Source organism: Periplaneta americana, chromosome 11, assembly GCF_040183065.1.
Source record: "Periplaneta americana isolate PAMFEO1 chromosome 11, P.americana_PAMFEO1_priV1, whole genome shotgun sequence".
In the NCBI taxonomy this organism is placed as follows: Eukaryota; Metazoa; Arthropoda; class Insecta; order Blattodea; family Blattidae; genus Periplaneta; species Periplaneta americana.
Genome location: NC_091127.1, coordinates 158259833 through 159413265, shown reverse-complemented (window position 1 = coordinate 159413265; position 1153433 = coordinate 158259833). Strand labels below are relative to the sequence as shown.

At 35.3% G+C, this 1153433-nt stretch overlaps 8 protein-coding genes and 8 non-coding genes across 20 annotated transcripts in view; 11 read left to right on the top strand and 5 right to left on the bottom strand.

The window, feature by feature from the left end:
• The window catches only part of LOC138709497 (esterase FE4-like), a 52182-nt gene extending 19511 nt beyond the window's left edge, over positions 1-32671 (top strand). For both annotated transcript variants that reach the window (XM_069840305.1, XM_069840304.1), the window contains exons 2-10: positions 3572-3715; positions 9194-9338; positions 11382-11567; positions 13232-13428; positions 16112-16268; positions 19159-19331; positions 24841-24991; positions 27161-27293; positions 29371-32671. In XM_069840305.1, coding sequence (XP_069696406.1) covers positions 9221-9338; positions 11382-11567; positions 13232-13428; positions 16112-16268; positions 19159-19331; positions 24841-24991; positions 27161-27293; positions 29371-29560 — 1305 coding nt within the window. In that variant the 5' untranslated portion in view covers positions 3572-3715; positions 9194-9220 and the 3' untranslated portion in view covers positions 29561-32671. The remainder of the gene's footprint in view (positions 1-3571; positions 3716-9193; positions 9339-11381; positions 11568-13231; positions 13429-16111; positions 16269-19158; positions 19332-24840; positions 24992-27160; positions 27294-29370) is intronic.
• Positions 32672-57174: 24503 nt separating this feature from the next.
• LOC138709496 (paired mesoderm homeobox protein 2-like) lies at positions 57175-141982 on the bottom strand. The gene is made up of 5 exons (XM_069840303.1): positions 140430-141982; positions 98206-98387; positions 68072-68237; positions 61649-61795; positions 57175-58861 (listed from the first exon to the last, which is right to left on the bottom strand). Exons 1-5 carry the CDS (start codon positions 140665-140667, stop codon positions 58719-58721), a joined length of 876 nt encoding a protein of 291 aa, XP_069696404.1. The 5' UTR covers positions 140668-141982; the 3' UTR covers positions 57175-58718.
• A 39186-nt stretch (positions 141983-181168) lies between these two features.
• Positions 181169-221241, bottom strand: LOC138709494 (lipase 1-like). Of its 2 annotated transcripts, none has more exons than XM_069840302.1 (9): positions 221104-221241; positions 201393-201537; positions 198373-198574; positions 196522-196636; positions 193370-193619; positions 189122-189277; positions 186436-186520; positions 185949-186091; positions 181169-183785 (listed from the first exon to the last, which is right to left on the bottom strand). In XM_069840302.1, exons 2-9 carry the CDS (start codon positions 201516-201518, stop codon positions 183624-183626), a joined length of 1239 nt encoding a protein of 412 aa, XP_069696403.1. In that variant the 5' UTR covers positions 201519-201537; positions 221104-221241; the 3' UTR covers positions 181169-183623. The 2 variants fall into 2 exon arrangements, with proteins under 2 accessions (XP_069696403.1, XP_069696402.1); XM_069840301.1 differs by lacking the exon at positions 221104-221241 and adding an exon at positions 206050-206467.
• TRNAY-GUA (transfer RNA tyrosine (anticodon GUA)) lies at positions 191213-191284 on the top strand. The gene has a single exon. It is a non-coding gene; the product is annotated as a tRNA-Tyr (tRNA).
• Positions 221242-306605: 85364 nt separating the features above from the next.
• On the top strand, positions 306606-815687 carry PsGEF (Protostome-specific GEF). The gene is made up of 31 exons (XM_069840300.1): positions 306606-306873; positions 416460-416680; positions 424743-424931; positions 427611-429817; positions 435005-435169; positions 438381-438431; positions 443076-443134; positions 452078-452241; positions 617067-617121; positions 645609-645780; positions 657615-657662; positions 659625-659823; positions 664847-665189; positions 704205-704384; positions 709384-709476; positions 711005-711172; positions 715403-715504; positions 720068-720181; positions 723601-723811; positions 738202-738388; positions 745107-745221; positions 775146-775520; positions 779577-779715; positions 779801-780054; positions 783678-783960; positions 792810-792945; positions 797799-798006; positions 800778-800996; positions 806344-806522; positions 809956-810091; positions 812466-815687. The coding sequence occupies exons 2-31, from the start codon at positions 416472-416474 to the stop codon at positions 812559-812561; spliced, it is 7056 nt and encodes a 2351-aa protein (XP_069696401.1). The 5' UTR covers positions 306606-306873; positions 416460-416471; the 3' UTR covers positions 812562-815687.
• TRNAH-GUG (transfer RNA histidin (anticodon GUG)) lies at positions 325358-325429 on the bottom strand. The gene has a single exon. It is a non-coding gene; the product is annotated as a tRNA-His (tRNA).
• TRNAH-GUG (transfer RNA histidin (anticodon GUG)) lies at positions 325845-325916 on the bottom strand. The gene has a single exon. It is a non-coding gene; the product is annotated as a tRNA-His (tRNA).
• Positions 554166-554237, top strand: TRNAD-GUC (transfer RNA aspartic acid (anticodon GUC)). The gene has a single exon. It is a non-coding gene; the product is annotated as a tRNA-Asp (tRNA).
• TRNAD-GUC (transfer RNA aspartic acid (anticodon GUC)) lies at positions 554451-554522 on the top strand. Its single transcript has one exon. It is a non-coding gene; the product is annotated as a tRNA-Asp (tRNA).
• Positions 567952-568027, top strand: TRNAG-UCC (transfer RNA glycine (anticodon UCC)). Its single transcript has one exon. It is a non-coding gene; the product is annotated as a tRNA-Gly (tRNA).
• Positions 815688-825538: 9851 nt separating the features above from the next.
• On the bottom strand, positions 825539-885992 carry LOC138708566 (uncharacterized). Its single transcript, XM_069838682.1, has 20 exons — positions 885756-885992; positions 882629-882772; positions 879133-879277; positions 878086-878271; positions 874795-874991; positions 871274-871430; positions 870844-871016; positions 869321-869471; positions 867530-867662; positions 864745-864931; positions 860469-860669; positions 853444-853587; positions 846516-846654; positions 842921-843106; positions 840148-840344; positions 838111-838279; positions 834626-834804; positions 832088-832238; positions 828346-828478; positions 825539-826442 (listed from the first exon to the last, which is right to left on the bottom strand). The coding sequence occupies exons 1-20, from the start codon at positions 885975-885977 to the stop codon at positions 826250-826252; spliced, it is 3387 nt and encodes a 1128-aa protein (XP_069694783.1). The 5' UTR covers positions 885978-885992; the 3' UTR covers positions 825539-826249.
• Positions 885993-887198: 1206 nt separating this feature from the next.
• MKP-4 (MAPK Phosphatase 4) lies at positions 887199-915249 on the top strand. Of its 3 annotated transcripts, XR_011334942.1 has the most exons (10): positions 887199-887493; positions 889660-889791; positions 889905-890001; positions 893693-893779; positions 897373-897521; positions 897622-897721; positions 901843-902069; positions 903422-903551; positions 904030-904150; positions 906131-915249. XR_011334942.1 is itself a non-coding variant. In XM_069840298.1 (9 exons), exons 1-8 carry the CDS (start codon positions 887370-887372, stop codon positions 903523-903525), a joined length of 1020 nt encoding a protein of 339 aa, XP_069696399.1. In that variant the 5' UTR covers positions 887199-887369; the 3' UTR covers positions 903526-903551; positions 906131-915248. The 3 variants fall into 3 exon arrangements, 2 of the variants coding, with proteins under 2 accessions (XP_069696399.1, XP_069696400.1); XM_069840298.1 differs by lacking the exon at positions 904030-904150 and having other exon boundaries at positions 906131-915248; XM_069840299.1 differs by lacking the exons at positions 904030-904150; positions 906131-915249 and adding an exon at positions 905912-906033.
• Positions 915250-942425: 27176 nt separating this feature from the next.
• Positions 942426-990079, top strand: LOC138709491 (rab-like protein 6). The gene is made up of 11 exons (XM_069840297.1): positions 942426-942578; positions 952331-952506; positions 953846-953952; positions 958464-958684; positions 962683-962823; positions 968266-968475; positions 970682-971196; positions 973576-973735; positions 980281-980755; positions 985309-985550; positions 989405-990079. Exons 2-10 carry the CDS (start codon positions 952383-952385, stop codon positions 985513-985515), a joined length of 2160 nt encoding a protein of 719 aa, XP_069696398.1. The 5' UTR covers positions 942426-942578; positions 952331-952382; the 3' UTR covers positions 985516-985550; positions 989405-990079.
• TRNAY-GUA (transfer RNA tyrosine (anticodon GUA)) lies at positions 987419-987490 on the top strand. Its single transcript has one exon. It is a non-coding gene; the product is annotated as a tRNA-Tyr (tRNA).
• Positions 990080-991377: 1298 nt separating the features above from the next.
• Positions 991378-1018356, top strand: LOC138709490 (uncharacterized). Its single transcript, XM_069840296.1, has 7 exons — positions 991378-991831; positions 991967-992533; positions 1001162-1001250; positions 1005143-1005299; positions 1011967-1012031; positions 1012140-1012209; positions 1017387-1018356. Exons 1-7 carry the CDS (start codon positions 991526-991528, stop codon positions 1017576-1017578), a joined length of 1446 nt encoding a protein of 481 aa, XP_069696397.1. The 5' UTR covers positions 991378-991525; the 3' UTR covers positions 1017579-1018356.
• On the top strand, positions 994032-994105 carry TRNAT-CGU (transfer RNA threonine (anticodon CGU)). The gene has a single exon. It is a non-coding gene; the product is annotated as a tRNA-Thr (tRNA).
• Positions 1018357-1153433: the final 135077 nt, after the last annotated feature.

Here is a 1153433-nt window from a genome sequence, read left to right as displayed (position 1 = left end):
GTAGTTCATCCATTTACGTAAACTAGGAAATATCGCGATTTTGAGTTTGATAATTTTCGTTAGGTTTTTGTTTAATCAAAATTCAGTACAGTATTAACAATGAGTGTTTTTACTCACGAACTGAGCTGTCCATGTGGACGTATTCATTATGCAGTGTATATTATACTGTCTACAGCACATTAGCGTACAATATAGAGAATGAAGTTAAATTGAAAAATAATCATAATATGGATATTTAAATACATTTTTGAAAATGGTGTCCGTTCATTTCGATATAGGCTTCAGTACTAATGTGCATATTATCGCACTATAGACTATTGTACGTAATTCCAATTACCAGGTTCGTATTTCGTATCAGTAACTCATGTTGAAATAATTCTGTACCTACTCTATAAAAGAGACTTACGTACTGTAAATTCAATCTTCACTTCTGCCCGATCCGAAAAGATAAAATTACTCAGACATGCTATCTACTGTCCTTCCAAGTGGTTATATCGCATGGTCGTAGAAAGGGAGGAAATCACGTGATAGTTAATTACTTAACGAGGCCCTTTTATTTAAGTTATTTTAAACAATTGTATGGGTATAATATAGCGTAGACGTCCAATTCCTAACAGAAATTAATGTTCTCAGAAAAGAACTAAGACAACCCAGCCACTAGCATTTACAGAGAGGCGAATAGAAGTAGGTGGGGGAAACCGGGATGCGACATAGGCAAATGAAAAATGATGCAATATTCAAAGCTCTTTCGTCGCTGGAAAACGCGAAACATATTTTTGGAACATACTGTTTACTATGACCGTAAGGCTACTATGATTGTATATGCGGTCTTGGATCTGTGTGGAGGACGGTCGAACTTCTTTAGTAGAAGAGGTGAGAGTGGAGTACATTAAAAAACTCAGGTACAATAAAAATTGAAGTAAAAATAAAATGATGTCCTTGTAGCTCCAGGAGCTGTCTCCTTTTTGCAACGAAACGATTGGGAGCTCAGCAAACATTCTTAAGGGAACAAATAAAAAAAGTTAATTTTATTCTTTCACCATATTAATAATGCCAAAAGAAGTACTGATACAAATTCTGACCATTCGACCGCAATTATGAGGACCGTAAAAATAAGTTCGCCTTGAGCCGTTTACAGAAAGAAAACACAATTTAAAAGGCGTTGTCAACAGCTGACATTTACCTTAACAGCAAAGCTATCAGCGACGTATTCACGAATAGAACTTGCGACTGTTTTTCCGATTTTTTTCTGTTCGTACCCATTCTTGCATTACCGATATTTTAGGTTAGGTGACCAAAAATGTATCAGACAATTATTAAACAAGAAATTAATATACAATATTTTCTACTTATATTTCTTACTTACTTATTGGCTTTTAAAGAACCTGGAGGTTCATTGCCGCCCTCACATAAGCCCGCCATTGGTCCCTATCCTGAGCAAGATTAATCCATTCTCTATCTTCATAACCCACCTCCCTCAAATCCATGTTAATATTATCTTCCCATCTTTTTTTTACCTCTCGGCCTCCCTAAAAGTCTTTTTCCCTCCGGCCTCCCAACTAACACTCTATATGCATTTCTGGATTCGCCCATACGTGCTACATGCCCTGCCCATCTCAAACGTCTGGATTTAATGTTCCTAATTATGTCAGGTGAAGAATACAATGCGTGCAGTTCTGTGTTGTGTAACTTTCTCCATTCTCCTGTAACTTCATCCCTCTTAGCCCCAAATATTTTCCTAAGAAACTTATTCTCAAACACCTTTAATCTCTGTTCCTCTCTCAAAGTGAGAGTCCAAATTTCACAACTATACAGAACAACCGGTAATATAACTGTTTTATAAATTCTAGCTTTCAGATTTTTTGACAGCAGATTAGATGACCAAAGCTTCTCAACCGAATAATTACACGCATTTATCTTATTTATTCTCCGTTTAATTTCCTCCCAGGTGTCATTTACATTTGTTACTGTTGCTCCCAGATAAGCTTATATGAACTTCTCCACCTCTTCAAAAGATAAATTTCCAATTTTTATATTTCCATTTCGTACAATATTCTCGTCACGAGACATAATCATATACTTTGTCTTTTCGGGATTTACTTCCAAACGTATCTCTTTACTTACTTCAAGTAAAATTCCCGCGTTTTCCCTAATAGTTTGTAGATTTTATCCTAACGTATTCACGTCATCCGCATAGACAAGCAGCTGATGTAACCCGTTCAATTCCAAACCCTCTCTGTTATCCTGAACTTTCCTAATGGCATATTCTAGAGCGAAGTTAAAAAGTAAAGGTGATAGTGCATCTCCTTGCTTTAGCCCACAGTGAATTGGAAACGCATCTGACAGAAACTGACCTATACGAACTCTGCTGTACGTTTCACTGGGACACATTTGAATTAATCGAACTAGTTTCTTGGGAATACCAAATTCAATAAGAATATCATATAAAACTTCTCTCTTAACCGAGTCATATGCCTTTTTGAAATCTATGAATAACTGATGCACTGTACCCTTATACTCCCGTTTTTTCTCCATTATCTGTGGAATACAAAATATCTGGTCAATAGTTGATCTGTATTTCATTGAGTAAAAATTGAATTAATTACATCAAACAACAGAGAGATATCTGCCGCTAGTGTAAGATTATGCAATTTTTGTTGCTTCGCTTATCAAGCGGTAAATACAGTATTAGCAGTTACAATGTTGCACAGCTTCCCTGTGCTCTGTCATCCACAACAGCGACAACAGTGGGATAATTTTTCAGTCTGCATCAATTTGAAGCAAAATGTTGTAGGAAGTTAAATGCGAAGTGTAAAGTTTGACTTTAAAAATTTCTTTGCATTTTTATTAGGTCTGTGATAAAGATGTGTCGACTCATGCCTCGTCAGCGCTATTTCTAACACGATAACACTAGGATCTTACGCAAGGACAGTTACTATATATTGAATTCCAGATAAGAAAAATATTGAGGTAAACAAACATTTAATGTAACAAGCTGCTGCGATACGTGAAGTGATTTAGTGAGAAGATAAAAAGAGAGGAAGGAGAAATCAAGCAAATATGCTTGAAATCAGTGCGACGGATATGACATCCCATAATTCTCCGCGAAATACCGCCAATCTCCAAATATTCAATTATTGCTACTATCGGTTTCGGTTATACGTAAATGGTTTAAAATGGATGTGGAGGTAGCGGAAGTATTAGCAGATTATTATATAAATGTACATTTCATTGTATATTTATTAAAATACTCTGCCCGCCACAATGCAGGCCGTACTTAATAGAGTTATTGCAGTAGCCGTGATGTTACCAAATGCTTCACAGAAACATAACGATTTCCTGTTAAAAAAAAAAAAAAAAAAAAACTTATTTAGATTGTTCAAATGTCTCGTCAAGATCTGTTATCAGTTTCATTTTGATGCAGTGGTTACCTTCCACTCTGCATATCTCATCTTCTTCTGTCGGTTCTGGAACTCACACTGTCCATAAAATTACATGCAATCGCTTATTTTAGGAATTAATAGTGAAGAAAGAATACACAAATTTGAGATGATTTATATTATTGTTTCAGAGTCCCCAGCCGCCCGAGAAATGGGATGGAGTTTTGGACGCCACGAAACCCCCTCCGAGTTGTGTGCACAGGGACGTAATTGTAGGAGCGAAGGACGTTTCCGGACAGGAAGATTGCTTATTCATCAACGTCTATACTCCACAAGTAAGAGAGGGCGTGAAAAGATATTGAAGCCATTTTTGTTACTATATTATTCGAATTAAAAAACACCAGTCGTCAACTAAGTTATTTGAAAGAACGATGATATCAGTTATAACAACTTATAATAATCAAGCTGTAACCTGTGTTACTTGAAAGGAACATGATATCAGTCATAATAATCAAGTTATCACCTGAATTAATTAATCAGTTATAGTTATTATTATTATTATTATTATTATTATTATTATTATTATTATTATTATTATTATTATGTCATATCACCTCAGTCACTTGAAAGGAGCATGATATCAGTTACAATAATCAAGTTATCACCTGAGTTAATTGAAAGGAACAGGTGTCAGCTATAATAATAAATGTCATATCTCCTGAGTTACTTGAAAGGAGCATGATATCAGTCATAATAATCCAGTTATCACCTGAGTTAATTTAAAGGAACAGGTGTCATTTATAATAATAACAATAATAATAATAATAATAATAATAATAATAATAATAATAATTGTCATATCACCTGAGTCACTTGAAAGGAGCATGATATCAGTTACAATAATCAAGTTATCACCTGAGTTAATTGAAAGGAACAGGTGTCAGTTATAATGATAAATGTCATATCTCCTGAGTTAATTGAAAGGAGCATGATATCAGTCATAATAATCCAGTTATCACCTGAGTTAATTTAAAGGAGCAGGTGTCATTTATAATAATAATAATAATAATAATAATAATAATAATGTCATATCACCTGAGTTACTTGAAAGGAACATGATATCTGTTATAATAATGAAGTTATCATCTGAATTAATTGAAAGGAACAGATGTCAGTTATAATAATAATTATGTCATATCACCTGAGTTATTTTAAAGGAGCATGATATCAGTTATAATAATGAAGTTATCATCTGAATTAATGGAAAGGAACAGATGTCAGTTATAATAATAATTATGTCATATCACCTGAGTTATTTTAAAGGAACATGATATCTGTTATAATAATGAAGTTATCATCTGAATTAATTGAAAGGAACAGATGTCAGTTATAATAATAATTATGTCATATCACCTGAGTTATTTTGAAGGAGCATGATATCTGTTATAATAATCAAGTTATCATCTGAATTAATGGAAAGGAACAGATGTCAGTTATAATAATAATTATGTCATATCACCTGAGTTATTTTAAAGGAGCATGATATCTGTTATAATAATCAAGTTATCATCTGAATTAATGGAAAGGAACAGATGTCAGTTATAATAATAATTATGTCATATCACCTGAGTTATTTTAAAGGAACATGATATCTGTTATAATAATGAAGTTATCATCTGAATTAATTGAAAGGAACAGGTGTCAGTTATAATAATAATTATGTCATATCACCTGAGTTATTTTAAAGGAACATGATATCTGTTATAATAATGAAGTTATCATCTGAATTAATTGAAAGGAACAGATGTCAGTTATAATAATAATTATGTCATATCACCTGAGTTATTTTAAAGGAGCATGATATCTGTTATAATAATGAAGTTATCATCTGAATTAATGGAAAGGAACAGATGTCAGTTATAATAATAATTATGTCATATCACCTGAGTTATTTTAAAGGAACATGATATCTGTTATAATAATGAAGTTATCATCTGAATTAATTGAAAGGAACAGATGTCAGTTATAATAATAATTATGTCATATCACCTGAGTTATTTTGAAGGAGCATGATATCTGTTATAATAATCAAGTTATCATCTGAATTAATTGAAAGGAACAGATGTCAGTTATAATAATAATTATGTCATATCACCTGAGTTATTTTAAAGGAGCATGATATCAGTTATAATAATGAAGTTATCATCTGAATTAATGGAAAGGAACAGATGTCAGTTATAATAATAATTATGTCATATCACCTGAGTTATTTTAAAGGAGCATGATATCTGTTATAATAATGAAGTTATCATCTGAATTAATTGAAAGGAACGGATGTCAGTTATAATAATAATTATGTCATATCACCTGAGTTATTTTGAAGGAGCATGATATGTGTTATAATAATCAAGTTATCATCTGAATTAATTGAAAGGAACAGATGTCAGTTATAATAATAATTATGTCATATCACCTGAGTTATTTTAAAGGAGCATGATATCAGTTATAATAATCAAGTTATCATCTGAATTAATTGAAAGGAACAGATGTCAGTTATAATAAAAATTATGTCATATCACCTGAGTTATTTTAAAGGAGCATGATATCTGTTATAATAATGAAGTTATCATCTGAATTAATGGAAAGGAACATATGTCAGTTATAATAATAATTATGTCATATCACCTGAGTTATTTTAAAGGAGCATGATATCTGTTATAATAATCAAGTTATCATCTGAATTAATTGAAAGGAATAGATGTCAGTTATAATAATAATTATGTCATATCACCTGAGTTATTTTAAAGGAGCATGATATCTGTTATAATAATCAAGTTATCATCTGAATTAATTGAAAGGAACAGATGTCAGTTATAATAATAATTATGTCATATCACCTGAGTTATTTTAAAGGAGCATGATATCTGTTATAATAATCAAGTTATCATCTGAATTAATGGAAAGGAACAGATGTCAGTTATAATAATAATTATGTCATATCACCTGAGTTATTTTAAAGGAACATGATATCTGTTATAATAATCAAGTTATCATCTGAATTAATTGAAAGGAACAGATGTCAGTTATAATAATAATTATGTCATATCACCTGAGTTATTTTAAAGGAGCATGATATCTGTTATAATAATCAAGTTATCATCTGAATTAATGGAAAGGAACAGATGTCAGTTATAATAATAATTATGTCATATCACCTGAGTTATTTTAAAGGAGCATGATATCAGTTATAATAATGAAGTTATCATCTGAATTAATGGAAAGGAACAGATGTCAGTTATAATAATAATTATGTCATATCACCTGAGTTATTTTAAAGGAACATGATATCTGTTATAATAATGAAGTTATCATCTGAATTAATTGAAAGGAACAGATGTCAGTTATAATAATAATTATGTCATATCACCTGAGTTATTTTAAAGGAGCATGATATCAGTTATAATAATGAAGTTATCATCTGAATTAATTGAAAGGAACAGATGTCAGTTATAATAATAATTATGTCATATCACCTGAGTTATTTTAAAGGAGCATGATATCAGTTATAATAATGAAGTTATCATCTGAATTAATGGAAAGGAACAGATGTCAGTTATAATAATAATTATGTCATATCACCTGAGTTATTTTAAAGGAGCATGATATCAGTTATAATAATGAAGTTATCATCTGAATTAATGGAAAGGAACAGATGTCAGTTATAATAATAATTATGTCATATCACCTGAGTTATTTTAAAGGAGCATGATATCAGTTATAATAATGAAGTTATCATCTGAATTAATTGAAAGGAACAGATGTCAGTTATAATAATAATTATGTCATATCACCTGAGTTATTTTAAAGGAACATGATATCTGTTATAATAATGAAGTTATCACCTGAGATAATTGAAAGGTACAGGTGTCAGCTGTAATAATAATTATGTCACATCACCTGAGTTATTTTAAAGGAGCATGATATCAGTTATAATAATCAAGTTATCACCTGAGATAATTGAAAGGAACAGGTGTCAGCTGTAATAATAATTATGTCACATCACCTGAGTTATTTTAAAGGAACATGATATTCAGTTATGATAGGCTAATCAGGTCATTTAAAATTTAGTAAACTGGAAGGAATAGACGATCCAGACTTGGAGGAAATATTCATTAGTGTCAGGGCTGGCACCGGGAGCGATTCCAAACTCTAAACTGGGACGTTTAATATTCATCCGTTACGGGATCAACGCTGCGCGGTGTTCGGCGGGGAAGGAAGGGGTTGAAGAGAAATCATATGGCTCCCCGTAACAGAGTAGAATCCGCTCTTGGTGCCCAACCCTGATTTATGTGATATTTTAAGAACAGAGCTAAATTATTATGTAGGCCTACATTATAAGAATTTGCTACTGTGAATTTTAAAGTATTTTTGTATTTTCACGTAATTTAGCAATTTTGCCAGTTTTGCACAATTCATTTATCATTTTTAATAATTTGCTGTTTTGAATAATTTCAAGGGAAAAATTGTTCCGGGGCCGGGTATCGATCCCGGGACCTCTGGTTGAACGTACCAGCGCTCTGCCAACTGAGCTACCCGGGAACTCCACCCGACACCGTCTCAAGTTTTCCCTTTATATCCACACAACTCGCGTGGGCTGACGAAACGCCAGAGATCCACATCGAGTGCACACAAAACTCTGTGTGACTTGAAATTGTGGTTTTCTGTTAACGTACACAGTGACTTATATATTATGCAAATCTAGTCTTTCAGGTAAAGCTTCCTGTAAAGCACTCGATGTTTGTGTGCACTCGATGTGGATCTCTGGCGTTTCGTCAGCCCACGCGAGTTGTGTGGATATAAAGGGAAAAGTTGAGACGGTGTCGGGTGGAGTTCCCGGGTAGCTCAGTTGGCAGAGCGCTGGTACGTTCAACCAGAGGTCCCGGGATCGATACCCGGCCCCTGAACAAATTTTCCCTTGAAATTATTAAAATCTGCTTTACAGGAAGCTTTACCTGAAATATTAGATTTGCATAATTTGCTGTTTTCTTTGAATTTTTCTTCCATTACAATTTTCAGCCTACGTTTATGAGAAGAAGTAACAAACTACATGTTACTCCACCTGTTCTCCAATATGTTACTGTTCACCGCTGTGGAGTAAAGGTTAGCCTGCCTGACCGTGAAACGAGCAGGCCCGGGTTCAAATCCTGGTTGGCACAAGTTATCTGGTTGAGGTTTCTCCGGGGTTTTCCCTCAACCCATTAAGAGCAAATGCTGGGTAACTTTCGGCGTTGGACCCCGGACTCATTTCACCGGCATTATCACCTTCATCTTATTCAGACGCTAAATAACCTTAGATGTTGATAAAGTGTCGTAAAATAACCTACTGAAATAAAAAATAAAAGGTAAAGAGATGTAGAGCGTCCCAGGAAAAGCTGGAGTTAAACGAACTTAATGTGAAGACGGAACAAGGTTTACTTTCTTGAAGTTGAAATGATGGTGATTGTAGTCTTTACATTTCAGCATTTGTATCTCTATATTTTTCAGTCTTTTGGATTGTAATTAAAGCTTTTTGTTATTTGGAGGAAGCGATATTTCGAACTGTATTCCACTACTTTGACGAACTAGATGAAATGAAAAACATCCCTCGGAGCTAAAAGCCCATAAGAAATCTTAAAAGTGACGCTCTACCCCCAAAGAAATTTGCAAACAGGATGACTATATGCTTAAAGGACACAAACTTAGATTTCATTGAAGCACTCAAATCAAACACGAGAAAAGAAATTCTCCATTTATAAGGTTACTATTTTTTACAGATAGAGGGACACTCTCTACTGGATGTGATGGTATATGTGCACGGAGGAGGCTGGATAGCAGGATCCAGCACTATGTATCAGCCGCATTACCTTCTGGACAAGGACATCGTCCTCGTCACCTTCAACTACAGATTGGGACCACTAGGTGCGAACTTCAAAATATGTTTTAATCTCGCGTGCTATAACATTGTGACTATAGACTTATAATTACTACTTTATATAATCTTACTGTCTACTTACTTACTTACTTACAAATTGCTTTTAAGGAACCCGAAGGTTCATTGCCGCCCTCACATAAGCCCGCCATCGGTCCCTAACCTGTGCAAGATTAATCCACTCTCTATCATCATATCCCACCTCCATCAAATCCATTTTAATATTATCCTCCCATCTACGTCTCGGCCTCCCCAAAGGTCTTTTTTCCCTCCGGCCTTCCAACAATCTTACTGTTTAGGATTATAAATTCTTGGAAACCTTTTAATATATACAAAGTCACCTTAATAGATGACAAATCACTTAGGATTTATAATCTTCTGGCTTAGTTGCCTCGTGAGTGATGCCTTATTGGTATGAGTTATGAGGTTCAAACCTATCTTCCGACAGTTGACTAAACAGCATTTCCTTTTTTGATAATATTTTAAAATTTTATATCATTTTTTTTTTCAATGCAATTTTACCTTGTAATACAATTGGAGATTGAAGAGAGGGGAAAATTCAAATATCTTGGAGCAACGTAACAGATATAAATGACACCTGGGAAGAAATTAAACGCAGAATAAATATGAGAAATGCCTGTTATGCCTATTATTCGGTTGAGAACCTTCGGTCATCTAATCTGCTGTCAAAAAATCTGAAAGTTAGAATTTATAAAACAGTTATATTACCGGTTGTTCTGTATGGTTGTGAAACTTGGACTCTCACTCTGAGAGAGGAACAGAGATTAATGGTGTTTGAGAATAAGGTTCTTAGGCAAATATTTGGGGCTAAGAGGGATGAAGTTACAGGAGAATGGAGAAAGTTACACAACGCAGAACTGCACGCATTCTTCACCTGACATAATTAGGAACATTAAATCCAGACGTTTGAGATGGGCAGGGTATGTAGCACGTATGGGTGAATACAGAAATGCTTATAGAGTGTTAGTTGGGAGGCCGGAGGGAATAAGACTTTTGGGGAGGCCGAGACGTAGATGGGAGGATAATATTAAAATGTATTTGAGGGAGGTGGGATATGATGGTGGGACTGGATTAATCTTGCTCGGGAGAGGGACGGATGGCGGGCTTATGTGATGGCGGCAATGAACCTCCGGGTTCCTTAAAAGCTATAGTTAAGTAAGTAAAGACAAAGCGATCTGTGCTTAAGTCATATCCTCTGGATACACGAAATTTTTAAATAAAATTTAAGTATTTCAGGTTGCTAAAAGGTAAAAATAATTCTCAATTCTTGTGATGACGAAGTGTATTTATTTTATAGATGTATGTAGGGTAAACTAGGGTCTGTTGGACAGTCGGGCATGTTGGACACTTCATACTTTAACGTGTTACCTCACCACTTGTGGGCACCACATTCTGCTAGAAGTCAATGACGGAAGTAGCCCCATTCGTGGCTACTTCTGTCATTGACTTCTATACTTAAAACATGAGTTAAGAATTCTAAAATTGTCAAAACTTGAATAATTCTCTCAGTGATCTTCCATTGTAATTACATTGTTTCACTCTTGTCCTTTAACGTCTTCTATAGGTTCTTTCCGGATTCTTACATTGTAATTTCTTTTTAGCCAATGCAACTATTACAAAGGAAATATCTCTAGACTTAATACTTAAGTTGTGAAGGAAAACCGACATAAGTTTTGAGCCTGGATATCTATCACGAAAACACGTAATGTCAAAGCGCAACGGCACGAAATTTATCTTTGTCTCACTAGGCGCGAGGCAACACCTTCAGCCGCTTTCTAACACTCCATCTTTAATTCACTTAAGGGTTTCGAAGATCACTTCGTTCTTTTCCTTGTAGTAGTCTATTCGTAGGATTAAGCTTACTGACTTATTGTGCCTTCAGAGAAATCTTTTCTTCGTCACTACTGTAAAATACAATAAAATTGAATAAAACAAACTAAAATAACTGTGATTAAAACATTGAGTGTATGAATATTTTTCTTTGTATCCAATATTCATGGGAACGTTCGCAGGATTTCTCAGCACTGGAGACGCTGAATGTCCTGGTAACAATGGACTGAAAGATCAGGTGGCAGCACTGCGCTGGGTGAAAGACAACATCGCAGCGTTTGGCGGGAATCCTGGCAGTGTGACGATATTTGGAGAGAGTGCGGGCGGCGCTAGTGTGCATTATCTTGTATTATCACCAATGAGCAGAGGTGAGAACTTTTAGATTTTCAACGAAACGTAACGAAATTAAAAATATATCCTATTCAAATGATAATGTTTATAACATAAATGCTTACTAAAAGTAACTAATAGGTTTTCTAATAAGTAAAAATATTTGTTGTGTTGTTGAAACTGTAACATTATTTTTACTGCAAGTATTTTATCATCACAGTGCCAACTTTCTTTCCAGCATTTTTACTCTGCTTTTGTGAATATCGCATTGCTTTTCTTCGTGTCTTGCACTCCTCTTCTCTGGAAAATCCTTCTTTTCTTTACTCTTCCCAATAATATCGCACTCCCAATAAAATAGTGTCATGACTCGAAAATTGTGATTTGTAAAACTATGCTATTTCCTAGTAAAATTCTGCTGTAAATATATTTTAATAAAAGGCATCAAAATCTTTGATAATTTTCTATTATATTATTAGAATTTTATACCTCCAACGTTGGAAATAATTTACGAAAGTAACCCTTTTTATTGTGGATTTTATTTAATTTTCGCATTTATTTCTTCTTTTTATTATTATTTTATTACATTCTATTTTGTTGTATTCTTCCTTAAGTTTTCCGTATTAACTATTTGTACTAACCGAGTTGCCTTTATTATATTCCAATCTTTAGATCTGTATTTTACTTTATTTTTTCTATTATTGTATTATTTTCATGTTGTTTAGTGTCGATTTTGTTATGTTATTATTTTTTCTGTAATATGTTAGTATTCTGTTCTTTAACTTTTTCACTACTTGTATACTTTGTGACCTGGTAGAGTGTAAGAGAAGGCCCTATGGCCTTAACTTTGGCAGTATAAATAAATAATAATAATTATTATGTGATTTTCGACATACGACAGTATTTTACTGGAGGTGCAACATCTAAAATTTAAATTTAGGAAGAGTTCTGAAGATAGCCTACATCAGACTGAAACTAGTCAAGAAGGTAACCTAGTTTTAACAAGTAAAAGGAATAAATTATTTTTTCCTAAGTAATAGCTAGTATTTAAAAGTTGTGTAATCAAGATGTATAAAATTTAAAATTAAAATCTAAGATTTCAATGCTTTACTTCTTGGAATAGACTCCTATGTAATGTAACGTAATTTCCCTTCAAAAATTATCGTGTTTAGTTCCCGAGCGATTACTACATTTTCTGTTACTGGATGATAGTATTTTAGCTAGATTTCCTTTAGAAGAGAAAGAAAGCTGAACGCCCACTGTTTTATAGTTAGGTAAGTAATGGAAACTTCTTCTAGAACAAGGGCTAACAGGCCTAAATTTACGAGACTTTTCTCGCTTCTCCCATAATTGAAATCTGCAAGTCTTTTTACACGTTAACTTTTACATACATTTTAAGAAATAATTTAGAAGACTGACTAGAATGTGCGTTTTAAGTAATTTAGCTACACTTCGTTAAAGATAAAACAGGTCATAAAGTTAAAATGAATTCTCAAAAGAGAAGTCCTGAAATAGGCGTGAAACAATTTATTCAATGAACGGAATGGGTTAAACGTTCCACACAATAATAGGAATTCTACGAATCCTCTGCCAACTTGTTCTGCACTTCGTTAAAAGAGGAAGTAAATTGTTTTCACTGCAAATTACACATCCGCTGAGTCTGTTATTGTCTAGTGGTGTGATTAATGAAAGGAATATATTGCAGGCTTGTTCCACCGCGCCATCTCTCAGAGTGGTACAGCTTTCAATGGCTGGGCCTTCGCGCCTAATGGTTCGAGCACCGGCCAGGCAGAGAAGCTCGGCGGTCTGCTGAACTGCCCGACGCAGAACAGCGGTGAGCTCGTCGCGTGTCTGAGAAGCAAGGACGCCGTCGCCATCACCGCCACGGACAAGGCCTTCATGGTGAGGAATCCGTCTCGCAGTTATCCATTCGCCAATTCCTGTCAATGCTTTCTTATTTATTTCTCTTTATTTCCTTCATCTTTCTCTGATTACACTGGTCAACAGTGATTTTGTTAAATGTAAAATTTCTCCTCTTTCTTATGTAATTTCATCTGCTCATTCCAAAAATGAAGTCAGAATTTTTCTACCACCCACCATATTTTTTGTAATTTTAGAAAAACTGACTTATTTTTATTGCTATATTGCTTAACATTCTAATGGAAAGAAAATACGTATTTCAAATATTTCATTTTATTGCTTTAAGAAGTGACCTATAACTTTAGACTATTGTTGCCTGTGAAGTCAGAATCCATAACAATGCACTTTATTCCTAATAAGACTACGGGATTAGTATTACTATTATTCTCAGTGGAGTTGGAACTTACATTCATCAACAAGTTTCATAGCGTAGTTTTCTTTGTCCTAATTTTAAGTGTGGTAAAAATATCATAAAATTAAACATATCTCGAAATACTGTGTAAATCACACAAACAATTTTTGTTACATTTCTGGTTAGTGAACTTTGAAAGCACTCAGGTGAATTTTAGTACGCTGGTTAAAAGAGCTTACGAGTGTAACTTTGATTGCAAAATAGATGAGGACAGGAACTGGGACCCTGAAATCCGTTGTGCTCCTTGTAATTCTATTAACTGGCTAAAAAGGATCCCGTCATATAGTCTTTCCCAGTTCCAATTATATGCCGGGATCCTAATGATCATTCAACAGATGTTACTTTCTAGGAATCACAGATCAGAAGAATACAGAGAACATGTCAGTGAGCTGATTCAGGAACTATAACGTGATGGGGTGTAATACGTCACTCAAAATAACTTCTTCGATTCTCATCTATTTTTCTTTCCTCAAAACTTTCGGGTAGTGAACGACGAACATGGGGAGTGTTTTTATCAGGATTTTTTCTTAAATAGAAAGGCGCTACGAGGAAAAATGGAGCCCAAATATTCTAGTAGACTATTGCTGGACACTCAAAAAAGATGTTTCTCAAGGCAAGTCTAGCCTAAAATTTATTTCACACACATTTTAGAAATAAAATAAGAGTTTAGGTAAAATGTTGCAAGGTATCAATACTATAAAAGCTTAGACTACATTTCACTCAAAAACCCTGGGTGGCAGAAAAATTTTGAAAACAGATTTTAAATCAGTACGAAAAATACTGTAACAATCACCCATTCTTTATCTTTTAACAAAATATATGTTTAATTTTGTTTACCAGTGTTGTTATTACTGTTTTTGTCTGTGATTTTCTTTTATTTCTTTTCATTGTTCTCATCTTTCCTTCACTTCTCCCTCTATCCTTTTCTTCCATTTCCTTTCTTATATATATTTATTTTTCTCTTCCTATCTCTCTATTCATTCTTCCATTTTTGCTCCATTTCTCTCTTTTAATGTTTCGTTTTTAATTAAATAGAATCTGTCTAAAATCTCCCTGAGAAGACTGTTGTACAAGTAATATTCATTGTTTGAAAGTTCTCATCGACAGCATACACACAAACAGAAAAAAGTATTTCATTACTCAGTAATAAGATTTATGAGTACGTGCAGAGTGAAGCCTAGACAATGGAATGGAATATAAAAGAAGTCGAGAATCGAAACCTGTGAATTGCTACAGTCATTTCTTATAATAGACTCTTTTTTTTCTATTAGTCAGAAACGGCACACAAACTGTTGTCAATGCCACCATTGAAAGATTTAGTTCAGAGGAGACCTGAACATACCTAATCACATTCTTAGCGCGGGCTTCCGGTGGATGATCAGCGAACTAACGTTTTTCGTATTCATAAACCAGTGTTAGCGATATGATATGATATGAATCCTGTACAAGTAATCACTCGATAGCCGGAGCTAGTTTAGCACGCTCCATTCATTCGTTCGTTCGTTCGTTCGTTCATTTTATTCCATAGATCTTACATGAGCAATGAAGCTTTAAGATGTGGAACAAGTCAAAATTTTACAACATTGCAATTACAATTTTTACAAATTTTTATAGTTTTACAATTTAGTATTTTTCTACAATTTTTACAATTTTGTGCAATTTTTTTTTACAATATTTTGGCGAGATGTAGTGAGATGAGGTGAGGTCCGAGGATTCGCCAAAAGATTACCCGGCATTTGCCTTTTGGTTGGGGAAAACCTCGGAAAAATCCAACCAGGTAATCAAATAAAAGGTGTTGATGCCGAGGACTCGCCATATACCATCCGGCTTCAGTCCCACGGCTGGGGAAAACCTCGGAAGAAACCTATCAAAGGGGGAGCCAACCCAAGCCCGAACGCAGCTCCGGATCAGCAGCCCAGCGAGTCTGCCGACTGAGCTACATCGATGGCTCTACTAAAAATATACAATACATAGCCAATCATTAGCTCGTAGCGCGGACTAGCGAAATGTCTATGAATAGCGCCAAAAATGACTTAAATTTTAATTAAAGGGTTTAAAAATTACACTTTCATACAGAACACAATAGTTACCAAGAATATGTTCTTTTGCAGGACTGCAGTTTAGTTTGGTCTGTGGTAAAATCTGTGAACACTGAATTTTTAGGCTGTGTCTAAAACCAAGTTACTATTCAGATATCATTGGAACATAGATATTTGTGAAGTCTCGCGAAGCTAACGGACGTTGTTGTATCAGGAGTGGAGCATAGATCCTCTGGTGCCCTTCAAACCTGTCCTGGAGGAGGGGAACGACGCCTTCCTTCCTGCCACTCCACTTGAACTCGTACAGAACGCCACAGCGGTACCCTGGATGACTGGTGTCACCTCTGAGGAAGGATCATTTCCGGTTTCAAGTAGGTATTTCTAGATTCGATAATGGGATCTGTTGTCACATCTAGCGCTGGTTCATAGTCTCATCAGTGGGAAGTGAATGAATGAATGAATGAATGAATGAATGAATGAATGAATGAATGAATGAATGAATGAATGAATGAATGAATGAATGAATGAATGAATGGGTGGGTGGGTGGGTGGGTAGGTGGCTGGATGGATGGATAGATGGATTGATAGAAGAGTGAATGGAAAGATGGATGGGTAGATAGATGGATGGATAGATGAGTGAATGAACGAATGGATATGTGGATGGATGGATGGATGGATGGATGGATGGATGGATGGATGGATAGATCAGGCCTCCAGAACCCGTAAGTAGGGGAAATATGACGTCAGCCTCACTCCACTTCTGTTGGGGATGATCGACTTCCGCGTAGAATTGTTCACATTCTCTGTCCGTGCAAAGGTCCATCAGTGGCGGCACAGTAATTTTCAAAAAGGATTGTAATAAATTCATTGTATTTATAATGCTTTATCTCGTTTCAAGGTTTACAATTATGCTAGATTCCCTGTCGGTAGTTTCTTTGAGATTTCTTTGCACCTAGCCTGCTTTAGATTTTCCAAAACTTTCTTCCTACCATCACCTACGGAAACATACATTTATAGCATTTAAGTAATGAACTTTGAAAGTCACTATTAATTTCAATTCAAAATGAACACAACGAGTGACGTCCTTAAATTTACAATATATAAATAAATAATCAATATACAGTTCGTAATAATGAATTTATCCAAACGTTTGTGCATTCCATAATTCTTAATATGGACTTTGTTGAAATGTGGTTTAATATTGAAATTACGAGTAGAAATAAATTGGATGGGACACAGTAAACAAGCAATTCTTTCGTCTTCAACAACAAAATAATCATATTCCCATTTCCTTTGGAAGTAGTATTTCTTCACGGGCTTAGATTTTGCCATGTTCCAGTTCTCTTTAAACTGCAGTACGCGGATTGTATATTTATTTATTTGTTTGTTTGGTTGGAGTGCGTTACAATGTTGAATGATAGCATTCACATCCGGTCACTTATCAACGTACAATTTATTTATCGTCCTATTACTAGTAAAACCAGTTAAGACCAGTAATGCAAGTTTTGTACAAGCAGGAATTAAAACTTTATTAATGTACGAAAAATCATAATAAATTCTTGAAATTGTAACTCCATCTGTTAGCACAACCATAAAACATCTAGTAGATGCTATAGAGTTACCAACAACGAAAAAAAAAATTCTTGAAATAAAGTAATTGGTATGTTGCCTGCATGCAACATTTCGGACTTATTTCATATTAGTAGAATACAGAGCACGGAAAGACAAGTCGGGAACTTATTTTACACAAAAGTGGACTTAATCGGCTTTACGAGTAATAGGACGATATATCATAGGCAGACCTTCTTACATTATATGCACACATACATTTTAAAATTTATTTTACATGTCTTTTAACTCATTTATTTCCCTCGTACATTTTTCTCTTACTTTCTAAAGATATGTTCCTAAGGATTTGTATTATCTGTTCATTTTTAATTCTTGATAGCGTATTGTATACCTGCCGCCGCAAGAATGAATGTTGATACAATCGACCGTAACTAGAAAGATGGATGGATGGACAGGATGGTTAGATGGATGGGTATATGGATGTATGTATATATGGGTGAATGGATATACGGATAGATGGATGGATGGATATATGGCTGGATAGATGGATGGATATAAGGATTAATGGATGGATGGATGGATGGATGGATATATGGGTGGGTGGGTGGATGGACGGGTGAATGGATAGATGAATATATGGATGGATGGGTGGGTGAGTGAGTGAGTGAGTGAATTGGTTATTGAATGAATGAGTGCATGAGTCAGTTAATTATACGCACGGTATATTTTCTGCTTAAGTGACGGATGAGTGAATGTTGTTGTTGTTTTCTAATGCCAGGCGTTTGACAATAAAGTCATTAAGTTAAATGGCAAGTTGTAGCCGATTTAAGTGAACACCATATTTTAACGTTTTGGTGGCTACTTCATTCACACACAATCCCCAGAATGTCTGGAGGACCACACCTGCTGTTGGTCGACGGGTCCATTGGACCTAGCTGGGAGATCTTGTTGATCACCAGCTTTCCCTCCTTAAGCCACTGGAGGACGATTTTAGTGCCATAGCAGGTCAGCACTAGGAACAGAAAAGTAGAAAGGGGAGGAAGGAAAGTGAAATGAACCCCTAGGCCTCGAATGCTCTAATACTGTCAGGGTCGAAGAAAGTAAGAGTTCAGTCAGAGGACTGGCTAGGAAAGGGTAAAGAGGGAATTAGGTATTGGATAGAGGAAAATTATACCAAATTCAGTCATTAACTCATCAAGCTGACCAGTGCTAATTGATGAGTAGCCCCTCCCTTGTAAAATTATGCTTACTAACAGCTGCACCACGGGAAGGTGGGGATAGGACATTGGGTATTTGTCCAGGTTGGTTCCTTAAGGCCTTCAATGGGAAGGATTAATGGCTCCCCCCCCTGTATCCGACAGATACTCTTCTGCAGCCCGGATGAGTGAATGAAAGTGTAAATTCATGTGCAATTGACAGAGAGTTAATTGTAAGAAATATTTAAGTGAGGAATGAATCGGTGAACGAGTGATTTGGTGAATAAATGAGGAATTGAATAATTGAAAACTAGAATATTCACACTATATCACTCTATTAATTCAATATTGGTCGCATCTTGTTATGTTGTTCTGTTTCGGAACAATTTTTGTAGATTGCAAACAAATTAAATATTAGAATATTGTTTTATTTAATGTTATTCAAGTAATATTACTACGCACAGAGCAGAATGAAATAATTACTTTTTTGTTGAAGGATTTGTAAAACAGAAGCTGATCGATGAATTGATTACTGAGTTCGACCGCTTGGCACCGATGCTACTGTGCTACCGGGAGAGTTCCCCACGAAAGGATGAAATCACCGATCGCATCAGAGAGTTTTATTTCGAGAAGAACGTCGTCGTCGACAATGTCACGACACTGATTGATGTAAGTCTCATTGTTGTGAAACTCATTCTTATCTAAACTCTAGTTCAGCTGAGCAATGGAATTGCGAATGTTTTTTCGTCAAAGCCCGAGATGCTTGTACAGGTAGACAAGGAGCGGGGACGAAGGAAATAAACTAAGTAACTAGTATTTTATTGTCTTGGCAAATCATTATACAGGGTGATTCAAAAGGTCGTACTCAAACTGAAGGAGTTAACAAAGGAGTTGAACTATAACAGTGATGTCAATCAGAGCGTATATGCGCTACGAGAACGTGCTTCAGTGAGGGTTGTACAATGTACAGTTGGCATTGATCATGCACCCAGCGAAGAGATCGTATAACAAGTTCCAGTTCGAATGAGCACTGCAGTTCCTATGCAAGGAACAGGAAGGAGATATACAGTGCTTAATATGTGGACAACATACGATTAGTAAGAAAAGCAGCATACAGCGACATTATTCAACATACCATGAACAAACATACAGAGATATCGAGGGGGAAGAACGATTAAAATTATTACATGCATTACAGACTACCGTAAGTGCAAATATCTAGATTATTTACTACGTATCAATTAATTTATTATTTCTTTATTAAGGGTCCTTACAGGGAGTTATCCCCAATTACAAGTACACCAACATAAAGAAATACAAACAACAAGTTAAAAACAATGATTCATAAACATGTGCTGTAAACACAAAGTTTACAAAAGTTCAGTGTATATACTAATGTGATAAACTTCTAATTTCCAAATACGTAAACTGAATTGACAGGTGTATAGGGCTACATAACAAAAAAATCAAGTACAGTTATTAAAGAGGTATTCAATTGAAGACAGTCCTGTAGGCCTAAATAAATACTGTTCAAATTTAATGTATGGGCTATTCCATCTCAAATCGACCGAAATATAGAGAAAATTGACCTTGCATTTTTTAAATACAATGAAACTTTTTCTGTCCGTTGACAACTGTGATACAATGCTTTGTGCTAAGTTTGAGGCATCAGAACTTCATAGTGTTTAAATTAAAAATATTTTAATTTATCGTATTTTCACAATATTAGCAACTTTAAACTGTTGTGGCTCCGAAACCCTTTCACCCAATGATCAAAATCGTGGTTTATTTTGATGCTGAGAAATTAAATTTTATATTGACATGTAAACAGATTTTCTTACTTTTTATGGAAATGGAGGAATTTAGATTTTTCTTCATTAAGACGCCTTTGCCCACGAAAAAATATTTTTAAATTATATGGTTAGATTCCGCATTGAAAGTACAAATAAACACATATTTTTTACTGGTGCACCGTTGAAAATAAAGTATTGAAAATATCAAATAAAGAAAATAAATAGTACGCGCGTGAACTAACCAGCTGACTGTGAGGCGGGAGCTAGCCGAGACAAACAAGGCCAGAAGACAAACACGTGATGTCTCGTCTAGTAGCGCATAGCTGGGCCAGCTTTATCACAAGTTTTCATAAACACAGGAGTAAAGTGACGCCCAACGCTCGCTTATCTCCAGTGCGTGCGGTATATACTGCTCCGTTCAAGTCTAGGCGTGTGAAAATAATCCACTTTGTCCGCCCCTGTGTCTTGCTCTTATCTGTGTTTACGGCATCCCACTCCAGCACTTAAGCACGGGAAGGAATCGAACGTCCGTTATGCGCTCTTTCTTTGACATCACTGAACTATAACAATCTTACATTAGGAACTTGTGGTCTAAGAAGTAATTCTGAGTCAGTACAAGTCTATGAATATCAAGAACCTACGTAGGCCTACATAATGGACAACAAACCAATGAGGTAAAATGAATTTCTGCAAAGTTTAAGTAGACTAAGATTATATAAACTAAAAATTAATATTGTATTGTACCAAAAGCTATTCGAACTGGCGACCACTACACTGAGTGCAGGTAATGCATTGTCGAAGGACACAACGGCGTACTATCCCAAATACTTCTGTCATTTCTCGAACCACATCAGATGCTGCAAGTATCTTGGCCGAAATCGTTTCTAGCTCTTTCGCTGGTGTTTCGTAAACGAAGCTTAATTTCTTTTGTCGATATCAGGGAAGCTGAAAATCTCTAAATCGTCATTTCTTGCAGGATCACAATACTTCCCTTAATATCTTTATAATGAGAATTAAGCACCACACTTGTCACTGGTCCATGCCGTAGCTGTACGTTCTAGATCAACAGCCTGTTGCGCAGACTGTCCAAGTTCGAATCCCAAACAAGATTCTGATTTTTCATAGATTATTACACTTTTATTAAGTCATATTACTTTTGACCAATAAAACGGTACGAAAGGACGTCTTTCAACCAATCATGGTTGCTTATCGCACAATTTTATCGCTTCCTTAGCATTTGTTTAATTTTATCGCTTCTCTAGCATTTGTTTGTTTTTATCACTACTCTAGCATTTGTTTGCCAACATTCAAACTGTAAATTCTTTACAGTACTATAAAACATGCTTTGCGATCGTAGTTTGTTTCCCGCATAGATAGTCGACTGAAAATGGCGGCTCAGTTCGAAGGTAACATTAATGAAATAGAATTTTAGTAAGTCAATTAATATCTATTTTATTGTATTAGAGTACTTTATTCCTTCTAATCTTTGTATACTTTCTTCCTTTTTATCACCTCCCTACCGTTTGTTTCTTTATTTGCCAACATTTCAAACGGCAAATTCTTTACGGTACTATAAAACACGCTTTGCGATCGTCATTTGTTTCCTGCACAGATAGTCAACTGAAAATGGCGGCCCATTCGAACGTTTTTGTATTGTAAAGGGTGCGGCAAAACACCCTCCCTAATTTAAAGTTTAAATAAAAGACACATGGATCAAAATAAGGAAACTTTATTAATATGAATGGTATCTTAACAGTGGGAATTTTTCATTTTTTGAATAACGTGTCTCTCAAGTGGTGTCCTTCACTATCAATGCATTGTTGAATGCGACTTCGGAAATTCTGGATCACTCTAACTAGCATTTCTTGAGGAATAAGACCAATTTCTTCCTGTATTGCATTTCTTAGGTCTGGCGAAGTCCTCGGCCGATGTTTGAACACCTCAGCCTTAAGTTGCCCCCATAGAAAAAAATCGCAGGGTGCAAGGTCTGGTGATCGTGCTGGCCAGGAGACGTCGCCACGTGAAGGAATTAAGCGACCGGGAAACATCTGAGCAGCAACAACGGAATTACCACTTAACCAGAAACGATACCACAACGTAAGCACGTTCTTCACCCGTCCACGGCATAGTTGGAATTCGTTACAGATTACAATTTGCACTAATTGAATGTTAATTCCGTGTATTCATGTCCTATTCAATTCTTGTTTGTTTTGCGCATGTCATTTGATATCGCTATGGCAACGCATGTAAACCTAAATTTCCCAGTTTAGATACAATTCATATTAATACAGTTTCCTTATTTTGATCCATCTGTTCTTTATGTAAACTTTAAATTAGGGAGGATGTTTTGCCACACCCTTTTTTAGAGTATTTATTTTTTTCTAATCTTTATATGCTTCCTTCTAATCCTGTAATAATCGATTAAATCCCACTCGAGTTTTGATTTTCTCTAGATAAATCACAACCTCTAGTGAGACTTACTTACTTACTTACTTACTTACAAATGACTTTTAAGGAACCCGAAGGTTCATTGCCGCCCTCACATAAGCCCGCCATCGGTCCCTATCCTTTGCAAGATTAATCCAGTCTCTATCATCATATCCCACCTCCCTCAAATCCATTTTAATATTATCTTCCCATCTACATCTCGGCCTCCCTAAAGGTCTTTATCCCTCCGGTCTCCCAACTAACACTCTATATGCATTTCTGGATCCGCCCATACGTGCTACATGCCCTGCCCATCTCAAACGTCTGGATTTAATGTTCCTAATTATGTCAGGTGAAGAATACAATGCGTGCAGTTCTGCGTTGTGTAACTTTCTCCATTCTCCTGTAACTTCATCCCGCTTAGCCCCAAATATTTTCCTAAGCACCTTATTCTCAAACACCCTTAACCTATGTTCCTCTATCAGAATGAGAGTCCAAGTTACACAACCATACAGAAGAACCGGTAATATAACTGTTTTATAAATTCTAACTTTCAGATTTTTGGACAGCAGACTGGATGATAAGAGCTTCTCAACCGAATAATAACAGGCATTTCCCATATTTATTCTGCTTTTAATTTCCTCCCGAGTGTCATTTATATTTGTTACTGTTGCTCGAAGATATTTGAATTTTTCCACCTCTTCGAAGGATAAATCTCCAATTTTTATATTTCCATTTCGTACAATATTGTAGATTTTATTAGTTACAACAATGTAATTCATTCGTCACAACAATAATTCCTTTCTACAATTCACCTTACACGTTCTCGTCAACAATTGGATCTTCACTCAACAAAGTATTCGTTATAGCACTCCACCGACGACAATGACAATTTACTTGGACTATTATGCACAACAATGAACTGTTAATCTTAACTAATATTTACAAAGCACTATTTACAAATCAGAACTACCCGTTCTCAGTTCACAGTTCTTCTATCTCAGTCACTCGAGTTCACAGTATCTCGAGCCACAGACCTTCAGAGACAGTTCACTGTACTCGAACTCGGGTCCCTCCAACTGCGGTCCACTGCACTCGAACTCAGGTCCCTCCAACTGCGGTCCACTGCACTCGAACTCAGGCCTTCGGCTGCTGACGCAGTTGCGGACTCACACTCGAGACGAACTCCGGTACACAAGACTGGCTTCCTTGCTCTGGCTTTCTCACTGACTGAATAACTGAAAAACTGCAAACTCCTGTCGTTCCTTCGCGTCCGTAATTTATAACCACAGCGACGTAGCCTCGAAGGTTCCACGCGTCTCTAGAGATGGCACTCCAGAAAAAGCCAGAGCCCTCTCCTCTCTACCAGCACCAGATGCGCGCGCACTCTCGCTCCACTCTCTCGCCGTGTTGGCCCTTTCCCCTCTTCGCCGCGCGCCATTCCTCCGTGCTCCGCGCGATCTGCTTTCTTGCGGGACGCTGGTCGTGAGTTCGATCTCACGTCGCTGTCACAATATTCTGGTCACGAGACATAATCATATACTTTGTCTTTTCGGGATTTACTTCCAAACCGATCGCTTTCCTCTAGTGAGACTGCTGTTGAAAAAATCCACAGTGACACTTGTGGCGAACAAAGTCGGATTTGGGCCATTTTCACGTGGTTCTCGCGTTCCCCCATGATAGACATTAGCATCATTTCAATCTCTCTCTATTCCATTACTATATTTAAAGTATTTTTTTCCATTATCAGTTGGCGAAAGACGAAGACTTGTGAGGTTGTCAGTTTGAAACTGGATACACAGTGAAACTTAGCACAGTCAGCTGGTGTGGATAAGAATGCACCTACCCGGGGATCAGTGTAATAATTCACTCAATACTTTACTATTTCCGTACATACAGGGTAATTTTTTGTAAACAAATTTATTTCTCTAATACACTGGTAAACAAACACCCTGTAGATGTTCACAGACGGCTGGTTCCTGCACGGGGCTGACCACGCCGTGGAGCTGCACTCTGCAAAGGCGGCGGCCCCTGTCTATTACTATTACTTCACTTATCGCGGATCCAACACCTTCACCTCTATCTTCGGTGATACTAGCAGGGAGTACGGTAAGTTCACTGAACTGTTGTCCGTATCTGGAATCTGTAGACCCAGAAGACGAAACAAAGTCTCCAGTGGCGGCTCGTGAACTTGTGGATTGGGAAAGCTGCAGTAGATTTTGGTACATTCAAATTTCACTTCTTGATACCATTACTAATAAGTATAGGACAAAAATAAATGCACTACATATCGAAAAACCAAAACTTCCTGACTTAGTTGGGAGATGTCTTTGGCATCATTTGCTAATCGCTAAAAAAAAAACTAATACCATCGAAAATGTTAAATGTTATGATTTATTTAACGACGCTCGCAACTGCAGAGGTTATATCAGCGTCGCCGGATGTGCCGGAATTTTGTCCCGCAGGAGTTCTTTTACATGCCAGTAAATCTACTGACATGAGCCTGTCGCATTTAAGCACACTTAAATGCCATCGACCTGGTCCGGGATCGAACCCGCAACCTTGGGCATAGAAGGCCAGCGCTATACCAACTCGCCAACCAGGTCGACAATACCATCGATTTCAGTCTCAATTTCAGATCGGCAGACACTCAACTTACAATCTACCAGTTCATTCTGAATTGTCTTAGAATAACCTTAAACAGTGGCAAATGATTTTTGAGAGGCTCGTTTGGATTACTCACGAACTGTAGCAACCCACGAAACACATCAGGGTTCTTCGAATCGTTTTTTCATGATGTCCCCTAAAGGGAAGTTCATATTGGCCACAAAATTTGATACAATCAATATATTTTTAAAATAATTTCACGATTTTTTTCTCACTTCTTGATTATGCTTGAGAATGTCTGTTCTGTTCGTTTCACTTAATTGCACAGAAATATTAGTTTTGCCTAAAGTAGCCAATGAAACAACATTTTTCAGGTGAGACTGCGAAGATTCGTGTATTTTGCTTTTTAGAGGCAAATGTCCTAAATGTGTCACACCACTCCTAGTCCATGCAGCATCACCACCGAAGAGGAGGCAAGGAAAACAAAATACAGATTTGTTTTTTGTTCACATCCACGTAACCACAAATGCTTAGCGTAAATTTCATTGTTATACTTCCTTACATATATGCACTATTTCGGCTGGATGAAGCTTGAGTAAGATTTAAGTCGGGTAAGGAACGACCCTTTAATTTCACTTCATTATATCAATTTTCTCCGCAAAGGAAAGTTGAGAAAAATAAAATTAATATTCTGTAATTCACACACACACATACTTGCACATTTGCACTGGTTAAGTTACGATACTAAAACGTCATACTAAAGCAACACTCAGATATACTGATGGTCAACAATTTTCTAAAACTGGAAAAGAAGTCTCTTTCGTATTTTACGTGCTATATCAAAATGATTATACTCGTGCAATCATTTTGAGTTAAGGCAAATATTAGCTTCTGCTGGAGGCTGAATATATACGTAATAATAAGGCAAAATAGAATATTAATTTCATTATATTAACTCGATAAGATTCTACAACAATAAGTATGTGAAAAGAAAATAAAAATTTTGTCATTAAATTTCAAGGGAATAGAGAATCCATTTGACGCAGCATTACAGTAGCGGTGTGGGAGGGGAGGAAAGACCTTCCCTTGTAGCCTGGCTCTGCAAGCCACTGCAGCGAGATATGGGTTTTAAACAGCGGCAGTTTCCCTCTGCTTCCCTTCACCTCTCTACCCCCTGACCATGCAAGACACACTCTCTATGAGCTGACCACCCTATAGATCCCAGGACGACTTTGAATGCAGTGCCAATTCCAGTACAGTCGACGCGCAAAAAGATTATGCATAAGATAATAGTACATATTCCCGGCCAGATGAAATATAAAGCAATTTACCAATAAAAGCTTTAACAATTCTTCTACAAATTAAAATAATTATTATTTTTATTTTCCTGTCAAAGCAGGGAGTGCTGCAGCTTCGCAGCTCTTGTGGACGAGCCGCCCCTGAAGGTCTCTGAGCAAGTGGTGGGTGGAAGGAGCTGGCCTATGATCGCTCTGGCGGGAAATGCATCTCTTACGATTGACTTTTAAAGAAACTAGAGGTTCATTACCGTCCTTATTTAAGCCCTGGAGCTGGTCGATGTCTCCGAATTTCAGCTAAAATTCTGGTAGCCTTATTTTGACCTGCTTCACAAGTAAAATAAAGTGCATATTTATTGTTTTTTGCTTTTTGCAGGAGTGACTCACGCCGACGATCTCCTTTATCTTTTTCCTATTGATTTGCTACCTGGAATGGCCAAACCTAATGAAAACGATGAGAAAATGATTGACATTCTGACTTCACTGTGGGTAAACTTCGCGCATACTGGGTAAGTTTACGTTAAAATACCAATGTTACACCAGCGAATAGGGATTATAAAGAAAGGACACTGAGCGAATTTTCCTGTGTTTTGTTTCTCTGTGCGCCGGCGTTTAGTTCCACTTTCAAGCGCTAGAGGTTAGTGTAATCGAGCATACGCTAAGATAATAATTGAGTATAGAGTTGAGACACAGGATCCAAACATCGCCTACCTTATTGCATAATCCAGTAACGCTTTGCTTCAAATAAATTCAAGTTAACAGCTTTTCCTTATTTCTCAGTGACAAACTAGTTGTAATAATATTTTTTTTATATTTCAGATATAATAAATTATATTATAAAATAAGATAATAATACATTATAAAATTAAGTATCAAATTCGTTTAATATTTGTATATAATATAATATAGGTATATGGTTTTACTTCTCTTAAGAGTTTTGTTTTTCCATTTTCAGTGCTATCAAATCATTACATAACATTTTAATTGTTGTTGGGGTCAACGTCTCAACTCTCATTATAAAAGAACTCTAGAGTCTAGACATTACAGTTAATGACGGATTTATTATTTTATGGATCCAATTTATTTTGAGTACGTAATGTACCTAGATGTATTAATTATATGTGTTATATTTCCGCTGTGTCGACTGCTAGCTGGTGTGATGTCAGCGCCAACTCTAGGGAGAAAGCAGAATCTCACGCTCTAGCTGGTCATTGAAATCAGTCCGGCTACATCAAAGGTACCGACGCGAAGTGTCCATACTTAATTACCTATACGCTGGTTACACTATCAGTCATTTCAAAGTGTGATGTGATGTATGCACCCGTTTTTACGTGCATCTCAGATAATAATACTTAAAAGTTACATAGAGATAATATTCAAAACTGGTACCGGTAGGCCTCCTTAATTATTACGAATAAAAACATCTCACTTAACCTGGCTCAACTTCCTTTCATTAACCTATCTCATTTGTTTTTCTTCTCCTATCAGTATTATGGAGATACAAATATTACATCGATTAACAAGCCTCAGGAGAACAGGAAGCGTCTGGGGAAATTAGTTTTCCAACATTCACATCCACCACTGCATAATTAAATGTAATAACAAGTTAAATTTTAGTTTGAAAACTCGCTTCGAGCTCCTGACGAATAGCTCTCGGACCCCCAGGAGTCCGCGAAAGAATTATGTCAGTTTCGAATTTATAAACGTTCCACATAATTTCAGAATGTTGACTGCCTCCGTGGTCTGTTGTTCAGCATGCTGGCTTCCACATCAGGACGGCCCGGGTTCGATTCCCGGGCTCGGCTCTCGGTGAATTCTTCTTGAAGAAGAGGAATTCCCAGGATGTCTAGAATCTGGAAATTTGTATGAATGTGATTGTGAGTGTGCCGGGTTAATATTAATTAACCAATCATCACGAATATAAAAATACATCAGGACTGTCGCTGGGCAGTAACCTGAACACACGTTTCAGCGTCACATTGTTGACAAGTAACTCCATCTGTTACCACAACCATAAAGCGTGACTCCTCCTCTTTGCTTACGTCTTAGGAAATGAAGGCTCTATAAAGTCTAGGTAGGTAGTATCGTTCTCCATTCTTGTTCTTTCGTTGCCGAGCTACCAGACGAGGAATCTATTTGCCGCACCGTTAAATATTATCATGTCGTAGCTCTAATGATAATAAATCAAACACACTGTAATTCAGCAAATAATTGAGCGGCAAATAACGTCCTCGTGTGCTTTCTACGAACGCCAACGAAAGAGCCAATATGGCGGGCGATTATATTATGTATTTATCGAGCCTTAGGAAATGCATAACGTCATCATCAGCGAATCACAAGACGCACACGTTTAAATGTAGCCGACCAGCAACGTGATTGGCTGCCGGAAATAAGAGCGATGGGACTATAATAGATGCTATAGACTTACTAACAACGAAAAAAAAATAATAATAATTTCAGAATTACATTGTTGCACGCTCTTGTTATTTGTATAGTAATATAGTTTTGGAATAGTCCTTAGATTTTCAGATTCTTCCTACCATTTCTTTCAAGTTATTATGTTACTGTTCAATGTTTGATTCACAGAAATCCGACCCCCGTTCCTTTTCACGGAGTCGAGTGGCCCAGCGTTTCTTCACCTGCAAACAAAGAGTACTTGCAAATAGACATCGAAGGCCTGGAGGTGAAGCAAGGACTGTTGAAAGAAAGAACTGACTTTTGGAGTTCTCTGCCATTGGAGGCCGAAACCTCTATGTCTGCGAAAGATGAACTCTAACATATCGAGCAATACAATAAGCTCAGGAATAAAAAAATAAATACGGGTTGAATACTACAAAAGAAATAGACAACTGCTACAATTTACGTATCGGACATCACTTAAGGCCTACATGGTTCGGTGAATATATTCAAGTTCCTTTCAACAGCTTACAAATATTCGATATTGTACACCATGTAACAAACGGCATACCGTATGCCAAGACAATAGTCGAAGTCTTGACAACGCATAATGATATATTTTCATCGACAATTTTAACAACTGCTCAGATGCAGTTTGTATATCATCTAGTTATGAGAAAGAGAAAGGTTTAAAACTCAGTTTTCACATCCCCATAGAAAAAATTTACAGGACATTAAGTCGGGGCTTCTTGGTGGCCGAAGTGTGGGTGATTCGTTTCTAACTGTTGCACGACCAATCCAACGTTGTGGAAGAGTTCTATTGAGATGATCTCTAACCTCCAAGTGCCAATAGAATGGTACCCTATCCTATTGTAAAATGAAGTTTTCACTATTTCTATGCAATTCATGCATCAACCAATTAATTACTATGCTGAGACAAGAAGCTCCTGTAACAGTTTTCTCTTGAAAAATAAAAGATCATACCTATACCTTTTTGCAGAGCATCTTGCATGACTTTTATTCTTACATAGACATCCAAATTTCTTATGCCAACAGTCGGTGGTAATATTTTCAGAAATGTTATAAAATGCCGCTTGGCAGCAATGATAGAACTTGTATTGGTTAATTCATGCAAACTGCCTAAAACTGCAGTGGCGGCCATCTTACCGGAACTGTGACGTAACGTAATCGATTTGTGTGTGTGTCGACAACCAGAACGAGAATGGGAAGCGGACGACGTGAACGTCATGATTTTTTATTCACCATAAACCGAGAACGGAAACGAATATGCATATCGATATGTATATCAATAACGATATGTAAAGTCGATTTTATGCATTCCGATGTTGACCCTTGGCGTTCTCTCACTAGTACAAGCCAGCCAACATAAACACAGGTTAACCAACTTCAACAATATGACACGGAATATTTAAAAATTCAATTCACGTGGTAATCATCTCACATAGCCGATACACGTAGCAAACATTGAAAGTGTTTCTACTGAATTTCTGGGTTAGTTAGAAACGATACGTGAAGAATAAATTATGTTACGGCCTTCTTGCTACAATATGCGACGATCAAATATTTTGTGATGGTAACAGAAAGAATATAGTAGGCTGTGATCGGAAACGAGAAAGGAAAAGTTAAAATTTCGCCATCTTTGACGTTCTCGTTCCCGGGCTCCGGCAAGCTTCTCGTTAATTGTGAATGCTCACATTTAAATATGTGTATTTTAACAATTTTTTCTTTCACCGCTGTGAAGTAACAGTTAACATGAAACGAGCAGTCCCGGGTTCAAATCCTGGTTGGGACAAGTTGCCTGGTTGAGGTTTTTCTGGGGTTTCCCCCTCAAACGCTGGGTAACTTTCAACGTTGGACCTCGGACTCATTTCGCTGGCATTATCACCATCTCATTCGGACGCTAGATAACCACAGCAGTTGATGAAGCTTCGTAAAATAACCCATTAAAATTCCGTTGTTGGTCACCGCGTGAGTCATTAATTGTTCTGTCGTAGGGACCAGGGAGTCGTATTCGATGTGTCAGAGAGCTGCGAAGAAGGCTAGTAACATAGGATGACAGCTGTTCACGAGCTGCTAAAGCCAGATAAGACTAAAAGAGTGGAATATTGTTGTTGGTTCCAGGCGACCATTGTTCATTGCATACTGTCCTTTACATGGTTTGCAGACGAGGCACTTGTGGCCACCGATGTCACCGGATTTGATAACACCAGAATTTTTCCTGTAAAGTTATTGAAGGGAAGAGCCTACGTTGTACGCTCTTGAACTTTCAACGATTTGAAGGGGAACATTACGCGCTGAAACAACAGTATTGACAACACAATGCCCCCAACAAATGGCCAGGAACATGGAACGACGTGTGCATTTGTACCTTGAGTGAATGGAGAGCATTTTCAGCACGTAATAGAAAGGTAATACTTTTAAGACGCAGTGTGTTAGTAGCACTATTCTTGTTAAAATAAACATACTGTAAAGTAAAATTTGTATAATAGAGTATGAGTCGAATAGAATTTTTACATCTTCAGTAGTCATTGTATTATATTGTATTTATTAACATTCCATGCTATTCATACATTGCTTACAGCTAGAATATGGAACAAGTCAAAAAACTTAATACTATTATAAAGTCTTAATTTATAGTCACAGTCTAGATCAAATATATACAGACGAGATTTACAATATAGTCTACTAGTACAACACAAAGTTTTAGTATCAATTTCATGAAGTGTAATTGAATGTCATGAATTCACCTACAGAATAGAAGGCGTGAGAAATTAGGTACTTCTTTAATTCAGCCCTAAATAATCTTATGTTTTGAGTTTAATTTTTTATATCGATAGGGAAGCTATTAAAAATGTTTACTGCCATATAACGCACTCCTTTTTGATAGCACGATAGACTTGCCGATGGAGTATGAAAGTAATTTTTTTGACGTGTATTTATGCTATGAACTGTTGAATTAGTTACAAAGTTTTCACGATTACACACGAGGAAGATTATTAATGAAAAAATATACTGACAAGCCATGGACATTATTTGTAGTTTTTTGAAAATAGTCTTACACGATTCCCTAGATTTGGCACCTACTATTATTCTAATTACCCTTTTTTGTAATAGAAATATACTGTTACTATCTGTGGAATTTCCCCAGAATATTTTTTATAACATGTTGAACATATTTCTTTTATTATCACGATGTATTATAAAATTGCAACGAAGTGGAAGTGCAAGACGCTAAGCAAATATGTCCTATTTTTTTGTCTGAGAAGAAAATCAAACAAGAAATCTCTTCTTTTAATTGAGAAATCAAAAGACAGTATTTATTTTATTTTTCTGTGTATCAGTAAAGTTATGTAGGCCTATTAAAAGGCATGGCTATTGCTTTAGAAAATTATTTACTAATGAATTACGAAGTATATGAACGGATGTATATATTTTTCTGTAAGAATAAAGTTGTGCGAGAACTGATTTACATTGAATTTTAAATATATTAGAAAAATTCTAGTTTAAAGAAAGATGTCTGAAATTACCATTAACAACAAAATATTAGATGAAATTAATGTTCCCAACTATTTAGACTGCAGTGTTTCGTACTTGCATTCCAGTGGTTTCCATTTTCCACATGATAAGCATAATCAAAGGAATGCTTTTAATACAACTTATCAAGGAACAATTTTAAGTTTGTGTTATATTATGGTATTAAACACCGACCTTGACATAAATCAAAAGAATATTAGAGGATGAATAATGTGTTTATAAAAATCCTTATCGCTTTTTAAAAGGTCGTAAAAATAAGAACATAAACACTTGAATTATTTGGGAAAGATTAGCACTGGCATGTAGTGATAATGCCTGCAAATAGATTTTCGACGAAATTATGAGACTAGGGCCCGAAGAGACGCGTGCATTCGGAGTTAAAAATTAATAGCCTACTGATAAAAGGAAATGGCTGATAACCGTAGAAAATATGCATGTCTTGTAAAATACCATAGGTATGACTAAACCTAATAGTTCTGCAAAAGTAGCCTAAATTCCACCAGTAATAACGTAGCTTATATCTTGCGGCCTGACCAAAAATGTTGTTTACATTTTACCGGGTAATTAAAAGGCACAAGAAATAACGATATAACTTGTTTCAGTTAAAATAATTTTTAACAAAATAACTTTCAAAGTGTTAGCATGGGCGCGCCGCCATGTAAACTAGTACAAATTTTGCGTGTTTAAAGTCGTTTTTAATATTAATCCAAAATATTACTTATTAAACTTCAGAACATTTTAATACTAGAATTGAACAACAAACTTCATTTTCTTAGTTGTTTCTTTCTCAGTCGGTTTAACCCCCCCCCCCCACCTTTTCCGTCACACGTCACTGGAGGTGGAAGATGGAAAATCACGAATCGCCTGTCACAAGTGCGGGATGAGAACAGCATGGCATAGGGCCACTGCAGAGGCATCACAGGACAATCACAAGACAATGGACAAACACTCACTTCCGTGGACTTCTATTGCCCACACGGGAAAATCGGACCGCTTAATCGGGAAACGCACGCGCTATCCACATAGCCACAATGGCGCACCATTTTCATAGTTACTCATTAATAATCAGCTCAACAATACAAGCAATAATCATGCCTAACAATGATGCTTTTATCTTCCCTTACAGCGAATAGGTATGTACAGACCACAAAAGCATACATCATTGGTGCTTGTACAGTATTTCCTTTAGCGACATTTTTAGTAAGTTTCGTAGATTTCTTACGGTCTCTTAGCGATTTTTTTAACGACTTTGTGTCGGAATAGCGACTTATGCAATTCATTTGTTGGCAACACTGGTTCCAGCAAGCAATTCAGAATTAAAAAATGAAAGTGCAGGTCGCGGAACGAGAAAATTAGTCTTATTGGGGGAGAGTTTGAATGCTACTTAACGCGTTAAGGAGGTATTATTGCTATATATACGTAAACATAGCATGTGTATGATTTGTAACAAGTAGAAAAGTATACATAAACGAATTATATGCCCGATTCGTATCGACTGCATAATATATTTTTTGTGCAGGTATGTCCAAATACATAGTATTGTACAAAGACGTAGACCGGTTATTATTTATTTTAGCGATGCGTTATTTGGCTCTTGTTTATGAAAATAATTGAACAAGTGGTGAGGGACATAATAAATAACGGGGCACGTAGACGTTGCGAACGGTCAGTGAAAGTAAATATTTCAGGGCGAACATAACCTAAACTAACCTAATCAAACTTCCGGAGAGTGAGGGGAGTTTAAAGCGTAGTTGATTGGAAATCACAGAGGAAGAATTATTAGAGAAACAGTGGATACGAGCGGTATCGCTAAAGTAGATAATTACGTGTAGAACTATTTGAAATTGACAACATAACGTTCATTTGCAGTATACGTATTACCATGATGTTAATTCTTCATTGTCTAGAACTTCAGAGTATATAATTGTTAGTCTGTCTTTAAGAGTAAGTAATGAAAACGTTTTTTTTTTTTTTCAATCATGTTATGTCCGATAAATTACATTTAATTTGTATGTTTATTTTAAGATGTATTTTCCGTCACATTACCTTATCAGTGCTTTAGTGTTAACTTCAGACGAACGTTTTCGCTCACATGAAGAGCATCATCAAGTCTTCACTTAGGTAGCGCATACATTGGTGACAATTACATGAACACACAACTCACAAAGGGCGCACTTCCGTACAGGGGCAGCGTTATTTCTTTAAGGTTAGAGCCCAGTTTAGGTGTGTGTGTGTATAAATCGAAAATTAGGGCTAGAACGCATGTTTATGTGACATTTTTTTCGATTAATACACACACACACCCACACCCACCCACCCCTAAATTGGGCTCTAATCTTAGAGAAATGCCGCTGCCCCTGTACGGAAGCATGTCCGCGATATTCAAGAATGAACAATTATTAGAAAATATTATTGTCTTGTGTAAGTAGGTACCGATTGACCTTTCTTGATGTCAAAGAATTTTCGTAATGCAAATTTCTGTTTATTTTTAAGATTGAGGACCGTTTTTGCAAAACTTGCTAACTGCAAAATTTGCAAAATTAAGATTTTGATGGATTCATTAACATAAGGCAGGCCTCTACATGATGTTCAAAGCGTCTTAGTAAAATTGGGTTATTTCTCTTCATTGTAGTGTGTCAAAGTGTGATCGTTTTTTCAAAACTTGCTTTCTGCTATAAGTGAGACATGTAGCAAAACTTGTTTACTATGTCTATAGTGTTTTGTTTCTCCTGTAAAATTTAGTTTTTTCAGTTAGCAAGTTTTGCAAAAACGGTCCTTGATTGGTGGTGGTGGTTATATCTAAATTGTTTCCTGTTACATTGAATTCTTTAATTAACAGTTTACAAAATGGATAGTTTTTCCTGAGTACTAGTAGCGGTACTTTATAAACTATTTCTTCTTTACAATTTTATTTTATTTCACTGGTAACAGTTAAACTTAGTAACAATAATCAGTATTGTCATTTGTCTTGTTTCAGGTATTCTGGGATAAATCTGGAGTGGATGTTTAATTTCTGGAATTACTTAGAAAATGCACATAGTCCTTTCTGATATAGCCCTTAATGTTTACATGTAATACTGGATTGGGAAATTGTGTGAAATTGTGTAGACGTACCTCCTTTCTCATTGTTATTGGCTACAGCGGTCAATATGGCTAACCGTAGGGATGTGAGGTTACAACTCATAGCTCTGATTGAAGACGGTTATTCAGCTTCTCAGGCAGGCCGTAAGCTCGGGATATCCCTTACCACAGCAAAGAGGTGGGCTCTCCGTTTTCGAAATTATGGGGAGGTCGAGCGACGCCCTATCCCTGGGCGACCGCGAGTTTCTTCAAGGAGAGATGACGAAGCCTTATGCAGGGCGCACTTGGAAGATCCTTTCCGCACTGCTAGTCAGTTGAAGGCTGTGTCTAACTTTCCTGGCTCTTCTCGAACAGTGATTAACCGTTTGAGAAAAAGTAATCTTAGAAGCTGCGAGGCTCCCCAGAGAGAAAACAATGAAGATGAGCAAAGTGTAGGTCACCTAGCCTTTGTAACCAGTCAAGAGGATTTCGATTGGGGGAAAGTAATTTTCTCTGACGAAACATCTTTCTCGACTGATTCCAATGGACCTGTCAGAGTCTGTCATGAGGTGGTCCAGCAAAGTCCGGAACGCATTAGTGTGTCATGCTGGGGCTGGATCTCTCGTGATGGGGCAGGCGTCTTAGAGCGTGTCTATGGCCAGATGCGTTCACCGCAATATATCTACCTTTTAGAAAATGTGTTGCTTCCTACTGCCAGAGAACTTTATCCTGAAGGACCATTAACATTCCAGCAGGATAATTCTCCAGTTCACACCTCTCAAGATGTTCAAACATGGTTTCAGAGGAGACCAGAGATCAAAGTGATTCGTTGGCCTCCCAAGTCACCAGATTTGAATATCATGGAAAATGTATGGGGAGAATTGGAAAAGAGAAGGCGCGAATTATTTAAACACCACATACCTCTGAATAAAAACGAGCTCTGGGATCAAGTTCTTGATGCCTGGGAAGACCTTGCCCAGGATCAGGACTATTTCCGAGAGCTTGTAGATTCGATGCCCAAAAGAATCAAAGCTATGATAGAAGCCGATGACATGTGGGCGAAGTCTTAGTTCAAGTGTTTTTTTTTTTTTCTTAATTGTGTTATTTTGTTTAATGAAGACAAACTGTCTTCCAATTATTTGCGGTATTTATTTATTTATTTTTGGGCCAGGTCAAGTCTAATAAGAGGTCACAGGAGTTGGATAGTAATTATTACATTTCTTGTTAAACTGAATCATCAGTCCCACATTATTGAAGGGGGGGGGGGACTCTAACTTAGAGCTTGAATCCACTCCCTTCTGCTCTGTTAAACTGTCTGAAGTATCGAGATGAGATAAAAGGCCTCGGTTTTGAGCAATGTGTTGATCTCCTCACGAACATTATCATGTGAATCACACTAAGGAACAACCTCCAAGAGTCGAGCTATTACTTTTCTCTGGTACTGTACATGACAAGCTGTGTAGTTGAATGGCTCTCATACTGGAAATGCGAGGCAACTCTGGACCACAGCAATCACACTTGAACTGGTAAGTACAGAGACCAAGGTAGCAACTCTGTTTCAAAACTTATGCAGTAAAACTTGTTCAATGTGGAATTGCATGGGACCGAACATTTTTTCCGAACTGAACAAGTTTCCGCATTACAGAAAACTAGCCTACTAAAATGTTAAGTAAATTGTGTATAATAAAATTATCACTATTACGTACCTTTGTTTGTGATTGAACTTCAGCAATGCAGCTGAATGTAAGTGATTCACTTTTGTTATTACTGTACCATAAAACGAGGTGAATCCGATATAGTACTGTCGGACCATCGGTTCTGTGCCCCTGTAAGGTATGTGAACTGAACCCTAATTCCTTCTCAGCCTCGGTAATTCATTTTTCTCCTTTCATTCCTATCTCTCTCCCCCACTATTCACAATTTTGAGCCTTCTTGCAGGACAGTTTATTTGCACTTGCAGTCCAGTGTTGTCAACTCAACATGAACACTGTAGCACGGAATGGCGAAAGAAATATTATTAAGCAAGTACGTAATAGCATTTTGCGATGAAGAGAAACAAACAGGTCAATATCTCGTTCCTATAAATCAAGCAACGAAAATAGCAGCTGCGATCACAGTGGGGCTTATTTTATTTCAATTGATTACATATTAAAATTACTTACTTAACTAATACTGATATAATACAACATTTTTATGTAATTTATATAGGCAGGTCAGAGCGCCTAATAAAGAAAATCAGGAGAGAGGGAGTCTGTGCAGGAGATGGAAAGCTAGAATCACCAGGGAAGAACAGACCAAGGGAGCCTTTCATTCTTGTAGATGATATGCATCGATGTATTTTAAGAAGTAAGATACAAGAAAGAAAGAAGTTCCGACATTGAAGAAATTATTGAAGGTTGCGAGAGAAGCAATAAATTTCCAAGGAAACATTACGGATTAATAGAAGAGGAAATAGCTAGATTTGTTATCAATTTGGGTGAAGACAGCAGCAGCAATAGTAGTGACTCAGATGCATGTATGTAATTTCATGCATAATACAAGTCTTGGTCTTTTGTAAATATGTAAATTATTTTCATAAACATAAATTAGAACGCCTGCACATTATTAGTATGTTATGTTATGTTATGTAGTATGTAAATAAGATCGTAGTATGTAGTAACTTCGCCATAGCCAGTCCCTAACCTGGATGAGAAAGAAAGAGGGTACATGACTATGTGTTCTTTCATGCCTACAATTTTGTTAGCACTTCAAGATCACATTCCAAACCTAACAAAGTAAGATAATGAGGTGAAGGAGTAGTATTTATGACGAAAACATTTCTCTTTAAAAACGAAATAGATTCCCTTCACGTAGTTTACATTTAACCAACAAATATCTACTGTGATCATATAATTATCTCAAAATAATCGTAAAAGTCAATCAGCGTCATTAGACCTACTTAAATTAAATTATGAATAAGTAGTAAATTAACAACCTCACATTATTAATAAACAATATTCAAGAGACATGGCGCTGTTTGACGGAAGTTTGGCAACATCCCTATTCGGCAAGGTTTGTGGCCTGCTGTTTGGCATGGTGGGAGGAAAGCCGGTGGAATGGAGTGAGTAGAGGTGTTAACTTTTCCAAGAACGACGACAGCGCTGAAGGTGCACAAATCCGATGGTCTGACAATATTATTGTGAAGCCGGTCAGTTATGTTTTTTTTTAACAAAGAATGATGCACAGTTGTCGCTGGTAATTTGAAAGCATTGTCGACATTCTTGTTTCTAAGAAAGATAATTTGTCAGCTACAATTTATATTTAAATCACTTGTAACTCACTGTATTCAGTAGCGAGAAAGATTGGTGTTGGAATATTCTTGTAGAAAACTTGTACAGTACTTCACTACATATTTTGTTACTAGAGTAAGTAACGCAATACTTAATTTTATAGGAGTGCCCTAAGGGTTAGTGTAAAGTAGTAGAGATAAAATTATTTTCGTTTTTATTTTATGCCCTTCTTAATGTAGTGTTGCTAGTTTGGAAGATGACTCCGATCACACGTATATATAAGGAAGAAGATGGGTAATAATTCATGATTGGGACTAATTTTGTTACCAAGTTATGCTCCTTTACTTAATTTTTGTTACATTGTAGGATAAATTCAACAATGGGGTATATGCCTAAATCATATATACCCAGATAGGTTGGCCTTATAGGCTTTGAGGTTAACTTTTGTCAGGTTTACTACACTGCTATCTAGTTGTTACATAAGGAGTCACATCATAATTCCCATTTAAATTGCATTAGTGACTGTACTGCCATCTCACGTTTGTTTATGGCAGACGGGTGGCAATCCTGGCAGTTGTTCTCTTCAAAGTGCTGCCTATTTTAACATAGCGATGAGTTATCTGTTACATTAGGGTATATGCAAAGAAGTTAGGACTAAACAAGAAAGTCCAGTTACCTTTGTAATGTGGTGAAAGCTTTAAAATTAGAAAAATTAAGCATTAGAAAGGCTTCCTTACACGACACTGAATGATAAAGTAAACTATCAGAACATAATTTTGCTATTATAAGGTTCCCCATTAAGAAAAGAATAAAATATTTTATTGGCAAAGTGGATAGAAAAATAGGAGAGGACTTATATGAGAAAAACTTTCGCCGAGAAATGTGGGAGAGGGTGATAAATTTTTTATTATATGTCCTGTCACTGAAGTAGAAGAAGGGCAAATAGTTCAAAAAGTGGTGCTACAAACCGTGCAACATGGGAGATACACATTCTTTAATATTGAGGAATGCGATATTAATGGTGGGTTGCAAGAACGCATTTATTCCTTCATTAGCTGCTAATGGACCAATAAGTTCGCAAGACGCGTTGCAAGAAACATCTTCAGTGTTATCGGTCCGTTAAAGGATTCACTAACTTAGAGATCTGATTTCCCTCCTATAATAATATTTATTCCTCCGTTAGACAGCCATCTTATGTACATTTTGTGTATTGGCGAGTAGTTTATATATTTTGATTCTTCATAATGATACCTGTATGACATTCAGGCATGCGATGTTTTGTATAATAGGCCTACAATAATATTGCATATCAATGGCTAAGAAGTGATACCTCGTATCTGTACATTTGCAGGTAAATAAAAAAAAAAACATCGAAATTATTTTCTCAAAATAGACAAACTTCTTGTATATGTTTCTGCTTTGCAAGATCTTCTGTTCGAGAACAAAATATTAATAGTCTACACTGTCCAATTTTATAAACACAAGAATAATGTAGTTAATCTAAATAATAATAATGTTAAACTCAGAATAAATATGGGAAATGCCTGTTATTATTCAGTTGAGAAGCTTTTATCATCTAGTCTGCTGTCAAAAAATCTGAAAGTTAGAATTTGTAAAACAGTTATATTACCAGTTGTTCTGTATGGTTGTGAAACTTGGACTCTCACTCTGAGAGAGGAACATAAGTTAAGGGTGTTTGAGAATAAGGTGCTTAGGAAAATATTTGGGGCTAAGCGGGATGAAGTTACTGGAGAATGGAGAAAGTTACACAACGCAGAACTGCACGCATTGTATTCTTCACCTGACATAATTAGGAACATTAAATCCAGACGTTTGAGATGGGCAGGGCATGTAGCACGTATGGGCGAATCCAGAAATGCATATAGAGTGTTAGTTGGGAGACCGGAGGGAAAAAGACCTTTGGGGAGGCCGAGACGTAGATGGGAGGATAATATTAAAATGGATTTGAGGGAGGTGGGATATGATGATAGAGACTGGATTAATCTTGCACAGGATAGGGACCGATGGCGGGCTTATGTGAGGGTGGCGATGAACCTTCGGGTTCCTTAAAAGCCATTTGTAAGTCAGTAAGTAAGTTAAGTTAAATTACCATTTTTGTAGATAGAGATATCTCTTCTTAGCCATCGATACACGATAATTTGATTACTTATTTATTTATTCATTAATTCTTTAAATAGCGAAGTTATTATTTATTTCTTTATTTTAGACTTTAGTTCATCATCTGATGATGAGGTTATGTGCTCTGTAGTCTGTCTTTCTATTTTCTATAAAATTAATGCACTCGTGCGCTATTTCTAATAACAAATAGGTATATTTACCTTTCTCACTGAAACTTCTGTTCCTGATTTATTTCTGGTTCGTATTAGTCTATATTTATTGCAAATTTTAACAACAATAAAAGCAATGCCTCACATCAGTCTAGCAGCCGATGTTCAATTTTTATTCACTCACGTACTATTGCGTCACTTGTGAAATCCAAAGATGCTTGGTTAACGATCCAATAACTAGTGGCCCATTAAATGTCTGTTTTGCAACCCGACAATCCACTAACTTTAAAGGTCCACTAACTAATGGAGGAAAACATTATTTATAGGTCTGTTTTCTTGCAACCCAGCATAAGTCATTTATGATCTCTTTATAATTAATTTTGTCATAAATATTAAAACATTCTTTAACAAATTTTTATGACTTCAATTAGTGATCGTTTTCACACATTCAGTTGTATATATCCTATTTTAAGTGCTAAATAATGTGTGATCGGTTTCATCCGATTGGAAACCCCTTTGTTCCTTGCACCACAAGTCATAAATGTAGGTTACACTGATGTTCGAACCTGGGTCCACAGGATTATGAGTCCAGTGTTCTAGCCACTGGACCACCATGGCAGCTAGAGAGTGACCTTCTGATATGCAACATTACACATTAACAGTGATGCTATCACACGCCCCTGTTATACCTATGCAATTTCCATATTTTCTCTTAATTTTTAAATTTAATTTCTTCCTGTAACCACTACAGGTTGCCATCGACAAAGAGTACCATGATACAATAGAGTAAAAGCCTTGAGGCTTAGTGATAAATTGTTGTTAGAGTGAAAAATAAACAATTTGAATTATATTGAAACACATGATGTTAAACGAAGTAACGTCAAGGAGATGCGAATTAGTCATGGTCCATATGTATGATGCCTGAAAATAGCTATTGAGCCTTTGAGTGCTGCAATTGTTAGATTCTAAAATACTTTTATGCAGGCCAAAAGATTTACAGAAGTCGACTAGGAACCGGGGTATGGTCCCACGGGCTCCTATCATTAGTCCCGTAATGACGATGGATTCCAGATGGTATTTGTCCTTATAAAAACTGATGGAAGGTTCATATATATTCCTTTTTTCCTCGTGTACTTCTTCTGGCTGGTGTTCGTGCGATTCGAATCTCACAGTAAGGTCTATGATGTAACCTTCAAGAGGGAGGTTTAAATGCAATGATGTCTCTTCTTCGATTACTGCCCTCACTGGATATGCCGTGTACTTCTTCATATACTGAATAACCTTTGTTCCTTAAGGCAGTTGCTATAGTGTCGTCATCTGTTTTGTTTAGGCATGTGGGGGCATTTATGGAATGGACGTTAAATTCTTTGACATGACTCGCACAGAAGATAAGAATTGTGGTTCTTGATGCACACACCACCAACCCTTGTAGTGAAATGGCACTAACAAGGAATATGGTGTAACTCTGAACAGTAGCCCCTGGCAGCAGACATCATGAACTGGTAAGTACAGAGACTTGTTGAATAGTTTCTTTGGTACCTTGCTTTCTAGTTACATTTATTCATAATTATTGTCAAGTGGATACAACATAGTCATTGAGTTTTATTAGAATTATGTTTTGATTATTAAATTGTACATTAAACTTGAAAGAAATTATTTGCTTAATGTAGATGGGAAGATATTCTAAAATGAATTTGAGGGAGGTGGAATATGATGGTAGAGACTAGATTAATCTTGCACAGGATAGGAACCGATGGCAGGCTTATGTGAGGGCAGTAATGAACCTGCGGGTTCCTTAAAAGCCATTTGTAAGTAAGTAAGTAAGTAATGTAGGATATTGTCACCATTACTAAGACCAGGATTTATATGCACAAAGTCTGAAATATGCATTGTAAAAAAGGAACATGCAAAATCCAATTTTTGTAGGATTTACTATCTCGCTATAAATAAAATGTAAATGATATATCAGGTAGGGATGTGTATTCAATATGTGCACATTATTTCTTTGTTTACCTTGGTTTTTTCAGTTTGCAAAATACAACTAACAATTGTTCGAGGTTCATACTTCGTCATACTTTATCTTTATTACCTTTGAATCAGTGCTGTCATGGTAATTTTTTTCTTGGCCATATGCCCCATTCATTGTTTTCTTCCTTGAAACATATTTTACTTTCCTCTATCTCTCCAACTGTCATTTAATGATTTTTTTTAATATTAAAGAAGAAGTAAAGAAATTGTTTTCCTTTACATTTTAGTTGTACAGTAGTTTTATTTAAAGAATACACCAAGTAGCCCCACTGTAGATGCACACTTGTCTCGATGAATCTTGGAGTGTGTATTTGCAGCACTTCTTGTTTTTCAACCATTATTTTATATAATTCTGGATTCCAGTGCTGCAGAGATGGACAATTTTTGTTTATGAACATCAAACAAAATACATTAGGAACAGTAAGAGATGATCTAAGATCTGTACAGATCTCCACGTACAAAATTTAGGTTCCCATATGCTCCATACAGACAAAATTTTCTTTTCCCATACTTCGTCATACTTTATTTTTATTACCTTTGAATCAGTGCTGTCATGGTAATTTTTTTCTTGGCCATACGCCCCATTCATTGTTTTCTTCCTTGAAACATATTTTACTTTCCTCTATCTCTCCAACTGTCATTTAATGATTTTTTTTAATATTAAAGAAGAAGTAAAGAAATTGTTTTCCTTTACATTTTAGTTGTACAGTAGTTTTATTTAAATAATACACCAAGTAGCCCCACTGTAGATGCACACTTGTCTCGATGAATCTTGGAGTGTGTATTTGCAGCACTTCTTGTTTTTCAACCATTATTTTATATAATTCTGGATTCCAGTGCTGCAGAGATGGACAATTTTTGTTTATGAACATCAAACAAAATACATTAGGAACAGTAAGAGATGATCTAAGATCTGTACAGATCTCCACATACAAAATTTAGGTTCCCATATGCTCCATACAGACAAAATTTTCTTTTCCCCATATGATTAATTAAAAAAATTGTAGGTTCCCATATGATATATGGCCCCGTATGACCTCCATGACAGCACTGCTTTGAATGCTGAAAATGATCGTTCAACCTGAGATGAGGTTACTGGACAAAATTTTAGTGTACAAATTGTGAGTTTGTAAGATCCAAGTTTAAGTAAGCCATACTTTCTTGGCACAAGACTTTTCTAATTTGAGCACAGTCCTGTAACCAAGATTTTTGATAGCACCATGTACAGTTTTATCTTGACAGCCTCAATTACGGGTATTCTGCTTTTACCACCATTAAACTTTTCAATTCTTCCCTTTGCACTTTTCATTGCAGTTTCTGTTTCACTATCACCTTTCAAAACTGATTTGCAAGATGAAAAGTGAAGAGGAAAAGTAGAGGAAACTTTTCAAATATATTATTACTTTTGTTTCACAATTATAATAAGTTTGAAAACTGCAAAGTCATATGCTGAAATGTGAATGGGATATTTGCAAAGAATCAGGTCTCTCTATCATTAAGATTAAATTAATTATTTTCAGTATATTTTTGCTTTGGATTCAAAATAATTTAGAGAAGAAATATGATAAGAAGAGAAAATTTACTATTAAATGAGTCAAGTGACAAAGAATCCCTCTTCCTTCCCCCCCCCCCCACCAAAAAAAGAGTAAACAGGACAAATTTACATAACCTAAGTTTGTGTCAATTCTGTGAATGTCTTCGAAGTACGTCAACTCAAACAGATTGTGTTCTTAAAAGAACTGGGCCTATTCTTGAACCAAAACAAGAAAATTTTTATCTCTTTTATCTAAAGAACCATTAGTAACGTCCACATCTGTAGAGTAACAGTTAGCGCATCTAGCTGCGAAACCAGGTGGCCCAGGTTCGATTCCTGGTCAGGGCAAGTTACCTGGTTGAGGTTTTTTTCGGGGTTTTCCTTCAACCCAATATGAGCAAATGCTGGGTAACTTTCAGTGTTGGACCCCAGACTCATTTCACTGGCATTATCACCTTCATCTCATAAGATGTTGATAAAGTGTCGTAAAATAATCTACTAAAATAAAATAAAAACCATTAGTAACTACTCATATGTCTTCATTGACTAGGAAATGGAAGTCAACATCATGGAGTTGCAATGATTATTGATATGTAAAGAGTTAGCAGAATGAAATTAAAAGTGCAAAGCAATCTCTAATTTACAGAGGAACAGAAACACTTTTCACTTTTCAAAAGTTTCAAAGTTAAATGGTGGAATAGGCCTCTAATCTCCAGGCAGCAATGGCAGCAGGAATTTTGTACATTAGTCAGCTTACATTTGCTCTAAAAGTTGTTGTGTTTAATATCTTGCATCTGAAAATGAAGCAATTAGCATTTTCGCTTTCCAATAAATAACTTACTTCTGTATTACAGATTTTCCTGCAGACAGTGCATCGCACCTCTTCAAGTGGTCTTCATTCATCTCTTTTTGACCATTGCATAGGAGATATAATAGTGAAATCAGAATTCCTAGTTTGTACAGGTGTTTAGCTATGCAATCATTGTTTGTGATGAATATGAAGGCTGCAACTGCTGTTTTTCGTGGTCCTTGGGATTACATCATTTCATTTCATTTATTATACTCCGTAGATCTTACATTAGCAATGAAGCTTTAAGGTGTGGAACAAGTCAAAATTTTACAAGATTACAATTACAATTTTTACAAATTTTTTACAATTTTTTTTATAATTTTGTAATTTTCTACAATTTTGTAAACATTTTTGGCAAGATGTAGTGAGATGAGGTGAGACCCGAGGATTCACCAAAAGATTACCTTGCATTTGCCTTATGGTTGAGGAAAACCTCGGAAAAGACCCAACCAGGTAAATAATCAGACCAAACGGGGGTGAAATGAAGTGAGGCCAAGGACTCGCCATAGACCATCTGGCATCAGTCCCACGGCTGGGGAAATCCTTGAAAGAAACAAATCAATCACACCAAATGGGGGATCCAACCCAAGCCCGAGTGCAGCTCTGGATCAGCAGGCCAGCGAGTCTGCCGACTGAGCTACATTGATGGCTCTACTAAAAGTATACAGTATATAGAAACTGGGTTGGAGAGGAGAGAGTTCTATTTCTTGCTTTTTGCATGTTTTCCAGTTTCCTGTGTATGGAGACATGAGAATTTTGATGTGATCAGATGTTTTACTTTTGAAAATGATATTGTATTGTATTGTATTATTTACATTCCATGGTATTCATACATAACTTGATAGCTTGAATATGGAAAATGTCAAAAAAAATTTAATAGTACTACAAAATCTTAATTCATAGTCACAGTCTAGTTGAAATACACAGAAGGGTTTTACAATATACCTATTAGTACAACATAAGGGGTTAATAGAGATACTTAATACAAGACAAAAGTATTTATGCAGTATTGTTGAATGTCATAAATTAACCTACAGAATAGAAGGCGTGAGAAATTAGGTCCTTCTTTAATTTGGCCTGAAATAATCTTGTTTTGAGTTTGATTCTTTTGTATCCATGGGAGGCTATTAAAAATTTTTATTGCCATATAACACATTCCTTTTTCGTAGCACGATAGATTTGCTGATGGAATATGAAAGTCATTTTTATGACGAGTATTTATGCTATGAATTGTTGAATTAGTTACAAAGTTTTCATGATTACATACGAGAACGTTTATTAATGAAAAAATATACTGATAAGCCATGGGCATTTGTAGTTTTTTTTTAATGATCCTACAGAATTCCCTAGATTTGGTACCTACTTTTGTTCTAATTACTCTTTTTTGTAGTAGGAATATACTCTTACTGTCTGTAGAATTTTCCAAGACCCTCTTTTTGTCCGCATGGCCATAACGAACCGTACAGCTTCATCCACAGTATTGAGTCGATGTTGGAGTACTGCAACGGGAGTGGACCTGTCTGCATCAACGGTTCGTCGCCGTCTTTTGAGGGCTGACTAGTGCCTTTGCGTTGGCTTCCATTGTCCAGAAACCACGAATGCCTCAGACTGCAATGGGCACGTGAACGCCATCATTGGCATGCTGAGTGGCAAAATGTAGTGTTTTCGGATGAGTCCCACTTCAACTTGTCCTACAATGATGGCCGCATACGTGTTAGACGCTATCGTGGTGAACGCAATCTGAGAGCCTGCATTGTTGAGCGGCATAGCGGACAAATGCCTACTGTGATGGTTTGGGGCGCCATTGGATACAATATGCGATCTCGCCTCCTACGTATTCAGGGCAATCTGAACAGCAACCGCTACATTAGGGAGGTTTTACAGCCCGTGGTACTGCCCCTCCTTCAGGCAACTCCGCATGCCATATTTCAGCAGGACAGTGCCCGGCCACATGCGGCGAGGATTGTGCAAGCCTTATTCGAAGAAAGACGGCTATCACTGCTTCTCTGGCCTGCACGTTCACCAGACATGTCGCCCGTTGAACATGTCTGGGATATGGTTGGTCAGCAACTTGTTTGTCATTGTCTTCCACCACTCACTCTTGACGCTTTGTGGACTCGCATACAAACTGCATGGAGGAAGATTCCCTAGGAACATATCCAGGCCGTCTTTGATTCCATGCCATGCTGCTTAGAGGCTCTGATTGCAGTGCATGGAGACTTCACACCATACTGAAATCTCACGGTCACAGATCATGTTCAGTTCCGTAATTCTTTGTGTATTGTCATGTATCTTATCTGTGGTATAAATTTCATTTCAGTTACATGTATCGTTCTTGGTGTTGCAATTTCTACAAACATTAGTGTATTTATTTAGTTAATTTTTTTTGTACATTATTGTTAATGTGTAGATCAGTGTTATTGTAACTGGCCACGATTATTTAAAAGATAATTTTATTTTATTCTACAATTTATATAACAATGTCCACAAAAATGTCAGTTCTGTGACTCTCAGAACTGACAGAAACCAATTTTGAATTTGTTATCCCTTAAATCTCATTTTGATTAATGGATTTAAGATTATGTTGAATATGCACACCCTCATATCTCACTGTTAACATAAACCTACATGACACATTTTACATATTTTTACAGAATTTAACTTCTCAGAACTGACTGATAATAAAGATACTCACCGGAAAACAGTTTATGTGTGTTTTTCTTTCTCTAATATAAAAATTACAAATCACCCTTTCACTGCATACTCCTATACTGTGACTCATACCAAACAACTGAAGAGCTGCTCTGGACTCTTGCAGTCATCCAGTGGATACTTATATTGCTTTTAGTATGTATCACGGAACTTACAGTAACTATTAGAGACTGATTTAAATAATATTTAGCGCATTAAAGAAACAATTCAATGACTATCTTTTGTAATAAACTAACAAATGACAGGAGTACGCTAACATTTAATCCTGTCAAATATTGTGTTTCACTGTTCTAATTGACAATAAAAATGCTTCTGAAGATGTAGATTTTACACAATATTGTTACATTCTTCTTTGAGACAAACTGTTTCTTCATCTGGATCATCTTCAGTAACATTATTTGAACTTTTAATCTCTACACAAAACTTCAGTGTTGCTGCCAGTACAACTCAAAATGGTTCTCTAAAAGTTTAGACATGTCTGTTATTTTAGATGCTATGAAAGGAACTCCAAGACTTAAAACATTTAGGATTGAGAGTCGAAATTAGTCTTTCTCTTTTTGTTACTCCCTGTGAAAAGTTGTGTCTGATCTGTAGTTAATTTCACTTTTAACTGTTAGGCCTACTTATTTCTTCAATACCAGATCTTGAAATGCATCTGTTAAAGGGACTGAACTTGGAAGCTCTATTTTTCATGCTCTTTAGGTTTAATCTGATTCTGTTTCCAGTCTTGAAGAGATATATTTTCTCTTCTAAGATTAAGGATTGTTCCATGTTTGCCACTGGTGTTCTTATATTTTCTTGAGGCTATGCTGTACAATCACATCTTTTTTTTTTAATTCAGCTGACAGAGAGGATAGACACTCATTTTGAGTTGATAGTTGACTAACAATGGAGAAACTGCGGTTGTATTTTTTAAAAAATGTTGAAACTAACTCAAATTTTCAATAGGATCAAGTGGATTTTGAAAAGAAAAAAAAATATCAACATTGGCTTCACCATGGAGAATTACATACAAAATTAACTTCACTTCATTTATTTTATGTTCCTCATATTTGGGAACATTCAGTATGTCAACAGATGACATCTTCCCTAATATAATCCATTGTAAAGTACCTTAATTTCTGAAGAGCTTTGCATTTATAGCAAATATTATTTTGCTGTAAATCAGATGACATCTTCCCTAATATAATCCATTGTAAAGTACCTTAATTTCTGAAGAGCTTTGCATTTATAGCAAATATTATTTTGCTGTAAATCAGATGACATCTTCCCTAATATAATCCATTGTAAAGTAGCTTAATTTCTGAAGAGCTTTGCATTTATAGCAAATATTATTTCGCTGTAAATCAGGTGACTCAGTTGTCCTTAGTTCAGTTAAGCATCTTAAGAAAATGCGAGTCTGTGGTTCACCTCGTAGTCACATTATAAACACTAAGCAGTTTCATTTGCCATTACATATCTGGAACAAATGCAATAACCTCTTCCATGGTCTTATAGAGACAAGCTCCCAATAATAACTAGGGGGCGGATGTTGATGAAAAGTCGTCTTAGTTTTCACATTAGGACGATGCCTATTAATATAGAAATCCTTTCTATGTTAATATCAACGTAAAAAAAGTAATTTCTTATATTGAATTTTTTGCATTTTTTTACGTTTTTGAACCAATAGTTCATTTATATATTTTTTCGGCATTTTTCTGGTAATTTTTAATACTTTGAAGAACTTTTAGATCATTTGGAATGCATTTTACTTTCTCCTTTACCAATAGCTCTGATAAATCTTTTTCTAACCAAATAGGTCAGTAGTAATTACCTACTGAATAAGCGAATAACAGTGAAGTTTGAGTTTTATAGTTTGGAACAGACTCTAAAGTCCATCCCACATTCCACTGAAGGCTTCACTTCACACAACGGAAGTAATATAAAATGCTTGACAACAGCTTAGTTTAAGTTAGGACTTTGACCACTACTGTTCTTTTGTTGGTATGAGGGTGTCTTTAGAATTTATGTTCGGAAGGGGCGAAACTTTCACCATGTCCAGAACAGGACGTTGTGTCCTCAACATGGTTCGAAAGGGACTTCTACTTTAGTAGACAGTATTTTTAACACAAAGATTGCAAGAATGCACGCTGTGCCCACAATTTGTTCTGTCATTCACACTCCCTCATCTGGAAGATGGTAACAAAAGTGAAGTGTGGAAGGAGGAGGAGACGGAGAATGAAGGCACTGACATTAACCTGATTGAAACACATTGTAAACCCTCATTAAAATCTATAGTTTTCCCCTTAAAACCTTCATTTTGTTGCATGGTTCTTTTCCTTTATCTTATCCAAATTCCAGGAAGTTGCCTCCTCTCTCCGAGATTTGCAGGGCAGTCATTGAAACAAGGTGACTGATTTTTAAGAAGTTGGGGTGCGAGTACGGTGAATAATATTTAAATGTCATTTTCTTTTAATTATATGTCAATTTTCTTTTAGTTTAAGGGCATTTTAATGATCATTTTAATTAGATTTTTAGGTAATCAACATCCGCCCCCTAATAATAACACACTGTGTTGTACAACGGGAAATACAACTGTGTATTAAATAACATGACTTCATAAAGAATGTATTATCTTAGACAAAAAAAAAAAAATACTGGCTACCATACACAAAGTCCCTTTTGGAAGACTTCGGTTGATTTCATGAGAGGTAGGATTTACACGTGAACGAATTTCTTACGCAAGACTACCTACTTTTTTCCTTTGTTTTGTTTTTTTTTGTTTGTTTGTTGGGTTTCCTGTCTATAGATCAAGTGTTATAAATGACCTATAACAATGTAATTTATGTATCAAGAGCAAAATGAAGATGTTTATAGCGAGGGCTGTGGGGTTGCTCTCGAGGGCCTCTGGCCCGAGGTTTAAAAATGAAATTTCGCCAAAGGTTCATACATTATTTTTTGGTGCATTAGTACGTAATTGAATAAATTAAAAATTTTGTTAGAGTTTTAAGCTAGAACTTTGCTTTGTGTTTGTATGTCTTGTTGAGCATGTTTTGTTTTGTTATCTAGGGACTGAGTGTACTAGAAAAAGAAAAGAATACGTAGACTAACAATTATTCGTTGAGGGAGGCCATGCGTGATGCTATTATTTCTTTGTTGCTAAGTTACCAGTCTCTGAACTTAATAAACAATGTTCTCAGGGGCGGCTTTTGGAGTAGTGTCAGTGTGCCATGGCACCCCCAATGAAAGAAACAAAAAATAATATCCTAAAAAGTAGTTGTAATAGTTTATTTCTACACATTTTATTCGTATTTCATCTGAACGAGCACGCTCACAGATCGGGACGCACTCTTGCAGTGTTTCTCCGAATGTTGGAGCCACTTCTGTGTGGCACTGCCTACGTCCATATAACACTGTACAAAAGGCTACTGATTCTAGTTTATATGAGTTTCTTATGGCAGACACTGAGCCGAATTCAATTTGACTCAGTAGTTAATATTCCGCCCGCTAGAGCACAGTAATGCAGAAATTTCGCTAGATGGCAAGGTTGTTGGAGACGTTAGGAAGGGAACCATCAACAGCAGACTTGCACGAAAACAAAAGTTAAAGTTCCGCGCCAAATGTTAATGTAATGTTGCCAATTCAAAACTAATGTACATAACTTGGATTTGAATGTGTAAAGTAATATCCATTTAACTATACTGAATGCAAAGATAGTCAAGGTTCTTTTTAGAAAGATACATATTTTTTCATATTATGTAAAACTGTTTGTTAATGTTGTGTAATATTTGCTTTATTTCGCGGCAACTAAATATCGCTACACTGTTGCTATAGTATTGATGCTTCTGTTAACGATACATGAGATCTGTGCAGGATATGAACATGTGTTATTCAGGCCGCTGCCTTGGATTCATCGGCCTGTTAAATAAAGTGCAAACGTGTTTGTTTATTATCTATATCACTGTTTATCTCGTGTGTTTTTGCCAGTAATTTTACTAGTTATAAAAGTTATTTGTATTTGACTAACAATACTGTGAAAGTTTTGCATTATCTGTATCTGTAAATTTCGTTATTAGTTTCGGAAATGTTACTGTAACTGTTACTACATGCATTATTAACGGTACACCTGGTAAAATAGCTGGTTTAATTAATGTTTTATTTAATATAATGTAAACGTGAGCTGCGATTATTAATTTGACTAGGGTAATTTGCGTACAATCTTTTTTCATTTTTCGCACCACCACCAGAATGCCTCACCGGCCGCCAGTGAATGTTCTGTTATGTTGAAAATGATATCGGGATCTGTTGAAACCGAAATTTCTTCTGGAGTTATTAAAGCCAAGCAAGCTGAAGATAAGTTTTTTTAGTCCTGCAAAGGTATTACGGGCTATATTACGTGATTATATTGTATCCATGGAGAAACTGAACAATTATGGACTAGTAAGCCACAAAGATAGTTATATTCAAGGGGTAAATTAGGTGCAAAATAAACATCCATTCCCTAGTCATGTGAGCCATGCACTGCCCGAAGTGGACTTAGATAAATCACTCAGGGGCGTATTTTGCGGGCTACCGGTGGTAGCCCAAGGAAATTACAAAAGAAAAAGTTTATAATATAACATAATGTAATAATTTTGTATTATTAGTTTTACCATAGTAATTAAAATTAAAGTAATTGTTAGATATATTTTATGTAATAATAGGGTCAGCGGTAGCCCAAACCCTTTAACCAGTATACGCCACTGAAATCACTGCCTTCTGGATCACATCCTATGGCTGCTTAAATTGCCTGCTCAGTCAACGCTTATGTGCGAGTAGCGGCTAGATGGCAGATGTGCCCACCGCTATTAGGAATAATGTTAATAGCGGTATGCACTGCCTGCCATCTAGCGGCAAAGTAACTTTTATTGAGCAGGCAGTTTATGTAGTCATAGGATGCGATCCAGCAGGAGGTGAGACAAATTAACGCTACAGGATGTTGGTTTTTTTGTGACTAAAACTACAGTACCGTACTTTAAATCAGTTTCACTTAAATTTGTGAAGAAAATCATTTATTTTTTTTTCAAATATGTACAGTAATGTGATATTAAGTGAAAAATGTTTTACATGTAAGACTGTCTCAACAGTAGAATAATAAAAATATTCATTTAAATAGATTATGGAGTAAAGTACATTATGGTATGTTATCTTCCATTTTGTAATATTTCTCTCTTCCATATTTATAATGTTGATACCCTGTTTATCACTTCTGTAATGCTTCATTTCTACATGGTGTTCAAAAAGTCACGCAACCGTATGGAGAATCGTATGTAATTTATTGCTGTGGTTTATATCTTTGAATTGTTTTCTTTTATTTCCCTGGTGCTAAAGAACACTGAACTGAGCAGACTTTTTCTTGTGGGGGATCTCGAGGATCAGCCTACAATATTCTGGAATTGTAAGTGCATATTCAGAACCGTCTCAATGCCATCTCACGCCAAATATTGCAACATGTTTTCCAGAATATAACCCTTAAATTGGCAAAACTTAATTTCTCTCACTAGTTTATTAAACCGTGTCGGACTGTAATTTTTTTTCTAAATTATAGACATCAGCTCAAAGAATTTGAGTGACCATAAGAGATGATGATGTAATATTTGAAGGGAATCCTTGATAATAATTATAAAAACAGACATTACATAATCAAAAGGAATGTGAAATTCCTTAAGATAATTCCATGTGAATTTTGTAATAGAACCTCTACTGCCAGACAGCAAACCAATGACAGACCATTGTTTAACAGGGACGTTGTACTTTTGAGAAAGATAAGGCAGACAAGGTTCATATATGGACTTCTTCTCAACATCAACTTCGGTGGCCTGATTTAGATTTCTTTCGAAACGGATAGCAGGGTCAAGAACAAGAGCCCGTTTTAAGTGTCCGTTGATAGCAATAATGTCTGCCCGTCTGAAAGAACCATCTGATGATACACAATGTACCTCCTCATGAATCTCCCAATTTAAAGTTTTTAACGATGTCGCCAAAGCATGTCGTACACGATGATGTCTAGATTGATCAGCAACTCGCCTATAGGGCATTGTCCAAGCACGTGTCCAACTATTGCAATGTCTATGTTTTGTATGTTGTACAATATTATAGAATTGTGAAATTTTGGTTAAATTTAATTTTCTTACCAATTTTTTTTTCTACTGTTCTATTAAAATTATAGCATATAGCCTATTAACCTGTTGTATCCTATAGAATACTTTGTGAATTTAAGGGTTAAGGGTGTACGTTGATGTGAAGCACAGAACATCGGGCACTTCCAGCACTTACTCAATAAATGTTCTGCCATGGGATTGCGTGACTATTTCAACGTTCTGCATACAAGTTAAATGTATGACTGAGCTATGTCAACATAAATGTAATAAATTTAAATTAACCCATTGTCGTCCCTATTGTCAGCACTATAGTTCGAGTAGGAACACCATATTATATTTTTATTTATATCTATGTTGCAGAATATACCGCAATGTTAGAGGTAACTAGAAATTAAAGGAAAATTTGGATAAAGTATAAATACTGTTTTTGCACGATAGTGTTTTTTGATGTTGTATTTACAACTATTGTTGTTAGGTCTTGAAAGTTAGTATTCCCGGACAGAAACTTGTTGCTAGAGAAACCATTCTTCACAACATAAAACCACAGTTTAGTATATACAGTCACGAAGCTCAATACATAGTAAATATGCATCCATAGATAGTTGCTCACCACTAGGATTGCTAATATCGCCTCATTACAGACAATGCGAAATAGTATCTACACAGTCTATTGTTCCTAGCACCCTCACAACTCAAGCTTCGTGACTATATACTAGACTGTGATAAAACTATACTGAAGTCGACCAATTACAGTGCACCTATTGTTAGTTACCATTACAGTGCAGTTTTGGGAAGACTTTGGAATAATATTGTTCTAAATTTTCAATGCAATAGTAACCTAAATTACGATAGAAGGTGGGAAGTGCTTTTTACAAACTCGAGGAAAAGTGTGAAAAACATGCATTCCGAGATTTTGTAACACACTTCACAAACGTGTATTGTAAAACATTTTTTTTTTTTTTTTCACGATCATATTTTAAAAATTGCAAATACAATATATTTTCCATTGACAATTTAGAGCAATATTATTCCAAAGCCTTCCGTAAAACTGCACTGTAATGGTAACTAAGGAACAAAAGTGCACTGTAATGGGTCTATTTCAGTATAGCTTTATGTTAGAAGAATGGTATCCCTAGCAACAAATATCCTCGATTTTGTAAAATGCACTTCTCAACCCTGTGTCACTAATAGGCTAATACTATTTACATATGATGAATGTGAGCTTACTCCTATTATATTTGTACGTCTGTATTTTCATTTTCTGTTCCAAAATAACAACAGTGAGCAATAGTAGGTGACCTGTCACACATGAATTTAGTTGGTTTATTTTTTTATTTTATTTATTTATTAATGTATAACGCACACAATTAAGCGAGTCCTGTTTTATGCGAGAAAAAGCATAATTAGGAAGAGATAGTAGGCCTAGTGTGGGTGTAGATGCAACTTAAGCTGCGTGGACACTTACGTAACATTGTATTGGTTGTGCTAGATTTCTTCTGTCTCTTTGCTTGGACTCTAAGGCCTATATTACACTATCAAATTCTTGTGTCACAGAAATTTGATAAGATATATATGACAAAATCTTTTACAGTGTAATATAGCATATATGATCACATCTAGCTGTGACATAGTTCTGTGATAAAAGTTATGGTCATCATCACACCTTTGATAAAATCTATGACTGAGAAGAAAGAAAATGGCGGACATTAAGTACACAAGGTCTGTGAAAACTACAAAACTTTTAATAGCACATTATGAGTCACATGAAATGTTTTATCATCCATTATTAAATACTTAGTGTATATATAGAATTTCACATCTTCACACTGAAGTTCTCTCAAGAGTTTGGTGGATTCCTTTTGTATCTTTTCTCCCTACTCCAATCTCTAACCTAAATCAGCGGCTTAGAGTGTAAACCTGCTAACAAAAAAGAAATTTTACAGGGAAAACAAAGAACTGAGTATATATTATTAACTCTGAAACTTCACCACCTGTACTCAGTTTTTTGTTTCCCCTGTAAAATTTTCATTTTGTTGGTTAGCAGGTTTACACTCTAAGCCAACGAAATATATTTTTTCTTTGATTTCTTCTTTATTATTAATGCAATAACCATTACTGCGTATGTCACAGTTACAACAAGCATAGAACTCTTGTGGATCCATTATTAGAACTGCGATGAAAAATATGATAAAAGTTTTGACATAGTGTGATATAGTCAAAATCTTACATTTGATCAAATATTTTATTATATTCTGTGACACAGTAATTTGATAGTGTAATATAGGCCTAAGGGATCATTCATTACCCACATCCTAATTATTAAATTACATTTTTATAGTTTTAGTCAAGGTGTCTACATTGTTCTTCTAGTTCGTTGTATTGCATTGTGAAATATGTGCTTTTTATATCGTCATAATTTCATTCGATTTACAAAGAGTAGACTATAAAGCATGAAAATTTTTATTTCAAAGCTATAAAGTGACGTATTTAAAAAGATGAGACACGTTGGAATTATATATATATATATATATATATATATATATATATATTTATATATATATATATATATATATATATATATATATTTATTTATTTTCATTTAAAACTCTCTTTAAAACCCACAAATTTCCACTTAAAACCGCTAAATTTCAATATAAAAACATCCAGATTTACCGCTGCCCGACCAATTTTTTTTTACCAGGTTCGCTACAGTAACAGTTTGGCTGTGGCGCATGCGCAGACTTCTCATGCAATGCCAGCGTGATCTTTACCTGAATTTATTTTCGCATGTACAGTGGTGGCAAAATAAAAACCGGACCGACGGAATAATCAAAGTCCTCGAAATGAGCCACTGCGCATGCCACGCCCACATTCACAAGATAGCGAGTAATCTATTGAAATTGTTTTTTTCTACTGCTGACATAACCCTTTTCGAAAGCCATTATAAAATAAGCTGGTAAAATTCATGTTCTGGGAATAATAAGTTAATTAAGTAGTAAAATATCGCTGCAATCGGAAAAAAAAAAAAAAAAAAAAAAAAAAAAAAAGGAAGTTTCCTTCCCAGGCAGGATTCGAACCACGAAAGTCTTAGTTACCAGTCTATCGTGCTGTCACTGTGAACAAGGCTCTGAAATCAGCTACAAGGGTCGGTCCAGTTTTTTTTTTGCCACTACTATACATTCCACATCAAAACAAGAAGTTCTCTTCGTGTTCTGTTTACACATCTTGCATATACGAAGGTTAGGTTTGCTTAGTTTAGATTTTTATTAGCCAAGTCTGCGCAAGCCACCGGCATGGCTCAATCGGTTAAGGCGCTTGTGTGCCGGACTGAAGTTGCGCTTGGGCGTGGGTTCGATCCCCGCTTGGGCTGATTACCTGGTTGGGCTTTTTCCGAGGTTTTCCCCACCTGTAAGATGAATGCTAGTTAATCTATGGCGAATCCTCGGCCTCATCTCGCCAAATACCATCTCGCTATCACCAATTTCATCGATGCTAAATAACCTCGTAGTTGATATAGCGTCGTTAAATAACCAACTAAAAAAAAGTCCGTGCATGCGCAGACAGCCAAGATGATCCTGTCGTGAGCCGCACGTATTTTACCGCAATAAAGTATCGAAAACCACCAGATTTAGTGGGAAGCCGCTGACATTGGCAACACTGACCTGACGGTAGAGTTTTGTGTATAGAGTGCTGTTGAGCTTAGATTAATAAGTCGTTGGGATGTGGCCCTTGGAATCTAAACTCCCTCTTACACCAAAACCCAATTATAACAACAAGCATCATAAACAAACACCTCAGAAAGTGCAATATGACATCCGGCACGTTAGTGCTCCTGTATTCATAATAGATAAACATTTGAGTTAGTAGAACCAGACATTAAAATGTCTGAGGTCTAGACTGATTGGTGATGTGAACTGAGCTCTAAGGATAACAATGGGTTAATGGTGGTGTAAAGTGCGTCGAATGAATTTAAATTCAATTAGACTATTATGTTCAAAAGTTCCCATAGTCATTGTGTACTTCGAACGTTTTTGTTCTGGGATACTGGCGATTAACGTGGCCACTCGGTTCTGGTAATTCCAACCTCTCATTCACATACAGCTGTCTCCACTTGCTTATCCACTATATCTGTGTTGGATGTAGACTGTACTCGTGCGCTCTGAAACGGAGGTTGGCAATACTGGTGCTGACACTATATCCGGAACCCATTGTTGTTGACTGGTGTGAAACCGCTAAAGACGGAGCATTGTATGGCGAGGAAATTCCTGCAGAAAAGAAAATATCATAAATAAAATAATAATAATGAAATCCTGTTGTTTGTACTATCGGGTTGCTATCATCGACTATAGGCGGCAATCTTTGAGTTTAGCACAAGAAAGGTATTAGACACACCTTTTAAGTACTCCTACGCCCAACATATTGTTTTTCAACGGTCAAAGTTCAAATGAATCCTATGGATTCAAAATCCCTATATCCACTTTCACAAATTAAAGGGCTTTGACAGTAACTGATGGCAAATAGAGGAAATTTCAACCTAACAGTGACTTTTAACTAACCTTTTGCTTTAAATTCAGTGGATTTTTAAATTCAAACTATACTCGTATAGGCTAAATCATTAGAATTCATTCTTACCAACCAATATGTGGGCATAACTCAATTATGAACAAAATCGTCTTTAGGTGTTTTTGAATCTAGAGGATTCAAATATCTTATGTTGCCACTTTTCTCATCCATTACACTTGTCAACAATGATTTAGTTAAATATAAAATTTCTGCCGTTTCTTATATGTCATCTGCTGATTCCAAAAATGAAATCAGAATTTTTCTATCTCCCACCATATTTTTTGTAATCTTAGAAAAATTGATTTATTTTTATTGCTATATACATTCCTTAACACGCTAATAGAAAGAAAATATTTCAAATATTATATTTTATTGCTTTAACAATTGACCTATAACTTTATATCACTGTTGCCTATGAAGTCAGAATTCATAAAAATAAATTTTATTCTTCATTAGACTGTGAGAGTATTAGTTCTTAGTTGAGTTGGAACTTACATTCATGAAACAAGCTTCATAACCAGTGTTTCCTTTGCCTAATTTTAAGTGTGGTAAAAGTATCTTATAAAGTGAAACATACCTCGAAATACTGTGTAAATCACAAACAATTTTTATTACGTTTGTGGTTAATTAACTTTGAAAGCACACGGGTGAATTTTACTACACTAGTTAAAAAGAGCTTACAGTGTTCTTTTGACTGCAAAATAATGAGGACAGGAACTGGACCCCTGAAATCTGTTGTGTTCTACTAGCCTAACTGGGTGGCTATAAGCATCCCATCATATGTTTTTTTCAGGTCCAATGATATGCCGGGAACCTAAGGATCATTCAAGAGACTGTTACTGTCTAGGGAACCAAAGATCAGAAGATTACAGAGAACTTATCAGCAAGCTGAATCAGAACTATAACGTGATGGGGTATCATATATCTGTCAAAATAACTTCTTGGATTCTCATCTATTTTTTCTTTCCTCAAAACCTTTGGGTAGTGAACAACGAACATGGAGAGTGTTTTCATCAGTATTTTTCTGAAATCGAAAGGCGTTACCAGGAAAAATGGAGCCCAAATATTCTGTCAGACTACTGCAGGACACTCAAAAGAGAATGCTTCTCAAGCGATGTATAGCCTAAAATCTATTTCACACACATTTTAGGTAAATAAATATGATTTTAGGTAACATGTTGCGAGGTATCAATATAAGAAAAGCCTGAAGTACATTTCATATAATTACTCAAAAATCCTGGATACAGAGACATTTTGAAAACAGATCTAAAATCAGCACGAAAAATGGTACAAGAATCACCTATTCTTTACGTTTTAACAAAAAAGATGTTTAATTTTGTTGATCAGTGTTATTTATATACTAGCCGTACCCGTGCGCTCCGCTGCATCTGTTAGAAATAAATATAAAGTAATTACATAATTAAAATAGGACGTTTGATCCAGGGAACATTCGTGTTTGTTAGAAGGATAAATCGTGTGTATTTTAACACGATTCAATTGAGCATAGTTAAAATTTATATTTAAAATAATGGATTGCTAAGCTAACGTACTATTACTGCATACTAAATCAATACACTCTCGTTGTTCGTTAATTCTCTGAGATTAAAATGAGTGTGTACATAAATATTATTTTAAGAAATACAGAAAACGAATGTACAAAATAGCCTATCAAATTTTCTGTGCATAAGAAGCTATTTTAATCTTACCTGCCCTCGATTTACTCAGAAGTTACTGTAATAACATTATAGCATTATGTCCATCTAGAGAAACTACACTTTCCAATGGTGAAATAATAATTAATTATACAAATCGGTTAATTTAGCTTCCGATATTATTCCCACAAACGCAGAAACATCCTCTGTAGACTATGTTTAATAGCTTTCAATTGTTGTTGTCCAAGGCCCCTTATAGACGAAGTCATTTGTTATTTCATTGCACCGTCTTAGCTGGCGTTATTTTAATTTTAAAACTCATTTATCTCATTAAATATCAGTCCTATCAAAATTTTATAAAGAATAAAACGCATCGGAAATCATTTTTAAAGAAACTTTTGTTATGTAACATTTTTTACAAAAGTCAGTAATAAGCGAGATATATCGATTTATTTAATTCAGGCCCCCTTATAACCCCCCCCCCTTTTAAATAACGTATTTTGAATGCCAATTTTCATATAAATCGGTTCAGCCATTATCGCGTGAAAAGGTAACAAACATCCAGACAGACATACAAACAAAATTTCAAAAAAGCGATTTTCGGTTTCAGGGTGGTTAATTATATATGTTAGGACCAATTATTTTTGTAAAATCGAAAATTACCAGAAAAATTTCGGCTACAGATTTATTATTAGTATAGATTATAATGGCTAATGATATTCCTTGCATATAGCAAATTTGGCAGCTACGCTATTCCTATGACATATGCCAGTCCTGCGGAAACATTGCGGCAATTTTTTTTCGTCTGAACTGTCGCCTATCTGTACCAAATCTTACCTGCAGACGTCATAAATGCACAGGACGGCGTTCCAACAGGAAGACTGCTAAGTGCAGGTGTACTGGAAAGCACTGCATACTGCGGACATCCAGGGGCAGTGGTCTTCCACGACGGGTCGTAACTCAAGTAATCTGGCTGAGCTGTCCCTGAAAGTTAAGAAACCTTTAAAATGTAGTCAAAATCTTAACGCTGATTTTGGTATATTTTTAATTTATGAAACCGGGATATTTGTGTGTTCATATCAGTAATTGATATGGGCCTATCTCGCAATAAATCTGATTCCCGGCCCAGGTCGATGGCATTTAAGTGTGTTTAAATGCGATAGGCTCATGTCAGTAGATTTACTGGCATGTAAAAGAACTCCTGCGGGACAAAATTACGGCACACCGGCGACGCTGATATAACCTCTGCAGTTGCGAGCGTCGTTAAATAAAACATAATTAAATCTTAAACACATCTGATTGAGGTTCTGGCTGACATGTTAAATGTTATGTTTTATTTAACGACGCTCGCAACTGCAGAGGTTATATCAGCGTCGCCGGATGTGCCGGAATTTTGTCCCGCAGGAGTTCTTTTACATGCCAGTAAATCTACTGACATGAGCCTGTCGCATTTAAGCACACTTAAATGCCATCGACCTGGCCCGGGATCGAACCCGCAACCTTGGGCATAGAAGTGGCTGATATTTTCATCTATTATCAGACAGTACATCTCACTTGACGGTATGTGTCATAGGAAGAACAATTTGTCTGTATACATCTGAAGTCTGATTAGTGTAATATGTAGCTAGTCGACGATGGAGGGGGAAAGGAACTGGCCACCCTACCCCATTATCTCCTGGCCTAGTTGCCTCTCCTCTGTTGTGATAACCATAATGCAGCGTGGTCAGACACAGCCTAAACGGAGCGGAGCGCTCCACTATAACTCGTTGCGAGCTCCGGTGCTTCCACAGACATAAGCAAGTTCACGCTCCGACTGGACGTCTCTAGCACCACAACCGGTTTCCGAGCTCACAACTCTGACACTACTGCCATAAGGTATTGCAGAAGTCAACACAACACTGAATTCACAATTTGTCAAATTATTTTGTGCGAGATCGTGCGTATTTGCTTGCTTTCCGCACAGAACCAATACGCGGTAAGTGTGAAATACCACATTCAGTATTCCCAACGTAACACATAACAATTTCCCTCTTTTTACCGCTTAAGCGCGACATTCATTTTACTGCTTTAGGCTTTTAACATATTATTTTTAGAGACGTTTAACATAGTAATAATTATAAATTGGAAACTTACCACTGCAATTTCACCTAAATTGCAATGTTAATTATTGTTTTTAAATATTTGCAAAAATTAAGTAAAATCTACTACTCCACGAAACTTATTGCATTCCTGATACAAGTAACATTAAGGAAGCCGTGAAAAACTCAACGAGATTCCAGATGCCGATGTTGTTACTGCAATATGTTATATAAATAATATTGTTAAAATATTAAAATGAAAAATAAATAATTACATAACCTTACCGTTTGTTTTAAGTTCGCATTTATAGACTGGGGGAAAAAAAAGACAGACGTAAATCACGGCCTGCTGGAGTATAGTAAACACAGAAAATATTTTACAGCAACAATGTTGAAGAAATGGTGTTCCGAAGTTGGCGTCATTAAACAGAAACCAACATGGAGATTTCATTGCAAGTAATTAGAAATTCGTCTTTCAGGTATGTAATAAACGATCTTCGCACAAAATAATGTACGATACACGAGCGGTATGTTTATTTTCATGTTCTCGGAAATTAAAAAAGCTCAACTACGTTTCGCTTTTTCAATCTTTTCCTCGACCATGAAAACGTCAACATGCCGCTCTTGTAACGCATGTTGCTATTATTCGTATACAATAAATAAATACTTCGTTGCTAGGGGAACATGGACAGCAGATGGGCGGTAATTTCAGTACTGTTTGTTTTGGCGCATAGTGTAATATGGATTTGATTTTTTATGTTATATACAGTTCACATATAAAGTTCGGTTCAAATTTGAATCACCGACGTATTTTCAGTAGGCATAGAAAATAATTACGATTTTATATAACTACCTCAATAGCGGTGGAGATTCATGTGAGATACGATACTTTTTTCCTAGTACCGTAATGTGTGATCTTTGTAATATAAATAAATAAACATTTCTTAAAATGGTGATACATCAGTCAGTACAGACAAATTTTTGTCACAATCACTCGACTATACAGGATGAGTCGCAAGTAAAGTAATTAATTTCAAGAAGTTATTCTTTGGACTATTTCAACCAAAAAAGTTTAATACAGTTTTGATCGTTTTTGCTTTCTTTTCGAGAAAAAAATTATATGAAACATTTCATCGCGTGTTTTGGGAAAGTTACTGAATTAATCCCCAATATGCTCAGTCAGTTTAAGAGAGCAGTGTATTATGATAATAAATGATTGAAATAATTTTAGTTTTGTCCTTTAAATGTGCAGAAATTTGATCTGAACAAATTTAACTTTTCGTTGTGTAAAGAAATGTGAAAATGTTACATTTGTTCGGATCAAATTTCTGCACATTTGAAGGACAAAACTAAAATTCTTTCAATAATTTATTATCATAATCTCTATCTTAAATTGACTGAGCATATTGGGAATTAAATCAATTGCTTCCCAAAAACACGCTATGAAATGTTTCATATAAAACAATTTTTATCTCAGAAAAGAAGAAAAAACGAGCAGAATTGTATTAAACTTTTTTGTTAAAAATATCTCAACGAATAACCCCTCTGTATATGGCAAAATTAGAACCGATATTTAGGAACTGCAGAGTTTACCTTTGTTAAGTTTATTTATACATATTTCAACATGTATGGTCAAATCTCCTCTCTAGGATCTTTGGCTGTATCAGTAGGCCATTGACTATTCTTGTGTTATACAGGGTGATTCAGAACACCCGTAACAGTAATTTATTTCGGAAACTAGTGCATGAAAATTTTCGAGACAAAAATATTTATAACTAAACCACATGTGAACTTTCACTTGAGCTTGATTTCATCAGTCAGCCTTAACAGGAATAGGGTCAGTGGCGTATCACTTTAAAATTTGAAATGGCAGTCGGGGTCAAATAAGGTACCATTTGATAGAGCTCTTCAAAACAAAACAACTTTCATAGGAAACATTTTTATCAATTCCTACTCTTTCAATGAGAAAACGTACGAAAAGGCAATGCCATCAATATTGAGAAATATTACAAGACGAAACTGTAAAGAAGACAATTAATGTTGACATGTTACTGAAAGGCTGGACAATTCCATTAATTTTTTATAAATTTTCAAACTATCTGCCGTTCTGAGCAGCACACAGCTGTACTCTTCTTCTAACACTGTCAGTGACTCCTAATACTTCGGCGTGGTCAAGTGACTGGCAGAGTAGGAATTAATAAAAACGTTTGTTTTGAAGAGCTCTATCAAATGGTATCCTATTTGACTCGACTCTCATTTGAAATGTTAAAGTGATACGCCACTGACACTACTTCCTGTTAGAGCTGATTGATGAAATCAAGTTCTAGTGAAAGTTCACATATGGTTCAGTTATAAACATTTTTGTCTCGAAAATTTTCATGCACTAGTTTCCGAAATAAATGACTTGAGGATGGTCCGAATTACCCATTGCCTTTTCGTACGTTTTCTCATTGAAAGAGTAGGAATTAATAAAAACGTTTCCTCTGAAAGTTGTTTTGAAGAGCTCTATAATATGGTACCCTCTTTGACCCCCACTCCCATTTGAAATTTTAAAGTGATACGCCACTGACCCTACTTCCTGTTAGAGCTGATTGATGAAATCAAGCTCAAGTGAAAGTTCACATGTGGTTTAGTTATAAATATTTTTGTCTCGAAAATTTTCTTGCTCTAGTTTCCGAAATAAATGACTGTGACGGGTGGTCTGAATCACCCTGTAGGCCTATGTAGATCACTCGTGTAACTGATTTAGATTTTGTTAATGTTAGTGATATTTTGGTGATTAAGGCGATGATGAACCATGGTATGTAAATTTTCAATCCGACATTTGTCTTTATAACTGAGGGAAACCATAAAAAACCTCAGATTGGCCGGGCACAGGGTTTGAACCCGGGACTCATCTTATTCATTTAGTATATATATATATATATATATATATATATATATATATATATATATATATATTAGGGTGGCCCTTAGCTATAGGTAATTTTCCGAAAGTTAAAATTGTGCTGCTCCCACCCCCTTATCTTGTTCCAATCGTCAAAAAAATTATCTGTGCAAATTTACAGCTCAATCGGACAACTGCTTGGCGACCCTCAAACGCTTTGAAGTTGGAGCATAGTATACGCAACGATTAATTCCATACAAAAGCGGTATACTCTTCCCTATCTCGACTATTTCTTTTTTTCTTCTTAGAGAAATTTATGTGGACGTTCTGGCGACCCCACCAATTGTTTAAAAATATTCTGAACGAAATTTCCCAAAAGTTAATTCGAAAAATTCCTGAAAATAAAATGAAAAATTTAAGAAATGTAAGGTTTTTTTAGTAACGCACACAACTTCTATAAGAGAAACACATTTTTATTTACAACAATAATTTCTATAGAATCAAAACACTATGTAAATGAACGGACATTGAACATTATTTTTTCCTAAGGGAGGATATAGTAGCAGTTGGTATTTTTTACAGTCTCTGGTAACAATCTACAAAGCAAATCGTTTCTCAGTTTCATCTTTTGTGTGAATATTATTGTAAGCCTAAATGAGTTTGACTTCTCTTTCTGCAACGTCCTTCACAACAACTATCTTCTAAAGTTTTTCAATTCCACTTTTGTAAACAGGACCATCCTTTCAAGTTGAAGGGTCCTTGTTGAGGAAATGGATGCTGATAGAAACTCTCGTGAAAAAAATTTTAGTACCAGGAGTTGCAAAAGACGAAAACTCAATATTTGTAAAGGAAGAAAAATCATTCTGTTGCAGAATGTAGCTCTTCAGTTGATTTTCTTCTTTTTCTTCTTCCATTATAACTTGAGCCATATTTGCTTTAACCGCTGTTAGAACATAGTCATCAAATAAGGATACAACCACAGTTTCGGGAACTAAGTACCAGAGATGGTTGGAAAATTTATTTGCAGCAGCCTGATCTCTGGATCAATATCCTGATAATTTATCAGTTCACGCATGAATAAGAAATCATGATAAGGTGCTTTAATTGCTTCGGATGACAGAAACCAGGCTCAGACATAGCCTACACTAGAGCAAGAAAAATACAAATTCTTCCTAAAGATTTCTTCTGCTTATGAGATACCTGAAATTGATCTTGTAATAAGTATATCTTGAATGCAAAAATTGCTTTTGCCATTCATCTAGCATGACTTACAGCTTCTAGTATATGAAACGATATCCCGTTCTTTGGAATTCTGCCAAGAAAAATCATCGTTAAAAATTCTTATCTTCATTTTTCATCTGTCCCAAAGCTCTGAATGAGCTATGTCAAAGAGATCGTCCATAATTTCCACAAAAATATCTCTTTTTTTCTTTTTCCTTGCCTGTAGTTCTACTCAAATATTTCTATAAACCTTTCCAATCATCAAAGAGTTTGAATAACTTATGAACACAGTGGTCACTTTTCTAGTACGGATTCGTGCCTTTTGCCAAAAAATTAAAACTTCTTGAATCACCAATGCTATACTTTCCTTTGTTGTAAGATTTACAACTTGTACATTGTAGAAGAAAACGCTTAAAACTTGCTGGTTTGAAAGTAGTTTGGATCCGATGATTTGATTGGAGATGTAGCCAACAATAGAGACATAAAAGTATTGTCTTAACTTATGTGACGAACTACGTCAAGAGGTTGATGCCATTTTACAACTCTAGGAAAAAAGTCTTGAAAGTCACTTTACACGAGCAGTCAGCAGGTCAGCACAGACAGTTCTGAATCAATAACTGAAAAATTATTTATCAACAAGATCATGTTTAGTTATAAAATAAGTGAATAAAGCACATACAATAATAATAATAATAATAATAATAATAATAATAATAATAATAATAATAATAATAATAATAATATAGGTTTATCTAATAATATTAGAAAAAATATTTTAGTGGCTAAAATTTCAAAACTTCATGGTCGATGAGGGTCGACTTGCAGATGTCCGATAGAGCTGAAAATTTGCACAGATCGTTTTTTGTTGATTGGAACAAGATAGAGGGGTGGGAGCTAAACTTTTAGAAAGCTGAAAAATAAGGGCCACCCTAATATACTGTATATATTTAAATTAAAGAGTAGACTACGGATAGAAAAAAAAAAACAAAAAAAAATGAGAAAACTAAGTAATAAAATAGACAAAAAATTAATTTAAATCTTAGTAAAACTTGAATGCTTGTGGTAGTGGGCTACCTGGAGGCAGAACTGCGGTGGGGCGCGGGGCTAGAGGCTGCTCCACGGCCGCTGAGGCGACGCCGTTCTGCTGGGGCGCTACCTCCCGGCTGTACAGCCCGCTCCTCTGCGCTAGGATGCTGCGCTCATTGCGTCGGAACTTGGCTCTGCGGTTCTGGAACCATACCTGCAAAATTGAGTGGTTCGTTGCTTGGGAATTGTGTGGAAAACGAGTATATCAAATTCAAGATCAATTTCATACAGTTGAACCTCGATTGACCGTTCTGTGCATTACCCGTCACCTAGAAGGAGAGCGTTATTAAAGTAATATATACAGGGACATCATTTTATTTTTACTAACATTTTTAGTATTAACTTGCCTATACCTCTGGATCAACACCGTTTGCTATCTCTTTCCACGACTGGAGTTCGATGATACTGACGTAATATACAAACAAATCACTTTATTAGGTATAGGAGGGAAGAAAAGTAGTTCATCCATTTATGTAAACTAGGAAATATTGCGCTTTTGAGTTTAATCATTTTCATTAGGTGTTTGTTTAATCAAAAATACAGTACAGTATTAACAATGAGTGTTTTTACTCACAAACTGAGCTGCGCATGTGGACATATTCATTATGCAGTGTATATTATACTGTCTACAGCACATTAGCGTACACTATAGAGAATGAAGTTAAATTGAAAAATAATCATAATATGGATATTTAAATACAGGCTTCAGTTCTAATGTGCATATTATCGCACTATAGCATATTGTACTCAATTCCAATTACCAGTTCTTCGTACTAGTAACTCATGATGAAATAATTCTGTATCTACTCTATAAAAGAGTACCTTACGTACTGTAAATTCAATCTTCACTTCTGCCCGAAAAGATAAAATTACTCAGACATACTATCTACTGTCCGTCCAAGTGGTTATGTCGTAGGGTCGTAGAAAGGAGGGAAATCACGTGACAGTTAATTACTTAACGAGGCTCTTTTATTTAAGTTATTTTAAACAGTTGTATAATATTACGTAGACGTCCAATTCCTAACAGAAATTAATGCTTTCAGAAAAGAGCTAAGACAGCCCAGCCACTAGCTGGCGAATAAAAGCTGGTGGGGGAAAGCGGGATACGACGTAGGCAAATGGATGACAGTACCTGTGCGAAAATGATTGAATATTGAAAGCTCTTTCGTCACTGGAAAATGCGAACATATTTTTGGAACTTACTGTGGCTACTATGACTGTATATGCGGTCTTGGATCTGTGTGGAAGACGGTTGAAGGGGTGGGAGTGAAGTACATTCAAAAACTCAGGTACAATAAAAATTGAAGTAAAAATAAAATGATGTCCCTGTAGTAATAGCTTACACTGTTATTTGTTACTTTCTGAATTGTGCCTACCACTATAAGCGTAATTGCGCTTAATGCGCAACTTTCGTTCTTTTTTGTAACAAGTTTGAATAAATACTTTCACTCCCTTTGGATTATCATAAATACAGTATTTTACTTTGCAGCCATTTACTCGAATATTTATTAGTAATTAGCAAACTTAGAATAGATATAGAAAGGAAATTTGTTGCGGGAAAATGTAGAAAAAATAAAGGCATTTTAAAGCATCTTAAATTACGCCATATAGATTTGAGTGGACTAAAACTTATAATATGGATTATTCGTTTTTAGATTAAGCGTTCACAATCTTCCTTCCATTAAAACGGATAATCGAGGTTCTATCACAGTCTAGTACCGTATATGCTCGCGTAATTTGCGCCCCCCGCGTATTTTGCGCACCCTAATTTTTAAGGGATTATTTTGAACTTTATTTTTGCTCCGTGTATTTTGCGCACACATTTTACGTACATATTTTTTTCAGTGTAGTAGGGATTACGTACATATTTTTTTCAGTGTAGTAGGAATTTTCCTTCCCTACAGTCCATCGTAGGTCATTCACCAGCAACTGAAGTACCTGCTTCAGAAAGAAACCCCAAAGTCCCGCTACTTTAACAATGCTTGTCCTTGGTAGAGACAAGTTACCGGTATAGAAAATTAGCCCTACCGTAAGTACTTACCTATACATACACTAATTGAGATAAACTCAGAACAGGACCTCTTAGTTGAAAAATCCGCATATTTTACGCACCCCAATTTTTCAGTGGCAAAAGTTAATTAAAAAGTGCACAAATTACGCTAGCAAATACGGTATATACAGTCACGAAGCTCAATACGTAGTAAATATGCATCCATAGATAGTTGCTAACCACTAGGATCGCTAATAACGCCTCATTACAGACAATGCGAAATAGTACTGGCACAGTCTATTGTTCCTAGCACCCTCACAACTCAAGCTTCGTGACTGTATATACTAGACTGTGATATTACTGAAATTACGTCATACTCTCCTCGTAAGGTCTGTATTGGGGATCTAGCATCTCCGGGTGAGAATTTATCTGTCGCTTCTACAACAGAAGATTATAGCATCTCCTCCGCGCAGATGAAGTCCAAACCTTGACTATAAAGAGAACGAGACTTCCTTTATATTAGAGAGTTGTTAGTAAATATTTTAAATAATATATTACGCAAATTTTCATGCGGGGCTGAGCCCCGAAAGCCCCAAAGGACGAGAAGCCCCTGCCTACAATGATTCTTCGAAATCTCTTCAATCATTTGTAGATATTCCGTATATCTAGGAACAAACTACGAGGAGCACCCATCACGGCGAATGGCCGATCCGACACCAGACAAACAGAAGCCTGTAACTTGTTTTTCGAAACGGAGATGATTACGAAAGTGAAACTGTTGAGATTACTGATGAAATAAAGACGAGAAAACAGGAGAATCCCAAGAAAACCTTCAGGATCTTGGTGTGTCTCCCACAAATACAACCCCACCCTCGCCGGTATTTTAACTGGGGTCCTCGATCGTCGTAAGCCAGCGCTCTGCCAAATCACCTACTCATCTGGATACCGAACGTCACTTGGTGCTTGGTGATGGTGGCACCAGCTAATTCGGACGACTGAACACGAAGACTGAAGTCTAAGAAAAGATTCAAAAGTAAAACAGAAGGGATTTAAATACTGGGAATTGAAGGTATTATCAAGGCCGACGGATCTTCACGCATGTGCTTCGTGTTAATCCGGTGCTCGGATTTCACGTGACGGATGCAAGCAGCCGCTCCTTGTTACTTGCGGTCCGGCGGACTCGCCTCGCCTCTCAAGCATGGTCTTCTGCTCCGAGCATCCCGACCCACAAATATTCTCTTTGAATGACTCGAACGTCAATCTTGATTAATGTTTTCCCTGCCTCTCCTTGTTAGATACTGGGATATCTGTTTACTTTACTTATAGAAACTACACTTGTTCTCTCGCTCGCTTATAGCCTATCTGACGGTCACATCACCTGCGGCGTCCAACATCCCGTCTTATAAAAGTCTCCCAAGCGACGCTCACTTCAAAGGAATGGGATAGTATTCAGAGCCACATGTCTTACACAGTTTTACTATTAAATTAGTAATGTCTATTTTAATGAACTCTGGGATGTATAGTATTTCCTACACATAATATTTAGAGATGATGGTTGTTAAAGTTTTAAATATATTTTTAATTTATAAATACATTTTGTAGCAATTATGAAATTTTAATTTAAACGGAAAAATCTGGTTATGCTGGTGGGTAGGAGAGAAAGTTCGAGAAATTTGTACAAAAGTACAGTAGGGGAAACTCAGCTAATTCCGCAGTAGTGTATATACAGGGTGTTTAAAAATACGGGGCATAATTTCAGGTATGTATTTCCCACATGTAGACAATCAAAATAGTTCATAACAACATGTGTCCGGAAATGCTTTATTTCCGAGTTACGGCCTTCACAACATTGAAATTCACCGGAACGTTTTTCTTTCCGCAGGTCGTTGCCGTCAAAGGAGACATTAAGAGGGCACTCTGACAGTTCATTCCGAGGCGAAGGTTACATTCAGTGTTGTGTAGGCGTTAGACTGTGCGACATGTATTCAAATCAAGAGCTGGCAGAGATACACTTCATGTACGGTAAGGCGGACGGCAATGCTGCGCTGGCTCGTCGTTTGTACCAGGAGAGGTACCCACAGCGACAATGTCCAGATCGGAAGACATTTGTACGTCTCCATTACCGTCTGTGCGAGTATGGAAAATTTAACTCTCCTGGTTTGGGAAGGGGACGACCAAGATCTACAACTCCAGAAGTACAGGAGGAGATTCTGGAGGCTGTGAACATGACTCCTATCAGCACACGAAGGGTAGCGTTGCAAGTCAATGTTCCTCATACGACTGTCTGGAGACTGTTGAAAGAGTATCAATTGTATCCTTATCATTTGCAACGTGTAGGCCTACAGGCCAGCTCTTGATTTGAATGCATGTCGCACAGTCTAACGCCTACACAACACTGAATGTAACCTTCGCCTCGGAATGAACTGTCAGAGTGCCCTCTTAATGTCTCCTTTGACGGCAACGACCTGCGGAAAGAAAAACGTTCCGGTGAATTTCAATGTTGTGAAGGCCGTAACTCGGAAATGAAGCATTTCCGGACACTTGTTGTAATGAACTATTTTGATTGTCTACATGTGGGAAATACATACCTGAAATTATGCCCCGTATTTTTGAAACACCCTGTATAATTTTACTGCGGCATGAACGTAAGTTTTGAGAGGCTGTCAACAGGAGGCATGTCCTCTGCAGTGCTATAGAAAAAAATCAAGGATATTGGTCGACACCTCTGTCGGCAATACAGTGAAACATCGAAAGTTGGCTGTTTTTCGTGTTTTGCTACACAGCTGTGAATAAAGTGAGCATTGTTACATATAAATTGTTCCTTTTATGTTACTTTCATAATGTATTTCATAATTAGGGGAGAGTCGGGTAGTATCGGACATCGGGTAGTATCGGACAGTGCGTTTCTTTCATCTACCACCATATGGTAGTACCTGAATGACATGGTTACGTTTCTCTATGCGACATCACAGAAACGTAACCAAGTCAATCAGGTACTATCATCGTGTGGTAGATGAAAGAAACTCACTGTCCGATATTACCCGATGTCCGATACTACCCGACTCTCCCCTATTTACTACTGCGGAATTAGCCAAGTCCTATCGCGGATTTATCCGCACTGTTGCGGAATTACCCGAGTTCTCTTTCAACTGTAATATATGTACAACTAAATATATTTGCATTTTAATAGATCTCTTTATCTCATTTGGTAATGAAAGGTTTCGTCCATGTCTACATACCTTGATAAAATTTTTCAATAAACATTTTGATAAAAATATGATAGATTTACTTCTTAATATTGCGGAATTAGCCGAGTCTCCCCTACATTTTCTGTAACTGTCATACAAAGCAGGAGAATTGACTTTCCGACTGTCTACGTACGGTAAATTATAGGACGAATCTTTTAACATTTAGGCCTAGCATTTATGAGTCAATCTAGCTAAGATTTGTTCACTGATTAACTTTGTAACTTCTTAACTATGTTAACATGAGGAATTTTTCCTGGCTGACTAGTTTCGAAGTGGTATTCTTCATTGTCCAAAGCCTAGTGAACATCCCGCGCTATCTTATGGTTTTCTGTTGTGGTGGGGTGTGTTCATGATTGTGTCAAAAAGGGTGTGTGTTTTGAAATTGAGTTGAGTGTTCAGGATTTGCTGGCTTGCAAAACTGATTTTTTCAAATATCTGTAGAATGAGTGGTTATGCAGGAACTTCAGATTTGTTTCACTAGTGAAAAATATATTATTTTGGAGATATACGAAACAAAACCTATTTCCACAGACAGATAGATATATCAGCAAATAAATAAATTTAACAAATAAATAAATACAGTAAATGTATAAATAAATGAATAAATAGATATATAGATAAATGAATAAATAAATAAGCAAATAAATAAATAAATTTAACAAATAAATAAATACAGTAAATTTAATAAATAAATGAATAAATAAATAACTAAATAAGTAAATAATAATACTAATAATAATAATAATAATAATAATAATAATAATAAACAGTTTATTTGTAGGTGACATGATCGTTTCTTAATTTGCATTAATTAGAAGAAATTAATAATTTCTAGTCGAGTATTTTCTCAGTCGCTTAAAAGCATTTGGTTATTGTCATAAAGCAGGTGACAGGGTAGGCTCAGTTGGTTGAGCAGTGGCTACAGACTGGAAGGGCTGGGATTCGATCCCGGATGATGATGGAATTTTGTCGTCAAACTTTCAGAGCGGCCCCGAGGTTCGCTCAGTCTCTTATGAAATTGAGTACCGCGTATTCAATATAGTGTTGAAGTCAAGAAAGCATGGGGCTCCCTCCACCTTCATGCCACCCCAAGTGTCCCCATGGCATGTGAAGGAGCTACCTTTACCTTTATCATAAAGTAGGGTTAAGACTACTGTCGCTTATAAAATTCAGTTTTATGTAATCTCATATATAAACAAATTAAACAATCACGGTGAGATACAAAGCCCTTGTGCCACTCTCTGGCTGTTTTGTTGTGTTGGAAACTTACCGTTCTGTAATTATACAGGGACATCATTTTATTTTTACTTCAATTTTTATTGTAGCTGAGTTTTTGAATGTACTTCACTCCCACCCCCTCTACTAATGAAGTTCAACCGTCCTCCATACAGATCCATAGTAGCCTTACGGTCACAGTAAACAGTACGTTCCAAAAATATGTTCACGTTTTCCAGTGACGAAAGAGCTTTCAATATTGAATCATTTTCGCACAGGTACTGTCGTCCATTTGCCTACATCGTATCCCGGTTTCCCCCCACCAGCTTTTATTCGCCAGCTAGTGGCTGGGCTGTCTTAGCTCTTTTCTGAGAACATTAATTTCTGTTAGGAATTGGACGTCTACGTAATATTATACAACTGTTTAAAATAACTTAAATAAAAGGGCCTCATTAAGTAATTAACTGTCACGTGATTTCCTCCCTTTCTACGACCCTATGACATAAACACTTGGACAGACAGTAGATAGTATGTCTGAGTAAGTTTATCTTTTCGGATTGGGCAGAAGTGAAGATTGAATTTACAGTATGTAAGATACTCTTCTGTAGAGTAGGTACATAATTATTTCAACATGAGTTACTCGTACGAAGAACGAAACTGGTAATTGGGATTAGGTACAATAGTGTATAGTGCAACAATATGCACATTAGAACTGAAGCCTGTATCGAAATGAACGGCCACCATTTTCAAAAATGTGTTTAAATATCCATATTACGATTATTTTTCAATTTAACTTCATTCTCTATAGTGTACGCTAATGTGCTGTAGACAGTATAATATACACTGCATAATGAATACGTCCACATGGACAGCTCAGTTTGTGAGTAAAAACACTCATTGTTAATACTGTACTGTATTTTGATTAAACAAACACCTAATGAAAATGATTAAACTCAAAAGCGCAATATTTCCAAGTTTACATAAATGGATGAACTACTTTTCTTCCCTCCTATACCTAGTAAAGTGATTTGTTTGTATATTACGTCAGTATCATCGAACTCCAGTCGTGGAAGGAGATAGCAAACGGCGTTGATCCAGAGGTATAGGCAAGTTAATATTAAAAATGTTAGTAAAAATAAAATGATGTCCCTGTATTTGCAGACTTTATTGCGGTAATGCTCAGTATGTGTTTCAAGGAACTCACAACGCGTACTGTATTTCTTGTCAAGTGATGTTATACAAGATAAAATGAAGAGTGTTTCCGTGGAGGTGCCACTCCAGCAGATCATGCAGTGCAGCAGAAAGGCTTCCAATATTCCCTCTCGTCGGAGTGCATCAGACCATGGTTCATTCCCTAGCACACCATTAACTACCAGAGTGGCTGCGACAAAGCGATGATTTGTGGATGAAAATGAGGCAAGTAAGTGGCTGCAAATACTTCAAGAAGGAACGAAGTGGGTGGGGAGGCGGCGTCACGGCACATTCGTTTCATCTGTCCTGCAATTACGGAGGAGGTTCTCGGAACTGATGATGATACAGTTGTCAGAGAGGTGCAACTGTGGCCTCACGCATTCCACGTGTGTGACGTTGTTTTAAAATGTGCTGCAACTTTTATCGGTTATTTAATGACACTGTATCAACTGTGCGCTTATCCAGCTCAATGGAATCGGTGATAGCCAGATTAGAGTCGTGTACAACCGGTTACGAAAAATAGAAATTATATATTGCTACAAAACACCTGGCGCTATAGACCAGCGGTGACCAAACTGGGTATCGTGATTACATCGTGTAATCAAAGACATTCTTACTGGTAAGGGGAGTTTCTTGTACATTTCTCTCTGTCTCGCTCACGTACTGAAGGTAGGCAGTGTCGGTACCATGTCGCTCTACAAATCCTCTGTCTCTAGCAGGAACAGAAGGTTTCGTATAGAATGGGAAGAAGAATTTATTCTCTGTTCTGTCAGAGAAAATGTAATATGTTGTTTTGCTCAGTGGTTCAATTAGTAGTAGGCCTAGTATATAGAAGCGACATTACAGGGCATTACGCTGAATACACAGGCATAACAGGTATTATTATTATTATTATTATTATTATTATTATTATTATTATTATTATTATTATTAGACAGTTGAATGTAGGTGCATATTTACTATATGTTACATTTTTTCGTTCAGACCATTGGCTCAACAGATTTTAAACATAAACAGACGATGTCAACATGCTACTGTATCTCGGTACAGTCAGAAGGAAAAGAAAAATAACGTACTGTAGTACATACCTAGCAAGGTTCAGTCCTCGTCATCATTGATGCAATTACCAGCGTTGCAGTAAACGACGATATATTCTCGTAAGTTGTCGACGCTGAATCGGCTTCGCCTATTGCTTAAACAGTTTTTGTATCGAGAGAATTTCTGAAGAAAAACTCTAAAATGGGGATCACTCAATTTCTTTAGAGGAATATTTGCACTCAGCATCATGTTGCACGTGTCGTTAGACCCGCACAACTAAATGACGATGATGATGATGATGATGATGATGGTTCCTCAGATTTCATTTCAACGCATTGCCTGTGCGATGTACTGTTGCAATGTTTCTCTATAGCCTGAGTTGTTCTGGTTTTTATTTCAATTTTACATACATTACACACGATATTGTCTTCGTTAATACATAAAATGTCACTGTCAGACTTCTTAATTGCATTTCGTATCTCTGAGCGAATTTAACGTTTTGCCATTATGAATGGATCAGCACAACACTGTTAATAATAATAATAATAATAATAATAATAATAATAATAATAATAATAAAAATAATGATTTATTTAACCTGGCACAGTTAAGGCCATACGGCCTTATCTAAACTCAGCCAAGAGTAAAACTGCGTAACAAAAAACACTACAAGTTTACAAAGTACACTACAATTTTACACACAAAACTGAATAAAATAATAATAATGTAATGTAAAAAACAAATAAGTAGAAATCAGACATAATATATAATATACAGAAAGAAAGGAGAAAGCATAATAAAATGTGAACAGCAGGTCAAAATAAATAAGAAAAACAAATTATAAAAAAATAAGGCAATTATTGATAATAATAATAATAGTAATAATAATAATAATAATTTTTTATTTTATTGGCTTATTTTACGACGCTGTATCAACATCTAGGTTATTTAGCGTCTGAATGATATGAAGATGATAATGCCGGTGAAATGAGTCCGGGGTCCAGCACCGAAAGTTACCCAGCATTTGCTCGTATTGGGTTGAGGGAAAACCCCGGAAAAAACCTCAACAAGGTAACTTGCTCCGACCGGGATTCGAACCCGGGCCACCTGGTTTCCCGGCCAGACGCGCTGACCGTTACTCCACAGGTGTGGACAATAATAATAATAATAATAATAATAATAATAATAATAATAATAATTATTATTATTATTATTATTATTATTATTATTATTATTATTATATATTATATTATACACTCAGGGACAAAAAAAACCGGACACTTTAATATTTGCTGGTATTTTGCAAAACATTATCTTCTCATACAATATTATGGTAGCCATCTGTTGTTATGGAGACGTGTATACATTGTTGATTGTTTTTTGTTTTATAAACAAGCCATTACAACCAAATATTCGAATTTTGCTTTCGGAGCCTCAGCTATAACAATTTTGTCTCAACCATTTTGTGCTTCATTATCGTTATCATTCGTTATTTCTTTATTTTTACATTTTCTGAGTTTAAGTGGGGTTGTAACATTTGTCTTAAAACAAGATGCGACCTGAAGATGTGACTTGAGCTGTAGCCCTTTATGATGATGGACGCAGTGTACGTTACATTGCAAATGTTATGAATATGGCTAGAAGCACAACCCATGATGCCATAAAACGTATAGAGAGACCCTAGAATATACCAGAAGACCAGGTTCGGGTCGTCCAAGAGCTACAAATCCAAACGAAGACAGGTATATGGTGTTGAGAGTTCTTAGGGAGCGCAACCTGCCAGCTACTAGTGTAGCCCAGCAATTTTTTAACATGCATGGACGCCCAATTTCGGCCAAAACAGTTAGAAGGAGGTTGAAAGCAAGTGGACTGATATCAGTAGACCTGCAACTGGTCCCAGACTTCTCAGGATGCATCGAGTTGAACGACTGCGTTCTGCAAATGATCACAGGGATTGGAGAAATGGACAGTAGAGCTGTGTTCTGTTCACCGATGAGTCCCGTTTCAATCTGTGCTCACCTGATGGACGTGAAAGAGTTTGGAGAAGGAGGGGAGAACGATTTTCACAGTGTTGCATTTCCGAAAATGTGCCGTATGGAGGTGGTGGAGTGATGATTTGGGCAGGAGTGTGTACGGATGCTCGTACAGAGTTGGTTTTTGTTAAAAATAGAAGACTAACAGCTGATAGGTATATAAATGAATGTTTGGCTGATCATGTTGTGCCATTTGGCCGATTTGTAGGCGATAATTTTGTTTTAATGCATGATAATGCACGGCCGCATATTGCCCATGCGGTCAGAGATTATCTCCAAGAAGTGGGAATCCATGTTCTTCCATGGCCAGCAAGGAGTCCAGACATGAACCCAATTGAACACGTGTGAGACATGCTGAGACAGCGTGTTAAGAATAGACGACCAAGACCAGAATCGTTACAAGAGTTGAGGCGAGCACTTGGCGAAGAATGGGAACTTATTCCTCAAGAAGACATTGCTAACCAAATTGAGAGCATGCCAAGACGTATGGATGCAGTTATTCAAGCCAGAGGGGTTAATACCCGTTACTAAAAAGAGTTTTTAATGTTTAAGGCACCATAAAATGAAAAAACAGTTAGACCAAACGATGCCATAGTTATACGCCCTTTGTAATTTTTTGTAAATTTTCTCATCAGAGATTTTTTTTTTCAAATGTTGTCGTATAAGGTGCTAAATGAAACATTATTTTGTTTAAATGGGTTTTGTTTCATTTTGAAATAATTGGCAACAAAATACAAGCAAATATAGAAGTGTCCGGTTTTTTTTGTCCCTGAGTGTATTATATGATCACTATTCAACGCGTACTAAATACTTGAGCAGGATAACACAACTGCATACATTGCTTGCAATGTTACTATGAACAGACCGGGGTTCCTTCGTTCTGTACGCTGCTGTACTCGCCAGGTACACAAAAGACGGACGGCGCGGCACGTGCCATATACTCTGATTCGAAACAACTTCACTTTTCCTTAAGTCATCCCGCATACACTGTCTAATTATTATTATTATTATTATTATTATTATTATTATTATTATTATTATTATCGTCCTTGCAGGTATTAGGCCTAGTGGCCTGTTACGGTCTCCGTCCATCTTTTCAGGGGGCGTCCCAAAGATCGTCTTGGGAGTCTGGAATGGTCCATCCTATTGACATGGTTAAGCCATTTTTGTCTATAGTGGTTGAGATGTTCATAAATAGGTGTAATTTTCAATTCTTTTGTAATTAGTTCATTCCTTTTGTGGTCAAGCAAGCTGTAGCCGGTAGTCCTCCTTAGAAATCTCATTTCCGCAGTTGTTAGGCGTTGAACATCTGAGTTTCGGACAGTCCAGGCCTCACTACCATACATGAGGACAGGTCTTGCTAGAACTTTATATGCTTTTAACCTGGTATGTTTTTGGGTTTTCGTGGTTGTGAAAACCTGGTTGATGGTTCTTAAGGCTCCATTAAAATGTTAAATCTTAAATCATTTTCAATATTTGTGTTTATTCATAATATGATATTGAGTGTAACTTTAATAAATTACCGTACATGGTGTTAATTCATATTAATATATAGTATTTATTTATTTATTTATTATTTTGCTAATAATTGTAACATAAAATATAATATATACATAAAAACTTTAGCTCGACCCTGAAAGAGTAGAACTCGTGCTCAGGGGCGGATTCCTGAATTGAAATTAATAATTATACAATACAATTTGTCTTATGTCTACTGTGCAATTATAGTATATAAATTTAAATTTACAATTTTTCAATTTTTATAAAATCCATACATAACTTTTTAAATTTAATACTAGAACTATTAGAATTGATAAGATTAGGATATTTAAATATAAATTTGTTATATATTCTTGGGCCTAAATTACTATTATGATTAAATACTGTAACAGTGTTGCATTTTGGTTCAAACAATCTTAAAGAATTCATACCTTTTGTTTCATAACTATGAGAATACAATTCAAAATTATTTCGATTTTTATTTATGAATTTTATTAATACAATATAATAAATGTGTCTTACGTTAAGTACATTAATGTCTAAAAACAAATTTTGAGATGGAAAATCAATAGGTTTATGAAGACATATTTTAATTATTTTCTTCTGTAATAAATAAAGTGGATTAAAATTGGATTTAAATGAGCTACCCCACCCTATAATTTCATACATAATTACCGATTGAAATAAAGTTAAATATAATGTGCGTAATAAACTTATTGACAAGTAATTCCTCAATAAAACACAATAATATACAATTTTAAGTAATTTATGACAAAGGTAATTAATGTGTTGGTTCCATTTTAAATGATTATCGAAAATTATGCCTAAATACTTAACTTCAGAGGATTATTTAATAATCGGACATTTAATTTAAAAATAAATGTCATAATCCTTTTGTTTATAATTTAACCTTTTTATTGATTTTGTATATTTCATAATATTCTGATTCTATAAAACTGTTTATTTTCTGTATTCTCCAGTAGCATTTCTGTGGAGTTAGATGTGTTACAAACTTCTATGATGTGTAATATGACTTTCAACAACATACAATCGTATACTTCGCTTAGTGTACAAAACATATTGTTGGAATAACGGTCTATGTTGCCCGTCCGATAGTAAATTTATGAGCGAGATTACGATGTAACATTTTTGTTCCTCCTGCACAGTTAGCAGATTATAACACAGACCGTTATTCGGCTCAACGCTTCAATTATATCCCCCACTGCAGGCCTACGTGGCGTCTTCCTAGAGTTGTTCCTGGAGGTCGCTGGTGCGATTACAGTCTGTATTGCCTGCCATTTGACAGGTGATGCCTGTCCTGTCGTGTGGGCAGTGTAGTCGTGTCGTGATTGACTGGCTTGTTTAGAGTTGCATTTCAGTGCGGTCGTTTGTGTTTAAGAGTGGAGTTCATTAAAACGGTAACAAATCGTGACGTGACAGTTTCAGATATAGAAAAAAAAACGTAAATTAAGCACAGTTAATGTATGTGGAAGTATACTGAAAATAATTACCTGGTAGCAATACAGACGAATTCGGAAGTGAGTGAAATTGTAAAATTTAGAGGCGATCGTGATCTTGAAAACAAAAGTGACAGGGCAATTGAAACTGGCATTATTCGAAATAACTGGAAACTTATAGCATGCGGAGAATTGACTCTCCTGCCGAGTAGAACTATACGAAGAGTACTGTGGAACTCTGTCAGTGATGTAATAAAGAAAAGTAATGTTACTCATTTTCGCTTATCATAGTCAACGTCGTACACAATTACCCTCTCTTTCTCGTTCAACAAATGAGGTTTTATTCCAGTTAAACAGTTTAAGCATTATGTTTATAAGAAATGGAAATAGGTTTTGTTTCGTATATCTCCAAAATAATATTATATTTTTCACTAGTAAAACCAATCTGAAGTTTCTGTATAACCATTCATTTTATAAACATTTGAATAAATCAGTTTTGCAAGCCATATCCATCTGCCCATGAATTCGCAGAAGTATTGAAATCTGTGAAGAGTGAGCCATATTTGACCTTTAACACAGTTAATTTTAAAAGAATTTCGAGAACTCGAGAAAACAATCGGATAGCCCATGAACCATGGAGAAAATTTCAGTGCTGTCAATTATCTCTACTTGAACATTAGGCCTATGTTAAAAGACAGCGTTACCACTCTCAACCTACCCCACTCTTAAGTCAACATCAGAGGAATATATGCAACGTTGCCAGCTTTATCGGTAAGTTTATTTTATTTTAACTATCAAGTCTTATTTTGAGGTAAAGATAATTGATGGTTTTTTGTGGTAAATCATATTTGGGGTATACTTATTAATTTATAAAAGTAGATTTCTGTTGTACCTTGTGTATCAGGGTTTATTAAATTATATTATATATTTTTTGTTTCCCGATTTTGAAGGATTTAAGTAGTTATTTTAGTTATTGTTTCATAAATATTAATAATAATTATTTGGTAGTGATATGTTATTCGGTTTCAATGGTTTCTGGTTTTTCAAGAAATTACCTCCAAAATAAATTTAGCATGTTTTGCTCTTAAAACAATATACTTTGCATACTTCCACTCGGTAATGAGTTTTGGAATAATATCCTGGGGAAATTCCACAGATAGTAACAGTATATTCCTACTATAAAAAAGAGTAATTAGAATGATAGTAGGTGCCAAATATAGGGGTTCTTGTAGGACTGTTTAAAAAAAAACTACAAATAATGCCCATGGCTTGTCAGTATATTTTTTCATTAATAATCTTCCTCGTATGTGATGGTGAAAACTTTGTAACTAATTTAACAGTTCATAGCATAAATACACGTCAAAAATGACTTTCATATTCCATCGGCAAGTCTATCGTGCTATGAAAAAGGAGTGCATTATATGAGCGTAAAATTTTTTAATAGCCTCCCTATCGATATAAAAAATGAAACTCAAAACCTAAGATTATTTAGGGCCAAATTAAAGAAGTACCTAATTTCTCACGCCTTCTATTCTGTAGGTGAATTCATGACATTCAATAACGCTTCATGAAATTGATACTAAAACTTTGTGTTGTACTAGCAGACTATATTGTATATATTTCTACTGAACTGTGACTATATATTAAGACTTTATAGTAGTATTAAGTTTTTTGACTTGTTCCATATTCTAGCTGTGAGGCAATGTATGAATACCATGGAATGGTAATAAATATAATACAATACGCGGTTTTGCGGTAATGAAAGTTACCGAGTTAACTTCCAATGGCGCTCTACAACAAGGAATATATAATAATTCTAATAAAGCATTAAGACTATCAGATGCCTTTAAGGAATAGAATAGACAGAAAACTAAAACATGTAAAACAATAATAATTACTGTGCCTCCCATTTTGACACGACAAAAATTAGATTTGAAATCAGCAAAACTAAACTGAAATGGCAGTATTGAGATCTACAGTTGTACTGATTTGTTTCGATTTACAAATGGAGAGTATGGGTCTATGACAAGAGAAGTAATTAATGAAGGCCATGCAATGCGCCTATATTTTCTCTTCATATGAAGTAACATTCCGAAATTAGTTCCAGCTCACAAAAAAATTGACTATGTTTCAATCAAAGTATTTCGTACGTGTCTATTATCGTTTTAATATCGCAGAACGTACGATCGCAAATCAAATGAGTAGTCGCAAGATCTGTAGTTGCTCTCGATGCCGAGATGTTACTGAAAGAGGCCGCGCAGCACGGCTAATTTTATGCGCAACGTCGGCGCCCTCATGCACGTAGCGAGGGACGATAGTGTTATTGGTTAGTTAAATTGGTTAATGGCCTAAGTACTAATAAAATTAACATTGGGGCATGGCTCATAGTGTTGTTATACTTTATTTTTTTTCATGGAGTGCAGTTTCATAGAAAGGACTTTGCCGACAGACCTTCTACTGCCCCCTACTAATTGGTTGTCATAAATAAATGTCTTCCTTACTATGACGGAAATCTTGTCTTCTCTTGTTAGTGACCAATCACAACCCTCGTTCAGAAGAATTGACAGGTGCCCGTCAAATCCACGTGGAGGCAGAGTTGCCGCATCGTTTCCGAATTCCAAGAATCCCGTCAGTTTCACTGCATAATTTCGAAGGTCATCAGGATTGTGACAACTGTGCAATGTTGGGACTAGGGGACAGGATGGAATTGTCAGAGCTGTTGTGTAGAAAGTCATAAATCTGTAAATGGGTGTTCAAAGGAACCACCGAACTGCACTCCTTGAAATAAAATAAGGTATACAGTTAGCATTTAAAATTCTGTCATTTTTTATTTCATCACGGATTCTGGAACGGATGCTCATATTCGATGCGGGAAAAGACGTATTCTGAGTCAAAACCAGACTTTTGAATACTGTATTTATTTTAAAGGGAGAGTTGTAATTTTAAAATTACGAGATAAAGTATCAGCTTTCTATTATTTTTCCGCCTTGCCTTTTGCTGAATAAGCTAATCAATGATTCGCTAAACTGGAGAATTTGCTACGATAGCTCCGAACCGTGCCGTTACGATTACGACCAAATTTAACTGAATATGCAATGTCGCCAACATACGAACATGACGTTAGTCTGTGACGTCGTTAGAAGGAGAAATTTGTTTTTTTTTTCCCTCCCTACCTCCTTCGTTCTCAGAGAGATAGCACCACTGTTAGCGACAAGATGTATTTGCGTAAATACTGCTAGTAGATTATGTGGCTTAGATGAGGGGCTCGCGACAGGAACAGTTTTGCTGTGGCGCATGCGCGAATCTCTCATGCAGTGGCAGTGTGATCCTTACTTGAATTTATTTTCGCGTGTACATTCCAGATCAAATCAAGAAGATCCCTTCTTGCTCCGGTTACACATCTTGCATATCATACGAAGGTTAGGTTTGGTTAGTTTAGGTTTTTATTAACTAGATCCGCGCATGTGCAGACAGCAAGACGATCCTGTCGGTCATAGTTTTGTTTCATAATATTGATAAAAAATAATGTGATGAAAGCGGTGAATAATTTCATGGCCGCTAAATGTTTTCTTTGCAAAAGATGAGGTATTTTCTCTAGACCACAAATAAAACGGCAACGCGGTCATAATTACGTACTTAACGCTTTAGTCAACATTAACCGGAAATTTACTTTTCTTCTTTTGTATAATATTCCTTGAAACACACCTTTTTCCCTCTTTATTTCGTTGTGATAACCTACTTTAAGATCTTACTACATCTGCATTTTATTTTGGTGCATTCAAAACACCGCCGTTGTACTGCATAAACCTTGCACTTGACTAATGGCGTGAACTATTTAAGAATATAGTCGCGAATTTTACTATCACCATTTCGATTGTCTTTTGTTTAACACGGCTTGGTACGGCCCGGTGACTAGTGGCCAGCGAGCAACATGACTACCGACGTTGGTCTACCGTGTGTATTATCCATTGTTCCCAATGATTTTGGACAAGTCCATTTTCTCAAAAATATTCCCCTTGTGTAGATATTATCTAGAGAGTTGAGACGATCCTCTGCCATGTTAATTTGTTGCTCTCCTCAGCCACGAGAAGGTTCGTTCAGCTAAGCAGTTACTTGGAGGCGGAAGTAGAAAAGAAAATATCCCGACTGCAATTTCAGTATTTGGGTAGCCAGTATTGCCACAATTATTTCTAAGCAAAATTGTTAGCGAGTTACAGTTAACCTTACAATTACCTGAAATTACCACCTTTCCGTTTTATTTTTTTAACTGTTTAGGTGATTGAAAAAGTATATGTTTTTCTTTTAACCAGTGCACTGAAAACAACATATAGATCACTATAATATTTCAGACAAAGCACATACCCAATTCAAAATTGAAGAAAGCACGGTATCTGGCCTATCAGTTTTAATATTATCAACTTTTAAGGGGAGGCAGAGGTGAAATTTTCGAACAAAACTGAAGAAAAAATGGAAATTTGGTTTTTTCCATTTTTATTATCTTTATTTTGATATTCCGATGTTAGTTTTTGATTTTGTGCCCCTAAAAGGCAGAGGTGAAATTTTCGAACAAAACTGAAGAAAAAATGAAAATTTGGTTTTTTCCATTTTTATTATCTTTATTTTGATATTCCGATGTTAGTTTTTGATTTTGTGCCCTTAAAAGGCAGAGGTGAAATTTTCGAACAAAACTGAAGAAAAAATGAAAATTTGGTTTTTTCCATTTTTATTATCTTTATTTTGATATTCCGATGTTAGTTTTTGATTTGTGCCCTTAAAAGTATGAAATTAAAACCAAGATAACTGTATTACTATATTATTCCCATAATAAACTAATACTTATCATTATTTATATATCTTCTCTGAACATATAAATAAAAATAAATATTGAAAATTTCTTACAATATGGTGCATGGAGCATTTTATATCAAACGATACAAAGTTTTATAAAATTATTAATATTTACAGAACTATTGTACTTAGAAAGTTGAAACTTGGTATGTCCATTACTAATAACATACTTAGTAGCCATGATCAATTTCAAACAAATCGGATAAATTTGGTGGATTTTGAAATATTCACCTCTGCCTCCCCTTAAATAAAAAAAGCACAGAAATGTCCGTAATCAAGCATTGAAGCACTTCGTACAGTAAAAAATATCGCGTTAATAAAATTCAACATATTAAGAAACTGAAACATGGGATAAACATGTTTCTTCTTTATATAACAGACTTCGTAAAACAATTTATAAGTTTGTAATTCATCGCTCTTACATCCCTACAAATATTCTGCTTTTAGTTTATTTAGATTTGATTCAATCTGTCATCCACTACGGTATAATCGGAAGGGCAACAAAATTTTCACTTTCTCCGCTGAAATTGCTTCGAAAACACTAAATTAAAATTTGCTTAATCATCCAACAAATTTGATTCATTCCTATTTTAATGTTTTTCAGATTGAACATTATTTATTATTAAAATATTATCATAAAAATCTTTATAAATATAAAGAACAACATGTTTATTCTACCAAAAGAAATTTGACATGTCCTTCGGATGAACCTAAATGTTACACAATCACTGGGATAAATCATAGCCAGAGTTATAAGATAGAATAGCATAAAACGTTATATTTTCGCTTGCAGAGTTAAGGCCATAAGGCCTTCTCTTCCACTCAACCAGCCTTAATCAATACAATAGTGACATACATATTTAAGTTATGAATATTTATAATACACTTAAAATATTCTCCAGCAATATTCTTCAGTACCCGATTATTTAGTCCTGACAGTCGCCGGCAATGTGCGCCATTAAGTTACGCCAAGGAATGTTCAGGTTACTCTGTTGCCTGCAGTCAGAGCGATCGGATGTCACGCATGCGGTATAGCGTTGTGTTTCCAGTTCAGTTAAGCTGTACTGAATTCCTTTACCGACCGCTCGCCCTTATCTCTACTCCGGAACTCTCCCCACTACTCCTATTACTGCCCCTCTTTCGCGTCGCTGAGCTGTCAGGACTAAATAATCGGTCTCTAAGTTACGGGTCAAGGTTTATACAACTCTGCCTTTATAATAAATCCTGACCGAGGTTATTTTGATTTTAATGAATTTAAGAAAAAATTAAGCAAATTATTTAGTATTATGTCCCTTTTTCCTTTTCCTTAATTTCAATTAATTCATTTCAACTTATATTCTGTTCTTGAATTGATTCTCCACTTTTATCTTCGTAATTATCCCTGTTTTGTAATAATTGTATTGATTTTGTAATTTTATTGAAACTTTGTTATGTTCCATTTAGTACAAAATAGTTATTTATAGGAACTGCACCCGAACACGAGCTTGCTCAAACTGATGTGCGCTACGTCAATAATGCTAGGCAATTTATTTTGTATTGTATGTAGCAATAAATAAGGTCGGTGCTCCTGTTATGGCCATGTTCCTGTTATGGCCACCCCCGTATTGTGAGTTAGTTAACCAAAAATCCGCTAAATTGCAGCAGCATCCAGTGAAAGGGCATCCTGGTATGTCACTTGATCGTTTTCCATCCAGTCAGGTTGAGCAATATGGCGTCAGTTGCCTGTTTTGCGGTTTTCATGTGACCTCTTCTTATTTTTCTCTGGTAAATCTCCTTTGTTTTATGCATGTTTTTAAAAGACTTGTTTCATGAAAACCATCGTACTCCACTCAGTTTTTAATGTTCTGTTGATTGGTGTTGTCGTTGATGGCTTATCTTTTACGAGTTGTTCATAATCAAACGATTTTCGTGAAAGCTCACCTGCTTCACTTTTATTTTTTCACCTGACAAATTTACATGCCTTATAGCTGGGATTACGCAAAAGTTTTGTATTTTAAGAAAAGCAACTTAATTTTTTATGGAAAAACCTATTTTGACTACACTTTTGAATTATAAAAAAGATTATTAAGTGTCATTTTTATTCATTTTACACCAAAATTATTTAATTTTAGTACAACTGCGCTATCAAACTGAAAACAATCACGATTTGTAGAACATGGAACAAGGGTGCCATATCATGTCCACATGTTCCTGATATGGCCACTAGGTACACTTTTGGAATTTGAGACTTTTTGGGACAATTAAAGCTATTGCTATTTTTATGGGGAAAGGAAATTTTTTTAAGAAAGTCCATTAGACTGAGAACGAGAAAGAAAAAAAGTGGTTTACATTTTTTCAAAATGGCGGCTAGAAAAATTCTCAAACCTTAGCATGGCCATATCAGGGGCACCTACCTTACTAAGGCCATGTCTCAAAGCTACCTTTTCAGCTGAAGTGAACTAAACTGTTGACTAAATAGCCGGATGTGACATCAGAAGTCATGATCCAAAGCTACGTAGTGAATAGCAATCAAGTCCATAGTAGCTAGTAAACGAAAATGCTTGCTCGATTGTTCACTTGTTCACTAAACAAACATGGATACCTCATTAACAATTGGGGTTATTAAATCTGAAAATGCTTTCGAAGTGAAATAATGTAAATATAATGTAGAATAACACATTAACTTTGAACACTGACATTGTTAGTATCTTCTGTACAATGTTTTAAACATCATTGTAATATATTAAGCCCTTATCTTTTCCACATAATTCGTAATGAAACTGCATTAGGACACTGCCTTCTTAATTCAGTTCTGCACCGTGTTGTCATGGTTTTCAGGAAAATAATCTATGAAGAAGGCCATGATTCCAGCATACAAGTTCAAAGCTCCCTAGTGTGTAGTTTACAAGTCATCTAGTTGCTAGTCACTAGTGTGTAGTGTGGACTTGAGCTTTGAGACCCGGGCTAAATAATAATAATAGTAGTGTACCATCTAAAGAGACATACAGTATTTGTTATTTAAGGATTTGCTCCCCTGAAAATTTGCAGCCTACTTTTCCTATGCGTAAATTCGCCCCTACAGATATACGTAGACACACGATTAACCTAAAAGCATTTTTCAGTATAAGAATACCCAAAATCGACTATAGCCTACATTAGTAAAAACCCGTAAATACATTTTTACAGCATAGTACTTTTCTCTCTGCAGCTCCTACAATGAAGAGATAAAAACAGGCTATTTCACGTAACATAGGACTTGACAATGTTTACAAAATGGAACGAAATGTTCTCCAAGTGACCGGAACTGTAACGAGGTCTGTTCCGGCTGAAGCAGAGTTCTGGAGTCGTACCAAAACACTTTACGCACGGGTCATTTATAACCGGGCACGATGGGAATTGGCGCACCTTCTGCTTGTATGGTAGAGTGATTGTTGAAATGAAGTCTTGTTTGAGGATGTCTTACTTTGACTCTTCAAGTGTGTGTAAACACGGCGTCACAGATTTCACGCGGAATTACACATAAAAGGATGAAAGAGGCATAACTAATTGGTAGCGCCGACAAAGAGTCTGCCACGCCCTCACAAGCAAGGCGGTGGAGGGCGCTACTACTTCATTTCCTAAGAGTTCGTCATGTAAACTGCCTTTATGACAATAGTGACTTCATTCCTAAGAATCATTGATATTTTCATAACTCTATCTATATATATAATTTGAACTGGTAATGGAAATTACGGGAAAACGGATTTTAATAAATGAACCCTCGTTTCGAAGCTTGGAACCCAAAGTTTTTCAGAAAAATAGCAATTTTCAGTGAAATGTCAATTTTCCTACATCATTTTCCTATTTTCCAAAATCTATCTTTCGTCAGTTTTGAGAACTAATTAATTGCATTTCAGAATAAAGCAAAACACACACTACAATAAAGAATAGGCTATTACACGAAGGCCATGACCTACAGGATTGCTACATAGAATTCAGATGGCTCAGATTTTTCACATCATAATGCCAATATGCCGCTCTTCATTTGTGTAATTTTTTGATAACGTATAAAAAATAATTTACAGGTGTGATTCTGCGATGTGTAATTTTCTGAGAACAGCTGTGTATTGGATATTAAAATCTACAAAACTTGAGATGGTTTGATGACATTATTACTATTAGAAATTATTATAGTTAATGCCATGATGTGATTATTTTTTATTAATTATACAAGTTAATGCTATATTGATGATAGGAAACGTTTTGGAGAGAAATATCTTAAATTAAATCTTCATTTCTATAATTTACTAAGTGGCGGCTATATACTTAATGACGGTGTGGTGTAGATATTTATATGCGTCATTCTCTTCAGTATTGGTCGAGAGAGCTAAAAAATTTCAGTTCCTAAGGAAAGACCACAAGGTATTACTTACTGATAAAATAAGAGGCCTAGAAAATTTTGTAGTCTCCTGATCATTTCAGCAAGATCTCTTAGCAGGATAAAATGATTTTACCCTCTACATTTCAAGCTCTACATGCAGCAGCTATACCAAGATGCTATGTCTATTGTTCGAAAGCATAGCAAACCTGACATGTTTTTTAACTTTCGCCTACAATCCACAACGACCTGAAATAGCTATTGCTTTACTCCCACATGAAAAATCCACTGATCGTCCTGACATTATTACTTGCATTTTCGCGTTGAAACTGAAAAATTGAAGGTGGATAGGTTCAAGAAAAAGTATTTGGCATAAGAAAAACCATTCAGAGTATGTTTCATTATTATGGAAGCAAATAACTTTCAAAATGTCTGGTATTTTTCATTGGAAATAAATCTGAAAATTTTTTATTTGAACATCTAATGAAGTTAGTTTGCAGCATTTGCTGCACAAGCCACTAGTTTATATACATTTGTGATCATCGTCGTCCTTTGACTTATTTGCCTATAATGATAAATGATGGGTCCTCAAGAATAAGTGACTACAGACAGAAAGGTCCCAAGTTCAATCTCTGATGGTGGTGGATCTTTTCGCGTTGCTAGTCTTCAAGAACTGTCCCGAGGCAACCCAGCCTACTGTCAAATTGAGTACTTGGGGTAAACAGGTGGTCAGAGCGTGGAGTTCGATGAAAGAACCCCGTTTTATTCTTCGTTCCATTATGTATAACAGGAGAAGTAAATATTGCCGGCAGAGAGAGAGAGAGGGGGAGAGAGAGAGGGGGAGAGAGAGAGAGAGAGAGAGAGAGAAGTATAACAGTGGTCTACAGTGATTTTGCTACTGAACTAAAACAAGTGTACCAATCCTAATTTAAGTGTGCTGATTACATATCTGAAGTCCGTTTTTTTCTATCACGTCACTATTTTAAAATACCGTGAAACATTTTTAATTTTCACATTTTTAATACATGTAATCCATTTTATTTATTTTATTGTGACTTTGCTACTGAACAAAAACAAGTGTGCCAACCTTAATTTGAGTGTGCTGATTGCAGATCTGAAGTCCGTTTTTTCCTATCGCGTCGCAATTTTAAAATAACATTTTTAATTTCTACATTTTTTCATTTAATCCATTTAATTTATTTTATTGTGATTTTGCTACTGAACAAAAACAAGTGTGCCAACCTTAATTTGAGTGTGCTGATTGCAGATCTAAAGTCCGTTTTTTCCTATCGCGTCGCAATTTTAAAATAACATTTTTAATTTCTACATTTTTAATTCATTTAATCCATTTAATTTATTTTATTGTGATTTTGCTACTGAACAAAAACAAGTGCACCAACCTTAATTTGAGTGTGCTGATTGCAGATCTGAAGTCCGTTTTTTCCTATCGCGTCGCAATTTTAAAATAACATTTTTAATTTTTACATTTTTTCATTTAATCCATTTAATTTATTTTATTGTGTTTTTGCTACTGAACAAAAACAAGTGTGCCAACCTTAATTTGAGTGTGCTGATTGCAGATCTGAAGTCCGTTTTTTCCTATCGCGTCGCAATTTTAAAAGAACATTTTTAATTTCTACATTTTTAATACATTTAATCCATTTTATTTATTTTATTGTGATTTTGCTACTGAACAAAAACAAGTGTGCCAACCTTAATTTGAGTGTGCTGATTGCAGATCTGAAGTCCGTTTTTTCCTATCGCGTCGCAATTTTAAAATAACATTTTTAATTTCTACATTTTTAATTCATTTAATCCATTTAATTTATTTTATTGTGATTTTGCTACTGAACAAAAACAAGTGCACCAACCTTAATTTGAGTTTGCTGATTGCAGATCTGAAGTCCATTTTTTCCTATCGCGTCGCAATTTTAAAATAACATTTTTAATTTTTACATTTTTTCATTTAATCCATTTAATTTATTTTATTGTGATTTTGCTACTGAACAAAAACAAGTGTGCCAACCTTAATTTGAGTGTGCTGATTGCAGATCTGAAGTCCGTTTTTTCCTATCGCGTCGCAATTTTAAAATAACATTTTTAATTTCTACATTTTTAATACATTTAATCCATTTTATTTATTTTATTGTGATTTTGCTACTGAACAAAACCAAGTGTGCCAACCTTAATTTGAGTGTGCTGAGTGCAGATCTGAAGTCCGTTTTTTTCTATCACGTCACAATTTTAAAATACCGGGTAACATTTATAATTTTCACAATTTTAATACATTTAATCCATTTTATTTATTATATTGTGATTTTGCTACTGAACAAAAACAAGTGTGCCAACCTTAATTTGAGTGTGCTGATTGCAGATCTGAAGTCCGTTTTTTTCTGTCGCGTCACAATTTAAAAATAACATTTTTAATTTTTTATATTTTTAATTCATTTAATCCATTTTATTCATTTTATTGTGATTTTGCTACCGAACAAAAACAAGTGCACCAACCTTAATTTGAGTATGCTGATTATAGATATGAAGTCCGTTTTTTCTGTCGCGTCACAATTTAAAAATAACATTTTTAATTTTTACATTTTTAATTCATTTAATCCATTTTATTCATTTTATTGTGATTTTGCTCCTGAACAAAAACAAGTGTACCAACCTTAATTTGAGCGTGCTGAGTGCAGATCTGAAGTCCGTTTTTTTCTATCACGTCACAATTTTAAAATAACATTTAAAATTTTTAATTATGATGTGTGACACTACGTTCAGGTCAAAACTCAATATTTTTTTTGCAGCAAAGAAAAAAAGGAGAGAGTAACAGACTGATATTCCACCAATCGGTTAATAGGGTGACGGATAATCGAGGTTCTACTGTAATTAAAATATTATCGGTACTCATTATTTAAAATTTTTGTTTTCCACTGTACTTAAAACGTTAGGAAAGCTAGTTCCTTATCATCATTATCAATATCACCATCACCACAATCACCATAATCACGATAATAATCATATAATCATAACAATCTATTAGAACAGTGATGTCAAAGCAAGCGCATTTTTCTGACCTTGACGTCGTGCGCGGGCAGCAAGCGATAAGTATGGAAAGAGAAAGGGTTGTGTATATGATTAAGCAATCTGTTGGATTAAGAAAACAACGGTGCACAAACTTCAAACGGAACGTGAAATTTTATGTCGTTATTTTATATGGCTTCTTTCTGTTTAATATTATCTATATTGTCTGTAAAACAAAAGTACTAACACTGATTTCTTAATATTGCACTTGTGTTTTAAATCTTAATAACATAATAGAGAGTTAAGAAGGAATATTCACTTAAATTCCATTAATATTATACTGCATTAAGTGGATGAAACACATCATTCATAAAGAAAGTGATATTCCAAAGAAAGAGATTGAGTATGACATGATAAGTTGGAATTTATATTGATGGCATCTTTAGCCTTACAAAAGTAATCAATAAACTAATCAAAACAATATTACAGTACAAAGCAAAGTTACCTAGGTACTGTATCTGTTTTAATTGTAACTAATATTCCATAACAAAACTCTTATCGCATTATGCTTTTAAGGTGGTATTTGTGAGCAACTTCCTATCATCAGAATATTAAATTATTTTCTCGAAATGTGCTGAAGCTATAGAGCTGACATTTTTACAACACATGGGCACGTATCTTTTGCTTATGATGTAACAGTAGTTGCTTTGTTAATTCATTTCCTTACAAACAATTTCCATGCGAATATTTTCAAAATTTTCAATACACTATCTTCAGTAATACGTATATACGGTATATTAGATTTACGAAAACATTCTGTAAGGCTACTAAATAAATAGGCCTATACCTGAAAATTTCACTTTTCTATACGAAAAGTTTAGAAAATATTTCTTTGAATAAAAAAATCAAATTTCTGAAAAATGAACATTAAAATTAAAGCTTACATTCTTATAATGCACTTATACTTCTCAGACAAATCTAAAAATTACCATGGATACAGTTTTAATAAGTTCTCTTCCCTTTATCTATTGAATCAGTGCTGGCCATCCCTGAATATAGCTCGACCTAGCGGCATATACCACCTCTTTCGTCTGTCTCTTTCCTTTCCGCTGTAAAGCGCTCAGGCTCTCCTGGGCTCTAAAGCGCGCACTTGCTCCTATGGGCATCAATTGACATGCGTGCATTAGAATGTAGAGAAGTTATTAATTTTTTCCCGCTAGATTTGCGTTTTTGCACACTGTGTGGCGTAGCTCAGGCGATAGGTGAGTTTGCCTACAGACTTAGAGCTGCTCTTGACCGTGTGTTCTATTTCCCTTTAGGCTGATTGGTCGGTTGGCTTTTTTTTGACGTTTTCCTCAGTTATAAGGAGGACATCAGGCGAATTATCGGACTCATTTCGCTATGACAAATTCCATCGGCGCTAAACAGCCTAGTTGATAGGTTAAGGTTTGCCCTATACACTCCCTGAAGGCACTTGGGATTGTGCCGGTCTTAGAGAAATGCAGAAACACAATAGAATCAATTGAAATGAGGCTTTTATAATAAGTGAAAAAGGTAAAACTTAAGAGATAAAGAAAATAGAGTGCGTATCCCTCCTTTCTCCCTCTGCACCCTTTCGTATGTGCGTAACTTCTGTCAAGATCTCTGAGACAGGATAATAGGCACATAGTAAAAGCCCATTCACAATGAAAATTAAACATAACCGTAACATAAACACAGATGTTTGCGCCCAGGCTACCAAATGGAGTCATTCGCAATAATTCACATAAACCAGTGATGTCGAACAGAGCTCTCAAACTGTGAAACGATTAATACTGTTTCCTACCGTAGCTGAGCTGAAACGACAGTCAGTCAGCTCGCTGTAGCAGTGTTCTGTACGCAGTGTGTTTATCAACTCTGGCGGCTGGTATGGATGTGGAACGACGATTCAATAGTGAGTGGACAGATAAATATTTATTTATCTTAAAGGACGTAAAGGCACATTGCTTAATATGTAGAAAAGAACTTGGATACATCAGCCATCATAATATTAAAAGGCATTTTAATTCTACACGTCATGCTGAAGCTTATGCACGAGAAAAGTTATCCGGTTTCACTCGTAAAAAGGCTGTAGAAGAATTAAAATCAAGATTGAATTCAGAAAACCTTCCATCATCATCGGGTGTTAGTAGAATAAGCTTGGTTCGTGCTAGCTACAAAATTTGTGAAATTACTGCAACGGCTTCAAAGCTATTTACTGACGGAGAATTTGTGAAAGGCTGTCTCATAGCTGTTGCAAAAGGGATATGTCCGGAATACGTTAATGATTTTAAATCTCTATGTTTGTCTCGTAATATTGTTGCAGAGCGCGTGTCATAAATGGGGGATAACTTGGAGGAACAACTGATAGCAAGAATGAAAACTTTCCCTTATTACTCACTACAGCTCTTGATGAAAGTACCGACAGGAAAGATACGGCGCAGCTAGCTACAGTATATTCATAAGGAGTGTCGACTCAGATTTCAATGTTCATGGGGATCTTGTAGATGTCATTTCACTAAAGGATCGAAATTGAGGAGGAGATATTTTTGAATGTGTAACAAAAACTATGAACAAATTTCAAGTTACGCTAAAAGTAATTAATTTTACACATCAAAACAGTTCACGTTTCTGAACTTGAAGTTGCACTGCTACAACACATACACACAAAGTTGATATTTTAAACATGATATTAACAACATTATTATTATGATTTACCTATTTCCGTCACTAACGAACAACATTCATGGAATGACCCAGTAGATAAAACATTATTATTATTATTATTATTATTATTATTATTATTATTATTATTATCATCATCATCATAATTCAGATGTAGATGCTATTCAAACAGAACGATCATGATTTTAAAATCAAATGTAGGAAACAGAAAACGGATGTAGGTAAATTCTCATTTTTAAATAGAACTGTAAATGATTGGAATGACCTACCTGCAGCGGTGTATGAGGGCTGTCCTTCCTTAAGGAGATTCAAGAATAATTTAAAGAGTTGTGTATAAAGTGAAAATTAAAATTAAGGTGACATTCAACATTTTATTTTTTAAGGTGGCATGTATTTATCTAGCCTGACGAGTTTACTTCCTTGGTTTGGATTGTAAATTATTTAAAAATAGCGTGTAAGAGGGCCTTAGACTAGAAATGTTTAGTTTAAATGTAGTTCTGTTTTTGAACTGTTGTATCAGTGAAGTGAGGTGAGTCAGTGAAGTTATGGTTTTACAGTGCAGTGAACAGTTCCGATCAGTGATAATTTATAGCGTCAATGAAATGTGTTCTATAGTGTCAGTGAAATGTGTTACAGTGTGTCAGTGAAATGTGTGCTAAAGTGTCAGTGAAATGCGTCATAGTGCCACTACAGGGAATGAGATGAGAGTAAAGTGAAAGACTATTGAAACTTATGTAGGACCTATACATAATTATGTAGGTTGTGTTGTAAAATTAGGTGTTTTATTTTATGTTTTATTATTATTGTGTTAAATTGTATTGTGTATTCTTATAGTATTGTGTATAAAATTGTATATGTGTTGTAAATTGTATTATGTATTGTAAATTTTATTGTGTATAGCTTATCATTTTAACTGTGTATTGTTAATATTGTATATACCACTGCCACCGGGTGCTTGCCCACTTGCAGTGTAAATAAATACATACATACATCATCATCATCGTCGTCGTAATTCATCCTCCTGTAGGCTACATTCTTTGTTTATCAGAGTTCATCAACTGCAAATCTAAACTGAGTTCCTAATCAATTGGTAAGATGTATAAAAGTTATCAGAGTACCAGCCGCTGCAGTTTCGGCCGGACTGCCTGCTGCCTGTGTTCAACCGTTGCACGGTAAGGGAGGAGTGAAGGTTCTGCAGTTCACAGCTCGAGAGCGCTGTTCGACATCCCTGACATAAACACTGACATTAACATTTCCGTTAGACATTAACATGAAAGTTTGCAAACTCCAGACTTTCATGCTTATGCTTACGTGATATGCAAACAGTACACAATCGTGGAGCGCTGAAGTATACGACAGAATATGAGGAAATGACGTCGTTGTTATGTTTCCATGGTTACCAAGTATCTTTGCTGTTATGTTTACGTTCCCATCGTGAATGTTCTTGATTTTATCGTAATGTTTACATTTTTAAGTTAACGCTTACGTTATGTTGAATTTTCATTGTGAATGAGACTTTAGAGTCTGCGCATTTTTGTACCTGACCTGGACTCTCGCCTCGCTGAGGTTCACCCTCCTCGCCAGCTCCTCTCTCACGAAGGCGTCAGGGTAATGCGTCCTCTCGAACACCCTCTCCAAGGCGGACAGCTGCCCAGTCGTGAATGTCGTTCGGTTCCGACGTGGCTTTTTTCTCTTCCTATCGTCACCATCTAGGATGTAGTCTTCTTCTGCAAGACAACCGGCAATGATATCCAAATTAGTAACAAATAAAGTGAGGATAATTATTAGAAGAATGCTTAAAAATAATCTAATCACTTCTTCTATTCATGCAGTGAGTTTCAAATGACACATGTGATAAAATAAATAACTTCGTGGACTATGGTTAATGCGAACATTGTCTAAAATTTTACCTTCAAACTAATCTTCCGAAGCTACGACGACGAACTTATTTCAGTGTGGTGCAATGCTGCAGATAGTACTAGTGTGCTCAAGAGAAATTATGTCCAACAAGCAAAATGTTTGCATCATTTGAACATTGAACTACATCTTCAATCCTATATTTGTCGGGACATTTCCGAAATTAGTTTAGTTTTTTTTAATATTGACAAAATTTATTTGCACGCTTTTAAAGTGCTGTAGTGGTACACTTGCCTTAAGCTAACATTGTTCACACAACCACGCACGTAGACTAATCTCTTGTCGAAGGACATTGTATAGGTGACAGTAAATGTAAATATACAATGTATTTAGTAGGGTATAAAACACAACAGCGTAGCCAGAATAATGGTTCAAGAAGTTATTTATTATACTACTATATTATTCTTTTATTCTCCGTAAAATTAAAAAAAATATATATCTATTTTTTTTTCTGTAGTAATCTTACTAGAGGTTTTGATTTATCTAGAGAAAATCAAAACTCGAGTGGGACTTAATAGACTATTACACTTTTAAGTCCACACCTGTGGAATAACGGCTAGCACGTCTGTCCGCGAAACCAGGTGGCCCGGGTTCGATTCCCGGTCGGGGCAAGTTACCTGGTTGAGGTTTATTCCGGGGTTTTCCCTCAACCCAATATGAGCAAATGCTGGGTAACTTTCGGTGCTGGACCCCGGACTTACTTCACCGGCATTATCACCTTCATCTCATTCAGAAGCTAAATAACCTAAGCTGTTGATAAAGCGTCGTAAAATAATCTACTTAAAAATTACACTTTTAATACGTCATACTACTGTTTGACCAATCAAACGGTACGAAAGGACGTCTTTCAACCAATAATGGCTGCTTATCGCACAGTTTTATCGCTTCCCTAGCATTTGTTTAATTTTATCGCTTCCCTAGTATTTGTTTGTTTTTATCACTACCCTAGCATTTGTTTCTTTGTTTGCCAACTTGCAAACTGCAAATTCTTTACGTTACTATAAAACATGCTTTGCGATCGTCATTTGTTTACAGCATATACAGTCAACTGTTATTGTATTAGAGTACTTTATTTCTTATAATCTTTATATACTTTCTTCTAATCGTGTAGCTTAATGATCAATTAAATCCCACTCGAGTTTTGATTTTCTCTAGATCACTCAAAACCTCTAGTGAGATTACTGTTGACTATTACACGATTAGAAGAAAGAATATGAAGGTTAGGAGAAATAAAGTACTTTTATACAATAAAATATTAATTGACTTATTTAAATACTAAACTGTCTTGAAAATGTATTATTGTATCATCCCATCTTACAAATATTTCACTAGATGGCAGTAGTGTGTTATGATCGCCTTTTCTCTTGTTACCAGTTGTGCCAACTATACGATCTCCAATGAACTATATGGACGATTACTAATCAAGAAGGCTTTGTTGATTCAGCTTCACTTTAATTAAAAGCATTCCACTTCAGTTATCAATATATATTAAACAATCTCTGATACGTGACTATCCATAATCTCATACAGCAGAAGCTATAAATAACCTAAACAATATAAACAAGATAAATGATAGAAAAGCTTTAATTAAGGATGATGAAATAAATATGAATCATTTTAAAGGATAGGTCTATAATTATTATTGAAAGTACAATGTTGGCAAACAAAGAAACAAATGCTAGGGAGGTGATGAAAAGAAATGCTAGAGAGGTGATAAAACAAATGCTATGGAGGTGATAAAAATTGTAGGGTAAGCATCATGGTTGGTTGAAACAGGTCGTTCCGTACTGTTTTATTGGTCAAAAGTAGAATGCAATAGTAAAAGTGTAACAGTCGTAATAAAATACACACTACAAAACAGTCCTACATTCTGTATAGCAAGCTTCTTTTTGTTATTTATTTAAACAATATTATGGAAGTCCTTTTTTTTTACGAGTTTTGTATTTTTTTATTTCTCAGTTAACACGACAGACTCTATTTCCTTTCTTAAAACGAATTATAACACCTTAATTATTGACAATCTTATCCCTATTCACATGAATAATTTTACTCAAAATTATCCAAGGAACAAACTCTGTAACTGTCTGTATAATTAATGAATAATTACTCTCTATATGTACATATATATTCGATATAGCCTGCTAATATACAAATCTTAATGTGGGTAGTAAAATAAGTGGACAGGAAATAGGAGTTATTGTATTTGGGAATGTCATCGTATTTCTGGAAAGGAAGCAAAAATATTAACCTGTAACAAGTGCCTTGCTAACAGCGTCATTTGGCACGGGAAGATAAGTGTCCATATAATTCGTAGTATAACACGACCACTCTGTCTCGTATGCAGCGGGGAAGGTTGGAAGACGCAGCGGAATGTAGCTAATTCTGTTTGGACGTCCCCAGATTAGCTGCCGATTTGTCATTCCGAGCCACTACACCTCGGCGCGCTTTCTGCAGCTATTAACACACGTAGAATCAACTGCTCATCCAGTTTTCATACGCGTCTCCGATGAGCAAATACAGTAATAGTAATAATAATAATAATAATAATAATAATAATAATAATAATAATAATAATACTTACTTAGAAATGGCTTTTAAGGAAACCGTAGGTTCATTGCCGCTCTCACATAAATCCTCCATTGGTCCCTATCCTGAGCAAGATTAATCCAGTCTCTATCATCATATCTCACCTCCCTCAAATCCATTTTAATATTATCTTCCCATCTACGTCTCGTCCTCCCCAAAAGTCTTTTTCCCTCCGGTCTCCCAACTAACACACTCTATGCATTTCTAGATTCGCCCATACATTCTACATGCCCTACCCATTTCAAACGTCTGAATTTAATGTTCTTAATTATGTCAGGTGAAGAATACAATGCGTGCAGTTCTGCGTTGTGTAACTTCATCCCTCTTAGCCCTAAATATTTTCCTAAGCACCTTATTCTCAAACACCCTTAATCTCTATTTCTCTCTCAAAGTCAGAGTCAAAGTTTCACAACCTTACAGAGCAACCGGTAATATAACTGTTTTATAAATTCTAACTTTCATTTTGTTTTGACAGCAGACTAGATGACAAAAGCTTCTCAACCGAATAATAACACGCATTTCCCATATTTATTCTGAGTTTAATTTCCTCCCGAGTGTCATATATTTGTTACTATTGCTCCAAGATATTTGAATTTTTCCACCTCTTCGAAGAATAAATCTCCAATTTTTATGTTTCCATTTCGTACAATATTCTGGTCACGAGACCATATATTTTGTCTTTTCGGAATTTACTTCCAAACAAATCGCTTTATTTGCTTCAAGTAAAATTTCAGTGTTTTCCCTAATTTTTCCTAATATATTCACGTCATTAGCATAGACAAGCAGCTGTTGTAACCCGTTCAATTCCAAACCCTCTCTGTTATCCTGGACTTTCCTAATAGCATACTCTAGAGCAAAGTTAAAAAGTAAAGGTGATAGTGCATCTCCCTGCTTTAGCCCACAGTGAATGGGAAACGCGTCTGACAGAAACTGACCTATACGGACTCTGCTGTACGTTTGACTGAGCCACTTTTTAATTAATCGAACTAGTTTCTTGGGAATACCAAATTCAATAAGAATATTATATAAAACTTCTCTCTTAAACGAGTCATATGCCTTTTTGAAATCTATGAATAACATTATTATTATTATTATTATTATTATTATTATTATTATTATTATTATTTTCCGGATCATTGTCCTCTCACTGTCTACTTTAAGGAATTTGACGCAAATGTCTGGATCTACCTCAATTTCTCTACATTATTCTTGGTTTACAATAATTACTTTGTGCGTCCATTTAAACTGATTCTAGTTCCGCCATGTGGCTTCCAAATTTCAATTCAGTTTTTGAACACGTCCTTATACCTTCCTTCCGTCACTTCTTGCAAGAGTATAATACGCCTGAGAATATTATCTGAGAAGGTCGGAACTTCTCTAAATTCTTCTGAATTGCAAAAACTGGTTTTAATTCGGTGCTGATCAGGCCCTGACGCTTGTGTCAACAGTGGGACTCATTGATGTCGGAACACTGGCTCTCATTCACTTCGCCTCTCATGTGATGTTTATGTGACATGTGCGATTATGTGAGTCGCATAAAGTCTCGACTGAAGGACGAGCGCACTTTACCTTCTTTGCGAGATACTTCGTTATCTCTTCTTGTCAAAATGGCACATAGTTTACTTATTTATGACTTTTAGAGAACCCGGATGTTCATTGCCGCCCTCACACAAACCCGCCATCGGTCCCTATCCTGAGCAAGATTAATCCAGTCTCTACCAGCATATCCCACCTCATGGATTCATTGCACAATTGTCTTTTGACTTACATAACCGTTTATTGGACAACGCAAAATTGGACGTAGATTCCTATCAGATATATGTATGTATAACATTTTGTAATCTATAACATTTTGTATATCTATAACATTTTGTAAAACCCGAGAGGAAACTAGTCTTAATTACGAATTCAGTGGTGTTGTAATCCCGCAAGTACAATGTTGTAAATACCTAGGAGTGTATTTAAACTCCAAACTTTCTTGGGGAGAGCATGTTGATAATGTTACGGGTAAAGCATGGAGGGCACTTCACTTTATTATGAGAATCTTGAGAAAGGCTAGCCCCAAATCGAGGGAAATAGCATATCTAACGTTAGTGCGACCGTTAATGGAATACGGAACTACATGTTGGGATCCCTATAGAATATATCAGATAAATTCCTTAGAAAGAATCCAGTATAGGGCAGCTAAATTTGTTAAAGGTAAAAGAGAAGATGGAAACGATACGATAAAAGAACTTAAATGGGAAACTTTGGAAAACAGACGTAGGAAAACTAGAATAACATCATTGTATAGAGCACATCTAGGTCAGAAAGCATGGGTAGACATAACGGCTCGGTTAGCCAACGTACTATGGTAGGAACGATCATGATTTTAAAATCAAATGTAGGAATCAGAAAACGGATGTAGGTAAATTCTCATTTTTAAATAGAACTATAAATGATTGGAATGACCTACCTGCAGCGGTCTTTGAGGGCTGTCCTTCTTTAAGGAGTTTCAAGAATAATTTAAAAAGTTGTGTATCAAGTGCAAATTAAAATTAAGGTGACATTTAACATTTAACTTTTTAAGGTGACATGTATTTATTTAGCCTGACGAGTTACTTCCTTGGTTTGAATTGTAAATTATTTAAAAATAGCGTGTAAGAGGGCCTTATACTAGAAATGTTTAGTTTAAATGTAGTTCTGTTTGTAAGTATGCATAAGGGTGTAATTATTTGACTTATTTGAACTGTTGTATCAGTGAAGCGAGGTGAGTCAGTGAAGTTATGGTTTTACAGTGCAGTGAATAGTTCCGATCAGTGATAATTTATAGTGTCAATGAAATGTGTTCTATAGTGTCAGTGAAATGTGTCCTAAAGTGTCAGTGAAATGCGTCATAGTGCCACTACAGTGAGTGAGATGAGAGTAAAGTGAAAGACTATTGAAACTTATGTAGGGCCTATACATAATTATGTAGGTTGTAATGTAAAATTAGGTATTTTATTTATGTTTTATTATTATTGTGTTAAATTATATTGTGTATTCTTATTGTATTGTGTATTGTAAATTTATTGTGTATTGCTTATCATTTTTTTGTGTATTGTTAATATTGTATATACCACTGCCACCGGGTGCTTGTCCACTTGCAGTGTAAATAAATACATATATATATATATTAATTAGACCAAAATATGTTAGACCTCTTTTATTAGACCTATTGTCACTGGGATCATTTTATTAGACCTTCTGTCATTAAACGTAATCTGTTTAGACCTATTGACTGTGGATCGTGTATTTAGTATACAGGATGAAAAGTAATAATAATAATAATAATAATAAATTTTATTTATACTGGCAGAGTTAAGGCCATAGGGCCTTCTCTTACACTCTACCAGGTCACAAAGTATACAAGCAGTTAAAATTTAAGAAAAAGTTAAAGAACAGAATACTAACATATTACAAAAAAATAATAGCATAACAAAATTGACACTAAACAACATAAAAATAATATCATAATGAAAAAAAAAAGTAAAATACAGATCTAAAGATTGGAATATAATAAAAGCAACTCAGTTAGTACAAATAGTTAACAGGGAAAACGTAAGGAAGAATACAACAAATGGAATGTAATAAAATAATAATAAAAATAAGAAAAAATACGAAAATTAAAATAAAATCCACAATAAAAAGGATATGATAATAAATTCATGTGGTGATCAAGATAACAAAAAATGGGGAAAGGAAGGAAAAGAAATTTATAATATATTAAACCGATAAACTCCGGGAGGTTGTATGAGACACCAAAAAAAAAAAAAAAAAAACAGTTTTCTCTAATGTCATATTGTGCTGTGAGGCACTATTTCGCGAGGACACCAGATCTTAATGTAACGCAAACCATTGCCATACTTAATTGCTTGAGTCTCTTATAAAATATTTATACATCAAAACCACTACGAAAGATGTTCAAAAATATCTCCACTAACCTGTACACAAAGGTTACATCGGCGGGACATGGATTGTCTACCGCGGTAAAATACTTCAGGAATATCATTTATTTCCTCTGCTGTAGCAAATATCAGAGCCATCAGACCGGTTTAATAAAGCACTGCACTGGGTCAAGACGTACAACAAAATGTGAATTTGTAGAGTCATCATGAACTGGAGAACTCATATGCTTTCTGCCGGTCTAATAAAGTCTCTGAGGAAAATATGACATTAGAGAAAACAGTTCGTTTTGGTGTTCCATACAATCTCCCGCAGTTTGTCGGTTTAATTACTTTTCACCCTGTATAAGCACAAAATTTTATTTTCTTTCTCGCCTGTCTTTAATTTGCATGTTTGGATGCGTAAACCTTAATTTTTATTGCTTAAATTTCCTGTGTGTACGTAGTTATAATTATACTTCGGATGTTAGGTAAAATCCTATTTTAATCCTTAAAAGATAAGTTCATAAAAATTTGCAAGTACACGTTTCATATGAAACTATGCCTATAATTGATATTTTAATAGCACCTAAAAATGCCTATTTTGACGATAAAGCCTAGTTTGACCTATTAAGTATGTTTTATCTCTAATGGATCAAAATACCCATTCTTATTTAAAAAAATATGTATTTTAAATTAAAAAATGTATTTTTCAGTTTGCGTTAATCGTGTCACAGAGCATATCAGGTTATAATATCCAAATGTAAATAAATTGATTTCTACTGTAAAAAAAGTTTTCGTCAAGGCGCCAACAAGGATTCAGATTTTCCTTGAGAAATTGCCCAATGTATCTCTGCTACTAGAACCTGTACTTAAATGCTGGGGATCATGGTTGAAAGCTGCAGAATTCTACAACGATCACATTAGTGAAGTGAAAGATGTTGTTTCAAGTCTAGAAGACGAGTCTGAAAGCATTGTTCTGCAAAGGAAGTGATGAAAGATTCTGATATTCAGAGGGACCTAGCGTTTTTAAAGTCACACTTCACTTTCCTAGTGCACGTTATTGCAGCAGGAAAGCCACTGTATGAACAAATGGAAATATTTCAGGATATGCAAGAAAGGATCAAAAGTGTTCCTGGTTCTGCTGAAAATAAAGTACGGGATAAACTGGAGCAAGTTCTGCAGAGAAATGTAGGGCTGAAGGATCTGCGTACTGCTTCAGATATCCTAGCAGGGAAGAACACGGATTTACAATGCAACATTCCTGTCCAACTGGTGTCAAAATTGAAATTCGTTCCTGTTACTTCAGTGGATGTGGCGCATACAAATTTGTGTTGAGTGACGGACGGCATTGTTTTTTAATTGATAATCTAGAAAAAGTATTGGTAATTTATTGTGAAAGTAAATATGGACATTAGTGGACAAGGCTTGGTAAAAATTTATTGTATTTGACTTATTTGTATACTGAATTTATGTCTAAGACATATTTTTCACTTTTCATTGTTTAGTTTATGTATAACTAGTTATACAGAGTGTTTCAAAAATACGGGGCATAATTTCAGGTATGTATTTCCCACATGTAGACAATCAAAATAGTTCATTAAAACATGTGTCCGGAAATGCTTTATTTCACAACATTGAAATTCACCGGAACGTTTTTCTTTCCGCAAGTCGTTGCTGTCAAAGGAGACATTAAGAGGGCACTCTGACAGTTCATTCCGAGGCGAAGGTTACATTCAGTGTTGTGTAGGCGTTAGACTGTGCGACATGTATTCAAATCAAGAGCTGGCAGAGATACACTTCATGTACGGTAAGGCGGACGGCAATGCTGCGCTGGCTCGTCTTTTGTACCAGGAGAGGTACCCACAGCAACAATGTCCAGATCGGAAGACATTTGTACGTCTCCATTACCGTCTGTGCGAGTATGGAAAATTGAACTCTCCTGGTTTGGGAAGGGGACGACCAAGATCTACAACTCCAGAAGTACAGGAGGGGATTCTGGAGGCTGTGAACATGACTCCTTCTATAAGCACACGAAGGGTAGCGTTGCAAGTCAATGTTCCTCATACGACTGTCTGGAGACTGTTGAAAGAGTACCAATTGTATCCTTATCATTTGCAACGTGTACAGGCCCTGTCACCAGCAGATTACCCTGCACGAGTTAGGTTCTGTCAGTGGTTCTTGCAGCAGTGTGGTGTAAATCCGAACTTTCCTGCCTTAGTATTATTTACAGATGAAGCACAGTTCACACGAGATGGCATAACAAATTTCCACAATCAGCATGTATGGGCGTATGAAAACCCACGTGCAACTGTTCCATCTCATCACCAGGTGCGATTCTCCCTCAGCATGTGGGCCGGTATCATTGGTGATCGATTAGTTGGACCCCATGTACTTGTAAACAGACTTACGGGGCAGGCGTACACAAACTTCCTGGAAAACACCATACCTCATGTTTTAGAAGACACTCCACTGATCAATCGTTAAAACATTCACTTCTTGCATGATGGCGCTCCTGCACACTTCAGTCGTACGGCTCGCCGGTACTTGGATCGAAGGTTTCGTGATAGATGGATAGGTAGAGGTGGCCCAATTGCTTGGCCTCCACGCTCACCTGATCTGAACCCTCTCGATTTCTACTTGTGGGGCCATTTAAAATCATTGGTTTATTCGTCTCCGGTGCCTGATTTGGAATCCCTTCGGAATCGAATTGTGGCATGTTCTGAGGACATACGCAATACTCCTGGAGTTTGGGATCGTGTTCGCAGGTCAATGAGACATCGATGTGAGATCTGTATTCAAGCAGGAGGTGGACATTTTGAACATCTTCTGTAATGACAACGACCTGCGGAAAGAAAAACGTTCCGGTGAATTTCAATGTTGTGAAGGCCATAACTCGGAAATGAAGCATTTCCGGACACTTGTTGTAATGAACTATTTTGATTGTCTACATGTGGGAAATACATACCTGAAATTATGCCCCGTATTTTTGAAACGCCCTGTATATTTATTGTTCTTGTAGTTGTAGTAGTAGTGGTGGCAACGGTATATAAACATTTAAAATTATTAAATTCTAAAAGTGAATTCCTGATGATTTGAAATATGTTTTTAAAGAAAGCATCATTTTTTGTTAGAGACTGTTTCCTACACTTTTAAGCCTATTTTAGACACCTAAAATTACATTTTAACAACCTAAAAATCCGTACTCTAGTTATGATTCACCCTGTAGGCTATAAGAGCGTTGCTTCTAAGGAAATCGCCACATTTGTTGAGAGAAGACGAACATGACAGTGTGACCGGAAAGTAGGGGAGACTTCTTTGTATTAAAAGATGTTCTCGAGTTTCCGAGGAAGGAACTAGACAACGTGTAGCCGCCGAGACGGTAGGAATGGCGTGACGGACATGCGACAACCACCCCACCCGCTGCACCGGTTGCCCTGTCACTCAGCAGGACTCCCGAAACGTCAGCGCGCCGATTGCCAATTCCACAAAGAGGCGAGCGAGGTGCTGCAGGTGATTGAAACCGATACCCCTGCGCTGTCAGATTAGGACGGAGTTCGGTGCTGGGTGTAATTAGAAGGGGATGTGTGAGCGCGCGCTTAGAGCAAGATAGAAATAGATAAGTTGTGTTAGAACGTCTGTTTGAGTTTCGTAAATAAATCAAGTAAAACCATTTCAATAATAAAATTGATCGTAGGCGTGTAGAAGTAGGGCATTTAATACACAATTTTGTAAAATCACGGCTGTGCCGCGTATAGTAAGTACAGCCAATAACTCCAACACATTCCAATCTTCAACAGAGGAAATTTTCTTAAAAATATGTGACTGGTTCTCTGTCAATTAATTAGTATTAAATTGTAACAAAACTAACATAATTCAATTTAAATCCTGTCCAAATTCAACCTCGCAAATTTCTAGTGCAATAATTAATAATAGATCCCTATTAGAAACAACAACAAAATTTTTTGGCTTAAAAATTGATAATGTGTTAAATTGGAAAAATCATATTAAAGAAATTACCCCGAAACTAAATTCAGCTTATTTTGCTATTAGATCTATGCAAAAGATAATAAATATCAATATCTTAAAAACAATATACTTTGCATATTCCACTCGGTAGTGAGTTTTGGAATAATATTCTGGGGAAATTCCACAGATAGTAACAGTATATTTATATTACAAAAAAGAGTAATTAGAATGATAATAGGTGCCAAATCTAGGGAATCGTGTAGGACTATTTTAAAAAAAACTACAAATAATGCCCATGACTTGTCAGTATATCTTTTCATTAATAATCTTCCTCGTATGTAATCGTGAAAACTTTGTAACTAATTCAACAGTTCATAGCATAAATACACGTCAAAAATGACTTTCATACTCCATCGGCAAGTCTATCATGCTATCAAAAACGAGTGCGTTATATGGCAGTAAAAATTTTTAATTGCCTCCCTATCGATATAAAAAATGAAACTCAAAACATAAAATTATTTAGGGCCAAATTAAAGAAGTACCTAATTTCTCACGCCTTCTATTCTGTAGGTGAATTCATGACATTCAATAACACTTCATGAAATTGATACTAAAACTTTGTGTTGTACTAGTAGACTATATTGTAAATCTCGTCTGTATATATTTCATCTAGACTGACTATAAATTAAGACTTTATAATAGTATTAAGTTTTTTGACTTGTTCCATATTCTAGCTGTAAAGCAATGTTTGAATACCATGGAATGTTAATAAATACAATACAATACAATACAATAGACTTTTCATGAAATGGTCCTTAGTGTAAAGGAGCGACGGTCAAAACTCGAGCTGCAGTGATTACATGCGACAGACAGTCTATGAAGTAAGGAGACGGAGGAAAGGTAGTTGGCATGAAAACTACAACCAGTGGCGGTTCCTGTACTAACATCTTGATCAATCCCGCGGATAAAAATCTCAAGCTTTGCTGTATCAGTGATGTCACTGCTGTCATCAAGAGCCAGTGAATAATATACGATTTTTCTTACTTCTTTAGGAATTTTCTAAATTCTTCTCTCGATACTTGGTCCAGAAATTCGTAGTTTTTCAAAATGAAAAACTTTTTATGGCCAAGTTATTTAAGCTATTTTAATCATTACTCTTTTGAGAAATTCTATTATATTAAAAGGCTTTAGAGCACGAGATATTTCAAACCCCATTAGGTAACTGACTTCCTTACATTTATTTGTCATCTTTCTCTTCCTGGCTGTAATTTAAGACGTATCAATTCCTGGCGTTTAACAGTTCGTTGACACATAATATTGAATCAGTTTTTCTACAATATTACTATTAAATGAGTAACTAATAAATAGTTACCCTCATTTAAAGATGAAGAAGATTAAAATTGAGATAAAACGTAATAATTTTATCATTCTAGGGAGAAGATCTAAAAATATCAATATTCATGCACGTACAGAAGAATTATAGAAATAAACACTTAGTGTCAATAATAATAATAATAATAATAATAATAATAATAATAATAATAATAATAATAATAATATAATAATACATTATTCAGCGTAGCAATTAATATTTCTATATAGTCCTAATTGAACCGTTGACCAAAGTAAACATATTACATTTTGTCCGACAGAACAACAAACAAGTTCTCCTTCTCATTCTTTACGAAACCACCTCTTACTGCTTGTAGAGACAGAGTTTGTAGAGCGACATGATACCGCCACTGCTTGCCTTCAGTACGTGAATGAAACACACAGCAATGTACAGGAAACTCCTAGTTTGAATGTCTGTGATTACACGATGTGATCACGACACCCACTTTGGTCACCGCTTGTGTAAAGCAATGGTATTCAATCTTTTTTGCTAGTGTACCTCACAAAATAATTTTTTTTTTCTTCGTACCCCCAAATCTGCATTGCAATTACGTAAGAAACGACAAAAGACTATGATACAATGCGTGCAGTTCTGCGTTATGTAACTTTCTCCATTCTCATTATTATTATTATTATTATTATTATTATTATTATTATTATTATTATTATTATTATTATTATTATTATTACTAGCCTATTATTATACACAGGACAGGACATGACAAGCAACAAACACCCAATCCTGTTGACAGAAGATAGATCACATCTTGAAATATAAAAAAAAATTAATAGGTTTTTATACATTTTGAGGTTGGTATCACAGAACAGTCATTTACTATAAATTAAATTAAATTATTTTCTTTGTATTTTTGTTCCATTCGTGCATAAATTAAGCTGACAAGGGAAATAGTAGATCTAAAGGATGTCGTAAGATAAGTTATTTTAATGACTGTGAATTGAAGGAACATGATGTAGAATAGCAAAGGCAATTCTTGATTTTAGTAATTTTTTATTTAAAAAATCAACGGATTCTCTACAGCCATTCGGTTGATTTTCTGTCTCATGTTTTGTTTCTTTATTTTGTAAACGTGATGATCGCACGTAACTGGTAGTAAATTTATAAGAATTAATTGTAATCATACGTTACCGCATATCTGATTTTAAGTTATACTTTTCTCTCGACAGAAACCACGCTATGAATTTGTATCAAAGCTACAGTTTCAGCGCCTTCAGAAGATTTAACTCTTGGTCTTCGGACTTGATACCAAGCATCAAAATCCAGTGGCGGCTGATTGACTGAGGCAAGTGAGGCCGGGCCTCAGTCACTTGGCTTAACTGAAATCAAATTTTGTGTTTTCATATAATGTATTAGTTATTTGAAAGAAAGCATATATCGCTGTAGAAGTATTTCAAAACTTTGATGTATATAGAACTGTTTTTCAGTAAAACTTGTTCCTGAGGCCGGGATCGTTCGTGCCTGGTCTCGCTTGTGATGTATATAGACCTGTTTTGCAGTAAAATTTGTTCCTGAGGTCAGAATCGTTCGTGCCGGGTCTCGCTTAATGCATTTCATGTCCTTTCGCGGGCTTTGAGTTTGCGCTTAAAACGTTGTAGCTGAGGCACAATTCGTCTGGCCTGGTCAGATTTCACTCGTCCCATCCATGGGCCGGCCTCAAGGGTAGAGTGGGGTGGGAATAGCAGTGGTGACTTGTCTTCCAGCTCTTTGGCAGGCAGAGACCCACTCGATTCTCTCCCCTTATGTCATATAAGCGAGGGTGTAGTACAGTAGTGAATCTGGGCCAATGTTGTTATGTATTTTGGGAAAATATAAACAGAAACAAATGAGAGAAGTAATGCTGGTGCAGTTAATTCATTGTTAGAGTGTCCTTTTTTGAGAAGAAATAATACTGAAAGAAAGGAAGTTTTAAATAAAGAGAGAGACTACCGAGATACCTACGACATCGCTGATAATTTTTGTCACACATAATCTTAAAACGCGAGTTTCTATTGCATCCTGGTATGGGCAACATAAATGGTTATGTGGTAATGTGGTGCAAAATAAACTTCCCTTGGCCTTGTTTATTGCTGTCAAAGAAAAAAAAAATAAAAAGAAGAGAAAGAAAGGGGAATTTCAACACATAATATGGGTTGCTTCATCACACTGAAACAATCACTGAAACTCAGAGCATAACAGCTTATTTGGTGAGTAAATTATTATTTTTCATTGATAGTAATAAGAATAGACTAATAATAATAATAATAATAATAATAATAATAATAATAATAATAATAATAATAATAATACAGTAATAATGATAATATAATAACAATAATAATTAATATCATAAACAAACATTTCCTATCGGAGGCACTTAAACTAGTTGCATCTGGCCTCACTGAGGATTTCGATCACCGGCCGCTACTGTCAAAATCACTTAACAATCTGGGGCTTCCTGCAAATAATAGCCTAAAACTGCAAATAAAACCTTTTAAAACGACCAAGTATTAAGCCTGACATCTGATAGGCGTGTCTGTTGTCAAGTGTTCAGAAGCCGACGTGCGAAATGTCAATCTTGTTAACATAAATTCTCGTTGACAGTCAATGAACTATACCCAAAGGGAGTGCAAAAACTTACTTTGCTGGGCGTGGACTGCTATATCATCAGAAATACCCAAGAGATTAATGTTTTGATTAATATGAATAGATTACAACTTGTCATGGTGCACACAACGATTCAAGCACAGCTTTCACGCTGCCGGAAGGCACGCACGGGGGTTCAAATCCCACCGCATGCAAGTGTCGAGATAATGTGCTGCTTTAGTTTTTGTCTTTGGTAGAGACCCTGTCTAGTGTCGAACACACGTGATAGGCCATTAAAAGCAGGCATTGTTCGCACTATCTTTCTCATTTAGTTGACGCTAAAATGTCCTTAGTTGGTTATTTAACGACGCTGCATTAACTACTAGGCTGTTCAACATCCATGGAATTGGTGATGGCGAACTGGTACTTGGCGAGTTGAGAATAAGCATTCCCCATGAATTACCTGGCATTTGCTTTACAGTTAGGAAAAACCTTGGGAAAAAATCCAACCAGATAATCCTCCCAAGCGGAAATCGAACCCACGCCCAAACGCAACTCCAGAACAGCAGGCAAACGCTTTACCGCTGAGCTACGTCTCGACCGTGGCTGTTACTTAGTATTCACAAACATAGAGTCTAATACTCGGTATTTCTTTATTTTGCAAGCACACATTTCTACTACAGGAGTTCTCCGTCGCTCTTGACACTTACCTCAGGAATACTTACTTACCAAATGGCTTTTAGAATAAGGTTACCAGATTTTTTTGTTTGTTTGTTTTTTTTTTTTTTACAATTTCCGACAAAAAATACTTTTAACATTTCTGTTAGTTTGCCGTTCACTGGAATTATTTTTACACAATTTAAAGAATTACAATTCTGGTACTTACTGTATTTACAGACTAATCTATTTTTTTTTCTTCAGAAGAGTGATCTCAATTTTTCAGCAAAGTCCTGACATGTCATGTTGAAGTTGATAAATGGTTAAGATAGCAAGCATGGCACGAACAGTTTCTAAACTCGCTCTGGATTTTTGGGATGTCCACATCATATTTATTGAAGAAACTCTCTCCACTGAAGCATTACTTCCAGGGCACAGAGATAGTTGTATCAACTTCTGAAGTTATGCACAGGGAATCATTTTCTCAGAAAAGAAATTAAATTTCACTCCATTTTGATCATTCTTCATTCCACTTTGCCATTTTTTCTGAAGTCACATATTTCTTTAAGCAAAAAATATCATCAAATAAATTATCGTCATCAGGCCAAGTCCATTACATTTGAAGAAAGATAATGGACTGTTTCTTCAAACGTTTTTCTTTCTAGAGCAGCAATATATGTACTGTACACTTCGATACACTTGGGGAGATACGATAGGTAGTGAAATCCGGTTGCGAATGCCAGCTATAACGGCTGGGGGGATCATCGTGCTAACCACACGATACCTCCATTCTGGTTGGATGATCGTCCACCTCTGCTTCGGCATGTGGGCGTGAGGCCAGCAGCCGGCTGGTCGGTCTAGGCCATACCTGCACAAACAGCGCTCAACGAGCGCGCGCGCTCCTTCGGAGGGGGAGAGCTGTGTTTACCGCTCGCCGAAACGAGAGGGAAACGACCACTCGGCTATCTAGTGGAGTGCAGTGTGTAGGCCTATTCTCAGTAACTGTTTCACGTTGCTTACCTACTGCTACAGTACAGTATGGAGGAATCTAAAAGACGGAACATAACATTTAACATTTAACGATTTACAGCTCGAACTTATTGATCTTCAATGTGACGTAAGGGCCAAAGATCGTTTGAATAATACTACTAGCCTGGTTGAGTTTTACAAGACTAAACATTAATAATAATATCCACGACTACACAGGCTGGCTGTGAAAATGATTGCTATGTTTGGCTCAACATTTATATTCGTGAGCAACTGTTTTCTATAATCAACTTTAATAAAGGCAGACATCGAACATCTGTAACTGATATTTCATTATGATCAGTAGGCTACTGTTCCTTTCAGCTGTCAACAACATAAAACCTCGTTTTGGTGTACTGATAAATAAAAATATAACAACATGATATTGTATATTTAAGTAGCTATAGAATTTCTATTATTTATGTAAAATAAATATTTCTTTATTAATTAATAATAGTCCAAGATAGTTTTGTAACACTGAACGGGAATTCATTTCATAAACACTCCTAATAGGACTTTCCTTTTGTGTATATTTTGTACGAGATCACCCCCTTCTTCCAGTCCACCCTATACAGAGCGCAGCTAATATCTGCATTCCGCTCATGAGCTGTGAGCCGGCTCGGAGAGCGCAAACCTTGTGCAGGCCTGGTCTAGGCTCTTCACAGGCTGTAGCGCCACGGATTACTGTTACTTACATAGATATCTTATTTTTTTAATAAATAATACAGGAAGTGGAATATTCAACAGCATTTTCATAAAATTCTTGAGAGATGTTGCGAAATAAGAGTCACTTCTTTTAAAGATGCCCAAAAGTTACTTAATTGATGGCGGAGTAAATGTATCTTCTTTCCTGGAGTTCAGTTATTTATATTAATTTCGATAACGATGGAGAACTCGACTGCAGTTACGCCCTTGCCTTCAGTTTTGATTATGGCATCTTGATAAAGCGGCAAAATTGGATTAGAAAAATTTATTAAACAATGTGCAATGATCATTGAACCATATTAATAATTAACAATGAAAATCCGGGTATACCTGGCAAAAAATTATTATTACATCCGAGAACATTCCAGGGACGAATTTTTTCCGGGGACAAAGTTGGGGATTGTTCCCGGGAAAACGAATAACACCTACTGACAAATACGAATAATAACAAATGAATGACACATATCGACAAATAACAAACGGCCATCACATATGAAAATATAAGCGTCCAAAAATATTTATTTAAATTAAAAAATGATTAGTAATTTATTTTTTTATTAAGATCGGCCAAAAAATAGTATGCAATAAATGTGTTAAGTGCATAACAGAATCTCGAAAATAGAGAAGATTCAAATTCGTCTCGTCTTCCCCAACTTTTATAATCCACTTACCACGCTTGTATCGCAATATACATACTATTTTAGGCTTTCACGGTGACTGTGGCCGGAACAGTGGCGACTCGTGATATTTTTTGTATGTAGGGTATGAGATTGACGACTGATGACCAAGACAGAAACTAATATTAATAATAATATAATAATGGTAATAGTAATAATAATAATAATAATAATAATAATAATAATAATAATAATAATAATAGAGCATGCAAAATCAATACAAGTAGGCCTATGTTAGTCTTTAACTCATCATTCTGCTCTGCTCTAATTTATTAGTACTGAAGTTCGATTCTCCTAACCTTTTTAGTTGCAAAGATGGCTCCTAAGCCATTGTACTGCCCGATATTTACCGATGCTCCGTCGTACGTTTGCGCAATTAATTTCTTGCTACAGTTAAAGTTTCTAAATGATCAAATACAACTGCAGATATTCTTTCGGCTGTCCTGTCAACTGAAAGTCCTGTTAATTCTTGTATTTGTTATAGCTCATTTTATCTATTTTTATGTAATTTTGTTTTTTATTCATTTTATTTTTTATATTATGTCATTTTAAATTATTTATTATTTCGTTTATTCTATTCTTTTAAAATGACCAATTAACAGCATTTAAGAAGGCTATAAAGATATTTGAAAATTCTTATTGTAGTCTCTGTCAGGATCTCCACTACCCAGAAAGAAGGGTCGTAGTATTAGGATACGTTGTCATATCCTCAAACGTGGTTAAAATCAAGCCATACCACGCCCTCCGCTCCCTCCCCTGTTCGCTAACTTCACTGCTAGAAAAAAGTTTGCTGTAAGATATTTGTATGATTCCTCGGAAATTATTTCTGAGCTGTGCAGTGGCGACAACTCACGACAGAAAGTGGAAGCTTAAAGGAAATTATTACGTCGAACGCATTGAAAATCAAAATCTGTAATTAAAATGTTTTATGCTCGACCATGCCGAAATGTAGTAATTATACACCTGGTAGTAGCCCTTTAATGGACCTCATTAAAGTACACCTATTCATTATAATCCAGTTGTTCTGCCAATGAGAAATCACCATTGTACTGATTGTACCATTATAAAACCGCAAGTATCGATTATCCTCGGATATGCAATCGAAAGACAATTAGCGAAAAGTCACGAAGGTTGGAAATCCAATACTGCCGCAGAAGGTTATGTTCTGTTACTATAATAATTAGCGTTAATTGTAAATAATATTCAAATAAATTCAATTTGTCATCTCGTTTTTCAATTCCAAATCAATTTCCAGGTTTAGAACAGCTTAAAAGAGAACCTTCTTAGCATTTCACTCCAATCAAACTGATTTAAACTATCACTGACTACATTGTTACTTTTTTCTTTAGACATCATCCTGATTGTGCTGTATTTTAATTGTCTCGTAATAATCTCTTTCTATTACCTAATATTATTTGAATTATATTAACATTCTATGTATTTTAGTTTAATTCTGCTACACAGTTTATTTCAGTGTTTAATTAATAGTTCATAGTATTTTGTTGTTTAATTTGTAAATAACTTTTTATACATGTAACTCTCATCTAAATCAAATTGTTGGATTCTTTGTAAGTTCATGCATATGTATATACACTTTTTGCTGGTTGAGTGGAAGAGAAGGCCTTACGGCCTTAACTCTGCCAGCTAAAATAAATCATTATTATTATTATTATTATTATTATTATTATTATTATTATTATAAAGCCTAATGTTCATGTTATTCTCTAGATATATCAAGGTCAATGACATTCGTGTTTCGGAAAAAATCAATACTTTCGCGTCTGCGCACATCTCACAATTCAGGTCAGTTCCGCTCCTCACTTACATAACCATAACATGAATACTTATGAATAATTTCAAGTTAGAAATATGGTCGAGCATAAAAAGTCGTATGAAACTTGCCTATAATGGTAATTAAGACGCTCGTATGAAAATTATGAAACTCGCTTGCGCTCGTTTCAAAAACAAACATACTCGCTTCTTAATTACTACCATTATAGGCTCGTTGCATAATGTACTATTCTATCCTCAGAGACACGCAATTAAACTGTAGGATCATCCTCATATCCTTCATGGAAGAATCGCCACTAGGCCAGAATAGGGATATCCTGAACTAGCACCAACAGATAGCGCGCGTGTACTTTGAGGGATGCGCTTTGCGTGTGCATTTGTTTTCCAGTATATAAACATTGAGGATTTACGTAGTGTATTAGTACATTAAATACTCTTTAAAACAATTCAAAATGCCAAATTTTTGTTATGTTTCCATATGTAAAAACCAGGGAAAGCCTTTTGTCTTGATTCAAGTCCCGAAATATTCTGAATATATGCTTTAAACCTTAAAAAATGTAACTAATTACTACCCTCGAAAGTGCTAGCTATTAAACAAAAATAACTACTTCAAGTAAGGAATTGCTGGCTACCGTTTCATTTTGGAAGAGGGAAAAGAAAAATTAATAAAAACATACGCAACCTCGACAACAAGCTATGTTAGCTTAGATTATATTCAGTAGACTACTTCTAGGAGTCTCCGAAGTTTACACCTACAGTAAACTCTCGATTAACTGAGATGTTTATCCAGGATGATCCATAGTGTTGAAGATTAATAATTAAAACCATGTTTTTACTTCAAATTTTCAAAATCATCCTACATAGTATTCAAAACTGCATGTTCTTAACCTACAAAACACAGGAATAATCGTGATACTCAGGGAAAGGATTTATATGTAAATACATATTTACTTATAAAGCTAATATAATTTATATTTTGCATTATCTTTATGTTTCACAATGTGTAGGGTTGAAAAATCCTACTTTTATTTTCCATATTTTTCCATATTTTAGAGTTTAGTACATATTTTCGTTAATTTCCATATATTTTCCATATTTCATATAAAACAGTCCATATTATATTAGGTTTAACAATAAAACAAAACAAAATTCCATTAACTTTTAAAAATACATTTCAACAATAGAGATTTAAACACATGTTCAGTAATCCCTTTAACATCAGAGTTATTTGAAAATTAGCAGTCCTATCAACAATGGGAAAGTAAGTTACAAAACTGTATTAATTTAATTTAAAATTTTTAACAGACTTCAGTTGTGCAGCTCAACAGTTAAATGCCAGTCAGAGTACACATAGGTTCAGTTTTGTAAATCATACTATAAAGACGGTAAATATGCCAAAAGTACGTCATTCAGTCAATTTAAAATCAAAACTAACAAGTTACATTTCAGAATTTAAAGAAGATGGTTTATCAACTGACAATAAAATATTATTTTGTAATTTGTGTCAGTGTGCAGTATCATCTACACAAAAGTTCCTGGTGCAACAACACATTACAACTAGTAAACATCAGGCCAACAAACAACTAAATTCCAAGCAGAGACAATTGTTTTTAACACAACCAACAACATCGAATGTAAGATCTGAGTTTAACATCGACCTGTGCCATTCTCTCATCTCTGCTGATATTCCTCTCTACAAACTAAAGAATAAGGTCTTCAGGGAATTCCTTGAAAAATATACTCAACATACAATCCCGGATGAGTCAACACTTAGGAAGACGTATGCTCCATCCATCTACGATGAGACAATACAGAAGATAAGAGATGAAATTAAAGATAGTTCAATTTGGGTTTCCATTGATGAGACTCCCGACAAAGAAGGTAGACTTGTTGGTAATGTAGTTATCGGTTTGTTAAGTGAACAATATTCTGAACGAATTCTTTTACATTGTGATGTTCTAGAAAAGTGCAATAACAAAACTATAGTTAAACTGTTCAACGAAGCTATGGGTATCCTGTGGCCAAAGGGTATTATGTACGATAATGTGTTATTCTTTATTAGCGATGCTGCCCCTTATATGGTCAAAGCTGGACAAGCATTATCTGTTGTATATCCTAAATTGACTCATTTTACTTGTGTGGCGCATGCATTTCATCGTGTGGCAGAAGTGGTCAGAGACAATTTCCCTAAAGTAGATTTGTTGATTTCATCAGTGAAAAAAGTATTTCTCAAAGCTCCCAGTAGAGTTAACGTGTTGAAAGAAATGTACCCTGAAATTCCATTGCCACCAAAGCCAATTTTAACTAGATGGGGTACATGGCTAGAAGCAGTTGAATATTATGCCGAACATATAGACTCTATTAACAATGTTCTCCTTGCATTGGACTCTGAAGATGCAGTCTCAATTGATACTGCGAAAACAGTTACCTGTGACATAAGTGTGAAGAATGACTTAGCTCACATTCAGCATACATTTTCATGCATCATAAAAACGCTCAAAAGTCTCCAAAATAGGCACCTTTCACTATCTGAAAGTTTTGAAATTATAAATAGTACTGTGGAACAACTGAATCGTGGTAGAGGTAAAGTTGCAGATGCAGTAAGAGCTAAGGTGGACACTGTACTTTCAAAAAACCCTGGATATGAAGAACTACAAAAGGTTGTTGCTGTGATGAGTGGTGAATCAACAGTGAAGATTAACTTGGACTTATCCCCAGCAGACATTGTGAAATTGAATTATGTACCAGTTACTTCTTGTGACGTCGAACGCTCTTTTAGTCAGTATAAATCTATCCTCAGAGACAATAGAAGAAGATTCACTTTTCAGCACTTGAAAGAAATGTTTGTAACCTATTGTTATGGTAACAGACAATAAAAATTGTGTTTTGTTGAAACTACATTGGAAGATAAGGTACGTCCATTATATTTTTTGTTTAGTTTGATTAAAATGTACCAATATTTAACGTACATAGTCATTTTTTTATAATTTTAAGTCCATATTTAATTCCATATTTTGGTAAAAATCCATATTTAATTCCATATTTTGGTAAAAATAACTACATATATATTTACATATTTCATATATTTTTAGTCCATATAAATCCGTTCCCTGGTGATACTACTGCGATCACATTACATCATCTTATCAGACATTCCATTTGAACTTTCTGCAGCTAGAGAAAAAAATACGAGGAATTCAATCTTGATAGTCCCTCCCCTATTAAAAAAACACATTGGTGGCTGCATATTCTGTTTTTAGCGTATGGTACTTACAATACTAATGATTAAAGAGGTAATATTCACCTTCGACAAAGTTCCTTTTTATTTATTTTTTTATTCGTGCACCTCGTTCTCAAAGTTCTCGTTTAGGTTCATGGACATTCAATTTACTCGTATCTATATTCTGCATACTGAAGATTTCTCCATCCATCTCTTAAGGAGAATCGTTCAGTATTATACAGGTTGACGCTATTATTTATTGTAAATTAAATTAAATTACGAGGTAAGAAAATACTGAATTATATTAAACTAGTGGCTTGTGCAGCAAATTCTGCTGTAAACTAAGTTCGTTAGACGTTCAAATACAAATTTTTCAGATTTATTTTCAATGAAGAATACTTGTCTTTTTGATTGTTATATGCTTCCATAATAATGAAACATACTCCCTCTGAATGGATTTCTTTAGGCCAAATACTTTTTCTTGAACCTATCCAACTTCAGTTTTTGAGTTTCAACGCGAAAACGCAAGAATCAATGTCAGGACGATAACAGTAGCTATTTCAGGTCATTGTGGATTGTAGGCAAAAGTTAAAAAAGTCAGGTTTGATAAGCTTTCGAACAAAAGCATTTTCGTATAGCTGCTGCATGTAGAACTTGAAATGTAGAGCGTAAAATCATTTTATCCTACTAAGAGATCTTGCTGAAATGATCTGGAGACTACAAAATTTTCTAGGCCTCTTATTTTATCAGTAAGTAATACCTTTTATCTTTCCTTAGGAACTGTAATTTTTGCGCTCTCTCGAGCCAATACTGAAGACAATGACACATATCAATATCTACACTACACCGCCATTAAGTACCGGTATATGAAAAAAGACCCAACCCCACTGGTTTAATAAGTATAAAAATATTTGATTTTTAATAACAATATTATTATCTTACTTAAGTTTTGTAGTTATATATAGCAGTCACTCAGTAAATTATAGAAATGGAGATCTAACTTAAGATATTCTCTACATTTACTTACATAACCTCAAAACGTTTCACTTTCATATCATCAATATAGCATTAATATGTATAATTAATGAAAAATAGTCACACCATGATATTAACTACCGATGTAATAATATTTAATTTCTAATGGTAATAATGTCATCAAACCACCTCAAGTTTCGTAGATTTGAATATCCAATACACAGCTGTACTCAGAAAATTATACACTGCAGAATCAGTTTTTAATAACAAATTGAATTGAGCTCTAAATATGTCGGCAATCCTGCAGGTCATGGCCTTCGTGTAATAGCCTATTGTTTATTGTAGTGTGTGTTTTGTTCTGAAATTCAATCAAGTCGGCCGTGATTCAATAAAATCAGTTCTTAAAACTGACAACAGATGTATTTTGGAAAATAGAAAAATTATATAGGAAAATTGATATTTCACTAAAAACTACTACTTTTCCGAAAAACTTTGGCTGCCAGGCATGAAAATGAGGGGTCACTCATTAAAATCCGTTCAGCCGTTTTCCCGTAATTTCCATTACCAGTTCAAATTATATATATAGAAGATTATACTAGGTTATATAAAATAATACTTACTTACTTACAAATGGCTTTTAAGGAACCCGAAGGTTCATTGCCGCCCTCACATAAGCCCGCCATCGGTCCCTATCCTGTGCAAGATTAATCCAGTCTCTGTCATCATATCCCACCTCCCTCAAATCCATTTAATATTATCCTCCCATCTACGTCTCGGCCTTCCTAAAGGTCTTTTTCCCTCCGGTCTCCCAACTAACACTCTATATGCATTTCTGGATTCGCCCATACGTGCTACATGCCCTGCCCACCTCAACCGTCTGGATTTAATATTCCTAATTATATCAGGTGAAGAATACAATGCGTGCAGTTCTGCGTTGTGTAACTTTCTCCATTCTTTTGCTACTAATGTTACCCCTCCTGTTCTATAAAGACTAGTTACATTCCAAGTGCCAAATCTCAAAACCTTATTCCCTTGCTGTGGTCGTGCCAGAGAATCAGTCCTATTCCGAGGCTTATTGTAGGGATTCGTAACAAGCTGTTTTTTACGATGATGGGTTGTTAGCCATTCGCCCAACCTCCAAGCTGGAGGACCACCCCTTATCGGCTGTCCACGACTGCTCCTCTATCCGCAACCTGAGGACGCGCCATGCCGTGGTGATAGGGACCCACAATACATGGTATAAAAAATAATTATAAATATAATTTTGACACGCATAGAAAACCAACAAGCGGGACAACAATCAACTGTAGCATATGACATAATATAGCCTACAACATGTTGTGCCGCATGGAACGCTCCTGCCATCTAACGGTAAAATTTCGCATAAGATATCCCTAATTCCACCGTGTCCTGGAACTTGATATGTTTTTACTTTCAAGTACGCATAATTAAACTCTTCAGTGGCTGCCTGTAAGTGCCTTTACTGCGGTAGTAAGAACATAGTTTTTCCCCAGTTCTCTCAGTGTCATGCACAGCGGAATTGACCTGTGCAGTGCTCAGCTTCGGCCAGTGCCACAGGATGCCATGCGGTCCTGTCCGCGCGGCCCATCAACCGGCGGGCCCAACCCCCGCCTGTCTGCCGGTACGCCCCTTCCGAGTGGCCGTGGCTGAAACTGAGAACTCTGAGTCTCGCCGCCGCACACAGGCGGCTTTGTGCACATGTGGCCTGTTAATATCAAGTACTTCGCTCGGAAAAGGACACTTGCTTGTTTGTTTCAACTCTACTGGAAAATAGTCCAAGTGCCGCTAATATAACTTTTCATTGCTACAAAATTGTGATTGATTAACTTTAACAAATTTCGCGATTTCCATTTTGCTGGTAGCTTTCGAGTGTCTGACCGATGTCGAATATAGACCCAAAGTTTAGTTTATACGTTCTTAATAATAATAATAATCATCCTTCACGAATTAGGCCTCTGTAGACCTGTTTCGGCCCCATCTAGCAGTCTTCTAAAAGGTCTTCCTGGTCGACGATGTCCTCTAGGTTTATACTGCATCATAATTTTTGGGATTCTTGAATTTTCCATTCTTCTTACATGATCTAGCCAATTGAATTTGTATCTGCTGATTTTTTCTTCTACTGACTCTACTTCTAAAATTTCTTCGTTCCTTTTTCGGTCTAAAAGAGTATATCCTGCTGTCCTCCTGAAAAATTTCATTTCCGTTGCTTTGATTCTGTTCATGTCTTTTTTCTTTAATGGCCAAATCTCGCTTCCGTATAAAAGGGAGGGTAATGCTAGTGTATTATATATTTTTATTGTTGTAGATTTTTGTATTAATTTAGCTTTTAATGTATTGTTTATTATTCCTAGAATTTGTGTAAATTTGGTAATTTTCATGTTCACATCTTTTTCATTTTGATAAGATATTTCACAACCCAGATAATTGAAATTTTGCACTTGTTCGAGGCATTGGTTATTGTGTATTATCTTACTTCTGACTGGGTATTGTCCTAAAAATGCCATTACTTTTGATTTTTGTGCTGAAATTTCCATCTCAAAATCTATTAATAATAATAATAATAATAATAATAATAATAATAATAATAATAATAATAATAAGTTCATAGCCGTCCCAACCAGGGTTCAGCCTCCTAATCAATTCTAAATGAATATTTATATTAATCCAATTTTTTCTTTAATAGAAACTCTAGTTAGGTAGGCTATCATTGAGAAATTTATTGGAAGTGCAACAAACAATTTAGGCTACAAGACAAATTATATTTTATACTTACTTACTTACTTACTGGCTTTTAAGGAACCCGGAGGTTCATTGCCGCCCTCACATAAGCCCGCCATTGGTCCCTATCCTGAGCAAGATTAATCCAGTCTCTATCATCATATCCCACCTCCTTCAAATCCATTTTAATATTATCTTCCTATCTACGTCTCGGCCTCCTTAAAAGTCTTTTTCCCTCCGGACTCCCAACTAACACTCTATATGCATTTCTGGATTCGCTCATACGTGCTACATGCCCTGCCCATCTCAAACGTCTGGATTTAATGTTCCTAATTATGTCAGGTGAAGAATACAATGCGTGCAGTTCTGTGTTGTGTAACTTTCTCCATTCTCCGTAACTTCATCCCTCTTAGCCCCAAATATTTTCCTAAGAACCTTATTCTCAAACGCCCTTAACCTATGTTCCTCTCTCAAAGTGCGAGTTCAAGTTTCACAACCATAAAGAACAACCGGTAATATAACTGTTTTATAAGTTCTAACTTTCAGATTTTTTGACAGCAGACTAGATGACAAAAGTTTCTCAACCGAATAATAACACGCATTTCCCATATTTATTCTGCGTTTAATTTCCTCCTGAGTGTCATTTTTATTTGTTACTGTTGCTCCCAGGTATTTGAATTTTCCCACCTCTTCGAAGGATAAATCTCCAATTTTTATAGTTCCATTTCGTACAATGTTCTGGTCACGAGACATAATCATATACTTAGTCTTTTCAGGATTTACTTCCAACCCTATCGCTAATAATAATAATAATAATAATAATAATAATAATAATAATAATAATAATAAATAGTTGAAAGCCGTCGCAACCAGGGTTTAATAATCGGCCTCCTAATCAATTCTAAATGAATATTTATATTTGATTCAATTTTTTCTTTAATAGAAACCCTAGTTAGGTAGGCTATCATTTAGAACTTTATTGGAAATTCAACAAACAATTTAGGCTACAAGACAAATTACATTTTATAAAGAATATAACTGATGATTAATTATGCTAATCGATGACTTCAGTGCAGCGGAGGATATCATGTCCAGGTGCTGTCAGGAACTTTTAATTTTCGGAAGACTTCTAAGGACTCCCGTGGGATTGTGCCTCTAGCCCCAATCATAATTCCTATAACGTCCCATGTCTTGATGTTATATTTGGTCCCCAAATCACTGCAGTATGGCAGATAAATTGCCCGTTTTTCTTTGCAGACTTCTCTAGGTTGTTCCTCGCTGTTCTCAAAACGGACTGTGGGATCGAGAATGAGTCCACAATTTTTTTTTTCGGTCTATAATGGTGATAACTGCTCTTCGAGTTGATTGGAGTTTAGAGAACCCGGAGATTCATTACTGTCCTCACATAAGCCCACCATCGCACAGTGTGCATGAACGAAAAACTAGATGGACAAAATTAATAAATTCTCTGGATTTCAACAGATTCTTATGAAACTTTGTAGAGATCTTATAGGTAGCAAACTCTGATTACGTTTGAGTAAGAAGAATTGATTCTTTACAGGGGATGATTTTAGACAAATAATAAAGTCTGCCTGTCATAACAGGTGACCATATAGGTCTGGAAAACGATAAAAAATTCGTATATGGAATAGAGAGAGAAATCAATACAGTAGGTAGCAATCATAGTACCATATGCAATTTAGAAAGTTTAAAAGATTAAACATTATATAAATGATTATGTAAAATGCCTATGGATTTCTTTAAGATATTTAAACAAATATTTTTAATATCTTGGGATGTCATATCATATTGTTTTAAAATGTCAGTAGTATATTTATACGCCGGTCCGCGGGCACCAAAAAATAAACCCTCACCTCCCATGTGTAATCAAATGCATTATACCTGTCACTCAAGAGAGGAACACATGGGCAGTAAATGACTTGTTTTTCTTAATCAACGGCTAAGGCTTGAGATACATCCTTTTCGAACCGTACAGTTGGGTTCAATATTATTGTCTTCTTCTTTTGTCTATTAAGAGCAACTATATCCTTTCGTCTGTTAGTGCCATCCTCAGATATACAATGTGCTTCTTCGTGTACTTCAAGATTTTTATTTTTCCTTAAATGTGAGCCAATATAAGAGCGAACACTGTAATGACGTACATTGCGCAATAAATCTTCTTTAGGACATAATCTTAGCACTTCTAACAGATTTTTATGAAACGTGGTACGGAAGTTACAGATAGCATATATTATATATATATTTTTTTGTGTGTACAAATTATATTTACGGTTCCATAAGACGAACTACCTCTTTATAGGGGGTGCATTTATACAAAATTAACTTCTCTCCTTGCTTACTTACTTACTACTTACTGGCTTTTAAGGAACCCGGAGGTTCATTGCCGCCCTCACATAACCCCGCCATCGGTTCCTATCCTGAGTAAGATTAATCTAGTCTCTATCATCACATCCCACCTCCCTCAAATCCATTTAGTATTATCTTCCCATCTACGTCTCGGCCTCCCCAAAGGTCTTTAACTTCTCTCCTACTTAACAGATTTTTATGAAACTTTGTACACGAGTTACAGGTAGCATATATTTTTTTGTGTACAAACTCTGATTACATCTGTATGTTACCTGTAGACCTAATTGTTGTACAAAGTTTCATAAAAAATATATTATATGGGAGAGAAGTTATTAATTTTGTCTAAATTCACCACCATAAAGGGGCAGTTCCTCATGAGACTTCGTAGACAAAAAATGTGTGCTACGTCTAACTTCTGTAGAAAGTTTCGTAAAATCTTTTAGATAGGAGTGAAGTTATTAATATGGTTCAACTACTAGATTTGCGTTCTGATCCACGGTGAGTTTGTTAAGGTGAGATGAAAATGTATCCAATGTGTTTTTAGCCTGATGTTCGATGTCGTTTGAATAATTTTGCAGGCCTAAACACTTACACAGTGATTAAAAACGTCCTCACTCTATTACTGTTCTTTTCTCCTGTTAAGCAAAATGTGAAACAGTTGCCGCCTCTTACAGTATTCCCACCACTGAAAAAAAAAAAAATGAATTACTGAAAAATGCGCAAGAACGCAAACTTTAAAATAAGGATTCAACACTGTGCTTAGGAAAATATTTGGGACTAAGAGGGATGAAGTTACAGGAGAGAGGAGAAAGTTACATAACACAGAACTGCACGCATTGTATTCTTCACCTGACATAATTAGGAACATTAAATCCAGACGTTTGAGATGGGCAGGGCATGTAGCACGTATGGGCGAATCCAGAAATGCATATAGAGTGTTAGTTGGGAGACCGGAGGGAAAAAGACCTTTGGGGGAGGCCGAGACATAGATGGGAGAATAATATTAAAGTGGATTTGAGGGAGGTGAGATATGATGGTGGGGACTGGATTAATCTTGCTCAGGATAGGGACCGATGGTGGGCTTATGTGAGGGCGACAATGAACCTCCGGATTCCTTAAAAGCCATAAGTAAATAATAATAATACTTACTTACATTTACAAATGGCTTTTAAGGAACCCGAAGGTTCATTGCCGCCCTCACATAAGCCCGCCAGCGGTCCCTATCCTGTGCAAGATTAATCCAGTCTCTATCATCATACCCCACCTCCCTCAAATCCATTTTAATATTATCCTCCCATCTACGTCTCGGCCTCCCTAAAGGTCTTTTTCTCTCCGGTCTCCCAACTAACACTCTATATGCATTTCTGGATTCGCCCATACGTGCTACATGCCCTGCCCATCTCAAACGTCTGGATTTTAAGTTCCTAATTATGTCAGGTGAAGAATACAATGCGTGCAGTTCTGTGTTGTGTAACTTTCTCCATTCTCCTGTAACTTCATCCCGCTTAGCCCCAAATATTTTCAAATAATAATAATAATAATAATAATAATAATAATAATAATAATAATAATAATAATAATAATAATAATAATAATAATAATAATAACAATAATAATAATGATAACCCAGTGTAGTGAAATGAAGTCATGTTTCAAACGGGTACTCAACTTATATAATAATTTAAACATAAATTGGCGGGAAAATTGTGTGAACAGAAGACATAACATAGGCCTACTGCAAAGTTACGAGAAGGGAAATTTTGCCAGAATTGCCAAAACTAAAATACCGTCCTCTAAAATCTAAAGCATAAAAAGTATGTATAGGCTATTTATTCTTATATTTTTGTGCAGGAATATGTTTCTCTCCCAAATACTGTGTGCACATATAAGCAACACAAAACTTGGAGCTTTAGAAACTTGAAAGCTGCTGACCGGTGTTCCGGTTGCAACAGTTCTCCCATGTGAGTGAATCTCTTGTAGATAGAAGGTCAATAGCTTGACGACTCCCCACGGTTCTGGTAAGTGGTCGCATGTCTTTAGGAATGTTTGACACAAGCCAGGCTCCGGCGATAAGGTTCCTTGTTTTGCTTTACAAGGCAAGACGCCGCCGACACTCCGAGTTCGTCTTAACTAGCGGGCTGCGTTTGGTTTTGTTGCTATGGCAACAGGAAAGCTCTCAATGAAGTAGTAGTGTGTTGGGATTCGTTTGATTCACTGTTAACAGATATGTAAAACCCATGGCCGGTTTTTCCAAGTATTGTTAGAAAATTTAACGACTAAACAGTTTGTTAATTCATAAAATTATATGTTTTCAACACCAGTTTGGTTTAACAGATGCTTAACAGTTTGTTAATTTTAAATGTAGGATTTCGTACAGTTAACTCGTTTAACAGTTAGTTAAATATGGCCGATGTCTCCACAGCTGTTCGAACAGAAGTTGCGAAATTAATATTTTGTGTCTCTCTGTAGGGAATGTTTAGCATATGACTGGTAATATAACATTTAAAAAATACTTTGGACTGTTTAAATACATCAGTGTTATTTTATTTCTTTCGTATTTCGTATCCATAATAGCAATGAGGAAATATAACCTTACTTTGTAATTATTATTCAGCACGTCACCTACAACTTTCATTTGTCAACTGTTTGTTTATGGAGCGTGGCCTACTATAACAGGTTGTCATTTTATGCAAGTTTCATGACTCTCTCTATAATATAGAATTTAAAGATTAATTTTAGCCAATCAAAAATTGTCTTACATGTGTAGAATCATTACCAACTGCTGTTGAGTAGTTAAAATAGTGCTAACAGACGTTATAGTTAAGTGTCATCTTAAATAAAAATTATGTTGAACAAATGGAAAATACATTAACAAAGCGTTAAAAATAAACAGACTGTTAATTTAACATTCGTTAAGCAAAATTAAACATTACCTGGACAAACTGGCCACCAGTGTCAGTTTTAACTGAAAATACTGTGTCGTAATTTTACTTCTCTTATAATCCTAACTAAACAATATTTTAATATTGTGACCTTATAAAAGATGTCGATATTTTTACGAAATGTTCAGCTTCCTGAAGCTACGTAATGGCTGCTTCATGCCGTCTTTCTGTCCATGCGTTTGTGTACAGCATTTTCTCTTACGCTGTTGAACGGATTTTGCTTGCACAATTATTCAATTCATTAAGGAAATACACATATGGAATATGGAAATTTTATTTCCAGGAATCTCACTAGAGGTTTTGATACATCTAGAGAAAATCAACACTCGAGTGGTATTTAATTGACTATTAGCCTATACGATTAGAAGAAAGTGTATGAAGATTAGAAGAAATAAAGTACTCTAATACAATAAAATATTGACTTACGAAAATACTAAACTGTCTTCAAATGTATTATTGTACCATCTCATCATTACAGACATTTCGCTAGATGGCAGAAGTGTGTTATGAGCTGTTCGCCTGTTACCAGTTGTGCCAACTATAGGCTACAATCTTCATTGAACTCTGTAGACTATTAGTAGTCAATAAGGCTTTGTTTCATTTTTATTAAAACAGTTCCATTCCACTTCAATTTTCAATGTAATTAAACAATCTTTGTTACGTGACTATCCATATCTCATACAGCAGAAGCTATAACATAACCTAAATAATATAAACAAGATAAAAGATAGAAAATTTTGGTTAAGGATGATGAAATAAGTATGAATGATTTTGAAATGTACAGTTATTGGGAGTTCTATGTTGGCAAGCAAAGAAACAAATGGTAGGGAGGTGATAAAAATAAATGCTAGGGAGATGATAAAATTGTAGGATAAACAGCCAGGATTGGTCGAAACACGTCGTTCCGTACCGTTTTATTGGTCAAAAGTAGTATGACGTAGTAAAAGTATAATAGTCTTCATAAAAACATGGATATAATAGGAAAGAATCATCATCATCATCATCATCATTATAATCCAAAACATGTAATAGACCAAGTGGTCTGTTACGATCTCACATCAGTCCATCTCTCGGCCGGGCGACCAAAGGATCTGCTTCCACGAGGAAGGATCATACTGTACTGTAGGATTTGTTTCGGGATGCGTGTTCTATCCATCCTTCTGACATGATTTTCACAGTTTTTCTTTCGACTGCTTACAAATTGTAATATTGGTTCGGTTGTGAGTTCTTTCAGGATATCTTTCTTTTGTGGTCCCATTTTGTGATTCCTGCAGTACGTCTCATGAACTTCATCTCTGCAGCGGTTATTCTCGAGGAGTCAGGTGTAGTAAGATAACGAAATAATACATTATGTAACGAGCCTATAATGGTAGTAATTAAGACGCAAGTATGTTTGTTTATGAAACGAGTGCAAGCGAGCGTCTTAATTACCAATATAGGCAAGTTTCATACGACTTTTTATGCTCGACCATATTTCTAACTTGAAATTATTCAAAAGTAGGTCATATTATGGTTATGTAAGTGAGTAGCGAACTGACCTGAATTGTGAGATGTGCGCAGACGCGAAAGTATTGATTTTTTCCGAAACACGAATGTCATTGACCTTGATATAATCTAGAGAATAACATGAACATTAGGCTTGATATAACCTGGAAATTGATTTAGAATTGAAAAACGAGATGACAAATTGAATTTATTTGAATATTATTTACAATTAACGCTAATTATTATAGTAACAGAACATAACCTTCTGCGACAGTATTGGATTTCCAGCCTCCGTGACTTTTCGCTAATTGTCTTTCGATTGCATATCCGAGAATAATCGATACTTGCGGTTTTATAATGGTACAATCAGTACAATGGTGATTTCTCATTGGCTGAACAACTGAATTATAGTGAATAGGTGTACTTTAATGAGGTGCATTAAAGGGCTACTACCAGGTGTATAATTACTACATTTCGGCATGGTCGAGTATAAAGAGTTTTAAAATATTGTCAGACAACTTGAATATTACAAACTACCTACTGACTGTCACTGAAGCGGCGAGTTGAGAATTGTGTAGATAGTTAACTTAGCTTCTGGTCCTTCGCTGTGGATTAACGGTTAGCCTGCCTGACCGTGTAACGAGCGGGCTCGGATTCAAATCCTGATTGGGACAAGTTACCTGGTTGAGGTTTTATCCTGGGTTTTCCCTCAACCCATTAAGATCAAATGCTGGGTAACTTTCGGCGCTGGACCCTGGACTCATCTCGCTAGCATTATCACTTCATCTCACTCAGACGCTAGATGACCACAGCAGTTGATAAAGCTTCGTGAAATAACGAATTGTACCAGAACAATGGAAGGAGTCCATAATTGTACCTATTTTTAAGAAGGGGGATAAGAGTAACTGTAGTAACTTTCGAGGAATAAGACTTATCACTTTTGTTGATGTCGTACAAAATTCTGTCACATATTCTTTTGCGAAGATTAGCTCCATACGTAGATGAAATTATTGGGGATCATGAGAGTGGTTTTAGGAGTAATAGATCGACTATTGATCAGTTTTTTTGTATTCGACAGATATTGGAGAAAAAAATGGGAGTATAAGGGTACAGTACATCAGTTATTCATAGATTTAAAAAAGTCGTATGACTCGGTTAAGAGAGAAGTTTTATATAATACTAGCCGTACCCGTGCGCTCCGCTGCACCCGTTAGAAATAAATATAAAGGAATTACATAATTAAAACAGGACATTTGATCCAGGGAACATTCGTGTTTGATAGAAAGATAAATAATTTATTATATTACTTAATTTAAATTGTATTAAAAAATTAAAATGCGATCTTTTCATGCAGAGACCACTCATTTGGTCATAAAAATTATTTTAGGAAATACAGGAAACGAATGCCTATCAAGTTTTCTGTGCATAAGAAGCTATTTTAATCTTACCTGACCTCGATTCACTCAGAAGTTACTGTAATAACATTATAGCATTATGTCCATCTAGAGAAACTACACTTTCCAATGGTGAATTAATAATTAATTATACAAATCGGTTAATTTAGCTTCCGATATTACTTCATACAAACACAGAAACATTCTCTGTAAGCTTCCATATGTTTCATAGTTTTCGATTGTTGTTGTCCAAGGCCCCTTATAGACGAAGTCATTTGTTTTTTATTTCATTACACCGCCTTGGATGGCGTTGTTATTGTAATTTTGAAACTCATTTATCTCATTAAATATCAGTCCTATCAAAATTTTACATGGGATAAAACTTATCGGAAATTATTTTTAAAGAAACTTTTGTTACGTAATATTTTTCACGAAAAATAATAATAAAGGAGATATTTCGATTTATTTAATTCAGGCCCCCTTATAACCTCCCTTTTAAATAAAATATTTTGAATGCCATATATTCTAAATTCTAAGTTACAACGAACTTAATTTATATTCCAATTTTCATACAAATCGGTTCAGCCATTATCGCGTGAAAAGGTAACAAACATCCAGACAGACAGACAGACATACAAACAAAAATTTCAAAAAAGTGATTTTCGGTTTCAGGGCGGTTAATTAGGCCTATATATATATATATATATATATATATATATATATATATATATATATATATATATATATATATTAGGACCAATTATTTTTGGAAAGTCAAAAATTATCAGAAAAATTTCGGCTACAGATTTATTATTAGTGTAGATTCTTATTGAATTTGGTATTCCCAAGAAACTAGTTCGATTAATTAAATTGTGTCTCACAATCAGTCAAACTTACAGCAGAGCCCGTATAGGCCAATTACTATCTGATGTTTCTCCAATTCACTGTGGGCTAAAGCAAAGAGATGCACTATACCTTTACTTTTTAACTTCGCTCTAGAATATGCCATTAGGAAAGTTCAGGATAACATAGAGGATTTGGAATTGAACGGGTTACAACAGCTTCTTGTCTATGCGGATGACGTGAATATGTTGGGAGAAAATTCAGAAACGATTAGGGAAAACACGGGAATTTTACTTGAATAAAGTAAAGAGATAGGTTTGGAAGTAAATCCCGAAAAGACAAAGTATATGATTATGTCTCGAGACCAGAATATTGTACGAAATGGAAACTTAAAAATTGGAGATTTATCCTTCGAAGAGGTTGAAAAATTCAAATATCTTGGAGCAACAGTAACAAATATAAATGACACTCGGGAGGAAATTAAACGCAGAATAAATATGGGAAATGCCTGTTATTATTCGGTTGAGAAGCTTTTATCATCTAGTCTGCTGTCAAAAAATCTGAAAGATAGAATTTATAAAACAGTTATATTACCGGTTGTTCTTTATGGTTGTGAAACTTGGACTATAACTTTGAGAGAGGAACAGATATTAAGGTTGTTTGAGAATAAGGCTCTTAGGAAAGTATTTGAGGCTAAAAGGGATGAAGTTAAAGGAGAATAGAGAAAGTTACACAACGCAGAACTGCACGCATTGTTTCTTTCACCTAACATAATTAGGAACATTAAATCCAGACGTTTGAGATGGGCAGGGCATGTAGGCCTAGCACGTATGGGCGAATCCAGAAATGCATATAGAGTGTTAGTTGGGAGACCGGAGGGAAAGAGACCTTTGGGGAGGCTGAGACGTAGATGAGAGGATAATATTAAAATGGATTTGAGGGAGGTGGGATATGATGATAGAGACTGGATTAATCTTGCACAGAATAGGGACCGATGGCGGTCTTATGTGAGGGCGGCAATGAACCTGCGGGTTCCTTAAAAGCCATAAGTATAGTATAATTACAAATAACCCAATTAATACATTAATTAAATGAACAATTGTTATGAAGGAGTGTCATTTTCTTTAGATACAATTTATTTATTTTTGCTAAGAATTGTAAAATAAAATATAATATATAGGCTACAGAAAAACTTTATCTCGCCCCTGAAAGAGTAGAACTCGTGCAATGAACATGGAATTAGAAGATGAAGATGTAGATGTGGAAGTATGATGTCGTACTTTATTTAATACAATGGATTCATGCTCATCGATTTACGTGGAAACAGCGACACTGACTAAACAAAATAACGACCATGCGATAAATTGATAGTGATAAATCGAGCTGCAGAAATTATCGCGATGTATGACTGTGATTGGTTGGAATTCAAAATTTCAATTACACCTCATTGGTCGAAAATGGAATGACGTCATATAAACGAAATAGTCCTTGTAATTTCACGAGTTCTAGTTTTTCAGGGGCGAGCTAAAGTTTTTCTGTTTATATTATATTAAAAGATAACCTTATTAGCATTTCACTCCAATCATACTGACTTAAACTATCACTGTCTACATTGTTACTCCTTCCTTTAGACATGCATCCTGATAGTGCTGTATTTTCAAAATTGTCTCATAATAATCTCTTTCTATTATCTAACATTATTTAAAATATATTAACATTCTATGTATTTTAACTTAATTCTGCTACATAGTTTGTATTTCAGTGTTTAATTAATAGTTCATAGTATTTTGTTGTTTAATTCGTAAATAACTCTTGTATACATGTAGCTCTTATCTAAATCAAATTGTTGAATTCTTTGTAAGTTCATACATATATATATATATATATATATATATATATATATATATATATATATATATATATATACTTTTTGCTGGTTGAATGGAAGAGAAGGCCTTATGGCCTTAACTTTGCCAGCTAAAATAAATTATTATTATTATTATTATTATTATTATTATTATTATTATTATTATTATTATTATTATATTTTATGTTACAATTATTAGCAAAATAAATAAGTAAATAAATGAATAAATAAAAAATAAAAAAATAAATAGTTAATGCAAAATAGGACAATATTGAACTGTCAATTCGCGATTAACGCCCAGAAAGAAAATTCTGTGAATAATCGTCTGCTTTAAAAAAATGGAAAATAAGAACAGAATAATTTCGTGTGATATACTTAAATCGTTCGTTTGTTTTTTGCACTTTGACTTTTACTGGACAAATTCTTTCTGAAAATTTAAAAACTTTTGTAAAAAATTGAATTACAAAAATTCATTACAGAATGTTAACGCAGTGAACTGGGGTTCCTAAACTTTGATTGACATTGTTAAGGGACAGAAACTTCACAAGGTACAGCCTCCACAGTAAAAGAACAAAACCAAGTCTTGGTATTGCGTTGTGCGATATGGTGTTCATATATTGTAGACTACTTTGGATTTTGGACCAGACAATTTCTGTTGAGTTTTGAGTAGTTAATGTTCTGAAATATCGGTGTCGTTTGAGCCGGGTCTAGGGCATTTCGTAACAGGATATTTCGTCGACGTTATAGTTTGTCACCTATTTTTCGTCATTAGTTTTTTGGTCAAGCAATAGAATTTTGTCATATTTTTTGCCATTAAGGAGAGTTTGTCACCGAAGATATGTCGTCATTATATACATTTTGTCATCATTTTTTTATACTCAGGGGATTTCGTCACCAAAATAATAACTGTATGTCGTTGTAAAATAGATGACGTAGCTTGCGCTACAGTTCCAGCTTCAGCTTTCATGGCTCCTACACATCCCGCAGCTGTAATTCTACCCCAATTTGCTAGTGGGTCGAATGCTTTGTAGGATCTTTTATAATGGTTTTCTTATCTGAGGAAATAGTCATCAGTGCATTACAAGTGTCGCGCTGATCACACCTCCATACAATCCCGGTGTTCGTAACTTCGTGCTTTGTATACATACGTATGTCCATTATAGATTAACTTATTCCTGCTGTATTACTTTTTACGAATAAAAATAATTCCGCCGTACCTTAACTTGAAGATTTTGAAACGAATGAAACCTGCAACTTGAAGATTTCGAATCCAAAAAATGAATGTATCCTTGGAAACGAAATGAACAATATGAACACAATGAAGTAGGAGTTTTATATTACGTGTCATTTTATATAGGCTAGGTATCATCAAGGGAAGCGACACGAAGTGGGGAAAAAATTGTGGTGACGAATACTGATGAGGAAATTAAATTGGTGACAAAATATGGTAGTGACAAAAGTGATTTGGTGACAAAATGCGGTATGGCATAGTTGCGCCCGAAGAAATCAGGTAGCAGAAGGGACATGGCATAGTTGCGCCCCGAAGAAGTCAGGTAGCAGAATTGACATGGCATAGTTGCGCCCCGAAGAAATCAGGTAGCAGAATGAACATGGCATAGTTGCGCCCCGAAGAAATCAGGTAGCAGAATTGACATGGCATAGTTGCGCCCCGAAGAAATCAGGTAGCAGAATTGACATGGCATAGTTGCGCCCCGAAGAAATCAGGTAGCAGAATTGACATGGCATAGTTGCGCCCCGAAGAAATCAGGTAGCAGAATTGACATGGCATAGTTGCGCCCCGAAGAAATCAGGTAGCAGAATGGACATGGCATAGTTGCGCCCCGAAGAAATCAGGTAGCAGAATTGACATGGCATAGTTGCGCCCCGAAGAAATCAGGTAGCAGAATGGACATGGCATAGTTGCGCCCCGAAGAAATCAGGTAGCAGAATTGACATGGCATAGTTGCGCCCCGAAGAAATCAGGTAGCAGAATTGACATGGCATAGTTGCGCCCCGAAGAAATCAGGTAGCAGAATTGACATGGCATAGTTGCGCCCCGAAGAAATCAGGTAGCAGAATTGACATGGCATAGTTGCGCCCCGAAGAAATCAGGTAGCAGAATTGACATGGCATAGTTGCGCCCCGAAGAAATCAGGTAGCAGAATTGACATGGCATAGTTGCGCCCCGAAGAAATCAGGTAGCAGAATTGACATGGCATAGTTGCGCCCTGAAGAAATCAGGTAGCAGAATTGACATGGCATAGTTGCGCCCCGAAGAAATCAGGTAGCAGAAGGGACATGGCATAGTTGCGCCCCGAAGAAGTCAGGTAGCAGAATTGACATGGCATAGTTGCGCCCCGAAGAAATCAGGTAGCAGAATTGACATGGCATAGTTGCGCCCCGAAGAAATCGGGTAGCAGAATTGACATGGCATAGTTGCGCCCCGAAGAAATCAGGTAGCAGAATGGACATGGCATAGTTGTGCCCCGATGGGCATAGTACACACGAAAGTGACTGTCATAAAATAAATAAATTACTTAAAATATTATAGTGGTAACTGCATTGAAATCAGGTAGGCCTAGCATGTGATCAATTTTGCTATTTAAAATAACACTTTTTTTTTATCGATCACACACAATAAATGAACTGCATTTTTTGTTTGTACATCGATATTTTAACCCTACGGTACAGGGTTTCGAAAAGCGAAACTTAGAATCATTGTGAATTATTAACTCTTTACCCTTTTCACTAAACTTAACATTCATTTTAAATTAACCTCACTATACGCCACAGACGGTGTGAAAATCACTAATAAAATGTCAAGACTGCTAAGGCCCCATATTCCAACGGCTCACTCATTTGAACATGTCAGTTAATAAAGTACTGCCAACTTCATGGTGTTTTTTCTGTAGGTTATTTTACGACGCTTTATCAACAGCTTAAGTTATTTTGCGCCTGAATGAGATGAAGGTGATAATGCCGGTGAAATGAGTCCGGGGTCCAGCACCTAAAGTTACCCAGCATTTGCTCATCTTGGGTTGAGGGAAAACCCCGGAAAAAACCTCAACCAGGTAACTTGCCCCGACCGGGAATCAAATCCGGGCCACCTGGTTTCGCGGCCAGACGCGCTGACCATTACTCCACTTCATGGTGTTGATTTTAACGGTAGGCTATCGATAATCACTGCATAAATAATAGAAAAACAGTTAATAAATTACTGCCAATTTTATGGTGTTCGTTTTAACGGTAGGCTGTTGATAATCATTGCATAAACAGTAGACAAACAGTTAATAAATTACTGCCAATTTTATGGTGTTCGTTTTAACGGTAGGCTGTTGATAATCACTGCATAAACAGTAGACAAACAGTTAATAAAGTACTGCCAATTTTATGGTGTTCGTTTTAACGGTAGGCTGTTGATAATCACTGCATAAACAGTAGACAAACAGTTAATAAATTACTGCCAATTTTATGGTGTTCGTTTTAACGGTAGGCTGTTGATAATCACTGCATAAACAGTAGAAAAACTGTTAATAAATTACTGCCAATTTTATGGTGTTCGTTTTAACGGTAGGCTGTTGATAATCACTGCATAAACAGTAGACAAACAGTTAATAAATTACTGCCAATTTTATGGTGTTCATTTTAACGGTAGGCTGTTGATAATCACTGCATAAATAGTAGAAAAACAGTTAATAAATTACTGCCAATTTTATGGTGTTCGTTTTAACGGTAGGCTGTTGATAATCACTGCATAAACAGTAGACAAACAGTTAATAAATTACTGCCAATTTTATGGTGTTCGTTTTAACGGTAGGCTGTTGATAATCACTGCATAAACAGTAGAAAAACAGTTAATAAATTACTGCCAATTTTATGGTGTTCATTTTAACGGTAGGCTGTTGATAATCACTGCATAAACAGTAGAAAAACTGTTAATAAATTACTGCCAATTTTATGATGTTCATTTTAACGGTAGGCTGTTGATAATCACTGCATAAACAGTAGAAAAACAGTTAATAAATTACTGCCAATTTTATGGTGTTCATTTTAACGGTTCGATAATGAATATTAAATCGAATAAGAAATCAATAAGGTTAGTTAATTACGAGGCTCGAGTTCCCGTAATGCCTTTTTCTCTGCCTATTTCATCGGGGCGCAACTGTGCCATGCCCTTTTCTCTACCTGATGGGAACGGGGCGCAACTGTGCCATGCCCTTTTCTCTACCTGATGGGAACGGGGCGCAACTGTGCCATGCCCTTTTCTCTACCTGATGGGAACGGGGCGCAACTGTGCCATGCCCTTTTCTCTACCTGATGGGAACGGGGCGCAACTGTGCCATGCCCTTTTCTCTACCTGATGGGAACGGGGCGCAACTGTGCCATGCCCTTTTCTCTATCTGATGGGAACGGGGCGCAACTGTGCCATGCCCTTTCCTCTACCTGATGGGAACGGGGCGCAACTATGCCATGCCCTTTTCTCTACCTGATGGGAACGGGGCGCAACTATGCCATGCCCTTTTCTCTACCTGATGGGAACGGGGCGTAACTATGCCATGCCCTTTTCTCTACCTGATGGGAACGGGGCGCAACTATGCCCACAAAACAGGGACCCTTTTTTATCTGCTGCATCTTACCTGACCGTGGGGCGCAACCATGCCCTGCCCGACAAAATGTAATACGTGACGAAATCACCGGGTGACGATAATTCCGGACCCCGTTTGAGCCACCTACCTTCGCTCCTGTCCGCGTCTTGGCCGCGCTTCACTCCTGAAGGCGTCAGGTCCTCCAGCTCCAGCAGGCTGCTCACGGAGAAGCGTCTGGAGTTCTCCGTAGCGGACGTCGCGGCGAAGCTCACCAGCTCCGATGCCGACGCCGACGTCGACGACGGATTGGGCGTCTGGAAGCCCGGGGGCGCCGCCTGCAGCATGCCGGCCGACGAGGCCATCAACATCCCGCCGTAGCTCATCATCTTCACACGATGGGTCGCATTACAGCGCACTCGTATCAACTGTGACTTCCTCAATGTTCAGAATTTACCTACCAGCGAACGCTTAATCGATGACCGCATTATGTGAAATTTATGTCTCTTCACATCTCGCTGTACATTATACTAAAGTATGACAGAGTTTATTACGTGAATGATAATTTTGGTGGGGTTTTAAATAAATCAGGAAATTCAATCCAGAGTTCAAGACTAGAGACGATATATTTTATCGAAATAAAATTGTAATTAAAAGGAACAGAATAGGACGTGCTGTAATGGAAATCTTCACTAAATCTTTCTGAATAAAAACTAATATGCCGATGTTTTGTACTACACAATTATGGCGATGTAACTTATTTTTAGTTAAATTACATCAATATTATCTTAATTTTACTTATTATAGAAGTCCAAATATTAATTTACAATACAATGTACAACGCATCTCCTTTTAAAATACCAATTCTAAATATAGACCAGTAATTTTGATTATGATTTGTAGTTTATAGTAGACATCACAAGTATTATAAAAATAAACTGCAAACTTTTTTAAACAAGCGTACAAATAGTAAAATTATAACTAGGCCTACCTTTAATATATCTGCAGAAATAAAAATTAAAGATAATTATTTGAAATACTGAAAGTCTTCATGTTATATGAAAGTTTTTGTGCTATCGATACCGTCAATGAAAATATCAAGTCTCTATCAGGTGTTACAAGTTATTGCAGTAGACGATAATTGACAGTTACATCTTGTAATTAATATTCGCAATATGGAGTCTTTTATAAATGCGTAATATAGTGCTAATATTTAAGGTATAAAACTGTAGGTTATATTTATCAAGAACTCAATTTTGTAAGCTACAAATAGTGTGTTCATTCTTTGAGTTCTAACAATAATAAATTATCGTAAATGTAATTCAGTTACTGATCTCTCAAGAGACTACAGTTATAAAAATTGACAGTACGCTCTTGTAACAAACGATTCCTTTAATTCAGTCCGAAGCTATCACTTTTCCATGTAATTACACGAAACGGTCCCATATTAATTATATTCAATTCCTCGTACGTCCATTCGACACAAGCACGGCCGTTGTTTCAAGAACTGCTTTAAAATACTCTCTAATTGTCTAGGATAATTCTTGGCTGATTCAATAACGAACTTTATTAAATTAGGCTTCTCGTTCAACTCCGTTTTGACGTAAGGCGCACTAAATTGCACTAAACACTAAGTAAATGATCTTTTGAATGACTTGTGGCTTCAGAGACCGTCCGCGCGCCCGGCGGCATGCCTCCTCTGCTCCACAAGTTGAGCCCAAACAAGAAAAGCTGGGAGGGGGAGGCGTCTTGCCAACATTTCCTCCCTCACTCTTAAACCCCACCTCTAAAATAAAAAGCCCCGCCCACTTTAGTAATCCAGTTGTGCCAACATTTTAAAACACTGGGAAACGTGTGACTTGTTAAGAAATTTACAATATTTTCCCTGCAGTTTTTCTAGTTTCTCTTGTTAAATTAATCGAAAACATGATTAATTTCAACTTGCTTGAACAACTGATTGGTTTAAATTATGGTATAGTAACTTAACATATTACAGCTCCATTAAAAATGACAGTATTTAGTCTTAGACCTAAACAGGAAATAAAAACAACACTGGAGGATGATATTTTCAGATACAATGAAAACAATTAGAGGAGTCGGACAAAAATATAATATCGATTTAAATAAGAAAGTAAAGCATGATGGATTGTTCAGACGGGTAAGTTACAGTTTCAACTTCTTCCATAGCTGGCGATGAATATGATTTCACATCGATAAGAATATCACTTTTGTTGACGTCGTACAAAATTTTGTCCAATATTCTTTTGAGAAGATTAACTCCGTACGTAGATGAGATTATTGGGGATCATCAGTGTGATTTTAGGCGTAATAAATCGACTATTGATCACATTTTTTGTATTCGACAGATATTGAAGAAAAAATGGGAGTATAAGTAAATCAGTTATTCATAGATTTAAAAAAGGCATATGAGTCGGTTAGGAGAGAAGTATTATATGATATTCTTATTGAATTTGGTATTCCCAAGAAACTAGTTCGATTAATTAAAATGTGTCTCAGTAAAACATACAGCAGAGTCCGTATAGGTCAGTTTCTATCTGATGCTTTTCCAATTCACTGCGGGCTAAAGCAAGGAGATGCACTATCACCTTTACTTTTTAACTTCGCTCTAGAATATGCCATTAGGAAAGTTCAGGATAACAGGCAGGGTTTGGAATTGAACGGGTTACATTAGCTTCTTGTCTATGCGGATGACGTGAATATGTTAGGAGAAAATCCACAAACGATTAGGGAAAACACGGAAATTCTACTTGAAGCAAGTAAAGCGATAGGTTTGGAAATAAATCTCCAAAAGACAAAGTATATGATTATGTCTCGTGACCAGAATATTGTACGAAATGGAAATATAAAAATCGGAGATTTATCCTTCGAAGAGGTGGAAAAATTCAAATATCTTGGAGCAACAGTAACAAATATAAATGACACTTGGGAGAAAATTAAACGCAGAATAAATATGGGAAATGCGTGTTATTATTCGGTTGAGAAGCTTTTATCATCTAGTCTGCTGTCAAAAAATCTGAAAGTTAGAATTTATAAAACAGTTATATTATCGGTTGTTCTGTATGGTTGTGAAACTTGGACTCTTACATTGAGACAGGAACAGAGATTAAGGGTGTTTGAGAATAAGGTGCTTAGGAAAATATTTGGAGCTAAGAGGGATGAAATTACAGGAGAGTGAAAAAAGTTACACAACGCAGAACTTCATGCATTGTATTCTTCACCTGACATAATTAGGAACATTAAATCCAGACGTCTGAGATGGGCAGGGCATGTAGCACGTATGGGTGAAACCAGAAATGCATATAGAGTGTTAGTTGGGAGATCGGAGGGAAAAAGACCTTTGGGGAGGCCGAGACATAGATGGGAGGATAATATTAAAATGGATTTAAGGGAGATGGTATATGATGATAGGGAGTTGATTAATCTTGCACAGGATAAGGACCGATGACGGGCTTATGTGAGGGCGGCAATGAACCTTCGGGTTCCTTAAAAGCCATTAGTAAGTAAGTAAGTAAGTAAGAATGTCGGTTCTTCTTTCGTCTTCAAGTGGGAGTGGGGCGAGGAAGGTATCCTCTTCGTTGGAAACGTTAAAATAGCTTAATTCATTTGACTAGCCATTTTTGACGTTTATTTCTAAGATGAAAGCAGCTGGAAGAAAAGTAGTTTGGCTTCAAGAAGAGAAAAGTACGAGAGATGGAATTGGACTGCTACGAACAATCGGCGAAAGATACCTAGAGAAGAATAAAGAAGTATTATAGTATTCGTGGACTTAAAAAAGGCTTTTGACAGAGTGGATTGCAATAAACTGGTGGGTATCCTAAAGAAAATTGACGTGAATTGTAAAGAGAGGAGGATGTTCAGTAACCTTTATATGGAACAACGAGTCAAAGTCAGGATAAGAGAAGAAATGTCAGAAGGAAGTGAAATAGGGAGAGGAGTGCTTTTATGACCTACCCTATTCAACATCTACTTGGAGGATTTAGTGAAGAACTGTTTTCAGAATATGGGAGGAGTGATAGTAGGAGGAAGAAGAATAAAGTTCGTAAGATTTGCTAAGATATGGCGTTGTTAGCCCAAGAGGAGATGATACTAAGGAATATGCTACTGAAGCTAAATGACAGCTGTGAGCAGTATGGGATGAAGATAAATGCAAACAAGACGAAGACCATGGTTATAGGAAGAAAAATAAAGAAGGTAAACTTGCGAATTCTAAATGAGGCAGTAGAGCAAGTGGACAGCTTCATATACTTATGGTGTACTATAAGCAGTAACATGAGCTGCTGTCAAGAAGTCAAAAGGAGAATAGCAATGGCAAAGGAAGTTTTTAATAGAAAAAGGAGCATCTTCTGCGGACCTCTGGAGAAAGAACTAAGGAAGGGACTAGTTAAGTGCTTTGTGTGGAGTGTGGCATTGTATGGGAGGCAGAAACATGCACATTATGACCAAGTGAAGAGAAGCATTCGAAATGTAGATATGGAGACGGATGGAGCGTGTGAAATGGACAGACAGAATAAGAAATGAAGTTGTTTTGTAAAGAGTGGATGAAGAAAGAATTATGCCGAAACTGATCAGGAAGAGGAAAAGGAATTGGCTGGGTCACTGGCTGAGAAGAAACTGCCTACTGAAGGATGCACTTGAAGGAATGGTGAACGGGAGAAGAGTTCGGGGCAGAAGAAGATATAAGATGATAGATGACATTAAGATATGTGGATTATATGCGGAGACAAAGAGGAAGGCAGAAAATAGAAATGACTGGAGAATGCTGGGTTTGCAGTGAAAGACCTATCTTTGGGCAGAACACTATGAATGAATGAGATATTTTTAACGACCCCAACGAGCAAAATACTCTTTTCGTCCCTTCCTCCTCTTTGTTCACCTGAATACTAAAGATACTAAAGCAGAACCACCCTTCAAAACGTTGTGAAATCACACTCATCGCCAGCAATGGAAGATCTATCACTGCGATAACTGACTGCTACGCATTAAAAAAAATCCAGTGACACTTGTGACGGACAAGGTAGTAGTTTAGGTTTTTCTCGGGGAATTTTGAATAAGAGACCATGACTTTCATGACGTACAACGCCATATGTAACTGTCAGTAAGCAGCAGCTCAGCTGATCAGATGTTGCAATAGTTTTTTACAAATCGCAACCGACACTTAAAAAGTGAAACGAGTAATCATACCAGATGCTTTTAAGTCGCTTATAAAACTCCCTACAAAAGAGCAGTGCAAAGTACTTCCTAATTGTACGAACTGTACGTTGCTATGGATTAGTTGATAGATCGTGCTATTCCTAACCAAGCGGTCCGTGGGTCGATTCCCGGTTCGGGAGGAGATTTATTTCCATTCCACGGGAATGATTACTTGTCCCTTGTCTTATACTTGTTTTGTAATATCTTCGCGGTGAACCTCCGTCGTGCTGACCACACAGTCAGGGAGGCTTCCATGTGAGAGAGACAGTTGGTTCAAAGAAAAGACCACCAAAATATCACTCAAAGAGATCAATTGTATGAAGTATAGGCCTAAAGAGAAAGTAGCACGTATGGGCGAGTCCAGAAGTGCTTATAGAGTGTTAGTTGGGAGGCCGGGGGGGAGCAAAGACCTTTGAGAAGCCGAGACGTAGATGGAAGGATAATATTAAGATAGATTTGATGGAGTTGGGATATGATGGTACGGACTGGATTAATCTTGCTCTGGATAGGGACCGATGTCGGGCTTATGTGAGGGCGGCAATGAAGCTCCGGGTTCTTAAAAAACCATTTGTAAGTAGCCTAAGTATGTGCACATTAATTACACATATCTATTTAATAGAGTTTATAAATGAAGTAAAATGTCTTAAATTTTTTATAGACGAAAATTCGTATTCTTGACCCCTTTTTCTGATTCCTTCCTTTCTCCCTTCGTATGTCCTTTTTCTCTTTTCCATCCACGCATTTTCATTCTCCATCCTTTACTCCATTGTTTCTGAATCAGTTGAGTAAAAACTATGGAACACTGTTTGTAGCATTCCTATTTTTAGTTTTTTAAACAAGCTCTTATTGTAGAGATTCGTAACAAGCTGTTTTTTACGGTGATGGGTTGTTAGCCCTTCGCCCAACCTTCAAGCTGGAGGACCATCCCTTATCGGCTGTCCACAACTGCTTATTAAATATATTCGCAGCTACCCTCCATATCTGGAGGCCGTCTCCTCTATCCGCAACCTGAGGACGCGCCATGCCGTGGTGATAGGGACCCGCCATACATGTGTCTCAGTGAAACATACAGCAGAGTCCGTATAGGTCAGTTTCTATGTGATGCTTTTCAAATTCACTGCGGGCTAAAGCAGGGAGATGCACTATCACCTTTACTTTTTAACTTCGCTCTAGAATATGCCATTAGGAAAGTTTAGTATAACAGACAGGGTTTGGAATTGAACGGGTTACATCAGCTTCTTGTCTATGCAGATGACGTGAATATGTTAGGAGAAAACGCACAAACGATTAGGGAAAACACGGAAATTTTACTTGAAGCAAGTAAAGAGTTCGGTTTGGAAGTAAATCCCGAAAGGACAAAGTATATGATTATGTCTCGTGACCAGAATATTGTACGAAATGGAAATATAAAAATTGGAGATTTATCCTTCGAAGAGGTGGAAAAATTCAAATATCTTGGAGCAACAGTAACAAATATAAATGACACTTGGGAGGAAATTAAACGCAGAATAAATATGGGAAATGCGTGTTATTATTCGGTTGAGAAGCTCTTATCATCCAGTCTGCTGTCCAAAAATCTGAAAGTTAGAATTTATAAAACAGTTATATTACCGGTTCTTCTGTATGGTTGTGAAACTTGGACTCTCACTCTGAGAGAGGAACATAGGTTAAGGGTGTTTGAGAATAAGGTGCTTAGGAAAATATTTGGGGCTAAGCGGGATGAAGTTACAGGAGAATGGAGAAAGTTACACAACACAGAACTGCACGCATTGTATTCTTCACCTGACATAATTAGGAACTTAAAATCCAGACGTTTGAGATGGGCAGGGCATGTAGCACGTATGGGCGAATCCAGAAATGCATATAGAGTGTTAGTTGGGAGACCGGAGGGAAAAAGACCTTTAGGGAGGCCGAGACGTAGATGGGAGGATAATATTAAAATTGGATTTGAGGGAGGTGGTGTATGATGATTGAGACTGGATTAATCTTGCACAGGATAGGGACCGATGGCGGGCTTATGTGAGGGCGGCAATGAACCTTCGGGTTCCTTAAAAGCCATTTGTAAGTAAGTAAGTAAACAAGCTCTACTATAAAAATTATAGAATGAAAAAAGTAATATTTTGAACATGTTTGTAAAGAAAGTGCCAAGGAGTATTTTTTAATGTCACCATTTACTTATTTTTCTATTTATGTATGCTTCAGGCCTCAAAACATAAAAAATATAAACATATTTTTTATAAATTAAAAATGACAAATTAATGATTTACGAAATTGATATGTACCTTTAAAATTTAACTACAATATTAATACGAAACATTCAATTTAAAAAAAGATGAACTATTCAAAACAATTCAACAGTGTTCTAATTGTGTTACGTGTTATTATTCAGTTCACAGGTGTTTAAAATGGCCTCCATTCATTGTCAAGTAATACAGAATTATGTTTTGAAGAACTGTTAATGTTTTCACAACACTTCATGATGATATGTTGTATCTCATCCCTAACCTTGCAACATAAAAAATCTAATGGATTGAGATCAGGAGATCTTGGAGGCCATTGTTTTTTTTCAATTGTTTTTTTTATTATCTTCCATCTATGACTAGTTAATTATTGACTCCCTCATTGTCTATACCATGGGTGTCCAAACGCCTATAGAACAGGAGATATTGCACGTCAAGCATGCTCTGCTAAGGCCAATAACTTTCCATGTAAAATAGGAAAAACGACCTTAAAAAATATGCGCTGCGGGTTGCTTACGCCAGGGGTTAGGCTACCTCGTACGAGTTACAAGTGGACAGCTATGGTCTATAGTGATAAATTAAATGCATCTAAGCATTTTGCTTTGTTATGTAGCCTGCTTACATATTGAGGTCATAAATTCGAGCCACTTTTTACAAAGTAATAGTTTATAGGCTACGTCAGTGATGTCAAAGGAAGCGCATTTTTCTGACCTTGACGTCGTGCGCGGGCATCAAGCGTTAGGTATGGAAGGAGGAAGAATTATGTATGTGAATAAGCAGTCTATTAGATTAAGAAAACAGTGGTGTGCAAACTTCAAACTGAACGTGAAATTTTATGTTGTTATTTTTATGACTTTTTTTCTTTTTAATATTTTCTATATTGTCTGTAAAACAAAAGTACTAACACCAATTTCTTAATATTGCAGTTGTGTTTTAAACGTTAATAACATAATAAAGAGTTAAGAAGGAATATTCATATGCATTCCATAGTAGTACAACTATACTCTACTAAGTGAATGAAGCACATCGTTCATAAAGAAAGTCATATCCCAAAGAAAGAGATTGAGTACGACATGATAAGTTGGAATTGATATTGATGGTATCTTTAGCATTACAAAAGTAATCAATAAACTAATTAAAACAATATCACAGTACAAAGTAAAGTTACTTAGGTGTATGTTTTAACTGTAACTAATATTGCATAACAAAACTCTTATCGCATTATGCTTTTAAGGTGATATTGGTGCGTAACTTTCTATCATCAAAATATTAAATTTTTTCTCGAAATCTGTTGAAGCTATAGAGCTAACGTTTTTACAACACATGGGCAAATATGTTTTGTTTGCGTTGTAACAGTAGTTATTTTCTTAATTCATTTTTCGTATAAACATTTTCCATGCGAATATTTTCAAAATTTTCAATACACTATCTTCAGTAATACGTATTTACGATATATTAGATTTACGAAAACATTGTTTCAGTACCTGTATCTCAAAATTTCACTTTTCTGTAAAAATTAAGTTGAGAAAATATTCCTTTTGAATAAAAGAGCAAGCTTGTGAAAAGTGAGCATTAAAATAACTATAACTTACATCCTTATAGTGTAAGTACTTATACTTCTCAGACAACTCTAAAAATTAACATGGTTACAATTTTAACAAGTTCTCTTCCCTTTATTCATTGAATCAGTGCTGGCCATCCCTGTATATAGCTCGACCAAGCGGCATATACTATCTCTTTTGTCTGTCTTTCCTTTCCGCTATAAAGCGCTCAGGCTCTCCTGAGCTCTAAAGCGCGCGCTTGCGCCTATGGGCATCAGTTGACATGACTGGGCTACGTGGTGAAAAATATGATTTTTTAAGCTTTGAAATATGAAGAATCCAAACATGGAAAAAAATAAGTGTATTATGCTACTGAAAAAAGGTGGACTCCTCGGCACAATCTTGGTAAATGGAAAAAAATATAGTTTTTCAAAATATTGTCAAAACATTCTCTTTTTCACTTTCTATAACATTTATATATAGAGTTTCTTCAAAAAGCAAGAAAGTAAGAAAGCTGTATGAAGTGTTGCATACTTTTTACTCATCTTGTATCTCTTTTTTTTACTTTTTTCATTATTTATTTTCTTTTTACGAATTACTTTTCAAAATTAATAGGCTATTACCTTATCCTTTCCGTCATAATATTAAAGCAATAAAACATAATTAAGTTTATACCTCCTCTAAAAGTAGACTAGCTACAGAATTAGACCTTGAATTGAAAAACCTCTGTATAGGAATGAATGCATGCAGATATCAACACGAATTCATTTTCGAAGGAAGGTTATGTTATTAATTCTCATTTCCATCACAAAAAGGCCTTCAGAACTATCGGCCACGATTGAATAATGGATCTTAATGGCGAGTATGGAAACTATTCGGCTTTGTAAACGCTCTACAACTGAAAAAAACAAGTTCTGCTTAGGAATTTGAGTTTTTGGCAACATCCCCTGTGTTACATTAAGGATTAGGCAGTACTCTCTAGCAGAACGTCGTCTGTTAATTGTGGGGAGGTGGGTTTCAGCTGAATGCAGGGATCGCTACCTGACAATAAATTATTGCTCGTGTGTAGTGGCTGTGAGGTCCTGCTAGAGGCGACACTGCATTTAGATGTGGATTGTAGTAGCGATGTCTCGGCGTGTTTATTACTCACTGATTCAATAATTTACTGCTACATAACTTAGAGCTTTGAGAGCAGCGTGCAAGCAGAAAGAATTTCTTTCTCTTTATTTTGAATTTTTGTTTTCGAGTGTCTAGAACTTAGCGTGTAAGTACAGGCATTTGGATTAAGAGTTTCTTTTCCTATTTTTGATCTCTATTAAGAAGAATAAACTGCATGTATAGGCTATTTGTAAGTCAGTGGTTACATATTTGGGGAATGGAATATTAGGCCTACATTGAAATATCAAAAACGAAATTTTTAGGAAGTCTATGGACCACTTAGGAATGAAGAATATCAACGAAGAGAGAATTAGTTAAGTTACATAATATTTCCCTTTTCCAATTAAGGGGAGTGGTCAAGCTCTATCTCACTAATGTAATAGTACATTATGCAACGAGCCTATAATGATAGTAATTAAGACGCAAGTATGGATGTTTATGAAACGAGCGCAAGCGAGTTTCATAATATTCATACGAGCGTCTTAATTACCATTATAGGCAAGTTTCATACGACTTTTTATGCTCGACCATATATCTAACTTGAAATTATTCAGATGTATACATTTTATTTGTATCTGACAAGATCGGAAGTGATCTTGTTCTAGGTCGTGAATTGTGAGATGTGCGCAGACGCGAAAGTATTGATTTTTTCCGAGGAACAATAATGTCATTGACCTTGATGTAATCCCGTTAAACTTGATATAACCTTGATTATTGAAGATTATCTATTTATTAATTTGTCCTACAGAATAATATCTGTGATATTGACAATTAATATTTAAGGAGAAAAATTCGTTCCGGCGCCGGGGATCGAACCCGGGTCCTTGGTTCTACGTACCAAGCGCTCTGACCACTGAGCTACGCCGAATTCAATCCACAGCACCGGACCGAAAACAACGAAGGAGAGGGGTTCGGTCCGGTGCTGTGGATAGAATTCGGCGTAGCTCAGTGGTCAGAGCGCTTGGTACGTAGAACCAAGGATCGAAAACAACGAAGGAGAGGGGTTCGGTCCGGTGCTGTGGATAGAATTCGGCGTAGCTCAGTGGTTAGAGCGCTTGGTACGTAGAATCAAGGACCCGGGTTCGATCCCCGGCGCCGGAGCGAATTTTTCTCCTTAAATATTAACTTGATCATTGAATTCGACATTGAAAAACGAGATGACAAATTGAATTTATTTGAATATTATTTACAATTAACGCTAATTATTATAGTAACAGAACATAACCTTCTGCGACAGTATTGGATTTCCAGCCTCCGTGACTTTTCGCTAATTCTCTTTCGATTGCATATCCGAGAATAATCGATACTTGCGGTTTTATAACGGTACAAAGCTGACTTGTCATTGGCTGAACACCTGTACTTTAATGAGTAGGTGTACTTTAATGACATGCATTAAAGAACTGCTACCAGGTGTATAATTACTACATTTCGTCATGGTGAGCATAAAAAAATTAAATTATGGTTTATTTAACGACGTTCGCAACTGGCGAGATTATATCAGCGTCGCCGGTGTGCAGGAATTTTGTCCCACAGGGTTCTTTTACATGTCAGAAAATCTGCTGACATGAGCCTGTCGCATTTAAGCACACTTACATGCCATCGACATGGCCTATACCTACTTGAAAAAGTTTTATATATTTTACCCCGTGATAGAACTAATTTCATAAATCACGAAATAAGGTATATCACGAAATTAGATAGGCTTACCCTATATTGACGGTGTACTAACAAGGGAAGGGTTTCGGCTCGAACAGGAATTTTTGGTTAAAAATTTGTACAGACACTTACCTCACAATGGTGATGAAGACCGTAAGAGCATTCATTTGTGTAACTCTCCGTTTGGTTGGTATTGGTCAATACACTTCTTTAAAAATGTACATGAGGATTCTCTATAAAATGCATGAAACAGCATGGGGCAGAGCAATAAGCACAACACGCAGAAGCAACACCTGAACAATCTTCTGAACCACACTCCAGTGCTGAAAAATCAAATGCTACCTGCATTACATTTTTGAAGTACGAAACTTGTTCAAGATTACGTAACCAGCTGACTGCCAGGAATACTGAAGCATAGGGCGGTACACTGGAGCAGACAACTGGTTATGAATAACAGAGTGCATTTTCATTACAAACGCTCGATTTCCCAAGTTAAGTTCTGGATTCTCAGCAAGAGTCCTTATGCAATCTGTTATCCTCCGAGCATATATTTTGTATTGTCTAAGGAAATGATATTCAGAGGCTGGATGTATTTAGTTTTTTTAGGTAGAATAATCATACATTCCATGTCCTAGCCTTGGAATGATTCATTTATTAAGGTTGCGTCCTTGTGCGCATTAAATGACTCACACAACAGTGTACATTTTTGATTAGCTGGAATATTTTCAGACAAAACGTTGGAGAAAAATATTCTTAAATGGGCTCTAGACATTTTACCACTCGCACTGGCTTCTAGGCTAGGCTAGGCTTACGGGTAAGGAGTCCCTTCCCCTTAATTTGTGCAGTGCTCTCCCCACCCCTCAACTTGTACAGTGCTCTAACAGACAAACCACACATTACACAAACGAATGCTTTTGGGAGCTTTACAGAGATGTAAAGATGGGCCTGTATACAAATTTTGGATACGAAATTCCTGTTCGAGCTGAAACCCTTCCCTTGTAAGTGAGAGATCGAAGAAGGTTGAAACCAATGGGATTCAAACCGAAACAGAATTCATATATACATAATCTACTCTTTGCTGATGATAAAGACGTAGTCATTTCTGCGGGCGATATGAGCAGAAAACTAAAAGGAAAGAATCTAAAATGGTGACTCAAACAATAAAATACACAATTTGGTCAATTTTCCAACATTGTTCATTACAATTCATAAAATACATCAAATTAAAATGCAGTATACGTATTCATAGAACTGTTATAGGTCTACTGCCTTTTAATTTTATGTATTTTATGGTGACTCAAAGTTACCTCTGGTAAAACTGTACAATATATTTGAGAATGGATCCCTTTGATGAATTGCAAATTGATGACATGAAAATTAAAATAGTGGATTAGTTACTCAAAGAAATGGTTCTTCTAATTTATACATTGAAAGAAGACTCATGAGGCCGAAAAAGCTGTCAGTTTTCTTGATACAAAGAAGTAGAAATATTAAAGAAATTACTATTATTATTATTATTATTATTATTATTATTATTAATATTACATAATTGTCTTCTATTAGACGTATTGTGGCTCTGTTTTCATTTCGTTTGTGAGTGTCATCGTTTTAGTTTCCATAGGGATATGACATGGATATTTGAAGCATAATTTCCCTCGTCGTCCCCGAGTCTAAACAAAGGAGCAGGAAGTGTAATGAGTTGTCATGGTGACGGCTCGAGCACATGTGAGCACTAATTATCCCGCTGGACCGTGGCGGAGTCTGACGGAGCGAGCGTTGGAACGGCGCCACACCGGCGTTGTGCACGCACCATTGTCGCTAACGCCGAGGGTGCTGGGTGTCATTTTCAAGGAATCAACCGGCCAGCTTTATCATTCCTCCGTTTATCCGCTCATTAGTCGATTCCTTCATCCCAGCGTCCATTATTTCACGTTAAACAGCCGATTAATTTTCATTAAGCCGTTTTCTTGGACATCGCAGTGGCTACTTCTTCACCTGAAGCCTTCGTTAGTTGAAAATTAGAGACAGAACCGAGTTCCTGAGCTAAAATCCTGTTTCTTCCCTTAATTTATATCCAATTTAAATAAGTGGTCAGATAGGATTCCTTACCAAATGCCCGGTTGCATAAAGCTAGAGATAGCTATCTGTTCCATAACTTTATGGAATAGATAAGCCTGTGCTCGTTTCTGAATGTAAATCTGTATATTCAATTGTTATATATTCTATAGCAAGCATTAAATTTGGCCGATAGATGGTGACACGTGTTTCCAGTTTGGTTTGAACAGTCTTGCAACATAGTAAATTTGAACTTCAATTTAGCTACACTTACTATTGTTGATATAGACTTTTGTCAACCTTTTAACTTCTCACGGGACAAAAAGATAGGCTAATACTCTATGATGTTAGAATAATAAAATAGTCCACCAGTTCCCTTTTAATGTAGTAAAAGTAATGCATTTGTAAATATGTTGTACAGTAGGCTGAATAATCGAAATATTCGTATGCTTGCTAGCATTTCGTCGGCTTACTTCTAAAACCCCTTAAGTCCAATTTTTCCCGAATGTTGAAATATGTGTATATTTTCAAAATGCCTGTACTGATGACACGTCGTATGTCTGCAAATGTTTCCATATTTTATAAATAAGAAATGCATAACGCTTGTTAGTTGGTGGATAAAATTATTAATAAGTTATTTTGCTCTCTTGTACAATTTTAAAGTAAGCAAACAATATTTTCATATAACTGTAGATTCCATTCATGTAATAGTACTTTATGCAACGAGCCTATAATGAAGGTAATTAAGAAGTGAGTATGGATATTTATGAAACGAGCGCAAGCGAGTTTCATAATTTTCATACGAGCTTCTTAATTACCATTATAGGTGAGTATCATACGACTTTTTATGCTCGACCATATTTCTAACTTGATATTATTAATTTTATAGTATCTGACCTGGAGCAATGTCCCATATGTTGTGAGATGTGCGCAGACGCGAAAGTATTGATTTTTTCCGAGGAACAGATGTCCACATTGACCTTGCTAGTCCATAAGAACTTACAGAGATAACATTGAAATAAAATTAGACATTGAAAAACGAGATGACAAATTGAATTTATTTGAATATTATTTACAATTAACGCTAATTATTATAGTAACAGAACATAACCTTCTGCGACAGTATTGGATTTCCAGCCTCCGTGACTTTTCGCTAATTGTCTTTCGATTGCATATCCGAGAATAATCTATACTTGCGGTTTTATAATGGTAGAAAGCTGACCTGTCATTGGCTGAACAGTTGTAACCTGAGTCGTCATTGGCTGAAAGACCTGACCTTTAATGAGTAGGTGTACTTTAATGACATACATTAAAGGTCTGCTACCAGGTGTATAATTATTACATTTCGGCATGGTCGAGCATAAAATTAATTATAGTTTACAGGGGATTCTGAAAAGATATAATTTTTAATTGCTTTTTAAAACTGAATTAGAGGTACATTAAATTCATTTTAATTTAGTCACTTATTACATATACACAACTCTGTATTTAGGTAATGCTATACCCATGGGCCCTCATCCTCCTATACACACACACACACACACACACACACACACTGAACGGGTTACATCAGCTGCTTGTCTGTGCGGATGATGTGAATATGTTAGGAGAAAATCCACAAACGTTTGGGAAAACACTGGAATTTTACTGGAAGCAAGTAAAGATATAGGTTTGGAAGTAAATCCCGAAAAGACAAAGTATATGATTATGTCTCGTGACGAGAATATTGTACGAAATGGAACTATAAAAATTGAAAATTTATCCTTTGAAGAGGTGGAAAAATTCAAATACCTGGGAGCAACAGTAACAAATATAAATGATACTCGGGAGGAAATTAAACACAGAATAAATATGGGAAATCCCTGTTATTATTCGGTAGAAAAACTTTTATCATCCAGTCTGTTGTCAAAACATGTGAAAGTTAGGATTTATAAAACAGTTATATTACCGGTTGTTCTTTATGGTGATGAAACTTCGACTCTCACTTTGAGAGAGGAATATAGGTTAAGGGTGCAAATCAAATCTTTCAGGTAAGGCTCCCTGTAAAGCAGATTTGAATAATTACAAGGGAAAAATTGTTATTCATAGGTTAAGGGTGTTTGAGAATAAGGTGCTTAGGAAAATATTTGGGGCTAAGAGAGATGAAGTTACAGGAGAATGGAGAAAGTTACAGAACACAGAACTGCACGCATTGTACTCTTCACCTGACATAATTAGGAACATTAAATCCAGACGTTTGAGATGGGTAGGGCATGTAGCCCATATGGGCGAATCCAGAAATGCATATAGAGTGTTAGTTGGGAGGCCGAAGGGAAAAAGACGTTTGGGGAGGCCGGGACATAGATGGGAAGATAATGTTAAAGTGGATTTGAGGGAGGTGGGATACGATGGTAGAGACTGGATTAATCTTGCTCAGGATAGGGACCGATGGCGGGCTTATGTGAGGGCGGCAATGAACCTCCGGGTTCCTTAAAAGCGAGTAAGTAAGTAGTATGATGTATGGATTGTTTTTGGAGAGGTTTGTGGACATATTTGATATTTTTCTGGGTGATATACTGGGGGATGGGTTGGATTCTGGTGACGTCGTATAAGGTTCGGTTATGGGTATTCCGAGGCAGGTTAAATGCATTTCTAGCTAATCTTCTTTCTATAGCAGAAAGTTGTGACATAAGGGATGGGGGAAGTGTGATGCATATTCGGCTGCTAGGGGGCTTTAGGTAACAAAACGCAGGAGTTCACTTATAACAGATGAAGAGAACGGAAAAGAAATGAGAGGCGAAGAAGAATAAGGAACTGGGGAAATGGAGAAGGAAAAAAACATAGCAAGATTTTGTTAGAATTTGTTGTTTCAACATTGTGATCTCGAACCTGGGTACCACACGGCTGGCCCGTTCGTTCCGTGGCAACGTCGTCGCATGGGGCAGGTAGTGATGCCGTTGTTATGACGACGAGAGAGATTTAGTTTGGCAGCTGCATTAGCAGCTCATCTCATCGGGTTTATGACGAGGTCCGCGCCACCTGTTGGCTCTTCGTCACGCAGGGACTTCTCAGTGCACAACGTCGCTCCCTGTTTACTATACGTGAAATATAAAACTGCTAATGTCGGATACTATGATTTTCAAAACAGAGATTAAAATTAATTTTTAACTTGTTTATAATTTTACTGCCAGTTGCTTTGGCGGAAGCTCATGTTCGTTTTACGACTGACGTGAAATACAACAGCAGCAGCGAATTTACGAACGTCGAAATCTTAAGGTATACATCGACTCTTAGATTAAAATCCACATTTTTTTCTTAATATCTTTCAAACTTTGGTGACGTGATTCCTGGGAGTCCACATCTGTGGAGTAACGGTCAGCAAGTCTGGCCGCGAAATCAGGTGGCCCGGGTTCGAATCCCGGTCGGGGCAAGTTATCTGGTTGAGGTTTTTTCCGGGGTTTTCCCTCAACCTAATACGAGCAAATGCTGGGTAACTTTCGGTGCTGGACCCCGGACTCATTTCACCGGCATTATCACCTTCATTTCATTCAAACGCTAAATAACCTGAGATGTTGATACAGCGTCGTAAAATAACCCAATAAAAAATGATTCCTGGGAGTAAACCAGGGTGTAAGCTAGAAAATAAGTAATTGTCGCAAATATGCAGAAATGAAAAATTATATTTGCGCAAATTGCGAAAAGCTTGTGCAATATTATAAATAATTGTGCAGAAAGATAAAATTAATTAAGTATGCAGAAAAGAAAGAATTATGTAATTTGTTTCTTGGAGTTTTATTGATTTCAATCTATCTTATCACACACTCTCTCTCTCTCTCTCTCTATATATATATATATTATTATTATTATTATTATTATTATTATTATTATTATTATTATTATTATTATTGGGTTATTTTACGACGCTGTATCAACATCTAGTTTATTTAGCGTCTGAATGAAATGAAGGTGATAATGCCGGTGAAATGAGTCCGGGGTCCAGCACCGAAAGTTACCCAGCATTTGCTCGTATTGGGTTGAGGGAAAACCCCGGAAAAAACCTCAACCAGGTAACTTATCCCGACCGGGATTCGAACCCGGGCCACCTGGTTTCGCGGCCAGACGCGCTGACCGTTACTCCACAGGTGTGGACACACTCTCTCTCTCTCTCTCTCTCTCTCTCTCTCTCTATATATATATATATATATATATATATATATATAGTGTGTGATAGGATAGATTGAATATAGATAAGATATATAAATTTATGTAAGTAGGCCTAAATCATTAGACGTAGGTATGTTTAGAATTAATTACTGCTGAATTTACATCACATTAAAGTACGTTATTTTATGGGCACTCTAAACATTGAAAAGTCTTTACTAGTATGTCCTTCAAGATTTATTGTTAGCAGAGTGCTAACTCTTTTTACTAAAAGGCGGTTTCTAATCCCACTTTTTACAAAATTCATGCAACTAAAACCTCGCTCATAATTTACATTATGCGATTCAAAAAGGACTTTACAGCTTTGAAAGCTTACAAAAATTTATTGAGAAAACTTACATAATTGGTTTTAACTCTCGACACATACCTGGGATCTTTTCTGACCCCACACCGCCTTTTATTGTTAATATCTACATCCATATACTCTGAAAACGTTCCAGTAACCTAGATATGCTATCCTCGGTTATTTTAGTTTTCTTTACAATTATTATTTCATAATTTTATATTGATTTTTTTCATGTTTATTGCTTGAGTTCGTGAATGGCCCCAGCTGTAGAACACGTCTTTATTTTCTAGTTAGAATTATTTTGCGTGATAGTGTTTTGTTGTAAGTAAAGTGAACACGTACTTTGAAAAGCGAATAAATGAAACAAATACAGCATAAACTGTCATGTAGGCTATTGATAAAATGTTGAAGGTTCAAGACTATTACTTTTTTTTTTTTTTTTGTATTTTTAAAATTAGCTTCTTAGTTTTTCTACTGCAGCAAGTGATGAGAGTAATTATTTAATTAATTGTGTAAACATAATAATTAACACTTGATATAATAACAATTTCGTTTTTTTTTTGCTTTTGCTAATTTTAGCACGTACAGATATCTTCTTTGAATGTTATACTGTTTGTACTCGCCAAAAGTGTGTTAGGCCTATACGTACAGTATACAGTCCAATATATTTTTAAACTTCCAGCTTTAGGACAAGATTATGAGTCGTCCAAACAGTGACACGTTATGCACGGGAGCAGCAGCATAAAATTAATATCCCTGCGATATCGGGTTCGTGTCACGTTCCTGTCTTGGCAGAAGTTTCCAGGAAACTATCTGCGTGAGGCTTAAAACGAATAGATCCTACTTTATTTCAAAAGAGTGCTTTATAACCGAATACAAGGAATCTGAAAAGAAAATAAAACTTGTTTTTAGCTATATATAATCGTCACTTGATTAATTTAAGAAATTAAATTGCGGAGAAGCAAACACAGAGATGTTGAAAGTTGTAGTAGCATCGATAATCATTCCAAATTATGTTTATATATCAGAATTGTATTGATATTATTACGTCGTTGTTAGGAAGGTCCCGAGTCCTATCCCCGGCGTCCACCTGATCGAAGTTTTTCCGTGGTTTTCCTCGACTGAATATAACTAATGTTTAGTTAAATAAAGGCGAATGCCGGATTGGACTCCAAATACCACGAAAAAATGAACACAGTATAACAGCAGCAAGCATTGCCAACAGTAAACTACACACAGTCGCAGTTTCCACGGCGCTGGATTGGTCGTGGGTCACCCATCTTACCAGCTCCTGTCGACTGGCCACCTCGCAGCCCTGACGTCACGACTGTGACGATGCACTGTAGGGTTTCATCAAGAGCATTGATGCATATTTTTAACTTCAGAACACTAGCCAATTAAATATATGACACTTCTCAATAGTTCATTCACTATTTGTAATATTTTTTCCCCTTAAAACTAAAGAAAAAAAGGTATTTTATTAACAACTTCAAAATAATGTAACTTTGAAAGATTAGGAAAGATGTTTATATGACTTTTTTTGCTCAGAATGTCGTCGGAAATAAGCTGCGTAAGGGACGGTAAATCCTCATGAATCATTCTGTATATACTCGTGGGTTTAAGTTCGAACTTAGTGTTAAGATTCATATTATATTTACTTTAAATGATATTTTAAATTTTAGAATGCTCATTGTTGTTATTATTATTAATATACTATTATTTTATTATTATTATTATTAATAGTAATTTATTATTAATTGTAATTATTGAGTGTAATTAGTTACCACTGCCACAGGGTATTCACTCATTTACTTACTTACTTACAAATGACTTTTAAGGAACCTGCAGGTATATTGCCGCCCTTACATAAGCCCGCCATCGGTCCCTATCCTGTGCAAAATTAATCCAGTCTCTATCATCATATCCCAACCTCCCATCTACGTCTCGGCCTCTTAAAGGTCTTTTTCCATCTGGTCTCCCAACTAACACTCTATATGCATTTCTGGATTCGCCCATACGTGCTACATGCCCTGCCCATCTCAGACGTCTCGATTTAATGTTCCTACAGTAATTATGTCAGGTGAAGAATACAATGCGTGCAGTTCTGCGTTGTGTAACTTTCTCCATTCTCCTGTAACTTCATCCCGCTTAGCCCCAAATATTTTCCTAAGCACCTTATTCTCAAACAACCTTAATCTCTGTTCCTCTCTCAAAGTGAGAGTTCAAGTTTCATAAAAATACAGAACAACCGGTAATATAACTGTTTTATAAATTCTACTTTCAGATTTTTTGACAGCAGACTAATGACAAAAGCTTTTCAACCGAATAATAACAGGCATTTCCCATATTTATTCTGCGTTTAATTTCCTCCCGAGTATCATTTATATTTATTACTGTTGCTTGAAAGATATTTGATTATTATTATTATTATTATTATTATTATTATTATTATTATTATTATTATTATTATTAAGGGTGATATTGATTGTGAATCTTTCATAAGCAATATCAGTCTTCGTATTCCTGCTAATGGTTTAAGATTTCATAAATTGTTTTATAATAAGAATCCTAAATCTCTCTCTCCGGTCTGCAGATACATTAAATATGCTAATTTGCATGGATTCAACTTGGATCCATTTAATGTGTAGTATATCTTTGAGTTTTAACTCACTGATCTAATTTTAATAATTATTTGTCCATATATTTCTTGCATTTGGTCTATTGATTCATGTAGACCATTCCATTATTTCAATTCTCATTGTACTAATTTTATAATTTTATAATTATTATTTGATCAATGATTGATGTAGACCATTATATTGTTTGTATTTCATCTCATTGCCATTTTCTATCATTCATTCTCATCATCATTTGTTGTTTTGTTCTGTTTTGTATCGTGCAAAACTGTAATTGGCCTTGTGCTGTTGTTTTTTGCATGTTAATATTCTAAATAAATAAATAAAGAAAGAAAATTATTATTATTGGTATTGGTATTACTATTAATTGTAATTTATTAATTGTCATTATTTAGTTTAGGCCTAAATAGTTACCACTGCCACCGGGTATTTACCCATTTGCAGTGTGAATAAATATATACATGGGCTAGAAGGTAAGGAGTTTGTGATTTGTGGAAGCAAATGCTCCGCCAATAGAAAGTTTCTAAGCGAGCCTGTAAATAGGTTTATGAACTGGTATATTATTAAAATTACATATTTCCCATGATTTATTATTTAAGTTGGTAGCCAGAATTAATGGTGGACTATGTTTAAATGCGGGGAAGAAAATGAGATAAATAACTTTCTCTCGCCCAGCGTGTGTCTTGGCTTTCTTTACGAAAACATTAGTGTCGTGCGGGCGTGACGTGATGAACGGCCAACGTGTTGCGTCCCGCTTGCAGACGAGTAAATGCGATGTGTATATTGGGAACAAGTGACGATCATCAACCGACTGTCGCATCTGGCCACAACTCGCCATAAACTCCTCTAGACGCGGCTACACGATACCTCAATTACTGGTGCCCGTCGCTAATTTATTTCCTTCTCGAAGGTATTGCGATTTTAATTGCTCCGTGTTACACTTAAGCATTATTAAAACTAAGTTTATTTACCTCGTGACCTCAAGAATAAACAATCGTCAGATAAAGACATTGTTGTAATGATTGACAAGGTAGTGTAGATATAATGAGTGGGACCTAATTTTGTCTGAACGAAAAATTGACCTATAAATTTACATTGAAATAGTTTCAATCATCTGTAAACTGCATAAATAGGAAAATTTTGTTTTATTACATCGTTTTTAGGTATTGCTAGAACTGTTGACTTGTATGTTTTTACTCTAGATTAAAATTGCAAGTTTCTTGTTTATGTTTAGGGTATAATTAATTATTATACTTAATACTCATTTGGTTTGGAAGTAAATCCCGAAAAGACAAAGTATATGATTATGTCTCTTGACCAAAATATTATACGAAGTGGAAACATAAAAGCTGGAGATTTATCCTTCGAAGAGGTTAAAAAATTCAAATATCTTGGAGCAACAGTAACAACTATAAATGACACTCGGGAGAAAAATAAACTCAGAATAAATATGGGAAATGCCTGTTATTATTCGGTTGACAAGCTTTTGTCATCTAGTCTGCTGTCGAAAAATCTGAAAGTTAGAATTTATAAAACAGTTATATTATCGGTTGTTCTGTATGGTTGTGAAACTTGGACTCTCACTTTGAGAGAGGAACAGAGATTAAGGGTTTTTGAGAATAATGTTCTTAGGAAAATATTTGGGGCTAAGAGGAATGAAATTACAGGAGAATGGAGAAAGTTACACAACGCAGAACTGCACGCATTGTATTCTTCACCTGACATTTAGGAACATTAAATCCAGACGTTTGAGATGGTCAGGGCATGTAGCATGTATGGGCCAATCCAGAAATGCATATAGAGGCCGGAGGGAAAAAGACCTTTGGGGAGGCCGAGACGTAGATGGGAAGATAATATTAAAATGGATTTGAGGGAGTTAGGATATGATGATAGAGACTGGATTAATCTTGCACAGGATAGGGACCGATGGCGGGCTTATGTGAGGGCGGCAATGAACCTGCGGGCTCCTTAAAAGCGATTTGTAAGTAAGTAATACTCATTTAAAGTTTGTATGACTATAACCTGTGTACATTTTTGTCTTTACTTTGTTGATAGTATGATTTTTTTTTTATTTCTATTATTGTATTTGTGTTTCTGGTGGTGTGGAAAAGAAGGCCTGATGGTCTTAACTGCACCAGAATAAATAAATAAATGAATAAATAAATAAATAAATAAATATTTAAATAAATAAATATTTAAATAAACAAATATTTAAATAAATACATAAATAAATATTTAAATAAACAAATATTTAAATAAATACATAAATAAATAAATATTTAAATAAACAAATATTTAAATAAATAAATAAAAGCATCGCTCTCCGTCGGGTTTTAACCCACTAACCTCGGAATGAAGGACCAGCCTGATAGTCGCGAGATCGACTAGGACGACGTGATGGCAATGAAATACGTGATAATAGCGATAGCAGTAGTATTAGGAAGAGGGAGGAAAAAGAAGCGCAGGCAGATAAAGATGGAAAGGAGATTAGTACAGAATATCACTGAAACTCTCTTATTTCCACCTTTCTATGACAGGCACTGCCACGTTTCATATTACACAATTTCTTAATATTTATGAAGGATTCTGAAATACACGGTTGCCCTACTTCGTATGATAAAATGACATGTTCTACGTCAGACAAATATGTCCATTACATATAATTTATTGTTATAAAGATGTGTATATTCATGTCAGTGTTACTATAATCATCTTCTACTCGTATTATGTAGTTGTGATTGACTACGTATCATAAATAAGATTCATTATTTACTTTCCAAGAAATAGCTACATGAATACAGAATTTTTGACAGCTTGGCTTTGTATTATTTTAGTGTATCTGATAGATAGGCCTATGTAAAAATATTAATACCAGATTATATTCTTTCTTGAACAAATTTAAACACTAGTAATACCACCTTTATCTTCTTTGTATTAATACCAAATTATATTCTCTCTTGAACAAATTTAACACTAGTAATACCACCTTTATCTTCTTTGTATTAATACCAAATTATATCCTCTCTTGAAGAAATTTAACACTAATAATATCACCTTTATCTTCTTTGTATTAATACCAAAATATATTGTCTCTTGAACAAATTTAACACTAGTAATACCACCTTTATCTTCTTTGTATTAATACCAAATTATATTCTCTCTTGAACAAATTTAACACTAGTAATACCACCTTTATCTTCTTTGTATTAATACCAAATTATATCCTCTCTTGAAGAAATTTAACACTAATAATATCACCTTTATCTTCTTTGTATTAATACCAAAATATATTGTCTCTTGAACAAATTTAACACTAGTAATACCACCTTTATCTTCTTTGTATTAATACCAAATTATATTCTCTCTTGAACAAATTTAACACTAGTAATTCCACCTTTATCTTCTTTGTATTAATACCAAATTATATTCTCTCTTGAACAAATTTAACACTAGTAATACCACCTTTATCTTCTTTGTATTAATACCAAATTATATTCTCTCTTGAACAAATTTAACACTAGTAATATCACCTTTATCTTCTTTGTATTAATACCAAATTATATTCTCTCTTGAACAAATTTAACACTAGTAATACCACCTTTATCTTCTTTGTATTAATACCAAATTATAATCTCTCTTGAACAAATTTAACACTAGTAATACCACCTTTATATTCTTTGTATTAATACCAAATTATATTCTCTTGAACAAATTTAAACACTAGTAATACCACCTTTATCTTCTTTGTATTAATACCAAATTATATTCTCTCTTGAACAAATTTAACACTAGTAATAGCACCTTTATCTTCTTTGTATTAATACCAAATTATATCCTCTCTTGAAGAAATTTAACACTAATAATATCACCTTTATCTTCTTTGTATTAATACCAAATTATATTCTCTCTTGAACAAATTTAACACTAGTAATAGCACCTTTATCTTCTTTGTATTAATACCAAATTATATCCTCTCTTGAAGAAATTTAACACTAATAATATCACCTTTATCTTCTTTGTATTAATACCAAATTATATTCTCTCTTGAACAAATTTAACACTAGTAATACCACCTTTATCTTCTTTGTATTAATACCAAATTATATTCTCTCTTGAACAAATTTAACACTAGTAATACCACCTTTATCTTCTTTGTATTAATACCAAATTATATTCTCTCTTGAACAAATTTAAACACTAATAATACCACATTTATCTTCTTTGTATGGCCCGGTTGCATAAGACTCGATATATCTATTCCAAAGATATCTGTTTCATAACTTTATAGATTAGATAAGTCTGTACTTGTTCCTGTGGTCTGTTTCTGGAACGTCAGATATCTATTCGCTAGTACTATTTGTTTCTGAAACGTCGGATAGCATTTATCGATTACATAATCTTTCCATAACTTATCTGAAGCTAAATAACCAGATAACTTCTTACGTATTAGATGTGGCAACTGAACAGTTGATACCCGAGACAGAAAAACTTTTTGTTAGACAAACTGATTATGTCCAAGGGAATGAAGATTGGAGGACTATAATTAATACACACTTTAATTATTGAGTAAAATCGCATTTTTCGTATTTATGTTCGTCTGTGATAATAATTAATTAATAAAAATAATTATAATTTTAGTAACACTGAAGAAACAAATTTTGGATAACAATGTATTCTTCCATGATATTTTTGGGGGATTATTTTAAAATAAGCTAAGTTTGATCTTTACATGTACGGAAAAATCAAAACACACCCACAAACCCTGTCGAACTGGCGTAAATTTTGAAGAGTTAAGCTTTTGAAATGTAGTGTCATCCTTAAAGATGTTACGCAAGAGATACGCAACCCTAAAAATTTCCATAGCAATTTTAAGCGTTACATTTGTTCGGATAAAATTTCTGCACATTTGAAGGACAAAACTAAAATTCTTTCGATCATTTATTATCATAATACCATGCTCTCTTAAATTTATTGAGAATATTGGGAATTAAATCAATAGCTTTCCCAAAACACGCTATGAAATGTTTCATGTAAAACAATTTTTATGTCGAAACGGAAGCAAAAACAAGCAAAATTGTACTAAACTTTTTTGTTTGAAAAATCTTAGAGAACAATCACCTGAAATTAATGACATTACTTACGGTTTTGTATATACAAAATTTACACAGCTCTGTTATCATTTTGTGTATGGAAGAAATTACCGTCGTCAACCATTTAGTTTATGTTTTCATGCTTTATTTCTTCATTAACTATTGCTTTAATATGCGCGTCTGAATTGTTGACTTCTTTATCTTTCGCTTGAACTCTTCAATTGATGCCTTGCATGTCAGAGTTCCGTTTGACATATTTATCCTTCATTTACCTTCCTTTTCATTTTCAATTGATTCCTTGCATGTCAGAGTTTCGTTCGGCATATTTATCCTTCAGTTACCTTCCTTTTCATGTGAAATAGAACCAATGCATACTTATCTCCAAGTAGTAATAGTAATAATACGTTGTATTGTTTTCGTATGTTTTACTTCTGATTGAGATATACATCATATCCTACTCTGTTTTGGAAGTAGATATAGTTGTGAACGCAATAATTCTGACCTGGGTTGAGTAATATTTCAATGAAATATTTCCTTTCCCACAGTCTGTTTAGTTTATTGGAAGAAGTGGTCGTGTAAGTTGCTGTGGAAGAATGGTTTGTTTTAGATTATTTTTGCCGATATTGGAATTGGTAACTATTAACAAATTTAATGTTTATTGTCCATGTTTGATATCATCATCGTAATCATCCAGAACGCCACAAGAACTAGATCAACGTCTGTTCCGACCCCATTCAGACGGACCTCAACTCTCTTGCCATTGGGCTTGTTTGTGTTTATTTACAGTATATAGGCTACTAGTAAATGGTGAACAGACATAATGTTCAAAACAGAAAGGTCTAACATACGAAAATATTTTATTTTTTTTTTTATTTTAGTAGGTTATTTTACGACGCTTTATCAACATCCTAGGTTATTTAGCGTCTGAATGAGATGAAGGTGATAATGCCGATGAAATGAGTCCGGGGTCCAGCACCGAAAGTTACCCAGCATTTGCTCATATTGGGTTGAGGAAAAACCCCGGAAAAAACCTCAACCAGGTAACTTGCCCCGACCGGGAATCGAACCCGGGCCACCTGGTTTCGAGGCCAGACGCGCTGACCGTTACTCCACAGGTGTGGACATACGAAAATATACATATGCTTCTAATGTTCAGGGTACGAAAAGACCTAATGTAGGGTCGGCCTCGGTAGCGTAGTCGGTATAGCGCTGACCTTCTGTGCTCGAGATTGCGGGTTCGATCCTGGCCCAAGTCGATGGCATTTAACTGTGCTTAAATGCGACAGGCTCATGTCAGTAGATTTACTGGCATGTAAAAGAACTCCTGCGGGACAAAATTCCGGCACATCCGGCGACGCTGATATAACCTCGGCAGTTGCGAGCGTCGTTAAATAAACCGTATTTTTTTTTTCCAATGTAGGCCTACTGAAAAGGTTTGTTACATAATGTCCAATGTAAAAATGTCCATACAGTAATTAAGACCAATGGTCAAAATATCCAATTAATTAGATTTTGGACCTTTTTGCTTACTGCTTGGACTACATTCCTTGGACGATATGATTCTGTTTTAGATGTTCTTATATCTTGGTTATGTCAGAGATCTTAACTCATTTCTCACATCCGTTTTACGAAATTGGTAATTTTCAATCTTTAACTATCAAAAAGGAAGTTATGCGCAACCATCGCACTGTGGGTCACATACATACATACATACATACATACATACATACATACATACATACATACATACATACATACATACATACATACATACATACATACATACATACATACACATAAATAGTGTTCTGCTAAATGGCAGGTCTTTCATTGAAAATCCAACTTTCTCCAATATTTTTTCCTATTTTCTGCCTTCCTCTTAGTCTCCACATATGATCCATATATCCTAATATTGTTTCCCCGAACTTTTCTCCCGTTCACCATTCCTTCCAGTGCATCCTTCAGTGGGCAGTTTCTTCTCAGTCAATGACTCAACCATTTCCATTTTCTCTTCCTGATCAGTTTCAGCATCATTCTTTCTTCACCCACTCTTTCCAACACAGCTTCGTTTCTTATTCTGTCTGTCCATTTCACACGCTCCATTCTGCTCCATATCCACATTTGAAATGCTTCTATTCGCTTCTCTTCACTTCGTCGTAATGTCCATGTTTCTTTGCCATATAATGCTACACTCCATATAAAGCACTTCACTAGTCTCTTCCTTATTTACTTTTCCAGAGGTCCGCAGAAGTTACTCCTTTTTCTATTAAAAGCTTCCTTTACCATCGCTATCTTTCTTTTGATTTCCTGGCAGCAGCTCATGTTACTGCTTATAGTACACCCCAAGTATTTGAAGCTGTCCACTTGCTCTACTGCCTCGTTTAGAGTTCGGAAGTTTACCTTCTTTACTTTTCTTCCTATGACCATGGTCTTCGTCTTGTTTCCATTTATCTTTATCCCATAATGCTCACAGCTGTCATTTAGCTCCAGTATCATATTTCTCCTCTGGTAACAAGGCCATATCATCAGCAAATCTTAAGCAGTTTATTCTTGTTCCTCTTACTATCACCAATCCCATATTCTTAAAACAGTTGTTCACTAAATCCTCCAAGTAGATGTTGAACAGGGAAGACGATAAAGGACATTCTGCCTATTTCACTTCCTTCTGACATTTCTTCTCCTATCCTGATTCTGACTCGTTTCTTTTAAAGATTATTGAACAGTCTCCTGTTTTTCCAATCCACACCTATTTTCTTCAGGATTTCCATCACTTTATTGGAATCCACTGTGTAAAATATTTTTTCTAAGTCCACAAATGCTATATACATTTCTATGGATTGTAATAGTATACTCATGCACACTTTTTCTAGATTGCAATATCTTCAGCTGCTATACTACATATACCTTCTGCAGCCGTGTCCCGAAAGTACTTCGCAAGTTACAAAACCTCAAAACACATGGTGGAATGCATCAAAGTCATCGCCGGGCAATACTTTAGGAACAGTGGTTCTCAGACTGTCATTATCCATGCTGGACTGAAAGATTTCGGCAGGATCCGTCGCTTTGAACCTGAAGAGGCAGAAACAGAATTTGTGGTGGATGAGTTGTACCCTTTGGAAGATCATCAACCCATTCAAATCCAGTCATTTTTAAAAGAACAAATGATGTTAGGTACTGATAGTTATAGCAAAGAAACAAACTATGTTATAATACTACGAAGTAAATGTGTACATATTATTGAAGAAACTGCTGAAGAACTGAAGTCTCTAATGAAACAAATAACTCGTCTACCGTTCTGGAATATTCGAGCTCGATTTGTTGTTGCTGCCACTTTGGAAGATTCTACTTGCCACACTCATAAGATGGCATTTGGAATCGTGAAACATTTGTGGAAATGGGGAATTGTTAATATTATAGTAGTCATTCCAAAGTCGTACATGTACCGGTTTGTAGGATCAGACATTGAAGAAAATCATAGAGTTCCAATTCTAGATTTGTTCACTGTGTTTCCATACAAATCGCCATCAAGTTATTGTAATACAATAAAATCTGTCGACGTAATTGATGAATGGCTATCCAGCAGCACATTTTACAACAATGTTTCTCTTTATCCAAATAAAATTCCAAAAAAATTAAAAGGGTGTGCCTTGAAAGTATCAACGATCGTTTTTGAACCATTCGTTTTTGTTCCAGAAATAATTGTAGACGAAAGAAATCACACTATCCTGCAGTATAGAGAGGGTTTCGAGATTCAGCTACTTAAGTTTATAAGTTCAGCAATAAATATATCTATAGAATTCAACCCTCCTCCTTCTGATGGCGAATTATGGGGAAGGGAGTATCCTAATGGTACCTGGAGCGGTTTAAGAGGAGATGTCCTGTATCATAAAGCTGATGTCTCTCTTTGTGCCATTGTATTTTCTAGCTCAAATAATAAGGTTATAGATCCTACTATCACTTACATGAGAGGGGGGTTTGTATGGACCGTACCTTGCCCACAGCTGTACCCTCGTTGGCTGAGTGTTTTTAGAGTGTTCAAGTTTTTGGCATGGGTAGCTATCATGATGAGCGTAATGTTCGCATCTTTCATAATGTGGCTCCTGTCAAAAGTGCCAATAAACGATGTCGGTAACAATACATTACTCGACAGTTTGTCAGATTCTTGGTCTGTAATCTTGGGAATATCTGTATCAACAATACCAAAAAATATCAACAATAGAATATTCTTCACTTGTTGGATAGCGTACAGTTTGGCAGTGAACACATTGTTTCAAACGTTTCTAACCAGTTTCTTAATCAACCCAGGATTATTGCCACAAATAATGACCTTAGACGAACTTTTATATTCCGGAATTGAGTACGGTTACCTTCCGATCATGGATAGCTACTTCGATGAGAGGTATCAACAACATAAGAAAATTCTGAATAACCGAAAATCGTGCTACAATGTAACAGCTTGTCTGGAGAGAGTAGCTTTGAAACAAGATTTTGCTACATTCGTTTCCAGACAAGTTTTGGATTACACAAGTTATTTGTACTTCCAAGACAAGAATGGCGATCCTCTAATTTGTCCTTTCAAAGATGATTTTGTTCAATATAATATTGCGATATATCTGACGAAAGGAAACCCACTACAAGAACGCTTCAATGAGGTTATCTTCATCGCGATGCAAGCAGGCCTAACAGAGAAATGGTTCAATGATATAATTTATAATGCAAAGTTACACGCTGTGAAACTATCAAAATACGAGCTTGGTGAAGATTATTCTGTGCTGTCAGTGACACATTTCCAAGGGGCTTTCTTCTTATATGGAATAGGCGTTGCACTATCCTTTTTCCTTTTTATATTAGAAATCTTTCATTCCTGTCTTCATAAATTGAGAATCATTGGGAAATGATATCTTCATAATTCTTTTGCCCTTTGTGGATCAAATCCTATTGTGATTAATTCTTAATATAGGGCTATTGTAGATTGATGTCTATTTTACACAGCGATATTATGAGTGTGATGAAATATATGGACAATTTTTTCACTCCAATAGCAGTTCACTTATGAAACTGAGCTTGATATGAAATGATTAGATTGTTCTTACTTTCTCTTCTTTCTGAAGTTATGTTCACCAATCATTGACCGCATTGAATTTCTATTATTCCGTTATACAGGGTGATTCAAAACCTCTGCGACAAACTCTGAGGGGTGATAGATCTAATAATAAGGAACCCTTTTTGTTAAACAACCTATGTCTTTTGGCGCGTCGTTTCGAAGTTACCGTTGAAAATGTTTTTGCTCTGGCGTATGTCAGTGTATGCGAATGTGTACACTACTGTTTGTTTGTTGAGATGTTTGTAAGAGACTAGAAGGGTTGTTGTTGTTTGTTTACGTTTAATGTTCAATACCTTCCCTTCTCGTCTCTTACAAACAAACAAACAAACAAACAAACAAACAAACAAACAAACAAACAAACAAACAAACAAACAAACAAATAAACAAACAGGGGTGCACACATTCGCATACATTGACGCACGCCCCCGCAAAAAATATTCAACTGTAACTTCGAAACGACGAGTCAAAAGACATAGGTTGTTTAACACAAAATGTTCCTTATTGTTGTATCATCACCCCTCAGAGTTTGTCGCAAAGGTTTTGAATCACCCTGTATTTCACTTTTCATTTAATATTTATTAGACGATTCGTCGTTTTAACCATTCCGCCTTGTCAAGTAAAAGGAGAGCTCATTTTATGTCTAGGTGCTACCAATGATCATTTTATCTCACTTCTTATGTGTTATCTTCCTGACATTCAGCTATATTCGCAATGCCACAAGCTTGGCTGTCAGTTTCTATCTCGTCTGCACAGATACTTTTTTGCATTCTATCTCCGTAAGATCTTTCTCCATTAAAGCAAACAAAAACTTTCACAGTATAACAAAAATTACGCAGACTTTCTCATTGAAAGTTTTACGTGTTTCGCACCATTTCAGCTTTTTTCTTATGTTGCGATTAGTATTATCACTTATAGACCACTTTCATTTCTTCATAAAGGAAGTATTGTGATGCTGAAAAAAAATCGATTCAGAAATTTTCGCGGAAACACATGATTCCAGCATCCCTAACATCGGAAAAGAAGTTTTGTGAATTCCATTATCTGTGCGTTTCTATACACCGATTTCTTCTGATATATTGGTCTGGTTTTGTTCATACTCTCTCTCTCTGCGATTCAATTCAACCGGAAATGATACAGATGGAATATAATAACTTTCGTAAAAGTAAATGGATCTTTATTTTGAAACAAATATTGAATCAAAAAACACACTACGACGCTAAAGTTCAAGAATCGTCAGAAGATTTTCTTCATCATATACAGAGGTGTGAAAATTATTAGAATAATCTTAATTTTAAAGTTTTTTTAATAGTTCCTTCACAAATATTAATTGAATTGATGAATATTGGTATATATTACTATACTGATGTAGGATATATTTACTACTAACAATGCCGGAAAGCATTGTTGTACATTGGTATTTTTCTTATTTTACAATTGTTATGGGAATTGAGAAATTATTATATTATGTTGGCGGAATTGGAAACATAAAAAATTATATGCACAAAACAGATGTATACGTTCATTTGAACCTTCACAACAATGTAAACGCAAAGAACAATTTGTTTAAAGCATTCCTTAATTAATTTTTGATGTTTCCAATTCCGCCAATATAATATAATAATTTCTGAATTCCCATAACAATTGTAAAATAAGAAAAATACCAATGTACAACAATGCTTTCCGGCATTGTTAGTAGTAAATATATCCTACATCAGTATAGTAATATTATATACCAATATTCATCAATTCAATGAATATTTGTGAAGGAACTATTAAAAAACCTTTAAAATTAAGATCATTCTAATAATTTTCACACCTCTGTATTTATATTTATGCTACTGGAGCTAAATGACAGCTGTGAGCAGTATGGGATGAAGATAAATGCAAACAAGAGGAAGATCATGGTTTTCGGAAGATAAATAAAGAAAGTAAATTTGCGAATTCGATTTGCTAATGAAAATGCTAAATTGTTGTAATTACATCTATCCTTGCTTCATTTCTACGCTGCACGTAAGAATTTAATACATCTAAGGCCAGAAATTGTGAAAACTGTGCTGCCATTTCTCAGGAACATGAGGATATGCTAAGAACTAAGGAATGAGCTTCAGTCTGATCGTAGTACATAAATAACACTATATTAAAATAGTTTTAATGTTTTAATTTATTATGAAAATACATTACAAAATTATTCTTCGTAAAATTGATTTACAATGACTAGTTTAAGCAAACCTTGTATCATGTGAAGGTAATTACACTTATTCAATGGACTTCAGGGTTGATGGTTAAGTAAACCAGAACATTGGGAAAGTAAAATAAAGTTTGTTTTTGAGTTAATATGTTTAACTTCTTAAATTGTAAAATTATTTTTTTTCTATTATTCATTACAATTTACATCACACGCTAATTTTATTAGCCATTAAAATGTAAAATTAGCTCATGTGTTGCTTTGTAATTAAGTTAAAACCACAGCCTGCTCTAACGTATCCACGCATCCGATGGCTGCTTATATAGCCTGCTCATAGTCAAACATTTAACATGAATACAAAAAACTTGTCGCTGGATGGCAGCTCCTAACGGCCAGTGAAGTCGCTTGTGAATAAAGATCTTATGCTTTATGTTTATATTATGTGATTAACAATTAATTTTTGTTTCGAGACTCTATTAGCTTCATTACTCCATTACATTCCTTGTTTTTGAAACAAGAGGGAATACAAAACATGCATAATTTAAGATATGAAAGCCATATTGCTCAGTTATGAAAGCAACTATGTGACAGAATTAAAAACAGTTTTCGAATTAAAATTGCAAACTAACTATTAGGGAAGCTTGCAAAGTTAATTTATGTTTGTTCTTAAAAAACTGCAGAAGACCATGATCTGTTCAAATGCTCCCAGTTTTTGGTGATTTACAAAAAATATATGAACTTTTCAGATGGATAATTTTGATAACTAGCCAATTAAAAAAAAACTGAACTGTTGCCCTTAAGAACTTACAGCTTCAGTACTTTCCAAGTAAGGGGCTTCTTCCAAAAAGAACACCGGAAAAGCTTTTTCATGAATTTAATCCAAAAGAGTTCCTGACACAAGTTTTTGATTACTATTATTCGTAACACACTTCAATATCTCACACTGACACAAAGTAGATAAAACAACGTTTTTTTAATTTGAAACAGACATACAGATCAGCTGGTTGGTGATGCACCTACCGCTGGAATTTGGAAAAACGCTATTTCGGTGAAAGTATTGTTAGAATGGTCTTATGAGCAGGCAGTATAAGTATCCATTCGGGTGCGCTCTAGCAGGCGGTGGTGAAAAAACAAAAGTAAATAAGTACTGATGGGTGTTGTGAATAAATTGCTGCTAGTCCTACTTAACATGCTTTGGCCAAAGCTACTGTAAAAACTTGTGAATTGTGGTTGATTATTAATAAACTTATTTTGTAAAAATTATGAATTGATCGGTTATTTCTTTATTGGATGGCTTTGGACTTTTTTCTTCGTAATATCTATTATTTTGCACGAATCAAATAAAAGTAGTTGGACTATGTATAATATGATTTGATAATATTTGTAAAAGAGAATTTATTGAAATAGTATGTATATGTATAATCTTTTCGCTGTAAGAAAAATCCTAATGTAAACAATAGCACGTGACTGAAGTGAGACTTCATTGGCCGCTGTTTGGCGCCATAGATTCTCAGTACGTGTTCCCGCCCACTGTTGTACATTCTACATTTAAGACTATTTGTTTTTCTCTGCTTTCGAGCGGGTTTCTACTCTTATATTTAATAACCACACAACCCGAGGATGCAGAAGCGATACTTCAGTACTACGTGTTTACGTGAACAACTACGAGCTCAAGTGACGCCAGCTTGTTACAAGAACAGACTACCTCGGTATTACTGTTTGTATTCATCCGCGTTCATAGTACATAACAAAATATAACAGGAGCTTTTCTTTTACATATCGTTTGACATATGAGTGAAGTTATGTGTTTCATTGTATTTAACAACTAGAATTCAATTTATTATTTTCAAATAATACAAGATGATAGTTTCCAAATACGGACTATATTTTCCTGCGTCGTATGAGTGTTTCGACTGTGAGCCAGTCATAGGTGTGACAGCCACGTGCTTGTGTTTACATTAGGATTTTTCTTACAGCGAAAACAGTATAGTTTCATTTTGCTGTCAGTATTTGGATCCATTTATAGAAGAAAAAATAAACGAAGTTAATAATATACAGAGTGTGTAACTTAAAACCGGCGCCCTTCAGCTAGTTATGCCGATTAGTGTCATGCATTTCAAGCTCTATGTTCGGTTCTAGTTCGTCGAGCGTGACAAGAACCGAAGTCTGTTTGGAAGAAGTCACAGCTTGCTCGAACTTGCCCCTTGTATGATCTGTGCACTTGAAGTTCGCTTGCCTCTCCTACCCTCCCCTCCCAGCCATTCATGCTTTTAGCTGAGTAAGGATTTTTAGAACAAATTTTTGAATTAAAAAAAAAAAGGTATTCAATCATACTACTTACCTTTAATGTAAATTATGCAATTATAAATTTATATTATATTTTTAAATTGTTAACGTTTTCACCATTCAGAAAGGCAACTTCAGACATTGATAATAATTAGAGATATCTTGTGAAAAAAAAAAAAAAACATTGCATTGAAATTGTAGTGAAGATTTTGACATGATATCAAAATATAGGTTGTTGATTTAAATATAAAAAAAAAACATTAAAAACGGTGAAACACTTAAGTGTACCAATTAAAATCAAATTTCAAATATCCATATTTAATCAGAATTAAGTTAAGTAACCATACATATTACGCTAAAATATATGTACATGGATACTGTTAATCAAATACTTACCGCATATAGCTTATATTTGCCATATCAAGAATCATTTAAAAAGAATACGAAAATTGTGTTTGAATGTTTGAAGTGATATATGCATTTGATTAACAGTACGGTATCCATGGACATTTATTTTATCATAATATATGGTTACTTCATTCATTCATTCATTCATTCATTCATTCATTCATTCATTCATTCATTCATTCATTCATTCATTCATTCATTCATTCATTCATTCATTCATTCATTCATTCATTCATTCATTCATTCATTCATTCATTCATTCAATTTATTCCATAGGTCTTACATGAGCAATGAAGCTTTAAGATGTGGAACAAGTCAAAATTTTACAATATTACAATTACAATTTTTACAGTTTTACAATTTAGTAATTTTCTACAATTTTTACAATTTTGTGCAATTTTTTTACAATATTTTAGCGAGATGTAGTGAGATGAGGTGAGGTCCGAGGATTCGCCAAAATATTATCCGGCATTTGCCTTTTGGTTGGGGAAAACCTCGGAAAAACCCAACCAGGTAATCAAATCAAAGGGAGGTAATCAAATCAAAGGGGTTGATGCCGAGGATTCGCCACAGACCATCCGGCTTCAGTCCCATGCATATCTGAAATTTGATTTTAATTGGTACACTAAAGTGTTTCACTGTTTTTTTTATTTTTTTAATATTGACATCAACAGCCTATACTTTGATATTATGTAAAAATCTTCACTACAATATCAATGCAATGTTTTTTTCACAAGATACCTCTAATTATTATCAATGTCTGAAGATGCCATACAGAATGGTGAAAACTTTAACAATTTAAAAATACAATGTAAATTAATAATTCTTTAATGTACATTAAAGATAGATCACTTGATTGAATACTATCCTTTTTTAATTTATTACTCGACTTAATGGAATTTTCAAAACTGAACACAAAAAAAATTATGAAGCTTTGTTTATATGTGAGGACAGGTAATTCTTACATCACAGTATAAAATAAAAAATACATGACAGTTGTTACTATGTTACCAATTACCGACAGAATATAATTATAATTATTGTATTCTTCACATAATATTCAAATAAATCACAGTTGTGTGACTATACGGATGATGAAAATATTAGCGACGTGAATTACAGGCGCTTTGTTCGATTCAAGTTAATCGAGTATGACGAAGTTCGACATTGGCCGATGTTCGCTCTCCAGAAGAAGGCCTGTCGTGTTTGTTCCACCCTGTTATAAAAATATTCGCTGTCCTCCACTCCCACCCCTTCATGTTTTAACTGCTAAAGAATTTTAACATAGATCTTGCGATTAGTTTTTTCATATAAAATGAGACGAAGTTTGTAATATCTTTGTTACCTCTCTCTTGTTCGAATATTGCAGGACACTAATTTAAATCGCTTAAGGATTTGAGTAGGACTACATATTTAGCGATTAGTTTTTCATATAAAATGAGACGAAGTTTGTAATATCTTTGTTACCTCTCTCTTGTTCGAATATTGCAGGACACTAATTTAAATCGCTTAAGGATTTGAGTAGGACTACATATTTAGCGATTAGTTTTTCATATAAAATGAGACGAAGTTTGTAATATCTTTGTTACCTCTCTCTTGTTCGAATATTGCAGGACACTAATTTAAATCGCTTAAGGATTTGAGTAGGCCTACATATTTAGCGATTAGTTTTTCATATAAAATGAGACGAAGTTTGTAATATCTTTGTTACCTCTCTCATGTTCGAATATAGCAGGACACTAATTTAAATCGCTTAAGGATTTGAGTAGGCCTACATATTTAGCGATTAGTTTTTCATATAAAATGAGACGAAGTTTGTAATATCTTTGTTACCTATCTCTTGTTCGAATATTGCAGGACACTAATTTAAATCGCTTAAGGATTTGAGTAGGCCTACATATTTAGCGATTAGTTTTTCATATAAAATGAGACGAAGTTTGTAATATCTTTGTTACCTATCTCTTGTTCGAATATTGCAGGACACTAATTTAAATCGCTTAAGGATTTGAGTAGGCCTACATATTTAGCGATTAGTTTTTCATATAAAATGAGACGAAGTTTGTAATATCTTTGTTACCTCTCTCTTGTTCGAATATTGCAGGACACTAATTTAAATCGCTTAAGGATTTGAGTAGGACTACATATTTAGCGATTAGTTTTTCATATAAAATGAGACGAAGTTTGTAATATCTTTGTTACCTCTCTCTTGTTCGAATATTGCAGGACACTAATTTAAATCGCTTAAGGATTTGAGTAGGCCTACATATTTAGGGATTAGTTTTTCATATAAAATGGGACGAAGTTTGTAATATCTTTGTTAACTCTCTCTTGTTCGAATATTGCAGGACACTAATTTAAATCGCTTAAGGATTTGAGTAGGACTACATATTTAGCGATTAGTTTTTCATATAAAATGAGACGAAGTTTGTAATATCTTTGTTACCTCTCTCTTGTTCGAATATTGCAGGACACTAATTTAAATCGCTTAAGGATTTGAGTAGGCCTACATATTTAGCGATTAGTTTTTCATATGAAATAAGACCAAGTTTGTAATGTCTTGGTTTCGTCTCTCATATTAGAACATTGCACAATAATAGTCGGTACTTTGAACATAGGGTAAAGGTTGGTAATATTGTGATACTAATAATATTATGATAGTTCTTTTTGAGAATTTTTTACAATTTTACTGAGAGAGAGAAGGACCGGTTTTGTGCAGAAACTTGTCCACGAACATTCCCTTAATACGTTGACGCAAAAAAACGATCTTCCTCTCGCTCAGTAAAATTGTAAAAAAAATTCTCAAAAAGAACTATCATAATATTATTAGTATTACAATATTACAAACTTTCACCCTATGCGTTTTTTAAATTTATTTTGTTTGATTTATTTCTGTGGCCGGGAGGATAAAGGTCTTAAATGAATTTTTTGTGAAAATGAGATTTTTGTATATTCTGAAAGTGGAAACAATTCTCTACAACCTGGTAAAACGGCTAAAATCAAATAAGACTCTGACTGGATTTATAGAGCGTTACAAAATGTCTTAAGTACTTTTGGAATCGAGCACACACAGAATAAAGGACTTAAGTATATTTAATACTTTATTCCTTACAAACCATCACATGTTTACTTTCCATGCTTCCCTATTAAAAAGGTCTAACTTGTATTTTAGCCATTTTATCACATACTGATGCCCTTTCCTTTTAAAACTTTAAGCACCAGGTAAACAGTCCTATAATTGTTTAAGACCCATTTTGCATTTCTAATAATTTAAATTTCTGATTTATTTTGACATGAAAAAGGTCTTATGTTTAATAGTCCCTTTACTCAGTTTGGCTTCTAGTCATAAAAGAGCTTAAGTGCGGCTATTTTTGGAAATAATTAAGAAAATTGTTAAATGAGCAACATTACCTATTTTAGAAGAAATATAAACAAATAATATCCACGGAAAACCTCTTAATTAAAAAAATTATAATTGACACCAATTTCAATCTTTCTACTGCTCTTCTGTAAAGTATAAAATTTTTACTTCAGACCTTTTTCCTCCCGGCCACAGATTTATACCTATATTTTTGTAAATATTAGTCATATTAATAACAAAAAAAAATTAGCTATAATCATTACTGTGCGTAACTTCGTAAGATATGTGCCTGACGACAACGTTATGCACCTAAGGCATAGACTAGACAAACATGAATCGAAGATAAGGCCTCTTACCGATTTTTAACGGACTCGGTTAGGTTAGTTTACGTGCTTCACTTCCACGTACTGTTGGGAATGTTGGGATGCCTATGGAGTAGGGTGAAGTTTGTAGTATATTGATATCCCCTCTCCTGTTCGAACATTTCACGACTAATACCGACTCCAATCTCAGCTAGTCCGTGCTGTGGCTGTGGCTGCATAGGGAGCCGGATTGCAATATAGTTTGTAAGAGTGAACATGTTAAATTTCAAGAAAAAATGTCAATAAATACAGGGGTATATTTCGCTTTCATTTCCATTATGTACGCCTACAGTGGGTAGGTTTTAAGTTGCTCACTCTGTATCTTCCTGTAGTTATTGAATGTGATCAAGAAATAATCACAGTTTTATTACCGATTACAGTTCAGTAGCTCTAGTTCCTACAAAACAAAACAAAAAAATTGTGTTCAATTGCTTACAAGTCTAGAAGTTACATCAAGTCATTTAGTAAGCATTAAAATGCTCAATTAAATTTGAAATAACCTATTTAATAATAATAATAATAATAATAATAATAATAATAATAATAATAATAATAATAATAATAATAATATCAATAGTTTTATATCAGGTAATCAGAAAATATCACACTGTTGTCAATTAACTCCGATACTTAACCCTTAAATTGACAGAGCATCCTATAGGATACAACAGGTTAATAGGGTATATGCTGTAATTTTAAACAATTTTTTTAACAGAATAATCTGCCCTCAATGAGGGTGACCATAAAGATCCAGAATAAAAACACTACAGAATAATTTAGAAAGACAAAAAGATTAAATACAGGAATTGTTTAGTAAAACATCCAGAGAAATGCAAACCCAATAGAATCATCAATTCGTAGGAAAATTAAAATTTCACAATACTATATTGTACAACATACAAAATATGGACATTGCGATAGTTGTTTGGCCACGTACTGGGGTTCTGTAAGAAGGGAGAGCTACTGCGTAACAACAGACACCATCGTGCCCGTACAGCAATTGCCAACCTGCTAAGAAAAAGAGGATGGGAAGTACATGAGGAGATTCATTGCGTGTCTGAATATGATTCTCATAGAAGAGTAGATATAATTGCCATCAATAGAAGAACCCAGAAAGCGATTGTCTTAGACCCTACGATTTGCTTCGAACGAGACACGAATCAAGCACTGCAGATAAATGATGACAAGCGAGCTAAATATGTACCTTGTCTTCCATACCTCAGTGAAAAATATGGCATTTCGCTTTACAACTGGGATGTTACAGGCTTACTATTTGGAGCGAGGGGTTGTTTACCAAAATTTACATGTAATATCCTTAAATCCTTTCAAATTCCCTTTAATGAGGTTCAGAAGATCGTAATGGAAATTCTGAAGGCCTCTCTTGAAATTCTACACTATCATCTATATATTAACACGTAAATTTTTGTTTTAATGTACAAATCGAATCATTATTTTGCTCGTTTCATTTCCCTTTATCTTTTATGTTTGTTAATTCCGGATCCCAGTGGTCAACCTCACTTGAGGACGGATGATTTGAAATCTTAGTAGTTACAGTAGGTTTAATAAACTAGTGTGAGAAATGAAGTTTTGCCAGTTTAAGGGTTAAAGATTAGGGAAAGGCTATAAAAACGAAATTGGGATACTGGTACCATTTTACTTCAAATAAATTAAGTACGCTTTGTATGCTGATAAACAGATCCTAGTGTAAATCTCACAAGATAATATACAGGGTATCTCAGGAGAAATGTAACATACTTCAAGGGAATGTAGTTTGGGTAATCTACATCGATTTAACCTGATATACGGTTGAGGAGAAATTAAGGGCGACATATTGGAACGTCTTGTAGTTCCGTGTACTATACTTGACGTGGTACGTCAGATCGTTTGCACATGGCAGCATCTGAGCACCGCAACGCCAGCGCAACACACAACTGAATACACGTTCGCTTTACATTTAATTTGTATATTCGCATAGTGAATATGCAGATATGCTTTTTGTTTATAAATTTTGCGATGGCAATGCATTGGTTGTTGTTGAGGAATACAGACGACGTTTTTCCCAATCGAGGGGATTCCATCTAGCTGTGTGTTTACCGGATGTTATCTGAAACTGGAAAGCTACCAAGTGTTTCATTGAGGTCGGAAAGAGAACCGGTACAATTCATGGAATCCTTAAGAAGGGCAACCTTAGTAATTTGTCTTGTGAAATTATTTTATTTTCTTATACTTATACTTAATTATGAAATAAACTTATTGGAACAACATGAGATGCAGCATTTTCAATAACGTATCATATCACAATTTTCTAAAAATAGAAATAGATTTATAATGCTTCTCTCCATTTAAAACTTCGCCCATCAATAACTTTCCAACCATTACATTCGTATATAGCTATATCAGATTAAATCGATGTAGATTAACCCAAATTACATTATCCTGAAGTATTTTACATTCCTTCTGAGACACCCTGTATAGAGGATTCTTCTATGTCAGAGAATATAAATGAAGATATAAATTAAGTTTATAAGAAAAGCAAAATAATGTACAGAAGTAACACAAGCACAAGCGAAGAGTTTCAATCTTTTAAAATTAAATTGTAAAAATTATAACTGTTTGAAAAAGAAAACATAGAAATGTACAAAATTATATAGATACTATAGGTAATCCATAAAGTGAGTGATGATGTTAAAACTTATGAATTCGATATATCCAACACAATAAATTACACCTGGATATAAAGAATCACAAAAATAAATTAAAAAGAACTTATAATAGTGACTAATGTTAAAGTAGGTGTGATGGTGATTATTGAGATTGTTCAACTATATACAGTAGTGGCAAAAAAAACCGGACCGATCCTTGTAGCTGATTTCAGAGCCTTGTTCACTCCAGAGGACGATAGACTGGTAACTAAGACTTTCGTGGTTCGAATCCTGCCTGGAAAGGAAACTTTTTTTTGTTCCTTATTCAAATTTATTCCCAATACTTTTCTATTGCAGCGATATTTTACTACTTAATTAACTTATTATTCCCAGAACATGAATTTTATCAGGAATCGAAAAGTATTGGAAATAAATTTTAATAAGGGACAAAAAAAAAAGTTTCCTTCCACCACGAACCAGTTACCAGTCTATCGTGCTCTGGAGTGAACAAGGCTCTGAAATCAGCTACAAGGGTCGGTCCGGTTTTTTGCCACTACTGTATATTCCAACAAAACAGAAATAGGCTCTAATTATGAAAATATAATAGGCCTATTGATAATGCTTATCATATTAATAATGTACAACGATGATGTCTAACAAGAATGTAATCTTCGTGAAATTTTATACTTTATACGACATTTTAGTTATTAAAAGGCTCGTATATAATGTATAATGATATGCCCAGACGTAGATGGGAGGATAATATTAAAATGGATTTGAGGGAGTTGGGATATGATGCTAGGGACTTGCTCAGGATAGGGACCGATGGCGGGCTTATGTGAGTGCGGCAATGAACCTCCGGCTTCCAGAAAAGCCATTTTAAGTAACTAATCTGTGTTGGCATACACGCGAACTCTGTCTTCTCTGCTATGACGTCTCCTTTTCTGTCTTCATGAGCCTTATCACTTCTTTGTAAAGTAGGACGTTTGCACCACTACCCCACATGAAGTCCAGGTGGTTAAACGCCTTAAGAGGAACGCGAAATTTACTCTTTACTTTGGGTAAGACGCTGGCGATCAATTTGACATTCTGAAAAAAAAAAACGAAACTGATAGAATAATAAGGAACACAGAATGGTGATTACTAGATAAAAATTGCTGAATCGGTATAGGCAAGAAGCTGGAGAAGATAATACAATGTAAGTTCTGATGATTGAAAGACTATGAAAATGAACGTCAAACTGAATATAGCATTATGTATTGATTCAACCACAATTGAATCCTCTCAGTTTAAGTTCCACCTCTTAGTTTCCCTTTAATGGCCAACCCTCATGCACTGTGTCACAGATGTGTGACAGTGGCACAATGTCCAACACACTATGTGCAGAGGTGCACTCATTGAGAGTGACTAAACCAAATTAAATTAAATTAAAAGCAAATTAAATTAAATTAAATTAAATTAAATTAAAGTACATTGAACTGAACCAAATTAAATTAAACTAAATTAAATTAAACCAAATTCAATTAAACTTCATTGAACTAGACCAGACTAGATTAGACTAAATCCAAAATAAATTAAATTAAAAGCCAATTAAATTAAATTAAATTAAATTAAAAGCAAATTAAACTAAATTAAATTAAATTAAATTAAATTAAATTAAACACAAATTAAACTAAATTAAAACCTAATTAAATTAAATTAAAAGCAAATTAAATTAAAGTAAATTGAACTGAACTAAATTAAACTAAACTAAATTAAATTAAACCAAATTAAATTAAACTTCACTGAACTAGACCAGACTAGACAAGACTAAATCCAAAATAAATTAAATTAAAAGCCAATTAAATTAAATTAAATTAAATTAAAAGCAAATTAAATTAAATTAAATTAAATTAAAAGCAAATTAAATTAAATTAAATTAAATTAAAACCTAATTAAATTAAATTAAACACAAATTAAATTAAATTAAAAGCAGATTAAATTAAATTAAAACCTAATTAAATTAAATTAAAAGCAAATTAAATTAAAGTAAATTGAACTGAACTAAATTAAACTAAACTAAATTAAATTAAACCAAATTAAATTAAACTTCACTGAACTAGACCAGACTAGACTAGACTAAATCCAAAATAAATGAAATTAAAAGCCAATTAAATTAAATTAAATTAAATTAAAAGCAAATTAAATTAAATTAAATTAAATTAAATTAAAACCTAATTAAATTAAATTAAACGCAAATTAAATTAAATTAAAAGCAGATTAAATTAAATTAAAACCTAATTAAATTAAATTAAAAGCAAATTAAATTAAAGTAAATTGAACTGAACTAAATTAAACTAAACTAAATTAAATTAAACCAAATTAAATTAAACTCCATTGAACTAGACCAGACTAGACTAGACTAAACCCAAATTAAATTAAATTAAAAGCCAATTAAATTAAATTAAAATTAGTTTAAATTAAATTAAAATTAGTTTAAATTAAATTAAAATTAGCTTAAATTAAATTAAAATTAATTTAAATTAAAGTAAACTAAATTAAATTAAACCAGATTGGACTAAACAAAATTACACGCACTACACTACAATAAGTCCCGCGCCGTGGCGTCGTGGTCTAAGGCATCCTGCCTAGGACTCGCGTTACGGAATGCGCTCTGGTTCGAGTCCTCATGGGGGAAGAAATTTTCTCATGAAATTTCGGCCAGTGTATGGGACCGGTGCACACCCAGCATCGTGATGCTCTTGGGGAGCTACGATAGGTAGTGAAATCCGGTTACGCAAACCAGCTTTAACGGCTGGGGAGCTCAACGTGCTAACCACACGATTCTGGTTGGATGATCGTCCACCTCTGTTTCGGCATGTAGCCGTGAGGCCAGCAGCCGGCTGGTCGGTCTTGGCCCTTCATGGGCTGTAGCGGCACGGATTATTATTATTACACTACAATGAACTAAATTAAGTAAACGCAATAAGAAATCTGTACTCCTATGCCGGGATCCGAATCCGAATCCAATGAATTTCCAATAAAAAAAGTGTTATAGCTTCCCTGAAATGGCTTTGGTGCCAGAAATCGGGTTAAAATCAAGTACCTACAGTACAATGAGAACTAGAGCCTTCAATACTATTACAGTGGAATGTGTTGGCAATATCTGAACTCCAAATCAAACTGGAATGAATGTTTTATTCCGATTAACAAATTACGGAAAAGTAACATGTGTTAACGTTAAGATTTAGATGTATGAAAACAAATACTTACATAATACGGCGCAAGTTTGTCGTTATCGCTGTAGTAGAGAGCAACAGGTGTTGTAACCTTCCTGATGTCGTACACTGGAGGAACTGTCTGTCCGTAGACCTCCATGTTCTTCTCTTCACCGAAGTCAAATTGCTGAAATTCACCTGAAAGTATAATTTATTTAGTTATTTAAAATAATTCCTAATTCTTTCATTTTTTATTATGCAGTTATTGAGATATTCTCTTTAGGGCAGTTATGCCCTGGGCCAGTTTCCTTGCGTTTATTTTTTTAATTAATTTATATTTTTTTACTTGGTTATTTAACGACGCCTCTCGTTGCAATTCTCGTTCCCTGTTTATTGTGGACCTGCCTTAACACCACTAGTCGAAATGATTAAAGTGTGGGTACGATGTCACATGTTGTACGAAATTAAGAATTGAGAATAAATTCTGCTTAAAAATTGTTGCAAAAAAGCTGCTTACAGGAATAATACAGGTTCACCCTCACCTGACAGAGCCAGCTGTGCGAAATGGAGCACTTGTCTGGTGGAAGCGCCGGCGGGCGTGTGGGCCAACATCAGAGCCACTTTCTTCTGTTAACAAGAATATTTTTAATAGATGGAGATTTAAGTATGGTTCATGTTACTTACTTACAATTGGCTTTTAAGGAACCCGAAGGTTCATTGCCGCCCTCACATAAGCCCGCCATCGGTCCCTATCCTGTGCAAGATTAATCCAGTCTCTATCATCATATCCCACCTCCCACAAATCCATTTTAATATTATCCTCCCATCTACGTCTCGGCCTCCCCAAAGGTCTTTTTCCCTCCGGTCTCCCAACTAACACTCTATATGCATTTCTGGATTCGCCCATACGTGCTACATGTCCTGCCCATCTCAAACGTCTGGATTTAATGTTCCTAATTATGTCAGGTGAAGAACACAATGCGTGCAGTTCTGCGTTGTGTAACTTTCTCCATTCTCCTGTAACTTCATCCCGCTTAGCCCCAAATATTTTCCTAAGCACCTTATTCTCAAACACCCTTAACCTATGTTCCTCTCTCAGAGTGAGAGTCCAAGTTTCACAACCATAAAGAACAACCAGTAATATTTTCAACCGAATAATAACACGCATTTCCCATATTTATTCTGCGTTTAATTTGCTCCCGAGTGTCATATTTATATTTGTTACTGTTGCTCCAAGATATTTGAATTTTTCCACCTCTTCGAAGGATAAATCTCCAATTTTTATATTTCCATTTCGTACAATATTCTCGTCACGAGACATAATCATATACTTTGTCTTTTCGGGATTTACTTCCAAACCGATCGCTTTACTTGCTTCAAGTAAAATTTCATGGTTCATGTATAATAGTAATAATAATAATAATAATAATAATAATAATAATAATAATAATAATAATAATAATAATGTTTATTGCCAGAAACATACAATACAAAGAACTATTGCACATTTATAAAATTCTAGAACTCTCTGAAAGAGAGTGATCTCAGGACAGGATTCGATACATAATAAAGTTAAATTGGTAAATTACAATAAATAACATAAAAAAATTAATATTTACTTATAACAGCGTTTCTCAAACTATGGTCCGCGGACCACCTGTGGTCCTCGAGATCTCCCTTGTGGTCCTTCAAAAAAGGCAGAAGAAAAAATAAAATTCAAACGAATTGCGTATCACACTATAGCTGAAAATCGTAGAGTTTGGAAATGACACATGGCAATCGCCTTTCACTTTTTCTCTCAGTACTGACATTTTATGAAATTTATTACCCTATCCGTCCACTGACTTCCCACTCTACTCTCAACAACAAAAGAGGAATTTAAAGCACTATGAACGTGGTGTTTCTCGCCATCTTTTCCCTGCACATCTGGCGCCGCCCCTATAACCCAGCCAGGGACCATCCAAATTCATAAAAGAGGACCGAACCTTTTTTATGTATTTATGACTTTCTTAGTAGTTTTGCCGACACCCAGTCTGCACATTGAAATGGTCACGTGCTGTACGTCGTACACCAATAACACAACTCTGAGGTCACAATTTGAAACTTATTTTCCAAGTAAATATGACGAATTTTCATGGGTTCGTGACCCCTTTCATTGCGATATTAAAACTAACAAACTTTCATTGAGTGAAAGAGAACAGTTAATTGAATGAGACCGGACTTAAAATGAAATTCCAAGCGGAAGGTATGGTTAATTTCTGGACCTCATCATTAGTGAGAAGAGAATACAGTGAACTGTACAATGGTGCTTTAGAGATTATAATTAAGTTTGTTTCTACGTATCTGTGTGAGAAAGTGTTTTCATCACTAACTCTAATAAAAACAAAGTAGGCTACCGAAATCGACTTGATGTATGTGACAATCTCCGACTTAAGCTTACCTGTATACGCTCAAATATAGAACTGTGCAAGAATCGGCAGGCTCATCCATCTCATTAATGTGAGTACCAACATTTATTAATTTTTTTAGTTAATAAGTTAAAGTTTATCCAAACTCTAATAGTCTTGAATTATTAAAGAAACTAAAATGAATTTTCTTCCATTAAAATCAGCTTAATTAGTTAACACTAATATAAAATTAACTTAATTTAATTAATTTTAATTGATTAATTCTATTTTAAAATATAAGTAGGCCTATTTGATATTAAAATATACTACAAAAATGATAAATTTTCTTTCGAAGGGAACAAGAGTAAGGTGGTCCGCGGAACTGTTGCGACTTAAAAAAGTGGTCCCACTTCAAAAAAGTTTGAGAAACGCTGGCCTATAACAAATTCCTTACATACATTTTTAAAATGTCAGACTGCTGGAGGTAAATAGATGTTGGTATTTCTTTATTAATTTGTATAAATTCTAGGGTCGATATTAGTGCTATGGTTGGAAGAAGTGCTCATTAAACACTGGGTCCTCCGTTTCTTATGTCCTGAATGTTGCCTACTCTTCAGGATAGTCCGGAAACTTATTGATTCTCCCTTGTATGTCTATTTATCAATTTATTATTATTATTATTATTATTATTATTATTATTATTATTATTATTATTATTATTATTCAGTTATATTCGTTGTTATTTAACTACCTACCAATCAACCAGCACCTCCATACATTTAATTTAAATCAGGAATAGCCTACAAGAGTTAATGATTGAAACTCAAACACACATACCAACCTTATCCACTTGGCTGCTCTTTCCAACTATGGAAAATATGAAACTGAGGCAAAATCTTTGTGTGAAGGCAGATTCCTTACAGGCAAAAGTGCTGATGGGGTTCAGAATTGTGTTCTGAGGTAGGAACTCGTTGATTCCAATTGCACTTAACATCCTCTGCAACAACATGAAGTCATTACACACAGAAATTGTTACGTTTTAGTCAATTTGTAAATTAGAAATGAATTGTGTCATTGATTACAGAATTCGGAATTGGTACTTTCATTACTATTTCCTGTAGAGTACAGAAGCTGTTTAGAGATGGTAAACTGAACGCAATGATATTGAAACAGCAATGAAATACATAGGTTGGATAAAAAGTAATGGCAACACTGCTGTCATGTGACGATGGTGCGTTCGAGAGCTGCCAGCTGTGTGGACATGAACAAGGACTGTTAGATAAGTTAGTGCAGCCAGCGGCGACAGTACTCTGTCAATCTACTGCAGTGTGTAGAACGTTCACTTTCATAGGGGTAGTGCGAGCGCTCTAAGACCATCCTTACAAAACTAGAGCTACGATCCTGGATCAAAATTGAAATGGCACGAGGTCGTACTGCACAAGAATGTTTTCAGGGACTGCGTGAAGCATGTGGCGATGCAGCGTTGCCATATCGCACAGTTGCACGATGGGTTAAAGCGTTCCGGGAAGGCCTTGTTGCACCGGTACCAAAGGGAAGGTGACGACTTTCTTGCACGAATCGTCGCTATGGACGAAACCTGGACTCGCTCGTATGAACCAAACTTGAAACGCCAATCAAATGAATGGAAGCATCCCGGTTCTCCTCATCCAAAGAAAGTGCGCCCTACACAAAGTGCTGTGAAGGAGATGTTCATTGTGGCGTATGACATTGATGGGGTAATACTGCACCACGCTGTACCTCCAAGGCAGACGGAAAACGCGGACTACTGGAACATCCACCGTACTCACCCGATATGATCCATGCGATTACGATCTTTTCACCAAAGTGAAAGAACCACTGCGAGGGACCCGGTACGATACCAGAGATGAACTTATCCGTGCTTTAGGGCGGTCAATACGGAACATCAACAAAGATGGACGCGCTGATGGTGTACGACGCCTTCCAAACATTTGGCAAAAGGTAATAAATAAGGGGGACTACTATGTAGAAGGTACGTAAATGTTGTACCCCTGTGAATAAAGCCATGTCAGAAATATTGAACTGTTGCCATTACTTTTTATCCAACCAAGAAAGTTATATTACAATAAAATTTATAATATAGACCCTTCTGTCCATGAAATATGTCCGGCATCGAACTCCAGTTTCATATTAACTACCGGTACTTATGTCTTAAATTAAGTAAAATTCTGTACAAGTTTGTCCAACTGCGTCGCTTAATGCCAGTAACACTATTGAGAACAATATTGTTGGCCATACTTCAGTCTACAATATACAGGGTGATTCACGAGGATTTACCGTCCTTTACGGAGCTTATTTGTGATGACATTTGGAGCAAAAAAGTCATATAAACATAGTTCCTATTCTCAATATTTTCAGAGTTACACTAATTCAAAGTTGTTTGTAAAATACGTTTTTTCTTTAGTTTGAAGGTAAGAGAATGATACAAGTAGAGAATGAACCATTCAGAAGTATCATTTCTGAACCTAAAAATGGTATTTGGGTATTTTTCAATTATTTTATTATATAACCTTGGACCAAAGTAAGTACCATGGTTAAGAGCTGTGCTTGTGAAACACTTCGGTTCCTCTGGTCGTATAAAATCGGATCTTTTAGTTACATATTTATGATGATACAATTTGAATTTATTACGATTTTTATGTATGCATTTATATTATTTTTAATGTTAAAAATAATATAAATGATATGCGTAAATCACTTCGTGATTTAAGACGGCGCTTATTCCGTCGGATCCCGTCCAATTAGTCACTCATAACGAGTGCACCTCAGCACATGTGTGGACTTCGGTCCTACGTTCATAGACATCTATGACGTAGTGCAGAGGGCGGCCACTAGAGGGAACCCAAGAGTTGGAGCTTAATCTGAGACAATTCTGTCCGACGCCGGGGCGGTATCCGGTGTGGCTTAGTGGATAAAGCATCAGCATGTAGAGCTGAAAACCCGGGTTCAAATCCCGGCGCCGGAGAGAATTTTTCTCCGTTCCATTACTCTTTCATCGTTTATGTATGAAGTTTAATAAGACAATATAATAAATTTGTTTAATTTTCAAAACATTAAAATCAATGAACAAAAACTCGGATGAGTAATCAATTAGTTTATTAAGGCATATTTTAATTATTCTTTTCTGAATAAGTATTAGTGGAGTGAGATTAGAATTACAAGCATTTCCCCACCCTAAAATTCCATACTGGATAATGGATTGAAATAAAACTAAATAAATGAGACGTAAAACATTGATTGATAAATATGACAGAAGTATAACAAAGATATAAATTGTTTTACGTAATCTATTGCATAAGTATGTAATATGTTTATTCCATCGTAAGTGTTGGTCGATTGTAATGCCTAAATACATAACTTCTGAGGATTCGGTTAATATGGAACATTCACAATTTTGAGAATAACAATCAGAATGATGAATTTTGATCTTAAGAGAAGATTGAGGAAATTTAAGACCACTGGACCTTAGTGAAAACTGGACAATAGGTGCTTTGGATGTGTTTAAGGAAAGAGTGTTTGAATCAAACCACTTTTCAGTTACCTGTAATCCATTATTCGCATTAATATGTTCGTAAGTGCCTTTGAATGTGAGATTGGTGAGCAATTTTGAATACTTACTTACTTACAAATGGCTTTTAAGGAACCCGAAGGTTCATTGCAGCCCTCACATAAGCCCGCCATCGGTCCCTATCCTGTGCAAGATTAAGCCAGTCTCTATCATCATACCCCACCTCCCTCAAATCCATTTTAATATTATCCTCCCATCTACGTCTCGGCCTCCCTAAAGGTCTTTTTCCCTCCGGTCTCCCAACTAACACTCTATATGCATTTCTGGATTCGCCCATACGTTCTACATGCCCTGCCCATCTCAAACGTCTGGATTTCAAGTTCCTAATTATGTCAGGTGAAGAATACAATGCGTGCAGTTCTGTGTTGTGTAACTTTCTCCATTCTCCTGTAACTTCATCCCGCTTAGCCCCAAATATTTTCCTAAGCACCTTATTCTCAAACACCCTTAACCTATGTTCCTCTCTCAGAGTGAGAGTCCAAGTTTCACAGCCATATAGAAAAACCGGTAATATAACTGTTTTATAAATTCTAACTTTCAGATTTTTGGACAGCAGACTGGATGATAAGAGCTTCTCAACCGAATAATAACACGCATTTCCCATATTTATTCTGTGTTTAATTTCCTCCCGAGTGTCATTTATATTTGTTACTGTTGCTCCAAGATATTTGAATTTTTCCACCTCTTCGAAGGATAAATCTCCAATATTTATATTTCCATTTCGTACAATATTCTGGTCACGAGACATAATCATATACTTTGTCTTTTCGGGATTTACTTCCAAACCTATCTCTTTACTTGCTTCAAGTAAAATTTCCGTGTTTTCCCTAACCGTTTGTGTATTTTCTCCTAACATATTCACGTCATCTGCATAGACAAGAAGCTGATGTAGCCCGTTCAATTCCAAACCCTGCCTGTTATCCTGAACTTTCCTAATGGCATATTCTAGAGCGAAGTTAAAAAGTAAAGGTGATAGTGCATCTCCTTGCTTTAGCCCGCAGTGAATTGGAAAAGGATCAGATAGAAACTGACCTATACGGACTCTGCTGTATGTTTCACTGAGACACATTTTAATTAATCGAACTAGTTTCTTGAGAATACCAAATTCAATAAGAATATCATATAATACTTCCCTCTTAACCGAGTCATATGCCAGAGCAATTTTGAATACTGAGGAATATTCATATACGAGTATTGCAATAGTATTATAACAACTTTGTTAATGTATGTAATTTTTGCTTGCAATAATAAAACTTAACTTGTTGAAAAAGTCGAGTCTTGAATTATTTTATTTACTGCGTCACTACTCTCATCAGAATGAAAATGCAAAGAAGTTTGATAGTTGTCACAGTATATATGGTATTTACTATGTTTTATCATTTTATTTAGGGCGACAATAAATTAAATGGATCGCTTATGCGAACAAATTTTGAAAGAAAACCAGTTGTCTAATGTAGAGAGTTAGTTGAAACATTGCGTTACCTCCAGTATCCCTTCACTGACAGTCTCAATGAAGTGGAAGACTGGGTTCTTCGAAGGGGTGAAGAATGCCACTGGAGCGAAGCCGCTCATGAGGATGATCTTCTCGTTGTACTGGGGCTTCTGCGACATCATGACGAAGAACATGGTGGTGCCCATGGAATGGCCGATGTAGAACAGCTTCTCTTGGCCTGTCGTCGACAGAATATGGTCGATCTCGGCAGGAACGTCGTACGTTCCCATTTCGTGCCAACTGTAAACAATATAAATATGTATTTGTTTGGATTCTGGCAGTAGTAGACTGTTTAAGGTTTCTATCTTTGTCAGCACGTCGCTAAGATTCAGTTGTACTACACTGGCTACAAATCGAGCGGTAAGGAAAGTGCAAATTTCTGTCTCTTCTTAGAGATTATTGGTGCCATGTTATCACGTAAGTAGGAGGTAATTAATCGTGATTGATGGTTAAAGGACAATATTTTCAACGAACTTCGGGGCATGCGGTAGCGTCTCGTTTAAGGCACAACGTTGCAGAAAGCAGAAATGAGTGTCTACCAGGGGAATTTTTTGGAGGATAAAGGCGGCGGACACGTATTGTAGGACTGACATCCCTACAGCCATTACAGTCCGCGTCACCGTTTTTGGCGTGTGAAAGAAGTAATGGGAACGTTAAGTGCTAGTGTCTTACCTTTACCGTAGTCAGTCTGACAACTGTGTTTGACAAATGGCTGATGAGACGTGTATAGGAAGTATTACCGTTCTCAGCTGCACTAGAAACATGCTCACAGACTGAGCGCTGTACTCTAGGACAGACGCCAAAAACGCTGGCGCCAGCTGTAACTTGCCGATTGTCTGTAAAGGAGGGAGCCCTAACCTCTCGCGACCCTCTGGGTCGATTTGGGCTGTTATGGGGTTGAATTCACTTTATATTTCCAAGAACATGTTAGATGGCGTGTTATTTGATTGTAGATAAATGTTCTTTGTGGAGGTGATAAATATGTGTAGCATTTCTTTAAAAATCACCAAGGAACTTGAAAAAATATGTTACTGGACGAGGTAAATAACTCATTCCGTTGGCATTCTAATTTACCGATTGTGACTTCAACAGGTATCACATATTTGGAAGAGAAGACAAATACAGTGAGAACATAATAGGGTTGTGAGGTTGTAAAAATATGTTATACGCCTTAACAACGGAAATGTATTTTAAAACCTTCTCAGACGAGCTTTGTGGACAACGTATCATAGAAAAATTCACAGGAACCGAACAAATTATTATTACACGTTTAAAAATTCACTGTCATGAAAATGACAGCATTTATTTATTTTTTGTATGCATTTCGCAACAATTTAGCTCTTAACGAATCAATTATATACCTGCTGATAGCTTATTTTTGTTGAGCTATCAAATAAAGAAGAAGAAATAATATTTGTTATACAGCACAAAAAGGATTTTTTTTATAATCACACAAACTGAAATATACTATTTTATTCACAATAATTGCATATAATGACTTTTTTGTATAAATTAAAATTATGTAAGAGGGGCAATCAATAAGTTTCCGGGCTGTCGTGAATGTAGTCAACACACAGGACATAGGAAACGGAGAAGTTATCTAGAACCAGAGAAACGCCTAGATCTATACTAAAAGAATTACTTAAAAGTCAGAGAAGAAGACTAGTCATAAGGCGTATATAAAATGATTGTATTTCCTATATTTCTTTGCTCTTTGTGAAATTCGATATTTAGAATAAAACATACATTTTGATATATGTGTTTGTACGAAGCACAGTGGCGTAGCGGTTATGGATCCCGCCTTGAATTCAGGAGGTCCAGGCTTCGATCCTAGGATCCGGGTATCTTAACTTGTTTTTTTTTTTGTGATTATCCAAGTCTTCCAGGCGAATACTGAGATGTCAGCAATTACAGAGTTCCACAATACTCTTCCTTCCCAATTCTAAACAACTATTCACTTTCACTTGTCATATGTCATTCGAATATTTTCCTCTATTGGCCTGCTACCTATCTGTGAAGTATAGCTCCGGAAAACATGCCCTCTGGCTGGCATGATGGTAAACGCGGTATTGTGGAGGAATCCAGAAAAAATGTAGCCTCTATTTTATTATTAATAATGAGATTCTTTTGCGTTAACGTGTTTTTAGAAGTGACTATTAAGGGTAGGGCTACCCATGAGTGAATTTTGAAAAATAATTATAACAAATCACAATTTTGTTTTTTGACATTATAAAATACTACATACCTCCCTATATTAAAAAAAAATAACATCACCAATACGGTACCGCAATTTTTAAAGTTCATACGAGACTTTTAAAAGTTCAGTGGTGCTTTAAATTTCAGCTGTACTAGCAATTCGGATTTATTTGCATTTTCATTGACTTTCAATATATCGCACTACTTTGATTGTTAGATGTTCTCATAGGTTCACTGGTAAACCTGAAGGATTTTAATATGAGTAATGCATTCAAACCATGCATTGCTGTTTTCTCACATTTAATTTTCAGCATTTTCATTCTTATAAAATGCTCCTTGCGAAACAGATTTTGTGATAAACAGTACAAACTTGGTATTTAAGTTCACAGATATGTGTGAATAAAAGTAACTGTGAGTTTTACGGTGAATACAATTTCAATATATATATATATATATATTTTAAGACAAAATATACAATATTAAACAAATTCTATAAGCTCACCTAATGAATCTACATTGAAACCTAGGGTTATTTAAAGAAGTGTATGTGTGGAGAGCCTATTCACAAATTATGAGACCGAAAAAAGAAAATTGTTACGCAAGGGACTTTTTGAGTTACTCACCCCTAATTTGTTAACCATTAAGATTAAAAGGACAAATTTTTGTAAGTTGTTTAGTTATATTAGTATATACCTATAGCAGAAATTAAAAAAAAATGCTTTCATAGTTTGGTATTTATTAATTTCATTCATGGGTACCCTTAAATGAGAATATATTAATGAAATACGCGTTTTTTGCGTCGATATGATCTTTGAAGTTACTTTTAAATGGGAAAACTTTAATAATAAAGCTGTAGGCCTAATGTTTATAATGGGATCACTTCCTTAAAATTATAAGTTGTATCATTTAGTTGTACAACGGAAGTTTCTGCAGCTGTGGTGCTTACCTGTATTCCCAAAACTTGGCATCCGATGGATCGAGGGAGATGTGCTTCCTAGAGTAAGTGTTTCCTCTAGCATTTGCCAGCCAGACGTCGAAACCCTCATCGGCCAAGATAAATCCTGAAATTAAATCGAAGTTATCGCTAGATACTCGTATTACAATTAAGTTATTTGCTTAATAATGTCTAATCATCGGCATAAAATACTATCTTTAGCTTTCTATATTATTTATTAGTATACAGAGTGGAAGGGAACCGAATAAATTAATTCACAGTGGTGACAGATGAAGTCAATGCGAACAAGTTTTGTCAAGTAAGTTTTTGATACGTCCAATAGTTTTGACAATACGAAATGTAACCAGTTGCAACCCTGCAACGCTCTTTGACGTCATTGCTCCGGAGTGGGGGTCAGTAGGCTATAACAGCAATCATCCACTCCGCAAGACTTGCGAGAGGAGAATGTAAACAAAAACATCTCATCAGATACGTTTCAATCTAATTACTGTAGATGGAAATATAAAGTATTTCATCAATTAATTACACAACTTGTGTGGTTTTTAACGTTCTTTATTACGATATAACCACTTTAAGGGGAGAGGATGGTATTTTTTGGTGAAAAATGAGTAAATTAAAAAAAAATTCTTTAAAACACTCTGCGATATGTGCGGAATGCATAGCATAACATTTTGTGGGTATTTGTGCCCTTATCGGATGTTGAGTCGCCATTTTTAAACTTCCTGCGTTATGGATTTTTAAATCACTCGCCCACTTTTATTGTTGTTTCCGGTAAATTAAATTTTCAAAAACATTTTTTTTCTTTAAAATACCCTTTGATATGTGTGGAATGCATTGCATAACATTTTGTGGGTATTTGTGCCCTTATCAAATGTTGAGTCGCCATTTTTAAACTTCCTGCGTTATGGATTTTTAAATCACTCGCCCACTTTTATTGTTGTTTCCGGTAAATTAAATTTTCAAAAACATTTTTTTTCTTTAAAATACCCTTTGATATGTGTGGGATGCATTGCATAACATTTTGTGGGTATTTGTGCCCTTATCGGATGTTGAGACGTCATTTTTAAACTTCCTGCGCTATGGATTTTTAAATCACACGCCCGCTTTTATCGGTTTCCAGTAACTGTATGTTTTTTACTACATTGCCAGACAAAAATGGATATAATTTCTGAACTATTAAAGATACATGCATGAAATTTAGAACACACATTCTTTAGACTATTAGGAAACTTTTCTCTGTAACAGAATTTTGTTAATTGATTTCATTTTAAAAAATACGTCCGTTTGTTTGCAGGAAAGGAAATCATAAAATTGTTACTAAACTTTAATTGTTTATTTTACAAACGTAGGGACTAATATCAAAATTCTGTTACAGACAGTTTGTAGAACATGCTTTTGCAAATACATTGCAGAAAACTATTTGAATCTATCTTTAAAGACGGTTTAGATATATCGGTTTTAATACAATCCTGCATTGGGTATGTATATATTTTTTTCAAATTTGGGCCCCCAAATAATTTTTTTTAATATTTTTATTTGGTTGAGTTGCCACAGCTATGAGCTCTCTACATACAAAAAATTAATATTTTACACCAAATAGGAAAAAAGTAAAAAAAAATACCATCCTCTCCCCTTAAATATAAATTTAATATAATGAAAGTTCTCTTCCACTCTGTCGCTACTGCATTCTTAGGCTATATGATTCAAATAAATATTAATAACATACAGTAGCTAGTAGTGGATTATCTTGTCTGATCCTGTTTCAAACGTGACTTTATTTGATACTAACTTTTATTATGGTTTTTAAGTTCTTATACATTTTACTCACAGAGTGATCCTTACCGAGGGACTTTTTAGGGCCCATGACTACCCAGTCGAAAGAGCTGCAAAGCAGGGCATGGTGGATCAGCACCGGCGGTCTTTCTCCGGAGGAATTTGCTTCTGACTTCCCATGCGGGATGCGGTGGAGCTCCAGAATGTATCCATCCTCGGTCTGCACACTGTGCCTCTCTATAGGGTATCCATACTTAGCTATCATTTCCGGCTGAAATACACATTTAGTGTAGTACATCATCATCACCATCAATTCATATGAAAGAGTGTACTAGATATATATCCATTTTCAATCAATAAATTCAAGGTTCCACCTCGGTAACAATGTAGATCTTTCCTTTTAATTTATAACGTGGATTTTAGTGACTGAGAAATAGTAAAGTAATGACACACGGGAGGAAAATACCCTTTTCCAGTTTTTTCTACCTTAATTTCATTTTGGGCGCGCTCCCTTTAGGCGGCACGGTCCTAAAATCTCTCCCTATGTATGGATATCCTTCGATAATATTCTGTCCTAGACCAACATAATGTTTATGTGTGTGTGGTCGATAGAATCGTCCCATCCCCTACATGCAATTATGTAGTCTAGGTCCTACAACAGGAGGAGGTTGAAAGAAAAAAATCAATCAATTAAATAAATTAATATATAAAATAAATATAAATAAATTAAAGTAAATATATAAATAAAATAGATGAATAAAATGAATGGATAAATAAATAAAAACAAATAAAAGTAGATAAATAAATGAATACAAGGAAAGCAGATTTTTAATGTAAGACACTATATCATCAATTCTCAGTTATCAATTTTTGTCTATGATGAAAATTATTTCTTCATTATTCTGCGATTACGAACCATTGTCACTCACAGATTAGTGACCATCCTTTGACGTAATAAGAATCAGACTGAATAAGACAGACATAAATGAAGAGGTTACTGAAAAAAGGGCGCAACTAGCAATTTTTCCAAAAACCACTTTTTTTTTCATTTTATTGTACTTCTTTAGAAGGCGCATCTGGTCAGTAGAAAAAGGGCCCAGTCTTACCTATAATTCCACCATAAAACACGGTTGGTAGAAGTGCCTAGTTATTGCTTTTGTGATCTTATTGTAACAATAGCAATTCAATTTATAGAATAACGGCCCATTCATTTACAGTTGGGCCCTTCTCCGGTCAGCTTATAAGTCTATTTCACGAATAGTCTATAACTTAGTAAGTCCACAATACAGTACACTTTGTAGATTGGATTTCCAATTTTCTTAGTATGACGCCTCATCTGTTCGAATTTACTTAAGGAGTTAGGTACAGTTCACAGCAGTAAAATTTTTGGAAATATTCAACATTTTTTTCTCCATTACTGTATCTTGTACAATAATGAAAATTGTATATGTAAAACACTGTCCTTCTGCTATATGAAAAAAAAATATTTTTACGATTTAAAAAAATTATTTATTTATTTATTTTTTTTTTCAAAATTCAAAATGTTAGCAGTTCACTGTGCAGTGACGAAGCATTTCCTTCATAACTCATAAACTTGTTGACTTTTTCATGTTTTCTCTCTTTTATTTTATTGAAGAAACTCATGTTTACAATCCTTAATAAATAATATATATTTTTTATTTTGTGTTAGAAGAAAATACCAATATTTGACCATTTTTAAATGAATTTATTTTTACCAGACAATCTATCAAAAGTGGAGAAGTGGTCTTGCATCATATTGTAGATATGACATGCATAAATACACACAAAAGTGTCATTACAGAATGCTGCATACTTTTTGAGTTATGTGGGAAAAACTTCATCACTGCACAGTGAACTGAATTTTGAAAAAAAAAAAATTAAATAATATTTTTAAATCATAAAAATATGTTTTATCATGTAGCAGAAGGACAGTGTTTTACACATACTAATTTTCATTATTGTACAAGATACAGTAATGGAGGAAAAATGTTTAATATTTCCAAAATTTTACTGCTGTAAGCTGTACCTAACCCCTTAATGTAATAGTTTAGAATTTGATTAATGTTCGATTATATTAATAATAAGAATTTAAGAGGAATTTTACTTCTAAAATAGTGATATTGTAGAAGAAGGACTTAATATAATGAAACCCTTTTCAAGCATTCACAAGAAGAATAAAATTATATCATATGAGGGGAGGGGGGTCAGAAGCGACGGGGTATAAGTGTGCATTAGTCACTTTTGAGAAAATATTTTTACTTTCGTAAATTCCGTGAAGTTTTAAATTTAAATTTTAATGTGTGATGTCTTTAAAAGATATATCCCTTTGCCACTAATTTTTTATACTTCAGCTTACACTGGATGCACTTAAATTTTTTTTTTTTTTTAGAAATGTCACTTGTACCCCTTTGCTTCTGATCCCCTCATATCTTCTTGGAAGTGCTTTAAAAATATGATGTTAAAGAATTTACTGATACTGAGATATTCAGTTTTTTTTTATTTCTCCTGTAAAGTTTTAAAATGACGAATTAGGCCCTTCTTCGAAAAACCGTTTCAAATGTCATCACTCCCATCATAAGCAAGTAGAAGTCAAAACAGTTTATTTATTTTTATTTTATTTATTTTTTTATTTATTCTGGTGTAGTTAAGGCCATCAGACCTTCTCTTCTACACCACCAGATATACAAATACAATAATAGAAATAAGAAGGAAACAAAAACACTATAAACAAAGTAAGTCACACAAAAATATACACAGGTTGCAGTCACACAAACTTTAAATGAGTTATTAAGTATCATAATTAATTGTATCCTAACTAATTGACTAACATAAACAAGAAATTTGCAATTTTAATCTGGATTAAAAAAGAAAAAAACACACACAAATCAACACTTCTAGCAATATCTAAAAAGCATTAAATAAGACAAAATTTTCCAATTTAATTTTGAATGGTGTTAAAGTCCGGTTTATTTCTGACTCCAAAGCACTGTGCAGTTATCTGAAGGATCTTTATGTATCTCACTATTTTCATTTATTATTTTGCAAGCTTCACATCTCTGAAGACTTACCGTCGTGATATTGAGATTCCCCTTGTTATCCTCAACCATCTGTAAACTTCCGGTATGCGCTCCCATGATGCAATGAGTGACCAACCAGCACCACGTCACCAGAATGAATTTCAGCATATCAAACATCCTGCGTCGAATATGTCGCCTGTAAACGATTCACATTATAGTATGATAAATAAAAGAAAGCTATTTTACTTAGCACAAGTACTTATTTTCTTTGCTGACAACCGAAAGGGTTACATTATACAGGGTGAATATTAACTACAGGGACAAACTTCAGGAAGTCATTCCTGAAAGGAAAATGAACAACAAATGTATGGGAACATATGTCCGGAAATGCATGTGTTCTATGATAGATGGCAACCAGTGCCGACTCGTGATATTTTTTGTATGTAAGATATGAGATTGACGACTGGTGACCAAGACAGAAACTAATAATAATAATAATAATAATAATAATAATAATAATAATAGTAATAATAATAATAATAATAATAATAATAATAATAATAATAATAATAATAATAATAATGCAAAATCAATACAAGTAGGCTTATGTTAGTCTTTGACTCACCATTCTGGAACTGGCAATTTATTTGTAATGAAGTTCGATTCTCCTCCCCTTTTTAGTTGCGAATATGGCTCCTAAGCCATTGTACTGCCCGATATTTACCGATGCTCCGTCGTACTTTTGCACAATTAATTTCTTGCTACAGTTAAATTCTTCTAAATGATCAAATACAGCTTCAAATATTCTTTCGGCTGTCCTGTCATCTGAAAGTCCTGTTAATTCTTGCTTATTTTACTTATTTTTATGTAATTTTGTTTTTTATTTATTTTATTTTTTATATTACATCATTTTAAATTATTTATTATTTTGTTTATTCTATTCTTTTAAAATGACCAATGAACTGCATTTAAGGAGGCTATAAGGGTACTTGAAAATTCTTATTGTAGCCTCTGACAGGGTCTCCATCACCCAAAAAGAAGGGTCGTAGTATTAGGATACGCGGTCATATCCTCAAACTCGGTTAAACTCAAGCCATACCCCGCCCTCCACACCCTTCCCTGTCCGCTAACTTCAATGTTAGAAATAGCGTTTGCTGTAAAATATTTGGATGGTTCCTCGGAAATTATTTCTGAGCTGTGCAGTGGCGACAACTTACGACAGAAAGTGGAAGCTTAAAGGAAATTAATACGTCGGGACGTATTGAAAATCAAAATCTGTTACTAAAATGTTTTCGCAGGAGTTAACATATATTTTTTTATTTCCTCAGAGGCACGAAATTAAACTGTAGGATCATCCTCATATCCTTCATGGAGGAATCTCCACTGTTGGCAACACCGTTATTCATGACGTTACTTCCTCGTAAGAGCAGTCATCAGCTTCAGCATCAATGTTTAAGCTGGGTTTAATCGGTGACCATCTACTTGGACCAGTCGTTCTTTCACAATACCTCAAAGGCCAGGTATCTGCGCTTCCCGTTTCTCTGCCTCTCTTGCTGGAAAATATGTCATTGGCAATACTACAGGTCATGTGACGCATAATGGAGCTCCTCCCCACTTCTGTGTTGACGTTCGCCAGCATCTCAACATCTTTCCCAGTAAATGGATCAGACGAGGAGGTCCTGTTGCAAGGCCCTTTTCACTTGACACTCTATTTTTCACAGGTTTTCGCCAGTCGTAAGGCGAATGTCAGGTGAATCCTCGGCCTTATCTTTCCAAATACCATCTCGTTATCATCAACCCCATAGACGCTAGAAAACCTAGTAGTTGATACAGCGTTGTTAAATAACCAAGTAAAAAAAATGAAGTTGTCACAGACATTAGGATTTGGAGAGGATCAATTTCGCTAAGCAGTCAGTCAGGCCTATTTTAAGAAATTTAAATAATTTCTAATACAAATACATTAAAAGTTTCTAAAGCGTAACATATATTATAATAATTATAACTTATAGAAAAAGTCGACTACAGGCAGCTGAAATGCGATTTCTTCGAAGTGTAGTAGGAGTAACTCGACTGGATCACATCAGGAATGAGGAAATAAGAAACAATCTAAAAGTTAACAGTCTGTTAGAAACTGTAGATGAGTATAAACAGAAATGGTGGGAACACGTACAACGGATGAGCCAAGATAGAACCCCGAAAATAATCGCTGACTATGTACCCACTGGAAAAAGAAGTATCGGCCGACCAGCAAAAAGATGAATGCAAGAAATAAAGGAGCCGCAACGGGCTTAAAACCTACAGCTTGAAGCAGAAGAAGAAGAAGAAGAAGAAGAAGAAGAAGAAGAAGAAGAAGAAGAAGAAGAAGAAGAAGAAGAAAAAGAAAAAGGAGCATCTTCTGCGGACCTCTGGAATAAGAACTAAGGAAGAGATTAGTGAAGTGCTTTGTTGGAGTGTGGCATTGTATGGGGCAGAAACATGGAAATTACGACGAAATGAATAGAAGCGAATAGAAGCATTTGAAATGTGGATATGGAAAAGAATGGAGCGTGTGAATGTTATAGCATACTTACATAGTTACCCTATAATATTTTACTTCAAAAAATAAATATTCAAACAGACATATAAATGCTGTTAGCAATGAAAATTAACATCATGTCACTGGGCCTTATATCCTGCTGTGACAGATAACAAGGCCCACAATAAAGAATACAAGTATTGAACACAACTTGGGCATATAACGTCTTCAGTTTTTTTCTCAGCGAGACCTGCACATTCACAAGATACACACACATGCATATCTGCAACAATTCTCTTCGTAGACAGAACATCCGCGTTCCCTGGATGTTTACAAATACTGAAGTTGATGGCTCATCCGATGCTCTTTCTGCATTAGGAAGTGTCAATCTTTCTTTTGATTTATTTCTTGCAAAAAAGATTGTGTCTCAGAGCTTGAACTTTATAGTTCAGGAACTTCTATGAACTTGTGGGCGTTTCCACGTATTTATTTCATGGGCTTTATTTCCTGCTCTGTTACTTCGCGCCAATTTTAATTTATGGAGTGCTCATATGCTCATTAGCGAAAGTTTCACGGTAGCTACAAACTTCTCAATGTTTACACAATAACGTGCATTTAATATTATATTAATAACACATAGTAAAACGATTAAATATCAGCTTAAATTTTTCAAAATTTTATAATGAAAGCAGAAATAATCACACATAACTTGGTGCCACCAGTCAGCTACAAACAAGAACGAGAATTTAATTTCTTTATACCTCACTCGAATGCAGGAAGAAATAGGTCTTAAGAGCTGTTGCTCTCTTTTGCAAAAGTGTATAACTAATGACAAAACTAGGTATTGGGCCTTACAACATGCCGGACCTTAATCCCCGAAGGTACCTTAGTACAGGGACATCATTTTATTTTTACTAACATTTTTAATATTAACCTGTCTATACCTTTAGAGAACCGGAAACACCGCTTGCTCCCCCCTCCAAGACTGGAGTTCGATAATACTGGCGTAAAACACAAATCACTCTACTAGGTATAGGAAGGAAGAAAAGTAGTTCATCTATTTACGTAAACTAGGAAATATCGCGATTTTGAGTTTGATAATTTTCATTAGGTTTTTCTTTAATCAAAGTACAGTACTGTATTAAGAATAAGTGTTTTTACTCACGAAGTGCGAACGTATTCATTATGCGGTGTATATTATACTGTCTACAGCACATTAGCTACAATATAGAGAAAGAAGTTAAATTGAAAAATAATCATAATATGAATATTTAAACACAATTTTGAAAATGGTGGCCGTTCATTTCGATACAGGCTTCAGTTCTTTTGTGCATATTATCGCACTATAGACTATTGCATCTAATTCCAATTGCCAGTTTCGTCCTTCGTACTAGTAACTCATGTTGAAATAATTCTGTACCTACTCTACGTACTGTAAATTCAATCTTCACTTCTGCCCGACCCGAAAATATAAAATTACTCAGACATGCTATCTACTGTCCGTCCAAGTGGTTATGCCGCAGGATTGTAGAAAGGGAGGAAATCACGTGACAGTTAATTACTTAACGAGGCCATTTTATTTAAGTTAAATTAAATAGCTGTATAATATTACGTGAACGCCCAATTCCTAAGAGAAATTAATGTTTTCAGGAAAGAGCTAAGGCAGCCCAGCTTTTACAGAGGGGCGAGCAGAAGCAGTTGGGGGAAATCGGGATGCGACGTAGGCAAACGGACAGTACCTGTGCGAAAATATGATTCAATATTGAAAACTCTTTCGTCACTGGAAAACGCGAACATATTTCTGGAACGTACTATACTCAGTAACTCAGTACTGCTTACGCGCCCTCGGCTCTGTGTCGTGAACGGTTGGAAGTTTACTAGTAGAAGGGGTGGGAGTGAAGTACATTCCAAAACTCAGGTACAATAAAAATTGAAGTAAAAATAAAATGATGTGCCTGTACAAGATTTCAATGGTCAGCGCAAGGAGCACTCATTTACAGCATTGTTTCCATTACTTATTGAGTGCCCTAGTATGTATTTTAAAGACAACCATCCACGAAAGAAGCAAATATTATTACACTTTCCCACCCCCCACTGGTAAACCCTTACCTGAAAATAAAAGCAATAATTTCCTTCCACCCTGTATCGTATATAATGAGTTGCTTAATTACATAAGTTGGTCGATCCACTTACACTAATAGCAGGATGAGTTGCATGTTGCCACATCCAGATTCAGACACTGATCTCCAGCACGACGACCTTCCGCCTGTTGATAAGCCGCATTACTCACTGGTCGCGCGTCTAGAGTCGCTTGCTTGCTTTCTCGTGTTTGTGATGGAGAACTTCGTCGGTTAGGGTTCGAAGGTTGACTACCAGGTGTTCAAATAAGATGCTACATGTGAGTTATATTGATAAGATTAAAATGCCGATATCGGTCATTGTCACAATGGAACAATATCTCTTGAATCGACGTCACGACCGTGGGATTGAATTCCGCCTAGGTCATGTTATTTCCTGTGTTGTCTCAAGTTGAAGCCTGCTCCTTATGGTCTCACTAATCGTTTAGTGTACCTCTACTTCGATTCCAGCTATAACACTTGTTTATCTCCATGAACCAAGGAACTTTACTTCTTATTTTACACATACTTGCGAATATCGGAATTTTTAATGCGTGTGTAGTTGAACAATTTATCTTAGAATTTTTTATTATTTATATACTTATTTATTTTTCTTCTTTACTTATTAATAAATTAATTTATTTATTTTTAATTTGTTTACTTACTTATTAATTAATTATTTAATTACTTATTAATTTATTTAATTAATTACTTTTATTTATTTACTTATTTATTTATTATTTATTTATTTACTCATTTATTTTGCTTCTTACTTATGTATTAATTAAATTATTATTAATATATTGCTTCTTTACTTTTTAATTAAATAAGTAAATCAATAATTTACTTACTTATTAATTAATTTATTTGTTTATTATTTATTTATTTACTCATTTATTTTGATTCTTTACTTATTAATTAATTGATTTACTTACTTACTGATTAATTTGTTTACTTATTTTTATTTACTTACTAGCCGTACCCGTGCGCTCCGCTGCACCCGTTAGAAATAAATATTAAATAATTACATAATTAAAATAGGACATTTGATCCAGGGAACATTCGTGTTTGATATAAGGATAAATCGTTTATTACTTACTTACTTACTTACTTACTTACAAATGGCTTTTAAGGAACCCGGAGGTTCATTGCCGCCCTCACATAAGCCCGCCATCGGTCCCTATCCTGTGCAAGATTAATCCAGTCTCTATCATCATATCCTACCTCCCTCAAATCCATTTTAATATTATCTTCCCATCTACGTCTCTGCCTCCCTAAAGGTCTTTTTCCCTCCGGTCTCCCAACTAACACTCTATATGCATTTCTGGATTCGCCCATACGTGCTACATGCCCAGCCCATCTCAAACGTCTGGATTTAATGTTCGTAATTATGTCAGGTGAAGAATACAATGCGTGCAGTTCTGCGTTGTGTAACTTTCTCCATTCTCCTGTAACTTCATCCCACTTAGCCCCAAATATTTTCCTAAGCATAAATTGTTTATTATGTTACTTAATTTTATTATGTTACTTAATTTAAATTGTATTTGCATAATTAAAATGCGATCATTTTGATCCAGAGATCACTCATTTGGTCATAAAAATTATTTTAGGAAATACAGGAAACGAATGTACAGAATAGCCTATCAAGTTTTCTGTGCATAAGAAGCTATTTTAATCTTACCTGTCCTCGATTCACTCAGAAGTTACTGTAATAACATTATAGAATTATATCCATCTAGAGAAACTACACTTTCCAATGGTGAATTAATAATTAATTATACAAATCGGTTAATTTAGCTTCCGATATTACTTCATACAAATACAGAAACATTATCTGTAGGCTATCTTTCATAGCTTTCGATTGTTGCTGTCCAAGGCCCCTTGTAGAAGAAGTCATTTTTTTTAATTCATTACACGGCCTTAGATGGCAGTTATTTTAATTTTAGAACTCATTTATCTCATTAAATATCAGTCCTATCAAAATTTTTCAAAGAATAAAACTTATCGGAAATGATTTTTAAAGAAATTTTTATTATGTAACATTTTTCATAAAAATCAATAATAAGCGAGATATTTCGATTTATTTAATTCAGGCCCCCTTATAACCCCCCTTTTAAATAATGTATTTTGAATGCCATATAGCCTATAATCTAAGTTACGACGAACTTAATTTATATTCCAATTTTCATCGAAATCCGTTCAGCCATTATTGCGTGAAAAGGTAACAAACATACAGACAGACAAACAGACAGACATACAAACAAAAATTAAAAAAAAACGATTTTCGGTTTCAGGGTGATTAATTATATATGTTAAGACCAATTATTTTTCGAAAATCGAAAATTACCAGAAAAATTTCGGCTACAGATTTATTATTAGTATAGATTTACTCATTTATTTTACTTCTTTACTTATTAATTAAATTATTATTAATATCTTGTTCTTCACGTATTAATTAAATAAGTAAATCAATAATTTACCTACTTATTAATTAATTAGTTTGTTATTTATTTATTCATTTATTTTGCTTCTTTGCTTTGCTTTTATTTGCTTAATTAATTTATTTACTTATTTACTAATTAATTTATTTGTTTACCTATTTTTTGTTTACTTATTTACTCATTTATTTTGTTTCTTTACTTATTAATTAAATGATTTACTCATTTATTTTTATTCTTTACTTATTATTTATTTGATTTACTTACTTACTAATTAATTTGTTTACTTATTTTTATTTACTTATTTACTCATTTATTTTGCTTCTTTATTTATTAATTAAATTATTATTAATATCTTGCTTCTTCACGTATTAATTAAATAAGTAAATCAATACTTTACCTACTTATTAATTAATTAGTGTGTTATTTATTTATTCATTCATTTATTTTGCTTCTTTGTTTATTAATTAATTTATTTACTTATTTACTAATTAATTTATTTGTTTACCTATTTCTGTTTACTTATTTACTCATTTATTTTGTTTCTTGACTTATTAATTAAATTATTATTATCAATAAAGTAAATCAATGATTTACCTACTTATTAATTAATTTATTTGTTTATTATTTATTTATTTATTTATTTAGTCATTTATTTTGTTTCTTTACTCATTAATTAATTAATTTACTTATTTTTTACTTATTACGTATTTACTTACTTATTAATTAACGGTCTTACTAATAAAAACTCTATATACAGACGTTTAACTGTCTTATACTTATACAATGAGTAGCTCGTTTATACGTCGTGGTGTAAATTCCTTACTAATAATCACTACATACGTCGTGTATAACAGTACAACTGTTACACAGCTACGTCATAGTTTCGTCATTACTTCGTTACGAAAGGTAATATAATATCTGAGGTTCTCTACTGGATCCGGTAGAGCGCTCTAGTGTTGCGTGTTAAATATCGATAGTACAACTGGCTCTAATCGATTACCACACTACATTTTGGTCAAAGAGTACAAGCTACAGCAATATTATTCTAATAATTCTATGATCTTTGGTTTGTTCTTCTGTGATTACAAGGTAAACATCATCATAAAATGACAGTCGATACGAACAGCTGTTAAAGGGGCGGCCATTTTTTCCTTATATACAACGCTTAAACAAGGGGTTTCGTGTATATAACTACTGCAAAGCAATTCCCATTGTATAGTTACAGCCTGTTTATACGTCCATCGCTTCTGCATGGTTTATTAGTAAAGTTTTCTGTCTCAACTCTGTATAAGTCTCGTATAAAAACTATACACGGTTTATTAGTAAGACTGTTATTATTTATTTTCGTCATTCTGCACAGTTCTGGAGGATTAGATACAGTCCAGTCCTTAAACCGCAATCATCAAACCCCTTGTTTAAGCGTTGTATATAGAGGAAAAATGGCCGCCCCTCTAACAGCTGTTCGTATCGACTGTCAATTTATGATGATGGTTGCCTAGTAACCACAGAAGAACAAACCAAAGAGCACAGAATAATTAGAATAATATTGCTGTAGCTTGTACTCTTTGTCCAAAATATAGTGTGGTAATCGATCAGAGCCAGTTGTACTATCGATACTTAACACGGCACACTAGAGCGCTCTACCGGATGCAATAGAGAACCTCAGACATTCTATTACCTTTCGTAATGAAGTAATGACGAAACTATGACGTAGCTGTGTAACAGTTATACTGTTATACACGACGTATGTAGTGATTATTAGTAAGGAATTTACATACCACTTATAAACGAAGTACTCATTGTATAAGTATAAGACAGTTAAACGTCTGTATATAGAGTTGTTATTAGTAAGACCGAATATAAATAATTATTCCAAAGCAATTCCCATTGTATAGTTACAGCCTGTTTATACATTCATCGCTTATGCAAGGTCTATTAGTAAAGTTTCCTGTCTCAATTCTGTATAAGTCTCGTATAAAAACTATACACGGTTTATTAGTAAGACTGAAAATGTTTTGACGTCTTGAGTTATACACTGCAATTATTTGCATTGGACTTTGCATTAATGAACGTCTTTCCATCATAAGCTTGTTTGATAGAGAAATTTGACTCGAATGTCCCTTTTTTTCAACGAAAAATAATTCTTTCATTAATTCGCCAATGAAGTAATGACTCGTATTTTGTAAATAAGCTGATGATACTGGCTGACAGTAAAGAAATATTCTTCCTCTTAAAATCGCTTCACATAACTGTTTTGTATGAAAATGTTTCCTTATAATGATTATGCCATATTTTTTAAACTGTAATGTTTCTGGAATTGACATCTTTGATCCTGAACTTGTCTGACTCATTAAACAGACCGTAACTGGAAATCTTATCAGTTTAACAGACGAGTTTTTCGATTATAACAAAAATTCGGTTGCTATCGTTTAAATAGCAACCCCGAATGGGAAGAACCAACATAGAATAATCTGGTTGTCTATAGATGTGGCCAATTCCTGAAGAAGTTGAATTATGGTTTAAACAGAAAATAGAAAAGTCTGCAATAACGATCATTTCGAAATTCGCGATTTAATTTTCTCATGAAATAGTGAACAATTATCTTTGCAGTTTAAATTTAAGTATCCTTAAGATATAAGTAAAGATTAAAAAATGATTAATTTGAAAGTAAGACAGTTTTTTAATATCCCCACTTAGATTTGACAGTCACTACCGTACATTTTTAAATCTAAATTGTTTCACAGATGGGATATTAATCCATTAAATTCACAATTCAGGAGCATGGTATAAATCTGCTTTCACAGAAATTTGTTACTAAATTTAATTTTATCCTTCATTATTAAAAAATAATAGAAGAAATTGTCAGAATTTAAGTACTTACTTCCTCGTTTTCAGTTAACTTAAAACATTACGTAACACAAGCACAAGAATATCGAAGGGGTCAATGTATCGTTCAGTTTCCTTATCTGTGAGAAAGATTAGAGGCCATCTTATAGGGACGTAAAAGATATTTCACGAGTGGAGAATTGAATAAAATTACGAGGGAATAGACTCTGGTGTTTGCACTACAGCGAATATAAAAGTGATCTTATTATTATTATTATTATTATTATTATTATTATTATTATTACTAATGTTATCAAGCACGGTGGTGTTATGGTTGGCTCCGGTGCCTTTCTTTGGGAGCTCCAGGGTTCAATCTCATGGGCCGGCTATTCTGATATATTTTTGTGGTTTTCAAAATCTCTCCAGGCAAATACCAGGATAGTACCGATTATAGAAGGCCACATCCTATAACCCTTAATCCCATGCTTCAATATATCATCAGTGTGAGAGAAACGCCTTGCCTTTTCTTCCTCGTTCATGATCGACGTATTTTTATCATCTTTTCAGAACCCTAAATGCAGTTACGATCTACGTACATAACTCTGTTCCGTCATTCCTTGTGCAGTATTTGACTAATGAATTTCATAAAGGATTTAATGTAAGGCCGTTAGTGCTCGACAAGCAGAGATACGCTACATACATGCCGAGTTACTTTTGCGTGCGAGATACTAGAACGGATTTCTACTTTAAAACAATTTTTATTGTTCTGTGTAAATGACAAAAATATTATTTTATAGAGACAAAATTGACAATGCCTGGAAACTAAAGAAACTGCCATACTTACTTACTTACTTAACTGGCTTTTATAGAACCCGGAGGTTCATTGCCGCTCTCACATAAGCCCGCCATTGGTCCCTATTCTGAGCAAGATTAATCCAGTCTCTACCATCATATCCCACCTTCTTCAAATCCATTTTAATATTATCTTCCCATCTACGTCTCGGCATCCCCAAAGGTCTTTTTTTCCTCCGGCCTCCCAACTAACACTCTATATGCATTTCTAGATTCGCCCATACGTGCTACATGCCCAGCCCATCTCAAACGTCTGGATTTAATGTTCCTAATTATATCAGGTGAAGAATACAATGCGTGCAGTTCTGTGTTGTATAACTTTCTCCATTCTCCTGTAACTTCATCCCTCTTAGCCCCATATATTTTCCTAAGCACCTTATTCTCAAATACCCTTAATCTCTGTTCCTCTCTCAAAGTGAGAGTCCAAGTTTCACAACCACACAGAACAACCGGTAATATAACTGTTTTATAAATTCTAACTTTCAGATTTTTTGACAGCAGACTCGATGGTAATAGCTTCTCAACCGAATAATAACAGGCATTTCCCATATTTATTCTGCATTTAATTTCCTCCCAAGCATCATTTATATCTGTTATTGTTGCTCCCAGGTATTTCAATTTTTCCACCTTTTCAAAGGATATATTTCCAATTTTCATATTTATATTTCGCACAATATTGTCGTCACGAAACATAATCATATACTTTGTCTTTTTGGCATTTACTTCCAACCCTATCTCTTTACTTACTTCAAGTAAAATTCCCGTGTTTTCCCTAATCATTTGTGGATTTTCTCCTAACATATTCACGTCATCCGCATAGACAAGAAGCTGATGTAACCCGTTCAATTCCAAACCCTCTCTGTTATCCTGGACTTTCCTAATGGCATACTCTAGAGCAAAGTTAAAAAGTAAAGGTGATAGTGCATCTCCTTGCTTTAGCCCACAGTGAAATGGAAACGCATCTGACAGAAACTGACCTATACGAACTCTGCTGTACGTTTCACTGAGACACATTTTAATTAATCGAACTAGTTTCTTGGGAATACCAAATTCAATAAGAATATCATATAAAACTTCTCTCTTAACCGAGTCATATGCCTTTTTGAAATCTATGAATAACTGATGCACTGTACCCTTATACTCCCGTTTTTTCTCCATTATCTGTCGAATACAAAATATCTGATCAGTATTTGATTTATTTCGTCTAAAATCACACTGACGATCCCCAATAATTTCATCTACATACTGCATGACATTTTTTCATTGTACATACGATAGGTATACTTCTTATTGTGTTAGATAGTCACGTATTCTTGCGATAATGTCACAATATGGGCGTCTGACTACGCAAGTATCCATACAGTACCGTGTCGTGTGGAGTCTAAATATTGACTTTTCGTGAAACTCAGCGAAGAAAAAAATTGTTAATGACGTTTACTACTTTCGGTTACTAATATTGTAGTTATAACCTTTCTAGTGTACAAACATAACATATAGCTCGCCAGAGACTAGTTGCTTATGATATTTACTATACTTGTGAGTCAATGAAGTATTAGCTAAAATGTTAACATAGGCTTCCTCTAGAAAAGCGAGCTCTTCTACGAGGTTCATGAATATTCAAGACTGCACTGAGTCTCCGTTCAAGAACCTCATACAAGGACACTTACCTACATTGTAGATATGTCAATATACTAATACCTCTTACCTTACGCAATGCGTGCTAGACTCTGTGACACGTGTTGTTAAATGTAACACTTGAGTCATTACGAATCATCTAATGTTCGAAATCTATTGAAATTTCAGATAGCTTGATTCATTCAAAACTGTACAAAATTGGTTGCTATTATTAACAGAAACCTAGATTTTAATGTTATTGTTAGTTTGTTATTTAACGACACTATATGAAGTTATTGGGGATCATCAGTTTGGTTTTAGGCGTAATAGATCACCTATTGATCAGATATTTTGTATTCGACAGATAATGGAGAAAAAATGGGAGTATAAGGGTACAGTACATCAGTTATTCATAGATTTCAAAAAGACATATGACTCGGTTAAGAGAGAAGTTTTATATGATATTCTTATTGAATTTGGTATTCCCGAGAAACTAGTTCGATTAATTAAAATATGTCTCAGTGAAACAGTAGGGTCCGTATAGGTCAGTTTCTGTCAGATACGTTTCCAATTCACTGTGGGCTAAAGCAAGGAGATGCACTATCACCTTTACTTTTTAACTTTGCTCTAGAGTATGCCATTAGGAAAGTCCAGGATAACAGAGAGGGTTTGGAATTGAACGGGTTACATCAGCTTCTTGTCTATGCGGATGACGTGAATATGTTAGGAGAAAATCCACAAATGATTAGGGAAAACACGGGAATTTTACTTGAAGTAAGTAAAGAGATAGGGTTGGAAGTAAATGCCAAAAAGACAAAGTATATGATTATGTCTCGTGACCAGAATATTGTACGAAATGGAAATATAAAAATTGGAAATTTATTCTTTGAAGAGATGAAACAATTCAAATACCTGGGAGCAACAGTAACAAATATAAATTATACTCAGGAGGAAATTAAACGCAGAATAAATACGGAAATGCGTGTTATTATTAGTTTGAGAAGCTTTTATCATCCAGTCTGCTGTCAAAAAATCTTAAAGTTAGAATTTATAAAACAGTTATATTACCGGTTGTTCTGTATGGTTGTGAAACTTGGACTCTCACTTTGAGAGAGGAACATAGGTTAAGGGTGTTTGAGAATAAGGTGCTTAGGAACATATTTGGGGCTAAGAGGGATGAAGTTACAGGATAATGGAGAAAGTTACACAACACAGAATTGCATGCATTGTATTCTTCACCTGACATAATTAGGAACATTAAATCGAGACGTTTGAGACAGGCAGGGCATGTAGCACGTATGGGCGAATCCAGAAATGTATATAGAGTGTTAGTTGGGAGGCCGAAGGGAAAAAGACCTTTCGGGAGGCCGAGACGTAGATGGGAGGATAATATTAAAATGGATTTGAGGGAGGTGGGATATAATGACAGAGACTGGATTAATCTTGTTCAGGATAGGGACCAATGGCGGGCTTATGTGAGGGCGGCAATGAACCTCCGGATTCCTTAAAGCCAGCAACTTTAGGTTACAGTATTTAACGTCGATAGAATTGGTGATGGCGAGATGGTATTTTACTAGATGAGACAGAGGATTCGCCGTACATTATCTGACATTTTCCTTACAGTTAAATAAACCTCGGAAAAAAACTCAACCAGGTAATCAACTCAAGCGGGAGTCGAACCCACGCACGAACACAGCTCCGGATTAGCAGGTAAACTCGCTACCTCCCGAGCAACGCTGGTGACCGAAAGAGGAATAGGACACCAGGAAGGAATTAAATAATTTCTTACTAAATGAAAAATTAAATAGAATAGAGAAGTAAAATACTGAAAGAACATTTAGGCCTAAATAAACGGCCCTACAATAATATTTTCAGAAAAGTGTTACAATGTGTATCGAAGAGACGGAGAAGGTGGAACGCTCAAAACCAAGATGGTGGTAACAATGTTTTGAAGCCGAAACAGGAACAAGTACCTAACTGTCCTTGTAAATTTTATATTATGTTATTGGCTAAGACCACACCGTACACGAGCCTGGCTCTTATGGTAGTAGCTAGAAAAATGTTTGTTTTATAAATGTAATTTGTACTCACTAGCTAGCTAGTTAAATGAATGAATGAATGAATGAATGAATGAATGAATGATGAATGAATAAATAAATAAATAAATAAATAAATAAATAAATAAATAAATTAATTAATATTTAAATAAATGAATGAATGAATATTTAAATAAATGTATGAATGGATATTTAAATGAATGAATGGATATTTAAATGAATCAATAAATATTTAAATGAATCAATGAATATTTAAATGAATATTTGAATGAATGAATGAATATTTAAATGAGCATTTAAATGAATGAATGAATATTTAGAGTATTTAAATGAATGAATGAATATTTAAATGAGTATTTAAATGAATGAATGAATATTTAAATGAGTATTTAAATGAATAGATAAATATTTAAATGAGTATTTAAATGAATAGATAAATATTTAAATGAGTATTTAAATGAATAGATAAATATTTAAATAAGTATTTAAATGAATAGATAAATATTTAAATGAATAGATAAATATTTAAATATTTAAATAAATAGATAAATATTTAAATAAATGGTGATGATTATTCTGTAGTGTTCGAGTGAAATAATAGCATGACTGCCAAAAACGTAGCCTGGAATTTAATCTAAACTACAGTGCTTTCAAGACAGTCTCAAATTTCATAAATGAAAACTTTTCGAAAAGTAAAATTGTGTTTCATAGATCATTTTTAATATAAAGTTTAAAACTTCAAAGTTTTTAAACGTTTTGACATGAACTGTTTCAAGCAACATAATTTAGTGAATTGGTTTTATACTTGGACTTAGGACTGTTTCGAAATCACTTCTTAAAATTCTACTTTAGTGTTAGTAAAGCAAAGTCCTTAAATGTTGTCAAAATCACATAATTAAACGAATATCAAAGTATTTAATGCCAAATCACGTTTCTACTGGTTAATGAGTTCAGGGATCCGAAGAATTATAAAGAGAAGAGACCAATTTTCGTAAACGCAGCCACTACCAACACCAACATCATGAACGATAGAGACCTTCCTGGACGCTGCCAGTGTGGGTTGTTGGAGGCGTCTGTAAGGCCGATTGAGTTAACAACAACCTTGGCCTCTTGTATTTTGTTTTGATTGTTTGTCCTCTATTATAGAGAGATGCATGGAGCGTGCTTGCTTAAAATTTGAACCCCAAGGCAAAGTGGCGATATAGGATATATGCTGGAACCATGAGAAATTATCGCATTCTCCGGATTTATCATTTGCCTATGTCTGCTTGACTATGGTCTGTGACGTCGGCTGTATCAGCTGATCGCATACGTACACTCTGCAAATGATACACAGCCAAGAAACTTGGAGGGACGCGGTTTGAGGTTTATTATACGATTTCCCATAATATTAGATGGTTCTGTATCAAATATGAATGAGGTCTCGCCCACCTCATTGCATATTACATGACTAGTATGAACTAGTTAGTTTGTTTTATTACCATTAAGTACGAGAATATATAATGTTAACAGTTTTCAGAAACTGTTGTTGAATATGGCCATAAAGTTATTTAATATGCGCTCCTGTATATATATGACGTGTATCGTCTTAAATGCAGGTAGTAAGGCCGTAACATAATACTACGAGAGGAGTTCGGCCGGCGGCGTGGATCGTGTCCCGGCATGGCTCAGTTGGTTAAGAGCACTCAGCGCGCACAGCTGAGAGGTCCTGGGTTCGATTCCCGGTGCCAGTACGAATTTTTCTCGTACTTAATGGTAATTAGATGGTTCTGTTTAGATTTTTGGCAATACAACTTCATTCGAAATAATCGTTAGGCACGTTTGAATACAATTTCTTTCATAGTAAACATAATATCACAATAGCCTTTGTAGCATATCATAATAGCCCTAAAAGTGTATCATAATGGTCCTAAAAATTATCATAATAGCCTTTCTCATTAACACACTAATTATGCTAGACTGTTCAACATTCACGGCTTTTTTTTTAGAGGAAAATGGAACTGACATTTTTCTAAGTGAAAGTAAAATTTAAAAATTATTCTATCTTCATTCATTCAAGAGCAACAGCAAAAATAAGCGAGTACTACATTAAAGTTTTTTCAAGTAGCAAAACTGCCGTTTCCTTCAAGGGGTTAAGTACAGCTTACAGCAGTAAAATTGTGGAAATATGAAACTTTTTTTCACTCCATAAGCGTTTCTTGTACAGTAATGAAAATTGGTATGTGTAAAACACTGTCCTTCTGCTACATGAAAAACATATTTTTATGATTTAAAAATATTATTTAATTTTTTTTTTTCAGTTCACTGTCCAGTGATGAAGCGTTTCCCACATAACTCAAAAAGTGTCCAGCATTCTATGATGAAATTTTTTGTGTGTATTTATGCATGTCATATCTACAATATCATTCAAGATCACTTCTCTACCTTTGATAGATTGTCTGATAAAAAATAAATTCATTTAAAAATATTGTCAAATATCAGTATTTTCTTCTAACACAAAATAATTATTTATTAAATAATAATAATAATAATAATAATAATAATAATAATAATAATGGTTTATTTTAACTAGCAGAGTTAAGGCCATTCGGCCTTCTCTTCCACTCAACCAGTATGATAGAAAATTACTACAATGCTATGAATATAACATAATTAATACAATACAATACAATACAATACTACAATACAAGACAATATAATACATAATTAATATAATACAATGACAATTCTTTTCATCTTCACATCACCAATAAAATAATTATGTAATAATAATAATAATAATAGCCATACATAAATTACATTAAATTATTAAACTCGATCACAATTATAACTTCAATTTGACTGCGCCCGTAAGAAATCGTTTAGCCTTTTCTTGAAAGTGGTTATTGTCTGGCAGCCCCTAATCTTCTGAGGTAGAGAGGAATGTAGTTCAAAGAGCATGATATTTTAAACATGAGTTTCAGCAATAAAATGAAAGAGAGAGAACTTGAAAAAGTTAACAAGTTTATGAGTTATGAAGGAAACGCTTCATCACTGCACTGTGAACTGCCACCATTTTGAATTTTAAAACAAAAAAATATAAATATTTTTATTTTTAAATCGTAAAAATATTTTTTTCATATAGCAGAAGGAGAGTGTTTTGCACACACCAATAATTTTCATTGTACAAGATAAAGTAATGAGGGAAAAAATGTTTAAATATTTCCAAAAATTTTACTGCTGTAAGCTATACCTAACCCCTTAATATATTTATGAGACTGATAATGATTTTTTTTATTTTGTTCATTGTTGCTTCTTGAAAAGCTTAAAATGTACTTCCATAAGCGCAGTTTTAAACATGTCCAAACTGAGTCTTTCATTTTAAAGTCTGTAACAAATTAGTCCCACTGTTTCACATTAACCCTACTTAACCTTAATTATGTTATTGCAAATACAACTGAGGATAACAATACAAGTAATTATAGCTCTATATTACATTCTCCTTATAACTATTTTAAGTAAACGCGTAATTAAAATGTGAGTTTTGATACAATTTTGCTCGCTTTTGCTTCCTTTTCGAGACCAAAAATAATTTTATACGAAACATTTCATAGTGTGTTTTTGGAAAACCGTTGATTTAATTCCAAATATGTTCAGTCAATTTAAGAGAGGAACGTATTGTTATAATAAATTATTGAAAGAATTTTAGTTTTGTCCTTTAAATGTGCAGGAAATTTATCTAAAGAGATATAGCTTTTCATTCTCAAACGGAATTTTAAAATGTTACTTTTGTTTGGATCAAATTTCTTTCACATTTAAAGGACAAAACTAAACTTATTTCAATCATTTATTATCATAATACACTGCTCTCTTACATTGACTGAACATATTGGGAATTAAATCATTAGCTTTCTCAAAACACGCTATGAAGTGTTTCATATAAAATCATTTTTTTTTCTCGAAGAGGAAGCAAAAACTAGCAAAATTGTATTAACCATTTTTGTTTGAAATATCTAAAGAAATAACTCCCTGAAATTAATGACTGTGTAAGATCTAGACTATATTTTTCTCTCCGAAGTAAAGCAATATTAATATTTTGTAACTATGACAACAGATTTTATAGTTGAGCTTACTTTACTGTGTATATTAGACCGTTTATGTAGAAAAATATCGGGAGAAGTTCAAGATTTTTAAGTTCACACATAAATGAAATTTTTCCTTCCGTTGTGTGTGGTAGAATATTGTTAGAATTTCAGTCCACTAACTCTCGAACGAGAACTGCAAATTTATGTTTCTTCCATTATGGATTAATTATGTATTCTCTATTGTCTGTGTATTTCTCATCTATCTTAGTCGCTTATTGCCTCATGTAGACCACAAAACTAAAGAGTTTCTCTAATTATAGGTTGGGGTGGAACTTATAAATCCAACCTTTATCCGTTAATTTTACTACAGAAAAAAGTATTAAAAATTTGTTTAAAAAGGAGAAAGATTACCCAACTGAATTGTTGTTTAAACAGTTCAAAGTATTCAACATTAAACAAATGTATTATTTTATTTTATTAAAATATTTTCATAGACATTTTAATAACTTTGAAAGGTATATACATAAATATAGAACTAAAAATATGAATTCTCTGCGTTTATCTGAACCAAAATGTAAAACCAATGCAGCTTTTAATCATAGCATGAGTCAAGGTCCCAGATCATTAAACAAATTTTATTCCAATAATATTTCAACCACAAATCCTCTCCAAATTAATAAAAAAAAATAAAAAAAAATGTATTGGATTTATAGTTTGGGTTTAAACATATTAAACACTATTTAATCTGTATTCAATGTCAATTTTAATTTTATTTTTGTCTGTATTGGAATCCCCTCCTGAGCACGAGTCTTACTCATTCAGGAGTGGGCTAGTTTATCTTTAATTGTATTTATTAATTTGTATTCATTTCAAACTTACTAGCAATACAAATAGACAGACAGACAGACAGACATAGATAGATAGATAGACAGATAGATAGAAAATAAATAAATAAAAAATAAATAGACAAATAGATAAATATATAAATAAATAAGTAAATAAGTAAATAAATAAGTAAATAAGTAAATAAATAAGTAAATAAATAAATAAATAAGTAAATAAATAAATAAAGAAATATATAAATAAATAAATAAATAAATCGCGAGGTCTAGAATTAATTAAAAATCGCTGCTAGAGTGAGGAAGAAACGGGCGAAAGTATACAATTCTTGGAAACAAGACAAGACATGCAGTAGCGCCTATTGAATGTGATATTGTAGTAGGCCTACTGTTTTTCAGCTTAAATATTTAACTTTCACTACTATTATATATCATACCGAAGTAGGATATTGTGGGAGAGCGGAGGTACTGCGACACACTGTGAACAAGCCGCTGCTGCAACAATTAATATCCTCTGCACACAACTTCACTTTCTCGCACTTTCACGACTTGATCGCTCCTCCACTGCCTTCCCGCACAAATGACTGGAAGCTGCGAGAGAAGAGAGGCTATGAAGAAAATCAGTTTTGTACGAATACCACGTGATAACGTTAGTATTGGACGGTGAAGGTCAGGCAAGAAATGTTTTTACTAGTGACTTCTAGTTCTTGTAACAAGCGTACAAAGAATTCCAGTCCCAGAAAAGCTTAGAGGAAAGTATTCTAATATGGATGCCTTTTTTGTTTCTTTAAGGGGTTAGGTACAGCTTACAGCAGTAAAATGTTTGGAAATATTCAACATTTTTTTTCCTCCATTACTGTATCTTATACAATAATGAAAATTGGTATGTGTAAAATACTGTCCTTCTGGTATATGGAAAAAAATATTTTTACGATTTAAAAAAAAATTATTTCTGTTGTTTTTTTTTTTTCAAAATTCAAAATGGTGGTAGTTTACTGTACAGTGATGAAGTGTTTCCCTCATAACTCATAAACTTGTTAACTTTTTCATGTTCTCTCTCTTTTATTTATTCCTGAAACTCATGTTTACAATATCATGCTCTTTCAACTACTTTCCTTAATAAATAATATTTGTTTAATATTTTGGTTAGAAGAAAGTACTGATTATTGATCATTTTTTAAATGAATTTGTTTTTTATCAATCTATCAAAGGTAGAGAAGTGATCTAGCATCATATTGTAGATATGACATGCATAAATACACACAAAAATTTCATCACTTAATATCCGATAGTTTTTTTAGTTATGTGGGGAACGGTTCATCACTGTAAAGTGAAATGAATTTATATTGTACAAGATACAGTAATGGAAGAACAATTTTGAATATTTCCGAAATTTTACTGCTGTAAGCTGTACCTAACCCCTTAAATCTATTGTTTCTATAAACGCATTAATTACACATATTTTTGAATTGGTATATTTTTAAGTTTCTAACTTTCCAGCTTTTTTTAATTTTCTTTGGCATTCACATAATTATTTTGGCAGTAAATATCAACGATTTCTCTAGGTTATCAACATTTCAGCAGCTCACTTTTGTCTCTATTTTTTAAATATCTTCTTCGGGTAAGGAAATAGAAAATTTGCAGATAAGGAAGCTCCATTTGCACTTGAAAGGCCTATATCTAAAGTACTAATCTATATTACATAATAGGCTCTTCGACCTATCCCATAAAAGGAAATTGGCTATGTTGAATTACTAAGGCCTCCAGCTACTCTTTAGAATAGAGTTAGCCCAAGAACAGAATGACGTCAGATAGCCTGATTTTCATTGAGCATAAATTTGTTAAAAGAAAAATTTCTTTTTTATATTTGTATACCCTCCTGAATTCTGAGAGTATAGTATACTACAGCATACTTCATACAGGATTATTATTATAAGATGTATGTGCAAAGACTCCAAGTATAGTATAATATACGTGCATTCGTGTCCTAATTGTAACGTGCAGAATTTTTTTCAGCATTTTTCCTCGTTTCAGTGACTTTATTTTTTGAAGTGTAGCATTATATTGAACTTGAAAAATTAAAGAACAAAACGTCTCACAGACGACCAACTTCTTTCTTCGACTCACACAGGAATATGGTGACTTTTCACAGAAAATGTTGTTGCCTATGTCCTTGTGGTTTGTTAAGTTTCCAGACGATATCATCGCCGAACAGCTTAGATTCTGAGGTACCCCATATTAGGTAGCTTTGCTCTATGTTCTTTATTGTTACTGTAAAAGTAATATGCGTTACAAGAGCGGTATGTTGAAGTTTGAAAAAAGCGAAACGTAGTTGAGCTTTTTTAATTTCCGAGAATTGAAAGAAAACATACCGCTCGTGTATCGTACATTATTTTGTGCGAAGATCGTTTATTATATACCTGAAATAGGAATTTCTAATTAGTTGCAATGAAATCTCCATCTTGGTTTCTGTTCAATGACGGCAAATTTGCAAAACAAAAATATCTATCTTCAACATTGTTGCTTTAAAATGTTTTCTGTGTTTACTATACTCCAGCAGGCCGTGATATACGTCTGTCTTTTCTTTTCCCCCAGTCTATAAATGCGAACTTGAAACAAACGGTAAGGTTATGTAATGATTTATTTTTCATTTTAATATTTTAACAATATTATTTATATAACATATTGCAGTAATAACATCGGCAAGTTTAATTTGCCGGTCAAGGAGATGTTTAGAAATGGAATATATCTTTGACATCTAACTCTGCACATTGAAATTAATTGTTACATTTGTGCAGTTATTCAGAGTCACTGGAGCACCACCACCAGTTTTTTCTATTGTGAAACTTTTTTGATCTCCTTCGTTCAAAGTCTCCTTAATGTTACTTTCATCACGAATGCAGTAACTTTAGTGGAGTTGTAGAGTTTACTTAATTTTTGCAAATATTTAAAAACAATAATTAACAGTGCAATTTAGGTGAAATTGCAGTGGTAAGTTTCCAATTTATAATTATTACTATATTGAACGTCTCTAAAAATAATATGTTAAAAGCCTAAAGCAGTAAAATCAATATGTCACTTAAGCGGTAAGAAGAGGGAAATTGTTATGTGTGTTAGGTTGGGAATACTGAATGCGGAATTTTAGACTTTCCGCGGATTGGTTTTGTGCGGAAACCAAGCAAATACGCACGATCTCGCACAAAGGTAAATTTTACTTTCCCGCCGCCACGGTACTGTAGTGGCTAGAGCGTTGGATCCGGGTTCGATCCCCGGCGTGCCCCCGATTTATAATTTGTGTTGTGCTAGCCCGTGCTCCAGGTAACACAGGGGTTTCCTCCGTAAGCTCCGGTTCACCTGTGAAATCTCCATCATATCATTTCATCGCAGGTGTGACGTAGATCAGTCTCCTGGGCAACGATTGTCGGTAAATTGGTCTGCGCAACTGGCTTCGTATTGATGAATGATGAACGGTGAAGTAAAAATTTTTACTTTCTCTTGTGATTAGAGAAATTAATACGCATCTGCAAAAAATCTTTCAAAATTTTGAAATGCTTATCTTTTGTACTGACACGAAAATATTAAATAGTTCGTTAGTGGTCTCATTGCTGTTTTAGTAGCTCGCAATCAGTTGACAGAGCACTGGCTTACGACGACAGCGAACTAAAATTCATACCACTGCAATGGCGGAATTAGGCTATATTTGTGGTGGGCAAAGCTAAAGCTATTTTCAGTTGTCTACCTTTCTTTAATCATTCTACCAACACGGGCATTCTCCATAATTCCCTTTTATTAACAATCCCTTCTCGAAAAATAGGGCACCACTTGTGTTCATATGACGCCGAATCGATCGCTTGTCATGGTACTGGATACTAGAAGTTTTAGATCTGCACAGAAACCGGATTTCACCCCTGGCGGGAACATGACTACTCACCACCATCAGAGCTATAGTACACAAATTTAAAGAATGGAGAGGAATAGGTAATGTGGTAGATAATGGATCTGGCTTTTTTTAAATTTATTGAGTTATTTTACGACGCTGTATCAACATCTAGGTTATTTAGCGTCTGTATGAAATGAAGGTGATAATGCCAGTGAAATGAGTCCGGGGTCCAGCACCGAAAGTTACCCAGCATTTGCTCGTATTGGGTTGAGGGAAAACCCCGGAAAAACCTCAACCAGGTAACTTGCCCCGACCGGGATTCGAACCCGGGCCACCTGGTTTCGCGGCCAGACGCGCTGACCGTTACTCCACAGGTGTGGACGGATCTGACTTAGCCAAGCACAAAATCAGCACGAACTCATTCCATCACGGGTGCACACAAAGCCTACTTCAGCTGGGCTTAGGTATGATCCATGTCCCTACCGATAAGCATCTATCTCTATGCTATTTTATATTAAAAATGTCGCTCATATGCCGGGAAAGGTAAGAATAATATTTAATATTTTTAAAATCGAAATATCGAAAACTAACCAACATTCTGTCATTACATATTTTAAAATTTTGTCAGTGCAAGATTTTTATTATGTTTCAAGATGCTGGTATAAGTTTGAGATCTAATTCTGTGGGGAGCTAAATAATTTATATTACTACTACTACTACTACTACTACTACTACTACTACTACTACTACTACTACTACTACTACTACTACTACTACTACTACTACTACTACTACTTCTGTTGCTATTACTGCTTCTACTACACATTATCACCATGTACTGAGGGCCACAAATAAAATATTAGTTGCTACATTAACTTTCAATAAGGAAGGAGAGTAAGGACGTAAATTTGATGTTAACTCTGTAATATAATAAAGATACAGAGTTACACAATTCAGAGTCTGAATAATGTTCTTCTGTATACGTTTAAAGCCAATGATTTTCCTCATCAATATAGCTAATATGTTTTCAACCGAATATAAACCGCAATCCATTTCATGTTGCTGCTGATTTCAGTTTGAGTGACATGTTAATTTTCTGCATTGTGTGTCGGTAGACAAATAATAATGAATAACATTTGTTGGCCAGTAATCTCTTGTAGTCTGATAGATTTTCTGAGACCTTCGTGCAGAAAAAGCAATAGGGCTACAATGAACGTTACGTGTTATTCCTAATACCCAAAAGAATTACGATATTTATGTCATTTCTAATATCAAACTTAAATTGCGTTCTTTATTCATAAACTAGGAGGTAGTGCTATGTTATTTCCAATGTACCAAAGGATATGCGCTGTTCAATTGTTCTATTGTTGCGAAGAATCGTTATGCTTATAAATACCAAGATTAAAAACAAGGTCAGATAATTGCAGAGATAACTCCATTGTTTACAATCGACAGTCACAGAGCTCACGCATTGCTACAATCGATACTGCTATCGTTGGATGTAGAGCCGGTAGTTGATTATTGACTGTATTGCTAAAGATTGTGATGTTGTGTCTAAGTGGGTCAAATTCTTCAAGTTGGTGCTTCAGCAGAAAGTGGCAAATATTTCCCGACTCATATTTTTCATACTGAGCATACCTGGGTCGAATGCGTTTATGGAACGAGTATTTCCAATGATGAAGAACAAATTAACTGATGTGAGGAACACATGCTCACCAAAACTGATAAATTTAGAGCTTCAAATTGTTATAAATTTTGACATGCCTTGCAAAGAGTTTTTTAATGTATTAAAAATGACAGTAAATTGCTAAATTAAGCTAAATCAGTTTCAAAATATGACAGTGTCGTTAAAAATTAGATACTAAGACACAAAAATGTGAGTGTGTGTACACTTGGTCGAAATGAAAATGGCCGGCGTCTGAGATACTCAGTTCGAATCGGGTATTTCCGTGAGCGCTCGGGACAGCTAGGCTTTGTTCAAAAGATTGCGTATATTCTTCTAGTTGTTATAATGAGGAACACAACTATTAATCACTAAAATCTTCCGAGAAAATAATTCATATACGAGATTTAAAACAGACAGATAGTTCAGGGTATTTAAACAGTGAATACTGTAACACAAACACTAAATAGGCGTACTTATAACAGGTCCTCAAATGGAGTACGACCATTGCTCGTTACAATGCCATTCTGACTGTAGTAAAACTCTTAGCGTAGTTGGTGGAGCGCTAGCTAAGATTTCGTGAGGTTACTAAACTTTATTTTGTTGCCTTTTAAATGCATCAGTGAAAATATAACAGGTTTTCGTCATATTTTTTTATCCTTAGAATACTTTTCGCTTTATTTTTTTTTCCTGTTAATAGAAACTTTTGACGCTAGATGGAAGTAACAAAGTCGACAATTAGGGGCTTTTATATTAAAATGTATTAATTATTTTATTAATCTCTGCTACTTTACACTCTATTGTCTAAGGAACATTCAGTAAATATGTTGAGGGTTAAATACTTGGCAATAATTAATTTGCAAGTTGTGCTACAGGAAATATGATTATTATACTAATCTAAATCCGTGATCATCAGGGCCCAAATGTAGTAATTGTAAACAAGAAGAAAAACCATAATTCTGATGACAAAATATATCCTGATTTCCTGGAATTATTGTAACCACAAATTTTCACCAATTTTGTAATTATCTGTAAGTAACATGAATTAACATAAGCAAAATTATTTGATTATATTACACTAAAAGGAGTTGTAAAAAATAAAAGTACAGAACAAAAAATTCTCTACGGAGATTCGAAGCATGCTGTAGAGGTAGCCCAAATCAGCGCCTTGTACAGGGTGCGTCAGAAAGAACGGATGGATTTCACATGGCAAGAAAATTGTAAAGATTCATCAAATCAAAAATTTATTGTTATCAACATATTCACCAATACATGCAGTTTATTTATGGAAAACAACATTATCCATATGATGTCCTTGGCTTTCAATACAGGCATCGAGGCGTTTTCTGATGTTCGCCATCACTTTCACAGTCATAGCTGGTGCAATTGCCACGATTTCTTCACGAATCGCTGTCTTCAGTTCGTCCAGTGTATGTGATCGATGTTTACAAACTTACGCCTTCAAATGGTCCCAAAGAAAGAAGTCGCAGGGCGCGAGATCTTACCGTAGCCTCGGACAATCTCAGTGCAATAGAATTTCGTCCAGGTGATTTCTTCTTTAATGTTGAACCTGTGATACGAAATGAAGCCACCCACCGCAAAATTGTATTCCGAGTTGGAATCCTAGCGTGACATCCGATGTCGAAATGAGTCCTGAGTGGCGATCACAGACTCTTCATTTTTCAAAAATGTCTCTACGATGAAAGCACGTTGTACACCAGACCAACACCATGTTCTCAACTGAAACTGCATTCTATGGCTGAACCAACAGTCGTGGTCCCCCTCACTATATCTCTCTCCTCGTTGCGTATCGATAGTTTGAAATCCATCCGTTCTTTCTGACGCACCCTTTATTATGGAGCTAACTCAAGCGGCGCACGGAGGTTTACGTAGTGAACTGCGCGATCACCCGAAGAGACTTAGAAAATTTTCACTGCTCAAGAGACCGGCCACTTTCATTTTAACCAAATGTACAATGGTTGTACGTGTAATCCTTTAATATATAATTTTTAAATAGAAATTGAAGAAGCATGAGTCACTAAAATGTCGATAAAATCATCCTTTTTTATTTTGAAAAGTTGGCAACCCTAATTGTGACGTCCGACTAAACAAGCTTCATCATCTGCCGCACCACACATTCCTCTTCAACTACAAGTACGAATAGCAAATACTATCACAGCTCTGATGACTGTATACCATAGCTCAGAGATCCATCTGAGAGTCCACACCAGTGGAGTAACGGGTAGCGCGTCTGGCCGCGAAACCTTCATCTCATTCAGACGCTAAATAACCTAAGATGTTGATAAAGCGTCGTAAAATAACCTACTAAATAAAATAATCCATCTGGGACACAGGCGGGCAAATTTGTGTTGCAACACAAAACAGACTCTGTGATCGCCGTGAAGCCAGGCTAACCCCCAAGGAAAAACAAAACGAACCGTAGATATCAGTGCTGTATTTCTTGTTCTCGCCATCTTTTGTTGTCATGCAGGCTGCATCAATTGCTCCTTACATTTTGCCCGCCTCTGATCTGAGATATCAAGTCTCCGCGTGGGATAGAATGTTGCAACGTTGTCCGGACTCCGGTCCCTTTCTGAAGATCTCTGAGTCGTCCAGCAGAACCACCAGCACTGGCGTCTACCAGTCTTTGGATAAATTATAATGAACACTGACTAGGGTTACCATCCGTCCGGCAAAAGGAGGACATGTCCTTCTTGTTTAATCATTTTATCCTGTACGGGAGTCATTAAAAAAAAATTGAAATGTCCGGCATTTCGCATTTCAATTAGAATTAATATGAATATTGAACAATGTGCGATATTATGCACAGAATATCTAAACAAATGGTCAAAACCTATGAAAGAATTTAACTGCTTTCAATGGTTGAAGCTGGAGCACATAAAAAACATAAAATATAATGACCTACTGTATTGACATGCTTTGAATTCTTACACTCTAAAAATGTCACTATTCATGATTCTAAGCTATGTTATCTTCAATGTACAAAGATATGCCAGTCAAGTTAATTTGGACAAAGATTTAAGTTTGGATAAACAATGGTGCAAACTGTTCAATTCCAATAGTTCTGCGAGCACTGAAACTTTCTCAGAACTCTTAAAAATATGTCAATTCTATTTCTCTATCCCAAGTCACAATGGAAGTGCTGAGAGAGTATTTTCCCTGATATCTGTTCAATGGACAAAAGAACGAAATCGCATGCTAACGGAGACAGTCAGAGGTATCATCATCGTGAAATATAATTTCAAGGACATGTCCTGTGAGCAGTTCCATAGTTATTTGTTACAAGATATAAGTTGGTCTCTTCAGACTCTTGTGCACAAAGTGGGCTCTACCGATAAGTAGGGTACAGATGTAAAACTGATCCAACAGCTAGTGAGAAAACTGACTAAGGTGAGCCATTGTTTTTATTTTTAACGTTGTTCATACCAATTTTTATAAAGTCCTTCTTTTTTCAGCAATGTTCTCTTAATTTAGATTCCATGTCCTCCTTAAGAATTTCTTCTCATGGTAGCCCTAACACTGACCGCCGTACAAAACAAGTAGAAGCTCTGTTTTTCAAAATGGGGATAACAAAATGGGAATTGTGGAGAGGATTATTTGAATGAAAACGATGAGACGAGAGAACCTGGACGAGAAACATCACAACCTTGACTTTGTCAACCACAAATATAACTCCGCCAACACGGGGATTTGAAGTCGGGTCTGCGACGGTCGTAAGCAGAGGACTTCCAAATTAGCTCCATGGAGAAGCAGTTTACATTGTCACACACGGAAGAAACCTGAGCTACTATGTCGCCAAGTCAACGCACATGATCTGACGGATGGCTCTCGCATGTCGCAGTCGTGTCTTGACTCGCGCTCCCCAGAGCCCACCCGCTCGTGATTGAAGGGACCGACTCATTGACAGAATTAGCGGGCCACCCCTTGGGGCCCTGTGTCGCCACCGAGTCGATAAACACTCCCTCCTAGCAGCACATGTCTTCCGACGCGAGGCGTAACTCTCGAGGCCTCGCCGCGCCGTCATGTCAGCAGGGGCGTGTCGCTTCCACTTATCTGTGCAGATTTATGACGTCTTGACAACACTAGTAATCAATTCGCATGTATGTCTGTGGATAAACGGGGTCAGAGATTATCATGCTATTTGTAGATTTCGGGTTTTTAACAGATTTCTTTCGAATCAACAGAATAGAGAGACAAAGGAAATACTGTATTTTCTCGAATACCCCGCGCATTTTTTTTTCAGAAATATGTAAGTAAAAATATGGGTGCGCGGTTTATTCGAATTGCAGTTGACAGAATTGCTCGATTTTCCTTCTGGACAACTCTTAACATGGTAGCGCATGCCATTATCTTCCGGTGCGGACATTTCAATTGTTAAAAGGCGTTTGGATTTGTAGCCAACTTCATGTATGGTTATCTTCCCGTGCTGACATTTTAATTGTTAAAAGGCGTTTGGATTTGTAGTACAAGTATCAGAGTCAATTTCATGTGTTGTAACTTTTTATACGAAACAATAATGTAATTTTATTCTCACACCAATAATAGTCACTTTCCACAATTTAATTCTACTCCCGCCAACAATGGGATTTCCACTCCACACCGTAACACAGTATTCGTTATTGCACTCCACAGACGACAATGACAATTTACTTGGATTATTGAGAACAATAATGAACTGCAAATCTAGTCTTTCAGGTAAGGCTCCCTGTAAAGCAGATTTGAATCATTTCAAGGGAAAAATTGTTCCGGGGCCGGGTATCGATCCCGGGACCTCTGGTTCAACGTACCAGCGCTCTTTCCAACTGAGCTACCCGGGAACTCCTCCCGACACCGTCTCAACAATGAACTGTTAATCTTAACTAATGTTCACAGAGCACTATTTACAAATCAGAACTGTCAGTTTTCAGTTCACAGTTCGTTTGCCTTGGCTAGTTCTTCTAGCTCAGTCACTCGAGTTCACTGTATCTCGAACCCCAGACCTTCAGAGACAGTCCACTGAACTTCGAACTCAGGTCCCCCAACTGCGGTCCACTGCACTCGAACTCAGGGCTTCAGATGCTCACACAGCTGCGGACACACTCAAGTCGAACTTCGGTCTTACCGTGCGAACATTTCAATTGTTAAAATGCGTTTTGGTTTGCAGTACAAATATCAGAGTCAACTTCATGTATGATTATCTTCCCGTGCGGACATTTCAATTGTTAAAAGGCGTTTGGATTTGCAGTACAAGTATCAGGGTCAGTTTCATGTGTGATTATCTTCCCGTGCGAACATTTCAATTGTTAAAAGGCATTTATATTTGCAGTACATGTATCAAAATCAACTTCATGTATGATTTATCTTCTAGTGCGAACATTTCAATTGTTAAAAGGCATTTGGATTTGTAGCAGAAGTATCAGAGTCAATTTCATGTGTGATTATCTTCCCTTGCGGACATTTCAATTGTTAAAACGCGTTTGTATTTGCAGTACAACTATCAGAATCAACTTCATATATGTTAAAAGGCGTTTGGATTTGGAGTACAAGTATCAGAGTCAACTTCATGTACGATTATTATCTTCCCGTGCGGACATTTCAATTGTTAAAACGCGTTTGGATTTGTAGTACAAGTATCAGAGTCTACTTCATGTACGATTATTATCTTCTCGTGCGGACATTTCAATTGTTAAAAGGCGTTTGGATTTGCAGTACAAGTGTCAGAGTCAACTTCATGTATGACTATCTTCCAGTGCGAACATTTCAATTGTTAAAAGGCGTTTGGATTTGTAGTACAAGTGTCAGAGTCAACTTCAAGTATGATTACGTAGGGCACGGATTTTTAGATGCTAAAAGTTGGGAATGTATGACAAAAAAGGAAAAAGAAAATTTAATTATATTTCAATTATTTTATGTGAGTATAAACAATATATTATGCAGTACTCGCCAGTATAAATTATGCTGTCTCAGCAACTGCTGAAGAATTACAGTACATAATGAGATTCATCCTCAAGTTGTCCACCACAAATGACTGACGATTACGGCGGAACACTGCCTTGCACTGGGATCGCTCCACGTCACAAGAAGTCAGCCTGGCAAATTTATAATACGGCATGTCACTCACACTCGCATCATGATCCTTTTCTTGCTGGTCGTCCAACACATACGAAATCTTAGCCTACACATTGTGTGAAACCCACTATTTTTTTTCAAACACATTTCTGTATTTTTCTTGTAACACATGTGCTGTAGATCAATTGGAACATGTCAGCACGGACAAGCCTAAATTTTTCTTTAATATAGATAAAAAAAGTTAAGTCTGTTGTCAATTGTAATGTTCAGGTATTTCGCTGATGTGTACGAAATTAACTACGTGTAGGTCTGTATAATTATCGTAAACTTGATCCAATTGATTATTCACCTCCAGCTATTTTCTAAGATTTAAAAATCTAGTCATCAGTCATAAACTTAAACTTTTCCTCCGCCCTCAGGCTATGAATTAACTATCTGGCAACTTGGCCTAGATGTTTACTAAGGCTAAATCTTCAATGTCACACACTTGATTGCATAATTGAGAAATTGAAGGCCTTGGGGCTTTGTTCTGACACGCATTTGTTTGAAGAAGCTGACGTTTGGTACAGAAGTCCGGAAATTGTTCTTGATGTGTCACTTATGAATTAAATGTTTCTTGTGTTAAAGTTCGTGTTTCGAGGAATTGGAACTTCAATATACTGAAACTTATATTCAAACTTATGTCAAAATACGGGTGCGCGCTTTATTGGAAATGAATTTGGCAGTATTGCCCGATTTTCCTTCTGAACAACTCTTAAGGTGATAGCGCATGACATTATCTTCCATGCGGACATTTCAATTGTTAAGAGGCGTTTGGACTTGGAGTACAAGTATCAAAGTCAACTTCACGTATGATTATCTTCCCGTACGGACATTTCAATTGTTAAAAGGCGTTTGGATTTGCAGTACAAGTATCAAAGTCAACTTCACGTATGATTATCTTCCCGTACGGACATTTCAATTGTTAAAAGGCGTTTGGATTTGGAGTACAAGTATCAGAGTCAACTTCACGTATGATTATCTTCCCGTACGGACATTTCAATTGTTAAAAGTCGTTTGGATTTGGAGTACAAGTATCAGAGTCAACTTCACGTATGATTATCTTCCCGTACGGACATTTCAATTGTTAAAAGGCGTTTGGATTTGGAGTACAAGTATCAAAGTCAACTTCACGTATGATTATCTTCCCGTACGGACATTTCAATTGTTAAAAGTCGTTTGGATTTGGAGTACAAGTATCAGAGTCAACTTCACGTATGATTATCTTCCCGTACGGACATTTAAATTGTTAAAAGGCGTTTGGATTTGGAGTACAAGTATCAGAGTCAACTTCACGTATGATTATCTTCCCGTACGGAATTGTTAAAAGTCGTTTGGATTTGGAGTACAAGTATCAAAGTCAACTTCACGTATGATTATCTTCCCGTACGGACATTTCAATTGTTAAAAGTCGTTTGGATTTGGAGTACAAGTAACAGAGTCAACTTCACGTATGATTATCTTCCCGTACGGACATTTCAATTGTTAAAAGGCGTTTGGATTTGGAGTACAAGTATCAGAGTCAACTTCACGTATGATTATCTTCCCGTACGGACATTTCAATTGTTAAAAGGCGTTTGGATTTGGAGTACAAGTATCAAAGTCAACTTCACGTATGATTATCTTCCCGTACGGACATTTCAATTGTTAAAACGCATTTGGATTTGAAAATATGAAGAACCGAATCTTTAAAGTTTTCCTACTCCTTATCACCATAATGCTTTTAAGCTCTTATCCTCATGATGCATTACGTTCTCATTTCTGCTGGAATTGAAAACCAAACTAGTCCACCTCTGTGGAGTAACGGTTAGGATGTCTGACCCTGAAACGAGCGTGCTCGGATTAAAATTCTGTTGGAACATGTTACCTAGTTGAGGTATTTTCCAGGGTTTTCCTGCAATAAGACCAAATGCTGGGTAACTTTCGGTGTTTGACCTTGCATTCATTTCGCTGGCATTAGCAACTTGACCTCAATCTCATCCAGACTCTGTAGCAGTTGAAAAAGCGTCTTGAAATAACCGATTAAAAAAGACCAAATTAGACTTATGGTACATCGGTAATGTGGCTGATAACGGTTGATATGAGAAGCCAGAAACACGAGGAAAATAAATTTCTTCCCTATCGAAAATCAAATCGAAATCTGATGGTGTTTTTGTCCAAGTTGCTAGAATACGTCTTGAGCTCAGTAAAGGGCAAAATATTTTAACGTGAAATATTCATGCTCAGGGGTTAATTTGGAAAAAAATGTTACGGAATTTGAACATCTGACGTCACTTGCTTAACAATGGCAATGAGACACGTCACACTATTTTGACTGCACTTCCTTCCCCAATGGATCGGACTTTTGCATTGATATGGTCTTTGCTAGAGAATAGACTTTCTTTATTACATTAGTTAAAGTATATTTATTTCTCTTATCACAGACTCACAGTAACGACTCCCAAACAAACCTCTTCAGATGAAACACAGTAATTCAATTATAGTATATATTCAATAAAGGAATAAGTGGAAAATAATAATGAATATTACAATGCATAAGTTGCATTAAATTCACTCTTAATCATATTTACATTCCTTACAAATGAAAACCAATTCCTTAAAAATCTAAATAACACAATAAAGGTCCATTCACAATGAAAATTAAACATAACCGTAACATAAACACAGAAGTTTGCGGCCAGGCTACCAGATGGGATCATTCACAATATTCACATAAACACTGATAGTAACATTGACGTTAGACGTTAACATGAATACGATGCAAGAGTAATGGAACGGAGAAAAATTCTCTCCGGCGCCGGGATTTGAACCCGGGTTTTCAGCTCTACGTGCTGATGCTTTATCCACTAAGCCACACCGGATACAACTCCGACGCCGGTCAGAATCGTCTCAGATTAAGCTCCAACTCTTGGGTTCCCTCTAGTGGCCGCCCTCTGCACTACGTCATAGATGTCTATGAACGCAGGACCGAAGTCCACACATGTGCTGAGGTGCACTCGATATGAGTGACTAGTTGGCCGGGATCCGACGGAATAAGCGCCGTCTTAAATCACGAAGTGATTTACGCATATCATATATATTATTTTAATGTACCGAAGTACATATGATATTTCCATGCAGATATTCTGCGTCATCATACGATGAAAGAGTAATGGAACGGAGAAAAATTCTCCAGAATTCAGTATCCAGTGTGGCTTAGTGGATAAAGCATCAGCACGTAGAGCTGAAAACCCGGGTTCAAATCCCGGCGCCGGAGAGAATTTTTCTCCGTTCCATTACTCTTTCATCGTATGATGACGCAGAATATCTGCATGGAAATATCATATGTACTTCGGTACATTAAAATAATATATGTTAACATGAATGTTTGCAAACTCTAAACTTTCATGCTTATGCTTACGTGATTTGCAAACAGTACACAATCGTGGAGCGCTGAAGTATAGGACAGAATATGAGGAAATGACGTTGTTGTTATGTTTCCATGGTTACCAAGTATCTTTGCGGTTATGTTTATATTCCCAACGTGAATGATCTTGATTTTACCGTAACGTTTGCATTTCTAAGTTAACACTTACTGTATGTTATGTTTAATTTTCATTGTGAATGGGCCTTAACATTCAACAGAGAGCACTCACTTACAGGGATCCTTTGAATTCCTTGTCACTTTTTATTGAGAATATTAAAAACTTATGTATCACTGTTAGTGTAGCCTTATTATGAACAATAGAAAGAACGATTTTTATTAGCTAGAATACTCATTATCCTGTAGAGAAGATGTAAAATAGGATCTTCAAACCTTTCCCACAACTTATCGTCGTCATCATCATCATCATCATCATCATCATCATCATCATCATCATGCCTTCAGTAATGATACTAGAGTTTTAGACCAATAATTATAGACAAGCACTAATATGGCCAGTGTAACTTTCTCAAAATAAAAGACATAGCGGAGCACAATTCTTCAATACGATTATTAAAAATTACGTTCTTCCATTTACTGCAATTTTGCACAATACTATTTACACCTTACAGTAAAAGGATTCTATTGAGATGAAGGAATCCGAGTTAGTACCTGAAATTCGATATTAGTCATGGACATACTCTTCCTCAGCACAAATTTGTCTAGCTAATTATAAATGTTTTATAGACTGTTCCGTCAAGTTGTTTGTTCCTTTCTCAGTTTTAAAGAGGTCACTATAATGGTATTTGTTATCAGTTCTGAATTCAACCAGAGAAAGCGATAAATCATGAACTATATAACTGTCTCTGATAGCAATATTGGGAAAACTGAAGGAAAGAAATTCTTTCTAAATCTCCAGTAATCTTCGCTAATCATTTGACGTCAAGTACGGTCATTGCGTTTCCGTAAGGGTTATCCATATCAAGCGAGTACGTCACAGAGGTGCTCTCACAGTAGTACAATGCAATGATATTACAAATCCATTGAACGCATCTATTATGTTGTCAGCTTTCTACGCCTCAAATTCAAATTAATACTCCTGTAAGGCAAATAGGAATTTTTAGTAAATGAAGAGTGTTTTAAAACTGATTTCTTCAGTATATTCTTTTTCTTTGTACCAAAATACCATTTCTCCATAACCACGATAATTTTTATAACAGGTGAGAAATAGGAAATTTTGCCTATATAAATTTTAAATTTAAACATCAGACCAATAACATTAGCAGACCACAAGGATCCTGAATTCTAGAAAAAAGAAACTTCCGAATATTTGAAGAACAATAAGTGGTGTATAAATTTTGAAAAAAAAAAAGTGATAACAAACTTCTAATTAAAACTGAACATTTTGAACCATGCCCATAAAGAGATTAATCAGATACACTACATATTATTATAACAAAGAGACATAAATATGTATAACGATTAAAATGTATATCAATTAAAGTATTAGAATTTACAATAAAGGTGATAATTCAAAATGTTCAAGGAATCTTTGATGATGCCTATAATAATTTTTTCCGCAGTTTGGTGTTGAATACCAAACTTTTTAATATGCCCCATGTAAATTTGGATATAGACTCCTACTACCTAAAAGTAGTCCCTGACTGACCAGTTTTTAAGATATACATCGTAATGGATGCTGAAGCCAGGAATACATGGTTCATAAATACTTCTGTTTTCTTAGTCAACTTCCTTTACCTGGTCAATTATTGTTTCGAAATCAACTGTAGGATCGAGAACTACAGCTTTGCTTTTCTTCGGATGAATGGCTATAATATCAACTCTTCGGATGGATCCTGTTGAAGAGGTTCACTGTACTTTTTCGTAGATGTGCCATTTTTGATGTCGCAAAGCAGAAGCTAGCATTGATCTTACTTTATGATGACGAATGTTTCTTAGTAGTTCTCCCTTACGGCAGAAGCCCAACACATGGCCAAGGGTTTCATTCTCGTTACAGTCAGTATGACGGCAGCGGATTTTGCTGGGACATCTACCAGGGACTGCTCGAACCGCCACGATGTTAGGGGACATTTTCAGAGCCTTCGTCTATTCTGAAATTGATAAACCTTTCCTGTTGTTGATCCAAAAGTTTGCCTTAGGTTGATCTGCAAATACCTTAACGCCTCTAACTCTTAATGTATGTTCATTCCATATAAGTAAAAGATCGTTCTTGTAATGTTTTTCTTCAATGAAGATAAGTTATTTCTTGAATTTGTGCCGAAAATTTTCGACTGATTCTCAACAAAAATGCACGTGCCCTGGACCAAAAAATTAAAAATCGAAGGTGCAATTTATTTGAAAACAATGAAGATAAGTTATTTCTTGAAATTTCAATGGGCCAAATAACAGAGAGAGTTGAATTATTGGTTCCTGTACCTATGTGTTTAGTATCCTAGGATACAACATTGTCTCTCAGACGGGAACTTGACCACTCAGTTGAATCTCTGAGGTACGGTAGACCACCACCAGATGTGTGATATTTGTATTTCTTGGCTGAGGGGAATGCGTGCTGTGGATAGTGGAGTCGGTTTACCAAGCAGCAAAATACACAGCCGATTCTTCCATAACGTATATATAAAAAGCATTTGGCTACATTGCATAGATACAGTATGATCCCGTTCAGCTCGATAGATAGCCGATATCAATTTCAATGTATCAAGTAGGCCTATGTCCAACAAACCTTACACTTGTAACTCAGGACGAACAAAAATCTGAATTTTCTTGTGAACTCTTAAATTGAAGTCTATCAGTGGTCTCAATTTATTTTCGTTGATTTCTATTCTATTACGTTTCTTTTTTATTATCAACCAGTTTCTCTCCCATATTAAGGAAGAGGCAAGTGAAGTGCTTTCTGTGGATTGTGGCATTGTCCTCAGCCTCAATTCATTTCACCCCCTTTGGTCTGATTACTAGTTGGGTTTTTACCGACGTTTTCCCCAACCATAAGGCAAATGCCGGGTAATCTTTTGGCGAATCCTCGGGCCTCACATTATCTCACTACAGCTCCCGAAAATATTGTAAAAAATTGCAGAAAATTACTGTAAAATTTTTGACTTGTTCCACATCTGAAAGCTTCATTGCTCATGTAAGATCTATGGAATATAATAAATGAAATGAAATGAAAAAAAATGAATGGGACAGAAACATAGACATTATGACGAAGTGAAGAAAAACTGTTACAAACATTTGAAATGTGGATCTAGAGAAGAATGGAGCGTGTGAAATGGACAGACAGAATAAGAAATGAAGTTGTGATTGAAAGAGTGGGTGAAGAAAGAATGTTGCTGAAACTGATCAGGAAAAGGAAAAGGAAAAGGAATTAGCTAGGTCGCTGGCTGAGAAGAAACTGCCTACTGAAGGATGCACTGGAAAGAATGATAAACGGGTCAGAAGAAGATATCAGATGATAGACGACACTAATATATATATATATATATATATATATATATATATATATGGATCGTATACGGAGACTAAGAGGAAGGCTGAGTTTGCAGTGGAAGACCTGCCCTTGGGAAAAAAAATTATAGTATATGATTGATGGCAGGCAACGTGCAATGTTGACCGCTTTCTACAATCAGCTGATTTTATTCAATGAGAACATATCACGAGTTATCAGGAAGTATCGAGGTTACAACACTACGTGATGACGCTCATATGCCACTTCCATCACCCTACATCCGATTATTTACTACGTAAGAATTTGTTATCAGAGCCAACACGAAGCAGTGCGTTGCACGCCGCAACTGTGACATCTGCACGTGTCACAAGTATATTTACTTACTTACTGGCTTTTAAGGAACCCGGAGGTTCATTTCCGCCCTCACATAAGCCCGCCATCAGTCCCTACCCTGTGCAAGATTAATCCAGTACCTACCATCATATCCCACCTCCCTGAAATCCATTTTAATATTATCCTCCCATCTACGTTTCGGTCTCCCCAAAGGTCTTTTTCCCTCCGGCCTCCCAACTAACATTCTATATGCATTTCTGGATTCGCCCATACGTGCTATATGCCATGCCCATCTCAAACGTCTGAATTTAATGTTCCTAATTATGTCAAGTGAAGAATACAATGCGTGCAGTTCTGCGTTGTGTAATTTGTCCATTCTCCTGTAACTCCATCCCTCGTAGTCCCAAATATTTTCCTAAGAATCTTATCCTCAAACACCCTTAATCCTGTTCCTCTCTCAAAGTGAAGGACCAAGTTTCACAACATACAGAACAACCGGTAGTATAACTGTTTTATAAATTCTGACTTTAAGATTTATTGGTAGCAGACTAGATGACAAAAGATTTTCAACTGAATAATAACAGGCATTTCCCATATTTATTCTGTGTTTAATTTCCTCCCGAGTGTCACTTATATTTGTTGCTTTTGCTCCAAGATATTTGAAATTTTCAACCTCTTCGAAGGATAAATCTCCAGTTTTTATATTTCCATTTCGTACAATATTCTGGTCACGAGGCATAATCATATACTTTGTCTTTTCGGCATTTACTTCCAAACCTATCTCTTTACTTGCTTCAAGTAAAATTTCTGTGTTTTCCCTAATCGTATGTGGATTTTCTTCTAACATATTCACGTCATCCGCATAGGCAAGAAGCTGATGTAACCCGTTCAATTCCAAACCCTCTCTGTTATCCGGAACTTTCTTAATGGCATACTCTAGAGGGAAGTTAGAAAGTAAAGGTGATAGTGCATCTCCTTGCTTTAGCCCGCAGTGAACTGGAAAAGCATCAGATAGAATCTGGCCTGTACGGGCTCTGCTGTAAGTTTCACTAAGACACATTTTAATTAATCGAAATAGTTTCTTGGGAATACCAAATTCAATAAGAGTGTTATATGTTAACCGGGTCACATGTCTTCTTTAAATCTATGAACAATTACAGAAATTATGAAACCAGTTAGTTGTATAGAATTAAGACATTTCCTGATCGTATTAGAAGCGTTCTAAGTTAATGTTGCTATTTTTATCATTGAAAACTGGCTTTTAGGGTAATTTATATTAATGCTGCAATATAATCGGTTATTTAAGACGCAGTATCAACTTTGGGGCTATTTAGCGTCGTTGGAATTGGTGGTAGTATGATAGTATTTGGCGAAATGATTCCGAGGATTCGTCATGAGGTGACGTAATATTCGCCTGACAGTTGAAAAACTCTCGGGGAATGAAACCAATCAGATAATCAGTCCAAGCACCATTGAAATATTCTCTTGAGTGCAGTGTCGTATCAGTAGACAAACACACTACCGTCTGAGCTACGCCATTGGCTAAATAATAATAATAATAATAATAATAATAATAATAATAATAATATTTTAATTTAATTTAACAATTGGAGCTTTGATTCTTTCCTGTTACTTCTGCTGGGATCTGAATCAACACAGTTGAACGCAAATACCCGGACTCACCGATTATGTGTGACCAGCATTGTGCAAACTACCGCTCAATACAGCAAATCAGGACAAATGTATGGTAAGAGTCCCTCTGGATGGTAGACAGACCCTTAGTCCTTAGTTGTTTAAAATTAGGTTGTTTAGAAATATTTTAAATGCACAGAATTAGTTTTTTTAGGTAAAATTTTTATTTATTACTATTATTATTATTATTATTATTATTATTATTATTATTATTTTACACAGTCATTACTTTATTTTTCCATTAACATTAATATCTAGGTAATTGTCATTGTCTCAATGTAACCCGTGCTGTGCTGATCATACTAATTGTACTATCCCTTTAGTTGTGAGATTATATTCATATGTATTAATTCTTTTTTTTAAGTTAATCCTTGTACACTAGAATGTATTTTCCTGTTTGTGATTATGTATTCAGTCTCTTTTTTATTATATATATTTTTTTATTATTATTATTTTTAAGTTAATACTGATTGTGTATATGTATTCAATCTCTCTTTTTTACTTTATTATTATTATTATTATTATTATTATTATTATTATTATTATTTTAAGTTAATATTTGTATACCGGTATGTATTTTTCTGTATGTGATTTGATTATGGTTCAGTGGAAGAGAAGGCCTGATGGCCTTAATTCTGCCAGGGAAAATAAAACTATCATTATCTTCACTTGCATGCTGAGAATCGAAACCGGGCCAGCAGGATTTGTAGTACGGTATTATATACAGCCTATCAGTTGAGTCACAGTAGAACACATTGATGATAATTGTAAAACCAGACAAATATATTCAATGTTTCCCGAGAGTGCAAAGAAACCTATTCCTAATTAGACTACGCTTCATTCTTGCTCACCTTGATGAAACCCATCGTCTTCGCTCTCGATACATAATAACGAGATTGCTGTCACGTCTGCAGTGTGACTCAAGTGCATGATACATCGCCGCTGAACACCCGCCTACGTTCGTTTAATTGCACACATCCGTAGTAGAGTAGTGATGTCTTTCTGAAGACTTGGTGACAGTAGGTGGGCCCGACAACTCAATGACGACTCTAATGAGCCGAGAGAAGAAACGAACTGATTTACACACGGGCCCCTTCGACGGCAGGGCGCCGGTCTGCACACCCACGGGGTCATATGGCGACCATTTTACAGGGTGGTCCCTAGAGTACCACGATTCGAGGGGTTGCAGCATTGGCCAAGTTTAATATGACTTCCTGTGATAGTTGTTAGCCTCTCAGACGGTGGCCGCGTCTTTTTTATTTTCAGAATGCGCTCCGCATCATTCGGAAATGGATAACTAAAGCATTGTGTGTCCGTTGTCTTTGTTATTCCGTGTTGTCTCAAGCGTTGGATTTGAACCATACTAATCGCATGACCAGAGTCTCGCTCTTTGTAAATGTTACTCTAAGTTCCTAAAATTAGATTCATCGACTGAAATATGCGTTTAAAATTATATATTTACTTACTTACTTACGAATTTTAAGAAACCCGGAGGTTCATTGCCGCCCTCACATAATCCCGCCATTGGTCCCTATCCTGAGCAAGATCAATCCAGTCTCTATCATCATATTCCACCTCCCTCAAATTCATTTTAATATTACCTTCCCATCTACGTCTCTGCCTCCCCAAAGGCCTTTTTCCCTCCGGCCTCTCAATTAACACTCTATATGCATTTCTGGATTCGCCCATACGTGCTACATGCCCTACTCATCTCTGGATTTAATGTTCCTAATTATGTCAGGTGAAGAATACAATGCGTGCAGTTCTGTGTTATGTAACTTTCTCCATTTTCCTGTAACTTCATCCCTTTTAGCCCCAAATATTTTCTTAAGCACCTTATTCTCAAACACCTTAACCTATGTTCCTCTCTCAAAGTGAGAGGCCAAGTTTCACAACTATAAAGAACAACCGGTAATATAACTGTTTTATAAATTCTAACTTTCAGATTTTTTGACAGCAGACTGGATGATAAAAGCTTCTCAGCCGAATAATAACAGGCATTTCCCATATTTATTCTGTGTTTAATTTCCTCTCGAGTATCATTTATATTTGTTACTGTTGCTCCCAAGTATTTGAATTTTTCCACCTCTTCAAAGGATAAATTTTCAATTTTTTTTATTTCCATTTCGTTCAATATTCTCGTCACGAGACATAATCATATACTTTGTCTTTTCGGGATTTACTTCCAAACCTATATCTTTACTTGCTTCAAGTAAAATTCTCGTGTTTTCCCTAATCGTTTGTGGATTTTCTCCTAACATATTCACATCATCCGCATAGACAAACAGCTGATGTATCCCGTTCAATTCCAAAACCTCTCTGTTATCCTGGACTTTCCTAATGGCATACTCTAGAGCAAAGTTGAAAAGTAAAGGTGATAGTGCATCTCCTTGCTTTAGCCCGCAAGGAATTGGAAACGCATCTGACAGAAACTGACCTATACGGACTCTGCTGTACGTTTCTAAAATTATATAGGTCTAATTATATTAGCAGAACATATTACGGCATGGGAATATAAAAATTGGAGATTTATCCTTTGAAGAGGTTGAAAAATTCAACTATCTTGGAGCAACAGTAACAAATATAGCCTAAATAACATTCGGAAGGAAATTAAACGCAGAATTAATATGGGAAATGTCTGCTATTATTCGGTTGACAAACTTTTGTCATCTAGTCTGCTGTAAAAAACTCATTCCTGCATAATTTTCTGCTCAAGGGTAGGTCTTTCACTGCAAATCCAGCATTCTCCAGTCTTTCCTATTTTCTGCCTTCCTCTTAGTCTCCGCATATCTTAATGTCGTCTTCTTCTGTCCCGAACTCTTCACCCGTTCACCATTCCTTTCAGTGCATCCTTGGGTAGACAGTTTCTTCTCAGCCAGTGACCCAACAAATCCCTTTTTCTCTTTCTAATCAGTTTCAGTGTTATTCTTTCTTCACCCACTCTTTCCAACGCAGCTTCATTTCTTATTCTGTCTGTCCACTTCACACGCTGCATTCTCCTCCATATCCACATTTCAAATGATTCTAGTCGCTTCTCTTCACTTCTTCGTAATACCCATGTTTCTGCCCCCTATAATGGCACACTCCACACAAAGCACTTCACTAGTCTCTTCCTTTCCTTTTTCCATTAAAAGCTTTTATTAAAAGTTTCCTTTGTAATTGGTATCATACTTTTGACTTCGTAGCAGCAGCTCATGTTACTGCTTATAGTACACCCCAAGTATTTGAAGATGTCCACTTGCTCTACTGCCACATTTCGAATTCGCACGTTTAACTTCTTTATTTATCTTCCCATAACTATGGTCTGCGTCTTGTTTATATTTATCTTCATCCAATGGTGCTTACAGCTCATATTTAGCGCCAGTATGAATTTTGTGTGTATTTGTGTAAAATTAATAAACTTTAACCGTGAATTATACAAATCTGGCTTTCTCAGGTATAGCTCCCTGTAAAGGTGACTTGAATAATTGCAAGGGAAAAATTGTTCCAGAGCCGGGTATCGAGCCCGGAACTTTTGGTTGAGCAAACCAACGCTCTACCGGCTGAGCTACCCGAGAACTATATCTAGGAACAATTTTTGCCTTGAAATTATTTAGTCGTGAAATTTACAAATACAAATATACTCTACTAATTATGGAATTGCAGGAAATGTGTTTGGGTGTGATTCAAATAATTAAGGCTCATTTTATTTGGGTGCATATTAAATTAATTCCTTTTGTTTTTCTTTTCAATAATAGTTCTAGAAATCAGTCTCTAAACTGTACGAGTAATATCATTTGCAGCATGATAATGAGTTGTTACAAAACGTAAAAAAAAAAAAGTATCACTTTCGTGATATTCGTTTCTTCTTACCTTTGCAGAACGAAATTTCTGAGTAACGTTTATGGTTCAAGGTGAAAATTAAGGTGTCCAACTTAGAGACCCTGAAGGTGCAAAGGAAAGTAAACTAGAAATACAGCAAGGCCGCTCCAAGAGTGTCACGAAGGTGGTACATTTTTTCTCATTACTAACATCGAATAGAACTACGTAATGATGAAAAACTGAAAGATTTTTTTATTAAGTTCATATTAAGTTTAATTTATTTTAATCACATGTAGTTTCTATAATTCAACTCGCTGGGTACAACCAGCAACCTTTTCAAATTTTTGAGCGATTGTTTTCTCTTTTTTGTCTATTAATACAAGCCTATAGGCAGAAAATAAATGCTTAATATTTATTGAAGTCGCAGGACGATCTTTCAATTTTGAAATTGCTTGTAGCGTAATGTCACTTTTTCCCATTTTGTTACACTTCCCTGACAAAATATTCGCTGCTGCATTGTGATCAGTAAGTCCAGGTTTCTTCTGGAGATAATTGTATAGATTTTTGTGTACTTTATCCAGCTGGCTTGGATGCTGAACAACTAAGTTTCTCCCTATCGTGAACTAAAAGGTGAAGTTGCTCATAAATTGGTGTCCATGCAGTTTCCAAAGAGACAATCACAATAACCAACAATGTAAGATATGATCTGAAGTGAGCTGACTTGGATGCTGAACAACTAAGTTTCTCCCTATCGTGAACTAAAAGGTGAAGTTGCTAATAAATTGGTGTCCATGCAGTTTCCAAAGAGACAATCACAATAACCAAGAATGTAAAATATGATCTGAAGTGAGCTGGCTTGAATGCTGAACAACTAAGTTTCTCCCTATCGTGAACTAAAAGGTGAAGTTGCTCATAAATTGGTGTCCATGCAGTTTCCAAAGAGACAATCACAATAACCAACAATGTAAAATATGATCTGAAGTGAGCTGGCTTGAATGCTGAACAACTAAGTTTCTCCCTATCGTGAACTAAAAGGTGAAGTTGCTCATAAATTGGTGTCCATGCAGTTTCCAAAGAGACAATCACAATAACCAAGAATGTAAAATATGATCTGAAGTGAGCTGGCTTGAATGCTGAACAACTAAGTTTCTCCCTATCGTGAACTAAAAGGTGAAGTTGCTCATAAATTGGTGTCCATGCAGTTTCCAAACAGAGACAATCACAATAACCAAGAATGTAAAATATGATCTGAAGTAAGCTATATTAATGTGAAATCATTCTTAATTTCTTATCGCAGGAGATGCAAGTGCCTCGTCTTCCAAAGAGGAAAATATTGCCTGCCATCTCATCAAGATGAAGCGAGTTTATAACGTTACTAAAAAAGAAGACGAAAACAATGTTATTGTTGAATAATTTCAACGGAAAATATGTTCCGGAGCCGGATATCGATCCCGGAACTTTTAGCTGATGGCACCAACGCTCTACCGACAGAGCTACCTAGGAACTACACCCGACACCGTCTCAACTTTTCCCTTTATATCCACACACCTCAAGTGGGCTGCCAAGACGCCAGACACTCAACTTTGAGTGCACACAAACTCTGTGTGACTTGAATTCTGTGGCCGCGAGGAAAAAGGTCTTAAGCAAAAATTTTATACTTTTCAGGAGAGCAGTAGAAAGGTTGAAATTGGTGCCAATTATAGAGTTTTTTTAATTAAGAGCTTTTTCCTGGATATTATTTGTTTATATTTCTTCTAAAATAGGTAATGTTGCTCATTTAACAATTTTCTTGATTATTTCCAAAAATAGCCTCACTTAAGGCCTTTTAAGACTAGAAGCCAAACTGACTAAAACGGATTATTAAACATAAGACCTTTTTCATGTCAAAATAAATGAGAAATGTAAATTATTAGGAATTCAAAATACTGTAGGTCTTAAGCAATTATAGGACTGTTTACCCTGGTGCTTAAAGGTTTAAAAGGAAAGGGCATCAGTATGTGATAAAATGGCTAAAATACAAGTTAGACCTTTTTAATAGGGAAGCATGGAAAGTAAACATATGATGGTTTGTAAGGAATAAAGTATTAAATATTCTTAAGTCCTTTATTCTGTGTGTGCTCGATTCAAAAAGTACTTAGGACATTTGGTAACGCTCTATAAATCCAGTCAGGAGTCTTATTTGACTTTAGCCGTTTTACTAGGTTCTAGATAATTGTTTCCGCTTTCAGAATATATAAAAATCTCATTTTCACAAAAAATTGACTTAAGACCTTTTTCCTCCCGGCCACAGAATTGTGGTTTTCTGTTAAGGTTCCTATAGTGACGTATATATTATGCAAATCTGACTTTCAGGTAGCCCTATGAAGCAGACTTGAGACGGTATCGGGTGCAGTTCCTGGGTAGCTCAGTCGATAGAGCGTTGGTGCTCTCAACCAAAGTTCGATACCCGTTCCCGGAACAATTTTTCCCTTAAAATTATTCAAGTTTGCTTCACAGGGAGCTCTCAGGTTCAATACATTTCCTTTTCCTTTTGTTGGTGAATATCCTGCTTCAGCTCTCCCAATCTCTGCTTCGGATATTTCATAGGGTTTGTCTTATTGTTCATTTTCTCGGGAGTTTATCGTATTCCTCACTCGTTACCTGTAGCACACCAGTTTGAATAATGGAAGACAGTCTCTCTTGACGTTTCTGCTTTTTCTTTCGTAGTTTCCATACATTTCAGTTCCATAATTCGTCTCCAGTCTGGAGAATGATTCACATGAGATGCAAAACCTTTGATTATCTTGTGCGATGGTATGTAATCGTGATCGTTGTATTATACAGGGTGTTAAAAAGTACCCAATATTTTAGGAGTTGATAGTATTCATCAAAACAAGAAAATAATGTCTAATAAACATGGATCCTACAACACATACTTTCTGAGATCTGAACACTTATTCATAGGAGGTGCTCAGTGTGACGTCCATTCATGACAATGCATTTTTCTGCCTTACAATACAGCAGACTACCAGATAATCATACCGTAGTTGACACTTCTGGCATGGAATAATGACACGTAGCAAAGAATACTGAAAACAAAAGTCTGGTTGCGGATATGAGCGGGGTTCAGCAGAGATGGTGTTATGAATTTTCGTAAACAGCATGTGAAGGCTGATGAAAATCCCCATGCAGTTGAAGAAACAAGGCGTCAGCACAGATTCTCAATCAATTTATGGGCAGGCGTTCTTGGTGATAGATTAATAGGGCCACACGTGCTACCAAGAGATTAACTGGAGATCGTTATCAGGACTTTCTTATTAATGTATGATAATAAATTTGAGAGAGTGCGTGATTTATTACGTCGACAGACAGAGGAATGCATTGACATGAATGGACATCACATTTAGCATCTCGTATGAACAAGTGTTAAGATCTCAGAAAGTATGTGTTGTAGGACCCATGTTTATTGGACATTATTTTCTTGTTTTTATGCTTACTAGCTCCTCCTAAAATATTGGATACTTTTTCTAACACCCTGTATACCTACTCACCGCGGTTGTTACACCGCCATGCTACACCACTCCTAACCGTTAGAGATGGGAACGATATATCGGTTTTTACGAAATACCGATATTTTCGTTTCGATATAGCGATATATCGATATCGAAATTTTGATTCAATATATCATATAATATATCGGTTTTCTCATAAATTTATCGTTTTTTTTTGTGGAATTATTATCATTATCAACAACAAAAAAATCCGGTTAGCAAGTCTAACCGCGAAACCAGGTGGCCCGGGTTCGATTCCCGGTCGGGACAAGTTACTTGGTTGAGGTTTTTTCCGGGGTTTTCCCTCAACCCAACATGAGCAAATGCTGGGTAACTTACGGTGTTGGACTCCGGACTCATTTCACCGGCATTATCACCTTCATCTCACTCAGACGCTAAATAACCAAAGCTGTTGATAAAGCGTCGTAAAATAACCTACTAAAAAAAAACAACAAAATCCACACTGGACAACTCCGATAATTCCCGAGAGATGGCGCTACTGAAGATGGACAGTTATATAATTGTGCAACTCACTCAATACCTTGTTCTAATTAGCTGGATTGGAATTCGAATTCAAACTGTTTAATATGCAGCACCAAAATCAAAATGCAGCGTGTGCGAACGTGAGACAGACGGGAGGTTTATCTACGACTGTTTTAATATAGTTATTAATGTTCTCCAAGGCAGGAGCAACTCCCATCCTGAAAGGGAACCGTCTGACCTCAAAACGGATATCAAAACTTTTATTTCTACATTCTGAAATGGAAAGAGAAACAAGGATTTAATACCGATGTGACATTTGTTTACGTCTATGATTTCTATGCACAACCTAGTGCTGATATTCTGTTTTCTTATTACAGTATATCTTTTAGTGCATAAAAATTGTATCCCTATAATCATCACCATTGTTGTTTGGAATGTCTGAGCGTAACAATAACTTGCAATGGGATTTTACTATAGGAGGATTGTATCAAATCAACTGTGAAGTTTGTTAAAACTTGTAACATTCTAAGTACGGTTTACCTACATTTAAAAATAATTACAAGTTCTGTTTACTTACATTTAAAAATGATTACGTTGTTAGGTAGAAAAGAGCATTATATCTGTGTCTTGCTTTGAATTCTATATAACATTAGAATAACTGAATCGTGTTCCAATATCAAATACTCAACCTTGGAGTTCACTTAACTCTTTCCCACTATATCATTTAAGCTCCCTTGCCTCCACCATAATTTTTATTTAGGTTAGGACCTACATCATATGATATTGAAATTGTATGGTTTATTGTTACAATGTTACATTTATGCTTTTGACTGTTATGATGTTAATTTCAACGGTAATAAGAAATGTTAAAATTTAAGTAATTTTATTGTAATGCAGTAAATGTACGCCTCGAAAATGCAATTTGCTTACGGAATAGCGATATATCGATATATTTTCTGCGATATTTATCGTTTATCGAAATTAGGTTTGCAATATATTGCAATATCAACATATCGGTATTTAATTTATTTCTTCCATGACTACTAACCGTGCGATGTTTTTTTGTACAGTAGAACTTGGTTATAGCGACCTCGTTTTGTGCGACACCTCGCCTATAACGTCAAATATTCTGTGGTCCAACTAATTCCCCATTAGACATATGCTTTCCTACCTTGCTTAATACGACAAACGTATATGCGTCTACCTCGCATATAACGTCATTTTCAACCTCAGTTTGGAATAAGATTTTCTAAGAACCAAAGTATTTTAAGAAATATTTTGTTGAAATCTGACCCTGACAAATTCTTTACAGTCTCCCTCTGTCATAGACCTCTGGAATGCAGGCGGATTCCCCACCCCATTGTAACCTGCCCGAATTCATGCGGTTTTAGATCAGTTTCGACAGGAAGTTTTCACTAAGTGCACGCATTTTAATACAGTATGGCCACTAAAAGAAGTGAGTGACGCTTTAGAAGTCATTAGAATTATGAACATGTTCTATGAAGCTAGGGAAGGGAGCAGTGAAATTGCAACTGAAATTATGAACATAAAACGTAATTTAGCCCTAGAAAGTGTGTATTGGGCAAGTAAAAGACAACAGAGTAATTACTTCACTTCTAAGTAAAGTAGTTTGGTGAGTACTGAACAAACTGTTTTAATACAGAATACTGTATTTATAATTGTAGGCCTAAGTGTATTTTATTATGTTCATGATAGGCTTAAAAGTCAATACATCAATCTAAAATAAGTCTAATTAAGTTTGTTATTTTTCATTTTCCACCTCTCTAGATTGATAATGTGAATCTCGGTTACTACGACACTCGTTTATAACAACGTAATGTTTAAGGTCCCTTGGATGTCGTTATAACCAAGTTCTACTGTATAAGTTATGTATCCCGCATGTATTATTTTGGTCGGCCGCGTTCTGTTCTTGTTAGTCTTAACGCATGAAATAAGTAGATCCAATAGGAATGTCTGCAAGTTTGGAATTAGAAGAAGAAGGAGAAGAGGACGAGAAGAAAGTAGAGAAGGGAAGTGAGAAAAGTTAAGAGGAGAAGAAATGGGACGAGAGAGGAAGGAGAAGAAGTAATTGAAGTTTGGGGAGGAAGAAAACGTAGATGATACATGATCCTAGGAAGAATAAAATAGAAAACTGTAATATTTATTCAGCTGTCCTCACGTGTATCATTTCCCCACTCATAAACTATCGGACTGGTATAGTTTTATATTGTTTCGTTTGAAGTCAAAGGAGGCAGTTAACCCAATTTAATTTTAAACGTCGTGTAACTAAAATTGCTTTAATTGAAACTACGCTTTTTTATTATAAAGAGTCTAACATCATGCTTCTAGATCGACGTAACACACAAAACAAGCGGGATTTTTATTGTAACCACTAAGGCGCGAGAAATATTGGCTTGTCAGATTGAAATACCGAGTTATTTAATTTCTCATCTTAGTTCGTTATTTTGTAGTAGTCGATTTTTTCCTCTTACGTTAAGTTAGGTTGTGGAGTTGGGAGAATCCTCAAAGCTGTGTGCTGCTGAGGCTCTCTGATTGGATGTGACAGTTTGTTGGAATCTTTTCGGTTCCTCCGACCTGCTCCGTAAGCGCTAAAAATACAACCCGCCAGGGGATGATAAGTTGCGAGGGAAGCAGCCACCATATTTTGTCAACATGTGGAACTTGACTAATTAATCCCATGGTCGCGAGAAATATATTATCAGTTAATACACACTTTAGAATTCCTTGTGGTCCTAAATTTCCTACAGGGCCTTCATTCTTTTCCCTTCCGATTTCTATTCTTTCGATCCATCAGATTGCTGATATATTTTAGAATAAATGTCGTTGTAAAATCATAGTTCAGTGATGTCAAAGCAAGCGCATTTTTCTGACCTTGACGTCGTGCGCGGGCATCAAGCGCTAGGTATGGAATGAGCAAGGATTGTGTATATGAATAAGGACCCTGTTGGATTAAGAAAACAGTGGTGTACAAACTTCAAACAGAACGTGAAATTTTATGTCGTTATTTTATATGGCTATTTGCTGTTCGATATTATCTATATTGTCTGTAAAACAAAGTACTAACACCAATTTCTTAATATTGCAGTTAATAACATGATAAAGAGTTAAGAAGGAATATTCACATAAATTTCATAGTAGTAAAACTATACTACAGTATATTAAGTGAATGAAACATCATTCATAAAGAAAGTGATATCCCAAAGAAAGAGATTAAGTATGACATGGTAAGTTGGAATTGATATTGATGGTATCTTTAGCCTTATAAAAGTAATCAATAAATTAATAAAAACAATATTACAGTACAAAGCAAAGTCACCTAGGTATAGGTTTCAACTGTAACCAATATTATATAACAAAACTCTTATCGCAGTATGTTTTTAAGGTGATATTTGTGAGCAACTTCCTATCATCAGAATATTAAATTATTTTCTCGAAATCTGCTGAGGCTATAGAGCTGACATTTTTACAACACATGGGCACACATCTTTGTTTATGATGTAACAGTAGTTCCTTTGTTAATTCATTTTCTTACAAACATTTTCCGTGCTAATATTTTCAAAATTTTCAATCAGTAATACATATTTACGATATATTAGATTTACGAAAACATTGTTTCAGCATCTGTAAGGCTACTAAGTCAAACATCTGAAAATTTCACCTTTCTGTAAAAAGATGAGAAAATGCTGCTTTTGAATAAAAAGAAAACTCGTGATAAATGAGCATTAAAATTGAAATTTAAATTATTATAATTCACTTATACTTCTCAAACAAATCTAAAAATTAGCATGGATATAGTTTTAATAAGATCTTTTTCCTTTATCCATTGAATCAGTGTTGGCCATCCCTGTATATAGCTCGACCAAGCGGCATATACTACCTCTCTCGTCTGTCTCTTTCCTTTCCGCTGTAAAGCGCTCAGGCTCTCCTGAGCTCTAAAGCGTGCGCTTGACCATATGGGCATCAGTTGGCATGACTGTCATAGTTAATAAGTCTAAATTTATAATTCCAACTTTATCTTCATGTGAGGAAGTATTTTTTTTACCAATGACGGGTATTTCACTCTTTATCATTAACCCGTTTGAAGCCAGCTATGTAAACTAATTTACCGACAGAGTCGTTGCCAAAGGTGCGCCGTGGGAGGCTGGCCTACGCTACACCCGAGATGAATTGTGATGAGAAAATCCGTTTTACTTGGACCATGGGCTTGCCCAAAACAAATTATAAATTGGGGGTGGTATTGGATCTTTGCTGATCATGGTTTATACGTTCTAATGAAGCCAACTTTATTTTTTCATAAATGCATATTTTGATAGTTTAACCTTTTAAATGCATATACAGTGAAGTCCTCCCCCACCATTGGAATCTTCTGTTGTGGAAACTTTTAATTTGAAAAGCTAGCTGACTCCGCCCACTCCGTACTGATAAGGTGATCGCTCTGCTCATGCTCGACGTTGACGTCAAAAGATACAATAAAGAAGAAGAAACAAACGTATTTGAACTTCTACATGAAAATATTACAAACTTAAATAAGAATTATTCTAGCATCTAAATTTGTACACGTACAAATATAAGGAGAAAATTTTTTGTATCACATACAAATATAAGAGTAAATAATTATAGTGGTGACTCCTGTAAATACAATAATTGAATCGGTTATTGTTGAAAGGAACCAAGTCCACTTTTTAAAGTTTTGAGATAATCGAAAAAAACTGTTTTGTGAATAATCTATCGATGATTAAACCTAATTTTAATGTACACATATATTCAATTGTTTTAACGTTAATGACAAAGATATTTTTAAGTCATTTAGACTGAAACTCTTTCATGATACATTTGCTCAGACAAAAAATTAAGTTGAAACTTGTACGAAATCTGCTGCGTGGTGACTCCAACGCTTAGAGACAAGTATGTACAGTGTTTGTACTCACCCTGCTGTTTACACCACGTTCTCTGTCTACCAATCATTGAGTTAGTCGTTCGTCAGTGGTTACATCGTCTAGGTAGGGGCGGGCACAGAAGACCAATAACGTAATAGACAGTACGTACAAACGTATAAAATAACCTTTGATTGGCTATTAGTTTTTACCCCCCATTTATAAACAACGAAGGGATTCCACTGTAGGCCTATATTTTAATTTTGCATATTTAAATGCCTATGTTAATATCTTTCCTTGTTTTACCCGATTTATTATTCAATTTAAAAATTTCTCTCTGGTTAAAATAAGAATAATTTCGAAGCTGTGTAAAAATTATGTGAGAAATAAAACCAATAATTAGTTAATTACTGTTGAGGATATGAAATTGTTGCAACTTCTTCCTGTATACAGTACTTGTAAATTGAGTCATTTTCCACTTTAACATGAGGCTTTATCTGTGTATTGCGAGCCATATATGTATAAATGTAATGTTTCAGAAGCCAGAGGGAAAATACACGTCGTCTAGATGTCATTCAGACTTTTAATCTGATTTCGTAGACCAAAAATTAAACACCTGCGACAATGGAGTTTAAATTTTAATTTCAAAAAGTTTTACTGCACAATAAAGCGAAGAACCAGTGCAATATCGATCTGCTTACAAGTTTAACAGTCGATATGCCGAAAGAAAAAAGTACATAGCAGAAAAGATTTATTGAAGAAATGGGTTTCTGAAGACAAAAGTTATAAAGTTAAAAATTTACCAATTCAAATGTTTGTATAGAATGATTAATACATTTATAGAAAAACATATTTAATAAAAATGGTGATGGCTTGATGGCAATTATTAACTTTAAGTTACTCTCATTTGTCTTTTTATAATAGGGTAAATTAGGGTCTGTTGGACAGTCGGGCATGTTGGACACTTTGTACTTTAACGTGTTACCTCGCCACTTGTGGGCACCACATTCTGCTAGAAGTCAATGACGGAAGTAGCCACGAGTGGGGCTACTTCCGTCATTGACTTCTAGCTGAATGTGGTGCCCACAAGTGGCGAGGTAACACGTTAAAGTACAAAGTATCCAACATGCCCGACTGTCCAATAGACCCTCTTTTACCCTATATTAAACCAAATAAATCTGTAAAATGTATTTTTATTGCATATATTTCAATTTTTAGCGCATATTTCAACAGTTTTTACTGCATAGTTGCATACATATTTTCATGTTTTTTAGTGCATAAAGTCCTGTGGTATATTATTAACCACGGTGAAATATTTCCAGATAACAACAAAATCAGTAAGTTATATCTACTAAAAATATTTTGAAATCATCACACCGTAGCTAGACTAGAGATATATTACACTTTGAAACACATTTTTACCATTATCAGTCGATTAAAATGCGTGAAATTACACACTTCTTTAAGGTCAACTTTGTTTACACTTCTCGAAGTTGGTTCCATGTAAATTTGCCTTCTTTCGATGCTGAGCATCTCGAGAAATTTAAAACAAGGCAAGACACTTTCTACTGTTGAATATGAAGTTATGCTATGATATGAAACAAATTACCTGTAGAAAATGTATTATTCATAAGGCTACAGTTCTTTACGTCTAAAACAATGACGCAAATGTTACAAGAACATTGCTTAACTAATTTTGTAATAAAAAAAGTCTACGTAATAATTTCATTTTCGTTCTTAATTTGCCCCAATCCGCTTTGCGTTGTCGAACTTCTAAAGTTTTCACTTTAGTAATTGCAATATGCATTTAGGCAGGCACAATACTAGATTCCAGTGGAATTGAGTTGAACGGTAGCGCGGCTACACCGAAGACATCGCGTAATAATAATAATAATAATAATAATAATAATAATAATAATAATAATAATAGTTTGTAATAGGTAATAGTAATCCAAAAAAGGAGCTTCCAACATCCTGTAAGATCTGCAATCTATAACCACAGAATTTTTTATCTTCAAAAGCTGTTCCCTCGATTCTCAGCATTGATCCAAGAGTCCCCTTCTAGGAGCAAAGCTGTGAAGCTGCAGATTGTTCTTCTGTCGTGATATGAATTCATGCTGCAACATAGGAGAAACGGTAGAATACTAGCAAGAAAACGGCAGACTTACTGCAAATACAGTTTTTTTCCACCATAAATTCTACATAGTTTTTTGTTTGTAATCATTTGTAATTTATTTTTCAATAGTTGATTTAAAGTTTTAGACCAGGCCTGCAGAACCCTTAAATAGGGGAAATATGACGTCAGCCTCACTCCACTTCTATTGGGGATGATCGACTTCCGCGTAGAGTTGTCACATTCTCTCCCCGTGCAAAGGTCCATCAGTGGCGGCACAGTAATTTTCAAAAAGGATTGTAATAAATTCATTGTATTTATAATGCGTTATCTCGTTTCAAGGTTTTAAATTATACTAGATTTCCTATCGGTAGTTTCTTTGAGATTTCTTTGCACCTAACCTGCTTTAGATTTTCGAAAACTTTCCTCCTTTCATCACCTACGGAAACATAAATTTATAGCATTTAAGTAATGAACTTTGAAAGTCACTATTAATTTCAATTCAAAATGAACACAACGAGTGAAGTCCTTAATTTAACAGTATATAAATAAATAATCAATATACAGTTCGTAATAATGAACTTACCCGAAAGTTTGTGCATTCCATAATTATTAATATGGACTTTGTTGAAATGTGGTTTAATTTGAAATGACGAGTAGAAATAAATTGCATGGGACACAGTAAACAAGGAATTCTTTCGTCTTTAACAACAAATTAATCATATTCCCATTTCCTTTGGAAGTAGTATTTCTTCACGGTTATGTTATTGTATATAATGACTTTGTGGAAAAGATTCAATTATACATAATAATCGCGTGATTAATTATATGTCTAAATTAACTAATGTGATGCTTGCAATTTGTTCAGATTGAGTCTGTAATTAATTTTAAATCTGCCCCATACAATGCCACACTGCACGCGAAGAGACTGATGAAATGCTTTGTGTGGAGTGTGGCATTGTATGTGGCAGAAACATGGACATTAGGACGAAGTGAAGAGAAGCGAATAGAACCATTTGAAATGTGGATATGGAGGAGAATGAAACGTGTGAAGTTAACAGATAGAATAAGAAACGAAGCTGTGTTGGAAAGAGTGGGTGAAGAAAAAATGATGCTGAAACTGATCAGGAAGAGGAAAATGAATTGGCTGGGTTACTGGCTGAGAAGAAACTGCCTACTGAAGGATGCATTGGAAGGAATGGTGAACGGGAGAAGAGTTCGGGGCAGAAGAAGATATCAGATGGTAGACGACTTTAAGATATATGGATCATTTGCGGAGACAAAGAGGAAGGCAGAAAATAGGAAAGATTCGAGAATGCTGGATTCGTAGTAAAGACTTGCCCTTGGACAGAAAATTAATAAATGAATTTATGCTCGACCATGCCGAAATGTAGTAATTATACACCTGGTAGCAGCCCTTTAATGGACCTCATTAAAGTACATCTATTCATTAAAGTGCAGGTGTTCCACCAATCAGAAAACACCATTCTAGCAATATGAAAGCGCAAGTATCGATTATTCTCGGATATGCAATCGAAAGACAACTAGCGAAACGTCAAGGAGGCTGGAAATCCAATACTATCGCAGAAGGTTATGTTCTGTTACTATAATAATTAGCGTTAATTGTAAATAATATTCAAATAAATTCAATTTGTCATCTCGTTTTTCAATGTCTAAATCAATTTCAAGGTTATATCAAGATTAATGTTTATTTTACTCTCTAGATTATATCAAGGTCAATGACATTTGTTTCTCGGAAAAAATCAATACTTTCGCGTCTGCGCACATCTCAAAATTTACGAGATATTTCACAAGGTCAGTTCCGCTCCCCAGTCAGATAAGAATAACATGAACACTTATGAATAATTTCAAGTTAGAAATATATTCGAGCATAAAAAGTCGTATGAAACTTGCCTATAATGGTAATTAAGACGCTCGTATGAAAATTATGAAACTCGCTTCCGCTCGTTTCATAAACATGCTCGCGTCTTAATTAATACCATTATAGGCTCGTTGCATAATGTACTATTATTCATGCTTTTAGTTTATGTGATTGTGTTAAAACTGTTTCGACGGTGAATTTTATAATATGTTATGTTTTTCCTGAAATAATGAACAAGGTTTAGGTATTCTATAGTTAATAAGTTTAAAGGTGTTTATGTTATGTACATACGAAATTATTTAGTTAGTTATGAGGAAGGGGGAGTGAAGTTGAATGAGAAAATTAATATAAATAGCTATTAATGTAGATGAGAATAAGAGAAAATAAATGAAGTAGTTTATTGAAGTGTGATAAATGAGGAGGAGGGATAAGTGAAAGTGAAAAGACATGAAAAACATAGTTAAGAGCACGTATTAAGATCATAATTCGTCTGTGTTTTAAGCTGTAAATAGTCTAAGTAAGAGAATGCTGACCCGAAAACAGAAATGTGAAGGGTTAGTAGGACCGATTATATTAAGAGATATATATATATATATATATATATATATATTAACATACTCACACTTTTAATACTCGGTATAGCGCTGACCTTCTGTGCTCGAGGTTGCGGGATCGATCCCGGCCCAGGTCGATGGCATTCAATTGCGTTTAAATGCGACAGGCTCATGTCAGTAGATTTACTGACATGTAAAAGAACTAGGGCTGGGGACGGAGCGGTTCGGTTCGGAGCAGTTGTTGTGACGTCATTACTCGGTTGAACCGAGTACAGTACCGAGTACAAATTTGTGGCGGCAGATTTAAAATTTAGATAGACTGAGTCGATTTTAGAACGTACTTTGAAAGTGAAACCAGCGTGTTTTAAAAGCGTTGTAGTAAAGCGCTTTCGCTTTGTCAATTGACGAGAAAAGAAGTGCTTCTCTTCATTGCAAAATGGCGGTTGCAAATTTCATTTGCGTGATTACAACTATTTGCTGAGTTATTTTGTATGAAAGGCCTATTTAACTTTCAGTGTTGTTATATATGACAGACGAAATAAAATTGATAAAATAATTTATAATACTAACAGCTAATAAATTAACATATGAGGTAAACGTTAAACGCTGCATTCAAGTAAAAAAGAAAATAGAAAGAAACGGGCTCCATGAAGCGCTGCCTAAAACATTTAAAAGTAACACACAGAATTATTTACTATTACGGAAAGTGGATAAAATAATCAATAAAACGTGGAATCTTAAATTGAAGAACATAATGTTTATTTATTTTATAACATTACTAGCCTTCAATACAACCATGTTCTCTTTGGTGGAGAGTAATATTATCGATAAATTAAAGTAATTAGGTAACATAATTCGTAGAAATAAATACAAATAAAATTATGACTGATGAGGTAACAGAAATCCAATAAACACAAATAGAAGAAAAATATAATGCACTTCTTTTTTTAACATATTTTAATATTAATCAAACACTCTAATATGATGATAATAATAATAATAATAATAATAATAATAATAATAATAATATATTATATTGAATAATTTCGAGGGAAAAATTGTTCCGGAGCCGGGTATCGAACCCGGGACCTTTGGTTTAACGTACCAACGCTCTACCACTGAGCTACCCGGGAACTCTAACCGACACCGATCCAATTTTTCCCTCTATATCCACAGACCTCAAAGTGGGCTGACAACCGTCAAGCAACCAACTTCGAGTGCACATTAACTCCGTGTGACTTAAATTGTGGTTTTCTGTTAACGAACAGTGACGTGTATTATGCAAATGAAGATTTCAGGTATAACTCCCTGTAAAGTTGATTTGAATAATACACGTCACTGTTCGTTAACAGAAAACCACAATTTAAGTCACACGGAGTTAGTGTGCACTCGAAGTTGGTTGCTTGACGGTTGTCAGCCCACTTTGAGGTCTGTGGATATAGAGGGAAAAATTGGATCGGTGTCGGTTAGAGTTCCCGGGTAGCTCAGTGGTAGAGCGTTGGTACGTTAAACCAAAGGTCCCGGGTTCGATACCCGGCTCCGGAACAATTTTTCCCTCGAAATTATTCAAATCAACTTTACAGGGAGTTATACCTGAAATCTTCATTTGCATATATTATATTATTATTATTATTATTATTATTATTATTATTATTATTAGTATGTATAGTAATATGTTCAGACTGTCAATGTTCATTAGGTCCACTCGACAGGTCATGTAATAGGATGAACTCCTCTTCAATACTAGAGGCCTTTCAGCCCGCCTTGGGGATAAGGAAATAATTTGTCCTGCAGCAGAAAATATTTAAATACAACAGTACCTACGTTGTTGTCTGCTAGAATTAAGTAAAACACGTGAACTCTGTTTGAACTGACCGGTAACGGCTACGGTTAACCGAGTAACTTCGGTGCTCCGCTGCCAAGCATATAAACCGATATAACCGAGTAACTCAACAGTTCTACTCTCTCCATCCCCAGCTCTAAAAAGAACTCCTAGGGGACAAAATTCCGGCACACCGTCGACGCTGATATAACCTCTGCAGTTGCGAGCGTCGTTAAATAATCCATAATTTAATTAATTTCACGCTTTTAACAAACTGCAATTTGTGAAGATCTAACTTAAACTTCGAGCAATAAAACTACATATTTCAAACAGTCATACAAAGTTGTAGTTAAAATTTATAGTGAACTAATTGCCATATTTGATGGGAGAAAAGCAGGGGCAGCTTTCGAAGGGGAGCTGCGGAGCTGCAGCACCCCCAGACATTTGTGGTTCTTGTCTCGTTTTATGTTGTAAAATACATTTACATATTATACAGTCTCTATTTAGCGGCTCGAATTTTTTTTTTTTTAATTTCGCTCTCATTGACTTGCACGCAATCGTTAGTAAAGTCACTTCCTCCCCTGGTGCTGCCAGAGCGAAGCCAGAGACGACTATAGGGTGAAGCCACTTCCTCCCCTGGAGCTGCCAGTCTCGTCTCGGAAGGTTTGCGCGTTAGTTTTACCCCTCCCCCTGCTAGCCCCTTGCCATGAATGCGGAGTTTCCAGGCGCTGCAAAGTTTGCAGCAGTTTGTCAGTAGCGCGCAGTTTTAAATACATTTTCTTTAACGTTGTGAGTATAACAAGTGCGACAGTGTTTAATTCTGTACAATATTTACAGTCTATTCAGTTCAGTACATTAACAGTTCCGGAGAAATGTGAAATTAAATGCCCATCAGTTGAATCTCATAATGGAAAGAGCCACTAAACAAAACAGCCTACAAAGCTCGCATATTTTTTGCTAATGTATCCAGTATCCCCAGCGAATAGGGATTATAAAGAATGGACACTTCGCGTCGGTACCTTTGATGTAGCCGGACCGATTTCAATGACCTTCAAGCCAGCTAGAGCGTCAGATTCTGCTTTCTCCCTAGAGTTGGCGCTGACATCACTCCAGCTAGCAGTCGACACAGCGGAGATATAATACATATAATTAATACATCTAGGTACATTATGTACTCAAATAAAATAAATTGGATCCATAAAATAATAAATCCTTCATTAACTGTAATGTCTAGACTCTAGAATTCCTTTATAATGAGAGTTCAGACGTTGACCCCTACAACAATTAAAATATGTAATGATTTGATAGCGCTGAAAATAGAAAAACAAAACTCTCACGAGAAGTAAAGTATATTATATTATTATACAAATATTAAACGAATTCGATACTTAATTTTATAATGCATTGTATTATTTTATAATATAATTTATGATATCTGAAATATAAAATATTATTATTACAACTAGTTTGTCACTGAGAAATAAGGAAAAGCTGTTAACTTGAATTTATTTGAAGCAAAGCGTTACTGGATTATGCAATAAGGTAGGCGATGTTTGGATCCTGTGCTTTAATTCTGTTCTCAATTATTATCTTAGCGTATGCTCGATTACACTACCTCTAGCGCTTGAAAGTGGAACTAGCCGCTGGCGCACAGAGAAACAAAACACAGGAAAATTCGCGAAGTGTCCATTCTTTATAATCCCTATTCGCTGGTATCTCTGCTTTCTTCTCTCAATCTCCACACAGTCTGTATTAAATTAATGTGTTTGAAAGACGATTCCATCAGCTGGGGCAACAAGATGGAGTTTTAAATAAGAACAATAAATGTTGTTCGTGAGAAGAAGGAGCCATTGCTAGAATGTTTTCAAACCATAATGGAATCTGAAACATCTAACAACATACAATAAATGAGGCAAGCGTCCTGGTGCGTACTCTTGAAGATCCTGAATTCAATTTCTGGCTCAGTTATTTTTTTCATTTATTGATGTATCATGTATATATATTATACAACCAACTACAACCTCGCCAGTTAGATATTTCTAAGGTTCAAATCTGCATATACAAAATTAAATTATGGTTTATTTAACGACACTCGCAACTGCAGAGGTTATATCAGCGTCGCCGGTGTGGCGGAATTTTGTCCCGCAGGATTATTTTAAATGCCAGTAAATCTACTGACATGAGCCTGTCTCATTTAAACACATTTAAATGCCACCGAGCTGGGCCGGGATCGAACCGACAACCGACTATGCTACCGAGGCCGACTCTGCATATCAGGCTTTGTTAATGCCATACAGACAATACGGAACAATGGCACAATTGAGCAGCGAGATCTGTGAAAATGAAAACCCTAAAAAGCGTCGTAAGGTCGAAGGGATTCAGACAAGGCTTGCGGCAGCCAAGGAAGTGTGTGACCTCATTATCACACAAGCTAACACCCGATTCCAGTTCATAGATAATCTGATATTATCTTCTCTTCTGTGCCAAGAAAAATTTGAATGCTACAAAAGCTCATTTCCTGAAAATGACCTAAATATAATATATTATGTGTGAAGCTTTTCCCAATGGTCGATAAAGACAAAGTAAAAACGGAACTCACTGTGTTGTATCAGAGACAAGAATTCAGAAATATCAGTGACGCAGTCAAGCTCTTGCAGTTTCTTCTATCTGAGAACTTGCAGGCCTCATTTTCAGAAGTTGTGAAACTACTACGCATAGCTATCACTATACCAATGACAACTTCCGAACCAGAACGTTGCTTTTCATGTTTGAAGAGAGTAAAATCCTATCTTAGAAGAAATACGATGAGAGAAGAGAGACTGGCCGCATTAGCTATGTTTTCCATTGTAAAGATTATGTTAAACGACATATCGGATTTTAATAAGATGGTGATTCAAAAGTTTGCAACCTACAAGACAAGGCACATGGATCTAATCTTTAAATAAAGTAAGTTGCTTGGTTTATTTTTGTATGCAGTCCCCCCTTAATTCAATACCCACGAGCCGCCACTGAAGAAAAGACACTCTAAGTTCTTAACTCACAGAAAAATGGATCAGGAAATTTTAGTATTATTGTTTCTACAGAAAAATGTCATTGATCACAACGTAAACTTAGAACTCGAAGGAATAATTAAGTATGATGGCTAGACCGACGACAGATATTAATGGAATCGAAGAATAGGAAAAGCATAGTATAAATAGAACCTCAAGAAGAGGAGAGAGGCATCATTGCTTTTGTCACGACAAGCGTGGCAGCTGATCAGACTTGTCTGACAAATGTTCGGTGAAGATATGAGGAGCAGTTGTGGCGAGAGAAATCCAAACACGTCGTTTGTCCGGTCGACGCATGAGGCTCTTGCGTCTCTCTCCTGACGGTTACGGTGGCTGCCAACAGATGGCAGGATTGGCAATGTGTATGTAGGGCTCTGAGTTCTGCAGTCACAACTGGCCTACGTCTATGTTCATGATAGAACGGAGTGGGCTATGGAAATTCAGCTCTCCTTGGCAACGGTTTTGTTGTGAATTGTTTTGTATCTTTTCTGACGAGAAATAAAAACTGTTCTTGAGTTTCATTTACTCAGTATATTGTATTCTAGCTACAATATTGGTGACCCCGACGTGATATGAACACGCAACCTTCTGTGTATATAAACGTTTTTGTCTGTTTTGTATATGGTAATTATTTATTGAGGTAGATTTCAAAATATAGTTTCGAACTGGAACATCATCCCCATTTCGAAAATATTTTCTTACTTATTTATTCTTGGCATTCACATGAATAATATTCTCAACTGTGACATGCAAAATCGCTGATTATTCAATTGCAGATTATTCATATGCTAAAAAAGAATAAATCGTCGCCGTTGTGGCAGAAATCACCAAGTTAGTAATGGAGGAAATAATTTAAATACCGATATATTGATATTGCAATGTATTGCAAACCTAATTTCGATAATCGATATATATACATAATAGAAAATATATCGATATATCGCTATTCCGTAAGAAAATGGCATTTTCAGGTGTACATTTACTGTATTACAATAAAATCACTTAAATTTTAATTTTACTTTTTACCATAGAAATTAACATCATAACAGAATGTAAAATTGTAACAATAAACAATACATTTTCAATACTATTGTGATGTAAGTCCTAACCTAAATCAAAATTATGGTGGAGGTAAAGTGAGCTTAAATGATATAGGCCTAGTGGAAAAGAGTTAAGTGAACTCTACATGGTTGAGTATTTGATATTGTAACACGATTCTGTTGTTCTAATTTTATATAGGATTCAATCCAGGATACAGATATATACCTAACAACATAATCATTTTTAAATGTAAGTAAACAGAACTTGTAATTACTTTTAAATGTAAGTAAACCGTACTTAGAATGTTACAAATTTTAACAAACTTCACAGTTGATTTGATACAATCCTTCTATAGTAAGTTCCCATTGCAAGTTATTGTTACATTCCAACATTCCAAACGAAAATGGTGATGATGATAGGGACAGAATTTTTATGCACTAAAAATATATTAAGAAAACAGAATGTCAGTACTAGATTGTGGATACAAATCATTGCCATAAACAAATTTCACATCGGTATTAAATCCTTGTTTCTCTTTCCATTTCAGAATATAGAAATAAAAGTTTTGATACCCGTTTTGAGGTCAGACGGTTCCTTTTCATGGTGGGAGTTGCTCCTGTCTTGGAGAACATTAATAACAATATCAAAACAGTAGTAGAATTATCGGAGTTGTCTAGTGTGATTTTTGTTGTTATTTTTGTTGATAATCATAATAATTGCACAAAAACCGATAAATTTATTAGAAAACCGATCTATTATACGATATATTGAATCAAAATTTCGATACCAATATATCGATATATCGAAATGAAAATATCGGTATTTCGTAAAAACCGATATATCGTTCCCATCTCTACACCAAGTCCAAAATTGTTTTTTTGAATTACAGTGATTTTAAACTTTAATCAAATTTTAAAAATTTCTTTTGCCATAAATTAACCTATTTTTTTCTTCTGATTACGTTTCCTAGTTAATTTTATCCGCATAAATGCCATGTAGTTACGCATTATTTCCATCTTGAGTCTTGCGTAAACTACTTTTAACATTTTATTACAGAAGATTGATAAATATAAGCATTAGTAAGTTGCCCATTTATCAATCTTCCTTACGCATTATTTCTTAAAATATAAAAAATAATGGACTTTGTCAATTTTGGACTTACTGACTTCTTTCTGAACGACGACGAAATAATATTCATCTTCCCTTTTGTCTAAAAAAAAGTTCCTTGTGCTGCAGACACTTGTATTGCCCTATTTTGACTATGCCGATATTTCACTAACCGTTCTTTCAAGCCACAAGAAAACAAAACTTTAATATGCAATGTTCGCAAATATGATCATATTATCCCATTCCTGAAAGCAATAGGTTGGCTTAAACTACGAAAATAACTTACTTCCCTTTTCCTTCCATTCCTTTGTAACTGTCATCTCGATTCCCATCATAATCTGAACACACGTTCTCGCCATGAAACAATATTAAAATATCATCACATCGTACCTCCTCATACTCATCCTCTTTCACAATAGCCCTGCCAAGACTCTGGATTTCGCTACCTGCTAGCATCAGGGACTGTCGAAATAAAATTGAATTCAAACGCAAACTTACTAGGCACTTAGTCAGTAGTTGAGACTCGTTCAGACATAGTTCTCGTATCCTGGCATAAGAGACGTCAATATCCAATCATATCATCCCTATATAATTATTCTACGTTTAATTTGTACATCTGTAAGTCCTTAACCCTTAAATTGACAAAGTATCCTATAGGATACAACAGGTTAATAGGCTATATGCAACAATTTTAATAGAACAATAGAAAAAAAAATTGGTAGGAAAATTAAATTTCACAATACTATAATATTGTACAACATATAAAATATGGACATTGCGATAGTTGTTTTCTTTACAGTCCGACACGGTTTAATGAACTAGTGTGAGAAATGAAGCTTTGCCAATTCAAAGGTTAATTAATTTGTTCGTAAGCGTTTCTAGACATTCACGGTGATTGTGATTGAAATTAGGTTTTTGGATAATCCACCGTGTCCTGGAACTCGACATTTTAAACGTTTCGGAAGTACATACAGGTGCCATCATCAGAATAAAGGTAAGACCGAGGAGGTCGCCTACTCTGTTGGCCTTGTTACGCCAGGCTAATCCGGATGACTGAGCAAAGGTTCTAATTGGCTATTCTTTATATAGGAAACGTAATTGTTGAAGTCAAATGAGATACTCGGGAAACATGAACATACATTGTAATACAAGAGTATGTGAAACAAGTGTAAATAATTGATATATGACATGACATGACATATATGAAATGATATGATATGATATGATATATGATATGATATATGATATATGACATGACATGATATATGATATGATATGATTTTTATTTTGTTATTCATTTATTTATTTGTTATTGAACATAACAGGAAAACCACAATTACAATGTTAAGACTGACAAACTAATTTATAAAACATAAACATAAAACATAAAGGAAACATACACTTATTAAAAACTGAAACAAAATGAAAATAAGAGAAAGAAAAAAAGAAAAATTGAAATAAGGTATGAAAGTAGCTTCAAATTAACTAACAATAATAGTCTGTAAAATATGATATATGATATGATATGATATATGATATGATATATGATTGATATGATATGATATATGATATGATATGATATATGATATGACATGACATGATATATGATATGATATGATTTTTATTTTTTTATTCATTTATTTATTTGTTATTGAACATAACAGGAAAACCCCAATTACAATGTTTAAGGCTGACAAACTAATTTATAAAACATAAACATAAAACATAAAGGAAATATACACTTATTAAAAACTGGAACAAAATAGAAATAAGAGAAAGAAAAAAAGAAAAATTGAAATAAGGTATGAAAGTAGCTTCAAATTAACTAACAATAATAGTCTGTAAAATATGATATGATATGATATATGATATATGATATATCATATATCATATTTGATATGATATGATATATGACATGACATGACATGACATGATATGTGATATAAAGATAGACGAGAATTTACATGTGCATATTTTGTACGTCAAACAGTTAGAACAATATTTATATATTAAAAAAAATAAATAAGGGGTAAATTATAGATTTATAAATACAGGGTGATTTATGAGGATTTACCGTCACTTGCGGAGCTTATTTCCGAAGACATTCTGAGCAAAAAATGTCGTATAAACATTTGTCCTAATTTCATTATTTTCAGAGCTGCACTAATTTGAAATTGTTTGTAAAATACCCTTATTCTTGAGTTTTAAGGGTAAAAGAATATTACAGATAAAGAATGAACTATTCAGAAGTATCATTTCTTTAATTAGCTAGTATTCTGAAGCTAAAAATCGGTAAATCCTCCGAAGTTAAGGAATACAAATACATAATATAAACTAATTGTTTATACACAAATAAATTTACTTAATAGAATTGCATACATTAAAACTATTTAATTTTCTTATAATTTAGTGGGTTACATACTGAAAGGTCCGGGTAGAATAAAGCTACAGGATTATACAACCGAGAGGCAAAATTAATATTGTGCTTAAAAACCAGTAGATGTGAAACATTTAGGTTCTACTAGTTTTAAATTATTGTTTTGTCTTATGCCATGATCATGTGCCTGTAATATATATTTATTTCGATTTTTATAATAATATTTGAACAGCGCATGTTTATAAATTTGTTCAGTTTTAAATACATTAAATTCACAGTAAAAATAGTTCTAATTAATTATACATACGACACATTTTCTAGAAAATTCTTATTCCTAAATGTAAATTTTGATATTATAAATCTAACTTGGTAGAAAAAATTTGGTATGATCGAATGTTGGAAACACAGCATACTTTTTAACCTAATATTGATGTAGAAATAGATAGCAAGAAGAAGAAAATGTAGCGTTGTTTAACAAGACGCAATCCATTATAACTTTGGATAATATGTTTATCTGAGCAAATGTTGGAGATCTAGCAGCTTTTTAAACCTAATACGTGATACAAAAGTTAAATCAGAGAAATAAAATAAGGAAGGAGACATCTTTTCTTAGTTGCTGCATTTTATCTCGATAGATTTTTAAACGTTGCGCGTATCAAATGTTGGAGATATAAGAAACTTCTGAATCCGGTACTTCATGTAAAAGAAGAAGAAGAAGAAGAAGAAGAGTTCGTGTAGCTGATTTTGTACGAAACAATGCATTACACTTCTTTACACTGACTATTACTCTTTTACTATATCATACTACTCAAACTGCAGTGGTGAAAAAGAAAAAAAAAAAAAAACAGAAAATTACAAACCACTCCAGTCGATGCACAGCAGTTTCAAATATGACTCGCATTGGCATTCAAGAACAAGAATTAATAAAGATCGCTGGTCATAGCTATGCATCTTCCCTGAAATCCTATTTACAAATAAATGAAGAGCGCCATTCGAAAATCTTGAATAATTTGAGGAATATATCATGTACATCAAAGAGTTCCACTTCTTTTACGCACACGTCTAATATAAAACACTAACACCAACCACTAAAACATTCAAATTTGAAAATTGTACTTTCAATAATTGTTTCTTTTAAAATTATTCATGTTTATTTTTTATGTCATCATCGTTAATTATAACTTCTGTTGTTTATTTAATCATTCCTAATTAAAACTTTTCTAACACTTGTTTATATTATTTAGGTTATGTTTGTTATAGCTTCTGCTATATGATATTATGGATAGTCACGTATCAGATATTGTTTAATACTAAGATTTATTGAAAATAATCTGTAAAGTCGCTAATATGTTTTCGCGGGATATCAGCCGAGTTAAGATTTTGGAATGCTCCAAGCTTTCGACTGCTATCTCTGCAGCCATCTTCAGGGAAGTGATGTCCGAACAGAAAGTCGAAAGGTTATATAGATGTGGCTGTCTCAGGTGAAACGGGATTGGTTGGCGGATCGGCCAATCCGGGGCCGGGAATTGTCATCGCTCGTAAGCTCCGCCCCTCCCGGGATTACTGCGTGAAGTTTGGCGGGCGGCGAGCCCTGTTCCGCCGGTTGGAATCGGTTGCCGTCCTCGGTCCGTGATCTTCATGACCTTGATTGTAAGAGGGCCTGAGTTGGTCTAAGGCCGGTGTCCATGCCTGACTGAGCTGGAGTCCACTGTCTCTGTTAAAGTTGTTTTTCTCCAGCTTGATCTCTATGGCCTCCTTGATTGTACGATCCCAGTAGTGGCTTGATTTGTTAATGACCTTGGTGTGGTCAAACAGTATTTTATGCTCCTTTTCTATGCTGTGTTGCGCCACTGCAGATTTTTCCGGGTAATACAGCCTCAGGTTCCTCTTATGTTCTTTGATTCTGTCTTCTATTGTGCGGCCAGTCTGCCCTATGTATACTTCGCCACACTCGCATGGAATCTTGTAAATCCCTGGAGTCCTTAAGCCCTGACTGTCTTTAACCTGACGTAGATGACTCCGGATTTTGCTCTGTGGTTTATGGATGGTTTTGATATTAACCTTCTGGAGGATTCTGCTTATTTTGTGTGACACGCTCTGCGCAACACAGCATAGAAAAGGAGCATAAAATACTGTTTGACCACACCAAGGTCATTAACAAATCAAGCCACTACTGGGATCGTACAATCAAGGGGGCCATAGAGATCAAGCTGGAGAAAAACAACTTTAACAGAGACAGTGGACTCCAGCTCAGTCAGGCATGGACACCGGCCTTAGACCAACTCAGGCCCTCTTACAATCAAGGTCATGAAGATCACGGACCGAGGACGGCAACCGATTCCAACCGGCGGAACAGGGCTCGCCGCCCGCCAAACTTCACGCAGTAATCCCGGGAGAGGCGGAGCTTACGAGCGATGACAATTCCCGGCCCCGGATTGGCCGATCCGCCAACCAATCCCGTTTCACCTGAGACAGCCACATCTATATAACCTTTCGACTTTCTGTTCGGACATCACTTCCCTGAAGATGGCTGCAGAGATAGCAGTCGAAAGCTTGGAGCATTCCAAAATCTTAACTCGGCTGATATCCCGCGAAAACATATTAGCGAACCAACGCCGAGAAAGCCTCAAATCATACAATCTGTAAAGTGACGTTGATTACTGGGATCCGGATGATTGAAGTGGAATGCAACTGTTTTAATAAAAATGAAATTGAATCAACAAAGCCTTCTTGACTAGTAACCGTCTACAGAGTTCAATGAAGATTCCATAGTTGGCACACCTGATAACAAGAAAACAGCTTACTTATCATAACACACCACTGCCATCTAGCATGCATCTAGCGTAATATTTGTAATGTTGAGATGGTACAATAATACATTTGAAGACACTTGTATTTTCGTAAGTCACTTAATATTTTATTGTATTGGAGTACTTCGTTACTTCTAATCTATCTATATATATAATTTGAACTGGTAATGGAAATTACGGGAAAACGGCTGAACGGATTTTAATGAGTGACCCCTCATTTTCATGCCTGGCATCCAAAGTTTTCGGAAAAATAGTAGTTTTCAGTGAAATGTCAATTTTCCTACATAATTTTCCTATTTTCCAAAATCCATCTCTTGTCAGTTTTGAGAACTAATTTTATTGAATCACGGCCGACTTGATTGAATTTCAGAACAAAACACACACTACAATAAACAATAGGCTATTACACGAAGGCCATGACCTGCAGGATTGCCGACATATTTAGAGCTCAATTCAATTTGTTATTAAAAACTGATTCTGCAGTGTATAATTTTCTGAGTACAGCTGTGTATTGGATATTCAAATCTACGAAACGTGAGGTGGTTTGATGACATTATTACCATTAGAAATTAAATATTATTATAGTTAATATCATGATGCATCTACTTTTCATTAATTGTACATAATATTGATGCTATATTGATGACATGAAAGTGAAACGTTTTGAGGTTATGTAAGTAAATGTAGAGAATATCTTAATTTAGATCTTCATTTCTATAATTTACTGAGTGGCTGCTATATATAACTACAAAACTTAAGTAAGATAATAATATTGTTATTAAAAATCAAATATTTTTATACTTGTTAACCCAGTGGGGTTGGGTCTTTTTCATATACTTAATGTAGATTAGGTTAGGTTAGGTTATGTCATTGTCATTGTCTTCAGTATTGGCTCGAGAGAGCGCAAAAATTACAGTTCCTAAGGAAAGATCAAAAGGTATTACTTACTGATAAAATAAGAGGCCTAGAAAATTTTATAGTCTCCAGATCATTTCAGCAAGATCTCTTAGTAGGATAAAATGATTTTACGCTCTACATTTCAAGTTCTACATGCAGCAGCTATACGAAAATGCTATTGTTCGAAAGCTTAGCAAACCTGACATTTTGTTAAACTTTGTCTACAATCCACAATGACCTGAAATAGCTACTGCTATCGTCCTGACATTGATACTTGCGTTTTCGCGTTGAAACTCAAAAACTGAAGTTGGATAGGTTCAAGAAAAAATATTTGGCCTGAAAAACTCCATTCAGAGGGAGTATGTTTAATTATTATGGAAACAAATAACTATCAAAAAGACAAGTATTCTTCATTGAAAATAAATCTGAAAAAATTTTTATTTGAACGTCTAACGAACTTAGTTTGCAGCAGCATTCGCTGCACAAGCCACTAGTATATATATATATATATAATTTGAACTGGTATTGGAAATTACTGGAAAACGTCTGAACGGATTTTAATAAATGAGCCCTCATTTTGAAGCTTGGAACCCAAAGTTTTTCGGAAAAATAGTAGTTTTCAGTGAAATGTCAATTTTCCTACATCATTTTCCTTTTTTCCAAAATCCATCTTTCGTCAGTTTTGAGAACTAATTAATTGCATTCACGGCCGACTTGATGTTTGCTTTCTTAAGCGAAGCGAGCATCAAGTCGGCCGTGTTGCATTTCAGAATAAAACAAAACACGCACTACAATGAACAATAGGCTATTACACGAAGGCCATGACCTACAGGATTGCTGACATAGAGTTCAGACGGCTCAGATTCTTTCCCATCATAAAGCCAATATGTCGATCTTCATTTGTACAATTTTTTGATAACGTATAAAAAATAATTTACAGGTCTGATTCTCTGGTCTGTAGTTTTCCGAGTACATCTGTGTATTGGATATTAAGAACTATAAAACTTAAGAATGTTTGATGACATTATTACTATTAAAAATGAAATATTATTATAGTTAATGCAACACATAATGCTATACTGATATATGAAAGTGAAACGTTTTGGGGCTTTATGTAGGTAGACGCAGAGAAAGAATATTTTATATTAGATCTTCATTTCTACAATTTACTGAGTAACGGCTATAGTCCTATATAAACTTATGTTACTGAAAACTATAAAACTTACGTAAGGTAACAATATTGTTATTAAAAATGAAATACTTTTACAATTATTAATCAAGTGATGTGGATCTTTTCATATATGTAATGGCAGTATGATATAGATACCGGTATTTATATGTCTGATTCTCTGAATTTCCTTGGTAGTAATTGAGTCATGCTTCCTATTTTAGCTGAGTCTTTAAACTACATCAAAATTAATTTCATATTTCTTTAGTTTAATTGATTAGATTTGTGATCGCTGCCAAGCATATTTGTTGTAGGGAAAATAGCATGCCATTTCACTTCTTGCTACCGTGATGAGTAAGTTTATTTCCCGCAACCAGCAACGAATGAAACACTGAAACTGCTAACGATTTACGATGGACAATTTTATTTAGCGCGCATATAAGATTCTACAACTCTGACATATCATTCCGCATCTCAGCAAAAAATTCCTCACAACAGCCTATATTACAGAAAATATACGAAATGACATTCATTGTTACACAAATTAATCCAGCATTATTTGATAGATCAGTATGTCTGGAAGAAGCGCAAAAGGTTACAATTCATAAGAAAAGACCAAAAGGTATTACTTATTGATAAAACAAGAGGCCTGCAAGATTTTGTAGTCTCTTGATCACCTCAGCAAGATCTCTTAGTGGGGAAAAAGTAATTCTGCCCTCTACATTTCAGGGTAGTTCACGAAACATGCAGCAACTATACCAAGATGCTAAGTCTTTTGTTCAAAGCATGACAAACCTTACATTTTCTTAACTTTCACATATAGTCCGCAATGGCCCGAAATAGCTACTGCATTACTCCCACATGAAAAACCCACTGATCATCCTGACATTGTTACTAGCGATTTCGCATTGAAACTCAAGAACCGAAGACGGATACGTTCAAGGAAAAGTATTTGGCAAAAAAAAAAAAAACATTCAGAGAGAGTATGTTTCATTATTATGGAAGCAAATAAATATCAAAATGGCCGGTATTCTTCATTGAAAATAAATCTGAACAATTTTTATTTGAACTTTTTATGGACTTAGTTTGCAGCAATTGCTGCACAAGCCACTGCCCTTTATATACTTTCTTCTAATCGTGTAATAGTCAATTAAATCCCACTCGAGTTTTGATTTTCTCTAGATAAAATCAAAACCTCTAGTGAGATTACTGTTGATAAAACTTTAACTTGTCAATATTAAAGATGAAATATTCTTCTTTAACCCAGTTTATAATGCAGACACAGAAGAAGGGAAAACCGAAAAATAAACTTAAGAATATTTTAAGATAAAACTTCTAGAAAGTTTTTCCTAAATTTAACTGTCTAGCGAGTTACAGGTATTATTTTCATAATTTTGTAATGTATTCCGTGAAGATAATAGCTTCTGAAGTATAACTATAATAAAATTGAAAGCAGTATCCTGATTTCTCCGTAAGAAACGTTGTAAAGTCATTGTGATTAGTCGTGACTAGTATAACAACCAGCAATGTCAGTATTTTAAATCTCCTGTACACTTTGCACGAGACTCTTTTTCGAAACATGCTCTGCAGACACATGTGCAAGATATTAGTAGCACGGGAAGCTGTGCATTGGTTTAATCACAATACGATCAGCTCTCCAGGTGTGTCCTCCAGCCCATTGCCAAGGGTCGTCTCCACCACCTGCCCCTCGGCAAACAGAGCTTCGATGAGGCGTTGAACCGTACAGAAAACATCGTCACATAGCCAATTAATAGTATGTATTTTACTGACAAAATATAAAATAAACCAGATATTTTTCAGTGGATTAAAGAGCTATTTTTTTTTGTAAATAACAATTTGTGTACTATGAGTTAAGCAGCAATGAAAATGTCATAATAATATTCATAATCCAATAAAAATATTCAGTTTTACATATCAACATATGCACCCGGGATAGCCTACAAGTAGTGCAAGTCCACAGAAATTGTTAGTGAGATATTGTATGTATGTATGTATGTAATGTAATGTAATGTAATGTAATGTATGTATGTATGTATGTATTTATTCACACTTTAAATGGGTATATATCCGGTGGCAGTGGTAACTAATTACACTCAATAATGACGATTAATAATAAACACAACTAATAAAAAATACAATAAATAATAGTAATTTTGCCTAATAATAATAATAATAATAATAATAATAATAATAATAATAATAATAATGAGCATCCTAAATTAAATGAAGCACGATCACTTAAAATAACATTTAAAGTAAATCTAATTTGTATCTGAATCCTAAGTTCGAACTAAAACCCACGAGTATGAAATGTTCATACCTGCAAAAGTATCTTTCAGCACTACACTCATTTCGCTGTCAACTCAGTCACTGCACTGGAACTACGACAAAATTCACTGATTCTATCCTGATTTCACTAACACTTCAAAAACATTTCACTGTTCAAATACTTTGCACTGCCACTATAACCTATAAAACTTCACTGACAGAAACACACTTCACTTACACAACACACTTCACTGACACAACACACTGAGCATTTGCTCATTTCGGGTATCTATTCAAATGTACCATTCGAATGAACTTCTTCACTGATACAACACTTCAAATAACAAAATATCAATTACATTCTCTAAATAGTGTGTATAATATACTACCGTGTGTATAATATACTATAGATATTAATTGTTCTAGGAAAAATTAAATACAAAAATCTGCAGTACAATTTTTCATCCAATCTACGTACATTTATTTATATACACAAAATACCCTTTCATCTATACCATAGAAATATCAATACTTGAAACAAAATTTATGGCTGAAATTAAATAATGACAAATAAACCATGAACTTGCTTCACCTGTCTGCTGAAAATGTTAAAATATTTCAGATGGAAATATTGCCATTGTACATTAAAATAATTACTTGCTTATCACTTTCACTTGTTATACAATTTTAACAATTTTCTATCAGCATTAATTTCAAATAATTACAACAATGTCCTGAAAATAAGACAAATTTATATCACAGTCTAGTATATATAGTGACGAAGCTCAATACGAAGTAAATATGCATCCATAGGTAGATGCTAACCACTAGGATCGCTACTATCGCCTCATTATAGATAATGCGAAATAATATCTGCACAGTCTATTGTTCCTAGTACTCGCACAACTCAAGCTTCATGACTATATACACTATACTGGGTTTATATTATATTCTGCTTTCATGTAAGTTACTTTTGTGTGATATTTTATTAATAATCATATTATAATCTGCACCACTGCCTGCTGGATCACATCCTATGGCTGCTTATGCGCGAGTAGCCGCTAGATGGCAGGTAGTGACTTTGCATATACTGATAATGTTAATAGCGTTCAGAGTCCATGGATGGACTATGATAGCGTTTACAGTGACTGTATGAATAGTCACTGTAATAGCATTGGGCACCGCCTGCCACCTAGCGGCAAAATAACTGATTAAGTAGGCAGTTTACTCAGCTATAGGATGCGATCGTGCAGGCAGTGATCTGCACACATAGTGTAAAAAACAGTTTATCACTTGAAGAGCTACTAAAAACAAAATGAAACACAGTTACAAACTAACCATAACCTAACTAATACATAACTAATTATTAAAATTGTTTTTATTTTACCTTCGTTTTCAGTATCTCACTTGCTTTCAGTTGCACCAGATACCGACAACTCATCACTATCCACTTACTTTCATTCAAATAATTATTTAAGTTCACCGCTGTGGAGTAACGGTTAAACCGTAAACGAGCAGGTCCTTCTGCTATATGCAAAAAATATTTTTACGATTAAAAAAAACTATTTATATATATTTTTTTCAAAATTCAAAATGATGCCAGTTCACTGTGCAGTGCTGAAGCGTTTCCCTCATAACTCATAAACTTGTTAACTTTTTCATGTTCTCTCTCTTTTATTTTATTGCTGAAACTCATGTTTACAATATCATGCTCTTTCAACTACAGTCCTTAATAAGTAATATATTATTTTTTTATTTTGTGATATTTGACCATTTTTTTAAATGGATGTATTTTTTATCAGACAATCTATCAACGGTAGAGATGACATGCATAAATACACACAAAAAATTTCATCACAGAATGTTGGATAGTTTTTTAGTTATACGGGAAAAACTTCTTCATTGCACAGTGAATTCAATTTTGAAATAAAAATGTAAATAATTTTTTTTAAATTGTAAAAATATATATATATTTCATATAGCAGAAGGACAGTGTTTTACACATAGTAATTTTCATTATTGTACATGATACAGTAATGGAGGAAAAAAATATTGAATATTTCCAAACTTTTACTGCTGTAAGCTGTACCTAACCCCTTAAATATGCAAAATAAAAATACAAATTAATTTAAAAGGGAAAACCCTCGAAATATGCAAAATAAAGTTGGTTTGATTCGAACGTAAAAACCATGATCGACAAAGATCCACTTTTACATTTTCAATATGCCAAATCAATATGAAGAGTCCACTTCAAGAATGATGGATGTCACTTTCTTGTCGAAAATGAACCAAGACTGTCAATGCATAGCTTAAGACATATAGAATGTACATATAGAGTTATATGGCATTAAGACTGATAGTGATTGTCCAGTAATGATCGGAAAATCACAATTAAGCTTTGAGCGCTAAGCATTTCAAACTTTCAATTGCTTCTCCTGCAAAATGTATTCCAAGTGACATCCATCATTCTTGCAGTGGACTCTTCATATAAACATGCAATTGCATAAAGTTTCGAGGTCTAATCATCATCCTTAATATTGTTGTGGTTGCGTAATATGAGCGATGATTTAATTATATAAAATTATAAAACAGTTAATGAAGACAATTTTTTAAATTTACAAAACTATTTCTGCAAAGTATTTTTGCACTAAAATATGATGACGCAGCCCTTAATTTAAAATGTAGGGCGTTGTCGATGTTAAACCTGTTTTTTAAAGGGGGGGAATAGCAGCTAGTTCACCACTGGATGGCCGCACAAAGCCTACAGACAAGGGTGTACGCACGGCAAGTCCATACGTGTGGGAATCGCTACAACAGTTCGTTTCCGATCACAAAACAATTAAATGTGTGTCACCTGCCCCCCCGTATCACTTTCTTCCCACATTGGAGGCCCCTGTCGTGAGACTGAAGATCTTAAAACAAGCTGCAGATCCGGGGGAATCTCTAGCAGATAATATGAAAATGATCATTGCAAAAACACAAAGCGCCCGAGCTGCTATTGTGCGTACGAGACAGACAGCGGATTGTGCATATTTGAATGCGTGCAATTCCTCACACACAACCGACCTGTGCTTCTCACAGCTTCCGTTGTATTACAGCTGCAGCTGATGGTACTTCGGTGCTCCTGCCCTTCTTTGAAGTGCACGTTGTCTGTCAATAAATTCCTTACAAGAAAAAGTTTCAATCTGTATATTCATATTCTTTATTTGCCTGAAGATACAAGAATACAAGATCCCTCGTCAATGTAATAATATAAAAAACAATATGTCAATATTTAAAATATTTAAAGAGTAAAAAATAATAAAATTTAACTAAAATACTACATCATTTTCAAAAAAATTCATTCATATTATAAAAGGGATTATTTTGTAGCCATCTCTTAATCTGAAATTTAAATTGTGTTTCATTAAGTGCCTTTATGTTTGTTGGTATCTTATTATATACTTTTATTGCAGTAAGTACATAGCTTGTGTTTTTTGCAACCTGACATGTGGTACATTTAATTGATCATTATTTCTGGTTTCATAGCGATGCAGATCTACTATACTTGTATAATTAGTAATATTCTTGTTTACATACATTAAAAGTTCAAACATATATAGAGTGTAGACAGTCATAATCTTTTCATTTTTGAAAAGAGATCTACATGATAATCTGGGTAGTGACATTGTTATAATACGAACTGCCTTTTTCTGCAGTAACAGAATGTTTGGAAGGTCAGAACTATTTCCATATAAAAGTAATCCATATCTAATAACACTTTCAAATAGTGTATAGTAAACTTGTTTTAAATAATGTTTGGGAATATTGTACATGATACTTCTCAAGAGATAAATTACTCTAGAAATTCTTTTACATACATAACTGACATGGCTGTTCCACCTTAGTATAGGATCCAATTACATACCCAGCATCTTTGCAGATTCATTTATCACATTATTTTGGGTTTGTTTCAAACTTAGAGTTAACACATGAGTTTTTTCATCATTAACAATAAATCCATTAATTGAAAACCACTTTCTTATTTCAGCAAATACAACTTGCTTCATAAAATCTAACTCAGCAGTATTATTATGTGTGATAACAAAAGTTGTGTCGTCAGCATACATTATAGTTTTAGCCGACACATTGTATGGCAAGTCATTTATCGTAATAAGAAACAAGAATGGACCAAGAATAGAGCCCTGAGGAACACCACATTTAATTGGAGCTACAGCACTTCTTTTTCCATTTACATCAATATTAATATTATTATTATTATTATTATTATTATTATTATTATTATTATTATTATTATTATTATATTCAATTCAATTTATTAAGCCATTAAACATACAGTAACAGGCTTCGTCACAATACAGAAGGGAGGAAAAAAACATACATTTGAAAATACACATATAATTTAAAACAGTAAAGTTTAAGAAACACAAAACATTTTGAAACTCTAAAATTAATGAAAACACTTCACACTTAATAATGTAATATTTGTAACTAAATGTAAATAACTTTATTTATTAAAAAACAATTTCGTATGAATTTATGTTAAGAAACTCATCTATAGAGTAGAAAGGATTAATTAAAAGCCAATTATAAAATCTACCTCTGAAACTATTGGTTGGTAACTTATAATATTGACTGGAAAGCTTATTATGTAATTTCATCCCAATGACAGAAAAATTTGTACTAGTTTTATGTAATCTACAGTATGGAATATTAATTTGTTCACTATTTCTAATTTCATGATCATGTATATTGGCTATTAATGAGTAATTGTCTATATTTTGTCGAGTGTAAAGGACTAGGTCGTATATATATATAAATTTATGACAGTTAATATTTGTGACTGTTTGAAAAGAGGTCGAAAATGTTCACGATAGTTTGATTGGCATAGAATTCTAATGGCTTTCTTTTGCAAAATCAAGACACTCTCAATTTTGCTACCATTTCCATAAAAAATTAAAGCATACCTAATTATCGACTGAAAGAACGAAAAGTAGGCACATCTTAAATAATTTTGAGAAACGCAAGTCACTAATTTCTTTAATAAATATATAACTCTTGATAACTTTGTGCATATTCGATATGTTTTTTACCATGTTAAACTGGAGTCTATAAAAAGTCCTAGAAATTTGGTATAGTTTTGTATGTATTTATTTACACTGCAAGTGGGCAAGCACCCGGTGGCAGTGGTATATACAATATTAACAATACACAATAGAATTTACAATACATAATACAATTTACAATAAATATACAATTTTATACACAATACAATAAGAATACACAATACAATTTAACACAATAATAATAAAACATAAAATAAAACACCTAATTTTACAACACAACCTACATAATTATGTATAGGTCCTACATAAGTTTCAATAGTTTTTCACTTTACTCTCATCTCATTCCCTGTAGTGGCACTATGACGCATTTCACTGACACTTTAGCACACATTTCACTGACACTCTGTAACACATTTCACTGACACTATAGAACACATTTCATTGACGCTATAAATTATCACTGATCGGAACTGTTCACTGCACTGTAAAACCATAACTTCACTTACTCACTTCGCTTCACTGATACAACAGTTCAAATAAGTCAAATAATTGCATTCTTATGCATACTTATAAACAGAACTACATTTAAACTAATAGAACTACATGTGTTGTCCTCTTTTATTACATGATTTAGAACCTATCAGGGTGTCTACCGGTAACGAAAGTAACAAAAGTAACTATAAAGTAACTAATTTAAACAATTGGAAACGAAAAAACGAAATGTAACGACTCAAAAAGACTCTAATGATCGTGGGTAACGAAATTACACATGTTGTTTTTCTTCAGTTATTTAATCTCGACTAATGTGGAGCTGAAACAGCTGTAGTTGCAAAAATATTATGGAAAAGAAAACTGAGGATTTGAAGTCCATTGAAATTAAAATCAGAGAATTTAAGAAGGATCGTAAGATGATTGAAATGTGATTAGTGTTTTTTATCGCGCCCATTTATTACTATTGGGTGAAAGCGCATTATCTAGCGAGCCCTACAATGCAATTCAAATGGGAGTTATGACGTGACTCCTTATGTAACGACTAGATGGCAGCATATAAACCTGACAAAAGTTGATACCGTCAAAGCCTATAAGGCCGAGCAATCTGGGTACCTATATATGATCTAGGCTACAACGAAGCTTAAAAGTATGTATCAGACACATCATGTGGTATCGAGAGATCGTTTTGGGCATTGAAACTGCTTTTGACAGAGAAGAGGAGAAGTTTCACTGGAACCTGGAGAAATCGTTGGTTTTTACTGCCAAAATAATAATTTTAATGCAAAAGAAAGTTTAAAAAGCTGGAAGCCTAGAAACTTAAAAATATACCAATTCAAAAATGTGTGCAAAATGAGTAATTAATACGTTTATACAAGGTGTTAAAAAGTAGCCAATATTTTAGGAGGTGTTAATATGGATCAAAACATGAAAATAGTGTCTAATAAACATGGGTCCTACAACACATATTTTCTGAGATCTGAACACTTGTTCATAGGAGGTACTCAATGTGACGTCCATTCATGGCAATGCATTCCATTGCCCTTCCTCGTAAGGAATCACGCACGTTGAAATTGACCGGCTTGTTCTTGATAACCAAAAGTCAAGGGGATTTAGGTTTGAGGAACGAGCAGGCCAAGGTGTGGGACCTCCCCAATCAATCCAGCGGTCCTGAAATGTCAGCGTCAGGTTTTAACGCTCATTGCGGAAAAAATGTGCTGGTGTGCCATCGTGCATGAACCACATCTGTAATCTTTGCTGACATGGCACATACTCCAGCAAGGTAGGCAATACGTTAATAAGAAAGTCCTGATAACGAGCCCCAGTTAATCTCTGTGGTAGCACGTATGGCCCTATTAATCTATCACAAAGAACGCCTGCCCATACATTGATTGAGAATCGATGCTGATGGCTTGTTTCTTCAATTGCATGGGGATTTTCATCAGCCCACACATGCTGATTACGTAAATTCACAACACCATCTCTGCTGAACGCCGCTCATATACGCAACTAAACTTCTGTTTTCAGTATACCATGCCAGGGGTGTCAGCTACGTTATGATAATCTGGTAGCCTGCTTTATTTTCGGGCAGAAAAATGCATTGCCATAAATGGAAGTCACATTGAGCACCTATGAACAAGTGATCAGATCTGAGAAAGTGTGTGTTGTAGGACCCATGTTTCTTGTTTTGATGCATACTATCACCTCCTAAAATATTGGATACTTTTTTAACACCCTGTAGAAAGAATAGCTTTAATAATGACAATTATTAAATTATTATTTTAATTTTTATCATAGGCTATTATTAAACCAAATAAACCTGTAATGTATAAATAACTCCACAAATTTCAATTTTAATGCCTTTTTTAACAGTTTTTACTACATGGTTGCATGTATATTATTAGGATATTTTAGTACATAAAGTTCCGTGGTCTAGTCGTCACTGATTATAAGTCGCGACGCTGTTATTCCCGGCGTGACTCCTCCTCTTTGCTTACGTCTTAGGAAGTCAAGGCTATATAAAGTCTAGGTAGGTAGTATCGTTCGCCATTTTTGTTCTTTCGTTGCCGAGCTACCAGACGAGGGATCTATTTGCCACACCGTTAAACATTATCATGTCGTAGCTCCTATGATAATAAATCAAACGCACTGTAATTCAGCAAATAATTGAGCGGCAAATTACGTTCTCGTGTCCTTTCTGCGAACGCAAACGAAAGAGCCAAAATGGCGGGCGATTATATTAAGTATTTATCGAGCCTTACGAAATGCTTAATGTCTTCATCAGCGAATCACAAGACGCACACGTTTAAATGTAGCCGACCTGCAACGTGATTGGCTGCCGGAAATTAGGGCGACGGGACTATAGTTATTATTTATTTTGAACAGCGCAAATAACGATAAGTTTACTTTACTTATTTATGCTCAAAATAGGCCTTTGATAATACTCGTTACATGAACTGAAAATGGACAGAGAGAAAAATAATTATTCAATTCGAATTTGAAAAGCAGCTGGACTGCGAGTAGTTTCTGTATTATGATTGACCGTGGAATAGACAAAAAACAAGTTCAACTGACATCTATATAATATATAATTTGAACTGGTAATGGAAATTACGGGAAAACGGCTGAACGGATTTTAATGAATGGCGCCTCATTTTGAAGCTTGGCATCCAAGGATTTTCAGAAAAATACTAACTTTCAGTGAAGCGTTAGTTTTCCTGCATAATTTTCCTATTTTACAAAATCCAACTTTCGTCAGTTTTGAAAACTAATTTTATTGTATTTCAGAATAAAACAAAACACACACTACAATAATCAATAGGCTATTACACGAAGGCCATGACCTGCAGGATTGCCGACATATTTAGAGCTCAAATTCAATTTGTTATTAAAGACTTCAAGACTTACTAAAAATAATTTACAGATTTGATTTTGCAGTGTATAATAATTTGTGAGTACAGCTGTGTATTGGATATTCAAATCTACAAAACACGAGGTGGTTTGATGACATTATTACCATTAGAAATTAAATATTATTATAGTTAATGTCATGATGCGTCTATTTTTCATTAATTACACATAATATTAATGCTATATTGATGACATGAAAGTGAAACGTTTTGGGGTTATGTAAGTAGATGTAGACTTCATTTCTATAATTTACTGAGTGGCGGCTATATTATAACTACAAAACTTGCGTAAGATAACAATATTGTTCTTAACCCTTTCTTACCTATAGATACCATATGGCAATAATTAACTTTATAGCATTTATATACTTGTGTGTTACATATGAAGGTAAATTTTGCTGGATAACTTCTATTTCAATACATTTTCATCAATATAGTTTTGTTTCAAATGTTGCCACTCCCGTAACTTGGTCACTGAATTGGTCCTAATACAGCTATTTGTTTCAACATGGATTGCTTGTAAATTTAATTTGGGTTAGAAAGGGTTAAAAATAAAATATTTTTATACTTATTAATCAAGTGGTGTTCTGATATGATGTCACTGTCTTCAGTATTGGCTCGAGAGAGCGCAAAAATTACAGTTCCTAAGGAAAGCCAAAAGGTATTACTTACTGATGAAATAAGAGACCTAGAAAATTTTGTAATCTCCCGATCATTTCAGCATGATTTCTTAGCAGGATAAAATGATTTTACGCTCTACATTTCAAACTCTACATGCAGCAGCTATTAACATGCGCCTACAATCCACAATGACCTGAAATAACTATTGCTATCGTCCTGACATTGTTACTTGCGTTTTCGCGTTGAAACTCAAAAACTGAAGGTGGATAGGTTCAAGAAAAAGTATTTGGCATAAAAAAACCATTCAAAGGGAGTATGTTTCATTATTATGGAAGCAAATAACTTTCAAAATGTCAAGTATTCTTCATTGAAAACAAATCTGAAAAATTTTTATTTGAACGTCTAACGAACTTAGTTTGCAGCAGCATTTGCTGCACAAGCCACTAGTATTTCTAGAAAACAAGACCTTCTGATAGACTTCATTTTCTTTTTATATGGAAAGTAAGCCCTGAACACATGCCCGTGGCCCTTGTCCGTGTACCCTGCAATATGCGTCTTCAGTTCACAATGGCGGCTGTCACCAGGTGACGCAAGGAAACGGTTATCCACTTCTTCAGATGTTGGATACGGGCAGCGCGTGCGCACAAATCACACCATTGTTGTTCCAGAATAAGGGACCGCTTTCATTCCTACACCGACGGTAAGGAATAAAGTTTGACATCTGCTTATGACACACAATGAAATACCCTGCGGTTCCTCTAATATTAAAATACGATCAAAAGATAAAGGACAGACTGTTGTTTAAACATTCCTTCAACGAGGCTAATTTTATACGCCGTCTTACTGCTGACAACGATTGCTGAAGTCTGATTAGAAGGCATGAAACTTCTGAGTATGTTATCTCGGGTCATTGAACTGAGGCAACAGAGAAATAAAATTGTTATACAACCCTGCCAAATGAAGGTATTTTACGAATATAAATCACAAAATTATTAGATTAGACAAGAGAAATTGAAAACATATATTAGACAAATAGAATAATTGTTATATCAGATAAATTACGCATATTATTATTATTGTTGTTATTATTATTAGAAATATTCCATTATACAGGCTGAATCAAAAGCCTGCAACCATATAGGCCTTGCAATTTTTAAATACAATGAAACTTTTTCTCTCCGTTGACAACTGTGATACAATGCTTTGTGCAAAGTTTGAGGCATCAGAATTTCATAGTGTTTAAATTAAAAATATTTAAATTTATCGTATTTTCATAAAATTAGCAACTTTAAACTGTTGTGGCTCCGAAACCCTTTCACCCAATGATCAAAATCATGGTTTATTTTGATGCTGAGAAGTTAAAGTTTATATTGACATGTAAACAGTTTTTCTTACTTTTTATGAAAATGGAGAAATGTAGATTTTTCCTCATTAAGACGCCTTTATTCACGAAAAAATATTTTTAAAATATGTCGTTAGGTTCCGCATTGAAAGTACAAATAAGCACATATTTTTTTACTGGTGCACCGTTGATACGAAAGTATTGAAAATATCAAATAAATAAAATAAATAGTACGCGCATGAACTAACCAGCTGACTGTGAGGCGGGAGCTAGCCGAGGCAAGCAAGACCAGGAGACATAAATACGTGATGTTTCGTCTAGTAGCGTATAGTTGGGCTAGCTTTATCACAAGTTTTCATAAACACAGGAGTAAAATGACGCACAATGCTCGCTTATCTTCAGCTCTCGGCCATTGCGTGCGGTACTGCGCCATTCAAGTCTAGGCATGTGAAAATAATTTATTTAATACCCTCGAAACTTATTGCCGAGCCACTAAGCAAACAATGCCGAATCCCTCTTAATAATGCAAGGTTTTTTCTCAATATTTTTTTACATTTTTACAAATGGGCAAAAAGCCTAAAAGTAAGTAAAATCAGATTATCTGTCTCTCTGTATGCAATAAAAATAAGGATTACTTCTTAACATAACCTACCAAATGTCAGCTTCAAAATGAGCTCCCGTGCAATGTTCTGCAGTAAACAGTTCAAGAGATATGAGCGCTGAAAGAGGCTTGTTTTTATAAAATACGCTAAATTTGTCGCTCAATAATACGAAAACCGTTTGACTTTCGATAGTATATTTTTGCAAATGCACTTTCCTCAGCACCTTGTATAAAGAGGAAAAAATTGGAGTATTAAAAAATGCGAGGTTTTTTACTGATCGATTTCATATGGAATAGCCCATACGCTTGATTTTCGATTACTTGTTACCAGTATTTAAAAGACCAAATGCTCTACCAGTAACACATTCGAGTCTAGCCCTCAGCTGTCTCAAAAGTCGCCATTTTGGATACATCTTTGAAATTTTAAATGGTTACGTGTAAGAGAAGGCCTTATCTCTGCCAGGTAAAATAAAATTTATTATTATTATTATTATTATTATTATTATTATTATTATTATTATTATTATTATTATTATTAATAATAATAATAATAATAATAATATCATCATCATTATTATCATCGCCATTATCATCCTTGATAGCAGTAATCATGAGTTCATTTTATTAAGGTTTTTTTCGGTCTTATGGAGGATAAAACTCTTCGTTTTATCACTTCCAGTATCTACCGAAGTTTTTAATTGTGATTTACTGTTTATATTTAAGTAGAATATTCTTCTGTTATGCCTTGATTTATCATTGTCTACATGTTACAGTTAAATTTGTTGACATGGCTTTATTTAGTTTAAATAATGTAGCTGTGATTCTGGTGAACTACAGTATTATTATTATTTTTTTAATAATTGGTTATGTAGCTTATATCCTGCTGCACTTTTCGACAACAATAGTAGTAGCAGCGGGCTAAAGCAAGGAGATGCACTATCACCTCTAATTTTTAACTTCGCTCTAGAATATGTCATTAGGAAAGTTCAGGATAACAGAGAGGGTTTGGAATTGAACGGGTTACATCAGCTGCTTGTCTATGCGGATGACGTGAATATGTTAGGGAGAAAATCCACGAACGATTAGGGAAAACGCGGAAATTTACCTGAAGCAAGTAAAGCGATAGGGTTGGAAGTAAATCCCGAAAAGACTAAGTATATGATTATGTCTCGTGACGAGATTATTCTACGAAATGGAAATATAAAAATTGGAAATTTATCTTTTGAAGAGGTGGAGAAGTTCAAATATCTTGGAGCTACAGTAACAAATATAAATGATACTCGGGAGGAAATTAAACACAGAATAAATATGGGAAATGCCTGTTATTATTTGGTTGAGAAGCTTTTATCATCCAGTCTGCTGTTAAAAAATCTGAAAGTTAGAATATATAAAACAGTTATATTACCGGTTGTTATTTATGGTTGTGAAACTGAGACTCTCACTTTGAGAGAGGAACAGAGATTAAGTGTGTTTGAGAATAAGGTGCTTAGGAAAATATTTGGGGCTAAGAGGGATGAAGTTACAGGAGAATGGAGAAAGTTACACAACGCAGAACTTCAGGCATTGTATTCTTCACCTGACATAATTAGGAACGTTAAATCCAAACGTTTGAGATGAGCAGGGCATGTAGCACGTACAGGCGAATCCAGAAATGCATATAGAGTGTTAGTTGGGAGGCCGGAGGGAAAAAGACCTTTAGGGAGACCGAGACGTAGATGGGAAGATATTAAAATGGATTTGAGGGAGGTGGGATATGATGATAGAGAATGGATTAATCTTGCTCAGGATAGGGACCAATGGCGGGCTTATGTGACGGCAGGAATGAACGTCCGGGTTCCTTAAAAGCCAGTAATTAAGTAAGTATTATCATCATCATAATCATCATCATTATTATCATCGTTGGTAGCAGTAATCATGAGTTAATTTTATTAAGGAGGAGCAGCAGCAATGCCAATAATAATAATAATAATAATAATAATAATAATAATAATAATAATAATAACAATAGTAATAACAATAATTTAATTAAAATCATAAAATTATGATCATCGTTCTTATTGAGTGTGTTGAAGTTGATATTTTTAACGACTTTTGAATCTAAGGGAGGCATTTCTTCCCTTGATGCTGGCTTGTCAGTTTTCTTCTCACGGTATTGACACTCTTGGCCAGCAGGCAGCCGTTTTGTGACCTGTATTCAGAATTTAAATGTTGCTTGACGTGTAAATGAGAAGTACGCACGCTTCCGGCAAGGACAGGTGGCTGTATGCTTTCAGAAGGGACAGATGAATATCTTTCTTACCCTCAGGAAGTTTGTTTTAATTCAACTTTTGATATGTTGCCACAGTAGCATGCTATTTCTGCGTTAAGATAATGTTCTCCTTCTTTTGGCTTTTATCCTTTTCATAATGCGACAATTTGTCTTGCAGAAAAATTTAATTTCGCACGCTGAATAATGACACTTTAAGAACTCTTTTAAGACAGATCTAAAAGTTTCCGATCACATTAACAGTCCAACCTCTAGGCAGCATTTGAAATCTCAACCATAGCCTTCACGCATTAAGACTATACCAAGAAGAGAGTACAGATTATATAGAACAGACCTGCACAAGGTTTGCGCTCTCCGAGCCGGCTCACAGCTCATGAGCGGAATGCAGATATTAGCTGCGCTCTGTATAAGGGTGGACTGGAAGAAGGGGTGATCTCGTACAAAATGTACACAAAAGGAAGTACTATTACGAGTGTTTATGAAATGAATTCCCGTTCAGTGTTTGCAAAACTATCTTGGACTATTATTAATTAATAAAGAAATATTTATTTTACAAAAATTATAGAAATTCTATAGCTACTTAAATGTACAATATCATTTTGTTATATTTTTATTTATCAGTACATCAAAACGAGGTTTTATGCTGTTGGCAGCTGAAAGGAACAGTGGCCTACTGATCGTAATGAAACATCAGTTACAGATGTTCGATGTCTGCCTTTATTAAAGTTGATTATAGAAAACAGTTGCTCACAAATATAAATGTTGAGCCAAACATAGCAATCATTTTCACACCAGCGTATGTAGTCGTGGATATTATTGCTAATGTTTAGTCTTGTAAAACTCAACCAGGCTAGTAGTATTATTCAAACGATCTTTAGCCCTTAGGTCACATTGAAGATCAATAAGTTCGAGCTGTAAATCGTTAAATGTTAAATGTTATGTTCCGTCTTTTAGATTCCTCCATACTGTACTGTAGCAGTAGGTAAGCAACGTGAAACAGTTACTGAGAATAGGCCTACACACTGCACTCCACTAGATAACTGAGTGGTCGTTTCCCTCACCTCTACCTGTAGCAAGTCTATGTCATTCTGACGTATCTTCCTCTCCGTTTCGGCGAGCGGTAAATATGGCTCTCCCGCTCCGAAGGAGCGCGCGCGCGCTCTTTGAGCGCTGTTTGTGCAGGTATGATAAGGAGTGTTAAAAAAAAAGTATCCAATATTTTAGGAGATGATAGTATGCATCAAAACAAGAAAATAATGTCTAATAAACATGGATCCTACAACACATACTTTCTGAGATCTGAACACTTGTTCATAGGAGGTGCTCAATATGACGTCCATTCATGGCAATGCATTTCTCTGTCCTACAATACAGCAGACTACCGTAGTTGACATTCCTGGCATGAAATAATGATATGTCGCAAGGTATACTGAAAACAAATGTCTGGTTGCAGGTATGAGCGGGGTTCAGCAGAGATGGTGTTGTGAATTTTCGTAATCAGCATGTGTGGGCTGATGAAAATCCCCATGCAGTTGAAGAAACAAGGCATCAGCACCGATTCTAAATAAACTTATGGGCAGACGTTCTTGATGATATATTAATAGGGCTTTACGTGCTACCACAGATATTAACTGGGAATCGTTATCGGGACTTTCTTATTGACGTTTTAAAACAAATTCCAAAGAGTGCCTGATTCCTTACGCCGAAGGGCAGAGGAATGTATTGCCATGAATGGAAGTCACATTGAGCACCTCCTTTGAACAAGTGTTCCGATCTCAGAAAGTATGTATCGTAGGATCCATGTTTATTAAACATTATTTTCTTGTTTCGATGCATACTAGCACCTCCTAAAATATTGGATACTTTTTTTAACACCCTGTATAGAATATTGGTACGTTAAATTGCCTTCTTGAGCGCAACGGAAGTACTGAATATGAGACAGGCCTATGAATAGAACAACTTACTTACTTACTTACTTACAAATGGCTTTTAAGGAACCCGAAGGTTCATTGCCGCCCTCACATAAGCCCGCCAGCGGTCCCTATCCTGTGCAAGATTAATCCAGTCTCTATCATCATACATGAATAGAACAACACCTCAAAAATATCAAAAAGTTTTATTTTCTTGGGCCAATATGTATGTGATGTGTGAAATATTCACATCCTCGCATTTTATTCTTGAAATAGGTATAAATATATAACGGCTGTCACCATATTCCTTTGTTCAAACACCATTTCTTCTTATGCATCTACTAGTCTTCTTTGAAATTCCTGGACATCAGCGCCTTCCAGCGGAGTCTTTTTTGGTCGTCCTCTTTTTCTTCTTTACTTTAGTGCTCATTACATACTTACATATGGCTTTTAAGGAACCCGGAGGTTCATTGCCGCCCTCACATAAACCCGCCATCGGTCCCTATCCTGAACAAGATTAATTCAGTCCCTACCATCATATCCCACCTCCCTGAATTATACTTTAATATTATCCTCCCATCTACGTGTCGGCCTCCCCAAAGGTCTTTTTCCCTCAGGCTTCCCAACTAACACTCTATATGCATTTCTGGATTCGCCTATACCTCCTACATGTCCTGCCCATCTCAAACATCTAGATTTAATGTTAGGTGAAGAATACAATGCGTGCAGTTCTGTGTTTAACTTTCTATATTCTCCTGTAACGTAGTCCCTCTTGGCCCCAAATATTTTCCTAAGTACCTTATTCTCGAACAGCCTTAATCTCTGTTCCTCTCTTAAAGAGATAGTCCAAGTTTCACGATTACACAGAAGAACCGGTAATATGACAGTTTTATAAATTATAACTTTCAGTTTTTCTGAAAGCAGATGAATGATAAAAACTTCTCAACTGAATAATAACAGGTATTTCCTATATTTATTCTGCGTTTAATTTTCTCTCGAGTGTCACTTCTATTTGTTGCTGTTGCTCCAATGTATATGAATTTTTTCATCTTTTCAAAGGATAAATTTTCCATTTTTATAGTTTTAGAGGTGCTGCTAGTAAATCGATATTCATTCATTCATTCATTCATAGTGTTTCTACCCAAGGGCAGATCTTTTACTGCAAACACAGCATTCTCCAGTCTCATATTTTCTGCCCTCCTCTTTGTCTCCGCATATGATCCATATATCTTCTTCTTCTTCTTCCTATCACGTATTAAGCCTGGTGGCCTGTTACGGTCTGACTCCATCGTTTCAGCAGACGCTATCCTTGTATCCATATATCTTAACGTCGTCTATCATCTGATATCTTCTTCTGCCCCGAACTCTTCTCCCGTTCACCGTTCCTTCCAGTGCATCCTTTGAGTAGTCAGTTTCTTCTCAGTCAGTGATCGAACCAATTTCGTTTTCCCTTTCTGATCAATTTCAGCATCATTATTTCTTCACCCACTCTTTCTAACACAGCTTCGTTTTTTATTCAGTCTGTCCATTTCACACGCTCCATCTTTCTCCGTATCCAAATTTCAAGTGCTTCTAGTCGATTATCTTCACTTCATCGTAATATTCATGTTTCTACTCCATACAAAGCACTTCACTTGTTTCTTTTTTAGTTCTTTTTCCAGAGGTCAACAAACGATGCTCCTTTTTATATTAAAAGGTTTCTTGGCCATTGCTTCCTCCTTTTAACGACCTGGTAGCAGCTCGTGTTACTGCTTATAGTACACCCCAAGAATTTGAAGCTGTCCACTTGCTCTACTGCCTCATTTAGAATTCGCACGTTTACTTTCTTTATTTTCCTTCCCATGAGCTTGTTCTTCGTCTAGTTGGCATTTATCTTCATTTCATACTGCTCACAGCTGTCATTTAGCTCCAGCAGTATACCCCTTAGTATCATGTCCTCTTCTGCTAACAACGTCATATCATCGGAAAATCTTAGGCACTTTATTCTTCTTTCTCCTGCTATCATTCCTACCATGTTCTTAATACAATTCTTCACTAAATTCTCCATAAATCGATAAAATATAATTTATTTTGGTGATAGTACAGTTTATACTGTTTCACTTGGAGCTGTTTTTGTATAGTATAAGTCCAATAAGGAAATCATAGAACAACAATGAGTAAATCACAGTTCTGTTGTACAATTCTTGCTTATAACATCTTCAAATAATCTCCTGTAGTAAATCGGAGTAAAATGTGTATTCAATGTTCATATTTAAAGCTTCAACTGTTTCACTTGGAGCTGTTTTTGTATAGTATAAGTCCAATAAGGAAATCGTAGATCAACAATGAGTAAATCACAGTTCTGTGGTACAATTCTTGCATATAAGATCTTCAAATAATCTCCTGTAGTAAATCGGAGTAAAATGTGTATTCATTGTTCATATTTAAAGCTTCAACTGTTTCACTTACTTCAACTGTTTCACCTGGAGCTGTTTTTGTATAGTATAAGTCCAATAAGGAAATCGTAGATCAACAATGAGTAAATCACAGTTCAGTGGTACAGTTCTTGCATATAACATCTTCAAATAATATCCTGTAGTAAATCGGAGTAAAATGTGTATTCAATGTTCATATTTAAAGCTTCAACTGTTTCACTTGGAGCTGTTTTTGTATAGTATAAGTCCAATAAGGAAATCGTAGATCAACAAGGAGTAAATCACAGTTCTGTGGTACAGTTCTTGCATATAACATCTTCAAATAATATCCTGTAGTAAATCGGAGTAAAATGTGTATTTATTGTTCATATTTAAAGCTTCAACTGTTTCACTTGGAGCTGTTTTTGTATAGTATAAGTCCAATAAGGAAATCGTAGATCAACAAGGAGTAAATCACAGTTCTGTGGTACAGTTCTTGCATATAACATCTTCAAATAATATCCTGTAGTAAATCGGAGTAAAATGTGTATTTATTGTTCATATTTAAAGCTTCAACTGTTTCACTTGGAGCTGTTTTTGTATAGTATAAGACCAATAAGGAAATCGTAGATCAACAATGAGTAAATCACAGTTCTGTAGTACAATTCTTGCATATAAGATCTTCAAATAATCTCCTGTAGTAAATCGGAGTAAAATGTGTATTCATTGTTCATATTTAAAGCTTCAACTGTTTCACTTGGAGCTGTTTTTGTATAGTATAAGTCCAAACAGTTCTGTGATACAATTCTTGCATATAAGATCTTCAAATAATCTCCTGTAGTAAATCGGAGTAAAATGTGTATTCATTGTTCATATTTAAAGCTTCAACTGTTTCACTTGGAGCTGTTTTTGTATAGTATAAGTCCAAACAGTTCTGTGATACAATTCTTGCATATAAGGTCTTCAAATAATCTCCTGTAGTAAATCGGAGTAAAATGTGTATTCATTGTTCATATTTAAAGCTTCAACTGTTTCACTTGGAGCTGTTTTTGTATAGTATAAGTCCAAACAGTTCTGTGATACAATTCTTGCATATAAGATCTTCAAATAATCTCCTGTAGTAAATCGGAGTAAAATGTGTATTCATTGTTCATATTTAAAGCTTCAACTGTTTCACTTGGAGCTGTTTTTGTATAGTATAAGTCCAAACAGTTCTGTGGTACAATTCTTGCATATAAGATCTTCAAATAATCTCCTGTAGTAAATCGGAGTAAAATGTGTATTCATTGTTCATATTTAAACCTTCAACTGTTTCACTTGGAGCTGTTTTTGTATAGTATAAGTCCAAACAGTTCTGTGATACAATTCTTGCATATAAGATCTTCAAATAATCTCCTGTAGTAAATCAGAGTAAAATGTGTATTCAGTGTTCATATTTAAAGCTTCAACTGTTTCACTTGGAGCTGTTTTTGTATAGTATAAGACCAATAAGGAAATCGTAGATCAACAATGAGTAAATCACAGTTCTGTAGTACAATTCTTGCATATAAGATCTTCAAATAATCTCCTGTAGTAAATCGGAGTAAAATGTGTATTCATTGTTCATATTTAAAGCTTCAACTGTTTCACTTGGAGCTGTTTTTGTATAGTATAAGTCCAAACAGTTCTGTGATACAATTCTTGCATATAAGATCTTCAAATAATCTCCTGTAGTAAATCGGAGTAAAATGTGTATTCAATGTTCATATTTAAAGCTTCAACTGTTTCACTTGGAGCTGTTTTTGTATAGTATATGTCCAATAAGGAAATCGTAAATCAACAATGAGTAAATCACAGTTCAGTGGTACAGTTCTTGCATATAACATCTTCAAATAATATCCTGTAGTAAATCGGAGTAAAATGTGTATTCAATGTTCATATTTAAAGCTTCAACTGTTTCACTTGGAGCTGTTTTTGTATAGTATAAGTCCAAACAGTTCTGTGATACAATTCTTGCATATAAGATCTTCAAATAATCTCCTGTAGTAAATCGGAGTAAAATGTGTATTCATTGTTCATATTTAAAGCTTCAACTGTTTCACTTGGAGCTGTTTTTGTATAGTATAAGTCCAAACAGTTCTGTGATACAATTCTTGCATATAAGATCTTCAAATAATCTCCTGTAGTAAATCGGAGTAAAATGTGTATTCATTGTTCATATTTAAAGCTTCAACTGTTTCACTTGGAGCTGTTTTTGTATAGTATAAGTCCAAACAGTTCTGTGGTACAATTCTTGCATATAAGATCTTCAAATAATCTCCTGTAGTAAATCGGAGTAAAATGTGTATTCATTGTTCATATTTAAACCTTCAACTGTTTCACTTGGAGCTGTTTTTGTATAGTATAAGTCCAAACAGTTCTGTGATACAATTCTTGCATATAAGATCTTCAAATAATCTCCTGTAGTAAATCAGAGTAAAATGTGTATTCAGTGTTCATATTTAAAGCTTCAACTGTTTCACTTGGAGCTGTTTTTGTATAGTATAAGACCAATAAGGAAATCGTAGATCAACAATGAGTAAATCACAGTTCTGTAGTACAATTCTTGCATATAAGATCTTCAAATAATCTCCTGTAGTAAATCGGAGTAAAATGTGTATTCATTGTTCATATTTAAAGCTTCAACTGTTTCACTTGGAGCTGTTTTTGTATAGTATAAGTCCAAACAGTTCTGTGATACAATTCTTGCATATAAGATCTTCAAATAATCTCCTGTAGTAAATCGGAGTAAAATGTGTATTCAATGTTCATATTTAAAGCTTCAACTGTTTCACTTGGAGCTGTTTTTGTATAGTATATGTCCAATAAGGAAATCGTAAATCAACAATGAGTAAATCACAGTTCAGTGGTACAGTTCTTGCATATAACATCTTCAAATAATATCCTGTAGTAAATCGGAGTAAAATGTGTATTCAATGTTCATATTTAAAGCTTCAACTGTTTCACTTGGAGCTGTTTTTGTATAGTATAAGTCCAAACAGTTCTGTGATACAATTCTTGCATATAAGATCTTCAAATAATCTCATGTAGTAAATCGGAGTAAAATGTGTATTGAGTGTTCATATTTAAAGCTTCAACTTGGTGGTTGAAGATTAATAAACTGTTGCCTCTTACATTGGCACCAAACAATAAAACACAATCGCAGGAAGCAGAATGCACGGCATAACTCGGCCGTAATATGCTGTGAAGTGCTGTTAAGTCCTGAAGAGGCACTGCACCGCTTAAGAGGGCTTGAATGACCATCAGGAAACGTCGGTCGTGTGCCTGGTGACCCTCCAGCGAGCAGGGAAAGTCACTCCTGGAGGGTGTCCGCCTCTCGTCATATCCTTCAGAGAATGCTTGCGCGGAGGGGTGGAGAAGCGCTTTGCTCTTCCTATCTTCTTTTCAATCTCGTGAAATGCAATATTCTCGAATTCCGCATCGAAGGGGCTGGCGTCTGCGTAGGTGTGAATGCGTCGGAGTGCGCCTGAATACCAATGCGCTGACTTCCTCCATGCTTAGTGCAGATAGGACGAATGATAGCTATTTGCGAATTTATATCAAGTCAGAGGAGATATTGTGTATATTTCGAAATGTATAACGTACTCTCTGATGTTTTCTGACGATCATGTAATATTTTCTAGAGATGAAGATCTATCTATCTAAAATTGGTTTAACAATGTCTACACATCTTGCAGTGCCCAGTATTCTGTTTTTGAAAATTAATTTTAAACATTCTGTCCAATTTCATACAAATTTGTGTTAAACTCACCAACAGAGTAAAATTATTATTTAATAACCAATTATAAAATCTAGTTTTAAAGCTATTGATTGGTAATTTATAATATTGACTGGGAAGCTCCTTATATAATTTCATCTCCATAATCGAAAAGTTTGTGTTAGTCTTGTGTAATCTACAGTAGACCTATGGAATATTAATTTGTCCACTATTTCTAATTTCATGTTCATGTATATTGGCCACTAATAAGTATGCCTAATTGTCGATCTTATGTCGAGTGTGAAGTACTAGATTATATATAATACAAATGTATGACTGTTAATATCTGTGATTGTATGAAAAGTGATCGACAATGTTCAAGATAGTTTGATTTACATATAATTCTAGTGATTTTCTTTTGCAAAATCAAGACACTTCCAATTTTGATACCATTTCCCCAGAAAATTAAGGTATATCGGATTATCGATTGAAAGAAAGAAAAGTAAACATGTCTAAAATAATTTTAAGAAACGTAAGTCCTTAGTTTCTTTAACAAATAGAAAACTTTTGATAGTCGATGATGAGATGAGATTAGTGAGAAGCGTAGGCCTATATAGACAGATAAGATATCTGAGAAGTACAGCTGTGAAAATAAGATTCAGAAAAGTGTAGCTGCAGCAATGAGATCTTTTTAGAAGTGTTCTGCAGAGACGAGATTTCTGGGAAGCGTACCAGGTTTCTGGGAAATATAGCTGTATTGAATGTATACCTACAGGGACATCATTTTATTTTTACTAACATTTTTAATATCAACCTGTCTATACCTTTAGAGAACCTGAAACACCGCTTGCTCCCCCCTCCAAGACTGGAGTTCGATGATACTGGCGTAAACACAAATCACTCTACTAGGTATAGGATGGAAGAAAAGTAGTTCATCCATTTACGTAAACCAGGAAATATCGCGATTTTGAGTTTGATAATTTTCATTAGGTTTTTCTTTAATCAAAGTACAGTACAGTATTAAGAATAAGTGTTTTTACTCACGAAGTGAGTTATCCATGCGAACGTATTCATTATGCAGTGTATACTGTCTACAGCACATTAGCGTACAATATAGAGAAAGAAGTTAAATTGAAAAATAATCATAATATGGATATTTAAACACAATTTTGAAAATGGTGGCCGTTCATTTCGATACAGGCTTCAGTTCTTTTGTGCATATTATCGCACTATAGACTATTGCATCTAATTCCAATTGCCAGTTTCGTCCTTCGTACTAGTAACTCATGTTGAAATAATTCTGTACCTACTCTACGTACTGTAAATTCAATCTTCACTTCTGCCCGACCCGAAAATATAAAATTACTCAGACATGCTATCTACTGTCCGTCCAAGTGGTTATGCCGCAGGATTGTAGAAAGGGAGGAAATCACGTGACAGTTAATTACTTAACGAGGCCCTTTTATTTAAGTTAAATTAAACAGCTGTATAATATTACGTAAACGTCCAATTCCTAAGAGAAATTAATGTTTTCAGAAAAGAGCTAAGACAGCCCAGTTTTACAGAGGGGCGAGCAGAAGCAGTTGGGGGAAATCGGGATGCGACGTAGGCAAACGAACAGTACCTGTGCGAAAATATGATTCAATATTGAAAGCTCTTTCGTCACTGGAAAACGCGAACATATTTCTGGAACGTACTATACTCAGTAACTCAGTACTGCTTACTATCTGCGGTCTTGGTTCTGTGTGGAGTTGGAACTTCATTAGTAGAAGGGGTGGGAGTGAAGTACATTCAAAAACGCAGGTACAATAAAAATTGAAGTAAAAATAAAATGATGTCCCTGTATAAGTAGGCCTATAGAGTGGAATAAACGAAAAGTCCTGCATTCCGACGATAAGCTGCCCATTATGAATAGCCTGTTACGGGTGAAAGAAATGTTGTTTATGAAATAAGGACAGATATGATTGATTCACTTACAATTAAATTTATGATTCAAACATTTCACTCATTTATAAGTATTTGCTATGAATTCGACCCTTAAACTTAATTTATGTATTTAACAGGAACACGAAAACCAACACTTTTATGAAAGGTGCATAGGATATATGTACAGAAATGGAATGGAGATTTCGGAAGGGGGGACACTATGATCTAGCACTGCGACCATTTACGATCTATTACGCATTCCCAAACCCTCAGCGGCTGACTACACTAACCCCCTCCGTGCGTTGGCAGCCGATATTCGGGGATAACAAGTTGAATGTTAATCTTGTTGCAATGAGTACTAAAAATGTAACTTCAGATTAATAAGGGCAAAATGTGAATATGAATGTTAAATTTGCTACTTGGGTTGCGTGTAATATTTACGTCATGAAAGTTCGAGGTAATGCATTCATTCCTTATTGAATGAAGATTGTATAGCCGACATTGAATATGAGCATATTCCGAATCTCAGCGCTGAGCAATCTGATGGCATCACGGTGTTCCGAATTTCAGCGATGACGTCACTGATGCTCCACCGGTGTCGCACCGGTTCCACCAGCTTGCAGAGGTGGTGGCAGTCTCCATCAGTCGCCATCAGTGAATCTGATTGGTTCTTGTATAGGGCGGGAATTAGCAGACGAATGACATGGTGCACTGTTGTGTCATGGCGGTGTGTTCTGCTGTATTGTTTGTAATGAGCACAACGTAAAAACAATATGTTAATGGCTTATGAGCGAAAATGTCAACGGACCAGTTATTACTACCGGTTCAAGAAATAAATTGTTTATGCTATCTTTTCTTTGAGCGAGATGACCGTACGGAAATTCAGCAAAATCTTGCTAGCGTAGCACAGACAACAACTTGTACAGCCGCCGTGATAGTCATCGAAACTTCCAGCAGTTTTGTTCCTATTTCGCTGCAGCGTGACGTCATTGTTGTCCACTAGCCCGGTGAGATTCGGAATACGCTGTATTACATTTTTTTCGGTAGTGCGTAAAATGAATATCAGTGCATAAAGTAATTATCTATTTTTACGCACTAGTGTTTTAAAGACTCATTTTACGCAGTGATGATAATAAGGGGTAATATACTCTTTTACGCGCTATCGTCGAAAAAATGATTATGCATAAGTTAATTTATCAACAGTAATCTCACTAGAGGTTTTGATTTATCTAGAGAAAATCAAAACTCGAGTGGGATTTAATTGACTATTACACGATTAGAAGAAAGTATATAAAGATTAGAAGTAACAAATTACTCCAATACAATAAAATATTAATTGGCTTACGAAAATACAACTGTCTTCAAATGTATTATTGTACCATCTCAACATTACGCTAGATGGCAGTAGTGTTTTATGATTATGTTTTCTTGTTATCAGTTATGGAATCTTCATTGAACTCTGTGGACGGATACTAGTCAAGAAGGCTTTGTTCATTCAGTTTCATTTTTATTAAAACAGATGCATTCCACTTCAATTATCCGGATCCCAGTAATAAACGATTTTCGATAAATCTTAGTATTAAACAATCTCTGAAACGTGACTATCCATAATATCATATATCAGAAGCTATAACAAACATAACCTAAATAATAGAAACAAGTGTTAGAAAAGTTTTAATTAGGGATGATGAAATAAACAAGAAACATTTTAATAAACGATGATGAAATAAAAAATAAACATGAATAATTTTAAAAGAAACAATTATTGAAAATACAATTTTCAAATTTGAATGTTTTAGTGGTTGGTGGTTCAGTTGATGTTATATTGGAGGTGTGCGTGAAAGAAGTGAACTCGTTGATGTACATGGTGTATCCCTCAACTTATTCAGAATTTCCGATTGTGCTCTTCATATACGACCAGTGATCTTTATTAATTCTTGTTCTTGAATGCCAATGCGAGTCATATTTGAAAGTGCTGTGCATCGACTGGAGTGGTTTGTAATTTTCTGTTTTTGACGTCCAGACCAGTGCAGTTTGAAATGTTGGCAAACAGAGAAACAAATGCTAGGGTAGTGATAAAAATAAACAAATGCTAGGGACGCGATAAAATTAAACAAATGCTAGGGACGCGATAAAATTGTGCGATAAGCAGCCATGATTGGTTGAAAGACGTCCTTTCGTACCGTTTTATTGGTCAAAAGTAGTGTGAAGTAGTAAAAGTGTAATAGTCAAATAAAAAGGTCGTTTAAGATCATATCGCGTTGAAACGAGTGGTCAGTGATATTTTCGGCATATAAGATGTTTGCGACATTACAGAAAGTTGAACCCCTGCAATTCGAAACGGTTTGCGCCAATGGTGTCGCGAGGTACATTTGCTCGTTTAACCGAATTTATTATTTAGCCGCGCCATCTGGAGGGTCCTCGCTTTTAATTGATGCCGCCCGCATTCTGTGGCGAGGGCAGCCACTCGGAACCCGCCCGCATCCAAAGGAGGCCTGCCTCGATTACTTGCGCGCCGCAATATCTATTAATCAGCTAATCGCTTCTGAAAATCGATATGCTTCCAGGCACTGCTTCGGTGGAGTTCCTTGAAAGAGGAAGTATAAACCTGCTATGTGTCTGCAAACACACGCACTTCGAGCATTTCAACTTTAACAGACCGACTATTGTGTCAGTTTTCCAAGTTGAAGGTCTTGGTTCAAATACCGAAGAATTTAAGAGGACTTTGTGATTGAAATGATTTTAGTAAAAAGACGTTATCTTCAGGATCCCATTTTCTCTATCATTATTTTATAGATTCTCCATAATTCATAATAATAATAATAATAATAATAATAATAATAATAATAATGGCTTTATTTAACCTGGCAGAGTTAAGGCCGTAAGTAATTACATAACGATACGATTTAGGTACATAATGAGATCAAAAGAGGTAGTTACATAAAAATTTACCTCATAAAATAAAAATAAACATAGTGGAATACATATTAATGTTGTTGGAATCAAATACGAATCACATAAAAACAGAAGCCGATAATTCAATAAAAGAAATGTACACAGTAAAAATTAAAATAAACACATTAGTATACATATTAATATTAGAGTACAATTAAGTAGGATTTACATAATTAAACCAGAAACCGACAATTGAATAAAATGTACACAAAAATAGATTAATAATAAAAAAACAACACAGTGGGATACATATTGGCGTTAAGTGATAAATAAACACGACTTACATGATTACACACATTCCATTAAATATATGCAACGCGTTAGGTCTGGCAACTCATCATAAGATATTTTTCTAATTTACATTTAAAGGAAATTTAAGTTCGGCAGCCCTTGACTTCAGGCGGCAAATAATTCCAGTGACGAGAAGTAGCAACAGTGAAAGATGAAGAATAAAGAGATGATGTGTGCAGTGGTATTTCTAGCGTGTTATCATATTGTGACCGAGTATTTAAGTTATGATACCGAGAAAGACTGTGGAATCGGACAGATAAGTAAGAGGGAGTAGAGGTTTGCAAAATTCGGTATAAGAGAGAAAGGGAATGTAACTTTCTCCTCTCATTTGACCTGAGCCACAATAATTTATCGAAAGAAGGCGAAATGTGATTGTAGTAGCGGACATTACAAATGAAACGAACACACGCATTATGAACACGTTGGAGTTTCTGGGATAAATCCACCCTGAGATCGCTGAATAAAGCGTGACAATAATCGAAATGAGGCATGATAAGAGTCTGTGCAAGAGTCTGCTTTAATTTAGCTGGATAGTGGTACATCTTTTTAATGAGTGAAGAGTGGAAAATACTTCCTTGCATGTGTGTTTGATATGCGTGTCCCAGGTAAGGTTCGATTCAAAATGAACTCCCAGGTTTTTTACAGTTAAACTGAATGGAATGATCGCTTTATTCGGAGTCACAGGGCTATTAGAAACTATTGTCTGTATTGTACAGTGTTTCGTGGGATATACCACTTTTTAATTAGCTATTATTCAGGTGGCTTTTAAATTGTAAGTACATAGAAATTGGAGACGGTAAATTGTCTCCCCAGTTCAAAAAAGTACGTAAATTGCCTCTTGTTTACATGAACTTACGGTACGTAAATTGCCTCCTCTTTACCTGAGAGAGTGAATGTGCTTCCCGTTTGTAAATATGTCTCTGTAATCAACATTTTCCTTTTAAAGTGAAATTATTTGAAAGTAAAATTATAAAAATTATGCAATTATTGACTAAACATTTTTAACTACTGAAGTTTGTCTTACAATTTTACAGTTCTCCAAGGTTAATACATATCTACGAGCTTATTAGAATATTTTAGTGTGAATGTTTTGTATAAGTTCGTACTTTTCTATAATAATAATAATAATAATAATAATAATAATAATAATAATAATAATAATAATTCGTCACGAATTAGGCTTGTGTAGACCTGTTTCGGCCCCATCTAGCAGTCTTCTAAAGGTCTTCCTCTGGGTTGATATTGCATCATCATTTTGGGGATTCTTGAATTGTCCATTCGTTTTACATGGTGTAGCCAATTTAGTTTGTATCTGTTTATTTTTTCTTCTACTGACTCTACTTCTAATTTTTCCAATATTTCTTCATTTCTTTTTCGATCTAAAAGAGTATATCCTGCTGTCCGTCTGAAAAATTTCATTTGCGTTGCTTTGATTCTGCTCATATCTCTTTTCCTTAATGTCCAAATATCACTTCCGTATAAAAGGGAGTGTAATGCTAGAGTATTATATATTTTTATTATGGATTTTTGTATTAATTTAGCTTTTAATGTATTATTTATTATTGCTAAAATTTGTGTAAATTTGGTGATTTTCTCGTTCACATCCTTTTCATTTTGATAAGATATTTCACAACCCAGATAACTGGAATTCTGTACTTGTTCTAGACATTGGTTATTGTGTATTATCTTACTTCTGACTGGATCTTGTCCCAAAGATGCCATTACTTCTGATTTTTATGCTGAAATCTCCATCCCCAAATCTGATAATATGTTATTTAATGTATATAATCCTCTTTGTAAGTTATCCTCTGAATTGGAAATTATGACTTGATCGTCTGCAAAGAGCAGGGTATTTGATTTTAAGGTACTGGTTATTATGATCCCTGATGTATAGATATGGTTCCATTGAGATATTATTTCATTCATATAAATATTAAATAGTGTTGGAGATAACGGGCAACCTTATCTAACTCCATTATTAACATATTTTCTTTCGGATATACGATTATTTATTTTTACACTTATTTTATTGTCAGTGTAGATTTCTATTATGTTTTGTAATAACAGATTTGGTATATTTTTTCTTGTAAAATGTCAAATAAAAGGTCTCTTCGAACCTTGTCAAAAGCTTTATAATAATACTTACTTACTTACTGGCTTTTAAGGAACCCGGAAGTTCATTGCCGCCCTCACATAAGACCTCCATCGGTCCCTATCCTGAGCAAGATTAATCCAGTCTCTATCATCATATCCCACCTCCCTCAAATCCATTTTAAAATTATCTTTCCATCTACGTCTCGGCCTCCCTAAAGGTCTTTTTCCCTCCGGTCTCCCAACTAACACTCTATATGCATTTCTGGATTCGCCCATACGTGCTACATGCCCTGCCCATCTTAAACGTCTGGATTTAATGTTCCTAATTATGTCAGGTGAAGAATACAATGCGTGCAGTTCTGTGTTGTGTAACTTTCTCCATTCTCCTGTAACTTCATCCCTCTTAGCCCCAAATATTTTCCTAAGAACTTTATTCTCAAACACCCTTACTCCATGTTCCTCTCTCAGAGTGAGAGTCCAAGTTTCACAACCATAAAGAACAACCGGTAATATAACTATTTTATAAATTCTAACTTTCAGATTTTTTGACAGCAGACTGGATGATAAAAGCTTCTCAACCGAATAATAACAGGCATTTCCCATATTTATTCTGTGTTTAATTTCCTCCCGAGTGTCATTTATATTTGTTACTGTTGCTCCAAGATATTTGAATTTTTCCACCTCTTCGAAGGATAAATCTCCAATTTTTATATTTCCATTTCGTACAATATTCTCATCAACTAGACATAATCATGTACTTTGTCTTTTCGGGATTTACTTCCAAACCTATCTCTTTACTTGCTTCAAGTAGAATTTCCGTGTTTTCCCTAACCGTTTGTGGATTTTCTCCTAATATATTCACGTCATCCGCATAGACAAGTAGCTGATGTAACCCGTTCAATTCCAAACCCTGTCTGTTATCCTGGACGTTCCTAATGGCATACTCTAGAGCAAAGTTAAAAATTAGAGGTGATAGTGCATCTCCTTGCTTTAGCCTACAATGAATTGGAAACGTATCTGACAGGAACTGACCTATACGAACTCTGCTGTACGTTTCACTGAGACACATTTTAATTAAACGAACTAGTTTCTTGGGAATACCAAATTCAATAAGAATGTCATATAAAACTTCTCTCTTAACCGAGTCATATGCCTTTTTGAAATCTATGAATATCTGATGCACTGTACCCTTACACTCCCATTTTTTCTCCATTATCTGTCGAATACAAAATATCTGGTCAATAGTTGATGCTTTATAATAATAATAATTTTATTTATTTATTTATTTATTTTATTTATTTATTTAATGTGCTGTACAACAGCCAGTGGCCAATTACAGTTCAGCACAAATATAACAAAAATAATTATTACACATAAATATAATTACAATTACAATAATGACGATGAATGGATAACTAAGAATACTAGGAGACAATGTTAATTGAGTATAATGCCTAAAAGAATAATAATAATAATAATAATAATAATACTAATACTAATACTAATACTAATACTAATACTAATACTAATACAAATACTAATAATAATAATAATAATAATAATAATAATAACAATAAATATGTTGTTGCTTCTTGTGTATGCGGATGACGTGAAATGTTAGGAGAAAATCCACAAAGGATTAGGGAAAACACGGAAATTCTACTTGAAGCAAATAAAGCGATAGGGTTGGAAGTAAATCCCGAAAAGACAAAGTATATGATTATGTCTCGCGACCAGAATATTGTACGAAATGGAAATATAAAAATTGGAGATTTATCCTTCGAAGAGGTGGAAAAATTCAAATATCTTGGAGCAACAGTAACAAATATAAATGACACTCGGGAGGAGATTAAACACAGAATTAATATGGGAAATGCCTGTTATTATTCGGTTGAGAAGCTTTTGTCATCTAGTCTGCTGTCAAAAAATCTAAAAGTTAGAATTTATAAAACAGTTATATTACCGATTGTTCTATATGGTTGTGAAACTTGGACTCTCACTTTGAGAGATGAACAGAGATTAAGGGTGTTTGAGAATAAGGTTCTTAGTAAAATATTTGGGGCTAAGAGGGATGAAGTTACAGGAGAATGGAGAAAGTTATACAACGCAGAACTGCACGCATTGTATTCTTCACCTGACATAATTAGGAACATTAAATCCAGACGTTTGAGATGGGCAGGGCATGTAGCAAGTATGGGCGAATCCAGAAATGCATATAGAGTGTTAGTTGGTAGACCGTAGGGAAACCGACTTTTGGGGAAGCCGAGACGTAGATGGGAGGATAATATTAAAATGGATTTGAGGGAGGTGGGATATAATAGAGACTGGATTAATCTTGCACAGGATAGGGACCGATGGCGGGCTTATGTGAGGGCGGCAATGAACCTTCGGGTTCCTTAAAAGCCATTTGTAAGTAAGTAAGTAATGATAATAATAATAATGATAATAATAATAATAATAACAATAAATATGTTGTTTTTCGTGGCGCAGTCTGAGAAGTACTGGTAGATAGAGCCATTCTAGATTTAGAATCTGAATGAGTTTACATTTCACTTGATATTGCTCCGTTTGCGATAAAGTGAACACCTGCAGGGGTTGCCATATCAGAAATTACTTGGAGTTCAATTGGTAATGTTCTGAAAACGATGCAAACTTTGTGATTGTGAAGTGTAATTGAAATCACGCTGCGTGGTTCCATTTTTATCGGTTAAATGGACGCTTGAGCAAACAATTGATATTAAAACTGTGCGTTTCTCACATTGGCACGTTTCCCTGGGAAAAGTCCCGGCGGCCCAACCCAACTTCTGGTTTTGCCATTGTAAGGGGTATTGTTTATACGGGGGACTCCACTGGACCAAAACCTGCTTAGCCGTCTCTTTCTAAGAGCGACACCGGTTCAACACTCCCCTCTCCTTCCTGTCCTCCCCTCTTGGGCCGCTCCAAGGGCAAGGTAAGGCATTACCAGGTAGACAGGCACGCAAGGTTGAGGAGTCGCCGTGTTCTCGAGTGGTGAAACGTTATGAGTGCGTCCAGTACAGCTCTAGTTAGAGGGTTATAGTTGTCAGGTGTACGAACGTTGACGACTCCCACGTGTTTGTAGGAGAGTCTTGAGTATGTTCAGACACAGTTACTACCGTGTGAGCAACAGTTTTGAATTGTGCCGGTAAATTATGCGGTGTTGGCAACTGAGACCAGAGTGAATACGCGCTGTCTGTGATATCACTGCATCCTGCAACGTCCTGTGTTACATGTAAGAGAATTCACTATTAATAAGGCTTGGATTTTGATGACATTCCATTTTTTATTTGCTTAAAACCAGTGCTGACTTACTTTTACGTTCCATGGTACCTTTGTCGTTAAAATGTGTAATTAATACGTTAAATTAGGCTACATTAATTTTCATATTTCTGTTACAATTTACCTTTAGGTACTAATTCTGGATAGAACTATTTGAAGAATAACTATTGCATCGTCTTCTAAAAATATCAGATTCACTTTTAACCCTTCAATTCACAATGTGTCCTAGGTTACTAGGCCATATGCTATAATTTTAATAGAACAATAGAAAAAAATTGGTAGGAAAATTAAATTTATCCAAAATTTCACAATACTATAATATTGTGCAACATATAAAATATGGACATTGCGATAGTTGTTTTCTTTACAGTCCGACACGGTTTAATAAACTAGTGTGATGGTTAGAATTTATAAAACAGTTATATTACCGGTTGTTCTTTATGGTTGTGAAACTTGGATTCTCACTTTGAGAGAGGAACGTTGGTTAAGGGTGTTTGAGAATAAGGTGCTTAGGAAAATATTTGGGGCTAAGAGGGATAAAGTTACACAACACAGAACTGCACGCATTGTATTCTTCACCTGACATAATTAGGAACATTAAATCCTGACGTTTGAGATGGGCAGGGCATGTAGCACGTGTGGGCGAATCCAGAAATGCATATAGAGTGTTAGTTGGGAGGCCGGAGGGATAAAGACCTTTAGGGAGGCCGAGACATAGATGGGAAGATAATATTAAAATGGATTTGAGGGAGGTGGGATATGATGATAGAGAATGGATTAATCTTGCTCTGGATAGGGACCGATGGCGGGCTTATGTGAGGGCGGCAATGAACCTCCGGGTTCCTTAAAAGCCAGTAAGTAAGTAAGTGTGAGAAATGAAGTTTTGCCAATTTAAGGGTTTTTTATATTTTCATTATTTAAATATTTGGAGTTGAGGAGTTTTATATAAAAGTGTATCTGAAGTTAAAAAAATATTCATTTAGGCCTAGGAAACTGCAAAAAAATCCATAACAACTGTCTTTATTTTAGTTAATTAACTCTGGTTAAGTTTTATGTCAAATTCTGTTTTAGTTGTTTCTAATTATTGTCTGTCATCGTTTCATCTTCGTAAGTTTGGTACAATAATATCTTTGTTTTTCAATACCTTAGGGGTGAAACTTCGACATCTCCCAACACTACACACGTCAAAGAAAATGTACTTAAATCATTGAAAATTACACATTTCTCCGTCTCACGTCACATACCTACAGTATCTCTTCAGCTAACCCATTCACCTTGTCACATAACTCGGTCTCGTGACACTTAGCTAACCCCCATTCAACCCATCTAACCCGCAACGAAACGCAAATCAAACGTCATTCCCATGTGTGGTGTGAGGAATATCGAAGATTGGCTTAATTGAGGTTCATTTTGAAATGTTGTTGCACTGCAATTCGTAACATAAGTTTCTCAAAAATAAGTTGTAATAAAGTATATACTACACAGACCTTCTTCAGTAGCCTGCCTGTATCTCAGCACAGAGTCGAGCAACAGCATGTTAAAACTTTAATGTACAAAATACAGCAAGCATGTATTTCAAAATGTAGTTACACGAATCTGCAAGCAGCGATAGGTTGATATAGCATTTAAAATAGTCTAGTATGTTACCAATGAGCAATAGACCTCTGTCCACACCTGTGGAGTAACGGTTAGCACGTCTGACCGCGAAACCAGGTGGCCAGGGTTCCATTCCCGGTCGGGGGAAGTCACCTGGTTAAGGTTCTTTCCGGGGTTTTCCCTCAACCCAATACGAGCAAATGCTGGGTAACTTTCGGTGCTGGACCCCGGACTCATTTCACCGGCATTATCACCATCTCGTTCAGACGTTAAATAACTTAAGATGTTGATAAAGCGTCGTAAATAACTTACTAAAAAATAGGTCTACTATTGTGTACCGTGTAGATTCGGTTTTGTATAGTCTAGAGAATATACGTAAGAGAAAGTGTTGCAAATTAGAGCGCAAGTGTTAAATTAATATTTATACCGAGAAATGTAATCACATGTGGAAATGCAAGGTCTGTTGATAAACATATGGATTTGTGACTATTGTTTATTTTGCTTAGAATTAATAAGTTTAAAAAAAATATTAAGGTACCTTCTTCTGTAAAATTTTAAGGAGATTTTTAGGCAATTAATAGCCAACAAAATCTAAGCCTTAGTCAATATTATGTTAACTAGATATACATTATCAGTCTTACTAATAAACCGTGTATAGTTTTTATACGAGACTTATGCAGAGTTGAGACAGAAAACGTTACTGATAAACGGTGAATAAGCTATGGACGTATAAACAGGCTGTAACTATACAATGGGAATTGCTTTGCAGTAGTTATATACACGAAACCCCTTGTTTAAGCGTTGTATATAGAGAAAAAATGGCCGCCCCTCTAACAGCTGTTCGTATCGACTGTCATTTTATGATGATGAATGCCTTGTAACCAAAGAAGAACAAACCAAATATCATAGAATTATTAGAATAATATTGCTGTAGCTTGTACTCTCTGACCAAAATGTAGTGTGGTAATCGATTAGAGCCAGTTGTACTATCGATACTTAACATGCAACACTAGAGCGCTCTACCGGATGCAATAGAGAACCTCAGATATTCTATTATCTTTCGTAACGAAGTAATGACGAAACTATGACGTAGCTGTGTAATAGTTGTACTGTTATACACGACGAATGTAGTGATTATTAGTAAGGAATTTACACACGACTTATAAACGAGCTACTCATTGTATAAGTATAAGACAGTTAAACGTGTGTATATATAGAGTTTTTATTAGTAAGACCGTATGTAAATATATTATAGGCTGTGCATGTTAATACATTGCATAATGGTGTTTTACCTGTGTAATTTCTTATTAGAGATTTGAAACATGAAGACTTATTTCTGACATTAAGAATAATTATTAGTTTCGTGAGTCTATAAATGATGTAAAAGTAAAAACGTCGAGGATTTGAAGTAATTATTGTAAATATAATTCTGTTCTATGAACGTATGTTAGTAGCTTAAAATACTGAACGATGTTAGCACAGACTACTCTAGGGCGAGGGAGGAATCAAGAACGAATATTCTGTTATTACGGGAGTAATAAAGTAATAAATATATAGGACCTAGAGCAGGAAATTACAATTTTGGGTGAAGGTATCCCCTTTACACGCCATGAAGGCGCATAGGCGACGTGGAGGTAGAGCTCCATGCTTCCGTAACGTCTACACAGGAATAAGATTGTGCGGACTGCTTCACGCTCCGACCTCTTTTTACCCTGGAAAGAAGAAGCGATATTCAATTTGACAGAAGCCTGAGCGAACCCAGCGGTCGTTGTGGAAGTTACGGTACCTGAAAATTCCCTCGCACCTTCCGGTTCTTATTTTCACTTTTTTTTTTTTTCTATTTCATTTCATTTATTGTATTCCGTAGATATTAGGCCTCCATTAGCAATGAAGTTTTAAGATATGGAACAAGTCAACGTTTTAAAAGGTTACAATTTTTTTGGCGAGATGTAGTGAGATGAGCAGGCTTAGAGACTTTAGACCCGATAGATGAAAACAGTGCGATTTCAAGTTGGAAAGCCGGACGGTAGTGAGGGTAGCGACCTACCTGTCGTCCCATGTGCTTTATTTACTCTGTCATACTCATAAGGCAGGGAGAGGAGGTACTGTTCTGATAATAAAATCAGTCCCGTACACCTAGTTTACTTTATCAGAAGAGAGGAAAGAAGATAGCTAGTAGTCTAGTTTTGATCTGTGTATCTATGTGATTAGTCTAAGAATATATGCGATATTCTGTGACATAAAAGACATGCTAGCAGGGAAGAAGTCTACGGACACTGCTGGGATAGCGAAAATAGATTTCAATGACTTAGTGTTTTTTCGTTTTGCATCCATTACATCATCCACTCCTGTGGAGTAACGGTTAGCGCGTCTGGCCGCGAAACCAGGTGGCCCGAGTTCGATTGCCGGTCGGGGCAAGTTACCTGGTTGAGGTTTTTTCCTTGGATTTTCCCCTCAACCTAATGTGAACAAATGCTGGGTAACTTTCGGTGCTGGACCGCAGACTCATTTCACCGGCATTATCATCTTCATCTCATTCAGACGCTAAATAACCTAAGATGTTGATAAAGCGTCGTAAAATAACCTACTAAAATAAAATAAATCCATTACATCATGTGATGTAGAGGGGAGCGTCTCCCAATATAAACTTTGTCTTGCCGACTACCGAAGAAAATTTAGTTTTGAGACCTTCCGAATGTGTGTTGTAGTAGGCTACATTGTAACAGTGCCATGTATTGTACATCTTAAGTTGTGTATATTGTGAAGGATTATTATGTATGTTGAGTAAGTATTGCACTTGTGCTTATGACAGAAGCCGAAAGGAAATGCATATTAATTTATTTTGAAAATTTCGCATTATAGGTTTTTTTTTTATTTTAATGTATGTAAACATTAATTTTTTGGTCCTATAGAATTTTTTCCTCTAACAATCGTTTTATTTTAATGTTTGATAAATTAGTTGCTTTTTTTTTTTTTTGGAACGTCACTGTACAGCACCAGCAGACTGGACTGGACTGCGTTTCATGTACACATGTCTCTTCTTCTACCGACTCCCATCTCCCTCTAACACAGTGAAAAAGCTGCCTATAGTATGGACTTAGTAAACTTATTCTATCGGGTCCAAAATCTCGATGTCTGGAGATGAGGCTGAGGATTCGCCAAAGATTACCTGGCATTTGCCTTATGGTTGGGAAAACCTCGGAATAAACCCAACCAGGTAATCAGACCAAATGGGGATGAAGTGAGGTGAGGCCGAGGACTCGCCATAGACCACCCGGCATCCTCCCCACGCCTGGGGAGAACCTCGGAAGAAACCAACCAATCAGACCAAACGGGGAATACAGTTGCTCTACCAGTTCAGTCCGAGCCATCCGCCAACCCAGCTTAAAATTAACGTAACTAGTTTTTGAGCACGGTAAATTTTATAGCAAATGATAACGAAGCATTTATTCTTCTTAAGTCTTCGAATTTACAGCGCGTAAATGGAAAACTGCTATGTTGGAAATTTTTTAGTTGGTTATTTAACGACAATGTATCAACTACTAGATCTAGGTTATTTAGCGTTGATGGAAATTGGTGATAGCGAGATGGTATTTGGCGAGATGAGACGAGGATTCGCTATAGATTACCTGATATTCGGGTTATGGTTGGAGAAAACCCCGGGAAATATCTAACCAGTTAATCCAAGCGGGAATCGAGCCCATTCCCGAACGCATCTCCAGATCGACAGGAAAACCTCACAGCTGACAGAGCTACGCCGGTGGCATGTTGAAATTAAAAATTTTTATTTTCATCTGTATATATTAATGGCGCAAGGAGATGCACTATCACCTTTACTTTTTAACTTTGCTCTAGAGTATGCCATTAGGAAAGTTCAGGATAACAGAGAGGGTTTGGAATTGAACGGGTTACATCAGCTGCTTGTCTATGCGGATGACGTGAATATGTTAGGAGAAAATCCACAAACGATTAGGGAAAACACGGAAATTCTACTTGAAGCAAGTAAAGCGGTAGGTTTGGAAGTAAATTCCGAAAAGACTAAGTATATGATTATGTCTCGTGACGAGAATATTGTACGAAATGGAACTATAAAAATTGGAGATTTATCTTTCGAAGAGGTGGAAAAATTCAAATACCTAGGAGCAACAGTAACAAATATAAATGATACTCGGGAGGAAATTAAACGCAGAATAAATATGGGAAATGCCTGTTATTATTCGGTTGAGAAGCTTTAGTCACCTAGTCTGCTGTCAATAAACCTGAAAGTTAGAATTTATAAAACAGTTATATTGCCGGTTCTTCTGTATGGATGTGAAACTTGGACTCACACTTTGAGGGAGGAACAGACACTAAGGGTGTTTGAGAAGAAGGTTCTTAGGAAAATATATAGGGCTAAGAGGGATGAATTTACAGGAGAATGGAGAAAGTTACACAACACGGAACTGCACGCATTGTATTCTTCACCTGACATAATTAGGAACACTAAATCCAGACGTTTAAGATGGGCAGGGCATGTAGCACGTATAGGCGAATCCAGAAATGCATATAGAGTGTTAGTTGGGAGGCCGGAGGGAATAAGACCTTTGGGGAGGTCGAGGCGTAGATGGGAGGATAATATTAAAATGGATTTGAGGGAGGTGGGGTATGATGGTAGGGACTGAATTAATCTTGCTCAGGATAGGGACCAATAGTGGGCTTATGTGAGGGCGGCAATGTACCTCCGGGTTCTTTAAAAGACATAAGTAAGTAAGTATATTAATGGCATGTGTTGGCAATGTTTTCATAACCATTTTCTTCTAGAGTTTATTGACCTTATGTCGTTTCTTTCGGAAAGAAGTAGTCCTCACATGAAATTTTATTTATTTATTTATTTATTTCAAATATACAGAATAAAGAAATATAATTACAAAACAAACAAAGAGAAATACAAATAAAATAATACAAGCAATATGAAAAGAAGATACAGTAGTATTAACAAAATTTGACCGAATGAGCAGCGCTCGTGCTCGGTCGCAGTTCAGATATAATATTAAAATAAAAAATAATAATATAAATAAATAGGTAAAATAAAATAGGAACTAAAATATATTTACAGCGGCAATGGAATTATATAATATAATATTAACACTATAGAAGAATAATATCGCACGTGAAAAGTAGGACTAATATATATTTCAAAATTATAGAATACAAATATAACATAGGTTGATTAATTCATACACATAGGCTATAAATTTATTTAATCAAATTGAAGATATTAACACGTTTCTAATTTTCTTGTTATATGTTAGTGGGTTACATGTTAGAAGTTCTGGATGTAATTTAGCTAAAGAATTATACAACCGAGGGCCAAAATTAATGCTATGCTTTAGACCAGCAGATGTGAGACATTTAGGTTCTACTAATGTTGAATTAATATTTCGTCTTGCGTCATAATTGTGTCTGTAATACAAACTTATTACGATTTTTATGATAAAATTTTAACAGCGTATACTTATAAATTTGTTCAATATTAAATACATTAAATTCAGAATAAATTAATTTAGTTGGATAATCGAAACGTTTCTTCAAACAAATTTTAATTATTCGTTTTTGTAGTAAATTTAACGGACTAAGATTAATTTTTGTACTTCCACCCCAAACAATTATACTATGCTACGGAAAAGAAGACTATCGCTGGTGGAGATGGCCTAGCTCAATATTACAATAATCATTTACACGTTTTATTAGAGACTAAGAAAGGCCCTTACTTTAAATTTATGCCACTGCAGCTGTGATATTTGCAATAGTAATGGTGGTGGTGGGAGTAGTAGCAGTAGTATTAGCAGAAATGGTGTAGTAATACATAACATTATTGCTACCGTTGTCGTTATAGTAATATTGGCTCTAGTCTTAATAGATGGCCCAGCCCTGTGCATAAGAGGGGAAGTAAAAAGGACGTAGAAGCCGCCGCCCGTGTCCTTTTCGCTTACACCGCCTTATAAACAAACACGGAGTAAGGCTCTGTGCATCAGTGGTGGATTTTAGGAGACCAGCGACGGCCGAAAATTCGTTAAAGCTATGATGCTCGCCTGATAAAACCCTTCACTGACCTTCCTGCCTGCTCGTACCGCACCAAAACACTACTGTCTCAGCCGGGGAAGGTGGCGTGGGGAGTTAAGGGGTGGTCTGCAGTGACTCAATTGAGGTATTAGCGCCAAGGCTTGACATAGCCTAAGTGAAATGTATTATGACAGAATTATTGATATATAAAAAATCATTGTACAACGAACAAACAGAATATAATGAAATATATTTGTTATTTGTAACCATAGACGTTCCGAAAGTGGCTAGTTGATTGGCTGGTTTCCAGTGTCTTGAGTAGCGGTCAACTAAGACCTTTCTAGAATTCCGACACTCTGGCAGGACAGAATTTACTTTCTGAGCTGTTGGTTGGAATTCGTGATATTCGATGACAAGATTAAGGCAAATATTACGACATCACTCCTACCTTTAAATTCCAGCAATGTCATCAGGATTTGACAGGCGGCACCATCTGCACTTAAGGAATTAGAAGTGACTGAATCAGAGATTGTATTGACTTTTTTTCCCTATGGGGTACCAATTTTATTTTTAGATCTATTTGCACGTAATTAATTTACTTATTATTCTGTAGATTTAATACTTGCAGATATTTTGGCCTTGTAGTTCTATTATTGTCGGCCAGCTTGGTTCTGTGGGTAGCGTATGCACTTTTTATCCAAGCGGTCCGTAGTTTGATTCCCGGAGTGTGCAATCTTCCGTTCACGAGACTAGATGTTTGTTCCTTGTTCATAAGTCGATAAGAAAGGGCTAGATAAATCATAATAAAGAAAGAAAGAGAAAAAAATTATTATTTATTTAGTGATAATGGCTTATGTTGTAATTACTTCTCATTAGGCTCAGATTCTTTTATACGTCATAAACTTTGACTTAGATTCCTTCTGTTTCATTTTCCTTTTGGAGAAAATTTTGTTTACAATTTTTCCACTCGAAAAATGTATCAGTTTCGATCCATTTGAGCTTACATTATTTGGGTCCGAGTATAGTATTAAAAAACGACAATGTTTAACAAAGTGTGTCACTACTTGAAAAAAAAAGCATTCTTCAAGAATTCTAGAAGGGGAATAGGAAACCAGCGATACAAATTAACACAAAAAAGAAACTTCTTTTAGAATCACTTCCGGCCTGCTTTATTTCGCGCGACGACAGACGGGAGGAGAGCGCTTCCAACAAGAGTCAGGTGTGAGCGTAATTGCTCATTTCCACTTTCATGCCACTGCTGACGAAGCTTATGTATGGTAGCTCTGTTCCCTTGGTTACAACAGGAGTTTTAGCACTCTGTTTAAAAGCGGCCAGGAATATTATACTCGCTGGAAATAATAATCTATATAGGCCTATAATTAATTATCCCTTTAGGAGGTAAGTTTCCATTAGAAGAAAAATCAACTCCCTTCCCTTTAACTCAAACGTTCGTTACAGTCTTCAAAGCGATCGTCTGACTCATTCCGTAAATTCACAAATCGTATGATTCCTCAGTCATATATTTAAAACTACCCGTACCCGTGCTCTCCGCTGCACCCGTTAGAAATAAATATAAAGTAATTACATAATTAAAACAGGACGTTTGATCCAGGGAACATTCGTGTTTGATAGAAGGATAAATCGTTTATTATGTTACTTTATTTAAATTCTATTAAAAGATTAAAATGCGATCATTTTGATCCAGAGGCCACTCATTTGGTCATAAAAGTTATTTTAGGAAATACAGGAAACGAATGCCTATCAAGTTTTCTGTGCATAAGACGCTATTTTAATCTTACCTGTCCTCGATTCACTCAGAAGATAAATAACATTATAGCATTATGTCCATCTAGAGAAACTACACTTTCCAATGGTGAATTAATAATTAATGATACAAATCGGTTAATTTAGCTTCCGATATTACTTCATACAAACACAGAAACATTATCTGTAGGCTATCTTTCATAGCTTTCGATTGTTGTTGTCCAAGGCCCCTTATAGACGAAGTCATTTGTTTTTTTTATTTCATTACACCTCCTTAGATGGCGTTGTTATTGTAATTTTAAAACTCATTTATCTCATTAAATATCAGTCCTATCAAAATTTTGTATGGGATAAAACTTATCGGAAATTATTTTTAAAGAAACTTTTGTTATGTAATATTTTTCATGAAAATTAAGAATAAGGGAGATATTTCGATTTTTTATAATTCAAGCCCCCTTATAACCCCCCTTTTTAAATAAAATATTTTGATGCCATATAGCCTAAATTTTAAGTTACAACGAACTTAATTTATATTCCAATTTTCATATAAATCGGTTCAGCCGTTATCGCGTGAAAAGGTAACAAACATCCAGACAGACAGACAGACATACAAACAAAAATGTGAAAAAAGCGATTTTCGGTTTCAGGACGATTAATTATGTATGTTAGGACCAATTATTTTTGGAAAAATCGAAAATTACCAGAAAAATTTCGGCTACAGATTTATTATTAGTATAGATAGATGGTACAAGCCCATAGCTTTGAATAACATACTGTAGATTAAATCCAACTGAAGCAGGATTTCCAGGTGTTCCATATTTTACGGCATGTCCGGAATTTCAGGCCGGAAAAACTTGTTCCGTATGAATGCCATACTGGGCACTAAAACTCCTGTATTTACTGATCGATTGGAACACCCTGTATCGGCGGTTATGAAGACGATTTCTTACAGTTTCCAAGGATATACGTACAGCAGATACCCTCATTTATTTTATTATTTAATTATTTTTATTCATTTATTTCTCAAATGGCAAGTACAGTGACAGAGATTATAATTGACTCATTAATTGTCTCGCTTCCCAATACCGCCTGATCTTAGTGGAGCATTGTAGCTCTGGGCAGTTTAATCAACCGTTCAGGTGTTCGATTGTTCAATTTCTCAATTGATATGGCTGCTATACAACACAGACAACTGCTTAAGGGGAGAGGACGGTATTTTTTGGTGAAAAGTGAGCAAATTAAAAAAAAAAAATTCTTTAAAATCCTCTGTGTTAGACTATGGAATGCATAGCATAATATTTTGTGGGTATTTGTGCCCTTATCAGATGTTGAGATGCCATTTTTAAACTTCCTGCGTTATGGATTTTTAAATCACTCGCCCACTTTTATTGTTGTTTTCGGTAAATTGAATTTTCAAAAAAAAAAAAAAAAAAAAAAAAATCTTTAAGATACTCTTTGATATGTGTGGAATGCATTGCATAACATTTCGAGGGTATCTGTGCCCTTATCGGATGTTGAGACGCTATTTTTAAACTTCCTGCGCTGTGGATTTTTAAATCACTCGCCCCCTTTTATCGGTTTACGGTAACTTCATTTTCTTGCTACATTGCCAGACAAAAATGGATATAACTTCTCAACTATTAAAGATACATGCATGAAATTTAGAACATACATTCTTTAGACTATTAGGAAACTTTGCTCTTTAACAGAATTTTGTTAATTGATTTCATTTTAAAACTACGTCAGTTTGTTTGCAAGAAAGGAAATCAGAAAATTGTTATTAAATTTTAATTGTTTATTTTTCAAACGTAGGGACTAATATCAAAATTCTGTTACAGACAGTTTGTAGAGCATGCTTTTGCAAGTACATTGCAAAACACTGTTTGAATCTACCTTTAAAAATGGTTTAGATATATCGGTTTTAGTAAAATCCTGCATTGGGTATATTTTTTTTCAAATCTGGGCCCCAAATAATTTTTTTTTCAAAATATTTATTTTTGGTTGAGTTGCTACAGCTATGAGCTCTCTAGATACAAAAATCTAATATTTTACACCAGATAGGAAAAACGTTTTAAAAAATACCATCCTCTCCCCTTAAGAATCGTACGACAAAGAAGACAGATATTCTTTAGGGAAACACCAATTTTCTTTGCCATTACATCATCGAAGACGTCTACAGAATGTGTAACATTACCATTTTCGATATGCACTTTCAATTACTCGAACCAAGTATTATACCATTTGGTGTATTTTTGTTTTAGTGTTTTGTTATTGAATTCAGCTCATTCGAGTGTTCCCAGTTCATAACTTCAGCACTAGTTTTGATATTAGCTGTGATTGAATTCAAATTGTAATACGTACTTAAAAGTGTCTTTTGTCGTCTCGCCCGTTAACCCACCCCTCGATCTTATACCCTGTAATTAGTTTCCAAAACACTGAGGCAGAACAGGTTCCTGTAACGGCAGTGGACCCTGTCTATCTATCTGCCTGCATAATTCAGTCTTGTTGAAATTCAAATTACGTGCTATAATACAGTTCAGTTCGTTACATGAATTTAATTTCTGTATCTTTTTAAAACTACAGTGAAATGAAATACATTATTAATGCGGGTTGGAACAATTGTTTTCTTTTTTTAATCCATAACCGCAACATGTGGGTTTTAACATTAAATACCTCTGTTGAATACTTTTTATTGTTTTTTATTTGGTTATCTTACGATGCTTTATCAACTGCTGTGGTTATTTAGCATCTGAATGAGACTAGGATGATAATGCCAGCGAAATGAGTCCAGTGTCCAGCGCCGAAAGTTACCCAGCATTTGCTCTTAATGGTTTGAGGGAAAACCTCGGAAAAAACCAACCGGAATTTAACCTTACCCCGCTCGTTTCACGGTCAGGCATCACTTGTTGTTTAGTTACAATTACGACCTACTTTGTATGTATGTATGTATGTATGTATGTATTTATTCACACTGCAATGGGTATATACCCGGTGGCAGTGGTAACTAATTATACTCAATAATGACAATAATAAACTTATTAATTAAAAATACAATTAATAATACTAATAATTAATACTAACAATAATTTATTTATAATAATAATAATAATAATAATAATAACAATAATAATAATAACAACAACATGGAATATCCTAAATTAAATGAAACGATCACTTAAAATAACATTTGAAATAAATCTAATTTGTATCTTAAAACTAAGATCGAACTAAAACCCACGAGTATGATATGTTCATATCTGCACAAGTACCTTTCAACATTACACTCATTTCGCTGTCAACTCACTCACTGCACTGGAACTACGACACATTTTCACTGATTCTATCCTGATTTCAATAACACTTCAAAAACATTTCATTGTTCAAATACTTTGCACTGCCACTATAAACTATAAAGCTTCGCTGACAGGAACACGTTTCACTTACACAACACACTTCACTAACACAACACACTTCACTGACACAACATAATTCTTCACTGATACAACACTTCAATAACAACATATCATTTACAACCTTTAAATACTGTGTATAATATACTACCGTCTATTAGTAAAGTCCTTAAGCCTATTTTTAAATACATTTTTGGTTGTTGGTAAAGCCTTTAGTAAGTCTGCAGGTAAAGCATGCCAGTCCCTGATAGAACGATTGAGAAAAGAAAACTTTCCAGTGTCCGTCCTCTGTCTTCTTTCCCTCAATTTATAAGAGTGGTCGTTCCTTGAAGAGTAATTTGGCGGCTGCAACCTATTTTTTATTTCTCTCCAGGCAGGCTCACCTCTGTATGTTTTGAATTTAGAGTTAAAAATGTCGTCCAAAAATTCATGTCAAGAAATAGTGCTTAACAAAATAGGAATAATGAAAAGTAAAATTAGTAAATTTCCGTCCTCGGTCGTCTAGTGGTGACTGTGGTTCATATTAGATCCGAAGATCTCGGGCTTAATGCGGTCGGAGCGACGGATTTTTAAAAGACAACAGAATTAATTAGCATGACTGCTTGGGCAAGTAAATAAACCCGTGTGTCTATATCGTAGTTTTGCGATAGGTACAAGAATATAGTCTATGATAAATTTTCCAGGCAAAATTTATGTTTAGTTGTTCCTTTTCTCATCAAGGCCCCGTACTTGCGGATGACGTCTTCGGATCAACGTCTCGATTACGATTGCATATTTTTCTGTAATACTTTACTCCCTATCTTGGAGCAACAGTAACAAATATAAATGACACTCGGGAGGAAATTAAACACAGAATAAATATGGGAAATGCGTGTTATTATTCGGTTGAGAAGCTTTTATCATACAGTCTGCTGTCGAAACATCTGAAAGTTAGAATTTATAAAACAGTTATATTGCCGGTTGTTCTGTATGGCTGTGAAACGTGGACTCTCACTTTGAGAGAGGAACAGAAATTGAGGGTTTTTGAGAATAAGGTTCTTAGGAAAATATTTGGGGCTAAGAGGGATGAAGTTACAGGAGAATGGAGAAAGTTGCACAACGCAGAGCTGCACGCATTGTATCCTTCACCTGACATAATTAGGAACATTAAATCCAGACGTTTTAAGATGGGCAGGGCATGTGGCACGTATGGGCGAATCCAGAAATGCATATAGAGTATTAGTTGGGAGGCCAGAGGGGAAAATACCTTTGGGGAGGCAGAGACGTGGATGGGAAGATAATATTAAAATGGATTTTAGGGAGGTGGGATATGATGGTAGGGACTGGATTAATCTTGCTCAGGATAGGGACCAATGGCGGGTTTATGTGAGGGCGGCAATGAACCTCCGGGTTCCTTAAAAGCCAGTAAGTAAGTAAGTAAGTAAGTAAGTAAGTAAGTAAGTAAGTAATACTGTACTCCCAAGAGTCAAAACATGAAAGAAAATACAACATAAAAACGTGGACACAACACAATAAGCTGCATTGCAATTAAGAGGTGAAATTGGTTGATTTCCATTGCTTTCAGGTGTGATCAACTAAAACTTTTCTGAATTCCACTTGTATGGCATAGTTTATTTTCATTATCAGCTGAAACATCTGTGTAAGCATCACATCGACGTAATACATATTTAGCGCGTTTTCTTACTTATTAGGGACTGCATTCGGACGTGAGACTTGGTTCGAATCCAACTCGGACTGATTATCTGGTTGTTTTTTTTTTCGAAGTCTTCCCCAACTATAAGGCGAAAGTTACACAATTCCATTGACGAATCCTTGGACTCATCTGACCAAATACGAGCTCGCTCTAGTATTACCACAGTCTAGTATATACAGTCACGAAGCTCAATACGTAGGGAATATGCATCCAATGACATATACAGGGTGTTTAAAAATACGGGGCGTAATTTCAGGTATGTATTTTCCACATGTAGACAATCAAAATAGTTCATTACAACATGTGTCCGGAAATGCTTTATTTTCGAGTTATGGCCTTCACAACATTGAAATTCACCGGAACGTTTTTCTACCCTTCTACCCTTCGTGTGCTGATAGGAGTCATGTTCACAGCCTCCAGAATCTCCTCCTGTACTTCTGGAGTTGTAGATCTTGGTCGTCCCCTTCCCAAACCAGGAGAGTTCAATTTTCCATACTCGCACAGACGGTAATGGAGACGTACAAATGTCTTCCGATCTGGACATTGTCGCTGTGGGTACCTCTCCTGGTACAAACGACGAGCCAGCGCAGCATTGCCGTCCGCCTTACCGTACATGAAGTGTATCTCTGCCAGCTCTTGATTTGAATACATGTCGCACAGTCTAACGCCTACACAACACTGAATGTAACCTTCGCCTCGGAGTGAACTGTCAGAGTGCCCTCTTAATGTCTCCTTAGACGGCAACGACCTGCGGAAAGAAAAACGTTCCGGTGAATTTTAATGTTGTGAAGGCCATAACTCGGAAATAAAGCATTTCCGGACACATGTTGTAATGAACTATTTTGACTGTCTACATGTGGGAAATACATACCTGAAATTATGCCCCGTATTTTTTAAACACTCTGTATAATGAGAAAAGTGCGCTCGAGTTGAGCATCCAATGACATTTGAACTTTAGTTGCTAGCCGCTAGGATCGCTACTATCGCACATTGTATTGTTCCTAGTGCTCTCAGTTGCTAACCGCTTGGAACATTGTATCACGAGAAATGCAAAACAAAATCACCTCAAGCTTCGTGACTGTATGTACTGTAAGACTGTGGTATTACGTTTGTACTGACGAACTTATAATCATCGATGGATTATAGGCGAGGATGACGACTATGAGAAAATAGTGCATCATATTTTATTTATTCTGGTGGAATTAGGGCCAGTACATACAACATTTCAGCAGAGAGAAGGAAGAACAATAATAATTAATATAATAATGAGAAAAGTGCGCTCGAGCATTAATGTCCTAGTTTAGTCTTTGATATAGTGTGTTAGAGTGCTATGCATAGACATTTCGCTAGCCCGCGCTACGAGCGTGCTAAACTAGCCCCGGCTATCGAGTGATTACTTGTACAGGATTCATATCATAGCATATCGCTAACACTGGTTTATGAATACGGAAAACGTTAGTTCGCTGATCATCCACCGGAAGCCCGCGCTAAGAATGTCTATGAATATGGCCTTATTGATTTGACTCTCTTCGCACACGTAATGATGTGCTATTTCCTCCAATTTTGTCCGCACAGCACACACTTGCAGTCCTCTGTCGATTAATGTTAATATCAATAAGTAACTATAACGCCATTGTATTAATATCATCATCATCCTTCACGAATTAGGCCTCTGTAGACCTGTTTCGGCCCCATCTAGCAGTCTTCTTAAAGGTCTTCCTGGTCGACGATGTCCTCTAGGTTTATACTGCATCATAATTTTTGGGATTCTTGAATTTTCCATTCTTCTTACATGATCTAGCCAATTGAATTTGTATCTGCTGATTTTTTCTTCTACTGACTCTACTACTAATTGTTCTAAAATTTCTTCCTTCCTTTTTCGGTCTAAAAAAGTATATCCTGCCTGTATTAATATGAGAACGATATAAAGAGCATTGATTAGTAATTTTGTTTGACACTAATCGACCGAATGTTATAATATTTATTCGTACAACATAAATTTAATGTGGCATATGACTATCAGATTTACTTTCCTCCCGGAAGGAGTCTAATTTTACCCGGAAAACTCATCAATCATGACTATTTTCCGGCGTAGAATTACTATAGCCTATGTGAATTCAGAATCACCGAGAAGAATCAGACTATAAATTTTACAGTTGCTCTCAATAGTCTAATTATTATTATTATTATTATTATTATTATTATTATTATTATTATTATTATTGAATCTAGAACGTGTGATCTCAAACTGGCCATGTGTAGATACTCTAAGAAGGTCTTCTCCGTCTTTTAATGTCCATCTTAGTGTTGGTCTATTGACTAGGTGATAATACTGAGTCAACAGTAAGTAATGCCACTAATTTCAGTTATTCTTTGAGATATTTGGGAAAAAAACGTTTAATACAATTTTGATCGTTTGTTCTTTGTTTTCGAGATAAAAATTGTTTTATATGAAACATTTGATAACACATTTTAAGAATGCTATTTATTGAATTTCCAATATGCTCAGTCAATTTAAGTGAGCAGTGTATTATGACAATAAACGAATGAAAAAAAAAAAAATAAATTGTCCTTTAAATGAACAGAAAATTGATCAGAACAAATGTACACAGGGTCGTGCTGAAAGTCATGAACAGCACATTGCTATAATTTCAATTTCAACAATGTAACAAAAACGATTATATTATGATAATAATCTACAGACTTTACACTTTATGTATTGACATATTGTGACGTCATTAACCTTCTATCATGTGACCACAGGCAATGTTTGAAAAATGGTCGACAACGACGGTTCGTTTCGACAGCATGCTGTCATTGGACGTCAGCAGTGTTAGGAGATGAGTGAAACATTTCGAAGATGGGAACACGAGCATCCAAGATGAGCCTCGTAGCGGTCGCCCTCGAACTGCCTCCACGGAACGCAACAAGGAAAGAGTTGATGAGTTCTGGGATGCATCTTGGTTGAATTTCTTGAACCTGGACAGACCATAAATGCTGTCCGCTATATTCAGACAGTTTTGAAGCTCCGTCATACACTGCGCGAGAAACGCCCTGGAAAGAAGATCATCCTGCAACACGATAACGCGTGGCTTCCCACTGATCATGTCACCGTGGAGAAAATCAGAACATTTGGGTTGGAAATTCTTCCGCATTCTCCCTACAGTCCCGACTTGGCACCCTCCGACTACCATCTTTTCGGTTCTGTAAAGGAGCAGCTGCGAGGCCAAAGCTACGAGACGCTGGTGGACATCAGTATCTTCGGGAAGATGAAACACCAAGGGAATTTTCAAACTTACAGAACGGCGGGAAAAATGTGTGCAAAGAGATGGAGATTATGCTGAAAAGTGAAAGAAAAGTCTGTAGATTAAGATGATGTACCTGGTTTGTCTAAAAAATAAAAAATAAGATTTATAACTGTGGGTTGCTCATGCTTTCAGTATGACAATGTAAGAGTAATGGAACGGAGAAAAATTCTCTGCGGCGCCGGGATTTGAACCCGGGTATTCAGCTCTACGTGCTGATGCTTTATCCACTAAGCCACACCGGATACCACCCCGGCGTCTGATAGAATCGTCTCAGATTAAGCTCCAACTCTTGGGTTCCCTCTAGTGGCCGCCCTCTGCACTACGTCATAGATGTCTATGAACGTAGGACCGAAGTCCACACATGTGCTGAGGTGCACTCGTTATGAGTGACTAGTTGGCCGGGATCCAACGGAATAAGCGCCGTCTTTACGCATATCATATATTATTATTATTATTATTATTATTATCATTATTATTATTATCATTATTATTATTATTATTATTATTATTATTATTATTATTATTATTATTATTATTTTAATGTACCGGAGTACATATGATATTTCCATGCAGATATTCTGCGTCATCATACGATGTAAGAGTAATGGAACGGAGAAAAATTCTCTCCGGCGCCGGGATTTGAACCCGGGTTTTCAGCTCCACGTGCTGATGCTTTATCCACTAAGCCACACCGGATACCACCCCGGCGTCGGATAGAATCGTCTCAGATTAAGCTCCAACTCTTGGGTTCCCTCTAGTGGCCGCCCTCTGCACTACGTCATAGATGTCTATGAACGTAGGACCGAAGTCCACACATGTGCTGAGATGCACTCGTTATGAGTGACTAGTTGGCCGGGATCCAACGGAATAAGCGCCGTCTTTACGCATATCATATATTATTATTATTATTATTATTATTATTATTATTATTATTATTATTATTATTATTATTATTATTATTATCATTATTATTATCATTATTATTATTATCATTATTATTATTATTATTATTATTATTATTATTTTAATGTACCGGAGTACATATGATATTTCCATGCAGATATTCTGCGTCATCATACGATGTAAGAGTAATGGAACGGAGAAAAATTCTCTCCGGCGCCGGGATTTGAACCCGGGTTTTCAGCTCCACGTGCTGATGCTTTATCCACTAAGCCACACCGGATACCACCCCGGCGTCGGATAGAATCGTCTCAGATTAAGCTCCAACTCTTGGGTTCCCTCTAGTGGCCGCCCTCTGCACTACGTCATAGATGTCTATGAACGTAGGACCGAAGTCCACACATGTGCTGAGGTGCACTCGTTATGAGTGACTAGTTGGCCGGGATCCAACGGAATAAGCGCCGTCTTTACGCATATCATATATTATTATTATTATTATTATTATTATTATTATTATTATTATTATTATTATTATTATTTTAATGTACCGGAGTACATATGATATTTCCATGCAAATATTCTGCGTCATCATACGATGTAAGAGTAATGGAACGGAGAAAAATTCTCTCCGGCGCCGGGATTTGAACCCGGGTTTTCAGCTCTACGTGCTGATGCTTTATCCACTAAGCCACACCGGATACCACCCCGGCGTCGGATAGAATCGTCTCAGATTAAGCTCCAACTCTTGGGTTCCCTCTAGTGGCCGCCGGTGTGGCTTAGTGGATAAAGCATCAGCACGTAGAGCTGAAAACCCGGGTTCAAATCCCGGCGCCGGAGAGAATTTTTCTCCGTTCCATTACTCTTACATCATATGATGACGCAGAATATCTGCATGGAAATATCATATGTGCTTCGGTACATTAAAATAAATATATTTCAGTATGACCTTCGTAACATTGAAAAATTCTCTTGCAGAACTGGACGAAATGCGTGTTTGCACGCTACTGGTAGCTCAACATTTATGTTGTAGTGTACCGAACCAAGGGAAAGGTCTAGCTGTCTATGGACTTAGGCAAGGACTCCTGAGGGACTCAGACCGTTATGCAGTGATAGTAGAATGTAACACACTTCGGCGCGAAGCTTGTGTGTGTGTGTGTGTGTGTGTGTGTTTTGTAGGGGTTAGGAGGAGAAGAGTGTTAAATCGCGCATTTATACGGGGTTCCCAATAATGATAGTTTCCTTGTGTACAACCTCACGCTCAGCAGGGTAGCTCTCAACACAATCTACACATCTATTGTTATCAGGACATAAGTACATCTCCTCCTCTAGGGTTGATCCATAACCCCACGGCCCTCATACAAACATTTTCCAAGCAAATTTCTTGAGTCGAACGTTTTTCTCGGAAAAAAAAAAAACAATCTACCACGTATTTTTTGTTGAGTTCATAACACCAGTAGGCCTACTGTACTCCATTCATTCATTCATTCATTCATTCATTCATTCATTCATTCATTCATTCATTCATTCATTCATTCATTCATTCATTCAGTCCACACCTGTGGAGTAACGGTCAGCGCGTCTGGCCGGGAAACCAGGTGGCCCGGGTTCAATTCCCGGTCGGGGCAAGTTACCTGGTTGAGGTTTTTTCCGGGGTTTTCCCTCAACCCAATATGAGCAAATGCTGGGTAACTTTCGGTGCTGGACCCCGGACTCATTTCACCGGCATTATCACTTTCATCTCATTCAGACGCTAAATAACCGAAGATGTTGATGAAGCGTCTTAAAATAACCTACTAAAATAAAATAAACATTCATTCATTCCTGTCCAGAATTTTATCCCGTTCACCATTCCTTCCAATGTATCCTTCAGTAGGTAGTTTCTTCCCATCCAGTGACCCAACCAATTCCTTTTCCTCTTTCTGATCAATTTCAGCATCATTATTTCTTCACCCACTCTTTACAACACAGCTTCATTTCTTATTCCGTCTGTCCACTTCACACGTTCCATTCTTCTCTACATCCACATTTCAAATACTTCTAGTCGTTTCTCTTCACATCGTCGTAATGTACATGTTTGTGCCCCATACAAAACACTTCTCTAGACTCTTCTTTAGTTCTTTTTCCAGAGGTCCGTAGAAGATGCTTCTTTTTCTGTTAAAAGCTTCCTTGGCCATTGCTCCAAGTATTTGAAGCTGTCCACCTGCTCTACTGCCTCATTTAGAATTCGCAAGCTAACCTTCTTTACTTTTCTTTCTATGATCTTGGTGTTCGTCTTATTTGCATTTATCTTCATCCCATACTGCTCACAGCTGTCATTTATCTCCAGTAGCATATCCCTTAGTATTGTCTCCTCTTCTGCTAACAACGCCATATCTTCAGCGATTCTAAGTATTTAAGTATTGAATCTAATACACTTTATTCTTCTTTCTTCTTCTATCACACCTCCCATGTTCTGAAAACAGTTCTTTACTAAATCCTCAAGCAGATGTTGAACAGGATAGGTGATAAAGGGCATTCTTGAAGTACTCCTCTCCCTATTTCACTTCCTTCTGACATTTGTCCTCCTATCCTGACGTTCACTCGTTTCACATAAAGATTATTGAACAACCTTCTCGCTTTCCAATCCACACCTATTTTCTTTAGGATCCCGATCAATTTATAGAACGCAAAACCTGGGGTGAATTTTCATATGAAATATCTATAGTCATATTGGAAGATTCTTTGGAAATAAATTATAGACATTCTTATTGGAAGTTTCTTTGGAAATAAATTGTAGACATTCATATTGGAAGTTTCTTTGGAAATAAATATAGACATTCATATTGGAAGATTCTTTAAATTATAGACATTCATATTGGAAGTTTCTTTGGAAATAAATTATAGACATTCATATTGGAAGATTCTTTGGAGAGAAATTATAGACATGCATATTGGAAGATTCTTTGGAAATAAATGATAGACATTCATATTGGAAGATTCTTTGGAAACAAATTATAGACATTCATATTGGAAGATTCTTTGGAAATAAATGATAGACATTCATATTGGAAGATTCTTTGGAAATAAATGATAGACATTCATATTGGAAGATTCTTTGGAAATAAATTATAGACATTCATATTGGAAGATTCTTTGGAAATAAATTATAGACATTAATATTGGAAGATTCTTTGGAAATAAATTATAAACATTCATATTGGAAGATTCTTTGGAAATAAATTATAGACATTCATATTGGAAGTTTCTTTGCAAATAAATTATAGACATTCATATGGGAAGTTTCTTTGCAAATAAATTATATACATTCATATTGGAAGTTTCTTTGGAAATAAATTATAGACATTCATATTGGAAGTTTCTTTGGAAATAAATGATAGACATTCATGTTGGAAGATTCTTTGGAAATAAATTATATACATTCATATTGGAAGATTCTTTGGAAATAAATTATAGACATTCATATTGGAAGTTACTTCGGAAATAAATTATAGACATTCATATTGGAAGTTTCTTTCGAAATAAATTATAGACATTCATATTGGAAGATTCTTTGGAAATAAATTATAGACATTCATATTGGAAGTTTCTTTGGAAATAAATTATAGACATTCATATTGGAAGTTTCTTTGGAATTAAATTATAGACATTCATATTGGAAGATTCTTTGGAAATAAATTATAGACATTCATATTGGAAGATTCTTTGGAAATAAATTATAGACATTCATATTGGAAGTTTCTTTGGAAATAAATTATAGACATTCATATTGGAAGATTCTTTAAATTATAGACATTCATATTGGAAGTTTCTTTGGAAATAAATTATAGACATTCATATTGGAAGATTCTTTGGAAATAAATGATAGACATTCATATTGGAAGATTCTTTGGAAATAAATTATAGACATTCATATTGGAAGATTCTTTGAAAATTAATTATAGACATTCATATTGGAAGATTCTTTGGAAATAAATTATAGACATTCATATTGGAAGTTTCTTTGGAAATAAATTATAGACATTCATATTGGAAGATTCTTTGGAAATAAATTATAGACATTCATATTGGAAGTTTCTTTGGAAATAAATTATAGACATTCATATTAGATGATTCTTTAAATTATAGACATTCATATTGGAAGTTCCTTTGGAAATAAATTATAGACATTCATATTGGAAGATTCTTTGGAAAGAAATCATAGACATTCATATTGGAAGTTTCTTTGGAAATAAATTATAGACATTCATATTGGAAGATTCTTTGGAAATAAATTATAGACATTCATATTGGAAGATTCTTTGGAAATAAATTATAGACACTCATATTGGAAGATTCTTTGGAAATAAATTATAGACATTCATATTAGATGATTCTTTAAATTATAGACATTCATATTGGAAGTTTCTTTGGAAATAAATTAGACATGTCTGTATAAGACGAGTAGAATGTAAAAATAAGCTCAGACTTAGACATACAGGAACTCAGATTCGATTCCCGGCGTTGACTGGATTTTTTGTTTCTTATCATGCGAAGTATAAAAGAAGAGAACGGTAATATTAAAAAATTATACAGTATATTTCTTTCTATTTTTATTCCAATCAAATTCGATGTATGGATGGGTACACAGGTTGAACTGTAATGTCATTAATTTCAGACGATTATACTTTAAGATATTTCAAACAAAAAAGTTTAATACAGTTTTGCCCGTTTTGCTTTCTTTTCGAGATAAAAATAGTTCTACATAAAATATTTCATAGAATGTTTTGTGAAAGCCATTGATTTAATTTCCAAGTCAGTTCAAGAGAGCAGGGTATTATGATAATTGAAACAAAATTAGTTTTGTTCTTTAAATGTGCAGAAATCTGATCCAAACAAATGTAACTTTGTAATTTATAGTAACATTCAAATAGGCTACCTTGGAGCAACAGTAACGAATATAAATGACACTCGAAAGGAAGTTAAATGCAGAATAAATACAGGCAATTCCTGCTATTCAGTTGAGAAGCCTTCATCCAGTCTGCTCTCAGAAAAGCTGAAAGTTAGAATTTATAAAACAGTTATATTACCGATTGTTCTGCATGGTCGTGAAACTTCCACCTCTCACTTTAAGAGAGGAAGAGAGGTTAATTACATTCGAGAATAAGGTTCTTAGTAAAATATTTGGGCTTAAGTGTGATGGAGTTGCAGGAGAATGGAAAACGTTACACAATGCGGAACTGCACGTATTGTATTTAAAAGACACGTTGGTTCAGAAAAGTGTGAATGCAATTAAAAATTACATATAATAAATTTTCAGTCAAATACACTTTTCTGAAACATGTAACGTCGGGTGAAACACGCCTCCTTGTCTGGACGTGAACAACTGAACAACTATACAAATATGGCATTCACCACGACGAATTAGACTACGTGCTCTCCCACCAACAGCATTTGCATCACAGCTTTTTCCATCCCTTTTAAATTTATACATTATATATAACATTTTAACATAGTTAATATCAAATTGTACAAATTTGATTTTAATGATATGACCTAATGAGAATATTTTGCCTTAATTGTATAAGGTTAATATCATGCTGTGCCTTTCCTTGTTTTATACACATACGAGAACCTAGCATCAGTGTTCAGCTTTACCATGTACAGTTTACCTCAAGAGGCACGAAACTTACATACTTGTAAATGCCAGCACGTGCATTACTTACTATATCATTAATTGTTAGATCAACTGTCACCTAATTTAAAATTGTTTGCATCTCATGCACCTGATGATGACTTTTTAAAGTCGAAAATATTAGTGACTTTGTAACAAATATTGTGATGTAACAGATTATCTGTACTCACAAACTGAAAAGTGTATTTGACTGAAAATTTATTATATATAATTATTAATTGCACGTATTGTATTCTTCACCTAACATAATTTGGAACATTAAATCAAGACATTTGAGATTTGCAGAGCATGTTGCACGTATGGGCGAATCCAGAAATGCGTGTAAAGTGTTAGTTGGGAGACCTAAGGGGAAAAAACCTTTTGGGTAGGCCAAGACATAGATGGGACGGTATTATTAAAATTGATTTTAGGAAGGTGGGATATGATCCTAGAAACTGGTTTAAAGTTGCTCAGGATAGGGACCAATGGCGGGTTTATGTGAGGGTGGCAATGAACCTCCGGGTTCTGCAAGAGCCATTTGTAAGTAAGTCCTAATTAATGTCCAAACATTTAAAAAGTACTAAAATATTAGGTATGCGAACTATAACGCTTAGACATGTGGGGTGGTGTCACAATTAACCCAGTTGTAGTGGCAGCAGGCTGCTATAGTTTGCGCTTGGCTGCGCATCGCTTGCGAAGACAGAAGTTAGAAGGGTTAATGATCGCTGTTTGTCGGGTTTCACTTTCCCCCTCCCCGAAACACAATGATATAACACAATAAGTCTTTATTTCTTTCGTAACAGATTTAGCACAAAGATACGGTGTAATTGCCGAGTTATAAAACAACTTAGACCTAACTTACCACTGTTTCTCACCCTCCTTGGAAGCATCTTTTTTTCGTTTTCGGCGGTGTAGCGGGTACCACTCATGCTATTAGATTTGAAGTTCGTAGATTGAAAATGAAATAGTTTCAGTTAAATATCATTCTTTCTTCGTCTGCAAAATGATAGCGAAAACACATTTTCCTGTATCATCTCCGTGATTTTAAAATTAAACTTCATTTTAATAGAATATCATTATCATTTATTTTCAATTTTTGTTGTAGAAATTACAACACTATGTCACAAATTGTATTATGAACAATAATATTAGAATAATATTCCTGGGGTGTACTATAAGCAGTAACATGAACTGTTGCATAAATCTAAAATTAATATTTTCTTCTTCTTCTTGTTCCTCGTGCTTTAGGATAAATCCTGTATTTTCCAACTTTGCTGTCTTAATCCGATGTTGGTGTCCAACTTTCCTTCCACCGTTTATGGGGTCGTCCCAAAGGTCTTGGGGTGTCCAACTTTCCTTTCATTGCGATTTTCGGGAGTCGGTCTTCCGTCATCCTTAACACATGGTCCCTCCACCCTTTTCTTCTAGTCTTGATCCATTTTGTCACGTCCTGCACTCCACATTTTTCCCTAATCTCATCATTCATCTGCCTGTCGTATAACGTAACGCCAGCAATACTTCGTAATGTCCTCATTTCTGTTGTTGTCATCATTTTTGCAGTTTTTTTTTTGTTTCTGCTCGAGTTTCCTTTGCATATGTTAATACTGGCCTTATACACGTTTTATATAGCCTATTCTGATCTTGCTTTCTATGTTCATGTAGTATTTATTTTTCCAAATTACATCTCTTAGATAACCTGATATTATATTTGCTTTAGTATTCTGTTCTCTTACTTCTTCCTCCAAATTTTTATTGCTTGTTATTTCTGTTCCTAAGTAACTGAAACGCATTACTTGTTTTATGGGTTTATCGTATACTGCAAGTTTACATCTGAGCGGCTGCCTTGAGATAGTCTGTGATTTTGTTTTATTTTCCGATATCACCATATTAAATCGTTCTCCTGTTATTTGAAATTTATATAGCAATCTATGTAGGTAGTCCTCGTTTTCTGCTAAAAGGATCACATCATCAGCATAACATATTATTTTAATGTCTTTATTCCCCAATCCGTAGCCCCTAGTTCCTGGTTTAGTTTCATTTATTATTTCGTCCATGATCACATTGAACAGAATAGGGCTAAGCCCGTCACCCTGTCTCACTCCTGTTACTATAGGAACCTTATCAGTTAGGTGGTTATCTACCTTTATTCTTGTGTAGTTATTAACATTGAGATCTTTTATGAGTTTTATAATGTTATATTTGGTTCCGTTTTTCTTTAGTATTTCCAACATATCTTTTATTTTAATTCTATCAAAAGCCTTTGTTAAGTCTATAAAACATAGATAAACCGGCTTATTGAATTCGACAGCTTTCTCAACTATCTGTCTCAATGTGAATATGGAATCTATCGTAGATCTATTCTGCCGGAATCCTTGTTGTTCTTCAGTTATTCCTAGTTGGGTTATTTCTTTAGTTATTATTTTTTAAAATAATTTTTGGATAGAATTCAATAGACAGATACCACTGCAATTCTAATCAATATTTTACTAGCGATAAATTACTAATAAGTAAAAAAAAAAACAGTCATTTTCGTTGCATAAATGTGTATTGGTAAATTCGTCACAAGTGACAAGCACTAGTGATTACTGACAGTTTCATTTATTTTACCAACGAAATGTTGCATAAAATTTGTCACTTGTAAAATAGATAGAATCGCGAGCAAGTTTTCTACCAACCATCTGTGCTTGGTAAATTTTCTTAAAAGTGTAGAAATAACATTTCTAATGTAATATACCTTCGTCTATAAACTATGAGAGTGAAGAATAATTCATATATAGGCAGAAGAAAACAGGCCAAGAATAAATATTAGTTTTCAAGAGTTCCAGTTTAAAGAAAGATTTCGCATGTCAAAAATTTAATTTGAGATATTGCCTGCTACTGCAAAGTCTCATTTAGGTTCTTCTAACCCAGAGAAGGCTATTTTAATAGTAATAAAACCCTGCATTTAAAAAATAATTAAAACATTAGTAATATTATTTGAAAAATAATATGGAAATACAAACATAGCTCTCTTCCTGAAGTTCGGCAAAATTGTGGCTCGTGTATATTTCCATTTGGTACCGGTAGTGCCATACCTATTGATTGAGCACACATGTGGAGTTATTTAATTTTACTTCCTTCGTCAAATTGGAAGAAAACTGTATAAATAGTAATATTGTATACTGTATATTAAGAAACATGACGAAAAGAGAGTTTCGCGAAATGTTTACAACAATAAAACACGTAAATAGTGAATATTTTGTGTGCATCACAGAATACGATTGTCTTTCTTCTTTCTTAATTTAATAAATGCATAATTAAATAATACTCAAATATGATTTTAGTATTATAACACTACTTTTTTCGCAATATTCTAAAACAGAATTTCACTTCTAAAATATGCTAGTCATGACAAATTAGTAAAATTGTGTTATACAACAGAAATTGCAAAGACTTGTCGTTTGTCATCCATATATTGGTAAATTGTCACTGTCACTAGAATCTTTCATGCAATAGGCCCAGAAGTCAAAACGAGAATAGCAATGGCAAAGGAAATTTTAATAGAAAAAGGAACATCTTCTGCGGACCTGTAGAAAAGAACTAAAGAAGAGACTAGTGAAGTGTTGTGTGTGGAGTGTGGCAGAAACATGGACATTACGACGAAGTGAAGAGAAGCGACTAGAAGCATTTGAAATGTGGATATAGAGAAGGACGGAACGTGTGAAGTGGACAGACGGAATAAGAAATGAAGCTATGTTGGAAAGAGTGGGTGAAGAAAGAATAATGCTGAAACTGATCAGAAAGAGAAAAAGGAATTTGTAGGATCACTGGATGAGAGGAAACTACTTACTAAAGGATGAACTGGAAGGAATGGTGAACGGGAGAAGAGTTCGTGGCAGAAAATTATTTCAGATGATGGACGACATTAAGATATATGGTCCAGTGGCGACTCGTGATATTTATTGTATGTAAGATAAGACATTGACGACTGATGACCAAGACAGAAACTAATAATAATAATAATAATAATAATAATAATAATAATAATAATAATAATTACTTACTTATTAGCATTTAAGGAACCCGGAGGTTCATTGCCGCCCTCACATAAGCCCGCCATTGATCCCTATCCTGAGCAAGATTAATCCAGTCTCTACCATCATATCCCACCTCCCTCAAATCCATTTTAATATTATCTTCCCATCTACGTCTCGGCCTCCTCAAAGGTCTTTTTCCCGCCGGCCTCCCAACTAACACTTTATATGCATTTCTGGATTCGCCCATACGTGCTACATGCCCTGCCCATCTCAAGCGTCTGGATTTAATGTTCCTAATTATGTCAGGTGAAGAATACAATGCGTGCAGTTCTGTGTTGTGTAACTTTCTCCATTCTCCTGTAACTTCATCCCTCTTAGCCCCAAATATTTTCCTAAGAACCTTATTCTCAAACACTCTTAATCTCTGTTCCTCTCTCAAAGTAAGAGTCCAAGCTTCACAACCATAAAGAACAACCGGTAATATAACTGGTTTATAAATTCTGACTTCCAGATTTTTTGACAGCAGACTAGATGACAAAAGCTTCTCAACCGAATAATAACAGGCATTTCCCACGCGCGTCCTCAGGTTGCGGATAGAGGAGACGACCTCCAGATATGGAGGGTAGCTGCGAATATATTGAATAAGCAGTCGTGGACAGCCGATAAGGGGAGGTCCTCCAGCTTGGGGGTTGGGCGAAGGGCTAACAACCCATGACCGTAAAAAGCAGCTTGTTACGAATCCTTAATAATAATAATAATAATAATAATAATAATAATAATAATAATAATAATAATAATAATAATAATAATAATAATTAGAGCATGCAAAATAAATACAAGTAGGCCTATGTTAGTCTTTGATTGACCATTCTGAAACTGGCAACTTAGGCCTATTAGTACTGAAGTTCGATTCTCCTCCCCTTTTTTAGTGGTGAAGATGGCTCCTAAGCCTTTGTACTACCCGACATTTACCGATGCTCCGTCGTACGTTTGCGCAATTAATTTCTTGCCACAGTTAAATTATTCTAAATGATATAATACAACTGCAGATATTCTTTCGGCTGTCCTTTCATCTGAAAGTCCTGTTAATTCTTGTATTTATTATAGCTTATTTTATTTTTTATTCATTTTATTTTTTATATTATATCATTTTAAATTATTTATTATTTATTTTATTCTATTCTTTTAAAATGACCAATGAACTGTATTTCAGGAGGCTATAAGGGTACTTAAAAATTCTTATTGTAGTCTCTGACAGGGTCTCCATCACCCAGAAAGAAGGGTCGTTGTATTGGATACGCGGTCATATCCTCAAACGTGGTTAAACTCAATCCATACCCCTTCCTCCGCAACCCTCCCCTGTCCATTAACTTCACAACTAGAAATACCGTTTGCTGTAAGATATCTGGATGGTTCCTCGGAAATTATTTGTGGGCTGTCCAGTGGCGACAACTCACGACAAAAAGTGGAAGCTTAAAGGAAATTAATAAGTCTCGACGCATTGAAAATCAAAATCTGTAATTAAAATGTTTTCTATCATCAGAGACACGAAATTAAACTGATATGGTCCATTGTGGAGACTAAAAAAAAGGCAGAAAATAGGAAAGATTAGAGAATGATGGGTTGGCAGTAAAAAACTTGCCTTTGGGCAAAGAATTATGAATGAATGAATGAATGAATGAATGAATGAATGAATGAATTAATCTTATTCAAAGGATTGTTATGAACCAAATAAACGTGGATACGGAACAGATTTAATAGCCTAAATCTTGATGTGGATGACGACGATGATGATGATGATGATGATGATGATGATGATGATGATGATGTGGTAATATATTTTGTGTTTGTTTATTAGTCATACTGCAACCGCGTACATTTTTTAGATACGACTACTTCAGTAAAATGCTTACCGTAGGTGAAGTTTTTAATTCAGCAAGCACTCTGCATATAGGCCTACTATAGTCCCAGTTACCTCTGTGTTGGCCGCAGGGATTCTTGTGCGCTGAAAAGGCAACAATTGGCGCTCTCAGCAGGACAATTGCACACAATGACTCAGTGTGCAGGCAGAATGTTCTATTGCGCGTGAATTATGAGCGGGGGCTTACAATTTACTTGACTAATTAACTTCTATAATGGGAGCAATTAAAAAATTCTTTTCACGAGATCTGAATACACCTCGCTCCAGGTATTACACACGTGTATTACAGTGCGATGAAACATTTTGAACATTTCACTGGACAGAAGCACAGCTAGTGGTCATCAAGACTTAAGTTACACTGAGCGAGTCTTCGAACTGTGATGAGTTGGGCCAGTTATGTTCATATTCTCCCAAAATTGTGTACAGTTTTAGCAACTGGTCATTAAATCACGTAATTAATATTACCGGTATATGTATACTGAGTGATTCACGAGGATTTAAGGCTCATTCACAATGAAAATTAAACATAACGTAAGCGTTAACTTAAGAATGTAAACGTTACGGTAAAATCAAGAAGTCATACCATCATTCACGATGGAAACATAAACATAACAGCAAACATACTTGGTAACCATGGAAACATAACAACGACGCCATTTCCTCACATTCTGTCGTATACTTCAGCGCTCCACGATTGTGTTCTGTTTGCAAATCACGTAAGCATAAGCATGAAAGTTTGGAGTTTGCAAACTTTCATGTTAACGTCTTACGGTTATGTTTAATTTTCATTGTGAATGGGCCTTTACCGTCCCTTACGGAACTTGTCTCCGAAGACATTTTGAGCAAAAAATATCACATAAACATTTGTCCTATTCTCAATATTTTCAGAGTTACACTAATTTTTGTTGATAAAATAATTTTCTCTTTAGTTTGAAGGACAAATAGATAATGAACTGTTCATCAGTATAATTTCTTTAATTGACTAATATTCTGAAGCTAAAAATGTGTTATTAATTTCTTATTTGTTTTGTACGGATTTTTTTTCAAGTTTTAACTAAAAATTACATTTTTTTATTTCTTTGATTTCTTAGCATCGCCACAGATACACTTGATTGTACTTGTCACTATCTCTGATACTAGAGAGTTCTTCAAATGTATATTTTCCCCGCCATTCATAATAGTAATATGCGTTACAAGAGCGGTATGTTGACGTTTTCATGGTCGAGGAAAAGATTGAAAAAGCGAAACGTAGTTGAGATTTTTTAATTTCCGAGAACATGAAAACAAACATACCGCTCGTGTATCGTACATTATTTTGTGCGAAGATCGTTTATTATATACCTGAAAGACGAATTTCTATTTAGTTGCAATGAAATCTCCATGTTGGTTTCTGTTTAATGACGCCAACTTCGGAACACCAAAATATCTTTCTTCAACATTGTTGCTGTAAAATGTTTTCTGTGTTTACTATACTCCAGCAGGCCGTGATATACGTCTGTCTTTTTTTCCTCCAGTCTATAAATGCGAACTTAAAACAAACGGTAAGGTTATGTAATGATTTATTTTTCATTTTAATATTTTAACAATATTATTTATATAGCATATTGCAGTAATAACATCGGCATCTGGAATCTTGTTCATTTTTTCACGGCTTCGTTAATGTTACTTGTATCAGGAATGCAATATGTTTCGTGGAGTTGTAGTGTTTACTTAATTTTTGCAAATATTTAAAAACAATAATTAACATTGCAATTTATGTGAAATTGCAGTGGTAAGTTTCCAATTTATAATTATTACTATGTTAAACGTGTCTAAAAATAATATGTTAAAAGCCTAAAGCAGTAAAATGAATGTCGCGCTTAAGCGGTAAGAAGAGGGAAGTTGTTGTGTGTGTTACGTTGGGAATACTGACTGTGGTATTTCACACTTACCGCGTATTGGTTCTGTGCGGAAAACAAGCAAATACGCACGATCTCGCACAAAATATTTTGATATGATATCTCTTGCACCAAAGGGGAGATCTATAACTGAAACTTGATTAATATTGCTGTTCTCCAACCACGAGAAAGTCTCTGCCGGCTGAGACGAAAGGGAGTAATGCTGTGAATGAATGTTGATGTCATAAGATGTCATAAGGTCACATACTCTTATCTCTATTGGCTCGCTGTCACAGCACAACCAATAACATTGATACACACATGTTTATACTACCCTAGTTACAAAATTAAATCACTGTTAATCTCCTGGTCTTTTAATCTCTCCATACAGGAAATAACATATGCAGGGGAGGGCATGGTTTTTAAATTGACGTTATAACGATAATATTATATATCTACTTCGCTCCAATAGATGACGCAATAGTAAGCACATTCCTTTCACGGTTGATCTCCTGGTTGGAGAACAGTATATAAACGCCTATTTAACCTCTGTATTCTGTTCTGAAACATACAGTCTCTTCTTATCATAATAACCCAACTATACTGAATTTACCCCATAGACGGGAGAATTTGGGTATTATTCATAGTGTTCTACCCAAGGGCAGGAATTTCACTGCAAACCCAGCATTCTCCAGTCTTTCTTATTTTCCGCCTTCCTCTTTGTCTCCTCATAATATGATCCATATATATTTAATGTCATTATCATCTGATATCTTCTTCTGCCACGAACTCTTCTCCCGTTCACCATTCCTTGCAGTTCATCCTTCAGAAGGCAGTTTCTTCTCAACCAGTGACCCAGACATTTCCTTTTCCTCTTTCTGATCAGTTTCAGCGTCATTCTTTCTTCACCCACTCTTTCCAACACAGCTTCGTTTCTTTTTCTGTCAGTCCATTTCACACGCTTCATCTTTCTCCATATCCACATCTCAAATGCTTCCATTCGCTTCTCTTCACTTCGTCGTATTGTTCACATTTCTGCCCCATACAATGCTACACTCCACACGAAGCACTTCACTAGTCTCTTCCTTAGTTCTTTTCCCACAGATCCGCAGAAGGTGTTCCTTTTTTTATTAAAAGCTTCCTTTGCCATTGCTATCCTCCTTTTGACTTCCTGGCAGCAGTTCATGTTACTGCTTATAGTACACCCCAAGTATTTGAAGCTGTCCACTTGCTCTACTGTCTCATTTAGAGTTCGTAAGTTTACCTTTTCTACTTTTCTTCCTATGACCATGGTCTTCGTCTTGTTGGAATTTATCTTCATTCCATACTGCTCACAGCTGTCATTTAGCTCCAGTAGCATATCCCTTAGTATCATTTCCTCTTCCGCTAACAACGCCATATCATCAGCAAATCTTATACATTTTATTCTTCTTCCTCCTACTATGACTCCTCCCATGTTCTGAAAACAGTTCTTCACTAAATCCTCCAAGTAGATGTTGAACAGGGTAGGTAATAAAGGGCATCCTCGTCATACTCCTCTCCCTATTTCACTTCCTTCTGACATTTCTTCTCCTATCCTGACTGACTTATTGTTTCACATAAAGGTTATTGAACAGCCATGTCTCTTTCCAATCCACGCCAATTTTCTTTATGATCCGCATCAGTTTATTCCAATTCACTCTGTCAAACACCTTTTCCAGGTCCACCAACACTATAATGTGTATTATTGAAGTAAAACATGCATTGAAGTTCTCATAAAATCAAATTACCCCAACCATAGCTAGTGTATGCATCCTAGAACAGAACATGAAGGTTAAATAGGTGTTCAAAAATTTTAATTAGACCTAACAAGGTAAACACTTCAGCAAATACTTAAGTTCTTGACAAGGCTTATTTTTTAAACTTAATATATCTCCGATTAAAGTAAGGAACAGAAAACAGTTCGGATATTTATCTGTCTTTCAATCTTTCACCAATCAATAATTTCTGTACGTGGCATGATCTGGAACGGAAACTAGATTAGTTACAAACTAACTTATAATTAAACCTAATTACTCCACGTTTGTAAATGTGTTATGTAGACATCCATGAATTTAGTTACTGTATCACAGCTGGTTTCCAAGTAATATTACTTTGAATGTGATGGGTCATTTCATACGGGGTGTAACAACTTTAATGTTTAGAATTTCTGGAACATGTTCCCTGACACATTCTACGTTGATTAAACCTAACATACCTATATCCGAAATTGAGAGGTTACAGAGATAACAGAGCTGGAAAAAATAGAACTTCTTGCAGCTCCAAGCATTATACCGTTTATACAAGTCCTATTCTATGGCATTACTAAGTAGAGATACATAAAAAACATTTGAAAAGTAGTGAATGAAGGAAATTTTACTTTTAAGAGAAATTAAATTAAAATTGTTTAGGTTGCTAAGGAAACGAAACAGACAACAGTTTAAAATAACAGTTGTGAGAAAAATAAACCGTATTGTGACTAGTCTTTTTATTGAGTTTTGACCATTAAAACATGTCTTTTGTGTACATACATCAGGAATACGCCGACATAGTTCATGTGTATGGACTGTGTGATGGCAATGCAACAGCAGCTGTTTTGGCATATCAAGCACGGTTCCCAAATCATAGGATTCCTAGTGCACAGGTATTTTCACGTGCCTATTGGCAAATTTCAAGAAGTACAGTGTCTGGAATCTTAAGGATATTTTTTTTCAACTTTGCACTGCTTCTTTCATACTCACAAGTAATTGATATTAAAATGTAATATGGTACTAATAAAAATAATCACATAGACATGTCACTTTCGGAAATTGGTGTTACTTCTTTCAGTATTCAGCGATAAAATTAAACTCAAAAATTTAACTTTGGGGTACAAATACTCCAAACCTATAGAACTTTGCATATAGATATGTTAGGTTTAATCGACGTAGAACGTGTCAGGGAACATGTTCCAGAAATTCTAAACATTAAAGTTGTTATACCCTGTAGACTGGTAAAATGAAACATTTTTTTACCAGGCAGTATCAGTGTGAGAAACACAATTTTTAACACTGTGAAATAGACAATATATAAACTTACGTATTAAATTGGCATTTTTTCAAAGTTTCGGTAAAGTTTTATTCAATAAATTGTAACTCATACCCAAATTATTCCGACCTCCCCTCCCAATGAGAGTAAACATTTTCTTGTCATCGGTAGTCTAGCAGGTACCATATTTACCATTGTGTCCGAGGTTCGCGAGTTGAAAACCACAACATCTTCGCAAAGCTTCCTTCGAAAGGAAAGTAAAACTGAAAGATCGGCTTCATAACACGATTGTCACAGTACTGAATTTCGAAAACTGCTTCAGTAGTCTCTTCCTTAGTTCTTTTTCCACAGATCCTGCATTTTCTGATAATATTTGTGGTCGTTGACGTACCTATACCCTTAAAGGAAATATCTATATATATATATATATATATATATATATATATATATATATAAAATTTGAACTGGTAATGGAAATTACGGGAAAACGGCTGAACGGATTTTAATGAGTGACCCCTCATTTTCATGCCTGGCATCCAAAGTTTTTCGGAAAAGTAGTAGTTTTCAGTGAAATGTCAATTTTCCTACATCATTTTCCTATTTTACAAAATCCATCTGTTGTCAGTTTTGAGAATTATTTTATTCAATCACGGCCGACTTGATTGAATTTCAGAACAAAACACACACTACAATAAACAATAGGCTATTACACGAAGGCCATGACCTGCAGGATTGCCGACATATTTAGAGCTCAATTCAATTTGTCATTAAAAACTGATTCTGCAATGTATAATTTTCTGAGTACAGCTGTGTATTGGATATTCAAATCTACGAAACTTGAGGTGGTTTGATGACATTATTACCATTAGAAATTAAATATTATTATAGTTAATATCATGATGCGTCTATTTTTCATTAATTGTACATAATATTAATGCTATATTGATGATATGAAAGTGAAACGTTTTGAGATTATGTAAGTAAATGTAGAGAATATCTTAATTTAGATCTTCATTTCTATAATTTACTGAGTGGCTCTATATATAACTACAAAACTTACGCTCTACATTTCAAGTTCTACATGCAGCAGCTATACGAAAATGCTATTGTTCGAAAGCTTAGCAAACCTGACATTTTTTTAACTTTTGCCTACAATCCACAATGCCTGAAATAGCTATTGCTATCGTCCTGACATTGATTCTTGCGTTTTCGCGTTGAAACTCAAAAACTGAAGTTGGATAGGTTCAAGAAAAAGTATTTGGCCTAAAAAAATCCATTCAGAGGGAGTATGTTTCATTATTATGGAAGCAAATAACTATCAAAAAAACAAGTATTATTCATTGAAAATAAATCTGAAAAATTTTTATTTGAACTTCTAACGAACTTAGTTTGCAGCAGCATTTGCTGCACAAGCCACTAGTTTACATAGAATCATAGACTAAAATAATATGAATCTTTATATTAATTAATGGTCAGTTACAGAAGATAGATGGAGTAACTTGTGTTCGAGACAGCTTCCTGTTTTGCTCTTGTATTTCACACTAGCCTTACTGGTCACATTATAATTTTGCGGTTTCTTTCCATATTATTTGCAAAGCACGTCAGCTTTATGATCTAGAAATTGTCGTCTGCAGAACGTGCCGGAGAGATTATAAGCTATACAATCTGTCTTGAGAATAAAAAGGACGAGTCCAGCTAGATGGGTGCACCGTTCTCTTAGCACCTGGCCCCCAAACTCCACGCAACCTGAATACGCACTGTTTCATTGAATACAGAATATAATGAAAACGACGTTATATAAAGAAAGAGGAATAATTTTAAAAGGAAAATAAGGGAGGGTAAGGAAGGAAAAGAAAGAATAGTGGTAGGTAGGGTAATAGCAAAGACGAGGGATTTCTGAACTGGTCCGGAAGACCGGAACTGGAGCAATATGGCTGCAGGGGTTTGAGGTGACGTCAAGGCAAGAATGGAAGAAATATAAAAGAGGGGAGGTTCTGTCCTTTAACATTTTTTTTTGTGGTGTAGTCTTTGCGATATTGCGATACTGTCTGTTGCTTCATGGGAACTCGGGTATTCGCATCTCTTGATGCCTTTCCTATCACATAGGTGTACTGTTCTCACGTTCGTATCATGTATAACAAGCCTTTGTTCAGTATGGTTTATGTTCTTGTTCGTGATAATGCAAAGGTACGCGTTTCTATAGGATGTAAATTGTCCCTCACGCATGACTTCCAGTCCTAAAGCTCACTGCACACAGTTCTGAACAAGGTGCACTTACTGAACACTTTAAATTATACATTTACCAAACCGTTAACCAATATACTTACCAACTCTAAATCAAATAATTATTTCATGTCCTTCTTGAATATAATATTCCTGAAACTGTTAAATGTTAAATTATTCCGGGGGAAAAAAATTGTGTTAGTTCTAATCAACTGTTATGAAACTGTAAAGGCTCATTCACAATGAAAATTAAACATAACTTAACTCTTGGCCACGTGTTGGGCTTTTGTCGGAAAGGAGAGTTATTGCGTAACAACAGGCATCTTAGAGTCCGTGGAGCTATAGCCTGTCTTCTTCGGAACAAGGGTTGGGAAGTTCATGAAGAGGTCCACTGCATTTCTCTCACAGAAGAGCGGATATAATAGCAATAAACAGGCAACAACTAAAGGCTGTTATCATAGATCCAACTATACGCATGGAGAGAGATCTAAACCAAGCTCATCAGGTTGATCAGGAAAAGAGGGCCATTTATGAACCTTGTATTCCCTACCTTAGTGCCAAATATAACATCCCTCTCTTCAATTGGTGCTCGGAGTTCTTTACCAAAATTTACATATAATTTTTTAAAACAATTATCAATATCATCTTTTGAAATTCAAAAAAATCATCTCGCAAATTCTCAAAGATTCCCTGCAGATTATACAATTTCATTTATACCACTCAGAAGGCCTTAATTAAGGATCTGCTAATTTTAAATAAAATCTTTTTTTATCAGTATAATTTAGTAATCTTCTAAGATTTTATTTTACAGTTGATAATCAATGGTGCTTAATTATTACAATTTATTTTTATAACACTATTCATATTTAATTGATTATATTTGTTTGCTATTAATTTCCGGATCCTCGTGGTCATCCTTAATTAAGGCCGGATGAGATTTTCTCTCTCTCTCTCTCAATGTCACGGTAAAATCAAGAAGTCATACCATCATTCACGATGGGAACATAAACATAACAGCAAATATACTTGGTAACCATGGAAACATAACAACGACGCCATTTCCTCATATTCTGTCGTATACTTCAGCGCTCCACGATTGTGTACTGTTTGCAAATCACGTAAGCATAAGCATGAACGTTTGGAGTTTGCAAACTTTCATGTTAACGTCTTACGGTAATGTTTATGTCAATGCTTATATGAATAATTGTGAATGATCCCATTTGGTAGCCTGGGCGCAAATTTCTGTGTTTATGTTACGGTTATTTTTAATTTTCATTGTGAATGGACCTTAAGTCTTCAATTTCGCATACTATAATTGTACTATTAGTTTTAATTTTTTTAAAATTAGGCTACTTGATTTCTAATTTTGAGCCATTTCTCGTAATACCTCCTTATTGCCAATTGTTGTTACTAAATAATGTATTTAATTCGTAAATCTTAAATCATCTCTTAGTATAGCTATTTATTGCTTCTAAAATAATGTGTTTAATAGCTATTTTATTTTTACTTATATATATTTCTTCCTATAACCATTACAGGCTGCCATTGACAAAGAGTACCATGATACAATAAATATAGAGAAATGCCTTGAGGCTTTATGAAACATATTTTGTTGTTACAGTGAAAAATAACAAATTGAAATAGATTGAAAGACAAAATAATATACGAAGTAACGTCAAGAAGATGTGAATTAAAGTCATGGTCTATGTATATAATACCTGAAAATAGCTATTGATCCTTTGCGTGTTTGTTTTTAAAATAATGTGTTTAATCTGTAACTACAGTCAGTGTTTTGTTATTAGTATCTCTTTGTTGTTACCTATTGCTTTAAAAAGAATGTGTTTATTTTGTAATTTTAAGTCAATTTTTCTACTATTCCTCTACTGTTTACATTTGTTTTTAAATCTTTTGTATTGCCCCTACCATTATATATTGCCCTTCAAGAATTTCGGTATTCGTTAGTTGTAAGTCATTACTTGTGTTATATTTCAATTACTGTAATTGTTCCTGAATCATGTATGTAACTTGTAACCGTAAATCATTGCTTGTAATATCTCTTTATTACTCTTAACTGTTCCATTGTTCATGAATTAAGTATTAATTTGAAACTTTGTTATATTAATCTACTGTTGATTATCTTTTTAGGTCGTGTATTTACTCTGAAACGGTTAGACATTCTTGTATATCTTTTACATTGATTATTCCTCAAACATCTCATTAATCTTTAACAGGATCCATTCTTTCATTAAGGTGCATTCTTCTACATAATTCATGTGAATTGTAACTGTGACCAATATTCAGGACTGGGCAAAATACTGACATCCAAGTATTTCAAATACAAATACAAAATACTTCAAAGAATAGTATTTGAAATACAAATACAAAATACTTAAAAAAAAATTAACCCAAATACATTGTATTTCAAATACTCAAAATAAATTTGTGTTCCAAATACTCGATACAATATACAAAGAAATAAGAATATTACTGAAAATCTAAGTATTTTTACTTCGAAGTTTTATATAAACACTGTAACTGAACATTCTTCCTTTTCCCAGTCAGCAATGAAATTATGCTACATATGAATAATTACTGCTCCCTTAAAAAAAAACAATTTCTCAAAAAGTGTATCAGATAAAGATCCCCTTGCTTGCGAATTAATAAATTCTGCAAAACAGAAGTCTTTCTACAGGCGCAGAAAGCTTGTTTCATTGTTGGATAATTCTGTAGAGTGCACAGGGTTGTCCCTTTGCAATTGAAGAATTGTGTGAGCTCATACTCCGCGGTAGAAAAGTTCTTTTCTTTTTGCTTTTCAAAGTCTGTTGTACTTGAGTTGAAAACATAAGAATTATTTTGATCGTCTTCAGCAGAGAACTGCCCAGCTGATTTCACGCATATATTCTGTGTCCTCTTCTTATCATTTGGTAAGGCAGTGTCAGGTAGCCAGCCATCCATCCTAAATGATGGGTGGAAGCAAACTGCCAAAATAGCTTAATTTGCTTCTGGGGTCAGATCAAACATTGCTTTAAATATTGATGAATGCGAACTTATTAGGATTGGAGTTACTTGGAATAGGGGCGTAGATTACTAGATAACAGAATATGTAATCTGTTTTGGAGGGAAATTAATGTGGGCAAAAGTTGGCCATAATAGCACGTCTTCTCATTTTGCATTAAATCAAAGGCTACGACAATGGGTTTCAGAACTGCACAACATTCTTCAAGGTACTGAAATTCAACAACTTCGAAGGTTGACAATCCCAGTTTTTCACATATACTGTTTATATCATGTTTGAATTGCAATATTTGAGAGATTGAGTAGTAAAGAGAATTCCATCGAGTTGGGCAAGGAAACTTTAATGAATATTTCAAGACATCTGATATAATTTCTGAGTATTTGAGTCTCCTAGACGTATTCCATAATTCTGAACATTCCTGAGTTTTTGAATCGTTAATGGGTGATGTGGACGATTGGAAATGGCTCTCCTGAGAAAGCTCCATGCATGCTCTATGCAGTTCATATCCGGTGAGCATGCTGGCCAATCCATTCTTCGGATCCCATGTTCTACCAGATACCGCTGCACACTATGAGCACGATGAGGCCGAGCATTATCGTCCTGTAGAGTGAACCCTTCTCCTACAGTCTCTGCAAAACCACTTACTATGGGTTGGAGGATGTTGTTCTCATACACGGCAGCAGTCATGTTTCCCTCTATTGAAACCAGTGGTGTGCGGCGGCCAAACATGATACCTGCCCAAAACAAGATTGAACCACCAAACTATTGGTGACGTTCCACGGTCATTGAGGGATGATTTCGTTCCCCTGTTCGTCTCCATACGCGAATAGAGTTATTGTCAGGGTGTAGGCCCATTCTCACTTCGTCTGAGAATAAAGTTCTGGTCCATTGGTCTCGTGTCCAATTCTCATATGCTCTAGCCCATCTTGCACGAGCACCCCTGTGATGTGGACAGAGTGCTGGAGTCTTGAGTGGTCTTCTAGCATACAACCCTATGTCATGAGGTCTATTGCGCACAGTTTGGCTACTTACAACAACACCAGTGGCTTCGCGCAGGTCATGGCGCAGAGTTGTAGCTGAGGCTATAGGGTTCCTACGTGCAGATAACCTTACATACCGGTCCTGACCTGGTGTTGTTTTGCGTGGACGGCCCTCGCGAGGTCGATCTGCTATTGACTGGGTTTCCTGGAACTTTCTCCACAGTGTGGAGACAATACTCTGATTCACATGAAGGATGTTAGCAACATCAACTTGTCTCATGTTTTGTTCCATCAAAGTGATGATTTTGATGCGGTCTGCCATTGTAAGGGTGTTCCGAGCCATTGTACTGCACTATGAAGCAAAACGACACTGACTGAACTTTGCCCGAATTATAGGCTTTGTTTACTAGCCGTGATTTGGACGTTATCTAGTGATGCAGAATAAAACAAATGAAAGAGTTTGAATTAGTAAACATAATACGTGCCACATAAAACCAAAAGAAACATAAATATCAGGCATTATTGGGTAAACTGGAAATATGCTTAACTTTTTTTGACCAGTGTATTAAGTGTTGGGTGATGGATCCTTGAAGCTGCTGGAAATTTCTTTATGGAATTAAGGAAATCAGTTGTGGCAAGAAAATTAAGTGTATGGCTAGCACAACTGAAATGGGTAACTTACGCAAATAATACAAAAGCTCTTTCTTCAAATCCAAATCCAAAACTTGGACACGAAGAAGAAGAAAGTATTTTGAGTATTTGGAATACAAAATATATCAATTTTATGTATTTAAATACAAAATACAAAATACTTTCTAAAATCCTTACAAAATACAAACGTATTTCAAATACTCCCCAGCCCTGCCACTATTCTATATTATCACTTTACTATTGTTTATTGGTTATAAAATATGTATTTTAATGCCAACTATAATCCTAATATACCTCAGGGTGAAATAGGGTTTATTAAATTTGATAAAAAAAGGTGCACTTTCTGTGTAACGTGAGTACAATATTTTTTATTTAAAATCGTTTTCCCGCTTCAAAGAAATGTATTTTTAATATCAAAGCTAGCGAGACTCTGCGATTGACTTTGAAGTCTTGTACAGTAGGATAAATTTCTCGTTTCGTGCTTGAAATATCAAACGATCTGAGTTTCGCTGCACAATCTCGCTGCGGTTGCTCATATGAGCAATATTTAATTATTAAGCATTTTATGTCAAGTTAACCTATACTCAACATTAATCTGTCAGACCACAATCACCCTTAGCTCTTCTGTTCTCCTTATAATTACATGGATTTTAAAAATACTTCTCGATTATTTATAAAACTCTTCTACTTTGCTTAAGGTAATATTATACCTACATAGAAAGGGGGAAGCACGAATGAAAAGTCAGGGGCTGAATTTCCTCTTCCCACGTGTAGTCAGTCGTAACGTAAAATATAAGGTGTTCCATAGGCGAATTACTGAAAATGTTTTTCTTTGTCCACAGGACAACTGAGTGATGTCTTGAAGTCAAGAGAAACGTATTCAACTGCTCGTTGTTGGCCGTAGTCATAGAGAGATTGCCCTCGAATTAAATAATTTCAGGGGAAAAATTGTTCCTGGTATCGATCCCGGGACCAAACTGCAGCTGCTACTTAAATTAACAGAGGTTGATCCCGATCTGAGACAGAAATTGAGGAGCGTTTTTGCTAAACTCGGGAGATGCAAAATTTTGCGAAAATGAGTGACATATCACAAACAATAAACAATAGTAAAGTTATAATATAAAATATTGGTCACAGTTACAATTCACATGAATTATGTAGAAGAATGCACCTTAATGAAAGTATGGATCCTGTTAAAGATTAATGAGACGTTTGAGGAATAATCAACGCAAAAGATATACAAGAATGTCTAACCGTTTCAGAGTAAATACACGACCTTAAAAATATAATCAACGCACCAGCGCTCTACCGAGTAAGCTACCCAGGAACTCCACCCGACACCGTCTCAATTTTTCCACTTATATCCACACAACTGGAGTGGGTTGACGAGACGCCAACGACCCACATCGAGTGCACACAAACTCTGTATCTTGGAATTGTGGTTTTCTGTTAACGTATCTGAGACGGTGTCAGGTGGAGTTCCTAGGTAGCTCAGTAGGTAGAGCGTTCAACCAGAGGTCCTGGGATCGATACCCTGCTCCCGGAATAATTTTTCCCTTGAAATTATTCAAGTCTGCTTTCCAGGGAGCTTTACCTGAAAATCTAGGTTTGCATGAATTTAATGTTTTGGATTCATAAAAAGCGCCAATTACACACAGTTGTGTGGGAAAAATCATTAAAAAATTAATTGAGACGAGATCCATCGCAGACAAGTCGCGTAGTGGACCTCCGAGGACAGTATCTGATGAGCACACAATGTGCGATGTCATGGCACCGTTTTCGAAAAGCCCTAACAAAATCGATCCACAGAATGTCCACAGAGACGAAAATCTCGAAAAACAGCTCCAGTGCATATTGCACACCAACAAATGGCACCCGTACAAACCGCAGCTGCTACATAAATTAACAGAGGATGATCCAGATCTCAGACAGAAATTTTGTGATTGGGCAGTGCAACAGTGTGAGAGGGATAGCGAATTTTTGACCAGCATCCCAACCAATGACTACGGCCGCCAACAAGGAAGATCAGTTGAATACGTTCCTCTTTACTTAAAGACATCACTTAGTTGTCCTGTGAACAATATATATATTTCTTGTAATTCGCCTATGGTTACAGATTTATGGGACACTCTGTATAATTCGTGAATTACTATTTATAGAGATTAACAGGATATTTCGTAGCATGGCTTGTAATCACAATTTTGATAAATTGCAATAAAATAAATCCGTCGCGGTGACTCTGAGGTAACGTACTGCAGTCCATCCAAATGTTCCGTAGTTCGATTCCCGGCCTAGGAAATAGAAGTTTTTTTTTTTCCGTCCACGGAACTGGTCCGTTGTTTTTTAATGTCTCTGCGGTGGCCCTGCACCGTGTTAATCTCACAACCAGGGAGTCCCGCAATGTTTGGATGTGTCTAGTTTCGTTTCACAAAAAAATATCCCCCCTTCGCTACCCCGCAAATGATTGCAAGTCTGTGGAACAGGGGACGTAAAACAGGAAGGGAAGAACAAGCAGTGGAATACTACGAAATAATCATGATAATTCAAAGCGTACCAATGCATATTTTTACATCAATTAGTGGACAGTATTTTATTAGTTACTATATCACAGTCGACTAGAAGTGACGGAACACGCTGCAGATTTTAATGTCTTGTACGTTGCTTGCGATATACTATACAACGGTGTGTTTCACTTGATAATCAATTCTCCCAATGGAGATGCACAAAGGCGGGAGTGCCGCAGGGCTCCGTATTAGGACCACTACTTTTCTCGATCTACATTAATGACGTATCAAAGAACTTACAGTATTGCCGATATCACCTCTATGCCGACGACCTACAACTTTACATACATTCCAGACCCAATACGATCAATGAATCGATTGACAAGTTAAATTGTGACCTAGCCACTGTCTCCACTTGGGCGGCCAATTTCGGACTCGCACTTAATCCAAGTAAGACTCAAGCCATAATTATTGGACATAAGCGTTTAGTTAACTCCCTTAATAACAGTAATCCTTCAGTTGTTACCCTTAACAATACGCTAATCCCTTATTCATCTGTCGTAAAAAATCTTGGCTTCTTTTTTGATAATAATCTAAGTTGGAATTTTCAAGTTAAAGAAACGATAAAAAAAATCTGTTCCTCCATTCACTGTTTGAGTCGCTTGAGAAACTTCTTGCCCCAGCAACTAAAACTTACCCTAGTACAAACCCTAGTAATGCCGCATTTCGATTATTGTGACGTTTTGTTAAGTGACCTAAGTTCTGAACTGTCAGTCAAGTTACAGCGAGCTCAGAATATGTGCGTCAGATACGTGTGCAACATCCGACGATATGATTACATATCACCGTCCTTCGCAAGTCTCTCGTGGCTCCGACTTAAAGAACGTAGAACTTTACACACTTTGTCTTTACTCTTTCGAATTCTGCACACTTCAACACCAAATTACCTTTCGTCTCGTTTCTCTTATCTATACTCTAACCACGACGTAAATACCAGATCACTTATCTGTGGCACGCTAAGTATACCTCTTCACAGAACATCTTGTTATTTATCATCTTTTACAATATCCACCTCGCGTCAATGGAATTCCTTGTCACAAAGTATTAGGGGCTGCAAGACAACAAACACCTTTAAGAACAGCTTAAAAGATAACCTTCTTAGCATTTCACTCCAATCATACTGACAACTGTCTACATTCTTACTTCTTCCTTTAGACATGCGTCCTGATAGTGCTGTGCTTTCAAAATTGTCTCATAATCTCTTTCTATTACCTAACATTATTTGAAATATATTAACATTCTATGTATTTTAGCTTAATTCTGCTACATAGTTTGTATTTCAGTGTTTAATTAATAGTTCATAGTATTTTGTTGTTTAATTCGTAAATAATTCTTGTATACATGTGGCTCTTATCTAAATCAAATTGTTGAATTCTTTGCAAGTTGATACATATGTATGTATACTTTTTGCTGGTTGAGTGGAAGAGAAGGCCTTACGGCCTTAACTCTGCCAGCTAAAATAAATCATTATTATTATTATTATTATTATTATTATTATTATTATTATTATTATATGTAGGAAAAAACTGTTGTATAAGAATGGTAGGTAATTCATTAATTCAGAGTTTTCTGCAAACCCAGCACTCTCAAGTATTTCCTACTTTCTGCCTTCCTCTTAGTCTTCGCACATGATACATATATGTGATTTTACAAAAGTGATACAAAATTGTTAAAGATTGGAAATAAATGATACGTTACCTTCTGTCCTGCATTTCATTTCTTGTTACGTGGCGCGTAGACGATATTCAGACGAGTTGCATGCATCCCGACCCAAGCGTTCCGGTATTATGTCATAGCGAATACGTCATTGCTATTATTGTCACGCGTGCCATAATAAGCCCTTTACGTACGATATTGGATGTAGTAACAATATTATTATTATTATGTCGTTAATATTATATATAATATTATATATTATATTAATATCAATCATTTTAGTAGGCTATATTTATGAACTTATCTATTGTAAATAATTAAAAATTCTAAAGCAGTGATTGCAGCTAATTGTTTTCACTGCAAATATATCTCGACATGATAATGCAGCGTGTGACATATGTTCTCTGGCAGCCATGATTCACGCTGTAACAGGACGTTAAGGATTTAACTGCGGGAGTATGCTATGTTAATTTAACAGTGGGTTTAACATGATGTTAGCAGTAACAATAGTTGATGAAACATCTCTTCCGTTAAGTTTACTATTAAACTGCCTTAACGGCATGTTAAATATTTAACACAGTTTGCTGAAACTGAGCCTTAGATATTCACCACTTAACCGATATAGGGCTCGCAATGTGCCAAAGGAAGCCTAAGTGTAAGGCTCCGTCCCGGATTCAACCCCTGAAATATAATATTTGTAATGAATGTATGTAACGCAATGTATGTAATTGAATGTAATGTGTGTGTAATATGAACGTCTCTAATCTAATAGTAACTGAAAGAGGTAACTTATTATATTGTCTTATATTACCTTTTATAAGTTGAGTCTGATAGTCAGCATCTTTACAATCAAGGACATCGGTTTATAGCGTTAAAATTTCAAGCCTTTTTATAAATCACGAACCATAGAATCGGGGAAAGAAATATGCCCTCTCAGCGTGTACACCTTTGTCTTGCGATGGAGACATTTCAAGCCGTACTCGTGTATTGCGTTTATGCATATAAAGCAATAGATACATTAATGAAAGAGCTGCTCATCGCACTTTTTGCTAACCACTGCATCCCCTTCTTTACATGGAGGAGTCTTTTGTTGTCCAGGTTGTGTGAGCCATCGAGTCTTGGCTAAGGGTGCGATCAAGTCACGACGGTATTGAATGGAAGAGTGGTGTAAGTTCTGTTATACGAAATATAAGTCTATCTTCCTTCTGTATAATGCAGAGCTTCAACGACTCTTCAAATAGACTCAGGATAAACATGTATCTGGAAGTTTTAAGGGGAGAAGATGGTATTTTTTTTGGTGAAAAATGAGTAAATTTTCAAAAAAAAATTCTTTAAAATACTCTGTGATATGTGTGGAATGCATAGCATAATATTTTGTGGGTATTTGTGCCCGTATCAGATGTTGAGATGCCATTTTTAGACTTCCTGGGTTATGGATTTTTAAATCACTCGCCCCCTTTTATTGTTGTTTCCGGTAAATTGAATTGATATGTGTGGAATGCATTGCATAACATTTCGTGGGTATTTGTGCCCTTATCGGATGTTGAGATGCCATTTTTAGACTTCCTGCGTTATGGATTTTTAAATCACTCGTCCACTTTTATTGTTGTTTCCGGTAAATTGAATTGATATGTGTGGAATGCATTGCATAACATTTCGTGGGTATTTGTGCACTTATCGGATGTTGAGATGCCATTTTTAGACTTCCTGCGTTATGGATTTTTAAATCACTCGCCCCCTTTTATTGTTGTTTCCGGTAAATTGAATTGATATGTGTGGAATGCATTGCATAACATTTCGTGGGTATTTGTGCCCTTATCGGATGTTGAGATGCCATTTTTAGACTTCCTGCGTTATGGATTTTTAAATCACTCGCCCACTTTTATTGTTGTTTCCGGTAAATTGAATTGATATGTGTGGAATGCATTGCATAACATTTCGTGGGTATTTGTGCCCTTATCGGATGTTGAGATGCCATTTTTAGACTTCCTGGGTTATGGATTTTTAAATCACTCGCCCCCTTTTATTGTTGTTTCCGGTAAATTGAATTGATATGTGTGGAATGCATTGCATAACATTTCGTGGGTATTTGTGCCCTTATTGGATGTTGAGATGCCATTTTTAGACTTCCTGCGTTATGGATTTTTAAATCACTCGCCCACTTTTATTGTTGTTTCCGGTAAATTGAATTGATATGTGTGGAATGCATTGCATAACATTTCGTGGGTATTTGTGCACTTATCGGATGTTGAGATGCCATTTTTAGACTTCCTGCGTTATGGATTTTTAAATCACTCGCCCCCTTTTATTGTTGTTTCCGGTAAATTGAATTGATATGTGTGGAATGCATTGCATAACATTTCGTGGGTATTTGTGCCCTTATCGGATGTTGAGATGCCATTTTTAGACTTCCTGCGTTATGGATTTTTAAATCACTCGCCCACTTTTATTGTTGTTTCCGGTAAATTGAATTGAAATGTGTGGAATGCATTGCATAACATTTCGTGGGTATTTGTGCACTTATCGGATGTTGAGATGCCATTTTTAGACTTCCTGGGTTATGGATTTTTAAATCACTCGCCCCCTTTTATTGTTGTTTCCGGTAAATTGAATTGATATGTGTGGAATGCATTGCATAACATTTCGTGGGTATTTGTGCCCTTATCGGATGTTGAGATGCCATTTTTAGACTTCCTGCGTTATGGATTTTTAAATCACTCGCCCACTTTTATTGTTGTTTCCGGTAAATTGAATTGATATGTGTGGAATGCATTGCATAACATTTCGTGGGTATTTGTGCACTTATCGGATGTTGAGATGCCATTTTTAGACTTCCTGGGTTATGGATTTTTAAATCACTCGCCCACTTTTATTGTTGTTTCCGGTAAATTGAATTGAAATGTGTGGAATGCATTGCATAACATTTCGTGGGTATTTGTGCCCTTATCGGATGTTGAGACGTCATTTTTAAACTTTCTGCGCTGTGGATTTTTAAATCACTCGCCCCCTTTTATCGGTTTCCAGTAACTTCATTTTTTTGCTACATTGCCAGACAAAAATGGATATAATTTCTGAAATATTAAAGATACATGCATGAAATTTAGAACACATATTCTTTAGACTATTAGGAAACTTTTCTCTGTAACAGAATTTTGTTAATTGATTTCATTTTAAAACTACGTCCATTTGTTTGCAAGAAAGGCATTCAGAAAAGTGTTATTAAAATTTAATTCTTTATTTTACAAACGTAGGGACTAATATCAAACTTCTGTTACAGATAGTTTGTAGAGCATGCTTTTGCAAGTACATTGCAAAAAACGGGATGAATCTACCTTTAAAAAATGCTTTAGATATATCGGTTTTAGTAAAATCCTGCATTGGGTATATTTTTTTCAAATCTTGGCCCCAAATTATTTTGTTTCGAAATATTTATTTTTGGTTGAGTTGCTACAGCTATGAGCTCTCTACACCAAATAGGAAAAAAATAAAAAAAAATACCATCCTCTCCCCTTAAACTTTGAACAGGCAAAATTATTCTAGAAGATATTATGCTATAGGGACAATATCACAGAACCAAAGCAGTGTAATAAATAGTGTGTAAATAGAATGTGTTAGAAGAAATTGTCGAATACGCAGCGTGCGAAGTTTTGGGGCTGAAAGTTGTGAGAAATAATATGAAAACAAAAGAAATCTAGATGTATTAAAAATAGACTGGATTGGTTTGGACTCTTCCATAGGATACCAGATAATGAGCTACAGAAGTAGATACATATATTATTTGTTACAACAGACAGAGATATCAGATATAGGTTGAGAAAGTTGAAAAAAAATACTTACTTTCATTAGACCCACTTTTTCCCCTTTTTTTAATGCAATGAACCCTGAGTATATAAAAAACAGTAAATAAATAAAGTTTTTGGAGTTAAGTAACAATAGGCTAAAATAAGTGAGTGTGTCTAAAGTCTACCCAGTTCACTTGCGTGATTCGGGTTCCGCATACTGTGGAGAGATGGCAGGACTGTGATCATTTTCAAGTTGCACACCACTTCGGCGGGCCACGGTATGCCTGATGTGTATCTGTGAAGAGTTATGTCGTGTACTAGGGTGAGTGTATGTTAAGTGTATGTGTAAGTGTAGTGTAGGGAATGGGTGAGGATGATGATGAAGGTAAGGAAGGTAGAAGGGGAAACCCGGTGCCGGCACGTAGCCTACTCCTGTCGAATAGCACCAAGGGGGCCGCCAGACTTAACGTCCCCATCCGACGGACGAATCACTATCTCTTCATATGCACTGCGGAGAGAATTTAACCCAGGCATATTGGTGCACAATCTAGTGATTAGAAGTTGTGCACCGCCATCTCTCCTAGTCCCGAGGTAGAAATTTTACATGCAAATTTCTGACTCCGCCGGGAATCGAACCCGGGCCGACTAGTCTGGAGGCATACAAGCTACCACAGAGCTAACTCGGCGAACGTATAGCCTAAAATATAGAAATCAATTGAAATGCGAATACATTTACTCCGCGATGTTAATCACATTCAATTTAAATGATACAGAATAACTCTCTCACTTGGCTCTTACTTTTGGTTTCACACCTGGCACTGGTCTCTTTCTCTGAGTGACTGAATTTGGAAGTATGTTATGCGAAAACTGATACCATCAGTAGAAGAAGAAAGGGAATTTGTCTGTCTGTGCTGCGTCCATGGGAGAACCAACAGGATAGGTAGAAGATAAAAGAGATGAAGAGAGTTGTTATTTCTCTTTGTCAGCTTGAAAGGCAATTCGAGAAGTAACGGGACAGAGTATGGTTTCAGAAATGGGTTTTACCTTGCACTTTTTCCATTAGCATTTGTGATTGATAATATACACTACTGTGTAAAAGTCTTAGGCGGGAATTCAGAACCTAGAGTCTTGTATTGTACATGTGTCTGAGAGGTCTGATACGCGAATACATACATACAGTAGAACCCCTATTATCCGCGGTAATGAAGGGGGTTGACTGAACGGTTAATCGAAAAATCGGATAATCCGTACCATAAAATATTTTCATAAATTAAGTGAATAACACTGGTTATTTTCTTGTGTTTAATACGCTAGGTAGTGAATCAGAAGTTCATTAATTTAAGTTCGGTTGTCAAAGACGTGTTTTTAAGAGGTAAAAGAAACTCCTTTTAATGGCTGTCAGCGGAAAGATAGGATTAGTAAAGGTTTCATGTTGTAGATTTACATACTGTATACCCTTTATCCTTGATTTTTATTAAATCGCTCATAGCTGTAACATCAGTCTCTTATCGTGATGCGAGATGACTCACAATTTCTCTTTCCCCAACCACTTAATTATTTGGATTTTATTCGACACTTAGCACAACACGTTTTTTTTTAACTCATGGAAAACATTTTATATAGAAGTAATAGAGTACAGCAACTCGAACAGTAGACCAAAACTGTGTAGGCCTAAGTGTAAATGTTTGTAATAACACTCTAGAAAAAAAGACGTATATTAATACAGCGTACAAAGTATCAACTTCATACTTTTCTGTAGCGAAAAAAAAAAAAAAAAAAACAAGCGAGAGAAAGATAATCGGATAATCCGCCAATCGGTTAATAGGGTGGCGGATAAACGGGGTTCTACTGTACATACATACAGACAGACACATACACACATACATTTTGCTGTTAAAGTAGAGGGAGATTTTATCTTGTATGCAAGGGGGTCTAAGAAACGGGTAAATACAGTATGCGCTCCACTCAGCACGTAGAAATTGCGAAAGATAGATTAAGTAATTAAACATTAATTAATTTGTATCATTTCGGGGGTGCGGTTTGTGGCGGAGATGGATTTGCTTGCTTTTTCCCCTCTGGAATTAATCCCATCCGAGCTTTGCCAGTCTTATTAAGTACATAGAAGATGCATTTCTTAGAAATGACGAAACCACGTTTTAGGCAGGCTCCTATGATTTTCACGTAACTGTACTTGGTATCGGAAAGGGTCGTAATGTACCCTTCCAAAAAGGCTCGATTTTCTTGGTCATTGCTGCTGTGAGACACCGTGCACTCTGGCTATGAAATCGCTCACTACTGACCTGACACCTGTCACCACAGATCAGCTGTCGTGTGACTCCTGACGCACATGACGTCATTCAAAGTCTTTTCCAGAGATCGGAAACAACCCTCTGTATTTCTTGTTATGCCCACCTTGTCATTTTGTTGGCATGTAGGCTGCATAAATTGCTCCTTGCATTTTGTTCGCCTCTATAGTCGCGACGCTGTTATTCCCGGCGTGACTCCTCCTCTTTGCTTACACCTTAGGAAGTGTAGGCTCTATAAAGTCTGGGTACGTAGTATCGTTCGCCATTTTTGTTCTTTCGTTGCCTAGCTACCAGACGAGGAATCTATTTGCCACACCGTTAAACATTATCATGTCGTAGCTCCTATGATAATAAATCAAACGCACTGTAATTCAGCAAATAATTGAGCGGCAAATAACGTCCTCGTGTGCTTTTTGCGAACGCCAACGAAAAAGCCAAAATGGCGGGCGATTATATTAAGTATTTATCGAGCCTTAGGAAATGCATAACGTCTCAGGAGCGAATCACAAGACGCACACGTTTAAATGTAGCCGACCTGCAACGTGATTGGCTGCCAGAAATAAGAGCGACGGGACTATAGATTACGTCATAGAATATATTACTCCTAAATTGAGCTCTATCTGTTATTTATTGAGACCCGTATCTTTTACTGGCGATAAAATACATTTAAAATTACATATATTGCATACTTTTTTGTATAATGAAATATAGATTATTATTCTGGGGCAACTCATATGAAGATAAACATGTTTTTGCTTTATAAAAAAATCACAAAATTTAAAATCTTAAACTTGCCTTGTGAATACATCCGTCCCCGGATGATATTTATATTAAAAACAAGATACATTTAGTACTAATTAGAACATCGATAATTATAATATACTGTATTTTATTTCATGGAGTGCAGTTTCATAGAAGGGACTTTGCCTACAGACCTTCTACTGCCCCCTACTAATTGGTTGTCTTAAATAAATGTCTTCCTTACCGTGACGGAAATCTTGTCTTCTCCTGTCAGTAACCAATCACAACCCTCGTTCAGAAGAATCGACAGGCTCCCGTCAAATCCACGTGGAGGCAGAGTTGCCGCATCTTTTCCGAATACCAAGAATCCCGTCAGTCTCATTTCAGGGTCACCAGGATTGTGACAACTGTGCAATGTTGGGACGAGGAACAGGATGGAATTGTCAGAGTTGTTTGTGTAGGAAGTCATAAATCTGTAAGTGGGTGTTCAAAGAAGCCACCGAACTGCACTCCTTGAAATAAAATGGAGTACACAAGACATAATATAAGATCTTCATCTACTCTCTGTTGGTCTTGACTGTTATAAAAAAAAAGTGTTCACTATTCATGTAGTACGGTCTTCAGTGCACCGTCTATTTTTCTTAAAGCTTTGAAGAGCCAAAGGAAATGGTTCAGAACAGGATTAACAAAATTTCGGCATACTCATGCCTTCTACTCAAATGATGAATTCTTTTTGCTTGTAAATTGAATTACTCTACTTACTGAGTAGTGTATACGAGTATTTTTATATACATTTTGACTTGTTCGACATCTCGAAAGTATAATGCTGATGCAATATATATATATATATATATATATATATATATATATATATATATATATATATATATATATATACACAGGGACATCACTTTATTTTTACCAACATTTTTAACATTAACCTGGCTATACTCGGAAACACTGTTGCCCCCTTCCATTACAGGAGTTTGATGTTACTAGTGCAATATGTAAACAAATCATTTTACTAGGTGTAGGAGGAGAGAAAAGTAGTGTATCCATTTATGTTGTAGGGAAATACGATATTACGATTTTCAGTTTGATGATCACTTTTACGGAATTTATCAAAATACAGTAGAGTAGTAACAATTTTCTTTTCAAAAACTCAACTTTTCAGGCGGCTATGTTCGTTATGTAATGTCTACTTTATTTAGCATATTAATTATTGGTGTTAACATACAATATAGAGAGTGCATTTAAATTGAGGGGCTCATAAGTAAAAGGCTGTAAGTGCACTTAAGTTACTTTTGAGAAAATGGGGTTTAAATATTTAAGCTTTCGTAAAATCGGTGAAATTTTTATTTAAATTTTAATGTGTGATGCGATTAAAATATCCCTTTGCCACTAAAATTTTAGATACTTTAGCTTACACTGGATGCACTTAACTCATGTTATTACAAATGTCACTAGCATTCCTTTGCTTGTAGCCACCTCAATTCAAAATAAGCTAATCTGAATTTTTAAACAAGTTGCTGAAAATGGTTGCCGTTCATTACAATGCAGGCTTCAATTCTTTACGCATATTATTAAAAACATTTTGAAGCATATTCTCTGAAATTCAATTTATCGTTTCTTGAATATATTTTTTTAGTACGATATAATTAATATAGGTTCTTTCTTCTATAGAAAACGCAACCATATTTATGAAACACACTATACACTGCAGTGTTTACTTCACTGCTTGAAGACTTCGAATGCAACAGCGGCCGTAAGTTTGTGTGTCTGACGGGAGCAAGGACATTAGTGAAGGGGTGGGAGTGAAGTACATTCAGAAATGCAGGTACAATAAAAATGCAAGTAAAAATAAAATGATGTCCCTGTATCTATAGAGGAATATATTTTTTTGTCAAATGGCAAGTACTTCACTGTTAATCATTAAGGGATATTTTTCAAAATAACAGGTTTGAAACGAAATGTAACCAGCAATAAATGGATGATTTCCTCACTTACCGCATGGAGTAGCTGTGGGCTGAAAGCACTACGTCATTATATGATGACGTCAAACACCAAGTTCACTTGCTTTTCACTACATTTGACTTCGTCAAGGGAAATATAAGTAGGCCTACCGTCTCTGAATACGGATCCGACATTTTACTTCATATGACCTAACTTCTGACTTAAAAATCAAGGCGAAGGGAAGTTGAAGTGACTTTCTCGATTACGACTCATAGTCTACTGGGTGTTCGTTTCAAAGTGTGTCATGACGTCACTGTTGTGAGTCAGCGATTTGAAGCGAGTTTCAGCTTTTACATCAGAGAAGTTGCCTATTAATCAAGGCGTTCAATCTAAACTTGAGAACATGTACGGTATAATTTGAACGTCGTAGCAACAGATGGCGGTCTGTACGGTCTGTGTGCTACCATAACCTCTTTCGAACTGTGTTTTGCGCGGGCAAGTCGTACGCAGGGTATTTGTTATCATCGATTGCGTACGGCAACATTCCACAACACAAATCAAATGCTCCGTGTCCATGTTGACCGTCGAAGTTAATGTCTACAAATACGTAAGTAATCGTCTTAACCCTCTCCCCATATTCCGACAGTAAGAAAAAAAACTCACCTCAGTACATGTTTCCAAACAGTTCACATTCCTGTCACTACAGGCGTTACCATACGTATCGGTAAGTACTCTTCAGAATGAACGCCGTACTTGCTAGGCAACTTCTCTGGCACATAGGTAGTACGCCTCTGCGGAGGTGTAGGAAGATTGAATTCTCTAGGCTCATCGGCTAGCCACATGACATCATACAGCGAGCCATGACACACTTTGAACTGAACACCCAGTATTATAATACTGTAGCTCGTTTTTTTCACTTCAGGGCTTAAAAGACTTTCCGCGGCTCACTTTTTCAATGGCCTTTCCACCGATATTGTATTACACTTTTTAGTTACTTACAACATGAAAATCTGCAGGACTATTTCACTGTCACTCTGTATAAAACTTGAGTATTGCCTACTTTTTTCTCAGTATACAGGGTGATCCACGAGGAGTTACTGTCACTTATGGAGCATCTTTCCAAAGACATTTTGAGAAAAAATAGTAATATACGTTACAAGAGCGGTATGTTGACGTTTTCATGGTCGAGGAAAAGATTGAAAAAGCGAAACTTAGTTGAGTTTTTTAGTTTCCGAGAACATGAAAACAAACATACCGCTCGTGTATCGTACATTATTTTGTGCGAAGATCGTTTATTACATGGAGATTTCATTGCAACTAATTAGAAATTCGTCTTTGAGGTATGTAATAAACGATCTTCGCACAAAATAATGTACGATACACGAGCGGTAAGTTTGTTTTCATGTTCTCGGAAATTAAAAAAGCTCAACTACGTTTCGCTTTTTCAATCTTTTCCTCGACCATGAAAACGTCAACATACCGCTCTTGTAACGCATATTACTATTTTCGAACGTCATGTTGAAGTAATTGTTGTGTCCTGCAGGATTGCCGTAAGCCACTCATGGGCTCAAGTCTGGAGGGTACGTTAAGAAGCAATGCACAAGAAGGGTCGATGTGTGTGTGTCGTATTTCAAGCAATGCATCACTTCGGACGACACACAATGCCGTGCCGCGTCATCTTCGTGCCCCTCAGGGACTCGCGGCCTGTTTCCAGATTATTAACGTCATTAATAACATTACGGGAATTAATATTCCGTTCTGCTTACACAACACACTCCATTTTGAGTCACACTTTGGAAGTAGGAAGGAATAATGACGTAGTTTATACTCGAAATCAAACCGTTTTTGTTATTTTGATTCTCTTTCAACAATTTCTCCTGTAACGGTCGTTGATATTCCCTCTGCCACCTATGGAGTTGAAGAAGATTTACTGAACAAGTTACTAAGCAACGTACACTCTATGGATCGTTTATGCAACAAAAGTCCGTTATTGTAAGAGGATCGGACCATGCGTATTATACTGTAGCACAGAGCTGCCTTACGGCGACAGCGGTCCCAAGTTCAAATCCCGGCGGTGGCAGAGTTGTATTTGTGATGGAAAAGCCAATGTTATGAGCAGGCTTCGAGACTTTGGACCCGATACAATAAGTTTACTGTGCATGCACTATAGGTTGTTGACTCGCTGCAGGTAGATAGAGATGTATTGAGGTAACAACATTGCTATTTAGAGTAGAGTACGGTAGTATGGGGAAACACACATATGTACATTCTGAAAGTAAATATACATTACACAATGACAATGTCAAAAGAATGTGAAAAACATTTATTCTCCTGTCTTTTATAAGATTTGTGTTTAATTATACACAGTGTTAATGGTGGAAATAAGCATGTAGCAATCTTAATTTTTTCAATTATCCTATTGGTCGTCTTTTTGAAGTGCAGTTACAGTACCGAATTGCAATATACCTACTACAAGATACATTCTCAGTGTCTCAAATGTAAATCTTTTTCGGTTATCTGCCAAAGTTTGTACTGTAGAAATCTGCGCTCTACGTCGGTCGCATGACGTGTTAGGAGCAAAATGAAAAAAAAAACCTAACATCATTGCAGTCTCTAAGAGACAGTCCTTTATTCTCGGGTAACTCTATTTCCACTAATTTGCTGTTTATGTTACATAATGTTCCATATCCGTTATTTTTACATAAAATTGATTTCCACTTCTGTTTTACACATTCAGTAACCGGTGTACTTGATGTCTCATTAATTCTCTGCATCATTTTCTAAATTAATTTGAGGGCTTCCGGCATCTCTTGCTCTGACTTTTCTAACCGTGTAATAGTTTCAGACACAGTTTATATGAAAACCAAATTATTCATTAAAACCTTCAAATCCAGAGCGTTTTTCTTTGCGTATTTGTTGGCATTCATTCTACAGTACCCTCACCCACTGTACGCTTTACCACTATACTCAGTACGCCGTTATGCGGATTTCTCACTGAACTGCTCTATCGGGTCCGAAGTCTCGAAGCCTGGTTATGAGCATATTTTAGAAATACTCCCTTTTTTCCATTTCATTCCACGAACATACTCTACAACTCCCCTCTCTTTACAACATTTATTTCGAAAAATAGGGTACCAGCGTGTATTTTTCCAGCGTCAGATCTGTCGTCCGATATGGCTGGCGGTCCTTTTCGTTTACTCAAAGATTCGTAGGTGGGAGCGGTATTGGACCCTAGACAATTCACATGCAAATATTCTCATGGTGGCAGATAAAAACGTTCTTTTTTTTTCCACCATACTAATAATATCCAAAGAAGTGCTTACACAAATTTTGGCACTCGAGCGCAATTATGAGGGCTGTAAAAATGTTCCCTGGGGTCGTTTTCAGAAAGAAAACACAATTTTATGGAAAGATTTATTGGAACAGATACAGAAATTGTTGAGCTATTTTTAACGTAATCCCTATCAGAACTGTGACATTGATCATACCATGGGATCAGTTTTTGTATCCCTGTGTCGCAGAAATCTTTCGCCTGGGCTCGAAACCAGTGTGTGACAACCGTCTGAACTTCTCTGTTGAGCCTATGGTATAACAAATGTCTCATTTACAGTGGGGAATATGTTGAAAATAGCTCAACAATTGTTGCATCTGTTCCAATAAATTTTTCCAATGAAATTGTGTTTTCTTTCTGTAAACGGCCCCAGGGAAATTTATTTTTACGGTTCTCGTAATTGCGTTCGAGTGGCCAAAATTTGTACACTCACTTGTTTTGACATTATTAACATGGTGGAAGAAAAAAATACTCTTTTATCTGTCCTCATGAGAAATATTTCCTTGTCAGAGATCTGTTTAGAAGGTCCGTTGTTCAGTATTTTTCATTATAACTATAGCAGCGGTGACCAAAACTCGAACTGCAGTGATTACATGCGACAGACAGTCTAGTCTATGGAGTAAGGAGACGGAGGAAAGGTACTTGGCATGAAAACTACAACCAGTGGCGGTTCCTGTACCAACTTCTTGATCAATCCCGCGGATAAAAATCTCAAGCTTTGCTGTAATGTCACTGCAGTCATCAAGAGCCAGTGAATAATATACGATTTTTCTTGCTTCTTTTTTTAACCTTCCACTTGAATATAATCAGGAATTTTCTAAATTTTTCTGTCGATACTTGATCGAGAAATTCTTAGTTTTTCAAAATTAAAAACTTCTTGTGGAACTATTATAATCATTATTCTTTTGAGAAATTCTGTTCTATTAAAAGGCTTTAAAGCACGAGATATTTCAAACCCCATTAGGTAGCTGACTTCTCTACATTTATTTATGTCATTTTTCTCTTCCTGGCTATGACTTAAGATATGTCAATTCCTGGCGTCTAACAGTTCGTTGGCACATAATATTGAATCAGTTTTTCTACAATATTATTATTAAATGAATAACTAGTAAATAGTTACCCTCATCTAAAGATTAAGAATATTAAAATTGAGATAAAACCTAATGATTTCATCATTCTATGGAGAAGATCTAAAAATATCAATATTCATGCACGTACAGAAGAATTATGGAAACACATAGCCTACTTAGTGGTCAGTAATAATAATAATAATAATAATAATAATAATAATAATAATAATAATAATAATACAGACGTGGACAAATTATTAACAAAATTGACGATTTTTATGATAATTCTGTTCACAAAATTTGACTTTTCAATTTAGACTACAGTTGACAATTTTACATATTTCTATCATTACAATAGATAGAAATATGCAAAAATATCAACTGCAGTTTAAATTGAAGAGTCAAATTTTGTAAAAAAAATATATAATAAAAATCTTCATATTTTGCTAGTAATTTGTAAATATGCAAAAATGTCAACTGCAGTTTAAATTGAGTCAAATTTTGTAAAAATATAAAATAAAAATATTCAGTTTTGCTAATAATTTGGAAATATCCAAAATGTAAACTGTAGTCCAAATTGAAGAGTCAGATTTTGTAAAAATATATAATAAAAATCTTCAGTTTTGCTAATAATTTGTAAATATGCAAAAATATCAAATGTAGTCCAAATTGAAGAGTCAAATTTTGTAAAAAAAAAATATACAATACAAATCTTCAATTTTGCTAGTAATTTCGAAATACGCAAAAATGTCAACTGTAGTCTAAGCTGAAGAATCATATTTTGTAAAAATATGTAATAAAAATCTTCAATTTTGCTAATAATTTCGAAATACGCAAAAATGTCAACTGTAGTCTAAGCTGAAGAATCATATTTTGTAAAAATATGTAATAAAAATCTTCAATTTTGCTAGTAATTTCGAAATACGCAAAAATGTCAACTGTAGTCTAAGCTGAAGAATCATATTTTGTAAAAATATGTAATAAAAATCTTCAATTTTGCTAGTAATTTCGAAATACGCAAAAATGTCAACTGTAGTCTAAGCTGAAGAATCATATTTTGTAAAAATATGTAATAAAAATCTTCAGTTTTGCTAATAATTTGTAAATATGCAAAAATATCAACTGTAGTCCAAATTGAAGAGTCAAATTTTGTAAAAAAAATATACAAAATAAAATCTTCAATTTTGCTAGTAATTTCGAATTACGCAAAAATGTGAACTGTAGTCTAAGCTGAAGAATCATATTTTGTAAAAATATGTAATAAAAATCTTCAATTTTGCTAATAATTTGTAAATATGCAAAAATATCAAATGTAGTCCAAATTGAAGAGTCAAATTTTGTAAAAAAAAATATACAATACAAATCTTCAATTTTGCTAGTAATTTCGAAATACGCAAAAATGTCAACTGTAGTCTAAGCTGAAGAATCATATTTTGTAAAAATATGTAATAAAAATCTTCAATTTTGCTAGTAATTTCGAAATACGCAAAAATGTCAACTGTAGTCTAAGCTGAAGAATCATATTTTGTAAAAATATGTAATAAAAATCTTCAATTTTGCTAGTAATTTCGAAATACGCAAAAATGTCAACTGTAGTCTAAGCTGAAGAATCATATTTTGTAAAAATATGTAATAAAAATCTTCAGTTTTGCTAATAATTTGTAAATATGCAAAAATATCAACTGTAGTCCAAATTGAAGAGTCAAATTTTGTAAAAAAAATATACAAAATAAAATCTTCAATTTTGCTAGTAATTTCGAATTACGCAAAAATGTGAACTGTAGTCTAAGCTGAAGAATCATATTTTGTAAAAATATGTAATAAAAATCTTCAATTTTGCTAATAATTTGTAAATATGCAAAAATATCAAATGTAGTCCAAATTGAAGAGTCAAATTTTGTAAAAAAAAATATACAATACAAATCTTCAATTTTGCTAGTAATTTCGAAATACGCAAAAATGTCAACTGTAGTCTAAGTTGAAGAATCATATTTTGTAAAAATATGTAATAAAAATCTTCAATTTTGCTAGTAATTTCGAAATACGCAAAAATGTCAACTGTAGTCTAAGCTGAAGAATCATATTTTGTAAAAATATGTAATAAAAATCTTCAATTTTGCTAGTAATTTCGAAATACGCAAAAATGTCAACTGTAGTCTAAGCTGAAGAATCATATTTTGTAAAAATATGTAATAAAAATCTTCAGTTTTGCTAATAATTTGTAAATATGCAAAAATATCAACTGTAGTCCAAATTGAAGAGTCAAATTTTGTAAAAAAAATATACAAAATAAAATCTTCAATTTTGCTAGTAATTTCGAATTACGCAAAAATGTGAACTGTAGTCTAAGCTGAAGAATCATATTTTGTAAAAATATGTAATAAAAATCTTCAATTTTGCTAATAATTTGTAAATATGCAAAAATATCAAATGTAGTCCAAATTGAAGAGTCAAATTTTGTAAAAAAAAATATACAATACAAATCTTCAATTTTGCTAGTAATTTCGAAATACGCAAAAATGTCAACTGTAGTCTAAGCTGAAGAATCATATTTTGTAAAAATATGTAATAAAAATCTTCAATTTTGCTAATAATTTGTCCACGTCTGTAATAATAATAATAATAATAATAATAATAATAATAATAATAATAATACATTATTCAGCGTGGCAATTAATGTTTCTATATACTCCTAATTGAACCGTTGAGCAAAGTAAACATATTACATTTTGTCCGACAGAACAACAAAAAAGTTCTCCTCATTCTTTACGAAACCACCTCTTACTGCTTGTAGAGACAGCGTTTGTAGAGCGACATGATACCGCCACTGCTTGCCTTCAGTACGTGAATGAAACACACAGCAATGTACAGGAATCTCCTCGTACCCGTTTGAATGTCTCTGATTACACGATGTAATCACGACATTCGCTTTGGTCACCGCTGGTCTACAGTGTATTCTCATAGACATAGTTTCTGTTTTTACTTTTCTGAATATTTTGCTTTGGTAGTGTAATTTCGCCTATTTCTATAAAGACGTAGTAAGTGACTCTCACATCTTCTCCGAATGGGATCTCCCAGCAGCAGGTTGGATATTGCAGTTCTGTGCCGCTTGACCGCGTTTCGGAGTGTATAAATCCTCGGGTTCAAACCCCAAACTCCAGATCCGGAAGTGGCAACAGTTTACACGCTCTACTGCAGCTGTCTTCTAGACTCGTGCCTCTTTAGTCGATAATAGTAAAAAGTTATTTCCTCCGGAAATCCGCTTCTGACCTTTCTTACAAGGTGAAATTATAAAAAGGAATCGAGCACCTTCTTTTCTAATATTGATGCTATTGCATCCGTAGTCTTGATTTGAAATAATGATAATGAAAATAATAATTTATTTTATTTATTTATTTACTTATATTTAATGTGCTGTACAACAGCCAGAGGCCAATTACAGTTCAGCACAAACGATATAACAAAAACATTAGCAATAATTTACAATAAAAGTACAAAGAAATAATTAAATTAATGGCAATTAATTAAAATGATAATTACAAATGAAATAACGGAATCATAAATGAAGAATGTAATCATATAAAATAGTATTACAAAGATATACAAGATTATAATACAACGACAATAATGACAATGAATGGACGGGATAAAATGGATGACTAAACTACATAGCATAATGAGATAAAAGTAATTGTATTTGAAAATGAAAGGATGGAATCAAGTAAATTAATAAATAACAAAATTATATAAAAGTTAGCGAGAATAATATTAAAATACATATTTAAACAAAAGATATAAATGAAAACTGATATAAAACTTCAAAATATATACTACACATTAAATGGATCCAAGCTTGATCCATGCAAATTCGCATATTTTATACATCTGCAGACCGGAGAGAGAGATTTGGAATTTCTATTGTAAAACATTTTATGATATCTTAAACCCTTAGCAGGAATACGAAGACTGATATTGCTTAGGAAAGATTCACAATCAATAGCACCCTTAAGAACTTTACAAAAAAATAAGTAATCAAGATCTTGACGTCTGACAAATAAACTACAGCAATTAAAATATTTGCAGTTAATCTCATATTTATAATCATCAGAATTAGGTAAAAATCTATAAGAACAAAGGGAAATAAATTTTCTTTGAATATTCTCAAGCTTAGCCGAGTCAGTGGAAGTAATAGAGTTCCATACTACAGATGCATATTCAAGCTTGGATCTGACCAATGTATAGTATAAAATTAACAAACACATAGGAGTAGAAAAAGAATAAGTTATAGATCTAATTAGACCAAGCATTCTTAACGAATGGGTATAAATATATTGCACATGATCATGGAAATATAATTTAGAATCAGGTAAGACACCAAGCTCTCTAATAGTATCTTTCCTAGTAATTATGACATTATTAAGAGTATAATTAAATTTTTGGGAGGTTGTTTTACGTGTGAAAGAAATAGCAAAAGTTTTGGATTGATTAATTTTCATTCCGTTTTCAACAGTCCAAAGTGCAATTGAATTGATATCCTTTTGAAGAATTCGACAATCAGCCAAACTACTAATTTTGAGAAAGATTTTGAGATCATCCGCAAATAAAAGAAAGCTAGAACTTATTCTTTTACTTATGTCATTTATAAATAATAAAAATAAGAGAGGCCCCAAAGTAGACCCTTGAGGGATTCCACATAAACTGTTAATAATAATAATAATAATAATAATAATAATAATAATAATAATAATAATAATAATAACAAAGTACCGGATTTTTAGGTTTTAAAAATACCGTTTCAAGTTTCTGTAATAGGTGAAATAGGTTTTTTTTTTAGGTTTTATGTCCAACCTGTAAAAAGGGTCGTAAAAACTGCCCGATTGTTAACGGCTAGACCAGAACTCGTAAATAGGGGAAATATGACGTCAATCTCACTCCACTTCTATTGGGGATGATCGACTTCTGCGTAGAGTTGTTTAACATTCTTTGCCCGTGCAAGGTCCATCAGTGGTGGCACTGTAATTTTCAAAAAGGATTGTAATAAATTCATTGTATTTCTAATACGTTATCTCGTTTCAAGGTTTACAATTATGCTAGATTTCCTGTCGGTAGTTTCTTTGAGGTTTCTTTGCACCTAACCTGCTTTAGATTTTGAAAACTTTCCTCCTATCACCACCTACAGAAACATAAATTTATAGCATTTAAGTAAGGAACCTTGAAAGTTACTATTCATTTCAATTCAAAATGAACACAGCGAGTGACGTCCTTAATTTAACAGTATATAAATAAATAATCAATATACAGTTCGTAATAATGAACTTACCCGAAAGTTTGTGCATTCCATAATTCTTAATATGGGCTTTGTTGAAATGTGGTTTAATATTGAAATGACGAGTAGAAATAAATTGGATGGGACACAGTAAACAAGCAATTCTTTCGTCTTCAACAACAAAATAATCATATTCCCATTTACTTTGGAAGTAATATTTCTTCACGGGTTTAGATTTTGCCGTGTTCCAGTTCTCTTTAAACGTCAGTACCCGTATTGCGTATTTATTTATTTGTTTGTTTGTTTGGCTGCAGTGCGTTACAATGTTGAATGACAGCATTTACATCCTGTCATATACCTGTCACTCACTTATCAACGTACAATTTATATATCGTCCTATTACTACTAAAACCAGTTAAGTCCAGTAATGCAAGTTTTGTAAAAACAGGAATTAAAACTTTATTAATGCACGAAAAATCATAATAAATTCTTCAAATAAAATAATTTGGTTGTTGCCTGCATGCAACATTTCGGACTTATTTCATTTTAGTAGAATACAGAGCACAAGACAAGTCGGGAACTGTACTTAACTTATTTTACACAAAAAGTGGATTTAATCGGCTTTACTAGTAATAGGGCGATATATACATAGATAGACCTTCTTACATTATATGCACACATACATTTTAAAATTTATTTTACATTCCTTTTAACTTATTTATTTCTCTCATTCATTTTTCTCTTACTTTCTAAAGGAATGTTCCTAAGTATTTTATTATCTGTTCATTTGTAATTCTTGACAGCGCATTGTATACCTGCCGCCGCGAGAATTAATGTTGATGCAGCCGAGGGCAACTAGAACGCTATGACCACACTGGTAGAAAAGTTGGGTGGGGTAGAAGGGGTAGTAAGGCAGTCGCTCTAAGGATCTACATTTCTGCAGGACTGGGCTAGACTATGAAACACGGTCATATTACTTCTGACAGTATTTTTTTTTCAACTTTTTCGACAATATCATTATCATTCAAATAAATGAAATGTATACTAGTGGAATATATTTGGGGATCAGAAATTACCGACTTTCAGCGAAATTTCAATTTCTTCACTTACGATAGAAATGATCAAAGTCCTTTGAAAACTATGTTTGTATTAGTTTGTCTTCATTTCTCTTGTCGAGCTTTTCACATTTCAATCGACGTATCCAGTTAAGTGTGGCACACCCGTTAGGCGTGGGTAGGTACGATACATTGTCTTGACATTTCTTTACCATATTCATTGTATTTTTATTCACCTTCATCTTGATTCTCACCTTCAAGAATTAAGCATGTTTCGGTCTCATGAAGTTCTGATACAGACGCATTTTCTAATTGTCTGTTCTTCTACTGCAGAACATTTATTTAAGATATCCTAAGAGTAGTTGGTTATCAATTTCAGAATATAGTACGGTCATTATTTATTCTCTCGATGCGGTTTTTTTTATATCCTTTCTTCGTTATATTTTTATCTGTTAATTAAAAATGTTAATTTTTATAATTTATACTTCTTTAAACCCTCATTTCAATTTTTTATATATGTATCTTTATATATCTTTCTTTTTTTGATAAAATTAAAGATACCTAATAATCCGTTAAGACAATGGCCTCCTTCCTCAAATTATGTCCCATGGATAGGTTCTGTGATTGAGAACAATATCGTATGAATACTGTCAATGTTTCGTAAAATTTTAGCTTTCTTTCTGCGTTTATAATCCTCTTGCAATGTTTGAAATAAACAATAAAAATTATTCATTTTACAAGAAATTTGTTTATTTTTCATTAATTTTACATCAAGAACGATTTTTGCTATAAGTCTTAAAAATATTTGTTTTCTGTTAATTATTTTAAACTATGATAATAAAATATTTTCTAATTGAATATGATTTTCTGTAGGTTGTCCAGCGTATAGATAATTATACAGTATGGACACTTCGCGTCGGTACCTTTGATTTGGCAGGACTGATTTCAATGACCTTCAAACCAGTTTGAGTGTGAGATTCTGCTTTCTCCCTGGAGTTGGCGCTGACATCACACCAGCTAGCAGTCGACACAGCGGAAATATAACACATATAATTAATACATCTAGGTACATTACGTACTCAAATAAAGTAAATTGGACCTTTGAAATAATAAATCCGTCATTAACTGTAATGTCTAGACTCTAGAGTTCCTTTATAATGAGAATTGAGACGTTGACCCCAACAACAATTAAAATATGTAATGATTTGATAGCGCTGAAAATGGAAAATCTAAACTCCTATGAGAAGTAAAACCATATACCTAAATTATATTGTATAAAATATTAAACGAACTTGATACATAATTTTGTAATGTATTACATTATTTTATATATAATTTAATATATCTGAAATATAAAAAATTATTATTACAACTAGTTTGTCACTGAGAAATAAGGAAAAGCTGTTAACTTGAATTTATTTGAAGCAAAGCGTTACTGGATTATGCAATAAGGTAGGCGATGTTTGGATCCTGTGTCTCAACTTTATACTCAATTATTATCTTAGCGTATGCTCGATTACACTACCTCTAGCGCTTGAAAGTGGAACTAAACGACGGCGCACAGAGAAACAAAACACAGTAAAATTCGCTCAGTGTCCATTCTTTGTAATTTCTATTCGCTGGGTTGTCTTCGAAACTAGATAATAAAACTTAAATTCCAGTCCTTATCATTATTTAAAGTGATACCACAGTCTGTGTAGGAAATAAGGTCTTTCAAATTTATAGCTGTAGAAAAACAGTTTCTGTTCGTTTCCTTCTACGCATGAACTTGCCACGTTTCCTCGTATTTCCACTACAAACATTTAACACACATGGACTTCACTTCCTGCTCCTCACGCTACCCGAGTCACAACACGATGGTCGATTTGCACCTGACGCATCTGTTGAATGCACCTGCAATGAGACCTTGTGTCAAGACAGGGACAAGGGAAGTAACCTTCTTCTTTCAGAAGTCGAATAAAATAGGCACGAACTTTGAGTAACGTAAGTTATGCTTGTAACATAATACCTGCTTCGCCTTAGGATTCTTTTATAGCATCATAGACACAACGAAAAAAATAAACAAGGAAGATAAAGCCATCTCATCATACTGCCCACAGTAAATATAATATAATATAATATAATATAATATAATATAATATAATATAATATAATATTGTTTATTAATTCAGTCTAATTGACATATCACAAATATAAAAAGTCAATGACATTTACTCATGTAAGTGATCATTGTATACTATACAAATATAAAAATTAAAAATTAAGTAAACGTTTTCGGCATCATCAGGCTTTTTTACATACAATATCTGCACATTTTGTCTCTTATTGTGAAACGAATGATTAATTACAACATTTTTAATAATTAAAATAATAACTATTTAAAATTGACTGATGGTAATTAACAATCTAAAATTAATGTACAGATATGAAAGTTTAATACATAATAATGATATAAAATTGTGGCTGCACTGTTGTATTGTGTTAAATTATAACATCATAAAACTGTGAACATGATGAATTATGAAGTTTAAAGAGGCCAGACGCGCTGACCGTTACTCCACAGATGTAGACAAATAAATAAATAAATAAATAAATAAATAAATAAATAAATAAATAAATAAATAAATAAATAAATACATAACTAAATAAATAAATACATAACTAAATAAATACATAACTAACTAAATAAATAAATAACTCAATAAATAACTAAATAAATAAATAAATAACTGAATAAATAAATAAATAAATAAATAAATGAATGAATGAATAAATGAACGAATTAATAAATAAATAAATAAGTAAATGAATGAATGAATGAATGAATGAATAAATGAATGAATGAATAAATGAGTAAATGAATAAATCAATAAATCAATAAATGAATGAATGAATAAATAAATTAAACAAATAAATAACTAAATAAATAAATAAATAAATAACTAAATAAATAAATAAATAAATAACTGAATAAATAACTAAATAAATAACTAAATAAATAACTAAATAAATAAATGAATGAATGAATAAATAAATGAATAAATCAATAAATCAATAAATGAACGAATGAATAAATAAATAAATTAAATAAATAAATAACTAAATAAATAAGTAAATAAATGAATGAATGAATGAATGAATGAATAAATGAATAAATGAGTAAATGAATAAATGAATAAATCAATAAATGAATGAATGAATAAATTAAACAAATAAATAACTAAATAAATAAATGAATAAATGAATAAATGAATAAATAAATAACTAAATAACTAAATAAATAAATAAATGAATAAATGAATGAATCAATAAATGAATAAATGAATGAATAAATAAATACATAACTAAATAAATAAATAACTAAATAAATTAATTAATAAATCAATAAATTAATAAATGAATAAATAAATAAATAAATGTAAAAACTGTACCACGTGCTTCAACAACAGATTTTCACTTTGCTTTTTTTTTTAGACTAAGTGTATATATTCTTCTAATGGACACTGGCGAACTGGCAAAAAGAATGAGATGTCAGAAATTTTAAGCATCCCAAGAAAATTACATATACAGGGTGATCCGTTTGGGAAAACTAAAATAAAAAGTGATAAAATGAGAAATGTTATTTATTGCTAAATAATATGTACGTACATTCTAGAAGAATGGGAGTTTTGTCGAAATTAGACCTCAACATGCCCGCTATTGCGAACATAACACAGTTCATATCTTGAGGCTTATTCCTCCCATGTGTGGTTTAACATCTCAGGGGTAACTTTCTCAAAACATCTTTGCTCTGAGATCATGAATATCCCTGGGTCGCTGTGTATACACATCATTCTTCACAAAACCCTAAAGAAAGAAATCGTGCGGTCTCAAGTCTGGAGAATTTGGAGGCCACATATTTGTCCCTCCTCGACCACACCAGTTGTTACCAAATGTGTCATCCAGATAATCACGGACGTCTGTTGCCCAATGATGTGGTGCACCATCCTGTTGGAACACGACAGCAGTTGTGGTTCGAAATCTGTTTTCAACATGTCCAGGTATGGTCCTGATCGACCTGTTTCCTCTGCGAAGATAAACGGCCCATACAGATTATAGCGACTTACCGCGCACCAAATATTAACTTTAGGACTAGCCCGTTCCAGTTCATATGAGTCATGCGGATTTTCACGTCCCCAAATGATTGATTATGGCATTCGCTCTTCCACTGACATGGAAGACACATTTCGCTCGTTGTTGTGCAGTTATCTGCATTTTGTTTATTTGGCCGTTGCTAAGTAACTCCTTTTGTTTCTTATGATGCAAATCTCACGTGCTTCAGTATCACATTGGAACTGAAATTAAGTCTACTGCATCCCCATTATAAATTTTATAGTCATTTTATTTTATATCTTCCCAAACGAATCAGACTGTAGAATGATTTTTCCTATCCTTGTTTTCATAACAAGGTACTTTCTTTGATTATTTCTCATACCCATTGTAATTCTGAAATGTTTGTTATAAAACATAAATAAATTCCATTAAAATATTTCAACAACTCTGCATTTTTTGATACGTCCTTGTGGTATAATGGTTCCGCACCGTGGCGTCGTGGTCTAAGGCATCCTGCCTAGGACTCGCGTTACGAAATGCGCGCTAGTTCGAGTCCTCATGGGGGAAGAAATTTTCTCATGAAATTTCGGCCACTGTATGGGATCGGTGCCCACCCAGCATCGTGATACACTTGGGGAGCTACGATAAGTAACGAAATACGGTTACGCAAACCAGCTATAGTGGCTGGGAGGCTCATCGTGTTAACCACACGATTCCTCCATTCTGGTTGGATGATCGTCCACCTCTGCTTTGGCATGTGGCAGCCGGCTGGTAGGCCTTGGCCCTTCATGGGCTGTAGCGCCACGGATAATTATTATTCTGGTATAATGCCCTCGATATGATCTCCAAGTGTGTTACTTGCCTTGCTGCGGTCGTCGTCGATATTCACCTGAAGAGAAGTAGACAATTGCCAAGGAAAAAAAGAAGAGAGGGAAATGGAAGAAGTAGCTAATATGTTGGAACATGTCTTTGTCTGTATATTCGTTTTCAGTTTTTTATTGTAATTTCAACTCGAATCTATTTTGTTATTACTATGTTATCTCAGCAACTAAAAATCTTAAAAGATTTAATAGAAATTTTGTTTATTTTCTCTACTTTTCTTTCAGAATGAAAATCTCAGTTTAATTTTTATTTTATCACCATTATTGGGGATATTTTTAATTTTCTCTTCCTACTAACTCATAAACATTTTACATCTTGATAACACAACTTTTAACACTGTATCACTTCGGAATATATATGGTAAGACTTCCCTGTGTTAAATTTCAACGTACCTCAACTACTCAACATACCAATGAACCAACAAGATTACAACGAAGAGCTAAACACAATCAAATACATAGCACAAGAAAACGGATACAACCCCAACATAATACGCAAGACAAAACATAATCACAAAAAACATAAGAATAAAACACAAACACAAGAACACAAAAAATACATCACACTAACATACGAAAACAAAAACACACATAAAATTGCAACCTCATTCAAGAAATTAAATTACAACATCGCATACAGAACAAATAATACGCTACAAAAACATCTCAACACACAAACAACACAAACAAACAAATACAACCACACAGGCATATACAAACTCAAATGTAACACCTTCAACAACTTCTACATAGGACAGACAGGCAGATCGTTTCAAACACGTTTCAAAGAACACATCACAGCCATAACAAAATTACAAAACACCTCCACATATGCAGAACACATCACAAATGCTAACCACACCCACAGAGACATCAACACAGACATGGAAATATTACACATCCAACCAAAAACGCCAGAACTAACACAGTAGAACAATATGAAATATACAGACACACGAAAACACACCCCAACGAAATTATCAACACACAACTCAACTTCAAAACACACACTCTTTGACTGTACACTATACCACAGGAACACACCCTCACAGGAAACAGAACAAGTGGCGTCAAGACCAACAACGACCAGTTCTGAAGATGACCCATAAATAGGTCGAAACATGTAAACGAGGTACGTTGAAATTTAACACAGGAACGTCTTGCTATACATATTCCGAACATAAACATTTCTTGAATTTGAGGAATACTTTTTTTTCTCCCTCTTGAAATAGATTCAAATTAAAATTTTACACGTAATTTTGTCTGAATATCAAAGTTTTTATTACGATACTATATACTGAATTACACTTTGATATTATTTTAGTGTTTTCTACTCCATTCTATGGTACGAAAGGTACGGGTGTAACTGTCTGGAATTATTAATAATTTGAATCTGTCTGCAGATTGACTGCAGATTGCTTCATGCATTTGATAGAGAGATCAGAGAACTTGGTAAAGAAGTTCTTCCCTGCCATAACATCACTGCTGGATTTTTATTGCATTTTGTCTGTAAATATACTTTTCTTTGTCTAACTCCACAACCAGTGTGATGCAGTAGACGGGTCTAGTTTAATTGAGAAAGTTAAATTGTATTTTGCGAAGTGACAAAGTACAGTTCCTTCAGTCCTATACTTTGCAAGGACGTTGCATGCCCTGCAGGCCTCTAGAGCAATTCAGGCCATATTCACGAAGGCAAATTTTACATCTGTTACTTTTCACCAGTATTATGCCCCTTCTGTAGCCGCGTCTATGATTGAAGCTCTAGCGCAGTGATGTCAAAGCAAGCGCATTTTTCTGACCTTGACGTCGTGCGCGGGCATTAAGCGCTGGGTATGCTAGGAGCAATAAACAGGCTGTTGGATCAAGAAAACAGTGGTGCACAAACTTCAAACGGAACGTGAAATTTTATGTCGTTATTTTTATATGGCTTCTTTATTGGGTTATTTTACGACGCTGTATCAACATCTAGGTTATTTAGCGTCTGAATGATACGAAGGTGATAATGCCGGTGAAATGAGTCCGGGGTCCAGCACCGAAAGTTACCCAGCATTTGCTCATATTGGATTGAGGGAAAACCCCGGAAAAAACCTCAACCAGGTAACTTGCCCGACCGGGATTCGAACCCGGGCCACCTGGTTTCGCGGCCAGACGCGCTGACCGTTACTCCACAGGTGTGGACTATATGGCTTCTTTCTGTTTGTTATTTTCTATATTATCTGTAAAACAAAAGTACTAACACCTATTTCTTAGCCTAATATTGCAGTTGTGTTTTAAACGTTAATAACATAATAAAGAGTAAAGAAGGAATATTCACACAAATTCCATAATAACTACAACTATACTGTACTAAGTGAATGAAACACATCATTCATAAAGAAAGTGTTATCCCAAAGAAACACACTGAATATGACATGATACGTTGAAATTGATATTGATGGTTTCTTTAGCCTTATAAAAGAATCAAAACAATATTATAGTACAAAGCAAAGTTGTGTAGGTATATGTTTTAACTGTAACTAATATTACATATTAAAACTCTTATCGCATTATGCTTTTAGGTGATATTGGTGCGCAACTTTCTGTTATCAGAATATTAAATTATCTCGAAATCTGCTGAAGCTATAGGCTGACGTTTTACCAACACATAGGCACATATCTTTTGTTTGTGATGTAACAGTATTTGCTTTGTTAATTCATTTCCTTACAAATATTTTCCATGCGAATATTTTCAAACATTTTAATACACTAACTTCAGTAATACGTATTTACGATATATTAGATTTACGAAAACATTGTTTTAGTACCTGTGAGGCTACTAAACAAACATATCTGAAAATTTCACTTTTCTGTAAAAAAAAGGTTGAGAAAATATTCCTTTTGAATAAAAAAGCAAACTCGTGAAAAATGAACATTAAAATTAAAACATACATTCTTCTAATGCACTTATACTTCTCAGACAAATCCAAAAATTAACATGGATACAGTTTTAATAAGTTCTCTTCCCTTTATCTATTGAATCAGTGCTGGCCATCCCTGAATATAGCTCGACCAAGCGGTATATACTACCTCTTTCGTCTGTCTCTTTCCTTTCCGCTGTAAAGCGCTCAGGCTCTCCTGGGCTCTAAAGCGCACGCTTGCTCCAATGGGCATCAGTTGACGTGACTGGTATAGCGTGTATCTTCATACGGGTGATTCGTGTTTGATAGCCGTCCAGATCGTGATATCATTTGTGGTGGAAAAAATAGATTTTTACAGATGGATTTTCTATTAACACTATCCACCTCATTTCATATATCATCTACAGTTGTTGAAAACGGGCTTGGGTGAAGTCCTGAAATGTGATGTACTTAAGGAGGGTTCGCAATAAACTTGGAATGGAAACGACAACGAGAACGAGAATGGAAATATTGTTAAAATAAATGTATTTAAATGTGAGTATTCACAATTAGCTTTTGTTAATACTCCTATTTTTTTTATTATCCACTTTAATAAACCCTATTTCACCCTGAGGTATATTAGGGTTATAGTTGGCATCAAAATACTTATTTTATAAGCAATAAACAATAGTAAAGTGATAACATAAAATAGTGGTCACAGTTACAATTCACATGAATTATGTAGAAGAATGCACCTTAATGAAAGAATGGATCCTGTTAAAGATTAATGAGATGTTTGAGGAATAATCAATGCAAAAGATATACAAGAATGTCTAACCGTTTCAGAGTAAATCACGATCTTAAAAAGATAATCAATAGTAGATTAATATAACAAAGTTTGACTTTCACTTTCAAATTAATACTTAATTCATGAACATTGGAACAGTTAAGAGTAATAAAGGGATATTACAAGCAATGATTTACGGTTACAAGTTACATACGTGATTCAGGAACAATTACAGTAATTAAAATATAACACAAGGAATGACTTACAACTGACGAATACCGAAATTCTTGAAGGGCAATATATAATGGTAGGGGCAATACAAAAGATTTAAAAACAAATGTAAACAGTACAGTAATGGAATAGTAGAAAAAAATGACTTAAGATTACAAATTAAACACATTCTTTTTAAAGCAATAGGTAACAACAAAGAGATACTAATAACAATACACTGACTGTAGTTACAGATTAAACACATTATTTTAAAAACAAACACGCAAAGGATCAATAGCTATTTTGAGGCATCATTCATAGGGACCATGTCTTTAATTCACATCTTCTTGGCGTTATTTCGTATATTATTTTGTGTTTCAATCTGTTTCAATTTGTTATTTTTCACTGTAACAACAAAATATGTTTCATAAAGCCTCAAGGCATTTCTCTATACTTATTGTATCACGGTAATCTTTGTCAATGGCAACCTGTAATGGTTATAGGAAGAAAGATACATAAATAAAAATAAAATATGATGAAAGAGAGATGGAACGGAGAAAAATTCTCTCCGGCGCCGGGATTTGGACCCGGGTTTTCAGCTCTACGTGCTGATGCTTTATCCACTAAGCTACGCCGGATACAATCATGTGATGACGCAGAATATCTGCGTGGAAATATCATATGTACTTCGGTACATCAAAATATATATGATATGCGTAATAAATCACTTTGTGATTTAAAGACGGCGCCCATACCGTCGGATCCCGGCCAAACAGTCACTCATCTGAGTGCACCTCAACACATGTATGGACTTCGGTCCTGCGTGCATAGACATCTATGACGTAGTGCAGAGGGCGGCCACTAGAGGGAACCCAAGAGATGGAGCTTAATCTGAGACGATTCTAAACGGCGTCGGGATTGTATCCGGCGTAGCTTAGTGGATAAAGCATCAGCACGTAGAGCTGAAAACCCGGGTTCAAATCCCGGCGCCGGAGAGAATTTTTCTCCGTTCCATCTCTCTTTCATCATGTGATGACGCAGAATATCTGCGTGGAAATATCATATGTACTTCGGTACATCAAAATATATATATAAAAAATAAAATAGTTATTAAACACATTATTTTAAAAGCAATAAATAGCTGTATTAAGAGATGACTTGAAATTTACGAATTAAATGCATTATTTACTAACAACAGTTGGCAATAAGAAGTTATTACAAGAAATGGCTCAAAATTGGAAATTAAATACATAATTAAAAAATAAATAAATAAATAAAAATAAAAATAAAAATAAAAATCAGTAATACAATAATATGCGAAATTGAAGACTTAGTATTTGATTAGAACTAATATGATTTTTCCCCAGAATAATTTAACACATTGCTGCTATTTAAATACATTTATTTTTACATTTCCGTTCTCGTTCTCGTTTCCGTCCCAGGCTTATTGTGAAGCAGCCTTTAATTATTGTCATCTAAACATACGTGAAACAAAATTTAAAAATGATTCTCGCTACTTTTACACAAACTTGAATCGGTTGCAGGTGAACGTTTCGGAATCACACGAGGAACCAGAATTTAAAAAAAAAAACGGTGGACTAGGATATTAACAATTACCATAAGCCACTGTTTTGTTCACTGGTTTTTAAACAGGCAATGTAGTGGACTGAGATATCAGTTTCCACAAAATTGAATGTATAATTCATGCTGACCGTTGCACCCTTCCCTCCTATCGGTTTGGATAACGAATGTTCTGACCTCCAACACCTGCCGATATATCAGGGGCCGAATCTCTCTTATGCTAATTCCGTGTATTATGAACCAGATTAGGGACTGTTGAGCCACAAAACTCCCTTGTTGTAGTGTTCACGTATCTGAACAGAACTGATTATGAGGAGTTCCGACAAAGATTTCTACATCGACATCGGCAATGATGATGCAAAACAAAGGCGCTCGAAAGTGGAGTTTTAACTCCAACCCCTGGAAAGAGGAGAAAGAAGTATATTACGTAATATGTACCAACTTCCACACCCTCCCCGCGCGGAGGGTGAGTAGGCTACTCGAGACAGTGGTGGCATTTAGCTTATTGTTATTAACAATGTCTGTATCGAAGGCGTGTTGTTCTGGACCGGTGTCCAGAAATGGAAAATTTACTTCTGAGTGGGAAAAAAACGTTCTTTTGTCGCGAGCATGAGAGCAACATCCAATGCCTTATTTGCTCTAAAATTATACGTTGACAGTCTTACTAATAAACAGTGTATAGTTTTTATACTAGACTTATGCAGAGTTGAGATAGAAAACTTTACTAATAAACCATGCAGAAGCGATGGACGTATAAACAACCTGTAATTATACAATGGGAGTAGTTATATACACGAAACCCCTTGTTTAAGCGTTGTATATAGAGAAAAAATGGCCACCCCTCTAACAGCTGTTCGTATCGACTGTCATTTTATGATGTTGGTTGCCTAGTAACCAAAGAGCACAGAATAATTAGAATAATATTACTGTAGCTTGTACTCTTTGACCAAAATATAGTATGGTAATCGATTAGAGCCAGTTGTACTATCGATACTTAACACGCCACACTAGAGCGCTCTACCGGATGCAATAGAGAACCTCAGATATTCTATTACCTTTCGTAGCTAAGTAATGACGAAACTATGACGTAGCTGTGTAACAGTTATACTGTTATACACGACGTATGTAGTGATTATTAGTAAGGAATTTACACAAGACGTATAAACGAGCTACTCATTGTACAGGGACATCATTTTATTTTTACTTCAATTTTTATTGTACCTGAGTTTTGGAATGTACTTCACTTCCACCCCTTCTACTAGTAAACTTCCAACCCTTCACGACACAGAGCCGAGGGCGCGTAAGCAGTACTGAGTTACTGAGTATAGTACGTTTCAGAAATATGTTCGCGTTTTCCAGTGACGAAAGAGCTTTCAATATTGAATCATATTTTCGTACGGGTACTGTCGTCCGTTTCCCTATGTCGCATCCCGGTTTCCCCCACCTGCTTCTGTTCGCCCCTTTGTAAAGTCTAGTAGCTGGGCTATCTTAGCTCTTTTCCGAAAACATTAATTTCTGTTAGGAATTGGACGTCTACGTAATATTATTCAAGTGTTTAAAATAACTTAAATAAAACGACCTCGTTAAGTAATTAACTGTCACGTGATTCCCCCCCCCTTTCTACGACCCTGCGACAAAACCACTTGGACGGACAGTAGATAGCATGTCTGAGTGATTTTATCTTTTCGGATCGGGCAGAAGTGAAGATTGAATTTACAGTACGTAAGGTACTCTTTTATAGAATAGGTACAGAATTATTTCAACATGAGTTACTCGTATGAAGGACGAAACTGGTAATTGGAATTAGGTACAATAGTCTATAGTGCGATAATATGCACAAAAGAACTGAAGCCTGTATCGAAATGAACGGCCACCATTTTCTAAAATGTGTTTAAATATCCATATTATAATTATTTTTCAATTTAACTTCATTCTCTATATTGTACGCTAATGTGCTGTAACAGTACAATATACACTGCATAATTAATACTTCCGAATGGATAGCTCAATTCGTGTGTAAAACATTACTGTAAGTGTTAATACAGTACTGTACTTTGATTAAACAAAAACCTAATGACAATTATCAAACTCAAAATTGCGATATTTCCTAGTTTACATAAATGGATGAACTACTTTTCTTCCCTCCTATACCTAGTAAAGTGATTTGTATTTTACGCCAGTATCATCGAACTCCGTCGTGGAAAGGGTAGCAAACGGTGTTTCCTGTTTCAATCGTTAATAGAAAGGTATAGCCAGGTTAATATTAAAAATGTTAGTAAAAATAAAATGATGTCCCTGTATAAGTATAAGACAGTTAAACGTCTGTATACAGAGTTTTTATTAGTAAGACCGTGAACGTATAGAAACTAATACAAGGTGACATTACATGGCCGATCATTCCATACAGAGTGGTTCAGAAATAAACACTGAATTTTTTAGGGATGATAGGTTGTTTTGCATAGGAACATGGTGCCCACGATGATCCATTTTCTCGCTATACAATGTCAACGTGACTGCATATCCACCTGTAAGTCAGGTAGCCGGCATTGAAAAGAGCACCTTTCATTTGTTTACACTGCTACTCCACCTTTAGACTACGTAGTGCTATGTAGTGTATCTGCTGACCGCTCTCCAGTTAATGTTGTGTTTCTCATCTCGACCGGTGGTGGACCGGTTGATTGGCCAGCACGGTCACCCTATATCGAAAAATCGAAAGAGAATTGGGAGGAGAAATTTAAAAGGTACGCAAAACGCGTCCTTGCAAGGAGTTGGGGGCTGTACAAAACTAAATATGTGAGCTCCAAGCCTGTTGGCCACTAGTCTCACTCCGGGTTACGCTGCTCCACTGAAGGAGCTCTAGAAAATTTTGAACGGGAAGCCGAAATTGGACGTAACCTCTTAGGTACCACATACGCGAGGGCGAGGAGGAGATGGCTGTTGTTTGCCGTTAGGATGGCAAGACGCTGTCATCTGTTGTTCAATGACAAGGCATGTGAAGGCCGTCGTAAGATGCGTCGTGAAATCTAAATCTGCAATTTGAGAGGTCCCTGTCCTTTCAAATTGCGACTAATTGAGTGACCTCGTATATTTAATAGACAATTTATAGGTTCTGAACTAGGGCATACGTCGTTCACAGGAAAAGGGGGAAGGGCATATAGGTCCGTGGCCCATTTCTTATAGGGCTCATCCCGACATTTGTCTTACGCCTTAGGAAAACCACGGAATACCTTAGGCAGGATGAGTTGTCTCATATACAGGGTGTTTAAAAAATACGGGGCATAATTTCAGGTATGTATTTCCCACATGTAGACAATCAAAATAGTTCATTACAACATGTGTCCGGAAATGCTTTATTTCTGAGTTATGGCCTTCACAACATTGAAATTCACCGGAGCCATACCTCATGTTTTAGAAGACACTCCACTAATCAATCGTCAACACATTCACTTCTTGCATGATGGCGCTCCTGCACACTTCAGTCATACGGCTCGCCGGTATTTGGATCGAAGGTTTCCTGATCGATGGATAGGTACAGGTGACCCAATTGCTTGGCCTCCACGCTCACCTGATCTGAACCCTCTCGATTTCTACTTGTGGGGCCATTTAAAATCATTGGTTTATTCGTCTCCGGTGCCAGATTTGGAATCCCTTCGGAATCGAATCGAATTGTGGCATGTTCTGAGGACATACGCAATACTCCTGGGGTTATCGTGTTCGCAGGTCAATGAGACATCGATGTGAGGTCTGTATTCAAGCAGGAGGTAGACATTTTGAACATCTTCTGTAATGACAACGACCTGCGGAAAGAAAAACGTTCCGGTGAATTTCAATGTTGTGAAGGCCATAACTCGGAAATGAAGCATTTCCGGACACATGTTGTAATGAACTATTTTGATTGTCTACATGTGGGAAATACATACCTGAAATTATGCCCCGTAATTTTGAAACATTCTGTATAAGAGACTAGCCAATTTGGCTATTAGACCTATGTAGGAGGTGATTGTTGTCATGAGCCTTGTTGAATCGTCTCAATTTAGAGACCAGCCATTTGGCTTTATGGTGGCTCAATTACGAAGAGAGGGGAGAGATGTAATTATTAATTAATTTAGAGTAATTAGGGGGATTCATGAGGATATGAGTGCAGGTCCGTGGCCCATTTCTTTTAGGGCTCATCCCGACATTTCTCTTAGCACCCTTGTCTTGTCACTCTATATCACGCCTCTTGGTTTTTATTTGTGAGCACACATGAAGGCTTTGGTATATTAGAACCCGGTAGACACTGAGGAAGACCTAGTGGCAGCAATTGTTGCTGCTGCTGCTGCTGCAGTCGAAGTTCGCGATAACTCGCGTGATGTCCAACGGTCCTTGGTCTGACGAATGGAATTGTGTCATCAGGGCAACGGCGGACACTTTGAACTCCTCCTGTGTGTTACTTTCAAGTACAAACGTGGACAAATTATTAGCAAAATTGAAGATTTTTATTACATATTTTTACAAAATATGATTCTTCAGCTTAGGCTACAGTTGACATTTTTGCGTATTTCGAAATTACTAGCAAAATTGAAGATTTGTATTGTATATTTTTTTTTACAAAATTTGACTCTTCAATTTGGACTACAGTTGATATTTTTGCATATTTACAAATTATTAGCAAAACTGAAGAATTTTTTTTATTACATATTTTTACAAAATATGATTCTTAAGCTTAGACTACAGTTGACATTTTTGCGTATTTCGAAATTACTAGCAAAATTGAAGATTTGTATTGTATATTTTTTTTACAAAATTTGACTCTTCAATTTGGACTACATTTGATATTTTTGCATATTTACAAATTATTAGCAAAACTGAAGATTTTTATTTTATATTTTTACAAAATTTGACTCTTCAATTTGGACTACAGTTTACATTTTGGATATTTCCAAATTACTAGCAAAACTGAAAATTTTTATTTTATATTTTTACAAAATTTGACTCAATTTAAACTGCAGTTGACATTTTTGCATATTTACAAATTATTAGCAAAATATGAAGATTTTTATTATATATTTTTTTACAAAATTTGACTCTTCAATTTAAACTACAGTTGATATTTTTGCATATTTCTATCTATTGTAATTATAGAAATATCCAAAATTATCAACTGTAGTCTAAATTGAAAAGTCAAATTTTGTAAACAGAATTATCATAAAAATCGTCAATTTTGTTAATAATTTGTCCACGTCTGTAAATGTAATTAAAATTGATCTTCACCTCTCATGTCTTCTCTTCTTAACCAAAGTGGACGTCTTGTGCTTCGAACCCCACATCATTGTGGGATGTTAAAAATAGTCTGCTCTGTACGTATTGTTCTCCTTTTCATTCCAAAGCACCTCCGGCTGCCTAACCCCCAGGGTGCGCTATGACATCTTCGGCATTACTTAGAATGAAAGGGACTCGTAAGGGACACCAGGTTCCTATCCTTAAAATGAATAACCAGACACAACCTATTATTCCTAAAAAATATTCGGTACTTGTTTCTGAAACATCCTGTATATTCACAATTAGAAGGTGAGCTCCAACTGAGTAATGCTGTAACCGACATCACACCTGATTTTGATTCCATAATTTCTAGTCTCAGAAACTTCGCGAAAGAAAGTGAAGAAGGAAATATGACAATGAAAAAGGAACAAAATGACAGTAAAAAGTAAAAAGAGTAAACTGAAAATAAAAATGATACTTTGGAGCCGTTAAACATTTTCATTTTCAGAAACTATTTTATGTCAGGCTAATTACCACATGGCTGTATTTATTGATGACGTTAATGAGTTTGCATAATTAGTTTGTTTTGTGTTGTTTAGGTTAAAAATTTAAGGATTTATACTGAAAAATAAAGTTGTGCTATATTATTTTCATGCAAATATTTAAAATGTTTGAATGTGATCTCAGAAAGTTTGTGTAGGCCTACCGAGTTGTTTTTCTGACAAATTTTGCCTTTGCTGTTTCTAGTCTTCATAAGAATTTATTTCTGAGCGGTCAAAATTTCGTGCTACAATGTAGTGTTGAAATCTGTAAAATCATTCATTCATAGTTTTCTGCTCAAGGATAGGACTTCCACTGCAAATTCAGCATACTCCAATCTTCTCTACTTTTCGCCTTCCATTTATTTTCCGAATATAATCCCTCTATCCTAATGTTGTCTATTATATGATTTCTTCTGCTCCGACCTCTTTTGCGGTTTACCATTCTTTCTAGTGCATCCTTGAGTAGACAGTTTCTTCTTAGCCAGTGACCTGGAAAATTTCTTTTTCTCTTCCTTATAAGTTTCAGCATTTTTCTTTCTTCACCCATACTTTCTAGTACAGCTTCATTTCTTCTTCTCTTTGTCTATTATTCTCCATATCCTCATTTCAAATGCATCGATAAACATTACCCCAATTATTATTATTATTCTTATTATTATTATTATTATTATTATTTATTTTATTCTTTTATTATTTTATTATTATTAAGAAGAATTATGTTGTGTCAGTGAAGTGTGCTATGTAAGTGAAACGTGTTCCTGTCAGTGAAGCTTTATAGTTTATAGTGGCAGTGCAAAGTATTTGAACAGTGAAATGTTTTTGAAGTGTTAGTGAAATCAGGATAGAATCAGTGAAATGTGTCGTAGTTCCATTGCAGTGAGTGAGTTGACAGCGAAATGAGTGTAATGTTGAAAGGTACTTGTGCAGATATGAACATATCATACTCGTGGGTTTTAGTTCGGTCTTAGTTTTAAGACACAAATTAGGTTTATTTTGAATGTTATTTTAAGTGATCGTTTCATTTAATTTAGTATATTCCCTGTTGTTGCTGTTGTCATTATTATTATTATTATTATTATTATTATTATTAATTGTTAGCATTAATTATTAGTATTATTATTAATTGTATTTTTAATTAATAAGTTTATTATTGTCATTATTGAGTGTAATTAGTTGCCACTGCCACCGGGTATATACCCACTGCAGTAGGAATAAATACATACATACATTATTATTATTATTATTATTATTATTATTATTATTATTATTAGAGCAGCTGGCTACGGACTGGAAGGTCCGGGGTTCGATCCCAGGTGGTGACAGGATTTTTTTCTCGTTGCCAAACTTTCAGAACGGCCCCGAGGTTCACTCAGCCTCCTATAAAATTGAGTACTGGGTCTTTCCCGGGGGTAAAAGGCGGTCAGAGCGTGGTGCCGACCACACCACCTCATTCTAGTGCCGAGGTCATGGAAAGCATGGGGCTCTACCTCCATGCCCCCCAAGTGCCTTCATGGCATGTTACGGGGATACCTTTACCTTTTTTTACCTTTATTATTATTATTATTATTATTATTATTATTATTATTATTGTTATTGTTATTATTATTATTATTGTTATTGTTATTATTATTGTTGTTATTATTATTATTATTATTATTATTATTATTATTGTTATTGTGTTCTTGGTATGAAATAGTCTCTCCTACACAATGACAGCTTCACCTTCCGTGCTTCAATCTATTTCAACTTTTGAGACAGTCATGCCCCAGACATCGAGGGAGGAAATGCCCCATCAAAGCCTGTCCACAGAACTTTAATATTGCAGTTCGTCACTGAACTGTTGAGTATGAAGATAGAATCTTGTCCCAGAGAATTCGCAATTACTCCCAGCCACAAATTAATAATAAGACGGATCTGGAAATAGTCTAGGTAACAATACAAAGAATTTCTCAGCTCATGCATATTAATGAACTTCCCTTTTCTCTCCTGATATAGCGTTCGTATGGTGTGAGCTGAACGCCCAGGGGATTCAGTTATACGACCCAAAGCTCTTGTTTATATTTTCAGTGCCAATGGCATGCTATAACAGTAAACTCAAGTACGTGAGCTACGTTAGAAAACTACGTTTGCAGCACTCAAAATAATTATGAGGAAAATATCAGCAAAGACTTACAATGCAGGAGAACTCTAGAACAGACGACTGTTACGAGCATCGACTAAATATTGATCTGCTATAAAAGAGAGATCAGAGATGAATCTAATCCACAAATGTTAGCAACAATGCAGCGCTTCATTGACGTTATGCATTAATTTTCTTACTTACGAAAAACGCTTCTTTTATTCAGTCTATTTTCTTTTCTTGTCCCCTGTCTCCTTCAACTTATTTCTTTGTGTATCTGTCCTTCATTAAATTTTGATCTTTCCTTTGTACTCATTTGTCTCCCCTTTATTTTCTCTCTTGCGTGTCTCTGCCGCATTCTTTATTTCTTCCTCTCTTTCTTTCATTTCCATTTCTTTGTCATTTCTCTCTCTTCCTACATTTCTACGTACTTTATACGTTATTTTGTAACATTTTTTTTTGTTTCTCTTTGTGACTTTCCAACTTATTAAATCTCTGTCTTTTTAATTCCTTCTGTGTCATTATGTCTTTCTGTCTCATTGTTTAGCTCATTATGCATTTCTATTTCATTATGTCTTTATATTTCCTTATGTATATTTCGATATGTCTTTCATTCTCATTAAATTCTCCTTTTTCTTGTTTGTCTGTTTTTGTCGCTTTATGTTTTGTCTCTTTATGCCTTTTTGTATCTTTATGCCTTTCTGTCTCTTTATGCCTTTTTGTATCTTTATGCCTTTGTCTCTTTATGGCTTTCTGTCTCTATTCCTTTCTGTCTATGCCTTTGTCCCTTTATGCCTTTTTGTATCTTTATGCCTTTCTGTCCCTTTATGCCTTTTTGTATCTTTATGCCTTTTTGTCTCTTTATGTCTTTCTGTCTCTTTATGCCTTTCTGTCTCTTTATGCCTTTCTGTCTCTTTATGCCTTTCTGTCTCTTTATGCCTTTTTGTATTTTATGCCTTTTTGTATCTTTATGCCTTTTTGTATCTTTATGCCTTTTTGTATCTTTATGCCTTTCTGTCTCTTTATGGCTTTCTGTCCCTTTATGCCTTTCTCTCTCTATGCCGTTTTGTCTCTCTATGCCTTTCTGTCTCTTTATGCCTTTCTGTCTCTCTATGCCTTTCTGTCTCTTTATGCCTCTCTGTCTCCATGTAACTGTCTCTTTATGCCTTTCTGTTCTCTTTATGCCTCTCTGTCTCCTTATAACTGTCTCTTTATGGCTTTTTGTCTCTTTATGGCTTTTTGTCTCTTTATGCCTTTCTGTCTCTTTATGCCTTTCTGTCTCTTTATGCCTTTCTGTCTCTTTATGCCTTTCTGTCTCTTTATGCCTTTCTGTCTCTTTATGGCTCTCTGTCTCTTTATGGCTCTCTGTCTCTTTATGGCTCTCTGTCTCTTTATGGCTCTCTGTCTCTTTATGGCTCTCTGTCTCTTTATGCCTTTTTGTATTTTATGCCTTTTTGTCTCTTTATGCCGCTCTGTCTCTTTATGCCTTTCTGTCTGTTTATGTCTCTGTCTCTTTGTGCCTTTCTGTCTCTTTGTGCCTTTCTGTCTCTTTGTGCCTTTCTGTCTCTTTATGCCTTTGTGTCTCTCTATTCCTTTCTGCCTCTTTATGCCTTTGTGTCTCTTTACGCCTTTCTGCCACTTCATGTATTTCCGTCTCTTTATAGCTTTACACTTCTCTATATTTTTCTCTTTGCTTTTCCTCTTTCGTTATACTTTTCTTTCTATGTATCTCTGACTCCTGTACTTTTCTGTCTCTGTAGCCTTACTGCTTTTCCTTCCCATCTCTCTCTGCCTTCCTTTCTCTTTCTTTTTGAGCACAGCGTGGTCTAGCGATTAGCGAGTAAAGCTAGTTCTCCGAGGCCCAACTTCCGGGCTCTAGACATTACATTTTGCTTTGGAGCCATAGAATTAAAACGTTTACCTTGACGACTCTGTTGCCTACATTCCTGTTCAAAGGCTGCACTCTGCACTGTCAGTCATCAGCAGGCTGGCACAATGAGTGGAGGGGTCACTATACTCGCTCCCTACTGTTTGTTTCGGACACTTGTTCACTTCGCATAGACATGCGTGTCTCTGCCAAGCGTTACGTTTGACTGTTGGCAGCCTGGCGCAGATCTGACATCGCGATACATGTGGGACGGACGTTGAGGTCCAGGTGTGCTGTCTGAGCGGAACAGAATCCCTCCACGCACCTTATTTCCACTAATAAACTAACCGCCTGGGCTATCATAGGGGTGAATTCATCCAGAAGCAGTTCCGAGTATATTTTAATATAATCACTTTTGGAATAAATATTTTTGTCTTTTTCCGGTTTCACATAATTAGCTATTTTTCCTGATCTTTTAAAATCATACGGGACATATGAGTTTAAAAGATCAGGAAGCAGAAGGAAAGAGAGATAGACAGCAACTTCTATGGAACGGGCGCCATGGTGGATAGAAACTGGACCAGCAGTAATCAACCGCAGAGATATGCCATCGTAGGACTCGCGACCCACGGGTTTCATCACGAAATGCGCATAAACACAAGATTCCACCACCCAAGTATAATGTATATTAGTTAACACTGCGTTTTGCGTGTGAATTTTATATGCGTTTTAGGATTGTAGGGTCCACACCTGTGGAGTAACGGTTAGGGCGCCTGGCCGCGAAACCAGGTGGCCCGGGTTCGAATCCCGGTCGAGGCAAGTTACCTGGTTGAGGTTTTTCCGGGGTTTTTCCTCAACCCAATTTGAGCAAATGCTGGGTAGCTTTCGGTGCTGGACCCCGGACTCATTTCACCGGCATTATCACCTTCATCTCATTCAGACGCTAAATAACCTAGATGTTGATACAGGGTCGTAAAAGAAACTACTTAAAAAAAAAGGATTGTAGCATACATAGAAAGCAGTGGTTTTCATTACAACTGTAGAGCAGTTATTTGTAATATTTCAGCATACTTATCTAGGCTGGCAACTCTGAATTCAGTAAAATTAACTTTAAATTGTGGCGTCCGCTTGCTGTAGCGAGAGAAAACACACTATCTTGCAAAAAAGAAACTTTGTAAACCACAATGATAAAATAAATATGTCAGCATTTTTACATAGGTTGTTTGTGGAATGCGTATCCCTTGACGTAACCCCGATTCCCTGGAGTTACGCGTACGACAGATTGAATACCACTGCACTGCCATACACATCTACTCCTAAAATCTCTTCTTTGACAAAATGTATGTTTAATTTTTGAACAGCCTGTACTTTTTTATGGAAAGTAGAGTATTTGGATATTTACTTTCTGTTATATAATTAATTTGATGTATATCGGCAATGGATTGTTTCAATAAAATGTATCATGTTGCAAAGTGACATTGGCGGCTGATTGACTGAGGCAAGTGAGGCCGGGCCTCAGTCACTTGGCTTAACTGAAATCAAATTTTGTGTTTTTATATATTGTATTAGAAGCATATATCGCTGTAGAAGCGTTTCAAAACTGTGTGATGTATACACACCTGCTTTGCAGTAAAATTTGCTCCTGAGACCAGGATCGCTCGTGCCGGGTCTGGCTTCTGAATTTTCTGTATTTTCGCGGGCTTTGAGCTTGCGCTTAAAACGTTGTAGCTGAGGCACAATTCGTCTGGCCTGGTCAGGTTTTACTCCTCCCATCCATGGGCTGGCCTCAAGGATAGAGTGGGGTGGGAATAGCAATGGTGACTTGTCTTCCTAAATAGACCATACATAACAAAAATTCCAGCTCTTTGGCAGGCAGTGACCCACACTATTCCCTCCCCTTATGTCTTAGTTTATGACTTAAGCGAGGTTGTTGTACTATTGTACTTCGTAGTACAGTAGTGAATCTGGGCCAATGTTATGTATTTCGAGAAAATATAAACAGAAATAAATGCGAGAAATAATGCTGGTGTAGTTAATTCACTGTTAGAGTGTCCTTTTTCGAGAAGAAATAATATTGAAAAAAAGGATGTGTTAAATAAAGAGATACCTACGACATCGCTGACATTTTTTCTGACAAATAATCTTAAAACGCGAGTTTCTATTGCATCCTGGTATGGGCAACATAAATGGTTAAGTGGTAATGTGGTGCAAATTAAACTTCTCTGTTGGCCTTGTTTGTTGCTGTCAAGGGAAAAAAATAAAAAGAAAAGAAAGAAAGGGGAATTTCAACACATAATATGGGATGCTTCATCACACTGAAACAATCACTCAAATTCACAGCATAACAGCTTATTTGGTGAGTGAAATTATTATTTTTCATTAATAATAATAATAATAATACAGTAATAATGATATTAATAATAATATAATAATAGTAATAATAATCTATACTAATAATAAATCTGTAGCCGAAATTTTTCTGGTAATTTTCGATTTTCCAAAAATAATTGGTCCTAACATATATAATTAATCACCCTGAAACCGAAAATCGCTTTTTTGAAATTTTTGTTTGTATGTATGTATGTCTGTCTGTCTGTCTGTATGTTTGTTACCTTTTCACGCGATAATGGCTGAACGGATTTCGATGAAAATTGGAATATAAATTAAGTTCGTTGTAACTTAGATTTTAGGCTATATGGCATTCAAAATACATTTAAAAGGGGGGTTATAAGGGGGCCTGAATTAAATAAATCGAAATATCTCGCTCATTATTGATTTTTATGAAAAATGTTACATAACAAAAGTTTCTTTAAAAATAATTTCCGATAAGTTTTATTCCTTGAAAAATTTTGATAGGACTGATATTTAATTAGATAAATGAGTTTTAAAATTAAAATAACTGCCATCTAAGGCCGTGTAATGAATTAAAAAACAAATGACTTCGTCTATAAGGGGCCTCGGACAGCAACAATCCAAAGCTATGAAAGATAGCCTACAGATAATGTTTCTGTGTTTGTATGAAATAATATCGGAAGCTAAATTAACCGATTTGTATAATTAATTATTATTTCACCATTGGAAAGTGTAGTTTCTCTAGATGGACATAATGCTATAATGTTATTGCAGTAACTTCTGAGTGAATCGAGGACAGGTAAGATTAAAATAGCTTCTTATGCACAGAAAACTTGATAGGCTATTCTGTACATTCGTTTCCTGTATTTCCTAAAATAATTTTTATGACCAAATGAGTGGTCTCTGGATCAAAATGATCACATTTTAATTATGAAAATACAATTTAAATTAAGTAACATAATAAACGATATATCCTTATATCAAACACGAATGTTCCCTGGATCAAACGTCCTATTTTAATTATGTAATTACTTTATATTTATTTCTAACGGGTGTAGCGGAGCGCACGGGTACGGCTAGTAATAATAATAATTAATATCACAAATAACATTTCCTATCGGAGGCACTTAAACTAGTTCGATCTGGCCTCACCGAGGATTTCGATCACCTGCCGCTACTGCAAAGTGACTGTCTCTAGTGAAAGCGTATGAATGACTGGAAAACTACTGTCGTCAGATATCGGACTCGGGAGACTTGCTCACTCGACACAGCTTCACAATGAAGTGGTGTGTGTGTTAATACTCGTGCATGAAGCAATCTGCTGAGTTTGCATAACTGTGTACAGTAGACGTATGTATTCTGAAGCTGTGCAGATTAAATTGGTCTAATGTAATTACAGCAATGACACTGGTAATAGTCGTCCGCCTCACCAGTTGCGTTCTATCCATATTTGTACAAGGGCCTTTATTAGTGCGAGGAAAAACGAGGCAGCCTGATAAATTAACTCATGTAATTAAATTAGTATGCGAACATATTTATCAACTGAAATTACAGTAATGCATTCGTCCACACCGCACTACCATTCTTGAAATTTAACGAGCTACAATAATTGTTCTTATTTTTATTAGTATAACATTTTTAATCGCTCGGCAAAATTTCTATAAGGATTGAGGACGAATGAGAATTTGCACTCAGTCATGCGTTTTATTCTTTTTAATTAAGAGAAAAATAAATACAGTATTGTTATCACATAAAGTAATTTAGATATTTTCGAGGACATTGCAAAAAATTGTTTTATCTAATGTGTTGCATATCTTTCTCTACAGAACTGTCTCTTAAACAGTTGAATAAATTTTTACTTTCCCACTACACGAGTTGTGAAGAGAAAGTATTACCATTCACCTGACATAATTAGGAACTTAAAATCCAGACGTTTGAGATGGGCAGGGCATGTAGCACGTATGGGCGAATCCAGAAATGCATATATAGTGTTAGTTGGGAGACCGGAGGGAAAAAGACCTTTAGGGAGGCCGAGACGTAGATGGGAGGATAATATTAAAATGGATTTGAGGGAGGTGGGGTATGATGATAGAGACTGGATTAATCTTGCACAGGATAGGGACCGCTGGCGGGCTTATGTGAGGGCGGCAATGAACCTTCGGGTTCCTTAAAAGCCATTTGTAAGTAAATAATAATAATAATAATAATAATAATAATAATAATAATAATAGTAATAATAATGGTCCGTGGCGCTACAGCCCGTAAAGGGCCTAGACCGACCAGCCGGCTGCTGGCCTCACGCCCACATGCCGAAGCAGAGGTGGACGATCATCCAACCAGAATGGAGGTATCGTGTGGGTGTGGTTAGCATGATGATCCCTCCAGCCGTTATAGTTGGCATTCGCAACCGGAATTCGCTACCTATCGTAGCTCCCCAAGTGCATCACGATGCTGGGTGGGCACCGGCCCCATACACCGTGCATATAATAATAATAATAATAATAATAATAATAATAATAATAATATAATGATAATAATAATCCGTGGCGCTACAGCCCGTAAAGGGCCTAGACCAACCAGCCGGCTGCTGGCCTCACGCCCACGTGTCGAAGCAGAGGTGGATGATCATCCAACCAGAATGGAGGTATCGTGTGGTTAGCATGATGATCCCCCCAGCCGTTATAGCTGGTTTTCACAACCGGATTTCGCTATCTATCGTAGCTCCCAAATTGTATCATGATGCTGAGTGGGCACCGGTCCCATACACCGGCTGAAAATTCATCAGAAAATGTCTTCCTCCATGAGGACTCGAACCAGCGCGCATTCCGTAAGGCGGTCCTAGGCAGGATGCCTTAAACCACGACGCCACGGCGCGAGACTTTAGATTAGATTAGATTAGATTAGATTATGTTTTATTTAACGACGCTCGCAACTGCCGAGGTTATATCAGTGTCGCCGGTGTGCCGGAATTTTGTCCAGCAGGAGTTATGTTACATGCCAGTAAATATACAGAGATGAGCTTATCGTATTTAGGCAAACTTAAATGCCATCGGCCTGAGCCGGGATCGAACCCGGGCATAGAAGGCCAGCACTATACCGACTACGCCGCGCAGACCGATTGTCCGTTTTGTGTACAGCGATTCCTTCTAATCTACTTTTCTGATTTTTTTTTTTCACATTGAGCAGCTAGGAGTCATTTTATTCGGAAATGATAGGCCCTACATTTGAATTATATTTTAGTAAACAAAAAAACACACAAAAGTTGTAAGGATCAACCTATGCTTCAAATTCCTGAAGACGGAACTGAACAACCAGTCTAATTTATGAAGAAATTGATATGACGATGATGAAGATGATGATGATGATGATGATGATGATGATGTATAGTACACAATGATAGCCAGCTTCAAAATTCTGCAAATGATTTTCTTTGTGATGCTTGTATTAGATCTGTGTATAATGAACTGAGAAAATGAAACCGACGAATTCTTTCGAGAAATTTTATAAAAAAAAAAAATAAATTATTTGCTATACAAGTTATAGAATTATTTATACTTTTCCTTTAAAATTCATCAAAGTCTGTACAACTGAACAAATACAAAAGGGACAGGTTGTTCCCCGTGTTAAGGGACTTACAGTTGCGATAGTGGAAATATCTTCCACACGTGGTGCTATTTTACCTTAATTGAATAGTTTCGATATGGTTTGCATCACCTTCTGAATTCTGTTCTGGTTGGGACACGTTACCTGTTTGAGGTTTTTTCCGGGGTTTTCCTTCAACTCATTAAAAGCAACGTTCGGCATTGGACACTGGACTCATCTCCCTCGCATTATCATCTTCATCTCATTCAGACGCTAGTTAACCATAGCAGTTGATAAAGCGTCATAAAATAACCAATTAGAAAAAAAAAAGAAATTTTTAGCGAGTTCTTGCACTTTCTTCTGGTTTCCTGTTCCCGGTATGGTCTTAGTGGGGCGTGCATATGTTTGGTAATATTGTTTCGAAAGGACTATGTGTTGAGGATTTGTTGTGGACGTGTTTTGTTATTTATTTTAAATAACGTAACAAGAGTGTAACCAAGAATGAGGAAGCTCTGTAACTTAAAAAATATATATATACAGGGTGTTTCCGGGCTGGTGTTACAAACTTTCAGGGATGTTGGGAAGGGCACATGTATCAATTTGAGATAAGGAATTCTAGTCCGAAAATGACTGAGTCGAAAGTTATAAGAAAAAATAGTTGTGTGGAAATGGAATTGTAATTCCGCATCACGTGCCCTCCTTCCCTTAACCTTTGGAACAGTCGTGGAAAGATTGTATGGGCCGGATGTCTCCTACGTGGGTACTTGTACCGATACAATCTGTGAGCTTGTCTACTGTTCCCATTGGCTCATCCGTATTCGAAAATCATGTCTGCATATTCCGCTTTCGTATAGTCCTTTAATTCACTAGGACTGATCGACTGGACACTGCAACTTGTACACATAGGGGAGAGTCGGGTAGTATCGGACATCGGGTAATATCGGACAGTGCGTTTCTTTCATCTACCACCATATGGTAGTACCTGAATGACATGGTTACGTTTCTCTATGCGACATCACAGAAACGTAACCATGTCAATCAGGTACTATCATCGTGTGGTAGATGAAAGGAACTCACTGTCCGATATTACCCGATGTCCGATACTAACCGACTCTCCCCTACACTGCTGTGCATATCAGGACCGACCATGTCCGTTACACATTACGCTATCTGCATTGCTTTAGTGTAGTTTCCTGTCCCCATCCCTCAGACAGCGCACTGAATGGAATACTGTAAGTAGACAACGTAAACAACGTCAGATGAGTACAGTATGTGTAAGATGTACAGATAAATACACATAAATAAGGTGTACAGAGGAATAAAGTTATTTTATTTCCACACAAATATTTTTGCTTGTAACTTTCGACTCAGCCATTTCCGGACCAGGTTCCTTATCTCAAATTGCCCTTCCCCATCATCCCAGAACGTTTGTAACACTAACCCTGTATACATAACGATCGATTTTACTGTATGAGTATGACTGGTCCATAAGAAAACCGATCGAAGACGGAACAGTAACAAGTTACGATATACCGGAGTAGCTGAAGGGTAACGAGCTAGACTCGTGCTGCGAGGCAGGGCTTCGAGTGTTGTTTCGATTTCCATTTAGACTGATTACATGATTACCTTCAGTTTTTCAGTGATTTTCCTTAACTACAAAACAATCTATGGCGAATCCTCGAATTCGTACCGCCAAATATAATATTATTATCATCAATTCCACTTGACGCTATACAGGATGTTGAAAAAAGTGTCTCATATTTTTACAGGAGGCAGCATTGGTCGAAACTATAAAAAAAAAAGCTCTTATAAACGTGTCCCAAAACAAATATCTTTTGAGATATGGGCCATGATGAATTGTGGCTTACGATACCCACTTGTCTGTTACGTAGACACTACAGAAGGTGCTCCATGTGGTTACCACGCATTGTTACACATGCTCCAGCCCTTCTTCTCAGTGAATCACAAACTCTTGCGACCATACCCGGCTGTTATCGGATTTTCTGACATGCATTGCATATACGTTCCTATAACGTTTGTACGTTATCGATGAGTGTGGCATACACCAGGTTTTTAAATGTACCCATAGCCAGAAATCCAAAGGATTTAGGTCAGGTGATCGGGAAGGCCATGCTACTGGACCTCCTCGACCAATCCATCGCCCATTGAGCCTTCGGGTTAGGTATTGTCACACGATGCGTAGAAAATGGAGTGATAGCCCGTTGCGCATAAACAAAAAGACAGCCTATACCACTGAATGCTGTACGTACTGTGCGTAGACTAACACAAATAAAATGATAGACTCCGTAATATCCTGGACCTTTATTTACTACTACATTCTCTGTTCACTTCTGTTGAGAGATGCTATCCTCTCTCAAAACATGCACCATCGTTTTATGTTTTTAAACGAATGACGCTCACCGTAGACCATTATTTATTCAAGGAAAAGTTTTAACGTCATAAATTTATATATATTCCCCCGTCTCTGTTGAAATTATTGCCATCTAGCTGGATTTCGATGGCTTCCTTGATAACTAAGTCCCAGTAACCTGATGTCTTGTCCAAGATGGTGGTGGCGCTGAAATCTATCTTGTGGCCAGTTTCTAGGCTGTGTTGGGCTACTGCAGACTTATCAGGATAATATAGTCTTATGCTGTGTTGGTGTTCCTTGCAGCGTTCCATAATAGTTCGTCCCGTCTGCCCGATGTAGCATTACCCACCTTGGTCTCAGGACACCTGGTGTCTACAGAATACCTTGTGAGTGTGGGAGATGCTACATCGGGCAGACGGGACGAACTATTATGGAACGCTGCAAGGAACACCAACACAGCATAAGACTATATTATCCTGATAAGTCTGCAGTAGCTCAACACAGCCTAGAAACTGGCCACAAGATAGATTTCAGCGCCACCGCCATCTTGGACAAGACATCAGGTTACTGGGACTTAGTTATCAAGGAAGCCCTTAAAATCCAGCTAGATGGCAATAATTTCAACAGAGACGGGGGTCTACAGCTGAGTGCAGCATGGAAACCTGCCATCAATACGCTTAGACCAGCAAGTGGCTCCTGATTGGCTGACGTGTCCACCAACCAGAATGCGCCTGGCGGTCGGGACTAGGAACTAGCTCCTGATTGGCCCGCAGCGGGAAGCCCTACTTTTGCATATATACCGGCTAGACGTGGTCCCACATCACTTCGTCCCTGAAGAAGATGGCAGAGCTAGCCGTCGAAAGCTTGGAAGCTAATCTCCAACTCACCTGGCTGAGAACCCGAAAAGAGTTATTCTACATCAAACGCCGGGAAAGCCTGAAGTCATACATTCTTCATTAGCATTGTTTGTATTCTTCTGTTTTTAGATTTTATGTCAAATATTTTATATCTCTTGTACAGGGACATCATTTTATTTTTACTAATATTTTTAATATTAACCTGGCTATACCTTTGGATTAAAGATCTAGAACCGGAAACACCGCTTGCTCCAAGACTGGAGTTCGATGATACAGGCGTAAAATACAAATCACTTTACTAGGTATAGGAGGGAAGAGAAGTAGTTCATCCATTTATGTAAACTAGGAAATATCGCAATTTAGAGTTTAATAATTTTCATTAGGTTCTTGTTGAATCAAAATACAGTACTGTATTAACACTTAGTGTTTTTATTCACGAATTCAGCTGTCCATGCGGACATATTAATTATGCAGTGTATATTATACTGTCTACAGCACATTAGCGTACAATACAGAGAATGAAGTTAAATTGAAAAATAATCATAATATGGATATTTAAACACATTTTTTAAAATGGTGGCCGTTCATTTAGATACAGGCTTCAGTTCTTTTGTGCATATTATCGCACTATAGACTATTGTACTTAATTGCAAGTACCATTTTCGTCCTTCGTACGAGTAGCTCATGTTGAAATAATTCTATACCTACTCTATAAAAGAGTACCTTACGTACTGTAAATTCAATCTTCACTTCTGCCCGATCCGAAAAGATTAAATTACTCAGACATGCTATCTACTGTCCATCCGAGTGGTTATGTCGCAGGGTCGTAGAAAAGGGGGGAAATCACGTGCCAGTTAATTACTTAACAAGGCCCTTTTATTTAAGTTATTTTAAACAGTTGTATAATATTACGTAGACGTCCAATTCCTAACAGACATTAATGTTTTCAGAAAAGAGCTACTAGGCTTTACAGAGGGACGAACAAAAGCAGGTGGGGGAAACCGGGATGCGACATAGGGAAATGGACGACAGTACCTGTGCGAAAATATGATTCAATATTGAAAAGTCTTTCGTCACTGGAAAACGCGAACATATTTCTGGAACGTACTATACTCACTAACTCAGTACTGCATACGCGGCCTAGTTCTGTGTGGAGGACGGTTGGAAGTTTACTAGTAGAGGGGGTGGGAGTGAAGTACATTAAAAAACTCAGGTACAATAAAAATTGAAGTAAAAATAAAATGATGTCCCTGTGTTTAGAACATTATAATATGTCTACTGTAACAAACTGTTGTTCATGACAGTAATAAGCGATTGATTGATTGATTGATTGATTGATCATAGGTATAATACAGCATGGCCCATTTTCAACAGATATTTGTTTCCGGACACATGTTTATAGGAACTTTTTTCTTGTTTCGACCTATGCTACCTCTTGTAAAAATATGCGACACTTTTTCTAAACATCCTGTATAACTTTGGAGCTGATACAGCGTTCTTAAATAATATATTAGAAACAAGTTACGCGTACTGAAAGACTTGATGGGGGATATACAGAGTAATTCTTGTACATGATGATGGTTGGTGAGAATTGATGCTATTCACATGTATTCTTAACATCGAAAGCTGATTACCGAGCGTATAAATATCCCAGCCTCAGCTATAATGTATAATCTTGAACTACAATCATTCCCCACTGCTCTCGTCGAGGAATCCGCAACCGACAGGGAAGTTTCAGTGCGGTCTTGTCTCCGTGTACAAATTCAATATCTAACGAGCCATCGCCAGAGTCTGACAAGTACTGTGGTTTGGGTTAAGCCATTTACTTTATATCTGCGGTTTATATAGTTCATGTCATGGTAAGTTCACTTTTACCTTATTCTTGCTGCAAGTTAGCTAATTTAGAATTACTGACTGAAAGAATGTCTGCAGTTAACTTCCACGTAGCTAGGCGGTGAGCTAAAGAAATGTTCACTTCTAGCTTCAATGATCACAAGAATGCCATTGCATTCCGACTGGAACTTTTGTGTTCATTGTGTGATAAGCAATGATTCCTGAAGGAATGCAGAATATATAGGAAGTATAACAATTATTCGAAGAGAGTATCCACTCGTACATAAATTCATGTATTTTCTTGCCCAGTAACTTTCTCTTTTCAGAAAATTTCAACCGCGGACATTAAAAAAATACGGTGTGACTTCACTTCCGTATCGCTTAATGTCGGACGGTTGTCTTTCAATTTCACAACGAGTTACTTGTGCACACATAAAATAGGATACATCTATATGTGTGTTAGTGTGACCCTCGTCACCAAAACTTGCAAAACTTTACTAATTAATCCAGTGAGGTGAGATGGGGTGGGTTGTGTGTTTATTATAATCGTCATAACTGAGCACGAGTTCTACTCTTTCAGGGGCGAGCTAAAGTTTTTCTATATATTTTATATTTTATGTTACAGTTATTAGCTAAATAAATAAATAAATAAATAGATAAATAAATAAATAAGTAAATAAGTAAATAAATAAATAAATAATAAAAAATAAATAAGTAACTAAATAAATAAATAATAAAAAATAAATAAGTAACTAAATAAATAAATAATAAAAAATAAATAACTAAATAAATAAATAAAAAAATAAATAACTAAATAAATAAATAAAAAATAAAAAATAATTAAGTAACTAAATAAATAAAAAATAAAAAATAAATAAGTAACTAAATAAATAAATAATAATAAAAAATATATAAGTAACTAAATAAATAAATGATAAAAAATAAATAAGTAACTAAATAAATAAATAAATAATAAAAAATAAATAAGTAACTAAATAAATAAATAAATAATAAAAAATAACTAAGTAACTAAATAAATAAATAAATAATAAAAATAACTAAGTAACTAAATAAATAAATAAATAATAAAAAATTAGTAAGTAACTAAATAAATAAATAAATAATAAAAAATAAATAAGTAACTAAATAAATAAATAAATAATAAAAAATAACTAAGTAACTAAATAAATAAATAATAAAAAATAACTAAGTAACTAAATAAATAAATAAATAAATAATAAAAATAACTAAGTAACTAAATAAATAAATAATAAAAAATTAGTAAGTAACTAAATAAATAAATAATAAATAATAACTAAGTAACTAAATAAATAAATAAATAATAAAAAATAAATAAGTAACTAAATAAATAAATAAATAATAAAAAATAACTAAGTAACTAAATAAATAAATAAATAATAAAAATAACTAAGTAACTAAATAAATAAATAAATAATAAAAAATTAGTAAGTAACTAAATAAATAAATAATAAAAATAACTAAGTAACTAAATAAATAAATAATAAATAATAACTAAGTAACTAAATAAATAAATAATAAAAAATAACTAAGTAACTAAATAAGTAAATAAGTAAATAGTAACAAATAACTAAGTAAATAAATAATAACAAATAACTAAGTAACTAAATAAATAAATAATAAAAAATAACTAAGTAACTAAATAAATAAATAATAAAAAATAACTAAGTAACTAAATAAATAAATAATAAAAAATAACTAAGTAACTAAATAAATAAATAATAAAAAATAACAAAGTAACTAAATAAATAAATAATAAAAATAACTAAGTAAATAAATAAATAAATAATAAAAAATAACTAAGTAACTAAATAAATAAATAATAAAAAATAACTAAGTAACTAAATAAATAAATAATAAAAAATAACAAAGTAACTAAATAAATAAATAATAAAAAATAACAAAGTAACTAAATAAATAATTAATAAAAATAACTAAGTAACTAAATAAATAAATAAACAAAGAAACAAGTAAATAACTAAATAACATTATCGGTATTCTTTTTATATTATCTTCTGCGCTGACTATACTGAATGTGCCATGAACGTTTGTTATTGTCTATATCCTCTAGCACAGGTAACCTGTTTTCTTCACTTGGTGACCAAACGCTGCCCCTTAGTTTTCAGTATAATATTTATGTATTCGTTTATTTATTTATGCTGGCAGGATTAATGCCATGGAACCTTCTCTTACAATCTTCCAGGTCACAAAGTACACAAGCAGTGAAATTTAACAATAAGTGAAAGAACAGATTACTACATATTACAGAAAATAATAACATTACACGGTTGACACTGTACAAAATGAAAATAATACCATAGGCTAATAGAAAAACGTAAAATACAGATCTAGACTGGAATATACAATGAGAAACTCAATTAGTACAAATAGTTAACACGAAAAAACATAATGGGATGTAAATATGATAATTAAAATGAACTGAATTTAAATAAAAACCACAATAAGAAGTCTATGGTTTTAAATTCATCTGGTGGTCAAGGAAAAAAAAAGGAAGGAAAAGATATTATTTATAAAATTGTCGCAGATAAAAGGACTTATTATTAACAGGAATCAGAGTTGGCAAAGTGCAATTTTAGTTTATTACAATGTCCGACAGTCTCTGATATGCTGTGGTAGAGAGTTCCAGATATGAGCTGCAGAGACGGTGAAAGATGAAGAGTAGAAGGATGTTCTGTGTTTAGGAATGGAGAGTGTGATATGGTGTTGTGAGCGAGTATCTATTTCGTGATATGAGGACAAATGTTGAAAACGAGAAGCTAGGTAACTAGGGTTAGAGGTTTGAAGAATACTGAAGAGTAAAGTGAGAGAGTGAATAGTTCTTCGCTCCTTGAGACGGACCCAGGACAGCATATTTAGTGAAGGTGAGATACGGTCAGATCTAAGGACGTTGCAAATAAATCGAACACATGCATTATGAACACGCTGTAGTCTGTCTGTCAGTCTCATGTTAAGGTCTGTGTAGAGAGTGTCACAGTAATCAAAATGAGGCATCAAGAGCGACTGTACTAAATTCTTCTTGAGGGTTAATGGAAGGGAATTTCGGATTCATTTTAGTGTGTTAATTTTCATATTTTTTTTTTACTTATGTATATATATTCCTAGATTTTTTTTTAACTGTATCACTGTAAGGGATAATAGTTTCATTTATTTTAAGAGATTACATATAAGATGGCTTTAATAATTTTAGAATCACTATTTGTGCATTGCTTTCTTACATGTTGTTATCTCAACATACGAGCTATTCCATCTCAAATTGACAGAAATACAGAGAAAATTGACCTTGCAATTTTTAAATACCATGAAACTTTTCCTATCCGTAGAGAACTGTGATACAATGCTTTGTGCAAAGTTTGAGGCATCAGAACTTCATAGTGTTTAAATTAAAAATATTTAAATTTATCGTATTTTCATAAAATTAGCAACTTTAAACTGTTGTGGCTCCGAAACCCTTTCACCCAATGATCAAAATCATGGTTTATTTTGATGCCGAGAAATTAAAGTTTATATTGACATATAAACAGTTTTTCTTACTTTTTATGGAAATGGGGAAATTTAGATTTTTCTTCATTAAGATGCCTTTGCCCACGAAAAAATATGTAAAAAAATATATGGTTAGATTCCGCATTGAAAGTACAAATAAACACATATTTTTTACTGGTGGTACATTGATAAAGTATTGAAAATATCAAATAAAGAAAATAAATAGTACGCGCGTGAAGTAACCAGCTGACTGTGAGGCGGGAGCTAGCCGAGACAAGCAAGGCCAGCAGACATAAACACGTGATGTTTCGTCTAGTAGCACATAGCTGGGCTAGCTTTATCACAAGTTTTCATAAACACAGGAGTAAAATGACGCCCAACGCTCGCTTATCTTCAGCTCTTGGCCAGTGCGTACGGTACTGCGCAGTTCAAGTCTAGGCGTGTGAAAATAATTTATTTAATAACCTCGAAACTTATTGCCGAGCCACTAAGCAAACAATGCCGAATTCCTCTTAATAATGCAAGGTTTTTTCTCAATTTTTTTACATTTTTACAAATGGGCAAAAAGCCTAAAAGTAAGTAAAATCAGATTATCTATCTCTCTTTATACAATAAAAATAAGGATTACTTCTTAACATAACCTACCAAATGTCAGCTTCAAAATGAGCTCCCGTTCAATGTTCTGTAGTAAATGGTTCCAGAGTTCTGAGCGCTGAAAGAGGCTTCTTTTCATACAATACGGTAAATTTGTCGCTCAGTAATACGAAAACCGTTTGACTTTCGATAATATATATTTTGAAAATGCACTGTCCTCAGCACCTTGTATAGGTAAATAGGGAAAAAATTAGACTATAAAAAAATGCGAGGTTTTTTACTGATCGATTTCATATGGAATAGCCCATACAGACAGCGCAAGATATTTTGTTCTCACGTGCGGACTAAATCTTACATTACGTGTACCCGTAAACCATGAAAAACATCCGATACAACCGGCTAAGCTACACTTTATGAATAATCGTTCTGGTCGAGTAACAACCCCAGCATGACACAGTGTTTTGTGGTGCCATGCAGTCCTTCGCAAGAGTCAGTAGAGTTAAACACAAATATTAACTTCATACTGAGAATGGGCTCTCAACTGTTACACCACACCTGGACTATTGTCAGTTCACTGCTCTTATGTTCAACTTCCTTAAGTGAAAGCAAGTGATTTTTTAAATGTGTGCTCTGTCTCTTGTATAACAAACTAAATGGCTTTTCGTCAGCTTCTTACGTGAAATACCTGGGACCATAATCCGAGTGAAAATTAAGTTTCTGATCCATGGACCTCTTTTTATCGCAGCATTATCATTTTCCTATTATCATTGATCAATTTCTCCATAAATCGCATTCATAATTATGATTAGTTAAGAAACCGATGACATGCTATATCCTGCGTTTGGTTGCCTAGATACTCCAAGCAATCTGCAACAGTGTAGATATGTATACGTGCACAGTTCAGGACTGCTGTTCAGTGAATATGCCAAAATCTAACAAAGTTATTAGTGCTCTAAAACAGTGATGTCAAAGAAAGCGCATTTTTCTGACCTTGATGTCGTTCGTGGGCATCAAGCGCTAAGTATGGAAAGAGGAAGGGTTGTGTATATGAATAAGCAGCCTGTTGGATTAAGAAAACAGTGGTGCACAAACTTCAAATGGAACGTGAAATTTTATGTCGTTATTTTTATATGGCTACTTTGTGTTTGATATTATCTATATTTGTCTGTAAAACAAAAGTACTAATACCAATTTCTTAATATTGCACTTGTGTTTTAATTGTTAATAACATAATAAGGAGTTAAGAAGGAATATTCACATAAATACCATAGTAGTACAACAATACTGTACTAAATGGATGAAACACATAATTTAAGGTGATATTGGTGAGCAACTTCCTATCAACAGAATATTAAATTATTTTCTCGAAATGTGCTGAAGCTATAGAGCTGACATTTTTACAACACAAGGGCACGTATCTTTTGCTTATGATGTAACAGTAGTTGCTTTGTTAATTCATTCCCTTACAAACAATTTCCATGCTAATATTTTCAAAAATTTCAATACACTATCTTCAGTAATACGTATATACGGTATATTAGATTTACGAAAACATTCTGTAAGGCTACTAAATAAATAGACCTATACCTGAAAATTTCACTTTTCTATAAAAAAAAGTTGAGAAATTATTTCTTTTGAATGAAAAAATCAAACTTGTGAAAAATGAGCATTAAAATTAAAACTTACATTCTTATAATGCACTTATACTTCTCAGGCAAATCTAAAAATTACCATGGATACAGTTTTAATAAGTTCCCTTCCTTTCATCTATTGAATCAGTGCTGGCCATCCCTGAATATAGCTCGACCAAGCGGAATATACTACCTCTTTCGTCTGTCTCTTTCTTTTCCGCTGTAAAGCGCTCAGGCTCTCCTGAGCTCTAAAGCGAGTGCTTGCTCCTATGGGCATTAATTGACATGACTGCTCTAATAGAAGGATTTGATAGCGAGAACTTCATTAGGAAAGAATTAAATGTATTTTATCAGAGAGAATAAAACATTTTTAATTTGAAATACTTAAAATGATTACAGTCACTCGTTGTGGTGTGTAGAGATTCGTAAAGCAAGCAGTCAGTGAGACGTATCAGGTATTCTTCAGGAGATTGCCCCTGTCAGCATCGGATTCAGGAATGTCATCCAGGCCACCTGTCGAATTTGAGCAAATATATCGACGATATTCGAATATACAGGCCGTAAAATAAGCCAAATGAAGCCTAAATGCAAGGACCCATTCCGGATCCAGCCATTGAAAAATCAAATCTGTATTTATTATAAATGTTCAAAATCACATTCCTGAACTCCTAAGTAGAAACGCTCGTCGTTCAGTGATGATATAACGCCACTGAACAACTTTGGTCCATTTTAAATATTTCCGAAACCACTACAGACTTGTTCTATTCGAAATTTTGTCTGACTAGAAAAATTAGTGACTTCTTGTGACCCTAGATGGAAATCCAGGGAGTTGAAGTCCGGTGATCTAGATGTCCAACTAATTGATCATTCACACACTAACCGTGTGTTTAGAGAGGGGGGAGGAGGAGAGGGGACGGGAGGGAGAATATCCTGATAATTTCGTACTCCGTGGTTGAAATACGTTGGCTCATGTAGCGACAGATATAGTTTCTTTTAATACAACTCAGAAACAAACCATTTTCTTAAAATATCAGAAAATATGTTAGTTTTATTTTTACTTCTACATTACATTCTGAAATTGTTGTACCTATAATTTGTGGATTTTTATTATTTAAAATTCTGCATTCTTGTTTAATGGAATGTCCAAATATTTCTTTTGCTATAATTTATTCCCTCAAACACTTGACCAACGTTCTACCTCTTAGCCTCAAAAAGAATCTCATTCAAATTTTAGTGATGCCCCACTTCGATTATTGCGATTCTCTATTCACGGATCTAAATACTGATCTTGCTCATAGAATGCAACGTGTTCACAATATCTGCGTTCGTTTTCGTTTGTAACATTAGAAAGTTCGATCACGTAACACCGTCACTAGAACTGTTGTCTTGGAATCCACTTAAAGAAGGAAGATTCTCAACTTCCTCTTATTACTATTCAAAATCATCCACACCTCCACACCGTCTTACCTAGCACTTCGTTTCATTTGCCTTTCACTATCTCGAACCCGGAACATGTACCTTCTCTCTATTCCTCTGCACAGAACATCCTTCTGCTCATCTTTCAGCATATCTATTCCACACCTCTGGAATTATCTCCCTGACCATGTCAGAGACTGTCGGACAATATCAAAATTCAAATTAAATTAAAGAATCACAAAGAATCACATTCTAGTTCATGGAATTGCTTGTTGAACACCTGTCAGGCTGCGCAACTTCGGCTTAACCCATGACATAGTAAATATTGTAACTATACTGTTGTTACTTTTACCCTTAATATGTATTATTATTATTATTATTATTATTATTATTATTATTATTATTATTATTATCGTTATCATCATCGCTATTACGTTATTTTAACTATGTTTCTTTCTTTCTTTCTTTCTTTCTTTCTTTCTTTCTTGTATTAGCTTAATAAGTGCTTTATAGTGTTTTTTGACACTGTTGACCCTCTATAGGGCTATAATTTATTTCGTATTATTTTTGTCAGTGTTTGTTTATGTTTATGTGTGCTATCTGGTAGGATGGAAGAGAAGACCTTATGGCATTAATCCTGTCAGATTAAATACTTACTTACTTACTGGCTTTTAAGGAATCCGGAGGTTCATTGCCGCCCTCACATAAGCCCGCCATTGGTCCCTATCCTGAGCCAGATTAATCCATTCTCTATCATCATATCCCACCTCCCTCAAATCCATTTTAATATTATCTTCCCATCTACGTCTCGGCCTCCCTAAAGGTCTTTTCCCCTCCAGCCTCCCAACTAACACTCTATATGCATTTCTGGATTCGCCCATACGTGCTACATGCCCTGCCCATCTCAAACATCTGGATTTAATGTTCCTAATTATGTTAGGTGAAGAATACAATGCGTGCAGTTCTGTGTTGTGTAACTTTCTCCATTCTCCTGTAACTTCATCCCTCTTAGCCCCAAATATTTTCCTAAGAATCTTATTCTCAAACACCGTAGTCTCTGTTCCTCTCTCAAAGTGAGAGTCCAAGTTTCACAACCATACAGAACAACCGGTAATATAACTGTTTTATAAATTCTAACTTTCAGATTTTTCGACAGCAGACTGGATGATAAAAGTTTCTTAACCGAATAATAACAGGCATTTCCCATATTTATTCTGTGTTTAATTTACTCCCGAGTATAATTTATATTTGTTACTGTTGCTCCCAGATATTTGAACTTCTCCACCTCTTCAAAAGATAAGTCAGATTAAATAAATAAGTAAATAAATAAATAAATAAATAAATAAATAATAGAATAAATATTTTTTATAAAAGAACAAATAATTAAACACCAAAATTGTGTATTCATATTAAAGTAATCATTTATACTACTCCTTTTTATGAGTCATAAAGGTGGATCATAACAGAAGGATAAAACAACATTATTTTAAGAGTATTCTTTCTATTAAAACACATTTTTGTGCCGTACAAATGTGTATCTAATGCATATCTAATTTTTATGTCATAAAATCGACTGTAAAGGCAGTAATAGTTTTGGCAGCATTGATGTCGGCGTTCATAGAGCCTAAACTACCTTTGGGCCCTGATATCGCCTAAAAGAGCTAATATACTTAGCGCCATGAATTTTCAATCAGCTGTACATTACTGCCGCGCAGCCAGAGGGTTCGGGTTTAAAACGCAGTATCAGAGGCAACCCAGCTGGGAATTATAACACTGAAAGACATAAAACGTGAAGCTTACGAGCTCCGGAGAGGGGAGGAGCAACATGGGTTCTCTTTCAACAGAGCGAAATTGAACGCAATGGAGTTGACGTGTGCTTACCAAGTTCTGTTTATCTTATTAATGTGATTAGCTGGGGTCCGGTATTGAGTTAGTAGTATTTGTATTGACCGCTATTCCATGCACGAATGTCGCTTGTAGGCTATACTGTACTACAGTCGATCAATAGCTACTACTACAGCATGCGTGTACTGTGTTATGTGTTACTTTAGGCAAGGTAGCTTCATATGAAATTCAAATGCTCGGTAGAACTAAAATGAAAATAAAATTTGTATTTGATTTTCAAGAGATGTTGATATTATTTCATGATCAACCATGCCGAAATGTAGTAATTATACACCTGGTAGTAGGCCTTTAATGCACCTCATTAAAGTACACCTATTCATTATAATTCATTTGTTCAGCCAATGAGAAATCACCATTGTACCATTATAAAACCGCAAGTATCGATTATTCTTGGATAGCCTATGCAATCGAAAGACAATTAGCGAAACGTTACGGAGGCTGGAAATCCAATACTGTCGCAGAAGGTTATGTTCTGTTACTATAATAATTAGCGTTAATTGTAAATAATATTCAAATAAACTCAATTTGTCATCCCGTTTTTCAATTCTAAATCAATTTCCAGGTTATATCAAGACTAATGTTCATGTTATTCTCTAGATTATATCAAGGTCAATGACATTCGTGCCTCGGAAAAAATCAATACTTTCGCGTCTGCGCACATCTCACAATTTATATCAGTTCCGCTCCTCACTTACATAACCATAACATGAATACTTATGAATAATTTCAAGTTAGAAATATGGTCGAGCATAAAAAGTCTATGAAACTTGCCTATAATGGTAATTAAGACGCTCGTATGAAAATTATGAAACTCGCTTGCGCTCGTTTCATAAACAAACGTACTCGCGTCTTAATTACTACCATTATAGGCTCGTTGCATAATGTACTATTATTATTGACTTTAGTAGAATGCAAAGTTTAAGATGGAAAATATAGACGAATAATTAATTATATTAATTTTCTACCGACATATAAATAACTTATTCTGGCGTCATTATAAATAGAAATATGAGTATGAATGATTATGCAGTGATTTTCCATCTTAAAAGCAAACATTCTCATGGGGGCTGATAAAAAAAAGTTAATTGTTCTTCTTCTTCCCATTTGAATAACGTCAAAACAAGTGTTTATACAAAACATGTTGGCCACTCGAGCACAATTACGAGGGTCACCCCCAGAAAGTAAGTTTTCGTAGTGCCGTTTACAGAAAGAAAACACATTTTCATGGAAAGATTTATCGGAGCGATACAGCAACTGTTGACCTATTTTTTAACACATTCCCCATCCGAATTGAGACATTTTTCATACTGTAGGATCAACAGAAAGGTGCAGACGACTGTCACACACTGGTTCGATCCCGGGCGGCAGCCTTCCACTACACAGAGATACAAAAGTTGATTCCACGATATGACAAATGTCTCATTTTCGGTGGAGAATGTGTTGAAAAATAGTTCAATAATACCTGTATCTGTTCCATTAAATTTGTCTATGAAATTGTGTTTTCTTTCTGTAAATGGCCCCAGGAAAACTTACTTTCTGGGGGAGTGGCTCGAATTGCGTTCTAGTGTCAAAATTTGTATAAGCACTTGTTTTCACATTATTAACATGGTGGAAGAAAACAATTAACTTTTTTCATCTGCATCCATAAAAATGTTTGCTTGTTAGTGAATAAATCTGACTTTTCGAAAGCCGGATCCGGTGATGGATTCAGAGATTTAGGCACAAATTGCCCCCATTGTATGCATTATAGCCTGTGCAATGGGTTTTTCCATATCCGACAAGTGGCCTGGATGCATTCGTGAATTCGATGCTGACATGCGAGCCATCATAGCCCAGCCCTGAAAGAGCAAATTAAATCTTCAAACGAGTATCTGATAAACCTCAGTGGCCGAAGCCTCAAGCTCTTAAATCCTATATGGGCATCAGAGACCCTTTCTGTCCCCCAGGACTTCGCCCCTGCTTATTTTTAACTATAGGCTATTTCAAATTGTAGGTACAGTCAGCAGGAGGTGGAGAATGTTGGTGGAATGAAAGAGGGAAACGGGAGTACGACAAGAAAAATTTTCTGCAACTTGCTTTCTCCACCACAAATTTCAAAACAGCCAGGCCGGGTTCATAATCAGGATAATCACTACAGGGAAGAGTCTGTGAAATTGTTTCTTTCTTATTTGTTCTAGAAGCAGCAACTGTTCTCCCAGAAATATCTTCTGCCCCAAATAATACGTGCCAAAGTAATTTGAAAGCCAGACAGCAGCTCTATGTTGCAGATTTAATTATTTTTCTCAAACAGTCATTAGTTTCATACTCAGTCTTAATACTCACAGCACATGTTTGGCATCTTTTCCTTCAACAGTGTCCTTTTCCTTTTACTTGGTTATTTAACGACGCTGTATCAACTACTAGGTTATTTAGCGTCGATGGGTTGGTGATAGGGAGATGTTATTTGGCGAGATTATACAGGGATTCCACACATATTACCTGACATTCGCCTTACAGTTAGGGAAAACCTCGGAAAAAACCTAACCAGTTAATCAGCACAAGCGGGAATCGAACCCACGGCCGAGCGTAACTCCGGGTCGGTAGGTAAGCGCCTCAGCTGACTGAGCTGCGCCGGTGGCTGGTTTCCTTTTACTATGCTATTGCTGATTTTCCAAAAAAGGTAGAGACTTATTGGAAATCAAACCACAAATACTGTACATTTTAATATAAGTTAATTATGTCTTTATTTTAGATAGAAAATTATTAAGAACAATTTAATTATGCCAATACATATTTTATATAGATCTTTGCATTATTAATTACATACCTCTACCTAAATTTTCAACATTTGTAAGGAAAAACAGAAAACAAATCAAATCAAGATTTTCAGGTATAACTCCCTGTAAAGTTGATTTGAATAATTTCGAGGGAAAAGTTGTTCCGGAGCCGGGTATCGAACCCGGGACCTTTGGTCGATACCCGGCTCCGGAACAATTTTTCCCTCGAAATTATTCAAATCAACTTTACAGCGAGTTATACCTGAAAATCTTGATTTGCATAATACACGTCACTGTTCGTTAACAGAAAACCACAATTTAAGTCACACGGAGTTAGTGTGCACTCGAAGTTGGTTGCTTGACGTTTGTCAGCTCACTTTGAGGTCTGTGGATATAGAGGGAAAAATTGGATCGGTGTCGGTTAGAGTTCCCGAGTAGCTCAGTGGTAGAGCGTTGGTACGTTAAACCAAAGGTCCCGGGTTCGATACCCGGCTCCGGAACAATTTTTCCCTCGAAATTATTCAGAAAACAAATCATTCGTAAGCAGCCACCGAAAAGGTATCGGTAACATGAACTGATATTCATTTTCTCGTTATAGCTCTAGGATATATGGATAAACCTTACTCGCTATCATGCTTCTTGCCAGTTGTCAATGAGTATGAATTTTAAATCCATAATTTCCACCCACAGGCACCGGGTTCCATGTTGAAGTGGACTGTGGGACACAGGAAGACCGCCGGTGTTAAACGGTCACCGTCTACGTCAGGAGGGGGTGGTGGAGGTGGCAGCGGTCCATGCTACAGCATCAAACGTGCCGCCGCCAAACTTCATCTTTCTAGAAGACACAGTCGAACATCTTCAGGCTCAGGCCTCGATTCTCGGAGGAGCAAAAGTTCTGACAAGGAGAACAGGTACGTTGGCTTATTTCAAAAGTGATATGAGTATCTACAGTATACTATACAGAATTTCTGTTTCTATGATTTACTATGCTATTATTATAATTAATTTCATTAACACTTTCATCATTGCCGTCATCATAATATTTAGCAATAATATTAGTTCATACCTCTGATTGAGGTTCTGGCTGATATGTACATCTTTGTCAGGCAGTACATCTCACTTGACGATATGTGTCGGAGAAAGAACAATTGTTTGTATACATCTGAAGTCTGACTAGCGTAATATGTACCTAGTCGGCGATGTATGCAATGGAGGGGGAAAGGAAGTGGCCACCCTACCCCATTATCTCCTGGCCTAATCGTCCCATGTGTGATGCCTTATTGGTGTTACTTATGAGGTTGAAACCTGTCTTCAGACAGTTGACTAAACAACAACAACAACAACAATAATAATAATAATAATTTTGTATTCGACAGATAATGGAGAAAAAATGGGAGTATAAGGGTACAGTACATCAGTTATTCATAGATTTCAAAAAGGCTTATGACTCTGTTAAGAGGGAAGTATTATATGATATTCTTATTGAATTTGGTATTCCCAAGAAACTAGTTCGATTAATTAAAATGTGTCTCAGTGAAACTTACAGCAGAGTCCGTATAGGTCAGTTTCTATCTGATGCTTTTCCAATTCACTGCGGGCTAAAGCAGGGAGATGCACTATCACCTTTACTTTTTAACTTCGCTCTAGAATATGCCATTAGGAAAGTTCAGGATAACAGGCAGGGTTTGGAATTGAACGGGTTACATCAGCTTCTTGTCTATGCGGATGACGTGAATATGTTAGGAGAAAATACACAAACGATTAGGGAAAACACGGAAATTTTACTTGAAGCAAGTAGAGCGATCGGTTTTGAAGTAAATCCCGAAAAGACAAAGTATATGATTATGTCTCGTGACCAGAATATTGTACGAAATGGAAATATAAAAATTGGAGATTTATCCTTCGAAGAGGTGGAAAAATTCAAATATCTTGGAGCAACAGTAACAAATATAAATGACACTCGGGAGGAAATTAAACGCAGAATAAATATGGGAAATGCGTGTTATTATTCGGTTGAGAAGCTCTTATCATCCAGTCTGCTGTCGAAAAATATGAAAGTTAGAATTTATAAAACAGTTATATTACCGGTTCTTTTGTATGGTTGTGAAACTTGGACTCTCACTCTGAGAGAGGAACATAGGTTCAGGGTGTTTGAGAATAAGGTGCTAAGGAAAATATTTGGGGCTAAGCGGGATGAAGTTACAGGAGAATGGAGAAAGTTACACAACACAGAACTGCACGCATTTTATTCTTCACCTGACATAATTAGGAACATTAAATCCAGACGTTTGAGATGGGCAGGGCATGTAGCACGTATGGGCGAATCCAGAAATGCATATAGAGTGTTAGTTGGGAGACCGGAGGGAAAAAGACCTTTAGGGAGGCCGAGACGTAGATGGGAGGATAATATTAAAATGGATTTGAGGGAGGTGGGATATGATGATAGAGACTGGATTAATCTTGCACAGGATAGGGACCGCTGGCGGGCTTATGTGAGGGCGGCAATGAACCTTCGGGTTCCTTAAAAGCCATTTGTAAGTAAGTAAGTAATAATAATAATAATAATAATAATAATAATAATAATAGGTTATATTACCAATATTCACTATTGTCATGGCGCCATATCTGGTGACTCAGGTATTGACAATATTGACTTTCAAGCAGTCAGTGGACGCAAGCCATTAAGATGAACTATAATACAATACCTGTACGTACTCTCCCTGGTAGAACTCTTGACTCAACCCATTGCAGAAGATGCGAGAGCAAGAAACGCTTCCTCACGTCTTGGGTTTCTGCCATCATGGAGAATTGCTCCGAATCAACAGACATAATACGGTTCGTTCTCTCATCGCAGCTTCAATCCGTCAGAATGCTTCCTATGAGGTTTATGAGGAGGTTGGTTGCGTCTCTTCTGACGGCTCTACTAGACGGGCTGATATCATCATAATTGATCGGCAGAAGGATAAGGGTGTCATTCTTGATCCCACAATCCGTTTTGAGATGCATGAGCAACAGCCACAAGAGGTGTGTCGTGAAAAACAAGTCATATATGAGCCTTGTTGTCAGCATCTCGGAGCACAATACCACATCACACATTGGACAGTTTTTGGGCTCATGTTCGGTGCCCGTGGCACGATCCCACGAGAAACTTTAAATCAACTTAAACAATTTAAAATTTCTGATGCGACGATTGATGCCATAGGATCTCACGTGTTAAAATCATCCTTAGCTATAATTAGTCATCATTTGTACCCAACAAACTTTTATTGTAAACGATTTCCTATGTTTTCGTATCATTTATCTTAATGTTTGTTTTTTCTTTCAAATTGTCACATAATTGTTTTTAATCATTGTTCATTATGAATTGATTAGTAGGCGGATCTATTGAACCTTTATTTAGGGTGGCTTTTGTTAATACAAATATATATATATATATATATATATATATATATATATATATATATATATATATATTACTCGTGGAACTGGATGCCCATTAGGAGAGTCTCAAATACTTTAGCCCCAAAGGATACATAGTGTTGAATTATTTAACTAATAAAAAAAACCCTGAAACTTTAATCACTTTCAGAAATAAACTCATCACTCCAAGGTAGTTGGAAGTTTTCAATTGAAGTGTTCAGAGCCATAGTGGGCCAAGCGCCATGTATAAAAAAGAAGAAAACAAGAATTAAAATTAAGTGATTACCATAATTCATATGATGAAGGATGAATAGAACAAAGAGAAATTCTCTCCGGCACCGGGACTCGAACTCGGGTTTTGAGCTCTACGTGCTGACGCTTTATCCACTAAGCCACACCGGACTCCAGTTCCAATGTCGGATCGAATCCCCTCAGTTCAAGTTCTACCTCTCAGTTTTCCCTTTGGTGGCCTACCCTCATGCACTGTCACAGAATATGTGACAGTGTCCAACACACTATGTACAGAGGTGCACTCATTACGAGTGGCCGGGATCCGACTGGATGAGCGCCGTCTTGAATCAATAAGTGATTACTCTCATGAAAAAGTTTTCAAATGTTCTTAAGCACATTGGCTGGTTCACCACAACAGTTGACATCTGATTCAACATTCTGGGCTTCATCTGCACGATTTGCATTCAGATGGTTCATGTAGAAAAATAATCCGGCCTGATTTTTCCATTCGTCGCCGAAATGTTTTGTTAGAATGTTGTTAACATTGTTTAATTTTGCTTTTTTAATAATATTCCCTTTGCGAATAACTTGAGGCTCAATATAAAAAATGTTATGCCACTTTTGACAACACTTTTATGGAGTATGAAGTAGGCAAGTTATGGAACACACTTTTGGAGGATAAGACATATTTTGGAACATAATTTTATGGCAGTATATTGTGCATTGATCATAGATTGCAATAATGTACTTATCTGAATTTTCGATTTTTCGAGATAACACACGTTTTGGAACTGTAGGGCGCATTTATTTACAGTCCTCAGTGAGAATGGAAGAGGCAGGACGGCTAAAATTCTGAAACTGAAGTGAAGTCTATGATGATAAAGGAGATTTACGAAGCAGCTTTTGCGGGGCTTTTCTCGTCTTTAAAGTTAAGAATAGTTGAATATCTGTTCTATTTGAGCTATACGGCAAATGAGCTTTTTTCCTATTCACAGAGAGCTCAAAACGCTTTGCCATTATATTTTCACGACTCATTAACACGATAGTACGAGAACGGTAATTGTTAATCCCAGGGACTGAAGTTGCGATTCTGCAAGTGCATTTGCGTCAGACTCAAAGTCCGATAGGGGCTATACCAAAATATTCTCATGAATATTAACGTCTTTCTGTTACGGAGGGCGAGTGTTATTCGTCGTACGTAATGTGAAATGTTTTACCTGCTAGTATCGATAACACACTCTCCACTCCCCATGGCGCACCGTTAGCAGAATTTTCTTTTTTCAAGAAGATCCGAACTGAAAACTCTGCAAGTGAAAACGAAATTTTCGGTGACCCAAAATTGTATTCAGATAGGGTGACCAGACGCCGTCTTTTGTCCGAACAAGTCCTCCTTTTTAGGCCTTTGTCCGGGGTCAGAGCGGATTTTTTTAGAAATCAAGAAATGTCTTCCTTTTCGTAACTTGTATGCCTGATATTTTGAAATTATCTGATTTGACGCCTTTTTTCGAGTAATTTGCCTTAGATGGCAGCGGCACCGACGGAATATACTCTTTGCCTAACGATCATAACTCTTCTTGCTTACAAAGAAATATTAAATTCGTATCTTGTGCGGTCTTTTAATATATTTTGATAATAATTATAGTTTTCTTGGCTTTCATGTAGTTAACTGTAAAATCATTTTATATTATTAAGTTTTATCATAAGTATACTGTAATAAAATAGATATTTATATAATTTTAAGTATAATATAAGCCTAAACCTAAATCTAAATATATATTTTCCGTCCTCTTTAATAATTATAGTCCCCTTGACTTTCACATGTAGCTAACTGTAATAGTAATATGCGTTACAAGAGCGGTATGTTGACGTTTTCATGTTCGAGGAAAAGATTGAAAAAGCGAAACGTAGTTGAGCTTTTTTAATTTCCGAGAACATGAAAACAAACATACCGCTCGTGTATCGTACATTATTTTGTGCGAAAATCGTTTATTACATACCTGAAAGACGAATTTCTAATTAGTTGCAATGAAATCTCCATCTTGGTTTCTGTTTAATGACGGCAACTTTAGAAAACAAAAATATCTATACTCCAGCAGGCTGTGATATACGTCTGTCTTTTTTTTCCCCCAGTCTATAAATGCGAATTTAAAACAAACGATAAGGTTATGTAATGATTTATTTTTCATTTTAATATTTTAACAATATTATTTATATAACATATTGCAGGAATAACATCGGCATCTGGAATCTTGTTCATTTTTTCACGGCTTCGTTAATGTTACTTGTATCAGGAATGCAATAAGTTTCGTGGAGTAGTAGACTTTACTTAATTTTTGCAAATATTTAAAAACAATAATTAACAGTGCAATTTAGGTGAAATTGCAGTGGTAAGTTTCCAATTTATAATTATTACTATGTTAAACGTCTCTAAAAATAATATGTTAAAAGCCTAAAGCAGTAAAATGAATGTCGCGCTTAAGCGGTAAGAAGAGGGAAATTGTTATGTGTGTTACGTTGGGAATACTGAATGTGGTATTTCACACTTACCGCGTATTGGTTCTGTGCGGAAAACAAGCAAATACGCACGATCTCGCACAGAATCATTATTATCAAGTTTTATCATAACTATTTTGTAACATTAACATACTTTTAATTATGATATACGGTAAGCTTAAACCTGTACTGTAAATATTTTGTAAGAAAATAGATTTTGACGTAATTTATAGTATAATATAGGCCTAGTCCTAAATCTAAGTCCTTTTTGAAACTTTGTGTCCTCTTTCCTATCGATGTGAATCTGGTCACCGTATATTCAGGTCGGTTTTCTCGAAATACTCCCGTTTCCTCTACCATCATTAACTCATTTATAAGTTCTTCAATATAAATAAAATTAAATACATATCACTTTGTTGTATCCACGAATCAAATAATCGATGACAGATGCAATGATTATTCATTGGTAAGAAGTATGTATGCACTTGGCTCAGTGGACATTTAAATAAAGTAGTGAAAAATGTAATCATAAATCATTAAAACCTAAAATTAATACCAGGGGAAAACAGAGAATATCTCATTAGAACACTTAACATTTTAATTATTTAGAAGTTACCACTAAATTATAACTGTGATAGGAATCCACTGTAAATCTTTTTCAGACAATTTACAGCGCAGTACTAAGGAGATGAAAACTACACGTAAGAATATAAATTTTAAGCTGTACAACTCATATACAAAGTCGAAGTAAAATAATCCTGCAGATTGAAAGAGACAAGGGAGAAAGGGTACACTGGAATAAAAACCTATATTAATTTTTTTTGATGAAATGCATGGTTAATTACGAAATGAAGTTGGAACTTTCAGCAGTCTGGCAACATCGCAGTCCTCTTTCTTCTGGTAATGTAAGAGGTCAACGAATTCAGGTCTTTCGCCCTGTCTCCCAACTCCCTCTCTGTCTACAACGTTGCGATCTCTTCGCATCGTTCAGTGGCTTGAAATTAGTGTTTTTTTTATGAAATTTACAGGAAAACCGTCCACGCTATTGACATACGCCAGAGAAACAAGTGATCCTTTATTAGATTTTCTATCGATATGGACAAAAATCACGATCCTACTCGCAATACTTACCGAATAAGAGAGTATTAAACATTTAGGTAAAAACTTTTTTTTCTGAGAAAACTATGAATTTTCCACCAATATCGTATTATAGTGTTTTGTTACATATAACATGAGCTATTCGCTCTGAAAATTTGCGAGATTATTTCACTTCCTTCCTGTATACTCCGCTCACTCACTCACTCACTCACTCACTCACTCACTCACTCACTCACTCACTCACTCACTCACTCACTCAGTGTTCTGCCCAAGGGCAGGTCTTTATCTGCAAACCCAGCTTTCTCCAATATGTGTGTGTGTAATTACATGGAAGTAAGGAACTGGTAAAATTCAGATAGCGAAAGTGAAATGAGTTGGACATATTTGTTATAAATGAAGCTGAATAAAACTAAATAAACGTTATGAAAGATACATAAGTAACTAAAGTACTTAAAGTGAAAGAGAAAATGAAAACAATACATAAGTTGACCCCAAAAGAAGGTGGATTTCATACAGGATTAAGTCGAGAAAACTGATTACAAGATAGAAGAGAATGAGAAGAAGATGGTAGTGATGATGATGATGATGATGATGATGATGGTGATGAAGTTGCAGTAGATTTAATAGTGGCTGAAAGTACTAAAAATTCGTTATTTATTTTAATCCAAAATCCTGACACATCAATATACTGGGTGTTCAGTTCAAAGTGTGTCATGGCTCGCTGTATGTCGTCATGTGGCTAGTCGATGAGCCTAGAGAATTCGATCTTCCTACACTTCCGCAAAGGCGAATTACCTATGTGGTAGACAAGTTGCCTAGCAAGTACGGCGTTCATTCTGAAGAGTACGTACCGATACGTACGGTAACGCTGGTAGTGGCAGGAATGTGAACTGTTCGGAAACACGTACTGAGGTGACTTTTTTTTTTACTGTCGGAATATGGGGAGAGAGTTAAGACGACTACTTACGTATTTGTTGACATTAACTTGCACGGTCAACATGGACACGGAGCATTTGATTTGTATTGTGGAATGTTGCCGTACGCAACCGATGATAACAAATATCCTGCGTACGACTTGCCCGCGCAAAACACAGTTCGAAAGAGGTTATGGTAGCACACAGACCGTACAGACCGCCATCTGTTGCTACGACGTTCAAGTTATACCGTACACGTTCTCAAGTTTAGATTGAACGCCTTGATTAATAGGCAACTTCTCTGACATAAAAGCTGAAACTCGCTTCAAATCGCTGACTCACAACAGTGACGTCATGACACATTTTGAAATGAACACCCAGTACTTCTACTTTCTATTTTACAGTCTTTTGAAACCAGTTATATCTTACAAGAAACATGATGAGGAGCATGGTGATTATGATGATGAGGAAGATAATAATGATGATTGTGAGGAAGATGATGATTATGACGATGATGGTGATTATAATATAGATTTCTAGATTATGTGAAATAATTACAATGAAGTAAGAGTAGGTATTCTGAAAGTTCTTTCATAATGTTCTCATCTTTCTAATCAGTCCTTGGATTCTCCAGGATTTGAACTTGGTTGTCCGACGAAAAAACATATTTTTCTAGGCCTTTAACGAACGGTGCACCAAGTTTAGACACTGAAAATGTCGTACGATCTTTATTTTTCACTTGCTCTCGTTTTCTCCAATTTAATATTAGCAACATGTTCGTCTTGGCATCACGCTTCTGCATTCCCGGTCGTTGCAGGGGCGGTAAGGAGGATGTTCAGCACGGCAGTCCCAGAACTAGGGACAGCGTGTACATGCGACTGGACACGATCCCCGCTGCTCTGCGGGACCTCAGCAACCAGCAAGCCTCGCCCGTGCCCTCCCCGGTACCCGCGCCCGCCGTCGTCAAGAGGAGTCGCAGCCGTGCCAGGAAGGTCCGCAGTGCCAGGTCAGCAAACTTTAAATTGAGAAAGCAAGGGCTTCTGGGTGCCGAACTCATCTGTCACAAATGGCCCGACCTGGATATGAAGTTATATTGTGCTGTATGATATGTATTCAATTTTGAGGTAGGATGGTAGACACCATCCTCACCCACAGAATATCCGACGTTAGGATCATCGTATTTGGGCTGTAACACTTAAAATTAATAATAGCTTCAGTTCGATTAAGTACTCAAATATTTATTATGTTAAATCCATTACTTGTCACAGAGATCACAGGTTCTAGTCCACTTCATCATATCTTCAGCCCAACTGCCCACTTGGGAAAAATGGAATCGACAAGGATACCGTCAAACCGGGCTACTTGGACCCTTAAGGTGTTACTTGAACCCAGAAGAAAAAAAATGTTTACTCACCATTGGAGTAACTTAGGTGAAAATATTTGTACAGATGAAAGTCTGCAGAGGAAAAAACCACAACTTACGACACCAAACTGTTATTTTACATCGACGAAAACATTTTTTCTTCTGGGTTCAAGTAACACCTTAAGGGTCCAAGTAGCCCGCTTTTACGGTACCTAAAATAATACGAGTGCATACCTATACTTCTATAGACAAGAGGGATATCGGAGGACCAAAGAAAAGATGGAAATATTTGCCGTAAGACTGGAACATAAGCCATGAATTGAAGAAGAAGAAGAAGAAGAAGAAGAAGAAGTCTCAGTTGATTACATGAATTTCAGTAATTTAACTATTTGCACATTTTTTTTACGCTAACAAATGATTTAAAAACTGCATTGGGATAAATAATTCCTCATCATTTTTTCACACTCAGAGGGACGAAAGAAAAATTCGAGGAAATGTAAAAAGAAGTTGGAATAATTGTAACTGGTAGAGAGATGAAATTGTTATAGTAACGCAAACAGAATAACAGTGATGGTTCACTGTTTGTAGCCTTCACTTATTTTAAACTACAGTTGCTACCACTATAAATGATAATGCTTTACATGAAAGGTCTGCAATACAAAAATAAACTGTTTCGTTATTGTTTTAAGTCCCTCGTTTTATAGTTAAATGTAAGTCTCGGTTAAAATATCAAAAAGGAAAACCAAGGTTATGGCATTCTGGAGGAAATCAGTTGTTAGATCAAATATAATTTTGAACGGTAAATCTCTAGAACAAGTTTCAAACTTTAATTATTTGGAGTGTGAAATAAATATACGAAAGTATAAAATACGTACAAACAAAATTTAATAAATTTCAGAAGATTTGTGGAACAATACACAGAACATTTAAAAAAAATAAAATGTAAAAGAAAACATGAATTAAATTTTATAAAACAATGGCAACACCTGTGCTCTCGTATGGTAGTGAATCTTGAGTCCCTACAACAAAAATTCAATCTAGAATGCAAAGTACTGAAATTAGTTTTTTGAGAAGAACAAAAGGATGCACTAGATTAGATTTAACATATTAGAACTGAACTGAATGTTTATGCAATAAATGACCGAATTCAAGAATATGGAGATAAATAGATGTAAAACTCGGTTCAGACAGTGTTTATTTCTGTGATGGATTCTAAGGTGGGTGCGCTGATGGCTATCCTGTGTGCTCACTTGCTGGTTCCCGTGTTGCCTACGGTGATGGTTGTTCTTCCCTCTTCCACAGTTCAAATTGGAAAATCATCTGCTGTTTCATCTGTTGCGAACACCCATGGTCAAAAAGAAACTAAACCATGAGTGGAAAACAACTAAAGTCCTACATTAACAATAGTAAATGTCGTAATAAGGTAATTAAGCTATAAGTACAAGACAGCTGAAGTCCGATATTTAATGTTGTTTCTTATAAACTAAGGAATATATATAAAAACAGGTTTAGTTAGAAAACAACGAACATGGCGACATGGTTTCAGTGTGATACTATATCATCATCGTTGGTTCCAGCTTGCAAACCATCACGAAAAATAGCAAGGAACCTACCCTCAAAATCCAGCAAGCTAGCCACCAAAGCAGCAACCAGAGCGCATTATTTCTAGCAAGTGAGCACGCAGGCTAGCCATCAGCGCAGCCACCTTGGAATCCATCACGGAAACTAGCCCGCCTGAACCAGACTTAACACTTTGGTAGAATGGAATCGACAAGGATATCTAAAATAATACATACCTTTAATTCTATATGCGAGAGGAATATCGGAGGACCAAAGAAAAGATGAAAATATATTCTGTAAGACTGGAACAGGCCTGAAGTCTAACCCATGAAGTGGTTGAGGAGGAGGAGAAGAAGAAGAAGAAGTAGTCTCAGTTAATTACACGAATTTCAGTAATTTAACTACTTGTACCATTTGTTTACGCTAATAGGTAGACGTAGTCGTGAGAGTTTTAAAATTATTATAATTTAGTTGCGTTTACTGATAGACGTCACGGCAAAATGTTACCTCTTTAATCATTTTGTCTATTTGGTCGGTGTTCGTTCACGGAATCTTATTTCATAATTGGTAAGTACTAATTGTATTAAAACCTCTTGCGTTTTTTACTTCTGGAGCTTTCTGTTAAACTGCAGCTCATTGAACTAACAGTCTTGTTTGAGCGACTGCTCTGAAATGCACGTAACATAACTGATAGCCTATTGCTATTTTAATTGCAGCCATACAATTGTTAATATCACTTACGTCTGTTGGTTAATATTTCAGGTTTCCTGGTGAAAGTCAAGATGAAACTCAAAACTCTTCTTCGCAGCTTCGTCCTGTGAGCGCTCAGAAATTGCCTCCAAAGTCGACCGTTTGTCTTCAAAATGAAGAATTCTCTCTCCTTGCCCCCAGCCGGTTGAGTACTAGAAATGAAGACATTTCTCAGAAGCATATTCACAGTTCAACAGCATTACACCAGAGAAGTTCGACTCATAGTTCATTCCAGCATTCGTCCATTGCAGTGACTCAGTCACCCTTGCAAATAGAATATTCTCCGTGTCCTATAAGGACAACAAAAAGTCTCCTTGCACTCAGAAGACGCTTGACTGACGTCTTCGTACAACCATACCGAAGCGTTGGGACTCTTCATCCGCCTCCTCAGACAAGTCATGATAATCCACTCTACTTCACTCTGCAAGAGGAAAAAGGTTCTTCGTCTTCAAAGTCTTTTACAGCAAAGAAAAATTCAAGAAGTAATACCTGTGACATAACAAAGTCTCCTACCAAACAAATAACTGAGGAAGTACCCATTAAATTTAGACGTAAAGATCCTAGTCTTTGTTTTCCGGAAAAGAAGAATGTTGCTTGTAGAACCGATAGGGAATCTTTTGACAAATGTAGAAAAATATACAACACAGGGACTTGTAAACTTGAAAACAAAAGTGGTTCTTGTGAAACTACAAAAGTTAATTCAAATCGATTGTCCTTATCTCCGCTGTCACGGAATCTGGCCTCCTTGAGATTAAGCAACGGATCAGCTGAAGGCTCCATTTTACAATATTCTCGTGTCACACCACCATCGCCGTTTCTGAACTCAACAACTTTCATTTCGACTCTTATTTCAACAAGTCAGGGTCAACGGTCACAATTACCAAATAACTTCGGAATGGTGCATGATGTGACAGATCCGAGATTCTTAAGCTTGTACTCAATGCTCGACACAGCTGACGCTCCCGGGAAGAGTCCGAAACACGAAGCTAAAAGTCCTCGTATGGAGTCTCGTGACGAAAAACAAGACAGTCCTCATACTCCACAGTTTCAGGGTCCAGTGAACCGTATTCTCTGCTATCCTGAGGAGAGTCCTGTGAAGAAGACTGATACTTCACAAAATTGTGAGTTACAGAAGAGGCCTTCCCTCAGGCGGACGAGAACATTAACGTCAAACAGCGAGGAAGGGCCACCTGTCAAGGTTCAGCCAGTATTGTCGTCAAGTGGTCATTTAATGCTCACACATAAAAGTAAAACGACAGAGAATGTAAGGTACACAAACAATAGCACATCTGAAACTTTAGATTCTTCTGAGTCGAAACATTGCCGACGAAGTTCAGAGACGAGTAGGACGAGAAAAAGCTTAAGACGACGATCAAAACTTGTGAGCGAAAGCAGTGAAAGCTCGTCACTCAAAGGATTAGGGGATGGGGTATTCGCTAGTGAGAATGTGGTTTGTGATAGCGTGTTCAGCAATGAAGACTCTTCCAGTTTCACTTTACATCCAGATAGTTTTGAGGAGCGATCAATGCTTAGAAGGCAAGGAGGGTTCCGTCGCCGCCAGAGAACTATCTTTAAAAGCAGTGGAACTAGTGATTCGTGTTTAATGAAAATCCAAACTAGAACTCAGAGAACTCAATATTCAGGTCTTACATTACCCAATGGAATACCGAGTCCGTTTAGCCCACAAGACGCAAAGAGTTGGTGGTTGGATAATAACAACAGTATCGCTAGTGTTTCTAATGTAAGGAAAACTTGCGTAGTGCCGTGCCAGACGGTTGGTTTGCCCGCAACCGGTACAGTTCAGGATTCTAGTCATCATGATGTCTACAAACCTTCATCTACTATAATCAGTCGCCTCAGTGGTACTGTCAGTTGCTCAAACATACCTGAAAGATCGCCGCATTTTGGTCTTACTTTATCCAAAGGCATTCCAAGTCCCCCAAGCCCTCCGAATGAAGATGACGACCAGTACAGCTCTTCGGTCGGGATACCCGGAGTACAGCCGCTGCCGTCATCTCCAGTTCAGCCAATAGACGGCGTATGGAGAGGAGAAAAGGCGCCCGCTGACGAGAACGCATCTTCCTCGTCGGACGACACCTGGAACTCGCACAACATGCATTTTCTGAAGTCGCCGAGACTGACTGAGGCCCACGTGCTGCATGGCGTTCCCTTGGAAACAGACTGCCACATGAAGGAAGTGGAGCCAGTTGCAGCCATTGGTGAGTACTTGCAAACTACAGCTTTATTGCAGTTTTTAGGTTACATTCTTTTGTAAAATAATAAAAATGTTAATTTTTAGAAACATTATAGGCCTACTACAATTGAATCTATACTAATAATAAATCTATAGCCAAAATTTTTCTGATAATTTTCGATTTTCCAAAAATAATTGGTGTTAACATGTATAATTAACCATCTTGAAACCGAAAAGCTCTTTTTTGAGATTTTTGTTTGTATGTCTGTCTGTCTATTTGTCTATCTGTCTATCTGTCTGTCTGGATGTTTGTTACCTTTCCACGCGATAATCGATTTATATGAAAATTGAAATATAAATTAAGTTGCAAATCAAGATTTCAGGTATAACTCCCTGTAAAGTTGATTTGAATAATTTCGAGGGAAAAATTGTTCCGGAGCCGGGTATCGAACCCGGGACCTTTGGTTTAACGTACCAACGCTCTACCCCTGAGCTACTCGGGAACTCTACCTGACACCGATCCAATTTTTCCCTCTATATCCACAGACCTCAAAGTGGGCTTGACAACCGTCAAGCAACCAACTTCGAGTGCACACTAACTCCGTGTGACTTAAATTGTGGCTTTCTGTTAACGAACAGTGACGTGTATTATGCAAATCAAGATTTCAGGTATAACTCCCTTTAAAGTTGATTTGAATAATTTCGAAGGAAAAATTGTTCCGGAGCCGGGTATCGAAGCTCAATATTATTCATAAATTAAGTTCGTTGTAACTTAGATTTTAAGCTACATGGCATTCAAATACATTATTTAAAAGGGAGGTTATAAGGGGGCTTGAATTAAATAAATCGAAATATCTCCCTTATTATTAATTTTTGTGAAAAATGTTGCATAACAAAAGTTTCTTTAAAAAAGATTTCCGATACGTTTCATTCCAAGCAAAATTTTGATGGGACCAAATTGCACCAAAAACGGATGTTCTCTGAACCAAATGATCATATTTTAATTATTTGCATGTAATAACAATTAAGAAATACGTTAAAGGAATTATCATTGCACTAAATGAGTGGTCTGTGGACCAAAATGATCACATTTTAATGATTTAAATACAATTTAAAATAAGTGACATATTATACGATATATCCTTCTCTCAAACACGAATGTTCCCTGGTCCAGATGTCCTATTTTAATTATGTAATTACTTTATATTTATTCCTAACAAGTGCAGCGGAGCGCACCGGGTACAGCTAGTGTATATTTTATAAAGTTACACTTTCGTACAACAAAAGATTGTGTAAGAAGTTGTTGCAATGTTTTGAAAATAACCTTATAAAATAACTGGCTGTAATATTTAGATTGCAGTGATACAAAAGTACAATAGTAACAAATATTTACCATATCTTGGGGTGATGTGATAAGAAATTAGTGTTGCGTCCTGAGTGCTGGCTAGCTTTCTCTCAAGTTGCGCCTAGTGGGCTCCAAGTGTTTGGTTTTGAGGTGATAAAAAGCTGAAACCTAGAGAAGACTGTCCTCTCCGCGAAGAGGGGAAGAACTGAGTGAACACTCGCCCAAGATAAAGCAATCAAAACAAAAAACTGTGTTGTCTAGCAACTTTAAATGCCTGACGAAAGTATTTCCTAACCGGGACTTTTAAAACTTGAGCCTTAGGTCCAGTTATACGAACACAGAATAAAGTCCTGTTGAAATTATTTCCATGGTTACGCTAGAAATGTGTTATACGAACTCGGAATAGTACATTATCCGGAGGATATCTTTCGAATAAGCTATTTCATGCTTTCAGTCGCTGTTAAATTCTTATCTAGAGAATAAATTATAAAATGACAGCAGCATTTGGCATGAATATTTCTGATAGTGTTGATGAATTACTGTAATAATGTATTTTTTAGAACGTGCAAACAAAAGAAAATAAGGTGTAATACCACATTCTACTATATACAGTCACGAAGCTTGAGTTGCGAGGGTGCTAGGAACAACAGACTGTGCAGGTACTATTTCGCATTGTCTGTAATGAGGCGATAGTAGCGATCCTAGTGGTTAGCAACTATCTATGGATGCATATTTACTACGTATTGAGCTTCGTGACTATATATACTAGACTGTGGTAATGCCCATAGACCTGATCTGTGAAATGAGTACGACGATAAAGAATTTCTGGCAAGATTCGGACTGAAAAAGACACTGTTTTAAGCGTGCTGGAATAAATGATTTGAAACGTATGACAGACAGGTAAAAATAGTTCACATTATCATTATTGTAAAGAAATAGTATTTTTTTAAATAATTAATATTACATTTTAAGGAAATTCATGAAACAATATTGTATAATGTCAGTATTACGTTCTGCATTTCTGTAGATAGTAGTCGGAGCGTACTCATTTCACAGATCAGGTCTATGGGTCTATGCAAAATAGAACTAAAATCAAGAAAGACCCGATATATTGAACTGAAAAAGGAATTTTAAAATGTTACATTTGTTCGGATCAAATTTCTGCATATTTAGAGGACAGAACTTAAAATCCTTCAATCATTATCATAATACCCTGCTCTCTTAAACTGACTGAGCATATTGGGAATTAAATCAATGGCTTTCCCAAAACACGCTGTGAAATGTTTCATATAAAACAATTTTTATTTCGAAAAGGAAACAAAAACGAGCAAAATTATATTAAACACTTTTGTTTGAAATATCTCAAAGAACAACCGCCTGAAATTACTGGCATTATTTATGGTTCACCCTGTATAATATGATAATCATGTAGCAAACAAATTCATCTCATAGTTGTACGCTTAAATTCTAGATGTGCTTCAAAATTATATACGAAATAGCCTTAGATTTTAATTATATAAAAGATGCAACATTTTATGCTCCACCATCAACTTTTTCATTGTAAGTTTCTATAGATCACGAACATGGTTACGAACTTGTTCTTCTTCAGTTAACGCTGCATCTTATGTTGAAGTTGTTAATGCACCAAGTAGACCAACTGAATGCATGATATTACATATCCAATTTAAATATTGCTTACATATAAACATGAAGACGCTAGGCAGGAAAAGAAATAACGTACAGTTCTAAAGTTTTCACAGTCTAAACACTAGAAAAATATAAGTGGTCAGCATCAAGTTTCAGCCATTTTATCTCCAAGGCAACGTTTATGTTTGAGTAATTGTAAACGATAAGAGATGATGCTCGTGACTAAAAGCTCTTAGAAAGCCTACGAGAGTAGCTATCCATGTGGGAAACGCATCCGAGAGCGGGCTATGATAGAAGAAGGGAGAAGCTTCGACTAGGCTTCTGCCGTTCTCGTTGGGTTTGTTTGATTGCAAGTTTAACACTTCCTCCTTTTGCAATGGATACTGACAACTTTGCGGACCAGCGAGAAAGAAACCACGAGAAGAAACGTCTCTTGATTAATTACACAATGAAGTAGGGAAAATTTTCACTCCTTGTATACTTTGTCACCTGTTAGAGTGTAAGAGAAGATCTTATAGCAGTGATGTCAAAGCAAGCGCATTTTTCTGACCTTGACGTCGTGCGCGGGTAGCAAGCACTAAGTATGGAAAGAGGAAGGGTTGTGTATGTGAATAAGCAACTGTTGGATTAAGAAAACAGTGGTGCACAAACTTCAAACGGAACGTGAAATTTTATGTCGATATTTTTATATGGCTTCTTTCTGTTTAATATTATCTATATTGTCTGTAAAACAAAAGTACTAACACTGATTTCTTAATATTGCACTTGTGTTTTAAATCTTAATAACATAACAGAGAGTTAAGGAGGAATATTCACTTAAATTCCATAGTAGTATAATATTATACTGTATTAAGTGGATGAAACACATCATTCATAAAGAAAGTGTTATTCCAAAGAAAGAGATTGAGTATAACATGATAAGTTGGAATTTATATTGATGATATCTTTAGCCTTATAAAAGTAATCAATAAACTAATCAAAACAATATTACAGTACAAAGCAAAGTTACCTAGGTACTGTATCTGTTTTAAGTGTAACTAATATTACATAACAAAACTCTTATCGCATTATGCTTTTAAGGGGAGGTTGTAAGCCCTATCCTCGCCGTGTTAAATTTAGCAACTTCAGGTACACTTATCTCAGAAACTATTCAATCTACATCTATGAAAATTTGCACACCTGTAGTTGTGATCTTCCTTAACCTACCGACTTTTTCTTAATTTATTAGTTCAGCTAAAAACAAAAAAATGTTAATTTTGATCCAAATCAGCTTACAACCTCCGGTGATATTTGTGAGCAACTTCCTATCATCAGAATATTAAATTATTTTCTCGAAATCTGCTGAAGCTATAGAGCTGACATTTTTACAACACATGGGCACGTATCTTTTGCTTATGATGTAACAGTAGTTGCTTTGTTAATTCATTTCCTTACAAACAATTTCCATGCGAATATTTTCAAAATTTTCAATACACTATCTTCAGTAATACGTATTTACGGTATATTAGATTTACAAAAACATTATGTAAGGCTACTAAATAAATAGGCCTATACCTGAAAATTTCACTTTTCTATACGAAAAGTTGAGAAAATATTTCTTTTGAATGAAAAAATCAAACTTGTGAAAAATGAGCATTAAAATTAAAACTTACATTCTTATAATGCACTTATACTTATCAGGCAAATCTAAAAATTAACATGGATACAGTTTTAATAAGTTCTCTTCCTTTTATCTATTGAATCAGTGCTGGCCATCCCTGAATATAGCTCGACCAAGCGGCATATACCACCTCTTTCGTCAGTCTCTTTCCTTTCCGCTGTAAAGCGCTCAGGCTCTCCTGGGCTCTAAAGCGCGCGCTTGCTTCTGTGGGCATCAATTGACATGCCTGTCTTATGGCCTTAACTTTATCAGTATAAATAAACAAATAAATAAATAAATAAATAAATAAATAAATAAATAAATAAATAAATAAATAAATAAATAAATAAGTACATAAATACATAAATACGTAAATAGGTAAATACATTACTCTGGTTCGAAATTCAATTACAGATTAAAGTACCTCCCCATTACCTTACTCTTCAGAAGTTGAGAATAACTGCTTTAAGCAGACGGTGACTAAATCAACTCAGTTCTGATCTCTCTATTGTAGCCTTGATTAACATGAGATGACATCTTGATGTATCTAGTCGGTGTGGATGCTTTTGTTTTCTTTGCAGCAGCTTCCTCCGTCAACCCAAGTCCGCTCGCTTTGGTGGAACGACGGTCTCGATCACGACGTTGTTTACTGTTCGCGTCGCCAGGTGGCAGTTCGAGACCCAGAAGGGCATCTTCCGTGAGAGTGAATTCTTGGAAGATGTCCAAGGACTCCAGTCAGAACAGAGGTAACGTTTTAATAATTTAATGTAGTTATAAAGCAAACCTGTTGGTGAATTAACTTAATCTCATGAAAGTCATTTGTGTACTTAAGTGGTAAAATGAGAAATGAATGTATAATACAAAAATAAAAGTACAGATTCTAAGTAAAATTGTCGGGAAACATGGGACAAACTGTCTGATCCATCCACAAAGGATGGCTTAGAAGAGAGTAGCACAACAAGCTATAAACTGTAAACTCGCTCGGAAAATAAATACAGATTGATCACGCACGCGTGCCAATAAAATCAATGACGTAATACCGGAACGCTTACTATCTTGCTTTCCGCTTGTACGCGCTACGTAACAATGAAATGCGGAGCAGAAAGTAACGTATCATTTATTTCCAATCTTTAACAATTTTGTATCACTTTTGTAACATCACATATAGAAGGAGGAGCTAGCTTGGCGGGAAAAGTAGCGAGGATCAGTAATATTGTTTACTCATTATACGTGACAATTACGTGCGATAGCATTCTAAGGTTTTATACAACGCAGAACTGCACGCATTATATTCTTTACTTGACTTAACCTCTTCCCTTACTATATATTTGACCAGTTTTGTGAAAAAAGTATCATATTTTTTATTTTATATAGACGTCATTTAATATTACAGAATCACTGTACATCACTAATTTTCTTACATACCTAAACATCACTATGAAATAGACATACATTCATACCTGAATTATTATCCCGAGTTATCTCGTGCACCTTGATTCCAGCTCTGCTAGTTGTCCCACTTTGATTTTCTCCTGAACTATTTACCAACTTATGTTTTTTATCGATTAATTTATGAGGTACAATACCAGTGCTGTTATCAAGGCGTTAAATGTTGCTTGTCGTGTGATAGACTCGAAAGCAGGGTATTACGCACAGTGGCACATTGCATTCCGGACAGCAGTATCTGCTTGTGTCGAATTTGTTTGTATTTTGAGTCTCTCGCATTACTACACATGAAATCCTGTCTGGTTGGTTGTTCTTCTTCAGAGTTCGTGGAATAACTTCTGGAAAATGCCTACCTGTAAGCCGAAGTGGGTTGGGCGATTTTCCTGGCCATCCTGCCTTGAGTGATAGGACATCTTACGAATTACCACAGTTCGATAGTCAAAGGATGTCTTCCTGCCTTCAGATATCGTATACCAAACGTAGGAATCCCACCACCAGATGTAGCAATATCACTAACTTCTGTAGCCATCTTGTCAGGAAAAGGTTAATGAAATGATGGAAATGTATATATTCGGGATAATAATCCTTAGCAGCGAAAATGGGACTCAAACGAGTTAACTCGGGTTAATAAATTTTGACAGAAGTTAGCAACCCGAGTTAACTCGGGTTAATCAGGGAAGTGGTTAATTAGGAACATTAAATGGAGACGTTTGAAACGGGCAGGGCATGTAGCACATATGGACGAATCCAGAAATGTATAGGCTATAGAATATTAGTTGGGAGACCGGAGGGAAAAAGACCTTTGGGGAGGCCAAGACGTGGGTGGGAGGATAATATTAAAATGGTTTTGAGGGAGGTGGGATATGATGATAGAGAGTGGATTAATCTTGCACAGGATAGGGACCGATGGCGGGCTTATGTGAGGGCGGCAATGAAACTGCGGGTTCCTTAAAAACCATTTGCAAGTAAATAAGTAAGCATTCTAGGGTTAAACACATGAAAGATAAAAATAAACAAGATGGGACGACACAGAATCCTGAGACACGCACATTTGGGACCTGTGACTCGTGACCTGTGACAATGGATAGAGTAAGGAACTTTTATAAGCTGGTAAGAACTTCTAGCTACTCACTCTTCAACAGACTGTCCCTTGATGAAAATGGCAGCGCCGTGCTCGTGCGGCAACTACTTTGACGCTTCTGTAGAGCGTGTCTGCCTTCCGTTGTTTGCAGGCGTTTTCAACTATAATAGCTTTTTACCGTGGTGGGATTTTACCTACTATTCAACAGTATGAATATTGCAGCGCCGTTCTCGCGCGGCAACTACTTTGACTGTAGAGCGGATCTGCATTCCGTTGTTTGCAGACGTTTCTAACTTTAATAAACTTATTTCCTTCTGGTTTGACAGCTCTTCGACCCGACTCTCCACTTGCCGCGATTTGAATTCTGTGACGAATTGTATCTTGATGATCTAGGGCCGTATTCATAGACATTCTTAGCGAGGAGTTATGGTGGATGATCAGCGAACTAACGTTTTTCATATTCATGAACCAGTGTTGGCGGTATGATGTATGATATATGATATGATTTAGATTTAGATTTATTTAATATTAACATATACATAAAAACGTTACATTAAAATACCCCGAAAGAGCAAAGCTCGTGTTCGGGGACAGTTCCGTTACATAAATAAACATACTTTGTAGACAAAATACTTAACAAAAAAGTTGACATTAAGATAATAATAATAAAGTAAGTAATAATAATACTTTTAATACCTGAGTAAAAAAAGAGACGATGTTGAGATTGGTGGATTAATATTAAATTATTATTAGTAGTATAATTAGTACAGGTCATGTTGCTATAGTAACCAAGATAGATAGAAAAAATATACTTAGGATATATGATATGATATGATATAGTATGGAATGATATGATGTGATATGATATGATATGATATATGATATCATATGACATGATATATTCTATGAATCCCGTACAAGTAACCAGTCGATAGCCGGGGCTAGTTTAGCACGCTCGTAGCGCGGGCTAGCGAAATGTCTATGAATAGCACCCTCAGTGTTTAGCAGTAGATTATCCATATCCTTACGTGTTTAGCAAGTTGACCTTTTTTCTATTTCTCTTCTTCAAAATTCCCTTTACGTCTCAACAGAATGTTGTATCTGAAACGAAACAAGTGAACAGTTCAGTTTGTTAGGATAACTGAGTAACTTACCATCAAACACAGAGGTGCGATCACTTTACGAATGTGAACGCTCATGTACTTTCTGGCGGGAAGCCGCTGGCGCACTTCACCTAGTGGCATTCAATTATTCCGGCACTGTACAATAATGTGGCACGTTATGCGCGTTTTCACTAACGATAAAGAATGCTTATAATGCTTGAGTATAAAAAACGGGATTTTTTTTGTGAATTGCTGCATTTTGGGAAAACACTGTATGGATGTCGCCTAATAAACTTTTCCTTGAAGTTTACTTTGTCTTTATTTCAGGTGAATTGGAGCTTTCAATTTATGGAAACTCTGGATTTCTAACAATACATGGTAAATATACTTACATTTCTGTTACTCTGCTTAAATTAATATTTTTGTAAATGAAATTACTAGATTATACAGGGTCTTTCCAAGATGGTGTTAAAAACTTTCAGGGATGATGGCCAAGGGGGCATGTATCAATTTGAGATAAGGAACCATGGTCCGGAAATGACTCAGTCGAAAGTTATAACCAAAAATAGTTGTGTGGAAATGGAATTGTGATTTGGCACCACGTGCCCTTCTTCCCTTAACCTTTGGAACAGTCGTGAAAAGATGGTATGTGCCGGATGTCTCCTACGTGGGTCTTGTACGATACAATCTGTGAGCTTGTCTACTGTTCCCATTGACTCATCCGTATTCGAAAATCAGGTCCACTCTCGTGTACTCCTCCACTTCACTAAGACTGATCGACTGGACACTGCAACTTGTACACATACACTGCTGTCTACAGACGTGCATATCAGGACCGACCATGTCCGTTACACATTACGCTATCTGCATTGCTTTAGTGTAGTTTCCTGTCGCCACCCCTCAGACAGCGCACTGAATGAAATACTGTAAGTAGACAACGTAAACAACGTCAGATGAATACAGTATGTGTAAGATGTACAGATAAATACACATAAATAAGGTGTACAGAGGAATAAAATTATTTCATTTCCACAGAAATATTTTTGCTTGTAACTTTCGACTCTGTCATTTCCGGACCAGGGTTCCTTATCTCAAATTGATACATGTGCCCTTCGCCATCATCCCTGAAAGTTTGTAACACCATCTAGGAAATACCCTGTATAATACTAGGCTAGTGTAAAGTAGTAACTGTAATAAACAGGGAAAGGATTTATATGTAAATACATATTTACTTATAAAGCTAATATAATTTATATTTTGCATTATCTTTATGTTTCACAATGTGTAGGGTTGAAAAATCCTACTTTTATTTTCCATATTTTTCCATATTTTAGAGTTTAGTACATATTTTCGTTAATTTCCATATATTTTCCATATTTCATATAAAACAGTCCATATTATATTAGGTTTAACAATAAAACAAAACAAAATTCCATTAACTTTTAAAAATACATTTCAACAATAGAGATTTAAACACATGTTCAGTAATCCCTTTAACATCAGAGTTATTTGAAAATTAGCAGTCCTATCAACAATGGGAAAGTAAGTTACAAAACTGTATTAATTTAATTTAAAATTTTTAACAGACTTCAGTTGTGCAGCTCAACAGTTAAATGCCAGTCAGAGTACACATAGGTTCAGTTTTGTAAATCATACTATAAAGACGGTAAATATGCCAAAAGTACGTCATTCAGTCAATTTAAAATCAAAACTAACAAGTTACATTTCAGAATTTAAAGAAGATGGTTTATCAACTGACAATAAAATATTATTTTGTAATTTGTGTCAGTGTGCAGTATCATCTACACAAAAGTTCCTGGTGCAACAACACATTACAACTAGTAAACATCAGGCCAACAAACAACTAAATTCCAAGCAGAGACAATTGTTTTTAACACAACCAACAACATCGAATGTAAGATCTGAGTTTAACATCGACCTGTGCCGTTCTCTCATCTCTGCTGATATTCCTCTCTACAAACTAAAGAATAAGGTCTTCAGGGAATTCCTTGAAAAATATACTCAACATACAATCCCGGATGAGTCAACACTTAGGAAGACGTATGCTCCATCCATCTACGATGAGACAATACAGAAGATAAGAGATGAAATTAAAGATAGTTCAATTTGGGTTTCCATTGATGAGACTCCCGACAAAGAAGGTAGACTTGTTGGTAATGTAGTTATCGGTTTGTTAAGTGAACAATATTCTGAACGAATTCTTTTACATTGCGATGTTCTAGAAAAGTGCAATAACAAAACTATAGTTAAACTGTTCAACGAAGCTATGGGTATCCTGTGGCCAAAGGGTATTATGTACGATAATGTGTTATTCTTTATTAGCGATGCTGCCCCTTATATGGTCAAAGCTGGACAAGCATTATCTGTTGTATATCCTAAATTGACTCATTTTACTTGTGTGGCGCATGCATTTCATCGTGTGGCAGAAGTGGTCAGAGACAATTTCCCTAAAGTAGATTTGTTGATTTCATCAGTGAAAAAAGTATTTCTCAAAGCTCCCAGTAGAGTTAACGTGTTGAAAGAAATGTACCCTGAAATTCCATTGCCACCAAAGCCAATTTTAACTAGATGGGGTACATGGCTAGAAGCAGTTGAATATTATGCCGAACATATAGACTCTATTAACAATGTTCTCCTTGCATTGGACTCTGAAGATGCAGTCTCAATTGATACTGCGAAAACAGTTACCTGTGACATAAGTGTGAAGAATGACTTAGCTCACATTCAGCATACATTTTCATGCATCATAAAAACGCTCAAAAGTCTCCAAAATAGGCACCTTTCACTATCTGAAAGTTTTGAAATTATAAATAGTACTGTGGAACAACTGAATCGTGGTAGAGGTAAAGTTGCAGATGCAGTAAGAGCTAAGGTGGACACTGTACTTTCAAAAAACCCTGGATATGAAGAACTACAAAAGGTTGTTGCTGTGATGAGTGGTGAATCAACAGTGAAGATTAACTTGGACTTATCCCCAGCAGACATTGTGAAATTGAATTATGTACCAGTTACTTCTTGTGACGTCGAATGCTCTTTTAGTCAGTATAAATCTATCCTCAGAGACAATAGAAGAAGATTCACTTTTCAGCACTTGAAAGAAATGTTTGTAACCTATTGTTATGGTAACAGACAATAAAAATTGTGTTTTGTTGAAACTACATTGGAAGATAAGGTACGTCCATTATATTTTTTGTTTAGTTTGATTAAAATGTACCAATATTTAACGTACATAGTCATTTTTTTATAATTTTAAGTCCATATTTAATTCCATATTTTGGTAAAAATCCATATTTAATTCCATATTTTGGTAAAAATAACTACATATATATTTACATATTTCATATATTTTTAGTCCATATAAATCCGTTCCCTGGTAATAAATAACATTAGTCTAAAAATATTACTGGCGTGCACAGAAACAGTTATAACTCTGTTGGTTTGTTCAAGGATACACACATACATACAGTACATACATACATACATACATACATACATACATACATACATACATACAGTACATACATACATACATACATACATACATACATACAGTACATACATACATACATACATACATACATACATACATACATACATACATACATACATACATACATACAGTACATACATACAGTACATACATACAGTACATACATACAGTACATACATACCTACATACATACAGTACATACATACATACATACATACAGTACATACATACATACATACATACAGTACATACATACATACATACAGTACATACATACATACATACATAATCATATACATTCTTGAACACACACGTGCGCGCTTGCATATGCATGAGAGTGCATGCATTTGTAGTCTATAAGATCACATACAGACAGTTGCTATGGAGACCAGTCCCGGTTAGTAATGTTCCGTCGGCTTAATACTGTTACGGAGAGCCTATGCCTAGGAAGATAAGCGGTAAAGGTTGGAATGAGATTGGTCTACATAGGGAAGCGTGCACGGACCTTTCCTTACACCAGCGTATGACCACTCGCCACCCAACAAAAAATGTTATTTGGTAGAATTTGGAGTGGGACCGGTCTGCATAGGAACTGTCTGTACTTACTCTACTGCGTGTTCAGTTCAAAGTGTGTCATGGCTCGCTGTATGCTGTCATGTGGCTAGTTGATGAGCCTATAGAATTCAATCTTCCTACACTTCCTATAATCTTCTTACTTATGTGCCAGAGAAGTTGCCTAGCAAGTACGGCGTTCAATCTGAAGAATACTTACCGATACGTACGGTAACTCCAGTAGTGGCAGGAATGTGAACTGTTTGGAAACACGTACTGAGGTGAGTTTTTTTTACTGTCGGGATATGGGGAAAGGGTTACGATTACTTACGTATTTGTTGACATTAACTTCGACGGTCAACATGGACACGGAGCATTTGATTTGTGTTGTGGAATGTTTCCGTACGCAACCGATGATAACAAATACCCTGCGTACGACTTGCCCGAGCAAAACACAGTTCGAAAGAGGTTATGGTAGCACACAGACCGTACAGACCGCCATCTGTTGCTACGACGTTCAAGTTATACCGTACACGTTCTCAAGTTCAGATTGAACGCCTTGATTAATAGGCAACTTCTCTGACATAAAAACTGAAACTCGCTTCAAATCGCTGACTCACAACAGTGACGCCATGACACACTTTGAAATGAACATCCAGTATATCAACACATGCCTGTCCCCATGCTCACACATGAAATAATGAAAATTGTTTCGGAACCGATGTATCTCTTTGAAGAGATGTGAGCAATTTTTCGGAGGTTATTCAGATCTCTTGTTGGTTGTCTAATTTAGACTATCCCTGTATATTCTTTTCTGTTTGCACACGGTGGCAGTAGAACTTAATGACGTAATACAGTGCTCAACAGTCAGGTCACACCGCCGCAAATGACGTGGTCCGACTGACTGTTGAACAGCTCTGGGTCTCTCACAACGTTAACGATCTGCTCGTCTCTTTCAGTCGTGAGCGGCAGGAACCTGCACAGAACTGGAGGCAAAGCATGCAACGCCTATGTGAAGGTGAGTGCCGAGAGCTAACACGGCTGGTCTTACATGCTGTTGGGTATTTACGCAAAGCTGTTGTAGGCCTAATGTTTTGGAATACAAAAGGGACATTTTTCTTATGTATTAATTACCTTGATCATCAGTGTGGTTTTAGGCGTAATAGATCAACTATTGATCAGATATTTTGTATTCGACAGATAATTGAGAAAAAAATGGGAGTATAAGGGTACAGTGGATCAGTTATTCATAGATTTCAAAAAGGCATATGTCTCGCTTAAGAGAGAAGTTTTATATGAAATTCTTATTGAATTTGGTATTCCCAAGAAACTAGTTCGATTAATTAAAATGTGTCTCAGTGAAACTTACAGCAGAGTTCGTATAGGTCAGTTTCTGTCAGATGCGTTTCCGATTCACTGCGGGCTAAAGCAAGGAGATGCACTATCACCTTTACTTTTTAACTTTGCTCTAGAGTATGCCATTAGGAAAGTCCAGGATAAGGTAGAGGGTTTGGAATTGAACGAGTTACATCAGCTGCTTGTTTATGCGGATGACGTGAATATGTTAGCAGAAAATCCACAAACGATTAGGGAAAACACGGAAATTTTACTGGAAGCAAGTAAAGAGATAAGTTGGACGTAAATCCCGAAAAGACAAAGTATATGATTATGTCTCGTGACGAGAATATTGTACGAAATTGATATATAAAATTTGAAAATTTATCTTTTGAATAGGTGGAGATGTTCAAATATCTTGGAGCAACAGTTACAAATATAAATTATACTCGGGAGGAAATTAAACGCAGAACAAAAATGGGAAATGCCTGTTGAGAAACTTTTATCATCCAATCTGTTGTCAAAAATCTGAAAGTTACAATTTATAAAACAGTTGTATTACCGGTTGTTCTGTATGGTTGTGAAACTTGGACTCTCACTTTGAGAGAGCAACATAGGTTAAGGGCGTTTGAGAATAAGGTGCTTAGGAAAATATTTGGGGCTAAGAGGAATGAAGTTACAGGAGAATAGAGAAAATTACACAACACAGAACTGCACGCATTGTATTCTTCACCTGACATAATTATGAACATTAAATCCAGACATTTGAGATGGGCAGGACATGTAGCACGTATGGGCGAATCCAGAAATACATATAGAGTGTTAGTTTGGAGGCCGGAGGGAAATAGACCTTTGAGGAGGTCGAGACGTAGATGGGAGGATAATATTAAAATGGGTTTTAGGGAAGTAGGATATGATGATAGAGATTGGATTAATCTTGTACAGAGTAGGGATCGATGGCGGGCTTATGTAAGGGCGGCAATGAACCTCCGGGTTCCCTAAAAGCCATTTGTAAGTAAGTAAATACAAAAGTGAATAAGTGCAGATTACTTTCTTTACTATAATAATAATAATAATAATAATAATAATAATAATAATAATAATAATAATAATAATAATAACAACTTACTTACTAGCTTTTAAGGAACCTGGAGGTTCATTGCCGCCCTCACATAAGCCCGCCATTTGTCCCTATCCTGAGCAAGATTAATCGAATCTCTATCATCATATCCTACTTCCCTAAAACCCATTTTAATATTATCCTCCCACCTCCCTCAAATCCATTTTAATATTATCTTCCCATCTACGTCTCGGCCTCCCCAAAGGTCTTTTCCCCTCTGGCCTCCCAACTAACACTCTATATGCATTTCTGGATTCGCCCATACGTTCTACATACCCTGCCCATCTCAAATGTCTGAATTTAATATTCCTAATTATGTCAGGTGAAGGATACAATGCGTGCAGTTCTGTGTTGTGTAACTTTCTCCATTCTCCTTTAACCTCATCCCTCTTAGCCCCAAATATTTTCCTAAGAATCTTATTCTCAAAAACCCTCAATCTCTGTTCCTCTCTCAAAGTGAGAGTCCAAGTTTCACAGCCATACAGAACAACCGGTAATATAACTATTTTATAAATTCTAACTTTCAGATTTTTTGACAGCAGACTGGATGATAAAAGCTTCTCAACCGAATAATAACAGGCATTTCCCATATTTATTCTGTGTTTAATTTCCTCCCGAGTGTCATTTATATTTGTTACTGTTGCTCCAAGATATATGAATTTTTCCACCTCTTCAAAGGATAAATTTGCAATTTTCATATTTCCATTTCGTACAATATTCTCATCTCGACACATAATCATATTCTTTGTCTTTTCGGGATTTACTTCCAAACCTATTTCTTTACTTGCTTCAAGTAAAATTCCCATATTTTCTCTAATCGTTTGTGGATTTTCTTCTAACATATTCACGTCATCCGCGTAGACAAGCAGCTGATGTAACCCGTTCAATTCCAAACCCTCTCTGTTATCCTGAGCGAAGTTAAAAAGTAAAGGTGATAGTGCACCTCCCTGCTTTAGCCCGCAGTGAATTGGAAAAGCATCAGATAGAAACTGGCCCATACGGACTCTGCTCTAAATAATAATAATAATAATAATAATAATAATAATAATAATAATAATAATAATAACTGTGAAATTGCTTAATTTCTTTTGTATGTCCATTCTCAGAAATCTCACCCCTTCCATGCTTAATATTGAGAAAGTTAGTTTGAAAAACTTCCTAATTTCGCTTCCATAAGGCCGTGTTGTGAACTTTTGAACTTGGAGTGAAGCAAGTATTCTGTTATCAACATTCTTAACTGTTTGTGGTATCAAAGAATGGTATGCCCATCTCAAACGTCTGGATTTAATGTTCCCAACTATGGAAAAGTATATAATTGCTGTGGGCCAACACTTTAAGATAATTCTTTAAGTAGTTCCTTCAGAAACCACGTGACCCCCGTGACGCAAGCAGTGAACGTCTGTCTATGGCGCAGTATAGTGCGTATCGATCGGCGGCCCTCGTAGTGCAGTTCCGTCATCTTAGCGCGCGTCGCGAGTTGCAATCAAAGCTCTGAGGAGCGCATCACACGATTTAATGACTTGCATTCATTACTGAGAAAAGCACGCTGAGTTGGGGCGTAATGAGGACTGGATGTGAATTGCAAGCAGGAGAGAACTTTGATGACGACCTGTATTTTGGTACCATTTTGTGGTTCTTTTCAGGGAAATAAAAATAAAGTAATATAATGAAACTCATATTTATGCTGAATCTTTGGTTAGAACTGTAGTGACTTCTATATGGATTTGAGGGGGATTCATAAGCATTGTGAACTGAGAAAGAAGAGTGTTCATTTTCTTACAACAGTACAAAGTTCACTTCACTTGCTTATACATAGTACCTATGTCATGCCTTTCTCAATGAAAATATCTATACCGTATTTATTTTAGTAACGTGGATGGATGGATGGATGGATGGATGGACGGACGGACAGACGGATGGATCGATGGATGGACGAATGAATGAATGAATGAATGGGCGCATGAATGATTGAGTGGATAGATGTATGCGTGAATGGATATACGTATGAATGGATGTACGCATGAATGAATGGATGTACGCATGAATGGATGGATGTACGCATGAATGGATGAATAGACACATGGATGAATGGATGGATGGATGGATGGATGTACGCATAAATGAATGGACATAGGCATGAATGAACGATATATGAATGGATGCATGCATGAATGAATGAATGAATAAATGGATGCATGCATGAATGAATGAACGAATGTATGCATGAATGAATGAATGGATGTACGACTAAATGAATGGATTGATGCATGAATGAATGAATGGATGTACGACTAAATGAATGGATTGATGCATGAATAAATGAATGGATGTACGACTAAATGAATGGATTGACGCATGAATGAATGAATGAATGGATGTACGACTAAATGAATGGATTGACGAATGAATGGATGTACGACTAAATGAATAGATTGACGCATGAATGAATGAATGGATGTACGACTAAATGAATGGATTGACGCATGAATAGATGTACGACTAAATGAAGGATTGACGCATGAATGAATGAATGGATGGATGTATGCATGAATGAATGGATGAACGCATGAATGAATGGATGTACGACTAAATGAATGGATTGACGCATGAATGAATGGATGGATGTACGACTAAATGAATGGATTGACGTATGAATGAATGGATGTACGACTAAATGAACGGATTGACGCATGCATGAATGGATGGATGTACGACTAAATGAATGGATTGACGCATGAATGAATGAATGGATGTACGACTAAATGAATGGATTGACGCATGAATGAATGGATGGATGTACGACTAAATGAATGGATTGACGCATGAATGAATGGATGGATGTACGACTAAATGAATGGATTGACGCATGAATGAATGGATGGATGTACGACTAAATGAATGGATTGACGCATGAATGAATGGATGTATGTATGTATGCATGCATGAATGGATGGACATATGAATGAACGAATGGATGGATGTATGCATGAATTAATAATGAATGAACGCATGAATGAATGAATGGATGTACGACTAAATGAATGGATTGACGCATGAATGAATGGATGTATGTATGTATGTATGTATGTATGTATGTATGTATGTATGTATGTATGTATGTATGTATGTATGCATGCATGAATGGATGGACATATGAATGAACGAATGGATGGATGTATGCATGAATGAATGGATGAACGCATGAATGAATAAATGAATGAATGGATGTACGACTAAATGAATGGATTGACGCATGAATGGATGTATGTATGTATGTATGTATGTATGTATGTATGTATGTATGTATGTATGTATGTATGTATGTATGTATGCATGAATGCATGAATGCATGAATGCATGAAAGGATGGCTGTATGTATGCGTGAATGGATGTATGAACACATGAATGAAAATGAATGGACGCAGAAATGAATAACTGTACGTATTGACAGATGCACGGATGAATGAATGGACGTACGGATGAATGAATGGATGGATGTACACGCATGAATGAATGGATGGATGTACACATGAATGAATGGATATACGGATGAATAAATGAATGAATGGATGAATGTATGAATGAATGGATGAACGCATGAATGAATTAATAAATTAATGTACGCATGAATGAATGGATGTATGAATGAATAGATGGACATATGAATAAATGAATGTACGCATGAATGAATGGATGGACACATGAATGAATGAATGGATGTACGACTAAATGAATGGATTGACGCAGGAATGAATGAATGAATGAAATATTGGGTAGATGGATGGATGGTTGGACCGATAGGTACGTGAATGAATCAGTATAGGTAGGGATGAATTGGTTGGCGGATGGATATAAAATTGGCTACGTTGATACTTGCATATGAATAATTTTGGTTCGTTGGACATTTGAATGGTTGGGTGGTGAAGGTGCATGATTAGTTGGTTCGTTACGTGGTGAGTGGGTGGACAGATAGTTGCAGGGATGTAAGGACGGATAGATGGCTGGTGGATGGTTTTACAAACGACCTCGACACGGCTTTCCCTGATAAGAGTACCTGATAATCACCAGACCAATCTTCCCCTTCTCCCTCGTACTTCACGTCCCAGTGCAACCTTCCATTTAGTTTACATTTCAATGTTTCTATTACGATGCAACTACAAAGCCTAATTCACCGTATGACGTTTGAATCTCTACTAATAACTTTCAAACTAATGGTAATCGGACCCAACCCATGTTCTTATGACATTTTATGCTCACAATGGCCTATAGAACTGATTTCTAAAGCGCGGATCTTTAGTCGGGAACCACTCTGTGTGTGAGCGAGTTAGCGAATCGGTAAGTGTGTGAGGGTGAATATAGCAGAGATTTAGTCGACCACTGAGTATGTGAAACTGTAATGGATATAAGAGTTAAAATATAACTGACGAAAAATGACATGTGTGAGAAAACTACTACAAGTTAGATGTAACTAAAAAGAACCCTTACCCAGCTCCCTCTTGTGAGAACGTGTTCATTTTCGTTTAATCTATCTGCAATAAATGCATTTCATATTTATAGTTCCATCTGCTGGCAATTGAATAGATTGGGTTTAATGAAATGCTAGAGCAATCAGTATTCATAGGCGTATGCATGTTAAACAAGCATAAATATTGAAAGGACGTGTGACCTAGTGCAACTGCGTGGCGTTTGTGTTAACTCCTGTACGGAATGCAGTTTACAGTATCGAGGAAACTTCAAAATTAAAGACGTGTTTGTATAAAATAAAGCACGAAATTTGTCGTAAATGGAATATTACCTAATATAGAAGCGAAACATAAACTTGTGTGATATAAGCATTGATTTATGAAAGCCACCGGCGTGGCTCAGTCGGTTAAGGCGCTTGCCTGCCGGTCTGAAGTTGCGTTCGGGCGCGGGTTCGATCCCCGCTTGGGCTGATTACCTGGTTGGGTTTTTTCCCAGGTTTTCCCCAACCGTAATGTGAATCCCAGGTAATCTATGGCGAATCCTCGGCCCCATCTCGACAAATATCATCTCGCTACCACCAATCTCATCGACGCTAAATAAGGTAGTAGTTGATACAACGTCGTTAAATAACTACTTAAAAAAAAAACAAAAAATAGCACAAATAATAATAAAATAAGACTAACCGAATTTTAATAACAGACCAGCAGTTGAGTTAATATTGCAAAGCAAAATAAATAAATATATTTTATTCAATAAATGAATTTTGGATATAAATGGCAGCAGAGTGCAGATACCGCCTTCTTGATTTTTTCTGACTTTACTAATCCAATTAACAATAGATTTGTGCACATATCTCAATTTTTTTTAAATTGTCGATTGGTCTATTATTGCATATCTCCATCCAATTAAGAGGCTTACTTACTTACTTACGGCTCTTAAGGAACCCGGAGGTTCATTGCCGCCCTCACATAAGCCCGCCATTGGTCCCTATCCTGAGCAAGATTAATCCATTCCCTATCATCATATCCCACCTCCCTCAAATCCATTTAATATTATCTTCCCATCTACGTCTCGGCCTCCCTAAAGGTCTTTTTCCTTCCGGCCTCCCAACTAACACTCTATATGCATTTCTGGATTCGCCCATACGTGCTACCTGCCCTGCCCATCTCAAACGTCTGGCTTTAATGTTCCTAATTATGTCAGGTGAAGAATACAATGCGTGCAGTTCTGTGTTGTGTAACTTTCTCCATTCTCCTGTAACTTCATCCCCCTTAGCCCCAAATATTTTCCTAAGAAGCTTATTCTCAAACACCCTTAATATGTGAATCTTTCAACAATTTTTTATTCAAATGCGTATTAAGTTCGATGTTTTAATTCTAAAATAATGACATTCAATAACTTGTCATGAAATCTTCAAACAGAATTAAGCATTTACAATAAGTTGAACACTGATCATGTGGTCAGCGCAATATAGAACCGCTTACCAAGGTAATATGTCGTCGTTCCAATGGTAGTATAGAGTTGTAAATATGCTTTGTATCGAAAATGAAATATATATTGTCCTTAGGCATGGAACAATAGAATCTATTATCATCTTATTTTCGTAAAAAAATATATATTCGTAACTTTATTATCGGGACTACATACAATTCTTAATTTTCATACGGGAATCGAATTCAGTTAAACTGTATTAAAGGCAAAACCTGAGTCACCGCTGCTGTAATGCATTTAAATAGTTATAAAATATTTTTCTCAAAATTATAGCTTGCAGTGACATTATTTAAGAGTTTAGAATTTATACACAATTTTCCATCATCTCATTGTCACTTCAGGCGGAAGCACTTAATTAGAAGGCACAAATTTCCCCGAGGCTTTCATATAATTCATGACGTGGCAAAGTCTCTGCCTGCAGAAATTAAAGCTTTATCAGGTAAACACACCCGTTTTACCAACGTGGGAGCATAGCATTCATCATTCACGCACTTCCCTATGTTAAAACGACCACAACATGTTGAATATATCAATTTTTGTGTCAATGTAGCATTGCATGATTAATCTACTTAGAATTAAGTCACATGAAACACTGCAAAACAGAGATTAATACTAGCTACTAATAAAAAAAAACTCCAATTCAATTCTTGATCTAAGAACACGTTGTCCTAATTAATTAAAAAATTAAATCATATACATAAAAGGTCGCTAAAATAAAAATGAAGTAACTAAAGGAACCGAAATTATAGTTTTTTTTTAACTTTTTACTTGTTTATTTGACGACGCTGTATCAACTACGAGGTTATTTAGCGTCGATGATATTGTTGATAGCGAGATGATATTTGGCGAGATGATAATCATTGTAGGAATAGATGTTGATACATGAGCTGATTTACATCAGCAACTATCATTTATTATTGTTGTAGCTATTATTATTATTATTATTATTATTATTATTATTATTATTATTATTATTAGTATTATTATTATTAGTATTATTATACATTGATAAAGGTGGTGAAAAGTTTTTATGAAGAAACCAAAATTGTAATAAATTTTAGAAAAAGACAAACCAGAAAAGATTTTAACAAAATGTAGGGGTTAAGCAAGGGTTCATATTTTCTTTTACTTTATTCTGTAGCCTATACCACTGCCTGCTGGATCACTGCGATACAGCAGGCAGTAGTCTATGCAGATGGAATTTGCCTGTTTTACTCTAAACAAAACAAAACAGCAAAACATTCATTTGTTTTCTTGATCAGCGCCCACTCGATGCATTCGTTTCCCTCTCTTAAAGAACATAAAATTGACCGTAGTTATCTAATAGCACTGATGCCAAATGAATTTATTCCTTAAATCAGCAATTAGTAAATCGAGATAAGTTGATTATAGATTTATTTTCGTGCAACGCAATAAACACTTAAATAAACCAGACATCAACTGATTGGTGCCCAGGGACTGATTTGATTTGCATTTCTGCAACCGAGCCTTAGATACTTCTCTTACATTAGTGTACTCAGTAATGGCATCGCTAATTTTATTGTTCTGCAGGTGACGCTGGTGCCTTCGAGCGAAGAACGTACTTTTCACCGTACATCGGTTCATCGTGAGTCTAGCAACCCTTGGTTCGACCAAAAATTCACCTTTGAGGTTCTGCCCACCGATTTGGACAAAAGAGTATTCGTCTCTGCTTGGCATAGGGACAAAGAGAAAAGGTAAGAATCTACAGTAAATTCAGTCAAAAGTTCTGGTGAAAAGGAAGTAGTGTAAATAATGTGTGCCAAAATGAAATCAAAATATCAAAAACACTCTTGTTTGGATAGCTATAAGCCAGTGGTGCCACGAAATCATCACGGCAACTTACGATTTTGAAGTTCTGGGAATGCTGCATGCTCGTCTGTGAAATATTGCATACAACGTAGGTACGACTACACAGAGTTCAGGCAGGAGTAGAAAGTGTTACAGTCAGCAAGGGATTGTAGTTGTAGGGAAAATCACAATCATACAAATGAGACGATTTATTTTAATGCTCGAGTTGTTTGGACTTTTTCCATTGCTAATTTTCAAAATTGTACTGTAGCACAACGTTTCGAAGAGTGGATTTCTCTTCGTCGTCAGATGAAAACCTACTGTGGGGATCGTTACAGGCTAGCTGTTTGTAACGATCCCCACAATAGGTAGGCTATCATTGAAAAATTTATTGAAAATACAAAAGACAATTTAGAACACAAATTACATTTTATAACGAATATAAATAACGGTTAATTATGGAAATCGATGACTTCAGTGCAGTACAGGATATCATGTCCAGGGTGCTGTCAGGAACTTTTAATTTCCGGAAGTCTTCTAGGGACTCCCGTGGGATTGTGCCTCTAGCCCCAATCATAATTCCTGTAACGTCCCCAAATCACTGCAGCATGGCAGATAGATTGCCAGTTTTCCTTCGCAAACTTCTTTAAGTAGTGCCTCGCTGTTCTCAAAACGGACTGTGGGATCTAGAATGAGTTCACTTTTTTTCGGTCTATAACAATGATATCTGCTCTTCTAGTTGATCCGTCAGCAGAAAGGCACCCAATTTCCTCGTACACCTCATACTTATCAGCCCGGCGAAGTTCATCGACAATCATGGAGCGAATTTTATTATGACGGTCAATTTTCAGTAATCCTCCCTTCCGGCAAAAACCCAGTACATGGGCTAGAGTTTCTTGCTCATCGCATCTTCTGCAATGGGCAGTACCAAGGCTTCCGCCTGGGAGGGTTCTGACTGGAATTTTAGCAGCTTCAATCTATTGGCTATTCTTGTTGCAACTCCATGCATTTCTTTTCTTTCAGTGGGAATAAAATGTGACGCCTATTGTTTCTATCGTTAAAAATAATTGAATTAAACATAAATATTAATTTAGAATTGATTAGGAGGCCGATTATTAAATCCTGGTTGGGACAGCTATCCAGTATCTTTGTCCTCAAGCATGTACAAAAGTTTGTTTATTTTGACATTACACTTTTACTACGTCATACTACTTTTGACCAATAAAACGGTACGAAAGGACGTCTTTCAACCGATTATGGCTGCTTATCGCACAATTTTATCACTTTCCAAGCATTTGTTTACTTTTATCGCTTCCCTAGCATTTGTTTGTTTTTATAACTTCCCTTGCATTTGTTTATTTGTTTCCCAATATTTCAAACTTCAAATTCTTTACGATATTATAAAACATGCTTTATGGTCGTCATTTGTTTTTCGCATAGATAGTCGACTGAAAATGGCGGCTCCGTTCAAATGTTTTGGTGAAAGTAACATTAGTGAAATAGAATTTTAGTAAGTCAATTAATATCTATTTTATTTTATTAGAGTACTTTATTTCTACTAATCTTTATATACTTTCTTCTGTTTTTAATATCTCCCTAGTCCACACCTATGGAGTAACGGTTAGCGCGTCTGGCCGCGAAACCACGTGGCCTGGGTTCGATTCCCGATCGGGGCAAGTTACTTAGTTGAGGTTTCTTCCGAGGTTTTCCCTCAACTCAATATGAGCAAATGCTGGGTAACTTGCGGTGCTGGACCCCGGACTCATCCCATCCCATTCACACTCTAAATAACCTAAGCTGTTGATAAAGCGTCGTAAAATAACCTACTGAAAAAAAAATAAAAACATCTCCGTAGCATTTGTTTCTCTGTTTGCCAACATTTCAAACTGCAAATCTTTATGGTACTATAAAACATGCTTTGCTATCGTCGTTTGTTTACAGCATAGACAGTCAACTGAAAATGGGGGCTCCGTTCAAACGTTAGGTGAAGCTAACATTAGTGAAATAGAATTTTAGTAAGTCAGTTAATATTTTATTGTATTAGAGTATTTTATTTCTTCTAATCGTGTAATATTCCATTTAAATCCCACTCGAGTTTTGATTTTCTCTAGATAAAAAAAAATCTCTAGTTAGATAACTGTTTGTAAAAATTATTTTTAAAACAGTTTTTTTATCTGCAAATTGAAGATATGATGTATTACTTCTAAGTCATCGTAATTCAAAATGCATTAATTTTTATTGGTTTAAAATAGAATTTTTCTGAAAAGAACGATATATATTTAGCATGAAATTCTGTTTGAGAATATGTATATCAAAAAATCAATTTGGTTGTCCTTCACCCTAAGGCTCCTTTTCCTGTGGAACATCACATTTGTATATTTCATGCTCGAAATCTGACCGTAACATATACAGGGACATCATTTTATTTTTACTTCAATTTTTATTGTACATGAGTTTTTGAATGTACTTCACTCCCACCCCTTCTACTAAGGAAGTTCCAACTCCACACAGAACCAAGACCGCAGATAGTAAGCAGTACTGAGTTACTGAGTATAGTACGTTCCAGAAATATGTTCGCGTTTTCCAGTGACGAAAGAGCTTTCAATATTGAATCATATTTTCGTACAGGTACTGTCCGTTTGCCTACGTCGCATCCCGATTTCCCCCACCTGCTTCTACTCGCCCCTCTGTAATAGCTGGGCTGTCTGAGTAATTTTATATTTTCGGGTGGGGCAGAAGTGAAGATTGAATTCACAGTACGTAGAGTAGGTACAGAATTATTTCAACATGAGTTACTAGTACGAAGGACGAAACTGCCAATTGGAATTAGATGCAATAGTCTATAGTGCGATAATATGCACAAAAGAACTGAAGCCTGTATCGAAATGAACGGCCACCATTTTCAAAATTGTGTTTAAATATCCATATTATGATTATTTTTCAATTTAACTTCTTTGTCTATATTGTACGCTAATGTGCTGTAGACAGCGTAATATACACTGCATAATGAATAGACATGGGTAGACATAACGGCTCGGTTAGAAAAGCCAACGTACTATGGTAGGAACGATCATGATTTTAAAATCAAATGTAGGAAACAGAAAACGGATGTAGGTAAATTCTCATTTTTAAATAGAACTATAAATGATTGGAATGACCTACCTGCAGCGGTCTTTGAGGGCTGTCCTTCCTTAAGGAGATTCAAGAATAATTTAAAGAGTTGTGTATAAAGTGCAAATTAAAATTAAGGCGACATTTAACATTTATTTTTTAAGGTGACATGTATTTATTTAGCCTGACGAGTTACTTCCTTGGTTTGAATTGTAAATTATTTAAAAATAGCGTGTAAGAGGGGCTTAGACTAGAAATGTTTAGTTTAAATGTAGTTCTGCTTATAAGTACAGTATGCATAAGGGTGTAATTATTTGTCTTATTTGAACTGTTGTATCAGTGAAGCGACGTGAGTCAGTGAAGTTATGGTTTTACAGTGCAGTGAATAGTTCCGATCAGTGATAATTTATAGCGTCGATGAAATGTGTTCTATAGTGTCAGTGAAATGTGTTACAGAGTGTCAGTGAAATGTGTCCTAAAGTGTCAGTGAAATGCGTCATAGTGCCACTACAGTGAGTGAGATGAGAATAAAGTGAAAGACTATTGAAACTTATGTAGGACCTATACATAATAATGTAGGTTGTAATGTAAAATTAGGTATATTATTTATGTTTTATTATTATTGTGTGAAATTATATTGTGTATTCTTATTGTATTGTGTATAAAATTGTAGACCTATTGTGTATTGTATAATTATATTGTGTATTGCTTATCATTTTATTGTGTATTGTTTATATTGTGTATACCACTGCCACCGGGTGCATGCCCACTTGCAGTGTAAATAAATACATACAATACGTTCGCATGGATAACTCACTTCGTGAGTAAAAACACTTATTCTTAATACAGTACTGTACTTTGATTAAAGAAAAACCTAATGAAAATTATCAAACTCAAAATCGCGATATTTCCTAGTTTACGTAAATGGATGAACTACTTTTCTTCCTTCCTATACCTAGTAGAGTGATTTGTGTTTTACGCCAGTATCATCGAACTCCAGTCTTGGAGGGGGGAGCAAGCGGTGTTTCCGGTTCTCTAAAGGTATAGACAGGTTAATATTAAAAATGTTAGTAAAAATAAAATGATGTCCCTGTACTTACTTGAACAGTGCAGTCTTTATGTAACGTACAGCTTGACATACATTGACAGTTAAGCGTACGCATTGCATTTCAATATTTGAGAGGCAGTGAGCTCCACGTAATGGAAGTCCACCATGATTAATGGCGGACAGCATCACACATGCTTCTGAGAGCCAGCCGTGATATGATCGATGCGACGCAATTAAGAACGTAACAAATGACGATCTTCCAGCTGAAAGCTTGTCGCACACTACAATCTGTACAGTTCAGTATCTCCTCTTGCCAGTTTTATGACGTCATTGTATGAAAAATTGTGCTGCCTTAGCCGTATATTAGTCACTGGAGGTTTGGAGATTCAAACTGGAAGGTATGTCTGTAGCAGCAGTTAATCAAATTGTGATTGATGCGAATGTGTGTATTGGAAGATAAATGTATGTATGTATGTATTTATTTACACTGCAAGTGGGCAAGCACCCGGTGGCAGTGGTATATACAATATTAACAATACACAGTTAAAATGATAAGCAATACACAATAAAATTTACAATACATAATAAAATTTACAACACATATACAATTTTATACACAATACAATAAGAATACACAATACAATTTAACACAATAATAATAAAACATAAAATAAAACACCTAATTTTACAACACAACCTACATAATTATGTATAGGTCCTACATAATTTTCAATAGTCTTTCACTTTACTCTCATCTCATTCCCTGTAGTGGCACTATGACGCATTTCACTGACACTTTAGCACACACTTCACTGACACTCTGTAACACATTTCACTGACACTATAGAACACATTTCATTGACGCTATAAATTATCACTGATCGGAACTGTTCACTGCACTGTAAAACCATACCTTCACTGACTCACCTCGCTTCACTGATACAACAGTTCAAATAAGTCAAATAATTGCATTCTTATGCATACTTATAAACAGAACTACATTTAAACTAAACATTTCTAGTCTAAGGCCCTCTTACACGCTATTTTTAAATAATTTACAATTCAAACCAAGGAAGTAAACTCGTCAGGCTAGATAAATACATGCCACCTTAAAAAATTAAATGTTGAATGTCACCTTAATTTTAATATTCACTTTATACACAACTCTTTAAATTATTCTTGAATCTCCTTAAGGAAGGACAGCCCTCAAAGACCGCTGCAGGTAGGTCATTCCAATCATTTATAGTTCTATTTAAAAATGAGAATTTACCTACATCCGTTTTCTGTTTCCTACATTTGATTTTAAAATCATGATCGTTCCTACCATAGTACGTTGGCTTTTCTAACCGAGCCGTTATGTCTACCCATGCTTTCTGACCTAGATGTGCTCTATACAATGATGTTATTCTAGTTTTCCTACGTCTGTTTTCCAAAGTTTCCCATTTAAGTTCTTTTATCGTATCGTTCCCATCTTCTCTTTTACCTTTAACAAATTTAGCTGCCCTATACTGGATTCTTTCTAAGGAATTTATCTGATATATTCTATAGGGATCCCAACATGTAGTTCCGTATTCCATTAACGGTCGCACTAATGTTAGATATGCTATTTCCCTCGATTTGGGGCTAGCCTTTCTCAAGATTCTCATAATAAAGTGAAGTGCCCTCCATGCTTTGCCTGTAACATTATCAACATGCTCTCCCCAAGAAAGTTTGGAGTTTAAATACACTCCTAGGTATTTACAACATTGTTCTTGCGGAATTACAACACCACTGAATTCGTAATTAAGACTAGTTTCCTCTCGGGTTTTACAAAATGTTATAGATTTACTTTTAGAACCATTTATTTTCATCCTATGCTTTAACGCCCAGTTGTAAATGTTATTCAAGTCTGTTTGAATAGCATCTACATCTGAATTATTTCTAATCTTTCTATAGATAATGCAGTCGTCTGCAAATAGCCTCACATTTGATGTAATATCCTGGCATAGGTCATTTACGTATATTATAAAGAGTAATGGACCCAGAACGCTGCCCTGTGGCACCCCTGAACTTATATTTCCAATTTCCGATATTTCATGACCTACTCTAACTCTCTGGGTTCTACCTTTTAAGAATTCTTGGATCCATAGCACCACTCTTTTATCTATTCCTAGCCTACTTAACTTATCTATTAATATGTCATGTGGCACCAAATCAAATGCTTTCGAAAAGTCAATCACAACTGCATCGATTCTTCCGCCTCTATCTACCTCTTCAGCTAGATCCTGAACCAGCGACGTAATTTGACTATCACATGAGAAGCCTTCCCTAAAACCATGCTGGCGGTTGTAAAACCAGTCTTTCGCATTTAGAACATGACGAATATAATCCGATATCAAATGCTCCATGACTTTACATACGACAGATGTAAGGCTAATCGGTCTGTAGTTTCCGACATCTAATTTATTTCCACCTTTATGTATGGGTACCACTATAGCTGATTTCCAGTCACATGGAATAGCTGCATTGTTTATGGAAACATGAAATATCCGGATAGGTAATAGTTTATCTGTACAATTGACTTATAGTATATAGAGAAACTTTTACTTCTTACAACAGGTGATCAAGGTTTAAACAATTCTGGAATACAATTACTAAGTACATGAATGAAAATAAATAAGATCATCTTAATGTTTATATAATTCATTTCAAATATGCATGTCAATAGTTTTTCAAAGACAAATATCACTATGAATAAAATAAAATAAAATAAAAATGACTGCGATGGTGGCTCCCTGGTCGCTCTACAGGCACAACCAACTGTAGGCACTGCAGTGAGTATGAAACTTTACCTCATGTGCTTGGGAGTTGCCCACAGGGAGAAGTACTCAGAATAAAACGTCACAACATCATACGTTCTATGCACTTCGATCCAAAAATCTAGACGGTCACGAGGAAGTTCATTGTATTGCTGATGGTGGGAGCAATCGTAGGATCGATATCATAGCTATAAATAGGAATAAACAGACAGCCGAAATAATTGATCCTACCATCAGATTTGAAATCTCAGCCACTCAACCATCTGAAGTGAACGAAGAGAAAAAGAAAATCTACGAGCCCACGATTCAGTACCTATCAGCGAAATACAACATAGAAAAAATCACAGTTACCGGTCTCTTCTTCGGAGCGAGAGGCACCATTCCGAAAGCCTTTGTAAAGTGGAGGGAAAAATACAAGCTGACGAGAGATCTTCAAGATGCCATCGTCACCACCATTATAAAATTTTCTGTAGCGATGCACTTCGATCCAAAAAACTAGACGGTCACGAGGAAGTTCATTGTATTGCTGATGGTGGGAGCAATCGTAGGATCGATATCATAGCTATAAATAGGAATAAACAGACAGCCGAAATAATTGATCCTACCATCAGATTTGAAATCTCAGCCACTCAACCATCTGAAGTGAACGAAGAGAAAAAGAAAATCTACGAGCCCACGATTCAGTACCTATTAGCGAAATACAACATAGAAAAAATCACAGTTACCGGTCTCTTCTTCGGAGCGAGAGGCACCATTCCGAAAGCCTTTGTAAAGTGGAGGGAAAAATACAAGCTGACGAGAGATCTTCAAGATGCCATCGTCACCACCATTATAAAATTTTCTGTAGCGATGCACTTCGATCCAAAAATCTAGACGGTCACGAGGAAGTTCATTGTATTGCTGATGGTGGGAGCAATCGTAGGATCGATATCATAGCTATAAATAGGAATAAACAGACAGCCGAAATAATTGATCCTACCATCAGATTTGAAATCTCAGCCACTCAACCATCTGAAGTGAACGAAGAGAAAAAGAAAATCTACGAGCCCACGATTCAGTACCTATTAGCGAAATACAACATAGAAAAAATCACAGTTACCGGTCTCTTCTTCGGAGCGAGAGGCACCATTCCGAAAGCCTTTGTAAAGTGGAGGGAAAAATACAAGCTGACGAGAGATCTTCAAGATGCCATCGTCACCACCATTATAAAATTTTCTGTAGCGATATTTCGTCAGCATCTTTATGGTGTACATTCAATTTAAATTATACTTGGTTCTATTTTTTTTCTTATGTCTTATTCACTTTTGTCTGAAACCTGTTTATATAATTTTTCATTTTAAATTTTATTGTGAGCTAATCTGTGTCGCAGGGCAAACCCAAAATATTGGGTCAGACTACTAAAAAAAATTAGCTATTAAAAATAATTTAATTCCAAACGATCTTAATTTTAACGTCTTGATTTTTTGCATCTTGTACGAAAGATGGAATTTTGAAAAATTGTGACTTGTTTAAGTCACCTTTGAGATACCGGTAAAGTTTTATTCCTTCATAGTTTTCTGCCTAAGTACAGGTCTTTCACTGCAAACCCAGGATTATCTCATATTTTCTATTTTCTGCCTTTCTCTTCTTATAATACATATATCTTAATGTTGTCTATCTTGTGCCTCGAACTCTTCTCCCGTTCACCATTCCTTCCAGTGCATCCTTCAGTAGGCAGTTTCTTCTCAGATAGTGACCCAACCAATTCATTTTTCTCTTCCTGATCAGTTTCAGCACCATTCTTCCTTCATCCAGTCTTTCCAACATACCTCCTATTCTTATTTTGTCTTCCATTTAATACGCTCCATTCTTCTCCATGTATTGTATTGTATTATATTTGTTAACATTCCATGGTATTCATACATTGCTTACAGCTAGAATATGGAACAAGTCAAAAAACTTAATACTATTATAAACTCTTAATTTATAAGTCACAGTCTAGATGAAATATATACAGACGAGATTTACAATATAGTCTACTAGTACAACACAAAGTTTTAGTATCAATTTCATGAAGTGTTATTGAATGTCATGAATTCACCTACAGAATAGAAGGCGTGAGAAATTAGGTACTTCTTTAATTTGGCCTTAAATAATTTTATGTTTTGAGTTTCATTTTTTATATCGATAGGGAGGCTATTAAAATTTTTTACTGCCATATAACGCACTCCTTTTTGATAGCACGATAGACTTGCCGATGGAGTATGAAAGTCATTTTTTTGACGTGTATTTATGCTATGAACTGTTGAATTAGTTACAAAGTTTTCACGATTACATACGAGGAAGACTATTAATGAAAAGATATACTGACAAGCCATGGGCATTATTTGTAATTTTTTAAAAATAGTCCTACAAGAAGCCCTAGATTTGGCACCTACTATTATTCTAATTACTCTTTTTTGTCATAGAAATATATTGTTACTATCTGTGGAATTTCCCCAGAATATTATTCCAAAACTCATTACCAAGAGGAAGTATGCAAAGTATATTGTTTTTAAGGTATTGATATTTACTATCTTTTGCATAGATCTAATAGCAAAACAAGCTGAATTTAGTTTGAGGGTAATTTCTTTAATATGATTTTTCCAATTTAACACATTATCGATTTTTAAGCCAAGAAATTTGGTTGTCGTTGTTTCTAATAGGGATCTGTTGTTAATTATTGCACTAGAAATTTGCGAGGTTGAATTTGCACAGAATTTAAATTGAATTATGTTAGTTTTGTTACAATTTAATACCAATTTATTGACTGAGAACCAGTCACATACTTTGAGGAGAATTTCCTCTGTTGAAGATTGGAATGTGTTGGAGTTATTGGCTGTAATTACTATACTTGTGTCATCTGCAAATAATATGGGATGACCTACATCTCTTATTAGGGGGGCAAGATCATTTATAAACACTAGAAAAAGTAGGGGACCTAATATTGATCCTTGAGGAATTCCATTATTAATAGTTCCCCATGTCGATGCAGATTTCATAGTTGTATTGATTTCAACTTTTTGTTTCCTATCTACATTTCAAATGTTTCTTGTCTCTTCGATACAGTTTATAGAAATCTGAAGGAAAAAAAGGGACAGGAATGAGATTATTTAAAGTTTATAAGATAAGTCCTCTCTCATAGATATCTTATGACGCCAAAACTCATTCTAGTATAACAAAATAACACGTCTCAAAACAATGGAAATAGGTTATTGAAGATAAACAGGTAATTACAGCCAAGAGAAAAATATGTACAAAGTAGAGTAAAAGTAGACAACGAATTGGTATGACATATTAACAAAATGGAAGTTCAGAAAAGAGCAAAAGCAGTTTGCACTCACAGTTCGATAGAAGATAGAAATTTGGGATCATCCTGGGAAGAGTTGGAGAGATTAAACGAAAATATAACTACTTCCAGTAATAATGATAATTGTGATGATGATGGTGATTATTATTATTATTATTATGATAATTATTAAAGCCGACAATGCTTACGTCAACAGTCAGACATTTCGGAACTAAGTATAGTGTGTAAAACCGATTGTCTAGCGGTTCAGCTATAAATTACACATCTCACAAAAGTCGATTAAAATGTGTATGTCATAAAATCGTGTTAGTATGGATAACTGCATGGTTTGATGTGATGTTGTAACCCTTAAACATACGCGCTTGAATGCTCGTTAAAATGTCCTCAACATAGTGAGCCTTCATCTGCAGCGAACTTTGCATTATATAAATTTCCTTGTCCACTACTGCAAGAGTACAGCCACGGATATGTGAACAAAAACGATGAAAATTTTAATGTCGAAACTTACGTAATTTCAATTCATGGCTCCGGGGTATCGCTATTGGAAAGAAAACATTTTTCTCATTAATTATGTGTCAAATCCAATATACATTAAAAGAGAACGAAATAATTATTTCATTTCATGTTTTTTAATAATATTTTAATTGGAATAATTAATATTTCGATGGGTAGTTAAAATACGATCGTACAGCTATACAAAAAAAAACAATATTTGTGTACGTCACTTTAAAATTGGATTATGTTTATAATCATTAAAAATATTAGCGCTTAAGAGATGTAAGCACCAGAATTATAACAATTTAAACTAGATTTGATTGTGATATATACTTGATTAACTGCAGAGATTAGGATTCTGTACTAGACAATATATCAAGATAATTGAATCCTCTAGATTCAAAACCCCCTAAAGACCATTTGATTCATAATTTAGTTATGCCCACATATTGCTTGCTAAGAATGAATTCTAATGATTTATATAGTTCGAATACGAAAACCCATTAAATTTAAAGAAAAAGGTTTGTTAAAAGTCATTGTAAGGTTGAAAATTCTGTCTATTTGCCACCAGTTTCTGTCAAAATTCTTCAATTTAGGAAAATGGATATTAGGGGATTTTGAACCTATAGGATTCAATTGTGGATTAGGTGTTGGTTATTTCCTTCTTATCTCAGAAGCCAGAAGGAAGAAAGTCCAAAATCTCCATTGTGAGATATGGTTAGATGACTGTTTCATTTTGCGCACAGCTTTATGACTTTTTTAAATATCGAAATACATACGCAAATATCCATCACTGGAATTCGGGGATACCAACATGAAAATAATGACAAAATACTATATATGAATGAACCATAACCTGAAAATCTATGTTTTGGTGCTTACTTCCCTTTACTTTCTTACGCAAGCCTTCCGCTTTACCTTCTTGTTTCCATATAATCTTACTGTAAACAATTTTCTCTAGTCATTGATTTCTTTCACTGCGAGAGTAGTTAAAGTATTTTTGATTGATTTCCGACTCATCTTTGCCTTCGCAACTCTATCTCATTAGAATGAAGAAAATTCTTATTTTAGATAAAAATGTGAAAAACTGTTGATATTTCTCTTATAGGTAGAGGAAGCGCAAAGAAAGCTTGCCCATTTGACTGATGTGCAGAGAACGATATTCGGTCCTCGTGCCGTCATGCTCGTTACAGGGCTGCTATGAATCACCTAATGCTGATTACAGGGCGCATTCGAAAGCGCGGTCTTGAGCTGTTCGTATCGTGGAGTATTGCTGTGCAGAGTGGGTAGAAGCCAGCGTATGCGTTACATATTCTGCGTTTTATCCCTCATATCAGGAGTTTTATATAGTTCAAAGTGTGTTTGTTAAATAACAGAGTTCTGTATAACATTCTATGTACTTAACAATGCCCCCCGTTGGCTCTAAATTAGGAAATGCTAATGAAACGTTACACAGTCAAACTAGGGAATTATTTATAACGTTTATAAATTTATGAAAAACGAAATAGGCTCCGTTCGTAACATAAGGAGTATATACAGATTAAAATAAACCGACCATAGTATCCTAGTTATCGGAACATTTTAATAAAATCACATAGTATTAGTCCTTAGTGTTTAATTACAACGTCAAATATCAATTACATTTTTCTTATAACATCTTTGTCATTTCATTCAGTGATTTTTATGTAAAAAAATTCGTGCTTCTGTATTTTCAACAATGTTAGGTTATTAGTTACTCTGCAACAAGGTTTAGGTTCCGTTACATGCGCTGTGATAAATCTCACTCGAAACATCAAGCCAGCAGACGACTGAGAACTGCCAATCGAATCGAAGCGAGATCGAGTGCACCCGAACGTTTCCGAAAGTTCGCGCAGCTTTCCGTGGCAAGCTCATCTTGTGTCACCTCCTTAGCCTCAATTACTTACTTACGTAGGCCACCAAACGAAAACTGAGAGGGATTCGATCCAGCATCGAAGCTGGAATCCGGTGTGGCCTAGTGGATAAAGCGCCAGCACGTAGAGCTGAAAACCCGGGTTCGGGTCCCGGTGCCGGAGAGAATTTTTCTCTGTTCTCTCCATTCTTCATCATATGGTAACGCAGAATTACTGCAAGGAAATATCGTATGTACTTCGGTACATCATAGTAATATGATATGTGTAAATAATCACAATGATTCAAGACGGCGCTCACCCCGTCGGATCCCGGCCACTTAATCACTCGTAATGAGTGCACCTCTGTACGTAGTGCGTTGGACATTGTGCCACTGTCACATATTCTGTGACACAGTACATGAGGGTAGGCCACCAAAGGGGAACTGAGAGGTGGAACTTAAAGTGACAAGCAAACTTTCTGATGGGGCGGATAAAAATGTTATTTTTTTCCTTCCACCATGTTAATAATAGCAAAAGAACTGCTTATACAAATTTTGGCCACTCGACCGCAATTACGAAGGACGTAAAAAAAATAAGTTCGCTAGGGGTCGTTAACAGAAAGAAAACACAATTTCTTTGGAAAAATTTATTGAAATAAACATAGCAATTCTTGAGCTATTTTTCAACATATTCCCTACCAGAATTGAGATATTTGCCGTATCATAGGATCGGCAAAGAGGTGCAGACGCTGGCAAACGCTGGTTCCGATCCCAGGCGGCTGACTTCTACGACACAAGGATACAAAAATTGATCCCATGGTACGACAAATGTCTCAGTTCCATTTATTTATTTATTTATTTATTTATTTACTTATTTATTTATTTATTTATTTATTTATTTATTCATTTATTCATTCATTCATTCATGTATTCATTTATTCATTTATCCATTTATTCATTCATTCATTTATTCATTTATACATTTATTCAATTATTCATTTATTCATTTATGCATTTATTTATTTATTTATTTATTTATTTACTTATTTATTTATTTATTTATTTACTTATTTATTTATTTACTTATTTATTTATTTATTTATTCATTTATTCATTCATTCATTCATGTATTCATTTATTCATTTATCCATTTATTCATTCATTCATTTATTCATTTATACATTTATTCAATTATTCATTTATTCATTTATGCATTTATTTATTTATTCATGTATTCATTTATTTATTTATTTATTTATTCATTCATTTATTCATTTATTCATTTATACATTTATACATTTATTCAATTATTCATTTATTCATTTATTCATTCATTTAGTAATTTATACATTTATTTATTTATTCATTTATTTATTTATTTATTTATTTATTTATTTATTTATTTATTTATTCATTCATTCATGTATTCATTTATTCATTTATCCATTTATTCATTCATTCATTCATTTATTCATTTATGCATTTATTTATTTATTTATTTATTTATTTATTTATTTATTCATTTATTCATTCATTCATTCATGTATTCATTTATTCATTTATCCATTCATTCATTTATTCATTTATAATTTATTCAATTATTCATTTATTCATTTATGCATTTATTTATTTATTTATTTATTCATTCATTCATTCATGTATTCATTTATTTATTTATTTATTCATTCATTCATTTATTAATTTATTCATTTATACATTTATACATTTATTCAATTATTCAATTATTCATTTATTCATTTATTCATTTATTCATTCATTTAGTAATTTATACATTTATTTATTTATTTATTTATTTATTTATTTATTTATTCATTCATTCATGTATTCATTTATTCATTCATCCATTTATTCATTTATTCATTCATTTAGTAATTTATACATTTATTTATTTATTTATTTATTCATTCATTCATGTATTCATTTATTCATTTATCCATTTATTCATTCATTCATTCATTTATTCATTTATACATTTATTCAATTATTCATTTATTCATTTATGCATTTATTTATTTATTTATTTATTTATTCATTCATTCATGTATTCATTTATTTATTTATTTATTCATTCATTCATTTATTCATTTATACATTTATACATTTATTCAATTATTCATTTATTCATTTATTCATTCATTTAGTAATTTATACATTTATTTATTTATTTATTTATTTATTTATTTATTTATTTATTTATTCTGGTGTAGTTAAGGCCATCGGGCCTTCTCTTCCACAACACCAGGAATACAAATACATATGGCGAAAATTAGCGCAACAATTGCTGTATCTGTTTCAATAAATCTTCCCGAGAAATTGTGCTTCTTTTCTGTAAAAGATCCCGGGGAAAATCACTTTCTGGACAGCCTCGTAATTGCGGTCGAGTGACCAAAATTTGTATAAGCACTTCTTTTGACATTACTAACATGGTGGAAGAAAAAAAATTAACTTTTTTATCTGCCCCCATTGGAACGTTTGCTTGTGAGAGGGATTCGATCCGGCATCTGAGCTGGAATCCGGTGTGGCTTAGTGGATAAAGCATCAGCACGTAAAGCTGAAAACCCGGGTTCGGGTCCCGATGTCGGATAGAATTTTTCTCCGCTCCGCCCATAGATAATCAGTATTGTAGGTGCTAGTGACGAAGAATTACTGTGGTTCCGTCAAACCGGGCTACTTGGACCCTTAAAGTGTTACTTGAACCCAGAAGAAAAAAATGTTTACTTACCATTGGAGTAACTTAGGTGAAAATATTTGTACAGATGAAAGTTTGCAGAGAAAAAAAACCACAGCTTTCAACACCAAACTGTTATTTTACATCGACGAAAACATTTTTTCTTCTGGATTCAAGTAACACCTTAAAGGTCCAAGTAGCCCGCTTTGACGGTACTTAAAAATGCAGAATCTTTGTAAATTGTAGTGCCATGAATGAGTGGTGATGGTTAAGAGCAGACGGTCTAATAACTAAGAACTTAGGAGTTGTAGCGCTTGGTAGCTCTTGCCCATAAGTCTTTTAGCTAGTGTTCTACTACAAAGGTAACAAGGGACGATAATACCAATTGTGTTAGCTACGAACTTCGCAACTTCATTAGCGGAGAGGTAATAAGATATTCTACGCGTCGTAATTTAAAAGGAATACAAGTTAGCCAAAGTTTCGATTAGCGCCGCAGCTACAGCAAGTTTCAAGTGGCAGCTTTCCGAACTGTAATTTAACAATTAGATACATTAAAAGCTAATCCATCATCTGACATTGATTCTTACATCTTTCGCTATATAACTTATCACAGCACAAAAGTGTGTGAGAGAGAAGAACTCAAAGTTTCTTCAAATTATTTAGAAAGTTTTTCTCCCAAGATGAATGATATATGATCAAATACAAAAGGAGTATACGTCGAACCACAGAGATTTATTAAGTTACAACATTGTTTCTCAAACAGTGATTCATGACCCTCTAGACAGTCGTTAAAACCTCTCCTTCTGTGGCCAACACGTCACAATGGGATCACACCAACTCTTCCTAATCCTGACTTAAGAGGCTAGGTACAGCTTTTAGCAGTAAAAGTCTGGAAATATTCAACATTTTTTTCCTCCATTACTTGTTCTTGTACAATAATGAAAATTAGTATGTGTAAAACACTGTCTTTCTGCTATATGAAAATAGTACATTACACAACGAGCCTAATGATAGTAATTAAGACGCGAGTATGTTTGTTTATGAAACTAGCGCAAGCTCGTTTCATAATTTTCATACGAGCGTCTTAATTACCAATATAGTTAAGTTTCATACGACTTTTTATGCTCGACCATATTTCTAACTTGAAATTATTCAGAAGTATTCATGTTATGGTTATGTAAGTGAGGAGTGGAACTGACCTGAATTGTGAGATGTGCACAGACGCGAAAGTATTGCTTTTTTCCGAAACACGAATGTCATTGACCTTGATATAATCTTGAGAATAACATGAAGATTAGGGTAGATATAACCTGGAAATTGATTTAGAATTGAAAAACGAGATGACAAATTTAATTTATTTGAATAGTATTTACAATTAACGCTAATTATTATAGTAACAGAACATAACCTTCAGCGACAGTATTGGATTTCCAGCCTCCGTGACTTTCGCTAAAATTGTTTTTCTATTGCATATCCGAGAATAATCGATACTTGCGGTTTTATAATGTTACAATGAGTACAAAGGTGATTTCTCATTGGCTGAACAACTGAATTATAATGAATAGGTATACTTTAATGAGGTGCATTAAAGGGCTACTACCAGGTGTATAATTATTACATTTCGGCATGGTCAAGCATAAAAATATTTTTACGATTAAAAAAATTATTTACATTTTTTTTTTTCAAAATTCCTTTCACTGTGCAGTGATGAAGCGTTTCCCACATAACTGAAAAACTATTCAACATTCTATGATGAAATTTTTTGTGTCTATTTATACATGTTATATCTACAATATGATGCAAGATCACTTCTCTTCCTTTGATAGATTGTCTAATAAAAAATAAATTCTTTTAGAAAATTGTCAAATATCAGCATTTTCTTCTAACACAAAATAAAAAAATTATTTAATAATAATAATAATAATAATAATAATAATAATAATAATTTATTTCAGCTGACAGAGTTAAGGCCGTAAGGCCTTTTCTTCCACCCAACCAGTAAAAATTATTCATACATATGTATGAACTTACAAAGAATTCAACAATTTGATTTGGATAAGAGTTACATGTATACAAGAGTTATTTACGAATTAAACAACAAAATACTATGAAGTATTAATTAAACACTGAAATAAACTGTGTAGCAGAATTAAACTAAAATACATAGAATGTTAATATATTTCAAATAATGTTAGATAATAGAAAGAGATTATTATGAGACAATTTTGAAAATACAGCACTATCAGGATGATGTCTAAAGGAAGGAGTAACAATATAGTGATAGTTTAAGTCAATATGACTAGAGTGAAATGCTAAGACGGTTATCTTTTAAGCTGTCTTTAAAAGTGTTTATTGTCTTGCAGCCCCTAATACTTTGTGACAGGGAATTCTATTCTCGCGTGGAATGTAGTTAAATATGAGATTCAGCAATAAAATAAAAGAGAGAGAACATGAAAAAGTTTGAGTTGTGAGGAAAAAGCTTCATCACTGCACAGTGAACTAACACCATTATGCATTTTGAAAAAAAATATATATATATAAATAATTTTTTTTAAATCGTAAAAACATTTTTTTTTTCATATAGCAGAAGGACAGTGTTCTACACATATCCCTTTTCATTATTGTACAAGACACGGTATTGGAGGAAAAAAAATGTTGAATATTTCCAAAAATTTTACTGCTGTAAGCTGTACCTAACCCTTTAAGGAGACGTATTGCTGTATATGAAGATATACATGAGGACCAGACTTTCAAAACCTGATAGTCCATTTTCAGAAAATTCAGTGAAGATGCCAAAAACTTACATCTCTGCAACGAACAAAATATTTTCTGTGGTGAAAATAATATTGCTATAGATTCTTACAAAATTTCACCATAGAAAAATCCGTTCATTACAACGGAACATATTTGTAGCATTTTCTGAAAATGGACATGTAAGCTTTTGAAAGTTTGCTCCTCACTTGCTTATGGACAACTTCTCACTTGTATATTTTTTATATGCTGATATGTACGCCGTAAACTTACTGTTATTTTTTCTGAATAAAAATTATAACTAATTGGTAGGATAATGGCGAGTGGAATGTAAATAGTAATACAACCTGCTTCAGCATCGTCCCTGTTCATCACAGATTGGTCTTTCTAAAATTATAAACTAGGTCACATTTTAGAAAATTGACTCTTCAGTTTGCACAAGTATAAAATCAGATAGGCTATATTTATCACGTTATAGATTACTACTATAAGTTGGTTCTCTTCCCTCTGTATTTTTAAATTTTCAGCTCAAATAACTTAGAACATGAGTCCTTCTCGAATACATAACCAAAATACAAATAGGCCTATACAAAAAGTAAATACAAAGAGAAGAAGTAAATAAGAAATATGTAACAAATTACGTATACAAATAAAAAACAACACACAACTGCGAAAATTCAAAAGGGGGAAGAGAAAACCGTACAAGTACAAAGGTAAGATCACAACAGACACAAATATTTATAGCTTTAATTATTTATTTTTTAATACTTTCGTTAGAAACAAACTCAAGATTGATGAGACAATTCAGGAGAACAATTTTCTGGCAACCCATCCGAGGCTATTGAGTGTAATTCATTGTACCCAATCGATAGGCCTATGTGAAAGAAACTAAGATGCAAGTCTCAAACTGTACGTGAGGCAGAGAGATGGTCGCATTTTATCGACCAAGCCCTCACTGTAAGACTGGCATCAGCGTAAGACATCGGCTTTAAAACAGGGGTTTCCAACAATTAAACTTAATTACATTTCTTAGTCGTGTGATGTGTCCTTGAATTCCAGTTCTATGAAGTTAATATACGTTACCTTCCTCTCTAGCTTGTATTCATTATCTTCATTCTGGAGAAAAAATATGTCAGAGTGTGTGGTTCACAGTTCACATAAGGGTAGCGGGCCATGCTTCATCATCATGCATTCTTCATCACCTTCTTCTTCATCATCAGCATTATGTTCATCATAAACATATTCGTCATCATCATCATTATCATCATCATCATAAATATATTCTTCCTCATCATCATTGTGTTCATAAACATGTTCTCCCTCTTCATCATCATAGTGTTCATCAACATGTTCTTCCTCTTAATCATCATCATCATCATCATCATCATCATCATCGTTTTCATCAGAATGTTCACCTTAATAATCATCATCATCGTTATCGTCGTGTTCATCAACATGTTCTTCCTCTTAATCATCATCATCATCATCATTGTGTTCATCAACATGTTCTTCCACTTCATCATCATAGTGTTAATCAACATGTTCTTCCTCTTCATCATCATAGTGTTCATCAACATGTTCTTTCTCTGAATCATCATTGTGTTCATCAACATGTTCTTTCTCTTAATCATCATCATAGTGTTCATCAACATGTTCTTGCTCTTCTTCATCATCATCGTGTTCATCAACATGTTCTTTCTCTTAATCATCATCATAGTGTCCATCAAGATGTTCTTCCTCTTCATAGGGTCCCTCAACATGTTCTACATCTTCATCATCATAGTGTTCATCAACATGTTCTTCCTCTTCATCATCATAGTGTTTATCAACATGTTCTTCCTCTTCATCATCATAGTGTGCATCAACATGTTCTTCCTCTTCATCATCATAGGGTCCATCAACACGTTCTTCCTCTTCATCATCATAGTGTTCATCAACATGTTCTTCCTCTTCATCATCATCATAGTGTTCATCAACATGTTCTTCCTCTTCACCATCATAGTGTTCATCAACATGTTCTTGCTCTTCATCATCATAGGGTCCATCAACATGTTCTTCCTCTTCATCATCATAGTGTTCATCAACATGTTCTTCCTCTTCATCATCATCATAGTGTTCATCAACATGTTCTTCCTCTTCACCATCATAGTGTTCATCAACATGTTCTTGCTCTTCATCATCATAGGGTCCATCAACATGCTCTTCCTCTTCATCATCATAGTGTTAATCAACATGTTCTTCCTCTTCATCATCATAGTGTTCATCAACATGTTCTTTCTCTGAATCATCATTGTGTTCATCAACATGTTCTTTCTCTTAATCATCATCATAGTGTTCATCAACATATTCTTCCTCTTCATCATCATAGTGTTCATCAACATGCTTTTCTCTTAATCATAATCATCATCGTGTTCATCAACATGTTCTTCCTTTTAATCATAATCGTGTTCATTATGTTCTTCCTCCTAATCATCATCATCATCATCATCATCATCATCATAGTGTTCATCAACATGTTCTTGCTCTTCTTCATCATCATCGTGTTCATCAACATGTTCTTTCTCTTAATCATCATCATAGTGTCCATCAAGATGTTCTTCCTCTTCATAGGGTCCCTCAACATGTTCTACATCTTCATCATCATAGTGTTCATCAACATGTTCTTCCTCTTCATCATCATAGTGTTCATCAACATGTTCTTCCTCTTCATCATCATAGTGTGCATCAACATGTTCTTCCTCTTCATCATCATAGGGTCCATCAACACGTTCTTCCTCTTCATCATCATAGTGTTCATCAACATGTTCTTCCTCTTCATCATCATCATAGTGTTCATCAACATGTTCTTCCTCTTCACCATCATAGTGTTCATCAACATGTTCTTGCTCTTCATCATCATAGGGTCCATCAACATGTTCTTCCTCTTCATCATCATAGTGTTCATCAACATGTTCTTCCGCTTCATTATCATAGTGTTCATCAACATGTTCTTCCTCTTCATCATCATAGGGTCCATCAACATGTTCTTCCTCTTCATCATCATAGTGTTCATCAACTTGTTCTTCCTCTTCATCATCATAGTGTTCATCAACATGTTCTTCCTCTTCATCATCATAGGGTCCATCAACATGTTCTTCCTCTTCATCATCATAGTGTTCATCAACTTGTTCTTCCTCTTCATCATCATAGTGTTCATCAACATGTTCTTTCTCTTAATCATCATCATAGTGTCCATCAAGATGTTTTTCCTCTTCATAGGGTCCATCAATATGTTCTTTCTGTTCATCATCATAGTGTTCATCAACATGTTCTTTCTCTTAATCATCATCATAGTGTCCATCAAGATGTTTTTCCTCTTCATAGGGTCCATCAACATGTTCTTTCTGTTCATCATCATAGTGTTCATCAACATGTTCTTCCTCTTCATAGGGTCCATCAACATGTTCTTCATCTTCATCATCATAGTGTTCATCAACATGTTCTTTCTCTTCATCATCATCATGTTCATCAACATGTTCTTCCTCTTCATCATCATAGTGTTCATCAACATGTTCTTCCTCTTCATCATCATAGTGTTCATCAACATGTTCTTCCTCTTCATCATCGTGTTCATCAACATGTTCTTCCACTTCATAATCATAGTGTTCATCAACATGTTCTTTCTCTTAATCATCATCATAGTGTCGATCAAGATGTTCTTCCTCTTCATAGGGTCCATCAACATGTTCTTTCTCTTCATCATCATAGTGTTCATCAACATGTTTTTTCTCTTAATCATCATTATCGTGTTCAACTTGTTCTTCCTTTTAATCGTCATCGTGTTCATCATATTCTTCCTCCTAATCATCATCATCATCATCATCGTGTTCATCAACATGTTCTTCCTCTTCATCATCATAGTGTTCATCAACATGTTCTTTCTCTTAATCATCATCATCATCATCATCATAGTGTTTATCAACATGTTCTTCCTCTTAATAATAATCGTAATGATGAACATAAGCAGATAAATTTATTGTATTGAATTTTGAAACACCCTGTACAATCCGGGTCTGCTGAATTTGTAGCTTGATACGCAAACATTTGAACAACAACGCAGCAATTTGAGGAAAGTAATGTAGCGTACTGTAAAGTCTCACAAGTTTGTGAACACACTGTTTCCAGATGAAATGAAGGCGGAAATAAACTAAACAATGTGTTGTGCAAATGAGCAGAGCGCTCCGCTCGTAACAAAGCGCCGTCGTCTGTCTTCAGGTTCCGACGGTCGCTCCGTGTTACTTCCCTACTTCGGGAGGTTTCCGCTTCTAATTGTGTCTGAACGTCCGATAAGCCAATTTTCTTCGCAAATTATCTCAAAATACGTCATTAGCTTTCATTTCTCATAATAACCCTTGTATCTGCAATTATATCCAACTCAGAGGTGTTACACAGGACAAGTGTTTGTGTATCTTAACTGCTTTTATTCAGTGTCTCACTGTTTATTTAACGTAATAGAAATTGTCATGCTACAAATACCATAATTTGTAACGTTAATTGAAATACTAGTTTTCCTCTAATTCAGTATTGAAACATCGTTTATCAATTTGTGTTTAATTTTTCATTTACTACATTTCCTTCAGATATATTGGAAATAGTTGTAATATTAGAAAAAATATGTTCATAAACTTCAATAAATTTTTCCAAGCTACGAGTATATACACAGAGTGTTCCGTTTTATTTATTTATTTCGCTAAACTGGAGAATTCCCACGGTATCTTTGAACCGTGTCGTTACGTTTAGCACCAAATTTAAGTAAATACACAATCTTGCCAACATAAGAACACGACGTTGGTGTGTGGCGTCGTTGGAGGGAGAAATTTGTTCCTTTTCTCTCTCTACCTCCTTCGTTCTGAACATTACTGAGAGATAGCACCACTGTTAGCTACAAGACATATTTGCGCAAATATATTGAAGTAGATTACGTGACTTAGATGAGAGTCTCGAGACAAAACAGTTTTGCTATATTTCTTTTTTTATTAAATGTTAAGCACAGGAACGCCATTTCGTCATTTTATTTAAGAAACAAGCCAAACAAATTATCTTTGCATCAAAAACGGATGCTCCCTGGACCAAATTATCGTATTTTATAATTGTTTGAATGCAACAGAAGCCAGAAGTCTTGCACTTGACTAATGCAGTGAATTATTTAAGAATATAGTCGCGAATTTTACTACCACCATTTCGATTGTGTTTTGTTTGGCACGGCTCGGTACGGCCTGGTGACTAGTGGCCAGCGAGTAACGTCACTATCGACATTGCTCTGCCGTGAGTATTATCCAGTTGTTCCATGTTTATTTATTTATTTATTTTTTTATTTATTTAATCTGACAGGATTAAGGCCAAAAGGGCTTCTTTTCCATCCTACCAGATAGCACACATAAATACAAAAAAAAAAAATACAAACACTGATGAAAATAATACAAATTAAATTAAAGCCCTATAGAGGGTCAACAGGGTCAAAAAACACTATATAACTATCATCGAGCTAATACAAGGAAAAAAGAAAGAAAAAGAAAGATAGCAATGATGATAGTGGTAACTGATAAATAATAATAATAATAATAATAATAATAATAATAATGATAATAATAATAGTAATAATAACTGTGAAGTTCTACCTGATGGATCCACCACAGAGAAATATTGGACAGCAAGAACGCTAATGGCTTCGTTGCCAAAGCCCGGCATTAGATAACAACAACATAGTAATAATAATAATAATAATAATAATAATAATAATAATAATAATAATAAATACATTACATATTAATTGTCAATTTTACAACAGCATAGTTACAGTATTTGTTATATTACGTCATGGCTTAACCTGAAGTTGCGCAACCTGACATGTGTTCAACAAGCAATTCCATGAACTATATAGGGGTGTGATTTTTTTGTATGAACGATATACACGAAAGTGTTAAAAACTTGATTTTACGTATGGAAAATGCATATCCCTTAATGAAAGTTCATAATGAAGTAAAATATATCCGCAAATTTTCGCGAAATTGATAGAAATTTAAGAAATTATTTCACAATCGTGATATTAAAAAAAAATTGAAACACATTTTATGGAGAATTCGTACGAAAAATGACACTTTCTTCCAAATAAAACGCGGAAATTTTTTTCGCTGTTAAAATATAAATTAATATTTCTACGATTTGGTCGTTCTGAATTAAATGCTTGTGGCATCTGGCAACGATGTACGCATAGTTTCAGAGACTACTTCCATAAGCAGAAAACGGTCATTTCTCTTTCCCGCAACAACTTTCTTCGTGTGATCAAGAAGAAAGTGCCGTCACCCCCTAACAGTCTAATAAAATTGAATTATGAATTTAATTAATGCAAACGGTTTTCTGTTGTGCAAATCTAGCTTTCAGATATACCTCCCTGTAAAGCTGATTTGAAGGGAAAAATTGAGTCGGTGTCTGGTAGAGTTCCTGGATAGCTCGTCGGTAGAGCGTTTCTGCGCTTAGCCAAAGGTCCCGGGTTTGATACCCAGCCCGGAACACAGAGTTTCTGTGCACTCAATGTTGGATGTTTGACGGTAGTCAGCCCGCTTTGAGGTATGTGGATTATAAAGGGAAGAATTGATTCGGCAGAATTCCTGGAAGCTCAGTCGGTGGAACATTGGTACACTTAGCCAAAGGAAGGTCCCGGGTTCGAAACCCGGATCCGGAACAATTTTTCCCTTGGAATTAGTAATTTTTTTTTAGTTTCAAAGGGATTGTTTTAATAATAATTTAAAAAAATGTTAATTTATTAATTTTTAAGTTTCTTTAGGGTGCGAAATATGAACGAAATTGTTTATTTTCTTACGAAATACTAACCGAAATTAAACTATTTTAATCACCGAAATCAGGATAAAGATAATCACCATAAAATCACTTCCATAGTTACACGACATAGAAACGTTACCTCTCATATTACGCCTGTTTGCGCCGAAGTTCAAGACCTTTTGTCGGGCATTGCATGCATGCAGTTCTCCTCAGTCTGTTGTGAGCTACAGAAGAAGTTACTCATTTGTGAGTGCAAGTTATTTTGTTTTCTCTACAGTAATTATTTGATAACACTGAAAGGATTACTCATTCGTTCGTGGTGTAGTACAAGCTATTGTTAATAATAAATTTATTTCAATAAGTTCCGTCTATACTTATCAAATATGAATAACAATTGAGGAGCTTAGAACAAAAAGCAGGTAAGTGACGGAAACCTAGTTTTGAAGAAATTACAGTTAAAGTTCTACATGCAATGAAATATTATACACTAGTTTGGTGAAATGATGCCCATATAGCAGCACTGCACAGAGTGATCACTTACCTGATTTTATCTCAAAGAAACATCCTTTTGGGCTATCACAACACGCACTTACCTCATTTTTTTTATTTTTATTTTTTGGGTTATTTTACGAAGCTGTATCAACATCTAGGATATTTAGCGTCTGAATGAAATGAAGGTGATAATGCCGGACAAATGAGTCCGGGGTCCAGCACCGAAAGTTACCCAGCATTTGCTCGTATTGGGTTGAGGGAAAACCCCGGAAAAAATCTCAACCAGGTAACTTGCCCCGACCGGGATTCGAACCCGGGCCACCTGGTTTCACGGCCAGACGCGCTGACCGTTACTCCACAGGTGTGGACTCATTTTTTTTTAATAATGTCACTTACCTGCTTTTTTGTTCTAAGCCCCTCAATTAATGTTATTTATACATTATTTATTGTAAAAAGTCCACACCTGTGGAGTAACGGTCAGCGCGTCTGGCTGCGAAACCAGGTGGCCCGGGTTCGAATCCCGGTCGGGGCAAGTTACCTGGTTGAGGTTTTTTCCGGGGTTTTCCCTCAACCCAATACGAGCAAATGCTGGGTAACTTTCGGTGCTGGACCCCGGACTCATTTCACCGGCATTATCACCTTCACATCATTCAGACGCTAAATAACCTAGATGTTGATATAGCGTCGTAAAATATCCTACTGAAAAAAAAATAACCAAATAAAAATTTATTGTAAAAAGATTTCAAAATTTTGTCACTTACCTACTAGCCATGTGATATTGTCTCATTCCATTACATTATTAGCCTACACACACATTTTACGTATTTGTTAAATTATTACTAGTCAAGGCTGGTTCACAATAAACCGGAAACGGAAACGGCAACGAGAACGAGAACGGAAATATTTTTAAAATAAATGTATTTAAATGTGAACGTTCACAATAGTTAATTGTGAATCCTCACATGTAAATACATTTATTTTAACAATATTTCCGTTCTCGTTCTCGTTGCCGTTTCCGTTCCCGGTTTATTGTGAACCAGCCTTAACATGAAACATTGTAAGTTTTATTTTGTTTGTTGTTTATTCTGTATACATTTGTGCTGTCCACTGTTCAGTATTAGCTGTTTGTTACAACGTTTTATGTATTTAATCTTTTAGTATTTGACATACGCACAAACACTTCTGTTTTAATCGTGCACTTGATTTTGTTCCCACATACACCTGCCGCTCTTTTATAAAAGTATTCATTTGGTACTTACGCATTGCTGAAGATGACTCAGTTGAGTTGAAAACATTAATCAATAAATTATCGATGAATAATGTAACGGGATATCATTTTGTTTTTACTAACATTTCTAATATTAACCTGAGTATACCTTCGGATTAACGGTTGAGAACCGGAAACACTGTTTATTACTCCCAAACAAATCACTTTACTAATAATAATAATAATAATAATAATAATAATAATAATAATAATAATAATAATGATAATAATGATTTATTTTAGCTGGCAGAGTTAAGGCCGTAAGGCCTTCTCTTCCACTCAACCAGCAAAAAGTGTATATACATATGCATGAACTTACAAAGAATCCAACAATTTGATTTAGATGAGAGTTACATGTATACAAAAGTTATTTACAAATTAAACAACAAAATACTATGAACTATTAATTAAACACTGAAATAAACTGTTTAGCAGAATTAAGCTAAAATACATAGAATGTTAATATATTTCAAATAATATTAGATAATAGAAAGAGGTTATTATGAGACAATTTTGAAAATACAGCACAATCAGGATGATGTCTAAAGAAAAAAGTAACAATGTAGTCAGTGATAGTTTAAGTCAGTATGATTGGAGTGAAATGCTAATAAGGTTATCTTTTAAGCTGTTTTTAAAGGTGTTTGTTGTCTTGCAGCCCCTAATACTTTGTGACAAGGAATTCCATTGACGCGAGGTGGATATTGTAAAAGATGATGAATAACAAGATGTTCTATGAAGAGGTATACTTAGCGTGCCACAGATAAGTGATCTGGTATTTACGTCGTGGTTAGAGTATAGATAAGAGAAACGAGACGAAAGGTAATTTGGTGTTGAAGTGTGCAGAATTCGAAAGAGTAAAGACAAAGAGTGTAAAGTTCTACGTTCTTTAAGTCGGAGCCACGAGAGACTTGCGAAGGACGGTGATATGTGATCATACCGTCGGATGTATAGGTATACTAGGTATAGGAGTGAAGAAAAGTAGTGCATCCATTTACGTAACCTAGAAACTGTTACGAATTTGAGTTTGATAATTTTCGTTAGGTTTTTATTTAATCAAAATACAGTACAGTATTAACAATGAGTGTTTTTACTCACCAACTGAACTATCTAGGCGGACGTATTTATTATGCAGTGTATACTACTGTACACTGTTTACAGCATATTACCGTATTATATCGAGAGTACATTTAAATCGAAAAATAATCAAAATCTGGATATTTAAACAAATTGTTGAAAATGATGGCACAGGCTTCAGTTCTTTTGTGTACATATTATCGAAAACGTTTTTAAGCATATCTTCTGAAATTGAATGCATTGTTTCTTGAATGTAATTCTTTAATTCTCCTATTGCTGTACAATGTTCAGCAAAGAACTCCTTTACAGTAACCCCAAAAGAATTAATGCAAAGCACTCAAATAACACGACATAGGGAGCATAATCCTGTGTCTCTTGAAATGATTCTGTGCCTACTCTGTAACAGGGTAACTTACTTACGTACTGTAAATTCAATTTTCACTTCTGCCCGATTCGCACACATAAATTTACTCAGACTCTACCGTCAATTCAGGTAGTTATGTCGCAGGGACGTAGAAAGGACGGAAATCACGTGATAATTACGTAATGAGGCCTTTTATTTAAATTATTTTAATCAGTTGTATAATATTACGTAGATGTCCAATTCCTAACAGCAATTTTTTTCAGAAAAGAGCTAAGACAGCCCAGCCACTAGCCTTTACAGAGGGACCAGTAGAAACGAGTGAAAGAAATCGGGATACGACGTAACCAAACGGACACACAGTACCTGTGCGAAAATGTGATTCAATAATAATGCTCTTTCTTCACTGGAAAATGCGACCATATTTCTGGAACGTACTCTACTCAATCACTCAGCACTGCATACTGTGGCTGTAAGGCGACTTTGACTGCATATGTGGTCTTGATTCTGTGTTGAGGACGGGCAAGGTTTACTAGTAGAAGAAGTGGGAGGAAAGTACTTCAAAAAACTCAGGTACAATGAAAGTTGAAGTAAAAATAAAATGATGTCCCTGTATAAATAACATGTAAGTTTATTATTGTTATTCATACTCGTATTTGGTAAGCATAGATGGAACCTACTGAAATAAATTTATTACGTTTTCAACTTACCGTTTACTTATAATGGCTTTCAAATGCAAGCTATTGTGTTTTCTTTGTTTGAGAATGCTGAGTGTTTCTTATAATAATTGTTTTAGATTTATGTATAGAATTTTGCAGCGATTTTTTTATTTTGTTTTAATTTATACAAAAGTGGAAGAAAATATCGGACAATTCATTTCAGGAAGGGACTGTTCTGAAATACTCCAGCTAGGTTATGACTTGAGTCGTTGCTATGAATGCTGTCGTTAGGGTAACAACTGCAGAACGAAAATGTAAAAAAACAAAATCACCTCGGATTTAAATTACACTGATCCTGAAATTGCTGTCATAGGATTAAAATTACCTTTATACTTTCCAACCCTCTTCAAATTTTTATAGAGAAGAAATTAAGTGATGGCACAAGTCCCTTTAGTGCCGAGCTGCTGATGTTGATTACTAGAACGTGGGATTGTGGATCCGGCCGTGTGGCTCAGACAGATGTGCTTCAAACGCATTAGAATTTATTTGCAAGTAGTAGAACGCATAAACCAAGCTGTACGTAGGATATTTCGTTGATTTCGCTAGGGAATATCCAACAGGCAACGGAGTGTTACTAGGCCCGACGTGATTTGTATCCCAGGTCTTGATAGAATTTCTGAGAACTGTCCGTCCTTCTAACCGACTGCCTTAACTCGTCGAAAGTTTTTACTCCGCCCGCACGGAAGATGCGTTTCCTTTGCTCTCCTTCCACCCCACCCTGGACTCTTCATTAATCATAGTGGGAATGTCGGGACTCTGTAATAGTACGCCTCGGCTCCTGAAGAGGACTCTGGCAGCCTTTCGCGTAGAATACTGAGCAGTGTACAGTATTGTAACTACTGCCTTCGTATATTTATATCTCTGTAACTCTGTATATATCTATCTCTATACCACTCTATATATCTCTATCTCTGTATCTATATAACTCTATCTCTGTATCTGTATATCTCTATCTCTGTATCTATATATCTCTATCTCTGTATCTATATATCTCTATCTCTGTATCTATGTATCTCTATCTCTGTATCTATATATCTATCTCTGTAACTATATATCTCTATCTCTGTATCTATATATCTCTATATCTGTATCTATATATCTCTATCTCTGTATCTATATATCTCTATCTCTGTATCTATGTATCTCTATCTCTGTATCTATATATCTCTATCTCTGTATCTATATATCTCTATCTCTGTATCTATATATCTCTATCTCTGTATCTATATATCTCTATCTCTGTAACTATATATCTCTATCTCTGTAACTATATATCTCTATCTCTGTATCTATATATCTCTATCTTTGTATCTATATATCTCTACCTCTGTAACTATACATATCTATCTCTGTAACTATATATCTCTATCTCTGTAACTATATATCTCTATCTCTGTAACTATATATATCTCTATCTCTGTAACTATATATCTCTATCTCTGTAACTATATATCTCTATCTCTGTATCTCTATATCTCTATCTCTGTAACTATGTTTATCTATCTCTGTAACTATGTGTCTCTATCTCTGTAACTATGTATCTCTATCTCTGTATCTATATATCTCTATCTCTGTAACTATATATCTCTATCTCTGTAACTATATGTATCTCTATCTCTGTTACTATATATCTATATCTCTATAACTCTGTATATTTCCATCTCTGTATCTCTTTGTATATTTCTATCTCTATAACTCTATATATTTCTATCTCCGTAGTTCTGTATATCTCTATCTCTATATCTCTGTATATCTCTACCTCTATATCCCTGTATATCTCTATCTCTATATCTCTGTATATCTCTATCTCCGTACCTCTGTATATCTCTATCTCCGTAGCTCTGTATATCTCTACCTCTATATCCCTGTATATCTCTATCTCTATTTATCTGTATATCTCTATCTATATATCTCTGTATATCTCTATCTCCATAGCTCTGTATACCTCTCTCTCTAAAAAGGTAAAGGTATCCCCGTAACATGCCATGAAGGCACTTGGGGGGCATGGAGGTAGAGCCCCATGCTTTCCATGACCTCGGCACTAGAATGAGGTGGTGTGGTCGGCACCACGCTCTGACCGCCTTTTACCCCCGGGAAAGACCCGGTACTCAATTTTATAGAAGGCTGAGTGAACCTTGGGGCCGTTCTAAAAGTTTGGCAACGAGAAAAAATCCTGTCACCACCTGGGATCGAACCCCGGACCTTTCAGTCCGTAGCCAGCTCGTCTCTCTATATTCCTGTATATCTCTATCTCTATATCTCTGTATATCTCTATCTCTATATCTCTGTATACCTCTATCTCCGTAGCTCTGTATATCTATATCTCTGTATATCTCTATCTCTATATCTCTGTAATCTCTATCTCTACATCTCTGTATATCTCTATTTCTATATCTCTGTATATCTCTATCTCCGGAGCTCTGTATATCTCTATCTCCCATAGCTCTGTATATTTCTATCTCTGCATCTCTCTCTATATCTCTATCTCTATGTCTCTATCTCTGTAGCTCTCTGTATATATCTCTCTGTAACTTTCTGTGTGTATGTATATATATATAATATGTACCTCCGTACATGTCTATCTTTCTGTTTCTGTATTTCGTATATAGTAAAGCATGGATGATTCAAAACAATTAGGGACGTGGGGTGATCGGATAACTGATTTTTCAGATAACCGATCATTTACGAAAACAAATTGTGCCAGTATATAGGAGCAGTATGAAACAAAGAAACATTGATAAAACATAAAACTGTACATACAGCATATACTTTGTATCACCCGTCTTACAGATAACACAGAGAGCTGACTAACCTAGTCTGACAAGTTCAAAATGGCAATTAACATAGACCTACAGTTTAGGAAAGGAAGTCGAGATTTTTTTCCCCCCTTCAGAGCTGAGACTCTTTTTTTTTTCGCTAAATCTCGCAAACAGCGCTAGCGAAACTTCTACATGGCGCACGCGCAAATATGAATTTGCCGACTGGAACGCTTTCGGTTAACCGATGTACCGGTTGATCGGTATTCGGATAAGCGATGCTCTACTGTATCTGTATATTTCTATCTCTCTGTATATCTCTATTTTTGTATCGCTTATATAACTATTTATATATTTCGTAATATCTCTTCTGTCTAAGACTTCGGTTTTAGTGAACTTCGGAAACAGTGAACGAAATATGGTGGTCCGCTGAGGTTCACTGTAACCGGAGTTGACTGTACTGTTGTTTGAAATTACATGTTTATCAAAATGTTGGGACAAATTCTGACTAACCCTAATTCAGTTGGACAATTAATTGTTCAAAAGAGAAGAGACAGACAAATAGATTGTTATGCCTTTATAAAATCTATAATTATTTCAATTAATACGGCCAGAAAGTGGTCAGTGTTCCTGCCTTCTCTAATCATTTTATTATGCTCTCTTTTACTTGTGTAGATGTGAAGGACAGAAACTCTGCAGTTCTTATTTTCAAGTCTTTGACCCAGAGACCGACTGAATACAATGCGCCATCTGGATCAGCGGAGCTTACTCTATCTCTCTTTTGAACAGAAAACCCCGGCGAAAATATGGAATATTTACCTTCTCATAATCTCGTATACATATTTCCTACATTTACAGAGTCAGTACCTTTATCCAAAAAAATATCAGTACTCATATGTAAGAGAAAAGTTCACATTTTTACTAGTCCCGAAGTATATGCTGCATCGCTCTCTCCGGACCCGAAGACAAGACAAAGTGGGTCACGAGCTGCTTTTCAGTGAGAGTTTCTTTGCTCTTTGTTGGCATGGCAACTGGGCCACCGTGTCGCTTGCGATTTTTAGTCTAGTAACTTATGACACTAAGAACAATGTCACCGAGCTGGTAGCGTGTGAAGATCGTATTCGGGGAGTCCCGGATTAAAACCCCGTGGCAGACTAATCTGATTGGGGTTTGTCATGGTTTCCCTCAGTCACAAAGGCAAATGTCGGTTTGGAAATTTACATGCGATGATTCATCACCGCCTCAATCACTAATATCATAAATATTAATCAAAATTCTGTAGTGCTCGGGAAAAGTGACACAAGTAAAAAATGCGCATTTTACAAGAGAAAGAAAAAAAATGTCTTCAAACTGGTTTATGTCGATTTGATTTTCTTCTTTATGAATTATTGTAATGGGAGAAATACTTAGGCCTATGTCTCTTTTCCCAAAGCGAGCAGATATTCCGTAAGTTGTCAATAAATTAGTAACAAATATCTGTGGAACCTGAATTATACCACTTTTCCGAAGTATTGCAGAATTTATATTCAGTAACATGAACACAAAGCCATTTCAAACCTACAGTAGAAACAGAAACTCAACAATAGTGAAAACGGCCTAGTGATACACCCAGAGATTCTAAACACGCGATATGACCACAGGTGTTAAAGCTTGTATGAATACAGATAACAAAAAAGAAAAAAAAAACAGATAACTTCGTGGATGATCTGCTTAATAAGTCTTGTGCTGAGTGAGAAAGTTATCTTGTAAAATTTCGACAAGTTATGTTAAGATAAGGGGATAGCAGGAAGAAGTTAGTGTTTTTATGACAACAGAACTTCTGCGTTTACATAGGGTGAGTCCCTGATTTTACAGCTAAACACTAAACAAGGACTGTGCCATTCTCACTGAAAGTAATTTTCAACGATATACTCGTAATACTAGTAGTCAGAAATTACCGGAACTTAGAGTGGCAACGCCATGCTCCGTAGGCAACTTCTCTGCCTTGTCCGTGTGTTATGTGACATACTCTCCAGGCGTATAGACTGGGTGCGGCTGCGCATGAGATTATAGTGCAGCTTTCCGCTTCGTTTAGTGAAGACGTGTAATACAGTGCAGCTTACCGCTTCCTTTAGTGAAGACGTGTAATACAGTGCAGCTTTCCGCTTCGTTTAGTGAAGACGTGTAATACAGTGCAGCTTACCGCTTCGTTTAGTGAAGACGTGTAATACAGTGCAGCTTTCCGCTTCGTTTAGTGAAGACGTGTAATACAGTGCAGCTTACCGCTTCGTTTAGTGAAGACGTGTAATACAGTGCAGCTTTCCGCTTCTTTTAGTGAAGACGTGTAATACAGTGCAGCTTTCCGCTTCGTTTAGTGAAGACGTGTAATACAGTGCAGCTTTCCGCTTCGTTTAGTGAAGACGTGTAATACAGTGCAGCTTTCCGCTTCGTTTAGTGAAGACGTGTAATACAGTGCAGCTTTCCGCTTCGTTTAGTGAAGACGTGTAATACAGTGCAGCTTTCCGCTTCGTTTAGTGAAGACGTGTAATACAGTGCAGCTTTCCGCTTCGTTTAGTGAAGACGTGTAATACAGTGCAGCTTTCCGCTTCGTTTAGTGAAGACGTGTAATACAGTGCAGCTTTCCGCTTCGTTTAGTGAAGACGTGTAATACAGTGCAGCTTTCCGCTTCGTTTAGTGAAGACGTGTAATACAGTGCAGCTTTCCGCTTCGTTTAGTGAAGACGTGTAATACAGTGCAGCTTTCCGCTTCGTTTAGTGAAGACGTGTAATACAGTGCAGCTTTCCGCTTCGTTTAGTGAAGACGTGTAATACAGTGCAGCTTTCCGCTTCGTTTAGTGAAGACGTGTAATACAGTGCAGCTTTCCGCTTCGTTTAGTGAAGACGTGTAATACAGTGCAGCTTTCCGCTTCGTTTAGTGAAGACGTGTAATACAGTGCAGCTTTCCGCTTCGTTTAGTGAAGACGTGTAATACAGTGCAGCTTTCCGCTTCGTTTAGTGAAGACGTGTAATACAGTGCAGCTTTCCGCTTCATTTAGTGGAGACGTGTAATACAGTGCAGTTTACCGCTTCATTTAGTGAAGACGTGTAATACAGTGCAGATTACCGCTTCGTTTAGTGAAGACGTGTAATACAGTGCATTTTTCCGCTTCGTTTAGTGAAGACGTGCAATACAGTGCAGTTTACCGCTTCGTTTAGTGAAGACGTGTAATACAGTGCAGTTTTCCGCTTCGTTTAGTGAAGACGTGCAATACAGTGCATTTTTCCGCTTCGTTTAGTGAAGACGTGTAATACAGTGCATTTTTCCGCTTCGTTTAGTGAAGACGTGTAATACAGTGCATTTTTCCGCTTCATTTAGTGAAGACGTGTAATACAGTGCATTTTTCCGCTTCATTTAGTGAAGACGTGTAATACAGTGCAGCTTTCCGCTTCATTTAGTGAAGACGTGTAATACAGTGCAGTTTACCGCTTCATTTAGTGAAGACGTGTAATACAGTGCAGCTTTCCGCTTCATTTAGTGAAGACGTGTAATACAGTGCAGTTTACCGCTTCGTTTAGTGAAGACGTGTAATACAGTGCATTTTTCCGCTTCATTTAGTGAAGACGTGTAATACAGTGCAGTTTACCGCTTCGTTTAGTGAAGACGTGTAATACAGTGCATTTTTCCGCTTCGTTTAGTGAAGACGTGCAATACAGTGCATTTTTCCGCTTCGTTTAGTGAAGACGTGTAATACAGTGCAGCTTTCCGCTTCGTTTAGTGAAGACGTGTAATACAGTGCATTTTTCCGCTTCGTTAGTGAAGACGTGTAGGTATATGTGGTAAAACGAGCTTGAAAGAGCAGAGAGGTAACATTAAATTTTTTCTTAAAGTCGGTAAAACATTTACTGAGACTTTGGCACTCATGCGCCAAGCGTATGGAGAAGAAGCAATGTCTCGGACCCGAGTGTATGAGTGACACAAGCGCTTCACTAGTGGCCGTCTTTCAACGGATGATGATCCACGTTCAGGAAGACCCAGATCGGCAAGAACGGAAGAAATGATAGCTCGAGTTGCACAAGAATTCAGACGAGGCCGCAGACAGTCAAGAGATGATGTGGCTACTTTGTTAGGCATTTCTCATGGTTCTGTGCAGTCCATTCTCCACAATGATTTGAAAATGCAACGTGTGTGTGAGCATGCTGTTCCAAGAAGCATAACAGATGAGCAACGGCAACTGGTTAGTGGAGACCTGATTGACAGACTGGACCAGGATCCAACTCTCTTGCACAGAGTGATCACAGTGACAGACATGGTGTTTCCTTCACGGTCCGCACTCTTCAACGTTGAAATCTCCCGGCTCACCACGGCAAAAGAGATTCCGTGCCCGACCGATCAAAGGGGAAAGTAAAAAAAAAATTATTGTTTTAGAAAAAGATTTTCACTAACAAAAAAAAAAGTGTAATCTTTTAAAAAGTGTTTATGAGAATACATTGAAAATTACAATGTGTGACTATGATATTGATATGTATATTCAATAAAAATGTCAACTCTCTAGCTAAAATATTGTGGATGTTAGAAATGCCAGAAGCGCATCGCCTTAGTTAAGTTTCAGTGTTCCATTAGTTGCTTGAGGGATATGTAAGGTTTATACTGTTACAGTCTTACTAATAAACCGTGTATAGTTTTTATACTAGACTTATGCAGAGTTGAGACAGAAAACGTTACTAATAAACCGTGAATAAGCGATGGACTTATAAACAGGCTGTAACTATACAATGGAAATTTCTTTGCAGTAGTTATATACACGAAACCCCTTGTTTAAGCGTTGTATATAGCGAAAAAATGGCCGCCTCTCTAACAGCTGTTCGTATCGACTGTCATTTTATGATGATGGCTGCCTTGTAACCACAGAAGAACAAACCAAAAATCATAGAATTATTAGAATAATATTGCTGTAGCTTGTACTCTTTGACCAAAATGTAGTGTGGTAATCGATTAGAGCCAGTTGTACTATCGATATTTAACACGCCACACTAGAGCGCTCTACCGGATGCAATAGAGAACCTCTGAAATTCTATTACATTTCGTAACGAAGTAATGACGTAACTATGACGTAGCTGTGTAACAGTTATACTGTTATACACGACGTATGTAGTGATTATTAGTAAGGAATTTACACACGACGTATAAACGAGCTACTCATTGTATAAGTATAAGACAGTTAAACGTCTGTATACAGAGTTTTTATTAGTAAGACCGTTAGTTTATTATTGCATACGTTTTTACACAAGTTAATTGTGTAGTTAACTGTGATTGTACTAATAACTGTCTGTATAGTTCCAAGCAGTTGACCATCTCCCGTTATGTTTAATATGAAGCGCCCGTGGAACACAAAGTTGCATAATAGCTTTATTGTAATTAGTTCTGCAACTCCAGCGACGCTTCCCACGTGCTGACTAACCGGAGTCAACTGGTGGAATTCATTGCCTCTCCTTGCCCCCCTGGGACGTTTCGTCGTAGAAGGCCCGTACAATTGGTTTCTTGGAGCATTATATGGTGCAAGAGCTTCCTGTTGCTTTCAGAAATGGTGATAGAGATGATTTATGAATTAAGAATACATTGAGAAATAGAGACAGATAAAAGTATGTAATTGATATTTGATATTGATATTTATTTGTCATTCAACTTTGTCGGGATGAGCCCTAAAAGAAATGGGCCACGGACCTGCATTCATATCCCCATGAATCTCCCCAATTAACAATTACATCTCTCCCCCCTCTTCGCAATTGAGCCATCATATAGCCAAATGGCTGGTCTCGAAATTGAGACAAATCAACAAGGCTCATGACCTCCTACATAATAGCCAAATTGGCTAGTCTCTTATATGAGACAACTCATCCTGCCTAAGGTATTCCGTGGTTTTCCTCAGGCGTAAGACAAATGTCGGGATGAGCCCTATAAGAAATGGGCCACGGACCTATATGCCCTTCCCCATATATACTCCACCTTTATTATAAATTATGTATGCCCTAGTTCAGATAATATTAATAGTCTATTAAACATACGAGGTCACTCAATAAGTCGCAAATTGAAAGGACAGGGACCTCTCAAATTGCAGCTTAGATTTCACGGCGCTTCTTCCGACGGCCTTCACCTGCTTTGTCATCGAACAACAGATGACGGCGTCTTGCCATCCTAACGGCAAACACCAGCCAACTCCACCTCGCCCCGTTCAGTGATCAATTGATCAATCTCAGCCCCCCTCGCGTATGTGGTACCTAAGAGGTTACGTCCAATTTCGGCTTCCCCTTCAAAATTATCTAGAGCTCCTTCAGGGGAGCAGCGTAACCCGGAGTGAGACTAGTGGCCAAGAGGCTTGGAGCTCACATATTTAGTTTTGTACAGCCCCCAACCCCTTGCAAGGACGCGTTTTGCGTACCTTTTAAATTTTCCTCCCAATTCTCCTTCGATTTTTCGACATTTTCGACATTCAACTTTACAATTCACAGTTATGGTGGACCTTCACATTTCTGTTTTTCGATCCACCATCCCTTTAATACATATAACTCTTTTCTATTAAGGTATTCTTTGCCGAGAATTTCTTGATTGCTTTCTAATGTTCTGTTATGACTGAATTGCTATATGTCCTTCCCCCTCTATCCTCTTCTATTCTCTCCCTCCTACCTAGACTGTTTCCCTTTCATTCCTAAATTTCCTATTTTATTACCCCTATCCATATATTTATTTCGATAATACTCCTACAGTTATAGTACCCCTGCTACTACTCCCAATCCATGCATTTTTCCATTCTTCCTAGCGTGCTGCCTTGACGTACGCATATTTTCGCGTCCATTGAACCTCCGTTTCAATGCGCCTTGATTCACCTGGCTTTGCTAGATTTCGGTCCGAAACTCTGGTTTGTCACAATTCTTTCCACAGTATTCGAGAACTTACACTTTATCATTGATTTTCAATTTATCTATGCCTCAGACTAAGCAGATCTTTCCTCTGATTCACTTTTACACTTCACACGTCTTAGTTTGCACTTCCTTGTTTCTTTACTATCACATGACTCGCTGAATTTTTATATAGTTTCACCTATTTTCTCGCACATGTTTTTTTTTTTTAGTTCCCTCTCCAAAACCTCCACGATTTCTGAACTTGACCCTCTGCGCTCTCGTTGACAGTTGTCCTTAAATATCACATAACTCGCTGCATTTTATATAAGTTTCGTCTACTTTCTCGCGTATCTTATTTAGTTCTCTCTCAAACATCTCCACGATTGTTGATCTTTGACCCTCTGCGCACTCGTTGTCAGTTATATACTCGACTTCTTTCTTCTCTTCCCCGCAGTCCCTTTCGTAACTTCCCCTTTTATCTGCACTCGCAAAGACTCCTTTCCTTATACTCTCCATATTCCCCTTCGATGATTCTCCTATTATTCCCAACCCTGGACTCCTCTCCTTCTCTTTCCTTCTTCTTACCTCTATTATCCGCTCACACGATTCATAACCATCAGTAGCTCCCTCTTCTTCACTAGACTCATTCATCATTACACAACTTAAACCTTTCTTTATCTTCTCATTCGCACATTTCTTTGCCGCTGTAGCCTTTATGCCACTCTTCATAGAAGTGTATGATAAAAGTATGTAATTATTTATTAGAGATTCATTCATTCATTCATTCATTCATTCATTCATTCATTCATTCATTCATTCATTCATTCATTCATTCATTCACAATGTTCTGCCCAAGGACAGATCTTTCACTGCAAACCCAGCATTCTCCAGGCTTTCCCATTTTCTGTACTCCTCTTTGTCTCCTCATATGATCCATATATGCATATTAATATCGTCTATGATTTGATATCTTCTGTCCCGAACTTTTCTCCCGTTCACTATTCCTTCCAGTGCATCCTTTTTTTGCCCTGGATAACTACTTTAATTACCATACACCAATTTGTGTATCACGAAATTTATGTACAGTTTAAACATAATTTATCCTCTAACGATCTTAGACGTGGTTAGTTTAGTTGTGTCTGTAATTTAAAAGACTTCATACAATTTAATTTCTACAGCAAGTGTCTCCATGGTAGATGACTCTCAATCTGGGTAATTCATACTGGTAACGTCTTTTCTCTGGCGTCCAGGATCTCTCTGTCCTTCGCTTTTGTATACTTTGTTATTATTAAAAGTACTTCTGCTGATGAATCTATTTATGTATTGCCTTCAAGATTTTCTATATTTGCAATGTTGTTGTGGAGAAAAATATTCTGTTATGTCTTCATTTCTTTCGTTGCCCCTTCTTGTGTATATTTCAATTTTCTCGAGAAATCTCTTTTCTGTAGCTTTCTTTTAAGATAGATTTTGTCGAAAACTTCAGACCAACAATTTTGGTAGTCCTCAAAATCCTGAATTTTAAAAAACAGAAAATTCTGAATAAGAAATATAATACAGTAGCCCTACTATAATAGAAAAATTTAAATAGAAGATCAACATTTTGAATCAACATAATAACATCATTAGTAAATACGTGTAAACGTAGAAAGTTATTTTTAGTCATGTACACTTACGTAACACAAGAGATAATTTAAATCTAAAATAACATATAACAAAGCAAGAATTGAAATACAGGTGGTGATTCAAAATGCTTAAGGAGACTTTGATGGTTCCTAAGATAATATTTCCATAGTTTGGTGGTGAATTCCAAGAGATTTCAGTAGACCCCATGTAAGTGAGAGATTTGACAGTTTTTTTTTTAATTATTACTAGAGTCCGGATTTATATATTATACAGAGTGATTCACGAGGATTTACTGTCACTTTCGAAGCTTATTTCCGAAGACATTCTGAGCAAAAACGTCACATAAACATTTTGTCCTAAGCTTATTTCCGAAGACATTCTGAGCAAAAAAGTCACATAAACATTTTGTCCTAATCTCAATATTTTCAAAGTTACACTAATTTGAATTTGTTTTAAAATACCTTTTTTCTTGAGTTTTAAGGGTAAAAGAATATTGCAAATAGACAATGAACTATTCAGATGTATCATTTCTTTAATTGGTTAGTGTTCTGTAGCTAAAAATGTGTTGTTAGTTGCTTTGTACAGATTTTGTTTTTCAATTTTTAACTAAAAATTACATCATTCTTACGCACTTATCACAAAAATTGTTACAATCATACGACTTTAGGAACTTGATTCTTTACAGTTTAACTATGCATCCTAATGTACAATCTTAAAGAATTTATAAGAGTGGCGTGATTTGTAACAATTGTTGCGATAAATGCGTAAGAAAATTTAATTTTGTAGTTAAAAAAAAATCTGTACGAAGCAACTATGGAATTCAAAACACATTTTTAGCTTCAGAATACTAGCTAATTAAAGAAATGATACTCCTGAATAGTTCATTCTTTATCTCTAATATTCTTTTACCCTTAAAACTCAAGAATAATGGTATTTTACAAACAAATTCAACTCTGAAAATATTGATATAGGACAAATGTTTGTATCACTTTTTTGCTAAGAATGTATTCGGAAATAAGCTCCGTAAGGGACGGTAAATCTTCGTGAATCATTCTGTATAAACTCAATACACTTCTCAGACTTTGCAAATATTCGTTCTATAACGTACCGATTCCAAATAACCGTAATTTTTCCGTGCATGTTTTGGCTTTTTTTGCGACTCAATTCATGTATAATGCATATTTTGAAGATTTTAGATTTAATAGCACATATTTAGACTTTTATATTGCTTATTATGTACTTTTTCCTGGTTTTAGTGCATATATTATGTTAGCTTGCATAATAGTGCCTTCAATGCATCCCAAACTTCTCCGCTTAAATATACACCTGTCACTTCCTGTAGCGTAGAAAGATCATTTTCTGTGCTCAAGAATGTTCTTCAGACAAACACAAGAGCTTAAGTGAAGAAAACCTGAGAAATTAATTGTAATACATTGTTTCAAAATAAAATAAAAATGTAACATAATGTAGAACTCAATTTTGATATTCCATATTTTTACTGTCCTCTCTTCATTGCACATGTTTGTCATATGATAGTGCATGTTTTAAGATGTGATAGTGCGTGGGAATCCAAATTTTAATTATATAACTCTTCAACGGAGTAAAATGTTTCATGGTGACCACTGAGATATACAAAAAAAAAAAAAAAAAATGCAGTGCTGCAGGAATTGACTAAGAGATGTCGAAAGTGAGAAACGTTTTCGTTATTAAGAAATGGACTGCAGCTTGAAAACCTGTGTCTCTTAGAGAGAGAAAAAAAATATAAATATATATATATAAATATTTATATAATTTGAACTGGTAATGGAAATTCCCGGAAAACGACTGAACGGATTTTAATAAATGACCCCTCATTTTGAAGCTTGAAACTCAAAGTTTTTCAGAAAAATAGTAGTTTTCAGTGAAATATCAATTTTCCTACATTATTTTCCTATTTTACAAAATCTATCTTCCTTCAGTTTTGATAACTAATTGCATTTCAGCACGACCGTGATTTCAGAATAAAACAAAACACATACTACAATAAACAATAGGCTATTACACGAAGGCCATGACCTGCAGGATTGCTGACATATTTAGATTTCAAATTCAATTGGTTATTAAAAACTTGAAGACTAGCTAATTTACAGGTGTGATTCTGCGGTGTGTAATTTTCTGAATACAGCTGTGTATTGGATATTGAAATCTACAAAACTTGAAGTGGTTTGATTACATTATTACCATTAGGAATGAAATTTCATTATAGTTAATGCCATGATGTGATTATTTTTCTTTAATTATGCATGTTAATGCTATATTGATGGTATGAAAGTGAAATATTTTGGGATTACATAAGTGGAGACAGAGAATGTGTTAAATTAGATCTTCATTTATAATTATAATTTACTGAGTGGCGGCTATTATATATATAAAATTTACGTAAGTTAATAATATTGTTATTAAAAATCATATATTTTTATAGTTATTAATCAAGTGGGGTTGGATCTTTTTCATATACTTGATGGCGGTGTGGTGTAGATATTTATATGCGTCATTTTCTTTAGTAATGGCTCGAGAAAGCGTAAAAATTACAGTTCCTAAGGAAACACGGTAATTATTACTTACTAATAAAAATATAAGAGACCTACAAAATTTTGTAGTCTCTTGATCATTTCAGCAAGATCTCTTAGCAGGATAAAATGATTTTACCCTCTACATTTCAATCTCTACATGCAGCAGCTATACCAAAATGCTATGTCTATTGTTCCAAAGCATAGCAAAGCTGACTTTTACAATCCACAATGACCTGAAGTAACTATTGCTTTACTTCCACATGAAAAACCCACTGATCGCCCTGACATTGTTACTTGCGATTTCGCGTTGAAACTCAAGAGACATAGGATATATAGGTTCAAAAAAAAGTATTGGACATAAAAACCATTCAGAGGGAGTATGTTTCATTATTATGGAAGCAAATAACTTTCAAAATGTCTGGTATTTTTGATTGAAAATAAATCTGAAAAATTTTTATTTGAATGTCTAATGAACTTAGTTTGCAGCATTTGCTGCACAAGCCACTAGTATATCTTTAAATTGACGGTGGTGAAGGCTTCTGGGACCCCATGCCACGCTCTGTCGTGTTGACAGGCATGTTGCATGTTCCTTGCTGCACCTTGTACATCTAGGGGGTGAATCCCACAGACCCACATAGAGGGCAGGTCAGTGCGCAGCTACTGTACGGTCAGGAGATGGAGACGTCATCTTCAGCCTGGGCTAGATCTGAGGTCACCGCCAGGGAACGGCCGGCGAGCAGAACACAACCCGGTCCGCTCACTAGTACTACTCGATGGACCCCCTGCCCTCCCTCCCTTCGTAACTAACGACATGTCTGTAACGTGAGGGAAACTTAGCATTGATCATTTCCTGGCTAACCCAGACTTTGTAACTCACATTTGTATTTCGTTTTCATGTTTCACAAATGTATGCATGTTATTGATATTGGATCTCTGTTATTACCATTCAGCATAAGTAGATTCATTTACTACTACTGTTACTACTACTACCACTACCACTAATACTACTACCACCACTACTACCATCACTGCTACTACTATCACTACTACAACTACTACTGTTATTACTACTACTACTACTACTACTACTACTATCATTACTAAACTTCTGACCGCTAAACCAGGTGGCCCGGGTTCGAATCCCGGTCGGGGCAAGTTACCTGGTTGAGGTTTTTTCCGGGGTTTTCCCTTAACCCAATACGAGCAAATGCTGGGTAACTTTCGGTGGTTGACCCCGGACTCATTTCACCGGCATTATCACCTTCATTTCATTCAGACGCTAAATAGCCTGAGATGTTGATACAGCGTCGTAAAAATATCCCAATAAAATTAAATAATAAAAAATCATTACTAAAACTACTACCACTACTATTACTACTACTACTAGCCACTACCACTACTACTACCATCACTACTACTACTACTACTACCACTACTACTATTGATACTACTACTACCACTACTACTACCATCACTACTACAACTACTACTGTTATTACTACTGCTACTACTACTCACTTTCACTACTACTATACTATCATTACTAAAACTACTACCACTACTATTATTAGGCCTACTACTACTACTACTACTACTACTACTACTCACTACCACTACTACTATCACTACAACTACTACCACACTACTGCTGTTACAACTACCACTAACATTACTGCTACTATCATCACTAGTACAACTATTACCACTACTACTACCACAAGTACTACTATTACTGCTACTGCTACTACTACTACTACTACTCACTACCACTATTACTACCATCACTACTACTACAACTACTACCACTACTACTAATACTACAACTATTACTACTACTACTACTACTACTACTACTATCACTGCTACAACTACTACCACTCTGCTACTATTACTACTACCACTAACATTACTACTACTATCACTATTACTACTATCACTACTACTACTAATATCACTACTACTAATATTACTACTGCTACTAATACTCACTACTACTACTACTACCATCACTACTTCTACTATCACTACTACAACTACTACCACTCTACTGCTATTACTACTGCCACTACCATTACTATTATTACTACTATTACTATCACTACTACAAGTACTACCACTACCACTACTGCTACTACTATCATCACTACAACTACTACCACTACTACTACTATTGCTACTACTACTACTACTACTACTACTACTACCACCACTACTATTACTCGAAGTACGAAAATAATACATCTTCATTGCTCAATCTTACAAAAGTCAATATTAAAATAAGATTAAAAATTTGCACCACAGTCCACTGCTATAACCTCAGTCAATATATTAGAAGTAATTAAAAAAATGCACACTTAAAATAAGTTATTGTTCGAAATATTATGTCGCGCTCGGTAGCGTAGTTGCTATAGCTCTGGCCTTCTATGCTCGAGGTTGCGTGTTCGATCCCGGCCGAGAGGTCGATGGCATGTGTTTAAATGTGGCAAACTCATGTCAGTAGATTTACTGGCATGTAAAAGAACTCCTGCGGGACAAAATTCACACACACCGGCGACGCTGATATAACCTCTGCAGTTGCGAGCGTCATTAAATAAACCATAATTAATTAATCAACCGAAATATTACTTACAGTCCGCAAGAAGCAAAACTCAATGCAAAGAAATTTATTTCCAGTATAACCAAAATTGCATGTTTAAAAATGAGTTATATTTTCCGTTTAAGCTGTGGCATTTCTAGCTGTAAACGTTTTATGTAATATTTAAATCTATGTGCTTATTACTTTTAAAAAATCACGAAACTCGGGCTTTGAAACGAGCACTTACACACTGCAATGCGAACTTGCGAACAGTCAGTATTCACTATGATTATTCAGTATCGAGAACCGGTACAGATTGTCTTAATTTTCAATTTAAGTGAAAAAAAAATGTTTATACTTCCAAACTAATTGGTCAATAGCGTCTGCAACACAGATGTTATTTCGTTCAATTTTTAAAACAGAGGATTTTCCGTCTATTGGTGTAATCGGTTTGCAGACAATTTTTATGAACAGTCATAAACTCCCTCTTACTTATCTGTCCGATTCCACAGTCTTTCTCGGTATCATAACTTAAATACTCGGTCACAATATGACAACACGCTAGAAATACCACTGCACACATCATCTCTTTATTCTTCATCTTTCTCTGTTGCTACTTCTCGTCACTGGAATTCTCTGCCGCCTGAAGTCAAGGGCTGCCGTACTTTAATTTCCTTTAAATGTAAATTAGAAAAATATCTTATGATGAGTTGCCAGACCTAACGTGTTGCAAATGTGTTCCAATGTATTTATTATTTTTTTTCTTATTTTTATTATCTAAATCGTGTTTATTTATCACTTAACGCCAATATGTATCCCACTGTGTTGTTGTTTTTTAGTATTAATCTATTTTTGTGTACATTTTATTCAATTGTCGGTTTCTGATTTAATTATGTAAGTCCTACTTAATTGTAATCTAATATTAATATATATATACTAATGTGTTTATTTTTATTTTTACTGTGTACATTTTTCTTTTTTTATAGAATTATCGGCTTCTGTTTTTATGTGATTCGCATTTGATTCTAACAAATTAATATGTATTTCACTATATTTATTTTTATTTCATGAGGTAAATTTTATGTAACTACCTCTTTTGATCTCATTATGTAATCAGTATGTAATTACTTAATTCTGATCAAGTTTTATGATGAACTGTGTAAGCAAGTTTTAATTCTGGTTGAGTGTAACAGAAGGCCTTAAGGCCTTAACTCTGCCAGGTTAAATAAAGCAATTATTATAAACAGCCGTATTCCCTTTCCCGAATATTATAATGTTTCTAAATCTGAAAAATGCCCGCACATAAAGAAGAAGACTTCAACATTGAGTAGAAATCATGACAGTAGATTTGAATTTTACTTAGAACTTGCTATATTTTCTGATTTCCCACATTTCTCAGGTGATGGCTCGATTTCAGGCTGATCACCTCACTTTGTGTTCATTTAGTGTAGCTCGATAAGGCCGAAACGCTGTGGGACAGAGTAAAATTTTCTGCAAAAATATGAACTTTATTTATATAAATAAATAATTATTGCACTTAAACGGATGATTTGGTACAAAATATTACATAATTAAATGAAAAAAAATATATATATATTGATTTAAACATTTAAGCCTTCAAAATTCTGACTTCTCTTATTGGTTGGGAAGCAGGAGAAATTTCATTGCATTCACGATTAAAAGAACCTACAATTTCCGGAAGTGTGTACATGAACGATAAGAATTAAGCATTAAGAGTCGCTCTAAACGATCTCTTAGCACAAATTATGACCTCATTTATATGGGATTTTCGCAAATGTAATTACAGGAGTTGATTTCCAGGAACTGCTTGTATGGTGAGGCGAAATATGGTTAATAGAATATCGTGCATATCCGAAGAAAGAGGAGCAGCATCAAGCAGGAATAAGCGTTACATTGCAGACAAAATTGTACGCGGTGGTAAGGAATATCACTAAGCTATGCTTTCATGATGCGTGCTATCGGATGGGAGAGAAAATTAAAAGTTTGAGAATCTGATATCTGATTTGATCCGTCTTCATGCTATCAATTCTGCGGTGCTTGGAAAAAGTGACATAAGTCAGTTTCCACAAACCTTTTTTGATAATTTATTGACAACTTACGGAACATCTGCTCGCTTGGAAAAAGGGACATAAGTATTCCTCCCATTACAACAATTCAATAATTCATACAGAAAAAAAAATCAAATCGACATAAACCAGTGTAAGTTGTCAATAAATTATCAAAAAAGGTTTGTGGAAACTGACTTATGTCACTTTTTCCAGACACTGCAGAATTATAAGTCCATGGGTATCCTGCAGCAAAATTTGACTTGGAGAATGAAATTTTATGAAACAACTATGAAAAGAAATAAGGAAATAAATAAAATGCTGTTTCATAATATGTTATCAAACCCAATTCTTTACTGTGATAGTGGATGTTGAATTCTGCAACGAATAATAATAATAATAATAATAATAATAATAATAATAATAATAATAATAATAATGACTTGGATTATTTAGTATCTGAAATGCTCACGAGCCAATTTGTATGATCTTTAAATTTATGTTCGCACATACATAAAATCTCTGTTAATTTCATGTAATGAGAAAGCAAAATACTTCGAGAAATAACTGAAATTACTATAGAAAACGTAGTTATGCAGTCAAAAAGATTTCCTTTAAAACGAAGGCAAGTTAATTGTTGGCTGATTGCAGTGATTGGAAATCGAATCACGTACGCTATTTTTTTTCGAGTTGTTGACATATTAATAACCACTGACCATTCAAAAATGTTCGCGGATAGCTGTTCCAAATTGTGTGTGAATTATTACCGTGAGATTAAAAAGGGAAGCTATATTTCATTCGGCTATCCTGCTTTTGTCATTTATTTATGGTCAAATGACGTCAACAAAAGTAAAATATACTTTCAAATACGGGTATCCAAAAATGCATATTGGAATGGTAGGTATACTTGTATCATTTACAAGATCAGGCGTTATGAGTGCCACATGTGAAATGTTTCAAAAAGTTAGTTTGCCAAGCAACATGTACAGTACCATACATGTTTTTCAATCGTGTGATATGAGGGCAATTGTTGCAATTCAAGTGTAGCGTTTTCGTTTATATGAGTCAAAAACTTATTTTATTGTGATTTTGACATATCTATTAAAACAGTAGTTCTAATACTTGTTAACATTGCGGACTCCCTTTTTCCGTAGATCAATATTTTCGCGGACCCCTTCAAAGTTATCAATGGAATGATGGATAGGTTAAACCCTTAATTCGAAAGATCGGTCTTTGAGACCGCTAGGGACCTTTGTTTCTTTAATATTTCCTACACTGTTTGATACACGGCGTTTGTCTCTTAGCTGTGTACCATTTAATCTTTGTGGAAATTTACCACTCGACATCACAGTGTATTAAACAGTGTAGAAAATATTAAATAACAAAAGTCCCCAGCGGTCTCAAAGACCGATCTTTCGAGTTAAGAGTTAAGTGAATATGACTGAAGATATTTGTTATATTTTCCAAAATTGAATTAATATTGCCTGGATATTTGAATTAAACGAAACGTAAACAATATAATACTCTTCTGAAAAAAGTAGATCTTCATCGATATGTTACAGCAGAGTTGATATTAAAAATATGAAACCATACTCCATTTTCACTACTTTCTTTGTAAAATATTTTTGAACTGAAATCAGGTACAGGAAGTTTCATCACTTCACTGAGAAGGATGGAAATGTTTTCTTGTTCTTAAAATGTTTTTTTTTATTTAGGACCAGTGTTAGTTATCAAAATATCAAGTCTGTTGCCGCATTTACTCCGATTCTTTTAATAGTTTTGATACACGAAAGAGTAGAAAACGCCTGCTCACACAAGTCAGTCGTGGGAAACTTCATGAGATGTTGCAAGGATTATTTTGAGAGTTATTTATATTCCACATGAAGTTTCAGGCAAAAATAAAATTAAAAAAAAAAGCACATTCCTTAGAAGTCTTCCCAAGCAGCGTCACACAAAACTCAGCAAGCAGATCTTCCTCCTTTGCGGTGAGATTGTAAGTCTCCAAGCTGATAACTTATCTTACGGAAAAATGGTATTGAAACGTGTTGTTGAAGGTGATAATCCTAGTTATTATATTATATTAGCCACCGGAGTGGCTCAGTCGGTTAAGGCGCTTGCCTGCCGGTCTGAAGTTGCGCTCAGACGCGGGTTCTATCCCCGCTTGGGCTGATTACCTGGTTGGGTTTTTCCGAGGTTTTCCCCAACAAATAGGTGAATTCCAGGTAATCTATGGGGAATCCTCGGCCTCATCTCGCCAAATACCATCTCGATATCACCAATTTCATTGACGCTAAATAATCTAGTAGTTGATACAGCATCGTTAAATAACCAACTAAAAAATCCTTGTTATTGTATTTGAGGTATACTGGTTTATGGGTGAGAGTAAATAGTAAACTCCAATAATAGGAAGAATATAGTTACTCTGTATTTATTATATTATAGTTTACAGACAAACTACATACAAGTAATTATTTAAACCCATACATTACACACTTTATAATTTTCACACACACACACACACACACACACACACACACACACACACACACACGCACGCACTCACGCACGCAAACACTATTATTTATATACAATTTCTACAATTTAAATATTTAATACGGTATACAAAAAAATTGTTTTATCTTGCACTTGCTTTTAGTTTTGTGCAAAACTCAACTCATTTTAGTATGTTGTTACTTGCTACTTTCTTCTATGCACACTTTTACATCTATAACAAAAAAAACAAAAAAAAAAACAAACGTGAAACATATTTGTTTAATAATCCTTATTCTTATTATTTATTTATTTAAGTATTTTTTTCATTCAATTCTAGCTATTTCATTTATTCTTTCCATTCTAATTTTTTAGTCAAAATAGTAATATACGTTACAAGAGCGGTATGTTGACGTTTTCATGTTCGAGGAAAAGATTGGAAAAGCGAAACGTAGTTGAGCTTTTTTTAATTTCCGAGAACATGAAAACAAACATACCGCTCGTGTATCGTACATTATTTTGTGCGAAGATCGTTTATTACATACCTGAAACACGAATTTCTAATTTGTTGCAATGAAATCTCCATGTTGGTTTCTGTTTAATGACGCCAACTTCGGAACACCAAAATATCTTTCTTCAACATTGTTGCTGTAAAATGTTTTCTTTGTTTACTATACTCCAGCAAGCCGTGATATACGTCTGTCTTTTTTTTCCCCCCAGTCTATAAATGCGAACTTAAAACAAACGGTAAGGTTACGTAATGATTTATTTTTCATTTTAATATTTTAACAATATTATTTATATAACATATTGCAGTAATAACATCGGCATCTGGAATCTCGTTGATTTTTTCACGGCTTCCTTAATGTTACTTGTATCAGGAATGCAATAAGTTTCGTGGAGTACTAGACTTTACTTAATTTTTGCAAATATTTAAAAACAATAATTAACATTGCAATTTAGTTGAAATTGCAGTGGTAAGTTTCCAATTTATAATTATTACTATGTTAAACGTCTCTAAAAATAATATGTTAAAAGCCTAAAGCAGTAAAATGAATGTCGCGCTTAAGGGGTAAGAAGAGGGAAATTGTTATGTGTGTTACGTTGGGAATACTGAATGTGGTATTTCACACTTACCGTGTATTGGTTCTGTGCGGAAAACAAGCAAATACGCACGATCTCGCACAAAAAGATATAAACCTAATTGTTCTTGTAATTTTGTGTTATTATTATTCATAAGTTTTCTTATAGCTATTTCTTTATTTATTTGTGGGAACTTTTCTTCTATAAATTTCATCCGTATATCTTTTGTATTTTGGTATTCAAAAACAATATGTCCACATAATGGGCACGTGCCTTGAGGTATATTACCCCTATTACTTCTTAATTTACAGATTCCTAGTCTGAACCAGGCCAGTCCAAATCTCTCTTTCATATTCATATTATCTATGTATGTACTCCTTTCCCATATTATAGCAGTTTACTTAAGTAATGCCTTTAGTTCTGTTGATATCGACTTGCTTCTTGCAAAGATGAAGACTTTGCACCTGTCAGACAATACTTTGACCTGGATGGACTCCTACCTACGGGACCGCCAACAGTGTGTTTCACTTGATAATTAATTCTCCCAATGGCGATGCACAAAGGCGGGAGTGCCGCAGGGCTCCGTATTAGGACCACTACTCTTATCTATCTACATTAATGACGTATCAAAGAACTTACAGTATTGCCGATACCACCCCTATGCCGACGACCTACAACTTTACATACATCGATTGACAAGTTGAATTGTGACCTAGCCACTGTCTCCACTTGGGCGGCCAATTTCGGACTCACACTTAATCCAAGTAAGACTCAAGCCATAATTATTGGACATAAGCGTTTAGTTAACTCCCTTAATAACAGTAATCTTTCAGTTGTTACCCTTAACAACACACTAATCCCTTATTCATCTGTCGTAAAAAATCTTGGCTTATTTTTTGATAATAATCTAAGCTGGAATTTTCAAGTTAAAGAAACGATAAAAAAAATCTGTTCCTCCATTCACTGCTTGAGTCGCTTGAGAAACTTCTTGCCCCAGCAACTAAAACTTACCCTAGTACAAACCCTAGTAATGCCGCACTTCGATTATTGTGACGTTTTGTTAAGTGACCTAAGTTCTGAACTGTCAGTCAAGTTACAGCGAGCTCAGAATATGTGCGTCAGATACGTGTGCAACATCCGACGATATGATCACATATCATCGTCCTTCGCAAGTCTCTCGTGGCTCCGACTTAAAGAACGCAGAACTTTACACTCTTTGTCTTTACTCTTTCGAATCTGCACACCTCAACACCAAATTACCTTTCGTCTCGTTTCTCTTATCTATACTCTAACCACGACGTAAATACCAGATCACTTATCTGTGGCACGCTAAGTATACCTCTTCATAGAACATCTTGTTATTCCTCATCTTTTACACTATCCACCTCGCGTCAATGGAATTCCCTGTCACAAAGTATTAGGGGCTGCAAGACAACAAACACCTTTAAGAACAGCTTAAAAGATAACCTTATTAGCATTTCACTCCAATCGTACTGATTTAAACTATCACTGACTACATTGTTACTTCTTTCTTTAGACATCATCCTGATTGTGCTGTATTTTCAAAATTGTCTCATAATAATCTCTTTCTATTATCTAATATTATTTGAAATATATTAACATTCTATGTATTTTAGCTTAATTCTGCTACACAGTTTATTTCTGATGGTGGGAGCACGAGGTACCATACCCTCCTTCTTTGCCAACAAATGTAAAAACCTGGGCTAACACACAGCATTGTGAAGGAAATAGCCATTAGTGCCCTCAAAGGATCGGTTCAGATATTGAGAAATCGCTTGTATGGGAGTGATAATGGAAATTTCAAGTTATCTTAACCGATGGCTGTTGATTGGTTTAGATATCAATGCCAATACGTAAATCCGTACTATTATTTTTCTCGCGGTATATGGCATTCATATCATTCTAACCTATCTGATGATATTTCCTCCTCCCCCTTTCTTAACTGTAAATGAGCACAAACGCTACTTAGGTGTACATTTTGCTGGCATTTTGTATATTCGATTCCCTCATCGTTTCAAATGCATATCATTTTACCTTTCCAAATTATATGTAATACGCTTTGTCAAATCTGGCAACCTTTTCATAAGGGAAGCTAACTTTCTTCTTCTTCTGTAACTCTCACCTAAATCAAATTGTTGAATTCTTTGTAAGTTCATGCATATGTATATACACTTTTTGCTGGTTGAGTGGAAGAGAAGGCCTTACGGCCTTAACTCTGCCAGCTAAAATAAATCATTATTATTATTATTATTATTATTATTATTATTATTATTATTATTATTATTATTTTAATTGTTGCTTATTACATTTAATGTGAAAATATGTCATTCAGTGACACAGTTTATTTTATGTTTCCGTAAAAGTATAAAGTTGGTCGGCAGTGCATTAAAAGTACGAGATTTTTGTAGTTCGTGGAATGAAAACAGACAAAAATGCCGAACGCTATGGGAAGACAAACCCGCGGATCTTGCAATTCCTGTACTAAGAAATAGCAAGTGGGAGATCCCATTTTTCTGTCGTCCCTCCCTATCTCTCCAAATGTGATATCTCTCTGTGTGAGGGCACAGAGAGAGAGAGAGAGAGAGAGAGAGAGTTGCCGGGTTTATACGTGAGCTAGTATCTGGGAAGTTCTCCCCATGTTGTCCCGTTTCCATCCCGTCCGTCGCCAATCTTCCCCCTTTCCCCTTCAGCCCTGCTGTTTGGGGCGATCAATGCACCTTCATATCCAGCGCTCCAGCGCTCCAGCCGCTCCAGCATCCCGGCAGTAGCGTTTCCAGCCTAGCAGCCAACTGTGCATGATGCCTCTCTTCGCGACAGTCGAGAACTCCCCAACAGAAATCCTTCCGACATCAACCGCTTCACTGAACTTGACAACACGTTAAGCAGCTTGTGATTTTTATGTAATGAGATGTGATACGCACATTGGAGTGTAGAAACAGTGTTGCACTGCAGAAGAAACTACTTTACGCATTAATAATGGAACTATTTGTGACCTCGAGTGCTAAAATGTCTTTCAAGTGTTGATGTGTGCAATGTTATATATACAGTTGATCATGATTTATTTCTCAACGCATCTGTGGAATTAGTAATAGGCCAGTGATATAGACAGCTGGAATATCTAATCATATCAACGCTATTGCAGTTTCAGGTTGTAAGTTTCGCGCGGTTGTAGCCTATTTTGGGTAGTTTATTTTAATACGCTTTATTGTTGAAGCTACTGCACACAAAGACTTGTTTCTCTACGATTGTGATATATCGCTAGAATTATTCTGACACTTCACACAATCATAGGTTTTTAAAACTGAAGTACTGTAGTATACCCCAGTGATGTACGGGACGCAGAACTGACCCCTTTCAGTGAAAATGCAATAAAATATAAAAGTAGAGGGGAAAAAAATATAAAAAGTTCATCATAAAAATAGCGAGAACATTCGTAAGTATACAAATAATGTATTTAGAAATGCTGTGATAGTGCAACACGCTTTAGCTTGAATCATTGCTGAATTATGAGCCAGTTTTTTATTTTCTTAGCACACAAAGAATTTTAGTTCATTACATCTTATTAATTCCAGTATTCCCATTAATGAAAACGGGAGAAAATAAAAATTGTAGTTGGCTGGCAGTAGAATAGTAATTCTGTTTTTTTGAATTGGGAAATTAAGACACCAGAAAATTTGCTGTTTTGACTGTAGGATTTAGAGATATTTTTGGAAAGAGATGTCACTAGTGTCTCAGGCAATAGCGGGGATAAAGGCCACACAGCAACAACACAAACAATGCGAGAAGAGGCAACACTGTTGTCGCAAGAGTAAGAGTTGTGTAGCGGCAACCCCTAGTAGAAGTTCTTCGGCCGCCGCCGCAGCCGCCGCTGCCTCTGCCAGTGTCAATGAGGCAGGGGAAGTTCCACGTCCACAATCAGAACTAGACTCGCCCTCACGGCAAGCCTGACAAAACTCTGGCACTCACCAGTGAGTACGGAACACCCCCTCCCCTTATATCGGTGTCACTTGAATTTGTATGCTTCTTCAACAGAATGCTTAAAAATAGTCACTACGGACTTGAAAGATCCGAAACATGCTATGATCCATTATTGTTGATGAACTTGGCCCGCGTTTTTCAGAACAGTTTTCTTTTGTGAGTAATAATGAGTGATTGGAACTTCAGCTCTACGCTGAAGATTGAAAACTGTAAATAAGTTCTGATAGGATCATTATTTTTCAATATGTTTACATAATTATAACTAGGGCAGGATGTTTAGGCATTATAACAGTTAAAATAGGCAGGAAAAGAAGGCAATAAAAACGTAAAAAAAAAAGGCAAAATAATCTTTGGAAAAGGCATTATAAATTTTAAAAATTATAATATACTTTAAAATAAATTTAAATTGTATCAACATAAACAGTTATATTACCGGTTGTAGAACTTGGACTCTCACTTTGAGAGAGGAAAATGGGTTAAGGGTGTTTGAGAATAAGGTGCTTAGGAAAATATTTGGGGCTAAGAGGGATGAAGTTACAGGAGAATGGAGAAAGTTACACAACACAGAACTGCACGCATTGTATTCTTCACCTGACATTATTAGGAACATTAAATCCAGACGTTTGAGATGGGCAGGGCATGTAGCACGTATGGGCGAATCCAGAAATGCATATAGAGTGTTAGTTGGGAGGCCGGAGGGAAAAAAGACCTTTAGGGAGGCCGAGACGTAGATGGGAAGATAATATTAAAATGGATTTGAGGGAGGTGGGATATGATGATAGAGAATAGATTAATCTTGCTCAGGATAGGGACCAATGGCTGGCTTATGTGAGGGCGGCAATGAACCTCCGGGTTCCTTAAAAGCCAGTAAGCAAGTAGCTCGCATGTTAATTGGTAGGTGATACATGTTGACTTATAAAATACTTTTTTTTTCGTGATTAACTGTCTTTTCACACACCTTACATAACAAAACTGTTCTATCGGTTGAAAACACATGGGCACCAAATTCACTATGAAGTTTACTTTTCAATGGTTTACTGAATTTAGGCATTTTAGCTAACCGATCTTATACCTTCTGTCACCCGACAATAACTGACTGTTCCTCATTCAAATTTCTTTCTCCTACAATAATAAACACGTGTAGCACAAAATTGTAACAGTAAGATTTGAAAATATGAAAGCAAACAATTGAAAATGCTACGTGACAACTTCTATGAGTACGAGCTTAGTATTTAAAATTATAAAGCTGATTGTTGGTATCGTGAAGACATGACAATATTATATTTGTAACTGTGGATTGTCGATCATTATTCATATTGCACCAATAGTATTAAAGCACGATTATTATCAGATTAAGCTCCGAAATAAATTATTTTCATTTACGAGTACTATTGTTAATAAAGTTGGGCATTCTTTCAAATATTTAAATTTCATACATATTACATTACAATTAATTAGAAAATTGCTAATAAACAAGAAATATTTCTTTAAAATGACAAAAAAGGCATTTATTGGTAATAAATACCTTAAAAAAGAAAAATAGGCGAAATAAAAATTGACCCTATCACTTTGATTTACTCCAAATCACATTTATATCTATGCAAATAATGATTTATTTCCACCCAGTAAAAAAGGCATTTTGTCAAACGTCCGGGCTCTAGTTATAACATGAAATGATAATTAACTTGGACAATTATCTAATGTAACTAATTTGAACATTATAAATCATTTCATAAACATGTTATCTAAAATATGAATGAAGTGATAATAAGGAGATCCCTATGATAACAAGAATGGTAGAGAAGTTCATTAAGAAATTGTGGTTTCTATCCCAGATAAAACTGAGGAAACTAGAACATAAATAGAAATGAGAGCAGGGAGGGAAAGTGATTGGCTGATATTACGTTTATGCTTTCGTTAGCTAAATTCATTCCCTTACAAAAAATGCTTTTATACGACACCTATGAATTACATTTAAGGGGACTGGGTAGTCTGAGCATATGGCTGTTGTGCATGAATTAAATATTGAAGAAATTATTCTATTACTCTTCAATTTTTAAATCTACCAACTTAAAATTTTTACAGCATACACATTAGTGTCCTGCAATGTTCGAACATGAGACAGGCAACCAAGATATTACAAAATTTGTCTTGTTCCATATGAAAAACTAGTCGCAAGATGTGTCCTAAAATCCATAAGCTGTTAAAACATGAAGCAGTAAGAATGGAAGACAGCGAATATTTTCGTTACAAAGCCGAACAAACAAGATAGACCGCCTTCTGCAGAGCGAACATAAGCGAATAACGAACTTCACACCCGACAAACTTGGACCGAACTTAGCGTCTGTAATGCACGACGCTAATACACACGATATTTTCAGGTATATTTATGTTATCTTCGTGGCTCATATAATTGATTTTATAAGAAATTTTAAAAATGAAAATCATTAATTAAATTTAAGTTAAAAACATGGGTATTTAGGAACATTTTTATCAGAAAATACTGAGGCTAGAAGTCTGAAATTTTGCTTACTCCTAATTCATATAGTAGTGAAAAAGCATGGCCACCTTCACATAGTTATTAAAATTATTATGGATTTTACAGCCAGAAAAGTATGAAAAAATATAAACAAGTTTAAATATTTTTTTTTTTCAGGATGGAAATAATTTTTTTCTCTTGAACGAATATTCATAATGTGATGAAAATAGCAACAAATATAGTCAACTGCATTGAAAATATATTTGAATTTTTAGGAACCTGTAGTGGAAAAAGTTCCCGAGAAAAATGTTCCTAAAATACCTATGTTTATAACTTAAATTTAATTAATATTTTTGAGGTTTAAACATGTTTATAAAATGAAGTATATGAGATAGAAAGATAATCTAAAAACGGAAATACACCTGCAAATATTGTGTGTATGCTGTAAAAATTGTAAATTGATAGATTCAAAAGTTGAAGAGTAGTAGCAAAATTTCTTCATTTATAGAAAACAGCCATATGCTGAAACTAACCAATCCTCTTACGTTAATTTTGTATCTGTATTAGGAAAGTCCAGGATAACAGAGAGGGTTTGGAATTGAATGGATTACATCAGCTTCTTGTCTATGCGGATGACGTGAATATGTTAGGAGAAAATCCTCAAACGATTAGGGAAAACACGGAAATTTTACTTGAAGCAAGTAAAGAGATAGGTTTGGAAGTAAATCCTGAAAAGACAAAGTATATGATTATGTCTCGTGACGAGAATATTGGACGAAATGGAAATATAAAAATTGTAAATTTATCCTTTGAAGAGTTGGAAAAATTGAAATACTTGGGAGCAACAGTAACAAATATAAATGATACTCGGGAGGAAATTAAACACAGACTAAATATGGGAAATGCCTGTCATTATTCGGTTGAGAAGCTTTTATCATCCAGTCTGCTGTCAAAAAATCTGGAAGTTAGAATTTACAAAACAGTTAAATTACCGGTTGTTCTTTATGGTTGTGAAACTTGGACTCTCACTTTGAGAGAGGAACATAGGTTAAGGATGTTTGAGAATAAGGTGCTTAGGAAAATATTTGGGGCTAAGAGGGATGAAGTTACAGGAGAATGGAGAAAGTTACACAACACAGAACTGTACGCATTGTATTCTTTATCTGACATAATTAGGAACATTAAATCCAGACGTTTGAGATGGGCAGGGCATGTAGCACGTATGGGCGAATTCAGAAATGCATATAGAATGTTAGTTGGGAGACCGGAGGGAAAAAGACTTTTGGGGAGGCCGAGATGTAGATGGGAAGATAATATTAAAATTGATTTGAGGGAGGTGGGATATGATGGTAGGGACTGGATTAATCTTGCTCAGGATAGAGACCAATGGCGGGCTTATGTGAGGGCGGCAATGAACCTCCGGTTTTCTTGAAAAGCCTATAAGTATGTAAGGACAAAATCTACATGTACAAGGATTGGACGGGAATGTCTATAAAAATAATGTTACATTTTATAGCAGCAAGAAACATGGAATTGACACTGCTCAGAGAGGTATGAAAATTCATACGTACTTCTTGTTAGTCAATAAGGCCAATCCTGGGAGTTTTGAGTGATGGCATTTTTAGAAGGTTCAGACAGGCGGTATAGAATCAGTAGTTCTAAATACAGAATGTTGAATCGGATATCGGAATGAAGCTGGAAACAACTGAGTATGCTTTATGAAAGTATTGTGTCCAATCTTCATTAATCATTTGTTTCTTAGGTCGTTACATGTTCTCGAGAGATTACTATGGTTTTTATTAGAGTAGAGTGTCCCGTGTCGTAGATTTACGACATATGAAATTAAATTGTCCCAGAATGATATGCCTAGAGACTAAATTTACTAAATTTTTCGAAACGATTTCACCTTGTAACTGTACGCAGTTCACAAAGATATTCATCAGATTAATATATTTCAGGTAGGTTTTACTCCACGTATTTGATCTATAGTTGCTGCAATTTATTCTCATGTTCTCCTTGCATTCATAGATACGAAATCCGATGCTAATTGTAGGAATACTACAATGTTGACAATACTGAATACTGAGTAAGTTTAAAGGTTTAACCCTTATTAACTGAAATACACTATCTAATGTAAGAACATGAAAATTAAATGTTTTATGAATAAAATTTCAAAATTAAAATAGCACTTTGTTATTTTTATGTTAAAATTTAACATTAATTTAAAAAACTGTGCACTTTGGTATTTTACTTGAAGCAGGTAATGAGATAGGTTTGGAAGTAAACCCCGAAAAAAGTATATGATTATATCTCGTGACCAGAACATACTGTAGCACAACACCTGTGGAGTAACGGTTAGCGCGTCTAGGCGAGAAACCAGGTGGCCCGGGTTTGATTCCCGGTCGGGGAAAGTTACCTGGTTGAGGTTTTTTCCGGGGTTTTCCCTCAACCCAATACGAGAAAATGCTGGATAACTTTCGGTGCTGGACCCCGGACTCATTTCACCGGCATTATCACCTTCATCTCATTCAGACGCTAAATAACCTAAGCTGTTGATAAAGCGTCAAAAAATAACTTACTACTACTGTAGTACGAAATGGAAATATACTATATGAATTGGAAATGTATTCTTTGAAAGGGTGAAAAAATTCAGATATATTGGAGCAACAGTAACGATTATAAATGACATTCGAGAGGAAATTAAACGCAGAATAAATATGGGAAATGCCTGCTGTTATTCAGTTGAGAAACTTTTCTCATCCATTTCTTTTTTAACTTAATGTTACAATTTATAAAATAGTTGTATTACCGGTTGTCCTGTGAGGTTATGAAACTTGGACTCTCACTTTGAAAGAGGAGCAGGGGTTAAGGAAATTCGAGAATAAGATCTTTATGAAAATTTTGGAGCTAAGAGGGATGGAGTTACAGGAGAATGGAGAAAGTTACACAACGCAGAACTGACGCATTGTATTATTCACATAACATATATTTCTTTATTTTAGTGGGTTATTTTACGACGCTTTATCAACAGCTTAGGTTATTTAGCGTCTAAATGAGATGAAGGTGTTAATGCCGGTGAAATGAGTCCGGGGTCCAGCACCGAAAGTTACCCAGCATTTGCTAGTATTGGGTTGAGGGAAAACCCCGGAAAAAAAACTCAACCAGGTAACTTGGCCCGACCGAATCGAACCCGGGTCATCTGGTTTCGCGACCAGACGCGCTGACCGTTCACATAACATAATTAGGACCATTAAACCCAGACGTTTGAGATGGGCAGATCATGTAGCACGTATGGATGAATCATTAAATGCATGTAGAGTGTTAGTTGGGAGACTTGAGGGGTAAAAGACCTATGGGGAGACCGAGACGTAGATGGGAGGATAATATTAAAATGGATTTAAGGGAGGTGGGATATGATGGTAGAGACTGGATTAATCTTGCTCAGGATAGGGATCGGTGGTGGGCTTATGTGAGGGCGGCAATGAACCTCCAGGTTTCCTAAAAGCCATTTGTAAGTAGTATGCATTTTGATCTAACCATCTTACTCTTGAGATGATTCTGAACCAACAATGAACAATCACGACTAGCTTGCCTCCCTGTCCATGAAGTCAGAATTGTATAAAGATATTGCTTTAAAGCAATATAGGACAAGAGCAAGACTTGGGACTCAAATTCTGCCCTTTATAGGACGAAGTCAGTAGAATACTTTATTTAAACTGAGATGATATTTCAGACTGAAATTAATGTATTGTATGGAATATTAGGAAATACAAATATTAGTTTAATTGTTTTTATGAACAAGATATTACGACACAGTAAACAGTAACAACGATAATGGCATTTAGTTGATTTCTGTCTGGTCCAGTTGTATTCCACGAAGACCTTCCTGGTCTCTGATAGCATAGCTGAGCATTTCCAGTGTTTTTTGATCTCTGAGGCTAATTTTACTCTGCTGTGATCAAAGAGATTGATGAATATCAGTGTTTAATTTTAAAGTGCTCGGTGTTTTTTTCTCAAACTCATTCAGTAATGGTTCTTGTACGCTTTGTAAACCTGCAACTAGAACCTACAGCAGTATTTCACTTTCGAAATAACGACTGGTTTTATCGTCCTCGACCGGGTTTGAACCAATGAACTTAGTACCCCATGACAAATGTAAGAACCATTCAAGTACTGACAACTATAGATAGCAACTCATTGTGTATTAAAATGCTAGTGGCTCGATCATAGGAAGAGCAGTGTCTTCCAGAAAAATAAGAATTTCACAGCTGCTATTGCATAGCTGGGTAATTTTTTTTCTTGGCAGATTAAGTGATGAATAGTATTACTCACTACTCGAGTCGTTCTTATGCTACGTCACAAAACAAGGGAACTCTCCCTGCCTCGAATGAAAGCTCATTACAAAGTGGATTAACTTAATTTACTTTACAAGTAAAGAGAATAAGTAATCTAGACCTCGGATTTTTAGGCACGAATAGGATAGATTGCAATAATTTTATATAAAAATCCCTAAATGTATGCAACACACGAAAGATTCAAGCGATGATGTTGCCTAAAACTAGATGCTTTAAAAAACGTATGTTTCAGCCTACCCTAAACTAGCCTAAACGACCGATGTCTACTTATTACTTACTTAGGCGTACTTAAGGAACCCGCAGGTTCATTGACGCTCTCACATAAGCCCGCCATTGGTCCCTATCCTGTGCAAGATTAATCCAGTATCTATCATCATATCCCACATCCCTCAAATCCATTTTAATATCATCCTCCCATCTACAAAATCGGCCTCCCCAAAGGTCTTTTTCCCTCCGGCCTCCCAACTAACAATCTATATGCACTTCTGGATTCGCCCATATGTGCTACATGCCCTGCCCATCTCAAATGTCTGGATTTAATTTCCTAATTACATTATATACTTACCTTATTACATTAAATATTATGAGCTCAACTTTTAAGCTTCCTTTTTTATTACATTCACAAGACATAGAGAAAATTTTCCAAAAGAAACTAAATACATTGGCTGTTTCACTCCTTTAGAAAGTATAATGTTATACCCCAAATGGATTTAGTTCAATTCTATGTTTATTTTTTAATTAAGACAGTAAGTGGGCGTGGCATTTAAAGAGCTGTCAAAATTATTATTTTTTTCTTCATAGAATTCTTTTTCTCAAATTTCTGATTACAAATCTAGTAACGTTTGTTCTAATGTTTGCTTCCTGAAGTTACTAGATGAATGTAGCGAAGGAGAATTTTAATAGGTATGTGTTACATAAATATTCACTTTACTTTAAAACCGATTTTTCCCTAAGTTTACTTTTTCATTCAACACCAACTTTTAATGCAAAATATTAATCAATGTGGATGAGATTTTTACAGCAAGTATTTATGTAAGTATTTATAACGTTCAACCGGAATAAATTTTTGTATCCCTGTTTATAATCTGTTTGAACTCCACCCAGCATTCATCTACACGACTGATCTTTACTTCCCATAATGAGTATTTTTCTCTAAGATTTTTGGAAATCTTCTCTCTCCGCTTTGTTACATTGAAGGATTCATGGTCACTTCTATCTGAAATTGTTTCAATACCTGTGAATATTTCTGAAGATCTTACAAGGAAGACGTGAAATTTCTCCTTGGTGGCCTGTTTGTTAGTTGAACTTATGTTTCCGGATAACAGTCATTAGCAGGGAACGGATTTATATGGACTAAAAATATATAAAATATGTAAATATATATGTAGTTATTTTTACCAAAATATGGAATTAAATATGGATTTTTACCAAAATATGGAATTAAATATGGACTTAAAATTATAAAAAAATGACTATGTACGTTAAATATTGGTACATTTTAATCAAACTAAACAAAAAATATAATGGACGTACCTTATCTTCCAATGTAGTTTCAACAAAACACAATTTTTATTGTCTGTTACCATAACAATAGGTTACAAACATTTCTTTCAAGTGCTGAAAAGTGAATCTTCTTCTATTGTCTCTGAGGATAGATTTATACTGACTAAAAGAGCGTTCGACGTCACAAGAAGTAACTGGTACATAATTCAATTTCACAATGTCTGCTGGGGATAAGTCCAAGTTAATCTTCACTGTTGATTCACCACTCATCACAGCAACAACCTTTTGTAGTTCTTCATATCCAGGGTTTTTTGAAAGTACAGTGTCCACCTTAGCTCTTACTGCATCTGCAACTTTACCTCTACCACGATTCAGTTGTTCCACAGTACTATTTATAATTTCAAAACTTTCAGATAGTGAAAGGTGCCTATTTTGGAGACTTTTGAGCGTTTTTATGATGCATGAAAATGTATGCTGAATGTGAGCTAAGTCATTCTTCACACTTATGTCACAGGTAACTGTTTTCGCAGTATCAATTGAGACTGCATCTTCAGAGTCCAATGCAAGGAGAACATTGTTAATAGAGTCTATATGTTCGGCATAATATTCAACTGCTTCTAGCCATGTACCCCATCTAGTTAAAATTGGCTTTGGTGGCAATGGAATTTCAGGGTACATTTCTTTCAACACGTTAACTCTACTGGGAGCTTTGAGAAATACTTTTTTCACTGATGAAATCAACAAATCTACTTTAGGGAAATTGTCTCTGACCACTTCTGCCACACGATGAAATGCATGCGCCACACAAGTAAAATGAGTCAATTTAGGATATACAACAGATAATGCTTGTCCAGCTTTGACCATATAAGGGGCAGCATCGCTAATAAAGAATAACACATTATCGTACATAATACCCTTTGGCCACAGGATACCCATAGCTTCGTTGAACAGTTTAACTACAGTTTTGTTATTGCACTTTTCTAGAACATCACAATGTAAAAGAATTCGTTCAGAATATTGTTCACTTAACAAACCGATAACTACATTACCAACAAGTCTACCTTCTTTGTCGGGAGTCTCATCAATGGAAACCCAAATTGAACTATCTTTAATTTCATCTCTTATCTTCTGTATTGTCTCATCGTAGATGGATGGAGCATACGTCTTCCTAAGTGTTGACTCATCCGGGATTGTATGTTGAGTATATTTTTCAAGGAATTCCCTGAAGACCTTATTCTTTAGTTTGTAGAGAGGAATATCAGCAGAGATGAGAGAACGGCACAGGTCGATGTTAAACTCAGATCTTACATTCGATGTTGTTGGTTGTGTTAAAAACAATTGTCTCTGCTTGGAATTTAGTTGTTTGTTGGCCTGATGTTTACTAGTTGTAATGTGTTGTTGCACCAGGAACTTTTGTGTAGATGATACTGCACACTGACACAAATTACAAAATAATATTTTATTGTCAGTTGATAAACCATCTTCTTTAAATTCTGAAATGTAACTTGTTAGTTTTGATTTTAAATTGACTGAATGACGTACTTTTGGCATATTTACCGTCTTTATAGTATGATTTACAAAACTGAACCTATGTGTACTCTGACTGGCATTTAACTGTTGAGCTGCACAACTGAAGTCTGTTAAAAATTTTAAATTAAATTAATACAGTTTTGTAACTTACTTTCCCATTGTTGATAGGACTGCTAATTTTCAAATAACTCTGATGTTAAAGGGATTACTGAACATGTGTTTAAATCTCTATTGTTGAAATGTATTTTTAAAAGTTAATGGAATTTTGTTTTGTTTTATTGTTAAACCTAACATAATATGGACTGTTTTATATGAAATATGGAAAATATATGGAAATTAACGAAAATATGCACTAAACTCTAAAATATGGAAAAATATGGAAAATAAAAGTAGGATTTTTCAACCCTACACATTGTGAAACATAAAGATAATGCAAAATATAAATTATATTAGCTTTATAAGTAAATATGTATTTACATATAAATCCTTTCCCTGGTCATTAGTAAACTCTCTAATATTTGCGCGTGTTAGGGTGTTTTGTCTATTCTGAGTATGAATTTATTTATTTAGTTATGTATTTATGCAATTAGGTTTTTACTCATTTATTTATCTATTTATTTATTTATTTATTTACTTATGTATTTATGCATTAGGTATTTACTTATTCATTTACTAGCCGTACCCGTGCGCTCCGCTGCACCCGTTAGAAATAAATATAAAGTAATTACATAATTAAAATAGGACGTTTGATCCAGAAAACATTCGTGTTTGATAGAAGGATAAATCGTTTAATATGTTACTTAATTGAAATTGTATTTAAATAATTAAAATGCTATCATTTTGGTCCAGAGACACTCATTTGGTGCAATGACAATTCCTTTAACATGTTTCTTAATTTTTATTACATGCAACCATAGTTTAATGAATATTGACATATCATTTAGTTTTAATGTGTATACTTTATATTACTTGCTATATGTTTCCATAGAATTATGGTAATAACTTAATTTTAACCATTGTTTTCTACGTCTTCAGTAAATGGCGCTTGGCCCACTATGATTCTGAACCCTTCAAATAACTTAAATAGTGATACAGCATATATAGTGGTATTTAATTGTATTTCTTTCTTTCGAAAATGTAAGAATTCCCGATCTCCTATGTACCATTGCCATGGAATGAATAAATGTGATTTTTCATCCTACTCAAAAACTTTATATTTTGCACATAGGAGTTACTGCAGGAACAACAACGCTATAATCTGAGGTGGCGGTGAAAATGTATTGTATTGTTATTTTAAAAGTCTTGTATATCCTTAAATATCAGTACTATTAAAATTTTGCATAGAATAAAACTTATCGAATATCATTTTTAAAGAAACTTTTGTTATTTAATATTTTTCACAAAAATCAATAATAAGCGAGCTATTTCGATTTATTTAATTCAGGCCCCCTTATAACCCCCATTTTAAATGACGTATTTTGAATACCATATAGCCTAAAATCTAAGTTACAACGAACTTAATTTATATTCCAATTTTAATCGAAATCTGTTCAGCCATTATCGCGTGAAAAGTTAACAAACATCCAGACAGACAGACAGACATACAGACAGACAGACAGACAGACAGACAGACAGACATACAAACAAAAATTTCAAAAAAGCGATTTTCGGTTTCAGGATGGTTAATTATACATGTTAACACTAATTCCTTTTGTAAAATCGAAAATTACCACAAAAATTTTGGCTACAGATTTATTATTAGTATAGATTTAGTTGCTTAATTATGTATTTATGCATTGAGATATTTATCTATGTACTTATTTCATTACCTATGTATTAATGCATTTGGATATTTATTTATTTACTTATTTATATATTTACTTATGTATTTATGCATTAGGTATGTATTTATTTACTTAATTATTTGTTTATTTAGTTAATTATGCATTTATGTATTTATTTATGTATTTAGTTATTTATTCATTGAGTTACTTATTTATTTCTTCATTTAGTAACATGTTTATTTATTTATTTATTTATTTATTTAGTTAATTATGTATTCAAGATTTGGGTATTTATTTATTTAGTTAATTATTCATTTATTTATTTACTTACTTATTTATGCATTTATTTATCTTTATTTTTTTTTTTAATTTAATTATTCATGTTCGTTAATTATTTACTTAGTTATTCACTTATTTTTAATTACTTATTTTTAAATACTTAATTATTTAATTACATATTTATTTATTTAGTTAATTATTCATTTATTTATTTACTTAATTATTTGTTTATTTAGTTAATTATGTATTTATGTATTTATTTATGTACTTAGTTATTTATTCATTTAGTTACTTATTTATTTCTTCATTTAGTAACATGTTTATTTATTTATTTAGTTAATTATGTATTCAAGATTTGGGTATTTATTTATTTAGTTAATTATTCATTTATTTATTTACTTACTTATTTATGCATTTATTTAGTTTTATTTTTTTTAATTTAATTATTCATGTTAGTTAATTATTAACTTACTTATTCACTTATTTTTAATTACTTATTTTTAAATACTTAATTATTTAATTACATATTTATTTATTTATATTATTGTACTAGACAATGACAATAATGAGAGTAATACTAATAATACATTGTTAAAATTTTAGCACGCACACAAGGTACTACTTAAAGTGTTAAATATTACTTAAACATTGTTCACTGCTTTAATTCTCGGAGTAATGCTAACAGATTCAGGAAATGAAGTGAAATTTGTGATGCACAAGGACGGTCATAAAGTACAAAGTTCAAGATGTCAGTTTTGAGGGAAAAGTTTCGCGTTTTATGTTGTGTAATTGGAGTTACATTAAAATCTCAAACTTTTCTGAAATATTTACAGGTTTCAGCAACAGGTGTTGCACTTGACAAATAAAAAAATTTACGCGAGAACTGACTAACCACTTTCTTAGTTATAGTGTAGCATAGCCATCATATCTTACAGATAATAATTCCACAGTATAAAACTCAAAACTTTACTTTTGAACACAACCGTGAAAATATTTCATATGTATCTTTCCCTTGTCATTTCACTAATTAGTCGTTGTAATATCATCATTACTATCTTACGCTGGAGTGTCGAATCATGTCAATCAGCAATATACCATCAACACACAAAAGGGGTTTCATATCTGTCCACTTACTTAATCTTAAAATTTACTAGAGAAGAGAGAAAATGAGAATTTAAAGTCTCTTTTTGTATTATCTTAAAGTCTAGAGAATTTAGTTAAATGTGTTAATTAATTCAAATTAATTTAAACTTTAAGCTTAATTTGTAACCTGATTGGGTTGGTTAAAAACTGTAACACACATAATCGTCTATCCATCTTCTGTTTGTGCATTCCACTATTTTCCATTAGGTTTAGCTATATTAGAATAATCTATGAGATTTCTTTCTCCCAATCCAGTTTACTGCCTCCCTTAACTTGGCAAAGCTTCATTTCTCACACTAATTTATTAAACCGTGTCGGACTGTAAAGAAAACAACTATCGCAATGTCCATATTTTATTTGCTGTACAATATTGTAGTATTGTGAAATTGTATTATTCCTGCCAATTTTTTTCTATTGTTCTATTAAAATTATAGCATATAGTCTATTAACCTGTTGTATCCTATAGGATACTTTGTCAGTTTAAGGGCTAAGAGTTTAACTTTGTCAATTTAAGGGCTAAGAGTTTAACATACATAAAAACCTTGGCGCGATTGCCTATGGAGGGCCAAGGCCTACGAGTTGACTTCTGGTTTTACGTCCACATGTCCTAGCGGAGGTAAACGATCATCCCATCAGTACGGGAGGTAAAGTGTGGTTAGAAGGATGATCCCCCAAACGTTACTACTCATTTGTGTAACTCTCTCTAGCTCTGCAAATTCATCACGATGGTAGGTGGGCAGCGACTCCATACACTGACCGAAATTTCATAAGAAAATTTCTTCCGCCATGTGGATTCGAACCAGAACATTTTGTAATGCTAGTCCAAGGGATGACGCCTTAAAACACGTAGCTAATGTGAGGGACTTAACATACCGGAAACTAAATGTGCATATAATTATATGAAACAACAAATTCAATAAATGTGGCTGCATATCTTATCAATAATAACTAATAATAAATCTGTAGCCGAAATTTTTCTGGTAATTTTCGATTTTCCAAAAATAATTAGTCCTAACATACATAATTAACCACCCTGAAACCGAAAATCGCTTTTTTGAAATTTTTGTATGTCTGTATGTCTGTCTGTCTGTCTGTATGTTTGTTACCTTTTCACGCGATAATGGCTGAACAGATTTCGATGAAAATTGGAATATAAATTAAGTTCGTTGTAACTTAGATTTTAGGCTATATGGCATTCAAAATACATTATTTAAAAGGGGGTTATAAGGGAGCCTGAATTAAATAAATTGAAATATCTCGCTTATTATTGATTTTTGTGAAAAATGTTACATAACAAAAGTTTCTTTAAAAATAATTTGCGATAAGTTTTATTCCTTCAAAATTTTGATAGGACTGATATTTAATGAGATAAATGAGTTTTAAAATTAAAATAACTGCATTCTAAGGCCGTGTAATGAATTAAAAAACAAATGACTTCGTCTATAAGGGACCTTGGACAGCAACAATCGAAAGCTATGAAAGATAGCCTACAGAGAATGTTTCTGTGTTTGTATGAAGTAATATCGGAAGCTAAATTAACCGATTTGTATAATTAACTATTATTTCACCATTGGAAAGTGTAGTTTCTCTAGATGGACATAATGCTATAATGTTATTACAGTAACTTCTCATATAATATAATATAATATAATATAATATAATATAATATAATATAATATAATATAATATAATATAATATAATATAATATAATATAATATAATATCTAATATCCCTAGGCCTACTAATAATAAATCTGTAGCCGAAATTTTTCTGGTAATTTTCGATTTTCCAAAAATAATTGGTCCTAACATATATAATTAACCACCCTGAAACCGAAAATCGCTTTTTTGAAATTTTTGTTTGTATGTCTGTCTGTCTGTATGTTTGTTACCTTTTCACGCGATAATGGCTGAACGGATTTCGATGAAAATTGGAATATAAATTACGTTCGTTGTAACTTAGATTTCAGGCTATATGGCATTCAAAATACTTTATTTAAAAGGGGGGTTAGAAGGGAGCCTGAATTAAATAAATCGAAATATCTCGCTTATTATTGATTTTTGTGAAAAATGTTACATAATAAAAGTTTCTTTAAAAATAATTTTCGATAAGTTTTATTTCTTGAAAAATTTTGATAGGACTGATATTTAATGAGATAAATGAGTTTTAAAATTAAAATAACTGCCATCTAAGGCCGTGTAATGAATTAAAAAACAAATGACTTCGTCTATAAGGGACCTTGGACAGCAACAATCGAAAGCTATGAAAGATAGCCTACAGAGAATGTTTCTGTGTTTGTATGAAGTAATATCGGAAGCTAAATTAACCGATTTGTATAATTAATTATTATTTCACCATTGGAAAGTGTAGTTTCTCTAGATGGACATAATGCTATAATGTTATTACAGTAACTTCTGATATAATATAATATAATATAATATATGTAATATTATATAATATAATTTAAGTTATTTGAAGGGTTCACAACCATAGTGAGCCAAGGGCTATTTACTGAATACGTAGAAAACAAGGGTTAAAATTAAGTTATTACCATAATTCAATGGAAACCTATAACAAGTAAAATAAAATATACACATTAAATCTAAATGATATGTCAATCTTCATTAAACTATGGTTGCATGTAATAAAAATTAAGAAACAGGTTAAAGGAATTGTCATTGCACCAAATGAGTGTCTCTGGACCAAAATGATCGTATTTTAATTATTTGGATGCAATTTAAATTAAGTAACATATTAAACGATTTATCCTTCGGTCAAACACGAATGTTCCCTGGATCAAACGTCCTATTTTAATTATGTAATTACTTTATATTTATTTCTAACAGGTGCAGCGGAGTGCACGGGTACGGCTAGTCAATAATAAAATTGAAGAATGGAAATACGAAAGGTGTTAAGTTCACAAAGTTTGAAGATATAAGCAAAGTCGATCTTGTTCCATTGAAATATGGTTCAGAGAAATTGTGTTTTGAGAAAAAAAGATGTTGACTATGTTACCATATCTCAAAGGAGAACATATTTAGTTCTATAAGGAGATATCTGGCGTAGTTCTCCCCTAATGGCATTATGTTGCTGAGGGCGATAAGTGTATAACACATTGCAACAGGACACCTTTCTTCAGAAAAAAGGAATAGTGGACATAACGTTTTCTTGATTGTATCTTACTTTTGTTTGTTTAACATGTGTTATAACACAATTATTTTGTTTATAATTATGACAATACAGTTCAATAATGTCTGTTCTTGATATTTAGTACAATTTTTAAGTTTTCAGACCATATTTACACATAATATAACATTTTTATTTATTTTCTCAAAACTTACGTTTTTTAACTTATCACCTTTCATATTTCCACTATTCAATTGGTAGGATGTTGTATTCCGAAATAACAATCGTGAGTTATTACTCAGTGAACCAGGATAATCAATTAAAATATCCAAATATTATTTCAGTATGGTAAATTAGTTCTTATATCGAATATAGCTGAAAATGAACACTAGAAACAGACTGATCAGGTAGAAATGACAAACGCTGTTACGGTGTGACTGCGTACTCAGCCTTGGAATTTCCCGGGTCACTTAATGGAAACTAGTAGTGGGTTGATGAAGTTTGAAACCATCAGTATCTTACCTTCATTTATGCTGTGAACATAATGTCGGTCCCCTTTTAATAAAAGAATGCAATTTCATTTTCCGTTGCTTCGATGCTATCTGTCATAATGGAAATGTTTCTGAGAACAAAAGGCAAGCCTTTGACGGTGGAAGATTAGAAATAACAGTGGAGTAGTGTGCCTGAGAACAAAATAACAACCATTCGACAGTAGAGTAAGGCAAGGTCGTCACGTTTGTCATGATAAAATTATTGTAACTTCAATTTTTAAGGTTCACTATAATCGAAGCGAGAGTTTACTATAAACGGAAGTAATAAGGTATATGTACACCCACAAAACGCAAAAAATGATGAAAAATTAGAATTTTCAAAATATAACTATTTTAATAGAGAATTTTCTCCCCTTTAATTTGATATAAGAATTTTCTATTTATGCCTTATGGTTTTTCAGATAAGTCCCATTTTCCAAAATGCTACGTCATCAGTCACGGTCACTTACTTTTGGAGTGCATTACTTTTGGAGTGATCTTCGTAGCAGTCAATCCCCTCGTCCAGCATTGCTTGTAAAATAAACTTCATTATAGTCCCGAAATAGATGCATAGATATCTGGGCATGATCATTAGATTGAAAAAAACTTTTTTACATAGTGTAATAAGAGTCCAAAAGTATAAATTACAATTCTGAGGAGGATGGGCATAAACCCTGGGACAAACCATCGCAGGATTTGTTGCATCAATGGAAAATAAGGACAAAAATGCAAAAAAAAAAAAAAAAAATCAACACCTGAAGTTAAAACAAGGAGGAGGTATTTGAGAGGCAGAAAGAAGCTGAAACTGGACCGACATGAAGCTGCTTAAGGGGTGACGTATGATGATTGAGTCTTCTAGGCTCTGAAAATTTGTGGCTCATTTCCTGTAAATAGTAATTTTAGAATATTTAATTCTTTCAAACATGATATCTCAGCCAAATACAGTGATACCAAGAAGATATTGGTGTCATTTTGAAGCTTGAAATGTCCCCCAGTGCCTGACAATGAGTAAAATAACATTAATATAATTAATACTTATCTATGGATTTTTACATGATTTATGCAACATAAAATATTATTGTAAGTTACATATATGGTAATATTTAATTAATGTAAATAAAAATAAAAAATAGCTCTATGTCAGACACTAAAGAATAGTTTTAGCTATGAAACAATGAAAAAACTGTGGCTCTATCTTAAAAACTGCATGAGCTATCATGTTTCAAGTTGCATGTCAAAACTATAAACAAAATAATTTTTATAAACAATTTAGACATAATTTCAAGGGATGTATTCACTTCATTCTATTTCTGATACCATTCTCAATTGTATAAAACTTTACAGAGCAAAATTATACAAAACAAATTTTTTTGTATGTAAAGGTGTACATATACCTTAATGTACTTTTTAATGTTTGAGGGTCCGGACCAATGATTTAGGTTCACCATAGCCGAATGTTCAATATAACAGAGTTCCCTATATCCAGAGTTAACTGTAGTTAAATCTGGTGATCAAAAACATAAACATGTTACTCATCTTCCACTGAAGAAAATGTCTTTGCTATATTGGTGACACAGAAAGAAGCATACAAATGTTTTTAAGTGTGCATTACTGTTGTGTTACAACCCCGCACACTGCATTCGTGTTGGCCTTTGTGGGGAGGGGGGGCTTCCCTGCACGGTCAGTGTTTGTCCAGAGTGTTGTTAACCTTCTAATAGAATTGATGTGGAACACTCCTTGGCCATATTGAGACAAAGAGGCAGACCGATGTAATACTAATGCATGTGCATTTTAAATCGGATATTGTCTTTCTCAGTGTTGTACAACTGTTAGAACTAAGCCACATTGCTCTGCTCCTCACAACCAGAGTTTATTCTGAACGTACATACAGTGTTACTAAGGTTTGTTTCTTCTTGTTGTATGTGATGTAATACCTGAATGTAAGGATTCATGTACAAATTTAATGTAATGTTGTTTTATACACAGTGTTCCATAACAAACGCGTCCTAAGGTTGCGGATAGAGGAGACGGCCTCCAGATATGGAGGGTAGCTGCGAATATATTGAATAAGCAGTCGTGGACAGCCGATAAGGGGTGGTCCTCCAGCTTGGGGGTTGGGCAAAGGGCTAACAACCCATCACCGTAAAAAAACAGCTTGTTACGAATCCCTACAATAGGCCTCGGAATAGGACTGATTCTCTGGCACGACCACAGCAAAGATTGTATTCTTCACCTGACATAATTAGAATCATTAAATCCAGACGTTTGAAATGGGCAGGGCATGTAGCACGTATGGGCGAATCAAGAAATGCATATAGAGTGTTAGTTGGGAGGGGAAAAAGACCTTTGGGGAGGCCGAGACGTAGATGGGAGGATAATATTAAAATGGATTTGAGGGAGGTGGGATATGATGATAGAGATGGATTAATCTTGCACAGGATAGGGACCGATGGCGGGCTTATGTGAGGGCGGCAATGAACCTTCGGGTTCCTTAAAAACCATTTGTAAGTAAGTAAGTACCATAACAAGTGAGAAATATTTTAAGGATCTACTGAGAAACCATTAATATTAGGTCTAACTTTATCTTGTTTCAATCGTAAGTAGCGTACATTTTTTTTATGCTCGACCATGCCGAAATGTAGTAATTATACACCTGGTAGTAGTCCTTTAATGCACCTCATTAAAGTACACCTATTCATTATAATTCAGCCAATGAGAAATAACCTTTATACCATTATAAAACCGCAAGTATCGATTATTCTCGGATATGCAATCGAAAGAAAATTAGCGAAAAGTCACGGAGGCTGGAAATCCAATACTGTCGCAGAAGGTTATGTTCTGTTATTATAATAATTAGCGTTAATTGTAAATAATATTCAAATAAATTCAATTTGTCATCTCGTTTTTCAATTCTAAATCAATTTCCAGGTTATATCAAGATTGATGTTCATTTTATTCTCTAGATTATATCAAGGTCAATGACATTCGTGCCTCGGGAAAGATCAATACTTTCACGTCTGCGCACATCTGACAATTCAGGTCAGTTCCGCTCCTCACTTACATAATCATAACAAGAATACTTGTGAATAATTTCAAGTTAGGAATATGGTCGAGCATAAAAAGTCGTATGAAACTTGCCTATAATGGTAATTAAAACGCTCGTATGAAAATTATGAAACTCGCTTGTGCTCGTTTCATAAACGAACATACTCGCGTCTTAATTACTACCATTATAGGCTCGTTGCATAATGTACTAATGTTTCAGAAATGTGTTTTCATAACATAGCTAGTTCTGAAAATCTCATTTATACGTTTATAAGAATTTTAAATGCTGAAAATTACTCTTATTTATTTAAATAAGATTCGGTAATTTTATTCGTGATATTTATGTTTATTACCTTGAATATTATAAGTATATATGATAGGATGACCAGTTTCTCAAAATAAAAAGGGACACTTATTAAAGTTGACATGAATCAACATTTTATCTAAACATTCATTATTACTTGCGTTTATACAGGGTGTTTTCGGGCTGGTATTACAAACTTTCAGGGATGATGGGGAAGGGCACATGTATCAATTTGAGATAAGGAACCATGCTCCGAAAATGACTGAGTCGAAAGTTATAAGCAAAAATATTTGTGTGGAAATGGAATTTGTAATTTCGCACCACTTGCCTTCCTTCCCTTAACCTTTGGAACAGTCGTGGAAAGATGATATGGGCCGGATGTCTCCTACGTGGGTACACACCCGATACAATCTGTTCAAGCCTTCTCCACAGGAACCTTCTACCTTAAAGCTATATTTGCATAATTCTCAAATCAATTTGCATTTCTAAGAAACATGAAACATAACGTTAATATCTTTTTACTTGAGATTACAGACTTGATCTCAAGCATATGAAAGTTCCTAGCCTTTTAATAAGGGCCTAGTAATTAAATAAAATCTGGGGAACTGATTATTATACACTGAAAGGTAGAGATAATGTTTCAAATAGGCTACTTGATTGTTTATACATATATAACAGCTGCCAAAGTAGATAACATTTCAGTCAGGTATAAACAACTATGGCGATTCAGGGCTACTTGACGTTCGGGACTTCGGGAGTGATCAATCTCGACGTCTCGGGACACTCACAAGCAGTCTTTATGTCAACGATGCTACGTATTACAACATTGTCTTGCGGGTTTTCGACTTTGCAGGCGCTGTTATTCTTGCTTTCTCAATCGTTGTTTATCTCTAATTTAATCAATCGTCCATCGATCCATCGACTCATTGATTCATTAATCCACAGATTAATTTATTAATTAATAATTGATTCACTGATTGGTTCATTCCTTACTTGATTTATTAGTTGATTTATTCATTGATTCACTGATGGCTAATTAATTAATTAATTCATTCATTCATTCATGCATTCATTCATTCATTCATTCATTCATTCATTCATTCATTCATTCATTCATTCATTCATTCATTCATTCAGGTATTACAGTTAGGTATCATCAAGGAAAAAAACATGCGTCATAAAAGTACAAGCATTAGAGTTTTAGAGTATTTTTTTTGTGTTAATGTCACTCTAAAAATTATTTATTATTGTAATAACAATGCATCTGCTTAGAGTAATATTATTAAAAGGCATTATAGTCCACACCTGTGGAGTAACGGTCAGCGCGTTTGGCTGCGAAACCAGGTGGCCCGGGTTCGAATCCCGGTCGGGACAAGTTACCTGGTTGAGGTTTTTTCCGGGGGTTTCCCTCAACCCAATACAAGCAAATGCTGGGTAACTTTCGGTGTTGGACTCCGGACTCATTTCACCGGCATTATCACCTTGTCCACGCCTGTGGAGTAACGGTTAGCATGTCTAGCCGCGAAACCAGGTGGCCCGGGTTCGATTCCCGGTCGGGACAAGTTATCTGGTTGAGGTTTTTTCCGGGGTTTTCCCTCAACCGAATATGAGCAAATGCTGGGTAACTTAAGGTGTTGGACCCCGGACTCATTTCACCGGCATTATCACCTTCATATCACTCAGACGCTAAATAACCAAAGCTGTTGATAAAGCGTCGTAAAATAACCTACTAAAATAAAATAAAAAATAAAATTATCACCTTCATATCATCCAGACGCCAAATAACCTAGATGTTGATGCAGCGTCGTAAAATAACCCAATAAAATAAAAAAGGCATTATATATTAACAACTACAGTTTTAAAGGTATGCATTTTGAATTTAAAGTGTAAATATCACACTAATATATACAGTATATGTACTTATTTGCTCTTTTATTTTGTATGTAATTGTAATTTATTCTATTCTTGCACATCTATACACACCAGATTTCATGTTATACATTAGAATTATTTCATTTGTTGTTACTGGTATCCATTTTTTCATTTATGTATTAGTTATGAAGATAAGTGTATTAAAGATGTCCAATCAGTTGTAGGTGTATATCAAACGAATATATTTTTTACCTAGCCGTACCCGTGCGCTCCGCTGCACCCGTTAGAAATAAATATAAAGTAATTACATAATTAAAATAGGACATTTGATCCAGGGAACATTCGTGTTTGATATAAGGATAAATCGTTTATTATGTTACTTAATTTAAATTGTATTTGCATAATTAAAATGCCATCATTTTGATTCAGAGACCACTCATTAGGAGATACAGGAAACGAATGTACAGAATAGCCTATCAAGTTTTCTGTGCATAAGAAGCTATTTTAATCTTACCTGTCCTCGATTCACTCAGAAGTTACTGTAATAACATTATAGCATTATGTCCATCTAGAGAAACTACACTTTCCAATGGTGAATTAATAATTAATTATACAAATCGGTTAATTTAGCTTAAGATATTACTTCATAGAAACACAGAAACATTATCTGTAGGCTATCTTACATAGCTTTCGATTGTTGCTGTCCAAGGCCCCTTATAGACGAAGTCATTTGTTTTTTAATTCATTACACGGCCTTAGATGGCAGTTATTTTAATTTTAAAACTCATATATCTCATTAAATATCAGTCCTATCAAAATTTTTGATGGAATAAAACTTATCGGAAATTATTTTTAAAGAAACGTTTGTTATGTAACATTTTTCATAAAAATCAATAATAAGCGAGATATTTCGATTTATTTAATTCAGGCCCCCTTATAACCCCCCTTTTGAATAAAGTATTTTGAATGCCTTATAGCCTAAAATCTAAGTTACAACGAACTTAATTTATATCCCAATTTTCATCGAAACCCGTTCAGCCATTATCGCGTGAAAAGGTAACAAACATAGAGACAGACAGATAGACAAACAGACAGAGATACAAACAAAAATTTCAAAAAAGCGATTTTCGGTTTCAGGGTGATTAATTATATATGTTAGGACCAATTATTTTTGGAAAATCGAAAATTACCAGAAAAATTTCGGCTACAGATTTATTATTAGTATAGATGATATAAAGTAAAATTTCTTCATTTGTTACTCCGTTTGTGCACTCAGAAAATGTCAGTTTCATGTATGATGAAGTGCGCCTGGTATTCTGTCCAGCCTGCAAAACATTAGGCGTAACCGGTTGAAAGTGGAACATCCAGTCGGATGTTCGACCTTGTCGGATGTTTTCTGACCGTCGAATATAAACCGGTTCTAAACCTTATTCTCCAGCTCTCTAACACCTTAATCCCATATTTCATAATTTGGAGAAAGTGCAGTTTGATTCTAGATGACTCATTTGTAACCGAAAAAGTGACAAAAACATAGTTCTCGAATGTTACAGCTGAATGAGAGAAATAAATATGAATTTTGCAGGATAATGTAGTTTGTTAGAATTATCGGGCATACCGGTAACCTATGAAATAGTAAATACGTGCGTCTGTTATAATATGGTAGTGATAACAGTTGATTTCTGTTATCAGCCACACCCGACTCTATGCTCTGTACCACTGTCCATTACAGATTTGCTATTTTGCACAAATTGAAGTGAATTCGCGGCTTCAGTGAACTCTATCAACACTTCGCGCCGAAAGCACTTCTGTCTATATTGCCGCACTCAATATACAGTCAAAGGATCAAAATACTTTTAAAGCGAGTTTCAAGCAAAGCAAAAGTCCATCAGACACCCTTCCATAAAGCAATGCTAGTGCAAATATTACTTGTGGGCGAGAAAAATCACTACCAGCAGGTCCTAATTCGGTAAAAAGTGACATGAATGCGAAGAAAAATGTTGGGCCCCTACAAATGATTTTGCTAAAGATGAAACGCCATGAACTGTGAAAATTTCAAATGTTATTATAACTTTAAAATCTCCTTTATTGATGTAGTCTTATTAGGAAAGTTTCATTCATTACCCTAAATTTCTAACAGAGAGTCTTTTACAGCAGTTCTGAAATGTAATTTATTGGATCCGAAATTTATTTCTCATATGGAAAACATCAACAAAAAGGTGCTGGAACGGCAGAACCGCCAGAAAAAAGCACATTTTTATTATTGTTATTGTTGTTATCATCATCATCATCATCATAATGTCTTTCCAAGCTATGACGACGAAAATAAGCATATTTTTCGATTTTGCTATACGCCTACGCGATTGCATATGTTGCTAGTTCATGACATTGAAAGAAACGGCATAATACGAGTAATAATAATAATAATAATAATAATAATAATAATAATAATAAAAATGTATTTGATTTTACCTGGCACAGTTAAGGCTTTAAGGCCTCTTCCACTCAACCAGATCTATAACAATGAAAATGCATTAGTAATAGTAATAATAATAATAATAATAATAATAATAATAATAATAATAATAATTTATTTAATTTTTCTGGCAGAGTTAAGGATTTAAGGCCTCTTCCACTCAACCAGATCTATAACAATGAAAATGCATTAGTAATACTAATAATAATAGTAATAGTAATAATAATGGTAATAATAGTAATAATAATAATAATAATAATAATAATAATAATAATAAAAATTTATTTAATTTTACCTGGCAGAGTTAAGGATTTAAGGCCTCTTCCATTCAACCAGATCTATAACAATGCAAATGCATTAGTAATAGTAATGATAATAGTAATAGTAATAATAATGGTAATAATAGTAATAATAATAGTAATAATAATAATAATAATAATAATAATAATAATAATAATAATAAAAATTTATTTAATTTTACCTGGCAGAGTTAAGGATTTAAGGCCTCTTCCATTCAACCAGATCTATAACAATGCAAATGCATTAGTAATAGTAATGATAATAGTAATAGTAATAATAATGGTAATAATAATAATAATAATAATAATAATAATAATAATAATAATAATTTATTTAATTTTTCTGGCAGAGTTAAGGATTTAAGGCCTCTTCCACTCAACCAGATCTATAACAATGCAAATGCATTAGTAATACTAATAATAATAGTAATAGTAATAATAATGGTAATAATAGTAATAATAATAATAATAATAATAATAATAATTTATTTAATTTTACCTGGCAGAGTTAAGGATTTAAGGCCTCTTCCACTCAACCAGATATATAACAATGCAAATGCATTAGTAATACTAATAATAATAATAGTAATAGTAATAATAATGGTAATAATAGTAATAATAATAGTAATAATAATAATAATAATAATAATAATAATAATAAAATTGTATTTAATTTTACCTGGCAGAGTTAGGATTTAAGGCCTCTTCCACTCAACCAGATCTACAACAATGCAAATGCTTTAGTAATAATAATAATAATAATAATAATAATAATAATAATAATAATAATAATAATAAGGGACTGCCGAGCAGAATGGCAGTTACGTTCTTTCTGAGACGTGAACAGAATTCACTCTGGCTACCCCTGATCACGACGACCACTGCACCACCTGGCGGTCGACTCTCGCACGAAGTAGTGGCCCGCTCAGCGGTGCGGGTCAGTCTGTTGGGTACTCACGTGCATCATGGCAGCTCTACCCTCTTGCGCGTGGCTTCTCGGGAGTGCAAACGGAATGGATCCACTCCCTTGTCTTCCGCTCGCGTCTGTTTCTGTAAGTTCCGAGCATAATGCAAGAACACATTTTTTTATGTGTGGTTCAAATTATGTCCATGACATGCGAATTTACTTTGTGTATCATATGAGCAAAATTGTTTGTTGTTGTTTACATATAAACAGCAAGTTTTTCCTCATTTGTACTACTTTTCGTTTCTGTATCAAAGGTGAATGAAATGGGAAGCTTTTGTCAGTGTTTTATAGCAGAGTCTTGAAAATTTTTGCAGTCGTTATCCCTCGTGAATGTTAAACATTTCTGTCAAATATTTCAAAGACCATTGTATCTTCTATCTCCGCGTGTACTGTATTATAAAATTTTATAAACAAGCTAAATAATCTAAATTAGTAACTTGAATAGTATATTATATAACATGATACTTGTATTTATTTTCTTGCTGTTTGTAATTCTTGATGTTGTCTTCTTCGAGTTTATTCTTAATCTCACCTCTCTGTCATTGTTATGTACGTACTTCAAAGTATTTTCTAGTTTTTCAGACATAGTAAGATTTACGTAATTTTGCAAAATATAATTAACCTTACAGGTATTTAGACACCTAGCAAATACTGACCTCACTCGAAGATTCGTAGCTTGTCGAGAGATTTAAGTGTAAAGAATGTAACCTAGGGAAGGTGATAGGTATTGTTTTAACGATACTTTTAAAACATATTCTTGACAACTAGGTGAGGAAAATGATCAGTATTAATTATTTTTTTCAACTAACCTCTCCAGTGCCTCTTTTTTTTTTTTTTTTTCTGGCTGAACACATCGAAACTGGTATATATATATTTTTTTTGTTATATATTTCACAATAAAACCCAGAAATATGTTAATAATTATGTTTTTAACATAATTTTTCTCTGCTTGGGGTCCACACCGGTGTAGTAATGCTTAGCGCGTCTGGGCGCGAAACCAGGTGGCCCGGGTTCGATTCCCAGTCGAGGCAAGTTATCTGGTTGAGGTTTTTTTTCCGGGGTTTTCCTTCAACCTAATATGAGCAAATGCTGGGTAACTTTCGGTGCTGGACCCCGGACTCATTTCACCTTCATATCATTCAGACGCTAAATAACCTAAGATGTTGATAAAGCGTCGTAAAATACCCTACTAAAATATCTACCAGAAATCAAGTTTCTTTATAAATCATTTGATTTTATCACTGATTTTTATTATGTTACATGTTGGCCTTGCAAACTACTGTTGAAATGTTCAAGTGTTCGAAATGGTTTAATAGTTTAAGTTATATGTCTGGAAACAAAATGAATAGACAAGGTCAGTTAAATTACACAGAGATTGTACAATCAAAAAATTCGTCAAGATTATAAAACGGATTTAAAATTAACCAACTAGAGATGTAAAATCTGAGAGCAGCTCTGCTTAAATTAAAAAATATGTGATGGAAATTTATTTGCAACCTTCAGTGACATTTGACGAAAGTTTTTTTTGGGATTTAGCAAGACTACATATCAACAAAGTAGGCCAGTAAAAATATTGTTCATGTAATATTTCGTGTCATTGCTGCATTATGTTCGACTATTTTAGTCGCTCTTTGTGTGGTATTTACTAATTTTGAGTAAAATCGTTGTTCTCGATTTTACAGGGATTTGTATTTTTCGATTGAGATTAAGGCCCGGTTGCAGAAACACCGATCAAAATATGATTGGCAATCAAGGAGGGTTTGATTGGCCATCAGTTCTATTTCTGTTGCAGAAAGAACAATCAGTGTTTGATCGGAGATCAGTCTTCCATCAGATTTGATCAACAGATTTTTGCTGGTTAAGTCACTGATCATCGATCAAGTAGGCTAGTTATGTTGTTCTGTTGTAATGCAGTTAGTGTAATTATATAGTAAATAGTTATAGCGTAACAATATTGTTTCCGACATAATGGATTTTTCTGATGAAGAAATTTTAGAATGAAGAAAATATTATTAAGAAGAAAGCATTTCCGTGATAGACATGAATTGTTTTTATGTATAATGAGAGAAAATTTGAGCAAAAATTTAGGTTAAGTAAGGATTCGTGTGTTTTGTTACTTTCAAAAATTGAAACAAATATATGCAGACAGACAAATCGAAACCTTCAACTTTCTCCTATGAACCAAGTTCTAATAATGCTGAGATTTTATGCTGTTGGAATTTTTCAGGTGGTCTTGGGTTATCTTGTTAGGGTCCACAAATCAACTATTTGCCGAGTAGTTAGGAATGTTAAGTATGAAATTGCTTTGTTATGGCAGGGTCTCATAAATCCCCAAACTTCAAACAGGGAACGATTTGAAATCGAGAGAGAATTTCCAGCCATGTCAGGATTTCCTAGAGTAGCCTAATATTGGTTGTATAGACTGCTCACATCCCCATCCAATCACCTGGTTGAAATGATGCCGAACTTTATCGAAATAGAAAAGGTTTCTTTTCTGTGAATATACAGGCAATATGTAGTCTACACCATCATTGAAATTCTGGAATGTTGTAGCCCGTTGGCAGGGTTCTACACATGACAACACAATATTTTTAATGAGTAGGTTACGAGCTCCATTTGTAAACGGAGAGATGGGAAATGGAATTATTTTGGATTATGGAGGTTATGCATATTCCAATTTCTTGTCTACTCCCCTAGCAAATTCCACAACAGAAGCCCCCTCACGTTTTTTTTTTTTTTGCTTCATTTTTGTTTCACTATATTGTAGTCTATATAAACATAGAATCCGCCTGTTTACTTTCTACAAAAAGCAACAAACCAACAAAACATTCACTTGTTTTCCTAGTCACCGCCCACTTGATGCATTCGTTTCGCGACTTTTAAAGAGCATCAAATTGGCTGTGGTTGCTAAATAGCGCTGTTGTCAAATGTATTTCTTTCTCAAATCAGCAATTAGTAAATTGAGACAAGTTGATTGGAGATTCACGTTTGTGCAACGCAATGAACACTCAAATAAATCAGACATCAACTGATTGGCGATCAGGGACTGATTTGATTTGTGTTTTTGCAACTGGGCCTAAGTATCCCAGTTCGGTAGTGGGAGTCGAATACAGAAGTCTCGCCCAAAAGTGAGTCACGCCTTCAAAAAGTTTGAAAACCACTGACCTAGAGTATCGAAGGTGTTTAAATCTGAGTGATTTTGATAGAAAATGGTAAATATTTATTTTAAATGTAGCCTATAAAATCTTAGTGAATGATCTTCATATAACGTACATAATTTAACTTTATCCGCTGTTCATCCAAACTCCATGGAATAAACAGTACCGGAGTAGCAGAAGAGTGCGAAAGAGAGAGCTCTAGTATCCGTTGCCAAAACCGTTTGTTCACCTTCTCTTTCGCGTGGCACTCTTGATCAATGTTTCTGCTCACCCTATTGCGAAATGCAATCCGTTACGACTGTCACATTTGAATAGTGAATTGAAACACGTATGCATGTCAGTTATTTATGCACTTTGTATCAATTCAGCGTCTGATTCAATCGCATATTTCCTGATTTGTAAAAGCATTGAATGAAACTTTAATTTAATATTACCATCACAGATGCTAGATTAGAAACAATCGCACCTGAGGATTGTGGTGCGATTGTTTCTAATCTAGCATCTGTGATGTATTCGTAGCATTTTTTGCCCGTCGAAGTACCTCTACTTCTCCCGGCTTCAATTTACAGACACACACAACGGCTCATAGTCAAATTGTGTGCTGGCTATTATTACCAGTAGATTTTTTTTGATCTGAAACTCATGCTTAATGTATGATACGTATGTAAATCATTATAATCAACTTTCTCACATTCATCTTCACAATCAGATTATCTTCATTTTATTCATAACTAGCCGTACACGTGCGCTCCGCTGCACACGTTAGAAATAAATATAAAGTAATTACATAATTAAAATAGGACATTTGATCCAGGGAACATTCGTGTTTGATATAAGGATAAATCGTTTGTTATGTTAGTTAATTTAAATTGTATTTGCATAATTAAAATGCGATCATTTTGATCCAGAGACCACTCATTTGGTTATAAAAATTATTTTAGGAAATACAGGAAACGAATGTACAGAATAGCCTATCAAGTTTTCTGTGCATAAGAAGATATTTTAATCTTACCTGTCCTCGATTCACTCAGAAGTTACTGTAATAACATTATAGCATTATGTCCATCTAGAGAAACTACACTTTCCAATGGTGAATTAAAAATTAATTATACAAATCGGTTAATTTAGCTTAAGATATTACTTCATACAAACACAGAAACATTATCTGTAGGCTATCTTTCATAGCCTTCGATTGTTGCTGTCCAAGGCCCCTTATAGACGAAGTCATTTGTTTTTTAATTCATTACACGGGCTTAGATGGCAGTTATTTTAATTTTAAAACTCATTTATCTCATTAAATATCAGTCCTATAAAAAATTTTCAAGGAATAAATCTTATCGGAAATTATTTTTAAAGAAACGTTTGTTATGTAACATTTTTCACAAAAATCAATAATAAGCGAGATATTTCGATTTATTTAATTCAGGCCTCCTTATAACCCCCCTTTTAAATAATGTATTTTGAATGCCATATAGCCTAAAATCTAAGTTACAACGAACTTAATTTATATTCCAATTTTCATCGAAATGCGTTCAGCCATTATCGCGTGAAAAGGAAACAAACAGACAGACAGACAGACAGACAGACAGACAGACAGACAGACATACAAAAATTTAAAAAAAGCGATTTTCGGTTTCAGGCAGATTAATTATATATGTTAGGACCAATGATTTTTGGAAAATCGAAAATTACTAGAAAAATTTCGGCTACAGATTTATTTTTAGTATAGATAATTTTGATAGTAAACCTAAGTGATCAAATGAATGAATGAATAAATAAATAAATAAATAAATAAATAAATAAATAAATAAATAAATAAATTAATTAATTAATCAATAAAGAAATAAATAAATTAATTAATTAATCAATAAAGAAATAAATAAATAAATTAATTAACAAATAAATAAATTAATTAATTAATAAACAAACAAATAAATAAATTAATTAATTAATTAAAGAAAAAAGAAAGAAGTAAATAAATAATTAATAAGTAAATAAATAAGTAAATAAATGAATAAAATAAATAAATAAAGAAAGAAGTAAATAAATAATTAATAAGTAAATAAGTAAATAAATAAGTAAATAAATGAATAAAATAAATAAAGAAAGAAAAAAGTAAATAAATAATTAATAAGTAAATAAGTAAATAAATAAGTAAATAAATGAATAAAATGAATAAATAAAGAAAAAAGTAAATAAATAATTAATAAGTAAATAAGTAAATAAATGAATAAAATAAATAAATTAAGAAAGAAGTAAATAATAAGTAAATAAGTAAATAAATAAGTAAATAAATGAATAAAATAAATAAATAAAGAAAGAAGTAAATAAATAATTAATAAGTAAATAAGTAAATAAATAAGTAAATAAATAAATAAAATAAATAAATAAAGAAAAAAAGTAAATAAATAATTAATAAGGAAATAAGTAAATAAATAAGTAAATAAATGAATAAAATAAATAAAGAAAGAAAGAAGTAAATAAATAATTAATAAGTAAATAAGTAAATAAATAAGTAAATAAATGAATAAAATAAATAAATAAAGAAAAAATAAAGAAAGACGTAAATAAATAACTAATAAGTAAATAAATAAATAAATAAGTAAATAAATAAATAAATAAGTAAATAAATAAATAAGTAAATGAATGAAGGAATAAATAAGTAAATACGGTTAGCATAACTCCAGACCATAGCTTGATATTATACAGGACGTCCCAGTGGAAAATGAAAGTGATTTTGAAGTTCTAATGTCTTATAGACAAACTTCGACAACCAGAATTTAGCTAATTATATGATATACTTTAATTTCAGTAATTCGAATTGTGTAATTTAGTTCTAAATATAATTGCTATGCGACATTTTGTGAGAAATGATTATTTCACGTCGGCACTAGTTTATTCCTGGAACATCGCTGTAGCAAGGTCTGACCTCAAACTGTCGCTGCCTGAACGCATTATTAATTATTTCTTCGTCTGCGATGCCTTTCCAAGACACTGCTGGGCACCGCACGTTTTTCGCTGTATTCATTGATTTTCCTTTCAGCTGTCAGTCCGTAATGCGAAGGTGGAGTGGCAGTACATGATAGTAATTCATAATGTAGGAAAGATAATTGATACTTATTCGCGAGCATACTTCTGCCGCTCTTCAATTGATCTTCTATCGTAAACTATTTTCAGCTTGAATTATTGGTCACATAAGAATCTCTTACAACACAGATAGTCTGTATTATTTTTGTGGTTGCAAGATACGGACTTTTTCAATGAGTGGTGATGATTAGATAATGAGTAATTGTTAGGGTTAGAACAGGAGAGACGAGCGTGCACGGAGAAAGTTGTCGGAAAAATGTAATATCGATACTCTAACTCAGTAGTTCCCAAACTTTTTGAAAGCGCGTCCCAGTTTTGGGCAAGACTTCAGTTTGTTGTCCCACAGTTTCAGTGGGGAGGGGAGTTCTTGACTTCGTTTAAAAGTACAAATCCTTGTAAAATCGTCTTGATTCCCATTAGCTGTCACCTTATTTCTCCCATAGCGTACGTGTTGATTCCCATAATCTAACAGTGCCATAACATTTCCCTTCCCATTTTACACAGACTTAGCACTGTCTACATACAGTTGGTATGGTTAGTTAAAAATGTTTGGCTTTTTGTTATTCTCATAATGTATATGCAAAGTTGCAATTGTCAAGCATAGTAACAAAATTATGTAGATGGGAGAAGCTTGTAGCAGGTTTCTTTTTTTAAGATATTCATATCGTTAAGAGAGAAGTTTTATATGATATTCTTATTGAATTTGGTATTCCCAAGAAACTAGTTCGATTAATTAAAATGTGTCTTAGTGAAACGTACAGCAGAGTTCGTATAGGTCAGTTTCTGTCACATGCGTTTCCAACTCACTGTGGGCTAAAGCAAGGAGATGCATTATCACCTTTACTTTTTAACTTTGCTCTAGAGTATGCCATTAGGAAAGTCCATGATAACAGAGAGGGTTTGGAATTGAACGGGTTACATCAGCTGCTTGTCTATGCGGATGACGTGAATATGTTAGGAGAAAATCCACAAACGATTAGGTAAAACACGGGAATTTTACTGGAAGCAAGTAAAGAGATAGGTTTGGAAGTAAATCCCGAAAAGACAAAGTATATTATTATGTCTCGTGATGAGAATATTGTACGAAATGGAAACATAAACATTGGAAATTTATCTTTTGCAGAGGTGGAGAAGTTAAAATAACTTGGAGCAACAGTAACAAATATAAATGATACCCGGTAGGAAATGAAACACAGAATAAATATGGGAAATGCCTGTTATTATTCGGTTGAGAAGCTTTTGTCATCCAGTCTGCTGTCAAAAAATCTAAAAGTTAGAATTTATAAAACAGTTATATTACCGGTTGTTCTTTATGGTTGTGAAACTTGGACTCTCACTTTGAGAGCGGAACATAGATTAAGGGTGTTTGAGAATAAGGTGCTTAGGAAAATATTTGGGGCTAAGAGGGATGAAGTTACAGGGGAATGGAGAAAGTTACACAACACAGAATTGCACGCATTGTATTCTTCACCTGACATAATTAGGAACATTAAATCCAGACGTTTGAGATGGGCAGGGCATGTAGCACGTATGGGCGAATCCAGAAATGCATATAGAGTGTTAGTTGGGAGGCCGGAGGGAAAAAGGCCTTTAGGAGGTCGAGACGTAGATGGGAAGATAATATTAAAATGGATCTGAGGGAGGTGGGATATTAGAGAATGGATTAATCTTGCTCAGGATAGAGACCAAAGGCGGGCTTATGTGAGAGCGGCAATGAACCTCCGGGTTCCTTAAAAGCCAGTAAGTAAGTAAGATATTCATACCGGGTAATGGTAGAATCAGATAGCTTTTTCATTTGTTCTTTTATCTAATTTTGTTTGTCTAGCATTTTTTGGGAGTGGTTTTCGTCTCGCTTCCCATTTTAACGTAAGTTTCAGTTTGAACACCATTAATATCTCTAACAGGTGGAATATGTTGGGATTGGAAGAGTAAAATTGAGCGTTCAGATTAGAGTGGAATTCCTCACAACAGTCAGTAATCCGTTCAGTGGAGACTCAATTTTAGGCAACTTGGTTTTAGGCAGTTCGATTCTAGGATGGAGCACATCGACTCAGAGTTCAGTCACCTTACAGGTCCGCAAGAACAATGTTCACTATTTCAGGTTGTCATTGTACAGGGATATCATTTTATTTTTACTAACATTTTTAATATTAACCTGGCTATACCTTTGGATTAATGATTGAGGCCCGGAAACGCCGTTTGCTATCCCCTTCCACGACTGGAGTTCGATGATACTGGCGTAAAATACAAACAGATCAATTTACTAGGTACAGGAGGGAAGAAAAGTAGTTCATCCATTTACGTAAACTAGGAAATATCGCGATTTTGACTGTGATAATTTTCATTAGATTTTGTTTAATCAAATACAGTACAGTATTAACAATAAGTGTTTTTACTCACGAACTGAGTTATCCGTGCGAACGTATTCATTATGCAGTGTATATTATATTGTCTACAGCACATTAGCGTACAATATAGAGAATGAAGTTAAATTGAAAAATAATCATAATATGGATATTTAAACACTTTTTTAAAATGGTGGCCGTTCATTTCGAGACAGGTCTTTTGTGCCTATTATCGCACTATAGATTATTGCATCTAATTCCATTTACCAGTTTCGTCCTTTGTACTAGTAACTCATGTTGAAATAATTCTGTACCTACTCTATAAAAGAGTACCTTACGTACTGTAAATTCAATCTTCACTTCTGCCCGATCCGCACAGATAAAATTACTCAGACATGCTATCTACTGTCCGTCCAAGTGGTTATGTCGCAGGATCGTAGAAAGGGGGGGGGAATCACGTGACAGTTAATTACTTAACGAGGTCCTTTTATTTAAGTTATTTTAAACAGTTGCATAATATTACGTAGACGTCCAATTAATTTCTAACAGAAATTAATGTTTTCAGAAAATAGCTAAGAAAGTCCAGCAACTAGTCTTTACAGTGGAGCGAGCAGAAGCAGGTGAGGGAAATCGGGATGCAACGTAGGCAAACGGACGACTGTACCTATGCGAAAATATGATTCAATATTGGAAATTTTCGTCACTGGAAAACGCGAACATATTTCTGAAACGTACTATAATCACTAACTCAGTACTTCGGCCTTAGTTCTGTGTGGACAGTTGGAACTTGGTTAGTAGAAGGGGTGGGAGTGAAGTACATTAAAAAACTCAGGTACAATAAAAGTTGAAGTAAAAATAAAATGATGTCCCTGTATATCGTAATTTTACCAACAGAGATTGGAGGCAGTTTCGTAAATTAGATCGCAAGAATGTAGCAAATAGACATACCGGTATTTTAAAAGAAATGAGATTGAATTTGAACATCTGATAAATAAATGGACGATTATTAAAACAGGACAAATTTTAAACTTTTGTGACATCCTTTCCATGGAAAAACTCTGCACTCTAGGGAATTAAAAAAATACTCATAAATAAAATAAAGTTAATTATTGCTTGTGCTACCGCATAAAATATACTTCCTTTATATATCACAGTACTTACTAATCCTTTTGAGAGAGCAAAGAAAGGGCATACTCTGCCCACTGCGTCAAAGGCAAGACACTGGCACTTCGCGTTTCTGGGGTGTGTCCACTGTGGGGTGTTTGAGTACACTGTCCAGTGAGTGGCATCTGTTGCCACTTCGGCTAAGAGTGGTACCACCTCCTAAACAGATGTGACGTCAGCAATCTGCCAATCACAGTTGTCAGCTTTCTCGCCCACATTTTGTGACAAAGATAAGATACTCGCTCTCAACGTTCCCATTACTTATTTCACACGCCACAAACGGTGGCACTGGCTGTAGCTCTGAACGTCATGGATGTCTGCACATGGACAGTGGGTTTTAAGGAGCGTAATCCTCAGCACATTCTACTTTGGAAAGAAGCTAGAATGTTCGTATTGTAAATTTGAGATGCCTAACTGACAAAAGCTATCGCTGATTCAGAGTTCTTCAGTTAAACATTTAACAGCTGCTTTTCACCTATTCCAAAATTAATCTGTGCTACTCATCGTTTTCTGCTGTCATCATGTCATCGGGTTAATGGATTCTGACTCAGAAGTGCCGCATCTCGGAAACTGAATTATTTATAGTGCCAGCCGAGCAGAGTCCAGGAACGTCTTAATCGACGTTAGCTATGGTAGCAATGACCAGTGTAATAGTTCATCGCATCTGAATATGGAATATAGTTCTCAATGATAAAATAGTTATTAAAACCTAACAAAACAAACTATTTGATTCTTTCCCATAAAAAAAGTACTAACTTATTTTCTAGATAGTTTAAGTATACCACGAACTTCAAATTGCCAGCAGGTTTAATAGCGAATTAATTTAACTAATATTTTAATTTACCTGAACCTAAAATTCTATGAAAAATGCTGTTATTGGTACCGGTACTGAACTGTCTGAAATTAATCTTATGTTCATGGACGATGCTTTTATTGCATTTTCCTGTGCCAAATTTCTATTAGTTTTCTCTACCTATTTACTCCTGTCCTTCCAATCTCCGTTTTGTAAGCCTAGTGTTCCCATGCTTTTATTAACGCCTAACCATATCTTCGTAAGCTGTTACATATATGATATCAATTAGAACAAGAATTTCGAAGTATTATGTATTTATAAATTGTCTTTCTTATACTTGTACACATGAAATCAATTTGTTTATCCCAACGTATATACTGATCTATAATAATTATTTGCAAAATTGAGCTCTACGTTACGTGAAATTTTTATTTTATTAATATATATATATATATATATATATATATATATATATATATATATATATATATATAGGCTATATATACAGACGTGGACAAATTATTAGCAAAATTAAACATTTTTATTATATATTTTTACAAAATATTTTTCTTCAATTTAGACTACAGTTGACATTTTTGTGTATTTACAAATTATTAGCAAAACTGAAGATTTTTATTGTATATTTTTACAAAATTCGATTCTTCAATTTGGACTACAGCTGACATTTTGGATATTTCCAAATTATTAGCAAAACTGAAGATTTTTGTTTTATATTTTTACAAAATTTGACTCTTCAATGCAGTTGACATTTTTGCTAATTTACAAATTATTAGCAAAATTGAAGATTTTTATTATATATTTTTACAAAACTTGACTCCTCAATTTAAACTACAGTTGACATTTTTGCATATTTCTCTCTACTATAATGATGGAAATATCCAAAATTGTCAACTGTAGTCTAAATTGAAAAGTCAAATTTTGTAAACAAAATATCATAAAAATCGTCAATTTTGTTAATAATTTCTCCACGTCTGTATATATCTACTAATTTCTCAAATTTTCTTCACTTAAGCTAATGTGTTTGTCTCAAAAACATTCTTGAACACATAAAATTATCTTTCTACGTTACAGGAAGTGGCAGGTACATACTTAAGCGAAGACATTTAGGAAAACGTGAGGTCGAATTGTAAGTCTTTTGCATTTCCGCATGACATGACCCCATCGGTAATTGAACCGCGAACTTCCGACTTTGCAGCATTACGCAATAACAGCGACACTACAGCACGCAAGTACTTACGTCTTTATTACAACAACCACAATAAACTACATCACCGCCCGTCTTCAGAAATTCCTTTTCCTCAATCCATTTTGACACAAGATCTCTTCTTGCAGTTTAAAGGAGCTACAATAACACTTCACAAAAGTACATTGAATTACTGTTTGCAAGCGTGCTGCTTTTGCCTTTCTTTCTTTCAGTATTTTGACCTCCAGTTTGTAACGAGCGAGAGCTGGGGGTTGGAAATTATATGTAACAAAGGGAGGATTTAGTGGATAAAGATTAGTTGTCAGTAGGGACCGATTTTTATGTAATTACATATTATATTCCTTTCAACCTAACCGTACATAAATAACAAATCTTTGCGAATCTTGTAATTACCATTAATATATTAAAATTTGATACTACATATTTTTACATATTTACTCCACATTACATATTATGACTTGGTATTACATAAATTTACATATTTATGGGTTTTATTCATTTTTACTTCTCTAAAAGGAAAAAAAAAAAAACTTCTTCTGCTTGGTAAGTTTACAATTTGAAATACACAGATTCAAAAAGCCCTTTTACCTACCCAAGAAAGGATATATTTCCGGACGAAACATAACGTCCTTAGTTTCAGAAAGTAATAGAGGCATTCACCCCATACCACCCACTGTAAATATGAGTGAACAAAAGGCAACCTTTCTCATACAACTATCTTGTATTGTAAAAATCACTCAGAAAGTAGCGTTGCTTCATGTGGTGGATGGGACGAGGACGACATGATTTGTCTGGAACTATAATTATTCTGTACACGTCTTAACAAGCCGTTCCCATGCAATTTGCAACCTTACCCACCCTCTTCCAAATCCTTCCAGGGAAAACCCGTGTCAAGTCTGGCATGAGCCGCAATAAAGTAGCCGACTTTTGAAAAGAAGCTGGAGTAAAGGAACAAAGTGGAAAGATGTTGAAAGATTAAAATAAATAGTTTTTCAGGTTATCGCTTGCCCTATTTGCTTTAATTAATTCTTATTAATTATTCTGTAGGACCAAAAAAATAATAATCTCTACGTAGATTCTTTACTTTAAATTTAATAGACCTATACGGAAATGGGATTTTCCGTGCAATTAGAAAGTATGGTTCTCGGCTGGAGTAATCATACCCTTTTGAATGAGATAGGAATGTCACTTTTCAAATAACAGTTTGTGTAAATGCCTATAGTTTGAGGTTTTAGTGGGTACTTGTTTCTTACAGAGAGCAGCTAAAATGCATGTGTCCCACATCTTCTCTTATTTTCTCCTAATCCAGTGAAGCGAAACAGTGCTTGCAGTTCTGTTGTGTCATTCATTTCACTCAGTTCTCTAGTTTTAGTACTTACAGTACAAAGTGCAAGTGAGTTTATCTACTGCTTTTAACTTACAAAAATAAAATCATGGATTGCGATGGACGAAGCTTTCACTACAGATGGAAAAATAGTAATGTGTCAAGTGTGCGGTAAAAAAATCGGGTGCTCTATGTAATCACAACTGGAGAGTCTTACCTATCCTATACCTGCCGGATATTGATATTAATTAATTTAGCGATTTGACACATTTTGGTACATATTCAGCTTATTTTCTTACGTAATTATGTACATATTTCACATCTTGATATTACATAAAAATCCGCTCCCTAGTTGTCAGGTATGATACCACGAAACCATAGTACTGGTAGCTTTATTTTATTTTTCTCTCAATAGAAAAGTAACGTGGAATAATCAGATTTATAAAAGGTACCGTCATGCAGGTTAATATAACATATATGCACTAAAGCTAGAGAAAGTATATAAAATGCAATATAAAAGTCTAAATATGTGCTATTAAATCTAAAATCTTAAAAATATGCATTACGCGTGAATTTACTTCCAAAAAAAAAGGCTAAAACATGCAAACATACACGGACAAAGTACGGTTATTTGGAATCGATAAGTCATAAATCAAATATTTGCAAAGTTGAGAAGTGTAACAAGCTTATATAAAACATGCATCCTGAAATCCGGGCTCTAATAATAAGCTTCCAGTTAATTTAAAGTAACCAAAAAGCTGCCTTCGCTTTGTCAGTAACGCGGTTAGGCAGCATGACTAGCGCCGTCGCTCTGGTTCTTTCAATTCGCCTCCAGTTCTCCAGTTTGCTTCCCCCTGTAATCACTTTTCGCTCTTTGGAATAAATCTCCTCCCCTTCCCTTTTATTTGCAGAGCATGAAATCAATCAAACCCCGCTCGGAACTGAAGATTCAACAATAAAAAATTCCATCAACATGACGTTACAGCTATTATATGAACTACACTGGTACCCTATTCCGTTTCCTCATTTCGTTTTGGGAATTGCTTCACCAAACGCAATTGCAATTCCTGGATCGTAATTGCAACAGCTCGAACTTCATTAAAAATTAATAGGCTGATTTGAACGTGGCCCTTTTCCACAAGCATTGGACTCAAGAGCAGTATATGGAGATTTTGATAAATTTAGAAAGGCTTCGTTAAAATACCAACTGAGAAACGGTCTAAATTCCTCACAGAAGGTTCAAAGTCTGACTTCATTAAATTCAGACTATCAATAAAAATAAAATTCATAGATTTCAAAAAGGCATATGACTCGGTTAAGAGGGAAGTATTAATTGATATTCTTATTGAATTTGGTATTCCCAAGAAACTACTTCGATTAATTAAAATGTGTCTCAGTGAAACATACAGCAGAGTCCGTATAGGTCAGTTTCTATCTGATGCTTTTCCAATTCACTGCGGGCTAAAGCAGGGAGATGCACTATCACCTTTACTTTTTAACTTCGCGCTAGAATATGCCATTAGGAAAGTTCAGGATAACAGGCAGGGTTTGGAATTGAACGGGTTACATCAGCTTCTTGTCTATGCGGATGATGTGAATATTTTAGGAGAAAATACACAAACGGTTAGGGAAAACACGGAAATTCTACTTGAAGCAAGTAGAGCGATCGGTTTGGAAGTAAATCCCGAAAAGACAAAGTATATGATTATGTCTCGTGACCAGAATATTGTACGAAATGGAAATATAAAAATTGGAGATTTATCCTTCGAAGAGGTGGAAAAATTCAAATATCTTGGAGCAACAGTAACATATATAAATGACACTCGGGAGGATATTAAACGCAGAATAAATATGGGAAATGCGTGTTATTATTCGGTTGAGAAGCTCTTATCATCCAGTCTGCTGTCCAGAAATCTGAAAGTTAGAATTTATAAAACAGTTATATTACCGGTTCTTCTGTATGGTTGTGAAACTTGGACTCTCAGTCTGAGAGAGGAACATAGGTTAAGGGTGTTTGAGAATAAGGTGCTTAGGAAAATATTTAGGGCTAAGCGGGATGAAGTTACAGGAGAATGGAGAAAGTTACACAACACAGAACTGCACGCATTGTATTCTTCACCTGACATAATTAGGAACATAAAATCCAGACGTTTGAGATGGGCAGGGCATGTAGCACGTATGGGCGAATCCAGAAATGCATATAGAGTGTTAGTTGGGAGACCGGAGGGAAAAAGACCTTTAGGGAGGCCGAGACGTAGATGGGAAGATATTAAAATGGATTTGAGGGAGGTGGGGTATGATGATAGAGACTGGATTAATCTTGCACAGGATAGGGACCGATGGCGGGCTTATGTGAGGGCGGCAATGAACCTTCGGGTTCCTTAAAAGCCATTTTGTAAGTATGTAAGTAATAAAAATAATAGCAAGTAACAGAAATATTGACAGTTCACTTTCATAGTCATCAGTAGACCGCGGGCCCTATACGGCGACTGCAGTTGACTATGCAGACGGGTATAGAGTATGACGTAAGTCTCTCTCGCCTTTCGCCGTACTGTTCCGTGCATCGTACCCGAAACATTCAGAGTGTGTTTAGCTTCATACTGAAGAGTTGCGTGTGTGAAATGACACACATTACAATGTATAAAACCTCTCGTTCACGAAGTGCAATACTAAATAATTTAGTGGAAAAATTCGGACGTGATATATTTAGGCTATTATAGAAGGAGAAAGTGTTGTATGTGTCGTGTGTAATTTCAGATTATTACGAACTAAGAAGCACTATTTTGAAAGGCACTGTAGTAGTAAAACACACAAGGAAAATGTTGAACGCAATTCAAACAAAAACCAATCGAGTTCAAATAGTGGGTCACAATTCAATATAGATTTACACACAAACATTCCATTCAGAACTTTGGACAATCCCAACTTTAGATCATTTCTGGAAAAATACACAAATCAATATATTCTAAAAGCAACAATACGTAAAGAATATTTACCAATTTCGTACCAGAATACGATTGCCAAAATTCGAGAAAGCGTGAACGATCAGAAAACATATGGGTTTCAGTTGATGAGTCTACAGACGTCAGTGGTAGATATGTGGCAAATGTGGTGGTCGTATACTTTCCGAGAACTGTGTAGGGAAGAAATCTGTGTTAACTTCAGAGAAACTGGAAAAGTTAAACCTTGCAACTATTGTCCAAGTTTTTTGTAAGGCTGTGCGCCTTTTATGGCCGGAAAGGATTAAATATAATAATGTACTTCTTTTTGTCACTGATGCAGCTCCATATATTATTAAGGCAGCAAAACAACTTAAAGAGCGGTATTCCAACACGGTGCATTTAACTTGTCTGGCGCACGGACTGCCAAATTCCGTCGACATCGCATCAATTACATAAGTACGAAATGTATGATTATTGTATGTATGCGATTCATATACGCAAGACTGTACTTCTGAAGCACGCACAGTGAGTTGCTTACCTGAGAGTTCAGTACACTCGCCACGGAACGCTCCAGTCATACTTAACTTGACGGTAAAGGGCCCGCACTCCCGCGGTTTAGTCATCACTAAGCGTAGTATTCCTGCTACCAAAAGACTCAAGTTGCGGGTAAATAGTCTATATAGTAGGTGGAATCCAGGTGATGCATCAGAGAAAGAGACAGACAAACATGTACTTACTGCATGTTCGTAGAGTACATCCAACCTGAAATAAAAGTAGAGCAACTACCGACTTTATAATCTAACGGCACAACAGCCCGAAGTTGGCCAGGGCCTGCCTGTGTGACAAACATTTTTTCTGCATAAAGTATGGGTACAAAGTGCTGACGGAGTTGGGGCTCACTTGGAATATGTTCCTTCGTGTACTTTTCTAGAAATTCTCCAAAGTGTTTATTATTCATTTCACTATGCGGTAGATTGGCATTGACCATCACGGTACATAGATCACTGCAAAACATGGATTTCTTATCGTACTCTCTCAGAGTTTGATGGTACTGCTTGTTTTGAGTTATATTCAACCATATTTCTATGCCTTTTTGTATTGCAGTGTCTTTCAATGCACTGTTTTCTTGTAACTTTTATATCTACTTTGCACAACTTACATGTAATGTAAATTATTGGCTCCGAACTCCTGAATTAAGTCTTCCAGCCTTTCATGCTTCGAACTTTTTGTCGTCGGCATTTTAACTCGTCACAAATACAAATGTTACGTTAAGTAAATAATACGACTTTTACACTTCACTGGTTTAAAGCACTCACTATGACCGTGTTCCGGCTTCAACACAAACTAGAGTGAACGTGAGTAAGATACGGTTCTATGTTGTATCAGACGGGACGTATCCCTGGGCTGTGACGTCAGGTACAGTATGAGAGTAGGCAACTGTATTCCAGCTTAGACGTAGCTGAAATACTAAGCTTATACAGGGACATCATTTTATTTTTACTAACATTTTTATTATTAACCTGGCTATACCTATAGAGAACCGGAAACACAGATTGCTACACCCTTCCACGACTGTAGTTCGATGATACTGGCGTAAAACACAAACAAATCACACTACTAGATATAGGAGGGAAGAAAAGTAGTTCATCCATTTACATAAACTAGGAAATATGGCGATTTTTGAGTTCGATAATTTTCATTAGGTTTTTGTTTAATCTTAATACAATACTGTATTAAGAATAAGTGTTTTTACTCACGAACTGAATTAGCCATGCGAACGTATTCATTATGCAGTGTATATTATACTGTCTACAGCATATTAGCGTACAATGTAGAGAATGAAGTTAAATTGAAAAATCATAATATGGATATTTAAAAACATTTTTGAAAACGGTGGCCGTTCATTTCGATACAGGCTTCAGTTCTTTTGTGCATATTATCGCACTATAGACTATTGCATCTAATTCCAATTGCCAGTTTCGTCCCTCGTACTAGTAACTCATGTTGAAATAATTCTGTACCTACTCTATAAAAGAGTACCTTACGTACTGTAAATTCGATCTTCACTTCTGCCCGACCCGCACAGATAAAATTACTCAGACATGCTATCTACTGTCCGTCCAAGTGGTTATGTCGCAGGATCGTAGAAAGGGGGGGAGGAATCACGTGATAGTTAATTACTTAACGAGGCCCTTTTATTTGAGTTATTTTAAACAGTTGCATAATATTACGTAGACGTCCAATTAATTCCTAACAGAAATTAATGTTTTCACAAAAGAGCTAAGAAAGCCCAGCCACTAGTCTTTACAGTGGAGCGAGCAGAAGCAGGTGGGGGAAATCGGGATGCGACGTAGGCAAACGGACGACAGTACCTGTGCGAAAATATGATTCAATATTGGAAGTTTTCGTTAATGGAAAACGCGAATATATTTCTGAAACGTACTATACTCACTAACCCAGTACTGCGGCCTTGGTTCTGCGTGGAGGATAATTGGAACTTCGTTAGTAGAAGGGGCGGGAGTGAAGTACATTAAAAAACTCAGGTACAATAAAATTTGAAGTAAAAATAAAATGATGTCCCTGTATATGAGGGTTAAGGAAGTAACAGAAATATTGACAGTTCACTTTCATAGTCATCACTAATGTTGGGGACCGTTAGGGAACGTTACGGCGATTTCAAGTTGACTATCCGTTCACCAGTCAGTACAGTACTTAACAAAAGTTTAAGACCATGAGCAAATTTCATATAATTATTTCCTGGTCCTATATTTTTGTTTCTATTTCCCTCATGAATATTTTGTCAATTATTTGGACTGTGAGACATCTATCGACGCAAAGAAAGTAAAATTATGACATTTAGTTTTCGAGTTATGATTTTAATGAAATATTTTGTTACTGTAAAAAATGCTACATTTATAATTACGGAATAATTTATTCATGCTAAACCAACATGTTTATTGTAGTGATGATTTTTTTCAAGCAATTTGAGAAGTGTGATAACACATTGGCACCAGAAAGAAAAATTCAAAAAAATTTTATTTTCGTTTTATAATTTTTTGCATATTTTTCCAAAATAAGGAAAATAATAGTAGAAATAACTTTAAGTAAAGGCATTCATAGCTTCACTGTGGAATAAGCTAACGTAACCGGACCTACGCCAATCGAAAGTACGTGATTTCGTACTTTCGATTGGCGTAGGTCCGGTTACGTTAGCTTATTTTCATTAAAATCATAACTCGAAAACTAAATGTCATAATTTTACTTTCTTTGCGTCGATAGATATCTCACAGACCAAATAATTGACAAAATATTCATGAGGGAAATAGACACAAAAATATAGGACCAGGAAATAATTATATGAAATTTGCTCATGGTCTTAAACTTTTGTTAAGTACTGTACTCCAGCATGCGTAAACAGTCTACCTGCTGAATAATAATGAGGAAGGTTTAAGGTTCTCAGGCGCATACTTTCGCAGCGAAATTTAGTGCGTGTTTTGAAGTGAATGATGGGAACATTACATGTAAATTTTGTAATACAAACATACGAGGTGACAAGAGATATTATATGTTATGTATTAATTTAATTCTCTATTTTTCAAAAGGATGAAATCTTGAACATAGTAATTGTATATATATATATATATATATGTATATAGTGTACAGAGTATGTTTAAACATTCGCCTGTCACTCATTTGTCCACTTTTATTCTGATTTGAGGAGTAACGGTTCCCTACCTTCAACCTGCGTCTTCACAGACATGCTTTAATATATTTATAAGCTTCCTAAACTACTGAGAAATTAGTGAAGGTTCAACTTTCAATGTAAATCAAGAACATGGGCCACCAGGATTTAAAAAATATGACAATGATAATAGTGATTTAATGTTCAATATGAAAGTTTCACTTCGCTATTCGAATACTGTTCACGACGTTTATGGCTCATAAAATATTTCACGGGTTTAATATCTGTACCTTCAAGCACGATAACTCTTCAGTCAAATTTTATTAGAAATAGTAGGCCTAATTAAATAACGCAGTCATAAGGTACAAGCATGATACAAAAAAGAAATCAGTCTTTATAACTCTAGTAACTTCGGAAGTTTTATTTCAGACTTATATGTTGTTACACCATAAAGTGTCCTATCTTCGTCCTTTAAATTATTTTATCTTCATTTTTAGACCCATCCGTTTGGATTATTATTGATATTTGATAGAAAGAATAGAATACATGCACCAGAGGTCTGCATCGGACGTTTTCGCTCGAGCGCCAAGTAGTTCATAGCATAATCCGATAGGTAGCGCACATGCATGATGGGTAAAATTGTCGCGAGCGATAAATCCTCGAACGATATAAGCCGAGCGTTAGACATTCGTTCTTGTTACAATGGTGAACTGTGTAGTAACATCATAGATGTTTATCATTTCAAAACTTTGCAGTGTTTAACTAACCTCTCCATAGTACAACTACAAAACTTGCTTTAAACTGTAATATAAATGTTGTAGGTAAATGCTTTTTTCCCACACAGGAGTGATTTTGTTTTTACCACATCTAATAGATGTTATTGGATGTAAATATAATTATTATAAAAAATGTTATGTTTTATTTAACGACGCTCGCAACTGCAGAGGTTATATCAGCGTCGCCGGATGTGCCGGAATTTTGTCCCGCAGGAGTTCTTTTATATGCCATCGACCTAGCCCGGGATCGAACCCGCAACCTTGGGCATAGAAGTAATTATTATAAACGGAGAACACAATCACGATAATGGAAGAACCGTATCAAGTTTTCTAATAATAATAATAATAATAATAATAATAATAATAATAATAATCTCTAATAATTGTTAGTGTATCAATCTTCGCTTCTGTAACAGTTGTGCATCATGATTATTCGTTTTATTATATTTTCTGTGACGTTATCTCTGTACTAATATTGTTATTAATCTACTGCTATATCAATAATATTTTTAAAACGTTTCTACATTGTCGCAGTATATAGGCGGAACACTATGTATGGACCTATCATATTATATGTGTGGTAAATCAAATATTGAATAATTATTAATTAGCAATAATAACTGTGTATCGAAGTTTTTCATACTATTTTATTTATAACTTCATGTTTCTGTTTTGGTAAGTTCCATTGACTGTTCCATTAAACGTTTGTTAGTGTGCACTCGAAGTTGGTTGCTTGACGGTTGTCAGCCCACTTTGAGGTCTGTGGATATAGAGGGAAAAATTGGATCGGTGTCGGTTAGAGTTCCCGGGTAGCTCAGTGGTAGAGCGTTGGTACGTCAAACCAAAGGTCCCGGGTTCGATACCCGGCTCCGGAACAATTTTTCCCTCGAAATTATTCAAATCAACTTTACAGGAAGTTATACCTGAAATCTTGATTTGCATAATACACGTCACTGTTCGTTAACAGAAAACCACAATTTAAGTCACACGGAGTTAGTGTGCACTCGAAGTTGGTTGCTTGACGGTTGTCAGCCCACTTTGAGGTCTGTGGATATAGAGGGAAAAATTGGATCGGTGTCGGTTAGAGTTCCCAGGTAGCTCAGTGGTAGAGCGTTGGTACGTCAAACCAAAGGTCCCGGGTTCGATACCCGGCTCCGGAACAATTTTTCCCTCGAAATTATTCAGAATGCATATTATTTTAATTCTTACCTGAAACTATTAGGACTGTTACGATCTCTACTGTTGAGTTTTCTGCCCAACACTTCATTGGACGATCTAGAGATCATTTACCTTTTGAAAACATTGCCTTTAGGAAGTTTTAACACGCGCTGTTATTATTATTATTATTATTATTATTATTATTATTATTATTATTATTATTATTATTATTATTATTATTATTATTTTACTTCTTCTTACTTGCAACTATTAGGCCTGTTACGATCTCACGTTGATTTTTCAACCCAACTATTCATTGGACGGCCTAAGGATAGTTTCCCTTTTGGAAACATGGCTTTAGGAATTTTTAACGCATGTTGTTGTTGTTGTTATTATTATTATTATTATTATTATTATTATTATTATTATTATTATTATTATTATTATTATTATTATTATGTCGAAATTGGTTAGGAACATTACAAATATTGTCAAGGAAATAAACATTCGAGGAAAATATTATATATGTATAATAACTATCAGCAGCAGAAATTTGACTGATTGGGTTTTGACGGGCCGAGAGGAATCGATTGATATATTTATTGAAAGCTATTGCAATTACATATTAAAATTATAATAATATTTTTTCAGGGATTTAGCTTATGATTGTAATTACAAAAATGTTTCGCAAGCTTATAGTCAGTTATTCTCATAATACCAATTTTTAAATAATCTCTGTCTCTGTCTCTCTCCCCCTCTCCCTCCCCTCCCCTTTTCTATCCCCTTCTTCTTCCCCTCTCTCAGATTTCTCAACTCTAAACTTCGTATTCGATCTTTTCTAGCGGTCCAGATTTCACATCTGTACAAACAGGAAAATATACAGTTACTTTATGTAAATTTACAAACATGTCTTCATTAATTACTTTTTATTTTAATGTAATTTATTCTTCCGCAGTCATACCTGAATCGATTCAACTTCGTTTTTTATCCGTATCTTTGTGATTCATCAGTACAAACCTGAAGACGCTCAATCTTACTTTAATGTCTTTAAAAAAAAAAGCCACTCTAAAGGTTCACTGAAAATTAAACATAATGTAAGGGTTAACTTAAAAAAGTAAACTTTACGGTAAAATTAAGAACATTCACGATGGGAACATAACCGCAAAGATACTTGGTAACCATGGAAACATAACAACGACGCCATTTCTTTATATTCTATCATACTTCAGCGCTCCACGATTGTGTACTGTTTGCAAATCACGTAAGTATAAACATGAAAGTTTGGAATTTGCAAACTTTCATGTTAACGTCTTACGGCAATGTTAATGTCAGTGTTTATGTGAATCATTGTAAATGATCCCATTTAGTAACCCGGCCGCAAACTTTTGTGTTCATGTTACGGTTATGTTTAATTGTCATTGTGAATAAAACTGAGCTATTGTCATCACTTACGTTTGATTTAATTTATTCACGACGTTCATCCTGGGAGTTCATTTTGAATCTAACCTTACCTGGGACATGCATATCAAACACACATGCAAGAAAGCATTTTCCAGTTTTCACTCATTAAAAAGATTGTACCACTAGCCAGCTAAATTAAAGTAGACTCTTATTATGCCTCATTTCGATTATTGTGACGCTTTATTCAGTGATCTCGGGGCGGATTTATCCCAGAAACTCCAACGTGTTCGTAATGCGTGTGTTCGTTTCATTTGTAATGTCCGCTATTACGACCACATTTCGCCTTCTTTCGATAAATTATTGTGGCTCAGGTTAAATGAGAGGAGAAAGTTACATTCCCTTTCTCTCTTACACCGAATTTTGCACACCTCTACTCCCTCCTACTTATCTGTCCGATTCCACAGTCTTTCTCGGTATCATAACTTAAATACTCGGTCACAATATGATAACACGCTAGAAATACCACTGCACACATCATCTCTTTATTCTTCATCTTTCACTGTTGCTACTTCTCGTCACTGGAATTCTCTGCCGCCTGAAGTCAAGGGCTGCCGAACTTTAATTTCCTTTAAATGTAAATTAGAAAAATATCTTATGATGAGTTGCCAGACCTAACGCGTTGCAAGTATTTAATGGAATGTGTTCCACTGTATTTATTTTTATTTAGTTATTTTTGTTTCTTATTTTTATTATCTAAATCGTGTTTATTTATCACTTAACGCCAATATGTATCCCACTGTGTTGTTTTTTATTATTAATCTATTTTTGCGTACATTTTATTCAATTGTCGGTTTCTGGTTTAATTATGTGAATCCTACTTAATTGTAATCTAATACTAATATGTATACTAATGTGTTTATTTTTATTTTTACTGTGTACATTTTTTATTGAATTATCGGCTTCTGTTTTTATGTGATTCGTATTTGATTCTAACAACATTAATATGTATTTCGCTATGTTTATTTTTATTTTATGACGTAAATTTTTATGTAACTACCTCTTTTGATCTCATTATGTACCTAAATTGTATCAGTATGTAATTACTTAATTCCGATCCAGTTCTACAGTAGAACCTCTATTATCCGTGGTAATGAAGGGGATTAACTGAACGGTTGATCGAAAATATCGGATAATCCATACCATGAAAGATTTAGTAATTTCCTTCGTGGTCTTGTATTTAATTCGCTAGGTAGTGGATCAAAAGTTCACTTATTTAAGTCTGGTTGTAAACGACAGGGTTTTTAAGGAGCAAGGAAGCCATTTGTAATGACTGTCTCAGGAAAGTTAGGAATAAAGGAGGTCTCATGTTGTAGATTTACATTCTTTTTAACACTATATGCTCGTTGTTTTTATTAAATCGTGCAGCTGTAACTCCATTCTCATATTCTGATCCAAAATAAGTCACAGTTTTTCTTTGTCAAACCTTTCAATTATTTCATTTTTTTTTCGATACTTAGCACAATACGTTTTTTGTTAACACCCGTGGAAGACATTTTATAGGCTATACAAAATATATTATAGAACGGTAATTCTAACAGTAGACAATGCTGTATAATGATGTATGTATGTATTTATTTACACTGCAAGTGGGCAAGCACCCGGTGGCAGTGGTATATACAATATTAACTATACACAATAAAATGATAAGCAATACACAATAAAATTTACAATACATAATACAATTTACAACACATATACAATTTTATACACAATACAATAAAAATACACAATACAATTTAACACAATAATAATAAAACATAAAATAAAACACTAATTTTACAACACAACCTACATAATTATGTATAGGTCCTACATAAGTTTCAATAGTCTTTCACTTTACTCTCATCTCACTCCCTGTAGTGGCACTATGACGCATTTCACTGACACTTTAGCACACATTTCACTATCACTCTGTAACACATTTCACTGACACTATAGAACACATTTCATTGACGCTATAAATTATCACTGATCGGAACTGTTCACTGCACTGTAAAACCATAACTTCACTGACTCACCTCGCTTCACTGATACAACAGTTCAAATAAGTCAAATAATTACATCCTTATGAAAAAGACGAACCATACCAAGCACAGATGATACTCTCAGGCTTGTAATAACACTCTCTAGCAAAAAAAAAAATATGTAGAACCTACTAATATGATGTACAAAACAGTACTTCATACAAGTTATTTATTTCTGAAGAAAAAAAAAAGATCGAGAAATAGACAGTCGGATAATCCGCCAATCGGTTAATAGGGTGACGGATAATCGGGGTTCTACTGTATGTTCAACTGTGTAAGCAAGTTTTAATCCTGGTTGAGTGTAAGAGAAGGCCTTACGGCATTAACTCTGCCAGGTTAAATAAAGCCATTATTATTATTATTATTATTATTATTATTATTATTATTATTATTATTATTATTATTATTATCCTTCTGCGAAAATTGTATCTTTCTCACGCCGTGCCATAGATGAAAGAGTATCCAATGTCTGGGAGTCGTGTACCGGATCCACCATTAGAATATGCAAGGAAGAGGATCGTGTGTGTTGGATCAGTTTCGGAGCCCCCTCCTAGGTCACGGGCTCTGCTTTCCATTCCGTATTATCAATAGCAGCGGAAAATAAATGTTTTCGTCAAATCGTCGCACTTTGTCTAGCGGGAAGAGGGAAGAGCGAATGATTTATTTTGGTGAAGGCTCCGACGTGGAAGAAGAGCGAGCTGCCGCTCGGATGACTGATGGAAGAAGTAGATAACTGCAATACAGAGAGGAGTTGGTTCGACCGGAGCCAGCCCGCCTGGAAGCACAGCTGTCCGGCTCCGGATGAGCTGGGCTCAGTTCGAAAATGAAATCGCGCCACTCGAAATAAAACCAAACCCTCAGCGATCGTCCGTTTCTACAATCATGCAGAATATCTGTTTAAGGGGAGAGGATGGTATTTTTTAAAACTTTTTTCCTATTTGGTGTAAAATATTAATTTTTTGTATGTAGAGAGCTCATAGCTGTGGCAACTCAACCAAATAAAAAAACATATATATTTTTTTTTCGTTGTTGGTAACTCTATAGCATCTGTTAGATGCTTTATGATTGTGCTAACAGATGGAGTTACTTGTCAACAATGTGACGCTGAAACGTGTGTTCAGGTTACTGCCCAGCGACAGTCCTGATGTATTTTTATATTGTGATGATTGGTTAATTAATATTAACCCGGCACACTCACAATCATACAAATTTCCAGACTCTAGACACCCAGGGAATTCCTCTTCTTCAAGAAAAATTCACCGAGAGCCTAGCCCGGGAATCGAACCCGGGACCTCCTGATCTGGAAGCCAGCATGCTGACCAACAGACCACGGAGGCAGTCCAAAAAAAAATTGAAAATAAAAAAGTATTTGGGGGCCCAAATTTGAAAAAAAAAATACCCAAAACAGGATTGTACTAAAACCGATATATCTGAACCGTTTTTAAAGATAGATTCAAACAGTTTTCTGAAATTTATTTGCAAAAGCATGTTCTACAAACTGCCTTTAACAGAATTTTGATATTAGTCCCTACGTTTGTAAAATAAACAATTAAAATTTAATAACAATTTTCTGATTTCCTTTCTTGCAAACAAACTGACGTATTTTTTAAATGAAATCAATTAACAAAATTCTGTTACAGAGAAAAGTTTCCTAATAGTCGAAAGAATGTGTGTTCTAAATTTCATGCATGTATGTTTAATAGTTCAGAAATTATATCCATTTTTGTCTGGAAATGTAGCAAAAAAAATGAAGTTACTGGAAACCGATAAAAGCGGGCGTGTGATTTAAAAATCCATAGCGCAGGAAGTTTAAGAATGACGTCTCAACATCCGATAAGGGCACAAATACCCACAAAATGTTATGCAATGCATTCCACACATTTCAAAGGGTATTTTAAATAATTTTTTTTTTTTTTTGAAAATTTAATTTAACGGAAGCAACAATAAAAGTGGGCAAGTGATTTAAAAATCCATAACGCAGGAAGTTTAAAAATGGCGACTCAACATCCGATAAGGGCACAAATACCCACAAAATGTTATGCAATGCATTCCACACATATCACAGAGTATTTTGAAGATTTTTTTTTTAATTCACTCATTTTTCACCAAAAAATACCATCCTCTCCATAAGGGATGTTTTTAAATTCTGTTTCCACAATTCCATAATACATTGCTGGAAATAATAAATGGGTCCTTTCTTCAAATACAGTGTATCGTTTGTGTGGTGGCGTAGTAGCTTACCTCTGAACCGTATGCGCTTTCAAATCGGATCTATTATAGTATTTTTTTTTTCAGAGATATTATTTCCAAGAGATAAATAAATGTGGAATAATATTTTACAGAGTTCTTTCTATCTATTTTCATTTTGAGAGATACGTTTGAAATGTAAAATCAATCTTCATTATTTCAATATGTATTCTCGAGTATCCCATACTTCAATATCTTCTTGATGTCCTGCCTAGCGATTTCTTTCTCTCCTATTTCCATTAGCCCTTATGAACATGAACATTCATTATTATTCTCTATCTATCCACTCTTTATTGGTTGCATTTTGGTATCCGTAGCTTTACGTTGTGCTGATACAAATTATTTGAGAAGTTTTTGGATAGATAAAAATGTTTTGAACATCAACGCCAATGCCAGAAATAACAATAATTTATGACAATTGAAGGACTCCCTGCAAAAAGGAGGTAGCTTCACTTTTACAAAGTTGTGGAAAATAACAAAACATTTAATATTAGAGGAGAAAAATTCGCTCCGGCGCCGGGGATGGAACCTGATACCTCCAGAATGCGAGTCTAATCAATGAGCCATCTAGCTTGACATTATTATTATTATTATTATTATTATTACTTACTTACTTACTGGCTTTTAAGGAACCCGGAAGTTCATTGCCGCCCTCACATAAGCCCGCCACTGGTCCCTATCCTGAGCAAGATTAATCCATTCTCTATCACCATATCCCACCTCCCTCAAATCCATTTTAATATTATCTTCCCATCTACGTCTCGGCCTCCCTAAAGGTCTTTTTCCCTCCGGCCTCCCAACTAACATTCTATATGCATTTCTGGATTCGCCCATACGTGCTACATGCCCTGCCCATCTCAAACGTCTGGATTTAATGTTCCTAATTATGTCAGGTGAAGAATACAATGCGTGCAGTTCTGTGTTGTGTAACTTTCTCCATTCTCCTGTAACTTCATCCCTCTTAGCCCCAAATATTTTCCTAAGAACGTTATTCTCAAACGCCCTTAACCTATGTTCCTCTCTCAAAGTAAGAATCCAAGTTTCACTACCATAAAGAACAACCGGTAATATAACTGTTTTATAAATTATAACTTTCAGATTTTTCGACAGCAGACTGGATGATAAAAGCTTCTCAACCGAATAATAACAGGCATTTCCCATATTTATTCTGTATTTAATTTCCTCCTGAGTATCATTTATATTTGTTACTGTTGCTCCAAGATATTTGAATTTTTCCACCTCTTCGAAGGATAAATCTCCAATTTTTATATTTCCATTTCGTACAATATTCTCGTCACGAGACATAATCATATACTTTGTCTTTTCGAGATTTACTTCCAAACCTATCTCTTTACTTGCTTCCAGTAAAATTCCCGTGTTTTCTCTAATCGTTTTTGGACGTTCTCCTAACATATTCACGTCATCCGCATAGAATTATTATTATTATTATTATTATAGTTGTGCCTATATCAGCTGGAAAATGAAATTGCAAAAAACATTTTTATAGTCTACTTATTTAAACTTCGGGAAAGTGATATTTGAAATTATGAAGACTTAATGGGTCTTTATCGTTCTACATCCGTAACAGCATAAAATTTACGTGGGAATATTACAGTAATTTCTCTAGATATTAAAATGATGTGTAATACAGGGGTTCATAGCTTACATTACGTAGTAACGTGATGAATGTATCGAGAACCAATTTGAAGCAGATGTGTCGTTAAAAATGAGACACTTCGCGTTGATTACATCAAGGAGAGCGGAGTTTGCTACGACGAGCTTGTTTTCCTTCTTTCCCGAGTATTGGCTTCACAACATTTCATCGAGATATCACTATAATAATAATAATAATAATAATAATAATAATAATAATAATAATAATAATAATAATAAAAATTATTATTATTATTATTATTATTACTAGCCGTACCCGTGTGCTCCGCAGCACCTGCTAGAAATAAATATAAAGTAATTACATAATTAAAATAGGACGTTTGATCCAGGGAACAACTTTTACAACAGCGCAAGATAATCTGCTTCGCTCATTACCCAATTTTTTTGCATTGCATTTATTACATATATATATTTTATGTATTTTAACACGATTCAATTGAGCATAGTTAAAATTTGAATGATAAAATAATGGATTGCTAAGCTAACGTACTATTACTGCATACTAAATCAATACACTCTCGTTGTTCGTTAATTCTCTGAGATTAAAATGAGTGTACATAAATATTATTTTAAGAAATATAGAAAACGAATGTACAAAATAGCCTATCAAATTTTCTGTGCATAAGAAGCTATTTTAATCTTACCTGTCCTCGATTTACTCAGACGTTACTGTAATAACATTATAGCAATATGTCCCTCTAGAGAAACTACACTTTCCAATGGTGAAATAATAATTAATTATACAAATCGGTTAATTTAGCTTCTGATACTACTTCATACAAACACAGAAACATTCTCTGTAGGCTATGTTTAATAGCTTTCGATTGTTGATGTCCAAGGCCCCTGTTTCGATTGTTGTTGTCCAAGGCCCCTTATAGACGAAGTCATTTGTTCTTAATTCATTGCACCGTCTTAGATGGCGTTATTTTAATTTTAAAACTCATTCATCTCATGAAATATCAGTCCTATCAAAATTTTGTAAAGAATAAAACTTATCGGAAATCATTTTTAAAGAAACTTTTGTTATGTAACATTTTTCACAAAAATCAATAATAAGCGAGATATTTCGATCTATTTAATTCAGGCCCCCTTATAACCCCCTTTTAAATAAAGTATTTTGAATGCCGTATAGCCTAAAATCTAAGTTACAATGAACTTAATTTATATTCCAATTTTCATATAAATCGGTTCAGCCATTATGGCGTGAAAAGGTAACAAACATACAGACAGAATACAAACAAAAATTTCAAAAATGCGATTTTCTGTTTCAGGGTGGTTAATTATATATGTTAGGACCAATTATTTTTGGAAAATGGAAAATTACCAGAAAAATTTCGGCTACAGATTTATTATTAGTATAGATTATCATTATTATTATTAGAGATGAGAATTTTATATTCTAAAAAAAAATGCAAAATACTCATCTAAATACTCTTTCAAAATTACCCAAATATTGTCTTAAAAACAGAAATATTCTCTTAAAGGTTAAATTGATTAAAACTATGATCTGTGAAATTTCTAACTTCTACATTTTTATACCAATTGATCTGAAACGTTTACCACACATTTCTTACATCGTGAATGTGCAATACACAAATTTTCACTTTGATATTACAATTAGTTTATTTAGAATTAATTGCTGTTTTTTAATACTGAATTATAATTGTCCCAATTTTCAAAGTTTACATAATTTTTCTTTAAATTTGTATTTAATTTATTCCTGATAGATGTATGTATAATGTGGCACATGCTTTTCATATTTTTTCAATTACTTTTTTAGAAAAAAAAATTACCCTTTTAGGTATTAATTTTTCAATTTTTTTTTAAACTTATTACACTCTCGACATATGGTGATTTGAATATATTTTCAATAGCAAAAGAAAACACATGTATCAGACTTGCTTTTCTGGACTTCTGTGCAAAATTTCACTGAGACTGGAGAAAAACTGCATTCATTAGAGTATTTTGAATGTTACTAAATGTTTAAAATTGGAAAATCGAGAAAACAAGTATCAAAGTACAGCGTGTATATGGTATATACCAGCCACCGGCGTGGCTCTGTCGGTTAAGGCGCTTGCCTGCCGGTCTGAAGTTGCGCTCAGGCGCGGGTTCGATCCCCGCATGGGTTCGATACCCTGGTTTGGTTTTTTCCGACGTTTTCCCCAACCGTAAGGTGAATGCCAGGTAATCTATGGCGAATCCTCGGCCTCAGCTCGCCAAATACCATCTCGCTATCACCAATCTCATCGACGCTAAATAACCTAGTAGTTGATACAGCGTCGTTAAATAACCAAATAAAAAAGATATATACTATTGATATCCTTCCTTCCTTCCTATATAGGTCTATCACACATATTTTTCTATTACATAGCAACGCAAAACATGAACTAAACGAAAAATAAAATTAGTTAGAATGAAGAACAAAGTCTGTCAGAATGACAGCGGAGTGTCAGTTTAAAGGGCTGCAGCTCCACGCACGCGCTGGTCCCTTTAACTTCATCCTGAGGGGGCTTTAAATTGTCATAGCGCCAAAATAAGCACAGATTTAGAAAACTGAAAATTTATTTAATTTTTATAGTTGAAAACAAAATTTCCAAATAAGCACAGATTTAGAAAACTGAAACTTTATTTAATTTTTATAGTTGGAAACAAAATTTCCAAATAAGCACAGATTTAGAAAACTGAAACTTTATTTAATTTTTATAGTTGAAAACAAAATTTCCAAATAAGCACAGATTTAGAAAACTGAAACTTTATTTAATTTTTATAGTTGAAAACAAAATTTCCAAATAAGCACAGATTTAGAAAACTGAAACTTTATTTAATTTTTATAGTTGAAAACAAAATTTCCAAATAAGCACAGATTTAGAAAACTGAACCTTTATTTAATTTTTATAGTTGAAAACAAAATTTCCAAATAAGCACAGATTTAGAAAACTGAAACTTTGTTTAATTTTTATAGTTGAAAACAAAATTTCCAAATAAGCACAGATTTAGAAAACTGAAACTTTATTTAATTTTTATAGTTGAAAACAAAATTTCCAAATAAGCACAGATTTAGAAAACTGAAACTTTATTTAATTTTTATAGTTGAAAACAAAATTTCCAAATAGGCACAGATTTAGAAAACTGAAACTTTATTTAATTTTTATAGTTGAAAACAAAATTTCCAAATAAGCACAGATTTAAAAAATTGAAAATTTATTTAATTTTTATAGTTGAAAACAAAATTTCCAAATAAGCACAGATTTAGAAAACTGAAACTTTATTTAATTTTTATAGTTGAAAACAAAATTTCCAAATAAGCACAGATTTAGAAAACTGAAACTTTATTTAATTTTTATAGTTGAAAACAAAATTTCCAAATAAGCACAGTTTTAGAAAACTGAAACTTTATTTAATTTTTATAGTTGAAAACAAAATTTCCAAATAAGCACAGATTTAGAAAACTGAAACTTTATTTAATTTTTATAGTTGAAAACAAAATTTCCAAATAAGCACAGATTTAGAAAACTGAACCTTTATTTAATTTTTATAGTTGAAAACAACGTTTCCAAATAAGCACAGATTTAGAAAACTGAAACTTTATTTCATTTTTATAGTTGAAAACAAAATTTCCAAATAAGCACAGATTTAGAAAACTGAACCTTTATTTAATTTTTATAGTTGAAAACAACGTTTCCAAATAAGCACAGATTTAGAAAACTGAAAATTTATTTAATTTTTATAGTTGGAAACAAAATTTCCAAATAAGCACAGATTTAGAAAACTGAAACTTTATTTAATTTTTATAGTTGAAAACAAAATTTCCAAATAAGCACAGATTTAGAAAACTGAAACTTTATTTAATTTTTATAGTTGGAAACAAAATTTCCAAATAAGCACAGATTTAGAAAACTGAAACTTTATTTAATTTTTATAGTTGAAAATAAAATTTCCATTTTTTAATAGTTTTTTTCGTTATTTTCACCGATCCAAAGCCTTAATGTAATCGTAATTGTGAAACAATACTCGATACTTGTATTCGTCAAAGTCTTAAGTATCTACGTAGCAATGTGCTGTGTTAGTTGGAGCTTCTTGCAAGGTGTATAATTAGTACAAGATGAGCCATAAAACCAGACACATTTTGCGCGTCCCTTATTCAGCATTGAAAAATTAAGAAAAGAGAAAAACGGTTTAAAGAACACCGTAAGACAGGCATGTCAGAAATCAGACACTGAAAGTGCAGTGTATGTGCGCGGAACGCCGGTCTGTGCAGATTGCGTCATTCACATGTTGCTCTTACCAGTTCTTAGCGGGAGGAATGTACAAGAATCTATTCTGCGCTTCTAGTGTTCAATTAAATTGACATTTGGACATTATAAACATACTTAGCAGAAGGAATAAACACAATTATTGTCAGTGTCTATATTTGACAATAATTGTAGCACAAGAAACAATAGACTTACTCAGTTACAATTCACAAAGCAGTCGTTTGTAAAGAATCATTTATTTACATGATTTGTATACAGTATTTGAAGAAAATATAAATATTGCAGTAATTTCGAAACAACACAAAACGAACACAATATTTCATTTTACGTAGTAGGTACTGATTATTTCAAAGTAATACTCTTTCATTGTTCCTCAAGCATTATTAGGACCATTGGTGCACAAATGCTAAGAAAGAAAATATTTTACTCCCAATTACATGCAGTAGGACATTGTGAGCTTTTACACTGGAATCATTTCCTTGCTGTATATTAATATAAATTCACATTATTATTAATAAATTGGATAAATTAAGCTTGAATTTAAATTTATATATAGTTTATTTGGAAAACGTTGAGAGCAAGTATTAGCAAGTTGGGAGCGTTACTGAATTGAGTTAAAAGAGTACTTCACAAGCTGTGAAGCGAGGACATTTTCTTTATGTCAGGTTTAAAGATTTATTAACATAAGTATATCAGATAATATAGTAACGTGAGATGGAAAATTCGCCATTATGTATTATTTTTCCGCCTTACAAATAGTTGCTTTCTTCCTTCCCTTACAACCTCAAGAGCCTCACATGTATTACTCACTATATTCTCATCACTTATCAGCTTAACAAATAAAAGTTGTAAGTCGTCTAACCATTGATGGCTGTGTTAGTACAGACTCCAAAACAACGTCATTTTCATGTTTGTCTTGCCGTGAGAGTACTGATTAAGAAATAAGAGCTGGCGAGTATCATATTTTGAGAACTTTACTAATATGATTTAAATTCTCATATCACTATTAGGTCCACATAATGTGATGAAAGCCTTTCATTTTAAAATAATTACTATTGGCTGAGGAAAACATCATAACAGTTACGTTATATGATTCGTGATTTCTCTTCTTCGTGATATCTGTGGACTCCTCACTTTATTTTCCATAACGCATTCACAATCACAGCTCAATGAGCACCCGTACTGATCTGTGTTACTGACACAAACGCTGATCTGCTACTATAGGTACTGTACAGCCCTGTCGCGTTCCCCTCCAAGCCGATTCACTCCCTCCAGGTAGGGGAACAGGAACTGCACGTCGCACGGAGAGCAGTGCACAATGTGCAGGGTTTTGACATGCCTGGCGTAAGAGATTAGCATTTCAGTTGCAATGCGTTTCAGTTCATTGAGTTGTATTTATTTGAGAACCAGAACGGGGCTGTAGTTAATTCAGATCGCTACATTCACATGCTGTAGAACTTTGTGATTCCCTGGATTAACAACATTGGGCGTAACTTTGAGGATTTGTGGTGGCAACAGGACGAAACCACGGCTCACACTTCTCGGACATTTAGGGGATCCTTTAACAGATGTCTCCAAACCGAGTCATTTCCCGACATGGCAATATTCTATGGCCAGCAAGATCACCTGATCTAACTGCATGCGATTTTTTTTTTATTTGGGACTACCTCAAAAGTAAAGTGTTCACAATCCGACCCAACAGTATCGCTGCTCGAAAGGAGCTCTCTTGACGATACAAAAGGAGGAGAGTTCGGCCGGCACTGTGGATCGGATCCCGGCATAGCTCAGATGGTAAGAGCATTCAGCGCTCCAAGCTGAGGGTCCTGGGTTCGATTCCCAGTGCCGGAACAAATTTTTCTTCATTAATAAGAAGGAAACGAGTGTGTTTTTGCAAGTGTTGGCGAGAGAACGGACTCAAAGAAATTAGCTCATCTTTAAGATTACTTCAGCCAGCTCCACCATTGTGATAGGAGGTACTACTCTTAAAAATCTCAATGGATTACCTATCTTATCTTCTGTCTCTTGATTTAATTAATTTCGTGATCAAAATAGAGTTGAAATGACATTCTTTCTTATGATAGAAGATTTCTTTTGAATGTACAGAGAGATACGTATATACTAGAGATGAACAAAACTAACTGCCGCTCTCGCTCGCTGTGTCCGTTGCATTTGTCTTTCGAGTCTCGTCTCGTCATTCTCGTGCGCTTCGAGTCTCGCTCATCATTCTCGAAATAGCATTTGGTCGGCGTGGAAAGATTTCGTAACTTTGAATAACATACATCATTGAAATAAATAACATTATAAATGTTTAAATGAGACAAAAAGACAAAACAGAACAGTATCTTAGTTATAAAAATGTTCTGGTTCTATTATATGATATTACCTACGGTTATATAAATAGAAAAAAAAAAACAATTCTCAAATAAATTTGCATTTCCAAGAAATATAAAACATAACGTTAATATCTTTTTACTTGAGATTGCACACTTGATGTGAAACATATGAAAAGAAAATTCCTAGCTTTTTAATAAGGGCCTAGTAATTAAATAATGACCGAGGAACGGATTATTATACACTGAAAGGTACATATATTTCAAATAGGCCACTTGATTGTTTATACATATATAACAATTTCCAAAGTAGATAAAAGTTCGTCGACCTGGTTGGCGAGTTGGTATAGCGCTGGCCTTCTATGCCCAAGGTTGCGGGTTCGATCCAGGGCCAGGTCGATGGCATTTAAATGTGCTTAAATGCGTCAGGCTCATGTCAGTAGATTTACTGGCATGTAAAAGAACTCCTGCAGGACAAAATTCCGGCACATCCGGCGACGCTGATATAACCTCTGCAGTTGCGAGCGTCGTTAAATAAAACATAACATTAGATAAACGTTCAGTCAGGTATGAACAGCTGTGGCGATTCAAGGTTGCTTGACGTTCAGGACTTCGGGAGTGATCAATCTCGACGTCTCGAAACACACACAAGGAGTCTTTACGTCAACGACGTCTCTAAATAGATTTACAAAACCTCTAATGGCAATTACATTAATATTCTCATTATAGAAATAGAAATATATATATATTCTCCCTGTAACATAGTCCTAGTAAGCTTATATTAAATTAATTTTCATCATTTTACTAGCTATCTCAAATATTAAATTAATTATAATTCATTGAATTAAATTAGCTCATAAATTAAGTTACTACTTTACCTTATAGATTTATCTAAATTTAAATAAATGTGTAGTGAAGATTATTGCTGGAGAACCTTTTAAGTGTAGTGAAAATATTTGTAATTTAAATTTATGTATTGTATTGATTAAGGCTGGTTGAGTGGAAGAGAAGGCCTTATGGCCTTAACTCTGCCAGCGAAAATAAAACATTATTATTATTATTATTATTATTATTATTATTATTATACAACATTGTCTTGCTGGTTTTCGGCTTTTGCGAGTGCTGTTAGTCTTGCTTTCTCGATCGTTGTTCATCTCTAATACACACATTGTGAAAAAATGTGATTTCCCTCGCTTTATTTATATAACACATGTTTTTACGATATATTACATTTATAAAATTTATTTTGAAACGAAAATTTGAACTCTCTTGTCGGGTATGTCATCGCTTGTGATGTCTGGCTGACTGGATATGTGGTTGCTGTGAGTTTGTTTTGTTGAAGTGCCCGTTATGTTCTGTATCGACTATACCACAAAACATTGCCCTGTGAAACCCTCTGTACTAGACTCAGAAGGGGAATATTGGATTGGAGCCAAATATCCTCTCAGAGCATCGATTGCGATCGGACTGGCTTGTTTTAACAGCATTAGCATTCTCTTCCAGAGAACGCGGCCCGACTTGAACGCGACCATTGTCTCCGGGTTTCAAGGGAGATGGCATATCAAGCTCAAGAAAAGCTCCGCCGATTGTGGGTTGTAACCGAACCCCAGTATTCGAAGATGCTATCGTGTCACGGGGATGTGAGTGAGCGTGTTACCGCTGCGATATGCGATGCGTGGCGCTGCAAGTCGAGTTCACAAACACGTAACAATTGAAAATCGTCAGTTGGTCACAAGTAACGGAAACATCTTGAGAAATAGTAATATGCGTTACAAGAGCGGTATGTTGACGTTTTCATGTTCGAGGAAAAGGTTGAAAAAGCGAAACGTAGTTGAGCTTTTTTAATTTCCGAGAACATGAAAACAAACATACCGCTCGTGTATCGTACATTATTTTGTGCGAAGATCGTTTATTACATACCTGAAAGACGAATTTCTAATTAGTTGCAATGAAATCTCCATCTTGGTTTCTGTTTAATGACGGCAACTTTAGAAAACAAAAATATCTATACTCCAGCAGGCCGTGATATACGTCTGTCTTTTTTTTCCTCCAGTCTATAAATGCGAACTTAAAACAAACGGTAAGGTTATTAATGATTTATTTTTCATTTTAATATTTTAACAATATTATTTATATAACATATTGCAGTAATAACATCGGCATCTGGAGTCTTGTTGATTTTTTCACGGCTTCCTTAATGTTATTTGTATCAGGAATACAATAGCTTTCATGGAGTAGTAGACTTTACTTAATTTTTGCAAATATTTAAAAACAATAATTAACAGTGCAATTTAGGTGAAATTGCAGTGGTAAGTTTCCAATTTATAATTATTACTATGTTAAACGTCTCTAAAAATAATATGTTAAAAGCCTAAAGCAGTAAAATGAATGTCGCGCTTAAGCGGTAAGAAGAGGGGAATTGTTATGTGTGTTACGTTAGGAATACTGAATGTGGTATTTCACACTTACCGCGTATTGGTTCTGTGCGGAAAACAAGCAAATACGCACGATCTCACACAAAAGTTCTCTACGACTGAAGATAAATTGTCAATCCACAAGTAATTGTTGTATTTAAGGAAATAATATTTTGTTAGAATGAATATAGTACGTAAAATAAATAAATTGAACAATGATCTCATTTGAAGTTTCTGAATTGTATCATCTTTCATACCTTGGGTTATTTCTTATGCTTGTAATTTACATTTGGTCGCTCCAATGTGCCGTTTGTCTTTCTGGGTTTCTTTTAAAAATTTGGTTTATATTTTCAGAATTTATATCATAATCTAGAACTTGTAACGCTGATTTTTCACGTATCTATCTATCTATCTATCTATCTATCTATCTATCTATCTATCTATCTATCTATCTATCTATCTATCTATCTATCTATCTATCTATCTATCTATCTATCTATCTATCTGTCTGTCTGTCTGTCTGTCTGTCTGTCTGTCTGTCTGTCTGTCTGTCTGTCTGTCTGTCTGTCTGTCTGTCTGTCTGTCTGTCTGTCTGTCTGTCTGTCTGTCTGTCTGTCTGTCTGTCTGTCATATATATATATATATATATATATATATACATATACACACACACACACACAATTTGAACTGGTAATGGAAATTACGGGAAAGCGACTGAACGGATTTTAATGAATGACTCCTCATTTTTAAGCTTGGCATCCAAGGATTTTCAGGAAAATAGTAACTTTGAATGAAGAATTAGTTTTCCTACATAATTTTCCTATTTTCAAAAGTCCATCTTTCGTCAGTTTTGAGAACTAATTGCATTTAAGAAAAAACAAAACACACACTACAATAAACAATACGCTATTACACGAAAGCCATGACCTACAGGATTGCTGACATAGAGTTCAAATTCAATTGGTTATTATAAACTTCAAGACTTACTAAAAATAATTTACATGTCTGATTCTGCGGTGTGTAATTTTCTGAGTATAGCTGTGTATTGGATATTAAAATCTATAAAACTTGAGCTGGTTTTATGACATTATTACCATTATAAATGCCATATACTGTATACAAAACTTGCGTAAGATAATAATATTATTAAAATCAAATATATATATATATATATATATATATATATATATATATATATATATTAATCAAGTGGGGATGGGTCTTTTCAAATACTTAATGGCGGTGTGGTGTAGATACTTATATTCGTCATTCTCTTCAGTACTGGCTCGAGAGAACGCAAAAATTACAGTTCCTAAGAACAGACGGTATTACGTACTGATAAAATGAGAGACCTACAACATATTTTAGTCTCCCGATCATTTCAGCAAGATCTCTTAGCAGGATAAAATGATTTTACTCTCTACATTTCAAGTCCTACATTCAGCAGCTATACCAAGATACTATGTCTATTGTTCGAAAGCTTATCAAACCTGACTTTTTTAACTTTCACCTACAATCCACAATAACCTGAAATAGCTATTGCTTTACTCCCACATGAAAAGTCTACTGATCGTCCTGACATTGTTACTTGCGTTTTCGCGTCGAAACTCAAAAACTGAAGGTGGATAGGTTCAAGAAAAAGTATTTGGCATAAAAAAACATTCAGAGGGAGTATCTTTCAAATTTTATGGAAGCAAATAACTTTCAAAATGTCTGGTATTTTTCATTGAAAATACATCTGAAAAATTTTTATTTGAACGTCTAATGAAGTTAGTTTGCAGCATATGCTCCACAAGTCACTAGTTTTACTTTCAATTCGTGGTCTAAAGCAGGTCATACGCGGTCAATAATACTCGAGGGCTATAATATGAGAGAGTAGGTCAATCCAATTTCTTCCTGTTAATCACTTTTAACTCTCGGCAGCCACCACCGAGAGCGCTCAGATCGTTTCTTACCAATATTCCGCCACTAAATTTAGATTCCTGGGAATGGAGGATTAACATGCGTGCTCTTTGTTTAAGTTGTTAGTCCTGTAAACATACAGGGTGATTCACGAGGATTTACCGTCTTTTAGGGAGCTTATTTCCGAAGATATTCTGAGCAAAATATGTCGTATAAACATGAGTTCTAATCTCAATATTTTCAGAATTACACTAATTTGAAGTTGTTTGTAAAATACCATTATTCTTGAGTTTAAGGGTAAAAGAATATTACAGATAAAGAATGAACTATTCAGGAGTATCACTTCTTTAATTAGCTGGTATAATTATCCAAATGAAAATATCGGTATTTCGTAAAAACCGATACATCGTTCCCATCTCTAATACTGATCAGTATTTTAAGAGCAGCCATGGATGATGACGTTTGTGCTACAATCTCTGATCTAAAGTATTCAACGCATGGTGTACGACTAGATAACCTGGACTTGACTTTTCAAGGATACCGATTGTCATCATGTCCAGCTCATATAAGTGAGAGGACATTATCCTTAGATCCTCTTTGGAGTTTTTTTTTGGCACGCTTGTACAATTCTGATGTAATTTAATTTTTACAGAGCCAAAACAGCTGCCTTATTGTTGCTAATAGAAACTAAACTAAAATTTCTTTTACTTCAATCCATCTTAACTGCTCTATATTAAGAGCCCAGTTTCTGTGAACTTGAAAACTGAAATTTATATTTATCTGTATTTTTATTATGGACGTCAGTGTATCGAAATTTTTTCTGGATGAATTTACTTTTACATAAATAATTTTATGATTTAAGTAAAGGACTTCAATAATAACTAAAGAATAATTCATGTGTTTACTTGTACATAGTGATTTATATAGAACTAACACATTTATTTCTTTCGTTATTTCAAAACGAATGATGCTAACCACAATTTGTTATAGGACTATCTCAAATGTAGAGTATCTTTGGGAGATTACTAACCTCTATAGCAAATGTTGAAAATTCTTTATTTATTCGGCTGGAAATTCACTTGATGACCAGTTTTTAACGTCAAATTAAGCGGGAGTTTTGATTCCCTGTCACGAGATGCGCAGATGTTTATTCTTTATTCCTTATTGTTGGCAGCCATTTTTGATATTTTGTTCCAGTCACTGAAAATGCAGAACACATTAAATCAACGACTCTTCCTTGTGAAGCAATACTGGATTACGAATTCAATTACAGCTACTCAAAGGGCACACCAGAGAGAATTTGGTGTTCGTAATCCCCCCAAAGAAACACAATACTGGGACTGGTAAACAAATTGGAAACAACTGATCTGTAAGAAATAATAATTTTGATGACAATAAATATACAGAATAAAGAATAAACATCTGCGCATCTCGTGACAGGGAATCAAAACTCCTGCTTAATTTGACGTTATAACTGATCATTAAGTGAATTTCCAGCCGAATAAATAAAGAATTTTCAACATTTGCTATACAGGTTAGTAATCTCTCAAACATAGGCTACTCTACATTTGCGGTATAAAAATTATAGCTGTAATCATTCGTTTTGCAATAAAGAAAGAAATGTCTTGGTTCTATATAAATCATTTTGTACTATTTTCTAATGTGAGGGGCGTTTTCACAAAACTCGTTATCTACAATTTTTTTTTTCAAGAGAGCTCTTTTCTAAAATACACAACTGTAGATACCGAGTTTTGAAAAATATATTTTATTTCAAGATCAATTTACTGATATACTTACTAAGTTTAGCTTAATTCTGATAGCACCATTGGATTCTCCTGACCCAAAAACATAAGGATACGCTAAAACTTCAAAATCGAAAAAAATGTAGATAACGAGTTTTGTGAAAACGCCCCTTATTATTACTTTTAACACGGGTTCCGTATTACCAATTCAGTAAGTGTCAATGGCCACCAGAATCACGATCATACGGATATTTTCATTTTAAAATCATACATATCTCCAAAATTACTAAGACAATTTTACATCTGAACATAGATGTGACTGCTTAATAGAACCAGGCACTGCACATAAACGTCAGCCATTGCTCCATAAAACTTCAGCACCACGCTGTAACAGTAGTATGTCGACATGGTGAAATCTAATAAGGGTGAAGCATTCTAAATGAAAGTGGACGTAATGTTACGAAAACCCGAAAATAAACCCACAGAGTAATTTATTCGGAACTCTTGACGTCAACATAGCACTGAGACATCTCCTTGGCTCAGTTTCCCGGTGAAGAATAGAGAAATTTGTGTTCGAGCCATTGAATACAATATTCAAGAGTTTCTCCGCCCTTGTTGCCTGGATTCTTGTAAATTTTTAATGTCACTTCTTAGATGCTTGCTCTCTACATCTATTTGGCACAGAGTATAGTCTCCAGCTCAGAAAGTGGGCCAGCTGTGGCGCATCTCAGTTTGGGCTGCACAAAGGAATAGTTTGTTTACACAGATTTTACTTCAAAAACTGTTTGGTGATTGATTGGCGCGCGTATGAAAAGTAATCATATTTAAACAAGGTTTCCATTAAGAAGGAAAGCTTTGGTGAATCGTGTACAGTAATGGCTAAGTCTAATTGTGTCTAAAGTCTCGTATCATTAGTTTAATAATTATAATAATGATAATAATAATAATAATAATAATAATAATAATAATAATAATAATGGTTTATTTTAACTGGCAGAGTTAAGGCCTCCAGTTCTCACTCCAGTGAGGATTGTGAGCAACACTAGGTATTGGAAAGAAGGGGAACTAGTTGATCATGTGGTGAACGTGGCACAAGACCATTATGTAAGGCAGCCGTGGCGAAAATGTGACTCACGAGTACATTGTGGCTCGCAATGTTAGCTGTGCATTTCTCTTGCTTCCTACGCCCTCCAACCCCCACCCTCTCACTCACTGGAGTAAACTCCGTTCCATTTGTATTTGTCTCTGACCTGCGAGTGGCGTATCGTCGCAATGTCGCTCTCGAAACCATGTACCTCTACAAAAACGAAAGTTTCAAGTAGAATGGGAGGACGCATTTTTTGCTGCCAATATGGTGAGAATATTAAATGTATGATTTGTTCACAAGTATTACCAGGAAAACGGTTGAATAACATAAAAAGATATTATACTACATGTCACTCACGAAACATTAAAAGGTTAAGTGTTATTATTATTATTATTATTATTGTTATTATTATTATTATCTCTGTACATCGATCCTTTTCCAGCAGATGTACGAATAATGTGGCGGTTAGATCTTCAATTTAAACTTACAGATTTACAATGTGATGTTAAATGAAAGCTAGATGCAAGGACTTGACAAATGTAGAACTTTTCAAATCTTTGACAAAAAATAAATATCCGAAGCTTCGTTTTTTCGCTTGCTCTGTTGAAGCCATGTTCGCTTCAACTTACGTTTGTGAAAAATTATTTTCAACAATGAAGATAGTAAAAACCAAATTTAGATCACGACTGACAGACAAATACCTTCGTGATCAACTACGACTGGCAGTAAGTGACATAATTCCTGATTTTGAACTTTATCGCAGAGAAATTCTGAAGACAGTCAATTTTAGGTTGTGATAATGTGTCCTATGTTTTCTTATTCATTTGTTTCTTCGTTACCACGTAATAAGCATTAATTTGTAACCTTATACTGTATAAAATTATATTTAAGTGCTTGACGTAAGGAAAATGAAAATCCGTTAATAAGTCAGACGTTGCTTCACTTCCCCTTCGGGTGTCCGCCTCTCTCCATAGGTGCTATGCACGTTGCAGGTTACACAGTGGCTCGGCGCACGATCACATTTTGGCCATGGCTGATGTATGGTAACGCAGTGAAGAGATAAATTTTTATTTTCCTACTGAAAATTTGATACTGACCGTCTGGTTTCCTATACATTGTACAGATGTTGCCACTGAATCGATAACAGGGGATGTAATGGTTTTTCATTTCAGTATACTTAAGGGAAGAGGATACTGAAATTTGACTAAAATTAACTTTTTAAAATTTTTTTTCGCGTAAAATAATCTTTTAACTATAGAAAATATATTACAAATAAAATTTAAGTTCTAACTCAATGATATAACATTTAATGATGTCATTTTTAAACCTCTGATAGCCCACTTCATTTCCCAGTCTCATTTGTGTCAAATTTACAGCGTTCTCAATCTGATTTCGGTTGTTTATTTTATATATTTTCATTTTTCAATAGCGTGACAGACGTATCTCCAATAGTTTTCCGTTTTATTCACTAGATAGCAGGAAATGGCATTGTTCCTTCAGTTGTTTTTGTCAGATATGCTTGAAAACTGTTTTGATCTAAAGTATAGAAATGTGGTTGTTACATCTTGACATAAATAGTTATTGTAGTGTCTGAAATGCAGTGTGTATCATATAGGATGCAACTAGTGTAGTTTTGTGTTTTGTAGTGAATATATAGTTACAAATCATGGACAGTATTAGCAAATAGAAGGCTAGAGTTGTAAATATTATGAGAACTGTGAGCAACTGCTCAAGAAATGAGGCAGAAAATGTAAAAAAAAAAGACAGTAAATATAGTAAGGGCATAACAATCATTGTCTGGCCTTCAAGTCAGAGTTTATATCACGTGACTCTTTAGATGTGTGTTTCTGTAAATTGCTTTTGGTCACAGTGCTCACAGAAAAAGAATTTCTTATATGTTGCTCCCAATGTGCATCATTGTTAACTTATGAAAACAAATGAAAATTAACATGGCATATAAACACTATTTTGAAGAAAGATAGGAGATATTAAGTAATATTCATCGTTCTTAATTACCTTTGGATGGAAAATAACAATGAAATATGTATAAAATAGAAATTACATACAGGTGAGCATATAAAAAACAGTAAGTAGAATCATATTTGATTAATAAGCTTAAATTACTCCAGGTTTTGTGTAAGAGTGGCCTATATCTAACGATGTCTCCCAGCAAATTACTTAATTTAAAAACAAAAAAAAATCGTCTTAGAATTTGTGTATAAAATATAAAATACGATAATTTGGTCCAGGGAGCATCCGTTTTTTGGTGCAAAGATAATTCGTTTGGCGTGTTTCTTAATTGAAATTAAGAATGGCTTTCCTGTGCTTAATATTTAATGAATTTTGATGTCTAAATTGAATATGAAAATAATTCATAATATGTATGTATTTATTTACACTGCAAGTGGGCAAGCACCCGGTGGCAGTGGTATATACAATATTAACAATACACAATAAAATGATAACCAATACACAATAAAATTTACAATACACAATACAATTTTATAACACATATACAATTTTACACACAATACAATAATAATACACAATACAATTTAACACAATAGTAATAAAACATAAAATAAAATACCTAATTTTACAATACAACCTACATAATTATCTATAGGTCCTACATAAGTTTCAATAGTCTTTCACTTTACTCTCATCTCATTCCCTGTAGTGGCACTATGACGCATTTCACTGACACTTTAGCACACATTTCACTGACACTCTGTAACTCATTTCACTGACACTATAGAACACATTTCATTGACGCTATAAATTATCACTGATCGGAACTGTTCACTGCACTGTAAAACCATAACTTCACTGACTCACCTCGCTTCACTGATACAACAGTTCAAATAAGTCAAATAATTACATCCTTATGCATACTTATAAACAGAACTACATTTAAACTAAACATTTCTAGTCTAAGGCCCTCTTACACGCTAGTTTTAAATAATTTACAATTCAAACCAAGGAAGTAAACTCGTCAGCCTAGATAAATACATGTCACCTTAAAAAAATTAAATGTTGAATGTCACCTTAATTTTAATTTTCACTTTATATACAACTTTAAACTTTATATACAACTTTATATAATATGAAAACTAAAATCCATGATATTCTAAATTCAGTTATAATATTTCTGTAAAGCATATTAAAAATCAAGTGAAGCCATTTTTTAGTAAATTTTCCTGTGAATCTAATTTTAAAAGAACTTCTCAAATATCTAGAAAAAAAATTAACTGAGTTATATCTATTTTTGTACATAGTTAAAAATTGGGGGCTAATTGTTAAATTTGGCCCCTTTTGCTTTTTTTTTAAACCTAATATCAAATACCTTACTATAATAATGCCGGACAGCTAGCAGTTTTGCGCGCGAACGACGCTGGTGCTGCTACCTACCTGCCGGTGTGGAGATATTCGGGAAACAAGCTGTAATCAACTGCAATGTATATTGTTGCTGGGCTAGTTAATAGTTTTATTAATTAGTGCTGTGTTAAAATGTGAGGGTGTATGTGTGCTGTTTATAATTGTGACAATTGCAGCATTACAAATTGCTCCAAATCGTACTTTCGATTTCCGACAGTTCATAAAACGTTCGTCTTTGTGTTGATAGAAAAATACAAATTAGTTTTTTTATTTAGACCTAATAAATGAATAGAAGTTAAAATGTATTGGATTTTAAGGTTTTATCAAATTAAGTTTCATTGTTGTCCACATGCCTTTACTAATTATTACGAGCATCAGATTAATATCAATTTTATCTTTGCAGTTGTCAGCAATGCGTATATAAAACATTACTGTAAATTCATTCCTAATATCAGATTGATTTTGTCCCGGTAAACCAAAGAAAAAATATGTAAAAATTAATTACGGAAAATACTATGAAGTATGCAATATTTCTCATAATATGCAGCTTTGATATTAGATAATAATTTTACATTAAATACTATTGAACATTTCTTAAGTGTTTCAGATATAATTCCACATTAGTAACTCACGTTTTAAACAATAGTCCGAATCTCGCTATGTTAATATTTGTATATGTGGACGTAATTCCATCCCGTTCCGCTAGATGTCAGGTATTTGCTAATACTCATATTTATATTTTGTACGTACGGTTGTTGAGCACACCAAAAATTATAAGTTTCAAGGAGAAAACAAGGAATTTCAAATTTTCAGTATCCTCTTCCCTTAAATTATTAGCTTTTTTTTTTTTTTTTTTTTTTTGTCGATATATAAAATCATCGTTCTTTTGTTGTATTAAAACACATCGGCTGAAGCTCGCTATCGTGTTATTTCCCATTAGACAGTTTTATTTTGCAATTGAACGATCTTCCCCGCAGTTACTGGAAATAATTTTTTAGAGCAAAGACACCTGGTGCTGAGAATGACGACGTTCGCAGAGATAAAAGCTGTCAGTCCGTGAAAATGAGTAGCGTATGAATGTAGCTTTCCCCAGTCTCCAAACTGCCATCTGCATAACAGCATTCGTGAAGTGTCGCACTCTGAAAACATTTCAAGGAAAGCGTTGTCTTTATGTATTCAAATTTCCTCCCTAGCTGGACCAGCAGTCTTTCTTCGCCGTATTCGTCTCTTCTGTACAAATGATTGTATTAAGCAAACTCATGGCTTTGTAACACCAGAATATGCCGGATATAGGCGTGGTGTTCTACTACAGCTTCCAATGCACTGAGTCTTATTGATTCATTGTGTCTGCCCTTATAATTTATATTTTGTATGTGCAGCCTTTGCGGTCTCTAGATATTGTCCACCATGCACAGTCTGAAAATGACATGTTGTCCCATAAAGACATCTGTCCTAGTGAGAGTCGACCACATTATACAAAACATAAATACAGTCAACTTCGGATATAGCGAACCTCTGTAGACTTGCATATTTCGTTCACTATATCCGAGGTTCACTATATCCGAAGTGTCTCTCGTCTAACCTTAAGGTAATTTATTTCTTCTAATCTTCATGTACTTGCTTCTGATCGTGTACTAGTCAATTAAATCCCACTCGAGTTTTGATTTTCTCTAGACTATTTCGTTTATATGACGTCATTCCATTTTCGACCAATGAAGTGTAATGAAATTTTGAATTCCAACCAATCACAGTCACACTTTGCGATAATTTTTGCAGCTAGATTTATCGCTATCAATTTATCGCATCGTCTATCTTTTGTTTAGTCGTTGTCGCCAACTGTTTCCCCGTAAATTGATGATCATGAATACATTAAGATGCAACTACACGGTTAAACTTTTCTTTCAACCTTAAACCAATGAATGCAAGATTGATATTTAATATTAATTGATATATTTACGCAGTGAAGACGACGTTCAAAACGACGCACCATGTAGACACAAAATCTTCATGCATCTTAATTGAACTTACCTTTTAAACTTGATTCTTTCAATATTCTTCCCAGATTGCACATTTACGCGATTGGAATATTGAACTGTGTAGGTGCAGTTTTAGTTCCGGTACACACAACAGTGAGATTTGTCGAGCTATAAAAAAAATGCTTTCCTGTAGCACTGAGTAAGTCGAAATAAGGCACAGCTGACATTGGTCCTGCTCCCACAGGTAACTTAACCTATAATTGTAGCCTATAAAATTTGTATTTTGTGAATGAAATTAAACAATTAATAGAAAGTCAGATGTTCAAATTTATGTAACATCATCGCATGTCAAACCCAAACATCTACATCTTCATCTTCTAATTTCATGTCTATTGTAGGCTATCTGAAAAAATTAAATTTCTTCATTCAGATTTGATAACTGCGTTTTCAACAATTCTTCATTTAATTAATGTATCAATCAGGTTACTGTAATTATATTATAAAATTGTAAATTAAACTGTGATTTCAGCAGATAATGAAAATGTATTTATGTTATAATAATAACAGAAAAGTGCAGTAAATGTAATTAACATTGTTAAAACTGTATTTCGCTTTTCGCAATTGGCATTACTGAATAATAACATCGAATTTCTTTATTGCAGTAATCGATATTCATCTATTTCAACTTCACAATGTCTGAATAGGTTAAGTATTCGTAAATATACTATTATTAATACTTTGTGATCGAATTTTAGGGATATATTCTTTACATTTCTATTTTATTCACGAAATAGTCCTAACAAATGTCACGAGAGGTCTGAGATTTCCCAGATAAACCTCAGACCTCTCGTGACATTACTACAGATAAATCAAAACCTCTAGTGAGATTACTGTAGATAATATTTATTATTTTTGTATTTATAACACGACTGATGTCTGTTACTCAATTTTAAAATTGTCAAATGAACGATGTCTAGCTTCGCTTAAACATTTCTAAGAATCTTGCTGCGCGTATCTCTTCTTGTAAGAAAAGTAATCATAAGACACCTACTAGCCTGTTGTTTGACATTCAGCCTATAACTGATTTCATTCACGTCTCTTAATTTCTTTCCTTAGTTTTTAATCTCTTATTTATTATACGGGCTAAAGCAAGGAGATGCACTGTCACCTCTACTTTTTTACTTCGCTCTAGAGTATGCCATTAGGAAAGTTCAGGATAACAGAGAGGGTTTGGAATTGAACGGGTTACATCAGCTTCTTGTCTTTGCGGATGACGTGAATATGTTAGGAGAAAATCCACAAACGATTAGGGAAAACACGGAAATTCTACTTGAAGCAAGTAAAGCGATAGGGTTGGAAGTAAATCCCGAAAAGACTAAGTATATGATTATGTCTCGTGACCAGAATATTGTACGAAATGGAAATATAAAAATTGGAGATTTATCCTTCGAAGAGGTGGAAAAATTCAAATATCTTGGAGCAACAGTAACAAATATAAATAACACTCAGGAGGAAATTAAACCCAGAATAAATATGGGAAATACCTATTATTATTTGGTTGAGAAGCTTTTGTCATCTAGTCTGCTGTCAAAAAATCTGAAAGTTAGAATTAATAAAACAGTTATATTACCTGTTGTTCTGTATGGTTGTGAAACTTGGACTCTCACTTTGAGAGAGGAACAGAGACTACGGGTGTTTGAGAATAAGATTCTTAGGAAAATATTTGGGGCTAAGAGCGATGAAAGACAGGATAATGGAGAAAGTTACACAACGCAGAGCTGTACGTATTGTATTCTTCACCTATATAATTAGGAACATTAAATCCAGACCATTAAGTACGAGAAAAATTCGTACCGGCACCGGGAATCGAACCCAGGACCTCTCAGCTGTGCGCGCTGAGTGCTCTCTAACCAACTGAGCTATGCCGGGACCCGATTCACGACGCCGGCCGAACTCCTCTCGTAGTATCGTGTTACGGCCTTACTGCCTGCACTTGAGACGATACACGTCATATATGTACAGGAGCGCATATTACATGACTTTATGGCCATATTCAACAACAGTTTCTTTAAACTGTTAACATCATAGAGGAGTTCGGCCGGCGTCGTGAATCGGGTCCCGGCATAGCTCAGTTGGTTAGAGAGCACTCAGCGCGCATAGCTGAGAGGTCCTGGGTTCGATTCCCGGTGCCGGTACGAATTTTTCTCGTACTTAATGGTATAAAAACAAACTGACTAGTCATACTAGTCGAGCAAAATATAATGAGGTGGGCGAGACCTCATTCACATTTGATACATATTGTAAATTTTATTAGTAACAACAATGTAATTTATTCGTCACAACAATACTTCCTTTCTACAATTCACCTTAAACGCTCTCGTCAACAATTGGATCTTCACTCAACACAGTATTCGTTATAGCACTCCACCGACGACAATGACAATTTACTTGGACTATTACGCACAACAATGAACTGTTAATCTTAACTAATATTTACAAAGCACTATTTACAAATCAGAACTACCAGTCTCAGTTCACAGTTCTTCTATCTCAGTCACTCGAGTTCACAGTATCTCGAACCACAGACCTTCAGATACAGTTCACTGTACTCGAACTCGGGTCCCTCCAACTGCGGTCCACTGCACTCGAACTCAGGCCTTCGGCTGCTGACGCAGTTGCGGACGCACACTCGAGTCGAACTCCGGTGCACAAGACTGGCTTCCTTGCTCTGGCTTTCTCACTGACTGAATAACTGAAAAACTCTCGAGTTCGCTGGCGCTTCTTCTTTTATAGCAAAATCATAGTTGCGAGAAATTTCTACAGGTGTGTAGAGAATTATCTGGATATCTCCACTTCGACGGACTTCTCGAAGAGTCGGGAAGGTCCGTTCCCCATTCACTGCGTACGCAGCAGTTGCGCGCGCACTCTCGCTCCACTCTCTCGCCACGTTGGCCCTTTTCCCTCTCCGCCGCGCGCCATTCCTCATGCTAATGAAGCCCGCGCGATATGCTCTCTCTCGCGGGACGCTGGTCGTGAGTTCGAATCTCACGTCGCTGTCACAATATTAAATCCAGACGTTTGAGATGGGCAGGGCATGTAGCACGTATGGGCGAATCCAGAAATGCATATAGAGTGCTAGTTGGGAGGCCGGCGGGAAAAAGACCTTTGGGGAGGCCGAGACGTAGATGGGAAGATATTATTAGAATGGATTTGAGGGAGGTGGGATATGATGATAGAGACTGGATTAATCTTGCTCAGGATAGGGATCAATGGCGGGCTTATGTGAGGGCGGCAATGAACCTCCGGGTTCCTTAAAAGCCTAAGTAAGTAAGTAAGTAAGTAAGTAAGTAAGTTTATTATAGTGAGCTTTGCCGTAAACAGTTCGTAAAATTTTGACTTACGATAATGGCGGAAGTTAAATGATAATTGGGTGAGATCACCTTATCGAGATAATGAAAATCAACATTTGTTGGATTAACTGTGCCTTCAGTTTATATCTGAGTGGTATCTTGGAAGCTGCCATGCATTTTGTTTGACATTATAATAAATAGCATTAAATCGTGACGCCACATATGAAAGGCCAAGAACCGAACAGCGGACTGTTGGCCTCACTTCCACATATCACAGAAGATGTGGAAGATCATCCAACTGGTGCTGGGGTAAAGTGTGGTCAGCACGCTGTTCCCCGCCCCCGACTGCTGTAAGTAGCTTACGAAACCAGATTTTGCTACTCACTTTAGCTCTTCAAATTCATCACGATATTGGTTTAGCACAGTTTCTTTACACTGGTCGAAATTTCATGACAAAATTTCTTTCCCCATAAGTACTGTTTTCTCCTGCAGTGGGACTGAAGCCGGATGGTCTACGGCGAGTCCTAGGCGTCACTTCTTTTCACCCCTTTGATCTGATTACCTGGTTGGGTTTTTTCCGAGGTTTTCCCTAACCAAAAGGCAAATTCCGGGTAATCTTTTGGCGAATCCTCGGACCTCACCTCATCTCACTACATCTCGCCAAACTATTGTAAAAAAAATTGCGGAAAATTGTAAAAATTGTAGAAAATTACTAAATTGTAAAACTAAAAATTGTAAAATATTGTAAAAATTGTAATTGTAATATTGACTTGTTCCACATCTTAAAGGCGGCCGGGTAGCTCAGTTGGTAAAGCAGCTGGCTATAGACTGGAAGGTCCGGGGTTCGATCCCAGGTGGTGATTTTTTCTCGTTGCCAAACTTTCAGAATGGCCTCAAGGTTCAATCAGCCTCCTATAAAATTGAGTACCGGGTCTTTCCCGAGGGTGAAAGTCGGTCAGAGCGTGGTGCTGACCACACCACCTCATTCTAGTGCCGAGGTCATGGAAAGCATGGGACTCTACCTCCATGCCCCCCAAGTGCCTTTATGGCAAGTTACGGGGATACCTTATCTTCTTTCTTTTTCCACATCTTAAAGCTTCATTGCTTATGTAAGATCTAGTGAATATAGTGAATGAATGAATGAATGAATGAATGAATGAATGAATGAATGAATGAATGAAACTCGAATCAGAGATTTCGAATGGCTTGTCCGGGTTATGACGCCTTAGAGCTTAGACTAAGCAGCAATATACAGTGAAAAGTGTGATGATGTTGGATAAAGTACTGAATTTTTCTATTGTTAAGGATTATAACATGTACTTTTGACTTCAATTTAAAATATAAACGTTAAGACTACTTACTTTTCAAATATATACATAAACAACACTATACTTCATAATTGTAGGCCTAGTGAAAAATATTCCAGAAGCACAAGTGCTGAAAGTACTACTAAACATACAGTGTATTTCGCTAGGATGAATTCAGGCCGTTATTTCCAGAGAATCGTTAAATGATTATCTAACATAAAAGAATTTTTAGTGTGTTAGGATTTTAGCATTATGACAGGAGTAAAAGAGGTTTGTTATATAAAAGCCTTACAGTTTACTGCCAGGTTGCATCAAATTTAGTACCACATTACTCAAGACTGTAGCAACGTCACGCATATTACGTAAGACTCAACACTGCAATCGTATACGCCAACCCATAACAACCTTCCCATTTACTACAGTACCAGAGATACTAGCCATCTTTTATCGTGCGTTTAGATAATCTATAAAATGGTGCAATGTAACGTCAATACAGGGATGACTTTACTAATTTAAACATATTTTGAATTGAGATTCGTCAATGTGTATGTATTAATTTTAATTTAACTGAATACACCGCGGTTAAGATGCAGTTGTGGTGCTCTGTTGAAACTTAGTCATGCCCAGGGGTTGAAATCCCTATTTCTTACTTACTTACTTAAAAATGGCTTTTAAGAAACCCGCAGGTTCATTGCCGCCCTCACATAAGCCCGCCATCGGTCCCTATCCTGTGCAAGATTAATCCAGTCTCTATCATCATACCGCATCTCCCTCAAATCCATTTTAATATTATCCTCCCATCTACGTCTCGGCCACTCCAAAGATCTTTTTCCCTCCGGCCTTCGAACTAACACTCTATATGGATTTCTGGATTCGTCCATACGTGCTACATGCCCTGCCCATCTCAAACGTCTGGATTTTATGTTCCTAATTATGTCAGGTGAAGAATACAATGCGTGCAGTTCTGCGTTGTGTAACTTTCTCCATTCTCCTGTAACTTCATCCCTCTTAGCTCCAAATATTTTCCTAAGAACCTTATTCTCAAACACTCTTAATCTCTGTTCCTCTCTCAAAGTGAGCGTCCAAGTTTCACAACCATATAGAGCGGGTTAATAGAACTGATTTATAAATTCTAACTTTAAAATTTTTTGACAGCAGACTAGATGACAAAAGCTTCTCAACCGAATAACAACAGGCATTTCCCATACTTATTCTGCGTTTAATTTACCCCCGTGTGTCATTTATATTTGAAGAGTCCACTGCAAGAATGATGGATGTCACTTTCTTGTTGAAAATGAACAAAGACTGTCAATGTATAGCTTAAGACATATAGAATGTACATAGAGAGTTACATGGCATTAGTCCACACCTGTGGAGTAACGGTCAGTGCGTCTGGCCGCGAAACCAGGTGGCCCGGGTTCGATTCCCGGTCGGGAATCGGGAGGTTTTTTCCGGGGTTTTCCCTCAACCCAATACGAGCAAATGCTGAGTAACGTTCGGTGCTGGACCCCGGACTCATTTCACCGGCATTATCACCTTCATTTCATTCAGACGCTAAATAACCTAGATGTTGATACAGCGTCATAAAATAACCCAATAAAATAAATACATGGCATTAACACTGATAGTCTTTGTCCAGTAATGATCGGAAAATCACAGTTAAGCTTTGAGCGCTAAGCATTTCAAACTTTCAATTGCTTCTCCTGAAAAATGTATTCCAAATGACATCCATCATTCTTGCAGTGGACTCTTCATTTGTTACTGTTGCTCCAAGATATTTGAATTTTTCCACCTCTTCAAAGGACAAACACTAAGATTACTATTTACAGTATTTAACTAACACGTTCAGAAACACTGACTTTACTATTTATAATATTTTAACACTGATGATATTCGCTATTTACATAGCTCTCTCAATGAAACTCTGTTTATTGTATGACCCCCAAATCTTGAGGGAGATTTAAGTGTCTAATACTCAGCGGGAAATCAAACTCAGATCCTCTGATGTATTAAATTACATGCATAATAAAATCGTGCTGTCGTGCACTGCAGTATAAAATTAGGAGTGTTGCAAGTTTAACTTTTGTATACAAAAGTATGTAAATTCATGGAAATTCTAACGTGAGAGTAGGGCAGATAAACATCTCTCCCAGAGCCAAGTTTCGTGTTGCTAGCGTATCTGTGCCACAAGTGAAGCATGACTTTTTTTCCTATATGTTTATGTGGTAAGCATAAACGCTACAGAGTAGTTAACACGTAAACGCAATAGCAATATGCGTTACAAGAGCGATATGTTGACGTTTTAGTCGAGGAAAAGATTGAAAAAGCGAAACGTAGTTGAGCTTTTTTAATTTCCGAGAACATGAAAACAAACATACCGCTCGTGTATCGTACATTATTTTGTGTGAAGATCGTTTATTACATACCTGAAAGACGAATTTTTAATTAGTTGCAATGAAATCTCCATGTTGGTTTCTGTTTAATGACGGCAACATCGGAAAACCAAAATATCTTTCTTGTTGCTCTAAAATGTTTTCTGTGTTTACTATAATCCAGCAGGCCGTGATATACGTCTGTCTTTTTTTTCCCCAGTCTATAAATTCGAACTTAAAACAAACGGTAAGGTTATGTAATGATTTAGTTTTCATTTTAATATTTTAACAATATTATTTATATAACATATTGCAGTAATAACATCGGCATCTGGAATCTTGTTGATTTTTTCACGGCTTCCTTAATATTACTTGTATCAGGAATGCAATAAGTTTCGTGGAGTAGTAGACTTTACTTAATTTTTGCAAATATTTAAAAACAATAATTAACAGTGCAATTTAGGTGAAATTGCAGTGGTAAGTTTCCAATTTATAATTATTACTATGTTAAACGTCTCTAAAAATAATACGTTAAAAGCCTAAAGCAGTAAAATGAATGTCGCGCTTAAGCGGTAAGAAGAGGGAAATTGTTATGTGTGTTACGTTGGGAATACTGAATGTGGTATTTCACACTTACCGCGTATTGGTTCTGTGCGGAAAACAAGCAAATACGCACGATCTCGCACACAAGTCGTTACTCAAGCTTTGTTCCTTGTCGATATGAACTCAGTCGGTGATGTACAGGCTTCTTCATATTGACATGAAATGGTAAAGGAGGACGCCCTTATTTCAGAAATTATCTTCTTGCAATGGAGAGTGACATTAAAAAAAAAACAATGTAATACTCGTATCTCATTAATAAATAACGCTACAAGGTTGCCTCCCCATCAGTATTATTCCCCCTTTCAGTTGTACACCTTTTGTATGAAACAAATTTTCATTTGTTGCTTGTTATTCAAGGTGGTCAAGATAATGGGACATTCTGTATATTGGGAGCTATTTCGTTTTTTTAGGACATTGACACGAGTACCATCTATTGCTCATCCCATCTATGCCAAAGATCGTTTTCCCTCTGTCCTCCCAACTAACACTCTATATGCATTTCTGAATTCATCCATACGTGCTACATGCCCTGCCCATCTCAAACGTCTGGATTTAATGTTCCTAATTATGTCAGGTGAAGAATACATCGCGTGCAGTTCTGTGTTGTGTAACTTTCTCCATTCTCCTGTAACTTCATCCCTCTTATCCCCAAATATTTTCCTAAGAAACTCATTCTCAAACACCCTTAACCTATGTTCCTCTCTCAAAGTAAGAGTCCAAGTTTCACAACCATAAAGAACAACCCGTAATATAACTGTTTTATAACTTCTAACTTTCAGACTTTTTGACAGCAGACTAGATATGTTTTTAAAGAAATAAATTTAAAGAAATAAATATCAAAGGTCCTTCAATAACTGTCTATTCAAAATACAAAATATTACATTAGGTTACATGAACGTATCTTAGACTAGAGCTTTCGCTATTATAATAGCTTCTTCAGGTCAGACTTGCATGCTGTTAAGCTTTTCATGTAAAGACGTGGATGGACAAGTAACATCGAAATGTATTAAAGTACATGACCTGAAGATGCTATTATAATAGCGAAAGCTAGTCTAAGATACGTTCATGTAACCTAATGTAATATTTTGTATTTTGAATAGACAGTTATTGAAGGACCTTTGATATTTATTTCTTTAAATTTGTTAACTTGACGGAACAAGATGCCTTTCAAATTAAGTAGACTCGATGATAAAAGCTTCTCAACCGAATAATAACAGGCATTTCCCATATTTATTCTGTGTTTAATTTTCTCCCGAGTATCATTTATATTTCTTACTGTTGCTCCCAGATATTTGAACTTCTCCACCTCTTAAAAAGATAAATTTCCAATTTTTATATATCCATTTCGTACAATATTCTCGTCACGAGACATAATCATATACTTATGGCGAAGTGTATCAACATCGGTTAAAAACGCAGTAATCGTAGATTATGAAAGGACGGTTAAACAGTAACAGTGGTTAAAATGTAATTTGTGTGCACCATTCATAATCACAGATTACTTAGCTGACACCTCATTTAACCAGAGTAAAGTCTATGCTGGTGTACTGTTTCTACAAAATGACTAAAGGAAAGCATCCATACCGCTGCAAAGATAATAGTCAACGTCTAAAAACGACTGCGCTCACTCCGTTCTACATCGAAATGAACGTGTCCTACATTTTCGTTTTGCATTTGTTTGCCTTTGGGCGCTGTTATATTTGCGAGTTGCATTTCTTTGCTGTTAGGTTAAAATCGTACAAAATAGAAAATTGAATGCAAAAATGATTATATCCCATTGTGTGGTTGAAGTATTGCTAGACTTAATTACTAGAATTTAAATACATTATATAAAAAGATGGAATATCTATAAAGGAAAAGGATTCAGATGATTAATAGCAATGTGTATACGATCAAGAACCTCATTTACACGAGGGAACTGTTCATTATCCTAAGATCCATCCATAACCTCTCTTTGTTCAGCCAGTGACATAGAGAAAGAGACATTAGAGTATCCCCTCTTAAAATACAGGAAATATCAGTTACATAGAATCGTAATACAAGCAGCCGAACCATAAGAGAAATATGACTTTTTGTGTTATTTCAAGTGATCCATTTGTAGATTTTGATAAACGAAATCCCTCCTGAAATTTTCTGTCACCTAATTCCTCGTAAGAATTCTCTCTTTCCACTAAAGAAACTTCACGCTCACGCTCTATCCAAGTAATTCAAGTACTGTATAATAATAATCGTCTTCGAAATAAACATCTGTGGCTCTGGCCGCCATTTTGCTTTACTTGCTCTACTAATCACTGGTTATCTCTTTTAACCGCTCGAATATGGCCGGTTAGAGATTACTGTGGTTAACCTCCTATTTAAGTCGTAACCGAGGTCGATCCACTGTAAAAATGCTTAACCAGAGGTTAGGTGACAATTTTAACCGGTGGTTACACTAACCGACGTTGATGCACGTGGGCATTAGTCTTTTCGGGATTTACTTCCAAACCTATATCTTTACTTGCTTCCAGTAAAATTCCCGTGTTTTCCCTAATCGTTTGTAGATTTTCTGCTAACATATTCACGTCATCCACATAGATAAGCAGCTGATGTAACCCATTCAATTCTGTTTATTATTATTATTATTATTATTATTATTATTATTATTATTATTAGTACATTGTTTGGACTTGGGAATTTGCCCAGCAGCAATGAGACTGCACGTAATGGACATATAATTACAGGGGGGCAACGCAGCTCTGACAGCCACACAGTAGGCTACGTGTAACCGCACATCCCCTAACCGCCGCTTTACTCTCGTTGATACAACCCGGCTGCCCCTCCGGAATTAACGTGATACAAGAGGAATAACAGTGCCGTGCGCAGCGTTATCTGGCTCGGAATTGCTTCCACCCCGAGAGAATTGCCCCTCTCCCCTCATCAATATTTCATCGCTTCGAGCCCCGGACGCACGTTTATTTTTATTCAAATTTGTAGTGCTGCATTTTTTAATATCAAATGGATGGACGCTCTGATTTTAAAATTGATGTTTTATTGACTTTAAATTATACTTATTCATAGCGGCTTGAACATTCAGTCCTCGCATTTATAACTCTCTCGCCTCGTTTTACATTTGTATTTGCTCTTGACTAAAAGGCTCATTCACAATGAAAATTAAACATAATGTAAGCGTTAACTTAAAAATGTAAACGTCACGGTAAAATCAAGAAGTCATACCATCATTCACGATGGGAACATAAACATAACAGCAAAGATACTTGGTAACCATGGAAACAAAACAACGACGCCATTTCCTCATATTCTGGTCGTATACTTCAGCGCTCCACGATTGTGTTCTGTTTGCAAATCACGTAAGCATAAGCATGAAAGTTTGGAGTTCGCAAACTTTCATCAAATACCTTACTATAATAATACCGGACAACTAGCAGTTCTGCGCGCGAACGACGATGGTGCTGCTATCTAGGCGGCCGGTGTGGAGATACTCGCGAAACAAGCTGTAATTAACTGCAATATATATTGTTGTTGGGCTAGTTAATAGTTTAATTAATTGATGCTGTGTTAAAATGTCAGGGTGTATGTGTGCTGTTTATAATTGCTACAAAATTACAGCATTACAAATTGCTCCAAATTGTACTTTAGATTTCCGAGAGTTCATAAAACGTGAGCCTAATGCCTTTATATGTGTGTTCATAGAACAATAAGAATTAGCTTTTTTATTTAAGCCTAATAAATGAATAGAAATTAAAATACATTGGAAATTTTAAGGTTTTATCAAACTAAGTTTTATTGTTGTCCACATGCCTTTACTAATTATTACAAGCATCAGATTACTACCATTTTTATCTTTGCAGTTGTCAGCAATGGGTATATAAAGCATTATTGTAAATTCATTCTTAATGTCAGAACTAATTTTGTGTGACTAAAGCAAAGAAAAAATACGCGATATTTCTCATAATATGCAGCTTTGATATAAAATAATGTTATTTTAAGTACGGTACTATTCAATTAATTTTATATTTGTGGACGTAATTCCACGCCGCTCCGCTAGATGTCAAGTCCATGATATTTCACACTCACGTCAATGCTGCTAGTATACAGCTGTCCGGTATTATTATAGTAAGGTATTTGCTTTCATGTTAACGTCTAACGGTACCGGTAATGTTAATGCCAGTGTTAATTTTTTGTGTATGTAGGCCTATGGAATGAACTTTTCTACAGTCTGTAATGGTTCTGTTTCATGACATCAATGTTTCTGCCCACTTGCAGTGCGAATAAATACATACTGTACATACAATTGAAAGAATTTTAGTTTTCTTCTTTAAATGTACATAAATTTTATCCTAACAAATATAACATTGCAAATCTGGCTTTCAGTTAAAGCTCCCTGAGAAGCAGACTTGAATAATTTCAATGAAAAATAGTTCCGGAGCCGGATATCGATCCCGGGACCCTTCACGAATGCTCTATCGATTGAGCTACCCATGAACTACACCCGACACTCTCCCTTTATATCCACACAACTCAAGTGGGGTGACAAGGCGCCAGAAACCCAACTTTAAGCGCACACAAACTCTGTGCGACTTAAATTGTGGTTTTCTGTTAACGTACACTACCGGTCAAAAGTTTTCGATCAGCTATGAAAACAACTATATACATTTCAATGTACAAACACATCAGAAAAACTAAATAGACGAACAAAATAAATATTTTCTCTCTCTAACATTATGACATGATAGAATATTCAAAACGAAATCCCTGTTTTAACCACAAATCCATACTTGTGATAGGTGATAGAAAATTTTGACCGGTAGTGTACCAACAGTGACGTATATATTATGCAAATCTGGCTTTCAGAGGATTCAGTAGAGCATTCGTGAGCTAAGCGAAGGGTCCTGGGATCGATACCCGGCCCCGGAACAATTTTTCCCTTGAAATTATTCAAATGTAACATTGTAAAGTCCACACCTGTGGAGTAACGGTTAGCGCGTCTGGCCGCGAAACCAGGTGACCCGGGTTCGATTCGCGGTCGGGGCAAGTTACATGTTTGAGGTTTTTTCTGGGGTTTTCCCTCAACCCAATATTAGCAAATGCTGGGTAACTTTCGGTGTTGGACCCCGGACTCATTTCACCGGTATTATCACCTTCATCTCATTCAGACGCTACATAACCTAAGATGTTGATAAAGCGTCCTAAAATAACCTACTAAAATAAAGAAAAACATTGTAAAATACCTTTGTTTATTTGAAAATCTGTAGACTACATGCCTTTTAGGTTAGGATCACATTTAGTTTATTTTGTTAATATGTGCGATGAGTCAATTTTTAGAATAATAACTGCATATCGGCATTAGTGTTCTTAAATATAATCAATTAATGCATGTTAGAGGGACGTAACAATAACTTAGAAATGTGACCCCATAGAGCAATTTGGATACTTTTCCCAAATTCAGGAGCTCAAAATACCTTCTTTAACGCCACCGGCGTAGCTCGGTCGGTTATGCGCTTGCCTGTCGATCCGGAGTTGCGCTCGGGCGCGGGTTCGATTCGCGCTTGGGCTGATTACCTGGTTGGGTTTTTCCGAGGTTTTCCCTAACCGTTAGGCAAATGTCAGGTAATCTATGGCGAATCCTCGGCCTCATCTCGCTATCACCAATCCCGTCGACGCTAATTAACCTCGTAGTTGATAGAGCTTCGTTAAATAACCAAGTAACTGTAAGTCTTCATTTTCGCATACTGTTGTATTATTGGTTTTTATTATTTATTTATTTATTTATGTATTTATTTATGTATCTAATTTCCAATTTTGACCCATTTCTTGTAATACCTCCTTATTGCCAATTGTTGTTAGTAAATAATGCTTTTAATTCGTAAATTTCAAGTCATCTCTTAATATAGCTATTTATTGCTTTTAAAATAATGTGTTTAATAACTATTATATATATATATATATATTTTTTTTTTCTTCCTATAACCATTACAGGTTGCCATTGACAAAGAGTATCGTGATACTATAAGTATAGATAAATATCTTGAGGCTTTATGAAACATATTTTGTTACAGTGAAAAATAACAAATTGAAATAGATTGAAACACAAAATAATACACGAAATAACGTCAAGAAGATGTGAATTAAAGTCATGGTCCGTTTGAATGATGCCTGAAAATAGCTATTGATCCTTTGCGTGTTTGTTTTTAAAATAATGTGTTTAATCTGTAACTACAGTCAGTGTTTTGTTATTAGTATCTCTTTGTTGTTACCTATTTCTTTAAAAAGAATGTGTTTATTTTGTAATCTTACGTCATTTTTTCTACTATTCCTTTACTGTTTACATTTGTTTTTAAATGTTTTGTATTGCCCCTACCATTATATATTGCCCTTCAAGAATTTCGTTATTCGTCAGTTGTAAGTCATTACTTGTGTTATATTTTAATTATTGTAATTGTTCCTGAATCACGTATGTAACTTGTAACCGTAAATCATTGCTTTTAATATCCCTTTATTACTCTTAACTGTTTCATTGTTCATGAATTAAGTATTAATTTGAAAGTGAAAGTCAAACTTTGTTTTATTAATCTACTATTGATTATCTTTTTAAGATCGTGATTTACTCTGAAACGGTTAGACATTCTTGTATATCTTTTGCATTGATTATTCCTGAAGCATCTCATTAATCTTTAACAGGATCCATTCTTTCACTAATGTGCATGCTTCTACATAATTCATGTGAATTGTAACTGTGACCACTATTTTATGTTATCACTTTACTATTGTTTATTGATTATAAAAATATGTATTTGATGCCAACTATAACCCTAATATACCTCAGGGTGAAATAGGGTTTATTAAATTGGATAATAAAAATAAATAACCAAGTAAATAAACCTTCTTTAACAAGGTATTTTGATCGAGATTATAGCAAAAAAGTTAAAATTTGCTTTACTAGCATTGTTAATAATTTCATTACCACAATATTTTGTAATGTAGGTACCAGGCTTAGTAATGCAGCAGCATTTGCATCTATAATATAGCGCAGTCTATTGGAAATCATTGGAAGGAGCTCTGGACGGACATGAAATTGAGTTTCGCTGTTGAATTTGCTTCCTCGAATCAGTGTGGGAATCTCGTGTCCGCCCACCTCTTCCAAGAAGCCCGTTGAAATGAACGGCGATGATTTGGTAGTGAAACATGGCGCTGGATTCACCTTGCCCCATAACTCAGGAACTGCAAATTCGCAGCTCAACATCATGAATGCTGAATGTGGTTTTGTCTCGTATTCACAAATTATCCATACCAGACGTCGGGAACCTGAGACGTGGTGCAACGAAATCTTACTGCAGGTCACTGTAGGGAAAATAACTGATATTAATAGTACATTATGCAACGAGCCTATAATGATAGTAATTAAGAAGCGAGTATGGATGTTTATGAAACGAGCGCAAGCGAGTTTCATAATTTTCATACGAGCTTCTTAATTACCATTATAGGCGAGTGTCATACGACTTTTTATGCTCCACCATATTTCTAACTTGAAATTATTCAGATGTATACATTTTATTTGTATCTGACAAGATCGGAAGTGACCTTGTTCTAGGTCGTGAATTGTGAGATGTGCGCAGACGCGAAAGTATTGATTTTTTCCCGAGGAACAATAATGTCATTGACCTTGTGTAATCCCGTTAAACTTGGTATAACCTTGATTATTGAATTCGACATTGAAAAACGAGATGACAAATTGAATTTACTTGAATATTATTTACAATTAACGCTAATTATTATAGTACCAGAACATAATCTTCTGCGACAGTATTGGATTTCCAGCCTCCGTGACTTTTCGCTAATTCTCTTTCGATTGCATATCACGAGAATAATCGATACTTGCGATTTTATAACGGTACAAAGCTGACTTGTCATTGGCTGAACACCTGTAAGCTGAGTTGTCATTGGCTGAACACCTGTAAGCTGAGTTGTCATTGGCTGAACACCTGTAAGCTGAGTTGTCATTGGCTGAAAACACCTGTACTTTAATGAGTAGGTGTACTTTAATGACATGCATTAAAGGACTGCTACCAGGTGTATAATTATTACATTTCGGCATGGTCGAGCATAAAAAATATTTTCAAATGGCTGCAATAAATTCTTTTTTATACTTATCATCATCATCATCATCATCATCATCACTACTATTATTATATAGAATGCACTAGTTCCTCAATAGCAACATAATAAATTATATTACAGTCGATTGATATTTATCAAAATTCCTTTAAGAGTATATACGAGTATATTTTAATTAGCATTCAATATTTTGTTTACAAGAAATTCATTTTCACCGCTTGGATTCTACTGTAATCCATATTTAATATCACTCATATGGGTGTTCAAGCCAAATATATTAGACTACAGAGGTGTGAAAATTATTAGAATGATCTTAATTTTAAAGGTTTTTTAATAGTTCCTTCACAAATATTCATTGAATTGACGAATATTGATATATAATATTACTATACTGATGTAGGATATATTTACTACTAACAATGCCGGAAAGCATTGTTGTACATTGGTATTTTTCTTATTTTACAATTGTTATGGGAATTCAGAAATTATTATATTATGTTGGCGGAATTGGAAACATAAAAAATTAATTAAGAAATGCTTTAAACAAATTGTTCTTTGCGTTTACATTGTTGTGAAGGTTCAAATGAACGTATACATCTGTTTTGAGCATATAATTTTTTATGTTTCCAATTCCGCCAACATAATATAATAATTTCTGAATTCCCATAACAATTGTAAAATAAGAAAAATACCAATGTACAACAATGCTTTCCGGCATTGTTAGTAGTAAATATATCCTACATCAGTATAGTAATATTATATATCAATATTCATCAATTCAATGAATATTTGTGAAAGAACTATTAAAAAACCTTTAAAATTAAGATTATTCTAATAATTTTCACACCTCTGTACTTGGTGTGCTGTACCAAAGAAACACAACAAAAGTGAAACTGGATACAGAAGGAACACTATTCAACACACAGCGAGGGGTGAGACAAGGAGATCCTTTGTTATCGAAGATCTTTAATTGTGTATTGGAGGAGGTCTTTCGCAAGTTACCTTGTGGTCGCAAGCACGGCATATCTATTGACGGAAGAAAACTGACCAATCTACGCTTCGCTGATGACGTGGTTCTGCTTGTCAGATCCAAAAAAACTATTGGAAGAAATGCTGAACGATTTGTGAGAAGAAAGCATGGCAGTAGGCCTAACAATGAACACCAGCAAAACCAAAGAAGGGCAGATGATCGTCAACAATGCGAACATCGAATTTGTCACGCAATACATTAAATTTACCTTGGCCAGACCATATCATATGAGAACAGCATGGATAAAGAAATCGATAGACGAATAGCATCAGCATGAAAAAAGTTTTGGAGTCTGTCCTTCATCCTAATGGACAAGAGCCAGAAATTGCAGAACAAGAGGTGGATCTTCAACAGCTGCATTGCACCTGTACTTCTGTATGGGACGCAATCCTGGTCACTCACCAAGAAACAGGCATTAAAATTAGGAAGATGTCAAAGAAGAATGGAAAGGAAAATACTCGGAATGAGCCTGAAGGATAGAATCAGAAACGAAGAAGTACGGCGAAGAAGCGGCATAGAGGACGTGGTCACACTAGCTGATAGGATGAAATGGCGTTGGGGAGGACACGTGATATGAATGCATCCTACCAGATGGGCACACATGGCGACACTGTGGGATCCAAGAATTGGCTGGACGACCGAGAACCAGATGGGGGACGAGTTCAAGTTGCAGCTAGGAGGACTGTGGACCAGAATAGGACGCAAAAGAACACGGTGGAGGGACGCAGTCAACCAACTTTGAGCGGCAGCAAGAAATTGTGGACAAAAAAAAAACTAGAAATGTAAATAGACCATCAAGTCGGCTCTTCTGATGGTCAAGACTCGAGTCACCCCTGCCCAAGCAGGAGGCCTTGCTTATATTATTATTATTATTATTATTATTATTATTATTATTTCTTCCCCTGTCTGTCAGCAATTTAACACAAACTCGCTGGGTTGTACCGAATAAGCATTCTCTTACATTCCAGACAGATAACAACCCCTTCCTTTTTTCTCACCATTTGTAAGTACAGCAGTGAGCGACACAATAGCCACAATAGGTGCTGATCATCTACTGTGAAGCAAACTATGGAAATGTGATTGGTGAATGAAAAACACTGACTTAAAGACCCAATGTCTTGATTTTGTGTATGCATGTGTATCCTTGTAAAATGTGAAATGAGTGGAAGTTTCTTTTAATCCTAGAATTTTGCATTAAATAAATGTTGAATCTCATATTAGTGACATTCAACAAAAACAAGCCTATTTTTTATTTTATAGTGCCTAAATAAAGGAGTTTAGAAGCCTATTTCAGGCGCCTAAAATGCCACTTTTAGAGCCTAAAACTCCGCTGTCTAGTTATTAGAAGCTACAAAACTTACGTAAAATAATCATCATCATTATCATAATCATCATCTCCTTCATGGATTAGATCAGTTCCTGCTCCAAAGTATAGTTGATCACTCCATCTTTTGGTTGGTCGTCCTCGACTTCTGTGATCTTGAGGCTTATAATTTAGGATCATAAGGGGCAGCCTTTCTTCATTCATTCTGCTGACGTGTTCAAACCATTTATTTCTATATTCTTCTATTTTTGTTACTATGGTGACTATTTGTAGTTCTTTGCTGATATATTCATTCCTTTTCCTGTCCAAAAGAGTATATCCTGCTACATATCGAAGAAATCTCATTTCTGCAGCTTCCACTCTTCTTATCATGCTTTTATTAAGGGTCCAGCATTCCGAGCCATACATCAATACAGGCAAAGCTAAAACGTTACAGAACTTAAGTAGAGTTTCTCTTCTGGTTTTCCTTCCTAGTGTTCTCTTAATTGTACCACAAATATGTTGGAACAGATTTAATTGTCTGTTAATATCCTTTGTCCTATCATTTACGTAAGATAATATTGTTATTAAAATGAGATACTCCTGGTTGAGTGTTAAAGAAGTTCGTACGGCCTTAACTCTACCAGGTTAAATAAACCATTATTATTATTATTATTATTATTATTATTATTATTATTATTATTATTATTATTATTATAGTTATTAACCAAGTAGTGTGGTTTTTTTTCACATATTTAATGGTGGTGCTGTGTAGATATTTATACCTGTATCTGTGATTCTGTAGTTCTCCTAGGTGGTAGTGTAGTACTATGCCAGAGGCATTAGTAATTGAGCCATGCTTCCTATTTTAACCGCGTTTAATGAAAGCAAATAACTTTTAAAATGTGTGGTATTCTTTCTGGAAAATAAATCTGAAAAATTTTTAATTTGAACTTCTACTGAACTTAGTTTGCAGCATTTGCTGCACAAGCCATTAGTGTTAATGTAATTATCACACGGGATTTTCTGTCCCTACACAGCGACAGGAAGTCACGTGACTTGGGTTACGGAGAGAGCGTAGCACTGAGTTCAATGACTCCCTGCAAGTGATGCACACCTAACGTTCAGTATCAGGACCGAAAATCCGCTGACTGATAATTATCAACAGTAATCTCACTAGAGGTTTTGATTTATCTAGAGAAAATCAAAACTCGAGTGGGATTTAATTGACTATTACACGATTAGAAGAAAGTATATAAAGATTAGAAGTAATAACGAAGTACTCCAATACAATAAAATATTAATTGACTTACGAAAATACAAAACTGTCTTCAAATTTGTACCATCTCAACATTATAAATATTACGCTAGTAGATGGCAGTAGTGTGTTATTATTAGCTATTTTCTTGATATCAGTTGTGCGAACTATGGAATCTTCATTGAACTCTGTAGACGGTTACTAGTCAAGAAGGCTTTGTTCATTCAATTTCATTTTTATTAAAACAGTTGCATTCCACTTCAATTATCCGGATCCCAGTAATCAACGTCACTTGACAGATGATTTTCAATAAATCTTAGTATTAAACAATCTCTGATACGTGACTATTCATAATATCATATAGCAGGAGCTATAACAAACGTAACCTAAATAATATAAACAAGTGTTTTAATTAAAAGTTTTAATTAGGGATGATGAAATAAACAAGAAAAGTTTTAGTTAACGATGATGACATAAAAAATAAACATGAATAATTTTAAAAGAAACAATTATTGAATGTTTTAGTGGTTGGTGTTAGTGTTTTATATTAGACGTGTGCGTGAATGAAGTGCAACTCGTTGATGTACATGGTGTATTCCTAACTTATTCAGGATTTCCGAATGGTGCTCTTCATTTATTTGTAAATAGGGTTTCAGGGAAGATGCATAGGGATGACCAGTGAGCTTTATTAATTCTTGTTCTTGAATGCCAATGCGAGTCATATTTGAAACTGCTGTGCATCGACTGGAGTGGTTTGTAATTTTCTGTTTTTTGACGTCCAGACCAGTGCAGTTTAAAATGTTGGCAAACAGAGAAACAAATGCTAGGGACGCGAGAAAATTGTGCGATAAGCAGCCATGATTGGTTGAAATACGTCCTTTCGTACCGTTTTATTGGTCAAAAGTAGTATGACGTAGTAAAAGTGTAATAGTCAAGTTAACATTTAAAGACGGCACTTATATGCGTAGCCAAAAGACATATTTGTGATTCATATACGAAAAACAGAATTCCAGAGTGTGAAACAAGATATGAAGTCAGAGATATGGGTCATGTTTACCTCATTTGTATGAGAATCGATAGTGAGAACATTAATCATAGATGAGAAATACACTTAGTCGCGATGAAGACAGTGCAACTTTAAATAAAATAATCGATGAGCATCATTATTCATGTAACTTGTGAGCACGCCCACTGCCTTGCGAATTCAACACCTCTTTCATCATGCGGCGACAGAAGAGAAACAAATGAAAAGCCTACTAAACGGTAAAGCCACAAAGGGATGAGGAAAATGGTGGACAAAGCTTAACGATTGAGAATCAAGAAATATTGAACAGAGTTACCAGAAGTAAGGCAATAGTTGGATTGTACAAATGGATTCAGTGACCATGTTTCTTAATGTTTGTGATTTTTCACTTTCTAACTGAAGTTCCATGATTTATACTCCTAACATACTCTTACTTCTGAATTCTATAACTTCCTCATATTAATAATAATATTGGTGACTCAAAATTTCAGTCCACACCTGTGTAATAACGGTTAGCGCGTCTGGCCGCGAAACCAGGCGGCCCGGGTTCGATTTCCAGTCGGGGAAAGTTACCTGGTTGAGGTTTTTTCAGGAGTTTTCCCTCAACCTAATATGAGCAAATGCTGGGTAACTTTCGGTGCTGGACCCCGGACTCATTTCACCGGCATTATCACCTTCATCTCGTTCAGACGCTAAATAACCTAAGATGTTGATAAAGCGTCGTAAAATAACCAAATAAACAAATACAGTAGCGTGCAAATTAATCCGAACAACATAATTACTTATGCAAAAACACTCAAACGGGATAAAAAAAAAAAAAAGGATCTAAGACATACCTCAGTAAACTATGTGGCCTCCCTTGTTCCTAATAACAGCTCTGAGACGATTTGGCATGGATTCCACTAATTTTCCACAAATATTCTTCATTTCTTCATCGCGAAACCATACACCAATGATGGCAGAAATCATCTTTTCCTTTGTAGAACAATCTTTGCATTCTTCTTTTGCAAATTGACCACAAGTTCTCAATGGGGTTGATGTCGGGTGAATTGCCTGGCCAGGGGAGTACCTGAATATTCTTCTTGTTGAAGAATTCTGTAGTTTTTCGAGACGTATGGCATGGTGCCAGGTCTTGTTCGAACACACCTCTGCCATCCGGAAATGATTTTTGCAGCTGGGGTACGATTCTGGTTTCCAATAAGTGAATATATTTGTCAGAATTCATCATTCCCTTGATAGGTATTAATGCTCCAGGCCCTTCATGTGTAAAACAACCCCAAAACATTACTTTAGGAGGGTATTTGGGTGCTTGTTGGAGATGAGCTGCTGTTACTTTTTCGGATCCTTTCCGTACGTAAGAAACACGGTGGCCGTGGACCTCGAAATGAGACTCATCGGAAAAAAGTACATTCTTCCAGTCATTCACTGTCCAGTGTTGATGTAATTTTGCCCACATTAAGCGTTTTTCGCACATAACAGGGGTTAGCAGTTGCTTCTTAATAGGCTTACGAGCCCTTCGTCCAGCTTCCAAAAGCCTACGCCGCACTGTTGTGACGTGAATATTCGCCCCAGTGGTAGCCATTAACTCGCGGGTTAAGTCGACAGCAGTTAGTCTAGGATTTAATTTACTTTTCCTGACAATTAAACGATCATCTGCAGGTGAAGTCTTCCTATTCCGGCCACAGTTTCCTTTTGTCTGTGGTGTGATGGATCCAGTCTCCCTCTATCGTTTTATGATCGAATTAACAGTAGCCAAACCGATGTGACATTCTGCAGCAATTTGCCTCTGTGTCATAGAAGAATGCTCTGCTAATGTTATAATTTTAGACCGTTTTCGTGGAGTTGCATCCATTTGTGAAGACGACAGAATGTACACAGGATTGCAGTATCAAGTCTTCAACACAACTGAAATGCTTATAAGTACAAAACGACAGGCAAAATGTCACATATTATAAAAAAATAATGACAGACCTTCAACAATGGAATTACACGTACTACAGATGTCAATTAAAGCGGTATGAGCAGCTGTGAGGCCAACAATGACAGAAAATGTAAAAATATCTCGTGTTCGGATTAATTTGCACTCTACTGCAAAACGTCAAAATTTCAGAATAATCAGTCTGTGGTGTACGCTTTTGTCACGTTACTTTTGAATCGTATTACTGGCGGATATTATTGGATCATTTTATTAATATTACTGATCGTTATTACAAAATTATTATTCTGTCAATAAAAAATATATAGGCGGAACCATAAGTATTGTCATTAATTTCTGGGAGTTGAGATATTTCAAGCGAAGTTTCATATAATTTTGCTGGTTTCCGCTTTCTTTCCGAGATAAGAATTATTTTATATGAAACATTGCATAGAATGTTTTGGGGAAGCCATTGATTTAATTCTCAATTTGCCCAGTCAATTTAAGATAGCAGTGTGTCATGATAATAAATGATTTAAAAGACAAAACTACAATTCATTCAATGTGCTGAAATTTCATCCGAACAAATGTAACTTTGTAAATGTTAATGTTATGTTTTATTTAATGACGCTCGCAACTGCAGAGGTTATATCAGCGTCGCCGGATGTGCCGGAATTTTGTCCCACAGGAGTTATTTTACATGCCAATAAATCTACTGACATGAGCCTGTCGCATTTAAGCACAATTAAATGCCATCGACCTGGCCCGGGATCGAACCCGCAACCTTGGGCATAGAAGGCCAGCGCTATACCAACTCGCCAACCAGGTCGATAACTTTGTAAATTATCGAACAATATTCTAATTTTGTCCGAACGAAGGCATGAAAAGCTTTTGTAGAATAGGTATATTCAAATATTTTATCAACAGTAATCTCACTAGAGGTTTTGATTTACCGAGAGACAGTCAAAACTCGAGTGGGGTTTAATTGACTATTACACGATTAGAAGAAAGTATATCAAGATTAGAAAAAATTAAGTACTCTAATACAATAAAATAGATATTAATTGACTTACTAAAATTCTATTTCACTAATGTTACCTTCACCAAAATAGTCCACACCTGTGGAGTAACGGTCAGCGCGTCTGGCTGCGAAACCAGGTGGCCCGGGTTCAAATCGCGGTCGGGGCAAGTTATCTGGTTGAGGTTTTTTCCGGGGTTTTCCCTCAACCCAATACGAGCAAATGCTGGGTAACTTTCGGTGCTGGACCCCGGACTCATTTCACCGGCATTATCACCTCCATATCATTCAGACGCTAAATAACCTAGATGTTGATACAGCGTCGTAAAATAACCCAATAAAATAAAATAAACAATTCACCAAAATATTTGAACGGAGCCGCCATTTTCAATTGACTATCTATGCGGGAAACAAATTACGATCGCAAAGGATGTTTTATAGTACAGTAAAGAATTTTCAGTTTGAAATGTTGGCAAACAAAGAAACAAATGCTAGGGTAGTGATAAAATCAATTCGGTTGAGAAGCTCTTATCATCCAGTCTGCTGTCCAAAAATCTGAAAGTTAGAATTTATAAAACAATTATATTATCGGTTCTTCTGTATGATTGTGAAACTTGGACTCTCACTCTGAGAGAGGAACATAGGTTAAGGGTATTTGAGAATAAGGTGCTTAGGAAAATATTTGGAGCTAAGAGGGATGAAGTTACAGGAGAATGGAGAAAGTTACACAACACAGAACTGCACGCATTGTATTCTTCACCTGACATAATTAGGAACTTAAAATCCAGACGTTTGAGATGGGCAGGGCATGTAGCACGTATGGGCGAATCCAGAAATACATATAGAGTGTTAGTTGGGAGACCGGAGGGAAAAAGACCTTTAGGGAGGCCGAGACGTAGATGGGAGGATAATATTAAAATGGATTTGTGGAAGGTGGAGTATGATGATAGAGACTGGATTAATCTTGCACAGGATAGGGACCGATGGCAGGCTTATGTGAGGGCGGCAATGAACCTGCGGGCTCCTTAAAAGCCATTTGTAAATAAGTAAGTGATAAAATCAAACAAATGCTAGGGAAGCGATAAAATTGTGCGATAAGCAGCCATGATTGGTTGAAAGACGTCCTTTCGTATCGTTTTATTGGTCAAAAGTAGCATGACGTAGTAAAAGTGTAATAGTCATTTTACTCATTTGAGTAAAATTGTAAAATTGATTTGATGCATAATATATTTCCCTGATTATTTACAACAAATTTCTTACTTAAACTCACTGTATATATTACTCAGATGCGAAATTTAGAAATAGATAGCTCATAATTAGGTAGTGATTGACATCACACAACGGCCGCATCGATTCTGTGACCTCGAAACAAATGAGAGTCTGCCGTCAACTCGTGCCACTGTGCCCCATTTATCGTTGAAAATCCTGAAACCATTTTAGCGTTATATAATGACGGATAGATAACACAAATGTCACGCATTGTTTCGGACACGCGCGAGCAATCAATATCTCTGCCACATCATGCGCCTCTGCAGTGCTCTATCCCGTCGGCAGAGAAGAACCAGCTCTGTTGGATCATTGCTCTCCAATTCAGAGTTCTCTCTTTATTTTTTAAGTTTATATAATTCCTCTGGATTGCGATTAACAGCTGTATTCCATGTAATAAAAAAATACGATAGGCTGTAGTTTTCACAGTAGGTTGAAGACATCACACCAAGAATGTATTACTGTATTTAGTCGCATAATTTCCTTTTTTTTTTTTTAATTCGGAGGAGAAACATCGAGGTGGTGAGAAATTACGCGATAACTATAAAATATCGAGAATTTTCTGGTCATAATTAACACGAAACAATTCATGTGCTAATCAAATGTTTAATACTGAATGGCTACATTATACAGGGTGAAAGTGAAATAATCTTGCAGAAAATGAATAGAAAACCTATAATACGTTTTGTGATTTTTTTTTTCAAATTTAAAAATTTCAAATGCATCAGTAGATGGTACAACATTATCACGTACAAATTTATAAAGAGTGATTTATATAGAACTGACACATTTCTTTCATTAATTGTTTCAAAACGAATTGTGCTAGCGACAACTTATTATAACTAAAATGTACAGGAATTTTGGGAGATTATTTACCTCTATAGCAAATGTTGTCCGGCGTTGTCAAATCCGGAGATCTCGGTGGCCACAGGTTCCTGGGAATTATTCGGTCGTCACATAACCGGATAAATGGAACCATGCTTCATCTGTGAACCATGTGATGGACAATATGGCAGGATTTTGCACAATGAACGTCTGAAACCAACGACAATAATTCAATCTTTTATCCTTATCTGGTTCCTGTAGCTTATGAGCACCCGTAACCCTATATGGCTTTAGGCTCTCTGACACATTGAGTAGGTGTACCCTGTCTCCTGCGACAAACGTCTTAATGATTTTTTGGGTGACTGCTCCATCAATTACAGCTACTCAAAGGGCATACCAGAGAGAATTTGGTGTTCGCAATCCTCCCAAAGAAACACAATACTGGGACTGGTAAACAAATTGGAAACAACTGGATCTCTGGTGAGTGAAAAGGGCAAGCATCGTTCATCTAGGCTTCCCACGGTTGTTGTTGACGTAAGAGCACGACTGGAGTAGTCACCCAAAAAATCATTAAGACGTTTGTCGCAGGAGACAGGGTACACCTACTAAATGTGTCAGAGAGCCTAAAGCCCTATAGGGTTACGGTTGTTCATAAGCTACAGGAACCAGATAAGGATAAAAGATTGAATTATTGTCGTTGGTTTCAGACGTTCATTGTGCAAACTCCTGCCATATTGTCCATCACATGGTTCACAGATGAATTATGGTTCCATTTATCCGGTTATGTGACGACCGAATAATTTCCAGGAACCTGTGACCACCGAGATCTCCGGATTTGACAACGCCGGACAACATTTGCTATAGAGGTAAATAATCTCCCAAAATTCCTCTACATTTTAGGTATAATAAGTTGTCGCTAGCACAATTCGTTTTGAAACAATTAATGAAAGAAATGTGTCAGTTCTATATAAATCACTCTGTATAATAGTGCAGAACAGAACATGTAATGTAGAATAATACATCAGACTACAGAATATAATTACAACAATAGAAATAGAAATAAAATACATCAATATAAAAAGAGGATAGTACAATAATTTTAACAAAACTTGAGGAACGAATGAGCAGCGCTCTTGTTCGGTCGCAGTTTAGATAGATTATTAATATAAGAGGAATATAGAAAATAAAATAAAATAGGAACTAAAATTAAAATTACAGCTACAATGAAATTATACAATATAATATATTATTAATATAAGAATATAGCCACCGGCATGGCTCAGTCGATTAAGGCGCTTCCCTGCCGGTCTGAAGTTGCGTTCGGGCGCGGGTTCGATTCCCGCTTGGGCTGATTACTTGGTTGGGTTTTTTCCGAGGTTTTCCCTAACCGTAATTTGAATGCAAAGTTATCTATGGCCAAATATAATCTCGTTATCACCAATCTCATCGACGCTAAATAACCTAGTAGTTGATACAGTGTCGTTAAATAACCAACTTAAATAAAAATAAGAAGAATATAGAAATAAATATAGAAATATGTTTGGAGCAAGAGAAACGATACCTAACTTCTCTTCTCAATTCTGTAAGACCCTAGGACTGCACAAATCTTTTCTGAATGAACTGGCCCTCCTCATGATTAGAGAGTCAGTCAAACTTTTACGGAAGCACCTATATGGACTCTAATTCAGTGTACTGAAAGAAACTGACGCACCATTTTCATTTTTGTTTTTCTTATTAGCTTTCATTGCTTCTTTACTTGTTTGTAACTTTTCTTATTCTGTGAACTATCATTGTTTGTTTGTTTGTCATTTTTTTTACTCTGTTATCTTTCATCATTTATTTCTTCTTTTTTGTTTTGTATGCTTTGTCTAATGGCAGCCTCTAATTTGAGGAAGCTCTGGTAAATAAATAAAATAAAATAGGAACTAAAATTAAAATTACAGCTACAATGCAATTATACAACATAATTTAGGCCTGTTATTAATATAAGAGGAATATAGAAAATAAAATAAGATAGGAACTAAAATTAAAATTGCAACTACAATGAAATTACATAATATAATATATTATTAATATAAGAAGAATATAGAAAATGAAATAAAATAGGAACTAAAATTAGAATTACAGCTACAGTGAAATTATACAATATAATATAGGCTTGTTATTAATATAAGAGGAATATAGACAATAAAATAAAATAGGAACTAAAATTAAAATTACAGTTACAATGAAATTATATAATATTAACATAGAGAAGAGTAATATCGTACGTGAATAAAGTAGGACAATTTATGGAAAAAACTGTATATATTCCGAAATTATAGAATACAAAATATAATATAGGCTGATTAATTCATGCACATAGGCTATAAATTTATTTAATCAAATTGAAGACATTAACACGTTTCTAATTTTCTTGTTAGTGGGTTACGTGTTAGAGATTCTGCATAGTTAATCAGAAAATTAAATTGAAAGTTTCAGCAGTCTTGGCATCATAGCCGATAAGATACTCCTCATCCTTTCTGTAATACAGATGCAAGAGATCAACGATCATGAGACGCTCTAACCGTTACTCCACAGTGATGGGCTAAATATAGTGTTACTTTGCAAAACCTATATATGGGGTATATATGGGGTATATATGTACTCAGTACAGGCTACATAATCTCTCTTCCATATTGATTCTAACAGATCAACTGACCTCGTCTTTCACCGTTGAAGGCTAGGAATAACCACGTAACTGTCCAGTTGTCAATATTAAATTACAGTACTTGAATGAAAGCACTAGTTTCCCAGAGAAAAGTGAGTGACAATCGCAATTTACGTGACCGACCCCATTCATCTGCCTCTCTCAGACATATGATCCAAATGTCATAGAAAATCTCTTTTGCAACTGGATGTCTTCTTCTTCTAAAACTTCATTTCTTTATGGGTTTATTGTTTTTGGTATTTAATAGCTTCCACCTACAAAATTTCCTTCCTGAAAGTATTTATAGCTGTTTATGTTGTCAGCGTGCGTGTTTCACAGAGCGGGCGTGGTAGAGGGCTGGCCTTGCATTCGGGAGGTCCGGGGTTCGATCCCAGGGGCCGGCAATCCTAACTGAGGTTTTTCATGGTTTCCTCAGTTATTTCCAGGCAAATGGCGGGATTGTACCTCTTGAAAGTCCGGCCATGGACGGCGATCCTTCCCTTAATCCTTTCATATGTGTGAGTGAATGCTGTGTACTGTCTTAAATGTTTGTGTTGCATCGGAGGCGGCCCTGGCATTGAGCTGATCCCTCATCCGGGGAGGCCCTCCATGTCCTTGTAGATTAATTCCTCTCCCGACAGGTCGCGGCCCTGTAAGGCTCGGGTGGCGTGGGTCGTGTAAATGAACCTAAAAGGGAGAGGTTAAACTAAGGGAAAGAAAGGAAGAAAGAAAGAAAGAAAGAAAGGAAGGAAGAAATGAAGAAAGGAAGGAAGAAAGGAAGGAAGGAAGAAAGGAAGAAAGGAAGGAAGGAAGAAAGGAAGAAAGGAAGGAAGAAAGGAAGGAAGGAAGGAAGGAAGAAAGGAAGAAAGAAAGAAAGGAAGGAAGAAATGAAGAAAGGAAGAAAGGAAGGAAGGAAGGAAGAAAGGAAGGAAGAAAGGAAGAAAGAAAGGAAGGAAGGAAGGAAGGAAGGAAGGAAGAAAGGAAGAAAGAAAGAAAGAAAGAAAGTATTTCGTTAAATAACTTATCTCTTTCCACTTTTCCTTGTGGAAAACCGTACAATTAGAATGCTGCAAATCGAATCACTCTGTATAATGAATTTTATGAGTAGATGGTTAATTAGGAGGCTGAAAATCTGCATAGTTTGGCAATAACGTGTCACTGGCTCACCTACAAATACAGTCGAACTCAGATCTGAGGAGCAGCATTCCGTCCCTTAGTCACTGCAGTAGGGGTTGCTGTACTTCCTAATGGCGAGAAATAACTATACGTGTTAATGGTTTATTTAATTTGCTATAAAGCTGTCCATTTATTCAAAACCTCCATAGGGATAAATCATTTCTTATCAGCTTCTCTATTAATAGAGTAAAAATCAAGATTTTACAGATAATACGTATCAAGCAAAACACGATTTAAATTTAGGGGAATTTTTTTTTTTCTGAGAAGAGTATACATTTGGGACTACTGGTAATATAATATTAGAATTTTTTTGTTTATGTAGGATATAACGACATTTTTTTTATTGGAGTTAGCCTACATTATTATTTGGTAGAGCAGCATGAAATCTGAAACAAGCTCAACTATGATGGAAACTAGAATGTCTTATTGTCAGAGCATTGTTTGAAATCTATATATATATATATATATATATATATATATATATATATATATATATATTTGAACTGGTAATGGAAATTACGGGAAAACGGCTGAACGGATTTTAATGAGTGACCCCTCATTTTCATGCCTGGCATCCAAAGTTTTTCGGAAAAGTAGTAGTTTTCAGTGAAATGTCAATTTTCCTACATAATTTTCCTATTTTCCAAAATCTATCTGTTGTCAGTTTTGAGAACTAATTTTATTGAATCACGGCCGACTTGATTGAATTTCAGAACAAAACACACACTACAATAAACAATAGGTCATTACACGAAGGCCATGACCTACAGGATTGCCGACATATTTAGAGCTCAATTCAATTTGTTATTAAAAACTGATTCTGCACTGTATAATTTTCTGAGTACAGCTGTGTATTGGATATTCAAATCTACGAAACTTAAGGTGGTTTGATGACATTATTACCATTATAAATTAAATATTATTATAGTTAATATCATGATGCGTCTATTCTTCATTAATTGTATATAATATTGATGCTATATTGATGACATGAAAGTGAAACGTTTTGAGGTTATGTAAGTAAATATAGAGAATATCTTAATTTAGATCTTCAGTTCTATAATTTACTGAGTGACTGCTATATATAACTACAAAACTTAAGATAATAATATTGTTACTAAAAATCAAATATTTTTATACTTATTAACCCAGTGGGGTTGGGTCTTTTTCATATACTTAATGGCGGTGTAGCTCAGGATAGGGACCAATGGCGGACTTATGTGAGGGCGGCAATGAACCTCCGGGTTCCTTAAAAGCCAGTAAGTAAGTAAGTAATGGCGGTGTAGTTTAGATATTGATATGTGTCATTTCCTTCAGTATTGGCTCGAGAGAGCGCAAAAATTACAGTTCCTAAGGAAAGATAAAAAGGTATTACTTACTGATAAAATAAGAGGCCTAGAAAATTTTGTAGTCTCCAGATCATTTCAGCAAGATCTCTTAGTAGGATAAAATGATTTTACGCTCTACATTTCAAGTTCTACATGCAGCAGCTATACGAAAATGCTATTGTTCAAAAGCTTAGCAAACCTGACATTTTTTTTAACTTTTGCCTACAATCCACAATGACCTGAAATAGCTACTGCTATCGTCCTGACATTGATACTTGCGTCTTCGCGTTGAAACTCAAAAACTGACGTTGGATAGGTTCAAGAAAAAGTATTTGGCCTAAAAAAATCCATTCAGGGGGAGTATGTTTCATTATTATGGAAGCAAATAACTATCAAAAAGACAAGTATTCTTCATTGAAAATAAATCTGAAACCTTTTTATTTGAACGTCTAACGAACTTAGTTTTCAGCAGCATTTGCTGCACAAGCCACTAGTAGATATGTAAATCTGAAATCGCTGTACTGATGTACGTCACGTTTTGACAGGCGCAGGCGGAGTGGTCGAGTTACTGCACTTGCGACATAAATAAGGCAGTGACGGGAAACCCCAGCTCCTGGTGGGTGGAGACCAGGCAATGCTTTCATTGTGTTTATTCAATTGACTGCGACGCAGTCCGTTGGCGGCGAGATCGGTCTCCGATTCATCAGCACAGAAGTGATGTTCTCTACCCACCTTTCTCATGTCCGTGACGGAGGCTAGTCTCACACGAGTCGTTTAGGGTTGAGTTTGGTCTCTGCCCCTCCCACAGATACGTCGCTGACCATGAGAAATTACGCATTTAACTTACTTCCCAGTCTTCAATTTCCGACCTTGACGAACACTACTTTCATTAAAACCAAGAGCGTTTTCTCATCATGCTATCATCACGACACGTTGATTCCATTTTCCTTATAGCGTAAAAAGAAACAAAAACAAAATAAGGGCATATCGCTAACTCTACTAGCAATATGTGAGATACGGATAAGAAAATGGATAGGTAGGAAGACGGACAGACAGATAGGTAGGTAGATAAGTAAATAGGCTTTAGATAGATTGAGAGTTCTATAGATAGATATTTATTTTATAAATATAGGGTGATTCACGAGGAAAGGTCAAGAATTTAGAATGTCAATTCTGAAGCCATTCTGAGTGAAAAAGTTCATATGAATATGGGTCCGTTTTCGAACGGTTACGGAGATATGGCTGTTTGATTTCACAAAAACTTCTGAGATTCCATTGTACTAACTCGCATTTAGAGACAGATAACGGAAAAATTTAAAGTTCATATTCACATATGCATACATACCGAGATCGGTCTCCGATTCATCAGCACAGAAGTGATGTTCTCTACCCACCTTTCTCATGTCCGTGACGGAGGCCAGTCTCACACGAGTCGTTTGGGGTTGAGTTTGGTCTCTGCCCCTCCCACAGGGTACGTTGCTGACCATGAGAAATTAAGCATTTAACTTACTTCCCAGTCTTCAATTTCCGACCTTGTCAAACACTAGTTTCATTAACGCCGAGAGCGTTTTCTCATCGTGCTATCTTCACGACACGTTAATTCAATTTTCCTTATAGCGTAAATAGAAACAAAAACAAAAATAAGGGCTTATTGTTAACTCTACTAGAAATATGTAAGATAGAGATAAGAAAATGGATAGGTAGGAAGACGGACAGACAGATAGGTTGGTAGATAAATAAATAGCCTTTAGATACGATGAAAGAGTAATGTAACGGAGAAAAATTCTCTCCGGCACCGGGATTTGAATCCGGGTTTTCAGTTCTACGTGCTGATGCTTTATCCACTAAGCCACACCGGATACCTATCCCAGTGTCGGACAGAATTGTCTCAGTTTAAGTTCCAACTCTTGGGTTCCCTCTAGTGGCCGCCCTCTGCACTACGTCATAGATGTCTATGAACGTAGGACTGAAGTCCACACATGTGCTGAGGTGCACTCGTTGGAACTTAAACTGAGACGATGCTGTCCGACACCAGGATGGGTATCCGGTGTGGCTTAGTGGATAAAGAATCGGCACGTAGAGCTGAAAACCCGGGTTCAAATCCCGGTGCCGGAGGAATGTTTCTCCGTTCCATTACTCTTTCATCGTATGATGACGCAGAATATCTACATGGAAATATCATATGTACTTCGGTACATTAAAATAATATAGCCTTTACATAGATTGAGAGTTCTATAGATAGATATTTATTTTATAGGTACAGGGTGATTCACGAGGAAAGGTAAAAAATTTAGGATGTGAATTCTGAAGTCATTCTGAGTGAAAAAGTTCATATGAATATGGGTCCGTTTTCGAACGGTTACGGAGATATGGCTGCTTGATTTCACAAAAACTTCTGAGATTCCATTGTACTAACTCGCATTTAGAGACGGATAACGGACAAATTTAAAGTTCATATTCACATATGCATACATACCTAATATTCTAGAAGTCGGGGTCGATGTTTTCGCCCGTTTTCAAAGGTACCTCCTCCTGCTTCAATGCACTGTTGCGCTCGGGCGTGAATCGCGCTGGTCGCTCGGGACAGTTGCACGTGGCTGTTTTTATGCCGCATCCAAAATACGGTCGATTAGCGCCTCTCTCGTTTCCCCGTTTCTTTGCTATACCAAGTCTTTCACCCAACCCCTAGACAGTAAATACTCTTCGATATGGTACCCTCCTGTTCGGAAAGTGTCGTTCATATTCAGCGACGGCATGCAAGGTACTTGCATCGCACAAACCATAAATATGCACAATATCGGCGTATTCTGCAGTCGAAAATTTATAAGGCATCTTGAAAAACACAACTTATCACTTCCGATAACTGTACCTGTATAACTACTGTACTGCAGGTAGCTGACTGAACTGCTGTGAACCGATAAGTGATAGCGTATTTGTTGTGACATTTGTAATGCCCCACCACCCGGTTTGCTTCTCTTCTCTTAACTACATCGCTCATAATACAGATTCCAATGTTACGTCATTCATCGGTGATCTTGTCTCACTCAGCAGCATATGGTAACGTCTGATTCACATTGGGGCGAGACGTTTTACCAAAAAAAATGCATCTAGCTCCGCCATCGTTCGAAAACGGATCTATGTTCGTATGAACTTTTTCACTCAAAATGGCCTAAGATATCGTATCCTAAATTTTTTTACCTTTCCTCGTGAATCACCCTGTATATGGGTAGGTGGGTAGGTAGATAGATGGGTCGGTGGCAGGCTTATGTGAGGGCGGCAATGAACCTCCGGGTTCCTTAAAAGCCAGTAAGTAAGTAGGTATACAGTATGTGCTTTATATCTAGCAAATCTCTCCAGGCAAATACCGATAAAAAGAAAACATAATCCTAATTGAATATACTATATATATTTTCTTTCAATCTGTCAGAATTTTTAAACTAAACTAGATCTCGTCCCTATTTGATTGTTGTTTAATTATGCGATAACACTGTTCTACAAAAAAAAATGAAATTCATTTTTCTGGGTATAACATTCTTGATTAATATGGAAATTTACCTCCTGAATTCAAATCTGTAATTAGTTTCTCTGTGTCACGCATATTTTTCAAGTTATATGCAATTTCATTTTTTAAATAAATTTCGTTTCCACGCTATATATTTATGTAGGCAAAATATGTAACTATTAATATTTTAGTCACTTACAAAATTATTTATAAACATTTTATGCACTATAAAACAAAAAGTAAATACAAGCCTTAACATAATAATTATATTATATGGAAAAACTTATTTAAGGTTAGAAAATATGAACAAAATACACTTTTCCCTAAGAATTTAAAAATCTTATCTTTTTCTCATGTGTTCAATTTTGCAGTCTCTAACAATGTTCCAGCAGTAGACAGCAAGCATTGCGGGCATCCATTTCCCTTCATATCGCTTTTCCATGGACATTATATCTTTATGGAACCTTTCACCATGTTCGTCAGAGACATCACTGTAGCTCTCAGGAAAATGATATAGATGAGAATCTTGGAAATACACTTTTAAAGACATGTGAATCCTAGATCTCTATATGAATTTATCATTTGTTGAATCAATTGTTCGAAGTCATTAACTCTTTTTTCTTCCCAGAAAATTTTGCGTTACATTCTTGAAACAAGACCACGCTCTTCTTTCTTTTGGTGCAAGGCATTGTTCAAAATCTGAATCCTTCTGAAGGTCTCTTTAATTTTTGCTGCAGAAAAACGAGGAAACTTTTTTTAAAAGGTACATAAACCCTCTTCCAGATGTGTCCATGGCCTTAACAAATTGTTTGATAAGGTCTAGCATGATGTGAAAAGGGGGCAGCAGAACATCTTCACTGGCTAACAATTTCTCATTGAGTATATTTTTTTTCTCCAACTTTCCACTTAACTTCAGGCCAAATCTCTCTTTTATAATGGAAATTCCTATCGCGACTACCCCACTCACATAGAAAACATCCATATTTGGTGTAGCCTTGTTGCATACCTAATGTCATGGCAACTATTTTCAAATCACCACATATTTTCCACTTGTGCTCATTATATTTGATTAATCTCAGCATACTCGTATTTTTCAAAATATCATATGACTCTTTAGTCATGCTTACATAGGCAACTGGGACAGAAGGCATTATGTTCCCATTGTGAAGGAGAACTCCCTTTAGACTGTATTTTGAGGCATCCATAAAACGTCTCCACTCCTGTAGTTCGTATTTGAAATTCAAAGTATTCATTAGGTCACAAACATCATTGCAGAATGTCATCATGAGTTGAATTGTGCATATGCAGAAACAATATTTCATGTAAACAAACAATACTCACTTCTTCTAACAAGAATTTCAGGTTAAACTCAAGATTTCTCTCTCTCTCTGTTAGAATCTTTCTATTTTATTTCTATGATTTAGGAGGTTTCTGTAAAAGAGAAATATGTAAAGTTTCACATATTTTATATACCACAGATGTCGGAATATTATGGTTGAAAATGTATATTTACTCACATGATAAGGAATGTCTCCAAATAATGCCAGTTGAACTCAATTTTAAATCCTGTGAAACGACTTGCTTATTAACATAAAATTTTACTAGCAATACGAATGCCACAATTTGAAAATGAAAACCAATGAAGAACAAAATTAACTGTAGGCAACTGTTGTTAAGCAAAGTTCACCATCTTTATCACAAACTTAAAATGTAAGTTAAATGAGACGTATATTGCCGTATAACTAAAAAACTGTGCCTGATAGCGAATTTCTGTTTTCAGATTTGAATTTGCCATATAAAAATCCTTTGGAATCACATATTTTCATATAAGAAAAATGACCCTTGTAGAACAGTGTAATCAAACATCCTTGCTTGCAAAGTATAGTGTTAATGACAACTCATTAAAATCTGCAATGATTCTCTTGTTATGTTTAAGTTGTAAGAAGACTTAATTTAACGCACTTGTCTTCTTTCTTTTAGGAGAAGCGAGTTCTTGGGGTGTATGTCCTTTGCGGTGAAATATGCAGTTAAAAAGGTGAGTAAATTAATATACATTGCACTTTTTCATCTAAGTGTAAAGACAGACCCATTCTTCCCCATAGTGTAGTTCTGAATAATAATAGGCCTATGTGGAAGTTGTAAACTAATGCTTTCAATAACAGAAACCAACTCTTCTAGGTGGATCAAGCGGTAATGTTTTTACCTATAAATCCAGCAAGTCTGGTTTCTATGTCCGTCAGAAATGTGGAGATTTCACTGCCCTCCATAAGGATTTAGCTGAAGGATCCAGCCGCGGAAAGCAGATAGTGGCGATGGGTGGTTAGAATTCCTTGCTTGTTGCAAAACGTCGACCGTCATTATCTGCATTAATTCGTAGAAATCTCTGTTGCAAGTTGTATTAAATAGGAGAGAATCCTCGCTTCCTGGCCCAAAACAGCTTAGTGTTTCTAGCCCCGTCTGCTCTCTGTGTGTCTCTCTACTCGGACTACTACATTTTGCTACATGGTAGTTTAATCCAGACTTTAAGCTAGAAAATAAATAATTGTCACAAAAATGTACAAAAGAGAAATTATTTATATTTATTTGTTCATTCATTCATTCCTATAACAGGACAAAGCCCCAATTACAATATACAGTACAGATATTCGTTTACAAAAAAAAAAAAAACATAGATAACATGAAAAAGAGATGAAACAGATACAAGTGTAAATACAAATTAAAATGGAAAATGAGAAAAGGAAAGAAAAAAAAAGCATTGGATACTACCTAAATAAAAGACACAGATATAGATATAAATGAAAAATACAAAATAAAATAAATGAAAAATAGTTAAATATGGATATCGTAGCCAAAAATGTAAAATGTAGCTATAGTTCGCAAATTACAGAGTAACAAATAGTAATATTACGTAAAATCGACTACCTTCAGTATATTAATAAGAAAATGTCCTATTCCATGTAAGAAATGCAGAAATCCTGATCCCATGTTTTACATATTTCATTGAAATTTGAACACATTTTTAACACTGGTGAATTTTTATGTGATAAAGTGTTTGGTTTTGTATAATATAACAATTGACGATTTCTTAAATGTGATGTTCTAGCGTTAATCTGGATTTGTGATAATATTTCGCTATTATCCAGTAGACGGTTGAATATTTTATATAATAAAAGTTGCTCAGCAAGTAATCTACGACTGGCAAGAGACATTAAATTTAATTCAGCAAGTAGATTGTTGTACGAAATTTTGTTATGCAGGTCTGAACAATGATATCTTCTAAAATACAGATATCTAGAGAATCGTTTTTTTTTATTTTTTTCAATTTGATTACTATGTGATTTGCAAGTGGGTGACCAAATTACAGAGGCATATTCCAATTTAGCGCGAACATGACCATTAAAAAGGAGTGTCAAAGTCGAAGTGTTCTGTAAAGTTTTTGTTCTAATAATAAAACCCAAATTTTTTAGAGCACTATTTGTTATATTAAATATGTGATTATGAAAAATCAAATTATGATTAATAGTTACACCGAGATATTTTACACAATATATTCGTTGTAATGATTCATCGTTCAATGTATAATTACCTCTTAAATAATATGTAGTCCTTGTGTAAGTCATATAACAACATTTTTTGTATTAAAGTTTAACCCATTATATCTGTGCAAATTGCGAAAAACTTGTGCAATATTCTGAATAATTGTACAAAGAAGATAAAATTAATGAGGTTTGCAGAAACAAAAAGTTAAGTAATTTGTTTCTTGAAATTATATTACTTTCAGTACATCTTACCATACTCTAGATATTCTTATGTAAGCAAATCATTACACGTAGGCATGTTTAGAATCAATTACTACTGAATTTACATCACATTAAAATACCTCATTTTACGGTCACTTTAAACATTGAAATTCTTTACAAGTAAGCCCTTTAAGATTTATTGCTAGCAGTGTTAACTCTTTTTACTGAAAAACGGTTTCTAATTACAGTTTTTACAAGATTCCTACAACTAAATCCTAGCTCACAATTTACAGTATGTATTTGTTAAAATATATCTTATTACAGTGACTACTGGCAGTAGTAACATGACGACGTATTAGATGGATGCTAGTGGTAGGATAATTCCGGGTTAGATGGCTATAGTTTTCTAAATCACTTAGAACAGGATAACCGTTTGGTAAAGAACTACGAAACAAATTAAATACGTTTCTTCAAGGTTATATTTCACCACTACAGTGTCTCAGGGCGCATAGAATTCACTGACGTAATAAAAAACCACGTTTGAAATATAACAAGCCACTGGCCATCTCACCAAACATATGTGGGTGAGATGGCCATAAGATATAGGGATAAATGGCCACCATTATTTTTAAGTAAATCCATGACAATTTTTTGTAAAACAATGAGGTTTTATGCAATGGACACATAAATATAGTGTCTAAGTGCATAATTTCATTGTTTGGAATTTTTCAACAACTTGATTTTTTGTTTCCCCCCCCCCTCGTTTAGTGAATTTTCTTTAAAACAACACAGAAATAAATTGAAACGCTTATGAACACATAATAATAATAATAATAATAATAATAATAATAATAATCCGAAAAGCCAAAAACCCGCACTATAGTATTGCCTACGTCGATGACTGAATCAAGCGAACTTTCAATACATCGGGAGTGGTCAACTCTCGGACGTCAAGCAGCCTTGAATCGTCACAGTTGTTTATACCAGACTGAACTTTTATCTGTTTTGGCAACTGTTATATATGTATAAACAATCAAGTAGCCTATTTGAAACATCGTCTCTACCTTGCAGTGTATAATAATCCGTTCCCCAATCTTTATTTAATTACTAGGTCCGTATTACAAGGCTAGGATTTTTTCGTATGTTTGACATCAAGTGTACAATCTCAAGTAAAAATAGTAATATACGTTACAAGAGCGGTATGTTGACGTTTTCATGTTCGAGGAAAAGATTGAAAAAGCGAAACGTAATTGAGCTTTTTTAATTTCCGAGAACATGAAAACAAACATACCGCTCGTGTATCGTACATTATTTTGTGAGAAGATCGTTTATTACATACCTGAAAGACGAATTTCTAATTAGTTGCAATGAAATCTCCATGTTGGTTTCTGTTTAATGACGGCAACTTCGGAACACCAAAATATCTTTCAACATTGTTGCTGTAAAATGTTTTCTGTGTTTACTATACTCCAGCAGGCCGTGATATACGTCTTTCTTTTTTTTCCCCCCCAGTCTATAAATGCGAACTTAAAACAAACGGTAAGGTTATGTAATGATTTATTTTTCATTTTAATATTTTAACAATATTATTTATATAACATATTGCAGTAATAACATCGGCATCTGGAGTCTCGTTGATTTTTTCACGGCTTCCTTAATGTTACTTGTATCAGGAATGCAATAAGTTTCGTGGAGTAGTAGACTTTACTTAATTTTTGCAAATATTTAAAAACAATAATTAACATTGCAATTTAGGTGAAATTGCAGTGGTAAGTTTCCAATTTATAATTATTACTATGTTAAACGTCTCTAAAAATAATATGTTAAAAGCCTAAAGCAGTAAAATGAATGTGGCGCTTAAGCGGTAAGAAGAGGGAAATTGTTATGTGTGTTACGTTGGGAATACTGAATGTGGTATTTCACGCTTACTGCGTATTGGTTCTGTGCGGAAAGCAAGCAAATACGCACGATCCCGCACAAAAAATATTAACGCTTTATTTAACGTTATATTTTATGTTTCTTAGAAATGCTAATTTATTTGATAATTTTTTTCTGTTTATATCACTATAGGTAATATCTGATAATAAAATCAGTCTATTTTGATAACTATGATACTGTTTTGTTTTGTTCCATCAGTTGAGGGAAAACCCCGGAAAAAACCGCAACAGGTAACTTGTCCCAACCAGGATTAGAACCCGGGCCCGCTCGTTTCACGGTCAAACTTGTTAACCGTTACTCCACAGCGGTGGACCGTATTTATTTATTTATTTATTTATTTATTTATTTATTTATTTATTTATTTATTTATTTATTTATTTATTTATTTAACCTGGTAGAGATAAAGCCATCAGACCTTCTCTTTCCCTGTACTAGGGCATTACAACTACAATATTAAGAATACAATTACAATTATAATTACAATTAATATTAAATTTCAAAATACAATAAAAATAAAAGTACTAAAAGATTAACTGATTAATGAAAGCTAGACAGTTTATTGTAAAAGTTAAGAAGAGAGAAGTATTTCTTTTATTGATTAAGTAAAAATTAAACCTACTCTACGCAGTAAGAAAATGCTTAATAAGCTTGCTTTTGAACGCTACTAAATTCCGACAGTCTCTGATGTCGCTGGGTAGGGTATTCCACAAGCGCGAGAGCGAGATTGTGTATGATGATGAATACGATGATGTCTTATGTGTTGGTATGGCTAGTATGCGGCTATTTTGCGTGCGTGTGAACAGATTATGATATGATGACAGGTAACTGAAACGGGAGGCAAGGTAGCTAGGTGTAGAGGTGTGAAGGACTTGGAAAAGGAGAACAAGAGAATGAAAATTTCTACGTTCGTTAAGCTGTAGCCAGTTTAGAGTTTGGAAGGATGGGGTAATGTGGTTAGCGCGACGGACATCGCAGACGAAGCGAACACAAGAATTATGAACACGTTGTAATCTTTGGGACTGGTTGACATTGAGGTCAGTCAGTGGAAAATCACAATAATCGAAGTGGGGCATTACTAGTGTTTCCACTAGTATTTTCTTGAGTGATAGCGGGAGGAATTTTCGAATGCTGTTTAAGGAATTTAGTATGGAAAGCACTTTTTTGATAATATGGGTTACTTGGTTATTCCAGTTTAAATGCGTATCAAAGAAACTCCAAGGTTTTTTAACACAGGAAGCAAAAGGGATTATTGTGTCGTTTAACTTGAGTGGAAGAGCAGGATTAATGTTGCATAATAGACGTTGATGTCCCACTAGGATTGCTTGTGATTTTCTTGCATTGAGAGTCTAACCAAACTTTCTGGCCCATGCAGATATAGATTCAAGGTCCTCGTTAAGATTTTGTATTGTGTGTTGCTATTTCAACTAGAATTTTTCCTGTAACTCTCAATATTGTCCAAGCTCATGATACAGAATTTTATTGTGTACTAGCCGTACCCGTGCGCTCCGCTGCACCTGTTAGAAATAAATATAAAGTAATTACATAATTAAAATAGGACGTTTCATCCAGGGAACATTCGTTTTTGATAGAAGGATAAATCGTTTAATATGTTACTTAATTTAAATTGTATTTAAATAATTAAAATGCGGTAATTTTGGTCCAGAGAGCAATCATTTGGTACAATGACAATTCCTTTAACATGTTTCTTAATTGTTATTACATGCAACCATAGTTTAATGAAGATTGACATATAATTTAGTTTTAATGTGTATACTTTATATTACTTGCTATATGTTTCAGAAGTTACTGTAATATCATTGTAGAATTATGTCCATCTAGAGAAACTACACTTTCCAATGGTGAAATAATAATTAAACAATTAATTAGCTTCCGATATTACTTCATACAAACACAGAAACATTCTCTTAGGCTATGTTTAATACCTTTCGATTGTTGTTGTCCAAGGCCCCTTGTAGACGAAGTCATTTGTTTTTATTTCAATACAGCGCCTTAGATGGCGTTGTTATTGTAATTTTAAATCTCATTTATCTCATTAAATATCAGTCCTATCAAAAGTTTGTATAGAATAAAACTTATCGGAAATTATTTTTAAAGAAACATTTGTTATGTAATATTTTTCATGAAAATAAGTGAGATATTTCGATTTATTTAATTCAGGCCACCTTATAACCCTCCTTTTAAATAAAGTACTTTGAACGCTATGTAGTTTAAAATCTAAGTTACAACGAACTTAATTTATATTCCAATTTTCATATAAATCGGTTCAGCCATTATCGCGTGAAAAGGTAACAAACATCCAGACAGACAGACAGACAGACATACAAACAAAAATTTCAAAAAAGCGATTTTCGGTTTCAGGATGGTTAATTATACATGTTAACACCAATTATTTTTGGAAAATAAAAATTACCAGAAAAATTTTGGCTACAGAGTTATTATTAGTATAGACTAACAAAATAAACGAACATTTGATTGGTATTAAGAAAATTATTGCTGAAATTCTGAATTGAAAATTAGATTTACATGCGCTGTATTCGATGTGTTTAAATGCTGCATAATGGTAAAATTTAAGGCATACGGGTCTCACAGAACACTGTAATGTATACAGGAAGCTCAAACGTAACACAAACTAAGCAAATCTATTTTGGATGATAATCATCGACAAAAGAACATTGACGCCGGGGTGTAATTACATAGTGTATTGTGTTTGTGCTGCGCTCGACGAGTTGCTGCACTTCGCACGTATCAAGGAGGGATAATAACATACAACGTCGCTTTAGAACTCTGTTTGGGTAGCGGCAACAATGATACTCGCTAGTCCTTTATTCTCGTCAAGCACAACAGTATCGCTCCTGACATTTAGACGTTTGACACTGCATACATGAAACTGAGCTCACCAATGAACTGAAAAATAATCTTCTGCACAGAAATATTTTGGAGCCTATACCTAAGTTTCTTATTAAATTGTCTATAGTAATCTCAGACCTCGAGTGACATTTATTAGGACTATTTCGTGAATAAAATAAAAATGTAAATAATATATCCCTAAAATTCGCTCACAAAATGTTAATAATTGTGTATATTTATGAATACTTAATCTATTCAGACATTGTGAAGTCGAAATAGATGAATAACGATTACTGCAATAAAGAAATTGAATGTTATTCAGTAATGCCAGTTGAGAAAAGCGAAATACAGGTTTAACAATGTTAATTACATGTACTGCACTTTTCTCTTGTTATTATAACAGAAATACGTCTTCATTATCTGCCGAAATCATAATTTAGTTTAAACATTTTATAGTATAATTACAAATAACATTAATTTACATTAATTAAATGAACAATTGTTATGAAGTAGTGTCATTTTCTTTAGATACAATGGACATGGAATTAGAATATGAAGATGTAGATGTGGAAGTAGGGTTTCACACTTTATAGTACAGTGGATTCATGCTCATCGATTTGCGTGAAAACAGTTGGCGACATTGACTAAACAAAACAACGATCATGCGATAAATTGATAGTCATAAATCCAGCTGCAGAAATTATCGCAATGTATGACTGTGATTGTTGGAATTTAAAATTTCATTACACTTCATTGACAGAAAATGGAATGACGTCATATCAACGAAATAGTCATTATAAACAACAAGATCACGATATGAACAGTTCGACTTTCAAACCCTTAAATTTGGTCCCAGTGATGATCTTTCAGCGTTACGTCATTTTTCTTGCTTCAGTTTGTTTACCATTACATTTGTTTAGTCAACTGTCCGATCACAAGTCTGAACCCCACAAGTGACACCAATAAGGCACCACTCATGAAACAACTAAGCCAGGAGATAATGGGTAGGGTGGCAAGTTCCTTTTCTCCCTCCATTGCAAACATCGCTGACTAGTAACATATTACACGAATCAGACTTCAGATGTATACAAACAAATGTTCTTCCTATGACACACATTATCCAGTGAGATGTACAGGGACATCATTTTATTTTTACTTCAATTTTTATTGTATCTGAGTTTTTGAATGTACTTCACTCCCACCCCTTCTACTAATGAAGTTTTAACTGTCCTCCAGACAGAATCAAGGCCGCATATAGTAAACAGCACTGAGTTAGTGAGTATAGTACGTTCCAGAAATATGTTCGCGTTTTCCAGTGACGAAAGAGCTTTCATTATTGAACCATATTTTCGCACAGGTACTGTTCGTTTGCCTACGTGGCATCTCGATTTCCCCCACCTGCTTCTGCTCGCCCCTCTGTAAAAGCTGGGCTGTCTTAGCTCTTTTCTGAAAAGATTAATTTCTGTTAGGAATTGGACGTTTACGTAATATTATACAACTGTTTAAAATAACTTAAATAAAATGGCCTCGTTAAGTAATTAACTGTCACGTGATTTCCCCCCCCCCTTTCTACGATCCTGCGGCATAACCACTTGGACGGACAGTAGATAGCATGTCTGAGTAATTTTATCTGAACGGGTCGGACAGAAGTGAAGATTGAATTTACAGTGCGTAAGGTATTCTTTTGTAGAGTAGGTATAGAATTATTTCAACATGAGTTACTAGTACGAAGGACGAAACTGGCAATTGGAATTAGATGCAATAGTCTATAGTGCGATAATATGCACATTAGAACTGAAGGCTGTATCGAAATGAACGGCCACCATTTTCAAAAATGTGTTTAAATATCCATATTATGATTATTTTTCAATTGAACTTCATTCTCTATATTGTACGCTAATGTGCTGTAGACAGTATAATATACACTGCATAATGAATACGTTCGCATGGATAACTCAGTTCGTGAGTAAAAACACTTATTCTTAATACAGTACTGTATTTTGATTAAAGAAAAACCTAATGAAAATTATCGAACTCAAAATTGCGATATTTCCTAGTTTACGTAAATGGACGAACTACTTTTCTTCCCTCCTATACCTAGTAACGTGATGTGTTTGTGTTTTACGCCAGTATCATCGAACTCCAGTCGTGGAAGGGGATAGCGAACGGTGTTTCCGGTTCTCTAAATGTATAGACATTTTAATATTAAAAATGTTAGTAAAAATAAAATGATGTCCCTGTACTGCCTGATAATTGATGTATCAGCTAGAATCTCGGTCAGAGGTACTTTACCATTATATTATAACTATTTATTTATTTGTTTACTTATTTACTTATTTATTTAGTTACTTATTTATTTACTTATTTATTTATTTAGTTTACGACATTCAGATGAAAGTTATCTATCGGAAGGTATCAGAAATTAAAAAAAAATATATATAGATAATTATAATTTCAATTTATTATTATTTAAATTCAAAATAATCCCTTTTTATTCAGGGAATTGATATTTAATCACAGTATTTTACTTTATAACAGTTACATTTGTCATTACCATCTCATGTATTTTGCCAGTTTTGTCGACTGCAATTATTTATATTTGGATGATGATGATGATGATGATGATGATGATGAAACCACTGGCGTAGCTCGGTCGGCTAAGGTGCTTGACTACTGATCCGAAGTTGCGTTCGGACGCGGGTTCGATTCCCGCTTGGGCTGATTACCTGGTTGGATTTTTTCCGAGGTTTTCCCCAATTATAATGCAAATGTCAGGTAATCTATGGCGAATCCTCGGCCTCATCTCGCCAAATATCATCTCACTATCACCAATTCCATCGACGCTAAATAACCTCGTAGTTGATATAGCGTCGTTAAATAACCAAGTATAAGAAGAAGATGTATGTATTTATTTACACTGCAAGGGGTATATACCCGGTGGCAGTGGTAGCTAATTGCACTCAATAAAGACAATAATAAACACAATTAATAAAAAATACAATTAATAATAATACTAATAATTAATACTAACAATAATTAATAATAATGATAATAATGATAATAATAATAATAATAATAATAATAATAATAATAATAATAATAATAATAATAATGATAATAATTTTAACAACAGGGAATGTCCGAAATTAAATGAAGGACGATCAGTTAAAATAACATTTAAAGTAAATCTAATTTGTACTTTAAACCTATGTTCGAACTAAAACCCACGAGTATGATATGTTCATATATCTGCACAAGTACCTTTCAACACTACACTCATTTCGCTGTCAACTCACTCACTGCAATGGAACTACGACACATTTCACTGATTCTATCCTGATTTCACTAACACTTCAAAAACATTTCACTGTTCAAATACTATGCACTGCCACTATAAACTATAAAGCTTCACTGACAGGAACACGTTTCACTTACACAACACACTTCACTGACACAACATACTTCTTCACTGATACAACACTTCAATAACAAAATATCATTTACACCCTTTAAATACTGTGTATAATTACCGTCTATTAGTGATGAAGAGAGAAGGGGAAACCTGGTGCCGGCACGTAGCCTACTCCTGTCAAATAGCAACAAGAGGGCCGCCAGGCTTAACGTCCCCATCCGACGGACTAATCACTATCGACAGTGACATATGCCTTCTCTTCATATGCACTGCGGAGAGATTTGGGATTTAACCCAGGCATATTGGTGCACAATCTAGCGATTAGAAGTTGTGCACCGCCGTCTCTCCTAGTTACGAGGTACAAATTTACATGAAAACATCTGACTCCGCCGGGAATCGAACCCGAGTATGCTAGTCTGGAGACAGACACGCCACAGAGCTAACTCGGCGGACATAATCTTATTTAGATAAATCAGGAAAGTGTTCTTATTTCAGCTCCCGGTCAATTGCGATGCTAGATTGTATGTGAAGGAATTAGACCTGCTCCCTTTAGAACGAATTTCTGGTTGCTCTACTGATAACACGCGCTGTAGTCAGTAACTCAGGGATGAGCCGATATTAGCTCTCAATCACGGTAGAAGAGCTCGACCTTGATCACGAGCGCATAGCGCATCCACTAAGTAGCGTCGTAACGTAGACAACAGGGATGTACAGTACATGCACCTGCAGCGAATAAAGGCAGCAATTATTACAATAACTTGCATTACTAAATTTCTGGCTATGTAATAGGGCTAATTATACAGTTATTTAATATACATGTACATATATAAACAAATCGCAAAGGGAAGGGTTTTTTAGGAACAAAAAGAGAAATAGGAAAAGTTAATTGTATGTAAACCATTTTATTGTTAAAAGCAATTATGTATTATGTAAATATTTCACTTCATTGGTTAGGAGAAACTAATAGGGTCTACCTGCTCGACGTGTGTGATCTCTAAGTACTTTTGAGTATTTATTGAAAAAATAATAATGACAATATTGATTGAAATAGAGTATATTGATTGTGTGATTGTGGATATATAGTCCTTACTCTCCAGTCGTGATTATGTAATGAGTTTTCTTAGAGTGATTTGTGAGATGCACGTAACACGAAAAAAACAAATTGATTAAATTAAGATCTTGAGAGCTATCGTAATTTTTGGGGTATATCATTTGAGGGGATATGTATGACTTTTAAAACTTCCACAATTTCGGTCAAAATTTGTGAAATTTAAACTATATAAACAGATATATAATAATATCATCTGTACAAAATTTGGTGCAAGTAGGTCTAATAGTTTTGAAATTATATTTCAAGTACATTTTATGTTGACGTTACTAAAAAAGCTCCTTGCATTAAAGTTTTCAAAATATTTAGTTCATATTTGCTCAAAATCCTGAAAATAGTTATTGGAATAAAAATGAATCAGCATTTTGAGCTTAGTAATAGTATAAGTTAAAGTGCAATCAAAGATAAAATATGATTTCTAAATTAAAGAAACACATAGTCTAATAAAAGTAAATATCCAGAAACAAGCAACAAATAAAACATTAACAATACATTTAAAATAAAGAAATAAAAGGAATCTAGATACAATCTACTGACCCAAATGTAAATTAATTTACCTTCGATGTCAATTCCGAAATGAATTTATTTCTCTCTTCTTCTGAAAATCCCTATATTTTTTTCATGTTGCATCTCATAATGCCGTTTTATGTTGCTTTTTTTTGCAAATCATATTTTTTTACACAACAAACACTGGACTTCATCACCATGTTCGAAGCATAAATATTGTATCTTCCACTCTTCCTTGAAAGCTTCAAGCGCTTCCGTTCCGTCATGATGCGCTGTGTTCTAAGATCTGTACATCCTTTAGCAATGTTTACAGGTAAAAGAGCTCCGCGCGCGCGCAGCGGGCATAAACGAGCTCTCGCTCGCAATTATTAGTCACCATCGCAAGACTGCAGTAGACCAAGAAGAACGATAAGTTTCATCTTTCATACTTCTCTCCTAAGTAATAAGTACCAGCATTGGGTTATTTTAAAAGTTATTCGATATCTGACAGGTAAGTGTATGTTGGAAACTGAACATTGATAAATATTGTTGGAAGAGTAGGATATTCCAGAACCTCAAAAATCGTAGGGAACGTGATCCATCACAAATGTTATGATCTAGCTGCTCTTTCCTTATTGGGAGAGAAGGTGTCCCTCTCCATAGGTCTTACGTGAAGTTAAATTTTCTAGAAAAGTTGAAAGCGGCTCATTTTATTCCCACCTCACTGACGTGGGAAATGCCAACACTTTGCAAGCGTCCTAAAATCCTCATAGACTTAAAGAAATGCCATCTTCACGTTCAATGCAGACTTTGTCCATTCCTCATAAAGCAAAACAAGTTGAACAAAATTGTCGACATCAGAGATTTCGGACTACCTCCAGTTCCACTGTAATCTGCTCAAAGCTTTGCAATGTATTGCGTGCATTGCTAGGGCAGCTCCCTGCAAGGGAAGCCCAGGAAGTGAGTCTGTCGAAGTAAAGCCAGGTGATGTGCTATAGATAATCCCGCAGTCTGATCAGTACAATCAGTTTCTGAACTCTAGAAAATTACCAGTAACTCAATTCCAGTAATAAGTTGTAGAATTAGTATGTGCCATATTCTAAGTTAATGTAGTTTTCTGTTGTATATACAGGGACATCATTTTATTTTTACTAACATTTTTAATATTAACCTGGCTATATCCTTGGATTAAGGTCTGCAACCGGAAACACCGCTTGCTCCCCCTTCCAAGATTGGAATTTGATGATACTGGCGTAAATACAAATCACTCTACTAGGTATAGGAGGGAAGAAAAGTAGTTCATCCATTTACGTAAACTTGGAAGTATCGCGATTTTGAGTTTGATAATTTTCATTAGATTTTTGTTTAATTAAAATACAGTACTGTATTAACACCTAGTGTTTTTACTCACGAATTGAGCTATCCATTCGGACGTATTCATTATGCAGTGTATATTGTACTGTTACAGCACATTAGCGTACGATACAGAGAATGAAGTTAAATTGAAAAATAATTATAATATGGATATTTAAACACATTTTTGAAAATGTTGGCCGTTCATTTCGATACAGGCTTCAGTTCTTTTGTGCATATTATCGCACTATAGACTATTGTACCTAATTCCAATTGCCAGTTTCGTCCTTCGTACGAGTAACTCATGTTGAAATAATTCTGTACCTACTCTACGTACTGTAAATTTAATCTTCACTTCTGCCCGACCCGAAAATATAAAATTACTCAGACATGCTATCTACTGTCCGTCCAAGTGGTTATGCCGCAGGATTGTAGAAAGGGAGGAAATCACGTGACAGTTAATTACTTAACGAGGCCCTTTTATTTAAGTTAAATTAAACAGCTGTATAATATTACGTAAACTTCCAATTCCTAAGAGAAATTAATGTTTTCAGAAAAGAGCTAAGACAGCCCAGCTATTACAGAAGGGCGAGCAGAAGCAGGTGGGGGAAATCGGGATGCGATGTAGGCAAACGGACAGTACCTGTGCGAAAATATGATTCAATATTGAAAGCTCTTTCGTCACTGGAAAACGCGAACATATTTCTGGAACGTACTATATTCAGTAACTCAGTACTGCTTACTATGTGCGGTCTTGGTTCTGTGTGGAGTTGGAACTTCCTTAGTAGAAGGGGTGGGAGTGAATTACATTAAAAAACTCAGGTACAATAAAAATTGAAGTAAAAATAAAATGATGTCCCTGTAGAATTAGTGTGTGCCATATTCTAAGTTAATGTAGTTTTCTGTTGTATATATATTTTCCTACTATAATTCATTCCCAAAAGCATACTACGTCTCCTCAGACTAATATCATCTGCACGCCAATCATAATACATCACGCCGCATAGTTTCTGGTAAATACTATTTAAATAATAATAATAATAATAATGATAATAATAATAATAATAATTTATTATAATTGTTAATTTATTATTAATAATAATTTATTATTATTATTATTATTATTATTATTACTATTAATAATTTATTAATAGGCCTCTTGTTATTATTATTATTATTATTATTATTATTATTAACGGTGGCAGAAATGAGATTTATGCGTCATACAGCGGGATATACGAAAATGGATCACATTAAAAATTTTGACATTATGAAAGAACTGCAGATTGAACCGATTACGGAATACCTACAGAAATACAGACAAAACTGGGGATCACATGTCATCGGAATGCCTCGTTCTAGAATTCCACACCAAATTTTTAATTACCATCCTGTGGGCAAGAGATCCTTGGGCAGACCGTTCAAGCGTTGGCAAGAGACCGTAACGGGCCACTAGGCCCAATACATGCAAGGATGATGATGATTATGATGATTATTGGAGCGGAGAGTGATGGTGGAGTGATGGAAAGAAACAAACAGGAAAACCCCGACAAAAACCCTTAGGAATCTCGGCTTTTTCCACCTTAAATACGACTCCATCATCACCGGGATTCGAATCCTGGTGCGCAGTCATCGTAAGCCAGCGCTGTACCAACTGAGCCACTAAGACGTGTTTCACTCAGTGTATATCCCAAGCTTAGATTTTTCTCCCATTTTCTATGTAAAATGTGAAAAATTATAATTTTTCACACGACAAGAAAGCGAAGTCCTTACGAAAGTGGTGAGCAAAAAAAAAAAAAAAAAAAAGAAAGCCCACTGGTCATTTGTAGACAGATTAATTTTTAGTTCCAAATACTTAATTCACCACACACAAGTGTTTTTCAAACATTGCCTGCCTCTTTTTTATTTTCGCTTTTTTCATGTCGTTTTCAGTTCGAATGCATCTCGGTGTCTGTAGTGTGTACCAACGCAGCAGTTCTGGAACATGACGTCAACTCCGTGATTAAGTGGCAACTTCGCCGACAAGTACATTTTCACTTCGTATAAACACTACTGACTTGACATGGGGTCCAACTCCGTGCTATTTGACACGAAATATGTATCAAGCTAACACAATATTTCACTTACAGTATTCGAAGCTTACGAGACTGTTCAAGGCGGCAGAAAGTTTCCTTCTGTATAAAAAACAGAGATCAGTCATTCATAGTATTCTGCCCTAGGGCAGGTCTTTCACTGCAAATCCAGCAATTGTCAGTGTTTTATATTTTCTGCCTTTTAGTCTCCGCATATGATCCATGTGTCTTAGTGTTGCCTTATCATCTGATATCTTCTTTTTCCCCAAACCTTTCTTCCATTCACCATATTCTTCCGGTGTATCTTTCAGCAGACAGTTTCTTCTCAATCAGTGGCCCAGCCAATTTCTTTTTCTCAAAAACAGAGTGCAGTTCCTTCGTACGTTCAAGCAATGAATAATTCAAAAAGAAAACTTGTGATTAACGACAAATTATTGGTAGATTATTTTCTGTTCCTATCAACCTTAATAACACTGGTCAAAAGTCATTTTGCGCCAGACATAAATCCAACAAATTCTTATTAATTTCGACCTCCTGGATTCAAAAATTTTCCATCAGTTCAGGTTTTCGAGATGCACGCTATAATTAATTTTCTATGAATTTTATTTAAAAAATCACCGTGACGACCCATTATGTGAAAACAATATTAGTATAAGTAGGCCACCATGTCAGAAGCACTTGTAGAATCGGAATAGTACATTATGCAACGAGCCTATAATGGTAGTAATTAAGACGCGAGTATGTTTATGAAACTCGCTTGCGCTCGTTTCATAATTTTCATACGAGCGTCTTAATTACCATTATAGGCAAATTTCATACGACTATTTATGCTCGACCATATTTCTGACTTGAAATTATTCATAAGTATTCATGTTATTCTTATATGACTGGGGAGCGGAACTGACCTAGTACAATATCTCGTAAATTGTGAGATGTGCGTAGACGCGAAAGTATTGATTTTTTCCGAGAAACGAATGTCATTGACCTTTATATAATCTGGAGAGTAAAATAAACATTAATCTTGATATAACCTTGAAATTGATTTAGACATTGAAAAACGGGATGACAAATTGAATTTATTTGAATATTATTTACAATTAACGTTAATTATTATAGTAACAGAACATAACCTTCTGCGGGAGTATTGGATTCCCAGCCTCCATGACGTTTCGCTAGTTGTCTTTCGATTGCATATCCGAGAATAATCGATACTTGCGCTTTCATATTGCTACAATGGTGTTTTCTGCTTGGTGGAACACCTGAACTTTAATGAACAAATGTACTTTAATGAGGTTCATTAAAGGGTTGCTACCATGTGTATAATTACTACATTTCGGCATGGTCGAGCATAAATTATTTTATTTCCCTTTTACGAATCTATTTGGAGGGAGTGAAACAGGTTCGCGGTGTGAATTCTCTTGAGTTTACCTGATTTTACTTGAGTTGTGTGTTTATTTTACTTTAAGCTTTAATGACATTACTGTAGTTTATATTGCAATACACCACTCTATCAAAATCGCTTCTAGAAGCGGAAATTGTTTTATTGTCCTTTTCGGTTCCATTTGGTGGGGGAGAAACAGGTTCGCCGCATGAAATCGCTTCAGTTTACCGGGAGATTTCCGCGGTGTTAGTATTCTGTGTAAGACGTGTATTTTTTTAAGTGTGCTTTAATGATAATATTCAAAGTACAAGTGATTTTTATATGCTGATTTGAAGATTACAGCATTGCTTCTTGGCATGCAATTAGGCTACACAAAATGTTGCTGCTTTCTGTGTGAATGGGACAATCGTGCTCGAGATAAGCATTATAAAATAAAAATATGACCAACACGACAATCACTAGAGCCGGGGAAGAAAAATATTGTACATCAACCCCTTGTACCTCAAAGTACAGTAATTTTACCCCCTTTACACATTAAGTTAAGATTAATGAAGAATTCTGTTAAAGAGATGAATCATAAAACTGAAGCATTTAAACATACCCAGGAAAATTTTCCTGTTATTAGTAACTCAAAAATAAAAAAGGGAGTTTTCAATGGACCACAAATTAGAGAAATAATGAAGAACAATCACTTCGAATCTTTGTTGGAAGGAAGAGAGCCGCCTGGATTGCATTCAAGGAGGTTGTATTAAATTTTCTGGGTAACCGTAGAAGTGAGAACTATGAAGAACTAGTGCAAAATTTACTGTTGGCGTATGAAACTATGGGTTGTAATATGCTCTGAAAATTTACTTGCTTCACTTTTTTCCCCAAGAATTATGGCGATTTTAGTGGTGAGCATGGTGAGCGTTTTCATGAAGAAATTTGAACTATGGCAAATAGATACCAAGGACAGTGGAGTACCAATATGGTCGCAGACTATTGTTGGACTTTAGCTCGTGATGTACCTGATGCCCAGTATAAAAGAAAATGTAGAAAAACAAAGCTGTAATCTTCTGAACAGTGAGTGTTTAACCTTACTGTCATTATATAAAGCAGTATTTTGAATAGATATAAATTCGAAAATTTCTCAAAAACTGTAACCAACAACTGTTTTTTATTGTCATATTCGTATTCAGGAGGTTCGAATTATACAGGAAACATGCATCACTTGTCCAGCGCAAAAAAGAAAAGTTAAAATTTGTTACGCAGTGTAACTTATTAATAGCTATTGTAGACTACATTTAATTTTACTGTAAATAAATAAGTAATAAAGTTTTATAGAGATCTGTATTGTATAATCATCATCATCCTTCACGAATTAGGCCTCTGTATACCTGTTTCGGCCCCATCTAGCAGTCTTCTAAAAGGTATTCCTAGTCGACGATGTCCTCTAGGTTTATACTGCATCATAATTTTTGGGATTCTTGAATTTTCCATTCTTCTTACTTGATCTAGCCAATTGAATTTGTATCTGCTGATTTTTTTCTTCTACTGACTCTACTTCTAATTGTTCTAAAATTTCTTCATTCCTTTTTCGGTCTAAAAGAGTATATCCTGCTGTCCTGAAAAATTTCATTTCCGTTGCTTTGATTCTGTTCACGTCTTTTTTCTTTAATGACCAAATCTCGCTTCCGTATAGAAGGGTGGGTAATGCTAGTGTATTATATATTTTTATTCTTGTAGATTTTTGTACTAATTTAGCTTTTAATGTATTGTTTATTATTCCTAGAATTTGTGTAAATTTGGTAATTTTCTTGTTCACATCATTTTCATTTTGATAAGATATTTCACAACCCAGATAATTGAAATTTTGCACTTGTTCGAGGCATTGGTTATTGTGTATTATCTTACTTCTGACTGGGTCTTGTCCTAAAAATGGCATTACTTTTGATTTTTGTGCTGAAATTTCCATCCCAAAATCTTTTAATATTTTATTTACTGTATATAATCCTCTTTATAAATTATTCTCTGAATTGGAAATTATGACTTGATCATCGGCATAGAGTAAGGTATTTAATGTTAGAGCATTGGTTATTTTGATTCCTGATGTGTAGATTTGGTTCCATTTTAAAATAATTTCATTTATATAAATATTAAATAAAGTTGGTGATAGTGGACAACCTTGTCGAACTCCATTATTAACTAATTTTCTTTCGGATATATAGTTATTTATTTTGACACTTATTTTGCTGTCTGTGTAGATTTCTATTATATGTTGTAATAGCAAGTATTGTATCGTATTAACACTTAAGAAGCTTTCATGCCCAAGGCTGGATTCGAACCCACTATTGTCAGCGTCGAGATCGGATCTTAATAAATCATTATTGGCTGCTTACTTATTTTAATGGCAACCGAGAGTCATGCTATACAAAATCCCCAAATGCGGAAGATGTTGTCGCTCTCATTCAGCATTAAAGAGCTGCGTTTTTTGTGTAATTTACCAGCGTGAGACCGAGGCTTTTGGTTCGGCAGACTTGGTGTAGCTAATATTGTTATCAATGTAGGCGTTAGCGAAAATGTGGAGAATATATTTTGTGCTTTCAGAACATGTAATTAGGGTGATTTTTCCCGTTGTTACATTTACATTTTTTGCTACAATTTTTATTTATTTATTTATTTATTTATTTATTTATTTATTCATTCATTTATTTATTCATTTATTTATTTATTTATTTATTCATTTATTTATTCATTCATTTATTTATTCATTTATTTATTTATTTATTCATTTATTTATTCATTCATTTATTTATTCATTCATTTACTTATTCATTCATTTATTTATTCATTTATTTATTTATTCATTTATTTATTTATTCATTTATTTATTCATTCATTTATTTATTCATTTATTTATTTATTCATTCATTTATTTATTCATTCATTTATTCATTCATTCATTTATTTATTCATTTATTTATTCATTCATTTATTTATTCATTCATTTATTTATTCATTCATTTATTTATTCATTCATTTATTTATTCATTTATTTATTTATTCATTTATTAATTAATTACTTAATTTATTTATTTATTTATTTATTTATTTATTTATTCATTTATTTATTTATTTATTTATTCATTTCTTTATTTATTCATTCATTTATTTATTCATTCATTTATTTATTCATTTATTTATTTATTTATTTATTTATTTATTTATTTATTCATTTATTTATTCATTCATTTATTTATTCTTTCATTTATTTATTCATTTATTTATTTATTCATTAATTAATTAATTTATTTATTTATTCATTCATTTATTTATTCATTTATTTATTTATTTATTTATTTATTCATTTATTTATTCATTCATTTATTTATTCATTCATTTATTTATTCATTCATTTATTTATTCATTTATTTATTTATTCATTTATTTATTTATTTATTTATTTATTTATTTATTAATTAATTTATTTATTTATTCATTTATTCATTCATTTATTTATTCATTTATTTATTCATTCATTTATTTATTCATTTATTTATTCATTTATTTATTTATTTATTTATTTATTTATTCATTAATTAATTAATTAATTAATTTATTTATTTATTTATTCATTCATTTATTTATTCATTCATTTATTTATTCATTCATTTATTTATTCATTCATTTATTTATTCATTCATTTATTTATTCATTCATTTATTTATTTATTCATTTATTTATTCATTCATTTATTTATTCATTCATTTATTTATTCATTCATTTATTTATTCATTCATTTATTTATTTATTCATTTATTTATTCATTTATTTATTTATTTATTTATTCATTAATTAATTTATTTATTTATTTATTTATTCATTTATTTATTCATTTATTTATTTATTCATTCATTTATTTATTCATTCATTTATTTATTCATTCATTTATTTATTCATTCATTTATTTATTCATTTATTTATTCATTTATTTATTCATTTATTTATTCATTCATTTATTTATTCATTCATTTATTTATTTATTCATTTATTCATTCATTCATTCATTCATTCATTCATTCAGTCCACACCTGTGGTGTAACGGTTTATCGCTTCTGGCCGCGAAACCGGTTTTTTCCGGGGTTTTCCCTCAACCCAATACGAGCAAATGCTGGGTAACTTTCGGTGCTGGACCCCGGACTCATTTCACCGGCATTATCACCTTCATTTCATTCAGACGCTAAATAACCTAGATGTTGATACAGCGTCGTAAAATAGCCCATTAAAATAAAATAAATTCATTCATTCTCTCAATTTATTCATTTTATTTATTCATTTTATTTATTTATTTATTTGTTTGTTTGTTTGTTTGTTTGTTTGTTTGTTTGTTTGTTTGTTTGTTTGTTTGTTTGTTTGTTTACTCTGGTGGAGTTAAGGCCATCAGACCTTGTCGTTCCATGCATAAAGATCCGAAACGTTGGCTGGCAAGGGAGGAGGGAAACCTATCTGTTGGATTCATTATGTAGCTACTCTTCAAGATTTGGCGATTTAACGGATAGGCTTACTCCTTCCCTGTCCTTCCTAATACGGTGTAAATACCGAAAAGTCTCGCAACAAAACTCACCAACGCACGTTGAGGCAAATTAAATCAATCATTTTAATTATATTAGGTCTAAATGTGATTTTTAATTTATACTGCACATTTTAGCGGCTTTCATGCATGTTACTCCACCCTATTTCAATGCTCATTTTTATACACATCCTGACTCTAACGATCAGTACCTGACTGTTCACATTCAACAGCGATTCAATATTTTAGTTTTTTATCTGGAAAAGAGACTATTTCCTCATGGCACACTCCTCGAGTCATTTGTTTGGATTCTCCATCATCGGTCGCGCGTGTCGTGGGCTGATAAAGCACCCCTCTCATTCAGTCCCCCTGTAGACGGCAAACACGGCACATATCGCGTCATAGCAGATGTGGTCCAAGCTCTCATCATTTTTAAGCCATTTACTCCCCCCATTTTTTAACAGAATTACGATTTGATGGACATTTGAAGTTTAAAAAGGAATTGTCATAAGAATTAACAGATGTCGTTTCACTTAATTGCATTACATCTCTCTTAATCTGGCATTATCCCGAGAATTTTTGAAGTTTATACGATATGGCAGCGATACTAATAGGTAATAAACAGGAACATCATTTTATTTTTACTAACATTTTTAATATTAGTATGGCTATACCTTTGGATAAACAATTGAGACCCGGAAACACAGTTGGCTACCCCCTTCCACAACTGGAGTTCGAAGATACTGTCGTAATAGTACATTATGCAACGAGCCTATAATGGTAGTAATCAAGACGCAAGTATGTTTGTTTATGAAACGAGCGCAAGCGAGTTTCATAATTTTCATACGAGCGTCTTAATTACCATTATAGGCAAGTTTCATACGACTTTTTATGCTCGATCATATTTCTAACGTGAAATTATTCAAAAGTAGGTCATGTTATGGTTATCTGAGTAGCGAACTGACCTGAATTGTGAGATGTGCGTAGACGCGAAAGTATTGATTTTTTTCGAGGCCGAATGTCATTGACATTGATATAACGTAGAGAATAAGATTAGTCTTGATATAACCTGGAAATTGATTTAGAATTGAAAAACGAGATGACAAATTGAATTTATTTGAATATTATAACGCTAATTATTATAGTAACAGAACATAACCTTCTGCGACAGTATTGGATTTCCAGTCTCCGTCACGTTTCGCTAATTGTCTTTCGATTGCATATGCGAGAATAATCGATACTTGTGGTTTTATAATGGTACAAAAATGATTCGTCATTGGTTGAACACCTGAACTTTAATGAATAGGTGTACTTTAATGAGGTGCATTAAAGGGCTACTACCAGGTGTATAATTACTACATTTCGGCATGGTCGAGCATAAAATACAAACAAATTACTTTACTGGGTATAGGAAGGAAGAAAAGTAGTTCATCCATTTAAGTAAAGTAGGAAATATCGCAATTTTGAGTTTGATAATTTTCATTAGGTTCTTGTTTAATCAAAATGCAGTACAATATTAACAATAAGTGCTTTTACTCACGAACTGAGTTATCCGTGCAAACGTATTCAATATGCAATATATATTATACTGTCTACTGCACATCAGCGTACAATATAGAGAATGAAATTAAATTAAAAAGTAATCATAATATGGATAGGCTATTTAAACACATTTTTGAAAATGGTGGCCTTTCATTTCGATACAGGTTTCAGTTCTTTTGTGCATATTACCGCACTATAAACTATTGCATCTAATTCCAGTTACCAGTTTCGTCCTTCGTAATAGTAACTCATGTTGAAATAATTCTGTACCTACTCTATAAAAGAGTACCTTATATACTATAACCTAAATTCAATCTACACTTGTGCCCGACCCGCACAGATAAAATTACTCAGACATGCTATCTATTGTGTGTCCAAGTGGTTATGCCGCAGGATCATAGATAAGGGGGAAATCACATGACGGTTAATTACTTAACGAAGCCCTTTTATTTAAGTTATTTTAAACAGTTGTATAATATTACGTAAACGTCCAATTCTTAACCGAAATTAATGTTTTCAGAAAAGAGCTAAGACAGCCCAGTCACTAGCCTTTACAGAGAGACGAACAGAAGCAGGTGAGGAAAATCGGAATGCGACATATGCAAACGTTTACCTGTGCGAGTATATGATTAAATATTGAAAGTTATTTCGTCACTGGAAAACGCGAACATATTTCTGGAATATACTATACTCACTAACTCAGTTCTGTTTACTATATGCGGCCTTGGTTCTGTGTGGAGGACAGTTGGATCTTCATTAGTAGAAGGGGTGGGAGTGAAGTACATTAAAAAATTCAGGTACAATAAAAACTGAAGTAAAAATAAAATGATGTCCCTGTACTATTGGAGCTAAATGACAGCTGTGAGCAGTATGGGATGAAGATAAAGGCAAACAAGACGAAAATGTTCGACTGGTGGTCGGAAGCAGCAACATGAGCTGCGGCCAGGAAGTCGAAAGGAGGATAGCAATGGCAAAGGAAGCTTTTACTAGGAAAAGGAGCTCTTCTGCGGACCTCTGCAAAAATAACTAAGGAAGAGACTAGTGACGTGCTTTGTATGGAGTGTGCTATTGCATGGGACAAAAACATGGCAATTACGACTAAGTGATGAGACATAATTGAAAGGAGGTGAAATGTGGAGAACAATAGAATGTGTGAAATGAACAGACATAATAAGACATGAATCGGTGTGGGTGAAGAAAGAATGATGCTGAAACTGATCAGAAACAGAAAAAAGAATTGATTGGGTCACTACTACTACTACTACTACTACTACTACTACTACTACTACTACTACTACTACTACTACTACTACTACAACAGTACTACTACTACTACTATTACTACTACTACTATTACTACTACTACTACACTACTACTACTACTACTACTACTGCTACTACTGCTGCTGCTACTACATGCAATACAATAAAATTAAGAGGAGACTAGAAGTAAGAGAAAGCAAGGCAGCTGAGATTTTACAATATGTCAGTGGGATGATCATTGTCTAGTAAAATCTTTCATGCAAACAGAGATTATAAGTTAGACTTCTGAAGCCCGTATAAAAGAAGACAACAAAAGTATAGAAGAAGAATTTAGGGCATACGCCTCTGTATTGAAATTCAATGTCCAGCCAGAGTCTGCGAATCCCCATGTCTTGGGAACATCAGCCTTAATAATGGAATCTTTAAGCACTTCCAAAAGCTCGGAGTTGTTAAGACTTGATATCGAAACAGAGTACCTGGACCTCCAGGTTTGGAGACATTTGTCGAACAACGGAACCATTAAACAGTTCCAAAATATCGGAGCTGTTAAAGTGTCAACAAATATCTGGAAACTCTAAATCCTTCTGCTGAAAACAATCACCGTGAAAGTGTAGGATCTCATAAGAACAATAAGTTATCAGCAAATTCAGTGCCTAAAATAAAACTATACATAAATAACTGAATATCCTGCGTAGAAAAAATGACGGACATGAAAACTCGGAGTAAAATAATAAAATGCATGTCGAAAGGAAAGAGAGAGATGGAAATTGATTGTCGCCGAAAACTATGGACACAAATCTAAACCGGATGATGATGATGATGATGATGATGATGATGATGATGATGATGACAGAGTTATACTATAATCTATCTTTTGTACGTTTTATCATATTCTTTTCAAATAGAGTTAGTAAACAAAACTCTCTTATGCTTAGAGCATTTCGTACCATGAATATAACGGAATTTTATTATATGTGTTCATATAAGTAGCAGTTGATGACGAGTCACTGCAAGAACATTTCACGTGTTGCATGAAATTGCCGACATTGTAAAAACACAAACCGTCGCTATCGATCACTGGATTATACCCCGTCGCAATTATCCAGACGAGGACAGAACCCGTGAAGCGCGTAGAATTACCCATCAATCTGAACAGTGGTGACGTCACACCGGCCTCGGGTTTAATTTGTGATATGTAACTCCATACTTGATCATCATTGCTGACTCTCCTGCAAGAGGAGTTTTCTTAATTTCTTTCAGCCCTGTCGCTTATTATTTTAAATTTGTTATTGTCTTAAAACTACTAATATGTTTAAGAAATTAACAGTGCTTTCACAGAAATGCGATCTTTACATGAATAAATATTTATTTTATGTTATACATTTTATGTTATTAGGCTATTATTTCTTGTGATTAGAGAAATTGGTTTATTTTTGTTATACGATTGTGTTGCTTATATCAGGGCCTGATATATCAGATTGGCCATTTGCATGTTATGAAATGGCAACATACGAAAGAGAACTAGGATCTCCACTGGCGAAAATAAATTTCTTTTGTAATGACCGCTAGATGGAAGTACAGCTGCTAGTATATTCCATGCAATTTCATCAGAGTTATAACGTGATTTCTTTTGCAGTCGCTAGATGGCAGCATAGTGATATTGATAAAAGTTGTCTTCAAAGTATATAAAGCTGAACAATCTGTTCATGTGATCAGGACTTAACGCTCGTCGCTTATTCACTTGAAAGTCGATGACGCAACAGTCAACAGATGGCAGCACGCGTACGCTTTGGCATGTGCAACATCTACGGGAGACTTCTTGAACTCGTAATTGCAGCACATATACACTATGCTTTTCTCATTTTGTACCATGGATCGACTTTGGTCGGCGGGAAAAGACACAAAAATAATAATTTTTCAGAAGAGACTTTCTATTTAATTTATTCTTAACTGATTATAAGTATAATAATGAAATTCATGTATGTTAAAGTAAGCCCCTTTTCAATTTAAAATATAAGAACATTTATTATTTCAAAAATTAGAAAAAATATTAGACTTACGTAATGAGGTACAACAGAAAAATCGACTTTTTTTACTTATGTACCTTTTCCCGCCGATCAAAGAATTTATAATAAATGCGAAACTTACTAAGTTTCCCGTAACACATGCTAGAGGCGCTAATGTAGAAATTGATCTTGCTGTCATCTGTTGGGCGGTGGAGAACTTATTACATCTAGCAGCGCACTAAGTAGCGAAAAGAAAAACTAATTACTCCATGCATTTAGCAGCGCACCTGGTGACGAAAATGTTAAACTATGCAGAAAGTATTCCCTTCCTCCCTCCCACCGCCCCTAATCACCTTCTCAAGCTAACCCAATTTAAAATAAAACATTTACATTGTAATTGCTCACAGCATCTTCCACTGAAAATTCTTACCGGAGTCAACAGGAAGATAAAAGAGACGATCTATTTTACACTACCCAATTAAAATATAACCAAACAGAGACAGAAAATAAAGCAAAAGGTTAGATAATTGGGATTGCATTATTTGGGTATTTATTGTACAGCGCAATGGAAAAGTCTACAAAAACTACTTCAGTTAATTATATTACAATAACTTTACAATACATTCAACAACACTATTTTTACAACGTCCATAAACATCACTGTTTAACATACACTGCTTATACACACACGTAGTATCACTTTATGTTCACTTATTAGCAAGTTTCTGGCTGCCATCTTGTCTTCTCGAGCAACGTCTCGAACGAACGAATAAATAGACAACTTTCGGTAATTTACCCAACACATAGTTCTAATGTTCACCACCTACGACGTCGGGCGCTGATCATCTTATTTGATCCCCCTACCGTCAGATGGTGCTGACCGCAGTTTCGCATCCTATTATATATTTATCCATGATTGTACCTTGAAAAAACGTATTCACATCATAATGTATTTCGAGATGTTTACAATACTATGAGTATAATATATTCTTATCTTACCTCTCAACGTTCCTGCTTAATAGTGCTTCATCGAAGGAAAAGTCCACACCTGTGGAGTAACGGTCAGCGTGTCTGGCCGCGAAACCAGGTGGCACGGGTTCGAATCCCGGTAGGGACAAGTTACCTGGTTGAGGTTTTTTCCGGGGTTTTCCGTCAACCCAAGATGAGCAAATGCTGGGTAACTTTCGGTGCTGGAACCCGGACTCATTTCACCGGCATTATCACCTTCATCTCATTCAGACGCTAAATAACCTAAGCTGTTGATAAATCGTCTTAAAATAACCTACTAAAATAAAAATAAATCGAAGGAAAAGTGTAATAAAAGTTTTGTTAGCACTTATATTTAACACGTAGAATCACCTCTTAATTTTGGTGCACCGGTTCCCTTCCACCTTGTATTATTTGGCGACACGAGATTAACAATTCGTAATGGATAGACTTCATGGAATTGCCACGACAATCGTAAGGTTTACTACGCACGCGGTATAGACTGTATGAGAATGGGACGTGCTACGGATGGAGTATGCCTCTGATGTAAGCACTGAGCAGTATACTGCGGTTACAATAAAACCTGTATCCTGCATTCAAGAAATATAATGAATGAACATTGATGTAAGAAATGTCTAAACATGTAAATACACAATTATTTTGTAGTGAGATATATTAACTCTTAAAATTTAATGTAATATACTCACATCATCCTTGAATATGTGCATTGCAGTGAAGAGTTACGTACATTTTGAGCGACTGCAAAGTGAACCTCCTCCGATGGTCACTAAAATAGTTTTTATATTGGGAAAATATACGTTCAACATCACACGATGTAATACGTACATATTTGAAGAACGGAAAGTCACTACTTTATATACACCAACTTCAGACGTCTTATCGTGACCTGATAGTACATCATTTATAGTACGAAGTTGTGAATAGGCAGAATTTTTAGCAATAATTTTTCTCAACTTACATTTCACTTTTTCTGGAATTAGTGAATTATTATTTTGGATAACGGTTTGTAATACTTTATCCACTATATTAAGGGCTTCTGAGAGTTGTAGTTTAGACGATTCTAACAGGATGATGCTTTTGGACACGATTTTAAAATTAGAATCAGTGAACAGAATATCTTCCAATAGCTGTTCAGAAGGCAGTGATTTTACAGCTGCAACAGCGGAACTGTCTGTGCATCAATTACCTCCATTATTTTTCCGTAATGTTCTGCATAATAACTAGCAGCATCCAACCACGTTCCCCAACGGGTCAAGACTGGCTGCGGGGGTAAGGGTATTCCAGGGGCAATTGTTTGGAACAGCAACACTCTCATTGTAGTATGTTTGATTGAATTCTTGTCTGCACTGAACAAATGTTAAGCTTTGACTATTCCAACCACAGTAATGCAAAAACAAGTGCTTACGTAGATATACTTTAGCTGTAGCTGCTCTATCTATTTGGACCGGTCACAACTCTTAACATGAACTGCTTATATTACGAGACCGGGCGGTCGCTCACCTCTTCTATACTACCGTACATCGGCAACCAAATTGCATGCTGCGTGTGGCAATTCAACGAAGTCTAGTCATGGAATTGCCTGCTATTTAGCTTACAGCTTCGAAAACCTCGAAAAATCCTCGACCAGATAATCTCGTACATAAAATAGGAAAAAAAAAAACTATTTGGTTGAGGCTGTTTATTTTATAAGGAAATGTAAATGTTGAAACGAGTGTATGTCACACATCTTCAAACAGTTGATCCAAGATGAGTTTGAGCGCATCTCCCTTTTGTTGACAAGGTTGTGTTTGTTCCAGGATATCAGCGGATCGTTCCGTCTTCTGTCTCAGAACGCGGGTCGCACCCAGCACGTGTCTGCGGACCCCCCGGGGGGCCCCGGGGCGAAGCATACCGTGATGGCGCGCCAGTCCGACTCGAGTGTCGAGGAAGTCATCAGCGTCGACGAGTCTGATGTGGCGCCCACACCAGGTGGGTACACAGCTCACTACAGATTTTGGACGTGTTTTCTTGTGTCTCCAAAGAAGTAATGACAAATTGTTTCAAATCAATCTCACAAGCTCTTTAATTTCATTCTTCGTCCCAATAAACATCTCACACTTGAGGTTTTCCCCGCGTTGGATATGGAATAACTCTTCTCAGGTTCTCAGCCAGGCAAGTTGGACAAGGCATCGGGTTATTGAAACCTGATCATCAAGGAAGCCATCGCAATCCAACTAGATGACATTCATTTCAGCAGACGGGTGTCTACAGCTGAGTACAGCGTGGAAACCTGCCATCAACACGCTTCAACCAACCAGAACACGGCAGAAGGTCGGAGCTTTGTACTGGCTTCTGATTGGCCCGTAGCGGGAAGCCACACTGACCGCTTATATACTGGCCAAACATGGTCTCACGACACTTCAATCCCTGAAGAAGATGGCAGAGCTAGTCATTGAAAGCTTGGAAGCAACAATCCAACTCACCTGACTGAGAACCCGAGAAGAATTATTCCATCTCATTCAATTGTTTTATAGATGCATAGACCTGATTTCCTTACATCCAGGGACGATAATCTCTCAGCGCAGAAGAAGTTCGTAATTTCTACTTATCTATTGATCACAACAGGAATGAACACTTGATTTATTTTGCATACTTGTACATTGCTTCAGGTCAGTGCTGGCGTGTAGTGATGGACAAAGTTGTTATTTTCTCGGAACAGTTCCGACTGTTCCGGTTCCGGAAAAATACTATTTTCCAAACAACAGTTCCGAAATAACGGTTGCAAGTAGAAATGAGTCGGAATCGTTCATTGATGCGAGCCATTTCTTTGACTCTCGCTCCTTTTGAGGAGTCGTTCAAAAGAGTGATTTATTTATTTATTTATTTATTTATTTATTTATTTATTTATTTATTTATTATTTATTTATTTATTTATTTATTATTGATTTATTGATTTATTGATTGATTTATTTATTGATTGATTTATTTATTTATTGATTTATTTATTGATTTATTGATTTATTTATTGATTTATTGATTTATTTATTTATTGATTTATTGATTTATTTATTTATTGATTTATTTATTTATTTATTTAATTATTTATTTTTTAATTATTTATTTAATTATTTATTTAATTAATTATTTATTTATTTATTTAATTATTTATTTTTTAATTATTTATTTAATTATTTATTTATTTATTTATTTATTTATACGGTGAAGATTGGGTATAAGTCCTATGCCCATAATATTGCAGATACATTAATAATTTTGGTAGGGTGTGTTTTAGTATCTATTAGCAGTAAGTGGCTAACATTTCAAATCAATTGGTGCTATAACACTGTAAGTGAATGGAGTGCACCTAATTACAGGCATGTAGTTAGTAAATTTATAAAGAAATTATATTTAAAATAAAAAATTATTTTAAGGGGAAAGATTTAGTATATAGTAACCAATCTTTTTGTATTTTAAAGCTTAATGTGTGTGTGTGTGTGTGTATATATATATATATATATATATATATATATATATATATATATATGTATATATATATGTATATATATATATATATATATATATATATATAGAGAGAGAGAGAGAGAGAGAGAGAGAGAGAGCTAGCTTATTATCACTAAAAATGAAAGAGATCTGATAAATAATATTTTGTTTATGGCTATTTGGAGATAGGCTATTTTTACTATTATTTTGCATGCGATAAGAAGAAACTCCACTTTTACCCCGGCTCATGATTTGTACTAACAAAGTGCCCACGAGTATTATTCTGTTTCCATCCTCATTTTCTTTCTGCCATTGCTCCACAACGCTACACCTACATCTCATGGATCAGAATGTTCTTTCCTACAAGAGAACAGCAGCAGCAGTTGTCTGCGTGCACGCCCCATTCTGCAGTAAATCGCTGCAATTGGACATGAAAGGAGCTCCGTAATGGTTTCCGGAGCAGTAAATCAGAAATCGACCATCGCATTAACTTTGTATCACGCTACCACAAGCAAACACTTAAAATAATGTCAATGCTGCACGGAACAGAACATAATCTTTAACAATAAACTGGTTCTTTATATTTTCAGTTGTGTGACCTGAAGCCACGATATAGGCTATTAGACAAACATTATCTGTTCTATATTTATGTTTGAACATAAATCAACGAGAAGCGGATATACTCCGATTCATAGTAGAGACTTTGCTAACGAAACAGAAGAGAGAATGGGAGACAGATTGGATAAGAAATATTAAATACGAATTCTTTATTATTATTATTATTATTATTATTATTATTATTATTATTATTATTATTATTATTATTAATGGTTACAATTCTTGCAGTAATATCGGACTTTCTTCATGCGTTGAAACACAACCGAATTCTTAAGGCAAAAAAGGAAGTGAATCCGGGGGTCATGACTGAGAGTACCCTAGGCAAAATTTACCATCCAATCGTTTCTCGACTCACTAATTATTCTTTTGCAAACAGGACAAGTCTACAGGTCAAAATCCCATTTGACTCTGCAGGATTCTCAGCTAGGTGAGTTGGCGATTTGCTTCCAAGCTTTCGATGGCTAGCTCTGCCATCTTCTTCGACTGGACACTGCAACTTGTACAGTCGATCAGTCCTAGTGAAATGGAGGAGTACACGAGAGCGGAATAAGCAGACCTGATTTTCGAATACGGATGAGCCAATGGGAACAGTAGACAAGGTCACAGATTGTATCGATGCAAGTACCCACGTAGGAGACATCCGGCCCATACTATTTTTCCACGACTGTTCCAAAGGTTAAGGGAAGGAGGGCACGTGGAGCCAAATTACAATTCCATTTCCACACAACTATTTTTGCTTATAACGTTCGACTCGGTCATTTCCGGACCATGGTTCCTTATCTCAGATTGATAGATGTGCCCTTCGCCATCATCCCTGAAAGTTTGTAACACCACCTCGGAAACATACTGTATAAGGTTATACTTTTTTTAAAGTATTGATATTTGCTATCTCTTGCATAGATCAGATATCACTAAAGCTGCTAAAATGATAATGCTCTCTACTGAAACTATTATTATTATTATTATTATTATTATTATTATTATTATTAATTTTATGATGGCTCTAATATTAAAATGTATTTTATCTGCCAACATAAAATTCTTGGTTTGAATAACAGTTTGTGATTCATGAGACCTATTTTGATTTGATTACCCCCTTTGATTTGATTACCTGGTTGGGTTTTTCCGAGGTTTCCCCCACCGAAAAGGCAAATGCCGGGTAATATTTTGGCGAATCCTCGGACCTCATCTCATCTCACTACATCTCGCCAAAATGTAAAAAAAATGTAAAAAAAAATGTAAAAAAATTGTACAAAATTGTAAAAATTGTAGAAAATTACTAAACTGTAGAACTATAAAAATTTGTAAAAATTGTAATTGTAATATTGTAAAATGTTGACATGTTCCACATCTTAAAGCTTCATTGCTCATGTAAGATCTATGGAATAAAATGAATGAATGAATGAATGAATGAATGAATGAAATACTAGCTAAAAACTTTAATTTCATGAACGTTAGTAGCTTCTTGAAAGGTAAAAGATGTTATCAACATAGCAGTTAGAAAGTAGTAATTGCCAGTTGTAGTATTTGTGAGTACCAGAATTCGAAAAACATTTGGCAAAAGAATATTTAACCAGACAACTATAAAATCATTGTAATCCACTAGCGTACCTTGTGTAAAGCAAGAAGATTCGAACTATACCATTTGCCATACCACGCATTCCTCACCAGCCTTCAAATTCGGAGTCACAAAACACAAGAGATGCCCTACTTTTCTAAACTGAGATGATAATGAAAAGGACAATGTTGAAGGATGTTGGTTGAATGACGACAAAAAAATGACTAAAACCTCGCATTTTTTTAATACTCTAATTTTTTCCCTATTTATACAAGGTGCTGAGGAGAGTGCATTAAAAAAAATATACTATCGAAAGTCAAACGGTTTTCGTACTATTGAGCAACAAATTTAGCGTATTTTCAAAAACAAGCCTCTTTCAGCGCTCAGAACTCTGGAACCATTTACTGCAGAACATTGGATGGGAGCTTATTTTGAAGCTGACATTTGGTAGGTTATGTTAAGAAGTAATCCTTATTTTTATTGTATACAGAGAGACAGATAATCTGATTTTACTTACTTTTAGGCTTTTTGCCAATTTGTAAAAATGTAAAAAATATTGAGAAAAAAAACCTTGCATTATTAAGAGGGATTCGGCATTGTTTGCTTAGTGGCTCGGCAATAAGTTTCGAGGGTATTAAATAAATTATTTTCACACGCCTAGACTTGAACGCCGCAGTACCGCACGCACTGGCCGAGAGCTGAAGATAATTGAGCGTACTCCTGTGTTATTAAAATTGTGATAAAGCTAGCCCAGCTGTGCGCTACTAGACGAAACATCACGTGTTTGTCTCCTGACCTTGCTTCTCTCGGCTAGCTTCCGCCTCACAGTCAGCTGGTTACTTCACGCGCGTACTATTTATTTTCTTTATTTGATATTTTCAATACTTTCTTATCAACGGTGCACCAGTAAAAAATATGTGTTTATTTGTACTTTCAATGCGGAATCTGACCTTATATTTTAAAAATATATTTTCGTGGTCAAAGGCGTCTTAATGAAGAAAAATCTAAATTTCTCCATTTCCATAAAAAGTAAGAAAAACTGTTTACATGTCAATATAAACTTTAATTTCTCAGCATCAAAATAAACCATGATTTTGATCATTGGGTGAAAGGGTTTCGGAGCCACAACAGTTTGAAGTTGCTGATTTTATGAAAATACGATGAATTTAAATATTTTTAATTTAAACACTATGAAGTTCTGATGCCTCAAACTTTGCACAAAGCATTGTATCACAGTTCTCTACGGACAGAAAAAAGTTTCATGGTATTAAAAAATTGCAAGGTCAATTTTCTCTATATTTCGGTCGATTTGAGATGGAATAGCCCTGATGGTTACTTCGAACAGCGGCATAAGCAAGAACGGTAACTTCTCTTCAATAAAACTTGAGAATTCAAGGATGTTAACAAAGCGGAGACTGCTTTATATTCGCCTTGTTTCGAGGTTAAGGAGTCACGAGATGGCTGGGACAGTACAGTACAGGAGTGCAGGACAACAGACGTGCGTGGGCGGCAGATCCGCAGCGTAGAGCCTGCACTGCACGACTGCGATATGCTGAGGAGATTCCCAGATATGCCCCGCGCGCACCATCTCCCCGCTGTGTAATTTACTGCACGGAAGATTGCACCGGGTATCTGCAAATGAAGGGCTTACGGCAATGAATGCGGAGCTGCATTTTGTATTTTATTACACACTATGCAGATACCAAATTATCATTTAACTTAACCACGAACAATTGTAGCCCCCCTACTCCAAAGCTATAGCCACGTTTTTGGCTGGTTCTATGTATGTATGTATTTATTCACACTGCAATGGGTATATACCCGGTGGCAGTGGTAACTAATTACACTCAATAAAGACAATAATAAACTTATTAATTAAAAATACAATTAATAATAATAATAATAATAACAAAAACAACAACAACAGGGAATATACTAAATTAATTTAAACGATCACTTAAAATAACATTTGAAATATTCTAATTTGTATCTTAAAACTAAGATCGAACTAAAACCCACGAGTATATGTCCATATCTGCACAAGTACCTTTCAACATTACACTCATTTCGCTGTCAACTCACTCACTGCACTGGAACTACGACACATTTCACTGATTCTATCCTAATTTCACTAACACTTCAAAAACATTTCACTGTTCAAATTCTTTGCGCTGCCACTATAAACTATAAAGCTTCACTGACAGGAACACGTTTCACTTACAAAGCACACTTCACTGACACGACATACTTCTTCACTGATACAACACACTTCACTGACACAACATAATTCTTCACTGATACAACACTTCAATAACAACATATCATTTACGCCCTTTAAATACTGTGTGTAATTACCGTCTATTAGTAAGGTCCTTAAGCCTATTTTCAAATGCATTTTTGGTTGTTGGTAAAGCCTTTAGTAAGTCTGCAGGTAAAGCATTCCAGTCCCTGATAGTACGATTAAGAAAAGAAAACTTTCCAGTGTCCGTCCTCTGCCTTCTTTCCCTCAATTTATATGAGTGGTCGTTCCTTGAATGAAGTATTGTACTGCAGTCTCTCTCTCTTTGTGATCTCGTAAAGCAGTCGTGGCGAAAATGCTACTCGCGAGCACATTGTGGCTCGCAATGATAGCTGTGTATTTCTCTTGCTTCCTACCTTCTCCAATTCCCACCCTCTCACTCACTGGAGTCAAACTCCGTTCCATTTGTATTTTTCTCTGACCTGCGAGTGGCGTATCGTCGCAGTGTCTCTCTCGAAACCATGTAGATACGTCTACCAGAGGTCTGCATCGGACGTTTTCGCTCGAGCGCCAATTAGTTCATAGCATAATCCGATAGGTAGTGCACATGCATGATGGGTAAAATTGTCCTCGAACGGTATAAGCCGAGCGTTAGACATTCGTTCTTGTTACAGTGATGAACTGTGTAGTAACATCATAGATGTTTATCATTTCAAAATTTTGCAGTGTTTAACTAAACTCTCCATAGTACAACTATAAAACTTGCTTTAAAATGTAATATAAATGTTGTAGGTAAATGTTTTTTTTCCCCCACACAGGAGTGATTTTATTTTTGCCACATCTGATAGACGTTATTGAATGTAAATGTAATTATTATAAACGGAGAACACAATCACGATAATGCAAGAACTGTATCAAGTTTTCTAGTAGTAGTAGTAATAATAATAATAATAATAATAATAATAATAATCTCTAATAATTAGTGTATCAATCTTTGCGTCTGTAACAGTTGTGCAGCATGATTATTCGTTTCATTATATTTTCTGTGACGTTATCTCTGTACTAATATTGTTATTAATCTACTGCTTTATAAATAATATTTTGTAAAACATTTCTACATTGTCGCAGTATATAGGCGGAACACTATGTATGGATCTATCGTATTATATATGTGGTAAATCAAATATTGAATTATTATTAATTAGCAATAATAACTGTATACCGAAGTTTTTCATACTATTTTATTTATAACTTCATGTTCCTGTTTTGGTACGTTCCATTGACTGTTCCATTAAACGTTTGTCATAAATGCAGAAAATAGCCTTATTTTTACCGTGTGAGCAAAACATATGTGTATCTTATCTGTCGCCTTCCATACAAGATAGGACATGTCGGTGAGATGACCTTGTACTGTGCTTCTATTTATTACGAGCGTATCACGACCGATCGTATCTCACTCGAGGGTGCCACACTCGACCGAGTTCAAGCGAGCGATTTAACTCCAATGCAGCACTCTGACCTCTACAAAATCGAAAGTTTGAAGTAGGATGGGAGGACGCATTTTTTGCTGCCAATGTGATGAGAATATTAAATGTATGATTTGTTCGCAAGTATTACGAGGAAAACTGTTGTATAACATAAAACGGCATTATAATACGTTAATCATGAAACATTAAAAGGTTAAGTATTATTATTATTATTATTATTATTATTATTATTATTATTACCTCTGTACGTCGATCCTTTTTCAGCAGATGTACGAATAATGCGGTTAGATCTTCAATTTAAACGCACAGATTTACAATGTGATGTTAAATGAAAGCTAGATGTAAGGACTTGGCAAATGTTGAACTTTTCAATTCTTTGCCAAAAAATAAATATTTGAAGCTTCGTTCTTTCGCTTGCTCTGTTGAAGCCATGTTCGCTACAACTTGCGTTTGTGAAAAATTATTTTCAACAATGAAAATAGTAAAAGCCAAATTTAGATCACGACTGACAGACAAATACCTTCTACGATTGGCAGTAAGTGACATAATTCCTGATTTTGAAACTCTGTCGCAGAGACATTCTGAAGACAGTTAACAGGTTGTGATAATGTGTCCTATGTTTTCTTATTAATTTCTTTATTCGTTACACGTACTAAACATTAGTTTGTAACCTTGTACTGTATAAAATTAAAATTATGTTTAAGTGCTTGACATAAGGAAAATGAAAATCCGTTAATAAGTCAGGCAGTTGCTTCACTTCCCCTTCGGGTGTCCGCCTCCCTCCATAGGTACTATGCACGTTGCAGGTTACACAGTGGCTCGGCGCACGATCACATTTTCGCCACGGCTGTCGTAAAGCTATTCATCAAAGGACCTGGCATATTCTGTGACATTTTGAGAAGCAAATCAGCTCCTAGTTGCACTGCTAGCATCTTCCGATTTCGTCTTTGTTTTGAAATATTTATCTTTTCCATTAGCCTGTATTTCAGAATACGTAAATAAATACTACTCTCCTACATTATCTCCTATGTTGGAATTTCGTAATTATTTAATTAATTAATTAAAAACTGCCCCCCATTGAAGGTAGCTCTTACGGACCCCTTATATCCTCAAAAAATAAATATATTCAGTGGGCCAAAAAAATGGCACAAAATTTAAACGGTTATATTCCAGTAGCTAATGATTTAATTTGAAAGTTTATTTCACAGGCAAATTTCACAGTCCTTGTAGAGCGAGAAAGTACTGTAATATTTAATTTTTTACTATTTATTAAACATTATTTTTTTTATTTTTTGTAAGGCAGTGCAAAATCGATCGTTTATGTCGAACTAAGCATTATGGTCTTACGAGTTCAGCAGGCCAAGCCGTTTGTTGTGCTATCGTCATTTGTTTTCTTCCGTTTTGAGTTCTCATTTTGTGAATAATGGGTCGCTTAACGAACGAAGACAAGATTTTCATTAAACATTTGCACCAATATGATAATTTATCTGCCCGTCAAATTGTAAAGAATTACGCTCAACGAGAATGGTCTGTTTCAAGTGTACAACGATTGGTTAGCGAGATATGGACATGATAGGCCTATCGCTGCTGAGAGATTATTGCGTGTAAGATCGCATTTCTCAGATTCTCTGATGGAGTTTCAAACGACATCTTAATCCTATGGACTATTTTGTATGGAGTCAACTACAAATCGCAGTTTACTACAAAAGAAGAATTCGTAATATTGAACATTTAAGACAACGCCTTCTTGAATGTTGGGACCGGCTTGATCAAAGACAGATATCCAGTGCTATTGGACAATGGAGAAAACGCCCACAAATGGTTGTGCGGGCAAATGGCGGTCACATAGACCATCATTTTTAATTTTTATTATTTGAAAGATCATTAATTATTATTAATTTTACCAACATTCAGTTTCTCCATTTTGAAGTAATAAATTGTCTTCAAAAACCACATTTTTCGCATCATTGTGTACTGACCTCCATAATATTTAACAATTCAGCCTCAAAAAAACATTCTTTCCAACAGTGTATTCATTATAAATTAAATGTTATGTACAAACCCTAGTAATGCCGCACTTCGATTATTGTGACGTTTTGTTAAGTAACCTAAGTTCTGAACTGTCAGTCAAGTTACAGCGAGCTCAGAATATGTGCGTCAGATACGTGTGCAACATCCGACGATATGATCACATATCACCGTCCTTCGCAAGTCTTTCATGGCTCCGACTTAAAGAACGCAGAACTTTACACTCTTTGTCTTTACTCTTTCGAATTTTGCACATCTCAACACCAAATTACCTTTCGTCTCGGTTCTCTTATCTATACTCTAACCACGACGTAAATACCAGATCACTTATCTGTGGCACTCTAAGTATACCTCTTCATAGAACATCTTATTATTCATCATCTTTTACAGTATCCACCTCGCGTCAATGGAATTCCTTGTCACAAAGTATTAGGGGCTGCAAGACAATAAACACCTTTAAAAACAGCTTAAAAGATAACCTTATTAGCATTTCACTCCAATCATACTGATTTAAACTATCACTGACTACATTGTTACTCCTTCCTTTAGACATGCATCCTGATAGTGCTGTATTTTCAAAATTGTCTCATAATAATCTCTTTCTATTATCTAATATTATTTGAAATATATTAACATTCTATGTATTTTAGCTTAATTCTGCTACACAGTTTATTTCAGTGTTTAATTAATAGTTCACAGTATTTTGTTGTTTAATTCGTAAATAACTCTTGTATACATGTAACTCTCACTTAATCAAATTGTTGAATTCTTTGTAAGTTCATGCATATGTATATACACTTTTTGCTGGTTGAGTGGAAGAGAAGGCCTTACGTCCTTAACTCTGCCAGCTAAAATAAATTATTATTATTATTATTATTATTATTATTATTATTATTATTATTATTATTATATTATTTCCGGAAATAGAGTATTTCTAATTTTGTGCACTTTTTTGGCCCACTGTGTGCATATGTAAACATAAATAATTAAATTTAAAAAGGGAACAAAGGAAAGGACATGGAAAGTTACAATTGCTATTAATGTGGCAGCATGTAGATTAATCATCACTGCGACCTGAAATGTCATATTTACGGTTCACTCGGTATATTGTGTCAACTAAAAAAAATAAATTCAGTTCTGTATTTTTAAAGGCTGGTTCACAATAAACCGGGAACGGAAGCGACCACGAAAACGAGAACGGAAAGAATGTTAAAATAAATGTATTTAAATGTGAGCATTCACAATAGTTAATTGAGCCGTTCAGAGCAGAAGTGGTGTAAGTCAAAAATGGGTAATGAGGGTTAAAGTAAACATTCTGCAAAATACAGAGCAAAATAGCAGTTAATATTGAATTTATTTAAATTATTAGTAGTCGGTGAATAGCACGAAGGATATATTAATTGCTACTTTGTGCTGTATTTTACAGAATCTTTACTTTAAACCTCAATACCTAATTTTGACTTACACCACTTCTGCTCTGAACGTCTCAATTGTGAATTTTCACATTTAAATACATTTATTTTAACAATACTTCCGTTCTCGTTGTCGTTTCTGCTCCCGGTTTATTGTGAACCAGCCTTAACTCTCTTTTGTTTGCAGAGTTAAACTTATTTTAATAATAATATATATATATATATATATATATATATATATATATATATATATATATATATATATATATATATTATTTTAATGTACCGAAGTACATATGATATTTCCATGCAGATATTCTGCGTCATCATACGATGAAAGAGTAATGGAACGGAGAAAAATTCTCTCCGGCGCCGGGATTTGAACCCGGGTTTTCAGCTCTACGTGCTGATGGATAAAGCATCAGCACGTAGAGCTGAAAACCCGGGTTCAAATCCCGGCGCCGGAGAGAATTTTTCTCCGTTCCATTACTCTTTCATCATTATTTTAATAATGTTTTATTTTAAAACTAACTGATAATAATTATTTACTTTATTGAGATTTAATTTAAATTCATGTTCAATTACAGTTTAGTGTAACTTAGTTCCTTTCTGGAGAATTTAATTCATTTTAAAGTCCTTGGCCATGATTCTCTCCAGTAGAGGAGATGTCTCTCTAATTTTGAATTCGACCTAAAAGACATATCACAGAGATCCTGGAACAATAACAAGAAATTATGGGAAAGATAAAGATCCATTTCGTGCTGAAACATTGAATCTGAAAGCAATTAAGCATTCTGTGTGTAGATCGCGAGGGTATTTAGAACTTCGTGGCAGCACTAGCTTAAAGCTTCAGTCTTGTGTAATTACGTTAGAAACAGAAGTGTTGTTTTCTTGTTCTTTGAGCTCTTTTGTGATACTCCTTTGTTATTCGACAATAGCAACGCTAGTGACGCTTGTTTTGTTTGTTTTGTTCCTAGCAGCAATGGAGCGGAGGAAGAGCTGTGCGAAGAAGAAAATGGAGCGAGCAGGTCAGTTGCTTCCTTTGAGATCAGAGGTAACCGGAGCAGAAACGCACAAAGTTTTCATGCATCTTAAGGGGAAATTAGATAAAAAGTGTTTGGCTTCAGAGAAACTGATTGTGAAGTTAAAAGTTATAGGGAGGAAAAATTGCTTCGGCTTTTGACTCACCGCCGAGAATTAAAATTAATCCCAACATGCATTTTAAAGAGGCATGCTTCCATTGTTTTTACAAATATATGAGGATGGAGAATTTCTTTTAAAAACGTAACTATATTCAAATGAATAATTATTAAAATATAAAAATTGATTGCTGGAGCTGAATATACGAATATATCAACATGATCACTCTGTGAGTTTCGCAGAATAATTTAAGGGGTTAGGTACAACTTACTTATTTACTTACTTACTGGCTTTTAAGGAACCCTCAGGTTCATTGCCGCCCTCACATAAGCCCGCCATCGGTCCCTATCCTCTGCACGATTAATCCACTCTCTATCATCATATCCCATCTCCCTCAAATCCATTTTAATATTATCCTTCCATCTACGTCTCGGCCTCCCCAAAAGTCTTTTTCCCTCCGGCCTCCCAACCAACACTCTATATGCATTTCTGCATTCGCCAATACGTGCTACATACCCTGCCCATCTCAAACGTCTGGATTTAACGTTCCTAATTATGTCAGGTGAAGAATGCACAGTTCTGTGTTGTGTAACTTTCTCCATTCTCCTGTAACTTCATCCCTCTTAGCCCCAAATATTTTCCTAAACACCTTATTCTCAAACGCCCTTAACCTATGTTCCTCTCTCAAAGTGAGAGTCCAAGTTTCACAACCATAAAGAACAACCGGTAATATAACTGTTTTATAAATTCTAACTTGCAGATTTTTTGACACCAGACTGGATGATAAACGCTTCTCAACCTAATAATAACAGGCATTTCCCATATTTATTTCCTCCCAAGTGTCATTTATATTTGTTGCAGCAGTAAAATCTTGGAAATATTCAAAATCTCTTTCCTCCATTACTGTATCCTGTACAATAATGAAAATTAGTATGTGTGAAACAGTGTCCTTCTGCTATATGAAAAAAAAATAATTTTACGATTAAAAAAATATATTTACTTACTTATTGGCTTTTAAGGAACCCGGAAGTTCATTGCCGTCCTCACATAAGCCCTTGGTCCCTATCCTGAGCAAGATTAATCCAGCCTCTACCATCATATCGCACCTCCCTCAAATCCATTTTAATATTATCTTCCCATCTACGTCTCGGCCTCCCCAAAGGTCTTTTTCCCTCCGGCCTCCCAACTAACATTCTATATGCATTTCTGGATTCCCCCATACGTGCTACATGCCCTGCCTATCTCAAACGTCTGGATTTAACGTTCCTAATTATGTCAGGTGAAGAATACAATGCCTGAAGTTCTGCGTTGTGTAACTTTCTCCATTCTCCTGTAACTTGTTCCTTCTTAGCCCCAAATATTTTCCTAAGAACTTTATTCTCAAACACCCTTAATCTCTGTTCCTCTCTCAAAGTAAAAGAGTCCAAGTTTCACAACCATACAGAACAACCGGTAATATAACTGTTTTATAAATTCTAACTTTCAGATATTTTGACAGCAGACTAATGACAAAAGCTTCTCAACCCAATAATAACACGCATTTCCATATTTATTCTGCGTTTAATTTCCTCACGAGTGTCATTTATACTTGTTACAGCAGTAAAATCTTGGAAATATTCAAATAATGAAAATTAGTATGTGTCAAACACTGTCCTTCTGCTTTATGAAAAAAATAATAATAATAATTTAAAGATTAAATTGTTTTTTTTTTTCAAAATTCAAAATGTTGGCAGTTCACTGTGCAGTGATGAAACATTTTCCTCAGTGACGGTAAAGAATGTAATAAGCAGCATTCTAATTTTTTCCCCTCGTATTTGAATCTTTAATTAAAATAAGTTATTTTCTTACAGGAAACGAAGATAGCAGCTTCCTGCGACATCTGGAACTGGAGCCCACCGGAGATTCTGGTCCAGGACGAGGGGTAGGGCCAACTACAGGGCCTAGCATTGCTAATAAGGGTGGACGGACTCCCTTTACAACGACAAGGCGTCTCACCCGTCACGGAAATTCAGGGTTTGGATTCTCAATAGCGTGGACCCAGCCTCCAAGGTATGAACGTGAAATTTCTGAACTTAACTTAAATTTGCTATAAAAAGTTAACTTGTCTGTGAATGATTTTAATTCTCATCATTAGATCCTAGAGCTCCGCAGGTTCAGCTAGACAGAGGACTGTTGGAATGTCCATAAAGAGCGTTAAAATCCCTAACATGTCTTCGAATGGGAAATAAGGCTGAATTGTCCATGTTACAATACAAATAATTTTTAGAGAACCCGGAGATTCATTACCGCCCTCACACAAGCCCGCCATTGATTCCTATCCTGAGCAAGATTAATCCACTCCCTATCATCATATCCCACCTCCCTCAAATCCAATTTTTATATTATCCTCCCATTTACGTCTCGGCGTTCCATTTTGTGTTGCACAGATCAAAAGAGTTGTGCAAATCCAAAGACTGCAAAGGATAATACCAAGTTCAGTCAGAGGGTATTAAACCTTTGGCAGCGATCCGCGAAAACACAAACTTGTTTTAAGAGTCTAAAACTCTGTGTTTTTTTTTTTGCGTTCCAATCTGGACACACAGCATTCAGCTCAAACATTGAAAAACTGCAGAGGTATCAGTCTAAAACTTTACGTTCCATTGTCACTGCATCATTGTATGTCCGTAAGGGGAAATGTAAATTCGTCCGAAACTGGCAAACACGTCGCATTTCGAAGGTGTGACATTTCAATCGAACATGTAAACTCGTCCGCCTAGCGTTTATTTCTTTACATTGGTAACATGTAAACTCGTCCGCCTAGCGTTTATTTCTTTACATTGGTAACATGTAAACTCGTCCGCCTAGCGTTCATTTCTTTACATTGGTAACATGTAAACTCGTCCGCCTAGCGTTTATTTCTTTACATTGGTAACATGTAAACTCGTCCGCTTAGCGTTTATTTCTTTACATTGGTAACATGTAAACTCGTCCGCCTAGCGTTTATTTCTTTACATTGGTAACATGTAAACTCGTCCGCCTAGCGTTTATTTCTTTACATTGGTAACATGTAAACTCGTCCGCCTAGCGTTTATTTCTTTACATTGGTAACATGTAAACTCGTCCGCCTAGCGTTTATTTCTTTACATTACTAACATGTAAACTCGTCCGCCTAGCGTTTATTTCTTTACATTAGTAACATGTAAACTCGTCCGCCTACCGTTTATTTCTTTGCATTGGTAACATGTAAACTCGTCCGCCTAGCGTTTATTTCTTTACATTAGTAACATGTAAACTCGTCCGCCTAGCGTTTATTTCTTTACATTAGTAACATGTAAACTCGTCCGCCTAGCGATTATTTCTTTACGTTGGTAACATGTAAACTCGTCCGCCTAGCGTTTATTTCTTTACATTGGTAACATGTAAACTCGTCCGCCTAGCGTTTATTTCTTTTCATTGGTAACATGTAAACTCGTCCGCCTAGCGTTTATTTCTTTACATTAGTAACATATAAACTCGTCCGCTTAGCGTTTATTTACATTGGTAACATGTAAACTCGTCCGCCTAGCGTTTATTTCTTTACATTAGTAACATGTAAACTCGTCCGCCTAGCGTTTATTTATTTACATTGGTAACATGTAAACTCGTCCGCCTAGCGTTTATTTCTTTACATTGGTAACATGTAAACTCGTCCGCCTAGCGTTTATTTCTTTACATTGGTAACATGTAAACTCGTCCGCCTAGCGTTTATTTCTTTACATTGATGACATGTAAACTCGTCCGCCTAGCGTTTATTTCTTTACATTGATGACATGTAAACTCGTCCGCCTAGCGTTTTTCTTTACATTAGTAACATGTAAACTCGTCCGCCTAGCGTTTATTTCTTTACATTGGTAACATGTAAACTCGTCCGCCTAGCGTTTATTTCTTAGATTGGTAACATGTAAACTCGTCCGCCTAGCGTTCATTTCTTTACATTGGTAACATGTAAACTCGTCCGCCTAGCGTTTATTTCTTTACATTGGTAACATGTAAACTCGTCCGCTTAGCGTTTATTTCTTTACATTGGTAACATGTAAACTCGTCCGCCTAGCGTTTATTTCTTTACATTGGTAACATGTAAACTCGTCCGCCTAGCGTTTATTTCTTTACATTAGTAACATGTAAACTCGTCCGCCTAGCATTTATTTCTTTACATTGGTAACATGTAAACTCGTCCGCCTAGCGTTTATTTCTTTACATTAGTAACATGTAAACTCGTTCGCCTAGCGTTTATTTCTTTACATTGGTAACATGTAAACTCGTCCGCCTAGCGTTTATTTCTTTACATTAGTAACATGTAAACTCGTCCGCCTAGCGTTTATTTCTTTACATTGGTAACATGTAAACTCGTCCGCCTAGCGTTCATTTCTTTACATTGGTAACATGTAAACTCGTCCGCCTAGCGTTTATTTCTTAGATTGGTAACATATAAACTCGTCCGCCTAGCGTTCATTTCTTTACATTGGTAACATGTAAACTCGTCCGCCTAGCGTTTATTTCTTTACATTGGTAACATGTAAACTCGTCCGCCTAGCGTTTATTTCTTTACATTGGTAACATGTAAACTCGTCCGCCTAGCGTTTATTTCTTTACATTGGTAACATGTAAACTCGTCCGCCTAGCGTTTATTTCTTTACATTGGTAACATGTAAACTCGTCCGCCTAGCGTTCATTTATTTGCCACACAACTAACGCATGTGAATCTTTTCATGCAAATTTCAACAAGAGTTTTAATACTGCCCATCCAAACATTTACGATTTTATCAACTTTTAAAATGATTTGAGACAGAAATGTACATCAAGCTACAAAGTATAAATACAAATAGAATAATTAAACGAGCTACCAGGAATAAACAACTGCGTATATGGAAAGCCCTAGAAAATTATGAAGCAGGGAATTTGTCCAAGGTAGATTTTATTAAAATTACTTCTTATTATTTTAATCTAAGATAAGTTAGTCCATGGTAGATTTTATTAAAAGTACCTCTTTTCATGAGAAACATTTTTACCATGCCACTTTCCAGTCCTAAGCCTGGATAAAATGGAAAGGAAAATGTTCTCTTTAGCATTCGGACGAGTTTACATTTCCATGATACTGACATTAAGTAGTTATGCGGACGAGTTTACACTTCTATGATACCGATATTTAGTAGGAATGCGGGCGAGTCTACATGTCAGATTATAGGTAGTTATTTCTATCGGACGAATTTACAGTTTCCCGTCCATAATGTCATTCATCGTGACCTAAACATTTCAACTGTAAAAGAAGAAATCTCTACGTTCAGTAAATAATACCTGCACCGATTAAATCAACATCCGAATCATGATGCATTAAATTTGCTGGATAATAGTCAAACAATAAGAAGACTTAAAAGGACCAATGCTCTTGGCCTTCCATTCATTTTTACTACAGCTATTTGAAACATTGTTATTTTTCTCTTGGAGTGTTTCATGTCATATTCTTTTATAATATATACTTATTGTTTATTGTAGTGTTAAATAAAATAAAATACAGATTGTAAATGTGGTTTTCTCTGTTTTGGCTTCAGTTCGCCTTTTCAGGTAGGGAAAGTGTGATGACTAAGGCTAGGATTTTGATGAAATTGCATCTTCTTTCTAGTAGGCTAAATCAGAAAGATAGCTGCTTTAGTATTCATATGTTATGTGATAAACTGAGTGTTTTAAGACATTTGTTAGGGTATTTTTTTTTTTTTTTTGCATTTTTGTCTGTTTCAACTCATAAGAGCATCTTTTGTGTTATTCAGACATTTTTAGGCATTTTCATTTAATTTGGCCACAAATCTCCATTATTAATATAAAATAATGTTTATTTCCTTTGATATTTTGTCCATTAATACACCTTTATTTTTTACTTGGTTATTTAACGATGCTGCACCAACTACGAGGTTATTTAGCGTCGATGGAGTTGGTGATAGTTATATGATATTTGGCGAGATGAGGCCGAGGATTCGCCATAGATTACCTAAACTTTGCCTTACGGTCGGAAAAAACCTCGGAAAAGACCCAACCAGATAATCAGCCCAAGCGGGAATCGAACCCGCGCCCGAGAACAACTCCGGATCGAGTGGAAAGCGCCTTAACCGACCGAGCTACGTCGGTGGCTAATAGCGATTATTTTGTATATTATTTTAATCGTTTTTCTACACAAATATTGCCCTTTTAACGTAGTACACAGCATGTAATGGATCATTCCAACCACCCCTTCAATATAGACTCCTCTATACCTGCTAATTCCGTATAAGAGTGGCCTTGTGATGGGCTACTTGGAAACTATATCAGGTAAAATAATTAATTAAAGTGTACCACTTACAAAAGCGGCCGGGTAGCTCAGTTGGTAGAGCAGCTGGCTACGGACTGGAAGGTCCGGGGTTCGATCCCAGGTAGTGACAGGATTTTTTCTCGTTGCCAAACTTTCAGAACGGCCCCGAGGTTCACTCAGCCTCATATAAAATTGAGTACTGGGTCTTTCCCGGGGATAAAAGGCGGTCAGAGCGTGGTGCCGACCACACCACCTCATTCTAGTGCCGGGGTCATGGAAAGCATGGGGCTCTACCTCCATGCCCCCCAAGTGTCATGTGTCATTGCATGTTACGGGGATACCTTTTTACCACTTAGAAAAAAAATTATGTAAAATTAAATAAACTTAAATGTTGGTACTAGAATTTAATTTAATTACTAGTCTAAATATTAAGTAGCACAGAACTACTTTTCTTACTAAGCCAATTTTTAAGGGCGTTTTTTTAAGATTTTTAGGTCATAAATGCATTGTATTTAGGACATTTTTTATTATTTATAGGTCATCAAAATCCTAGCCCTAGTGATGACAGAAATCTATCGATCACTACCCTAGGACAGAGTAGAGAAGGAAAGATCTCTAATGAGAAATTCCAAATTGTAGAACAATTAATTGTAATAAAGTTCCGGAACTTTATCTTCTCAATCTTGAAGGAAATGTTGTAGAGTTCTTAGCTGCTAGAATATAATGTAAGGCAAACCATTGCTTTCCCAGAGTGATGAAGAATGTCCCTTGCAGGGTGGAGCGAGTGGAGGCGGGCCTGCCCGCAGACAGGGCCGGCCTGAGACCTGGGGACTATGTCATCTTCGTGGAGAAGTACAACGTGGTCACCATGCCGGAGGAGGAAATCCTGCACCTCATCCGCTCGTGCGGGAACCAGCTCACCTTGGAGGTGTACCGGCGAGCCAGTCCGAACGGCCTGGTGGGAGGCAGCACCACCACCACCGCCGCCGCCACGGTGCCGCCCCCCGCACCCGCCCCCGCGCCTCCCCGTTCCTCCACCACGTGCTCAGCTACCACCACCTCCCTCGACCTCAGCAAGAGAAGGCTGCACTTGCCCCAGGTCACGTTCAGCAGCGAGGTCGGTACCGGCGTCTTCGTCTGACCGCAGAGCTCAGATAAGCGACTTCATTCAGACTTATCTGAGATACGTACTTGTTGTGTTGTCCATGCCAGTCGTTCTTTCAGTTTGTGTTAATTGTACGAGTCTCGGTCAAAAGCATTAAGCACAGTGCAGAGATTTGCAATACAGTAGAACCACGATTAACCGTCACCCTATTAATCGATCAGCTGATTATCCAACTGTCTTTCTCCCACTCTATTCTTTCTTTCTTTGCTGCGTAAAAAGTATGTAGTTACGGGTAGGCCTACTTGAAGGGGTTTTTCCCAAATTCTAAAATAATCACTACCTGCTTTCAAAGAAATGGTCCCAAAAACTTCCGCAAAATTCAGAGCAAACCCGTGCAGAATTCAGTCGAGTGCTCGTACTTCATAATTTCTATCCAAAATATCTTCCACGGGTGTCAAAAGTGTTTTAGGCCTACTAAGTATCAAAATAAAAATACAAATAAATAATTGATCAGTTTGGGAAAAGATAAGTAGCGGTTCCTCTCGCTTCAGAATACGAGATTGGCATTGCAAATATGTGCGCGATTTAATTAAAACAAGAAAGAAGTGTACAAAATCTGTAAATCTACAACAAGAAACCTCTACTATTCCTATCTTTCCACAAAGAATCAACGCAAGGAAATTACTTGGCCAATTTAAAACCATTATTGACAATCGGACTTAAATTAATATCGGTAAACTTCTGATTCACTATCTAGCATGTTAAACACAAGACCATGGTGGAAATTATGAAACTGTGTTATGCACTTAATTTACGAAAATATTTTATGATACGGATTATCCGAGTTTTTCGGTTAACCGTCCAGTCCACGGATAATAGAGGTTCAACTGTATATGTCATTTTCGATTACATAAGTACCAGATTTGCCGTACTTCGTCTGTCCGTTCCAGTATGATCTTCTACAGCATTAATTTTTTTGTTCGTATCCTGAATATAATTTAATTACGGTACAGAGATCTCAGAAAGGAAGCAATAAAGATAAGACAGAAGTTTTAAAATATACAGGATGGAAGTGAAATAATCCTGCAGATTGAAAGAGACGCTACGTTATACTTAAATGAATAGAAAATAGTACATTATGCAACGAGCCTATAATGATAGTAATTAAGACGCAAGTATTTTTGTTTATGAAACGAGCGCAAGCGAGTTTCATAATTTTCATACGAGCGTCTTAATTACCATTATAGGCAAGTTTCATAAGACTTTATTCCTAACTTGAAATTATTCAGAAGTATTTATTTTATTTGTATCTGACAGAAGATCGGAAGTGACCTTGTTCATAGCTCGTGAATTGTGAGATGTGCGCAGACGCGAAAGTATTGATTTTTTTCCGAAGAACAATAATGTCATTGACCTTGATGTAATGCAGAGAATGTATAACCTGGAAATTGATTTAGAATTGAAAAACGAGATCACAAATTGAATTTATTTGAATATTATTTACAATTAACGCTAATTATTATAGTAACAGAACATAACCTTCTGCGACAGTATTGGATTTCCAGCCTCCGTGACGTTTCCCTCGTCTTTCGATTGCATATCCGAGAATAATCGAAAACCTGAACTTTAATGAATAGGTGTACTTTAATGACATGCATTAAAGGACTGCTACCAGGTGTATAATTACTACATTTCGGCATAGTCGAGTATAAACCTATATTACGTTTTGTGATTAAGTGCACGGTTAATTAGAAAATTGATTTGGAACTTTCAGCGGTCCGGCAACATCGCCGCTAGTGCAGGATTTAGACCTAAGCAACCTAGGCAGTTGTCTAGGATTGCAATTTTCAGGTGGCGACATTTCTCTCTCTCTCTCTCTCTCTCTCTCTCTCTCTCTTCTCTTTTCTTTTTTATTTTCATTTTACAGTTAAATTTATTTTTAAATGACTAGAGTCCACGGCAATTCGGAAGGCGGTAGTCTGCTAGCGTTTGCGTCGAGAGAGACAGATAGAGAGAGCAAGGCAGCGTGCAACATTGCCACATCGTACTTCACGAGCATGTGCGATACAAATAGTGCAGGAGAGAATTTAAATTATCAAAAGACAATAATAACCTTAGACGTTGATTACTGTAAGCATGACACCAAACAAACCCTCTTTCCTTCACTAACAATATTCTTTGCACGGTTCTCAATCCCACACCACATGCTTCTGCAGTCGTTTCTTGCACGTTGGCAATGTTGCTGCCAGCATCAAGATGGCCGGCAGCGTTCTGCTCGTCAACGTTTTTAAAATAATGATATACTTTAAACACTATTTCCCGCGCCTGCCTGTGCAATATTTGTCTTTTTACAGTCTCTTCTTCCATTTATTTACCTTACACACACACAGTAAATGTTAGTTTTACTTATTCAATGTATTGAAACACTCACACGTGAACAAACGAACTTGGGAAGTACTTGTTACAGACTTATTCTGATTGGAGCTACTGTACAAGCTTGTGACAACACATACCAGAAATGCTACGGCGCATATAGCAGCTGACCGCCTTCCGAACTGCCGTCTAGTCTAGTTGGTAAAATTTTCTGAAGTTTGTTCTTGAACATCTTGTGGAAGTCGGATAGTGTTTTGTTATAGCATTGTCGCGGTCGCGGCGAGAGTAAAAGGAAAGTATGCAGCTGCATAGTTATATTGTAATGCCGGTATCACGTTAATATGCTATGAAACTGCTTAAATTTAACTGCTTGTATAAACAATAATGCATTGTTAAAAGTAAAATTGGATGTGTTTATTATTAATTTATCGCTATGAATAGTAACCAGAACTCTCAGTTTTATATTTACAATATAATATATCGTCAACAATGATATTTAATCACCTTCCAGCATGTACACTATATAATTCGATATGAAAGGTTTTTTTTTATAAAAAAAATTGGAGTTTATTTTTCAATTTAAAATACTTCCTATCGAAGAAACAAATGCTCCTAATAATTATTATACCACCCACGAAATCAATGCTGCGAGGCTGATATAACCTCTGCAGTTGCAAGCGTCGTTAAATAAACCATACTTAAAACGAAACCAATGCTTAAAATTAAACCACAGCCTGCCTTTCACAAATCAACTTTCTTTCAACAATGAATAAGTTTTAATGAATTTCTTTGCATAGAGTCTGATGTGTTTTGTCAGATCGATTTTGATGAGACCAAAAATGTTTTCTCTGTGAAGAAAGTGCGAAGGAAGTCCTTATAATTCACAAGTGAGATGCGTGTATTTTGATTCCAGTAATTTATTGTTTTCTGAATTGTAACATTTAATTTAAAACCAATTTAAACTAAACATGACCTGTATAATAGTTGCTCATAAACTGTTTGTGGGAGTTGAAGGGCGGCAAATTTTAGCACTGCCTAGGGGAGGTACTATACTTAAATTCCGCCCTGACCGCCGTCTCTTTCTTTTGTTAATACAGCTGTAAGAGGTCAATGAACTGAGGTCTCTCTGCCTTAGTGAACTCTCTTTCTGGCTGCAATGTTGCAAGCTAGTCGCATCGGTCATTGGCTTCAAATTGGTGGTTTTAAAATTAAATTTACACGAAAACCGTCCACGCTATTGAAATACACCAGAGGAATAAATTATTGTTTATTAGATTTTCTATCGATATGGACAAAAATCACGACCCTACTCGCAATAGTTACCCAATAAGAGTATGTTAAACATTAGAGCAGAAACTTTTTTTTTCTGAGAAAACTATGAACTTTCTACCACACTTTTTTGTTATATACAACATGAACTATCCGCTCTGAAAATCTGCAGGGTTATTTTACTTCTACCCTGTATATACACTTTTAATTACACGAGAACTAGACTATTTGTGAAAGATGAAGTATATTTTGCAAGATCTCTATCATTAACTTAGGTCCTATATCAATAAAAGAAGAGGCACTTCAGATTTAACCATATCTACATCGATATGCGTACATATACAGCACTTGGTGCGCATTCACAACAAGTACAGGGACGTCATTTTATTTTTACTTCAATGTTTATTGTACCTCAGTTTTTTAATGTACTTCACTCCCACCTCTTCTACTAATGTAGTTCAACCGTCCTCCACACAGATCCAAGACCGCATATACAGTCATAGTAGCCTATAGTAAACAGTACGTTCCAAAAATATGTTCGAGTTTTCCAGTGACGAAAGAGCTTTCAATATTGAATCATTTTCGCACAGGTACTGTCGTCCATTTGCCTACGTCGCATCCCGGTTTCCCCCACCAGCTTTTATTCGCCAGCTAGTGGCTGGGCTGTCTTTAGCTCTTTTCTGAGAACATTAATTTCTGTTAGGAATTGGACGTCTACGTAATATTATACAACTGTTTAAAATAACTTAAATAAAAGGGCCTCGTTAAGTAATTAACTGTCACGTGATTTCCTCCCTTTCTACGACCCTAGGACATAATCTCTTGGACGGACAGTAGATAGTATGTCCGAGTAATTTTATCTTTTCGGATCGGGTAGAAGTGAAGATTGAATTTACAGTATGTAAGGTGCTCTTTTATAGATAGATACAGAATTATTTCAACATGAGTTACTAGTACGAAGAACGAAACTGGTAATTGGAATTAGATGCAATAGTCTATAGTGCGATAATATGCACATTAGGACTGAAGCCTGTATCGAAATTAACGGCCACAATTTTAAAAAATGTGTTTAAATATTCATATTATGATTATTTTTCAATTTAACTTCATTCTCTATATTGTACGCTAATGTGCTGTAGACAGTATGATATACACTGCATAATGAATACGTCCGCATGGACAGCTCAGTTCGTGAGTAAAAACACTCATTGTTAATACAGTACTGTATTTTTATTAAACAAAAACCTAATGAAAATGATCAAACTCAAAAGCCCAATATTTCATAGTTTACGTAAATGGATGCACTACTTTTCTTCCCCCCTATACCTAGTAAAGTGGTTTGTTTGTATATTACGCCAGTGTCATCGAACTCCAGTCGTGGAAGGGGGTAGCAAACGGCGTTGATCCAAAGGTATAGGCAAGTTAATATTAAAAATGTTAGTAAAAATAAAATGATGTCCCTGTAGTTTCATTAAATAGAACGCACGTTTATAATATTTGCCAGAGGAATCATTATATTATGATATATATTGCAATATTCTAATTAATTCTCACAAATAATATTTTTGTCAATCGGAATAATTGGGTATAAACACGCTTAAATAAGTGAACTGTGACACTTCCAGTGAGCACTGCACTATTCTTGACTGGAGAGAACTGTGTAAATAACGCGAACAGATGGATGCCGTCGCTAGTGACGTCGATATTTTTGACTGGTTGTACAGTTAAGCTCGCTCAATTTTATTAGACATTATCACTGTTATTGTCCTATATACTGCACAAACTTACGTACAGCTCTCTTAAATGAAGAATCCGTAGAGTTGTTTATCAGTGAGGTTCATTTTTCCCACTTGTTGATGTCATTAATTTTAACATATTGTTTAGTCAACTCTCCGAAGACGGGTTTGAACCAATAAGACATCACGCATGAAGCAACTAAGCCAGGAGATAATGGAGTAGGGTGTCCAGTTTCTTTCCCCCTCCATTGCATATATCGCTGACTAACTAGCTACCTATTACACTAATCAGACTTCAGATCTTTACAAACAAAAAATTGTTCTTCCTCTGACACATATCGTCAAGTGAGATGAACTGCCTGATAATAGATGTACATATCAGCCAGAACCTCAATCAGAGGTAATAAATTTTCATATAATATTCAGTTTTAGTCGACCATGTTTCTTATTGTTTGTTTCGTTACAGGAATTTATTGTTGTCGAGGTAGATGTTAGTGACAATGACGATAGTAGAATTTAGGGTGTAATAATAGAACGGAGAAGCCACGTTACTCCTAATACATTTAGGCCCACGCATATAGATTTTTTAACAAATTTGGAAGGGCTTGAGAGGCACAAACCACAACACAGAATACCCCTTAATGCACTCAGAATGTTAATTTGAACAGAAATTCATCAATAGAGAACACTAATTGGCAAAAACCACACTGTAACTTCCAACATATTTTTCATAAAGCTTAATAATTATATAGGTCTACTTGTAGTCTCTGAACTGAAGTGTTTGGTAATGGAGCAGTTTCTCAATTTTAGGAGACTCCATATAGTATAACCACCTTCATAGTACATAAAATTTCCGATTTTACCTTCCTCTTTAAATCTCTTATTCTCAATAACAACAAACTCTACAACAGAAGGAACATATTCTTTCCGTTTTCATTATTTGACGTAAGAAAAATTGTCAAGTCCTCATGTTCATATACTTCACCAAAGGTGAACGATCATCCAACCAGCAGAGGGGTAAATGTGGTTTGCGCGATGACCTCCCCCCGCCCCCAAGCTGGCTTGTGAATCCGTATTTCGCTACTCACTGTACCTCCCTTCTGGAAAAAAAGTTGTAGAATATTGGAAAAGAAGGAAAGTGATATTTTTAGTTTATTTAACGACGCTGTAGCAATTACTAGGTCATTTAATGTTGATGAGCTTGGCGATAACGAGATGAGGCCGAGGGTTCACCACAGATTACCTGACATTTGCCTTACGGTTGAGAAACACCTCCGAAAATTCCCAACCAGGTAATCAGCCCAAGCGGGAATCGAACCCACGTCCGAGTGCAACTCCAAATCGGCAGGCAAAGGCCTCAGCCGATTGAGCTACGTCATGGCCCAAGGAAAGTGAAAAATAATTGCTTCTATTGATGTTAATGAATTGAAATTACGAGAAGTGATAAAGGTTTTAAGTTGACTATTACACTTTTACTACATCACACTACTTTCGACCAATAAAACGGTACGAAAGGACGTCTTTCAACCAATCATGGCTGCTTATCGCACAATTTTATCGCGTCCCTAGCATTTGTTTAATTTTTATCGCGTCCCTAGCATTTGTTTATTTTTATCACTACCCTAGCATTTGTTTCTTTGTTTGCCAACATTTCAAACTGCACTGATCTGGACGTCAAAAAAACAGAAATTACAAACCACTCCAGTCGATGCACAGCACTTTCAAATATGACTAGCATTGGCATTCAAGTACAAGAATTAATAAAGATCACTGGTCATATATGAAGAACACCATTCGGAAATCCTGAATAAGTTGAATAATACACCATGTACATCAACGAGTTCACTTCTTTCACGCACACGTCCAATATAACATCAACTGAACCACCAACCACTAAAACATTCAAATTTGAAAATTGTACTTTCAATAATTGTTTCTTTTAAAATTATTCTTGTTTATTTTTTATTTCATCATCGTTAATTAAAACGTTTCTTGTTTATTTAATCATCCCTAATTAAAACTTTTCTAACACTTGTTTATATTATTTAGGTTATGTTTGTTATAGCTTCTGCTATATGATATTATGGATAGTCACGTATCAGAGATTGTTTAATACTAAGATTTATTGAAAATCATCTGTCAAGTGACGTTGATTACTGGGATCCGGGTGATTGAAATGGTATCCAAATGTTTTAATAAAAATGAAACTGAATCAACAAAGCCTTCTTGACTAGTAACAGTCCACAGAGTTCAATGATGATTCCATAGTTGGCACAACTGATATCGGTAACAAGAAAACATCATCATAAAACACTACTGCCATCTAGCGTAATGTTGAGATGGTACAATAATACATTTGAAGACAGTTTTATTTTCGTAAGCCAATTAATATTTTATTGTACACTTTGTTACTTCTAATCTTTATATAGCCTACTTTCTTCTAATCGTGTAATAGTCAATTAAATCCCACTCGAGTTTTGATTTTCTCTAGATAAATCAAAACCTCTAGTGAGATTACTGGTGATAATATAATTTAAAGTTGTTTCTTCAATCGAAAATATTTATTTTCTTATTTGTATATTTTATTTGGGCGCTGTCTGATACTCCTTACTTCGTAATCTTACAGGAAATTTTGCGTGTTCTTCGGAAACACTGCCTGTAATGTGTTCATTTGCCATGTCTCCCAAAAATAGGAAAGCTCAATTTCTCTTATATAGAATGGAAGTTCTTATGTGCAACCAATAGGTAACCGTTCAATTTTATTATTTTATACCTGTAATTTTGTCGATTTTGAAGTTATTTTCCTTTCTAATAAAACTTCTGCTCTTAGATGAACACTACTTGATGGACTTACACTACTTTTACTGTGTTTTCTTTCTCGTTTTCCTCGCGTCTCGCATTTTTGGGAACGATACCGGGTTTCGTCTATGAATCATTATATCTAGAAAAAATGTTAAATAGTAAAATTACGAATTATGAGATAAACTTGTGGCTAGCTTAGAAACCCAAGTCATTTTATAATTATTATTTTATTGGCTATCCCATTTCTCTTTTGTTTTCCGTTGCTATGGATATTCATTCATCCCGGCAGGGTCGCCAGTGCACCACTTGAAATATAGTGCGAACACAATCTATACTAATAATAAATCTGCAGCCGAAATTTTTCTGGTAATTTTCGATTTTCTAAAAATAATTGGTCCTAACATATATAATTAACCACCCTGAAACCGAACATCGCATTTTTCAAATTTTTGTTGGTATATCTGTCTGGATGTTTGTTACCTTTTCACGCGATAATGGCTGAACCGATTTATATGAAAATTGGAATATACATTAAGTTCGCTGTAACTTAGATTTTAGGCTATATGACATTAAAAATACATTATTTAAAAGGGGGGTTATAAAGGGGCCTGAATTAAATAAATCGAAATATCTGCTTATTATTGATTTTTGTGAAAAATGTTACATAACGAAAGTTTCTTTAAAAATTATTTCCGATAAGTTTTATTCCTTGAAAAATTTTGATATTTAATGAGATAAATGAGTTTTAAAATTAAAATAACTGCCATCTAAGGCCGTGTAATGAATTAAAAAACAAATGACTTCGTCTATAAGGGACCTTGGACAGCAACAATCGAAAACTATGAAATATAGCCTAGAGAGAATGTTTCTGTGTTTGTATGAAGTAATATCGAAAGCTAACTTAACCGATTTGTATAATTATTATTTCACCACTGGAAAGTGTAGTTTCTCTAGATGGACATAATGCTATAATGTTATTACAGTAACTTCTGAGTGCTCTCTGGACCAAAATGATCGCATTTTAATTATTTAAATACAATTTAAATTAAGTAACATATTAAACGATTTATCCTTCTATCAAACACGAATGTTCCCTGGATCAAACTCCCTATTTTAATTGTGTAATTACTTTATATTTATTTCTAACAGGTGCAGCGGAGCGCACGGCTACGGCTAGTTAATTAATAAACTTTTTAATAAGTTTAACTCAATACTAAAATGACTTTATTGAAAGGATTAACGAATATCCATAGCAACAGAAAACAAAGGAGAAATAAAATAGCCAATAAATAAAATAATTATAAAATTATGTGAGTTTCCAGGCTAGCCACAAGCTGTTTGTTTATCCCATGACCATTTGCTATAAGTATACTATTCAATTTAAATTATGTAGTCTATGTTTATGGTTATTAAATAATTTCGGGTTTTTATTTTAAAAGATATCATTCCTTGAAATTGAACGATAGTACCACGCAGAGATGCGTTTTTATTAAACGATAGTGGTTAGAAAACGCTGGAGAATATTTAATATGTTTTGTGGGACATCTATTTAAAAATGTTTGGCAATATCGGAAACGCCCGCGGTTTGACCTTGTTCGGGTCACACCTGCCCTCGCCGCCAGGTCGATAACGGGGTCATCAGGAGCTGCGGAGCAGAGCTGCATCTTATAATCTACAGCAATAAATAATCTCTCCCGCTCTCTGCCTCATAGCTGATATTTGAGGCCGTAAAGTGAGCGTGTATCATTTCGTACAACAATTTGCAAGCGTCTTGCCCGTCTGTGGGGAACTGCGGGTAAGCAAGCTTCATAATATGGAAATCTGAGTTGCCAGTGTACTCGAGGGACTAGGAAGGATCTCTTAACAAAAAGATGGATATATTCAGGGGCGGCTTTTGGGGTAGTGCCAGTGTGCCATGTCACCGCCAATGAAATAAACAAAAAATAATATCCTAGAAAGCAGTTGTAATAGTTTATTTCTACACATTTTATTCGTATTTCATCTGAACGAGCGCGCGCACAGATTGGGACGCACTCTTGCAGCGTTTTTCCGAACGTTGGAGCCACTTCGCTGTGACACTGTCTGCGTCCATATAACACTGTACAAAAGGCTACTGATTCAAGTTTATATACGTTTCTTATGGCAGACTTTGAGCCGAATTCAGTTTGACTCAGTAGTTAATATTCCGCCCGCTAGAGCACAGTAATGCAGAAATTTCGCTAGATGGCAAGGTTGTTGGAGACGTTAGGAAGGGAACCATCAACAGCAGACTTGCACGAAAACAAAAGTTAAAGTTCCGCGCCAAATGTTAATGTAATGTTACCAATTCAAAACTAATGCACATAACTTGAATTTGAATGTGTAAAGTATTATCCGTTTAACTATATTGAATGCAGAGATAATCATGATTCTTTTTAGAAAGATAAATATTTTTTCATATTATGTAAAACTGTTAATGTTGTGTAATATTTGCTTTATTTCGCGGCAACTAAATATCGCTACACTGTTGCTATAATATTGATGCTTTTGTTAACGATACATGAGATCTGTGCAGGATATGAACATGTGTTATTCAGCCCGCTGCCTTGGATTCATCGGCCTGTTAAATAAAGTGCAAAAGTGTTCGTTTATTATCTATATCACTGTTTATCTCGTGTGTTTTTGCCAGTATTTTTATTAGTTATAAAATTTATTTGTATTTGACTAACAATTCTGTCAAAGTTTTGCATTATCTGTATCTGTAAATTTCGTTATTAGTTTCGGAAATGTTATTGTAACTGTTACTAGATGCATTATTAACTGTACACCTGGTAAAATAGCTGGTTTAATTAATGTGATTTATTTAAAATAATGTAAAAGTGAGCTGCGATTATCAGTTTCACTAGGGTAATTTGCGTATAACTTTTTTTCATTTTTGGCACCACCACCAGAATGCCTCACCGGCCGCCACTGGATATATTACATTATTAACTTGAAATTAAACACTCGTAGATTCTGTCTCGAAATGGCGCATCATCCTGTCTTTATTTTCAGACATAGGCTACATTTTCTACAAAATTATAACGCTTCTATCAATATAAAAATTGCGTGAAATAAAATAAATTGTTTATCAAGTGTAAGTTTTGCTAATAGCCATTCTTCATTTGTTTATGTGATCAACTGATCGCCATGGCAATTGAAGCATCTGTGGTACGAAATTTTGATGTTTTCATACAAAAAAATTATCGCCAATAAAGACAGTCAATTGTTTACTGCTTCCAGATTATTGTAATTCACGGAATGATGTGAGCTTACTAATACAACTACAAATTGTTTGAGATGGAAAAAAGTGATAATCGCTGGAACCAGATCTGGACTGTACGATGTTGGTCGAACACGTCCCATTTGAAAAGAAGAAGCAGCGTTGCTCCGTGTGGGAGAGTGCATTACCGTGAAAGAAGCGGTAACAGACGTTTTCAGTTTTTAATTGCCTGCCGCAATTTTAACAGGGTCTCATTGCAAGCCTGAGCATTACTTGTGGTCCCTTACTTCAAGAATACACCTATCTTCATAAAAAGCAATGTTCGTGTACTTTTTGGTCGAAAATGATTGTTTTAATTTTTTTATCTTGGGGAGGGACATTAGACCCATAAACTGACTCTTTGAATTTTTTAGCTTGAAAGGACATTAGGTCCATAAACTTTGCATAAGTAACGATGTATTTATGCAATAATTTAGATTTTTATACTTGAAAAAACACAGCACAATCTTCACAACTGGCGGAATTCTTGATTTTATTGCCTATTTTCAACCAATATTTTAACAATGAAATTTTGCTTGCTAACCCTAGAACAGCCAGTCAACCCAAGCGAGATTCTACCTACTTCTGAGCGTAGCTTCGGAGGAAGAATTTTGCTCGCTATCCCTAGAATAGTTAATCACCCCTAGCGACATTAGGTCTAATCTGAGCGCAGCTTCGGTTTTCGAGTTCTACTTCCTACCTCTAGAAAAAGCATGTGATCTATTATAACATTCAACTTGCATTTATCATAAGAAAATTGTATCAAAGTAAATGCTACTCCAACCTTCTTTCATAGCTCTGGATGCAGCATTGTGCAACAGTATGAAAATACTTTCAGGGGGCATTATACCGAAATTTCCAAATTCCATATTTTTAAGGCTTCACAATAGTGGAATCAGTAACTACCATATTTATGAAGCTAGATTCACCAAATCACTGGCATATCTGGTTAATAGTGATAAATGTACAAAATTTCATCCGTCTATGATAAGTGGTTTGCATTTTATTAATATTTTATTAAAATATTGAATCACTTTATATAAAAAAATACCTTGGACTACAGTGTACATTATTCTTAACTGATATTCATTTATATGGATACTTATATACATGGGATTAAAACTTACTATGGGGTTTTGCTGTAAAATTAATGAGTAAATTACTAGAAAATTTTATTATGAAAGAATAAAAAATAAAAATATTAATAATCATCAAAATTCCTAATAATTACTGATTCGCTGTACAGCAAAACCCAACAGTAATGTTTGTTCCAATATAGGCTAATATAAAGAATCATACAAGTGAATATCAGTTAAAAAATTAATGTAAATTATGGCGTAAGGGACTTCTTATAACGGGTGGTTATTACACTGTGGAACGAAGCGCGTATGAAATGCAAGGCAGACGCTGATAAGCACCGGCGAATGCAGCACGATCGCGGAGTGGAGTCCCGCAGTACAATAACCTCCCTGTATAAAGCGATACAATATTTTAATAAGACATTAATAACATGCAAACCACTTATCATAGAGGGATGAAATTTTGTATACATGTGTTATTCTTAATCACATACATCACTGATAAAAGTTTTGTCAATTAAAACTATAACACTATAAGATCTTAATATTCATAGCTATCTGTATATCTATATGCACATGTACTTGGTGCAACTTGTGGAGTTTGTCTAGTGTTGCATAGCAACGGCTACAACAAATACGCTTTATCCTAATTTTGTTTCCTGCAGTCTACAGAAAAAACTGAGGCTTCCAGTTAGTACACAAAAAAAAAGAGGTTGATATGAAAATAAGCATAATGACGTATCTTGTTCTGGAGTTAAGAAACAATGGAACTTTAACTTATTTTAGTCTAATTTATTGCAACTTAAAGTAACTCTTAACAATTTAAGATCAACTATCAGGTAATTGTTTTGGCAATTGTAAGACAATCATCCAAAACCTGTTCAACAACTCATACAATTCACATAGCGTCTGAGTTACCTGTAGTTCTCACACAGAAAGGTTGTTTCTCGGTAGAATGCAACAGGACGAAGTGAAACTCTCTTTACAGTCGCTATAACACTGTGCATCCAGTCATTATATTGCAGTTTCCGTGTAACTGGTCTGCATAATAATAGGCGGCACTCCATTAACAATTAACTTCTTGCGAAATGACCTCGTTCCCAAAGGGAAGGCCATTAATGTTTGTTGCTGCAACGCCAGCTGTTAGCTTGAAATGCTCGGATGAGACAGGGTGTGTTGATGTGCGAGTCTTGATAGATGAATCTCCTTATAGATCTTTTTGTGGCACCCTTTGCACAGGTATACGCGTTCAATTTTCACTTAGTTATTTCTTAATCATGTTTTGTTTTGTTTACCAGTTATGCATCATTATTTTTATGTGTGTTAATGTTGATTTTCAACCCAAATATTGGGATCTGTACAGTCATCATGATACTGCTAAGCTGTATTAGTTCTCTTTCTTCGTTTACGCTTTGGTATGATAATGTCTTGTAATTACGTCAAAAGGTTGTACAATTTTACAATTGTTGATTTAAATTGTTTATTCATACGCGTTGTTTTAACACTAGGGACTTTGCTGGTACAGTGCTAAGTCTTGATGACTGTATCTTTTTCATTTTTTGATAGTTTGTACAAATATACAAGTTGAAGCATTTAGTGTTTGTTTTATTTTATTTCATTTTATTTTGTTCATTCCCCATTACACCTCTTTCCTTCCTGTGTAATATTTTAGTATTTTATTTCAAATTTATGTTATTTTGATATGCATTTCATCGCTATGATATTAAGAAAATCAGCCATAGAATACGTAATGCCTATGGAGCAGATATAAGTTCTGTTTACTATACAAGATGATTCACAGAGATTCACCGTCCCTTACGGAGCTTTATTCCGAAGACATTCTGAGCAAAAAATGCCATATAAACATGTGTCCTAATCTCAATATTTTCAGAATTACACTAATTTGAAATTGTTAGTAAAATACCTTTTTCTTTAGTTTTAAGAGCAAAGAAATATTACAAATAGAGAATGAACTATTCAGAAGTATCATTTATTTAATTAGCTAGTGTTCTGAAGCTAAAAATGTGTTGTTAATTGCTTTGTACAGATTTTATTTTTCAATTTTTTACTAAAAATTATATCATTCTCACGTACTTATCACAAAAATTGTTACAAATCATACGACTTTAGGTACTTAATTCTTTACAGTTTAATTATGCATCCTAACGTACAGTCTTGAAGAATTTGCAAGAGTGGCCTGATTTGTAACAATTGAAGCGTCGGCTGGAACAACGTTGTAAGTTTCAAAATTTTCATTCGGCGTGTTTCCGTGTAATAATGTTGTATGTCATGTTACCTTGCTATACTCCTTGGCTTGCAACTGACTATCAATGCAGTACGTGAAATTTGTCCGCTCAAAAGTTTGCTACCCTCATAAGAACAACGTTGTACGCGTATACATTTTTGCAGCTCCTGTAAATTTTACCAATTGTAACTTATAACGTTGTTCCAGCCGACGCTTCAATTGTTGTGGCATGCGCAAAAAAATGTAATTTTGTAATTAAAAATAAAAAGAAAATCTGTACGAAGCAACTATGGAATTCACAACACAATTTTAGCTTCAGAAAATTAGCTAATTAAAGAAATGATATTCCTGCATAGTTCATTCTTTATTTGTAATATTCTTTTACTCTTAAAACTAAAGAGTAATGGTATTTTACAGACAAATTCAAATTAGTGTAACTCTGAAAATATCGAGATTAGGACACAGGTTTACACGACAATTTTTGCCCAGAATGTCTTGGGAAATAAATTCCGTAAGTGACGGTAAATCCTTGTGAATTGCTCTGTATAATATGAGTAAGCGAAGACTCCACGAAGAAATAATGACAAAAGACCATATAAATTTGATCGCGAAATGTTTCGCTCATTAGTATACTCCATTTCCCACAATAGAACATAAAATTCCAATCTTTTTTCTTTTTTTTTACAAAACCACATAAGAATAAATTTGTATATAAAATTTTAAATTTTCATGGCGATTCTGTTTGAAAGATAATATCTTAGTTTTGCACCATTTATATGAACTTAATATCTCCAACGTTTAGAAAATTTTTGCAAGTTTCATTCAGAATGCACCAGACCTGAAAGGTCACCTATATTTTTGGGTACTTTTTTCTGATTAGTTAATAATAATAATAATAATAATAATAATAATAATAATAATAATAATAATTTGTATTGCTAGAATAAAGATGCATATTGTTTATTGATATCTAAAAATCACTCTTGCACTCCCAGAAAGAATATATACTCGTGCTTAGGAGACATTTCACAAAATTTTAACACAAGTATTTAATTAATTAACAAAAAATAAAAAGAGAAAAAGAAAAACACAGATATTACAGTAATTGAAATTTTATATTGCCTCTCTAGACAATATTTTTTTTAATAAGGAACATTAACAAATTGAATGTTTGGTAATTTAGCTGTTATCTTGTTATAGAGTCTTTGATCGGAATCGCTACTGTGATCATAAGCTACAGTTGTGGTACCTTTATGTTCTGTGAAGCATATGTTGTCTGATCGTTTAGTTTTATATTCATGTGAATACAGATTAAATATATTACTAGTTTTATGTACGAAATTCAATAAGGTATTGTTATAAACTTGATGGATATTAAATACTTTAAATTCAGAATACAACAGATCTGAGGTATAATCCAGAGGCGTATGAAGACATATTTTTATTATTTTCTGTAACAGTGTTATTGACATGAGGGTGATACCACAGTCTAGTATATACAGTCACGAAGCTCAATACGTAGTAAATATGCATCCATAGATAGTTGCTAATCACTAGGATCGCTACTATCGCCTCATTAGAGATAATACGAAATAGTATTTGCACAGTCTGTTGTTCCTAGCACCCTCACAACTCAAGCTTCGTGACTGTATATACTAGGCTGTGGTGATACTAAAAGTACTACCCCATCCTATAATGCCGTATTGTAATATAGTTTGAACTAACGCGAGGTAAATCATTCGTAAAGTATTGACAGTCAATAAGATAACGAAATAGTGAATATTTTTTCTTAATCTAATGCAAAGAAAATGAACATGTTTATCCCAACGTAAGTGCTGGTGAATTATTATTTCGAGATACTTAATTTGAGGAGATTCATTTAGAATAGGACAGTTACAATTTATTAGAAGAACAACTGGATGTATGAATTTCTAATTCAATAACGAAACAGGAGATTTCATACCAACAGATGGAACGGGTGGTTCAGTTGTTTGAGTTAGCTTTGTATTATGTACTCAACTGACATGAATAGGCGACGTTTCAGGTCAGGTTTCCTTATTTGTTCCCAGATCATGGAGCCAGGAAGTAATTCCTTAGTGTTGACGATATTAAATCCAAGAACACAGTGGAAAATCCTAAAGCTGTATTCTAAAATTTGCATTAATAAATTAATTCTTGAATAAGTAAATGATTTAGGCAGTGAAAAGTTTTGAAGATAGAGGTAAGTCAGAGAATTATTAATGTTGACAATTTGGTAATTTGCTTGCATGGTAAAATGTATTATTGCAATAACGTGGTTCAAACTTTTAGTGGGTATTCCTTTCTAAATACCATTATTTGTGTTTTCCATATTTATAGCCTACATTTATACCTCTCAACTACTTGCAGCTATGTCCTTCTCATATTTAAATTATTTGCTCAATTCTCTTCTGCAGTAAAAGTTCTTAGCTTCAGGCTTTCGTTGTATCTATCTCCTTAAAAGCCTTTCTCTATGTAATTTTCCGACCTTTTTATATTGCCAGATCTCCTGTCGCATAGAAACAGATTAATGTAAGATTTCCTATGTCTATTTTTAACTTGGCAAGATTGATGTTTTCCGTGGCGAATTTTAGTCGTTCATTTTACCATCTCTTTGAATGTAAGATCATGACAATGGCATAATTTTTATAGAGAAACGTGTATTCAGCTTACAAAATTATAAAAAAAATCTTCCAGAAAATAATAGTAAACGTTAAACATGTCATCAGCGTAAAAGTGAAATAAATAGTGTTATTTCACTGCAAGAAAAGACTATGTTACAAAGGGAACAGCTATTGTTAATACTATTTTTGTAAATTGAATTAATCTGGTTGCTATGTATTACATTTTATTTTTTTTTATAACTTTCGACTTGCTTCACATTTTATAGCAACAATTCTGATATAAGATCTATGGAATACATTAATAATATGACATGAAAAATGAACCTTAGAACAGCAGTTTACACTGTGGCTAAGATAATTAACTTCAGAGTTTCGGTTAGCCATAGGTTTTGTTCGAATCCCGCCTGGACTATCGATGTTTCTCCGTTACTAATAACCAGATAGCGGATTTTCGGTCCCTACACAACAAGACCTCACGTCCTTTAGCTTAAGGGGACATTCCACTAAAAATTACAAATTTTTTCCTAACCATTTTTTTCAACCAAATTTTAGGGCATGTTTACTATGTAAAAGACTAACAAAATCCAAATTTTGAACTCACAAATGTTTTTTACATTTGATTATGTTTCTATTTTCTTAGAAATATTTTCATACCCAAGTTTTTAGTAGAAGATCTCAATTTTTAAGCTTTCTTTTTTTGGTTATATTCAAAAGACATAGAGAAACATTTTTAAGGAATATCTCATTTAATTAATTTCAACTTTACTTTAAATTTTGAGTATATTATTTTTTCTGTGATTCATGAAAAAAAATATATTACTAAAACAAAGTAGCAGCATTCCTTACAAATATAAATGCATAGAAATATGCAACTACCTCATAAACACTTGCAGGAAAAAGTAATTAATATTTGGCGTAAAAATTGCGGTGATGAATCAAGACAAATAAACTTATGGAAAAATGGATTTGAAAGTAAAGTGAATATTTATGTAACACATACCTATTAAAATTCTCCTCCGCTACATTCATCTAGTAACTTAAGGGAACCAACTTTAGAACAAAAAGTTACTAGATTTGTAATCAGAAATTTGTAAAAAAGAATAATTCCTTGATTAAAAAAAATAATTTTGACAGCTCTTTAAATACCACGAAGCCTTGCAGCCTAATTTAAAACATTTTAAAACATATATGTAGTCGCAATTGAACTAAAACCATTTGGGGTATGAAAATATATATTTTAGCGAAGTGAAATGGGCAATAAACGTTTTTAAGAACATTTTCATGATTTTCAGTGGAGTCTCCCCTCACGGAGGAAGCGTAGCAATGAGTTCAATGACCTCCCTGCCACTGGCTTACACCTAATGTTCAGTATCGGGGCCGAAAATACAGGTTTATTTTTTTAAATCGGTTATTTACGACGCTATATCAACTACAATGGTTATCTAGTGTCTCAGTGAGATGAAAATGATAACGTCAATGAAATTAGTCCAGGGTCTAGCACCAAGGCGTTCTTTTCACGAATTAACTTTGAATTTTCTCTGTAAAAATGGTAAACTCGTGCCTCCTAATTCATAGGTATTTCAATAATATCAATGGTAGGTTACTGAGTACTTGGACTCTCACTTTGAGAGAGGAACAGAGATTAAGGGTGTTTGAGAAGAAGGTTCTTAGGAAAATATTTGGGGCTAAGAGGGATGAAATTACAGGAGAATGGAGAAAGTTACACAACGCAGAACTGCACGCATTGTATTCTTCACCTGACATAATTAGGAACATTAAATCCAGACGCTTGAGATGGGCAGGGCATGTAGCACGTATGGGCGAATCCAGAAATGCATATAGAGTGTTAGTTGGGAGGCCGGAGGGAAAAAGACCTTGAGAGAGGCCGAGACGTAGATGGGAAGATAATATTAAAATGGATTTGAGGGAGGTGAGATATGATGGTAGAGACTGGATTAATCTTGCTCAGGATAGGGACCAATGGCGGGCTTATGTGAGGGCGGCAATGAACCTTCGGGTTCCTTAAAAGCCAGTAAGTAAGTAGGTTACTGAGTAGTACAGATTTCAAAATCATGAGTTCATTTTGCCTCATCTTGTATTATCTCGGTTTAAAATGCTATTTCCATACCTCTTTTGAAAGACAGGGTTTATAAAAGACTATATTTACGTAGGAGAAAGAAGAAAATAACATAATATAAAAATAAATATCAAAGGCTTTAAACCCATATTTTCATTGATGAAAGTTATCATTTCAAGAATAAAAGACGAGTGTATTATGTTTCTGAAATACCGTTAGACCTATACAGGACGACCCATATTAGGGGAGAGTCGGGTAGTATCGGACATCGGGTAATATCGGACAGTGAGTTTCTTTCATCTACCACACGATGATAGTACCTGATTGACATGGTTACGTTTCTGTGATGTCGCATAGAGAAACGAAACCATGTCATTCAGGTATTACCATATGGTGGTAGATGAAAGAAACGCACTGTCCGATATTACCCGATGTCCGATACTACCCGACTCTCCCCTAATTTATGTTAAACTGTAACAATCGTGAAATCGATCAGGTTAAGTGACCCATTCCACCGCTGAAATGTACCGTGTTCCGTACCATTAAAAGCACAAAAGAAGCTGTCATTTTATTTTGCTTTATTGTGTTCTCAGTACGGTCCGAAACTTTTAATGTAATCAGAAAAATGTAGTGTAAATCTTAAAACATTAACCATGGCCACAAAAGAAGCTGTCATTTTATTTTACTTGTGTTCTCAGTACGGTCCGAAACATTTAATATAATCAGAAAAGTGTAGTGTAAATCTTAAAACATTAACCATGGCCACAAGACTGTCTGTGTATGATCGAACACGAATTGCTGCCCGAATGGAGGTGTGGCAGTCCCCAATTATGGTGCAGAGATGGTGGTGAATGGTGAAAGGAAGAAATGCGACGCTGGACTACAAGACCATCAGGAGACTTCACGCCAACTTGATTTGCGCTGGTTCAGTTACGCAACAGAAGGGTGCTGGCCGACCAAAAACAGTGATCGCAGAGGAGGCCAAAGCAGCCGCTACTGAGGCCTTCCAGAGAAGTCTTAAGAAATCCATTCAACAGTACCAGCGGGAATCTGGTGTACCCTATGGGTCTGTGCAGCGGTTGCTAATGGAAATGAATTGGCGGCCATGGAAGCCACACTTTGTGCAAGTTCCGTCATGTGAAGACTGTGATATCAGAATGGAGTTTGCGGAGTCCCTACTCTACTGTTTTCGCTGCAAGAAAAATCCTAATGTAAACAAAAGTACGTTGCTGTGATACCCGTGATTGGCTCCTAGTCGAAACACTCACATGACGCAGAAAAATATAGTTCGTATTTGGAAACCACAATCTTGTATTATTTGAAAATAAAAAATTGAATTCTAGTTGTTAAATACGATGAAACATTTCACTTCACTCATGTGTAAAACGCTATGTAAAAGAAAAGCTACTTTTATATTTTGTTATGTACTATGAACGCGGATGAATACCAACAGTAATACCGAGGTAGTCTGTTCCTGTAACAAGCTGGCGTCACTTGAGCTCGTAGTTGTTCACGTAAGCACGTGGTACTGAAGTATGCCTTTTGCATTCTCAACTGTCCATTGTGAAGACATAAGACTCAAAAATAATTTAATTATAGTAATTATGAAATAAATGTTTCCTAAACAAAGGAATGCATAGTAGTGAGGTTAGGCCTACTTGACGAGTAACGGGAAATGTTTAACATGAAACAGAATGTACAACATTATGCGGGAACACTTACTGAGAGACTATGGCGCCAAACAGTGGCCAATGAAACCTCTCTTCAGTCACGTGCTATTGTTTACATTAGGATTTTTCTTACAGCGAAAAGATTATAGCATGGATTCAAGAGGAAACTAACCTTCTGCGACACATTCTATGGTCAGACGAGAGGAGTGACGCGGATGAATACCAATAGTAATACCGAGGTAGTCTGTTCTTGTAACAAGCTGGCGTCACTTGAGCTCGTAGTTGTTCACGTAAGCACGTGGTACTGAAGTATGGCTTTTGCATTCTCAACTGTCCATTGTGAAGACATAAGACTTAAAAATAATTTAATTATAGTAATTATGAAACAAATGTTTCCTAAGCAAACGAATGCATAGTAGTGAGGTTAGGTCTACTTGACGAGTAACGGGAATTGTTTAACATGAAACAGAATGTACAACAGTAGGCGGGAACACTTGCTGAGAGACTATGGCGCCAAACAGCGGCCAATGAAGCCTCTCTTCAGTCACGTGCTATTGTTTACATCGGGATTTTTCTTACAGCGAAAAGATTATAGCATGGATTCAAGAGGAACCTAACCTTTTGCGACACATTCTATGGTCAGACGAGAGGAGTGTGGCCGGGTGCCAAATGAAATGCTTGTGAGAGCAGTACGGAACGTTCAGCCACATCTGGAAAAATGTGCAGCAAATGCTGGTGATTACATCGAATTTTAATATTGGTGGAATTTTAAGCAATCCTAAGGACTGGGCTATTAGTTCATGCTACTTTGATCCTGTCATGTGAATTTATTTACTTGTGATAAACGGATAAAAAGTTGGACATAAATATGGGTCGCCCTGTATATGCCAGATAGTCGATTCGTTTTGTAAAAATTAGAGTTCCTTTAGGGAAATGTAGATCCTTAGACACTGAATAAGTTAACACATTTTGTTGCTAAGCAACTATCGCAGTTTTCACAAGTAATGTTCTCTGTACTGGAAGACAGTATAAGAACGCATTGTGAACTGATGCTATTCATCCCGATATTGATAAAAATTGAGGAGGGGTTCAACGAACGCGACGGTGGGGGAGACGAATCCCGCCACAGGAGGTATAATCGACAATTACCACATTGATCATTGCACGCCGCCTCCACATGCTTAATTTACTGTCCGATTGTTCATTAACGTGAAGTATGTAGCGTGAATTATGTGCATTATACGCCATTACGCTGCCAAAACACATTTGTTACACACACGGTGTTCGAAATGGCGAACACAGTCACCGGCACTACTACTGCGTCTGAGTGTTTGATCTCAGTGCGATCTCGAGACAGATTTACTGGGAAGTGACGAAATTTGCCAAATCGAAATATTGAATGTCATTAAGTAGGTACTTCATGATTTGTTATGAGCAAAGCTCGGAACTTGGGGACTTGTGTCGTGTGCATGAGTAAGGGTACAGGTACAACGTACACAAAGCTCACGCTGCAAGAGCTCAGGGACAGTCGTGTGTACTAAGAAAGTGGCCACAACTAATGACAGGAAGACGGACGAAGAAACTGTTATGTCGAAGCCAATGACATTCAGAGAATTAAAGGTAAACGGTCTGTTTGAGGAAACAGAAAATACGTGTTATTTCGAATGGGTATTATAGAAGTTTGAAAATACATTTTGTTTTAAATTTAAGATACAGAATTTCATGTAGAATTCGGAGGAGATACATTATTTTTTTCGAATGGAGAGTTTATATTTTGTAAGTTGTGCCGCACACAAACTAGAGGCTGGAAACGAAATTCATTGAAAGGCATTGTAGTCCCTCAAATTGTAGAAAAGTCTGTAGCCATTGATCGAGACGTAGAGGGGCTTGCCCTAGTAGTGACACACTAATTGAAAACTATTTTCGAGAAAAATTTAGGATATACTTATCTTTCTCAGATACGAGATCAGCTAGCAACTGCTGAAAATCGAACAGAAAACAGTAACAGTGAAAACAATCAGTACGGTATTTTAAGTCTGCTACCGAAAAATCTTCGAATGTAGATAGTCATACACAGTAATAAAATGTACACAGCAGAACAGTAAATTTGATATATTTCTCATGTTTATTTTTATTATATATATGCTATGAAATTACGTGTTTCAACCTACCATAATATTATCAATATGTTGTTGCAGCCAGAAACCACTTTTGTAGCAGACCTGACAGTACCTCCGTGCTGGAAGCGGGAGTTTGTTGACATTGAAGTCCGGTCGCTTAGTCACGTGCAAAGACACAAGTCCCCAAGTTCCGAGCTTTGGTTATGAGATATAGGACGCAAAAATCAATGTAGCCGAAAGCTTTTTAAGTGAAGGTCTATTAATTTCTTCACGATATCATTCTTACAGATCCCTTAATTTAAAGTTACCAGATTTTTTTCATTAATTTCTGTGGACAGATATCGGTATATAAGAAATACTTTTGACAATTGTTGGATCGCGTTCACATATATAGTTTTACACAACATAGGCCCGGTTTCTTCAACCTTTGTTAAATTATAACAGTGTGTTATTCAATTTTAACTGTAAACTTAACAGTTGAAGCATTTCTTCAACTACTGTTAGTACTAACAGGCTGTTAAAACCTATGTTAATTTAACTGCCCAATTTCATGCAGTTAAATCATTTAACTCTCTGTTAGAATAGAAGTATCCAATATGGCTGGTGCGTTAGATGCTGAACTTCTATATCTGCATTATTTAGAAAATGATATCCATGAATACATAAACAGAGCGGATGATTTCTGTGATTTGACAGACCAGAAGTTCATACAAATGTATAGGCTATTTTCTGCCAAGCCTCACTTTTCGCTTTCAACTTAGATCCGTTTGTTTGTTTATTCTCAATAATTGGTCTATACTGGAAAATAATTTCCAGCAGAAGGTTTCTTTCGAAAGAAGAGAAATTAATCCCAAGATTTATTTTTGTTCCAGTGTTTTCCATTTCATAATAGCAATACCAATACGCCGCTCCACGCTATTGTGATACAGACGAGGAAAGAAGCAGAAATCAAACCTGAGAGAATAGAAAGACTTCTATTCTCTCTGAATCAAACAACGGAAACAAGCGAGAATCGCAATTGTCAGAGTTCAGAAAACAGAAGTGAGCCTATACTTGGTTAAAGGTTATGGTTAAACTCTATAATTTCTGGTCCTAACAGAGAGTTAACAAACAGAATGTTAAAATGTGAAATGTAAAGTCGAAGAAACGTAATATTTTTGACACCAATTCATACTTTTAACTTACAGTTAATTAACGCTGTGTTAGGTGCATTTTAACAAAGGTTGAAGAAACCGGGCCTTAAAGAATTAAAATACTGGTTCTCATCAGGGTTTAAGCTGGAAAATAAATAATTGTCGCAAAAATTCACAAATGAAAAAATAATATTTGTACGAATTCCGAAATGCTTGTGCAATATTGTAAATAACTGTGCAGAAAGATAAAATTAATAAAGTATGCAGAAACAAAAGTTATGCAATTTGTTTCTTGGAGTTTTTTTTATTACTTTCAATCTATCTTATCACACTCTAGATATACCGTACTTATGTAAGTAAATCACTAGATGTAGGTATGTTTAGAATCAATTACTGCTGAATTTACATCAAATTAATATACGTTATTTTATGGGCGCTTTAAACATTGAAATTCTTTACTAGTAGGTATTTCAAGATTTGTTAGCAAATTCTAGGCGGTTTCTAATTCCAGTTTTTACAAGATTCATGTAACTAAATCCTCGCTCACAATTTACAGCATGCGATGGAATTATATAAATCAATTAGAAGACATTGTTCACTTAACTTACATGAATTGCACCTACCCTTTGAAATAAACTCCTGAACATCTATTGCTCAATACCTTTTTGAACATTGCCCATGCCATTAGCATTTCATTTAAATTCAGATTAGTTCACACACATCTCTAATTTCATTTTCTCCATTACCATCTTCGTTTATGAAGTCCAATGTGGTTGTCGCATTTTTTGCATTTTTCCATTCAAAGTTTGTTCATTTTTAGAAGTCGAGTAGAAAAGTGCGACAAATGGGACCGATTCTTAAACCCTGGTTCTCATTCTGTTTACAGGCTAAATTACTGTTTTTTTTTTAGAAGTATGATTTTTTTAGAAAATTTTGTCTATATCCCAATTTTTTCAGCAAATTTCTGACAAGTCATGTCCAAGTATGTTAAGATAGCAAGTACTGCAGGAACAGTTTCTAAACTCACTCTGGATTTTTAGGATGTCTGCATCATCTTCCGTCACAAGACGTCACTGGAGCAAATCTGAAATATGATACAGTATTTCTTGCTATCATCAGGTGAACAACAACTTTGTGAATCTAATAGTGTAACTCGTATGTGGCACATATTATTTATTTATCTAAACGATGACAGCTCCCTGTATTAACAGGCTGCCACAAAGACAGAACATATTGAGCAATAGGCAGTTGGAAGTATAAATAATATACATATGTATAAGTTGAAGGGAGTCTTACAACAACGACAAGAAATGACTGAATAAATAAGTAGCTACTAATTAATTAGTTGAAGATCATTGTTGACCGTAGAGATGGTTGCGGAGTATAAATATTGATCCTCTCAGAGCTGCAAGAACGATGTCTTCAATTGCCTTCCTCTGTAGGCCGAAACGTTGCCAGGTCTGGAAGAAGAAACCGGGAATAGTTCCGAGCGCCCCAACCATAAGGCCTGTTACTTCAATTTGTTGTAGACCGTATTTGTCCATGAAGTGTGGAACGGTACGTACATAGATGTCGTTTTTCCTTATTTACATCTTCAGGTTGGCTCTTTTGTTTTTCAAATCTAACGGTGGGATCTATGATGTAGCCATTGTTGTTATTTGGTAGGATGGCAATCATGTCTATTCTTCTTGTACTGCCAGTCCGTGTACTTCTTCGAACAGTTGAAAATTTATTGATCTAAACTGTTCGCGATCATCGAACGAATTCTATGGTGTCGTGAGTTACGGAGTACTTCACCGTGCGGACAAGAGCCCAGGACATGTGCAAGTGTTTCTGGCTCTCTGTGGCATCGCCGACAGAGGATCTTGTCCCGAGTCCTGCCCGGAAGGGAACGTACGGAAGACACGTGTGCAGTCATTTTAATAGCTTCGCGCCACTCGCTAGAGGTTAGGCCTTCACGATGTCGTACCCAGGAATTCGCCGGAGTAAACTCGCTGTATAGCTCTACGCCAAGACCTTTCTGAGGTAGCTTAGCCCACGCCTCTAATTCCTTTTCTCGCAGTTTTTCCCTCATACATCGAGCGTCATACAAACTGGTTCGTGGGTCTTTAATTACGTCGGATGTTTCGGTTAACTGCAAAGATTTGACGCATTCGGTGCTTTCAGTAAAGAGATCTCGAGTGGCTGTGACGTAGGGATTGGCTGACAGTGCAAGGACGCGACAAGTATTGGCGTGCTGAAGATGGGCTTCCCACTCTGCTTTGAAGAGACCAAGACCTTTACACTTCATATCTGAATAAATCATATGGTCTGGCGTGTCCGTTGAGAGCTGTAGAATTTGTTTGAGGCCACTTCTGATAAGTTTATCACTGTCTTGAAGAAACTTAATTGGGATTTTGTTCGGCTCCGCGGTCTGGAAGGGATAAATCAACGATGTACAAATAGATGTGTTTAAAACCATAAATTTTTGTTCATATTTCAATAAGGGTGTAGAAGCCAGTAAATCGAGTTTTTTTTTGTGTAGATTCTGAATTGTACCTTTTGAATTAAAATTTAGGGAATCATTAAACGTGACGCCGAGATACTTAATTGATTCTCCATGTTTCAATACTCTTATCCGACAATTAACATCTACATCCAAGGGTTCTTCTACAAGTTCCCCTTTCTCGATACGAATGCCAACACATTTTCTTGGGTTTACTTCTGCATAGCTATGCTTGTTAGTTCTATAGCTGCTTCTCTACTTTTGCCAATGATTGCGGTGCCATCGGCAAAACCCAAAACTGTAAGAGGTGGCAGGTCAGGGCTCAGTGTTTTGCCATAATGTTTACAAATGTTATCTTCAGTTAATTCGTCGAGGATATGGTTAGTTGCGATGTTATATAATATTGGCGATAAGGTGACCCCTGCATAACGCCTCGTAAAAGTGAGACTGCTTTCGTCTTGCCATGAGGGGTTTCAATTGAGTCATATTATTGGATTGCATATTCATGATTAAATCGGTTAATCTAGAAGGAATTCCTTCAGCTCGTAGGCTTTTATTAAGGTGAGTATGACCCTAGATCATATATGTAACAGATAACTCATCGCTATGTTAAAATCGTTTGCACTTTGAAGAGAACAACCGCCAGGATCGCCACTCGTCCGCCGTAAACGAACACGAGATGGCAGAATAGTCGCTAATGCAGTTCAAATAGGAATTATGACGTGACTCCTTATGTAACAACTAGATGGCAGCGTAGTAAACCTGACAAAAGTTGTTAACGTCAAAGCCTATAAGGCCGACCTCTCTGTTACATATATGATCTAGGGTATGACCTACGTTGTTTTCAAGAAAGTGTTTAATTTCTATTGTAATAGCAGCTAGAGAAATAATTGTCAAATGAACAAGCATTATATTGGGTAGCCAGACGGCAAATGTTCAGTTTGCCTATAGCATTAGATTAAATGAATAAATAAATACTGACTTTCAAACCTTTAATCTGTTTTTTAAAATCATGAAACGCCTATATTTACATCTCAGTATTGTGCTTATACTTGACTTTGTGTGTCCACACCTGTGGAGTAACGGTCAGCGCGGTGGCCAGGGTTCGAATCCCGGTCGGGGCAAGTTACTTGGTTGAGGTTTTTTCCGGGGTTTTCCCTCAACCCAATACGAGGAAATGCTGGGTAACTTTCGGTGTTGGACCCCGGTCTCATTTCACCGGCATTATCACCTTCATATCATTCAGACGCTAAATAACCTAGATGTTGATAGTGTCGTAAAATAGCCCAATAAAATAAATAAAAAATAAACTTGACTTTGTGAAGTACAAACACATAACCTCAACATTTTTTCTCCCTCTCTTACCATGTGCCAAATATCGAGAGCATCGAAACATCGCAGCGAGACACTCCGATGAGCGGGGAAGAATGAACTGTTCAGTGTTCTCCTCGAACAAGTTCGCAGTTCGAGCACTGTTTATCACTGTTTCACTATCTAAGATCACCGTGATCATAAATGAGCAATCATAGGTCGAATAGTGATCACAAAAGAGCAGTTTATCTCATCAGTAGTCTCCATATAAAGGAAATACAGGGACATAATTTTCATTGTACCTTAGTTTTTGACTATACTTCACTCCCACCCCTTCTACTAATGAAGTTCAACCGTCCTCCACACAGATCCAAGACCGCATATACAGTCATAGTAGCTTTACGGTCATAATAAACAGTACGTTCCAAAAATATGTTCGCGTTTTCCAGTGACGAAAGAGCTTTCAATATTCAGTCATTTTCGCACAGGTACTATCGCCCATTTGCCTATGTCGCATCCCTGTTTCCCCCACCAGCTTTTATTCGCCAGCTAGTGGGTGGGCTGTCTTAGCTCTTTTCTGCGAATATTGATTTCTGTTGGGAATTGGACGTCTACGTAATATTATACAACTATTTAAATAAAAGGGCCTCGTTAAGTAATTAACTATCACGTGATTTCCTCCCTTTCTACGACCCTACGACATAACCTCTTGGACGGACAGTAGATAGCATGTGTGAGTAAGTTTATCTTTTCGGATCGGGCAGAAGTGAAGATTGAATTTAGAGTACGGTACGTAAGGTACTCTTTTATAGAGTAGGTACAGAATTATTTCAACATGAGTTACTAGTACGAAGGACGAAACCGGTAATTCGGATTAGGTACAATAGCCTATAGTGCGATAATATGCACAAAAGAACTGAAGCCTGTATGGAAATGAACGGCCACAATTTTAAAAAATGTGTTTAAATATCCATATTATGATTATTTTTCAATTTAACTTCATTCTCTATATTGCACGCTAATATGCTGTAGGCAGTATAATATACACTGCATAATGAATACGTCCGCATAGACAGCTCAGTTCGTGAGTAAAAACACTCATTGTTAATACTGTACTGTATTTTGATTAAACAAAAACCTAGCCTAATGAAAATGATCAAATTCAAAAGCGTGATATTTCCTAGTTTACGTAAATGGATGAACTACTTTTCTTCCCTCCTATACCTAATAAAGTGATTTGTTTGTATATTACGCCAGTATCATCGAACTCCAGTCGTGGAAGGGGGTAGCAAACGGCGTTGATCCAGAGATATAGCCAAGTTAATATTAAAAATGTTAGTAAAAATAAAATGATGTCCCTGTATAAGCTCAAAATAAAAATGTTCCTAGTGTTCTCAGTGATGCCAACCAGCTCTCTAGATCTCACACACCTTGATTTTTTTGCGCTGGGGTCACCTTAAGTTGCAGGTCTTCCAGGAGAAAATCCGGGACTTGCAACATCTTAAAGGTGTGGGGAGAAACCAGGGAATGACACAACACACCATTAAAACGAGAAAAACAAATTTTAATATTTGAATATTCCTGGGTTTTTAATCAATGTACCAAATGTTTAACGTTACTTTACATTTTCACTTTTAAATTTTTTGTTATTGGACAGTTTTGTGGTCCCAGTTACCACCTATAGAATGAGCTATATACCATAAAATCGCTACGAATGGACATTTCTTGCTTTTCCCAACAGTCTTCATTTGTAAGTCTTATCGTCGATGCCTGTCATATGACGATGATCATGTTGCAGCTTTTGCATCGGAACCGGTTGAAACACATTCAATAACCCTCTAAGGCCGTTACATTAAGCACTTTACAGTGGCGGCTCCTGCATATTTCTTAAGAGGGGGAAAGAAGTTAACAGCTCAAAATGACACTTTCTTGAGAGAAACATGCTACAAATTAGCCTACATGCATACAAGTAAGACTAGGTAGTGTTAGGGTTGGGCTTCTCTTTTGTATAGTAATAATCTGTTTTTGTGAACCGAGTTTCCTAAATTGTTCAAAATATAATATGTTTTCACTTCCATTCATTGTTGAATAATTGCACAAATTAACAATTACAAGGAAATTCACAACCTCGCAGCATTTTTCGCGCACACTACAGCATCACACGTGTTGGAAGAGACCAGCTACTAACACGTAACCGGAACCGTTTTACGGAAATGGGAATGAGAAATAATATGTTAGGAAAGCGAGAACACTGCACCCACCCACGTGGTCTGTGTTGCCACATGTACATTTTACAAGTTCAGCATCACATGCTTTTGAAGGATGTCAGTTCTTGTAAAGTCATACTACCATTATTGTTCAAAGCTGGCTGTGGCCGATTAATTTTTTTATGTTAAAATAATGTAGTTTGCAGTACTTTCAATTTCAAATATATTTGTAAAAAAAGTCACAACTTGGCTGTTGTCCTGTCTAGTAGACAATGAATGGAAGTGAATTTTAGGGGGCCAAAAAGATCTGAGATACGTTTCCAAAAATTAGTTTCCTACAGTTAGCAGCTTCCAAAATTTGGAGCAGACTTGATGGCATGTTGTTAAAATGCTTGTATTCTGCACTCTAGGCTTAATGAACGAGATCCTTCCTGTTCCACTCTGGACGTGTATCCGTCAACACAAGCTTTCGATGCTATCGGTAGACGCAATGCATGATGCATTACCCCTAGAAGCAGAGAGCGGCTGCCGGTCACTAATTGCTGGAACCAGCGGGGTCCGTAATGATTAGAGCATAATGCGGTTGCGTAGCAACGCCTGTCGCACGGCATCAAACGCTAATGCCGCAGTCGACGGACGCTTTTAATTTCCTAAAGTGCGATTCAGAAGATCGAGCCCTACAATCGATATGCCTACATTAAAATTTGGTGTGAGATGAAATAATTTAATGGGGAGTTGCTTCAAGTAAATTAAAAACTATTAAGAATTACAACGACCGTAAATAAATTCTAAAACCACCGCTACAACGAATACTAACGTTACTTCATCGCCGCTAATTGGATCAGAGTTCGCGGTTACAAACCTTGTTGAAGCAAAATAGATTTTAAAGGTTGGTAATAGTAATATGCGTTACAAGAGCGGTATGTTGAAGTTTTCATGTTCGAGGAAGAGTTTGAAAAAGCGAAACGTAGTTGAGCTTTTTTAATTTCCGAGAATTGAAAGAAAACATACCGCTCGTGTATCGTACATTATTTTGTGCGAAGATCGTTTATTACATACCTGAAAGAGGGATTTCTAATTAGTTGCAATGAAATCTCCATCTTGGTTTCTGTTCAATGACGGCAAATTTGCAAAACAAAAAAAAATCTATCTTCAACATTGTTGCTTTAAAATGTTTTCTGTGTTTACTATACTCCAGCAGGCCGTGATATAAGTCTGTCTTTTTTTTCCCCCCAGTATATGGAATCTTGTGGATTTTTTCACGGCTTCCTTAATGTTACTTGCATCACGAATGCAGTAACTTTAGTGGAGCTGTATAGTTTACTTAATTTTTGCAAATATTTAAAAACAATAATTAACAGTGCAATTTAAGTGAAATTGCAGTGGTAAGTTTCCAGTTTATAATTATTACTATATTGAACGTCTCTAAAAATAATATGTTAAAAGCCTAAAGCAGTAAAATCAATATGTCACTTAAGCGGTAAGAAGAGGGAAATTGTTATGTGTGTTAGGTTGGGAATACTGAATGTGGAATTTTAGACTTTCCACGGATTGGTTTTGTGCGGAAACCAAACAAATACATACGATCTCGCACAAAATTCTTTTTATGATTTCTTCCTTAAGAGATGTAAAACTGGGAGTTCAATTGGTAACTTCGTGGTCAAGATATAACACTGCAAACCATAAGGTTGTAGGTTCGATTCTGGGGCCATAGATTTTCTCCAGGGCCGCACTATGACCCTTGGGTTTACTAAGTCTCTAACAGAAATGTAATTTTGTAAAATTCCTTTGCAGAACGAAAAGATGCATATGGCCCGATCAAATTTCTGCACATTTAAAGGACAAGACTAAAATTATCTCAATAATTTCTTATCATTAGGGACCGTATTTTGTCCCAGGGCGTACGGATATATTGACATGACGTCATATTTGACGCGTGCCACAGCATCTTTATTCCATTCATGATTCAAAACTAGCCGGCCCGGATGGCTCAAGCGGTAGGGGCACGGCATGTCCCTATCGCTTGGTCCGAAGGGTTGTGGGTTCGAGTCCGGCCTCGGGCATGGGTGTTGTTTTTGTATTAGTATAAGGAAAACGAATGAAAAAAACGAAAACAGAAAAGAAAAATAAAGAACTTTGGTAAACGGCCTATGGCCGGTCAAAAAAAAAAAAAAAAAAACTAGACCTCATAGACTGTTTACAAAGCATTATAGCGATAAAGACTGATACTAGATGATGTTTCCTACAATTTAAATTATTTGTTCATTCATTTATTTATATATTTATTTATAGACCTGCACATACATAGACTCTGACCATTTACAACGATCACGTGTAAAACAAGTAGGCCTATTCATAATTAATTTCTGTAATCTGGCAATAGAGACGGTAATGCGTGGAGACATAAACAGCCCACGAACATTTTTAAATGAACAGAAGTAGAAAAATCAGAGCCGAAAAATATTACATATATTATATATCAATATTAACTCATTTTAATTGCGAATATTCAAATTTCAATTCTTTCAATAAATTATATTATTTACTTTGAAATTCACTACGGTTTGATGAAACATATTTATTTACTTTATTTATGTATTTATTTACTTATTTACTTATTTATTAACTTATTTATTTATTTACTTATTTATTTATTTAATTATTTATTTATTTATTTATTTACTTATTTATTCACTTATTTATTTATTTATTTACTTATTTACTTACTTATTTATTTACTTACTTATCTACTTACTTATTTATTTATTTATTTATTTACTTATTTATTTACTTATTTACTTATGTATTTACTTACTTATTTACTTATTTATTTACTTATTTATTACGTTCTTTATTTATTTATTTATTTACTTATTTACTTATTTATTTATTTATTTATTTACTTATTTATTTATTTATTTACTTTATTTATTTATTTATTTACTTATTTATTTACTTACTCATTTATTTACTTATTTATTTATTCATTTATTTATTTATCTATTTATCTATTTACCTATTTATCTATTTATTTATTTATTTATTTATTCACTTACTTATTACTTATTTATTTACTTATTTATTTATTTATTTACTTACTTATTTACTTACTTATTTATTTAATTATTTATTTATTTACTTATTTATTTACTTACTTATTTATTTACTTATTTATTTATTTACTTATTTACTTACTTATTTATTTACTTATTTATTTATTTATTTACTTACTTATTTACTTATTTACTTATGTATTTACTTATTTATTTATTGACTTATTTTTTTACTTATTTATTTACTTATTTATTCACTTCTTTATTTATTTATTTACTTATTTATTTACTTATTTATTTATTTACTTATTTATTTATTTATTTACTTATTTACTTATTTATTTACTTATTTATTTACTTACTCATTTATTTATTTATTTATTTATTCATTTATTTATTTATCTATTTATCTATTTACCTATTTATCTATTTATTTATTTATTTTAAAAAATGTAGTTTAACTATTATAAAGTCTGTAAATAGGCGAAAAGTAATGAACATTGGCTTTTACTTTTGGGTGAAAAATATATTATCAAACAAAAAAGTAGGCCTATCTAGAATCTAGATTCCTTTTACTTATTGTGAAAATAATCTTCTATAGCACTAATTATGGCTTTAAATAAAAATATGTTGTTTGTTATTAAATACAAATGACAGTAAATTTTATACGTGAATAGCATTCTCATTGTTCAACGCCTCTACTCCCTATACGAATAAGCAGATGTAAGCACACGAAACGGAGCGGGCTGACCAGTCAGAGTTCTCCTTTGCAAGCGAAGCTAGAATGATCCATGTGCATCTAACTTGTACTCAAAGTAACCAAACGCAGGACTCTACTGGTTAGGTATTCCTGTAACTTGTGTTCAAATGTATTTTGGGAATCAAGTACTCTTTATCAGTGCTGTCATGGTAATTCTTTTCTTGGCCATACGCCCCACTCCTTGTTTTCTCCCTAGAAATATATTTTACTCTCCCCCCCCTCTCTCTCTCTCTCTCTCTCTCTCTCCGACTGTCATTTAATGCTTTTTTTTAACATTAAAAAAGAAGTAAAGAAATTGTTTTGCTTTACATTTTAATTGTACAAGTTTGATTTAAAGAAAAATACACCATGATTGTAGCACCACCGTAGATGCACACTTGTCTCGATGAATCTTGGAGTGTGTAGCCTATTTGCAGCACTTCTTGTTTTTCAACCATCTATATCTATACTAATAATAAATCTGTAGCCGAAATTTTGCTGGTAATTTTCGATTTTCCAAAAATAATTGGTCCTAACATATATAATTAACCACCCTGAAACCGAAAATAGCTTTTTTGACAATTTTGTTCGTATGTCTGTCTGTATGTTTGTTACCTTTTCACGCGATAATGGCTGAACCGATGTATATGAAAATTGGAATATAAATTAAGTTCGTTATAACTTAGATTTTAGGCTATATGGCATTCAAAATACTTTATTTAAAAGGGGGGTTATAAGGGGGCCTGAATTAAATAAATCGAAATATCTCGCTTATTATTGATTTCCGATAAGTTTTATTCTATGCAAAATTTGGTAGGTCTGATAGACTTTTAAAATAACAATACAATACATTTTCACCGCCGCCTCAGATTGTAGCGTTGTTGTTCCTGCAGTAATTCCCATGTGCAAAATATAAAATTTTTGAGTAGAAAGAAAAAACACATTTCAGTTATTCATTCCATGGCAACGGTACATAGGAGATCGTGAATTCTTACATTTTCGAAACAAAGAAATATAATTACATATCACTGTTTATGCTGTATCACTATTTAAGTTATTTGAAGGTTTCAGAACCATAGAGGGCCAAGCGCCATTTACTGAAGACGTAGAAAACAAGGGTTAAAATTAAGTTATCATAATTCAATGGAACCATATAGCAAGTAATATAAAGTTTACACAATAAAACTAAATGATATGTCAATCTTCATTAAACTATAGTTGCGTGTAATAACAAATAAGAAACATGTTAAAGGAATTGTCATTGCACCAAATGAGTGGTCTCTGGACCAAAATGATCGCAATTTAATTATTTAAATACAATTTCAATTAAGTAACATATTAAACGATTTATCCTTCTATCAAACACGAATGTTCCCTGGATCAAATGTCCTATTTTAATTATGTAATTACTTTATATTTATTTCTAACGGGTGCAGCGGAGCGCACGGGTACGGCTAGTTATTTTATGTAATTCTGGATTCCATCGCTGCAGAGGTGGATAATTTTTGTTTATGAACATCAAACAAAATACATTAGGAACAGCAAGAGATGATCTAAGATCTATACAGATCTCCGCGTACAAAACTTAGGCACTCATATGCCGTATGGCTCCGTACAGACAAAATTTTCTTTTCCTCATACGATTAATTAAACAAATTGTAGGTTCCCATACGATGTATGGGCCCGTATGGTCACCATGACAGAACTGATCTTTATATTTTCTGGTAGTTTGTTGAAATATTGGCATCCTGCTATTGATGGTTTAGGTGTAAAAAGTTTCACATTTTTCATTATTACATAATAATTATTTTTCTATTATTATATCCATGGGTGGGCAACTCGTGCTCTCAAAGTGTCAACACAATCTCAGTGCAGGTAGAACGGACTCTGTACTAGCTGTAGTGTCTGTGTGCGGTTCTTTCAAGACACAAGTTCGATCGCGTCTGCAATAAGTGGCGGCTCGTTTTAAATGAAAAACAATATAATTCCCAGATCATTTCCCTTTAGTTACGAGTAAAAAGAGATTTTTTTTTATTAAGAAGAGAGGTAAAGCTTGTATTCTATTACACTTTCTTACGCATAACATTTTATGTTACAAATAAACAGTGAAGGTTTTAGTAAAGAAATATTGTCTGCATCTGCTTTAGAACAGCTAAAGTTAATGGCGTATCAACAAGGTGAGACTGGAATCAAATATCATTAGCACGTTGTGCGTGCGAGTTACAGAATTACACGACATATAATCGACTAGCTAAGAACATTTATGGATAAATTTGAAATGTGGCAGTATCATGTAGAACATAGACAACTTCACTTTCTTTGACTATAAACTATCTTGAAGAGTGATAAGAAAATCTTCTTAACAAATATAAGACCCTACTTCAAGACCTACAGCAGAATTCACTGCTAAGTTTGGAGAAACAGTAACAATTGACAAGGAATCGAAATTTTTCTAAAATCTTATTGGCTTACGCCGATAGAAAATCCTGAAAATTTATAGCTTGAATTAATAAATCTACAGAACAGCACGCCACTCAGATTCCAGCAAAATCAGGAATCGAACTGTTCGTAATGTTGCCTAAGTCAGAATTTCCAAATATACTCTTTGCTTCCATATACAGAGTGTTTAAAAAATACGGGGCATAATTTCAGGTATGTATTTCCCACATGTAGACAATCAAAATAGTTCATTACAACATGTGTCCGGAAATGCTTTATTTCCGAGTTATGGCCTTCACAACATTGAAATTCACCGGAACGTTTTTCTTTCCGCAGGTCGTTGCCGTCTAAGGAGACATTAAGAGGGCACTCTGACAGTTCATTCCGAGGCGAAGGTTACATTCAGTGTTGTGTAGGCGTTAGACTGTGCGACATGTATTCAAATCAAGAGCTCGCAGAGATACACTTCATGTACGGTAAGGCGGACGGCAATGCTGCGCTGGCTCGTCGTTTGTACCAGGAGAGGTACCCACAGCGACAATGTCCAGATCGGAAGACATTTGTACGTCTCCATTACCGTCTGTGCGAGTATGGGAAATTTAACTCTCCTGGTTTGGGAAGGGGACGACCAAGATCTACAACTCCAGAAGTACAGGAGGAGATTCTGGAGGCTGTGAACATGACTCCTTCTATCAGCACACGAAGGGTAGCTTTGCAAGTCAATGTTCCTCATACGACTGTCTGGAGACTGTTGAAAGAGTATCAATTGTATCCTTATCATTTGCAACGTGTACAGTCCCTGTCACCAGCAGATTACCCTGCTCGAGTTAGGTTCTGTCAGTGGTTCTTGCAGCAGTGTGGTGTAAATCCGAACTTTCCTGTCTTAGTATTATTTACAGATGAAGCACAGTTCACACGAGATGGCATAACAAATTTCCACAATCAACATGTATGGGCGTATGAAAACCCACGTGCAACTGTTCCATCTCATCACCAGGTGCGGTTCTCCCTCAACATGTGGGCCGGTATCATTGGTGATCGATTAGTTGGACCCCATGTACTTGTAAAGAGACTTACGGGGCAGGCGTACACAAACTTCCTGGAAAACACCGTACCTCATGTTTTAGAAGACACTCCACTGATCAATCGTCAACACATTCACTTCTTGCATGATGGCCCTCCTGCACACTTCAGTCGTACGGCTCGCCGGTACATGAATCGAAGGTTTCCTGATCGATGGATAGGTAGAGGTGGCCCAATTGCTTGGCCTCCACGCTCACCTGACCTGATCTGAACCCTCTCGATTTCTACTTGTGGGGCCATTTAAAATCATTGGTTTATTCGTCTCCGGTGCCTGATTTGGAATCCCTTCGGAATCGAATTGTGGCATGTTCTGAGGAAATACGCAATACTTCTGGAGTTTGGGATCGTGTTCGCAGGTCAATAAGACATCGATGTGAGGTCTGTATTCAAGCAGGAGGTGGACATTTTGAACATCTTCTGTAATGGCAACGACCTGCGGAAAGAAAAACGTTCCGGTGAATTTCAATGTTGTGAAGGCCATAACTCGGAAATGAAGCATTTCCGGACACATGTTGTAATGAAGTACCGGTATTTTGATTGTCTACATGTGGGAAATACATACCTGAAATTATGCCCCGTATTTTTTAAACACCCTGTATACTGTATAATACAAGAAAGAAGTGTAAAAGCTCTCAAAGTAAAGAAAGAGCTCAGAAGTAAGCTTATTTCATCTGCCGTGACATGTAAAAAATACTTCCTTGAATTTGTTATTGTTTGCGAATGCAGACTATTACCTTTCTGTCAACAGAGGAATACTCTTTAATGTATAAAGGCATAAATTCTAGCGTTCTATGTTTCAAATAAGACATATAATAAATATTAACAAATAGTGTAATAATAAATAAGTGTTGCAGCTATGTTTGTTGTATCTTGAAAAGGTTGTATTCAGGTTGTGTTTCCAGTACTAAACTAATTTACAAAGCTAGAAAATAACATAATTTTGTTATATGTTCAGGTATAGCCTGTCTAAAATTACTATAATTATTGTATCATGCGTCATTCTGAAATTCAAATCGTGGAATAGATATCACGACCACCTGCATGAGCCGCCAGAGCGCACCGTGGCAGTGTACTGCTTTTGCAGCGAAACTACAAACAACTTGTAACTGCTGCGGCTGGCTCCGTCTGCCTTTCTCTCTTTCAAGTTTTTTTTAGCACTTTGGGAGCACGAGTTGCCCATCCATGATTATAGCCCTGAATTTCATTGTTTGATACTATTGCACATCGACCATCATTTTTGTAAGTGACACTCTTGTCTGCAGCTTTGCACAGGTCTTGTTTCAGACTGAACCGCTGAACAGGGAGGAGGCTCGTCGTCGGGCAGTGTACCAGCTGCTGAACAAGGAGCAGCACTACGCACTGTGCCTACAGTTCGGACTCAGCAGGTTCCTGGTGCCCCTCTCCGAAAGGAGGGATCTGCTCAACGCAAACGAGCATTACACGCTCTTCCAAAATGCCGAGGAGGTATGAAAGAGGACTGCTTGTTCTTGCCTAGCGAAATACAGTTGGCCAGAGCACAGCCACTCTTATCCATCAGTGTTCAGCATGAAATTTTGAGCAGAGAAGCTAACTCAAGTTGCGTTCCATGTATAAGTAAACGTATTACAAAAAATATCATCATCATCATCGTCAAGGTTTAAGCCTCTAAAAGCTTGTTCCGGTCTCATGCATTAAACATTTGTTGAGTCCATCTTTTCTTTGGTCTGCCAATGTTTCTTTTGCCTGTTGGTCTGTAATCTAATAGCAGTTTTGCAATGCGGTATTCTTCCATTCTTTCCACATGTTCCCTCCACTTAGTTCTATATTGGTGTATCATCTCTGTTAGTTTAAAGATGCCTAATTCCTTTCTGATGTCATCATTTCTCCTTTTGTCTAACAAAGTGTAGCCAGCTATACTCCTTAGGAATCGCATTTCGGCGGCCTCTATTTTTCTCTCTTCACTTTTTCTTAATGTCCAACATTCCGAGCCATATAGGAAAATGGGCACTGCCATTACTTTATAAAATTTTAATTAAGTTTCTTTCCTAGTTTGTTTGAGGTTTCTTTTTATTGTTTCACACATATAGTTAAATTTATTAATCCTTTTTATTACATCATCATTTTAACGTAGGATACATTGCAGCCTAAATAATTAAAATTGTGTACTTGCTCTATCATTTTTCCTTCTAAAATGATTTTAGCCCTGATTGTATTGGACCCTTGAAATGCTAGTATGTACTTTTGTTTTGGCTGTGGAGATGTTTAATGCATACTTTTTACTTACATTATTTAATTGATATATGGATTTTTGTAAATTATCCTCTGAGCTACAGATTATAACTTGGTCATCTGCAAATAAAATTGTGTCTAAAAACCTATTCTTAATTTTAAAATGAGTCTCTAGATGTATCTGCCATTCTCCTATGACATTGTCAATATGTATATTAAAAAGCAGTGGTGAGAGAGGACAACCCTGTCTCACTCCTTTGTTAATTGTTGCTATTTTATCCTCGTTCTTTGTTCTTGTTTCTATCATTATTTTGTTGTCTACATGTAAACTTCTTATTATTGTTTTTAAATATTTCGGTATACTTTTTGTTCTAAAATACGCCATAATTCATTTCTATTGACCTTATCAAAGGCTTTTTCGTAGTCTATGAATGCCATATATGTTGGTATGTTATATAGTGTTAAAATAACCAGTGTCGAAGTTCTTAAGAAGCTTAGGTTACCCAAAAAAATTTGAGTTATTACACCCACTAACAGTAGGCCTGTAAGTCTGTGATAACGACGTATTGTAACACTTGGTTTCACTCTCATACCTTCCATATACAGTGAAACTTCCCTTAACGGACACTTCCCAATAGCGGACATTTTAAAATTCCCCTGCAAAATAACACTGGCCCTTATGACAAAATTCCTCCAAATAGCGGACATTCTCAATAACGGACGCGGACACTGAAATGTATCTCCCAACAACAATTAAAACTTCCAAATAACGGACAGCGTGAAAGAAAAAAAGAAAAAGACGGTTGTAAATTAAACGGAATTCTTTGTAACAATCATTATCGTGCATTTGAACGTTCTTGTACTTTATTGAGCACTAGTGATACTGTACGTGAGCAGTCCATACTTTCTTAGTTTGTCAAGTTGAGTGTTCGGAAGTACAGTCACATAAAAAATGTCACAAAAACGTAAACGTTTGTCACTAAAAGAGAAAGTGGACATTGTAAAGCATAGTGAGAAGGAGAAATTAAGTGTTCGAGAGCTGGCCACAAAGTTTAATGTGGGAAAAACTCAGATTAGTGAAATTTTGAAAAACAAGGATGTTATTTTAAAATCATACACTGAGAATGCAATTCTAGATTTCTTTGTGTAAGGTGAAGTGGTACAGTGACTGATGTTTATTTCATTTACAAAACATTTACTGGTACGATTTCTCTCTGCATGAATACTGTAAACAATCTCACTGTCTACTGTACTGTACTGTAAAATATAGTGTTGAATATGTATGAGGAATTTTAATGTACTGTATACATACTAACGATTTTCTAAATAGCGGACACTTCTCAATAACGGACATTTAATTTTTCCCCGGCTGTGTCCGCTATTGGGAAGTTTCACTGTATTAAGTTCGCTGTTGGCAGTCATTTCAGGATGGAGAATTCAGTGCGAGATGCTTGTGACAGGAGTCTCTTCATAAACACGGCAACGACCTTGACTCGCAAGCTTGAGGAGGGACCGGGGAGAGAGGGTATCGATTCGCTACAGCTCACCATCATAATAATACGTTGCGCTATATTGGTGTTCTGTAAATGCTCTGCGTTGTATAGTGTTAGTTTAATCAAAAGTGCATGCATGTATGTTTTACATATTAATTTTGTATAAAATGTCTCGTACTGAGAAAACATTGAGGTCATTGTTTGTAGAATTGAAAGAGAAACAGTTTCCGAGTTGGACTTCTGAAACAAAATGTGCTTACAAAGATAGGAGATTGACACCGCATTATATATATATTAAAATAGCGGATGGAGGAACACAGAATAGAAATTTTCAATTGTTATGGTATAAGAAATATCCTTGGCTAACAGAGTGCTCTGAGACAAATAAGTTATATTGTTATACCTGTATTCTGTTTGAGGGTGGAAATGAGTGGTCATCATCTTCTTGTGAGATCTGTGTCACAAAAAAAAAAATTGACAGGAAAGCTGAGAAACAACTGCTGTATAAAAAGATATAAAGAAGCAGTTTTTTTCAACCTACCCAGTATTTATACTGTCAGTGATACAGTTCATCTGCCCTGGAAGGAATGCGGGGTTGGGGTAGTAGTTTCGCACTAATAGTGGATGGAGTGGATGGAGAGAAAGTTCGAAGTACAATGTAGCATGCATTATAAAAACATTGATTTAGTAATTCCTTGCCACGTTACTATGGAGTACACTACACATGAAAGTTATATTGCTACGTCTTAACTTTGAATATATATTTATACCAGCAATTCTATTAAGCAAACGTTCACCTTCGTCTTCCAATTACAAATGAAGAGAGAGAAATGTTTTTTTGAAGAAAATAGAAAGGGGATTAAGCAGAGTGTATTCACACCAAAAGTACCGTTAGCCAGCCGCTTGCTCCAAAGTTAGCCTCACACCCCTCTAAACAACACCCCTAACTTCCCCAAGGTTCAGGGCAGATGAGCTGTGTCATCGACAGTACCTTAGCTTCGCCACTGAAAATAACCTAGTATCGGTATCTAGTAAAATATAATAATTTAATGGTTTACACACATGTCTAACAAATATAGCCTACTAGAAACGTATAATTTAACATTAGCTCACTCCCTGTCATATTTAGAGAAATCAAAATCTATTTTACTCTTTCTTTACTTAAAAAAAAAAAGAACAGATATCTCGCGTACTCATTGGCAAGTGAAGCGAACTGAATAAACTCTTTCCAGAAAATGTTCCAGGTTTGTCGTAATTCTTTCTATGAAGAACCTATGTCAGATTGTTTTAAAAAAACATTTGCAGAAGTTTTCAAAAAATAAAATAAATTCCTACTATGGTCAGCGGCTTATAGTTATTCATTGTCGGAGTCTATATTGCACGCAAATTTCAAATATCGCGAGTAAAAGGCGATTCTGCACTTTAAATTATTATAAATGTAGGTAGGCCTATCCATTTATATACGAAGTGTTAATACAAGGACATCATTTTATTTTTACTTCAATTTTTATTGTACCACTCCCATCCCTTCTACTAATGAAGTTCAACCGCCCTCCACACAGATCCAAGACCGCATATACAGTCATAGTAGCTTTACGGTCATAGCAAACAGTATGTTCCAAAAATATGTTCGCGTTTTCCAGTGACGAAAGAGCTTTCAATATTGAATGGTATTTTCGCATAGGTACTGTAGTCCATTTGCCTACGTCGTATCCCGGTTTCCCCCACCAGCTTTTATTCGCCAGCTAGTGGCTGGGCTGTCTTAGCTCTTTTCTGAGAACATTAATTTCTGTTAGGAATTGGACGTCTACGTAATATTATACAACTGTTTAAAATAACTTAAATAGAAGGGCCTCGTTAAGTAATTAACTGTCACGTGATTTCCCCCCTTTCTAAGACCCTATGACATAACCACTTGGACGGACAGTAGATAGCATGTCTGAGTAATTTTATCTTTTCGGATCGGGCAGAAGTGAAGATTGAATTCACAGTACGTAGAGTAGGTACAGACTTATTTCAACATGAGTTACTAGTACGAAGAACGAAACTGGTAATTGAGATTAGATGCAATAGTCTATAGTGTGATAATATGCACATTAGAACTGAAGCCTGTATCGAAATGAACGGCCACCATTTTAAAAAATGTGTTTAAATATCCATATTATGATTATTTTTCAATTTAACTTCATTCTCTATATTGTACGCTAATGTGCTATAGACCGTATAATATACAGTGCATAATGAATACGTCCACATGGACAGCTCAGTTCGTGAGTAAAAACACACATTGTTAATACTGTGCTGTATTTTGATTAAACAAAAACCTAATGAAACTTATCGAACTCAAAATCGCGATATTTCCTAGTTTACGTAAATGGACGAACTACTTTTCTTCCCTCCTATACCTAGTAAATTGATTTGTTTGTACATTACGCCAGTATCATCGAACTCCAGTCGTGGAAGGGGGTAGCAAACGGCGTTGATCCAAAGGTATAGCCAGGTTAATATTAAAAATGTTAGTAAAAATAAAATGATGTCCCTGTATAACCATTTTTTATACATGTGAGAAATCCATATCTGAAGTTTGCCCACATTTTTCGTTACACCCTGTAGATATAAGTTACAATAAACTTGTAATAAAATTATTAAAATTCGTATTGGAAGTATATTCGGGTAGGCATTAAGGATACAAATTTTTTAGTCACTTAATGAAATTTCTAGAGATGACAACTTGACTCGTTCTATTGCTTGTTTGTTTGCAGCTGCTTCGTCTGACTGAGGACACCTTGGAGCAGCTAATTCACGACGAGGCGGAGCCTTACGGACAGTCTCTGGGCAGAGTCTACCTCAAGAAAGTACGTCAATAATCCTGCAACAAAAAATAAATAAGACTTCATTCCTTTTTAGTTGATAGACGTACGAAAGAGTTGTGATGATGAGAAAAAATTATTTCGAATTTTTTTTTTACGTAGGCTTATATGAAATGTTGCATCAGATGTGACAACACTTTAGACAAGTCTCTGTCAGTCTGTCTGCTCTATATTCATAGGCAGAGAGAGAATCGTTTCCTTGGGGGGGGGGGCAAAGCAAAACCATAGAATCCCCATATAACGGGGTTATGGGGGACATCATTTACCTCCTCCTCCTCCCATTATAGCTTGACCGTGTTACAATAAATCGGAGTAGGATTACTAAAAGGTATTTTCGAGGGATGTTTGTTACAGTGTTACATCCATACTCGCAATGTTTCAGACCGAGTTGTATAGGGCTTGAACTGTAGGTCTACTACAAATTAGGCCTATAATAGGGCGTAACTTAAGACAGTCTCCCTATACCTATATTTCTCTCTTTCATACACAAACACATGTATACATCAATAACACTACGTAACAGTGCTAACAGAAACTTTATCTGACTTTATCTTCCTTTAGATATCATATGAAGTGTAAATTCTAAATATTTTATTTAATCGCTCGTCTTTAAGTTTACATATTATATCGAGATCACTTTTCTTTTTTCTGCATTGTTGTGCAGTATGTTATTCATATTTCTCCAAGTGTCGGCCTGAACACCTGCAGACTTCTAACACATGAGTACAGGCTGTTACAAAAGAAACATTACAGTGCTTCCATTCCTCAAATGAGGTATAGCAATTCTTAAACATTAAAAAATTTAAAATAAATATCATAGTCCAGACTCATGATCTGAAAACATTAATTCTCCAATTTATTTTATTTATTTTTTTAATTGGGTTCATTTACGACGCTGTATCAACATCTAGGTTATTTAGCGTCTGAATGAAGTGAAGGTGATAACGCCGGTGAAATGAGTCCGGGGTCCAGCACCGAAAGTTACCCAGCATTTGCTTGTATTGGGTTGAGGGAAAACCCCGGAAAAACCTCAATCAGGTAACTTGCCCCGACCGGGATTCGAACCCGGGCCACCTGGTTTCGCGGCCAGACGCGCTGGCCCTTACTCCACAAGTGTCTCCAATTTAAGCACAGAAATTTAATCATAAATAAAAGCAAGAAAAACCTTTTGAATTTAATGTTTTCTAACGTTAATAGAAAAAGAAGAGTTGAGAGAGGTTTGGAGGGGGGCAGTGCCCCCCGCGCCCCCCATAACTCAGCCTATGTCTATGTCTATCCCTCTGCCAGCTCGTGTGCAGCAATGATGCTAATACTTAATAATATGGTAATGCGCAATGCGCAAACTCGTGAATATGGCCGAGTTCGATAAACAGTTATAGGCCTACACCGTAGGAGAAGATTGCGCGCATGTTGTGGCTAGCAGAGTGAAATAAGTTAAAAGTAAGTTGACGACTGTTTAGTGGAGTTAGAAAGAGAGACAGAAGTATAAAGAAAGTGGCTTTCCCTGTTGCAGATGCCCATCATGACTGCAGGCTACCGACGTTACTTCTCAGGGCTAAAGAAGGCGGACTGTTTGCTGGCTTCCAAGACTCGAAACTCTGAGTTCATGCGCATCATTGTCGAGCCTCCCGTTCCACGGCGACGGCCGGATCTCACCGCCTTCATCCACAAACCACTCGAGGTAGTGACATGTGTCTTCCTTTGCCCACCTCCACTACACGAAATGAAGTTCTGACAGTAGCTTTCTGAAACTGACACGACACAGAATGTACCTGGTATTCTCTTCAAGGAATCTGGAAGATTTCAAGTTCATATTCTGTCGACCGTACCTATCCTGGAGTGAAATAGTTTCCATTTTATGAACTTACAAGTAGACCTCTCCAGTTCGCCTGTGCGTTTTCAGAATGAAATATACAGGGTGTTAAAAAAGTATTTAATATTTTAGGAGGTGATAGTATGCATCAATGCAAGAAAAAAAAAAGTATAATAAACATGGGTCCTACAACACATACTTTCTGAGATCTCAATACTTGTTCATAGGAGGTGCTCAATGTGACGTCCATTTACGGTAATGCATTTTTCTGCCCTTCAATACAGCAGGCTACCAGATAATCATACCGTAGGTGACACCCCTGGCATGGAATACTGATACGTCGCAAGGAATACTGAAAACAAAACTCTGGTTGCGGATATGAGCGGGGTTCAGCAGATATGGTGTTGTGAATTTTAGTAATCACCATGTGTGGGCTGATGAAATCCCCATGCAGTTGACGAAACAAGGCATCAGCAACGATTTTCAATCAACATATGGGCAGGGATTCTTGGTGATAGATTAATAGGGCCATACGTGCTACCACAGAGATTAACTGGGGCTCGTTATCAGGACTTTCTTATTAACGTATTGCCTACCTTGCTGGAATGTGTGCCATGTCAGCAAAGACTACAGATGTGGTTCATGCACGATGGCACACCAGCACATTTTTTCCGCAATGAGCGTGAACACCTAACGCTGACATTTCAGGACCGCTGGATTGGTTTGGGAGGCCCCACACCTTGGCCTGCTCGTTCCTCAAATCTAAATCCTTTAGGGTTCTATTCATAGACATTTCGCTAGCCCGCGCTACGAGCGTGCTAAACAGGATTTATATCATATGTCGCTAACACTGGTTTATAAATACGAAAAACGTTAGTTCGCTGACCATCCACCGAAAGCCCGCGCTAAGAATGTCTATGAATACGGCCCTTAGACTTTTGGTTATCAAGAACAACCAGGTCAATTTCAGAGAGTCCGTGATTCCTTACTCCGAAAGGCAGGGAAGTGCATTGCCATGAATGGACGTCACATTGAGCACTTCCTGTGAACAAATGTTCAAATCTCAGAAAGTATGTGTTTTTTTACTTGGTTATTTAACGACGCTGTATCAAATACGAGGTTATTTAGCGTCGATGAGATTGGTGATAGCGAGATGATATTTGGCGAGATAAGGCCTAGGATTCGCCACAGATTACCTGACATTTGCCTTATGGTTGGGGAAAACCTCGGAAAAAACCCAACCAAGTAATCAGCCCAAGCGGGAATCGAGCCCGCAACTCCGGATCGGCAGGCAAGTGTGTGTTGTAGGACCCATGTTTATTAGACTTTTTTTGTTTTGATGCATACTAGCACCTCCTAAAATATTGGATACTTTTATAACACCCTGTATACTGACACATAGTATGCATTGGTAGAGTTTATTGATATACCTTTTAGCTGCTAATGGTCATGGGAAATGGAGGTACAAATTCGAAGTGTGAACTTCAGAGACATCAATATATTTGCTGATTTATCAGTCTTAATTAACAAAAAATGCTCCAGTGGGCAAAGTGCAAGTCACCAACATTCATAAAATGATCAAAACAGAACTTTACAGTGCACCATGGGCACCTGATGTAGAAAGAACCTCCACAAATGTCGCAAAAGTTAACTCCTGGTATGTGAAAAGCGTACTGCATCGCACTTTAAACAATTCAATGGGATCATTAATGTATCCTGAGTTATAAAATGCATATTAAATCAACTCTTTGAATCGTGGTGACTGTAATTCATTGTAGAGAAAAGAATGCAAACTGACAATGGTATCTCTGTCATGAAGTTTTGAATGAAAATAGTCGTCCTTGATTGCATAATCCGATATACTGGGTGTTCAGTTCAAAGTGTGTCAAGGCTCGCTGTATGCCGTCACGTGGCTAGTCGATGAGCCTAGAGAATTCAATCTTCCTACACTTCCGCAGAAGTGTATTACGTATCTGCCAGAGAAGTTGCCTAGCAAGTACGGCGTTCATTCAGAAGAGTACTTACCGATACGTACGGTAACGCCTGTAGTGGCAGGATTGTGAACTGTTTGGAAACACGTACTGAACTGAGTTTTTTTTCTTACTATCGGGATATGGGGAGAGGGTTAAGACGATTACTTCCGTATTTTTTGACATTAACTTCGACGGTCAACATGGACACGGAGCATTTGATTTGTGTTGTGGAATGTTGCCGTACGCAACCGATGATAACAAATACCCTGCGTACGACTTGGCCGTGAAAAACACAGTTCGAAAGAGGTTATGGTAGCACACAGACCGTACAGACCGCCATCTGTTGCTACGACGTTCAAGTTATACCGTACATGTTCTCAAGTTCAGATTGAACGCCTTGATTAATAGGCAACTTCTCTGACACAAAAGCTGAAACTCGCTTCAAATCGCTGACTCATCAACAGTGACGTCATGACACATTTTGAAATGAACACCCAGTAGTCCTCCAATACGTTTTGTATTGTCTGAAAAAGAATACCTTTTGAAATTTGTCGGACTTTCACTGACTTCCACTGACTTGTACACATTTTGTCCCCAATGCATTTGGCAACCCTTAATTTAAAATGCAGTATGTCATTTGACTCTCCCTTTCTGACAGCAAGCATATCCGTACTCTTGCCTCAAACATTGCGGAGTCCATCCGCACATTACATTGACCTACAAAGTAAACAAGTCAGTTGTCCACAGATTATATGCACCCCTCATTCCTATCCACTTTAAGGGGTTAGGTACAGCTTACAGCAGTAAAATTTTGAAAATATTCAACATTTTGTTGCTCCACTACTGTATCTTGTACAATAATGGAAATTAGTATGTGTAAAATACTGTCCTTCTGCTATATGAAAAAAATATTTTTACGATTAAAAAAAATTATTTACATTTTTCTTTTCAAAATTAATTTCACTGTGCAATGATGAAGCGTTTCCCACATAACTAAAAAATTATCCAAGATTCTGCGATGAAATTTTCTGTGTGTATTTATGCATGTCATATCTACAATATGATGCAAGATCACTTCTCTAACTTTGATAGATTGTCTGATAAAAAATAAATTCTTTTAAAAAATGGTCAAATATTTTCTTCTAACTTACTTACTTACTTACAAATGGCTTTTAAGGAACCCGAAGGTTCATTGCCGCCCTCACATAAGCCCGCCAGCGGTCCCTATCCTGTGCAAGATTAATCCAGTCTCTATCATCATACCCCACCTCCCTGAAATCCATTTTAATATTATCCTCCCATCTACGTCTCGGCCTCCCTAAAGGTCTTTTTCCCTCCGGTCTCCCAACTAACACTCTATATGCATTTATGGATTCGCCCATACGTGCTACATGCCCTGCCCATCTCAAACGTCTGGATTTAATGTTCCTAATTATGTCAGGTGAAGAATGCAATGCGTGCAGTTCTGCGTTGTGTAACTTTCTCCATTCTCCTGTAACTTCATCCCGCTTAGCCCCAAATATTTTCCTTAGCACCTTATTCTCAAACACCCTGAACCTATGTTCCTCTCTCAGAGTGAGAGTCCAAATTTTCTTCTAACACAAAATAAAAATATATTATTTATTAAGGAATGTAGTTGAAAGAGCATGATATTGTAAACATGAGTTTCAGCAATAAAATAAAAGAGAGATAACATAAAAAAGGTCAACAAGTTTATGAGTTATGAGGGAAACGCTTCATCACTGCACAGTGAACTGACACCGTTTTGAATTTTGAAAAAAAAAAAAAAATCTAAACATTTTTTTTAATCGTAAAAATATTTTTTTTTCATATAGCAAAGGACAGTGTTCTACACATACCAATTTTCATCTTTGTACAAGATACAGTAGGCCTAATAGAGAATAAAAATGTTGAATATTTCCAAAAATGTTAGTGCTGTAAGCTGTACCTAACCCCTTAAGTCAACCTGGAATGGTTCAGGCAGTGAGTCGTTTGAATACATCTTTCTTTAACAAGTGAATTTCTTCTATTGGATTTAATTACGTGCCCTTGTCTTGGATATATTTTTACGAGATTTTTTAGTCTAGAAATGTTGGTAATAATGTACAATGTTGTGTCGTTATAGCATTATCGAGACGTGTTGAAACTCCTGCAGACAATCTTGAACTACACGAAGGTGACGGACGAAGACTATTCTGCCTTATTAAGAGTGGTTCAGGAATTGCAGGTCAGTTTCGAACTTTAAAAATTGCATTGAAAAGTGACATTTTAGCTAAGAAAAATAATAATTGTTTTTTATTCTTACAGCTTTAAATACAGTCCCAGCAACCTAACAAACGATTGTATAACAGAATTTGAACAAATTTCTCATCTACAAGGTATAAGGAGGATAAGTGCCGTCCTTTTCACAGTCGTCGGGAACGGTCTACAGGATCAAAAATGTCCATACAACATAGGGTCAAAACGTTATAGTTTTCCAGGAAAAAAATATTTCTTTGCTTATTTTATTTGCGTTATACTGTTTATATCGTTAGTACAATTAAATATCCCAACTCTTTTGGCAGAACCTAAATGCCACACTACAGCTGGATTAAGACACAGTAGGAATTATGGACCAAGACTATACAATTCAGTATTGAAAAATAATCCAGACCTAAGAAATTTACACATTCTTAAGTTTAAAAATAAAGTGAAAATGTTTGTATGATATTTGATAAAATTTATTATAATTTTTTTTAAGTGTTACTAGCATTATATGGTACTAATTTTTATTGTACTTATCTGATGCATGTAACCTATAAGATAAAACATTGTAATAAATATAAATAGATCATTTTCTTAATTAATAACAGTGTATATCTCCAATAAATGATTCCTTAGCATCGCCACAGATACACTTGATTGTACTTGTCACTAGAAAGTTATTGAAATTTATATCTTCCCCGCCATTCATAAAATATTTTGATATGATACCTCTTGAACAAATGGAGAGATCTATAACTGAAACTCGATTAATATATTTCAGTATTATTTGTATTTATCCTGGTAATAATGAACAGTTTGACTCGTAGACATTTTGTTTTTACAGCATTAACTTCCCATGATTGTACGAGAAGATTCGAACAGAACGGCAGTTACGTAGACTTTCGGCTCCCCCCTACTACCAATAATGCACAACACAATGTCAATACGGCGGTTGCTGTCGTCTGCGATACATCGAACTTTTCTGTTGATTTTCGAGTTCATTTTTTTTTTCCGGTTATTATATGCTTATTTAAGTTGTGTTAACTCTCGCTGGTGGTTTTATATTTTATTTTATCCGTCTTAGTATTTTATTATTGTAAATATTTTTGTTTTATCACTATTATTATTATTATTATTATTATTATTATTATTATTGTTATTATTATTGTTACTATTATTTTATATCATCAGCATTATTATTTGAACCTTGTAAAATTTATGTAGACTACTGGACTGTACCCGAGCACGAGCATATGCTCATTTCGGGTATCTATCCAAATGTAAATTCAAATGTAAATTGTAAATAAATATGAAAAAAAAAACAATTAATTACGAAAACAATTACATCAGTAGATATATCTAACAAAGAGTTAATGTTAGTTTAAATACATATTTCTGTATTCTATTACGTTTGCGTGAAATTAGATAATAATGCATGCTTAAATTTGTTAATATTCTGGCTTGAGAGACGTGGCAACATGTTCAGTAGGATTCATGCAGCTGACGTACAGTTCAGCTGAGTTCATGCTCCCTGTCCACAAGGCTCCTGCCGAGCGGAGGGTAGTTCCCAGTAGAAGTATTCGATAAACAACTTACAATGTCATTCACAGTTCAGGAATATCATATGTTATTAATTTATGAAGAAAGTCGTCGTAATTCAAGTGCGGCAAGAAGGAATTACCACCAATATTTTCCACAGAGAAGGTTACCTAATTTTTGTAACAGTTTCTCAACGATTATTGATATTGATATTGATATTGATATGATATTTATTTGTCAGTCAACTTTACAATTCACAGTTATGGTGGACCTTCACATTTCTGTTTTTCGATCCACCATCCCTTTAATACATACAACTCTTTTCTATTAATGTATTCTTTGCCGAGAATTTCTTGATTGCTTTCTAATGTTCTGTTATGACTGAATTGCTATATGTCCTTCCCCCTCTATCCTCTTCTATGCTCTCCCTCCTACCTAGACTGTTTTCCTTCCATTCCTAAATTTCCTATTTTATTACCCCTATCCATATATTTATTTCGATAATACTCCTACATTTATAGTACCCCTGCTACTACTCCCAATCCAAAACATTGAAAAACATCAAATATCTAATTCACTTAAATTACACTTCCAATTTCTCTCTCATTCCACTTCACATTTGTTCAGATATATACAGTACACACATATATATATTTCCCCCCCCCCCCACTTTAATTCTCATTGTATTCATTGTTTGTTAGTTTATCTTATTACACTCTTACCCTATCTTCTTACACTTAACACTTTCTTCTCTGTTCCCTTTCTTACACTTTTGCCACCCCTAACTTTCCTGCACGCACTTTTTAGCACTCCTCTTCTTCGCTATAACCTCTCCAACGCCCTATCTATTCAGTCCTCACACTCACTAATATCTGGTAGTCGCTTCATTCCTACACTCGTTCTTCTCATGTCTTCTCTTGCCTTTTCTCCATTAGTCTTGTCTATGCTCCTGGCCTAAGACACTACCAGTTGTTATTAGAAACTGGGAGTCTTTTACTCCGTTTCGAAAATCACACAACCAGAAATTTCTTTAAAAATGATACTGCTTTACGAAAGCGGGAGAGATTAAAATTTGGAATTAGAAAAACATTTCGTGTGATTTTGTGCAGTAAACCATCTTGTTTCTTTTTTATATGTACAATTAAAATATGAAGCAATATTGTTAAATAAAATGGAAATTTACCATAATGTTCTATTAATGAGGTTGAAAGTTTGTATTTGTTGCTCGTTGTATGTAAGCAATAATTGTCCTGGTCCTCCCATGCATTAGAATAGAGCATCTGTTTTGTACCCGAATGTCTGTACCCGCTTGAGCTGTACTGTGTACTTGTAAACACCCTTCCTCCCCATCCAACAACGTTGCAAAACGCCTAGTATTATAAAAGTTAATAATTAGTAAAATATTGCCATTAGAAAAAAAAATTGTAAGGACATTTGTTCTTTTTTACGACATGAATAATCATCAGTTAAAATAATGGCACTTATACCTCTTGCACTGTATACAGAGTGGAAGAGAACATATTACATTAATTCGCAAGTTTTGTCAAATACGATTTTTGATATGTTCAATAATTTTGAGAATGCGAAGTGCAATGTGTTGCCAGCGTACATGATCGTTACGCCTTACTTACAAATGGCTTTTAAGGAACCCGAAGGTTCATTGCCGCCCTCACATAAGCCCGCCATCGGTCCCTATCCTGAGCAAGACCAATCCAGTCTCTATTATCATATCCCACCTCCCTCAAATCCATTGTAATATTATCCTCCCATCTACGTCTCGGCCTCCCTAAAGGTCTTTTTCCCTCCGGTTTCCCAACTAACACTCTATATGCATTTCTGGATTCGCCCAAACGTGCTACATGCCCTGCCCATCTCAAACGTCTGGATTTAATGTTCCCATTTATGTCAGGTGAAGAATACAATGCGTGTAGTTCTGCGTTGTGTAACTTTCTCCATACTCCTGTAACTTCATCCCGCTTAGCCCCAAATATTTTCCTCAGCACCTTATACTCAAACACCCTTAACCTATGTTCCTCTCTCAGACTGAGAGTCCAAGTTTCACAACCATATAGAAGAACCGGTAATATAACTGTTTTATAAATTCTAACTTTCAGATTTTTTGACAGCAGACTGGATGATAAAAACTTCTCAACCGAATAATAACACGCATTTCCCATATTTATTCTACGTTTAATTTCCTCCCGAGTGTCATTTATATTTGTTACTGTTGCTCCAAGATATTTGAATTTTTCCACCTCTTCGAAGGATAAATCTCCAATTTTTATATTTCCATTTCGTACAATATTCTGGTCACGAGACATGATCATATACTTTGTCTTTTCGGGATTTACTTCCAAACCGATCGCTTTATTTGCTTTAAGTAAAATTTCCGTGTTTTCCCTAATCGTGTGTGTATTTTCTCCTAACATATTCACGTCATCCGCATAGACAAGAAGCTGATGTAACCCGTTCAATTCCAAACCCTGCCTGTTATCCTGAACTTTCCTAATGGCATATTCTAGAGCGAAGTTAAAAAGTAAAGGTGATAGTGCATCTCCCTGCTTTAGCCCGCAGTGAATTGGAAAAGCATCAGATAGAAACTGACCTATACGGACTCTGCTGTATGTTTCACTGAGACACATTTTAATTAATCGAACTAGTTTCTTGGGAATACCAAATTCAAGAAGAATATCAATTAATACTTCCCTCTTAACCGAGTCATATGCCTTTTTGAAATCTATGAATAAGTGATGCACTGTACCCTTATACTCCCATTTCTTCTCCATTATCTGTCGAATACAAAAAATCTGATCAATAGTCGATCTATTACGCCTAAAACCGCACTGATGATCCCCAATGATCGTTACGCCTACTACCTAAAAATCTACTTCTATTTATCTTCTGTCTATTCTCAGTCAAGTACCACAGTAAACCTTACGAAATAACAAGATCTTAAATCATGTTTATTGATGTACGCAAGAATTAATGTTTGCCACCATATCTACAGGCGACGTATCGCGACGCGACCATGGGGTCAGGACTGATGGAACCAGAGGGTGAGGGTCGACCATTGTTATCGTTGCAGGACTTGGAAAGTCGCCTTGTTTTCACCCGCTGTAAGGTGAGTTTGACATACTGAATTAATACGAGTTCATAACAATTCTTATTATATAATGTACTGGACTAATAATGATGTTTTTGAATCTGAAAAACAACGTACAACAAAAATATATTTTAAAAATCCCCTGCAGTTCTCGGGGTCTAGATTTTACTATGTTTTCCGCTTTATCCAAACTTAATGGATTCAAATCCAATAGAGGTTAGTGAATTTTTAAAAGACAATGAAATCCTGGCATGGCTTTCTTCTGAAAGGTGGTAACGCTTATATTTCCGTATTGTAAGTTTTATGTAAAATACTCTTTTCTGAGGTTCCAAAGACACTGGTTAACTGTTTTTTTCAGTATAACAGATTCTCTGAAATATGGACAGATTTATGTGCAGATCGACATTTCGATTTAAAACTGCAGATATGTTTACAAAGGGCAAAGTCTCGTGAGGCTACAAAAGATTCCAACGAAAAAACAAACAATTTGATAGAAAATATAACATCAAATACAATTAACTGATTGTTATAGGTCATTCGTTATCTCGTGAAACCGAATGCTTGTGTGCACCGTAGCTTATAGTAAGAACCCCCCTTACGCGCAGGTAGGTTTCACAAGATAATGTATGGCTAGACTTCGAATTTTAGTTAAAAACCTATTTAATCCTTAAAAGATAAGTTCATAAAAACTTGCAAGCACACGTTTCATGTAAAACTATGCCCAAAATTGGTATTTTAATAGCGCCTAAAAATGCTTATTTTTACGACAAAACCTATTTTGACTTATTAAATATGTTTTATCTCTAATAGGTAAAATATCCATGTTTATTTCCAAAATTTGTATTTTAAATTCCAAATGTGTTCCTGGTTCTATTGAAAATAAAGGACGGGATAAACTGGAGAAAGTTCTGCATAGAACTGTAGGACTGAAAGACCTGCGTACTGCTTCGTATATCCTAGCAGGGAAGAACACGGATTTACAATGTAACATTCCTGTTTAGTTTCGTAGGTTATTTTACCTCGCTCAACATCTTAGGTTATTTAGCGTCTGAATGAGATGAAGGTGATAACGCCGGTGAAATGAGTACGGGGTCCAGCACCGAAAGTTACCCAGCATTTGCTTATATTGGGTTGAGGGAAAACCCCGGAAAAAAACTCAACCAGGTAACTTGTCCCGACCGGGAATCGAACCCGGGCCACCTGGTTTCGCGGCCAAACGCGCTAACCGTTACTCCACAGGTGTGGACAACATTCCTGTCCAACTAGTGTCAAAATTGATATACGCTCCTGTTACTTCAGTGGATGTGGAGCGTTCATTTTCAGCATACAAATTATGTTGGGGGACAGCATTGCTTTTTAGTTGAAAATTTAGAAAAAGTATCAGTAATGTATTGTGAAGCTAATTATGGACATTAGCGGACGAGGCTCGGTAAAAATTGATAATATTTGACTTGTTTGTGTACTGAATTTATGTCTAAAACTTATTTTTCACATTTAATTGTTTAGTTTATGTATAACTAGTTAGATATTTGTTGTTCTTGTACTTTTAATAGTAGTGGTGGTAACGGTGTATAAGCATTTAAAATTATTAAATTCTAGAAGTGAATTCCTGTTGATTTGCAACATGTTTTTAAAGAAAACATTATTTTTTGTTGGAGCCTATTTTCAATTCTTTACAGACTATTTGCTACACTTTTAATCCTATTTTAGACACGTAAAATTACATTTTAACGACCTAAAAATCCGTACCCTATTTTTGGCCTATAGCAATGCATCCCTAATTGATAGAGAACCATGCCTCCACTCCTGGCTCAAGACCCAATTAAATCTCAATAAGAGGAATGATAGGCGGAAGTATCTGGGAAAGAGGGAAGGAGACCCAATGAAGAAGGATTCCCACAAGTTCAAAATAACAGCGTCTCTGTCGTAATGAAAACAACCATGTAACACCGTCACATAATATCCAAAGCTCGGAACTTGGGGACTTGTGTCTTTGAACGTGGCTAAGCGACCGGACTTCAATGTCAACAAACTCCCGCTTCCAGCACAGAGGTACTGTCAGGTCTGCTATAAAAGTGGCTCCTGGCCGGAACAACATAATGATAATATTATAGTAGGTTGAAACAAGTAATTTTATAGCATATATATAAATAAACATTCAAAATATATCAAATTTACAGTTCTGCTCTGTATATTTTATACAGTGTATGACTACATACATTCGAATATTTTTCGAACCCATACCTTCTTCGTCTGTTAGTTAAACATGATTTGAAACGAAACAAACTTATTTCCACGTCACATGAAGTGACGGGAGCAACATTAATTTTTTTATTTTATTTATTTTAACTAGCTACCTACTGAATACAAATTACAAAAATGTTTCTAGCCACTACCGTAAGAGCCAGGCTCGTGTACGGTGTGGTCTTAGTCAATAATATAACATAACATTTACAAGGACAGTTTACTAAATACAGTAAGTAACTTAATTCAAACCAATAAATACAACACAAGAGCAAGAATAAAGAAGAAAGAGAAAAAGAGAGAAAAATACACATTTAGTATAAATTAACAATTCGACAGAAGCCAGTGATATTCAATAAAAACAAGAATATAGTAGACAGAAATAAAAGGTAAAAAAAATACATTTGTTAATATTATATTATATCGTGGATAATTTTACAAATTTATTTTTTAAAAGCTTCAATTTTAAAAAATTTCAAATTTGGAAAATGGTTTGTAATTGTATTATAAAGTCTTAGGCCGAAATAAAGTATTGAATGTTTTCACTGTCACTGTTTCCTGTTCGATTTTCAGTAGTTGCTAGCTGATCTCGTATCTGAGAAAGATAAGTATCCTAAATTTGTCTCGAAAAAAGTTTTCAATTTCTATGTCACTACTAGGGAAGATTCCACTACGACTTGATCCATGGCTATGGACAAATTTTCTACCGATTTAAGGGACTGCAATGTATTTCAATGAATGCCCGTTTCCAATCTCTAGTTTGTGTTTGACACAAGTTACAAAATATAAACTCTCCATTCGAAGAAAATAATGTATCTCCTCAGAATTCCTCCAAGAAATTCTGTACCTAAATTTTAAGAAATATATTTTCAAACGTGTACAATACCCATTCGAATAATACGTATTTTCTTATTTTCAAACAGACCGTTTATCTCTAATTAATTATCTGAATGTCATTGGCTTCGACATGACACAGTTTCCTCGTCCGTCTTCTTGCCATTCGATGTGACCACTTTCTTAGTACACACGACTGTCCCTGAGCACTTGCAGCATGAGCTTTGTGTACGTTGTACCTGTAACCTTACTCATGCACACGGCACACAAGTCCCCAAGTTCCGAGCTTTGATAATATCTTGCTTAACCCCTGTTTTCTGCTACACTGTAGTTATTGTTGGACTGTTTTGTGTTGCAAGCCGTTCGTGCTGAGCTCTCCCGGAAGGCAGTGGATATTCGGCGGGGACCTGAGTCGGGTGGAAGGCCGCGCCGTTCGTCCGTTCTGGGCGCTGCTGTTCACAGACCTGCTCATGTTCGCCAAGGTGAGCCGTGACCGCGTCCTCTTCATCACCGAGGAGCCACTCTCGCTGCTCTCCGTCACGCAGGCCTTCTTCAACATTCGCAAGAAAGGTAACAATGTCCTTCTTACCACTTGGCGTTGTCGGTGCAGTGAATGGTCAGAATTTCTCTTCGTATGGCGTTGGAATCCATGCTTTGCACTGCCGAGATTGCTGTTAATTTAATCCGTCACCATTGAGGAAGTGTAAATATACAGGGACATCATTTTATTTTTACTAACATTTTTAATATTTACTTGCCTATACCTCTGGATCAACGCCGTTTGCTACCCCCTTCCACGACTGGAATTCGATGATACTGGCGTAATATACAAACAAATCACTTTACTAGGTATAGGAGGGAAGAAAAGTAGTTCGTCCATTTACGTAAACTAGGAAATATCATGCTTTTGAATTTGATCATTTTCATTAGGCTAGGTTTTTGTTTAATCAAAATACAGTGCAGTATTAACAATGTGTGTTTTTACTCACGAACTGAGCTGTCCATGTGGACGTATTCATTATGCAGTGTATATTATATTGTCTACAGCACATTAGCGTACAATATAGAGAATGAAGTTAAATTGAAAAATAATAATAATATGGATATTTAAACACATTTTTTTTTTAAATGGTGGCCATTCATTTCCATACAGACTTCAGTTCTAAAGTGCATATTATCACACTATAGACTATTGTACCTAATCCCAATTACCAGTTTCGTTCTTCGTATCAGTAACTCATGTTTAAAATAATTCTGTACGGTACCTACTCTGTAAAAGAGTACCTTACGTACTGTAAATTCAATCTTCACTTCTGCCCGATCCGAAAAGATAAACTTACTCAGACATGCTATCTACTGTCCGTCCAAGTGGTTATGTCGTAGGGTCGTAGAAAGGGAGGAAATCACGTGACAGTTAATTACTTAATGAGGCCCTTTTATTTAAGTTATTTTAAACAGTTGTATAATATTACGTAGACGTCCAATTCCTAACAGAAATTAATGTTCTCAGAAAAAAGCTAAGACAGCCCAGCCACTAGCTGGCGAATAAAAGCTGGTGGGGAAAACCGGGATGCGACGTAGGCAAATGGACGACAGTACCTGTGGGAAAATGATTCAATATTGAAAGCTCTTTCGTCACTGGAAAACGCGAACATATTTTTGGAACGTACTGTTTACTATGACCGTAAGGCTACTATGACTATATATGCGGTCTTGGATCTGTGTGGAGGACGGTTGAACTGCATTAGTAGAAGGGATGGGAGTGAAGTACATTCAAAAACTCAGATACAATAAAAATTGAAGTAAAAATAAAATGATGTCCCTGTACCGGTACATCATGTCTCTAAAAAATGTTAACACTTTGTGATTCAGTTTCTGTTTAAGTTATGTGGTTACACAGGACCTTGAGGGCGGGCGATTGTAAATTGCACTGGAAAATAGTAAACTGCACTGCAGAGAAACCGGACAGTTAATCCCTTACCATGTAAACTACACTGGATGGCCGAGGAGTAGAAGATACAAACTGCGCTGAAACTATGAGCTGATATTTGTTGTATAGACAGTACTAACAATTGAGTTTATTAAGCTTGTCGATTACAAAACACTTGTTCAACACTAACGGTCTTACTAACAAAAACTCTATATACAGACGTTTAACTGTCTTATACTTATACAATGAGTAGCTCGTTTATACGTCGTGTGTAAATTCCTTACTAATAATCACTACATACGTCGTGTATAACAGTACAACTATTACACAGCTACGTCATAGTTTCGTCATTACTTCGTTACGAAAGATAATAGAATATCTGAGGTTCTCTATTGCATCCGGTAGAGCGCTCTAGTGTTGCATGTTAAGTATCGATAGTACAACTGGCTCTAATCGATTACCACAGTACATTTTGGTCAGAGAGTACAAGCTACAGCAATATTATTCTAATAATTCTATGATCTTTGGTTTGTTCTTCTTTGGTTACAAGGCATCCATCATCATAAAATGACAGTCGATACGAACAGCTGTTAGAGGGGCGGCCATTTTTTCTCTATATACAACACTTAAACAAGGGGTTTCGTGTATATAACTACTGCAAAGCAATTCCCATTGTATAGTTACAGCCTGTTTATACGTCCATAGCTTATTCACGGTTTATTAGTAACGTTTTCTGTCTCAACTCTGCATAAGTCTCGTATAAAAACTATACACGGTTTATTAGTAAGACTGTAATACTTTATTTTATGTGTCGATTATCAAGCACTTGTTCAACATATACTCTACTGTACCACTTCAGTTTATTATTCGTGTCGATTATCGAACACTTGTTCAATACTAATACTGAACTGTATTTTGGCAAAGCTATAACATGTATTTTTTACGAAATCTGAATCGATCAATTTTTCCTTCCTGGTAATCAGAAATTTGTGTTTCAACGTAAATTTGTTCCTTCTTAGTGTGTGAATTTTTTCCTCTATGTGGTGTATTGATGCTATTGCCCTTTACGTAAATTTCGATCTGAAGATTGATTTTTTTCCACCAGAAATTGGTTAAATTAAACCTGCACAGAAACTTTTTAGTATTTGCTCACACGTTTTTCACTGTAACATGAATAGCTATTTCGAGATCTGAAATTACTGTAGCAGGCTCAAATTTCTTATTAAAATTCCCCTCACATTTGCTACAAATGGCAAATTCAAGCAAGGCGATGTATCGATTGTCGAGAGTGTACAGACTGGGCAAAAATGTTGGGAAAAACTTGATAAAATGAGAAGAAGTGCAATTTACAACATCCAGTGTAATTTACTACATGTTTACATACAGGAAGTTTGAATTCCAGTGCAATTTACTACCGCCCCTTGAGGACAACATGTTTTCATTTCTTAAAAATAAGATAGGTCATGGTATTCCCATGATTACAATGGATTTGTTTTATCTCTATTGTAAAAATGGTTACAAAGACGAAAGATTGCGGTATGGATGGAGGTGTTTCAGTCCCCTACAGTGGTTCGAAAAATATGAGGTCTAGTTTGAACAGTGATCCATCACGTAGTTCAAGCCTGCACAAGGTTTGCGCTCTCCGAGTCGGCTCACAGTTCGAGAACGGAATGCAGATATTAGCTGCGCTCTGTATAAGGGTGGACTGGAAGAAGGGGCGATCTCGTACAAAATATACACAAAAGGAAGTACTAGTACGAGTGTTTATGAAATGAATTCCCGTTCAGTGTTTACGAAACTATCTTGGACTATTATTAATTAATAAAGAAATATTTATTTTACAGAAATAATAGAAATTCTGTAGCTACTTATATGTACAATATCATTTTGTTATATTTTTATTTATCAGCACATCAAAACGAGGTTTTATGCTGTTGGCAGCTGAAAGGAACAGTAGCCTACTGGTCGTAATGAAACATCAGTTACAGATGTTCGATGTCTGCCTTTATTAAAGTTGATTATAGAAAACAGTTGCTCACAAATATAAATGTTGAGCCAAACATAGCAATCATTTTCACAGCCAGCCTGTGTAGTCGTGGATATTATTGCTAATGTTTAGTCTTGTAAAACTCAACCAGGCTAGTAGCATTATTCAAACGATCTTTAGCCCTTAGGTCACATTGAAGATCAATAAGTTCGAGCTGTAAATCGTTAAATGTTATGTTCCGTCTTTTAGATTCCTCCATACTGTACTGTAGCAGTAGGTAAGCAACGTGAAACAGTTACTGAGAATAGGCCTACACACTGCACTCCAATAGATAGCTGATGGTCGTTTCCCTCTCCTCTACCTATAGCAAGTCTATGTCATTCTGACGTATCTTCCTCTCCGTTTCGGCGAGCGGTAAACACAGCTCTCCCGCTCCGAAGGAGCGCGCGCGCTCGTTGAGCGCTGTTTGTCCAGGTATGCACTAGAACGTAATTTAAACAAATTAGTTTGCATTTCCTGTTAACCGATATTGTTATTTATATATTGGCTCAGATGGTAACATTGTAAACATAGAGGTAACCCGCGGAAATTTAGTAAGTCTATGAGGTAACCCAGCTGGAAACCGCTCATATTTTCAATTATGAGAATAATTTATGCTTAATCTACACAATCATTTTCTCTGATACTTTTTAACCGCTCAATAATGGCGCCACCTATTGAGAACTAGCGGAACTCTTTCAAAGTAAGGCAATTTTTTATATTTTTGGTTCTGACTTATCCCATGGTTGGAAAGTTCGCTTACACGATCATAGAATCGTAGCTTTGAACACCAGTGTACCCTGCAAGAGGCTTTCTTACGTAGTCCAAGCAATCAACAAGACGATATAATGCAGAATCTGGTCTCTCCAGGAAAATATTGAAGTATCTTCAACACTAACAAATTCTCTGGCGATAAAGTGTAAGCGACTTTCATAGTTTGAAAAATAAACATACGTAATGTCTGTTCCTGGCAGTATAATGCCTTGAAATAACCGTCCGCCTCAACGTACGCTTCCCATCTTCGGAATATCGAAGCTCGATAAATTTTCGCTTAAACATTAAAATTCTTCTCTCAATATTTCCCTTTATATCATAATATGTGGAACAAGGTTTAGGTCATACACTTCGTCTGTAAGCTTTCTTTTTGGATGAATACCTCATAGATTCAAAATAGGAGCTCTCGGAATCCATAACCTATAAGACTCTCAATAATTGTGGCTATAAAATTATTGGCTTTGTGTAAACTGCCGTTAACGCTCATAAGCTATTCATATATCCACCAGTTCGGGGAGAAATGAGGTCGGTACTAAAGTAGCCCATTTATATCAGTTTACTGCCCATTCAAAAATCTGGGTTGAATAAATCTATTGAGAATTTTTGCATACCATATCCCGATTTCTTTATCGTTTAGTTTCACTTTCACTACTTCTGAATTTTCAGTAACAATTTCTGCACGAAAATGGCTTGATGAAAGACACGCGTAAAACATTCTTTACAGCCTGTTTTCATTTTCATAACAAAGCTACACGATTGTATAAAAATTACATCCATATTTTGTTCTTCGGCTTGGCAACACTTTATAAGTGTAACGCTTTTAAACGTCTGCATAAGAGTTTTCGTTAGTAATAATCTTAGATAGATAGATAGATAGATAGATAGATAGATAGATAGATAGATAGATAGATAGATAGATAGATAGATAGATAGATAGATAGATGGATGGATGGGTGGGTGGGTGGGTGGGTGGGTGGGTGGGTGGGTGGGTGGGTGGGTGGGTGGGTGGGTGGGTGGGTGGGTGGGTGGATGGATGGATGGATGGATGGATGGATGGATGGATGGATGGATGGATGGATGGATGGATGGATGGATGGATGGATGGATGGATGGATGGATGGATGGATGGATGGATGGATGGATGGATGGATGGATGGATGGATGGATGGATGGATGGATGGATGGATGGATGGATGGATGGATGGATGGATGGATGGATGGATGGATGGATGGATGGATGGATGGATGGATGGATGGATGGATGGATTGGACAAAATTGGATCAAATTTCTTCACATTTAAATTACAAAACTAAAATTCTTTCAATCATTTATCATTAGGCTTCGTATTCCAGCCACCTAAAGACTGAAGTTAAAGACACATTGGGTAAATAGTACGCCGAACATGGGTAATGCAGCTGATAAGGATACAAACAAATGCGTCTCGCTCCGTGTTCGTGGAGTAGTCAACTTCCGACATTCTGAAGCTGTACTACTGGGTGTTCATTTCAAAGTGTGTCATGACGTCACTGTCGTTGGGTCACCGATTTGAAGCGAGTTTCAACTTATATGTTAGAGAAGTTGCCTATTATTTAAGGCGTTCTTCAATCTGAACTTGAGAACGTGTACGGTATAACTTGAACGTCGTAGCAACAGATGGCGGTCTGTACAGTCTGTGTGCTACCATAACCTCTTTCGAACTGTTTTTTGCGCCGGCAAGTCGTACGCAGGGTATTTGTTATCATCGGTTGCGTACGGTAACATTCCACAACACAAATCAAATGCTCCGTGTCCATGTTGACCGTCGAAGTTAATGTCAACAAATTCGTAAATAATCGTCTTAACCCTCTCCCCATATCCCGACAGTACGTATTTCCAAACAGTTCACATTCCTGCCACTACCGGCGTTACCGTACGTATCGGTACGTACTCTTCAGAATGAACGCCGTACTTGCTAGCCATCTTCTCTGCCTCTTAGATTATACACCTGAGCTGCGGAAGTGTAGGAAGATTGAATTCTCTAGGCTCATCAGCTAGCCACATGACGGCATGCAGCGAGCCAAGACACATTTTGAACTGAACACCCAGTAGTAAACACATGCTTGAGCCGTGATGTTTATTTTCGTCGTGATCTTGAACTTGTGTGGATGTCACTTGAAATGATTTTATATTGCAAGAAATTCTTTCAATAGCACATGACGTTATTGGTGCATGATGTAGTGCAAGATATTCCTATTGTCTGATATTTTTTCGTGTTTCATTAGGATATTGCATAATATGCATCATTACTGAAAACCCACTAATTTTAATAAACTTTTCTAGAAATTCCCTGCAATGTAGATTATTTAATTTATTAATTGGATGTTAGCACTGAACATCATGGTAAACTAAACAAATCCACGCTAAACGTCAAGTTAATATCTTCATAATTTTCAGATTTTCATGGTACTGGTTCTTTTGGATTAGTACGTTGAACACACTTTCTGTGCCTTTTGGTATTGCAGTGTTTTTCAGTGGACTGTTTTCGTTGCTTTTATGTTTATTTTACACAATTTATGTGTATTGTTGTCTATATTGACAGTGAAAATATTAGTTCAAATATCCTCAACTATGCCCTGCAATATTACACGCTTAAGTATCTTACCTCAGGCATTTTGCCTCTGCAATGAACCTTCAATCAGCCACAAAGATGTAGTTATTTAAATAATACGACTAGTAAGAGCAGTGATCGATAAGACTACTCACTATGGCTGCGTCCCGGTTTTGACTTTCTAGAGAAAGAGAGCAGAGGAAGCGTAACTATTTTTGTATACGAACGTACTGTACCTGCACTGTGACGTCACATATACTGCACTTCGAATTAGGTAACTTAATTCCAGTTTATAGGCAGCTGGAATACGGAGTCTATTTATTATCATAATACACTGCTTTCTTAAATTGACTGAGCATATTGGTAATTAAATCAATGACTTTTTCAAAACACGCTGTGAAATGTTTCATATGAAACAAATTTTATCTCGAAAAGGAAGCCAAAAAGGAACTAAATTGTATTGAACTGTTTTTTTTTTAATTTCTCAAAGAATAATCCCTTGAAATTTATGACATTACTTACAGTTCACCTTATATATATAGACCTTCTCGTTCTCTTCAAACGTTCACTTGTTAGGCCGACGGTGTTATGAACTGTTGATAAATTCTATTGAGTTATGTTTTGAATCCCGATTCATAAGGAATGGATCTCACTTAATCTTGAATTTGATGGATTGCCCACGGAAGACCTATGCTTAGCCCGGTATTATTATTGATTTCTCCATAATGTTTAGTCAAGATCAGCAGTGGCGAAAAAGTGATCGTGCGCCGAGCCACTGTGTAACCTGCAACGTGCATAGCACCTATGGAGGGAGGCGGACACTCGAAGGGGTAGTGAAGCAACTGTCTGACTTATTAAACGGATTTTCATTTTCCTCACGTCAAGGACTTATATACAATTTTAATTTTATACAGTATAAGGTTACAAACTAATGTTTAGTACGTGTAACGAAGAAAGAAATGAATAAGAAAACATAGGACACATCATCATAATCTAAAGTTAACTGTCTTCAGAATGTCTCTGCGACAGAGTTTCAAAATCAGGAATTATGTCACTTACTGCCAGTCGTAGTTGATCACGAAGGTATTTATCTGTCAGTCGTGATCTAAATTTGGTTTTTACTATTTTAATTGTTGAAAATAATTTTTCACAAACGTAAGTTGTAGCAAAGCAAGCGAAAGAACGAAGCATCGGATATTTATTTTTTGGCAAAGATTTGAAAGTTCAACATTTGCCAAGGCCTTACATCTAGCTTTCATTTAACATCACATTGTAAATCTGTGAGTTTAAATTGAAGATCTAACCGCATTATTCGTACATCTACTGAAAAAGGATGGACCTACAGAGATTATAATAATAATAATAATAATAATAATAATAATAATAATAATAATAATAATAATAATAATAATAATAATAATAAACACAAACTTGTAATGTTTCATCAGTAACATGTAGTATAATGCCGTTTTATGTTATACAACCGTTTTCCTCGTAATACTTGTGAACAAATCATACATTTAACATTCTCAACATATTGTAAGCAAAAAAATGCGTCCTCCCATCCTACTTGGAACTTTCGTTTTTATAGAGGTACATGGTTTCGAGAGAGACATTGCGACGACGCCACTCGCAGGTCAGAGACAAATACAAATGGAACGGAGTTTGACTCCAGTGAGTGAGAGGGTGGGGGTTGGGTAGGTAGGAAGCGAGAGAAATGCACAGCTATCGCTGCGAGCCACAATGTGCTCGCGAGTCACATTTTCGCCACGGCTGGTCTAGACTATATTCTGGCATTTGTTCTAATAGATTATATTTCCTTCTCGATTCTTTTTCCTTAAAAATAACTGAAGTCCCTTTAATGGGATGGCATTTCCAGGAAAGTAACCAACAGACTCGAAGATCACGTGGCTGCTTCATTTATAAGAGCCCTTTCACGTATGCCAGATCGATCGCACTTGCCTGTTAGATTCTTGTTCCCTCATTGCACCATTTTTACGGAAATTGTAGAAGATTGCTTTGTTTATCTTGTTCTTGCACGTAACAAAATTCAGAGAGCCAGTCGGACAGTGTTCGTATTGAGTTCTATATCGGGCAAGCTGGTCATATTGATTGCAGCTGACGGAAACTTCATCGCCTCTCTCTGTAGATATACTGACCGCGAATCGAACGGCCGGTGTTCTATTATTAGAAGGGAAGCTGAATACCGCCAAACCGCTTCAATTAAATATACAGAGTGTGAATTTCATGATACATTTGTTTGTATAACCAGATTTGCGGCATGCTCATTTTGAGGCCAGGGCTGATACAGCTATAACCGATTTCGACAGTTTACTATTCTACGGTAATTTATACTCAACTATTGATCAGATATTTTGTATTCGACTGATAACGGAAAACAGGGAGTATAAGGCTACAGTGCACATCAGTTATTCATAGATTCCAAAAAGGCATATGACTCGGTTAAGAGAGAAGTTTTATATGATATTCTTATTAATTTGGTATTCCCAAGAAACTAGTTTGATTAATTAAAATGTATCTCAGTGAAACGTACAGCAGAGTTCGTATAGGTCAGTTTCTTTCAGATGCGTTTCCAACTCACTGTGGGCTAAAGAAAGGAGATGCACTATCACCTTTATTTTTTAACTTTGCTGTAGAATATGCCATTAGAAAAGTCCAGGATAACAGAGAGGGCTTGGAATTGAACGGATTACATCAGCTGCTTGTCTATGCGGATGACGTGAATATGTTAGGAGAAAATCCATAAACACGGAAATTTTACTTGAAGCAAGTAAAGAGATAGGTTTGGAAGTAAATCCCGAAAAAGACAAATTATATGATTATGTCTCGTGACGAGAATATTGTACGAAATGGAAATATAAAAATTGGAAATTAATCCTTTGAAGAGGTGGAAAAATTCAAATATCTTGGAGCAACAGTAACAAATATAAATGATACTCGGGAGGAAATTAAACAGAATAAATATGGGAAATGCCTGTTATTATTCGGTTGAGAAGCTTTTATCATCCAGTCTGCTGTCAAAAAATCTGAAAGTTAGAATTTCTAAAACAGTTATATTACCGGTTGTTCTGTATGGTTGTAAAACTTGGACTCTCACTTTGAGAGAGGAACATAGGTTAAGAGTGTTTGAGAATAAGGTGCTTAGGAAAATATTTGGGGCTAAGAGGGATGAAGTTACAGGAGAATGGAGAAAGTTACACAACACAGAACTACACGCATTGTATTCTTCACCTGACATAATTAGGAACATTAAATACAGACGTTTGAGATGGGCAGGGCATGTAGCACGTATGGGCGAATCCAGAAATGCATATAGAGTGTTAGTTGGGAGGCCGGAGGGAAAAAGACGTTTGGAGATGGGAGGATAATATTAAAATGTATTTGAGGGAGGTGGGGTATGATGATAGAGACCGGATTGATCTTGCTCAGGATAGGGACCAATGGCGGGCTTATGTGAGGGCGGCAATGAACCTCCGGGTTCCTTAAAAGCCAGTAAGTAAGTAAGTAAGTATGGTCATTTATACACATCATCATCATCATCATCATCATCAACCGCGTTTTCGTTATTATTATCCACAAAGTTTGATACCGTTCGGATACGTTCTCATTGCAATTAAACTCGACTGCAGTCCTGTCATTTTCGGACGAGACAAGAAGAGTCGTTGTCATTGTCAATGGGGAAAGGGAGGAGAAACATTTAAAAAGTACTATATGCAAAAATGCATCCTTACGTGAAAGTTGGGGCTGAGGAAAACTGAATACGTGAGCTCCAAGCCTGCTGGCCACTTGTCTCACTCCGAACTTTAGAGAATTTTGAAGGGTAATGCCGAAAATGGCAGTAATATATATATATATATATATATATATATATATATATATATATATATATACATACATACTAGGTTCAAAAAGTTCCCGGAATTTGCTAGTATCATAGAAACAACGTACCTTAAACACTATTCTACAGCATTCCTTTCAAAATAGTTGCCTTCCGCAACAACACACTTTTGCCAACACGTGTAGAGTTCCTGGAAGCAGGCCTGGAAGCCATTTTGTGAAACCCGTCTTAGTGCTCTCGTCGCGTTTGCGATAACCTCTTCAGCATTGAATCTCCGTCCTTTCAGATGACTTTTCAGACGGGGAAACAGAAAGTAATCAGGTGGTGAGAGATCAGGAGAGTCTGGTGAGTGATCCAAAGCAGTTATGTTGTGCTGGCAAGAAAATTCTTTACAATAATTGCGCGATGAGCAGGTGCATTGTCATGCATAAGGAACCAGTTGTTTTCTACCCACTTTTCTGGACGTTTCCTTCTCACTGAGTCCCGGAGGCGAAGGAGGATTTCTACGTACAATTCTTTCATTACAATACGACCTTCTGGAATGAACTCATGGTGGATGAGACCCTGAGAGTCGAAGAAAACTTCCAACATAACTTTGCCTTTGGAAGTGTCCCTAGGAAATTTTTCCTTCCGAGGAGATGTTTTCAATTTCCACTCAGATGACTGTCGTTTAGGGACTGGGTCGTACAAGTAGCACCAAGTTTCATCACCAGCAATAATTTTGTTTAAGAAATCTCTGCAGGAGTTTTGTGTAACAAAACACAGAACTTGATGTTTGTACGTTGCTCTGTGGATATAATTACAAAATGCGACGAACAAACAAAACACTATGATAAACAATTGCCTACAACTCAAAACCAACAACCGCCAATATCAACAAACTTTAAGGAAATGACATCATAAATGTTACCAACAAAACAAATGTATAATATCCCTTGTTATATATTAATACGAAAAATGGTAGTAAAATTCCGGGAACTTTTTGAACCCAGTAGTATATATATATATATGTATATACAGGGTGTTTAAAAAATACGGGGCATAATTTCAGGTATGTATTTCCCACATGTAGACAATCAAAATAGTTCATTACAACATGTGTCCGGAAATGCTTTATTTCCGAGTTATGGCCTTCACAACATTGAAATTCACCAGAACGTTTTTCTTTCCGCAGGTCGTTGCCGTCAAAGGAGACCTTAAGAGGGCACTCTGACAGGTCATTCCGAGGCGAAGGTTACATTCAGTGTTGTGTAGGCGTTAGACTGTGCGACATGTATTCAAATCAAGAGCTGGCAGAGATACACTTCATGTACGGTAAGGCGGACGGCAATGCTGCGCTGGCTCGTCGTTTGTACTGTACCAGGAGAGGTACCCACAGCGATAATGTCCAGATTGGAAGACATTTGTACATCTCCATTACCGTCTGTGCGAGTATGGAAAATTTAACTCTCCTGGTTTGGGAAGGGGACGACCAAGATCTACAACTCCAGAAGTACAGGAGGAGATTCTGGAGGCTGTGAACATGACTCCTTCTATCAGCACAGGAAGGGTAGCGTTGCAAGTCAATATTCCTCATACGACTGTTGAAAGAGTATCAATTGTATCCTTATCATTTGCAACGTGTACAGGCCCTGTCACCAGCAGATTACCCTGCACGAGTTAGGTTCTGTCAGTGGTTCTTGCAGCAGTGTGGTGTAAATCCGAACTTTCCTGCCTTAGTATTATTTACAGATGAAGCACAGTTCACACGAGATGACATAACAAATTTCCACAATCAGCATGTATGGGCGTATGAAAACCCACGTGCAACTGTTCCATCTCATCACCAGGTGCGGTGAGGTGAGGTCTGTATTCAAGCAGGAGGTGGACATTTTGAACATCTGTAATGACAACGACCTGCGGAAAGAAAAACGTTCCGGTGAATTTCAATGTTGTGAAGGCCATAACTCGGAATTGAAGCATTTCCGGACACATGTTGTAATGAACTATTTTGATTGTTTACATGTGGGAAATACATACCTGAAATTATGCCCCGTATTTTTGAAACACCTTGTGTGTGTATATATATATATATATATATATATATATATATATATATATGGCGTTGTTAGCAGAAGAGGAAATGATACTAAGGGATATGCTACTGGAGCTAAATGACAGCTGTGAGCAGTATGGGATGAAGATAAATGCAAATAAGATGAAGAGCATGGTCATAGGAAGAAAAATACAGAAGATAAACTTGAGAATTCTAAATGAAGCAGTAGAGCAAGTGGACAGCTTCAAATACTTGGGGTGTACTATAAGCAGCAACATGAGCTGCTATCAGGTAGTGAAAAGGAGGATAGCAATGGCCGAGGAAGCTTTTAATAGAAAAAGGAGCATCTTCTGCGGACCTCTGGAGAAAGAACTAAAGAAGGGACTAGTGAAGTGCTTTGTATGGAGTGTGGCATTGTATGGGGCAGAAACATGGACATTACGACGAAGAGAAGAAAAACGAATAGAAGAATTTGAAATGTGGATATGGAGAAGAATGGAGCGTGTGAAGTGGACAGACAGAATAAGAAATGAAGCTGTGTTGGAACGAGTGGGAGAAGAAAGAATGATGTTGAAACTGATCAGGAAGAGGAAAAGGAATTGGTTGAGTCACTGGCTGAGAAGAAACTGCCTACTGAAGGATGCAATGGAAGAAATGGTAAACGGGAGAAGAGTAAGAAGATATCAGATGATAGACGATATTAATATACGAGGAGACAAAGAGGAAGGCAGAAAATAGGAAATATTGGAGGAAGGTGGGTTTGCAGTGAAAGATCTGCCCTTGGGCAGAACACTAAATGAAATGAATGATATATATATATATATATATATATATATATATATATATATATATATATTATGTAACAATATATATATATATACATATACACATATCTCCTACAACACGTATCATATTCTCCGCAACCGCTCTCCGCAGTAAGTCCAGTGCCAACAACTGCATGACATATTGCCTGCACTGGACTTGCTACTAAGTGTGTGTGGTTGCAGGGAATATGAAATGCATTGTATTTACATTTATGCTGTCAGAGAAACAGACAGGTAGGTGAAATTTATTTGAAGGCCGAAATAGATCAAAAGGTTTAAATTCGTGGAGAACAATGATAATTTATTAAAGATTGATAGCGATAGTGAATATCCAAATCTCTATTGTAATTATTTTTATTATAATTGTTTGTAGTGCACATCTTGCTGATTTTATGTATAGTTCAGTATGCACTTTTATATAGGTACAGTAGTGGCAAAAAAACCGGACCGACCTTGTTCACTCCAGAGCACGACAGACTTGTAACTAAGACCTTCGTGGTTCGAATCCTGCCTGGGAAGGAAACTTTTTTTTTTTTAGTTCCTTATTCAAATTTATTCCCAATACTTTTCGATTGCTGGTAAAATTCATGTTCTGGGAATAATAAGTTAATTAAGTAGTAAAATATCGCTGCAATCGAAAAGCATTGGGAATAAATTTGAATAAGGAACAAAGAAAAGTTTCCTTCCCAGGCAGGATTCGAACCACGAAAGTCTTAGTTACCAGTCTATCGTGCTCTGAGTGAAGAAGGCTCTGAAATCAGCTAAAAGGGTCGGTCCGGTTTTTTTTTTGCCACTACTGTACATATCCGGAAGCTTAATTATTATAAAGTAAAGATAAGGATGTCTATCTGATGTTGGTTGTATGAAGCTCTGAGACCCCAGACATACCAGCTAGGATAAAGAAAGTACATTTGCCTGTTGTAGCGAATGAATTTCGACTGCTGCTAGACGGAGGGGGTGAGGGGACGGACAGCCCCGCACCGGGTGGCTGTGGGCCCGAACTCCCGCTCTCACGCAACCCCAAGAAGAGCACCAGGAGACGCACCATATCCCTCCGCGCCCCCACGGCGGAGCTCAAAGCAGTGTGGCAGAATCTTATACAGCGGCAAATGTAAGTACGTCTGCCCAAAATCAATTACGTCAGCAGATCTATTCAATTAATTGATGAACTAGTGCAGCCGCGGCGAAAATGCGACTCACGAGCACATTGTGGCTCGCAGTGCTTTTCTCTCGCTTCCTACCTACAACCCCCACCCTCTCACTCACTGGAGTCAAACTCCGTTCCATTTGTATTTGTCTCGGACCTGCGAGTGGCGTATCGTCGCAATATCTCTCTCGAAACCATGTACCTCTATAAAAAAACAAAGTTTCAAGTAGGATGGGAGGATGCATTCTTTTGCTTACAATATGATGAAAATATTAAATGTATGATTTGTTCACAAATATTACTAGGAAAACGGTTGTATAACATAAAACGACATTATAAGTTACTACATGTTACTGATGAAACATTAAAAGGTTAAGTGTTATTATTATTATTATTATTATTATTATTATTATTATTATTATTATTATTATTATTATTATTATCATTATCATCTCTGTACGTCGATTCTTTTACAGCAGATGTACGAATAATGCGGTTAGATCTTCAATTTAAACTCACAGATTTACAATGTGACGTTAAATGAAAGCTAGATGTAAGGACTTGACAGATATTGAACTTTTCAAATCTTTGGAAAAAAATAAATATTTGAAGCTTCGTTCTTTCGCTTGCTCTGTTGAAGCCATGTCCGCTGTAACTTACGTTTGTGAAAAATTATTTTCAACAATGAAAATAGTAAAAATCAAATTTAGATCACGACTGACAGACAAATACCTTCGTGATCAACTACGATTGGCAGTAAGTGACATAATTCCTGATGTCCACACCTGTGGAGTAACGGTCAGCGCGTCTGGCCGCGAAACCAGGTGGCCCGGGTTCGATTCCCGGTCGGGGCAAGTTACCTGGTTGAGGTTTTTTCCGGGGTTTTCCCTCAACCCAATATGAGCAAATGCTGGGTAACTTTCGGTGCTGGACCCCGGACTCATTTCACCGGCATTATCACCTTCATCTCACTCAGACGCTAAATAACCAAAGATGTTGATAAAGCGTCGTAAAATAACCTACTAAAATAAAAATTTAAAAAAATAATTCCTGATTTTGAAACTTTGTCGCAGAGACATTCTGAAGACAGTTAATTTTAGGTTGTGATAATGTGTCCTCTGTTTTCTTGTTCATTTCTTTTTTCGTTATACGTCATAAACATTAACTTCCCCTTCGGTTGTCCGCCTCCCTCCATAGGTGCTATGCACGTTGCAGCTTACACAGTGGCTCGGCGCACCATGGCCTTTTCGTCACGGCTGAACTAGTGGACTTACTCGTGTTAAATATGTAATACTTGTGCTGCTTACAGCTGTTTCAGTGCTTCATGCACCATCATCAGAGCCTACTAGATCGCGTGGTGCTTGAAGCACTGAAACAGCTGTAAGCAGCACAAGTATTACATATTTAACACGAGTAAGTACACTAATTCATCAATTAATTATATTCAAGTGTTAAAAGTGATGTACGCAAGATTGAAAATGGAGATCTATTCAGTTCAACTTAAAACAGGCGCAGACAAAATGGCTCACACTCATATCAGACTTTATTTTCGTTTCGAAAAGAGGAACAGAAGATTGTTTAGCAAAGATTGATTTGGACTGTTTATTTTGAAAACTGTAAATTTGTCCGATTAAAATAATTTACTTATAATCTGACATGTAGATTCGTCACTGTATGTCTAGGACACACGCCAAAAACGCTGGCGCTAGCTGTAACTGTAAGTAAATGTAATATTATAAAATTATTTTGCGGACGAAAAGTTAGATTCGTTCGGATCAAATTTCTGCACATTTAAAGAACAAAACTAAAATTATTTCAATCATTTATTATCATAATACACTGCTCTTTTAAATTTACTGAGAATTTATGGAATCAAATCAATAGCTTTCCCACAACACGCCACTAAATTTTTCACATAAAACTATTTTTATCTCGAAAAGGAATAAAAAACGAGCAAAACTGTATTAAACGGAATAATTTCAAGGGAAAAATTGTTCCGGGGCCGGGTATCGATCCCGGGACCTCTGGTTGAACGTACCAGCGCTCAAATCTGCTTTACAGGGAGCTTCACCTGAAAGACTAGATTTGCATAATATATACGTTACTGTGTACGTTAACAGAAAACCACAATTCCAAGTCACACAGAGATTGTGTGCACTCGTTGTGGATCTCTGGCGCTTCGTCAGCCCACGCGAGTTGTGTGGATATAAAGGGAAAAGTTGAGACGGTGTCGGGTGGAGTTCCCGGGTAGCTCAGTGGTAGAGCGCTGGTACGTTCAACCAGAGGTCCCGGGATCGATACCCGGCCCTGGAACAATTTTTCCGTTGAAATTATTCAAATCTGCTTTACAGGGAGCTTCACCGGAAAGACTAGATTTGCATTGTATTAAACTTTTTGTTTGAAATATCTCAAAGAACATACCCCAGAAATTAGTGACATTACTTACGGCTCACCCTGTATAGAGGAGGATATTTTGGTATATTGCACAGATTCTAAATAACCAAGAAGAAAATACGGTAACCCTCGCTGGTGAATTTTTTGCGCAATTGGAGGCCCCTTGAAACAGGGTTAGGCTAGAAAATAAATAGTTTTCGAAAAAATGCACAAATGAAAAGGTATATTTGTGTAAATTGTGAAATACTTGTGCAATGTTATAAATAATTGTGCGGAAAGATAAAATTAATAAAGTATCCAGAAACAAAACATTGTGTAATTTTTTTCTTGAAGTTCTGTTACTTTCAATCAATCTTATCACCAGACATCGAGATTTTGGACCCGATAGAACAAGTTTACTAAGTCCATACTATAGGCAGCTTTGTCACTGTGTTTGAGTGGATGGGAGTCGGCAGAAGGAGAGACATGTGTACGTGAAACCAAGTCCAGTCCAGCCTGCTGGTGCTGTACAGTGACGTTCCAAAGAAAGACAACTAATTTATCAAACATTAAAATAAAATAATTGTAAGAGGAGAAAATTCTGTAGGACCAAAAAAAAAATCTATACGTAGATTAAAATACAAACCTGTAATGCGAAATTTTCAAAATAAATTAATATGCATTTCTTTTATGCTTCTTCCATAAGCATATGTGCAATACTAATTTCGCTACACATTAAATGAGAAAGACCTCTTCTAACGAAACAGAGTTAGGAAATGATCCCAGGATGGAGGGAGCATTCCCTCGCTGAACCGCTATTCCAATGCGTTGACGAAGGAAATTGATACATCTAGGATCGCCGGTACGGGACAGTAGGCGTGTACCAATTTGGGTGAGTAGATCTTTAGCGTCTCTACACCACGGACCAAAGGTCTCAACTGCAAAAGCGACGAAGATGTAATTTGATGTTAAATGTTCATATTTGCGTCGTTTAGCATGATAAGCGGATTCAGCAGCAGATCCGGCACAAGTGACAGAAGATTTTAAATGGGAAAGGGCTAATGTATCTACACATGTAAAATCCCAGATGAGTGATTTACCTTTGGACCAAGGAATTAATGTCAAGCCGTCAGGTCGTTTACCATCCGACCGGCTAATACCAGATGGTTCAAGAAGAGTTGGAATATCACAGGAGGTCAAAGATCTACTAATGATGTTATTAATAGCAGAATGCCTAGGAATGCGACCTTTACTTCTGGCACAGCTTAAGGCATGATGTCCAAAGGAATCCACAGTCTCTCCGCATAATACATTGGTGTACATGGCAAATTTTGCAGTCCAGACGCAATGCAGTAGCGATTTGGAAATATTTACCGTCCATCAAGGTACCAACATAGGAGGAAGGCAATACTTACACAACATACATAAGAATCATACACAATATACACAACTTATAATGTACAATCCATGATATCCCCACAAAATAGTCTATACAATATATTTACAATATCTATGTTCTGTTCAACTTGTTTATTTTCCAGCTTTATCTTCTGGAATTCTATTTGAACTATTACAATGTAATACAACACACATTCTCAAGGTCTCAAAACTAAATTTTCTTCGGTTGTCGGCAAGACAAAATTTGTATTTGGAGAAGCTCCGTTCTACATCACATGATGTAATGGGTGCAAAACGATAAAACACTAAATCATTGAAATCTGTCTTTGCTACCCCAGCAGTGTCCGTAGACTTCTTCCCTGCTAGCATGTCTTTTATGTCACAGAATATGGCATATCCACTGTTTTTACACAAAACTGAGCTTAATTTCTGTTTAACACGATTACTAGCTGGTGTAGCGGATGCTTGATGAATTACTTTTGTTATCTCCTCAATTAATCTTAGAGCTTCAGCAGACGAATAATTGACGTTTTCTATAACCTCACTAGTTAGCAGAATTTTTTTTTTCCTGAACTGTCAGTCACGAGGGTTCCGACTATGAGTGGCTTCATCTATCGACACCCAGATTTTATTATTTGCTGTTTGTTGTCTAATGTTACTTAATGTTCTATCTTATCACTTTCTCAAGTAAGTAAGTCTGCCGAAACGTCGAGTTAGTAGGGACTATTCTCTTGGTATAATTTTCCATGAAAGCTTTGAAATTAGGGTTATTTACTTTATTAAATGATATGTTTACAGCCACCATCATTTCACATAGAACTAGGAAGAACTCGGATTCTTTATTTATACGTTAGTCTGTCACAGGTGGAATTTCTTCTGTGTTAAGAGACAAAATGTTTATATGTGAAATGTGTTTTTGGGAGTTACAATGGGTCCCAATGTATAGTTTTTATCTCCCCTTAGTCTGACATGACACAATTTAATGTAACATGGTCCCCATTAACTTCAAAATAATCACTTCTGAACTCCTGCACAAATAAATGCTTCTTAGAGTATTTCACTTTTGGCATACTTACTGTTAATTATATTCTTCGACTACTCAGGTAGATAACCACATGCACACATCAAAACTAGATTACTATCTCCTGTCCTCTCTTCTGACAACGTGAACTAGGCGTACGGGACTGTTTTTATTACCAGAACAGTACCTGCCTTATGAGTATCTGATGAATAAAGCACGTGGGACGACAGGCAAGTCGCTACCATCACTGCCCCCTCCCACTATCGTCCTGCTTTCCAACTTGAAACCGCACTGTTTTCGTCTATCGGGTCTAAAGTCTCTAAGCCTGCTTATCACACTCTATATATACTTATGTAAGTAAATCATTAGACGTAAGTACGTTTAGAATTAATTACTGCTGAATTTACATCACATTAAAGTACGTTATTTTATGGGCACTGTAAACATTAGGTCCATCAAGATTTATTATTAGCAGAGTGCTAACTATTTTTACTGAAAGACTGTTTCTAATTTTATTCCAGTTTTTACAAGATTCATGCAACTAAAACCTCGCCCAATATTTACAATATGCGACGGAAATATAAATCAATTAGAGGAAATTGTTCACTTAACTTACATGAATTGCACCAACTCTTTGAAATCAATTCCTGAACATCTATTGCTCAATACCTTTTTGAACATTGCCCATGCCATTAGCATTTTATTTAAATTCAGATTAGTTCAAACACATCTGTGATTTCATTTTCTCCATTACCATTTTCGTTTCTGAAGTCCAATGTGGTTCTCGCATTTTTGCACATTTGCGTTCAAAGTTTGTTGCATTTTTAGAAGTCAAGCAGCAAAATGCGAGAAATAATAATAATAATAATAATAATAATAATAATAATAATAATAATGGTTTTATTTAACCTGGCAGAGTTAAGGCCGTAAGGCCTTCTCTTACACTCAACCAGGATTAAAACTTGCTTACACAGTTGAACATAAAACTGGATCGGAATTAAGTAATTACATACTGATACAGTTTAGGTACATAATGAGATCAAAAGAGGTAGTTACATAAAATTTACCTCATAAAATAAAAATAAACATAGTGGAATACATATTAATGTTGTTAGAATCAAATACGATCACATAAAAACAGAAGCCGATAATTCAATAAAAAAAGATGTACACAGTAAAAATAAAAATAAACACATTAGTATACATATTAGTATTAGATTACAATTAAGTAGGATTTACATAATCAAACCAGAAATCGACAATTGAATAAAATGTACACAAAAAATAGATTGATAATAAAAAACAACACAGTGGGATACATATTGGCGTTAAGTGATAAATAAACACGATTTAGATAATAAAAATAAGAAACAAAAAAAATAAATACAGTGGAACACATTCCATTAAATATTTGCAACGCTTTAGGTCTGGCAACTCATCATACGATATTTTTTCTAATTTACATTTAAAGGAAATTAAAGTTCGGCAGCCCTTGACTTCAGGCGGCAGAGAATTCCAGTGACGAGAAGTAGCAACAGTGAAAGATGAAGAATAAAGAGATGATGTGTGCAGTGGTATTTCTAGCGTGTTAGCATATTGTGACCGAGTATTTAAGTTATGATACCGAAAAAGACTGTGGAATCGGACAGATAAGTAGGAGGGAGTAGAGGTGTGCAAAATTGGGTATAAGAGAGAAAGGGAATGTAACTTTATGCAACTGCGGCTTAAACCCTGCCTTGAAAGCACATAAGATTACCACACAGTTTAGACTTTTCTACTTCTCACCATCCACTCTTATCTTGTGAGTATTGAGAACCGACCCTGTTGTAAAATAAAATCAAATAAATTCAGAACTTCAATTGACTGTGTTGCATCTTTGAACTGTTGCAGTATCTACCTGAACACAACGAGAGGCGGGACCCCGGCCAGCAGTCCGTTGGACTCCCCTGACCCGCCCACGACGCTGTCCGTCGCGACTTTGGACTCGTTCTCGCTGCGTCGCCAGGTGCGTCCACTGCTGGAGGAGCCAGCCCCCACACCCCCATGCCCCAGTCCGTCACCCCCGCGCACTATCACGCCCTACTCGAGTCCTAAGAGGTCTTCGTCACACTAGCTGCTCAGTGCAACAGGGGTGAGCAAACTGCAGCCTGCAGCTCCATGACTCCATTGAGAGTTGCAAGTAGATTTTAGACACGTTCACGTAAATTTAAAATAAGTTGTATATTTATCATCCGGTCATAGAATAAATCTGTGCTATGTCTCACGTACAGTAACGAACCGTAATATTGCGTGGCGCAACCGGGAAGTAAGTTTCTAACGGATTTAAATTAATTAAGAGGGAGACGGGTGAAATTTTTATCATTTTCAATCAAAAATCGCATTTTCCCCTTTCGCTATTATTGAAGAAATATTTTTAGAGCTTGCATTATTAATTTCGTGTTTGAGAATAAGGTTCTTAGAAAAATATTTGGGGCTAAGAGGGATGAAGTTACAGGAGAATGGAGAAAGTTACACAACGCAGAGCTTCACGCATTGTATTCTTCACCTGACATAATTAGGAACATTAAATTCAGACGTTTGAGATTGCCAGGACATGTAGCACGTATGGGCGAATCCAGAAATGCATATAGAATGTTAGTTGGGAGGCCGGAGGGAAAAAGACCTTTGGGGAGGCCGAGACGTAGATGGGAAGATAATATTAAAATGTATTTGAGGGAGGTGGGATATGATGGTAGACACTGAATTAATCTTGCTCAGGATAGGAACCAATGGTGGGCTTATGTGAGGGCGGCAATGAACCTCCGGGTTCCTTAAAAGCCAGTAAATGAGTAAGCATTATTAATTTAGGAGCTCCAGGATCAAGGAAATTATTACTCTGTACTATATTCTTTCTACCATTTATTCAGGGGCGAATGCTAGTCACGAAAGTTAGGCTTGCTCTTTTATTGATGGGGGAAGATGGGAGGATATAATTCATCTGGTTTGCAGACTTTTCGTGTCTTGTAATAGACAATGTTAAAGTATTTAAATTGTCAAAGCCACTTTCACACCATACACCGTTATCTGTAGAAAATAACAAACACGGCCAACAAAATAGTTTATTCAGTTTTTTTCGACCCTGCCAACCAATGCGTATTGTTGTATTGAGATGTACTGAACGAGCGCACATATTCTCTATTTTTCCCCTTATGCTGTCTTTTTAAATCTGGAAGCCCTGGACATGGTCTGCCGTTCTCTATAATGTCTGTCTTCTCTTGAATAGTCCTCCGGGAAAATGGATTTGATAATAAAGTTTCAATAACACACAATTCCGAACTCATTGCAACACTTCAAATTAACGTTTAAGAATTAATAATACATGCAGCAGCTAACACATGCATTCCGCTCATACAATTACATTACAATCGCAAATCACAGCACATTCACTGGTAAAAACTGCTGCCAGTCAGAGTTGCCAACTCGATTCTTAAACATCTGCTATGAAGCCTTACAGAAACCGCTAAATTGCTATATTGTCAATGTCAAATTATATTATTTTGCCGCTGTGAGTGCTAAAAATACCCGCTAAATCCCTAGGTCAGCAATACAAGTTTCATAAATTTTACCCGCTAAACTAATGCCGAAAAACGCTAGATCTAGCGGGAAAACTGCTGAATTGGCAACACTGCTGCTATCTGTGTAACGTTAAATAGTCGTTGGTGTAGCTCTCGGACCAGAGCTTCATACAGCATATAACAGAAGCATGAGCGCCTAGGACGGACTAAGGAGGAAGGCACTTGCGCGCGCATCATATTCTCGCTGTTTCTACGTCTTTCCTGTAGCTCCGAGAAACGAGCAAGCGTTGCGATCTTGCGGTGTGCAACCTGCGGATGGTATTATGCCTAGACATTATTATACAAATCAAAAGAAATTTTAATGTACGTAATCCCATTTTGAGAAATACACATTCTACGAAAATATTGGGCTTGCGCAGCAAGCATAGCATGCCCTGAGAAATCGCCCCTGCATTTGTTTTCGGTAGTAGCTTGGGTTAATAACAATTTTAATGTTACAGTTCAAATTAATATTTTGATTTAGAAATGTCACAGTTGTTATGAAACTAGAAAAAATGAAGGACATTAACTCATTTGTGACATCCGTGACGAAATGTAACATCCATTACATGGAAAGAAACAACTATAAAATATTTACCGATTATGTCTTTGTCAACTAATTGAAAAATTAATCAGCAATCGCTTATTTATTCGTTGAGCAAGTTTCAATGATCTGCGGAAGTCGAAAGCATAACACTTACGCAATATACAAATGGCTGCACCCTTGAACTTCAATTCCACGCAAATTTTACAAGCTGTTTTCTCACACTTTTTTCAACACATTTCGTCAGGTTCGAAGTGTACAGGTTTTTACAATTTTGATGCTAGCAACGTGAAATTGTTACTGCATGTTCTATGTACTGTGATTAAGAAAATATATCATGGGTCTTATGATTAAAGGAATACTTTTTGAAATAAAAAATTAAATATTTATAGTGGCAATGGAAAATTGTTATTTTCAGGTATGCAGTGGGTATAATTTTTCCCCCTTTTATAGAAAATATGTAGGAAAACTAATGCGTGATGTTTTTTTAAAAATGTGCCATTGGTCTTTAAAAAAAATTCAGACATTTTACTAAAAAAGTGAGCGACATATTTCGTTTTGAAATATGACAATTTTTGAAACCAGTTTTTTTAATAACTGAGAAATTAATTCAGTCACAACAAATGAAACTTCACCATATCATTATCTGTCACGTCGAGATTATTTATTTATTTTATTTATTTATTTATTTTACCTGGTAGAGATAAGGCTATCAGGCCTTCTCTTCCCCTCTATCAGGGGATTACATTTACAATATTAAGAATACAATTACACTTATAATTACAATTAATATTAAATTTACAAATACAATAAAAATCAAAATACTAAAAGATTAACTGATTAATAAAAGCTAGAGAGTTTATTGTAAAAGTTAAGAAGAGAGAAGCATTTCTCTTATTGATTAAGTAAAAATTAAACCTACTCTACGCAGTAAGAAAATGCTTAATAAGATTGCTTTTCAACGCTACTAAATTCCGACAGTCTCTAATGTCACTGGGTAGGGTATTCCACAAGCGCGAGAGTGAGATTTTGTATGATGATGAATACGATGATGTCTTATGTGTTGGTATGGCTAGTATGCGGCTATTTTGCGTGCGTGTGAAGAGATTATGATATGGTGACAGGTAACTGAAACGGGAGGCAAGGTAGGTAGGTGTAGAGGTGTGAAGGACTTGGAAAAGGAGAACAAGAGAATGAAAATTTCTACGTTCGTTAAGCCGTAGCCAGTTTAGAGTTTGGAAGGATGGGGTAATGTGGTCAGCGCGACGGACATCGCAGACGAAGCGAACACAGGAATTATGAACACGTTGTAATTTTTGCGACTGATTGACATTGAGGTCAGTCAGTAGAAAATCACAATAATCGAAGTGGGGCATTACTAGTGTTTCCACTAGTATTTTCTTGAGTGATAGCGAAAGGAATTTTCGAATGCGTTTAAGGAATGTACTATGAAGTACTAGTATGTGTACAAAAAGTAAAAAACGTAGCTTGAAAAATGTAGAAAATAGAAATTTCTCCCATCACTCCCCTTAAATGACAAAATGTTCAAATTTTCATTATTATCAGAATAGTACATAACTGGCAGCTATTTCTTAGCATATTTCCTCTTTACATTCACACATTTATCTCAACGGAGTACAAGTTTTCACATTCCTTCATAGAGGTAGTTCACCTCCAATATTTTACCTATATAATTTACAGCTGTTGAAATTGTGTTCTTCTAACATTATGAGGGCGAATCGAAATGTCCTTGCCCTTGGTTTTTCGGCCATAATAATAAGCATAGAGGGATATCAAAATACAGGCAGTGGTCTAAGTACGTAGTCGCCACCGTGGTTCAGACATTTGTCTCATCGCACCACTAGTTTGCAGATGACCCACTTAGATCGAGCGCGGAACCACCGCCGGTCTCGCGTCGTCGTCGGAAATGGATCTCTGGCCTGCCAGGAACTTCTTCAATGGACAGAACACTTTATAATCACTGGGAGCGAGGTATGAACTATACGGTGGATGCTCCATGATTTCCCAACCAAATGACTGCAGTTGGGTGACGGCCCTATTTGTCACATGAGACCTAGAATGTCATGGGCGAGAACCACATTGCCCATGAGAATTCCTTGGCGCTTTTTGCTGTGGTGACTGTGTCAAAAAATAGTCAAAGGTATTTAGAACACTGCCTATATGTTTAGTTTCCTGTATGTTTATTATTGTAGCTGAGCAAAAAAAGGGTCAAAAACTTTTCAATTCGCTCTCTTATTTTGAATTTTGGAAAAACTATAGAATCACTGGATGTAAGATAGAGCGCAATAAAGTGAATGTCCAGTAATATCAATGACATGAAGGTAGTCATTAGGAATTTGCTCCAGTCAGGGGATCAAAAGCAGACATGTGAAAAAGAATTTGGCTGTATGTGTGCAGAAAATACTGGAATTGTTACTGTCATTTGAACTTGTTTCCTGGACGTTTTTCGTGTCAGAAGAATATGTCTGCTGAAACTTCTCAGACTCTGTGTCTACTGTCAGTCTGTACTTGCTGGTTGCTAGCAGGGAACTTCGCCATAAATTCCTGACTCCTTCTTACCAGAAATAAGAAAAACTTCAGTGAGATATATGAAGGAACAAGATGCTATTCACGACTGGGAGTAGAGTTACTCCAATGATTAGGCCTATACTCGCTTTACTGAAGTCTGAAATCCGGTAGATAATTTAAGCTGCTCTTAAGATAAAATTATGTTTTGCTCAAGTTAGGATCATAGATATTCCTATTACCTGATGGGTAGAGGTGTGTATTTATGCAATCATATATTCATTCTTCCATTACTTCGTGCCTCTACAGCCATTCCGGGCAAACTGGAAATTTCAATGAAAAAAGTATTTTTAAGAAATATATTTTTATTATTAATGTAGGACATAGATAAGGTTCTAAATTTAAACACTCTAATGTTTCATTTTCAAAAGGAAAATACAGAGGTGTGAAAATTATTAGAATAATCTTAATTTTAAACGTTTTTAATAGTTCCTTCACAAATATTCACTGAATTTATGAATATTGGTATATAATATTACTATACTGATGTAGGATATATTTACTACTAACAATGCCGGAAAGCATTGTTGCACATTGGTATTTTTCTTATTTTACCATTGTTATGGGAATTCAGAAATTATTATATTATGTTGGCGGAATTGGAAACATCCAAAATTAATTAAGAAATGCTTTAAACAAATTGTTCTTTGGGTTTACATTGTTGTGAAGGTTCAAATGAACGTATACATCTGTTTTGTGCATGTAATTTTTCATGTTTCCAATTCCGCCAACATAATATAATAATTTCTCAATTCCCATAACAATTGTAAAATAAGAAAAATACCAATGTACAACAATGCTTTCCGGCATTGTTAGTAGTAAATATATCCTACATCAGTATAGTAATATATACCAATATTCATCAATTCAATTAATATTTGTGAAGGAACTATTAAAAAACCTTTAAAATTAAGATTATTCTAATAATTTTCACACCTCTGTATATTATAAGCTTCATGGAAATTGAATCAAGTGGTATTGGCTAGGTAATAGGTACTGTTTTATTTCTATAAAGTTTTCAGCACGTACTGATAGAGAGATCAGCTGTTAATTTTGTTTTTGAAGGAGCTATTATTGAAGAAATATTTTGATAGCCTGCATTGTTAACAAATACCTTACTATAATAATACCGGACAGTTAGCAGTTTTGCGTGCGAACGACGCTGGTGCTGCTACCTACCTGCCGGTGTGGAGATACTCGGGGAAACAAGCTGTAATCAACTGCAATGTATATTGTTGCTGGGCTAGTTAATAGTTTTATTAATTAGTGCTGTGTTAAAATGTCAGGGTGTATGTGTGCTGTTTATCATTGTGACAATTGCAGCATTACAAATTGCTCCAAATCGTACTTTCGATTTCCGACAGTTCATAAAACGTGAGTCAACAAAATTCGTTATTAGGCCTAATGCCTTTGTCTCTGTGTTGATAAAACAGTAAAAATTAGTTTTTTTATTTAGGCCTAATAAATGAATAGAAGTTAAAATATATTGCAAATTTTTAGGTTTTAGCAAATTAAGTTTTATTGTTGTCTACATGCCTTTACTAATAATTAATTATTGCAAGCATCTGAATACTACCATTTTTATTTTTGCAGTTGTCAGCAATGGGTATATAAAGCATTATTGTAAATTCATTCCTAATGTCAGAACTGATTTTGCCTCACTAAAGCAAAGAAAAAATATGTAACAATTAATAATTACAGAAAGTAATATGAAGTATGCAATATTCTCATAATATGCAGCTCTGATATAAGGTAATAATTTTACATTAAATACTATTCAACATTTCTTAAGTTTTCATATATTATTCCACATTAGTAACTCACGTTTTAAACATAGTCTGAATCCCGCTATGTTAATATTTGTATATATATGTGGACATAATTCCATCCCCCTCCGCTAGATGTCAGGTCCGCGATAATTCGCACTCACGTCAATGCTACTAGTATACAGCTGTCCGGTATTATTATAGTAAGGTATTTGTTGTTAATTTCAGAAAGCTCCAGTATCAAGGAAATTTTTAGTCCATACTATATTCTTTCTGCCATTTATTTTCGGTAGCTTGGGTTAATAAAAATTTAATCTTACAGTTCAAGTTAATATTTTGATTTAGAAATGTCATAGTTGTTTTGAAACTAGAAAAAATGAAGGACATTAGCTCATTTGTAACATCCGTGACGAAATGTAACATCCATGACATGGGAAGAAATAACAATAAAATATTTACCGATTATGTCTTTGTCAACTAATTGGATACAATGAGATTTGAATAGCTTTCATATGGATACTATGAGAAAAAATCTCTCTCTCTCTCTCTCTCTCTCTCTTTTTTTTTTTTTTTTTTTTTTTTTTTTTTTTTTTTTTTTTTTTTTTTTTGAGGCAGAGACCTGAGTTCACTAATCTTGTAACATCTGTGACGGAACCTTTTCTTTACTTCCTGCAATAATATATATTTTTTTCAACAGCTTTTTTTCTGTAAAATGAAACATCTTCTAAATTAATTCTGATAATAAAAGTTGACAAAAGTCATTTCATTTTCAATACATAGAGTTTGAAAATTGTAAAAATGTAACATCGGTTACAACTGGAATGGCTGTCTAGTGACACATTTTAAAATTTGGTTCTAAGAAATTAGCCAGAAAATATTTTATTAACATTTATATATATTTCTCATGTGATAATGATTCAGAGAAGGACAATATAATTTTACATAAACATTAAAAATATATGCTTTGTCTGTCAAGCCATTTTAAAAGCAAATTAATATATAATAAAACAAAGCATCTGCTGCAGTAGTTGATTCTCCGAGTCATTTCCTATGATTCATGGAGCTTTATTGTGTCTGTCACCAATTTGCTCACCCCTGGTATTGATTGCATCGCCATCACCAATTTTATGTGGAGAGAGTTGAAAGTATCACCATAAAATATGAAATATTTTACAAATATTTTTGCTACATCAATTCAATTCCGTGTCATAACTTACGGCCTAATCTAAAACATAATGTCTCTTCTGATAAGGAGGTATGGACTTCACAAAGAATAGTGAATATAAATGAAATTAAATTGCGTATTTAACTATATTATATCAAGATGGAACTTTTGCAATGTTTTATAATCATTAATTGATTGTGTAACCTCATAAGCAAATGTTGTAATATCCCAAAATGGTCATTAACTACAAAAATATGTAGTTAAAATTGTGACTTCGAATTATGCAAGGATTTAAAGCATTAGTTTCTAAACTTATTTGCTATTATCTGTGATATCGTAACTGCTATTCTCCCTTATTCTAATATACAGAGTGTTCAATTTAAAAGATCCGCCTTAGATAGCTACAGCAAATCCCTCTGTTTCAGTGCATTTGTCCACAACAATTGACTGTTGCTTGGTTACTAATTATAGCTTATACATATAGTATAGGAATATAGTTATTATATCACTACTATAAATAAACTATAGTCATGTTATATAGACTACTTTTCAATATATGGTCATCTTTTAAATTGGACACATTATATAACGAAATTTATTACATCACATTGATATTGTGATAATTTTATTGCATTTCAAGTACAACAGCAACAATTTCAATATGTGGTCATCTTTTAAATTGGACGCATTATATAACATTTATTACATCACATTCATATTGTAATAATTTCATAGCATTTCAAGTACAACAGCAACAATTTCATGAAGAAATTTATACTTCTACTATTAAATCTATAAAAAAGGTAAAGGTATCTCCGTAACATGCCATGAAGGCATTTGGGGAGCATGGAGGTAGAGCCCCATGCTTTCCATGACCTCGGCACTAGAATGAGGTGGTGTGGTCGGCACCACGCTCTGACCGCCTTTTACCCCCGGGAAAGACCCGGTACTCAATTTTATAGGAGGCTGAGTGAACCTCGGGGCCGTTCTGAAAGTTTGGCAACGAGAAAAATCCTGTCACCACCTGGGATCGACTATTAAATCTATAATAATAATAAATCTGTAGCCGACATTTTTATGGTAATTTTCGATTTTCCAAAAAAAAATTGGTACTAACATATATAATTAACCGCCCTGAAACCGAAAATCGCTTTTTTGAAATTTTTGTTTGTATGTCTGTCAGTCTGCCTGTCTGGATGTTTGTTACCTTTTCACGCGATAATGGCTGAACCGATTTATATGAAAATTGGAATATAAATTAAGTTCGTTGTAACTTAGAATTTAGGCTATATGGCATTCAAAATATTTTATTTAAAAGGGGGGTTATAAGGGGGCCTGAATTAAATAAATCGAAATATCTCGCTTATTATTGATTTTAATGAAAAATGTTGCATACAGAACTTTCTTTAAACATAATTTGCGATAAGTTTTAGTCCTTAAAAAATTTTGATAGGACTGATATTTCATGAGATAAATGGGTTTCAAAATTACAATAACAACGCCATGTAAGGCGGTGTAATGAAATAAAAAACAAATGACTTCGTCTATAAGGGGCCTTGGACAACAACGATCGAAAGCTATGAAACATATGGTAGCCTACAGAAAATATTTCTGTGTTTGTATGAAGTAATATCGGAAGCTAAATTAACCGATTTGATTAATTAATTATTAATTCACCATTGAAAAGTGTAATTTCTCTGGATGGACATAATGCTAAAATGTTATTACAGTAACTTCTGACTGAATCGAGGACAGATAAGATTAAAATAGCTTCTTATGCACAAAAAACTTGATAGGCATTCGTTTCCTGTATTTCCTAAAATAATTTTTATGACCAAATGAGTGGTCTCTGGATCAAAATGATCGCATTTTAATTTTTTTAATACAATTTAAATTAAGTAACATAATAAACGATTTATCCTTCTATCAATCACGAATGTTCTCCGGATCAAATGTCCTATTTTAATTATGTAATTACTTTATATTTATTTCTAACGGGTGCAGCGGAGCGCACGGGTACGGCTAGTGAGAAATAAAATCGTAATATGAAAGGATTAAATAAAAGCATAAAATGATGATCCATTTTACTGCTTATGAAGAATTAAATAATTTTTTTTAAAAGATGTTTGGATTAAATAAAATAATAAATAATTTTATTAGTATGCATATTTTAACATAAGATTAAATTTACGACCTTCTGCAGAAAATGAACTTTTATATAATAAATTGTGATAAGCAATCAACTATAGAAAAGGTTTGTTTCTAAGTTTTAAAGTACAATATTTGCACGAAGGAATGAATGTAAAAAAGTTTTAGAATTAATTTGCGTTAAATGAAAAGAAATAACATTTTGTAAATTATTAATAAAATAACTTTTGCAATAAAAATACCACATTAATTGCATATTATAAGTATAGAATAAAATGTAATGAATCTCATAAAAATAAAGCAACATAGCTTCGGTTTCAATCTTCTGAATCAATTGCAGTAAAGAAATCAACTTATTCAACACCAATTTCAACATCCTGCCGGTAAAGTTCCTTTGCAATATCGAGCCTTAATGTTCATAATGTTTTATGAGAATTTAAGTGCCATGTACAAGCAATGCAATTCTAATTTCATATTAACATCTCTATTTTGTCAATTCTCTCCACATTATAATTGTTACAATAATATGTTCCAATATCAGAAGCCAACTAATTTCCTCTGATTACTAAAGATAGTCAATTTTATCTCAAATGTACCCCGTATTTTATGTATACAAGAATCAACCTTCTTTCCTTTATGTTAAAAAGTTTATTTGGTAAAGTAACTAGACAGACTGGTACACACACACATTGTCGTAACATAAAATTTGATATCACAAAGTAATAACATCGATTTAAAAAGTATCATTAAATACATTTTGTAACATTTTCTTATGAAATAGATTCCTTTCAACATTTTATAACCTTCAGGATTAGAAGTAATATATTAAGATGTTCTTATTTAGAAACTTACACATAGTGAACACTTAAAAAAATAAAACCACCTTCCTCTTCTTTGACAATTTATTTCAGAAAAAGTTAATATGGACAGATTATTAATGTTGTCCTTGTTCAATATAAACCTCTACTGTTATTTATTACAAGTTGGACAACAGACTATAAACAATGTCGAAAATTAAAAGTACAGGAAATCAAGATTAAAAGCAAAAATGATGCAATATATTTGTTACCAGTCTGTTTCAGAAACTTTCGGAAGAATATGAAGAAAATATTGTTGGAGGATTTTTATTGAAAGTCTGCAGAGGATAAAAAAAAATTAATCTCATCCGTTGACCTAAATTTAAGTCCTGTCTATATTAGCACAGAGAGTACGAAAATTAATAAGAAAAGACTTTCCTCTGAATTCTTCAACAAATAATTTACACCTTAAAATCAAATGACAATGTTCGAAAGCATATTTTATTTAATTTTATGAATAATTTGAGATATTACTATGGACATATTTTTAATTATAGTGGAATATTTTTGCGATGAAAATTTTATAAAATGTCGAAACATGAGAAGCCTGAAATTAAATTCCATGAATTTGCTTCCATATTCATTTGGTATAGAATAATGCCAACATGTAATCGACCAATGAATTTTCTTCCTTTGTAGCTGTAAATAAATTTCTCTTTCCATTCAACTTCTTTAGGATTTTAATTCACTGTGTGCTTCCCAAGTAAAAGAGTTGCTGTTTGTTCTTCCAATGTTAATGTGACAAATCATGCAGTTCAGGATTTTTTAAAATATGTGGTGTTATTTTATTACATAACAGTTTCTAGGAAAGCAATGTAAAGTTGCCAACATTATTCGTCAATTTTACAACTAATTTTATAAACCCTGTATTTGCAAGAAGAAATATTGTGGTATGCTTGACATTCTGTTTACTGTTTGTTACTGTTCAGCAAATGATTAGTTTGAAATATTAACTATGTAATGATATGAACTTAGTGTTGTTGACAGGAATAATACAAGTAATACATAATTATTTCTCTCATTGTGACTATTTGAATCGCAAGTATAATGTTTTGCTCTTTTTCATAAAACATTTAATCACAAATCTTCAATACCGACGTAAATTAAAAGCTAAGATGGAATGAGATCACAATATTTTGATATACGATATCAGCAATAGAGTGAAATATTCAATACAACATTTAAAATGTACTTTCCATATTTATTCTCCGCACTGTAAATAAAATGAGATTAAACCTCATTTTAAGATGTTGTATAATAACAACATTCTAAAAATATTACCTACAATATTTTAAAAATAATTTTATGCGTCACTTCTCTCATTATTATTTCTTGAAATTTTAAAATTTTAATTAACCTGAAATCTGTAAGTTTTCTCTTGTGTCACAAAAGATATCTTTTACATAAATGAGTCAGTTGACAAATTAGACGCAAATGCAACATTGTAGAGAAAAACCAAAGATGGTCAGCCCAACTTATATGATAAAATGGTCTAATCTGATGTGAATATAGATATTAATTTAAAAGGAATTACAATACTAGGAAGATATAGAATGTATCACAAAGATGTCTCTTACGCAAATGAATCAGTTAATATATTTGGCACCAGGGAAAGGATTTATATGTAAATACATATTTACTTATAAAGCTAATATAATTTATATTTTGCATTATCTTTATGTTTCACAATGTGTAGGGTTGAAAAATCCTACTTTTATTTTCCATATTTTTCCATATTTTAGAGTTTAGTACATATTTTCGTTAATTTCCATATATTTTCCATATTTCATATAAAACAGTCCATATTATATTAGGTTTAACAATAAAACAAAACAAAATTCCATTAACTTTTAAAAATACATTTCAACAATAGAGATTTAAACACATGTTCAGTAATCCCTTTAACATCAGAGTTATTTGAAAATTAGCAGTCCTATCAACAATGGGAAAGTAAGTTACAAAACTGTATTAATTTAATTTAAAATTTTTAACAGACTTCAGTTGTGCAGCTCAACAGTTAAATGCCAGTCAGAGTACACATAGGTTCAGTTTTGTAAATCATACTATAAAGACGGTAAATATGCCAAAAGTACGTCATTCAGTCAATTTAAAATCAAAACTAACAAGTTACATTTCAGAATTTAAAGAAGATGGTTTATCAACTGACAATAAAATATTATTTTGTAATTTGTGTCAGTGTGCAGTATCATCTACACAAAAGTTCCTGGTGCAACAACACATTACAACTAGTAAACATCAGGCCAACAAACAACTAAATTCCAAGCAGAGACAATTGTTTTTAACACAACCAACAACATCGAATGTAAGATCTGAGTTTAACATCGACCTGTGCCGTTCTCTCATCTCTGCTGATATTCCTCTCTACAAACTAAAGAATAAGGTCTTCAGGGAATTCCTTGAAAAATATACTCAACATACAATCCCGGATGAGTCAACACTTAGGAAGACGTATGCTCCATCCATCTACGATGAGACAATACAGAAGATAAGAGATGAAATTAAAGATAGTTCAATTTGGGTTTCCATTGATGAGACTCCCGACAAAGAAGGTAGACTTGTTGGTAATGTAGTTATCGGTTTGTTAAGTGAACAATATTCTGAACGAATTCTTTTACATTGTGATGTTCTAGAAAAGTGCAATAACAAAACTATAGTTGAACTGTTCAACGAAGCTATGGGTATCCTGTGGCCAAAGGGTATTATGTACGATAATGTGTTATTCTTTATTAGCGATGCTGCCCCTTATATGGTCAAAGCTGGACAAGCATTATCTGTTGTATATCCTAAATTGACTCATTTTACTTGTGTGGCGCATGCATTTCATCGTGTGGCAGAAGTGGTCAGAGACAATTTCCCTAAAGTAGATTTGTTGATTTCATCAGTGAAAAAAGTATTTCTCAAAGCTCCCAGTAGAGTTAACGTGTTGAAAGAAATGTACCCTGAAATTCCATTGCCACCAAAGCCAATTTTAACTAGATGGGGTACATGGCTAGAAGCAGTTGAATATTATGCCGAACATATAGACTCTATTAACAATGTTCTCCTTGCATTGGACTCTGAAGATGCAGTCTCAATTGATACTGCGAAAACAGTTACCTGTGACATAAGTGTGAAGAATGACTTAGCTCACATTCAGCATACATTTTCATGCATCATAAAAACGCTCAAAAGTCTCCAAAATAGGCACCTTTCACTATCTGAAAGTTTTGAAATTATAAATAGTACTGTGGAACAACTGAATCGTGGTAGAGGTAAAGTTGCAGATGCAGTAAGAGCTAAGGTGGACACTGTACTTTCAAAAAACCCTGGATATGAAGAACTACAAAAGGTTGTTGCTGTGATGAGTGGTGAATCAACAGTGAAGATTAACTTGGACTTATCCCCAGCAGACATTGTGAAATTGAATTATGTACCAGTTACTTCTTGTGACGTCGAACGCTCTTTTAGTCAGTATAAATCTATCCTCAGAGACAATAGAAGAAGATTCACTTTTCAGCACTTGAAAGAAATGTTTGTAACCTATTGTTATGGTAACAGACAATAAAAATTGTGTTTTGTTGAAACTACACTGGAAGATAAGGTACGTCCATTATATTTTTTGTTTAGTTTGATTAAAATGTACCAATATTTAACGTACATAGACATTTTTTTATAATTTTAAGTCCATATTTAATTCCATATTTTGGTAAAAATCCATATTTAATTCCATATTTTGGTAAAAATAACTACATATATATTTACATATTTCATATATTTTTAGTCCATATAAATCCGTTCCCTGTTTGGCACAAATGCAACTTTGTAGAGAAAAACCAAAGATGGTTAGCCCAACTTATGTGATAATGGTTTGAACTGATGTGAATATAGATATTAATTTTAAAGAAATTACAATAAGGTACACGTACCAAATAACGCCACCTTAATACTTCAGTCACTTTTGCTCTGGAAATAAGTTATGTACAAACACGAGAATTATGAAAGAGAAACTGTAATCTTATCTTTACAAAACATCACAATGAAAATGGATATATTATATACCGAACAAGAATTAGAACTCAAATAGGAAAACTTTGTAAACTGGCGTTATTAGGAACAGGTTGTCCAATTAACGCCACCTATTTTCTAGTAACCTATACACTTATAATTGTAAATGAATTATTTTTCCTAAGCAACATAAATTGAACTAAGCGACTAAATTTGAGTTTCTGTTAATAAAAGATACAAAATCACTCAATACTAATGAAAGATTCTTGATCTGAAACTGAAACACCAGATGGATTAGGAAAATATGTTTTCCAGTTACTCCTTACTTAAAAAAAAAGAGACAATGTGACACAGTAGAAAGTTATTAAACACAAAAGCATTTACCTTAGTTTAATATGAATGTTTTGCAATAAGTAAAACAAAAAAATTAAGTTATGTAAAATAAAGAAAAATTAGGAGTTCGATAAGCAATTGAACCAATATCATCACTGCACATTCAGAACATTTGTAAGTTGAAAGCTTAGTGATTTTCCTGATGTTTTCACACTGATGCTGTACTGTCAGCCTTAGCACTAACATAACCTAAAATTTTGTCTGTAGACCTTTAACACCACGTGGCGTTAAAGCACTACTGAGTACTTGATAACATGACATGCCTGTTATTCTAACATTTTCAAATTTTATAAATAACAAATACTTTCTATACATAGAAGAAAGTTTAACAATCACGAAAATTTAATGATAAATTTATTATACTTGTTGATGGATCAAATAAATTACTTATCATTTTCAATTTATAATTTTTATATTAATTTTTTTTTTTCTGTTAATGATTTAGTTGGAATATATGATAGTTTAATATAGTTATTATTTGCTCAACACACAAAATAAAATATTGCCTCTTACCTTGATATAAGAACAGCCATTCACTATCAACACACAACAGGAAAATGATGGGATATAATGTCACTCGTAAATATCAGCGGACAGCTAGTAACTCATTTCATCATTAGATTCCAAGCAAATGCAAGCTACAGTAGTGCACTACCGAAAACTTGTGTCGTTAACAAATTTTAATAGGGTGGCATTAAAGGTATACATGGCGTTATTTGGCTCAGGGACCTTACTAGAAAGATATCGAATGTATTACAAAGATATCTCTTACGCAAATGAGTCAGTTAATAAATTTGGACAAATGCAACTTTGTAGAGAAAAACCAAAGATGATTAGCCCAACTTATATGATAAATGTTTTGATCTGATGTGAATATAATATTAATTTTCAAGAACATACAGTACTAGAAAGATACCGAATGTATTACAATTTATTGTTGATATTATCGACAACATTCTATGTCATGAAGTTTTCACTAAATGCAGATTAGTAGCGATGTATCCAGATTGTCGTCGTATCATCACTATTTGAAAGCATTTTCATGTTTGCATGATCTAAAGCATGCAAGAAAAAGTATAAGTCGATAAGGCTTTCTAGGTTACGAGGTGCTTATATATATGCACATTTAATTTAAAACTGAATTGTGGATAATATTCTATATTTATTTATTAAACTCATTACGACATGGAAACATGTGCCATATTTTCAATTTTATCTCCATTAAACTGTGTTTATTATACGTGACCTACCTCACCGGCCCTGTGAAGAATACAAAAAAAATACATCAATTGCTACTCACTCCAAAGCTACTTAAACCATGCCCCTATTCACCAGCTTCCGAACTGATAACGTCCACATTATAAGTATCGTGAAAACATTAACTAATCACTATATCTGTATCAACCCACGCGGTAGCTGAATGGTCAGAACTTCAGGCTGTCACACCTCTTATCAGTTCCACTACATCCCCACTCCTAGCTTCCCCTGTTATGTTCTCCTCCAGCCAGGGCCGGTGAGCTTAGTCTCACAATGTAGTTGTAACTGCAAAGTAATTTATTTAAAAAAAGTCACAAATGAAGTTTTGTTCTCATTTAAATTCTACTTAATTAGAAATAAATTTATTTAAGATAATAAAATATTTTACTTCCTTTAAACTGCATTTAATTGAAAATACATTTTAAGAATAATGGATTTTATATTGCAAAATTTGATAAATTATTTCTGGTTTTAATAAATAAATTTTTCATCTCGATGTTTCAAGTGCTAAATGAGATTATAGTAATTATGTATTACTTAATTTAATTTTACACAATGATATATTATGGGCTGTGATACATGAAAAGTAATTAAAATGCCTTCATTTTAGTTGATATTGTCTATCGCGTTTACCTACTAACCCATATTTCATTATTTAGATATTATAGTAACATTGTTAGGCCTACCACGAATAAATTAGAGAAGAGACAAAATAGTGCTATCAGTTCTGTAGTCATTATTTTCTTCAAGAAACTATTAAAAACAAAATGTATACTTGAATTTAGTTTTAATATTTCACGCCTTTCTTGTGATGTATTTTGTAATATATAATAAATCTGGTACCAATTTCTTGTCCATTAAATGCACGATTGTACACATAATAGTAACATAAACTGTGTATGAGCTGTAACATTGTAAATTCCACTTACCTTACAATTCCTAATAGATTAATCCACAAACATAAGCGTAGAAGTTTGTGGTGAGCAACACGATTCATTAAAAAAAAAAAAAACATGTATATTACTAGAGTTAATGTAATGTCCTTCAATTTAGATCATTAATTTATATTAAGACAGTGACTGAAACTAAGAGTAATTTAAAGAGGAGATTTTCAAATTAAGCCAATGCTGAAACTTAATGCTTGATATTTGATCACAGGAATGTTCTGTCACACTTACAGAAGGCCAGCTAGTTAAGAGTATATGTACGTGAACGACCACAAATATTATCAGAAAATGCAGGCTCTAAATTTCTAAAATTTTATAAGGAAATGAACTCACAATTGGACAAAAATTACAAGGTACCACAACAAGACTTATTAGAACTTAAATATGTGATAAAAGTAGGAAAAGATTACTAATAATATTCTTTAGAATTCACTTTTTACTTTAAATTAAATTTTCCAAAATTTGAAAATTTTCACACACATTATTTCATAACTCCACAACCATTAGAGACAGAATTCTGAAATTTTGTACAGTGATTTAACATGCATTTATGCAAAAGGTAGACTAAAATAATGCCCATTTCTTTGAAAATAGAAAAATTAGGTCGCGAAACACTATGTAAATTTTAATGTTTTATACAGGACAAATAAAAAATTAATTGTATTAAAATAAATAACTCTACATGTCTGAGAGTAGTCTACTTTTCAGAAATAAGTGTTTATTACATGCAAACAAAATATTAAAGATGTCAGAGGGACCATAACAATGTTATGGTTACCAAATGACGTAACTGCAGAATTGTTCTTTTTTTTCATACTTTCATAAAACTGGTTTGAAAAATACTATTTGTAACCTTTTTATACTTTTATCAGATATTTAAGTTCTAGTAAGTCTTGTTGTGATAGCTTGTAATTTTTATCCAATTGTGAGTTCACTTTCTTATAAAATTTTAGAAGTTTAAAGCCTGCATTTTCTGATAATATTTGTTGGTCATTCACGTACAATTATACCCTTAAGTGTGCTGTATGTGTTATGAAAAAATATTGGCTTCCATGTGAATTTGATCAATTGTTGACACATAACATTACCCAGAATAAGTAACTAAAGATGCTGAATTTCAGCAAACTTAAACTGTGGAAATAATTCACAATCTTTATGAAACTTAATGGTTTTACATCTACATAATGGTTTTGCAATTTTTACCTAATTTAAAAGAAAGAATTAAATGTAATAAATATATTTCATAACTTTCCTTTTTCATAGAGGCCAAAGTCTGCTCTTGTATTAACAACAATACACTGTAAATAACACAACACACCATATTTCTCCAGAAAAATGCTGTGAACACCAACACTTTCAACTAAGTTTAAATTATAAAATAATTTTCCATTATTACTCTAAATGTTGGAGACAGAATGTTATTTATTATTGTATATTAAAGAAGTTTTGACGTCCTAGTGATTATTATGATATTTTTAAAAGTGTATTACAATTTTAAAAGTGTGGTAGATTCATAAAATTTATTTGGCAATATGAATTTCACCTCTTTAAAATGTATTTGTTTTACCCAAAATTAGTGAACTTTATAACACTATTTTATAAAGTATAAGATACATTTAATATTATCTGAATTGTTGTAAAGTGAGACCAATAACAAAAAAGTTGACTGCCCCACAATGTACAATCCAAAATCATGAGCTCCATATTGTAACACTTGCATTTTTGTACAACCACAAAGACAGAGAGCTTAATATACAAGTTACACTCGTACAGTTTTCATGTTGTGTTTCTTTAAGTGAACTCTAATATGGCGTTCATGATTGCTTATATTTTTAACATTACTGTTCTTGATAAGATACTCATAATGCCTGTTCAGAAAAGCACAAATTACAATCCATCCACGATCTGAAATAATATGCACAATGGACACAAAATTATTTAAAGTAATGCAAAATGCTGATTACATTGAATTCACGTCAGGAGAAACCTTTGTAATAGTGCTAACATTTTGATGAAGATCCATTTATATTTTCGAAAATATTTCCGCTGAAGTATCTGCATATATAACCAAACCATGAATTTGAATGTAATATCATGCAGCTAATGAGAAATAAAAGAAAATATCACTAGTGCTACTCATTTGTAAGTATAATATTTAATAACTTTCATGCAAAGCAGTGATCCATGCAAATTTTTCTGGATCGGCACTACAAGAATTGATTAAAAAATATTATCAAAATTTCAGTGCACATTTTTATGAGCAGCTACATAAAAATTTTAAGTGTGCAGATCTCTAAAGAACAATAGCTTCCTCCATTTGCAGAAGTAGTTCATATTTTATAATTCGTGAGCTAGTCAAAGTGAGAAACTACCATATGATCGCATTTTACAATGTACAAATGTTACCTAGTACGATATCGATTAAATTACATGATAGAATTTATTAATTATACGAGCAAGACTTGATTTAGCTTATAAATCATCGTGGTGATTATTTTTAAATAAGTCAAATGTTGATTTAATTGTAACTTATTTGTGAGCTTCAGGCTAAATTACTTATCTTTTATTAATTAAAAACAAATTTCACAACATACAATAATTTGTTTTTTAATATTAAGTTGCAAACGTTTTCATCGAGTAGACATCTTCAGGCAATGTACACAATATCTGAAGACATTTATACATATCAAATAAAATTCTTTGATTGTATAAGTAGTTGAGATTAGAATGTGACAATATTAAATATAGATAAATGATTAATGTTGCATACTTACAATTATTTGAAGAAAATCATGCAGTCATTGTTGTTATGAATTAAAATACAGTTAGAAAACAATTATGCATATAGGGATTTTCTATTAATATCTGTTATTCTGTGAAACCATAATAATGTTTTACTGTGTTTTTGTGTAATCATATTGTGTCATGTTGTTGAATATATGGAAGTAAAATACATATACATATGTTAATATAAATCGTACAGCAATTATTATTGTAATGATTTAAGAGCTGAACGATGGTATTCAGTTTTTGATATTAATCCATTATCAAATTATGTTCATTCATTCATTCATAGTAGTCTGCCCAAGAGCATGTCTTTCACTACAAACCCAGCATTCTCCAGCCTTTCTTATTCTCTGCCTTCCTCTTTGACTCCTCATATCATCCACATATCTTAATGTCGTCTATCATCTAATATCTTTTTCTGCCCCGAACTCTTCTCCCGTTCACCATTTCTTCCAGTTCAAAATTCCTTTAAAATCTTTTAGACTATAAATGCAATAAAATACAATAAACACTCATAACAGTTACATGAACACATATACTTGTCAAGCTTCTTTAATTGTTAAAATCGGACATGTTTCGGGGATTGGATCCCCAATATCAGTGATGGCGAAGACAATTCGATTTCAGATGCTATCTTCTTGTATGTATGATGTGGACTGAATTTTAACGAACAATGTTGAATATTAATCGAATTGTGTATATTATTGTAACTTAGACTTTGTTATATTGTAATACGTTCACACATTTTATTTTGATGTGTGTGTGAAACTTTTGTATGTTCATGCGTATAATTTATAATAATGAAACTTACGAACTTCTCACACAAAATAAAATTTGTCAACATAATAACAATACAACATAGTCTAAATGATTTTATGCTCGACCATGCCGAAATGTAGTAATTATACACCTGGTAGCAGCCCTTTAATGGACCTCATTAAAGTACACATATTCATTAATGTTCAGGTGTTCCACCAATCAGAAAATACCATTGTAGCAATATGAAAGCGCAAGTATCCATTATTCTCGGATATGCAATCGAAAGACAACTAGTTCTGTTACTATACTGATTAGCGTTAATTGTAAATAATATTCAAATAAATTCAATTTGTCATCTCGTTTTTCAATTTCTAATTCAATTTCAAGGTTATATCAAGATTAATGTTTATTTTACTCTCTAGATTATATCACGGTCAATGTCGACATTTGTTTCTCGGAAAAAATCAATACTTTCGCGTCTGCGCACATCTCACAATTTACGAGGTATTGCACGAGGTCAGTTCCGCCCCTCATTCAGATAAGAATAACCTGAATAGGCCTACTTATGAATAATTTCAAGTTAGAAATATGGTCGAGCATAAAAAGTCGTATGAAACTTGACTATAATGGTAATTAAGACGCTCGTATGAAAATTATGAAACTCGCTTGCACTCGTTTCATAAACATACTCGCGTCTTAATTACTACCATTATAGGTTCATTGCATAATATACTATTATAGCCAACACATAATTCAATAATAGATTTAAGTGGAAACTTAATATCATCATTCAGCTTTTAAGTCATTGTAACATGAGTTATATTAACAATTGTACGTATTTTATTTCCATATATTCAACAACATGTCACAATGTGATGACAAAAAAACTCATTATTATGGTTTCACAGAATAATAGGTATTAATAGGAAACCCCTATATGCACCAATTGTTTGTAAGTTGTATTTTACAATAACAACAATGACTGCATGATTTTCTTCAAATAATTGTAAGTATGTAATGTTAATCATTTTATCTATATTTCTATGGCCGGGAGGAAAAAGGTCTTAAGTAAAAATTTTAAACTTTTCAGGAGAGCAGTAGAAAGATTGAAATTGGTGTCAAAAAAAAAAATATATATATAGAGTTTATTAATTAAGAGGTTTTTGCTGTATATTATTTGTTCATATTTCTTCTAAAATAGGCAATGTTGCTCATTTAACAATTTTCTTGATTATTTCCAAAAATAGCCGCACTTAAGCCCCTTTAAGAGTAGAACCCAAACTGAGTAGAAGGGATTATTTAAAAATAAGACCTTTCTCATGTCAAAATAAATTAGAAATGTAAATTATTAGGAATGCAAAATGGGTCTTAAACAATTATAGGACTGTTTACCCTGGTGCTTAAAGTTTTAAAAGGAAAGGACATCAGTATGTGATAAAATGGCTAAAATACAAGTTAGACCTTTTTAATAGGGAAGCATGGAAAGTAAACATGTGATGGTTTGTAAGGAATGAAGTATTAAATATACTTCAGTCCTTTATTCTCGATTCAAAAAGTACTTAGGACATTTGGTAACGCTCTATAAATCCAGTCAGGAGTCTTATTTGAGTTTAACCGTTTTACCAGATTGTAGAGAATTGTTTCCGCTTTCAGAATATATAAAAATCTCATTTTAACAAAAAATTGACTTAAGACCTTTTTCCTCCCGGCCACAGATTTAATGTCACATTCTAATCTCAATCAATTACACAATCAAAGAATTTTATTTGATATGTATAAAAGTCTTTAGATATTGTGTACATTGCCTGAAGATGTCTACTCGATGAAAACGTTTGCAACTTAATATTAAAAAACAAATAATTGTATGTTGTGAAATTTGTTTTTAATTAATGAAAGATAAGTAATTTAGACTGAAACTCACGAATGAATTACATTTAAATTAAAATTGTATTTGTTTTATAAATCTATATTTATAACCTTCAAAATGTCATTGATTTCCTACTTTTTTTTTCCATTCATGACCACAGACCCTCTGCCATTTTCTTGGACTTTGCAGTCATGACGTGGTCTGTCCTACCTCTTTGTCCTTGTCCTTGGATCCACACTGTTATTTTATCTCTTCCATTTCAGCTGTCAAGGGAACTCACTGTTTAGCCTCTCTAATCCCATGTTCTTATCCTGTTGATATGTATGTAGGATCGTATTATTTTACTGTGGTATTTTTCTTTGCATTTACAGTAAAAATTTTGTGTGACATTCGTGTAACATATATGGGAATAAATAAGTTCCATAAGATATGAATGTCTGTATTTTTAATTATGTGTAATCTTTATATGTATATATAGCATAAAGATATTTACTTTTGTATTTTTTTACTCTTCAGAAAGTTAGCTGCTTAATCTGCGAAACTAATTTTGAAAAAATGTAGTCGCTAATAAAATTTTCGGACATTTTTATATTCCACAATAATTATAATCCATCAGCCAATTAATGAAACAAGTTCTACGGATGGTAACATTACTGATCTACTAATTTAAATGAAATATACATTATTATGCTTTATTATAAATTGTTGCAATGCCGATCCAGTTAATCAAGTGTCATCTCAGAATGTAATGTGTAGTGAGAAAATGGAGCAGTTATCCACACAAACTGACGAGCTAACTTCAAGGTACGAAAAAAATGAGTAATTTTCAATGGCTTTCTATTTGTTGTCAACTAATCTTTAAGTACTGTAGGTTCATGAACAGACTGCATGCATTTTGTGTATTCATGAATTTCTTACGAATTGTACAGGAAGAATGTATTACTAGAATATTGCCTGATATTGCACTTGGGATTTTATCAACAGTAATCTCACTAGAGGTTTTGATTTATATAGAGAAAATCAAAACTCGAGTGAAATTTAATTGACTATTACACGATTAGAAGAAAGCATATAAAGATTAGACGAAATAAAGTACTCTAATACACTAAAATATTAATTGACATACTAAAATTCTATTTGACTAATGTTAGCTTCTCCAAAACAATTGAACGGAGCCACCATTTTCAGTTGACTATCTATACGGAGAAACAAATGACGATCACAAAGCATGTTTTATAGTACCGTAAAGAATTTGCAGTTTGAAATGTTGGCAAACAAAGAAACAAATGCTAGGGAGGTGATAAAAACAGAAGAAAGTATATAAAGATTAGAAAAAACAAAGTACTCAAATACAATAAAATAGATATTATTTAATTTACTTACTAAAATTCTATTTCAATAATGTTACCTTCACCAAAACGTTTGACGGGAGGCGCCATTTTCAGTCGACTATCTATGCGGGAAACAATTGACGATGCAAAGCATGTTTTATAGTGCCGTAAAGAATTTGCAGTTTGAAATGTTTGCAAACAAGGAAACAAATGTTAGGGAAGTGATAAAAACAAACAAATGCTAGGGAAGTGATAAAAATAAACAAATGCTAGGGAAGTGATAAAATTGTAGCAATAAACAGTCATGATTGGTTCAAATACGTTCTTTCGTACCGTTTTATTGGTTAAAAGTAGTATGATGTAGTAAAAGTGTAATAGTCAATTTAATATTCATAAACTGCTGCATGTTTTCGTTAATTACAGAAATTTGTCTTCGTTTCGTGAGTCTCATATTTCTATAACGTAATACAAGTTGCAAATCTTGTATTAGAGAATTATATTTTCAGTAACCTATTCAATCAAACGTCCTTCTCATTCTCTCTCTCTCTCTCGACCTATCTCTCTCCCTCCCTCTGCTTCTCTCCCTCTCTCCATCTTCCCTCTCTTCCTCTCTCTCTGTTTCTTTCCTCTCTCTCCCCCTCTCTCCCTCTCACATATACATACTAGGTTCAAAAAGTTCCCGGAATTTGTTAGCATCATAGAAACAACGTACCTTAAACACTATTCTACAGAATTCCCTTCAAAATAGTTGCCTTCCGCAACTACACACTTTTGCCAACGCGTGTAGAGTTCCTGGAAGCAAGCCTGGAAGCCATTTTGTGAAACCCGTCTTAGTGCTCTCGTCGCGTTTGCGATAACCTCTTCAGCATTGAATCTCCGTCCTTTCAGATGACTTTTCAGACGGGGAAACAGAAAGTAATCAGGTGGTGAGAGATCAGGAGAGTAGGGTGGGTGATCCAAAGCAGTTATGTTGTGCCTGGCAAGAAAATTCTTTACAATAATTGCGCGATGAGCAGGTGCATTGTCACATGCATAAGGAACCAGTTTTTTTCTACCCACTTTTCTGGACGTTTCCTTCTCACTGCGTCCCAGAGGCGACGGAGGGTTTCTACGTACAATTCTTTCGTTACAGTACGACCTTCTGGAATGAACTCATGGTGCATGAGACCCTGAGAGTCGAAGAAAACTTCCAACATAACTTTGCTTTAAGTGTGCTTAAATGCGACAGGCTCATGTCAGTAGATTTACTGGCATGTGAAAGAACTCCTGCGGGACAAAATTCCGGCACATCCGGCGACGCTGATATAACCTCTGCAGTTGCGAGCGTCGTTAAATAAAACATAACATTTAAAATAACTTTGCCTTTGGAAGTGTCCCTAGGAAATTTTTGCTTCCGAGGAGATGTTTTCGATTTCCACTCAGATGACTGTCGTTTAGGGACTGGGTCGTACAAGTAGCACCAGTTTCATTTTGTTTAAGAAATCACCATCTTCATCAGCCATACTGATCATGTCCCCAGCAAAACACAGAACTTGATGTTTGTACTTTGCTCTGTGGACATAATTACAAAATGCGACGAACAAACGAAACACTATGATAAACAATTGCCTACAACTCAAAACCAATAATTGCCATTATCAACAAACTTTAAGGAAATGACATCATGAATGTTACCAACAAAACAAATGTATAATATCCCTTGTTATATATTAATACGAAAAATGGTAGTAAAATTCCGGGAACTTTTTGAACCTAGTAGTATATCAAACCTGATGACTGAGACTTCAACACCATCTCCAGGTATTTCTTGTAATCATTTCCAATAATAATTTTATGTCTATATATTTTTTCAAACATGAAGGATATTTTTCATGATAGCATTGTTTGCAAATAAAGTTAAACAATAGACTGTAGATATAATTATGTTATGGAAATATGTGTTACTATAGTGTAAGTACTTTAATATCTTTTAACGGTCATTTACTATTTTATTTATTTTGAATATGGAATTTTGCAATGCAGCATAAGTGCACTTACAATTCTGCATTTAAGGCCACAGATACGTCAGAAAGAGAAGCGGTATTCACTTCCAATCTTGATATTTTAACTATGAAATGAGTTTCTCAATAACACACAAATTGTTTACAAATATTTATTTTAGATCACGTTACATAACGTAGATTTTCTATGCTTTCATTTTCGCAATGAAGCTCTTTATTTCACACTGTGTCTAATTGACACTAAATAACCTTTTCCCTAAAATGATATATTCTAGCTCCTTCCCATTATATAAATATTTATATGCTTGTCGTACATATTCCTACATTACGCTTGTGTCTTCGTACAAACTCTAATATCCACGTCTACGATTTATTTCAAAGTTAATATTTTCATTAATTGAGTTGTGAGGAAGTGTTATTTTCTGATAATTATGTATTTGTGTAGCCTACCTAAGAAATGTGAATTAACATGCATTAGTTGCAATGTTATAAAATAATATAAATATTGGTTAAGTCGTTAGTTTACTTGTGACAATATTTTTTTTTTAATATAAACGACTTTTTATAACTGCAGTTCGTATCAGGAAAAAGTACAGTTCTAAAATAAATGCAATGAGATTTCATGGTTGACATATTTATAATTCCCCCGTGTTTCTGTGTAGTCCTATTGCATAATCCAAGTGAAGTTTTATTTAGTCATATAGCAGTAAAGTAATATAGTCATACTCTGTTTTAAATATTAAAGTAATTTAAATGAATGCTCAATTTCGAGAAAGAAATTTCAATGTAATTAAATTTATTTTTTTGTTATTTTCACAACCGTGTGGTCGATGAGGTACTGGCTAATTCATCTGAAACATTACATTATTTTAAATGGACAGTGAAAAATGTCAATTTCTAAAGCTGAATTAAAACCTCTGACTTAACATTCTGCATACGGAGAAAGCTGAAGATTGTACACCTCAGTCAATTTTAGTAGGAAATTTCGTAAATTTGTTTATATTATGCCTTAAAAATTCAAGAATGCCTAGATGAAATTCTTTCATTTGCTCCAAAGACTTCTGAACATTGATTCCAATTGATTTCTTCTTATTCGAGATAGATTAAAAAGTCGATATTTTTTAATAAAATTGAAATGTCAGAATGGAAGAAAATAAGTTATCTCAGTGCCTCTTTTCTCTATTCAGTAATTTTGTATCTCAATTTGAAATTTAAGTCCTAAAGTTTGAAGCTGTGAATACCGAAGAGGCCAGATGTAGTTAGAAATTTTATAGAATTGCATGCATTCTCCCTGTACATTGGTGACGTTCAAAGTAGTGGAAATTTGGGCATTTTCGACTGCAGAGCTATAGTCTAGTGTGAACTTGTCAATGCGTGAGAGTTAATCAGTGTATCGACTTAGTTGATTAGAGATTTCAATTAAAGAAGCATGGTGCATAAATATTATATTAACATATTTCTGGTAGAAGCATATTCATTGCACCATATGGTGGATATGTATATTATATGTACATAAACATATACATATCCGAATGTATTTCCTTTTATTCGACTAATTTCATATTTCAATAAATCAACTTAGGATTTTATAAGCTTATATGTATCTATTAACAAATGTTAAAGAGGCTGTTTTTCTTCATAAATATCGTGTACTTTCCCTGACTTTTCATAATTCCAAATTAGAATCTAGAAATAAATTATCATATATTTGAGTTACAATAAAATCTTTCTGAAAATCGACAATTTTTTTGCATTTTCTTGTCAAATACATTCCTGATTTGCTCTCGTGCTTACGAATATATGTAGAAAATTACGCTAAAACTATTAATATTGAATAGATTAGAATAGAATAATGTTAGCACTAGATTTATAAGTTGATATATATCACATGCAAATTTAAAACTGGCATGATAAGAAATAGGTTTAGTAGAAACTCACTATTTAAGTATTTCCAAATGGTGCATATATATTTTTTAATTTAAAGAGTACGGTATCTTAACAATACGTCATATTTTGTTTTTAACGTAACATAGTCTATTTCCATAAGAAACAAATCAAGAAACAAGATAATGGAATGGAACTCAAGAAAAGCTGCCTCAATAATAAACATCAAGTTCTGTCGCAAGATACTGCACAAGATATTAACAAACTAACTTGAAATCGAGATGTTGAGAATTGAAAATTATTAGAAATATTTTAACTTACTGTAAGTAGGAAAATCAATGTTAGTAGATATAGTATCTACTGTATTTAAATTAGTTACATATTATTTTCAAGCATCCAAAATGTTTTCTTCTTCCGCTATAATTAATTTTGTGTAATTTCAGTGCTTATCGTAGTTCAATAGTTTCATGTACGTTAGTTCATTAGCCACCCATATATTCCTCATAGTTATAAATTTATCTAGATCTTTCTGCTGACATCTTAAAATACTTGAACTTGCACATTATATATTGTTCTTACGTAGATAGTGACATATTTCTAGTTTGGAACTGAGAGTTGTCAAATGAAAAACCACTAACAGACCTACATAAAATTTGAATACAACTCACTTCAGTGTTTAATGAATAAACACACTAGTTTCAATAGAAGTTCACACTTTCAAATAGGAGAAATGTTATTAATTTTGATAAGATAAACTACTTACAGGCCTACATTAGATTATAAAACAAAACCAAATAGATTGCTCTACTCAGAAACGTAACATAATATTTTTCCAAAGTTTTGCACTTTTACTGCAGGTAGTAAAATACTAACATAGTGATTGATTAAATAGAAAAGTAAACACTTAAGTTTAACGAACGTCATAAACATAATGAAAGAAAGAGGATGTAAAAATATAATTATATGAATATATTGTATGACACGGTACCGGCTTAAAGAGATCTACGTATTAAAGGCCAGAGACGTTATTTTCTCGAAGTCTCACTAGCTACCAACATGATAAGGCAAAGAAAAAAAAAGATTAAGAAACCTTATATGAAATACATCTTAGGAATTAAATTAAGCTGAGACATTAGAAGGGTTTCTCATCTTTGTTTATCATAGTTTACCGCATATTTTGTAAGTTTTCTGTTATTGTGGGTGTCCATTTTCCAAGATATCCGTATGGGAATATTTCACTGCATTATGAAGCTTTCTTTTTTGTTTTTTTTTTAAATAATAATTGGGGTTTACATTACTCATGGTATTCAGGAATACTGTATTATAAACTGTAATGAAATTTTAATACCACATCAACATAAAGATACGCATATTATCGAACTCTTTAAGAGATTATACATGTTTTCGTAGAACATGGAGTAAAACGTTAAGAAGTTGTGAGAGGCAAACATCTATTTTCACATAATAATTCGCTGGTTTTGTTGTTATATATAGGCAATATGAGAATTTAACCGGAAATAATACTATGATATACATTAATTTTACTAAAAATGTAGCACAATGTAGATTTAAAATGCTACAAAATTTATCTTCGTGTAAAACAATGAAAAATGGAACCGTGTAGATCCATGTCTCCAAAAATGTTCGTGTCAGAGAAATGATTTACTGTTTATAGAATCCAGTCGAGAACATTTTCGAACAAAATGTTTAGGTTTTAATAAGCCTCACAAAATTAAATTTAAATGTGAATGTAATCTTATTTATTTGGATGATAAAACAAGAAGTTTCATAACTGTTTGGTAGCACCTTAAATCTAAGTAGTTTACAGAAGAAAGCATTACATTTTATCAGTAGCATGTAGCTCGTAGAATATAAACATAGACAAAAGTAATTCTGACATAGTGTATACATTCCCCCTTAATATTCTGTAAAAAGAACTTAAGGGCGGTATTCTCCAACTCCCGTCAGCTCCCGCGTCCCACTTGCTGGTGTTGCCCTCCAGAATACCGCTCGGGTTTAACGCTGCTTCACTTGTTGCAGACGCCGATGCCGGAGTGCAAGTCGCTGGGCAACTCCCAGCGGCACCTGGACGACCTGATCGAGCACAAGTGCCGACAGCTGGGCAAGTCGGGGGCGAGCAAAGGCAGCGCCCTGCACCTGGCGCAGTGGATGAAGGGGCAGCTGGGAGGGGCGACGATGACGGGGCCGCTCACCCCAGACGACGAGCCGGAGCCCGAAGTCTGGTCCCCCGAGACGCTGAGACGGCGGAGCGAACAGCTGCAGATCATAGGCATGGGCAACCTGATCGCCGTGAGGAACGAGAGCCGCTGCGAGGAGCTGGAGATGTCGGACACGGAGAGGAGTCAGTCGCGCAGCACGGAGCGGAGCAGGTCTCAGACCTCGTCCGACAGCCAGGTGACTCCACGGCAATCCGTCTCTTTATCTCACTCGACGATATGTGTCAGAGGAAGAACCAGAAATTGATTGCATACATCTCAAGTAATACAATGGTCTTCAAATACATCTGCAGTCCGGTTAGTGTAATAAAATGGTTCTCAAATACATCTGAAGCCCGATTAATGTAATACAATGATTTTCAAATACATCTGAAGTCTGATTAGTATAATACAATGGTTGTCAAATTCATCTGAAGTCCGGTCAGTGTAATACAATGCTTCTCAAATACATCTGAAGTCTGATTAGTGTAATACAATGGTTTTCAAATACATCTGCAGTCCGGTTAGTGTAATACAATGGTTCTCAAATACATCTAAAGTCTGGTTAGTATAATACAATGGTTGCAAATAAATCTGAAGTCCCGTCAGTGTAATAAAATGGTTCTCAAATACATCTGAAGCCCGATTAATGTAATACGATGGTTCTCAAATACATCTAAAGTCTGACTAGTATAATACAATGGTTGTCAAATACATCTGAAGTCTGATTAATATAATACAATGGTTGTCAAATACATCTGAAGTCCGGTTAGTGTAATAAAATGGTTCTCAAATACATCTGAAGCCCGATTAATGTAATACAATAGTTCTCAAATACATCTGAAGTCTGATTAGTATAATACAATGGTTTTCAAATACATCTGAAGTCCGGTTAGTGTAATAAAATGGTTCTCAAATACATCTGAAGCCCGATTAATGTAATACAATGGTTCTCAAATACATCTGAAGTCTGATTAGTATAATACAATGGTTGTCAAATACATCTGAAGTCCGGTCAGTGTAATAAAATGGTTCTCAAATACATCTGAAGCCCGATTAATGTAATACAATGGTTCTGAAATACACCTGAAGTATGATTAGTATAATACAATGGTTGTCAAATACATCTGAAGTCCGGTTAGTGTAATAAAATGGTTCTCAAATACATCTGAAGCCCGATTAATGTAATACAATGGTTCTCAAATACATCTGAAGTCTGATTAGTATAATACAATGGTTTTCAAATACATCTGAAGTCCGGTCAGTGTAATAAAATGGTTCTCAAATACATCTGAAGCCCGATTAATGTAATACAATGGTTCTCAAATACATCTGAAGTCTGATTAGTATAATACAATGGTTGTCAAATACATCTGAATTCCGGTTAGTGTAATAAAATGGTTCTCAAATACATCTGAAGCCCGATTAATGTAATACAATGGTTCTCAAATACATCTGAAGTCTGATTAGTATAATACAATGGTTGTCAAATTCATCTGAAGTCCGGTCAGTGTAATAAAATGGTTCTAAAATACATCTGAAGTCCGATTAATGTAATACAATGGTTCTCAAATACATCTGAAGTCTGATTAGTATAATACAATGGTTGTCACATACATCTGAAGTCCGGTTAGTGTAATAAAATGGTTCTCAAATACATCTGAAGCCCGATTAATGTAATACAATGGTTCTCAAATACATCTAAAGTCTGATTAGTATAATACAATGGTTGTCAAATACACCTGAAGTCCGGTTAGTGTAATAAAATGGTTCTGAAATACATCTGAAGCCCAATTAGTGTAATACAATGGCTCTCAAATACATCTGAAGTCCGGTTAGTGTAATAAAATGGTTCTCAAATACATCTGAAGTCTGATTAGTGTAATACAGTGGTTCTGAAATACGCTCAGTATTTCTTAATTTGTTGATTTATATACATTTTTATCTCTTATTTTTCTCTAATATCCTGTTGATTTATATACATTGTAATGTCTTATGTTTCGCTGATATCCTGTTGATTTTTTTATACATTGTAATGTTTTATGTTTCGCAAATATCCTGTTGATTTATACACATTGTAATGTCTTATGTTTCGCTGATATCCTGTTGATTTTCATACATTGTAATGTCTTATGTTTCGCTAATATCCTGTTGATTTACATACATTGTAATGTCTTATGTTTCGCTGATATCCTATTGATTTATATACATTGCAATGTCTTATGTTTCGCTAATATCCTGTTGATTTATATACATTGTAATGTCTTATGTTTCGCTAATATCCTGTTGATTTATACACATTGTAATGTCTTATGTTTCGCTGATATCCTGTTGATTTACATACATTGTAATCTCTTATGTTTCGCTGATATCCTATTGATTTATATACATTGCAATGTCTTATGTTTCGCTAATATCCTGTTGATTTATATACATTGTAATGCCTTATGTTTCGCTAATATCCTGTTGATGTTTATACATTGTAATGTCTTGTTTCGCTAATATCCTGTTGATTTTTATACATTGTAATGTCTTATGTTTCGCTAATATCCTGTTGATTTATATACATTGCAATGTCTTATGTTTCGCTGATATCCTGTTGATTTATATACATTGTAATGTCTTATGTTTCGCTGATATCCTGTTGATTTACATACATTGTAATGTCTTATGTTTCGCTAATATCCTGTTGATTTATATACATTGTAATGTGTTATGTTTCGCTGATATCCTATTGATTTATATACATTGTAATGTCTTATGTTTCGCTAATATCCTGTTGATTTATACACATTGTAATGTCTTATGTTTCGCTAATATCCTATTGATTTATATACATTGCAATGTCTTATGTTTCGCTAATATCCTGTTGATTTATATACATTGCAATGTCTTATGTTTCGCTAATATCCTGTTGATTTATATACATTGCAATGTCTTATGTTTCGCTAATATCCTGTTGATTTATATACATTGTAATGTCTTATGTTTCGCTGATATCCTATTGATTTATATACATTGTAATGTCTTATGTTTCGCTAATATCCTGTTGATTTATACACATTGTAATGTCTTATGTTTCGCTGTTATCCTGTTGATTTACATACATTGCAATTTCTTATGTTTCGCTGATATCCTATTGATTTATATACATTGCAATGTCTTATGTTTCGCTAATATCCTGTTGATTTATATACATTGTAATGTCTTATGTTTCGCTAATATCCTGTTGATTTATACACATTGTAATGTCTTATGTTTCGCTAATATCCTGTTGATTTATACACATTGTAATGTCTTATGTTTCGCTGTTATCCTGTTAATTTACATACATTGCAATGTCTTATGTTTCGCTGATATCCTATTGATTTATATACATTGCAATGTCTTATGTTTCGCTAATATCCTGTTGATTTACATACATTGTAATGTCTTATGTTTCGCTAATATCCTGTTGATTTATACACATTGTAATGTCTTATGTTTCGCTGATATTCTGTTGATTTATATACATTTTTATTTCTTATTTTTCTCTAATATCCTGTTGATTTATATACATTTTTATCTCTTATTGTTCGCTAATATCCTGTTGATTTACATACATTGTAATGTCTTATGTTTCGCTGATATCCTATTGATTTATATACATTTTTATCTCTTATTTTTCTCTAATATCCCGTTGATTTATATACATTTTTATCTCTTATTTTTGGCTAATATCCTGTTGATTTATATACATTGTAATGTCTTATGTTTCACCAATATACTGTTGATTTATATACATTGTAATGTCTTATGTTTCGCTAATATCCTGTTCATTTTTATGCATTGTAATGTTTTATGTTTCGCTGATATCCTGTTGATTTATATACATTGTAATGTCTTATGTTTCGCTAATATACTGTTGATTTATATACATTGTAATGTCTTATGTTTCGCTAATATACTGTTGATTTATATACATTGTAATGTCTTATGTTTCACCAATATCCTTTGATTTTTTTATACATTGTAATGTCTTATGTTTCGCTAATATACTGTTGATTTATATACATTGTAATGTCTTATGTTTCGCTAATATCCTGTTCATTTTTATGCATTGTAATGTTTTATGTTTCGCTGATATCCTGTTGATTTATATACATTGTTATCTCTTATGTTCCGCTAATATCACATGCCTTATTCCTATTATAATCATCACTACTATTACAAGAGATTCAACCTTTTGTTCGGTGTTTTCTCATACTTATCTTAGTGCCTGCCGCAGGTAACAGTTCGGTCCGGAGGTCCCGAGAAGACGGTAGCCGTGTGTAGACAATGCCACAAGACGTGTCTGGCCAACAGCAACGTGACGGCGCAGCATCAGGCTTCCATCGACAACAACAACGAGCTTGGTGAGCTCCTCAGGAATTAAAAACAAGTACTACACTGTGTATTTGAACCCTTAAAGGACGCCGTTACACTTTTGTCGATTTTCAGGACTAGACGAAGATGAAGACGACTACGATGACAACTGGGGTCCGCTCATCCTGATGGGCATGACCGCCCTCAACGCCACAGTGGGTCTCACCAAGTCTACATCGGACCCGTTCTCTCCTACCGAGGTGCCACGCATATCCGTCCTGCCTCCCACGCCCGATACGACCCCGAGAAACTCGAACTTCCAGTGGGACGACAGCGAATTGATCAGCTGCATTGCCGGGTCCACGCCGTCGGCCGACACTCCTTCGCAGGTACAGGAAACGACCAGATTAACTGCGAAATGTATAGGGACTGTTCTACACACGCATACGATCCACTTGAACATGTGAAATAAATCTGCAACTTACTTAGAACAAACATAATAACTGGGGACCGGATGTTTAGGTTTTTATAAAGACCATTAAAGTTTTTTGGAATCGGTCAAATAGGTCAAATATCTTGGAGCAACAGTAACAAATATAAATGACACTCTGGAGGAAATTAAACGCAGAATAAATATGAGAAATGCCTGTTATTATTCGGTTGAGAAACTTTTACCATCCAGTCTCCTGTCAAAAAATCTGAAAGTTAGAATTTATAAAACAGTTATATTACCGGTTGTTCTTTATGGTTGTGAAACTTGGACTCTCACTCTGAGAGAGGAACATAGGTTAAGGGTGTTTGAGAATAAGGTGCTTAGGAAAATATTTGGGGCTAAGCGGGATGAAGTTACAGGAGAATGGAGAAAGTTACACAACGCAGAACTGCACGCATTGTATTCTTCACCTGACATAATTAGGAACATTAAATCCAGACGTTTGAGATGAGCAGGGCATGTAGCACGTATGGGCGAATCCAGAAATGCATATAGAGTGTTAGTTGGGAGACCGGAGGGAAAAAGACCTTTAGGGAAGCCGAGACGTAGATGGGAGGATAATATTAAAATGGATTTGAGAGAGGTGGGATATGATGATAGAGACTGGATTAATCTTGCACAGGATAGGGACCGATTCCGGGCTTACGTGAGGGCGGCAATGAACCTTCGGGTTCCTTAAAAGCCATTTGTAAGTAAGTAAGTAAGTTGAAATAGGTTTTTTTTTAGGTTTTATTTCCAACCTGTGAAAGGAGTCGCAAAAACTGTCCGATCGTTAAAAATGTATCCTTACAATTATTCTTAAAAAATAAGTATATATATATATATATGTATATTAAGGCAAAATGTACCACAAAACTGACCTTTTCAAGAACCAAATTATTTATCAAAATTTATAAGATTCGAAATTTTTGTTTCTTCCCCTTCAAAATTATTTGTAGTTTGAATACATTATTGTAATAATTAACATTTTATCTAATACAATTTATCTTGATATAACTACATAAATTTCAATTTTCTATAGATAAAAGGTACATTACACACACAACATTTGAATTAAATTTGTTCAAACTTGATCAAGAATTATTTTAAAAAGTAACACAACATTATTTACTGGTTCTGTTCCTGGTTGAAATATATGACCAAATGCTTTTCAAGATTCTCAACTGAGAACTTTTTTCTATTGCTCTCAAAATACATTTGAAGGACGAAAAAATTCTTTTGACAGCACATGACATCATTGGTGCAAATTTCATCGCTGCCACTGCAGCAGGTATCCATAGTAACTGACAATTGAAGCTTCCCCCTGGAGAATGGAGCACACATTTTTCATTTTTTCAAACCCTGAATTCCTCTGCAATATTTTATTCAGTTTTAATGTGACGCGTTCATTTCCGGACCAGGGTTCCTTATCTCAAATTGATACATGTGCCCTTCGCCATAATCCCTGAAAGTTTGTAACACTAGCCTGCAAACGCCTTGTATAATGCAGTAAGTAGGGTAAACATTGGTAATTTCGTGATAATTTTATGAAAACTAATTTAAAATGCAAATGTGTCAATATATCCTTATTCCGATTTTTTCATCTAAAAGACGATAACTTTCTGTACAAATCTGGAGACATAAAAGATTGGATACGTTCTTGAATATGTGCCAAAATCCACTTTTACAACTTAAGCTGAAAGGTTGGTTATTTCGTGATAACCTTGGTAATTTCGTGATATTGCATTGATAATTTCGTGAGAGGTAGAAGAATTGTGGAAAAATTCATTAAAGTCAAATGAAATTCTCATTTATTGTTACAAGACTTCAAACATAGTAATTCCGTCTAATATTCATAGCAAGAAAACATAGAAATAGATATCAACACATAATAAGAATGAAATCAAAGTAAAAATTGAAATTGAAAACGGATCTTCTTTGCCCTGAAAGGCTGAACACTTTTATTACGGACTTTACTATAACCTATATTACTAGAGTAACTCCAAAAGTAAGGCATAACGTTTGTTTAAAAATTATATTTTTATCCTACAGCTTTGCTATTTTCACAGAATGTAGATGTATCCTTTAGGAACAAAAGTCACTTTTCCACATAATCCCCGTACCTTTCAACTGCCTTACGTAACCTAGGAACGAGGACCTGTAGACCAGCACGGTAAAAGTCTGGACCAACACGTCTGAGCCACTCTTTAGCAGCGTGCACAAGGGAGTCATCGTCTATCCTCGTTCCGCGAAGGGATCCTTCAGTTTACCAAAGAGATGGTAATCGCATGGTGCCAGTTCAGGACTGTAAGGCGGTTGTTTCAGTGTTGTCTATCCGAATTTTCTGATCTGGTCTGTGGTCTTGTGACTGACATATGGCTGTACGTTGTCGTGCAATAGCAGAACATCCTGCTTCTCCCGATGTCGTCGAACACGACTCAGTCGAACTTGAAGTTTCTTAAGAGTTGCAACATACCCGTCAGAATTAATGGTGGTTCCGTGTGGCATGATGTCCACAAGCAAGAGTCCTTCTGAATCGAAAAACACAGTAGACATAACGTTTCCTGCCGAAGGTGTACTTTTGAATTTCTATTTCTTTGGTGAATTTGCATGATGCCACTCCATTGTCTGCCTCTGTCTCCGGTCCAAAATGGTGGAGCCATGTTCCATCTTCTGTCACAATTCTTGCAAGTTATCTAGCACTTATCATTGACACTTACCATGATAACAAATCAAACAGAAGGTACACTGAACCCATTGCGTCTCCGTTTTCTTTTTTGTTATCACATCTTGTCTTCAGATTTCTAAAATTCCTATTGTAATACATTTTATACTATTTTAAAAATTGTAACACTTAATGCTCAACAAAATTTCGCCTCAAACAGCTAAGATTTCTATCAGTAACGCTAAGCCTATATGGCGACTACAGATGTATCTAAAATTCCAAAAACATTTCCTAAAATTTCATGAAGATACAATAAACCTTTGTACCAAATATCATATGCTTACCTCTAGTAATAAGCCTGTAATGTAATTACAAACATCCACAAAATTTGTACGCCTGAGAAGTCGACGCAAACTTGCTCTCTCCAAACATAAAAGCTCACTGAAGCAACTACAATAGTCACACAAAGCTTAGCTGTATGTTTCTGGAAACTGGACAACATATGCAATCCTTGGCGGAAATTTGGATCTCGTAACACCATTGGTTAGTTCACAAAAGAGCAAAGAAAAAGTATCACGAAATAACCACTGCCACGAAATTACCAATGTTTACCCTACAGGATAACTCTTATCAACAATAATTTAGATTTTTTTAATTCAACAGAATTAACATATACGTCTCCTACGATTATGATTCTGAAAAGTATTGAAGAACTTAGGAGTTCAGAAGCAAGGAAATAAATAGGTAAAAACCTACAAATCCGGTCCCTGATAATAACGTCCACAGCGTCGTAATCAGGCAGAGTCTACTGGAATGTTAAAGATATATTGCATTATCCACTTCTCTCGTGAGCGAGTGTGGACTCTCTCTTCCAGAGACAGGACACCATCATGTCGGAGTCGTTTCGTAAGAAATTCGACGATGACGACGACGAGGACGATGATGACGACGACAGTGCGGACAATTCCCTGCGTGACCAGGAGCCCCCTTACCGCTCCTTGACGTCTCCGGGCGGCATAAAGCGCTACGGCACACTGGCCAGCTTGGAGATGCTGGACGAGAAGGAGCAGGAAGCGGCCGAGGACGCCACGGACTCCGAGTGGGACTCCGACCCCGAGGACGGGGACTGCGACAAGTCGCCGGAGCAAACGGCCTCTCGTGAGTGTAGTAGGCTGGGAGTACAGAACCAGACTTATGGATGTGTGACGAGTTATATTTATATGGGTTTATTATTAATGGATTACAGCGGATTGATATTTAGGAACAACTGGATAATACGCACGGCAGACCAATATCGATAGTCGACTCTACTCGCTGGCCACTAGTCACCGGGCCGTACCGAGCCGTATCAAACAAAATATAATCGAAATGGTGGTAGTCAAATTCGCGACTATATTCTTAAATAATTCACTCCATTAGTCAAGTTCAAGGTTTTATGTAGTACAACGGCGGTTTTTTGAATGCATTAAAAGAAAATGAAGATGTAATAAGATAATAAACTAGGTTATCACAAGGAAATTAACAGGAAAAAAGGTGTGTTTTACGGAATACAATTAAAATGACGGAAAGTAAATTTCCAGTTAATGTTCGCCAAAGCGTAAAGTACGTAATTATGACGGCGTTGCTGTTTTATTTCTGGCCTATATAAAAATACCTAGCCTTTTACGAAAAAAAAATTTAAGGACCATGAAATTATTCACCGCTTTCATTACAGGCCTATTATTTTTTAACAATATTACGAATCAAAAACTGTCATATTATATAATTTTAACTACTACATGGACGAATCAAATCAAGCTAACCTAACCAAAGCTAACCTAACCTAACCAAAGCTAACCTAACCTAACCTAACCAAAGCTAAGCTAACCTAACCAAAACTAATCTAACCTAACCAAAGCTAATCTAACCTAACCAAAGCTAATCTAACCTAACCTAAGCTAAGCTAATCTAAACTAATCTAACATAACATAACCTTCGTAAATACAAGGCCTGTAACCGGAGCAAGAAGGGATCTCAATCATTTAATCTGCAAGTACACGCAAAAATAAATTCAAGTAAGGATCACGCTCCCACTGCATGAGAGGTCCGCGCATGCGCTACAGCAAAACTGTTTCTGTCCCGAGCCTCTCATCTAAGGCACTCGTCATAATTTACTCGCAATATTTACGCAAATACACATTGTCGCTAACAGTGGTGCTATCTCTCAATAATGTTCAGAACGAAGGAGGTAGACAGAGAGAGAGAAAATTTCTCCCGTCAACTACGCCACACACCAACGTCATGTTCTTATGTTGGTGACATTGTGTATTTACTTAAATTTGGTGGTAAACGTAACGGCACGGTTCAAAGTGACCGTGCTAATTCTCCAGTATAGCGGATATTTATTCATCATATGATAACACAGAATTCCTGCACGTAAATATCATAGAGTGGATCGGGGGAAGATGCCTTACTTTTTCTTTGATTGAAAATTTAAGATACTGTTCATTTAGTTTTGAATTTCATATTGAAATATCAAAGTCTGGAAGGTATTTTGAAACTATATTTTTGGTACAAAACAGAATACATTAATTACCTTGTTTATAGATACAGGTTTTCTTCATACCTGCACTCTAGGCATCTTTCCCCGATAGTCGGGTAAGATGGCAAATGTAATTGACACATTTACTGATATGTCGATGGCTCAGAACCAGACTGTTCTAAGTCCAACTTTTTATAAGAAAAAATCTGTGTTTCATTGTGTTCCAGTTCTTGTCTGCATATATGAATCGAGCAAAATTGTAAGTATTGATAATCCATGTTGAATCTTTCGTATACTACCTTTAACACTTGAATATAAATAATTGTAACATGAGCACATCATGGTCTTCTAGAAAATAATTATAGTCAAGCACTACAAGGTCTATTTTTTACAGTTGTATTAGGTATTTATTTTACCTTCTGCAAGCTTACGATACATAGAAGCATCAGTAACTCATTGGAATAATAAATAATCCTAATATAGTGCTGATTCAATTTAATGATAAATTTATTATACTTGTTGATGGATCAAATACTGAAAATAAATTACTTATCATTTTCAATTTATAATTTTTATATTAATTATTTTTTTTCTGTTAATGCGATCTTACTCGTGTTAATTACGTAAGCATGTGCGGCTTACAGCTGTTTCGGTGCTACTTGACACCATCCTCAGAGCCTTCTGTGTCTCGGCGCCATCTCAACTTCGCTGCATGTTGTGTGAATGTGTTCGTGTGATGAAGAGTTGTGTCAAATAGTGTGTGTGTGTTCTGACATAATTAGGAACATTAAATCCAGACGTTTGAGATGGGCAGGGCATGTAGCACGTATGGGCGAATCCAGAAATGCATATAGAGTGTTAGTTGGGAGACCGGAGGGAAAAAGACCTTTAGAGAGGCCGAGACGTAGATGGGAGGATAATATTAAAATGGATTTGAGGGAGGTGGGGTATGATGATAGAGACTGGATTAATCTTGCACAGGATAGGGACCGCTGGCGGGCTTATGTGAGGGCGGCAATGAACCTTCGGGTTCCTTAAAAGCCATTTGTAAGTAAGTAAGTAAGTTCTGAAATTGATCTGTGTGTTGAGAATTTGACTGGGGTGTGTTTTAGTGTGTCTGTATATTTCATATTGTTCTAGTGTGTTGAGTTTTTGGTTTTTGGGTTGTATGTGTAGGGTTTCCATAACACATAACTAATGCTAAGCACACATACAATAACATAAATACAGACATGGAAATCCTACACATACAACCCAAAAACCAAAAACTCAACACATACAGACACACTAAAACACACCCTGATCAAATTCTCAACACACAGATCCATTTCAGACCACACACACTATTTGACACAACTCTTCATCACACGAACGCACTCACACAACATGCAGCGAAGTTGAGATGGCGCCGAGACACAGAAGGCTCTGAGGATGGTGCCAAGTAGCACCGAAACAACTTTAAGCCTCACATGCTTACGTAATTAACACGAGTAAGATCGCCATTTAATCAATTAATTGTAAGTATTCCTCTCCAGAAGGTTGGTATGAAGCTATTTCAAATTGTTTCATGAAGATTTGAATGTCAGGGGCTTAAAATAGCTCTCCTGGAAAAAAAAATAGTAAAATGGACTTGGAACAGTCTGGTTCTAGGCCATCGATATGTTATTTTACCTTGGTTTCATGCATGTATATAACAAAAATGACTGAATCTGAAGCTCATGGACACTTTCTCACTCGTTTATCAGTACTTAGGAACACAGTCACTGCACAGATTTTATTGCCGTGTGCAAGACTCGTGAAATCACTTCTTGCACACAATGAATATAATCCAGTACATTTTTTTGTCATCATTCTTATTAGGCGGCGTTTAAGGGTACGGTAAGGAATCCTGTTTTCTTGCGATGCTCTAAAACAGTTCATACCCTCTGTTATAACATGTTCCATCGCAAGTTGAAGACTGTCCTCAATCCACTGACCTCTATCAGAGGATCTTACGTAATGTTTACACATTCCCTACAATAAAACCAAAAATTAAACTCTTGCAACAAATTGCCATCTTACCCCGAAAGAAAGTGATCATCTTCCCCAAGTATCGGGGTAAGATGCTTAGGCCGTGTCTCAAAGCTCAAGTCCATACTACACACTAGTGACTAGCAACTAGGTGACTTGTAAACTACACACTAGGGAGCTTTGGACATGTATGCTTGAATCATGGCCTTCTTCATAGATTATTTTTCTAAAAACCATGACATCACGGTGCAGCACTAAATTAAGAAGGCAGTGTCCTAATGCAGTTTCATTACGAGTTGTATGGAAAAGATAAGGGCTTAATATATTACAATAATGATTAAAACATTCTACAGAAGGTACTAACAATATCAGTGTTCAAAGTTAACGTGTTATTCTAAATTATATTTACATTATTTTACTTCCAAAGCATTTTCAGATTTCATAACCCCATTTGCTGATGAGGTATCCATGTTTGTTTAGTGAACAAGTCAACAATCAAGCAAGCATTTTCGTTGACTAGCTACTACGGACTTGATTGCTATGGACTATGTAGCTTTGGATCATGACTTCAGACGTCACATCCGGCTATTTAGTCAACAATCTAGTTCACTTCAGCTGAAAATGTAGCTTTGAGACACGGCCTTAGTGCTGTGACGCAGCCTAAGATGGCGGAGCAAGGTCGTTGGTTGTTAACAATTGAAACTTTAGAACCTTTACAACAATATCTATTACAAAGGTTTGACAGTTATTACGAATTCAAGGATATATTAAAATTTTTATGTATCTTTGCAGTTATTTTATAACAGAAAAATGAGCCGTTTTCGTGCCTTTTGGTACAAAACAGAAAACATTAATTACCTTGTTTAAAGATACAGGTTTTCTTTATATCTACACTGTAGGCATCTTTCCCCGATAGTCGGGTAAGATGGCAAATGCAATTAACACATTTACTGATATATGTATTTTACCTGAACTTGCTTTGATACATGTATATAACAAAAATGACTTAATCTAAAGCTCACGGACACTTTCTCACTCGTTTATCACTACCTACTTAGCAACACAGTCATTGCACATATTTTATTGTCGTGTGCAAAACTCGTGAAATTACTTCTTGCACATAATGAATTTAATCCAGTACATTTTCTGCCATCATTCTTTTTAGGCGGCGTTTAAGGGTACGGTAAGGAATCTCGTATGCTTGCGATGCTCTAAAACTATCTATACCTCCTGTTCTAACATGTTCCATCGCAAGTTGAAGACTGTCCTCAATCCACTAACGTCTATCAGAGGGCCTTACGTAATGTTTACACATTCCCTACAATAAAACAAAAAATTAAACTCTTGCAACAAATTGCCATCTTACCCCGAAAGAAAGTGAGGCATCTTCCCCAAGTATCGGGGTAAGATGCCTAGTACTGTGACGCAGCCTAAGATGGCGGAGCAAGGTCGTTGATTGTTAACAATACAAACTTTAGAACTTTTGCAACAATATCCATTACAAAGGTTTGACAGTTATTACGAATTAAGGGATGTATTAAAATTTTAATGTACCTTTGCAATTATTTTATATCAGAAAAATGAGCCGTTTTCTTGCTTTTCTTCTTCTCACAACAAGAACACGTGGCAAAATGAGTTAGTTTCCACTCTACAGACATTCAACTGTCTCAGTGACCATGAAGACATGAGTGTGACGTTCTCTCGTGGAAGAATAGGAAACTACAAAGAAATAAGCATTTTCCCCCGATAGTCATCTCCCCCCGATTCACTCTATGTATTTCGGTACATCATAGTAATATGATACGCGTAAGTAATGACTAGGCTTCGAGACTTCGGACCCGATAGAGCAGTTCAGTGGAAAATCTGCATAACGGCGTACTGAGTATAGTGGTAAAGCGTACAGTGGGTGGGGGTACTGTAGAATGAATGCCAACAAATACGCAAAGGAAAACGCTCTCGATTTGAAGGTTCTGGTGAATAATTTGGTTTTCATACAAACTGTGTCTGAAACTATTACACGGTTAGAAAAGTCAGAGCAAGAGATGCCGGAAGCCCTCAAATTAATTGAGGAAATGACACAGAGAATTAATGAGATACCAAGTACACCGGTTAGGCTTACTGAACGTGTAAAACAGAAGTAGAAATCAATTTTATGTAAAAATAACGGATATGAGCATTGTGTAATACAAACAGCAAATTAGTGCACATAGAGTCACCCTAGAATAAAACACTGTCTCTTAGAGACTGCAATGATGTTACGTTTTTTCGTTTTGCCCCTATAAAGTCAGGCGACGTAGAGCGCATCTTTTCACAGTACAAACTGTATTTGGTAGACAACTGAAAAAGATTTACGTTTGAGACACTGAGAATGTATCGTGTAGTAGGTACATTGCAATTCGGTACTGTAACTGCACTTCCTAAAGACGACCAATAGGATAAATGAAGAAATTAAAATTACTACATGTTTATTTCCACCATTAACACTGTGTATAATTAAACACAAATGCTTATAAAAGACAGGAGAATAAATGCTTTTCACATTCTTTTGACATTATCATTGTGTAATGTATATTTACTTTCAGAATGTACATATGTGTGCGTTTCCCCATACTACCGTACTCTATTCTAAACAGCAACGTTGTTACCTCAACACATCTCTACCTTTCACTACCTGCAGCGAGTCAACAAGCTATAGTACATGCACAGTAAACTTATTGTATCGGGTCCAAAGTCTCGATGCCTGGTAATCACTTTGTGATTCAAGACGACCAGCGTTGCCAACCTGAACACGAGCGAGTCGGCTACAAACGTCCCGAAATTCAGCTACAAAGACTGAAATTAAGCTACGCTCGAAACTTGAAGAATTTGCGTATATGTTGTTCAGTGTGCTGTGTTTAACGATGATTTCATTGCCCGTTATATTAATTTAATAAAAATAATTCGAAAGAAAAAATAATAATATAATTAAATATTGTTATTATTATTATTAATGGGGTTATTAATGTTAATATTTATAATAATCATTATTATTTTTTACAAACAGAAAGGCAATACATAGGCCTAAGCATCAACACACTTCTATAGGTTTGGTAAAGCGTTGCTCAACTCAGTCTATAAAGTATGTAGCAATATAAAAAAGGGAAAGCATTTATTAACTCACCTAATGAAATCTAGTTGATCCTTTTGATAACACTTGCTAACACAAAAAAAAATGTCACAGTGTCCACGTTTTATATATATTTGTCTACGTATTCATACATATTTACAGTCAAAATTTTGTAAACACTAACACACATTGAAGAAGCCATCAACCTCTTCTTCTTCCTGTTGTTCGTCATTTGGTCCTGCCTTAGGATATAACACTGACTTGTCATTGATCTTAGCATGCGATGATAACAGGAGACCATTCTGTGTGTTCGTAGCAAGCTTATTACGTGGATTAATTTCTATGCGGCAGGCTTCTCTTCCTCGTGGATGATTGGCACTCACTGTCAGAATTCAAGATGAAATCACAACACACTACACTAAACTGCACACAAAAGTTACATTTACTAAGTAGGTCCTATTTTAGTGGAACTCGACTGACTGGAAATCAGACACATGTAAGACTGTTTTCCTTATTTCCAGTATACTGACGGGGGAAGACGCCATGAAAGGAAATAAATAACAATGAAACATAAGTCTCACACATTTTAAAAACTGGACCTTCCCGGCCTTCCCACTCATATCTATCTCATTGTCAATTTGTTGCGAAATTTTGTGCAAAACATTGCAGGCCTAAACACGGTGTCATCGGAAGACTATTTGTAAAGTGCGGTATGTATGAAGATATTTTAGATTTTAGAACTTTAGACATAGCCCTTATTTTTTAATAAATAGAACAGATGATCAATGTTATAATGTTTACAATGTTTTGCACAAAGTGTCGTAACAAATGGACAGTGAGATAGATATGCATGGGAAGAGCCAGTTTTTTAAATCTAAGAGGCTTAAGTTTCATTGTTATTTGAAGTCGGAGTACGGTTATTTTTGCCGAATAGGCAACCCCTAATAAAAACTCTGCCATGTGCAGGGAAGTTCACAAACAGAAGAACTGTCAGGTTACTGGTTTACTTTTGTTGGGTAGGCGACCCCTAATAAACCGCCTGACGGGTGTCAGCAAATTCACGAGTACAGAAATTGTCAGTAAGAGGCGCTATTCACATAACAGGGAAATAAAACTGAAAATAGGAATCCTACCCTTGCCATAAATGCGGGTCACATTGTTTAGAATTCAGTCTGTGACACAAAGTTTCAACCGGTATGTTTTCGTATTTTAATGAGGAAGTGAGGAAATTCTGGTGGGTATTAGTATGAGAAAACACATTTGTTAAAAGAAAATGTTTACACGTGGTCGCTCGATCGAATCTCAATTCGGCTACATTTTGACATTCGGCTACGACCATTCTGCTACAAGCTACATGACTAAAAATTAAGCTACGTTTAGCCGAATTCGGCCACGGTTGGCAACGCTGAAGACGACGCCCATTCCGTCGGACCTCGGCCACTTAGTCACTCGTAATAAGTGCACCTCTGTACATAGTGCGTTGGACATTATGCCACTGTCACACATATTCTGTGACACAGTACATGGGGGTAGGCCACCAAAGGGAAAACTGAGAGGTAGAACTTAAAAGCTGAGAAGGCTTAAATCCGGCATCGGAGCTGGAATACGGTGTGGATAAAGAGTCAACACGTAGAGCTGAATACCCGAGTTCGAGTCCCGGTGCCCGAGAGAATTTTTCTCCGTTCCACCCCATCCTTCATCACACGATAACGCAGAATTCCTGCACGGAAGTATCATATGTACTTCGATATATCATAATAATCTGGACTTTTCTAATGGCATATTCTAGAGCAAAGTTAAAAAGTAAAAAGTAAAGGTGATAGTACAATTTACAGTCAATTGAAAAATATATGCAAATGCATGAACTTCCTGGCCCTAGTCATTGTGATAAAATAGTAATTGTTGCTTTAGTATTGATTGATAAACTGATGTCCTTTCTCGTAATATTATGAGTTGTCACAGATTTCATGTAATTCCTACACAAATTTCTAGAGATTCTCCGCTAATATTTTAATATATTTTTAGGGGATAGGCTACTGCTTACAATCATTAAATTGAGAACTAGGTCTGTTTTCTTGTAATCATTATAGAAAAATAAAAACTTTTAAGCTCAAGATAAAAAAATATACAGTAAAAATACAGTCTACTCTACACAGTCACGAAGCTCAATACGTGGTAAATATGCATCCGTAGATAGTTGCTAACCACTAGGATCGCTACTATCGTCTCATTATAGACAATGCGAAATAGTACTGGCACAGTCTATTGTTCCTAGCACCCTCACAACTCAAGCTTCGTGACTGTATATACTGGACTGTGGTAAAAATGGCTGCACCTCAGCAACAAACACAATTTGCTAACATGTTCCAGCGGAGTCCCCTCAGTTGGAAGTGGTTACCCAGTCGCTAAGGGGTTGGACGGCAAGAGCCGGGTCCTTCGTTGCCGAGAAGATGGCGCTCTTCGAAAGACTGGGCGAGGACTCCAGAGCAGCTGCCTTCTTCGATAGGTGAGAGCACAAAAGATTTGGAAGCTGAAGTGTTGTAGATGAAATGGAATATCTTTTAATATTGTGATGAAGTATTTTCACCTTAAAACCGCTTCGGAACTATTTAGTACAGTGCCGCTCGATATTTGGAAATTTCGTATACTTTGTTGAGTTCGTCGTGGATTTGTATGTATTTATTAATACTACAATTGGGTATACACCCGATGGCAGTGATATATAATATACAATAATAACATTACAAAAATTACAGTAATAATAATAATAATAATAATAATAATAATAATAATAATAATAATAATCCGTGGCGCTACAGCCCACGAAGGGCCAAGACCGACCAGCCGGCTGCTGGCCTCACGCCCACATGCCGAAGCAGAGGTGAACGATCATCCAACCAGAATAGAGGTATCGTGTGGTTAGCACGATGAGCCCCCAAGCCGTTATAGCTGGTTTGCGTAACCGGATTTCGCTACCTACCGTAGCTCCCCAAGTGCATCACGATGCTGGGTGGGCACCGGTCCCATACACTGGCCGAAATTTCATGAGAAAATTTCTTCCCCTATGAGGACTTGAACCAGCGCGCATTCCGTAACGCGAATCCTAGGCTGGATACCTTAGACCACGACGCCACGGCGCGGGACTAATTACAGTAATAACGCTAATAAAATAAACGTAAATTTAAATCGAACTATAAATAAATAAATAAATAAATGCAATAAACCTAGGACTATATATAAGAACTATGCTATAATAACAATAACACCTGCTTAAGCAAAAGTAAACCTAACTTAATAAGTACTTCTATTAAACCCAACTATTATCAACTTAATTAATTACAAGTCACCTTAATTAATTTCATATCAACTTAATTAATTACATATCAACTTAATTAATTTCATATCAACTTAATTAATTACATGACCAACTTAGATAATTACAATGCACCTACAGTTAAATTTTCAGTCTAATCTTCTCAATCTTTCCTTAAATGTATTGATTTTGAGAGAACCACTCTGAAAGATTGCCGCAGGTAAGCTGTTCCAGTCTACTATTGTGCGGTTAACAAAGGAAAATTTTGCCACGTCCGTTCTTTGTATTTTGCATTTAAATTTCCTAATATGAGCAGCCCTGCCTAAGTATGATGATGCTACTAATCTAGTATTGATTTCGATCCATGCTTTGTGTCCCAATTGTGCCTTAAGGGAAGACTCCACTGAAAATCATGAACATTTTTCCCAATTTTTTTTTAACTATTTCACTTATTCAGAATTTATATTTTCATACCCCAAATGGATTCAGCTCAATTCTGATTACAAATACTCGTATGTTTACACTTTTTGAATTAAGGCTGGAAGGGGGCGTGGAATTTAAAGAGCTGTCAAAATTGTTTTTCCTCGAAGAATTGTTTTTTTTTTAATTTCTGATTACAAATCTAGTAATTTTTAACTTTTTGTTGGCTCCCTGAAGTTACTAGATGAATGTAGCGGAGGAGAATATTAATTTACATAAATATTCATTTCATTTTCAAATTTATTTTTCTGTGTTCCTTTTTGTTGATTCAACACCAACTTTCTTATGCCAAATATTAATCAATCTGGATGAAATTTTTACTGCAAGTATTTATGAGGTAGCTGCATGTTTCTATGCATTTATTTTGTGAGAAATGCTGCTAGTTTATTTTATTAATATTGTTCTTAATGTTGCTAGTTTATTTTATTAATATTTTGTTTAAGAAAAAAATTAATAAAATAAACTAGCAATATTTCTCACAAAATAAATGCATAGAAACTTGCAGGTACCCTATAAATACTTGCAGTAAAAATTTCATCCAGATTGATTAACATTTGGCATAAGAAAGTTGGTGTTGAATTAACAAAAATGAACACAGAAAAATAAATTTGAAAATAAAATGAATATTTATGTAAATTAATATTCTCCTCCGCTACATTCATCTAGTAACTTCAGGGAGCCAACAAAAAGTTACTAGATTTATAATCAGAAATTTAAAAAAAAGAATTCTTCGATGAAAAACAATTTTGACAGCTCTTTAATTCCACGCCCCCTTCCAGCCTTAATTTAAAAAGTGTAAACATACGAGTATTTGTAATCAGAAATAAGCTGAATCCATTTCGGGTATGAAAATATAAATTCTGAATAAGTGAAATAACAAAAAAAAAAAAAAAATTGGAAAAATTGTCATGATTTTCAGTGGAGTCTTCCCTTAAACAATGCGGTCAGACTGGGTTTTCGTCGCCTTGATTTGAGAAATTCTCACTCTAAGTCTTTTATTATCTCTTCACCATGTCCCTTTCCCATTTTGACATATTTTTCTGCCTTGCGTTGGACCTTTTCTATTGAATCGGTTTGGTTTTGTCTGTAAGGATCCCAACCTATTGCTCCATATCCCATAATTGGGCGAACAGGGGTTTTGCACGCTAATTCTTTTGACCTTCGGTTATCATGTAATAGTACATTATGCAACGAGCCTATAATGATAGTAATTAAGAATCGAGTATGGATATTTATGAAACGAGCGTAAGCGAGTTTCATAATTTTCATACGAGCTTCTTAATTACCATTATAGGAGAGCTTCATACGACTTTTTATGCTCGACCATATTTCTAACTTGAAATTACCGGTATTCAGATGTATACATTTTATTTGTATCTGACAAGATCGGAAGTGACTTTGTTCTAGGTCGTGAATTGTGAGATGTGCGCAGACGCGAAAGTATTGATTTTTTCCGAGGAACAATAATGTCATTGACCTTGACGTAATCCCGTTAAACTTGATATAACCTTGATTATTGAATTCGACATTGAAAAACGAGATGACAAATTGAATTTATTTGAATATTATTTACAATTAACGCTAATTATTATAGTAACAGAACATAACCTTCTGCGACAGTATTGGATTTCCAGCCTCCGTGACTTTTCGCTAATTCTCTTTCGATTGCATATCCGAGAATAATCGATACTTGCGGTTTTGTAACGGTAGAAAGCTGACCTGTCATTGGCTGAACAGTTGTAACCTGAGTCGTCATTGGCTGAAAGACCTGACCTTTAATGAGTAGGTGTACTTTAATGACATGCATTAAAGGTCTGCTACCAGGTGTATAATTACTACATTTCGGCATGGTCGAGCATAAACAATCTTAACTGTCTCTATTGAAGAGTCTCAGTGATTCCACTAGCAGGCTGTTGAGATTTCGTTCATATTTTACTACTATATTTTTTAGTGCGTCGTTTCTGTATCTTGAGATGCTGAAGTTCCGATGATGTCTGACAACCGTCTTTACCCCCAAAGAAATGTCCTTGGCACTCATTTGTCTTAGAGGCTGAGTTAACCACAATACCATTAGATCATCATCGTCATCATCATCATAATCACTACGATGCACAGTGGGTCAATCACGAATCTGGCTGGACAAAAGTATTTTCTTGATCATTTAAAACTCATGATTTATTCCGTGTATATCATTCACAAACAACTGTTTCTCAATTCCCCACACTAGAAACGCATCTCAGTTCAATATTAACAACACAGCACAGCCCTCAATCCGATTATCTCCGGCACGAAAGCGCCTTAGTCGACTGAGCTACGCCGGTGGCTTCCGGAATCTTCGAATCCAGTTCTTCAAATAGCTGTAACCGCGTGATTCTCTGTATCAAAATGCTACAATAAACACTAAGGCAGCATAAATACAACTACATACATCCACCCGTTAAACGACTTTGCCATATGGTGTAAACAACGCGTGCTTGCGCTCGGGTGCGGGTTCGATTCCCGCTTGGGCTGTTTACTTGTTTGGGTTTCTCCGAGGTTTTCTCCAATCGTAAGGCAAATGTCAGGTAATCTGTGGTGAATCCTCGGCCTCATCTCGCTATCACCAATTCCATCGACGCAAAATAACCTTATAGTTGATACAGCGTCGTTAAATAACCAAATAAAAATAAGATTCTGGAAATAAAAACTCTTACTAACAACATGAAAATAAAAATAGGAATACGAGAATGTTCTGAATGTGTACAAAAATGCTCAGAAAAGAATTTTGTAGTTAATTTCAGTCGTCAGTGGAAGCAGATTCATAGAAGTAAAAAAAAAATCGTGCTAAGTATTGAAAAATTAATAAATAAAATTTTCTTAATCGATATATGATGTAATTCTCTCTAGAAAAACAGAAACTGTATCAGCCTAATCCGCCTCATGTCTAGTAATACGCAGGAAGATAATTATTTCGTAAAAGTAGTAGTAGACCTAACAGAAGAGAAATTCAACCTCTTGTCTCTGCACATTCGCATCAAGAACTAAGCCAGTTAAATTTATTGTTTGAAAAGGAACGTATCGAATTGACGAGAAGCGAAGTTAGTATGATTGGAAATCAAATCACGCTTATATATGCTACTTATAATTCCTGTACAAGTGTTCAAGAAGATCTGTTATACAGGAGGAAATTTATTAATTTTGTCTAAAACCTTCCCCTATAAAGGGGTAGTTCCTCCCACACAAACGTAATGAGAACTTGTACGCAAAAAATATATGCTACATGTGATTCGTGTGTAAAATTTCATGAAAACCTATTAGATAGAGTATAAGTTATTAATTTTGTCCGGCTAGATTTCCGTTTTGACCCACTGTGCAATGTTTAGGCAAAGTCTCTGTCTTGCACGCCTGCATTGCGTAACGTTGAGGCATTCCTTCCGACGCACGTTATCGCACCCAGGCTACCAATAACAGCTGAGCGCAAACAGGAAGATGTAATGACTACTGAACAGTTTAGATTTTGTCATGCTCGACTCCATACAATAACTAAGTGCATCGTGCATTGATGTGAGATCATTCCTTGCTGCCAGGTATCTGAGGCCGACGGCAGAGTCCCCGCAACAGCCGGTGCGTGGGGACTCGCCCCCCGACCCCAACACGGCGTCGTCCGGGGGCGCGGAAGACGAGTGCTCGACGTCGGCAGCCACTTCCGGCGAGGAGGTGTGGGGCACGCCGACGAGCGGCGGCGAGCTGGACGAAGAGCTCGTGTTCCCCGCCGCCGATGTGTCTGCAGTGTCGGTGAGGCAAACTTTTCTAGAAATACGTATATTTAACTACTGCATAGTAGAGTTGGGTCGATTCGTGAACGAATCGTTCATTCGAACGACTTATAATAAAAAATCGTAAGAATCGATTCGTGGTATCAACGAATCGTCGTTCAAACGAATCGTCATTCAAAAGAATATGAAGGAATCGGCATGGTATCGTAACCCACGATTCTATTCGTTGTTTGATGTAACCTGTCAACGGACATTTCCGAACCGTGTCGAATGCTCCCGAGCGAGAGTGAAATCAAAATATGTACTGCATTTGTTAAGTATGGAAAATAATGAACACAAACCTGAAATTTGCATAGTTAAATAGAGATGTAATGCAAAAAATGTACTTCATAACAAGGTTCAGTTGATAAATTATAATTTAGAGACATTATCTTGGGTAATTTTGTAGACTAATGGAGTTCATACTGAATGGTTCCAGCCAATGAGAAAGAGACAATCCAATGTCTCGCCTCTTATGCCATCTATGCGAGAGATGTAGAACGTTTTTGTTCTACGCGTGGTTTGCAAAGGAAAGTGTCTTGCGACGATTCAAAAGAATAGTTGGAATCGCAGACTGGGAAGAATCGTGAACGAATCGTTAGAATCGATTCGTAATGTGTGATTGAATCGCTGGAATCGACTTCTGAAAAAGAATCGTGTTGCCCAACTCTACTGCATAGTGTTGCCTCAAAGCAACACATTGCTTTTTATTTTCTCATTTTTTCTGCGTGATGTTCAGATGCATTCTGTTGTTCTGAGGCAACGCTCTGAAGTTAGCAACGAAGACAGAGTCGAAGAAAATTTAAGAAGTTGGTATCTCTGAGTCTATGGCGCCAATAAAACAGCTGAACGTTATTTGAGAAAAAAATAACTCATGCAGTAGAGGGTTAATAGGGGGACAATTTACTTCGCTTTAAATTACTGTAAGACATTAATATATTGTCTAGAAAAACTAGAAATACCAAGCCAGGAAGAAAAATTAGTATGACGCAATAAAAACACATTTTTCCACTCACACTGCCGTATGTTGTTATTACCTTGTTTTTATGGAGATAAATGGATTTTATCCACTTTGATTATGTAATGTGGTCTTTACATCACTAATCTAGATCTCCCAGCTAGGTCCAATGGACCCGTCGACCAACAGCAGGTGTGGTCCTCCAGACATTCTGGGGGTTGTGTGTGAATGAAGTAGCCACCAAAACGTTAAAATATGGTGTTCACTTAAATCGGCTACAACTTGCCATTGAAAAATATTGGAGTGCAAGAGGTCAAATGACTTTATTGTCAAACGCCTGGCATTAGAAAACAACAACAACATCACTAATAAAAATGTTTTAAACACATTCATTACACAATAATTACGTAATGATACTTCTATTACGCAACTAGTTAGGTAATGATATTGCTATTATCTAACTGAGAAAATAAAATTATTATTATTATTATTATTATTATTATTATTATTATTATTATTATTATTATTATTATCATTAGTATCGTTGTTATTATTATCATTAGTATCGTTATTATTATCATTAGTAGCCTATCATTGTTATTATTATCATTAGTATCGTTATTATTGTTATTATTATTATTATTATTATTATTATCATTAGTATCGTTGTTATTATTATCATTAGTATCGTTATTATTATCATTAGTAGCCTATCATTGTTATTATTATCATTAGTATCGTTATTATTGTTATTATTATTATTATTATTATTATTATTATTATCATTAGTATCGTTATTATTATCATTAGTAGCCTATCATTGTTATTATTATCATTAGTAAAAGGTAAAGGTAAAAAGGTAAAGGTATCCCCGTAACATGCCATGAAGGCAGTTGGGGGGCATGGAGGTAGAGCCCCATGCTTTCCATGACCTCGGCACTGGAATTATCATTAGTATCGTTATTATTGTTATTATTATTATTATTATTATTATTATTATTATTATTATTATTGTTATTGTTATCATCATTAGTATCATTGTTATTATTATCATTAGTATCGTTATTATTGTTATTATTATTATTATTGTTATTATTATTATTGTTATCATCATTAGTATTATTGTTATTATTATCATTAGTATCGTTATTATTGTTATTATTATTATTATTATTATCATTAGTATCATTGTTATTATTATCATTAGTATCGTTATTATTATTATTATTATTATTATTATTATTATTGTTATTATTATTATTATTATTGTTATCATCATTAGTATTATTGTTATTATTATCATTAGTATCGTTATTATTGTTATTATTATTATTATTATCATTAGTATCATTGTTATTATTATCATTAGTATCGTTATTATTATTATTATTATTATTATTATTATTGTCATTAGTATCGTTGTTATTATTATCATTAGTATCGTTATTATTATTATTATTGTTATTACTGTTTGTACTCAATTTTATTTATGTATGTTTTTGTTATTTAAGATATTATTTATTTTTGTTTTGCACATTTGTATCTTCTGTTTGTGTATTGTGCTGAACTATAATTGACTTCTGGCTGTTGTTCAGCACACAAATATTAATAAATAAATAAATAAATAAATAAATAAATAAATAAATAAATAAATAAATAAATAAATAAATAAATAAATAAAATTATTATCATCAGTATCATTCTTATTATTATCATTAGTATCGTTATTATTGTTGTTGTTATTATTATTATTATTATTATTATTATTATTATTATTATTATTATCCCACCAGCAAGATTCGCCAGCAGACTCGACGTCGTCGGCCGGCGTGGGGGACGATGACACGGAGCTCATGATGGACGAGCTGCTAGCTACGCCGCCTTTGTCCAGCAGCGCGAGAGGATTTCCCCCTAGGAGACGCTTGGAGCCACTTCCCGAGGAAGAGGACACCGACAGCCCCACGTCCACGCCTGCGCCGATCATAGAAAAGGAAACCCCTTCTCCCGAACAGGTAAGCCATTCCAACCAACGCAGTCCCTCTCAGACCAAACCGCCAGCCTGGATAAAAATCAAACGCAAAATATAGGCTTTCTAATGCATCAGTAATCACAAAACAAATTTAATTCTTGCAGCCAAGAATGGGTTTACACTCACCAAAGTTTAAATATAATAACGTATATCATCACAAAGCAAATAAAATTAATTTACTACCTATATAAACCTAGTGCCATATTAGTTCTATTTACAATTACATGCCGCATATCACACAGTCAATAACATGTTCACAATAAGAATAGTATTACTGTTTCTGGTTACTACCAAGAGACTGCATTGTCTGTTATGTAGGACGTGCTATGGCGTAAACGCGGAGAAATATAGGGTACCCAACATACATCACATTGCAAACTGCCTCCTCATGATGTCAGAATGAAATAAAATTTCCTAATGTCACTTACGAGTATTTAATTTGTGCTATGCAGATTTCCAACCTGGTTGTCGTAACTGCTACAGATTAGCGCATACGTGTGTATGTATGTGTGCGTGCATGTATGACGAGATCAATTCGGGAGTTCGCCATGAGATTGACCGAAATTTGTCTTACAGTGGAAAAACCTCCGAGAAAAAAATCATTCACGTAATCGGCTCAAGTGGGATTAGAACCCACGTCCCATTGCTAGCATCACTACCCCGATATTACATGAGTCCACACCCAACTACCTTGCCTCTCGGTTTACTCTCCTAGCTTCACATCATAATCGTAATACACGTTCACAGCACAATCTGTTGCTATCAATACACGTCATCAGACATCTCTGTACTCAAGTTCTTTCTCAATAGCCATGGCCCGCTCATGGAATTCGCTGCCGCTGGAAATCAGGGATAGTCTTAGTCCTCAGTTGTTTAAAATTAGCTTGTTTAGAAATATTTTAAACGCACAGAACTAGTTTTTAGATATAATTTTTATTGATTATTATTATTACTATTATTATTATTTTACACAGTCATTACTTTATTTTTCCATGAACACTTATATCTAGGTAATTGTCATTGTCTCAATGTAACACGTGCTGTGCTGATCATACTAATTGTACTATTCCTTTAGTTGTGAGATTATATTCATACTAGTGGCTTGTGCAGCAAATGCTGCTGCAAACTAAGTTCGTTAGATGTTCAAATAAAAATTTTTCAGATTTATTTTCAATGAAGAATACTTGTCTTTTTGATAGTTATTTGCTTCCATAATAATGAAACATACTCCCTCTGAATGAATTTTTTTAGGCCAAATACTTTCTCTTGAACCTATCCAACTTCAGTTTTTGAGTTTCAACGCGAAAACGCAAGTATCAATGTCAGGACGATAGCAGTAGCTATTTCAGGTCATTGTGGATTGTAGGCAAAAGTTAAAAAAAATGTCAGGTTTGCTAAGCTTTCGAACAATAGCATTTTCGTATAGCTGCTGCATGTAGAACTTTAAATGTAGAGCGTAAAATCATTTTATCCTACTAAGAGATCTTGTTGAAATCATCTGGAGACTACAAAATTTTCTAGGCCTCTTATTTTATCAGTACGTAAAACCTTTTGATCTTTCCTTAGGAACTGTAATTTTGCGCTCTGTGGAGCCAATACTGAAGACAATGACACATATCAATATCTACACTACACCGCCGTTAAGTATATGAAAAAGATCCAACCCTACTGGGTTAATAAGTATAAAAATATTTGATTTTTAATAACAATATTATTATCTTACTTAAGTTTTGTAGTTATATATAGCAGTCACTCAGTAAATTATAGAAATGAAGATCTAAATTAAGATATTCTCTACATTTACTTACATAACCTCAAAACGTTTCACTTTCATGTCATCAATATAGCATCAATATTATGTACAATTAATGAAGAATAGATACACCATGACATTAACTATAATAATATTTAATTCCTAATGGTAATAATGTCATCAAACCACCTCAAGTTTCCTAGATTTGAATATCCAATACACAGCTCTACTCAGAAAATTATACACTGCAGAATCAGTTTTTAATAACAAATTGAATTGAGTTCTAAATATGTCGGCAATTCTGCAGGTCATGGCCTTCGTGTAATAGCCTATTGTTTATTGCCGTTTGTGTTTTGTTCTGAAATTCAATCAAGTCAGCCGTGATTCTCAAAACTGACAACAGATGGATTTTGGAAAATAGGAAAATTATGTAGGAAAATTACATTTCACTGAAAACTACTACTTTTCCGAAAAACTTTGGATGCCAGGCATGAAAATGAGGGGTCACTCATTAAAATCCGTTCAGCCGTTTTCCCGTAATTTCCATTACCAGTTCAAATTATATATATATAGATGTATTAATTCTTTTTTTTTTCTTTTAACTTAATACTTGTATACTAGAATGTATTTTTCTGTTTGTGATTATGTATTCAGTCTCTTTTTTTATTACATATATATTTTTTTATTATTGTTATTTCAAAGTTAATACTGATTGTGTATATGTATTCAATCTCTCTTTTTTATTTAATTATGTTTATTATTATTTTTAAGTTCATATTTTTATACCGGTATGTATTTTTTCTGTATGTGATTTGATCCTGGTTGAGTGGAAGAGAAGGCCTGATGGCCTTAACTATGCCAGGGAAAATAAAACTATTATTATTATATTATGCTGATTGCCTGAAGAAGAACTGTTAAGGGAATGAAAATAAAAACATGAGCGTAGGTTAAGAAATTGTGACCTGCTCAAATTTTACAAGTAGTGAATAACAAGAAGTAGATTTTAAAAGATCAAGTCTGGCAGGTAACACATTAGTTATGGTTCAGAATTCTCACAAGAGTAACGACAAAAAGAGCCAAAGAGCTGAAACACTAACAGTGCATGTTTATGTAATGACGGCTTGTTTTACTAATAGTCTATTCAGTGTGAAGGAGAGACAGTGTTATGGACGACAGTAAATCACTGTCCCCACTCTGATTTTTCCCTCCTTTCCTTCTTCTTCTTTTTTTTTGTATTCTTTCCCTGCCCTTTCTTGTTTTTCCCTTAACTTTTCTCTTATTTTCTCATCTTTCCTTATCTTTTCTCACCTTTCTTTCCCTATCCTTCTCCTTTTATTCTTTTGTTTTCCTTTGATTTTCTCTCCTTTCCTTTCTCTACTTTCCTCTTTATCCTTCTCTCTCCTTTCCTTTTGCCTCCTTATATTTCCCACCTTTTCTTTCCTCTTCTTTGCTTTCCTTTCCTCTCTTTTATTTTCCTTGCCATACCGCATCTTTCCTATTCTTTTCTTCTCATTATCTTGTTTGGTTATATTTTTATTCTTTCATCTCCTTTCCTTTTCTCCCCTCAACTTTCTTTTCTCCCCTATTCTCTCTTTTATCTCTTTTCTCTCCTTTTCTCTCATTCCTCTTTTATTCTTTAGTATTCTCTTTTCACTTCCTGTTTTATCCTTTTCTCTGCTCAATTCCTTTTCTCTCCTATTCTTTTCTTTACTTCCTTTTTATCCTTTTCTCTGCTCAATTCCTTTTCTCTCCTATTATTTTCTTTACTTCCTGTTTTATCTTTTTCTCTGCTCAATTCCTTTTCTCTCCTATTCTTTTCTTTAGGCCTACTTCCTTTTTATCCTTTTCTCTGCTCAATTCCTTTTCTCTCCTATTATTTTCTTTACTTCCTGTTTTATCTTTTTCTCTGCTCAATTCCTTTTCTCTCCTATTCTTTTCTTTAGGCCTACTTCCTTTTTATCCTTTTCTCTGCTCAATTCCTTTTCTCTCCTATTATTTTCTTTACTTCCTGTTTTATCTTTTTCTCTGCTCAATTCCTTTTCTCTCCTATTCTTTTCTTTAGGCCTACTTCCTTTTTATCCTTTTCTCTGCTTAATTTCATTTCTCTCCTATTCTTTTCTTTACTTCCTGTTGTATCCTTTTCTCTGCTCAATTCCTTTTCTCTCCTATTCTTTTCTTTACTTCCTTTTTATCTTTTTCTCTGCTCAATTCCTTTTCTCTCCTATTCTTTTCTTTAGGCCTACTTCCTTTTTATCCTTTTCTCTGCTCAATTCCTTTTCTCTCCTATTATTTTCTTTACTTCCTGTTTTATCCTTTTCTCTGCTCAATTCCTTTTCTCTCCTATTATTTTCTTTACTTCCTGTTTTATCTTTTTCTCTGCTCAATTTCTTATCTCTCCTATTCTTTTCTTTAGGCCTACTTCCTTTTTATCCTTTTCTCTGCTTAATTTCATTTCTCTCCTATTCTTTTCTTTACTTCCTTTTTATTCTTTTCTCTGCTCACTTCCTTTTCTCTCCTATTATTTTCTTTACTTCCTGTTTTATCCTTTTCTCTGCTTAATTCCTTTTCTTTCCTATCCTCTCCTTTACGTCTTGTTTACCCTCTGTTCTTCTTTCCTCGTCTTCCATTTTGTCACATCCTCTTCTTTACTTCTTTTCTACAATTTCCCCTTCTTTTCTTCTCTCGTCTTATCTCATGTCTCCTCTTCATTAATTTCCTTTCCCTCTCCTTTCCTTTCCCTCTCCTTTCCTTTCTCTCTTCTTCGTTTCTTATCTCTTCTCTTCTTATCATTAACTCGCCTCAGCAGCTTATAACACCTTTCCTTCCTTTAACTTCATATTCCTTCACTTCCCTTGTGGAGAAAAATTAAACTACAGGGTGATCCGTTTGGGTATGGATAAAATAAAAACACCGTAAAACACTTGCTACTGAACTTTATTTGTTGAAAGTTTGTGCATACAACACTGAAAGATGGGAGATTCCTCAGAGCTCAACATGACCCTCATTGTACCCCTACACAACTCATAACGATGCTGAAATTCAACCCACGTCCATTGTAACATAAGAGGGGCGATTTGTTGAAAAACTTGAGTAAATTTTAGTCTCTGATTTTATATGGATAGACAATGTCTTTAACAAAACCCTACACGAAGAAGTCAGGAGGGGTGAGATCTGGGGAGTTTGGGGACCAAGCCAAGAGATAGCTGCTTCTCGTACTGGGTTTCGCCTGCGACCTCCTGCATGTTCTTTTTGTTTTTTTTTTAATACAGAACCTGTTTCTACAAATGTTCGATACCACAACATTAAAATTTTGTTACCATGATAATTTTCTTCAGTTGTTTAGCAATCGTAATTGATGTGAAGTCTAGCTTTGAAAGTAAAATACCTTAATATGCCAAGAACACGTCACGTTAAGTGTTGACAAACAAGTAGGCCTACGATCGGATTCCCATCAAGTTCAGTAATTGAAGACCGCAGATCGACCATCCCTCTCGTTCCCTGTAGTGCAAAATGGACAATTGGGAGAGAACTCTTGCGGGACCGGTGATGTGTGTTCGGTTGTGGGTTCTGCTGGCAGGGCAGCGAGTCTGGCGTTGTTGCTGACAATTACCGTCGTGCTCCGCCGCCCCCGCCGCCAGTAGCATCCTCTACTCCAGCCAGCATCCAGCAGCAGCCGCAACAGGGTCCCGGTTTCTTCAACCGATTGCGATTGCGCAGAGGGCGCGAGGAGCCTCACCGGGTGAAGAGCAGCAGGTTGTAAGTATGAAATAAACCATACCTGTAGGCTTATCATGACAGCTTGTTGTACAAGAGAATTTTGTAACAACGTAAGTGAAATTTAATGGGGATGTACTGTGCTCCAACCACGAGAAAGTCTCCAGGGAATGAAGGGAAGGGGTATGATGCTGTGAATGAATGTTGATGTCATAAGATGTCGTAAGGTCACACACGTGGGTACTCTTATCTCTATTGGCTAGCTGTCACAGCACAAACCATAACATTGATACAGACATATTGATACTACCCTAGTTACAAAATTAGATCACTGTTAATCTCCTGGTCTTTTAATCTCTCCATACAGGAAATAACATATGCAGGTGAGCGCATGGTATTTAAACTGGCGTTATAACGGTAATATTATCTATCTACTTCGTTCCAATAGATGACGCAATAGTAAGCACATTCCTTTCACGGTTGATCTCCTGGTTGGAGAACAGTAACACAGAAAATAAAAATCAGTGACTTTTCAAATAAATAAATAAAACAAATCAATGGAAGTAATGAGATTATAACCTCTGACGATAGAACTCTCTTGTCAGACGAGTTGTAATTGATACGCAGTCAAGACGCACGCACGAGCCATGCATACGTATTTCTAGTTTGGTGCGTTCCCGGTCGGGAATCGAATAAAACGCCAACCAACAAACGAAAGAACCAACCTACAAGACCAACAGACAAAAGGAGCAAAAAAAATACAAACCGATAACAAACACGATCATCTACCTAACAAATAAACCAACGAACTGACCAACTAAGAAAGCGATCAAACAATAGGCCAATAGTTTTTCTCGTGAACGCTGATAAGATTGTAGATTTATGAGAATTCGTAGTTTTCTTTGTAGTCTTTTCTCTTCTGCGCTTTTTTTCGGCTCTGTAGCTCCAGTGAACCTTCACCAAGTCCACATCGGTTTCTTTACCTAGTGCTACAGGGACATCATTTTATTTTTACTTCAATTTTTATTGTACCTGAGTTTTTGAATGTACTTCACTCCCACCCCTTCTACTAAGGAAGTTCCAACTCCACACAGAACCAAGACCGCAGATAGTAAGAAGTACTGAGTTACTGAGTATAGTACGTTCCAGAAATATGTTCGCGTTTTCCAGTGACGAAAAAGCTTTCAATATTGAATCATATTTTCGCACAGGTACTGTCCGTTTGCCTACGTCGCATCCCGATTTCCCCCACCTGCTTCTGCTCGCCCCTCTGTTACAGCTGGGCTGTCTTAGCTCTTTTCTGACAACATTAATTTCTCTTAGGAATTGGACGTTTACGTAATATTATACAGCTGTTTAATTTAACTTAAATAAAAGGGCCTCGTTAAGTAATTAACTGTCACGTGATTTCCTCCCTTTCTACGATCCTGCGGCATAACCACTTGGACGGACAGTAGATAGCATGTCTGAGTAATTTTATATTTTCGGGTCGGGCAGAAGTGAAGATTGAATTCACAGTACGTAGAGTAGGTACAGAATTATTTCAACATGAGTTACTAGTACGAAGGACGAAACTGGCAATAGGAATTAGATGCAACAGTCTATAGTGAAATAATATGCACAAAAGAACTGAAGCCTGTATCGAAATGAACGGCCACCATTTTCAAAATTGTGTTTAAATATTCATATTATGATTATTTTTCAATTTAACTTCTTTCTCTATATTGTACGCTAATGTGCTGTAGACAGTATACAGTGCATAATGAATACGTTCCCATGGATAACTCACTTCGTGAGTAAAAACACTTATTCTTAATACAGTACTGTACTTTGATTAAAGAAAAACCTAATGAAAATTATCAAACTCAAAATCGCGATATTTCCTAGTTTACGTAAATAGATGAACTACTTTTCTTCCTTCCTATACCTAGTAGAGTGATTTGTGTTTTACGCCAGTATCATCGAACTCCAGTCTTGGAGGGGGGAGCAAGCGGTGTTTCCGGTTCCCTAAAGGTATAGACAGGTTAATATTAAAAATGTTAGTAAAAATAAAATGATGTCCCTGTAGAATACACCGTAAGACACACATGACTTGGGGATAGTTAGTATTAAATCTTCAACTAAGATAAAGAGGTTATTGGTAACGAGGCTTTAGGCGGGATTCACGCCTATGTCTATGACTTTCGGAAACGTTAAATTTGATCTTTTGCGTTTATAAAAATCTTAATTAATTTTTACTTTCTCGTAATGAGAAACAGAAGAGATAGTGTTATGTTGTTGCAAAAAAGAGCAACTGTCTCTTAAACCAAGAGTTTCTTAGCAACAGAAGTGCATTATTTTAACATTTTACAAAAATGAACAACTGTCTCTTAACAACAGAAGTGCATTATTTAACATTTTACAACAATGTGCAAGAGTTTCTTAGCAACAGAAGTGCATTATTTTAACATATTACAGTGGGCAAGAGTATCTTAGCAACAGAAGTGCATTATTTTAATATTTTACAAAAATGAACAACTGTCTCTTAACAACAGAAGTGCATAATTTAACATTTTACAACAATGAGCAAGAGTTTCTTAGCAACAGAAGTGCATTATTTTAACATTTTACAATGGGCAAGAGTATCTTAGCAACAGAAGTGCATTATTTTAATATTTTACAAAAATGAACAACTGTCTCTTAACAACAGAAGTGCATAATTTAACATTTTACAACAATGAGCAAGAGTTTCTTAGCAACAGAAGTGCATTATTTTAACATTTTACAATGGGCAAGAGTATCTTAGCAACAGAAGTGCATTATTTTAATATTTTACAAAATGAACAACTGTCTCTTAACAACAGAAGTGCATAATTTAACATTTTACAACAATGAGCAAGAGTTTCTTAGCAACAGAAGTGCATTATTTTATCATTTTACAACAATGAGCAAGAGCCTCTTAACACAAGAAATGCATTATTTTAACATTTTACAACAATGACTAAGAGTCTCTTAGCAACAGAAATATTATTTTAACATTTAAAAAAAATAAGTAACTGTTTCTTAACAATAGAAGTGCATTAAATTAACATTTTACAAAATTATATATATTTCACCGGGTCTAATTTTCCGGGACGAAATCTATAAAATGTGACTGATAGTCATGGGACTAATTTTATTTTAAGACGAATTGTCGCAGGTACTAATTTGTTGGTACCGTACCTGCTAATTGTCGGGACCTCTTCTTTCCTCCTATACATGTTTCCTATGAATATACAGATCTATGTGTGTCAGCGTATGTGTAGCTATAGAGTGAGTAACTGAGATGGAATGTAAAATATAGATCCTAATGTAAAAATATGGTCATGTAGATGTAATGTAGACAGGAATGTAACTTACTATATAACATGGAGAAACACACTGTTTCGGAATGCACAAAATGTATAGTTATTTTTAATTGATTCGATATAGAATAATTGGCCATTGCTGTTCGCAGGCTTGGTTTCCTGAGTGGCCGGAGGAGCGCTGAAGATGCATCAGGCGGCAAGCCTTTGTTCCGATTGTTCAACAGGGAGGCGGTGGACGACATCCCCACTACTTTGCCCCGACAACTTACTCCGCGCCGACAAAATGTAAGGCTACTCTGAGCTACTCTGCATTTAATATAGTTTTTTTGAGAACGCAATACATTATTAAGTTAAGTTAGGAGCTTATGACTATGAGTCACATTCTTTGCTCTAAAATATAGTTGCCTTTCAACTGTTACGGTGGAGATTTTGGATTTTGTAGCAATGTGTCGAGAATTACTTAGAGGTTTCGTCATGAGAGTATTATCATCACAGTATAAGCATTCATACGGTATGGAAATTCAATGACGATGGTCCTATAGCAGCGATCGGCATTTCATGCGGCAAGCGGCAGCTAACGTCATACTTTTGCAGGGGCAGTTCCAGAGGGAGATCAGCTGGCGATCAGCATATCTGTTTCCAAACCATTAAACGTAAAGAGTGCAGCAAAACAAATATTTGTAGAAGAATGGGAAGAGAAATTTTTTTGTTATGCACAGGAATAAAATGTAATATGTTTGTTATGTTCTGAACTACTTAAAGGGTTTCATATTACCACCATTAAGAGGCATTATACAAAACTCCGTTGTTACGTGTACTTTGCCGTAATATTAATATTGATTAAGACAAAAGCGTTGCCGAATATCATTTTTTATATGAAATTGTGAAACTTCACAAAGAAGCCTAAATAAGGGAAAATTCCTCATATCAGATTAAAAAATTTCCCGAAAATTCATTACATTTCAAAATATCCACTCCTCAGGTCATTTGTGCTAGGTTTATTTCAATTTTCGGCTCGACATACATTATGTGTGTGCGTGTGCGTGCGCACTCAAACTCTAATAATTAAAATTAGCACAAGGCTACCTTCATTTGTCATTTGTGTTTAACGAGTAGCCGTCTTGGAGCTTCTTGTTGATACATAGAGATCCACTGATGACGTGGTGCTTGAGATGTTGAGTAATTAATGATTATGAATAAATAGTACAATATGGCCGTTGTAGCACATGATAGGAGAACTATAGGCTATAACAAAATGGCCTTGCTTCCACTAAAACAATACAGGTGGAGACATCTATACTATAACATTAAAAAACACGAAACAATAAAACAGTGGAAACATGTAATGCGCAAACAATGTAAGTAATTTTTTCAAAATGGAACACGTTAAATGTAAAGCGCGTTCCCGATTGAGGGGTCAAAATTTATTTCAGCAATTTACAAATTTCAACTTACGATAGAGAACCATATTTCACTTCACTAATTAAAACACACCTGCACAAACAGCGCTCAACGAGCGCGCGCGCTCCTTCGGAGGGGAAGAGCTGTGTTTACCGCTCGCCGAAACGGAGAGGAAGATACGTCATAATGATATAGACTTGCTATAGGTAGAGGAGAGGGAAACGACCACTCAGTTATCTAGTGGAGTGCAGTGTGTAGGCCTATTCTCAGTAACTGTTTCACGTTGCTTACCTACTGCTACAGTACAGTATGGAGGAATCTAAAAGACGGAACAAAACATTTAACATTTAACGATTTACAGCTCGAACTTATTGATCTTCAATGTGACCTAAGGGCTAAAGATCGTTTGAATAATACTACTAGCCTGGTTGATTTTACAAGACTAAACATCAGCAATAATATCCACGACTACATACGCTGGTGTGAAAATGATTGCTATGTTTGGCTCAACATTTATATTTGTGAGCAACTGTTTTCTATAATCAACTTTAATAAAGGCAGACATCGAACATCTGTAACTGATTTTTCATTACGATCAGTAGGCTACTGTTCCTTTCAGCTGCCAACAGCATAAAACTTCGTTTTGATGTACTGATAAATAAAAATATAACAAAATGATATTGTGCATATACGTAGCTACAGAATTTCTATTATTTCTGTAAAATAAATATTTCTTTATTAATTAATAATAGTCCAAGATAGTTTTGCAAAGACTGAACGGGAATTCATTTCATAAACACTCGTAATAGTACTGTATTTCCTTTTGTGTATATTTTGTACGAGATCACCCCTTGTTCCAGTCCACCCTTATACAGAGCGCAGCTAATATCTGCATTCCGCTCACGAGCTGTGAGCCGGCTCGGAGAGCGCAAACCTTGTGCAGGCCTGAATTAAAACATCGGGATAGGCTGATGAGTAACTTCAAATCCTTCAGAAGGATGCGAAGACATCATAGCCCCTATATTTCGGTTAATTATTTCCAGACTATACGGGCGAGGTTCAGTCCTCTTCTCGCCCCAGTCTACTTCCTTCTACCACCCCTCGTCTTGCAAGAAGGTTGCGTTTCATATGATGTCACCTACGTTGTCGTTCTGCCGACGATCTTCCGGCGTCCGAGTTAATTATGTGCTAAACCAAGTCCCTGCCTACAATGAGGTTGTGTACATGTTAATTGATGACATATTTCCCAATTTTGCAGGGTAAACAATTGGAGAGGAGATTCTGGAAACAATTGAAAAGAAGAAGAAGCGGATCTAATGCAGTTATATCATCTTCAACCCAAGTGGCAGCTTGAACTGCATTTCTACGGACGCAATTGTTATTGCTCAATATTTGATGCAATAGTTCAATACAACTTATTTGAAAGGAAAACAATTTCAACGTGATCACTTCCCGATAGACGTCATAAGAAATAAAAATATTACGTTAAACTGTTGAAACATAAGAATGAATCAGACCACGAGTTATTACTGTGTCACCAACTTGTTTAAAATTTTAGATTTTCTTAACATGAAGTAACGGACGATGTAAAGGAAGTGTTGTTAATCATCGAGCTACGAATATCTGTTCTTTGTTAACAACGGAGAGAGAATCAGAAGAGAAATAGGCCTAGGTTTGGCTACAAGTTACATCAGTTACTGCAGATTAGGTTGAAGTTAGGCTAGAAACCTCTTGACATGAAAACGGATCTTTTATAAAAGTTAGATATATTATATAATGTATAGCAGGCGATGATGATCGCGGCGGATAGGCTGTTTAAATAAGTTCCCTGCCAAAGCTGCAGTAAGTGTTGTGACCTTATCCCTAGAATTAATTCACTAGGTGCAGTACAAAACCACGGTAGGAATATATTTCAAAGAAATTGAATCCAGAGAGTGCCAAAACGATTGCATACTTACAAAGTGCTTTTGAGTGAACAAGAATAGAGATGGTGCAATGAAGGGTGGTAAGTTTTCAACGTTACATTTTATCTTGAAAAAATGGATAAATCTACGTGTCTTATTATTTATCCTCCTCACTGTCATCGCATTTCGGTACAAAACTTCTTTGACTGTTGATTTAAACAGTGTTATCTCATGTGCTGCTTTCTTAATATAGTTCCTGCTCACAGGTGCGGATGTAACATTTCAGAGAATTTAACATGTATTGAAAGTAGCCTACACCACAGTTTCTTCACGTTGTGCCTATTTGAAGCTGAAGACTAAAAAGAAGCAATCCAGCAAAGTGTATTTAAAATCATACTTCTGGTTTGCAATTCCGAAATAATAACTGAATTATAGAACATGTTTGGAGAATTTTGTTTTTAATTGTGTCACTTCATCTTTGTGACAGTTACGCGAGGGAACTTCTAAAATAAGTTGAAACTGCAAGAATTTCTACATTCATATACCTGAGTTTAGGAATTAGAACATCTTAGAATGTAATATTTAAACATTGAGAGAGACAGAGAGGGGGAGAGAGAGAGGGAGAGAGGGAGAAAGAGAGAGAGAAATAACTCGTCCGGCCTTAATTAAGCATGACCACTAGTATCCGGAAATGAATAGAAAACAAATATAATCAATTAAATATTAATGTTGTTATAAAAATAAAATGCAATAATTAACCACCATTGATTATCAATTATAAAATAAAATCTTAGAAGATGACTATAAAATTATACTTATAAATAAAAGATTTTATTTAAAATTAGCATATCCTTAATTAAGGCCTTCTGAGTGGTATAAATGAAACTGTATAATCTGCAGGGAATCTTTAAGAATTTGCGAGATGATTTTTTGAATTTCAAAAGATGATATTGATAATTGTTTTAAAAAAATGATATGTAAATTTTGGTAAAGAACTCCGAGCACCAAAAAATAAACCTGTCACTGACCAATTGAAGAGAGGGATGTTATACTTGGCACTAAGGTAGGGAATACAAGGTTTATAAATGGCCCTCTTTTCCTAATCAACCTGATGAGCTTGGTTTAGATCTCTCTCCATGCGCATAGTTGGATCTATGATAATAGCCTTTTGTTGTTGCCTGTTTATTGCTATTATATCCGCTCTTCTGTGAGAGTCGTCTTCAGAAATACAGTGGACCTCTTCATGAACTTCCCAACCCTTGTTCCGAAGAAGATCATAGATCCAACTATACGCATGGAGAGAGATCTAAACCAAGCTCATCAGGTTGATCAGGAAAAGAGGGTCATTTATGAACCTTGTATTCCCTACCTTAGTGCCAAGTATAACATCCCTCTCTTCAATTGGTCAGTGACAGGTTTGTTTTTTGGTGCTCGGAGTTCATTACCAAAATTTACATATAATTTTTTAAAACAATTATCAATATCATCTTTTGAAATTAAAAAAATCATCTCGCTAATTCTCAAAGATTCCCTGCAGATTATACAATTTCATTTATACCACTCAGAAGGCCTTAATTAAGGATATGCTAATTTTAAATAAAATCTTTTTTTATCAGTATAATTTAGTCATCTTCTAAGATTTTATTTTCCAATTGATAATCAATGGTGCTTAATTATTGCATTTTATTTTTATAACAATATTCATATTTAATTGATTATATTTGTTTGCTATTCATTTCCGGATCCTCGTGGTCATCCTTAATTAAGGCCGGATGAGTTTTTCTCTCTCTCTCTCTACTGGGGGTGAATGTAGCAAAATCTTGCAGATTTCAATGACGGTTATTTTCAAGGTCTGATAGTTACAGTAATCTAAATAATGATATTTTGCCTGTATTTATTATTTTTTATTTTAAAACTGTGGATGTAGAGGTTGTAGTTAATGGTTGGCCTTTCCATTACTTAGGGTTATTGCTCAAAATTCAATCACAATTTACGATTTCCTAGTAAAGCTTTAAATTTTCTTAACGCATTTGTGAAACACTTTAGCTTCATAAAACTGTTTTAATGCTGTATGATAAGCAATTATTATTGTTATTTGATTAATAATTTGTTTTTGAGAGTGGAATAGTTAGTAATGCACCAATCAATTTTCTCTTCGATTGAAGGGACTGTTTTAAATCTGAGAAAATGAATTGATAATACTGCATATTACAACCAGCCAGACATCCACTGTTTGTATTAATCCGCTCCTGTTGACGCCAACTTTTAATTTTTAAATTTTAATTTACAACACGACACGTATTTATGTCTGCCATAACCATCTCTCCACACAATTTTATATAAGAATATGAGTTTGCAGTTATTATTTTTACAACCCAGTGCCAAAACTTAAATATGGTGTGCAACACATTGTTCATCACACACACACACACACAGCACTCCAAATACCACATTGTTAGTGCTCTACATGACATGGAAAATGTCTGTTCTTGTTATAATAATTTATGTACATAAACATAGGTATAATAAAACAAGCTGTGAAAGTTTGTTGCAAGTTGTCTTCATTTCGTACATGCATACATGCAAGCACACACATGCATACGTACATATGTAGGCCTATGTACCTACACTGAACATCATTGCAAAAAAAAAAGTTTGCTACAATTTCCATAAAAATAAAGACGACAAATTCTGATGACTTCGTATTCCAACTACCTAAAGACTGAAGTTAAAGACACATTGAGTAGGGGAGACTGTTGTACCTTTAAACACTTTTCACATTTTCTTTTCTTTTTAATTTTAGACAATGAAATTTCTAAAATATAAAATGCTTGAAATAATTATTGAAGATTCCTTTACAACTTCTTGTATGTATTTTCCTGTTTTACAGATCTATTAAGGATGGAAAAAATAAAATGAAGGGATATGTAATGTGTTCAAAGGTACAACAGGTTCATGTACCTTGGAACATACCCTCTCTTAAGTTGGAACACATGGAATGTGGGTGGGGATATAGCTGTAAAAACTGACAATCATATTTAAAATGTATTTGCAATCATAAACCAGAGCAGGCTTCTCTGATTGAGATTTTATTCCCTGGAGGAGCAATAACTGCTTCAACAGCTTTCTTGAAGGCATCTGGATCAATTGCGGGCCTCTTAACTCCAGACTTACTTCGTGACATGATCTTAAATTAAAATAAAAACAAAAACCGACAGTATCGTGTACTTTGGAACATGTTCCATGGTACAAGATGTTCTGTGTTCAAAGGTACAAGAGGGTGCACTTTTAAACAAATATGGCTCCCAAAATTAGAGATTCAAATAAATCATGGAAATTAAAATATGTTATTACTCACCAGATGATAGGGAACACACCGTACTTGAAGGATATTAACAAATACAATCTGGTTTTCTGTTAGAAAACATGTATCAATGAACGAAATGTTTACTTTTGGTACTAAAAAAACTTATTTTGTCCACGGAACTCACATTTTGCAGTAAATCAAACTGAAACTATGACCAGAGCTATCTAGGGGCTTTCTCCTACAATCTACTTCAGTTTGAGTCCCCTAGGTAGCAGCACAAAATAAAAAACAAAAAATGTTCAAAGGTACACTATGCTAAAGGTACAACAGTCTCCCCTATATAGTACGCCGAACACAGGTAATGCAACGGATAAAGATATAAACAAACAGGTCGTCGCTGCGTGTTCGTGGAGTACAGTCAACTCCCGACATTCTGAAGCTGTACTAGTAAACACATGCTTGAGCCGTGATGTTCATTTTCGTCGTGATCTTTGCAGTGAATAATAACGTGCATTCGTAAGTTACGGAACTTGCAAGAAATTCTTTCAAAAACACATGACGTTATTGGTGCATGATGTAGCACAAGATATTCCTATTGTCTGATATTTTTTCGTGTTTCATTAGGATATTGCATATGTCGCTCATCACTGAAAACCTACTAATTTTCTATATACTTTTCTAGAAATTCCCTAAAATGTAGATTACTTAATTTATTAATTGGGATGTCGGCACTGAACATCATGGTAGGCTACACAAATGCATGCTAAACGTCGAGTTAATATCTTCATTATTTTTAGATTTTGATGGTACTGGTTCTTTTAGATTACGTTCATCACACTTTCTGTCCCTTTTGGTATTGCAGTGTCTTTCAGTACACTGTTTTTGTCACTTTTACGTTTATTTTACTCAATTTATATGTAATGTTGTCTATATTGACAGTGAAAATATTAATTCAAATATCCTTAACTATGCCCTGCAATATTACACGCTTCAGAGTCTTACATAAGGCATTTTATCTCTACAATTAAACTTCAATCAGCCACAGAGATGTAATAAAGGATGGATATAACAGAGAAAAATTCTCTCCGGTGTCGGAACTCGAACCAGGGGTTTTCAGCTCTACGTGCTGACGCTTTATCCACTAAGCCACACCGGATTCCAGTTCCGATGCCGGATCGAATCTCCTTAGTTCTATCCGTCCTTCATCATATTGTAACGCAGAATTCCTGTACGGAAATGTATGTACTTCGGTACATCATTTAATAATATGATAATAACACAAAGATGTAATTATTTAAATAATACGACTAGTAAGAGCAGTGATCGATAAGACTACTCACTATGACTACGACTCGGTTTTGACTTTCTAGAGGAAGAGGGCTGAGGATGCGTAACTATTTTGTATACGAACGTACCTGTACCTGCGCTGTGACGTCACATATACTTCGAATCAGGCAACCTCGTTCCAGTTTATAGGTAGATGAAATACGAAGCCTACTGATGACATTGTCTGTAGCTTGTGATTTAATCATCGCGTAACACTCTTCTACTCGAGAACGTAACATTTCAGCTTGATTTTCTTATGTTCCAAGTTTCTTACGAGGTTAATATTAGTCTGTAGTAAATTCGCCACATACACAAAAAAGTGTTTCGTAGACTTTTTTTCTAATTGAAACGGTTGTGAACTTCTATGTCAAAATACAAAGAACAATATCTAAGAAATCAAGCTGCCACGGTGGTGTAGTGGATAGAGTGCTGGATTTACAATCCTGTAGATCTGGGTTCGATTCCGGTGTACCCCTGATTTAAAACTTGTGTCGGGCAAGCCCGTGGTCGAGGTAACACAGGAGATTTCTCCGGGAGCCTCGGTCCCTGTGGCATTCCAACAAATCTCCGTCATCATCTCATCTTATTGCGGGTGTAGTGTAGACCAGCCTCCTGTGGCGCACCCTGGGCAACGAGTCTATCGGTAAATTGATCTACACAACTGGCTTCATATGTATGAATGACGAAAAGTCACGTATTCGCCAATAGTAAAGAAAATATTTAAGAAATGTAATGTTCGATATTTTGTGATGATCGAAAATTTGTACTTCAATGTTTCACCAAATTTAGAGAACTGTAGAAAGATCTATCTGGATAACTCCAAAAAAAATCTCAAGTAAGTTATGCACTACAAAACTAAACCTCTGTATTCATTATGTTTTTATATACGTTGAGGTGTATAAAACAGTTAAGATGCATTATGACGTATAAAGAACGTTAGAGGATATTAAAATTGCTATTATCTCCGTACTATACGAATTTCGAAAAAGTATCACCATATCTTAAATGAAGATAATTTCAGTTTTGTACAATGCTGCACGATACTGCTGGAACCTGGATGTTGACTAAGGTTCAAGATCTAAATTTTAATGTTTGTTTTTCAGATAAGTTATAATTATAATTTTATTATCTACTAGCCATACCCGTGCGCTCCGCTGCACCCGTTAGAAATAAATATAAAGTAATTACATAATTAAAATAGGACGTTTGATCCAGGGAACATTCGTGTTTGATAGGAGGATAAATCGTTTATTATGTTACTTAATTTAAATTGTATTAAAAATTGAAATGCGATCATTTTGATCCAGAGACCACTCATTTGGTCAAAAAAATTATTTTAGGAAATACAGGAAACGAATGTACAGAATAGCCTATCAAGTTTTCTGTGCATAAGAAGCTATTTTAATCTTACTTGTCCTCGATTCACTCAGAAGTTACTGTAATAACATTATAGCATTATGTCCATCTAGAGAAACTACACTTTCCAATGGTGAATTAATAATTAATTATACAAATCGGTTAATTTAGCTTCCGATATTACTTCATACAAACACACAAACATTCTCTGGAGGCTATGTTTCATAGCTTTCGATTGTAGTTGTCCAGGGCCCCTTGTAGGCGAAGTCATTTGTTTTTTATTTCATTACACCGCCTTAGATGGCGTTGTTATTGTAATTTTGAAACTCATTTATCTCATTAAATATCGGTCCTATCAAAATGTTGCATAGTATAAAACTTATCGGAAATTATTTTTAAAGAAACTTTTGTTATGTAATATTTTTCATGAAAATTAATAATAAGGGAGATATTTCGATTTATTTAATTCAAGCCCCCTTATAACCCCCTTTTAAATAATGTATTTTGAATGCCATATAGCCTAAATCCTAAGTTACAACGAACTTAATTTATATTCCAATTTTCATATAAATCGGTTCAGCCAATATCGCGTGAAAAGGTAACAGACAGACAGACAGACAGACAGACAGACAGACAGACAGACATACAAACAAAAATGTCAAAAAAGCGATTTTCGGTTTCAGGGCGGTTAATTATATATGATAGGACCAATTATTTTTGGAAAATCGAAAATTACCAGAAAAATTTCGGCTACAGATTTATTATTAGTATAGATTTCTATATTGGTACAGATCCAGAAACAAAATCTGGGCCACCTGAATTTTCGAACTTCCAGTTATAACATACTGCGCATGCTCAGTTGAATTTTCGAACTTCCAGTTATAACATACTGCGCATGCTCAGTTGAATTTTCGAACTTCCAGTTATAACATACTGCGCATGCTCAGTATGTTATAACTCGAACTTCGAAAATATCACATAACTTATCAAAAATAATCTACAAAGTTTAGTTGACTAATGATCTCGCGCTTCTACGTATTACTGGACATCATCAGGTCATTTTTTATATTGTGTTAAAGTTACTTGAACACTATTAAAATATAAAATATAAATATAAAATTAAAATTTAAAAGTAGGCCTACTTATATCTACAATCCATTATATAAAATTATTACGTACACGGCCGACTAGATACTTCCTTCGTTTGAGCATCAAGTCGGCCGTGTTACTTGAAACATAGTTCCAAGATTCGCCACCAGTTCCATTATTAGTGAGTTTGTCATTTGACTGTGACGTTTATGTAACGCAATCGGGACCAGCTGTCTCATAGCAGCAAAAGCAACACAACCCAACCAGAATAACTGACATGTAAGTAGCCTACAGTGCCTTAAAATCAATAAACACAACCAGTTATACTCAAGCGTAATAATTTGAGACGGCATTTTTAAAGTTAATAACAACGTCCTCGTCCAATATTGGCATTTTACAGAAACTTTACATCGATTCACTTAAAACATTCTGGCATGTACCTAGGTACAAACTGTGAATGATTTGGAGTTTTATCATTACATAATAATGAAATAAAAAGTAATGATTATGTAATCATTTAACAAAACAAATAATGGTGTATTTTAATTAATACTCAACGATACTAATCACGTGTACATTTTAAATTTTACTTTTACATTTACATCAGTAGTGTTACAGTAATTTTATAAACATTTTAATACACAAAATAACAAATTATCTGATGATGCCCCATAAAGTAAGACGAAATCGTTAGTCAACTAAACACTGATAATGACGTTATATGACGGAACTATACTAATGTATTTATAGGTAATAAATAGCATTGACGAGTTTTTAGTCGTTAGTTCCGATGCATCAGAATGCAAATATTCAGCAAATTCGCTATAAAGTTAACAGTTCTGTTAATACACCATATAGACCTATATGCATATTTATTCATTAATTCATAGTTTTCTGCCCAAGACAAATCTTTCACTGTAAATCCAACATTCTCAAATATTTCCTATTTTCGCCTTCATTTAAGTCACCGCAAATGATCCATATACCTTAATGCTGTCCATCGTCTGATATTTTCTTCTCCCGCGAACTTTTTTTTCCATTCACCATTCCTTCAGTACGCAGTTTATTCTCAGCCAGTGACCCAGCCAATTCCTTTTCCTCTTCCTGATCAGTTTCAGAATCATTCTTTCTTCACCCACTCTTTCCAACACAGCTTCATTTCTTATTCTGTCTGTTCATTTCACACGCTCCATCCTTCTCCATAGCCACATTTCAAATGCTTCTAGTCGCTTATTTTCACTTCGTCTTAATGTCCATGTTTCTGCCCCATACAATGCCACACTCCACACAAATCGCTTCACAGGTCTCTTCCTTAGTTCTTTTTCCAGAGGTCTACAGAAGATGCTCTTTTTTTCTCTTAAGAGCTTCCTTTGTCATTTCTTCCTATCCTCCTTTTGACTTCCTGGCAGCAGCTCATGTTACTGTTTATAGTACACCCCAATTATTTGAAGCTGTTGACTTGTTCTACTGCGTGGTTTCGAATTTTCAAGTTTACCTTCTATATTGATCTTCCGATTACCTTGTCTTCATCTTGTTTGCATTTATCTTCATCCCATACTGTTCACATCTATCATATACAGGGTAGAAGTGAAATAACCTTGCAGATTAAAAGCGACGATATGGTACTCTGAAATTAATAGACAACCTGTGTTAAGTTTTGTGATTAAATCCACGGTTAATTAGAAAATTAAGTTGGAAGTTTCAGCAGTCCGACAACATCGCCGCTATCACTCTCTTCTCGTAATACAGATGTAAGGGATCAACAATCTCGGTAGTCTTGCTATAGCCCCGTCGCTCTAAGTTCCGGCAGCCAATCGCGTTGCAGGTCGGCTACATTTAAACGTGTGCGTCTTGTGATTCGCTGATGAAGACGTTATTCATTTCTTAAGGCTCGATAAATACTTAATATAATCACCCGCCATTTTGGCTCTTTCGTTGGCACATGAAGACGTTATTTGCCGCTCAATTATTTGCTGAGTTAAGGCTCATTCACAATGAAAATTAAACATAATGTAAGCGTTAACTTAACGTTACAGTAAAATCAAGAAGTCATACCATCATTCACGATGGGAACATAAACATAACAGCAAACATACTTGGTAACCATGGAAACATAACATCGACGCCATTTCCTCGTGTTCTGTCGTATACTTCAGCGCTCCACGATTGTGTTCTGTTTGCAAATCACGTAAGCATAAGCATGAAAGTTTGGAATTTGCAAACTTTCATATTAACGTCTTACGGTAATGTTTATGTCAATGCTTATGTGAATCATTGTGAATGATCCCATTTGGTAGCCTGGGCGCAAACTTCTGTGTTTATGTTACGGTTATGTTTAATTTTCATTGTGAATGGACCTTTACAGTGCGTTATATTTATTATCATAGCAGATACGACATGATAGGCTAATGTTTAACGGTGTGGCAAATAGATTCCTCGTATGGTAGCTTGGCAAGTAAAGAACAAAAATGGCGAATGATACTACGTACCTAGACTTTATAGAGCCTTCACTTCCTAATACGTAAGCAAAGAGGAGGAGTCACGCCGGGAATAACAGCGTCTCGACTATAGATGAGCTGTTTTCTAGCGCTGTGTTGCAACCAACTAGCATCGTACAGTGGCTTGAATTTATAGGTTATTAAAATTAAGTTTACACGAAAACTATCCACGCTATTGAAATACGTCAGAGGGATAAATTATTCTTTATTAGATTTCCTATCGATATGAACAAAAATCACGATCCTACTCGCAATAGTTATCGAATAAGAGGTTGTTAAACATTAGAGAGAAAACATTTTTTTCTGAAAAAAAAAAATAACTTTCTACCAATATGATATTATAGTTTTTTGTTATATACAACATGAGCTATTGGCTCTGAAAATCTGCAAGATTATTTTCACCTTGTATAGGCTATATACTGAAATTTAAAAGTAGTGTAACTGATAAAGATACTGCAATTTTAATTAATTATATGTTTCGAAGTGTATTCATTATAATGTTATTTTATCGTATATTTTTCATAGACAGTAATGGAAGCAAAATTGCGACTAGTACGATGAATTTTATGCATTAAAAGACTGGTTAAGTTATACTAGATGGGATCACAAAAGAAATGAAATAATTTTACATGAGCTTGAAATTTAACCAATATTGTAATACATACATGAGTATCAAAATAACTGGCGTTAACATGTTTACTAGAGATGAACAAATCTAACTGCCGCTCTCGCTCGCTGTGTTCGTTGCATTTGTCTTTCGAGTCTCGTCTCGTCACTCTCGTGCGCTTAAAGTCTTTCTCATCATTCTCGAAATAGCATTTGGTCGGCGTGGAAAGATTTCGTAACTTTGAATAACATACATCATTGAAATAAATAACATTATAAATGTTTAAATGAGACAAAAAGACAAAACAGAACAGCATCTTAGTTATCAAAATGTTCTGGTTCTATTTATGATATTACCTATGGGTATATAAATAGAAAAAAAAATCTCAAATAAATTTGCATTTCTTAGAAACCTAAAATATAACGTTAATATATTTTTGCTTGAGATTGCGCACTTGATCTTAAACATATGAAAAGAAAATTCTTAGCCTTTTAATAAGGGCCTAGTAATTAAATAAAGACTGGGGAACGGATTATTACACACTGGAAGGTAGAGATGATGTTTCAAATAGACTACTTGATTGTTTATACAGAGACATCATTTTATTTTTACTAACATTTCTAATATTAACCTGCCTATACCTTTGGCTTAAAGGTTGTGAACCGGAAACACCGTTTGATACCCCCTTCCACTAGAGTTCGATGACAGTGGCGTAAGATACAAACAAATCACTTTACTAGGTATAGGAGGGATGAAAAGTAGTTCATCCATTTACGTAAACTAGGAAATATCGCGATTTTGAGTTTGATAATTTTCATTAGGTTTTTCTTTAGTCAAAATACAATAAGTGTTTTTATACTCGAACTGAGCTGTCCATGTGGACGTATTCATTATGCAGTGCATATTATAACACATTAGCGTACAATATAGAGAATGAAGTTAAATTGAAAAATAATAATAATATGGATATTTAAACACATATTTGAAAATGATGGCCTTTCATTTCTATACAGGTTTCAGTTCTTTTTTTGCATATTATCTCACTATAAACTATTGCATCTAATTCCAATTACCAGTTTCGTCTTTCGTACTAGTAACTCATGTTGAAATAATTGTGTACCTACTCTATAAAAAAGTACCTTACGTACCGTAAATTCAATCTTCACTTCTGCCCGATCCGAAAAGATTAAATTATTCAGACATGCTATTTATTGTCCGTTCAAGTGGTTTTGTTGTAGGGTCGTAGAAAGGAGGGAAATCATGTGACAGTTAATTACTTAACGAGGGCTTTTTATTTAAGTTATTTTAAACAGTTGTATAATATTACGTAGACGTCCAATTCCTAACAGAAATTAATGTTTTCAGAAAAGAGCAAAGACAGCCCAGCCACAAAGGGACGGGCAGAAGTGGGTGGGGGAAACCGGGATGCGACATAGGCAAACGGACGACAGTACCTGTGCGAGAATATGATTCAATATTGAAAGCGAACATATTTCTGGAACGTACTATACTCATTAACTCAGTACTGTTTGTGTTTACGAAGACCATAAGGCGACTTTGACTGTATACACTTGGAGAACGGTTGCAAGTTTACTAGTAGAGGGGGGTGGGAGTGAAGTACATTCAAAAACTCAGGTACAATAAAAATTGAAGTAAAAATAAAATGATGTCCCTATACATATATAACAGTTGCCAAAGTAGATAAAAGTTCAGTCAGGTATAAACAATTGCTGACTTAGGGACTCCGGGAGATAATCAATATCGAGTCTCGGAAGACTCACAACCAGTCTTTATGTCAAGGACGCGACGTAATACAACATTGTCGTGTGGATTTCCGGCTTTGCGGGCGCTGTTAGTGTTGTTTTCTCGATCGTTGTTCATCTCTAAAGATCTATTTACACTTGCTATTTGTCGCTCAACATCAAGCGCTTTCTGAACAGTGAAATGTTTTTGAAGTGTTCGTGAAATCAGGATAGAATCAGTGAAATGTGTCGTAGTTCCATTGCAGTGAGTGAGTTGACAGCGAAATGAGTGTAGTGTTGAAAGGTACTTGTGCAGATATGAACATATCATACTCGTGGGTTTTAGTTCGATCTTAGTTTTAAGATACAAATGAGAAGCAAAAAAAAAAAAAAGAGAGAGAGAGAGAGAGACAGAGAGAGACTGGGAAAGGAGATGGAGGTCCAGAAGGCAGGAGAAAGGGTTATTCCATGTTCTCAGTAAAGATTTCAAACTGGAACAAAATTGTCCAATAGATATTTATTGTATTAAAATGAATTGAAAGTTTAACTTTTTCTTGCATATTGGCTCCTGATGTTCTTTATTTTTGTTTTGATGTCGGAGGGAATAGTATTGGGACGAACAGACTCCAAATTTTTACAAATAAACTCCAGTGCATTTTCCCTCCGAATCCTATCGTGATAGTCCTTATTTCTGATATCATAAAAGCATGGATATTCCTTGTAAAGCTCGATTAATTTCATTACTTGGTTTTTGTTCCACTCTGACATGATGCTACAAAGCGAGCGGAAACAGAGAAACAGCTAAAAGTTGTCTGCTACTGCTTTTCCGAACCATGTTCGGGTCCTGTCGCGTCAATTCGGCTGGCCCACCTAGGAAATGTCGCACAGAAATAGGAACAGCTTCTACCCAGCAGATGTCGAAAGGAAAGGAACGAAATCCGTACTGCGCATGCGCCCGCGCTATAAGTCGAACGACATTAAGCTAGTGTAAATAGGGAGTAATGTTTACCCAATGTCAAAAGCAAGAATCCCTAGGGCAATCGTGAATTACATGCCAACAGGGAGATGACCACTGGAAATAATAGAGGAAAACTTTTATAATTTGTAACTGCTCTTTTAGGACTGCGAACTGTGAGGAATTATTTATGATGATTGTGATGGTGACATTTATATTGGTGATAAATTTCGACCAAAACGGTGATTGTAGCAGAGGTTACAATTCATCTCCTCTGTGCGTAGTAGGGACGGGAGCTCTGATCGGCAAAGAGGCCCAGAATCCGGCTCGATCCGTCAGCAGCCCGCGGTCCACGTGTACTCCATCCAGCCGTACATGACCGAACTCAGGAGCTTCGGACGAAGAGACACGAGGCCAGGTGCCGAATGAGTTGTTGTCCGGTGTAGGATCCCTGTGCAGACAGACATATGATCCATTATATTTCACTAGCATCTCGTAGCAGTGACCTTTCATAATAGGAATTGGATTCGATCCTGGCTACTCTAATCTAAACTTACAACGAACAAAAATAGGCTCATATTTATTTTCGCTACTGTTGTATTACAATTGATTCCATTTGTTTATAAAAGTGTAAAATAGACATTATTGTATCGCATCATATTCCTTGAATTAACAGAACATTAGATAGGCTAAAGCAATCGAAGAATAGCAACAGACAAAGACGAAGTAGTGTAAGATTACAAGATTAAGAATAAGAATATTAATAACGAGAAGTATTAGAATGGGTAGAAGAACAACTACAAGCTGGTCCAAAGAAACTAGAGATATTTAAATAATGAAATGAAACTTTAGATATTGCATTAATAGTATATTATGCAACGAGCCTATAATGGTAGTAATTAAGACGCGAGTAGGCCTATGTCTGTTTATGAAACGAGCGCAAGTGAGTTTCATAATTTTCATAAAAGCGTCTTAATTACCATTATAGGCAAGTTTCATACGATTTTTTATGCTCGACCATATTTCTAATTTGAAATTATTCATAAGTATTCATGTTATGGTTATGTAAGTGAGGAACGGAACTGATCTTCTAAATTGTGAGATGTGCGTAGACGCGAAAGTATTGATTTTTTCCGAGGAACGAATGTCATTGACCTTCATATAATCTAGAGAATAACATGAAGATTAATCTTGATATAACCTGGAAATTGATTTAGAATTGAAAAACGATATAACAAATTGAATTCATTTGAATATTATTTACAATTAACGCTAATTATTACAGTAACAGAACATAACCTTCTGCGACAGTATTGGATTTCCAGCCTCCGTGACGTTTTGCTAAATGTTTTTCGATTGCATATCCGAGAATAATCGATACTTGCGCTTTTATAATGCTACAATGGTGATTTCCCATTGGCTGAACAGCTGAACTATAATGAATAGGTGTACTTTAATGAGGTGCATTAAAGGGCTACTACCAGGTGTATAATTACTACATTTCGGCATGGTCGAGCATAAAACTCGTTTACGCTCGTTTCATAATTATTTTCATACGAGTGTCTTAATTACCATTATAAGCAAGATGCATACGGCTCTTTTTGTTTGACCAAAATTAAATGTCTGACAAGCAAACAGAGTAACGGTTAGCGCGTCTGGTCGCGAAACCAGGTGGTCGGGGTTCGATTCCCGGTCGGGGCAAGTTACCTGGTTGAGGTTTTTCCGGAGTTTTCCCTCAGCCCAATATGAGCAAATGCTAGGTAACTTTCAGTGCTGGATCCCGGACTCATTTCACCGGCATTATCACCTTCATCTCATTCAGACACTAAATAACCCAAGATGTTGATAAAGCGTCGTAAAATAACTTGCTAAAATAAAAAAAAAAGACAAGCAAAAATTTTGGTGGGGGCAGATAAAAAAAAGTTACATTTTATTCTTTCATCGTGTTAATAATGTCAAAAGAAGTGCTTATACAAATTTTGGCCACTCGCCAGGGGCCGTTAACAGAAAGAAAACACAGTTTCAGTGGAAAAAATTATTGGAACAGATACAGCAATTGTTGAGCTATTTTTCAACATATTCCTCACCGGAAATGATACATTTGTCATATCATGGGATCGAAGAGAAGTGCAGACGGCTGTCAAACGCTGGTTTCGATCCCAGGCGGCTGACTTCTACGACACAAGGATACAAAAATTGATTTATCTGTCCCCAAGAGAATGTTCTCTTGTAAGAAGAAGGCAGAAAATATGAACGATTGGAGGAAACTAGGTTTGCAGTGAAAGATCTGCCCTTGGATAGAAAACTATGAATGAATGAATGAATGAATATGACTGTATTATTAGAAGTCTTACCCAGTGCGTGCAAAATTGGCCCAGATTGACGTCATAATATCAACCATTTTCTCATCATCTTCTGATAAGGTCCTGTTTAGAAATGTTACCTCATCATGCAGAACGTAGAGGAGTTCATCCGAGTGAGAAGTCCCTGAAAAATGAAAGATGTGTTATTCAGGACATTTTTATACAATGTTTGAAGTATGTACAGATATTGTGATAGCCAGGCTTCGAGACTTTGGACCCGATACAATAAGTTTACTGTGCATGCACTATAGGTTGTTGACTCGCTGCAGGTAGAGAGAGATGTGTTCAGGTAACAACGTTGCTATTTAGAGTAGAATACGGTAGTATGGGGAAACACACATATGTATCCTACATTCTGAAAGTAAATATACATTACACAATGATAATGTTAAAAGAATACGAAAAGCATTTATTCTCCTGTCTTTTATAAACATTTGTCTTTAATTATACACAGTGTGAATGGTGGAAATAAGCATGTAGCAATTTAATTTTTTTTCATTTATCCTATTGGTCGTCTTTAGGAAGTGCAGTTACAGTACCGAATTGTAATGTACTACAAGATACATTCAGTGTCTCAAACGTAAATCTTTTTCGGTTATGTGCCAAAGTTTGTACTGTAGAAAGCTGCGCTCTACGTCGCATGACGTGATAGGAGCAAAACGAAAAAACCTAACATCATTGCAGTCTCTAAGAGACAGTCCTTTATTCTCGGGTGACTCTATGTCCACTAATTTGCTGTTTATGTTACACAATGTTCCATATCCGTTATTTTTACATAAAATTGATTTCCACTTCTATTTTACACGTTCAGTAATCGGTGTACTTGGTGTCTCATTAATTCTCTGTGTCATTTTCTCAATTAATTTGAGGGCTTCCGACATCTCTTGCTCTGACTTTTCCAACAGTGTAATAGTTTCAGACACAGTTTGAAAATAGGTTTGTATGAAAACCAAATTATTCATCAGAACCTTCAAATCCAGAGCGTTTTTCTTTGCGTATTTGTTGGCATTCATTCTACAGTACCCCCACCCACTGTACGCTTTACCACTATACTCAGTACGCCGTTATGCGGATTTCCCACTGAACTGCTCTATTGGGTCCGAAGTCTCGAAGCCTGGTGATAACACTACTGACAATAACATTCAATATCGTGTCACCATCAACAACCACTTTGAGGACACATCTTACATGTACTATATAATGAATGTTTTAATTCTACAGAATAACTAGACCAAAGGAGGGTCACTGTTATAAGAGGCTAGTGAAGTATAATCTAACTATCTTTGTCTCCAGGGATCCGACTATCGGATAAAATCTATTAAATACCTTTCATGTTTGGTTTCGTAATACAGGGACATCACTTTATTTTTACTAGCATTTTTATTGTACCTGCATTTCTGAATGTACTTGAGTCCCACCCCTTTCACTAATGTTCTTGCTCCCGTCAGCCACAAAAACTTATGGCCGCTGTTGCATTCGAAGTATGCTAGCAGTGAAGTAAATAGTACAGAGTATAGTGTGTTTCAGAAATATGGTTACGTTTTCTATAGAAGAAAGAGCCTATATTATTGAAGCTTATTTCCAGGGGCAGGTATTTATAGAGATTAATGTTATCATTTGTGTTTTTTAATATTGGTGTCGGCGGAGAATGTTGGGGATTGATTTGTACTCTTGGTGGGATTAATGGAAATTTTGGAAAATACAATTATTTTGAAATTGGAGTATTAACTCAGTATGAATATTACTTTCCAAATAATTAATATTAAAGGTTCGTTGGATTCTCGTAAAGGTGCGGTATGGCCAATAGACAATATTTGTTGGATTGAGACTGTATTTAACACATATTCATTAAACACGAAAAAAACTTGCAGCCCTCAAATTAACACTTTCAAATTATTAGTGAAATGTTGAATTCTCCGTCTTTTGAGTTCACTAATGCAATCAGAACACCTAGAATACTATGTAATGTAGCCTACTTGGATATATAACAGATTCAAAAGAAAAAAAAAGTTCTAAAAAATAACTAGAAATATGAAATTCGGTATAAAACGATGGAATAATAATAATTCGAGGATGTGTTCATATTTCGCTATTAGATCTCTATTTCGCGATTTGTCGCGATTGTTTTATCCGCATATTATTAATCAGAATCACTTAATTTGTAAAGATTAGTAAAAATCTATTGTATATCTATTATGTCGTGATTCTCGCGATTTCCATAAACTCCTGGCCCAGCTTATTTCGCACAGGTACGGTGTGTAGCATGACTGAATAACTTTATCTGTGTGGACTGTGCAGAAATGAAGATTAGAGTTACCGAAAGTACGGTAATATGCTGAATAAAGTAGCCATTACATAATGAATACAACCGTCTGAAGAGTTGAGTTTGTAAAAAAAAAAACTGTTACTGCTCTACTGTATTTTGGTAAAATATCGTGAAAGTAATAAACAAACTGAAAATCGTAAAAACGTATTTCCCTGTAACATAAATGGATACACTACTTTTTCTCTCCTCCTATAGCTACTAAAATAATTTGTTTACATATTGCACTAGTAACACCAAATTCCTGTAATGGAAGGGGATAACAGTGTTTCCGAATATAGACAGGTTAATGTTAAAAATGTTGGTAAAAATAAAGTGATGTCCCTGTAGATTTAGAATGCTGCCTCCCGAAGGACCCATTTTTTCAGTAGAAGTTTCCCCACCGAATTCTTCTGTGATTTCTGAAGCGAGTGAATACATAGACGATTCCTAACTATCGAATTATCTTAGCTTGGAACAACCGAATTATTTTATAGTGCTAATTTCTACGTAGTCGGGGTGTGCATGATGGTTCGCTGAATTTTAACAACGGCTTTCTTTACTCACCCGGTTGAGGATTGGCCACTGTTATCTGACACATGGCCATCTGCTACGTGGCGAGCTTCAGCCGGAGTGTGATCTATGCCATGTTCCACTTACGGTGGAACATTTTTTATTACATTGTAGAAAATATGACCGTGTCCGTCGGCAATATGGAATTCGGCCGACTCTTCGTGACGCTCTTGGAAATGATTTTAATTGTACAAATGCAGTCCTGAGATTTTTATCGAGTACTGGACTTGGCAGGGTGATTTAGTTTTTGACCCGTTTTAATTATCCTCCGGACCCTTTACATCCGGAGGTTACACTTGTTATTTAGTATATAAGTTTTTTAACAAACTTGACATTCGGACCTTTTGCATCCGAGTATTTTAGAAATACGCCAGATAATTTATTTATGGTAGCATTTGTATTGTTATTTTATCTCTTTTTAAATATTAGTTAAGGTCAGATTTTTATAATGTTTTATGCATCACCCTGTTGAAACTGCATTTGTGTACCTCGTTTTAATCGTGGCAACGTTTTTTAGTTCTTTAAGCATTCTGATTATTGTATAGTTTCTGTTGTGTAAGAATTTTAGATAAGGGCGCAAATAGTCATAGATGCTGACGCGCCCTTTTTTAAACCCCACTAACTAACTAACTAACTAACTAACTAACTAACTAACAACGGCTTTCAATTTCCCGCTCCCTATTTCGAGTCCTGGAAATGGGGATGAACTCAGACGCTACTGCCATATTAGCTGTGTGCGCACAGACTTTCTACCGTAAGCATCCAGTTATTCGTGTTACACTGTACTTATAATTCAATCAAACTGCCTAATCAGTTATAGAGCATTATTTCTTACAAAAGTGGAAATCCTTGACTTACCGAAATCCGTTTTGGGATCTCCATAAAGGGTGCTATAGCTGTCAGTACCCCGATAATCAAAATAGTAATAATAGATCGGGGCAGAGCCCTGTGCCAGGTGCTTCTTCACGGACTGGTCTGCTCCGCTCAAGAACCAACTATCTGTGAACATCTACAAAACAAACAATGTATGACAGCTAAAGTTTTGTGTAGCAAGAAACACTTTTTAGCGAACCTTTGTCGATGAAGAATAAATATTATGGAATGTAATTATTTATTTGGACAATAATAGTAATATACGTTACAAGAGCGGTATGTTGACGTTTTCATGGTCAAGGAAAAGATTGAAAAAGCGAAACGTAGTTGAGCTTTTTTAATTTCCGAGAACATGAAAACAAACATACCGCTCGTGTATCGTACATTATTTTGTGCGAAGATTGTTTATTACATACCTGAAAGAGGAATTTCTAATTAGTTGCAATGAAATCTCCATGTTGGTTTCTGTTTAATGACGGCAACTTCGGAAAACCAAAATATCTTTCTTCAACATTGTTGCTATAAAATGTTTTCTGTGTTTACTATACTCCAGCAGGCCGTGATATACGTCTGTCTTTTTTCCCCCCAGTCTATAAATGCGAACTTAAAACAAACGGTAAGGTTATGTAATGATTTATTTTTCATTTTAATATTTTAACAATATTATTTATATAACATATTGCAGTAATAACATCGGCATCTGGAATCTTGTTGATTTTTTCACGGCTTCCTTAATGTTACTTGTATCAGGAATGCAATAAGTTTCGTGGAGTAGTAGACTTTACTTAATTTTTGCAAATATTTAAAAACAATAATTAACATTGCAAATTAGGTGAAATTGCAGTGGTAAGTTTCCAATTTATAATTATTACTATGTTAAACGTCTCTAAAAATAATATGTTAAAAGCCTAAAGCAGTAAAATGAATGTCGCGCTTAAGCGGTAAGAAGAGGGAAATTGTTATGTGTGTTACGTTGGGAATACTGAATGTGGTATTTCACACTTACCGCGTATTGGTTCTGTGCGGAAAACAAGCAAATACGCACGATCTCGCACAAAATACTTTGTATGTTATTACGACTAAAATATTATAATTAAAATCTTCATTAAAGCCCTCGAATATTCTTATTTCACCATAAGAGTGAATGAACGTGGCTGAAGAACCGCCAAGTAAAGACGTGGGTTTCACATAATATATTACAACGTCTGGCACGTTCTAAATATAAAGTAACCATAACCCTCACTTCAACCATTAATGAATTGATTACTTCATTACTAATAATAAATCTGTAGCCGAAATTTTTCTGGTAATTTTCAGTTTTCCAAAAATAATTGGTCCTAACATATATAATTAACCATCCTGAAACCGAAAATCGCTTTTTTGAAATTTTTGTTTGTATGTCTGTCTGTCTATATGTTTGTTACCTTTTCACGCGATAATGGATGAACGGATTTCGATGAAAATTGGAATACGAATTAAGTTCGTTGTAACTTAGATTTTAGGCTATATAGCATTCAAAATACATTATTTAAAAGGGGGGTTATAAGGGGGCCTGTATTAAATAAATCGAAATATCTCACTTATTATTGATTTTTGTGAAAAATGTTACATAACAAAAGTTTCTTTACAAATAAGTTGCGATAAGTTTTATTTCATGAAAAATTTTGATAGGACTGATATTTAATGAGATAAATGAGTTTTAAAATTAAAATAACTGCCATCTAAGGCCGTATAATGAAATAAAAAACAAATGACTTCGTCTATAAGGGGCCTTGGACAGCAACAATCGAAAGCTATGAAAGATAGCCTACAGAGAATATTTCTGTGTTTGTATGAAGTAATATCGGAAGCTAAATTAACCGATTTGTATAATTAATTATTATTTCACCATTGGAAAGTGTAGTTTCTCTAGATGGACATAATGCTATAATGTTATTACAGTAACTTCTGATATGATACAATATATAATATAATATAATATAATATAATATAATATAATATAATATAATATAATATAATATAATATAATATAATTCAAGTTATTTGAAGGGTTCAAAACCATAGTGGACCAAGCGCCATTTACTGAATACGTAGAAAACAAGGGTTAAAATTAAGTTATTACCATAATTCAATGGAAACCTATAACAAGGAAAATAAAATATACACATTAAATCTAAATGATGTCAATCTTCATTAAACTATGGTTGCATGTAATAAAAATTAAGAAACGGATTAAAGGAATTGTTATTGCACCAAATGAGTGTCTCTGGACCAAAATGATCGCATTTTAATTATTTGGATGCAATTTAAATTAAGTAACATATGAAACGATTTATCCTTCTATCAAACACGAATGTTCCCTGGATCAAACGTCCTATTTTAATTATGTAATTACTTTATATTTATTTCTAACGGATGCAGCGGAGCGCACGGGTACGGCTAGTTATAAATATTTTCGTGAATTATGATTTTTATATTATTGATTATTTTTTCTATATTAATAATTAATTTGACTGTACTCACATTCACGACCTGGGACATTGAGTTTCTATCCATGTGATTCTTTCCGAAGTAGAAATCTCTTATTTTCTTACTGATCTCCTCCTGTTCTGACTTGGAAATGGCATTGTAATGCATGATGAGTGGGCCCACGAAATCAAATCTTGCGTCCATGTCTTCTATCAAATTCTTTCCGTACACCCCTGTAAGAAAAGTGAATTTAAGTGTCAGTTTGCTTATAACACTAACAACACAAATACAATATGTGACTTTCATAGTGCTCAATGTGATGCTAGATCTTGGGTATTCACACCATGTCTTATACAGGGTGATTCACAAGGAATTATGGCCACTTACGGAGCTTATTTCTGAAGACATTCTGAGCCAAAACTGTCATATAAACATGTGTCCTATTCTCAATATTTTCAGAGTTACACTACTTTGAAGTTGTTTAAATACCTTTTATGCTCGACCATGCCTAAATGTAGTAATTATACACCTGGTAGCAGCCCTTTAATGGAACTCATTGAAGTACACCTATTCATTAAAGTTCAGGTGTTCCACCAATCAGAAAACACCATTGTAGCAGTATGAAAGCGCAAGTATCGATTATTCTTGGATATGCAATCGAAAGACAACTAGCGAAACGTCACGGAGGCTGGAAATCCAATACTGTCGCAGAAGGTTATGTTCTGTTACTATAATAATTAGCATTAATTGTAAATAATTTTCTAATAAATTCAATTTGTCATCTCGTTTTTCAATATCTAAAACAATTTCAAGGTTATATCAAGATTAATGTTTACTTTACTATCAAAGTCAATGACATTTGTTTCTCGGAAAAAATCAATACTTTCGTATCTGCGCACATCTCACAATTTACGAGATATTGCACAAGGTCAGTTCCGCTTCCCAGTCAGATAAGAATAACATGGATACTTTGAATAATTTCAAGTTAGAAATAGACTCGTTTCATAAACATACTCGCGTCTTAATTACTACCATTATAGGCTCGTTGCATAATGTACTATTTTCTTTAGTCTTAAGGGTGAAATAATATTACAAATAAAGAATGAACTATTAAGAAGTATATTTTCTTTAATTGACTATTATTATGAAGCTAAAAATGTGTTGTTGATTCCTTGGTTGCTTTGTACAGATTTTTTTTTTTCAATTTTTAACTAAAATTACATTATTTTTACACTTATTACTTCCAGCCTCTTGACTCTTTACAGTTTAATTTCGCATCCTAATGTTCAGTCTTAAAGAGTTCACAAGATTGACGTAATTTGTAACCATTATTGTTCTGATAAATGTGTAAGAAAAACATAATTTTGAATTAAAAATTGAACAAAATTTTTGTGCAGGGACATCATTTTATTTTTACTTCAATTTTTATTGTACCTGAGTTTTTTAATGTACTTCACTCCCACCCCTTCCACACAGATCCAAGACCGCATATAGTAGCCTTACGGTCATAGTAAACAGTACGTTCCAAAAATATGTTCGCGTTTTCCAGTGATGAAAGTGCTTTCAATATTGAATCATTTTCGCACAGGTACTGTTGTCCATTTGCCTACGTCGTATACCTGCTTCCCCCACCAGTTTTATTCGCCAGCTAGTGGCTGGGCTGTCTTAGTTCTCTTCTGAAAACATTAATTTCTGTTAGGAATTGGACGTCTACGTAATATCATACAACTGTTTAAAATAGCTTAAATAAAAGGGCCTCGTTAAGTAATTAACTGTCACGTAATTACCTCCATTTCTACGACCCTACGACATAACCACTTGGACTATTGTACCTATGTCTGAGTAATTTTATCTTTTCGGATCGGGCAGAAGTGAAGATTGAATTTACAGTGCGTAAGGTACTCTTTTATAGAGTAGGTACAGAATTATTTCAACATGAGTTACTAGCACGAAGAACGAAACTGGTAATTGGGATTAGGTACAATAGTCTATAGTGCGATAATATGCACATTAGAACTGAAGCCTGTATCGAAATGAACGGCCACCATTTTCAAAAATGTGTTTAAATATCCATATTATGATTATTTTTCAATTTAACTTCATTCTCTATATTGTACGCTAATGTGCTGTAGACGGTATAATATACACTGCATAATGAATACGTCCACATGGATAGCTTAGTTCGTAAGTAAAAACACTCATTGTTAATACTATACTGTATTTTGATTAAACAAAAACCTAATGAAAATGATCAAACTCAAAAGCGCAATATTTCCTAGTTTACGTAAATGGATGAACTACTTGTCTTCCCTCCTATTCCTAGTAAAGTGATTTGTTTGTTCTGTATATTACGCCAGTATCATCGAACTCCAGCCGTGGAAGGGGTAGCAAACGGCGTTGAGTCAGAGGTATAGGCAAGCTAATATTAAAAATGTTAGTAAAAATAAAATGATGTCCCTGTACAAAGCAGTTATGGAATTAACAACACATTTTTGGCTTCAGAATACTAGCCAATTAAAGAAATTATAATTCTGAATAGCTCTTTTCTAATAATTGTAATATTCTTTTACCCTTAAAACTGAAGAATAATGGTATTTTTTTTAACAATTTCAAATTAGTGTAACTCTGAAAATAATAAATTAGAATAGGATACATGTTTATATGACTTTTTTTGCTCAAACTCTCTTGGGGAATATTCTCCGTAAGTGGTGGTAACTCCTTGTGAATCACTCTGTATAAAGACATCCAACGTTTCGGAGTTACATGTCGCCTAAATTATCAGGGAAGGTAGGAAAAAGGGAACGGGGAAATCTATATTTTGAGTTCGTTACTAAGAGGTATTCTTTGAGTCAGAATATCAAGAAATATATAAAAATTCTTAACTTGAAAGAAACGTGGAAATAGTCTAATAAAACATATCGTTATTGCCTGCCATTAGGAGGCGTGGTATCCCTACTGGAGTGACTAAGGGACGGAACTCTGCTCTTCAGACCGAGTGCGTGTATACTTTCGAATGTGAGCCGGCGATGCGCTGTTGCCAAACTACACAGACATTCAGCATAATTTTCTAATTAACCGATTACAAATTAACTAATTACAAACTCATATATATTTTTATGTATTTTAATGTATTACAGTTACTAAACAACGTCCACACCTGTGAAGTAACGGTCAGCGCGTCTGGCCGCGAAACCAGGTGGCCCGGGTTCGAATCCTGGTCGAGGCAAATTACCTGGTTGAGGTTTTTTCCGGGGTTTTCCCTCAACCCAATACGACCAAATGCTGGGTAACTTTCAGTGATGGACCCCGGACTCATTTCACCGGCATTATCACTTTCATTTCATTCAGACGCTATATAACCTGAGATGTTGATACAGCGTCGTAAAATAACCCAATAATAAATAAATAATAATAATAATACTAAACAACAACTATTACCACCTTCAATCTGCAGTTTTATCACTTCCTCCCTGTACGAGTGTATTGAAAGTCTGGTGGTAATCGGCAAGCAGATACTTGCTTCTGATTGGGACACTTACTGGAAGCTACAAATGCACCGTCGGCGGAAGTGACGCCTGTCATCCAGGGCACGTTGCTGGAGCTCTTGATCAGATTTAAAGGATGCGCTGGCAGGAAAATCTGATCCGGTTCCGCAACTTCACTCTCTAGAACCGGCCTGAAAGTTAGAGTCGGGTCTATGCTCCACTCCTGTAAGAGAGAATAATACCACAGTCTAGTATATATGTTACTGTAAATGTACGAAGACCGGTAAATCTTACAATTTACCTGTATAACCTAACATTTACCATTACAGTGCAGTAAAACCCCGAAATATCTTATTAGATGTATACATTTTGAACTTTTACCAAGAGATGTTGGTAAATCTCAGGAGATACCGATCAGCTGTGGTAAAATCGTATTAAAGAAGAAAAAAGAATCTTTACTAAGATTTTCCGTTCTTCGCACTTTTACATATCTATTTCCAATTCATCTTTTATTATTGTTTTAGGATATATTTAAAAACATAAATAAAAATCACCTCAGAAATGACTGAAATAATTTGTATTTATTTTTAATTTATTTAAATATTCATACATTGTAATGTGAGTATAATAAACAATATTCTATATTAAAATAATGAAAAATATTATAATTTTAATTACTGTCTGTTATAGTATTTCATATAAAAATTAACAAAGCCTTTACATCCCCTCAAAGAGTCTAGTCCACAAAATATAAAGTAAAACAAACATTATGAAGCACTTTTTTGTTGAACACTTTTTAAACATTTTCACTTTTTGAATCCTTGTCCTCCAACGAAAGATAATTGACCAACCACTTAACGTACACTAATTCTTCTTTTTTTTTTTTTTCTAATTCTTCAATGCTGATACAATTTTCTTTACACAATATAAGTTGGTTCCTAGAGTACAATGACTTCAGTTTGCCAGCTTTGGTACCAAGTTAATAAACTCATCTTAAATATTTATGATCACTGATATTATTGATTTTGCGTCAATTTTTGCACCGGTACTTCGATTCTCACATTCTATCCGACTAAAAATTTTGGAATTTTATTACAAGTAGCTGCTTTCATTTTCTTCGCTTGCATTTCAAGACCTTCTTTGGCAGCCTCTCGGAACCGCTTCACCCCTGCAAACATGTCTGAATCTGCACAACGAAGGCGAGATTCTCCGTTCTGGATTCTTCGATCTAGCTTTTACCAGCTCGCACCGGTAAATCCTGAGATTTACCAACATTTCTTGGCAAAAGTTCAAAATGTATGCATCTAATAAGATATTTTGGGATTTTACCGCACTATAACGGTAAATGTTAGGTTATACCGGTAAATTCTAAGATTTACCGATCTTCGTACATTTACAGTAACATATACAGTCACGAAGCTCAAATCGTAGTAAATATGCATCCATAGATAGTTGCTAACCACAAGGATCGCTAATATCGCCTCATTACAGACAATGCAAAATAGTACCGGCACAGTCTATTGTTCCTAGCACCCTCACAACTCAAGCTTCGTAACTGTGATAATACCATGTAGCGACATACTAATGCCTGAACTGCTACTAGTGTGTGCCGAAACAAAATGGTGACACTACGTAATAAGCTTTTAATTCAATTGCACATAATGTAAAAGCGCGGATGTGCAATAAAAAATTATGTTAACAGTTACTTGGTCAGGGAGCTACGAATGCATTAAGTGGCAGTGCAACGATAACAGACATTCGCATTCCTGTTCATTATTCATGTAGATAACTTTCCATATGCTGCAAAATTACTTATATTTTTTTCTAAAAATAGGGTTTAAGACAATTTAAAATTGAAAAATTCTCAAAATCTGGATTTTACAGACTGGTTTGCGAACTAATATGGATTAGAACAATCACATTTCAGTACTTAATTTAAGTGTCTGATCACGTATGTATGAAGTACAGAGAGTTCCTATGCAGACCGGTTCCACTCCAACCTAACAAAATCTGTTGGCGGACGATGATTAAAAGGAGAAAATGTTTGGAAAGATCAGCTTCATTTAAGGTTATGAGAATCTACGCACTCACCATGAATTCGGTGTCAGTCTTGATAATGTCTTTGACATCTCGCCGTCTGAGGCAGGACATCAGTGCCTTGCTAGGTTTCTCTGGACAACTCAAGAGAGAAGCCATTTTCCTCGTATGGTGCACTGAAGAGCCGTTAGGAGCGAAAGCCCAAAGTCCGAGGGAAGTTCCACTTTCAGAAATCGCACGGTGAAACAGTCCTAGATAAAGTTCATTTAAAAAGTTACACTTTTATAATTTTCAAATTAATAATAATAGTTTTAAGCTAATCACTAATATTTAGGATTACTCAAAAGTAAATTACATTTTGAAATAGATATACCATTTTTTTTAATTATCGTAGACCTATACACAAAATTGTAACACATTTGTATGTGTCCAACAACGGAATTTGTTTATTTATCACTCATTTGTTTTGGTTAACATGGTAACAGGTTTTTTTTACAATGTTTCAAAGGTAATTTACTTCTTATTGAATTTTTAAATCGCTATCGTTGACTGTGTTTTAAAATGGTTTTGACTTTACAAGATCGAATTAGTCTTGTTCAGTGTCATTATGAACGTAAAAGATGTTTAACAAATGGCATGCGAAAGTTCAGTACAAAACATAATTTACTTAACACCTGGCCAGCGCGGTCCCCTGATATCAATCCAGCAGATTTTTGGCTGTGGGGTTATTTAAAAGACAGAGTTTTTTTTTAACTAATCCCCTTAGATGTTGATACAGTGTCGTAAAATAACCCAATAAAAAAAAAATAACTAATCCTACGACTACCGCGAGCCACCGGCGTAGCTCATTTGGTTAAGGCGCTTGCCTGCCGGTCTGAAGTTGCGTTCGGGCGCGGGTTCGATCCCCGCTTGGGCTGATTACCTGGTTGGGTTTTTTCCGAGGTTTTCCCCCACCGTAATGTGAATACAAGGTAATCTCTGGCGAATCCTCGGCCTCATCTCGCCAAATATCATCTCGCTATCACCAATCTCATCGACGCTAAATAACCTAGTAGTTGATACAGCGTCATTAAATAACCAACTAAAAAAAAAAACCTACGACTACCGTCGAACTAAAATATGCAATTTCGCAACAAATTGAAGATATTCCACCAGATCTACTAGCAAATGCGGTTCACAACATAGAAGAAAGATTGTTGCTTGTTGAAGAAGAAAATGGCTGACATATTCAACATTTAAATTGAATCCAGTAAACCTCATATCTTTAGGAGTATGTGTCTTCTTGTTTTGTGTATATCTTAATTCTTAAAAAAGGTTATGGCGACGTAAAAATGTAACTCACTTTTGCATAACCTTGTACTAGGCCTAGGGCATTCAATAAGTAATGGCAACAATACTGTAAGTCAGCGCTCCTAGCGGTGAGCATCGGAATCTTTTAGTATGTAATAGAGGAGCGATTGTTGCACAAGTGTGGAATATTAAAAGTCTTTAGGTAACCATATTTTGTGAATCAGGGACTGTTTTTGGTTTGTAGTAACACCGCCCTAAAAATGTTCAGTAAGTATGAACAAAGGTGCTTCATATATATAATTTATTTCAAGAAATAGTCTGCCCAGGCATCCTGGGTTGCCAAAAACACAGAATAACACACATATAAGAATAGTAATGATTACAGTAAGATAGATGAGCCAAATTGAAATGTGAACTAGGAGCTTAAGTTTAAGAAATAATAAATTTGTACATATATTTGTAACAATCACACACTAACGAATAGAAAAGGGGGGGGGGTATTATGATATTCCGTATAAATGATTTTTCAGAATTGCCACAGACCCTTTAATGGTTGAAGTAATTATTTTTGGAATGATGTCATGGATTCCAAATGTTTTGATAGTGTTTACAGTTGATCGTGGGATGGTGCCCCTCGCTCCGATCATTAAACCATGTACTTCCCAGGTGCCTTCCATCTGATATTTTTCTCGAAAATACGGAATAGTAGGCTCATAAATTTGTTGTTTTTCTTTGTTGACCTCGGATGGTTGGGTCTGGCTCATCTCAAATCTAAGGGAAAAATACAACCCAGTGCTTTACAGCATTACAAGAATCTTGTGGGAGAGAAGTCCTACCACAATGAACTATTGCAAGATGGGTGGATAGAAGCGAGGCATTCGTTTTCAATCAAGAGTTGATAACCAAAGAGCCATGGATCAATCAACGAGACAGACGTCCAGAAATGCTGCTGCAGATGGAGTCCGCCATCTCCCAAGAATTTGGCAACGTATTGTTGATATGGCAGGAAACTATATTTTATGTGTCTAATGCCGAAAGTAATCTAAATAAATTTATTGTGAAATAGCAACTATGTTGCCATTACTTTTCGAATGCCCTGTATATTTTACTTATTTATTTTTATTTTATTGGGTTATTTTAAGACGCTGTATCAACATCTAGGTTATTTAGCGTCTGAAGGTGATAATGCCGGTGAAATGAGTCCGGGGTCCAGCACCGAAAGTTACCCAGCATTTGCTCGTATTGTGTTGAGGGAAAACCCCGGAAAAAACCTCAACCAGGTAACTTGCCCCGACCGGGATTCGAACCCGGGCCACCTGGTTTCGCAGCCAGATGCGCTGACCGTTACTCCACAGGTGTGGACAATGCCCTGTATAAGGAGTCTTCTTAGTTCCATAACAAACAGCAACAGCATTTTGTTTTGCATGTGAAAATTCGTCGTAATATTTTGCTTGTAACAAGCCTGCTAGTCTTTTAAGTACCCTACATACTTAGGGCAATCCATGTATGCTTAAAACGTGAGTTCTATCGTCCTCACCTCGACTGGCTGGTGATAGCAGGTGATAATGTACGCTGGCGCCGCCCGCACTCTCTCCGAATATCGTGACACTGCCAGGATTCCCGCCAAACGATGCGATATTGTCTCGAACCCAGAGAAGTGCTGCCACTTGATCCTTCAGTCCATTGTTGCCGGGACACACGGCATCTCCAGTACTCAGGAATCCTACAAGCGTTTACATACCCATTCTCTATAAGAAATACACAGAGGCCTAGGCCTGTACTACTAGTTTTAACAAGTAACATTCTCTACCGAGTCAAAGTCCCCTGCTGTAGCTGAGTCGTCAGACTTTCAGCCTGTCACGCATGCAATCCGGGTTCGAGTCCCTGTTAGGCAAGGGAATTTTCATTGCACATTTCACTTTAGTAGCGGGAGTATAAGGGTACAGTGCATCAGTTATTCATAGATTTCAAAAAGGCATATGACTCGGTTAAGAGAGAAGTTTTATATGATATTCTTATTGAATTTGGTATTCCTAAGAAACTAGTTCGATTAATTAAAATGTGTCTCAGTGAAACATACAGCAGAGTCCATATAGGCCAGTTTCTGTCAGATGCGTTTCCAATTCACTGCGGGCTAAAACAAGGAGATGCACTATCACCTTTACTTTTTAACTTTGCTCTAGAGTATGTCATTAGGAAAGTCCAGGATAACAGAGAGGGTTTGGAATTGAACGGGTTACATCAGCTGCTTGTCTATGCGGATGACGTGAATATGTTAGGAGAAAATCCAGAAACGATTAGGGAAAATACGGGAATTTTACTTGAAGCAAGTAAAGAGATAGGTTTGGAAGTAAATCCCGAAAAGACAAAGTATATGGTTATGTCTCATGACGAGAATATTGTACTAAATGGAAATATAAAAATTGGAAATTTATCCTTTGAAGAGGTGGAAAAATTAAAATACCTGGGAGCAACAGTAACAAATATAAATGATACTCGGGAGGAAATTAAACACAGAATAAATATGGGAAATGCCTGTTGTTATTCGGTTGAGAAGCTTTTATCATCCATTCTGCTGTCAAAAAATCTTAAAGTTAGTTTATAAAACAGATGTATTACCGGTTGTTCTTCATGGGTATGAAACTTGGACTCTCACTTTGAGAGAAGAACATAGATTGAGGATGTTTGAGAATAAGGAGCTTAGGAAAATATTTGGAGCTAAGAGGGATGAAGTTACAGGAGAATGGAGAAAGTTACACAACACAGAACTGACGCATTATATTCTTCACCTGACATGATTAGGAACATTAAAACCAGACGTTTGAGATGGGCAGGGCATGTAGCACGTATGGGCGAATCCAGAAATGTATATAGAGTGTTAGTTGGAAAGTCGGAAGGAAAAGACCTTTAGGGAGGCCGAAACGTAGATGGGAAGATAATATTGAAATGGATTTGAGGGAGGTGGGATATGATTATAGAGACTGGATTAATCTTGCTCAGGATAGGGACCAATGGCGGGCTTATGTGAGGGCGGCAATGAACCTCCGGGTTCCTTAAAAGTCAGTAAGTAAGTAGACACTATTCAACAACTGGAAGCTAGTAGTCCGTCCTTGTGTGAATCCATGCCCCTATTTTTTTGTCTGCAAAAAAAAATTACAAGGAGCTGCTGGCAGGAATGCTACTAAAATATGTGAAAAGCTAAACAATCTTATGTCAAGAAACCATTAATTCTGTGTATAATGTGCTAAGTGGAAATGGCGGCGAGCTTCCTGGGGGGGTTTAATGTATCAGGATGGTAGTGCTTATGTATGCTCGAGTCACATCATTATACGTTGAGAGATCTTTTTCAGCATATAAACTGATTTTGTTCGGTAAACGTGATAGAAGTTTGTGCGTTAATCTTGAAAAGTTGTTTGTTGTTTATTGTAACTCAAATTATGGACGTGAAGTTGTGGATGAATAAGTACAAGTGAAACAAGTCTATACAGGGTGTCTCTAAATTAGACCTACAAAATTAGGGAGCAGATAGATAACCTTCGTGGAAGCATATTTTATTCAGGAACCCATAGGCTGCGACGCTTCGTTTCAGTGCAAGAAGGAATTACAGGTCGGGATAAAGTAAGTATGTGCAAATAACAAGCGATTCTGTGTGTTAATCCAAACAAAGAAAAAAAACGTACAGAAAAACGAAACCAACGACGCATTAAACTCTACTGAACATTACACCAGAATGAGTGCAGTACAAGCATTAAACTACGTAGACGAATAACACGGATAACAAGAGATCGTGCCAATGCAAGTAAACAAACGTGCTATAATCGATACCAAATGATACTGGGCTCCGGACGTAAACAAACCGAGTGATAGTAGTAATGACACACTCCTCTTGGACTGAAAAGAGTGATTATCCGTGCCCGCCTTCTTGCACTGAAACGAAGCGTCGCAGCCCATGGGTTCCTTAACAAAATATGCTTCCACGAAGGTTATCTATCTGCTACCTAATTTTGTCGGTCTAATTTAGAGACACTCTGTATAATAGAGGAACTACTTTTCCAGTGTACTTTGATCAGTTACTTATGGTCTTATGGATGTTTACTTTATGAATTATGAGTGATTCAATATAATAATTTTAATGCTTTTTATTGCCCTATTTTTGTTGTTTTTAGAGCCTTTTTAGGCGCCTAAAATATCATTTTTAGTGCCTTAACTTTCGATGTCTATTTATGAAAATGAAAATGCAAATTATCTATAGTAATGTCACAAGAGGTTGGAGATTTGCCGATAAATCCACGAGGAAGCGAGTGGCTTTATTTGGGAAATCTCAGACCCCGAGTGACATTTATTAGGACTATTTCGTGAATAAAATAAAAATGTAAATAATATATCCCTAAAATTCGCTCACAAAATGTTAATAATTGTATATTCATGAATACTTAACCTATTCAGACATTGTGAAGTATAAATAGATAAATAACGATTATTGCAATAAATAAATTGAATGTTATTCAGTAATGCCAATTGAGAAAATCGAAATACAGGTTTAACAATGTTAATTACATGTACTGCGCTTTTCTCTTGTTATTATAAAAGAAACGCGTCTTCATTATCTGCAGAAATCATAATTTAATTTAAACATTTTATAGTATAATACAAATAACCTAATTAATACATTAATTAAATGAACAGTTGTTATAGAGGAGTATCGTTTTCTTTAGATACAATGGACATGGAATTAGGAGATGAAGATGTAGATGTGGAAGTAGGATTTCGCTACAATGGATTCATGATCATCGATTTACGTGGAAACAGGTGGCGACACTGACTAAACAAAAGAACGACCATCCGATAAATTGATAGCGACAAATCGAGCTGCAGAAATTATCGCTATGTATGACTGCGGTTGGTTGGAATTCAAAATTTCATTACACTTCATTGGTTGAAAATGGAATGACGTCATATAAACGAAATAGTTTGAATAATATCGGGACCCTTAAGCAAGAGTTGTCGAAGACAGTTCGAAAGTAAAACAATGCTTTCTACAAATGATTTTTAAACAAAGTAGGAAATTCGTACATAAACGAACTGACACATCAAGGACAAAATCAACGTGGCAACTATAACTTCAAACGTACCGAGTGGTCCAAGCCTGAAGTTGATGGTTACCAAAACCACATCGCGATCCAGCAGAAGTTGCGGTCCCACGAAGCTTCCGGTTCCAGCCAACCAGCCTCCTCCATGAATGTAGACCATTACATCCAGGTTACCTGTCGTCTGAACATGAAGAGTCATGCGTTAACAATAATTACAGTAACTTAACATGTACTAACATCTGCACATTCATTAATAAGCGACTGTGTTGTGTTTGGATTGGGTCGTCACAATTCTTCAGAATATCTGTCCAAATCGTTTTCTTCACATTCTGTATGGTATTCCTATCCAGTGAACTGATATCTCCTGGACAGTCAACATGAACATTTGAAGCTAATATGAACTGATTAAAAGTTAGTCTAAATTATCCACATATTCGCTAATTGTTTTGCATATAAGGAAATTGTCTCTTTACAAAAGTAATTAAATGTCGAAGGTAAATACCTTTTTAAACAATTTTAACACTTTTAACGTGTGACAGAGTAAATTTTATGTTTTTAACAAAGTGTTAACGAGAACTTTAATCAATGAATTAAATGTTTAAGTAAGCATTCAGACGAGACCATTTGTTTGTAGTATACTACGATAAAACAGTGGTAATTACATTATACAGGGTGTTTCCGAGGTGGTGTTACAAACTTTCAGGGATGATGGGGAAGGGCACATGTATCAATTTGAGATAAGGAACCCTGGTCCGGAAATGACTGAGTCGAAAGTTACAAGCAAAAATAGTTGGGTGGAATTGGAATTGTAATTTGGCACCACGTGCCTTCCTTTCCTTAACCTTTGGAACAGTCGTGGAAAGATGGTATGGGCCGTATGTCTCCTACGTGGGTACTTGCCCCCGATACAATCTGTGAGCTTGTCTACTGTTCCCATTGGCACATCCGTATTCGAAAATCAGGTCTGCTTATTCCGCTCTCGTGTTCCTCCATTTCACTAGGACTGATCGACTGGACACTGCAACTTGTACACATACACTGCTGTCTACAGACGTGCATATCAGGACCGACCATGTCCGTTACACATTACGCTATCTGCATTGCTTTAGTGTAGTTTCCTGTCCCCACCCCTTAGACAGCGCACTGAATGGAATACTGTAAGTAGACAACGTAAACAACGTCAGATGAATATAGTATGTGTAAGATGTACAGATAAATACACATAAATAAGGTGTACAGAGGAATAAAATTATTTCATTTCCACACAACTATTCTTGCTTGTAACTTTCGACTCGGTCATTTCCGGACCAGGGTTCCCTATCTCAAATTGATACATGTGCCCTTCCCCATCATCCCTGAAAGTTTGTAACACCACCTCTGGAACATCCTGTATAACAGAATCGAGAAAATTAAAAAAAGACGAGAAGTCGAGTCTTTTCTATTTCCGAAGTTCTGTTACACAATTAACACATGTACATTGCATACATATTTTTACAGACATATTTTAGAATTCTTAATATTACCGAGAGAATTGGCTCAGTAGCGTTTGAGACACGCATTCGAGAGATCCCGGGTTCAAACCCCGTGGCCGGCTAATTTGACTGAAGTTTTTATGTTTTTCCTCAGTCACAAAGGCAAATGCCGGATTGGAAATTTACATGCCATGATTCATCACCGCCTCAATCACCAATATCACAAACATTAATCAAAATTTATAATCAGTTATATGAACACAAGCATGAATAACACACAATAGAAACAGGTACTCAACAATTAATAGTAAAAACTGCCTCCTGGTATACCCAAAGATTCTAAACACTTAGTGACCACAGATATTAAAGCGTGTATGAATAAACTTAACAAAAAATATAAATACCTACTGTGCAATTTTTACAATACTTTTGCATTGAAAATATGAAGTAAATTTATTTTTCAAGAGCTTTGCGTATTGTTTCATTGTAGACCAATAGGCACCTAACAACGAGCAAGGAGCCTTTTTAGTGACGTTAATCTATACTAATAATAAATCTGTAGCCGAAATTTTTCTGGTAATTTTCGATTTTCCAAAAATAATTGGTCCTAACATATATAATTAACCACCCTGAAACCGAAAATCGCTTTTTTGAAATTTTTGTTTGTATGTCTGTCTGTCTGTATGTTTGTTACCTTTTCACGCAATAATGGCTGAACGGATTTCGATGAAAATTAGAATATAAATTAAGTTCGTTGTAACTTAGATTTTAGGCTATATGGCATTCAAAATACATTATTTAAAAGCGGAGTTATAAGGGGGCCTGAATTAAATAAATCGAAATATCTCGTTTATTATTGATTTTTATGAAAAATGTTACATAACAAAAATTTTTCTTTGAAAATCATTTCCGATAAGTTTTATTCTTTGAACAATTTTGATAGGACTGATATTTAATGAGATAAATGAGTTTTAAAATTAAAATAACTGCCATCTAAGGCCGTATAATGAATTAAAAAACAAATGACTTCGTCTATAAGGGGCTTTGGACAGCAACAATCGAAAGCTATGAAAGATAGCCTACAGATAATGTTTCTGCGTTTCTATGAAGTAATATCGGAAGCTAAATTAACCGATTTGTATAATTAATTATTAATTCACCATTGGAAAGTGTAGTTTCTCTAGATGGACATAATGCTATAATGTTATCACAGTAACTCCTGAGTGAATCGAGGACAGGTAAGATTAAAATAGATTCTTATGTACAGAAAACTTGATAGGCTATTCTGTATATTCGTTTCCTGTATTTCCTAAACTAATTTTTATGACCAAATGAGTGTCTCTGGATCAAAATGATCGCATTTTAATTCTTTAATTAAATTTAAATTAAGTAACATAATAAACGATTTATCCTTCTATCAAACACGAATTTTCCCTGGATCAAATGTCCTATTTTAATTATATAGTTACTTTATATTTATTTCTAACGGGTGCAGCGGAGTGCACGGGTACGGCTAGTATAAAATATATTTAAAAAACATAATTTCTAAACTATTATCCCTAATAGCATCAAATTTTGTACAGATAATATTGTAGTCGTGTTTATGTACTTTAAAATTTATAAATGTTGGATGAAAATTGTAGAATTTTTAAAAATAACATGTGTTCCCTTAAGCATAACTATTATTGTATAATCACATCCTTTTATTTACCTATTTACCAGATGTTGATAGCTCAATTCGTTTTATCAGATATTAGTTCATTTTACATTGCTGACAGAAGAAAAATATTTCACAAATAAAATAAATAAAATAAAATAAAATATATGTATAAAATTTAAATTTAAAATAGAATATTGTTCATCTACAATTAATTTAGGTGCTGTTACCGCTCGGTACCCCTTTTTCAAGCGCAGCTATCCTTTTTGGATTCTTCTCTCTATTCACTGAGCGCACATCAAAAACAATTAACTTCAGAGAGAGAGAGAGAGAGAGAAAATCTCATCCGGCCTTAATTAAGGATGACCACGAGGATCCGGAAATGAATAGCAAACAAATACAATTAATTAAATATGAATAGTGTTATAAAAATAAAATGTAATAATTAAGCACCATTGATTACCAATTGTAAAATAAAATCTTAGAAGATGACTAAATTATACTGATAAATAAAAGATTTTATGTAAAATTAGCATATCCTTAATTAAGGCCTTCTGAGTGGTATAAATGAAACTGTATAATCTGCAGGGAATCTTTGAGAATTTGCGAGATAATTTTTTGAATTTCAAAAGATGATATTGATAATTGTTTTAAAAAAATAAAAATGATATGTAAATTTTGGTAAAGAACTCCGAGCACCAAAAAATAAACCTGTCACTGACCAATTGGAGAGAGGGATGTTATACTTGGCACTAAGGTAGGGAATACAAGGTTCATAAATGGCCCTCTTTTCATGATCAACCTGATGAGCTTGGTTTAGATCTCTCTCCATGCGTATAGTTGGATCTATGATAATAGCCTTTTGTTGTTGCCTGTTTATTGCTATTATATCCGCTTTTCTGTGAGAGTCGTCTTCAGAAATGCAGTGGACCTCTTCATGAACTTCCCAACCCTTGTTCCGAAGAAGAGAGGCGATCGCTCCACGGACTCTATGATGCCTGTTGTTACGCAATAACTCTCCTTTCCGACAAAAGCCCAACACGTGGCCAAGAGTTTCTGTCTCGTTGCAGTCTGGTTGACGGCAATGGGTCGTGCTGAAAGCTCTGCCAGGAACGGAGCGCACTGCAGTAAGGTTGCAGGACATCTTGATTGCATTAATATATTCCGAAGATGACAAATTCTTTTTGGTGCTGACCCATGAATTGGCTCTTGGATATTCTTCATAGATGACTACACCTTTCCCCTTATGAGGTAACTGACACCAGGATTCAAACGATCTCTTTCGCAATTCATCAGTAGATGCATTCCAGTTGTTCGAGGTGTTATGTTGGCTTCAGGAATTTTCAGGCGCTTGAGAGCAGTTTTCTTTTCCTCTTCAAGATTCCTGACAAGAAGGAGATGATCATCACTGACTTGTGAGAGTCGTTTACAGATGTTAAAATGCTGAATATTAGCTTCCCATTCAGGCTTAATAAGCCCTAGGCCGCGTACTTTTTTAGAAGAATATAGCATAGGTGTATCATCAGGAAGAGATATAATTTCTTTGACAGCACTTCTAATTACTTTATCCAGATCTTTAAGGAAGCTGTCAGGGAGCTGATCAAGCGGAGCACATTGCAAAGGATAGATGAGCCCAGGCCATATATATTCATTCACAATCTTCAATTTCTGATCAGGCTTCAGTAATGGAGTTTGTGTAAGATTGTTAAGATCACGTGTTAAATTTGTTATAATTTTCTTTTTATCTAAGTATATTTTGTCGCGAAAATCAACTCCCAGATATCGAATTGTTTCAGATTTATCATCAGTACTATGTATAGCTGATCCATGAAGTGAAATGAGAGCTCCTTTAGTTAAAAAACCTCTTTCGAGAATTATACACTTGCTTTTAATAGTGTTAATTTCAAGACCTAGTTCATCTAATTTACTTTCAGCCATATCAATGAGAGCTGTTGCTGACTTTTCATCTTTGCCAACGAGAGCCAAATCATCAGCAAATGCGAAAGCACTCAGGTTTTGAAGATCATTGGAAAGTGTAAAGCCATATTGGTTGCTAATTTCATGATCTGTTAAATTTTCAAGAACGCAATTCAGTGCCAAATTGAAAAGTATTGGAGACAATGGAGATCCTTGAGCAACGCCTCGTTTTACGCGTATTGGCTTGGTTTTTGTGTGGTTGGTTTCTATTTGAATTGAATTATTAGTTAAATTGGCAGAACTTCATTTCTCACACTAGTTTATTAAACCGTGCCGGACTGTAAAGAAAACAACTATCGCAATGTCCATATTTTATATGTTGTACAATATTATAGTATTGTGAAATTTTAATTTTTCTATTGTTCTATTAAAATTATAGCATACTAGCTGAAATAACCCATCGTTGCCTGTGTTTTCCTTTCTGCTTCTATTTTTAATTAAACAGGTTGTTAGGCTTTTCGGAAGTCTCGGAAATCCAACTACAGACAACCAAAACGAATTGTCTTTACTAAGCTTTCCTCATCCGTAAAAGATGAATCTTTCTATAGCGTTCGCGTACTTGAATTAATGAACTTTTTAGCCAAACGCATGCCAGGGTTAACTCAATTTAATCACCTGTAGGTCAGGCATCGAAAAGAAAACATTTCGTCATGTACCTTGCGTTCAAGTGTTTTTAATATAAGTTTATTTGTTTTTGTTTTTATTAATTTATTTATTTATTTATTTATTTATTTATTTATTTATTTATTTATTTATTTATTTATTTATTTATTTATTTATTTATTTATTTATTTATTTATGCATTTATGTATTTATTTACTTACTTATTTATGTATTTATTTATTTATTTATTCATTTATTTATTTATATTCTGACGTAGTTAAGGCCATTAGGCTTTCTTCCACACCGCCAGAAATACGAATAAAATAATAGAAAAGCAAACTATAAACAAAGTAAAACCAAACGAAAATACATACAGGCTACAGTCACACAACCTAGATTATCTAGATTTTGGCCTTCATGATGTATCAACAATCTTATTATTCATGTCGTGTTATTTTTCCATGGCCTCATGGAAGTCGATGTTGAATACAACAGACAATAATAAAGAACAATTGACTGTATAGGATTGCATTTTAATATTATACATCAATGTTTCATCGTATTTATTTTTATTTTTTATCTTTTTAATTAATTTAACGTCCATTTGTCCGATTTTAATGTAGCCTATGTTCTTCTCCTGTTTATGAAGGTTAAATGTGGTAACTTTGGCAAATATCGGTCAAAGCGTATATATTTGTATAGAGTACATACATATATACATACATGCATAGCCACATTGACTTTTATATATAAGATAGCCTATTAACTTGTTGTATCCTATACTTTATGAATTTAAGGGTTAAGCACTGAAATTACACTTCTGAGAAATTGAATGGAAGTACAAGCAGCAAACTCGACAATGAGTCCCTCTTCCTTTCTGCTTCCTTTAGAACTATAACAAGTACTGATAAACAGGTCGTGTTAATCTTTGCGGTGCGGTGTACGCGTCAAGTCGAAAGTCTCACACATCGACCTGTAGATTCAAACACTTCTCTATCGAGGCAGCTCAATAATTCGAACTAGTCTCTCATACAAGTAGGCAAAGAGTTTCATTATTATTATTATTATTATTATTATTATTATTATTATTATTATTATTATTATTATTATTATTACATTTTGGAAGGTCACGTTGCTAAAATGTTTGAGAAACTCTTATGTATACAAACAATTAAGGAACATTTTCAAATATTTGTATTAGTTCTGGACGTTTAAATAATTAGACCATAATGAAATACATAAAAATCGATTTTCCACTTACTTGTGGTGTGTATACATTGAGATACAGGCAGTCTTCCTCTCCGGAGACATCTTCTTCGAAGGTAAAAATATTTCTCTGGATACATTTGGGCGCTGGTTTAGTAGCATCCAAAATTCCTTCCCAAGGTTCAGGCTGTCGTGGACTCTGGAGACAGTCAAAGTGCCCATTTGAATAACATTTTACTTCTTCTACGATCCCAAATGAGAATCAATTTCGAACGTTAAATATAGGAAAAGGAACCTTACTCGAAGAGTTCTTTTCAACTGGATGACTTGATTGATGATGAATGTAGACTGAATACTCGAAATTTTAAGCATTTCTGATAAGAATTCAACATGCAAAAAGTCCAATCTGTCCAGTCAGTCATCACTGATGAACTACCATTGATCTTCTGTATTCATATTCATATTTATTGTCATCAAACGTCTTTCAGGTAATGGCTTCCCTCACATTTCTGTATACGATCCACCACTACCTTGCTTACATTCCATCATATATCCTTTACATTTCTCTTATCATCTATGTCTCCCCCAGTCTGCCAAATATCTAAAGTTTAACCCTGCTTCTGCCTATTTAATCTTCTGTATAGATTTATCTATTGAATTAGGACTAACATGCAGAACATGATTTTTCATATTAAAAATATATAAGAAATGTATTCATAAACGTGTCCTAGATATTATTATAAATATTACTGTACTCATGTTTATAATCGTTGTTATTGCTTTTCTTCTATTTTTAAGGTAACCGCGAAGTGTGAATCTATCTAAAAATGCAGCTACTGATTTGTAACTCGCTCGCTTGTTCTAATTTTAAGACATACACAGCCGGCCTCAGTTAAGCTATCCTATAATTTTCATTAACTTGGTGCTAATTGATCCTGTTTAAAAATATACAAAATTTTCAGACCCAGAAAGCTAAAACATGCTTTTATAAGTGTACCATCCACTCATTAAGTAATGGCGTAACATATTTCAAACTTTTCCACAATTCCAAATGCCAATCTTTGGTCTTGAACAAGAACAACTGATTTTATATTCATAATGGAAAGTTATACATTTGCTGGGTAACTTTCGGTGCTGGACCCCGGACTCATTTCACCGGCATTATCACCTTCATATCATTCAGACGCTAAATAACCTAGATGTTGATACAGCGTCGTAAAATAACCCAATAAAAAAATAATAAAAAAGTTATATATACCTTTAATATTTTTAGAAAATGAGGAAAATTTTAAGAAAAATAAAAAAAATTATGGAACTAAATTTGTCCTGAAATTATTAAATCGAAGTGAGTCCCAAATAATTAAGGAAAATGATTCAACAAAATACTTGAAGTGGAAAGAATGTACTGTATTTATAGTACATTATGCAACGAGCCTATAATGGTAGTAATTAAGACGCGAGTATGTTTATGAAACGAGCGCAAGTGAGTTTCATAATTTTCGTACGAGCGTCTTAATTACCATTATAGTCGAGTTTCATACGACTTTTTATGCTCGACCATATTGATTTTTTTCCGGCAATTGGTGAAATGAATTTGCGGGAATGTGCTTTGTGAAAGGCTGGAAGATGACGGTGAATTGATGTTAATTTGTGTGTTGTTTTTTTCGACTGAGTTTAATATTATCTAATCTCGCGCTAGTTGTCTTTCGATTGCATATTCGAGATTAATCGATACTTGCGCTTTCATATTGCTACAATGGTATTTTCTGATTGGTGGAACACCTGAACTTTAATGAATAGGTGTACTTTAATGAGGTCTATTAAAGGACTGCTACCAGGTGTATAATTACTACATTTTGGTATGATCGAGCATAAAATTTTTTATATATTCGGTTACAGTGTATTACAATTTTGAATGACAGTTTTGACCTCTGGATATAGGATATATTTTAGCTATCATTCAGTTACCAACATATAATTTTGTACATATATAGGTAGGTCTGCTTATATTTCATACATACACACATACGAATATACACCCACATGCGAGTATTTAAAACTAATAACTCTTATATAGTACTAAATTATATTAAAACTACCAGTATTATTAAAAATTAAAACTATGAATACATTTCGTAAAAATGGCATACATTATAATAGAGAAATGGACGGAGTAAATATTTTTTGTTAATATTCCGAGCTCCGCGCCGTGATATTCAGAGCCAATTTATGACGTCACTCGCTCGCTTGGCGTGGCTAACGAGAAAGGCAGGCTACGGCGCGACGTCACATTCTTAATCATAACATTGTATTGTATTGTATTTATTAACATTCCATGGTATTCATACAGCTAGGATATGGAACATGTCAAAAAACTTAATATTATTATAAAATCTTAATTTACAGTCACAGTCTAGATGAAATATATACAGACGAGATTTACAATATAGTCTACTAGTACAACTAGTTTTAGTATCAATTTCACGAAGCATTATTGAATGTCATGAATTCACCTACAGAATAGAAGGCGTGAGAAATTAGGTACTTCTTTAATTTGGCCCTAAATAATTTTATGTTTTGAGTTTCATTTTTTATATCGATAGGGAGGCTATTAAAAATTTTTACTGCCATATAACGCACTCCTTTTTGATAGCACGATAGACTTGCCGATGGAGTATGAAAGTCATGGCCAACATTGAAGAAGTTTATATATAAATACACGTTTAATATGAGTTTAATATAGCAATTCCTTTGTTTTTTAGAACTTTGAACATGTATTTATATTAGGCGATTGTCAAGATGGCCATGACTAGACCATGGTAATCACGTGACTCCAATTCGTGCCGAAGCATGTCTTTCTCGTTAGCCACACTCGCTTGGTGGATGCAATGGCTTGAATTCAGGTTTCTTTTTTTAATTAAATTTACACGAAAATCGTACACGCTATTGAAATACGCCTGAGGGATAAATTATTCTTTATTAGATTTCCTATCGATATGGAAAAAAAAAAGTATCTCTGGTCAATTTTCTTCTAGGGCTTATTCCGACATTTGTCTTAACGTCTTAGCTTAGAGAAACTATGGGAATACTACGGGTATGATATTATGTGGTCTAAATTTATATGACCGAGACCATTACCGCCTTTACATTAAAGGCCCATTCACAATGAAAATTAAACATAACTGTAACATAAAACAGAAGTTTGCGGCCAGGTTACCAAATGGGATCATTCACAATGATTCACATAAACACTGACATTAACATTGCCGTTAGACGTTAACATGAAAGTTTGCAAACTCCAAACTTTCATGCTTATTCTTACGTGATTTGCAAACAGTACACAATCGCGGAGCGCTGAAGTATGCGACAGAATATGAGGAAATGGCGTCGTTGTTATGTTTCCATGGTTACCAAGTATCTTTGCGGTTATATTTATGTTCCCATCGTGAATGTTCTTGATTTTTACCGTAACGTTTACATTTTTAAGATAACGCTTACGTTATGTATAATTTTCGTTGTGAATGAGCCTTAACTCTAGTCAATTTTGCTTTAAGTAATTCCTAGATACTTTATAAATATATAAATGAATACAATATAATATTTTATTACTCAGTCAATGACAAATCAATGTAAAATAATGACTTATTTTATAGTCATTAAGTTTATATACATGAATTACAAAACTGCGAACGTTTTCGCCTATTCAGGCATCCTCAGGCAGAGTTATACAATATCTCAATGTCACATACGTAGAGATATTGTATAATTCTGCCTGAGGATGCCTGAATAGGCGAAAACGTTCGCAGTTTTGTAATTCATGTATATAAACTTAATGACTATAAAATAAGTCATTATTTTACATTGATTTGTCATTGACTGAGTAATAAAATATTATATTGTATTCATTTATAGAAATTGACAATCTGAATATTCCATCATGCTTTCTAAGTTTATAAATATAGTTCACAATGGTCATCTACACGTTTAACACTAGGAGCAGCAGGCGTGGTCTAGCAGTAGTTTCTTGGATTCATGCTCCTAAGTTATGCTAGAATCCTATTTGGACTGATTATTTAGTTGGGTTTTTCATAGCCTTATCCCAATAAATTGTAAGGCGATTTCTCGGGATCATATCCTCATCGCCAATTTTCTCAACGCCAGGTAACATTGTAATTGACACAGCGTCGTTAAGTTATTTAGAAGAAAATAAAAAACGTTTTAATTCAACATGTTCGTGCTGTGGTCTCTTTTAAGGAAGTGTGTCTGCTGCACAGCTCTCTCTCACTGCCCTCTGGCGGCAACCTACACTGCAAGAATTCACTTTTCCTGTTCACATGGGTGTGGAACTACATATTACGAAAGAACGCGTCCAAACCACGCGAGATCGGCACACTGAATCCTACCTCAAGTGTGGAGAGAGTGGTGCTAAATTTCAACATAATTATATTCTCGTTGGTGTGATTTATCACGTCTTGTCCATTAGGTTAAGTCCATTAGTATCCCCTGTTAATGAGTAATTGATGGTCTTCCCTCGTTCATCAGATATGCGGACATATCACAGTGGTTGTACAAATGTCCGTCTAATCTTATAACTAGGGCCGTGACATCGGCATATTTGTATTAGTCTGAGGTGAACATACGACGCCCTGGACAGACTGTAGTCGACGTGTTCAAGTACAGGCAGCTGAAGCGAATTCGACACACCTAAGCAAGCACGTTCCGTGTTTTGTATATAATTATTGTGTATTATAAAATAAAGACAATACAATCTTTGTACACGGTCATCATTTTATTTTTACTAACGTTTTTAATATTAACCTGACTTTACCTTTAGAGAACCCGAAACATAGTTTGCTACCTCTTTCCACGACTGAAGTTCGATGATACTGGCGTAAAACACAAACAAATCACTATACTAGAAAGTAGTTCATCCATTTACGTAAACTAGGAAATATCGCGATTTTGAGTTCGATAATTTTCATTAGGTTTTTGTTTAAACAAAATACAGTACTATATTAAGAATACGTGTTTTTACACATGAACTGAGTTATCCATGCGAACGTATTCATTATCCAGTGTATATTATACTGTCTACAGCACATTAGTGTACAATATATAGAATGAAGTTAAATTGAAAAATAATCATAATATGGATATTTAAACACAGTTTTGAAAGTGATGGCCGTTCATTTCGATACAGGCTTCAGTTCTTTTGTGCATATTATCGCACTATAGACTATTGTACCTAATTCCAATTACCACTTTCGGCCTTCGTACTATAACTGATGTTGAAATAATTCTGTACTTACTCTATAAAAGAGTACCTTACTTACTGTAAATTCAATCTTCACTTCTGCCCGACCCGCACAGATAACATTACTCAGACTTGCTATCTACTGTCCGTCCAAGTGGTTATGTCGCAGGATCGTAGAAAGGGGGGAAATCACGTGACAGGTAATTACTTAACGAGGTCCTTTTATTAAAGTTATTTTAAACAGTTGTATAATATTACGTAAACGTCCAATTCCTAACAGAAATTAATGTTCTCAGAAAAGAGCTAAGACAGCCCAGCTGTTACAGAGGGGCGAGCAAAAGAAGGTGGGGGAAATCGGGATGCGACGTATGCAAACGTTTACCTGTGCGAAAATATGATTCAATATTGAAAGGTCTTTCGTCACTGGAAAACGCGAACATATTTCTGGAACGTACTATACTCACTAACTCAGTGCTGTTTACTATTTCCGGCCTTGGTTCTGTGTGGAGGACGGTTGAACTTCATTAGTAGAAGGGATGGGAGTGAAGTACATTGAAAATCTCAGGTACAATAAAAATTGAAGTAAAAATAAAATGATGTCCCTGTATAATAAGGGTTAATATCGGAAAGGTGTAAAATGCTGGTAGGTTGAGAGTAATTGTTGGAAATCATACTTAAATTGTCATAAAGCGGTAAAGCATAAGTCTGGAAAGATGTTTTTCTTTATATTTAGAGTTTTGCATTACAGTTTTAGAAAGTCGAAAATATACATGGCGTACAATTTTGCTTTCCCTTTATTTAACTGTTGCATTAATTTATTTATCACATCTATTCTGCACCTTACTTTTCTTGCATGTTGTTCGCTTAGTTTCGGTTGCTGCTGCAATGAACAACAACATTCATTTTCAAAGTTTCAAATGAAAATGACCGCCGAGTGTCTCCCTGAAATTAATAACATTACTTACGGTTCACCCTGTACTATAAGTTGTACCATAGGCCAATTTTTTATAACTGAGACGTTCAGAGCAAAAGTGGTGTAAGTCAAAATTGGATAATGAGGTTTAAAGTAAAAATGTCGTTCTTGCTATCCACTGACTACTAATAGTTTAAATAAAGTGAATATTAATTGCTACTTTGCGCTGTATTTTACAGAATGTTTACTTTAACCCTCATTACCCATTCTTGACTTACACCACTTCTGCTCTGAGCGGCTCAATTATTAATGAAGCTACAGGAGAATGGATAAAGTTACACAACTGCACTCATTGTAATCTTCACCTGACATAATTAGGAACATTAAATTCAGACGTTTGAGATGGGCAGGGCATGTAGCACGTGCACGTATGGGTGAATCTAGAAATGTGTATAGTGTGTTAGTTGGGAGACCTGAGGGAAAGAGATCTTTTAGGGAGGCCGAGACGTTAATGGGAGAATAATACTAAAATTGTTTTGAGTTGGGATATGATGCTAGGGACTGGATTAATCTTGCCTAGGACCGAAGGTGGGCTTATGTGAGGACGGCAATGAACGTTCGGGTTCCTTAAAAGCCATTTGTACGTATTATTATTATTATTATTATTATTATTATTATTATTATTATTATTCAATTACATTGTATGTAATAATCACAGTCTAGTATAAACAGTCGCGAAGCTCAATACGTTGTAAATATGCAAACATTAGATAGTTGCTCACCACTAGGATCGCTAATATCGCCTCATTACAGGCAATGCAAAATAGTACCGGCACAGTCTATTGTTTCTAGCACCCTCACAAATCAAGCTTCGTGACTGTATATAGTAGATTGTGCTAATAATACAACTAACCTTGAATCTGAGGTCTCCAACTGGAGCTTTCGCATAAGGGATTTTCTGAAAAGCGAAAATTTCACGGCCTTTCCTAGATGTGAGCTGGTGACCCTTGAGAGTCCCTTGCTTGATGGTGACTTCCAGCGAGTCCCCGCACACGCTCGTTGCCAAGGCGAGGAGTAGCAGAGCCAGCTGCATGTTGGCTGGAGATGCGGGAGACTACTGGTCACCCTGTTCAGCAAGTGAAAACACTCGCGTCTTGTCACACGACCCACTTTCGTAATATAACTAATACTGCAATGTAAAACCGTATATACTACTTCTTTGTTATGCATTTTTATCTTCACAGTGTATGTCTTTTCAAGCAATTTCAAGTTCATACCCCCTACATCAGTGATGTCAAAGCAAGCGCAATTTTCTGACCTTGACGTCGTGCGCGGGCAGCAAGCGCTAAGTATGGAAAGAGGAAGGATTGTGTATATGAATAAGCAACCTGTTGGATTAAGAAAACAGTGGTGCACAAACTTAAAACGGAACGTGAAATTTTATGTCGTTATTTTGATATGGCTTCTTTCTGTTTAATATTATCTATATTGTCTGTAAAACAAAAGTACTAACACTGATTTCTTAATATTGCACTTGTGTTTTAAATCTTAACAACATAATAGAGAGTTAAGAAGGAATATTCACTTAAATTCCATAGTAGTATAATATTATACTGTATTAAGTGGATGAAACACATCATTCATAAAGAAAGTGATATTTCAAAGAAAGAGCTTGAGTATGACATGATAAGTTGGAATTTATATTGGTGGTATCTTTAGCCTTACAGAAGTAATCAATAAACTAATCAAAACAATATTACAGTACAAAGCAAAGTTACCTAGGTACTGCATCTGTTTTAAGTGTAACTAATATTACATAACAAAACTCTTATCGCATTATGCTTTTAAGGTGATATTTGTGAGCAACTTCCTATCATCAGAATATTAAATTATTTTCTCGAAATGTGCTGAAGCTATAGAGCTGACATTTTTACAACACATGGGCACGTATCTTTTGCTTATGATGTAACAGTAGTTGCTTTGTTAATTCATTTCCTTACAAACAATTTCCATGCGAATATTTTCAAAATTTCCAATACACTATCTTCAGTAATACGTATATACGGTATATTAGATTTACGAAAACATTCTGAAAGGCTACTAAATAAATAGGCCTATACCTGAAAATTTCACTTTTCTGTACGAAAAGTTGAGAAAATATTTCTTTTGAATAAAAAAATCAAACTTGTGAAAAATGAGCATTAAAATTAAAACTTACATTCTTATAATGCACTTACTTCTCAGACAAATCTAAAAATTAATATGGATACAGTTTTAATAAGTTCTGTTCCCTTTATCTATTGAATCAGTGCTGGCCATCCCTGAATATAGCTCGACCAAGCGGCATATACCACCTCTTTCTTCTGTCTCTTTCCTTTCCGCTGTAAAGCTCTCAGGCTCTCCTGGGCTCTAAAGCGCGCGCCTGCTCCTGTGGGCATCAATTGACATGCCTGGTCTAAACCAACACAAAACATCACATTCGTAACTGAAAAATGAAAACCTTATTTTCGAAATGACTGTTGTCCATTTCTATAACTTTGTGGGAAATCACGAAAAACGTTTTCAAGTCTAAAATTTCTTACCAGCTAGGCAAGACACAATAGGAAACCAGAGAGGTTGAATGCATTTAGAATCAAATGAGAGCATGAGACTTTTTGATTTCAAAGCCGGAACTAATATTTTGTCGCAAATTCTGCTGTGGACTATTTTAATGTGAACATTATTCATTGTCGATCGCAAGAGAAAATCAATTTATTATAAGGATTAAAAAATGTTTTGTGCTGTCCTGTTTCAAGGTAATATTTCAGATTTTGCCCAAGAGACGTAATATCATTTCGACACTTACCTGAGGTGCCTGAGCAACTAAGTAAAACCATAATCAATTTAAGAAAAATCGATTTATCAGATCACAATTCTGAACTCCCATATATGATTCATCATTATTTTATTATCACTATCGTATTCAATGTTGGTGATTTTTTTAAAGTGATAGTTGATAAACGATAATATAAGTAAAGCAGGGAATAATTTCATGGCCCTAAAAGTTTTTTTTTTTTGTAAAGGGCTAGGTATTTTCTCTAGGCCACATATAAAACTTCAACGCAATCATAAATAGGTACTTAATGCTTTGGCGAACATTAACCAGAAATTTACTTTCAGTTATTTAAATTATATTCCGTGAAACACGCCTTTTTTCCCTTTATTTCGTTGTTATTTTACTACATATGTATTTTCTTTTAGTGCATTAAAAATATAGAGAAATGCCTTGAGGCTTTATGAAACATATTTTGTTGTTACAGTGAAAAATAACAAATTGAAATAGAGGTAACGTCAAGAAGATGTGAATTAAAGTCATGGTCCATGTATATAATGCCTGAAAATAGCGATTGATCCTTTGCGCGTTTGTTTTTAAAATAGTGTGTTTAATCTGTAACTACAGTCAGTGTTTTGTTATTAGTATCTCTTTAATGTGTAATTTTAAGTCAATTTTTCTACTATTCCTTTACTGTTTACATTTGTTTTTAAATCTTTTGTACTGCCCCTACTATTATATATTGCCCTTCAAGAATTTCGTTACTTATAAGTCATTACTTGTGCTATTTTTTCAATTATTGTACTTGTTCCTGAATCACGTATGTAACTCGTAATCCGTAAATCATTGCTTGTAATATCATTTTATTAGTCTTAACAGTTCCATTCTTCATGGATTAAGTATTAATTTGAAAGTGAAATTCAAACTTTGTTATATTAATGTATTATTATCTTTTTAGATCGTGTATTTACTCTGAAACGGTTAGACATTCTTGTATGTCTTTGAATTGATTATTCCTCAAATATCTCATTAATCTTTAACAGGATCCATTCTTTCATTAAGGTGCATTCTTCTACACAATTCATGTGAATTGTAACCTTGACCACAATTTTGTTTATTGGTTATAAAATATGTATTTTGATACCAACTAATATAACCTCAGGGTGAAATAGGGTTTATTAAATTGGATAAAAAAAACATCGTCGTTGTACTGTATAAACCTTACACTTGACTAATAGAGTGATTTATTTAAGAATACATATAGTCGTGAATAATTTCACTACCACCATTTCGATTGTCTTTTATTTGACACGGCTCTGTACGGCCCGGTGACTAGTGGCCAGAGAGTAACGTCGACTATCGATATTGCTCTATCGTGCGTATTATCCAGTTGTTCCATATTTCTAACATTGAGGAATAACAATGTATATTCAAGAAAAGAACTTGCCGCTAAAATTTTCACTTTTCTCGAAAACGCAATAATGATAAACATTTCAACAGTTCAGTTTTTAACTGCAAACTAACACATTCCCGTGAAAGATAATATCAGTGCGTAGTAATATTGAAGGCTTCCACTAGAATACAACACAACTCAGGTCGTATATCACACTATTTCATATTTGTACCCTTATTTCACATTTGTAACACTTTCTCTGTTATATATTTTAACACTCCTTACTCTTATTGTGTGCGTTTTTGAGACCCCTCTCTTTCACAACTCGAAAATATAAAAAAGAAGAAGCAGATAGTAAACCATAAACTGTTAGATTTTGGTCTGGATGATTTTGTGCGAACACAGAATCTGCGATAGGAAGGTAGCTAATATTCAATATTTAAAATAAAGATTGTATTAATTATTGTTTAAAACTTCAACAACAACAAAAGCATAATATATGTCATTTACCTATATCTGTTCAGGTAAAAGAATATTATTTCTTTATTTAGTTTTGGAATCGTCTTCCTTCCACTTCCTTCTCTTCCTGCTCCTGTAACTGCTCCTTTCCCCTCCCTCTATTTTTCTTCTAGATCTTCCAACGTTTAGCATTTTCTCATAAATTATCCTGTTTATATCATTGTAGGTACATATATTATGCATCTGTTCTCTAATTTCATTATGGTTGTAAACTTGCAGCTTACAAGAAAAGTATTATATATGTATTTTGTAGAAAATCTCAATAGACCGATTTTCATATTCACGTGTAAAAGAGGAATTGTCATAACACTCATTATGTACCTAATGAGATTTCATTTGTTTGTATTATCTCCTTATACGTCTTCAGTTATTATTGATTTTTAATATGCTAGACGTTATATTCCGTTTGAATATAAAATTTATTTAAAATTAAGCTCAACAATATGTTTTATTCTGAGTGCGTCAGAGTTCATCTTTCGCTGTTGTTGATGTCGAGATTCCTAACGGCAGAGAGTTCCAGAAGTCGATCCTTTCTCGCAGCAGTCCATGCTTCACTTCCAGACCTTCAACACCAATTTGTAGATATTCCTTATTTTCAGGTGAAGAAATGCTGGGCCATTCCACTCCGTGAAAAGAACTCGAAGTCGGTTTCCTGTAAATCACAAATTAAACAGTAACGCAATATTTTTAAAGGAAATTATAATCAACGTCATCATCATCATCATCATCATCATCATCATCATCGTCGTCGTCGTCGTCGTCGTCGTTATGAATGATTTCGTGGATTCATCTATTCTGCTCCAAAACAAATTGTGATTTTCATTTAATAGTTTCTTCTCTATTATTTCCACATATTATAGGACTAAACATTTCGGAACACGAATTTATTCTATCTGTCCAATACGTTTATGTCATTTCTAGTTAAATTAATTAATCATGTATCATATTCAATTCTCCTCATATATTCAGCTTCAAATACTTGGGGTGTACTATAAGCAGTAACATGAGCTGCTGCCAGGAAGTGAGAAGGAGGATAGCAATGGCCAAGGAAGCTTTTGATAGAAAAAGGAACATCTTCTCCGGACCTCTAGAAAAAGAACTAAGGAAGAGACTAATGAAGTGCTTTGTATGGAGTGTGACATTGTATGGGGCAGAAACATGGACATTAGGACGAAGTGAAGAGAAGCGAATAGAAGCATTTGAATTGGGGATGTAGAGAAGAATGGAGCATGTGAAGTGGACAGACAGAATAAGAAATGAAGCTGTGTTGGAAAGAGTGAATGAAAAAAGAATGATGCTGAAACTGATCAGGAAGAGGAAGAGGAATTGGTTGGGTAACTGACTGAGAAGAAACTGCCTACTGAAGGATGCACTAGAAGGAATGATGAACGGGAAAACAATTCGGAGTAGAAGAAGATATCAAATGATAGACGACATTAAGATATGTGGGATCATATGAAGAAACAAAGAGGAAGGCAGAAAATAGGAAAGATTGGCTGGGTTTACAGTGAAAGACCTGCTCTTGGGCAGAACTGTAAATTAATGAATATTCTGTTCATTTGTCTTGCAATTAGCCCTAAAAATGTAATCTGAGACACTTCAATTTTTTCTGTTACTATGGTTGATTTAATTTTCATGACGAACTATTTATGGCATTTTGTCCTCTTATAATTTAATACTGCTTTAATGCCGTTAGAGCAAAGAAGCGACTTTCACATTCTTGAAGATTTTTTAAGCGCTCGTAACTTTGTATCCTGACCGTATAATTTTGCAAGGTTAACCTTAATGTAAGACAATGCAAAGAAGAAATAAGATTCTAAAAAATAAATGTGATGACTACCCTTGCACTAAACATCGTCGAGAATCTAGGTCTATACCAAACACTCACTCAAGAATGTTACTTTCAAAAGACTGCCATATAGGAAACTGAAAAAAAAAGTATGAGTCCTAAATGTCTGGCGAATATAAAAGATATCTCCTTCAGATACCTTGAAAACGCATAGAAGTAGAGCTCCATGCTTCCTTGATGTCGACACTAGAATGAGGATCGTGTGGTTAGCATCAGACTCCGACTGCCTTTATCTCCAGCAAACACCCTGTAGGCTACTCAATTTGACAGGACGCTGAGTGGAGTCCGGGAACTTTCTGGAAGTTTGGGGACCCGGGATTCAACCCGAACCTTCCTTTCCGTAGCTAGTTAAGGCTGGTTCACAATAAACCGGGAACGAGAACCAGAATGAAAACGAGAAGCAGAGGACGTGAATATGAAAATTTTTGATTCACAATAAACCGAGAACGTAGACAACAATGCATATCGATATGCATGTCAATAACGATATGTAAAGTCGATATTACGCATTCTGATGTTATTTGTGTATAATTTACCAATGGCGTTCTCTCATGAGTACAAGGCAGCCAACATAAACACAGGTTAACCAACTTCGAAATTTCAACTGAAACATTTCATTAGGTACGGTACTATAAATATGCCCATGCATCTTTATTATCACAACCTATTTTAAGTCTACCATAACGTAAAATAATTAGAGAAGAAACATTTGTAATAGAACAAAAATGAACACAACAGTAGTTATTGAATTGAAGCATGAATATGTAGTGTGTAATACAACCAATACCGTAATAAAATATGATTCACTTACGATCGGTGTTCAAAGATGCAGCTATTGAAAGCAACGTATTCTCCTTCATTTTCTCATCTTTATACGAGGCGCGCCGCTTATCGTAAACGTGAGGATTTTCCTCAACACTCAATATTAGAATCTCATCAAATAAAACTTGCTCCATGATGCACAGCACAGAACAAAATAATGCACAGGTTATGTCACGGTCTTCTTGCTACAAAATATACGACGACAAAATAGCTTTTAGATGGCAATAGAATGAATCTAGTGGGCTGTGATCGGAAACGTGAACGCCATAGTTGAAACTTGGATCCGACAAGCTTTTCTATAATTGTGAATGCTCACATTTAAATGTACACATTTTAACAATTTTACCGTTTTCGTTTTCGTTCCGATTCTCGTTTCCGGTTTATTGTGAACCAGCCTTACTCTACCAACTGAGGTATCCGGCCTCCTAACACAAATACGGTGACATGAAATTGTAATATTAAAATGTAAATAGACAGTGTACTTCAACATTTTAAATCTGATGCGATCTTGCCTCATTCGTAATCATAAAACTGCAAAACATGAGTTAATGCGGCTGCTAAGTTTTAATCCAAACTCACCCAGTACGTGCAAAGTTAGTCCACAATGAAGTCATGACATCAATCATTTTGTTATCTTCCTCAGTTAGTTGTGTCCCCGGGAATATACTTTCCGTGGGAAAAAGATAAATCAGGTCGTCGGCATGTGACACTCCTGCAAGTAATTAGAAATCATACAATTAGTTGTGTGTCCTCTCATACATACAGATATTGGATGAAGAGAGTGTGAGAGACAATAGTGAAACCTTATGACTGAAGCCGTCTGTTGTAAATATGTTGAACTTCCTGGTGTTATAGACTTTATTAAATTCATAATATGCAATTAGGAAAGTTAAGGATAACACAGAGGGTTTAGAATTGAACGGGTTACATCAGCTTCTTGTCTATGCGGATGACCTGAATATTTTAGGAGAAAATCTACAAACGATTAGGGAAAACACGGGAATTTTACTTGAAGCAAGTAAAGCGATAGATTTGGAAGTAAACCCCGAAAAGACGAAGTATATGATTATGTCTCGTGACCAGAATATTCAACGAAATGGAAATATAAAAATTGGAAATTTATCCTTCGAAGAGGTGGGAAAATTCAAATATCTTGGAGCAACAGTAACAAATGTAAATGACATTCCGGAGGAAATTAAACGCAGAATAAATATGGGAAATGCCTGTTATTATTCGGTTGAGAAGCTTTTGTCATCCAGTTTGCTGTCAAAATTTCTGAAAGTTAGAATTTATAAAACAGTTATATTACCGGTTGTTCTGTACGGTTGTGAAACTTGGACTCTCATTTTGAGAGAGGAATAGAGATTAAGTGTGTTTGAGAATAAGGTTCTTAGGAAAATATTTGGGGCTAAGCGGGATGAAGTTACAGGAGAATGGAGAAAGTTACACAACGCAGAACTGCACGCATTGTATTCTTCACCTGACATAATTAGGAACATTAAATCCAGACGTTTGAGATGGGCAGGGCATGTAGCACATATCGGCGAATCCAGAAATGCATATAGAGTGTTAGTTGGGAGACCGGAGGGAAAAGGATCGAGGCCGAGATATAGATGTGAGGATAATATTAAAATGGATTTGAGTGAGGTGGGATATGATGGTAAGGACTAGATTAATCTTGCACAGAATAGGGACCGAATGGCGGGCTTATGTGAGGGCGGCAATGAACCTCCGGGTTCCTTTAAAGCCATTTGTAAGTAAGTAAGACGATAAGGTGATACATAATGAAACATTGAATATCCATAATCCTAAAATATTTAGATAATTAATATTTTTCTCGTATGACTTGAGGCTTTCCCGGCGTTTGATGTAGAATAACTCTTCTCGGGTTCTCAGCCAGGTGAGTTGGAGATTAGCTTCCAAGCTTTCGACGGCTAGCTCTGCCATCTTCTTCGTCCCTGAAGAAGATGGCAGAGCTAGCCGTCGAAAGCTTGGAAGCTAATCTCCAACTCACCTGGCTGAGAACCCGAGAAGAGTTATAATATTTTTCTCTTTCTCATAATGTCAATGTCATTTCAGTTTACATAATCTGATTTTTAACTTCGCTTCTAGTGATTCTCAATCCACAATAGATCTTGCGTGCAGTTCTGCGTTGTGTAACTTTCTCCATTCTCCTGTAACTTCATCCCTCTTAACTCCAAATATTTTCCTAAGCACCTTATTCTCAAACACTCATGAAATCAATTGTCGAGTTAGGCAGTACCTTCTTACCTTAAAGCAGGATCTCTAAGTGCTCTTGAATTGTCGTGAACCACTCTGAATATACTAGTTAAGGAAATTAATGTAACCAGTGAATGCTAACTCACTTACCATAATCTCTAGATGCATCACCGAAGATAGTGGTGAAGGTGTTGGATCCGCGATACGTGAAGTAATAGTAATAGACAGGGGCCGACGCCTCTGCAGAGTGCAGCTCCACGGCACGGTCAGCCCCGTGCAGGAACCAGCCGTCTGTGAACATCTACAACCATTGGCCTTCATTATGGCCCCTGGTAGAGGGGAAGAGAAGGCCTAATGGTCTTACCTCTACCAGGTTAAATAAATAAGTAAATGAGTAAAGAAATAAGTAAATAAGGAAAGAAACAAAGAAATAAGTAAAGAAACAAAGAGATAAGTAAAGAAATAAATATATAAGTAAAGAAATAAAGAAATACGTAAATAAAGAGAGATAAGTAAAGAAATAAACAAAGAAACAAGTAAAGAAACAAAGAGATAAGTAAAGAAATAAATATATAAGTAAAGAAATAAAGAAATACGTAAAGAAAGAGAGATAAGTAAAGAAATAAACAAAGAAACAAGTAAAGAAACAAAGAAATATGTAAAGAAATAAGTAAAGAAGCAAAGAAATGAGTAAAGAAACAAAGAAATAAGCAAACAAACAAAGAAATAAGTAAAGAAATGAGTAAAGAAATAAAGAAATACGTAAAGAAAGAGAGATAAGTAAAGAAATAAACAAAGAAATATGTAAAGAAATAAGTAAAGAAGCAAAGAAATGAGTAAAGAAACAAAGAAATAAGCAAACAAACAAAGAAATAAGTAAAGAAATGAGTAAAGAAATAAAGAAATACGTAAAGAAACAGAGATAAGTAAAGAAATAAACAAAGAAATATGTAAAGAAATAAGTAAAGAAGCAAAGAAATGAGTAAAGAAACAAAGAAATAAGCAAACAAACAAAGAAATAAGTAAAGAAATGAGTAAAGAAATAAAGAAATACGTAAAGAAACAGAGATAAGTAAAGAAATAAACAAAGAAACAAGTAAAGAAACAAAGAAATATGTAAAGAAGTAAGTATAGAAACAAGGAAATGAGTAAAGAAACAAATAAATAAGTAAAGAAACAAAGAAATTAGTAAAGAAAGAAATAAATAAGTAAAGAAACAAAGAAATAAGTAAAGAAACAAAGAAATGAGTAAAGAAACAAATAAATAAGTAAAGAAACAAATAAATAAGTAAAGAAACAAAGAAATTAGTAAAGAAACAAATAAGTAAAGAAACAAATAAATAAATAAACAAAGAAATAAGTTAAGAAACGAAAAATTGGTAAAGAAAGAAATAAATAAGTAAAGAAACAAAGAAATAAGTAAAGAAACAAAGAAATAAGTAAATAAATAAGGAAATGAGTAAAGAAAAAAAGAAATACCTAAAGAAGCAAAGAGATAAGCAAAGAAACTAAGAGATAAGTAAAGAAACAAAGAAATAAGTAAACAAATAAGTAAATAAGGAAATAAATGAATAAATAAAGAATTAAATGAATAAATCAAATAAATGAATGAGTGAATAAATAAATAAATAAATAAAATCTGCTTGATCTGGAGCATATTCTTTCTGACTTACATCAACCAACGCAGTCACATTATCGTGGGCGATGCTTTCCTTGAAGTAAAACTCCCGTATGCGTTTGGTAATTTCATCCTTTCGGGGCGACCCTTCACGATAGAAGAGCATCATCGGCGCCAAACGCTCGAACTCGGTAAGGAAATCATCAATCAAGTCCTCACCCATCAGCCCTTCAACAAATTATCGCTGTGAGTTACTGAAATAGTTCTTTCCCTTAGGCCTATTTATATATAATTTTAAGCTTTTAATTTCCTTCACAGAGACCTACACCATCGTATAGCAGTGTGGAAATAATTCTTACTTCAAACTGGGAATGTTTTAGGTCTTTTTATATCTGATTTTTAAGCAATCGCCTTGCCTATCCCGTTATTTAAATTCCTTCACAGAGACCTAGACTATTCTATAACAGTGTGCAAACAATTCTTACTGGAAACTGGGAAGGCTCCTTCCTGGGAGTTGACACCAGTCATCCAGGGCACATCTGCAGCGTTTTGTATGAGTTGGGACGGCGCAGCGGGCAGAAAGGCGTCGTCCCCTACCTCCAAGACAGGTTTGAAGGGTATGAGAGGATCTATGCTCCATTCCTGAAAAAAATATATTAGATCGGTCGTAAAATAGAAAGAACACAATCAACAATATCGACATCATCACTAATAATTTCACAGGGTAGTCTGTTATTGCTCTGATTCGTCTTCAAGATAACAACTGATTATGTCTCTTCTTCATAGCTTGTCCCCTTGATCGTCTACCTTTCGATCCATAATTATAAATTGTATGTTAACAGTTATATTACCGGTTGTTCTCTATGGTTGTGAAACTTGGACTCTCACTTTGAGAGAAGAACATAGGTTAAGGGTGTTTGAGAATAAGGTGCTTAGGAAAATATTTGGGGCTAAGAGGGATGAAGTTACAGGAGAATGGAGAAAGTTACACAACGCAGGACTGCATGCATTTTATTCTTCACCTGACATAATTAGGAACATTAAATCCCGACATTTGAGATGGGCAGGGCATGTAGCACGTATGGGCGAATCCAGAAATGCATATAGAGTATTAGTTGGGAGGCCGGAGGGAAAAAGACCTTTGGGGAGGCCGAGACGTAGATGGGAAGATAATATTAAAATGGATTTGAGGGAGGTGGGATATGTTGATAGAGACTGGATTAATCTTGCTCAGGATAGGGACTGGTGGCACACTTATGTGAGGGCGGCAATGAACCTCCGGGTTCCTTTAAAGCCATTTGTAAGTAAGTAACTTAAGTATGTTGTATTTTATTGGAGCTCATTCTTAATATATATTCTATCCAGATTTTTCGCTAAGTATTTATTTTAGTTGAAATGCTTTAAAATTTAAGTTCTTGTCTTATTCCTTAATTATATCTATGAACGTACAGTGTACAAGGCGTAAACAAAATATTTGTGAACTGCGCTTGTATTTATTGCACCGTTAAGGGGTTAGGTACAGCTTACAGCAGCAAAATTTTTTGAAATATTCAACATTTTTTCCTCCATTACTGAATCTTGTAAAATTGGTATATGTAAAACACTGTCCTTCTGCTATATGAAAAAAATATATTTTTTTTTGTGATTTTAAAAAAATTATTTATACCTATATATTTTTTTCAAAATTCAAAATGGTGACACTTTACTGCGCAGTGATGAACGTTTCCCTCACAACTCATAAACTTGTTAACTTTTTCATGTTCACTCTCTTTCAACTACATTCCTTAATAAATAATATATTTTTTTTCATTTTGTGTTAGAAAAAAATACTGATATTTGACCATTTTTTTAAATGAATTTATTTTTATCAGATAATCTATCAGAGGTAGAGAAGTGATCTTGCATAAATACACACAAAAAATTTCATCACAGAATGTTGGATAGTTTTTTAGTTATGTAGAAAACGCTTCATCACTGTACAGTGAGCTGAATTTTGAAAAAAAAAAATGTAAATACTTTTTTTAATCGTAAAAATATTTTTTTTCATATAGCAGAAGGACAGAGCTTTACACATAGTAATTTCCATTATCAACTTTGGTTACTGCGGGAGTTTTTTGTTAATTCGTTTTAGAGTTGTCTTTAGTGATTGATTAAATATTTTTATTTTACTTGTTTCTGGTTTAACAATTATATATACCTGGGTTAGGGGCTAATTTTGAGTGTGATTTTAAGAGGATTATTGCTCCATTATTCCTTCATTTACAGTAATGGAGAAAAAAAATGTTGAATATTTCCAAAATTTTACTGCTGCAAGCTGTACCTATCCCCTTAAACATAGATGCGCGTGTCACTGAAGATCATTGCTTCCATGCCTATTGAGTCAGTCTATCAAACAGCGTCAGATTGTCTTTAAGAACTGAGCTTCTACACGTGATTTAGTGCAAACATGTCAAGAACCTATTGCAATTTTCCTGGAATCTCTCCATATACGCCTTATGGCTAGTCTTTTTCTCTGACTTTCAACTGATGCATATAGTATAGATTTCAGGCGTTTCCCTGGTTCTAGATAACTTTTCCGTTTCCTATGTTCTGTGTGTTGCCTACATTCGGGGCAGTCCGGAAACTTATTGATTGTCCCTTATATATCTCACAAGAAGTCTCAACAATAATGTTCTTCTCCGCCTCCTCAATGCCTATTTCTTGTCAGGTTGTCGATGTCCATATCTCTGATCCATACAATAGCGTGAGGAATGCTATGATCATATCAAATGTTGAAGCTATAGCTCTTATTAGGACTTTCCTTAACAATCTTTCCAGTCCACTGCTGTGGAGTAACGGATAACATGCCTGACCGTAAAACTAGCGGGCCCGAGTTCAAATTCTGGTTGGTACAAGTTACCTGGTTGACGTTTTTTCCGGGATTTTCCCTCAACTCATTAAAAGCAAATGTTGGATAACTTTCGACGCTGGACCCTAGACTCATTTCGCTGGCATTATCACCTTCACCTCACTTAGACGCTAGATAATCATATCAGTTGATAAAGCGTCATAAAATAACAAATTAAAAAATAACGAGCTTTCCTTCATCGCACGTATTACTTGTTGGTATTTATACAATTTTTAGATCGTTGGTCCCATTACCTTACAACATTGCATCTAAAATAATTTAAAATATTCATACATTCTACAATTTTATTGTTGGTAACAATTTTTGTTTGAAGATCTTTACCTTCGAGCCATAATCATTCATTTCCTTTAATAGTACATTATGCAACGAGCCTGTAACGGTAGTAATTAAGACGCGAGTATGTTTATGAAACGAGCGCAAGCGAGTTTCATAATTTTCGTACGAGCGTCTTAATTGCCATTATAGGCAAGTTTCATACGACTTTTTATGCCCGACCATATTTCTAACTTGAAATTATTCATAAGTATTCTTGTTATTCTTATCTGACTGAGGAGCGGAACTGATCTTGTGCAATATCTCGTAAATTGTGAGATGTGCGCAGACGCGAAAGTATTGATTTTTTCCGAGAAAGAAATGTCATTGACCTTGATATAATCTAGAGAGTAAAATGAACAGTAATCTTGATATAACGTTGAAATTGATTTAGACATTGAAAAACGAGATGACAACTTGAATTTATTTGAATATTATTTACAATTAATGCTAATTATTATAGTAACAGAACATAACCTTCTGCGACAGTATTGGATTTCCAGCCTCCGTGACGTTTCGCTGTTGTCTTTCGATTGCATATCCGAGAATAATCGATACTTGCGCTTTAATATTGCTACAATGATGTTTTTTGATTGGTGGAATACCTGAACTTTAATGAATAGGTGTACTTTAATGAGGTCCATTAAAGGGCTGCTACCTGGTGTATAATTACTACATTTTGGTATGGTCGAGCATAAAAATATATTTCGCATTTCATTGAAATAGTGGACAATACTTCATAAATCATTTTCAAATTTTTATGAATGTATGACGACGATTTCTTACCATGAACGCCTTGTCTGTGGCAGTTATATCAATGGCGTCCTTACTTCTCAGGCACGAGACAAGTTCACTGCTATTCTGCGTCGGACAGTTGAACAAACCCCCGAGCTTCTCTGCCATGCTGGTGCTCGAACCATTAGGCGCAAAGGACCAGGAGCAAAGAGCAGTACCGCTCTGAGAGATAGCGCGGTGGAACAAACCTGTAAGAAATGTTTAACGCATGCGCTTCATTATTTACAACAGAGAACAACAGAGCCACTAGCTTTGTAATTTACAGTAACCACAATCGTTCAATTAATATAGTTTGATGCCCCTTTAAAGCTAAGGATCTGGATTTGTTCAACGCTGCGCTCGAGCGTGAATTCGAATGCAGCTTGGTATGATTACGTGTTTAGATTTTTCCGAGGTTTTTAAACACTGTAAGGCAAATGGGAGCTAATCTCATTGCAAATCCTCGGCCTCATCTCTCTAAATGCCATCTAGCTATCTCAATTCCACCGACGCTAGGTAAACTCGTAGTTGATACAAAGTCGTTAAGTAAATTTTTCTTCTTCTTCTTCTTCTTCTTCTATTGTATAGGCACATGGCCTGTTTGTCTTCACACAGGAGACGATTCAGTAGAAGATGACATCAGTCCTTCCTTCCACCGTTTTTTTCGATCGGCCCACATCTCTTTTGCCACTGGGAATCATATCTTGTGCTATTTTAATAAGTCTTGAGTTATCTGCTCTGTCTATGTGCGCATTCCATTCTTTCGTCCTCATATTTATGAACTTTTTAAAGTCCATTATATTGCACTGTTGTCTCACATCTTCATTTCTTACTCTATCAAGTCTAGTTTTACCAACTATGGCTCGTAGAGTATATTCATTTCTGATGTACGCATGCCTTGTTCAGTCTTATTTGTCTCTGCACGGGTTTCTGTACTATACGTCATCACTGGTCTTATTGTGGTTTTAAAGATTTTCATTTCACTTTCAATATTGAGGTATTTATTCTTCCATATTACATCCCTTAGGCAACCCGACAGTCTGGAGGCTTTGGAGACTTGATCTCTTACTTCATTTATTACATCCCGATGACTTGTTATATTAACCCCTAAATATTTGAAACTCATGACCTGTTCTATAATTTTACCATTAATTTCCAATTTGCATCTTACGTTAAGTAAATCGATTTTTTAAGGGAACCAGGTAGTGATTAGGGGTCAAAAATTCGATTTTTTATTTTGTGTTTTAAAATAAATTACAAAACTGGTCTTTAAAACAATATAAATATTGTGGAGGGTATTTCTGCAGATAAGCCTTTTAAATGACCTCTTTAAATTTGGCGGTGCATGTAATTCATACATTCTTTTTTTATATACAGTTTTCCATAAGTTGACATTTTCAAATTTAAGTGCATATTTCTCTGAAATTACTGAATCAATTTACATGAAATTTTTACAGTGTTTTCTACAGCCTGTGTTCTACATTGTAGACCTACGGGTTTAAGAATGTCACACACATAACACGAGAAAAAAATATATATGCATTGAAAAAATTGTAAAAAATTTTAAACAAAATTCAATATTTTTTTCTGTTTCACTAGGGGTGAAATATTTAACTAAATTTTGCTTTGCAATTTACAATACACAATAGTGGCTATCTTAAAAAAATACAAGGTATATGAGTGAAGATAGTAGCAAGTAATGTGCACCTGAAGAATGAGGTACATCTAGCAAAGTTGGAAAACAGGTTATCAGTTAGGACCTTTCTTTTGCACTTGGATACGAAACCAATTAGTTGTCTTCTATACCACTGAATTCAGAATGATTGATTGCATAAGCCTGGAAATTTTTATTCCTTTCTGAGCACTAGAAGCCTAGAAACATTCAACTAAACTTTTGTATTGAAATTTTTTAATCGCACAGCATCACTATCCAGTTCCCTTAAATATTTTGCTCACCGCGCAAGGGGTAAGTTCACAGAATTCGTGATCGTTCGTGGCAACAAGCGCTCTTACGTCTTAATACCATTATTCTTCAGCTCACTGTGATCCACATGTGGAAAGTCGTGTTGTGATTGTAGTTCCCTATGTGGAATTAAGATTTGGAGGATGGCATTTGGAGTCTTGATGGTAGTAGGCAACAATTTCGCATGACTGTCCACAGGTAGCATATATACAGGGGCTCATGTTTACTGCACATGCGCAGTGTGTTTTAAGAGAAACATACACTAAGGGAGCTCAAAATTTCATTTCCGTTTCTGTACACAAATCTCATGATCAACGACAAATATAATGGTTACCTATATCTACAAATAGCTTTTAAGCAACCAGGAGGTTCATTTCCGTCCTCACATAAGCCCGCCATCGGTCCCTATCCTATGCAAGATTAATCCAGTCTCTACCATCATATCCCACCTCCCTCGAATCCATTTTTATATTATCTTCCCGTCTACGTCTCAGCCTCTTCAAAGATCTTTTTCTCCTCCGATTTCCCAACTAACACTATATACTTATGCATTTCTGGATTCGCTCATTCGTGCTACATGCCCTGCCCATCTCAAACGTCTGGATTTAATGTTCCTAATTATGTCAAGTGAAGAATACAATGCGTGCAGTTCTGCGTTGTGTAGCTTCCTCCATTCTCCTGTAACTTCATCCCGCTTAGCCCCAAATATTTTCCTAAGCACATTACTCTCGAACACCCTTAACCTCTGGTTCTCTCTCAAAGTGAGGGTCCAAGTTTCACAACCGGCAATATAACTGTTTTATAAATTCTAACTTTCAGTTTTTTTTAGAGGAGACTGGATGGTAAAAGCTTCTCAACCGAATAATAACAGGCATTTCCCATATTTATTCTGCGTTTAATTTTCTCTCGAATGTAATTTATGTGTGTTACTGTTGCTCCAAGGTACTTGAATTTTTCCACCTTTTCAAAGGATAAATTTCCAATTTTTATATTTTCATTTCGTATTATGTTCTGGTACTAGACATAATCATATACTTTGATTTCCCTAATATTTTGTGGATTTTCTCCTAACACATTCACATCATCTGCATAGACAAGCAGCTGATGTAACCCGTTCAATTCCAAATCCTCCCTGTTTTCCTGGACTTTCCTAATGGCATATTCTGGAGCAAAATTAAAAATTAAAGGTGATAGTGCATCTCCTTACTTTAGCCCGCAGATAATAGTTACCTATATAAAACATAAATTCACATGAACCTAGTCCAGTGAATTTAATAATCATAGCTAACCACACAAGTCACGTTTAGCGTATTTCGTTGGAAATAAAAAAACGTTCTCACCTCTACTCATAGGTGAAAGCATCAGATAATGTACACTGGCGCCTCCTGCGCTCTCTCCAAATATTGTCACACTGCCGGAATTCCCGCCAAAAGCTGCGATGTTGTCTCGCACCCACCGCAGTGCTGCCACCTGGTCCTTGAGTCCATTGTTACCGGGACACACCGCGTCTCCAGTGCTCAAGAATCCTGCAAATCGTAAATATATTACTATCGTATGCAAAGACTAAAGGTAAGCGTTCACTACATTGTATCGCACTCATCGGACGAATCGCACGGATCGGAGAAAGACAATCTTTGCTGTAATTCTTATGTAACCGCGTTCACTACATCGTATCGGACGCATCGCCTCTCAGAAAATCCATCCACGTTTCTCGGATGAGCAACTTTTCCGATGCGTGCGATCATGGCCTTCTTTAATAAATCAATTTTAATTGGTCAACTGTTACTATTATGTTGTGTCATGTTCAGTGTCGCGCCAAAATGGCAGACGGAAAACTTATTTCGCGTGTAGAAAACTGCGAAGAATTATATAATTTGAGGCGTTCCCATTACAGTAATCAAGTCATTTCTTACATATATATTATGTAACCAATATTTCTTTCGTTTCTTCCTCTTCAATTAAGACGCATGAAGCAATTACAAATTCTTATTCGCTAACAGATGTAATTAATAGACCTAACCTCAACTCCTCTGCTTTCAGCAATGTCAATATCGTACGACGTCATGTTTTAAACAGCTGATAGGGAATCCGATGAGGCGATGAGGTGGAGCCGTTACATAAAATATCCGTTGCGTGCGATTCGTACGAGGAGTGCGATACGATGTAGTGAACGCTTACCTTAAGAAGACGACGAGAAATACGGAAGATTGGAAAATGCTGGGTTTTGCCCTTGGGCAGGAAACTGTAAGTGAATGAAAAGCATAAGAACAGGAGTTCCATTAATTTTGAATGAATGTAATTGCTAAGGATCAATAATTATATTTAAGAACAAAAGTTTAGATTTCTTGTAAAACTAATACTAAAATTAGAGAAGACAAGCATCTCACCCAACGGTCCTAGTCTGTAGTTGAAGGTAACGAGAACGACATCCTCGTCCAAGAGGTAGTGGGGGTGGTGTTGCACCCCAGAGCCTGCTATCCAGCCGCCCCCATGCACGTACACCATCACGTCCAACAAGTGGGGTCCTTTTACCTACAAAACAATTCACAAAACTTCAACTCTTGGTTAGTTGAAATTTAAATTCGAGGTATTTGGAGATCTTAAGAAAGAAAGCTCCGTAGGGTTATTTTTTTTTAAATTATGGTTTATTTAACGACGCTCGCAACTGCAGAGGTTATATCAGCGTCACCGGTGTGCCGGAATTTTGTCTTGCAGGAGTTCTTTTACATGCCACTAAATCTAGTGACATGAGCCTGTCGCTTTTAAGCACACTTAAATGCCGAGTTCGAACCCGCAACCTCGGACACAGAAGGCCAGCGCTATACCAACTGTGCCATGGAGGGCGACTGTAGGGTTGTTCCTTGGTATAACTACCCAAATTGTTATTTTCCTATGGAGATGAGAATTATTTTTAATGTAAGACAATTATGTACGAAGTGGTGTTTCATTGCTGCTTTCATGAATTGTATATATTATTTGTTATTATTATTATTATTATTATTATTATTATTATTATTATTATTATTATTATTATTATTCACTTCAACACTAGCTAATGTTCTCTAGGATTGTCTATGCACTATCACCTTTACTTTTTAACTTTGCTCTAGAGTATGCCATTAAGAAAGTCCAGGATAACAGAGAGGGTTTGGAATTGAACGGATTACATCAGCTGCTTGTCTATACGGATGATGTGAATATGTTAGGAGAAAATCCACAAACGATTAGGGAAAACACGGGAATTTTACTATAAGCAAGTAAAGAGATAGGTTTGGAAGTAAATCCCGAAAAGACAAAGTATAAGATTATGTCTCGTGACGAGAATATTGCACGAAATGGAAATATAAAAATTGTAAATTTATATTTTGAAGAGTTGGAGAAGTTCAAATATCTTGGAGAAACAGTAACAAATATAAATGATACTCGGGAGGAAATTAAACACAGAATAAATATGGGAAATGCCTGTTATTATTCGGTTGAGAAGCTTTTATCATCCAGTCTGCTGTCCAAAAATCTGAAAGTTGGAATTTATAAAACAGTTATATTACCGGTTGTTCTGTATGGTTGTGAAACTTGGACTCTCACTTTGAGAGAGGAACATAGGTTAAGGGTGTTTGAGAATAAGGTGCTTAGGAAAATATTTGGGGCTAAAAGGGATGAAATTACAGGAGAATGGAGAGAGTTACACAACACAGAACTGCACGCATTGTATTCTTTACCTGACATAATTTAGGAACATTAAATCCAGACGTTTGAGATGGGCAGGGCATGTAGCACGTATGGGCGAATCCAGAAATGCATATAGAGTGTTAGTTGGGAGGCCAGAGGGAAAAAGACCTTTGGGGAGGTCGAAATATAGATGGGAAGATAATATTAAAATGATTTGAGGGAGGTGGGATATGATGGTAGAGAATGGATTAATCTTGCTCAGGATAGGGACTGATGGCGGGTTTATGTGAGGGCGGCAATGAACCTCCGGGTTCCTTAAAAGCCAGTAAGGATTGTCTACACGTCTCAACTGTATAAAGCATACAGGTCTACTGTGTTCACGTCATAAAGTGTCACTCTTTTAGTACATTTAGTGGAAGAATCTCATCCGTATCAACAGTATTTGTAATTGCATTCACTATCGTTTATGTACATATATATGGGCAAACCTTGTCTACAGTGCAGTTACCAATGTCATGAATGAGTGGACATTGAAAGGTATTTCAACTTAGCACATGGAAACTGTAAAAGAAGCACACTTTTTTGCTTCTTGACATAGAACTGTAGTCCTTATCCTCAGTAGGTATGGAGGGGGCTAACTTGGGAATTGATCTCCATATAATACGAGAGGGAAACAAGGAGAAAAGGGAAATACAAGGAGAAAGAGGAGAATACAAGGAGAAAGAGGAGAATATAAGGAGAAAGAGGAGAATATAAGGAGAAAGAGGAGAATACAAGGAGAAAAAGGAGAATACAAGGAGAAAGAGGAGAATACAAGGAGAAAGAGGAGAATACAAGGAGAAAGAGGAGAATACAAGGAGAAAGAGGAGAATACAAGGAGAAAGAGGAGAATACAAGGAGAAAGAGGAGAATACAAGGAGAAAGAGGAGAATACAAGGAGAAAGAGGAGAATACAAGGAGAAAGAGGAGAATACAAGGAGAAAGAGGAGAATACAAGGAGAAAGAGGAGAATAGAAGGAGAAAGAGGAGAATACAAGGAGAACGAGGAGAATACAAGGAGAAAGAGGAGAATACAAGGAGAACGAGGAGAATACAAGGAGAAAGAGGACAATACAAGGAGAACGAGGAGAATACAAGGAGAACGAGGAGAATACAAGGAGAACGAGGAGAGTACAAGGAGAACGAGGAGAGTACAAGGAGAAAGAGGAGAGTACAAGGAGAAAGAGGAGAATACAAGGAGAACGAGGAGAATACAAGGAGAACGAGGAGAATACAAGGAGAAAGGGGAGAATACAAGGAGAAAGGGGAGAATACAAGGAGAAAGAGGAGAATACACGGAGAAAGAGGAGAATACAAGGAGAAAGAGGAGAATACCAGGAGAAAGAGGAGAATACAAGGAGAACGAGGAGAATACAAGGAGAACGAGGAGAATACAAGGAGAACGAGGAGAATACAAGGAGAAAGAGGAGAATACAAGGAGAAAGAGGAGAATACAAAGAGAAAGAGGAGAATACAAAAGAGAACGAGGAGAATACGAGAAGAACAAGGGGAAGACGAGGTTAACAATAGAATGAAAGGAGAAGAAAGGGAAACACAAAGAGAAAAAGGAAAATACAGTACAGTGATAGGAAGGGGAATGCAAGGTGAATAAGGAGAGTACAAGAGGAACAATAGGAAGACAAGGAGAGCAAGGGTTAAATAAGGACAAGGGTATGACAAAGATAATAAGGGGAATAGAAGGAATCCAAGGGGAATACAAAGAGAATACGAGGGGAAAATGGAATAGAAGGAGAAAACGAAATGCAAGGAGAAAAGGGAATGCAAAAAGAACACGAGAAAGACAAGAAGAACAAGGGGAAGGCTAGGAGAGCAATAGGTAAATTAGGAGAAAAATCGGAATATCAGGAAACCGTGGGAATACCAGAAGAATAAGGAGAATACATGTAGAACAATGGCATATAAAAGGAGAAAGGGGAATACAAAGAAAAAAGGAAAATACAGAGATAACAAGGAGAACAGGAGAACAAAGGGAATATAAGAGGAAGAAAAGAAAAATACAAAGAGGACAGGATGACACCAAGGAAAAAGAGGAGTGCAAGAACAATGAAAAGACAATGAAAACAAGGGGAAGACCAGGAGAACAAGGAAAACAATAGAACTATTAGAAGAACAAGAGGAATAGGTAGAGATAATATTCCTCTCAATGATACTTGCATATGGAGTATAGACGTTGATGAATAAGCAGTCCTCCTGGCCGGCAACAAGCTTCTCCTTACGGTACACGTTCCTCTGCGTACACTTGGGGACGGGTTTCGTGGCGTCTAGAACTCCCTTCCATTTGTCGGGAGGCTGGGGGTCCTAAAACAAGACAGGAAATAGCCTCCTAGACTTCTTGCTCTTCTGAACACTGGCATTTTCTATGCCGATAATCGAAATCTCCAACCTTCCTAAAGTTTTGGAACAATGAAAAAAAAAAGTTTCCGAAATAAATAGGCCTAATGAACTTTTTTTTTTTTTTTTTCAGAAAATATTCATAACTTCTATATCGATTAAATTTAAAGTCGGAAAATCTATTTGGCATTGTTGAACATTTAATCTGAATATAACCACAGTCTAGTGTATACAGTCACGAAGTTTGAGTTGTGAGGATACTAGGAACAATAGAGTGTGCGGTACTGTTTCGCATTGTCTGTGATGAGGCGATAGTAGCGATCCTAGTGGTTAGCAACTATCTATGGATTCATATTCCCTACGTATTGAGCTTCGTGACTGTTATACTAGACTGTAATATAACGTCATTCAACAAAACAGTTTCTTTTTTATTGTCGATCAAAGAAATGCAATACTACTGCCTTTATAGTTAATGTAATACGATGTAATTTCAATTTAAGAGCTACTACTACATATTTGAATGAGTAAATCTGAATCCAATCTTCGTAATTTTGTTATTGAAAATTATGTGCAGTAAAATCGAAATTTGGATTATGTTGACGTGCCACGCAGAAATGAAGCCTTCCGTCTCGTTTCAGTAGCTCAGATGGCTGACATCTGCGTATCATGCGGAAGGGAATGGGTTTGAGCCCCATCCCAGTGATTTTGTTATTTCATTAATGACGTTAAAATGGCGTTTTACAGAGTCTTGGGACCGATGTTTCAGCTCGTTTAACAAAAAGTGGAATAATTACTGCCAACTTATATTACTTATTATTACGCTTGGCCTGTCCCCTACCAAAAAAAAAACCCATTAATTGGAAGATTGTCTTCCTCAATCAACATAAAGATAAACACAACTATAAAAAGTGCTCTAAAACTCCATTTCAACCTTATTCTAACACACACACACACACACACACACACATATATATATATATTTTTTTACAGTAGTTCCACTTTCTTAGCATCTTTTCAAGTGCGTTCCAGAACGGGTTACAACACTAGAAATAAACGAATTTCAATAACTCCGTTAGGGATAACTTGTGTATCTGTGCTCTAGGTCTCTGAGCATGCGCAGTGTTTTGTATTTGGGACTTAGAATATTCAAGCCGTCCATTACTTTTTTCTGGTGATGTACAAAAAAAAATGTAAGTACAGTACTCGTATGCTTTCTTCCCTCCTCTAGTAGACATCGTGCTAACGGGCATGAGTTGGCAAATCGTTATCACGAGACGAGATTTCGAAACATCAGAGAGCAGCGACACACTTCACTAAGTCAGGTATTATCTTCTTGTTTAACTAGGTTTATTTTTTTCTACATAATAACAAAGACTATAAATTTAACCTACTCTTTTGTCGTCGGTTTTAAGAAATATAGAGCAACAGATACAGTGACGAATTCATTCATGCAAGCAATAGCAAAAATAAACAAATTAAAAATTCACTAAAATCCAATATTTCGAAACATTATTAATTTAAAACATAGGTAATTAATTTGAGATAATAAAATTGTAATAATACATCCATAAAATCTGTTACCTTTAGTTAACTACCTTAAGACATGTGCACAAAAGCGGTCTATCCCTCATTTCTTGAAAGAGAAAAAAGTCTAAGTTTAAAAAACGTCATAAGACAAAAGCAATAAACACAAGAACTTTCATGGAATATACATTAACCTCCACGATGCTTCCTGATGTTAGACCACTCATAAATAGTTCATGTCCCATGCAGCCGAGAGATAGCAACATTAATCTTGATATTTTTCATTTTGAGGAACAGACCGTTTCTACGCATATATTTTCAGTTGTATTTTTGAGAATATCTAAAGATGTTGATATAGTGCAATAGGCTACTCCTCGTAAGATCCGAATTTCAAGAATTTCGTGTAATGGTAACAACTTTATCACTCCGACAATCCTTACTACTTCGGTGGAGTATTTTAATTTATTCTATTGTAATAATTGTATTGCAATTGTTGACTCCCACTTACGTTCACCAGATTCTAAACAGGTGGGCCTATAGGTAACGTAATGGAATTATTAAATTTGAAGTATAATGGGTTATCATTGTTACTTTTGCTGTTATGGCTTATTATTATTATTATTATTATTATTATTATTATTAGTATTAGTATTAGTATTAGTATTAGTATTAGTATTAGTATTATTGTTATTATAGTCATTTACTTCCAGCTTTAAGCCATAAGGACTATTCCGATTACAGAAGAAAATATATTTTCAGTTTTGTCTACTCTAGACCGTCCCGTTTTTTCTGTTCACCTCTTGTTTAAAGGGTAGAATAATTTTACCTAAGAAATTCTACGTGGCTCAAATATTAGCGTTCTCTGTTACAAATTTAGCGGACTATAGTTTGACTTACGGGGGGACGATGGAAAGCGGATAGAGACTGGGTATGTCATTTTTCACTAACGTTATGTTTTCTGGCCATAGAAACAAGTGGCGGTATTCCATACCGTCGCACTTCCCTCACTGCGTATCGCATCCATTGAATCGCATCAAATGTTTGTTTACCTCAATATTTTTCTTATCTGGAATTCAGTATAGTATAAAGTAACACCAGAGAGCATTGGACAGGGGAATTCAATTAGTATAGTAAACACTAAGGAGGAAACTAACAGTGCTAATCCAATCTTGAGTGGAAAGAATGGACGTTCTAATGTAAGATAAATGTACAATAAAAATAATTACACCTGCAGATCTTATGTGAACAAAGATGTTGTAAAGCAGTTTTTGAGCTTTTCTAATAGTATTTTGCTTCCTCTTGTCATTCTCATTCTAACGGTGTTTTAATCTTATCTCATCGATACTGAGTAACCTCAACATTTCTAAAACACCGTTAAAGAGAAATTAATAAAAGTCTAGCACAATATTGTCTGCTGTCTACGTACCCGGAATCTCAAGTCTCCGACTGGAGGCTTGGCGAACGGAATTCCTTCGAAGGAAGCGAACTGGCGTCCCTTTCGAGACGTGAGGTGTCGTCCTCGTAGCGCCCCCTGCTTGACAGTGACCCTCAGGTCGTCTTCTGCGAAAACGATGGAGAGGAGCAAAAGTAGTAGCAAATATCGCAGCATCCTTTCGCGTGCGTCAAGAGCGAGCGACTGACTTGCCATTCAGAGATAATACGTTATCGCAGCATAGAAAGTCAAAGTTTCATATCTTGATTGTACGTACTTGAGTTAGCCAAATAAAAAAGGGACCAATATGAAAAGATATATATATATATATATATATATATATATATATATATATATATATATATATATATATATACAGAGTGGAAGCGATATAACTCAGGCAGGTTACATGAAAATAAACAAAATATGTATTATACCTTTTGAGATTAAGCGTATGGTTAATTAAATAATCAAAAGTTTAAAAATGCTGGCAACGTCGCAGTGCCAAAAATTCCACACGAAGGCATTGAACTCATCCAACGTGAGATGTAAACAAAAGGCTATGTATTGCAAAATCAAGCATCTGCTTTGGCCCGGGTTTTTCTCGACGAAATTTAAAATCTTCTTTTCCCTATCAACAATTTTGCCGCTCTTTATTGACCCCGTTTGCGTTGGAATTACGCTGCCCGTGTCACGGATCAGCTGGCAGACAGCTATGATTACCGTATTGAAAATTCCATGAGTACGGGAGGCCGAGACGTAGATGGAAGGATATTAAAATGGATTTGAGGGAGGTGGGCTATGATTGTAGAGAATAGATTAATCTTGCTCAGGATAGAGACCGATTGCGGGCTTATGTGAGGGCGGCAATGAACCTTCGGGTTCCTTAAAAGCCGTAGCCTAAGTAAGTAAGTAATCATTCAGATTCATAGGTATGCAAGACAAGATGTCATTCATGAAAAACTCTGTCTCTCAACATTCTGAGATGAGCAAAAGATATTCCAAAAATCTGACAAAAATCAGAGAACATGATAGAGTTAAGCTTATCGTCTGAAAACACACTTTTTCGAATCACGGACCACAGATTGGAAATCGCTGCGCGTACATTAGCCACATTATGTTGTTGTTGATGATCCACTGTTGGTAACCATACTCTCACGGAGTGACAGTGCTACCAAAGCAAACATTTCAAATGTCGGGGTGGTATTGAGACGTATAAAATTGTCTTTTGACATAAAATCGATTGTATCCTAATCTTTAATAAAGTCGATTTCAATAGGAAAGGTAATTTCTGTGAATAAAGCAAAGTAAAAGTAAATAAACGTTAAGTTACGAACATCACGATACAACAAATTGAAAACGTATGGGTGGTAATTACATATGTTGGTATCCCTGCAAGATCCTTTTGCCATGCCAACTATTGGGAGAATAAGGCAATCGCTTCCAATCCCAACATCCGAATTGCAATCGATTTTGAGGGTTGTTATACAATATAAGTAATCCGTAGAAATATTCGTAATATACACGGAGATTGTGGTGTGAAACTGAACAACTGAGAAAAGAGTTGATATTTTAACATTATAATAGTATATCGCTATAAGCCAAAAAATGAGTTCACAGGGTGCTTCAAAGAAGATAAGCGCCAAACAAAAAGAATCAGCAGTATTGGAACGTGAAGATTTTGATGCTGGACCGACTAATTTGGATTGTATAGAGCCCGGCTTATGGCTTGGTAATACTTCAGTTTACCTTTATCTTGTATTATTTGAGTTTTTGTATCTTATCACATAGCTAGACGTCCACACATGTGGAATAACGGTTACCGCGTCTGGCCGCGAAATCTGGTGGCCCGGGTTCGATTCCCGATCGGGGCAAGTTACCTGTTGAGGATTTTCCGGTGTTTTCCCTCAACCCAATATATGAGCAAATGCTGGGTAACTTTCGGTGCTGGACCCCGGACTCATTTCACCGACATTATCACCTTCATATCATTCAAACGCTAAATATCCTAAGATGTTGATAAAGCGTCGTAAAATAACCTACTAAAATAAAATAAAATAGCTAGACTTATTTGCGGTCTCTTTCTTACGATACCGGTACGTGAATAATAAATGACTTCAAATTTATAATAGGTTGCATTTACTATGTTATTTCAGTCTGGGAATCCCAGTCTGGTCAATGCCGAGGTCACGAGATAATAGAGCTCTACCTCCATGCCTTCCATGCGCCTTCATTGCGTAATAAGGGGATACCTTTCTCCTACCTCTACAATGATACAGAAACCAGTAACACTCGTTGCATTCTACATAATTACCTTCAATTGTAGATCCAATAAGGGAACGTTACTTGTGAAGGACAGCCTTGCTTACTTACTCAATATAGATTGAAAATAAAGAACAATTTGACATTTAAATCACAGCAAATCATACCCATCACTAAGGCTTAAGGGTAATTGTCTATAAGCCTTTTAGGTAATTGTCCGGAAGCCATCGCCCTCCCATACCGGTATACTATTTTTACAATAACGATTGTCCATAGCTTGTTGCTGACAGTATCGTTTTCGCTTTCAGTTAAAGTTTCTCTGCTATTTCATATTGGTTTTAATGACAGTTTCACATTTTTCTATTAGTCTAGGTTTATAAATATTATTTTCGCTGTACTGAAGAGTCCGTAGGAGTGCTTGGTTACTCCATCTTAAAAACACTATTGACATTCTATTCTATGTTACTAATGTTAGTATTTATTTACCATATCGTTACCACGTTTAAGTAATTCTTTACAATAGCGTTACCACGTTACGGTACAAGTATTTACGTACTTAGCTTCTAGTCGAGTCATATGTATTGTAAACAAAGGAAAAATTAAGCGCCGATACCAATTTCGTAGCGAAATAAGTGTGAAAAGTTGCTGTGAGAGTGGAAGATATAGGTGGCAGGGAGGGGCAGCACATACATCTCATTAACGTTTCCTTACTGATCACAGAGAAAAAGCGAGTTTTCGTAAGGTCGAATAAGTGATAGGTTAGGTTAGTTTAGGCTCTTGGTATGCCTTGGAAGAAAGGACACATTCTTAGATAATTGTCAAAGCATACTAAACGCCTGAACTAATCTAACCTGTCACTGATTTGTATGTAGATGCAAGGCATACCAAAAGCCTAATCCAACCCGTCAGAGATTCATATAGTCAAGATATACGAAAAGCCTAAGCTAGCCTAGACTAACCTAACCTAACCTAACCTAATCTAATCTGTCATTGATTTGTATGTAGATGCAAGGCATACCAAAAGTCTAATCCAACCCGTCAGAGATTCATATAGCCAAGATATACGAAGAGCCTAAGCTAGCCTGGACTAACCTAACCTAACCTAACCTAACCTAACCTAACCTGCCACACATTCCCACACCTCTGCCAGTCTCCACTTTCACAGCAACTTTCGACCCTTATTTTCGGTATGAAAGTGAAATTTGCGTCGACACTCAATTTATTTTGTATACAATACATATGACTCGAGACTAGAAGCCAAAGATGTAAATATATTTAAGTATTCTAACGTGGTAACACAATAGTACAGAATTACTCTAATGTTGTTTTGATATTATAATTGATCAGGTCCCATCTCCAGTCCATTTTAAGCCGGAACCAAACACTCCCTCCTCCCAAATTCCTGTCATTGTTCCTCCCCTTTTACTATTTGAGCTGACAGAGCAAATGGAGTGCTGGGAGTGCCCTGTGAATCAACCAGCTTTTATTGTCTGACCGAAGCTTAGGATTCATGTCTTGTGGTGAAATTGAACTCATGCTAGTACTGAGCAATTGTATCCTATTTTTGTAGCATATTTTGATATTAGCATTTACACGCCCCTACATTCTTTCCAAGTTTTCGTTTTGTCTGTTACAGGTAATCTGACAGCAGCAACAGATGTGGAAGTGTTGGAGAAGAATCGCATAAACCACATTTTGACAGTAGATTCTTGTCCATTGCCAAGAAAAATAACAATGCTTCCTGGTGTGAAAACAAAGTTTTTACAAGGTAGGTTACATTAAATTAGTTTAGTTTGTATCAGTGAGTAATTGTGAAAGGACAGAAATCGCTTATTGCAAGAAACAAATGTAGCCCACTAAAATATTCTTAACGTTTTTCAGTTACAGATACTGCTCGAGAAGACATGCTTTCACACTTTGAAGACACTGCAGAATTTATAAGGAATGGTCAGGAGAAGGGAGTGGTTTTAGTACACTGGTAAAATTTAATTTCAATTAAGTATTAATATATTATAATAGTGGTATATTAAAAGCACATATTTCATAATAAGACAAGAATAACATAGCTAGAGCAATAAATTCTAGCAAATGTATTCATGAAAAAGAAAGTACTACTGTACTCCAACCACGAGAAAGTCTCTGGGGAATGAGACGCAGTGGGGTAATGCTGTGAATGAATGTTGATGTCATAAGGTCACACACGTGGGTACTCATATCTCTATTGGCTAACTCTCACAGCACAAATGATAACATTGATACACACATATTTATACTACCCTAGTTACAAAATTAGATCACGGTTAATCTCCTGGTCTTTTAATCCCTCCATACAGGAAATAACAAATGCAGGAGAGCACATGGTTTTTAAACTGACATAACGATAATATTATCTATCTACTTCGCTCCAATAGATGATGTAATAGTAAGCACATTCCTTTCACGGTTGATCTCCTGGTTGGAGAACTGCAATAGTGATGGTGGTGATTTCATTTAAGATAATAAGTAATAATGGTTATAAATTATTTGTTGTATTGTACTGTATTTATTTACATTCCATGGTATTCATACATCGCTTCACAGCTAGAATATGGAACATCAAAAAATCTTAATAGTACTACCAAGTCTTAATTATAGTCACAGTCTAGTTGAAATAATATACAGAAGAGTTTTACAATATAGTCTACTAGTACAACACAAGGGGTTAGTATCGATACTTAATATAAAACAGAAATATTCATACAGCTTAGTTGAATGTCATAAATTCACCTACAGAATAGAAGTCTTGAGAAATTAGCTATTCTTTAATTGGATTCTAAGTAATGTTATGTTTTGAGTTTGATTTTTTATATCCATAGGGAGCCTATTAAAAAAATTTACTGTTATGCTATAACATACTCCTTTTTGAGAGCACGTTATATTTGTCGATGGAGTGTGAAAGTCATTTTTTAACGTGTATAAATGCTATGAACTGTTGAATTAGTTACAAAGTTTTCACGATTACATATGAGGAAGTTTATTATGGAAAAAAATATCCTGACAAGCCATGGACATGAAAATGTTTCTACACTATTCTCTAGATTTGGCATTTACTATTAATGTATTCTAATTACTCTTTTTTTGTAGTAGGAATATACTATTACTATCTGTAGAATTTCCTTAGAATATTATTCCAAAACTCATTACCGAGTGGAAATATGGAAAGTATATTGTTTTTAAGGTATTGATCTTTACTTTCTCTTACTTATACGAAATACGAAAAGCCTGAAATCCCTAAGGGCAACGGCCTCCTACAGGAGTGTAGGGTGAGCTGAAGGTCTGCTACACTTGGGGAGCCAGTCCAAGAGAGCTTACACTATACACTTACAAACTAAACACATGAACAAATTATACCGACTAAACACGAAAAACACATAAATTATGCAAACTAAACAGCCACAAAAAAAAATGCGAACTAAACACATAAATTATAATCTGAACACAACTGTCCACACTAAACACACGATAAAAGAAAAAAAAATTACACAAACTGAACACATACATAGTCTTAACTCACACACAAACTAAATACACAAAAACCTATACCAATTGCAAGCATAAATTGTACAGCCTAAACACACAAACTATCTAAACTAAACGCACAAAAACGATACAATTGAACACAAAAATTATACTAACTAAATACATGAACTATACCGCTATACACGGAATCAAATTATCCAAACTAAAACACACAAAACCATACAATTGAACACAAAAATTATACTAACTAAATACATGAACTATACCGCTATACACGGAATCAAATTATCCAAACTAAAACACACAAAACCATACAATTGAACACAAAAATTATACTAACTAAGTACATGAACTATACCAACTATACACGGAATCAAACTATCCAAACTAAAACATACAAAACCATACAACTGAACACAAAAATTATTCTAACTAAATCTTACATATATCTTATAGCAAAACATACCGAATTTAGTTTGGGAGTAATATAATATCAATTTTTGTTTTCCACCTGTGCTTATCTTAATATTTTGGATTTATATTAACGTTTTCGACACTCGGTGTGTGTCATCTTCAGATATTGGGTTCTATGTCATTGTGTGTTGTGAAGACCTAGCCTCTTATTATGTTGTGGGTTGTTCACTTGTGTATGACCTTTCATGATTTCTTAATTTAGCTAAAATTACTATAAGCAGTGTGTGGTTGCTTGTTATGATTCTGTTAAATTCTATCTTTTGAAAACCCATATAGGACAATAGAACAATATGTTAAAAACATTATGACATATAAATATAAACAAGTAAAATATATACACTATAAAAACACTGTATACACTGTATACACTGTATACACTATATCACTTTTATCACATTTATGGTTGGCTGTGTTAGCCTGTTATATCGTAAAAACTGTCAGTGCGTCATTAAGACAGTTTTTACCAAGAATAGTAAAAACAACCCAATTTTAACGATATAACAGGCTAACACAGCCAACCATAAATGTGATAAAAGTGATATAGTGTATACAGTGTTTTTATAGTGTATATATTTTACTTGTTTATATTTATATGTCATAATGTTTTTAACATATTGTTCTATTGTCCTATATGGGTTTTCAAAAGGTAGAATTTAACAGAATCATAACAAGCAACCACACACTGCTTATAGTAATTTTAGCTAAATTAAGAAATCATGAAAGGTCATACACAAGTGAACAACCCACAACATAATAAGAGGCTAGGTCTTCACAACACACAATGACATAGAACCCAATATCTGAAGATGACACACACCGAGTGTCGAAAACGTTAATATAAATCCAAAATATTAAGATAAGCGCAGGTGGAAAACAAAAATTGATATTATAATACAGTGAGCTTATCGGCATTCTCCAAAATGAAACTTGGGAGTAATAGCTTTAATTTGATTCGAACAAATGTAACTTTTCGTTCTGAAAAGAAATTTTAAAATATTACATTTGTTCGAATCAAATGTTTGTACATTTAAAGGACAAAACTAAAATGTTTTCAATAATTTATTATCATAATACCCTGCTCTCTTAAATTGACTGAGCATATTGGGAATTAAATCAATGGCTTTCCCAAAACATGGTATGAAATTTTCATATAAAACTATATTTATCTCAAAAAGGAAGGAAAAAACGAGCAAAATTGTGTTAAACTTTTTGTTTATAATACCTTAAAGAATAACCCCCTGAAATTAGTTACATTACTTATGGTTCACTCTGTATAGGTCTACTATACAGGGTGGAAGTGAAATAGCTTGACAGATTTTCAGAGTGAATAGCTCATGTTGTATGTAACAAAAAACTGTAATATCATATTAGTAGTGACTGATACATGTCTTCTAATGAATGGTGTGTTCTATTAAATGCTATTCTCAAAGAGTCATACACAATTTAGTGAATAGCATATATTATGAAATCTTAAAAATTATACACCATCATTGCTAATTATAGTCATGTTAAATTGAAGACTTAAGGGAAATTTCTGGAGACAAGACAAGTAATTTATTTTACTTATAGGAGACTTACAAGCTATAAATTATTGTATTTGTGAATTGCTGTCAATGTTCATTGTTACATAAAACGAGCAAAGTGAGCATAAGGCTGTATGTAACTTCATGTTTCAGCTACTTTGGAGTCTCTCGAAGTGCAACAATTGTTATAGCATACATAATGAAGAAATACACGTTATCATTTGAGGAAGCATTCGAACGGTAAGATTAGTTTTGCATTTCATTTCATTTATTGTATTCCATAGATCTTACATCAGTATTTTAGCTTTGAGATGTTGTTAACTAATGCTGTGTTCTTGGCAATAAAGTCATTAACTCTCTTGCGCTCCAATGTTTCTCACACTCAGTGGATTTAGTGGAAAGGGCTGGATATCGCTGAAGATGATTCTTATTAATTTTTTTCTGAAGACAGCACAATGGACAAAGTGGTGAAGAAAAAATTCCTACAGTCGAACTTCGATATTTCGAAGTGTTTTCGGAAACTGAAACTGATAATGCTTCGAGTTGTCGAAAATTCGAGCTATAGAAAATACGAAAAAATTGTAACAGTGTCTTGGAGGAGATGTTCTCCCAGTTCAACACTAATAATGCCCAAATGGGTAGTAAGAATGAAGCTTAAGTACTTTCTCAAGGTTTATACTTTTGAGTATGAGCACTTCCTGTGATTATATAGGCTACTCGTAACCACTAGAACATACTCATATTCAAAAGAATAAAGACATTCTACTTAACGCAAATATATACTCATCTCTACAGGCTTCTTGATCGTTTAAAAGTTAGTATGTACTCATGTTACCTATCCTCTTTGACTACATTGCACCGTGATGCTCAGTTTTTTTTATAGACTTAAATATGCTTTCCACATGCTATAGTGGTTTGTGTTTTGCTTTTTATAAACAAATAAGTAAATAAATAAGTAAACAAATAAATAAATTAATTAATTAATAAAATAAATAAATTAAATAAACAAATAATAAGTAAATGAATAAATAAATAAACATGAAAGCGAGAGTGAATCAGATAAGTGACGTTAATAAACAGGAAACAAGAAAATAGTATACTGGGAAATCGTCATTACGGGATGTTGGATAGAGATTACAATCCATTTCTAGAATTCCAGTTATGCTAATTCTATTTTTTATTATAGAGAGTTATATACTGTATATAAGTAATTGCATTTTGCAATTCAAATTTTACAAAATAAAGTGTAACTGTTAATTATATTTAACAATATAATCTAACCTTATAATTTGATAGTCATTCGTATTTTTATAGGTCATGTTTTTTATGAATAACAAATACGTGTTTAACCTTTTTCACATTCACTTTTGTGAAGCGTTAAAGGCTTCTGGAGTTCACGTCTTTTTCTATATTTTTCCATGAGGTACTACATCGTTCATAAATTCTGCCATTTTTTTTATTTAACTTTAAACTGAACACAAATCAACAAATATTCAGAATTGAGTCTGCTACAAACCATACTCAGAATAACATGAGAACGAACTTATAAATATGAGAATATACTAGCTTTTATTCTTATCAAGCATGAGTATATATTCTGTACAAGATGGACACTTGAATATATTCTACTATGCTTCCATGTTATGAGTGTATAATAAAAAATGAGTAGATACTCAAATGTTTTTATTCTTACTAACAAGAGTATATACTAAAAAAAAGTCCAATATATACTATATACTCATGTTTATTCTTACCACGGAATTTGTAGGGAAAAAAGTCCAACTGTGAGTGCAGGAAATGCAGCTTCAAAGACATGTTAAATCTAAATTGATCTACCCATTACAAATGGCTTCTGTCCATCAGTTACCAGGAACATTCTTAGAAGATATTGACAAGTTAATCCGTAGTTCTGTTAAACAATGCTTAATTTGCCATCTGATACACCTACTAGTATGTTATATGCAAGCAAAAAATACAGAGGTTTGGGACTAGTCAGAGCATCATGGGAAGCGTTCTTGCAACACTGCAGCATCTGCATCACTTTAATATTAAATGAAAATCCTTATGTAAATAGTATGCGACCTTTGATGTCTGAACTTAATTCTTCCTGCCAACATCTAAGTCTCCCTTGTCCAGTTGAACTTCGTAAATCTGTGACTAGGAAATTAAGAGAGGCATTAAGAAATGCAGAATTCGAATCTTGGAAAGTAATGCCTGGAAGAGGCAGAGGTGTAGAATTGTACAGCCAAGTACCTAAAGCCAACGCCTGGATTTTTAATAAGTCTGGACTATCTACATCTGAATGGGTAACCTGCCTTAAAATGAATGCCAATTTAGCAGCAGTTAGAGGAGTACCTGGTCGCTCTTTGGACGGATCCCAGTGCAGACATGGCTGCCCGGAGACTGAAACCCTTGCCCACGTCCAAGGTCAGTGTAACAGAGGTTTACTCCTCCGAAATACCAGACACCATCATGTTCGATCCTTAATTGCAACTGCTTTGAAAAAAAAGTCTTGGACAGTAGAAGAGGAAGTTTTTTGCCTTGCTACTAATGGCTCCTCTAGACATATTGACATCATAGCGTATTCCCAGACTACCAAGAAAGGTTATATAATTGATCCTACCATAAGGATTGGAACGGGGAGTAGCCAGCCGGAGGATGTCAGTCAAGAAAAGATCAACATTTCGCAGGTGCTCGTGTAAAGGGGGTTAAGTCAAATTGCAAGGTATGTAAACTTCTCTCCTTCGGTACTGAACAAAACCCCTTTGTCACAAACTATGGAGCATTGTAACTGGATCATAGATGGAAGAATGACTTAACCCCTTTAACACAAGAGAAAAGTAATTGTGGATAGTTCAAATCTGTACTTACTCCAGTTTAGCCAAATCAACTTAACCCCCTTTACACGAGCACCCGCGATTTATCTGCCAACAGTTGATTACTTCAAAGCAAAATACCAGCTTGAAAACAGTGAGGTGATTAATCTTCTTATTGGAGCTCGTGGTGTGATTCCCAAGTTCTTTGAAAGCTTCAGAAAGACTTTTGAAAGACCACTGATACTTACTGCTGACATAACTTCAGTTTTGAAACACTCTTGCCAAATTCTGAGTCACCATATTCACTCTGTTTAATTTCTCTTTCTTCACTTTATAATTCATATATGTTTATTTTAATTTTCTGTCAACAAATTTATGTAAACATTTAATATTGTAAAATTCATGTAGGAGAGTATACTGAGTCCTTCTGGGCTACCTCCAATGAGAGGCAGTTAACAATTTATTTATTTTAGCTTTCTATGAGATCGTTCACTAGTTCAAGATAGTTGGGAACTTTTGTGTTTCCAAGAAAAGCAAATGTTACTGCTTTGGAAGAAACCCACATAAACCTCTTCTTTTACTTTTGTGTCACTATCTTTTGGAAATACCTCCTTCAAACACTGAAATCCGTGACCATCTTTATCGAAACTTTTTATCAAGGTTTTAAAAGACCTAATTTTATATGAAAGGAAGGTAAGATTACATGATGTTGATCAATCGAGGAGGATTCTTTATGTGTTAATCTCCTACCATAGGTCGAGTGTTTGTTGACACCTCGTTATTGCTCTAATTCTGTGCAAAATTGCTCTTCAAATTACATGACACTACAGAGAGAGATTCTCTTTTTTTCATGACAACACTTATGCACATGTCTCAAGAGGATTGTTAGAGTCACCAGTCAAGTACAATTGGAAGATACTAATTAGAAATCTAATTTAAGTTAGTTTTTTTCCTCCTTACCTAACATTTTATGAACAAATTCTGTTAAATATAATAGTAAGTTTTCTTTTGTTGCAGAGTAAAATCTAAACGTAGGTTTGTGGGTCCGAACCCTGGATTTTTATCGCAGTTACGTCTTTATGAGGTTATGAGTTGGCAAGTGGATAAATCAAATGTACAGTTTCGCATGTACAGGTTACAAATTGCAGCTGACCAAGTTAAGAAAGGTACATTGCATTATTTTTTAGAATATTCATAAGTAGTTTAAATGCAAGCACTGTAGTACATTGTCGAATTTTCCCTCTTTTCTGCTCTTTTCTGTTTCAGCAAAAATTTTGCCACAGAGTTGTATGGACGTGGTCAAATCTGATCCATCGCTTATTACAGTCAAGCCAGAGCCTTTGGTATATCGTTGCCGAAAATGCAGGTAAGATTTTGTTACATAGAGTATGTTAAAAAAATAACTAATTTTTCATTGCCAATGCTGCTTATTTACTGTGGGTTGCTGATACAGATAAGATCGTCATGTACTGTAGATGCCACGAAGATGTGTTGGTGGCAGGAAGGTAGAATTGGGTGATTGAGAACACTTTCAGATTTGCCCATGTTGAATCTTTCGTACACTACTTTTAACACTTGAATATAAATAATTGATTACGTGGCGATCTTACTCAACACAACACAAACATGCTGCATTCAGGACAATGGTACACAGATTACTCAACATACCCATGAGCCAACAACACTACAATGAAGAAGTGAACACAATCAAATACATAGCACAAGAAAATGGTTACAACCCAAACATAATAGACAACGTCATAAGGAAGACAAAACAAAAACACACAAAACACAACACAAACACAAGAAATACATCACACTAACATACGAAAACAAAAACACACACAAGATCGCATCCTCATTTAGAAAACAGAAATACAACATAGCATACAGAACAGAAAACACACTACAAAGATATGTCAACACACAAACAAATAAATACAACCACACAGGCATATACAAACTCACATGCAATAGTTGCGACAGTTTCTACCATTGGACAGACAGGCAGATCTTTCCAAACTCGATTCAAAGAATACATTAAAGCAATAACCAGAGGACACAATACATCTACATATGCCGAACACATAACTAATGCTACAATAACATAAATACAGACATGGAAATCCTACACATACAACCCAAAAACCAAAAACTCAACACACTAGAACAATATGAAATATACAGACACACTAAAACACACACTATTTGACACAACTCTTCATCACACGAACACACCCACACAACAGGCAGCGAAGTTGAGATAGCGCCGAGATCTAGTAGGCTCTGAGGATGGTGTGAAGAAGCACCGAAACAGCTGTAAGCCGCACTTGCTTACATAATTAACACGAGTAAGATCGCCATTTAATCAATTATTTCAGATTTGATTGATTAAAATTTCTTAGCCCCGGTTTCCACGGTGCTTGCTTCCTAGCTGGCCAGCAAGCTTGGTGCTATGATGTGTATGCTGCTGGCTCCCATGTTTGTTACTATGCTGGTTGCTGTTCATACACAACTGGTTCTTTTCACAGTTGAAATTGAAATATTATCATATACTAGTATATCTATAAGTTATTCGGTATAGTGAGGGTCACGTAAGAGTAGTTCCTAAAAGGTTAATTTGGCCGTCTCTTCAGTGTTGCCAACTCTAGTCCCGTCACTCTAATTTCCGGCAGCCAATCGCGTTGCAGGTTGGCTACATTTAAACATGTGCGTCTTGTGATTCGCTGAGGAAGACGTTATTCATTTCTTAAGGCTGGATAAATACTTAATATAATCGCCCGTTATTTTGGCTCTTTTGTTGGCGTTCGCAGAAAGCACACGAAGACTTTATTTGCCGCTCAATTATTTGCTGAATTACAGTGCGTTTGATTTATTATCATAGGAGCTACGACATGATAATGTTTAACGTTGTGGCAAATAGATTCCTCGTATGGTAGCTCGGCAACAAAAGAACAAAAATGGCGAACGATACTACCTGTCTATACTTTATAGAGCCTTCACTTCCTAAGACGTAAGCAAAGAGGAGGAGTCACGCCGGGAATAACAGCATCGCGACTATAATACCAGATATCACCAAAATCACAATGCTAAGTACTGAAATAATAATAATAATAATAATAATAATAATCTATACTAATAATAAATCTGTAGCCGAAATTTTTGTGGTAATTTTCGATATTCCAAAAATAATTGGTCCTAACATATATTTAACCACCCTGAAACAAAATCGCTTTTTTTTTAATTTTTGTCTGTCTGTCTGTCTGTATGTTTGTTATCTTTTCACGCGATAATGAATGAACGGATTTCGATGAAAATTGGAATATAAATTATGTTCGTTGTAACTTAGATTATAGGCTATATGGCATTCAAAATACATTATTTAAAAGCGGTGTTATAAGTGGGCCTGAATTAAATAAATCGAAATATCTCCCGTATTATTGATTTTTGTGAAAAATGTTACATAACAAAAGTTTCTTTAGAAATAATTTGCGATAAGTTTTATTCCTTGAAAAATTTTGATAGGACTGATATTTAATGAGATAAATTAGTTTTAAAATTAAAATAACTGCCGTCTAAGGCCGTATAATGAAATAAAAAACAAATGACTTCGTCTATAAGGGGCCTTGGACAGCAACAATCGAAAGCTATGAAAGATAGCCTACAGAGAATGTTTCTGTGTTTGTATGAAGTAATATCGGAAGCTAAATTAACCGATTTGTATATGGAAAGTGTAGTTTCTCTAGATGGACATAATACTATAATGTTATTACAGTAACTTCTGATATAATATAATATAATATAATATAATATAATATAATATAATATAATATAATATAATATAATATAATATAATATAATATAATATAATATAATATAATATAATATAATATAATATAATATAATATAATATAATATAATATAATATAATATAATATAATATAATATAATATAATATAATATAATATAATATAATATAATATAATATAATATAATATAATATAATATAATATAATATAATATAATATAATATAATATAATATAATATAATATAATATAATATAATATAATATAATATAATATAATATAATATAATATAATATAATATAATATAATATAATATAATATAATATAATATAATATAATATAATATAATATAATATAATATAATATAATATAATATAATATAATATAATATAATATAATATAATATAATATAATATAATATAATATAATATAATATAATATAATATAATATAATATAATATGTAATATTAAATAATATAATTTAAGTTATTTGAATGGTTCAGAACCATAGTGGGCCAAACGCCATTTACTCAATACGTAGAAAACAAGGGTTAAAATTAAGTTATTACCATAATTCAATGGAAACCTATAACAAGTAAAATAAAATATACACATTAAATCTAAATGATATGTCAGTCTTCATTAAAGTATGGTTGCATGTAATAAAAATTAAGAAACATGTTAAAGGAATTGTCATTGCACCAATGAGTGTCTCTGGACCAAAATGATCGCATTTTAATTATTTGGATGCAATTTAAATTAAGTAACATATTAAACGATTTATCCTTCTATCAAACACGAATGTTCCCTGGATCAAACGTCCTATTTTAATTATGTAATTACTTTATATTTATTTCTAACGGGTACAGCGGAGCGCACTGGTACACAATGTTTTGCTTATTTACCACATATCTTTGTGTTGCAAGGTGTTTCCTAAATGGTTCAATAATTTATTTATGAAATATTATATTTTCCTCTTGGTCTTCTCGCATATTATGTTGGTAATTAGGATTAGTATGATGTAATATTACAATTTATTTTATCACGCAACATGAAATTTACTGCTTTCAGTAAAGAGTTTACAATTCATGAGATCTAACCTAAAAATGTATTTACTTGTGTCTGCATCAGTTTGCTTTACTGTAAACCGAAATCATTGCTGCCAACATAACATTTAGAAAATAACTGCCAGTTGTAGTATTTGTCAGTACCCGAAATACGAAACGAAGTTGGTAAAAGAAAATTCAACCTGAGAGCTAGAAAATCACTATAATCCATTAACATATTTAGTAATAGTGGCCAAATGGTTAGGTTTCACCCTTAGGGTATTAAGTAAGCTGATTCGGACTATATATAAGTTTAAAATTACACAAAACTATTTAAAGCTACAACCAAACTGTCGAACCTTTCTTCAAGAAGACTATTTCAATTCTCATAAACATATCATCACGTCATAACGTAAAAATAATGCCATTTTTTTTCTTTCATCAAGAATGAACTCTGACTGGTTCCACTCTAGCCAACATTGGGTTAGCCAATAGCGAGTTTCATTCATGATTTGAAATCTTATTACTGTCAGTTTTCATGCCGAAAATGTGTATCGATAGCTTTGTTAGTGTGTTCAATAATTTCTTGAATATTACAAGAAGACATTGTGTACAATATAAGATATACTTTCAGACGCATTGTAGCATCAGCATCAAATGTGTTACCACATGTACCAAAGGAGAAACAGACCTGGACAGATAAAAAATGGTCAACTGGGGATAGAGAAACAATGGTATTGTGTTCAGAGACATTTTTTGTGGAGCCCCTTGCTTGGATGCCGTCCATCACACAGTCACTGCAAGGGAAACTTCACTGTCCAAACTGCAAATCTAAACTGGGATCATTCAGCTGGATCATGGGTAATGTTTCAATGGTTATATTTAAAATTAATATTAGGTTTAATAAGAGTATATACTTTTTAAGATTGTTAATGTATTTTCAGAATATCACTTAATATTTTGTGCATTTCTTAAGGTACAGTCACACGTCGCTACTTTTGCAGCGCTGCAGTACAAAAAACTGCGCAACTCTCGTACTGCGACGTGTGAACAACGGTGCAACCCGAAAAGTAGCTGCTGCTCGCTACTTTTCCACGCTGCGCGCAACTTAAAAGTAGCGACGTGTGAACAGGGTTCTCAGGGTTGCAGCCGCAGCATTTTTGATATCGGTTTTGTTGAAACTTTTGCTGCGGTTGCGACCAGTGTTACCACCCAAATGTGCCAATGATACTTTTATTGTTTTTATATATTTTAATGTGAGATGTGATGAAAATAAATGATTTGTAACAGTTATTAAATGTACAACACAGTCTGAGTATAATTGCTGACGATATAATTCATTTTTTTAATTTTTCATAGCGTAGTTTTAAACAGGAGGGTTGCCAACATTGATTACGTGAATATGCTGTTGGTTATCATTTAAGTATATAGGTGTTTTTAAAAGCTTCATAGTAAAAATAATGCCAATTTCTGAACACTAGTTAGGACAGAAAAGCAAATAATAGATAAGGAAGCTTTCGCATGAGTTTCTTAATAATGCGAACATAACCACAAAATGTATATTAAGAAGTCAACATGGAGACGGAAACCTGCAGCATGACTGCGGCTGCAAAAGTAGTGCTTTGTGTGTGAACAGACTCGCAACCTCCAGTTGCAACTTTTGCTGCACTCGGGTTGCGCAGCACGAAAAGTAGCGTGCAGCGCGCTACTTTTGGTTCACGTGTGAACATGACACGCAACTTTTGCAGCTGCAGTACAAAAGTTGCGCAGCAAAAGTAGCGATGTGTGACCGTACCTTTACAAAGCAGGAGAAGTGTGCTGCTGTGCAGTATACCATTATGTTTAAAGCACCATACCTTGATAATTTTACACTTTTTATAAAGCAATGAAAATACTATGATGTTTATTATTGCTTGTTTGAAGTGACGCGATCCAGCATGAGTAACTATTCAGAAAGATGGTATCAGCCAGAGTTGGTGAGAGGGTGTTTTGCTATTTGGTTGTAAAACAAAACACTGAAAATATTTGAACATAAATTATGCAAGGTACACTGACCAGCTGTTAAATTGAATTAATATTGCTTTCAACAAATTTTCAATTTTTTTTCAAATTGAACCTTTAGCTGTTCCTGCAATATAGTTCTGATTTTTTTTTTTTTTTTAACTTTCTAAGTGCAGGATACCAACCTTATTTATACTTGTGTTTGTTTTCAGGTTGCCAATGCCCATGTGGTTCAAAAATTTCACCAGCATTTTACTTTGTACCATCCAAAGTAGATTGGAGCAATATGGTACAAAACGTTCAGGTGACTGTATGACAGTCAGAGTGCATCGAAGATGAAAGGTAAACTGGAATTGCAAAGAAATAGTTTTCTTGTAATATTTAGAACAATAGATAAAGAAATCCATAGTTTACATCAAGTGGGAAAAATGGACAGAATACGTTGCTAGGATTATGAACAGTAGATTTACTTTTCTTTTCAGCATTTCATAACAATATACGAAAACCTATCCAAAGAATTACAATCCACATATTTTCTGATGAAAAAATTTAACACATACAGTGTAGCCTTTTACATGATTGTGCATATGGCTTGATGTTTTAAAGGAGCACATCTTTGACCAATAAACCACTAGCTGGCCATACTCTGATTTATCTTATCTTAAAGTAGAATCTGTAAGTAACAACTCCTTTTCGGATACACAACAAGAGTTCTTACCTCGTGATGTCAGAAATTTCAACATGAATATTGTCTGTCTGTTCACCTGGCATTCAGAGATTATTCACATAAATTCTATCTTTTAATTTCTCCCATAAATAGAAATCGCAAAGATTTGGGAATTCAGGCAGCAACAGTCCTCGAGTAATCATGGAATGCTCCTAATCTCGTTCATGGAGAAATTTGAAGTGCTTGCAGTTGCGTTGTCCTGCATGAAATAACCGTAAGTTTTCATGCTACAAACTTGTGAGTCATGTATATACTTGATATACTAGAGTTCACATATCTTTTATTGTTCTCATTTCTCTTTTTCTTCTTTTTTTTTTTTTAGCATTTTCACAATGCATGCTTCACGAAAGTATTCTGTAAAAATCGTTCATTTCACAATGTGCATGTTTACTTACTTCCTCACTGACATTAGCTGAAAGATTAGGTACTCACTTAACAGTAGCAATTCACACTGAACACAGAATGAGCCATTCCTACGACACAAAATCTATCTCCAGATAGTAAGTACATTGTATATTAATAAATCTTATCTGTATCTGGTAAGAGGTTCCGATATATTACTTCAAAATTCTGTTCCTCTGCTTGGTGGTGGTGGCAGCAGTGGTGGTAAAACAGTGAAATATCTGACATTTACAATGGTCTGGCACAGGTGTTCTATGCAGAAACAGATCCCTTCGTGAAAAGCTGTATCATTGGATAAGAAAATGAAGAAAAGAGATAATACATTCAATCTGCATCCAATAAAACAATAAATCATACTTTCTAGTGATAAACATGTATTATTCTATAGTCGCGACGCTGTTATTCCCGGCGTGACTCCTCCTCCTTGTGTACATCTTAGGAAGTCAAGGCTCTATAAAGTCTAGGTAGGTAGTATCGTTCGCCATTTTTGTTCTTTCGTTGCTGAGCTACCAGACGAGGGATCTATTTGCCACACCGTTAAACATTATCATGTCGTAGCTCCTATGATAATAAATCAAACGCACTGTAATTCAGCAAATAATGTCCTCGTGTGCTTTCTGCGAACGCCAACGAAAGAGCCAAAATGGAGGGCGATTATGTTAAGTATTTATCCAGCCTTAGGAAATGCTTAACATCTTCATCAGCGAATCACAAGACGCACATGTTTAAATGTAACCAATCTGCAATGTGATTGGCTGCCGGAAATTAGAGCGACGGGACTATATTTAAAATTTTGTTCTTCTTCTTCCTCCTATCACGTATTAAGCCTGATGGCCTGTTACGGTCTCACTCCATCGTTTCAGCGGACAGCCCAAAGATCTTGTTCCTAAAGGGCGGTAATTTAGTGCCTGGCATGGTATCCTTGCCCTAGGCATTCTGAATATTTGAGATTTTCATTTCTGTCTATAATTATGAATTTTCTCTAAAATTGGGTCAGTATTTAATTCTTTCAAAATATCCAAATTTTTCTTCTTCTCTAATCTAGTATAGCCAGCAGTTCTTCTTAAAAACTTCATTTGATTGGCAGTGATTCGGTGTTCATCACATTTACGTATGGTCCAGGCTTCACTTCCATACACGAGAACAGGTCTCGCCATTGTTTTATAGGCTTTAATTCTTCTATGTTTTTTGGACAAGACAAGGTTTGAAAATGTTATTAATGGTAATCATTGCATAGTTAAAGTAATTCAGTTTTGTAGAAATATCTTCTTTTTTGTTTCTTTCATAGCTCAAATGATAACCCAAATATTTAAAATGTGAGACTTTTTCTACAAGTTTATTATAAAGGCAAATTTTGCTGCGGAGATGATATTTTCCAATGAATCTCATTACTTTAGTTTTATTAACTGAAATTTCCATCCCGTATTCCTCAGAAATGAGTTGTAATTGGTAAACAGAACATTGGAGCCCATCTTCAGAATCTGCTAATAATATTACATCATTTGCAAACGGTAATATATCTAACTTTAAATTTCTATTGATGTTAAAATTACCATGTTTTGTTCTTTTCCAGTTTCATGTGATCCTATATATATATAGTAAATAGTAATGGGGATAGACTACAAACTTGTCGAACACCTAAATTTTGTTTAGACTTAAAATTCCAAGGCATTTTAAAGCGATCTTTTTTTTTTTTTTCGGTAAGTTTAGATTGAAAGCCATTTTTGTAGACTAAAGTTTGAAAAATGTATTTCTTTTCAGGAAAATCTAATTAAATTCTCTTATTTGACAGTATTGTTTTCTTCGATTATCCTCGCAAACTCTACTGTGTGCCACTGAGATGTTGCCAACATTTAAGACCAAAACGCAAGTAGTCTGGGCAAGCCTGAATAACACTACATCAGCAAGAGAGCATTATCATGGAAATTGATTGCAGAATTATCCACGTTACAAGAGAAGGCAGAAAGGTAGCGAAAGCAAGAAATGTTAGCAAGAAAGGTAGGGAATGTATTGATCATTTTTGTAAAACTAAAAATCATTCGCTGTTGCATTTATTCAGGACTTCAAGAATCAAATTTCAGGAATGATTATTTCGAAAATAATATTACATTTTATGGGTGTAAGTTAGTGCAGTCAGTAGTGTGTCTGACTACAGTCTGCAAATCTCAACATTTGATCCTCGACAGAGATAAAGTTTTTTCCTCTTTGCTTAACTACGAGGGCTACTATGAGGCACATTAAGCCTTCAACATAAAGAGCCTCGGGACCTTTCCTGAGACCAAAGTTTCTGGTTGTAATCATTTCCCTCTAATGTTGAGGTTATGAATGCTGGTAACTTGACATCCCTGCCATTGAGTCTTCATTCTGGTATGTTGAATACCTCTACTCTTTGTAGGACTTTTTAAAAATAAGGTGATATTGACAGAGATATTGTAAAAACCTGTTAAATTCTGCAAAGACATTAGTTAAGCTGTATCAATTTTAAATTTACACTGTGAAGTTATACTGCACTTCAGATCTTTTCTTGAGGTTGAGTAAAATAAATTCATGTGCATATGGTTCAGTTCTCAATAGTTATGGTGGTCTAACAGTTCAAATTCTTTAAGTCTGTTATTTGTGTTACCTGTAAAAGAAAAATACAAAATGTCAGAACGAAACATCCAAAAATAATATTTTATTGACATTCCAAGTATGTGCATACACTACCAAATATTGAAACAAAACCCTTTAACTCTGTTAAATATAGAATATAATCTAAATTTAACAGAAGAAATACTGAAATCAGAAGTAAACACTGAAATACTGAAACAATTGTCTTTAGAGACAATTAATATTAGGTACCCTCCACAAAACTGGCTTCATTTATACACCGATGGATCCTTGATCTCCAGAGAACAAGGTGCCAGTGCAGGTGTTACGTGCTGTCTCTTCTCACTTTATAGATCTCTTGGGTATGGAACAACAAGTTTTGATGGTGAAATCATTGCAATAAGTGAAAGTCTCAGGAATCTTCTATGCCACATCAATAAATTTAAGAATGCAGTTATATTGTCAGACTCCAAAGCAGCTATTCTATCAATCGTCTCTAAACACACACCTTCATCTCAAACAGCAGAAATAACTAAAATGCTCTCTCAATTAATATCACTCAATAAAAGAATTGTATTCCAATGGATACCATCCCATTGTGGAATCCTGGGAAACGAGAATGCGGATGCTTTAGCAAAGAAGGGCAGCTATTGCTACTTACAGACCTGTTACTAAATCTACGTATTACTCTGTGAAAAGATTTATAAAATCTACATACTTAGACTTCAACAAACAAAATTTGATAACTCAATCCCAAGGGAAAAAATGGAACTCTCTGCATCATAATCCACAGTTAATTCCCGATTTACCACGAAAATCGTTTGTAGCTGCATTTAGATTGGCAACAGGCCATGATTGTTTGGCCAAACACCTGCATAGAATTGGAATATATCAGTCCCCTAACTGCCTATTGTGCAACTCAAACCAAGAAATGGATTCAGAACACCTCAAAATCTGTGCTTCAGTGGCTGGTCATGATAATATCTTTGAAAAATATTGGAGTGCAAGAGGTCAAATGACTTTATTGTCAAATGCCTGGCATTAGAAAACAACAACAACATTTTTCAAGTTGTACAAGTAGTTCAATATTTAAAAAGAGCTGTTATTGTTTTATTGCCTTGATCATAAAATAATTATCAGTACTGTTTGTATTTGATGAAGTTTGTTTTCTCTGCAAAAAATAATGTTGAAAGTTCATTTCCTGCTTCAGTGATCTGACAATTGGACGTCTAGATAACCTTCAGAGCCACCCGTCATAACTCAGTCAATAGGTGCGTTTGCTTATTGACCCATGACTGTGCTTGGGCATGGGTTCGATTCCTGCTTGAGCTGATTACCTGGTTGGGTTTTTTCCGAGACGAATGGCAAATCCTCTTGCCAAATACTATCACCAATTTTATCGATGCTAAATAACCTAATAGTTGATACAGCATCGTTAAATAATTGACTAAAAATAACCTTAAAAAATAATCTTCATTGTTATTAAAAATGAATGCATTATTTGTATATTCATTTTTTTTTTCTGTTGTTGGTAACTCTATAGCATGTATTAGATGCTTTATAGTTGTGCTAACAGATAGAGTTACTTGTCAACAATGTGACGCTGAAACGTGTGTTCAGGTTACTGCCCAGCGACAGTCCTGATGTATTTTTATATTTGTGATGATTGGTTAATTAATATTAACCCGGCACACTCACAATCACACTCACATTCATACAAATTTCCAGACTCTAGACACCCAGGGAATTTTTCTTCTTCAAGAAAAATTCACCGAGAGTCGAGCCCGGGACCTCCTGATCTGTAAGCCAGCATGCTAACCAGCAGACCACGGAGGCAGTCAAATATTTTTAGATATATTTTTCGTCATACTAACTTACCAATGCTTAAATGTTCTTTTTAAAATTTAGATGAACGTTTTTCCTCACATAAAGAACATCATCAGGCGAGCAGAAATGTTCGTATAATGTTTAAAATGCACATTAAAGCACTGTCGGCAAGATTACATCATATAAAATACATCCTGCAATACACAGCAAAGGGGAAGGCAGGAGAGGGGAGGATACCCAAAGTGCTTAACTTTTAATGGACAAGGGAAGGGAGATCATGCCTTACCCCTCCACCCTGCTTGTGTATTAAGGGGTTGACTCGCTAGTCAAGAAATGCTGACCATTACATTAAAGCATTGCTAATTTATTGTGACGGAAAATATATCTAAAAATAAATATAACTTATAAGAATATACAATGACTGTAAAAGTAATGTATGCACAAGCTTAGATGAGTTACAAAGTCCGGCTCACAATGATTTACTACTTGAAAAAAAAATAATTATACATTAATTCAAAATCAGACCCATGTTTCTATTAATTTCTTTGCTTAATAAGACCTCAAGAAAAGCTCCATTAAGAGCTGATATAACTTTGCGAATCACCCTATAGTCAAAGACTTTAATGAGTTCCTGTTAGCATTATTAGTCAAGAAGGAATGTGTGTATCTTCATATCATAGATGTTTTATATTATGATATGTGTCAGTTTACTGTTATATTCCTCAACCTCAGTGCATCGTATTATTTATTAATATCTCGGCATAGTACATTGTGTCTGTAAGTGATTTTTCCAATTTGAATAATATTATTACAGACATAAAGTGAAATAATAACTCAAGTTTTGTTGATGTACATTGTCATTATTCACGTTCCTTTTGGACACCAAGAGTAAATTCTTAAATTGTATCGATTCATGCATAATCATTTCATTATCAGCCAATTTTTCCAAAGAATTACCAAAGACATTACGTTATTTCAATTTGTGGATTTCAGTTTTTATAACTTCTGTACCTGGTGTGGTTTGAGATAACCATTAAATTCTCCACAGTCATACAAAACATGTTTTTTTATGGGCTGTGCACAGATGACTACCAACTGAATAATATTACCAGAACAAAATTCCCAACATTGGGACAGATGTGAAGATCCTATGGAATGGCCCCCAAGACCATTATATGATGCAATGCATTTCTTTCTGTGGTGTTTTGTTGAGGAACTGCGACTTTAGCTTCTCCTCAAGTTGTCCATTGGGTTTATTTTGCTTTGTAATTTAGTAGATGATCACAGGATGTTACATTTGCTGTACAGAAGCATATTTTACAATATATCATCCATTCATCCGTGGTATTACCTGTACTATAAGGTAATGGTATGCAAGTGTAATGAAATATACGAGTAATAAATAAATACATATACAGGGTTAATCAAAACATGTGAGAAATCTCTAAGAAATTGATAGAGGACCTGAAAACAAGCAAAGTTCTTATAAACATATGGTCAATTTCACTTAGTTTTTTTAGTCATTCTGATTACCCAACCTATACTGAAACAAATGACCTACCTATAACACAAAACCACGTAACTAATCTTCCTTAGACCTCTTCAAAATGATAAAAGGATATAACTTTATATATATCTGATATAAATAATAATAGATGAACGTGTATAAATGATTCTTACCTTGCATTAAGTACACTATCGGAATGAGCAAAGTACGTAAAACACAAACTATTCCTTGATGTCTTCACAAGGAAACTAAGATCGTGTACAGCAGTGGTCGTCAATAGTCACTGAAATGGGTAAAGGGTAAGCGGAGCCATCCCGTGTGCCCCGTCGTGCAGCAGGAAGAAGTAGAGAGCATACCCGCTAGCAGCTACGAGTGCACCATGGTGCAGTGTGTTCTCCGCGGGCAAGAGACGCTAGCCCCAGGGTGCTCTGTGCTGATGACCGCTGGTGTACAGCAACGCAGTGTTAATTATTGTCTTTAGTGCCAGATCGGAACTAGCGACATCATTCTAACCATAAAATTGAAATTTATGGCATTATCCATCTTAAGTGATTCCCTCTCCTTCTCCTACTTGATAATGACTGTGCACATATCAGTAAAACTTGTTTTACTTGAAATGTATTTTGTAAGTAGTGCTGAAGTATAAAATATTCATTCAAATTGGAAAAATCATTTACGAAAATTACGAACACTCTGTATATGCATTACTTTAGAGATATGAGGTCATATATAAGTAATTAGATACATCGTAACTTGTATTTTCAAGCCAGGTGTTAAACTTTAGGCATTTTTTCTATGCAGTATCATTTACAAATTACCATCATCTGATATAATTGTTTCAGCAGGACAATACTTGACTAATTGCTGAAAATAAAGGTGTGTATGCATATGATGACCATGGAAGATAATCATCTCCCTTTGGTGTAATTATCTCTGTCTTGCAGTTTGAACATTTCAAGATTTTAAAAAGAATCGTGAAGATGTTAGTATTGTACATACGGATATCACATAAATATGTCAGTTAAGTTGTATCCCTAATTCTAAGAATAAATCTATTCCATAAACTAATGTACTTGAAATCAAATAATTCTTTTTTTATATTTTACAAATAGTTATAAATTAATTACATAGTACAAAATAGTATATTGAAAGTGATGAAGTAATGAATCAAATTAAGAGTGAGGTACATTTTATCACATGTTACATGTTCCTGCATTTAAAAAGTATATTCACCCAAAGCCATTGTAATATCACACTTCACTAAATGCAGCAATCCATAGCTTTTAATCGGTGTTTAGCATCATTATGTTTAATGCCACATTTTATTTTAAAGAGAACAATAATAGATGTATTTCAGAATATTTTATTGCAGTGGCGGTTCCTCGGGGAGGGAAGGGAGGAACGTCCTCACATTTTTCTTCTTTTGAAAGTAAATACCAAATGAAATACATAGGTTGGATAAAAAGTAATGGCAACACTGCTGTCACATGACGATGGTGCGTTCGAGAGCTGCCAGCTGTGTGGACATGAACAAGGACTGTTAGATGAGTTAGTGCAGCCAGCAGCGACAGTACTCTGTCAATCTACTGCAGTGTGTAGAACGTTGACTGTCATAGGGATAGTGCGAGCACCCTAAGACTACGTTTACAGAACTAGAGTAACGTTCCTGGGTCCAAATTGAAGTGACACGAGGTCGTAGTGCACAAGAATGTTTTCAGGGATTACATGAAGCATATGCCGAAGCAGCGTTGCCATATCGCACAGTGGCACGATGGGTTAAAGCGTTCCGGGAAGGCAAGGGTGCCGTTCAGGTCAACCTCCATACAGGTGGAGGACAACACAGTTCAAATCCTTGCTTCCCTGTTGGATACTGATCGCCGATGGACTGCGCGTGAGTTAACAGCGGAAGTCTGAGTATGCCACAAAACTGTGCTCCACATTCTGCAAGACATTCTGGGTTACCAGGGTTTAACAAGCAGTGACACCGCTGTTCAGTCGCACAGGCCTTGTTGGACCGGTACCAAAGGAAAGATGACGACTTTCTTGGACGAATCGTCGCTATGGACGAAACCTGGGCTCACTCATACGAACCAACCAAACTTGAAACGTCAATCAAATGAATGGAAGCATCCAAGTTCTTCTTGTCCAAAGAAAGTGCACCCTACACAAAGTGCTGTGAAAGTGATGTTCATTGTGGCGTATGACATTGATGGGGTAATACTGCACCACGCTGTACCTCCAAGGCAGACGGAAAACGCGGACTACTGGAACATCCACCGTACTCACCCGATATGATCCATGCGATTACGATCGTTTCACCAAAGTGAAAGAACCACTGCGAGGGACCCGGTACAATACCAGAGGTGAACTTATCCGTGCTTTAGGGCGGCCAATACGGAACATCAACAAAGATGGACATGCTGATGGTGTACGACGCCTTCCAAATATTTGGCAAAAGGCAATAAATAAGGGGGGCGACTATATAGAAGGTACCCCTGTGAATAAAGCCATGTCAGAAATATCGAACTGTTGCCATTACTTTTTATCCAACACTAGTATATGCCTTGAAATTCGAGGAAGATTCGATAATTTTTAAGTTCACAGCTATAAGAAAACCTCGGTTGATTGAGTTTTAAACCACGCGCAGTCATGTGCTGCTAGAAAACTGTGAGAAGGATGCGAGATTGTTTGTGTGGAGGAAAGTCAATCCATTCCTCCTTTACTGCAGTTAACACACATAGACAACAGCGCGCTAGCGACCAGAGAAAGAAGCAGAGTTTTAAAGCAAGTAAATGAACGGATAGGGAGGAGATCCTCCTCTGAATCAGCGCATGGGCGGGAAATAGAAACCGACTGGTCTTGCAGCAAGCTCGCTACCGCTGCCATCTAACGATGCTGCATTCAACCAGACTATAACATGTCATCTAGGAGGAGACACAATAAAAACAGTTTTAATGCAAAGCTATGAAAGACACCATATAAACTTTTTTTTAAATTACAAATAAAAACCTATATTCATTGCACTTTATATAAGCTATATTCATGGTTTGGATATCTGGATATCTGAAAAGTTGAAGTTGGATTTATATAAAACAAAGAGGAAGTAGTTCTAAGTTAGTATAACAGATCTTTTTGGCCTCTGAAATTCACTTCCATTCATTGTCTACTAGACAGGACAACAGCCAAGTTGTCAGTTTTGTACAAATATATTCGAAATTGGAGGTACTGCAAACTACAATATTTTTAATATAAAAAAATTAATCGGCCATCAGCAGCTTTGAACAATAATGGTAGTATGACTTTACAAGAACTGACATTCTTCAAAAGTATGTGATACTGAACTTGTAAAATGTACATGTGGCAACACAGACCACGTGGGTGGGTGCAGTGTTCTCGCTTTCCTCAGATTATTTCCCATTCCCATTTCCATTTCCGTAAAACGGTTTCAGTTACGAGTTAGTAGCTGGTCTCTTCCAACACGTGTGATGCTGTAGTGTGTGCTAAAAATGCTGCGAGGTTGTGAATTTCCTTGTAATTGTTAATTTGTGCAATTATCCAACAATGAATGGAAGTGAAAACATATTTTGGACAATTTAGGAAACTCAGTTTACAAGAACAGATTATTGCTATACAAAAGGAAGGCCAACCCTAACACCACCTGGTCTTACATGTATGCATGTAGGCTAATTTTTAGCTTGTTTCTCTCAAGAAGGTGTCATTTTGCTCTTTTAATTTCTTTCCTCCTCTTAAGAAATATGCAGGAGCCGCCACTGTTTTATTGTGTTTCCTGTTTAACAAATCATTTATTGACCACGATAATCATGTACACCCATATCATGGATTTGACACCGTCCATTTACATCTAAGTTAGCCTGAATATCTCTAAACGCACATTAATAATTGCAGTAATTATGATTGATACAGCAGATAAATGTAGTGAACAAATTCAGATGCTTATCTGTGAATTGAAATCATCTGGAATCAGGGCTGTTTCAAGCATCAGAACATCATTCCAGAATCTTTTTACCCAAGATTCTGAAAAAGAATGTAATTTTGTCATTTTATCGTAATTGCCACATAAACATCAATGTGATGAAAGCACGGAGCAGAAGTTGGAGGGAATGATGTGTTCCTCATGCTGTTTCGTTGGGAAACTAGTCCTGTCTGAACTTAAAGTAAAATGGTTGGAGTGAATATATTTTACTATTCAAGAAAATTTATTTAGTAATAGCAGCTTTTGCAAGCAAATATTGACTGTCATTATTTTTTTATACATATATGTTGTTTATTAGTTGTCAACAGGAGTACTGTATCTGTGTGAATCCATGTTGAGTAAGATTAAAGAAAGCTATGTGTTGCTCTTGAAAACACTGAAATTGGACATTTTTTCGTCATATTTTGTGTGGTAATTTAAAAAAAAAAAACAGAAGTATGAAGACAGATATTTATAAGTCGGTGAAAAATCTATGCACATACGTAATTTTTATTGGATTCCTTCATGATTAGTATTACGTGATAATTTGAATGAAAACCTTGATTTAAGGTTCAGTATTTATGATAGCAAGGCTTCAGATGTTGTTAGATGATAAAATGAATTGTAATGAATGGTTCTCAGGTTATGCATTATAAAGACTGAAAACATTCACATATTAATTTAATTAATTGAGCAGATATATTCAAAAGACATTTCAAGAATTTAATCCTTGAAAACCAAATAAGATAATTACTGAAATAAAGTGTATTTTTCTAAAGAATGCTTATAAGTTTTACACTGCCTATAAATTTTCAATATGCATTTCATTTGTAGGGCAAAAAAATCGAGCATATCTTTGTATTAAGTAACGACAATATCTTTCACATTGGTGGATATATGAATAGACACAATATTTGAATATGGACAATGAAACAGCACGTCACTTCTCTCCCTCACCCCTTCCCCCTCTCACACCCCCTCCTCCCTCCTCTCTCTCTCCCGCTCTCTCTTCCTCTCTTTCTCCCTCTCTCTCCCCCTCTCTCTCCCTCTCTCCCCCCCTCTCTCTCTCCCTCTCTCTCTTCCTCTCTCCCCCTCTCTCTCTCCCCTCTCTCTCTTCCTATCTCTCTCCCCCTCTCTTCCTATCTCTCTCCCCCTCTCTTTCTCCCTCTCTCCCCCACTCTCTCTCCCTCCCCTCTCTCTTTCTCCCTCTCTCTCTCCCCCTCTGTCCCTCTCTTCCTCCCTCTCTCTTCCTCCCTCTCTCTTCCTCTCTCTCTCCCTCTCTCTTCCGCTTTCTTCCCCCTTCTCTCCCCCTCTCTCTCTTCCTCTCTCACTCCCTCTCTCTTTCTCCCTCTCTCTCTCTCCCCCTCTCTCTCTCCCCCCTCTCTCTCTCCCTCTCTCTCATCCTCTCTCTTTCTCCCTCTTCCTCTCTCTCCGTCCCCCCTCTCTCTCTCTTCCTCCCTCTCTCTCCCCCTCTCTCTCTTCCTCTCCCTCTCCCTCTCTCTTTCCCCCTCTCTCTCCCTCTCTCTTTCTCCCTCTCTCTCTCCCTCTTCCTCTCTCTTCCTCTCTCTCTCTCCCTCTCCCTCTCTCTTCCTCTTTCTTCCTCCCTCTCTCTCTCCCCCTCTCTCTCTTCCTCTCTCTCTCCCTCTTCCTCTCTCTCTCCCTCTTCCTCTCTCTCCCTCTCTCTTCCTTTCTCTTTCTCCCTCTCTCTCTCCCCCTCTCTCTCTCCCTCTCTCTCATCCTCTCTCTTTCTCTCTCTCTCCCTCTTCCTCTCTCTCTCCCTCTTCCTCTCTCTCTCCCTCTCTCTCTTCCTCACTCTCTCTTTCTCCCTCTCCCTCTCTCTCTCTCCCTCTTCCTCTCTCTCCCTCTCTCTCTTCCTCTCTCTCTCGTTCCCTCTCTATCTCTTACTGTTCCTCTCTCTCTCCCTCTCTCTCTCTTCCTCTCTCTCTCTTCCTCTCTCTCTCTTTCTCCCTCTCTTCCTCTTCCTCTACCTTTCTCTCTCCCTCTCTCTCTCTTACTGTCCCTCTCTCTCCCCTCTCCCACCCCTCCCCATTCCCCATCCCCTCCCTCTCCTTCTCTCCCATTGCAGCCTGTACCTAAGAAAAAGAATTGTATAGTCTGGTTTTCCCTCATATACATTTAGTTGCAAGTACTTTGTTTTGTGTTATGTGAAAAATGAGATTTTTATGAAGTTACACATTACAGTATTGGTACTGGCAGACTGCTACTGCTGCTGCCACTATTTGATGATGATGATTGATGATGATGACGACGACGATGACGACAAAGTAAAAATCAAGCAAGGAATGCCCAAATCAATAAAATATATACCTATTGAGAAATAGAAAACGGATATAAATGGAATTAGCTTACTTACATTAAAGTTTACTCCATTCTATTTATCCTGGGTCAGGAAGGTCTGTGGTCATCACAGTTTTCTTGTAAGTCAGTCATAAGCATGTTTCGTTTCTGAAAAATGTCTATCATCCTTAAATCAAGGCAGTGCACTTCTGGTGTCAGAGAAATTGCCTTCACTGGTGTGACTGGCAAATCGAACTGAAACCCTGACCGAGTTACTACGTGAGCGCTGGCTGTCCTGGGGAGGAGCAAGTGAGAAAGCACGGGGGGAAGGGAGAGAGCACTATGCACTATGTACTTGCAGGTCCACTCACAGTTTGTCAAACCCGCTAACAAAAGCATTAAAAGGTTGACTAGTTGCCTGCAATGCTAGCATAATGGAACCTTCCTAGCCGACAGTCGAGGCAAAAATGAAGAATCCGTTATTGTGGTAATACTGGAGAGCGGGTCTTCTATTGGTTGTGATGCCCACACACACCCTCTCAGATATTTATGTGGTGATTGGTGACTGAATGACGAGGAGCGAGGGAGAGAGAAGAAAGAAAGAGACTCCAGAAGTTGACGTGTTTTACGGGGTTTCACTTGAAGTTGTCAGACTATAGTACAATAAAGCCACTGCTTCAGGAATGTCGGAAACGGTGAATTTTACTGTTTTGAAATTTAGAAAAATCTCATACCCAGTAAATTTGACTTTAAAAATAGATAAAACATAACCAGTGAAAAATGTAGGTCTTCTCCCCACTTGTAATTAAAATGTTCCTCGAATCTTAGCACTTCTTAGCATGGTCACAGTATAAAGAAAATACAGTAAGGTCAACTAGCCCATTTCGTGGGAACAAATTCTGAGTGCGCATGTCACGAAACCGGGTGTATTGTCTGGAACCTCCACCAGATGGTTCTCCATCTACGACAGGCTGGCATAATTTAATATTAACTGAAAAGATTTATTACTCATCTTTTAACAATATATTTGATATATTTGGTCACAGCACTTCTTTACATGTAATGGTGTACCTCACATTTCTGTATCCGGTGCCACCATTAACACTTACAGTAACACATATTTGCAGTACATGTCTACACAACTTCTACCAATTAAACTATGTACTTTTTTTTTATTATTACTTGTTCAATCTCCCTTTCAGTATTTCTCCTACATTTCGTTTGCTATTCTCTATTTGATCATTAATCGTAATATATCTAAATTTATATATGCCTTTCAAACCCCCTTTTTCCTCTAACTACTATTCACTAAGATTTCAATTTCACTTATTCTCTACAAATTATCATATTGAATTATTTCCCTTACTTGTTCTTTGACCTTTTCTCCTATCTGTCTCTTATCTTCATTTACTGTTCCAACGTTCAAATGTCAGTACTAATTTTATGCTGTCACTTGTTCATTTCTTTTAACCCTTTTTCACTTTTCACTCATTCATATTTGCGCTCACTTTCAACTTTCTCTCTATTCCACTTACACCTAATCCTTTCACAATACTCTCACTTCCTATAAATCTTATATTTCTCTCTACACATCAGCTTATACACTTTCTCGCTCCCCTATACTTCTCTATCATTTACAATTACAATTACCCTTTACTAGCACTTTTTGATCATATCCCCACATTTTTTAATCGTATCTAATAACATTGCTATATCCTCAGCTGTCGCAGGTTTTAACAATATGAAAGACATGAGGCAAAGGAATGGCAACATAATAATAATTACTTCCGTATATAAACATCATGAAAATATTTACTAATTGACGCTAATTTTAAAGTCACTGGTAGATGCTTATGTTGGTAACGTAATATTGAATCATTAGCTACATAGATCACGACATTCGTTTCGATGAAGTTACGTCAACAATGGCTATAATAAAATTTTGTTGACTAGCTAATAACATTATATGGAAAGAAATGCAATGGATATGAAGAAACAGAATAAAACGGTAAGCACTTCGCTAATAGTAGTCTATGTTTTACTTCAATCATAAACACTGCAATTTTATATGTATTTTGAAAAGAAAAAGTGAATTTTCATTAGACCTACATAATAAGACACAAATATCACTACAGAACAAAGGGATAATTACAACAGTTAATACAAAGTTTCATCGGAAAGTTTAGCATGTCTGAACAGCTGATCGCTAAAATCAGCTGTTAGCGCTGCCGATACTAGCGACATGGTTGGATTCATTGAGAACTACACCTCCCTAAGTTTGATTTTAGTACCAACAACATCAAAGGTGCCGACAAGAGTTGTCTCTACTGTATCTTCTTTATACTGTGGCATGGTCTGTATATTGATGTACATCAGAGGTTTTCATTAATATGAATGTTTATCATTGTCAAGACTGACGCATTGCACTGTATTCATTGGACAACCTGCTTCCCCATAATTTAATTTTTTATGAGTACTGGTAAGTATATTATCAGCTATTGAAGCTAGTGAACTGGCATCTTCACAAAGTGATGAGTCAACTGGAATAACAGCACCGTGTTTGTTGTGCTATAAATGGAAACATACTGAAAAGTTACAGGTAGTTTAAGAAGTTGAAATGTTCCTGAGTTAATGACTATTGATTCCAGTAATAATTTATCCTTTTTTTTAATAGCATTAAATTCTTGAAATGGTTCAGTGTTGTCAGAATGATCGTCTATTATTCATGTGTGCAAATTTTTTTTTCTGATAGGAATATTATTGATCAAAGTATAATTTCATGAATAAATTATAGCAGATATGAATTAAGATATTGAAAGATAATAGAAACAGCTGTCTAGAACTTGAGAGGAAATACATGTCTGGGGAGGTAGGGGGACTTTTCAACTAAACTATATTGTAAGCAGTTAAAAAGTTGTTGTCAACGTGTTTATACTACTTAAATTGATAGTGTTCTCCATTTAGTGTCTAGTAGCCCTGTTGTGTGAAATACCTGACTAGAGTCCTGTATTTTGTAGTATTTTAATTCGTAGTATTTAATTAATAAAGCTAACATGTTACATATGAAAAAGTCTGAGGGCCATCACTGCCAGTATTTACGTTCTATTGGACAGCTGAATTATAAGATTCATCCTGGAGATGATGAAGCATTAGTTACAACTCACGTTTATTTTTACAAATGTATATTACCCGACCATACTGTTTGTGGAATGACAGTTGCTTGTACTAATACGAGGCGCATCCAGAAAGTAAGTTTCCCTATTTAAAAAAAAATAACACACACTTTCAGGAAAACATTTATTGGCAACAGGTGCAGCAATGTTTCAGCTATTTTTAAACATAGCCACCATCAGAATTGAGACACTTGTCGTATCGTGGGATCAACTTTTGTATCCCTCTGTCGTAGAACTCTGCCGCCTGTGAATGGAACCAGAGTGTGACAGACGTCTTCAGCTCTTCGTTGTTGCCAAAACGCTCACCGAAGGACAGGAATTTCTTGAGGTGCAAGAAAACGTGAAAATCGCTGGGAGCAAGATCAGGACTGTAGGGTGGTTGATAAAACAACTCCCAGCCAAATTCCGTCAAAACAGCTGCTGTGCACTGAGCTGTATGTGGACGAGCATTGTCATGGAGGAGCACAACACCTGCAGTAAGCATTCCACGCCTCTTGTTTTGAATGGCACGTCGCAATTTTCGCAGTGTTTCACAGTAACGGTCAGCGTTCACTGTTTCACCTCTTGGAAGGAAGTCAATGAGCAGAATGTCCTTCCTGTCCCAGAACACCGTGTACATCACTTTCCGTACCGACAGCGTCTGTTTGAATTTCATCCTGACCGGAGATCCACTATGCCGCCAATGCATTGACTGCTGCTTGGTTTCTGGGGTGAAGTGCGAAATCCAAGTCTCATCGCCCGTGACGATCCTGTCGAGGAACTCATCGCCATCATCGTGATACCGTTGCAGAAATGTCAGTGCTGCTCCTAAACGTTGCATTTTGTGTTCAGGTGTCAGGTTTTTCGGCACCCACCTGGCACACACTTTTTTGAACAGCAGGTGCTTAGTGACAATCTCATGCAACAAGGATCGCGATATCTGCGGAAAATGGCTGCTCAGCTCCGTAATCATGAAGCGACGGTTCTCCATGATGCACTGCCGCACCAGCTCAACACGATCATCATTGATGAGGGACGGTCGCCCACTGCGCTCTTCATCATGAACACTTTGACGACCTTCGGAAAACTACCTACACCAGCGATGCACCATCTGCTTACTCATGATGTTCGGCCCATAGACCTGACAGAGCTGCCGATGAATTTCAATTGCCACAATGCTTTGTGTATTAAAGAACTTTATCACCGACCGAACCTCGCAGGCGGCGGGAGAAGGAATAAGAGCTTCCATTTCGGACCACTGCTGCCACGCTACTGGCACCAGGCGGGACCTGTCCGGCTGGCATATGATTGATACGTCATAGATCTGTTAATCATGCACAATTGACACGGCTAATTACGTTTACTTTCAAGGGGAAAAAATCGGGAAACTTACTTTCTAGATGCGCCTCGTACACAGCATGTGGCTGTTACGTCATCTTTACAGTATGATCGCTCTCTTATTCTAGTCATAGATTATGTCTGTCTCTTTCCCACAGAGAAACAACATAAGATCGCAGTGCTGCTGTTTACATTCCACATATAAAATGGTCACCTTGTAAGCTGTAGTTATTAATGTATGTATATATTTGTAGGGAGAATGCAAGAAGAAAGTGATGTGCTGTAATAAATAAAAACATGATATAGCATGCTGGATGTGTGGTTTGGATTTACAAAACTGTGTAAATATTTGATATTTGATATATTTGGTCACAGCACTTCTTTACATGTAATGGTGTACCTCACATTTCTGTATCCGGTGCCACCATTAACACTTACAGTAACACATATTTGCAGTACATGTCTACACAACTTCTACCAATTAAACTATGTACTTTTTTTATTATTACTTGTTCAATCTCCCTTTCAGTATTTCTCCTACATTTCGTTTGCAATTCTCTATTTGATCATTAATCGTAATATATCTAAATTTATATATGCCTTTCAAACCCCCTTTTTCCTCTAACTACTATTCACTAAGATTTCAATTTCACTTATTCTCTACAAATTATCATATTGAATTATTTGCCTTACTTGTTCTTTGACCTTTTCTCCTATCTGTCTCTTATATTCATTTACTGTTCCAACGTTCAAATGTCAGTACTATTTTATGCTGTCACTTGTTCATTTCTTTTAACCCTTTTTCACTTTTCACTCATTCATATTTGCGCTCACTTTCAACTTTCTCTCTATTCCACTTACACCTGAACCTTTCACAATGCTCTCACTTCCTATAAATCTTATATTTCTCTCTACACATCAGCTTATACACTTTCTTGCTCCCCTATACTTCTCTATCATTTACAATTACAATTACCCTTTACTAGCACTTTTTGATCATATCCCCACATTTTTTAATCGTATCTAATAACATTGCTATATCCTCAGCTGTCGCAGGTTCTGACCTTTCTTTACTGCTTGTCTCTGCTTTATTTCTATCTCTGTCTTTCTTTCTATTTCCTTCTTCTTCTTCTTCTATTCCTCTTTTATTCCCCCCCACGCTTTCACTTCCACATCCTAGTTTCCACTCACACTCGCACCCTTAATCTTTTCACTACTTTCTTCCCTATCACTTCCTGACTCTTGGTTTCTCTTTTTATCCCCACTCGCCTTTTTTCTAACACCTGTGCTTCTAAAACTGTGTAAATGTAAGGCAGCATACAACTTGCACAGTACAAAAGAATAGTCTTCTTTTAAGTGGTTTGTTTTCCAGTCAGGTTTTCTGAATACGTCCAGGTTACAACCCTATCGTTTACTTTAACACGTATTCCAGTTATACCATCTGTACTAAATAATCTAAAAAAACGAAACAAAATATTACGTTATATTAAATTCTGAATATGCACAATTGTAATGCATTGTCTAATTTATTTTATCCTCAGAACGAATAATGTGTTTGCAGTGTGCGTTTATTTAATCACACTGAATTACCGTATTTATCCGCGTAATAGACGCACTTTTTTTCGATTTTTATAACAAAAAAACTAGGGTGCGTCCTTTATGCGAGGAAAAAAATGTTAGTGAAAAAAAAAAACACATAGTCAAGGTGCGCCAGCTCGAATACTGAAATAACGTAACGATATATGAGCCGCAACTAATATATATACATTGATTGCGTCACACTTAAGATGATTGATAGTTAGCAGCAGTGGAGTAACGGTTAGCGCGTCTGGTCGCGAAACCGGGTGGCCCGGGTTCGATTCCCGGATGGGGCAAGTTACCTGGTTGAGGTTTTTTCAGGGGTTTTCCCTCAACCCAATATGAGCAAATCCTGGGTAATTTTCGGTGTTGGACCCCGGATTCATTTCACCGGCATTATCACCGTCATCTCATTCAGATGCTAAATAACCAGAGATGTTGATAAAGCGTCGTAAAATAACCTACTAAAAATATAGTTAGCAGCAGTTGTATAAATAGATCATAATTTGTAACAATGAATACAGCAACAAAAAGACAAGACACTATTTTTATTATTAATGCTAGCCTTACGTCACTCACTGTCAGGTTCAGCATCACTGCTGTCATTTGTCACAGATTCACATTCCTTTATTTTATTTTATTTTTTTTAATTTTAACGCGAAAAATTGAAGTGCGTCCACTGCGCAGGTAAATACGGTATTGCTATTTATTTATTTCGCATACGAATTATTTATGTTTAAAGATGTTGGGCAGGTAAGCTCATATCTTTAAAATGAAAATGAGAAACTAATCTTCCCAGAATTCTCCCACTGATGAGAGAAGATTATCTCTCAGTTTATAATTCATGGAATATTAAATAGCGAATGAAATTTTGATAGCTGCATGAATATTTTCCATGTGTAAGTTACATTCTGTGTCCCACTGATTCTAGTTCAGAGATTGCTTGCAGTTTTCTTGGTAATGTTTTCCTTCAGGTTATGGGTCATTCTACATGAACAAGTAGTCCATTTTCAGTGATCTAGTGGTTACTATACTTGGCATTGGCTGCAAAGTTGAGGCTTTGCAAAGCCAAAGGAGCTAAGTGTCAAAATTGGGTTTTTGAGAAATCTATAAAACCTGTTTCATGTTATACAGGATGTATCGAAAGTCTCTGTACATAGGGAATATGAGTTTAAAATAGAAATGTCACATAATATGCTCAATTTATTGGCTTTCGAGAGTAAGACACAAGTCTGTGAATGTGTTCCAATGGAAAAGCTGCAATATGTCACGTGACAGGTGTCGACAGTATAGGTTTTCAGATGAAGGATGGTGGGTGGGGGAAGGAAGGAGTGCCCATTTTTAGCGATTTTATAGTATACAGTGAAACCTCTCATTTACAGACATTGAAGGGACATAACAATCTGTCCGCATCTGGGAGGTGTCCTTTATTGGGAGGGAGGCTCCCCAATCTAACAGTAAATTTATAATATGCATTATGTGTCCCTTCATGCTTTAGATGAAATGTATTACTGTAGTTTAATTCTAAATACAGTATACTGTACTACAGTAAATTCTTTGCAACTTTGAACTACAGTAGATAAGACCGGAAAAGGAAAATACAGTACTGTGCCATGCAATTTTATTCTAGGTCTATAGTTATGCAGTACTGTAATTTACAGTTTTCAGCTTAACCTTTACGTTCAGGTGCCATGTCTCTCGAAACAGAACAACTGATTGAAGTGAAGAGAATAATCCTACTAACTCTATCATATGTCGAATACAATTTCACGATTGCGGAAACCTTGGACCCATCAGACAGGTTAAATTTTATGACTTTGTTTATCCACCCGCTTCCAGCTAACAAGGAGTAGCCGGCTAGGCTAGTGATAGCACACGAGACCCTTATGTTACGTTTCATGTTAAGGAATTTCTGTACTAAATTTTCCTTTTTTGTGACACAGTAGGTCTTCAAATCCAGGTTCTGTCCTCAGTCAGGAGGTAAAGCAAGCTTTGGGACTGTGAAACAGCTGTCCGTGTCCGTGTCTGAGAGTGTCCATAAACGAGAGTTAAATTTATCATTATTTCTATATTATTTCAGTTGGGACATAAAAATCTGTCCGTATATGAGGAGTGTCCGTATTTTGGGGGTGTCCGTAAGGAGAGGTTTCACTGTATAGCGCATTCTATAGATGGCAACTGGGACTACAAAACTGTCTAGTAACAAAAAATTTAAAAGTGGAAATGTTCGTGTAATATTAAACATCTGATACACTGATTAAAAACCGGGAATGTTCAGGTATTAAAACTTGTTTTTCTCGATAATGATATTTCGTGACATTTCCTGTTTTCTCCTGACACCTTTCAGATGTTGAGAATCAAGGGTTTTATCCTAGTAGACCTACGACTTAAAATGACCTCAGAGGTAAAAATGAAGGAGTGTGAGATCTGGGGAGCTGGTCAGCCACATTGAGCACACTATGTGACATTTTTATTTTGAACTTACATTTCCTATGCATGGAGACTTTTGGGACACTGTAGAATTTAAATGTACAAGTGCGATGTCTTAGTGGCTGTTGGACTGCTAGAATCAAGTTATACACATAACTTCTATAGTTATGCATTAGTGCTCGTACATAGCTCATGTAGATGTACTGCACAACGTATTTTTTAACATTTAGGCACATAGCTCCTTTAGCTTTTCAATACATCACTGTATTTAAGTCTTGCCACTCATAGATAATGTCAGAATAAAATTAATACACTGTCTTATGAAGAAATAAATTTAACAAGTACATTATCTGTTAAATAACAAATAAACCATAACACTAAAGAAACATGAACTGTACACATATTTTATTCTATTCTTCACCTGTTTCCTTTCTTTGCAAAAATGACAGAGAAATATTTAAAGCTTCTTCGCGGGTTGGATTGCTCATATCAGATTTCTTTTTGAACATTGTGGTACAATTTTTTTATTGGCTGGTTCTTGGTTGTATTTCATAGGAAGAAAGCTGCATTTGTTTTCTCGGAGAGCATTTAATCTTGGTTTTATAGAGGCAATTATTTTATCAACAATTACTATTTCTTCTAAAGTGGGAACAGAATCTAGTGCTTCTAAGAATGTCTAGTTTGTTTTTTTCTTTTCTATGGATTAAACTTACATTAGTATCCACATATTTATTTATTTGAGCTAGAATTATTTCTGTCTCATTCTTTGCAGGGTTGTTGTGGATAATTATAATAATAAAGAAGAAATGCGCACAAGTGTGCATAGGATGTTTGTTCATTAGTCTTCTGTGCTAAGTTCGGTCACTGTTTTTGGGTTCTTGGCACACTGCAGGACGTGGTGCTTGTCACACCTTGCACCACAGAATTTGCAGACACACTTCTCGGACACTGTATGGAATTGTGTTGTGCTGCACACTAAGTGAAATCCATGCACTGCTAGCCTTGTGACTACGTTCCTCATGCGTTGATTAGTCCCAGCCCAGCTTCGGTCGACCATGGCACTAGTGGCATAGAACTCGTTGTCTATGTTGTTCCTTTTCTGTGTATTCTCTTCTAGAAGTTGTTTGTACGCGTCTGTGGAAGGCAGAATTAGCGAATACCGTAGATCCTCGATCAGAAAGGGTTCCCTTGTTAACACACAGACCAGCCTGGATGGTGTGAACTTCGACACTCCGAGTACCCTTTTCAGATATGTGGCTTTGACTTTTTCCCCCACGCTTTCAAATCCTTTTCTTTAAATACTCCCAAACCACGTCTATGCCATAGGTAAGGATAGGTATGATCTTTGCATGGAACAACTTCATAGCTACTTCAACAGATGTCTTGTAGGTGTCGTATGTCGTTGATGGCTGTAGTGGCGGCTATGGCTTTTTCTTCAGCATATAGGCCGAAAGTGGTTCCTGTTGTCTGGAATGTCACTCCAAGATATTTGAAGGAGTTTGTGATTTTTATGTCATCACCTTTGTATATTAATGTGTCTTGCGCCTTCCGTTTCCCTCCTCTTCGGAAAGTCATCTGTAGTGTCTTTTTCTTGTTTATCATTAGTCTGTTTTGGTCTGCCCAGGTTACAAGTCTGTTGAAGGTGTGCTGTAGGTCTTCTATGTTCTTTGCTTCATGACCATGTCATCGACGTATATATAGATATTCGTTGGGGCATGGTTGTCCTTTGTCCATTACATCTGCAGTTGCTACATTGAAGAGGAGTGGACTCAGTGGGTCTCCTTGTAGTACGCCGTTTGTTTGTAGAATGGGTCTGTTGTGGATAATTAGACTTTCATTCTCATCTCCCTAATTGTCAGGAACAGAAGGGACATTCACTATACTGTGACATACAAGAAGTATATGTTTGCACATATTTCCTAGAACAGATGAGTCTGTGCAGGTGCAGGAAAGTCTGACATTCGTTGCATATCTCTTTCTCAGTATTCTTCTTTATAATATATAACTTCATGACATCAGCAGATGAAGGGACAAGCCATTCGTGAGCTGCAGTTTGAATAACAGATGATACGTCCAGATTGCAAGGTACTGTATGTCTATTTCGAAGTATACTCAGCTTACTAGTCAATTTCCCTTTGTTCAAAGCAATCAATCTATCGAGTAGTCTATCTCTGGTTAATTTCATGAGAGCTTTGTCTAGTCTTCTTGTTTTTTTTTATAGTTTAGGTATATGTGCTTTAGGGTACGGTGCATCCATTCTATGTGCATATTAATATTTATACCACAATATTTTCTATGGCAGTAGGCCCAACACACTACGTTCTTCATGCAGTAGTCAGTAAAATATTTAAAAAATAATGATAATTCAGTATCACCAATTAAATACTGAAGGAACCCTGCCAAAAGTTCAGTATTAGTGTCCTCATCTTTTTCTGTGAGAAGAACTCCTACACACTTGTATGTTACTGCCCGCTTGTTTAAATCTTATATTTTATTCCTAATGTTCTTCTTCCATGCTTGGTCGATGTCCCGGGTGAAAAACAAGCGTTTATCGGGAGGGCCCATTGTGGTTACCCAAGCTTTATAAAATCCTTCTTCCATGTCACTTATAAAGATTTTTTGGACAAGATACCAATTTCTTGTTTATCTGTCCTATTGGATATTAAGAAAGCCCTGGAAAACCCTGATTCGTATCATCAGTTGTCATTATTGTGATAAGTCGAAATCCATAATTACTAGTGTTGTGGGATTTAATCGGTTAATCGATCAATTTCTGTCGTAAGATTAATTGGTCAAAAGTATTTAATTGAGTCGATTAAAATTAATCGGTTGTAGTTGATATTAAATATTATTTTGTTAATACAAACTCTACTAAAATTCCGACATTATTCCTCTCTCGGAAATTGCTTACTTAAAAGTACAAGAGTACTGTTATTTTCTAACTGTAAACCAGGTAGAGTAGGGAAAGTCTTTGCACAAACACTTCAGAAAGAGATGGAAATATGAGGACAGTGACCTAGTCTACTTCTATTGAAAGTTGAAACACAATGCGAAACCCTTATTAAGTTTTATGGTTTTCCAAGAAAACTTCCACCTTGTCAGCTCACCTTCCTAGCATACGAAGTACATACTTTTCTGGGATTCGTCCCTCTCATCCCTTTTAAAATAGCCATGTCTACACTGTGTGCAAGTGAGAGCGTAACTACCTTCTTCTCTTTCTAAAATCTGGTAATTCGATTACAATAGGGGCCAGTCTTCTGTTTCGACCGCTGTACTTTTGCAGTTGCAGTTTCTGTACTGAGTTTGTATTTGAAGGTTGTGTGTTTAGTTTGATAAAGAAAAAAAAAATCAGTTTTCTGTAGTTTGTGAAAACTGTAAACTCCATTATGTCATATGAGAATTTGAGAGGTCCATAAGTTTTTAAAATTTCTCCCTGGGCTTTGTTCATAATTATAAGAACAAAATCTTCCTCTTTCAAAAAAATGTGCTGTCATGTCAGAAGCAGTTCCTTGTGGCTTGTAATATAGAATGCACTGATCACTACTTTCTTCAACTTCCTGTATCCAGCATTCTATACTAACAGAATCATTTTCATGACACATCCCCTCTTCCAAAAGATTGATGGTTTTTTCAATATTGTACAGGTCCTTTTTAGTTAAGAGATGTACTCTTTCTAAATTGGATCCTGTGACAGTGTCGTATCTCATTCAATATGGTGTCAAATGGTATCTTGTCAGCTATCTTACTGGCTATTTTTGATATCATGTTAGCTATCTTACTGGCTATTTCTAGGTGCTCCAGAAGAAGAAACAAATGGCCGAAGTCATTTTCATGCCCAACATGCATGTCTGTAAACTGTAAAGTACAGGATTCATCTTCCAACTCTGTTATTTTCATACTGGCTGGACAAAATGCATTAATTTTTTTGCTGACCTGTATTTTTATATGCCTTTGTCTGTTTCCTGTAGGCATGTAATTCTCACTGTGATGACAGGAAGAATAGTGATGCTTAGCTCTAACTTGTATACATTTTTCTTTGATCTCTACTTCTGTATTTTTCTTTCTTTTATGAAATTCTTCTAAGTTTGGAATTGTTTCCAATTTAGTTGTAATATTTATATCGTGAATTTCATTATAATGTTTCAGTCATTCATATTTGGTTGCTTCATATGAACAAAGACGACAATGATGTTTTGATACATTCTTTCGCATCACTGTTTCTAACTTATGCACTTGACTTTCGTGTTCTTTCAGAAGCTAGTTTTTGCTTTATTTGTATTCAGTTTTAGGTTATACTGTGCTACATTTTTTTATATTCGTTTTGTTTGTTGCACACTTTACATCATTACTGCTCATAAGCATTCGATATATCGATCCTCTCAAATCGATCTTTTTAAAATATTACTTGAATGTTCGATGTTGAAACTAGCTGCGATTTTCATATGGGATGTCATGTAGTTATGATTTTTTCCCATAAAATGTTTCCTCACATATAATACGCATTCCGGATTTTTAATCCAAAAAATTATGGGGGAATAAAGGTGTGTCTATTTTGCGAGTAAATACAGTAAAATTTTACCGACAATTTTGGGAGCAGTTTCCATTTTGATGTTGCAGTTTTTAATTTTCAATTTCCATGGAAATATTGAGACAATCCAGTCGTCATTTTGGTATTGGTATTGGTCATTCATTGTATGAAAACATGCAATATTCAGGAATTTGGTCATTCAGGAAAGTGGATTTGGGAAATTGTCCATTTGGAAAAAAAGACTATTTGGGATAATGGGTGGGAATGTATTTATGTCATTATGTAGGAGTAACTAATTATAAATTTGTTGCCATTTTGCAATTAATATCATTTTGGTTTGTATTACTTCGCAAACTCCACTAAAAAATCTCATACTCCCTTTACTGATCTATATACATTTCAGAACCAGTTCTGTATGTGACAAAAACATGAGGCGGTAATGTTTTCTTATATGCAGTTGCCTGCCACCTCTACAAATCTTTCAGAGATTTTCATTTATTAGATTATGCTGTAAGTACTCACTTTAAAATAATTTTTTCCCCTCCCCTTATGCCAACATCATTGAATATGTTCATTATCCTTGTTGTTTTGAGGTAAAATTCACTTATGATTGTTACTGTAATCCTTTGTCCTTTAATTAATTGAGTTTTCATGTACATCATGCAGAAAGTGTTCTGCATCCATTTCAGGTTGATGAGCATAATGTAGTATAGCTAAGTCCCAATGCTTCAATTCCTAATTTTCTTTTGGTGGTTATAGCAGTCACAACCACAAAGAAGATAAGAATTCATTATAAAAGTCCAGCTTGGAAAAAGTACTGGAAGAGATTTTGGTATTAAGGTTTCCATTTTGAAATTTCAGTTATTTATCCTTGAGTTTCTTATCAATCGATTCATTGATTAACATTTGCCATTTGTTGTGAGTAATCAGTGTTGTAAGATTGAGCATTACATAAATCTTTTGCTAGGTGATCAGCAACTTCGTTTCAGGTTATCCAAGCATTGCTTAGAATTTGTTGATATACTGCTGCTTGTCTTAAGTACTATGCTGATCTTTCTCATTGATGTTTGGTTTTCGATCATTGTTAGTGTTTGAAGTTGTAAGTGTACTTTTGAGTTAAAAAAAAAAAAAAAACGTTGAAGTGTATGAAGCCAGATAAAAATGCATTTTCTTAAAAATATTGGGAAGAATTCTGGGAGATTATAATCATATTATTATATTTTTATTTTAACTGAATTATATTGATGGTTCCTCATACAGTGTCATAAAAAGAATTACATAATTGTACAAAACATAAATATGTTGGATTATATTATAGAATATATATTTAATCATATTGTTATTGTAGCTGTCCTAGTATATACTTTTAGTGTGTTCAAACATAGCATTTTTATCTCATGCAAAATAACCTTTATTCATTGTGGTAAATAAAATTTTAATCTGTTGTAACACTGCCATTCATTTTTAGTTTGTAATGAAATCTGAACAGTGGAGGTTTTTAAATGTTTCTGTGTAGTGAAAATGTTACATTTTGTAATTTAGCCGTACAGTTTTTTTAAACTTATTGTTTTATTACTAATTCTTGTTGTCCTTCAATTTGTATAATTTATATTTGAATCGCTTCATAAAGAAAGGGCATCAGTCACATTTTTTTCGAAATTGAGTTAACATTGAATTTCCCATCTTGAATGCTCAACACATCATTTTATCAAGAAAAGCAACCAGTCCAACATTTCTTTTATTGTGATATTGTGTTCAGAATGTGAGCGTTTTGTAAAGGAAGAGGCATCGGCCCGGGCAGTTTTTCTTCATTTCCCACAACTTAGCTAAACTGGACTGAAGCCCTTTCTTTATGAAGTGATTCATATGACATTCACAATTAAAATTTGCGAATCAATGATGCCTTTAGTGTTGCATCATAACTCCTGTAAAGAGAGAAAAATCAAAGGACCCAATCTTGATGGTGGTAATTATGATTATCATCATCATCATCATCATCATCATCGTCGTCGATGTGATGGTGATGATGAGAAACATTTTCTAAGAATCGTGCTTGTTTTGTATAAATAATTATAAATCCGTAGTAATCAGAACTGGGAAAAAAAAAAGTAGGGACATTAGCCAACATCATCTTGGTTTTCTTTTTGAATCTTTTACTGTAAATACAGTGCGTTCAATTGATCCCTTCATAGGTCAAGTGTAGTTCTTAAGGTTCATTTTTGCATGTCCACACTGAGTCAACTCTAGTTCTACAAGGGTGTGGGTGGCATGGTGATGTTGCACCTTCCTGATTCCCTCCAGAGACCAACTAAGGAGGAGTGAAAGGACTCTGTGCTGGCCTCTCTGTTTGATGTTCATAGAGTGTGGCCACGGTCTGCTCTCTGACCGCCCATTACAGCAACCCCTGTGGCTGATTTTTGAAATTATCCTCGCATATAGCATAGAGCTTTCGCTTATGACCCACATGATTATTGCGGTTGCCCTTCTGCTTCTACTTCTTTTTATACGTGCGTTTAATTGGTTGTGCCCCACTCAAAATTTCTCGAGTAACTACGAAATCACTGCTTCAACTTCTTCCCACACACTTGGAGAGGTCTAATCTTCCCTCAAATTCGATAACTTCAGAAAAACTTCATCGATAGGGCTTGAAAGAACCCCAGCATTGATGCTTAAAGCGTAGAGGGCCATCTCTTCCAAGCCCCAAGTTGAGCAGCTGGATCATCAGTGGCTAGTCCCTCCTCAATATGAAGAGTGGACACCTCTTGATCCATTATACAGGGTGCGTCAGAAAGAACGGATGGATTTCACATGGCAAGAAAATTGTAAAGATTCATCAAATCAAAAATTTATTGTTATCAACATATTCACCAATACATGCAGTTTATTTATGGAAAACAACATTATCCATATGATGTCCTTGGCTTTCAATACAGGCATCGAGGCGTTTTCTGATGTTCGCCATCACTTTCACAGTCATAGCTGGTGCAATTGCCACGATTTCTTCACGAATCGCTGTCTTCAGTTCGTCCAGTGTATGTGATCGATGTTTACAAACTTACGCCTTCAAATGGTCCCAAAGAAAGAAGTCGCAGGGCGCGAGATCTTACCGTAGCCTCAGACAATCTCAGTGCGATAGAATTTCGTCCAGGTGATTTCTTCTTTAATGTTGAACCTGTGATACGAAATGAAGCCACCCACCGCAAAATTGTATTCCAAGTTGGAATCCTAGCGTGACATCCGATGTCGAAATGAGTCCTGAGTGGCGATCACAGACTCTTCATTTTTCAAAAATGTCTCTGCGATGAAAGCACGTTGTACACCAGACCAACACCATGTTCTCAACTGAAACTGCATTCTCTGGCTGACCCAACAGTCGTGTCCCCCTCACTATATCTCTCTCCTCGTTGTGTATCGATAGTTTGAAATCCATCCGTTCTTTCTGACGCACCCTTTATTTGCCACGGGACGAGTATGATTCATCTGCCAGTCATTAACGTGCACCTTAGTGTAGATGTTTCTCTGTTCAGCAGGTCAAAATTCTTAGTAAGCATCGTAATAATAATTTTCAGACAAGTCAAAATACAACATAATATATGATTTTTTAATTTGTTATTCAGTCTAAATGACATCAGTATTTTAAGAAACAAATAAAATTTATAAATATAAATATTAATTGAAGTTAAGGTTAAAATAGTGCTAACGTTTTCGCCTATTTGGCACCTTCAGGCACTTATTCAAACAATATCATATGATACATTAATTTACAGTAAATGGAATAACTGTTGAATATATATATATATATATATATATATATATATATATATTAATAAATCTTAAAACTAACATATTAAAATCATGTATACAAAATAAAACATAATCATATTATATCGCAGGTGCTCGTGTAAAGGGGGTTAAGTCAAATTGTAAGGTATGTAAACTTCTCTCCTTTGGTATTGAACAAAACCCCTTTGTCACAAAATACGGAGCACTGTAACTGCATCAAGGATGGAAGCATGATTTAACCCCTTTAACACAAGAAAAAAGTAATTGTGGAGAGTTGAAATCTGTACTTATCCCAGTTTAGTGAAATCATACTTAACTCCCTTTACACGAGCACCCGCGATATTATATAGGGTAAAAATTCGTTAGAACTAAAATTAAAATCATTAAAATTGGGGTCATTGATATCGTAAGAGATCTGAGGAGACTCTGCTTGGCGCACTTACTCTTTCAATTACAACATTGCCGTCAGAGCCCTCTAAAAATAATGGGGATGATTGTGCATCGGTTGAGTCTCCGGTCTCCCTCAAATCCACGCCCCCTTCCTCTACCACTGGTTCCAGGTTCGCGTCAAAGGGTTTGCCTGGCCCATTGCTCGTCCAGCGAAATCCTAGACTCTAAAATGGGGGGCAAGATGTCTGCCTGGGCAGACACATAGTTCTCCGGGGTTAAAATTTGCGATGGCATTTTCATTATCGAGATAGGGGGCTCATCTCTATCCCCATTTCCATCATCGACTGGTGATAAGCCTAGAGGTATTGTAGCATTGGGCCTCACGGTGCCATCATCACCTGCCGCATTTCTAGAAGACCTCTTTCTATCCTCACATCTATAATTGCTGACCTGTTTAAAAGTCTTGAGCGACAAGTGTACAGCAATTTTAACACTGATGTGAGGATCGTTTTTAAATGCTCCTCCAGACACTTAAGTGTCACTATCTCACCTTGGGTCCAGATGGAATGCCTCCTTGCAGAGAAGTGCTTAGAGGTTTTGGGAAGAGCTAATAATTCGGCATGTCATTGACCAGGATGTCGGCTCTTGTGTAGAGACAAACCCTATTGCGACTAGAACGATCTAGTATACACACCACAGAGTGAGGTCCTGTCGTGGTTACTATTCTTACTAGACTAGACGGCAGTTCGGAAGGCGGTCGGCTGCTACATGCGCCGTAGCATTTCTGGCATGTGACGTCACAAGCTTGTACAACAGAACCAATCGGAATCAGTCTATAACAAGTATTTCCCTAGTTCGTTTGTTCAAGTGTGAGTGTTTCAATACATTGAATAAGTAAAACTAACATTTACTGTGTGTATAAGATAAATAAATGGAAGAAGAGACTGTAAAAAGACAAGTATTGCACAGGCAGGTGCGGAAAATATTGTTTAAGGTGTATAATTATTTTAAAAACGTTGATGAGCACAACACTGCCAGCCATTTTGATGCTGGCTGCAATGTTGCCAATGTGCAAGAGACGACTGCAGAAGCATGTGGTGTGGGATTGAGAACAGTGCAAAGAATATTGTTAGTGAAGGAAAGAGGGTTTGTTTGATGTCATGCTTACAGTAATCAACGGCTAAGGTCATTATTGTCTTTTGATAATTTAAATTCTCTCCTGTGCTATTTGCATCACACATATGCGCGAAGTACGATGTGGCAATGTTGTAAGCTGCCTTGCCCTCTATATCTGTCTTTCTTGACGCAAATGCTAGCACACTACTGCCTTCCGAATTGCCGTCGACTCTAGTTGGCCCAAGATTCATAAGTAAAGTAATGAACCACAAGATATTAGCACATGTATAATTACCACAAATCAGTGAATGTATTGAACACTAAGCAATAGATTTTTAACGTATCACTTGATTTTTCGCAAATTTATATTGTGAATGATTTCTAATTTCATTGTTGCCATAGGCAGAGGGTATATCATTATTTTGTACGTACAAATTCAAACATATGCTTCATAATTATCAATCTTTACATGGATTTTCTTTTATGCTGATAATTGCAAGTAACAGTTTTGTATTTTATCCGATTAATTTGTACTCTCATAAAGGTAAGTTAAAGAAATAAAATGTCCTTTATTATAAATTTATAAGTAATTCTGTACAATTCGCCATATTCGAACTATATTCATTTTGACTACTGGTATATCTTCAATTTGATAAAAAAAAAGTTGAAGGTCAGTACAAGTCGGTAAATTAAAGAAAAAAAATCATACTTCGATACATTAAATTTTAAAATAAATGGAATAGTTTCTTGAGTGGACCTTTTGACAAAACCTTTGTCTGAACTTTTATGAATAGCATAAAAATGAATAATTGGTGTTTGAAGTAATCAAAACACGTGCTAGATTTAAAATTCAGTAAATTCGTTTAAGACCTCGTTTTAATCTCTGTGATTGATGGTAGATATTGCATTCCTTACGTGATAAAAAGTATTTTTAGTAGCTTTGTATGTGCTTGTCATATTTTGTACTACAAACTGTCAACTGGCTATATGCCATGCATGGAAAATTTGCTATCCTATAGGTAAAAGAATTTACATTGGCAAGATGGCAAACAGAATTGTTAACTTAATTCTGTAACAGAAAGCTGAGATTGTCTGTTGATGCAACAAGTTGATATGCTGCATTTAAATTGTGGATTGATGTCTCAGAAGTAGAGCTGTATGTACAGTGTACGAGCTATGTTAAGTAAATTTAATAATTAACGGATACATAAAATATCTGTAGTCATAATCTACAACAAAAAAAATGTATTTTTCCTTCACTTTTAAATATGTTATGACATAGCTTTGTATAATGCAGTGATATTTCTTTTGCCGTATAAATACTATCACAGTAACTACAAAGTATCTGGTAAATACTGCCATTACATTATTACATACAATATTATTGTGATCCAAATACTTTAGTATTAGATTTAATAAAATAATTACTCTTTATTTAGTATAGAAAGTAAATATTCATAGCTTTCATAATTACGTACGGTAGGAAATAAAATTCCGTAAATTATTATTCCTATTTGTAACATATGTCATTTGAGGATAGCAGTAATTAGAGATACATTGCGTCAAGTCATTGTCATCTGGTTTGTAATATTATTGTGATCAAATTAACACATAGTATTTTATGTATTGTATATCTGATTTTATCATCAAACATTGTTTTATGTAGTCATTACCTATTTCATTCTTCAGCATACCTTAATAAGTAATGTCATGTAAGAAACATAGAAGCAGGAATGTAATGTAATCAATTGTTCAGCTATGTATATTCACCAGCCATGTATGTGTTCTATTAAAACGATAATATATGTGAAAATGAATTAATGGTCTGAATGAAAAACTGAACACCAAAATATATGATCTAAATTACTGTATTGTATCTCTGCATGTATCATGCTTGACTGTCAATTCTCTTCGAATATTATACATTTACAGAGATTTATATTGTATTTGTTGTTCCACCAGTCTTGTTTTCCTTTGTCTCAATTACTTCTTATTTTCTTCTTTTGTCATGTCAACATAAGCAGATATAATTATGTATTAATTCTTAAATTGTAAACTACGAACATCAGAAATAATAAAATTAAGTAATAATAATGCTTTTACTGATTATCTTGTATACAGTTCGCACACTTAATGCTCCACTTGTACATGTGAAAGCGATATTTCTTCTCGTGACTGCAATGAAGCTCGCGTAGAGAGACTTTTTTAGTGTATTTTCAAACATAAAAGTGATACTACCAAAGGTAATGGCATTTACATACTTCTCTCTGAAGTTTTACAGCTGTAAATGCTCGCATATAGCATACAAAATTTCAGAAAAGTCGATTGAAAAATTCTAGGGTGTGTTTCCAGTTTTAAAAAGTGTAAATTATAGATAGAAGCTGTAAAAACATTACAGCAAGAAGTGATTTATCTTTATACATCTTGATTACACAACTTTTAACACTGTATCACTTCAACCTGCATCAACACATAAATAAAATACACCCAAAGCTATACTACACATTAGAAATTGAAAACAACAATCTATAAATTTTCTAGACATCACAATAACTAAAGTCGACAACAAACACACATTCAAAGTATACAGAAAACCAACAACAACACACATACACAACACATCCAACCACCCAACACAACACAAACAAGCTGCATTCCGAACAATGGTACACAGACTACTCAACATACCAATGAACCAACAGGATTACAACGAAGAGCTAAACACAGTCAAATACATAGCACAAGAAAACGGATACAACCCTAACATAATAGACAACATAATACGTAAGACAAAACATAATCACAAAAAACATAAGAATACAACACAAACACAAGAACACAAAAAATACATCACGCTAACATACGAACACAAAAACACACACAAAATTGCAAACCTCATTCAAGAAATTAAATTACAACATCGCATACAGAACAAATAACACTACAAAAACATCTCAACACACAAACAACACAAACAAACAAATACAACCACACAGGCGTATACAAACTCAAATGTAACACCTGCAACAACTTCTACATAGGCCAGATAGGCAGATCATTTCAAACACGTTATAAAGAAGACATCACAGCCATAAAATTACAAAACACCTCCACATATGCAGAACACATCACAAATGCTAACCACACCCACAGAGACATCAACACTGACATGGAAATACTGCACATCCAACCAAAAAGCCAGAAACTAGAACAATATGAAATATACAGACACACGAAAACACACCCCAACGAAATTCTCAACACACAACTCAATTTCAGGACACACTCTTTGACTCTACACTATACTACACGAACACACCCTCACAGGAAACAAAACAAGAGGCGCCAAGACCAACAATGACCAGTTCTGAAGATGACCTATAAATAGGTCGAAACATGTAAACAAGGTACGTTAGAATTTAACACAAGAAAGTCTCATCATACATATGCCGATTTATCTTTAATAATCATTGCACGTGACTTAAGATTCCCACTGTCTTCAGTTGTCAAGCTCGCTAATTGTTACGTATTCCTTGGCAGTTGTATTTTTTGTACTAATATGTTTTACATGGACGCACATATACAAGAATATTTACGTCACTGCTTCAGGATGTGATCAAAAGTACAGCAGCTTTAATGTTCAAGATCTTCCTGTAATTTTAATAGAAGAGTAACATATTTGCCTTGAAATTTCAGTCGTATTGAAAATGTTTTGAGTACCAGTAAGTGGCAAGAGAATTAAGTGCCAAACAATATGTAAGTCAATCAGCTTACAGTTCTAATTAGAAAAATGTTGTCGGTCTGCAATTAATTTTTAAGGAGTACTTTCATCTTCAAAATTTACCTCTTGTTTAGGAGTTTAAGGAACAGATTTGAAATTTTATATTGGAGTAAAACCTTGAACTCGTGTACAGTCCTGGATCCGTGATTTAAATTAATTGCATCCACAAATAGAAAAGCTTAAAGGAAGGGACTGGTCAAAATGACGGAATTTTTGTGAAGAATTCCAAAACTTTTTCTTGTGTTAAAAAATACTTCAATATCTAAATGACATGCTCCCAAAATTTTATAGTCCTATCACAATGGAAACACCTGTTTTGAACACAATTTTTAATGTGTGTGCTTGGAGTTGGTATTTAAAGGGAACTTTCCTCTTTTTAGCAGTAAACAATTTATTTATACGAATTTTTCTCACTTTTCTTCCCCGTTATTTTTATTGTCCTAATGATCCAATGCTCCACAATACTAATACTGTTTAGAAGGGAAGAAACCTGGGAGTCTGACAGCTACAGTAATCACCGAACTGCCAAGGCACTACAGTAATGCAATTAGAGATAACATAAAGGATCTCCACGCCATGAAGACAGCAAACCAATCCACAGGAAATGCCCTATAGGACCCAATACAGTAAAAACCCCGATAAGACTATACTAATTTTGACTTGTATACACGGATTGGGCAAAGGACGCAAGGCAGACCAAGACGCAGATGGGAGGACATCTTCAAAGATCACGCAGGGCACCAATGGACACGGACAGCAAGGGACAGAGAAGAGTGGAAGTCGCTGGGCAGACAACCGAGCAACGACTAGAACAGCAACATGCAAGCATCATTGTTTGAGGGAAGTTTAATAGTGAACAGTGAAAAGTGTAGTGTCAATCAACATTATACCTAACGAACAGCATTGAACCTAACTTGGAGTAGCTCGCCAAGTTAGGAAAACTGAGCTAACCCTACCCAAGGGTAGGAGGCCTTTGCCCTTCATGGGACATATTGGGCTATTTCATTTCATTTCATTTACAGTATCTATTAGCAGGGCCACTCGCGTGGCTCAGTCAGTTAAGGCGCTTGCCTGCCGGTCTGAAGTTGAGTTTGGGCGTGGGTTCGATCCCTGCTTGGGCTGATTACCTGGTTGGATTTTTTTCCGAGGTTTTCCCCAACCGTAATGTGAATGCAAGGTAGTCTATGGCGAATCCTCGGCCTCATCTCGCCAAATATCGTCTCGCTATCACCAATCTCATCGACGCTAAATAGCCTAGTAGTTGATACAGTGTAGTTAAATAACCAACTAAAATAAAAAAAAATCTATTAGCATTTTTCTTTACTGAAATACATGATTCATGAAAGGTAATATAGTATTACTCCATTTTGTAATAATTACTGTACTGTACGTCAAAGACATTTACAATGTGTACTGTACTTAATTCTTTCGGAAAAAAAGTCCTTTATAGTTGTTTGCCATGTGCATGTTCTCCAAGTCCTCATGTTTACCACACTTCAGTTTCCTGCGATTACATCCTCTCGACATCGCAGTTCTAGTGATTGAGTCGCGATTTTTTATCATCATTTTAATGTCGATGATGGGATTCCAAATGCATCAGAGAGTTGTTTCTGAGTAAGAGTACTGTTCTCATCGTACTTTCGTAAGATTTCCAATTTTTCTGACACAGAAAGCGCTTTTCGCTTAACACTCATTGTAATCACATTCACAGACACTTTAATACACTAAAGATAACAAACTGCCCAGCAAAAATTTCCAGAATTTTATTACGGCCAAGTGAGGAATGCTGTTTGAGAGAGAGGGTTAGCAAGAGGGTGAGGTATTGTAACTGTATGTAAGCTTTAACCACGCAGGTAAAGAGTCGAATAAGAGAGTGTAACAAGAGGGTGGGGTATACTAAGGTATGAAGTATGAAGGTTTAAATGTGCAGGTAAAGGGTCGAATACCAATACTTTTCAGGTTAATGGCACCAGTGAGTTCAGTGACCAAGATGTTTCATTGCTGAAAATTACATCTAAAATATTCCACAGAAACAGCGTATTATGCGGGGCTTGAGCGCAACAAACGGGGTATTTTATAAAGGTGTTATATATGAAATGTTCAGGGACCAGACAAAAAAAGCGTATTACATGGGATAGCGTAATAAGTGGGCGTGTCTTATCCAGGTTTTACTGTAGTTGATGCTTCTTCAACAAAGCCATAGCGTTGGGAATAATACCTGGTTCCCATCTAAAGAACATTCACACATCACTCTCTATCCCAGCACTTCAGAAGATTATTCCTGTTTGTCAAAGGTTGGCATCAAATGCTCTTCCCGAGAGGTGTCTTGAAGGCAGAATGCAGAATTGTAATGAATGCTTACATAGTAAGATTTGGAACCGATGTCCTAAAAACACATTATTTCAAAATCAAAAGTTGATTTGGCTATAGCATCAGCTGTTACAGAATTCAACTTTGGATACCGACACATGATCTTAAATGCACTCCAGCAGGGGAAATGTCCCATAGTGGGATGTTATCAAAAATAGGAAGGGCAAAGGGATAGGGAGTAAAGCAACACCAACACTGATCATCTCAAAAGTTCCGCTGGTATTGCAGGCAAGTCAGATTGGCAAAAATAAGGCAGGAAGAAACATTACAGCAAGAGGAAGGTTGCAGCTACTCAGCAGGTGCCTTCTAGTCAGGTTAGATAGGAAATTATTTCTTGGATACTCATATTTTATGTTTATTTCATATACTGAAACTTTAATTTGCATTTTCTCAAGATTAAGTTTTTCGACATCTTTCTTAACTAAAAAAACAATTTCTCTAAAACCGTTTAACTTAGGAGCTTGAAATTTTGCATGTATGTCTACCAACCTGAGTATTATTTTTATGCTACATACAGTAGATTTTTTAATATTATTTTTTAATTTTGAAGTAATTATTATTATTTTTTTTCGAAAATATTAATTATTGTAATTTCTTTCTGTTTAGCAAACTAAGAAGAATTTCAAAATGATCGTACCCAGATTAGAAAATGAGAGTATTAGCTACATATTTAGAGGACAGAAACGTCCTTGTATCTCTTCATGTTTGTTCATAATGTTTTCTGCAGACAGTATGATTTTTGCAATTTTTAAAAGTGATTTTTTTTTATTCTTATTTCAAAACCAATTAAACTTAGTTTGAAACTTATCTTATTTACATCACATAACACTACGATTACGTGGTAAAAAAAAAATGGGTCAGTATATGCAACGGTAACGAAGTTGAGAGTTTCACCAGTATCTCCCCATAACAATGTGGCCTTGGGGGAAGAAATTTTCTCATGAAATATCAGCTATTGTATGGTACTCATGCCCATTCAGCGTTGTGATAGATTTGAAGGAACTACAGTGAGTAGTGAAACCTAGTTTCATAAAAGGGGGGGAGGAACATTGTGCTGACCACATGGATGATCGTTCACCTCTGCTAAGGCATATGGACGTGAGGGCAGGGCAGTAGTCCGCTAGTCAAAATAGCGGTTTTTTGCGTTGCTATTCTCTCAGTGTCAACTTTCTTAATAATTAATAGCCTAATATAAATAGGCGTTTTTGAACTGAACAGGGCATAACACAACTTTAAATTCCAACGCTATTATCCAGTTAATGTAACTTTCATATAAATAATATCAAATTATGACACTTTAAAGCCATTGGAATAAATTTTATTCTTGGATGGCTTCATTAAAATTGTATTAACTATTTTATCGACAGAGGCATGGGATCTTGTTTTCAGAATAAAATAGTACAACATTTGCTTTGAGGTGGCAGCACCATACAAAAATGTCAGAGTCCATGAGGTTTGTGTATTGCACTCCATAATGGTTTTGTAAGTTTGACAGATGGCAAATGTATGATAAGCAGCGGCCAGCTGTGAAGCTAATTAGCGGCTTTCCCGGTTAGAAGTGTTACGAAGATGGTGTCCATGTAAGTAGTTGTTTGTTTCTTACGTCTGTGAACCACATTTCAGATAGAACGTTATTCACTGAGTACAGTTTGGCGTTCACCTATGCATTGACCCCACAAACTTAACGTGACAAAAATTGTATGCTCTTATTAAGTAAATGATGTAGCAAATACGGAAGTGTAATACCTATATTACTTTTTTTTTTATTGAAATATGTAGCAGTAAACACGAGAGTTCAGAAGGTCTAACAAAGAATAAACAAAAGTTCCATTTAATAGTGTGATTGCACCCGATTAGGCCTACCTACTATTAATAAGGCACAGTAACTATTAATACACAAATTGTGTAGTTGTCTTTTATATTTTACAGCAATTCCACGTGCATTAGAAAATACACTTTTCGTTATGATTATATAGGCGTACTTTTTTTTCCCCCAACCAATTGAGGATTGGAAGAATGGTAGCTTAAAGTTTATTCAGTGAACGTGCTAAAATTTTGAAATTACAGTTATTGTTTTAGGTTCTCTTTTATTACGCCTACAGATAATGACACATTTTTTCGAACATAAAATGTAGTTTACGTAAGTTTTATGGTGGGCTCGACACTTCCAAAATCACCAGGGGTATCTATGCGCTAGTTTCTCATTATTGTAATCAAGATGTATTATTATTATTATTATTATTATTATTATTATTATTATTATTATTATTATTATTATTATTTTATTATTGAATTGTTAACATAATCGTCCTTACATTCAACTTTGGTTTGTAAATAGCAATGGATTTTTAAAGGTAATAAAATATCTTTAGTACCGTATGACTTCATTTGGACAAGAAGTATAGCTGATAATCTTATGCTATGAACTGTCCCATGCAAAATTTAGGTTCATATAATACAAACTCATGTTCTATCATATACAAAACAAAGGCCATTGAATAGATAGCCTACGAGGAAAAAAATAAGGGGAACAGACGCAAGTTGTGTTAATATGTCTCTCGGTTTGGGATATTTTGAATTAAGGCAACGTCTCCTAACTTATGTAAGATACTTGACATTTAAAATTTTCTCGCTTCATTCAACATCACTCCCGAATTTTTCCAGTTTACTTGTCGACTGCTGATTGTTGCTTGAGATTGCTGATTTGTTCTTTACGAATCGTTTGAAACCTCTGCGAACGTCTACTGCTTCACATTCTCGAATTACACTGCCTCGGCCGTCGCACGACCTACCAGTTCGTGCCTCAACTTCCCCCCCTCCTGCCTATCACTAGATGATGTCAGCTCCAACTCAAGGTCCTGTTGGATACATTGATCCTTAGATCCTTCGTCTGTAATGTGACCATATGTCCTCTCTTTTCTTAAGTCAATTGAAGTGTCCGGTCGGATTTCTGAGAAAATCAGAAAGTGTGCTCCTTTCTCAGGTTTCATCAAAAGATTCAATTCAAAAATCGAGCTCCAAGATTCATGTATTCTGTACACATTTTGCAAATCTCTTGATAGGCTTACTAATACTTTCAACTGAATTGAAGGGATTTTGTGTGGTGTAAGTATTTTAAATATTCACCAAGTATTAAGTTAATTGTTGCTCTGAGCTCTTAAAACTGACAGAATTCTTCCTCTGTATTACGATGAAAGAGTAATGGAACGGAGAAAAATTCTCTCCGGTGCCAGGATTTGAACCTGGGTTTTCAGCTCTACGTGCTGATGCTTTATCCACTAAGCCATACCGGATACCCATCCCGGTGCCGGACAGAATCGTCTGAGTTTAAGTTCCAACTCTTGAGTTCCCTCTAGTGGCCACCCTCTGCACTACGTTATAGATGTCTATGAACGTAGGACTAAAGTCCACACATGTGCTGAGGTGCACTCGTTATGAGTGACTAGTTGGCCAGGATCCGACGGAATAAGTGCCATCTTAAATCACGAAGTGATTTACGCATATCACATATATTATTTTAATGTACCGAAGTACATATGATATTTCCATACAGATATTCTGCGTCATCATATGATGAAAGAGTAATGGAACGGAGAAAAATTCTCTCCGGCGCCGGGATTTGAACCCGGGCTTTCAGCTCTACGTGCTGATGCTTTATCCACTAAGCCACACCGGATACCCATCCTCTGTATTTCTAGCCATAATGCTAAAGTTGAGAATATTTTCGTTGATAAATTCTCGGTGTTCAAAAGAGAGACAATTTCAAATAGAAACAATAAAAGTATCTGTACTTATCAGTTTTCTGTGGGCTATAATTTCGGACATTTAAATTGAATTGAATTCCTTTGTTAGGGACCTAGCTATTTGTTAAAAGAAGGAGCATCTGTTCATGAAATAGGGTCTTTAGAGAAATACTCCTGTATTTAAACAAAAATTTAGATTTAGTTGATAATACAGTATTTTGTGATAATGAAAATGGATGCAATTTGGACTTCAGCTGTGAGAAAATAATGTTGATATTTAACAAGGCGATTAATAGATAATGTTTGAAAATATTTTAATCAGGTAATGTAAGACAAGTCTGAGAATTTAAGAGTAGGCCTAAGTTATAACAAAATATTTTATAATATTATAGCATTTTTAAAAATGATTTTAACACGGAGATCATCTCATTCAGCCAACAGTACGTTGCATTATAGAATATATATTAACCAAGTTAGTAGAAGACTTGTAAATTTTGGAGTAGCCTACTTGGTTTGTGGCGTATATTTTCTGTAAGGTCTAATATAATGCCGAAGTATCTTCTTTTTTGATGAAGGTCTAATGGTCACTCTTTTCGTCTGTTGATTGCTGTTTAGTTAATTGAAATATGTTGTGCAATTTATAAATTATAGGCGCGACAAAACTCACTTGAAAATGTGTCGGTTGTCTCTCTGGGATGACACCTAGTACTGGACCAAATTTGTAGACTTATTCACGTCATAAAAAAATACATCAGATTCATGACTGGCAGTGGGTTACCTCTCACTGACAGTAGAGCTGCTTGTTACAAATGTGTTCCCTCATTAAACCCAACTTGTTCCTAACCTTGTCACTGAACTAGCAGGTTTACTTGTCAGTGGAAAGTAGCTATCAGAAGAGTGGCACTGTTTGATGATATACGGTAGCTACTAGAAACATTTTTTCCAATAAGTTTACTCGCATAGGAGCAAGCGCGCGCTTTAGAGCCCAGGAGAGAGCCTGAGCACTTTACAGCGGAGAGGAAAGAGACAGATGAAAGAGGTAGTATATGCCGCTTGGTCGAGCTATATTCAGGGATGGCCAGCACTGGTTCAATAGATAAAGGGAAGAGAACTTATTAAAACTGTATCCATGTTAATTTTTAGATTTGTCTGAGAAGTATAAGTGCATTATAAGAATGTAAGATTTAATTTTAATGCTCATTTTTCACAAGTTTGATTTTTTTATTCAAAAGAAATATTTTCTCAACTTTTCGTATAGAAAAGTGAAATTTTCAGGTATAGGCCTATTTATTTAGTAGCCTTACAGAATGTTTTCGTAAATCTAATATACCGTATATACGTATTACTGAAGATAGTGTATTGAAAATTTTGAAAATATTCGCATGGAAATTGTAAGGAAATGAATTAACAAAGCAACTACTGTTACATCATAAGCAAAAGATACGTGCCCATGTGTTGTAAAAATGTCAGCTCTATAGCTTCAGCACATTTCGAGAAAATAATTTAATATTCTGATGTTAGGAAGTTGCTCACAAATATCACCTTAAAAGCATAATGCGATAAGAGTTTTGTTATGTAATATTAGTTACACTTAAAACAGATACAGTACATACCTAGGTAACTTTGCTTTGTACTGTAATATTGTTTTGATTAGTTTATTGATTACTTTTGTAAGGCTAAAGATACCATCAATATAAATTCAAACTTATCATGTCATACTCAATCTCTTTCTTTGGAATATCACTTTCTTTATGAATGACGTGTTTCATCCACTTAATACAGTATAATATTATACTACTATGGAATTTAAGTGAATATTCCTTCTTAACTCTCTATTATATTATTAAGATTTGAAACAAGTGCAATATTAAGAAATCAGTGTTAGTACTGTACTTTTGTTTTACAGACAATATAGATAATATTAAACAGAAAGAAGCCATATAAAAATAACGACATAAAATTTCACGTTCCATTTGAAGTTTGTGCACCACTGTTTTCTTAATCCAACAGGTTGCTTATTCATATACACAACCCTTCCTCTTTCCATACTTAGTGCTCGCTGCCCGCGCACGACGTCAAGGTCAGAAAAATGCGCTTGCTTTGACATCACTAGTCCACATGTATGTTCAATATCTTTCTTGCATAGTATTTATTACTGATACAGCTCTCGGCCCCAACAGCAGTAATGGTAGCAATAGATTATCTTATTACTTTCTTGTCATGTAGTCTACTATATTTCAAGAATTTGAAACAGCTCATTTATCATCTGACTCGGCCTAAAGAGAAGAGACCATGTAGAGACGTGAGGTTGCTGTGAATTTACATGCAGAGATCTAAAAATGTGAGAGATAATTTTTGATACTCTCTTATGTAGGGTATAATATTATGTTTAATTAGTTAACGCATAAAATGTGAAATATGAGTAATTTAAACTGTACTGTTTATTTCTAAATCAGCATTGTTTAATTATAAAAGTAAACTTGAGAACAAAAAATACATTAACTTAAATTCATTTCATTTATTGCATTCCACAGATCTTATATTGGCATTGAAGCTTTAAGATGTGGAACAAGTCAGAATTTTAGAAGATTATAATTTTTTGGCGAGATAAAGTGAGGACGAGGATTCACTGTAGATTACCTGACATTTGCCTTATGGTTGGGGAAAACCTCGGAAAAAACCCAACCAGGTAATCAGTCCAAATGGGGATCTAACCCAAGCCGGAGTGCAACTCCAGATCAGCAGGCTAGCAAGTCTGTTGACTGAGCTACGTTGGTGGCTCTACAAAAAAATTATACAATACATAGCAAGCAGATGATTCAGTTTACAAACCTAAACAATTTTTCATCAGTTTAGCCATACAAATGTAATACATAGCAAGTAAATTAATTCAATTTAAAAGCACAAACGATCAATTAAGGTATACAGATTACTATTCAATTTTACAACATATAAGTTACAGTTCAATTTACAAGCATATTTTATTTGAGTTATATAAAATTGAACAATTCATAATATATCAAGGAGATTAATTCAATTTACAAGCTTATTTAGGCATATTTATAAATCAGAGAATTATTTGAACATGTAATGTGTAGCACTTTCTGACTGGTGACACAGAAATAGTAAACAAAATGTGATTTCTTAAATTAAATTAGAAACAAATACAGCAAACAATAGTTGTACCATGTGGATTTGTGCAGAATTAATTGCATATATCATCTTGAATCGTTCTAATTATGAATGAAGGCAGAAACTGGTTGGTTTGCAATGTCCTGTTTTGGCATTTAAGCCATTAACAGTCTAGCTCTCCAATATCTGGCTGTAATGCAGGTTTTAGTCGCTACTGTTGGGCAGATTGTCAGGTGAGATGCAGCCATCTCTACTTCGTTGTCACATAATAAAGAGCAGGCAATTTACTTTTCGAAATTAACAAATTATGTTTTAGCCTATATGCGAAAAATTAATGTTCATATTTTTATTAGGTTGCACAGTGAAATATTTCAATTATTATGACGTATATGTTTTGATAAACCATCTACAGAATATCATGGGTACTGATAAAGAATTTAATTGTTATGAAATGCATAAAATAAGTGAGGCATTCAGAAATCAACATGATTAACTCCTTTTCCAAAGATTTTGAGATATTCAAGGTTAAAGTTAAATACACATAATTATTTCTGTGATGTAGTCAAGAAGAATACTGTATTCTGTGGGCTTTTTACTGAACTATGGAGTTAACCACATTGGCCACTGAAAATATGGTCAATTTAATACATTGCCAACTTAGAAACTCTGAAATAACCAAAAGTGGAGTTAATCATGTTGACTTCTGAACACCTCAAGTAATGAGAAACTATGCAAGTGTTATCATGATAGGGGACGTAGTAGTGTCGCAGTTAAGGTATAATGCTTAAGCTGGAAGGCCGCAGGTTCGATTCCCAGTGGGATCATATATTTTCTCTATTGATTTAATTCTTCCAGCCACACTGTGATCCTGGGATTTACTCAACTTCTAACAAAAATGAGCATCATGGACATTTCCTTGGGAGTAAAGGTGGTGGGCTCTTAGGACTGATATCCCTACTGTCATTAATGCTGATTGTCAGTAGAGGTGGGGTTCTTAGTCCCCTGTCACCCTCTAGACTTATTTGTCCTGTAATGGTGTCGTCTTTACTTTATCTGTCACCATGATATTTTTTTTAAATTATGCCTTCATCAACAATTTAATATACTGCATTTAATTCTGCATATAAATTAACATTTTGGCATATCTCACGGGGGTTAGTAGGTTCGCCTCTGTGCTTCAGTGTGGGTTCGATTCCTGCTTAGGTTGAATTATCTGACAGTATTTTTTCCGAGGTTTACCCCAGCTATAAGGGAAATGTAATGGCGTATCCATGGACTGATCTCGATGTATACCATCTCAATGTTACCTAGTCCATGACACTATATAACAACGTTGTTAAATAACTGATTAAAATACTTATGGAATGTTTCTCAGTGATAAATGCAGAAATTTCACCAATAAAAATCTCAGAATGAATTTCTTTAGGTCCACATACTGTAGTACCAACAGCAGTAAAAAATACGGTAAATTGGTATCACATCAGAAGTCATAGTATACATTATTTTTTAGAAAGATTTAAACTGAAGCAAATTAAAATCAGTAGCTTGTTCTTTGGTGCACGTGGGTAGCATTACAACATTTTTTTTTCAATGCAGAGGAACATACAAAATTGGTAAAGATCAATCAATCTTCTTAAAGTATCCAGCTGTTTGCTGACAACATAAAGTCCACTATAGTCCACTGTAGTCTATTCAGTTTTTGTTTCTCACGAGAAATGAGGAGTATTTTGATCTGTGTTCATTATAGATGCCTGTTGCTAGTAGCCAGAGTTGGGGTGTAGTCAATATATACTGCAGGGCTGTGTCTTCTGCAACTGGTACTGATGATTTTAATTTACTTCTTTTGTGGTTTATGGATGGACAGTATAGAAGAATGTGTTCCAGATCTTAATCATGATTATTACACCACAGACAAGTAGGTTTATCAGAAATGTGAAATCGGTGTAGGTACAATTGAGTGACAATGTGACCTGTTCTGGCTCTTGTTAAAAATGTCTGAACATGTCTGGGCAAGTTTTTGTACATTTCCAGGTCATTGTGTTTCTTTTGTACAGACTGTAAAATTTTTCCTTTGTCAGAAGAGAGCCAATTGTTGATCCATAGGTTTGTAAAATGAGACTTTACTGAAACAAAAGCATTGGATAGAGATATCACTTGAAGAGGTCTTGATTGAAAATATGTTGCCTATTTTTTTTTAAATAGTCCCTCAAAATTGGTAAAGATGTGCAGGAACAAATTGTTACTAATATACTGGTAATTAAATACTCGACAGCTATCAATTAGATCAGAATGTAACCACAGTCTGTATTATAAATTTGTTTAATATTATTCTTTAATACATTATTTACCGCTTACAAAATGTTAACTAAATCTATTCTTTCTTCCTTTTCATGTCTTACCATTGTAACATGTAACATTTTTCAATGATGTACCATATTTTCTATAATATTTTGTGTTCTAGCAAGCTCAATGTGAGTGAGATTTGTTAAATAATATTTGCATATATGCATATTTATAGTGCATAGTTTAGTATATTTTGGGCGCATTTGCATGCATACTTTAGAATTTATTTTTGCACACATATCCTGTCTATAAGCTGGCGACTTAGTGATTTCTAGTTGTTTTAACAAGTTACCCTTGTGAATTAATTTAATTTTTGTTCTGTAGACCATAAATACACACTTTTCTTCATTTAGTATCCTAAAGCTGCAATAAATTCTTGGATCTGAGTGCGAAATTCATGCGAAAAAGAAACCTTTGTCAGAAATTGCAGAATAACCATTTGTTAGCAAGCTTGAACGTGGTTAGGGTCATTGTCTTGTTGAAATAAAAGCACTCTCCTGGATCCAATTTCTCGCCACTTTAAAGTAAATTACACTATAGTATTTGTAACTGTAAGAGTGTATATTGTTAGAATATATAGCATATCAATTTTTTTTTTCAAACAATCATATGAGTCACTGAAATTCACACCTGAAAATACACAGTAACTGATTCCTGTTTCTTTCTCTCTCTCTCTTTTTCATCTGACTTCATGACATTAGTCATTTTCGGTGATTAGTTGTTATCATAATTACCTTTAGATAGAAGGTTTGTGTGTCAATAGCCATGGATTTTTAAAGATACTTTAGATGACTTCGTCTAAGAGAGAAGTAAAGCGCAAAATCCTGTGCCATAATGTGTTCCTTGGAAAACTTATGACTCATACATATCTCCCCACATCATGTATAAATCCAGAAATATGCCAGTATACAGCACAAAGACCATTAAATGTCTAGGAAGAAAATCATATTTATTACAGGTCGTAAGTGTCAAAACGAATATTTTAATAGAATAATAATAATGATAACAAATATAGGCGTCTTCTGTAAAGATGATGCAGGTAATTTGACTCGTAAAAACAAGGAGCTCTAACAAACTCATTTTGGAAAACAGTATTAGTAATCAGCTGTTGGAAAATAACAAAGTTTGTTTAAGAAATTGATTGTGCTACTTTAACGTGATCCTAACGAACGTGATACGCGTATGAAAGATGATCAAAAACAATTTAGGCTTATAAAATTGATTAGGAAGAAATACAGAATTGACGGGATCTGTAATCTGGAATTGATTTGTTCTTGTTTTCTCATGGTAGGCTATATTTATCGTCCATTTTGAATCTTGCGTACACTACTTTTAACACTTGAATATAAGTAATTGATTAACTAGTGGACTTACTCGTCCAAAAACTCAACACACTAGAACAATACGGAATATACTCACACACTAAAACACACCCCGATCAAATTCTCAACACACAGATCAATTTCACTACACACACACTATTTGACTCCACTTTTCAACAATCAAACGCACCCACACAACAGGCAGAGAAGTACGAGATGACGCCGAGATCTAGTAGGCTCTGAGGATGGTGTGATGAAGCACCGAAACAGCTGTAAGCAGCACACACTTACATAATTAACACGAGTAAGTCCACTAGTTAATCAATTACTTATATTTATCGATTTTAATTAGAATATCAATCTATTCTAGACAGAATAAGATTCTCTTTTTCTTGAATCTCCTAGAGAATCTATTTTCTCAACAAGTAATCCATTTCTAATCGCTTGCATAATCCTACTGATATTTGATTACTTTCTATGAAAATGTTCATTCCATTCTATTCTACATATTGTAGTTCAGTTCGTTTATCAGTTGTCATAGTAATTTTTCTTGTTATTTTCATAAGGATAGTTATTCTTCTTTCGCTTGACGTATCTTATTATGGTTTTGTTACAATTTCACTTCAGATTCTTATATCAGATAAACAGTAGTTATTTCATCATATCAGACTATTATATGCATTTTAATCTGACGGCTTTATTTGTTTGTAATATTACCTCTATAGAGATCTATTGTGTTACCAATCAGTCATAAAAATCATAACATTAATATAATTTTTTCTTCTCATATAGGAGCCCATAGTGTATTTGAATATATTAAGGAGACGATCAGAAAGCTTTCGCCATGTTTTCGGCTCTAAAACGCCTCACTGGAAAGGCGGAGGGCGGGACTAATGTTCCTCGACCCGGACACCAGTCAATGTCACACAGCCTGCAGAGGAGATTCGCCAAGGGAGTGCAGTACAACAGTGAGTATTTTTTCCAGAGAAGAGAATTCAGTTTGTATATTATTATATTTTGCTATTTTATATTCTTTTATTGATCTTACAGTTAAATTTCGTTTATTAACAGCATGGATAGAAGCTTGTTTCATTTTTAAGATTTTAAAAAGGCATGTCATTTCCTACTTCACTGAATATTGTTGTTGTTAACACTAATGATGAGTTCTTGGCAGCGAAACCATTAACTCTCTTGCTCTGTGAACAAAATGCTGAAGAAATAATTCAATTTTGTTCAGGTGTTTCGACAAACAGCCCGTATTATTATTATTATTATTATTATTATTATTATTATTATTATTATTATTATTAAATTTTGTAATCTTGATTTCACGGGTGGTATTGGTGACGACGATGACAATGATGATAATGATGAATTTATATATTTATTCTTTTACATAACGTGCAAAAACACTGTCTACTGTACTCTGACTATCCAGCAATAGTAATATTAGACTGCGGATAACTAGATGCTTCAGGGGTGACATGGTTGTCGGACTGCAGAATATTGGTGATAAAAGAAATTAATGAATATGCCTAAAGTAAAGAAGTCTGTAAATTACAAATTACAATTACTTACACAGGAATTTGGTAGACAATATTTTCCTTCATTGTTCTACAGATACACTTTTAACATAATTATATAATCACTGATTAACTTTGTAACTCCTTTACTGCGTTAATATGAAGAATTTTACCTGGCTGATTAGTTTCGAAGTGGTATTCTTCATTGTCCGAAGCCTAGGCACTTACTATTGGAGCGACTAATGCCACTGAGTTCTAAGATAGTAGGCATAGTAATACTCGTAGATGTTAATGCTCTTTTAATAATATAATTTATGAAATAATGTCTTGAAAATCATCCTGCACTCTTAGGGCAACTTAAAGCATGATGGTCGTAAACATCTGCAACAGCACCACAAACACTTCTGATATTTTATTTTCAATGTTGGGAGTTTAATTATACAGAAAGGATGTGATTTAGGGTTTCCTTCTGATGTAAGCTCAGTTTACATTATCTTTACATTGTCAAATTTATTTAAGTAAGTTTGGGTTATGACATGAGAAGTCAGAGTCTTACTGCAAAGGTTTATATCACAATGGGGAGATTTTTGCATAATTATAGGTGGATGTTCTTTACATTCAGTTTATATGAGTTTCCTCTAGTTGAATTTAGCCATTTGTTTTTTTCAGTTTGAGTCATTGTTTTATATTTATAATTGTTTTTATGTTTATGAATCAGTAGTCAACAATTTCTTGTGCATTTGCTTTGAAACATAATACTGACAAACTGACTGCATTTTTCCAGTGAAGATAATAATTAAAGGTGACCGAAATGTTGGGAAGACTTGTTTGTTCCATAGACTACAAGGACTGAAATTTGTAGAAGAATATATTCCAACAGAAGAGATACAGGTAATGAAATAAATTATAACCGAAACCTTTTTTGAAACATAAAATTGTTATTTGCTTAACCCGCCTGCTACCAAGGTTTTTTTTTTTCGGCCTTCTATGCCCAAGGTTGCGGGTTCGATCCCGGGCCAGGTCGATGGCATTTAAGTGTGCTTAAATGCGGCAGGCTCATGTCAGTAGATTTACTGGCATGTAAAAGAACTCCTGCGGGACAAAATTCCGGCACATCCGGCGATGCTGATATAACCTCTGCAGTTGCGAGCGTCGTTAAATAAAACATAACTTTAACTTTAACCAAGGTTTTTCACAACTTACTACTACCAAGGGGAGTAATACAATTATTACTCTAATACAATTACTCCCATTAAAATCATATACCGTCAAATGGGCAAATTTGGAACATTATCATAGGGTATTTTCGTTTTGTCACAGTAACACCAAAATAGAACCCAACGAGCACAGAATGCATAGAGTAGACATGAACAGCTTGGAGGTGAAGCCGCTTTTGTGGACAGTCGCCATTATGATGTTACCAAAACATTGGGCTCCCGGTTAGCCCATGGGCAATAGATTGTGATGTTGCATCGTTGTTTTAATTAATAAATGAACTAATTTCAATGTGCCTACATGTGCTGCGTATGGGTGCACAAACAGGTTTTCAAAAAAAAAAAAATCCTGGAATAACTTTTCACAGGTAAATATGCATGTGTGAAATGTACTTATTACCAGTAGGTAATGAATGATTTAGTCTAGGTTAGTGGTTAGATTCGTATTGTTCACGTATTAGTTTGATTAAGAGAAAGGATTAGTGTATTGATATTATTGCAGTTAATTTTTATAATCACTAAATCAGACTTAGCTTTGTAGACTTAGCATTTACGAGCGAAGCTAACCTAACAACCCAAGTTGGAAGTTTGTGTCGCGTGCTATAGAAAATGGGTGTACCGAGGTTTCTCTTCAACCGAATGCACGTATTCATTTGATGAAAAAGAAATAGTGTATTAATATTATTGTAATTAATTTTTATAATCACGAAATCAGACATGCTTTGCAGACTTAGCATTTACGAGCAAAGCTAACCTAACAACCCAAGTTGGAAGTTTGTGTTGCGTGCTATAGAAAATGGGTGTACCGAGGTTTCTCTTCAACCGAATGCCCGTATTCGTTTGATGAAGGAAAAGAAATAGTGTATTAATATCATTGTAATTAATTTTTATAATCACGAAATCAGACCTGCTTTGCAGACTTAGCATTTACGAGCAAAGCTAACCCAACAACCCATGTTGGAAGTTTGTGTCACGTGGTATAGAAAATGGGTGTACCAAGGTTTCTCTTCAACCGAATGCACGTATTCATTTGATGAAAAAGAAATAGTGTATTAATATTATTGTAATTAATTTTTATAATCACGAAATCAGACATGCTTTGCAGACTTAGCATTTACGAGCAAAGCTAACCCAACAACCCATGTTTGAAGTTTGTGTCACGTGCTATAGAAAATGGGTGTACCGAGGTTTCTCTTCAACCGAATGCACGTATTCATTTGATGAAAAAGAAATAGTGTATTAATATTATTGTAATTAATTTTTATAATCACGAAATCAGACATGCTTTGTAGACTTAGCATTTATGGGCAAAGCTAATGTAACAACCCAAGTTGGAAGTTTGTGTCGCGTGCTATAGAAAATGGGTGTACCGAGGTTTCTCTTCAACCGAATGCACGTATTCGTTTGATGAAGGAAAAGAAATGGTGTATTAATATTATTGTAATTAATTTTTATAATCACGAAATCAGACTTATGCTTTGCAGACTTAGTAGCTTCATTAACTCGGTCGTGATCTAACTTGACCCGCTTGGTAATAAAACTTCACTTTTTTTCGCTGTTATAGTCTAATTATATACTATAAACTAAGAGTCTATCAAATATTATATGGTTAAGAGCATTCCACTTTTTCTCTAAACAAAATCGGGACATCTATACGAAATACTGGCAAAAGGAAGAGACTGATAATTTGCGTTAGGAAGCAAGTTGCATTATTAAATGTAAGCAAATGGATCAACCTATAAAAGTAATTGTTATAGTCTAGCATTTTTATTGGACTAGTAGCAAAATAAGGCCAAACTCTTATCTTCCTTTTTTATCATTGTTGTTTGTTTAACCTTCCAGAGTACCTGTTAAATACCATACTGCAATTTGAAGAGCTGTCAATTTAAATATGTATATATGTGATTTATCGATGACAGTTTTGCAATTTTTACTCAAAATACGTGCTTAGCGATTCTGTATTACGAAACAAACAAGAAAGTGTGAGTCCTCCAGGAAATTAGGGACATATGGAATTCCTATTATCATAAGATCTTCTGTTACGTAATAGCCATTTTGCAATGTTTGGTAGCAACAAGATGGCGTCAGGTCCATCAAACCGACTTCACTCCGTCCAATGGTATTAAGATGCTAGTGTCTACTCTATGTATTCTGTGCCCATTGATAGAACCAATGTGCTGCACAACAAAGTAACAAGTGAAGATTATGTTGCCACTGTGACAAAACGAGAATACCCTATGATAATGTTCCAAGTTAAGTTTGCCCATTTGACTGTACCAATCTTTGTTAAACATTGGGAATGTAAAAAATTTACGTATTATTGACTATACACTTACAAAAAAATGTAAAAATATAAAACAGTCATCCTATTTTGAAAAATACAATGTGGTTCAAAAGTCCTGTTCCACATAATTGAAATTGTTTACCAAAATTAATGAACTTTAGATATGTTACTGATGACACTATGAGGTAACATATACAGTAAATTTAAATTTGTCTCCCTTCCATTTCAAGACAAACTGCTCAAGACTATATAACTTTGACATGGTAGAAAACTCATTTACAAGCAATGAAAGTCGCAGTACTGTAGCAGACCGTATTTGCTCGCGTAATTTGCGCACCTTTTAATTAACTTTGGCCACTGAGAAATTGGGGTGCGTAAAATATGCGGATTTTTCAAATAAGAGGTCCTGTTCTGAAATAGAAGTATTTACGGTAGGGCTAATTTTCTATACCGGTAACTTGTCTCTACCAAGGACAAGCATTGTTAAAGTAGCGGGACTTTGGGGTTTCTTTCTGAAGCAGGTACTTCAGTTGCTGGTGAATGACCTACGATGGACTGTAGGGAAAGAAAATCCCTACTACACTGAAAAAAATATGTACCTAAAATGTGTGCGCAAAATACACGGAGCAAAAATAAAGTTCAAAATAATCCCTTAAAAACTAGGGTGCGCAAAATACGCGGGGGCGCAAATTACGCGGGCAAATACGGTAAATTGCAAATCATTTCAGTTAATTCTTGAAATTTAAATATTAGAACACCATACATACGTACAGCCATGAGCATCTCTCAAAATCATTTGTTTATAATAAAATAAAAGTTGAAGTTATAAAAATAAAAATATAAAACTCATAAATCAAATTTTAGTTCTTCGTTGAAATTTAAATATTCGACCACCACCAACACTACAATCAGCATCTCCAAAAGATGCTCCAATAATAATTATTTCATACAAAATCACTGTTAAAAAAACCGTAACACAAAATTAAAAATTAAAAATTATGAACGAAAGGTCATGATAACATAAATAACAATATTGTTACAGTATAAAATAACACAAAATAAAATAATTTGGAAGCAGACTATCTTTGAAATGAAGAAAATCAAGCTACAGATTGCATTTTATATTCTGAAATTTTCATGACACAGATTAGCAACTAACAAGATCACCCCACATGAATAATGTGAATTACAACTTAAAGTAGATTAATTATGTATGTTATTATTAATTCAAATTGTTAGAAGGCATATAAAAAATACATGGAATTTCAAAAAGAAAGTCCACATCTGTGGAGTAACGGTCAGCGCGTCTGGCCGTGAAACCAGGTGGCCCAGGTTCGATTCCCGGTCGGGGCAAGTTACCTGGTTGAGGTTTTTTCCGGGGTTTTCCCTCAACCCAATATGAGCAAATGCTGGGTAACTTTCGGTGCTGGACCCCGGACTCATTTCACCAGCATTATCACCTTCATCTCATTCAGACGCTAAATAACCAAAGATGTTGATAAAGCGTCGTAAAATAACCTTCTAAAAAAAATCAAAAAGAAATGTGGAGAAAAATGAAAATAATATTGAAAAATCACCAGTGGGGTAATCCTATTTATTACCCCTCTTGTTAGCAGGTTAACTTTATTAAGTGTCTGGAACGAGATTTCAAAATTGTAACAGAATTCCAGGAAGTTATGAGTTGACTATATTTAGACACAGGAAACTAGTCAGCTATTTGCTTATGTTCATATTTTATGAATTTCTTATAGAAATTTATCCTAAAATGGAGTAAATTAATCTTACATGTTAATTTTCATGTTTTATTGATTTCTTAATAGAGATTTACCTTCAAAGGAGGAAAACGAAACACAAAATAATGGCATCTGCAGATAATAGTTGACGTCTCAAATTTGTTTCCACAGGTGGCCAGTATCCAGTGGAGTTACAAAGCAACGGATGATATAGTGAAAGTGGAAGTGTGGGATGTGGTCGATCGGGGTAAAAAGAAAAAGAGATTCGATGGGTTGAAGCTTGAGAACAGCCAACTCGAGGTACCTGAAGAACCAGCTTTAGATGCGGAGTTCCTCGATGTCTATAAAGGCACTAATGGTGTCATTATTATTATGGACATTACAAAGAGTTGGTGGGTAAAAAGTTGATATAAATTGATTTTGAATACTGTGTGTCTGTAACTATGACCCAAACATCTAGGCAACGAAACATCATCTTTCCATTTATCTTAAAGGGTTAGGTACAGCTTAGAGCAGTAAAATTTTTGGAAATATTCAACGTTTTTTTCCTCCATTACTGTGTCTTGTACAATAATGAAAATTGATATGTATAAAATACTGTCCTTCTGCTATATGAAAAAAATATTTTTGCGATTTAAAAAAATTATATACGGTATATATATATATATATATATATATTTTTTTTTTTTTCAAAATTTAAAATGTTGGCAGTTCACTATGCAGTGATGAAGCGTTTCCTTCATAACTCATAAACTTGTTAACTTTTTCACTTTTTCATGTTCTCTCTCTTTTATTTTATTGCTGAAACTCATGTTTACAATATCATGCTCTTTCAACTACATTCCTTAATAAAGTGAAACCAGGTGGCCCGGCTTCAAATCCCGGTCGGGGCAAGTTACCTGGTTGAGGTTTTTTCCGGGTTTTTCCCTCAACCCAATACGAGCAAATGCTGGGTAACTTTCGGTGTTGGACCCTGGACTCATTTCAGCGGCATTATCACCTTCATTTCATTCAGACGCTAAATAACCTAGATGTTGATACAGCGTCGTAAAATAACCCAATAAAATAAATAAATAAAATAAATTCCTTAATAAATAATATTTTTTTTTTATTTTGTTGTAGAAGAAAAGACTGATACTTGACCATTTTTAAAAATGAATTTATTTTTTATCAGACAATCTATCAAAGGTAGAGAAGTGATCTTGCAAAATATTGTAGATATGACATGCATAAATACACACAAAAAATTTCATCACAGAATGTTGGATAGTTTATGTGGGAAATGCTTCATCACTGAACAATGAACTGAATTTTGGAAGAAAAAAAAAAGACGTATTTTTTTTTAAATTGTAAAAATATTTTTTTTCACATAACAGAAGGACAGTGTTTTACACAAACTAATTTTCATTATTGTACCAGATACAGAAATGGAGAAAAAAAAGTTGAATATTTCCAAAATTTTACTGCTGTAAGCTGTACCTAACCCCTTAAGGAGGAACTCCTATTCAGATAGTCATGAATCTCAAATGAAAAATGGGCCAAATAATATATCTCTAAATTTAATTAAAACATTGATATAATTATATGAATATATTAAAAATGTATATCACAAAAATAACGAACATATTACAAATGTAGTGGTATTATATTGCATTTAGGTAACCTGGTAAGGAACTGCACCTGTACCTTTCAACTTACAAAGGAAATTCATTTATGTGTTTTGATGGATACAGTATTGGACGTCAAATTACATAATATTTGAAAACAAGAGTAATATGTGAGAAGTAATACATTGCATTATAAACGATAAAGTATTACTTTCAGAGTATTACTTTTGCTTATTCAGACATCTGTGATTCTTAATTATTGACGTAAAATTATATTCTTATCTTTAATGAATTAACCACACAACAGAAACACAAAGATACATCTTCAATCAAATTGAATGTCCGGATTTCTGCTTTCTTATATTGTTACCATCAAGTATCGATTAGTGAGTGATCATGATCGAGAGATTACTTGTATCGTAGAAAAGGCTGCCTAACTTGCATGTGTTTTTCGTGCACTCATCAACCAAAACGTATTATGTAGTAGAAGAAGTGTTTGGTGGTTTAATGACTCAGTAGTACAACAGAAAAAATTGGCATCCTGTGGTATACTTTTCAACTTTCATTTTATAGCTCAGTTTTTCATTTTCAAATTTTAAGCTAAGTTTGTAGAAAAGTAAAAAAGACTAGAATATTTTATAAAAAATCTTAATAGTACATTATGCAACGAGCCTATAATGATAGTAATTAAGACGCGAGTATGTTTGTTTATGAAATGAGCGTGAGTTTCATAATTTTCATACGATCGTCTTAATTACCATTATAGGCAAGTTTCATACGACTTTTTATGTTCGACCATATTTCTAACTTGAAATTATTCAGAAGTATTCATTTTATTCGTATCTAACTGAAGAGTGGAAGTGACCTTGTGCGTCGCTCGTAAATTGTGAGATGTGCGCAGACGCGAAAGTATTGATTTTTTCCGAGGAACAATAATGTCATTGACCTTGTTATAATCTACAGAATAGCATGAACTAATTGTGATATAACCTGGAAATTGATTTAGAATTGAAAAACGAGATGACAAATTGAATTTATTTGAATATTATTTACAATTAACGCTAATTATTATAGTAACAGAACATAACCTTCTGCGACAGTATTGGATTTCCGCCTGCGTGACATTTTGCTAGTTGTCTTTCGATTGCATATCCGAGAATAATCGAAAACCTGAACTTTAATGAATTGGTGTACTTTAATGACATGCATTAAAGGACTGCTATCAGGTGTATAATTACTACTTTTCGGCATGGTAGAGCATAAAATTATTTTCAGTGGATTTCTTATAAATATAATAAAACATGCTTTAGACAATAGGCCTATATACAGATACCAGCATTCAAATTATTTGCCCTGTACATACTAAAAATTTTCTTATTAATAATAGGCTAATATTTGTTTGGAGAAAATAAAAGTTTGGCTCCATAAAGTCAGGAATACCATTGTTAAATTCATAAACTGTAAATTTTATAAAGGCCTGAATAGATTTTGTAAACAATTAGGATGAAATAAAACAATCAGAAAACAAGATAAATAACTTGTATGAAATGTCTTAAAAAGAAACTTGTTTTAAACATAGAGTTTTAAACGTTCTGTTATTGTTTTAATAGTAATATACGTTACAAGAGCGGTATGTTGTCGTTTTCATGGTCGAGGAAAAGATTGAAAAAGCGAAACGTAGTTGAGCTTTTTTAATTTCCGAGAACATGAAAACAAACATACCGCTCGTGTATCGTACATTATTTTGTGCGAAGATCGTTTATTACATACCTGAAAGACGAATTTCTAATTAGTTGCAATGAAATCTCCATGTTGGTTTCTGTTTAATGACGGCAACTTCGGAACACCAAAATATCTTTCAACATTGTTGCTGTAAAATGTTTTCTGTGTTTACTATACTCCAGCAGGCCGTGATATACGTCTGTCTTTTTTTTCCCCCAGTCTATAAATGCGAACTTAAAACAAACGGTAAGGTTATGTAATGATTTATTTTTCATTTTAATATTTTAACAATATTATTTATATAACATATTGCAGTAATAACATCGGCATCTGGAATCTCGTTGATTTTTTCACGGCTTCCTTAATGTTACTTGTATCAGGAATGCAATAAGTTTCGTGGAGTAGTAGACTTTACTTAATTTTTGCAAATATTTAAAAACAATAATTAACATTGCAATTTAGGTGAAATTGCAGTGGTAAGTTTCCAATTTATAATTATTACTATGTTAAAGTCTCTAAAAATAATAAGTTAAAAGCCTAAAGCAGTAAAATGAATGTCACGCTTAAGCGGTAAGAAGAGGGAAATTGTTATGTGTGTTACGTTGGGAATACTGAATGTGGTATTTCACACTTACCGCGTATTGGTTCTGTGCGGAAAACAAGCAAATACGCACGATCTCGCACAAACTATTTTGAACACGTTGTTCAAACTTTTTGTTTTAAACATGCTAACCCTGAGTGCTGCTGTGCTTCTTTGCCCTCTATCACTGTAGCTTTCATGCCTCTCATTAAACTACAAGACAACTCTACTTCTAATACTTATCTCTTTCTAGTGCTCCCATTTCTTCTACCGTATGAACCAGTGAAAGCCCCGACCCTCCATTGTCTCATTTTCCCTCCTCTGCATCTGTAGTTTCGATGGCTGCAACAGCAGTCATGACACACACACACAGACTATAAATAAACAGTGGTTGGCATGGAGAATTTCGTGAAATTTGTTCTTTAAAAGAAACTTGAATGTTAACATATTTTCTCAGATTAATTTCTCGTTTTGTTTTCAGGACATTTGATTATGTACAACGTGAGTTACCCAAAGTCCCGCCACATATTCCGGTATTAGTACTTGCTAACCACTGTGATATGGCGCATCATAGGACAGTTACTTCAGATCATGTAACATACTTCATTGAAAGTCATGAGAGGTAATTATGCTCTGAATTATGCGTAAAAGTTCGAAGTACCAGACCTGCATTTTCCCAATGTAATGATGTATATGCAGGGTGCGAATTAAGATTTCTGATGGGGGTAATAGAATCCTAGATATAGAATACCATACATAAAATTATTATTATTATTATTATTATTATTATTATTATTATTATTTTTATTATGGCTCAATGCTTGATCGCACTGAGTTGCTTGTCTTGCATCTAATAATAATTATAGGCTGCAAAAGGGTATTTGTCGAATACAGGGGGGGAGAGCCATTAATCCTTCCCATTGAAGGCTTTAAGGAACCAACCTGGACAAATACCCAATGTCCCATCCCTACCTTCCCGTGGTGCAGCTGTTAGTAAGCATAATTTTACAAGGGAGGGGCTACTCATCAATTAGCACTGGTCAGCTTGATGAGTTAATGACTGAATTTGGTATAATTTTCCTCTATTCAATACCTAATTCCCTCTTTACCCTTTCCTATCCAGTCCTCTGACTGAACTCTTACTTTCTTCAACCCTGACGGTATTAGAGCATTCGAGGCCTAGGAGTTCATTTCACTTTCCTTCCTCCTCTTTCTACTTTTGTGTTCCCAGTGCTGACCTGCTATGGCACTAAAATCGTCCTCCAGTGGCTTAAGGAGGGAAAGCTGGTGATCAACAAGATCTCCCAGCTAGGTCCAATGGACCCGTCGACCAACAGCAGGTGTGGTCCTCCAGACATTCTGGGGGTTGTGTGTGAATGAAGTAGCCACCAAAACGTTAAAACATGGTGTTCACTTAAATCGGCTACAACTTGCCATTTTTCAAGAAATGGATTTGGAACACCTCAAAATCTGTGCTTCAGTGGCTGGTCATGAGAATATCTTTGAAAAATATTGGAGTGCAAGAGGTCAAATGACTTTATTGTCAAATGCCTGGCATTAGAAAACAACAACAACAATAATAATTATATCATAATTATACCCATGAGCAGGCTTAAGATAAGAAGTGTAATTCCTAAGTTATTGATTGTTGTCAGCTGGCCGGTGATGATAATTACGCCCCGGATTTTTATGTAATATGAAGGTGCGAAATATGTACATAAAAATGTAGTAAATATTGGGGAAATATGTAATTAAATATGTAGTATTAATAAAATATGTAATTTAAAATCACTATTTATTAATGCATTAAATTCACAAAAATGTCGTCACAATTTAACTGGTCAGTTGAAGTGGGAGAATATAGCCTGGAAAGTGACTTACCATTTTCACCTCATTGTATAGTTTGCAAATGCAACTTGTCTCTGCCACAATTTATGCTTTTTTTTTTCTTGTGGCTTAAGATTTCCTAGAAAAATATTTTTCTGTAACACACATAATGGCATTTTGATTTGCCTGACACTGACTCAAACCCCTCGCTAATACCCTACTCTACGCTAGTGAACAGTGTCACCTTCTCGTAATTGCACATTTGTGCGCAATTCTCATATTATTATTAATAGCCTACTTTCAGTTTGTAATATAGTTAAATGACAGGCACACTTGACCATCCAAGATTCTGAGAAAGCATGAGGGCAAATATATGTTGTTGTTTTCTAATGCCAGGCATTTGACAATAAAGTCATTTGACCTCTTGCACTCCAATATTTTTCAAAGTTATTATCATGACTAGCCACTGAAGCACAGATTTTGAGGTGTTCCGAATCCATTTCTTGGTTTGAGTTGCACAATGGGCAGCTAGGGGACTGATTTATTCCAATTCTATGCAGGTGTTTGGGCAAACAGTCATGGCCTGTTGCCAATCTAAATGCAGCTACAGACGATTTTCGTGGTAAATCGGGAATTAACTGTGGATTTTGAAGCAGAGAGATCCATTTTTTCCCTTGAGATTGTGTTATCAAATTTTGTTTGTTGAAGTCTAAGTATGTAGATTTTATAAATCTCTTCACAGAGTAATACGTAGATTTAGTAACAGGTCTGTAAGTAGCAGTGCTGCCCTTCTTTGCTAAAGCATCCGCATTCTCGTTTCCCAGGATTCCACAATGGGATGGTATCCATTGGAATACAATTTTTTTATTGAGTGATATTAATTGAGAGAGCATTTTAGTTATTTCTGCTGTTTGAGATGAAGATGTGTGTTTAGAGACGATTGATAGAATAGCAGCTTTGGAGTCTGACAATATAACTGCATTCCTAAATTTATTGATGTGGCATGGAAGGTTCCTGAGACATTCACTTATTGCAATGATTTCACCATCAAAACTTGTTGTTCCATATCCAAGAGATCTATAAAGTGAGAAGAGACAGCACGTAACACCTGCACCGGCACCTTGTTCTCTGGAGATCAAGGATCTGTCGGTGTATAAATGAAGCCAGTTTTGTGGAGGGTACCTAATATTAATTGTCTCTAAAGACAATTGTTTCAGTATTTCAGTGTTTACTTCTGATTTCAGTATTTATTCTGTTAAATTTAGATTATATTCTATATTTAATAGATTTAAAGGGTTTGCTTTAATTTGTAAGTTTTCTTTTAAATTCGGGATATTGATTTTCTGTTTTAATTCTTGAACCATGGATATGAAACTTTTTTGAGTTTTCAATCTACAGAGAGGACTGTATGAATGCCAATTGTTTCCTGGTAATCTGATAAGTTTTTCATATTGAATCAGTGCTTTTTCTTCTATTGTCATTTTGATGCTGTTAATATTAGTGAGGAATCTCATAGAATCTATTGGCGTTGTTTTGATTCCACCAGTAATGAGTCTGAGAGCTTGGTTTTGAACATATTCTATTTCGTTTATGAAAGGCAAATATATAGAGTTGAGGCACTCCGAACTATTATGTTTTACAGACAAAGAGTTGGAATCCCTAGTTTTATGTTTGTTTTTTATTTATAAAAGAACTATTGTCTTAAGCCAACTTTAGAAATTGAAGTATTTTCTATAGCATTGTTGACTATAGTGAGAACAAAAAGCGGTCCTCCAATCGGAATAATGGGACAGGGACGTTAAGACATATATCCATGAAAAAAAAAATGCAATAATTGCCTAGGTATGTATAAAAATGTTACATTCTTTACGTAATATGTAAAATATGTAATATTACTAGGAATATGTAAAATGAAACTGAACTATAACCATACCAGAACCACAAATCGCCGACATTTGTCATTTTCAGTAGTCTACAAGTAAAGGAATGCAATATGTAATTACTTAAGAATCCGGTCTGTAATGATAATACATCAATATTATTTTCTTTGCTTACTTTATACTTTATAAAGTATACTCGTATTAAAAAAATTAGTTCACAGCTGTGGAGGAATGGTTAGCGCATCTAGCCGTGAAACCAAGTGGCCAGAGTTCGATTCCTGGTCGGAGTAAGTTACCTGGTTGAGGTTTTTTCCGGAGTTTTCCCTCAACCCAATATGAGCAAATGCTGGGTAACTTTCAGTGTTGGACTGCAGACTCATTTCACCAGCATTATCACCTTCATCTCATTCAGACGCTAAATAACCTAAGATGTTGGTAAAGCGTCGTAAAATAACCTAAAAAAATTAAAACAATTATACTATTTTTGTGAGGCGGATAGAAGTTATCCCTGGCAGGGATGTTAATATTGTAACTTTTTTATACTCAACAACAATGTAACTTTATTATCTCAACAATAATTCCTTTCTACAATTCACCTTAAACGCTCTCGTCAACAATAGGATTTTCACTGAACACAGTATTCGTTATAGCACTCCACTGACGGCAATGACAATTTACTTGGACTATTACGAACAACAATGAACTGTTAATTTTAACTAATGTTCACAAAGCACTATTTACAAATCAGAACTGTCAATTCTCAGTTCACAGTTCTTCTAGCTCAGTCACTAGAGTTCACAGTATCTCGAACCACAGACCTTCAGAGACAGTCCACTGTATTCGAACTCGAGTCCCTCCAACTGCGGTCCACTGCACTCGAACTCAGGCCTTTGGATGCTGACACAGTTGCGGACGCACACTCGAGTCGAACTCCGGTACACAAGACTGGCTTGCTTGCTCTGGCTTACTCACTGAATGGCTGAATAAACTGAAAAACTGCTCAAGTTCGCCCGCGTTTCTTCTTTTATAGCAAAATCATAGTTACGAGAAATTTCTACGGGTGTCCTCTCGAATTATCTGGATATCTCCACTTCGGACGGACTTCTCTGGAAGATTCAGGAGGGTCCGTTCCCTCTTCACTCCGCAAGTAGCAGCTGCACGCGCAAACTCCCTCACCGCGTAGGCTCTTTCCCCTCTCTTCTCTCCGCCGCGCGCCGTCCCTCAGTGCTCCGTTGAGCCCGTGTCGACTCACGCGATCTTCTCTCTTGCGGTACGCTGGTCGTGAGTTCGAATCTCACGTCGCTGTCACAATATGAATTTATAAGAGGGGGATAACTTTGAAAAATGCTGAACCCTCCAGAAGACATTGCTGTCAGCCACATCCATTTGTTTAAATGTGCACCAACAACCTCATGTGATGTTGAGAGATCATTTTCGGTATATGAGAACATACTATCCAATCACTGATGGAACTTCAACTCCTGAAAATATGGAGGAATATTTTGTAGCAATTGTGCTTCATGCCTTGTTTAACTTTAAAATCACATGAAAAACTATATCGTGACATAAATTATAAATGTGTAATTTGTTTGAAATTAATGCTATTTAATTGCAATAAAACTATTTTTTGAAATAAATAACAAACAATATTTATTTTTAACTCCCTGTGCAATTTTGATATTAAACATTCAGTACATATTTTGAGGTTTTTATTTACATATTTATGTACATATTTTTAAGGTTAATAGTATACAAAAATCTGGACTCTAGTTATGAATATATGGTATTTCAGTGCATAATTGAAGAGTTCAAAACCATAGTGGGCCAAGTGTCATTTACTAAAACTGTAAAAAACAAGGGTTAAAATTAAGTTATTACCGTATTTCAATGGCAAAATATAGCAAGTAATATAAAATATACACATTAAAACTAAATGATATATCAATCTTCACTAAACTATGGTATTCACTTAACTTTAACCCTTGCTTTCTCTGTTTTTAATAAATGGGGCTTGGTCCACTATGGCTCTGAACCCTTCAATTTTTAGAAGAATTGACTTACATATAATGAAATACTAACAAAATCTGTGAGATACTTTAAAAAAATTGCTATATTACTTAAACAGAGAGATATTATATATATAAAAATTATTTTCTCATTTTTACAAATACTGAAAACGTTTATTTTTTCGTTAAAAATGTCGAAATCAATTTTCATCAGTATTGCAATAGTTTCTGCACTGTATGTTTTGTATAGCGGGAATTAATAACCTTGTGGCATCAGATAATCTAATTTGGTGAGGATGAAGCTGTCTTCAGAAAGTGAGTTAATAACTGAAGTTGCCCTGACTTTTGCAGACCCCCTGGATCAGCACAGGTCCGCTATGCAGAGGCTTCAATGAGAAACGGATTTGGATTAAAACTACTGCACAAGTTTTTCAACTTACCATTTCTACAGCTGCAGAGAGAGACTTTGTTAGGTCAACTTGAGACAAATGAGCATGAGATCCACCTTACAACACAAGAACTGGATCTTTATCAAGAGAGTGATGATGCGGACTATAATAAGTAAGTAATAATAATTAGAATACCACCACATGGGTGGTCTAGTGGCTAGAGTGCTGGTCTTGTAATCCTGTGGTCCCAGGTTCGATCCCTGGTGTACCCCCGATTTATAACTTGTGTTGGGCAGGTAACGCAGGGTTTTCTCCGGGAGCTCCAGTTTCCCTATGACATCCTAACAAATCTTAATCATCTTTACTTTTCAGGAGACCAAAAAACTTCTTTACTTTTAGCTGTTTCAATGAAAAATTTTCAGCTTTTTATTTTGTATTCAGGTCGGTGATTAAAATGTGAGAGAGGTAAGAGAGACATGCTTCAGACTAATTTATAATTTTTTTTTCAGTCTTTCATACTTTTTAGACTTAGTTCCTTTCTCCATAACAGACATAAAAATTTGGGTGATGTCAGAATGTATATCATATTATTCATATCAAATGACGCTATTTATTTTACATAATTTTCTACTAAAATATAAAATTATACTAGAACACTAACTAAAGTTGTTGTTTTCTAATGCCAGGCGTTTGACAATAAAGTCATTTGACCTCTTGCACTCCAATATTTTTCAAAGATATTGTCATGGTTAGTCACTGACGCACAGATTTTGAGATGTTCTGAATCCATTTCTTGGTTTGAGTTGCACAATGGGCAGTTAGGGGACTGATATATTCCAATTCTATGCAGGTGTTTGGCCAAACAATCATGGCCTGTTGCCAATCTAAATGCAGCTACAGACGATTTTCGTGGTAAATCGGGAATTAACTGTGGATTATGCTGCAGAGAGTTCCATTTTTTCCCTTGAGATTGTGTTATCAAATTTTGTTTGTTGAAGTCTAAGTATGTAGATTTTATAAATCTCTTCACAGAGTAATACGTAGATTTAGTAACAGGTCTGTAAGTAGCAGTGCTGCCCTTCTTTGCTAAAGCATCCGCATTCTCGTTTCCCAGGATTCCACAATGGGGTGGTATCCATTGGAATACAATTCTTTTATTGAGTGATATTAATTGAGAGAGCATTTTAGTTATTTCTGCTGTTTGAGATGAAGGTGTGTGTTTAGAGACGATTGATAGAATAGCTGCTTTGGAGTCTGACAATATAACTGCATTCTTAAATTTATTGTTGTGGCATAGAAGATTCCTGAGACTTTCACTTATTGCAATGATTTCTCCATCAAAACTTGTTGTTCCATATCCAAGAGATCTATAAAGTGAGAAGAGACAGCACGTAACACCTGCACCGGCACCTTGTTCTCTGGAGATCAAGGATCCGTCGGTGTATAAATGAAGCCAGTTTTGTGGAGGGTACCTAATATTAATTGTCTCTAAAGACAATTGTTTTAGTATTTCAGTGTTTACTTCTGATTTCAGTATTTGTTCTGTTAAATTTAGATTATATTCTATATTCTATTTAAAAAAATGTGGGCCACCATTTGTCAAAATTAATTATTAACATGGCTTACATATATCACTTGCTTTGCTATTGACAATAATTGCATGTACTCTTCCATGTAGTAAACTCTATCTACCTTTTTAAGTTGCTTCTTAAAGACCCAAAGTCCTCGTTGCAGGGTAGAAAAGAATGACTCCTCTGAGGAAAGTAATGTGTAATTTTAAATCGTTTTGATGCTGTCAGATCTAGCCACATTCTTATCATAGTATGGCAAATGTCATTGCACGCTACATAGGATGGTGGAGAGTAGAACTAAGTCACTGATTTAGTGCGTTTCTCCCGCAAAGAGAAGTGTGACTTAATATCTTCCTATACTGGTACCAAATGATCAGGTTTGGCCATACTAGATAATTGAGATGAAAAACAAAAAATTACATTTTTTTTACTTAGTTCTCAGTTCCTTTCTGAAATACACGATTTGTTCACACCTGTGGAGTAATGGTTAGCACGTCTAGCTGCAAAACCAGATGGCCCGGGTTCGATTCCTGGTCAGAGCAAGTTACCTGGTTGAGGTTTTTTCCGGGTTTTCCCTCAACCCAATACGAGCAAATGCTGGGTAATTTTCGATGCTGGACCCTGGACTCATTTCACCGGCATTATCACCTTCATGTCATTCAGACGCTAAATAACCTAGATGTTGATACAGCATCGTAAAATAACCTATTAAAATAAAAAAAAAATAAATACACGATTCAATTATTAAATTAATATTATTTTACATGTATTATTGTTATTGTGTTGCTGTTATTGCTATTGTTCCAGGTTCCTCGATAATTTGATGAACAAACGTCGGCAGGCAGCTGATATGACTTCCAGTGCCGCTTCGGCAGCAGTACCTTCCAACTCAGGCACTTCAGCACAAACATTTGGTCCCACCTCCCAAAGTAGCCATCAGATTTCATCACAGTCTTCACAACCTGGAAATAAAACTGATGTGTCAGCAAATGTTCGGCGAAGTACCTCTATGCCTGGTCCTATTGGAGCAGGAAATCCAATTCCTGGGTCAAACCCCACTTTAATACCAAAAATAGTTAGTATTCCAGTTACTTCAGAACAGAATAAACTGTCACAGTCAAGTGGTAATGCTGGCAGTACCAGTGTTAATAGTTCACAATCACAGAATCTCCTTCAACATCAGCAAGTGACCCCTTCTCAATCACCAGAATCTCTTTCATCCAATGGAAGACCAGATGGGTTGTCAGCAGTCAGCTCAAAGAGCTCGGGTTTTATGTCAAAGATATTTGGCAAGCCAAAGGACAGCCAGGAGGAATTTCAACGTAAGTCACATACAGCCATTACATTTGAAGTTGATCATGTGATCAGAATAGCAATATACGTTACAAGAGCGGTATGTTGACGTTTTCATGGTCGAGGAAAAGATTGAAAAAGCGAAACATAGTTGAGCTTTTTTAATTTCCGAGAACATGAAAACAAACATACCGCTCGTGTATCGTACATTATTTTGTGCGAAGATCGTTTATTACATACCTGAAAGACGAATTTCTAATTAGTTGCAATGAAATCTCCATGTTGGTTTCTGTTTAATGACGCCAACTTCGGAACACCAAAATATCTTTCTTCAACATTGTTGCTATAAAATGTTTTCTGTGTTTACTATACTCCAGCAGGCCGTGATATAGTCTGTCTTTTTTTCCCCCCAGTCTATAAATGCGAACTTAAAACAAACGGTAAGGTTATGTAATGATTTATTTTTCATTTTAATATTTTAACAATATTATTTATATGACATATTGCAGTAATAACATCGGCATCTGGAATCTTGTTGATTTTTTCACGGCTTCCTTAATGTTACTTGTATCAGGAATGCAATAAGTTTCGTGGAATAGTAGACTTTACTTAATTTTTGCAAATATTTAAAAACAATAATTAACATTGGAATTTAGGTGAAATTGCAGTGGTAAGTTTCCAATTTATAATTATTACTATGTTAAACGTCTCTGAAAATAATATGTTAAAAGCCTAAAGCAGTAAAATGAATGTCGCGCTTAAGCGGTAAGAAGAGGGAAATTGTTATGTGTGTTACGTTGGGAATACTGAATGTGATATTTCACACTTACCGCGTATTGGTTCTGTGCGGAAAACAAGCAAATACGCACGATCTCGCACAAAATACTTTTCTTGTTTTCATTGATTTAAGTCCATTAATGTTTAATATTTAATATATGGTGTGGAAGTTTTCGGAAAGTGTTGATTGTACAGTGGAACTCCACAAATAGACACAGCAATGGTCCGTGTGCGAGACGAGGTACGAACGGTGTCTTTCTTGGAGTACTGTGGACATTGGTAAACATAAGGGCTGTACAGTGTTTTATGGCGTGCGGACCGAAACATAAATAATTAACGTATATAATTTTAAATAATATATTGTAGTATATGCAAAATATATAACAAAACAAATCCGTGATTAAGTATAATGTATACATGATACATCTGAAACATAAAACAAACTTCTGGAGGAAAAACTCTCTAAATATATCTACATACATTTCAAAACTTCCCACTCTAAATAACTAGTTAAATTGAATTAAATTTAAACCAAACAAACACGTAAATTTAGATATCAAGGGGGAAGTCTTAAACCAGGTTTAATTGCATTTTAGATTTCACCTCCCATCCCCAGTCACTCCCACTTTGAAATTTCAAATGGCACCCCTTTATTTCTATACTTGAATATGAAAGAGCATTCAATTGTTTATACACCTCATTCATTTGTTTTTGCATCTTTTCTTTTCTTTTGTCGCCTGGCAACCTGCATTTTTATTATTGTTGATTAGAGCTGAAGAGAATAAAGCTGCAAAAACTTATTGAGTATTTCTTGTAATAGTTGTGTTTGTGTATTAAATTATTTTAAAATGGTGTATACCCTTTAGGAGAGAACATAAATCATCCTTATTGATTAAATTTAGGAAATACACAAAATAAGCTGTGTTTTCATCCTACAATCAACTGATAATAACAAAGCTTCTTATAATCACTACGGAATTCCTCGTAATTAGATGAATTTTGTTTTATCCTATGTCACATTCTTGAGGGATGGCTCTGATTGATTCACCTTTTTAAACCGTTCCAATATTCGTAACTTCTGCTTCAACATAAGTACACATTTTCTGTTCCCAACGTGTACCAGTATCTGCACACTACTGCACTGGTTCACCTGGCTAGCCCTGTGCAGCGCGGGACAGGATGCGTTGACTTACCTTGTATCGTGAATTATACGGGAATGAGCGTCTATTTGTGGAGTTGCACTGTATTTTGTATTGTGTGGCTCTGGTTTATTAGGACATAATATGTTGCTTGGAACGCGTAAACTTAGATGTGGATGAAGTTCTGAAAACTTTTTAAAGTTAACAATTTTAATGTATAGCAACTAATATTAATTTTTCTTCGAAATAAGCAAAATTAAAAGGCAGGTAGATGTTTAATGCTCTTGATTTAACAGTCGAGCTATTTTCTCTCTTGCTTCTCAGTATTTAGAAGTAAAACTTTTATTTTGTTGAAGTGCTTCACAGGGTGTTACATGATTCATATCCATTTCTTCTACTTGAGAACACAATACACAATTTGGAGGCAAAATTAAAAGGAGAACATTTTACTGCCTTCATTTGTTTGAAATCGGTTATTTTTCCCCCATTTAGAGCAAAGAAGACAAAGTCTTGCCTCTATTGCTACTCCTGAGCCTATAACCAGTGTCGAAGAATTTGTACCTGACGAAGGAGTATTGGATAGATCATTCCTAGAAGATACCAGCACTCAGGAACGGGGCACACCACAACAACTCGAGGCAGATTCAGATAGGTAATAGTAGCCTATTTATACAGTCCTAAAATTTGTGGTTTTTAATTTCTCATTGTACGAAATATAGAGCATTGTGACCCAAACTAAGATATCAGATGATTACCAGTCATAAAGTCCAGGATTAGAATGTGCATGCATCTAAACGGCCGTGAAATAATATCCATGTTGAAAATGTCCATGCCAAATGTCCAGATTTCAAAATGTCCATAGTTCTACCATGTCCATTTCACTCTGATGTTCAGAATCAAAATGCCCACTACACCATATAATGTCCACTATATCCATTGTTCATGGTAGTTATAGTAACTTATGTAACATTTTCAAGTGCAATGGATAGACAAGCTGAAATCCATTGTTCGTGGTAGTTATAGTAACCTGTGTAAAATTTTATTGTCAAGTGCAATGGATATCCCAGCTGAAATCTTGAATTCACAAAAGGGCAAGCTTTTCCTTAGTTATCCTGAATACTTGTACCACCATCACGACTACAACAGAGGTAGAACAAAAATTTACTGGAGGTGTAGCGAAAGAAAAATTTGTGATGCTTCTATGATTTCCGGCAGCAATCTTCAATGCTTAAAGAATGAAGAAAATCAAGTATGGATGCAAATCATCGAAGTAAGAGGTGGACACCTACAAATTAAGGAACCTCTAAATAAAACATAAATGTCAGTAAGTGAATTCGTTGTATGGGTGAATATTCTGAAATGGGTAAATGTATGTCCTGGCTGATTTAAGGAGTTTCTTGAAAATGTTGTTGTCTAGTTCCTTGCATTTGGCAATGAAGCCATTAGCAGAAAAATTGAAAATGTAAACTGATTACTTTTGCGTTTAATTAACTAACTCTCACATATGATGAAAGAGTAATGGAACTGAGAAAAATTCTCTCCGGTGCCGGGATTAGAACCCGGGTTTTCAGCTCTACGTGCTGATGCTTTATCCACTAAGCCACACCGGATACAACCCCGGCGTCTGAAAGAATTGTCTCTGATTGAGTTCCAACTCTTGGGTTCCCTCTAGTGGCCACCCTCTGCACTACGTCATAGATGTCTATGAACATAGGACCGAAATTCACACATGTGCTGAGGTGCAGTCGTTATGAGTGACTAGTTGGCCGGGATCCAACGGAATAAGCGCTGTCTTTCGCATATCATATGTGCACCTGAGCACATGTGTGGACTTCGGTCCTATGTTCATAGACATCTATGACGTAGTGCAGAGGGCGGCCACTAGAGGGAACCCAAGAGTTGGAACTCAATCAGAGACAATTCTTTCCGACGCCGGGGTTGTATCCGGTGTGGCTTAGTGGATAAAGCATCAGCACGTAGAGCTGAAAACCCGGGTTCAAATCCCGGCGCCGGAGAGAATTTTTCTCCGTTCCATTACTCTTTCATCGTATGATGACGCAGAATATCTGCATGGAATATCACATGTACTTCGGTACATTGAAATAATATATAAATAACTCTCACATGTTTTAGTTGGAAACAAAGGATAAAAGGATTAATTTTAAAATTTATAATTGAAAAATAACGTCCAAACTTCAAAATGTAACTATGGTCCCTATGTGCCCAACTACAGTTTACTCTGTTTTACTAAGTTTTTCTCGGAATGTTTCGATTTGATTTTATTTCCTCTGCCAAGATTATAAAAATAAATAGTTGAAATACTTATGAAAGACAGGAATTGTTGTTTGTTTAATTCTGAAAGGACACAACTTTAACTTAAACTTTGTCCCCAAAAATTTTGTAACGCCGGTCCCTCGAAATAAAAGAGCTACACAAAAGAGAATTTTGCTTCATGTAGTAAATTTTAACGGTTGGTAGTGATGAGAAGTCAACATGGCGCCAGTTAAAAAACATTTCGTCCATTGTCGTAATTTATTTTATTGAAAAATACAAAAATCATCACTGATGACTGAATGTTATGTTTTCTATTGGTAACACCGGTCCCAGGTGACATTAAATATAGTTTGTATATATTAAACTTTCGTAGTATATGCAAAACATTACAATGTTTGTCGACTAAAAAATCTAACCTCCATGATATTTTTAACGATTTATTTTGTCAGAACTATTACGGAAATTATACTAATTTGTAACAACAATGTCGGTCCCTTTATTGTGGGACGAGGTTTCATTTAACATGCAATTATTAAATACGGGTGTATAAAGTAACTTCGAATATTATTTCATGTGATTGTTTATAGAGAAGAAAAAAAAGTCTGATGAAAGTAGGAAATATGAAAGGGAGAAGATACGCAGGCAGAGGGCAAATATGACTGAAGAGGAGTTGCAGAAAAAAAGGAACTATGGCAAAGAATATAAAAAAAAAAAAAGAAAGAAGATAGCAGATATGACTGATCGTCAAAAAAGAAATGTTCGAAGACAAGTGAAATCTGAAGTACAGAAGTTTAGGAGATACCTTAAACAATGGGCTGTAAGGGAAAGATAATAACAATCCCCTGTTTTTTTTAATTAGAAAATCTCACATAAAAATTTTTTTAAGCTGAACTGATACCAGAATCTTCAATAATAGGAGCAAATGTAAACAATGTGAGAAAAAAGTACACAATTTAATATAATATATTTTTTCCAGTTTTGTTATTCATATTTGTCCATTTCAGAATATTCACCCATATACTGAATGACAGTGTGCCAATAGACAGTATGTGAAATGTCTTGTAGATCAAATTCTGTATGTGAAGAGTCATGTAATCCTAAAATAGACATGAAATTGTCACAGCATTGCAATCACAATCACCATTTTTTAAAAATACTCAACAACAAAATGCACGATGTTCACCTGTCCACGTCATGATGGTAACTGAAATGGCATGGATTGTGCTGCTTGTTGGCGCCATTGTTTAAGTCCTGCCATGGGAAATTGCTTTGAGATGTATCATACAAGAGTGAATTACTGGGAATTATCATGCTAAAAGAAAATGTGAACTGGAGTGTGAAGTAATATTAATGTGTGCAAATGAAAACTGCGAATAATGCTTGAAAACCTGCAACAGATTTTTTTAATCATAATCGTATGTAAAAATGAAATTTTCCTCTACAGAACACATATACGTATATTGGCAAAGGTTACGTTTTGACATTTATAACTTCAAAAATGGAAGAAAATGTTGTTGTTGTTTTCTAATGCCAGGCGTTTGACAATAAAGTCATTTGACCTCTTGCACTCCAATATTTTTCAAAGATATTATCATGACCAGCCACTGAAGCACAGATTTTGAGGTGTTCCGAATCCATTTCTTGGTTTGAGTTGCACAATGGGCAGTTAGGGGACTGATATATTCCTATTCTATGCAGGTGTTTGGCCAAATAATCATGGCTGTTGCCAATCTAAATGCAGCTACAGACGATTTTCGTGGTTAATCGGGAATTAACTGTGGATTATGCTGCAGAGAGTTCCATTTTTTCCCTTGAGATTATGTTATCAAATTTTGTTTGTTGAAGTCTAAGTATGTAGATTTAATAAATCTTTTCACAGAGTAATGCGTAGATTTAGTAACAGGTCTGTAAGTAGCAGTGTTGCCCTTCTTTGCTAATGCATCCGCATTCTCGTTTCCCAGGATTCCACAATGGGATGGTATCCATTGGAAAACAATTCTTTTATTGAGTGATATTAATTGAGAGAGCATTTTAGTTAAGGCTGCAAAAGGGTATCTGTTGGATACAGGGGGGAGAGCCATTAATCTTTCCCATTAAAGGCCTTAAGGAACCAACCTGGAAAAATACCCAATGTCCCATCCCTACCTTACCGTGGTGCAGCTGTTAGTAAGCATAATTTTACAAGGGAGGGGCTACTCATCAATTAGCACTGGTCAGCTTGATGAGTTAATGACTGAATTTGGTATAATTTTCCTCTATTCAATACCTAATTCCCTCTTTACCCTTTCCTTTCCAGTCCTCTGACTGAACTCTTACTTTCTTCGACCCCGACAGTATTAGAGCATTCGAGGCCTAGGGGTTCATTTCCCTTTCCTTCCTCCTCTTTCTACTTTTCTGTTCCTAGTGCTGACCTGCTATGGCACTAAAATCGTCCTCCAGTGGCTTAAGGAGGGAAAGCTGGTAATCAACAAGATCTCCCAGCTAGGTCCAATGGACCCGTCGACCAACAGCAGGTGTGGTCCTCCAGACATTCTGGGGGTTGTGTGTGAATGAAGTAGCCACCAAAACGTTAAAACATGGTGTTCACTTAAATCAGCTACAACTTGCCATTTTCACTCCAATATGAAATGAGTACCATTAAGGTAAAATTATCCGGAGGAAGAAAATGTTAATTTTGTTTTTAATCCCTTAAAACCCTCGAAATTAACATTTTCTTCCATTTTTGAAATTATAAATGTCAGAACTTAACCTTTGCCAATATACATGTGTGTCCTGTAGAGGAAAATTTCCTTTTTGCATATGATTATGATTAACAAAATTTGTTGCAGGTTTTCAAGCATTATTCGCAGTTTTCATTTACACACATTAATAATATTTCTCACTCCAGTTCACGTTTTCCTTTAGCATGATTATTTCAAGACCTCTTCAAGTGATATCTCTATCCAGTGCCTTTGCTTCAGTAAAGTCTCATTTTACAAACCTATGGATCAACAATTGGCTCTTTTCTGACAAAGGAAAAATTTTACAGTCTGTACAAAAGAAACCAAATGACCTGGAAATGTACAAAAACTTGCCCAGACATGTTCAGACATTTTTAACAAGAGCCAGAACAGGTCACATTGTCACTCAATTGTACCTGCACCGATTTCACATTTCTGTCTGTGGTGTAATAATCATGATGAAGATCTGGAACACATTCTTCTATACTGTCCATCCATAAGCCACAAAAGAAGTAAATTAAAATCATCAGTACCAGTTGCAGAAGACACAGTCCTGCAGTATACGAGGTGCATCCAGAAAGTAAGTTTCCCGATTTTTTTTCCCTTGAAAGTAAACGTAATTAGCCATGTCAATTGCGCATGCGTAACAGATCTATGACGTATCAATCATATGCCAGCCAGACAGGTCCCGCCTGGTGCCAGTAGCGTGGCAGCAGTGGTCCAAAATGGAAGCTCTTATTCCTTCTCCCGCCGCCTACGAGGTTCGGTCGGTGATAAAGTTCTTTAATGCACAACACAAAATGCAACGTTTAGGAGCAGCACTGACATTTCTTCAACGGTATCACGATGATGGCGACGAGTTCCTCGACAGGATCATCACAGGCGATGAGACTTGGATTTCGCACTTCACCCCGGAAACCAAGCAGCAGTCAATGCATTGGTGGCATAGTGGATCTCTGGTCAGGACGAAATTCAAACAGACGCTGTCGGTACGGAAAGTGATGTGCACGGTGTTCTGGGACAGGAAGGGCATTCTGCTCATTGACTTCCTTCCAAGAAGTGAAACAGTGCGAAAATTGCGACATGCCATTCAAAACAAGAGGCGTGGAATGCTTACTGCAGGTGTTGTGCTCCTCCAGGACAATGCTCGTCCACATACGGCTCGGCGCACAGCAGCTGTTTTGACGGAATTTGGCTGGGAGTTGTTTGATCTTCCACCCTACAGTCCTGATCTTGCTCCCAGCGATTTTCAAGTTTTCTTGCATCTAAGAAATTCATGTCCTCCGGTGAGTGTTTTGGCAACGACGAAGAGCTGAAGACATCTGTCACACGCTGGTTCCATTCACAGGGGGCAGAGTTCTACGACAGAGGGATACAAAAGTTGATCCCACGATACAAGTGTCTCAATTCTGATGGTGGCTATGTTGAAAAATAGCTGAAACATTGCTGTACCTGTTGCCAATAAATGTTTTCCTGAAAGTGTGTGTTCTTTTTTTAAAAAAATAGGGAAACTTACTTTCTGGATGCGCCTCGTATATTGACTACACCCCAACTCTGGCTACTATAGTCGCGACGCTGTTATTCCCGGCATGACTCCACCTCTTTGCTTACGTCTTAGGAAGTGAAGGCTCTATAAAGTCTAGGTAGGTAGTATCGTTCGCCATTTTTGTTCTTTCGTTGCCGAGCTACCAGACGAATGTATTTGCTTCACTGTTAAACATTATCATATTGTAGCTCCTATGATAATAAATCAAACGCACTGTAATTGAGCAAATAATTGAGCGGAAAATAACGTCCTCGTGTGATTTCTGCGAACGCCAACAAAAGAACCAAAATGGCGGGCGATTATATTAAGTATTTATCGAGCCATAGGAAAGTCATTACATCATCAATAGCGAATAACACGACACACACGTTTAAATGTAGCTGACCTGCAACGTGATTGGCTGCCAGAAATAAAGAGCGACTGGACTATAGCAATAGGCATCTATAATGAACACCGATCAAAATACCCCTCAATTCTCGTGAAAAACAATAACTGAATAGACTACAGTGGACTATAGTGGACTTTATGTTGTCAGCAAACAGCTGGATACATTAAGAAGATTGATTGATTGATTGATTGGTTGATTGATCGATCGATCGATCTTAAGGCTTAACCTTTTATGTCTTTTTAAAACATGAATGTGATCTATGCTTACAGTGACACAGAAACTGGCAATCCCTTAGTTGCTGGTTTTCAAGATGATCTTGATCCAGAGGATGCTCTAGCAAATATGACTAATAATTCCATCAACGATGAAGATGCAACAGATGCACTAAAGAAAAGAGAATCTCTGTCCAGCTTAGAAAATGAAATAATAAGCGAAAACACAAAGACGTCAGGAAATGAAGATCTTCATCTAAATAGTGAAGTAGCTGAAATTACTGCAGATGCGTTGGATACTTGGTTAAGTACCGACAGCAAGTGGAGGAGGAGTCCAGAAGGAGGTGAAGACAGCAATCACAGCAATAGCATTGTGAGAGAGGACGAGGAAGAAGAGGAAGAAAACAGTGCAAGTCTAGCATCCTCTAGTGTGCATCTAGAACTGCTGGAGCCAAAGCAGATGCAGCAGAGCTCTGGAAGTTCCAGTCCTGTTGTTCCTAGAGATAAAAAAAAGAACAGACATAAAGAGAAGGTAAGAACATATTGTCAATTAATACAAGAGGGTGGAAGTGCATTATATAGCGAAATTTATAAACTTGTACTTGCTATTTGGGAAAAGGAAATTGTACCAGAACAATGGAAGGAGTCCATAATTGTGCCTATTTTTAAAAAGGGGGACAAAACCAACTGTGGTAACTTTCGAGGAATATCACGTTTCTTGACGTCGTACAAAATTTTGTCCAATATTCTTTTGAGAAGATTAACTCCGTACGTAGATGAAATTATTGGGGATCATCAGTGCGGTTTTCGGCGTAATAGATCGACTATTGATCAGATTTTTTGTATTCGACAGATAATGGAGAAAAAATGGGAGTATAAGGGTACAGTACATCAGTTATTCATAGATTTCAAAAAGGCATATGACTCGGTTAAGAGGGAAGTATTATATGATATTCTTATTGAATTTGGTATTCCCAAGAAACTAGTTCGATTAATTAAAATGTGTCTCAGTGAAACATACAGCAGAGTCCGCATAGGTCAGTTTCTATCTGATGCTTTTCCAATTCACTGCGGGCTAAAGCAGGGAGATGCACTATCACCTTTACTTTTTAACTTCGCGCTTGAATATGCCATTAGGAAAGTTCAGGATAACAGGCAGGGTTTGGAATTGAACGGGTTACATCAGCTTCTTGTCTATGCGGATGACGTGAATATGTTAGGAGAAAATACACAAACGATTAGGGAAAACACGGAAATTTTACTTGAAGCAAGTAGAGTGATCGGTTTGGAAGTAAATCCCGAAAAGACAAAGTATATGATTATGTCTCGTGACCAGAATATTGTACGAAATGGAAATATAAAAATTGGAGATTTATCCTTCGAAGAGGTGGAAAAATTCAAATATCTTGGAGCAACAGTAACAAATATAAATGACACTCGGGAGGAAATTAAACGCAGAATAAATATGGGAAATGCGTGTTATTATTCGGTTGAGAAGCTCTTATCATCCAGTCTGCTGTCCAAAAATCTGAAAGTTAGAATTTATAAAACAGTTATATTACCGGTTGTTCTGTATGGTTGTGAAACTTGGACTCTCACTCTGAGAGAGGAACATAGGTTCAGGGTGTTTGAGAATAAGGTGCTTAGGAAAATATTTGGGGCTAAGTGGGATGAAGTTACAGGAGAATGGAGAAAGTTACACAACACAGAACTGCACGCATTGTATTCTTCACCTGACATAATTAGGAACATTAAATCCAGACGTTTGAGATGGGCAGGGCATGTAGCACGTATGGGCGAATCCAGAAATGCATGTAGAGTGTTAGTTGGGAGACCGGAGGGAAAAAAGACCTTTAGGGAGGCCGAGACGTAGATGGGAGGATAATATTAAAATGGATTTGAGGGAGGTGGGGTATGATGATAGAGACTGGATTAATCTTGCACAGGATAGGGACCGCTGGCGGGCTTATGTGAGAGCAGCAATGAACCTGCGGGTTCCTTAAGAGCCATTTGTAAGTAAGTAAGTAAGTAAGTAAGTAATAACATATTGTCGCTACGCCTCCAAAATCCGCTCTGTGTTTTTAAAAAGATTTTGCAGGATAAAGATAAAAACATTGTCATTTTTAATTCCCTTGATTTTCAAATCTACTTTCAATATAATTTCATCATTTTATTTGTAATGATTGAAATTATGTCGAAAGTATCTTTGAAAATCAAAGAAATTAAAAGTGACAATGATTTTATTTTTCTCTTGCAAAATCTTTTTAAAAACACAGAGCGGGTTTTGGAGGCACGGCAATGGTAATTTTAGAGACACTTCTTCCATTTTAAATTAAATTGTGAAGTGTAAATAATATATTTATTTATTTATGGCTTGAGGCTTTCCCAGTGTTTGATGTAGAATGAGTCTTCTCAGGTTCTCAGCCAGGTGAGTTGGAGATTTGCTTCCAAGCTTTCGACGGCTAGCTCTGCCATCTTCTTCAGGGAATGAAGTGATGTGGGACCATGTCTAGCCGGTATATATGCAATAGTAGGGCTTCACATTGCGGGCCAATCAGGAGCTAGTTCCTAGTCCTAACCGCAAGGTGCATTCTGGTTGGTGGAAGCGGTAACCAATCAGGAGCTAGTTGGACAAGACTGGGACTTGGTTATCAAGGAAGCCATCGAAATCCAGCTAGATGGCAATAATTTCAACAGAGACGGGGGTCTACAGCTGAGTACGGCATGGAAACCTGCCATAAATAAATTTCTAAATTATAGACATCAGCTCAAAGAATTCTGAGTGACCACAAGGGTCCTGAATACAATAAACATGTACAATAATGGGATGTGATACATTAAAGAAAAAAGAAAGTTAATTGTTGAAGGCAAATATAAGTTGATTAATTGAAATAGAGATGATGATGTAATATTTGAAGAGAATCCTTGATAATACAATACGCTTAGACCACCAGCACACGGCAGACAGTCAGGACCAGCAACTAGCTCCTGATTGGATAGCGCTTCCACCAACCAGAATGCACCTGGTGGTCGGGACTAGGAACTAGCTCCTGATTGGCCCACAGCGGGAAGCCCTACTATTGCATATATACCGGCTAGACATGGTCCCATATCACTTCATTCCCTGAAGAAGATGGCAGAGCTAGCCATCGAAAGCTTGGAAGGAAATCTCCAACTCACCTGGCTGAGAACCCGAGAAGAGTTATTCTATATTTATTTATTTGTTTATTTATTGATTTATTTTTTACATTTTATTGACTATGTTCCACATATTAGTATGCTTCTTAAAGTTCAATTAACTTAATTGTATATTAATAACTTTCTTTTGTTCAGAATATTTTTACTCCACAAAAATGAGCGTTCTTTTCCTCCATTTTCATACCAGAGAAACCATTATCTTGCATTACTGAATCCATATATTTTAAATATTGTGGTTAATGGTACATTCCCAGTTTTTGTGAATGATATTTACGTAAATATTTAGATTAATTTATAACCCTTATTTCTTGTATTACTATTCACTTTTCTTCCTTCATAACTAGGGCCTGGAAGTTCATGCCCTAAAAATCTATGAAATATGTATGCAAATATGTTCTTAAAAACTTGAAAATATGTCAATAAATATGCACTATTAAATTAAAAGAATTAATGTCCCTTGGCAGTAGAGAAAACTAGTTAGTATTAATCTTTTCTCACTCCCTCACACGCTCCACAAAACAGTACCCTATTATCTGTAGATATTGTCACCTGAAAACTGCTTCTGTAAATTAGTTAATCTAGCAGTCGAAGTTGGTCTTATTTTCGGCATTTAAAGAACTTTTAACAGATACTTCATATGCCTAACTTAATTTGGTGGCAACCAGTTCATAACATTGTTACGTTACAAGAGTACAACACAACTGCCAGCGACCAGCCAGGTGACAGCTACTCACATACATGGAAGGATGTGAAACAGGATTCACTGCATGACATCATAACATCAATATTACTCCTCGCCACATGACGAGTTGCATCATCACACGCAACGTTACTGCCAATATGATCCAGATGGAATATAATAATATTATTAAAAACTGGTATAACTATTATATTATTAACAATAATTCAATCGTAAAACTCATTAAAATATGCCACATACGAGGGGATCCAGGAAATAACGACCGTTTTGTTGTAATAATCAAAAAAAAAATATTTATTTGAAAAAAAAAACAAAGTCTGTTACATAACTGAAGCTTCCTTTACTTCTCTACATAATCACCACCTACATTTAAACATTTGTCGTATCTGTTCACTAGCTTTAGAATTCCCGTGTTATACTCCTCTGCCGCCAGTTCATTAAGCCAGGTGTTCACTGTCTTCTTCAACTCTTCATCACTTCCAAAACGCGTACCACCCAGAAAGTCTTTCAGCTTAGTGAAAAGGTGAAAAGCGCTAGGAGCAAGGTCTGGACTATAGAGCGGATGATCAAAGATTTCCCAACCGAGTTTCATCGTGGATATTTGTTCGCCCATTGTTGAACATTTCGCACCATTTTCTCACATTTCTTTCATTCAATACAGTATCACCATACACTTCTTTCAATTGCCGGTAAATTTCTGCAGGTTTCAAATGTCGGGCATTCAAAAATCGAATCACTCTCCTCACCTCACAGTCGGAGGGATTATCAATCATGTCGTTCATTTTGAAGTAACACAAAATGCACAATGGCGACTTGTTGCAACCAGTACTCACAACATTATGAGAACACATGTTAAGGAAGCCAGTTGACCTTCAAACAAGGAAGGGGAGTCAGCTGCGCGGCAGGTATGCGCGAACGGTCGTTATTTCCTGGATCCCCCTCGTAGGTACTAAAATATTGAAATATGATGCATTTATCAAAATCAGAAAAATATGCAGTTATATGCACCATAAAATCATGTTCAAATAACTGAAAATTCCATAATTCGTGCATGAACTTCCGGGCCTTATTCATAACTAGCATGCTTTTCGCCTCCAAAACTTCGATTACTTTTAAGAAATATATTATGCACAGTACATAGATCTTGTCTTCAATCTATTCTCATTCATTATAATTATATTTTACAGAGCGAAGAGAAAAGTTCAAAGAAACACAAGAAAAAGAGTAGCAAGGAAAAAGAGTCTAATAAATCACAAATAGAGGAAAAGGAGAAAAAGAAAAAGAGGAAGGCAAGTCGTAAAATTTGTGAAGATGAAAGAGAGCGTGATGAATTGGAAGAATTCCTCAATGGCCCAGGACTAGGGCCTCTTGATACAGCTTATGAGGCTTTCTAGCATATGGTCGTGGTCATCAGCGAATTAAGGAAGAGGTAAGTAAATAGACTCGTTCACTGGAGTGCCACAGTTCGAGTAAGTATAATTCTTCTTCTCTTTTTACATAGGCATAACCGCCTATTAAAGGTGAATCAAGACTTCTCTACTCTCCAGTCGAATCTTTCCGTCTTCTTTTAGGTCGACCTGGGCTTCTTTTTCCTCTTGGAATGTTGTCCCTTGCTATACATAAAATTCTTTCAGCAGACGTCCTGGATACATGGTCATGCCATTCATTCTTTCTTCTTTCTGTCCAATCTGTCATAGGCTGAATCTTACATATTTTCCTTAATACTTTCATTTCAGTTGCAGTAAGTAAAGTTAAAGCAGGAAAATATTCATATTTTTAATACAGTAACAATAACTGCCAGTAGATTTTTCTTACATGAAGCTATGGCAGTTATTTTCGTAAAGAATATTTGAAGAATTGAAAACTTTCCAGAAAAAAAGATGTAACATCAGATTCTTGAAATATATTAGGGCCTATGTAGGTAAAAACAGTAATTTTAAAGCATTCATTTATAACAATAAAGTATTGCGTTCAATGGCTGAATGAACTTGTATAGTGACAGTAAATATCGGCCTAATAAAATATGTTCGTGAAATTATTTTTCTTTCTCTTGAAACACGAATTACAATTTTTTTGGTTACATCCTTATTCCGGTTAAGTCTTCAATTCATGTACAACCATACATCTAGTTAGCTAATTACCTACTGTGAACATTATTAGGCATAACTGTAAATATACTCTTAAAATATATTTGTCTAAATTAAGAGTGAATCAAATTTTGGTAAAAATTCCTTCAGAATTAAGTGATGATCTGATAATACATTCTGACTGCTGTTAAAAAAAAAAAAACGTAAAGGTATCCCCGTAACATGCCATGAAGGCACTTGGGGGGGCATGGTGGTAGAGCCCCATGCTTTCCATGTCCTCGGCACTAGAATGAGGTGGTGTGGTCGGCACCACGCTCTGACCGCCTTTTACCCCCGGGAAAGACACTGATGTTAAATGTTTTCTCATTTTAAGAATGCTTCATGTCACATGTCTGTGATGTTGAAAAAAATTCCTGATTAAGAGTGGATGTGAAGCATTCTTCTTTCAAAATAGTGTTTTAGTGTGACTCAGATCGTTTTTCTGTTTCGTGCTTTAGGCACGTGATAGTTTTCATGCTAAGTCATTAATATTTGCAGATGACACAAGTATAGCAATTCTTCTCAAAATATGTGACTGGTTCTCAGCCAATAAATTAGTATTAAATTGTAACAAAACCAACATAATCCAATTTAAATCCTGCCCAAATTCAACTCGCAAATTTCAAGTGCAATAATTAATAACAGGTCCCTAATAGAAACAACAACAACCACCAAATTTCTTGGCTTACAAATCATCTCGATAATGTGTTAGATTGGAAAAAAATCATATTAAAGAAATTACCCTTAAACTAAATTCAGTTTGATGAAAGAGTGATGGAACGGAGAAAAATTCTCTCCGGCGCCAGGATTTGAACCCGGGTTTTCAGCTCTATGTGCTGATGCTTTATCCACTAAGCCGGAGAGAATTTTTCTCCGTTCCATCACTCTTTCATCATATGATGACGCAGAATATCTGCATGGAAATATCATATGTACTTCGGTACATCAAAATATATATGATATGCGTAATAAATCACTTTGTGATTTAAGACGGCGCCTATACCGTCGGATCCCGGCCAATCAGTCACTCATTCGAGTGCACCTCAACACATGTATGGACTTCGGTCCTGCGTTCATAGACATCTATGACGTAGTGCAGAGGGCGGCCACTAGAGGGAACCCAAGAGATGGAGCTTAATCTGAGACGATTCTAACCGGCGTCGGGGTTGTATCCGGCGTGGCTTAGTGGAAAAAGCATCAGCATGTAGAGCTGAAAACCCGGGTTCAAATCCCGGCGCTGGAGAGAATTTTTCTCCGTTCCATCACTCTTTCATCATATGATGACGCAGAATATCTACATGGAAATATCATGTGTACTTCGGTACATCAAAATATATATATATATATATATATATATATATATATATCAAATATATAAATTCAGTTTGTTTTGCTAACGTCCACTTAGTAATGAATTCGGAAATAATATTCTGGGGAAATTCTGCAGATAGTAACAGTATATTCCTACTATAAAAAAGAGTCATTAGAATAATAGTAGGTTTCAAATCTAGGGAATCGTGTAGGACCATTTTAAAAAAACTACAAATAATGCCCATGGCTTGTCACTATATTTTTTTATTAATAAACTCCCTTGTATGTAATCGTGAAAACTTTGTAACTAATTCAACAGTTCATAGCATAAAGGTACGATCACACGTCGCTACTTTTGCAGCGCTGCAGTACAAAAAACTGCGCAACTCTTATACTGTGAACAATGGTGCAACCCGAAAAGTAGCGGCTGCCGAACCTGCTGCCCGCTACTTTTCCATGCTGCGCGCAGCTTAGAAGTAGCGACGTGTGAACAGGGTTCTCAGGGTTGCAGCCGCAGCATTTTTTATATCGGTGTTGTTGAAACTTTTGCTGCGGTTGCAACCAGTGTTACCACCCAAATGTGTCAATGATACTTTTATTGTTTGGATATATTTTAATGTTAAATGTGATGAAAATAAATTATTTGTAACAGTTATTAAATACACAACACAGTCTGAGCATAATTGGTGACGATATAATTCATTTTTTAAATTTTCCGTAGCGTAGTTCCAAACAGGAGGGTTGGTTATCATTTAAGTATAAAGGCGTTTTTAAAAGCTTTATAGTAAAAATAATGTCAATTTCTGAATACTAGAAACGACAGAAAAGCAAATAATAGATAAGGAAGCTTTCGCATGAGTTTCTTAATAATGCGAACATAACCACAAAATGTATATTGAGAAGTCAACACGGAGATGGAAACCTGCAGCATGACTGCGGCTGCAAAAGTAGCGCCTTGTGTGTGAACAGACTCGCAACCTTCAGTTGCAACTTTTGCAGCACTCGGGTTGTGCAGCACGAAAAGTAGCGTGCAGTGCGCTACTTTTGGCTTACGTGTGAACACGGCACGCAACTTTTGCAGCTGCAGTATAAAAGTAGCGCTGCAAAAGTAGCGACGTGTGACCGTACCTTAAGTACTCATAAAAAGTGACTTTCATACTCTTAAAACAAGTGTGTTATAATTATGGCAGTAAACATTTTTAATAACTTCCTTGTGGATATAAAAAATCAAACTCAAAACATAAAATAATTTAGGATCAAATTAAAGAAGTACCTAATTTCTCACGCCTTCTATTCTGTAGGTGAATTTATGACATTCAACAACACTTTCTGTCTTGTATTAAGTATTGTTACTAAACCTTTTGTGTTGTACTAGTAGACTATATTGTAAAACTCTTCTGCATATATATTTCAACTAGACTGTGACTATAATTAAGACTTTTTAGTACAATTAAGATTTTTTTTAAATGTTCCATATTCTAGCTGTGAGGATGTATGAATAATAAAGTTCCCTTAATTTAATTTAGATACGAAATCCGGTTGTAAAATTTATAGGTTCATAATTTTGATTCGTCTTACTTGTTAAGTTGTATAACTTGTGTATAAGTAAGAGTGTTAAGAATAATTTATTTTTATATAACTTTGTAGAAAGTATAGTACTTTTCAATATATTGAGTAATGCATATTACAGTATATTCTGTTGTTAATTTCTTCTGTAACACAATATTTAGTGATCATTGTGATTGCAAAATACTGAAAATCGTTGTCATCAAATAATTACTGAACATATTAGTATAACATAATTTACCTAGAGAATTTTCTAACAAATGTTCATAATTTCTTACAGATCCAGAAGACTTGTTGATGGCCAGGAAGTGTAGATGAGGCTTTCAGCAACTACCTAATTGGATAAAATCTTACTCTGTTATTTCCAAATTTTTGTAACATAAATACTTGTAAATATGCCTGGTACTTTGTTTTACAATTATTTGTGAACATACATTATATAATTTTATAAATGCTCTGATATCTTTGTTAATACGTAACTTCCTATTGCTGTTTGAGTCTAAAGTTTAAATATTGTACAATAACGTTTGTTTACATATAATACTTGGGAGTCACAAACTTGTTGCTTTGAGATGAATGATAAATAACCAGCATTGAGAAAGCATTTTATAACTTAATATTTTAAAGTATTCTAAATATTTTTATGCATTCAATTGTCAATTATTGACCACTATGTTTCAGTGCCTATTTCATGAATTGTTAATGTGTTTTGCTCATCTAATTGGTGAATACATTGACAAAGAAAAAAAGTAAGTTAAACAAGACTTGAAATGACCTTCAATCAAGGAACTTGTGATTATCCTACCTAAAGCGTGACGATTTCTTTTTTTAACAGACAGTTCGATTAATTCATCCGCCATTAAATCTTTCACTTACCACATTATTATTAGAATAGGATTGTCAATGTCTGGTCTACAAACACTTGTTAAAAATAAATATTTTAACTGTCTTAAAAGTGTTATTTATTCCTATAAAACCTTTTTGCTTGTTGTGGCATGGTGAATTACTGCTATTCGTATGATGGAACAAGAATCAGATTGTGATTTATCACATGCTTTAATTTTACATGTGTGTGAATGAGACAAAGAAACAATAAGAGAGAGAATATGTGTGCATGCATGAGAGGAAGTGATGCACTGGTAACTGGAGAAAAATATGAAAGTAATAGATATTGTCAGGTTAAACATAATGAAAAAAAAAAAATGTGATTAATATGGTGCAGTTAAGAAAATCATTTCTCAACTAATACACAGATGACATAATGTCTAAAAGAAAACTATTAAGGTGGCATTAACAAGCACAATATTTTTTTGCCTCCGTTGACAAAAAAAATTGTATCTCTGAGTAGATAGATCCAATTTAAATGAAATTTGGCATGCTTATTATACACATTTGTAAGCAGCTACTGCACAAATTTCAATATTTTATGTCGAATCAAGTAATTCTGTACAACTGGTTTTTTTATTGGCTTTTTTTTTAACGAAAAGCTTTTACTTGTGCGTGCGTGTGTGTGTTTTTTTCTGCTATTGCCTGATATACTTGAGCTTACGGTTAGTGAAGAGAAGTGCAGATTATACAATTTCATTTATACCACTCAGAAGGCCTTAATTAAGGATATGCTAATTTTAAATAAAATCTTTTATTTATAAGTATAATTTTATAGTCATCTTCTAAGATTTTATTTTATAATTGATAATCAATGGTACTTAATTATTACATTTTATTTTTATAGCAATATTGATATTTAATTAATTATATTTATTTGCTATTAATTTCCGGATCCTCGTGATCAACCCTAATTAAGGACGAGTTCTCTCTCTCTCTCTCTCTCTCTCTCTCTCTCTCTCTCTCTCTCTCTCTCTCTCTCTCTTCAATAAAACTTTATTCTAAATCAATGCCGCAATTCTGTGCGTTCCTGCATACTGAAGGATGCACTAGAAGGAATGGTAAACGGAAGAAATTAGACAACATTAAGATAAATGGATTATATGCGGAGACTAAGATGAAGGCGGAAAATAGGGAAGATTGGAGAATGCTGGGTTTGACCTTGGGCAGAATACCCTGAATGAATCCATTGGAGTACCTAATTTTGCTAGTCCTCAAAACGGTTCGAGGACGTAGTTCATAACGTCATCACCAGATGTCACGGTGAAAAATCGAAGCTGCAACTAACATTGCCAACATAAAGTATGCAAATGAAATACGACAGGCCAACCTATGAAAATGAAATTCAACATACCGACCTTGGATACGTTAATTTCCTGTGGTGTACTATACTACAGATTATGAAAATCACAACGAAATGGCACATACAAGCGCGGAAAAATAATTTTTACAAGTAGCAGGCTGTTTCATAGCAGGAGAAGACAAGTCAAGAAAGAAGAATATCGATACTATCTCGATGTGTACGATTGCTCAAAACTCGACTTCTCAGTTAGAAGAGATCGTTCTTCAATTCAGGTCGTCTTGCTCTGGTGTAACAAGGTGGTCATGGCGAATATATATTTTGCATAATTTAAGATACGAATTCGAACGCATTATATTTTTAATGTGCTCTGGAAGGCTTGGAATGGCGATTTGCTTAAGAACAGTTTCCAATAAACTTAAACCCATAAATAAGTTTGTTCCATCTCGTAAGCATGTGGGGCTGGCACATCTTCAAAGACGAATTCCACAGCACATATCAAAATCACAGTTTTTAGAAGAAGTAAGTGATAACGATTTATAAGGATTAAATTGTTTGTGTAGTAACCATAACATTTGTAAGACATTTTAATAATGACATGTCAAATTTTAGTAACTTGTGATTACCATACATAACCTAAATTACTGATCTTTTCAGTTCTTGGGGTCTCGATGTATGGCAAGTGCGCCAATGACTTCAGTGAAGAAATCACCTAATTCAGGTCTGCCGCAATGGTGTACTCACTCCATATCTTCAAGTAATTTTGAAGAGTTCAATGGGATATGTGAGGAGACCGCAACTGAATCTGCAATGTGTAGGCTAGTAAATAAAAGTAAAGATAGTTGTCAGGCAGTGGTACTTCATCAAAATGTAAATTCAAGTATATCAGACGTTTGTCGGTTATCAGAATCAACATTACATTGTTTTAATCCCTTGGAAGTAGGCGTTAAGCCATTTGAAATGACACCAGATGACATCATCCTTTGGAATGAAAAGGACAGTACAGAAATTATGGACATAGAGACAGAAAATACTTTATTTTCAAAGTTCGCATCTGGGATCCATGTGAAGGACGAAAAAGTGATAATGCTCTCAGATTTTGAGAAACAAATGATACTCTTGGCAGATGCAAACAGTAGTAAAATGTCGGACTCTCAGAGAGGATCAGATAAGAGACCATCAAAAGAACAACTTGACAAAGTTTTCAATGTTTTGAGAGTAACGGTAAGTAAGCAGTCTGTAGAAAGACTCATAGTATAGTGTGTTTTCAAGTTTCTAGTTTGTAGAAGTATTACTCGTGCTTAACATTTAGCTCAGCATCGACGCACTAAGATTTTTTCAGTTATTTAAAAATGTTGATTTTGGTAGGAAATGTAATTCGACGTAATATTATTGCTGCTTACTCTGCTCTTTTTCTTGTTCTTTCAGTTTCCTTTGTATGCAAATATTGTGGTAGGGCTACACTGTTATTAAATGCGTTGGCTATTTGAGATAAAATAAATACATGTGTGGAAATTGAGGAGTAGTATGAGGGATATTTTAAAAGATTTTAATTGCTCATGTTAGGCCTACATCATTGTGCAGAGTGTTACAATATTGAGTGATATGATGATAAAACATTTAGTTGAGAATTAGATTTGCTAACAGTTTCAAAATTTATAGGAATTTAGATAATTTGTGGGAAAGCTTTAGTAGGTAACTGCAAACAATTTATCTTAAAAAAAGAGCAGATTTGTCTGTGTTTGTCAAATGCGTATCATCACGCTTACGAAAAGGCACTTTTCAGTGCTAACAATTTATTTTGTATTAAAGGTTTTATTAATTTGTCCTACAGAATAATATCTGTAATAGTGATAATTAATATTTGAGGAGAAAAATTCGCTCCGGCGCCGGAGATCGAACCCGGGTCTCTTGGTTCTAAGGCCGTGTCTCAAAGCTCAAGTCCATACTACACACTAGTGACTAGCAACTAGATGACTTGTAAACTACACACTAGGGAGCTTTGAACATGTATGCTTAAAACATGGCCTTCTTCATTGACTATTTTTCTAAAAACCATGACATCACGGTGCAGCACTGAATTAAGAAGGCAGTGTCCTAATGCAGTTTCATTACGACTTATGTGGAAAAGATAAGGGTTTAATATATTACAATAATGTTTAAAACATTGTACAGAAGGAACTAACAATGTCAGTGTTCAAAGTTAATGTGTTATTCTACACTATATTTACATTAGTTCAATTCCAAAGCATTTTAAAATTTCATAACCCCAATTGCTGATGAGGTATCCATGTTTGTTTAGTGAACAAGTCAACAATCAAGCAAGCATTTTCGTTTACTTGCTACTACGGACTTGATTGCTATGCACTATGTAGCTTTGGATCATAACTTCTGACGTCACATCCGGCTATTTAGTCAACAATCTAGTTCACTTCAGCTGAAAATGTAGCTTTGAGACACGGCCTAAGTATCAAAAGCTCTGACCACTGAGCTATGCCGAATTCAATTCTCAGCACCTTCCTCCCTCATTGCATATTTCTGTACAGATTACTGTGCACTTAACTGCGGAATCCCGGCCAAACAGTCACTCAGTTGAGTGCGTCCTGTGTATAATAGCAGTTGACTTGGACATAAAAAACGTCAACGTATATGCCTAACTTGGGGACCGGCCACAAAAGGAAACACTGAGGGAGGAAGGTTCGGTCCGGTGCTGAGGATTGAATTCGGCGTAGCTCAGTGGTCAGAGCGCTTGGTACGTAGAACCAAGAGACCCGGGTTCGATCCCTGGCGCCGGAGCGAATTTTTCTCCTCAAATATTAATTTATTTTGTGTTCACAATGTTGAAATTTTGAGGTTGGAGGAGAAAGAAGGTAACTGTGTCCTGGAGTTCATCGTACTTAATTTGTTCAGGAGTTTAGAAATGAATGCTGTATATAGAGATGATTGGTTTCCAATTCTACTTTTCTTTTATTATATTTCTGTTGGTGAGTGACCAGTAAATTTCTAATGGTTTATCTTGGTCGTGGATGTCCGAGTATTAAAAAGATTGCAAACTTCTGTTATCTCTCTCTCTCCTCTTGCTGCAAACTGTGATGTTGCACAGAGGCGGAGATATAATACTAGATCTGTACCACTTGGGTGTGTTCAACCCATTTGATATCTTGCCTTCCAGTATAGATCATTAAAGTTTTTGGTTACTTGAAACCTATTTTTCAATTTCTTACATACTGAAAGGTGGTGTCTGTCCATTCTCGGCCCTTGTTTACTGTATATCGGGTGATTCTATGACGTTGTTACAAATTTTTAGGAGTGGTAGAGGTGATCAATATGAACAATTTACATATAACTTACCAGTAGAAACCCATGTCCGGAAACATATGTTTAATAGTTACAAGCCTTGATAGGCATATGTAGCCAGCTAGCATCGAACTCGGTCATCTTTTGGAAGTTTTGTTACAGATTCCCTATTCCTGCAAATGTTGGTGAATATATTTTAACTTATAAAGCCTTGCAGTTTTCTTTCATTTCCATTTGCCCTTCCATAAATAAAATGCATATCAGCAAGTTCTCTTAACGTGAATCTTCCCAAGTTAATAAGAAATTAAATAAATCAAAATTATTATTTTTACGTATTGCTCAAGCTAAATAAAGCTAACATCATATAAGAAGGATAGCTACATTATAAATTGAGATGAGGTTTGAGTGTATAAGCCATGTGTTCTATTTCAGATGGTTATTTTAATGCACACTGTAAATAAGGTTTATGTTTATTCCCATGAACTTTGCAATGTTTACAAAATCACCATGGCAATATCATTGCATACATTGAAGGAAACAAAATTATTTTTTACCATGATCCTTCAATGTTACTTATAAGTAGACCATTATAACCTTGCACATGACAGTTTAGCGTAAGAATGTTGGTAGAGATGAGACATTGCCACAATGACCACTTACTACAAAACAGCTGACTTAACGCAGAGTTTGCTATTCTGCTCCATTAATTCAAAAGGTATTATTATGTAACTCTGTTCTTTATTGCTATGCTCTTAGAGAGGTCTAAAGTTTTTTATGTCTGCTGTATTGAATTATCTGCAGGAATGGATGGACGCCCAAATATGCGGGCAAATTCCTTCTCCTGCACGTAAAATTGACGAGTCATTTGCAGCAATTCTGACGCCTGACTACGCAAGGATTCTCACTAATTGAGTTACCATTTAACGCCTTTTTTTTATGACTTGTCACAACAGTGCTACAAATTATTTTTAACTTTATAACATTAACACACAAATTACGTACGTGAAAGGAACATTATATAACATAAGAAAACCGACAATGCAGCAGCGCTCCGTGGGGCAGTATGAGCAGCTAATGGAAAATGCTACGTTCTGATTGGTTCAGAAGACTGCCACACAGCATTCTTCAATTTTTTCATAGGAAAGGTTCCCAACCCAAAGTGCAGCTGTCAAGTGCAAGGTTACAACAGCCTGGGTATTGCCGGTTAGCACACACACAACGTTCTGTAATTAGCAAACGAAAAGTTTCCTGACATGGGTTTCTTTATTTCAAATCATCCGTCCTCAAGTGAGGTTGACCACTGGGATCTGGAATTAACAAACATAAAAGATAAAGGGAAATGAAATGAGCAAAATAAAGATTCGATTTGTACATTAAAACAAAAATTTACGTATTATTTCAATGTACCGAAGTACATATGATATTTCCATGCAGATATTCTGCGTCATCATAAGATAAAAGAGTAATGGAACGGAGAAAAATTCCCCCGGCGCCGGGATTTGAACCCGGGTTTTCAGCTCTACGTGCTGATGCTTTATCCACTAAGCCACACCGGATACAACCCCGACGTCGGACAGAATTGTCTCTGATTGAGTTCCAACTCTTGGGTTCCCTCTAGTGGCCGCCCTCTGCACTACGTCATAGATGTCTATGAACATAGGACCGAAGTCCACACATGTGCTGAGGTGCACTCGTTATGAGTGACTAGTTGGCCGGGATCCGACGAAGTGATTTAAGATGGCACTTATTCTGTCGGATCCCGGCCAACTAGTCACTCATAACGAGTGCACCTCAGCACATGTGTGGACTTCGGTCCTATGTTCATAGACATCTATGACGTAGTGCAGAGGAACCCAAGAGTTGGAACTCAATCAGAGACAATTCTGTCCGATGTTGGGGTTGTATCCGGTGTGGCTTAGTGGATAAAGCGTCAGCACGTAAAGCTGAAAACCCGGGTTCAAATCCCGGTGCCGGGGGGGAATTTTTCTCCGTTCCATTACTCTTTCATCGTAAAATTTACGTGTTAACATATAGATGATGGTGTAGAATTTGAAGAGAGGTCTTCAGAATTTCCATTACAATCTTCTGAACGTCACAAAAAAGAAATTTGAAAGGATTTAAGGATGTCACATGTAAATTTTGGTAAACAACTCCTCGCTCCAAATAGTAAACCTGTAACATCCCAGTTGTAAAGCGAAATGCCATATTTTTCACTGTGGTATGGAAGATAAGGTACATATTTAGCTCGCTTGTCATCATTTATCTGCAGTGCTTGATTCGTGTCTCTTTCAAAGCAATTCGTAGGGTCTAAGACCATCGCTTTCTGGGTTCTTCTATTGATGGCAATTATATCGACTCTTCTATGAGAATCATCTTCAGACACACAATGAATCTCCTCACGTACTTCCCATCCTCTGTCTCTTAGCAGGTTGGCAATTGCTGCACGGGCACGATGGTGTCTGTTGTTACGCAGTAGCTCTCCCTTCTTACAGAACCCCAGTACATGGCCAAGTGTTTCAGTCTCGCTGCAACAAGAATGATGTTGTCTATAATCCCTAGAAGTTCCTAACGAAGTTACAGAATCATTCTGTATAGAGATACAGATCAGTATTGAGGTTGCTGAAAATGTTTTTCTATCTGATTGTGAGTCTTTAAATCAGTATTTTTGCAGCTCCACAATATTTTTTGTATACTTTGCAAAATCAGAATGTAAAATAACTATGATGAAGAAGGTAAGATCTGGCAACATTTGTTCCTCTGTTGTCAGATTTGTTGCCATTTATGCATGTACTGGTCATATGCAGAATGAGTAATGTATAGTGATCCGTATTGAAAATGAGACACCTGAAAAGTTAAAACATCATTCCTGCTACCCTTCATATGCGAAAGCTCTATACACATAGAGTTTGAAGGAATTTGAGAGTATTTTATGCAGTGTATTATATGAGCAGTAAAAAGAAGCAAACTCCTGAGTGAACGCCCAGCTCATTGCAAAGATGTATAGCAAACAGTCTAAGAATGACAGTGAATATACATTTTTCGAATCTATTATACTATTATTATTTCAATAAATTTTCAGATACGGTATTTTTTCTCAGTTTTTTATTGTGCCAGAATATACAGCAGTCTGTGAGGAAAATTGGAGTCACAGAAGATGATGATCAAGATATAGATCGTTGGAGGGAGTTAATAAATGAAAGGAAAAAGTAAAGCATGGCTGTAATGTTATCTTGCTCTGTAATGAAGAATATTCTCATTGTGCTTTGTTTTAAGGAATTTCTTAAAAAACAAAATAGCTCAAAGAAATTGACATCTTTAGAGACATAAGTATATGTAAAAATAACGAAACCACAAGTAGGCTTGTCTTTGCTCGCATTCTGACTTGCATAGAATTTATTAATTCCTATGAAATTTCAAGGGCCAGTTCTTCCCAGGTTTCAATGATGCTGTCCCTTAAGTAATTTTGAGTGTCAGGTGGATGATTTCCCGAATTACTTCTGCACCTCTTTTTGTTTTAATCCCTTGGAAGTAGATGTTAAGCCATTTGAAATGACACCAGATGACGTCATCCTTTGGAATGAAAAGGACAGTACAGAAATTATGGACATAGAGACAGAAAATACTGTATTTTCAAAGTTCGTGTCCGGGATCCATGTGAAGGACGAAAAAGTGATAATGCTGTCAGATTTTGAGAAGCAAATGATACTTTTGCTACCCATGCATATTCCAAGGGATAGAATTAATCTTAACCCTCAGTAGCATAGTTGGTATAGCGCTGGCCTTCTATGGTCGAGGTTGCGGGTTCGATCCCGGCCGAGGTCGATGGCATTTAAGTGTGTTTAAATGCTCATGTCAGTAGATTTACTGGCATGTAAAAGAACTCCTGCGGGACAAAAATTTTGGCACACCGGCGACGCTGATATAACCTTAGCGTTACAAAAACTATAATTTAATTTTTTTATAATTAATCCTTAAGCAGTTATGCCTAACTTTGTAACATTAAGAGTAACACAGGGTGTTGCTGACACCAAAATATAATAGGTTCTTATAGGCTACTTTTTTAGTGGACAATTAAAATATCGCTCTTTTTTTATTTATACAACTATATGAAATACTTTAATACCGTCCACACCTGTGGAGTAATGGTCAGCGCGTCTGGCTGCGAAACCAGGTGGCCCGGGTTCGAATCCCGATCGGGGCAAGTTACCTGGTTGAGGTTTTTTCCGGGGTTTTCCCTCAACCCAATACGAGCAAATGCTGGGTAACTTTCGGTGCTGGACCCCGGACTCATTTCACCGGCATTATCACCTTCATATCATTCAGACGCTAAATAACCTAGATGTTGATACAGCATCGTAAAATAGCCCAATGAAATAAATAAATACTTTAATACCTATCACAATGTTATAGTTAATGTACAGTAATGGTAATATTTCAATATTCGTTCACAAGTCTATTCACTCTTAATCATAATTTACTTTTTATCTTCCTTTCTACACCACATTCTTGATTTTTCTGTGCGAACAGTCACTACTTAACATTCATTAATATTATTTGTTACACAAGTATGGTCAGTTTAGTCACTGTCCACCATTTACAATAGCAGCATTGTTGTAACACTTCGTCACCCCACATTACTTAAACTGTTATTATCTCGGGTATGCGAATTCCGATTTCAAACATGTTTACGGTTATTGTTGCCTTACCAAGTCTAAGAAAGGTACTGAAAGTTTCAGAAGTACAGACTTACTCAATATGTAGTTAACAGCTCCGTATATGTGACTGGGGTGTTAACAACACCCCGCTTGACTACTTAAGAGTTAAAAAATCAAGATTTCAGTGTAAAATAAGGTAATTTCCTAGAAGACGGGCAAAATCCAACATGGCTGACGAAAACTACCAAAAAACGTTCTGCCAACTATGAAGCTCAAATGTCACCAAACATCACACAATCGAAGATGGAAAATGAAATATATATCCATATTTTAGAGATGAACAAGCCCTCCAAAAAATTAAAATATATTTAATTTTTCATCTTTGATTTTTTTGGCTTTTGGTGGCATTCGAACTTCATAGTTGACAGTACTTTTCTGGCAGTTTTCGTCCGCACTTTACTCCCAAAAACCACTAAAACACAAAACATAATAATTTATAATCTTATCAAATAAAATTCAATTCCCATTGATGTCTTCAATGACAACCACTTCACTTCCAATATATGACACAGGCTTTAAGGCAATCTAAACAAACTATGCAGGCAACAAAGCACTAAATCAACACTTTGTCGTACAGTCAACTTCGCATATATAAACCATGTATTTACACAAAATGAAATTCTCTTCGAACACTCATTACACCTTAGCGTATACAGAAAATTCAGTAAATAATTCCTTGGAACCACAGAAACAGTTTTCTCCTCAACATTCAACACAATTCTTATTCACCAGCGAAAGAACTAAACCAAAATCGACACAAAATTTAATACTCTGTTCTAAGTTCACACATCTTTCACAAATATCATAAAAAAACAAACTTTCAATAGCTTTAGCCATCAGACACGACATAACACCACTCACGTCAAACAACCAAAAACAACTGACACCGTCATTATCCATTCAAAATTAATGAAAATTCTAGAACAAGTAACAACTATAACCAATCAAATTAAAAGAAAATCACGGCGACACCTAGTATAAAAAACCTAGAACTAACATATAAAAGTCACTAAAAGATCACTAACATTTAACTCTGAAATAAAAAGGTTGGTAATGCTTACTACATTCAACCAAGTGCCCGTCTTCTATAAAATTACCTAAAATAAATGTTGAAATGTTGTATACATCTTGAATGGTGAATAATTGAGCGTGTACTTCCATGCCACATAATGGAACTCGGATTATTGAATTATTCTAAGTTAGAAGAGCTCTGTGGTGTCTCAGGCTCATTGACTAGGGAGATGTTAATGACGAAAAACGAATCGAGTTTGGGTTGTTCCCCACTCATGTTCTGCTCAAGATTAGTTTTTTTATAAATTCCAGATTATGAGCAGTGAGAGTGTCGAGGTTTTCACGAATATGAGACACCTTAGATTTCTTCACCAGTTGGTCTATGTCTTCATTTGAATTATTCTAATCTTTTTCTCTTTTGAGCACTTTCTGTAGTATTTCCTCAATTGAGAACACCTGGTAATCTGCGTTTGCCTCAATTTTCATCCAGTGAATCCTGAATATCACCTAACCTTACAAAAAAAAAAAAAAGGGGGGAAAATAGTAATAATCAGACCTGAATCGAGACAGAACTTGTTAAAACCTTGCTACCTGCATTGGTTTTACTTATTTGTGATCCTTTATTTTCGAAATCTGTTACATTGGGGTTATTTTAAGCAAAAATTGACTGTATTCTGATTGTCAGAAGCTAAATGATAACCAGAAAACAAGAGATGGAATATTGTAAAAAATAGTGTTATCTTTGAAGTAGAATAAAATAATTTCCTTTCATAATGTCATATGTTGTAGCCTGAATTATGTGGGGTATATGTTTCATTTGTTTTTTCAGCTCCCAAATTTGTTTATACAACCATTGGACTACACCATATATCATCAGGATCTCGTTTTTGAGAACAATATAAGAGGCACAAGAACCGTGTAAGTATTCTAACATATCATTCATGCTTTATTTTATTTAATTGAGTATTTAATAAAGAACATTTAGAAATAAGCAAAAATATTTTATGCTCGACCATGCCGGAATGTAGTAATTATACACCTGGTAGCAGTCCTTTAATGCATGTCATTAAAGTACACTTACTCATTAAAGTTCAGGTTTTCGATTATTCTCGGATATGCAATCGAAAGACAACTAGGGAAACGTCACGGAGGCTGGAAATTCAATACTGTCGCAGAGGGTTATGTTCTGTTACTATAATAATTAGCGTTAATTGTAAATAATATTGAAATAAATTCAATTTGTCATCTTGTTTTTCAATGTCGAATTCAATTTCAAGGTTATATCAAGATTAATTTTTATCTTACTCTCTAGATTATATCAAGGTCGTCGACATTCGTTTCCCGGAAAAAATCAATACTTTCGCGTCTGCGCACATCTCACAATTTATGAGGTAGGCTATTGCACTCACATAACAATAACATGAATACTTATGAATAATTTCAAGTTAGAAATATGGTCGAGCATAAAAAGTCGTATGAAACTTGCCTATAATGGTAATTAAGACGCTTGTATGAAAATTATGAAACTTGCTTGCGTTTATAGTAGAAAAGTTTTCCGGGCTATGAGGCCGTGGCCTGTTGGTTGTGAGACCAAACGTTTCGTTCACTGCTGCGGTGAACATCTTCAGTGGTGTCTATTGCTGGTGCGGCTGGTTCTACTGCGTGTGCCGATTACAGTCTGCGCTGGCTGCATCGTTGTATATATAGTGCGGGAGGGGTGGGGGGCTTGCTGTTGTCGCCTCGGTCTGCGCTCGAATGTGCTTCGCGGGCGGGTTTGCTGTTTTCCACGCGCTCCGCGTCCGAGGTTGTGTTGTTTAATTGTGCTACGCGGGCGGGTTTGATGTTGGTTTTCCTTAATGCCGGATACCAGGCCTTGTTAACCTTGAGGCCTTCTTCTTTTCGATTGAAATTGTGTTGGTTTTCCTTAATGCCGGATACCAGGCCTTGTTAACCTTGAGGCCTTCTTCTTTTCGATTGAAATTGTGTTGGTTTTCCTTAATGCCGGATACCAGGCCTTGTTAACCTTGAGGCCTTCTTCTTTTCGATTGAAATTGTAGCACAATTAAACAACACAACCTCGGACGCGGAGCATGTGGAAAACAGCAAACCCGCCCGCGAAGCACATTCGAGCGCGGACCGAGGCGACAACAGCAAGCCCCCCCCTCCCGCACTATATATACAACGATGCAGCCAGCGCAGACTGTAATCGGCACACGCAGTAGAACCAGCCGCACCAGCAATAGACACCACTGAAGATGTTCACCGCAGCAGTGAACGAAACGTTTGGTCTCACAACCAACAGGCCACGGCCTCATAGCCCGGAAAACTTTTCTACTATTGACGCCGGCCGTGAAAGCCTACACTCCAATATTGCTTGCGTTTGTTTCATAAACATCCTCGCGTCTTAATTACTATCATTATAGGCTCGTTGCATAATGTACTATTATACTGAGGTAGGGTTGCCAAGTTTTTTTTTTTTTTTTTGGAGGAAATACGGGAGACTAAGGAATCGACAAAATTTCACATAGAAAATTGGCAAATTATTCCGTTCAGTTACTAAAAAACGACTTTATTCTACACTTCGGCAGCTAGGCTTAAATCAAGAGTATTTTGAGACAGATTTTGTTTCGTGTAATAGTTGAAGTTGCCTGCAGTTTGCAGCTCTGATTTCAATAGATATGCTGTGCTCCTGTTTCGAACATCTGTTCTATTATTGTCCATGAGATAAAACACCCTCTTTGTATGAGCATTTCTAAATGATTTGTTTAGAACAAACTAGCCAGTTTTTACAAATTTATAACATTGATATTACTTAATTTTAAACAGGTAAGCACTGATTTTTATTGTAATTGTAAATTTAATATTAATTGTAATAAATTGTATTCTTCATATTGTAATTGTAATACCCTGGTAGAGGGAAAGAGAAGGCCTGAAGGCCTTATCTCTACCAGGTTAAATAAATAAATACTACTACTACATTACAATCCATTTCTGGCAAGCATTACCTTCTACAGAGATAGCTCATATTGAAGCATCTCTTGAACAACAAAATTCATCATTCACGGCAAAATCAAATGTTTAGAATACGGTAATGATGTTTACCTTGTACAGAAATAAGAGAGAAAAATATGGGAGCTGGGAGAATGTTAAAAGTTAGGGGAAAATACAGGAAATGCAGGAGAGTTGGCAACCCTATACTGAGAAGTTACATATACTTACAAGGGAAGGGTTTCGGCTCGAACAGGAATTTTTGGTTAAAAATTTGTACATAGGCTTACCTCACAAAGGTGATGAAGACCGTAAAAGCATTCATTTGTGTAACTCTCCGTTTGGTTGGTATCGGTCAAGACACTGCTTTAAAAATATACATGAGGATTCTCTATAAAATGCTTGAAACAGCATGGAGCAGAGCAATAAGCACAACACGCAGAAGCAACACCTGAACAATCTTCTGAACCACACTCCAGTGCTGAACAATCAAATGCCACCTGAATTACATTTTTGAAGTACGAGACTTGTTCACGATTCACGTAACCAGCTGACTGCCAGGAATACTGAAGCATAGGGCGGTATACTGGAGCAGACAACTGGTTATGAATAACAGAGTGCATTTTCATTATAAACACTCGATTTCCCAAGTTAAGTTCTGGATTCCCAGCAAGAGTCCTTATGCAATCTGTTATCCTCCGAGCATATATTTTGCATTGTCTAAGGAAATAGATAGTCAGAGGCTGGATATATTTAGATTTTTTAGATGGAATGATCATACATTCCATGCCCTAACTTTGGAATGATTCATTTTTTAAGGTTGTGTCCTTGTGCGCATTAAATGACTCACACAACAGTGTACATTTTTGATTAGCTGCAATATTTTCAGACAGAACGTTGGAGAAAAATGTTCTTAAATGGGCTTTAGACACTAGCTTCTAGGCTAGGCTAGGCTTACGGACAAGGTCCCAGTGCTCTCCCACCCCTCAACTTGTACAGTGCTCTAACAGACAAACCACACATTACACAAACGAATGCTTTTGGGAGCTTTACAGAGATTTAAAGATGGGCCTGTAAACAAATTTTGGATATGAAATTCCTGTTCGAGCTGAAACCCTTCCCTTGTTAGAGGTTTATCAACTCTTGGTTACAGACCCAAAAAGAACATGGCCTTATTACTTTCTAAACTAGTAGGGCCTAGTAAGTTGTGGATTTAAATTTTAGCACGATCCACTAGACAGTAATTTAGATAAGAATAATTTAATAACTTTTCCATCATAGTCTGGAAATTAATCTTATATGTGCAGCTTATAGGGCATACATAAATTATGTGCCATAAATTTCTGTTGGAAGATGTATACTTTTTGTCAATGGCTGTGATTCTTGCATGATAGAACACCTCCCTATTTTCTTCACATCTGTTAACATTTAAACCAGACTCCAACTAGATTGGAGAAGTCCATTTAATTGACATTCATGGTCATCTGACTTCACTTCCGTGGATTTTGAGCAAGTAACTTTAAAGAGGTTGTTGTCTTTAAAATCACTGAATGAATAGGGAATACTTGTCAGTAGGTACTAGTAGGTTTTTAAACAATATGTGCTTCTCTGTGATGAAGGATTAAGTTAGTGTAGAATTGAGTTGAAACCATATTATACAATAAGAGATACAGTCTTATTTTTCGTGACGGGATGTTCATGTGAAAATAAAATTGCTTTTCACACATTCTAATTTTTTGAGACAGGTTTTCCTTTAAAAATGATTGAGAATTTGAATGAAATATTTCCTAGAGAAATGTGCTATGTTTCCTTGTTGTTACAGCGGTCTCTATCACTACGTGAAACAGGTAGCCCTATTACGAACTGTTGGTCATCTGAAATTTGCATATGTGAAATTCGAGATTTTGAAAATTACGATGCATCCTGAGGATGACACTGTGAGAATTCGCTGGCGAATTAGAGGCATCTCAGGTTTGAAGGTATGGACATAATTTCTGTTAATTGTTTTGAGAATTAAAAAAGTGAGAGGAAGTACCATTTTCAAGTCATATTTTCCATGTTTTCAAGTAACAAAAGATACATTTATATAATATTTATTATTATCACTGCCCATTTCATCTTCGTTGTAGTTCTCTTTCCTGTTTATGTACTACTTTAAATAACTTGACTTTACGACCGAAACTAAAGGAAAGTGACTGAGATGATTGGGAGGAAGAAGCTTGAGGAGGCCAGGGCTCGATATGGGCTGTAGGGCCATATGATGATTATTATGATTGGGATGATTATGACGCGTTACATGATGTGATATGTTACAACTATAGACAGACATTTCAAGTCATGAAAATTATCTGTTTAAGAATGTGACAAAGCCTAATGTTCTTGATAGATTATCCTTATTTCATGTTTATGTACACTATGATATCTATTCCAGTAACATAATTATCTTAAAATGATTGCTGTTTGTACATGCCGCTTTCATTAACCTATTAGGAAAATTTACATAATTTCTCTAAAATAAATATTTAACTAGAGTAAGCGCAAGAAGAGCTTGCCACGGAAAGCTGCGCGAACTTTCGGAAACGTTCGGGTGCACTCGACCTCACTTCGATTCGATTGGCAGTTCTCAGTCATCTGCTGGCTTGATGTTTCGAGTGAGATTTATCACAGCGTATGTAACGTAACCTAAACCTAGTTGCAGAGTAACTAGTAACATAACATTGTTGAAAATACAGAAGCACGAATTCTTTTACATATAAAATCAGTGAATGAAATTACAAAGATGTTATAAGAAATATGTGATCGTGTAATAATTGATATTTGACATTGTAATAAAATACTAATAACTAATACTATGTGATTTTATTAAAATGTTCCGATAACTAGCATGGTACTATGGTCGGTTTGTTTTAATCTGTATATTCTCCTTCGTTACGAGCGGAGCCTGTTTCGTTTTTCATACATTTATAAACGTTATAAATGTTGTTGTTTTCTAATGCCAGGCGTTTGACAATAAAGTCATTTGACCTCTTGCACTCCAATATTTTTCAAAGATATTATCATGGTCAGCCACTGAAGCACAGATTTTGAGGTGTTCCGAATATTATCTGAGAGTATATTGGCTAGTTCAGTCTTCTTAGCTGATGTTTTACCGCTAGCATTCAATTGTAAGATGTTTAGTTGATTCTGTACCATTAAAGTAGTTCCCGCCCGGATATCTGATTGGGGGACTATTTTACCTCTGGATAATTTTACCTTAATGGTATTCATTCATATTGGAGTGAAAATGGCAAGTTGTAGCCGATTTAAGTGAACACCATATTTTAACGTTTTGGTGGCTATTTCATTCACACACACCCCCAGAATGTCTGGAGAACCACACCTGCTGTTGGTCGACGGGTCCATTGGACCTAGCTGGGAGATCTTGTTGATCACCAGCTTTCCCTCCTTAAGTCACTGGAGGATGATTTTAGTGCCATAGCAGGTCAGCACTAGGAACAGAAAAGTAGAAAGGGGAGGAAGGAGAGGGAAATGAACCCTAGGCCTAGAATGCTCTAATGCCGTCGGGGTCGAAGAAAGTAAGAGTTCAGTCAGAGGACTGGATAGGAAAGGGTAAAGAGGGAATTAGGTATTGAATAGAGAAAAATTATACCAAATTTTAGTCATTAACTCATCAAGCTGACCAGTGCTAATTGATGAGTAGCCCCTCCCTTTAGTTCAGATTGTAAAATTATGCTTACTAATAGCTACACCACGGGAAGGTAGGGATGGGACATTGGGTATTTGTCCAGGTTGGTTCCTTAAAGCCTTCAGTGGGAAGGATTAATGGCTCTCCCCCCCGAATCCGATAGATACTCTTTTGCAGCCTTATTTCTAAACGTCATTGACATAGTGACACACCTCAAAACAAGTGTGAAAAAATATCAAAATATTAATCTCATTCCATGCTGTCATCAGTACCTTCAAAACTGAATATCATTTTATAGAAAGACATTGAGAGGCAGGGGCGGACGTAGGATTTTTTTTCGGGGAGGGATTTGAGGAGATAGTAAAAATGGAGTAATGAGAAATAAGTTTATATACTCACAATTTGTTTCCGAGTCACGAACATTTATAAGTTGGCCTGAGTAGCGTAGTCGGTATAGCCTTCTGTGCTCGAAGTTGCTGGTTCTATCCCAACCCAGCTCGATGGCATTTAAGTGTGTTTAAATGCGACGGGCCTCATATCAATCGATTTACTGGCATGTAAAAGAAGTCCTGAGGGAAAAAATTCCGGCACACCGGCGATGCTGATATAACCTCGGCAATTGCGAGCGTTGTTAAATAAACCATAATGTTAACATTTACTGCAATACAAAAACAATAACAGAATGACATTTACAGAAGGACGCGACGAGGCTTCTTAGACATTTCATCCAGTACTTCATGAGCTTAAATGTTATAAATAATTCCTTAGTTTGACTGTGTAACGTTTCATTAGCACTTCCTAATTTAGAGCCAACGGGGGCATTGTTAAGTACATAGAATGTTATACAGAACTCTGTTATTTAACAAGCACACTTTGAACTACATAAAACTACTGATATCAGGGATAAAACGCAGAATATGTAACGCACACGCTGGCTTGTACCCGCTCTGCACAGCAACACTCCACGATACGAACAGCTCAAGACCGCGCTTTCGAATGCGCCCTGTAATCAGCATTAGGTGATTCATAGCAGCCCTGTAACGAGCATGACGGCACGAGGACCGAATATCGTTCTCTGTGCATCAGTCAAATGGGCAAGCTTTCTTTGCGCTTCCTCTACTACTCTACAGATATGTAACTACATTATTAACTTTCTTTTTATTTTGTTATGGAAATCTTGGTCTTTATGCAGCATTTCGAGCCAAAATGTCCCCCACTACTATGAAGACTGCTTGGTGGGTGGGAATGATGCAAGTCCCGACATTATGCTGCTCGCTAGTATGGTAGATTGTCACAGCATTCATTGCGTCTCTGTTGTGCGTGGTTGTGTTGTGATGTACAGTAGTACGCATTTTTATATGCAAGACTTTCGTGAAATATAGTGGAGAACGTGTTGCTGCAAATTCAGACGTTTTCCCAATGGTTCTGTGCCAAATAAGAAAACAATATACAGACTCATAAAGAAATTTAATGAAGCAGGTTCGGTTCATAATAAGAAACATCGAGTGAATAAACGGGTCTTAACTGAGGAAACTTTAGATGAAATAGGTTTCTGATTAGAACGAAGCCCTCAGAAATCTTTGCGCAGATTAGTCCAGGAAGTAGGGGTGTCAAAAACCTCAATTCAACACACCAGTGGACCCCACTTTAGTATTTTCAGTGACAAATCATAGTTCCAACTCTGTGCCTATGTAAATAAACAAAACAATAGATATTGGAGTGCCGAAAACCTACATAACATTTTGGAACTGCTATTACATGATCAGAAGATAGTTTCAATCAATCGGTCAATCAATTTAGGGCATTTCAAAACCTAAGAGGTTCGCCATTCATCTCTGTTCTCTGCATCTTCTTGTCGTCCTCCCACTGTACAAAGATTATCATATACAACGGAGACGAGGTCTACCAAGAGGTCTGTACATCTTGGAGAAGAGTCGAAAGCTTTTCGTAGAAGAGAGTCTTCATCACGCCGTAGAACGTGTCCAAGCCAACATAGTCTTCGACTTTTTATTAAGGCTATTATGTCCGGATCTTTATAAATATCCCTTAGTTCCCTATTGTTCAAAATTCTGCATGTGTTATTTTCTTGAATGGGACCAAAAATCTTCCCCAAGATTTTGTTCTCAAAAGTAAAAAGGGATTTTGTTGTTGTTTTTTTTTTTTTTCTTTTGTTAATATCAAAGTTTCTCAGCAATATAGGAGAGTTGGTAGGATTATTGTTTTATAGCATCTTAATTTTGATAATCTAGAAAGGAGTTTGGAACTAAGCAATTTATGAAAGGAGTAGTGACACTTATTTGCTGTAACCAGTCTATGTTCAATTTCTTTCCCAAATAAGCCTGTTTCATTAATTATACTTCCTAAGTATTTAAATGGAAATATAAAAATTGGAAATTTATGTTTTGAAGAAGTGGAGAAATTCAAATATCTGGGAGCAACAGTAACAAATATAAATGATACTCGGGAAGAAATTAAACACAGAATAAATATGGGAAATCCTGTTATTATTCGGTTGACAAACTTTTATCATCCAGTCTGCTGTCAAAAAATGTGAAAGTTAGAATTTATAAAACAGTTATATTACCGGTTGTTCTTTATGGTTGTGAAACTTGGACTCTCACTTTGAGAGAGGAACATAGGTTAAGGGTGTTTGAGAATAAGGTTCTTAGGAAAATATTTGGGGCTAAGAGGGATGAAGTTACAGGAGAATGGAGAAAGTTACACAACGCAGAACTGCACACATTGTATTCTTCACCTGACTTAATTAGGAACATTAAATCCAGACGTTTCAGATTGACAGGGCATGTAGCACGTATGGGCGAATCCAGAAATGCATATAGAGTGTTAGTTGGGAGGCCGGAGGGAAAAAGACCTTTAGGGAGGCCGAGACGTAGATGGGAAGATAATATTAAAATGGATTTGAGGGAGGTGAGATATGATGATAGAGAATGGATTAATCTTGCTAAGGATAGGGACCAATGGCGGGCTTATGTGAGGGTGGCAATGAACCTCCAGGTTTCTTAAAAGCCAGTAAGTAAGTATTTAAATTCAGTAACTTTTTGAAACTCCCAATCATCTATTATAAGTGACCCTCCAGAAGATAGTTTGTGGTATTTTAATATAAGAGTTTTATTTGCCACAAATTATGGTCACCGTTTGGCAGGAGACAGGTGACCTGTATAGCATGCGGAGTCCGTGCGACCACAGGTAGTGAGTGGACATCTTGATTTGAATGCTCTGTAGTATAAATTATTATACAAAATTTACTTTACTCCCTGCAACTTATGACAATGTGGTGTGTGGGTGGGATTTTGTATCACTCACTGCAGTGCAGAATGCATTTCCTCAGTTAATCCACTTCACAGTGAGAAATGCGTAAAACATTTGAAAAGTAATAAGAAGTAAAATCCACTCTCTGTCCAGGATTATGGTAATCAGAATTTTAGATTCTGAGTAAGTATTTTTAAAATTTAAATTCGAGATGAAATAAAGAAAAGATTACAAAGTAAATGATGACAGTTTATTAATTATTTAACAAATACAGCATGCTTCATTTATTCAAATAAGCAGTTTTAAAGAAAATTAAATTTAATAACTGACAAAGATGTAACCTTAAAAATGTTTTCTTAATAAAAGAACATGTAATGTTTGAAATCGGGTTTAAAAATGAGCAATATAAAATAAAATGGTAGGTATATAACTGACATATTATACGTGCACATACACAGGAGATTGCTACATAAGAGTTGTGAATTCTCGAAATCTGGATTGTCAGGTAGTCCGGATTTTCGAACTTGTACTGTCCAAGATATCTTTGAATTTGCATCCTTGGAGGAAATTTTTTTCTTAAAGTGTATTACGTTGTTACAATAACTGTATTTTTCTTAAGGTTTTGTAGTTCTTTTTCATATAATGAGTGGCATGTAGTTACTCTTTATAAAGGTAAAGGTATCCCCGTAACATGCCATGAAGGCACTTGGGGAGCATGGAGGTAGAGCCCCATGCTTTCCATGGCCTTGACACTAGAATGAGGTGGTGTGGTCAGCACCACGCTCTGACCGCCTTTTACCCCTGGGAAAGACCCGGTACTCAATTTTATAGGAGGCTGAGTGAACCTCGAGGCCGTTCTGAAAGTTTGGCAATTAGAAAAAATCCTGTCACCACCTGAGATCGAACCACAGACCTTCCAGTCTGTAGCCAGCTGCTCTACCAACAGAGCTATCTGGCCGCCTAGTTACTCTTTATAGACGGATGTATGAACTTCCATTGTCTCTCAATAATTTAGCCTTCTATGAACATACATTTTTGTATCCTGATTGAAAGAATTCATGAACATATTTTAGATTCTATAACACTAACAAGGTTTAATATAGCGATCATGAAAGTCGTAACTTGATTTTTTGACTACTGCTGTATAAGTAGATCCATTCAATTGGACTGGATGTGTATAGTTGTATCTTAAATTTGTCATATTTTTGAAGTGTGACACTTGAAATTATTCTCTACCATAATCTGACAATTAAGTGGTTACCAGAAGCATGGGGAAACTACTGAATTTTGAAGAAATTTGTCGTGATTTACGAGTATTCAAAATTTAAAAGTCCTAATAAAAAAAGGACAGCAGTTTTCTTCAAAATTTGTGGCACTGGACTCGTGTGGAAGACTCTTTAGAACCTTATTATACGAAAGAAAATTTTTCACTTGTAGTGAACTTCAGTGTCATACTATATGTAATTTAATTAATCTCAGGTAAATATGTGACAAATATTGATTCATGCAAAAATTATGATTAATTTACAAAAGTATTACGTTTTTTATTCTGTATTTTCTTTTTAATATCTTCCAGCATTATAGTACGATAGAATTCAATCTACTCTGTTGGCATTGGGTAAATATTTAATCATTTTGGATCTTTGTGTTATCATTTTGTGTGTTTCTTTGTTTGTTCTTTTATATTTCAGGTTCTGTTTATGTTCTGGAAATATAAACTATGGAAGCCTAGAGAAATACTTGATGATCAAGAATCGTAAGTCATTTTCTTTTTTCTGTATAGTACTGATTATTCTGTAAATGTAAAATATATACTATCTCAGTTTAACAGGTATCTAATTAATGCTTTTTCTCTTGTTTCAAGCTGGTATGATGGCTTTTCTACTTTCCATATTGGAGGAGATGGATTAGTGTACAAACATGTTGCTGATAAGGTAATGTTTTATAGGGATAAATGCATTAAGTACGTTATTATGAAATAGTGTTTTTAAATGATTGTATTAATTAATTGAATGAATAGTATTCACATGAGTACTTTTATTTCTTAATATTCGGCAACACAAGCATTGCAAGACTTAAAAGATGCCTTCGTGTTGTAGGCTCTGCCTCCCAACTACACTGTGAACTTAGTAGCAATGTGTCTTAAGTGTATTGTTCCCAGATTTTATATAAAAAACAATGTAGGATAGTAAAAATAGCTACAAAGAGTAACGGTTTCTAAAACCGAAGAAACACAAACCAAATGTGATGAGAAATTACTAAATCAAGCCGACATTCTAGGAAAGAAAGGCACTAAAATTTAACAAAAACAAAACTATAATTTTTCATATTTTTCAATAAAACAAGGTATTAAAAATAATTATCACCACGGCATGGCGCGTCCTCAGGTTGCTGATCGAGGAGACAGCCTCCAGATATGGAGGGTAGCTGTGAATATATTGAATAAGCAGTCGTGGACAGCCGATAAGGGGTGATCCTCCAGCTTGGGGGTTGGGCGAAGGGCTAACAACCCATCACCGTAAAAAACAGCTTGTTACGAATCCTTCAAATAAGCCTCAGAATGGGACTGATTCTCTGGCACGACCACAGCAAAGGAATAAGGTTTTGAGATTTGGTATTTGGAATGTTACAAGTCTATATAGAACAGGAGGGGTAACATTAGTAGCAAAAGAACTAGCTAGATATAGAATAGACTTCGTGGGAGTACAGGAGGTTAGGTTAGATGGGAACGGCTTAACGCAAATAGGAGATTACTTGTTGTATTATGGGGAAGGAAACGATAATCACCAATTAGGAACAGGATTCTTTATTCATAAAAGAGTAAAATCAGCAGTAAAAAAGGTCGAATTTATCAGTGATAGGTTATCATATTTAGTACTTAAGGGTAGATGGTGCAACATCATAGTTATAAATGCTCACGCCCCTACAGAAGAGAAAGACGACCATATAACGGATAGCTTCTATGAGGAATTGGAACAGACTTTTGATCAGTTACCTAGATATCACATGAAAATTTTATTGGGGGATTTCAACGCTAAAGTAGGACGGGAGGATATTTTTAAACCGACTATTGGAAAAGAGAGCCTACACGTAACTAGTACTGACAATGGAGTTAGGTTAGTCAACTTTGCCACATCGAAAAATTTAATTGTCAAAAGTACAACATTCCCCCATAAGGATATACATAAATATACTTGGACTTCTCCAGATGGATTGACACACAACCAGATAGATCACATCTTGATAGATAAACGAAGACATACTAGTATAGTAGATATTCGAACCTTCAGGGGGGCAGACTGTAATTCTGACCATTATTTGGTAATTGGAGAACTAAGAGAAAGACTATCAGTAGCCAAGCGAGTAGAGCAAGAAGTTAATATTAGAAGATTCAATATTCCGAAATTAAAGGACGAGGAAACTAAGCAAAATTATCAGGTCGAAATTTCAAATAGGTTTGCCGTATTAGCAAGTTCCGACGAAGTTGAGGAAGAGTTAGATGTTAATAGCGTGTGGGAAAATATCCGAGATAATATCAAAATTGCAGCTGAACAGAGCATAGGTTATTATGAAACTAAGAAAAAGAAACCGTGGTTTGATGAAGATTGTTGCATGGTAGTAGAAAGAAGGAAACAGGCAAAACTGAAATTCTTACAGGATCCAATTGAGGCGAATAGAGATAATTATTTCAATAAAAGACAGGAAGTAAATCGTACGCTTAGGAATAAAAAGAGAGATTACTTGAAGGAAAAACTGAATGAGGTAGAAACAAATAGTAAAAATAAAAACATTAGAGATTTATGTAAGGGCATAAAGGAATTCAAGAATGGAAATCAGGCAAGGTTAAACGTGATCAAGGATGAGAATGGTGACTTGCTTGCAGACGCCCATTCAATCCTGAACAGATGGAAAAAGTATTTTGGACAACTCCTAAATATACATAGGCCAAATAGAAATGATCGGGACGAAATTCAAATACAAACTGCTGAGCCATTTATACCCGAACCCACACTTTCTGAAGTCGAAATTGCGATAGAAAATCTGAAAAATTATAAGTCTGCAGGTATCGACCAAATTCCAGCAGAATTTATACAAGAGGGTGGAAGCGCATTAACTAACGAAATTTATAAGCTTGTACTTGCTATTTGGGAAAAGGAAATTGTACCAGAACAATGGAAGGAGTCCATAATCGTACCTATCTTTAAGAAGAGGGACAAGACTAACTGTAGTAACTTTCGAGGAATATCACTTTTGTTGACGTCGTACAAAATTTTGTCCAATATTCTTTTGAGAAGGTTAACTCCATATGTAGATGAAATTATTGGGGATCATCAGTGTGGTTTTAGGCATAATAGATCAACTATTGACCAGAAATTTTGTATTTGACAGATAATGGAGAAAAAAAAAGGAGTATAAGGGTACAGTGCATCAGTTATTCATAGATTTCAAAAAGGCATATGACTCGGTTAAGAGAGAAGTTTTATATGATATCCTTATTGAATTTGGTATTCCCAAGAAACTAGTTCGATTAATTAAAATGTGTCTCAGTGAAACGTACAGCAGAGTTCGTATAGGTCAGTTTCTGTCAGATGCGTTTCCAATTCACTGTGGGCTAAAGCAAGGAGATGCACTATCACCTTTACTTTTTAACTTTGTTCTAGAGTATGCCATTAGGAAAGTCCAGGATAACAGAGAGGGCTTGGAATTGAACGGGTTACATCAGCTGCTTGTCTATGCGGATGACGTGAATATGTTAGGAGAAAATCCACAAACAATTAGGGAAAACACGGGAATTTTCCTGGAAGCAAGTAAAGAGATAGGTTTGGAAGTAAATCCCGAAAAGACAAAGTATATGATTATGTCTCGTGACCAGAATATTGTACGAAATGGAAATATAAAAGTTGAAAATTTATCTTTTGAAGAGGTGGAGAAATTGAAATATCTTGGAGCAACAGTAACAAATATAAATGATATTCGGGAGGAAATTAAACACAGAATAAATATGGGAAATGCCTGTTATTATTCGGTTGAGAAGCTTTTATCATCGAGTCTGCTGTCAAAAAATCTGAAAGTTAGAATTTATAAAACCGTTATATTATCGGTTGTTGTTTATGGTTGTGAAACTTGGACTCTCATTTTGAGAGAGGAACATAGGTTAAGGGTGTTTGAGAATAAGGTGCTTAGGAAAATATTTGGGGCTAAGAGGGATGAAGTTACAGGAGAATGGAGAAAGTTACGCAACACAGAACTGCACGCATTGTATTCTTCACCTGACATAATTAGGAACATTAAATCCAGACGTTTGAGATGGGCAGGGCATGTAGCACGTATGGGCGAATCCAGAAATGCATATAGAGTGTTAGTTGGGAGGCCGGAGTGAAAAAGGCCTTTGGGAAGGCCGAGACGTAGATGGGAGGATAATATTAAAATAGATTTGAGGGAGGTGGGATATGATGATAGAGACTGGATTAATCTTGGTCAGGATAGGGACCAATGGCGGGCTTATGTGAGGGCAGCAATGAACCTCCAGGTTCCTTAAAAGCCAGTAAGTAAGTAAGTATTAAAAATAATTATAATGTCCAAACATTAAATATTGCAGAAAATTTTCATTGGAAAAATTTAGTAGAAAGACCTTATTGAATTCCTGATCTTCCATGTGAATCAGCTATGACCATGTTCAGACACCTTACAGATCATGATTGTCTGGGTGAACATTTACATAGGACTGTCATCCTCTCTACTCCAAATTGTGCATTGCGTTCTCAAGAAGAATAAATGGATATGAATCATTTAACACACTAGAAGCACTAAAAAAAAAAAAAAGTCTTACATCTAAATACTGGGAAGCAAGAGAGAAGACTCGATTCCTGAGTCAAGAGCATTAGATACCTACCCTATTTACATTTAGTGTCATCCTCTGAGGACTTTAGTGCTGAGAGGAATGCGGTTCCAACTAGTCTTGCGCGGTACTGGAGTGGGAGGGGACAGTGACAGCGGCAGTCTGGAAGGAAGTACAATCATTCTGAAAACATTCGCCCAATTTACGAGAGCAGTATGCCTATTAGTTTTCTAACGTATTTTTGGCCAGATAGAGATACAACCATTCGTACTTACGTGTTCAGAGAAGGAAAGTATTGTAGAAATTTTTATTTATTTATTTATTATTTATTTATTATTCATTTATTTATTTACTACTTATTATTTATTTTGGTGAAGTTAAGGCCATCACACCACCAGAAATACAAATACAATAAAATAAATAAAAAGAAAAATCATAATACAACTACAATAATATAAATGAAAAGAAGAATCATACTATAAAATTTAGTGATTAGTAGAACTGAATTAAATTTGTAAAGTAATCAATTTAAATATACTGTACTGCTGAACTCACTTGAGAAGTATAACTATTTGCAAATCAAGATTTTCAGGTATAACTCCCTGTAAAGTTGATTTGAATAATTTCGAGGGAAAAATTGTTCCGGAACCGGGTATCGAACCCGGGACCTTTGGTTTAACGTACCAACGCTCTACCACTGAGCTACTCGGGAACTCTAACCGACACCGAGTAACCAAAGGTCCCGGGTTCGATACCCGGCTCCGGAACAATTTTTCCCTCTGAAATTATTCATTATAACTATTTGATTTTGTATTTTAAGATATCACCAAGAAATGATTTACACATGACATTATAGGAATCTGTTTTTCACAATACCAATCACACATATTCTATAATTCCAATAAAATAAAACCAAAAATTTTCCACAGCATGTTTCCTTAAAAATGACTTGTAACGGTGAAAATATTTATGAGTAATTCATATAATATTAACATAGCCAACAACAGGGAGAAGACTGAAGACTGCATATTTTTGGACGATTAATACTTCCCACTCCGCTCGGCTTAGCTGGGCTGTAGCAACAAAAGAATCTACCTGCAACCCCCCCCCCCCCCCCCCCCCCGCCGCACCGATGGCAAGAATACCTCAGGTCCCTGTGCTAAACTTGTCAGAGGAAGACAGTATTTATGCTTATTATATGCATTTATTTACATTTACATAAAGGAGTGGAAATCAATTTCTGGTAAGTGTAAACTTTTTCTGAATTTGTAGATGATGCCAGATGATGACAAAGTAACGGACGTGAAAAGGCCTGCTCTGGCAGCAAAATTGGCGCTGTGTATGGGTCTTCTGTCACGTCCTAGCACAGCAGATTTATCACCATTACTAGCAGCATTTAGCAGATTGGAGAAGAGTTCCCAGTGTCTCTCTGAAATGATGCTACCTTTGGAGAAAATAGAGTGAAACTTAATAGTAACAAAATTCTGTTAGGAGTGTGCAAGCTACAGATCTTCTTGTATAGCTATATAACTTCAGCTTATGTATGTGCATTTGTTAACATATACTATGCTTGCTTAAAAAAATATTTTGTTGTAATTGAACTACAGAGTGTACATGATATATTTTTAAAAATATATTTGTATTATTATTTAATAAAACTGTTATAATGTAATTATTAGAAAATATTTTTTAGAAAATCTTGCAGTCACATTTATTGACAAGCTGGATATCCAGTTTACAAAAATTGTTAAAATTTCCCGCAAGATTTAACAATTCTGTTAAATGAAAGATATGTTTATCACATCGGCTAGATTTTTAAACTGTAAAAGAGAGTTATTAAATTGAGAGAAATATTTTGGCCAAAATATATTTTTGTTTTATTCAACGATACTTGTATTTTTTCTAATTTCTTATGTTAGCACATATACTATTTCATATTACAATGATGCTACCTGATGTTGAGGGAGTTTGTAAGCATCACAGAGTTATCATTATTCTTTTCTTAAATTTATGTTTGATATGCAACAACATTTTCAAAAGATTATATTTTAAACAGTATTTGAAGTGCTAACTTACAGATATAAATAAAATATAAAACGAACATATTCACAAACACAAATATGTGTTACCATATTTTTGGAAAGTAACAGAAGCGATTAAAATAGATTTAATTTTGTAGTATGAAGGTATAAAAAATTCGGTACACTGTGTATTTATTTTAAACTATGGAATGATAGTTGAATACCTTGCATAAGCAGAGTTTTCAAATAAACATTTTTCATTAATAATACCGTATTTATCCGAAGAATATCGTTCATTTGCTTAAGTAATATTGTTACATACAGCTAGCACACTCTTAAGTTGAATTGGTTGCATAAACTTGTAGTTTAGTTTAAATTAAAATTAATTTAAATTGTTAAACAAATGCACAGTCCCGAGGGGTAACCAAATATATAGCAATGACAACCATTAGGAATTCATAATTTGCCACCAGAGGAGCTGATATTGATACCATGTGGGTACTTAATATTTAACTATATGCTATATATTAAAAAACAATGGCTGTTGGGGGTTGTATGCCCTTAGGTGTCGGTATTTTCAGACCTGTCACTTGAATACTAAATGAATAATTGTTACTGGCTGTTTTAAGTGTTTTGTTCACATTCTTCCATCACATTATTATCCTTTGATATTTTAAATATAGCTGTAATATTTATGTTCACTTAAATTTTCTTACAGTTTTCATATATTATCTTAATGCTTTCATTGCTGTGATAATATTTGGTTACGTCCTTGGATTATGTTTGCATCTCATTTGTTTAATCTTACTGGTGATAATGTAGTAATTGTAATAGTAGCTGTTGACAGTAATACCTGTACTGTATTTACAGTAAATGTGAACGGGCCAGCTTTATAAGATCTTTATTACTGGTAGTATGTTATTCTAGTTCCTAAATTATAACATTATTGCACCATTGTAAATATAGAAAATAAAGTGCTGTTGTAAAGTGTTGTATATCAGTTAATTCAGTTTGTAATTGGAAGTTTTTGGACATTACAACTGCAAGTGATGAATACCATGAATATGTTGCACCAATTAACAGAATTAAATACAGCTGATTTGAGACATGCTTGGACATATTTTATTTTCAAAACCATTAGCTTGCCTGGTACAAAGGGTATAAATTTCTAAGTACTAGGCCGAAAAAAGCCATATTTTCTCAAACTGTTCCCTCTCTACAATTATTTTAAAAACACTGATTGTTGCTCATTGTTCGAGCTATATATATATATATATCATCAGTGCGGTTTTCGGCGTAATAGATCGACTATTGATCAGATTTTTTGTATTCGACAGATATTGGAGAAAAAATGGGAGTATAAGAGTACAGTACATTAGTTATTCATAGATTTCAAAAAGGCGTATGACTCGGTTAAGAGAGAAGTTTTATATAATATTCTTATTGAATTTGGTATTCCCAAGAAACTAGTTCGATGAATTAAAATGTGTCTTAGTGAAACTTACAGCAGAGTCCGTATAGGCCAGTTTCTATCTGATGCTTTTCCAATTCACTGCGGCCTAAAGCAGGGAGATGAACTATCACCTTTACTTTTTAACTTCGCTCTAGAATATGCCATTAGGAAAGTTCAGGATAACAGGCAGGGTTTGGAATTGAACGGGTTACATCAGCTTCTTGTCTATGCGGATGACGTGAATATGTTAGAAGAAAATTCACAAACGATTAGGGAAAACACGGAAATTCTACTTGAAGCAAGTAAAGCAATAGGTTTGGAAGTAAATCCCGAAGAGACTAAGTATATGATTATGTCTCGTGATCAGAATATTGTACGAAATAGAACTATAAAAGTTGGAGATTTATCCTTTGAAGAGGTGGAGAAATTCAAATATCTTGGAGCAACAGTAACAAATATAAATGACACTCGGGAGGAAATTAAACGCAGAATAAATATGGGAAATGCGTGTTATTTTTCAGTTTAGAAGCTTTTGTCGTCTAGTCTGCTGTCAAAAAATCTGAAAGTTAGAATTTATAAAACAGTTATATTACCGGTTGTTCTTTATGGCTGTGAAACTTGAACTCTCACTTTGAGAGAGGAACAGAGTTTGAGAGTTTTTGAGAATAAGGTTCTTAGGAAAATATTTGGGGCTAAGAGGGATGAAGTTACAGGAGAATGGAGAAAGTTACACAACACAGAACTGCACGCATTGTATTCTTCACCTGACATAATTAGGAACATTAAATCCAGACGTTTGAGATGGGCAGGGCATATAGCACGTATGGACGAATCCAGAAATGCATATAGAGTGTTAGTTGGGAGGCCAGAGGGGAAAAGACCTTTGGGGAGGCCGAGACGTAGATGGGAGGATAATATTAACATGGATTTGAGGGAGGTGGGATATGATGGTAGAGACTGGATTAATCTTGCTTGGGATAGGGACCGATGGCGAGCTTATGTGAGGGCGGCAATGAACCTCCGGGTTCCTTAAAAGCCAGTAAGTAAGTATATATCCCCATCTCCATTTCCTCGCCTCTCCTTTCCCTCCACTCCCCCTCTCCCTCTCTCTCTCCCTCCCTTTTTCCCCTCACTCCCTCTCCCCCACCCTCTCTCTCTTTCTTGCACGGACTTGACAGCAATATTAATACGCCGTCGCAGCAATGTGCTATTGGCTCTCACCATATGCAGGAGGTTTGCATTTCATTATAATTAATCATATCCCTGAAAGTGACGCATTTCTCTAATGAACTGATACAGGACCACGTTGTGTCCCTACGGGTAGTGTCTGGTCTAAAAATGAGTACCGTACTAAAGTCCATTGACAGCCAGGAATTTTTAAATTAATATTTAAGGAACAAAATAGGCAATTACCCTAAAATCACAGGTCTAATGATGATAACGGTGATTAAAGGTGATGATGAATCAAGGTATGTAAATTTCCAATCCAACATTTGCCTTTGACTGAAGGAAACCATGAAAAACCTCAGTCAGATTGGCAGATCACGGGGTTTGAACCTGCCACCTGGGTTGGTTTTGTTATGTTTTATAGGCTTAAGAGTTAATAATTTTGTGATGATTTGTACCCAATCACAACGAAAGTATTTGATTTTCTTGTTTTTTATATCAATTCACCGAGCGAGGTGGCTCATGCATGAAGCACAGGACTCGCATTCTGGAGGTCCGCTGTTCAAATCCCTGGACCGACCAATCTGATTCTGGTTTTTCCGTGATTTTCCACAGTTACTTAGGCAAATGTCAGGCTGGAAATTTCATTGCCACTGTCCATTTCCGTTAATCTTCCCTGTAGAAAAAAAAATTTAAATGTCATATATTCATTTTGATCATCTCATTCCATAGGCATATTCAGGTCATGACGCATGTCTTCGCTTGCAGGAAGGGCGTCCTCTCCGAAACCGTCTCTGGGTTCCCAGTCTTTCGCAATATCTCTGCCAGGATTCATTCCTTAAGAGCCGAGGGCACTTCGACACCTTAGAAGGGCTGTCAGAATGGATCCTATGCTGCTTGGTCACTTTGGTTATATGAACTTAAGGTGGGGGCTGTAGGGAGCTCATTGAGTGAGCGAATGAGGGGTCTCATGCGACCAGTGGGCTGGTACACCTCATTCTCATTCATCTCAATTCGGGGTGCACAATAGGCCACTGTCGAGGCGATGTGCTGAAGGATTATCCCCTACTACTACAGCTGGCCAGTCTCCGACTCTTGACATTTCGCGTGGAAAGAGAAGTGAGAACGAGAGAGAAAGCTAGTGACCAGCATTGCCAACCTGTGCCGTTTTGAAGTTGTGAACAGAACCTCGAAATTCTACTGTGAATCATAGGCGAAGTTATGGGGGCATGGGGGGACATTGCCCCCCCCCAAATTTGAACTTTTTTTTTTTTTCTTTTAATGTTAGAAAGTATTGAATTCAAAAGATTTTTCTTGCTTTTGTTTATGATTAAGTTTCTGTGCTTAAATTGACGAATTCATTGCTTCAGATCATATGTCTAGATTATAATATATATTTTAAATTTCTGAATGTATAAGAATTTCTATACCTCATAATGAGGAATGGAAGTACTGTAATGTTTCTTTTGTAACAGCCTGTACTCGTGTTAAAAGTCTGCAGGTGTTCAGGCCGCCACTTTGAGAAATATGAATAACATACTGCACAACAATGCAGAAAAAAGAAAGGTGATCACGGTATAATGTGTAAACTTAAAGACGAGATTAAATAATAGTAATATGCGTTACAAGAGCGGTATGTTGACGTTTTCATGTTCGAGGAAAAGATTGAAAAAGCGAAACGTAGTTGAGCTTTTTTTAATTTCCGAGAACATGAAAACAAACATACCGCTCGTGTATCGTACATTATTTTGTGCGAAGATCGTTTATTACATACCTGAAAGAGGAATTTCTAATTAGTTGCAATGAAATCTCCATCTTGGTTTCTGTTCAATGACGGCAACTTTGGAAAACAAATATATCTATATTCAACATTGTTGTTATAAAATGTTTTCTGTGTTTACTATACTGCAGCAGGCCGTGATATACGTCTGTCTTCTCCCCCCCCCCCCCCAGTCTATGATGAGTCTGGAATCTTGTTGATTTTTTCACGGCTTCCGTAATGTTACTTGCATTACAAATGCAGTAACTTTTGTGGTGTTGTAGAGTTTACTTAATTTTTGCAAATATTAAAAAACAATAATTAACAGTGCAATTTAAGTGAAATTGCAGTGATAAGTTTCCAATTTATAATTATTACTATATTGAACGTCTTTAAAAATAATATATTAAAAGCCTAAAGCAGTAAAATGAATATGACGCTTAAGCGGTAAGAATAGGGAAATGGTTATGTGTGTTGCGTTGGGAATACTGAATGTGGTATTTCACACTTACCGCGTATTGGTTTTGTGCGGAAAGCAAGCAAATACGCACGATCTCGCACAAAATAATTAGAGTTTATATTTCATACATCTTCAGGAAGGTAAGCTTCATATAAAGAAGTTTATGCTCGACCATGCCGAAATGTAGTAATTGTACACCCGGTAGTAGACCTTTAATGCACCTCATTAAAGTACACCTATTCATTATAATTCAGTTGTTCAGCCAATGAGAAATCACCATTGTACCATTATGAAACCGCAAGTATCGATTATTCTCGGATATGCAATCGAAAGAGAATTAGCGAAAAGTCACGGAGGCTGGAAATCCAATACTGTCGCAGAAGGTTATGTTCTGTTACTATAATAATTTGCGTTAATTGTAAATAATATTCAAATAAATTTAATTTGACATCTCGTTTTTCAATTCTAAATCAATTTCCAGGTTATATCAAGCCTAATGTTCATGTTATTCTCTAGATTATATCAAGGTCAATGACATTCGTGCCTCAGAAAAAATCAATACTTTCGCGTCTGCGCACATTTCACAATTCAGGTCAGTTCCGCTCCTCACATAACCATAGCATGAATACTTACGAATAATTTCAAGTTAGAAATATGGTCGAGCATAAAAAGTCTTATGAAACTTGCCTATAATGGTAATTAAGACGCTCGTATGAAAATTATTAAACTCGCTTGCGCTTGTTTCATAAACAAACATACTCGCGTCTTAATTACTACCATTATAGGCTCGTTGCATAATGTACTATTCTGTTAGCACTGACGGTACCACAGTCAAGCTATAACGGGAGGAGGAGGAGGTAAATGATGTCCCCCATAACCCCGTTATATGGGGATTCTATCGTTTTGCTTTGCCCGCTCCCCTCCGCCCAAGGAAACGATTCTCTCTCGCCTATGCTGTGAATGAAACTATTCTGCTAAATTTTAACCTTAAAACACCTGGTTCGGTTTAGTGTACTGTTTTTAATTCTACTGTAATTTGGTGCTACGAGACTTGAGTTCTGATATGCGAAGATGAATTCAGTCGCAGTTTGCAATGCTGGGGGAGAGGCGGGCACTAGAGGTTAAAGTTGTCTGCTAGAACCAACCAGGTCTGATGTATTTAGCGCGATGTTGCCACTGCTTTTTTTATGCGGAGCACGTGACGAACGAGTCGTCAGTTCTTTGCAGTGACGTTAAAGTTTCTTGCCGTTCTTTGTGTTAGTACAGGTGAAACAGTTGTGTTTTGTGCTTGAGGGATTTACGGTGTCTGTAAGCCTTGTTATTGATAGAGTAATATGGGCAGCGGTTCGTCAGAATCGAAAAAGAACAAAAAAATCGACTCTTTTAAGAGTCAAAGTCGTGAATTTATATACAGGTTGCGTGAATATTTTGAGAAGGAGCGAGACAATTGAGGACCTCTTCTCCCCGTTACGACTAGTGATGGGCGAAGTTGTTCTTTTCCCGGAACAGTTCCGACGGTTCCGGTTCCGAAAAAATACTATGTTCCAAATAACAGTTCCGAAATAACAGTCACCAGTGGTGATGAGTCGGAGTCGTTGAGTCGTTCAAACGAACGGTACAGTACCCTCCCTCTTCACCATAGACAAATAACACCATGCAGCTCACACTGGAGCACTCATAGGCATGACATAGTACACATGACATGGCACTGCAATGCACATTCGAATCGATTTTGGAAAATTGCTGTGCATGCGGACAGAACTCAAAAGCTTAATGTTAGTAATTACACAGCTGTTGACTACAAGGACAGAATACAACACTTTGTTTTCGTACATAAAGTTATAAAGACATGGTAGCCAACTAAAAAAAAATAACATAACATTTAAAACATATGGTATGTAATTTCTGTTCTCTCTATTACATAATAAAAAAAACAAATCGTTAATTTTTATTTTTACTTTTCTTAATGCACAGTTATAATAATAATAATAATAATAATAATAATAATAATAATAATAATAATAATAATAATAAATATTACAATTTCATAAATAAAAAAGATATATATTGGCAGTACTGAAACCTGGAAACCCCGCAGTGGGTTAGTAAAATGTTGGAATCGCATCTTTACCAAAGTGTAATTTAAACTTCGCATTAAACCTCGCTCTCCAAATCAGTACTTATATGGGTAGTTTCCAACAAATAATGCTACAACATTTTTGTCGTTCTTTGATAACAGAGAAGATAGCACAAAAACTTGTGCTTGTCAGACTTAACCTCAACAAACGACATACAGACATTGTAACTAAACCACTCATTACCATTTACGACTTTAACCTTTGTATAGAATCAGCTGATCAATGAATTAATAATAGTATGCGTACTTTATGACTTTGTAGAATGTTTATAAAACAGAATTAGTCAACTAATGGTGAAATAAACCATAAAGCGGGAATCAATATTACAGATTATTGAATACTTACTATAACATTACAGATGATTGGCCAGTCTTACAAATGTTGATATTAAAGTTCGCGCCACCGCAAGGATTTCAATGTCCATGCGGCCCCCTCCAACCACGTGAGAGTTTCAAGTACAGTGTAACTGCAGCTGTCGTTGGTTCATCGGAACAAGTTCCGACGTTCCGACTGTTATCTCGGAGTCGGAACATACATTGTGCAACGCGGTACTGCGAGCCCGCAACAGCTGGGCAAGTGAGCAGCTCGGAGTCGGAACACTGTTATTTCGGAACAGGAGGTTCCGACCTACTGTTCATTTTTGCAACAGTTCCGAGACCGGAACAGTTCCAAAATAACTGTTGTGTTATTTTTTACCCATCTCTAGTTACGACAGTAGTAGATAGAGTTTGTGACGCTTTGAAGGTGGAAAAAACACTGTTAAATGTGTGGCGTCTTTCCACTTGAGTAGGCCCTATAGAGAGAATGTAAGTAAAGTAGAGTCTGTTCTGTTTCATTTGATACACTTTTATCATAATGTTAATGCTATTCCCATAGCCTGTGATAAAATATTGTATATACAGTATGATTTACATACGTGTTCGCATTAGTTTGTATTCTGTTATAATTATGGTAGCTGTGTACATTAACGAACTTTTGTGTAAAATGATTTACATACCCGTTCGCATTAGTTTTTTTTTGTGATCTACACAGGGGCGTGCATGGATGCAGGTGATGTGTCGGATGCTCTGAATTTTTCTGAAAATATATTTATCGTTATTTACCGGTACTTTATTTTGTGTGTATCGTGTTATACCTGTTACATATAATAATTATTATTTTAAGATTACTTTCAAATTTTAAATGTCACTGCTACAGCAATGGAAATATATTCCACGAAGTGACAACGCAGAATAAATATGGGAAATGCTGTTATTATCCGGTTGAAAAGCTTTTATCATCCAGTCTGCTGTCAAAAAATCTCAAAGTTAGAATTTATAAAACAGTCGGACTGTCGGAATTTAGTAGCGTTCAAAAGCAAACTTATTAAGCATTTTCTTACTGCGTACAGTAGGTTTAATTTTTGCTTAGTTAATAAAATTTTTTTTTCTCTCTTCTTAATTTTTACAATGAACTGTCTAGCTTTTATCAGTCTGTTAATCTTTTAGTACTTTGATTTTTATTGTATTTGTAAATTCAATATTAATTGTAATTATAATTGTAATTGTAGTCTTAATATTGTAGTTGTAATCACCTGGTAGAGGGGAAGAGAAGGTCTGATGGCCTTATCTCTACCAGGTTAAATAAATAAATAAATAAAATAAATATTACCGGTTGTTCTGTATGATTGTGAAACTTGGACTCTCACTTCGAGATATGAACAGAGATTAAGGGTGTTTGAGAATAAGGTTCTTAGGAAAATATTTGGGGCTAAGAGGGATGAAGTTACAGGAGAATGGAGAAAGTTACACAACGCAGAATTGCACGCATTGTTTTCATCTGACATAATTAGGAACATTAAATCCAGAGGTTTTGAGATGGGCAGAGCATGTAGGACGTATGGGCGAATCCAGAAATGCATATAGAGTGTTAGTTGGGAGACCGGAGGGAAAAAGACCTTTGGGGAGGCCGAGACGTAGATGGGAGGATAATATTAGAATAATTTCAAGGGAAAAATTGTTCCGGGGCCGGGTATCGATCCCGGGACCTCTGGTTGAACGTACCAGCGCTCTACCACTGAGCTACCCGGGAACTCCACCCGACACCGTCTCAACTTTTCCCTTTATATCCACACAACTCGCGTGGGCTGACGAAACGCCAGAGACCCACAACGAGTGCACACAATCTCTGTGTGACTTGGAATTGTGGTTTTCTGTTAACGAACACAGTAACGTATATATTATGCAAATCTAGTCTTTCAGGTGAAGCTCCCTGTAAAGCAGATTTGAATAATTTCAGTGGTAGAGCGCTGGTACGTTCAACCAGAGGTCCCGGGATCGATACCCGGCCCCGGAACAATTTTTCCCTTGAAATTATTCAAATCTGCTTTACAGGGAGCTTCACCTGAAAGACTAGATTTGCATAATATTAAAATAGATTTGAGGGAGTTAGGATATGATGATAGAGACTGGATTAATCTTGCACAGGATAGGGACCGATGGCGGGCTTATGTGAGAGCGGCAATGAACCTGAGGGTTCCTTAAAAGCCATTTATAAGTAAGTTCTATTGTACTATTATTGATTAAAATTTTACATTGTAGTTGAGTTTTACCGTTGAAAGCTAAAATTTTGTTTTTGTTGGAGATATAGTTTGATTATAACTTGAGGCTGTGTTTTATCGTTCATATACTAATTTCTGGAGAGTATCTTAGTATTTCGTATTTATTTATTTAGGGCCAACTCACACGGACCACAACTTGGCGATTATTTTGCAGTTTGTGTACGGCTGTGGTGTCGGCGGAACCGACCACACTCGGATTTCTTTTTTCTGGTCGCTTCAAGTCCATATCGACCACAGACAACCACACCGCAAGCTTGCTATTTGCCAAGAAAGCGTCTGTCGTTTCCAAAGATACGGTGTCGGCGGCGAGTGGTTGGCGTGTCGCACGTGAGTTGCGCTCGACCACCGACAGCGACAATTCTGTGGTTGTGCTGTGGGTGATACCGTGATACCGACGTCTCACGACCACAGACGTCGACAACGACTTCAGTTTGTCTTCTGTGTGAGTTAGAATCATGTGTTTTCATATAATTCAATACTAATTTATTCCTGACCGCCCACAGCATAACCACATAGAACTGCAAAATAATCGCAAAGTTGTGGTCCGTGTGAGTTGAGCCTTAACCTGGTACAGATAAGGCCGTCTGGCCTTCTCTGCTCCTCTACCAGAGGATCTTCCGATGCAGCTAATACTATTTCATCATCGCCGAATAAGAAGTCTGCCTGAGTAGCGCAGTCGGTATAGTGCTGGCCTTCTGTGCTCGAGGTTGCGGATTCGATCCCGGCCCTGGACGATGGCATTTAAGGGTGCTTAAATGCGACAGGGTCATGTCATTTTGTCCTGCAGGTTACTCCTGCGGGACAAAATTCCGGCACACCAGCGACGCTGATATAACCTCGGCAGTTGCGAGCGTCGTTAAATAAACCATATATTTTTTTCAGCAAATAAGAGAGTTCTTAAATCAGTTTTATAAACTTTCCTAATACAATCTAGTCATTCAATAATGACTTGATCATTGTATAAATTAAACAATTTGGATGGTAATGGGCACCATTGTCGTACACCAGTGATGTCAACTGATGCCCATAGGAGCAAGCGCGCGCTTTAGAGCCCAGGAGAGCCTGAGCGCTTTACAGCGGAAAGGAAAGAGACAGACGAAAGAGGTAGTATATGCCGCTTGGTCGAGCTATATACAGGGATGGCCAGCACTGATTCAATGGATAAAAGGAAGAGAACTTATTAAAACTGTAGCCGTGTTAATTTTTTAGATTTACCGTATCTGAAAAGTATAAGTGCATTATAAGAATGTAAGTTTTAATTTTAATGTTCATTTTTCATAAGTTTGCTTTTTTATTCAAAAGGAATATTTTCTCAACTTTTTTACAGAAAGTGTGGAATTTTCAGATATGTTTATTTAGTAGCCTTACAGGTACTAAAACAATGTTTTCGTAAATCTAATATATCGTAAATACGTATTACTGAAGATAGTGTATTAAAATGTTTGAAAATATTCGCATGGAAAATGTTTGTAAGGAAATGAATTAACAAAGCAAATACTGTTACATCACAAACAAAAGATATGTGCCTATGTGTTGGTAAATGTCAGCTCTATAGCTTCAGCAGATTTCGAGATAATTTAATATTCTGATAACAGAAAGTTGCGCACCAATATCACCTAAAAGCATAATGCGATAAGAGTTTTATTATGTAATATTAGTTAGTTAAAACATATACCTAGACAACTTTGCTTTGTACTATAATATTGTTTTGATTACTTTTATAAGGCTAAAGATACCATCAATATCAATTTCAACGTATCATGTCATATTCAGTGTGTTTCTTTGGGATAACACTTTCTTTATGAATGATGTGTTTAATTCACTTAGTACAGTATAGTTGTAGTTATAATGGAATTTGTGTGAATATTTCTTCTTTACTATTTATAATGCTATTAACGTTTAAAACACAACAACAATATTAGGCTAAGAAATAGGTGTTAGTACTTTTGTTTTACAGACAATATAGAAAATAACAAACAGAAAGAAGCCATATAAAAATAACGACATAAAATTTCACGTTCCGTTTGAAGTTTGTGCACCACTGTTTTCTTAATCCAACAGGCTGCTTATTCCTCCTAGCATACCTAGTGCTTAATGCCCGCGCACGACGTCAAGATCAGAAAAATGCGCTTGCTTTGACATCACTGTCGTACAACTATAATAATGTTGGAATTTATCTAATTTATTTTCCGCCTGACGTAACTTAAGAATCTTGCATATTAGCTAAATACTTGAAACTATTCATTTGTTTTGATAATGATATGAATTTTGATTTTATGTTTATATCGTTTGCATCTAATTTTTAGTGAAAGTCATTGTTTCTTATGTTTTCGTTACTGGTATCATTTTGGGATTATATGGAAGGAAATTCATGGTGGTCGCATGTATTACACAAAAATTCAGGTTCATAGTTGATTCTCTCTTCAGAATTCAGCATTCCTAATCAAATGAATCTGCCAAGCACAAGTTGGTTTCATAAGATTGTCGCGGGCAAATTCGTGTCATGGAACCGTACTTTTCTTATTACGCTTTGCGAGCAGCTGTCTAGAGTAATCGATTTAAACATGCCAGCCATCAGGAATACAGCTCCTCTTATAATCTGCTGAACTGACAGAAACATCGCTCACGCCATTTCAGGTCCGATCGTCTGGCGCCTAGATAGGCTCTCATTACGTTATCAGCTTTATCTGCTGCTGGCTTAAAGCTGACGTTCCATAGACTTCGCATTATAAGAACTAATAGTCACGAAAGAAGCTATACAGCGTGAGCAAAAATTCGCTACACCGCTACGCAGCAATTTTTTATCATCATTCAGTGCACAACAGTAAAAACGTACAGGAGCGTGTGTCCTTTGTTCATTCCTCGCGAACTACTGGTATGACCTTGGTTGTAACAACGTCTGCCTTCATAAGCGCTCCAGGCGACAGTAACGGTACCAAATACCTTACTATAATAATACCGGACAGCTGTACCATGGATAACATAGCGGGATTCGGACTGTTCTTTAAAACGTGAATTACTAATGTGGAATAATATATGAAACACTTAAGAAATGTTGAATAGTATTTAATGTAAAATTATTACCTTATCAGAGCTGCGTATTATGAAAATATTGCATACTTCATATTACTTTCTGTAATTATTAATTGTTACATATTTTTTCTTTGGTTTAGTGAGACAAAATCAGTTTTGACATTAGGAATGAATTTACAATAATGCTTTATATACCCATTGCTGACAACTGCAAAAATAAAAATGGTAGTATTCTGATGCTTGTAATAATTATTAGTAAAGGCATGTGGACAGCAATAAAACTTAATTTGCTAAAACCTTAAAATTTCCAATATATTTTAACTTCTATTCATTTATTAGGCCTAAATAAAAAAGCTATTTTTTATTGTTCTATCAACACAGAGACAAAGGCATTAGGCCTAATAACGAATTTTGTTGACTCACGTTTTATGAACTGTCGGAAATCGAAAGTACGATTTGGAGCAATTTGTAATGCTGCAATTGTCACAATTATAAACAGCACATATACACCCTGACATTTTAACACTAGTACTAATTAATAAAACTATTAACTAGCCCAGCAACAATATACCTTGCAGTTGATTACAGCTTGTTTCGCGAGTATCTCCACACCGGCAGGTAGGTAGCAGCACCAGCGTCGTTCGCACGCAAAACTGCTAGCTGCCCGGTATTATTATAGTAAGGTATATGACGATACCACTTGGAGGTTTAAAAGCCTCATTCACAACGAAAATTAAACATAACGTTAGCGTTAACTTAAAAATGTAAACGTTACGGTAAAATCAAGAACATTCACGATGGGAACATAAACATAACTGCAAAGATACTTGGTAACCATGGAAACATAACAACGACGCCATTTCCTCATATTCTGTCGTATACTTCAGCGCTCCACGATTGTGTACTGTTTGCAAATCACGTAAGCATAAGCATGAAAGTTTGGAGTTTGCAAACTTTCATGTTAACGTCTAACGGCAATGTTTATGTCAGTGTTTATGTGAATGATCCAATTTGGTAGCCTGGGCGCAAACTTCTGTGTTTATGTTACAGATGTTTAATTTTCATTGTGAATGGGCCTTACTCATCCTGTTCTTGGCGGCGAAAATGATTTAGTGAAAACATAGAAGAGGGTCACAAAATGCATCAGAAAATGTAGTCATCATAGGGGTGAAATTGCTTAAAACTGATTAAATCATAACATTAATTCATTCATAGTTTTCTGCCGGTCTTTCACTGCAAACCCAACATTCTCCAATCTTCTATATTTTCCGTCTTCCTCCTAATCTCCGCATACGACCCATACATCTTAATATTGTCTATCATATGACTTTTACTGCTCACCAACTTCTCTCCCGTTCACCATTCCTTCCAATGCATCCCTCAGCAGGCAGTTTCTTCTCAGCCAGTGTCCCAACCAATTTCTTTTTTTCTTCCTAATCAGTTTCAGCATTATTCTTTCTTCACCCACTCTTTGTAGCATAGCATCACTTCTTATTCTGTCTGTCCATTTCACATGCTCCATTCGTCTCCATTTCTCGTGAATCACCCTGTATACAGGGTGGAAGATAAGATAGTACATTAATTGTAGGATGTGATTCCTTGAAATATAACGAACAAAAGGTATAATACCATTTTGCTCGTTTTTGAAGAAACAATACTTTTATGCCGACATTTCGATCGCGAATTTTACGAATACTGTTTAAAATACGATTTAATTTCTTGTATAACAACGAATAGAACGTTTATTATGTTCACGTTACAGCAGTATTTTAATTAGAAAATTCACAGATTTCAAATTAATCGATTGAAGAAATATTGGAAACACTGATTGTCGGGTCACGCACAGAAGTCTGGCATCGCTGTCCGGACGGCAGACAGTTGGCCTAGTACTCGCAATGATCAGCTGTTGTGATGTTTACATTGCATTAGTGTGCAGTTGGACGTACAGCGATACAGTTTAGTTTATTTCAAAACTACGAGATGCCAGAGTTCACAAATCGCGAGTACTTAAACATGATCCAGGCCGCGGAAGAAATTCGGAACAGTGAAGAACTACTGGCCAGAGTTCGTCATAATTGGACTAGAAGATGTGAAAGAGCTGCACGCACGCTGATGGTGGACATTTTGAGCAGTACCTGTAAGATGTGAGTAGAATGTGGTTTACAGAGTTTATTACTCTTTATTTCATTATTAACGCCCAGAATTACTGATTCGTAAAACAACAAACTGTAATGTTAATTACATCTTGTTCACAAAGTTACATCAGTTTTATATTTTCATTAATTGTAACTGAAACTTCAATCCTAAGTGTTTTCACTAATTTGGACATAATTTCCTGATTTTCACGTTATTTCTTGTTATTGCTGTACGCATTTTTTGCTTACATTAAAATTATTACGCCATACTTAGTATTGAATTGTTAGTGTATTGCATTGTAAGTTGATAATTCTTTATTCATTGTTGAACTGTGCCCGGACACGAGCTATTTTGTTCATTCGGGTTATTAATTTACATTTTCTGACATTAAATTACACAAACTAAACAAAAATAACAGTTACGTCCCTATCCGGAGTTTACGTAGGTCATTTTTGTGCGAAGATTTATCCCCAGATTAGCTGGCGAAGTATTGCACCGAAGCTCAGTACATGAGCCGTTGAGAGCAGAAGTGGTGTAAGTCAAAAATGGGTAATGAGGGTTGAAATAAACATTCCGTAAAATACAGCGAAAAGTAACTATTAATATTCAATTTATTTAAACTATTAATAATCACTGGATAGCTACTTTGCGCTTTATTTTACAGAATTTTTACTTTAAACCTCATTACCCAATTTTGACTTAACACCACTTCTGCTCTGAATTGCTCATTTGTTTGCTGCCGTCCTCCCCTCACCTGCTGCAAGGTACACGGTGAAAGGTAGTTGAACTTAACCCACCCCCTTCAAGTCGCTGACGGCATGGGGTGTGGGGTACTACTTATGCGGCGTTGAGACATCTTGCAATTGCCGTCAGCGCTTTCGAAACAGTTGTAATTATCTCACTATCCGTAAGTCCTATAATTTTTTTATTTCACAAAACTTAAGGCTCATTCACAATGAAAATTAAACATAACGTAAACATTAACATAAGCACATAAACATATGCCACAAACTTAAGTAGCCAAGGCCCATTCACAATGAAAATTAAACATAACGTAAACATAACACGTGTGTGGAAAAAAACATACCGAATCAACAAAACTACAGAATCTATTACATAAAAATGGAGAATTGCACAATGACTGACGATGTAACTATTCAATTTATGTTTCTAATAACTACAATGGCATCAGTATATGGCTTTCAATACTTGAAATCAAAGAAACGGAGATGTAAAATAATCAACTTTTCGTCATATGATTCCATGTTGCGCGCCTAGCTATCATCACGGCCAATAGATCAAAATATTGCCTGTAGGCAAAGCCCATGAGATGTTAAACAAAAAGTGAAAACACGCTTTCCGCTTGTGTACTGTTTCCAAATCGCATTAACATAAGCATGAAAGTTTGGAGTTTGCAAACTTTCATGTTAACGTCTTATGATTAAGATTAAGTTTATGCTTATTAAATTCATTGTGAATGCTTTCATTAAATAACATGGACACAAGGTTTTTATGCTTACGTTATGTTTATGTTTAATTTTCATTGTGAATGGGCCTTTACTCTAAATAATGAGATCTATGGCTCCTGTCAATTAATGTACTACCTTACGTTCCACCTGTATTGGACCTATATATGTTTACTAAGACAGCTGTTGATATCGTAAGATGAACATGTTTGTTTGGTAGTGGAAGAATTTAAAATAAAATGATCTTGAAATGTTTCTGTTATAACATTACCCAGGAACAAAATATTAAATATAATGAAAAAGATAAATTTCCATGATAATGAATCATTACAAATTCACGTTTCTGTTAATTTAAGACGCAGATGCAGATAATGTCGCTTCGGATTAGATTGACGACGAAACTGTTGACTTGGGCATGTTTGGACAGCAAAGTGTAGCTAATCTTTAATTCGCCAGAACAACGATAACTCAATGAGGAACATGGATGGATTTTATTGTCTTTCGAAAGAGGGTCCTTTTATAGCCCTGCAAATAATTGAAGAGTCGCTGCAAAGCTAAATTTTTCAAGGGCGAAAGTATCTTGTAAAGGGGACTAGTTTTACTCAAGATGTACCAATAAACATCGTGTGCAGATAAATATAGTTTACAAGCGACAAAATACATAAGATTGTTTCTTGTCCGCCATTTTGGGGGTCAAGAGTTAAATAATATGCATTATTTTTTGTATGTATTTATTCACACTGCAATGGGTATATACCCGGTGGCAGTGGTAACTAATTACACTCAATAAACAATAATAAACACAATTAATAAATACAATTAATAATAATACTAATAATTAACACTAACAATAATTAATAATAATAATAATAATAATAATAATAATAATAATAACAGGGAACATCCTAAATTAAATGAAGCACGATCACTTAAAATAACTTTTAAGGTAAATCTAATTTGTATCTTAAACCTAAGATCGAACTAAAACCCACGAGTATGATATGTTCATATCTGCACAAGTACCTTTCAACATTACACTCATTTCGCTGTCAACTCACTCACTGCACTGGAACTACGACACATTTCACTGATTCTATCCTGATTTCACTAACACTTCAAAAACATTTCACTGTTCAAATACTTTGCACTGCCACTATAAACTATAAAGCTTCACTGACAGGAACACATTTCACTTACTCAACACACTTCACTGACACAACACACTTCACTGACACAACATAATTCTTCACTGATGTTATAAGTAAAACATTTTAAAGTAAGAAAATATATAATCGTATGAAGTATTTTTTCCCTCCATCTAGGAGTGATATGTTGAAACTATAGTTATGTTTGCTGCCGCTTTAGGCAGCGTTATCCTCGGTGCATCATGAAAGAGGAACTAAGTTTATATAGCATCGTATAATCACAGTCTAGTATATACAGTCACGAAGCTCAATAGACCTACGTAGTAAATATGCATCTATAGATAGTTGCTAACCACTAGGATCACTAATATCGCTTCATTACAGACAATGCGAAATAGTACCGGCACAGTCTATTGTTCCTAGTACCCTCACAACTCAAGCTTCCTGACTGTATATACTAGACTGTGGTATAATGATGATTAATGGAAAAATAGTAAAATGCCGGTAAGGGAAGCGGGAGTACTCAGAGAAAACCTATAGCCAAGTATCGTCTTCGTCCACGAGAAATTTCAGTTGGATCCATTGGAATTCGAACCGGATTTACTAGCGTCGAATGCCGCAGCTCTAGCTGTTCGGGCTCGGCAAATAGAGCGCTATAATAGTCTAGTACCGTAGATGCTACCAGTGAAGCTACCAGGACTTTAAATAATTTACGAAATCGAAAAATCGAAGGAGAATTGGGAGGAAAATTTAAAAGGTACGCAAAACGCGTCCTTGCAAGGGGTTGGGGGCTGTACAAAACTAAATATGTGAGCTCCAAGCCTCTTGGCCACTAGTCTCACTCCGGGTTACGCTGCTCCCCTGAAGGAGCTCTAGAAAATTTTGATGGGGAAGCCGAAATTGGACGTAACCTCTTAGGTACCACATACGCGAGGGGGGCTGAGATTGATCAATTGATCACGGAACGGGGCGAGGAGGATTTGGCTGGTGTTTGCCGTTAGGATGGCAAGACGCCGTCATCTGTTGTTCGATGACAAAGCAGGTGAAGGCCGTCGGAAGAAGCGCCGTGAAATCTAATCTGCAATTTGAGAGGTCCCTGTCCTTTCAATTTGCGACTTATTGAGTGACCTCGTATATTTAATAGACTATTAATATTATCTGAACTAGGGCATACATCATTTATAATAAAGGTGGAATATATATGGGGAAGGGCATATAGGTCCGTGGCCCATTTCTTATAGGGCTCATCCCGACATTTGTCTTACGCCTGAGGAAAACCACGGAATACCTTAGGCGAGATGAGTTGTCTCATGTATAGGAGACTAGCCAATTTGGCTATTATGTAGGAGGTGATTGTTATCATGAGCCTTGTTGATCGTCTCAATTTTGAGACAAGCCATTTGGCTATATGATGGCTCAATTACGAAGAGGGGGGACAAATGTAATTAGTTAATTAATTTAAGTAATTAGAAAGATTAATGGGGATATGAGTGCAGGTCCGTGGCCCATTTCTTTTAGGGCTCATCCCGACATTTGTCTTAGCGCCTTAGGAAAACCACGGAAAAACCTTAGGCAGGATGAGTTGTCTCAATATCAGAAACTAGCCAGTTGGCTCTTAGGTTGAATGACTCTATGAATCGATGGATATATACTAGCCAATTGGCTCTATGATAGTTCCATCGATCAACAAAAGAAGATATTGTTAGGGAGGGATTTTGTTAAGCCCAGTTAAGACAAGGTCATTTTACAGCGGTTGCACTATCCAGGGAGTCTCATGGAGTTGAGTCGTGGCTACCAAAACCTGGGAGTAACGCCAGCCTCCCTGTCCTCCTGTCTCAATAGTATAGCTAATGGACCTGTCTGGTGTCTACGCCGTAACCTAGGATCATACTGGCCGAGGCCAGATATGAGCGGGTTGGGGTTAGTTAAATAATTTCTAATAACGATTGTTTAAGAATATAAAATGTAGTTGACTAACAGCGGGAAGTTATAGTTTCGAGTTCTAGAAGAAAAGTTCAAAGAGTAGCTATGAAAGAAACCATTGCCTGCAGTGAGAAGGAAATTTCAAGAATCTTATACCACAATAAAGCTGTTCTTATTTTCACAATTGAAAAGCTTAACGCGGTCTAGAACGAAAGCAAATTCCAAAGCGCATTGGAGAGTTTCTAAGGAAACTCGACAGAAAGGTTTTAGATGGAATACGCGCCTGTCTTTGTGATCTAGACGTCAAAACTTTTAGCTTGACATGCGATATGCCTTAAAGTGTTCATCAGTATGGAGAAATGAGAAGAATTATAATTTAGCTAAACGAAATATTAAGTCTATACACCCACGAATTTAAGTTGCTGAAAAACTTACCAACAGTAGCTTAAGATAATTTTATTGAAAATTTTATATGAAGACTTTTTTGCGAACTATATAATAAAAAAAAACTGTGACCACTTTCAAAGGTAGAGAGTTTTGCTTAAGTTCGATGTCTCGGAAGAAATTAAATACAGTACAGTACTAACAAAACCGTAAGGATAGGTTATGACAATATTAGTGTAATATGGCATAAATTTTCAGACGCTTGTCTACCGATTGAGAGTTGCGTTCGGGCGTGGGTTCGATTCCTACTTGGACTGGTTATCTGGTTTAGTTTTTTCCGAGCTTTTCCCCAATGTCAGGTAATATATCGCGAATCCTCGGCCTCATCTCGCCAAGTATCATCTCGCTATCACCATTTGCACCGATGCTAAATAACCTAGTAGTTTTAACAAACAAGATAAATTCCATACTGTGTTGGCTTCATTTTAGTACAAGGTCGGTACTACGCGGTAAGTCTCTCTATTAATAAAGATAGCATTGTTACAATTCGAACGTGCAGCAGTATCAAGTATAGGGGTAATATTGAAGGAGTGGTAGGAGGAATATGCCTTATGTCGATGTAGATTTTGTTACTCTGATAGTGAAAAAATTGGAGAAGGGAAAACTATTATTGTTAAAAAAATACTCAAATCTAAATATGTAATTTTTTTTAAGTCCGAGGGGGTTCAAACCAGGTAATCCCCTTTGCGTACGCCTCTTGGTTATACCCTAGATCAGCGGTCATCAAAACACTGCACGCTCGGGCTAGCGTCTATTACCCGAGGACAAGACACAGACCTAGCGTGCAATCGTGCCCTAGATCATAAATGTAACAGGTAACTCATCGCTATGTTAAAATCGGCAGCACTTTGAAGAGAACAACCGCCAGGATCGCCACCCGTTCGCCGTAAACGAACACGAGATGGCAGTACAGTCGCTAATGCAATTCAAATGGGAATTATGACGTGACTCCTTATGTAACAACTAGATGGCAGCGTAGTAAGCCTAAACCTGACAAAAGTTGTCTGTTACATATAAGTGTTAAATGTTATGTTTTATTTAATGACGCTCGCAACTGCAGAGGTTATATCAGCGTCGCCGGATATGTCGGAATTTTGTCCCGCAGGATGTTACATATATGATGTAGGGTTATACTCAATCAGAAAAATAAAGAAATCGCTTTAGCTATCATAATAATAATGTTTGAAATCATAATCCTGACGAGAATTTTTTTAGCCAAACATAACGGTCCCTACAGAATAGACAACCGTTTTAGATCTTGAGTGGTACCGTACGTAGCTAGGATGGAATCCCTAAATATCTGCGATCATTGGACAAATTAAATCTTATTGCATGATTGAAAACACAAAATCTTCTCAATTCAATCATCATGAGAGTCTAAAATTTTAGTGAAGATTCTTATTTTTCCCTTGAAAATTCATTTCCCGGAGCCGAATTTGAAAGCACGAACTTAAGACCTAATAGTAAGTATGATAACCAAGCTGCGGGTTTTTAGGCACTAAAAGCAGTTAAAATAGGCAGGCAAAATAGGCATTCAAGTTTCTAAAATAGGCATTTAAAAAGGCACTAACAAATTTCTAATTCTCAACGGCTAACATGGCCATAGCGTATCATTATACACTAGTTTCTATAGGAATGTCATTATGGCAGTGAATAACTAAATATTCGTCCAAATGTTGTAATGAGAACTGATGTCTATTGTCTGTAAGAATGTTCTTAAATTGGGAGAAACTCCCTTCCACTTCACACGAAGTGATGGGCAATACTTCAGGGATCCAATCTCAGCTGGGGACCAAACCAATGGGATCGCAGTAATGTCAATGTATTTTCCAATCAGTGCTTCTGATGACTTTTGCTTTGGCATATCTCCACGGTATACTTCACGTATCACAACAGAAACCTCAACTCCATACTCAATTCACAAACTCACAAAACGGATACACGGTTTAAAACAACTACCCTGGTCAACTACCACAATGATTCATACGGCTTTCGAAATACATTTTTTTTTCTTATTGGTTGATTTTAAATTATTCGAATTTCTCCGCGCTCTGCTAGCACTAAACGTAACACAGAATTATCGATAGTTCTATATCACTTCCCTCTGCTAGATAAAAAAGAAACAAATTACAGATTCAAAATAGAATGCACAGTAAATTCAATTATAATATATAGTACGGATATTTAGGCCACTTTTAGGCATTTATAAGTAAATAGGCATTTACTAGTGAAATAGGCAATTTTAGGCACTATAGAATTAGCATGGCGTACTCGCAATGTCTTAAAATGGATATGTAACCTAAAATCTTCCGCCTTCAGGTTAAGGATTAAAATAGGCATATAGGCATAAATCCGCAGCCTAATGATAACTATTAAACCGTACAAGGAATCGAACCTGGTTCTCTTAAGTGATAGAATGTTGTTTTATTTTGTTGCACTACTTGTGAGTATAGAACTAAGTCGATAATAAGTGTCCCATTTTGGACATAAATAACGGCGGGTTGTTGAACCGGGCTGATAGTTACACAAGCAAGCAGGGATATTAATTTGCAGCCTGAAGGCGTCGCTGAAGCTGCAAATGTTACACCTCGCTACTGGCACCACCGCGGGCTTTTATTAATGAGTCCCTAGGGCTACATAATTTAATACGGGTTCACGTTTCAGTTATCGTGTGATTTATGCCGGCCTTCAGTTGTACAGACATTGTTTCACTTTAGACAGGGGTTTAGGAAGGAAAGTTCAACTTTACAATGATTGAAGCGCTCATTTTTCTTGAATGTATGTTTGTGCAAAGGAATTTGTGACATAGTATTATTTAATTTAATTTCATTTTATTTTAATTTATTTTATTGTAATCTATTTTAATTTATTTTAATTTATATGATTACATAATTAATTAATTTTATTTATTTATTTTATTTATGTAGTTATTTATCTACTTAATTTATTTATTTAATTTATTTTATTTTAATTTATCTAATTTACATAATTAATTACTTTTGTTTATGTATTTATTTATTTACTTTATTTATTTTAGTAATTTACTTTAATTAATTTAATTTATTTTATTTTATTAATTTAATTAAATTTATGTAATGTAATTTATATATTTAATTAAAAATTAATTATTTTATTTTAATTTATATTACTTTAATTTTATTTCTTTTTATTTATTATTTAATTTATTTTAATTTAATTTATTTTTATTTGTTTAGTAAATTAAATTAATTTAATTTAATCGTATTTGTTTTAATTTAAATTAATTTATTTTAATTTTATTTATTTATTTATTTTTTTATTTTTAGTTATTAATTTATTTATTTCTTACCAATCTTGTCTGAACATGACAGATTAGATGCATTTAATATAATTGAAGAGTCCACTGCAAGAATGATGGATGTCACTTTCTTGTCGAAAATGAACCAAGACTGTCGATGCATAGCTTAAGACATATAGAATGTACATAGAGAATTATATGGCATTAACACTGATAGTCATTGTCCAGTAATGATCGGAAAATCACGGTTAAGCTTTGAGCGCTAAGCATTTCAAACTTTCAATTGCTTCTCCTGCAAAATGTATTCCAAATGACATCCATCATTCTTGCAGTGGACTCTTCAATTAGTACTAAGGAAAACATTATTTTTGACAATTTTGAATCACCTCAAGTTTCTGATCGGTACCTGCGTTACAATAATTATTTCTGTTGCTCAGTCCGCAAGAAACCAGTTAATGCAGCTACGTATTTCGCGATCGCTTTTTGACCCCGCCTTTCTTACTACAGCTGTCACGTACAGTGATATCGTCATCTGTTTTTAAATTCTAGCCTGTTTTCACAAAATTAAAAGCATGAATGTACTTAAGCCTACGAACTTGTTATATTAAATGTTAGAGAAATAAGTACAAATATTTTGACAAGTGGTAGATAAAATCAATACGAATTGAAAATTATCTGTAAGCTTTTCCTCATACTAAAGTAGCGGTTCAGTTAGGTAAAAATATAAAATAGCATTGAAAAGAATGTGGACCAAATAACAGTTAATATATTTAATAAAATGTTACAAGAGTTTACTAGTACTGTTCCTTGAGAAACGTATGGTGTAATATTTTGTTAGGCTGTGATTATGTTAGCACAGAATATGCAGTAGTGATTTTTTAAATATTTATTTATAACTAGCCGTACCCGTGCGCTCCGCTGCACCCGTTAGAAATAAATATAAAGTAATTACATAATTAAAATAGGAATTTGATCCAGGGAACATTCGTGTTTGATAGAAGGATAAATCGTTTAATATGTTACTTAATTCAAATTGCATCCAAATAATTAGAATGCGATCATTTTGGTCCAGAGACACTCATTTGGTGCAATGACAATTCCTTTAACATGTTTCTAATTTTTATTACATGCAACCATAGTTTAATGAAGATTGACATCATTTAGATTTAATGTGTATACTTTATTTTACTTGTTATAGGTTTCCATTGAATTATGGTAATAACTTAATTTTAACCCTTGTTTTCTACGTATATTCAGTAAATGGCGTTTGGCCCGCTATGGTTCTGAACCCTTCAAATAACGTAAATTATATTATATAATATTACATTACATATATTATATTATATTATATTATATTATATCAGAAGTTACTGTAATAACATTATAGCATTATGTCCATCTAGAGAAACTACACTTTCCAATGGTGAAATAATAATTAATTATACCGTACAAATCGGTTAATTTAGCTTCCGATATTACTTCATACAAACACAGAAACATTCTCTGTAGGCTATCTTTCATAGCTTTCGATTGTTGCTGTCCAAGGCCCCTTATAGACGAAGTCATTTGTTTTTTAATTCATTACACCGCCTTAGATGGCAGTTATTTTAATTTTAAAACTCATTTATCTCATTAAATATCAATCCTATCAAAATTTTTCAAGGAATAAAACTTATCGCAAATTATTTTTAAAGAAACTTTTGTTATTTAACATTTTTCATAATAATCAATAATAAGCGAGATATTTCGATTTATTTAATTCAGGCCCCCTTATAACCTCCCTTTAAATAATGTATTTTGAATGCCATATAGCCTAAAATCTAAGTTACAACGAACATAATTTATATTCCAATTTTCATCGAAATCCGTTCATCCATTATCGCGTGAAACGGTAACAAACATACATACATACATACGTACATACAGACAGACATACAAACAAAAATTAAAAAATAGCGATTTTCGGTTTCAGGGTGGTTAATTATATATGTTAGGACCAATTATTTTTGGAAAATCGAAAATTACCAGAAAAATTTCGGCTACAGATTTATTATTAGTATAGATAGAATTCTTATACTGTACATGGATCTCTGCATTCCCATTTACTGTACATGTAGTTCAGTGTTATTTGAAACGGATAGCAGTGAAATTTGAAATGTTTTAAATATTTAAAATTCCAGGAATGATCGAGGCGATAATCTTGGAAAAAAAAAATTATATATACTGTGTATATATATGAGAAGTAATATATGCATTTACTTTTAAGAATGTACTAATATGCTGAATCATGGTTGTCTTTCTGTTAGTACTGTTCCTCATCCCTATTACTGGTGCAAAAGTGTGTTAGATTAATATAATATTACTTACTGAAGAAGAGCTTGATTGTTGATTTGAATACTGCAGAGAGAAATAATTCCAATCCGCTGCTACGATTAAAAACACATTTCGAATTCACTCATTTCCCTTGTGTCAAAGCAGACATGCGAAATGTAATGCAGCAATTGAGGAGTCGTTTCCCAGCAACGGCTAACATTGTTTGTTGTATTGTCGTCGTTTCGGACGGACGTTCGTCTTCATGTGTAAACTTTTGACGAGTCATTTAGCTCCTCGCTTGAACTGTCGCACGGATCCTATTGCTATCATTCCAAGTCCCACCTTCTCCCTGGATATGGTATACTACAACATTACGTTACGAGCGATGCAGCAAGTCCTTCAGATTCTCGAATATATATATATATAGGTTATTTGCAATTCATCGACTATTATGATACTCTATCTTTCTTTTTTCCCTCTTTTTTTCTTTTCATTTCTTTTCATCCTGCTTCTTCCTTATTTTTCCTTTCTTTTTTCCTCTCTTTCTTTCTTTCCTTCTTTCTTTCTTTCTTTCCTTCTTTCTGTCTTTCCTTCTTTCTTTCTTTCTTTTCTTTCTTCCTTCCTTTCTCTATTTTTCTTTCTTTCTTCCTCTCTTTTTTCTTTCTTTCTTTTTCTTTCTTTCTTTTTCTTATTTTTCCTTTCTTTCTTTCTGTTATTCTTACTTTTCCGTTCTTATTTTTCTTTTCTTTCTTCCTCTCTTTCTTATTTTACTTTCTTCCTCTCTTTCTTTTTTCTTTCTTTCTTCCTTTCTTTCTTTTTGTCTCTCTTTCTTTCTTAATTTCATTTCTTTCTTCCGCTCTTTCTTTCGTTCTCCCTTTCTTATTTTCTTACTTTCTTTTTTCTTTCTTTCTTCCTCTCTTTCTTTCTTGATTTCATTTCTTTCTTCCGCTCTTTCTTTCGTCTTGTCTTTCTTTCTTAATGTCATTTCTTTCTTCCGCTCTTTCTTTCGTTCTCTCTTTCTTTCTTATTTTCTTACTTTCTTTCTTCTTTCTTTCTGCCTCTCTTTCTTAATTTCATTTCTTTCTTCCGCTCTTTCTTTCGTCTTGTCTTTCTTTCTTAATTTCATTTCTTTCTTCCGCTCTTTCTTTCTTTCGTTCTCTCTTCCTTTCTTATGTTCTTACTTTCTTTTTTTCTTTCTTTTTGCCTCTCTTTCTTTCTTAATTTCATTTCTTTTTCTTCCGCTCTTTGTTTCGTCTTGTCTTTCTTTCTTAATTTCATTTCTTTCTTCCCCTCTTTCTTTCGTTCTCTCTTTCTTTCTTAATTTCATTTCTTTCTTCCGCTCTTTCTTTCTTTCGTTCTCTCTTTCTTTCTTATGTTCTTACTTTCTTTTTTCTTTCTTTCTGCCTCTCTTTCTTTCTTAATTTCATTTCTTTTTCTTCCGCTCTTTGTTTCGTCTTGTCTTTCTTTCTTAATTTCATTTCTTTCTTCCCCTCTTTCTTTCGTTCTCTCTCTCTTTCTTAATTTCATTTCTTTCTTCCGCTCTTTCTTTCGTCTTGTCTTTCTTTCTTAATTTCATTTCTTTCTTCCGCTCTTTCTTTCGTTCTCTCTTTCTTTCTTATGTTCTTACTTTCTTTTTTCTTTCTTTCTGCCTCTCTTTCTTTCTTAATTTCATTTCTTTTTCTTCCGCTCTTTGTTTCGTCTTGTCTTTCTTTCTTAATTTCATTTCTTTCTTCCCCTCTTTCTTTCGTTCTCTCTTTCTTTCTTAATTTCATTTATTTCTTCCGCTCTTTCTTTCGTCTTGTCTTTCTTTCTTAATTTCATTTCTTTCTTCCGCTCTTTCTTTCGTTCTCTCTTTCTTATTTTCTTACTTTCTTTTTTCTTTCTTTCTGCCTCTCTTTCTTTCTTAATTTCATTTCTTTCTTCCGCTCTTTCTTTCGTCTTGTCTTTCTTTCTTAATTTCATTTCTTTCTTTCGTTCTCTCTTTCTTTTCCTTTTTTCTTTCTTTCTTTATTCCTTCTTCTGTTCAACCGCCTCCCTCCCTACAGACTTACATCCAATGCGGTGTAGAGGAAGGTATATAGCTAGGGATGAATAATTTGTGTGGGCAGAACGGCGAAGGGCTGTCGCTAATACAGCACAGGTCAGTATATTTTGATTTTAAAATGGCATGTGGAATATATTTGTGCAGAATGACAAGTGTTGTTTAAGCTAACAGTGTGCACATAACCACGAGTTCACTTTTTGGTTAACATTATGTGGGTGAAAGTATTTCTACGTGCAATATATTTTTGAATACAAAGTTCGGCAGCTCCACGTGACGTCGGATCTAAGACATTGCAGCCTCTGTTGTTATAATCGCCGCAGAGAAGCTAAATCAGCCACATTGATACGGTGCACTGAATAAAACTTTGCAATTCTTGACTAGGGACCACGTTGATTATATGAAAAGACCATGCAATTAAAATCTGGAAACGATTTACCGTAAATTTTTCTAATGACGAATGGAATTATGGATTTAAAATACTGCTTGTGGTATTTTGTAAATCCTTCCAAGCTTTCATTAAAGCGCTTGAGCTGTGCCCTTCAGTTTTATCTCTCAGCAAGGGTCTGAAATCCGAAGTATTTAACGGTCTCATTAGTGGAGCTGGCTGGCACTTCATTCGCTTAAATACTGAAGTTTTAAATCCCACCAGTCGTTATTGTGGAAGTCACCCTCTTGCATTTAACTTAAATAATGAAGAGGATATTATTTGTTCTTGGCTACTACATTTGTAACTGGTAGAGAAAGTATGCAATTCTGCAAGAAACAAGGGTTATTGTTTATTTTAAATAATTACTTCAAGACAAATGGGGAAATATTCTAGCAGACTCATGGAGAGGAAACAAATGTGCGCATAATTACAATAACATAGCTTCTGTGAATAAAGCAACTCCTCACTCTACAAATTTAGTGCTTCTAAGATCTAAATCCAGGCCAGAAATGTTGATTTATGTTCCTTTTCCTCGGTATATAAAGTTCAGTGAAAGTATTATATTACTGTAAAATATACAGTGTTTTCTGTTTATCTTCATCACCCAAAATAACTTTGCAAGCAAGCACCAAATGAAAAATTGTTTCATACTATAGGTGTACCGGTACATATGAAAGAGGGACCTGCGACAGTTGAGGATATAGCAGAGATATTTGATAGGTTTAAAAAAAAATATGGGGATGTGATCAAAAAGTGCAAGTAAAGTGAAACTGGAAAAGATCGAGAAGTATAGGGGAGAGAGGAAGTGTATAGGCAGATGTGTAGAATAAAATATAAGTATTTATAGGAAGTGAGAATAGTGACAAAGGATTAGGTGTAAGCAGAATAGTGAGAAAGTGAAAGTGAGCGCAAATAGGAAAGAGTGAAAATAGTGAGAAAGGGTTAAGAGAAGTGAACAAGTGACAGAATAAAATTAGTACTAACATTTGAACGTTGGAACAGTAAATGAATATAAGAGAAAGATAGGAGAAAAGGTCAAAGAACAAATAGGACAAATAATTCAATATGATAATTTATAGAGAAAAATTGAAATTGAGATTTTAGTGAATAGTAGTTAGAGGATAAAGGGGGTGTGAAAGGAGTAGGCATATATAATATTAGATATATTAGGATTAATGAACAAATAGAGAATAGCAAATGAAATGTAGGAGAAATACTAAAGGGAAGTTTGACCAAGTAACAAAAAAGGTACATAGTATAATTGGGAGTATTTGTGTAGACGTGTACTGCAAATAATGTGTTAAGGCTCATTCAAAATGAAAATTAAACATAACGTAAGCGTTAACTTAAGAATATAAACGTTACGGTAAAATCAAGATCATTCACGATGGGAACATAAACATAACAGCAAACATACTTGGTAACCATGGAAACATAACAAGGACGCCATTTCCTCATATTCTGTCGTATACTTCAGCGCTCCACGATTGTGTTCTGTTTGCAAATCACGTAAGCATAAGCATGAAAGTTTGGAGTTTGCAAACTTTCATGTTAACGTCTTACGGTAATGTTTATGTCAATGCTTACGTGAATCATTGTGAATGATCGCATTTGGTAGCCTGGGCGAAAACTTCTGTGTTTATGTTACGGTTATGTTTAATTTTCATTGTGAATGGGCCTTTACTGTAATAATATGTAAATGGTGGCATTGGATACAGAAATGTGAGGTACACCATTACATGTAAAGAAGTGCTGTGACGAAGTATATCATATCATATGAAAGAGGGAAATAATATGTTGGAGAGGCAACCTTATAGCGTTATTTATTAATGAGATACGAGTACTAACACTGTTTCTTTAAATGACACTACGTATTTATTATTCAATATTTGAATTAAGATCGTCTAGACCTTTTCAAAAATGTATCACAGAACATTAATAAATGGAACATTGTTGGTGCCTTGACGGCATGGTTCCTGTGCACAGTAAAAAGTGGTTTGACTCTAAGTTGGTGTAAACAATACGTAGTATTAATATTGCAGATGATACCCATTAAATGTAGCTTTGGTTTTATTCCGCTGAACACTGATGAGTAAGTGGTCTGTGCTACATTTGGTTTCATGTGTTTATTGTAAGCCAAAGCTACGTGGAGTGGGTCACGCGACCCTGGATATCTGCAGTGTAGGCCTGCTACGTATTGTTTACACTAACCTGAAGTCCAACCACTTCCTTTGTACGTGCTATGCACAGGAACCATACCGTCAAGGTATCAAATAACGTTCCGGTTATTAACGTTCTGTTTGTTAGAATAACCCACTATGATACATTTTTTAAAAGGTCTTGACGAGCTTAATTGAAATACTGAATAATAAATATACTGTAATTTAAAAAAAAAATGTTGTTATTTGTAGGTCATTAATAAATAACGCTTGAAGGTTGCCTCCCCATTAGTATTATTTCCCCTTTTGAGTTTACACTTCTTGTATGAAACAGTTTTTCATTTTGTGCTTGTGTAAAAAGTTATTTTGGGTGGTCAAGATAAATGGGACACTCTGTATATTTTGAGATTTTAAGAAAATAGGCCTTTATGACCTACCTGTTTGTTTCGTCTATGTATAGTATTTTCTTCTAAAGCACTAACATGGATTTATTTTCATACGCGAAATCTACAAGTAATTTTATAAGGGTTATTAATGAAGTAAAGTATATGATTATGTCTCGTGACGAGAATATTGTACGAAATGGAAATATAAAAATTTGAAATTTATCTTTTGAAGAGGTGGAGAAGTTCAACTATCTTGGAGCAACAGTAATAAATATAAATGATACTTGGGAGGAAATTAAACACAGAATAAATATGGGAAATGCCTGTTATTATTCGGTTGAGAAGCTTTTATCATCCTGTCTGCTGTCAAAAAATCTGAAAGTTAGAATTTATAAAACAGTTATATTACCGGTTGTTCTTCATGGTTGTGAAACTTGGACTCTCACTTTGAGAGAGGAACATAGGTTAAGGGTGTTTGAGAATAAGGTTCTCAGGAAAATATTTGGGGCTAAGAGGGATGAAATTACAGGAGAATGGAGAAAGTTACACAACGCAGAGCTGCACGCATTGTATTCTTCACCTGACATAATTAGGAACATTAAATCCAGACTTTTGAGATGGACAGGGCATGTAGCACGTATGGGGGAATCCAGAAATGCATATAGAGTGTTAGTTGGGAGGAGGGAAAAAGACCTTTAGGGAGGTCGAGACGTAGATGGGAAGATAATATTAAAATGGATTTGAGGGAGGTGGGATATGATGATAGAGACTGGATTAATCTTGCTCAGGATAGGGACCAATGGCGGGCTTATGTGAGGGCGGCAATGAACCTCCGAGTTCCTTAAAAGCCAGTAAGTATTCATGAAGTAACTTTCGTTTCCATATAGGGCTCGCAGTAATTGGCATAGTAACGCCGTCTTTGCAGTCCGTACTTGTTTTCTTTCTTTTATAGCCGCCATTATATTAGAAGAGTGTATGGCTCACATGAAATGATGGAAATGCGGAATGCCTTGTTGCTGCTTGAGACAAAAAATAATTAGTGTCAACTATTTGTTACTGATTTCCTCATTATACCGTTTATGCGTGCTACAACGAGGTGCGTTTTCACAAAACTCGTTTTCTACATTTTTTTCGATTTTGAGGTTTTAGCGTATCCTTACGTTTGGGGTCAGGAGAATCCAATGGTGCTATCAGAATTAAGCTAAAGTTGGTAAGTATATCAGTAAATTGATCTTGAAATGACAGAGATTTTTCAAAACTCTGTATCTACAGTTGTGTATTTTAGAAAAGAGCTCTCTTGAAAAAAAAACAAGATTTTGTAGATAACGAGTTTGGGAAAACGCCCCTCAATTTCAGTTATTTCATCATATTGTGTGTTATAATTAAGAAGACTTTAAGTCCAAATTGAAATAGTTAATTAATTTGCCCGCCGATTCGCCTACATTACCGGAAATTACTGTATTCAGTCTACACTTCAGGTCATTATGCGAAAATCTGTGGTGTCTAACTACCCCTTTGTACTGCTGACCGTGAATGTACTCCCGCACAGGTAAACAAGCCCATATGTGTAGTAAAGGAACAGCAAACCTGTTTCATCGGGCAACAAGTTTCGTTGCCTGTTCCAGCTATAAGTGGTAATGCATCACCACTGGAGGCTGCAGTGCTAGCCTTCGAGTCCCACCATATAAAGAAAAAAATAATTACTAGTAATACACGTAACAACTTCCCTTAGTCATCTGAGTATCTCAGTCGGCTAAGGCGCTTGTCTGCCGATCCGGAATTGCGCTTGCACGTGGGTTCGATCATCTGGTTGGATTTTTCCGAGGTTTTCCCCAATCGTAAGGCGAAATTGCAGTAAATTGGTTTCGGGTGAATAGTTTCAGTCTGAATTTAAATAAAACTCAAAATATAATATTTGCATTGAAAAATACATCGAACGCCCAAGCTCAGTCATGGGTAAAATTGTTAGGACTTGTATTGGATTCTAAATTAGCATGGGATGAACATATTAATTTGTTAAGTATTAGACTATCAGGAGTAATTTACTTATTCAGACATATAAAACTTTTAATACCAAAATTCTACCTCATAAATTCTTATTACGCCTTTTTCAGTAGTATATTATTATATGATATTTATATTTGGGAAAATAGCAGTAGCATATCCAGGATCCATGTATTGTGGGTCCCTATCACCACGGCATGGCGCGTCCTCAGGTTGCGGATCGAGGAGACGGCCTCCAGATATGGAGGGTAGCTGCGAATATATTGAATAAGCAGTCGTGGACAGCCGATGAGGGGTGGTCCTCCAGCTTGGGGGTTGGGCGAAGGGCTAACAACCCTTCACCGTAAAAAACAGCTTGTTACGAAGCTTCGGAATGGGACTGATTCTCTGGCACGACCACAGCAAAGAAATAAGGTTTTGAGATTTGGCACTTGGAATGTTACAAGTCTTTATAGAACAGGAGGGGTAACATTAGTAGCAAAAGAACTAGCTAGATGTAGAATAGACTTTGTGGGAGTACAGGAGGTTAGGTTAGAAGGGAACGGCATAACACAAATAGGAGATTATTTGTTGTATTATGGGGAAGGAAACGATAATCACCAATTAGGAACAGGATTCTTTATTCATAAAAGAATAAAATCAGCAGTAAAAAAGGTCGAATTTATCAGTGACAGGTTATCGTATTTAGTACTTAAGGGTAGATGGTGCGATATCCTAATTATAAATGCTCATGCCCCTACAGAAGTTTGAGATGGGCAGGGCATGTAGCACGTATAGAGTGCATATAGAGTGTTAGTTGGGAGGCCGGAGGTAAAAAGACCTTTAGGAAGGCCGAGACGTAGATGGGAAGATAATATTAAAATGGATTTGAGGGAGGTGAGGTATGATAGAGAATGGATTAATCTTGCTCAGGATAGGGACCAATGGCGGGCTTATGTGAGGACGGCAATGTACCTCCGGGTTCCTTAAAAGCCAGTAAGTAAGTAAGTAAGTAAGTAAGTAAGTAAGTAAGTAAGTAAGTAAGTAAGTAAGTAAGTAAGTAAGTAAGCATATCCAAGATTCTCATTCTACAAAAAAAAAGCTATACGCATTTTAACAGGGTCTGCATATGACACTCACTGTAGACCACTATTTATTCAAGAAAAGATTTTAACTGTCATAAATTTATATATATTCCAATATCTAATGAAAATTAAGAAAAACCTTAATACTTATCACCCTAAAACAGAAGTTCACCACTATAATACAAGGTACAATTTTATCGTCCTTCAGAACCTAGAGTTAGATTAGGTAAGTCCAAAAAATGGTTCAATTCTATAGCTATAACAATTTATTTATTTATTTATTTTGCTAGTAAATGTAACATAAAATATAATGTATACAGAAAAACTTTAGTTCACCTCTGAAAGAGTAGAACTCGTGCTCAGGGGCGGATTCCTGATGTTTAATAAGTTACCACAAAAGGCACATGATGCAAGTTGTATACAATTTAAATCTGTTTTGTATATCTGGTTAATCAACCATCCATTCTGTAGTATTAGTGAATTTCTTGACTCCTCTGCAAATGTATTCTAAATTTATAAGCTGCATTGCTCTCTATTATTACAATTATTATTAGTAGGCCTATTTGTTATTATTATTATTATTATTATTGTTATTATTATTTCATTTGTATTGTTGCATTTATCTGTTTTTACATTTTATGTGAGATATTATTTATATCTCTTGTAATTTATTAGGTCTATATTTTATGTCTATTGGAACAAACTGTTGCCCGTGACATTAATAAACGATTGATTGAATCTATGGCGAATCTTCGGCCTCATCTCGTATCACAATCCCATCGACGCTAAATAACATAGTAATTGATTCAGCGTCTTCAAATAACCAACTACTAAACTACTTTGAAAACTAAAACTACTTTGGTGCTATTTCCTTTAACAGTCTCTGGATTGAACAAATTGAAATCATTTTCTCATTTAAAATTAATAATCCACAACTAAAAATATATATATATATATGTGTGTACTGTATATATCTGAACAAATGTGAAGTGGAATGAGAGAGAAATTGGAAGTGTAATTTAAGTGAATTAGATATTTGATGTTTTTCAATGTTTTGGATTGGGAGTAGTAGCAGGGGTACTATAAATGTAGGAGTATTATCGAAATAAATATATGGATAGGGGTAATAAAATAGGAAATTTAGGAATGGAAGGGAAACAGTCTAGGTAGGAGGGAGAGAATAGAAGAGGATAGAGGGGGAAGGACATATAGCAATTCAATCATAACAGAACATGAGAAAGCAATCAAGAAATTCTCGGCAAAGAATACCTTAATAGAAAAGAGTTATATGTATAAAGGGATGGTGGATCGAAAAACAGAAATGTGAAGGTCCACCATAACTGTGAATTGTAAAGTTGAATGACAAATAAATATCAAATATCAAATCTACAACTTATTTTGTAAACTCCTTACAACCTGTAAATGCCCTTGCCTGAAAGAATCTATAGATGTGAAATACCTGGGAATTATTGATCAGCACTTGAAATGGGATCGACAAATCACCTTTTTATGTAACAGGATCCGTAAAACAATTTACAAATTTGTAAACCTTCGCCATTTCTTGCCTCCTCATGTATTACGTTTGGTTTATTTGGCTATAGTTGAATCTGTTATCCAATATGGCATAACTGGATGGGGAGGCATTACAAAAACTGCTCGTCTTCCTCTAATTATGCTGCAAAAACGTGTAATCAAAATTTGTTTGAAAAGGCGACTGGATTATCCAACAAATTTGATCCATTCCGAATTGAATGTTTTTAGAATTGACCAAATTTATAAATACTCTTCAATGAAATTCTATCATAAAAATAGAATGAAATTTGTAGCTCAGCCACATGATCATAATACAAGACGAAATGAAATTCTTAAATTATTTGAACCTAAATGTTTCACATCTGCTGCTTCACTACACAATACAAATTATGGTCCACGTCTTTATAATTCGATAATAAAATTTCATCCAGAATTGACTACTTTAAGCAATGAAATTTTCAGATTCAGAATTAAAATAATTATATGACAGACTTCCGTGTATTATATTATGTACCATGCATTGTAAAACAAGTTTATTTTTATCCTAAGTATATTTTTTCTATTTTATCTTGGTTACTATAGCAACATGACCTGTACTAATTATGCTACTAATAATAATTTAATATTAATCCACCAATCTCAACATCGTCTCTTTTTTCACTCAGTTATTACTAGTATTATTATTTACTAATTTTATTATAATCTTTATGTGATTTTTTTTTCTTAAGTATTTTGTCGTATATCTATGTAACGGAACTGTCCCCGAACATGAGTTTTTCTCTTTCGGGGTATTTTAATGTAAAGTTTTTATGTATATGTTATTATTAAATAAATCTGAATGTAAAAAAAGTAAAAAATAAACGACTTCCCCGTATTATAAGTCACGCTGTATCGTTAACACCATAATGGCTCTTTTCGTGACTCGATTCTACTGCCTACTAGAGTTGGGCAACACGATTCTTTTTCAGAAGTCGATTCCAACGATTCAATCATACATTACGAATCGATTCTAACGATTCGTTCACGATTCTTCTCAGTCTGCGATTCCAACTATTCTTTTGAATCGTCAACAAGTTCACGATTCTTCCTACTCTGCGATTCCGACGGTTCGTCAACGAACGACTCGCAGGACACTTTCCTTTGCAAACCACGCGTAGAACAAAAACGTTCTACATCTCTCGCATAGATGGCATAAGAGGCGAGACAAATGATTGTCTCTTTCTCATTGGCTGGAACCATTCAGCATGACCTCGATTAGTCTACAAAATTACCCAAGACAATGTTTCTAAATTATAATTTATCAACTGAACCTTATTAGAAGTACATTTGTTGCATTACATCTCTATTTAACTATACAAATTTCAGGTTTGTGTTCATTATTTTCCATACTTAACAAATGCAGTATTTTGATTTCACTCTCGCTCGGGAGTATTCGACACGGTTCGGAAATGTCCGTTGACAGGTTACATCAAACAAGGAAAATAGATTCGTGGGTTACGATACCATGTCAATTCGTTCAGCGTATTCCGAATCTCACCGGTCCGGTGGCATCAATGTCGTCACGTTGCAGCGAAATAAGGAACAAAATTGCTGGAAGGATCGATGGCTGTCATGGCGACTGTACAAGTTGTTTTCTGTGCTACGCTAGCAAAATTTTGCGAAATTTCCGTACTCCCATCTCGTTCAAAGAAAAGATAGCATAAACAATTTATTTCTTGAACCGGTAGTAATAACTGGTCCGTTGACATGTTCGCTCATAAGCCATTAACATATTGTTTTTACGTTGTGCTCATTACAAACAATACAGCAGAACACACCGCCATGACACAGCAGTGCACGATGTCATTCGTCTGCTAATTCCCGCCCTATACAAGATCCAATCAGATTCACTGATGGCGGCTGATGGAGACTGCTACCACCTCTGCAAGCTGATGGCACCGGTGCGACACCGGTGGAGCATCAATGACGTCATCGGTGGAATTCGGAACACCGTGATTTATTTTTTATTTTAGTTGGTTATTTAACGACGCTGTATCAACTACTAGGTTATTTAGCGTCGATGGGATTGGTGATAGCGAGATGATATCTGGCGAGATGAGGCCGAGGATTCGCCATAGATTACCTTGCATTCACATTACGATTGGGGAAAACCTCGGAAAAAACCCAACCAGGTAATCAGCCCAAGCGGGGATCGAACCCGCGCCCGAACGCAACTTCAGACCGGTAGGCAAGTGCCTTAACCGACTGATCCACGCCGGTGGCTTAGGAACACCGTGATGCCATCGGATTGCTCACCGGTGAGATTCGGAATAGCTCGTTACTATTCTTTTGAACGACGATTCGTTACGATTCTTTTGAACGACGATTCGTTGATACCACGAATCGATTCTTACGATTCTTTATTATTAGTCTTTCGAATGAACGATTCTTTCACGAATCGACCCAACTCTACTGCCTACTAGTACGTGTATTAGAGGACATAGCACCTGACGTACGGGATTTCCTGTAGGTTTTTGAGGTCTCAGCTGTGCGTAATGAAATCAGATGACATCCAAGCACGGAGGTTCCATTCCAAGGAGAAAATCCTGCGGCTGGTTGGAGGGTGAGAGTGCTGGGTGATAACGCAATCCATTTAGCAGGCAGGCTCGACGTCGCAGGTGGATAAAAGACGGGGAGATGACGCGAATATTAGATGAGAGCTGGCTGGTGCGTTATTAAATTCGGCATTCATCAAGCTGAGAGCTGCTGAGGACGGCGCGGCGTGGCCTCAGCGGTCGTTTCAAATCCGTCTTTTGACCTCTGACGTGACACAAGCAATTACAATGCTGACATTTATTTGACTTAACGCAAAGGAAATCAGTGAAGAAACAATGTTGTTACCGTCCACTGTGTCCAAAATTGTTTATGCAGTTTATATACGTTCAGTACTTTCTGATTATACAAAATACAAAAAAAACGGTTGGAGGTTAAAATGTCCATTTCAATACGTCCGCAAACAGAAATGTCCACTAGCAAAATGTCCACTTATATAAATGTCCATAAAATTAAATGTCCACAAATACAATGTCCACTTATATAAATGTCCATAAAAATTAAATGTCCACAAATACAATGTCCTCATATAAATGTCTATAAAATTAAATGTCCACAAATACAATGTCCTCATATAAATGTCTATAAAATTAAATGTCCACAAATACAATGTCCTCATATAAATGTCTATAAAATTAAATGTCCACAAATACAATGTCCACTTATATAAATGTCCATAAAAATTAAATGTCCACAAATACAATGTCCTCATATAAATGTCTATAAAATTAAATGTCCACAAATACAATGTCCTCATATAAATGTCTATAAAATTAAATGTCCACAAATACAATGTCCTCTTATATAAATGTCCATAAAATTAAATGTCCACAAATACAATGTCCTCATATAAATGTCTATAAAATTAAATGTCCACAAATACAATGTCCACTTATATAAATGTCCATAAAAATTAAATGTCCACAAATACAATGTCCTCATATAAATGTCTATAAAATTAAATGTCCACAAATACAATGTCCTCATATAAATGTCTATAAAATTAAGTGTCCACAAATACAATGTCCTCATATAAATGTCTATAAAATTAAATGTCCACAAATACAATGTCCACTTATATAAATGTCCATAAAAATTAAATGTCCACAAATACAATGTCCTCATATAAATGTCTATAAAATTAAATGTCCACAAATACAATGTCCTCATATAAATGTCTATAAAATTAAATGTCCACAAATACAATGTCCACTTATATAAATGTCCATAAAAATTAAATGTCCACAAATACAATGTCCTCATATAAATGTCTATAAAATTAAATGTCCACAAATACAATGTCCTCATATAAATGTCTATAAAATTAAATGTCCACAAATACAATGTCCACTTATATAAATGTCCATAAAAATTAAATGTCCACAAATACAATGTCCTCATATAAATGTCTATAAAATTAAATGTCCACAAATACAATGTCCTCATATAAATGTCCATAAAATTAAATGTCCACAAATACAATGTCCACTTATATAAATGTCCATAAAAATTAAATGTCCACAAATACAATGTCCTCATATAAATGTCCATAAAATTAAATGTCCACAAATACAATGTCCACTTATATAAATGTCCATAAAAATTAAATGTCCACAAATACAATGTCCTCATATAAATGTCTATAAAATTAAATGTCCACAAATACAATGTCCACTTATATAAATGTCCATAAAAATTAAATGTCCACAAATACAATGTTCACTTATATGAATGTCCATAAAATTAAATGTTCACAATTACAATGTCCACTTATATAAATGCCCATAAAATTAAATGTCCACAAATACAATGTCCTCTTATATAAATGTCTATAAAATTAAATGTCCACAAATACAATGTTCACTTATATGAATGTCCATAGAATTAAATGTTCACAAATACAATGTTCACTTACATAAATGTCCATAAAATTAAATGTTCACAAATACAATGTTCACTTATATAAATGTCCAAAAAAATTAAATGTTCACAAATACAGTGTCCACTTATAGAAATGTCCATAAAATTAAATGTTCACAAATACAATGTCCATTTATATAAATGTCCATAAAAATTAAATGTTCACAAATACAATGTCCACTTATATAAATGTCCATAAAATTAAATGTTCACAAATACAATGTCCACTTATATAAATGTCCATAAAATTAAATGTTCACAAATACAATGTCCACTTATATAAATGTCCATAAAATTAAATGTTCACAAATACAATGTCCACTTATATAAATGTCCATAAAATTAAATGTTCACAAATACAATGTCCACTTATAAATGCCCATAAAATTAAATGTTCACAAATACAATGTCCACTTATATAAATGTCCATAAAATTAAATGTTCACAAATACAATGTTCACTTATATAAATGTCCATAGAATTAAATGTCCACAAATACAATGTTCACTTACATAAATGTCCATAAAATTAAATGTTCACAAATACAATGTTCACTTATATAAATGTCCATAAAATTAAATGTTCACAAATACAATGTTCACTTATATAAATGTCCATAGAATTAAATGTTCACAAATACAATGTTCACTTACATATATGTCCATAAAATTAAATGTTCACAAATACAATGTTCACTTATATAAATGTCCATAGAATTAAATGTCCACAAAGACAATGTTCACTTATATAAATGTCCATAGAATTAAATGTTCACAAATACAATGTTCACTTACATATATGTCCATAAAATTAAATGTTCACAAATACAATGTTCACTTATATAAATGTCCATAGAATTAAATGTCCACAAATACAATGTTCACTTACATAAATGTCCATACAATTAAATGTTCACAAATACAATGTTCACTTACATAAATGTCCATAAAATTAAATGTTCACAAATACAATGTCCACTTATATAAATGTCCATAAAAATTAAATGTCCACAAATGCAATGTCCACTTACATAAATAAATAAATGTCCATAAAATTAAATGTCGACATATATAAATGTCCATAAAATTAAATGTCCACTTATGTAAATGTGCATAAAATTAAATGTCCACTTAGTTTATCTACTTGTAAGTTATCCATATCAGCATTGGTCACACATCTCGCATCACAGGTGCTTCTTTTCACACACCTCCAATATAATTTATTACCATTTTTGCTTCTTGAATGAAAGTGATACGGAAAGCCATTATGTACTAGAATGTTTTTCCTTTTTTATGAACGTATAATTTCAGCCTTTCTGTCACTCTTGATTTAGAATTGGTACATCGCTTAACAGTCGCAATAAAACATTTTACATTGTAGTCTTCCTCCTGGTTACTGCTTCTGTAAAAAAAAATATATTATATATTTTTTCCAATTATGGACTTTTTTATGGGCTTTTTTAATGCGGACTTCTTTATACTGAACATTTTGCTAGTGGACATTTTTGTACTGGACATTTTGTTGTGGACATTTTTGTATGTGGACCTTTTTTTTGCTGGACTTTTTCCCTTGGACAATTTGCTCTGGACATTTTTGTTTGTGACTATTTTTCCTCTGGTCATTTTGAAGTGGACAATTTAACCTGGAGGCAATGAAACGTATAACGTAGCAGTTTTAAGTCCGTTTGTCAATCCATCTTTGAATTGAAGAGCTCTGTATCAAATTATCTAGATTTATATTCCTTTTAAAAAGGCTGAAAAAAGTGTGTTGGTTGAAATACCTTAATAACTGCTTATTATGGCTTTTTCCATACCTTCCTAAGTTATTGAGTTTTGTTATGGGGAAATAATAGTGGCTCTATAGATGCATTCATATTACAAAAGCAGGCAATCGGAATTATAACTTCGTCTCTACCAAACTGTTAAGAATCTTTCAATTTTGACTGCCCCGTCTATGTACATCTACTAGCGTATATCTGTAGCTCAGAAGAATGTATGTTAAGTCTAAATTTTGCGGTTTTCAGCTTATAGCACTACTGAATTCCTTAGGATGAGATCTATCTTATACTTTGTTAAGTCCTGGGAGGATTGATTTCGTATGTAATGATTTTTTTCCAAAAGAATGTGAAAATATATTAGGAACACCCTACGACTTCTATGTGCGTCTTATAGCTTATACAGGGACATCATTTTATTTTTACTAACATTTTTAATATTAACTTGCCTATACCTCTGAATCAACGCCGTTTGCTACCCCCTTCCACGACTGGAGTTCGATGATACTGGCGTAATATACAAGCAAATCACTTTACTAGGTATAGGAGGGAAGAAAAGTAGTTCATCCATTTACGTAAACTAGGAAATATCGCGCTTTTGAGTTTGATCATTTTCATTATTTTTTTGTTTAATAAAAATGCAGTACAGTATTAACAATGAGTGTTTTTATTCACGAACTGAGCTGTCCATGCGGACGTATTCATTATGCAGTGTAGGCTATATTATACTGTCTACAGCACATTAGCGTACAATATAGAGAATGAAGTTAAATTTAAAAATAACCATAATATGGATATTTAAACACATTTTTTAAAATGGTGGCCGTTCATTTCGATACAGGCTTCAGTTCTAATGTGCATATTATCGCACTATAGACTATTGTACCTAATCCCAATTACCAGTTTCGTCGTTCGTACTAGTAACTCATGTTGAAATAATTCTGTACCTACTCTATAAAAGAGTACCTTACGTACTGTAAATTCAATCTTCACTTCTGCCCGATCCGAAAAGATAAAATTACTCAGACATGCTATCTACTGTCAGTCCAAGTGGTTGTGTAGTAGGGTCGTAGAAAGGAGGATATCACGTGACAGTTAATTACTTAACGAGGCCCTTTTATTTAAGTTATTTTAAACAGTTCTATAATATTACGTAGACGTCCAATTCCCATCAGAAATTAATGTTCTCAGAAAAGTGCTAAGACAGTCCAGCCACTAGCTGGCGAATGAAAGCTAGTGGGGGAAACCGGGATACGACGTAGGCAAATGGACGACAGTACCTGTGCGAAAATGATTCAATATTGAAAGCTCTTTCGTCACTGGAAAACGCGAACATGTTTTTGGAGCGTACTGTTTACTATGACCGTAAGGCTACTATGACTGTATATGCGGTCTTGGATCTGTGTGGAGGACGATTGAACTTCATTAGTAGAAGGGGTGGGAGTGAAGTGCATTCAAAAACTTAGGTACAATAAAAATTGAAGTAAAAATAAAATGATGTTCCTGTACAAGGTGTCTCATTTATCTTGTGCACCTATTACAACTTTTTTGTCTGGATAGTTATTGGAATTTTTGTTTATGAGAGTTATGTTAGAACGAGGGGCTAACATGAGTATAGAGATTTGGTGCATGTAACTACATTATGGTACAAGATACACGTGACGTCATCAATTTTTCAAATACCACTACATACTTTAATCATGTTACATTGATAACACACATTAAGACGAGTTCAAAAATGTAGCAGAATGTCACCTTCCCAATCAATAACAACAACAAAATGCAAAATGAATGCCATCAGAATGTGCCGTTTGTTGTGGTGCCCCATTTATTTTGTGCATTAACTTACAAAAAACGAAAGACGACTGACGTCCGTACACGTCGTGTGTTGTGTGTTTGCTGTCTTAAGATGTAAACAAACCACAACTGTCGACGCCACAATCCACGTACAGTGGTCTGCACGTTCTCCGGACCTGTCGCCACTCTACTTCTTCCTGTGGGGAACTGTAAAGGACAGTGTGTACCAGAACATTCTGACAATACCAGATGACATGCAGGAACGCATTTTACAGGCTTGTGTGTCCATACAGCCAGCAACATGCCGGGCAGTCCTACGGTCTTTCGGAGAACGCCTTCGAATGTGCATTAATGTGAATGGTCACCTTTTAAACATCTTCTGTGACTCTCAAAGCATAACATTATCACATTGGAAGTACGTTTTTGGTTCGTTTTGTTATTCGGTCGTAATGTAACCGATCAACTAAAGTTCCCTGCTGAACGAAACACACTGAAATCCCCCACTCCAACGCAATTACGTACTGTACCTAAAGTCAGAGGCGTATGAAGCGCAATGTAACGGCGTACAATTCTTAGCCCTTGTTATGATGCTGAACGAAATTTCCTATCCTCTTTCATAGAATATTTTCCCATCTTTCTCTAGAACCCAGCGGCTCTGAAAGTCTGTTGGATATATTATCTTTGAATTAGATGAAAATGTACACAGCAAGTGCACGCTCATAAATTATATTTCCAGCAAAGCGAGAATACTCTGCAGATATGATATATGGCCCAACTTATCCAGTGCATAATTGCTTTCTTGGCAGAACTGTAAATAAATCTTGAGGAACAAAAGTGAAAGATAAAATCATTGCCCACAGCTTGAGTAATTACTGATGGATCCGTTTAATTACGTCTCCTTCTCCAGCAGCCAGCTAACGAGCGTCCCCTTTGTCAACAGATTGATGGAATAGCGCTCACTGACGTCACACGCTTTCTTCCTCTTTAAAAACTTAATGATCTCATTACGTCTGAACCTCTGGTGGCTCTAAACACATCGTGAAATCGTTAGAACGCTTCAGAGGAAATAAAGTGTCACATTTTCTACTACCAGCTTGACAAACATAACGTTTGTAAGTTACCTTTGTTTCATAAACTTGCGTACAGTACAACAATTCATATTTGTATGTAATAAAAATATTATAGTTTGAGTGATTAGTATGAATCGCGGATGATGTCGTTAGTGATTTCTAGGCTTCGTATTCCAGCTACCTAAAGACTGAAGTTGAAGACACATTGGGTATATAGTACGCCGAACACAGGTAATGCAACGGATAAAGATATAAACAAACAGGTCGTCGCTGCGTGTTCGTGGAGTAGTCAACTCCCGACATTCTGAAGCTGTACTAGTAAACACATGCTTGAGCCGTGATGTTCATTTTCGTCGTGATCTTTGCAGTGAATAATAACGTGCATTCGTGAGTTACGGAACTTGAACATATGCGGATGTCACTTGAAATGATTTTATATTGCAAGGAATTCTGTCAATGCCACATGACGTTAATGATGTAGGAGGCCTACAAGATATTCTTATTGTCTGATATTTTTTCGTGTTACATTAGGATATTGCATATGTCCCGCATCACTGAAAACCACTAATTTCCTATGTATTTTTCTAGAAATTCCCTAAAATGTAGATTATTGAATTTATTAATTGGGATGTCGGCATTGAACATCATAGTAGGCTACACAAACCCATGGTAAACGTCGAGTTTATCTTCATGATTTTAAGATTGTGATGGTACTTTTTCTTTTCGATTACGTTCAAAACACTTTCTGTGCCTTTTGTTATTGCAGTGCCTTTCAGTACACTGTTTTTGTCACTTTTACGTTTATTTTACACAATTTATATGTAATGTTGTCTATATTGACAGTGAAAATATTAGTTCAAATATCCTCAACTATGCCTTGCCATATTACACACTTGAGCATCTTACCCAAGGCATTTTACCTCTGCAATGAACCTTCAATCAGCAATAAAGCTGTAGTTATTTAAGTAATATGACTAGTAAGAGCAGTAATCGATAAGACTACTCTCTGTAATATAATTCCGTCCCGGTTTTGACGTCACATATACTTCGAAACAAGATAACTTCGTTCCAGTTTATGTATGTATGTATGTATGTATGTATGTATGTATGTATGTATGTATGTATGTATGTATGTATGTATGTATGTATGTATTTATTTATTCACACTGCAGTGGGTATATACCCGGTGGCAGTGGTAACTAATTACACTCAATAATGACAATAATAAACTTATTAATTAAAAATACAATTAATAATAATACTAATAATTAATACTAACAATAATTAATAATAATAATAAAAATAATAATAATAACAACAACAACAACAGGGAATATACTAAATTAAATGAAACGATCACTTAAAATAACATTTGAAATAAATCTAATTTGTATCTTAACCCTAAGTTCGAACTAAAACCCACGAGTATGATATGTTCATATCTGCACAAGTACCTTTCCACAGTACACTCATTTTTCGCTGTCAACTCACTCACTGCACTGGAACTACGACACATTTCACTGATTCTATCCTGATTTCACTAACACTTCAAAAACATTTCACTGTTCAAATACTTTGCACTGCCACTATAAACTATAAAGCTTCACTGACAGGAACACGTTTCACTTACACAACACACTTCACTGATACAACACACTTCACTGACACAACATAATTCTTCACTGATACAACACTTCAATAACAACATATCATTTACACCCTTTAAATACTGTGTATAATTACCGTCTATTAGTAAGGTCCTTAAGCCTATTTTTAAATACATTTTTGGTTGTTTTTGGTTGTTGGTAGCTGAAATACGAAGTCTAGTGATATCTGATGTCACGTGTGCAGTGTTTAATAGTTCGTGAGTCTGACGTCTGCATTCGTTAGCTGCGTGGCTTACCTATGCATACACTGCCAAAGGTGCGAAAACAGTTTTAGTTACGAGTAAGCAGTGATCGTGAATTCGAACACTTTTTTTGGGGGGCATCGGTGCGTTTGTCTAGAGCCTATGTAATGTCTGTGCTCACGTAGATAAAGGCTCGGGGCATCATGTGGATTCCATGTTTCGGGCGCATCGTAGCTTTATTATTTTTCAAATATTTACGTAGAACTATGTGTGGCTACGATCACCTGTCGACAGGTGCATAGCAAGGAGAATACAAGGAGAACAAGAGGGGCACAAGGAGAACAAGGGGAAAATAAGGAGAACAAGGGGAATAACGGAAAAACAAGGGAAATAAAAGGAGAACAAGGGGGAATAGAAGAAGAACGAAGGAAATACAAGCAGAACGAGAGAATACAAGGAGGCCAAGGGAAATATAAGGAGAACGAGGGGAATACAAGAAAAACGAGAAGATTACAAGAAGAACAAAGGGAATAAAAAGAAAACAAGGAAAATAAAAGGAGAACGAGGGAAAACAAGGAGAAGAAGGGAGATGAAAGGAGAACAAAATGAGAACGAGACAATATAAGGAGAACGAGGGAAAACAAGGAGAACGAGGCAATACAAAGAAAACGAAGGGAATAGGGAATACAAGGACAACGAGAGAATGAAAAGAGAACAAGGGAAATAAAATAACAACAAGGGGAATAAAATGAGGATGAGAGGGAACAAGGAGAACGAGGAGAATACAAGAAGCACGAGAGGAATAGAAGGAAAACGAGGGGAATACAAGGAGAACGACGGGGGAATGCAAAGAGTACAAGGAGGGATTGCATTAATATAATATGAAGGTCAATTCCTAAGTTACTCCTCCCATACCTAGGGAGGAGAAAGATGTAGTTCTACGTCAAGAAACTAATATAATATGAGTTTAAGATAAATCCTACTAGTTCAGTGGATAGATAGATAGATAGATAGATAGATAGATAGATAGATAGATAGATAGATAGATAGATAGATAGATAGATAGATAGATAGATAGATAGATAGATAGATAGATAGATAGATAGAGATAGATAGATAGATAGATAGATAGATAGATAGATAGATAGATAGATAGATAGATAGATAGATAGATAGATAGATAGATAGATAGATAGATAGATAGATAGATAGATAGATAGATAGATAGATAGATAGATAGATAGATAGATAGATAGATAGACATACATACAGACAGACAGACAGACAGATAGATACTGTCGGTGACTCAGGAGAAGACGAGAGCGGACTGAGGAGGAAGGGATGTGAACAGATAACGTACTACAACACGTGCAATATTTGTACTGCAGTAAGCGGAAACATTAGGTCTCCTTCTGTTCAACTTAGCTTTAATTTCCATACGCATTGTTACTCATGTTTCCTGCACGAGTAATAACCTGGCTACTGGGATGCTTATCTGAGCGATGTTTATAATAATCAGCAGCGATAGTCAAGAAGTCACATTCTTTCCGCTCGTCTTCTCCTGAGTAACGGACAGTAGATAGATAGATAGACAGACAGACAGACAGACAGACAGACAGACAGACAGACAGACAGACAGATAGATAGATAGATAGATAGATAGATAGATAGATAGATAGATAGATAGATAGATAGATAGATAGATAGATTTGGATTAGATGTATTGGATGGATCGAATTGGATTGGATGGATATAAATTAGACAGAAAGGCATATGGATGGATAGTGTAAAAATACAAGCGTACATACGTACGTACGTACATTCATATATATATACATAAATGGGAAGTTAGATGGATAATATCGTTTTATTATTCTCATTTTGAAAGGGGGCCTAATAAAAGTACAGGTACTATGAAGAAGCCCGCACCTTGAATTCTGTTTTAGAGAAATTGCAATATGGTCAATCCATTATTACATTCTTTGGTGCAGTCACAGGCGTGTGTATAAATTGATTCTTCCTTTTCATCTGGTTTCTGCTCTTCTTTTTCCGTTGGAATGCCGGGTGTTCCTTCGGTCTGTTCAGCTAACTCGTTGGCTCAGCTTCATCCGATTTCCACGGTGTTTTCCGCCTTTTCTGTGTATCGCCCTCCCCGCTGACGTGTATGTGGCGGGATGGCGAACGGATAGAAAAGGGAGGACCGGACCGGACCGGGTCAGGTGGCTTCTGCTACTCGTCTATCAAAGTGGATGGATATGCCCTCGAAGGGAGGAAATGCACGCAATTAAAATCCGGGCTACCATCCTGCTTATTGGTCTTCATATTCTTGCTGTAGCATTCAGTCATATGTACAGTATGGACTTCATTACACGCAGCAAAGTGTTGCGGGTAGTATCTGCCCTTCACATGTAAGGTAATACAGCAAAGAGTTTTTGTTCTCAATGAACTGCATTTTATAAAATCTGTAGGATTCATTACAGAAAAATATGTCAGTGTTATACCTTTGATATAATTCAAGGAGAAAACTATTAGGTCTTAATTTATTCCCAACAGACAAGTAATTTTTAAATCTGTTATTTAACGACTCTATCCCACCTACTGTGTTATTTAACGTCAATGGGATTGGCGATAGCGGGATAGTATTTGGGGAGATGAGACCAAGGATTTACCATGTCATCATCTGACATTCGCCTTACAGTTGGAGGAAGTCAGCTCAAACGGGAATCGAACCCACTGCCTACTGTAATCTCAGATCAGCAGCAAACGCGTCTATCGTCTGAGCTACGCCGATGGTTGAAAATTTTTAAATTAAGACTTAACTGAAACAATGTTTATAAACATGACCATAATTATTGCTGAGCCTATTATTATTATTATTATTATTATTATTATTATTATTATTATTATTATTATTATTATGCCTGCCTCCTTCCATGGAATTTCCTTTCAAGTCTTCATTCTCGAAGGCTACAATGTAACTCATATTTGTTAAGATCGCCGAGTCCAGGGTTCAGCTTAAGAGAGGGAACATTAATTTGGCAGCGTTTGTGATTTAATGGTTTAAAAATTAATAAAAAGATTAGGTTAATTAAGAACCTGTCGAAACTAGCGAGTCCTGGTTCAAATCCTGTTTGGGACAAGTTACCTAGTTCAGGGGTTTTCCGGGGTTTTCTCTTAATCTATTAAGAGCAAATGTTAGTAACTTTCGACGCTGGACCCTGGATTCATATCGCTAGCATTATCAGTTTATCACCTTCTAGATAAACATAGCAATTGATAAAGCGTCGTAAAATAACCATTTAAGAGAAAAAGAACTGTCATGTTCTACTTTATAACGAACGGAAAGAAGAAACAATATTCTCTTCCTCCCTCTGATTTCGTCTATGAGTGCAATAATAATACGTAATAGGCTGGGGTGAAGTCTTCTTGATAGCACGGTTTTCTGATGCTAATATAGGAAGAGCTTGGGGCATTGGGCAGAAGAAAATTGCAGATTCTCTCAGGAGAATCAGAACAACCACTGAAAACAGAAAAAGTCATAATGGAACAAATGCTGAAGCTTTTTCAACTTTGAAGTATAAGCACAGTCTAGTATATACAGTGGCGAAGCTCAATACGTAGTAAATATGCAAACATTAGATAGTTGCTCACCACTAGGATCGCTAATATCGCCTCATTACAGGCAATGCAAAATAGTACCGTCACAGTCAATTGTTTCTAGCACCCTCAAAACTCAAGCTTCTGACTGTATATAGTAGACTGTGGTATAAGTTTGAGGGTTTAAATAATGAAACCAAAGTTTCTCAGTACCTAATTAAACAAGTTAAGAACTCTGGTATAATTTCTGTAACGTCACTCATAAGATTTTTACGGAGTTTCTTTCATAGAATAGTAGCTAAATGATTAAGATGTTTAGAGCCACTCTGTTTCGTATGTAACATTTCAATTTTCTACGAGCTCTGAAAGGTCTTGACTTCTTGCAAGAAAAAGTAGGTGATGTATGTCGAAGGGATCAGAGCCGATGTTCCTTAATGACTGACTCCACTTTCGGATAGCATTACGACTTTTTATCTGCTAGTGGAAAGAGGCATTGCTGATGGTTTGGCTTAAGCACAAAAGCGGACTAAGGAAAACATGAATTTTCATTTAATCTTCTGTGAAAGAATCATTATCCTTTGAGTCCGATATTATTTATAGACATGAAGTATGTTCCCAGTGTTGTGGTCATGACGTTCCATAATGTTGTATTGTTTTGGTGTCTAATATAGTCAGCTAAAATAGTTTCTTTTACATGCAAGATATTCGAGAATGGTGCCCAATAAAAAAGTAAAATATAATGAAGTTAAATATTTATTATAATGATAAACTGAATTTAAACTTAAAGATAATTAAAACGAAGCTTTGAGTTTCTAACATAATGGTACCATTGTTGCGAATGAACACTTTCAGTTGTTAAAAGAGATTGACGGTGTTGCCAACTCAGCGGTTTCCCCGCTAAACCTAGAGTTTTCAGTTTTGGTTTCGCGGGTAAAATTTATGAAATTTGTGTTGCTCATATAGGGATTTAGTGTTTTTTTAACACTCGCGGCGGTAAAATAATTTTATTTTACATTGACAATATAGCAATTTAGCTGTTTCTGCACTGTATCTGAGCGAGTTTTTAAGAAACGAGTTGGCAACCCTGGAGATTGAAAATAATGACAACAAAAAGTTGTTTGTATGCATTAAAATCAGTTACACACGTCCGAAGTTTAGACTATAATTCAAGGTGCTCCTGCTCGCAGTTTTAGACCAATCAAGAAGTAGGAAAGACTTCTAAAAGAAACTGACATCACTGAGTCTTCTGGCGAACAAAACAGAAAAGCAAAGTAGAAAATACATACGTGAGCGTTACAATGTGGACTGCAATGTATTTATAATATAGCAAACTAGATTTTTTACATGGTTATTTAATGACGCTGTCTCAACTAATAGGTTATTTAGCTTCGATGTGATTGCAGATGGCGAGACGAGGCCGAGGATTCGATATAGATCACCTGACATTCGCCTTACGGTTGGGGAAAATCTCCGGGGAAAAAACCTTCCAGGTAATCAGCCCAAGCGGGGGTCGAACCCGCAGCCGAGCGCAACTCTGGATCACCAGGCAAGCGCGTTAGCCGACTGAGCTACGCCGGTAGCTACAGTATGTATAGCAGACTCGTCTTGAAATAAATTAATAGGGAAAATTTATTGGAAGAAGTGGTACTCGCAATTAAGCATAGTAGCATTTCTACACGGGGGGGGGGGGAAGAAAAAAAAAAAAAGAAAAAAACCTCAAATTTTATCCGGTTTTAAAAAGTCTGGTATGGAGACCAGGTTCAATTAAAACAAATAAAGAGTGGAAGAAAGAATATGGACTCCATTCCTAATTAGGAGGTGAAAGAATACGTGATTTTTTAGGAAGCGGCATGTACAGCCCTAGATCATGTAACAGATATGTCGGGGTTATAGGCTTTGAGGTTAACAACTTTTGTCAGGTTTACTACGCTGCCATCTAGTTATTACATAAGGAGTCACGTCATAATGCCCATTTGAATTGCATTAGCGACTGTGCTGCCATCTCGTGTTCGTTTACGGCGGACGGGTGGCGATCCTGGCGGTTGTTTTCTTCAAAGTGCTGCCGACTTTAACGTAGCGAGGAGTTATCTGTTACATATATGATCTAGGGTACAGCGCATGCATTATTTCCAGACACTCCCCCACTCTTCCTACAGAGCTGCGCACGAGATCGGATGAGTCAACTTACGAATTATAGGGGAGTGGGTTTGACTTTGCCTTGAACTCGGTAGACATACGCCCGACTTTCCCTTCTATTCCTACCCCCCCACAGAAACGTTGTTTCTGTACTGCACATCGCAAGTGTCTTGACAAAATGCATGAGCTGTATGCAATGCGGAGGAGATAATGTCTGTAATATAACATCCATCATTACAAGAAAGTTTAAAAAGAATGAGAATGGAGAGTGCCTGATGAAGATCTTAGCTGGAGAGAAGAAACGAAATGAGTTTGAGGTGGACAGCTTTTATAGTCGCACGATCTGTCTTTAATAAACTAATAAAGAAGTTTTATTTTTGTTGCTGTTTATAACCTTTTGAACTAAATTATTTGTGCACTGTTCCCTTATATTATTTTTAATTAACATCTGGGAAACTCACAGATTACAATTCGCTTTATTTCCCTTCCTATTTAAATTATGAAATTACGATAAAACTTTTAGCCTACGTTGTTTATTGTATTAGATTAAACGAATTCATTATTATTATTATTATTATTATTATTATTATTATTATTATTATTATTATTATTAATTACTTACTTACTTACAAATGGCTTTTAAGGAACCCGAAGGTTCATTGCCGCCCTCACATAAGCCCGCCAGCGGTCCCTATCCTGTGCAAGATTAATCCAGTCTCTATCATCATACCCCACTTCCCTCAAATCCATTTTAATATTATCCTCCCATCTACGTCTCGGCCTCCCTAAAGGTCTTTTTCCCTCCGCTCTCCCAACTAACACTCTATATGCATTTCTGGATTCGCCCATACGTGCTACATGCCCTGCCCATCTCAAACGTCTGGATTTAATGTTCCTAATTATGTCAGGTGAAGAATACAATGCGTGCAGTTCTGCGTTGTGTAACTTTCTCCATTCTCCTGTAACTTCATCCCGCTTAGCCCCAAATATTTTCCTAAGCACCTTATTCTCAAAAACCCTTAACCTATGTTCCTCTCTCAGAGTGAGAGTCCAAGTTTCACAACCAAACAGAACAACCGGTAATATAACTGTTTTATAAATTCTTTCTTTCAGATTTTTGGACAGCAGACTGGATGATAAGAGCTTCTCAACCGAATAATAACACGCATTTCCCATATTTATTCTGCGTTTAATTTCCTCCCGAGTGTCATTTATATTTGTTACTGTTGCTCCAAGATATATGAATTTTTCCACCTCTTCGAAGGATAAATCTCCAATTTTTATATTTGCATTTCGTACAATATTCTGGTCACGAGACATAATCATATACTTTGTCTTTTCGGGATTTACTTCCAAACCGATCGCTCTACTTGCTTCAAGTAAAATTTCCGTGTTTTCCCTAATAGTTTGTGTATTTTCTCCTAACATATTCACGTCATCCGCATAGACAAGAAGCTGATGTAACCCGTTCAATTCCAAACCCTGCCTGTTATCCTGAACTTTCCTAATGGCATATTCTAGAGCGAAGTTAAAAAGTAAAGGTGACAGTGCATCCCCCTGCTTTAGCCCACAGTGAATTGGAAAAGCATCAGATAGAAACTGACCTGCAATTATTATTATTATTATTATTATTATTATTATTATTATTATTATTATTATTATTATCATTATTATTATTATTGCATTTTGTATTTGTAAAGGCCTATTCAACACAGGTGTACTATTTATAGGACACAAAATTATTATTGAAAAAGCTTTGAAATTGTTGTCGAAGGAAGTAGCTAATTTCAAGTCACAACATCTCTTGTTCTTTCTGCTAAATTTGGAAACAGTGACTTCTTCAAGTAGAGATCAACTCTAACAAGCCCCATTCTACGCAGAGATAATGAACCATCCGCGTAGGAGCCAGGTTTGTGGAAGTAATGTGGGGGTGCAATGTTGACGTTCTTACTGTGAAGGTTTGTTTGTTATTGTGACGATCTTGAGCTTGATTGCTGCGAATTTCCTACATCTTGTTCCTTGGAATTATTACGTCGGAAATTGTTGAATGTTGGATTGTGATTACAGATGCTGACTATACAGGGTGTAAAGGATATAAGTGCCGTCCTTTTAACAGTCGTCAGGGACGGTCTACAGGATCAAAAAATGTCTATACAACATAGGGTCAAAACTTGATAGTTTTCCCAGAAGAAAAAAAATATTTATTTTCTTATTTTATTTGCGTTATACTGTTTATATCGTTACTAAAATTACGAAAACAATTCCATCAGAAAATATATCTGGCAAAGAGTTAATATTAGTTTAAATATATACAGGGACATTTTATTTTTACTTCAATTTTTATTGTACCTGAGTTTTTGAATGTACTTCACTCCCACCCCTTCTACTAATGAAGTTCAACCGTCCTCCACACAGATCCAAGACCGCATATACAGTCATAGTAGCCTTACGGTCATAGTAAACAGTACGTTCCAAAAATATGTTCGCGTTTTCCAGTGACGAAAGAGCTTTCAATAATGCATCATTTTCGCACAGGTATTGTCGTCCATTTGCCTACGTCGTATCCCGGTTTCCCCACCAGCTTTTATTGGCCAGCTAGTGGCTGGGCTGTCTTAGCTCTTTTCTGAGAACATTAATTTCTGTTAGGAATTAAACGTCTACGTAATATTATACAACTGTTTAAAATATCTTAAATAAAAGGGTCTCGTTAAGTAATTAACTGTCACGTGATTTCCCCCCTTTCTAAGACCCTGCGGAATAACCACTTGGACGGACAGTAGATAGCATGTCTGAGTAATTTCATCTGTGCGGGTCGGGCAGAAGTGAAGATTGAATTTACAGTACGTAAGGTACTCTTTTATAGAGTAGGTACAGAATTATTTCAACATGAGTTACTAGTACGAAGGACGAAACTGGTAATTGGAATTAGGTGCAATGGTCTATAGTGCGATAATATGCACAAAAGAACTAAAGCCTGTATCGAAATGAACGGCCACCATTTTCAAAAAATGTGTTTAAATATCCATATTATGATTATTTTTCAATTTAACTTCATTCTCTATATTGTACGCTAATGTGCTGTAGACAGTATAATATACACTGCGTAATGAATACTTTCGCATAGATAACTCAGTTTGTGTGTAAAAACACTTATTGTTAATACAGTACTGTATTTTGATTAAACAAAAACCTAATGAAAATTATCAAACTCAAAATCGCGATATTTCCTACTTTACACAAATGGATTAACTACTTTTCTTCCCTCTTATACCTAGTAAAGAGGTTTGTTTGTGTTTTACGCCAGTATCATCGAACTCCAGTCGTGGAAGGGGGTATCAAACTGTGTTTCCGGTTCTCTAAAGGTATAGCCAGGTTAATATTAAAAATGTTAGTAAAAATAAAATGATGTCCCTGTATATTTATGTTTTCTATTACGTTTTCGTGAAATTAAATAAAAATGTATGCTTAAATTTGTTAATATTCTGGCGTGAGAGACGAAGCAACGTTTAGCAGGCAGTACAGACCGATTATTTAGTCCTGACAGCTCAACGACGCGAAAGAGGGGGAGTAATCGGAGGAGTGGGGAGAGTTCCTGAGTAGAGATAAGGGCGAGCAGTCGGTAAAGGCAAGCGAGTGAATAACCCAAACACCCCTTGGCGTAACTAAATGGACTCGTCTGTCCCACGCGCACATTTCCGGCGACTGTCAGGACTAAATAATCGTACTGTACTCTGCACAGACGTAAATACGAGTCAGCTGAGTTCAAGCCCCTCTCCTGCCGAGCGGATGGCAGTTCAGTACAGGGTATTCGATAAACAACTGACAATGTTATTCATAGTTTAGGAATATCATGTGTTATTAATTTATGGAGAAAGTCGTCGTAATTCAAGTGAGGCAAGAAGGATACACCGTCAACCTTTTCCTCTAAGGAAGGTTACCTAATCGGAGAACTTTTGTAGCAGTTTCTCAACGGTTTTTAGAAACTAGAAATCTCTTACCTCTTTTCGAAAATCACACAACCAGAAATTTGTTTAAAAATGATACTGCTTTACGGAAGCGGGAGAGATTAAAATGTTGCATTAGAAAAAAAGTTCGTGTGATTTTGTGTAGAAAACCATTATTGTTTATTTTTTAGTCGTACAATAAAAATGGAGCAATATTGTTACATAAAATGTAAATTTACCACAATGTTCTATTAATGAGATTGAAAGTTTGTATTTGCTGCTCATTTTATGTAAACAACGCTATTATCACGGTCCGCTCCTGCATTAGAACAGAGCATCTGTTTTGTACCAGTATGTCTGTAAGCGCTTGAGCTGTACTGTGTACTTTTAAACTCTCTCCTTCCCATCCAGCAACGTTGCAAAACGTCTAATATTGTAAACTTTAATAATTAGTTAAATATTGCAATTAGAAAAAATAATGACATTTTTTCTTCCTTATGACATGAATAATCATCAATTAAAATAATGGCACTTATACCCCTTACACCCTATAGATTGAAAACTATCGAATGAGTGTGTTGCCATAAATGATCAAAGTGTTTGATAGTCAGGAGACAGTGAATTTAAATTTATTTTGTTTATAGCAGGGGTGGGAAACAGGTATTGTAAACAGCTGTCAACATGAGTATCTACGTACAACAGCAACTATAGCGGGAGAAGCTAAGCTGTCTGGGACTGCCTGTTTCCCATCCCTGGTTTATAGGCTCAAAATAAATATTTATCCGTGTTACCTAGTAAATAGATATATTTAACTACAAGCATAAAATTGTAAAACATAGACGTTCAAAGAAGCGATGGACGGAAGAGCGGTAGTAGCATATACAGTAAACATATGTCTAGACATCAATAAAGAAAAGAGACTTTTGGCGATGAAGTAGTAGTAGTAGTAGGGTTTAAGAAGGGCGCGTCAGCTACTATGGCTATTTGCGCCCTTATCTAAAATTCTTAATATAACAAATACATAAATAATATAATAATCAGAGTGCTAAAAGAACTAAACAGCGTTGTCACCATAAAACGAGGCACTTGGCGATGAATATCGAAATGGAGAGTGACGATGGATTGGTGGAGGGAAACAAAGAATCTCGAGAGAAACCTTAAAGAATATTTGCTTTGCCCATCGCAAATACAATTCTGCCATCAGTGGGATTCGAATCCGGTCAGCAGTTATCGTAAACAAGTGCTTTGCCAGCTGAATTACCAAATAATAATATCGTATATCAATTACTGCAGTGCTTGGAAAAAGTGGCATAAGGCAGTTTCCACAAACATTTTTTATTAATTTATTGACAACTTACGGAACATCTGCTCGCTTGGGAAAAGAGACATAAGTATTTCTCCCATTACAATAATTCATGCAGAAGAAAATCAAATCGACATAAACCAGTGTAAAGACATTTTTTTTCCTTCTCCTGTAACATTAACATTTTTTACTTGTGCCACTTTTCCCGAGCACTACACAATTATAAGCCCTTTTCTCTGCGATGATTTTGTAAAAATATATATATTTATTTTCCTTCCTTTCCCCTTTTTGTTGTCTTGATCAGATGAATTTATTATCATACTCTTTTTATTGTGAATTTTATTTAATTTTCGTATTTCTTTTCTTTTTTATTATTATTTTATTACATTCCATTTTGTTATATTCTTCCTTACGTTTTCCATATTAACTATTTGTACTAAATGAGTTGCTTTTACTATATTCCAATGTATTTCACTTTCTTTTTTTCTATTATGGTATTATTTTCATGTTGTATTTTGTTATGCTATTATTATTATTTTTATAATATTTTAGTTTTCTGTTCTTAAACTTTTTGTTAAATTTTCACTGTTTGTTTACTTTGTGACCTGGTAGAGAGTAAGAGAAGGCCCTATGGCCTTAACTCTGTCAGTATAAATAAATTATTATTATCGTAGTAAGAGATTTTACTGAATCATGGCACATCTCTTACGCAAATACTCTTGTTTTTAGTGTACGTCAATTGAATGGCAAACTTGTGATAAATGGGTTGTTGGTTAGAGGGAAGAGAGAGTTTGTCGCGTTAGGTAAACTTAATTTTTGTTTCCGAATTTATTAATACTGAAGTTTTTGAAGGCACAAGGACGAAAGTGTGTAAAATCTATAATGAAATACGTAATTGTAAGGGTATAAGATCAAATACAGTATAAGGTATGGTAACTCCGAATCTCCTTTGTGAAGGTTAACTCCCCCACTCTGTTTCATATCTTCAGATTTTAAAATGTAACTTATGTAGGATTATTTAAGTTTAAAGCAATTAATAATAAATGGTATCTGAAATTTGTTACTAATATAATAAGTGAGTAAGTTGTCTACAATTTCGCTCAGTTACTAGTTCGAAGGAACATTAAGTGGCTGAAGGACGTGATCTGTTTTTAAGTTTGTAGTCGGAGTCTAGCGTCCGCTGGGAGGAGTCGAACGTCAGCAGTGGATAAAATCGTTTGGTATTTGATAGTAACTTTTTACACTTGTGATTGTTAATTTTATATTTTTGTATTAATTTAAATATCAGTAATATTGACAAGCATCTATATACTTATAAATATTTGGTTTCCTACGTACACAGACATTAATGTTCGGACCGTACTGCAGGAATAGGACGTCTCTAAATATAACCAATCACAAGTTTGTAGTGTATCTAATAATGTGATAGTGCTGGATATATAAAGTGATACGTATTCAGTGTCTGCGATGATAATCTGTGATGGCAATTCATGTCACAAGGTAAGACCATAATTTCTCAGTACACAATATTGTTTTACTTTATCATTACACGAGATACTAGGGAATATGTTATGTATGGTGCCGCAAAATTTCGATTTAGAGATTTTCCCGAAATACTTGTTTACAGTAGTTCTGTCACCGAAAAGTAGTTTTGTCTGTTAGTGTCTGTGCCTGTCTGTATACTAAGATTTATCATTAATCATTGTACAGATTTGGAGAAACTAGTACATAGGTAATTCTGGTGATTTCGGAAGTGAAAATCATTGAATTTACAAGGGATTTTTTTTATGAAGATAGAGTTGATCATACATGTAAGGCATAGCAAAAGACTAAACTAAACAAATCTATCCTGTTACAGATTCGTATATGCAAGGTGTAGCTCTTATAAGCGCGGGGTACGAAGGGAACTACCTCTGGGCTAGTTTATCCGCCTATTTTAATTTTGTTGCTTGCATAAGATAAAGAGATAAATGAAATAAGAAACCCAGTGTACTTTCAGAACTCTGGTAGTTATTTACATTAACTACGTCGCCTATTTCTGGTCGAAAAATTCGAAAAAAAAAACGTCGAATTTTTGCCCGAATTTTAAAACATAGGTACTTTTTTTTCCGCAAGAGCGTATTTTCACTCTCAACCAATTTCAGGTATACACTATGGCGACAAAAATTATTTCTTGAAACAATTATAATTTCTCTATACGAACTTCAAATATATGCTGCTCTACATAAAATAATTTAAAAAGATATAAAATAAGCAAATCTATGCTAACCTAGCTCACTTACACTAACCTAATCTAATTTTACCTGACCTAACCTAACCTAACCTAACAGTCTCCTGAAATTCCCTTCTAGTTAAGTGGAACAACTGCACGAACACAACTTAGCAAAAATACATTAATTGAAATAAATTATCTTTCCTTATAACATATGTCCAAATATATACTGTATTAACACAAATGCGGAGACATAACAAATCTGTTGCACACAGAAATTAGTACATATAATCTATTTTTCATACCTTTTTACTCGATATAAACAGAGATAGTTAATCTACATAATTAATAAATATATTTGAAAACTTGAAGTAAATAAGGGTGTAAAGTGCAATTTTCAAACTTTCCAGATAAACGAGTCTTGACGTACTTTGAAGCTATCGACACGTATAGATAGGCCTGTACACGTCTCACTATCTGTGAACATGTAATAATAAAACAATAAATTGAAGAGTCCGAACTTTCATTCTGATTTATGTCATACATAAATAAATTGTTATTCGAAGTAAACACACAATTTTCACTAAAATGGTAGGTAATAATAATAATAATAATAATAATAATAATAATAATAATAATAATAATAATACTTCATTGCCAGAAAAAGATACATATTGATTTTTATATAACTCTCTAGCATCCCCAGAAAGAGTAAGTTACATTAGACCCTTATTTTACTTCAAGTCGTCTTCCTATCATTGTATTTGTTTACTTTCGCGGTACTAGCTTTGGTCAGACGTGGGGAGACAGTAACGACATCTATGACTAGGGCTCGGAAGTTGATGAAATATGTTTTTTTTTTTTCTGACATATCACAGACAATGCAGGATGCAATAAAAACTGGTTTCACTTTAACACGAACTTATATAGCCTACTTTTATTTATTTATTTTTTGTTTTTTATTCTCTCTAGGTCATTTTTTTTATTAATATCCTACTTTTAATTGCATTTTTGCCCATTTCTGTTTATGAACGGACTTTTTTTTACGGTGTCTCCAGATGGATTGACACACAACCAAATAGATCACGTCTTGATAGATAAACGGAGACATACTAGTATAGTAGATATTCGAACTTTCAGAGGTGCAGACTGTAATTCTGACCATTATTTGGTGATTGGAGAATTAAGAGAAAGATTATCAGTAGCCAAGCGAGTAGAGCAACAAGTTAATATTACTAAATTCAATATTTTGAAATTAAAGGACGAGGAAGCTAAGCAAAATTATCAGGTCGAAATTTCGAATAGGTTTGCCACTTTAGAAAGTTCCGACGAAGTTGAGAAAGAATTAGATGTTAATAGCGTGTGGGAAAATATCAGAGATAGTATCAAAATTGCAGCTGAGCAGAGCATAGGTTATTATGAAACTAAGAAAAAGAAACCGTGGTTTGATGAAGATTGTTGCATGGTAGTAGAAAGAAGGAAACAGGCAAAATTGAAATTCTTACAGGATCCAGTTGAGGAGAATAGAGATAATTATTTCAATGAAAGACGGGAAGCAAGTCGTACACTTAGGAATAAAAAGAGAGGTTACTTGAAGGAAAAACTGAATGAGGTAGAAACAAATAGTAAGAATAAAAACATTCGAGATTTATATAAGGGTATAAAGGAATTTAAGAACGGATATCAGTCAAGGGTAAACGTGATCAAGGATGAGAATGGTGACTTGCTTGCAGACTCTTCATCAATCCTAAACAGATGGAAAAACTATTTTGCGCAACTACTAAATGTACATAGGCCAAATAGAAATGATCGGGACGATATTGAAATACAAACTGCTGAGCCATTTATACCCGAACCCACGATTTCAGAAGTCGAAATTGCTATAGAAAATCTGAAAAAGTACAAGTCTCCAGGTATCGATCAAATTCCAGCAGAATTAATACAAGAGGGTGGAAGTGCATTATATAGCGAAATTTATAAACTTGTACTTGCTATTTGGGAAAAGGAAATTGTACCAGAACAATGGAAGGAGTCCATAATTGTACCTATTTTTAAAAAGGGGGACAAAACGAACTGTGGTAACTTTCGAGGAATATCACTTTTGTTGACGTCGTACAAAATTTTGTCCAATATTCTTTTGAGGAGATTAACTCCGTACGTAGATGAAATTATTGGGGATCATCAGTGCGGTTTTCGGCGTAATAGATCGACTATTGATCAGATTTTTTGTATTCGGCAGATAATGGAGAAAAAATGGGAGTATAAGGGTACAGTACATCAGTTATTCATAGATTTCAAAAAGGCATATGACTCGGTTAAGAGGGAAGTATTATATGATATTCTTATTGAATTTGGTATTCCCAAGAAACTAGTTCGATTAATTAAAATGTGTCTCAGTGAAACATACAGCAGAGTCCGTATAGGTCAGTTTCTATCTGATCCTTTTCCAATTCACTGCGGGCTAAAGCAGGGAGATGCACTATCACCTTTACTTTTTAACTTCGCTTTAGAATATGCCATTAGGAAAGTTCAGGATAACAGGCAGGGTTTGGAATTGAACGGGCTACATCAGCTTCTTGTCTATGCAGATGACGTGAATATGTTAGGAGAAAATACACAAACGGTTAGGGAAAACACGGAAATTTTACTTGAAGCAAGTAAAGCGATCGGTTTGGAAGTAAATCCCGAAAAGACAAAGTATATGATTATGTCTCGTGACGGGAATATTGTACGAAATGGAAATATAAATATTGGAGATTTATCCTTCGAAGAGGTGGAAAAATTCAAATATCTTGGAGCAACAGTAACAAATGTAAATGACACTCGGGAGGAAATTAAACGCAGAATAAATATGGGAAATGCCTGTTATTATTCGGTTGAGAAGCTCTTATCATCCAGTCTGCTGTCCAAAAATCTGAAAGTTAGAATTTATAAAACAGTTATATTACCGGTTGTTCTATATGGCTGTGAAACTTGGACTCTCACTCTGAGAGAGGAACATAGGTTAAGGGTGTTTGAGAATAAGGTGCTTAGGAAAATATTTGGGGCTAAGCGGGATGAAGTTACAGGAGAATGGAGAAAGTTACACAACACAGAACTGCACGCATTGTATTCTTCACCTGACATAATTAGGAACTTGAAATCCAGACGTTTGAGATGGGCAGGGCATGTAGCACGTATGGGCGAATCCAGAAATGCATATAGAGTGTTAGTTGGGAGACCGGAGGGAAAAAGACCTTTAGGGAGGCCGAGACGTAGATGGGAGGATAATATTAAAATGGATTTGAGGGAGGTTGGGTATGATGATAGAGACTGGATTAATCTTGCACAGGATAGGGACCGCTGGCGGGCTTATGTGAGGGCGGCAATGAACCTTCGGGTTCCTTAAAAGCCATTTGTAAGTAAGTAAGTAGTCGTAGTCTATATTCCAGAACCTACTGCAGATTGCTTACGCAGTTCGATTGCGTTTTACAAGAATTTTCCTTATGGTTGCATCAGCCTTGACTCCTGATCACGTGTGTTACGTGCTTCCTCCATTCAATGGAACAGAACAAATACTGCAGCCGCAGTGCCTGCAGTCAGCATATTATATCTCACAAGTGAAGACGTAAAAATCTGAAAGTAAATCAAAATAGACAAAGTTTTACGCGACAGTTAATAACTGAGTTTGGTGACAATGTATTTGCCACAGATGGAAGTGTACAATTTTGTTTGTATTTTACTATTGCCTTTTTTATTTTTCTTCTTCCCATCTACGCCTCGGCCTCCCAAGTACCAAATCTCATAATTTTATTCCTTTGCTGTGGTCGTACCAGAGAATCAGTCCAATTCCGAGGCTTCTGATGTGGCTTCGTAACAAGCTGTTTTTCTTATGATGCTAGGGATTGGATTAATCTTGCTCAGGATAGGAACCGATGGCGGGCTTATGTGAGGGCAGCAATGAACCTCCGGGTTCCTTAAAAGGCATTTGTAAGTAAGTATTTTGCTATTAAAATTGTGGTCATATTTTTTAATTTAAACTATCATATTTTCAGAAATGTAAGATCATTTTATAGGTCAATTTTCTGTTATTTTTAGGTCATCAATTTCCGAGCCTTATCTATGACTAACCTTGTCACAGTCCTCGTCTCTTCTGTCAGTTAGCTATTCCCTCATCTAAACCTACTCAAACCTTGTCATTTTTATCGGTCTCATGTCACTTAGCTAGCTCCCTCATGTAACCTTTTAATTCGCAGTATTTTCGGAAATACACATCTACTACATATACACATTTATCTACTAAACCAGTCATGTCAATTGGTGCCCATAGGAGCAAGCGCGCGCTTTAGAGCTCAGGAGAGCCTGAGCACTTTACAGAGGAAAGGAAAGAGACAGACGAAAGAGGTAGTATATGCCGCTTGGTCGAGCTATATTCAGGGATGGCCAGCACTGATTCAATAGATAAAGGAAAGAGAACTTATTAAAACTGTATCCACGTTAATTTTTAGATTTGTCTGAGAAGTATAAGTGCATTATAAGAATGTAAGTTTTAATTTTAATGCTCAGTTTTCACAAGTTTAATTTTTTTATTCAAAAGAAATATTTTCTCAACTTTTTTTTTTATAGAAAAGTGAAATTTTCAGATATAGGCCTATTTATTTAGTAGCCTTACAGAATGTTTTCGTAAATCTAATATACCGTAAATACGTAGCCTATTACTATAGATAGTGTATTGAAAAGTTTGAAAATATTGGCATGGAAATTGTTTATAAGGAAATGAATTAACAAAGCAACTACTGTTACATCATAATTAAAAGATACGTGCCCACGTGTTGTAAAAATGTCAGCTCTATAGCTTCAGCATATTTCGAGAAAATAATTTAATATTCTAATGATAGGAAGTTGCTCACCAATATCACCTTAAAAGCATAATGCGATAAGGGTTTTGTTATGGAATATTAGTTACACTTAAAACATATACAGCACCTAGGTAACTTTGCTTTGTACTGTAATATTGTTTTGATTGGTTTATTGATTACTTTTATAAGGCTAAAGGTAGCATCAATATCAGTTCCAACTTATCATGTCATACTCAATCTCTTTTTTTTGGGATATTACGTTTTTATAAATGATGTATCCACTTAGTACAGTATAGTTGTACTACTACGGAATTTATGTGAATATTCCTTCTTAACTCTTTATTATGTTATTAACATTTAAAACACAACTGCAATATTAAGAAATTGGTATTAGTACTTTTTTTTACAGATAATATAGATAATATCAAACAGAAAGAAGCCATATAAAAATAACGACATAAAATTTCACGTTCCGTTTGAAGTTTGTGCACCACTGTTTTCTTAATCCAACAGGGTGCTTATTCATATACATAACCCTTCCTCTTTCCATACTTAGCGCTTGATGCTCGCGCACGACGTCAAGGTCAGAAAAATGCGCTTGCATTGACATCACTGTACTAAACTAACACTGAAAAACGCCAAATCTAGCGGGAAAACCGCTGAATTGGCAATACTGATTGCGAAAACGTCACAGAACCAGTACGAGACAAGAAAATACCTAGTCCCGTGTAAAGGAGACAAATCTCCGCTTACACCGGAAATTAAACCGTGTGTAAATGCATCTGTCTGTCTCAAATTCTGCCCCAAAGTCTACGTGAAACAGACATATCTAGTGGCTGTTATAAATAGTGGCTTGGGTTACAAATGTTATCTGATCCCCCTGTACAGCGAAATCCTTGTCAACACATCTACTCCTCGTACGGGTAGTGTTTCTAATCTATTGCCCTGGTTAAGTTGGACCGGTTGTATTACTCCGCTGTGTTACAAGCATTTGCATCGTCGCATTGGTTGGCTGGCTTTAGGAAAGGAAAGGAAATAAAACGAATAGGGAATAAACTGAAGCAAGGAGAAAACAGATAAGGTAAGCGAATAGATACAATTGTTACAGATCTTTAATGATTGTACAGGGTAAAAGGAAGAGTCGAAATAGTGGGGGATTAGATAAGTTAGACAAGTGCCTTCGGGCTATTCCATCTCAAATTGAACGAAATATAGAGAAAATTGACTTTGCAATTTTTAAATACAATGAAACTTTTTCTGTCCGTTGACAACTGTGATATAATGCTTTGTGCAAACTTTGAGGCATCAGAACTTCATAGTGTTTAAATTAAAAATATTTAAATTTATCGTATTTTCATAAAATTAGCAACTTTAAACTGTTGTGGCTCCGAAACCCTTTCATCCAATGATCAAAATCATGGTTTATTTTGATGCTGAAAAATTAAAGTTTATATTGACATGTAAACAGATTTTCTTACTTTTTATGGAAATGGAGAAATTTAGATTTTTCTTCATTAAGACGCCTTTGCCCACGAAAAAAATATTTTTAAAATATATGGTTAGATTCCGCATTGAAAGTACAAATAAACATATATTTTTTACTGGTGCACCGTTGATGAGAAAGTATTGAAAATATCAAATAAAGAAAATTAATAGTACGCGCGTGAACTAACCAGCTGACTGTGAGGCGGGAGCTAGCCGAGACAAGCAAGGCCAGGAGACATAAACACGTGATGTTTCGTCTAGTAGCGCATAGCTGGGCTAGCTTTATCACAAGTTTTCATAAAAACAGGAGTAAAATGACGCCCATCGCTCGCTTATCTTCAGCTCTCGCCCAGTGCGTGCGGTACTGCGCCGTTCAAGTCTAGGCGTGTGAAAATAATCTATTTAATACCCTCGAAACTTATTGCCGAGCCACTAAGCAAACAATGCCGAATCCCTCTTAATAATGCAAGGTTTTTTCTCAATATTTTTTACATTTTTACAAATGGGCAAAAAGCCTAAAAGTAAGTAAAATCAGATTATCTGTCTCTCTGTATACATTAAAAATAAGGATTACTTCTTAACATAACCTACCAAATGTCAGCTTCAAAATTAGCTCCCGTTCAATGTTCTGCAGTAAACGGTTCCAGAGTTCTGAGCGCTGAAAGAGACATGTTTTCATAAAATACGCTAAATTTGTCGCTCAAAAGAAGGAAAACCGTTTGACTTTCGATAGTATATTTTTGAAAATGCACTTTCCTCAACACCTTGTATAAATATGAAAAAAAATAGAGTATTAAAAAAATTCGAGGTTTTTTACTGATCGATTTCATAAGGAATAGCCCCTTCGTTAAATGCTAGAAACTCTTGAAACATGTAAAGCATATGTTACACACAATTGTTTGATTATTTCATGTAATATCTTCATATGTTTAGCTGTAAACACTCAATGGCTGTTCTCAGATTTCCGGTTTGTTCCAATGCAAAAGGAATCTCTTAAATCTTTTTCCATATCCCGTTCAAGTGCACAGATTACATGTTGTGGCTAGCAGAGTTGCCTGCTACGTAACAGCGTCGTTTCAAAACACAGTTAATTATGATCGTGTAGCTCAGCGGTGATCAAAGCGGGTGTCGTGATCACATCGTGTAATCACAGACATTCAAACGGGTACGAGGAGTTTCCTGTACATTGCTGTGTGTTTCATTCACGTACTGAAGGCAAGCAGTGGCGGTATCATGTCGCTCTACAAACTCTGTCTCTACAAGCAGTAAGATGTGGTTTCGTAAAGAATGAGAAGGAGAACTTTTTTGTTGTTCTGTCGGATAGAATGTAATATGTTTACTTTGGTCAACGGTTCAATTAGGAGTATATAGAAACATTAATTGTCACGCTGAATAATAATAATAATAATAATAATAATAATTTATTTAACCTGGCAGAGTTAAGGCCATACGGCCTTCTCTAATACTGTACTCAATCAGGAGTCTAACACTCAACCAGGATGCATTATCATTATTATTATTATTATTATTATTATTATTATTATTATTATTATTATTATTATTATTATTATTGACACTAAGTGTGTATTTCTATAATTCTTCTGTACGTGCATGAATATTGATATTTTTAGATCTTCTCCCTAGAAGGATAAAATTATTAGGTTTTATCTCAATTTTAATCTTCTTGATCTTTACATGAGGGTAACTATTTATTAGTTATTAATTTAATAATATTGTAGAAAAACTGATTCAATATTATGTGCCAACGAACTGCTAAACGCCAGGAATTGACATATCTTAAGTCATAGCCAGGAAGAGAAAGATGACATAAATAAATGTAGGGAAGTCAGCTACCTAATGGGGTTTGAAATACCTCGTGCTCTGAAGTCTTTTAATAAAACAGAATTTCTAAAAAAGTAATGATTAAAATAGCTTAAATAACTTGTCCATAAGAGGTTCTTAATTTTTTTAAACTACGAATTTTTCGACCAAGCATCGAGAGAAGAATTTAGAAAATTCCTGATTATATTCAAGAGGAAGTGTTTAAAAAAAGAAGCAAGAAAAATCGTATATTATTCACTGGCTCTTGATGACAGCAGTGACATTACTGATACAGCAAAGCTTGAGATTTTTATCCGCGGAATTGATCAAGATGTCAGTACAGGAACCACCACTGGTTGCAGTTTTTATGCCAAGTACCTTTCCTCCGTCTCCTTACTTCATAGGCTGTCTGTCGCATGTAATCACTGCAGTTCGAGTTTTGGTCACCGCTGGTGTAGCTCTAACATGGGAAGAGGTTGAGCTGTGGTTGCGGTCAGGATTTGTTCTATCAAATGTGCTTCAATCAAGATCGAGTGACTAATAAAATTCACGCTCTGCGAGAGAAGGTCCTGCTGTTACTAAAGACTTGGCAGTCGATAGATAGCCCTGGCACGTATTGACCCGATACGTGTCACCACGAAGGCCCGTGTCTAGAGATTGAAAAAATCCACAGTGGCAAGGTTCATTTTGAAAGAATCTCCTAGTACAGCGTTTCTCAAACTGTGGTCCTCGAGGTCTGCCCTTGTGGTCCTTCAAAAAAGACGGAAGAAAACATAAAATTCAAACGAATTGCGTATTTACTAAAGCTGAAAATCTCAGAGTTTGGAAAATGACACATGGCAATGGCTTTTCACTTTTTCTCCCAGTATTGACATTTAATGAAATTTATTACCCTACCTACCCGACTTCCCACTCTACTCTCAACAACAAAAGAGGGATTTAAAGCACTATGAACGTGGTGTTTCTCGCCGTATTTTCCCTGCACATCTGGCGCCGCGCCTGTAACCCAGCCAGGACCATCCGAATTCATAACAGAGGACCTTTTTATGTACTTATGACTTTCTTAATAGTTTTGCCGACACCCAGTCTGCACATTGAAATGGTCACGTACTGTACGTCGTACACCAATAATACAACTCTGAGGCCTTATCTCTACCAGGTTAAATAATAATAAATAAACTAAATACAGTAGAATGTTCATGGGTTCGTGATCCCTTTCATTGCGATGTTGAAAATAAATTCATTGAGTGAAACAAAGCAGTTAATTGAACTCTCGAATGACACCGGACTTAAAATGAAATTCGAAGTGGAAGGTATGGTTAATTTCTAGACCTCATCATAAGTGAAAAGAGAATATAGTGAACTCTAAAACGGTGCTTTAGAGATTATAATTCAGTTTGCTTCTACGTATCTGTGTGAGAAAGGGTTTTCATCACTAACTCTAATAAAACAAAGTACCGAAATCGATTTGATGTATGTAACGATCTCCGACTTAAGCTTGCCAGCATACATAATAATAATAATAATAATAATAATAATAATAATAATAATGGTTTATTTTAACTTTACATCCAAGTAAAGAACAACTGTGCAAGAAACGGCAGGCTCATCCATCTCATTAATGCGAGTAGGTGCCAACATTTATTTTTTTTTTAGTTAATGAGTTAAAGATTATCCAAACTGTAATACCTTGAATTATAAAAAAAGAGAATGAATTTTATTCTATTAACATTAACTTAATTAGTTAATACTAATATAAAAATAAGTGAATTAAATTAGTTTTAATTAATTAATTCTATTTAAAAATATAGGTATGCTGGTAGGCTATTAAAATGTGCTACAAAATGATAAATTAACTTTCGAAGGCAACAAGAGTAAAGTGGTCGGCGGAACTGTTCTGACTCAAAAAAGTTTGAGAAACGTTGTTCTAGTACAATAAACAGAAAGAAATGTCAGGTGATGAAGAAAATTCGTTCTCTTTTTTTAGGGGTAATATTAGATTCCTTAAGAACATAAAAAAGAACTTTGTTTAAGATAGAAATCTCCATTACAATCCCCGATGAGAAACCAACTTGCAAATTTCACTCTTGAAAAATGATCTGTCTCTGATTGCGATAAAAGTTCTTAGCTTTTTTGTGTGTACATCATTATAATTTTGTGAGGAATAGAGTTTTATTTCCTACTTACTGTTGGGGTCGGAAACATCTGATGGGCATATGGCTTGAAAATATGGGAATCAGACCCTACAGGTTCTATTTTAAGACGCTTTTTCTACGTCCAAACTCCGATACATACTGAAGGTATCGTTTTATTTGTGGAGATCTCATTTCGATTTCATCCTTTTCTTGGAGATGCTTGATTTGTGTGTTACAGTATTATTAATATTTTATTTTCAACACGTTTATCACTATTGTTGTTACTCTACGGCCCAATTGTATAAAACTCCCTGACTAAAGATCAACTTTGATCGAAGATCGAAAAGTAAACCGAGTTCAGACACTTCTTCTATTGTATAAAACTTTTCTGCGATCAAATTACCTTGGTTCAAATGCAATCTAAGTTCACGTGAAAAGGATTTGGCAACATCGCATAAACAGGTGAAATACGTGATGCGCGGACCATGTTATACAGGTTTTGTTCAGTGTTGCAAATCTAGCGATTTTAACTCTTTTTCAACAACAATTTCTTTTAACTTTTATATTGCTTAAATAGGGATTTAGTGACCTTTTTAGCACCCCATAGTGACAAAATTTAATCTTTCTTTGTTGATAATGAGAAATCTAGCGACTTTACAACTATTTTTTCGCGACTTTCCGTATTACACTCTGTTGGAGACACTGGTTTTTTGTGCAATGTAAATAATGGCGGACAATAAGAAGAAGGTTGACTGTTCTCCAAGTTGTTATCATGTTATGGTGTTTGATACTGCTAAACATAATAAAGCTTTATGAAGCGACAATTTTCGTTTAGTAATACAGTTAATTGAACATTTATGAATGTACCTATCATATCCATTAATAATTAATGGTTGTTATAAACATAATATAATTATAGGTTATGTTATTTGATACTGCTGAACACGATAGAGCCTTATAAAATATAAGAATGTTTGTGTATTAAGGCAAGAAATTGAAAGAAATATATATAAATGTACCTAACATATCTATTAATATTAATAATAATGGATATTTTATTTGCACAATCTGTCACTCGTATATTTCAAACAGAAAAGAAATAACTGAACTTGGATCATCTAACTTAATCGGAGAAATTTCTTCAGTCAAAGTTGACTTTAGTTTGAGACAAATTAATCTCAGATTAGACTTTATACAACACAAAATTCCAAGTTCAGCTGAAACAAGGATCAATTTAACCTCTGATCTAAGATTAAATGGTTTATACAATCGGGCCTACGTCTCAGTGTTGTGTACATAGATCATGTACTACAGCTACTGTAGTATCATTTGGTGTTTGTTCTTGGATCTGGAGTTCGTGGATAAAGCCTGGCTGAGAGTGATGGATTATTACAACCTACAATAAAAATGCCTTTACTCGTTAGTAAGCTATGAAAACACTGCTGTTCTTATGGGAAATCAAGAGAAAGCACTTCAGTGTTGTTGTTTGTCTACTCAGAAGGAGAGAAGGCAAGAAAAAAAAGAGAGGAAATGTTTACATGAGGGAGCATGCCAGGGATAAAAACTTTAGCAACTACTAATGTTGCCGCGTGTAGCGCGCTGGTCTTCCATTCGGCCAGCTCGTGAGAAATTCATGGTGGACAATCAGACGTTTAGAGGGGTTTTCTCGGGTAACTCCCGTTTCCCCGATGTACAATTCCAGCAACAACTCCACCTGTCCCTAATTTCACACATATCTGCAGGAGTAATAATAGTCTATGGGCTACCGGCTTAGCTCAGTCGGATGAGGCGCTTTTCTGCCGATCCAGAGTTGCACTTGGGCGTAGGTTCGATTCCCGCTTCGTCTGATTACCTGGTTGGGTTTTTTCCGAGGTTTTCTCCAATCGTAAGACGAATGTCAGGTAATCTCTGGCGAATTCTCGGCCTCATTTCACCAAATACAATACAACGATGTCCTTTGTCATTTATCCTGTTCGAAAATATTAATCTTCATGGAGGATTTAGCGAAGAACTGTTTCCAGAATATATTAGGGATGATAGTTGGAGGAAGAAGAATAAAGTGCATAAAATTTCCTAATGCGGAATTTTGAGCAGAAGGGGAGATGATACTAATCGATTTGCTACTGGAGCTAAATGACAGTATGGGATGAAGATAAATGCAAACAATTTGTTTATCGGAAGAAAAATGCAGAAGATAAAGTGCGAATACAAAATGGAGCAGTGGAACAAATGGACAGCTTCAAGTAGATCTGCATACAGTGGACTCTCCTAAGTTCGACTGAACAGAATTGAAAGTTCACTCGAATAAGGGTAGTGGGTGTGGCAGGTGAAATGAATACAAATTCTTATTGGTTATCCATCAACGAATACAGTACTGTAGTTGCATTTCCTGCCCGCCCAGAGACTTGTGTATGCGCTTTTAGTACCACAGTGGGTTTCGACAGTTCCGTCTCACAAACGGCACAATTCTCAGGCAGAAAAAGAAGAGTTCATTAATTTAAAAGTCCACACCTGTGGAGTAACGGTCAGCGCGTCTAGCTGCGAAACCAGGTGGCCCGAGTTCGAATCCCGATCGGGGCAAGTTACCTGGTTGAGGTTTTTTCCGGGGTTTTCCCTCAACTCAATATGAGCAAATGCTGGGTAACTTTCGGTGCTGGACCCCGGACTCATTTCACCGGCATTATCACCTTCATATCATTCAGACGCTAAATAACCTAGATGTTGATACAACGTCGTAAAATAACCCAATAAAAAATTATTTAAAATCAGTGATTAAATATGAATGTCCAAATCAATAAAATATTGTAAATTTTTATACTGAACAACAATGTAATTTTATTATCCCAACAATAACTCTTCACTTTCTACAATTTAATTTCACTCCCGTCAACAATGGGATTTGCTCTCCGCACAGCAACACAGCGTTTGTTATTGCACTCCACAAACGACAATGACAATTTACTTGGACTGTTACGAACAACAATGAACTGTTAATCTTAACTAATATTCACAAAGCACTATTTACAACACAGAACTGTCAGTTCTCATTCACAGCTCGTTTGTCTTGGCTAGTTCTTCTGACTCAGTCACTCGCGTTCACAGAATCTCGAACCCCAGACCTTCAGAGACGATCCGCTGCACTTCGAACTCAGGTCCCCCAACTGCGATCCACTGCACTCGAACTCCGGGCTTCAGGCTCCACAGTTACGGACACAACTCAAGTCGCGCTCTGGTCTCGAAGCTGGCTTCACTGCTACACAAGACTAACACGCTTACTGTCCAAATCTGCTTGTAACAACACTGGCTTACTGACTAACTGACGTTCACTTGCGTCTTCTCTTTTATAACCAAACTATAGTTTCTGGAGAGTTCGCGAAAGATTCCACTCTCGAATAATCTGGATTTCTCTCCTTTCTGCCGCGGTCGCTCTCTCCCCTGTCTTCTCTCCACCATAGCACATGCCCCAGGAAGCAGATGCGCGCGCAACCCGCCCAACACGGCCGACTTAGCCCTTCCTCCGTCGGTCGTGAGATCAAATCTCACGTGGCCGTCACAATATTCTGTTTTCCTTTAACAAAAATATCACTACAAGACACAGAACTAATTCCCATTCAAATGGCAAACCCATTTCTTAGTGCCCGTATAGGGGCGTGTCTAATTCTCCTACGTAAGCAGTCGAACTATGGGATGTCGAACTTAAGAGCTTCCACTGTACTTGGGGTGTAATAAAAGCAGTAACATGAGCTGCTACCAGGAAGTGAAAAGGAGGATAGCAATGGCAAAGGAAGCTTTTGATAGAAAAAGGAGCATCTTCTACAGACCTCTGGAAAAAGAACTGAGGAAGAGACTATTGAACTGCTATCTGTTTAGTGTAGTATTGTATGGGGTAGAAACACGAACATTACGACAAACTGAAAAGAAACGACTGAAAACATTAGAAATGTACAGCAGTGGCAAAAAAAACCGGACCGACGGAATAATCAAAGTCCCCGAAATGAGCCACTGCGCATGCCACGCCCGCATTCACAAGATAGCGAGTAATCTATTGAAATTGTTGTAGTTTCGACTGCTGACGTAGCCCATTTCGAAAACCATTAGAAAATAAGCTGGTAAACTTCATGTTCTGGGAATAATAAGTTAATTAAGTTGTAAAATATCGCTGCAGTCGAAAAGTATTGGGAATAAATTTGAATAAGGAACAAAAAAAGTTTCCTTCCCAGGCAGGATTGAACCACTAAAGTCTTAGTTACCAGTCTATCGTGCTGTCACTGTGAACAAGGCTTTGAAATCGGCTACAAGGGTCGGTCCGGTTTTTTTTGTCACTACTGTAGGTATGGAGAAGACTGGAGAGTGTGAAATGGACAGATAGAATAAGAAATGAAGCTGTGCTAGAAAGATTCAGTAAAGAAAGAATAATGCTGAAACTGGTCAGAAAGACACAAAAAAAAAAAAATAAATAAAAATTGGTTTGGTGACTGAGTAAGAAGAATCTCCCTGCAATAGATTATTGAGACAGCAGCAAAATTTCTATAAATGACGATTATGTATTAGGAATACTGTGTGACATGCCATCTTACGAAAGTAACTTTACAGGTCCTCACGCTGTTGTAGACCATTGTTCTGGTATAGTTTCTTTGCGTGCTTATACAGGGACATCATTTTATTTTTACTTCAGTTTTTATTGTACCTGAGTTTTTGAATGTACTTCACTCCCACCCCTTCTACTAATGAAGTTCCAACTGTCCTCCACACAGAATCAAGGCTGCATATAGTAAACAGCACTGAGTTTGTGAGTATAGTACGTTCCAGAAATATGTTCGCGTGACGAAAGATCTTTCAATATTGAATCATATTTTCGCACAGTTACTGTCCGTTTGCCTACGTCGCATCCCGATTTCCCCCACCTGCTTCTGCTCACCCCTGTGTAAAAGCTGGGCTGTCTTAGGTCTTTTCTGAAAACATTAACTTCTGTTAGGAATTGGACATTTACGTAATATTATACAACAGTTTAAAATAACTTAAAAGGGCCTTGTTAAGTAATGAACAATCACGTGATTTCCCCCCTTTCTACGATCCTGCGGCATAACCACTTGGACGGACAGTAGATAGCATGTCTGAGTATTTTATCTGTGTGGGTCGGACAGAGGTGAAGATTGAATTTACAGTACGTAAGGTACTCTTTTATAGAGTAGGTACAGAATTATTTCAACATGAGTTACTAGTGCGAAGGACGAAACTGGCTATTGGAATTAGATGCAATAGTCTATAGTGCGATAATATGCATAAAAGAACTGAAGCCTGTATCGAAATGAACGGCCACCATTTTCAAAAATGTGTTTAATATCCATATTATTATTATTTTTAAATTTAATTTCATTCTCTATATTGTACACTAATGTGCTATAGACAGTATAATATGCACTGCATAATGAATACGTTCGCATGGATAACTCAGTTCATGAGTAAAAACATTTATTCTTAATACATACTACTGCATTTTGCAGTACTGCATTTTGATTAAACAAAAATCTAATGAAAATTATCGAACTCAAAATCGCGATATTTCTTAGTATACGTAAATGGATGAACTACTTTTCTTCCCTCCTATACCTAGTAAAGTGATTTGTTTGTGTTTTACGCCAGTATCATGGAACTACAGTCGTGGAAGGGGTAGCAAATGGTGTTTCCGGTTCTCTAAAGGTATAGCCAGGTTAATATTAAAAATGTTAGTGATGATAAAATGATGTCCCTGTAGTACTTAATAGTAACTTATAGCATCGCAGGATACGAGAAGAAGTTTAGTTGAAAATATTAATTTTGGTAAAGAAAAATGATAAAATAAAAATTGTTCGTGCTAAGCTGCAGCTAATAAGCTTTCCATGAAGTGAGCTATAGTGTCTACAAGAGGTCTTGAAATTTTGGAAGTTTGCAGAGTATTTAGTGTAATCTTGTAGAGCGCTAAGTTAGTTTGCTAACAGTACCTGCAGGCCACACGGTACAAGGCTGAATCTCGCCACCTTCTGACAGAGCCTCGCTCATATTTAACGATTGCTCTTTCACTCTGTAGCGTAGCTCGATATTTTAGTGACGAGTTTTATCTGAAAGAGACGAATAAACTGCGTAACTATTGTTACACTTAATTTTACGAACGTAGCCCCATTTTTACGATCGCCAGTTACAAGTTTACTTACTTACAAATGATTTTTAAGGAACCCGGAGGTTTATTACCGCCCTCGCATAAGCCTGCCATCGGTCCCAATCCTGTGCAAGATTACTCCAGTCTCTGTCATCATATCCCACCTCCCTCAAATCTATTTTAATATTATCTTCCCATTATATCTCGGTCCCCCAAAGGTCTTATTCTCCCCGGCCTCCCAACTAACACTCTATATGCATTTCTGGATTCACCCATACGTGCTACATGCCCTACCCATCTCAAACGTCTGAATTTAATGTTCCTAATTATGTCAGGTGAAGGGATAAAATGAAGTTACAGGAGAATAGTAGTAATAATAATACTTACTTACTTACTGGCTTTTAAGGAACCCGGAGGTTCATTGCCGCCCTCACATAAGCCCGCCATTGGTCCCTATCCTGAGCAAGATTAATCCATTCTCTATCATCTTATCCCACCTCCCTCAAATCCATTTTAATATTATTTTCTCATCTACGTCTCGGCCTCCCTAAAAGTCTTTTTCCCTCCGGCCTCCCAACTAACACTCTATATGCATTTCTGGATTCGCCCATACGTGCTAAATGCCCTGCCCATCTCAAACGTCTGGATTTAATGTTCCTAATTATGTCAGGTGAAGAATACAATGCGTGCAGTTCTGTGTTGTGTAACTACATCCATTCTCCTGTAACTTCATCCCTCTTAGTCCCAAATATTTTCCTAAGCACCTTATTCTCAAAACCCTTAATCTATGTTCCTCTCTCAAAGTTAGAGTCCAAGTTTCACAACCATACAGAACAACCGGTAATATAACTGTTTTATAAATTCTAATTTTCAGATTTTTTGACAGCAGACTGGATGATAAAAGCTTCTCAACCGAATAATAACAGGCATTTCCCATATTTATTCTGTGTTTAATTTCCTCCCAAGTATCATTTACATTTGTTACTGTTGCTCCAAGAGAGAGAGGAACATAGGTTAAGGGTGTTTGAGAATAAGGTGCAAGGTGCTTAGGAAAATATTTGGGGCTAAGCAGGATGAAGTTACAGGAGAACGGAAAAAGTTACACAACGCAGAACTGCACGCATTGTATTCTTCACCTGACATAATTAGGAGCATTAAATCCAGACGTTTGAGATGGGCAGGGCATGTAGCGCGTATGGGCGAATCCAGAAATGCATATAGAGTGTTAGTTGGGAGGCCGGAGGGAAAAATACCTTTAGGGAGGCCGAGGCGTAGATGGGAAGATAATATTAAAATGGATTTGGGGGAGATGGGATATGATGATAGAGACTGGATTAATTTTGCACAGGATAGGGACCGATGGCGGGCTTATGTGAGGGCGGCAATGAACCTACGGGTTCCTTAAAGCCATTTGTAAGTAAGGAAGGAAGTAATATTTTTTTCAGTAGACTGAATAATCTCTTCGTCTTTTGTTGTTTTTTGTATATTAGCGAGGGCTTAATAATAATAATAATAATAATAATAATAATAATAATAATAATAATAGTAATAATAATAATAATAATAATAATAATAATAATAATAGCTAAACAGTAGTATGAAAATAATTATTAAATAAGATAATACACTACATTCTAATATCTAAAATGCACATTACCGTATCTTGATAATGCAGATCAAATAAAGAAAGCCTATATAAAAATAAATTACAGAACTGTATAACGGAATTGATATTATACCCTAAAACTAGAAAAAAATATATTAAAAATTGTATGTAGTGAAGTCCACGAAATATGCTGTACAAACATAAAAAAATCGAACAAATCATAACAATTTGTACTGTATGAGAGTCAATACCAGAGTCCAAGCAGTGAAATCAAGTTGTAAGAAGCAAAACATAACTACTGTATTTGACGTTGACCTGAATTAAATTTTATCTTACTTACTTACTGGCTTTTAAGGAACCTGGAGGTTCATTGCCGCCCTCACATAAGCCCACCATTGGTCCCTATCCTGAGCAAAATTAATCCAGTCTCTATCATCATATCCCACCTCCCTCTTGACGTTGACCTGAATTAAATTTTATCTTACTTACTTACTGGCTTTTAAGGAACCTGGAGGTTCATTGCCGCCCTCACATAAGCCCACCATTGGTCCCTATCCTGAGCAAGATTAATCCAGTCTCTATCATCATATCCCACCTCCCTCAAATCCATTTTAATATTATCTTCCCATCTACGTCTCGGCTCCCCTAAAGGTCTTTTTCCCTCCAGCCTTCGAACTAACACTCTATATGCATTTCTGGATTCGCCATACGTGCTAAATGCCCTGCCCATCTCAAACGTCTGGATTTAATATTCCTAATTATGTCAGGTGAAGAATACAATGCGTGCAGTTCTGTGTTGTGTAACTTCCTCCATTCTCCTGTAACTTCATCCCTCTTAGCCCCAAATATTTTCCTAAGCACCTTATTCTCAAACACCCTTAACCTATGTTCCTCTCTCAAAGTGAGAGTCCAAGTTTCACAACCATACAGAACAACCGGCAATGTAACTTTCAGATTTTTTGACAGCAGACTGGATGATAAAAGTTCCTCAGCCGAATAATAACAGGCATTTCCCATATTTATTCTGTGTTTAATTTCCTCCCGAGTATCATTTATATTTTTTACTGTTGCTCTCAGGTATTTGAACTTCTCCACCTCTTCAAAAGATACATTTCCAATTTTTATATTTCCATTTCGTACAATATTCTCGTCGCGAGACATAATCATATACTTAGTCTTTTCGGGATTTACTTCCAAACCTATCTCTTTACTGCTTCCAGCAAAATTCCCGTGTTTTCCCTAATCGTTTGTGTATTTTTTCCTAACATATTCACGTCATCCGCATAGACAAGTAGCTGATGTAACCCGTCCAATTCCAAACCCTCTCTGTTATCCTGGACTTTGCTAATGGCATACTCTAGAGCAAAGTGAATTAAATCTTATCTAGGTATAAAAATGTGATATTTCGAGATATTGTCATGGAATTTAGCGACTTGATTTTCCAGTAGTATGCGAACTATAAATACCTTTTTATGTTTTATATATTGAAGCACTCGCACCGTATTGTTTCATAGTTGAAACACGCTCACATACCGACCAGCACAGCTTTGTACTGGGGAATTAGAATGCCCATAAAGAGCTTCTACTCTGCGCACACTTTAGTGTGAAATTGTGCAGTAACATGTTCATATTAGCGTATTAAATGACAGACAGTGGCTTTTTAAAAGGTATTGAATTACGTCCTGTGGTAGAATCATCCGATAGCGGAGAAGATAATATCAGGGTATGAAAATAATACAAATAATGAAAGTCAGAATACAGCTACGGAACATGATTGCACGGTTATTGAGGATTCAATTGCGGAACTCACAGTATTCAGTCAAAGGACTGTCATACGACCTTCCCTCAACAGCATGGTCGACTATTCGTACTGAATAGATTATAGATTGCCTCTCCAGGTATCGTAAGGCATGATGAAGAACGAATAAATGTCTTGTAAACGTCATTTGAAGCAGTATTCAATTTCCTGATTCAGTTTATTTATTCACCTCGTTGGTTTGTTAATTCACATGTTTCTTAATTTTTTAAACGTTATGCAGTTTCATTCGTTCGTTAGGATGTTAATTCTTTCATTGCTTAGTTTTTAAATCCGTTATGTCGTTTTTTAGTTCATTATCTCGATGGTTTGTTAGTTCATTACCTCGTTTGTTTGTTAGTTCGTTACCTCTTTAGTTAATTCATTATCTCTTTCGTTTATCAGACGTCTTTAGTTTGTTAATTCATTATCTCATTTATTTCTTAATTCATTACCTCGTTCGTTTCTTAATACATTACCTCCTTATTTTTTTAACTCATCACCTTATTTTGTTTATTCACTATTTCTTTAGCTTCTTAATTCGTTACCTCGTTAGTTTGAAAATTGGTTACCTTGTTAATTTGGAAATTCATTACCTCGTTAGTGTCAATTCATTACCTTTTTAGATTTTTAATTCATTACCTTTTTAATTTGTTAATTCATTATATCATTAGTTTGTTAATTCATTACATCGTTAGTTTGTTATTTCATTACCACGTTAGTTTGTCAATTCATTACAGTGTTAGTTTGTTAATTTATTACATCGTTACATTGTTAATTCATTACATCCTTAGTTTGTTAATTCATTATGTCATTAGTTTGTCAATTCATTACATCGTTAGTTAGTAAATTCATTACTTCGTTAGTTTGTTAATTCAATACATCGTTAGTTTGTTAATTCATTACATCTTTAGTTTGTTAATTCATTACATCTTTAGTTTGTTAATTCATTACATCTTTAGTTTGTTAATTCATTACATAGTTAGTTCGTTAATTCATTACATCTTTAGTTTGTTAATTCGTTACATCTTTAGTTTGTTAATTCATTACATCGTTAGTTTGTTAATTCATTACATCTTTAGTTTGTTAATTCATTGCATCGTTAGTTCTACAATTCATTACTTCGTTAGTTTGTTGATTCATTACTTCGTTAGTTTATTAATTCAATACATCGTTAGTTTGTTAATTCATTACATCTTTAGTTTGTTAATTCATTACATCACTAGTTTATTTCATTATATCGTTCGTACCGACCCAACTAAAGTACTGATAATATTAATACTCTGATTGATTCTTATAGGATGAAAGTAGGATTTTTCTGATAGAGCTATTTAGTATGTAACGTTGTAGCATTTTCTTGGCGTGGTGTATTTGTAATTGATGTGATTTAAATTATTACGACAAAATAAACAGCAGAATTATTAATAGTAATGTCACTATTCCTTCATGTTTTCGCTCTTGCAACACACAAAAGATGAAGGTATTACGTTGAATTATACTTGGTAATCAGTTCAAAGAATACCCCAGGATTAGTCATGCATCCCCGTGCTTCATTTTGACCTTTGCAACACATCTCCAAGTAATGATACACTTATCCTGCCAGATAACGAAATGTATCAGTGGTGGCTAATTACAGGATCCAAGCTAACAATGAAGGAAGAGCACAGCTCAAGGGAGATGAAAGCGAGACTAACGTTCATTATGTCGTCTGTAGAGTTCCATTCCTTTCATGTCCTTATGCTTCTCCTGCTATATTGATACAAAATAAACTCTTTTTTATTATAAAAAATGTGTAACTCACCAGTTATAGTAAAAGTTACGGTACATATATATATATATATATATATATATATATATATATATATATATATATAATTTGAACTGGTAATGGGAAAACGGCTGGACGGATTTTAATAAATGACCCCTCATTTTGAAGCTTGGGAAGGGAGCATCAATTCGGCCGTGTTGCATTTCAGAATAAAACAAAACACATACTACAGTAAACAATATTACACGAAGGCCATGATCTGCTAGAATGATGACATATTTAGAGCTCAAATTAAATTGCTTATTAAAAACTTAACTTAATGAAAATAATTTACAGGTTCGATTCTGTGGCGTGCAATTTTCTGGGTACAGCTGTGTATTGGATATTAAAAACTACAAAACTTGAGGTGGTTTGATGACATTATTACCATTACAAATGAAATATTATTGTAGTTAATGCCATGATGTTACTATTTTTCATTAATTATACATATTAATGCTATATTGATGATATGAAAGTGAAACGTTTTGGAGTTATATAAATAGATGTAGAGAATAACTTAAATTAGATTTTGATTTCTATATTTTACTGAGTGGCGGCTATATAGTATATATAGTATATGTTACTGAAAGCTATAAAACTTACGTAAGATAATAATATTATTAAAAATCAAATATTTTTATAATTATTTATCAAGTGGGTTGGGTCTTTTTCATACATTTAATTGCGGTGTGGTGTAGATATTTATATGCGTGGTTCTCTTCAGTATTGGCTCGAGAGAGAGTATCTTTCATTGTTATGGAAGCAAATAACTTTCCGAATGTCTGGTATTCTTCATTGAAAATAAATCTAAAAAATGTTTATTTCAAAGTCTAATGAACTTAGTTTGCAGCATTTGCTGCACAAGCCACTAGTTTTTAATAATTTAAACCAGTTTCAAATATGAGAAACTCTTTTGTCTTTTCATTTCTTGGATATTTATTTCATAGAAAAATACATTTTTACTTTCACAGTACACGAAGTAGGAAGAGAAAATATTGTGATAATGCGAAAGATAGATTTATAAATTTTAACTAAAATGTACACGATTTTCATCATCCTGAAACGGAAAGATTGGTTTTGCCGTGCTGCCTGTCTTTTTGTCTGTACGTACAGACTTCATTTCTGAATTGTCGGGTACAGTTTTTTTTTTTTTTTTTTTTTTTTTTTTCACAACTCGAAAGTAAATCCATTGAAGAATGATGAACGTTGAATATAGTAATTTTGATGAATTAGTTTTCTTTATAATTCCTTCCGTTTTCTTATTCATATTCTGTATATAAGGGCTAATTTGTCAGGAATGATGGATATGTAATTAAATTATTTTATTAAATGTAAATCATTGTTATGGAAAAAATAAGGCAATTAATTTTCTTACCTAAGATAAAGTGGTAAATGAAAATATTTGGACCAAAGTTTCCAAAAATGTGTGTTATTTTTCAGAGAAACTAAGTATTGTCATAGGTAATACCACAAGAGGTTTTGATTTTTGCGGTAAATTTATGAGAAAATTTAGTAGCGACTAGCGAGTGAATTTGTCTAGTGAAAATCAAGCTGTCTTACTTATGAAGATTATTTCGCGAATAGAATAATAAACAATTTGTAACTTACTACTTACCATAACACAAAGTGGAACATTTTTCGATTTAATTTTTTTTATGGTTTTGTTTCTTGCATGAAATGAGTATGTTAAATAAAATATTAAAAGAGATAGTCTCCAAATATGTTTATTTTTAGAAATAGTAATATTACGTTACAAGAGCGGTATGTTGACGTTTTCATGGTCGAGGAAAAGATTGAAAAAGCGAAACGTAGTTGAGCTTTTTTAATTTCCGAGAACATGAAAACAAACTTACCGCTCGTGTATCGTACATTATTTTGTGCGAAGATCGTTTATTACATACCTGAAAGACGAATTTCTAATTAGTTGCAATGAAATCTCCATGTTGGTTTCTGTTTAATGACGCCAACTTCGCAACACCAAAATATCTTTCTTCAACATTGTTGCTGTAAAATGTTTTCTGTGTTTACTATACTTCAGCAGGCCGTGATATACGTCTGTCTTTTTTTCCCCCCAGTCTATAAATGCGAACTTAAAACAAACGGTAAGGTTATGTAATGATTTATTTTTCATTTTAATATTTTAACAATATTATTTATATAACATATTGCAGTAATAACATCGGCATCTGGAATCCTGTTGATTTTTTCACGGCTTCCTTAATGTTACTTGTATCAGGAATGCAATAAGTTTCGTGGAGTAGTAGAATTTACTTAATTTTTGCAAATATTTAAAAACAATAATTAACATTGCAATTTAGGTGAAATTGCAGTGGTAAGTTTCCAATTTATAATTATTACTATGTTAAACGTCTCTGAAAATAATATGTTAAAAGCCTAAAGCAGTAAAATGAATGTCGCGCTTAAGCGGTAAGAAGAGGGAAATTGTTATGTGTGTTACGTTGGGAATACTGAATGTGGTATTTCACACTTACCGCGTATTGGTTCTGTGCGGAAAACAAGCAAATACGCACGATCTCGCACAAAATAATTTATTATTTACATAATTATACCACCGAATGAAATCTTTTTCAGGATATGACGTTGGCGCTTAAAGGCATCTACACTTACCGTAATGAAACTAGAGTAATATTGAGATTTTATTTTCCTGAAAAAGATTGATATTACCTACAGAATTATGGTTTCAAATTCAAAGTTTCTTTAGACAAGCATTTTTGAACTTAAAGATACCGACACAAACTACAAAATTAGCATTAACATAACCCTAACCATTAAGGCAATGAAATAAAGACTTTATTTTTCGTGAAAAGTATTTTGTGCGAGATCGTGCGTATTTGCTTGTTTTCCGCACAGAACCAATACGCGATAAGTGTGAAATACCACATTCAGTATTCCCAACGTAACACACATAACAATTTCCCTCTTCTTACCGCTTAAGCGCGACATTCATTTTACTGCTTTAGGCTTTTAACTTATTATTTTTAGAGACGTTTAACATAGTAATAATTATAAATTGGAAACTTACCACTGCAATTTCACCTAAATTGCAATGTTAATTATTGTTTTTAAATATTTGCAAAAATTAAATAAAGTCTACTACTCCACGAAACTTATTGAATTCCTGATACAAGTAACATTAAGGAAGCCGTGAAAATATCAACGAGATTCCAGATTCCGATGTTATTACTGCAATATGTTATATAAATAATGTTGTTAAAATATTAAAATGAAAAATAAATCATTACATAACCTTACCGTTTGTTTTAAGTTCGCATTTATAGACTGGGGGAAAGGAAAGATAGATTTATATCACGGCCTGCTGGAGTATAGTAAACACAGAAAACATTTTATAGCAACAATGATGAAGAAAGATATTTTGGTTTTCCGAAGTTGGCGTCATTAAACAGAAACCAACATGGAGATTTCATTGTAACTAATTAGAAATACGTCTTTCAGGTATGTAATAAACGATCTTCGCACAAAATAATGTACGATACACGAGCGGTATGTTTGTTTTCATGTTCTCGGAAATTAAAAAAGCTCAACTACGTTTCGCTTTTTCAATCTTTTCCTCGACCATGAAAACGTCAACATACCGCTCTTGTAACGTATATTACTATTCTGCAATTGGTACTTTATTATTCAAAATCATATCTTCTCACAAATAATTTTAAAAGGCATTAACGACCACAAATCATTCGGGGTTTGCTCTCTGTTAAAAGTCTAGCATTCCTCTTCTTACTGGCGGGCCAATGTCCTCAAATCATATAATTTTTGCAATGTATCCTGTAACGATCTGCATTAAAAGTACTATTGATGTATAGTGTGCGCGCCTATGTCAAAACACAACTTACTAAATAATATTAATTTTTTAAAATTTATTGCAACATCTCCGCCATGGGTTATAATAAACTCTTCTAAGTAGTATGCAAATCTGGCTTTCAGGTAGAAGCTCCCTGTAAAGCAGTTTGAATAATTTCAAGGGAAAAATTGTTCCGGGGCCGGGTACCGATCCCGGGACCCTTCGCTTAGCGCACGAATGCTCTACCGACTGAGCTACCCCATGAACCATACACGACACCGTCACAATTCTTTTCTTTATATCCACACAACTCAAATGGGCTGACAAGTCGCCAGAACCCAACTTTGAAATTGTTCAAGCCTGCTTCACAAGGTAGCTTTACCTGAAAGCCAGATTTGTATAATACATTCGTTACTGGAGGTACGTTAACAGAAAGCCACAATTTAAGTCACACAGTATGGTGTGCTCTCATAGTTGAGTTCTGGCGTCTTGTCAGCTCATTTGAGTTGTGTGGATAGTTCCTGGGGTAGCTCAGTCGGTAGAGCATTCGTGCGCTAGGCGAAGGGTCCCGAGATCTGTACCCGGCCTTGGAACAATTTTTCCCATGAAATTATTCTTATTATATATTATATGTGGACCTTATTGTGTATTGAAATGGACACGTTCACATTGTTGAGTTTATCGCATATCTCTATGACGACCGAAGTCGGTTGACCTCATTGTAATTTCCATTCCACAAAATCCCCTAATTCTTTCTATCAATGTACTGTAGGTCTAATATAGAAGTTGATGTCAAAAACTAATTTAGAGAAAAACTGTTGAACTAGATCTCAAATATAAACTTAATTTAAATAAATCTGCAGAAATTTATATGAAGTTCGTGGTTAAGAAAGTTACCAAAGTGTAGTAATAAGATGTCATGCTTGCTACGTTAGCTTTACTTAGTACATCTTTGCTTACAATATCTATCAAAGTAGCAACTATGTAAAATTTATAAAATGTCAGTAGGAAAGACGAGAATACTTGGAAAAAAATCTGTCTATTTACAAATTCCTTTCGATTCGTTGCTATTTGAGTCCTAATATCCAACCATACAAGTCCACACTTTGACTTTTGGACTAACGGTTTGCCTAAAATTAATTATGAAGAGTCTGAAGAGAATTCATCTTTTTACTCCGTAGTAGAATTCTAAACTAAGGTGTGTATATCCAAAGAAAGGCGCTTTACATCGCATACCACAGTAAATGTTGTTAGGGAATTAACTTGGAAAATCTGTCAGAGTGATGTGATTCATATTGAGATTTCTCTATCCGCCTCAGACATACCTTAGCCTGAGTTCTTGGAAAGAACTAAGGAATTTCCATACTGAGATGGGCTTATACTGAGGCGTGCAGAACAAAGTTTGGTCGATGGGAAGAGAGGAACAAAACCTGAGAAATGGCAAAACTTTGGAACCAAGAAAGTTGTATCGGAGCCTCACAACTTCTTCTTTACCTTGAATATATCTCCGTTTTCAAGTGGAAGGAGAATTGAAAAACTGCATTGTAGGATCCAATTTTCTTGTTAAAATGAATAGGAACTATGAGTTGATTATATTATAAAATCGCGGGGATTTTTCTGTTTGTAATTATAACGGGAATTAGTTATTTAATCCCCTAAGAGAAAGAAGAAACTAATCTGCTAAGTTCTAATTATTCGAAGCACAAAGGAAAAGTGTTGTAATGATGAAAAATTCTACTTCAAGATTTTCATGAAAATACATTTTCAGAATTTCTGATAACGAAAAGACTCTTTTATGATTCCGTTCCTTTCCTTCTCCGTATTCAATATAGACTAAAATCGCGGGTGCTCGTGTAAAGGGGTTAAGTCAAATTGCAAGGCATGTAAACTTCTCTCCTTCGGTACTGAACAAAACTCCTTTGTCACAAAATATAGAGCACTGTGACTGCATCAAGGATTGAAGAATGACTTAACCCCTTTAACACAAGAGAAAAGTAGGGGAGGCCAGTGTAAAGCAGTCCTACCTGGGTAAAACGGCCATGTGTAAGCATACCTTTAGCAGCATTGCCATATCACCGATTATGTAGTGCACTATGTCAGAACTGCTTCTGAAAGTGGTCTGTAAATTCGTGGATGGCTGTCTTCACAATTTATGATTATTTCGATATGATAATTGTTTTTGGAGGTTCTGATCTGAAGTATCTACTTATTATTTGATATAATTTCATACATAATATACATAACGTGAAATGTTTATCTACTGCTTGATATTGTGACAGCGACGTGAGAATCGAACTCACGACCAGCGTCCCGCATGAAAGCAGATCGCACAGGCTCCACGGAACATTGAGTGACGTCGCGCGGTGGAGAGAAGAGAGAGGGTGTATTACGTCACGCGACGAGTTTGCGCGCGCATCTGGTGCTGGTAGAGAGGAGAGGGCCCTGGATTTCTCTGGAATGCCATCTCTAGAGACGGGTCGAACTTTCGAGGCTACATCGCTGTAGTTATAAATTACTGTCGCGAAGGAACGACAGCAGTTTCAGTTTCAGAGTTTTCAGTCAGCCAGTCAGTGAGAAAGCCAGAGCAAGCAAGCCAGTCTTGTGTACCGGAGTTCGACTCGAGTGTGCGTCCGCAACTGCGTCAGCAGCCGAAGGCCTGAGTTCGAGTGCAGTGGACCGCAGTTGGAGGGACCTGAGTTCGAGTGCAGTGGACCGCAGTTGGAGGGACCCGAGTTCGAGTACAGTGAACTGTCTCTGAAGGTCTGTGGTTCGAGATACTGTGAACTCGAGTGACTGAGATAGAAGAACTGTGAACTGAGAACTGGTAGTTCTGATTTGTAAATAGTGCTTTGTAAATATTAGTTAAGATTAACAGTTCATTGTTGTGCGTAATAGTCCAAGTAAATTGTCATTGTCGTCGGTGGAGTGCTATAACGAATACTTTGTTGAGTGAAGATCCAATTGTTGACGAGAGCGTTTAAGGTGAATTGTAGAAAGGAATTATTGTTGTGACGAATAAATTACATTGTTGTTACTAATAAAATTCACAATATAATAGAGGTTATAAAGTTCAACATGCATGTGTTCGAAACTACTTCAAGATGGCGGTGTTATGCTACAAGCTTATTTGTTTAGACGCATGTGTTCGGCCATGCACGGTGGCCGTTTTACACAGTGCTTGGCCGTTTTACACCGTGCTTGATGGTTTTACTCTGATATCTCTGACGTAATACATTGAAACACTAGAACTTCTACAAGTAATTCGGTTTCTTTTCCAGTATCAACTAGGCTATAAGCAGACGTATTAGGAACACTGATAGAAATTCTTGGAGCAGGGAAAATATGAGGGAAGCCATTAAAGCTGTTCAGGAAAATAAAATGAGAACTACAAAGGCAAGCAAAATGTATGATTTGTCTAGAACCAATCTGAGACGGCGAGTCGAAGAAAGGAATATAGATGCCATGTGCTGAAAAACTAAAAGAGAAAGCTGAAGCAGCCAGGTTCAAGGAAATAGTTAGAAAAAAAAACATGTATCATAAAATAATTTTGGAAAGGAAGAATACTAAGAACATTGAAATTACAAGCAGCGATGAGAATTCAGACGATGCGGAAGATGCTGAATGCATATTTTGTCAAGAAAATATCCACTCCATTTCAGCTAGTGGTGAAGGATGGGCTCGCTGTATGTCGTGCATGAAATGGGCTCATGAAGAGTTTCCTGGACTTGATCCTGTAGCAGACGATGATTTCACCTGCGGTTTGTATCGCTAGACTATTAAATTTAAATGTCCTAATTCATGTTATAATTGATACCATATTAATGCTTTCTTTTCAATTATATGATCTTAGTTAATTAGATTAACATGTTCCACTTTCACGATAATAAATAATATCGTGTAACTATATGTATTTTTCAACTGAATATGTTTTCTATCATATTTTTTCTAGTATAATATACACTGTGCCGTTTTACACAGATGACAGTGTAAAACGGCCATTATATTACACTTCTGAAAAATTTTAATTTCGACAATATATATATTTTTTCAAAATTTAAAAAATGCCATATCACTGTCCTTGGATGATATACAACTCACACCTTTAAATTTAGACTCTTGAGCACACCGAAAGTTGTGTAAAGTAACACTTAAAATTAAGGTGGCCGTTTTACACAGGTTTCCCCAAATTGTGGATAGTTCAAATCTGTACTTATTCCAGTTTAGCCAAATCAACTTAACCCCCTTTACACGAGCACCCGCGAAATATTTTCTCAGGGAATAAAGGACAAGAATTATTTTACCGAAAGTGAATTGATTTCTATTTGAAAAATAAGATAATTTACATTCTAACCTGAAATAAAGTGTTAAAATGAAAGACTTGGACCAATGTCTAAAACAAATCCTCCCCCAGAGAAACTAAACCAGGCCTGCAGAACTCGCAAAGTAGGGGAACTATGACGTCAGCCTCACTCCACTTCTATTGGGGATGATCGACTTCCGCCCCGAGAATAAATGTTGATGCAGCCAAGCGTAACTAGAACGCCGTGACGGCACAGGTAGAAAAGGTGGATGGGGTAAAAGAGGGGAGGAAAGCAGTCGCTGTCAAGAGCTACAGTTCTGCAGGCCTGAACTAAACTGTCCTAGATAATATCGCGTGGGGATTTGATTCTACCGGTAAATTTACGAGCAAATTTAGTCGGGGATAAATTTTTCTAGGGGAAATAAAACCCTCTAGTGATATTATGAAGAATATTTTGCGAAGAGAAAAATAAATAATTAATAACTTACTAATATTTTCCCTTCAGTAGGCCTATTGCCATGGATGACAAGTTACATTGCATTTTATTTTCGTTGACGCATGATATGTCAAGATATGTCTTCGTTTTTTTATTTATTTATTTTTATTTAATTTATTTAGCTAGTAAGCAAAGTGAGTACAATTCAAAAGTATACAACAAATAGATTTCTAGCCACTACCGTAAGAGCCAGGCTCGTGTACGGTGTGGTCTTAGCCAATAATATAACATAAAATTTACAAAGACAGTTTACTAAATATACTAATTAACTTAATTCAGACCGACAACTAACACACAGGAGAAAAAAGAAAGATAAAAAGAGAAAAAAGCACGTTCAATATTAATTGACAATCTGACAGAAACCAGTGACATTCAATAAAAACATGAATATAGTCGACAGAAATAAAAAGGTAAAAAATACACACATTTGTTAATACACTCGGGGACAAAAAAAACGGACACTTTAATATTTGCCGGTATTTTGCAAAAGATTATCTTCTCATACAATATTATGGTAGCCATCTGTTGTTATGGAGACGTGTATACATTGTTGATTGTTTTTTGTTTTATAAACAAGCCATTACAACCAAATATCCCAAGAAGTGGGAATCCATGTTCTTCCATGGCCAGCAAGGAGTTCTGACATGAACCCAATTGAACACGTGTGGGACATGCTGGGACGGCGTGTTAAGAATAGACGACCGAGACCAGAATCGTTACAAGAGTTGAGGCGAGCACTTGGCGAAGAGTGGGAACTTATTCCTCAAGAAGACATTGCTGACCAAATTGAGAGCATGCCAAAACGTATGGATGCAGTTATTCAAGCCAGAGGGGGTAATACCCGTTACTAAAAAGAGTTTTTAATGTTTAAGGCACCATAAAATGAAAAAAACAGTTAGACCAAACGATGCCATAGTTATAGGGCCCTTTGTAATTTTTTGTAAATTTTCTCACCAGAGAATTCTTTTTCAAATGTTGTCGTATAAGGTGCTAAATGAAACATTATTTTGTTTAAATGGGTTTTGTTTCATTTTGAAATAATTGGCAACAAAATACAAGCAAATATAGAAGTGTCCGGGTTTTTTTGTCCCTGAGTGTACGTATTATATATCATGAACTCTATTTGTGCAATTTTGCCTGGTGGAATGTCTTACGGCTTAACTCTGCTTAAATAAATAAATAAATAAATAAATAAATAAATAAATAAATAAATAAATAAATAAATATTTCACATACTGTGAGAGGACATACAGTATATAAAAAATGGACGTAAATAAAAATGCACATAAACGAAAATGGACATAAATGTGTATGGACATAGGTCACGTTGACCCAGGGTGCGAATTAAGATTTCTGACGAGGGGGGATAGAATCCTAGGTAGAGAATACCACACATAAAATTATTGTTATCCTCATTCGATACGGCTCAACGCTTGGTCGCACTGAGTTGCTTGTCTTGCATCTTGATCATAATAATAATTGATTATATCCATGAGCAGGCTTAAGATAAGATGTGCAATTCCTAAGTTACTGATTGTTGTCAGCTTGCCGGTGATGATAATACATCAATATTATTTTGTGCGAGATCGTGCGTATTTGCTTGTTTTCCGCACAGAACCAATACGCGGTAAGTGTGAAATACCACATTCAGTATTCCCAACGTAACACACGTAACAATTTCCCTCTTCTTACCGCTTAAGCGCGACATTCATTTTACTGCTTTAGGCTTTTAACATATCATTTTTAGAGACGTTTAACATAGTAATAATCATAAATTGGAAACTTACCACTGCAATTTCACCTAAATTGCAATGTTAATTATTGTTTTTAAATATTTGCAAAAATTAAGTAAAGTCTACTACTCCACGAAACTTATTGAATTCCTGATACAAGTAACATTAAGGAAGCCGTGAAAAAATCAACGAGATTCCAGATGCCGATGTTATTACTGCAATATGTTACATAAATAATATTGTTAAAATATTAAAATGAAAAATAAATCGTTACATAACCTTACCGTTTGTTTTAAGTTCGCATTTATAGACTGGGGGGAAAAAAGACAGACGTATATCACGGCCTGCTGGAGTATAGTAAACACAGAAAACATTTTACAGCAACAATGTTGAAGAAAGAAATTCGTCTTTCAGGTATGTAATAAACGATCTTCGCACAAAATAATGTACGATACACGAGCGGTAAGTTTGTTTTCATGTTCTCGGAAATTAAAAAAGCTCAACTACGTTTCGCTTTTTTCAATATTTTCCTCGACCATGAAAACGTCAACATACCGCTCTTGTATTGTATATTACTATTATTTGCTTACTTTATACGTACTTTATAAATTTTGTGAGGGGGGGGGGGGATAGAAGTTATCTCTGGCGGGGATGTCAATATATGAATTTATGAGAGAGGGATAACTTTCAAAGGGGGGGGAATCCTCCTCTTCCCCCCCCCCCGTGAATTCGCACCGTGTGGACATGAATAAAAGTGAATAAAAATGAAATTTGACATAAATGTGTGTGGAGATTGGTGACATGGACATGGTATCAATGGACGTATCGTCCTGGAGGCACTGTGGTATCGAAGAAAAAATGTACCGATGATTTCAAAGCCCAAATTACAGCCCATGCATTGTTTGAGGTTGTTCCCTAGTCCAGAATCGAAAGTTTTCTTTCTATTACATCTTTTGGATAGAAGTAGAATCTGCGTTGTGAAGCACGGCCTCTCCCTTAACTAGACGCAAACTGCAGCCTCCACTCCCTATCTGTCGACGTAAACGTATGCATCACATTCATCTTCAACGAGCACAAGCGGAGGTCAGACCGAGAATTCGTTGCAGAGATCGACGTGTTGATTTCCTGGGACTTAGTCAAAGTCACGAGCATCGCTTCAATTTTTTTTCAGGCGTATGAACAGTTTTGCTAACTGCACGGAAATTCTGTTAAAATTGACGGAATTTCAACGTAGCTGACGGGATAAGAATGGCTTTGACGGGTGACGGATTTTCTGGTGGAAATTACTATTTACATCGTCTTTTGACTATTTTAGCTACTGTCATTTTAATTGTTTAATTTTTGGGGGAATTTTACTTTTTCTTTGAACAGCCCTGCCTGTGCCGTATCATATTGAAGAATCCCCTGTTTCGGATTTCCTCGTGATGAAATCAGACGTTAACGAATTATTATCTTAATCAAGATTCGTAAGTTGTGTTGAAATTTGCTTTTTATTTGTATTTAGTTATATTGAGTGGACATTTTTTTTATTTTGATGGATTCTGACGGATTCCAGGTGTTACACTGACGGAGGTACAATTTATGTGTTGGCAACACTGCGTATGAACACTATAACTTGTTTTTTTTTTTTTAAGATGGGACATGACAGGAGCGTTGCGATCGGAAAAACAACTGAATGTCACATAGCGTGGTAGGCCTGTTGCTATGGTAACAACGGTTGAGTTGCCAAACTTACCGTTCCCATGTGGCGAGTGCTTAATAGCTCTCTTGGCGACATTTATTGTGCACACAGTCTTAGCATTGGTACGTTTCGTCTTTGATTCTCTGTCGATTTTTGTATTGTTTTCTTACATTCACATCAATTGTCAATGAATGTTTTAACGTCAGCCATCTTAACGACAATTGCTACTTTCCATCAGCTGGCAGCGTGGTAGTCCATGTTGGCAACATATCACTGTAGTTCCAAGCTCGGCCGCTTAACTATCGTGTCCCATCTTTCAAAAAAACAAGTATAGCAGTGCGAGGTCGCTTTTTCTTGAACACACACTTCGATTTGATGAGGCATCCGCAGACTATTTGCAGGTAACCCACCATGTACGAAAGTAAAATTTAAAGGATCAGCACCAGTAGCGGTTGGTGGTCAAAATAATGAGTGTGCTACAATTTCTATATCGGCCTACTGTATACACTTATATGTATTTATCTTAATTTGAGAATCGCCTAGTGACGAAATATGAAATCCATACGACGTTCCTTCCTACTGCAGAACCTGTCAATTACCCTGGTGTTAAACCCTCCATCTTGGACATCTTACTCTTTTCTATTGACAGTGTTACTTCACAGAATGGATCCTGTGAATTGTTGGAGGCTATGTATCGTAACAATTGAACAGCTCCATCTATATTCCGGAAGGCAGGTGTTCCGTATAGAACTCAAAGTTGTGTCTTTAACACTCTTTTGTTCAGTACAGTATAGCTGTTGACAGCAACTTCAAGTTAGCGTTCAGGAAAATTAGGCTATCCAAAAATTTCCAGAAAATTTGCTGTTTAACAATTTTTTTGCATCTAGATAGCTTAAAGACTAGAAACGGTGAGCAGTTTTCTGAATTATACGGTCACATACTTCCTTGGCTTCAGTTTTCTGGGATTCCATTCTCCGTCGCTTGCTGACTGGTTCAGGAGGAACCTCAAAAACCAGGTAGACGGCAGCAGCAGTCGGACACTTGAATTACCAAATAGGCCTACATTGTACATAGTTCCGAGTTCTTCCACAAACAAGCATTCTTTCGTTACGCTTTACTTTTGCAATCTCCAAGCTGTGTTGTGCTGAAGCTGACTACAGCACTTCCCCGCGTAAAAATAGCCAATCAGGGCAGTGATTTCAGCTTCGCACATGCGCATTAATTGTCTACATTCTCATGTGGAGTTTTGAGTAGCACATTGTACCCCCTGAGGCTCCAAAGAGCTAAGAGCGAAGACTAAACACTCTCTAACGCGTCATGAACATAACCAGAGGAAATTGTCAAATGGCAGATCAAATACTATGGTGGTATTGCAAACACTTTATTTGAGCCAAAATTATCATTGTGCTGTAGCACTGTAGCACGTAAGGACGGGCCGCCCCTGATCAGTACACAGCACACTCTTTGTTTCCGCAAACATTTTCACCTTCTGCTCAACAGTCAATCGTCCGTTCTCCGCCATCTTACGCAGCAATATGTACGCCTATGCCGCCATCTTGCACACAGTATTTACTGGAGTAAGAGACGCACTTTTTTCCACAATTCTTTTATTAAAAATTCAGGGTGCGTGTTAGGGTCTATATGCAAGGAAAATAAGTCATAACTGCCTTACATCCCACATGATAATCACGGCTGGTTTCGACATCGGATATTCAAGTAATATTGAACATGAACGATTGTATGACTTCGAGGGCATCGATATAAAATATCCATTTTAATTACATTTTTTCTATTAAGCCTCGTTCACAATAGACCGGGAACGGAAAGGAGAACGGAACATGTTAAGATAAATGTTGCGACGGTTGATCTGTGCCGCACGTTGGTTGCGCCATTTGCGACGGTCAGTGCGTGTGTGTTGGTCCACGTGGGCGCCAATCACGATGGTTGCTCTCTCCTTCCTCTGCCGCATCGCCGACAAAGTCCGGATTGCTTAGCTCAGCTGAGACGCCAATACACGATGCTGTCCCACGGTGGAGATGATCTCTTTTCAGGGACACGGTGGTTTTGTGGGTGAAGGATTTTAATGTGATTTTTGTCGATCACACGAACACAATGAGAAAAAAACCATGGAGTAAAGTTCCACTAATCTGGTTTATTATGATCACGTCCCTACGTGAGTATGAACGACGGAATACTGGCTGTTGTCTTCTCTGTAATCTCGGCAACGTTTTTCTTTTATCTAACGCCTGTTGAATCACCACTACTATTTTCCCGAGTAAGTCACAAACTCAAAAACCCAAAGTCTCACTTTACCACCTCGATCGGCTCAATGGCCGGGAACTGTATGAGAGCGTGGCTTGGTTCGCCCCACGTTTAAATACCTGCCGTGGTGACGCGCTCCCAAGACGCTACTTTGTTTAGGCTAGCTAAAGCCATCGCGCGCGTTCCTCGACAAGGAAAACCCACGCTAGAGTTCAACAGCCTTGCGCGCGTCTTCGGGTTGAGTGCCCACACACTTAGGCTTAATGTACTTCCCGCCTGCATGTCTGTGAGTAACAAAACACCTATTATACGCTTCGCCGCTCACAAGCGCTTGGGTACGAATACCTTAAGAAACGGAGAAATCTCTGAGATGAAGCTATACCGTATTTGATATAAAAGAAATATCTCTTCCTATTCTAGACAACCTGACTACAGCTTCAATGTATATAAATGTGAGTATTCACAGTTAACTATTGTGAATGTTCACATTTAAATACATTTATTTAACAATATTTCCATTTTTGTTCTCGTCGTTTCCGTTCCCGGTTTATTGTGGACCAGCCTTTACTCTTTTTGCTTATATTTTTTGAAACATGGAACAGTAAAACTTAAAAATTTAAATCTGTTCTCCTGATTGATCGACATACTTTCGATCGTAAGCTTCAACCTTACAATCTCTTTGCCATGGAAGTATATTTATATCTAGAAATATATTGTATATTCCTCTTATTGCATCGTAGTCTAACGCATCCTACCTTGGACTCACGTTACGGAATGCGCGCTGGTTCCAATCCCCATGGGGGAAGAAATTTTCTCATGAAATTTCGGCCAATGTATGGGGCCAGTGCCCACCCAGCATCTTGATGCACTTGGGGAGCTACGATAGGTAGCGAAAATCCTGTTTTGCAAACCAGCTTTAACGGCTGGGGGGATCATCGTTCTAAACACTCGATACCTCCATTCTGGTTCGATGATCGTCTACCTCTGCTTCGGCATGTGGGCGTAAGGTCAGCAGCCGGCTGGTCGGTCTAGGCCCTTCATGGGCTGTAGCGCCCGGGATTTATTTTTTATTCCTCTTATTAGATTTGAGCAGTTATCATTAGTGAGGACATTATATTGCGTTTTCTTAAGTAACAATGCGTCCTGATTGTTGATAATGACGATTATTATTATTATTATTATTATTATTAACCCTGTCTCCCAGGCCAGTATGGTATTTTGTTTTTTTAACATTTGCAGCCCTGCTTAATATTATGTCTTATCCTTTGAGTTATGTTTTCTTTAGTCCAGTGTTGCCATATTTAGCGATAAGTCACTAAATCTAGGTAATTTTGAATCAGTCTCGGCGACAAATTTTGTAAAATACAATTAGCGACTTTTCTGCTGATTTTTATATTCTTCCATTTTTTCCTTTCTTTTAAGTTAAAACATTCAACTGAAGTCATGCACTTCTTAGTTTTAGAAGAGGCCTGGGTGCATGACTGAGTAGTCTGATGATTCATACGTGAAAGCCCTGATCTCATATATTTGTGATCAGTGATCAGGGGTGAAAGATGCTCACGGGTTAGGTCTCTCTCTCAATGCTACTGCTCCAACACCGATAAACTGTGGCAACTTTGATTGACACGTGACGAGTCGTGAGCTCCAGCTAATTCTTGGTTCTTCCCCGCAACGCGGACATTTTCCACTCCGAACCGACCCGAGGCAATTGAGTTTTGGAATTTTGTGCCGACAGTTCATGTGAAGCAAATGAGACTAGTTTTTGCTGGTTTTAATATATTTTAATATATAAGATTTAAAAAGTGTTAGATTTCACAAAAACAATATTGTGATCAAACGCTTAGGTGAAAATGTCCACACTTACAATTTCCCAGAAAGTGTAGTGTCAATGATTGGATCAAGTGCAGTGTATTCACAATCAGCTGTTCCCACCTCAACATCACAGCCGTCAACAACACAATCAGACTCCGCAGAAGAGGGTGACGGCGAGGAAATTATATTTTTCTCCGCATATGTTTCTCTTATTTTTATTTAGTGATATTTATTCTTAATTTTTAGCGACATTCCTGGGGATTTTTTTTAAACAAACTTTGGAGAGATTTAGCTATTCTTTGTTGAAAAGTTAGCGAGATTGTAGAGCGATACGTTGGCAACAGTGCTTTAGTCCTTCTTTAGAAGTGCTGTAGTGAGGTTATCATGTAAATCTGTTTAGTGCATTGTTGTCGCTGTTTCTTAGACCGGTATACCGTATTACGTAGTAGTTCATCAATTTTAATATTGTTCTAAGTAGCTATATTCTGCGTTTAATTTATTTTCGGTAATTACTAATTAGTTTTTATTTTTATTTTTTTTTCTCGCTGTTTTATACTCGCTTTAACAGCTTTGGTCATTCGCGAGTTAATTTTTTAAGTGAAATCCGAAGGCCTGTGTGCTATTGTTGAGTACTGTTCTATGTACCACAGTTATTGCAAACATATCCCACCATGCCTGTCTGTCTGTCTATGTATCTATCAGGTCGTAGAGCATTAGCTCGCTGTTACGGAGCTGTGATCGAGAGTTGTTTCTCAGACTATAAGTCAATTGAGGGGCTGGGTGCAAGAAGGGCATTTTAGAGGATATACCCTTTTTGAGTAAAACGCTACATTGCGTTCTCTGATCTGTTATGCATATGATCACCAAGTTTTAGTTCAATACTGTGATCATAGAGGTCAGGAGTACCCAAAATGTAAAGGCGTGCATAGGTAACATTATTACAGCTTGAATTTTCAACATCAATTTTCTCGAAACTTGCATTTGAGAGAAGTGCCTTTCTTGCACCCAACCCCTCAATTGTACCATGGCGAACACTTGGCCTCATCTAGTCAAACACAATCTCGCTATCACTAATTACAGAGACGCTTAATAACACAGTAGTTGATACAGTATCGTTAAATAACCGACTAAAAAATAGTGAAGTCGCAACAGACAGGAAGTCTTATAGGAAGCAATTAAACTTTGAGTAGAGCTTTTCTGAATATGAAGGCTTCAAGTTGGCCTTCAAGGAAATACTCCGGCCTAACACAAAGGAATTCGATACTTTGAAAGACACTAATTGCACATTAACGTGGTTCTACTGGGAACGTAAAATAATTTGCTAATGAAGCTTAGGATACAAGAAGAAGTGATTTCTAGACTGTAGCAGAAAGCTAACTCTAAATCCTTAGTTCTAGACGACTTGGAAATCTACAGACAGGGACCAGAGCCTCATAATATTGCAAAAAATCAATCCGAACACAGAAATCATACTGTGATAAAATCGTTATTGTCTATCACAGTAATTCTTTTTGGAGCTGTGACGGCAAAACGCTGTCACACTTCACCTCTAGCATGCACCCACGTAAGAAAATAAAATTTCGTTTCATGGATTATAACCCCAAAGTAAGATGCTTCCAACTTCTTTCCGGTACTTCTATTTACCTTGTCTCTGTATTTTATTTAATAGACTATATAAATTTTACGGCATAAATAAATTTTTTACGAATTCACATGAATTTAATACGCTACATTGTAATAAATTGTAATGTTGTATTAAAAAATCTTAAGAAATGGAAAACAATAATAGACTTTAAAATTTGTTGAGTGTATCAAAAAATGGTTTAAATCCTTTGTTTGTTTACTGTCAACTTTACCCCGTTTACAGCATGGAAAATAGGGGTGAGGAAAAATAACGTAACGGTTATTTTGGAATAGTTCCTTGTTGTTCTGAGCTAGTACAAAATACTTGCTGTTACAAAATACTCGTTTCACATTGGGACTACATTACGACAACATCTGTTCCACAGAACAGAACATCTTTGGCACTGTTGGAAGTAGAAGTGGAAATCTTTTTAATCCACTGAAATGTTAGAAACTAAAGTAAAACAAAAATAGTAAAGATACGAAAACATATACAAATTATCTTGAAACTGATGTTACTGAGTACAGGATTCTATCAAATAATTATTAATGTAATGTCTGCATTACAGTATAGTAACTGTATTGTAAATTTTATGAAGGGACATGAAAATGTATACGTTAATTTTTATTTACAAATGTTTTCCATTTTTAGTTTCATTACCAATCATTGAAATTAAACTAGATTCTGTTAAAAAATGACTGTATTTTAACCTTAGTGAGACAGGAGAGAATGTTGACGATTTTTTATTTACAAAAATACAAAGGTTGTACATTATCTGTTTCATTACAATGAGGTTATTAGTCTTCTTGACGGTATTATTTATTTTAACACGGCCGAAATGATCATAGCTTTTTATTACTAACTAGCCGTACCCGTGCGCTCCGCTGCACCCGTTAGAAATAAATATAAAGTAATTACATAATTAAAATAGGACGTTTGATCCAGGGAACATTCGTGTTTGATAGAAGGATAAATCGTTTAATATGTTACTTAATTTAAATTGCATCCAAATAATTAAAATGCGATCATTTTGGTCCAGAGACACTCATTTGGTGCAATGACAATTCCTTTAACATGTTTCTTAACTTTTATTACATGCAACCATAGTTTAATGAATATTGACATCATTTAGATTTAATGTGTATATTTTATTTTACTTGTTATAGGTTTCCATTGAATTATGGTAGTAACTTAATTTTAACCGTTGTTTTCTACGTATTCAGTAAATGGCGTTTGGCCCACTATGGCTCTGAACCCTTCAAATAACTTAAATTATATAATATAATATTACATTGCATTACATATTATATTATATTATATTATATTATATTATATTATATTATATTATATTATATCAGAAGTTACTGTAATAACATTATAGCATTATGTCCATCTAGAGAAACTACACTTTCCAATGGTGAAATAATAATTAATTATACAAATCGGTTAATTTAGCTTCCGATATTACTTCATACGAACACAGAAACATTCTCTGTAGGCTATCTTTCATAGCTTTCGATTGTTGCTGTCCGAGGCCCCTTATAGACGAAGTCATTTGTTTTTTAATTCATTACACGGCCTTAGATGGCAGTTATTTTAATTTTAAAACTCATTTATCTCATTAAATATCAGTCCTATCAAAATTTTTCAAGGAATAAAACGTATCGCAAATTAGTTTTAAAGAAACTTTTGTTATGTAACATTTTTCACAAAAATCAATAATAAGCGAGATATTTCGATTTATTTAATTCAGTCCCTTCTTATAACCCCCCTTTTAAATAACGTATTTTAAATGCCATATAGCCTAAAATCTAAGTTACAACGAACTTAATTTATATTCCAATTTTCATCGAAATCCGTTCAGCCATTATCGCGTGAAAAGGTAACAAACATACAGACAGACAGACATACAAACAAAAATTTCAAAAAAGCGATTTTCGGTTTCAGGGTGGTTAATTATATATGTTAGGACCAATTATTTTTGGAAAATCGAAAATTACCAGAAAAATTTCGGCTATAGATTTATTATTAGTATAGATAGATTGTGGTAGTGTTATTTTGAACCTAGTATTTTCAAAGAACTGAAAGAGTTGGAACTGTTACGAGAAAATATTAACTTCTTCCATCTCTAATGGGAAATAATCCAGTTCGGAGGAACTGGAGAGAGAATAATCAAAGTGATATACCCTATAAAATCTTCTCTAAAAATCTTGCCCCCCTCTCAAGCAAAAACTGAAATTACTCCCCTAGAAATAAGATACGAATGATAAGATTGTTTTGACGTCATGAGCAAAGAGAATCTCGTTCTCAACAATCGATCATGGAGCGACACGGACACAACGATTGTAGAAACCTTTGCGTTCTAGTCGTACTGTCTTGGCTATAGACTCACTTTTTTTCAACCTGGAACTAGAAGTTACGTCCACGGTCTTGCCTTTCTGTTTCAAAATTTATACAGTTCCTTCTGTGGGATGCCATAAATCCGAGAGAGACGGGTAGTGTTCCTGCTCACATACTGAGTTAAGGTTCCCAACCATCCCATTGCTTTCCAAACAAGATTTAGATTTTTCTTTATTTCATTCACACAGAGGCCAAGTCTCACTCACTCACTCACTCACTCACTCACTCACTCACTCACTCACTCACTCACTCACTCACTCACTCACTCACTCACTCACTCACTCACATATCCATTTATCCTCACCATGTCTTAACTCATTTGAAACAATGGCAACGCTCTCTTGGTGATTTACCTCTCGATTAGAAACTTGAAAAATTGATCTGTTAGTGTAAATTCATCATCATAATCCTTCAGAATGTTAATCAGTTGGTTAGTTTCGGCGGATAATTTAATGTCGTCTGACAAACTTTTTACAAGTCATCTTTAATTCGAAGCTGCGGGAGTAATCTGTGTCCATTAATCCTTGTAATACGTAGCATTCAATTATGACCGCAATCAATTTATCGTACAGGACAGCGAAAAAGCAGAAAAATTAAATTCCTATTATGCCACTGTTTTTGGGATGAGGACAATAGTACCACACTTAGCTTCTGTGGAAAATACGGGTCAGTTTTCTATCAAGCCTAGGGACATAAGGAGAAGGATCTCTAAATTGAAAACTCATAAATCAGTAGGACCTGATGGTATCGCCGGAGACGTACTGAAATTGGGAGGGGAAGCCATGATTCCCTATCTAGTGCGTATATTTGAAATATCAATTAACAACGGTACTGTCCCGCGAGATTGGAAAGATGCAATAGTGGTGCCAATTTATAAGTCAGGGTCTCGCTCAGATACAAAAAATTACAGACCGGTCAGCCTCACCTCTGTGGTTTGCAAACAGATGGAACACTTGATTTCAGCTTATCTAAGGCAGCATTGGGATGACTCAAATTGGTTACATAACTGTCAGCATGGATTTCGGGGGGGCTATTCATGTGAGAGTCAATTAGTAACGGTATGTCAGGATTTAGAAGACGGAATAGATTCCAATAGCCAAGTAGATGCAGTGATTATTGACTTTTCACGCGCATTCGATGTAATCCCACACGATATATTGTTGGTTAAACTACAATCAACGGGGATTGACTTCAGAGTGCTCCAGTGGATCAAGGAATTTTTAACTTGTCGCACTCAGAGAGTACGAGTAGGGGAGGAATTATCGAACCCAATTGAAATTACTTCCGGGGTCCCGCAGGGGAGTGTCTTGGGGCCTCTTCTATTCTTGGCTTTTGTAAATGATCTGCCAGTTAATATCTTATCTAGGGTTCGCTTATTCGCGGATGATTGTATGTTATACAGGGAAATAAAAAGTCATGAAGATACTACTCTTCTCCAGAATGACCTCAATAGAATAAATGATTGGGCAATAGCCAACAAAATGAAAATAAATTCTCTAAAGAGCAAAGCCATCAGCTTTACAAGGAAAAGAAATAAAATAGTCGCATCGTATACGTTAGGGGGTGAAACCATTCCGGAAGTTAACAAATGTAAATACCTCGGAATAACATTTAGCAGCGATCTCGGCTGGGGGGAACACGTTACAGACACAGCGGGAAAAGCATGGAGAGCGTTACACTTTGTGATGAGGGTACTAAGAAAAGGTTCTGATAAATCCAAAGAGATTGCATATAAATCACTAGTACGTCCAGTAATGGAATATGGTGCTGCATGTTGGGATCCTTACAGATTAGAACATATTAAGACACTGGAAAAGATTCAAAAACGGGCTCTTAAGTGTTGTCGGAAAAATTCACCATTAAAATGGGACACACTCACGGACAGGAGAACGCGAATTCGATTATGCGCACTGTTCAAAACATACAGAGGTGAGCCTGCCTGGAGAGAAATAAAAAATACGTTGCAGCCGCCAAATTACTCTTCAAGGAACGACCACTCATATAAATTGAGGGAAAGAAGGCAGAGGACGGACACTGGAAAGTTTCTTTTCTCAATCGTACTATCAGGGACTGGAATGCTTTACCTGCAGACTTACTAAAGGCTTTACCAACAACCAAAAATGTATTTAAAAATAGGCTTAAGGATCTTACTAATAGACGGTAATTATACACAGTATTTAAAGGGTGTAAATGATATGTTGTTATTGAAGTGTTGTATCAGGGAAGAATTATGTTGTGTCAGTGAAGTGTGTTGTATCAGTGAAGAAGTATGTCGTGTCAGTGAAGTGTGCTGTGTAAGTGAAACGTGTTCCTGTCAGTGAAGCTTTATAGTTTATAGTAGCAGTGCAAAGTATTTGAACAGTGAAATGTTTTTGAAGTGTTAGTGAAATCAGGATAGAATCAGTGAAATGTGTCGTAGTTCCAGTGCAGTGAGTGAGTTGACAGCGAAATGAGTGTAATGTTGAAAGGTACTTGTGCAGATATGAACATATCATACTCGTGGGTTTTAGTTCGATCTTAGTTTTAAGATACAAATTAGAATATTTCAAATGTTATTTTAAGTGATCGTTTCATTTAATTTAGTATATTTCCTGTTGTTGTTGTTGTTATTATTATTATTATTATTATTATTAATTATTAGTATTATTAATTGTATTTTTAATTAATAAGTTTATTATTGTCATTATTGAGTGTAATTAGTTACCACTGCCACCGGGTATATACCCATTGCAGTGTGAATAAATACATACATACATACATAGGTGTCTTTATAAACGGGGGTCTCGGGAGTAAAACGTGGTAAGTGACGTTTTAGTATTTTGAAGTTATTAGGTAGGTAAACATTTATACATGTACCAGTTTGTATACTTACCAGGAAAATAAAATGTATATACTTCGGTCATCTGTAGAGATGTTGAAAAACTAACTACTGCATTAGACGCAGAATGTAAGATACCATATTACACGCTACATATCTCATTTTTGACCAAAATGTCAGTTACCATGTTTTACGCCCTAATCCTTCAAATTTTTCTGAGAGTGGACGCCAGTTCTTGTCTCCAAAGAAATTCGTCATTTTTAATTCCGTATTATACTGTAGCACCCGTCTGGAACGTTCTGGTCGCGTCTGGTTGCCTCGGGAGTGTGCGCGCGCATCCAGCGAGAAGGAAGGCGCGGGGAAACTGAAGTCGCGCTTCGGTAGGCGCTGTAGCGCGGCACGGAGCGAGGGGAAAGAAAACTGCGATCCCGGCGCGGAGCGGAGAGAGCGGAAGTAAGGAAGCACCAGGAAGCGGATTGTTGTGGAGACCCAGAAGCTTCGCAACGCAGAACATTCTAAATGTTCGTGGTAAATAAATAACACCGTGAGTTGCGGACGAGAGTGAGTAGTCAGTCAGTCAGTCGCGAGCGAGTTAGTTAGTCTTCAGTCAGCCATCGTCTTGGACAGCAGCGAGCCAGGTGGATCTGGGTTTGAAGTGCAAGGAACCGCATCTGGAGGGCCGGGTTTGACGTGCAAGGAACCGCATCTGGAGGGCCGGGTTTGACGTGCAAGGAACCGCATCTGGAGGGCCGGGTTTGACGTGCAAGGAACCGCATCTGGAGGGCTGGGTTTGACGTGCAAGGAACCGCATCTGGAGGGCCGGGTTTGACGTGCAAGGAACCGCATCTAGAGGGCTGGGTTTGACGTGCAAGGAACCGCATCTGGAGGGCCGGGTTTGACGTGCAAGGAACCGCATCTGGAGGGCCGTGTTTGACGTGCAAGGAACCGCATCTGGAGGGCCGGGTTTGACGTGCAAGGAACCGCATCTAGAGGGCTGGGTTTGACGTGCAAGGAACCGCATCTGGAGGGCCGGGTTTGACGTGCAAGGAACCGCATCTGGAGGGCCGTGTTTGACGTGCAAGGAACCGCATCTGGAGGGCCGGGTTTGACGTGCAAGGAACCGCATCTAGAGGGCCGGGTTTGACGTGCAAGGAACCGCATCTAGAGGGCCGGGTTTGACGTGAAAGGAACCGCATCTGGAGGGCCGGGTTTGACGTGCAAGGAACCGCATCTAGAGGGCCGGGTTTGACGTGCAAGGAACCGCATCTGGAGGGCCGGGTTTGAAGTGCAAGGAACCGCATCTGGAGGGCCGGGTTTGACGTGCAAGGAACCGCATCTAGAGGGCCGGGTTTGACGTGAAAGGAACCGCATCTGGAGGGCCGGGTTTGACGTGCAAGGAACCGCATCTAGAGGGCCGGGTTTGACGTGCAAGGAACCGCATCTGGAGGGCCGGGTTTGACGTGCAAGGAACCGCATCTGGAGGGCCGGGTTTGACGTGCAAGGAACCGCATCTGGAGGGCTGGGTTTGACGTGCAAGGAACCGCATCTGGAGGGCCGGGTTTGACGTGCAAGGAACCGCATCTGGAGGGCCGGGTTTGACGTGCAAGGAACCGCATCTGGAGGGCCGGGTTCGACATGCAGGGAACTGCATCTGGAAGGCTTGGGTTGGATGTGTAGTGAACTCTATCTGGAAGACTTGGGTTCGAAGTGCAGTGAACTGTATCTGGAAGGCTTGGGTTCGGTGCACAGTGAACTTGAGCGAGTGAGCTAGAAGAACTAGCCAAGGCGAACGAACTGCGAACTAAGAACTGACAGTTGTGTTCTGCATTTAGTGCTTTGTGAACATTAATAGAAATTAGGAGTACATTGTTGTTCTTCTCAATAATACACGTGTATTGCTGTTGTCGTTGTGTGGAGTGCAATAACGACTATTGTGTTGCTGTGTTGAATGGAATACCCATTGTTGTAGGGTGATTGTTAAGAATAAAATTCGCATTGTTGATAGGTGTGGTGGTTAAAGCAGAATAAAGGTTACAATACAAATTTGTCGTTTTTTGTTCACTTTCTAGATTGAGTATAATGTAGTGTAGTGATCTAGTTTGAAAGTGAATTCTGAATATAGAGTATTAGGTGTAGTACTAAAAAAATCAGATTAGGAGAGACGAAATTCTTCTAATAAAGTAAAAGAAACTTGTTATGTTTTTGACTAGATTAAATATTATTATTATTATTATGTGAGAATTCTTTTCACAATATTACTGAGTATCACTCCTTAATGCTGGAAATTAAAAAAAAGTAAAAATGAAAATATATATCATTTTAATGCACTCGTGTATGATTCTATAACACTTCCTACATCGAAGACTTCATATTAGGTCCACAGTCTCGGATGTATTCATTCGCTACTGCCAATTTCGTCGCAGTCTGAATGATATGAAAAAATGGAAAGAAGTTGTGGCACAGCGTAAAGCATTCCCCGTATCAAAGACTTTAATAAGGCTTGGTTTCAGAGGGTCTTTCGTTCCGCTTGCTCATCTATAAAAAGCCAGTCTTTGAATAAGCCTGTAACTATGGAAACGAAACTGCAATGTGAATATTTCTCTGCGAGTTTGCTTTATAAAAATAATGCCGAATCTCTGTCACGCATATATTTCTGAAGCACGTAGCTAGCGCTGGATTTTGTAAAAGCTTCTAAAACATGGTGTACCAGTACAACCTGTGTTTGTGTGGACTAAAAAAGATGCTTCAACATTTTTTAACTATTCATTGTTTCATATTCATGTTACTCGTATCTAGAAAAAGTCGTTTAAGCGGACTATTACACTTTTACCACGTCATAATGCTTTTGACCAATAAAACCGTACGGAACGACGTGTTTCAACCAATCATGACTGCTTATCCCACAATTTTTATCACCTCTCTAGCATTTGTTTTTTATCACCTCCCTAGCATTTGTTTCTTTGTTTGCCAACATTGTACTTTCAATGATTCTACTTTTTAAAGTGATTCATGTTTAGTTCATCATCCTTAATTAAAACTTTTCTGTCATTTATCTTGTTTTTGGTATTTAGCTTATATTGTGGCTGTGAGATTATAATTATGGATAGTCACTTATCACAGATTGTTTAATAGCCTATTGATCATTGAAGTGGAATGCAACTGTTTCAATAAAAATTAAACTGAATCAACAAAACCTTCTTGACTAGTAATCGTCCATAGAGTTCAATGAGGATTGCATAGTTGGCACAACTGGTAACAAGAGAACAACTCCCCATAACACATTACTGTCATTTAGCGGTCGAGTCCACACCTGTGGAGTAACGGTCAGCGTGTCTGGCCGCGAAACTAGGTGGCCCGGGTTCGAATCCCGGTCGGGGCACGTTACCTGGTTGAGGTTTTTCCGGGGTTTTCCCTCAACCCAATACGAGCAAATGCTGGGTAACTTTCGGTGCTGGACCCCGGACTCATTTCACCGGCATTATCACCTTCATTTCATTCAGACGCTAAATAACCTAGATGTTGATACAGCGTCGTAAAATAACCCAGTAAAATAAAAAATAAATAAAAAAATTTAGCGGTCGAGTGATCAAAATTTGTATAAGCACTTCTTTTGACATTATTAACATGGTGGAAGAAAAATATTTAACTTTTTTATCTGCCCCCATCAGAACGTTTGCTTGTAAGACTGTCTTAATATACCTTCGGGTGAAATAGGGTTCCCCAAATTGGATATACGATAATACCCAAGAAAAAATTCTTTGAGACCTCTTTCTTCCCTTTCGTCGTGCCTACTTCAAGGGCGGTTTTTATTTTGGATAGACTGTAATTCACATATACATTTATGTTACTAGTTAACAATGTATACAGTGGATAGGGAATGGAACTAGCCAACATACCCCATTATCTCCTGGCTAAATTGCCTTATGAGTGATGCCTCCTTATTATTGGTGTCACTTATTAGATTCCAACCAGTCTTTGGACTGTTGGCTATAGGCTACATACTCGCAAGTCTTTCGTGGCTCCGACTTAAAGAACGCAGAACTTTACACTCTTTGTCTTTACTCTTTCGAATTCTGCACACCTCAACACCAAATTACCTTTCGTCTCGTTTCTCTTATCTATACTCTAACCACGACGTAAATACCAGATCACTTATCTGTGGCGCGTTAAGTATACCTCTTCATAAAACATCTCTTTATTCATCATCTTTTACAGTATCCACCTCGCGACAATGGAATTCCCTGTCACAAAGTATTAGGGGCTGCAAGACAATACACACTTTCAAAAACAGCTTAAAAGATAACCTTTTTAGCATTTCACTCCAATCATACTGACTTAAACTATCACTGACTACATTGTTACTCCTTCCTTTAGACATCATCCTGATAGTGCTGTATTTTCAAAATTGTCTCATAATAATCTCTTTCTATTATCTAACATTACTTGAAATATATTAACATTCTATGTATTTTAGTTTAATTCTGCTACATAGTTTGTATTTCAGTATTTAATTAATAGTTCATAGTATTTCGTTGTTTTTAATTCGTAAATTAACTCTTGTATACATGTAGCTCTTATCTAAATCAAATTGTTGAATTCTTTGTAAGTTCATACATATGTATGTATACTTTTTGCTGGTTGAGTGGAAGAGAAGGCCTTACGGCCTTAACTCTGCTAGCTAAAATAAATTATTATTATTGTTATTATTATTATTATTATTATTATTATTATTATTACAATTATTATTACATACATACATATATTCATTAATAACATCTTTAGAAATGCAACAACTTTATGTGTGCATGTGAGATTTTGTCATAAGACTAAAAATAAACTAAAATAGAATTCATAAAACTATAATAGTAGTAGATGGAGTGCAAGTGCGCAAAGATTTGAATATCAAATATAACAAAATTATAAAAAGGTATAACAGAGACTTGTGGTAAACATAAATAATAATAAACAACCTTGGAAACTGTAACATACAATGCGGCAGATATAATCACCATACACACAAAATAACTAATTCTGTAAACTACAGTCTACAATGTTGAACATTTAGCTAGGACGCGTGGACACGTGTCCCAAGCTGACAGCAAAAACTGCCGTTGACAAGCATTTGTTTCTCGGCGACAAATTAGAACAAATAGTTAACAAATGGAAATAGGAGAGACCATTTTTAAACAGAATGAATTGGACACTCCAACAGAAACCCGTAACAAACATTAGTTCAACGGTTAGAGCGTTGGCTTTATATACTAGATACACGCATTCAAGCCCCAGGAAAAAGAAGTGTAATTTGTAATGCATGAAGACAATGTTGAAGTAGGATATTTGTATGTTGCTTCTGTTCCATCTGCCTTAATTCCACCAATTCTACTTATGTCCACAGATTCTGTATGTCAACGTTTTTTTAACTTGTGTTCATATTGCAATTGTATCATCTTTAAATCGTGTTTATATTTCTTTAACATTTTATTTTGTGGACACAAATATCATAGAATATTGCATCCTACATTGACACTTATGTATACTGCTTTTTTGTGTCTTTGAATTCTGATATGGGCTATTCCATCTCAAATCGACCGAAATATAGAGAAAATGCAATTTTTAAATACAATGAAACTTTTTCTGTCCGTTGACAACTGTGATACAATGCTTTGTGCAAAGTTTGAGGCATCAGAACTTCATAATGTTTAAATTAAAAATATTTAAATTTATCGTATTTTCATAAAATTAGCAACTTTAAACTGTTGTAGCTCCGAAACTCTTTCACCCAATGATCAAAATCGTGGTTTATTTTGATGCTGAGAAATTAAAGTTTATATTGACATGTAAACAGTTTTTCTTACTTTTTATGGAAATGGAGAAATTTAGATTTTTCTTCATTAAGACGCTTTTGCCCACGAGAAAATATTTTTAAAATATATGGTTAGATTCCGCATTGAAGGTACAAATAAACACATATTTTTACTGGTGCACCGTTGATAAGAAAGTATTGAAAATATCAAATAAAGAAAATAAATAGTACGCGCGTGAACTAACCAGCTGACTGTGAGGCGGGAGCTAGCCGAGGCAATCAAGGCCAGGAGACAAACACGTGATGTTTCGTCTAGTAGCGCATAGCTGGGCTAGCTTTATCACAAGTTTTCATAAACACTGGAGTAAAATGACGCCCAACGCTCTCTTATCTTCAGCTCTCGGCCAGTGTGTGCGGTACTGCGCCGTTCAAGTCTAGGCGTGTGAAAATAATTTATTTAATACCCTCGAAACTTATTGCCGTACCACTAAGCAAACAATGCCGAATCCCTCTGAATAATGCAAGCTTTTTTCTCAAAATTTTTTACATGTTTACAAATGGGCAAAAAGCCTAAACGTAAGTAAAATCAGATTATCTGTCTCTCTGTATACAATAAAAATAAGGATTACTTCTTAACATAACCTACCAAATGTCAGCTTCAAAATGAGCTCTCGTTCAATGTTCTGCAGTAAACGGTTCCAGAGTTCTGAGCGCTGAAAGAGGCTTGTTTTTATAAAATACGCTAAATTTGTCGCTCAATTATACGAAAACCGTTTGACTTTCGATAGTATATTTTTGAAAATGCACTCTCCTCAGCAACTTGTATAAATAGGGAAAAAATTAGAGTATTAAAAATACGAGGTTTTTTTACTGATCGATTTCATATGGAATAGCCCATATACATAAAGTAGGTTTGCCCGTGATTTTATTTATTTATGTGTGGTAAATTTATATATATCGAAATTAGCCATGTTTGCCCTATAACTCCGCCACGACGAGTTGCATCGTTGGGATTTCAGCTCGTATCCGCGATCGTCGTAAGTCTTCGCTCTATCGACTGAGCTACCAAGGCGGACTAGAATAAAGTATTAAATAATATTATCTCATTCACGCCATTGCTCTGACGATCCGGACAAAGGCAGCCTCGCAGGTTCGGGGTTCTCTAGCTGTGCAGTGGCTGCTACTTGAGAGATGTGTGATTTCACAGAACATTTATTTGAAGATCACTGCTCCAATATTAGACTACACACAGATTGTACTTCAAATACTCCCAACCACGGTTCTCTTATCATAATGTTAGCATGGTGTAAGTTTACAATTTATGTAGGGAAAGAGATATTCGCCATTTTCAAGAGAAATTTCCACTGAATTTAGCAAGAACTAAACGTGGATTCATAGAGTTTGTAGCCACAAACGCTATTAACGAATAAATAGACAGTAAAATGATTTATTATGATTTAAGGATATAAAGCCTGCGTTATTTTCAACGTCCTGTTTGCATACAGATGTATATTGTTAAAGATTGATAAAACATTTAAATTTTCAGTTGCATTGAAAATTATTATAGTGAATTTATTAAATTATTTATTTATTATTAGTAGGTGTCGGATGTTGATGAAAAGTCATCTTATTTTTCACATTAGGACGATGCCTATTGATATAGAAATCCTTTCTATGCTAATATCAACGTAAGAAAATAATTTCTTATATTGCATTTTGTGCATTTTTTGACGTTTTTGAACTAATAGCTCATTTTTATATTTTTCGGCATTTTTTTGGTCTTTTTTAATACTTTGAAGAACTTTTAGGTCATTTGGAATGCATTTTACTTTCTTTTTTGCCGATAGGTCTGTTAAATCATTTTCTAACCAAATAGATCAGCAGTAGACTAGTTACCTACTGAATAAGTGAATAACAGTGAAGTTTGGATTTTATAGTTTGGAACAATCTCTAAAGTCCATCCCTCATTCCACTGAAGGCTTCACTTCACACAATGAAAATAATATAAAATGCTCGACAACAGCCTAGTTTAAGTGTGGGCTTTGAACGCTGCTGTTCATTTGTTGGTACGAGGGTGTCTTTAGAATTTATGTTTGGAAGGGGGGAAACTTTCACCGTATCCTGGACAGGACGTTGTGTCCTCAACATGGTTCGGAAGGGATGTCTAATGTAGTAGACAGTATTTTTAACACAAAGATTGCAAGAATGCATTCTGCTCCCACAATTTTTGTCATTCACATTCCCTCATCTGGAAGATCTGGTAACAAAAGTGAAGCGTGGAAGGAGACGGAGAATGAAGGCACTGACATGGACCACCCCTTATTGAAAAACATTATAAACTCTTGTTAAAATCGATAGTTTTTCCTTAAAAACCTTCTCTTTTTGCATGTTCTTTTTCTGTATCTTAACCAAATTGCAGAAAGTTGCCTCCTGTCTCCGAGATTTGCAGGGCAGTCATTGAAACAAGGTGACTAATTTTTAAGAAGTTGTGGTGCGGGTACGGTGAATAATATTTAAATGTCATTTTCTTTTAATTTTATGTAATTTTTCCATTATTTTAAGGTAATTTTAATGATAATTTTAAGTAGATTTTTAGGTCATCAACATCCGCCCCCTAATTATTAGTCATCGGAATTTTAGGCACTAAATACTGCAGTTTTAGGCGCCTAAATAGTATTTTAAATTTTATTTTAAAAGTATTTATTTCAGTCACTGACTTCACAGCATATGTTTAAGGTGCTACACCTTTACATTACATATTTAAAAGACGTATGAACGTTTTCGTTGGTCTACGCCAACATCATCAGATACGAGGTACATTTCAGCAATATCAATGCTCTCTACATAATATCTACAAATACAAAACATATTTAGTGGCATGCAAAATGAGACATATTAAAAACCAACATTGCTGTGATACACATTGACATTCTGTATGACTGCCTTGATTGTCACTTACTTAAAATACACGTATAAATTACAAAAAATATTGATTTACATATATATATATATATATATATATATATATATATATATATATATATAAATGCAAGTCTTCACATATGAGATAATAAAATGACATGATTTAAAAGTGATAAAAATAATAAAATATAAAACTAAGATAAAAATTATATATGTGAAGAGTTGCAAAATTACAGTAATTATATTTTTATTTCTGTTTCACATTAATATATATATTGTGACTTTTATTAGTAACAACAATGTAATTTATTCGTCACAACAATAATTCCTTTCTACAATTCGCCTTAAACGCTCTCGTCAACAATTGGATTTTCACTCAACACAGTATTCGTTATAGCACTCCACCGACGACAATGACAATTTACTTGGACTAGTACGAACAACAATGAACTGTTAATCTTAACTAATATTTACAAAGCACTATTTACAAATCAGAACTATCAGTTCTCAGTTCACAGTTCTTCTATCTCAGTCACTCGAGTTCACAGTATCTCGAACCACAGACCTTCAGAGACAGTTCACTGTACTCGAACTCGGGTCCCTCCAACTGCGGTCCACTGCACTCGAACTCAGGTCCCTCCAACTGCGGTCCACTGCACTCGAACTCAGGCCTTCGGATGCTGACGCAGATGCGGACGCACACTCGAGTCGAACTCCGGTACACAAGACTGGCTTGCTTGCTCTGGCTTTCTCACTGACTGGCTGACTAATCAACTGAAAACTGCTGTCGTTCCTTCGCGACCGTAATTTATAACCACAGCGACGTAGCCTCGAAAGTTCCACGCGTCTCTAGAGATGGCACTCCAGAAAAATCCCGAGCCCTCTCCTCTCTACCAGCACCAGATGCGCGCGCACTCTCTCTCCACTCTCTCGCCGCGTTGGCCCTTTCCCCTCTTCGCCGCGCGCCATCCCAAAGTGCTCCGCGCGATCTGCTTTCTTGCGGGACGCTGGTCGTGAGTTCGAATCTCACGTCGCTGTCACAATATATATATATATATATATATATATATATATATATATATATATATATATATATATATATATATTTCCACCATTCAGAAACGTATGTATTATAGTTTGTGTCACGTAATTATTTGAATATTTTTCAAGTTTATATGGTTATATAAATGCCAATGTATTACACGTTGGGTTGTTTGATGTTATTTAATAAACTAAGGCTCCGGTTTATCTGTGCCGATATCTGAGTTGTCTATAATTCACAACCACTGCCATCTACCAATCTTTGGACAAGGTTCTCATTATTTAATAAATTAAGGCTCTAATTCAGTAAAATTAGATATTGTAGGCATTAATTCTTCCTGAAATACTACACTAAAATACACTACATACGGCATACAAACTGTTTAGGTGGATACGAAAAATAAAGGATTAAATAAATTCAATTTTTACTTATGTCATTCTCATTCAACTGGATAGTAGTTTTTGTTTGTAATTAGCTACACATAATCTCATCTAAGTCAAGCTCTCCTTCACTAAGACTTATTACAGGCGTATACCTATTCATATCCCGGGGTTTCATTTATGGAAATACAGCACAGTATACAGAGTGGACCGCTCGAATGTATCTAATTTCAATTGTACAGACGTGGACAAATTATTAACAAAATTGACGATTTTTACGATAATTCTGTTTGCAAAATTTGACTTTTTAATTTAGACTACAGTTGACAAGTTTGCATATTTCTATCATTACAGTAGACAGAAATAGGCCTATACAGATATGTCAACTGTATTCTAAATTGAAGAGTCAAATTTTGAAAAAAATATATAATGAAAATATTGAATGTTGCTAATAATTTGTAAATGTGCAAAAATGTCAACTGAAGTCTAAATTGAAGAGTCAAATTTTCTAAAAATACATAATAAAAAACTTCAATTTTGCTAATAACTTGCAAATATACAAAACTGAAGTGCAGTCTAAATTGAAGAGTCAGATTTAGTAAAAATATACTATAAAAATCTTCAGTTTTGCTAATAATATGGAAATATCCGAAATATCAACTGTAGTCCAAATTGAAGCGTCAAATTTTGAAAATATACAATACAAATCTTCATTTTTTTAATAACGTGTAAATGCCCAAAAATGTGAACTTTATTCTGAATTGAAGAATCATATTTTGTAAAAGTATATAATAAAAATCTTCAATGTTGCTAATAATTTGTCCACGTCTGTATGTGGCTGGTGAACGGTTGAAGATAGAACCTTACGGTAACGTTTATATGAAAGAAAAGCTCGGCAAGTTTCGAATCCTTTCGGTAGATGGTGCGCAGACACGGTTTCTTTTCGTAGATTGTATCGATTGTCAAAATGGCGACACCGCAGATGAAAACGCAAACTGTGTTGTGATATGCGGAGTTTATATCAATTGTCAGAGTCGAAAGGGAGTATCGGCGAGTGTTTAACCACGATGCTCCAACTGCTAAAAGCATTAAGAAGTGGCACGATACATTTTTAGCTACAGGAACGGTGTTGAAGAAGCATGGTGGTGGTCGTAGAACATCCGATGAAATGGTTGCAAATGTTCAAGCTGAGTATGAGCGAAGCCCGCGGAAGTCATTAAGAAGAGCTTCGCGGGAACTTCAAGTGCCAAAAATCAACCTTGCAACGAATTGTCCACAAATGTCTCAAACTGTAAGCATACAAACTACAGTTAATACAACGTCTGGAGCCGGATGACAAACCCAAACGAGTGGAATACCAAGAAGGCACCACTTATGAGGAAACTAGGCCAGGAGGGGTAGGGTGGCCAGTTCCTTTCCCCCTCCATTGCATAAATCGCCGACTAGCTACATATTCAACGTCGCAAATTTCTAGCGCAATAATTAATAATAGATCCCTATTAGAAACAACAACAACCAAATTTCTTGGCTTAAAAATCGATAATGTGTTAAATTGGAAAAATCATATTAAAGAAATTACCCCCAAATAAAATTCAGCTTGTTTTGCTATTAGATATATGCAAAAGATAGTAAATATCAATACCTTAAAAACAATATACTTTGCATACTTCCACTCAGTAATGAGTTTTGGAATAATATTCTGGGGAAATTCCACAGATAGTAACAATATATTTCTATTACAAAAAAGAGTAATTAGAATAATAGTAGGTGCCAAATCTAGGGAATCGTGTAGAACTATTTTCAAAAAACTACAAATAATGCCCATGGCTTGCCAGTATATCTTTTCATTAATAATCTTCCTCGTATGTAATCGTGAAAACTTTGTAACTAATTCAACAGTTCATAGCATAAATACACATCAAAAAATGACTTTCATACTCCATCGGCAAGTCTATCGTGCTATCAAAGAGGAGTGCGTTATATGGCAGTAAAAATTTTAATAGCCTCCCTATCGATATAAAAAATGAAACTCAAAACAAAATTATTTAGAGCCAAATTAAAGAAGTACCTAATTTCTCACGCCTTCTATTCTGTAGGTGAATTCATGACATTCAATAACACTTCATGAAATTGATACTAAAACTTTGTGTTGTACTAGTAGAATATATTGTAAATCTCGTCTGTATATATTTCATCTAGACTGTGACTATAAATTAAGAAGTTTTTTTTTGGGAGTAGCTCGCCAAGTTAGGAAAACTGAGCTAACCCTACCCAAGGGTCATGAGACATATTGGGCTATTTCATTTAAGTTTTTTGACTTGTTCTATATTCTAGCTGTAAGCAATGTATGAATACCATGGAATGTTAATAAATACGATACAATACAATTACCAGTGGCGTAGCGTCAATGCAAGCTAAAAAGCTTAGCTTCCCCAGTTAATAATAATTTCATAATAAACCTGCAGTTTATGGAGAAAATTATTAATTAATTTTAATAGAATTTATATTTACGCGCTAAATATTGTGATGCGGCAGCTCAGGATTATTTGTGATGCAGCAGCAAACAAGAAGCCTGCACACACCAGCTTCCAAGCAGACCGGTTTCTTCTGTGTAATCCACCCCGCAGATTTTCCATCCCTTTTAAACTACCCTAGTCGCAAGTCTCGAAAAGAAGCTAGCTTTAACATTTAAAATAAGTAGTTTCCGAGTTATCCCTTTTCGTCAGTTGTGTTCAGTTGAAGTGTTAGTGTGCATTGTGGCTGATATAATAAATAATGAGCGAAATAACAGTTCCTGACACTAATTTACTTGAATTTTTTAGGACAATTGTATTATCAAGACTGACTTACGAACAAAAGTGTGATTTAAAAAACAAATGACCGACTCCCTTGCTGTCAATGAAGGACACAACCAAAAGACAGACGCATACTTACGTAATGATACTAATATTGTGATTTCTCTAAGTATGACAGGGAGTGAGCTAATGTTATACGTATACGTGTCTATTTGTTAGAGATATGTGTAAACCGTGAAATCATATTTTACTACGTATCATTTGAGGTCATGCCTTATTGGTGTTACTTACGATGTTCCAACCAATCTTCGACTGCTGACTTGAAATTGACTACTATTTATTTTAAGGCTGTATTTTTGTAATACATTTTCTCATATTGCATGAAAGACAACTTGAGTTAGCTTCCCCTGCTCAAAATTTCATGCTACGCCACTGACAATTACACTAGTCAGTCTTCAGATGGATACAAACAATTGTTCTTCCTCTGACACATATCTATCAGTCTATTTTAGTGCTCACAAATTTGACTCATACTCAAAGTAGTTGAGTTTGAAAGAGGGTTCGTATCCCATTTGGGTTGATTGGTTGGTTTTTCCGAGTTTGTCTCGAATTATGATATGGATTAAATGTCAGGAAATTTTATACCCAATCTTCTGCCTTATCTTGCCAAATACTACTGTCTCTCCAATACCACCGACGATACTGTAGACGAGCTTGGAGTCGTTGCAGCTCGATTAAATAACGGATTAGTAGAAACAGATTAGAGGCGGCTCCTCAGGAATCCGATCTGCTAGTGAATTATAAATGATTCTGAAACTTTAGAATAATGGATTCAGCATGCAAAGATACAAGACACAAGAACATAACTTACACTGAATTATAAACTTACAGAGAGGTTGATTCATAAAAACAGAACTGTAAATTACGAGGAAGGAACAGAAAAAACGCTTATTCCCTGAGTGCAGGAAGAAGATAAGTAGAAAAACGGTCTTTGCCAACATTGAAAGTGAAATAAAAATCATATCTAAGGATATATAGATATTAGCACATCGAAAACTTTAAAGTAATTCTAAATTAACTACGTTAATATTTTATGCTGGAAACTTCTATTCTGAATCAGCAGCGTTCTTTTTGATGTTATTTCAGCTGAAGCACATATTAATATTTCATGCCGTGACAGTCGTAAATGAGCTCTAAGTTTATTTTATTTAGCTGCTTCCCTGAGCTACACATTCTGGCATCCTGCCTGCTCCAATTTCGGAATGATTCTCAAGCTTCGTTTGAAGTTACGATCGTGAACATTATAACCACTCTCTGATGTGTAAATATTATTGCGTACAAGCGCAGTACTTGATGGTTTATCTGTATTTGATGTGATGGAGTTTCCAGCGACAAATCTACTGGAACCCGTATTCGATTCTTGGAAGGGAAGTGGACAGTTGTCTCCCCTTCACAGTGACTGCGTCTGAATCATGTCACGTGCCTGTCCGATATTGCCTTAAGCGCAAATTCTAGTCACATTGATTGCATATTTAATGAATTACACTGTTTGTGAATGTTGGCACAAAACTGTCCTGGGCACTAATACCTCAATTGAGTAACTGCCGACTACCCTTTAAATCAGCCACTCTACCTTCCCTGGGCTGAGACAGAAGTGTTTTGGTCCGATACGAATAGACCAGTGATGTCAAAGGAAGCGCATTTTTCTGACCTTGACGTCGTTTCCGGGCAGGAAGCGCTAAGTATGGAAGGAGGAAGGGTTGTGTATATCAATAAGCAACCTGTTGGATTAAGAAAACAGTGGTGCACAAACTTCAAACGGATCGTGAAATTTTATGTCGTTATTTTTATATGGCTTCTTTCTGTTTAATATTATTATCTATATTGTCTGTAAAACAAAAGTACTAACACTGATTTCTTAGTATTGCACTTGTGTTTTAAATCTTAATAACATAATAGAGAGTTAAGAAGGAATATTCACTTAAATTCCATAGTAGTATAATATTAGGGGAGAGTCGGGTAGTATCGGACATCGGGTAGTATCGGACAGTGCGTTTCTTTCATCTACCACACGATGATAGTACCTGATTGACATGGTTACGTTTCTGTGATGTCGCATAGAGAAACGTAACCATGTCATTCAGGTACTACCATATGGTGGTAGATGAAAGAAACGCACTGTCCAATACTACCCGATGTCCGATACTACCCGACTCTCCCCTATACTGTATTAAGTGGATGAAACACATCATTCATAAAGAAAGTGATATTCCAAAGAAAGAGATTGAGTATGACATGATAAGTTAGAATTTATATTGATGGTATCTTTAGCCTTACAGAAGTAATCAATAAACTAATCAAAACAATATTACAGTACAAAGCAAAGTTACCTGGGTACTGTGTCTGTTTTAAATGTAACTAATATTACATAACAAAACTCTTATCGCGTTATGCTTTTAAGGTGATATTTGTGAGCAACTTCCTATCTTCAGAATATTAAATTATTTTCTCGAAATGTGCTGAAGCTATAGAGCTGACATTTTTACAACACATGGGCACGTATCTTTTGCTTATGATGTAACAGTAGTTGCTTTGTTAATTCATTTCCTTACAAACAATTTCCATGCGAATATTTTCAAAATTTTCAATACACTATCTTCAGTAATACGTATATACGGTATATTAGATTTACGAAAATATTCTGTAAGGCTACTAAATAAATAGGCCTATACCTGAAAATTTCACTTTTCTATACGAAAAGTTGAGAAAATATTTCTTTTGAAAATAAAAAAAATCAAAATTGTGAAAAATGAGCATTAAAATTAAAACTTACATTCTTATAATGCACTTATACTTCTCAGGCAAATCTAAAAAATAACATGGATACAGTTTTATTAAGTTCACGTCCCTTTATCTATTGAATCAGTGCTGGCCATCCCTGACCAAGCGGCATATACCACCTCTTTCGTCTGTCTCTTTCCTTTCCGCTGTAAAGCGCTCAGGCTCTCCTGGGCTCTAAGCGCGCTCTTGCTCCTATGGGCATCAGTTGACATCACTGATTTAAGCTATTATCTTTGAATAAATGAATCGCCCCATGCAGAAAGGGCTTCAGTCACAAATTAAAAAAAAAAACGAGATGTCGATGGAAATCATATCTTTATGGGTGACTCCATCGGCCTGTGAAGAAAGGTATTCATTCCAGTCCAATGCTTGGAAAGACAGAAAGTGAAGCGTCAGGCTCAGAGTTCTGTGCAGAATGGAATAGAGTGTACAGAATTTTTTATTTTATATATACATATATATTTTTTTAGTTTTCTCAAATCTAGGACTAATGAACTGAAGCCCTTTCTGCATGGGGCGATTCAAATTGAAATAAATTACTTTAGAAAAGGAATTAAGTTTACATCAGGGTTCAGTAATTGTTACGAAAGTACAGTAGTTTGATCGAAACGTATCTGATGAGACGTTTTTGTTTACATTCTCCTCTCGCAAGTCTTGCGTAGTGGATTACTGCAGTTACATTCGCTTCCACTGCGGAGCAATGTCCTCAAGGAACACTGCTACTCTTTGCAGCGTTGCAACACATTACTTTTCGTATTCTCAAAACTATTTTTTATTTTGCAAATCTAGTCTTTCAGGTAAGGCTCCCTGTAAAGCAGATTTGAATAATTTCAAGGGATACCCAGCCCCGGAACAATTTTTACCTTGAAATTATTCGAAATTATTTTTATTTATTTATTTATTTATTTATTTATTTATTTATTTATTTATTTATTTATTTATTTATTTATTCTGGTGTAGTTAAGGCCATCAGTCCTTCTCTTCCACAACACCAGGAATACAAATACAATAATAGAAATAAACAGAAAAAATACACTATATACAAAATAAAGCTACACAAGAAATAAATAGAGAGAGAGAGAGAGAGAGAGAGAGAGAGAGAGAGAGAGAGAAACACTATAAACAAAGTAAAGCCACACAAAAATATACACAGGTTGCAGTCACACAAACTTTAAATGAGTGATTAAGTATCATAATTAATTCTATCCTAACTAATTAACTAACATAAAGAAGAAACTGGAATTTTAATCTATTGAACGTATCAAAAAACTTATTTGACAAAATGTCTTCGCATAGACTTGATCTATTAACACTGAATTAATGTAATAGGTTTTCTTCCACCCTGCATAAGCTATAAGGTTGGCTCATCATAGAAATTCGATCGCGCTACATTTTCTACAAGCCATAAGAACTAGAATCATTATTGCGTTTGTAGGTTATTGGGGTTCACACATACAACCTATTTGCAAAAGCCATATAATAATTGGAAATTTATCCTTTGAAGAGGTGGAAAAATTCATATACCTGGGAGCAACAGTAACAAATATAAATTATACTCGGGAGGAAATTAAACACAGAATAAATATAGGAAATGCCTGTTATTATTCGGTTGAGAAGCTTTTATCATCCAGTCTGCTGTCAAAAAATCTGAACGTTAGAATTTATAAAACAATTATATTACCGTTTGTTCTGTATGGTTGTGAAACTTGGACTCTCACTTTGAGAGAGGAACATAGGTTAAGGGTGTTTGAGAAAAAGGTACTTAGGAAAATATTTGAGGCTAAGAGGGATGAATTTACAGGAGAATGGAGAAAGTTACATAACACAGAACTGCACGCATTGTATTCTTCACCTGACATAAATCCAGACGTTTGAGATGGGCAGGACATGTAGCACGTATGGGCGAATCCCGAAATGTATATAGAGTGGGAGGCCGGAGGGAAAAAGACCTTTAGGGAGGCCGAGACGTGGATGGGAAGATAATATTAAAATGGATTTGAGGGAGGTGGGATATGATGATAGAGACTGGATTAATCTTGCTCAAGCGGGCTTATGGGAGGGCGGCAATGAACCTCCGGGTTCCTTAAAAGCCAGTAGGTAAGTAAGTTTAAACATGGCAAAAATGGCTCTTACAACCTTTGTTGTGTACACTTTAGAATTACTGCAGATTAATTAATCTATTACGTCTATGTTTCATATCCGCCTCATTAATTTTTTTTTTTTGTATTATGGTATGAATTTATTATTTACTAGCCATAGTAGTTTTCGAATAATGCTATTGTACAGTTTATTTATTCAGTGTACTGAACGAGTGGAAACAAATTTCAGCCGCTCAAAAATAGCTGCTTATTTTCCTATTGAATGATAACTGCAAAAAATACGATAGCCTGCCACGTGCTGTACACCAGGGTTGCAAGGGATGGGAATGGTTAATTCGCGTCCTTCGTGACAAGAGGGCACGACTCCTATATATCATCTTGCTTATTAACACAAAATTATTACATCCAATTTGGCATCTAATTTATAAAATTTCGGATATCTGTCCAGTTTAACTCTGTGACAAATGTGTTCCACTCCCACTGCGACTCCACAATGTGACTGTCCTTGTCACATCCACTCAGCTATGTACACATACAGTCTGTGAGTTTTGTAAGTGGTGTGTGTAAAAAGGTATCCCCGTAACATGCCATGAAGACACTTGGGGGGCATGGAGGTAGAACCCCATGCTTTCCATGACCTCGGCACTAGAATGAGGTGGTGTGGTCGGCACCATGCTCTGACCGCCTTTTACCCCCGGGAAAGACCCGGTACTCAATTTTATAGGAGGCTGAGTGAACCCGTTCTGAAAGTTTGGCAACGAGAAAAAATCCTGTCACCACTGGGATCGAGCCCCGGACCTTCCAGTCCGTAGCCAGCTCCTCTACCAACTGAGCTACCCGGCCGCCGATGTGTGTACAAACCCTGTTTATTTCTAATGACTTCTGTGGTACAATTTTTGTTATTTTATAAGATGATACCGTTATTGTTTAGTCAACTGTCCGAAAACAGGTTTGAACCTCTTAAGTAACACCAATAAGGCATCACTCATGAGGCAACTAGGCCAGGAGATAATGGGGTAGGGTGGCCAGTTCCTCCGATGCATACATCGCCGATTAGCTACATATTCCTATATTCCTCTGACACATATTGTCCTACATACATCTTGATTATAAACTTTTAACGCTATATCACTTTGGAAAACGTATTATGTGTCTTTCACGTGTTAAATTTTATGTTACCTTGTTAACATGTTTCGGCCTGGTATTGGCCATCATCAGAACTGGTTGTTGCTGGTCTTGGCGCCTTTTGTTTTGTTTCCTGTGGGGGTGTGTTTGTGTAGTGTAATGTGGAGTCAATGAGTGCGTGTGTTCTGAAATTGAGTTGTGTGCTGAGAATTTAATTTGGATGTGTTTTTGTGTGTTTGTGTATTTCGTGTCGTTCTAGTGTGTTTAGTTTCTGGCTTTTTGGTTGGATGCGTAGAATTTGTTTGTGTTCATGTCTCTGTATGTGTGGTTAGCATTTGTGATGTGATGTAATACTCTACAAAAACATCTTAACACACATACAACACAAACGAACAAATACAACCACACAGGCGTATACAAACTCAAATTAACACCTGCAATAACTTCTACATAGGACAGACAGGCAGATCGTTTCAAACACGTTACAAAGAACACATTACAGCCGTAACAAAATTACAAAACACTTACACATATGCAGAACACATCACAAATGCTAACCACACCTACAGAGACATCAACACAGACATGGAAATTCTACACATCCAACCAAAACACACAAAAACACATCCAAATTAAATTCTCAACACACAACTCAATTTCGGAACACACACACTCTTTGACTCCACATTACACTACACAAACACACCTCCACAGGAAACAAAACAAAAGGCGCCAAGATCAGCAACAACCAGTTCTGATGATGGCCAATAGCAGGCCGAAACATGTTAACAAGGTAACATACAATTTAACCCGTCAAAGACATATAATACGTTTTCGAAGACATATTGTCAAGTGAGATGTACTGCCTGATAACAGATGTACGTACATATCAGCCAGAACCTCAATCAGAGGTAATGATATCATTAATTAAATTATTTGTATTAATTATAAATTTTTGGAAGAAAGTTCCTTCTAGTTTTTACAATAAAATTGTAACATTTCCCACATGTTCCACTTAACCCATTTTACCTAAGGAAGTGATAACATTTAAATTAGTTAAATAAAAAATAAATAAAATACATAAATGATTAAATAAGTAAATAAACAAATAAATAAGTAGATATGCAAATAAGTAAGTAATAAAAATGTTATCCGTTATATTTATCTTGCTGTGCTTTAGCCTCGAAATTTTTATTTGAAATAAAGACTCACTAATTCTTCACTGAAATTACATTTCATGTGCAAAATTCTCGAATTAATTGACTCAAAGATATTCAATATGAATAAATTCGGCCGATAGTTAAAGAAATTACTGTGCACAAACAGAAAATGGTATTAGATGTGGTCAAAACGTATATTTCCGTAACAATTTATATAGGCTATATATTTGTTCAGTATTAAAATACTTTCTCTAATCAGAAAAGAAAAATGGAATGGACAAACCGTAAATAATGAGAAGCGATAGAAAATATGCAAAGAAATCTTGGAAATACTTACCTGAAGGAAAATGTGTAGGAAAACTACTAAAATGAACTTTAGCATGTAATATTTAATACTTTAAATCTCAACGTTGAAACATAATCGACACTTTTGCATGACATAATCTTACAACATTTACATAATTTGTCATCTCTGTCTCATGATACTGGGACAACAATTTTTAGACTTCCTTCTGTGTAGAATATAAAGGAAGGATGTGATTTATTTCCTGAGTAGTGAACTCAAGAACGAGTTTAATTATCTTTAAATACGACCCGGGGGGAGTGAGGAACAACTATAACAACCTCAGAAGATGTGCAATTCATAAAGAACGTTCAGGTGTACGAGAAGAGCTCGCCTCGAGTCTGAGAGAAAACGGGATATTACACTCTCTTCATTCGCAACATTTCACGACTTGGAGACAAAGAGAGAGTTAGGTACGGGCTTTAGAAATGACGTCACAACGCTAATAAGATTTCATGTCAGAAATAAAACCCTCCACATTCGAAATTCTGCCTGCACTAGAGTATTTTAGCGTTTTTGCGGAAGAGAGTATGAATTACGTGCAATAAAAATGGATCCGAGTGAGACGCAAGGACTGCATTAACGTTGTTTCCAGGATCACAGCTGTGAATATTCACGGCAGGATTTGCTTTGATGTGTATTAATTGGAGAGGCTTCACCCGCCGCTTGCTCCGTGTAACCCGGCGTTCAACCGCATTTGTCAGGTTCTCTGCTCGACCACGAGCAAGACGCAGCTGTCCGGCTTCGGATCTCTTTCCAGTGACTATGACGGGGCCATATGATGTACACTTACTACCAATCCACCGCTGTGGAGTAACGGTTAGCATATCTGACCGTGAAACGAGCGGGACCGCGTTCACATAGTGTTTGGGGCAAGTTGTCTGGTTGAGGTTTTTCCCGCGGGTTTCCCACAACCCAATATGAGAAAATTCTGGGTAACTTTCGACGCTGAATCCTAAACTCATTTCGTTCATAAGCTAGATAACCACCGGGGTTGATAAAGAGTCGTAAAAAGCAAATTAAATAATATGCTACTGCTACTGCTACTACTACTACTGCTGCTACTAATACTACTACTGCTACCACTACTACTACTACTGCTGCTACTACTGCTACTGCTAATACTACTACTGCTACCACTACTACTACTACTACTGCTGCTACTACTACTACTGCTGCTATTACTAATACTACTGCTGCTACTACTACTACTACTACTGCTACCACTACTACTACTACTGCTGCTACTACTACTGCTGCTATTACTGCTACTGCTACTACTACTACTGCTACTACTACTACTACTACTACTACTACTGCTGCTACTACTACTACTGCTGCTACTACTACTAATGCTGCTACCACTACTACTACTGCTGCTATTACTAATACTACTGCTGCTACTACTAATACTACTGCTGCTACTACTACTACTACTGCTACCACTACTACTACTACTGCTGCTACTACTACTGCTGCTATTACTGCTACTGCTACTACTACTACTGCTACTACTACTACTACTACTACTACTGCTGCTACTACTACTACTGCTGCTACTACTACTGCTGCTGCTACTACTGCTACTACTACTGCTACTGTTACTACTACTAGTATTATTATTGCTACTGCTACTACTACTGCTGTTGCTACTACTACTACTGCTACTACTACTGCTACGACTACTGCTACTACTGCTGCTGCTACTACTAGTATTATTATTGCTACTGCTACTACTACTACTACTACTGCTATTGCTACTACTTCTGCTGCTGCTACTGCTATTACTATTACTGGTGCTGCTACTACTGCTGCTGCTATTACTGTTACTACTACTACTATTGCTACTACTACTACTACTACTACCGCTGTTACTACTACTACTTCTGCTACTACTACTACTGCTACGACTGCTGCTGCTACTGCTGCTCTACTAGTATTACTGCTACTACTTCTGCTGCTACTACTAGTATTATTATTGCTACTGCTACTACTACTACTACTACTGCTGCTACTACTACTATTACTACTACTACTACTACTACTACTGATATTGCTGCTGCTATTACTATTAATATCGATCTTGCTACTCCTACTAGTAATTTATTAAAATCTTGCTACTGCCTATATTAGTGGTACTGTTTCTGATACCATTACCAGTTCTAAGTTTATCATAGAAGTTTCTGAAGTAACGTTGCTCATAAATTTATCTACAGTAATCTCACTAGAGGTTTTGATTTATCTAGAGAAAATCAAAACTCTAGTGGAGTTTAATTGACTATTACACGATTAGAAGAAAGTACATAAAGATTATAAGAAAGAAAATACTCTGATACAATAATTGGTACATACTTATTGCATTTTATGTAATAAATTACGCAAAATTGTATATAGATTTGTTATAGAGTACTTCCTTCTTACCTCCCTATTAATATTTTAAGATTAATTTATTTATCCTTGGTGCAATCTGTATTACGTTATGACATTGTTGGTTGGGCAGTGTTTCTAAATCCATAAGAGATCGGCTGAATTTATTACAAAAGGGAATAATAAAAATTTGTCTGAAAAAGTCTATTGATTATCTTACGAAATATATATATTTGGATTTTATCGCTCTTCAAACTTTTCCTCCATTTTGCAAAAAGAAGTTTCCAACCTTGTATCGTAATATACCATTACACCGCGTGTACTACAAGAAGTGTTTCTAATCTCACACCTTGAAGCTACATTTGTAATCTGCCTCGAATCCTAAGTCACAGATTTCATAATGATATTTGATTCCGATGTCACTAGTATGTGGCCCTTGACACAGTCACAAAAGATTAATGATTACCTGTCAAAGTGTTCGCCCCGCTTCATTAATCTTAATTTGCTTCTCTCGCGTTCAGCTCCAACAGCTGGCCAGACATGTGCAATCACTGGGGTGAGTGTCGGAGGTGTATTGTTCCGAGAGCACTACTGTGATTGTGAGCTAATAATAGAGAAATAATAGAGTTACGGGAGAGAGAATGTGCGCTACATAGACTCTTTTCAATATTTGCTATTATTTGTTTATCCCTTTTTTGTATAGAGCTGAAAATATATTGAAGTGGATTTCTTAAAATGCATATTACTCAAATCCAAATTAAAAGAGCAATCTATCAAACACCACTGGGCGACATTTTATTAAAATGGAAGAAACTCTATTCTACGTTATTGAAAGAAAAAAAAAACAGTTGTAAGGATATGCCAGAAGAATATAGGTAGAAGATTATACTACATAAAAATTTGTAACAAATGAGCGAAGGCGTGAAGAACACTAAGAGATATGTGTGTTGTTTATTGACTTTACTGGCTTTGAGCCAGAGGCCGTTTTAGGGTCTTACACGCGCAGGACGCCCTCTCCAGCCATTGTACATAAATAACAATAAATATATATTTACATATATGACACTATTTCTGGCATAAGTGCCAGTAGGTGTGTGAGTGCGGTGATTGGCTTTTTATTTATTTTATTTTATTTTATATTTACTTTTTTGTTTTTTGTTTTAATTCTTTTTTTTTTGGTGTAGGCCTAATTTGTTAATTTGGGATGCTTAAGGAATGGTGAACGGGACAAGAGTTCGGGGTAAAAGATATCAGTTGATAGACAGCATTAAAGTATTACATGGGGAGATTAAGAGGAAAGCAAGAATGGGAAATGCTGGGTTTGCAGTTAAAGACCTGCTCTTGGGCAGAACACTGTGCATACATACATACATTTTGAGTTTCCCCTTCCGGTGGCAGAAGCGTCTGAATCGTTATGGAGACTTTCATGGTGTGGTGTTATTTTATTCATCTGCCTCTCTGTTGCTGTCGTGTGTCCTCTCAGACAGTATTCAAATTTCCAACAGTGTTTGCGGTTTTGTTTGTGTGTTTTAGTTTGGTGGTGGGGGCTGGTGGTAGTTGTAGAGGAGTTTCTCCAGTGTTGTTCTGTTGTTTGTGTTCGGGGGATTTGCGAAGATGTGTTCTGTATATACGCGATTTACTGCCGAATGTGTGTATTTGCTGTTTATGTTGTTTAGGTGTGTGAAGAGTGGCTTTGTTTTTGTCGTAGTGTAAACTGTGTTATTTCTGGTTCGTCTGTGCAGGTGGAAGATTTGGCGGAGAATTCTTCTTTCGCGTGCTTCAAATTTCAATTGGGTCGTTGGAGGGGCTTGTGTGAGGAAAATGGAGGTATGTATGCATAGGGATCTAACCAATGCTTTGTATAGGTGGAGGAGTGTTTCGGTTATACAACCGGGTCGATTGATGCCACTTAGGTAGCTTATTGCTCTGGTGGCTGCATTATATTTCCTCCAGGTTTCTTTAGCTACTTCGGTCCAGGAGAGTTTGGAGGTGAGGGGTATTCCTAGATATGTGAGATTCCGCTGGAGTGGAAGTTGAGTGTTTACTATTGTGATTGGGTTGTTCTGGAGGACCCGAGTCCGGAGTTTTGGGCGGAAGACGCATATCTGTGTTTTGTCTGTGTTGACTGTGATCCGCCACGTGTTGGTCCAATTTAGATACTGCCTGAGTGTTGCGTTTAGTAACTTCCTAGCGGAGAGATATGCATGGTAATAGATCAATGTGGAATAGAGGAAGATGTATTGATCAACCGGAAATGGATAGAATGGGAAGACGTCCTAAAATTTTACAAATTTATTACAAATAATTGATCAAATTGCGATCTTACTCGTGTTAATTACATAAGCATATTCAGCTTACAGCTGTTTCGGTGCTACATGACACCATCCTCAGAGCTTACTAAATCTCGGCGCTATCTCAGTTTCGCTGCCTGTTGTGTGGGTGCGTTCGTGTGATGAAGAGTTGTGTGAAATAGTGTGTGTTCTGAAATTGATCTGTGTGTTGAGAATTTGATCAGGGTGTGTTTTAGTGTGTCTGTATATTTCATATTGTTCTAGTGTGTTGAGTTTTTGGTTTTTGGGTTGTATGTGTAGGATTTCCATGTCTGTATTTATGTTATTGTATGTGTGGTTAGCAATTAACACACAGCTCAATTTCAGAACACACATACTATTTGACACAACTCTTTATCACACGAACGCACCCACACAACAGGCAGCGAAGTTGAGATAGCGCCGAGATCTAGTAGGCTCTGAGGATGGTGTCAAGTAGCACCGAAAAAGCTGCAAGCCGCACATGCTTACATAATTAACACGAGTAAGATCGCCATTTAATCAATTATTTATATTCAAGTGTTAAAAGTAGTGTACGAAAGATTCAACATGAAATTTATTACATTATTTTCAAAGGTGGATAGATAACACAATTTTTCGTTGTTTGTTTCTTACTGCAGATGCCTGTTTTTGAACTGTGTTACGTAACATTCAGCACTTCACACCATGCAACATAATATTTATCACACCTACGGTGTGTAAGTGTTAATTCTATTAGCACTAAGAAATTACACTTTTATAGGCATTGACATGTCCTTTAGTTCGGCCTAAATACACTCAGGGACAAAAAAAACCGGACACTTCTATATTTGCTTGTATTTTGTTGCCAATTATTTCAAAATGAAACAAAACCCATTTAAACAAAATAATGTTTCATTTAGCACCTTATACGACAACATTTGAAGAAAAAAACTCTGATGAGAAAATTTACAAAAAAATTACAAAGGGCGTATAACTATGGCATCGTTTGGTCTAACTGGTTTTTCATTTTATGGTTCCTTAAACATTATTTTAGTAACGGGTATTACCCCCCTCTGGCTTGAATAACTGCATCCATACGTCTTGGCATGCTCTCAATTTGGTTAGCAATGTCTTCTTGAGGAATAAGTTCCCATTCTTCTCCAAGTGCTCGCCTCAACTCTTGTAACGATTCTGGTCTCGGTCGTCTATTCTTAACACGCCGTCCCAGCATGCCCCACACGTGTTCAATTGGGTTCATGTCTGGACTCCTTGCTGGCCATGGAAGAACATGGATTCCCACTTCTTGGAGATAATCTCCGACCGCATGGGCAGTATGTGGCCGTGCATTATCATGCATTAAAACAAAATTATCGCCTACAAATTGGCCAAATGGCACAACATGATCAGCCAAACATTCATTTATATACCTATCAGCTGTTAGTCTTCCATTTTCAACAAAAACCAACTCTGTACGAGCATCCGTACACACTCCTGCCCAAACCATCACTCCACCACCTCCATACGGCACATTTTCGGAAATGCAACACTGTGAAAATCGTTCTCCCCTCCTTCTCCAAACTCTTTCACGTCCATCAGGTGAGCACAGATTGAAACGGGACTCATCGGTGAACAGAACACAGCTCCACTGTCCATTTCTCCAATCCCTGTGATCATTTGCAAAACGCAGTCGTTCAACTCGATGCATCCTGAGAAGTCTGGGACCAGTTGCAGGTCTACTTGATATCAGTCCACTTGCTTTCAACCTCCTTCTAACTGTTTTGGCCGAAATTGGGCGTCCATGCATGTTAACAAATTGCTGGGCTACACTATTAGCTGGCAGGTTGCGCTCCCTAAGAACTCTCAACACCATATACCTGTCTTCATTTGGATTTGTAGCTCTTGGACGACCCGAACCTGGTCTTCTGGTATATTCTAGGGTGTCCCTATACCGTTTTATGGTATCATGGGTTGTGCTTCTAGCTATATTCATAACATTTGCAATGTAACGTACACTGCGTCCATCATCGTAAAGGGCTACAGCTCGAGCCACATCTTCAGGTCGCATCTTGTTTTAAGACAAATGTTACAACCCCACTTAAACTCAGAAAATGTAAAAATAAAGAAATAACGAATGATAACGATAATGAAGCACAAAATGGTTGAGACAAAATTGTTATAGCTGAGACTCCGAAAGCAAAATTGGAATATTTGGTTGTAATGGCTTGTTTATAAAACAAAAAACAATCAACAATGTATACACGTCTCCATAACAACAGATGGCTACCATAATATTGTATGAGAAGATAATGTTTTGCAAAATACCAGCAAATATTAAAGTGTCCGGTTTTTTTTGTCCCTGAGTGTATTACACAGTCACCGGGCTTAATCACAGCCAGTATTACGAGTCAAATTTATACAAACTCTATTTTGATAATAAATTCTGATCTAGGTTGTATTGATTTTAATGAATTGAAGAAAAAATTATGCAAATTCTTTAGTATCATGTCTCTTTCTTCTTTTTAGTATTTCAATATACTTATTCATTCCAACTTATATTCTGTTCTTGACTTCATTCTCCACTTTTATCTTCGTAATTATCCCTATTTTATAATAATTGTATTGGTTTTGTAATTTTATTGAGTATTCAACCTTGCTCAGACGGGTGTGCACTACGACCATAAAATGTATTCATTTTGTATTGTATCTAGCAATAAATACTGAATGCTAAATTTTAAAGTCACTTCTTATTTCAGTGTCATGCGTTCAACAAATTATTGTAGTAGTAGTAGTAGTAGTAGTAGTAATAATAATAATAATAATAATAATAATAATAATAATAATAATAATAATAATAATAATAATAATAATAATAATCTATACTAATAATAAAGCTGTAGCCGAAATTTTTCTGGTAATTTTCTATTTTCCAAAAATAATTGGTCCTATCATATATAATTAACGACCCTGAAACCGAAAATCGCATTTTTGAAATTTTTGTTTGTATGTCTGTCTGTATGTTTGTTACCTTTTCACGCGATAATGGCTGAACCGATTTATATGAAAATTGGAATATAAATTAAGTTCGTTGTAACTTAGATTTTAGGCTATATGGCATTCAAAATACTTTATTTAAAAGGGGGGGTTATAAGGGGGCCTGAATTAAATAAATCGAAATAGCTCGCTTATTATTGATTTTTGTGAAAAATGTTACATAACAAAAGTTTCTTTAAAAATGATTTCCGATAAGTTTTATTCTTTACAAAAGTTTGATAGGACTGATATTTAATGAGATAAATGAGTTTTAAAATTAAAATAACGCCATCTAAGACGGTGCAATGAAATAACAAATGACTTCGTCTATAAGGGGCCTTGGGCAACAACAATCGAAAAAGGGGCCTTGGACAGCAACAATCGAAAGCTATTAAACTATTCCTATGCACAGAAAATTTGATAGGCTTTTTTGTACATTCGTTTTCTATATTTCTTAAAATAATATTTATGCACACACTCATTTTAATCTCAGAGAATTAATGAACAACGAGAGTGTATTGATTTAGTATGCAGTAATAGTACGTTAGCTAAGCAATCCATTATTTTATAATTCAAATTTTAACTATGCTCAATTGAATCGTGTTAAAATACATAAAATACACTATATATGCAATAAATGCAATGCAAAAAAAAAATTGGGTAATGAGCCAAGCAGATTATGTTGCGCTGTTGTAAAGGTTGTTGCTTCTGAGATTCAAGAGCCCCCATAACAAATTAAAAACTTTCTTATCGGAGTACATCCGTTATCAACGCACTTTTTATATAATATAATATAATATAATATAATATAATATAATATAATATAATATAATATAATATAATATATAGCCGAAAATTTTCTGGTAATTTTCCCTTTTCCAAAAATAATTGGTGTTAACATGTATAATTATTCATCCTGAGACCGAAAATCGCTTTTTTTTTAATTTTTGTTTGTATGTCTGTCTGTCTGTTTGTTACCTTTTCACGCGATAATGGCTGAACGGATTTCGATGAAAATTGAAATATAAGTTAAGTTCGTTGTAATTTAGATTTTAGGCTATATGGCATTCAAAATACTTCATTTAACGGGGCCTGAATTAAATCGAAATATCTCGCTTATTATTGTTTTTTTTTTTGTGAAAAAATGTTACATAACAAAAGTTTCTTTAAAAATGATTTCCGATAAGTTTTATTCTATGCAAAATTTGGTAGGTCTGATAGACTTTTAAAATAATAATACAATACGTTTTCACCGCCGCCTCAGATTGTAGCGTTGTTGTTCCTGCAGTAATTCCCATGTGCAAAATATAAAATTTTTGAGTAGGAAGAAAAAACACATTTATTCCTTCTATGGCAATGGTACATAGGAGATCGTGAATTCTTACATTTTCGAAAGAAAGAAATATAATTACATATCACTGTTTATGCTGTATCACTATTTAAGTTATTTGAAGGTTTCAGAACCATAGTGGGCCAAGCGCCATTTACTGAAGACGTAGAAAACAAGGGTTAAAATTAAGTTATTATCATAATTCAATGCAACCATATAGCAAGTAATATAAAGTATACACAATAAAACTAAATGATATGTCAATCTTCATTAAACTATAGTTGTGTGTAATAACAAATAAGAAACATGTTAAAGGAATTGTCATTGCACCAAATGAGTGGTCTCTGGACCAAAATGATCGCAATTTAATTATTTAAATACAATTTAAATTAAGTAACATATTAAACGATTTATCCTTCTACCAAAGACGAATGTTCCCTGGATCAAACGTCCTATTTTAATTACGTAATTACTTTATATTTATTTCTAACAGGTGCAGCGGAGCGCACGGGTACGGCTAGTAATAATAATAATAATAATAATAATAATAATAATAATAATAATAATAATTTATTAATATTTGCGATAATCATTTTAAATTTCTATGCACCACTATATAATTGCAAGGTGCAGACCCAGAAACAAAATTTGGGCCACCCTTTAGTTAATCCGATTCATATCTAATTAATTAATAACTGATTTACTAATTAATACAGTTTAATTTTAAGTTACAGTTTTGTACACGTAGCATTTTGCCTCAATTTTGACATAATTATTCTATTTCACACACTTCTACTCCTTTAAATAAAACAATCTTAAACGACTTTCATATGACAAGCAAAAACAGTTCAACTTTACTACCGATTCTATACTTTACTTTATTGATGACTAGCCGTACCCGTGCGCTCCGCTGCACCTGTTAGAAATAAGTATAAAGTAATTACATAATTAAAATAGGACGTTTGATCCAGGAAACATTCGTGTTTGATAGAAGGATAAATCGTTAAATATGTTACTTAATTTAAATTGTATTTAAATAATTAAAATGCGGTCATTTTGGTCCAGAGAGCAATCATTTGGTGCAATGATAATTCCTTTAACATGTTTTTTAATTGTTATTAAATGCAACCATAGTTTAATGAAGATTGACATATCATTTAGTTTTAATGTCTATACTTTATATTACTTGCTATATGTTTCAGAAGTTACTGTAATAACATTGTAGAATTATGTCCATCTAGAGAAACTACACTTCCCAATGGTGAAATAATAATTAAACAATTAATTAGCTTCCGATATTACTTCATACAAACACAGAAACATTTTCTTAGGCTATGTTTAATAGCTTTCGATTGTTGTTGTCCAAGGCCCATTATAGACGAAGTCATTTGTTTTTATTTCAGTACAGCACCTTAGATGGCGTTGTTATTGTAATTTTAAAACTCATTTATCTCATTAAATATCTGTCCTATCAAAATTTTGCTTAGAATAAAACTTATCGGAAATTATTTTTAAAGAAACTTTTGTTATGTAATATTTTTCATGAAAATCATTAATAAGCGAGATATTTTGATTTATTTAATTCAGGCCCCCTTATAACCGCCCTTTTAAATAAAGTATTTTGAATGTCATATAGCCTAAAATCTTAGTTACAACGAACGTAATTAATATTCCAATTTTCCTATAAATCGGTTCAGCCATTATCGCGTGAAAAGGTAACAAACATCCAGACAGACAGACAGACAGACATACAAACAAACATTTCAAAAAAGCGATTTTCGGTTTCCGGGCGGTTAATTATAAATTATATGATAGGACCAATTATTTTTGGAAAATCGAAAATTACCAGAAAAATTTTGGCTACAGATTTATTAGGCCTATTAGTATAGATTATGATACTTCTTTAACGTTAAAGTTGTCAGACATTGAATACGTCATGACGACCGGCGCTTATAACAAATGGTCTTCGTCTCCACAGTAATTAAATTAAGAACCGAGGACTGTGTCTCATTTCTCCTCCATTTTTGTGATGATTTTAAACGAAAACTAGATACTGTACTTGTTCACAATTAAC

Excerpts from the sequence above, each read along its gene's own strand:
- MKP-4 (XM_069840298.1), top strand. The coding sequence starts at position 887,370 with ATGAGTTCACAGGGTGCTTCAAAGAAGATAAGCGCCAAACAAAAAGAA. Across the intron at positions 893,780-897,372 it reads TTTGAGGAAGCATTCGAACG|AGTAAAATCTAAACGTAGGT; the intron begins GTAAGATTAGTT and ends CTTTTGTTGCAG. Across the intron at positions 897,522-897,621 it reads AGCTGACCAAGTTAAGAAAG|CAAAAATTTTGCCACAGAGT; the intron begins GTACATTGCATT and ends TTTCTGTTTCAG.
- LOC138709491 (XM_069840297.1), top strand. The coding sequence starts at position 952,383 with ATGTTTTCGGCTCTAAAACGCCTCACTGGAAAGGCGGAGGGCGGGACT. Across the intron at positions 958,685-962,682 it reads ATGGACATTACAAAGAGTTG|GACATTTGATTATGTACAAC; the intron begins GTGGGTAAAAAG and ends TTTTGTTTTCAG. Across the intron at positions 980,756-985,308 it reads AGAACAGACATAAAGAGAAG|AGCGAAGAGAAAAGTTCAAA; the intron begins GTAAGAACATAT and ends TATATTTTACAG.
- LOC138709496 (XM_069840303.1), bottom strand. The coding sequence starts at position 140,667 with ATGATGAGCTACGGCGGGATGTTGATGGCCTCGTCGGCCGGCATGCTG. Across the intron at positions 98,388-140,429 it reads AGACGCGGACAGGAGCGAAG|AAGAAGACTACATCCTAGAT; the intron begins GTAGGTGGCTCA and ends GTTGTCTTGCAG. Across the intron at positions 61,796-68,071 it reads CACCGCAGTTCTGCCTCCAG|GGACAGCTCAGCCAGATTAC; the intron begins GTAGCCCACTAC and ends CTTAACTTTCAG.
- PsGEF (XM_069840300.1), top strand. The coding sequence starts at position 416,472 with ATGTTGAAGTGGACTGTGGGACACAGGAAGACCGCCGGTGTTAAACGG. Across the intron at positions 416,681-424,742 it reads AGTTCTGACAAGGAGAACAG|GGGCGGTAAGGAGGATGTTC; the intron begins GTACGTTGGCTT and ends CGGTCGTTGCAG. Across the intron at positions 711,173-715,402 it reads TCATCCACAAACCACTCGAG|CATTATCGAGACGTGTTGAA; the intron begins GTAGTGACATGT and ends GTGTCGTTATAG.
- LOC138709490 (XM_069840296.1), top strand. The coding sequence starts at position 991,526 with ATGTGTACGATTGCTCAAAACTCGACTTCTCAGTTAGAAGAGATCGTT. Across the intron at positions 1,012,032-1,012,139 it reads ATACTTGATGATCAAGAATC|CTGGTATGATGGCTTTTCTA; the intron begins GTAAGTCATTTT and ends TCTTGTTTCAAG. Across the intron at positions 1,012,210-1,017,386 it reads ACAAACATGTTGCTGATAAG|ATGATGCCAGATGATGACAA; the intron begins GTAATGTTTTAT and ends CTGAATTTGTAG.
- LOC138709494 (XM_069840301.1), bottom strand. The coding sequence starts at position 206,072 with ATGCAACTCATCCTGCTATTAGT. Across the intron at positions 198,575-201,392 it reads GGAATCTCAATATCACGACG|CCGGAAATGATAGCTAAGTA; the intron begins GTAAGTCTTCAG and ends TGTGTATTTCAG. Across the intron at positions 183,786-185,948 it reads ACAAACTTGCGCCGTATTAT|AATGTCAAATTGATCGCCAG; the intron begins GTAAGTATTTGT and ends TTTTTTTTTCAG.
- LOC138708566 (XM_069838682.1), bottom strand. The coding sequence starts at position 885,977 with ATGGCAAGTCAGTCGCTCGCTCTTGACGCACGCGAAAGGATGCTGCGA. Across the intron at positions 869,472-870,843 it reads ATGTGACTGCGTTGGTTGAT|ATGTTCACAGACGGCTGGTT; the intron begins GTAAGTCAGAAA and ends CAATGGTTGTAG. Across the intron at positions 860,670-864,744 it reads CAACAGCGAAAGATGAACTC|TCTCCCGCATCTCCAGCCAA; the intron begins TGACGCACTCAG and ends GGTGACCAGTAG.